The sequence below is a fragment of the Gymnogyps californianus genome, chromosome 7, assembly GCF_018139145.2.
Source record: "Gymnogyps californianus isolate 813 chromosome 7, ASM1813914v2, whole genome shotgun sequence".
Classification (NCBI taxonomy): Eukaryota; Metazoa; Chordata; class Aves; order Accipitriformes; family Cathartidae; genus Gymnogyps; species Gymnogyps californianus.
The window spans coordinates 35239704-36344195 of NC_059477.1; the positions used below are offsets into that span (position 1 = coordinate 35239704).

Below are 1104492 nucleotides of genomic sequence, written 5' to 3' on the forward strand. Positions count from 1 at the left end.
TAAAACATGTGTCCTTTAGTTGATTAGCGCATCAATGAGAACATCACAAGATATTCACTGTTTCCAAAGGTTTGCACATCAAAGAGAACTTTAAGCAGCTTTGTGAAATTAATTTGATTTGTTAAAACCTCACAACTGCAGAAGGATGGAGCTGGAGGAGGTTGTCGATGCCTTGCATCTTGCATAATTACTGTATATAAGTGGTCCAGATATGCATCTTTCTTTACGAATTTCTTGTGTTTTATGTATGTCAAAACTTTACCATCCTAGCTTTTCTAAATAATTTCTATTACCTTCACTAAGAATCAGTTCTTAAACATACACAGAAATTTTAAAATATTATATTTACAATTTAAAAAACCACAAATCTTTGCAATAACTATATAAAGATAAAGGACATTAAGTCAACCTGCACAGCAGTGGCTCTTCACCCATAGATCTCTTCATAGATCACGGTTGTGCAGCACAGCACCCTGCTGTGCTCATGCCAGGGATTCCTCTCTGAAAGTTATTGCTCAGAATAGTCACCAACACAGTGCACTGGCTTGGGCATTCCTGGTGAACACTGAAAAACCCACACATTTTCAAAAGTACTTAAAATAGTGCTCCTGTTCTGCTTAGACTATCTGAATAGCTAGATTTACCTATACCGGAAGCAAAGTATTACTGCTCGATCCTGAGAAAAGGACCTAGATTTCGGACTGCCATTTTGGTTTAGCTTACAGAACTCAGACCTGATTCCGAATCTTTAAGTACTGTGTAGAGTCGAGAATAATTATTTCTGAAATGAGAATGCTGCTATGATAAAATCTGAGATCAGAATCAGAGTGAAAGACAGAGCAAAAGATGATTTTTTAAAATGAGTTCCAAATGTCATTTTATTAAATTGATTTCTATAAATTTCTATAAATTTCTTGACACAAAAGACTAAGTTCAGTAATTACTCTTGAAAATATTATCCATTCCTCTGCAGTATTGTAAAGAAAAAAAAAAATCTTTCATAAAACACATACAGCAGATACTCTAAATATTCATTATAATGAAATGCTGAATTTTAGCTACCAGGTATAAACAATATTGGGTTAAAATGATGCATGTAACAGCTACAATAGCTTGTCAACTGTTAGTGGAAAGCTTCCATGCCATCTTCCCAGCTGTCAGAAGCTTCAAAGGAATTTTTTTTTTCCCCATTTTAAACAAATCTTACAAAACGCATGTGATACTGCCTGCTGCAAGAGGGGACGTATTAGCAGACTGTATTCCATGCACTCAGTGGGGGAAATACGGACAGCAGGCTCTGGGCTTCAAGGGGCCTGCAACTGGGAGCTCTCTCCATGCACAGACCTAACCTCTGCGAACTTTTCAGTCACCCGGGTGTCTTCGGAAAAATTGCCCTCATTCAGTCCGGTGTCAGAAAGGGAGGAAGATAGCAGCTGCACACATTCACACATCATCTGCAATTCAAAAGCAGCAGGGAAGTGGACAAGCAGTGAGCTCTGTAGGCCTACCTCCCTAGTGAATTACCAGCCTCCCCTCCACGTCAGCAATCAAAGTTCACTGTATACTCATGAAATGTAAGGCAGTAGGCAAGGTAAAAGAAGAAGAACATACCGATACCTTCCCTGCTATCTAGATTTCTTTATTCAGACTGTGTATGTAGACGTTCATGAATGTAAAAATCAGTTTAACACACCTTTTACATTATTTATCTTATTCCTATAGAGTTGAAGCAAATATATTGGAACAGCAGCAGGTTCCTGCCATCATTGGATCTAAGCTATCTGGATTTGAATATTTCTTTGAAAGGATCTGTGCAAACAGTCAAGAAAATATTTAGAATAGCAAGCAGCAAAATCAAAGGAACAGGCCAAACTGAGATGAGAAAACATGTACAAATGTCAACACACAATAGCATCTTCACTAACAGCCACTCAACCCATAATCTCATAATAGACCAGAAGTCCAACAGGTCCTCATGGACTCTCCTCACTATGAAAACAAGGAGAATTTTCTTTTCAAAATAACCAGGAATAATAAAATGCAGATCTATATTTGTGCCAATATATATAAGAGAATGTATTACATAAATTAAAATTGGCAGCAGTCAGACATATTAAGTTGGTCCTCACAAAGATCCCCTAAAATCGTATCAGTGCTGTTTTGTCCATGCAGCCATATGATTACTGAACTGCATTAGAGACATATAGCCTACTAAATGTACACTCTGAACTCACTGTAGGGAACAGAGGGCTTATGTTAAAAGTCAACAGTGTTAATTCTCTGTAAATGTCTTTTGCTCAAACATGAATCCTTAACCAATTCACATTTCATAACCACCTCCTTCTTTTCCTAAAATTCTTGCCCCGCTTTTAAGGTGGAATAAAAGCACTGTCACAGAATCATAGAATAATTTCATTGGCATGAACCTCTGAAGGTTGCTCAGGGGCTTGTTAGGCTGAGAAGCCAATACAGTCAACATAGCCACAGGAGGAATAAAAAACACAAACCAAACCCTAATATAAACTTAGGTTTATGTATCTAGTCTCTGCATGTCTAAAAGCACACTGTAGCCAGCTACTTCTCCATGTGAAAGGATCTAGTAAGGCATTGTCTAAGGGACTTCCAAAGCCTCAATTAGTGAACTAAGTCTTTAAATAAAAAATGTCATCTGCATGGGATTTACCTTCTTTTGCAGAAAGGATAATTTGAAGCTTTAAAAGAATACCCACATTCCTTTAAGCTTTTCCTCTCTTCCTTATCTATATTCTGCTGCATCACAGCACTGACCTCAAAGGTCAAAGGACTAACAGTTTTCACTAAAGCAGTAATTCAACTTTAAATCAACTGCTAGGGAGTGTATGGGAGTACTGCCTCTCTACCCAGCTACAGGAAAGCATGACCTCCACAGATCTCTGATTTACACTGAATTGACATGTGTTTAACCATTTTAGTATTAAATCTGTTATATACTCCAATGGTCCCTGCTCCTTCAAGACTTCACTGTCTGATGAGAGAAATTATAAATGCAGACTCTGCATTCTGATTAATGAGTCATGAACATCACAAGAAGGCAGCAAGTGACCTTTTTTGTTCACTTTTGCAAGGCTTCCTGTAATCAGCATCACAAATATTTTGGCAGAGTTTGTTTATCAAATCTGCACTGGAGCAAAATCTATTTGAGAATGCTGTTTTCTTTCTATTTTGGCTCCTCTACAGGAAATGCAATAGTGTTATAGGTGTCTAGACTCTAATAGCTGTGTGCTCTGATTCAAACTGTATACGGCCATCTAACCTAAGTTATCTAATCAGATTGGGGCAAGGATTGCAGAAAAAATAAATAAAGCAAGATTTAAGGAATAGAGTGTAAAAATACTGGGGGAAAAAAACCCAATAAAACTCAGAAACCAAAACCCAAAAGAGACAATTAAAGAACTTCTATATAAAAGTAATTTAATGTAGAATTTTTGCGGGTAGTGCTGTTAAAAAAAGCTAGAATAGAAATAAAAATGATGATGCAGAATACATGAAAAGCACCACATCTCTGCTTATCCTGCTTTCCAGATTGTACTGTGGCTAACAGAGAAAGGAAGTCCTCAAAGGAGGATCCTCTTCAGGGTGTTAAACACATACTGCTAAATCCTATTGCTTAAGGTTTCATATCTACTTTTGGAATAGCACCAAAGCACATAACAACTCAAGGTCTCTACATCTAAGGTTGAGTTGGTGATTTTGTTATTGGGGAGTTTGAGCAGCTAGACACAACCCCCGTAATGTCATTACTTAACATACTATGTATCAGCCACTATAAACCGGTAGTGTCAAAGGCAAAAAGGTTTGTTTTGAGACTAGAAACAGGTAACTGATTCTATGAACTCAGATTAAATCTTGATGCTGGATCAGGGATGTGCAGGGGAAAAGAGCAGTACTTAGCGGCCAAGTGGTGCTCTCCGCTTCCCTCGTAACAGCAGGTACCAGGGAATATTATCAGTACCAAAATGACAAACACATTCATTAACCTGAGGAAACTATCAGGAAGGCAGCAGGAGGATGTCAGAGCCACTCTTCCCCAGCCTCTCTGCAGGTGAGCACCTAAGGCACGGTGGGCACCCTAGAAGAGGCTGGAGAAGAGAGAATATACTATATAGCAGCAAGCAGCTTAAGAAGGAGAAAACTGCTCTCCGCATAATTTTTCAGATACTCCATGGAAATCATCATTACAATTAGTTCTGGGAATGGAGGAAACAGTGCTGAACTTAAAATCTAAAAAAGTCCTGAGGGATGATATATGGAAACAAGTATCCTAACTGACCTTCCTAGAAACTAGAAGAAAGGCTGCCTTGGAGAACTGTAATAGATTTTGATCTCAGGGAGGTCAAGATAAATCTGAGGCCATTGAGGATATGGTGAATATATACTTCTATAAATAAAAAAGAATGTGACCTATGTTTTTTAAAAACAAGTCAAGCAGAACTGAGTGGAGACCTCATGAAGTTTTATTTTAACTAGTCTCTTAAAAGATTTTGCAGGCTTTTTCTGGTAATTACAGGATTTTGCAGTATTGACAATAGCCATGTAGCTACATATCCAAACAATGGTCATGCAAATCAGTTGTGCAGACAGAAGTACACTAATTTAAATATTTAAGAGGCAGAAGTCAGCCATGTAGCAGACTTTTTCACGGTACATTAGAATATTTAGAAAAAAATCTATTAGCATTCTTCTGCACACAAAAGGTTGATTTAGGAGAGACTAGGTGAATTAATCAAATATGGTAATGCATATTAACTACAGAAAATTCTGCTATAGAAGGTACAGACATGGTTGAGAAAGTTTGGTTAAAATGAAAGACTCAAGTACTAGTTGTTTTCAAAGGAAAGGGATCATCCTTGCAAAATGTTATTTTTATGTTGATCCGGAGCATGTGATCTTTATTAATTTATTTTGTATTAAGACAAGATAACATCTGGGGGTCTGTTTCCATCACTACCAAATATATGAATGAACTGGCTTTTTGCCTCAACTGTATTTTCTAAATGAATAAGAACATTAGCTCTAAGCAAGACACACTGCAGCAGCATGCTGCACAAGGCTCTTCTGTATGCTCTTCTGTGCCAGCAGGGAAAACCGGTTTCCTGATTTTGCCATCCCATTTCTTTTCTTAGGGATCTGTTGTGCCTGTAAAATCTTGGCAATAGTAAAGACAATTGTGTGCTGGATAGGAACAGTTGTGACTATCATCATCATTTGTGCAAGGAAGATATTATGGGAAGAGGAAGCACTATAGAGCTCCCTCTCCCTCTTTGTAGGCTGTCACAGAGCCCCTTCTCAGCCTTGCTCTCTGCTATCCAGTCTCTCCTGTGGTGGAATAGGTCATCTAGTCACTGCCAAGTAGGAAATCTCTTAACAGCAGGGGCAGTTCCCAGAAGAGGAGGGTCATCATCAAATGCATCAACAGGGCTGGCACCTTTCACCAGACCTGCAGAATTAATTGCTCTCTCTAGTACAGTATTTGATGTAAACTCTCTAGAGCTTAATGAAGTTTGTTGGTACAGGAATGAGGAGCCTGCACTTATACAGTTATTACTGCCCAGACTGCACAGATTCTTTCAGTAAAACGCAACTTCGATCACCAGTGATCTTAAGATGGCCTCTCTCTCAAATGCACCTGTAATAGTCATCTTTTACAAAGAGGATGCCATGTATGCTTCCAGCAGCAGTTTTAAGTAGAGGTGCTGTGTCTCCCAACTTGAATTCATGATCAGCTCAGCATCACAATGTTATTAATAGCATTTCAGAAAAACAGTACAACCCTATATCATCATGAGATTCATATACACAGATATAATTTTGCTCTTATGCATGCTCCTGTACCTTTCAGAGCTGGGGGGGGGGGGGGGGGATATTTGCACAGAAAGGCTCTGTCCATTTCACAGGACTTATCTTCACTCCTTCATGTGGGCACCTGAAAACTAGGAAGTCCTCAGACTCAACAGATATGGCAAGATATCGATGAATAATAGGAATATTTCTTTTTAAGAGGGCTTCAGGATTATCTGAGACAGCACATAATGCCTCAAAGTTTTGCTCCATCCAGCTGGAAAGGCAGTAGGCTGGCACTGCCATCCATTCAATGTCCAGAAATGGAACAGCCCCCTCTGCCCCAGGGCCCTTGCCTCGTTAGAGGCAGGAGTGGTGCAAGAAAGGACAAGTGGCTATGAGGGAAATGCAGGCAGTGCAGTGAGTAATATGGCAAAACTACAAGCCTCCGACCAGACTGGTGGGAGAAAGGAGGACGGAGGTCGAAAAAGAAAAGGTATACTACGGAGTCATAATTACTGAATCCCCTGAGGAGAAAATGGTGAAATTATGTCTGTTTTCAGAAACACAGATTAAAACACTTATTAAAAAAAGGAAATACTGAAGAGCAAGCAAACGGGTTGCGAGTGTAATATCAACTTCACAAGTATCAAATGGGAGAGATTTTCAGTTACTTTGTGTACTGAATACAAACCAAAGTCTAGAGATTAAATGTCAACAAATGAAGGCAAAGCATTAATCTATTGTGCCATATCACCTCACTCCCAAATCACTAACAAGCTACTATCTATCTTATCTCTGCTTCACTTATTGACAATCTCCATTTGTTTCATCAAGAAAAGGGACAATCCATTCAGGACTCAGCATACATCATCCTAAGCAGAAAGAAATACTTTGCAATAAATGGCAGCAAAGTGATTGACTTAGTGTGCTATAAGCAGACTGTGCCTTGCTTTGGCACAGAAGTATGTAGTAGAAAAGTATAAAAAGCATTATTTTCTGCCCTTTGTATATACATATCTCTCAAACATGCACACTCAACTTATTCTCTTTGGAGAACAGCACGAACTGTTTCTTTTTCATACCTCTAGAAAAGAGAACCAAGTCTGAAATCACTCTTTCACAGTCCACACCAACACACCCAACTGCTCACATCAGCTGTTGGGGGGAGCAGGCTTCGTTCTCTGCACCTTTGCGTAAAATCATACAACCTCGGCATGCTGTGGCTTGCAACAAGATCTTATTTAATGGGACATGCCTTTTGGGGAGAACAGGCTTTCAAGCAGACAGTAGTGTCATATACAGCTAAAGAGCTGCATTTAAGAGCTTCTCAAGAACCAAATTATATTGAGGAACTCAGCACCTACATGATGTTCCTCACAGGGGAACAAGAGACATTGTTCTTTATAATCATGATATTTTAAGGGGTGAAGGAGACAGTTTTGTATTTATTCATTTCATACCTGTAGCTCATGTTCTTTAGAAAGGCCTTGTGGTGATTAAGACAGCTGCCCTCAACAGACAGAAGGTCATAAAGTGAGCAATCTCAATAAAACTTAGAAAATTCTCCAAGTTTAGCTCCCTTTTAATCTGCGAGATGCAACACAACAAACACGTACAATAGGGAAGCAGAAAGGCTTGTCAGCAAGAGCTTGCAAGGTATCTGCACACAAATTATTTGCAGATGAAACAACAAAAAATCCAGGGATTCCTGTCTCTTGGCCACTGTCGCTACAGTAGGTGTGAGATTCTTGAATAGGAGAAATTAGGTTTTAAAAGTCAAAGGAAAAAGTTGGATGCTGTGGTCATGGTGATATTTATAATGTAACCATTACATTTTGAAGTCAAACCTCCCTGAAGTGTAAAGACGTTTTTGTTGCTTTACAATACCAGCAGACTCATGCACGCAGAGCTGCTACAATTCACCTTCAGTTTGTATTCGAAATTATTTCTGTGTAACTGAAAGGTCCAAACCCCTTTTTTTTAATTGAAAGCTAAGATTTCTTAATGCATTTGTGTAACAAGATGATTCTCTGGTAAACATCAAGGCCAAAACCAAAACAAAAATATCATAAAGTACACAAGTTCCCAGGTACAGGTCACCACCAGAGACAGATAATAGACTTGATGGACCATTAGTCTGTTCCAGTGTGCCTATACTCAGAGTCAGCAGGGAAGCAGCAGGTAGTAAAAGAAACAGACTGCAGATTAGAAAGGAAAGGAGGAAAATGATGTAGGGAAGTCAGCTAAAACGAGAAGCTTCTCAGTGAGTTTCCCACTAACATTTTATCTCAACATTATGGCCGAAAAGAAATACTTACGCCTTGCCAGGTTAACTACTCTGCAAACAAATATATTGCAAGCTGGGCTGAGGAGGTGTAAAATCAATGCTACAAACATGTGTCAATGCTAATATTGGCTCATATTTCTACTGTTTACAGCATTTAACCTGCACCTCAGAGAAGTCAGTAATTATTACCTCAATAATGAATGTTAAGGTCATCGTGGCAAAAGCAACTGAGAAAACTTCGTAGTTTTGTTATGACAAAAGTCTGAAGAAGCATGACACTTTAAACCAAAACTGGACAGTTTGGCCAAAATTCTGCCCTGCCTACCTGCACGCTTATCAAGTGTAATTTTTCTGCTGCATTTATTGCTGTGACTAGAACTGCAGGGTTACTGAATTTAAAAAGAAAAGCCAGAGAACAGGATGCCAGAAAGTTGACTAATAGTAAAGTTCTGATAAAAGCATTAGTCATAACAGAATAATCAGATAAAATCAGAAGGTGAATAAGTTCACCAGTAAATCTGAGGAAACATCACATTCCCAAAGCTGAAGGAACAGTATAAATTATTTGCTAATGCAATACAGTATTCACTCTCTAATGCATGACTGTACTTTCTAATATAAATGCAGGCTAATTAGTTAAAATAATGAAGTGACAAATCCTGTCTGTTTATCAGAAAATGTATAAAGAAAGCAGATAAAAGTGCCTTTACCTGGTAATATTTCAAGATTGTTCCAGTGTGTGCCAGACATCCGCAACAGTTTACATTCATGGAAAAGGGATGGACTGTGTTGATAAGCACAAAATCGGAATGATATGAGCCTTGGCTTAGTCCTTAATGCTAAACTCTCTGTAAATGTGAAAGCTGGGCTCTGGAGATAGCAGACAAATATCATGTTTGAACAAATGATATGGGGAAAAACTAACTGGAGGTCCCAGAAATAGAACTACAGTGAGGGAGCAAAACCACGAGGGTAGTTACTTCCCAGATAGTATCTATACTTCATTCAGAACAAGATGGAGGAACACAGATTAGAGACATCTCTATATTGCTCAATCACAGAGAGAAAAACACTTTTAATGGAATTATAGAAGTTTGAGATACAATAGGCATATTTAGGTCACCTAGGCCATCCTCCATCACTTCTGCAACTGAACTACGCCAAGTGACAAATGTCCAGATTAGTTTTAAATGACAGGCGGAAGCTGGGAATATGCAAGAAGGCGACACGAGTATTCACTTCACTGGCTTACATGAAATTATGTCAGTATAGCCAGTAACAGCTATACTAGCCAAGACAGTTGTTGAGTATGGCCAGTATTATGTTATGCTTAATGGGACATTGGAGCTCAAATCACTGTACTCAAACTGTTTGTTCCTCATGGCTATATTTTTCCTACATTATTCCAGACCTTATTTTCTGACATGCATTTCACTATTTTAATAGTTAACATAGGATCTTAGTAGGTAACAGATTGATTCCTTTCTGGCTAGTTCCACTTATTTTTGTCCATTTAATCAAATGTACAGGCACTTAAATACCTCCCGATTTTAGAAAGAATTAAAAAAAAAAAAAAAATCAATAGCATAGCTAGATAATTTCCTACTGGGCCCTACCACTGATACGCTCTCATCCTGGTTGCAGTTATGTTTACATGTAAATATGCACATTCTCAGTTTTCTCAGTGTTACCAAGGTTCTCATTACTCCAGAATCACCAATACCTCTTTCCTGTATTTTTGGTGCAATTTATTCATACAGCTATTTGCAAGCCATGCTAGTCTCATCTTTCTTCATTTATTAAATGAGTTGCTTCCTTTTGAACAATGTTTGACAGTGTTTCAGTACTAGTGACAAATGTACTAGAAAGTCATATACATATATATACGCACATATACACACCAACTGTTCATCTGTCTTCCTGTGCAGTTAAAACTGTCAGCTAGATTAGAATTCACTTGTTCTGATATTTTGCTGTTCTAACCTTTCCTTTTCAAGTCTTAACTAAGATCCTACTTAATTTTGTTTAATCCTTTCTTGTTCTCTTATGACCAGACAAATTTTAAGGGACCAGTATAAAATACTTTGCAGATAAAGTCTTAAAAAAACCACAGGTTAAACACAAGTTAAAAATAGGCTTTCTTTGGAAACAGCTAACAGCCATAACACCTTTTCTCTACAGATATTTCCCAGTAAACCCTGGAAGTTCAAATCAGCCCTAGACACCCATCATATCTTACACACTTCCTTAATTCTGGGAAACATCATGAATCCTGCACTGTTTTGGAAAGCCCAGCTTTAAGGAAAGGAAAAGAATTAAGAGTGAGAAAACTTGGGAGTGACTGGCAGTAGCAAGACTTAGCAGAAGGCTCAGGAGGCAAAATAATGTTCACTCTTCCCTAAAACCTTTAAAATACTGTTGAGGAGTGAAGTAGGATCTGTTCCTTGCTAGAGGTCAGCTTCAAAACCAAAGTAGCTCAGTAAGTGGTAGACACAGAGAAACATTGCTACAGTCAGCCTACAGAAAAGGCACAATACAGACTCTCAGAGAACTGAGACGAGTGAACTAAATTTAGAAAGAAAAAAAAAAAAAGAAAGAAGCTCAGAGCTAGCTGTGTTTCTAGGTCCAGCGAAGGCAACACTAATACAACAGGAAGGTAACATCTGATTATTGGTTCGGGAAACTATGCATGCTAATGCCCAAAATATGGCATTTATTAGAGCAATTCATGCTGTGCCCACTTCTGGCAGGGCAGAGCGCTAAAGCACTATGCCCGTTGCAGCAGCACAGACAAGCACATGCAGCTTTGTCTTTCTCACCCACCTGAGCGTGCAAGCACAGCACGAGCCATGCACACCCTGCAGGAGACCCAGGGAGTGCTGCGGAGGTGCTCAGGGGGGTCTGGCAACTGCTGAAGAGAGAACTTAAAAAGAAGCAAAAATATATCTGAAGATCCAAAGAAAAACATTCAGCAATACTCAGCACAGCTGCTGTAGAATAAATGAAGTCTCAATTATCTTTTTTAGCAGAAGTCACACAACATGCAGTTTCCAAGTCCTGATCCAAAAGAAAGGATTTTCCATTATCTCCTACACCAGTGGAAAGTCTTTTCCTACTTTGCAAGCCCATCCTGAGAGCTGCAGTACATCTGCAACTGAATATAGGCTCTCATTTATTTCATACTTCTGAGTCATAATCATGTACAGCATTTGAATATCAGAGATACAGCTTTCCTGTGCAACATATGCAGTAACTTCCACAAAACTTAAATATTGGGAAAGCACCTATTATAGCTATTAGTAATGAGCTGGGAAGTAATGTAAAATGTGACAAAGCAGTTTGTGTGGGACCACCAGCAATCTCTGATACATGGAGAACATTACATAAAAACTGCTGCTTCACAGAGTCTGGTGCTTACTACAATTTAGGAAGAAATGTCTGAAAAATAAGCTGGTGCTAAAGTAAAATAATTTAACTCAAAGAAGTCAAGCTTTTCATACAAAAAACACCCCAATTAATTTTGACTCATAATCCTTCTGCCCTTTTCTTCATACCTTTCTAAACACAATCTCTATATAGGGTAATCTGTTGTGCTGGTTTTGGCTGGGATGGAGTTAATTTTCTTCATAGTAGCCAGTATGGGGCTATGGTTTGGATTTGTGCAGGAAACAGTGTTGATAATTCAGAGACGTTTTCATTATCGCTGAGCAGTGCTTACACAGAGTCAAGGCCTTTCTGCTTCTCACCCCACCCCACCAGCGAGGAGGCTGGGGGTGCACAAGAAGTTGGGAGGGGACACAGCTGGGACAGCTGACCCCAACTGACCAAAGGGATATTCCAGACCATAGGACGTCACGCTCACCATGTAAAGCTGGGGGAAGAAGAAGGAAGAGGGGGGACGTTTGGAGTGACAGCGTTTGTCTTCCCAAGTAACTGTTACACGTGTGATGGAGCCCTGCTTTCCTGGAGATGGCTGAACACCTGCCTGCCGATGGGAAGCAGTGAATGAATTCCTTGTTTTGCTTTGCTTGCGTGCGCAGCTTTTTCTTTACCTATTAAACTGTCTTTATCTCAACCCACTGAGTTTTCTCACTTTTACTGTTCCGATTCTCTCCCCCATCCCACTGGGGGAGGAGTGAGCGAGCGGCTGTGGTTCTTAATTGCCAGCTGAGGTTAATCTACGACAGTCCTTTTTGGCACCCAATGTGGGGCTCAAAGGGTTTGAGATAACAACAGATTTGATTGGAATGTGCTCCATCAAATTTATAGCTGTTATTGCTGTTTAGCTATTAATTGGCAGGCTCCTGTGCTTGCCATGGGGCTTGCTTGCCTTACTCTGTCTTAGAGTCTAGTGCTCATTAGTGGCTGCTTTTTGCTTTGGCTGCTTGCTGTACTGCTGTACTGCTTATCATCTTACTCTGCTGTGCCTGGGAACATTTTCATAACAGCAATGGTGATGCGCCTGGGCTGGCAGATGGCCAGGGCATCGCTGCTGTTTCTGTGCTGCTGTACTGGACAGGCTGGAACTCCAGTGTGAACTCGAGTCGAAGGGACTGTGACCTGTGGATGAGTCCGCATGGGAGCAGGACACCCTGAAGTGTCTGTGGCCATGGATAAGTCCATGCTGGAGAAGGTACACCTCGAAGCATCTGTGGCTGTGCATGAGGTCATGCTGGAGCACCTCAAAGTGTGTGGGCATGGATAAGCCCACGACAGAGCAGGTACACCACTGGAGGGACTGCAGCCATGGGTAAGGCATGTTGGAGCACGTTTACTTCTGAAGGGACTGTGGCTGTGGGTAAGGCCACGCTGGAGCAGGTTATCTCTGAAGGCATTGTGGCCTATGGAGAAGGCCACGCTGGAGCAGATGCACCTCAAAGCAACTGTGGCTGTGGATAAGTCTATGCCACAGCAGGTATACCCCTGAAGAGACTGTGGCTCATAGATAAGGCTCCACTTGGAGCAGGTACAACCCTAAGGGACTGCAGTCTGTAGATAAGTCCAAGCCGGAACAGGGGCAAGGGGAGGAGTTCATTGCAATGTTAAACCTGATGGTCTGGTCCAAAGGGACCAGGGATGGACATTATAATGGAAATACCTTTAAATTGTTGTAACCCGGGATTTGAGTTGCATGTTATGAGAATTACTATAGCAGAAAACCCTTGTTGCTAGCTAGGCTAGGAGCAAGGGGAGGAGTTCATTGCAATGTTAAGCCCTATAACCTGGCCCAAAGGGACCAGGTGCAGAAATTGTAAAGGAAATACCTTTAAATTGTTATAACCTATGATTTGAGTTGCATGTTGTAAGAATTACTATAGCAGGAACGACCTGAACCAATGGAGGACAAGCCTTACAAGAAGCAGTGCAAGTGCAGCAGTGACCCCACCTGAGCTGGCTTTGGTGCCCAGTAACTCCACGCAACACACCACCTCTCCTGCCCTGAGTGACCACCATAACAGATGGAGCCCAAAGTCATGGACTAAATGAACTCAATGGACATTTTGTGGACATTTTATGACATTTTACAGGGTGGTCCATAGACTAGGGAATGATATCTGTGTATATATCAAAGGATGGCAAGGGGGGGGTAATGAGTATGGATAGTGGGGACCTGAGCATGACGTAAATGGTAGGAAAGGGGGGAGAATGTGCTGGGGGGGGTGAGTTAATTTCTTCATAGTAGCTACTATGGAGCTATGTTTGATTCGTGCTGAACAGTGTTGATAATACAGGATGTTTTAGTTACTGCTGGCAGTGCTTACACAGAGTCAAGCCTCTTCTGCTTCTCACCCACCCACAGTGAGGAGGCTGGGGTGCACAAGAAGTTGGGAGGGACACAGCTGGACAGCTGACCCAACTGACCAAAGGGATATTCCAGACCATAGGACGTCATGCTCAGCATAGAAAGCTGGGGGAAGAAGAAGGAAGCAGGGGACGTTCAGAGTGATGGCGTTTGTCTTCGCAAGTAACCGTTATGTGTGATAGAGCCCTGCTTTCCTGGAGATGGCTGACCACCTGCCTGCCGATGGGAAGCAGTGAATGAATTCCTTGTTTTGCTTTGCTTGCGTGCATGGCTTTTGCTTTATTTACTAAACTGTCTTTATCTCAACCCACAAGTTTTCTCACTTTTACTGTTCCGATTCTCTCCCCCATCCCACAGGGAGGGAGGGAGGGAGTAGCTGTGTGGTGCTTAGTTGCTGGCTGGGGTTAAACCACGACATCTGTTCAGGGTCACTCTTTGAGAAAACTGCTTATAACAGTTTCTTACATTTCATTGCTTTACAGAGCCCTGTAATATCTATTTTAGCCCAGAACACAGGACAATTTTGCTATTGTGAACAGCTGAGCAGAAAGCATACGATATGATTTATGAAATCTCCAGTACGTCAAGGCTGGGTTTTGTTAACCCCACATCGCTATGTCTGCTTCCCACTCCACCTGTTTAATTTGACTTCTTTAAATATTTGTAATAGAAGTGGAACTGCAGTCATCATGAAAAATTGATTTATGGACAAAAGCAGATAAATCTTTATTAGCAGTTCTAAATACCACCTCACTAGGTACCCTTAAATATACACAGTTGTAAATCTGCAATCATTTCTTCAGTAACAAGTATGAATGTCACAAGTTTGTTTTCCCATTTGCTACAACTATCATTAAATATTAAGGAGACAAAAACCTTGAAACCACAGCCCACAGAAGACTAAGACCCCAGAGGGCAAACAGCAGAGAAACAGAGTGTCCTGGGGAATTTGTGCGTGCTCTGTTGAAAGACCATGGGTCTTTAGGCTGCACAATCAGATGCTAATGACATAACATCACATCAGACTATAGAACAAAAAGCAAGAATGTGTTGTAATTGCTTTTTGCCAGAAGGTTGCAATCAGGACATACCACGGTGTTGTGTTTTAAAGCCAAAATTCCTAAAAATGACTGCATTCCAAAGTAAAACATGTTGAACCCAAAGTTAATAAATCAGAGCTGTAGTTTGAGCTTGCAGAGACTTACAGAAGTGGGTATAGCTACACTAACCATGATGATCTTTGAAAGTGATAAATATGATTTAGAAAACATTACTCCTCTCATTCACGTTCCCAGTGTTGTACGTTGGTTTGCATTGCTGCGGACGATTGAAGTGACAGCAAAGCTTTACTTGGAACAATATAAGGAAAAGGATTTAGTTTAAAAATCACTGCAAATTTTCTGAACTACGTTTTATGAAGGTATATTTAGTCTCAGGTTTTAAAAATACAGTACTACGAATTCCAACTCCTTTATTTAGTAATTCCAACAGAAAACAAATAGGACAAATTTACTGGTTTTCCCCCCTTTCCAGCAGTTTACAGAATTCCAACCCTGTAATTTAAGGTTAAATTCTACCTTGAGAAAAATATCCCTGAAAAGGTGCAACAATATGCCAAAGAGGCAGCACACTTTAGGATGCATCATGTGCAAATGAGCTCCGGTAGTGGTGCCATTCCCACTTCCCACCTTCCTCATCATAGATTCAGGAAAAGGGAGAATACTAGAGCCACAGCCAAAATGTTGCCGGTTTTCAGATACTACCAATTTCTAAAAAAGCCTTTGTAGCTATATGGAGTCAAATGTTGGTTACAGCAGTATTAAAATTGTTTTAACTTAAGTCAGGAGGCAGGCTCAGAGGCAATGTGATTTAATCATAGTTTTACATCACCATCAGTTTTAGTATTCGATTTGTCTAACTACAGCTATGCAACCCTGAATGGATAGAGGAGGACTCCACAGTGGGGATTAATTTTACCTTCTTTCTTGTGCATCCCTTGGATCCTTTGGGTATGTAAATTAAAAGAATAGTACTCATCTCCCATTTTCCTTCTTTCTCTTTGTAACTCCACAGCACCTGATAATTTTTAAATTGTATTTCTAACTTCAGTAGACTCATTTCTGCTTCTAGGTTAATGAAGGAATTGAAAACCAGCAAAAAAACCCAGCGGCACTGTAGAAGGAAACACAAACTCTCCCTTGACCTTTCCCACTGCCTGAGCCAAATCAAGCTGTTCACCATCACCACATCTCACCAACTTCTATTAGCACATCTCAGAGTGCCCAGGTACTCCCCTCCCAGGGCAGCCGTACCCTTCCCCAGCCCCTCACAGGTGACCGTGGTCACCCCTGCATTATGCTTCTCAATTTCAAGTGTTGTGTCATTCTGCTTCTTTGCCACAGAGCGCACCACAGAGGTGTAGTATCCTGGAGCATCATATTTCTTTTCCTGAATTGGCAAAATCTCTAACCCCTTTGAAGTTTGCCCTTTGCTAATGGATAAAAATGGATTTTTACAGCTGGGGTGTAGTTTCTGCTTTATTTTCTCTAATTAACACAAGGAAAAGGTAGACTTTGTCACATGTTTAACCAACTGCTCATCACCTAACTGCTGATCCTATCACACCAACAGGGATGATGAGGGGAAGGTGAACAAGGTCACCTAAATTGATGAAAGTGGATCAAAAGAAGATAAATTACTTTAAAAGCACTTATTGTGCAGTCAAAAACAACAAAACTTTGTAAGGATCATGCTCTGTTGCACTCAAGATGAAGCTCATAAGAAGAAAAAACAAACAACAATATATATACACATATATATGTATGTCTCAAAGCTGACACCTTGACTCAGTAGAAACAGAACAGAGCTCTGAGTTTTCAGAGCTCATGTGTAATGGTCTTTTCCATTTATAAGTAATCAGAATTACTTTCAAATACAGCCCAGAATCAAGGAGATTGTGTTAGTTTTAGTAATTATAAATATTCTGAGCTTTTGCATAACCACAAAGTATTCATAAATTTCCATTTTTAACTGAAGAAAATGATTCTCTAGTCACATTCTTTGAAGTTGTATTTACCATAGTTAGTAGAAATAATACAAAAGGGTGTGAGCAACCAACTATACCTTACAAATGGAGCAATATCAGCCTATTGCACACTCAGTTTTCATTTTACATCAAGGACTTTTGGGTAGGGAACTTTAAAGCAACCATTTTGCAACCAGCTTGTATTTTTTTATGTAACTAATGAATAAGAATTAGAAACATAAGTATATAAAGCATATATGAAGAAAAACTTAAATAAACCCAGACAAGATCCAAAATTAGCATAGAGGATTATTGCTTATTCCTCAAGCTGAGAGCACAGAGCCAGGAAAACAAAAATGGTGTGGAGGGTGAAGTTTAGGTATGAAAAGGCACAGGGGGAAATGGAAGCAATGCAAAAAGTCTCTCACTGAGGACCTTCTACTGTAGGCAAAGGTCTTAGAAGAGTTCAGAGTTTTCACCTAATAATGACAAAAAACGCTAACAGAATAACAGAAATAAAGATAGAATCTGCATTTGATTTTAAACATATCAGGTGTAACCAAATTATTGAGTTTTTGTTTTCTTTGCATTGTTTCCCCTCAGAGCAAAAATGTATAAAAATATATCTTTAAAATCCAGGAGACTACATTCCTTGAGGAAAGAATTTATCAACAGCAAACAATAAAACAGCAGCATTTACTACTTTAATAAAAAATTACCATTTGCTTTGTTTTGTTGTTTCCAAGATGCTTATTTTCTTCTAAAGAAGTATGTGCATTAATCTTATCCAGCAGTCCATAGTTTTTATCCTGCAGTTAGCTAAACTTCCCTTGTGCTTGATGGTGTTGCTGAGATTATATATGACAGTGCTGATACAGCTATTCACTTGCATGTTCAAGCCTGCATCAGTAACGAATATTTCTCAAGCTGCTTTGAAGCTTTGGTTATGAAAATAGAATGAAAATGTGATTACTGTCACAGTAATACTGCCAGATTTCTTAATGAGACAATATTCTTTACTTTGTCTCAGATAAAATTTTACAAAAAAATACAAAAACATGATTAACACTTAAATTAGGCTTTGCTGTATTACATTGTAGATGAAATTTATGCAGATGTGTCCTTTTACCTCATCCTTCACAAAAACTTTCTTCAGATATTATCATTTTGTTAATCTGGGTACAGATCTCGAAGACAAAAAAATAAAAAATAGACCGATACTAATGATGCTCTGGTTTGACGACACAGATTTTTCCTCTCTCCACCCCTAATCTTTCATTAAGCATCCCTTCATGCTTTCTCCCCCTTCCTCTCTCCAGAAAATTAGCCAGATCTTCTTGTAGCGTCACAAGCAGAAACAAGCCGAAACTGAAACAGAGGACCTGAACATCTGTGATGTTATGGCAAATTCAGCGTAGGATTTAATTAATTAATGTATTTAAGTTATTATACCAAATATATTACAAAAGAAGAGACATTTATCTTATTCAGAAAGACTCAGATTGCAATAACAACCATGGCACAGGTCAGGCCTGAGGAGCATCACCAGAAATCCATGCGTGGAGTTGACTGTGTCCACCTCCACCACGCCAGGTTTCAGTTGAAATCCTACGTCTCTCAGTATCATGAGAGCTAAATTCTCTCCCAATGTTCTTTTAAATGGTACCACAATATTCCAGAAGTTCAAAGGGCTCTCTAAATCTCCCTTTTTAAAAGATACAGAAAGCAAAACATATTGGGCCCCAAACCTTTATGTTTCATCTCTTCTGAGTTTCACCTATCCATTAGAAAATCCTTAGAAATACAATATATAGTAATATCATAACTGTCAGGTATTCTATATCACTTGAACAGAATACTGCTATTTCACAGAAAAAGATATAATAGTGAAATATGGGTCCACATTTTTGTGTGTTTACGCACACATATATAAAGATAAGGCTATTCACTTAAAGGGAGTATCATATGAAAAATCCTCTAAAATACAACCTATGTCCAAATATGTGTCGTGTTTCTTTTGAGTCCTTTTAATTTATTTTTTTTTTCAATTTTACTTTAATTTTTTTAAGAAGAGAGAAGAACAAAATATGCATCCTACTTCATAAACCAATAAATACAAAATGCCTTAAAAGAGATGAAGGAAGTAAAAAAAAAAGTTTCAGCCCAGCCAGTCACGTTTCGTCACTGAGCTGCCCTGGAAGGGCGATTGCAGCACTGGAAAAAAGTATATGGGTCTGAAAAAATATGCAGTTGTATTGGGTTTGTGTGGGAAGGTTTTGGTAGCAGGGGGGCTACAGGGGTGGCTTCTGTGAGAAGCTGCTAGAAGCTTCCCCTATGTCCGATAAGTTAATGCAGTGGTTCCAAGACAGACCCGCCGCTGGCCAAGGCTGACCCATCAGTAACAGTGGTAGCGCCTCTGGATAACAGATTAAGAAAGGAAAAGAAGTTACAGGGAGTTGAGTTGCAGCAGAGAGAGAGAGTGAGAAGATGTGAGAGGAACAACTCTGCAGACACCAAGGTCAGGGAGAAGGAGGGGGAGGAGGTGCTCCAGGCGCGGAGCAGAGATTCCTGCAGCCCTGGGAGACATGGTGAGGCAGGCTGTCCCCTGCAGCCATGGAGCTCCAGGTGGAGAATCCACCTGCAGCCCTGGAGACCCACGCGGAGCAGGATGCCGAAGGCTGTGACCCGTGGGAAGCCCAGCTGGAGCAGGCTCCTGGCAGGACCGCGGACCCGTGGAGAGAGGAGCCCAGGCTGGAGCAGGTTTGCTGGCAGGGCTTGTGACCCCACGGGGGACCCACACTGGAGCAGTCTGTTCCTGAAGGACTGCGCCCCATGGAAGGGACCCACGCTGGAGCAGTTCGTGAAGAACTGCAGCCCGTGGGAAGGACTCACGTTGGAGAAGTTTGTGGAGGACTGTCTCCCGTGGAGGGACCCCACGCTGGAGCAGGGGAAGAGTGTGAGGAGTCCTCCCCCTGAGGAGGAAGGAGCAGCAGAGACAACGTGTGATGAACTGACCCAAACCCCCATTCCCCGTCCTCCTGAGCCGCTCGGGGGGAGGAGGTAGAGAAAATCAGGAGTAAAGTTAAGCCAGGGAAGAAGGGAGGGGTGGGGGGCAGGTGTTTTAAGATTTGGTTTTATTTCTCATTATCCTGCTCGTTTTGATTAGTAATAAATTAAACTAGTTTTTCCCCAAGTCGAGTCTGTTTTGCCCGAGACGGTAATTGCTGAGTGCTCTCCCTGTCCTTATCTCGACCCACGAGCCTTTCGTTTTATTTTCTCCCCCTGTCCAGTTGAGGAGGGGAGTGATAGAGCGGCTTTGGTGGGCACCTGGCATCCGGCCAGGGTCAACCCCCTACAAGGGGTCTCCAGAAAGCTGGGCTTATGCTTTGCTGAAATAAGCAAAGAGATGACAAAAGACCATCCTTCCCCAGTCTCCCAGTGTTAAGCATAGTTGTTGGTACAGAAAGACGAAAGACTTGAAGCTCACAGCTCTTATATCTCAGAAGAGTAGCACTGAATAATAACAAACTGTTTGCACTTTCAATTAATAATTATCCAGATGAAGCTGGTGCATACCACCTTAATCACTGGGATAGGACCATCTGACTTGCCAACCACCTTAGATGAGTTTCAAGGAAAGACTGACAGATCCTGCTCCACTGTTCAAGGCACAGTGATAAGAGGTCATTTGAGTTCTGATTAATTTTTGTGGGTACAGCTATTTTTCAGGCTGACACAGTACTTGTCGCTTCACAGTACTTTTAAAATTCTGCTACATTCCTTTCTCTTGTTTGCAATATGTAAGTCAGAGAAGTAATAAATTCCTTTGTCACAGTTTTGTGCTGTTTGCTTGGCAGGGAACATGGGAAGATGGAAGACAAGGTGAGCAATGACAAGGACATTAGCAGAGCAGCCTAATAATGCAAGATCAAGTTATAGAGCTTGCATTATTAAGCCTGGTCTTGGGACTGATGATGATGTGTTTGAACTTTGTAAGGACATGGATATGAGATTTAGAAACAGTGCCTAAAATGTTTCCTTTTCCAAATATGAAGCTGTTGGTTTGGGGTTTTTTCCAGCACTCCCACTTTCTTTGTTTTTCTTTCATCAACTTACTAAACTTAGGTTCTATTCTCTTCCTTATTTGCCAAGTGTTTACGTATGTGTAATTCCTGTAACTTGTGGCTTTTCTTTAGTTTCATGAATCACTGTGCCATACTTCAACAAGCACAGAGAGAATTCAACTGGGTTATCTGCCTGAGTTGCAATAAGAAGTTGATCCTAATGATATGGCTCAAATTGCTATGTTATTTACATTCCTCCTTAGACAATTTACAAACAAATCACTTGAAATTAAAGTAAAATTATTTTCTAAAGCTATGGCAGATTTCTGATAGGATAGGTAAAGGATGGACGTTCAAGGCTCCTATATTTTTTTTTAAATATAGAACAAGAAATAGAGAGAGAAATAAAGAACAAGAAATTACCATAATTTCTTCCATTAGCTTCTCAGAAATCAAATCAGAGAGTGTTGGTTCACACACTTTTCAGATGATGAGGGAATCATGACTACGTGGTCACTTGCTGGTATTTTTTCTCCATAATCATAATGAGAACAAGCATTATCACCCCTCGTATTCAATCAGACCACTTGAATTACAGCCCCAGATTACAATCAATAACTGCTGGTGACTGAGGTTATATGGATGCCATCAGTACACCTATCAGGGTAAATCACTGTGACCTTCACCTCTCTGCCTCCAAATGATACCAGCATACTTTAAGGCAGATGGTGGAAAAAGTTCAGTTTACTACATGGCGTTGAAAGACTGACAAAAAGACCAAAACCAAAAATAACAGCAAAGGAGCATTGAACAAAATTATGGCATCCTATAAACTTCACCCAATATTTAAGAAAAATTCTCATCTTTTTTTTCTCAAAATGTTTGATAATAAGTTCTTCTTATTAAACTGGTTGATAGTGACTAGAGGCAAAGGGCTTATTATGTGAATTGCTATCATCTCACTGTTACCTTGCTCCGCTTGCATCTGCTGTTTTTATGCGCCTATGGTCTCATCTTAAACATAGACTGTAAGACATTTGAAGAACAACATATGTTTTTGTGATGTGTACAGACTGTGGCTAGAATAGCAAGATCATGTTTTCTAACTGGCCTGCAGGTACCCCTGCAATACCAACATTAATAAAATCTAGGGAGGAAAAAAGCAACCTAACCAATTATAGGAACAAGCTCATCAAAGGAAGAAAGATTTTCCAGGAGAGAAAGGCTGCTGTTACAGCTGGTGTCAGCAATATTAGGAAACGGAGGGACCAAATGTTAGCTGGGACATTCCAAATGAATCCTGAACTATAAACCAAATGGTAATAAACAAAGCTATTTGTCAGTTGACCCCCCTTGGATGTTGTTAACAGGCAAACAGCATGCCCATAGCCTATGGCAACTCACAGACTCCCAGTGATAAAATCATGACAGCTAACAGATGAATCCTTTCTGAATTCTATTAAATAAATTAATAATCTTAGCAACATCATTACAGCAAAACATCCATCTTCTGCAACAGCTGTTCCTCCATTGCTTGTTGCATTTATTTTCTGTGCTCTTGCCATGCCTTATGCAGTATAACTTAATTCACAGAGACTGAACTTCAGCGTATCAATGGCAGACCTATAAAAATAGATCATTTGCATTTTTTATGCAGTTCCGTCAGTTTGTGCAAAACACAAGCTTTTGCTTGAACAGAAAAATATGTCTAGCTACTCTGTCTCTAAAGTAAGCAACAATAAAACTTGGTACTGTCTGATGAGAATCAAATGGAAACCCTAAAAAATAGACAACTGTTTCATCTAAAACCTTTTCTGAATCTTTCAATTCAGCAACCAAGATATTAAATTAAATCTAATATGCTCTTTTTCCGTCTTTACCTGACTACCTAATGCTAAACAAAACTTGTTGGAAGTCAAAGTATGCTTTAAAATGTACCTACTGTTATCAAATTGCTTCTGAGTTTGTTCCAGAGTTACAATCTGCACCTCTGTAACCTGAAAATAAGAATGCTCCTAGCATCCTTAGGAGATTATTTCCAGAAGAACACAGCCAAGACAGGCAATACACAGTTAGCTTAGGAAAGAGAAATGACAAAAAGGAAAAATTTCGCACTTCACGTTGAGCACAATGATCACTTCTCCAAGTCACCATCTCCATTTGAATTCACAGACCAGTATATTGTTACTGTTTGTGGTACCTAAGCACTTGTAATTCTGGACCTGGGCAGTTTTGTTTTGCTTTACCCACTACATGCTCTTTCTAAAACTGCATGGAGAATTTAATTAAACACATACACTTTCCTATCTCAGGTGAAATGATCATATAAAGAAACCTTAGCAACCTTTGAATCATTAAAACCACATTTTACTTTTTGGTGATACTTCCTGTGCTACATGCAACCAAAGTAATACTTTGCAGAAGCAGCTTCCCAAAGGAATAAAAATGCACAAACCACAGGTGCTTTTTCTTCTAAGAGGCCCCTGGTACAGACAAGTATTTAGCATTAAATAAGCATGCTTAGCATCAGACATAGCCTCCTCTATTTCATCCCCTGTATGGGAAATAATGCTTTTCTCACGTGTATTTAATCTTGCAAATCAAAGGAGAGAGACCCGTGAGTTCATTTGCTCTGCTAGTACTTCTATACTGTGATTTCCAATTGTAGCAACACTTCTTGTAAATTGTTTTTTTAAATCCTGTTTTTGCAGAAAAAGTTTCTCCTAACGGCATAAGTTGTGGGGCCTCTCCATGTTTGATCTGTCAAAAATTCTTGTGTAGTTTAGACTTCCACTTACACACTTACATTACAAACTTCTACTAGATACTTCATTCTAATGCAGACCAGAATCTGCCTCAAATTTTTGTAATATAGTTCTCATGTTACTCTCCCCTCCCCTGAACTGGCCTTGGAACGTACGTCAGAACCTACGTTTGTCAGACACAAAATTACTTTAAGACTAACTTCCTTTAAGTGCTATGTGCCCTGCACATACACGGCAGTATTTCAGTGGGGCTCAAGATTTACAGAAGGTTCCACATTTAGCAGATTTTTGTCCTATTTTTAATTAATTTCTTTAAACTTTTCCTTCTCTACTGCAACATTGCTGTTCACTCAGCAGTTAAATTACCTATACAGTACAATACTCTGTATTGCAAAGATCATCTCAGTGGTATGCTTGCAACAGCATTAATGGTAGAAGCATCTCGGAGCTTTGCAAAAGCTTCAGCAGCTGTATCAAAATGAGGAACCTAAATGCACAAAAATTGTGTTCTGGATCTGGTTCTGCTACTGACTCACTGTCTAAGATTAAATTCAGCTCCTCGCTTTAGGGCATGGGTATAAACTGAGGATAACAGTACTTACTCACCAACCAGAGAACGTATTAAAAATTGTGGCTGACAATGTACTTGGCATGGATTTTGCAGTGAGACTAATTTAAATTCAGATGAAAGAAGTAACCCTTTACATGTCCTTGAAAAATCACACAATACAATTGCTACATCATCATTATTTTATTTACATTTTCACCGTCTTGTCTGGGTATCTCACACAGGAGGAAAAAATGTAGAAATAATATTTTGTGGAAAACAGAATTTTGTATATGAAGACACTTTTACAAAGCTTACAATCCCAAAAGTCAAGAAAATGCAGGGTTAGTATGCTGTGAGTAGATTGTCTACGCATATCTCTTTTCAATGATGGACACTGTTCAGGTTCTTCTGCTATAGTATTAGGTATGTAACATACAGCAAGTGGCAAACATTTTTGTCTGAGCATCCTACAAGAATGTTTAACAGATTTCCCGCTCACTGCCTAAATAATAGAACTGAAAGAAAAGATAAAATTTACTATGCCTAATCATTTGAAATACTATGCCTAATCATTTAAGATACTATGCCTACATAAGCGCATTGTCATTAAAGAGCTTCAATGATCATACAACAACTAGAAAAATAATTTAAGTGGTTTATAATGTTGGGAGAACACAGTTAAGCCTAGTCAGTTCCCATCTGCTCTGATTTATACCAGAATATCTGTTCTTGTCTTTTATTGCTGTAAGATGATGTTTGTCTCTTGCAAGGAAGCATTCCCAAGGGCTTCTTTTTCCTCTATTCAGTGCTCCAATGTAACATTGGCTGTCAGGAGGACTACTTAACAAAGCATTATCACATTGAGATGCTGAGCCTAAATCTCCTTCCATGAAGTCTGAAATACCCCTCATTCACCCTTTTGGTTTCCTACCCACACCTGCTGTGGCATGGGAATTCCATTAGAAAAATATTATCATTAATTTTTTCCTGCTATTCCCCATATCTATGTTACTATGAAATCATTAGAAACAGACACCATCAGTCAAATGCAAAACATGTGAAAAGTGTGAGTGAGACCTAAATATACATTACACAGTCATAGACGGAGGATTTTAGTAAATTGCTAACCACCAATAGAGAATTTCAAAGCAACAAATACAAACAGGAGGACCAAAATTACACAGCTATAATGTCAGTTTCTACTTCATCCAAATTCCATGGTACTTTATTTTTTAGCTTCAACATCCTTATGTGTCCCCCTTAAGCTGTTCCACATAGTGGAAAAGATACCATGTGCCACAGTGCCCAAGCAGGAGCACAGAGGGAGGAAGGTCTCCCTGATAGCTAGGAAGGGCAGTCCAGGTCCTGCTTCAAGGACACTTGCGTGTTTTATTTAATGATTGTTCAAAGTAAATTATGTATTTTATGTAAAATATAATACAAATGGCTAGGAGGCCCTTTTCATGAGGATAAGCACTTTGTCTTCTTTCTCCAGCTCCATATAAAAGCAAGGAGAAAGCCCTGCATAGGCTTGCCTTCAAGAGGCAGAGCTGGTTTCAGTGGCCCTTTGCTCTCTGCCCTTCCTGTGTTCATGCCCCCATCACCTCACTGAGATGCAAGTGTACAATGTTGCATATAGCCACATCATAGACCTTGTCAGGAGCTGATGCAGATTGAAGGTGATAGGGAGAGAGGCAGGAGCGAACAGTATCAACAGGGCTGCTTAAACCAGCACAACATTTGAAAGCAGTGTTCAAATTACAGCGTGATTCTTCCAAGCCCTTCTCATGATGTGCTTAGGGAGCCAAACTGCTTAACACAGGGTCATGCAACCCACTTGAGAAGCCAGGGACTGAGGAAGGAGGCATTCATGCTCAAGTCCTTCTTGGAACATGGCCAGAGTATTTTACAGTGGAAGATAAAATTTAATTAAGATTCATAGGTTAAAAACATTTCCTCACTATTGTTGTCTGTCATAATGGTTTAGAAATGCATAATCAAGTCTCTTTTTCCCTTTCATCCACACATTTGTTATTAGATTATTGCCCTTGAGAGCTCAGCTGCAGACACTAATTTTTTGTACTTTTAAGTGACTATTGAAACATTTATTCTGAGGAAGAAATAGACATATGGCGCAAAACACGTGGCACAAAAAAACCACACAAAATACGTAAAAAGATCTATGAAAAAGGAAGACACCTTGCATAACTGTGAAGGTATAATGTAGACATCTATTTATTCACTGGGAAGGAACACCATCCCTTACAATGAATTATCAGCTTTATATGGGCTCAGTCAATCATGGGCCTAACCCCTCTGGGCAGGTGAGAGCATTCAGGCTTTATCCAAGCCTAAACCTCGTCTTGGCTGGGAATATGGATGCTGAAAATTGGGTTTGAAAGAGGAAATTTTTGAATGATCTCTCCAAAGTAGCCTTGGATTATGAAGGGAAACAGGCTGTCCCTGGTCTGACCCATTTTATGAAGATGCATGGTTGTACAGGAAGCAGATGCCTCAGCTGCTGCAGAGCCACTGAATCGTCACCTCAACCACAGAGCTCTTTAGAACCTGGGGAGACAGTTCTGTGGGTTTAACTCTGCTTATTAACAAAGATAACACATTATCTCAAGATAACAGCCCAGTCTGGGAAACAAAATAGCTGCATATATCCCACACGTGGCCCTCTCTTCTCTTCGCGTCAGTGTAGCCCCTAATATCTTGCAAGGGTAGTTGTGGTCACCCTCCAAATGCAGCTGATAGCATTACAAATGACAGGTCAATGATAGAGTGAACTGCAAGTATTGTCCTCCAAATACCTATGAATACCCCTTCTAAAGATCCAACACAGCCTTTTATTTGGGGGCAGAAGGGCAGCCTTCTACTGTTTGAGACTTTAAAAGCACCACTGGTTACACAGGTTTGTTGAGTCGTGATTCTAGTAAGGACCAAAACAAAGATCAATCAAGAGGACCTTAACTAACCTGGGAGCCTGTCATTCATTTCAGTCCATTCCTCTGCTCCCTACTGGAAAGTCTTGGCTGCACGTGGAGCAGAGAGCTGAAGCTGGCCTTATTCATCTCCAGCTCCAGGAACAAAAGTTAAGGAATGGCACACTCCAGTAGTCTTGCCCTCCGCTTTAGAGAGTTTGCTCTCACCTGGTGCGTAGCTGCTCAGAAGGTAGTTTCTGCTGTCCCTCCCCCCATTATTATTGTAACACGCTACAAAGTTTCCTGAAGTCCTTTCAATTCGCTGGTCTTTGGACCCAGCTTCTCATCCTGAAGAGATGAAAGTGGAAGAGTAAACCGTTCAGCTCAGAAAGTGAGGTCTAAGTGGCCTAAACAGCAGGAGTTAATTAAATTCAAGATACATCCAACCCAATTTGAAGTTCTATTCTGGCTGACCTGTCCTGGTGATCAGGTCATACCGTACAAGAGCCAGCCGTTCAGGCTGGAATGGGAAGCAGAAAAGAAACCTGACAGCAGTCTAACGTGGCATCCAAAGGTCTTACTCAAGAGACACTTTAATTCATACGGTCCAATGTTAAAATGAAAGAGACTGGGGGTGGATCAGTAAGTGCTACCTTATTTGTATCAGTAGGGCTCACTTATCAAACATACATGTGACAATATTTAGGAACGAGATTACTATTCATTACTGTATGCGGGGAAGGTATTCAGCTCAATTTCACGTATCAGGCAAAGAGTGCCCCCAGCTGCCCTATTGCACCGTGTTCCAGCTAGGGCTGAGGTGTCTGAGCGAGGCACGAGGGAGATAATCCAGATGGAACTGCACTGGCTGTGCAGTGGCCACTAGCCCAGAGCAGTCTTAAAATTGTCCACCTAGGAAGTCTAAAGTCAGAGCGTCAGACTGTTCATAAATTTCATTGTTCCTCGTGGCAGGTGATTTTGGGGATTTTGTGGATCGACAAGGGCCTTGTAGTATCTTCTGCCCAATATCATTCACATGCCATCACCACAAGACTGAGATGGGTATATGAGACACTGCAGACGAATGTGCTCTGAGGCGAGCTCCGAAGTACTGGCTTGTTTGCTCTGGAGCCATGAGGACACTGTTAAGGACCCAGAGTAAACAATTTGCAAGTTTGGCTTTGGGTCTGACTTCAAAGCCATTCCTGTACCACAGGTTAGATGCAGCCCATGCTCCCACAGCTTCACTCCTCCTGCATCAGCTAAACCTAAGATGGAAGTGAGAAGCCTTATGCAATGTTTCTGATTTTGAAGATTTAAATCTGATTTATGGTATCAGTTGATTGAAAATACCAGAATTTTAAAAAATCCATTAGACATTTCATGCTATCATAATTCTGAAGAAAAGTTTGAATTGCAGACCTTAAAGACCCTAAAAATAGGAAAACACAAATTTTGTTTTCTTGTTATTCAGAACTCATCTCCAAACATTCAGCTATAAATTCTTTAACAGAACTGTCTGCTGTACAGGGTACAACAGCAGATGTGCTCAGGTGCTCTTCCTAAAAACCCTTGTCACACAGTTTGCCTCCTGGCTCCACAACTTTTCGAGGTACCCACCAGTGCTTCCATGGACATACAGGAAATAATCTAATTCCTACTGGGAGCAGCTGTTCCTTAGAAGAACATGGCCTGGAGTGTCTGGTTGTGTTACCTCCCATGCAAAACTCAGGTTTCTCAAAAATTTAGTATCCATCACTCCAAATTACAGCACACATGCACTAAGGTTTTCTTTACTATTGTAGTAAGACAATATAGAAAATAAAGGAGAAAGACTAAGCCACTGCTTATGCTCATTTGGAAATAAATGATGTTACCTGCTTCTACCTAACATGTTGAAGTCTTCTGTACAGTGTATTAGACTCCCTAGAATCAGATGAAAGGGATGTTTTTTTCCTACAGCTTTAACTGCCTGCTTAGTAAACTCTAGAGTACCAGCGTGGAACTATAGTTACAATTTTTTTGGAACAAACTCCCTGAAAAAGATGAGAATACCATAAGCAGTAAATTATCCCTAACCTCTTCCAACTTCCCAGATATACATAGTCAAGCATAAGAGTGAAACATATTAATGGCATTTCCAAACCCTTACACAGCACTAATCCACCGTAGAGACAATGTGACTGACCACAAATCTCAATTCCTTTCCCATGGTGACACCTGTAGCTAGTAACACATTTTCCACAGTCTTCAACCTACTTTTCACTTATTACCTGCAATATTGCAAAAGCACTCAGTTGCAGGTGTAAATTCTGGTGCCCTTTACGCCTGTAGATCTGATGTCTGGTTTGTGTGCCTGCAATTCATTGCACTCACAAAATTTGGGCCACAATCCTACAAGCCAGGCTGAGGCCCTTGGAAGTAAAAACTGTAATGGTCAGTCAGGCTTTTTAGCAAATTTATTAATTTATGTTTTGTGCAAGCAAGTCATGCAATAAACAGCAATTTCTATCATGCTCTAATTCATAACAGATGGGTCGCACCTATACATATTGCAGGTTCAAACCACTGGGTTTTTTGCCTCCACTGTTTGTTTACAACTTTGTCCAACTATGATGCGGAGTAAGGGTATTTTGAACTTAGTGATACATGTATTTCCTATAGCTCCAGGGCTCTGTAAGAAGCTACATGCCTCTCAACCATTGCAAGAACTTCAGTGCCACTAACTCTGGCAAAGTCCAGTCTTGCAACAATCCTGCAACCCAGATGTTTTTACTCACTGTTCTTCAATAAGGAGTCAATTTCTTGTCCTTTTGATTAAAATAGTGAGAAAACATACAGCCTCTGACTATGAAAAGTTGTTATGCTTTCTTCCAAGTCTTAAACCACTACATTCTCCTGACCAACAAAATTGGAAAGAGAGGTAGAACTAAAGTATTCAGATAGAATCCCTATATGAGGAGTATGTATACATTTTCAGATCAGAAACAGAAAAAAATCAGTCCTTATGATCAAAGCATGCAAAACCATAACTGCAAGCCTATATTATTTCTGAATTTCATTCACAAAAAAAATGGCTCCCTAAATTATCAAAACATAACGTGACAGATTGTTTTGTTAAGATGTCTAAGAATTTTACAGGAATTAGGACAGAAACCTCGTAGGAGAGGAGTTAACAGCTTCTTTCCAGTTTTGTTGGACAGGTGTCCAACTCATAAAAGCTACTTACAGTCCAAGTACAAAAACAGCTTTCTTTTGGAAAATATTGAAGGGTCACATTTTACTGAATTAACCATATCTTTAAATCAAAGTTATGTTTCTTCTCTGATTCTTTGCTCTTATGTTCATTATCGCGTTACTTTAATCCACACTTACAAAAAAGGCAATATTTTTTCATTGACGTACCACAATGCAGTAATCAAACAAGTTTTAAGTTAAAATTCAGACTTTTCAGTGAATCTTGTTTATGTGATGTGTTAACTCATGACATAAATACAGTTTTGTGCTTATTTTGATCAGACTTATACAGTAATCTGCTGCTTTTTTCACTCAGATGAAGAAGTAATAAATGCCATGAACGTGATATACAATCTATCCTTCAGGCAATTCCAGTAGTTCAATTGGATAATTACACAAAGCAATTCGCATCTTTTCAGCTAGAGTCAATAACAAACTGTGGAGTAAAGTCCTAGAAACACAAAAGCATTAACGTGGCTCGCAGCATCTTTGACCCTCTACACAGAGCAGAACAGAGGTGTGCCTGAACACATCCATAGAAATCTCCAAACCATTCAAAATGCTTGGAGCTCAAAAAATCAACCTTCAGATATATGGGTGACACTATGAAGACTCATGTACTCCCTCCAGCGTGTTGGTGTCGTCAGCAAACTTGCTGACGGTGCACTCAATCCCACTGTCCATGTCACCAACAAAGACGTTAAACAGCACTGGTCCCAATACCGACCCCTGAGGAACGCCACTCGTCACTGGTCTCTACTCGGACATTGAGCCGTTGACTGCAACTCTTTGAGTCCGACCATCCAGCCAATTCCTTATCCACCAAGTGGTCCATCTGTCAAATCTGTGTCTCTCCAATTTAGAGACGAGGATGTCATGCAGGACAGTGTCAAATGCTTTGCACAAGTCCAGGCAGATGACGTCCGTTGCTCTTCCCTTATCCACCAAGGCTGTAAACCCGTCATAGAAGGCCACCAAATTTGTCAGGCACGATTTGCCCTTAATGAAGCCATGCTGGCTGTCACCAATCATCTCCTTATTTTCCATGTGCTTTAGCATAGTTTCCAGGAGGATCATAGTGCTTAATCTGCTTCTACAGCACAGGAGAAGGGTACAGTCTCTGCTAAGACTGAGATGTAATCAGAATTTTTTTAGTTCCATTTGCTTCACAGATCATGTACAAGTTGCCCTATAACATAAGGCCTGTAGTGGGTAATCTACTGTTCATGCCAGAGATAAAAACATGAAGATTGCCATATAAAATAATTGAAAACAAAGCATGACAGTGACTGTACCTTTTAGAATGTCTACTTTAAAATATTACTTTATAGTATCAGATCCCTTTTCACACCCAATAATTTGTAATAAATTACTTTAATCACAGCAGCATTAACAACATGCCTAGGGCAGACAGGTAGATACACATATCTAATGGCCTAATTCATGTGGCAACTGATTGCAGAGAAGAAGGGGAATTTCATCAGCTCAGATTCTAATCAAAGAAAAGGTCAAGTTTCCTGTAGCTGTAAGTCAATTGTAGGAATGATTAAAGGTGCATCCACCTGCCTGGTAGGCGCTCCTAACCTCGCCCATCACAGCCCTCCCTGCAGCCTGGCTCCTCTCCTCATCCTCTAAGGGAATCAGGTGTCTGCCAGCAATTAGTCTTAATGAGCCAGTAGTACTTTCCTGAGAGAGATGTTGACAAGCCTAATTGCAGAAAGCAACTGTAGAGGCCCTGCCTGCCTGAGAGCGAGCTGTAACTCCTGATTTGCCAGGTAGTCTGCAAAGCTCATGCACAGTACAAGTGTACCTCCAAACAGTAAAATCAGCTGAGGATGCCAATCTTTTATAGACTTCCTGGAAACTCAAGGGCAGAGTTTTGATTCAGCACTTGGAAAATGGTAGATATCCTCAGCGTAGACAGCTTTGTTCGTGTTTTGGGTATTGATGTCTGCTCCAAGTTTTGACTGACTTGCTCTCTCGTTAAAACAGTAATGTCTTCTGTGAAACCAACACCTTGCATTTTACTTTTGTAGACAGTTTGTGATGTAGGTACATTAATTACACTGTAGTTACTCTGATTACAATATGGTTCTAATTTTGATGTCTGTAATTACTACCACTTCATATAGCTAGAAGCTTAATTTAATGCCTGAATTACTTTTAATTACCTCTTAAGTTCCTTACTTTCATATTTGATACATGCAGTTACTGCAAAATTCCACTATCAGAAGATTAACTTAATTACCTTATTTTCAAGTGAACTTTTATTCTTGGGCAATTCCTAGTGATCTGTGTGCTCACATCTTTAATTAGTCTCTAGCACATTATGCATTTCTGTGTTGAGAATGCACTACTTTAATTGCCTTCTTTTTGTATCTGGTAATCGCACACAGTTTTCAAGCTTCCTGGAGTTACATGTGTGACATGGATGACGGATTCAGTTTTATACATAGTTCATCATATAACACAACCTGACTGAAAACCATCAGTAAAGCAGTGCAAAGATTTTATCAAGCTCGTATTTCCTGAGGTCTGTAAAGAGTATAGTCAAGAAATAAATCTCATACACACAGTTCCACCAACAGGTGCTTTGTGATGCTGTGCAGTTTTCTCATAAATTTATAAACTCCATTAAAGTTCATTGGTCTTCATTGTACAAACGTATGGCTATTGTATCACAGAATCGCTCCAATAAGTTAAATGAAAAAAAGATCTGCTCCAACCTCAGGGGCCAAATCCATGTCTAACACACTTCTCTTGAGTGGACCTGATCACACCCACTGAGAGCTGTATTAGTTTCAAAACCAACAGGGTCACCAGCAAGTATTAAATGAAGGTCCTTGCCATACCTCCAGAACAACAGATAGTTATCCTCCATTGCTACAACGACAGCAACCCCAATAGGTATCCTCGCAAACCTGCATCATCATCATAATAATGATGTCATCCAGTCATCAGAAATTTTGAGCAGGTAACAGAATAATTAGATTTGAAACTCACTTGTTATCTTTCTGACTAGGAAAAGGACTATTATATCATTTTTGACTGGACACAAAATAATTTGGAGAAATTAATGCACTACAGGTTAAAATACTGTAGGCACCTTTGAATAGTTAGAAGCATTAGCTCATATTTAGTACAGTAAAATACTTTTCATTCATGGAATTTGGATTTACCTTGCAGTTTCTGAAAGCAGAATTTGACATCAAAAGACTACAACAGATTGTAAAATGATCCAGGTCCTTCATGGTGAGGACTACTGGGTACTATGCATTTTTACTGTCTATACTATAGTAAGTTCCTGTTTCTTATGAGGCCCTAGAAACAAGCACAAGACATACAAATATTTTTCATACAGTGATTAAAATAAGCAGGAAAGCACAAAAATAGCTCATTTTTTCTAGTAGATTTTCTGAGATGTATACAATTTTAAAATAAATGTCTAAATGCTGAATAGCGATCAACGTATCTAGTCTTGTCAGTTAACTGTTGTAAAAACTGAGATGAAATGCATTAGCCATTTTATGTGCATGTCTAGGTAACAACTTCTACTCCCAAGAGAGCAAGTGACTCGACGTAGGTAGAGGTTTTCTGTATGAGTTGTTCCATTGACTTTGGTAACGCTGTTCAAATGGGTAAAGTTAAGCACCATTTTAGAACTGAAGTTTCCTGAAAACTAGTACTAAGAGATACAATAACGTGCAATATAAAGAGGAAATCAAACATTACAAGCCAATACAAAACCAAATGAGGTGGGCTTCTTTACGTAGAGAATACTCTTAATTCTGAATGAGGTCAACAGGAACAGCAAGTACTTCTCCCTTCAGAAAACCTGCTTAAACTTGTGAGACAGTAATATGCAGATAACATTTATGCTTAAAGAATGGAAAATCTCAGAAAAGCAACATTCTCAGTTCATTTGTTTCCTTTTCTGTTTGGTGACCAGCATAATACGAGCACAGTGATGAAATGTGTCTGATGACAAATTCTGCTCAGCTATTCAAATCCCTTGCATACAGCATTCCTGATAAGTTAAGGATCTAAAATTGTTTTACCAGTGTTAATGTGCAAGTTAATTGAAGGTCTTATATGAATCCATATACACTAGTGAAGATTGATTAAAATAGCTGTATGAAAGGTACTCTAAGCCAATGCTCTTTTACGCTGTTGATTAGTTTCTTGATGAGATTCCAGAGAGAAAAGAAAGAAATTAAGTAAAGGGGCAAAATGGCATTGAAAAGAAAAATCCAATGATACAATTTAAGCACAAAAGCTCTTCTCCACAGTGCATACTGGCTCTTGCTCTGTGTCTATCTGTGTGTATACAGACATACATACACACCTATAGAGGCAGACAAAGCCCTTGTGGCTCTTCAGTCACCCTCCACATTTCATTCTTCTCACATTTCATTCTTCAGATATTACCAAAGCAAAGAGGGATGATGCCACAGGACACCAAGTGCTATAACTTTCTGTTCTGTTGATTTTTTGATACGTAGATTTTTAGACTGTTGATATTCAGAAAGAGTTATTTAGTGCTACTAATCCATTGCATACAAACAACACCTTTTTCACATGCTAGATGTGTTCTGTGATACCAGAAATGTGGGCTTTTTATAGGATTTGCAGGTTTTTTAAAAGTGCCCTGTTCTTTTTTGGGGGTGCCAACTATTTTTATTTTGTGGAAACTTTATGAAAGTATCAGTGTGATGGCAAGAGGGTAAAAAAGTGTCAAAACAATTCTCTGGCTTCATTTTTCAGCTTAATGTTAACCATCTAACCAACAGCTTGCATAGCTCATAATTGCACAGAATTTGTCTAATGTTTCTAATGCTTATTTGCTTGCTAGTTCAAATAATAACAACTTACATATTTGTAATTAAACTCTTGCCTAACAACCCTAATTTAATGTGGGATAGCTAAAACATTAGTGGCCTCTCTGTCTGTATTGGGCTTTTTGTGTTTAAGACAGTCTGCTTCCTTATGAGAAAAAAAGGTATATTATTATAACTGGTCAAAGTTATATCCTGGATTCAGCTCTTCAGGTCTGAACCACTGAACTGATTTTTTTTTTCTTTAGAAGATGACAAAGGTGAGAAATGGATGTGGCATCAGGCATAGGTTTTCTTTACAATAAATCCTGCCTATGCCAGTCTAAAAGAAATACTGATCTCTGCTTGAAGTTTCTGGGTCCTATTGTAAACAAATGGTAATAGAAGAAATAGAAAAGAAAGAGATTTGTAAAGGTGTTTAATTGCCCAGGTATCTGTGGAACCAGATTTCAAGTGTGATCCTTTCCATCAACTCTTATGTTTCTGTTCTCATTGGCAGTAGCTTGAGGAGTAAGAGAAACATCAGGACAGAGCAAATACGCTCTTTTAAAATATATACACATATACATGTACACACACAGCACATGCACGCACACACACGCTTTGCTCATCAGTTCTGAATGATAACTTTTGTTTGCTTGTATATGTAGAAATATTGTAGAAATAAGTAAGTACCAACAGTCACTGTTGAGACCTGTACCATTTTTTTTTAACAGAGCTAAATTTCAAATATATTTACATAGCTGATTCAGATCATCTTTTGTGGGGCTTTTTACTGGATATAAGCCTCACAGTCTACTGAAAAATAATCAGTGTGGGACCTTAAAACACACATAGGATTAGGCTAAAAAAAAAAATTCACAAAACTATGTATCCCAAATTATCTCTCAGCATTTCATTAGCTTAATGGAGAACATTAAACACATAGTATTAATGGAAAAGCTAATTTATTTGCAGGAGTATAGTTATCATGAAAACATTTCCCGCATTTTTAATGTAGTATGGTATTTTTAATTAGGTTTAAATCTTTAACTATGTTCCACAAATCCTTTTACTTATGCAGCCCATGAATTTTTAAATTAGATTTGATTTTTTTAGTTAACTACTTTCTGCAAACCTTATTAATATTCAAATTAAATTCAGGAAATGAATAAAGATACTGACTCAAAATGATGCATTTTGTTTGATACTACCTTGCCATCCAACATTTTCTGAAGGATACATACCAATTTTTAAATCTCTAAACACCACAAAAGGCTGTTCGAGATATTCTTACATAAGCAGATGAGAGGTGGTTTTCCAATCCACTTAACAAAAATGAATTGAGAAAGGAATCCCTGTATGGTTGTTCCATACAGCACACCACTGCATGATTTTTTTTGCAAAGTTTGTAACTTAAAATTCAGAAGATGCTGCTTGCTAAAAGGACAGATTTTTCACCTTTTCACATGGTGAGTAGTACATTGACTACTGAGCTTCCAAATGATTGTTCACATGCTTTATCTATGTCATTGAGCATTTGGAAGTATCAGACAATGTTTACAAAGAAGCACGTGCGCAATCTTCAGAATGAAGTTTTCCCTTTGCAAATAGATCCATTTTCTTGTAGGTAAGTCCCACTGAAATAAACTGTGTTTACCTCTCCAAGATCACACTGCTGTTTCATATCATCTGACAAATATTTATGTGAAATCAATTAAACAGGAAAAAAGAAGGTGTTTCCAGTTTTAGGGGAGAAAATATTTCATCAGCAATCTAACTGAATCTAGTCCTGACCTTATTATACTCCAACAGGTTTATGTAAATAAAATATTGTAGTTATTTTTGTTGAGGGCCGATTAAAAAACACTTCCTTACTCTACAAAATAATTAAAAGGGAAATTTTTCTTTTTTTTAATTGAAATTTTCAATTCTTCACAATAGATTTTTGAAATAAAAACAAGTGACCGTTTGCATTTTGTTCTGATTGTAATCAAATACCTTCTGTTTTGTATCATCAAAAATTGATGTGAAAAATAAAAATGTCATTATTTCCCATAAAAGTTAAAATCACCTTTCTTGTGAAAAATTCCATTTTTTACTAAAACGTTTTAATGAGAAAATTTTTGCTTTATATATTTAGATAAGCAATCACTTTTCTTTAAATACATGACTAAAAGTACTTGATTGTCCCTCTCTGAATAGTCTTCTGTCAGCAACTATTTCAATTTGCTACTTTTTAAAGTACCACCTGAGATTTTCTTAACTCAGTGACAGATGGAGTTACAGTTTTGATGCTAAAAATGTCAGAATTCATGGTATCATTTTAAAATGTAGCAAACTTACAGGCAGATGGACATGGTTTATTTTCCACATCAATCAGATAATGTTTGAATGTGTATGGAACTTGGCCACTTTCAGCTACTGGAGATTATCTGGAAGAGAAGTAAATATATTATATTCTGGTTTAATGTAAATTACTGAATTTCTCTTTTCTCTGTGACTAAAATGTCATCTGTTTTCTTGCAAATACAGGAGACCGTACCTTCAGAGCCTTCACACTTCTTAATGGTCATGTCTACATAGAGAAATACTGACTTTTTCAGATATGCATTTTCAGTTACCATTCCACATTTCTTATTTGACAGACCAACATGACAATGCTAAACTCAAGAGGTAATTACAGAGCGACAAGTTTCATGATTGAAGTAAGTGCTGGTTTATCCAATTATTTCCACGGCCATGTTAGGCTTATATTATATTTCCAAAACACATCAAATTGTGCTGTTTGCTCTCCTGTTACACTCAGGCATATGCTAATTCACCAATCTTTTCTCTCTCTCCGTCTCCCACCTGATGAGATGGCTTACATGATATATTTATCAGGCTAAAGAATCTTGTTTTAGATAATTTAACATAATGAAGCCTGGTTGCACGCTAGTTTATCATTAGGGTTCCACCTTACCAATGATGTATCACACTGCAAAAAATTCAGATGGTTCAAGGTAATGATGCATTTTGTTGATACATCAATTCAGAGTAATGATTAATTCATTGATATATCATCAGAAGAGCATTACATTGGTAATATATTACACTTAATATATTATTGTAACAATATGTCCTTAATGATACTCTGAACATTAATGTCAGTGCACCATCAGTTGAGAGGTTTAGAATGCAAAAACCCACACTTGAAGTCATCACAGAAAACAATTTTAAAGATGCAGCTATCTCCTTAAATGTCTTAATATCTGTTCTTCAAAGAGAAAACACAGAAAAGAAATTCTGCATTTAATTCCTATAGCTTGCTGTAGACTGCAAGGAATGAGTAATTCCTCTACATAACAATTAGAGACTGTCTCTAGTGTCAACATGGATTAGCCAGAAGAAATTATTTATTTGCCAGTTTTGTTTTTTAAAGTGCATGTTTTAAGTATCTGATCATACACCCATTACTGTGCTATTCCACCTCTAAAGGTCAAGTGAAGTTTTTCACAGATCTCAGAACAGAATCATAAAATCATTTAGGTTGGAGAAGACCTTTAAGATCATCGAATCCAACTGTAAACCTAACACTGCCAAGTCCACCACTAAACCATGTCCCTAAGTGCCACATCTACACGTCTTTTAAATACCTCCAGGGATGGTGACTCCACCACTTCCCTGGGCAGCCTGTTCCAATGCTTGACAACCCTTTCAGTGAAGAAATTTTTCCTAACATCCAATCTAAACCTCCCCTGGTGCATGGGGTCAGGGGCTATGTATTTATTACCAAATGGAACAGTACATTAGAGAGAAACCGCAACAGCAAGATATATTCAGATAAATTCATCTTGGAAAACGAATGCACATTTTTAAAAGCCAAACAGCAAGTGACCAAAAAATGTCCAGGATGTTTGTGAGTCTAAACTGAATGTCTTTTGAGAAGATATGCTTAGGTGGGTGAGAGGGGAAGGATATTCAGTTAAACAGGGTGAAATGTAATAGTTTGTGACATACTGAAGCTCAGATGAGATGATCAAAGAGGACAGTTTGGACTCCATCACCACAAACATGTAAGTGCTCACCTCGAAGTGAGGTCAGGAGGAGTTAAGAGATCATCTGGAAGGCAGCATAAAGCCACTTTCTTCCAAGTTAAAAACAGTCTCCTAAGAGTAGCCGTGGACAAGGTGCCACGAGCAAAGAAAAGATCCAGAGGAGAACAAGAACAACAAATGGGTGTTGAGGGTCTATTTGGGGAAAATAGTGGAAAATTGATAATAAATTTGTGAGAGGAAATAAGATGAAGAGAACTGGAGAAAGTGAAATCTTCAAGATGCACAGAAGCAAAAGTAGGGTTTAAAATAAATAAGCTCTTTGAACTGATGGCAAATGCTAGGGTTGAAAAGTCCCATCCTAGCAGTAAGGGAGAGCAAATGAGAAGGTAGTATGCTTTATATCCTCTTCATGATCTAGGAGAATTTGTATACAACTTTCACCTCGGTGACATAGGTAGCTACTCCTAATTAGTGTAAAGATGAAAAAAAAACAGATTAAAAAATATTTTAAAACACCACAAAAAACCCTATCCACGTGCCTTGTTACATTTTTGAAGTTACTATTTTACTTTAAAGGTAACTGCATAGTTAATGAAACTAAAATGACAACTTCCATGTAATCGTGTAATAAGTTCTTCCCCCTGCCCTCATCAAAACACAACCCGTGCCATGATCAGTCATCATCTAAGGTCTGGTCCAATTCTGCTTTAAGTCCTTCACTGACAATCACATAACAAGAGGCACCCATGGTTACTAGCATCCTCTTCAAACGTATCTCTCTTTGCTGCAATACATGCTTTTTCTGTTCTTGTCTCACGCTTTCCTTTCTTAGAATTTCCTCATCTTTTCTCTATTTTTCCTTCTGTGTCACATTCCATTATCTCCATGATCTTCACATACGACCAGATCCAAATACCAAATCAATGGAAAGTCCAGCACTTGCACATTAGGATACATTACAACATCCATCTTTAGTCTTTATACTCTCTGCATCAACTTTATTTCTCCAGTCTATTGAGGAAGACTATTAACAAACTTTTCTAAGTCTGACCTCTTGGTTTTTCTGAAAGAAATGAAGTTTTCTAAGTCATGCAATAATTTTCTGATGAGAAATTAAAACTGCATCATGTGTTTGCAGAGCTAAGTAAACAAGTCAGAGGGACAGATGAGTTTGTGTAACAAGGCGGGGCTCCCACACATGAACGACTTCATGCCAGGTTACACCACTGGAGGTACCAGCGGATGGCAAAAATCTTACCTGGCAAACTCCCTGCCTCTTTGCAGCTGATTGGGCATATCAAATAACCCTGTCTTTCAAAAGGATCTACAGGACTAAGAAGGATTTGAAAACATCTGAAATTTTGGTCCCTGTGACAGAGGAGATGAAGAACACACTTTATAACCGCAGTGTAACTGCACTATAGAAGGGAGAACTGTTTTTAAAAAGGACATAAGAAGCCTTTAGAACACAAGGAAAAGCCATTAAGCCAGCAAAGTTCAATTTCTTCTCTTCTACGCTACGAACATCTCTCTTTCCTGAATGACCCCACTGTTTTTGTGTGCAATCTTGCTGGCTAGAAAGTAGTGCATTTGTAACTTTTAAAATATAATCTCCATAAATGCTTCATTATCCTATTATCTGCATTAGGCTGGAAACACTAACTTGAAAAGACATTACTTATAACATTTAAGATGTCATATAACTTAACTGAGCTTTCCTAAACTGACTACATTTTGTAGCCTCCACTAACACACACTTCCTTTCTTCTTTTCAAAATCTGGGATCAGTGTAATTACCTCTCTTTCCATTTTTCAAGTACTACAAGATATTTTTGTAATATGGTGATATATTCTAAAGTGAACTTCTACCAGAGACAGCTAATCCCATAATTAAACCTATGTTCTTCCCTTTCAATTGCATGTTCTAGAATTATACTTGCTTTGTTTAAGTAGATCTCCCTTTCTGAGCTTTTAAAAAAAAATTCCTGTCTTTTGTTTTACACTAAGTTTGATTTCATTTTTTTAATATTACTTGTTTTCCAATGAATGGGCTAAGCTAATAACAGAATTACAATGATTTCACATGGTTATCAGAATACTTACAATATTTAGAATAAAATACCTGTCCTTTACATCACTTATTATAGAAAAAACTTGTATTTTTAATACTATCTCATGTGACATATAATTTCTTTTCCTTGAAAATGTAGAGTCCAGTACAGAAAAAAATATTTACATGCTTCATTTTACACACTATTATTAAATGCGGCTAGAAAAGTTGCAATTAAACCATGGAATCTTCTGAAACATTTTGATAAGACAGTTTTTGCTAAAACCACAAGTTCTGTAGTTTTAACAAGATGACAATAGTGATGAGGCCAGAAGGCAAAATCAGTATCTACATAAAACTGTTCTTGACCTACAAAATTGCTTTATTACTTGAGTGCAGCTACTGAATGAATAAAATGTCCTTTTCTCTGATTCCCTGTGCAGGTATACATATTTATATATAAATCAGTACTTGCACATGCTTAAAAATATATTGTTTTATATATATATATAAAATAGTCATTTCAGTGTACATATAAATGCATGTGTATATACACACACATTACATATATATATATACACATATATATCACATGTTTTATATGTAAGCACCTGCCATTACTTATTTACTACAAAGGAAGTAATTCCCTTGCCTTCTGATTCCAGTGCCTGCTTGTGGCTAGACTGTACCAATGGTAGCGTAAAGGAGGACACAGCTGCATTTGTGAGAAAACTCATTAACTTCAATTGCTCTGCAAATTTCATGACACAGCTCTAGATGGCAACCTAATTAATGCAAAAAGCTATCCTTTTATAGAATAATTCTAAACCTGGGAGCCAGAAGAAGTAAAAGGTATCCAGGATAAAACTTGTACTGTCCTGATGTTCTCCATATCACTTTATTTTCTTACACTGGGGTCCTGTCCTCATTTGACTGATCTCTTGGTAGACAATTTATCTACACTGAACAACATCAGACATTCCAAATAAAAGTAAAATGACTATTTATTTATTGCAGTTAAGCACAAAATGCTAACTGTGCCTGGCTTGTGTTTTCTCCTGTGATTTAGGTGAATGTAACCAATCAATGCAACCATGTAAAACTTATTTAAAATTAACCACCTTTAATTGACTTAGCTGCAATTGCTGTACTGTTGCAAATCTCTGCACACTCCACAACTGCTCAATACACTGTAAGCTTTTGGGATATGTATTTAGTTTTATAGAGGGCAACAGCCATGGACACCCAAGATTTCACATTTATCACACCATGGCCACTTGGAATTTCACCAAGATATCAACGATTGAATGTAAATCCTCATCGACAAATGCCAGTATCAACCACTTGAAATAAAGAGAATTTCCTGGAGAAAACCTAGCAACTGTCACCAAATCAAGTAGTTTCAGTTTCATGCAAGAAAAGGAACAAAGTAAATGTTCATGGAGCAGCTGCGTTAAAAATCCTGATCTAGAGTGCCTCTTCCACAGTCGTGTGACTGCTCATGAACCTGCACTGGGCAATTAAAGGTGTTTAACAAGGATATAAAGATGGGACATTTTGGATTAAAATGACTGTATATTCCGTCCTTTTCTAATTTACTTTTATTCTTCCCTTGACTTAATTCTGCACAAAGTAACAGCATAGGCTCCTAGGAAGTGGAATAGGATGATATTGCTCAGTCCTGCTGCAGCAGCTGTGAGCAGGCAATAGCACAGCCCTTCCAGGTAAGGGCATATATACCATAAAGGTGGCTTTGGGACTTTTCTGGTATGTTTTTCTATTCCTTTATGCTGTCAAGGTGAGTTAAAGGTTGTGCAATGTTATGCAACTGCAGGGCAGCCCTTTGGGGGACATGCAGTGTGTCCGATGGGGCCATAAGAAAGTGCCAGGAAAATTTATTTGGACCAACAAGAGAAAAATTAATTCTTCCCTCTTCTCTAGGTAGGAAAATGGGCTCCAGTTCCTACAATGTCCAAGATCTGGGTTTCCTGATGATATTCTGGATTTTTATGCATCTTAATAGCCAAAGAAAAGTTTCTGAAACAATAAAAATTATTGTATTACTACAAATATACACAATATTTTTAACTACAGCTGTTGTTCAAGGAATAGTATCACCAGGTCCTCAAGGGCTGACCTTCAAGTCACTGTTTATGAACAAACGAAGGCCTGATTGTATTATTCCCACCAAGTCTACACATCTCTCTACCTCAGCGGAATTTAGCAGAAATCCATAAATTAGTTCTTTGATATTTTTATCAAACATTGTTCCCATCATTTAGCACCAGCAGGGCTACAAACAGCAGCAATATGAAAACCTGTTTAATCAAAGCAATCTTCTGTCTTAACTAACATTTGCAAGCAATGTATTAAATGCTTTGAAACTCACATGAACATCTGGTCCCAAAAGTGACAAACAGGTTTCTGGTTTTTTGAGTTTCTTTGCTCCGGATTTGTACTATTAAAGAAAAAAAAGACCAAGGACTAAAAAAAAAAAAAAAACAAACAAAAAACAACACCCCCCCCCCCCCCCCCGCTTTTAAAGCAGGGGAAAACAATAGGCTTAAATGAGCCAATAGATTTCTTCCTGGGCCTCTAAAGTTCTCCTAGATTCTCTGTTTTAGTTTGAGCCAAGGAACTTCAGGAAGGTATGAAAAGGAGATGTGGCTCTGACATGCTTCAACAAATTCTTCAAGTGTTATCACAGTATCTGAAAGACTAAGACCACAAAGAAAGAAGCTAGTGAAACTGAGGACACTTCACAAACCGTAGGCTGATGCCATTAAGAGATGTGTCACTGCATATTGCAAAGCTATTATGCTCCTTCTACAGTTTTGTTCTGTACTGCTTCTTCATATAGCTAATATTTTGTGCGGGGGAGAACCCATGGTATTTTTGAGTGAGAATTTTTAACTTGTGAAAATAATGAGAAAAACCAGTCAATGCTTGGGTATTTAAGTAGGCACAAAAAAATTCAGTGTGTAGCAAAAGCCTATAATAACTGTTGGAAAACCCTCAATAGAGAAGCCTAGCTCTTCCACAGAGGTGATTATTGGATCCCTTGCTTTAGAATCAGAAAAATGAATATATAAGAGAGATTAAGCAGTTTAAAAGTTCACACAGTAAGCCAGTATCCAAACTAGAGAGAATACCGAGGAGGGCTGATTTCATCATCTTCAAACTATTGTTAGACCACTCCCACCAAATGTTGCTAATTTAAGTAGTAGTTTAAAATAGTAAAAATTAAAACTGCTGCTTAGAGGAACATCAAAAATTCATGCTCAGTTGTGCACCAAATTCATGTATACCCCATTACTTCAAGAGGGAGGTCCAGCACGTCATCATGGCAAATACACATTCACATTATATGCATGGCATTGCACACCTTTTCCATTACTGATCCCTAACAAACTAAAGTACATTAAAAATGGGAAAGAAAAAACATGATTAACTTGAAATGTTCATTACACAAAGACCTCATGGGATTTTAATGCTTAAACTCAGGATGGAGGCCATGTATTTTCTATTTATCAAATTTTAATCCCCAACTGGAGTCAAACTTTCCCAAAAGGAGACTTCAAAACATAACCTCTGACAGGAGGAGCAGGTGCGTATAGATTTCATAAATGTACATGTCCACATTAGAACACCATTACTCATAGGACCAGAGCATGACTTTGGACAAAGACTCCAGCAGAGTGCTGTGAATAAATTTTACTGCCCTTCTTCTCACCTAGTAAGTCAGCAGGGAACACAGTCCTGTGCCTCTACAGAATCACGACATTACCCAGCTCGGTTTGACAGGCTCTGTGAGCGTGGACAGAAAATGTAGTTCTCCATACCAAGCACTCTGCATATCAACATTCAAGAAGCTAACGCATTTCATGTAAGTTACCAATTGCTTTCCACACAGCCAATACTGAAGGTCCCACCACAGCCTATAAAGTACATTTCTTCTAAACGTCATCGCTACCAGACGTGAGCTCAGTGCTGTGTCTGTTTTACAGAGGGAGGAGTTTGGCGTCATTAGAATTTAATTATTTACACTCAGTTTCTCCATCAGACTTCAAATGAAATAAAAGCAACATTAAGAGCAAGCCTCTGAGATCTCTCTTGACACTTTTTTCCAACAAATTGTAACACTCAAAGCTATCTAAATATCCAAGAGATACTTCTGTGGCCCCATCAGCACAGCATTTGAGCAAATGATGGTCTCCACTCCCTCAAATTACAGCCACTTCCTTTTTAGAAATACATCATGGGAGGAAAAGGCAGGATTTTTTCGATGCAACTCCACAAGGTAGTAATGAATTATCCCAGATAGAAAGGATCATTGTCCTTACATCAGACTCATGGCAGACATTCAATAGTCTTTTACACCTGAAAGGATTGTCAGAAGGAACTGGAAGCAAACGTACAAGAAACTCAATTACATACCACTCCAACAGAATTTCAGTTTTACCTTCAAAACTGTTTTCAGTTGTATTTGCTCAGAGAAGAGAAAGTCAAGGCCTTTTAACAGACTGAGCTAGAACTAAACTGCAAGTAAGGAAGCATATGATTAATTTAAATTATAAGTATGGCAATACAGTTAGGTTATATTACAGTTCTGCAAATAGGGTGCATTGCTACCAACTTTATAGAAACTGAATTTCAATTACACAGGAGGAAACTTTCATCCATATAGCTCGTATCTTCTTATGGTTTGCTATTTGACTTATATTACCACTTTTATTAAGCTGCACATGTTAATATAGATATTAGCCCATCAGGTAAGGCATTCTTCAAATACATTAGGCATTCTACAAATAGCGCTATTTAGGAGACCCTTCATTCCTGAAGAACGTAAAAAGCTTGACAGATGGCGTCAGACTGTGATCTAAAACATGTTATATCATCCGCAAATGTTTCCAAGGTTAGACACTGCACCGAGATCTCCTAGTGGCAGGACAATGTCTTAAGAAGATAAGGACGCTCCCCAATAAGTCATACTTCTTTTTAGAATACCTTTTCTAAAAAGCTAGAGGTAGCTCGACAACTAAACTCCACTGGAAGCTGGAGTTTCTGCCTTTGCAAATGGTTCTCTTTCTTACCTTGGCAAACGTGTGATTTGAACCAGAACTGGGGGAATTATTTTATTTTAGCTATTTTTACACTTCTTTTGATAGAAAATGGCAGTAAGATTAGCAACTAGCATTGCTGCTTGGAACCCCAGAAACAATGAGTCATCAGGTGCAAAACAAAAGTATTCATTGATTTTTTTCACAAATGTTACTAGATGCAAAATTCATCACAGGTCATGCAGCGATATTAGTCCCATAAATATCTATGCAACCTAACGGTTATGGGTCAGTACCAAGAGGAGGAACATCACAATGCATTAGATGCACCACATTTTGAAATCTTTTTTTGCATACTCAGAGTAACTTCAAACATTCTTACAGGAAAAGAGTAGTTTTCAGTAATTACTATCTCTAACTATTGGGGGTTTTACCTCTCAGCTTCCACTTAAACCAAGTTATCACCCTTTCAACTGGAATTGCACCAAATGAAACACTAAAAGTTATGTCTCTGGGCTGTGATCAAGTAATTATTTAACAAAGCACAAACCGTGTTTCCTAAATCCAAACAGAACGCATCTAATGATGGATGGCTAAGTAATCCAGGAGAAATGAAAAGGGCTTTATTCTCTTCAACCTTATCTACCATCTGCTACAGTTCCACTCCTTCCCTCCAGATTTTAGTGGGGTTAGTTTCACAGCAGGAAGAATGAAAAAAATTCATAAAAAAATAAGGTAGCAGACAGACAGCAATTTACTAGAAAAATATGAGTTCCATACTTAACTCCTTGTGGGAGTTTTTAGAGCTCTGGGTGAAAATTTTTGCAGAGAAACCTCACTCTGACAGGACAGCAGGGGGAGGGTCCATCCACTTTGCACAGATTTTCAGATTTTGACTGGAAATTTTTGTCTATTGGAAAAAAAATCTGGATGTCAGATAAGTAGTTTTCATGAAGGCTGTCATGGAAAAGGATGTAAAAACATCCCAACATTTTCCAACAGTCTTTCTTTAGCTTTGCACAACTTTACATACTTTTCTTATATTACTTTTTTTTAAGATTGGAACCTTATTCCTACCAAAATCAATGACAATCAAAGATGGTCATCAATTCCAGAAGAAAGGAAACATTGGAAGCAAATCTCCTGTGACAGGTAAGGATCACCTAATGAGATACCCAGGTATCAAGAGTTCCTCCCAAGACTGTTGGTTTGACTATACCTAAATCCCAAGGAAATCCCCTTCCCTGAGATAATTTGGACAAAAGAAAGAAAAGACATACTCCTATAGATTTTGTTCTTACAATTTTTCAAGGGAGGGTATATTTAGCAAGAGGTAAGAATTCAGGTCAGAATAGCTATTAGTTCAGTCAGAAACTCTAATATGAAAAGTCTCATCTTACTGCAAGGATCACACAATCTCCAAGCGGAGATACTGTTGACTTCCTTACTGCCCCGTAATGATACAGTGTGAGCATTTCAATGTTCACACATGTCGAGATACATGTAACTATCTGTGCATCTATGCCTCCAAGTAGCACAGAAAAAAATAAAATGAATAGATTTGCTGGTGAATTTGGAAGAAAATCAGTGATCTAGGTAACACTGAAAAAAGTACCATTTCATTATACACACTCACAACAGGTCCACAATTGAAATACAGACCTGAACACTCAAAAAGAAACACATTCTTCTATAAACGTGAAGTTAACACCTGATTTGTGAAGACTCCCAATTCATTAACATTTCCACAGATACTACTACAAGTTGAAGACACAGCAGCATTAAAAACTTTGAGAGTACAGGACACAGAGTGTCTTAGCTCCTTAGAAAACCATGCTAGAGATACTGCAGAAATTGAAGAGATTTAGAGATAACCAGTAAAATCCACTGCAGGAATACAAAGATGTCCTTCTTCAGAGCTCATAAGAGATAGTACACTAAACATGGTATGTTGTACCGGGTCAAACCAGTTTAAGAATCTAACAATTCACATCATTGTTTTTCCATTTAGCAAGCATTCATATATATAGCAAGCATACTAGAGAAGGAAAGAGAGTGGCTGCACCCCTGATACTTTCCAACATGCAAGAAAAGCCTTCCCCTCCGAAGAAATGGGAGAGTGGGGAAAGCTGTTTTGCTCTCAAACCTAGTGATGTGGCTCCTTTCACTGTGGGCTCTAACAACTCCTCAGTGTCAGCTTCAGACACAGACAACCATGTTACAAGGTGTTATAATATATTATTTAAGAAATTAAACTAAGTATTGTGTATGTTCACTTCTAATCTACACTTGAAAGGTATTGGGATTCCTACATCAGTTCAAGAGCCTAGTGTGTCCAGCATCTTCCCAAACAAGTAACTACAGTCTGGTGCAGCAATCAGGACAGACAGTGCAACAGGTCTGATTCTTTCCTTGATACTAGATTGGGATCAGGTACAGCGATGTTACTGGCAGATAAAACAGGGGAGCTACAACCTCTTTCCCTGACTGGTGACTCTGTTATGCAGAGTGCCATCAGCGGAAGTGTTTGAAGGGGAAGGAAGGGCTTGAAGTAGTAAGATGCTCCATCTTCTCTTAATGTCCTGTCATCTGGGTCTGAAAGGCAATGATCATTAAGTCAGTTTTTAATGATGTGGTGTATGCTAGCATCTGGATTCATACTCCCAAACTAAGAAAACAGAAGAAAAACCCAGCGTGTGTGAAGGTTATGGTCCGTAGAAGGAATGGAGTTCATATAATCTAAAATAATGAAAAAAGATAAAATTGATCCATTTAACTTTTAAAACATTCATAAAATACCAAATCCAGAGGATCTATGTGCAAATAGCAAATAAATTACCACCAACAATTATTAAAGCACGACAGCAAAAATTTTAAACTAGACAGGCATCTAAAATGAGTTTCTCATGCAGCTGCTTTTTAAAAAGTTAAACAATCCAAAGATGCAATAGACAATGAGAAGTAAAGCAATCAACAACAGGCATAAAGGACACAGAACCCTTCTTGTTACTGAAGCTTTCTATAAGATATGAATAACACATTATTCTAAAAACCTTATCAAGATATACCATTAGCCCAATTTAGAGTTTTCTCTAATAAATTATTTGAAGTGTTATTTAGTATTTTAGTGACTTCGTATTTCTCTGTAACTTAATTTCCTCTTTCATTAAGTAGTGTTCTAATTTTGTTCTTTGACGAAATCTTGTGCCTTCACGTTGTTGGAGAAAGCAAATGCACAGAATAACAAATACGTTTTCTGTTTCTTATAATCTTCCAGAGTTTTTCTCCCAACTTTAAAAATTATAAAATGCACTCAAATAACAGCAGTGCTGTTTCTATCAGGAACACGGGGCCAACAATTAAAACTAAGCATATGAGAAGAATTCTCTGAAAATGTGAAATGCTCTACAGGATTCAGAGGAACACAGTTTCTTCACACTAGGTGCCTATTACATAGGTCTCAAAAGAACTATAAATTAGGGCAATCTAAGTATGAAAACAAAAAAGCTGGTTTAAAACCAATTTCATAAATTTGAAATACTGGAATACTGTGTATATGACAAGGAATGGTATCTGCATTTGTGTTTATTACCTATCATACAGCTAATAAAATGCACTATAAAGAGCTCCCTATGAGGAAAGTGAAGAAAGAAAATAATATGGGAAATAAGTTACTATTGGAGATCTTTGTAATAAATGAGGGTGGTGGTTTTCAACAGCAAATGTCTTGAACCCACTGCAATCAAAAAAACAGTAATGATGATTTAACAGAATACAATTTGCTAATTGTGTTTGTCTCTCTCCAGTATTATACCCTAATTAAAGAACTTAGCATTCCTCTCCAAAAGAGGAGAGGAGAGGAGAGGGGAGAAGAGGAGAGAGAAGGGGAGAAAAGAGAAGAGAGAAGTAGTTTCTCACTTGTGAAAGTGAGCAATAATCTGCAGAGGAACAGGAAGTTCAGAAGAAACAAAACTTTCATAACAATTTACTGTAATGACAATTCAAAGTATCAAGAAACAGGCTTCAAAGGATCATGAAAATGACTTAAAATTCTTCAGATTTAACACTAACTTGTAATTCGTTCACCTTGGCTTTTAAATTGAATAAACCCAAGATTCACATTTTGAAGTCTGTGTGTACAATCAAAAAGTACTTCATGAAAAGCACAAAATACCATAAAACTCATGATAATATCCTAAAAGTAGTCACTGTGAGTGTCATCTGAGAAGACATCCCAAAGGCAATCTTTTGCCTCCTGGTGCTATTTTTGTGTCATCACCATTAGGGCATGTGTATAGAATATCTTCATATTTCTGGTATTGCAGCAACGCACGCCACACACGTCCCTCTTGGACCCTGTACACCCCATCTATCAGGCTAAGACAACCCACAGGAAATAGAGTGTGCACATATAGATGATGCTGTCTCAACACACACACTTAATGTAATGCTCTCTGTGGAAAAACTTAATTCCTCACTACAAATCACCTTGAAACCATTCTAGATTTCTGTCATCTAAACATTGCCAGATCAATACTTTGCTTTACTCTTGTCACAAAAAAATGCAACAACTGATACATCTTTACATGGAAACTGCACAAAACTGGAATAAGTCTTACAAAAATCCTCAAACAGAACTGCCTTGCAATTACTGTTATTCTGGCTTGGAGTCACATCACTGGCCAGATGAGTAGTGGTTCCTGCAAGTTAGATGCTCTTACTCTTCTTCATCTTTTCCCCAGACAGAAAAATACCTGAAGTCTGCCCAAATAATTCATCGTAATTCAGGTGTTTCCTAATTAAAGATGGCCAAAAATCAAGTCAAGTACATTTACCTATGTGCACTGACAAAGGTATGTCTCTGATAAGCCATACAGCACAAAATCTGTTAGCACTGTAACAAGCAAAACACAGTGGTACTGGCAATGGCAATCACTATAAAAATTTGGTAATTCAGATGTTTTTTATGGGACAGTGGTTAAGTCTGTAATTATGGAAAGGTTAAAAGAATCAGAGTAATGTAACCCAGCTTCTTTATTTCTGTAAAGTTTAAAATAGCAATGGACGCTTAAATACATTTTTCTAAGGTCTTGGAATGGGAAATAAAAATATTAGGAAGCACAGAAGTCTATGAGAAACTGTTCTTGAAATACTACTTGAACTACAAGGACAGATGCATTTCTTTCCTCCAAATTTATCTGAAGTTTATTCTAATAAATACTTTTCTTCCTTTTACTGCTAGAAGTTCAATGCATTAACACATACAATTAACATCAGCAATTTTACAGAATCCTCTGTGTGGAATATGTGTGCTTTCTAGTAGGCTCCATCAGGAGAAGGACCATTTTTTTAAACATTAACTGTATTTTCCCTTAATTTTAAATCAAGAAAATCTTGTATGTCTATTTGTCAGAACAGCTGATTCTTACCAAAGGGAAATGATTGTGTATATTCTGGACTTTAAAATGTTCACTAAGAGCTATCTGCACCAAAATTACTCAACTAGTTAATGAAAAAAATTTAAAAAAAAACCCAAAACAAAACAAAAAAGGATTTGTGTTGCAAATGTTTTGAGTTGGCGCTCAAAAACAAACAAGAAAAGCCCAATACATATGAACACAAAGCAAGATTCTTTAAATGTTCCCTTAGTCTTCATGGTAAATCAGAGAGATTCATCCTGCTATGACTTGTGCAATTTGACTGGCACAATAAAATGATTTTGCAAGTGAAAACAGCTTTCTGTTTTACAAAATGGAAAGTTGCCTCATCAAAATGAGGAGAGAGAACTGAAGGTCAGAACAATGATTCATCTTCCTAAGGCAGTGTCACATCTACGAGACCTTGAAAGAGTCAAGTAGTTACTTACGGGCATTTGAAAGAAGAAAAAAAAAGAAAAATCGCATAAATGAAAATTGTCTGAAAATAAGCACCAATTGTCTGTCTGTTTTTGGAGCTATTGTGCCTTCTGCAGTGTATCACTAAGATGGGTGATTATAGCAAATTATTGTAAAAGACAATCTTCTAGGGAAGTTTTGAGAGAGACATTGATTGGTTAGTAAGTGTACAAAAGATGAGGAAAAGACAGAAAATGAATAGCAATAAAGAGAGGGAATACATTAAAAAAGAATAAACTGAAGTCAGACAAAGAAGCTCCTGAAGTTTCTTTTGTTTAACATTAATCCTAAGAAGTGAATGAAACTGTAAGACATCCTTCTTAGCCCAGGAACACATTTTTTGTTTTCTAGTTACAAGTAAAAAAAACAATCTTTCCCTCTCCTCTGCAAAGAGGTCTCTGCAAAGAGTAGTGCTGAACAAAACTCCCAGTCAAATCAATGCAAAGAGCCCTGGTGACTGCAGGGAAAGTCCTTGTGCATCCATCAAGTAGGTCAACTCTTTTTCAAACCTTCTGTGTCTGTAACCATCAACCCCATGGAAACATGTAAACATGGGAATTATTACTTGTGTTTCAGAGTGCGGAGGCACCAAAGAGTAACTGAAGGATGATCAGTTCTTACAAAGCCAGGTCACAGCATTTATATGGTGCAGCACATTTGGACACAATGCGTAGGGAGCTCAGCCTTAGGCCTGGTTCCTACACAGCCTTTCAGCTTCCTTTGTATATTATTAAACAGCAAGACAGAATAGGGTTTGTAGATGCTCCAGCTTAGAGCCATGGCTGCTAGCCTAAGAGACAAAAATCAATTCTTTTACAGTGCCAACATATATGGACGATGGCAATTCTGTAACCCTTGTTACTGTTTCTTATCTGCAAAAGGAGTGCTACCAAAATATTTGTTGAAAAGTAGCTGAAAACCTTTTGGGTTTGATAGGAAGAGTTAAGATGGATGGTTTCTTAATCATAAGCATTCGCCTGCATTTATATTCCTTTATTGAACTTCCCTTTCATTTTCACTGTCTTCATCTCTTCTCGAATCCCTCTTTGCATCACCACACATCATACTTCGATTTACTAATGCACAGATTTGTCGTGGTCTTTATATCATAGGATCCTCACTGAAATTTAACAGGAGATTGATTTTAACCAACTTAATCTGAATTTAACTGGCTCTCATACAGTACATGCAAGTTTCATTAGAGCGAGAGGAGTATGGTCAGAAGAGAAGGACATAATCCCTTAAAACAGACTGAATTTGGAAACAGAAGCTTTATTTTCCAACTCTCCTTAAAATCAAAAGTACATTTCTTGCAATTTATATATATATTTTTTACGAATTACCTAAAAATTAACCTCAGTAACCTAATCAGGTTTGCTTTTTATTTTTACTTGTATATGTATTTAATTTGCAAAATTTTCAGAGTAGCAATTGTTTTCACAGAAAATTGTATATTACTTAGAACAATAAGGACAGCATCACCTGGTAAAGCTTCAATAGAATTTGATGTTATCAAATATGTTTAATCATTAACTATTATATAACATAGCAAAGATGTCAACCTTTGTATAGCTAGCTGCAGAAAAACAACTAGTTTATGCTATGCACATGAAAGGATGAAAGGACGTATGACTATATGCACAATGTATTTGAACACTGTTGTTTCCCACATACATTGTGATATACCAATTCTCAAAAAAAGGCTTCCATATCAAAGTTGTTTTCACACAGAAGTCTAAGTAAATTTTGACTAGATTAATTGTATGTATTATGCTACAGCCTAAAGGCACACCTAAATGACAGTCTCTTTATGCCCTCTCTTTCACACAAGAAAACATTGCACTCAAGGCCTTCCAAGGTAAGAAGGGAATGATACAAAGCATGAAGGGAAGAAAAAGCCTAGAAGTTGAGACTTTTCTAAAGTCATTCAGCAACGGATGTGAAAGGGAGATGTTTCTCTGTATTATGAATATTTTTGTTGCTGGCAATTAAAAATACTTAGTGTTCCAAAGTAGGGTGAAGAGTCAGAAATACATTCCCAAATTCTGAAATATCTTGGCTTAATAGTATATACATACTTCTTCTTATGACTGAAAAGTTGTTCCAAACTTTTTAAGTGATGAAAGCACAGTAACTGTAAGATTTAAGAATTTTGATTCTGAGTCAACTCCACTAATAAACATTTATGTATACATTACAAATAACTTGTGCTCATAATCTATCTCTACTTTTCAAAACCAGTTTCTTCTTAGCCATAACTGATTCTTCTTCTCAAAATGTGTTTCAGTCATAGCGAATTCTATGATTTTCTTCAGTTTCAAAGTGTACAGTAAGTACAAGAGCTCATGAAACTCTTTTGTACAGTAAACAAGCTAAGTAAGTTGAACAAAATAGGAGGACAAAACACACCTAAAGCACTCTTGACACATGCCAGAGGACAAGCATTTGCACAGCATACTGACATCACTCTGTAAAGGCATCAGAGAAAATGAAATAATTCACTCTCATGATGAACCTTCAAATGAAAACAGTGTGAAATGGAATCATTGCTCTTACAGTTTTAATACTTAGATCTCATTCAGCCACAGATGTGGCATTGATAACATTGTAACATTATTTCCGTATCCTTTCAAAATGTAATGTCTGCTGCTATCTCCCATTCATCATACCTTCTGCTATTATTACGGCATTAAGACCACAAGTGTACTATCTCCAGATCATAATGAGAACTGGTGAAAATTATTTCTTTTTCCACTTTGGTATCACCTTTGTCATAGCACAGATTAATTCTGTGTCATCTGGGAACACATATAGTTACGCTACTTTAAGAAATATGTTACCTATGCAACACTACTTTGACTTTTCAGTATTCTGGTACACGTCGTTCCTTCAAAGCTCCTCTCTTTATAACTTTCCTCGATAAGGCTACTTCCCTTTTAGATACCAATTAATGAATATGAAGCCTGAGTAACAGCTCTGTAAAGCAATGAAAAGGCTGACAGTTGATGTCAAAATGAGGGTGGAGTGTATTCTGAATGTCTGCCCAGTCTACACATTCCCTATGGCATAATAAAGCAGTTAAAAAAGAGAGCAGTGGAATGGCTACTCAATCAAATTACAGCGTGTAGAAAAGGTCAAAGCAGTAGAGCACAATGATATAATTCACAGATTATACAAGACATTAAAATTCTGATATGACATTCTTTGGGAAAAAAAGATTGTAACAAGGACAAAAAATGGCAGGACATTAATCCACTCCTATGACAACATTTGTACCCAAACTAGAAAATGTACAACTGCAACCTTTGTTAAGTCTTTCTAAGACTGGTTACATGGCTTAATTTCGGATAGTACATATTGAATCCCTGTCAACAAGTTCTGCTTATAATTAATGCAACTGGGCAAGGGGATGAATTTGAATGACACGAGTTATATTTCTAAGGATATACACAATTTCATCGTATCAGAGCCTCCTGTTTCGACAAGCAATTGCATGTACCCTATACAAGCCTGAACAGATACAGATATAAGTTTAAAGTATAGGTAGCAGACGTGAACAAGCACACATGAATGTATAAAATTATGTTAATTAAATTATTATTGTATGTATCCCTGTAGGACCTAAATTTGTTAGTCAAGATTAAGGAACCATCATATCTGCTATAGTAGAAGCAAAGGAAGATATGGTCACCTTCACCCTAAGAGTTTACGGATCTAATGTTAAACATGACATGACAAGCGAGTGGAGCAGATGGCAGTAAGAACTGTAAAGACAATATAAATGCAAGGTCCCAACAGCTAGTGAGGAGCCTGATCAAAAGTAGACAGAAATCAGCAGAAAGATTCCCACTGCTCGAATAGGCATCATATCAAGCCTTTGATCACTCCAATTATTTTTGTATCATTTATAGTTTTTATTTTTGTAACTCAGTAAATGAATAACACCAACTACACCAAACTGTGGCTCACCCTAGCCATTGCCGTTCAACACACTTCTTGTGTGTCACAACAGAAAAATGTTTTGCAAAACAATTAGAGAAAAAAAAGTAGTGGCTGCAGTACACTGTGGAAAAGACATTTGCAGGAGCAGCACGTATTGCAAGTCCACTTTGACTGAGGCAAACATGGAAAATTTTTTGCATAAGATCATTTCTTTAAAATTTAGAACTGAAGGAAACAGTGAGATTCAATAGTAAATTTACCTAAAACTACTTCGATTTTTAATACAGTTAAAATTCTTGGAATAGTTATCTGGGGAATACCTAAAGTCCAGCTTTTCATTAACATTAAACCATGTACCTTCACCTTTGACACAGCAGCAGCATTAAAGCTGGTTATAAAATTTTAAGTCAGAAAGGACATAAGCTACAAAGGGACTCCTCTTTTCTGCCAGCGTGACAATCCTAATACAAATGTAGATTTTATATTCCATTATCTTTGGTGATTAAAGGTCAGTTTGTACATACAGAAAGTACACTTTCCAAGTGGTTTGAGTTCATGCCCTTACATCATGAAAACTTCCCTACGGGGGAAAAAAGTCACAAATAGAACCTTAAAGAATATTGTGCTTGATGATGTAACATGCCAGCTTTATCATTTCTTTCCTGTCTATAGAGCCACAGCAGGTGAAATAGTTATCTGTGTGTTTTGCAGCCAAATCTCAGAGGCAGGATTTCTTATTCCAGACTTTCCACTTAGCCCATGACTAAGATTTATTTGCCCTTATTTCTTGTCATCCTCTTTTGTACTTCAGAGCCAAATGAGCCCGCACCACAGCTCAAATGTTTAGGCTGGCAGCTTCAAAGATACACTCTGCTAAACACTGTACTGTGACTTGTCCTTTAAAAGGATGTACTACTGTAGTATCATATAATTATATTTTCAGGCTAAATATTTAAAGAACTTTTCAGGTTTTTACAATTTTTAAACATTTAAAACCTTCTTGCTTATGTAGAACATGCAAGAGAGACTGGGAACCTTTATTATAAAAATATCAAATCAAAGTAATTTGTTCTACTCTTCCAGCTTGCATCCCTAGTTATTAACAGTATTAGCTGCATAGCATACTCCAGTAACTCAGGTCAGAGCACCAAAGAAATGAATTAGAGAATAATCTAATTTAACAACTGTTTAAACATAAAATCACAAAATCACAGGAAAATTTAGATTGGAGGGGACCTCTGGAGGTCATCTAGTCCAACCTCCTACTCAAAGCAGGGCTAACTTCAAAGGTAGATGCGGTTGCTGAGGACCTGAATGAAATATGCACAGGTAGTACCCAGGACTTCACATTTTCAGGTCAATGTTAGGCTATGGTCTTAAGATCCCTTTTATGTTCTCTCTGGCCCTATGGATCCTTCATGTTTTTTTCAGATGGTAAGTCAACTTCAAAAGCTACCTTAGCTGGTTAAAAATCTTGGTCAGAGTCTGTTTCCTGTTTAGCATAACAGAGGGTGGAGCTTGATTAGTATGTCTAGAGCAATTACATTACACATTATTAAGAATACCGATAAGGCAATGCTGTAACAGCTTTCATCATCAGAAATTCCATTCTAAAAACAGATTACCCCACCAAATTTAAAAGCCAACGGATTTATCAAATCGTACACGTACATTCAGGTAAACAGCTGTAAAAACACTGTCTGAAAAAAGTAAGTCAGAGTTTTTACTTCAAAGCAGCTATACATCTCCAAATGATCCCATCAATAAACTGAGAAGCAAGCATGGTTCTCTGATGTATTTTCCCACATCCTCCTAAGAAAGTAATGATGTTTGTTAAAATCTCACAATTACAAAACAATGTCCTGCAGAACATGAATTTTGCGGTATATTAACATGGGGGAAAAAAATCCTTATTGAGCGACTACGACTTAATCCAACACACATTCAAATGAATGAGCAAGTTTGCAACAGGTGTTTAAGTTTTTTATTTCTACAGCTCCCCAGGGAGTCTCATTCCAGGCCTCAAGAGATCTGAAAACTCTGCCCACTGAGACCTCGGCTTGTAGGGTGTTGACACACAAACTCTTCTCAGTGCTGAAGCGCCTCTGAAATGAGTGTGCAGAGACCACACACCTTTGTGCGCTTGTTATTAAAGGCGCCTAATAAAGTTATAAATGTTGTTACTGGCTAAATCTCATAGTAAGAACTACATTGTTCATGCAGTCAACTGTTTTCTCTTCCTGTTATTTGTAATGAACAGCATCAAAGCTTCTTTCTTTCATTCCTGCCATTATTCTTTACATTTTGAAGCCAGCACTATACTGGAATAAAATAACTGTCACAATATGCACTCCTTTCTTTCTGGCAAATTAGAGCTTTGGTGCAAAATACATAAGGCTATTGAAGTCAAAAGAGTTATGCCATGGATAAACTACCCTGGTGATATTTTACAATTTGAAGTCATTACAACACAAGCTTTCGTTTGTCTCTGTGACACACAGTGCAATGTTCTTTAGAGAAGTAAACTGTGTTCGTTGCAAAATGTTTCAGATGGGACTCTCTTTACTGTCTTTTCCCATTCCATTTAAATGTTTGCTACATATGTCTTCAGGGAAAGACCTCTCTATTTGCGGTGTCTTTGATTCAAAGATATTGCCATCTTCTTCACTTAGGAAGTACTGAAAACATATATTTTATTAATGGGAAATCCGTGAGCCAAGATGTGTCATATTTCCTAGCTAATATGCTAGGCAAAAAGCAGCACATAGCATTTGGTGTCTTTTACCACTAAAAGAAGAGAGAATGACCTTGCACAATAGAAGAGAAATACACTTCCAGCATTAACTAAGCCAAAGCTCCTGGGAAGCATGTGGTAGCATCATAATTTCTTTTCTACCCCTAGTATTGATGTGTGCACTGTTGCAGAGAAGGGTAGAAAGAACAGAAAGACCGGGATTTAAGAGTAAAAACACAAAAAGATGAGGACAAGCAATTACACGTACATTGTATTATTTAAAATTATATCACAAAATAGCAATGGATAGTTGTACGCCATTCTGTGCAAATCACTGATTATGATCAATTTAAGTCTTGAGAAGCCATACTACAAGTAAAGATCATAATACTAAATTTATGTCTCCAAAGAGATTAAATGCTGTCAGAAAGAAGGGATATACTGTGATTTTACTTTCTTTTGGTATTTTGTAAAAGACCACAATACAGAGAAAGGTTATGTCTTAGGTGGCCATATGACAATAAAACTACTCTATAATTTTTTGTTCAGTTCTTGTAATCTTGCCACATACAAAGACAGAGTCTAATTTAGGGTGCCTGATACAAAGCAACATCCGAGGTACTTCATGTTTTACGTAAGCTCCTGAAGGTTCATACTACCTCCCATATGCTTTAAATAGATCAGTTCCTTGCCACTGAAATCCACCAGCTTCTGGGACAAACCATAGCAATTGCATGAGGCTATATCGGTATCTTAACACAGGCTTGGACCCACTGGCCCAGTGCTGTCATATCTCAAATAAACTGGGTCTTCTGATTAGTAACAGACACATGGTATTGGCTGAACATTAGCAGCCACAGCTGGATATTTGGAACTGGCATGGGGCAACCTCAAGTCATAAGACCTCTCTTCTGACTTCTCCATTCCTGGCACAGAGGATCCTTTATGTTGAGGCCAGTCAAGGGTGACAAAGACTACAGATTGCAGAGCTCAGACCAGCAGGAAATGTGGCCTGTGTTCGCATTGCATCTGGCCTGAGTCTTTCTGTGCAATGGCTTGCATAGGAAGCCAATGTATACGTACACAAGAGAGACACAGAGTGCAGTACTGAGCTCCAGGTTTTAAAACAGATGCATCTCATGCTGGATATCAGATTATAAATGGCAGTAAAGGATACGAGATCAAATCAACACTTGTGGAAAGCCATGAGGAGATCCTTGATGATAAGAAGCACCAAGAACTAAGTTTTCTGCCTGTGCTAAGAGAGAGCACCATTGAAATAGCGGCTAATACTGTCACGGGAACTGAGGTTCAGTACAGACTGAAGGACAATGTCATGTGTCTGAACTGCAACACTCAAGGCAACACACACACTGTATGTTGTTCGGAAACTTCCTCAACATGTCAGGTGGGACTATTAGACTATGCACACATTGGAAAAGCAACTGAGGTAGCAGCTACTTGAGATACAAATGTTAAGCTGGACATTTACAGAGACTTACAACAAGGGCACGGCGCCCTCAAAACTAGTATTAGGAACTGTCCCCAAAAGGAACAAGTTTCATGACTGAGACTAATTTAGAGTGAAAGAAAATCTAATCAGTTACCTTTTGGAAAAAAAAAAAAAAGGATGACCACTTTTGTCACCCAGAAGATTCAGGGGGTTTTTTGTTGTTGTTAATTCTAGATTATGAATACTTTTAAAAATGAGACCCTAAACATATTCCAGCTCCTTGGTGGGACATCACTGTTCTTGTTATTACTAATACAGCTATTGTTAAAACAGTGCCTAAATATCAGTCAGGTGACCTCATTCTGCCAAATGACAGTAATAACCATTAATAAAGCAAGCTTGCTAATGTTCTATAATTATCAGATGAAATGATACTGTGTTGCACAGTTTTCCCATGAAAATTCATGGCTGTCATTCTAGAGAAAAGCATTCAGACAATGCCAGGTGTAGGAATGTGTACTTGTATATTATTCCATACACACCTAGAAACTCAAGTCTTTTGGACTCTGGCCCAGTGAAGTAATGGAAAGACTCAGGCAGTGAGTCCTAAAAATAGATGATAGACTTTTTTCTTTATTATTTATAGAGTTTTATCATCACCTAGTTCCCTACATTTAATACACCTTGCTACAAAGTTCCTCAGATCTGACACTTGGAGCCGGTCACACTCTACCTGTCCCACACAGCCCTTTCCCATTTGGCTGTGTAATGATTCCTTCTAGCTTACCCTGAGACATACAGACCTCTAAAGGAAAACATTTAATTATTACATGCAAAATAATTATTGACAACAGAACCGATGGGAGGAAAACAATCCCATTTATAGCTTATTTTGCCTGATGAACATGTTAATAAAAATGCATTACACTGAATTAATTAAGCAAGCGCAAGAGGAAAATTCAGTTGTATGTTCTATATACACTAGAAGTCACAATTTTATTTTCTATACCACTTATTGTGCCTTCAATTTGCAAAAGCTGAGCAATCAAAAACTCCTTGCATCAGCTTTAATTGCTCCCATATCCAGTGTGTAAGTGCTTACATAGTAATTCCTCTGATACACATTTTAAAAGTGTCAGTTTTCTCATTTTTTAAAGTAGTTAACATAGACCTCACATAATCATCTTAAGCCATTATCAACACTGCATTGTTCTTTTTTAACACTTAAACCTTCTTTTATGGCACACATCTATGTAATTGCAGAAGAGATCTGCTTTTAGATCACTAAATCCTTCTTTAACTTGTATCATTCAGAGATGTTTGATGCAGGGATAAATTCTGTGAAAACAGCAAATTTAGTCTAAAAGAATTGGATGCATTCCTTAACACATAAAACTAGTAGGTGAAATACCAGAAAAGTAAACTTTTCAATATTTTCCCAGTCTACGATCTTCTGTACAGAACACTGAAGTCTGTTGCAGAAGGTTAAATGGTGACCATACAAATATAACTTTTTATAGCAATATCAGCTATTTTAAACTAATTTGAAGTCACAAAACCCTCTTTTTGGTGCATCAATGATTTTTACTATGATGATGATGATGATATGATAACCTGAGTTATTAGAAAAAGTAATTTCCCAGTTATTGTATCGAAAGGCAGTAATTACTTTTTCAATAAAGAAAGTGAGAACTATTAGGATGGCAAAAGAGAAATAAATTAGCTTTATACCCTACACTCAATTAAACTATCATAGCAAGAAGGCAATGAATTAAGGTAATTTGAGGGAAGGAATTGGATTTTACATAACAAAATGTTTAAACTTTTCGAAAATCCACTGAAATCAAACATAAGAGCTAACATACTAACAGCTCCTAAGACCCGTTGTAAAAATAGAATTATAAAATATAAGTAAAGTATGTCTATTTGTATAGTTCAGCATGTGATTCTGGCACTAAGAGTACACACAGGTGTTCACTAGGGACAGTCTTCTGTGCTAATCTCACCCATTGTAAACTCATGTAAATTGGGGTACCACAAATAAAGATACATTTCCATTATTAAAAAAATTTCCAAAATCTTTTAGGAACTTGCCATAAAGCTGAAGTACTTTTTCACATTATCAAATTTTAGCCATTGTACATTTTGCATGTACAATAAATACAGTTTCCAAGATTTTCTTTTTTTAAATAGGAATTCAGAATGAGAAGCCTGTTTATGAAATTCCTTTTTACCTACTTTGAAGCAATCCAAATATTTAGTGGTCATATCTTTTTAATGCTTTTTCTTTCATCTTCAGTAATTAATCATTTTTTAATTAAGCCTGTTTCTATTACATTACACATATGTCTAAGGTTCTTCATGGAAAATATTTGCCTATCTCTAATTTTACCCCAATAATCTCAAAAAAACAAAGTAAGCAAAGAATTTTAAATTTCAGGCATAGAATCATTCTATGAACCGCGTCACTACAACAGTCAAAAAAACTTAGGCAATTGTAAGCTCTGGAAATTAGGAGTGCTTCCCAGGTTTGCATCCCGCATGCCAGCTCTGAATCAAGAGATCTGCGTGAACGCTGTTTCCCTTTTACCAACCAAGTGCCACGATTTCCACGGGCGAAAAACAAACAAAAACCAGTGAACAAACAAAAAGTTAAATACACAGAGCAGAACATAACAACTGCAGGTACCCAATGAGGTCTGACAGTGCAGGAAGTCCTATGTAATCTAACAGTCCAAACACTGTCTTAGTCACCTTTGGTCCCCCTTCTATTCTGTGAAAAAAGACAGATAAGTAGGGAGATACTCCTCTTGTCTTTCTTATCTAAGTTGAACAAGTGCTTACCTCTCTTTGGATTACAGAAGGGCTACTGGGAGTCTAGATTCTTAACTTCGAGATCTCAGGTAAGTGTCTGCAGTAAGGTGAAATGAAAACAAATCTTAAGTGTCTTATAAATGAGAGAAAATTTAATTTTGATTCATTTGGTGTTCCTAATTCATTCAACATCAATTTCCAAAAGGCTCCTGTTTATGACTCTTATAAGTTCTATGCTAAGGAGGTTTTATTTGTAATTTTTGTTTTCCACATTTTTATGTTGCTTTATTGATCACAATATGAACAATAACTAAAGAAAATAAAGTACCATAAGTGACATTTTTGTAACATGAACTTAGCCAACACCTACCAAAGGTAAGAACATTGGAAGAGAACTGATCAGTCGTGAGTTTTGAATAAACTGACCAAGACTATAGCAAGATGACTGTTCAGGTATAAACTGTGATCTTCTTAAATCTAAACCAGAGTATTCAGTCTCTTCTGATTCAGAGAACATTGTCCGTTCTGACTTGATAACCAATGCAAAAAGGAAACTAAGTTCTAGCTATGTTTAGCTATTAATATGCTGCACAGCTACAAAAGATACGGGCAATATTTAGTATCTTTAGGCTTTGAGTATCTGGATTTTTGCACATAGCAACCTTATCTATTGTACTCCAGCATCTAAGGTTCACTGTTTGTGTGCACCTATTTCATTTTATTGTTCAGTTCTTTCATCAGCCATAGTGCAGCACTGAAGTGAGTTAATGAGTCTTACCGCATTATCTCCTCAGCAGTGTTATGTAGCAGAATATTTCACATTAGTGCACGATGGCTAGCGTGACATTTAATGGTAATCAAATATCATTTCTTTTAGTGAAACTGACCTAAGAATTGTCTTCAGATCTCCAGGGGATGTAGGAAAAATTATTTCTAACTTTCAGAATATTTGACATTAGTGTAATGCAAGCAATTAAACTAACCTTCAAGCTTCTTAGTCGAAGAGCAAGACAGTAAGACTTTTTAGGCTAAAATTTTGTAATTTATCATGTACACTGTTTCAGAAGTGAATCTGAAGTATTCAAAATGTAAATTCAAAGCTGGTCTTTATTTTCACTAGGTGAATGAGGATGAAGACAGAATATTTCCATCATAAAGTTAGTTTAGTCTCCTTTTTGCATTAGTTATCAAGTACTGTTTTATTTTAGCTTACAGTCTCAAAAGGAGTCTTACATCACAAAATGTCCACCTCTTAAAGCATGAGGTTAGAAAAATTAACATGTCTCCCAGAGAAGATTCATAGGATTTTACCCCCATATCTTCAATGAACTAATGTTCCATTTTATAATATTTTTTTCCTCAAAAGACTAGACATTAGTTGCCCACCACACAAATTTCTTGTTGATTACAGAAATAAGAATTTTTTCTAAGAGTTACAGATCAGAATCAGGTTAAATCCTTTTGGATTTTTTTCATAATAAGCCACAATTATTTGCCTTGGCACGTGAGCTTATTAAAAGGATGGTCAGTGATTGCTTAATATAGTCAGACATCTGAGCTGCCCACAGCATTCTGTCATCAATTCCTTCAAATATTATTTTGCCTTTGTTAAGCTTTCAGTGCTCATGCTTCCTCTGGAAATTAGTACTGACTAGTCAGCTGCTGGAATTGTATCCCTACCCATCACCAGCCATGCTTTCCCAGACAACAAAATCTACTAGGTTTTGATTAGCTATTTTTACAGATGTCAAATGCTGGAGATTTTTCATTCCAGTTTTTAAGAAATAAAACATAACTCAGGTAGGTTTAATACAGACGTGGGTAACAGTGACTTATCTCAGTACCTCGTCTTTAATAATACCTATCATTACTGTACACATATATGACACATTTCAGGTTGAAGACAAAGTCTCAATGAAAAACAAAGACTTTACAGTCCTAGGAAAGAGTAGGAGTGGCATCTCTTTGATGCTATGATCGGAGTCAAACATTACAGAGTATATCAAATGCAAGGGAGGTAGGAAGATATTTTGGCCAAGAAGACCGTATTCAAAACCAAAAATGACACTGCAAGAGATGCTTTCTTCCTCATAACATTCAACGGCTCTGAAAATTCATTCTTGGAAGAAGAAAGCCCGCTAGTGAGGCAGCAGTGTATCTGAAATTCTGAAAAGCAGAAATACCACCATGTATTGTAGTCCTATCTGTTTCAAAAGAAATATTACTGTTAGTACCAGAAATATTACCTCCTTATTTCTTTGATTACTGTGCTTATAGCACACTCAAGCAGTTGAACCAAGCTTTCTTGATTTACTATGTATGTCACTGAAGGGAACATTTTACCTACTAAAGTAGATATTAAAAAGCCAGTATTGAAACTTCTCAGAAATTCAACATAAACTCTTCTTACTAAAAAGAAAATTCAGTAACAGCTCTGAAATATTATACTATACAGCAAAATCTCCATGTTCATTTGATATAGATAAGCCAATTAAATCTTTACTGTTCTTGGCTTCCTGTTTATTACTAAGCCCTAACACAATACAACTAGGTTTTAAAATGCTGAATTTTATTCACCACCATAAAATTACTTTACCCAAAAAACATCAAATACATTTTAAGTTGTAAATCAGTCTGTTTTCCCTAACTGCCTTTTTTTTTAATTATAAACAAGTAATTTTATTGATTGTAATTATAATTGTGCTGAATTACTCTGGCAGAAAAGGAATGTTCAAAGATTTCTACTGCTATTATATGGGTGAAAAGTTCACTCATTTCCCACAATATGAATGGACACATTGCTATTCTAACTTAAGTACCCTGTGGTATTGAGAACAACGGACCCCACACTCTGTACTGTTTGAGATGGTGCAGACTGGGCTATTTTATTCAAAATTTGATCATGACTGCAGACATTTCACCTGGCCCTACTTAAGGCAATCTTCCTCCAGCTTCTTCTCCTTGTACTTGCAAAGGAATTGAAAAGTGGACCTGAGTAGAAAGTAATTAAGTATCTCCAGTGAAGATAAACATCCATATTACAAAAGAGGATGGAATTAGTTGTGTTGATTAGTTAATAGCTAGTTGTTTGCTGGCTCCCTACCAAGCATCCAGACCTTTGCAAGTGTCATTCTTAGCCTGACTCCTCTTGACTATTTTACTGAAAACGTAGGCAACTCAGATCAAACACACCTGAGAGCTCAGTACTGCAACTTTGAGCAAGCCTCCTTGGGGATCTACTAGCCTTGATATCCAATGCCTACTGAAGTAGTAAATAAATAATCTATATTTACATCCCAAAATACTTGAATCTGCTGCATAATTTATTTTAGGAGTTTTAAGTAGTTCATGAGACCAATGGAAGAGAGAGGGTTAACTCCATGATACTTATCTCCCGCATATAACACTGAAAAGATGACAATCAAAAGAAGACATTCAGTGTCAGTGTTGCTGTAACATTTTGCCAAAGCAAGTGAGATTTTGTTACCTTTATGGGATCAAATTGAAGCAAGTTTAGATTTTTTAATTTATGTCATATGCTCATATATGCACTGAGGTATAGGTGACATCACATGCAGTGTAACATAATGCTACTTCACTTACTGAATCAGCTTTTAAATTTTAAATCTTGTCTTGCGATATAGAATGAAGCTACAAATAGTCATCTTTACCAAGTCAATTGTTATTATGGGGATGGGCCATCCTGTGAGGATTCCTGCAAGTGAATTTGAAAGCAGTGACAGAGACCTGATGAGCAAAACAATGAGCTATAGTCAGTCTTCTTTCTCTGCCACAGAAATCCCCAGAGACAAGCCTCCATTTACATGCCAGAAGTGACTGATGAACAACACCTGAATATAGCATAAATCAAACAGCCTATCATAAGTCTTCATATTTATTTCATATGTTATTATCATCTTAACTGACATAACAAAGGTATTGCAAATTTCCAGTGATCAATTGTTTATATTCATTGCACATACAGTTGATCTTTCTATGAAAGTTTAATAGTTCAGTAATCCTCATTGCCTTTCTAAATCTTCTTCTGAATTTTTCTAGGCAAAAGGAGCTGGCAAGTGACATTTCCTAACCGCAATTATAGTATGTTTAGCAAGCATTTGGGTAAAAATGCACATTATGCTTCTCTTATCTGGACAATTTGGTATATCTGAAATGCTATAAAAACTTTCCTCTGCAATCATGTATTTTCATTTTATATTGCAACCATGGATTACTGCTGAAAGCAGTCACGATGTGGGGCTGAGGAATAAGAAAAGTTTTGTATTCTTTCATGCAGCAGTACAGTATAGTAGTGCAATGAAAAGCTGATTGATATTTCGAGGATAATGCCCCTAAGTACAACAGAGAGGCTGAAAAGTAAATTTTACTGGGGGGAATTTGCACAGAGTCCCTATACAATCCTAGAGAGAACTAAAGGAATTTTTTTAGGAAATATTCCTGAAAATGCATACTTTATACAGTCTTCTGCAGTAAAAATGTGAGATTCGTAGACTGTAGAAAACGTGCATTTTTCAATCAGTTTTAACACAAGTTTACACTACGGAAACGTATGTAGGTACTATTGAAAGCTTTTGACTACATATGTACATTCTGGGCTATTTGTGGCACTACTAAGATACCGTCCTCCCTCTCTACCTTTCATATTGAATACAGAAGGACAAAGCCCTACTGCAAAAAGGCAAATTTTTAACAACTACTTCCACTATAATAAAGCATTCCAGTAAGGCAGGTATGTCTTCTGTGTGCATCCAAAATCCACATTTTACTTCAATGCATAGTAATCTTTGAAAGTTCCTATGCCTTTGTCTTTTTCTGCTCATGGTTTTCATTGAAACATCAGCTAAATGCATGCCTTACTTCATAAATATTCATGGTAGCCCTTTCTCAACTGCAGGAGATGACTGGAGCCATAACTGTTTAATCACCAAAGCCAACTTTAATAAATTTTCATTTTGATATGATACTTATTACTTATACATTACTCAATATATTACTTATTGTACTTAAATGACAGGCTTACTTGCTCTGTTGCAAGTTTACTTATATGGACTTAATATAATAGCATGTGCTAATTCACAGATTCTATCTTGCTTCATGTGGTCCTACATGTACACTAAGTATACTAGGTATTATAAAATAAACTGAGCACTGTGAAATACTGTCATTCGCAACAAAGGGCTAGGGGTTTGCAGTTATCAAGCCCACACATAAAAAAACCCACAAATTCAAGGACATAGCATCAGTTTTAACTGCCAACAAAGTAAAGTTTCTTACGCAGCAACTCCTTTGGGACTCTTCACTCCAATAAGTTCCAAAATGCACAAACGGATTTTGTCCCATTCAACCTAAACTGCCCTGCACATACTGGAATACTAAGTAGTTCACCCTCTTTCTCATTATGTGTCTTGGGAGAAATGTGGTGAATTAGTGATTTATTATCTGATTGCCCAGGATAGCCATCAGGTAGCTGGACCTTGACTCACCTTGATTGCTAAGAAATCAAAGTTAGAACTTGTGTCTGCATTTAATATAATAATGCAGCTTTTTTAATTGGAATTTAGCAAAAAAAAGAAGTTTCTTAATAAGAGATGAATTACATGGTAAGTCAAGGGAGAAGAAAAAAAGAATTAATTAGACCTGAATAGCCCAACTAGAGGATTTTTTTTTTTAAATTGAACATATAATTCTATATCACTGCCCATTACCACAAAGACAAACATCTTCCATTATATTCAACAGCACTAGTAAAGTCCTATTCATGGAGTCTACTCTTCTAGATGACATTATGTGAATAGAGTAACTTACAAAAGAATGGTCATTCTAATTTAAGAAGCAGACAGGAACAATAACTTTACACCAAAACTGGAATGCAGTTACTGTGATGCAGCTCCACCAAATTGAGGACATTTATTTTAGATTTATGCCATTCTACTAGAGCAGAACCTAGTTACATTTATTACAACAGGTGACACAAGGAGTGTTTGGAGGCACTGGGGCTTTGTGCATTACTAAGTTCAAAATCAAAATGTGCATGTGCTATCCACAATGTAATTCCAAATTTAATTTACCATACAGTGGCAGGTATCTATCATTTCAAACAATTTAAGGCACACTTACCATTCATTCTGCTTCAAGAACTAGACTGCTAGCCTCCACTGAGTTAGCTTGTCACTGTGAACAAATGCAACTCATCAATGTCAAGGCCATATAATAAGACACAAATGCAGGAAGCTGCTTGAAATTCTCTTTCTTATACTGAAAATAAACAGCTCTCAAATATTTATAAGTTTATCATTTCTATTTATCAAATGTATTAATTTAAATAGACACATAACAAAACAGAATATGGATAATGATTTAAGCTTAAAACAATTGCCCACTTAATTTCAGGCTTTTGATTAAGGTACCCAAGTTAGGAACTTCTTTATACATGAGATAGAGACACAGACCTCAGAAAGACAGTTCAGAAGTCCATCTCACTCACCCTCTGCTGACATCTATTATATGAGTTGTCCCATGGAGAGTATACTGTCCTGAGAGTTACAAGATTCCTGAATTCACACTGCTGATGAATTGATGGAAGCTGGGTGATTTGGGGCCAGAATAACTGAGTTGCTTCTTGGGCTCATATATTGGACAAATCTACTCTTTTTTATTTCTAATTGAGAAACATTGACTGCTGTATAATCCACTATTTATTGCCTAATATGATTAATTACTGAATTGGGGGCAGCAAAAGTCAACTGTTTGGGCATTTATTTCAATCCCAAATAATTCAAAGCTAAATAAATATATAATCTTGAGCCCAGATATGCATATGCAGACATCCAAGAGTGAACACGGTTACATGATTCTCAGTTACAAAACTAGATTGAGGATTTTGCATTATATCCGCTTGTGCAACATTCACATAGACATAGGAGCATACTACATGGTATATTGAGACATTCAAGCTGTTACAAATGACAAGGTTGCAAGTGAATTGTTTGTGTTTGGGAGATTCTTTCCTCTTCTTTAAGTAGCAAAAATAAAAATCTGTGGTTTTCGATGAAAAGACTTACAGTGACGAGGTTGAAAAGGCCAGAGCAGCACTCACAGTCATCTTAAAATTTGAAAGCAACATGTTTAAGTGACACACGTATTTAAGAGCTTGGAAGGAAATGAAAACCAAAACCAAACATTCAGATATTTCAAGCACTATAGTGACAATTATATGGAAGTAGAAATCTTTTTAAGTTAAATGAAGTAGCATTGACAATTTATGTTTTCACTGCAAAAAGGCTTAATGACACAGCTTAACTCAGAGAAAATAATTTCAAATAGAATTCAAGAAAACAACCTGCAGAAACAGCAGACCTTTGCCTCTCACACAAAGCAGCAAATCAAGAACAACCTTAGTAAACAGGAAAATCTTTCTTTCCTTCAATTATGCAGCAAGGCCTGTTTTGCAGGGTCAATTTTAGAACAAAAATTCAAGTACGCAGGTGTTACAGTGATTATTGCAAACACTATTTTGTTCTGGAAAATACCTGATTTATACATACAGACCCTCTTCCAATCAAGTTAGTGTTACAATTAGCATTACAAGTATTAGAACTTCTGTTATTTCACTAGGGAAAAACCAAATTCTCACTTACAAGGAATAGTCAACAGATAGCCTTTTAAAATCTGTAATTACCATATTTTAGTTAAAAATTACTTATGATGAGAGAATTTAACTGTTCCTTGCCAATATGTACTGAAAGATTGACTGCTTTCTGTTCCCCTCCCCTTTTTCTCTTAAAATTATTCCATTTAAAAAATGTTCTGTTTGCACCCAATGGTAATGGTCACTGCATACAAAAACTCTGGAATTTACCTTATTTGTCAGGTGCAGCACTAACTCAGGATTGACTATTCCAATACCAGATCACACGTTTCTTTAACATAGTCCTAACTGTATTGAGGTGTTTGGGTAATTACACAGGGAGTCAACTATTCTTATGTGAGGCTATTATTTGCTTGAGATACACAATCTTTATTTACTGTAGGATTATCTCTGTTGGTATACAAGTATATTCTTGAGCAGGAGACCGTATGGCAATCTATCATCAGTCCCAGGCACCCCTGGTTGATAATGTCAAGTACAGCAACCTAAGCGGTGATACTTTGCTCTTGGTTCCTGAGAAGACAGTTGTCTTTTTTCCTGAAGTACCGTCTCAAATCAATGAGGCACTCTGTGGCAAAAGTTGGGATATTCAGGGTAGTTTTAAACCTGGTCATTCCAGTACTGACCTACACTTCACCTTGAGACAGCTTTTTGAGAAAATAACTGGATTTCATAAGCTCTGCACAGCACATTTTACAGATTTCTGGCAGGTCTCTGACTCAGTGTATTGAACAACTTAAGGCATCTGATCAGGTGTCCTTGAAAGGATAGCATTACTGACAGAAGAGCTAAAAAATGGGCTGGAGAGCTGTGTTTGTGTCGGCAGCATGGTGGGCTACTACTACAGCCCTGTCTCCCATGTTATATTTACACACAGACACAAAGAGAAAGGTTCATTATCAGACACAATTAAGACACAAAGTAAGCCCTTGCCATAAATATTAAGCAGCCTACAACTCCAGAGCAAGATCAGCTCCGTAGTAACTAGTCTCCAAATCGAGATTATGAAAACACGACTATGATTACTGGATTAAATATATTTACTATTTACTCAATACTCAGGTGATGCCATAAGCTACATCTACATTGATAAATAAAAAAGGTTTCTGTCCACAAACTTAAAACACTGGATCTCTGATCATCCATCTTGCTTAATTCTTAGCTTACTCCCTAATTCAGTTTTGACAGGTCCAGTTCTCTCTTTCCAATACAAATCTGCTCCAAAGGGCGATAACCCTAAACAATATGGGAATGATCAGGCCATGCCACTTAGCTTCAGCAATCAATACCCAGTCCTCTTCCATTTAGTAGTACAAATGTAGCAAAAGAGAGCAAAAGAGACTTATTAAAGGGAGTGGACCCTTATACAGAAACTGCCGATATTACGTTTGAGTCCCATCACTGTCTATTCTGGATAACATGACATCAAACCAACCCCACGCTACAGCTCTACATATTATTTTATTCCACATTACTGAAACTGGGTTGTTGAGGAGCAATGAAGAACTGAACTGATACATTTTTGATTCTGACTGTCTGGTAAAATGAAGATAAGCAGTGAGGCTATTGATTGGCTTCATGGAGTCATGGCAGCTGATACTGGCTCTTGTTCAGTTTTGGTGACTCAGTTTCAGAAATATCCTGCTCAATACATTCTCACTACAGAATAGCACTTCAGTATCCCACTACATTGTTGCTACAAGACTTGGTGAAAAATTACTATTATTACAAATGATGTGTAGCCAAATCATTCCAAAACTCTTATAAAATTTCAGTTATGTAGTATTCAATTTATAACCGTCAGTGTGCCCCATTTACTATAATCATGACATTGTTATGCGTTGTGTTAGGTTAGTTTTAGAGCTAAAACTCCAATCTCCTAGTTATGATGAGCAGGATTAAAATATGTAAGTACCTAAATACATTGAAAATCTACTTAATGGTTGATTAAATATGCCAATCAATGGGCCAAATTCTGAGATCATGATTCAGGAAGCAATGAAGACTTCAAGCTTTGGCCAAATGATTTAATAACCCAACAATCCTGTCAGTAAAATCTGTGTGTGCATTTAGATTTATAAATTATCAATGGAGAGGTGAAGTAATTTTTGTAGGTACTGCCTTGGCTGACACACTGCAAAGCGAATCAAATAGCAGCAGCCCAAAAGCATGTGCTGGTATAGCCACAGCTTTCTAATTAGGGAATGTTTATTTCCATTAAGGGTGAGACATGAAATTCAGTCAAAGTCTGAGTCTCAGCTAATAGTCTATATACTTCCTTTGTTCAAAGTGCACTTGTGCACAAGCATCACTGGGCCACAATAATTCAGATTCTAGACTAACTTTACATATGACAGCCATCCTGTTGCCTGCAACAGTTAGAGAAAAATCACACCTTCTCAGTCAGAGGTCCTTTGCATTTTCTATTAATCAGGAACACCTTCAGGGAGGTGGTGGAGGGAGAGGGAGAACCCAAAGCACTATGTTCTGTTCTGCATTAAGGAATAAACATTTTTAAGCTTCTCTTGGAAGGATAAAAAACATTTCTCAGCAATTGAAACTTTGTGTTTTACTGATACACAATTCTGTCTCAGAGACTGAATTCTGATGCTTGAGGCACAGCAGCAAAAAGCCTAGAAACTCTGATTTATGACCTTGGAGCAGACTGACCCTAAAGAGAGTTGACCAAGCCAGCTGCAGGTAAAGCAGGCAAATGTTGCACAGGGAATAAGTACATCAGTTTACAAAAGAGGACGGGATGATCATCCAGCTGCAAGTCCATTAGTCTGACTTTGTTAATACATAGAATTTAGAAAACATTTTAAAGGAATGTGCAACGGAAGACAAGAAAGTAAACAGAAAATGAGATAAAAGCCAATGTAGATTTAGCAAATGTAGATTTGCCAGATAAACTTGGTATCTTCTTTGAAGGATAATTGACTTGCTTGATAAAAAGCATACAGTAGATATAATCTCCCTGGATTTCAGGACAGTATTTTACAAGGCATCACCTGGGAAATATTTTGAACTATAGAATGTAGTAATTAATACAGAATTTACAGTAGTTCATATACAAGGACAGGCAGAAAGGTTGGAGCTCCTCTGCCTGTAGTCCAAGCTGATCAGTAGCAAGCCAGCAATGCATTATGAGTGTCATTGGACTTTGTAGGTTGGTGTTCTGAAAACACCACTATTAAGCTGTTTTTCACTGGTTTTACTGCGAGTTGTGCTGGATTTTATCAATGGTGCTATTCTCACGGATAAATATATTCAGATATGCACAGAATCCGTGTAAATCCAACAACACTATTTCAATAAGAAAATTAAAGAAAAAGGAATTAATTTCAAGCCACTTTGTTGGTTTTTTTTCCAGCAGATAAAGACTGAATCTAAACCTGAGGTCCCCACCCTGAGTCCTGTAAAGTTAAAATCAAAGTTAAGTTATATTATTCACTCCAGCATTGGTAGTCCTTACTGTCCCTCAAAAGCAAGTCTTTAACATTTATTCATGGGCCCCAGAACAAGAAGAGGACATGCATTTGACAGAAAAGGACATAGATTACATTTTGAAATGTTGAGCAGCCTTGTGTACAGGGAGGGAAAAAAAATCTCAGTGGTCCCTCCCCAACTTTCAAGACTATATCAGCCTTGAAAGTCAGTATAGAATGTGTTGAAATCTACTGCAGAGTAACAGAAAGTAGCTAGTAACTTTACTGCCTGAAATACTAACATTTTAAAATGCTACCCTCCTAAACACCTCTAACTGGTTTGAGATAGAAGTGTTACTTTTTCTTGGATGGGAGCATGCATGAAAATAAATTTGAAACCTGTAAAATTTTATGGGCTTGATTTTTATTTTTATAGAGCTAAACCTCCTTTCAAGGTTTGCATTCTTTGAGTGCAGTAACCATGATTTTTGGTACCAAGTGTATCGCAACAGCACACAGTCTGGTGCTGCTGCAGTCGTACATAGCAGAATAGAATAGAATAGCATGCAGAATGGGCGATGAAAAACTGTAGCTTGAAAAGAACAGGCAGAAGAGACCAAAAGGGTTAAGAGGTAGCCACGAAGCATTAGTGATAACAGCCGTAAGCACAGTCTGTAGGAACACAGTGAAGAGACAACAGGCTCCTGTGACAGGAGTAGAAGAGAGCTGACAGGAAGACACAAATTGGAGTGGCATCTACAGAAAGGGCTGAGAAGCATGTAGAAGAAACAGCAACAGAAGAACAGAAAAAAAGTGATGCAATTTATACAAAAAAATCTTGTAACCTAGTCAAGGTAAGAAGATTAAAGACCCAGAAAGTCTGCAAACATGGAGAAACTATAATTGCGAAAAGATTCCTACAAAGATACTGATTACTATGGATTGTGTAGTCTTTACACCAAGAGGCACCGGGTGTAAAAGATGAGGGATTTAGTGTCAGTTCTCCAGCACTCAACTTACTACAGTCTCCAATCAAACCGAATATACAACTGTCCAGAAATGACACAGAAAAATGGACTTCCTTTCTCCTTCCATCCCACCCAAACACTATACAGCCTGCACAGGAAAGAGATAAAGACAAGTGCACACACAAGCAAGCTGCCAGGTTTGGAAATTCCTCTCCTTGGGGCTGTTACAGAAATTCTGACAGTCCTGGGAGACCCAAACCAATTCCTCTTTCATTTCTGGAAAAAGAATACGAATGTGATGGCCACTACCATGGCCAAACACTAGGACTTGAATTGAAGATAATTTAAAATCAGAAGGTCTTTGCATTTTGTATTGTACAGCCATGTTGGAGGAAAGAGCACTAGCAACCACTTATGAGCTATGAACTCTGTATGTAGGAGATACAAAAGTAAAAAGGGATACAGGAAACAGAAAAATATGAGGAGCGCCTTGAGCAACTGAAACCAAGTAATTGGTCTTCCTCATTTTTCTGTTCCATAGTTACAATGACAGAATTAAGGTGTCAAACAGACACAATGCCAGGTATAGCTTAGTTCCACCTTTAATATGATGTGTAGTCATACATGTTCACATTGAGGTCACTCACCAGGTGAGTCTGGAGCTCAAGAGATCATCTGAAATGTACAGAATTGGTATTTATGGCCATATGTGAGACAAATTAATATTAGCCATTGTTCATTTCCTTGATTTCAGCGTCTTTCCCTTCAATAGTCTTTTGTCCTGTTATTTCTGTTAGCCCAGAATTCTCTTCTTCATCCCTACATTTACACATGCTTATAAATACATGTATTTTAGGTATTCTTACATATGGAAAATGCTTAGTAGAATAAGAAGGACAATATTTCCTTTCATTTAAATGCTAGTTTTCACTATATATAACTCTACTAACGTCTGTGACGAGCTTTGACAAGCATTCACCTTATATACAACTGTGAACAGCATTTCAATGGGGACTTTCTAAAACCGTTTCACCTCAAGAAATGGGTTTGTCTCTAGGATTCATACGCAACACTGTATACACAGCTAAAATTGTTTACTATACCTCACTTCTATAAATTTACCCTGACCTACACCAGCATAAGCTCAACACATTGTCTTTTACAGGACGATGTTAAAATCTCCTCCAATTCATACTACCAAGACACAGGGCCACAGAGATTGAACAGAGAAACAGACTGCCTAAAGCTTCCCAATAACTTTTCCTGAATTGAGCACTGTGATGAATAAATGCAAAATTTCCTGTTTCAGCTCAGCCAATGGATTTTTAGAAGAGCAGTCCTGACTCTCACCTCAGCAGAGCACTGTTTTCAGTTCTGATTCTAGGGAGCTTCCTAAAGTCTACTTTGCAGAAGAAAGTCCCCTTAGTGTATACACTAATAGACAAGACATGCTATTGGCGTAAAAAGCAAGGTGAGGTCAGTACTGTCAACTGCATGCTGATTTTAATGGGGCTACTGCTTTAGAATTTGACTTAGGTTGTACCATTGCACTACTGACACACTTCCTGCCTCAGCATCCATCAAGCCAACTTTCATTTAAACTGAGTCTAACACTATTTTTTGACAATGCTCCATCTGAAACCAAAACCAACAAAGTGACTATTTGTTATCAATTTTATTTTGCTTTCCAAGAAATCCTACTTTAAAAGGTAAATATTTCAATGGATTGAGAATAAGTAGTTTAAGAAACTGAAACAAGGTCAGGTAGCAAATATGAGCTCTGTAACTAGCAAGAGTGCAAGTACATATTTGGCATTTTACAGAACCTTCAGGCTTAGTTTGATTAGTTATTAAAATTATGGCTAGCCTACAGGGAGAATCCCAATAATTGGTATAGGTCATAGATAATCAAAAGTGTCTCTCCCAGTGGGATGAAACCTATTAAAATCAGATATTTAAATCTCTTTACACTTGCATATTCAACTCACGTGCAAAATTATTTGTCCCAAATCTTAGTCTCCAAGGAAGACTGCAGACATTTTTCATTGTTCTTTATTTGGTGCTAATTAACATTTTCAAGAGGTTTGAGACAGATGAAGCTCAGTATACCCCAAAGAAATCTTTCTAGATGCCAGATCTTTGCTTTATCTTGTTGAAAGAATCAACTTTAAAGCTCTGAATGTTTAGATTACTTCAGCTGACATCTCAAAGGCTAATATCTAAAAAAGAATATTAAATACAGCCCATTATTTCTATTGTGAAGATCTGAACTTAAAACGAATGTTAATCAGATCAATTTTAATTACTGATTGAAAAGTCTAGCTTTGCTATTGAGACTGCTATTGCACTTTTTCCATATTAATAATTGCTATGACAAAGGAATCAGATGAAATCAAGAATTATTTTGTCTAGCAAAGTTAAAAAAATGAGAAAACCAGTAGACAGCACATGAAAAATAACTGGCCAATATGTATTATGCCATGAAATTTATTAATGTAAAGTTAAAATGTAACTGCAAGTGCCTGATAAAATCCTATCAAAGCCAAATGGATGTTTATCAGAGACTTCAAAAGCTGTGGGGTTGAATTCTGCGAATTGTGCGTACTTCAGAGTTTTAATTAAAGGTAGGATTTCTTTGTGTATATTTTATTTTTATTCTCATCTAAAATTAAAAGTAATCAGATCTTCAGCTTTACTTCATAGACAAAAAATGAAAAACAGCACCTAGTAATACAAAGCTTTACAAAATTCTTTGTTATTTAACATAAAGTAAACCCTTAACATATGACTTAGAGTACAGATTTACTACTCAGATCATTGTATTTGTTGTGGTCTTATTTAGAAATAAAAAGCGAAACTTCTCCTTCCACTAGCCACAATTCATCAAGAGAATAGAAAGGAATTTTGAATAATAGCTGCCTCTGGGGCATACATGCAGTCCTTTATAGTTGGCCTAAAGCTCAAGTTTGAGCTTTAAAGCTTTAGCTTTCTGGCACCATTTTAATGACAGATGACTATGTGCTTGCCAGTCTTGCCATTGGTAATGTCACTCCAATCAGCTGTGACAAAAACTCCTTAGAATAATTATACAATATTTTTTGCAACTCTTTCATGATTCTCATAGCCATTCAGTCTCTGGGATTGTTTTGCTTTGATCCTCTTTCCTCAAAGTGTAAAAACAAGTTCTTTCCTGTAGTCCAGGGTATTTATCCAGTAAATGAAAGTGTGTGAATGGAGAGCAGGAGGAAGGCAGAAATCATGGTTATTTGCCAATCAAGTCAATATACTAAAACAGATTTTACTCACCTTGACAACTTCCCTGCACATACAAAGTAGTCGCACTATTATTCCTAACAGTTTCACTATTATTCATCATTTGAAATGCATTCCACATTTTCATATTCATGAAAATGCTATGAGAAAGGTGTTAGATCTTTAAAGATTTAACTCAATCAAGGCTGAACATGAATTCTGTGCCCGTACAGAAAAGGATACATTAGAAAGCATTCAGCAATCTTTATTAAACTATTACTAGTGATATAATTTTTCTTACCTACCTACAGTGGCATATTGTATAATTAAACATTTCTGTTCTTGCCCAGAGAGTGTTCCTTTATGTATCAACATAAGCTTTGTTATGGACTGTACAACAAAAGGATTCATCTCTACAAAGAGAAAGTCTCCTAATCAGGCCAGGGCAGCGAAATGACCACTCCAAAGGCTCTTGGCACTAACAGAGATTATGCAGAGCCTGATTTGTCTAACTATATAAATGAAGTCCTCACTACTGACCGTGACATCTGTTAAGAAAATGTATTGCCATGACTATCTGCATTGTTTTTTAAGGGAATTAATGCTGATGTAAGCAAGGTCTGGAGCAACAGCGTGTTGCGAAAGCATCAGTTAGTCTATAGATCAATTGTCATTTGCCATTCCTTCTTTATGGCTCAAAGAGCAAAGAGAGAAGGCAACAGACTGAACAATGGGGATGAGAGCATGCAGTCAGACACCTCTATGGTAGGACATGGCAGCTGAAGACCACAAGGTTAAAAGCAGCAGACTTGAGAGGTCTTATAGAAAAGGTACCTGTTTTTAAAAAAATTCTTCTGTACATTTCCTTTTCTTTTTTAAGCCTCATCTTCCTTTTTTTGATGCCCTCTTTTCCTGTTAGTTTGGGGGTGGGGGGGGCTTGGTTCTCCACCCACCTTCTATGTCAATTCCTACTTCAGACTTTCAACATGTCATCTATTGTGGTAATATGGAAAAGAAAGGAAAACTGCAATCTCCATTTATCGATCTTCTCAGTTGACAGCTTGCAATTCTTGACACAGAGGAGAGAACCAAACCAACCCACTTAACGTTCTGTACCAAAATTCACTTCAGCTACACAATGCTGTGGACTGAGAGAACAAGCGGAACTTTCTAAGTAAATCTTAGTGGTAAGCAACTGTGAAATGAAATCACAAAAGAAGAAACAAAAGCCTGCTAAATATGTACTCTCTACTCAGACACACTCCTAATTTTTATTCAGGTTTTAAGAGTGTCCCAATACTTCAGTGAAAATAGTTTTCCAATATTTAGTTTACTGGATTGTAACTTAGTTGCAGAACCATTAGGTAATGATTGTTGTGTTAGAAGCCCTCCACATTAAGGCAGCATTATAATGAGTTTAGCAGAGCAACATGTTCACTGGTAAGAGAACACGTCCAATAATACTACTCAGCAGGAATATCTAACATTATCTGTCATTGCCCTGAGAAGATTATTGAGCAATACAATGCTTAAACAGACCCAAATCTTGTCACAATCAAAAATTAGACTAAAACTGAAAAGCTTCCAGGAAACCAGACTTCTGTATAACAGTTTGCCATGACTTTTTGAAGTGTTCCCTAAAAGAAAATCATAGGCAAGACAATATTTGACATTACTGTCAGCATCACATACCAATTTTTTTTTTTTTTTTTTTTTTTAGTTAAGAACTAACAACTGTTCATTCTAAGGAATCTAACTCTCAATTTCTACAAAAAGGCATGAAAAATCGTTTTTTCCCATTGACAGATTGGTAACATTGTCAGGTACTTTAACAGTCCACAAAGGTGAAAGCTTTACATTACCAGAGATCCCCTTACAACACTAAACTCATCATTAGTGGAACTTGGTAGAAAATATTCCTTGCTGTTGTCTCCTTCTAGTGAGCAGCCAAACACTCCCAAACCTGAGCAGGCCGTCTCATGAAGTAGGTAGGAAATTCTTTCTTTCCTGAAACATCTGATTGTGCTTCTCACAGCAAGATATGCTGTTATAGGTACCTGGGGCATGAAAGGATTTTATTCTACTCCTTAGTGGAGCGGATCCACTTTGTCAGATGGATCCTGTCCCTCTTTCTAGCAGCCCTTGATCCTCAAAGAGGGTCTCGTTCATAAAAGCCTAATCCCTGTTGTTGACATCAGCTGTGCAACCATTTGTTGACCTGCAGAATCCATTCAATCCTCAAACGCTTCGTCCTCATGGGCAGGATTAAAGAAAAAAACAGATGGGCCCCTATGCTATTGACCACCTTCCCTAGAGCCATGCAGTCACAGTTGATATGCTCCAGGTCTCCTCTGGCAGTATTGTTGGTGCCCACATGGAAGAATGGCAGGGGATAATAGTCCAAGGGCCAGAAAAATCGCCACAGTCTTTCCACAACATCCCAGACCCAAGCCCCTGGGGCAAGCTACAAACTTCCCAAGACAGCTGGTCAGGTCAACAGATGGGGTTCCTCTGTCCCACACAGCAGAAAGTCTCCCAGAATGATAACTCACCTCTTCCTCACTGACATCCTGCATTGCTCAGGCTAAGCCAGCATAGACGCTTTGATGGACCGATGTCCTAGGCCCCAGCCTGCTGTTTTGGCACTGAACCTGTTCTGTAGTTGCCAATCTGCTGGCAGAGGAGCAGACTTCCTCCTGGTGGAAGAGCTTCCAGCTTCCAGCCTTCACTGTCGCAGGACTCTTCCATCTCCCAAGCTTGTAAGGACACAAGAAGACCACCTCCCCCTGCCCCAGGCCCAGTGACAGGCCCCAGGCACTCCCTGCGACCCAGCCTAAGGAGCCGCATCCTGGGCAGGACAGACCAGTAGCTCACTGAGTCGAGGCCCCTGACATGCCAGGCAGCATGTATGCTCTGTGGCCTGTCCCCACCGCTGTTGCACATGTGTACAGTGTCCTTGGCCAAGATTTTGGCCCCCCTCTGTGTGCATAGCAAATTGCCATGTCTGTTGGCTGCCTTTGTTAGCTGTGCTGTCAAACACAGCCCAACACACATCATCTGCCATTCTCCAAACTCTTCCAGCTACACCTACTGTAAAGAGAAGTATTAAAAAAGGAAGAACTAAGCCTAGGGAAAAAAATCCTTCAGTCTTGTGGTTAATAGCAGGATTGGACATAGTAGTAATATTTTCTCCTAAGAAAAAAAAAGAAAAAAAATTACCAGTGTTATAAAGTTAGATCAAAAATTTTTTCCAGTTCCCCTGATAAGTCAATAAATCCCTGACAGAGAGAAGCCCAGAATGGACAGATATAACAGCTTTCAGTCACCACATATATCTTCCCAAATGTCCAGTTATAAAGAGACATAATACTGACATGATGTCAGGTCTTCACACTACAAAATTAATAACACTTTCAGCAATTGTGTTATAATCTAATGACAAAAATACTGCAAAATTGTCTTCTCGGAAAATAACTGGAACACTAATATTTCAAAACTGACTTGGTAGGAATGACAGAATTGGTTGTGCCAGAGAAATGCCTTATTGTGAAAGAAACAGCCAAATATAATAAATTCAGTGTAACAAGTACTGCAGAACTCCCATGGATTTTCGTTACTGGCATAAAGAAAAAAAGGATTGTGCAAGTAAAATACAACCAACTAATGCACTGAGTGTGAAACGTTAAGTGAGATCACAGAAAAAAAATCTTTAAACACATAAATAATGATTCTTTTGAAGCAACTAGTTAGAAAATCCCAAGAGTTCTTGATTTAGACATAAACATTGTGCAAGACATGTCTCACGATGTAACCACTCTGACACAGTATTCTTACACGGTATTCAAATTCAACATCCCTGAAATGAAAAGAAAGAAAAAAAACCCCAAACCTACTAAAAAAAGTTTCATTTCAAAAAGAGAAAGTGCATGACAGTGTCAAAACTCTCCAAAAGAAAATTACAAATAGCCAAAAGACCAAAATACTGTGAACTGAAACACAACAGAGAGAGTAAACCAACTACTTTAACAGCTGTGACTTTAAAAGCCTTTTTTCTACTTCATTATCCCCCCAAAAGCTGAAAGGGATACACAACGGAGCTGTAGAGGAACAGCAGGAGTAAAAGATGTCTCAAAACATGAAGGTCACATTCACAGCTTTGTAGAGGAACCTGTGCTATTTGAGACACACATAAGTGCTTTGGAAAGAGGATGAATAGAGAGGTGATAATATCCGATGATGATACAAAATTATTCAGGGTTGTAAAACCTAAAATAGACTACAAAGAATTGCAAGAGGATTTCATAATATTGAGAGAATGGGTGATAAAATACAAAATTAAATTTAGTGTTGACAAATACAAAACACTGTAAATGGAGAAAAAAGTAACCATACTACACCCACACAGTACTCGGCTCATACTATTCAGGAAGGGTATCTTGCAGATAGTTCCCTGAAACATCAGCACATCATTCAGAAGCCAGCAAGATGACAACCAGAACGTCAGGAATTCTTAGCAAAGGAATAGAGAAAAGGACAAAAATAATATCATTATTCCACTACACAAATTCATGTTGTTCCTGCATCCTGAACAGCACATGTAGTTCTGATTGTTCCCTCTCAGGAAGGACATGATAAAAGGGAAGAGCAACAAGTATCATCAGAGAAATATAAAGGCTTCAATATGAGGAGAGTTTAAATGGAGTCAGACTCCTCAGCTGAGGAAAAATGCCAAGTGAGAAAGGATGAATAGGGAATGATTAGTCACTACTTCTCATAAAACAAGAACTAATGGACACCAAATGAATTTTTCAGGCAGCAGGTTTAGAACAAAAGGAAAATCTTTTTCACGCATATGTAAATAAATTATTGGATTGATTACTGCAGCCAGCGATGAAGATGGATTTAAAAACTGATTACACAAATTCAGAGGTGATTAACATAATAGACTGAATGCAACTTCCTCCAGTTTAGGAAGCCCCTGCACCACAACCTGCCAAAAGTTGTGTGATATTTTGCGTTTTGACTGCTATTTTTTTCTGATATTCCTTTCTAACCTTTGAACTTGCCACGATACAGTTTCAAGTATGGTCTCTCAACAGCTGAATCCGCACACCTGGAAGAGCAACCAGTTTCAGTCCTGTGACAAAACAACAGCACAAAAGCCTCAGCCCACAAGTTTTAAGATCTGCCATAGCTCTGTGAGCCTTGTTGATGGACTTAAAGCAACCCAAGTGCAGCCTGCCTCCAAAAGAGAAGGTCCCACCCTTGTCTCCATGTCCTACCCCAGGAAAAAAAAAAAAAAAGATGTTCAGTTTTCAAGGATCCATATCCTTGGTCTGGATTGCTATCCAGCCCCAGGATCAAGCACAGACAGGTTTGACCCGACCATGTGGGAGCTTGAATGACTTCTGCTGGTGGCTCTGCACTGGACCGGTGCACATGGTTTACCAAAAGGCTTCCTTCAGTATCCTATCCTCCTGCTCGGTAATACCAAGGTGTATTTTGTAGGGACTGTTATTTAATAATGCTAACTTTTTAATGTGTGGATATGTTTTTCTTTAAAAATCCAAGGCTGTTCATGGTCTTAAGGATAAAGATAACATTCTTAGAATAATGAGCAATTATGAACATACTTTCTCCACATAGAGTCACAATACTTTGAGCTTCTGCATTTCAGTATTTCCTCTTCCATAAATGCAGAAAACCCGCATAGCCTCATTTATTCATTAGCTACACATTATATGCTACTGTTCAACATTTATTGTTGAATTATATTTTACTAATAAAACATAACTCCACTTCCTCTGAAATTTGCTTCCTTTAACTTCATAAAAAGATTTTTTCACCCTTTGGGGCATTTCAAATCATTTAAACTGTGATTAGCCTCCAAAATAAATTTTAAGTATCAGATACATGCTGAAGGAAACCAAAGGTACTTTACAATGCAAAGATCACAGGTGGAAACTCTGCACACAAAAGAAGAGCTTCCTTTTTCATTATTTTATAGAATGAGTTCAAGTACATATTTCTGAGTCACACACATATTCAGTAAAATTAAATGACTGTATATAAAGCAGTATAGTTTTGCATCTAGGAAGCAGTGATTACTATTTTATGTAGTACCTGCTAAGAATAAGACTGATGTTTTAACCTCTCAAGAGACATAAATGATAAATTTGGCAAAGGACAAAATCAGACATTTGTTCTAGAAAGTCTTTCAAAATCCTAATATTAATATATTATCGATAAACTTACATGGCAGTTTTCAATGCTTTTAAATAAAAAATAATAAATTCTATACTAAGCATACCAAATAGTCAATAAAACTTGCAATTAAAATATGATGATTATATACAGTTCTAAGAAATTATAATACTGTTATCTGCTTTGGCAAACTTACAACATGGCTTATTTTAATTTCTAGGGGTTTCTCCCCAATATTCTTATTTTGCAATTCAGCAAGCACTACTGCCATCTCCTGATGTTCAGCTGTATATATCAAAATACATCTTACATTTTGTAGAAGTGTTGTTAAAGCTCTCTAGAACTTAATGTTCAATGACTCAGCAATTTGCTGTTAGCTTTTTGAAATCTATTTTTCTAGTAGAAAAAGACTTTATTTCTGTAACTCTAAAAGGTTTTCTTTCTTTATGATGTAATTCCTTCCCATGCCCTACTTCTTATATCATTGACACTGACGTCATCTGAGTGACATAATGGGTTTTATTTTCACATGAAGTCATTTTACCACAAAGACCACTCCTTTGGCTGAGGTCAGTTTGAAACATAACACAAATATGGTATGTGAACCAACAAAAAAGGCCCTAAAAAACATCACCAATGTTTCTCATCTAGACATGAACAGTATTCCTTAGCTTTCAAAGCATTAAAAATATTCCATTTTGCACTGTAACAAGCATAAAACTTCCCAATTTTTCAAAACAAAAAGGGGATTACCCAGAACAAGCAATAGGCTGTTTAGAGACAGGATCTTAAAGGTCACGAGAACTCCCCAAGTGGTAGTCCCGATCACAGATCTGAAGTCCCAATTCACTATGTGTTTTGCAGTTTCTCCTCCAGCTTATCAAGTCAGTTATATACACAGGAAAGCAGAGAGAAAGAAGAGAAAGAAAAGAGACTCTTCAGTGATTAGGAATGTGGCATATGTGCACAACCAGGATTCAGGTCATTGCTCCAATAAAAATAGAGTTTCACTAAGCAGGAGCGCTCCTGTAGGAGAGATCCAGGAAGGCCAGCCAAGGCCCAAAAAACCTTTCTTGACAAAAGTACGATGGGCCTTTCCAACATAACATTTATTTTAACAAGCTGGTATATTCCAAGAAGCATCTAATTATAAAATTTCCAACCAGTTTTCACAATAGAGACATAGGTCTGAACAGGGGAAAAGTAAAAATTAATACTGGGCTATGAAACCATAGCCCAGAGGACCAGTTCTGGACAAAATCACACCACTGAACCACATCTCCCTGTCTGACAACCAGTACAGTAAAGGACAGACTACCCCAGGACTCTTAAAGCACTTCAGAAAAGAGGGGAGGAAAGGGAAAAATCTAATGAAGGGAAAAGGCCATCAATAGTAAGAAGCATTGACCCCAGTGGAAGGCAACTGTATTTACCTTTCTTTCTTTGCTCACACAGATCTCATCATCGTGTTCCAAAGATTTAATAGCATAACTAGTCCTGTAGCCTTCAGCACAACTCCTCATCTGGTTTAAGACTATAATTAAGTATTTACCAGATCAGACTATATAGTAGAGTCTTCTTCAGGGTCACATCTCTATGGAGCCCTACATACTAGGCAACCACAATCTAGACTTCAGAAATTCCCAAACCAAACATGGTTTTAACAAACAAATCATAAGATTTGTTTTTGCTTATAACAATTTTACCCCAACGTAAGTTTGGTGAAATCTGCAGAGTGACTGCTAATATGCAAACAGGAATTAGACTTGAAAAACTATTATAACATTTAGCCCTTCTTATTGCCAGTAGGGCACTCTTACCATTTACTTGTTGCATCCTTTTCAAGGTTTGCTACTTGTATCATTGCTGACCTTTTTTTTCTTCTTCCCCAAAATTACTGTTATCTTTAGACAAAATAGACACTTCAACATAGCCATGCAGAAAGCAAACAACGATTTCAGCTCTGGAACCACTACCTGACCATTTTAACCTGTTGTGGATATCACCTCCCAGAAAGCCCTATTTATCTGTATCAGCTCTGAAGTGAGGACTTTGTGGATTCACCTAAAAGTGATACCCAGAATCACAGAATCATAGAATGGTTTGGGTTGGAAGGGACCTTAAAGATCATCTAGTTCCTAGCCGTGGGCAGGGACACCTTCCACTAGATCAGAATATTAACCAAGTACCAGTTTGGTGCAACAACAAGTCTTTTAAACAGGCTCCTTCTTGGGAGTAAGATTTCACTCAGGTAATGGAAATACTTCATCTACCCAGACAGACTATATTATGCAATCATACATATGTAGTATATAGTAATACATATTCAATAATCTGGAATCAATAAGTTGTGTAATGACACTTCTCAGTCTAACCAGACTTTTTTTAGATTTTCTACCTTCATCATAGCTATTCCTGAAGATATTACGCTTTTAAAAAATTAAATAACAAACAGTACCACTCATAGCATATTTGTAAATTAGTGGCAAAAAAGCATATTTAGAAACAAGATGTATCAGGATCTACAAGCTGGACAAGTGCAACACTGAAGTTGCATTTTTACCTAATATCTCTAGCCTGATTTTTTGGCACAAAACCATATTTTTCTACTTTACTGCTGGCTGATATCCATGTTGAGGTTTTTCTATTAGCACAACCTATTTACCCTAGCATTTCAGAGGGCTGCATTCAATTTCCTCTCTGGGAATTTGAGCAGAAAAAGGGATTGGCTCGGCATTCTTCTTAAATTTTGAAGCTAGTTTCAGCTAGCTATTTCATCATTATCTTTTTTTTTTCTCCTTTCTTTGAATTGCACCACTGCACTTTTCTTATCGTCCTCCATGACTAAATTGTTTCATTTCCTCCCATAGTCTTTTAATTGGCAACCATATTCATCATCTCAAAGGATTCTAATCTAAGGCATGTCACTCTTATAACAAGAGTCCGTAGTTTGTGAGTTAGAAACTACCTTGGGTTTATGTAGTAGGAAAACAAAGAAAAAGGAAAACCAAAGGTAAGGTATTAGCCAAAGTTCCTACACAACACTGAAAGTCCAAATTTTTTTTTTTTTCCTGAGGTGGGTATTTACTTATAGTTAACCAAGTAGAAAAACAAACACCATCGTAAGATTTCTTTGGCTGTTATAATGCTCCCTAGCACCTAATCCTGAATTATGTTGGTGTAGACAAAGAAGTCTGTTCCCCTTGCATCCAGGCTGGAAAAGGTAAGGTTTTACTAGTTAAAACAGATCAGTAATTCTTAGTCTTATACAAGCAATAAGGATCCATACAAATGATCAAAAGTAGGCTGAACTGATCACTTCATGGTCTGAGTATGCAAAAGTGGCACTGTCCCCTTCGCAGGTGAAGCATAAGCATCCCTTGTCACCCCACAGTGCATTAAAAACATGCTCCAGAAGCAGCCAGGATGACTGTTGCGTGTGATATTTTTGGAGCTGGCACAAATGCTAGAAAGATGTTGTAGGGAATTCAGATACGGAAAATTAACACTGAGAGTGGTATAATTTCATTGCCATCTCCTAAATGCAATGTATTATTAGACTATGGATGTGTTTAGGTAAATAAAAACTGTATTTCATGATGATTACAGGATGCAGATTAAATAGCTATGGAATCAATATTATGTACTACTTCGGTGTTAAAAGGTGTTAATTTAGGACAGACCCCTTCTTAAACCACGTGCAATCTTAAAAGAGAACGCAAACAGAGATGATGCACCAGTACTTCTTTTTAAAAAATAACTTTTGTCCAATGATGATTACCTAATTCCTTTTAAAATAAGAATTTATCAATCTATATGAATGTTTTTATAACTTTTGAGGTATAGCCTTCATAGAAGCATGTGCATATAGGAGGAAGGAGTCTCTTATCAATGGGTTGATTGTTAACACTGCTACCCTTGATCAAAATACTGTTTACCTATAACTAGCTAAGTCAGTCTTTTCACCACTACTGTGGAACTATCTAGATCTAATTACAGGAAGAAATACGATCACGACCAGAAGCTTTCAGGAGAACAGAACGAAGTAACATACAGTGCCTGCCTGTTACTCTTCACATCTTAAGTTTCCTACCTCTAGTCAACATGGAGCAACAGATGAAGAGCAGCAACTTTTACACTCATATGCAATGTGCTGACTGCAGAGTACTGCACAGTCACCATCTGTCATGTTGTGGGATTCATTCAGTGCTTTTGTTTAAAAAAAATCAAGAACTCACAGTGAGTTAAGCCATTTCTCTTTGCATTCATTGGGTCTCTATTGTCAGTAATAAGGTGGACAGTGAACTGAAGAGCAAAACTGCCATACACATACACACACTTCACTGAAATGGCTCATTTAGGCAAGAAGTAAACAGGTTGCCTCATTAAATCCACTGGGTCTTTCTCTTTGACAAAATTAGGAAAAGGTTGAATTTCAAATTCATTAATATTGAACCTGATTGGATGCTAATCATCTTAAAAACACAAACTATAAAAAGCATTTCTGAATGATAACTTCATAGTTCATATCCTGTCTTTCATTCTCTACAAGAAATGCTGTAGTGTTATTTATACCAGGCTGAATTCAATTATTTGGTATTATTCACAAGGGTACTTCTTCTCTTTCAAGCCATTGGGTTTATTTTTGTGGTGAATTAGTCAACCAATAGTTTCTCATAATTTTAAATGGGCTGTTACCATCACTGTTACAAACTACAACAGGCATCTTCTTTCTAAAGAAGGATAAAAGACTTACAGCACTGCATGTTTGCTAGCTACCAAGCACCTATATGATTCTCAAGGGCTTAGATATTTGGTGGATTGTAGAAATGTTGTAACATTAAATTCATAACTTTAAAATTGAGTAAAACTTTTGTAAATAAGTTTTCTCTCTCTTTGGAGATGTTACTATTATCAGAAATAAAGGATTAGTGATAATGACAGTCGTATTCATCTTTTGGTGATATTTCCCCTTAATAGATTCACGCTCTCTTTAAATGACATTTACATGATAGGAATTAAATTAGATTTCAGTGTTTGACAACCAAGCATAAAGGCATTGAGCCGATACACAGCAAGTTCTTTGCTCAATATTAGATTTTTTTGTGCATACGATTTGGACTGATTACTGCACATTCATGAGGAGACTGGCCATGCCCATATCTGACTTCTTCAGGGCACATTGGTCAAATGTGTACCACGCATTTTAAATTAAAATTGGATAAAACATACATGCATTTGATCTCTTCAAAAACAAAGAACCAAACATTCAAATGCATCTAATCTCTTGATGCAAAGCTCACTACAATCAATAAGAGGAATCTCACAGGTCTCATTGTGCTTTTGACTAGGGTCTTAAAACCCAGGCTGCCTATTTCTTCATAAACTCCAAGCCCACATCACTTCTTCACACACCACCTCCCCCCCCGCCCAATAACCAGACTTGATAACTACAACCTATTTTCTAGACAACATCTGTAAGTAGTTTCCAAATGACTGAACATATTCCCTTTGCTCCTCTGCATAGGTGTGATCTTGCTGTAGTAAGCCTCAAAACCCACAAATACTAACAATCCTGCCTTAAGTGAGGGAGGCATTGCTTTTCCAGTGCTTTTGCCAAATTAATTTACCACCATTAACTCCCACCTCAGCCAGCTGGGCTTTTTTTCTCCTGTGACAAAACCACAATGTCAAGCTAACAGACAGAAATGACTCAATTTAGTACTTTTTTTTTGTTTAAAGAATTTATGAGTCTTACGTGTTATCTTCATCTGTCTGAGAACTTCTGTACACTGACACACAGTCTGAGAATTACTCCATCCATTGTAAGAAGATACTGCTTTATGGTTTAGTTTGGTTTGCTTTTTGGGGGGGGGGGGGGTGGTTTTGGGGGGGGGTGGTTTGGAGGTTTTTGTTTTTGTTTTTGTTTAAGGTTGCCCTGTCCTGCTTCATTTTTGCAGATTCATAGCTGCAAACCAACAGTGCCATCCACTGTTTCTCAGAATAATCTTACTCAATGGATTTTTCCCACTGTTAAATAAAATAAGATGCTCTATTTCAGAGTCTCAGTGCTTGCAAACACTGGGTTCCTCGTACAGGCAAGAGCTTAATACTTCCAAAGAAAAAAGCCAAACTGTAATTGTAGAGATTCGCATGGAAGATAATAAAAAATCCTGATTGAGTTCTACAGAAAACTTTATGAGCAATTCAGATTTTTCTCCTGTGATTGTAGTCTTTTATTCAAATATACTGTATATAATTGATTTTTAAAAGGGCTGTAAGCTAACTTCACATCCAAATCACAAATAGGGCAATTCTGTCATTGCACTGAATTGTCGTCAGCACAATCCGTTCTGGAACCGATGTTTCCCTCAGAGCCATGAAGCTGCCTGGTGTGAGCAGGGAAGCTGGGCACAGTACCTGCATCTATGCTTAGAAAAGGTGCTACAGCAGTACAAAGCTGTGCTGGTTTTCAGTCATTTCTCCAAGAATCTAAATGGAGATTTCTCCAATAATCTAATCTATTGTGGGCTCACAGGTCTTCTACAAATAATTTTTATTGATCAAAGAGGGAACCAGCAACTTAGGAGATAAATCAGAAATTAGCCATTTACAGTGAAATGAGGAAACGAGGTTAGAATAACATATTCATAATATAGGAAGAAAGGAACAAGTAGGTCAGTAACAGACAGGATGCGACAAGATGTAGCCCTTTTGGTATGAAACCATCAAATTTTCAATTTGTTTGAGGGATTCTAGCAAATATATCATTCTAGGTAGGTTTAAGGAGGTAAGGATGTATGCAACTGCATCTAAGTGTCCTTCCCCAAAATGAACACAGTTATTACATGAATTGTGATCACATAAAAGCTGTAATTACAGACTTGGCAACTAACGGTAATGCAATGGGGGCTATGCACTGCAGGCCAAAACACACCAGCATATACAATCTTGGTGTAAACTAAGAGACTGCACTTAAAATACATACAGATAGAGAATAACCACCACTTTATTATATTACTTTTTCTAGAAGTAACATCTTTAGTGAATGCTGGAACAAATGTGTTATATAGAATCAGAAATTCTGATCCATATAGCTCTAATTCATGTAAAAATTTAAGTTCATGCATGCTTTTAGCTTGCGAATAATGAATGTCACAGGCTTCAACAGTCCTATTTAAGGACATAAAATACTCACCTAAGTCATTTGCTGTATCCCTGTGTTGGAACAATAATGCAGGCTCACATGGCATTCAGCTGTGCATTTCTACAATTAATTCTGTTAACAGTATTGCAACTTTTTTTTTTTTTTTTTTGCAGTATAATATTTAAAAAGAATTTGATACAGTTTGCTACTTCTGTATAGCTTGGTGTCTATTTAGATACCCAGAGGGTAATAAAGACCAGTGTGTTTCTTTATTTGCATTGAAGTATTCTTCCTCACTCACAGCACGTGGAAATAGAATTATTTTTAAAGGCAAAAAAAAAAGATGTTACCTAGAAAATTTGGGGTTTTGTCATATTATCCCTAAAACAAAGCATCTATTTCTGACAATATCTACCACTCAGATTATGTCCATAAGAGTTCTCCCCTTGAAGCTGAGTAAAATACGTAGGATTTTCTGCTGATGAATGGAAACACTTCTGCTGAAGGTACGCAGTTTACTTCTTATGTACCAAGACATCAACTCTTAACCTTCCATAGTTCATGCAGCTATAAGTAATTTTCATTTAAACAAAACAAAATTTTCCATACCTCTGTTACAATACTAAGTAACAAGCTATCTGAAATAGCTTGACCATCTGTAGTTTTCCAATATTTATTTCTTTTTCATTGAAATGTAACTCTAATTAGTAAACTACCACCTGTTTACATTTACCAACTGTTTAAATAAACTTAGCACTTTCTAGTATAGATGTAAATTAATGTGTTCTCAAAGAATACTGAAGTATCACCTTTCAAAACAAACACAGACCTTATTGTTAAACAGGACAGGTAATATGCTGATCTTTTAGATGCATTTTTAAATTAGAGTAGCAGCCAAATGACCTGCAGTATATCGGGATATTCTTTTGTTGAAAACAACATGGTTGTAAATTGGGGAGAATAATTTGACATGGTTTTCTTTGGCCAGAGATCAGCCTGAGTTTTCCAAACTGATACTACAGGCTGTAATATAATCTCTATTTCACTCCTTAACAAAAATAAGTTTTCTGATAGCATTTATATGATAAAATAGCAAAGAATGAACACATACTTTTTTAGCACCATAAATAAATTTCAGTTCCACAACTGTTACTCAGGAGATAAAAAAGCTCTCCCCTTAAAAAAGAAAAAAGCTTCAAATATAGTTCCCCTATATCATATGCTTCAGCTGCAGGAAGGGTTTTTCATTTTCTCAAGAAATTTATATTTGGATTGACCTACACAAGGTTTTTCCAGTTATGATAAAAAAACTATACAACACTATTTGCATACTTCCAGGAGAGATAAAGAAGACCTACAACATCTGTAAAGCAGCTGCATATGTAAATTGACTGAATACAGCAGAGCCTCACCAAGCCTTCTTGTGAGGACAACCAAAAGAAGGAGATTGCATCAGCTAAGGATTCTGAGGAATTGTGTACCCCATACCCTCTTCTGAAAATCCAAATAAGACAAGCCCATTTCAGTAGTTTCTCCTAAAAACTCCAAAAAGCACACACAGATACAAGCAAGTTTTCATGGTCAATTGTTTAGGAAAAAACAGGTAACATAGTGAAATATGTATTATTGCAAAGTCACACTGAATTCAGCACAAAGTTCATAAAAACTGTGAATATACCATCCATCTGTACTTATAAAGCTAACTAGTAGTAAATGTCAATTAATAGGTGCATAAATACCACAAAAATACATAGACAAAGCAGCATCACAGACATCACATTTTAGATAATAAGCAATGAATGTCATAATTGAGTTTCAGTAAAAAAATTAGGATTACAAAGTTTGTGGTGTTTGTGCTAGCATATAACCTCAAGTACATTCCAGTGAGGTCAAAAAGCGTGTATCAAAAATAGTTAAATTAATGCCTTTTGTACATTGCATGGACATTCATAATAAGCAGGATTTTTTAATATGACTCAAAACATTTTCTTGTGATACATCACCATCAACACTAGCTGATAATAAAATCAGTCTTGGACAGAATACTTTAACAATTTTTTTTTAAAACAAGGTTTTAATTCCCTGGTGCAATTATGGAACTTGAAATGTAATTCTCTTTAGAACTGCAAAGGAATTAGACCAGAGAAACCCCGTTAAGGGTAAAGCATGATAAAAAGAAACAGCTTCAAAGACCTCTTTTATATTGCTGTTGCCTCATGTCATGTTATATTCTAAGCCTGAGTTGTGTTAATGTCTGTGAAAGGACAATGAGAAAAATCAGAAAGGAAAGAAATCTGTGTAGCTTAGCATTTCAAATAGTCACAGACAAACATTTGCTGTTGTCCTATTGCAATTTAACATTCTACATTGGGATGTGCCTTTGAAATGTAACAGTTACTTGGTAGGATGTTGACAGAATCATCAGTAATTATCATTTAACTGAACATTGTAAGGAGGCAGAGAGAAAACCTAGTCTTTAGCCTGATGTCACACAGTGGGTAATGGAAATTTTTCCTTACGTTACTGTTGTGAAAATTATATCTTATTTTGAACATTTCACATTAACAAAAACACTAAGCCTAGAATAGATACTGAAAAGCCACAGGGAGAAAAAAAAACCAGTTCAACTCTATACATTCATAGACAAATGATCTGGAGAGATCTGCTTCTGTAGAAGAGCAGTGTACAGCACAATCAGAGAGGCATGTACAAAGATAGCTCTGTCGTATCTGTCCATGCTTTTCCTGGTCAACTCCAAAGCATGCCTCTAATTAAATTGGAAACATTAAATAAAATATAAGGCAAACATTTTAGTCTGACCTGAACAAGTTACTATTAAAATCCATGGACATTTATGATTACCTCAAATTAACCACTCAACAAAGCCTTATTGTACAGGGAAAAAACGTATATTTCCCTTTTGCTCATTACCTATGTGCCAGTTATCTATATTATTGATTAGCTCTGTGAAATAAATGTCAGTTGGTACGTTTCCGGTGTGTGATTTGGGATCATAGGTATGGCCCTGGACATAAAGGTTTGAACCCAGCAGGACTGAATTGGGAAGCAAGACCTCAAATTTGAAATGCCTTTTTGGGCAAACTATTAGGAGTATTTATCTGATTGATTACCTTGTTTGAGGACCGCTGCCCTGGTTCTCAGAAGGAAGGTCCTACTGCACTAGTCTCAGTGCAGGATCAAAAGGGTGAACGCCCAGGAAGTTGGAGCAGAGCCAACAGCAACAGTGTGTGTTGCTCTCTCATTGCACCCAGCTGCCAGGCACAGGATAAGTGTGAAATTCCTACCGTTTGCCTTTCAGGAGCATAAGGAAGCATCACAGTATCCCAAAAGCCAACAAGTCACAACTCAAAAACTAAGTACTGATCACTTTCATTGGCAATTCCTATGTTATCTAAACACAGCCCAATGCAGAGCAAATAGAGTGAGAAATACAACACTTTTTTTTTCTCTCTGTTTTTGATCGCCATTAGCCTCCAGTCTTCCACCAGGATGAGGGTGATTGATTCATAGAAATCACACACATACAGGTTTTGCCACCCTGGAACATAGCTGCTTCATGCAAGGATTTGCAATTAAAAATTTGTCTTTAAAGTCCTATTGTCTGTACTGTAAGATGAAGCAGCTTAAGATCAGGTTAGTAGATATATCTTTCCTGATTATTTCCAACTTAGGGAATGAAGGATGTTCCTGGATAGCTGCATTTGTTTGCAGCCATCCTAAACAGGAGCAATTAATATCAGCTTTGTTCTGTCCTTCTGTATCTTGTTTATTACTCTCTGAATCAGCAGAAAGAGAAGGAAAAACATCAAGAACATCCTGATTCCACTTTATCAGTAAATCTTCGAAACCTAACTTTTACTGTATTTAAACAAAAAAGCATGATGCAGCTGGAGGCAAGTAAGTTTGTCTACATCACCTACAAACAGAAATTTGTCTCCATGACTGTCTTTAGTAACCACTGATGCCTTTCAAACTTATGTTTGAGAAATGTTTTAAGACTTCAGCCTTGTTTGACTATTTTTAAAAATCTGTACTGTGACAGTAAATATAAGTAGATCTTTATGAAATAATTCATCTCAAAATCCCACACTTTTTAATTTAAAATTAGAAAGTATTCAGTAAAATCCATTTGTGAGACCCTCCTATAACGTCTGATAGTTTTAGGTAGATCATCTCCAATTTTAATAGTTGTTTCTGAGAACAGGCCTTGAAAAGAGAAAGGATGGCATAAACAGACGTTTAGATAGTCTCTGAATATAACTGAGTAATTTCAAAAATTCATCTATAGATACATATTGTTCTAAAAATTAATCTACAGATTTCTACGTGTGGTAAAAAAGACACAGTTCCCAAACATGAGAGAAAGGAACTGGAAAGATTATATTCACAGTGACACAAATGCTGTCCTGATGGATGTGAAGATGGAGATTTGCTTTCTCTTTCCAGGGTTCATACTATTTCTTCCTCTGTTGAAATTATTTCTAGAAGGATTTTGCTATTGAATGCAGTCACACTACAGTGAAAGTATTCAAAACAAAGAATGGTCGTGTTTGCACGACTGCCTGGTGGAGTAGGTCTCTGGTCACTCTAGGTTATTCACAGAGTGGGGAATAACAGTGGAAAGCATCCCAAGATGCTCATGTGAGTAAAAAAGAATGGTGCAAAGGAGATGCCAGTCCCATGTCAATAAGGTGGAAAGGAAATGGATTACAATGTTTTGCTTTACTAGGCTATGACACCTCATAATTTAAAAAAATCACTACCTGAAAGTACTATCTAAAAATACATCAAAGAAAGGATATTCCTCAAGCAAAAGACTTGGAAGAACAGAAATGAAGCAGCCAGAGTGACATGTATCATCTTACAAGACTCTCTGCTTTCTTTTCACCTTGGACATCTTCGAGTTTTGAGGGAAAATTGGGAATTGGAAGGTGTAAATCCAGACTTGTCAGTCCATTCTGTGTGAGAGAGAAAGGCAGAAGACACTTCAAGATTATGACATGACTCACTACAGCTCACCATGCAAAGTAGGAAATGTGAAATAAGACAAACTTCAGGTTTGCTAAAACTATGTACAATAACTGTCCAATTTTAAACTTATTAAATGCATTCCATGAAGTCAGAAAAAATAATAAGTAGAGTGTGACAAAAGCCTATGTCAGCAACTAATGGAATTGCAATACCTTTCTCAGTTGCAGAGGAAAAATCATAGGAAAGGTTGGCTATACCCTACTGGGACTGCAGCACTAGAGTTGAAGTGATGTAGGAGGTGGAGTACACAAAAGTGCAGGACGAGTCCCCAGTTCAGCCTAAAGGAGTTCTGCTGGACCCTATGATGGCACCGTGGTTCTCTTCAAAGGGTTATTCTTTCCACAGTCAAATTGCTCAGAGGAATTAACACATTTGGAGAAATATGGTTTGAAAGTGGACATGTTACGGCCAGCACCCCAACTGCTCCACCTTTCAGATGTGTCCCTTTCCCAGTACTGGAATTACAGATGGCCATAAATCTGGACAAGATGTCTTATTATGCCATGCTTCAGATAAAAACATTGCCGACACTGTTAGGCTTATGTTTCTGTAGGGCTTGCACAATGTAACTGAAGGTGAACTGGTTAGACTTCTACAGCTCCTGCAGTGCTCCAGTTTTGAGTTTTGGTAACCCCTGTAGAACTACTATGACCATTCCTTCACAGGCGTACATTTCTTGAAAATAGCTCCCTATTAATACTAGAATGCATAGAAAATTACATATTGCAAAGCTTTATATTTATGTTCAAAATTAAAATGAAAAACAGGAGTAATTATCTCAATGACCATCCCACAATTTCCTTGTCATCATCAGCTACAGCAAACACAAGATGAACACAAAGTTCTTTTTGCTCTTATTCACTCTCAGAACCTTTTCATCTTACCTGAAAGAACAGGTGAATACTTCTACTCTGCTTCAGTGCAGAGCCAGCCAGGTCAAACAGAATCATGAATAATAAAGAAAAGAAAAAAAGGAAAAATATTCTTGTATGAGATTCCTAAACTGTCACCTAAAACATGAATAATACTTGACATGCCAGAAGTTAGAATTTCAGTTACATTTCTCATATGAGAATGTGTTACAAAATATTAGCTCACACAATCAAAATCAAAGTCAATATTCAACTACATAGACAGTGACAACATTATAGTCTGTTGATGTAATTTAAAGTTGTCTGTGCAGCTATTAGCATATCATATTCTTGTTATTCTTTGGAGTTTTCATCCCTGTTTTCAGCCAATCTTTGCTTTTGCATAATAAAATCTACTATTATTAAATCCCTGCTCACCTAGCAGATGTGAGAAAACTGTAAGAGGTTAAACAAGTTTAAAAAAAAGCAAGCAAGCCAAAAAAAACCCCAAGAGAAATCATTTGACTTTCTGTATCTCAGTTTTCATAAGAACAGTTAGAAGAATGGAGGCTCACAAACCAACAGCTCTAATGACTGCCTACTAGTAGCAGACTACTAAGACACACTGCCTGCAACTCTATGCCATAAATTTGCAGCTGATACTGTTAGAGTAATGCAGGAATGCTACTAGAAAAAAATTTTATATGTTCATTTATGTACAACACTCTCTTATTTCACCTTTATACATAAACATATAAGAATATATACCTATCGACCCACCGGACAGTGGAATTCCTTCCCCCGTTGTTGACAGGGGAATCGATGGACTGTTCTGTCTGGTGCCTCTTTGCAGATACGTTCTATGCAATTAAAAAAACACATGGCAATTGGAATATCTAAAAAATTTCACATATCCACAAGCACCCTGACAAAGATATTGATCGCTATGCAGACTAGGTAACAAAAACTAGACTAGTGGTAATTTAAGATCAACTTGTCTTTATTTTGGTTTACAATACTCGTAATTGAGTCTGATCTGTTATTCTCTACTGCCTTCTAAACACCCTCCATCTTTCCGCACATTTCATAGAATCTTACTTAGCAACCTGTTAAAACGATAGCATCTAAAAGGAGTTTTCTTCTCAACAACAGTTCTGTTACCCAGTAATGCCATACTATCAGTTACATCCTCAGCTGGTTTAGGTACTTTGATTTAACTGGATTTAACTGATTTAACTGGAGCAGCAACCATTGTTCTTGAGTGGAGAATCTTGACTCCTGCTGGGAGTCTGATCTACAATATAGAGCTGACGTATTCTATGCTTTTTATTTGTAGCAAAAAAATCTCTGATCTTCAAGAGAGTCACATTTGCAGAAGGACAGTAAATGACCGACGTCACATGCATGTTACATGTTACAGAAATTCACACTGCAGAAATGCTGGAGTGTTATAGCTGGTGATAGACCTATCAATCATGGTTATAAACAACCTACTCATAAACCCTAAAATAGTTACAGTAGTTTAAATAGGAACTACAATGTTTCAGGGTTATTTTATTTTTATTTACTAACATTTTAATTACAGCCTCTATAAAACATTGCACTGCAACTAGTAGAAACTTTCCCAATCTTTTCTCTGTAGAAATTCAGCTTCTACACTCAGTTTATTGGAGAGGCAGAAAGGATGGGTACCAAAGAGTTAATCACCTTCCAGCAGTTGCTAGGTAACATACTCTGCCATCCCTGCATCCCAGTCCCAGGGTGTTCAACAAAGTCTACCGAAAATCACTATTGCTTCATCTTAAATTTCATTACTTGAGCACGTGTCCCTCTTTTCTCTTTTCCAACCATCCCCCCAGCATCCAGAATTGATGCTGAACAAGTATCATCCTGGAGTAAAACAGACCTAATCTTCTTGATTCAATCTTTCTTAAAACCCTGCTGGTTTTCTTTCCTTGTACCCCAAGCTGCAGCCCTGCCTCGTTAGCTTTGCTGCAGTGGCGACAGTGCTGAGAGCTCCTGGGAGCAGGAGCTGCAGGAGGTGGCCCCAAAATGCACAACACAAAATAACCTCTGGCTGCCACCGGCTGAACTTCTGTTCCCCTTGTGCTCTGCATTGAGTCTTAATTCCCACCTATTGTCCTCAGCTAGCTTATAACCTAGAGAAAACCATATTTCATTCGTATACTTCTGAATTTATTGGTTTTTGTGAAATCACTTCCAATCCAATTTGAGAGTGGGTTTTTTTGTGAGGGCTTTGTGTTGGGGTTTTTTAAAAAGAAAAATCACCAGTACTATCACAGACCAGAATGAACTCAAAGCACAGAAAGCCAATGTCATTTCAACAAAAGCAGAATAGGGGTATTAAATAGCTATTTCTGAATTCTATTACAGAGGAAAGTGAACAACCTGCTACTCATTTTTGTCACTAGGTGAGTTTTGACACCAAAAATTCAGCTGCTATATTTCACAGCTCTTTCTCTGTTAGGGTGACTTTCACCTCTAACAAAAGGTCTTCAAAAGACCCATGATGCTACGGAAGGTGAGATCTCCCATGGCAGACTAAATTTCACTGCTGATATTTTCATCAGCTCCAAGTTAATGTATTTTAAAATATGCTGATTCCAAAATAAAAGCTTTGAATCTCCCTTGAATTTGAATTGCAGGTGCTGCAGAGATAGATGATCGTGCATAGGGCAAATCCAGTGTCCCTCCATGCGCATGTCATTAGCATACACAGTAGAAGGCATTTCCTGTTTGCTAGGACACAAAATCACCAGACCATACAAAACTAAAACCATCAAATTATTTCAGTCTCATAATGAACGCTCTCTGTTGGAATTAAGTTCAATAGAAACATGGTTTTGTTAGTCAACAGCTCTATGGAAAAGCCAATGGTAAGAAAAAGTACTAGAAAGGACATATCGCTATGGTCATCCCATTAACTTCTAAAGGATTCAGCTGTGTTTTGGTTTGGGTTTTTTTAACTTGTAGAAGAAACAGGAACATTAGATACAGGCTGGTCATGGAGATTACTCATAAAAGATTTTTAGTTTTGAACTAATTTCCTTAATTCTCTATTACTAGATGATCCTAATATTTTTGTTTAAATGAAATACTGACAATTTAATTAGAAGTCTTCAAAAAAATGGCCAATTATTGAAAAATAGTAGGTTGTTTAAATAGATGATACTATAATTACATGAGGAAAAACTAAAAAAAAAAAAGTAAACCAGATTATGATTATTTTTCAGAGTGTGATGAAGAAACAAACACCACCATCTTTCATGACTTCCCACTTCCTTTAACAAGTCATTGGGCCTTACTGCTTTAAGGCTTTTATTGTTAGCAGATGCTGACTGAAGGGGATAGTTCCCCACATTCTAATTAAACCATTTTTTAATTCCCACTGTGAGGGCATAAAAGCTTGAGAAACAAAATGATTACTGACTGGTACAGAAATTCAATCGATACAGCCCAATTCATTCATCATGTTGCTTTATAATCCAAATGGAATACTCATTACATATTACAGAGCAAATAAAACAGCCAGTATGCTACTGTCAGGCTACAAGAGCAACAACACTAATTACTGCTACTCTCATCTGAGAAGGGGTTTGGGTTTGGGGGTTTTTTGGTGCTCATGTTTGCAAAATATTACATACAAGTATGAACTAAAGGTTTCTCCACTAAAGAACACCTTGATAATACCTTTTGATTTACTCAGAACACCTAAAAAACTTAAATTTTGAAATGTAGGCTTTATGTGATCCATTGGTTTTTTGTTATTGGGGTTTTTTTTGTTTCTGTTTTTAAATTACATTCAAAGTTGCCTCTGTTCACAAAGTGGGCAGATGCCTGGGAATGTGGATTGCTGAGGGCAGCAAAATGAGCACAGCACAGCTGCCCACTCTCTCTGTGCCAGAGCACTGGGCTGAAGGGTGCTCCTCCCTCCCGGGGACATGGGGTGCCATGGAGAAGCTCAGTGCACATCTGAAAGCTTGTCATATAAGAGCTGTAAATCTGAATTTCCAGTTCTCCCCATCCATCCCCTCTCTATTGCCATTTTCTTCCTTTCCAGTAACAGCCTAACTCTCACCTCTCTGCCCCAGAGCAGCAAACTCCTGCACCTCCAGCACCACTGACCAGCTGAGAGGATGTCCTAGGTAAGTCTACACCTTAGATTGTTGAAAACAGGGTATATAAACCTTTATTAAGTTTCACCTCCTGAAGCCGCAATCAGATCTAACTACCTTAAAGGCAGCTGAGACGTACCTAAATTCCACAGCATAACAGATAAGTTACATGTGGGGGCACAGATATTACCTCAGGGAATGTCATGTTAAATTTTAGAGGGTTATAGAGTGCCACAAGATCCTCAAAGGGAAAGTAAAAAAATAAAATATAGCAATTGGAGTGAACCTTCCCTGCTATTGCTCACACACCTTCACACTGATAGCTGGCTCAGCTCCAAGAGGGAAGGAAATACCTGTTTCTTTTCTCTCTTCTGAGGGCACTCAGTCAGAAGGACTGTCCATATACTTGATAAAAATATGGCCTGCTTTGGGAGGCAGAGAAGAAGACGGTGCACTTGCTAGATTAGCTCAGTGTCTCAGGGGTAGCAGCAGCTCATAACTGCTCACATCTCTTACCAGGAATCAACTGTGTGGATGTCAGTAACTTTGCTCTCCTGAATCTCCTCAAGGAATCAACCAGGGCTGAAGGTCAGTCCTGGTCATTCCCAAGAGAAAGGAGTCTCTCCTTTCTTTTCTTTTTTTTTTTTTTCAAGCAGGGTCCTGTTCTTAACCAAGGAGACCTGCCTGCTGCACACAGGGTGGTGCTGGTGGGAGGAAGGGAACAGGCACCTTGCCTGCCCAAACTGACCATGGCTTAGAGGAAGGCTAGGGCAGGTGTGCTGGAAAAGACCGAGCAAGCAAGGAGCCTAATTAACATTAGGTCCCAAATAGTAGGTTTTATAAATTACTCCAAGACAAAAGCAAAACCTGTAATGTGTACTGGGAAAGCCTCATTTTTAATTTAATCTGCTGCTCTTCAATGATTTCAGGAGGAGGACTCTGATTTTGACCCTCACAGCAGAAATACTGATACTAGTCCTAATGTCAAAACATAAATGCAGATGAAAAACAATTAGATGCAAGTTTGAAATGACAGACTCACAAAGAGAGTCATAGTTTTGAGTTATAAAGTATTATTTTACCTATAATTCTTTCTGAGAACCGCGCTGTATTGTTTCAGGCATTGTAAAAGCAGATAATGATAGTCATTGGCCTAAAATGTTTGCAACCCAGGGAACCAAACAGGAAGATGGATAGCAGAACACAGCATATCATTAGAGTAGTTTAGCTATTTTTTTCTCTAAGTATTTTATCAGAATGGAACATCCTAGTCAGGCTGGAAATCTCATTTTAATGAGTTCTGCAGCAATAAATAAAACTGACAAAGGCACATATCTTGTTAACGCTACAACTATTATAATTATTTTCATCAAAAGACAAATAATCATATTCAGTTTAGTATTTAGTGATAGTTGCATGCATTTAAAATATGTATATGTATGTATATATTATGCATGTATATATTTGTGTGTATATATATATTTTCAAGTCCCAATACCTATTTGCCAGCCTGATCATTATTAGTTACTTAATTTCTTACAGATGTCAAACATAAAAGTCACTTTCTACTAGGTAAGCTAGACTGGTTAAATAATCTTGGTGTCCCTGCCCATGACATGGGGGTTGGAACTAGATGATCTCTAAGGTCCCTTCCAACCCAAACCATTCTATGATTCCAAGCTTGAAGTGCAATATTGACTGTAATGTGCCATTCCCTTTCAAAGATCTGCCCTAGTTTCAGCTGGGATAATTTTCTTCTTAGTAGCTGGTATGGTATGTTTTGGATTTAGTGTGAGAATACTGTTGATAACACACTGATGTTTTAGTTGTTGCTAAGTAGCACTTATCCCAAGTTAAGGACTTCTCAGTTTCCTGGGCTCTGCCAGCGAGCAGGTGTGCAAGAAGCTGGGAGGGAGCACAGCCAGGACAGCTGACCCCAACTAGCCAAAGGGATATTCCATACCATAGAACACCATGCCCAGTATATAAACTGGGGGGAGTTGGCCGGGAGGGGCAGATCGCTGCTCGGGCATCGGTCAGCGGGTGGTGAGCAATTGCATTGTGCATCACTTGTCTTTTCTTGGGTTTTATTTCTCTCTTGTTTTTTTTTTTTTGCTATATTCCTTTTCATCACTATTATTATGTTTTTAATATTACTAGTTAGTATGATATTTTAATTTACTTTAGTTATTAAACTGCTCTTATCTCAACCCACAAGTTTTACTTTTTTTTTCCCCGATCTTCCTTCCCATCCTATTGGGGGCGGGGGGGGGAGGGGGGAGCGGCTGCATGGTGCTTAGTCACTGGCTGGGGTTAAACCATGACAAGATCATATATATTCAGAAAGTTATATGACAAAAAGGTGCAATAAATAGCAACAAAAATGCTACAGCAATCGATTTAAGAGGCAGATTAGCTAATAAAATTCTGCCACTCATGTTTCCATGGGTGATACTTTATTCTACTAGTAGTTTCAGTGCTTTCAGATTCTCAGAGAAAGGTACTGTTTTCCAGAACATGCTGATCACTCCCCTTTGAAAAATTCATAATCTGAAGGAACCTCAGTTTAGACTTTCAGAAGCTGATGTATTTCTATTTTGAAAATTCAGGACAGATTGTAGTAGTTTGAAGCTTTGGGTTGTTTGAATTTTTAGAATATTTTTATTCTCATAGGCAATCCTTATTATCAAATTTCAGTGCACACAAAATTTCTGTGCTAAAGATACAAAGTTTTAAAATGTATCTAAAATGGAAAATACAGTCAGATCTTTATTTATATTTATGCTAGCAAACAAAAATAGGAGTATGATAAGCCAGCAAAGCATGTACAAGAGAAAAACCACTACAGGCACCAAACTTAAAGGACAGGGTAGCAAAAGAGGCATTAGATGCTTTGGAAAGGGAATAAGCATTTAAACCACATACGTGTCATGAACCAATTGTACAAGGGAAGAAAAATAAGAACTTGAGAGTTAGAAGATCAGCTGACAGGCTGCAACACATCAGTTAAATTACAGAGGCACAACAAAGGCAACACAATGCAACTTTTTGGCCATACATGCATTCCCATTGCAACACAATCTTGCAACCAGATTTCAAAGTCCTCCATGGAACAGGGTGGTGTTAAGACAAGAGATGTTACTACAGACACTAAGGAAGTTTCAGAAATACTGAAATCCACATTGGAATAGATTTGGGGTTTTTCCATCATTTCATGACATATCAGTTGAGAAGGCACTAATTACTGCTCACACAGCAGATTCATGAACACCTGCTGGTATGTGGTTAGATTCCCTGAACCAGTCTCAGTACAAGCAGTAGTTAAATGCCTACACTTTAAGATTGCCCCATTTAAATCAATGGGACTACTCAGTTAATATTACACACATCCTTAATGGCTTCTCTGGATCAGGACTTACTGCATGTGCTGGTTTTGGCTGGGGTAGAGTTAATTTTCTTCATAGTAGCTAGTATGGGGCTCTGTTTTGGATTTGTGCTGGAAACAGTGTTGATAATACAGGGATGTTTTCCTTATTGCTGAGCAGCGCTTACACAGAGTCAAGGCCTTTTCTGCTTCTCACCCCACCCCACCAGCAAGGAGGCTGGGGGTGCACAAGAAGTTGGGAGGGGACACAGCCGGGACAGCTGACCCCAACTGACCAAAGGGATATTCCAGACCATAGGACGTCACGCTCAGCATGTAAAGCTGGGGGAAGAAGAGGGAGGTGGGGGACATTCAGAGTGATGGCATTGGTCTTCCCAAGTAACCGTTACGCGTGATGGAGCCCTGCTTTCCTGGAGATGGCTGAACACCTGCCTGCCGATGGGAAGCAGTGAATGAATTCCCTGTTTTGCTTCGCTTGTGTGCACGGCTTTTGCTTTACCTATTAAACTGTCTTTATCTCAAGCCACAAGTCTTCTCACTTTTACTCTTCCAATTCTCTCCCCCATCCCACAACGGGGGGGGGGGGGGGGGGGGGGGCGGGCGCAGGGAGTGAGCGAGCAGCTGTGTGGTGCTTAGTTGCCAGCTGGGGTTAAACCACAACACTGCAGAAAATAAATATTAAGTGATTGCCACATATATCAGCAGAGGGTTGGCCAGAAACCAAGAATTCTATTTCACACAAAAAAAATGTTGAGCTTGACATGTTTTCATTCTGACTTAGGAAAAGAGATATAGACAGTTTTAGCATAATTCCAGAAAAAATATTAGAGACTGACCAGAGGAAATACACTAGAAAGTACTCTTCCCAGACTATCCAGCTTAGACTACATTTATGCAGAAAGAAAGTCCTACTCTGCTGAGAATGAAGACTTGAACCTTGATCTCCCTTGTAATGTATATCTCTTTAATGAAGTTATCTATTTATCATGGACCTTTCTGAGTTTTAATTGAACATTTCATTAAAAGGAAAAAAGGATAGCAATTGCCATTTCTGAAATAGTTTCATGTTTTAAAAAAATCATTACTTTGTTGACCAGTTGCAATCAGTTGGTACTTTTTTCCTTCGCGCAACTGCTATGCGGGTAGTAAGTCCTTATGTAGGTAGAGGTTTAAATTGCTAACTGCCAGCCTGGTGACAGTGGCCTGCAGTCCCATCCAGACTGTCAAAATTCCTGATAGTATGCCTCTATAAATCATGCTATAGCATGTTCTTGCTACAGGAATTACAGTCAATACGTGGTCCACATTTGCAAAAAAAGTCATACTGCAACTGAGAACACCAAAATTCTGAACTTAGAGACACAAAAACCAGAAAACTGGTAGAACTACAGCAAGGCTTTTATCAAGAGCAAGGCAGAATAATATCCTAATCTCTACATACGAAAAGTTTAGAATAGTTCTAGCACTTAGTTTTGCTTTTTAAAGCCACCAATGACCTGAGAACTTAACTGATATTAATTCCATAAATCACTTGTATCATGTGGTAAGTACAAAACCATTTCATATTTCCCTTGTCTGTGAGTTATGTTTCCAGTAATGTTTAAAGAAATGTAGTTATGTTGATAATAAAAATATAAATATGCCGCTGATATATTCTTTTATTGATCTCCATGTTACTTAAAACAAATTTTGATTTTTGTGTACAACAGTTTCTGCAGAGAAAGATAAATCTTCAGCTATCTGCTGTCACTAACACTAAAAAGTTACTAACATTACTGCTTTGAGCAAATGAAGATTACTTAAAATTCAAGTAATGTCTACTGCTATCTTCCTGAGATATACCTAGAGATTATCCAGGAGTCCATAGGAATCTAGGCAATTCCTAAGTGCATGGTATTACCCAATACACTTCATTAAAACAATCTAGAAACTTCTCAACTCTGGCACTTAATTCTGAATATAAACGTTTCTCAAAAGTTACAGTTTTGGGAGAGGAAAGCAAAAAATGAAAATGCCATGTTGTTCTCAGATTATCTCTGGTGATGGAGCCACCAAAACTATGATACATTCCTTGACCCAGTAGCACCCTTCTTCAAACCCTCCATGAGACTTGAGTCAAAGAGAAGCTGTGAATATAGGATACTGCAAGGCTGAAGGTTATTTGGACTCTTCTAGATTTTCCCTACTGAAAAAACAAAACAATAAAAAACTCAGTATGTGAAGCCAGGATAAGTTATTGAAAAGGGAGTGTGCTCTATTTATGCTATTTCTACCTTCACAGTTTCTAAATACTCCCTGGAGGAGAGCTCCAAGGGCAGCTATTCATCACCAAGACCCTGGCAGCATGGCTCTTTCACAAAGAATATTTACAGCTGCAGTAATCCATAGACTACATTAAGAAACTCTAATCCAATAATGATTAGCTCCCTTTTTCCTCTGGATCTCCATGGCTAGATGCCACTTGGGCACCTATTTTAGTCATTGTTTTTGCCTGCAAAAGCCTCTGCATTGCTTGTGTTTCAGTACGCAATCCTACTTGGCACAGCATAGCACAAGGTCAACTACTAACTTCACCACAAATTTTTACTTCTTCCCATGAAGTTTGTCCCACTGCCAGTCATGAGCTAGCTCTTGAATTCAGGTTTTTCCATACCAATCTGTGTTGTTGAAGTTCAGAATAATATGTTTGGTACAGTAGCATTTCTTTTCAAAACTTGCTTTAAGAAAAAATCTTTGCCTTTACTCAATTTTTGCTTTAGGCTTCTTTTCCTTAGGTTTTTTTTTTTTTTTTAAATTACTTACTAGATTGGTTGTTAATGTAAACTACCTGTAAAAGCATATAAATTTAAGCAAAAAAAAAAATCCCCTTCACACTACTCAATATAATTTTTTTTCTGAGAAACACCAAGTAGAATGCTGCTTTTTTCCAAAAATCCTGGTCAAAAAATCTGTTTTATTCTTAATGATGCAACTGTCTTCCTCAAAAATGCACACCATTTGTTTGCACATTTATTTTCTTGAGTCTTATCGCTTATCACCTCAGCTACAGCATTTACTGAACACCCATTGAGTTCTATTTAGAGAATAATACTACACAAACTAGTATTTACTGAGCATGAATTTTCTGTAAGGTGCTTAGGAATTCTCTAGTTCATTGACTTCACTGTCATTGGAAACAGCATTTTGTTGTTAATTTTTAATATACATATATAGAATACCCAGGTCTTCCTTTTTGAAAGCAACTTATACCAACATTTTGTGGCAATAAATTACTGCTACAAAAAGAAGGAAAAACTGAAGAAAACATTTCAAACTAGCACAATAGTATCCTGTACTGAAGCATCATCTTAAAATTGTCAATATACGCAAGACAAACTGTGTAACTAGGCTAGTGCCAAGGATGACCTGTTGTTCCAAACAAGAAACCTGCAGGGCTGCCAACAAAAATTCTGATGAACCAGTCTTACATGGGGTGTAAGAGAAAGTTTCCAATATAATTTCTTCAAAGCAAAGCTTAAGTTTCTGAGGACTTCTAAATTAGGGGAGAAATGCCTGTCAGTCCAGATCTTCCTGCTTTTGCAGGGATCATCAGTTTAAGCGATTTGCCAGGGTTCCTAGCCCCTTGAAGAAGCTACAACCTAGAGGACATGGTGCAAGGAGCATTGGGTCAATGGTCTCTTCTTGCAGCTCACTTAGATATAGATTAGTGGATTCACTATCATTGAACAATAAGGATCACAGTCACATGAAGAAACGGCAAAATCAGCCTGAAAGGTTGAATCAATTATAATTATTTCCCCTAGATTTAATCCACTTCTGATCTATTCAGAGATATTTGAAGAAACTTCTCAGGAAGAGGAATCTTACCTCATACTTTTCATATCAGCTTTTCTTGTTTTGTGCTATCCAAAAGAAGTGTTGCATACGTAAAATCAGAACTTGGCATTTAAAATTGCAATGCGTTGTCTTTTTTTAATTATGAAATAAAAACCTCTCTAATATGAATTAATATTATTCATGTTACTGATAAGTAATAACCATTTTATACATTTCAGAGTATAAACACATTCAGAAATCACTTTTATGAGCAGATTTAGGAACTTTTTTCCTGCCTTTCTCAAACTTAAATTAGATTTTTCTAGTAGATCAGGTGCATTATGTATAACATTGTCACTGAATTTTGCTAGTGATAGTTCACCACATCTTTTGCATACCTGCATTCAACAGAAATCGCTCATTTCATTTTAAGTCATGGCTGTATAATTCTGATTTTTGCATACAGAAGCATTTTCAAAATATGAAGCTTCATTTTACTTAATATTCATTTGATAGTTTGATGGACTATGCATTTCAAAGTCAAATGCCAATCTGCTTCTTTTATAATCAATTCCATGTTTAGAAAATGTTATAGGTTATTTGCAACAAATTAGAAGAGGAGCCTTCTGCTGTCATTCAACAGGAACCAATTTATTTCATTAAACAGAAATCCACATTTCCACCCCACTTTAACTCCGAAAATTCAACTTAAGCATATCAGTCTTCATTTCATTATGATGCTTTGATTTAAACACCCATAGATGTTTGGAATACTTGGAACAGGGCCATTCAAAACAGAGCAACGGTATTCATAGACCACAGATAACAGTCTTTCATACAATTTCAGTATGTACATACTTCATGATTGTGCTGAATCAACCCCTTTCTACTACATTTAAAAACTAATATCAATTCATACTACAATCACGATGAAGTGTCCACTTATATCTGGAAAAAATATTTACACATTCATGCACGAAAATGACAGTAAAACACTTCAGGTTAAATATTCCAAGTGCTACACATCTGTCATGCAACAGTTAGCAATCGGGTAAGTACAAATTTGTTAATGTTCTTGCACAAACACTTATGTATGCAGTACATATTTATAGAGGATACTGAATATAAAGCACCACCTCTCCAGATTAGTATTATGAATAAAATGCATGTATTGTACAATTTTAATACACAATAATAAGATACATAATACACATAAGCCCTTTATGACTCCAGGCGAATGAATCCTACCACAGAACTGCAAAAGACAAATAAAGACATGTTGGTTTAGCAATGTATTATTAAATCACAGCTCACACGATCCTATTAATTTTTTTGTAAGAACTTTCCCACTGTATTCTCAGAATTCATTTAGGCCATATTAGAAAAACACTTGCAAGGATAACATTGATTCCTTCCACTTCAGTAGCCTGGTCTTGCAGCTCTTGCATTAAGTAACTCACTGACAAAAACATGAACAACACACAAACAAGTGCACAGTTAGTCCTTTAAGATTTGCTATAGTAATTGCATCTGCTTTTTCTATACACCTTGCTGTGTACCAGGTATTACATTAAAAAAAATGTTTGACTGTGTTTTCTGTTTGAGGTTTCTGCAGTTGGGGGCATTGGTTTTTTGTGTTCTGTATGGTTTTTTGTGGGGTTTGGTGGTGGGTGGGTTTTTTTTGCTTTTTGTTTGTTTTTGAGGTTAGATAGCTATTAATAATTTCCATTTCAATTAAGCAAGCAAACTACCCTCCAAATCTATGAATTGCCCATAAAGATCTTCCTTCTAAAATTTTGGTAGAAGATTGTGTCCATGCTTTCTAAACTATAGTTCTTCCTTTCTGATCAACTTCCTTAAACTCATTGGAATTTTTTTTTTTTTTAATATTTCTCACTCAAAAGGACAGTACCTTCAGAACAAGTGAATGACAGCAGAACTATGGAAGGGTACCCACAACAACATTTTCTTCTTCCCAGATTGTTACCAATCCAACTACATTCCCTGCTTTTCTGGGGACTGATTTATACAAATGTTTCAAAACAGAAAATGTAGAATGCCAATATGATTTTATATTTCTCAGGCATATTAGTCATTAAAAATAAAAATTAATACTATTTTATTTCTTTTTACCCCATTTAGAACAGAATTGATAACTATGCTTATTAAGTTAAACTACATACATTATATAATACCTGACTCTGGATAGTGTGATTGTTTCACTTCAACACCCCAAGTACAGTTTTGGTGGGTGTGGGTACTTGTTGAGGACTGGAAAGACTGTTCCTTGTCAGAACGAGGCTGATTTTTTTTCTTCCATTAAATTATTCTGAAGACAAGTAAATGAAGCCTCAGGTTTTTGATTGCCATTCTAATCAAAGCACAGACAGCTTCTAAGAATGTTAATTAGAGCCAACTATAGCTCAACTGACCTGCCTTGAAATGAGTTAAAACACAATCATTCTTACTCAAACTGTATTTCTTACATGCATGTCTCATTTGAGACATTCATATTCATAGATGTATATATAGTTGTGGCTCCTACACTAAGTCAGACAAAGACAAGGAGAGAAAGCAATTCTTTCCACTAAATTACTATACAAACACCCTCTCAAATATGTAACTCCCCTGGTTTCCAAACTTGATCATCTCTTTCCTATAGCAGATCCATGCTGAGATTAAAGGCTAGCATGGAAATGCCAGTAGGAACTAGGCATCATTAATAGCACAGTATTATCTTGGAGTACACACGCTTATTTACTCTGTTTCTTAATCTGAGAATGAATTCCAAAATGTACTGCCTTCCATGCAAATCTTTAACTATAAATACTTAAAAATAGTGTACCTTAATACACGTTCCTATGTTAAAACAGAAGCTTAATTATCAAACTGGTGATCGTGTGTCCATTAGTACTAAAGTAATAGAATAAACCAAACATTCCTCCATCTCTTGTTCAGAGTCCAGGAAAAAGATTTTTGTATCTCAAAAGGGAAGGATGGTGAAAGTGAAGTCAGAAATTTTTCTTATACAAGCACTACCAAAATTGGTTTTATAAATAAGGGGGTTTTTTACCATTTATAAAACATCATAAGTATAGTCTACTCCAAAAGACTATTAGATTGAGGCAAGGTAAAGAAATAAAATCACATATACATAGCAAATGAGGTGTAGTTATTGGACAATAGCAGTCTTACCTGAGACAAGGAAAAAATAATTCCAGTTTGCACAGAAATACATTAAAGATTCAGATTTAAAGATGGAACTATTATTTGATCATGCATCAAATAGGTGTCATTTAATTTGTTCACTGCCATGAATACTTATTTTGGGTGACCAAAGGAAGACTGAAAAGTTAAAATTGTATTGCACAATATTTAGTAGGATTTGCACATAGGCAAGAGAGTTCTGGAGCATGAACTTTTCGTTGTTAAAATAATCACAAGGTATCAACAGCAATCGTCTGCAACGCCCATTTATTCAGACAAGAAGAGCTGAAGGGTGACAGTCAATGTCTACACTTCTGTAGAGTAAAATGTGCTGAGAAGCCAACATCCACAGCATAGGCGTTTCAGGGAGTTATTTTGGTCCAGTGTTCCTGTGAGTGTCATTCAGGAGTTGGAACCACAGCTCCACTCCTGGAGAGCATGTATTAATGCCATTTTATCAGAAAGGAATCCATTTTGAGATCTGAGGACACTCCATACTGGTAAGTGGGAACAATTGAGTGACATGCCAAAACTAAAGACTAAAACACTCCTGTTACAGACCCTATGGCTGGATCAAGGAAACAGAAGCTCCAGATTTGGAGCAGTGAACTATTCTCCTCCACATTTTCTTCCCAAGTAACTTGCCAATTCTCCTTACACAGTTTTACAGCATACCTCAAGATTCATGCAACTTCTATTTCCATACAGAACTAAATAGATATAACTAAAAACAGACAGAACAGACTAGCTTTTATTAGGCCTGAATTCTGTTTTATTCAATCTATAGGTTTTGAGAAGTATTTGTATTATGCAGACTTCTGTATTGGTCCGTTCATTCAAGGTTATAGGTTGATTTTCAAGGAGTGAAACCAAAATAACAAGAATTCTAGAGATGAGAAATTTTACATTACCAGGTGTTGTTACAAAGCTAGTATGTGTATTCACTGCATCTTCTAGCATATCAAAACAGTGCATGAAGTACACCTTTTAAATGTAATTTCAGGCTCGTTATCAGCTGCCTTCGTTCTGCAGATACTGTTATCTTTTGAGTCTACTGATAATTGCTTCTGACTTGAATAGACAGCATCACTTCTGATCAATTCTGGTTCTGACATGTTCTGATTTCGAAAAAATTTGAAAGAATCTTTCCAACAAAATGGAAGTTGTGTTCATTCAGCTTTAGGTTGAGAAGAAATTACTTAAATAGAGGATTATATGTTGTAGAAATGCTCTGTTATATCATAAGGAGAAGAATTAATAATAGAGTAGATATACAGGAAGGAAGGCTTTATCATGAGCTCAAAAGACAGTACAAGTGTACTTGAAGTTCAAAGAAAGTGAAAGCGTACCTGTGAGGTAGGAAATAAATCTGATTCCTTTTTATGTAAAAACATACTCCTGTAGTTCTCCTGTTGGTCTTTACCTGCTTTGAGGGATTTGCATAAAAATTTCATGTATGCAAAATACAAACCCTGTGTTACCAGTGGTCAGTGATATTAATTCCAGTCACAGAAACCAAATCACAAAACTGATTTGAGACAGACAGTGCAGCCAGTGTAATTAGGGTTTGATTCTGTTGTTGTTAAAAATCAATGAGATCCCAAAGCACTTCACAGTCTTAACCGATGTCTAAACTTGCAGATGGGAAAAAATAATAATTACAATGATAATTATATCAAGTTCAGTGACATCAAAGCAGGATTTTGCTAGATTAGGTGGGACACAAGCTCAATGACTAAGGAGCACCCGAGACCTCAGACAAATGTTATACTGCCTTTCATATAAGTTGTAACACAGTGGTTTCAATGTTGTAGTTATCTGTACTGCAAGATTAACTCTGATTTTGGTATGCTCATACATGCTGCATTAATACCTCTGCAACAGAAAACATCCTTAAAATGGGGAAAATAGCATACTAAATGCATTGCACATGAAATGCTTTGTATTTTGCTTTATCACTCACATAAGTAGGGGGATGAGTCAGATGTTTTAGAAAGTCCACTCACAGCAGTAAGGAAAGACCTCTATTTTCTGTTTGTTTCAGTTACTGATTCCAGTAACTTAAGATGACACAAAAAGAAGAGACAAGAGAAGTGGGAGGCACAAAGACTTGTGCTTATTTCACTGAAAAGTACACAAAGCTTCTACCCGAACATGGAGAAGCTTTGTCATTTATTAACAAGAGCTTGGCCAGCACCGGGTCTCATTTTTTTGAATCATCACTAAACTGTTGATGTATATTTAGTTTGTTTTCTGCTAACACCCAAATAAGTTTCCACTGTATTGCTGCCTAGGAAGTTTTCCCCATCTTCTAGTTGTGCATTTAACTTCACCTTTCCAGATATAGTATACAATTGTGTGTACTGTGTTTCTCATCTTGCTGATTTTAGACCATGTCACTGTTTTATCAAGGTTATTTTGTATTCTCTCTGATTTGTCAGAAGATTCTTCCAACATAAGTTAATTCAGTACAAATACTACCTACAAATTTACTAAGCATATTCTCTATTCCACCAGCCAACTTCTTATGAAAATACTGAATAGGGCTGGATGCAGAAATCCCTGGGGGACCAAAACTCTCATTTGGCAAACACTATTATTGTGGTTCTTCATACTCTGAGATCTTACAGTGATTTCACCTAGATTATATCTGCCAAGTCAACTAATGGCATTGCCATATAGGAAAGTATTAAAGTCGATATATCACATACTGCTTCCACCTTAACCACAAAACAAAGGCAGTTACACAGGTTTGATGTGCCACCTTCTTGAACCATCACCGTTGATTTTTTTTTTTTAACCATCTTGTCATTCCCTGTCTGCTTATATATTGATAGCTTTAGAATTACTTCAGAGTCTTTCTAGAGATTGAACATAGGGGCTACCTTGGACACAGTTTCCTTAGTCTTTTTGTTCTCCACTTCAGATGGATATTATTTGCTTCCTCGAATCTTCAGAGACCTCCCTTATCTTCCTTTTTTTCCTCCCAATATGATATGTAGATAATAAAATAATGATTAATGATTCCAAAATTCCTGCTTGCTTCCTTCTTTTTTCTGTGGAAACTTTCATCAAGAATTGTCAATTTGAAATTTCTTTTATAGAAGTAGAGTTTAACTTCTTTTCCTGTTCACATCTATGTTTTCTTCCTCTTTTTGGAATTAAATTATAAAAGGATCTGATCATAATTAATCTTTTTTCTGCATAAAAACAGTTGTTTTGGTCTTACCAGGCTGTTTCTGCATCATCTGTTATTGCAGCTGTCCTAGTTCCTTATACACTATTTTTTTTTGAACACAGGACTGAAAGTTTTATATCAGATGCCCATCTAAGTGTGTAATGACCTAGCCATCTTTTCTGTAGAATCTGAATCATTAAAAAGATTATAGAGAGGGCTGATAGGACTGCCTGCTAAGGCACTTCCTACTACAAAGCTCTGCTTTCAGTTGCTTATAACTTTGCCAAAGTGACTGCATTGAAATGTATGCACTATGTCTGCTTCAGGATGTTTATAGTCTCATTCACAAATTTAACTGTTTCCCAGAACAAGATGAAAAAATAGGAATTGTGTTGTTTGTTATTTTTCTCTGAAAGCTTAGTATCCCTATTCTGGCCTCTCCTAGTCCCCATGCCTGAGCAGTCAGCACACATCTGCAGCCCTAACTCCTGCAGAAATACTTGTTACCACCACTGGGGCAGGGAAGATGCACAGCATAAGGGGAAGAGACCATCTGTCTTAATTTCCTCCAGTTAACCAGTGCTCAGACTGGCCCAAATTAAAAACTTGACAAAAATTCAGTTTGCAGAATTTCAAATATTTCTTCAAATATTTCTTCAAGTACAGGTATGAGAGCACAAAGGCAAGCCCAATCACCCAGTATGAGCAGGTCTGGGTGGGTGCTGGCTGCACTCCGCCTGGGCAGAAAGGGGAGCAAATCAATGCTGAGCTCTCCACACCCTTGACAACTACCCATAGTCACAGGGCTGGAGCATGAAAGCCAGAGACTACAACACTACATCAGTTTTATGACCCTAGACAGTAACAAATAAGCTAGAAGTCCCTAATAAATTAGTTCAAATTTTGCATTTTTCACCAAATAGCTTGTGTCCAAGATGACAAAAAGGTTGATCAGACTTACAGGTAAGCCCATTTTCTGGCTATGTCCTCACTGTTTAATAATACCTGTTCCTTTTTCACAATGCATTAATGGAAATCCAGGAGCAGATCTGCAGAGCCACTGACTTCCTCAGCACAGAGGACAAAGCTCCTGCGCCTTCACAGTGGATCCCCGACAGACTCAGTGCAGCAGAACAGCACAGAGCTCCCTACCAGGAGGCACACAGGTACCTGCATCATGCTTATTAACAGTCTGTTTACCTGAGATACCTTGCTAATTTGTATCCTCCCCAGACACTTGTCAAGTAACATGATTTTACACATTTTAAGCTAATTCAGAAACCAAACACAAAATGCTGCATTAGGGAACTACGTGTATTGTAACACTCCCAGCAGGCACTCGGATTGGCAGAAAGATGTTGTTACCACCTTCTTTAGAGTAGAACTTCCCTGAAAATTATGTTTTATCATGAATTTTTCTTGGAATTCTTTTTCTAAAAGAGACCACTTAAAAGGTAATATAAAACCATTCCAGCCTAACAAAGTTCACACCAACAGAAAAGAAATAGAAAATTATTTTGCAGACTGACTGTTATCACTCACCTGTGGGGATAGGCTAGAATCCTATCAGGTAGTTTCTTTAACCCTACTAATCTTTGTTGCCCGATTCAGGCTGTTAGTCATATGCTGCTGACTATGAAAGTTTAACAAGCTTCTCTGCATCGACAGAATTGTCTTGTTCTCTGCAGAATCAGATATAATGAAGTTGCTCATTAAAAATAATGAGCTGCTTTAGTAATGAGCCCTGATCTACAGCTTTAGTCTGTGGAATATCTTATTTTCAATTGAAACATAATTAGATTCAATTGAGGTCCCCAAGTTAGGATATTAAAGGTAACTGCAAAAATCATACTTAATTATGAAAACTGAATACACTGAGACTTTCAAAGACTCCTGTGTAATACCTATAGTGTTGAAATATTGGTAAATATTACTTAAAAGAAATTACTAATGCAAAAATTATTGAATAATAGTCCTTGATTGGTTATAGAACTAGTGTTACAAAACTCAAGTGATTACATTTATACCCAATTGCCTGAGGACAATTGTTTACATATTTAAAGCTAATGGCTTGAAATTCAGCAGTGTTAAGCTCAAATGATTTCCACCAACACCAGTAGGAATTGAGGAAGTCTGACACTGATAAAATCCAGGCCATTAATTTATGCAGAGCTTAAAATTACTCTTGGTGCCAAGTACACAAAGTTAAAAATATTCCAGCCATAGGATGAAAGCAAAGATCCAGATATAGGTATGAGTGCAAGGAGGCAATAGGCAAAGATGATGTAAACCAAGCCCACACCACTGTCTTTGCATGAGGTCAACCATGTAGCACAGCCAACAAACGACAGTAATGCACATCTGAGAGTCTCTAAGCTGCTGCTTATCATCACCAGCATTATGAAGTCAAAAGGAATTTTCTGAGTGACAATTAATAATACTTAAGAGCAGCTAGCTCTTAAAAGAAATAGCCCAGCCTGTCAAGTTACAGCTCCTGCTGACTTCCAAACACATCTCCACTGACCTCCCCTCTGGCAGGATCTCTAACCCTGAGTCTCTTACCTCCCTTTAGTAGCTGCTCCATTCACACAAGCACACCCACCATTGCTTGGTATCAAACCAATGCTGCAAAGAGTTTGGAGGTTGCTTGGGGTAGTTTTGGAGGGTTTTGTTTTTTTTTTATTTTGTGTGTCGTCCCCCCCCCCCCGCTTCTTTAAATATCCTGTCTCTGTGCAAAATAACAGGGCTGAACATGGCCTTAAAATGCCTTAATATGGTCTGTGAACCTAACTGTAAACATTTGTTTAATGCACAAGATAATGAATTAGCACTCCCAGAGACAGAAGCCTATCAAATAAAAACTGATCACAATAGATTACTTCTAACATCCAAGTATTTCTGCTGGGATCAAAGCTGCAAATTAGTGCCAAGCTTATTGGTAGATTTTCTATGAAGACTTTGGAAGAAACAGACTGATGCTATTTTCACACTCAAAGCTCAAGAGTACTGGGAATACATGCAGTTGTGATAAGATCAGGAAAAGGCAACACAGCTGGTGTTAAACCATGTTGCACTCTGCATCAGAAGATGCTAATGCTAAAGGACCTTTTATAGTATGTTCAGAAGAACCCAGACTTAAGATGTCTGCTATTGAAATGTAGCCTACAATGTCCACCTGAACTGTGGGACCCTTCAAGTCTCCAGGTACATGCCCTGAGCACATCCAGACTCCCAGGGTGGGGGGGAAAAAGGCTACAGAGTAGCCATGACATGTTCCTGAAATAACCCTTGGACATAAGCAATGTAGAAATTAGAGTTCTCAGTCGCTATTCTGCAGCCTCCTGATTTTAAGATAACCCTGTCCTTCCGCACAAAGGAATGTGATGCAACTCTCCCAAATCAATAAGTAGTTTTACAACAATCATTCCTCAGTGCTGAATAAGAAGGAAGAGATCTTACAGTGCAGGCCAATAAAATAACCTTCCTAAATATTCATATGAGCAATTGAAAAAATATTCTCTCCTCAAGTATACTGGTCATTCTTATACCCCACAGTGCCTGTATAATCCAGCTAAGGATATTTAGCAAAAAACAGTAGAAAGGCAGGAAAGCTGGAACAGCTGCTTAAGACAATTTCAGTCATTTATTCACTTTTTTCCTGGTTTGCAGATTCTCTTGCAAACGTTTTAAACCTTGTAATCCTCTTTACATATGAGCATGAAAAATGAGCAGGTGTTCTAGCTAATGTACTTTCAGTTTTGACGATTTGTATACTTAATTTAAAATAAAAGTGCTTATCAGAAATATAAAAGACTGAAGTCACCAATGAATACAGTTGAACATCTGTTTTGTAGCAATGGAAGCAGAAACAAATGTAAGACTGTTAACACCTATTACACACACTGCATAAAGTTAGCAACACATACACAGTTTGATACAGTGGGCAAAAATGTAAGCACCCCTACATACTTCTGCACATTTTAAAAGGATGTTTTTACTCTTTATGCAGAGGACTTTAATTATGACCTACAAAATGTACAGTAATAGAAAATGCAATTTTATCCCTTCTTAATCTTCATTTTTCAATCTTCTGCTTTTTAATCATTTGCTTCATTGACCACTTACTTGGTTAATTTCACTGAATTATTATATTAAGCCACAGAATATTATACTTTTATCGGTGAGCTTAGAAAGGTAGCTCATTATAGAACTTTAATAACTTTAAAATAGACTTTCACTTTAGCCAGGAAACCTTTTAAAAATGTTCTACAACATTTACCATGGACTGGGTGGCAGACCTTGCTTTTCTGTAGTAATTGAAATATTAAATTTTTTTAAAATAAAAATCAGTGTATTGTTACCATCACATACATATTCATTACAACACAGAATGAAAAAAGCCTCAGATTGTGACCCTTATGTATCCAAAACTTTTAGATGTGCTCCAAGATTTTAATGTTATCATGTGTGTCCTTTACTTTTATGTCAGGCTGTGCCTAGCTTAGCTACAGCCCTGAGTACATCAAATTATATACATACTCACCCAGCTCCCAGAAAAAGTGGTTGCAGAGAGTTTCCAAGATGCCCACTTGCACCAGAAGGAGGGGATGTCGGTACACAGCTCAGGGTCCTCGCAGTAGTGCTGCAAAGAGGACACAGAGGCAAAGCAGAGAAGCAGGGGGAAGCAGAGACAGGTTCCCTGAGGTTTTAGGGCAGAAAAAGCAGAGATCAAAGGAATCTACAGGCACTGCAGTAGGGAAAGAAATTTTGGGCAGCTGAAAGAAAAACAAGATCTGTGAGGAAAAAAATATGAAGTGAAAGACCTTGGAAGAAGACAACGATTGACAGCATGTCAGGAAGAGAAAGACAATTCTGTCTTCCCTTGCAAGCAAGTAAACAGAACTTCAGGCTACAGAAGCAAACAACTCTTTATGCTACAGGTAGTAGGGAAAAATGGGGATCTGAAGGGAAAAGAAAACAAGGAAAAAAATAACCTGAAGGTAAAAGCATCTTAAAGAGCCTTTTCTCTACAATAATGGAGCAGCCTCCATGGGGTTTCCAACTGCAGAGCAAGAGAGAAGAGCGAGACTGGCGAGGAAAGCAAATGGGAGAAAATAAAAGATCCAGCAACACTTAAAGAGATGTAGAATGTGCAAACTTCTTTCCTTTTCCCACCCTTAGCAATACAGGTATTTGGCAAGAGAACAAAAATTAAAAAGAATTTCAGTCAACATGTTCTCTTTGAGTAGACAGCTGTGGAAATGGCATGCATTGAGGTTACATGATCATAAACTGAAGAGTTATAGTTGTAGCTGAGCGAAGATACAAACTTGCACACCCACCCTCTTCACTGCTCTCACAAATCGACTCCAAGGCTCCAATTACCATTTGTTTCTACCGCAGCAACTCTAACCTACTATACCACCAGGGAGATAACCTGCCAAGAAACAAGACTAAGACAATCTTAATAGCTTAATTCCTCCCTTTCAATAAATTGTTTGCCACCTCTAAATTATTTGATTCTCACAAGGGTTAAATAGCTCTCCACAAGTGACCTAGAGCAACTTGCTGATCTCCAAATTCACCATAAGCTGAGTTTTACTGGTGTCCTGGTTTCAGCTGGGACAGAGTTAACTCTCTTTTTAGTAGCTGGTACAGTGCTGTGTTTTGGATTTAGTGTGAGAATGATGTTGATAACACGCTGATGTTTTAGTTGTTGCTAAGTAGTGTTTTATCTTAAGCCAAGGACTCTTCAGTTTCCCATGCTCTGCCAGCAAGCAGGTGTGCAAGAAGCTGGGAGGGAGCACAGCCAGGGCGGCTGACCCGAACTAGCCAAAGGGATATTCCATACCATAGAATGTCATGCCCAGTATATAAACAGGGGGGAGTTGGCCAGGAGGCACGGATCGCGGCTCGGGAACTAACTGGGCATCAGTCAGCGGGTGGTGAGCAATTGCATTGTGCATCACTGGTTTTTCCTTCCCCCCCCTTCCTTTTTTTGTTGTATTCCTTTTCATTACTATTATTATATTTCATTATTACTATTGTTAGTATTATATTTTACTTTAGTTATTAAACTGTTCTTATCTCAACCCACGAGTTTTACTTCTTTCCTTTCCTTTCCTCCTCCTCACCCCACTGGGAGGGGGAAGGGGAAACAGCTGCGTGGTGCTGAGTTGCTGACTGGGTTAAACCACGACAACTGGTTATCCCCAATTCATAAACTGCAATTCATGCATTATCCATTGAGAAGGTCAGTTTTACAATATTCAAAATTTTTTTATACAGCCATAAGGTTTTGCTGTTACAAGTACATGAAACTAATGATAACCAAATACAGAGGCTCCAGAATAACTGCAACTTGAAATGCCTGCGTGTATATTTTAAAGTTTATGTCATAACATACATCACACACTAGCTGGCTGTAATGAATAACTATTAACAAAGAAAAATTGCACCAGATGGGATTGCAAATCACAGTTACAGTTCACATTAAAATATTCCAAACATTATTGTTAAATAATACATATTTTTCTGAGAAATACATTATGTATTATTGTTAAGGAGGACTAGTTGCTTTTTAGTTTCGCATTTAGTGTTTCCTAGTCCAGAGGAAGTGAAGGAGCTATAACTGTCTTCTATTTTAATGCTGCTTTTCCTTTTGGTGGACAAACTCCCCAGGTATTAGAAAACAGAAAGTATTAAAACTTTAGGACATCTTCAAACAGAAAAGAATGACGGTAGAATTTACAACATGTAATAGAGCAAGGCACAAAGATCCCAACAGGAGTTCAAACTTATTACAGTACAACCATGCAGCTCAATGCAGTACTGTGTTGTTACTAGTATAGACCTGAAGGCTATATAACTATATTTTCTCAGTATTAACGCTTAAGGTAATTAGCCTATCTCCCAGCAGGACTTAGCAGCTCAGTCACAGCTTCACTCTGACCCATTTCAATTCCAAAGCTGGGTTAGTAACTAGCTCGGAAATCTATGCATTGCACTCCAAAGCACAGCATGGACAAGCCCAAAGTTTGGCAGATTTTGAAAAGCAGCAGCCCTGGGCTGTTTCTGCTGCCAGTATCTTCAGTGAGAGCAGACTCAAGCCAATGCAGAACAGTGCCATGCTCCTGACCCCAAAACTTCAGGCCATAGACATAAGTTTTGGTTGAAAACCACCCAACATGAGCATTTCATGGGAATCAGGACTTGTTTCCAGCCAGATTAAAACACAAATTTTGCTTTCATCAGTTATATATCACAACTACAGATTTAAATGCAATTTCTCTGTAGAAACTTTTAAAATCTCTAAACAGTCTTTGAAGAACTCATACATTTATATAAATATGCAAATCTTATCAGACCTGACAAAAGTAGCACTAAACCACTAGCTTTCCCGTAACCAGGAAACTCAGTGCCAATGCAGTCCTCAAAGTTGTAGCATTCAGGCAGTTTTCGTGTTAAATCTTGAGGAGATGAAGTGTCTCCTTTTCTATGAAACCACAGCAAGTCTCCACATTCACATGGGACTAATCTAACTAAATGTTAATAAATAGCTGTCAGAGGAAGGGTCAAACAGGATTATCACTGAAGCAAATTCAGATTTGCCTGTGTCTGTTCTATTTAGATTCTTTTATGGTATATAGGTATCTTTATTAAAAGCACTCACTAGCAGTGCGATCATCTTATCCATCCATAGTTAGAGCTACCAGTGACAAAGTAGGTTTTAAAAAGGTGCCACTAGCACAAAAGCACAGGGGATAAGAGCATTCAAAAACCTGGAGGTTCAAATACATGTCAGGACTCCTGACATGAGATACAGCCATCCTTGAAACAGTGGCATCAATGCAATTGTGAGAACTGATCCAGAACTGAGAGAAAAAAATATTTGGATCTTTTGAATGGGTTGGCAATTCACTGACTTTTAAAAGGCCCCACTCATTTGTGTGCAACGTTTTTTGTTAAAGCATTCAGATCTCTGCAAATCATTACATAACTTTATACTGTTGATCAATTGCTTGGCAAATATAAAGCAATTTTCAGCAGGATCACATTCTGACAGCAATATTTTCTCTTCTTCCCAGCATCTTCTCACTAAGTACAGCCGGGGCAGCTTTGCGCTGAAAAGCAGAGACAGAATTTGGAAATCCAAAGGATACAACAAGTAGTAGTAAAATTCAGTGGCCCCTAACTCTGTGCTGTATGCTGAGATCATACTTTAATCCACAGGCATTCCCATAGCAATATAGCAATGTTCACAGTTCAGTATCTGCAAATAATTAAAAAAATAGAGGCCACTTAGTCCAACCCCTGCTGTCATACCTGTGTGATTTCTAACAGTCCATAGGGGCAGACTTCACAGCCTTCCCATGTAACCTATTCATGCTTCACTATCCTCATTGTTGATGGAAAGTTTTTCAGAGCATCAAATCTAAGTCTCCCACACTTAAATTTAATCCCAATACCCTCTGTCTCATCCACAGTGTATGTAGCTTATTTCTTTCCATGTTCTATGTCTTCAGACTGGAGATGAGTTTTGCTTCACTTTTTCCCCCATCCTTATAAGCTACAGTTCTTTCATGGTTTACAAGACTTCTAGTTGTTGGCCTCATCTGAATTCTCCGTTTCCCTGTATCTTTCATGAAACACGATGCTCAGAACTGAATGCAGCCTCTTATCACTGCTGAATATAGCAAGAATCCTTCATGCATCTTACCCAGTACATGCCAACTGACATATTACACTATGCAACATCCACAAGGACTTAGGCATTGAATGATTTAAACATCTGTCCTCCAAAACAGAGACTCAAATCTATTCTCAACCGATAATGACAGCAAAATGTTATGAACTACAGATATTATGCCTTATTGCACTAGTTCACACAGGTTCATATTACAAAGGCTTGCCCCATACTGCTATCAATTTGCACCTTCTTTTCTTTTCAAGACTAGTAATTGTCAATCCACACTAAAAAAAGATTCAGCATTTGAAAATAAGGCACATTTGGAGCAGCATGTAGATTTGTTAATCTAGCAAAGCATTAAAAAAATCTTCAAGGGAACCACTTGTATTCTTAAAGTTAGGCATGCGTATAAAGATTTTGTTGGGATGATAGCAGAAAGTACCAAGAGGCGAGTTCATTTCTACGTTTGTTAACATCATTCTGTGGCTCATTCAAGAGGCTTAGGAACAATACCAGCTAAGTCACAGTACTGCCAGTGGTAGACTTCAACAGACATGGTGTGCCCATTTACAAAAACTGCTAACTGCCATACTAATTTGTCAAGTTACTAGAGCTATTATAGGCAATTCATTTATTGGCTGTCCAATTTTACCTAAAGAATGCAATTCTTCATACTTGTACTCAATTATATATTAACATAACTTAAAATTCATCTATAAATACCATGTCTAATCACACATCAAAATCAATAATTCCATTAATAAAATTAGGCCTCGTTTTCAGTCATGTAATATTCTTAGCACAACATCTATTTAGGCCATCTATTTTATGTTGACAAGAAATCCGGAAGTGCTCTATTAGATCTTCCTCCTCCAATTAAATTAGCATCACATGAATGTAATTAATGTATCAATTAGGCAACACTATTAAAAGTGTTTTAAACCAATAAAAATCAAACCCTCCATATTCTGACTTTCTGTGCATACATATTAAGGGAGAACTTCATAACAGAGTCTATCTAGTATAATCCTGCCAGTATATTCCCACCATTCATGAAAAGGTGGGAGTGTAAAACACAAAAAGGCACTTTGTACAAAGGTACAATGATCAAGAATAACTTGATCACAACTGCAACCTGTGCAGTTCAACATGAGCTACATACATACTGGACCCACCTGTTGACTGTCCCTGCTGCTCCCTTCCTGTAGCCATGGGGCCATAGCAGCAGGCTTTTCACATTCAGATCATTTGTGTAACCCATTTAAATCTGATTCCCTTTTTAAGTAATAATGGGAAGATGATAAAAATGTTCTTTGGTGTCTAGTTTAAAATTTATTTCTGAAAGCTTAATTTTTCAGTATATTTCCAATTTTTTTTAAACCCATTCAATGCTTCTTTCTAATTGAGCAAATTCAATTAGATTCTGATCACTGGCAGTTTATTAAACCTTTTCACTGCTGAATTAAAGAACATATTCCTTTGAGATACAGGTATAAAAGCAGACCTATATTTCAACAGCTGTTCTTTCAAGTCAGAGCATAAGTTAAATAACACCAGGACAAAGTACTTATGTGTAAACAAATCCACAAGACCATCCAGCTGGCACCGAGAGGGGCAACACTGAAGCCAAAAGGTGTTTTTCAATAAATTCGACTATAATTAGAGCAAGATAGTCTGTGGTCATTCTCAGCACGAAATAATAACTTAAGCACAATTATGCAGCAAATACTTTTAGAGAGATTTCTTCTGGAAGAAAGTATATCCCATCTGTACACTGGAGCTACAGCGGCTCCCAAGACTACCTGGGACAGGCAGCACATTGAGGATGGGGAAGATAGACATGAGCCATTTCAACCAGCACAAGGAAGCAGGAAGGGACCACTGTCATTAGCGCAGGCGCCCGTTTGGGAACCAGATGATGCAGAGCATCAACAAGCTGTAAATCACTTCCCGACAGCACCATGGGAAAAAGGCTGGTGTTGAAGGGCATTTTGCTGATGACCTTTTACTGCTACGGGACAACAAGGCCCAGACTTCTCCCACCTGTCACCAGGCTCATCTCTAAAGCAACTGAATTGGGAAGCAAATTGCTTAGGGTTTCTTCCCACAGAGCGCGCAATGCACTTTTAGAGGACATTTCAGCTATGGATCTCTGGATATCAAACACACAGGAAAGCTGAGCGTCCTAACATAGTCACTCCAGATAGCTTCTTGAAATTTGGGGAGATTAATCCAGGCTGTGCCCATGGATCCGGGCTAGTCAAATGGGGGGGAGGTTGTGGGGGTTTTTTAAAAAAATTTTTCAAGGATTCTAATTTCTTCCCAGTCTTGCACTACATTCACAATCTGTAAGTTCCTTTCAGATGCTTTGTAGATCTGTGACAGCTTAGCCAGTTTGTAAACTCTCAAAGTATTTTATCTACTTTCTGTCTATATGAAAGAGTCCCTATCTCTCCCAAAACTTCAATCATTTGGTTGAGCCCTGTTCTTCTGAGACTAGTGAGTTAGTACTTGCAAGTGCTGATACTCAGCAACAGCTTCTAGACCTAAAAATAAAATTACAAAAAAAGCACGCCATAATCAGGGATCTCCCAAACAATTTCTCATTTCAAGACATTAGTAGAACATGCCTTACGTCTTAAATCACATCTGGCTGGACCTGCACTCAAATCTTAGCTACTACCACAGAAATTTGGGGATGGGGCTAAGGACTTGAGATCATGCTGATGCCCCAGGCAGGACCCTGTCTTACACTGCCACACTCCATGCCACAGCGTGAGAAAACCTATGTGCTGCCTGTGTTTCCATCCACTATTGTTCAAGAAAGGAGTTTCCTTGCTGTGATCCTTAGTCCTAAACATATTTATCACAGCTGTAATGCTAATTTGTTATTAGTGCTTAACAATGAAATAACTCCTCATCCAAAACTTAAATCTAACAAAAACAAATAAGAAAAAATATTTCTTGTTTGACCTGTTGGCAAGAAACATGAATCTGAGGCAGTCCATCTTCTTCTCTTGCCACTAGAAGAAGTAATAAAGAGATATTCTCCTGATCTTGCCCCAGTGGCTTCAAATTGCCTATCTCAAAAGGGAAACAGCAAAAGATAATGTATTTTTGGAGACATGATGAATTATACATTTGCAAAGGATAAATTTTACTAGTCTGACAAAACCGGAAACATCATCTGAATAATCATTTATTATATTAACTACTTATTTATTAGCACTTTATATATGGACAGAAATCTCATTCTGAGAGTTCTCATATAACACTTTCCTCTCATCCATACTGTATTTTTTTCATCTGACATCCTGTAAAAATTTGCCAAAAACTAATAACATTATCCACAGATCCTGGTCATGTTAACACCTGCAACTCTGACCTTCTGACAGGAGACAGGAAATAAAGACATTCCTCTGGTAATTAATGTCATGACCTTATTTTGTAGGCTCTCAACACCTTTGCTTAAGTTACAGTAAAAATACAGGTTCAGGTATTGTTCTAACCTAAAGAGAATTAACGAACTTAAATAAGAAATTTGCTAACATTAGAAACAACGTCATGATTATCTAGATATTAATAAATTAATTACAAACTACCTATATATTTGTTATTTTAATGAATCATGGCAGTATAAAATGAATTCTGAAGAAATTAAACCAAAAATGTATACATATAATCATAGAACGGTTTGGGTTGGAAGGGACCTTAAGGATCATCTAGTTCCAACCCCCTGCCATGGGCAGGGACACCTTCCACTAGACCAGGTTGCTCAAAGCCCCATCCAGCCTGGCCTTGAACACTTCCAGGGAGGGGGCAGCTACAACCTCTCTGGGCAGCCTGTTCCAGTGCCTCACCACCCTCACAGTGAAGAACTTCTTCCTTACATCTCATCTAAATCTACCCTCTTTCAGTTTAAAGCCATTACCCCTTGTCCTGTCACTACATGCCTTTATAAAATGTCCCTCTCCAGCTTTCTTGTAGGCCCCCTTTAGGTACTGGAAGGCTGCTGTAAGGTCTCACCGGAGCCTTCTCTTCTCCAGGCTGAACAACCCCAACTCTCTCAGCCTGTCTTCATAGGAGAGGGGCTCCAGCCCTCTGATCATCTTTGTGGCCCTCCTCTGGACTCCCTCCAACAGGTCCATGTCTTTCTTATGTTGGGGGGCCCAGAGCTGAACTCAGTGCTCCAGGTGGGGTCTCAAAAGAGCGGAGCAGAGGGGGAGAATCACCTCCCTCAACCTGCTGGTCATGCTTCTTTTGATGCAGCCCAGGATATGGTTGGCTTTCTGGGCTGCAAGTGCACATTGCCAGGTCATGTTGAGCTTCTTGTCAGACATCCCCAAGTCTCAATCCTTTCTCTGCCCAGCCTGTATTTGTGCTTGGGATTGCCCCAACCCATGGGCAGGACCTTGCACTTGGCCTTGTTGAACTTCATGAGGTTTGTACGGGCCCACCTCTCAAGCCTGTCAAGGTCCCTCTGGATGGCATCCCTTCCCTCCAGCGTGTCGACCGCACCACACAGCTTGGTGGCGTCAGCAAACTTGCTGAGGGGGCACTCAATCCCACTGTCCATGTCACCAACAAAGATGTTAAATAGCGCCGGTCCCAATACTGACCCCTGAGGAATGCCACTCTTCACTGGTCTCCACTCAGACATTGAGCCATTGACCACAACTCTGAGTGCGACCATCCAGCCAATTCCTTATCCACCGAGTGGTCCATCTGCCAAATCCATGTCTCTCCAATTTAGAGACAAGGATGTCATGCAGGACAGTGTCAAATGCTTTGCACAAGTCCAGGCAGATGACGTCTGTCGCTCTTCCCTTATCCACTAACCCCATCGTAGAAGGTCACCAAATTTGTCAGGCATGATTTGTCCTTAGTGAAGCCACGTTGGCTGTCACCAATCACCTCCTTATTTTCCATGTGCCTTAGCACAGTTTCCAGGGGGATCCACTCCATGATCTTGCTGGGCAGAGGTGAGACTGACTGGCCTGTAGTTGCCCGGGTCTTCCTTTTTTCCCCTTTTTAAAAATGGGGGTTAGGTTTCCCCTTTTCCAGTCAGTAGGAACTTCCCCAGACTGCCACGACTTTTCAAATATGATGGATAGTGGCTTAGCCGCTTCATCCACCAGTTCCCTCAGGACTCGCGGATGCATCTCATCAGGTCCCACAGACTTGTGCACCTTCAGATTCCTTAGATGGTCTCAAACCTGATCTTCTACAGTGGATGGTTCTTCATTCTCCTAGTCCCTGCCTTTGCCTTCTGTGACTTGGGCAGTGTAGCTGGAGCACTTGCTGGTGAAGACTGAGGCAAAAAAGTCACTGAGTACCTCAGCCTTCTTCATGTCCCAGGTAACGAGGTCTCCTGTTTCCTTCCAAAGAGAGCCCACAATTTCCCTAGTTTTCCTTTTATCACGGATGTATCTATAGAAGCTTTTCCTCATTGCCCTTGATGTCCCTGGCCAGATATGACCTATTCAAGCAACCTTACTGTTGCATGCATACTGTGTGATTAAGGAAAAGCAATTAGCAAACCACACCTGAGAAGCATGATCACAAAACTCTACCTTGAGGGCAATTAAAGAAAAACACTAGGAAGCCACATCTGGAAAGCATTATCAGGAAACTATTTTAATTAAGAAGAAAACAGGAGTCTCCTAATAGGAGACCAATCAGCCATTGTAAAGGGGTCAAACAATCTATGTATAGAATAGTACAAACCTCTTAAAGCTGCCCATAACAGCTTAGGCAGAGCTGTCTTTAGGTTGTCAGCAAAAAAAACCCCAAACATTAGCTGCATGGTGACCAGTGCTTGAGAATCAGAAATAGAGACCTGATCACTCTGGTATCCTGTAATGTTCAATATTTTAGCATTATCTTATCAATTAAGTGAAGCATACTACAAAGCCTGTTTATAGTCCACTACCTCATCCTCATTGCTAGGTGGTAATTTGGATCCAAGAATATTTCTGTAGGGAAGAAGAGTAGGCATATGGGAAAGTAGGGCAATAAATATGGCCTTTGAGACAGCTCATTCCACTAACAGATAAGATTCCTGATGAAGAAAAAGGCTGTTTAAGGTTTACAGGTGATTTGAGAACCTGTGAATATTATGAATATGTAGTTAGTGGCACTTTCCAGAAGTGGAGGGATAATTCTCATTTCCAAGAATTTCTAGGCAAACTCCACAAGTGCTGAATTTTCCACATCTTTGAAATAACTTAGAGTATGAATATATCAAAGTTCTCACTTGCTCCTAATATGACTAGAATACAAGTACATAATCAAGAAATTCCCATGATGCTAAAAACAAAAGTGTAACTGCCTTAAGTTTAGGCACCTATTAGTCTAACAAACAATGCTTACAGCACTCACTGAAGAATTTCAAAGAAAGGGTCTTTCAAGATAGCATATTAAATGTAAATCTTTAAGACCTCTAATTCATGCTTTTCACTTCACTATTCACATGAGTCACATCTATGGTCTCCTAGACTAGAAAGAGACAAGACAAAATTTTACTTCAGTGTCACTCAGGGTAGAGGACTGAATCCAGATCACCAGACAGCATTTTAACCTTCAGACCATACTTCATTTCCTCTCTATTATAGTTACTAAAAGTGACTGATAGGAAAATAAAATTCTTCCTCTCTGCTGACTGAATTAGTTCTGAGTGTGTAGCATCTTTACTGTGCAGCATCCTTGTTGTGCTTGCTGTTACAAAATCCTGTGGCCCAAGTGACACATACTTTCAGATCTCAGCAAGTAACAGGACTTCTTTGTTAAGCCCATTCTACCACTTCAAATACCCTTCTCATGATCCACCCGATAGGGTGACCTGCAATACTGAGGATGTGGATTCTTAAAATTCACCAGTATTTCATTTCCAGCTTATGTGCTGAATAAGTAGCAGTTAACATTTAAAATAAAGTACATAAGTTTAGCTAGGAAATTCCTACAAATGTCAACAAGAATAAGAGAAAAAAATTCACTGCATAAGCACCTAAAAATACTTCCCAGACAGTATGAGACCAGACTAAATTCTGGTCTTATACTGGTAGCCATGGCTAAATGAATGCATAAGTAAGTTCAGCCAGCACGTCTGACACTGGCTATGCTTTCTTCAAGTCCCAGAGTCAGCCTCTTGCAGTACTGCAACCTGGAATCTACCTCCAAATGCTAGTGCTCAGTTTCTTCTCATCTATCTGACCAATGTACATCTCCCACAGCCAGCTGAACCACAGCATGCAAACAAGTATGACAAGAAAGCTTGAGAAGGGAGAAGGTATCCATTATTTACCCAGAGACCCTGTTGTGTTAAGTACTTTCCAAATACAGAAGAGGCAGATGGTCTTTTTCCCCAAGAGTTTATAAGCTCTGTATGAAGCAAAGCATGACTAGACAAGACAGTGGTGCAGAACGAATGCAGAAGGAGGAAACTGTATCTGCAATCAGTCAGAAATGATCCTCTCTGGTTCCCACTTCCTTTTATTTCCATTGTTAGCACAGAGCCATCTCAACACCAAGCTGTTCATAACACTACGTAAAGGAAGACAACAGCTTCCCCATGCTGTTTTCTAGCCTAAAAAATGACTCTGTATAGGAGACGTACATCAAGGAAAAAGTGATTTTGCTTAAAAAGGTATAATTTGGATCATTTTCCCCATTTAGTGGGACAATGGATTCACGTGAATGGGCTTAAAAGCTAAGTGCACCCCATATATGTCTGCAGGTTTATAGTCCAAGTCATAAATAAGACAGAAATTTTTTGTTAGAACAGCTATGAAGTTATTATTCACCAACATAATAATTTCAGAAAAAGGAAGTGGTATGTGTTTTAGAAGATACTATTTCAAAACAATCTTTATACTGTAAGAGATTAATACTTCTACTGTTCACTGTATTCATTTACTTTCAGAAGTACTATTTTAACATTTAAAAATATTTTACAAACATTTTTATACTTATTATTACACATTTAAATGTATCTTCGTATATTTTTAAATATATTTTGTGTAAAGCCACAATTAAAACAGTAATTTTGGTTAGAACAGCATTGCAAAAGGATTAGTTTGCTTCCAGCTACACACTAGCGCTGTACCCTTATATCAGTGATGCAAATGGACGCTGAGACCCACCCTTCTATTTTTTTATTTTAATTCAAGAGATACCTACAATTTAATCCAAACTGACCCTACTTAATGCGTAACTGACAGCAGTTCTCTATCCCTGTGAAAGACATTACAAAAGTAGAAATAATGTAAGACATTTTGTGAGAAGAAATTGATGGCATAAAATTTTTGTTCTTCTGCTGAGGTCAGGCAGGTAACTTTAATTCTCCAAGAAGCATTCTTATCTTTCTAATCTATTTTCTACTTCTTCAAAAGTAGAGTTGCTTATACAGTATAGAGTAAAAGTACTCATATAATTCTATATGGAAAAATTCCACATTATTTACAATTATTTCTATTTTACTGTAAAGAAAGCATTCTGTAAATTGCCGAGTCTCAAGCCTAATCTTTGATACAGGCTGATTTTAAGAACTGGAATTTCTCTTCCATCCTGCCTTGGTGCCAGACTATGCTGACAGCACAGACTGCAATAGGTAATGTCTTGAGGAAGAGGCAGAAGGTACAACATCGGTAGTAGGCTGGAGTTGACCAGATCACAACAGAAAGAAGTTCTGCTCATTACTCAAGAACAGTAGAGAAAATAGTGACCAGAAACTAAGTGAAGCCATCCCCTTACCATCAAAACATACCTGCCTTATCAGTCACATTGACATTAATTCAAGATAGACTAAGGTACAAAAGACAATGAGGATTCAGCCTTCAGAGAAATGGACTAGATTTCCCAATAAAGTCTTTCCCATTTCTAATTCCTATTATTGTATGATATTGGGAAGCTTCTTGCAAATGACACTGTGGGTACACATCAGCCACCAGAAAAATCAGCCTCCAAGAATAAGTCCTCCACCTGTCTTATGCGGATAACTCACATGTATAAGCGAAAACTGATGTGATGTTCCACTATTGCAAGAAATACAATGGTAAAACGCAAACAGGATGTTAGAACAGCATAGCCAGGACCACCAGTTGTAGGTACTAGCACATAAAAGGGTGATGTCATTTGCTCCGATTTAGTGGTGTTTGAATTCCAGGTACTTGTTTTCAGCTAACTCAAAGGACTTTTGTCTTGAATCTGGGCCGTCTCAACCTCACTCCCCCAGATTTGCAGCAACAGGCCACAACCATCTTCCATCACATCCCTGGAAGAAGCACAGCTACTCCACTTCAAGTGCATTACTTCTAAGGAGCTGACATTTTCTTACCAATGTCGACTGTGATAGTCATAGATGGAGAGTATTGATCAAAAATATTACTCTGACACATTAAACATAGCATATGAACTTATCTCAAAAATGAAGAATGTGGCAAATCTACTAGTGTCTTCTTGAAAACCACATCATCATACATGCACTCATGCATTCACAAGTAGAGTGCACTACAGACAGCTGCCTTAATCTTCAGTTGTAATTTAATAATAAACTGTACTTGTTACTAGCATTTGGAAACATTATCTTGAGAAAGAAGTGCAGAGTAGATTTCATTTCAATATTATGAATATCTTATATTTTCATTGAAGGGAAGCTTCAGTCTATTTTTGTCTAAATTACATTTTAGAAAATAAAGTATTACTGAAAAAAATAGAGGCTTTGATCTTACCTCAAATTTAGCCAAGACTGTCTTTCATGTTTCATTTCTTATAATGCACTGCAAAAGCACAGAACCACCTGAAGTCATAAAGACAGATTAGAAAGTGGTGAGAAAACCATCTTGGTATCACAGGTCTTTTATTTCCCCTTACAGTTACTAACATGGATGCAAACACAGTCAAATTACCTGTTTCTCCAAAACCCATGTGTCTTCCATATGTCTAAGACAATTTGCTGTGATGCATGTCAGTAATCAGACTATTCAACTATATATTTTAGCATAAAGAATTCAAGATTTCGGTTTTTGACAAGTTCTCTACTTTTATGACATCATATTTGAGCTTTTAGATGAAAAGTTAACTAAGAATATTAATGCTCCGAGCATCTATAATTAAATTAACAATTAATTGATTACATCTTTCCTTTTCCCTTGGAAAAAAGGTAGCGTTCAAATTAACTGAACAAATCTGTGCTGTGCATCTCTCCCCTTGTGAGTCTTGTTTCCTCCATTCTCTGCCATACACTTAATGCTTTCCAGCTTAACAGCTATTACTCCTGCCTTTGCTAGAGGCTCAGCAGACAGCCATGACCTTTCCCAGGGAGACGGGGCAGCACCAGCCCTCTGTTGCTACCTCTCCCCAGCACAGCGATGATGGGGAGAGCCAGAAAGGACTCACGACATCGTGGGCCAGTCTTCAGGCAGAAAACTGAGCCCATAATCATCCAATATAACATGAAATAATATATGTGTTGCTGTTTGTTAAACTATCCTTGGTATCTGTGAGAACACATTTCTACAACAGCAACCAAATGCACTGCCCCAGAAGAGAAACCACTGTGTTGGTAGGGCTGAGCAACGAGGAAGGGTGGACTGAGAGAGTGACATGCTATGTTTAACAGGTTTCGTTTCACCCATCAAGTACATACCCATCACTGCCTGATAAGCACTACCCACCCTGACCCTGGGCTACACCACTGCCGCCTGCCCCCCCCCCCCCCCCAACATTTTTCCTTGATTGAGGAAAAATCATTGTCATGCTGAAGTTGAGAAAACTATTAAAATATAAGATACAATAAATTTGTTTCAATAATACATAAAAACCTGCACCATCTCAGCTGCTCAGCCTGAGGCTGGAATGGAGGCCAGTAGTCCACTTTCACCTGCACTCCTTCCTTTTCAAATATTAACAGACTGGTCAGCACAGCCTAGCCACTCTGCAAGTTTCCTGTTAGCCCCAGCTGTATGTGTAATGAAGGCACATCTGCTCAAAATGTAATACCTTGATTCAAATAAAATACGATACTTCATCTTTTGTCCTCTCCAAGCACCTTCCCAAAATGTCTCCCAAGATGAGAAAAACTTCGAAGTTTGAAAACTACTATTTCACTTCTTTCCTGACTTCTCCATCACATTATTTAACTAATTCCTGCTCATCCAAGCAGCTCCAATTAAGTATACAACACTGCTCCAAGTAAGCACAAGCTATTCCTTTCAGCTGGGAAATAAAACAGTGCAAACTGGCATTTCCCACAATGTTATTTATGCCTTTTGCATCCCCTTAACTTCATTTTTCAGCTGAAATATCAGTTATTAGCTTAAAATAATGAGCTGATAATGAATTCCAAAAAGTGTGCAACCAGAACCATTACATGGCACTCTGAACTCCCATTCCTCCTCAAATCCTGAAGACTGGCCTTAATGTTCAAGTGTCTCCATGTGACTAATTACAAGTTTTCTGACAGAAAAGCAGATGTATTATGTTTCAGTATTCTTGCTTCTAAATAGCTTTCAAGTGTTTGGGCCACACACTGGTGTTGAATTTGAATGTGCTAAATTAAGCCATGCAACAGGAAAGACACATATCCTTAATTCATTAAAGTTCTCAGTCTAGATGCATAAAATGCTACATCAGGAGAAAAAAAAAAAACAAAACACAGTAGGTCTAAGCATAGGGCACAGAAAATGCAGGTCTTCTGCATAAAAACACCGTCTCAACTCAAGCAGGCAAGTGGCCTGAAAAGGCTGAACTGACCAACACTAAGTTGCACTTGCATTCCCTTTCCTCTTACTCCAGCACACCACTTTCCCATCAGCTCAGGCCCCATATTCCCGGCCCCCCTTCTCCTGAATATCTTACAGCACACATCTCAATTTCCCTGCCCAAGGCAGTCACACTTCAGACACAGCACATAAGTACCAGGATCTGGGCAGTGAATCAGTTTTCCCAGCAACAGCAGACTGTCTACAAGCTCCCTAGTAAAGCTAGCAAGTGCAAGAGTATGGGGAAGACAACTAGAAGGCACCGCCTCTGTGAATGAACAATGGAGGAACACAGCATGCAGCGGGTTACCATTTCACTAGTATATGCTAAAGCAGATAGTGGTTCAAATCAAACTGTAAAATAAGGATCCTCTGGGAAATAAGCCTTTAAAGGTAACTTAAGCTGGGGAAATAAAAATTCAGGTCATCAAATCAGTAGTCACTTGTGAGGATTTTGCTTTTACACATTCTAGCTATGGTTCTTATCCTATTTATCATTAAAATATTCATGTTAATTCCAGCAGACAAAGATTGGTACTCCTGTATGTAGAGACAGATATCTACCTTTTACGTATCCTACTCAACATGTTTGAGGGATCCACTCAAAATAGATTTGTATGAGATTTACTTGAATGATGCTCTCTGTCCTTTAATCTCACCATAATAGATGGTAGCTTTCAAGAGATTTCAAATGCACGGTAACATTTACAATATGTCAAGTTTTCAGGGGCTGTAGAGACTGAAATATATGCTTTTAATTTACTCTGAAATGCAACGTTTTCTAGATTTTGTTTGAGCAATTTCTGCTTCAGAAATTGACATCTTTCCATCTGCTCGCTTATTTTAGCGATTCATGATTAATTTGGGCTGGCTTGTTACCATTGAAATTTATGCAGAATTAAGATCATGTTTATCCCATCGCCTGGAGTTGCACAGGCTGTTTGTACACCCTAGTGGAGAAAGGTGACCAGTGCACTCTTCCAGAGAAACCCTACAGAATAAGCAGCTGTTCTGTTAATAAGCAGAATATTAAGAGTATGATACAAACCATAGAATGAAGCAAAATAACCACTGAGGCAGACCTGCAATATCCAAATTGTGGTGAACTGATTTATGTGAAATGGAGTTCCAAAATGTGTGCAACTTGAGAAAGCAGCATCGAAGTCTATGAAGACAGTGACATTAATTTACATTTGAAAACACGCCTAATTGTCATCCTTGAAATCCCTCTTTCTTACATCTCTTACAAAGGCTGCAGAAAATGTGCTCCTCAGTATGCAGCAAGCATGATATTTCTGATCATATTGCCAGTATAGCCATTTCTCTTTCTTCATCATTGCAGTTTGTTGCTTCATTTCCTCAAAATCCACAGAACATGAAAATAACATATACTTATGTGAGTAAAATAATCTACCAGTATGTTCCTTGAAAACAGAAGTCCTACATAACTGAATTCCTGTAAAAATATAAATTAATACTAATGGGAACTTCAGATAATTAGTCACTCAACTCAGTTTTCATCCGAGTTACAGAACTTTGTTGTTCATTACAAAAGAAATACAAAGATAGTTTCAAGTTGAAAAAACTCTTTTCTATACTTTTCCATCAAAACACACGTCACAATAACAAGTTCTGCAACAGCAATTTTCCTTAGTTCTTACACTACCCTATAAAGAAGATAAGAGTAGTTACGGGTTTTTTCTGGTTTTTATGTAATTGTTATAATTTTTTAAACAAACTCACTCTTGTCCTAATATGTATTTTATCCTATCATAAGGTTAAAATATGATATGCCTCATTTATTTTACTCAAGCTGAAGTTTAACCAAATCCTTGTATTAAAAAAATTATAGTATCATAACTAAAATTTTTTTATAATTCCATGTTGTTATTATATCCTTAAGCTTCATCTGCAGTACTATCTCTCTAATATAGATACTGTAGTTGATCGTTGTTTATTTTTCTGCTGTAATAGAATAGCCGTCATAAATTTCAGTTTACTGGAACATCACACCATAAGGTAATAATTCCTTTTCAACATTTCAGTGTCAAGTTTCCTGTTCCATCTATTCTTAAAATAAAAGTATAGGAGCAGCTTGAAAATCAGGCCTAAATTCTGCACATGGACACGATGCCTGCGATGTCCATCAGTCATCTTGTCCTTACCCCAATATGTTTTGGGCCTATGAGTCTCAACCAAATCTGGCAACAAATTTCCCATCTTCTGTATGAAGGAGCAGAGAAAATGCTCCTGATGAAAGGCTGCATCTTAGGTTCACTCTTTACTACAGATGAGGAAATCAACATACAAACTCATCCTCAGGCTATAAAATCCCAGGAGAACAGGACTCTGGTGTCACTGCTAATGGAAATACTTGCTGAGTGATCTCTACAGCCCAGATCTGGGGACTGTTAGACAAATATGATTATAAATACTTATTCTGATTACAGGTTTTTCTTAACCATTTATTGCTGATAACTGTAAACTCTTCTATAGTACAAATCACTAAGTGCTCGCAGTTAAATATTTTTAAACCACAAAAGTTTACTTGCAAGTCCTGAATGAAGGTTTACTACATGGCAGCACAGCTGTTAATCCAACCAGTTCCATTCTACCTAACCATAGAAGAAACCCTGCTGGGGCAGCTGTGTCTCATTCAGCCACCATGTGTTAAACCTTCTTCCTTCACAGACGTAAGACTTTCAGGTTGTTGTTCTACTGGATTTGCTCTAAATATGCTTTAAAAGAACAAGGAGACAAATTGAAGAGACAAATTATTTTTTTTTAAGCTGCAATAAAATCTAGAGGTAGTTTAAAATGAAGATCTATGGGGAAATGACTAGATAATGCTGAAGACACTGAGAGCCTATTCACCATAGCTCAATTGGTGGAACTCAATACAGAACTTAGCTCAGTCCTCACAAATTGATAGATGAATACATTTTCCCAAAATTATTTTTATAGTACAGAATGTTGCTGTATCTGAAGTCATAAGATAGCATTTGAAAAGAAACACTTTTGTACAAATTGAATATTTTATCTATCTTTTGTAATGGTTCTTAACATAGGAAAGGTGAACATCAACTCTTGTAAGCCTTGGCACAATTCTGCAGAAAAGAACGTTTCCCTAAAACATTGCAAAAGACAAACTGCTTATAATTGTAACAGAATTTATAACAAGAGGTGAAGTAAACACTGGCAAAGCTGTTACCTGGTCTGCTTTCTCCTGCTTTTAATGCAATATAATAACCAATTGACATTACGACACAAGTCTTATGAGAAACACGAAGCTCAAATACTAAAATTGTAGATGACTGTTTCTAAACTAATCTAAGACAAAATATTATTCTTCCTGAATTAATCCTCATGAATATTTCCTGACATATTTAACACTTAGGAATTTTTCTCATTGAAGGTGACAAATTTTGCTTTTCACTAACAGAGGAAACCATCCTTGAGACTTGGAGTCATTAGAAACAAACATCTTAATGTTATCATAGGCTTCATCTGAATATATCAATCTCTTATCCTACTTTTGTTCACAGTAAACTCAGTGCATGTGCTATTATTAGATCTGCTAGTTGCATACAACCCACTACAGTAATAAGACCAAAATGGCTCTAAGAACAGTCACATTCTCCAAAATGCTTCTGTTATTATCCACTTGCAAATCTGACAAATACAAACACAAATGTAGTGGCTGAGTTCCATTTATAGACAGCAGACTGAGTCCTGGTATTTCTATTTGCTCCATTTACACCATGTTTCCCCCACAACCATCTCTCAAAATCTGGAAAAACAATGAGTGCGCTCTTCCAAGCATACCATCTGCACAAGGGATCAAACAACCCTAAAAGTAGCATCAGAGCAACTTCTGTGAGCACTGTGAGATTGCACAGATGATGCCTTTATCTGTGAGAACCACAGGCTGTAAAGAGCCCCTCTGAAAGACATGCATCCCTCTAAGAGCTTACTCATTTCTTAATGGATGAGATACATTTTTGATCATATAGATAAGAGGTAATGGCTACCACTATATTTGGGTGCCTTTTATAAATGGTTAATCCTTTCCCTGCCAGATAATGAATTAAAACCAGCTTTCTTAAATAATCAGGTTTCTCAACATTGCATGTACATTTATTTGTCATCAGAATTTTTCACAACTTCATTTAGACAGGCACTTTTTCAAATCCATCCTATCCTTCACAACTTACGAACAGTTGCCCTCCTTCTGTTGGCCTTGATCCACAGTAATATGTCGAAAATAGAGATCCATTTTTCTTGCCAGACAGGGTGGATGGTTATCTGAAGTGAAAAGTTTCATTTCCCAGCATCTTTCATTGAAACTATTGCCTGATAATTATACAGAATAGGAAGTAACCATTCATCAAATACATAATATATCAATTTATCATGGTGATTCTCTCCTTCATGTGAAACATGAGAACCAGAGTGAATCAGCCAAACTAAACTCCATCACATCAAAGCTTAAAAAAAAAAAATCAAATGGATAAAATGCATTTTCCTCATATGGCAGAATGATTGAGGCCCTATAGATGTTAAACTACCTTCTGTCATCATAGGAGATTAAAATAATCTCATATCCTTACAATTCAAGCCAGTATAAATTTACTGGCAATTTAAAATTATTAAATGTTATCTGACTGTTAAGTGTGGGTAACAAATAAGATTTTTCATTCCCATGCTACCACAGGCAATTTCGTTAAAGTAACATTTGAAAGGGAAAACCTTGCATTCCACAAACAAATCCATCTAAACAGACCCTATTAGCTGAAAATATATATGCATACATTTGCTGTAGCAATATCTAACCTTCGGCATCTCCTCAACATAAAATCATCATAAATGCTTTAGTGGATTTGTCACTTCTGGCTGGCCTAACATTACTTGACTCATACAATTACATCTTAGACCAGCTAAAAAAAATTAAAATATATTTCCTACTGTCTCGATTCTCTATTGTTGCCTATTGGAATGATGTCCACAGAGCATTTGTCATCATGTACAACAGGTGCCAAAGCATGCATAAAGACGTCATTTCTGAACAGGACACATTTTTCTGACCAGTCAAGTTGCTCATAAAGAAAACGACTTAAATTATCTGGATAAATAAGTACAAGATTGAGCCATCTGGCAGTATCTGAAATCAAGGTCTGTGGAGCAGTTTGGTCTTCGTAGGACTGATTTCTACTTAGGGAAGTACAGGAGAAGCAGTCAGAGGATAACAGTCATGCCTGCTCTGACCCTTTTTGCTACCTACCAGGAAGAGTTCATACTGGCAAAGTCACTCCCGTTCCTCTGACCATTATATCTGTGACCACTGTCTCCATCCTGTCCTTTTCCATGACTGCAGAGGGACTGGGAATGTGATAGGAGTGCAGAGAAACACATGCCTCTGCCAAACACCCTTCCCACTCTGTTTTGTCACAGGACTGTGCAGAAACTACCAAAGCTCACTTTCTCCGACAAAATGGAGGTGAGACAGATTTTAAAACTGTTTAGAGTATAGAGGTACCTGACCCCAAATCCTGCCCAGATTTACAGCAAGCTGAGGAAACAGTGGCAAGTTTTGTGTATGTCAGAACTACGTCGAACTCATAAGCACAAGTTTAGTCCAACGAATTTACAATAGTGAAGTATCACAGTCAGATTGTTTTCACATTATTTTTAGATAACCATTTACTTCTGAGGACGCGTGTTAAATGTCTAACAGGCAGCCAAGTGCAAGGGCAGGCAGAATCTCAATAGCCAAGTGAAGATATTTTATACCTTTGAGAAATAGTAACTATTCTTTTATTCTTACTACTGGATAAGAAGCAATTCTTTCTATGCTTCTCCACAATTTTCTGTGATCACGCCATTCTCACATGAAGAGGGACTTATCCCAAAGTCACCAAGTCCGGCAAAAATCTATCATGCATGTACTTTGGCTTGTATACTTCTACAAGAAAATTCACTGAGGAAGAATAAGTGTGCCTGAATAGCAGAGGTACATGACCATGCCACACAGCAAGCCACACTGGAGGGCTACCACCACTCCCAAGCATCAGAGCCAAATCTCCCTGCCCTCTTCTCACTGTGGAGGTGGGGAATCTCTTTTTAGGTCTTTCAGACATTTTACTGAACTTTGCCCACTGTCTTAGATTCAAGCCTTATTCATTTGACCTCTTATTTCCCTTTGGGTATATGTTCACTGTTAATGACAGTTCTTTATCTAACATTTTTGTTGGCTTAATAAGCGAACTACTAAGTGCTTTTAAAAAAAAAAAAGGCACAAGAGCAAGCTCGTTTCCCCAGATACCCCATTAGGGGCTCTACACAAAGAAGTAGCTTTCCTGTAGGGAGGATGCTGACACCTGAACCTACCTGAAAGACACTGGGATAGAGATTCCTGATTTTCTGACATTAATTCTTTTGATTAAAACACACACCTTCCCATGGCTTCCCGCCCTTCAGTACAAGACATTTCTGGCCTGTTATGACCTAAAATACAGTTTGTACATGAAGTACAGTACACAACCTGCTGCAGAATTTCTTCCCAAACTCCTGTTACTGAGGTATAGGAAAGCATTTAAGAAAGTGGAATTAATCATAAGAACTGCATTAGCAGTGCTTGTGTAGGACATCATCCAAAACTGATGTCAAATTCCTTTACTTCCAGGGCTTTGTTGTGCTGCTCTAATCCCTCAGCATAACAACACAAATGCTCAGGTACTAATTCTTTGTACAATTAATAATTAGTGACAAGAATTCAGCAATCATCTTTATTTTTGCCCAAGGCTTTAGTCAATTTACATTCTAAGAATTCAATAAATTATTAGAATATATATTTTTATAGTGGTTCATCCTGTAAAAGCAATGATTATACAGATAAATAATATAGTTTATACTAATACTTTTTAATAAAGAAGATATTTTGGTAAATATTTGCTGCAATAAAATTTTAAATTATTTTCTGAATATATCTATATTCCATAGAGACACACATACAAATTGTGTTTGTATACATCAGCAAGCCTTTAGTCAATTGAGTAGATCCACTGATTGATTACACAGAAGTAAAAGGATTCACAAAGTGGTGAAACAAAAACATTATTTCCTTGTCCTGATCTTCTAGACGCACTACTAAGGCCAGAGTCCCAAACTCAACAGGGATGCAAGGGGGGGGGGAACGGGACGGGACAAAAGGAGGTCATAAAGGTAAACTTTTTGTGTTACAGCTAATGGGTAAGTCTACACTAACATTTTAGCTTGGGCTGGGAATGCATTTTTGAGAGAATCCTATTGTCCCCCCCCCCCCCCCCAGCTCACCAAGTTGGGGTTCCAGCACCAAGCAGGCAGGCACACTCCCAGGGCACCCCAAAGCCACACATCAGGCTGCTGATGGGTGCTCAGTCCCACAACGAGACCACAGCCATGGCCCACAAAAAGGTGTCCCATATGCATGCCAGTACCACCCTCTTCCCACTGTAAAGACCTAGCACTATACAGATGCATCACTTCCTCGGGAAGGCACTGCCAGAGCCACCAGCATTAGCTACACCAGCACCTGCCCCAGTCCTCCTTCACATCTCATCTTGAATTGCATCTTTACTCTCACGACTTCTAACCTCCTCCTAAACTCTGCCATTAAATTTACTGTCCAGTCAAAAAAAGCCACTTTAGAAAACAGTACAAGATCCATGCTTTGTACTTATCCCCCCAGAGAATACATTGGGGATAAGTCTATTACTGCCAGGAATGCAGCAACTAAATCAAATAAGTTCAACACACTATCACCTCCAGTTTCCCATAGGCCTTTTCTTTTTAACCTAAGTCCTTCTCTCCGACCTTTCTTTCAATCTCTGGTTGTCCTTCATGTTTGCTATGCATTAAATGATTTCCACTCCCACTGGCCTCCACCCACAAATCCCTCAGACACAAGGTAGGGTATTTACTGTCACTTACATGGATGTTTTTGAGTCTCAACAGTGCATGTGTTGTCTTATGTGCTACTTCACTGTGGCAGTGATGCCCTTAAGTTAGAGAACTGCAACGTCAACTCTTAATTATACCAGCTCTTTGTGCCCTTTTAAAAGCAACTCCTGCTTCAACATCCTAACTCAGTGTTAAAATTTCATTTGTATATTGAAGGCTGATGGAACTAGTGTTCTTGTGAAAAAGGCTAGTTTGCAATATGTCTGAAGGTGGGACAGGTGACTGATTGCTCTAGCACAATCCTGGCTAGATATAGTGTGGAGATCAGTGAAACCTGAAGTGCCCTGAAGTGTCAGGTGGGGTCTCCCCCACTTCTTGCCCCAACTGTGTTTGCTCTGACAGTGGATCTCAGCCCCCTGAAATCTAAATGCCACCTTCCTTCCTTACCCTCCCCCGTCAGATCCCTGGTGATGCTCAGCTAAGGGGTTTAAGCAACTGAAAAGCTTTTCACTAATGGAAGTTTTAGATAACAGCTTCTTATGAAAAAGTAAAGTATAGCATACATTTTTACTTGTCAAGATTGTTTTGAAAAACTGAAATGAGAATTGCCATCAAGGGAGACACAGCTGCAAGATCTGGGCACAGTGACATCTTTGCCAGTTGATAAAATAAAAAAAATCTAAAATAGCAGCAAAAATAAAAGCAGCTAATAATTCCATGAAGACTTTTCTTAAAGCAAAATAATTCATTACATATTTAAATACATTTGATAATTTATTCAAGACAAATTATGAGTGTAAGCAAGAGAACAGCAGGGTGAATTCCCCTTTACTTCAAAAGAACCCTGTAATGTCAACATTTGAAGATGTTCTTTTTTCATACTTAATGAACAATTATACACTCACAGTCTAAAATGGCTTACTTTACACTAAGCAAGCCGCCTAGAAGGAAAAAAAGCGAAGTCCTCAAGAAAGTTCACTATGAATGAACTTTCATTTCACTGACTACTTGCAGCTACAAGAATAAAAGGTATCTAACTCTCCATCCGCATAAATTTATTTTGCAATAAATCTTCAAAAACATAAAGATACAAGCACCTCAGTATTGCAGTTGCACATAGCACAAAAAGCAGTTGAGCTTTCAGGATGCATTGCTTTACTTTCTGCCAGTAACATGAGGAGGACCACAAGATACATAGCTCCTTTTTGCCTCTTAGCTGTCGAAATGCAACATGAAGTACTCTAAAAATCTCCCAACTGCCTCTGGACTGAGGTAATCTTTCCAGGTTTGGATGCAGGAAGCAAAACTATTAGCATCTATCTAGAAACTTGTTATTCTTCTGGAGAGAAAAACAGTATGCAAAAAGAACACCTAAATACATAATGTAGATATACTATAGTGTACAACACTGTTGCCATAAAAGCTTAAAAAAAAATCACTGTTGCTCTGTTACAGTTTTTGCAGTTTTGTCTCAAACTATGAAGCAGCACCGGCTACCAGTGTTAGCAGATGGCAGCAGAGCCAGAGCCCTCCTGCAGATCCAGCAGGACTTTACCGCCCTCAATCAGCTCTGAAATCCAGCTTCAGGACTGCCAGGAAACAGCGTGCAAGGCCACAGATTTATACCACATCAGCTGGCTCTGAAGATTGCAGATTATTGGCTCAATAATCTACCAAGTTAATTGCTTACATGAAGAAATGTGCCATTTCTACAGCACTTTTTAATTGGCCATATAGAGTCAATATATTTATTTAGTTTCTGTTCATGGTTGTCATGGACAGTTAAAAATTAAAATTATTGGTGCTTTGGCATTCTAGAATAAGTACAATAGGTCAAAAATATGCTCGAGTGAAAAATACACTTTAACAGCTCCTGGAGTTTCAAGTCCAAAGGATTCTGCTTTAGGTGCTGTTTTCACTTTCCTAGATCAGGGAAGCATTGGACATTATTACATGGGTTGGATACTTTTGCTTAGAAATTGATGCTCTGAGCACTCAAAGTGCAGAGCTGCACCGCCTTTAAATGAAAAAATAGTTAAATTACGGCAATTTGAAGTCACACAAATGACATTGATTTCAAGGAACATTTGAGCACATACTCTGCCTTGCATCAAAGTGCTCTACTTACATTCAAATAAGCCCTCTTAAACTGAATGAAGCACAAGTTCAAGTGAATTACTGACCTGGAGCTTGAACGGTCACAAAATTTGGAATAGCATGTCCTTAGGGATTTATGCATTCAAACCACAGGAAGCTTTACATCTTTATAGGACAGTTACTGGCTTCTAAACACTACTATACTGAAAGCCTATGGTAACCTTCTTAGCAGAGCACTGTGCTACTTCAAACTTTCTAAGATACAGAGCACTAGTACAGGAGAATTTCATATTAATTTTGTGCTCTCCAGTATGTTTCATACCACTTTTGCAGATCGTGTTTCATTTTGGTGGTTTATTCCCTATATCCTTCAGTAACCTGATTTACACATCTTTTTAACCCTTTGGCAATTTCCCCGTATTTACCTATGCTAGAGTAAAACAAAAACTCAAAACACACACATCACTGTAGTTGCATAGGTTCTTAATTTACAAACATTTAGAAGGCAGACTTTAAACACACTGATGGATTTTCTCAGTCATTTCAATGTTAATTTTACTACTTCATCCAAAATACTAGTTCTCCGGTCCATTTAAGTAATTATTTTGTTGATACTGGATCTTTTCCTCAACTTCATTCCTCAATGCGTAGATGTAATTTTGAGCAGCCTATGTGGGGTTGTTTTAGAGCAGTAGCAAGCTTACTGAAACATCTAGAATTACAACTAAGGATTTAATAAAAATTTTGAAGTTTGCAAACACTAATGACTTATAGTTTAAGGTAACCTCTGGGAGATGGGACCAGTTTTCCAAAGGCAAGTTTACAGTTCCTATAACAGGATTATTTGCACTTTTCTCCTGACTGAAACGTTGCTCACAACAGGCGCCAGTAGAACACCCAATTAGATCTGGTACAGCCCAGCCTGATACGACAACTCCTATGCAAAACGTTCTCCAAAGAGTGTATTTCATTTTCAGATACATTACATTGCAGAGTCTTGCAAACTGATGTTGTGACCCAACCATACCATTTTACTGATATGATTAGAAACCTTTTTCTTTTAGTATTGTGTATTTTTCCTATCTGTCATGGAACATATCGGCATTATGCGGACTTGCATATTCCCCTTAAATGGGGCCCACCTGAAAGACTTTTGTGCCATTAACACCAGCTCAAGCTGATTCAGCCACAGTGCTGAAGTTTTGAACCTGAATGCGATGCACCATTGTAAGTTAATTTTGTTCAAGGCTGAGCAGAATCTGTTCTAGTCTGGTAAACAGTAATATAATTGCAGCCAAAGTTTACTTTTCATTTGAGAAGAGCTATGCAGTCATGAAAATATTCCATACAAACTATAATTAGGTGATATTGTGTAAGTCAAGCCACTCATGGAATAATTTAGCAAAGCCCACAGATTTTATTTGAGCCTTATGATTACTTATTACATTGCTTAATTAGCCATGAGGTATCAAGTTTAATATTGGTTCACAGTTTTCTACCCCCTAACAATTCTTTACAGCCAAAAAAATACTTACCAATGCATTTTCATTTAATAAAAAAAAAATCAACCACAAATACTCTAACTGTAATCCGTCTGTCCAATATTAATAAGACTACCACTGGAACATTGTTTTCCAGAAGAGGCATCCTACATTTTAATAAGTTTAAGAGTTTCAAACAACTTTATTCTTGTAAATATTTATATTAAGTGAAAGTGGAAATAGGATTTTTTTCCAGTAAGATGGATTTAATTACCATGATAAAGATGCAGCACATACCTGAATCAATCACTTACAAACTCAGTAAGAGCCAAACATTCTAAACAGACAATGAATCAAAGTCATTATGAATTTAGTCAAGACAGTTTGTCCTATTGTTGGAGATATACACGTGTAAGATACATTAATGTATTATATTCATAGTAACTGATTTCATATACCTTTAAAATATGAATAAGTTTTACTGTATTTATATCTAACAGAATGTGCATATCATCGTTGATTAGAAAACAGAAAAATATATGGAAATCAAAATAATTCATGTAGAGAGGTTATGAGATTGAATTCATATCCAATCTGCTGAAAAGAATTTTCATTTGAATCTAAACTCCAATTCACAATGCATAAACTATGGCTATTTATTACAGTGTTGTGTCATTTGTCACTTTTATAGAATCCACCACATTTTCCAGGCTATAAAATGCCTTAAAATTATGCAGCAATGATGTATGTTATCATTATTTTTCTTTGCCAATGTTCAGATTACATTCAGCAGCACAAAACAGGGTGATTTATAAACTGAATAAATAACAACATCCTTCAACAGTGTGTGTCTGTGGAAGCTTCATTTACTTCCTGATTCTAAACATTACATTCAAAACAAATATTTGATCAAATTAAGTTTAGAACATCTCATTGCACTGGACTGGTGCAAGTAACTGTAGAGACTGCTGAAAGAGCGTAACTTTCCAGCAAACATTTCAACAAGAGTGCACTGCTGCCAGCAACTGGCAACCAATTTCATTTACAAACAGATTCTCATTCAGAAGGTTAAAACAGCCACCATTAAAAGTCTGTATACTAGGTTCTGAATCTGAGAGTTTCTAAAGAAATGTATTCCTAAAGAAAACTATCCTTTAGTAGCAAATTTACTACAGTTCAGTCACTGTAAGTAAAGACTTGATATTTCTTTCCTTCAAAACTACTTTGATGGTTCAGTAATCTCAAACTTGTGAGCCCTTTTTAACTTTGTAGTTATCCCAGAGGGTCACTTTTGTGGAAAAAATCCTTTAGATTGTAATAAGGATGAAACCAATGAGGCTCTAGACAAATAATGAAAAGTTTATTAGGAAAAAGAGAAACTTGTAGGCCTGCCAAATCTCCATAGATGATTACAACCCCATAGAAAAGGTATTGTAATCTATTTAATAGCATGCTTCCTCCCCCTGAAAAAGTCATAACAAAGATATAAATACCTAGCATATATTCACTGGCCTCACTGCAAGCTAACACTGCTCGATTTCAGGGGATTTTTTTTTTTCTTGTAGGAATACAGCAAGTTACTCATACAAACACCACATCACACCTCTGTGCCTAGGAAGCACTTTGTGATGCTCAGGACTGGGATGCATCTACTTTCAGGCATCCACAAGTGACAGCATGGACCAGTGCAACCATTAGTCTGTTTTCCTTGAAAACAGTTTCTCTTGTTTTTATTTGAAATAGCACATTGCACATCAAGAAAGTAAAGTATCAGCTAAAAGTAAAAATACCTAAAACAACTCAGAAAGGAACCATTCTGACACCAAAAATAATTTGATTGTCTTCACATGCTAACAAGGATAATTACTAAATCACCTTACTCAATTACCAAATTGAGAACAGAAGAAAGTGGCCCCTCACAGATGAAGGTGATAAACCCTAATAATGCACACTCAACAGCAGTGGGTTCCTTCTGAGCAAGGGAAAATTGGCCCACAATTCTCTGGAGACATCACACACTAGACAGACTTTCCAGCATGAGTTTCTTAGAATAAAAATGTTTAGACGAGCTCAGAAAGGCACTCCAGAGGAAACATATGTTGTTCTTGGCTATAATGGCTGCTCTGATAATTAACTTTCACAAGGACTAAATGCATATCATTAAATATTACATGCATCTTCAAACAGTTGCTTCTAAATACATTTTTGTACATCAAGGTAAAGAGGAATTCAAATTAATTGCAACACTTTAAAGCTCATTTCTCCAACTCGCTACTTGTTCAGCATTTCCATTTAAATGACCATGCCCTTGTTTTACCTTCTGCTTTCTTGATGTGAAGTTTTTCAGAGATTATTAGGATGTCTGAAACAGGTTTCCAGAGAGCCACCTGCATCTTCCCAATAGTACCATAGGGCAGGTGGGAAAAAAAAAAAAAGGCAAGTCTGAGCCACATAGAAGAGACATGCACAAGGACATCACTCCACGGGACACCACTTGCCAGAAGTGACAGGAGGGTATTAAGAGCATTAGGAAGAGACTGAGAGAATAAGGGGGAGGAGAGAGCGAGCGAGCAGAAAGGTGAAATGAGGGAATATAGACATCAGAGGAAGAAAAGGAGGGGTACAAGTGGGGATCTCCGTGGGACAAAGATTGCCAAAAGAACAAAAAACAGCAACAGCACCATCACCTCTCCTGAAAGAATTACACAGGGCCACATCAGCATGAAATCAGAAGGGCAAAGCCAGAGAACAGCACCTGCAGTTTGGGATGCCCTACACGAGTCAGCTTCACAATGTAGTACAGTTACCTCAGTATTCCATAATTTTGACTAAGCTCCCTCAACATCTCATTTTAAAATCAAGAAAAAACACACCCAGATAATTTTTTTCATTGTCAGTATTTCTCATAGCAATAAACTTCAGTCATTCTCCACAAATTCTGGTCTATTACCAGGAAGACTACAAAATCCCACAGCCCAAAGACGACTCTCACAAATATTTGCCATCAGGAATGCTATTTTATGACTCCCGTCACTAGAAATCTGTCATTTTCCTCTACTGCATCTCCCCATGAACACAGTGTGGTGACAACACCAGGAGATTTTAGCTGCAGTCAAAGCTGTAATTTCTATACATAAGATTTCTCCTGGAAGTGATCTGTGACAACTACAGGAAGGAGATGAGTAACTTACTTCGGAGGTGAAAAAAAAAAATAAAACAGCATGTACTGTGGGGAAGGGGTAGCCCTCCATCCCATCTAAGACAGACAAAACATATCTGAAAGGCTGGCCAAAGAGATGTCATTCTAGAAATGAAGTGAGGGCCGCACAGTCATTCAAACCTTTGAAGAATTTAACCAGCAGATGAATATAGCAGATAAAATACTTCAAGTGAAGACAAGATGACAAAGGATGTGATGATGAGATGTGATGAGAAGTGTGTACAAGGACAGCTGATTGAGAGTTGGCAAGATATAACTGGCACGAGCAGAAAATGTATGGTGAGAAGAGACATTAAAAAAGCAAAAAGGCTTTGCAAAACAGAAAAGAAACTTTGATGTATGCTTCATAAGCTTATGTTATGGATACAGAGCCTGATTTATTGCCACTGAAGTACAAATCTAACTCCAGATGTTAAAGACCCAACATTCAGCATAAGACTACTGCCATAGCATTAAATACACATGGAAGACTGGGATTATTTCTGATCATTCAGAAATAAAGGTACACTTTTAACTAGAGAAGCCCCTGGCTGCCTGACCCAAAATCCAGTAATGTAAGTGGAAAGAAAAGACTCCTCATGACAACAACAGCCATTGCATCAAATGTCAAAGGTAATACCTACAATCACATTTTTGCAATGACAGAGCCCATTGCTGGCACACATGGAAGTTTTCCTACTCTAATTGTCTGATGCTCTCACAATTAGACAGAGCTGCAAGGATTCAGGTTGCCTCTCAATCCAACCACACCCACAAAAGGAAAGTGTGAATGTTCGGGAATACGCCCCTCACTACCTCACCTTCCAGGAGTGCTAAGAATAACTGCCAATCTGATCTGAGATTTCTACCACCTTCAAGTTACTCTGAGCCCTGGAAAAGTTAATCTTCACTCTCTAATCTTCAAAAAAAGACAAAAGTGACAGTAATTTTCACACCACACGAACATAGCTTAAAAGCATTTTGATGTAGCAGGATGAATCTGCTAAAGAAATGCAAACAGCTGGGTGTTTTTTATTTACTCAGAATTACTGAGACAAACCTGTTGTCCTCTCAATTTTAGGGAATACAAAGACTTTTCAAAATAGTTACATGAAGTGTTTTTGTTTTTTCCCTTTCCGAGTTTTTTTTTTTTTCCCCCACTACATGACCAGACAGTATCTCTGACAGGTCAGGACATTCCAACAGCCTTTCAAGGAAGGTGCATTAGCAACCACCCTGCAGTTTTCCCCCCCCCGGGTAGTTCAGTCAGCTTATGACAAAACTGCTGTCACAGAATAAGAAATGTGTATTTTCTTTCTTTTTTTTAACTTAAAACAGTAACTTCTGGATGCTTTTTTGCCTCCACTGGCAGTATGTTTCATAACAGAAAAAAATATCCATCTGGAATCTGACAAATACATGAGACAAACTAAGAGACAGGTGAGGACCACTAACGAAGTGGACCTTTGTGCCTCTTCATTTACTGATCCAACAGGAGCCCTAGCACCAAGTTTCAGAGCTAGGCAAAAAGTACTCCTTAACAGCAATTAATTACTAAACCTGGTCCAGCACCTCTCACCAGAATGCATTGAACCATTTCTCCACAAGACTACCATCTCACTGTCTGTATTAGCTGCCACACTGAGAAACTCAGTGATGCACTCCCAAGAGGAAAATAGCTCCTTTTCTTTTTTCCCCTTTTCAAGGCAAGTAGATAAGAGACACGGCTGAGCAGCCACAGTAATTCTATGAACATACAATACAACAACCTTCGATCAGTTGAAGAGTAGCAAGTACTTCCCATCCCCAGAGCACGATATACTTTAGATATGGAAGGCTTTACTTTTTCCAAATAGGGACTATTTAAACATAATTGAAAACATGCTCTGGAAAAAAATGTCATTATAGGTGTGGTGATCACCATCTTAGCCACCTCCAACAACTGAAGTCATGACTAGACAAGTCACACTTCTACCACATCAGCTATGCCTCAAATAACTGCTGTTTCACAAAGCACACCTTTCAGCTGAAAACCTCAGTTAATGATGGCATTAAAAAACAAAACAAAAAACCCACAAAAAAAACTCTCTCTCCCCTACATGTATGTTCTTCCACAGGAAATGGTCTTGACTTATTTCCAAATAGTACTGGATAGCTGAGAAAGTCAAATTTTAGTGTTTATCTGCCATAGCAGCACGGTTACACATCCATGTGTGCAACTTACTTCCATAGAACAAAGTCTTCCTGTTGCTTTACTTGCAGTATATCTGAAAAGCTATGAACAGACAGAAAGCTTGCCACACAATTAAAGAAAAAAAACACCTTGCCTGTCTTTTCATGTTAAACCACGACAGTTTCCTATGAATAAAACTAAAGATCTACTGAATTAGTGGAAAAATCTTAATATTTAACAGGGTAAGTATATTTTGGTAGTCCTCTTCATTTATGTATACTTTATGCAGTTTGACCTTAGAAACATGGCCTATTTTGGAAAAGGGGGAATAAAAAGTGTGAAGTGTTTTAGATTTGTAGATGACACGTAACAGTTACTTGAAACAACTTAAAGATCTCCAGTAAAGTAAGTTTTAGCCACTGGGGATGGAATGACAGTTTTATATTCAGAGAAAGAACAACAAATGAAAACAGAAATTTTAGCTATTTAACACACCTCTTTGCATTGAAGGCTCCAGGAGCAGTTAGAGACCTTGCACTATACCAAGCTTCATTACATAGTAAGAAACACTTCCATTACCTTGGATATTACAGTATGATGTTGTTTATGGTAAATGCCAAACAACAGCTGCCATAACCTAGCCTTTCTACTTGCTTTAGAAATGCTTCAGGCAAATCAGAAGACACTAAAATGCAACTCAAACCAGACTTCATCCTAAGAGGAGGTAGAAGCAGAGAGGCTGCATGTATCTATCTCAGTAATCTCTCTTGGACTCTCTATTTTAAGCATAGATTCTGTGATGATAGAAAACAGCCTCAGAAAGGTGCACTGTCTTTTGGTACCTTGTGCAGTATTGTGTGAACATGACATGGGAACAATGCTGTGAAATGTGCTCAGGGAAAAAAGCAGCCACAGTGCATGCTGAAGGCAGGTTTCCTCCTGTAAAATATTACGAAAATGATGTGCACATGAAACTCCCTCTGCTCCAGCCTTCTTATATCTGCCTTGGTATCTGTAAGTCTCCATGAACTTCCAGGAGGATATTTGAAAGCCTGGATCAAGTCTGCAAAAGGCTTAATCCACAGTCAGTGCAAAAAGATGGGGTCCACCAGCACTTCAAAGTAGGAGCCTCATTTCATTCCTAAAAACTGTCTTTTGGAGAAGCATGTCTTATCTCCTGAGGGCAGTGGCCATGTCCTACACCATGGGGCTCACCAGGTCCATGGCATGGCCAGTGGCATCAGCCTTTCACTATAGAGAACTCTGCCACTGCTGCCAAAAGACATCTCCCCCCTCTCCTTCTCCCACCCCAGCAGAAATCTGGGCTTTTTTGATAGATCAGTCTTCTGCCAAACCATGCCCTGGTCTTACTGGATGACCACACAGACCCTCCCTCCTCTGGGAGGGGTAGGGGGTTGTTCTGAGCTATGTCAGAGTAAAACGGCAGCATAACTACAGCTAAATATTTGTGAACATCTCCTTTCAGCATCATAGGCATTGATTTCCAGCAACACACAGAACCAAGACACATTTAATATATTATGATATCACATGCATATGCCATATTTTATAATAAAAACAGACTTGAATGCCAAAAGACAAAAGAATGAAGTTGTCATCTTTATACTCATGAAAATATCATTAAATATGAAAGCCACATGCAAAATGGAAAAGATGCTGATTTCCTTTATCTATTGGACATGGTGCTGATTGCTTTCAGAGTTGAGAAAAAAAAATCTGAGTCTCATGCAGCAAAACGTACTCTCCATAATCTATTACTCACTTGAGTTATAGTCATATGTCTTCCAGTAGACAGGAAAGCTGAATTGCACCGTACTGCCACCGAGAGGCACAGTCAGTTTTTACAGTCCGGATTTTCTTCATTTCAGAAGCAGCCTGTATTAAGAATTTGCCTAAAAGATATATTTAGTTTTGTTCCAGCAGCAGAATACATTAAAAAGTTATTCAATCATTTTTAAAAAATTCCTAAATTCTATCCACATAAAACTATGAAAGCAATCAACTGCCTGAGTAGATTTTAGCTATTTCAAGTTGAAGTGTGACTTCTGTTCAACATGAAGGGGCTACCCACAAAATTCTTTTTAAGATGGATTTTTTTTATCATGTCCTATAGGTGGCTAAGATCAAATACAGTGTTAACTACTTCCAGTAGTGTAGAAAGCAATTTTCTTAGTAAAAAAATACAATGATATTCTATTAATCGGAGAGTGGAAGATGAATAATTCATTAAAAGAAAGCGTGGGGTTTTTAATTGCAATTTTAATACTGTAGGCTATAAATAGATCTGAATTCAATGGCAGAAGTGTTGCTTGCTGCTATAAATTATTTTTACTTCAATCATGTTTTAGCCACTTGGAAACCAAATTATTGCTTGATAACTAGCTAAAGTGACTTGGTGCTTCTTTTAGCAAGTTGCAGCCCCTTTAATATTAATCTTTCAATGCAAGTCCTTTCCACAGTGTGATACAGAGGAGGAAAAAAATTTTTTAAATATTTGAATATGAAATAATAAAAATCAGAGCGCCCTCAGGAATCTCTCATTTTGAGAGAACTGTTTTTTACAAAAGGGAGCTACAGCATTAAACATATGCAGGTAGTTTGTAATTGCATTATTTTTGTGGTAGATCAGAAAGCCAGCACCAAACAAGCCCCACTGGATGTACAGAGGCCAGTATGTGCAGCAAAGAGGACAGGTGTAGCTGTCTGCTTCCAAGCCACCAGACACTGGAGTTCAATCTAAAGTAAAATTACCATTAAGTGGTACTGATGTAACACCTGTAACTGCTTTTTAGCCCCTTAAACACCTGAAGGTGAGGCCCTTACAGTCGAACATGTCTGATACTTGATACAGTTAATGTTTTATAAATACTACTGTAGGAACCCAATCCAGCAACTTCTTGGGGGTAATTTGGAGAGAGCAAGTGCCCATGCCATTTCCTGACCCTGTCCCTTTTCTGCCCAGAGCCCTCACCCCAGGCTCAGATAGCCCAGCTATGACTCAGGCACAGCTAAATGCCTGATTTCAGGATATCCCAGCCATGGCCAGAAGTCAGGCTGGTCTTTGCCAGGTGCTTTTCAATTGCTCTGGGGCACACACGGGGTGAAGGTTTTAAGCCCAAGACTGATCTTTGTCTAAAAGAGAGGCCATGCACCATGGAGATGATGGCAGGAGGCCAGTGCCAGGTATTGATCTGTTGCAGCCATGGGGTTTAGGGGTTGAATGCACGCACTGGGGTGAGCTGGTCCAGTGGGGTCAGATGTCACCCTCTAAAATGCAAGTACAGACCAGAGAACAGATGTGCCCAAGGGCTGGGTCTGCTTCTCGCTCCTGCTCTGCCTTGAGGCAGGAGGATGATGACAAAAGTAAGGACAGGCCCTTTATGGAGGATGTCTGAAGTGTGCATGGAGCAGCTGCTAGAGTACACAAGTGCACAGGGGACCTCGCCAGGAATTTGACACAGCCTTCAGATACATGTCGCACCTGTGGCTCTCTGGAGGCTTCCAGAAACCTTGCAATAAAGATGCAATAACGCAGTGTCCCAGACTTAAGTGATTTAATTCAGGAGTGTAAAATGCAGCTGTTATATTTTATCACTTTATCAAATACCATTAAGATTTAAAAAACAGAAATATGAAACACAGCTTTTATCCCGAAACTTAAGTGTCAGTACACAATCTCCTTCTTACCTACTCAGCTACTAACTGAAAAAGTACACTCTGCATTTAGACATAACAGCTTCAAAAATGCTTTGATAAATGCCATTAAGAAAATAGCTGGTTTAGGAGCAATATAATCTAAACATGATTCAATCTAAGTGTGGTACTGTTGCTGAATTGCTAAGAAACTTGATACCTAAAGTACCATGTTTATAATATTTCAGGATAAAATATTGCAAATGATCTTATACGTAGAACAACCAATTGATATAAAACTGAAAAGCTGAAGAAAAAATGTTAATGTAATAGTTTATCAGTTGGGGGTCTCCCTGTGTAGCATAGAGCAAGCCATCTAGACTTGTATTTTCAAATATTTATCTAACTAAATATAAAGAGAGACAGATTGGCAGCCATCCGCGTTTTTTGACAACATCCGGATGAGTTAGGTACTTAACTTCCATTGCAGTCAGCAGGAGTTAGATGCTTAATGTATCTGGATGCTTTAGAAAATCACATTAGGCACTTTACACATTTAGGTGCCTAAATATCTTTCAGTTTGTGGCCTTTAGTTTTCAAGTGCCTCAGTCCTTCTCAAATGAGAATAGCTGCATTTGTCTAATTCATAGGGGAACTGGAAAAAGCAATAAAGACTGTGAGGTGTTTGGATATTGCAGTAATGGTATATAAATACCATGGAGGAAGGATAGACTGAGGGCAAAAAAATGACTGGATGTTAGGGTGCTATCAACAATACAATACAACGCCATGATTGTGCAAGTACCAGCGAGAGAGAAAGAAGAGTCCAGGAGGTAAATGCAGAATTATTTAGCAACTTATTCAGAACAGAAGGCTGTCTACTTATTCATATGAAATTAGCAAGTGAAAAATCCACCCTGAAGATGTAGGATACTGCACCTAGGAGGTCACCTCCTGTCCCTTTTCATGAAAACAAAGAAAATACAGATACTTCAGTACCCTTCACACTGTGACAACTCTATTGTGAATCCCTCCTCATCTTTTCTATGGGTTCAAGCTTCTTGTCTTTTGCTTTAGCATCTGTACAATTCTTTTTGAATCTAATAACAAGCTCTCCATCCCACTAACAGTAATAACCATCAGAGTCACCCCCCCTCCGCCCCACTTTCCTCTCAGAGTACCTAAAAGGCAACAAACAAAACTATAACAGAGACTTGAATCTGAATATCAGGAAAATCATCCTGACTAAAGATGAAGTTTAGTCCCAAGGGAAGCAGATACAACTCCAATGAAATTTTCACTTAAGTGCTTAATATAGTCCAGTTACTGCTATCTTGTAAAAAAAAAAAATCTACTGAGAGAAGAAAAAAAATGACATCTCTTAACAAGTTAAGTCTAGGACTGGGGGAAAAAAGGAGGAAACTAGTAATAAACATACAGCAGCAAAATTCCTGTCCAGTCAGCAGAAGGACTAGAGGAGTTAAGAGGCCTTTTCCATTTCTAGATTCTGTAATTGTCATGATAAATATGCCTAAAGCTTTAGCTTGCCACAGTAGATCAAGCAAAGTATCTGAGAGATCAAAGTAACTTATACACTTAATTGTCCAATACTGTCTTAAGCATAAAATCAATCCAATCAGTAATTCACCCAAAAAATCAATTCTGCATAGAGAAAGCAGATATCCATTATTCAATAATTGTTACACAGCTACTATAAATGTACAATAAAGAAAAATGACCTTGAAAACCATCAGATACACTCCCACACCAAAGCACATCTGTTGCACAGTACTGAAGCCTTCCCTTGGTAAATTTTTTTAAGTGGAAATTCCATAAAGGCTATAATACTATTTTAGGGTGCTCATCATGGCAACCAACAAGGAGTCACCTCTGCTGATGCTAGAGCTGTCCAGCAAAATATATCCTGCTTGCTAGCTCAGCTGACTGCAGAGCCAGAAGTATGCTGAAATCCAAACCCAGAGCCATTAAGTATGCTACAACTGCAACCAGACCTTCCACACCATGCCCAGGATGACACTGGTAAGCACACTTACCAAAAGAAAAAACCAACCAGGTCAACACCTCAGCATGAATATGAACCTGCTATGGAGGTTACTTCTGAACCTCCCTGCCCTTTCCCTCATTGCTTTCCCATTTCTCTTTCCACCTCTTTGGGGTTTACATCTGCTCAGCCAGTTCCTACCTGTGGCCATGCCTGCAGTGGTCAAAACACTGCAAAAAAGATAAAACACTCTACAGGAGTCCAAATACCTGCCAGAAGCAAACCCTTCCTTTCTCCACTGCCATTCATGCCAAGACTTTCAAGATAAATCAGTGCTTTATTGTCCACCTACCATGTCTAAGTGGTCGTGTGGATCCTGGGCTGCTGAAGGAGTCAAACTCAAGAATGAATAGGAGCCCCCATCATCTAGAGACTATTCATCCCTGTATCTATTTTGGTACAAGATACTGTATTTATGTGTCCATTGGCTTCCTTTAAGCAAATAGTGAGGACAGAGCTTTGGCTTCAATCCCTCCTTGCCAGCCAGAACATCCAAGATGAAGCAGGATAGTCACAGGTCACTGTTGGTGAGAAAGTGCACACACACCACACAGTTTTACACTTGAGTAATTTCAAAATTTCCACTGGATATCTGACATTATTACAGTAACAACCATATGTATTTTTAGAGACCTTGATAGAAACTTAAGAAACCTGACTTTTGCTCTTGAAGAAAATTCTCCACTGTGATAAATCAATGTCGGCATGCTTTAGCAAAATACATAGCATTTTTTTCCCCACATGGTGTTTACTCTTTACTAGCTTGAACATGCTTTCTCCCCATTTGGTTTCTTTTGGTCTTATGCTTTCTTCCAGAAATAGACAAACATTTGTGTTCATCTTTCCTCTCTGCTCCTGGTAGCAGCACTATATCAAAGGCAGGAAAGCACATCACAAATAAATGCTATTATTACTAGAACAGTGTGAAAAATAGAGTTTCAGTTCAATGACCAAAAAAGATGAAAAATTAATTTCAGGTCATCCCAAACTGAACAAGGCCTCCGGGCCAGCAGGTTTATTCCTCTAGAGCTTCTTGGTTTTGCATTTTCAGCAGATTTTATAAGTACACTCATAATATTTATGTCAAGGCCATTAATGAATATATTAAACAAGTCTGAAGCATAACCACTCCGATTTCTTCCTGACACATTCGTTATCATAGAATGGTTTGGGTTGGAAGGGACCTTTTAAAGGTCATCTAGTTCCAACCCCCCAGCTGTGGGCAGGGACATCTTTCACTAGATCAGGTTGCTCAAAGCGCGATCCAACCTGGCCTTGAATAATTCCAGTGATGGGGCATCCACAGCATCTCTGGGCAACCTGTTCTGGTGTCTCACCACCCTCACTGTAAAAGATTTCTTCCTTGTGCCCAATTTAAATTTACATTCTTTCAGTTTAAAACCGTTACCCCTTGTCCTGTCCTGATAAAAAGTCTCTACCGTATTGGCTGGATTGGTCCACCAAACCAGCTCACCATACAGCCAGAGGAGCATTACTGGTGGTGGAGGAGCAGCGTGGGGCTTCTGAATGTGCGCCATACTGGTAACACTACACATATCACTGCAACTTTAGTCACATACCTATTTTGTTAGTTTTTCCACTGAATGCGAGCTGGGCTTGCATTTGCCTTTTCCCCTCCAGCAACATCACAACAGGGACCATCTGTCCCCTGACAGGCTGCAGACCCACACCCTCCTCTTCGGCCATTTCCCACCTCAAAGCTGAGGGGAGGACAGCATTTCCCAAGTCACGGACCATTTGCTATCCCCTCTTGTGGTTTGCCAGAAATGGCATAGGTACACACCTCAGGACCAAGGATTTCCCAAATTCCTGACATTTGGTACCACTTTCCCCGGTGCAGTGTGTGTTGGCAGCGGGGGGCTGTGGGGCCTCTGTGAGGAGAGGGCGGGGCTGCCCCCCTGCCGGACACAGCCGGTTCTGCAATGGCCCCACCACAGGGCACAGCTGAGCGCCGCCCCAGCCACACCGGTGGTGCTTCAGGGAAAAGGTAGTTAAGAAAGGGCAAAACACTGCCTGGCAGAGAGGAAAAAAGTGTGAAAAACAGCCCTGCGGCATGGAGGTCAGGCAGGGGGGAGCAGCTCCAGGTGCTGGGGTGGGTATTTCCCTGCAGCCCGTGGAGGGACCATGGGGGAGCCAGTGGACATTCCTGAAGTGCTGTGGCCCGTGGAGAGCCCACGCTAGTGAGTTAAACCACACAGCCATGGGCTACATTGACTCTTCAGTGCTGCCTCTGTGTTTATGCACATGAAGTGTTTGGGGACAAGAGCATTGATGTGAAGCTTCAAAGCTTTCCTCGAGCTCTTACAGGAACCCTCTGATCTTGAGGCGGAAAAAAACCATATATTCAGCTAATATGTGAATGAGCTGCTGATCAAGATTAAGTATATGAATGCTGAATTTTCTTTCCTTGCTTCTTCTCCCTTTCTTTCCCCTCCCTATCTCACAGGTAAATACAAGGAGGTAGGTTCTTTGTGTCACTCACCCCATCAGGTTTACATACTTAAAATACATACACATGTAACAGCTCATGAATCAGATAAGCCACATAACTAACAGTTGTCATAAGAAAAACTATTAAAAACACAACATGCATTAACTCTTTCATAATCACAAAACTTGCTTCATAAGCTTAAAAGACAACTGTAAGAATAAAAAGGCTTCACTGTACCTACTGTACATTAAAGGCCTGTATCCCACAGCAAAATTAGCTCCCAGGCGATACCTAGCATTCTTACTGTTAACCCCCAGGGGAAGGACCTTTCACTTTGTACTATTGAATTTCATTTCATTTCTATTACTATAATCAAGGTCATACAGTTCTTTCTATAGGGCATCTCAAGCCTTATTGACAATCCCTCTTAGCTTTGCATCTTCAGCAAATCATATAAGCATACTCGTATCTGTGCCAAGGTCATTAATAAATGTATTAAACATGATTGATCCCAAAACCAAACTATGGGAAGCTCCATCAAAAAACTGCTATTGCCAGTTGCTGTATCCCCACAGCCAGCTGCCCTAGCTCCACCATGAGCTAATGGTTGCTGACGTCTCCTGCACTGCACCAGCATTTGGGTTTTTCAGCCACATTAGTTTCCGATGGCTTCTTCGCTCATTGATCTGGTTTACTATGCACCTATAAGGTTATCAGTGCTGGCTACAATATTACTTACACTCTGACTTTGGTTAGGTCTTCCAGCAATTGTGAACTCAGTCCATGTAGGAATTAAACTTATTTTCCATGAACAAATCAAAACAAAAAATGGTCTTCTCTGAAAATACTAAATAGTGTTCTTTAAACTTTCCTAATCTTTATTAAACCTTTTCTCTGACATTTGTTAGATTCAACTTAAAGTAAGAAATACTTTAGGAATTTAAAAAATCTATTCAACCATTTTTAACATGCTTTCACTGAGCTCATTCTTTACAATCAACTCAATTCTGAATAAGATAAACACACATATAGTATAGCAGCATAGATCTTTCTAGAGAACTACACTGAAATTGTTGCAGACCACAGCTATTACTACAGCACTACAGGGGAGCTTTGTCCTTTCTTGGCTCCTCGCAAGGATCACTCATAAAAAACTTATGATTTTTAGCTTCAGACAGAAAGAGCAGCAGATAAATTTACTGGTATCTGCATTTGCAGAGAGTCAGGTCACAAGCTACACCAGGAGCCCAAACAGCAAACACCTCTGCCTGCCAAATGGGAGTCTCCGTCCCTACTTTCCTCAGCCATGGGGATGTTTTCCTGTCCTTTAGGTTAAAGGTGAAAATAATATTCTGAAGGTGGACTGTGTACATGCATTAAAACTTATAGATAGAGCATATTTAACCAAACTAGTAAAATAAAAGTCCAAGCCTTTGAGAGATAGGCCATCTTGATTTGGCTTTAGAGCTCTGAACTAATGAAAAATATCTGATTTTTAGAAGATATTCCAGACCAGAAAAAGAATATTAAAAAAAATCCTCATTCTAAGACTACCTGTCATTTTCAAAGTGGACATAAACTCACAGGCAGCTACACCACTTAGACACCATAAATATTTAAAGAATATCTTCCTATCATTCTGAATTATCCCACACTTTAGAGTAAAATTAACATATTATAGATTAAAGCATACATTCTGTTGAGAAAGAATACTGTAATGGAAGCTTTCACCTTCAAAACGAAAGCAAAAGTTAGAGTTTTCAGTAGATCTAACATTCAATTCTGTTATCTTTTTATTTGACCAACAACCAAAAACCAGGCACCCTGTCTCTTCAGCAGCTAGGTAATCTGACTTGGTTTTACAAGCATTTTTTTCTGAGCTGAAAGCATCAAGTTCATAGTTGCCCTTATTATCTCTCTTATCATAGACCTCTATAAGATACCATGGATAACTGGATTTTTCCTATTGCATCTGAAATACATCAATAGTAGAGACAGAAGTTTGGCTTAGCTACCAGAAACTATATTTCCTTATCACAGCATTTTTAAACACCACCCAGCCTCCATGAGCTGCATTCACAGAGTTCTAACCACATACATGCTAAAAATTATTTGCATAGTTGCATTTAAATTGGTTACTTTTATCCCTTTTCTAGTACGGTATCAAAAGACAAGGAATGTCAACCAAACAAGCCCTGAGTATCATAATTACAATCTCCTTCTTGCCTGCTCTGCACTACAGTAACACTTACCTCAGAGGTCCACAGTAAAAAATTTCACCCAAGCAGCTAGAGAAGAAAATCTTACAAGAAACACTGAATTGCCTAGGCTGCATTTTGTAGATTATTTTTCTTGAACACAAATGAAAAATAAATGTAGACTAACTTTGGGAGAGTGGAGCCTGGAAGTCAAAAAAACATGAGTCTGGTCCTACACACAGTGCTATGAATCAAGTACTTTCACTGGTACCAGCTAAGCTACAGCAGAGAATAATATAATACAAAAAACAAATTGCATCCTATGTACTCTTGTTCGTACCTTAGAAGATCACAAGTGCTCACTCACAAGCAGGTCAAACCCAGGCAGCAGCAAGTATCACTAGATTTCCAAGAAAGTTTCTGGTTCAGGGACAGCAATGATAGAATCTGGTTTTTTGCACCAAATTGTCTACTTATTACCAGCCAGACAGCTGTAAGCAGTACAGACTGTATTGGCAAATCTGCCTACCAGGAGAAAGTCTACCCTCAGTGAACAGGTCTAGAGAGAAATAGCAAAAAGGCACTGTTAAAAGGTGGTTATATTGCATGGTTTGCAAGGTGATCCTCATTAGCTAATTAAACTGATAATGTGAAACAAGGCAGCGAGCAATTTTCTGATGGGCACTCCCTGATTAGGTACAGAAGAAGGAGACACTGACTAGTAAAGCATGGTGCTAACACCTGAGTACTGCAAATGGTATGTAGTCAGAAGTTAACTATTATTTTTATTGATATACTGTCCTGGTTTCAGCTAGGACAGAGTTAATTTTCTTCCTAGTAGCTGGTACAGTGCTGTGTTTTGGATTTAGTGGGAAAATAATGTTGATAACATACTGATGCTTTTAGTTGTTGCTAATTAGTGTTTATACTAAGTCAAGGATTTTTCAGCTTCTCATGCCCAGCCAGCAAGAAGGCTGGAGGGGCACAAGAAGCTGGGAGGGGACACAGCCAGGACAGCTGACCCAAACGGGCCACAGGGATATTCCATACCATATGACATCATGCCCAGTATATAAACTGGGGGAGCTGGCTGGGAGGGGTGGATGGTGGCTTGGGAACTAACTGGGCATTGGTCAATGAGTGGTGAGAAATTGCATTGTGCATCACTTGTTTTGTATAGTTTAATTCTTTTAGTATTACTATTGTCATATTATTATCATTGTTTTTCATTCCTTTCTGTCCTGTTAAACTGTCTTTAGCTGTCTTTACCTCAACTCACGAGGTTTCTTCCCTGATTCTCTCCCCCATCCCAGGGGGGGGGGGGGAGTGAGCGAGCGGCTGCATGGTGCTTAGTTGCCGGCTGGGGTTAAACCACGACATATCCAAACAGGGTGGAAGATAAACATTTGTTGTCACAAATGAAGTACATAGGTATTCTTTGCAGATCAAAAGTACTCTTTCAGTCACTTCTTAGCCTGCCATTTGACAAATGAATGTATTTTTCAAAACACAGTCAAGTCTCCTAAACCTTAAGTCATACTTTTTCTGCTAATAATCATGGACGAAAGGTTTAACTAAAAACTTAGCAATGAGACAAATCTTATAGCCACACCACTGAAATTTCAGCCACTGCTATTATTTTTATCATTTGGCCATGCATGGATTTGAACTATAATTTGTGGCCATCAGATTCTTTTTAACTGCTAAATCAAAGCCTGTGCTCTGCACTGAAAATTAACCTGAGTAAAGTGACCAAATTTAGCATGCTTGTTTTGGCAGTCGTAGGCTAATTGTTTTGACCTTAATCTGTCATGTTTATTCACAGTGTAGCATAAAAGGGCAATGTTATTTTTTCACCTTTTAGAGCATTCTAGTGCTAGTTAATCAGGGCATCCCTCTAAATTTCCAGGTAGAAATTACTTAGGAGCTTAAAGAGTAATTCATTGAAAATAAATATTCAATTACACAGTACAAAGAGAAAGATTTTAAATTTATATTTATACTAAGGTTTTCAATAAAATTCCAGAACTATTATTTCTTAAGAAAACATTGCATGAAGGTACTAGTAACAATGTGGTACAATGCATTAAAACATTTTTAGCAGCTCTGTTTGCACAATTTCCATAATTTTGTCAACAGAAAAAAACCCACGTTTTTATTAGAAGAAATTACTTCCTTTTTTCAATCTACATGAAAGCAAATAGCAAATATATTCCCTTGTTACCACAGTTACCAGACTACTAAGTTGCCTTTACAAACTTATTCTACAAAAATAAAATAGTTATTCTTTCCCCCTTGAACTGCTTCTTTGTGTGTTCAAAGGGTGAGCAAGTGGTAAGTATTAAATGGTCTTCCCTGCTCCCTTTTTTCCCAGGGGATTGAACTACAGACACATCTATAAAACAGCAAATGCTGTCCTGCATGGGAAGAAAGAAATGCCTCAGCTAACAGAGCAAAAGCTTATCTTTCAAAGCGTTATTTCCTAAACTAACACATGTAAATCATTTCACAGAATCAAGAGGCACACCCCAATACATGAAAAATAATCGGGCAGCAAAAGCAAAGGAGCATAGCTGCCATTAAAGATTTACAGACTTTCATACAAGGGCAAAAATTGCCTGCAGAGAAGCCCACTTAAGCAATCTCTAGCCTGCTGAGACTCAAGCAGAGCCTGTTGCTCTTCTCAAAAAATACTGAGCATATGAATTTCATTGTTGGTGCCTCCCTTGAAGCTGTCAGCCAGCGAGGAGCTGCTGCAGGGCCAGGGAGATGCTATGTGTTTCCTATAGTGCTCCACAACTGCCACTAAGGAGACCTGATGCAACATGCCTGACATATGGCAATCTAACTTTCCTTTTTGTAGAAAATGTTGGAATTTCTAATGAAAAGTAAATTCCCATGTGATTTCTGTTAATTTTTGGAAAAAAATTAACACAGCATCCACACTGTAAGGCAGGGAGAACAGGAGCCCTGTAGTCTGAAATTTGGAGACAGCATGAAGGCATTTCTCCAGGAAACATTTACCTGCTCTGACGGGCTGCCCAAGGACCAGGTAGCCTGGCAGGACACTGGAAAGTCAGAATTCCTCCTGGCATTTCTCAGGGAGTGAAGTACGCTTTCCAGAAAATTCCTGCCTATCTGTACAATTCATGGGCAGTAAGTCGCACTTCTCAGCTAGAGATGTCTAATGCAGTAGAGGAATGCACATCTGTCAGGGTACCCATGGAGGAGGATTATCTGCAGCTCCCAGGTAGGTGGGTGACCTTCATGAGCCTTCTCCTCCGTACCCCTTCTTCTGCCCAGCAGAGGCTTTGCTCTCATTTGCCAGGCTAATCTCCTTGTTACACTCTTCTTTGCCCCATTCATATATAGTGAAGAAACATAATAATTACAGTAAGTTATAATAAACTCTTCTCTTGCTTTTTGAAAGGATATGCTTTTCTACCTAATAGAGAATAACTCTTTATATCATATAATGATATAAAGGTCAAAGAGTTATCATAAGGAAGTATGGAAAGTGAATCACACAGTATTTCACATTTTCAACTCCCTCTCTGATTTAAAGCCCAGCCTGTCATGATGTCTCCTGACTTCACTCAAGTCTCTTTCTATCCATTACAAATACCTACTTTACTTTTACTGATATCTCACTAAATCAAAATCTCCACAGCATTTGCAAGCTGGAAATGGTCACTTACCAACTTAAGTCTAGTGAATGTTCTAAGTATTAATAAATCAGATAATTTATACTAAAATATCCATGTATCACTTTGAAATTAATCTTAGCCTGATCACAGAGTCTGTCTCAACCTGAGAATGGCAAGGCAACATGCTGGCCTGCCAGACTTTTGGTATCAAACATTAGCCATGAGCTTCCATGGCTGTAACCAGCTTAAAAGAGCTACCATGAAAAACTGGCCAAAATTAGCATTTGCAATTTCTGCAACAGGAATGAAATGTTATGTATTAGAAGAGGGAAAAAGTGAATCCACATCTCTGCCTTTCTGCATTATGTCAGCTTTAAATCAAATCAAAACCCAGAAAGGCCTATTTTAAAGTAATTTTTCTAGAACAGGTGAATTCATGAGAATTTTATCTTGGAAACTGGAATCCTTTCAGCCCAGAGATAATTCTCTGATTTTTAATTGACTCATTAACCCTATTCCTCAAACAAAATTCAGACAGAGATCCCAAGAATACACCTACTCTCATCTCTTTCACTGGATGACTTACCATTTCATTCTATACTGATAACTGCACTTTTTAAAGTAAATTCAATTTGCATTTCCTAATGTGCACTGCAAAATGCAATGGAAGATTTGGTACTGTAGTATCTAATAACACTAAATGTGTTTTAAAATGTTGGAAAACAGGACTGGTGGATCTGTAAATAATGACTGCCACTGTTATTTTGCTCTCCTGTGCCTTGACAAAATGACCTTCATGGTTTGGTGGACTTGGCAGTGTTAGGTTTACAGTTGGACTCAATGATCTCAAAGGTCTTTTCCAACCTAAATGATTCTATGATTCATGAGCAGGTACAAATTGGGGTTATGCAGATCTATTTAATGACATCCTCACCCTTATTTTGCCAGCAAGTTTTGAGGGCAAGTTGGTGGGGTTTTTTGGTATAACTTAATTTTAGTTTATTCAGCTTCCAAATATACCACTGTAAAGTTGAAGCTAGCCAGATAAAAAAAGAGGCATCTACCTGCCCTGGCAAGACACACAGGTAAGGCAAGACTATCATGTGTCTCTGGTAAGACATATGGTAGTGTCCAGTGCTTCTTTGATCAATCTTATATTGAATCCACGCAAATGACTCAAACGAATTTCAGATTAACTTTCTAGAGAGAAAAGGACACGTTGTAGTACAAACTACAAATGTCTTGAACAGAGGTTAATCCTGTAGCTTCACAGTAACAACACAGGATGACGGCAGCAGCCACATCATGGGATATTATGTTGGCACCCCTGGTCAGAAACATAACACACTGATTACAGATAAATACACAGCAACCTATCAGAGAGTAATTTTGAAGACTATCAGAAGAACTCAGGTCCCTCTTTGGCCCCAAAATGAAGTGACTGTATTTACAGGTGTTCACAATATGCTTTAATCTGACCATTTTAATAGGTAATTAGGTAGTTCCCTGAGCAGCAAAACTGATGAAGGGGGTTTTCAGAGTTTTTTTGAGCATGGTTGTATCGCTGAATCCGAGGGAATGGAGGCCTAGTCTCATGCTCTCCTCCATGGCATCATAGCCAAAAAAATTTCTTCCTTGGGGACTCAGTGTTGTTTAATGAGGACTGAGCTCACTCTGACATTTTTCTTTCTCTGGCGGCGTTTTCTGCCCATTGGATTTAAACATGCTGACAGAATGACCATCTCCCAAGCTATGGGAAATAAAAAGCTTTGTTTCTCAGGAAAACCCTAAAAAACACAGATTTTCCAGATTTAAAAATTGTTGAATGTCACAGGTGGAATTCAAGGCAAAACATGAAATTCAGTGAGTCTAATTTTCATCTGGTTAAACCAGGGAACTCTTCACTGAGCTCAGGAGCCCCAATTTACACCAAGAAGAATAGATGCAGTACCATTTCTTTAGCTTTTTTCTACTGCTTGCTGAATGCTATTTCTATTTCAGGAAGAGTTAAAATCTAATCACCCACAGGCAGGGAAGATGATAGTGATACACAAAGACCTTTATCATTTTTTATACCAATCTAGATATGACTAAATTCTATGTATAAAAAAAAAAAGAGTGTAACCAATGAGTAATTCTCAAAACATTGGAAGGTTTTGTTTATCTAGTTTTTAAATGATGAAGTTCCATCAGAGCAGGTAAGAACAACGGTTGTTCATTAACTTGTTAGACAAATGCACAATTCTTAGGCCACTTACCATAACTTTTAAATATTAATGCATATTTAAAATTTTTGCACCCAGTTTAATGTTACATTTTGTAAACATGATGTGTCGTACATCTGGAAAATAAAGTTCTAACTAGAGCAAATTGCATTTTATTTTAGTTCATTACCTACTTGTATAGCTTTCCTTTCAAATGAAAATTTCTTCACCTAAAAGGGGACAGAGCCTTCTCCACAGTTGATCTTTTATAGTCTGTAAACCATCCTGCACGCAATAATTTCAGCTGCTGCTTCTCAGAAGGGAAATACAGATTTTGTTCAGTAAAGTGCAATAAATATCGCAGGTTTGTCTTCCGGATATTTCCATTACACAAGAGAAAAGCTCATTTAACCTATGAGCAGAGGTTACTGGAAAACCTGGGGAAATGAAATCCTTGCGAGGTCATCTCTAAAAAATTACAGTGCATTGTTGATTTAGCAATGTGAGAGACTTGCACGGGGTTCTTTGGCGGGAGGAGGAGAGTTGCTTTTTTTAGCTCAACGGCATTTCTAGGAAATCCATATTCTGTTCTTGTTTTGTGGTAAGGCTTTATGTTTCTGCATATTGTAAGTTGACAAACTCAAGTGCTTTCAGATATCATCTATGTACTGAATCACTCTCATTTTAAGAGGTCTGGGAGAGCTAAGGGAGATAATTTTTTTCTCATCCTGAACCAGGGCGAAAAGTTTTTAAAACACAAAAAAAAAGTTGCAAAATAGGCAAGTGTTTCTTTTCAATATTTTGTAAATGTTTTATTTGACTTCACTTTATTTTTAGAAATATATTAATCACCAAATTCAATTATGAGAGGATACTAATTGTGATTTTTTTCATAAAATTGTTTAAATAAACTATTCCAACCATTTCAAAGGTTTTTCCTCATATTTCATGAGCAAGGCAACACACTGAAAAGAAACCTTTCGTATTTTGACAAATCAGTATTTTCCAATGACAAAGTCTTGTTACAAATATTTTCTCTGATTTTCAATAGCACCAAATGCCATAGATTTTAATGGGAAATTCAGACAGTTAAAAGCAGGTCAAATTAGGTTATCAGCTGTTCAGTTATGTTCCCGGAATGGCTTTGCCACTTAAGAAAAAAGATGGCTTCAATCGCCATGCAAAACTGTCCAAGTTTTACGGTATTCTCTCCTGCGGCCTTGGCCGTATCACCTAACATAAAACTATGCTCTGGCAGAAAAGGCAAAACAGCCACGGACTCCATTGGAACACCAGGCAGACATAAGGGTAACCAGCAGTCTAGTTGTGCCTTCACGTCTGCAGTGGGGATTGTCAAAAACAGATCAATGTGTTTCCCATAGAGCAAGCAAGACAGTCACCTCAAAACGATGTTATAGTACAAAGTAGCTGAATTAGCAGTTTGGCATCCTTGGAAGCCCACATCCTTGGTGGGATTTTAAAAAGCACAACAGCACTGTAAACGTATCCCACTGATTTTCAGTAGAGTGTAAATCACATCTATGATTTTTGAAACTCCACACAAATAATTGTTTCGACAGCAGTCTCTCTGCACTATGAAAAAGCCAATTTAAAAAACCATAATCTTAGGGTTAATGCATCCCTGTAAACTAGAATTGTAGAATTTCACACTTGTTAGCAATAAACATTTACACCAACTTACTCTCCCAGAATTTCATCCTCTTCATTTCCTTTTTATTTAAAATGACAGCAGAAGAAATCTAAAAATATGGTAGAAATAAATTGTCTGATCTACGCCTTTTATCTTTTTAAGGAAGAAAATAAATGTTAATACAAAGCAGATGAAAAGGAATGAAGATGCCATGAAGACAGCTCAGTGACAGAGACCTGAGCACACCCTCACACATCGGTAGCACCAAAGCACATAAGGGACTGTACTTATGCCAATAAACGCTGCTACAAATCTTGATCACCAACACAACAAACTGCAAGAATGACCCTTTGGGATCGCCTTTGACATAGTGTTTCATTACCTTTCAAGCCTGATTGCCAGATCCAGAGGGAACATTGCACGGCCCCAGCAGACACCTAGAGGGGAGTAAAACTTCAGGTTTGTTTTCACATTTTTCAGAGAATTGTTTTAAGCTACTCAGTAAGGAGGCCGAACTGAAAATGGCATGAGGAAACAAGGGGCTGCCTGCGCCACGGCTTTATGCTAGGCAGTGAAATAACTTCTGTCATTTCAGGGTCTGTGATGCTGCCTGTCCTGTCTCTCTTGGACGAAAACGGGGGATGATCCAGGAACTTTCACATCCATTTGGGGCACGGACACCCACTCTCCCTTAGCTTGTTCAACCAGGAAGAAAGGTTGGGGGCTAACTGCACAGCTGAGCCCCATTTTACAAACAGACAAGTTCTCTGGATCAAAGCTGCGCAGTGTCACGTGGTGATCACTAAGGCCTGGGGATTTTGAAGGCAAAACTGTTTGCAAAATTAAAATAAATGTCTCAGTCCTATCACAGTGTCTAAAGAACTAGAGAAAGACAGTACTGGCCCATTTAAGCAATAGTTATCTGCACTTCCATTCTCCAAAGCCTCTCCCCAGTAGAATGTCTTTCATCTCCTCCTGTTTCTGAGATTACTATATGCTGACAGGAGTGTTTTGGAGTGATCTTAAAGTGCTTTTAAAGGATAACATGTGGAAATAAATAATTCAAATTTTTCTTGAGTGTTTCTTTAGTGTCTCAGCTTACATATAGAGAGTGCTTTTATGGAGTGCTCACCTGTACAATGGGTTGTGCTCTCTGCTAAGTATGTTGCCAGAATGACTTTTGAATGCTCTTCTTCTAACACAAAGATAGTAGGCTTTTATATCCCTAGTCTGGTCACATTCCTGCTAGACAAGGAATCTATGTTCGAAGTACTGGACACGATTACTGGCACAATTTTTAGCAAAACCACACATGCTTTATGATTTAACATGTAATATTATTTGAGCTTTTAATAAACTGTGCAAAAACAGGAATAGTATGAATATGGGAATAAAAAACTTTGGAGAATTTTTGAAACAGTCAGGCACGATGTAATAATACCAAAACAGAGGGTAACAGAATAAACATTAAGGACCTGAAATTACAGCTGCAAACATATCCCATAGCAGCAACAGGTAATGCCAACAAAGTGTGTTAGTCTATCTGATGAAAATTATTTATAAAAGAATTACATATGATATGATATTGAGTGAATACGATATTTTCTGATTCTCCCTCCTTACTAACACATGATCCACATCAAAAGAAATACACATTTTCTGCTGCCAATTTTTCTTTTAAAATACTCATTTTTTAACACTTGCACGTACACTCAGGATCATGCGCTAAGAGAAAGCCACAGTTAGCACATTCTGTGATGTTTTTCTGACATCTTCTGTAAAAAATACTCGTGACTAAAGATTTCAGTAGCTACTGATATGGTTTATAATCCCTTAAAGTTTCACAGGATAGCAGTCTTAAAAAAAGTGTTTAAACCTCTCCTTCTTTCTCCCTCTCTTTTTCTTTATAGCACAGTCTAGGAACCCAGCCCTTAGGAGAGAAGTCTGGCTGGTGGCATCAAAGTTAAAGCTTTCATGGTGCATTAACATGTCTTGGAGGGCATAGATTACTGTACAACTGAGATAAAATTAAAACATCTTGGTCCAGGGTTGTTCAACAGTTTCATTTTAGATGACATAAAGTACAGATACTATTTTTATCTCTTGGTTAACAGCCTGCTCTGGTACACTCCTTTGCCTCTGTTTTTCACCACACACATCCACTCCTACCCAACGCAACAGGAGTGGACAGACATTGGATGGGTGAAGCATGTGGGCTAACGCAGACCAAAATTTCAGTTGACTGATGTGAGGTCAGAGGGGCAGGGACATGGGGGTCTCTCTGCATCGCTGTTGGCGCAGACCAAACCGAGCATTTACACTCCCAAGAACCTCTGTGCTGCAGCCTGACCTAACTTACCAGACATAACACAAAAGTAATTAAACACATTTCAAAGCCTGCTATCTACAGGAGATGGGACTGGGTGATCCTCCAAGCACAACATTTATGACGCTACATAAGGAAAAAATCAAAATAATGTGAATGTTTGGTTTTGAAAAGGTGAAGACAGATAAAATAATGAAGATTGCAGAAAAATTGAGTAGTTATACTCATCCCTTCTCAGACTATAAAAATAGTTGCCACAGATCAGAGAGGCAGCAGATCAGCCTCCCAGCACCACTAGTGCCGACCTGTCCCAGCAAGGAACAGAAATGGCTGTATGGAAAAGGCCTTGTAACACAGGGAGACTGGCCAACCTGCTGGGGAAACCTGACATCTTTCCTCAAAAGGTTTCAGGTGACTTTAGTTGACTATGCTGAGGTTATCTTCTCCTCTGCCTTGTAAGCAGCAGTTGTTTATAAAAGGCATCTTCTCTTTTTCAGTGCAGCACTGCTCTTGTCAACCCAAGACACGTTCCTCCTATTCAGCCTTCCTACATTTCACTGATATATGTAGCAAGTGCAACCTGGTGATAAGATTAGTAGTTAGAGTCTATTAAAGTTTTCTTGAAAATCAACCTTTAACCGAGCTAATGAACTTCCAGTTCCATGTAGATTTACAATTTACATATTCAAAAATCCTATTTGACTATATGTTAGAGCATAGAGATTTATATTTCCTTTCTCAGCAGATTCTGACATAATATCAGAGCAAAGTAAAAGATTAAAAATAGAAAACTATGTTGTACCGTATTGTTCCTCCATTGCAGAATGAAAGCAAGGAAAATGTCAATTTCTGCAGAAAAACTTGTTACATATTTGCAAATGGTAAGGTAACTTGCACTTTTTGCTTTCACCAGAAGCAGCTGAAAACAGTAGCTAACTTATAGGCAGGAATGATTTATAATATGTTGTAGTGCCAGACTGTCAGCTGACCATTGTAGAAATACCTTATCTACACCTGAGGTTTGGCACCTCTTCTCCCACTTCAGCTCTCCTCAAAAGGCTCACAGACCACATTTTTCATGCTCTCCTGCTTTTTCTGCTGTTGCTGCTGACAAGAACAAAAAGATGCAGTGCCAGCCAGTTTTGTTAGGTTCTAGTTTCAGAAAATGTTGTACTAATTCCTCCATGGTACTGACATATAAATGCAGAGAGTAAAAATCTTGTATATTGATAATCCTGGTTAGTTATCATGAAACAGTAGTCTCTGGTGATACACAATCATTAAAGGATTCCCTGTATGTGTTATGTGTCTGTATAACTTGTCTTTGGGCTTCAACTTTGGCTACTCTAGGAGCACGCAGAAGGTAAGAAAATGGCTTAACTGGAACAAACTGAGAGCCCAAAGAGACAGACCAGTCTGAGGAGCAACATGGGGCTCAGCAGGGACGTAGCCCTGCTGCCCACACCACAGGGAAGGGTCCTCATGTCATGAAGGACACCCAGCATGGCGCATCATTCACAAAATAGGGTTTCAGCCCCTGCAAAATGAAGTTGTAGGTGTTTCCTCTTCAAAACTCATTTGCTGAGAAAAAGCGCTGGTCTGGCTGGTTCTCAAGTCTCTGGGTGGCAACTGAATGCTACTTCCCACAATCTCTAAAGGGATGGCAAAAGTTCAAGGAAAACCCTTTTTTCCTAATATACTTCATTAGCTAGCTGCAGGTAGTCCCTCACTCCATGCATAATTTTGATTTCTCACTCTTCTCAAGTACCTTAGGAAGCCCAGATTTCCCTCCTGAAGCAAGACTCTCAAAGGAAAGCAGTGAAAATACTCTTAGTAATTTATACATCCATTTCTTGACATTTTTCAGCAAGCCCATCCATCACTGTTTCTCCATTTTGCCTGGCAGGTGCAATAGGGGTGCAGAGTACATCATTGTGGACCACAGCAAAGTAAAGAATACCTGGGTACCTGTAATTGTGCTGTTCTAAAATTACTTTCATGCTATGATATGTTCTTTGCATTTCAAAGCAAAGCATCCATATTTTAAGTAAAATTAAGTACATGCTTCTAAGGGTTGCACCAAGGGCATTTCTTTAAGCAATTTACAGACAGTTGCAGCTTTGACTCCAGATAAGCACTTTTTTTCTTTCTTGAAATGCTTAACTAAGAGGATGAGTTATACTAGTCACTTAACTCAGTGCTGTTCTTCATCTGGCTCCTGCTTTTGTGTTAGATCAATACTGAATCCCGCAAGACAAAAGGAAGATAATCAGATTGTTATTTTGTATTAGTTGGCCTACATGATAATGCCATTGAACTGCATTTAGGAAAATCTTTTTGCTTATATGCATTACGACTCTGCACATAAATTAGTACCGTCTCCCTTGCCAGACAGCTCCCTATAAACATCAACAAAGCTATGTTTCAAGGACACATTTTTCTTTAAAACTTTACCCTGTAGTAACAACTACTAGAACCTTGACAATAGTTAAACTACTTCTATACTTAGATGATGTCTCTTTTCTTGCAAACGCCTCTCTCTGAGTTTATACATAGGACATCCCTGGAGTAAACCTGGTGCTTAAACATATGTCTGTAGGATCATTTTATATGCTTCAGGGTTTCATGGTTGGCCTCCAGCTGATGCCCCAGAAGGACATGGGTCTCCTGTAGGAACCGTGTCATACGTGCCAACCAAAGGGCTATGTCAGAAACCCAAGGCTATCCTGAATGACACTAATACCCATGTCTAGGCAGCTCAATCCTACACCTCTTGTCTTTGATGGCAAGTTCTTCAGGAACAGGGATCATCTCTTTCTATTTTCATGTGCAATGCCTGTTACTGTGAAGTTCTACATCTAACTTGAATGGCATGTACCTGTGTTGCTACAATAAGGCATACTAACCAATGAGTCCTATTTAAATTAGACAGCTGTCAATATAATGCTGTTATATTACATATGTATTTATATATAATAAACATCAGTACTGCTTAAACCCATCTGAGTCAAGAGACAGCCAGGCTCAGTGAAGGCTTTGAACTGGAGGAGACAGCAGAGGAGAAAAAGTAGCGTATGTAGCTCAGTAGTATTTTTGGCCTCACCATCGATCCAGTTATAATCTTCATAAATCACTTTCCTCTCCATATGTATATTTTCTTTGCCATTTTTTTCTGTTTAGCATGAAGATACAGACTGTCTATTTTGGAGGGCCCTTGTGGACAGAAGCAATTATTGACTTGGGGTAAAAAATAACAGTAACCTGAAAAAGCTTTCCCTTCTGACATGAAATAATGAGTAGGAGGAAACTCCTCCAAACCCTCAAATTTTCATGTGGTTTCCCAGAAAGTCATAAACTGTCTTGGTCAAAACCAGACCCAAACTCACTGACAGTTGGCAACTTCTAGAAAGTTCACAGTGAACTAAATTTCAGACTCCAGTATGAAAACCTGTTTTAAAAAAAGCTCGAATAAGAATCCACAGAGCCTTAAGTTCATTTTGTATCAGACTGAATTAAAGTATATCAGTAGTTAAAGACATGAAAGTTCTAATCACTAATGATAGCCTTCCACAGAGCGGCGTGGGGGTGGCAATGGTGCAAGCCACCTCTCTTCTCCACGAGCAGATCAGCCTGGGACAAAAAAATGCAGTTTGGTGACCTGGATGCTAATTCCACCACAAATTCCTCGTGGAAAGCTAATGCATTATTTGCATATATTCAAATGCTGAAGGGATTTGTGTGCCCGTGGTTTCTATCTGCCTCCGGCTCAGCCTGTCTATGCTACTCATGCATAAGCAGATATTCCAGAGCACAGTTTTGCAGTATCTGTTGAAGCTGTAAATGCGGGCACCTTTCTAATTAATAGCTTATTAAAGATTATGCATATGTCACTATTAATCAGCTTAAGAAATGTGCCTTCAATTTTGCCTCCCTGGACAGCTAGTCACTAGTAACACAGGACTGCCCAAAAATATGTCCATTACAGTCATAGCTGTATTAGCTGCTTCTATACAAATCCTATTGCTGTTGAAAATTTTTGCTACTTCTGATGGAATATTTCAACCATCTGCATTTCACTGCATATACTGATACAGTGCTAGGCAGCGTAGGGGGTTCCTCCTTTTCCAAAACTAACTTATATAAGTTATATATAACTTACTTAACTAACTTATAACTTCCACCGTAGGAGAAGATCAGGTTTGAGACCATCTAAGGAATCTGAAGGTGCACAAGTCCGTGGGACCTGATAAGATGCATCCGTGTGTCCTCAGGGAACTGGAGGATGAAGCAGCTAAGCCACTATCCATCATATTTGAGAAGTTGTGGCAGCCCAGGGAAGTTCCCACTGACTGGAAAACGGGAAACATAACCCCCATTTTTAAAAAGGGGAAAAAAGGAAGACCCGGGCAACTACAGGCCAGTCAGTCTCACCTCTGTGCCCAGCAAGATCATGGAGCAGATCCTCCTGGAAACTGTGCTAAGGCACATGGAAAATAAGGAGGTGATTAGTGACAGCCAACATGGCTTCACTAAGGGCAAATCGTGCCTGACAAATTTGGTGACCTTCTACGATGGGGTTACAGCCTTAGTGGATAAGGGAAGAGCGACAGACATCATCTGCCTGGACTTGTGCAAAGCATTTGACACTGTCCTGCATGACATCCTTGTCTCTAAATTGCAGAGACATGGATTTGGCGGATGGACCACTCGGTGGATAAGGAATTGGCTGGATGGTCGCAGCTCAAAGAGTTGCAGTCAATGGCTCAATGTCCGAGTGGAGACCAGTGAAGAGTGGCGTTCCTCACGGGTCGGTATTGGGACCGATGCTGTTTGGTCGGTTGGTGACATGGACAGTGGGATTGAGTGCCCCCTCAGCAAGTTTGCTGACGACACCAAGCTGTGTGGTGCAGTTGACATGCTGGAGGGAAGGGATGCCATCCAGAGGGACCTTGACAGGCTTGAGAGGTGGGCCTGTGCAAACCTCATGAAGTTCAACAAGGCCAAGTGCAAGGTCCTGCCCATGGGTTGGGGCAATCCCAAGCACAAAGACAGGCTGGGCAGAGAAAGGATTGAGACTTGGGGATGTCTGACAAGAAGCTCAACATGACCTGGCAATGTGCACTTGCAGCCCAGAAAGCCAACCGTATCCTGGGCTGCATCAAAGGAAGCATGACCAGCAGGTTGAGGGAGGTGATTCTCCCCCTCTACTCCGCTCTCATGAGACCCCACCTGGAGTACTGTGTTCAGCTCTGGGGTCCCCAACATAAGAAGGACATGGACCTGTTGGAGCGAGTCCAGAGGAGGGCCACGAAGATGATCAGAGGGCTGGAGCCCCTCTCCTATGAAGACAGGCTGAGAGACTAGGGGTTGTTCAGCCTGGAGAAGAGAAGGCTCCGGTGAGACCTTATCACAGCCTTCCAGAACTTAAAGGGGGCCCACAAGAAAGCCGGAGAGGGACTTTTTACAAGGGCATGTAGTGACAGGACAAGGGGTAATGGCTTTAAACTGAAAGAGCGTAGATTTAGATGAGATGTAAGGAAGAAGTTCTTCACTGTGCCCAGAAAGGTTGTGGCTACCCCCTCCCTGGAAGTGTTCAAGGCCAGGTTGGATGGGGCTTTGAGCAACCTGGTCTAGTGGAAGGTGTCCCTGCCCATGGCAGGGGGGATGGAACTAGATGATCTTTAAGGTCGCTTCCAACCCAAACCATTCTATGATTCCATGATTATATGAATTTTCTTATCACAGAAGAGTAAACTCCAGATCAATGCACAGGTGCTCATTTTTTCAATTTTTCTTAAACTTCATATACTTATCAAATTAACTAATCAATTTACTGTACACCAAGAATTAGACCAAGGCTCTTCAACTGACACCCAACAGACAGAGACAACACGTGGCTGCACAGGGTTGCAGCGTGATGTGGTGGGTTGGCTGAAATTGATACAGCTGGAGCACCAGCAACTGCTCCTGTCATAAACCTACTTGGGCTATCTTGAGTAGCCAGCTGAAGGAAAAAAATTAGACCAAATTCATCCAATACTGATGTTAGTTCCTCATTGGAAGCTGGAAATTACGTCATTTTTAGAAGAGACATTCTAAGTGGTTTTTCTAGCTTTTTATCTTTTAAGTCTCCAGTTTCTGAGAAAACTCACAGCAGAAGTCTCATAGCAATTTCTACTGTATGAACTCTTGAGCTGAAGGAGGAGTTTTCATTTCTGAAGATTTTTTATTTAGAAACAACAAAAAGGCAAAACAGCAAGCCACAGCTCTACGCCAGCTTTGATATGACCTCTGTTTTTCAAGCTAATTTAGTATTCTGTAAGACTATGTCTAGAATTTGCATTGCAGAAAATTTAAATAACCCGAAACATCAAGGAAACATCTTCTGTGTCTCAAAGAAACATCTGATGTAGAAACTTTATTTTGCTTATGAACTGGCAAAGCTAATTAAAGGATTTAGGATGTTATAGTGACAGATTTGGATGCTAACACATATCTAAGAAACAGTCTGGCTTCAAAGTACAACACAGAAGCTTCTATTTATAAATATTTAACTGAAGTATTAATACAAAAATGAGAAAATCTCCTTCATTTTATTCCCTAAGGAATTTCTTTGGAACAAAACTACTCATGGAAACTAGCAACTTCTTAATTCTCACAGATATGGGGGGATTTAATATAAATACCTGTTTTAGAAAGGCTTCCAGCAAATTTCCAGTTTAGCAACACGTGACATTTGAGTCCAGTGTTTTCTTCCCAGAGCTTGTGGCTACACCTTCAGCTCTGACCCATCACTATCCCAGACTTCCAGGCGGCCTTTTCCAGCTGTGTAAGAAATGTCCCCGGGGGCCAGGAGTCCATGGGGAGGGTCCAGCTTTATCGCTCCCTGCCCACACAAACACTGCTTTTAGCATTGCATTTTTAGCTGCAGGTGTAAATGCCCTTTCCAACTCTCTCAAAAGACTTATCTCGGGTCCCTTCCAGCCCTAGGAGATCTCCAGAGGAGACCTCAGCCAGAGGACAGGTAAATCTCATCAGCTGCTCTTTAAGGGGCTGAAGGTCTTGATCGCTCATCGGAATTACCCCTTCTCCTTAGACACCTCACTAGCTGCCTGTCCCTCTGGCTGACAGACCTGGTTACCCCACCAGTACACATCTATAGAAGCAAGACCTTCTGTCTTCCCCTGCCTGTGCTGGTCCTCCGTTTTCATAGTCACACTTAATTATAGCAAAAGTGCCTGATCTTCTTTTAACCAACAAAATCTTCATCAAAATGACTTTGCAGTATTGTATGTCTGTTAGGTCACTAATTACTAAAACGTTATTGGATCGGAAACCTAAAGTGAATCTCACAGTAATTAAATAAAATTTAGAAGCTGGCATTAAAATTGACATAATCATTGGCAGGCTACTGGTCTTAACTGTCCAAGAGCCACCTACTCAAATGGGATTAAGGAGGAGAAGATCAGTGGGAGTTGCCTACCATCATACTACGTCATAAAGTCACCCATTATTTTGTGTGAATTTAATGTGCTTCAACATTCAAAAAGTCTTTCTGACATAGTGGCGAGACCATCTAAGCTTGCTCTCAGTGTAGTCATTAACAGTGCAATCACATGTTTTCAAAAACAGTTTTGAAATCAAGTAACAAAGGGTACAAACCCACGGTCAGATGTGATCCCATTCCAGCAGCTGACAGAGTCACCACACATCGGCTGAGCCGGCATAACCTTCTGTGTGTTCCTACCCAGCCCTGATTAACTGGGTTCACCAGAGCACAAAAAAGTCACCGTGCAGCACGTTCCCCTTCCCAGCATGGCTCCGCGAGGCTGCTGTGCAGCAAAAAGGCAATGCAGAGCAGCTGCAGTGCAGCCCTGCTATTGAAACCTGAGAAAAATCCAGACATGCTGTTGCAGATGGAGTGACACGCTTCACTTGTAAGAGAGAAGTAGCAATATATTTATTGATATAAAACAGTGATTTAACAAAATTTGATAATAAATGCGACAGTGGTTTAACAAGATTCGATGGCAAGGTACGCTTGATTATTTACTGCATAGAGGACATGGTCAGACAAAACTGTCAGGGAGACCCTCCTGTTGAGTCGTGAGGTTCAGAAAGGATCCCCTTGCGTTCTAAACTCCTCAGAGGGGAGCGTAGGTGCGGCTGGATCCAGACTTAGTCTCAGACTTGGTCAACGGTTTATGTCTAAAGGATTATATGTGCACAATCAATCCTTTATATCACTTAGTTAGGATTTCAAAGTTTAGCATGCTATTAATCACTTACCAAGAATCTGTTGCGGCAAGGACTCTCTCAGCCTCGAGAAGTAACCTTGAGACGCGTCCCTACTCAAGGGGAGATCCTGGCGTGCAGCCCACTGCCGTGCAGGGGAGCTCAATGGGCCCTGGGCTGTCCACTATTTATGGAGTAAGATAATTGACATATATTTACATATTGACTACAGATGTTAGTTTCTTCCAAATTTGGCTTGAGTTGGACATTGACCAGCACCGTGGTTAGGTGGGCGCATTGTTCAAATTAGCCCTTGGCTATTGTGTTGTTATCCATCTCCTCCAAATCCACTTTGAGTCGGATGTAGCCATCACAACCAGACGTATCCATTACGACCGCAAAGGTCAGGTTGGCGGGCAGGGGCGGGGAGCACACCGCCACACATACTTGAATTTCCCTTTAAAACATAAACTTCTTCTGAGCATATGCGTAACAAAACTGTTATTACTCTGGTTATTAGTAGTTATTTATCAATTACACTCAGCATCTGCAGCAGATTTCAACAATTACTCCAGTTTTACTATTTGATTCCATCCACATTTCATCAGCATGCTACTACGGCATGCATTATACATGCTGTATATTCCTCCAGCATGTTCGATATTCTACAGAGAAATGATGTATCCAATAAGCCCTAGAGTCAGCCTCAAGAAAGTTGTACTATCAAGTTGCCTAATAAGATCATTTGATACATGTTGATTACACTCAACACCACCAGCTTTCATTTGATCAGGCAACTTGGATCCTATCTTGCCTTCAGGGAAAGAAGGGCAAAATCTTTGTAAGGCGCCACTAAATATAAAGCTACATTATTAAGAAACATAACTCAAACTTCTTCAGCAGAGACAGAGTCAGACAGATTTTCCAGCTCTGTGGCATTTCTCACTGAAAGACAAGCAAATCAATCAAATGTGGTTGGACAGGGAAGATTTTCATTAGATGTTTTGCTTATTTTGTGAATCCCTACTCTGTTCTTCACACAGCAATGAAAATCATAACTACATACTTCATTACTTTGGCAATGCAAAGATAATTAAAAATTATTCATACCAGTATTCCTTATTTACAGAATATATTTCCTCCAAATTTTAGATCACTCTATCTCTTTAGGAAAGGTGAATACAAATAATATAAATCCTGGCTGAAAGACAAAAAAACAAACAGTACTTTGAACACAGAACTGCCACAGTAATTATTTTTTCTCGTCTTCAAGAAAACTAGGCATAAATGCTAAACATTATTCAATGGGATATTGCTTTTTAAAAACGCAAGCCATAAAAAGTATCTAGGGAAATAAAGTGAAACAATCTGGATTGCCAAAACCATTATTGAAGACGACCAAAAATAATTTAAAATGGGAAATTAGAAGGAAGCTGTAATTTGAAAGTGGAACGTTTATAAGCAATTCTCAACACAGTAGTAAATGAAAAGTATGTGATCCCAAAGGGCATTTGTCCCAGCTTCTCCCACGCACAAATACTGCACTTCCATCGCTGCCCCAGCAGAGCTCTCTGCTCTTGCTAAGGAACGCAAATAGGAGGAAACCAGGCCAGGAGCGACTCTTCCCTCGTGGGTGCTGTGCCACTGGCAAACGGACGTATCTGGTGATATTGTGGGAAACAGCAACAGGGAGAAATACATTAGCAGCATTATTCTACACCTTGTCTGAGAGCCTAAGGCTGACGTATAGCTCATAGGATACCTGAAAATTTGGCAGCAAATATTAAATTCTAGATGAAGCTTTAGAGGCCATTCAAGTTCAGACTTTGGAGGTTTTTTTATATACTTTGCCCACCAATGGTCCTTCCATGTTCAGGTATGATTTATCTTAGAGGCGGTTGCCTTACTTCAATAATGTAATTGTATTTTAATATGAGAATTCAGAACTCACCTATCCAGTGACTCTGCCCTCTTAAAAATCAATGGGACTTTTGCCACTTTGTCTTAAAAAGGAACAAGACCGGGGTTTCAGAGACTGATCATATAAAAATGTGCAACGCTCCTTCTCTGGGTTACATTGTTCAGGCAACTTTTACTGTGAGCAAAGAGACTATAAGTCAAATATATACAGTGTAAGAGGACAAAGTCATTATTTATTGGGTAATACACACAACAGATAACTAGGATGAATGAGCAATTATGCTAAGGATTAAAACGCTCTCCACCCAGATGAGACACCTGATGAGTCTCTGCTGACCAGGGAGTTGTCATTTGGTGGAAAGGATGGGTCAAAATGGGGTGCTCCTTCATTTTGCTGAGTTTCCATCTTCTGATTCTCTTTTTATTTAAGGTTTTTACAAACTGTTATGTCAGTACTTTTCCTCTTGAATATTGTTGTATTTCAGCTGGGTATTGAAAAGAGAGAGCAATCCTCAAGGTCTCGTCATCTTTAACACTAATTCCTCAACAGCCTTGCGCAAGACATTTAAGTTTCCTTTGCCTCAATGCCCATTGTAAAAGGGAATTAATAGTGCTTAATTGTTCATCATGTTGGCATGTGGCAAGAATTTGACCATTTCTTCATGTGTTTTTTGAAAATGTAAATTGTCACCTACAGAAAATTTTACATGTCACAGACCTGACTCAGGAAAACACATGCAAGAAATCCTCTGAAAAGAACTTCTGATTATATAATGATTGTGGGATAAGGTCTGTTATTAAAAAGATAAAACCAGGCTATTATCTAGCTTTTGTAGCCATCAATGTTCTCCATAAATCATAATGGATAAATTAGTTACATAAAATAATACTGAATTTAGAAGAGTTATCAGTGTAATTTTAGCATTACTTCTTACTATCTTCATTTTCTTAGAAACTTTTTATCATCTTTTTTTAAGCACCATTTTGAGAAAACACTGAGAATCAGAAATCTAATATTTTCAAGCAAGCCCCCTGTTACTGAAAACCGTTACAGTATTTTATCTCTTTTCCTCCCCTTTTGTTCTGAAAGCTTCCTCAGCTCAGCTCATTACCACTACCTTTTGATCCACATGAGTTCTCCACTGGAAGTAGGATGAAAAATACAATAAAAAGAGAAAAAGTTAGCACAAAGTAAGGTACGATCCCACAAGACACAAATTCTTCCATCTATTCCGGGCTGCCTCTCGTTAGCTGGGAGGATATATTATTGACAACTCTGCTGCCATTGCTAGTACTTTTAATTTTCACCTTTTTCATAGAATCATAGAATAGTTTGGGTTGGAAGGGACCTTTAAAGGTCATCTAGTCCAGCCCCCCTGCAATGAGCAGGGACACCTTCCACTAGACCAGGTTGCTCAAAGCCCCATCCAACCTGGCCTTGAACACTTCCAGGGATGGGGCATCCACAACCTCTCTGGGCAACCTCTGCCAGTGCCTCACCACCCTCATTGTAAAAAATTTCTTCCTTATATCTAGTCTGAATTTACGCTCTTTTAGTTTAAAACCATCACCCCTTGTCCTATCACAACAGGCCCTACTAAAAAGTCTGTCCCCATCTTTCTTATAAGCCTCCTTTAAGTATTGAAAAGCTGCAATAAGGTCTCCCCGGAGCCTTCTCTTCTCCAGGCTGAACAACCCCAACTCTCTCAGCCTGCCCTCATGGGACAGGTACTTCAGCCCTCTGATCATTTTTATGGCCCTCCTCTGGACTCGCTCCAACACATCCATGTCTTTCCTGTACTGAGGACTCCAGAGCTGGACGCAGTACTCCAGGTGTACTCTGTGAAGTAAGACTATCTTACAACACAGCTCTACCTTAGCTACATCTTGAAAACTCCCAGCTGTCTCTGCTGCTGATGGCATTTAGCCACTGGTTGGCAGAGAAGAACTTTGATGCTTCCACAAATACCTTTGGCATAAAACCATATATTTGACATCTTCAGCCTTAGGGGCAGAGGGTGATCAGCTCCAGCCTGGATATTTTCTTGGAAACTAAAACTATCAAAGAAAATGATAAAGAAAAAAAAAAAAAAAGCCATTTGCGTGGTATACAGTGAATTGATACTCTGCAGGACTGGGCTCACTAATAAAACAAATATCTAGGGACTCTGATTTCTCACTCCATTATGCATTAGATTGCTTATAATTGATTAATGATGTATACAGTCTCAACATTTTACTTTTAATGAATATTTTCATATTACAATGCCCAGAAATATTTCCATTACAAGTCTTTAATGGCAGAAATAGATTGTATACATCTTATATCGACTGTCATCTGCTATGCATACTCTGTGTCAGAGGGAATAGTCATTACTGTTCAAGAACACCAACTTTATGAGACAGATAGCCAAAAGAACCTACGTATTACATCGAAAAATTGCCATCCAGCCTTTTCCCTTTATATATTCACAATTTGCATTTATCTTTTTACTCTTCCAATATGCAACTTCTCTGAGATATTTCCTCTAAGACGTTTTATTGTTTGTTTACAGTAATTTAGCTACTTTATCAACCACTTAGATGATATATTTACTCAGCTACTTCATCTGGAACATGTTTCCTTTTATGTCTATTAATCTACATTGCATTTTCTACAGCAGAATTGTAGCTATTCAATAATTTAAACTTTGACATTATGAGACTTTGTCAAACATTCATAGTACTATTCTGGAGAACTCTTACAGTACCACTTACTACTCTATATATTCTATACCCGTAGGTATTCAACATTTTAATTTAAAAAGTTAAAATATAAATGCTAATTGTGTAAGTGATCATACAGGTCATCATTAGAAGCAGTTATTAAATAGAAGCCAAAATTTGTGCTAAACTGTAATGTTAGTAATTTCATTCCTTTGCTAGAAATCATTAAAGACTGATCTCTGAGGTTTCAAATACGTACTGTCTGCTTTTTCCACAGTAACAACATAGAAGAAATACTGGAAAATAATGAGCACATTGCATTGCTCTCCAAAAAATAATTGAGCTGAGCAAGAAGGTAGCTTGAGAATTGTTAGTGTTTTTAAAAATACTGTACCATAAAAAATAAAATTCTGTCCAAAAACCACTGTATCAGTTGCAGGCACTTTTCCAAAATCTTGCAATGCATTTTTTCTGCAGTGTGTGCAGCATTCATCAAATGAGAGTATATAGTACTTTTTTGATTACAGTTTAAAAAATGAAACATAAAAATCTTGAGTCTCAAATGTTTTTTTCATTCAAACTCGTTCTTTTTTATTTCCATGGCATGTAACCCGTGCCAGCTTTATTTTGTAGGACTTTGTACATAGAGTACTCAGAGGGTGACACATGCAGAAAAAAGCATGTTTATAAATCTTTCTCAACCTGAGAAACATGTTTTTGAAAATCCTGCAATGATTTTTTTCTTTATCAGAATTTGATGCTAAATGATTTAGATCTAGAGCTATAAAAATATGTTTCAGGAGGAAAGGGGACAGATTGGTTGAAATTTGAAAGCTTTTTCAACTATTCCATGTAAAAATGCAAATATGCTCTATAAAAGATGTTTTAATTACAGAAATCTTCTTAGGTATGGTGACCCAAATTCTCTATTGGCCCAGCTCTCTTGCGGCATCAGTAAAGTTACTTCAGCAAGCAATTTTATGCATAACACTCATTCTGAACACTGCCTGAGACTATAAATCCATTTATTTTGTGCAGCTCCAATCCAGTACAAAAATTACAGAGCTGCACTAGGAACACAAGGCCAGGTAGAGAACAAGTCTCTCACTTCCAAAGCTATCACATAAAATAGAGAAGGGCTCCCATGTTATCTCTTATGACCTGACATGGTTCCCCACCACCTGACTTGCGCAAGCTGGCAGTGCTCAGCTGAATCCTTGACTCAGACCACTGCAACTGCCGCCCTACCTGGGGCTTCAGCTGCTGCTTTGGATACACAAACAGCTTGATTCAGTGTGTCTGAAGCTCAATCCAAATTTAACTTGTCTGTCTCGGGATTGCTACAGTGACCCTACAGAATTTCAAGCCAATATGTACAACAAGAAACAACTGAAAAATCCAAAATTCTTACAGAAAGGAGAAGAAAAAAAAAGCTGTTTAGTTATAATTCATGAAATACATATCTTTCACAGCATAACCACCAAGTCAATGACTTGGTATTTAAGTACTAGATGTTGAAAACCACAGCTGCCCACCAGTAACCAAGGGGCCTAAATTCAATGGCTATCTAAAATTCTTTTTCTTCATTCCTTAAGAGTCCTCAAATCTGAACAGTGCTTAGTGTCATAATTCTGATGATGCTGGTAAGGTTATTTGAAACTATAAAATATTGCCAAAGATATGATAAAAATATCTTAAAATGGCATCAGCTGCTTGATGGGTTTCTCCAGTAAAAAGTGACCTCGCTTGGGATGCAACTAGTGTCGCCAGAGGCTTCTAAATCACTGAGGGGAAAGAAGCATCCAGAGAGTTTGCGACATGTTTAGAAAGGAGCAAATACTATAAAAATAGAAAAACACCAATATTTCCTTAATTATTTTATGGATTTGTTTTTGCTGAGCTTTTGTTTGCCCTCTGCAAATAATTGCATAATCAAGTTTCAGAGACATTAGTGTTCCCAGAAAACACATTACAGCTGTTGAATTATAAACTGAGATTTTTTCAAACTCGAGACTAAATCTGTACAAAAAATATGTACTCGTGGACGTAAATTGAGATTTTACTGAAGGCAACTGTGGAGAATTCACAGCTCAAAAATTATGACAGGGAAAGAGAGTCATGGGTAGCATATATTTGGTCTTTAAACAGACAAATCCTTGGTTGTATTGACTTCCAGAAGTCAGATACTATTGTGTGAAAAATTAGTTGAAAATATTTCTTGTATGAGCACAGTCCTATCACCTCAGGGTTGAAAGCAAAAATCAAACCAAGTCTAACAGGTGCACATACAAGCAAGGTATGTATGATGTGCCATCAACAGACATGCCTCCTGAGATCACCAGAGTAGCTCTGAGGGATTCACTTTTCTTCCTCTTCTTGTTATTCAGTCTTTTCCTGCCACTTGTCATCCTTTCTCTTTTTCCTCCCTTTCCCCCAAAAAATACTGCTGCCCCAGGCTTGGCTTGAACAGAGCAGAGCAACACAGGGACTAAGTCAGAGTCGATTCCCTCCAGTCTGTCCAGCGGCTGGCATAACCTCATTTTATGCCATGGTCATTCACTTGCTCATGACTCTCCCATGCAAACCACCTACAAATACTCGCACACAGAAGGAAACACAAAGCCACAAACCCCTTGCACTATAGCACAAAGGAAAAGAAAGCGAGAGGCCTCAGCTCCCCTCGCTGCAGTGCTAAGGTTACTCTGACCTTCGGGCGAGCTGGGTCAGTGTGGTAAGTCAGCAGAAAGTTTCCTCCCACCTCCAAAAGAGAAACAGTTAACCGAAAGAGTTTGCCTTAATTCCATGGAAAAGCTCAACATAAATAAACCGGTGCAGGATCTCTCCCTGGATGAGCACTGTTACCGCCAGAGGTAACTGAGCTTGTGCGCCTACCTCAAACTCCAATTTTCCAGTTTTTAGCTCCAGCCATTAGACATCGTGTCCTGTACAAAAAAAGATCAACTAAGTAATTATTGATATGTGTATCAATTACAGCAAGAAAACCTTTAGTCAATCATTCCAACACTGCTAAGATGCTTTTATGGGTTTGGATTAGCAGGAGTGAGGGGGGAAAGGATCCTGACAAGCAGCAGAAAATAATACGTCCCACAAGGGGCCAACGGAGAAGCACAGCAATTTCCTTCCAACCTCACGGAGGAGCAAGGTTAGGACAGAGATTGAATAAACAGACTATTGTGCTGCTTAGCGCGACACACACCGGATTTACTTGTACAGGTAAAATGTGAGTGATGGGAAAGCTCAAAAGCTTTGGGGGGTTGATTCCTCCCGTTCAGTAGCTGCGATGGTAACCTCAGAACATGTTCAAATTTATTTATATTGACAAAGGGCAAAAAAGTTAAAGAGAAAAATAAAAAGTCTCATCCCTTCCCTAGATTTATCCAAAAAGCTAAAGTAAGCCCAAAGTCTTCCCTGCTGTTCAGTGGGACCTGCCTCGGCTCAGGTTTTAGGATGCCAGGTTGTGTCTGCTCATAAACAGCCCGCAGTGTTGAATGCGGAGGGAACCGCGTGTGCCAATGCGCCTGCGGTGCACGCAGAGACAGGGACACGGCAAAGCCAGACCCACCGCAGCCGGAAAGCGATGCCAGCAACCACCCGAGCCCGAGGAGGCAGCGGGGCTGGGCGAGGGGATGGATGGGCCATCGAGGAGGGGGCGCCGGGTCTCGTGCCTGCTCCCTAGCCAGTAAGAAGAAATAAAGGAAAACAGAGGGAGGTTTTGGCTCTCAGTTATCACACACAAGGCATTATAAAAGCTATTTTTTAACATGATGCTCATGTCTGCAGGTCATCTCTGCAGCAAATATGAAGAGAAATGTTTGTGGCATTAATCCCGCGCTGGCAGACTGATGCAGCTTTCAAGCTGAGTAAGTGTTTAATGCTCTAAAGGGAAGGGAAAAAAAGATTTCTTTTAGATAAATTGCTTAATTGGGAAGTCAGGAATTCTCATGCCTAAGCAATCGATTTTACAAAAGAAAAAAAGTTTATTTCAAAATGTAAACCTGCTATTCATCTATAATATCCAGCGAAAACTAAGCCAAGGGATAGACACTCACCTTTACATTGCTGAAACCACAACTTTGAAAACATAAATAAGGCTAAAAAAACAATATTATTTAAATAAAGTTTCTTCATGCTTTGACCGTTGTACTGAAGAGTAAACACACAGCCAGACGCACCAAGTTGCCAGATCACTGACTGATCATTTCCCCAACGGCTGGGGACGAGGAAATGGGGTCCCTGGAGGGGCACTCAGCCCTCACCACGGACATCTAACAGTTTTGGAGATCAGCTTCCCTTAAGCTTAATGGACTTTGGTGTATTGAATCGCATGGCGCTGGAGATCTCAGAGCAAAGCTCCAGTACCTTCCCCTGCCCGGGAAATTCCCCCACCTTACGCAGGAGCATGAATGGAGCGTTTACTGCCACCAGTGCGACCGCCGGGCACAGCTGTCTGCCCCCGCATTCTCCTTCCCCCAAGAAAAACCTTCAGCAGGTCTCAGTTTCGTCAGCAAAGAAAATGTTTGCATCTCACTTATCCACAGGGTGAGAAAACTCTCTACCTACCGCACCTACAGATGAAAACGAGGGCTCTCTGATGAACAACCGCAGGACATATTGCCAGCCAGGGACCTCCCCTCGGGCAGAGCACAATTAGCGCAAAGGAGAATTAGGATCACTGAAGGGGTCAGACACGGCACTTACCCAGGTGCCAAACAAGATTACCACCTTAAAGAACAGGCCCGCCTTTGAAGTCAAAGTTCATCTTTTTAATGATACAAACTTTAAAGCAAATTTGATATTAAGTGCTAGCATGTCGTAACTTTCTCAAGCTATAGGAAAATAAAACAACCTAAGTGTCGTCCTTTAATATAATAGCATCAATTTTTCCATGCTTAGCAACCCGCTAAGCACCTCTGATGTTCGCTACTGTAAATCACAGGAGCTTGCACACTTTTGTTACACAAATAGCTTTAATTTTGATTTCTCCATAATTGTGTTAACATAAAAATTCTTAGAAATCTGTGAGCAGAAATGTCACTGGATTACCATACCTGACATCTCTTACTTACAAAGGTAGCTCAGGTTTTACAAGGAATAATAGGCGGCTTATTATTATTGGAATATTAATTTTTATAAGCTACATCAATTAAAACATTACAGAATAAGTTTAAAACAACTTATAATTTTGAAAATACTAAGAATTTAACACCTACGTACTGTCATTGCCTCTCACAGTGCTAAACTACTATTGCACAGGTACCTAAATTTGGACAAAGATTACCAAAATATTATCTTTGTATATCTTCCAAAAACTACTTCCAAAAGATACTTCCAAAAGTATCTTCCAAAACTTTTAAAAAGGGAAAAAATTGCATAATTATTGTCATAACTTTTCCAACAAACTCACGGTTTTGGCTTTTTTTTGTTACTCTTTCTATGTTACTACACAAATCAAAGGACCTAATTGTAACTAACTCTGTGTTTATATTTTTCTAGGTTTCTTCCCCCTGTTGCCTAACTCTTCCAAATATATATGCATATATTTGGAAAAGTAAATAAAGCTAGGTGTAGAAAGCCTATTTAATGTGGGCAAACGATTGTTTTTTTCCCCAGCATGAAGTTTGTGGACGCTGGGCTACCTTGCTTCTAGGGGGCCATGCTGAGATAACATTGCAAACCCCACCTCTGACACTTCTCAGTAAAAGTACGTTATCTTTGTCTCTTGTTTTCTCTTTAAGGCTGTGACTTTCTGTAACAATTTTAGTGTGACTGGCCAGATCTAGCAACATAATCTAATCTAACAACCAATATCCCTAGTAACGTCTTTTTAGCTGAAGCTAAAATACAATACTCCATCCTAATCTTTCTTGACTTGCCAGCTGCCTTTTAACAGTCAGTCACACTCTGAGATCCCGTCTTCCTGTGACTCCTGTGTCTCTGCCTTCTCCTGCCAAGCTGCTGTCACCACCTCGAGGTGTCCTTCAGATATCATCTCTGTTTCCTTCTCAACTTTCTGTAAAACTTCCACAGGGCTCACCCTCCACATCGTTTTCCCTCGGTAAGGTCACACACAAACTCAAACTGAACAGCCATCTCTGTGTAGTGGAGTCACAAACCAGTTCAGTTCCATCTCTCTCTTTCCAAACTAAAATTTCAGATTATTTTTCTGATATATCCTCAGGGAAAAGGTCAGCAGCTCAAGACCAGTGTCATTAACACTAAGCTTTAAACATCCTTGGACCCTATCCTGCTTCCCTTGAGGCCTCTGGATGGCACCAGCATCCTCCCTCTTTCTGGCACTCCTGATGTGGGGATGAGACCCATTAGATGCTCACAGCACCGGCCCACCATTCAGCTTGTTAGCTGGTGCTCCCTTTGCCGTCAACACTGAGAAATTAGCATTTTAAACCACAATTCGCTCAAACTATTTTACTGGTTAAATTTAATATGAAATAAATCACACCCTCATCTGCAGCAGTTGCATTAACTTCACAGCTCAGGACTGTGGAGACTCTCTAATTAAGCTGATGACTCTGATTCTAGGTGTTGCCTTCCCTTAGGTACCTTGGGTTGGTGTATATTGCTGTGAATCACTCTTAACTCCATTCACAGTGTAAGGAATCTGCATGTCTAATTCTCTTTCTTTGAAACAAAAAGCCCCTGAGGCATTCTGCCACTATCAGGTCCCTCATTTTTAGGAATCATAGAGGTTAATTTGTAGGTGCCTAAGATGATTCTTTGCTTCTGGCACATACTGCCAGTAACATTGGGTGTTGTCAACACGTGAGACGTCAAAGTCACTGATCCAAAAAACTGTCAAATGATTAACACAGCACAATCACTAACCTGGATGTTGCATAATTTAACATTTATAATTCAATTTGAGGACCTCAGATAAAAATCTTTAAACATGAAAGGTCCTAAATAAATTCCAAAACAATGTTCAGCTGGTAGACAGCATGCAAGTCTTACCACACTAAGTTTACAAATGAAAATAAGCACAAAATTACCTTTACACATGTTTAGTAAAACACTTCTGGATTAAAGAATGAGAAAGATTAAATTCCTCATGATGTGGTATCCTTTCAGGAAAGCGTTATCTAACACTCACAGACCCATATCTTAAGTGGCTTCAAAGAGAATCAAACTTAATGCCATATTTCTTAAAGTAATGATTTGTGGTAGGAAAATTTTTATATGATAGGAAAGTACTAACCTATTATTAAATATAATTTATCATAATGTTCATGCATATTTGTGTATATTAGTTTTAAAGTGACTGCCTTCTAAATTCCTAGCGTTATCATTAAATTGAAAGCCATAAGTTGTATATGTATTACAATACACTGGGGTGTGTGGCCATATATATAAAATCTATACCACAGAATCAGTATATATACTGAAACATATAGAAGTATCCAACATTTACACTTTTTGTTAATTGCTTGTAAGTTCCATGAAAAGAACAGGGAATTAAGAATGGAAAGTTTTGAAAGCACATTAACAATTTGTGTAGGCAAGGAAGAGCCAACAAACGTAACCCACCAGCAAGTTCACAGCAGGCAATGGAACTGCGTTCCCCTGAGAAGAACGACCCCGATCGCTTCCATCTCTGCTGAGGAGTGCTGGGCAATCGCTGCTGGCATACGCTGTGCCCGAGCGTCAGACCTATGCTGACACTGTGCCGCTCCTTACAGCATGAACTTGGGATTTGATAGCATCTCTTTCCCTTTCTCTTTTCTTTTTTTTCAGTAGTACTGTGGGGTTTTTTTTACTAGTACTGGTTTTGTTCCAATTGGTACCAACTGAAAGTCACCTAAATAAAACTAATCTTGATGTTACCTTTGACATAGAGCAAATTGTTTCTTCATAGACTGGAAGAGGAAAATACAAGTATTTCAAATGTTTTTCTCCTCATTCCTGCAGCTTTTTATTTGTAACCATGCATCGTCTTACAATGAAGGAAGGGTTGTTTTTAAAAGGAAAAGGCACTGGTTATTCTCTGGTAGTACAGATGTTGGCAAGGAGACAGAAACAATACAGAAAGGTAATATGTGGAAATGGGAAGATTTACAGGTTGTGACTAGTTCTTCAAATTTCCGTCTAGAGAACTCCAGCTTGTTCTCCCCACACATACCTATGTGTCATCAGGGCTGTATTTTTGGTCTGCAAAATACTAATAAATCACACCAGCAACTCCACTCAACTCAAATGTGATCAAAACCAGTTTGCCAGAATGGAAGAAAAGCAACTGCAGATGATGAGGATGCAAAAGAGCCCAAAATGCTTTCAGGGAACAAGACTCAAGGCATTTCTATCATGCTCCAAGCCAGTCTCTTTGATTAGTGCTATAATCACTTTTGGTGTCTCCTAATGAGTCACTACGCGCCTTCAGACAGAGCCTCAAGAACAGGATAAACACAAGGGCATTGTACATCTGCTCAGCATTTACAAAAATAGAAATATTTACTTTGTTATATATGTGCATTTTGAGATGGTCACGTCCAGAGGCATGACAGCGACCTGCCTTCCCCATCGCCAGCCTGTCTCCAGCCTCTGCTGCCACCTCCGCACTGCGCTTCCCCAGAGCTGTGGTTCCTCACGTGGCAATATAAATGTGTTTCCACATGGCACAGCAGTGCTCTCATCATCTAATGCCTTAAACAAAATACCATGCAAACCTAGTAGTTTCAAATGTATCGCTTTTTCTTGGGTATTTTGCATTATTATGTTGCCATAGACTGCCTTCCTAACAGTGACACAGCCCTGTATTACTTGTGCCCTTTGTTACGAATTATCCTGGATAATTCATAACTGAACACTCACTGAGATTATCTGTCAGTGACTTGCTTTTGATGTAACGGATTTCAGAAATGCTGTTCTCATTTTAAGGGATTTATTTCCTAAACAGCTGCTAGATTTGAATGATTCCCATACCTGCACAAAGGCTGTTTTGTGCACATCCTGTGGGCATTTAAAGATCTAACTACCTGAAGTTTCAACCTGAAAAGTATTACCAAGCAGCCTTTATGAACAGGAACAGCTACATATTAGTATCTCTCTCTCTCTTCAAGAGGAGGTACATGTATAGCAGTTTGCAGGAGCAGGCAGATATTTCCTGCTAAGGTGCAGGTTTGGTGTAAAAATCTTAGTTACTGTAAACACACACATAAGTCCACAGGGAACACAACAAACCCCCTTTAAGTATCTGCTCCTCAACCTAATTGTAAATAAGGAAACTATTAGTAAACCACTATTCATCAATTAGTGAGTGTTAAAACACTACTACAATAAACCTGAAATGTAGAAATTCCTGATACTGTCCCTGGATACTGATGAAACTTGCTGCAGAATTTTTGCTGAGGACATATCTGCACTTGCCTTTTATAGTTTACAATCTAAAAGCTAATGAATAAATAAAAGTGAAAGGAAGGCAGGGAAGAAGGAAGAGTAGAGTAAAAGGTTATAACATACATATTATATTACACAGTAATTACGTGCTTCTGAAATGCCAATTACTAACTCCTTCCATGATCCAGCTCACAGTCAGATCAATATTAGGTTGATAACAGCAGAGAGTCACAATCTAGTAGAGAATGTTTTATTATTAAAGAATGTAGAAAGCCACAGAAATATTAGCTTAATTCCTCTTTTTTTTTTTTTTTTTTTTAGTGCAAATTGTAGTCCCGACTGTGTTAAGAACAAGACATAAGTATTTCTGTTCCATGGTCCCCATAATTTCAGTAGAAATGTTTGGTTTGAAAGAATTTATAATGGCAAACCCTAGCCAGCCAAGATAGTAATTCTTTTCTATTTCTGGGTTCTGTTTTTTTTTTCTTTTTTTCCTCCAAACAAGGCAAACAATGTTTTAATAGACTTTTTCTCTGTCGGGGGGGGGGGGGGGGTTTAAAAAAAAAATCATTTGGCCATCAGTGCAACATGAAGGTGCACAACAACAGAGTGATTCCCCTGGAAGAGCTAATTTACTTGCCATGTTGACAACATGAGCCAAGAGTGTGAAGAATAAAACCAGGTTCATTGCCCTGGGGGCGCTCCTGAAGTCGAGACTGTAATGATACAGAAATAAGGCAGGTATTTAGCATTCCCAGCTAGACCCTAAAAGTTTTTGTTAAAGATCTCAGAGTGAAAGATCATTATTCACAGTAGAGTCAGCAAGGTGCTAAGATTTGCAATCATTTCAGAAAAGCTGTAAAAATGCTTAGAGGTAAAAGAAGGCTTTATTAGGAGATTTTGCATTTTGTCCAAGAGGTTTGGTATCTTTGGGCTTTTTTTCTTGCTTTATATTAGATTTCCTCTGTCAACTTGTTTCTCCGTCACCAAAACTACTTTGGATGCAGTACACTCAGCTCGCTCTCAGTGGTCATCAGTACGCTCAGCTCTCAGTGCTCACGGATGCAAAAAGTTGCACCCTTCCCTCAACAAAGAAGGATGTGAGAAAGGGACGGGATGTCCCCACGTCCGGACACCAGCCCTCCTGCAGTTCCAGGGTGATTCAGAGCAGGAACTGTCACGGATAAAGTTTGCACGATTCAATTTACTGGACAAGTGGATCATTCTACTTTCTGTTACGTGGATTCAAAAGTTTATGCTGCGTTACAGAGCAGTGAGTAGCTGATCCAAAAAACTTTGAGAAGTAACATTACATTGATTGTAACATACAGGAGCTGAGATGTCATGGGTTTGTGTGTTGGAGAGAAACATAAAGTATAACAAAAAGAGAAAAAAGAAGGGTTTTTATAGATCTCATTCCAGCAGGTGTGAAGTTTTCCTGTAACCTTTTTTCTTGGATCTTCGTAATTGCTGGAACTAACACTGTTTCTTGGCAAGTTATCATTAATATGCAATTTATATTTGTCTGCTCACTAACAACATATTTTCAAAGTAATTTTCAATACAAGGTCCTCATTACCATAGGGCAGTTACTCCTCGCCTATGGTCATAAATACTTTCTCATGGAGTATCCATTTGCCTAGCATGGAAGCACTTGAAACTATTTATAAAGCACATTTTACACCTGACACATTGAATTAAGAGCAGAAAAATGAGACAGTTTTCTAATGGCATCAGTATTACTGTGTTGGTTGTAAAATGGACTCGTGTCTAGAAGGCTCTGATTCATGTTCTCTCTTTTTGAAGACTATTGACTCATCTGGGTCTTTTTTTTTTTTAATGGCATATTGATATTGGTTGTTGTTGTTTTGGCTTAGAAGTCCAGTCAAATGAATTTAATAAATGTTGCTGTCAGTGAAAAATTAGCATTGGCTGTCCCAAATGTAAGAGGGGAATATTTCCCAGAGAAAGTACCACACTGCTCTCTGTTCTCTGGTACTTTCAGAGATAGACCTAGAGAGGATGAAATGGTTTTAAGCAATTTCATATGATATATGCTGGCTCTTTGAAGTGGGCCAGGGCAATTGTAATTCATCATTTCCCATGACCTTGCCCATTTGAGCATGAACTAAACGGCCATTTATGGTGTGATGGATACAGTTACAGGTTACACAACCAGTCATTAGAGCCACAGGTCAATCCCCACCTTGTCCCCAAGGCTACAGACATTCTGCATTACTGATTATACACTGCGAAGTGTAATGCAGCCTACATAAAAACAATAGTGCTAACAGAAGATTTATACCTTTAATCCCCTCCTGCCTCAGCTCTAAGTCATGACTTTTATTCCCAGCACTAACTGGATAAAGCCCAACTGACAATCTCCTAACACGATGTGCAGTTCGGCTGCTCCTTCCGAGAAGACAAACAAACCCCAAACCCTCCAACTTTGCCTGCGCACGGAGCAAAGCCCCAGCAGCTTAGCTCGCCCTGCACGAACCTGCACGCAGCCTCACACTGGGCGATCCTGAGTCACCGACAACAAAGCACTGAAGTGAACTTTTCAGGCTTTCACATCATTTTATGAAACAAAATAGCTCGTGTAAAATTTCTTGGTGTTGTTTTTTCAGAACTAAGAATCAATAATCAAATACTGTCACTGATTGCCTTGTTATTTTATTTTGGGAAAAAAACCCCACTTATTTCTGCAGAGATACTTCCTAGTGAATACAAATCTGTTTAGGGATTTCATTTTATCACTGTAGAGAGCAGTAACTCGGCTGGAAAGTAGTTTTCAATCAATGCAAAGGTAGGATCGTGTCAGAGGCTGGGGAAGAAGGCAGTCAAGGAGAGCACCCACTACTCCCCTGGGGTCTTCCCTCACCATCATCCTCCCTGCCCAGCCACAGCACCCGGACACCTCTCTCACACGTGAGGACAACAAAACCAGCAAACACACAGCCTCCTATCTTCCCGGATTGTTCCGACCGGGCAACGGCAAAACCATGACTAACAAGTCCATTTTACACTGTCTTCTTCAACCGCAGCCTTTAACCATACCGTTACCACAGAGCAACGATGAGGGAGGCAACAACGGCTCCGTGGCCAGTAGCCACCTCTTCCAGGGCAAACTTTGGGCAGAGACCCGCGAAGGGATGGATCTGGAGGCGGCGCAGCCGCCGGCAGCGGAGCCCCGCTCCCGCAGAAGCGCTCCACGGGAGACGCGCAGCGCACGCTGAAACCGGCGGGCAAAGTTGCCACCAACGCGCCCCGCGCCCCCCGCCCTCCTCGGCGTTTCGCCCTAACCCTGAGCCAACTTTCCCCCTGCCCGGCACGGTTCCTCCCCGCTACGCCGACAGGTAAGAGGGAGCAGAGGCGGCAGCTCCGCGCTCCCCCGCCGACGGGCCGGGTGAGCCCCGCTGCCGCCCGCCCCGCCCGAGCCCGGCGGTGCCCGGGCGCCGGCCCTACCTTGACGGTCCGGGAGGACTGGCACTGGACGTGGTGGGACACCGTCGCCGTCTGGTTCATGTTGTTGCCGCCGCCGCCGCGGCGCGCACCGGCTCCGGCGGCGCGGCGGGCTGCGGGCTGCGGCGCCGGGCGGGCACGGGGCGCCCGCGGCTCCCGGCGCCTCCGAGCGGCCGGGGGCGGGGGGGGGGGGGGGGCGCTCCGGCTGCGGCTCCGGCTGCGGCGGCTCCGCACCCCTGGGCGCCGCGACAGCTCCGCCCGGCGGGGGCCGCCCGCCCGCTCCGCCCCGCCCGGCACCGCCCCGCGCCGCCCGCCGGGACCGGGGCTGAGCCGGGGCCGGGGCTGGGGCTGAGCCGGGGCCGGGGCTGGGGCTGAGCCGGGACAGGGGCTGCGCCGGGACCGGGGCTGAGCCGGGGCCGGGGCTGGGGCTGAGCCGGGACAGGGGCTGCGCCGGGACCGGGGCTGAGCCGGGACCGGGTCGCGCCCAGCCGATGCGCGCCGCCCTCGCCCCCGGGGCCGGGCAGCAGAGGCTGAGTGAGATCAGCCTCCCTCTGTGAAAGCCGGACCCCGCGGTGCTCTTTCAGCTGAAATTAATGAGATTGCAACAGAAAGTTTATGCTGGCTGCTTTTTCCTTCTTGTTCCCCGGCATTTTTTGCCTTTCTCCTTTCCCCATCCCCTTCTACCGCCTCTTCCTTCGGTTCTAAAACGACTCCAGCCCACTGTGGTGTCGGGGTACAGGCGTTATTATGGAACACAGGTACGAGGCACAAGCATCAGCCTCACACCCGCTGCCGGCACACACGGGATTTCTGAAATCTCTGGGCTTTATTAAGTCCTGCAACAGCTCCACGCTTCCCTATAGATCAGAAATGCAGCTCTGATTAGACTTTTACGCAAATAACTTTTTGTGGGTTTGTTTGTGGTACAGTCTAAAAAACTATCCCCTCCAGACTCACGAGCAGGACTTGCCAGAAACATATGGAATGCTCTTTCCATGAGCCCAAAGCTGGTATTAAAGCCAGAGGATTTGGGGATGGAAGCTGGTAAGCTCTGTGAGCAGATTGTGACACCTCAGGCTGATAATGAGCAAGCAATATTTTGTATATGCATAATATTCTAAAATGATCTTTTACTTTAGAGAAACCTCCGAGTAAAACAAGACATAGTGTGCCACACACCAAGGCGTTCCTGGGGCGTTTTTGAGGGGTGCGTGAAACTGCAGCCCAGGCAGCTGAAGTCGGTTCAGGAGGAAGCACAGAAGAAAAAGGACAGACTAGAGCCAGAAGCCATGGCACGAATCTCCCAAAGAAACTGGCTGATGTAGAGTCTCTCACTGCGTGAGACTCCAGCTTTAGGGATCTCTGAAGCATCTGTTCTTTCAAGAGGGAGGCTGTTGAGTACTATTTGATACTGTATCAAAAGCTACACTCCCAGCGTGGGAAGCTATTGCTCAAAAATAAAATGGCTTTTAAAAATTCAGGCCCTAGGTTGAGCTGATTCTCTGGTTCTGCCTCTTGGTTTTCCTCCCTACCTCACTTTTTTTTTTTTAAGTAATTTGAAGAAACTATACAAAGCATGTGTCCAAAAAGTAGGGATGCAAGAAAAGAGAAGTTTTGCTAAAGACTTCAAGCTGTGCTTAGAGCAGCATGAAGAAACGCTGGGCAGGCACTCATCTCCTCCAAGCACCTGCCCAGAGGCGCCTGCATTCAGGCCTGGAGGTGCGAGTCGAAGGTCCGTCTCACTCTGCAAGGGAGGGACAGGCAAAGGGAGAAGGCTGAGAGCTTGCTCACAGCTCAACACGTACGCCAGGAGGACTACTGGGACCTTGAGCTGTGCTTGTAAATCTCATCATGACTTCAGATGTCTGCCTGAGCTCTTTTAAGTGGGGTTCATTTTCAGAAGATTCGAATTTCCTGGAAGGAAATCTGCTTTAAATCATCTCAAATCCGATACCTCCAAAGTCAAAATTCATTTTGCACATCTTAACTCAGACTCAAAGGCAGGTACTGCTGCAAATGGATGGCAAAAGAGATTGAGCTGGTGAGGAAAAGACTGATCTTCTGCTCAGTCTGCAGAAAGCTGCCGAGGAAGTCCTGTATGGGAACGGGCCCTGGTTACAAACATCCCCTACAGAGAGGGGAGAGCAGTCAGACAGCGTTTACTCCAGTGATACCTAGAAAAATGTCATTTCTGATGGAAGCCAAATGCGGAGTAAAGGCACAGCAGGAGGGTCACTCCCGGCCCAGACACAGTCACCTCCAGGCACCACAAGTGCAGCATCCGGGCTGGCCTCTAGCCTGCAGGACTTGCTCGCATTAGCCTCCTTCACCTTATCGGATTTATTGGATTTTGAGCAATAAAAAACACATTTAGCAAGCATATCAGGGGCTCAGCAGTGCTCTTTCACCTCCCTCCCTCATATGCAGGCAGGAGTGAAACTTAATGGATACAGATGGGAAAAAAACTCACAGAAAAATGAGACTTATGATTCGACTTGAAGGCTCTTTGTTTGGTATTGAGGAGGGGGGAACAAGTAAACTGCTGTTTGGGAAAAGGGCTAACAGTCTAACTTTCACCATACTCTGCCTTGTGCCTAGATGTTTGTTCTGAAAAGAAAATGATGGCTTTGAGTTACTGGCACCAGGAGCTCAAGCAAGCAGAGGCAACCTGGAGGATTCAAAGACATTCTTCGCCTTCATCTTGAAATATATTTGTGTTTAACAATCTCAGATGGGAACTACTTGAAGCCAAAAGAATGAACTCACGATATTTTTAGTTGGACTAAGTGTGGATTTTTATAAGCTCCTATGAGAACTTTGCGTGAAGTTTTTGTGCTTGATTTTATGCTTCACAGTGGCTGACCTACCATGCAAGTCCCAAAACCAGCTTTAAGCTAACACAGAAATCTCTTCCTTATAATAACAAAGAAAAAACAGCTTGGGTAAAAAAGCCTCCACAGACAGAGATAAGATCAATAATTTGCTGGCGTTGTTTTTAAATGAACTTCTACAAACTTTAATATATCTATTCTTAGAAAGTATAAATTTTGCTGATTAACATCCCGGTCTCACAAGGTGGAACCTAATTAGAGTATGAACCTAACAAGGGTGATCAGGAGTTGTAATGACTCTGTAAGTGCATCGTTTGTCATTACAAAATATCTCAGAAACAAGTTAGATCGATAGAGTGGGATTCCACAACATGCCGACTGAAATCCTCCAGAGCACCACTCTGCCACTTACTGCTCCGGTAATGTCATTCACTGCCATCCCTCCGGTTCCTCGATGCAGCCGTTAATCCTTCGTAGTGTGTAATCTTCTTTGGGAACTGGCTGCTTAGCAAAATGCAGTTCACCCTGGATGTTGGTTGCTAATGCGAGTATCCATGTTAGCCCTGCAAGGAGGTTTTCAAAAATTTCAGTGCCTTTAGGGTGCAATTAAATAACTGAGTGATTACGAAAATATGCTGGAGAATATTAAAGCTGTGAGCAGATGCCTCTGTTACATACTGCAATAGAGCAGGTGGTACCTGCTGGTGTCGGAGCAGCCCTCAGCGCACTGAACAAACCTCCTTCCTGAAATATTTAAAATGAGTAAGAAATCAACATGATCAGCCAGGAAAATTGATTAAACTGTCCAGAAAGTTTAAGTGAAAAGAAAATCCCTGTTTCTGATAGAAAACCCTGCCTGGCCCACTGTCCAAACACAGCGAGTGGCCGTGGGCAGCTGGTTCTGCTGCTGGAGGCAGCATTTCCCAAAGGTGTCTGATCACTATTCAAGTCCTGCGGTAACCTGCTGTTAGTAACTCCCGATATAGTTCCGCGGCCACACATTTTCCTGCCTCTTGCTTGCTCGCTTGCTTGCTTTCTAAGCCTTACGTTCTTTAAAAAAATCCCCACAACTCACAACCTTTTCTTCATTTTTTAAGTCACGTTTCATGAATTACATTGTATAATCACCATTCTGAGAAATAAAAAATTAAAGTTTATATTGGTAATTATATATACTTCATGACAACACATTTTTCTATAGCTGTTTGCTTTCTTTTATGCAAGTACGTAAAATTTACTCTTACTGCTGTTCCACATACGCAGGGCCTAATTCTGTGCTCACATACATTGGCAGCTATTGACATGAGTGAACTGTCAATTTTTAATTCACACCGGTTCATAATCAGATTACAGACTTCTCTGTTTATGGATGAAGAAGTTTTAATACTGCAAGGAATGCTGACTTGGGATCGCTGCTAGGCTGCTGGCTTCCTCAGAATTATTAACCACAAGGAGCCGCGCTGTGTGTCGATGCTGGGCTTCTGTGAAACAAAGACAGGGCATAGCCTCCCTCCAGTCAACTGTGCAAAAATCCTCTATTTCTTTCCTCTTACCCCGCACAGCTGTCAATGGAAAGGTCAGCAGCTATCATACGGTGCTGGTCATGGCCAGTGTCCTGGTTTCGGCTGGGATAGAGTTAATTTTCTTCCTAGTAGCTGGTACAGTGCTGTGTTTTGGATTTAGTAGGAAAATAATGTTGATAACACACTGATGGTTTTAGTTGTTGCTAAGTAGTGTTTATACTAAGTCAAGGATTTTTCAGCTTCTCATGCCCAGCCAGTAAGAAGGCTGGAGGGGCACAAGAAGCTGGGAGGGGACACAGCCAGGACAGCTGACCCAAATGGGCCAAAGGGATATTCCATACCATATGACATCATGCCCAGTATATAAACTGGGGGGAGCTGGCCGGGAGGGGCGGATTGCTGCTCGGGAACTAACTGGGCGTTGGTTGGCGAGTGGTGAGCAATTGCATTGTGCATCACTTGGTTTGTATATTCTAATTCTTTTAGTATTATTATTGTCATATTATGATGATGATGATGATGATGATCATTATCGTTATTTTTCCTTCCTTTCTGTCCTATTAAACTGTCTTTATCTCAACCCACGAGGGTTTTTTTTGATTCTCTCCCCCATCCCACTGGGTGGGGGGAGTGAGCGAGCAGCTGCGTGGTGTTTAGTTGTTGGCTGGGGTTAAACCACAACAGCCAGCAAGTTCACACGCAGCTCAAGGTACCCCAGGAAAAGCTGTTCTGGAGGATGGCACTGAGGCCATATGCATACATGGGTGTGCATACGTGCATCACCCCACGTCCCCTGCAGCTGGCAGTCTGGCTGCAGCTGATGGAGGGAATGTGAAGGAGAATTCCCTCAAGTAAAGTGTAAGTTCAGACAGACTCAATAAATCAGCGGGATGCCAGGCTTCAGTCTGGCTGCAGTGCCAGGAACTGCTGCTGCTCTGTTAACCCGCAATGTCAATGTTTGGTTACTGGAATGAGGGATTCCTCAGAATGGACAGTTCTCCCATTGGGAAAGCGCTGCGTTATCCCTGCAAGGTGTTGTCTTACTCACTGTACATATTTCCACTCCTTTTACCATCCCAAAATTCCCTCACAGCTTACTGTCTTCAGGTTTTGAGGGGTGTTTTCTAAACAGCCCAGCGTGGTTCAATAATTGATATTTTGAGCAAAACCAAGGAGAATTCACACCATTGCTCAAAGACATGCTCAAAACTTATAACAGCCAGTCCAATATATGGAACCAATGAAGAAACAAATATAGATCTTCCTCATTTGTACAAGCCAATATCCACAGAAGTATATGGGTACATTTGTTATGATTACTTTCTGTTCTTATTCACTACATTTATTTTAATAGAAAATGTTTAGACGAAATATTTGTACTTCTTTTTAGAAACAAAAGGTGTACTAAAATACTCTGGTATGTGCACAATGATTCCTTCAATTAATTTTCTGTAAAAGTGAAGGTGAATAGTATTAAATTACAGCCAGAAGATGAAAAAAATCCTCCCTGTTACAATAATAATGAATTATTCTGACTAGATTTTGCCTGCAAACATGGGATGTCATGAAAATAGGATCTGTAATGTCTACATATCACTGACTCAGTACAGGGAGTATGTTGTGAGAAGCGATGGAAATGAAAAACAGCCTGCATACAACTGCCTTGTTACCAGGGAAGAGAAGCAAGTGGGTTTTGAGATAGAAAACTGTAAGCAGAGGCAAGAGAAAACGGTTTGTGCCTGAATGAACTGAACGTGTCGCCTGCAAAAACCTGCACAGACAGTAGGTGACTTTATGAGTGGTACTTCGCAGTGCACCTCTTAGCAGGTCTCTCCGGGCTGCTGAATGAATTCTGATGAATCACAAGCAGTGGCAGAAGCAAAGAGTATCTTTAGGATCCCTTCAGTCTGTTTTGTGTATGCCTGTTGCCAGACTTGAACGGGGAATGAGAAAAGAGCAAGTATTTACATTGTGGTCGTTCCTTAAACACCAGAGACCAAAGTTATACTCTGCTTAGTGTGAATGTACCAGTCACATATAGCATTTACAAACGAGCCAGAAAATGCACAAAAATTTAGGAAATAATAGAAAAAAAATAATTGACAGATACACATACTTTGCATGAGGAACTTCAGGAAAGAAGAACAAATCCTTTTTCTTTGATCTCACATGAATTCCATAGTAGACCCCAGGAGCACTATGCTCCATCTTACTGCATTCATTTAGCCTTCTATCTGTAGGAGCTATTGGATTATAAAAAGAAGAAGGCAAACCTGACTGATTTGAGAAGTAGATTTAATTTCATGCATAACTATTACTCACACTGCTAACAGGATTCAATACTTCTACCATGCGAGAGCTACAGGATGAGTAATATTTTTGCACATGTGAAGACTTACAGGAACACAGCTAACCATCTCCCTACGTATGAGCGTAGCCATGTTCCCAGTCTCATTGCACAGCACTCAGGAACTGTCACAAAATAATGGAGACATGCCAAAAGTAGTGTGAAGTGTCTTTCTGTACAAGTTTATGCTTCTTTAAGCCTTAAAATCTTGCTTGCCATGGAAAACACTGAATCCCGTGCAGAAGACTTATTCTGCAAGAACATCACAGCCCTGATCCTCCAGGGACATTTTTGCTCGCTGAAGATAGGCCTGAGCATTGTATTTCTGGGTTGAGACCATATCCAAAATCCACAGTCCAGAGGGGCTTTACTGAAGGTTCGAGATTAGGACACAAGCTTGAATGAAATCTCAAGCAAGACTGAGGGTACTTTGTCTAAGCAGGATCCTCTCCTTTATTTTCAGTATATATAACAAGCCACTTAGAAGCAACCTCCCTTTTTAAAGACCAGACCCCAGCTAGTAGCTAAACTTCTGAAACATTATAAGAATTCCCACACTGAGAGTCAGTCCAGCTTTCCAAGTATTTATGTACCTAATAGGTAGCCCTGCAAACTTGTCCAGGCTTTGCCAAGCTTACTATGACAGAACTTGATCTGATCAAATTCGTTGTCCCCTCAACATGAAGAAGTTACCCCGCGATTCCTTCTGCATCTGGGATATCTGCACTAGATACCACATGCAAGCAAAACTCAGTCTGAGCCATCGTGTTGGGCTGAGAAATTTTACCCTAAGCTGCCTGTATGTAGAGGTAGCATCCTGAAATCAGCAGGAATAAAAAAAAAGGAAAGTTCACATATTTAAAGGGTTTGAAGTTTTAATTAATAGTTTGTAGCTATGGAGACTGAAGTGGGGGAGTAGGGTTTTTTATGTTAGATCTCAGAGGCTGCAGGAAAGAAAGATGTTTTCCAGATTAAACAAAACAGAAAAGTTCAATGACAACAGCAAAAAAAGAAAAAGCAAATTGGCTACTGTAGACTCTTTTCCTTCATCTATCTGGGTTAGCACAAACCTAAGCAAAATTTTAGAGGCATGCTATTACCTGTGGGCATAAGAAAAAAAACTTTAGAATAATACTGAGACCATAATTATTCCCAACATTATGCTTCAATGTTATTGAATAACAGACCAAAACTCTCCCTTCCTTCACTCAGTGTAAATCTAATAGCACGTAACATGATGGGGTTTTTACAGATGAAAGATAATTTACAATCAAGTGCGTACTTTTCCTAAAACATTGCAGAGCAGTTTGCTCAAGGAGCAACAAGGAGCAGTTGCCATCAGAAATGAAGAGATGCTTTTTCTACCACTCAAGTCAACCCAAAGTCTCTTTTCCCTACAAGACATGTATTCCTGTCTCCTCACTTCAAAAATGTTTTTACAAGACTCCCAGGATGCTGAAGAAGGCTCTAACTCATTGCCACATGTATAAAATAGCAGATAAGTAATTAATCTTCTGATTTATTCTCTCCTCACAGTATTAATTTATTGGTCGGGCATAGTTTGTATACATGTTTCTTTGTCATGGCAAAAGCCATCATTTTAATTAAACAGGATGAAGATGGGATAGCAAACAAACCTGTTCGAAGCACTGCAGCTCAGATTTCCAAGGTGGCTGTTACGAGGACATTGCTTTGTCTCCCCACCTCTGGGGCAAGAGAGAGCAACCTGAGAATAGCAGCAGCCTCATGCAAGCTGCTAGCAGTTGTTTTGGCAGTGTTGATATCTGAGAGTGAACCTACCTGGTAGACTAAGGATTCTGCACAATCTCTAATTGTTGCTTCAGTAAATGAAAATGCAAGATGGAACAAGGACAGCGCTGGTGGGGAAAAAGCTTAAACAACTACTTTAAAGAAGGTGGGAGAAGACAGATGACAGGAATTTGAAGGAAGAGCTTGGCCAAAGCACCAGTAATGAAAAAGGCAATAAACCTCACATTTTAGATATAGTTCCTACCATAGGGCTATGAAGATGATGGTGGGGTTGCAGTCCAGGACCAGACTTGGCCATGCTATGCCCTTGACTGCTATTGCTTACAGCCATAAATGCTGCTGTTGTTTAGCATGTTGCTGGAAGACAGTCCTCTTCTTCCATGTGCAACATTTCTCAGTCTCTTCAGATTTGTGATGCCTTTTCAGTAAGAAAACATCCGAAATCCCCCTTATCTCTCTTTTTCTTTTCAATCATCACAAGTGTGTCAGTCACAAGCCCACGCTACTCGGCCACCATGATCGCTGCTGCGATTCAGCTGACAAGCTGTGAAAGTTTTGGCTGCCCAAAATCATCGTGAACATTTTTACTTCCTTTTGTTAGAATTATGAGATGTTTGCATCTCATTGTCGTGTACCAATGTACCTTCACACATATACATCAGTGAGTTTTAGTGACATCAAGTATCGCATCCAACTAGTTAGGAAATACTACCTTGTTAATGAGACGCAACGTTACTGCCAGCTGCTCATTCCAATATCACTTAAACATGCATAGAAATCATTTCCTTATACTTTAGCATCCTTTTTATATTCTGGTTATAAAAAAGTAGAACAGTACATGGGGAAAAACAGTGTGGATCATCCACCGCTGTACTTTGCAATGAACCAAGGACTGTTTCAATGGAAATTACATTCAATGTCGCAATGCATAAACTAACCAAGGAAGAAGATATGAGATTAGAATGGTTTCTTCTTTCTGTTGGGCTGTGAGCCTTTTAGTAAATCCCAGAGAGCTGTTGAAGACCTGTGGGACTCACAGTGTTGGGAGGAATTTGTCAAGAACAACTGAGTCTCATGTGCAGTTACATATTCTCCTGCAATTGTGAAATCTTCTAATAACTAAATCCAGAAATTGTATTATCCTGCTCTCAGCTTAGGTAAAATACTACAATTTATGCTTATTGGGATGCTGAAGGCCTCACATACAGGCTTCACTGACAGCTACAGTACTTGTAGGCAAGCGCTGTTCCTTACATTTGCTGATAACTTCTGAGACAAATGTAACATAGCCATCCTGCACACACAATAAAAGGACACTAGCTCCAAACATATAATCCAGCCATTATTTTGATTGCAGTATATTTTCCAAATCATTTTGAAAATATGTTTTTATTAAAGTGCATGATTTGTCAAAAGCGATTCCAGCAGGTGTAAGAAAAAGAGCAGAGAAATTGGAGCTTGCTTAACCAAGTTTATAAACCTGCTGTTTCAGTCTCAAAGATGAATTACACTGCAGGAGCACGTTCACTAAATGTTCATGCTCTCCTTCTTGCCCTCCTACTTACATTCAAAGAGTAGAATAGAAAAACATAAATCAAAGTCTCAGAACATATTTCTTCTGCAATTCCAAAGCTGCCATATCTCTTCACTAGAATCATAACCCCCCGCAATACAAATAAAAAGCATGGTCCAGCAATCACCACTTCAAAATAATTACGGGCAACATAGTAATTTACACTTATCTAAAGCCTTTCACCCCAAGGATCCCAAAGCAATTTATACACAATATAGATGTGGCTGATATGAAAACAATAATGCCAGGAGCTACTTGGGAATTGAGGGATTCTCTAAACCAGGCAGATCTTTGCAGTCCACAACTTTACATATGCCTGTTATCCTGCTAGGAGTTTGAACCAAACCTATTACAACTTTCTGTCCCAAATTTAGGAATAGTCTAGGCATTGACAGGCATGTTCTGAACGTTTCTTTAATTTCAGTCGATGATTTTGGGAAATTAAGAAAGGAAAGGACTTGATACAACACTGCCCATCAGACATATCCAGCTTCAGGAGGTGCTCGTCTGAAGCACTACCAGGATTAACACATCCTTCTGGAGAGAAAAAAGGTCTCAATTTCTATGCTTACTTCTCTTTTCATTTATCACATTTATTTCTGATCCATCCAGGCTCTGGGTAAATACTGGCCTACAGGCAGAGACTTGTTTCTTCTGTGCTAGCTCTGAAATATCATCATTTACCTACCAGCTGCTCAGCAAATTAAAGCAGACAGTCTATGGGTGCTTGCTGGAGTCCCAACACTGTCAATAGCACCAGGCCATGGCGGTACAAATTGGTCTTTAAACATAGCTGTGAAATAGCTGCTGGTTCCCTAATCCTCCAACCACAGCCCTGGAGCGCTGGGTGAAAGGAAGCTTGGGGAACTGAATGGATATGTATTTCTAAAAATTAACTGGTAATCCATTTACATTTTCAAGGCAATTTTCACATGGAAAAGGGCTACTGGCTCTTTCTATATTATAAAACACGGATTTTGTATTGGCTTTCCTCATTCTTCGAAGTGCGGACACACAAACTTTGAAAGCATTAGCTGTTCACTTTGTAGGATCCCCAAAAGGCAAATTTGGGGAAAACAAAATCTCTTTTCCAATGTGAGTTACAGACGCCAGCAACAGCAAAGCTCCCTGGTAGTCTTCAGATCCAAAGAGATCACTGCAAACCCAGCATTTTAAGGGACAGCTATATATTATTACCACATTTTAAAATTGGCAAGAATCAAAACACCTTAATGCCACAGGACACTTCGGTCTCAAGGGTAGGAAACTTACTCTTTTCGCTTGCTCAGCCCTCTGTAACATATTTCTCGACCAAAACATGTACATAGGCCTTTCAGGGAAAGACAGGATTTTTAATGGATTGAATGATAACAGCACATACAACAGGACTGCAGCATCTGATCTGCATGGCTAATGCCTCTGCAGTCAGTCTGATCAGTGAAAAGGATTGGCCTCACTACTTGTCATCAGGAGTGTTACTGGCTTAGGAAGGAGGAAAAGCTAACTGTGTTTGGGGGGGGGGGGGTGTTTGTTTTGTTTTGTTTTGTTTGTTTTTTAATAAAATAACATCAGGGGGAAATCTTACCATTTTTGCTACCCGCATGGCACCACATTTCTGTTTCAATCCTGGGTGGCAGCTGCAGCATCTCTCAGCAGGGAGACGGGAGTTTGCTATGAAAGTACAGAGAGAGCAGTGATTGGGTGGGAATTATTTTGCTCTTCCTCATGATCCCCGGGCTGACAGCTGATCCACTAACGACACTCGAGACAAGTGAATTATTCAAGCAGTTTTCATAATGGGATGCTGGAGATGGTTGATTGCATTGCCTCACACTGGATTTCTTTTCCTTATTATGTTTTTAGGGGGCAAAGAGGTAACAAAAAGAGCATCTTTCTTTAATTAGAGAGTCCTTAGAAATTGCAAAGATTCAGTGTTGTCTGTTAAGAGACAGATGCCAAAGAAAAATGGTGAATAAATAACAGACCTCATAATGAGATGGGTTTGGGCTAAATTCTGAAACTAAATATATGGGTTTATTTATTTTTCAATCTTCATACTGCTTCAATTTGTGGTTAACATCTTCAAGAGGTGAAAAACAATTTCATTTAGTAGAAAAGCTGCCCAAAGAAGCTGTGCCAATTTATACCACCTGGGAATCTCACCCTGTGCTAATCTGTTTCATTCATCCCCATTTCTTGACATATAACTGCCAAGGGACGAGCCTGAATCTGGAAATGTATTACCCAAGTGTCACCGGTAACACTGTCTCTTTCTCTCCCATTCTCTCCAGAGCATCTAAGCCAAAACAGACTTCAAAACTGGATTTGTGAAAGCGAGTGGAGGCAAGGGCAAAAAAAAATTGGACTGAAGGAGTAAGATCCTGTAGTAAATTCTGGATAAAACAGGCTCTGTCGTTGCCTTTACTGCAGACAGGAGTTAATTCCATAGTTCAGTTTTATCTTCTGTGTTCATATATTTATGAAAATTATTTATAACATGGAGCTTGTAACTGCAAGAGAGTGTATTAGATGACCCTAGTGGTCCCACAAATCTTCATCTGTGGTTTCACTGCTCTCGTGGAGTGCAGCCATTGTGAGAAGTTAGTCTGGAAATAGCAAGGATTTTGATTATCAGCACAATAGGTCTTGCACTGACTTTGGAGTTCAATAAAGAATCATTGCAGAGACCTGATAACAGGGAGTACATATTTGCTGCTTCCTATGTTTCTCATCACAACACACTGGACTGGAAAGATATTCTGGGGTATTCAATCCAGTCCCTTGCTATTGCAGGTGACCAAATAATAAAATCCATTTTATAAACTGATGGATTTCTTTGTTCTGTCATAAGACATTTCATGTCCTGTAGTTTTATTTCTAGTTACAGAAACTTTCAGTCAGTGCCAGGCATACTCTTGATAGAAGCGTCTTTTGCAGTCTCGGGATATTAAAGCATTAGGAAGGAAGGAAGGAGAAAAGAGAGAGGCCCAAAGACGATCCTTAAGCTCAGACACAAGTTTACTCTATTAGGTTGCCTTAAGAGAAAAGGTTGTTTAAAAGGAGCTGAATTCTTCAAAGTTCAGAAGCACCTTTTTCTCCTTGCCCCATTTCAGAACAGCAAATGCAAGTTCTCACCTCAGCTAAACAGGGGAAAAAAATTAATCCTTCATATACATCTAACACAGATCTGAGCCTTTCCCATACTGATATAATCGCAGTCTGCTTTGCCTCAGTGGCTGTGTGCGTTTACTGCCCGACGCTGGGTGGTGCCTGGGGTTTGCAAACTCACCTGGCAAAACACATCTGTGCACCACGGCGTGCCGTGCTCAGGCCGGGAGGTTGTGCATGTTCTCCTGTGCGCTGGGATCTTTGAGAGACAGAGTTTGTGTGCTTCCTATGCTGAATCATAGCAGCCCATGAAATACATGGAGCTCCATGGCTCTGGGAAAGAGCAAACATCTCAGCATCAAAAGATACCCAATGACACGCAATTAATAAAGAATTAGGACTTAGGAATATACTTATTTACAGTGTACATGGCTGTGTGGAAAACAGGCCTTCTCAAACAAAATTCAAGTTGTCTTACCATTAAAGTACAAACTTGGCTGTAAAAGTAATTGCGCTGATGGAATAAAATTCCGTATCTCATTTGATTTGCTTCCAGAAGATGCTCTAACTGAAAAGAGCACTATGCCACCACACAACAAAGTTCATGCTAAATGGATTAAAATTATAGAACTGATAGATCTTAAAGCATAAATTTAAATGTAAGTGTCTGTCTTAGTTCAGTGCTGCTGTACGTTGCATTTAGAAGCAGATATAAATGATCCTTAATAAAATTCATAGTAACATTAAAAACGAGTGAGGTAGTCAATAATATTGGGAACTGCTGGATTATGTAAATCAATCGGCAGAGTAACATAGGTTTTAAAACTGCAAAATGTCAAGTATTAAAGTTTCTTAAAAGGTGGGAAATAGAATAGCTGGACAAGCTGGCAATGAAAGGGACTTGTCATAGAAAATCCCCAATGAAACACGACATCCACAACTGAGAAGGTGCGAGAGACAGGGCAGACCAAATATTTGGCTGCATATGAGAAGCAGAACCCAAAATGCCCAAGAGGGATTTTCTTCACATTGTTTAAAGGAGCTGTTGAAAATCCTGGAGAAGGGGAGGGGAAGAGGAGGAGGCTGAAGGCAGAACAGGGCAGGACAGGACACACGAGTTGTGTGATGGACACGGATATATTATCAGCATTGAATAACTCAGAGCTCACCTAGTATCACATAGGTTTATAATCAGGAGGTAACTGTGAGAGGTTTCATTCCCATCACGGCTACTGTTGGAAAGAGACTTCTTCACCTCTAGCCTGTAAGAATGCTAATGCCTTACAGCTTCTGCACTACTTGGTAGATAGCTTGCTAGTTTATTGTAAAGCACATCCCTAAAGTAATACTCTTTCATTTCCTGTTAACTTTGTATCCAGCTTTACACAATTAATTAGGGAAGTGTTCAAAGACCTAGATTTTTAAACCACTTAATTAATAAGGAATGAATGTTTAATGGCTATTCCTCTCAGACTGTTTAATTTAATGAGAGAATTTGCAAGAAAAAGAAGCAAGAAAGATCGATCTAGTGTATAACACATTGCAACAGAAAACAGAAATGTCTGAGATGAACATATGTATCTGTTTACTGTTCAACTGTATAAAAGCATCCCTATCAGAGCTCAGGGTGTTGCACATTTTTGGTAATGGTGACACAAGTCATTAGTTCCAAGGAACTTCCCTGCCCAGTCAAACAAACTGGTACTTCCATCACACCCCAGGATGTCACTGTTTCCATCCCACCTCCTAAAAACAAAATCCAGAAACACAAGAATAGAGGAGCCTCATCATTTGCCCCAGATCCAAGAAAAGGCTGAAAAAGAGAGCAATGACCTCCTGAGGTCCTGGACGCCCTCCTGAGCGCAGGTGCCAGTGAGTGGCATTTAGCTCAGCATCACGCTGGGCCAGGAGGCTGAAGGCACCCATCATGGTATCACAGGATGAAGAAGACCCTATTCAGAAGGAGACAGGACACATGTGGCACCATAATGTCCCTGACTAGAAAAAATAGTGAGTCCTCATCCTAACACCCAGCTGAGCAATGTGATTTCATGCAGGACACACTTATTTGAACTAAAGCTTTCCATTACAGGAAAAAAATCATGCAGCAGCAGCCTATCAGTTTTATTTTGTAAAAGAGAGCCGTCACATTGACATCTCTCTCAAAGCAAAATTTCTTTTTATGTCAGTGGAAGGTCTGAATGCCAAATGATGGGAACATGCCCTTCTAAGTTACTGAAACATTTTCAGTTGTTTCATTCCCTGAGGTATCTGCCACAAACAAGAAGAGCCAAGACTGTAGACAGGATAACTTAGTAAAGAGCACTGAAATACTTCTCATAATATGAGTAAGACCTAAGAAAATATCAGAGCTGCTGTTACACTAAGCTTTGTAAAGACCATAAAAGAAACTGCCCCTCTACTGAGACATTTCAAATCTAAGCTCTGCTTTTAAAACAAAATTACTTTGGTACATACAAAACATCAGGCTTTGGGTTGGGGAGAGAAGTTGATTTGTTGTTTTATTTTAAGAACTTGGAATTGGGCAAGATCTAAGTATAAGCATTCAAAAAACCATTAAATTTGAAAAAAGGCTTTGTTCATCAGTACTGGCAAGACTGATTTATATTAAGATTAAATGAGACTCCAATGTATATAACATTTCAAAATAAATACTAGCATGTAGCATTGCTATGATTTTGCCAGCCATCTGAATGATTCATCCCCATATGATGGTTTAGCCACCTATCTGTTTTTGCCAAGGCATTTGGAATATAGGCTTGCTGATACAAAGCATAACACTTTTTTCCTCAGCTATTGCTAATAAAGCCTACCATTGTAATTCAAATCAATCCAGTAAGTCTAATTGAATAAGGAACTGGATCGCCACAGAACTGGGCCTCTCTTCCGCGGTTCATATAGAAAAGGTATTTACAGTGAATGTCGCTATTCCGCATTAGGAATTGCTTTTTTAAAAAACCAAGAGATAACGTTTGGTCAAAAAGAAGAGGAGAGGGGGAAATAATAGGGAAAGTTTTTTGGCTTTCAGAGGGCAAATCTGAACACAAAGCCCAAGAAACTCTAAAGAGTAAGGAATAATTACCATATTGACCAAAAAGCAGTGAGACTGGCTGGATAAGTGAGCAGACTGGAGTAAACAACAAAATGTTTCCTCAGCAAATCCCTGAGCCCACCCCAATAAATTTTAGTCTGGCCAGCAGCAGCCTCTCTGCCAAAAAGGCAGGATGCCTCTGCATTTTCTGTTCCAGCTAGGACAGGATTTAACCCTAAACATGTTTTAAAAAAATCATTTGAACTCTAAAATTTATGTAATCATTTATGACTAATTCCTTATTATAACAGAAGTTATAGTATATGCAATTATCTCTTTAGTTTGGGTTTTAAATTAATATGAGTCATTCCTCTTCCATTTAAAACCTCATTTTTCCACATGTATAACACTTCCACCCAGCTTTGGAAGAGAAATATCAAAGGGGCTAATTCCCCCCTGTTTTAATTTAACTGAAGAAAATAGAGTTACATAAAGGACAGATTTGAATCATTACAGTGTGTCTGAGCTGTCACAAGGAAGACAGAAAGCAATGGCAAATCTATGGGTGCATAAAAAATTCAGTGTCTTTTACTGGGTTTTAATAAGGCATTTTTGTTTTAACTGAGGGGAGGGTAGGGAAAGAGGAAAGTATTTCTGCAACACCATACTAAACATGCCATGGAACAAGACTTGTCCTCTTCTCTGACCCCTATGATGCTGCTGAAATTGCTCACAAAATGAAGCATAATTGATGTGATTGTCAAATCCCCTTTCTCCAAGCACCATAATAACTTCCTGCACCTAAATACCATGGGACTTTTGCCAGAAGAGAAGCAAGCTCTCACCTCCCTCCAAGAAGCGGCAACTTTCTTGGCACCACCATTCTGTTTCAACAAAATTATCTAATCTATATGCTAAATTATTCCCACATTTAGAGCTGCACCACTGCTGTGCTGTCACTCTGGCGCTGTCCCACCAGCACGGCTGGTTTTTGCTTTGGGACGTTTTGCAAGGCACCGCACAGGGATGCAAGGCCTGGCATGTTCGAAGCTTGATCGCACCTTCTGGGCTTGACCCACCGGGGGCGTTTTGCACCGTCCCTTTACTGTGTGGTTTACAACCTCAGGAGGCTGCTGCTCTGGCTGCAGAGAGAGCACTGTGACAGGCTCCCATCAGCTGCCCATGTCTCTAATGCTCTTCTAACCTGCAACACAGATATACACCTTGGAACACGGATCAATTAATTTTTCAAATATTTTAATTGATCCTTGCCTGTGGACATCTTGTGCCTATGGACATCTTTATGATTGTAAGACTGATTTCTCTTTTTCCGAAGTCCAGGCCTGTCTGACCATACAGAAGATGCCAATACTTAGCAAGCAGTTGCCTTAAAGATGCCTTATTAGCCCTGATTTTGACTGGCAAATGATATAGGCAGGTAAATAAATAAAGTTTGTTGTGATGAACCTGAGAAAAACAACTCTCTCCTATTTATGTCCACTTTACTTATGTATTTTACCAAATTCACTACATGTTCTAGACCAGCTTCCATAGTATGAATTCCCCTGAATAATAAGAAATTTACAATTCCTCCTTTCTATATTTCTGTTCCCATTTTAGACAAGCATAAAGATTTATAGTAAGAATATGTGCATGCATAAGTATCAAATCTTGTTTCTTAGTTTTAACTTTAAAATTCACTTCCCAGACAAAATTTGAATGCTCTTAAAATGAGCCAGGAAAATTATCAAAAAGTGAATTATGAAAAAATATTTGAGAGTGTTTGAGAAATTTGAGAGCAGGGTTTTGCTGTATTGGTTCGGCTCCATCTTTCCATGGGAATGATCTGAATGCATGAAGAAGACTATTAAAATGCATCCCTCCTTTGTATGAAAAATAGAAATTCTCTGACAAATTACTTGAAGTGGAATGTATTCAATTCCATCCCAAGAGATAACATTTTGTTTTGAGAGAAGCCAGATGCATAAATGCTTGTGAGCTCTATGCACACAAGTACTTAAAACTGTGTATAGTGTAGAATTTAGAAGGCACCTCCCTAAAAAAGGCATTGCTGGAAGATGACAATTTAGCAAAAAGAGCCCTGGCCCCTTTCTGGTCCAAAAAGCAAGGGAACCCCTAGCAAACCCCTGTCGCAGGAAGGCAGTCAGTTTTGGGGGAATCCAGGAAGGCAGCCTGGCAGCCGGCCAGAGGCCAGCATGGAGGCAGGCAGTTGCTGACAAGAGCAGCAGCAGCCACTGAATTCAAGCCTGTGCTAAAATAACAGGAGGTAGTAACAGACAGTTCTAAACTGGTGGTGCTGCTGTTCCAAAAGGAAGCATTTCTAAATAAAAATATTCCAGGTTTTGGATTAAAAGTTTTCATTTTCAATGTTTTATATTTCAATTCTAGATTTAAAACAAAACAAAACAAAACAAAACAAAAAACCACCTTGGTTTTGGCAGAAAGCAGACACTTTCACAAAAGAAAAAAGTTTCATTTAATTAGCAAGCTGACTTCCCAGTAAAAGACAATTCTGACAGAAAAAGTTGACCCACCCCACCCTGCTTCATGCATAATGAAAATGGATTTTAAAAATCCTACAATACCTACAGGGTGAAGCAAATTTCCCTTTGCCCCATGCACAGCACATTCAGTTTGGTACCTGGGATGTGAGCACCTGCTCTCTAGAAACTCCACCGGGTTTGGGCCATGCGATGTACAACACTGCTGTTACATTTGAAAACACAATGATCAGATGAGCACATTGAATGAATGACACTAACACATTATAAAGATGACAGAAGGAAAAATTACAGGAGAAGTAAACATCTACGAATGCTATATTTAGATCTGGCCATGATTTGGAGTAGCTCAGCACACCTTTTCTGTGCAATTATTTCTGTCAGCATTCTTAAAATATTACTGCTAACCCATAAGAAATATTCCTCATTAATTTTGACAGGTACATATATTTGAATCTTACCCAGAGATGAGCTATCATTGACTGATGTGTTAAACTTTTCCATGCCAATGTTAATTTGTTTCAGTGGGGGAAGTAAGCTCTCCGCATGCCTTAAATCTCACTGTAACTCAAAAGACTTCGTATTGTCAAAGGTTTCATTCCTAAGAAACATTCACAAATTTAATGTCTAAAAATGTAGCTAAGTAATCTGTGATTGACATTTACACACACACAATCATATGTGATATATTAACTCAGTGTTTATGGCTCTGCATGCAATTAACAGCACTGCAATTAAGTTCTGGCGTAATACTACATTTCAAAAGGCCAACAAAAGGATATAAAATGAGCCAGCGGAAACAAGTCCTTTATCATTGCATTTTCCCTTAGGTGGCTGCATCCTTAAAGAAAGACTCACAAACACTGGGACTGAGCTGAGCCTGTGAAATGTTCAGAAATGAGGTACTTCATCACAGTCCTGCTGGGGACGTTCTGACTCAAACTTCAGTACCTGTTCTGAAAGCAAAAAGTAAGGCATGAGTCACTTACCCCGTTATCAAATAACATACCCAAACTAGATGACAAAAAGATGGTGATCTGCAAAGTGATCAGCTGCTTAATACTGCCGTTTTATTTCTGGTGAAGAATCCAGCTACGAGCACTGTTGTTGTCAGAAACATCTGTAATTAGAAGGATTTCCAAACATCTCAGCAGCGTGGATTACCTCCTCTTAGATAGATGCTGTCAGATCCATCTGTATGATACTTACACCCCACTTACAGGGACGGCATGTGCTTTTGATGATGTATTTCCCTCTGAGTGCCATACGGGATTAGTGCCCTTGCACCTCATTCAAACAGGCTAAAGGATTGCTGTTGCAGCTGGTCATAAAGTTTCCAACAAAACAGCTACCCATAAAAAAATGCCAGTCTGTAGAAATTAATTCTTGCCTTGCAACATGTCAGTTTTGATTTACCAGAGGCAATTTTTTGCTTTCCAGTGGGATTTCTGGTGAAAAGTGCGCGGCATGTTTTACTCCAGAGCCCCCATGGGTGAGTGTGCTCATACAGCACCCTCCCCCCGGCCCATTTCAGACCCCAGGTCTTCTCACATCTCTGGGTAGCTTTTAAAGCACCTCCCGGATTACCTTGGGAAATGAACACAGACTTTATGGGGTCATTTATCTTTAATGCACTTTCTAAATATTTAAATATGGTATATTGTTTATGACATTTCCTGATGAATTCAGTGTAGCTAACCAGGGGAAAGGCTGCATGCAGTTTAGATGTCACCACTGCAAGGCAACAGTTGAGCAAGGATTTTCATGAACATGGTTCTGGACTTAGGACCATGCACAGCACACTTTGACTGATAGATTTGTTATTACTTTGGAGCTGATCCTAGAAATAGTCCTGATCCTTTACTCACTCACCTAGTATAAACTGTAAAGGGCATGAACCACATATCAGGCTAAATAATGCTAGCTGGGTTTTTTTAATCTTAATTGTATGACATCTTTTCTCAAAATTACTTAATAGATGTAATGCACATAACATAAATATAGAAAAGGCCCCATATTATTAGCAATCAATCACACTAATCTGCTGCGTAGAACTATTAGAAATAAAACTAAATGTGACTAGTACACATTTCACGAAGTGAAGTACAAAATGCTCTTCACTTTGGAGACACAAAACAGATGGAAGCTAATTTGTTTCTCTACTATCACTACTTCTCAAGTTGGCAAGTCTCCTAAATTGAGTCCTATTTTATTCACAAACATTATACAGCACTTTCACTAAAGCAGTTGGTAACTACAGTCATTCTGCTTTTTACAGCCGAGTAAGCAAACCATTCTGTTTTATTAACTAGTACAGGTTTTGTTAGTATCGTCTGTAATACAAGTGATTCAATTCATTGCTTACCAGGATGGCACATGTTGATTAGCTAAATTACACTTCAGAAAAATATCACTCTGAATTCTCAAAGTTTTATGAGAGGTAGATTATCTGGTTTATCAAACAAATCATTCCAGAACAGTGCATATCTGTTGTATTTTATCCTTGCGTAATAATCAGAAATCTGTTTCTGAAAAACTTCTAAGGAGCCAGGAGTGATTCACAGTTAAAAGGCCAGGGCGTGTTTTCTGCTTGTGGCAATTTAGTACAGATACTTTTAAATGTGTTTGCTATCCAATTAGTGCTTGTTTCTGTCCTTTGGTACTGCATTAAATCAGGTTAATGAATGAAAATTGCTGATGGTTTAATATCAGTTTGACTATTTTGACGCTAAGCAGATTTAGCATTGATTTCTAGCATAAGTTAGTTTATTCAAACACAGTTTGTGTTTATACATACTTATATATACACACATATCTACACAGATAAGACATAATGATCTGTGAAGTGAGGGTGGAATAAGGCTATCTATCTCCTGCATTATAATTCTACAGTCTCAAAAAATCAATTTGAAATTGCATGCCTGCGTCTATGCAGCACGCCCTTCACAAAATTGTATCCAAAGGTTGCATCTTACCATGTGGTAAGCCTGTGCAAATGGCAGGCGACAGTCTAGTTCAAAAGCCAGTTCCCTTCTCCTTCTCTGTCTCCACGGTAAAATGGTGACAAGTCTCCCTGTTGATCTTAAAAAAGCAGAAAGTAGTTACATATCAAAGAATTAAAAATTAATAAAAAATTAAAACAATGTCCTTTTAAACAAAATAGAGCCTGCAGCATCGTTGTGGCGCATGAATTGTGCCGCGCACAGGTATGCTGTTCTGCAGGCACTTTCCCCAGCGCTAGTCCTGGCGTGGGAGAGGCACCACCGCAGCGCAGCTTAACCCCTGCCTGCATGAAGCTGTGTGCAGCAAGGATTTGCCCAGTTTGCTCGGTACAAACTCAGCAAGCCTTGGAGCTTGTGCTCTGGCTAATGAATTATTTAGCATTCAGGTAGCCCTAGACCAGGACCCCGGACCCTCGGCTGCCACTCTGACTCGGTGCTTCTGCAGGGCAGGAGCTCACATAGCATGTCCACGTCCTGGTTTCTTTTCACATGCTCAGACAAGGCAACCAAAGGCACTTTTTTGAGTTCAATAGCATGCTCAAGCTGCCCAGCAGCTTTGCCGGTGTTGTGCGATGCCTCTGCTCCCCTAATACAGCAATACTGCTCTTCCAGCTACACTCATAAACTCTCTCAGGACACAGAGGTAATTTATATTATCTCCAGTTGCACTTGAGACTATTTCCAGACTGTATTTGTGGCTGTAGCATTATTGCCCTACTCTGCACTGTATTCTAAGGCTTCTTTAATAGTATTCTAAATATCTTTGAAATAAATATTACAGTGTTGGGCAGGAAGGCAAATCAGAGGTTCTGGGCAGAGCCTTTCTCATTTTACCCCTTATCAGACAATGACGCTAGCCTTGCTGGCCATAAATTTGGCCAAAAAGAAAAAGGCCTTCTAAATATTTTTGACAATACTTGTTAAAAATACCACATTAACTGATCCAGTCACATGTCTCAGTCACCCAGAGGGTATAAACACTCTAAAAGAGCCATAAAATAGGCTAGCCCATAGCCAATGTAAAACCAAAATCTATTTTGGAGGCAATAGTTCTAAGTTTAAGAAAAATGCTCTGTCTTTTGCTATTTCAGTATTTTAGCTTTAAAAACCAAGACTAAGTGAATGCAACTTAGAAAGTCCTGTTGGAGATTAGCATTTGAGAAAGTTTTAGGAGCTGTAGGGATTTTTAAAAACCTAAGCAATCCCCATACTGCACTTCTACATGCTTTTGAGCTTGAAGTTCCAGCAGTGGTGAACTTATTGTGCAGATTATGATCAGAAAAGACTGGTTTGCATGGGCTAAAAATATAAACTCAGAAGTGAAATCCTCCTTTTTCCCATTTTGTTTGATCCAATCAATATGCATAGTGTTTGAACTCTTCCACAAAGCATAACTGAGCTTAACTTGAACAGAACTTTTGTTGTTGAAAAGTTGACATTGACTGTCATTACTGTTCCTACTGATCTAGATAGTTTCTGATCACATTTTTGTGCAATATCTTTGTAGAGTCGTCGGATTTACTGCATTTAGACATGGTGCATAACGTACCGCTCAGATAGTTATCTGAATTCTTCCTGTGTCCATTAAACTCCTAAAACCAAACGAAGCTGTGTTACTTTCTGTGGGTTATAATGATGAAAAAATATGTTTTGAACAGCAGCTATCAACCTATCATAAACTTCAAAGACATAGAGAGTTTTAAAAAAGTATTTCACTATCTCCAGTTTCCGCAATATCTGACTAGGACTAAAATATTAAACTGTGAGAAGATCAATTATTGAACCACATTCTTTATTCACTGACACTTTTTGTCAATTAAGCCAAGCTTCAGTTTCTCAGGCTTCCTACAGTGTATTTTATTATGGTAATTCTTCTTTTTGCATTTTTCCTTCAAGTTCGTCTGTTTTTTTAAAACTCCTAGATCACAGAGGTAGACTGCTTCATAAGGCTCTGTAATGTAATAACACCGTTTCATAAAAACTCTGCAAGAAGGAGTTTTCTCCATGATCTTCTGCTTCAGGGATGTATGGGATTTTCCTCAGACAGACCTTTTTCCCTTTCCCCTCCCAAAACAAGTCCATTCATGCTTTTTCTCACAGCTAGCCAAGAAAACAGTATTAACTCCGTACTCTCATTGCAGGAGTCCCTAACTGCTGGTCAGTGCTATTTAGTGCCACGTCCCTCCGCATCAGTAACACAGTCTCAGCAGTCTTCAGGTCACTCCTCAGCATCTGCTGGAGGTGAGCAAGGGCATTATAGCTGTATTATTAATTCTATATTATTATCCGTGAGGCGTATGGCAGAACTGGAGTTTCTCTGGCTCCTCTGTGGTGGGTAGCAGTGGTGGGGCAGCCTGAGTGGCTGCAAGGACAAGGACACATGATCCTCCCAAACTAGGACCAGGGTGGAGCAATTTCCCCTTCAGCCACATGTAACAGATCTGGGGCTGATGGGTGATGAGGGGGTTTATTTTATTAATTTCTCCATGCCACCTCCTGACTCAGACACTAGCTAGTGCCTGGGAGCAGTACCAGTGACAAAGGAAAACGGATGGATATTCTCAGGGTACCAGGTCCTTACATCGTTCTCCTCTCCAACCAGCCAGAAACTCTTCTTCTTCTTCAGAACTTCTTTCAGGGTTATTTTTTAAACTGCAGTGTTGGCATGATCTCCTTGTTAAACACTCTTTTCAATACTGACCCAGCATTGCCAGTTCCCTCAGGTGTGCCACAACTCTTGATTTGAAGATGTTTTGCCTATTTTGGGATGGAATGCTATTGTCTCAAAGCCACTACCTTGTTTCATGTAGCCACTAACATTTCATGTGCCTACCACACAGCTACGGCATAAATGAAAGATATCCAAGCTAAGGTTAAAATCAGCTGCCCTGCCAGAGAGGGGGTTAAATTAGCTCTGAATTTTATAGCCATGCTCCAGTATCCAGCCTAGCCCTTCTGAAGCTACCTCAGATGCCTTCATGGGATAGTCCTGACTGCACTTGCCTCTAAAGAGTTGGCTACACCACTTGCCTCTGTTTTCAGTGAAACTAAATTCAAACCATCCTGCAAAATGCCACTGACTCAGCATCGTGTTGGTGCTAGGTAAACTATGGTGGGTGCTAGCTACCAACTCACTATTTTGGAGGAAAAAGAGAGCAACAAAAGAAGAGGATTAACCTCAAGCTGCTGGGCAAGACATTTTTTGTGGGCATGTTTGAGACTGTATTTATTAATGATGCTGCTCAGGGGAAGGATAACTTTCCCCGTCACATGCAAAATATAAGAAAAAAAGAAAAACATTTATACATTTATTATTCCAGAGCACCTTTTGATTTCCCTGGTACATTCCTCCCTTACAGACATTCATTGGGGCTGCTGAGATTTTCAGTAGAGGCAGTTGCTGCCAAAGGACCCAGAATCACAAGTATTGAGGAAGCCACACAGGGAGCACAGCACAGCCCCTCTCCAAAAGCAAGTCGCCAGAGGGATGTTGCAGCTCCACTCGGGCAAGCTGCCACGTCCCATTTTTCACTTGTAGCAAGGCAAAGACCATTCCAGGATAGTGTGGCTGTCTCCTTCCTGGGCCATTAGTACCACAGTTAGCCTCCCAGAGCACTCTGCTAGGAAGCACAAATTGAAGCCATGGGCAAGCACAAGGCTCTGGGGAATGGGACTGCCCTCTCCCTTTGGGCTGTATGTCAGAAATTACTCCCCTAAGATAACATAAGGTTTTGAGCACACTCAAAAATAAGTCAACTGTTAACTCAGAGAGAATTATTGGGATCCTCTTACTATTGTCTATAATTCATTTATAGCACTTGAAATGCCAAAGAGAGGCACTTCAGTGTATGATGAAATTGAAGCAGATGCAGCTCTTGATTGTGCAACTGCTTATCCAGCAAATGCAAAGCAAGAAGTTCAGCAGCCAATTGCCAGCAGCTTGGCTTGTCTGTCTGTATAGCTACTGGTAGCTTCTCAGCTCTGTCCCTCGTTCACACATAGGAAAATGAAACAGAAAATACATTACGCTATTTACCCAGAGATCAGGATCATACCCCTGCTACTGGCCCATGCACCTGGAATCCATGTGAACGGAAATTTATAGAACTTTAAGATGTTTGTTGTTTCCTAAACCCAGAAGAGTTTTAAATTCAAATTTGCCAGAGTTCACTGATGCACAAGGCATTTGGAATAACTCAAGACATATGAATCTACTCATGAAAAATGATTAATGAGTTAACAATAATGAAGATGAAGTACTGCACTGGTATAGAATTATTCCCTTTATACACATGTAGCATTTTCATGAAAAACCAAAAGGCGTAAGGACACATCCATTTTGAAGTTCCTCGGAGGACTCAGGAAGCTCAGCCTCTGGATAACAGCACTTATCTTTGCAACATTTACCATTTGCACAGTTCAGCCTTCCATCTTCTCCCCTGATCCTATCTAAATCCAAGCAGTAATCCAAAAAAACCTACTTGACTTATATCCTTGATTTGTTCTACCAATGGCCTTTAAAGCCTGCGAAACACTCCTGCCTGTGTTGCGCTGTGATTCTGAGGTGCTACAAAACATTATGGGGAAGGCAGGTAGGTAACAGCCTTGTGGACGGAGGTAGAGGAGCCAAGGTGAGAGGAGCAGAGGCAGTGGATGGATGTGTATACACACGTATGTACATGTACATACTCTGAACTATCACTGAACACTGCTTTCCTAAGATGTGGGTGAGACCAGTGAGACCAGTGAGACCAGTGACCACCAGTGACCAGTGACCACGCCATCTGACGAATGCTGGCAGCAAGTGATCAGGGCATACATAGACTATTTCTCCATTTTACAGCCTTAGGATAAAACCTTCCTGAGTCTGTGTCTGCATAAAGAGCACTGTGTTTAACAGCCACAGTGGACCTATACTCCTTAAATATATTTAATAAAATGTTGGCATCCTGCACCATCCTGAGACAGTAAGTTCCACGAAGTGACTATGTGCTATCTGAAAAGCAACATTTTCTTCTTGATTAAAATAAGCTATTTGTCAGCACTATGTAGAGAGGAAGGTGACTCTGGCCTTGACAAGAAGCTGCGGTCGCCAGTTCTAGCATGCAAGAGAGCAGTCACCGGTGGAAATCGGGAGAGCAGACACTGCTGAGAGGAGATAATAAAGGGAATCAGCTTCTTCCTCTATACATGAGGGTAAAGGGGCAGCAGGTGCAGGCAAACACTGAGAAAAATAATTAACAAATGGAAACTTTCTCACAATAGTTAGCACAGATTCTGTCACTTCTCCAGCAACATCCACATAACGAAAATGGCATTTGCCTTTCTGTGTAGGGAATCTGCAGAAGAAATGTTTATTTTGGTAAGTATAAACCCAGATGTCCTGGTATCAGCTGGGATGGATAGAGTTAATTTTCTTCCTAGTAGCTGGTACAGTGCAGTGTTTTGGATTTAGTATGAGAATAATGTTGGTAACACACTGATGGTTTTAGTTGTTGCTAAGTAGTGTTTATACTAAGTCAAGGATTTTTCAGCTTCTCATGCCCAGCCAGCAAGAAAGCTGGAGGGGCACAAGAAGCTGGCAGGGGACACAGCCAGGACAGCTGACCCAAACTGGCTATAGGGATATTCCATACCATATGACATCATGCCCAGTATATAAACTGGGGGGAGTTGGCCGGGGGGACAGATTGCTGCTCGGGAACTAACTGGGCGTTGGTTGGCAAGTGGTGAGCAATTGCATTGTGCATCGCTTGGTTTGTATATTCTAATTCTTTTAGTATTATTATTGTCATATTATGATGATGATGATGATCATTATCATTATTTTTCCTTCCTTTCTGTCCTATTAAACTGTCTTTATCTCAGCCCATGAGGGGTTTTTTTTGGATTCTCTCCCCCATCCCACTGGGTGGGGGGAGTGAGCGAGCAGCTGTGTGGTGCTTAGCTGCCAGCTGGGGTTAAACCGCGACACCAGATCACCAAGCTGGAGAGCACACAGACAAAGCCCACAAAGGCTCATATCATCTAGGTTAGCTGAACGCATGGGCTTGGCTGAAAGGCTGAAGTGCCAAAGCTATTTAAACATCTAACTCCCACCCAAATCACAATTTCTTGCCTGGGCTTAAATCATTGTTAAACCCTTGATAGATCATACGAACAGGTTATCTCTTTGCAGAAACCATTGCAACAATTTCACCTGTTAGAAGTTACAATCTATAGGCTATTCATAATTCCCTGAATACGTTGTTTGTAAGCTGTTCACTGTGATCTTAGAGAGAAACTACTTCAGGAAATTATTTTTCTACCTTTTTTTAATTTTTTTTTAAGTTGCTTACCAACATATAATTCAACAAGGAACTGCAAGCTACTAGCCAGGTAATTCAATAAATAAGAGCCAGGTAGCTGCCACACAGTCTCTGTCTTCCAGGCTGAGTGATCACCCAATACTGCAACACATTTCAGGGGCATATTCATTTACTCTCCTGTACAGGTCCTTTTATCTGTCTTTTCACTGCAATGTCTGAACACTTTCCTGTAACGCATTAAGCAATATGAATATTATACATCACGTCTATGGTTCTCTTTCTCATGTTCATGTAGGCGATGAGAGAAATATATAAATGTTAATGATCACTTTATACTTCCTTAATACTTATCCTGCTTCCAGCTTTTCAGAGCAGGGACTCTTTCTTACTGGTTAGACTGTTTGGGCTTAAAGCTCATTCTGGTTTTAAAATGTATTACAGTGACAGTCCTTGTATTTTAAGGGAGCAGTAGTCATGGATTTAGTAACCTCTCTAAAACAACATAAATTTGGGGTTCCCAGGGTCTGTGAGGCACTCACGGACTTTTCAAGCTGGTGGGCACCCAAAGGACCCTGCAGGGTGGGGTGGCACAGCATGACTGCCTCTCTGCCCCTAGCACCATGCCAGGGATGCTCTCCAGAGCCTGGCTGTGCCCGTCGGGGCCGTAGCACCACTGTCCCATCCTGTGGTACTCACCGTGTGAGGCTGCAAGTACCACCAGCGGCCCTCCCTGATAATTTATTACTGATGCTAACAGTGCCAACAGCAGCATGGGAGATTTGGGACCGTGGGTCTCACCAAGGTTTCATTGTGTTGTATCCTGGCTGTTCCCCTCTAGCCACTTTCCAGTGCTTGAGAGCAACCAGTTTCTTCTCATCTGATTTCTGAAAGTTATCTCTGATTCCTCCAGTCAGTGCACTGATATTTCATCATTCATTGCGGTTTACATTCAGTGTTACCATGTATGAAACAGCCCAGTAACATTGTCATACGAAAGGTGTTACGGACAGACGGTTCAGGCAATTACGGTACATTCCTGTATGACTTGCTCCAAAAGAAAAAGCCTTAAGGCAACTTTTCCAACCTAGTGCCTTAGAAGACATCCCTCTCTCTCTCTTGGTGCAAGAGGCAGCCCGAGTGCCTGCAGCCACCCATGGTGCAGGACCAGTCCCCAGTGCAGGCAGGGATGGCCCAGGGTCAGGGCTTGCCCCGCCACCCAGCTGGGGGTCAGGACCATGCGATGCACACTGAAATGCTCCTGCCCTGAAATCCCCGTGTGTGAGAGCATGGCCAGCCCACGGGCACTCCTTTAACAGACGTTAGTGGAGCACTTGCTGAGACTCACCAGCCCAATCTCTCTCCCCGTCTACTCAGTCACCATTCAGCATTTCTCTTCCAGCTGTCCCAGAGCCTATAGACATCCACTCCTCTAAGCTGCTGTTCCCTCTTCGGAAATAATTTTTGAAAAGCCATATCATGATGTAAAAAAAAAAATCCCCTATTAGTACTTATCTTTCCACTAACATGATTTCCAGTTGTTTGTAGGCTTTGTTTAATATCATCTTTTCAATTTAAATGTTCTTATTCCAAGATAAGAAAAACAATTCACCAACTTGCATTTCTTTTATCTGTCCTAATTAGTTTTCTAATTAATTCGTAACTCAAAAAGCCTTCATTTATTTCATGTTTCAATTTAACTTCCAAGCTGCCATAATCAGATTAGTAATCAAACTCATTTTGAAAATATTTCTTCTCACAGGAAGCTGGGAAAACTCATACAAAACTGCTTCTGCGAATCTAATAAGCTTACAGTTTCTGCTTTGTTCTCCCCAGTCTAATTTTCAAGTTTGCAGGCATCCCGCTCAATCTGATAGGAACTTACCCATACAAGGATGATTCTTTCCCCCAGCAACAGCTCTGTTATTATTATTATTTGCGTTACAGCACTTGGAAAGGAATCGGAGGTGTAGGGAACTGGGTTACACTGAGCCCTACAATGCCTCCCGGGCACAGCTACGCAGGGCCACCCAGACCTCGTGTTTCCTGAACTATTGCTCTCCCTGCAATGTCAAACCATACCACTCCTCAGCAGTGACAAGTGACATTTCACTGGCGTATTTGGAAAGCAGTCCATTAAAAAGTACACACAGCTGCAGATCAAAAAGGATGTGATCAAGCAGAGCAGATAGCAGGGAGTTGTATCCTTCTCCAAAACAGTTTCACTGCATCGCTCTGATTCACGAGAGCATCACCCTTTGGAAAAGCACTTAAATGTGTACTCGTCTTTGAATATATGCTCGGTCCCGCTGAAGTCTCTGAAAGATAAGCATCCTCAAGAGCATCTTGAATAAAGACAGACTTAGAATGTGATTACACTCCTTAGCTGATGTGGGATCTGGAAAATGTAACCCAAAAAGTAGAAAGTCATTGTCATGGTAGATTTACAGAGCATCATGACGCTGTCTGTGCCTATCACAGCAACACTAAGATTTCTTATTCAACTAATACTCTCATTCTTGCCAGTTTTGCCCTGGAAACAGAGAAATTATCAACATTTCCTACAGCATCCCTTCTAATCTTTCTGCTATCAAACTTTGGAGATATTCAGAACCTTCTCCCCATGGTAATATTTATAACAGTTTTCTAAAAATCCTAAAAACACTGTCTCATTTTTGTGCTCTCCTTCAAGTATTACCTGACACAAAGGACTAATTCAAAACAACCCGAACAAACCAGTGGTTCACACCACATTCACAGTCTTCTTTATACCTTAGAAGACTTTTTTTGAAAATGATATAGCATGTTATTTTCTTTCATATATGTGTGAAGAGACAGTAAAATGTTAAATAACATAAATAAAGAACTTTTTCATTTACATAAACACACATGAAGAAGCAATTGACAGAATCACATTATAATAACTTTAGCGCAGGCATTGCAAATGCAATTTTTTAAATTCTTTGGACACATCAAAAGCATAAAGGTTTTAAAATTTAAATAAACATTTACCACTCTACCCCTAGAAAACCCTGTGGTGTCTGGCCAAGGTTAATGCAATGTTCAAAATATGGACACATATAGAAAGAGAGGAATAATACTTATAATGACATGTTCTACTGTGTTACACTAAGGAGAAGTTTAGTTGGATAAAAGCTACTACGTGAGAGTTTTACCAAGGCTCAAAGGTTCATGCATACAGATGAAGAAAGCCTTGAAGAAGACAGCTACAAAAAAGAATTTAAAATAAATATAAATAGCCATGTATTTGTGTAACACTGAAGTTTCTCTTGCTTTTAAAATCATTCAGAAGAAATCTAAATGGCATGACATGACAATTCAGTTTAAGTCACCCACATTAATCAATATTCATTTATTCTTATAGCAAGTAATATAACAGTGTTGTCAATATTTCATCTTTAAAAAAAGAATTATCGACATTAAAAACAGCTCTCATGATGAGAAAAAATTAAATGTGTGTTCATTCTTGCCAAAGAATACATGTATTGCTCCTATCATGCTATTATATTAGCTTTCAGTGAATTCATAGTATTTGCACGTTTGCACATTAAACATTTGTACTCATGAACTGCAGATTCAGTGCTGGAACTGCTAATTGTGCAACTGCATAAAGACTAAAAAAAACTAAAAGCCAGAAAGATTTTTCTTCTTTTCAAAACATTCTGCACATGCTTGCATGTAAAACATCGCAGTAGCTGGCAGTACCCAGATTCGGATGTCTGTGTGGGCTGAGTGGGAAATAATCTTCCATTAATTTTCAAATAACTTCTGGGTGCCATGAGTGGCATGACGTTCAATGTCATGTTTTTCTTGGGTTTTTTTTGACAACTGAAACCCATTCAGAATTCATCTGCTTATAAAAGCAACCTGAAGAACACGTCAGAGGAGGGGACACAGCTGTACCTGTCACACTGCAGTGCACAGGCATCGCAGCATGCTCTGAGTCTGTCCCCTCAAAAAACCGCAGCTCTAGATAGCAACAAAGCAATTTTTAAAAATAGTTCTAGCAAAGGAGTGAATACATGCTGACATCTCAGTTCTTCCCCAGCATACAGTAACACCAGGCACGGGTACAAAAGTGAGGTCTTCTAGGTTTGGGTTCCAGAACTACTCTCACACTGCAACCTGTAGTCCAGCCAGATTTGGATCCATTTCCCACAGCCCAAGGGGCCATTCAGAAATCCCTGGATGCACCTATGTGCTACGTATGCAACATACGGGGACTGTACGCCTTTGTCTACCCATCCATCCACACAACCCATTTCTGCTAGTCAGGAGAATGAAAGTTTACCAAGACAGAAATCAAACCTGCAAGCAGAGCCGTTTGAGGGCTTTAACCTATTTGCAGTTGTCTCCCGCTGTGCAGTTTGTACGTCACTTGGGTTTGTCACCTCTGAGGGACATTGAAATGCAAGGCAGAGGTGCAGCAGCTACAGATGTACCTTTGCAGAAGGCAACTTTGATCAATTTTTTTCTCCACAAGGGCTATTATACAGTTCCTAAACCATCACTTTGCTTGAATTTCACTTTACAATAACATACATAAAGGGAAAATTATGCAGCATTACAGGATGATTATCTGTAAAAGCTGCAATTTCTACCTTACCTCCTCCTCCACCCATGTCCCACTCAGTACTGCCAGCCCAACAGCGAGAGTAACCCTGGGCAGTGGCATTGCTGGACGTGAGCTGATGCAGCGAAAGCAGAGGCGCAGCAGAGCGTTATGGGCCTGGACTGGGCACACCAGTAATGCACTGCAATGCTACGCTTTGTAAAGTAATGTTTTATATATAATCCATTATGGGATGAAGGACGTGACAGTTTAGAGGATGTGTCACTTTTTAACACTATGCCTGTGTATGCGTTATCCTCTCTTACAAACACCTTCTTCCTGCAGTGTGGGTGCAGGGGGTGTTAGCAGAGCTGGTGCACTAAGGTGTAGCACTCAGCTGCTTTTAGCAGTGACTTAATGCTTTTCTAAGAGTCTTGCTCAAAGGATTTAATACTTCCCATCATCTCCTTTTGCTATGCATCCCTCTGTCTGACACGTAAATAATGAAAGTGTACTCTTCCTATTTTGGTATCTCATACTGACAATCAGCTGCAGGGAAAACACAGTCAGTCAGTATTTGACAGGAATGAAAGAGAAAGCAGGCTGAATTTGACCCATGCAGTAAGTTTCAAATGCAATCCCATAAACTCTCCTCAGCAAGGCTGGAGTCTAACAATACCGGCTGTCGGACGTGCTCGCCCCTTTGCAAAAATCCCTAGCTCCAGCAGCAATTCCTGTAGCCCACTAAATCATACCTTTGTCAGAAGAACACAGGAGCGTATAACAGCTCTGAGAAGCACATGACTGGCCATACATCCCTGTGTTTTAGGATTATGAGTGAGGCTGAAGCGAAAACCAGAAACTTTCAGGCAGAAATAGAAAGTGCTGTGTAACTGGGTTGCCCCGCTGCTCTGACCAGAACAGTCCCATGCGCGGCCACCAAGCTGCCCACATCCTGAAATACCTTGGTGCCTGGGATCAGAGTGACCTGGGATGGTTGCCCAGGGGCTGGCAAACTCATATTCATGGAGGAAAAGCTTCAAGGATTTGGCAGCCTGGTCGACGTAGAGTGGAAATGTCCATTTGCCAAATCCACTGAGAGGCAACCAGCATTTCACTGTTTCAATATTTCTGAAGCTCAGATTAATCTGACTCCAAGATTAGATTTTCTGAGCTATGAAGATGGTTTTAATATTGATCCTTTTTGTATTCTCTTACATCAACTACTACTTGCAACTGGATGGAAAACTTCCAGGAATATTGCAAACGATAAATGGTTTGACAAAACCTGAGATATTTTATCCACAGAGATGCTCCTTATACCGGAGGAAATATAAGAACCCTTCACTAAGCACTTGGGAAATATTCATTATTTATACAACCAAAAACCACTCTCTAGTCTCTGTTTATGTACTTCTCCGTCAAAAGCTTTTACATTACTCTTATAAGTATCAGAGCCTGCTTTTTTGATGCTGAAATTTCACATCCTTACTGAAAATTTAGGCTTCCAATAGGTTGCAGCCCCCCTGTACGGGAGTTGATTCACCACTGCTGCATCTCTTACGGGGTATTAAACCTATGCTGAGGTCAAAAAGCAGTTGATCTCACTCTACAGTATTTAAACCCTTTCCCCAGGTCCCTTGCATAATCATCCACATAACAGTAAAAAAACAAGCCCGGTACTTTATTTTCACAGCATGTATTTCTCACAGAATTGTTTCTCACCATGTAGGAAGATTTTTACCCCAGTGAAAATTTATGTTGTGGAGTTCCTGAAAGTGGGTGCTCAGGCACAGGCACGTAAGTCCTCAGCTGCTTCAGTTAAGCAGAGCATATACAACTCATAGTAACCCTATCGAGCACCAAGAATTTACCTAGCTTTGGGCACTTAGAGTACTTAGGTAGAAATGTAATTGCTGATGACCCCGTGTAATCCACGGAAAAAGATCATTCCCCCATATTATAACAACATGGTAGCCACTGTTAGAAAACCACAACAGCTACTCTTAATGGAGACCCCAAAAAGTCAGTGTATGACATCAAAAGTGTTATGGAGAAACTGGTCAGATAATTTCTACTGATGGGTGCTTAAGCTTAAAAATATCCAATATACCTCTGACAAGATAATTTTGCTCTTTTTAAAAGGACTTGTGATAAAGAATTTCATCTTTCTAAATGATTCTCCCTCTGGAAGCACCTCTGTCTCTCCACTGACTATGCAAAGATCCCAGTGCAATTACTTTCCTAACCTGGATGCCTCAGGTGAGGTAAATCCATACCCCTTTAGTGTAGTCTTAGCACTAAAATGCCCTGAATTACTACTGTCTGGCCTTCATGTTCATCCTCTTCCTTTGTATTGCCACAGATGTGCAGAAGGCATCTGGTCCTTCCCTTTCAGTCCTCTCAAAACTAAACTCTCTATTGATATCTCTCATCTCTGACCTTCCAGGAGCAGAAAGGAGAGTGACACAGCTTTCAAAATCACAATGAATGGAATAAGTAGCTACAAATATTTTTCTTTATGTGTGAAAAATAATGACAGTAGAGAACACCAAAATAAGTCTTTGAGACATTTCCTAACTGGAGGGAGAAATAAATTAAAATGTGCAATAAAAGTTTTATAGCAGTTAGTGATTTCACTTTGGAAAACCTGCTAGGAACAAAGTTAATGGCATAATAAATTCTTTTTTTGTGAGAAATGATTATTCGGGGTTTTAAGGTTTGACAATTTCTTGTAAATCTAATCAGCCAGCTAGCAATTAATAACATTAAATTGCTTCATGTCTTTCTGCACGAGCACCGTCATGCTGTGTCAAGGCATACACCTTTGAATGCTCAGATTTCTCTTACAGGCTAGTTCATATTAGCTGCGTGCACACAAAAGAAAGCATTTCTAAAAGTGTTAAATAACTATCAGCACAAGCTCAGGGGAAGGGATCAGAGGACCCAAGATTTCTACCAGCATGGTCGGAAGACCCCTTATTTTACCTCGGATTCTGCCTGGCGTATCTTTTGTGTTTCATTTTAACTCTAAGAAAGAAGCAGGTAATTTGAGTCTGACATGTCTCAAATCAACACTCAAACCCTCTAACTTACTGTGTTTTCATCTATTGCTCTTTTGATCCTTGAAGGGACCGAAATCTGTTTGAACCAAATTATTTTTCACCGTTGTGGATGACACTACAATTTTTAGCCACAGACTAAATTCAGATGAGAAACGAGGCAGTGGCAAAACGTCAAAGCCAGGGAGCTAGGGATGGCTTGGGTACTTTTGTTAATTTGGATCCAAGATGATATACTGGACCACAGGGCACAAAAAAGAGTTTGCAGTTGAAATAAACATTAAAAAGATAAGTGGGACAACCAGAGCTCAAACACAAAATTCAAGAGGTCCATCTCCTTTATAACCCCTGCTTCAGAGTTGCTCTTTAAAACTGAACTCACCCAGAGTTTAATGGCAAGAGATGATGTGAAGATGAATCAGTGGTTGGCAGCCTGAAGTGAAAATTCATAGCATCATTGCACAGGAAAGAAGGCAGTGCAGTGCTGAGTGAGACTTAAAATCTATATTTGTCCATTATAATACTTTTTCTAAGTTATTACATATCCCTAAGAAAAATGAATGTGCTACAGTGGCTTTATTTAAACCTCAGTGGAGTTTGAAGTTATTTGGATTTTGTCTTTGCTCAATTTCATCTATTGCTCTTCTTGTCTCCCATCAGCAGACAAGTAAGCCAAAATCCTGTTACAAAATCAAGTAGCTTTCCATCTTCAAAGGTTAATTATCACAAACTGTATGTGAAGCTGGCAAACATCACTGCCCTCCATTCCTCAAACAAGGAGACAGACAGCAGCAAAGCAGCTTTCCTGAAACCACAGAGAAACCATCCTAGAGCCCGAAATGTGATTTAACTCCTGTGCTTTTATAAACTGAGCAGTGGCAGTGACAGTGCCCTCACGATGAGTGTCACTGGGCACTAAGTCAGGGAACATTTTAAATCACTCTTTTGAAAGTCTGTAGAAGTGAACAAACATCCTCATGGCAGAGCCATCCGTGGACACTTGCCCGGTGCAATTCTGTAGATACTTAGCTCAGGCAAAATGTTCTCTAGGCTAGCACCCCTACAGGCATACGCAGAGCCAACGAATCGATCCAAGGCAGAAACTGTAGGCAAATGTTAGTAATAATATAATGCCAAGAAAGGCAGTGCAGTTCTTCACCTCTGCACATGATTTTAACATCACACATGTGAGGAGGCATGAATGCCTTGCTCCCCAAACCAATCTGGTGTCAGTCTGTCTCTCCCAGCTGGAGCAAACCCTGCTTTCGCCACAGCAGTTCCCATTATCTCCTGTTTGCTGGGATTTTTATTTGCTGGGATTCTTATTAGGCCATGGAGAAAAGGCATCAGAATAGACTAACTCCACTTTTCAAGAGCTCTTTGGAAGTGTAATAGCCCTTAACCACAGTTTGGGGGTTTTTTCAGTTGAGCAGAAGGTGTATAACAATTGGTGTAGCCTGGGTGTTCCTCAGGACAGAGCCTGTATCTGTCTGTCCACAGGAACTTGTGCAACGAGCTCCATATCCTTGGCCAAGGCATTTCACATCTTACCACAACATAAATCCTGCTCCAAGCATAAAGTACATCACTTTTATCAAAAGTCTCTCACTTCAAAGGGAAACCGCAGTGGAACGGAGCATCAAACAGATCCATGGGGCTCATAAGCATTTATAAGCTTCCTAAGAGCAAAACTCTTACGGTTCATCTTCTCAGCTAAAAAAAGACTTGGTTTTAACTTCTTCTTTTTTCACACTGAAATACTGTAATATCTGTGACTATCCAAAGCCCACAGTGAAGATAACTCAGGTATCTTGGTCACTCCTGTGCACAGAGTTCATTGCTGAGGACAACCCGAACTGATTCACACACCACATCGCCTTATTTCTCTTACGCCGCTTTTCAGGGGTACGTAGAAACCATTTGCTCATCCAGGAGCAGGCAGATGGATTATGCCCACGTAGTTCCACTGCCGGTAGAAGCAGCTTGTCCTGCTGCAAGGAAGCTGGTAGCAGCCTCAAAGGAATAGCCACCCCTGCAGGTGGTGGCTCCCCCCAGCCCTTGGCCCAGCTCAGTGTCCCCCGCGATTGCCCTCCCGCAACCCAAACCTCACCGCTGCCCAACAAGGAGGGCAGCAAGTTACTCAGCCCTTAGCCTTGAGGCAGCCACATCACATTCTGCCACCATTCCAGAGACGCCATGAGGCACCTCCCTGGGCAGATGACAGGGAGCTGGGAAATTTGACTGATTGTGGGTTCACCACAAATGCTTATTGTTGGATAATTAATCATGAGCGCTAATTCTCACTCCGCCTCCACTGCAAAATGCAGCGTGATGATCCCTCTGCAACGAAGTTGCACACACACGCTGCAAAAGGTCAGCTCCTCCGAGCAAAGCCAGGCCACCACAGCAGCGGTGTGTCAGGGCCAAACACAAGCAAAACACATAGCCCGGCACAACGGGTCCATGATGCAGCATCATATACTCCCTTGTCAGCTATTCCTTGGTTTTTGGTCTTTTCTTTTAAAAAATGAGTAAAATTAGACATTTAAAAAATCTTACTACAAGTGAGGAATTTGATCGCGTAGAATGTGGTTGCATGCAAAACTCAGGGTACCTATTCCTATAAAAATAATGTGTGAAAGATTCTACTCAATTAGTGCTGCCAGTGCAAATTGTTTTCACTGGTAATGACATGATAAAATGTTAAACAGCAGGTGGGAGCTCCATTACTAAATGCCCAGGAGGAAATGACATGAAGGATTTTTTTTTGTCTGCTGAGAATTGACCATTATTATATTTGAGTAACTTTTTTTAAAAAGAGGTACTAAGCTAAGTTTTCATGACCTTAATTGCTTCACATAACTTCACATGTCACATGCTATTGTTGTTCATATCCTAAGTGTCACTTGATATTCATGACAATCCATGAAGTCTATCATTTGCGATAATTGATGTCATTAATATACATTCTTTGAAGGTCTTTCTGTAATCATTAGCTAACCATATGGGATGTAAAATCAATGATCTGAACTATGTCATTAATAATAAGTTAGGTGTGAATAAGTTTTTTCCCAAAATATGAATTCTGCAGGTTATATATTTTTTTTATCACTGTAGAGAAACAATAACCTTGACACAAACCAAAATTTCCATATGACCCAACACAGTTATTTAATGCTAACTCCTTTCTTTCTTTAGCTAGAAAAAAGTTGACATTATTTTCTATACACCATGCAAAACATTAGTCCCAGATAAATTAAAACTTTCCAGTGGAAACACTGAGGACCAAATCTGCTCTAGTGTAATTACTTAAATAAAGTGTCTGAGTAGCGAAAAAAAATCCTGTGGTCTGAGAGAGAACAGTAAAATTTTGCCACTAAATTCATGGATAGTGCAGTATTTTCTTTATTTCCTCCTCCTGTCTACAAAAATCTGCGGGACTTTGCACCCTATAGCCTGTTCTCTGCAGAAGGCACAAGCATCAAGTCACAGGGAAAACAACATAAAGGAAATCACACAATCTCCTCTTTTCTATACTGTCTCTTTTAATAACTTTTTTCTCATAAATCAAGTCACTGATAGGCTTTGCCTATTGTCCATACACTCACTTGGCAGGGAGGGAAGAGATCATTACAGTCACCAGGTTTAACTCCAGCTACTGACAGTGGGAAGGGGACTCCTCCTTCCAGGGACGTACCCAGGTCTCGCAGAGGTGGGGACACTGCAGACGCTGCCCAAAGCAGGACCAAAAGGCAGCCCGCGACATCACGCCTGCTAAATCCCCCTCATGAACTGCCTGACCTCAATTCTGAAGCTTATTCAGAGCTTGTTCTCTAAACGCTGGGTGGCTTTTACAGCACTTCAAGACATGAACATCAGCAATTTTTTTCCAGCTGAGAGAATGGATGGACCCAGAAGCCAGAGGTTTCCTGGCTAAATAGTGCCCCAAGGCATATAAAGCACCATAAGTGCTATTTTCTCCTGTGAACTTTGAGCCAAAGCCTATCGAGTCTTCCCAACCTCTGTCACGCTGGTATTTTAGATTTAAGCTGACGAGGGCAGTGTATCATCAACGCACCCAGAGCAAGCAGCGTGCAGCGGGCACTCAAAGGCCGGCACAGCTCCCAGCTCCTTGGGAAACACAGCAGTGGAGATATTTGAAGCTTCGCCCTGAGAAGCAGCAAGCAACGGTTACAGGGCATAAGCCTGGGAGAGACTTTCTCCTGGAGACACACTGGGAGAAGGCGTCCTGTCCAGAATTGAGACCCCTCGGGGCACCCTCCTCCCCTCTCCCCACCCACCCAAGGCTGGCCCCATCACCCCAGCCCCAGCGGGGCAGGGAGGAAGAAAAGCAGCTCTAAGAAAGCAAAGGGAAACCTGTGACTGTGCCTTATCTTAACAGGAGGTGCTAACATGCCCCAGTCATGGGTGCTGAGCACTCCTGGCTATCGTTATGTCCCCATCTGTATATTACATGCAGATCCTAAGCTCTAATTCCTAGTGTCTCTTCTCCTCTTGACTGAAAGCTCCCCAAAATGACAGCCTTATAAGAGAGATGTTGCTGAAGACAAGATCTGACTGACAACATCTTTACAAATGAGGTGCTGTCAGGCAGAATGCATCTTGATTTGTGGATTTGTAAAGAAAACCATTTAAAATGTTTACTCATAAACTCAGCAGTTTTGCTAGGAAGAAATTAAAAGATATTAAAGCCTAGAAAAGCTTAATGCCATTTTATGAGAACTACTTTAAAGAATATTACCTCACTACATAAATAATACTTTGCTGTTTAAAACTGAATAATTACCAGTTGAAAAAGCATCAGTGTGGCTGTGAATGCCTGAAAAATCACTGACGTTGACACCACAGATAAAGAGAGTGTATCTCTCTGCTTTTGCCTTAGAGGAATATATCAGTAAAACCCATTTTTTGTTTGGTTGTCTCAGAATGCTGAAATTTGTCCAGGGAAACTTCTCCTGAAGAAACGTAGTTTCTCAACAGAAAATTTCCATTCAAAACAGTTTCCAGTGAAAGAAATGGTTGCTCACAGAAGTCCAGGCTGTCTCTAGCCTCTGCCATGTGTTTATTAAATCATCATGGACACAAATTTCTCTTTGCAGTTTACTATCCATTAACAGTATTACTTCTAAGCAGTTTGCTGCAGAATGAAACAGTTTACCATGCTAAGTGTCCCCCATAGAAAGGCACCTTGCTGCAGCTTCTCTTCTTGTTTTATATGTGCACGCCCAGAGCTGGACACTCGCCAGCGTAGGGTAAGAGAGGGAGGCTGCGGTTGCAATTGGGGTGTTTGAATTTCCATACTTCATTTCCTTCAGCACGGTGCAGAGGTTCTGTTTTCATCGGGGATCAAGATAGCTTTGATCAGGCTATTTTTATTTTGTATTACATTTTTTCATTGCTGCATGATCCCCTTTTCTTGCCTCGAACTGGACCACAACAAGTTATCTCCCTATTTTCAATCATCCATTCCTTGGGGAAAAAGAAAACAAGGCAATCACACTGCAGGGACAGCAGCATCTTTTTTTATAAAGATCTTCTGGGTGTTTGTCAGCGAGGCTGGGTTTTTTCTCATCCCTTAGTTAGAACCAGAGGAATATCCTCAAGAGGCTGAACTGGCATTTGGGCACCTGTCAAATTTGGCTTTCACTAAAACTCATTTCCTTGCAGTCTCTTTGAATTAATTCTGGTGGCTGACACATGACTGTCCTGGCTTACTACGAAGTTCATTTCAGATGTCATAGAAACTGTATTCCTGGATCCTTCTTGAAAAGTTATTTGTTTTCATTCTAAATTTAATTATTTTAATTGCCAGCCATAAGAATTTGCTTTCATTACACTCATGTAAAGCATAGCATTTTCCCCCTCCTGCAATCACTAACCAACTCACATAAAAGAAAATACATTAAATTGATTTTCTTCCATAGGATACATCAAGGCAAGGAAAGGATTGATTTCCCTCCATAGGAAACAAGACATAAATGTTTTTAATCCAGCTGCTGCATTCAGTTACCATGTACAGTATGAAAAACTGTGCCATAAAAATGAAACTAAATGCGTAATAGCACAGACCACTCTTCCCTCATGTTATCTTAAAGTATCCAGTGTTTTGGCAGGACACAACATAAACCTTTAAGCATTACCTATACCCATCTATTTTCCAATGGGTTCCAGTACTTATTTATGCACCTTTCTGGGATGCTGGGTCCTGGAAAGGACCATGTTTCGTCATCTGTCTCTAATTTCAGTGAGCAGACTCTGAATGCAATGGTACTTACTAAATTTGAGTAAAAGTGGCAAATCTCACACTGTGCTATGGCAGACTACACTCTTCCATCATATATCAATCCCAAGAAGATTTATAACTGAGGATATAATTCACTGCCAGCTTTAAAGATTTTATCTCAGGGCTGCACCATCCTTGACTTTAAAATCATCCATGCAGTTTTTCATGGGTCAAAGATGTAATTACATCAAATTTTAATAAATTTTGTGGCCTGTATAAGGCAGAAAAAAGGCAAAGCTAGAAATACCGGATCCAAACACTGCAAAGTTTGCAGCTCGACTGCTACATTAAAGCTTGGGCTAATCCTTAGTGAAAATAGATTAGTCACTATGTCCTTCTGAGGTCATTATCATGGACAAGCTGCTGCTGAACAGAAGGATTCCCCCATATTTGACTTTTGAAGAAATAATTCCCAGCATCTCTTCTTTTCTGTACTGCATGCACAAGGGGAGAACACAGTTTTCTATGATCTAAATGCTTGTAGGAGATGCGGAGTGCTATACAGGGGACGTTGTCTGCTGTTCATGCAAAGAGGATCCATGTCCCCACACCCCCCGCTCCGGGCAGGCAGCAGGACCCAGGGAAATGCGGCAGGGCTGACCTGTGCCACCAGTGCCCCCAGTAAAGGAGGGATACTCACTTGCTGCTGACTGATTCACTTCTGAGCCTTCTGCTGCCTTGAACACAACATTTACATTTTTCTTTCTTTTCAAGCCCATTTCCCTGGTTAACAAACACTAGATCTTCTTTGATCGGTATTCAGTAAAAGTTGGGCAGATGCAATCTTTTTGGATGGCATTTTCTATATCTGTAAACAAAATATCAGCAAAAGGTTGAATCTGTTCTGTCTTCCAAACAGAGAGGGACACAGTTATTGATCTGAATGTTAGACTGCCATTTTATTGAAAGAAAGATTGATTATCTTTGTATCTAAACTGGCAGAAGATATCAATAAGAAACTTCCTATACTTAGCACAAACACAGGCAGCTCCTATTTTAGGGGTAGTATGTTGGCCATTAGCAGAGAAATCACTTTCCTCACTGTTCTTTAACAGCCATTATCTGCCACTAAAAAAAAGATGATCAGTTTTAGATCAATACATCTGAAATCAAATACATGGAGTGTCATAACTGAAACTGGAGATTCAATGCAGCTTCTAGGGTCTTCTTTTTAATTGTTCAACAAAATAAACAACCCTAGTTCTTCTAATTGCCCTTTGCCATCAGTGTATCAGAAGTGCCCATGTCTAGTCTCTGTCTGGTTTTGATTTACCTATGAAGTTCCTTTTAATGTCCTGAGAGCTGTACACATTAAGGTTAAAAATAATCAGAAAAAGAAAAACCAGCATGCTTGCTTTAGCTGTGCATTCATCATATCTAAGTTGTGCAGACGATATGAAGAAAAGGCCCCACAAAGGGCAGCAGACGTAGTCTTCTAGCCACTCTGCAAAGGCAACCAGAAACACTGGTGGTCATTTGCTGTATGCAGGAGACAATTTGTGTGTAGCTGGTTTGTGCTTACTGTGTGAATGTGCTGCTCCCAAAGATGCAGGTACCCGTGTAGGCTCTGCAAAGCTTTTTGTCACTCTTGTAGCCCCTACACTAGGTTTTCTACCTTGCTCAGACAGAATTTCATTCATCTGCCTTTTTAAGTTTAAGTTTCTGCAAGCAGCAAGCCAGATCCACAGCATTTGTCAGACCACAGTGCGTTAAGGCTTATCCTTTACCTGTCTGTGCTGCTGGTCAGGAGATGCTGGTGGTTTCCCTGAGCTCAATTTCAAGGGAATAGGCTAATTTCTTTAACTGATTCCTAACCTTAAAGATGCCTTCCTAGGAGTAGTGAAGGGAAACCGTGCTTATGCCACATTTCCTTGGTTTATGGAGTCCTATTCAATATCTCCACAGAAAGCAAATTTGACAATACCTGAATTCCCCTGCTAATGAGATGTGGATGATACACCCTCTAGTCCTGCAAGGAGCCACAGAAGATCAATCCATCAGTAAGGATCAAGCAGTTAAAGCTGAATCCACACCAGGAGGGAGTTATACCACTGGGCAGGAAAAAGAATTGCGAAACGTTTGCAGACATAGCTTGGTCCCTCCCGTGGTTGATGCCCATCATGGTCACCCAGACCAGTACAGACAACAAATGGTCCCCCATTCCTGTCAGACAGCAGCAACAGTGACTAATAGTTTCTATAAACCTCTGTAGACTAGAAGATTTCAGCTTATCAGACAGTGTCTTAGCACCAGTCTGCATCCCTTTGTTAGACATGTTCATGTCTATACAACAGTGCGGCAATTTATCTGGACATGGACCCATCGATATCCAGGAGGGGAGTACAGGACACAACCATGTAGGCTGTTACGAGCCATCCTGGATGTCCTCCATTCTCCAGTGGCTTCCCAGAAAGTGTTCCCATCCTAAACCCCAAGTTATCAATGGCTTCACATACCTCAGAGATTTCCCATAGCTTCAGGATTAAGGCCACGGTCAAAATCTGTTTCGCAGCTGAGGGAGACAGCTCTTGTCACAAGGGCTGCCCGGGCAAGGGTCAGCACTTCCTCGCTGACTTGAGCAAGCTATTTCACTGCATAAAAGCCTCTCTGCCAAATAGAGGCCAAGAATAAGGTTTTGGCCATCCTTTTAGTGCACATAATTCTAAAACAAACTGGGAGATACTTAGGGATTATAGCACAAAACCACAAGCAAAACCTAAGAAAACAATGAGCTGTTTAATGGTGAAATGTCACTGCATATTTGAGAACAATTCATAGTAAAGCTGTCACGAGCTGCTGCCAGCTTATTTGTTTAATTCTATTAAGCTGTTACTGTGGCAAATGTCACCCTTATTTTCTTGTTTTTCACATGTGGCATCTTGTTATAAACTTTGACCGATCTTCCAGAAAAACAGTTATTATCTTCAGTTATTTATTATGGCACAAAGGGTCCTGACCCCCAGATGAGGATCTCCAGCCACTGCACACTTACAAATAAATACAAACTCAAACAACTTAAAGCTATTAAGGAGAAAGACAAAGTTTGTTTATTCTGCCCCAGGTACTTACACTGCCTCTGTTCATTTCAAGAAATAACATTGCTACTCTACAGTTCAGAAGAGGTTGTAAATTAACCAGCACTGAACTGGATATACTCACAGTTACCATTTGCCATTGCCAACCACCTATAGATTTCCAATAAACAGGTCTCATTCATTGTGAAAATTAGATAATTGAAACCATCTATTTGCTTCAAGGCTGTGGTCTCAGAGGTGACACTTGCGTGTTGCCATGACAAGTAGGTGACAGCAGCCGTAATTCACTTCCACGGTACTCTTTGCCCATTTTGTTTGTCAGTAATGAGAGCATTTTATGAGATATTGGAGATTATTGGTGAGCTTCTGCTCACAGCTCTTCTGCCTAAGGAACACCCCTTTTTCCCTATTACCATCGCTATCTCAGTAGAGATATTTAAAAATGATAAGAGAATGGAATCCTGTCAAAAACAGCAATCCCAAATCACTCCGTTATCTTTTCCATGCTGCAGATTGCTAACTATCAATTATTATGCAGGCTCTGAAGTAAATACATCTGAGCAAGTGTGAAGTATTTAGTAAACACTGCCTAACAAATTTTCATGCAGCCCTTTCCATTGAAGAGTAACATATCTAATGAAGTATTAATTAAACGTCTTTGTCTTTCTGATTAAAATCTTAGGGATGGAAATGAATATTTTGTGTTAGATTGTGCAGTAAGGTAGAAGAGTTAGAGAAAGTGTTGGCTGGTATAAAATGTTTGCATGAAGTACGGTCCAGTGAGTTCTAAGTGTCTATCTCCAGTTTAAACAGAAAAAAACCTCAGAAATGAGAAGCTTCCCACTCACAAAATCCCTCTTTATAATTTTCTCACCGTTCTCTTCAGCCAGTGCTACAACATGGTAACTGACTCCTTGCTCCTGTGGAAGTCCACTTAGTCATTAATTGTTCAAAACGTGTATTCAACCACACTACAAGGAAATGCGTCTCTCTGGGATGGATCTGTCACTTCGTGCTATGCTACTTTTTTTTCAGAACAATCATGATCATCAGATTACATGCTCCCTAACTGAAAATTACTCAAATACATGTAGCAGCAGATAACCCAATAGATAGTTCAGGGAGTTGGTGACTGGACGATCCATCACCCATTTCCCAGACACAGAGCTATTCACGAGCCACTGTGCCTTGTCATCTGACATACTACTGCTTGGATCCATGTAAGGCAATTTATAAAATCTTAATTTATTACTGTTTACATATGAAGTCACTTTTCTATTTCATGAAATAATGTGGAGATCTCAGACATTATTTAAACTGCCTATCATTAACTTGAAAACTTTGATTCAAGAAGGTTTAATAAAAAGCTGGCTCCATGGAGGGGAGGTCTCGATTCTCATTTGTACAGAACCAGAACATACCAAAACTGTCTTATTTTACCCTCTGTCATCATTTTATTATTCTTAGCTACAAAAATACATCTTCAGTTTTTCTACAAAAAATTTAAAACAAAGCTAGCCAGGAATTTTTAAAGGAGACCTCTTCTTTTGTTTTAATGCATGAATTGCTGGCAGCTGGACATGCCTTGCACTTGGAAACCAGGAGGCAAAAGAAATTGGTTTGTGTTTCTGTGCTGCCTGAGTTAGGGGCAAGGAGTTGCTCCCAGGTCTCTCCTATCACCGGGGTCTTCGCTGTTGCACCAGAGCTGGTCTCTCCTCTTGGAGAGGAAGACTCTGCACACAAACATGCATTTGGACACAGGGAGCCGAGCTCACCTTCAAAAGAGAAAGCTTGCCTCAAGTCCTTCCTGGTGAACAACACACCTACACAAGGTGGAACAGCTACGAGCAAAGATGTGGGGAGACCCTCAAGACGTCCCCAGGGTCGCAGACTCACAAGAGCCGTATGAAGGCGAGCTGAAGGCAGTACTCTCACCAGGGAACCGAGGGGATTTGCAGTCTTTTCTCACATCCTCAGCAAGTTCCATAACCACACAGATAACAGGTACATGGGACTGGATGCTTGTCTCAATCATTTTCCATGCAGAGTTTCATCCCCATGCAGAAATATTTCCAAAATAATCAAATTCTCTCAAATTTCTGTTTCTTAAAAAACAGTTTTCTTTTACTGAGAAAATCAGTTTAAACCCCAACATCTCTGTCTGGCTGTTGTTTAGGTAATTGTCTGGTGGCTTCCCAAAATCATCGCCTTTGCTCAGCTCTTGTGAGATAACCTGACCTCTTCAGCAAGAACATGCCAAAAGCAAAGTAAGAAAGAGGGAGCAGCAAGTGTGGGGCAGAGTGAATTTTGTCCCTTCTCATGTAGGAATTGCTGCAGAGGCATCCCTAAAAACAGTCCATTTCCACCGCATTCAGAGATATAAAATTTTGTGTAATCTGTGTTAATAAACACAGCTGCTCCAAAGGAATACTTGATCCATATCATCAATTCTTCTCCCAAAGGATGAGAATAAATGAGAGTAACACTGGCAACTGCCCAGGCTAAAAGGGCAATATCACTCAAGAGATACCATCATCAGCTACAGTGGGAACATTTGACTGAGTAACTCAGAAGCATCAAGGCCTCTGCCTTTAAAATTACACTGTACTTCATACATAATTTCAAGCCATGTTCTGCATCATTCATTTCATGATCAAAAATGGTATTTTTACTCTTACTAACAATATTTAAACTATGATGTACCTGCAGGGAAATACATGATTGCTCTGCAAGAGAACACTTCAAATATTGAAATTGGCAAGTCCTTTATCCATAAGCCAAGAGATTCATTGCACTTGTTAAAACTGAAATATGCAATACTGAAAAAGAAGGATATAATTATAATTTATAGAGAGAGTATTCAGTAAACAGTTTGATTCAAGTCGTTTGTATGTGCTGCTTTAAATAACCATCCTTCTGCATGAAAAACTTTCAGTTCAAACAGAACAAATGAAGAACTGGAATTCAAGTTGGTGTTTTATTCCATACAATGACCATTCAAATAGAAAAATCTCTACTGATTACATTCATTTATGGGCCTTGGTAAGGATAAGAAACTATTTTAGCTAATTTATGAAGATTAGAATAGTCATGACTTATAGGAAATAATTTATATAAGCGGTTCTAAAATATACTTTTAGATCAGGAAAGAGCTAAAATTCTGGCAGTGGCTGCATTAGCAAAGAGAAGACACACAATAGTATTGATTAAAATTTGCATAATATCTGCTTAATTAAAAAAGCAGTGTTATACATTGCAGCCAATAGATTAATCCACTTCTCAACCACTTTTAAAAGAATAACGTAATTCTAGATCAGAAATATTTTTTCCTCCAAGCAATTTGCCAAATAAGGGGCTAAAATGTAAAATATTTTTTCCATTAGTTTTAGGTAATTGAAATGCAAAGTGCTAAGCACTTAATCTTTCCAGGCAGGAAAAGCTGCCTGCTGTCAGATTTTATTAAGTCTTTCTGCAGCTCTTTGTATAGTCAATAACAAGTGTCTAAACCCAGGAAATGATGTAGAGGTGGTGTTCAAAGGTAAGGATATGATAAGGTGGTGTTTGCATTCAGGATAATATGAAAAAGTCCAACATGTATGCGGGCAGATTTTTCTCCATGTCAACTAATTAGCATGTTTATTGGAAGCATTAATTATTCTGACAACCACAGAGATTGTTAAGCGTGTTAACTCCTCACATGCTCCCTTCCTACATGCCTTTCCAGGCAGACTGTTTACATGCCAGCCATCACAGGTAGATTTCCGTATCTTAATAAAGCTGAAAGAAACAGTTCTTTCCAATTCTAGTACGTGTTAGGAAGTAAAAAATAAATTCTACCATGAATAAGTGAGTTTCAAAACAAACCCAAGACAAATACAGTATTGATAAAAATTAGAAAATCCTTGACACCTTCATGGAGGTGGCCTTCCATTTGAGTGTATGGTGCTATCTGAACCTCAGAAAGATTGATCAGACTTAAACCTACAGATGGAAAACCAAGTAACAGTTTAAAAGATTGCAATATCAAAGCAGCCACCAAAGATAGGCACACATCCATGCCCTAGTTGCTCTTGATGAACAATTGCCATATAAACAAGGCAGCTTCCTGATGTGCCCCAAAATGCAGTTCCTGGAAGCCCAAACTAGGAAACCTCACTTGCAGTCTAATGTGTCTGGTTCCTGTTGCTCTCCCACAGAGATGGGCTCCAACAGCGTCTTCTGTACTTTGACTCTGGAGCTGGAACCTGCTTCACGCAAGAGCCTCCTGCCAAAAGCCTGCGCTGCCACATACCGCAGCTGGGACTGCCAAAAGTGCTAGAGAGGGTTTGGGAGCTGATGCCTAACCAAAACTAAATCCTGAATAGATAAATAAAAGCATTGGCAGGTTTGATCATTCAATCCCATGTGCAACACTAAGTAAGGGTTTGGTGTTTTATCTGTTCATAAGTGAAATTAATTTACAGGCAACGTGGCTACTTAGAGCAACAATTGCATTACTAGGACCACGCTCTCCCACCAGCCTCTTCCACAGTGTCACTCCTGCTCACGTCTAAATTTTTAGGGCCAAATAATCATTTTCACTGTGCCCAAAATCACTGCTTGGAACAGTGTTTTCAGCCTCAGCCTCACAAAGCTGTTCCCTGCAGAAGAAAAAAGGGATTTTTTTTTTTTTTTTATCTTTGTAGTGTGCCAGTGCACAGCTTTTTGGCAGCAACACAAATATGCCCTATTTTCTCCTATCCTTCTTCTTTCCCATTATTTTCTTTCCACTTTCTTTGCAATTTTTCTTTCTTTCATTTCCTCTAGTGTTATTTTCCTTGTCTACCTTTCATGTACTTTAAGCTTCCTATTCCCAGTTCTGTCTCTTTACACTCATATCTGAGTCGATCTTTCTTTCCTGACTTCTCCTCACTTTCCCTCGCTGCTTCTCTCATCTCCAACTTTTCATTTCGCTGTCGTCTCTGAATTGAGGCCTTTCAGCATACATTTCACGCATTCTCCTTCTGCTACACACAGGCATAAAAGTATCTGTTATTGACATGAATGCATATGCAATGAAAATTGGGTGTTTATTAATAGCTTGCAGTTGCTGAGCTCTGATTGAGGCTTTTTCACATCCCATCAAATGTTTTTCCGAAGATTTCCTGTTACTCCTGTGACTGCATTACAGACCAGCAAGATGTGGACCTTTGTCTACATACACTTTGAAAAACCTCAAATCTAGGGCCATCATGTAGCCTTTTCTTTTTCTCAGGTCAGTTTCTCCTGGTTTCCTCTTCCTCTGAAAAACTAAACAGACACAGATCTAATTACCAGTATCTCAGACCATCATTAGCAAAGTAGACACAGAGTGAATTGAATATCACTTCAGGGAGATCATTACTTGAACAATCCCACAAAGCTTTCTAATATACCTTTCATTAAAGCTGCACCCCCAAGCATTTTGCAAAAACTCAGTAATACACTTGTGAGGCTGAATAATTTGGGATAAGAAGAGAGAATTTAAGAATCTGCATACAAAGTGAAAAAACTAAGTCAAGATAAAATCCAAAGAACAGCGAAGTGGCTGTGTGTGAGTTGATAATGGTGGTTGCATGCAGATCTGAGTACACCCCACTGATAGTGACCTGATATAAGAAACATGTCTGACATGACACAGAAGCAAGTCTGTCATGGACACACTGGTCTGTAGAAAGGTGGAGAGAGAGCAAGTCTTGAAAACCCAAAGCTTGCTTTACAACTGGGGTATTTCAAGAAGCAAATAAAAAGCAATGTTGCTTTTACTCCTCCAGCGATGAACACATCTGCACCACTCATAGGAAAGGACAAAACAGTGTAAGCAATGGGAGCAAAAGACAATTTGGGGCACCCAGTACTTGTCTAGAAGAAATCCCAGCAAGCAGCCAGTCTGCTCCTACTGCTACTCAGGCTGAGACAGAAAAGTTTCTATCAAGAAACAAAATTTGAGAGTTGTTAACCGACTGCACACCTCTGCACTTCAAGGCAGCTCCTGGCCCGGTGTAACGTGAACAGGACTCCAGTGACTTCAGTCATTTTCTGTAAAAAGTTACAACTCAAGGGTCATAATTTTATAACTATTTAGGGGTGTAGGGATGCAGATAACTACAATTCAAAAATCTACTAGAGACTCATCTGCCTTTTTAGGCGTATCAAAATCTACAACCCTGATATCAAATAAACTAGTGTCACATACTAAATACAGCATTAATTATGACATTGTATGGTTTCTGGACATCTTCCAGTAACACTTTTGTGTAGTAGTAAAAACAGTCCAAAATGAAAAAATAACTAAAAGAACTGGGATTAAAAAAAAGAGGAACAGAGGTAAAGAAGAAAAGAATGACACTCATGGAATAACAAACTGAGGGCTGAGATTTCTTACTTATTATGATTATTAAGTTAATTTATTCTTAGCACTAAAATATACGTTTTGGATGAGATAACTGAAGTTGGCTACAAAGCCAATTCTTTCCCATGGGAAGGATAGGGGATCCAAGCCAACGATGAAGATCTTCAGCCAAAATACTATTTCACAAAAGACTAGAAAAATCGAAGGGTAAAATAAATTGCTGAAAAAATTATTGGCTTGATATTTAAAACTGCTGAGCGTCTACAAGTCCCATTTAAGTCACAGGGAGCTGAAGGCATTGACAGCCTTTGTAAATCAGGCTGGATAAGTGGCAGGACCAATAACTAGCCAGGCTTACCAAAGAGATTTCAGAAGCTAATGATGTGAAATTAAGAGTTCTCACTTGAGTTTAGTGGTAAAAAACAATGATAAAGTTTAAGAATAAAGCTCTCAGAACTCATAATGCAAAGATTTACCAATTTATTTTTTGTGTTTTCTTTTAAAGAAGACTCATTTTCTCTGTCATGTTTCTGATAAGCAAAACATTTCAGTGACAAGTACAGGATTATGAGCAAACCTGTACTAACAAATCAGTATTCAAGACACAGAAATTTTAGTAAGAATATATATGTGTCAAATCTTGCCTCAGTGATCTTTTACTTTTAGCTTTGTTTTTTTCAAGAATATACTGAAAATCAAAAGGAAAAAAATCTTCAAAATCCTTTGACATTGACATGCTTAGGCTTACAAACAGGAGAGAGAGCAGAACATGCTGATACTTTATTCTCATCTTTCCCAAACCAGAAAACAATATCAAAGAGTTTCAGTTTTCTCAGGAATAAAGGACTGGAGGGTACCATCTCATATTTCTTTAGGTTTAGGATGTTTTAGTTGCAGCCTTCATAAAAAGTTCTTAAAACTGGAGTAACAGTGGCCATATTGACTTTTTAACAAATAGGTACAGATCTTTTGGGGGGCTAAGCGGGAAATTTTTATCATTATGTGAGCAATTCTTCCCCTTGGCAGGTAGGAGGGAGGTATTTCTAAGATGAAGTCTTCAGCTGGCAAGAACTACCTTAGCCTGTGAATGTGCATATTCTCAAAACTAATATGGTTTTACCCTCAGGATTTTCCATACGCTGCTCTTCTGAAACCAACAATTTCCTTTCCAGCAAGTCTGTTCATTTTTAAATTAACTTAATTGGATTGTGGTCTCTCCATTTCCTTCAAAAGAACCACAAAGCTTTGTCACACGCTTTCTTCTCCTCAGAAAAAAAAAAATGGACTCACTGGAGTTAGGTCAAAGTCTCTGTTTGATCAGACCTTGGACCAGAGGAAGGTCCCATAACCTGAGATGTGCTCATGCCTGCACCGGAGGGGGTTAACCAGCCCACCTGAGTATCAGTATTTCCACCAGAAATACTTCGCTCTTGGTTAACGCTCTCCTACAAGTGCCAGCAGTAGCAGGAAAAGATCAGAAGAAATTTATTCATCCCCAGGAAAAATCTGTGTTTCCTCACCCAATTAATATTCCCTGCAGCATACCAGCAATGTGCTGGCCAATAGCTGAATAACAATTTACTCCATTTGCAGGAGCTGAGGTCAACAGGGTGGCAAGGAGGGGAAAGTCAATTTTGGAAAGTCCTTTTAAATATAATTGTCTGCTTGTGCACCTGTTGGAGGAGGGAGCTGCCCCACACGGCCCATGGGCACGGACTGACCCATAGGGATGATGTACTTTCCCAGAGCCCGCTTATCCCCAGGGCTGCAGGCAAAGAGCGGGGTGAAGGCAGTTTTGGCCTTGCTCCTTGCTGTCCTCTTTCATGGGAGATCTATGGCACCCTCACCATACCCTGTGAGTGACCCTGTAGGCATCCACTATATGCTTCAGGCCTCCTGCCTCCTGGTTGTCTGCCTCATTGCTAACCCACCACAGGCAAGTAGACTCTGCTCACACCATCGCACCAGCAGAGGACCTGCTCTGCTCCTGTCATGTCCCTGGAGAAATGTCAGCATCCCCATGTCCTTTGCCCAACACGCTGCCACACAGAGGACAGATGTAAATGTGCAGACATCAGCAACTCCAGAAGAGGTTCCCCTTGTCCACCCTAGTTAGAAGATGGGTCATGCAGGGATAGAAGCGATCCTAGGTGCTGGTTCATGTAACAAATGAAAACAATACTGCTAACGCCACCTACAAAATCCCATTTCCTCAGATGCATAAGCAAGATCGCCCCAGAAGCAGCTGGAACAGCCATGGCATCTCTCACCATCAGAGGTACCTCCAGCCCAAACATGTTCAGAAGTCTGGAGAAGTCATGGATGCTCTCCTGACACCACCCGCAAAGAGCAGCACAAAACTGGATATGATTACTCCAGTCCAGCAGCCACACAGGCTGCTCCCCGGACGTCCTCTAGGGTATCAGTCCCTTGGGTTTAGGGTAATTTTCTACTGGATGGTACCATCCAAAGTGTTTGAACACCTCTTTGCCCCCAGACCATAATGTTTTCACTTCTACGGGCATCTCTCACTGAGCACAGATTTGTGAAGAACACCATAAACTGCTGAAATCTTTGGGCACATTGAAGTAACAGTGAAGAATTTCAGTGTTCTCTGAAATGAAATCCTAGGTAACTAACTGCTTTGAAAATTGTTGCAGTCTTAAGAACAGTGAAAAATGATTTTAGCAGCATTCATCAGGAAGACTAAATATGTTCAATTTCTTTAATGACACAAAGGCCACTGCAAATGGTTGCGTGTTTTGTCATGGAATACACTTTGAAAAGATCTGACTACTGAGATGCCATTAAATTAGAACTATTCCTGTTGAAAAGTGTCTCAAATTGCCCTATTTTTTAGTAAGAAGAAAAAAATGTTTTTGTTCCTTCCTGTAATTTGTCATAGCCACACAAATCTATTACATGGCTTGACACTTTTTTGAAGAGTACTTTCTGAGAGAACTCATAAGAGAAAGATGAATCCACGTTTCAAGATACAAAGAGACGTCTCAGTGAAATAATGTGCAGATCATCATCAGCACCCACACAACTAAGTGGACGTTTTCCCTCCCTCTGTACAAAGGATTTGTATCACTTTTGCACTGTTTTCCATTCCCAGAGCCCTTGGAAGAACCCACCAGGGGACAGGAGGGTTTGCTGCTACCAGCCACAGTTTTTCCAGAAAGCCTGTCCTACCCTGCACGAGTCAACCTACTCCCTGATACTATGGGAGCCAAACCGGGGAGGAAGAGATGAGGCAGCCTCTGGTACAAGATGCCACCAGTTTTCAGAAATGACTCTCTGGCTGCAGAAAATCCTGGGAAAATGAAGAATGAATCACTTACTGACCAACAGACTAGAAATCTTCACCTTCCGTGAAGCAATGTGGGACATCCAAGCCAACAATTTCACCCATTTCAGAGGGAAGCGATCCATCTAAGTACTCCATGTGCTCCTGTTCAGTATTTTTCAAGTGATCAGTTAAAAGAGAGACAAACACAATCCAGCAAATAATCACCCCTAGTAATCTGGCATCAGTAGTGAGCACCCAGGCACAGCGCAACATCGGGAACCTAAGTCTGTAAGACCATTTGAAAGTGTTGCATCTCCAGTACACACCAAAACCTGCAGGTGAATGTGGTGGGTTGACCCTGGCTGGATGCCAGGTGCCCACCAAAGCCGCTCTATCACTCCCCTCCTCAGCTGGACAGGGGAGAGAAAATAAAACAAAAGGCTCGTGGGTCGAGATAAGGACAGGGAGAGCACTCACCAATTACCGTCTTGGGCAAAACAGACTCGACTTGGGGGAAAATTAATTTAATTTATTACTAGTCAAATCAGAGCAGGATAATGAGAAATAAAACCAAATCTTAAAACACCTGCCCCCAATCCCTCCCTTCTTCCCTGGCTTAACTTTACTCCTGATTTTCTCTACCTCCTCCCCCGAGCGGCGCAGGGGGACGGGGAATGGGGGTTTGGGTCAGTTCATGACACGTTGTCTCTGCCGCTCCTTCCTCCTCAGGGGGAGGACTCCTCACACTCTTCCCCTGCTCCAGCGTGGGGTCCCTCCCACGGGAGACAGTGCTCCACAAACTTCTCCAACGTGAGTCCTTCCCATGGGCTACAGTTCTTCACAAACTGCTCCAGCATGGGTCCCATCCACGGGGTGCAGTCCTTCAGGAACAGACTGCTCCAGTGTGGGTCCCCCGCAGGGTCACAAGCCCTGCCAGCAAACCTGCTCCAGCCTGGGCTCCTCTCTCCACGGGGCCACAGGCACTGCCAGGAGCCTGCTCCAGCGTGGGTTTCCCATGGGGTCACAGCCTCCTTCGGGCATCCCCCTGCTCCGGCGTGGGGTCCTCCAGGGGCTGCAGGTGGATATCTGCTCCACCGTGGACCTCCATGGGCTGCAGGGGGACAGCCTGCCTCACCATGGTCTTCCCCAGGGGCTGCAGGGGAATCTCTGCTCCGGTGCCTGGAGCACCTCCTCCCCCTCCTTCTTCACTGACCTGGGTGTCTGTGGAGTTGTTCCTCTCACATCTTCTCACTCCTCTCTCTCTGGCTGCAACTGCTACTCCCTTGTAACTTCTTTTCCCTTTCTTAAATCTGTTATCCCAGAGGTGCTACCACTGTTGCTGATGGGCTCAGCCTTGGCCAGCGGTGGGTCCGTCTTGGAACCCGCTGGCATTGGCTTTATCAGACATAGGGGAAGCTTCTAGCAGCTTCTCACAGAAGCCAGCCCTGTAGCCCCCCCTGCTACCAAAACGTTGCCACGCAAACCCAATACAGTGAATAACCTGTAAACTGGGAAAATACGAATTCATCTGGAAACTGATGACTTTTTGACCACTTTTCATATAGATTCACTATCTGAAAAAATATGGGGTAGAGGAAGGAACGGAGAAAATTTTTCATGTACCACAGTTGCTCTGTGCTGTTACATTTTCTAAAGTATAAAGTTGGGTTTATAAAGCAAGTGTGGTCTAGGCGTCATCCATTGTTTTCTCACCACCATCCATGTCTTCAAGGATTTCAAGTGTTCAAGAGAAACTCACCTTGGATACGATGTTTTTCAAGTCCTGAATGCACTAACAGATTTACTTGCTTTCAAGTACAGGCTGATTTTGTTGTACCAAATTCAATATGTTGAGCCAGGTTACAATACCTGGTATCACAGTATTACTCACTTCGTATGTCAGTTGTGACACTGTGCAGTTGTACCAGGGTAAGAGAGATCAAAGTCTGACTGCTCTGTGTTAAAGAGAGTTTACCTTCCCTCTACCTTGCAGGTTAGCTAAATACTTGTTTCCAGTCTTCTTAGAAACAGTCCAACAAAGGTTAGCACTCTGAAATTCAGCGGAGAGAATGATTCATAGTGTAATATACGCCTAAAAATATTCTTTTTTTTCCTATGCAGTTCCCTGAAGCCCCCCTCAGCAGATCCATTGAAAAACTGTCTTTGGTTTCCTAAACACAGCTAAAATACAGGAAATTCCACTAAGGTCTTCCACAGACTAACACACATTTTATGGTGCAGTTTTCTTTTATGTAAGGATGTCTCAATCTTAGACAAATGCAATAGAGAAGATAACAATGACGAATTAAAATATGAATGCAGTAAATAATTCTTTTTTCCTCTAAAAGACGAACACAGTATTTTTTTAAAATTTCTCCACTAACAACTACTTTTACTGTTTTCCTCCTCCAGTTCATCTTCACCTGGCTCAAGGTAAGGTGGGTCCAACACCCAAAGCAGAACTTCAGCAAATGGTTCTTGCATCTTGTCTAGAAATTCTGGCTGAGGTAGGAAACACCTTTTAGAGGAAAACACACACAAGTGGGAGGAGGAAATGCCTACAATTTTGCTTATAAACAGCTTAGCACAATGGGCCCTCTGATCTCAGATGAGGCCTTGAGTGCTTTGCCGTGCAAATAATAAATTCATTTTCCTCATGAAGACGTGTCATTTTTTAGGACACTGGGCCTTTCTCCAATCATGTGACAATTTCACATTTCAGATTAAGATACAAACACTTTCATGGATCTATATGCTTGTACAAAAGAATTGCTTTAGTTTAAACACTTCACTGGTGAAAGTCACAGAAACCTATTGATGCATGAAATTTTGCATGTATTTCCAGTACTAGTCAGGTATTTGTTACATCTCTGAGAGCACATACCAGGGGTAATGAGGAGCATTCCCTTTTTGATCCTTTTATATTCTGTGGTGTGTCTTGTCTGATTTATTCATGTATCAAACACCAGTCACTGTACTATAGAGAAGCTGCTAAGCCTCAGAAACAGGCTGTAATAAGCTTTTCAAGTGCCTAGTGTGGAAAAACAGAATAGGTGTTTATATATTCCGGGAAGTTTTGCAAATATGGGTTAAACATGCAGTATCCATAAAATGCAGAGCATTTTATTTTACAACACCAGCAGTAATAACAGTGTCAGAATTTTTGCTTTATTTTGTATCATAGCAACTAATCAAGCCATTACTTTTTTCTGAATTCAGCTCACTAATAATTTCAGTGGAAAACTTATTCAAAACACTTCACCAGAGGCATCCCTAATGTTCTGCCAGTAAATAACATATTTCATTTATAAACCTGTTTTCTGTCCCACTTGGCTGGTCCTTTAGAAGCCTGTCAATAGACTAGGGAAATCCAATTTTCAAACTCAGCTAAATCTCATTTTCAAAAGTGACTTCAATGCTCAGAACTTGTCTTCAGTTCAGTCAAAGATATGATTGTAATTCAGATAGGCATCTCTGTGCTAGATAACTGTGCAAGGTACGGATACTGATACTCCTGCCACAGTACAGGTGCCAGCTGGGAAAACTTGCACTAAATCCTGGATGGGTTTCTGACTCCTGCCTGGGCTACCATGGTTATATTGCTGCCAGACAAAGACGCTGTCTTTGGTCTCGCTGTGCAAGCTGCAGTCTGAGTTTTACCCTTCACAGACCAGGTGTCCTCATGCATGATTTTACATTGATATGTTTTACCTTATGCTTGCAATGGGCTAAAAATGATGACATAGCTGGGATCCCATCGACAGTCAACAAAATCTGACTTCCAGGCCAGGCTCACTTTAAAAACATTACATGAAGATCCTTTGCACAATCATAATGTCTAACACATTTTTAAATGTACAATATAAAACTTGAGGAGCTAATAACAGTACCATTGTATAAAAGGCAGGAAGAATCCAATTAATCAGTCAAAAATGGTTAAACCAAACACACTTCTAGCACATATGGAGAATTTTTTGCCTTTTAGTAGGGTTGTTAAGCAAAGAGCTGAGTTTGCCGCTGAGCTGTGCATTACTGCATTGCAAGAGCCACGGCAACAAAATGTAACCCCTTCACAGCTGGTGGGTTTAGTGCCTCTGGGTAAAGCTTACTCTAGTTCAATAAGTCCTGAATGTGAGTAGGTGTTAATACTTACAGCAATTTTTAGAACGGAAAAGCACATATATAATACAAATCCACTCCTCATTTTGTTCAACAAAACATTTAAGCATGTGTATAGGCCCCTTGAGGCTCCAGTAGGAGTGCTCCTGTACCGAGAAGTACATTACTGAATTACAACATCACAGAAATGTACCAAGCTAAAAAAAAATGCAGATCTTTCTTTTGTAGGCAATATTTTGGCTCACAATGAAATATTAGTGGGAAAAGAAACTAGCCAAATCCAGAGGGCTGGTAAACCTTAACTCATTATGCAGGTAAAAGACATTACAAATTCCTTGGAAGGAATTTTCTCATTCAGCAGCTGCAAAATTTTAAGGAAATCTAAAACATTATATCAGGAGAAATAATAAGTCATGAGAAAAAGAAATCTGTAACTAATTGCATAATTTTATATGGAGACGTGTGCAGTATGTCAGCAGTTCAGAAAGAGCTTGTTGCAGATAAAAGACCACAAGAATGGGTAAATGCAACTCCACAGAAGAATTGTGTAAATAAATAGATCTCACAAAAAGCTACCACCTGCCATTTTCTGTACTTGGCAAAGAACGTTCAGCCAATTAAGGGGTTGAAATTGATTTCTGATTTAATTACTTGAATTTCTGATTCTCAGAACATTCACTCTTCTTACATACAGTAAAATGACCTCATGACTGAGCATTAGGACCAAATGATATCACGTCTGAAAAAAGCTGTAGCACTTTACCTTGCTAGAGACTGCCTACTGAAATGAGAAAACAGTAAATTTACTAAATTGTTTGGGGAGTAGTCACTGATAACACATATGGTCAGCTTCTTTTCTTCTGCTAGGTTTTAAATGACACTGTCAAGGTGCTATGTATTTCCTCATTTTTAAAAAAATTTTCTTTTTCTCCCAGTCTTATTTCCAAAACCCTCTGGAAGTTAGTTGCTTCCCTAGCCTAAAAAAAATACTGTAGTATTTCTTGTGTTTTATTACGTGCATGTGAATAATTTATTACTGCAGGATTGCTCTTAAGTATAGGTTGACACTTAGGATTCTCCCCAAGTTTATGAAATAACTTGATTGCAATTCCAGAATTTTCAATATACTGCTGATATTAAAACTTGTACTTGCACTTACCTAAGTGGTGTCTTAAACACACAATCATTTCTAGCACGTTCTTTTATAAATATATTCCGTAAAGCAATAAGGAAAGGTCAAACTGGTGAGTATTAAAGCTGCTACTATTATTTTAAGAAATGTCATGCTAGGAACAAATGAGGTTATTACATGTTAATCATTGTACAAAACAGGCATCTTTCAGAAAATCTCTTTCCCTCTGATCAAAGAAAATTTGCAATTCCAAAACAAAGGAAGAGAAACCTCCTCATGAGTTTAGTGATTAAAAAAACTCATCTGCTTTGATCTTCTCAGGAGGAAGGTGTTACGAGAAAGTACATTCCCCTCTATGCTGTTTGACAGCCTGAGCCTTAGCAGAAGCTGTTTTATTTTCTTTGGAACCATCTCAAGGTGTTGAAAATCTCTCTCTATGGAGGAAATTTCATCACAGTCTCTCAAGAATAAATATGTCAACATGCAGTACCATGAGGAGCTAAAAGGAAACAAGAGAAGGCCTTACACAAAAGCAGCTGAAGGTTTGACAAGTATTTTGTTGATGCTGCTCGTTGTGGTATTGAACCACGAAAAGCGGGACTTTTTTCTAATTCTCAGTGTCCTACTTTGTCAAGTCTAAATGTCAGCTCTTCACAAAGAACATAAGACCATACTCATGACCTTATGGCTTGGCTGAAGACTTTGAACATGAAAAACCTGGCTGATGCACACTGTTCTTAGATTACTGAAATTTTGGGGTCACTGTCTGCTGTTAATGAGTGGTGCTTGCTTTGATTTTTATGATCAGAAGGGATATATTCATTTATACTCTTTTGACTGCCTTAGAAATACCATCAAAGGTGCCAAGAGAATTAGGTCAGACTTCTTTTAGAAAACTCAGTGTCCATTATAAGAATGACAAGAGACAGTATACTCTCCAGTGAACCCTGTTCAATGTAAATTGAGAGGAACTGCATGTTGAAATGATGCACAGCCTTGTGTCTGAACTCTACAGCATCAAATGTATAAAAAACTTAGCTTCTCTTTGTGCTCACCTTTGATATGCCTCATTGATGGCAATGGGAGTTCAACACAAGGACAATGTAGATGCCATCCAGAAGACAGGGATGCAAACTAACAGCTTTTTCAATTGGCGGTTTTCTACAAAGCCTTGTAAAAGAGCCAATGCTACCTTCAATAAACATGTTTTAGTGTCAAAAGCATTAAAACTTGCCTGTGAACACGTCCAGTTCTCAAGTTCTACCAAACTGACCCATGAAGGCTCTCTACAGATCCCAACAAGCCCTGAAACACTATGGTAGTCTTCATACAGCAAAGTCCTGTGAACAGAGAACTGCTTTGCACATACAGAGTTATTTTTGTAGTTGCATTGGGTATAGGCAGCAAGGTTTTGGCAGTAGGAAGGCTGCAGGGGTAGCCTCTTCTCACAGAGGGGCTCCCTGTGCTGGACATTCTGCATAGCAGTGAGGAGTGAGGAGAACCAAGGTCAATGCTTTGAACACCAAGGTCAGAGAAGGAGAGGGAGGAGGAGCTCGAGGCACTGGAGCTGGTATTTCCCTGCAGCCTGTGGGGAGGACCACACTGGAGCAGATATCCACACTGCAGCCCATGGAGGACCCCAGTCCAGAGCAGGTGGATATTCCCTGAAGCAACTGTGGCTGCGGAGAGCCCATGATGGAGCAGGTGCTCCTGACAGGAACTGCAGCCCAGCTCCAAATTAAATTCATTTTCCACAAGTCGAGTCTGTTTGCCCATGTCAGTAATTGGTGAGTGATCCCCCCATCTTTATCTCAGTCCATAAGCTTTTTCATCCTATTTTCTCCCCCCAGCCAGTTGAGGAGGGTGAGTGAGAGAGCAGCTGGGTGGGAGTCTGGCAGTCAGCCAAAGTCAACCAACCACAATACTACTTCAGGTAATCAGACATTTGATTTGTGAGGGCACCATGGTCCCCAAATATACCAAGAACACCCTGTACACATTAGTATTTGGCATTCTTGGATGTTTTCTTTATTAAGGGAGACTGAAAGAGAAGTCAGAATGTGTCAGGTAGAGTAACGGGACTGGATCTTCGAAAGAAATGATTAAAAGATTTGTAATTCTTATGCTCTTGCCCTCTCAGGAGGATAATTCTTCTTCTGTTTCATTGAATAGTCAATCTGGTTGTTTTTCATAATTATTAATGTGTTAATGTTTCAGAATGATGTAAAGAAAATAGGAGTTGAGACCTAGTTTGCTTTTTCTGATAACCAGCAATTTGTTTTAGCTTCTGGGAAGGCTGCAAACATACCACGTGGAGCCAAATACCTTTGAATCTGACAGCTACTTCCTAATAATTTCTTTAGTTTGCTTCTAAAAGGTTCAGAAGTCACCTGGCTGTTCTTTCACTGAGCTGACTTGCTCTGACCTTAAAGACCTGAATTACATTAAACTGAGAAAAGCACCTATTTACAAAGTAAATGTGTTTTCATCCATTCAAAGGGGACAGGAATCAGAATGTAGTGTCCAATGGGAACCATGAAAAGTTAGCATAAAATCTAATGAAACAAGATGGAGGTAAAGAAGAACAGTTAATTTATATTTTTAAGGTTTTCTGTATGCAGAAGGAGACAAGAATAATTGGCATGGAAAGCCCAAAAGATTACTTAAAATTTATTTTGAAGGTGTATGTATCTGAGGCAAAAAAGTAAGAGACACTTTCATTTAACTTGTAAGCTGCCAACTCCAACTCTCCTTTGCAACATCATCCAAGAAATCTTGCCCTAGGCACACAAGGACAAAAAGCCTTTATAAATTTCTCCTACTTAAAAATCGTAATGTCAGCCTCTCCCTCAAATTTAATTCAAACAATTATGGAAACCATGAGCTGAGAATTGTCATTTATGAAATACGTGTAGACTAGCATAACAAAAGGCTTTGGGTTTTCCATTAATAGTATGACATGCACTGCCACACACCTGGTCTTCCCTCAAAATTTAAATGAGACCAGACACTTGGATCATTTCAAACCGCATCTCATGAGCCCGGTCCTATATTCAGTTACCAAAGAAGAAGACAAAGAAGTCAGCAAGGAGCAAGACAAGGAGGCATGCAAAGCTTGTCCTGGAGCTCTGACAAGCTGTGAAACTCAGGTCCTGGCCAAGGCAAAGATGTCTTTCCAAAAGGTCAGTAAAGTCAATAGGTATCACAAGGAGTCAGATTATTTCTGTCTTAGAGAAAAGGGGGTTTGGAGCTTGGGAGAGGGGGAGGCAGTTGGTTTGGCTTGTTTTCTTCTTTATGTACTCTCTTCGTTCTGCTCCCCTGTCCTTTCTTCTCATCTGTGGAATTTGTGTAGCCTGTTTCACAGTGCTGCTGCTGTGGGCAAAGGTGGAGCCCTGGAAGGGGAATGGTTCAATTTGCTTCTGCTGGGATATTTATTTTCACAAGATGGTAGTCTAATAGTGGACTGTAAAAAACTGCCAAGCAAAATTTTCTAATTGTTAATTAGCTATAGTTAGGATGACTGGAGTCTGTTATCCAGACAATATTTTTTTTTTTTTTTAAGAAAAAGCTACATGAAAATTCATAGGATTTTATATATTTGCAATACTTACATTACTATAGACACATTTTCAGCATCGAATTGAACATATTTTAAAGACAAAGTGGCCATTTTCACATTTAGAAAACAATACAAAAGATTAATCTGAAAAGCCAGAAGCCTAGACTTAGAGCAGGACACTGATTTCCTTCAACTCACAGCTAAGACTCCAGTTCTTTTATGATGGTGAAATTGTCATGAACAATATTTGCGTTGTTTTATTCTACTATATTTCAGCCTGAAATAACTCCAGCTTTTTATTAACTGCAAGACTGAGTCCTATTCATCAGTTAGGCAGGTGTATTGCCTGATAATGCAATAAGCTTTCCTGGATGTATGAGTTGTTTTACTTCTTTTATACCAGTAATCAGTTCCAAGAGCATAATAAAAACAAAAGGTTTATTTCTTTCTTACTGGTAGCAGAGTTGTAAATTATCATCCATCAACAATAACTGTTGCCATTTAATAAAAAAATAAACCTTTCCTTAATCTCACATGGAACATAACAGATAAGAATAAACAATTATATTAAAGTTGGTGCCAAAATGAAGGATTGCTGCAACTGAGGATATGCAGTGAAGTTATTTATGTAGATAACACAGTTTGGCAACAAAAAGGAACTAATTCAGTTGTAATAAAATAGATAATCCAAAGTTCTATGAAATATAAATAGTTATATAATCATAGAATCATAGAATGGTTTGGGTTGGAAGGGACCTTAAAGATCATCTAGTTCCAAGCCCCCTGCCATGGGCAGGGACACCTTCACTAGACCAAGTTGCTCAAAGCCCCATCCAGCCTGGCCTTGAACACTTCCAGGGAGGGGGCAGCCACAACCTCTCTGGGCACAGTGAAGAACTTCTTCCTTATATCTAATCTAAATCTACCCTCTCTCAGTTTAAAGCCATTACCCCTTGTCCTATCACTACATGCCCTTGTAAAAAGTCCCTCTCCAGCTTTCTTGTGGGCCCCCTTTAAGTTCTGGAAGGCTGCTATAAGGTCTCCCCGGAGCCTTCTCTTCTCCACGCTGAACAACCCCAACTCTCTCAGCCTGTCTTCATAGGAGAGGTGCTCCAGCCCTCTGATCATCTTCGTGGCCCTCCTCTAGACCCACTCGAGCAGGTCCATGTCTTTCTTACGCTGGGGGCCCCACAGCTGAACTCAGTGCTCCAGGTGGGGTCTCATGAGAGCAGAGTAGAGGGGGAGAATCACCTCCCTTGACCTGCTGGTCATGCTTCTTTTGATGCAGTCCAGGATGCAATTGGCTTTCCGAGCTGCGAGCGTGTAGTGCTGGCTCATATTCGTGGTTTTTGTATTCTCTCATACTAGTGGTTTTCATCCACTAATACCCCCAAGTCCTTCTTCTCAGGGCTGCTCTCAGTCCACTCATCGCCCAGCCTGTATTTGTGCTTGAGATTGCCCCAACCCATGGGCAGGACCTTGCACTTGGCCTTGTGGAACTTCATGAGGTTCTACGGGCCCACCTCGCAAGCCTGTCAAGGTCCCTCTGGATGGCATCCCTTCCCTCCAGCATGTCGACTGCACCACACAGCTTGGTGTCGTCAGCAAACTTGCTGAGGGGGCACTCAATCCCACTGTCCATGTCACCAACAAAGATGTTAAATAGCGCCGGTCCCAATACTGACCCCTGAGGAACGCCACTCTTCACTGGTCTCCACTCAGACATTGAGCTGTTGACCGCAACTCTTTTGAGTGCAACCATCCAGCCAATTCCTTGTCCACCGAGTGGTCCATCCGTCAAATACATTAGATTTAGAGACAAGGATGTCGTGCAGGACAGTGTCAAATGCTTTGCACAAGTCCAGGCAGATGATGTCTGTCACTCTTGCCTTATCCACCAATGCTGTAACCCCGTCATAGAAGGTCACCAAATTTGTCAGGCACGATTTGCCCTTAGTGAAGCCATGTTGGCTGTCACCAATCACCTCCTTATTCTCCATGTGCCTTAGCAGAGTTTCCAGGAGGATCCGCTACATGATCTTGCTGGGCACAGAGGTAAGACTGACTGGCCTGTAGTTGCCCGGGTCTTCCTTTTTTTCCTTTTTAAAAATGGGGGTTGTGTTTCCCGTTTTCCAGTCAGTAGGAACTTCCCTGAACTGCCACGACTTCTCAAATATGATGGATAGTGGCTTAGCCGCTTCATCCGCCAGTTCCCTCAGGACTCGCGGATGCATCTCATCAGGTTCTATGGACTTGTGCACCTTCAGGTTCCTTAGATGGTCTCGAACCTGATCTTCTCCTATGGTGGGCGGTTCTTCATTCTCCTAGTCCCTGCCTTTGCCTTCTGTGACTTGGGCGGTGTGGCTGGAGCACTTGCTGGTGAAGACTGAGGCAAAAAAGTCATTGAGTACCTCAGCCTTCTTCATGTCCCAGGTAACCAGGTCTCCTGTTTCCTTCTGGAGAAGGCCCACATTTTCTCTAGTCTTCCTTTTATCACCAACATACCTATAGAAGCTTTTCTTGTTGCCCTTGATGTCCCTGGCCAGATTTATTTCTATCAGGGCTTTGGCTTTCCTAACCTGATCCCTGGCGGCTCGGACAATTTCTCTGTATTCCTCCCAGGCTACCTGTCCTTGCTTCCACCCTCTGTAGGCTTCCTTTTTGTGTTTGAGTTTGTCCAGGAGCTCCTTGTTCATCCATGCAGGCCTCCTGGCGTTTTTGCCTGACTTCCTCTTTGTTGGGATGCATCACTCCTGAGCTTGGAGGAGGTGGTCCTTGAATATTAACCAGCTTTCTTGGGCTCCTCTTCCCTCCAGGGCTGTATCCCATGGTACTCTAGCAAGCAGATCCCTGAAGAGGCCAAAGTCTGCTGTCCTGAAGTTCAGGATAGCAAGCTTGCTGTGCACCCTCCTCACTGCCCTAAAGATCTTGAACTCCACTATTTCATGATCACTGCAGCCAAGGCTGCCCCTGAGCTTCACATTCCCTACTAGCCCCTCCTTGTTGGTGAGAACAAGGTCCAGCATAGCACCTCTCCTCGTTGGCTCCTCTATCACTTGGTGAAGGAAGTTACCATCAACGCATTCCAGGAACCTCCTGGATTGCTTATGCCCCGCTGTGTTGTCCCTCCAACAGATATCAGGGTGGCTGAAGTCCCCCATGAGGACCAGGGCTTGTGAACGAGAGGCTGCTCCTATCTGTCTATAGAGGCCCTCATATTAATAATCCTAACTCATTCTCCAAGTATTTCAAAGTCAGAAACACAAACTAAATTTAAAAAAAAATCCAACAAAATCAAGGCTGAATGTTCTTAATACTTCACCTGCAAAGTAGCTATTAGCTGTTCACCCAGGAAACCCTGAGGATCTCCAAAGAAGCGTTCCTCTTTCAGTCCTGTCCTGCTTAGCTCAGACTATCAGGCTGTTGCCAGAGTTCTTTTTTTCTAGATTTTTTCAATCTACTGCTGAGCTAAATGTCAACTTTAAACAACCAACATGGAGATTCATACTTCACAAAGTCTGCAGATCTTGCAACCACAGCTGGATATGCACCATATTTTTTAAATCATATACCAGTCAAAAAGTTACTGTCTTGAGTAGCCAAAAAAATTCCACAAGAAAAGTCTGAAAAGCCAGGCTTTCAAACACAGTCAGCAAGAACTATTGGATGTGAACCTCTCTGCAAGACATAACTTGTATTTAGATGGAGTGATCAAGTGCTTACTCAGAAAAACATGCACACAGTCTCTAGGAACAGCCAGGACAACCAAAATGAAATGTCTTGACCAAAATCACTGTTTTGGCTCTCTCTCCCATCATGTTACACCTTTCAGCACTCTGCCCTGGCATAGACTACCCCTGAGTTTCTCCACAACTAAAGGACCTTTGTGCATTATTTAACCACTTTCAAACTTTAACATCTCAAAGTGACAAGTGCCATATTTGTTTGTAATATATCAGGATTCTATAAATATTTCACATTTTCTCATCACATTTCTTTTTTGTGAAACAAGACAAAGTGCACAGTGTGTACAACTGCCCCAAAGCACTTCTTACACCAGCAGCAGCAAAGCCCTTTCCCGGCTACTCACCCCGTGCCTCGCACTCAGAGATGCCGCAGTCCCTGCAGCAGGAAAGGGTGATCAGCAACTCAATAAACCAACAATATCAACATGTATGAGCAGGTGATCATGTTCCCAGGAAAACTGATCTGTGGACAGACTGATTGTCTTCCCACCTCTTATCCTGGGAAGGGGATAATTTTTTCCTCTATCTTTCAGCTAGGTAAAAATACTCTTTTCCATTTGCACAATGGTCAGCTGGCAGCTGGATCATCACTTCTGTCCTTCAGGAGAGGTGGAGCCACTTCTCCACTTGCAGAAGGGCAGAGAGGGGAGCACAACCCCACAGGAAGGTCCTTCACCTCAGGTTGGTAAGGGGATGGAGGAAGCAGAGCGCAGGACCAGACAATGCTGAGCAGCAGTCGCTGGATGAATGCTGTGTGCCCCAGAAACCTCATCCAGGCACGCAGCTGCAAGCTGAGGTTGGGAGGACAGTGCCCACAGCTTCCTATAAATCCTGAAATTCAATACTGGCTTCTCTAAATATAGAAATATGTTAACTACAGGAAAGATGTATTATGATCCAGCAATAAAATTCATAGGGATACCTTTTTTTTTTGCTTAAGGTTTAAAAATGGAAAATATCTTTCCATTATCTCTTTTCTTGATATATAAGCTTTATAAATCACTGGCACTCCATTAGTCTGCACTGGGAAACCAATTTATATGAGCAAATAATAATGCGATTTCATTACTTTTTATTTCCTCATAGAGCTGACCAACTCAAGGCCAAGGAAGATGCAGATGAGGGACTCCACAGAGTAGAGGATAAAGACTGTGGGCCAGAGAGGATGCCAGTGAGGATACAAGGGACAGTCAACTGCAGTGTAGTGTGCTCACAGGCAGCAGATTAATACCCACTCCTTCTCAGTCACCAGCCAGAACAGACCATTAGAACAAGCCATCTGTGAGAAAAGGTTGCACGAAAAAATGTTAATAGAAGAGATAAACCTTTATTTCCTATCCCTAGTCACTTGATATGGATTAGGGTTAAATTTGGGGAAGTTACATCTCACTTCACTGGCAAAAGTTCTCTTACACTGGCAGAAGTACTCTTACTAACACAGTTGTCTCTTCCAGCCCATTCTGTAATAAATTTTTTCTCTCATTCCTCCCCTCTTTCACATTCTCCTTCCCTACTCCCAGTCTCTGGCAGCCCAGGTAAACAGCAGCTCTGTCCCTTTGGCCTTTAGGGCTCATCCTAAAAGGGAAGCTCTGCTGGAGGCTGGTTCCTGAGAATGTGTCAGAGCCTGTGGAAAGCCCTAGGGTCCCACCTCCGAATTCTTTGACGTGGATGTTCAAAGAAAAATTTGTAGGGAAAAAAAAATCCTTACTGCAAGCATGTTTTAAGGACCAAGTGTATCATTTGGCCTCTGCAAAGAGAAAAAGGCTCCAAACTTCTTTCCTAATGGGACTTCACACAAATAGTATAACATATAAAGGCATCAACTGGTACTAAGAGGAGGGGAAATTAATTGCAAACATTTGCTAGAACAATTTCAGCAAGACACCTAGTGTAACATTATAGGCTTTAGTATTTGGGCATGAGAAGTCATACTTCATGAACTCACTCATTACATATCCTAAGAAAATCATGACTTTCTTACTGAAGATGGAGAAGGGAGAGAATTTGTTAAATAGTCTCTGAAAATGATGCTATATGCTTCAAAGATTAGCAACATAAAACTTCTTTCATATTAACTGTAGCAATTCTCCTGTGCTATAATAGCTTAACAAATATACTTAGGATTTTTACAATAAAAAGAAAGTGATAAAGCAATTAGTTACTACCCACAAAAAGCTTTGAAACTATTTATTCAACATACCATCAAAATTACACATTAGATTAGCAGGTTGTAAATGATAATCTAGTGCAAACCTCAAATGATGGCTTTTGCATCCCAGAGTGATAACATTCCCACTAGAAGGGAATAAAAATACAAATTATTTTTTCATTTTGACCGTGAAAACTTTCCAGTTACAATTCACATGCAGTTCAGTATTTTATGCACAAGTGAAGGAAGCAAGCAACATTTAAATGACAGAGTTATCAGTCTTTTTTGTATATTGCAGCTGTTTGGAAAGCCACAGGGCAAAGGCATTTATATGTGAGATAAGCTCAGTCTGTAGAACAAATTAATGCTGGATTGTGAATTAAATGGCGTGTCTTCGGACAGCTAATTAGCTTTGTGCAGCTCAATTAAGCTTTGAAAGGACATGTTGTGTTTCTTGATGGAAAAGAAAACATTTCCAGGCTGTTTCACATTCTCAGTGTTTTCTGTTTCTTTGACTGTGAAGTCCAAGAAGAAAAAGAAAAATCCAGCAGCCTTACCAAAAGGTATCAAAGTCTAAACTACAAAGTATGCAACAAAGTTATTTTCAATAGTCCCAAAAATCTTTGATTTGATGTCAAATGGCTTAAAATTATAAGCTAGTTTGGGATAGGAAGGAACTATAAATCCATGTCTTCAATGCTTTTTAAACTAGCAAAATAGCAGGACCTCTCCAAGGAGAGGATAGAAAAGCTGTATAATAGTTTTCAATGATTTGTTAATATTGCATCTTTCTTCAGTTAATCCAAAATTTTCCACCTCTTTTCTTCCCAGCTAGTATCCTAAGCATGTGTATTGAGCAATAAAATGTCATTTGGGTTCCTCACTCAACAGTATGAAACAGACATTAAAATTTCAGTCTTGATTTGCCAAGAATTATGCTTCTCTTGTTGTTATCCAAATCCTCTGAGACTTAAACAGTAAGTGAAAACCTTCCAAGATTGGGTTTCTCACAAGAACTTCAGTAGTTCCATCTTTTTTCCTCTGCTGGTAGTAACTAGACAGCTGACTTCTAACTTCTCTTTTTCTGCTTTTTTCTACCAGAAAAGCCTGGTTAAATTGGCATGGAGAGGGGGTAAAACTAAATGAGATTCCTGGAAAGGAGTAATGGTTTTCAAATCTAAAACTATAGTGATTCAGGCTGCATTTAGCACTAGCAGTGGGATCTCTCTTGGAGGATGAGAGATCAAATTCTCTTTCCTAGTTAAATTTTCACTGCTCTGCACATTAATCTACCGTTGAGCTGCAAACTGCACATGCAGAGTATTTATTCAATGTGAGCCAATAACCACCAAAAAGGAGAAACCTGTGATCAAATGCTGCCCTTTGCATCATGGACTTCATGGATCAGCAGTCTCTTATCAGATTTCTGTACTGGGTTTTTTCTTCAGCCTGAATCTTAAAGTTAAGAGCATTTAATAAGTATTGTGGATTATGAAATAAACAGACATCAGGCGTTTCTGTCATAGATCACTGAAGATCACACTAACAACTATAGGGTACAAAATCTGAGAAAATTCTGAAGCTATGAAATGGTGTTTCATGTTCAGTCACCAGTTTTACTTATTGTACTTTTCCAAGCAAATTCTGACTTTGGGCAACTGCACCCTGGAGGCATATGTGGAAATCCAGCCCAAGGAAGGACTGTCATCTGCTGACCTGCAGGTGTGAGTACACACTGCATATACAGCAATATGACTATATACATACATACTCATGCATATGTATTATACATAATGTTAAAGTGGGCCAGCATAAACCTGCATGCTATTCTGGCACTTCAGAGAGATTCCCTTGTCAGAAACAGGTAGAATAGCTGCATATCAAGACTATTTTTCTGTAACTATACTTTTAAAGATTTGTACTTCCAAAGCCCCAATTTAGTGTTGCACACCTACAGTGGTATGCAAGTATATAAATATATGTATTCTAGATATAAAAATATGGCATGTACACTCATCTGTAAGACCATGACAGAGGACCTCTTTTAAATACATGCAGTTTTTGTACTTTATTTTCTTGCTTGAATCTGTTTTGTCTGAAAAAAACACCTAATGGTCCTGCTCTTGCAATTCCTGTTCAGGGAGGAAAGAAAAATTCCTCAGGTTTAAGTAGGAAAGTCTTTGAAATCAGAGGTTAAATCCACAGGTAGCAATACCAAGAAAGCAGTAGTTTTTATGAGGTCAAATGAAAACTCATCCAGAAGCCATCAGGTAACATTAACACTGCCTTAACAACCATTTTCAAAGTGATGTTTGGAATTTGTTGGATGGCTGTTCAATCTGTTGCAGATATTCCAGTACAGTCGACCTTTAAAATTTAAGCTATACATGCCATCAAGGGCTTCATTGTGGCTTTCTTCAAATGCTAACATGAATTAGCTCTTGATGCCTCCCTACTAGCCTTGGAAGAGGAAAACAAAATGGCAGCAGGTGCAGCTGGCAGGCACAAGTTCCATGCTGACAGACAACTGTGGTGCCACAAACAGAGCAAAGAAGCCTGTTCTCCGCATAGAGAAATGAGTCTGAGTACATTATCACCTGGCGTTGAGAGCAGTTCTCCCATAATTATATGAAGATTTCCCCCAAACCGTATTTTCATTAAGAAACCTAATAAGAGATATTTATCAGATGTCAGTAGCAAAACCAACCATTCCATTATTTAAATATCAGAAAGAGAAAAAAAAAAAAAAACATTTTTAGTCACCTCTCTTCTGAGCGCCACACCTCTGTGACAACCAAAGGGCTGAGATTCTCAAAGCCAGACAGAGGATTTAGATTTGCAGTTGCAACTACTTGCACAATGGTTAAAATGTTCAAATCGCACAAACGGCCTTGAAAATTTTAACTGTTATAGCTAATAAGCAAATATTTTCAATTCTTTGGTTAGTCTCATATTACATTTCTTTTTTTTTTAAAAGCAGCATTAGTTTTATTTCTGCCTGGATTCTCTCTCAACATTCATACCACCACATTTAATTAAGCAAACTCTGAAAACTCTGAACACACTTCAGATATGCCAGGCATCATAAGCCTGTATATAACACAGAAGTGTTTCATATAGAAAGCTGTCAGAATTGAGAAACAGCATTTGTCTGAGCTGTATTTAGCATTCTCAGAGTGAATCTGACACTGTGTCAGGAGTGAAGAACCAGCGAGAGCTGACCATGAAAGGAAGAGAGCTTGCTTTGTTCTGAGTCCAAGAAAACATTCAGCATCACTACTTCCTAAATTGTATATGAATCCTGCCCCACTTTGTTATTCAAAGCCCTTAATATGATGGATTTAAAGCAGGAATTCTTCAAAATGCACCAGCAATAGATCTGCAACCATTAAATCTTGTGCTGTATCACCCCTGCAAATTCTGTAGTGCCAGTTCTCAAACTAATGCTACGAAGCCAGCACAGAGGGGAACAGTAGCTCCTTGAGCACTGATTTCTAAGACTTTGCATAAGCTAAGGTCACATGGAAGGAAACCAACATGCACAAAAAGGAAAAGCAGGGGGAAGAATTAAACAGAAAACTCACAATAACCGAAACCCAACAATGTATTTTGGAAGAAACAAGAAACAAAATTTTTCAGTAATGTAGGAAATAATACTGGGTGAAATGCTTCTTTCACACGTATTTATCAGCCTCCAAGCATGCAGCCCATATGTTTCGGCGCTGGCTATGGGGTACCTCTGGGGCAGCAGATACTTTCCTGTGCCCAGCACTGCGTGCTGCAGCGCAGCCTCAGCGATTCCTGCGATTGCACCTGCACCAGCCTGGGCTGATGAGCAAAACTGCTGCTTTCCTTAGCTGCCTCCCCCATACTCCTTCCCAGCAAAGCCCCTTTCGAGCTCGGAAACCTCCCTCTGTGGGAAATGCAGGGCTGCGGGTAAGTTGTGACAGACATTTCAGCCTTAGTAGCCTGTGCGCAAAGATTAATGTCAGCAGAAACCTAGATAAAAGCTTGACTGTGTCGAATGCCAGAAATGTTCCTTATTTCCTCTTTCATTATGAAAAATGATTTTATCTTGACTTTTCAGAAATACAGTGTGATTGCTCTTTCAATTAACTTAGTGTTCTGTTTTCCATTAGTACAGTACAGAATAACTGTAACCCATTGTACAATCCCAGGGCTTTTTTTCGAAGACACTGATTTACAGCAGAAAAGGGATTTTGTGTTTCTTGCCAGTTATAAAATTGCTAAGGTAAAGCCAGGAAGCAGACATGTTAGCATTCATTTCATCTTCAGATCCTTCTATTTCCCCAACAAGGCTGCAGCAGGCAGTTCAACATAAAATAAAGTTATTAAAAATTCCACACCCTTGAAGCAATCTTCATAAAACTGATAACAAATTCAATTTTCAAGTTGCTTGATACAGCCTTCTCTTGACTAACACAGTTATCCTAACTTAAGGACCTTTTAAACTAATGACCTGGAAGGAACAGGGAATATTTCATTTCAATCTGTGCAAAATTTGAAGAACTGCTCCATACTCTGATTTTCTGCATCTCTTAGTACCATTAGTAGTCCCTGAGCATCCCTCTCTGCCATGGAAACTTACAGGAAAGAACAGGGTGATTCATAACTCAACACAAGTGATTAAGTACATTTGAACTCAGAAATATTAGTAAGTTGCTAGTCATATATTTAAAACAAAGTCATGCATAAGTAATGCCTTACAACTCCCATTCAAATATTACAACAGGTAAAATAATGGAAGTTTACTTAACTAAACCACCTAGGACCAGAACATATAGTAAATGAACTTGGGACTTTTGAATTGGAGTTATGATCATTTACATCTTATAGCTCTTTTTCAAATACAACACTTGATTTAAAAAAAAAAAAAAGACTTCACAGAAAATAGTGGCATGAACTTACATTAAATCTAGATTTCCAGATTTGTCCAACTTAGTGAATATCAGTTACACCACTGAGAAGATAGAAAACACACGTAAATCGGTCTGCAGTAAGTCTAAAAATCAAATGGAAGCTAAACATTTGTCTTCATAAGCCCCATTTGAAGATAGTGGCCTAGATTTCTAAAAAGCTTTGTGAAAAACAGCCACGCAGAGGTACAGAGAGATTGATCGTGCGTGGTCCTGGGTGATGACACTGGCCTCGCTGTTGCCTGCAGCCCCCTCCCATTCCAAGCTAACTCACACCCAGCACAGCCCCACAGCACACAGGGGTTCAGCCTCTGAGCTAAACCAGCATCTCGATCGGCTGCTGGCATATTTACACAGTCTTTACTGGCCCACACAGTCCATAAAAATAATTCACTCAGACAAGACTTTCCTGTAGCAGAGAGCCACGAGCACTGGAGATGATGCTCAGGCAAGCATAAGTGACAGCCAAAGCTCCCAACCTGCATCTTAACAGAAAGCCTTCAAATCACCCAGTTTTCCCTAATATTCAGATTCCACTGTACTACTTGCTGACAGAGTTAAAACACCTGCACCCTGACAGGGGGGTGGCCTGCTTTGTGAAGAAACATGAGTAGTTTAAAACAAACATGAGAAAAGGTAATATTTTGCAGCAGTGTTCCCACAGTCCCCATCAAAGCCTTTCAGCCTCTCACAGGGCTGAACCCTTCTTCTATGCACCATGACTATTCCTTTTGAACTTCTGCTGGGGTTTTAGTTCTGATTTGAGAACAAGCTTGTGTATTGATTAGAGAGAGAAAGGGGGAAAATCCAGCTTTGAAACTGTTCTTTTGAAGATATTCTCTTCCAATTTCATGTAGATATCCAATGAATTTGGGAAATCTTTGCAACGTCATTCAAGTAGCTGGATACAATCTTAACACATATAGAAGTTTCTGATCTGATTCTACAGAGTGTTGCAGAGATTTGGATGAGCGAGTATCCACTTGGACATACATGCTATCTCCAAGAACTACTTTTTTAAGCTAATTAACAGATCAAAATTAATTTGTATTTAAACAACTGCAGAAATCAGTTTCTTTCAAGCACTCACTTTTATAAATTGCAGTTGCAACGTCATTATCTGATTAAGTACAGTGCATGTTTTCAAATTCAGGAAGTGACACATTCATACATTAATTGAGCATATATTTATGAATAGCTTTCATGACTCTTCAATTTTAATGTATACCATAGGGACATAGGCTAATATCTGGATACCTTTAGCTCTAGAAATTTCTGAAGACGCTTTGATTAGTTGCACTTTAGAGCAATGTATGTTACAACCAAGCCTCCATCACACCTGGGAAAAAAGATCAAGCAGCTCACATATAGACACAATAAGACCACTTCAGAGCATGGTCTAAATAGAGACAAACAAATGAGAGGAAAAAGCCTTAACCCCACTTGACAGAGAATTTAATCTCCGAGCAAGGTCCAGAAGAGAAGTGTCCCCCTGAGCAGGGACCTGAGCCAGCTCCTTCTCAAGCCCCCTCCAAGGCCTTGGTAGTAAAACTGTCCTTACTCAAATTGCCCCTTGGTGTCACACAGAGTGCCACTTTCGAGAAGTGTTTACTGTTGACCTCTGCCTGCTCCCTTTAAAGTCAATGGCAAAGCTCCTACTGATGGTAGTACGAGCACAGGCAAGCCAACGGGAAGAGGCTTTTAAGATCTTCCCCATAATATGCACAGTGAGAAAACAATTTTACTTGCACCGTTGGTTTGAACAAAGCATTATCATGCTTTGAGCACACCTATTTTCTAGTGAGCTACAGTGGTTGTTAGAGCATAAGCACAATCTGCCATCACATAATAAAGTCAACACATTACAGTTTAATTGGATGGAGTCATTTACACAGTAATAACAAGGATTAAGACACAGAACACAACAACTCATTTTCTTAAATCTATAACCAGCTGGTTTCACTGCAGGAGTAAAGAGTACATGCCTCACTCACCTCTTATTAGTCTACGTGTTTTGCCAGGTAATTTAAGAAATGTTTACCAAAAATATCCACCGTTTTCAGAGATTGAGGCATTCAGCAACGCAGCTGCTCGCAGGGGAGTCAATCTGCACGGGAGTGCAGGAGGGGCTCCTCCAACTTTTACAAAGCTGCAATATTCCTGGATACAGAAAGCAACAACCCAAAAGGCAAATGAACTCCTTTGCCAGAAGAAAAGCCCCAGTGATACAGCTGTTCCCTGAAAGCCTTTGCTCTTATGTAAAACCCTCAGCTGAACACTCCTAGAAAACTTGTGGATGATTACGTTGAGGCGTAGGACCAGGACCCACGTTTTCTGCAAAATATGACTGTCAGCCACAGACAAAGATAAATCTGTTTGGAGACTATTTTCCCCACCCTGAGTTTCACTCACCGAGCAATGCCACGGCAGCTGTGTACACACCGATCACACATCACATTGACACGTCCCAGGTGCACACAGGGTTGGCACCATTTTATAGTTCACACATTGCACCCAGGCAGTTGAGGGGCATAACTCGAAACACAGAGACAAGGGGTTTCTAAGGCTCCTGAAGGCAAAGCTCCACTCACTGCAGGTTTCTCAAAGTTTCATATGACCTCATTCCTAAAAGCATCTAATCATAAAATCTTGGGAGGCAGTGAGTGGTTTCTGAATGTCTCCATGCATTTAAAAAGCCTGGACTGAATCCCTCATTTCTCTCTAAGTTTTTCTAACCTTCCAGTTTCAGCAGTTTCAAAGGGAAGAGGAGGCAAGACTGAATTTTGCTGTTTCACAGCACGTCTGAGGCTGAGATGTGCTGTGGGGATCAGGCAGGCGACAGCCTCCTCCAGCAGCACTGGCGGGTGCCACATGGGTGCCCCCATAAAGCTGCCTCCCTCTTGTTCTCTGCAGCATGGAAAAATGGGAAAACATGGCTAAATGGATAAGCCAAGCTAACGACTTGTGGTTGGGCCAAACTGTCACTCTCTGAGTGGCTTTTTGTATTGTTTGATATTCTTGTGTTACTGAGCTGACTGGCGTGAGGTGGCATCAGATACGCAGTGTCACCAACACATACAGTGACTAACAGATGACAGCCGTGGGCTGGTGAGAGCCAAGCCTCCCCGCAGCATGTCTGTGAGCAGCTACCAAGCAGAAAGCAGTAATAACACAGTGCTTATTTGCCGAAACACAGCTTAATTCAGTAAGCAGACAGAGAGAAGGATTGTACAATGACATTTTGAGAGATGCTATTATAGAAAGAGGAAAATAAATGTAACCATAAGAGATTAATTATTTGCTGCAAGGATTTGCCAAATTAAATCTCAGTATTTCTTTTAATGTATTTGCTGGTTACATTTTATTCTAAATGAAACTTTATAACCTTTTAACCACATCTTACTAATTCACCCTTGCTGGCTTGATTAGCCCTAATCAGATGAAACATTTGACTGGATAAATACACTAATGTTTTCTCTTCAATTGCAAACATGCACTGTTGGTGCCACTTTGCCAGAGTCAAACATACAACTTTGAAACCTGGAACTGCTTTCCAACACCATCTTGCCAATAAGCTAAATGTTATGGATGATTTTAGAAAATAATTCTGAAGTTATGCAACCATTGACAAACATGATTCATTGCCATATCTAACGAGTATTTCCATAAGTTCTTTGGCATAATTTATCTGAATCTCATAATTATGTTTCTTCCCCTCCCAATGTTTGCAGAGGGGCTTGATTTCCAGCAATAGTAAATACTGCTCCACAGTACAGGCAGTGCAAAACAGATAATCCAATGTGAGAATATCTACATCCAGACACTGCCTCTCTGGTCATCTGCTGCATAGGTCAGGACAAACAGGTCGGACTAATCCCCAAATCTGTTTTCTCTGAGGAATTCTGTATTAGAACTCTCTAGAAAATGGACTTGAGATAAAAACTAAAAGCTCAGTTCTGTGATATGTTAGCATTTTCAGAAACAAAATTACATTTCTCAAAGAAAGTATCTTCCCAAGCAAGTATCTTTCCAACTACAATACGTTCCCAAGAGCACCCTGCGCAGCCCGGGCCAGCTCTGGGCACTCGCCAGGTCCTGGCTCAGAGCAGCAGCCTGGTGCGGACACTGGGTGGGTTTCCAACAAAGCCTGCGCTGCATTGAAAGATGAATCCAGTTCAACACATTTGCATGAAATGTTTCACTTATGACAAATTGGCATATTCTGACAAAGAAACGTACCTTCAAAAAATTTCTGAACAGCTTCATTTGGCATGATTTTGCTACACAAATAGATCTTGACAGTGTTTATTGCCATCCACCAGGACGCCATTAGAAGAATGGAAATTCAGCATAAGCTGCTTCTTGTAAAAGGTTGCCGTCATTTAAAGTTTCATCTTCACGCATGATTTTATTTCTTTGCTCCTGTTTCTCTTCAAGACGTATTTTACACATTATTCTATTGTATTATATGTCCCTGAGTAATCTGTTCAGTCAATTTTTTGGGGTAGCAACTCATTGTATAGACTGAGCTAAATATAGGATTTTAGTCTGTTTAATGCTGTCTACTTAGAAACAAATACATTTAAAAGCATTTTTTTTTAGTAAATGTAGTTATAAGCAATACTCAAGGTACTTTTACCTATATGGTTTATTTCCATAAACAGATTTGAACAATATTCTCCTACCTTCACTAAAACAATTGCTTCTAAATACATATTACTATGTAAAAGAAAGAAAACGCTACAAACAGACAGCTCACATTGTATTGTTCGGATATATGGCATAAGATTGTCCCTGCAAAAATTGTCCTTTAAAAGCCCTGTCAGGTCCCACGAAGTAAAGGTGTTGCTCCTCGTTGCACTAGTGTCCCTCAGCATCACCACCAGCCAGCAGCCCCTCCCTTCCCAGGAGCACCCACTTCCCCCCGTGAGGCTGGGTGCAAGCCTGGCACCCATGCCCACGGCATCAGGGCAGAGCCTCAGCAAGGGCTGGATGAGTGAGTGCTGAAAAAGGGGAGGGCAGGCAGCTCCACATCTCCCGGTAGTTCCCCTTTCCTCCTCTGACTGTTCGTCCCCCGGCACCCTCCTCTCACCCCTTCCAGATTTTAGCCCATATTGGAGGTGGTTTTCAAATTCAGGGGAAGAATGGCACTGAGACACTACATAAAGCTTTTTCTTTTATTTGGGATTTGGAAACAGCTGTTGCATACACAACAGGTCAGTGCATTAAAACATGACTGAGACACATGATATTGGGTATGCAAACCAGGGGAACTTAAGGCCTAATTTTAAAATTAAGAACAGCTTTCTAACCTGTAGCACTGACCACTCCAACAGCAAATTAGGACACTTCAACATTTTTTTCCTGCTTCAACATGTAATACAAGAACTGAAATATGCTTAGTATATTATGAAGCATGTGCTTCTCTCTCCATTTGTTGCATATGGAAATCCATGAAATAATGCCTTTACAGCGGCAGCAAATATTGCAGTCTGGTTTTAAGCTAAAATGCCTCCAGCTAACTCAACAGATTCCTTAGAACAAAAATTAGAATGACCAAGTCATACATTGTTCATTGTCTTAATTTAAATCCACATAAAAAAATTAATCCTTAGTTCAAAGAAAGAGTCTGGAAGTTTGTGAAACACTTTTCTTTCTAAATTGTTGAAAAAAATCCATCAGTGTTCAGAATTAGCAATTACAATAAACTCATTTAGGTTTCCCAGAGGTAGTGGCAAAGCAGTATTGCCTTCCAAACTAACAAAAATAATGCAGATGGCTTTGATATCAATTACTGCCTTTACAACTCTGCACCTGAGAAGATTGCTTGTTGTTGTCGAAGAGGCTCATGTAATGTTAGAGAGCCAATTAAGAGCCCAACGATGCCAGTGTAGTCACCCCAACCTCTCCTCCCTCTGGTCTGCAGTGGGAGAGTCATTGCCCGTAGACATTTCAGATTTTCAACATTTACATTCAATGCCTAAAGTCCTGTGGGAGGTATCCAGACCAAAGCATTGCAGTAGCTTTTACTGAGTTACAAGATGCTTCTGCAAAACCCTCCTTGGTCTCTGACGGTTTCATGTGCCTGGGTGAAGGTACAGCAAGAAATGGGGGAACATACTCCTCCAATTTCCCACTTCGAAGAACCTCCTCCATCACCAGGACCACAATGAAATTAGAGCAAAATTTGCCAAAAATGTTCATTTTAAAAGAAAGCCCATGTCCCAAGGACACGAGTAAGCCTCAGGTCCAATTTGTGTCTTTAAACACAAATGGGAGTAATGGGGTAGATGATAGTTTGTAATTATGTACAAAATATCTTGTCGAAAAACAGTGAGAGAGTATAACCCTGTACAATCTGACAAAAACTTGTTCTTCAACATTAGCTTTATGATTTACCAGGGAGAAATCATCTCTGGCAGGAATTATTTAGTACCATTCATTTTGTACTGAATTTTCCCAGAGGAAGGGGATTTTGTTTTAACTCCCCATATGTTTGTTGACAGAGACTTCACGGGGGCTTACCTGAATAACTTCACTTACTTTAAGAGGCAGGCTAAGAGAGAAGATGCAATTTTACATCTCTGCTGTTGGGAGAGTGGAGGCCAGGGAGAGGGACACCAAAGCTTGCTCTCTACCCCTCCCCATTGCCTTACAGATGGGTAACACAGGAACTTGTACATCCCATGGTGATTTGCTGCTTGCTGCACATATTGAGAGAGGAGAAATAGTCCAGGCCAACTTGTCTGTCCAGTGTTAACTGCACATTGCACCCACCAAGAGGCTGGGAGTGCACAGCAGCCACCTCGGGCTGAACAGGCACAGCTATGCAGCCTTCTGCAGGCTGCAAATGTGCAAGTGCTATGTCAAGTTTTCTTTCTTCCAGCATTTGCTGAAAATAGTTTGGATGCTCAGCAAATTTAGGCTCAAGCATTCACGCCCAGTCAGAGACCAGAAAACCCTGTTCCTCTAGAGCATCGTCTGCCACGCAGACAGTATGTCATTCTTATTCCCTTGCTATTCTCCTGTGCTGTCATTGCTGTTATAACACCAATCACTCCTCTTTGCAAACTAAATATTCCTGCACATCTCTTTCATTATCCCTCTAAATGAAAGCACTAAAGTAAGTATGAGTTAAGATTAGGCTGAGTATACTCTGGTTTTGATTAAGAATATTGTAAAGGTTGTAGTGAGGTCCAGTGCTTCCCTCACCCTTGCTTATCCAGTTAATAGCTTTTCTATGGCACAGACAGGCTGCTAGATGACCTTATCCTGGTAATAAGGGAAAATCAGACACTGCCTATTTCTGAGGGCCTAATTAAAGACATGCCTCCTGGCCTTCTGATAGGCTCTCAGTTGCTGCTGAAAGACCAAAAGGCTATCACAGCCAATGCAACCTATTCCCAGCTAAGGTCACCTGAAGGCTTGGCACCCTTCTCACAAAGGAAGACCAAGTAATAAACATCTAGCCCTTTAGCATCTTAAAAATAGCCTATATTAAATGCTTTAGGAGTGACCTTGAAGAACTTGGTAGCCCACGTGGTAAGCAGTATAAGCCTGCTTCCTGCAGGTTCCCAAATGACTCAAGATGTTGGTTTTATCAGACAAAGCCCTAAATTACCCTTGCACCTCTCTATTTCCTAGCAACACAACTGCTGGGGCTGTAGTCAAGCTCATGAGCTGAGCATTGTCAGTACGAAAAAAGCCAAACATTCTCCTTTAGAGTCCTTGACCTTTGAAATTCATATCTACCCAGTCCCCTATGAACCAGAGACCAATAAACCTTCAAGGCACTCTTTGTAGTAGCTTTACACCACTGCCCTAAAACAGACTACAGTGGTGGGAAATTGAACAGCAATTCTGGGAATTATTTTGGTGCATACATTTGTAGTGGGTTATTTGATTTGGGGTAGGGTTGGGGAAGAATTTATAAAGATCTGCTCTATATTGGATTTCAGAGATTTTTCCAAGAAATACATGGTGTTGGATCTTTAAAAAAATAATCCAAATAAATGTATAGAATGTTGATCTTGTCTGACAAGGCCAAAATAATACAGAAGTTAAGGTCTTCTACCCTCAATGCACATCAAAATAAGCAAAAACTAAAGCGAAACACTACAATTAAATGTTTAGGTTTGTGTCTTTCACACCAATATCCTTTAGCTCCTGATGTCCTGCAAACATTTTTGCCAGCTGCTGCTGTACAGGAACATGCATTATTTATGCACTGTGCATACTTACAAAAGGCAAGATCTTTGCCGTGCTCAAGTAGTCTCTGAACAACACATAAAAGTGCTGGGTTGCACAGAGGAGCCCTAACACAAGCCCTGCAGAGGCTCTTCACAGGCAACTCTCTTGCAAACCATAACCTGGGGATCTGCTGGGAATGCAACTGCTGGAAAGGCCACATCGGGATCGAGCAGCTTCACACAGCTCAGCTATCGATGGGCAGCGGTGGCCCAAATCGCACAGCACCAGGGCAGTGAATAAAGCAGCAGAGTAGTCAAAGCCATTTTAATCCCTCTCTCCCTGGGCTGCACCTTCTGTACTTTGCCTCCTACACACCACAAAATCCTACCTATGGTTTGCTAAATACCTGGAAGTAATGCAAGATAAGAAGTGCTGCAGAATGTGGGGTCTTATAATTCCATGCATATCTCACACAGAAGAGACACGATCCCTACTAGTGACCTAATGTAGCCGAGGCTGACATGAAAGCTGGTTACTTTCACTCACTCTCACAAGCAAAGTGCTGCTCACACTAACACTGCATAGAGGACCTGTGAACTTTTCAGCAGTGGCTGACTGAGTCTGGGTGATGTGCAAACCCACCCTTGTGCTGGGTGCTGTGCAAACAGAGAGCCAAACCATTCCAAGCAAGCAGAAAGTGTATGGAAAGACCAGGGGGGATGCAGTAATGCAAATGGACTTCTGTACGCCATTCAGAATGCCTTACCATCGTTTATAAGAACACGAGTCAATGTAGATTAAAGCCTTTAGCAGAACACGAAGATGCTGGGGAAAAGCCCCTTTCACAGTCAAGCAGCTTCAGACACGGTGAATGTCTCATACCTACCAAGCTGGTTTCATCCAAGGGAAGTGATTGGCATGGTTCAGGCATTTGGGGAGTAGCAAGGGCAGTCTGAAACAAGACCTGGCACATCTAGAAACAGGGACAGGGTTGTGTAACCAAAGTGCTACCTCACTGGTTAGATAACGAAGGAAGGGTTCAGCGTTGCAACCTTTTCCGTGACCCCAAACTCCTGTTCACCTGGAGTGCAATGAATAAAGATTTTCAATGAGATTGGGTAAGGTTTATCTCTATCAAGCTGGCCAACCACTAGTGTTTCTTCACGTTTTAGATTCCCAGGACAGATACTGCTTGTGATCTTGTTTGTAAGTATGTTACTACGCATTTTTATTACAGTAGTTTTATTTGTTGTATTCCTTAATTAGGATTCTCAAACTTTTTCTGAATTCACTCCTTTTAAATGCTTGGTTTCCTGAGTTGCTTTTGGCCCCTGGTTATTGCTGGAAGACAGAGGGTTACCAACTATTATGTGATTTTATGTAAAATTAAATGCAATATAGGTTTGAAAAAATAGAAAGACCAGTTATGCAGCCATAGCTTGTTTCTCATTAGCCTGCAGCAATTTCACTTAAAACTTCTGCCATCGAGTTGTCTACTACTTGCCTTTTTAAAAATAAAATACTAACCATCTTTCCAGAGAGGTGATTGGAACAATATATTAAAGATGCAAGTCGTAGTGCCTTCAGGATACACTGTTTCTCAAAAGGCCTTTGCTCAATTAATCAGACATAAAGAGTTTGGCAGTATCACCATCTGTATGTTGGTGTCAAGGACATCACCCATGTGTCACTCCTGTAATCAACCCAATTTGCTAAGCTCCCAAGTTCCTTGCCACAGCCTTTAGATGGAAATAAAGCCCACTTGTTAATCATGAGGATAATGGATTTTGCTGTAATTCACAGTGACAGAAGTAAAAAAAATTGCCTTGGGTAAACAATGAACTAGCAAAAGCCTCAGCAGCAGCCAGCTATGATCTGCATTTCTGAAATAACAAAAGCTGCACAAATAATGCTGAAAGTAAGCGGCAGTGAGAGATGTCCGCACTTCCCAGTATTTCTTGAGCCATCAAATTCCACTGGTAATTTTATGCAGAGCAACAGGGGACTGAGATATCTCAGGAAAATGAAAGCCTCAGACTATAGGTAGAGAGAAACAGAGTAAACTCACCCAAATCAGCTCAGAGTTGGCCAAAACTCTGCACCCGGTCCCCCACATCCAAGAATTCACTGACTTCAAAACAGAGCTGGGCACAGGGTGACCGCAGCAAACACCCTCCCTGCAGCCACGCCACTGCCAGCTTGTGGCCACAAGGACCCAGTTAATCCAATGTTAATCCAAACCACAGAGAGATGGGGGCAGCTCTCCTTAGTGCTACCAGGAGGAGAGCACAGCTGAAAACGTCAGATTGGGTGCAGCCTGGATGTAACCAGGGCCAAGCCAGGCTTACCTGCCTGGGGACTGCACTGCTTCCAGCCCGCTGAACCCAAAGCAACACAGCCATGTTTGTGTGGGTAAGGCCTAAAATATCAAATTGCAGTTGACCCTCAGTGCTGTTGCATGGCTCTGGTGTGTGTCTGGATATACAGTACGGGCTGTATCTGCACACATGGCTAGCCTGGAGAAACCATCCACGACTGCCCCTTTAAGAGCTGCCCTCACCTTATAGTCTACTTACAACATGAGCAGTGAAGAACATTACCTGGAAATCTGTGCACCTGCTTTAAGCAAAGTAAGATGCTTTATCGTTTATTTTTGTCACAACGGCAATTATTATGCTTCAGTGTCACGAGATGCATTGTGCCAGATGCAATATATAGCAGGAAACCACTCCTGTCCTACGAGTTAAGACCAGGTAAGATCAGGTAGGACCAGGGTGAAAAGCAAGTTGTCCAGAACACCACTGCCAGACTATCCTCTCCTCAAAAGTCTGTATTTGGAATATTCAGCTACACAATGCACTACTTTTTTATCATAACTTAAGGTATTAAAATATCTACCTAAATGTAAAAGAGGAAAAGTCTTTTCTGTTCAAGTTGTATTACTCAAAGCTATACAATATTTGAAGTCAGTGCTATTTAATTTGTAAATGCTGAGAAGTATGAAACATTTAGCCCTTACCATGTAATGCAGAAACAAACAGTTTAAAAGCAGTGAAGGCCAGGATTTACAAGCAAAACTTATCTAGAAAAAAGCTTAATAATGGTCATTTTTATTTGCACCCTGCTGTCACTCCAGTGGGTGCAGTCCAACAACAGATGTCCATTTTGACATCAATCCCTGCTTTAGGATTATTAAAAATATAACCAATTCATCATAACATTTCAGAAAAACATATCAATTTCAGAGCTACCAGCTTCCTGGTTGTGGATCACAGATTTAAAGGGCTACCACGAGAATAAGATGGGGAAACTGTTACTTTGGAAAGATCGTACATTCAGACTTAGCAATGTAATACAATAACCAGAAAGCAGGATGTGCTTGGTAACAAGTGTGGATATCCAGCCTTATCATTGGCCTGGGAGCTGGGAAAAGTGCTTACTGTTTCCAGACATAACTTTTCCCTTTGACAACTTGCCGTATAGCCTCGTTGCATTGTGAAAACAAGACTGCATTTACACTGTAGTTATCTGAAGAGTTCACTTAGTTTAGCTTCTCTGGGCACCCGCAGGAGGCAAAACATTTCACATTCGTTTTACAGAAGAACAAATGGAGTAATCATAAATCAAGAAACTTGTTAAAGGATACATTGTGACACTTCAGCAAATAAGTGAAATTACGGGACTCCATATGCCATATCAGTATCCTTAAAATACTGAGGGTACAGTAAATGAAAAATCCTATTACTCACAAGAAAAAAGATTCTGGACACTGTTTAGTTTCAGCAGCACGTGACATACAGTTAGGCATGACAAATCACTGGTTCTTTTGCTATATCAGTCTATGTATTTCTGCAAAATTGCATGAACAGGTCTAACATGTACAAAGTAATATTAACACGTTGACAGACATCTTTAACACTGTAAGTACTACTGGTCCATTACCTCCCATATTTCTGAATCTTCCACATTGAAGAGGTTCTCTGTAACAAATGTAGGAAGTTTCAGAGTTCTAACCTTTCCTAGGTTTCTTTTTTTCCTTTAAATTTTTACACCAGAAGCACTGTGGACACGACGTTCGCAGCTCTGACACACTGCAAAGCACTTGTGCTCACCTTACAAGGCTCAGCACATATCATCACTGATCCAACGACTCACAAGCTGCTCTTTTATATGTTATATGTACAATATGAATTCTGAGAACCTGCTGTCAAACAGCATTATAAAAATCCTTTAGAGCCAAGTTCTTTAAACATTTATGGCTAACTGCTATGCGAGTCAAGTGCACTGTTTATATTACCAAATGTCATATCTAATTCCCTGTTATGAACCCTTGAAATAAAATTATGTGATAATTACACAATCTGTTTGAAACCTGACAAATATATTCCCAGTACAAATGATTTATGAAGATAATGCGTTGCTATAGCATAATGGTACTTCTTAATGGAAGCAGTAAAGCTGTTTCCTATGCTCCGATAACCACAGTGATTTCTTACACAACTACTGATTAAGCAATAGATAATGTAGGCATTTTGGAAACTATATACGCCACAGATTTGTTCCAGGCTGTTCAAAAGTTATGGCCTGTCTATCTAACTGGCCTGTTAGGAAGGTATGAGCTTCATTTGGGCTGTTTCACTCACTCCTACCCAATTTAGTGCCACTGCACTAGATTTATGTTTAGAGTAATGCACAGTTTAGTCTCTTTTTGTAAGAACTGCTGTTAATCAGAAAATTAATGACTTGGCTGGTGTGATGTGAGACATTAGTAATGCCTGCCCTGGTCTCCTGCAAGGGACTTCAGATTAGTAACTGGTGAGTATGCAACTCCCACACCTGAGAAAGTCTCTTTGCTGGTGATTAGCTAGCTCTGATGAGCAAGCCCTGCTGCTCAGAGATCCCCACTAGTGACAGTAATTGAGGCACAGGCAGCAAAGTGCAGCATAGTAGCATCTTCTGTGTGTCCTCCCTTTGCTCCTCCATCGTGTGCTCTCCCTCCCACCAAGAGGGGAAAGTGATGCTCAAGAGAGCAGGTGATTCAATACACTTCTCCCAGTTTAAAAGCAGCCCTACCAACTACACATTACATTATTCTCCTACCTCCTTTTCCTACCAAATGAGAAGATAAGTCTCTTCTCAATTGTTTCAGCATCATTATAATTAATATGTATGGCAGATGATCAAATTAATTGTTTCTGGGTTCAAATCTAATACTGGTACGATGTTAACAATTTAAATGAGACCCTCAATTTTCTATGCATTTCTGCAGAGAGTTTAGTAATTGCTTTAGCTTTGTTCATTCTGCCAATCCATGCTTCATAACACTGATTTCATTAATGAGCAGCTAAACATGACTGCCCTGCTGATGATTTGTCCCCGTGCTACCTGTGAAATGTCATTTGAAATGGCCTAAGCTCAGTAAAAGGGCACTGAAAAATTTTAAGTGGCAGCACTTTTTTTTACTCCAAATTGCTACATGTAGAAGAAAAATTGTATCTTATACAGCCATATCCAAAAACACATCCAGAAATGATTGATGCATGTTGCAAAATCATATCTGGTGTGAAGACAAAAGCTCTCACTATGACAATTTTCCTGAGGTTTAATTAGCATAAATGTACATTCTTCAAGTGTATCAGTGCTAGAATCATAGTCTGCTTAAGGAGGGGCTCTAATCTGGTTTGTTCTTGCCTTCACTCTCCTTTTTCAGTAATGCTAGATCTGTAAAGCATGAACATTTAATATTTCAGAACCAATGATGTCAAGTGGACTTTGGGAAAGGGAGTGCTTTAAGACAAAAAGGGAGTGGTTTAAGATGTAGCCTTCAGCAGCACAAAGGCCATGTTCACTTAGAAGGGACAGGACAAAGGGCATCTGACGTATTCACCTCTGTGGCTGGAACATTTGCTTACAATAGAAAAAAGAAGATTGGCATGGGGAAAAATGTACTGTGCTGTTCTCAAAATTTAAGCATCCTTTCAGATAGGCTAAGTTGCATCTTTTTTTCCTGTTAGCAATACAACTGTTACAGAGAAAGGAAGATTTTCAAGTAACAGCTTGGTCTCCCCCAAGAAATCACCTTTCCTATAGATGTTATTATGTCCAATGGGGTTATCCAGTTATTTTAATCTCAGTATTCACTTACTGTACCAAATTCACTGAACTAACATTTGTTTTATAGGACATTAGTGCATTGGCACCTTGTGAAATACATTAATAAAACTGTGATATTTGCAAAGTATATTTGATTAGTTGCAGTATTTAGACATTTTAATACATCAAAACATTTAATTTTTGGAAGAAATAGATGGTTGGGGATACATAGGAAAAAACAAAGCCTTACACATTATGGATACATTTGAGCTGACCTATTGAGGAGCAATCATACAGAGATGAACACCTAGGGATTCCCCACTAAAATGAGAGACAAATTTGTAGAAGATTTTGATACTTGTAGATTTGTAGAAGCTTTCTGGGAGGTCTCCCTAACACCTTTGCCCATGTTCTATTTTCCTTCAGAAAATCTTTTTACATATTGAAGTGTTTAAAGGGTGCACAACTCACCTGTTTTTACTGACATATCTTTACTGCAATACTTCCCATGGTGGTACTTCACAGAGCTCCTACCCTTCTCCCTCATCTGAGCGTTCACCCTTGTGTTGTGTGTGTGTGTGTGTACTTTTAGCAAGAGGTGATAACACCACCGTCTTCATTTATAATTTTTGCCAGATTAGACAGTGGGATTGATAATTTTTGTGACAAGCATTTATTTTGAACCAGAGTTAAGTCTCTGCTAAGCTTGGCTCATCTGAAAGCAAGACTGGAAAAACATATTATTTCTTCCTCAGTGCTATTCAATATTTTTCTGTGCTTAGCTGAGAACTTCTGCTGTCTCCATGCTTTCAGGTGGGCAGAGGAACATTGGTTAAGGGAACAGAATAGTATTACAGACATGTTTCTTGCTATTTTAGTGAAAATGTATCCCTATTCATTCAAACCTTCAGGATCTTTTGTTATCTGAGTTTATACATGCTCAGAACTTGACAGATAAATCCTCCAGCTGGGACAGCAGGAGGGGAGCCAGGCATTCCACAGTCGTCCTTCCTGACAGCTGGGGAGGCACAATGGTAGGGGCAGAGTCGGGAGGAGATCAGTACTGTGAACTGGGACCCTGTCAGCTAGAAACACTTACTCAGACAAGGGAACACTTACTTAGCTATACCATACAAATAAATTCACTGAAATTCTGGGAAAGTTTATGATTACACTGGGGTTTGCTTCAACATCTCCTCTGCAACTGGCTGAGGTTAGATCTCTTCATATAAAAGGTTGACTCTTTCAGTGCTCTATTGCCTGCAGATGACCGAGAAGCCTACTAACACTGCTGAAAATTGTTATAAGAACATTTCTAGCATGAACAAAATAAGATTTCTTCCCCTTAACTTTTTTCTGATTCAGCAATTTCAGTTGAAGCATTCCTAAGTAAAATACGTCTTGTGGCACACTGAAGGACTGGTAGTTGGACAAAGTTACAAGCAACTGAAAGCATGGTCCTAAGGAAAGAAACAAACATAGAACCAGGCACTGTTACCTGTACTGCCAAAGGAAGGATTAGCCCTAAGAGAAACATCAGCAAAATACTGTCCTCATGAATAATTTTAAGGTGGTTATTTAAATTAGAAGTACAGCAGGTGTTAGATACTAATCAGTTGTGCAAAGTAATTACATTAGTTCTATGCAATGTAATTGCAAATGAGTGTAACAGGCATTGAAGTAGGGGTGGAAGATAAGAGTAACAAGGGTAAAAGCCTGCAACTACACAGGTGAACTTCATGCATTTATTTATGAGGTAGAAATGGGAACTTTTATTAGTTCTTACTGGACATGTAATCATGCCATGGCTAAGCAGAGTTACCAGAGTGCAGCAGAACGGATGATGCCAACCATAAAGCAGTTGTCTGTTCTCCACAACATTTAAAAGAGCAGCTTGAAAAACGCAAACAGATTTGTTAACTGCTGTGTAATATTCCCATAAGGGAATAAAGTTCACTTGTATTTTGAGACATTCGCAGATGTGAGAAGGGAACTGCAAGGAGCCGCAGGCAAATTTGATTCAACTGCTGACTGACCATTTTCCTTTCCACTGCCTTTCATGCACACACATGCTGGAATCTTCAGCTTCAGCTCAGCTTGGCTTGTTGACGGCAAGCCTGGATGTATCCCAAGACAGGAGCTGGCTCACCAGGAGGCCACTCTGCAACCTGTCTGCAGGACAAGGCAGGTCCACCAGCAATCCTCTACCTGGGCAGGTTAGGAGCACTTTGCCAGCAGTGGGAAGGACCTACTGGTACCTGAGCTTGTGGAGTCCCTGCCTAGAGTGGGTTGTAGGCAACAAGGAAGGATTTGAAAAGGTGCAAGAATTTCCCTGGGACAAATATTGATTGGTGGGAGGAAACGGTTTGAGGGAGCCAAGACCAACTTCACAGGAATGCAAAATATTCTTGAGTTGGGGAAACAGGATGAGGTGGCTTGAGGCTGAGATAGGCCAGAGAGCAGGGAAGGAAGGAGAGGAGGTTTCCAAAAATCCCGCCTACTGTGTATAGTATCAGGCCACCCTGTTGAAAACAGGGTGAAGACCACTGAAGAACATTAAAATTTAGCAATATGGATTAAGATCACATGATCAAAGCCAAACCTACTGGAGAGGATTTCCCAGGTGTACCACACAGAAGAAACCTAAGAGGTACATTGCCCCTCCAGCTTGCCACCAGCAGAGGAGATGTGCCCACAATCCCAGCCCTTCACAAGGTTCAATGCACATTTTGAGGTGCTTCTCCACAGCCAGAAACTTCTCCTGGCCTCGCCTTCACAGATGTCTTCCAGGCACTTGCCACACACAGAGTACTTCAGCAACAGTCACAGGTCCAGGGACTGAAACCCAGGTCCTATGCGTTCCCCGGTGAACCCCTGGTTCAGACCACAAACCAGCCTTTGTGTTCTGAAATTCAGCATTCATCTAAGACAAAGCCACAGTCTCATGTTTGTTCTAGCTTCAGCTGGAATTACATAGTTTCTATGATGCTTGTTTTTTCTATCTAACTAAAAAAAATATTCTAAGGTTGGAGTTGGGAGAGCTTCCCAATAAGCTTCCTTATTACAAGGAAGAAGTTGGGTTTTTTCATGTAGACTATTCACATGTAGACAATTCATATGTAGACAAATATCTTAAAATCAGAGCAAGGGAAAAGATTTTTCTCTGTATTTTGTCACTATTGACCTCTATCAGTGTCCAAAAAGCAAAACATTTGACTTCTGAGGGGGTTTTGGTTGCTTTTTTAATTCTCCAAGAATCCTGGAGTGATTATTAGATCAATTCCTGTCCATTAGAATTTGGAATTAATCTATTTTGCAACTAGTGAGTGCCCTTCTAGCACTTCACTGAGCATTTTTGATAGATGGATGAATTTAAATAGAACAAAAAATATGTCTGATAATGAACTCATTATGCTTGTTCTGATTTAATCAGAATATTTGTACCATATAAGTCCATTAGCATATCAACAAGAAGACAATTCATACCAGGTTTCTTCAAGGAAACAACAAGCATTTTTTAAAATTTTACACTTCCAATGGCATGACTTGTATCTTGCAAGCATCCACTTCACACCAAGCTTTGGTATGTTCATTGTGCATCTCTGCAGCCCTATGATCCTATTTCAATGCTTTCTTAATAAAGGTGCCATCATTTAGAAGGCGCTGTATGAAGAATTGCATTTTACCTTTAGAAGGTATTCATAATTCAGATTAATAAATTCAGTGGGTCTGCTTCCATTGCTGTAGCCTGCCCCACAGGGCATTTGCCACCATCCAGGAGTCGGTATAAAGATTGAGTACTGGCCATGTTCTCTCTCCACAGTCTCCAGGGCCAGCTGGATGGCTTTCACTTCCACAGACTCACTTTGCATTTTCCTTCAATAGTTTCTGTGACTTGTCAAGTACAACTCCATACAGCAGCTTTCCACTGCCAATGATTCCCCACAATACAACAGGACCCATCTGTAAACAGCATATTGCTTCTCGCTTTCTGGTAATTCTGGTAATGCAGTGGAGCCTCTTCAGCATGAGTTGCCTCCTCTGGCAATGCTCCAAAACGTCTGTCTTCTGGCTAGTCCAGTCAAGGACCCAGGCCACAGATGGAGCCAGGGAGTCTGGGATGGTGCCATATTGCCGCCAGTGCACCATCATGGTAGCAACTGGCGCCTGCTGTGGATACAGAGCAAATTAAACTACACCAGAAGCCCACTGGTACCATTTTGGGTCCTTGAAGTACCCTCTCCTTAGGCAGTCCATTGCAGGGATGCGCAGGGCCTCTGGGCTGGTCACAACAGGATACTTCTACCACTCGTCCCCTGTTTGGCTCACCTCAGACTCCAGCACAGACAACTGTTGGGATTCCCCTGTCACTCCCAAAATCCAAATGGGTTCTGCCCCTTCATACCCTCATGGCATTAGGGTACACTGTGCACTGGTGTCCACCAGAGCCTTAGACTCCCATGGGTCTGAAGTGCCAGGCCATCAGATCCATTCAATCCAGTAAACCCAGTTATCCATTTCCTCCACCTGGCTGGAGCTAGAACCTCCTATTACTAGTTGGAGCATTCATTACCTGACTCCCGTAATTGCAAACCAGAAGTACCTTCAGCAGGATCAGAAGCAGAATCAGCCCTTCTACTGCATCTGGGAAACCGCTCAATGGCAACCAGAATACTAATCTTCCTGGATGGACTCTTTCATCGCAATTCCCATACACAGGCTTCTAGGTTTGAGGCAAGTGCACCATCCACTTCCTCATGTCCTCCCTGCAGTGGCGCTGACAAAACCACAGGGACCTGCAGCCATGGTCCCCTTTCCCTTGAGCAGAGAAAGGCCAACTGCATCCGCTGCTCTTGACAGATGAGATGGCAGCTTGCAGGGACAGGAGGAAGACATTCTCTGAGTCACTGGACACAACTAACTGTGTCCCACCCACACCCAAAAACTGATGCGGCACCCCCTCACATATTAACTACAGCATCCCCTGTCCCCTCCCAAATAACTGCCATTCTCTTTGAGTCACTGGGCCTGTTGGGACAGTTTGTCCACAGCCAGACACAGGCCTGCAGATTGGGGAGATTCACCAGAGCTGGCAGGCCAGTCTGCCCACAGCTACTCCCTCCAGCCTGCCCCATTCTGGAGCAATGTCTATGACATCATTGTGTGCTGTCACAGAGCTCTGCCACACGGACCTGCGCTGATGTCATTCAGGTCACTGTGAAACACCTTCACCACCACTAGTTTCCTCAGACACCGGATACCTCCCTCAGCGGAGGTCCGCTTGCCTCAGTAGTTCACAAGAGCTTCCCTGAGGGGATATGTTGCCTTCACACTTGGCAGGAGCCACCTCCAGAGGCTGCAGACTGCTGCCCCTCTGCCAATCCCTCTGCCAGTCCCCCAGCCCCTCATGAGAGATCCTGGCTGCTGGGCTTCCTCACCCTCTCATTCCTGATTGTGGGCCCCAGCTGAACAGGTAAAACAACTACAGATTCAGCTGAGCACACTCCAGTCAATTCATCGTTACCTCAAACCCCTTGTACTCCACACCAGCCACCAAAAAGGACTGTGAGAAACAGAAGGCCTTGATGCGGTGCAAGCACTGTTCAGCAGTAGCTAAAATATTGGGGTGTTATCAACACTATTTTAGTCAAAAATCCAAAGCTCAGCACCATACAGGCTCCTATGAAGAAAATTAACTCCATCCCAGCCAGACCCAGTACAGGCTTTATTATGAATATTTTGTTCTGTGTCTTCACTAGTGGCATTTAGCAGATATTTACAAGTTTATGGTCATGTGAAAGATTGTATCAAGGCAAAACACTTCAGCAACTTTGAATTACTCATATGAAACTTCACTGTAGGCTTTCTGATGACAAAACAGGATTATATACTTTTTATCTTATACTGCGATTCCTAAAGACAAGTCCCCAGTACACATGCCTGCAGTCAACACACCTTTCTTTGGACAAGCCTTTGTGTACAGTCAACTGTAAGCATTTCCTTAAGGCTAACCTCACACACACGTCACACAAGGGCTAGAGAAGCAGAAAAGGCATCCATGTAGACACAATTCAGTAATGATGTGGTTCATTTCTATATTGACTGGTATAAGCTGAGGACAACTTGACTGAAAGACATTTCATTGTGCCAGTAGAAAAGCAGAAGAGGACAAGACAAGTGAAGTAGCTTTATGGGACAATGAGGAATTAACAAAATGCTCATAACTTATGTTTGCAAGACAGTTTTGAAAAAAAATTTAGGTCTGCATGTTATATTTCACATCCTTACCCATATACTGAACAGGTGATTATAACTAGTCACTGACATAGCTAAACTTTAGCACATATTTCTAATTACATCCTCAATATCTAAATATCTCGAATAACAATGTTGTGACTTTAGTTAAAGTGTTTCTGCTCTACATGTTAATATAAATAATACTTCAAAAGTACATCTCATTAGGTAAGACACTTTAGGAAGAAGGACTTACTTAGAAATTTCAGCTCCACCATATCACAAATTTCAACTCAATCAAGGCTGTAAACCATGACAAACCTGAGGATAACAGTGCAATAAAACCTGGACATGGTCCTTAACCAAAAAGGTGGGAAAATCAGTGTTTCAGTAGTTTTAAGCTTCACAGACACTTATTTTTAAACTAGAATTGCTTTTTACTTCTTTGTCAAGTACGGGTGGCTGAGAAGAACATCAACACAGTCATAAAAAGAAGTAATGCATACGACTCCAAAAGTTGCTTTTCACAGAGAGCTCATGTCTAATGGGACGGATGTCTGTTATCTCTTATAATTAGAAAAAACCCACATACAAACTTAGCAGAAAGTTCCCTCTCTGTTACAATAGCATTGTTAAGTAAGTACTGAAAATGATCACAAAGAGTCCCCCTTCAGTGCCCTGAGACTGTCAGGCACCATCCCAGAAGCAAGAAGGCCGCTGCCTTGCTCCAAACTGCTGCCGCTAGGTACCAAGACCAAGTCCAACTCCTCCAGAAGAGATAGAAACTGACCTCCTTGGTATTCGGCATTACCTTTCTGGCTAAATTTAGTGTTTTTCATTTCCACATGTTTGACTGGACTTAATAAGGAAACAAGAACTTTTTCCTTGCTCCTCCATGTTTTTCAGACCTGTTGAGTCTCACATACTAGGTGCTTAGCAAAGGCTTCACAGGCAGTAGAGCTCATTTAGCAGTTTATGACCCCAACATGGCAGGGCAACATTGCTCTCCACCCTCTCTAACCTCCCTCTCCTTCATGACAGTTGTGCTGATCCCCCCTCCTCCCTTTGCCAGCTCCAGAGCTTCACCCTTCACCAAGTTGTTTAATTTAAAGTAAAAGAGACCACCACCCGCTTCCCTGTGCTGGTTTTGCCTTTCTGCAGAAAGCAATGCAGCAAGGACCAGAGCAGGTACAAGGCAGGTGGGGAGAGCACACAACCAGAAGCCCCGAACTCCCCCTTCCTGGTGGTGTGGAGTCATTGCACCTCCTCGTCTCTTGAATGTGTATCCTCAGACTCAGGCAGCTGGCCCTCACCCACCCAAGGCACAGTGTATTTCAAGTCAGCACTGAGCTAACCTGAGATCCGTTTTGCCCCTATGAAACACAAAGCAGTGAAAGATAAGTTTTTCATCCTTGCACCTCTTTCATTTCATCCATGTCCCAGAACATAAAACACTTCTCTGTATTTCACATCCTTCCCTTCACATCTGAAGCAGCATCATCCCACCTAGAGGTTCTGAGTGCATTCAAAAATAAATGTTTTGATGAAAGGCCTATTTGACCTCTGATGGATATTTCCCTTCTAATCATTCCCTTTTTCCAATTGCAATTCAGCTGAGGCTGCATTTGGTCGAAGTTGTTATTTATTGCTCAACAACAACTCACTTAACAACAGGTGAGTTATTGACTATTGACTGACAGCAAATGCATTCTCATCCTCTTCTGTTAGTCATGCAGCCTGCACAAACCATTTCAAGAGTAACACAGACAGGAGTGCAGAAAGGGTGCTATTGCATGACAGAGCATCTTGACTCTTACTTCATGTTTGGAAATGAAACAATGATCAAACAAAGTCTGAATGACTCTTATGACAAACTCATAAGAAATCAGTTCATAGCTAGGAGAATTGGTCCCAGACGATTGTTTTCTGGAGGCCTGAAAAGCTCGCTCAGTGTTGAGGGATCTTTCAGAAAGAATTCATGCTCCAAGCATATTAACATTTAATATCTGCTTTCAGGAAAAAAATATCACAGGCAAAGTTCCATGAAGCCAGCCATTTTTTATTGCCATGGACGGATCAACTGTAATTGCAAGACAAGGTTCTCATAAAGAAATAAGCAGTGGAGACATCAAAAAAGTGGTGTCTGTAGGGTTAAGATTAGTTAAAATTCTCTAAGTGGCTTTTATGAAGCATCAGCTTTCCTTATCTCTAACATACAGGAAAATCATACACTTAAGAACATCCACTATTAGGAAGTTAAGTTTCAAATTAGTCTTTATTCACATAGGGCAGATAAGTATCGGTGTTGGCTAATGCAAGTGATATATTCTGCAAGAGCTACCTGTACATGTTGCACAACTCAATTCACAAAACATCTTCCTGAGTAGCTCAATAAAAATCCCTGCTCCAGGCTACGGCAATGGTCAAAAAAATCTAATCAAACAATTGGATGCCTAGAAAATGTGATAGAAAATACTGAAATTAGAATAATGTCCTCAGATCAATATTACTCCTTCAGAATATAAAGAAAGACTGAACAGCTTAGCTGCAAAGAAAGGTGAAGTTTTAAGCTTCAATTTTTACTCAGACTACAGAAAGGCATAGGGCTTGCAGAAAAAAGTGCAAATTTATGATGCCCTGATTTTAAAATCTCTTGCTCCCCTCATTACAGCAATCAGTGTGAACATACACAAGGAACACAAACCCAAGACCCTGTCAGCGTCTGCAAGCTCTACTCACGCTCTCAATCTTACAGGCAGAACACTTTATGGCTCAAGCTGTCTGAAATAGATGCTGTGGACAGCAGCACAAATACTGAATTTGTCAAGAGAGCTGACACTGCGTTCAGCACATCTGTAATTGCAATCTGGCCCCTACAAGAAGTAATTCCAAGCAACCACTTAGGAACAATATTTTTCTCCCCCTCCCTTTCTATTTTTAAAGAAACTCAGAGCAAGTCTCTTCAGATGACTCAGCACTCCTTGCTGCTGCATCCAACCAGACTGAGAAGCCAACCCATATGTGCATGCACACGCACACACAACAAGAAAATATAGCAGCTGCTGCCCATGTCCCCCCTGGATAAGTAGGGTCCTCTCAATCTCTGCTGTGGCACTTGGTGAATAATTTCAGAAGGAAAAGTGTCTTGCTGCCGCAATCTGGTAAACCCCTTTTCCCATTGCAATCCCATTGTTAGTCTATTGCCTTCCCAGGACTGCTGCACCGCCAGGGAAACGCTAACTGCTTCACCAGCCAGAAGGAGCTACAGAGCTTGTCAGAGAGTATAGATACTTAGGCCATCACTTTCATTAAAATCGCAAAATAAAAGCATTTACAGCTACATTTATCAGCAGTCTCTGAAAGCACAAATAAATGTCAGAAGCTTTTCTCTCCAGAACTGCTTTTGGATGAATACACCATTTTCATTGAAGGAAGAAGAGTCTTACAGGAAAAAGTACTTTTGCTATCACACCCGCCTAGCACACAATACACATTTATCTGTTAAGATATGGTCAAGAGGGAATTTTGGTATGGGTAACTTAATCGCCATGTTACTGATAGAAAGGCAATCCCAGGCTGTTAAGGCTCAGAGCAGGTGCCAGAGACCTGCTAGCTATCAGTATGTGCTTAAATCCTGCAGCACTCAGTGGCAGGTAGAGGTAAGTGTTTGCTGAACTGAGGTCCTCAGTATGATAGCATTCAAATGGTAGCAGACCTTGAACACATCTATTCCTTTTAGGATAACATATTAAAAAATTTCTGATACCTTAAACATAAAATCTCTACTTCCCTTCAACCAGTGAAATTGTAATTTATAGCTTGCATATTTAGATTCATACATTCTGAAACTTGATTTTATTATTTTGCATCTTCACACTGGCTTTTGTTTAAAACTGCTTATTTACTGCCCCACTGCATAAGATCACAACTGAAGCTAAAGCAAATGCTTGATCAAAGCTGAAGTTGCTTTGTAGACAATGACAAGAACACTTAGAGAATTAAAGCATTTAAGAAAGAACAAAGTTACCCAATTTAAAAAACAAAAAAGTATAAGCTAGAAAGTTGTTACCAGTTATAGTATTTTCTATTTGAATGGCATCCTGTTTTTTCAGCCTTATGAAATGAATTGCTGCCCCGGCCTATGCAGAACCGGGGCCACACTGCAGACGCTCAGACCCACAACTTCTTGTACCGCTATTGCCACTGTATCATAGAAAAAAAATTTAACATTTTTCAGGTAAATTGTTTTGCCAATGTTTTTATTTTTAAAACAAATACTACAAGTTTTTTAAAGACAGAAATCAATGACTACTATAATGAGTTTCAGTACGGCAGTTCCAATGCCAAGAAGTAATTATGGTTTATTAGATTTGCTATTTTACTGGAAATGCCCACACTAATGATAAATTGTCATACTACTCGGTCTGGATGCTAGGCCACATCCAACATTAGAAGAAATGATGAGTTTAATTGGACTAGCTGTGACATCATGCCAGTTCCTTGCATTGAACGGTACCATCTTTCCCATGAAAAAACAGGAAATATCTGAAAGTTTTGATTCCATAACAGCTAATGAAATAAATCAAGGTTCAAATTTTTCCACAGAGGATTTTTTAAAACAAATTTAAAGTTTAAAAGTCTTAATTGCTACCTTTCAGCCATATTTGCTTCACAGTTATTTTAACTGTGTATCTTTTGTAATTACAGACAAGCATATTTGATTCACAAAGATATTCTCTAACCATTTTTGTGGCCTTTTTTTGTTGGGAATATGGCATTAGCATCAGTGAGAAACACTGCAGTGCATACAAGTTTGAAACAAGTTGAGCAAGCCTGAAGTAGTCGCCTCTTCCACAACTTGCAAGCTCTTTCCCTTTGCTATAATGCAGAGCTCCACTTTTAAGGAAGGGGTAGAAATGAAAGAGATTGCTGTTGGCAACTGGGCGTGCTGGCTGTGCCAAGGCCAGCCGCCCCCAGTCCCCCCATGCCTCTCCAGTCACCACGCCACGCGGCCCCTCTGGCACGCTGCTCTCTCCAGTGCCCGTGCAGCAGAGGGTGCCGACCCACGCTGCCGTCTGTGAGCGGGAATTTGGTTGTCCACCACGCAGGTGGCTGCAGATATATCTCTCTCTCCCAGAACCTTACTGACACCAGAAGGCCACTGACCACTGCCAATAGAAATGTCCGGAGTGGCACAGTTCAACATTTGTTCAGAGGCTTTGAGGGGGCAGAAAGGCACCCAAAGCACACACACATACCTTCATCTCTCTGTTTTGAGGCAGCGCTGTCTTTCCAGGCTTGGCTTAGCCCCTGCTGCCAACCTCCCAAGGCCTGACTGCACGAAGCTGCCTGAGAGGGGTTCATAAACCCCCGGCCCTCCCCATGCTCCCCTCACCTGTGCCACCTCAGCAAGCCCCGGTGCTGCTGGAGATGGGTAATGACCCAGCTGGGGCCAGCCCTGAGGGGGCGGCCATAACCCCATCAGGGTGTTAGATGGCAGCAGCCCTTTAGGGATAACCGGGGAAGAAAAGCCCCAAGCTAGTCACAGCTGCAGGCATGGCTGTGAAAGAAGCGTTGCTTTCCTAAACTTAGTTCCCAAAGAAAGGGGATGTCTGAGAATCATCAAAGAACTGAAAAAAAAAAAAAGGAAGGAAAAGTAAAAAAAAGTCAGCTTACAGCAGAGGACGGGGAGGTGGTGACCTGCCGGGGGGCTGCTCCTGGCGACGCCTGGGCTGCCGGCTCTCACGTGCTTGCCTATCACTCTCTCTTTTTACACTCGTGACTAAAAGTTTGAGTGTTTGTAGTCAAGCCTTGTACTGGGTGTGCATGTCTGGGTGCTGGCTGCGGGGGCTCCTCTGTGAGGAGAGGCCGGGGCTGCCTTGTACCGGACACAGCCGATTCCAGCCAGTTCCAGCCAGCTGCACCATGGTCCCACCACAGGGCACAGCACAGCCTGTCAGCAACGCAGGTGGCCCTTAAGAAAGGGCAAAACGCCACAGAGGTGGTAAGGAATGAGGAAAAAAGTGTGAGAAACAGTCCTGTGAGTGCCCAGGTCTGAGGAGGAGGAGGAGGAGGAGGGGATGGGTATTTCCCTTCAGCCCATGAAAGGACCTCGGGGGAGCAGACAGCCACACTGCAGCCCATGGAGGACCCCACACCGGAGCAGGTGAACATTCCCTGAAGGAGCTATGGCCTTGGAGAGCCCATGCTGGAGCGGGAGAAAAGTGTTAGGAGGAAGGAGCAGCAGAGAGGAGCTGTCATGGGCTGTTTGCAACGCCCCACATGTGCAAAGTACATCTTCAACGTGCCAAAATGGTGGATATCTTACTTCAGTTCATTGACTGAATTATTTACAGCACGATTTGTTTCATACCTCCCCACCCCGCTGTTAGAGACACACCGTTTAGGATTATTGGCCCTTCTGTCTTTACAGCAGGCCTTTATTCACTGCACCGTAGGCTGCAGTTCTGGCACAATTCAAAATGGACAGGAGCCAGCTCAGAGCGTGCTTGTATGGCAAACCTCCGAGGAGCACATGCGTTGTAGCGCTTTGCGGGGTAGGAGTCTTTCCTCATATCAAAAACCCCGGCAGATTTCTAGGGAATTCAATGCTGTTAAATAATGCATTTCTGAGATCAGAAGCGAGAAACAGCTCATGCCATAAACTGATCAAATTTAATCAGAAGCATTCATCAGAAGACAGCTACGGTCACAGAGGCTGAAATAGTTCTCTCTAAACATATTTAGTTCAGCGGACTTTTGCCGAATCTTCGGCCTGGCTCCCAGAGCAGGGCTGATTTCCAGGCAGAACTTGCCAGGATCCTTAGATCTAAGGCAGATCTGCCACAAGGCAGATTTCCTCTGAAAAGGGATGTTACCTCCAAGTCCTGTCTGCCTTTCCAAGACTTCTTCATTTCTGCCATACACTCAGGAAAATGGCCTTCCAGCTCTGCAAGTTAGAAAGCCCCACGAGTGCTGAATGGAGTTGGGCTCTGACAGCTTCCAAATTCTTGCTGCAGAGGTGGGACTGAAGCTGGAAAGGAGCCTCCTTTATTTGGGTGTTTGGGTTTTTTCCTAGAATTTCCGGTTGGTAGAAAATGTTGAACGTTTGCAGGTTTTCTTCACTTAGGATTGAAACTACATATCAAACCCACACAAACAGAAAAAATCCTGGCAAATCTCTGCCTAATCTGTCCTTTAAACCTCAGCAGTGGAAATCCTACAGCCTTTTTCACTGTGGTTCAAATGAAAAAGAGATATGGAGAAAGAAGAAAATCCATGACCCCTTCACGAAGGGAGAGTGACAGACTAGTCAGTTGCCAGTCTGAGAAGTGTTGATTTGGGCTATATTTTAGCACACCGTGATGTATTTCGAGCAGCCTCATAGAATCAGAGTGCCCTTCTGCTTAGCTAGCCCAGAAGTACAAGCGTCTTCCTAATGCCTAGGTCCCCCTTGCTGCAATTTAAGTCCAGCACTTCTTCCTTTACCTGTCATATCCCTGGAAACAGTTTCTTTCTCTTTGCAACATTTTTCTCAGCTATATTTCAGGGCTGAGATCTTGCATCGATCCTCTCTCCTCTACAGGATGCAGATACAGCACCTCAGTCTTTGCTCATACATCTCACTTTCGGTAGCTCTGAACTCCCTCGGACAGGTCCACTTCATATTACTAAGGACGGCACTAAGTACACCAGTGAGACCTTCCCAGATCACTGTGTACACACTACTTCAAACATTTTAAATGCCACAATCCTCCTTACATATTGCAGTATTTGCTATTTTGGGGGGGAAGGAGAGGTATAAGAGTATGATGTTCGTGATTTCCCTGACATAGCAGAACTGCTGGAGGATAACTCAGTGTGGCTCCAAGATCCTTTTTATAAGCATCGTTTGTCACCTGCTTTCCACTTTCTATAACAATTCCTTTTAAAATTTCAGGTCGCTAAAAAGCTTACAGTTTAACTTCCTACCCCATCTCCACAGCAGGATACTTTACTCTCAAATTCCTTAAGGAACAGTCAAGCCTTCTGAGTACCTTTTCAATGTAGATTTGTTTCCCATAAGGAAATCTTACCAATTATTGGACGGAACCAAAGTGTGCTGTCTTGAATTCATCCTCTTTATTATCTTCTCCCTCTTTGCCTTCCCAAGGACACTATCACTGTCATTTCATAATCACCAAAACTGCCTTTCACCATCGTATTCTCAATGAGTCCCCTGTCCTGATCAGATCAAAGCTAGACAAGTCCTTCTCTCTGCTTTCTCTGCTTCTCTGGCCAAAGTTGTCTCCAGCTTACTTCAGGAACCTTGGCCTATGTTCTTGAGCAATCTGTTCCCTCCCATAAAGTGGCCCATCAATCCCAGTCCTCCCTTCCGATGATACTATTTGTTATTACATGAGGTCCCATCCACCTGATGTTCTTACCTTGCTCCCTACGACTGCCACGCTTGTCCTTCATTCCTTTCACATTTAACTAGGGACTTTAAGTGGCTTTATTGCCTACTACTTTCTGGACCTCAGAGTAGTTACACAGCTCCTTTCTTGGTTCTTCCTCATTCGTCATCCCCCAGGGCAGTATGCATGTACCTAAGGTGCTTGTAAAAATGAGCCTTAGTTTTTCTTCTTGTCCTTCCCAATGCTGTACCTTGACTGTGCAAATTCACATCACCACCCCTCTTCCTTTTGTGTCTTTGTCCAAGGATCAGCTTGTCAGTCCCAAATCTCATTTACTAGTTAGCAACTTTACAATCAAAGATACTCTTTCTAATATTTAGATTTTAGACCGTCTTTTGATTTTCACATCACCTTTTTTTCCATAGGCTGAATCACTCTACTCTAGATATTTGATGTAAGAGGGCAGGTTCTCACAAAAGTGTTGTTTAGCGAGAAGCAAATAATCACAGTGTTTTGGAACCAGAAGAACATACTTTAATAATTCCTGTTTTTTAACATTGATGGAACAAGAACAGAAAACATCTATCTATGTGTATATAGAGAGATTTGCGTGTATATATAGACAAACAGAGAGTTAAAAATCTGTAAATAAAAAAATTTGTTCATCATCAGAATCTATTCCCTTTAGTGCATTTTCCTTTGGTTTTATTATAGATGGCCTTTCTTTAGATCAAAGTCTAGCTTCCTGGAAGCACATTTTCATAATTTATTAGTTTTAGAAAACAAAATCCAAAAATACTGCAAAACTTCACATACATATCACATGACACTTACTTCGAATACAAAAGACCAAATGCTGCTGATCTTGCAGCAGTAGAACACCCACTCAATGAAGTTACACTTGTGCTTAAGGAAGACTAGCAGGTTTCAGTCCAGAATTGTATTTGTTTTGATTTTTAGAGATTTTTTCTGCAGAATGTTACAGTGAAGATGATTTCCACAATGCAAAGCCATGCAAGCATGTTAATCAACTTACAAGTGGACACATCTCTATCACAGAAAATCTGTTATCCCTTGAAGGTGAATAAGAAAAAAATTGTTTAACTAATGCTAAGAAAGGACCATCATTCACCCAAGAATGATAACTGTTTTAAAAGAAACAGGACAGAAAAAGAGAGACGAATGTGATCATCAGAAGTTCCCTTTTAAGCTTCTGTGACACCTTCTTCACCAGTTTTTTATTCATCATTTCAACTACATAGAAAACAGTTTCACAAATCATTTTTTGTAATTGAAGTATTTATGCTCATCCTATGGGCCACCCCTGATGCTGTAAACAGAAAAATTCTCCAAATCTCATGCTGCTGCTGAAACCTTACACACACTGAAGGCTACTTACATCAAATAACCCAAAAGCCAATGCTCAGTGTTGCTAATGGGGCTCTGCGTGACTGAGACTCTCCAGGAGCCCCGGAGTCCCACGGAGCTGCTCCCCCGCTCTGCAGAGCACTTGCACACAGGCTTCCCCGGCCACTCGGCTGAGACTGCTGCCACATCTTGCACGGTTCACGGCAAATGAGCTTACAAAACTTTCCTTGAAAGTTTCACAAATTACCAAGCTATGGACAGTTTGCAGCACCAGGATGAGCTCTGTAATTGCTGCAGAAGTCAGCCAGATCGAACTGTTGAGATTGACAGCAGCTGAGAATATCAGAGGATTTTTCTCTCTCATCGTTCAATAGGAAATATCTCTGCGTATCTGCTCGGTAACCGCAGGCATTACATTGAGGCTTGGCAAACTGTCTACGTCTTGGCCCAGACCAGAGAGCAGAAAGCAAATCCTGGCAAGGGCTGCAGGGCAGCATCAGTGCAAGCCACATCCGTGGAGTTAATGAACTCAAGGAGTGAAGCTCTTAAAGGAATGAATATCCCAAAATTAATGAAATTTTTCATTTCATTAGGAAGTGAATACTCTTTCTTTTTATTCTACATCATTGAAACCATAAAGACGGCCCCTATGGTAAAGGGAAGACTCATCTGAAAAACTGATTTCATCTTTATCCATTATCTTTCTAAAAGCAGCATCTTAGTGCCTGTGCTTTGAGTGTTCTCCAGAGAGCCAACGGGATTTCTTAATGGACTCTGTGCCGGGCTGTGGGAGGATGGCTCTGGCATTTATTTCCTTGCACAGCTTCACCTAACCTTATAAATGTAGCACTGCAGCTGAGGAAAGATGGAAGTTGTCAGTTATTGCCTTGCATGTGGGAATCTCTCTTTTTCAGTGCATTTGGGTGGGTTTCCTGCCAGAGAGAGCTCCAGTCCAAATTTCTGTGTAATATTTAAAACATAATTGTGTTTAACAAACCCAGCAAAAAGTGGCAAGCAACGCAACACTGGGGTAAAGCCCAGACTTGTCTCCAAACAAGCCCTGGGCCAGTTTGAGCCAGGCAGCTCTCAAGAGCTGTGCCCGAGGACACGTCCAGCAGGATGGGTTGTCATAGGGAGCCGTGGGGCAGCTGCAGGAGGTGAGCGGGGCCCTGGCAGGGCCGGGGACCGCAAAAGGTAAGGTTTAAGGGGAGTTTTGGCGGCCTCTGCGCCTGCTTCCAGCACTGTTGGTCTCGGTGCCAGCCCCCATCCCTGGACCCCTCGCAGGAACGGGGAGGGCAGCCTGGTCCCGCCATACCTGGTCAGCAGTGTGGTTGGGCGCATGCAGATTTCGGTGCTGGGATGAAGGAGGGAAGCAAGAGTGGCTTCACATCTGATTACAAAAGTCTGCAGGTCCAACCTGGCCACTCATGCTGTGAGTAATTAAATACCACTCTGTTACCTCTCTATTAAGCCCAGTACTTTTTGTTTAACCGAAGATGTCCGCTCTCGGCTTAAGACAACTGGTTGCGATTTGAAAGCATTGAGAGACTGTGAATCAGCTGCTTCACTTGGTAATTTGTTCCAGTGATTAATCATCCTCACTGCTAAAAACTGTGCTGGATTCCTCATTTGAATTTATTTGGCTTCAGCTTTCAGCTATTCATTCTTTTTATACCTTTTTTTTCCCTGAGCCACTTAACTCTATAGTAATCATTACTTCTTCCCTGTGGATTTCCACCGTAATCAAGTTACTTCTCCATCTCCTTTTTGATAATCTAAACAATTTAAACTCTTTAAGGCTGCCACTTTCAGATGGAGCCTAAACAGTTCTGCAGCCTGAAATTCTGTGTACAGCTTTTTTTTCTATATCTCCAGTAGTGTTCTTCAACATCATTTTTAAAATATCAGTGTCATTAAAATCAGATTAAAATGCATTTTGCCCAAATAAGCCCTGCCTCCCAAGCGATCTGCATGACTTTAATAGATTTCCCCTTCCTTGTGTTAGTTCTCGCTTTGCACCAGCCACAGGTTTATAATCCATGTTGTTATATTTACTCGGATGAAGTGCAGTAGTGCCAGGGGGTGCTCCTCTCTGCCAACCCCAGAGCCACCTGGGGCAGGTGGCAGCTCTGCATGCAGCACTGTAGTATCGCACGCTTAGTAAGATCCCACGTGACATCTGCCTTTTTCCCAGCCTGATTCCACGAAGCTGTGACCTCTCTCTCCCGTGACAGTGAGCTGAGGGACTGCCTGGGGTTGTACCTGACCCTGCAGAGTGCAGCCAGCTGGGCCAGGCGAGCTGCAGCCCCTGCATCCCTCTGGATCAGCTCTAGCCATCCCTCCTGTCTCACGAGAGCGGTTAGGTGTATATACTACAATGGTATTTACATTCCTCTACATTTGTCAAGGTATATCTTCTATGCAGGCAGCATAATAAATAAAACAAGCAAGGCACGCAATACGGGGTTTTTGCTGATGTGTCTTTGGTGCAGTCAGAGCTCCCATTGCTGTATACCAATACCACTTCACCCATGAGATGTGAAATGAGCAATTGTAAAGCTGAGACCAACTTCACCTGTTCAACATTTTAGAGATCTCCTTTTTTAAACCACCATAGGTATCATATTTTTTCATCACTGTACTTCTACAGGTGCCTTATCTTTTTTTCTTTCCAGTAGTGTTGGTGTGTCCAGCTCATTCAAGATAAAAAGCTCAGAAATAGCTCCGTGATAAATTTTAATAGCTTAGCTAAAATTGCTATTTACAACACAAGAGTGACACCAAGAAAACAAAGGCTGCGGGATGGCAGAGGAGTGGCAGCAAAAGCATTGCTCTCTGCCTCTGACGTCTCTCCTTCAACCCCACCACCTCGTGCAATCCCACCCGCTGCACCTGGAGCCGCAGTTTTTGCAGACCCAGCGATGGCCATGGCTACAAGCCTGACCTTCTGGACTTCAACTATGTAAAAGAGGAAATGTGGATTCCACGCCCTGATGTCTCTGGGGCTGCAGAAACTATCCCGCTGTGGTTTGTATTTATAATTCAATGGAGATTTGATTGTGTCTGGGGGAATTAAGGAAAATGGGGTTACAATGAAAGATCTGTTTGTATTTTCAGAATGTGCCTTGTGAAATCCCTCCTAGAATTCACCTTTATGCATTCCTCGAGTCACGAGTGAGTAATGTGATTTAGCTTCTACGTTTTATGGGATCTGCAGCTGCAGAATTAGAAACCAGAGCCAAAATAAATAATAAAAATAAAACAAGTGCCAGAAAGACGCTATTGCCATTCTAAGCAGAAGGCAGCTCCTGTAAATGGGAGTGCCAGGCAGAGCCTGCTGGGTTTCCTCGGGGAAATAACAGGACAGCATCTTTCCATCACTGAAATGATCTGGGAAACAGCCTCTGTAGGAAGCTCTCTACAGCTTCTTGTTTCTCGTGCTGTCTTAAGTTAGGTCAGCCATTACTCAGGGACCTGCCATAGCTTATAATTTGGCAAATAAAGGATCCTGTGTGTGCAGAGCCGAGTGGCTGACGGAGAAGCAGATACCAGCAAGTGTGAAAATGGGCCGCAGTAGCTGGTTTCTGGCCATGCACACCCTCCTTTGTGGTGCACAGGGGTCGACACTAAGCAAAGCCTGAGTTAATATTTAGATTTTTGTAACTAAAGATAATAGAAGAGCCTCACCTGACCTTCTGGGAGGGAGGGAGTTAATACTTTAGGAGTTATGTTTTTGGAGGCGAACTTAATATCAGAGAAACCCTTGCCAAATGCCAGGTTTTCTTCATTGCCTCTTCGCTGGCCGGTGTGATTGCTATGCGGCACAGCGCAGCGGGCGCGGGGTCCATTGCTCCCACCGTGCAGGGAAAGCACTGGTACAGCGCCGGAGGATACACGATGCAGCCAACTCAGCCCTCAGTGCGGCAAGCAATTTTAAAGCAGATGGTCCGAAGTACCATACAGTATTAACACATTTTAACTCTCTTTCTTTCCTTCCCTCCCCCTCCAACCACACATCTGTAATAATTTTACTGTTTTATTTGCTAATGAAGCCAAAGCAACCAAGAGCAGCAGCTTTAATGCTCGATGAAACGCACCTCCCCTGAAGCGCTGAGTGTGTGAAACAGCACGGGGGAGCGCTGAAAGTCAGGTCAGTCTTTCTGTAAGGTACCTGTGCAGCGAACTTGACGTCCTCAGCTAGAAACGTGTGGGCTGACAGATAATATATTTTCCTTTTCCCTATCACTTTGCAATAAAAGTCTGAACAGTTTTAGTCTTTCAAATACCAATGAAACATATTTTTTTAACAGTTTGGAAACTTCTTTCTGGTTTTATTCTTTTTCCCGGACAACGACTCTTCTTCTGTCTGGTACTTACTGGAATTGATTTTTAATTCAAATTGCTCCACCGCTAGGTCATCCTGTCAGCTTGAGAGGTGCAGCCATTACATTTCTGCCTTCTCAAGTTTGGAACATATTTTTCATTTTGCAGCTATAGAAATTAACTCTCTTTGCTGCCAGAAGAGCAGCGGTTACAAGAAATGCACATCTTGAGCAGCAGAAAAGCAAAAAGTGGCATTAAGCAAAGCCCTGGCAGAAAGCCTGGGGAGTGCACCGGTGCCCCACTGCTGTGTTTTAGGGCAGCTCGTTTGTTTGTAGCTAATCAGGCCAAAACTCAGGGAGCTCCCTGGAATGGGGGAAGATAGCTGTAGTGAGGAGAAAACAGGTCTGTAAAGGTGCAGCCACCTTGCAGAGACACCAATTTGCTGTGATTTCCCTTTGGATGCAATGATCAGATCAATGCTTTGATGTGTTCGAGCAGGTAGTTCCACTTCATTTTTATTTTTATTTTTTTATTCCAATCCAGTTCAGATTTTCCATGCAAATCTGATTTCCATTTGGGATGGAAATTTCCGTTTTCCATCAGTTCTGCTGAACTGTTGAACTTGGAGTTTCTCCCTTTTTGGTTTTTGAATGTGGCCAGAATGCTGCCTCTCCAAACGCTACATGCTTTCTTCTGTCTAGCTCCCATTTATTCTTCTGCCTCTGTGCATGCTAGTCACCTTTCACATTTTGGAAATTGCTTTAGATGCAAATAAATTCATTTGTGGCTCCGCACTCAGAATTTTAAAAGTTACTAGAAAATTCAAAGTAACATATGACAGATCTGAGCCTTTTGCTGCTGATTCACATAATTGTTTTTAGGGGTTTTGGTTTTCTCATTTTCTTCTTTTATTAACAGATGTTCTCTTCCATTTTAAAGGGCTTCAAAATGTTAATTGTTTAAAATACCAAGCCTGATCATTCTTTATCCTCTCTATGTTTTTCTGCTTTTTCTTTCAGCAAGATCACCAACCAGTACGCAGCACATTTAATTCACTCTGTAGACCTCAGTTATAGATTAGTAGACTGATTCCTTTCACACAGCATAATGAGATTTAGAGAAATAGAAGTAAGCAGAAAACATTGGACTTTAAATAGGGGTTCAGACACAAAAACAAGTTACCCTGGCTTGGAAAGTTTACAAGGAGCAGCTGGGCTGCAGGAACTGTCTATGATGTCCATCCTTTTAGCATCAGTCAAACAGGAGGATATTGATTTAGTTTTGTCTGCAAGAGGGAAGGATGAGCAAAGTCCAACCATCTGGTATTTCCAGTGGGCTCAGACCGTGCACACAAACCATAGGCACAGCTCAGCTTGGGCATGGCAACTTCTTCATTTATGGTCCCATTTTGCTGCCCTTGAGCCCCACGTTGTCACTCAGATGGAACATTTTGGATGGGCTATAGGGCATATTGTCTTAATTGTGTTTTATCATTAAATACACGTTTGTGCTTGAGCTTCCTGGAGGTTTCTAGGCAGGTGAGCACTCCCAAGCTGAAACCAAATGAGGGGCTCTGAATGATCACCTGGAGGGTCCTGGCTCCAAAACGTGCCTCCAACCACAAGCCCCAGAGCCCCAGGACAGCGCCTAACTCAGAGCCATGGGCAGATATCTACACTTGAAAAGGGTAAACATCTTCCCCTTCTCTCCTCAGTTACACTTCCCAGACCCATTCACAAGGGCCAGAGCACAGCGAAGGAGAAGCCCCAGGGTAGCAGTTACACAGACATCAGCTTCTTCATACTTAAGGGGTTTTCTCTAAGTATTCAGAATGAAAAATTCAGAATGAAATCGCATAAAGAAATGTTTTTGGCCATTGGAAACTGCTGAAGGTGGCCCAGTGAGCAGGCAGCAGCAATGATGCTTTGCCTCTGTGTTTCCCCCCTGCTGCCTTCCCTGCTGCTCGGACAAGTCTGTCGCACAGCATTGGAAAATGAAGGGGGTTTCCTCACCCCCACAGGCGTGTTTGTGAGTCTCAAATAAAGGTTTTGCAAGACTTGCATCAAAAGCACTAGGGAAATTCAGCATCCTGTCAGTGCTGGGGCACAGGCTGACTGAGGAGATGATGCACAGCCCCGGGGCTGCCTCAGGGAAGGGTTCTTGTGCCGTCATTCCGTCTTTATCCATGTTGCAGCTCCAGCAAAGAGCCCTGGGATAAACACGACTTGGGCCTTTAATAATGTACAGCTTACAGCAAGCAAGACAGCAACCTTGTGTGCCGTTTCCCTTTCAAACGGTGCTTCTCCTCTGTTTTCTCCCTCAAGGTGAGGGGCAGAGGCAGGTTTAATGCTTTCCTGGCTGATAGCAGGATGGTTTGGTGATGGAGAGGAGCCAAGCACGAAGGCTCAACACCCAGTGCTGGGGACAGCCAGAGCAATGTCAAACAGGGAGCGTCCTGGGAAGGTGGCGCAGAGAGGCTTGGACCTGCTTTCCTCAGTTCTGCCAGTAATTCACCGCTCTCATTTTGATGTGAACAGATTCAGCGTATGATGCACTGGCGTCTTGTCACGTTAGGAGGCTACTCCATGCAGCAATGATATCAAGGGCTACCTTCAGCTACCTGAAGGGCTAGTGCCATCTGAGGGGTGATTTGAGGGCATCTGAGACATCCTCAAGGCAGATGTGGCACAGGACCCAGGGATACCCACCCAGCTGAAGGTGTAGCAGGGTGCTCCATGGGGCATTTTAAATGGCACTGGATACCCGTGTTGAAGCAGCTGACCTGAGAGGCCACCTTGCAGATGTCTGCTGCCCCACTGGACTGTAACATGCGAGCACAGTTCCCAAAAATGCACATTTTGTACCTTAACATCATTCAACAGTCATGTTGGGATACAAATTACAGATCCAAGTGATGACTTTGTCACTATTCCCAGGCAAGATCTTTCAGCTGGGCCAGTTAAGGCCTGGTCTGGTTACTGCCTGAAAGTCATTTCTTTTAGGATTTCAGCAATGGGCCTGGCTGCCAAGTGACATTTCTGAGCACTTTTTTCTAAGCTGAGGCATTCTCCGATGATCCAAGCCACCCTGTGAAGGCATGAGCAGTAATCTGTTCAAAGACACAACCTTCTTTTCATCTGAAATGTTGTTGGCGGTTTGTTCGTTTCTGAAGGAAAACATCAAGAACTACAACATGATACATAGTATATTGCTATTAATTTTTGGACATATTATTTAAATAGATTCCTGAACATATTCTATCTCTTGAAGTTTTTTATTAGCTGGAATCATTTTCACTATTTAAGAAAATCTGCATGTTGAATTGTGAGGTTTTTTCCTAGTTATTTAAACTCCAAATGAATTTCACTGTTAACTTTCCTGATATCCATTTGCTTAGTATGAATAAATGGCACAGATATCCTGTCAACTGTTCCCTGCTGCTATAAAATAGATGCAGCTTCTTTGTAACATGGACCAATTCACTTCTGTAAGGGTGAGGAGATATCCGTAAGAGAATATGTCTGAGTGACTAAAAGCCAAAAGCTTTCACTAGCTGTCTCTAATCACCAGCACTGCACCTGGTCTGTGCAGAGCTGGGAAAGAGGCAGATAATAAAGGGGACTTAACCAAGACGTGGTCCCAGTTGAGGTCTTCTTTGAGCAAAGATTTCTCTTCATGCATTGCTTTCCAGATCACTTTTTCAAATAAGTGGGAAAGACCAACTAAACTGCTTAGAGAAAAACCTGGAGGTAGAATAGGAATTATTAAAAATTCCATGCCCTGCCCATTGCTTGTACCTGCACCTGAGTCAGTCCATGCTATGGGCAGTGGTATCAAATGCTACAGTCACTTCTTGGGATTTTCTGGATGATATTTCAGCTGGCTGTAGAGAGGGTAGTTCAGAGAAAACTTTTCCAAATTCTGGAGATGATCAGGTGTGAAGTTTGATTCTGTTTCATAGTTGGGAGAGGGCAGAATAATATACCGCTTTCCATATAATTCTGCATAATATAATTTTTCTATCTCTTTCTGTCAGCTACAGCATCTCTCTTCATTATCACTGCAGCCCAAAAAATCCTCACTTTAAATCTTCCTCCATCACTCTTCTTTATCATGTCAACACCAGCCTACGTGTTATTGTCTCTTTAAGTTTGCTAGGCAGGACTTACACAGTCCTACACATCTCCTCTCATACTATCTTCTCATTTTATTTCACATTGTTCATTTTGTATTTCCAGGCCATTGCCATTTCTGTTAGTCCTGTTGGTTTACATTATCCTCCTGGCTTGACTATATGATCATCCTACTGATTACATTTCACCTTCTACTTTCCCCCGTTCTTATGTTTTTCAACATTTTAATTTATTTTGCTGGCAAGACTTTGGTGTCAATTCACCAAATAATTCTTGCTGCCACCGCCTGCTATTAACATGGGTTAGACGACCACGTACCTTTGAGAACTTGAGCCCTCATTTCCACTGGTTTTAAGGGGAAACAAGCAGCTCAGGGCTGACCTGCCAGTTTGGGAGCCCTGATGTCTTCAAAGGGTGCCTGTACTGGACTGGGCAGTAGAAATCTGCAGTATCTTGAATGAGGAAAAGAATGAAAGGGCAAACATATCCTGTTTATTACAACAGTAACAATATCACAGTTGGTATGTGTTGCCTTATTCCAGATTTATAGCTGGGATCTGTGATGTCCCAGGGCTCAGCATGCAATCCCAAAGACACTCTATTTGCATGTACTCCGCATTTGATAAATAAAAAACGGGAAGTGTCAGAGAAGCATTTTAAAACACTCTGTTATTAAGCAGTTACTGGCAGATCTTGTGCTTTCCAGTCATTAGCCTTCTACAAGCTCTCCCTGTGTGTTGTGACAAGATGTAGATGTTCTAGCTTTGGTGCCAGACTGAAAACCAAAGCAAAAGAAAAAAAAAGGAGGAGGAAAAAGTTATCTTTAAATCTGTGTGTCCTAAGATAAAATCCTGCCTGCAGACAGACCCAGCCTGGCAGAAGGAGTGATGGCTAAGCCCCATTTCCTTCTGTGAACAGCCACTTCACTGACACCCTTAGACATGCAGCCCTACGCACCAAGGGACACTGATGGTCCATGAAATTTGAGCCTGTATCAATGATACATTTAATTTCCCATCCTTCACTCCAGTTCCAGACAGACATAATTCATAAAAGACAGGTTTTGCAGTTAGCAAACAGAAACAAAGACAGTATTAGCACAAAAAGGCCGATTTTTTACCCATCCACTCTTTTTCTACGGAGATTCAGGACCTGAGAGATGATTAAAGCAACACAAGTTTATTACTTGGGCAGAAAGCATGAGGATATTCATTCCTTCTGAGGTACAAAGCATGCAGAGGAAAGAGTGAGACCTCCAAAGTCTCTGAGCAGGGCCCTCTCTCACACCTCCATCTCCTTGTCAAGCTGTCTGCACCCTCCCCAGCCTGGCTAGCTCTTACCTCTGGCTGGGAGACACAGGGCCATCATTCCTGCAGCATACCTGCTTCCCCGAAAGCCCATGCGAGTGGGCTGACAACCAGCTCTCCCTCCCTCTTCCCTGACGCCAGCAAGGTTGAAGCTTAACACCCCCTTTCATCAGGGCTGCCAGCCCAGAGGAGAAAACCAAGTGACCTGGAGGGAGGTCCCTGCATCCTCGCTGATGTCCTCCCCATGGTTACCTGCCCCCTGAAGCTGACCACCTCTGTCCTCTACTTTGCTGTCCCTTTTTCTGCTGATTTCTCCCTTACCAGGATCTTCTGATTTCACTTCTGGGCATCACGCAGGTTCATGCTAACTAAATAACCCAGGGATGCATGATGTATTTAACCACTACAGTCAGCTCCCTTACTTTTCACCCTCTAGAACATAACATTTATTCTATTTTTTCTTTTCAGCAGAAGGCAGAGCATTGCCATGCGATGACCTCTTAGAGATGAGTAAATTTATAGCTCTCCCGCCCCTGCAAAGGCAAAAGCAAAAATTTAATTTGCTTTCCTAAAGCAGGACTCTTCCCACTCCATTATGTTAGCACTTACCCACTGTCAGGGCCACACTGTACGGTGTGAAAGAAAGAAAAGCAATTCCACAGTCGCAGGAAATAAAATAATTTGTGCTGTAAGGTACCTCAGTCATTAGGTAATTAATCTGAGTTATTTTTTTGTTTGGGCTGGAATGGAAGGGTGAGTCCTATCTCAATAAGAGATGAATGTTTCTGTACCCCAGATTTGTTGCCCATGGCTGCGGACATTTCACCATTAAGGGTCACAGCTAGCACCTACACAGGTAACAACAAACACAAGCCCGTGTCTCCCCCTTCCCCACCACCTCTGCCAGGCTTGGTGACTCGCTTGAGATCTTGCTCTTTACCGAGTGCCTTGAAGCCGTAGCCCCCAAAGTTGAGGTGCCAACAGGGAGATGGGCGAGCGGAAGGAAACTTGCCCCTAAGCACCCGCCAGCAATCCCTCCACTGCCATGTCCCATCTCAGAGGGTTTCCATGGTCCGACACCTTCACGGCCTCCCCCTCTGGGGATGGGGCTGTAGCTGCCAGCTCTGCCCGAGCAGGTGGGTGGACAGGGCTTGCGGCCCCAAGGAAAAGCAGCTGAGCCTGAAAGCCAGGGGCTAGGCAAGTCCACCATGCAAACACCTTAGCAAGCTAAGTGCCTTTTTGCAAGCATGCCTGGGACTGGGTAAACATGACTTGTGAGCTAAATCCCACCCCTAAACCTGAGCTAAGCCCTGGGCTTCCCAGAGCAGGCAGTCACCAGGTGTGCAAGGCCACAGAGGCGGAGAGCTCTGACTTCTCATTTCCCCAAAATGAGAAAGCAAGGACTGCTCTCCATTTCAGCAATTTCAGGAGCCGGTTTCCAAGGCAGCCCCACAAGCGGTTGCACAGAAAGGACTGCAGGATCGGCAGGCTGCAGCGAGTGGCAGGTGAGAGGGGAGAAGGGGGGAGTTTGCAGACTGCCTTTGTGTTTCATACACGTCTTCACACTCGTTTTTTTCACGTGTCAGTAGAGGGTCCTACCACACGTGAAATTACCTGCACCCCCACGATCATTTTCCTGATTTACTGTTGGGTCATCCCAGAAAAAGCACCATCGCAGATGAAGATGCGAGTTTGAAAATCGCTGGCTTGGGCTTTTTGATTATTATTCTGTTTCCTCTGTGAGAGATGAGCTGTACTCCCAGCTCTGTGTTCTTTATTTGCAGGTGATTTTTACTTAACTGAGCTATTGATCCCAAGATGGATAGACAGCCCGGCAGCTTAAGCCCTGTCCCCGAAGGTATGAAAGCTTCATTAGATTTATTAAATTCTCCAGGATACACGGAGGCTCTGCCGTCCATCTAGCAAAGAGGCTTTACATTTTACTAACGCTCCCATGATTTGTATTCCTTGTTGAATTATTATTTTTTTATTATTATTATTGTTTAGACTCAAGATTTCTCCTCTAGCTCAACTGCATGTGAAATGCAGTCAATTAATAGATGCAGAGAAGAGCACTCCACCCCCCAAGAGTCTCAGATATCCCATCTCTTAACCTCATCCTAACACTATAATGTCCCCTTCATGTCCTTTCTCTCTGGCAGGACAGATTTGGCATTTTCCTCCGAGGGAATTAATGAGGCTTCAGGAGCTCCCATTGTTTTCGCCTGGGATAAATCAAAGAATCTTTAGAAATGGTCAGAGAAAAGCAAGAAACAATGACCTAGAGTTTAAAGATGTGTGCTGGTTTTGGCTTGGATAGAGTTAATTTTCTTCATAGTAGCTAGTATGGAGCTACATTTTGGATTTGTGCTGGAAACAGTGTTGATAATTCAGAGATGTTTTAGTTACTGCTGAGCAGTGCTTACACAGAGTCAAGGCCTCTTCTGCTTCTCACCCCACCCCACCAGCGAGGAGGCTGGGGGTGCACAAGAAGCTGGGAGGGGACACAGCCGGGACAGCTGACCCCAACTGACCAAAGGGATATTCCATACCATAGGATGTCATGCTCACCATAGAAAGCTGGGGGAAGAAGAAGGAGGAAGCAGGGGACGTTCAGAGTGATGGCGTTTGTCTTCCCAAGTAACCGTTACGCGTGATGGAGCCCTGCTTTCCTGGACATGGCCGAACACCTGCCTGCCGATGGGAAGCAGTGAATGAATTCCCTGTTTTGCTTTACTTGCATGCGCGGCTTTTGCTTTACCTATTAAACTGTCTTTACCTCAACCCACAAGTTTTCTCACTTTTACTCTTCCGATTCTCTCCCCCATCCCATTGTGGGGGGAGTGAGCGAGCGGCTGTGTGGTGCTTAGTTGCCAGCTGGGGTTAAACCACGACAAGATGCAAATAAAAACTGGCGTTCCCTTCTGGCAGCAATGTGCAGAGGGCGCATCACCCGGCAGTGGGGACAGAGCTGCGAGGCAGCACACTGCACACCGGATTTCATGAAGCAGTGCTGTATACATAGTCCAGGGCAGCGGCTCCCCGGCACCCTGCTCCAGGTCTCTGAGCAGAGTGTGAGTTTTAGACCTCAGTTAACTATTTAAGAAAAGGAAAAGGACTGGCAGGATGAGCTACATCAATATGCTGCCTCCTCTCCCCAGCCCCAAAAAGAAAGAGTTGCTGCTCTCATCGCATCTCCAGCACCTGCCGAGTTCCCATGGAGGGCAAGACATCCCTGGGTTGTTTCATTGCCTCTTATTTAATGCAATAATACTGGCTAAAGCATTAGCGGGCCACCAAAGGGACCGCTTAGGACCAGGATTATTTAATACGTTCCCTCACCATGTGGCCAGGGGAGTTAGTGGCAGATTCATGACATTTGTAGAAGAGACTAATTCAGAGGCTGAGAAGTCCAGAGAGGATAATGAAGTTAGACAGATATCAGCTAAATGAGAGAGGAAAAAGGCCACCTTGTATATGTAGGAAATATAATCCAAAATGTGGGATTTTTAGTCAGAAAGAAAGTGAAGCTTGGAAAGCAATAACACAGAAGTAGTCCAAGAACAAGAATGGACAATAAATGAAATAAGTGTAAGCAGAAACTGGTACATGTCACCAAAACATGACCGTGCCTCGAGGCCGTTCCCTGGAATAGCCGCAGGCTCTGCTGCCCCACTAGGAATACAGGCAGGTGGTACCAACACTGGATGGACAGACTGGCAGGATCGGGGAGGAGGATGGCAAGGACTGTCGAGGAGCAGCAAGAATGGCCTCGGAGGGGTTACGCAGGAGACATGACAGCTACACACTTGAAGATTTTGCAAAATGGGGGTATCCAAAGAAATGCCAGCAGGTTTCAATATAGCTATGTGTGGAGGGAATGTAAAATAGCTGGGTGGAAGAGCAGGAAAACCTCCCTGACAGCCAGATCAATTTGTCTGTGAAGTTCTGCAGCCTCCAAGAGGCGGGATGGGAGGATCATGCACCCATTTTGGACCAGCGTGAACTGTCTCCCTGCGGGTGCTGGCACCCAGGCATGGCCACAGCCATGGCCCAGCCACCTCCTCCGGGCTACTGCAGAGATAACCTCCTGCCCCCTGCCAAGGCACTGCTGCTCCAGCAGTTTCCCACTGAAAATGTTCCTGTTTGCCCTTTTCCGCAGTTTTGGTGAAGCTTCAGCACGAAAAATCCTTACAGAAATGACATCTTTTTAGAGAGTTTCTAGTTTTTTCCATAGCAAGAAAATACGCTTTTCTTCACAAGAAATAGTGATTGTCCTCACCGTTAAATGTCTGTTTGGATTTTCATTCTGTTTCCTACTTGCAAAAACCATTGTACCTGGGCATTTTTTTTAAGCTAGCTGTAGCAATGACAGTAGCAGTAGTAACAAAAATGGAGCTTTAAAAGACCCTTTACAGCTTTCTGATTTTCCTCATTTCTGCCCTTAGAGCACCAAAGTTTTTGCTTGTTTGCTTTTTTCAAGGCAGTATTTTTCAGGACTACTTCTGGTATATTTTTAAGGAGACATTTCACAAGCAATATCCCCAGGCCATGGGCAGTATCCATTTTGCACAAGCATAGTTTTGGCTGTACCTGGTGGTACCCCGGAGCAGCCTGGGGTCACAGGAATCACAGCCTGGCCGGAACAGTCGGATGCAAGATGTAGGATTCACGTGTGCTGTCATCAGCCCTCAGCAGGCTGCAGCCAAGGTACCCTCACAAACCAAGCCCTTCGTCCTCCCTTACAGTCGCTTTGCAGGTGCGGTGTAAGATGGCTCCTTTAGGATCAGACAAGTTATGCCCCGTTTCTCTCCCTTGGCTGCAAAGGGAGCTGGCACGGGGCACCCTGATGTCCCAGCCCCACTGCAGAGGTGACATTGGAGCAGACAAATCCCCCCCATTGCATCCCCTTCAATGCAACCGTACCCTCCTTCACAGTGCGTGAGGCTACACAAGTCAATCAGTCCCAATGCGACTTTGTTTAACCACTGGTAAATAGCGGCAACGCACCGACGTTGAGCGGGCGGTGAGCAGGGATGATTTGTTAGGTGGAGAGTTCCTCGAGTTCCTCAGACAAAAAGCACTATCAGATGAGCAAAACGTTACTGTAATTAAAACCCCTTTGCCAAAAAACAATTGCAATAGGCAGTCCTGTGCTAACCGACTACTTTCAAATGCAAGCCTCCACGTGTAATTCTGGCTGACCTTTAAAGAGCTTTTCTGCTGTGCCGTTAATTTTCACTGGTCCCTTAGGTGGGCACTTAAGAGAGTCTTCACTCGCTTTGCACGCTGCAGTTCCAGGGTTATGGTGTTCCCAGACACCACAGCCAAAGACCCGTGCAGGCTTATTTTCTTCAATGTCTATTTTTATACATCCTTTTAATTAAATATTTGGCTGCTGCAATCATCTTGATTAATGAATGTGAGCAGGACCCCTCCTTGTTCAATGACTGGGTCCTTCTCTTCATTTCACACCCACATCACACCATTCTCCCTTTAATATAAGGATGGATGTATACGGCATCTTGTCAGAATCTGATTTATTATTTCTATGAACTACTAGAATTTATTTCTTCCTCTTGAACTAGAATCTGAAATAGTGAATTATTTTCCTATAAGGTAGTCTACCTAAATGATTAAACCTATGACCATGTTGTTTATTTAAATATATTCTTTTTAAAAGCTATTGAAAAAGGTCCACATCTCTTCAAGACCATTTTTCAAGATCCTGCTTTATTTAAAAGCATAGCCCTCATAAAAACCTCTGAAAGAAAACACTAAACATATTTCAAAGCTGTCCAGGAGTTATTTGGGCTGATTTAATAATGCCCATGCATTACAGCTAATCAACACCAATACTGCAGGGACAAAGAGAGGCCAGGCAGGTTAAGGTCCTGCTTTGGAAAATCACATTGCAAAGTAGCAGCTGCTGCCCCAGAAGAGCTCGCAGTAATTACAGCCCCACAAGAGGCGTAATGGGACGTAATCTAGTGCAGTTTATGAAGTTCAAAGCACACCTGTGGTGCATCACAATTCTACAAACAACTGTGGCAAACATTATATAGCTTTCCTATGGGAATTGTGAAAATTATACACATAGGGACTAGAAATCTATTAAGTTATTCAGCAGGTAATAATTCCTGCCAAATCAGGCAGTTATGTTAGCCGCTTATTAGCTGTATTAGATACCTGCAGACAGAAGGCATCTGAAGGCATCACAGACCCGCAGACATTGTTCTGCGGCACGGCATTATCCTTTGATTTGTTTCAGGCCACTTGTATTTGTCACCCCCCGCCCTCAGGAAGCCGCCGCCTGAAATAGGTTAGCTGTAGGCTTCGGCTCTGTAAATTGATCTTTGTGAATTACGGCAGTACAAACCGTGGGCTGAATTACACCCAGCTGTCTACAGGGTTGTTTTAAGAAAAGATTGTACTTTAAACTCAGGTGAGCCAAGGAAGGGATGAGGGAGTTTTGGTGCTGCTGTACATTGTATCCTGAAGGCTTTGTGGTCTTCCCCAAAACAATGCTGCACAATGAATGCTTACAGATGAATGACCCAAGCAGTATTAGCATTTGTATCTGACACAAGACTTAACAGATAAAATAGTCTGTGCTCCTGCAAGAGGAGAGTAGAGAGAAGATGCATCAATAGACATTTTATAGACATAAAGGTAAAAATTAGATTTCTGTAAGTTATGTGGCTCCTTGACTGATTATTGTGTAGTAACCTTGGGGAGCAATCTAATTTAAATTTCTATTTACCATTACTATTTTATAGCCACTAAGAACAACAGCCAGTTCTCTCCCCTTCTTTTCTTCTGATTGCCTTCACAATTTTACTGTGGAGCTGCTTATCTGAAACTCCATCTCGAATTCAGCTGACCCAGGAGTACCTTGGGCTGTTTTGGTACCTCAGGTGCGTTACTCGTCTGCTTTGTGTCTGGAAGGTGCGCCTTGTCCGCTGGTGGGAGAGCAGAGCGGCAAGCACAGGGGGACCCGGGGGAGCTCTCCTTTATTGCTAGCACATGTCACTGGCAATGTTCCCTAGTCCTTTAGTTAAAAATTTCATCGAAAGCAACAATATGAAAACAGATGAAGTGCTGGTGCCAGCAATGCATTCTCCTTGGACAGATCTGCTTTGTAAAAATCTAAAAGCCGGTTGTGATGCAGCATAAGAGATATTACAGAAATTTTCAGCAGTGCTGCTGGGACACGGGAAAAATGTGCTGCTGTTATTGGAGAAATACAAATTTCTTGGGACCTCTGAAGATATGCAGCACCACTATCCAACCTCTGCACTGAACTACCAAAAACTAAAACAAATAAAGTCAACCAAAAATCCTACTGAAAAACCTCAGAAAGAGCCAATGACCTGGTTTGGTCTTTTCCCAAAATGCTGGCTTTTCTCAGCATTTCCTCCCAAAAGACCTCAAGGTGCTGTTCGATACCTGGGCCAGGGCACGCGCTGAAGCAGGGAGCAGGTCTCCGCTGTCACCCGTGTGGGATGAAGCTCCCGTCGACCCTCTGGGTGTTTCCAGCCACAGGTCCCTACGCGGGGCAGCGAAGCAGCAGGTCCTCGGGCAGACCCTGCTGGAGCCACGGGCTGGGCGAGGGGAGGAGGACGGGGGTGTGCAGCCACCTGCGAGGAAGGCCCCCAGGCATGCAGGTTGTAACCCCTGGGGCTAAAACCCATCCGCGCTGCAGGGTTAGCATTCCCACCCGTGTATAAAAAGCTCAGGCATGTTAGTGCCATAAGCGACCCAGTCCTCTATTGCGTGACAACTTACCCAAAACCATACTGGATTTTAATTATCACCTTATTTCTATGTAATACCTAAAACATCATGGTAGAGAGGCACCATATAAATAAACATTATGCAGCAAGTCACAGAAGACTTGCACTTATCATGTAAAGACCTGGCTGTTAAATGGTCTTTTCCATTGCATCTTAATTTTTTAATTTAAAAGGGCAGATACAGAGTTGTTAGAGTCACTGCTACCTAAAGCCTAATATACCCGATTAGCTTCATGGTGTGTGATCCAGCCATGAATGAGTAAAATGTCTTCAATCACTTCAATACTGCCTGTACACAGTTTTGTTTTCATATCAATATGAAGACAATATTGAAAAGTCAGTTTTGTTTACCTAGTTAACATGTGCATTTTATAGGCTCACTTAAGCCAGCACGCTATTTCAGAGGCAAGCCAAAGCTGTTATTAAGACGAATACAAGTACTATAGAAAAACTTAATTCAGTTTTTATGTCTTTGCAGTTGCCTTTTATTTTATACTCTCCTGCTCCTTTTTTATTCCCCATGTGAAGTGTCGAGCACCATTCCTCTGCTGAAATACTGACACTTCCAGTTATAACCTCACTGCAGCGGAAAAGGCAAAAGCCCCAAGAAGATGGCTCTGGATCTCACTAGCAAAGTCCTGGGCAAGAGGGTGGAAGGTGACAGAAGTCACCGGGCTGGGCCAGTGGTGCCATGCTAACGTGCCGTCCGAAAGCTCGAGGCACGCAGTTCGAAGCAAGGAGTCTCCCAGCCGTGCAGCCCCTGCCTTCTGCTTCCTCAGCGGGTATTGATCGTTTCTCAGGTATTGGAAAAGTGCCTTTCTTGATCCACCATCCCACTTGGGTGAGCAGGAGCATCTGTACCGTTATTACCTTCTTCTTTATGTCTGGGCATTTGTTCCCCCCCTCAGGACAGTCTCTGGGAATTCCCAGTTCCTCTCTTCTCTCCTCTGCTGCTCAAACAGACCCAAAATGAAATATGTGAAGTTATCCCTGAGCTGAGCAAGGGGAAAAAAAAAACCAACACAGTACTCGATGTGAATCAGGGCTTAAAGGCGAAGAGAGACAATCCCAAGGGCTCCCATCCACTCTGCCAAAAGAGAGAGGGGCTGTCTCTGCCCCGGATCAGGGGGTAAGTCAGTCCCCTACAGAGAGTCTCCAGCTCCTGGTGTGTGCTGCTGCCCCTCCAACCAAACCCAAGCTGATTGCTCAGCTGGCATCTTTAAAACCATTTAAGTGCCCTCGCAGTTTGTACAGACACCACCTTTTGAAAGCCATATGGCACATATATGGACATGTACAAGCCTTGCTCCCAGAGAAGGAAATTCTCTGATTTCAAACATTATCCATCCCTAAAAAAAAGTTTTCACAATGGAGATGTATTGGGTTTGTGTGGGAAGGTTTTGGTAGCGGGGAGGCTACAGGGGTGGCTTCTGTGAGAAGCTGCTAGAAGCTTCCCCTATGTCCGATAAAGCCAATGCCAGCCGGCTCCAAGACGGACCCGCCGCTGGCCAAGGCTGAGCCCATCAGCGACGGTGGCAGCGCCTCTGGGATAACAGATTTAAGAAAGGGAAAAGTTACTGCACAGCAGCAGTTGCAGCTGGAGAGCGGAGTGAGAAGATGTGAGAGAAACAACTCCGCAGACACCCAGGTCAGGGAAGAAGGAGGGGGAGGAGGTGCTCCAGGCACCGGAGCAGAGATTCCCCTGCAGCCCATGGGGAAGACCATGGTGAGGCAGGCTGTCCCCCTGCAGCCCATGGAGGTCCACGGTGGAGCAGATATCCACCTGCAGCCCATGGAGGACCCCACACCGGAGCAGGGGGATGCCCGAAGGAGGCTGTGACCCCATGAGAAGCCCGTGCTGGAGCAGGCTCCTGGCAGGACCTGTGGCCCCATGGAGAGAGGAGCCCAGGCTGGAGCAGGTTTGCTGGCAGGGCTTGTGACCCCGCGGGGGACCCACGCTGGAGCAGTCTGTTCCTGAAGGACTGCACCCCGTGGATGGGACCCACGCTGGAGCAGTTTGTGAAGAACTGCAGCCGTGGGAAGGACTCATGTTGGAGAAGTTCGTGGAGGACTGTCTCCTGTGGGAGGGACCCCACGCTGGAGCAGGGGAAGAGTGTGAGTCCTCCTCCCCCTGAGGAGGAAGGAGCGGCAGAAACAGCGTGTGATGAACTGACCCAAACCCCCATTCCCCGTCCCCCTGCACCGCTCGGGGGGCCGGGGGGAGGTAGAGAAAATCAGGAGTAAAGTTAAGCCCGGGAAGAAGGGAGGGATTGGGGGAAGGTGTTTTAAGATTTGGTTTTATTTCTCATTATCCTGCTCTGATTTGACTAGTAATAAATTAAACTAATTTTCCCCCAAGTCAAGTCTGTTTTGCCCGTGACGGTAATGGTGAGTGATCTCCCTGTCCTTATCTCGACCCACGAGCCTTTCGTTTTATTTTCTCCCCCTGTCCAGCTGAGGAGGGGAGTGATAGAGCGGCTTTGGTGGGCACCTGGCATCCAGCCAGGGTCAACCCACCACAGTCCTTTTTTGGCGCCCAACGTGGCAATCCTGCATTTTCATTAATTCCCCTGATGTTTTCCAACTATAGAAACAATAAAATAATTTTTCCTTGGGCAAAAGAGAGGAAACAAAGAAGCAAAGTGATTTTCACTACTGTTTTGCTTTAGCCGTGCTAGCAGGTAGGCAGGGGTCACGCTGACGAGGAGTCTCGGGGGACTCGCGGCAGCCGTACGGCCCATGGTCCTGCTGCAAGCAGCAGCACCTCCTCTGCCGAGATCAGGGCTGAGTCTGCCGGCAGCAGCCAGCGCTGCCCACCAGAGAGAGAAAAATCCTGCAGATAAAATCAGACAGGTGCAAGTGTTTTCTGCCAACAAAATTTCAGATTTCCAGTATGTTTTGAATGAAACTTTCAACAGCATTTTTTTTTTCCAGTGAATATTCCTTCAGTTTTTTATTTAAGCTACTCCAACTTGCTTAAGTGAGTTCCTAACACCAACCTGTCCTAAAGACTGAGAATTGCATGAAAATTAATAAATTGTTACTTGGCTATGTATTTAACAAAATTAAATTCCACTCCGAAGGACCAACAGCCTGCATACACAGCAGAAAGCATGTATTTGGTCATGAAAGCTGGCAGGCGAGATGCTGGGACGAGCTGAGGAGCGAGCAAGTAAAGCCGCCCCTTCTTCCTGGGCTGGCCCCGGGCGCCCGCCTGCATTGATCTGCAGGATTCAGCCCCGTGCAACCACTCCGTGCAACTTCTTAACCTTGCTCTGACTGCTGGGCGGCCAAACAGATTTCTCATTTAAAGGATAATTAACCTTTCGGGTGAAAGCCAGGGGTCCAGGCTGCTCACGGGGGCTGCAGCTGGGAAAACTGTGGAAACCTCAGCTGCCACGCTGAAATGGGGAGCTGAGCTGCGGGGCTGTCGATTCAAATCCCACTTTACTGCATACCAACCTCTCTATCTACACAAGCTCTAGGTATATTTTATCTGATCTTCTAGCATTTACAACGTGTTTAAACTTTCAGGACATTGGAAAATACCATGTCATTCGGTTTCTGTGTCTTGTAGAGGCTGGAAAAGCCTCCGCTGCATTTCTCATTAGGATTGGACTGGGTCACAGTATGTGGTCTCTGACAGCCATTACCTGGAGAAAGTGTTTAAATAGCCCTGCTGTCCAGCATGGTTTTCAGCTGGGATAGGAGGCAGGGAGCAGGCGTGAAGGGGAACGCTGCATACAGCCAGTGTTCCTGGCTGGTGACCATGGCCTGGACCTCACCACAAATGGCACAGAGCCTCCCGAGTCCTCAGCACCATCTCTGGTTTCTCAGCCTGGTGCTCAGCTCTGGTGCCATTGCCACAGCAAACCCACCCCCCTCATTAAGGGACTGATGGGCACACAGGGAAAAAAAAAAAAAAAAAAAACACAGAGGAAGGCATTTGCAGAGCGCTACAAAATGAGACATCGACCCCACAGGTTGCGGAGCATCGTCTCCTGCTGTCCCTTCGATCATTAATTTTGACCTATTTAGCTCTGTAGGGCAAAGCCAATAAATGAGAAAGCCTTTCCCTAGGTACAACAGGAGAAGGAGAGGGAGCAAGGGACTGTACGTATTTAACGGGCAGTATTCGTGCCAGCAGAGAGCTGCTGCTACCGCAGTTTCCCAATGCACAAGCTCAGCTGCTTTTGCCAGTGCAGCACATCCATGCAGCAAGGAGCTGAATTACCAAGTGACCAAGTCCACCAGAGAAACCCCTGTGGGTACCCAGAACCACCGGCATCACCCAGCGAAACACACGGGCTGCGCTATGGGATGCAGCTTTGTGTCCTGTCAGCTCCTCTTTGCCCACTCCATAACCCACGTTCAGCCCCTCTGGCTCAGCTCCGGAGGCATCAGGCACTCTTTCACCCTAACCTTAGAGACAGGCTCCCGTTTGTCTCTGACAGATTTCAGCAACTTTCAGGGTGCTGCAGCGAGCTGTGTCCTGCAGGAGGACCTGCAGGGCGAGCAGGGGAAAGGGGAGCGAAAGGACCACCAGTTGGATGTGATGGCACAGACTCAGCAAAATCATATCCCACCTCAAGGTGCTTCATAGCTGAGGGCAGGTGTATTTTCCAGTTTTCAACCTTGCTGTCAGCTTGCACAGTGCAGCAAATAAACCACATTTGACACTTTCTAAGTCAGATGAGTTAATAGAGGTGAGAGAGGGGCAGAAGGTTGTCAGGTCACGACTTTGATAAAATCAAAATGCATTAGGCAGTAATTAGAAGAGTTCTTCTAAAAATACTCGGAGGTCCATTAAAGGTGAGAGGCACACACGGCTGCTGCCCAGCCCCAGCCCAGGACCACTTCTAGGGCGTCTGCTTGGCCTGAGCACTGTGGCTACACCAAAACAGCCTGGTTATGGCTCAGCTCCCCGAAAGAGGGCTTGCAGGGTGAGGACTGTCTTGGCTTGTGGGTCCGTAGTGCCGCATTTCTTGTTGAGCAAGTCCTAACGTATTTTTGTAGACCTCTGACCCTCCTGTCGTCTCCTGCAACTCCAGTGCCTTTGCCCCAGGTTGGCTCCCAGGTTCGTGTGACCGCAACCAGGCAAGCTCAGCTGTGTGGTGGCCACCAGCACCGGCTCCCCCTCGCCGTGTCTCCTCCCTGCACCCCCCAGGAGCATGAGGTTTAGCTGTGGCTTTGCAGCAGCTACGGCAGCAAGAGACTAGAATGGATTCAAAAGCGATGGGCAGGGAGATACCTACCCATCCCACTCACGACGTCCTTTCCAGCAAAAATAACTGAGCTGGCTTAGGCAGGCACAGTTTGGATGCATTTACGCCGCACCATGCCGTTTGCATTTGGGGGAGGCTCAGCCCCGTCCCCGCTGCCCACCCACCCCAGGGCTCGAGCAGCCCACCCTGCCTGCGGGATGAGCGTGCAGGCAGGCGGGCTGGTGCTTCCCAGCCCACCGGAGGCTCTCTGCAGCCTATGCAAACCTGGAAAGCCTCACAGCTGCCCCTCAAAACTTCTCAGGCATTCAGAGAAGATATTTAGTCAGAAACAGAACAAAAGTAGAAATGACAGGTTCCCCACAGTTGCTCGTCAGCCTGAATTAAGAAGCATGGGGTCAGGATCTGGACCCAGGAATGCCCTAACCCCAGGCCGGGGGCTGTGCTGGGGATGGATGCTAGCAGGAAATTTGATCGAGCACCAGAAAAACCTTCCTGAAGAAAACATCATGCTGACGGTAAACTTCTGCAAAAACATTCCTCTTTTACAAACCAACTCTCAGGCAAAGGCACATTTTGCTCAGAAATGCCTGACAAGCTATACTGACAACATTGCTGTGACATCTGTGTGGTAAGTATCATCACATTAGGGTAATATTATCATTATCTACACTCTGTGGATGACAAGTACAACATGCTAATGGCACCTAGTTACAACAAATCTCTATCAAGACTCTGATAGAGCAGAGCTCTGCCTGGCTTTATCTCTGCTTGTGGGTGCATCAGGTCTTCCAAGACATCGGCATTGCTCACAGCATCCCCTGGCTGTCTCCTGTGCACTCCCTATGACCAGGTGCAAGGAAAGGTTGAATTAATTCAGAAGTGAATTGCAACACGAGTGCAAAAACCTCATAGTTATCTCCTGAAGTGGCTTCACGTACTGCGTGTGACATCTCCCTGTACGCTGATTCCCCTTCAATGCATCTCTGACACCCCCTGCGCTGAGGGACTCGGCCCAGCTCAGCGTCCATAGGTAATCTCACGCCACTTCTGTCGGCTGGAGTATCTTGCAGGCATCTGAGCACCCACATCTGCAGGGAGACACTGATTTATTGGCTCCAGATAGGAAGACAAGGCTCTAATCTTCCTCACTTTGATGTAACTAGAAGCCATCAGCCTTTCCGTGAAGGTTTGCCATCAGATGCTTTCAGTTAGATGCTTTTTTCCGGGGAGGTTGTGCCAAAGGGTTTTCCCAGCTGCAGCGATGCGGGATTTCTGGTGGGAAAGTGCCATCCCGTGGCGAAGTGTGAAACTCCGACTGCATCGTGCCTGCAAACTCACGCTAGGCAAAGCCTCCTCAGACAACTGTAATATAACTAGTAAATCTACATTTAAGCGCAGCCATGCTGCAATAAGGCCAGTTGCCCACCTCCCATCCCCACGGTGTTTCAGCAGCAAATCTGCATTATAACAGACTCCTGCATCTTCCTTATTTTCTGGCTTCCTTGGAGTTTTACCAGACACTTCATATTTGTTATCTGTTAGTTATTCTTTGGGGCACAACTTTTGTTATTTTTCACCATTAACATGGTCTGGCTAAATCCCAGAGTTTGGAAGTTGGAGAAAACAATAAAAACAAACCAAAACTGATCACCACCCTGCCGGATGGAAGGTTTCAGGGATTTTCATCTCAGACCAGAGCCGCTGCTGACAGACCCCTTGCCATGCTGTGGGAAGCAGTGCCCAGCCTCGGGGCTCTGCTGGAAGGGAGGGATGGGAAGACTTCTGGTACGGCTGCCCGGATACACAAAGCTGGACACCTGGACACATTTTTGCCTTCCCAGCTCAAGCCAATTTAGAAACTCCTCCTTCCCTGGGCACCGAGCACAGCTCAGGAAATACATCGTCTTCAGAAGAGCCAGACTGTCATCACCTTGAATCACTAAATTTTAGGCATCAGTACATCAGAAATACCTCTCATAAGACACGATACCTCTACGCTGCTGCAGAGTATTGAGCCCATGTCTATGGGATTTCCATCTGAAAGGAGATCAAGAGGACATCTTATTTTAATCTGACCTCCATGTTTATTTAAACCTTGAACCTACCTACGCCTGGAACATTTCAACAAGTAAAACGCACTAAACCGCCCCAACAATGAACAGCGCAGACATGCCGAGGGTTCGGGAAAGCCTCCACCTGAGGCTGCCAGGACTCGCTACAACACCAAATTTCCAGCAACTCTTTACAGCAGAGAGAGCCAGCACCCAGTGTATGTGACCAAAAGAGGGTGGAGGTTAGCCGGGAGGGCGCAGGAGGAGCAGGGTCCAGTTGTGCAAGCAGGAGGAGATCTACACAGGGCTCTGCAGCTCAGGGATGGGAGTTGAGGCCAAAGCACCAGCAGCAGATGCAGGTAGGGCTGCAGAGCTGCTCCCGCCATCCATGCATTTCACACCTTGAGCAGAGGAGTGACAGCAGCGGTGAACGGAGTAGCTGTGGGTTGTTACTGCTCTTGCACTCTCGAGTTTTTAGATTCTGCCCTGTGGGGGAATTTGGGTCCCCGAGGATCTGCCCAGGTTCATTCGTCCCCGCGGGCAGTGCCAAGCTGAGGCCCTCGAAGGCACCAAGCAGAGCAGGGAGCCACTCACCCCAGCCAGCCAGGGAAGGGCAGAAGGAACAGCTGGTCCCCCAGTTCACTGGTGAAAAGGGATTAATCACCCATTTCAAAACCAAGGGAGATGCAAGCCTGGGCTCCAAATCGTGTGGTGTAAGCTTTCTCCCAGGATTCATCACCCAAACAACAGGACCAGGGAGAAAACTTGCCATATAGCTTAGCAGCCAGGGCATTTAGCTAGGAAGGAGAGATGCATTTAAGCCCCTGCTCCAGTTAATGTTCATTTATAAAAATTGGAACAACTTCAACAAGATGTTAAAAAAGATTTGTCCTGGATGCCCATGAAGCAGGGCATCTTCTCAGCTTTGGAGAAGTGGAAATGGCTTCTTCTGTGCTGGTCTGTCTTTCAAACAATACACCTTTCCTGATCTTTCTTTTAATTCATGAAAAGAAGAAAAAAAAAACCAACTTTTGTCAACCATATCAGTGTTACATGTTCTGGATCAAGCACTACATCTTCAGTTCCTATAAACTCATTGCTGTTGTATTCTCTGGGTCTCTCTCCAGCATTAAATGCATTTACACTAAAAACCCTGCAAGTTTGGGAAAAAAACTGCAGCCACTCTGCACGTTACTGTGAATCAGAGCAGATGAGGTGGCTTTCCAAACCACTGTGGTAAGACAGAAAACCCAGGAAACATCTTGAACCTTCATCCAGAACACTATTCACAGGTCTCCCTCTAGTCTGGCTTCAGGAAAGATGCAGACAGGTGTTTACCAGTTGGAGTAACACCACTTATGAAGGACATCTGTGAGTAATGCACACTACAATTACCAGAAAATTTATACAATCTGTATAATACAGGAAAAAGCAGCTAGGCTAGTGACAGCAAAATTCCAGAAATTGCCATCTATCTGCTGGTATGGGGATTCACAATGGAGCAGTACGCCCAAACACACAGGGCATCGCTTCTTGTGCGGGTGAGGCACACCTACAGCTAGCACAGGTCAGGCTGTGCCTTCCCTTTGGGAATCAAGTTTTTGATAAAAAATTTTAAAGAGATGAAAGAGACGTCTGCAGTAACCACATAGGAGCTGGGCAGCTCTGTGCTGTTTAAAACAGGAAACTCGAAGGCTTATGCTACAACAGGGAGGGTGACTGGCACTCAGAGCCAAATATTCTAGCACTTGCTTCTGCTGGGGAAAATAACAAAAAATAAACTAAATGATGATAACAACTAATGTATTTCCCTTAATTTTACTGCCACAAAAGTTTTGCAAAAATATTTTCTTCGTACACAGAAAACGACATGGTTATCAGGCAGTAAACTTAAACAGTACTATCCCACCAGCTGGCAGCAGGAGCACAGGCAGCTCAGCATGCCCAGCAGTTGCCTGTGGTCAGCTTTTCAAGTAAGAGCTCATTCGTCCCAACAATACCATAATGTTTGGTCACAAATGTTTTCACAAAGTGAAGAGATGAGCCTAAACTGATGTGGCAGTGACCTTTGATTTGTTCTAAGTTCAGCTGCATGAAAATACAAGCTTTTAACCACACAGAGCCAATTAAACCTAGAGTCCTACTTTGTCTAGCGGAATAAAATCAAACTCCTGGAGATCAGAAAAGTGAGTCAAGCTCGGGCAGGCCAGTCTGCAACTTTTTAGTGCTCCTTGCAATCTGATGTGCAGAAATAGCACTGCTCTAGGTCACCCAGCAGTCACCAGGACAATAAAAGCATGAGTCTCCTTTATGCTGCTTTGTAACATCAGTCCCATTAAATCCTGTTACACAATAAGCATATTGACTTTGTGGTACATTTGATTATGAAACACCAGTGTAGGTTTTTTGCCACCTCACATTTCTACGCATGTGTTTTGGATGCTTCCAGCTCAGTTGCCTACTGCATTCCACAGCCACAGCTCTGCCCCAGCTGCACCCAGCTCAGCACTGGGAGGGGAAGGGAGTTACAGCTTGTATGGGTTTGTGTGGCAAGGTTTTGGCAGCAGAGGGGCTACAGGGGTGGCTTCTGTGAGAAGATGCTAGAAGCTTCCCCTATGTCCAACAGAGCCAATGCCAGCCGGCTCCAAGACAGACCTGCCGCTGGCCAAGGCCGAGCCCATCAGCGACGGTGGTAGCACCTCTGGGGTAACAGATTTAAGAAAGGGGAAAAAGTTACTGCACAGCAGCAACTGCAGCTGGAGAGCGGAGTGAGAATATGTGAGAGGAACAACTCTGCAGACACCCAGGTCAGTGAAGAAGGAGGGGGAGGAGGTGCTCCAGGCGCCAGAGCAGAGATTCCCCTGCAGCCCCTGAGGAAGACCATGGTGAGGCAGGCTGTCCCCCTGCAGCCCATGGAGTCCACGGGGAGCAGATATCCACCTGCAGCCCCTGGAGGACCCCACGCCGGAGCAGGGGGATGTCCAAAGGACACTGTGACCCCGTGGGAAGCCCGCGCTGGAGCAGGTCCTGGCAGGACCTGTGGCCCCGTGGAGAGAGGAGCCCAGGCTGGAGCAGGTTTGCTGGCAGGGCTTGTGACCCCGCGGGGGACCCACGCTGGAGCAGTCTGTTCCTGAAGGACTGCACCCCGGGGAAGGGTCCCACGCTGGAGCAGTTCGTGAAGAACTGCAGCCCGTGGGAAGGACTCACGTTGGAGAAGTTTGTGGAGGACTGTCTCCTGTGGGAGGGACCCCACGCTGGAGCAGGGGAAGAGTGTGAGAGTCCTCCCCCTGAGGAGGAAGGAGCGGCAGAGACAACGTGTGAGGAACTGACCCAAATCCCCCATTCCCCGTCCCCCTGCACCGCCTGGGGGGACGGGGGGGGGGGGGGGGGGGGGGGGGAAGGAGGTAGAGAAAATTAGGAGTAAAGTTAAGCCAGGGAAGAAGGGAGGGGTGGGGGGAAGGTGTTTTTAAGATTTAGTTTTACTTCTCATTACCCTACTCTGATTTGACAGGTAATAAATTCATTTTTCCCCCAAGTCAAGTCTGTTTTGCCCATGACAGTAATTGCTGAGTGATCTCCCTGTCCTTATCTCAACCCACAAGCCTTTCGTTACATTTTCTCTCCCCTGTCCAGCTGAGGAGGGGAGTGATAGAGCAGCTTTGGTGGGCACCCAGCCAGGGTCAAACCACCACACAGCTGCACACTGCATCCATCCCCAGCCAGGTTATCCATTTGCACTTTATCAAAGAAACATGGAGAGATTAAGTAACAGATTTTGTGTATTCTTGGGATGTTAAAAAATATCATTTAAATCCAACTTCTTCCTTTTTTTTTTTTTTAAAAACACCTGCTTCTGCAATTAATCTTTTGAATGCTTTAAACCCAACCCAGCACAGAACAACAGTGGGAGGTACAAGTCCAAGGAGAGCAGAGGGTTTTTCTGAAACTGCCTTTTATTCACCCTGTATGGTGTCTGTTTTACTTGATCCCTGGGATCCAGTGTTACAGATGCAGAACACCGATGTGAACCATTCCCAAAGAGTTATTCCCAGTGTAGAAGACTGCAATTCAGTATTACATCTGGTGTGTTTAAGTATTGATGACTCTCTGTTCAGTCCAAGTCATTAATGGGAGCTGCTCATAGATTTTTAGTTCCCCAACGCACCAGAAATCAGCTGTGGCTGTGTACCTTCTCAGAAATGATCTCTACAGTATTAAAAAAAAAAAATAAACAAACCACATTGCAAAAAACTCCCACTTATTCATTCTATGAGAAGCTTAACATCATTTTAAATTAGAGCTACAAGGAAATGACTGTTGTGTAAGGGTACGAGTACTTTCCCCTCCTTTCTCTTCTACACAAATGACTAATAGAAGTTTAAACCAACTTTCGTGGAGCCACGGGAGGATGAACAAGTATTGGAACAAACAAGTATAACTGAAGACTAAGCTCCTACATCCCTGATTTTGTAATTAATGTGCAGGTAGCTAGACAAAATTGTACACATCTCGCCTGAGCAAGTCAGACAACATATGGGCTGCTCAGCAGCACTTAGGGCACACATGCCCTCTCTTCTGAGGGCTGAGGTCCATCAATGAGACAACATTGAGACAACACAGCTTCTCTTCAGAGCATGAGATTTTGAGTTCTGTACACAGGAGCAAGAGTTTGGTGTGGAAGGTGCCTAAAACCACACTGTCCTGGGCTGCTTAGCTATTTTTATTCAGTTTTAGCAGCAGGGATTCCTCAACCTAGGGAAAAAAACTCCTGGCCTTACTCCTGAACATACCTAATTTGTGATGAAAACCCCAGTAGTACCTGCACTTCCCACATTGAATACAGCTGGAATGCAAAACCCATCTTATTTTACACTTGGCAGCAACTCCTGCTCTCAGCCTGACAGCTTTCACACTCAAATGTCAACTCTTCCTCCTGTCAAAGAGCTCATCTATGAGCTGGCTTGTTTCCTTGACATACCATTTGCTAATCCAGTGGTGATTGCACCAGATACAGAATCCAGCTCTAGAGGGCTCCCCACCACCAGGCAGTGCCTGTTTCTGCACAATACCAAGCTAACAGACCTGCCTGAAGCAGCGAGTCCATCAGACACCGTCCCCTCCTGGTGCAGCCTGTTTTTTTCCTACTCCCCCACCCCTCTCCTGCAAGAGCCCAGCTGCTGAAACACAGTACATGAGAATCGCCTGTCTCTCCTTGTTACCCACCACACCCAAGAACAGCCAAATTCTGAGTATTTGGATGCCACCACTCTCTAATCCACAGCTGTTTGCAGAGCAGATCCACCCAAGCCCAGGGCATCTCAACAACTTACAGCCTGTAAAGGATCTGTAAGAAACCAGATTTGCTTAAAGGGAGTCTCATTCGGAGTGCCTCTCAGAGCCTCCCCAAATCGTCCGTGACCACTCACTCAGCTCCTGCACCCCAGCTCCCATCCCTTGGGCTCCTTGCACATCAACTGAATTCTCCTGGTGCCTTTCCACTGACTGCCTCAGCTCCTCCAAGATGCAGCAACAGAGGCCTGAACATGACAGCAAAAGGAAATGGGGGAAAAACACATCCGATCCGAGTTCCAAAAGATCCACAAACCAGAGCTATGATTACATCTAGGGCTGGCTGCACTACAACTTTCAGCCAAGACACACCAGACACGTCCTTCAGCTAAGAGTGTATCTCCATACCTAGACATCCTGTGCATCTTTGCACATAATCCTAGAGATCTACATATAGCTGTGTGAGACAGGAACCGGTATTCACTCCTTTTCTTTACATTTTCTCACTACGCTATGTATCAAGAATTTTTTAGTTTTTCCGGTGAATTTTTAAGACTCTACTTTCTAAAGGGGAAAAAACCACAACCTTGCCTATCTTCAGGCAACTGCAGTGTATCAAGAAATCCAGTCGCTAGGGCATGATACAGTTGCAGAACCAGAGGACTGTTGGAAAAGCACAGCTTAAATTAACTTTGTCATTTTACACATATTTGCCTATTGGTCTTTCTTACCACATGAATCAGTCAGCAGTTATGACTCAAAAAGTCACTACTTGAAAAACACTAAAAAATTGTATCATTGCTAGGGAGATGTTAATAATACAGTTTTGCAATACAATTATTTAACATTTTCTTGTTTGCACCAAGGTTCTATTCGATTCCAGCATGTGAAGTTTTGTAATGCTTGCTCTAAGAATACTTTCCCATATTTATCCTTGTTTTGGAGTGTTTGTCATGCTTTGAAGCAACTAGAAGCTCTGGCAATTTATAAACTTCCCTGAAAAAAATCTGAGGCACCTTTACAACTCTGAAGAAAACCGAGAGATCTCCCTCTTGTGGTCTTCTACGTAAACAACCTTAACCACATTTCTGAGTTCAGAGTGTCTGAAGAAAAGTTTTCTTTCATCAAATATTAACAGAAACTGTAAGTAATTCCATTCAATATATGAAGCGCTTTTCCTAGAAAGAATGAGAAAGAGATTGTTTTCACTTTATTTTTATCTACATGGTATTTTCTTGCAGAAAAACCACAGAGATTTAAAACGCAGTGCTGTCTCCTGTATACCACCACTTGAAAGAAAGTGGGGGGAAAAAAAGTTACAGAACAAAGTAGATGAACAAACCTAACAATGGAGATGTTAGGTTTATATAGGTAAGTGCTATCTAGATGAACATATAAACTGCAGTTCTAAAATGCTCACACTTCAGTTTACACAATGCACATAATGATCTCTACCTTACAGACCAATCTTACTCTTCAAAAACCGTAGCGGATATGTAGGAACCCATGCTCACAACTTCCCATGTAATGAGATTAACAAGTCTGACACAAACATAAAAAGAAATTTTGTGCCTTTATTGGTATGGTGTTAGGCTTTAAATACACCAATTTTGATAACCTGATTATTTGGTTTAATTAGAAATGACACTACAGAACTGCAATACTGGTCCAACAGTCTTGTCTTTACTTTTTTTTTTTTTAAAGCAAGAGATAGTATGAAAATGCACCAAGTAATCAGAAAGCACTAGCAGGCATCGGTTAACCCAAGATACTAGCTTCTTAGTTCCAAAAGCACTCGCATTGTATGGAACCCCGGATTTAGACCGGTCATGATTTGCAAGAACTAGTTGCACGAGTCATGACTTTTTTTTTTTATTTACTTTCAAGTTGGTCACTGGTAAATTTTTTTCCTCAAATATTACAGTTTCTTTAATTCATATTTTTCCTCAAAGTATAAAAAAGTATGAAATATAAACAAGCTCCTGCATTGCACCCATGAAAGGGTACAATCGAAGCATTAGAGAGCTGACTATCTACACACCATCAAATCCCATCAAATCTTGGATAATTCATTAATATACAAAATATCAGGGCACAGAAAGAACTAAAATCCACTTTTTTGTTTTGTTACGCACAGGTTCAAATAATCAATCTAAAGAAAAAACGTGATCATTTTGGCTTTCCACTACATCCGCATGTTGAGACACTTATTAAAATAATCCTGCTTAATTGTGTTTGGTCTTTTTCTTATTGTCAAGTCATGTTTGTTATCTTAATACCAGCCATCAGACAAACAAGTAATCAGAAAGACTCCTCCTCCTCCTCCCCACCTCCCTATCCCTGACCCCTCCAAGGTCAGCTTTAAGACATGACTCCAAACACAGGGTTGTGACGACAGATGCTAGGACCAATCTCTTCATAATCTTTTTTGGTATGGCATACTTGGTAGAATTCAGGCTGCAAAGGGAAGGAGAAAAAAAGTAGTCAATGGTACGTGCACCTTATTTTAACAATATTAACATTTATGTAGCAAATGGAAAAAAAACCAAATACAAATAACTTGGAAGTCCTGAAATTAATATTACATCACACATGACTAAATACCAACGTAAACAATGTATTTTGCTACAAAACTATTTGCCACAAAACTAAAATGCACTATTGAACAGCTCACACAAAGCTGTAATTCAGCTTTCATTTGCTCTTTCTAATCTTTAAAGTCAAATGCAAAAACTTCAAAGGAGGCGGGGAGGTTATATTTGCTACCTGAGGCCTATCAGAAATCCCCCAACTGCATTTAATATAAAGTGAAGGAGAGATGAGAACTCCAAAAGCATAGTCAGAATGACTAAAACATGCTCAGCTTTATAGCTAACTTACTGTGGAAGCCAGCATTGATCCTCCAAACCAAACAGCGTATCTTTGCATATGGTGTGTAATGACTTGTACATCAATGGGCTTCGGCTATAAAAGGAAAAAAAAAGGAATATATTAAAAGTCACTTTTGCTGGTAAGAACTAGATCTTTTTTAAAAGGAGTGTATATTCCAAGCTTACGTTTCACTAATCAGTATTTTCTTAAATGCTGGGTATGTAAAATTACAATTATACCATCAGATTTTCTCTTGTACAACCCAGACTAAGAAATAGCTCTTGCTTATAAATTGCCAGTTACCTACTTCATCAGACATTAAGAGATACCTGCATTCCCACCAATTTTCTCTCAAGAGGTCCACTACAGTGTTCCTCTCCAATTTTCCACATTCCATTTTCTGCTGAATTTCTTGAGGGACCGTTTATTTATGCAGTTCTAAGAATAGATCCATACTACTTAGCCCTTAAAAAAAACACTTTAGAAAGCTGATTTTTAAGTTTCATGTTATTATTTTAATAAAGCATCAGTTACAGACTGAAAGTTTATCTAGGAGACAGTCCTAGACTGACTAGTCAGTCAGTTTTCAAAACTACAACACTCATTCCAGTTAGCCCCTTTCTCTCCATATCCACATTAACCTTCATTCCTTAGTTGTGCTTATCAAAAATGGCAGTGTACATAAGTTTCAGAAAGTAGTAATTTGTTTGTTCCAGTGCAACCTGCTGAAATCTGAACAATTTGAAACAGTATCTAAAAAACCATTTGTAATACATTTGCAAAATTCAAGCCAGTCATTACTTGCAATGTCTCGTACTCTGAAGAAGGAAGAATCGCATCAGATTTCCTTATTCATATCCTGCTTCCTTACTAAGTGGTAAAGTCTAGTAAGGAGAACTGAGAATAAACTTAAGTTACTTCAACCAGAGAACTATATTCAACCATAGAACCGTATATAACTGAAATTTCAGAGTTGTCTGCATGGCATGTTATAAAGCTATACTGGGGGTTTTAAGGATTGTTTGAGCTCATCTAGCTAGATTACTACTAAAAAATAAATGAGGAAAATCACTTCAATCTTGCCTTAAAAGGAAAAAACACAAAATAATCTTTATCTCTGCTGATACCTTTTATGTATGCAGAGTCAACAGAAAAAATGCAAAAGTTAGATCAGAGGTCAAGAGTGGAAAGAACATAAATTAAGGATCATGCAGTTTAGTGAAAACATGAACTCATTTCATAGGATCACAGGATAATTTAGGTGGGAAGGTACGTCAGAATGTCTCTAGTTCAGCCTCATGCTCAAAGCAGACTCAGCTATGAGGTCAGAGGAAGTTTTATCCAGCTGAATCTCAAAAACCTCCAAGGATGGAGGCTGCACAACCTCTCTGGGCAGGCTGTTCCAATGCCTGATTATCCCCACGATGAAAAGGTTTTTCCTTTCATCCAAGCTGAACCTCTTTTGTTTCAATTTATATCTGTTGTGTCTCACGCACTCACCACTCGCACTGTCAAGGGCCCAGTCCCACTTTCTCAATAATCTTCCTACATATACCGAGGGGCTGCTATTCAGACTCCCAAAGCCTACTCTTCTCTAAACAAGCCAGTTCCCTCAGCCTTTCTTCACAGGACAAGTGCTACAGTCCTCTGACTACGCTGGTGGCTCAACAATGAGCTTGCTCCATCTCTCAAGTTCAAAAGACTGGGGATGATGATTTCCAACTAATCAATAAGCACTAAGCACAAAAAAAGCTGGGAAGTGACCAACTGCTTTTACATAACAGGCATAAGTCCCATCCTTTCATTAGGTGAGACTAATTCAGTTCAATAATAAAGGGACAGGCAGCACAAGTGCATACCTGGGGAAATAGTACTGTAGCTTCCTACAAGGAAAGGATTATACAAATATTTTCCAATACCAGTCTACAACTCTCTGCAATATACAAATCTCTGAAAAGCTTCTGTAAGAACTTTAAATGAAAATACAGACATTTCAACAAACAAGACCATCATTGCAATATGTTATTTTCACATTTTCCAGGTAATAAAGGAGAGAAAGATGCTTGTTAAATGCATTAGCTGCAAGAACTAACCTTCAGTCTGCCACCACTAAGTTCTTCACTAAGTTTCAGTCTGGCATCAACAGTCCTTTTCAAGTCTCGCTGTAAACGGCGACCAAAGTCCCTGAACATGGTTGAGCCTCCAGAGAGGACAATATTCTGTTTTGAGTAAGAAAACTTATTAACCACTTCTGAAAATTTAAGTCTCCAACTTTATCCAGTTCTTAAATTCTAAATGTAGTTTTTAAAACTACAGTTAGCAGGTATGCTTTTACATTAAGTTTTAAATTATCTAACACTTAAGCATGACAATAGGAATTCACAAAGAGGTTGTCACATTAAAACTGGCTGTGCTTTAAGATCCGTTTATATCTTAGTACATCTCACTTCTTTCAAACAGATTTATGTCTCCCTTATTTCTTCTTCTTTTAAATAAGAGTTTGAGTAATGAAACATCACATTCTGAAAAAGTGTAAGTGAACAACATAAAGCCTTCCACATATGGCACTCATTCCTAGAAAAATGGTCCATTTTGTTGTGGTGGTGTTTTTTAAATAGAGTTTCAAATACGTATTTCAGTATGAAGTACAATCCTTCTAAAACAAGTATTAAAAAAATCATTACAGCTACTGACCTTATACAGAGGACGTCTAACATCAATGGGACAATTCTGAATAACTTCATCTACTACTTCTGAGATTGGTTGCGTAAAGTCAGGATTAGCAAACTACAAACAAGAATAAAATCAAGACGAGTCAACATGTAGGACCACATATTGCAAAGCAAAGGGGGTAAAGAGAAAAAGGGAAGAGAAAGAACTATCCTATTATACTAGAGATGTCATGAAAACCAATAATGGAAATACTTATGTTAGCTATTTTTGCTGCCATTTATACAAGGTTTGAAAGAATAATAAACTTAAAAGTATCTATTTTGCCAGCTATTCTCTTAGATAGTTTTTGGTAACCATAACAGGTCAAAGAATGCTGAGCACCAGAGCAAAACAGTGTAACGTGAAAAAAGCCGCAACAGGAGAATGTAGAGGAATTTGGTGGGAGGGGAAAAAAAAAAAAAAAAAAAAAAAAAAAAGGCTTTATTCCCTTTTAATTTTTCCCAACACTAGAAGAGAGACTGAGGGTATAAAGGCAAGAAGACAGAATATTTAGAAACTTGACTTTTCAACAGACGGGTAAGAAAACAGGGTACAACGTGGTAGGACCTGGAAATTCTATTAAAAATTGCAGGAAGAAAATATGGGGTTAGTAATCCATTTTCTTTAAAAATTTCAAATATAGTGCTTTGTTTAGGTATCAACCTGAATTTGTATAAAGATTACTAGCAATCAAGAATCAAAACCATGCTGACTTACAACAATAGCTGGTATCTATTTACAAATAAGGAGAAATATAAGTCAGGACAACCACTTTACAAGTTTGCAAATACTCTTTATATGCTATCATCTAAAATGCACCTAAAACAAAAAAAGTGTAGACAATTCAAATCAACTTACCTCAGGATGGAAGAAAATCTCTGGCCCCAGGAATCTCTCATAGCCAACATCAATGGTAAACTCTTTCTTTGAGATAGCATTAATTCCAGTATACTGTTTAATCCACTTTGTACCATCTGTGTCATACTTGTTAAATTCTTTTACTAAGTCAGGGCAAACATAACTAAAGCGTTCCTGAAAATTGAATGTGTACAGTTAGAAGTATCTTCTTAAGTATAGCAAAGATGGTATGAACTTTAAAAAAAGCGTAGTAATTTAAACTTTTAAGAATAAAAGTTTTAAATTGTCAGATACAGAATAGGCCTCAAACGGCTGAACTGACATTTACTGTATACAGCTAGATAATGGCTCTGCTACTACAAATCATTTCCGTGAAGCACTGAAAGCAGCACATCTTGCTGAGCTAAATTACTTTTCTTCTATTTTTCCTCTAAACTTCTACAGTGGTGAGAAATGAGTTCCAAGTGTACTTAAGCTGAATGTCTTTCAGAATAGCTTTGTACTACAAAAAAGAACATATCAACATTCAGAAAGAATAAAAGAGTAATTACAGCTCTTTACATTACACATCTCACCAAGAACATTTCCTACTGAATATTACAATAATAGTAAGGGAGGAGAGGAGAAAGGGGAGACTACAAGTGAAGAGTGAAATTCTAGGCCAAACTGAGTATAACCCAATTGTATACCTTAAGTTTAAGGCATTTCATGTTGTTACATTATTTAGACATTTTTGTATTATTTAGAAACAGAGCACCGTTACTTGGAAGGACAATGACTTTAAGAGATTATTGTATTTTTAAAATACGTATCAAGCTCTGATCTAAAATAACCTTAACATCTGCAACGTCCACATTACCTTTACTGCTTTAGCTGTTTCCAAGGATTGTTCAGGAGGAATTCCTACTTCTCGCTCCCTCAGCAACTGCTGAATGAAGTATGTTATATCTCGGCCAGCAATTGGAATGTGTTTGATACAGCTGCCAATCACGTATCCTTCAGCCTGTAAGTAAAATTAATTGGGAAAAAGATAATGACAAGAACTCCTTTCAACAAAGCTTAGGAGGGAGAGAGAAAGACATGGAGTCTAAACTCCTATTCGCTACCTGTGATTGAGAGATTGAAGCCTTTAAGACTGCCTCATTTAATTACCAGAAATCCAGTTCTTCAGTAGCGTCATTTTACTTGTTCAAGTGTTTCGCTTTGCATTGGTTCATAATTCTTACAAGGTTAGGAGGAACCGAAAGGTCACTAGTACGCAAGGCAGATAAATAGCTATACTCACTATTCCTTGGCCTTTATTGTCTCTTCAAAATGAGGTTACTCTTACCAAAAAGGTCAAGGAACCTTGTATCATGAAATATTATTTTAGAATAAATGATGTGGCTCTGCAGTCACAGCCACTGATTTAAGATGTTACAACCCACATGAACCAAAATTAATTTTCTGAAAGCGGGGAGAAAATGCATCATTTCAGCACATTAATTGAGACTGCTTAGAACATCAGACAGGCCCATACTCATCCATCAGTCTACCCTTGTAAGTCACATTTGTCCTGGGGGCCAGTATTGGGGCATTGAAAACATCTGGTCTAAACGCAGAAACCAAAAGTGTTCAAGGCTGGCTTCCAACCTCACCAGACCTGCTACATCCAAACAGATGAATCCAGATATCACACTAATATTAAATGCTTAAAATTTCCTATATACACCTTACATTCCTATAAAAAGTTCCTTCTGACATAGAAAATAATAAAGCCATAAAAAAATGTACCACTATTGTTAGCTTCACTACAGAGATAAGCATTTGTTAATTCCTCTTTATCTATTTTATTACAGAAGTGGCATACTATTGCTGTCAACTTGTTCAACAAGTTTAAAAATTCCAGAAATCAAGCAAATGTCACTCTACAAAGGAGCTTAATGCTTCAAATGATACAGAATACCTACTCTTATTTCAATTTTAAAAAAAAGCCCACAAATCAGGAAAAGTTCAACTGTTTTAAACAGCAATTTGAACTACTAGATACAATTTTAAAAAAGTTTACCTATAGAAGGTTTGAAATGTTAATTGTTTCCTACGTCTCATTAAAATATGCCATCTTGGATGAATAGTCTGAACAAAGATTTAGCCACTATATTCCACCAAGATTAATAAGAAATTGCTACATCACAGCATATGTTTGATCATCACCAATGCTACTATTTGGTATAACAAATAATTTTTTAAAATTGAGGTTACTGTGGCATGATAAAGCTTTGTATAGATTTTAATCTTAAAAATGGCAATCTAACTTCATTTTGAAAAGAAAAATGCATCTGGTGCATAGACATGGATTTAACTTCCCAAAGAAAGATGGGCAGAGAGACATATCACCAGCCACTCGAAATAAAGAACACTATTAAATATTCCAATTACAAAATTTCAAATATGTAGCTTTGTAAAAGGAAATACATACCTACAGCAAAAACAATAGTTTCACAGTTAAGAAACTGCAGCTGGAAATGTTAATTATTTAATAAAACGTCATATGATCATACTAGTTTTTGCTTTTAGCAACTTGATATATTGGAACAGATATTCAACATTAACTAACCTTAGGGTTTGGGGTTTTTTTTTTCAGTCAGGTAGGAACTTTTTACTTTTTGCTTGTATCACTGATGCATGATAGCATACTACTAAACAATGGTCAACAGATGGAGAAAAATTGTAAACAATACTGCATCTGCCCTCAAATATTTTGTATTATTTATATTTTATATATGAATTGACTGAATTAAACAAAAAAAGTTTCCAAACTTTTTGGACTGACTATTGTAAAGAGCATATTCACTCTTACCAGCAAAAGAAACTGGAAATATGATAAAGCAATACAATTTCATTGATCACTTAGCATGGCCTTGGTAAATCACATTTTAAGATAAGTCACTGAAAGACAACATGCCCTGACAAACTCGGGGTGCAGAGAAGTTCTTCGAGAGTTTCTGCACTACAAAATAAACAAAAACCCACACCCAGAACCCTAGAAATTATCTGACATTTTTGAAGACTCCTAGCTATACTTCAGTCTGTGTAGGTGTAAACTTCAGAGAAGTTACAGGACAAACTGTTCTCCAGTTAAATTGTTTCTATAGTTTTGATGTATACTTACCACAGGAATAACATGAGTGACACCATCACCACTGTCTATAACTGTGCCAGTCAGTGTTCGTTCTCCTACTTGTCTTGACGTCCAAGATGCAGCTAAGGCAAGGACAGCCTTGTAAAAGAACACACGCAAAAAACAAATCTTAATAAAAGCACTGCATTGCAGATCCCACCTTCCACTACCCCTCCCAACAATACCCAGACTGACACCCTCATGGTAATTTACAGCATGGAAACTGATTTAGTAATATTATATATGTGTACACAACAGCTTATGCAAAAGAGCCTGCATAAACGTAGGTTTTGACTCCTGCCTGATGCTTTTTTAGCCATGTTCAAACATCTTTTTTGCTACTTCATATTGAGAGGGATTCAATTCTTGGCTTAATACCATTATTATGATGTGGTGTGTTGGTGGTTTGGTTTTTTGTTGTTGTTGTTGTTGTTTTTTTTTTAATTTATGATGCAACAGATACTAGAGTCTACTGCTCAGAGGCCGCCTTCTATACAGGTAACAGAGGAACAGTACCTAGCTAACAGACCACAGAATCAATGCATATCAAACATATAGTGATGAAACTGCTAACCAAAAGTACATAAAAGTATTCCAAACACCACTCATATAGTTTTCATCGTGAAATTAGTTCTAGGCTCAAGAAGAAATACTGTAGCTCTAACTTTCAACAGCCCTGCCCTTACCTGAACAGCAATATATAGCCCTGGAACATTGAAAGACTCAAACATGATTTCAGCAGTATATTCTCTATTTTCTGGAGTATTTAATGGAGGCTCAGTCTGTGAGATAAAAAAACGCCAAGTTTAACTTACATTCAAATCAAACGCTTGACTTTTAAAAAAAAAAAAAAAACAACACCAAATCCTAAGTTTTGAAAGACAAGTCATTCAACAAGAATAGCATGTAAAAATAGTAATGTGCAAAGGGTGCTTTTAAAGGCAAATGGCGCAATTAAGAAAATCTAGAAACTCCCCTGACAATAACAGAATTTATGCAAACTGCATTGCAAAAACATGATGATTTGAGTGAAAACAGAAAAACAGAAGTGCAATAAAAACTTTGTAGTAACTACTGCTTAAGAATTCACATCGAAGGCCTCCTTTGTGGGTTGGTTAGCTCATTATAACTTTTGATTTCACTTGAAAGAATCAAGGACTATCAATATAAGTATGTCAAAGGATGCAGTTTAGCACATTTAAAGAATAACAATTATTTTAAAAATTTCTCAGTGATTCAAAGAAAAAAGCTGGTTTTCTTTAGAAGGCAATCACTATAAAACAAGCTGATACGATCAGCTGTAGAAATGTACTCAGCTGAAAGAAGCTAGCAACAACATACACTATGCTATGATAGCATGCTATAATTTTCATTAAAATACCAAACATACTTAATATTAAGTCTCTCCTCTGAAACAGCATTTTGGATAGTGCTACAGAATATTTGAGAGAAAAAAAATACCACTCTTCCATTGCATCAACTATGTAATAGGAGGGTAAAGAGAGGGGGGAGCCAGACTCTTCACAAAGTTGATAGGACAGGGGGCCATGGAGACAAATTGCAATGTGGGAAATCCTAAGTAGGTATTAGGAGGAAAAAAGGTAACGTGAGTGTGGTCAAATATTGGAAAAGGGGCCCAGAGCTGTTACGACATCTTGTTCTTGGAGATATTAAAAGCTTGGCTGGACACAGCCTTGAGCAACTGGACCTAATTAGACCTGCTTTGAGAAGATGGTTGCATCAGATGTTCTTTAACAAGTATGGCCAACACCTCTAATTCCAAACTTGCTCTATAAACGTCACACTAAAACAAATTGCCTATTTCAATGGCCTTAAATAAAATAGTAAGGAATAGCAGACGCTTCAGAATAACATTGACCTTAATTCAGATCTAATCTGCCCAAATATGACAACCAATTCTTCTGATTTCACAAAAAAAAAAGACAAAAATTCACTCTCAAGACACATCATCCAGGTGGCAGCACTGTAAAACCAAAATAATTGCAATTATGTAAAGTCAAAACACACAAGTACTTTTTTTGCCTCAAAAATGTAAACTTGATCATTGAATTCAGTGGATAAGTAATAGGGAAAAAAGTGATGAAGCAGATGCAATTTGGAGGGAAATGAGAAGAGAACAGAAAAAAGTTTGCAGTTCAGATACTCTGACATCTTTAGAAAATTAAAGAACCTGGATGGGATAAGCCAGGTCAGGAATGTTCCAGGTAATTTATGTTTACTTTAGTTTTCAAGATAAGCATATTCATATTTAAGAATTATTACATATATCAGCACAAACATTCTTACTAGCCATATGCAATTTCATAAGTAGCACATAATTTTACCTACCAAAAGAAAATAATGATCCTCAGGTTCTGCCCTTAGATACTTAAAGATTACTTGCTCCATAAACCTCTCCATCAAGTCCCAGTCTTCAACTATACCATGGCGGATGGGCCACTGTTGCAGAAGAATATCAAAATATAATTACAAACAAAAGAAAAAAAGAAAAAAAAAAATCAGTGTTTTCAACTGCAGTAAAAGCATATGATCTACATATGCAAGCAACTTTGCATTAGGTTTTCCCTATTCCAATCTGACACCTATTCAAAATTCAGATTTCAACCTTGAATAGCAGAGACAATACGTTGCGCTTTTCTCGGTACAACAGAATGGTGGCACTAGAATAAACCAAAGGTTCCCCCTAGCCCAGTATCCTGACTCTGACGTTGCTGACAGAAGATGCCAAGGAACGTGAAAGAATGTGATATTTCCGCTTAACACTCTCCCAGCATCCCTTCACTTCAAAAGAAATATATATTCACGTACTGGTTTGCAAATTCCCACAGGCTCCTGAAGGTCAACAAAACTAATACCAAACCTTATTTTCCATTAAAACAGAGTTAATAAGAAAATAAGATTAAAGTTAACCAAAAAGCATTCTTAAGAAGCTGTTTACTGTATAGCTGATGCTTTCTAAAGAGTATTGGCAAATTATTTTAAACATTTCTCTTAATACCTTGGTTGCATAAGTTGGTTTTTCTATTGCTTCATCCCCGATAAAGAAGTCTAAGTCATCAACACCTTTCAAAACCCTCCTTTGTGCTTGATCGACCACTTTTGCTGATTCTTTGATAGCAATACCTTTAACAGAGAACATAAACAATATTGTAGATCATATATCCTGCACTAAAAAAAGAAAACCCCAACATTCAAAAATAGGAACACACTGTAGTTGTATTCATCCTTTGTTTCAGGCATAAGCACAGAAAAGCTAAATAAAACACAGATAATTTGAATTCCAATCATAGGTAAACATAATTAGGATTTATAAAGTAACACAATACAGACCTAAATACAGATTTAATTGCTAGACACTCAACATGCAATCAGGGAGATAAAATATAAAAAGAATCACTAAGATAGGGTATCCCTACAGATCTCATTTTATTCAACAAGTGTGCTAATTTTCTGCACACTCCGCTAATAATAATAATTTAAAAAAAAAAGAATGCAGTCATAGAAGTTTTATAAAGAGCAAGAAAGAAAACATGTTGCCATTACATAAATGGATGTTTTACTTCACTTGCACCAATTTGATTTCTGGACATACTATGAAAGTGAGATGGCACACAAAAGGGACTAAACAGCAACTAAATAAGCAAAAAACATGTACCAAAAAAGGCAGGAAGGAAGAAGTAGGAGAAAATGTAAGGCATACAGAAAAAGAAAATTGGACAGAAATAAAAGAAGTATTTTTAAAAGGACAGAAATGTGTATGGCCACATGATGCACCTTTAGATGCTTTAAAACAGACTTTCACAAAGTCTATGTTTAATTTCTCCCTTTAAATCCTACTCCTATCTTATCGTTAAGAATAGGATGGAGAATTTCATTTAAGAAAGACTATAAATCTCTCCTTCACTTCAAGGAATAACTGGCAAAAGTTAAGAGCTTGTATCTTGGCAATTTATTCCTTCCAACATAATTACTCATCATAAATAAAGAAAAAAGTTTTTAATCAGAAAAATACTGGCTAAGGCTAAACACAGGATCCTGGAAAGATGGATCAGTGATTAGATATCACAAAAACACAGGTGTTCCCTTCCCTCTTCTTTTGCATCAGTCCCCTGGCTACCAGGGTTGCAGCACCAGCAATACCTGCTGTGTTTTTTCAAGTCCTACTAATTACCTTTAAACACAATCCTTTACACAAATGAGAAAATTCATATATATAAGAAGCATTAATATCAGCCTCAATTATTCAAAAGTCATGATCCAAAAGCTCTTTCAAAGGCAGAATTATTTTGCTAATTCTCACCTTGAGTAAGAAATTCTGTTTGCTCACAACTAAGATTAAAAGAAGTGATGAAAACAGCTGCTGCAGCAGCCTCAAGCCCACCAGACACAGGGCAGCACAGCTACAGGATCTGGAAATCAATAGCATGCTAGGGTAAAGCACCATTAGTTCACTGATGCTCCCCATCCTTCTCCTTTCTCTTCACATAAAGGGCAACAAAAGCAGAGCTGTGCAGCCAGAGAAACTAAGAAGTTAAATGTTGTGAAAGACTGAACAGGATAAAACAGAAGACATTATTTTGAGCTCTTCAGGAAGAAAACTGAATCATACTGTAACTTCTGCAGCAGCTTACAGGAGAGCAGAGAGGAAGCAAAAGGCTGGAGGAAGCCGAATAGCATGGGGGGTAGATAGGAAGTAGAAGCTACAATCGTGGGGAAGGAGATGTTGCAAGGCCAGCGTTTGCTGCAAGTGAAAAGAAGAATTTGCCAAATATTTTTCAGTTCATCATTACAGAGCTCACACATTTTGGGAAATTTTCCTGTCGAAATGTGTGCTATCTTCAAGAATTTTCAAGTAAAATACCATTGCTTGCCGCAGGATTAGAAACTTTCAAGTCAAAGGGGTTTCACCCTGTTACAAGCCTAAAACAAGATAGGAGCTCTCAATGTGTTGCTGACCTTGAGGCTAGCCTGTTCAGTCCTGGTTTTGAAAGTCAGAAATGAGAAGGAAACAACCTGAATCAAGAATCATATCCTGAAAATACAAACAGGAAAATAAATCTTGCTGAAACCAGAGCTAGGCTACCACGGTGTCTGAAGATGGGCAGCACTCCAGTGCCTTTGGTTTGCTTGGCACAAGAATTAAGAGCTTTTAGAAAAAAGAGGACATACTTGCATCAAATCAATCTTTGTGCTGAACTATTACTCAAGCCATTTTTTTCTTTTAAACATAAAGAAAGGGCCATCTAACATGTAAACTATCATAGATAAACTGAAATAGATGACAAACCGAGAGAACTACTGGGTAATGGAAAGAAGTTGACTCCTATTTTAACATACAGCAGGAAAAAAGTATTAAGTGAATAAAAATTAATGATCTGCTGTCCTAGTTTTGGCTGGGATAGAGTTAATTTTCTTCCTAGTAGCTGGTAGAGTGTTATGTTTTGGATTTAGTATGAGAATAATGCTGATAACACGCTGATGGTTTTAGTTATTGCTAAGTAGCGTTTATACTAAGTCAAGGACTTTTCAGGTTCTCATGCCCAGCCAGCAAGAAGGCTGGAGGGGCACAAGAAGTTGGGAGGGGACACAGCCAGGACAGCTGACCCAAACTGGCCAAAGGGACAGTCCATACCATATGATGTCATGCCCAGTATATAAACTGGGGGGAGCTGGCCGGGAGGGGCGGATCGCTGCTCGGGAACTAGCTGGGAATCAGTAGGCGAGTTGTGTGCAATCACATTGCGCATCACTTGTTTTGCATATTCTAAGTCTTTTATTACTATTATTGTAATATTATAATTATTTTTTTTTCCTTTCTGTCCTATTAAACTGTATTTATCTCAGCACACAAGTTTTACTTTTTTCCAATTCTCTCCCTCATCCCACTGGGTGGGGGGAGTGAGCGAGCAGCTGCATGGTGCTTAGTTGCCGGCTGGGGTTAAACCACAACATCTGCTAAGATCTAAAAAGTAGCCAGGGAAGAAAGCAGTGAACCCAAGTCTCTTCAAAAAACTGGCCCAATATATTCTCATTTACTTCACTTTTCAAGCAAGCATTTATCATCTCTACAGAAACATATTCAGAATTAACTCAAGAACACAACATAAGGAGATAAAAATTTGTTAAGAGCAGGAGTGAATAAGATAAGCAGCAAGTGAACAAGGCAGAAGGAATGCTGCTCGAACCTGTTTAACAGCAAACATTTTTTAGAGAATCAAACTGATAAAATGCAATCACCATCGCTGGAAGTCAAAGGAGAAACCAAATCATTTTTCCACTGGGGATAATATTAAGGAAATTACAGACATCAAAGTGCTTTGAAAAGATGCACAGTTTTTTGTAACATTTTACTTTGAAACTAGGTACTGCTACACTCTATTTTGATTTCTCTAATGTAGATTACACCAGTGCTATTTTATTTCATTTGAGGCAGAGGATTAATGCAAACTCATGCAGTTAGTGTAATTATCTAACTTGGATTACCGTACAAATGAGAAAAATGCCTTTTTCCTTAAGAGAATTGCAGTCAAGGACCATTTCAGCTGTAGGAGCATCTAGACTAGAGCGCCCTTTTTTTTTTTTTTTTAAATACACCACACTATATCAAAAAGCTGTCAAAAAATCTCATTTCCCCCCTTTCTCTTCTACTTTAATAGTATCCTTGTTGTATATATTTCTCTGCTTAATGATCTGACAGGTCATTTCATTCCCAGAATTTGTTTAAAGTGTCATGATATCTCTTCTCCTTTTTTGGAACAAGAAAGTGATTTTAAAATTAAATAAACCAAATCTGAAGATGCAGAAAGAATGTAAACTCTATTTATCTGAAATTAAATAAAATAACCATTTGCCCATTTTTAATTTAAAGACTGCTATGAAGTTTAAAGAGCAATGTAAGTGTTTTCCTACTGGTTCGGTAACTTTTTAAATCTAATGTTAAAACTAGTTTTCGCGTGAAAAACAAAACTGTAGAGTGTATTTTATATGCCACCGAGACAAACCAAATGAAGTTCATTTGGAAAACCAAATTAACAACTACATATTAGAAGTCAATATAGAAGAGATTGAAAGGATTCTCTCACTTTTATGAAAATATGAGAATGCATTAAGTGAATTAACCTTAGCTTTCCATTAAAATTGCTTTTTGAAGCATGTTTTCTAGAAAAATTAACATAGAGGCTGAACTACCAAATTCTATTTTACAGTGACTATGCTTAAGTATTACTAGTTCTAGCTCTTTTCCTGTTGCATTTACAAAGAAAACTGGGTGTACTAATTATTCCTTTTTACCAGGATGTAATACGTGATTACTTTGGCACAGATAACAATGACAAAATGCCAAGTGGTGTAGGAGGTCAAAAGGTGAAGCATTTCTAAAGGAAGCTGATTGAGTTCCACTCTCTAGAGTAGAGCCGTATCACTTCAAGTGGGAGAAACAGTTCAGAAGACAGGGAGCGAATAAATAAGCAATTTTACATGGGGAAAAAAAAAATGAAATGTTTTCTTGTTCTATTTGCAAAACATAGTAAATTAACGTAACTGTAATACTGAAAAATACCTCACAAGTATAACATTTTAAACCCTAAAGATATTAAACCATCCAATTTTTTTTTCCTAGTTATAATCAACTAAAGTTTTACCTGATAAATCACTAATAGGGGAAGAACCTTCTAAAAAGTAAGCATAGCCACGCTACTGTATTCTAATATGATTTCAATGTCCAATAAATTAACTTCACTTCAAATATTAATATACTATTTTAATGCATGTATCTTTGTAAACTAAGCTTCCATAGCAAAACAGAACAGAGCCATGCTATCACTCTGTGCCATCACTCAGAAGTCTTTTCAAGTCACTGATTTTTAACTGCTTTTTTTACATAGTATGTTATAGAAACTCTAAGTGTAACACCAGCATTCATACACAAATAACAAATACTTACATGAAGGAATAATGAACTGGGGTTCAGTATTACCAGCATATCCGAGCTTTGTATACCTATTGAGGCAAAAAAGGTTAGGTTTAATATTTAATACCACAAATACCAAAGATATCTTCCTTTTTTAATGAACATACCTCTCTTCCCATATCAAAAAGGCCCACTGACTTTTCTTTAAAACATACAAACAAAAAAAAAACCCAAAAAACAAATAACTTCTCTGTTTTAACAGGTAAAATAATGCTCCCTACCACAAATCAAGCATCATTGCTAACTTCTACTCTAGTAAAATTTTACTACAGAACACAAAGTATGTAATTCAATTTATCAATGCTTAGAAGTATAATTTAGAGTCAAAGTAGTTCTTCCCTGCTCAGCAGTTAGCATTTCTACAGAAATATTTTCATATAATAAGTGTTAGTGGTAGAAGCGTTTTTGTAACTGCTAACTGTAGGAGAAAAAATTCCCTTGCCCATGGACTGCCAGCTGGGCATGTGGCAGGGCTGGCCATCGTTACTTCACAAGCATTTTCCAAGATGTACTATAGTAGGTGACAAGTACTGACAGCTGATAATGACAGCAGTAGCGAAAGAAATTCCATTTAACAAATGGAAAACAGTCTTGAAAATGTGTTTAATAAGACTAAGGAAAGCAAGAGGAAAAGAACTACATGCCTTCACCCATCCAATTTCCAGAACGTACTATGGATACATACATCATTTTCATTGTCATGATGTAAGAACATTGAAGAAATTACTAATGTATTAATGAAAAATAACTGCAAAAAACTCACAGTACCAAAACTATCCAGCTGCTAGAAATGTTGTTACAAGAGTTAACAACAGCATAGGCAAATTCTAAAACATGCAGACCAAAACGCATACTACATTCAAGAGCTACAGCCCACGCACAAGTTTTTAACAAACACAGACATGACAAAGTTCTCATTTTCTTTATACAGTCAGACAGCTGTACTAACTAAATTAGCACCATCAGCAAAAGCATGAAACACTGTAGTAGCACCTCTACAGTTTTCAGCACTCTGATATAAACCTGGAAGATCTCAGGCAGTATAAGGCAGTACTAACTTTAACAATCCATAAATTTATGTCAATAACACAGCAAAATGCCTGGCAACAAATAGAGTAAGAGGTTGGTTTCTACAGGCTAGAAGAGGAGTGCTGCTGCAGTAGGTTTTGCTGTGATGCTACTGATGCAGCGGTTCACAACTTGCTCACGTGTGCGCTAACGCCTACACAATTTCTATCACTGACATTAATTGCACACATTAGTGCTGGGCCAACAGAAATGTATTCTCAAAAGGAAGGTATATTTCTCTCTAAATAACAAAGTGGTTAACACAAGACCTCATCTAACACCAAAAATGCTTTGCAAGAGAAGTATTTTTAAAGCTGTAAACCTGATTTTGTCTGTAACACACCGTAACAGTTGGGAGTAACCATGCAAAAAAAACCTGACTTCATACTGATCAACAGGAGTGTTTACTGAAAAAGAAAATTTCACAGGCAAAATAAGATAAATAATGGAAAAAAGAAACTAAATACCAGAAAAATTCACACCTCATTAAGATATTATCATTATGCTCTGTATGTGCCTGAACTCAGGACATGCAGCTCAGATTTTGCAGACTCAAGTTACAAGTTTTTTTTAATTTTCTTCTTAAATATCTAGTTCCTAAAAGAAATATCAAGAATTCCACAAACTGATGCTTCTATAGCCTGTCACACAGAATAAAACTGTGCACTGTATCTACATTCTTTTAAGAGGCTTTTAGTGCCACAAGAAAATTACTAAGAAAACCAGCAAATACTGACTCACTCCCTCTACCTTCCCCTGAATCAGGAACTGTGGTACGTAGATTTTAAAGCTAAATCTACACAGGAACTTTGGAGCCTGAAGGCTACATAAACCTACAACTAGATCAGAAGTGCCTTAACAAGCAAAAAAGTTAAAACCGTTTGATTATTAAACTCAGTATTTCAAAGAAAACAAAAGCTAAACTGTTGCAGGTTAGCAGGCTGCTTAGCTGCTTGTGGTGTGGGAGACTAACCAGTGCACACACAGAGCCAGCAGACTGAAAGAAAAACAGTCAAATGAAAGATGCATTTTACATAAAAAGACCGTATTCAGACATAAAATCAGCATATCTAAAAATACTATGGCCTACTCAGCAAGAAGTCTCCTGACTCATGGGGGGGGGGAAGAAAGTCACATTTTTAGGCTTCCAAAAAAGGAAAAAGGAAAAAAAAAAAAAGGAAAAAACCCACATGGGTTCTGGTCTCTGAATATTAAAGCATTATATCAGCAAGTCTCCAACGTAATTTCCAACACAATGCTTCACATCTCTAGCGTACCAAGACTTCCTTGCCACACGCTCCCTTCCACATCAGGAAGGCCACCACCGCTTGCCCGTCGGTCAGGGAAGGGACCTGCTGCTACCTCCTGCGCCTCAGACCTGCCCCTCCAGCTCCACGTTCGCAGGTACAGCCAGCCTTTTGCAGTATTCATATGGTGACTGGTACTATGGGGCTCTGGACAGTAGCTACAGCTGCCAGGAACTATGGTAATACACATAATAAATAGCTTGATTTTCATAACTAAACATATATAGAGATACTCTTGAGTTGAAGTGGAGTTTAAAAGGGTGATAGGTGAGACAAAAAAGGTAAGTTAAAAAATTAATAAAAGTTGATAAAAATCTTCAGTTCTCCAAACGCACAATCTAATAACAGCAGGTTTTTTTAAAAACTAACTTCTGCAAAGATGAGGCTTTATTCAGACTGATCAGATCTATTCTACCACTGTCACTTGAAGTAAATATTTAAATCACATGAAAAAAGGATACCATGGGCAAGCTAGATTTCACAAGTATACAGTTTCCACAAGCAGTTCATACAGGGCAAAGTGTGTCTGACTAATGTATGATTCACAGGGGAATGAGGCACACCCTGTCTTCTTCAGAGCAGCAATCACTGCCACTACAGAAAGAAATCCTGATCTTAAAGATATCGTAAGGCAGTACCAATACTGGATCACAGTTTCCCAGTAAATCACAGCTTGTCTTGCTTACTACATAACACTGAAGAGTGGCAGGAGGGACTTCCATGGAGACAGGCAGGCACATGTCATTTAATGAGACATGAACTCAGATTTCCCACACCAAATTCGGGGCACTCAGCAGTAAGAGAGCAAGGCACTGCACAGACGAGTATAAAAATATAAGCAGATTTCTATTAAAATCTGTAACACAACTGACTTACAAAATCCCAATTCTGTAGGCCTATTAGCTCATTTAAGTAGAAAAGGAGGAAAAAAAAAAAAAAAAAAGTGGCAAAAAATTTTGTTGGATAATCACACCCTTCAGATTTACTTTAGAAGATAAGCTACGAAGTATCCAAAAGCAGTCCACAAAGTCTCAATACATATGTGCATGTAGGTATATGGAGAATCATATACATACACACTCCCCCACACTATCTATCAATACACATACATATGGTGCTGATATTCCCCAGTGACTTCCCTGCAATGTCTTCTCCAAAAGGCAATGGGGTCTCACACACCATCCTCTGGCCTATGCAGATGTAACGATGTGACAAACAAAATATGTTTTTTTGTAGGGGACATTCATACCACAAATGGGGTGGGGGTAGAAACTAATGAAGGTTTCTTCTAAGTTAACTCTACTAATCCACACCTCAACTATCAGTGGAGACATATCTCTAGAGTCATATCCAACACCACCTCAAACTCACACCCTGAAATTGCAAAGTAGCTTTGTACTGGTCTGCCTGAGAGATCTCTGGAAGGACAGCCAAAAGGCTCTCCACAATGTTCTCAACTGCACTACTGGGATGTCTTATCTGTGCTCTCTCACCTAGAATAGATGTTTCTGAGGCTATGACATGAAAGCAATGTCACTTGAAAGTTACTTATGTATTAGTCATGCAGACAATTTTAAAGCCAAAAGGAAGCAGCACTTAGGCTAAGAACTTCCAATGAGAATGTCATTAACAGAACCCCCACGTGCAAACCACAAACCATGACCATGCGCCTTTGCTCCACTTCTTTCCTGTCCACAACAAATGTCATTCTGTATATATCCTCCCAAGTTATACACCCTAGTTCTAGCACAACTGCAATTTTAACAAAAAGTTGAAGAATAGGGGGACAACTGCTTCGTGGGCAATGCATTTGTTTAGCTGCTCTGAGAGTACAACAGAAATGGGGTGGCTCCAACACAAGTTGTATCCTTGTCATTTTGCTGACAGCTCCATGCAAAGACATGAGTTAGCCAAGCACAAGCAGAGGAGAGCACTAGAGGACAAATGTCACCTGATCTTCAACTTCTGTAGAGCACATCTGGGTTACAGCCTACCCCTCAGCTACTCCTAATAACCTGGACTAAAAGCAATTTCATCCATAGGACACTTTTTTTTTAAATGCACACACAAACAGGAATAAGATGTACCTCCAATGCTGGCCCCACTGGAAAGATGCAATGCAACTTTAAAAACAACCAACCAAAAAAAAAAGAAAAAAAAAAAAACTACTTTTCTGTGAGGAGGGAGGCATAAGAGGAGTGGGAATAACGAACTTGAAACTCTCTGGGACTAGGCTGAAATCAAAATGGTCTCTTTCTGGTTTACCTTCAAGGTGCATAAAGTTAGAAAAACAAATATATACAGAAGGATATTTTTTTCAGAGGGCTTTTTTTGTTGTTTTTGTTCATCAAATTGCTGTCTCTTCATTATAGTTCTGAATTACCATCCACCATCTGAGCCACAGCAATCCTTCTGTGCAAGCTCTCACTCAAAATACAACACATTCATTGCCTTGTACCTCACCTTGCAGATGCAATGGGCTTCACAAGTACAGTAACCTGTACAGCACAGGTGTTAGCTTGTATAAGTCCTATAATTCTGCTTTGGTGTATACCACAGCCTGTGTACCACACCCAGCAAGGTTTCTCTAACTAAACACACCTCTGCAAAGTCCTATGCAGAACCTCTCCAAGGGGTCATGCTCCAAGCAAGTCTAACATTCAGTGATGGGATTAGGCTTTACACAAAGTTAAACTGCATTTATTCTTAAAAGTAAGCTGATACCGCGTTTTTGCGAGGTGCCACACTTGCTCAGGCAGCAGGAGATCTGTACTCCATATGCTCTTCCATCCAAATGGGTTTAGAGCCAATCTCCCATTTCCCATAAGAGCTTCTTGCCATTTGCTTATAAACTCTCCTGAGGCAAGAGTGCTTTGCATTTCTTTCCTGAAACCATGTGGAAAAGACTCCAAGAAACGAGGGCCAAAGACAGAAAGCAAGATGATTGCCCAGTAACCAGAACACACCTCTTAGAAGAGGTATGATTAGAGTTTCGATCCCTACTCCAAAGACTGCTTAACTATTTTATTCCACGACCATACAGGCATGGATATGGATACCTTACAGACATGCTACATACTCCTTCCTGGAAGAAATTTTGAGTTTTCCAAGTGATACTGTACCAATGGGAGTCAAAAATTATCACCACACATTAACAGCTGCACACAACAGCATACTGGCTGTTTAAAAGAAACAGTAACAGATGAGTGGTTTAAAAGAAGTAATTCCTGCTAATTTCTGAATGCAATATTGATACCAGAGCCCAGAAGTTTCAGGCCTGGGAATCATTATTTGATTAAACTATTTTCCTACAGTTTGAAATCCGATGCCCACAACCTGGAAATTTTAAGTGCACCCTGGCATTTCTGTTGTCCTGCTTAGACAATTCCCACTTACATGCTAGTGTCTCCAAATCCTATGCTGAGTAGCTGAATGCACCAACCTGCATTTCACTCCACAGCTTTCTGAAGCTCCTTCGTGGGTCTAACCCAAAGAATTTAACTGAGAAAAAGGCTGCATGAGGCCATTTCTTTGGGTGAACCAAGAGCAAAGAGAAACTCCAGAAACAGAGAGAGGCCTCAATTATGTAAAACAAAGAACACTGAAGAATCTTATGAAGTCTGTTGCCTTTGCACATGAATTGCCTTCATGAGCACGGTCTGCAAACCATTTTGCCATTTAAATCCAATCTCATAACCGCACTTCTCTCAAGACAACACAGCAGTAAATTCTCCATATATACTACTTGAACATCAGCAAGGACCGTTATATTTGTATGTGAATCTGCTTGCTAAAATAAACTTTGTTTATGCAGATCTCCTCCATCATAGCTTGACACCTTGTTGCATAACAAATTTTACAGAGAAACAGTTAAAATGATTGCACAAGAGAGTACTTTTCTTCAATATTTCAATTTATGAAATTTCAAGTATTATTTATATCTTTAAATTGCTAGTAAGTAAATAACGTTATTATGAATGGCTCAAGATAAAAGATACAAAACCAAGAAATGTTATTTACGATTTCACAACTTCATAGTTTCACAGCAGGCCACTGTGTGAAGGCATACAAGATAGTGCAGATGCAATTTAAGTTTGCTGAAGCATATAAATTCTTTGTTGCAGGTGTGCATACAGCAGCAAAATTCATTGCTGGCTAAGTTACCTTAACTCTAGGAAAATTGTAATTAAGTGAGCAGGCTGTAGAAGGCACTACAGAAAAGCTCAGAAAGTGGGGAGATTCTAAGGAGGACACACACATGTGGTAATATATTCAAAAGGGCATGAAATAAATCGAATGGCAGAAACTCCAAGTTTTTAAACAAAATGGAAAGGGATTCTGCTTTTCAATCCCCAGCTCCTTACAGATGGCCTGTCCATCAAAGACTTCATCAAAAAGGGCTTAATATCCTTTCCTGTTTTAACTGGATAAATTCTATGTAGACAGAATTTATAAGATAGATACAGTGTTTTCACTGTCTGATGTCTTTAGATAACAAAACTGCTTTAAAAAGAAGTGGAAAACTTCTGAAACATGGATGAGGCCTTAGTCTTCATACATAGAGCCTCATGTTACTGCAAGGCCTGAACAAGCCTTTGTTTTTATTTGTTGCTTTTCTTCTCTCTTCCTTCTTGTACACCAGACAAGACTGAAAAGCCTAGGGAGTATTTACTTCTCAAATCCCCGTAAAGTGAAATAATGAGAAAATGATGGTGAAAGAGGAAAGCCATCCTGCCCCTTTAAAAAAGGTCCCAGCTCTAGCATCAGGTGCCAATTGGTTAAGCAGCAGCAGATCAGAAGTCCCTGAAGGAACAGATTATATTAGGAAAATGGAACTGGTACTAAACTTGTAAAACAAACCATAAACAGATTGAAGTGGTGTGCAATTTAAAAAGTAAGCTCAAAAGCAGCTTGAAAGAGAAATGCTTCTAACAAATATTTATTTCCTTAATAGGAAAAAAGCCACCTCTACAAAAGGTTAACTTACCTTTAAAAGTATCTGTATTTTTGTCTAGAATATTTATCCAGTGCTGCTTTGTATCAGCAGCTACATCTACAACTCAAAGCAGACATGACTGTAATGCTTGCTAGTAAAATCTAGCTAAAATGGACAGCGAAAACCGCACAGTCATGGCCACAAGTAGCCAGACCAGAACCCTCCCAGGTGCATGACTAAGAGGAACATGGAGGCAAAAGCAGCCTGTGCTACACAGCATTCAGAATAAATTCACATGCATTGTAATAAGAGTCTCCAGGTGACAGTTTTTACACCACTCTGGAGAACAGAGGAAGCTACCACATTGTGCAGCTTCTAATTTTACTAACACTTGGATAGAGTAGAAGAGAATCAACTTTCAAATTTGCTCTGTGTTTACTTGCATCAAAACTTTTAAAAAAAAAACCAACACAAACAGCAGCATTGATAACTTGACTCTGGAAAAGTTCTCTTCTCCTAAAAGTAAACAGGAAGATAAGGTGTATTTATTACCAAAAGACTCTAGTTTATGATTGAGTCATGAAAAGTGTACTTGAAAACCAGCCCATATTTAAGTGTTTAAGACTAACAAAATCCGAGTTCAGGCATTCGGATGATATTACCATCTAAATTTGTAATCCTAGTCAATTTTATTTAATTTGTAAAATCCATTTAATGCTGACATGTACTTTAACACAGAAAATAAAGTTAGCTTTCTTTTGACTACATTTTCCTCAAAGTAAGAAGAGCAAACAGCTTTGGATATTATCTTTGTATAATGAAAGTCGTTTGTGTTGGCAAAAGCAGAATGCTCTCTTTTTACTTACTGCTTCCTTTGAGACTTCTAGACTAATTCATTTTAACAAGTGTCTTAACAGTGCCTCTGTGTTACGCTACACCCACACAATACTAACCTATATTGCTAGGTTTTTTAATAAATTTGTATTTAATTTTTATGCAAGTTTTCTGAGCATTTTCCACAGTCTGACTATTCCATGTGGTATTTCCAAATAATGAGGAAAGAACGCTCCAAAAGTTTGGAAGTCTGCATGACTAATTGCCTTAATAGTATAAATTACTTATTATGAGGGGGAGATTAATTTGGCAACTTTCTACATCATTTGCTCAAAATAAGCTGAACATTGCACAGACGTTTATCAGGAAGAAAAAACCCAAGAGAATAGATTAACTATACATACTTTTCAACAGATAAAACAAGGAGGGATCAATTGACTCAACTAATACATAATTTCCAAGTGAACAAAATCTTGCACTTTAAGGAATTAAATAGGTAAAATCTAAGTCATATGATGCAGAAAGAGCCATAACTGATATAAACCTGACTTGGAAGTTTCTCCAAACAAATGCAATACAGTGGCTAAGACTGTAAAGTTATTCCACTTTAAAAAAAAAGTTGAGCATTTGTGCTTACTATTTGCACAATTTCAGCACTTGAGAGCTCCAGCTTTGAACCAATAGCTACTATGCTATTGCCCCAATCACACTCATCTGAGCAGAGGGTAAAACGAAACCAAATAGACAGAACATGGACAGGAGAGAAGGAGCACACAGCAAGCACTGCAGGAGACTGTCTCAGCACACTTCTAGTCTGCCCAGTACACTGCTTACCACTTCAGCATTTCAGTAGGTAACCAAATGTTTTCCATCAAGAATAGGCTTGCATTAAACACCACTTCACATATTTATCATGTTACACCATGCTTCTAATAAAAGACGGCTTCAATTAGAAACAGTTGTCTTGAAGAAAAAAATGCCCCACTAAGCTGTGAACAAAAACATACCACTGAATTTTGTTTAATATAAAAAGCAGGTCTCATTTAATAAGATCACAGAGATTCTGAAGTCTGACTGCAAATATGGAAGCAGTCATATTATGAAAGCTCTTGCAGGTGATAAACAGCATGATAAATCTAAGGCAAGTCATGACAAATAAAATGCTAATACTGAAAAAACAGATAAGAGATACTGCATCAACTAAAGAATTAAAATTTGGATTCATTCATTGATAGCAGGGTACAATCAAAGTATCAACAGACAACCTCCTGTCTGCATCTTGCTCTCTACAGACTGAGCGTGCCAAAACACATCCTGTGCACAGCTGCAAACACTTGAAATGACCACAAGAGAATAATAAAGAGAAAAAGGAAACCTCGGGGGGGGGGGGGATAATCTAAATTTATCTAGAGTTTTTCCATGTCTAGTCTTAAAAATGCAAACTCATGATCAGAACAAAAAGAAAAAGAAATTGAATTATGTCATACCCTACATTAAGTCAGTGGATGAAATGGTGAATTTTTCAATTGTGGATATAATCCTCCTTGACAACTGATAAAAAAAAAAAAAAAAGGCAAGCAATATATCAGCACTAGCACTTGGAAAGGACATGCTTCATTTTGATGGTCAAAGTAATACTGCTATGGACACTAACAAGTTTGCAATCAAATTGGTATTTTTAAGCATCTACCCAAGGACAATTTTTGTTAATTCGTACACCTAAACATATTTTATTTCAGTAACTAAAACAAACCAAAAATTAAAGCAATAGGTATTCCTTTTCCCACACAGAGCAGAAAAGAACTCATGAATTTCATTGCGGACGAACTGAAATATGTTTTTAGTTATTTTATCTTTGAATTTAACATTTTCTCCTTAAGTCTTTAAATGAAGAATGTCTGTCCAAAACTAAAGTAAAAAAAAAATTTGTCTGAAACTGTCAAAGCCTTTTTGCATTTCCCAAAGAAAGTCTGCAATGATGAAATTAAATGTTGAAACATTATGTTGAAACTCTTAAATTGCATGAACTAGAAGACCAACTGCAAAGTTTCTTATACGTGCCTATAAAATAATAGAGAGGATGGATTACTACTCAGGAACTTGTACAGTATTTCTGAACTCCTAGAAACTGTATTTTCAACTAATTTAGACAAGCAAATGTCCATCAGACTCATGCAATCAACATACTTTCTGGGCAGAACGTTCAAGCCAAGTACTAAACGCCAACCAAGAAACAAGAAGGGAACCTGCCCTGTCCCACCCATGCACACCCACAACCCTACCCGCCCTCAAACCTTTCCTCACTACCAGGGCCATACTCTGGTCTCAGTGACCGTGCAAGCTTCCCATGCACGCACAAATAGGAGCTCTGCTATACACAGAAGGTGGCTCATTTATCATTAACTTTACAGATTCAGCCCATGGATGCAAGTGGGTTTGTCCTCTACTTAGAAATGCTGCCCGCCCCCCCCCCCTTTTTTAATTTATATCTCTCTCTATATATCTCTCTCTCTCTCTATCAAGCATAAGTGGGACGCAGGGGAAAAGAAAAGCAGAAACAGGACTGGAAGGTGCCACGCATCTTGGATGGCTTCTGACACACATTTAAATAACATATAAACCAATTCCTATAATGGAATTCCAAAATATATAATATATATATATATATGAGTATAGGAATATATATATTCCTAACTGAATTCATATTATTCCTAATTATGTTGTATGCTCTGTGCATTTAGTGTTACAACATGGACTGTGATGTATTAGAATAATTTAAGAGATACCACAGCTCATCATGGGTCTTCAGAACCTATTTGCAATTATTTAAAAAAAAAAAAAGTATTAAACCACAATTCTCAATCTAGCACAACTCCTTTTTCCATGTTAAGGATGAAGCATTTCCCTCTCCCTCCCTAACCACTTCAGCTACTGGCAAGCAAAAGATACTCTTAAAATCCTGGAAGAATATTTTTTCCATATTCCATTAAGGAATTATTTTGTTCATGCTTTCCATACTGAAAAATTAGTTCTGGGATGACACAACATAGCGAAAATTCATCCCAGAAGAGAACGTTTTCATGAACACTGGAACCCATAAAAGGTCATGACAAGATACCCAGTTGAAATACTAACTGCAAGAACATCACAGTGCTGAAATGTTTATACTAAATAGAAGTTATGATTTGAAAATCTGTGGAAACAACCCATGTCTGGAACATTAGGAAAGAAAAATAATTTCAAGGTCCAGTATAAGATACTAAAAAAGTTGCACATCAAACAAAATACAGGCTGTTACTTCCCCTTACCTTGTTTTTATAGCACTGGATTTCTCATCTCACATACCTTTGCCGTCTATTGAAGATTATTAGCTTTTCATGGATCTTGTACTCACACTACCAGGTCAAAACCCAGAAGAGAAACAGAACAACGTAATCCTGTCATAACTTCTCACATCAGAAGACACTCAACCCATAAATACTTTGCTCTACTTAAGAGCATGAAGCTATGCAGGTGTTGCATGAAGATTAACTAGAGAAGCAGGGTTTGTAGACAAGTCCCTCAGTGCAAAGCTCGCTCTACTGTGCACACCACCTGAGCACCAGCCAACTTCAGCTTCTCTGAGGTTTCATGTGCCCAAGTTTATCCTTCCTTCATTTACAGCAGAACTGGTTATAGAAATTGAACAGCCACGAAACTCTGAGATATATGTGACTCATTCCAAAGAACAGCTTGCAACTTCACGTCGAGAAAGCGTGGAAATCCTGAGCAGCCTCAATTTTCCAGGCTCTCAGCTCAGAGGGAACCCAGACTGCCACGAGGTGTCGAGGGACTCTTGTGCTCCCATCACAAACAGCGAGTCTTTCTCCAGCCAACCCTGAAACCTTTAATTCTCCCCTAGTATTCAGGAAAGAAGAAGGAAAAAAACCCCAAACACACCCATTTTTGTAACCTGTGTAAGGGAAGTGAAAAAGGGGCCTAGCTTGGCATATGAGCGGAGATACAAGAAAGCAAGATGCGAGATAACAGATTTTTTTTCCACACAATCACATAACCAATTTACTCAAGAGAATGCTAACCAACATACATGACCCTACCAACAAAAGACTCTTGGGTACATTAGAGAAGCTGGTCACCAGTGACACTCAAGTATTGAATGGATCCACCTGACAGCCACTGAAAAACAGCACACAAGCCTATAGAAAACAGAAAGTTTAGGTACAGAAAATACAAATACTTTTCTTTAAATCACTTTCATTGCTAAAATTAAGTTCTCATTTTGGAACTGCAGTAGGTTACACAGCCACTTCAGCTCAGCTGAAGAGCCATTAATTTGAACACTTGCAATTATCTGCCATCCCAAATGAGCTAATTCAGTGTTATACAAGTTTATACTAAGGAAAAAAAACTGCACTCACACAGGAACACACAGCTAAAATCTACTTGTCAACTTAATCAAGCTAAATTCTGAAGTGGCATAGGAAGAGGTTTTAATCATGACTTGCAGGCTGTGTTGTGTTTGCCTGTAGAACAGGCAGCAAGAACTATTCAAATACCCAAAAGGCACAGAGCAAAAGACTGCAGCCTACTAAGAATAAAAAATTAGTAAGAGTCTTTTTCTTTCTTTGGTATGTTGTTCATATACTTTATGGAAATAATTCCATGTTTGTTTGGGGTTTTTTTGTATTTTTATTTTAAAATGCATGTAATCCTTAGATACGCCACAGTCTGAAGTAAGTCTCATTCACAGCATACATACTAAGTTAGTGAACATCATAAAAATCTACCAGTGTTTGAAGGATATGAAGAGAACAGCACACAGGTGCTACTTCATAGCTCATTGTTGAAGGACATGGTGCCCACATTTTATGGAAAGAAGGGAAAGAAAGGGGCTCACAGCAGCCGAGTGAAACCGAATTCAGTATTAACATGGACGAAGACTTCCTGACAATGAGGTCCACAATGCTATTTTACAAATTTCCCAACAAAACGACAACACACTTAAAACTAAATCAGACAATGCTATCAATTATAGAAAGAGATAATCCTGGTTTTAACAACTGTGTTAAACTGAGCTCTTCAGATTTTTCATTTCCACGCCTGTAACTTTATTGTGTAATTAAGAGGACACTGCTTCAGACAAGTAGCTTTTTAAAACCACAATTCAGTATTTATCTGCTCTTACTAGGTATCAATTACCTTATTTTCTAGATCAGGTTTGCTTAAGCAAAGAACGCAAATTTCAAGATTAAAAAATGTAACATTGGAAGAATTTTTGCTGTACCCATAATCTGATTGCCATGTAACTGACTTCACCCATTTGCCAGCTCCAGCTGTATGACATGTACTTGGATGATCCCTAAAGTTTGACTAACCTGTTAAAACCTCAAACGACAGGGATCACATGATCTCCCCAACCTCTTCTGTGCTTTGGTCTCTTTATGCTTTGAAAGGGGTTCTTAAAATTTGTCTAATCTGTGCAGGCTGATGCTGAAAAGCACAACTCTGTCACCTTTCTTATCCATCTCCTTCCCCTTGATCTTAGCTGGCAAAAATGAACACACACAAAAAAACACCACTCAGATCAACAAACTGAACCTGTGGCTACAGGCACAAGACATGCAGGAAGACACCTTTAACCCTTTGCTTACATCTGCCCTTTTGCTGATTAAGGTAAATTCTCCTTGGACTGTAAATTATCATCCCCTCCCTCTAAAAGAACCCTACTTATCAGAAAATTTATGCACTTTTAAAGCCTTGCCTGTTCTAAACAAGGCAGTTCCTTTCAACATTTCTGCTTTGGTTGTATTTTCGAAACCTCTCTTTTCCTGTTTTCAGGGGCTATCTTTAATTTGTCTGCTTTCTTTCATTTTGGTAGACAAGACAGTACCCTAGGTGAGACCTCAACTGATCTGCACAGAGCACAAGGCTGACATAATCTACGTGTCATGTTCTCACTTATACACACAAATGAGATGGACTGGGAGGGCTGCACCAATTAAAAAAAAGAAGCTATAAGCATGATTATGCTATCACATCCCACTGCACTACTACCCACCTGTTCCTTATTTATCTCACGTATTAGATTTTTCCTTTGTAAATTTACCATTTATACCTTTGTCTACTGAAATCAATGAATTCCAACAACCCCAACGCTCTGTAATGTTTCCAGTGCTAAAAATCTTTGCCCCCAGTTTCCTGAAGCAGAACTTCAGGGAAGAACAACCTTGGACTATGAAGTGCACCAGAAAGAAAAAGCCTGTAGAGCAGAACAGGTTGGGCTGCGTTAAAAAAAAAAAAAAAAAAAGGTGCACAATAAAACAGTATCATAGAGAGATCTTTCAAGACTAAAGGGAAATAAATAAATAAAACAGGAGCCAGACTTGGCTAACATCATCTTGAAGAATGTTACAGAGTATGCTCTGTGCACTGAAGTTGATCACTGGTGTACTCACACACAGATCTTCCCCAGGAAGATTTGTTTTAACACTCAGGTCCCTCGGTATACCTCTCATATTAAAAAGACAAAGTCGTTTCTTCCACAGCTATATGCTAGCATGTTGTTCCTGCTTGGCATCACTGAAAGCTCTAAGTGAATCTCTCTACTCCAGTGGTCACAACCTGTATTTTGCAAACCTATAAAGTCAGTAATTATGTCTTTAATGGGACTACCTGTAATGCACAAACACGTGGGATGAGAAAAAGCCTCTAGTGGCATGCGGCAGAGTACATTACAGATATTTTGTTTTGAAAGATAAACAGTGCATATACACATCATGTTAAACTCACGTATACTTCCATTACACTCAGCTACACACTCTCATTCCCGCTGTGCTAACCTTCCTTCATCCCACAAAATTCAAGGCTTTAGTTCTTGCCCTAACTACAGGTATGACTTCTTCATACAACTGTTAAACATGCAGACATTACAGACACATATATAGCTGCTCTTCCTAAAGACCAATTTATTAATGTCCTACACCAAACAGATTCTCTTGAATGGAAGATGAGCATGTGCTTTCAAAAAACAAGTCCCTGGATTTCAAAAGAACATGCCCTTTCAGAAGAGCATTGTAAATATCTGTACCTATAGCGCATTCACTAAGAAATTTCTTTGATTATTTTTAGCAAGATGGACGAGATGTGAAACAAAAAGACAAGTTAAAGAATCAGCATGCCATCAGTGGTAGCTAAAGAGGAAGAGCCTTGAAAATATACCAGTACTTTCCTTTCCAATGAAAAACTGATGCATGACGCCTAAAATGAAATATTTCATCTTTAAAATCACACCGCAGACGGCAGGTCACAGAGTGGTTTTCACTTCCTGAGTGCGCTCCTGCAAGCAGCACCACGTAACCCTTTCAGGTCGGCTTCCTACAGACACCTCTAAGGGCTTGCTCCCCAACCCAAAGCCTCCAGGAGCCATGCCACGGCGGAAAAGGGAGTCTGAATCCCGAGGGCCTTCTTCCGAATCACTTTTTATGCTATGTATCACTGGCACCGCATTCTCTTCATCATCTGGTAGCTGCTAAATAAAAAAAAGAGTTTCTAAAACGGATTTGGTTCAGGTTTGACACCGAAAACTGCCTTATAAGGTATAAAAGCCCGAAAGCAGGAAGAGGCTTTGACAAAACTAAGGAAGTTCCTCTGCGCTTGCTCGCTGGAGGGGGAGGGGTTTTTTTCTTCCACTGAGAGAAGTAACACAGAATAAATGACATTGTCCACATATTTAAAAAAAAATAAATACATAAGGACCCCCCAGACGGCACCCGACAGAGCGGTGACTCCTCTAAGCGAGGGCATTTCAGGAGCTGGCAGGCAGCCGCACACGGCAGCCGCAGGATCGCTTTCCCCGCTCGCCAGCCCCGGCTCCGGCAGCCGCACAGGGTCCCCCGCACCCCGGCACGCACCGGCCGAGGAGCGAAGGCGGCTGCTCCGAGCGGCCCCGGCCAGCGGGGCGGCCCGAGGGCTCCGGGAGGGCGGCGGGGGGAGCGACCGGCGCGGCCCCGGCGCGACCGGGCTGCCGGAGGCGCGGACTGACGGCGGGGGAGCGGGGCCGCGCCGGGACACCCCTCCCCGCCGGGCGGCCGTGAAGGGCCCGGCGGAGAGAGCGAGGGGAGGGGAAGGGAAGGCTGCCGGCTGCTCCCCCCAACCCAACCCGACCCGGCCCGGCCCTCCCGCTACCGGCACCGCAGCGACTCGGGCGCGGCTGGCCCGGCCCCGGCCCCGGCCCCGGCCCCGGCCCCGCCGCGGGCAGCGCGACCCCCGCCGCCATCTGCAGCAGCGGAACCCGCCCGGCCCCGCCCCGGGCGGCACCGAGCTGTCAGCGGCCGCCCCGGCCGTCGCTCACCCCGTGCCGCAGTCCACCACACAGGCCGGAAGCCGCCCTGCCATGCTCCTCGGTAGCGGCGGTGCTGGGGACGGCGGGCAGCCCTGGGCGCGCTCCGGCTGGGCTCGGCGGGGCTGGGCTCGGCGGCGGGGAGTGAGGGCACTTCCGCAAGGCGGGCGCTCCCTCCCCCGCCCGCTCGCAGGCACGGCCCGGCGAGCCCAAGATGGCTGACCCGCCCCTCCCTGCGCGCGGCGGCGAGGGCGGGCGCGACAACCCCAGCCCTCGATGACGCCCGATCTCGCGGCCTCGCCCCTGCGAGGCGGCGCGAAGCGGAGCGGGCGGGAGGGTTCTTACCCAACCCGCGCCCCGGCAGCCGCCGGCCTCCTGAGAGGCGGCGAGCAAACGAGGCCGGCTGAAGTAGTATTGTAATGCCGAAAGCCTGAGAGAAGATGGGGCGAGGGGCTGTGTGGTGCGAGGAGGGTGCTGAAAATGACGAGAGGACGGCTTCCTGCAGGCTCTGCCGCTGAGAGGCCAAAAGCCCTCCCCAGAAAAAGTGTCACCGAAGGGCAAATGCAGGAGGCCACACTCCTCATGGCGCTTGTTGGCGCTGCCAGACGCTAGCTGGGCTGGCGAATGAAACACTGGCTGGGGAAGGTGCCAGATACCCCGCAGCACCAGCCCTGGGCAGCCTAGCCTCCCTGAAAGCCTGATTCCCCTCAGCTGTATTCAAAGGAAACCCTCAAGCCCCTCTCACCCACAGACCTCCACAGGAGCACTGAACCCACGCCTCACGCTCCCCATCCTTTAAAATCCTGCAGCCTGAGGCAGGGTGGTGTGGCGCTGCCAGGCCAGCTGAGCAAGCAGCTTTTCCCAGCCTCCCACCAGCGTCGGCTGCCTGCGCCCTCCAGCCTGCTCTGCCACCCACCAGTATGCTGCCAGTGCCACCATCTCCATGCCGTGCTCCCACATAACTGGAGCAAACAAGCGTGGCTCTGCCCTGATCGGCTGTCCCAGCACACCCGCTGATGGGATCAGTGGTGTCCATCGCTTCTTGGGTTTAGCCATAGGCCCTCATCCTCTTTTTGAAGGATTTTTGGTCCCAAAGGGGGCAAGGGCATGCACTGTTGGGGCTCTGGCATTCAGGTGGATAAAATTAAAAAATCTGTTCAAAGGCTTGCTCTTTTCTTTCTCTATCTTTCCACCTTTCACAGTCCTTCAGGCTTTGAAGGACAGACTGCTGTGTCTACCAGGTCTGGCCCAGTTCTTGCCCCCCCCCCCCCCCCCCCCCCCCCGGTGTACTGTAGCCACATGCTATTTTTTGTTTGTTTTCAAAGTATTTTAATGTTTTAACAATTCTGGTGTTGAGGCTTTCAGGTATTTTCAGTCCTTTGCTTGCTGCTACCCCTTGGCAATGTGAGGATGTGAGCTTCGGGGTATAATCCAATGTCACGCTGAGGACAAATTTGGTAGTCCATCAAAAGGAGTAATTGCCAGGGCTCAGTGTGCACTAATGGGCCTTAATGGCCCTCATCAGCCTCACCTAGGGCCTCCACCCCACACTCCCTGCCCAAGGGCACAGGAGACCCATTTAAGCTCAGCCCTGGGCCCTCAGTTTTTGTCTGAGCTATATTGTAGGTTGTCCTAGCCTTGCTTTCTGGCTTGGTGTTAGACTTGCCTTGTCCCTATGGGCCTCCCTGGTTACCATCACTGGCCCTAGTCCTGGTCCGCAGACCGATACCCTGGCTTCACCTTGGACCTGTTTCACCACCATAAACTTGTCTGACGATCTGGACTCCTGGTTGAACCTGGCCACTATCTCTGGGTCTGGCAGCCTCACCTCAACCATGTACTGTGGGATGTGCCCAGGTTGGTGAGTCCCTAGGCCTGCTGGCTGTGTTACTGCAGGTGGCTCCATGTCCCTTAGAGAGCCACCAGCCCTCGAGGTATCCTCACAGAGGTCTTGCTTCCTTGCTTCGTTCTTCAAGCATTGGTCCTCCTCACTTAGTTTAAGCTGCCTCTAATTAATAGGCTCATTCCCTGAGTTCACTGTAGGGTTAGACAAGAGTCAGTGCCAGTGCAGGAGAAGGGCTAGGTACATGCCCTTCAGGTTGAGATAGGAGGGAGCAAAACCATCCCTTTTTGTAGCAGCAGCTAGACAGTTCATTTGTGAAGTTCAAGCCACCATCTGGCTTCTGTGGGCTGCCAGATCTTCCTGAGGAACATAAGCAAGGAAAGGAGATACTGAGAATATTAACAGTTTTATTTTAATGTCAAAGCAAATTATGAATAGAACATTATGAGGCAGTTTACAGATAATGAAAGGGATTTCTTCGGGACATTGTGTAGCCTGTGAGCTATGCAGTGCTAGAATATGAAAGATGAATATGTCTGAAAGCTTTTCAGAGAAAGTGCAAATAGCCCTTTTTTTAATGCCCATGCCTGTGTGTGTGCATAGGTACATATTTATCTAAAATAAATACAGTTAGTATATAAAGTAGCACATGGACTTTTCTCTTGGTTTTATTACCTGGTATTCAGGGTTATACATACAGCAGGTTCAACTGCTGCATCTGGCAGATGGAGTCCTGGAATGAGAGAGTGGCTTAGCACTCCAGTTGCAGGAGTTCAAGTAAACCCCCAGATGAGCGTGAGACAAGGGCCAAGAAACTGTGGCACACAGAAAGCGTGGAGCTGGCAGGTCTTGTCCTGGCTATACAGCTCATAGAGCCGGCACAGAGGGGATAAGCACCACTGAGTTAGTAGGCCCAGCTGTAGTGAGTTTTGAACAGTGTAATCGTTCGTGTACCATACCTGACTGTTCTTTATTACCTAATATTTCCAAGTAATGCTCCTGATTAGTCTAGCTAAGCTTTAATAGTAAAGTCAAAAGACAGATAGTAGAACTGCTATAAAAGTATGCTGATGACTTTTTGCTAATAGAAGCATCATTTCACTATAAAACATCAAATCACACCCACAAGCACTTACTGTAATGCACTCTACAGAAAATATCCCATAGCTGGATTTATTTTTTTCCTCCTTGTGAGTACAAGTGTTTTCTGCGAAATGGTAGGACCCTGAGCAGGAAAAAAAAATACTGCAGTTCATATGGAAAGCGAAAGAAATCTGTTAAGTAACTTCATTGTGATCTCTTGCTATCAGTTTGTGTTCTTCCTGAGTCTGCATTAAGAACGAAACTGAAAAAGAGCAGTGCTGGTGCATTTTGTTTTACTGAATTACAGTAGAATTTACATTTGAGGACCAAAAAGCCTAGGATTTCTCTCAATATTAAGGTGCCAAGTCAATCACAGTTTTGCAAGGGAAGGAGTTGAAACACTGAACTCCCTGGCCATGAGATCTCATGTTTCATTTTATTAGTCTTGCCAGATGCAGTTCTTCAGGTGGCTGTGGACCCAGGCGCCAGTCCAATAAAATAAATGTGCAAGATTTCTCTTTAAGCAGTATTATCTCACGTTGTTGTACCATAAACACAAGTTTGTCATATTACTCATCAAAATTCAAACAGATCAATCTAAATTTCAATACTGCTTCATCTATAGACCTTTTGTAGTTTCGTGCATTGGCATCTAGATTATAGAGTAGAAGTCTTGTGCTGAAATTACAAAATTGAGCTTATAAAGCTAAAATTCAGCTAGATCCAGCAGGATTGCAGTGCTGACTGATATATTTCAAAACTTTCTTGCATTGAAATGTTTTCCAGCCCTTACTTATTTCTTCAGTACAGGAGCAGTAGGAAAAGCCTACTGTCTGTTTTCATGGTGTAATTTTCTGAATCTTTTCATCCTCATTTGGCCAGAACTCAGTTCCAAACTTAGGCAAAGCTTTTCACTGTTTCAGGGTGTACTAGAAATCAAATTTGTAATGTGTAGAGGCAATGTCTTAGTATGTTCTCAATCTTACCAATGGAATGGGAGTGAATAAAACCCTAAATTGCCTTTATCTGGTACCATCCTATACAGCACACATAATGCAGCAATATCATCATTCTATGATGCATCACAGTCCAGCTTTTATAAGCACAGTTGGGTTGCAGGTGATCTTTTCCTGAATATCCATGATAACAGAAGTAATTACCATTGCAGAGCATCCTCCTTCTGTTGCTGTCTGCCTCCAGGCAGTTTACAATGTAAATATAAAACAAGACAATGCAGATGTATACAAATGCATAGGGAATGAGAAGATAAAAGTTCAGAAGGAAAGTATTTCTATTAGTCAACAAGTAAACACAGGACCAGTCTAGCAGTTTGATTCAGATGGAGGGAATTTTCAGACAACTTTGCACAATTTTTATATAAATAAGTCTTGGGGCTCCAAACTTTTCCATGATGCAAGTATGATTTACTAGCTCCGGCAATACTGCATATTAAAATTTCACAAGTCCTTCAGCCTGAAGAAGTGCATTACAAAGCATTTGCTAAGCTATGTGGGAAGCTTTTCAGCATCCTGCTCATTCTGGATCGTTTTCATGCAGTTAATGGCCTGCCCTTGAGCAGGCAGAAAGAACCACTCTGTGAATCCATATATAGATCGAGGCCTGGGAAGCACAGTAAAGTGCAAGGAACAAGAAAAAACAAAAGTAAGTAAAAGTGGCAGGGTTGAATGGATTTTGGAAATGCCCAGGAGGGCTGAGAATCTGATCTTGCCCGAATGTTGCCATTTAGATTGGTATAAACTGAATTTAAAAAGCAGGTTAATATCCAGTACATCACACTGAACATCCCTTAAGCCCAGGTAAAGCTGACAGTAAAAGCTAGAGAAACAGCCAAGGAAAATCAGGTCTAGGTTATCCATTAGACAATATTCACTTTATTGTAAGTATTTCTTATAAAGTACATTGCTTAATAGTTTATCCATCATGTTCTGAGTATTTTAATATAAATAAGTTTTACCAATAGTTGGTGGAATACTACAGAGAGCTAAACAAGAAAATGTTTTATCTACCCTGATATAAGATGTATGTAGATTTCTTCCAGGAAGGGCCACAAGCAAAACTACAGTGTTATTAGTTGATTTTGGCATAGCTATAGCAACAGCCATATGGGAGGCATGTAATTTCATGGAGCTGCACATGGTGTAGTCATGGCAAATTACCAGGATCTCATTTGATATGGCTACTCTCAAGAGTTCTGAGTTAGATCAACTAAAACCATTAACTTTCAAAATATAATTAGTCCAACCTGTTTTTTTTTTTCAAAATAACAAATGGAAAAAAACCAACTATGATTCTTTGTACACTGAAACAAGGTATGTAAGGAGAAAGAGAAACTTATAAGCTGGGGCTTGTTTATATCCTTGGACTATTACGATGATAACACCACTATTGCCCATTACATTTGCTAGGAATAACAGCAAAATGTGTGTCAAAAGATAAACCTAGAAAATATAAAGGAAGAATTTGACTGAAAATGTGATGACTTAAATAGGAACTTGATGTTCTGGGCAGAGGCAAAATCTGCAGAAGTCATGCTGTCCAGAGAAACACTGCATTCCTATTTACAGATTGCTTTTCCATTCAAAATTGTTTATCTTTATGCTGCTATTCTGTGCTTTCTTATAACAAATACGTCTTGTTCCTTCATAAAGCTTCTGTAAGTGAATTAGCACAATGATGGCAGCAGGCTTCCTACAAGAGCAAAGCAGGATACAAACCTCTGCCTTTGTGTTGTATCTATACTGCACAGGCTCCACACGGTCACACCTGGGAGCCAAGTAATAGTAATATATAGCTTGGCCATGATCAGAAAATCTGTGCTTTCTTGTGTAATGGAAATATTATTATGTGTTCTCAGTTGTACCTATTTACTTTCTTGGCTGGAACAAATGTGTATTGCTACCTTTTTCATATGACTTATTGTACACTTCAACAGAACTGAGAACCTAAATCAATCACAGCTGTAAGTATCTGACCTGCCTTAGCGGTTGTACTTTAGGCATCAGCTTTCATGTTCACCATGTCATGAACCATTAATTTGAGTAAAACTCATGATAACTTGCAAACATATGTAAAAGCACCATTTTTAATTTAGTGATCTTTTATTTTTTATTCAAAGATATCATCCATGTGCTAAATCAGATCAGTATGTCACTAGTTTGCAGTTTAGCAGCCATTGCAGGTATCTGCAACCAATGAGGCTTCCAGCAGAGCAAATATAAGAGCAAGAAAAGTGCCAGATCATCGATGCTTAGAACAGAGGATCAAGATGATCCATGTGGGTCATTTCACAAAAGTAGTAGCATGAAGAGTCATAGAGCATGCAATGGCACCGTGCATTTTTGAGCTATTCAAACATTTGAAACTGGAAGCAATTGAATGTATGACAGGTAAACAAATTAGTTGCTGTTCTGAGACACTTGTCCAGACTGTAACAGATGTTTGCCAACTTTTGAGAGGGTTTTGCTACTAATGTTTGACCTCTCATTCAAAATGGCTTTTCATAAGAGGATTGTTTAGAAACATTTGTATTATACCTTTTTGGGTTTTTCCTTTTTTTGTGACTTTTGAAAAAAATACATTGTCTTCAGTTGATCCAAACTGTTGACTCCTCAGATTAGCTTTTAGAAGACAATAGATGTTAAAGGCTACTATATCACAACTATGGTCTTTGTGCCATGTTACTCTTATTGTACTTACTTCAAGATAACGTGGGGAGGGGAGGAGAACTAGGAGGAGAATTTGGAACTTGCATAGACAGATGTCCTTCTCTGCATGCAGCAGTGTGCTGCTTGAAAATGGTACCAGCCTTTCCAGTCAGCTGCATATTATAGCATCCACAGTTCTGTTGGCAGAAGCATGAATAAGCACTCCCTAATTGTCTCCAGACGAAATGAGACATAACTAAAAATATCCTCTCTGATGGGTTAAATAATTTGGCTGCCTTCTTTCTAGCAGGATAAGGAATGTTCTCTCTAGCAGAATAAGGAATGTGCTCTCTCCAGCAGCGCTGGGTGATAGCAATGAACAGCTCGTGCAGTATCTTTTTCAATTATCACAGCTATCTGGAGCCTAAGTTTCTTGTTAAGACACGTCATTTATTTAGAAACAATGAACAATAATAGTCAAATTAGTCAACAGTGGAAACACTTAAAAAATATTGTGTTCCTTAATAGATAAATAAATAAATAAATCTATTTCTAGTGACAATGCTGCATGCATAAAAAATGGAAACAACTTCAAAGCACTATTTCTGAATGCTGAGTACCTCCACTCTAGGTTTATTCAGTCTGTTTGGTAATATATAGAGAAAGAAACTGTTAACTTATTTCTGTAAAGTTGGGGTTTCTTGCTTGTCCTGCTGAAAGACTGTAGGAAATTTTCCTGAAATAATACCCTAATGGATCATCAAAAAGTATAAAAGCTGATTTGCAACTCTATAGCGCTGTGTCAGCCACTGTAAGGATTATATGCATGTCTTTGAAGAAGACCACAGTCAATTTGTAAGAATGTGCTCTTCACATGTCTAGTATCAGAAATACATCAAAACTAACAGAAACATTGTATCCAAGCATTTCACTCACTCTACTGCTGTGAAAAACTACTAAAAGCAAACACTGTGGCAAATGATACTAATGAATATGTAAATTGGGCAAAATCTTATAGACAAACAGATTACCTGAATTATGTTAGCCCTTATTGTAAGAATAGGGGCATTAAAATACCTATTTGGAGCACGACATGCCTTTTCAAGTTGGTGTGCCATCCTAACAAGCCAACCGACTTGACCTTTAGGGACAACATATTTTGAAACCTTACTACCTGAAAACAATGCACTGGCAAAGCCCAAAATCCTTAGCTCTGTCAGTGCAATTTCCCATCTGATAAACTTTCATTTTTGGTGCAGTTTAAGAGTGTCTGCATTGAAAAGACCATAGGTACTTGTTAACATTACAAGATGTGAAAAATGGAAACTTTCCCTCCTGTATTTCCCTGCAGAATAACTTCCAGTTTAATCCATTTGCGTGCTCTATATATAGAACCTATATATACACAGTACGTCTCCCATGCTAATACTGTAAGAATCAATATGGGACATTTGTTCCTTTGCTTTAGGCCATTCTTATGAGAATACCTGACTTATCTTGAGTATTATCCATGCCCAGCAAGGGATCAGTTAACTATTACCATATTGGGCAATACTGCAATTCACTTTGAATAGTACCTTATGTTGCAATGAGCCTCAGTGAATCATTGTGATTATTCATACAGGAATGTGCAAAAGCACAAATATCAAAATCTGTTCTGTGTTCTCCTGAACATACAGGGTCAGATTACATGCAATTCCAACTGTTCAGCCTTGTGCTGGGAGAATTGGCTGACTTGACCTTTAGAAAGTTGCTTTTATGGGAATATTTGGTATAAGTAAAAAATACATTTGACTCTATGTTAAGGCCTGTTTGGTTTTTTTTGGATTGCATCTCCAGACAGAGCAGGTACGTGTGATCACACGTGCATTTCTGCCAGCTACAGCATTCAAATGATTCTCTACTTGTCAACATGCATGAAGGTTATGCGTGCAGTCCCTTCCTGCATATGGTTTTTCTCAATGGCATGGTAATTCTGTAATTCGGAACACTTCTGAAGGTTTACTTTCCATTTACTTTTTGTTTTGCTTGGATAGGCTTCCAAATGGTTTTTAAAATTGTCTTTTTTTAACAAATTATGATCACAGTTCATCTACTGAAAATAATTGAGTGATAGCAATTTAGTAATTTTCAGTCTGGGAAATCCCATTGCCAATTAAGATTTCTGTTTTCTTTACTATTATAAATCAGCAAAGTAAAGAGACTGAAATAAGTGATGACAAATTCCCCAAACGAGTTGTTTTACTAGTCTGTAATCTTATTACTAGCTAATATTTGCAACTAATGTTCGGTAGGAAGCAGAAAAAGCTCTATTAAAAGTAATGGTTGATAAAAGCTACATTGCAAAAATATTTGTGGTTTTTGCTTCTAATACATCTGCAGTGTAACATTTTTCCTGTAAGTACTGGTAGTTTTCATAGTAATCAGCCTAAATTTTATTCAAAATAATACCGTTTTAAGCACTCAGGTTTCGTAGAGCCTTGTCACAAGGTAAAACAGTTAAGAAAACAGCTGTGTAACAGCTCAGCAAGGGTCAAAAATACAAAATGTTTGTAAATACACAAAAGAGGACTGAGAACAAAATGGCAATTGTAACTATCACAGTCTAACTCATAATGGACCCAAATTTTGATGTTTTCATTTCAGCATCTCAAGAATTGGATCGGGAGCAGGGGAAGGCAGAGAAGATAGTCAAGCAATAGAACCGTCCCCTCAATCACAAGTGGCTTCATGCAAAGTGGGACTTGGGATGCGAGGACACTTCAAGGACAGTTGAGGACAACTATAAGACACATTAAAACTCAAATGGTGCAAAGAAGGTGAAGTGGAACAACTATTGCAAGTTATGTGATAAGATTATTAACCAGTGGGCTAAACCCAAGCAAAACAAAGCATTTTCTTTTATGCCACAAGATTCTACCTAAATAAATCCTTAACAGCTAATGTTTTACAGTACAACTGGGTTCACAGAAGGCATTAGACAAGTTCATAGGTCCATCAAGAGCTATTAAATGTATTGGCTGAATTACAGACTTCCAGATAAGGGTGCTGTAAACCATTTATTTCTAAAAACTACAAGGATGTGCCGTGGAAACAACTGCTCTGTAAGTGCCTTGTTTCCAATACCCTTTTCCCAGGCATCCATTACGAGTCATCATGGAGACATGATTCTGAGCTAGGTGGACTTTTGGTCTAACCCAACAGAACATGGGAAAACTCTACTGTCATGCATCCTATGCCAAGTCTAGTCCTGAACATTGAGACTACATCCTTCCCCTAAGGGGGACAGAAGTTGATCAAAACTGACTTTGTCAATTTAAATCTTAATAGTTTCTTCTGCTGCTTTGTCTTGTTCATCAACATGAACATCTTGTTCATCACAGATCTGATCCAAATCCTTCTGAAGGAAGCATTTCTCTAAAATAAGTAGATTCAATTCCTTTGTAGAGATCTATTATCAGACCTACAGAGTATTAAATTTCCTTCTTGGGATCTGATCTACTTCATTGAAATCAGCTATTACATTCTCATAAGTAGAACATACACGAGCAGAAACTAAATTCAAATTTTCTTTATAAGTGCAATTGAGCAGGTGTGTAAAATAAAATTGAGGATGTTTTCTCTTACGAAAATATTGCAGTGCTGCTGGGAAGTAGATATAATTTTGCTCTGCCTATTAAAGTGCTATTTATGTAACTAAAATATTCACAGCAAGAAAAATAAATATACGATGTGTGTATTTGCAAGATACATGTAGTTTTATTACATGTGATTACTGAAACTCTAATTCCTAAAAAAGGAACAGTAAACAAAAAGGGAAAACAAATCATTCTTATAATAGTTTCTTTCAGAGAAGACACAAGATCATCATGTGAACTTTTACAATAGGAAGCAAATTACTTAGTCAAGAGCTAAAAATACAGGAGTCCTGTGATATTTCTAAGTGTAAAAAGTGCAAACTTCTGGGCTCTGACAATGTTGACCCATTTTTCTTCAAATGCCTGAGGAACCACAGCGTAAGTGCCTCATCCTGTGATAAAGAGAAGCTTGGCACTCCACCTTAAGAACTGCAGTTTTCTCCTGTTTGCCTGCCTTAGTCAAAATGTTTAAAATCAAAGCATTAACAAGTTGGATTTAGCTGTGTGACCGTGTTGAGATGCAAGTTGCATAGCCTCATAAAAAATAAAGAAGAAAACTCACTTGCAAGAGAGGACATGTGGAGCTACACTCAGAAAGATGGTTTTAATTCACAGTTGGGATTTCATATGCTTTCCACTGTCAAAGGAGACTGAAGGAAAAAAAGATATAAAATCTGTGCATCTCCAGATATTTTGCCATCCCTAGCACAAGCTACTGCCACTCACTCTGGGACGGCACTTGCCAGGGGCAGCAAACCAAGTTGAGCTTTATTATGCTAGGTCTCAAATGTGAATTCTGCTTTTTCAGAGCTTTTCTATCGCTGCGTGCTCAGGTAAGACAGAAAAGGCTGAGAATCTGCACCTTCCCTGTTGCCTTATTTATTCTCCCTGTTCACAAGAACACATGCAGCTTTTTTTTGATATAAAACAGTCACCCCATTTTAATATAAATTATGCATAATAATTTTCAAGATATTATTTAGTAAAAGCACTATTAGCTGTGAAAAAGTATTATGTGTAGTTTCTCTGTCAGAGTACTGTAGTCATAACTCTTTGGTTGTCTTCTCAGGTTTCGCCGCGTATTAACTAACTGACCTTGGATAAGCCATGTAAGTTTACTGAGTCTCAGTATAAATACTTAGAGCAAAGATGTGCAAGACCTAAGAAAATCAGATGCTGTGAGATGCATACACATTTTTGTAATTACCTTTTATATAATTTTCAGCTCCTCCAAATTCCACAGAAAGCGCGATTTCAAGAGGACTGCTATTTTCCTGCAGTTTTGTCTAAGAAATTCTTTTTACCTAAAATCCCTTTCCAAAGCTGTGAAGTCAAAATTTCATATAAAAGCACCGTATTGCATATTTTGGCAATTTTGTCTTCAAGGCAGAAGATAGTGAGGACAGAAGCACAACAAATCAATACACTATCATTTATAATATATACTCAGAACACATCCAAAAAAGAGTTTGAACCAAGAGCATAATTCACTGCATTTCCTTGTGTCATTTAGACTGTAAATGCTTTGGGGTAGGGATTGTATCTTACTACTTCTAACAACCAGTTTTATGAGGCATCAAGCTTGTTGAATGTCTCTTAGTGCTACTATATGCAAATGAAAATACAGCTATATTAAGAAATGAAGGCTCACAAAAAAACCAAACCAGTTTCAGACTAAAAGTTCTTAAAAGGTTTTTCTTTTCATCTTAAGAAGTAACTTTTATTTATATACATGAAATAATCAAGTCCAACAGTAACACTCATCCAGACATATGATGATAAGACATAACATTTTTATATAAGAGATAATGGATCTCTTCAATTACTAACTCGTAGGAAGGGCAAAACATCTTGTTTTATTTCAACAGTTTGTAAGTGTGAATAGCACTGAAATTAATTTCACAGCTATATAATATGTATCACCTAATTACAATTAAATATAATTTACCTTTCCACTCATCTGTATACATCGCTTACTGTTATTTCCTAGCAGTTTTTACTCTGAAATTCCCAAAATATGTAATAGTTGAATTTTGCAAAAAGATGCATTTATGTTAGCAGGTGAATACTGAATAATCTGCAACACATTACATACACCATTGGTTACCTTTAGGTTGGTATTATGAGCTCAATTCTTAAATACTAACCAACACTGACTACAAGGAGGTAATGTGGACTACAAAACCAACACAAACAAGACCAGAACCTGATTTTGCAACTTCATCTAAGCCTATGCTAGTTTATTTTAATCACTATTTTTTGGCAGATTTTAAGTTTGCCTAATATTTCCTTTTACAGCTTAGTTAGTCAATAACTTATGCATCTCAAAATTAAGGTAACTGTGCTTTAATGTAGCTTGTATGTCTATAAAATTTCACTTTTTTTATGCTATTAAAAGTGTGTTGATAGCGAAGCAGACATCTATTTTGAGAATTTAATTAGTTGCCACTACTTCCCGGTCCTGTGAGATTCTGTATTGCAGAGTGTGAAGATTACAGTAACTATGAAACAAAGATTCCACCGTCTCACTGCATTTTAGGACATTTCTCAAGGGTCTTGCTCGCTTTGGTTTTTCTTTCTTCCCTCTTTTTGACAGACTAGTTTCAAGCTCCATCCCACTTCTCCATCTCTAGTTCTTCAGTTGGTGCGCTCTTCCTCTGCCTTCTCTGTTCCTCCATCTTTCGGCTTCTTTTTTTGACCTGCTTATCTCACTGCTTTGAAAAAGGCTGTATAAATGCTAGATAACGGCTCGTCTATCCGAAGGAAGTTCTCCTCCATCAGAGCTATGCTACCCGTTCTCTCGTTAAAGGTGGTCAATCTAGACGAAATAGCCGGCGCTGCTGCTGCAGACCGCAGTCAGCGCTGCTCCCCAGAGCCAAGGCAGAACTACCCCGCCGCGGGGGGATGACCCACGCTTTTGATGAAACGCGCAAAAGCCCGGGTTTACCACACTTTTACCCAGCTCAGTGCCGGCTTTTCGCCGTTGCAAGCAGCGGTGACTCCGCGTTCCTTATTCTCACCGGTCAGGAGAACACCCGCCGCCACCGCCCCCCCCAGCCGGCTCTGGGCAGGACCCCGCGCCTGCCTGCGGCTGCCTGTGCCGGGCGGGGCCCGCTGCTGCCACCCCTCCGGCGGCGAGCCCAGCACCGGCGTGGCCGGCGGCGGAACGCTACGTGGTTTTAAGTGAGAAATGAAGTAAAGTTGAGTCCCGCCGCCTCGCGGCCCTGGCTGCTGCCCGTCCCCGGGGGGCCCGCGGCCGTGGCCGGCTACACCGCACCGCGGGCGCCGGCACCGGCACCTCAGCCCTTTACGCGCCGAAACCTTTCGGCTCAGTGTCTGAACAGATAGAAGGGATAGGGATGGGGAGGGGAGGGGAGGAGAAGGGAGGCGCCGCCTCCCCAGCCCCCCAAGGCGCTCTCCGGTGCGAGGCCGCGGAGCCCGAACACCCACCACGGTCCCGCCCGCGCCCGCTGAGGGACGGGGGCCGGCCGGCCCAGCCAGGGGCGCGGCGGGCAGGGGTGGCGAGCAGCTGGCCGAGCAGCTCGATGCGGCCGGCCGGCGGGCGGGGCGGGGCCGGCGCTCGCTCGCGGCCTCGGGGATGGATTCTCGGCGCGCGGCATAGCTGCCGCCGCTCGCGCACGCCACCATCTTAGAGGGCGGGCGGGGGGGAGGGGAGGGGAGGGAAGCGGGCGGTGCCGCCGCCGGACGGAGCTCCGGGCCCCTTCGCGGCCTCAGGTACCGCCGCCGTCGCGGGGACGGGGCCGCGGCGAGCTTCAGGCGGCCGTGCGCGGCGGGAGGCGGGCCGCGGGTTCCGCGGCTGCTGTCCCCTCAGCCCCGCCGCGCCTGTCAGCCGTCGCCGGGGGTGTCGCAGGCAACAGGCCTCGCCCGCCCCGTCCCCGGCCCGCAGGGCTGAGGGGAGCGAGACCGGGCCCCGCCTCGCTTCGGGAGGGGAACTTTGCACCCTCACGTCGCGCGTGGGCGGGTAGGGCCGCGCCTGCCCCTGCCGGGCCGGGGAGTGCCGCGGCGGTGCGCCCGTGTGTGTGACCCGTCTCCCGCCGGCCGTTGCTGGCGTCCAGCGGTGGTCGGAGGCAGCGTGTGTCGTTCCCTCCCCTCCTTCTGCCGGACCTCGGCCCTATCCCACGCACGTTTGTGCCAGCGGTGTTGGAGAAAGCGCCTTCCTCTCCCCGCCTCAGTTAGCCGAGGGTGGCCGCCCTGCCCCGGGAAGGAGGGGATGTGCGTGGAGGGATTCGGCTTTCCCGGGAGCGAGCTGGCAGGTGACGAGCTCTGTCCTGCCTCGCCTGAGGTGTGAGGAGGTTCGTGCTTCCCCGTGCTTGGGCTGTGTGTCTCTTTCCCCTTGCTGTCTCCAGTGTTTGTTTTACCTGCGAGTGCAGGACAGATACTCATTCTTCCTCCTCTGTGATCCCCAGGACTTGAGCCATATTTCTTTCTCCTCAGGCATCCACTTTTTTAAATGAGAGTTACTCATTTCTTTCTCTTATTTGTTCCTGGTACTTTTCCCCAAAGATATCTGTCGGCAGGAAGGAAGGAGAAGACCCCATTCACTCTGAAAGCACGTTTCTGAATGTGGTGATTTTGCTGGTTTCTAACATGCCTGGAAGGCTCAGCTTTCAGATGCAAGAGTGACGTGTAGTTTTGAAGGCTGCTGTGCTTGTTCTTATCAGAGATCTGTGGCTGTTTATCCTGTGACAAAGCGTGATATGTTTAGATCTTGCACTAGACAAGATTAGATGAGTAGCATGTGAAATGGATGTCACATGTAATTCTTAGCTAATATTAAATGTGTAGCTGCTGGTGGCTAAGAGATTGCTCTGTACATGGTAACACTTAAAAAGGCCTTGGCAGCTTGACATGAAGTTTTTTCTTCTAATGTTATTGGAAGAGCATAAGAAGGAGGGCAGTCAACTTTCACTCTGCTAACCTGAAACTAGTGTGTTTCTAACTCGATGTAGTCACAGATGTTCATGTCCAACAGGGTTGTCATGCTGGGATGCTGTATGAATGAACCTGAGAAGTATGTGGTTAGATACTCTGGTAGCTGGTAAGGACTCCGAAGTATGCAATGGATTAATACTCTGCATTACTATTTCTATATAAGAAAATTTGTCTGAAACTTTGTTTCATGAATTTTGAGTAAGTGCTGAATAGGAAACTTTTTCAAGTGTTCCTTTTATTCCTTAGATACCAGGATCCAGCTGTGCCATGACAGTTTGATAGTATGACTGTTATAGTTACATTGTGCACTGCCAGATTCCTAAAACATGTCTTTATGTTAAGCTAAATTCTCTTATTTTGCTACTAAAATGGATGTGTTTTCTGTGCAAACTTCAGTCTTGTATAACTTTTTATTTAGCTAGGAACGGTGATCTCTACTTGCAGTACTCAGTACTGGCATGAAAAACTTGGCTTCAGGTTTTTTTGGGGGGTCGTTTGCTTCACTATATTGTACAGATTCTACAGGAAACTTTCCTTGAGTAAAGATTACAGGGCTGTAGTAAATGTAATGGTCATGTTACATAAGGCTCACCTTTCCATCTCTTCTGAAGATTCTTGCTTTTGCTCTCATCCCGGGATACCCCTTGAAAGTTGAGTGGAGGTCAGAGTTGTGTTAAATTAACGCTGCTTTAATGTACATTTCCAGATTTAGAAGGATGGGTGTAAAACATCTGTCAGTTATACTTTCAGCTTTTTTCTGGTTAGAGTCAAAGCAGTGTCTCTGCTTATCTTATCTCGAAAGTAATCAAATATGAAATGAGAATCACCTGATGACAGTACATGTTAAAGGCAGGGGGTTGTATCCCAGAACTTGTATTATTGGAGCAGCCGGTATAACTGGAAAAACTAAAACCATTTCTTCTGTGTGCAAAACTTATCTTGGTATGTTGTCTTTCAAATTATATATGAAATAATCTTGAGTAAATACAAGGAAGAATTTCAAGTTGACTTGCTTGTACCATGGTTTGTGACTGAGCTGCTGTTCTGGGTCTCTTGTTATTCTTATTATGTACTTTTGGGGGGAGTGTGTGTGTTTTCTTCATAGAACAGCTAGAAGCAATACTCCTGTTTTGCAATGATTTGGCAGTTCTTTTAATGTTCTCTTCCCTAATTGTCGATACAATAAAAGCTATTTCATATTTTGTGAACTTCATATGATTTTCTCTTTTAGGGTGGAACTTTTAAAATGAAAAAGTGATAATCTGCTCAAAGAAACGTTTAGTGTTGTAGAAATAAGATTGCACATTAAGTATCAATGGTGGAGTTATACATCCTGTCCTCAGAAGTCACTTATTGCATGTTCAGAACAGTAGAGTTGGACAGGCTATTGAGCCTGTTGGCTTTAGTGTAATCAGCTACGTGAATATACATTGTGGACTACATAGTGAGACCATTTTTTATCTTTTTTGTGTGTCATAAATTAAAGTGGTAACTCAGCTTAAGTGATCTAGGACACTGTAACATTTTAAAAACAAAATACAGTGTCATGACAAGGAAAGTTAAGTATATTTTTTTCATGTTTTTTTGTAGAAGATCTTCATGTAACTGGCTGAAAAATGGTTCCGCAAGATGCAGCACCAACTCTAACACTGTTAAAATGGTAAATAAAATTAAAAACAAGACTTAAAAAGATCTCCATGCTATTTGCTGAAAATTATAATGATATTAAGAAATGCCTTTTAAATGAATATTCCTTCAAATGTCAAATTTCAACTGGTATATTTAAAGTTACACCATGTGGAAAGCATATTAATTTCATAATAATGGAAACAAAAGGAAAACATATACTGAAGTTTCTACTGTATTTAATAGAGTAGAATATTGTATTTACTTTTAAACCATCATTTCTGTTTCAGCCTGTATGTCTTCTGGTGGCTTAAATTTATCATAACTCTCTGCACTTGATGAATTAAACGTTTTGTAAGGGCAAAGCCATGTTCTTAGAGAGAAGTGTCTTGTACAGTTCTTGTTTTAGGTGTCAGATGTTAATATGCTAAACGTTTATCTTTATCTTGAAATGGGTTAATTATTGGTAATAAGCATTGAACAGGGTTCTGTGTGATCAGCTCCAGTCAGGACTACAGCCAACGGCAGATCTTGCATGCTGATAGAGGGTAAGATACATGTCTTGCATAATAACCGAATTTAGGTGCAAGTTCTGCACCTGGTTACTTGAGTATAGCTAATACGGATTAAGTAAGGGCTGAAAGTAAGCAACTGAATAGTGTCTTTCTCTTAGTGATACTTGGTTTAGGGTGCATGAAGGGAAGAATTTTTAAGCATCTTTTTTGCTTTCTATTTATTTTGTTATTGTTATATTCAGTTCTTTTGAGTGCATAAATTAGGCATGCACAAACTGTTCGAGCTTGGTATGGATAAAAGTCTTCTGGTTTAAGTCTTGGTTATCTGAGATACTGATCTTAATCTCTAATTAGGTTGGTAGTGTAAGGAAAATAGGACCAGCAGCTACTGTTTGTATGCAAGGGCACTGAACTAAATAGGTGTTCAGGATCTGCAGTGAGCATAGGCTTTGTGGTGTAGAAGATGGATAACCATATGCCTATGTCTTAAAACTACATCTTCTTTTTTTTTTTTTTTTAAACCAGCTATAGTCATTTGGTAAACTGTGTGGTAAAGGGCTTGAACTTGCTGGATGCTAAGCATTGTGTAAATCTTGATGAGTTCAGTGGGGGCTGAATGATAGACTTGTGCGGTCCATCTTTATAGTCTACCTCTTGAGCTAATTTGCAATAGGTGAAAGGCATCAGTTTAACTTTTGCATCCTATTCACAGTTTATAAACTTTCAGCCATGCTTGACAGGTAATCAAAGGCAAAACTTAGCGTAAGCATTTAGTTTTGCCCTTACTGCTACCTCTGTTCTGTGCACTAATTTGTGACTCATTAATATAGGGTATGACTCCTCTTGATACAGGATATCCCTGAAACAGAGCTTAGCAAGGTCTCACATGAATAAGAAAAGAAAGAAATTCCACCACTTCCAGGCAATAAAACTTAGGGCTTTATTGTTCTTGGTTGTCAGTTCCAGTTTTGTTGTGCCTTCTCTTGGAGTGCCATATACTTGCTAACATCTGGATTTGCAAATAGTTGCAGAATTGATGGGCTTCCGATTGGTCTAGTATAACATTTTTTCCAAAGTCCCTTATGTGTAATGTTTCTTTCCCTATATAACAATTTTAAAGTGGTTTTTATTGAATGTCTTCATAGGATCTGAGTTTAAAATTAAAAAAAAAAAGTTTTATGTAAAGTTTTTTTTTTTTTAAATACAATAATAATGATACTGTACCAAATTAAGGAAAGATACTGGGCTTCCACAAGAAATAATGTGGAGGTGTCTTATCTATCTAGATTATTTTAAGGCCAAAGAGCCTATATGCTCTTCCATTACCTTCCTAATTCTAATGTTTAAATTCTTTTGCTTAGGAATGTAGGCTTAAGAAGTAGGGCTTTTCTCTGCATAGCTTGAAAAATTAGAACTTAACATCATCAGGTTCTTCTTTCTCATGTGAACCTCTTATATTCAATTAATAAGGAAGGGATCATGTTCTTTGAAATATCAAACATAGTAAATGATCCTGTTTTCTTGCAATTCAGTGCTGTCCTGCTAGCATTTTGATGTGGACCGATTCTTAAGGTTCTGTATCTGTATGTCCCCAACATTTAGGACTTGAGCTGCAGCAGACACTTGTGGAACTTGAAATTTTAGAAAATGTTTTGCAAAGGTAAGTGCATAATATACACACGCACACAATTTTTCAAACTTTGCTTTTTTTTTTTTTCTTTTTAGGAGACTATCTTCACTTTGACATGATGTGTGAAGTTTGTTAGTCAGCATTTTTTGTTTGTTTTTTTACAGTTATTGTGGAAGGTATGTATGAGGAAAGTAAATCTTGTTCTTTCTGTGTTCATTTTTATCAGAGCATATTGCTGTCAATGTACAGAAGCTAAATATAAAGAAATGTGTGGAATTGTATTTCATTACAAGTTCATGAGTACTGGTACTTTGTGGGATAATGTGTCTGTATAAAACTTCTCAAAATAGTTTCTGTCTGTCTGTCTTTGCATTCTATGTGAAGTTTTACAGGTTTTAATTCTGTCCTAAAACTTAGTGTGTAAGTTTCAATAGGGTTCTGTTTTTCTGCCGAACATTATAGGCATTTTAGTATTGCCACTTTGTAATTTTTTTAGTCAACTACTGTCTTGAAGGTGCATCGTGCTGCATGATGAGACTTGGTAGTCACCCTTTCTTATTAAGCTTTTTTCCTTGTTATGGGAGAACCAAGCAAAGGGCTATATTAGGCACACAGAAATGTTAAACAGACACTTTGTAGTCAGATGAGAAAGTAATAGCTGCTATTACTGTAACATATAAAAAACTTCAAGACATAAGTATGGGCTCTTTAATTAGAATTTTAAAATCTACTTAGGTAGAAAAGAAATGATGTAACGTGTACTTATACTCTGAATAACTTCATATGTAACCTCTTATCTAAGAAGTACTAGATATTCTATCATCCTTTACTTCCCTCCTGCTGAGGGATCTTAAAGCAAGGGATTTGTACAAGCCTAATGTAGACAAGTTGAGTACAATATTAAGCAACTACAGAGTGTGCACAATATCTGTGCATGATCACTATGCACAGTGTATATGTGCTATATGCTTTGAAGCAGTTAGTGGTGAGAACAGAAGAGCTAGGGATGCAAGCATCTGATGTAGAGATGTTAAATTGATCAGGCTACTGTGATTCCTTCCTGTCTGCAGCTACCTCTCCCCCTCCTACCTGCAGCACATAACTGGTGGAAGGCTGGAGTGGTTTCCATTTGTGGTATACCTTACCATTGTTCATGTGTCACGCTGTAGCCTGACAAAAAATGAGAATTCTTCCTTCTAGCTCCTTTCGAACTCTGTTATGCCCAGCTTCCATTTTTGCTGCATATTGCGCAAACACATGAGCAATTTGTAGGCTATATATAATGTAACTTAATGTAATGGCTTGTAAACTATTACTCATAATAAAATGAAGGCAAATTTTGTAGAGTATAATATGTAGTATCTATTAGACCAATTCATAAAAATTGAAAAAACCCTTATAAGCTTTCAAGCATGAAAACCTTTCTGTTAGCTTACTCAAGTTTAAGATAATATCCCTATTTATTCTCTGAGAACAAATGTTTTCTCCTTTATTCCATATAAAATAAAAACTGCAATTCCTTGCTGAGTCTTTCATAACTTTCCCCCCCCCTACTTACAGACTTCTGCTTTCTTTTGTCAATCCCACCATTTTATCAGAAAAGCAGAATAATTATCCAGAACTGATGCCCACACATCAGCATAGATCTAGTGGTATAATTATACTTCAGGAACTCTGCCTGTTGATTTTTCTTTGGAAAGAAACCCTTTGAGAAATGGAGGAAAAGGTGTCAAGATTTGAACATGGCAGAGACTGTATTGCAAAGGAGAGGCATGAGTCAAAGGCAGGAAACAGTGTAGTGATCTGTCGTGGTTTAACCCCAGCCGCCAACTAAGCACCACACAGCCGCTCGCTTGCTCCCCCCACCCAGTGCAATGGGGGAGAGAATTGAAAAGGAAAAAAAAAAAACAACTCATGGATTGAGATAAAGACAGTTTAATAGGACAGAAAAGAAGAAAAATAATGATAATAATAAAATGACAATAATAATACTAAAAAAATTAGTGTATACAGAACAAGTGATACACAATGCAGTTGCTCACCACTCGCGGACCAATGTCCAGTTAGTTCCAGAGCAGCGATCCGCCCCTCCCAGCCAACTGCCCCCAGTTTATATACTGGGCATGACGTCATATGGTATGGACTATCCCTTTGGCCCGTTTGGGTCAGCTGTCCTGGCTGTGTCCCCTCCCAGCTTCTTGTGCCCCTCCAGCCTTGCTGGCTGGGCATGAGAAGCTGAAAAATCCTTGACAATATAAACAGTACTTAGCAACAACTAAAAATATCAGTGTGTTATCAGCATTATTCTCATACTAAATCCAAAACACTGCACTGTACCAGCTACTAAGAAGAAAATTAACTCTATCCCAGCTGAAACCAGGACATGATCTCAAATGCACTTGTGCATATCTAGGCATTTAAACCATTAATCTGAGCAATAGGCTAGTCTGCAAAAAAGAAATGTAGCTTCCTCACTGAAGACATTGTGGCACTGTCTCTTTCATAAATAATTTGTAAATAATGAAAAGACAGTAAGTGTTTGTATGTTGACACGTATGGAAAAAACAAAGTGTAATTTAAATTCACCGAACTGTATTAGCAAAGCAGATCATCTCTATTTACTGGGAGAGTCAGGAGCTGCTCCGTAAAGGTGAATAGACTTCAGTTCCTTGAGGAGTCCTCTGAAAGATAGTGAGAGTTTGAGTTTATGATGATAAATAGCAAGGTATGTTATGTAATCTGTAGCAAATTAACTCTTAATAAATTGGTTCTTAAAATATATACATAAATAAGTTAATCATAGAACTGCCATATACATATGTTACTGAGGTTCATTAGAGACTCTGTACAAGATTCTAGTACAAGTAAACTGATGATGAGACATCACTCTCTGTCACTTGTATTTGAAGCTTTTTAATCATAAAATCGAAGGTTTTCCTAAATTTAGGTCTTCTAACGGGCAGTCGTAAGGCTGTATCACAAATCTGAATCCCCTTCTAGTAGCATTAGTGGATATAAGAACACATGTAGGTCTGGTATGCTCATGATTAGCACTTGTTTGGAGTAGGTCCAGTGGATCTTGTAATTTTTTTGAGTTAAAACACAAGCAGCATTTTTAAGAGCTTGTTTGCCATGCCTTTCTTATTTTCTGGAAGGTACTTTAGTGATCTCTTAACATAACTTTGGTGTTTTCAGTAATGTTAATACTTATTTTTAGTGCAAGCTGTGCAAATTCAAGCCCTCTAAAATCACAATGTACCACTTTTTTTGGCCAACCCAAACAATATCCGTTCTGTTCTCTTGTGCTTACTCTCTGCATTGAATGAAGTAGAAGTACTTTGCCTACCAAAGGAAAAGGAAAGCAGGTTGGTCAGTTTCTATTTACACACTGCTGTAGTGCTCTCGTCTCCTGCATAAATGTTAATGTTTTAACTGCAAATACTGTTCTTTCTAATATGAGTTTTTGCAGCTCAAGCCATATCTTCAGAATTTTCTGTTGAGCCGTATACTCTTACTCTTCCAGTATGTAAAAGCAGTTGGTGATAAGCATTTAAACCCAGCTGTGCTTTTCTGATATTTCACTAGAATTGCTTAAATTGACACCTTTCTATTACTACCTTAAACAAAGACTTCTAGGAGCTGTGAGGTATGTGTAGGAAAGGGAAAACAGATTTGCGTGTGTCAAAATCTGAACTTGTTTATGCTGTAATTTCTGGCAAGTCTGCGTGACTTTTGTACTAGATGACAAGCTTAAAGCTGGTTTACTGCTGTAGTTTTGATTTCTCAGAATATGAAGTGTTCTTAATTGATTATTTCTATGTGTAACATACCAGGGCATAGTCAAAATCATTATCAATGTTTTGGAGTTTTTTTAATAGCCAAAGCTTTCTGTTGCATATATTGTATGCTTACTCTTAGTTTGATAGGTTTTCACTAGAATTAGTGCATGCCTGTATTTCATAAATTACCAGATAGATATATAAATTTTTTGAGTTCAAGTGCATGTGTAATCTAATTATGTAAGTTTACAATTAAATATTCTTTGGGGTTTTTTTCTTGAATCACTTTATGCTTTGAGGGATCATAATTTACACAAATGTGTTGCTATGTCTTCAGAAATGTTTGTTGAATGCTTACGTTTAAACATGTTTCTGACTACCTTTAGTAGAATTGTATTTGATACAACACATCAAACTAATTTCTACTGTCAGCTTAGAGTATCTGAATTTACCAAAAACTAGTGATTTCAAATTTTGCAGAATTTGTAGCATAGAAATTCCAAAAAGGCATTGTATGTTTTTTATCTACTTTTGCTTACTTCAGTGGTAGGACAGTTGATAAGTTCTTGAAAAGTCGAGATTTACTTTCGAATTGCCTATAATGTCTCTGAAAATCTCATGCCAGATCTGCCAAAGATCTACTTTTTAACAAACATAAGCATGTGTTTCCTGGCATACTGGGTCCATTTCATATATATGAAACATTTGCCCCCACTGTTTGTTTGGGGTTTTTTTTGTTGGTTTGGTTTTGTTTTGGTTTGGTTTTGGTTTTTGGTCACTGTTTGTAATCTTTTGGGTTTTATTCCTTTCTCAATCTTGAATAGGTTACAAATGGTGTGGGTTTTTATCATGAATCGAATGAGCTCCCAGAGCAGTTCATCCACTCAGCGTAGGCGAATGGCTCTAGGAATTGTCATTCTTCTCCTCGTTGACGTGATATGGGTTGCCTCTTCAGAACTCACCTCTGTAAGTATTGTCCCATGTATCTTAAAAGGAAAATAAAAGCCTATTTAAGAGAAAGGTGCAGCAGAAACATGGTCACTCAAACACTCAGCGAGTGTTCTAGTGTAATGTTTAACCACCTTTCAGTAGGGGGAATATGATATCCTTTGGGTTAGTGAACTAACCTGTATCCACTAAAAGTTACAAACAAGCTCAACTCGGCAACTGTTGCTTTCAAGACAGAAGGTGTTATTGATGACTTTAAAATTAAACAACATAAGCTCATAACCATGTACTGTAATTAGAGAGTTCATTTTGTTTATTGCCATATTGATTAAAATAATGCCCATATGTTTCCCAAGAAGTAGTAGATGAGCTGTAACATTGCAGGCTAGGTGGTATGGTAGATGATAGTTCAGAACATCTAGAAGTCTAAGACCAAAGGACACGAGTCATGGAGTTTGAGGCCTGTAATTGCAGACAAGTTTGTCATAATCTAGTTCATATATTCACCATCTTGAAACTGATCTGGTATTTACTTCATGTTAAGTTTTAGGACTTAAAACAGAGCTTTAGCAATGGAAATGGAGTTTTTAATAAATTCTTGTCAAATTCAGGTTTCTGAACTGTCATTAAGTTCTTATGTTCTATATAAGTTTTGAAACTAAGCATATAAAAATGTTTGTGCTTAACATGCTATTATATTAATAAAACTTTTTTTCCAGTGAGCTGGTGGAATCACTATTGATAGTGAAGTGTTACTTAATCAAAGTATTCTTCTCTAATTTGTGATTACTATGCTATTGCTTATAAAAGTGGTCTTTAATTTAGAAAATATTTGTATGTAAATGTATTTTCAATGCTATTTGAGTTTGGTAGCATATCAGTATGTTGCTTGTTTAGATACAAATAATAAGTAGCTTTTCTCCGGTGGCATTGTATCTTACAAAATGGCTCAGTGCCTTCTTGTTGACATTTAAGATCGCTTGGGAGAGTGTACCCCCAGAATAGGTAGGGCCACTTGTGTCTTTTGGTCATACATGCCAATACTCACAGCACTGTCATTTTGGGAACCAGACTGTTCTGGACTATATACTTAAACCTGTTCATTCATTTTGTAAATTCTCACCTAATTGGTAATTCTGGATACTGCAATTATTTTCTTTCCACAGTATGTTTTTACAAAGTACAACAAACCTTTTTTCAGTACATTTGCAAAAACATCCATGTTTGTTCTATACCTCTTGGGATTTATTGTTTGGAAACCATGGAGGCAACAGTGTACTCGTGGGTTTCGTGGAAGGCATGCAGCTTTTGTAAGTATTTTAACTCTGTAAATGTTTTGATATTTGTTGAAGTTTGTACAGAAAAAAACTTAAAATAGGGACTAGAGAAAAGCAAAGTTTACATATTTGTGAAATAGTGCTTTCAGAAAAGCAATTATAAACTGAATCATGGCACAGGAAGACGTGGCAGTCATAATAGTAGTCTTGTGAGAGGAAGAAAAGAAAGGAAAAAGCAATATGAAATGTGTCAGGAATCATAAGAAATGTTCTGCTGGGCCAGACCATTGGTATTTTACCAGCGTGGTATTTTATCTTGGACAGTTGCAGAGGATAATTCTTTTTAAGAAGAGGTTATGAGCCTCACCACTGTTGGTTCCCTTTTACTTCCCCAGCATCTGTAGCCAATGGAATCAGTATTTGAACTTTGTAGTTGATTTTTATTACTGACTCTTTTTGTCTCTGGCAGAACTACGAACTGTTTTCTAAGAGGTTTTGAGTTTTTTAAAGTCATATTTAGGAAAGGTGGTGGGATTATGTTTTTGTTGTTGTTAATGTTGTATTTTTATAGCCTTTATGCGCAAGTGACCTTCGGTTGCCCATTCTAGAACTAGGCATAGTTTGTGCTAGAGTCTAAAATTATTGTCATATTCCACAAATACATACTTTTTCCCAAGGAAATTAAGAGATGCTGGGAAGAGTATTTGTTTTGTGCCAGTGTTGCAGAATGCTGAACAGCAGGACTCAGGAAGCAGTAAGGCATTTGGCCTGATATTAATCTCGCATTAAAATAACAGAAAATGTGATCCAAGAACATGGTATTAATCAACATGTCTTTATAGAAAATAGCTTGTATGAAAGGAACTGACTTCAGTTCTTCTGGATATATTAGACTTCACTGATAGCGACAGTTGTAGGCATAACATACTTAAATTGAAGTGTTACATGACATTAAGCCAAATGATTTTTGTTTTAAAAAAAAAAACCACAAAAAAACCCCAAAAAACAAAAAACTAAACCTTTTGTTTTTTAAAAAAAATCTTGTGTTAAACACATAGAACACTTAGAGTTGGCTGATATCTTGAAATAATTTTTGCTAGATCAGCCTTTAATACCAAGTGTCTATGCATAGTGTGGCGCATGTTAGACTTGATGCTGTTCAGGTTCTTCATAAGATAATCAGGAAATAAACAGAATTTACAGATTCTTTACTGGCAGTAATGACAAATAAGGATGATGAAAGCGCTAAAGGATGATTAGTTGTACAGAGCAATTATACTGACCAAATTTATTAATCTGAGCAGATGAGTAGAATAAGGGGCTATTGCCTAGTGTGAATTGTAGTGGTTATATTGACCAACTGAATCTCGTGCAGTGCTATGTCAAAGAAAGAGAGAGTACGAACTCTCATGAACTGGACGGCAATGAGTAAGAGTGCTCAATCTGTCACATTTAGTGTGTGGCATTCATGGTACCACTACTGGAATCTCATTATTTTTTCTTTCTAATCCTATAAAAAGTAATTTTTAAAATAATTTGTAGGAAATAGCCATGACTTTTGATGTTAGCATATGTCGTGGTTTAACCCCAGCTGGCAATTAAGCACCACACAGCTGCTTGCTCAGTCCCCCCCAGTGGGATGGGGGAGAGAATTGGAAGAGTAAAAGTGAGAAAACTTGTGGGCTGAGAATAACTTATTTATTTATTTATTTATCCCCCTAGGGAGTTTAGTTAAATATTCAACTGTATAATTATTACAAGTGCCTTTAAAATGTCTTGTGTTTATTAATCTGGAACAAAAATTAAACATCTATAGATTTCTATTTCAATAATGATTACATAGGTAAACACTCATACCTTACTTTTAAGCCCCCTTCCACATTAGAGGCTTTGTTTAATAGATTTCTTACCAGCATGGTAGAACAGCAAGCTGCAGGTCAGGGAACAGGGGTAGTAGTGCTTGTTAAGATGCAGAAAGGAAGAGGAAAAATGATACTTGACCTCATCCTAATTTAAGTCTTGTTAAAACTAAGGCAGAGTTCCAGGTTTTTATGCAAAGGAACTTTGCCTCAATAAAATGAAGAAACAATAGGCTTGTTGTTAATACATGCACAATAATTTAGTGAAGACTGAACTTCACAGGTTTTGGCATTCTAACAGCCTGATCCTGCATTGATACCTGGGTAGTTGAATTCAGTGGGGTTCTCCAAGAGGTACAAGGGATTACTGAAATTATTTACTGAATTTGTAAGCCCTCTTTTTTATTGAGGAGGAGGGCTGGAGGGGGAGAGGGAGTTGTGATAGAATTATGGAAAAAGGCATTAAAAAACTTATTCTAAAAAAATTTCAGTTATTAATAACTCTGCCTTGATAGATTATTACATTTAAGGTTCTGTAATCAGTTTGCAGATGCTGAAGGTTATTTTGCTGCTTGTACAACAGATAACACTGTAAACAGTTCTCTGGTAAGTGCCTTAATTTGTGAAGGTCAATGCTTTACAGTAACATGACACCATTATTCTGACTTACTGTTTTTAAAATGTGGCGGTCTTAAATGTAACAGTTTTTGGCAAAGGGGATTGGTAACTTATACGTTACTAGTAAGTACTGCAAATAATGACATTGCTTATTATGAGAAATACAGGTTCTCAGCTCAATAAAACACTTGAATGTTTCTGTAGTAGTTTGTGAAAGAAATATTTATGCCGTACAAAGAAAACATTTACATATTCAGCTCAGTAACTGCCAAAGCAAAATGTGGAGAGCTAGTGGTAAAGCCAAACAGTTTTCAAGACTAAAATCCACAACGGAATCGTTCAGTTAGTTGAGTATCTTGTGTACTGTGATACTGCATTGCATTTTGAAAGAGAAATGGACTGTTGTCTTCCTTCCAGTGGACGGAGTGACTACTGTTTACAGAATCAAATGCCAGTACTGGTATTCTGCTGATAAGCTGCACTGTCAGATGGCATTTTTGTGGTGATTTTCATAATCCATAGATGACCGTTTGTTATGCCCCTGTTGATCACAGATTGCTGCTTAATCTGCATGGCTAAATCAGAGGCCACAAGCAGAAATGTATCCAAAACACAGAACTTTTAAAGTTTGCACCATCTCTGTGATAGAGTAGGAGCGGCAACTGTTGACAAACTACCATATAGGTGTTTTATATTGAATAGGGAGTTGAAGAGAGATTTTTCAGAAGTATTCTTCATTTCATTCTTTGGTTTTTTCCATCTTTATTTATCTCCATTTAAGAATAAAATCTTCTTAGTCAGCTCAATTCATTAAGATCATCTGACTCTAGAAGCAGGATTCATTGTTAAACGTGGACAATTTTACGTTAATTTAAACATCCACAAAAATTATGGTCCTAAATAGGAAGCCTCATGACAATGCAGCTACCAAATCTTTTTCGTTACTTCACTCTTACAGTTTATTAATTTAAACAAGCATTAAAACTTGTCTTGTTAGAGGTATTTTAAGCAATTAAAACTTCTGCTAATTGCCTTATGTATTGGAGTTCCTTTCCCAAAGTTTTTTTGACTTGTTGTTCTAGTTCATGAGCTTTTAGGGTCATGGGAGGAAAATGAGTATGTATTGATTTTCATATATGTAGTCTGTATTTTTATGTTTCTAGTTTATCATTTGGACAGAAGCTATAGATCTAATGAAACGTCTGTGATTTTGATGAGTTCTTTTTTAATTTTAAATCAGTAGGTTTGAATTTTCTGGGGATGAGTTTTGTGTTAATGAGGATATACAGAAAAGCAAAGTTATTTTTGAGTACTGCATTTTACCAATATGTTTAACATAAAAAATAGATTATGTATGAACATTTTTGACACGCCTGTCCACTGTGTGCAAAACCACTTTGTTAAATTTGATTCTTTTAATATTCACCAAGCTTTTCTTTATTTAGTTTTCTAATTCACTAAATTAATTCTACTGCTTATAATTTAAATATCCTGCTTAACTGTATTTTTACTTATACTGATTCATTTCAGAGTGAACCTTTATATGTTCCTGTAAAGTTTCATGATTTGCCAACTGAAAAAAATGGCAGTAATAATAGTGATGCAGAGAAAAGTGAGTAAAGACTTTTGGAATGCTGAAATGCTAGTTCTTTGGTGAAGGAATTACTTTCCTCTTTGTTGGTATAACTGCTGTCCTGTTGCAGGACTTGCCTTCCCCCCCCCGCCCCTTTTTTTTCCCCTTTTTTTTTTTTTTTTCCCCTTCCTTAAATCTCTTATTGCATGAATTGCAGTCTCATATATTTACTTTCAGGTAGAGAAAACATAGGCCTATCGTTCAGTTTACCTTTCTTGGTCACTACAGATCCAGCCTATGTTTATCTCAAGGGACCAACTGGGTTCAGTACTTGTGATTCTTTCCTTCTGGGCTTGTATGACCAGCAGCAGTGAGTCAGCCTCTGGAAAAACAAGCTATTGTCCTTTTTAGAGCAGGAGCAAAGCAGTCAAAGTAAGAATTTTAACAGTCTATGTGCATTCTGATTTTATTTAAGCCTCACTATCTTGTGATAGTAGCTGAAACAGGCCTAACTGTCCCAGACAATTATAGAAAAGTTGGCTGTCAAAGAATCCAGTTATCTGATCCTCAGCAAATGAGTCCCTGCTTATAAAAGGGAAAGTCTGTTTGTTAATTTCTAGATGACACACGTTAAGAACCGCTTTGGTAGGCTCTGCTGTCCTGTGATAACATGCACCAATCACTTCAGGGTTGTTGGAGCTGTAGCTTTTCCCTTCACTTTTTTTAGGAAATTAGGTATTGTTTCATATGGAATTAGGCTAATATTTATATGTAGCTTGTAATGTTTTCTTTACACAGGAAACTAGTGATACTTACAATACCCTTATAAATAAAATCTGATCCTGGTTTGCAAGATTAGTTAGAGGGTGGATTTCAAATAAGCAAGTGATCTTATGATCTCTGCTAAGCTTTGAGGTCTGTTGGACACTCTCATCCTCTGAATGAAACACTGTCCTTGCAGTTAGGTATAGTTGTGTGCAGTTTTTGGCTGTTTGACTATTAAACAATTAAAGAAAATCTTATATGTAGTATTTATCAATACAGAATAATTCCTACCTAAAAATTTTTTGTTACCTTGTGTGGATTTTTTTGACAGGGAGGAGGGATGGTGCTTTTCAGTGAGATTTTTGTCGGTGGACAACTGTACTGACTGAAAACACTAATTGTACTTTGTCTTAATAGTGGCCTATCAAATAGCAAAATACTAGTTTAATAAATAAAAATAATGGCATGTCTTCTATTTGGATAAAAACCTGTTACTTGTGAAATATTGTAATCAATGCTGTGTTAGAACATCGTAGTTTTATTTGCATATTGTGTTGGCTTGAAAAGTTTAGTGATAATATGCAGCCTTTTTTTGTGTTTGTTTTTTTCTTTTCTTCTCTTTTCTTCTTAAGCTCCCAAAAAGCCTCGTGTAAGGTTCAGTAATATTATGGAGATTCGACAACTCCCATCGAGCCATGCATTGGAAGCAAAGTTGTCTCGCATGTCATATCCAACGGTTAAGGAGCAGGAATCAATATTAAAAACTGTAGGAAAACTCACTGCAACTCAAGTAGCAAAAATTAGCTTTTTCTTTTGCTTTGTGGTATGTGCTCCATTCTTTCAGAAAACTTAAGTATAGATGCAATTAAAACTTGTGTAATAATAGTGAAACAGTATTAAGATGACTTGCATTCTTTATGCCTCATTTTATAAATAACACTATAAGAAGTAAAACTTTCCTCATGTGCTGGACATGAAGGTGCAACTTCTTAAAGGGAGGGTAATAAAAAGAGATCCTGGGTGTGTAGTTAACTGTAAGGTCAGTTGTAAGATACGCCATGCTTTTGTGCCATGTTGTCTAGTGTTGGGTATGTTTGGTACAGCAAAATCTGGGATTACACGTATACAGGCTGTTAATAGCTGCAGTGAGACTGCATGAAATGGGTAAATGTCACTATGACTTCTTTCTGGGCCATCACAGAAAGACTACCATCTTATGCCTCACTGTGGCATTGTGCCCTCCAGTGGTATGAAGAGAAGATAGATAATTATCCTTCAGCTCCGTTGAGGGCTGCAAGATTTACTTATTAATTTGTTGGTTGCTGGTGTTCCTGCATCATGCCTTACTTCTAGGGGGACAGAGAGATAACAGTGGCATGATTTTTGATAGACAGTAAAAATGTAGAGAGCAGGTCAGTGATAGCTTTTCCAGGAGCGGCTTCACTGATACTGCTGAATGGTTATCTGTAATGTGGACCCACCACAGCTTTTCCTCTGGAAGTAGTACTCTTTAAACATTTAAAATAATAATAATAATAGAAAAATATTAGTACTGTTGATGCATGGGCTAGAAAATGGTGATGTAATTTTCTGTGTGTATACGTAACGAATGTGCACACAACAGCAAGAGAATAATAAGCCACTCATTTAGTGATTTTGGATGGATGAAATAGTTTTTTTAAAAATGATTTAAAATTCTGTGTGTCTGAGTATATTTCCATATATATATATACACACACATGCAGATTTTCTAGGGTAGAGTCCTCATGTTCAAAACAAGTCCTGTTTATGCTATTCATGGATGCTGCTACTACTGGCATGTACATGTATTTCTTCTTGGACTGTATAAATACTTCCACCTAATAGAGAGTGGTAACTTCCCTGGGGATATATCTGAGATCTTATTAATGAGATCTCAATCAAGAAATGATAAAACACTTGCCATTTTATTCCTTTATGGAGGAATTAACAGACATGAGTCCTTCCAAAATATTTTTTAGGTATTGAATGTAAGTGATGCTTGTTTTTTAGGGTGGACATGTGTGCCAGTTTTAAGTACTCTAAAAAAAACCTCATTAGGCTGACTAATGTCCCATGTATGTCTGAAACTTCTTTGCAACCCTCGTGCAATTATCATCTTGAAGCACTTGCAAGACAAGTTAAAAGTATCTTTAGTTACTATAGAATAGCTATTATAAGGTCATTTTAATTATTCAGTTATTTTTAAGTTCTGAAGTATGTTCTTTCATTATTAAACACATAGTTGAATGTGGTTGGTTTGGGCCAGTTCTGATTTTGCCTCTGTCTTTTAATGTACCTGCCACTTTAATAGAAGTTAGAAATCTATTTGAGGTAAAAGTCTTCTGATTTTATTTTTGGATAAATAGTTGGGGTTTTTTTCTTTAAGTAGTATTTTATTGCACTGAGAAACTTAAACTCTGTTGTTGCTATCCATATAATCACAAAATTATTTTTCTTTTCCCCCAGTGGTTCTTGGCAAATTTCTCTTACCAAGAAGCTCTGTCAGATACCCAAGTTGCTATAGTTAATATCTTGTCGTCAACCTCTGGTAAGTTTTATTTACACCACCAAATGTGCATTATAAGGCTGTTTATAACATAAAAATCTTTCTGGTTATAATGGACTTGTGTAATGATTTACCTGTGGTTTGGGGGGAATAGTAAGGCTTAAAGCCATTGAATATGTGCATTTAAAAATGTCATTGTGTAATTGCAGGGGTTTAGGCTATCTTCATGATTCCGCTGCTTTTTGCTTTTCAAGTTCATGTGTGTATACTTCTGCGGTTATGTCTGTGTATCAAAGAGATATATTGGGAGTGTAATAGGTTTGAAGGAAAGGTGGTATAACTTTTTATCAAAATAGATACAATTCAAAGTAAAGTCGTCTTGCTAATTACTGGTTTTTAAAAAAAAATGGGTTTGGGATAAAGATCTTAAACCACCTAAATATTATGCATATCACTTGCTTTACAGGTTTTATGCAAGGCTCTAATATGAGCTTTAAAGTATTTAAATTATGTGACAGTCCATGTTTTGAGGAGTAACTTTTGTTGTTTTGTAAAATCAGTTTTAAAAGCACAATTATGTGATTTTTCACTGACTTTTCAGGCTTATTGCAGTTTATTTTTAGTATGGCTAGCCTTTCTCAAAGTTGAGCATGTATTTGCTCATCTGAGGATTCACATCACAAGGTGTTAGTTTCATAATAGTTCCAGTTAAAATTAGGGATGCAAAGATCAAGTAGTTAAAACAAGCATGTGAAATATAAAGAAGAAAATGTCTGGGCAGTTTTCTGAACAAACTAGTAGCAAAACTTGATTGTATAAACTCTTCTTAATTTCTCTTGCAGGGCTTTTTACTTTAATCTTAGCTGCAGTCTTTCCCAGTAACAGTGGAGATAGGTTTACCCTGTCCAAATTATTAGCTGTTATTTTAAGGTAAGATAATGGGATGGAACATTTGGTCAAAAACTCCCTGATACGGTGAGAGGACAACTATACCTACTATACCTATCGTATCTGTGACAATATATGATATGCTTCACTTTTTAAAAAATCCTTGTTTCACAGATAAATTGAGCAAGTGAATTAAGTCTTTTTAAATACTTCATATCATGAACAATTACTGAATCTCGTGCTCCTGTAGGAAATTAGATTAATCAGGTTTCTGTTGGAAATATGTGAACTTACTTTCTTGTTGTTTAATTATGGTTTCTCTATTTTTGTGTAGATGGGAAAAAGGAAGAGGCTTGATATTCAATGTTGTCAGCCTGTTTCATTAAATGCCTGGTGCATTGTTCAGGGAAGTTAAAAGTGGGGTTTGTTTGTTTGTTTTTAGCTTAGGATCGGGCCTTAGCAATAGAGAATTCCTTTTGGCTTTTCCAAAAGTGGGTTTTGATTAACTAAAAATACCTAAAGATAGAACTGTATTTTTATATTTTTCTCCTCCTTTTTTTCTGTCTTTGTAAAAAAGTTCTTGGGTTTAAGTAGCTTTTTGCACTTCTTTTTTGCTAGCATTGGTGGTGTGGTTCTTGTTAACCTTTCTGGATCTGAGAAATCTGCTGGAAAAGATACAATAGGTATTTACTTACTTTTTTAATCCTAGAATATGCAGTGATGAATAACATCTTGTGACAATACTCAGTAGGTCATATAGCAAGCTATATATTTCTTAGTTGTGTAACATTTCACAACCTGGCTTTTTAGTTTCAACTTCTGAAACTGGACATTTATGATGATTTTTCCCCCTATGTATATAGCTTAATTGGGAAAGTATTTACATTTTTGAGCTTTCTGCATTTTTCCATCCTTTTCATATAGGAATGGATTCTGTAATAAACAACTCATCTCTGACAGTTTTGTAGTAGGTGTATGTTTAGGAGAGTTGATCCTAGTGTGCATAACATGTTTGGCATGTCTTAAGTGGTTTTTTCATCTTTACAGGTTCCCTTTGGTCTCTTGTAGGAGCAATGCTGTATGCTGTGTACATAGTAATGATAAAAAGGAAAGTAGATAGAGAAGATAAACTTGACATACCAATGTTCTTTGGTAAGACTAAAAATAACTATTGCAAGTTTTAATTCAGTGTGTGATTAAATTGTTTGCTTTCAGGCACTGAACTGTATGTGAGTGTTAAAGGGGCTCAGAAAAGCCAAGGAAGTAGAGAAAGCCTATTGTTCCTGTGGTTATGAGTACTTTAGAGACTGGTTGTGTGAATTGTTTCTCGTTACAGTCTTAACAATGAAAGGTAACACTACCTGTAGGAATGCAGACAGCCCCTTTCACTCAATGGGAAATTTTTTTTTTTTCCAATTTCAAACCTGTAAATATCTGATGTAATTGTTTGTGAATTTCAAGTAAAGTTTCTTATATTCCTTTCCTTTGAAAGATTTAAAATATTGTTTTATTGCTGCTTTTATGTATGCATGTTGTCAACATAGCAGACTTTAGCTGAGATTTTAGTTACGTTGAAGGATATTTATTGTGATTTACTTAATACTGTTTTTATACTCAGGTTTTGTAGGGCTGTTTAATCTGTTGCTGCTGTGGCCAGGGTTTTTCCTGCTTCACTATACTGGGTTTGAAGCATTTGAGTTTCCCAATAAACTGATATGGATGTGCATTGTCATTAATGGCCTTATCGGAACAGTTCTGTCAGAGTTCCTCTGGCTGTGGTATGTACTACATGCTTTGTATGTATTTCACATAAATTGTCTTACGTGTGTTCTCCAATGTTGAGATGTCAAATTGTCTAGGTAGGGGTTTTGCCTTCCCCCCCCCCCCCCCCCCCCCCCTTTTTCTGTCCATATATGCAGTTTGAGTTTGAGGATGTCATTCATCATGTCACAATGTCCTGTTTAAGAGCAACAGCTGACTGGAAAAAGCAGGTGATGTGGTCTTGTAGTATATATTAAGATTCTGTGTGCTTAGCTCATTCTAGAATTAACGTTTTGAGACGAAAAGACTTTGTGGTGCAGAGTTGCAGTAGTAATAGGAGAGCATGAATTTCTGTTGTAACAGTTCTGCAGTTTCCAAGGCCTTGTGCGTGTTGGATATATATATGAGTCAGAATGCAGTATTCTACAGTTGACATATTTGTTTAAATCTTCAAAGACTTAATGAGCTAAATCTCATCAGAATGCATTCATCATGGAGATACAGCAATTCATAAATTAGCCTAGCTTTTGTTTAGTAATTTAATGATATTCTGGATAGATCAGCAACAGAGGATTGAACATGAGACTTCTAGATGAACGGTTCAAAAGCTGTAGCAGACTTAAACCTTTGTGTAGCTATTAGAAGGACAGTGTTATTAGAGAACTGTTTGGTAAGTCAGGGTTCCCAGCTTGAGAGGATTCAGGGAGTCTGAGTTTCTTCTGGGCCAGCATTAGGTTAAAATAGGGGTGTAATAGAAAATTCTACGACTTGAAAACTCCTATTTTATTCTGGAAACACTCAGGAAGAGTTTCCAAAAAGAGGCATGCTTCCAATGCCATACAGTTGCTCAGTGAATGATGTCAGTTTCAGTGCTACATTTTGAATAGGTGTGGCAGTTTGTGAACTTTTGCCTGAGAACCCTTGGCATTCAGCCTCTCAACTCTGTGATGGAGAGACTGGAAAACCTCATGGGATAGCTACTCTGAAACGGAGATGTCTGTAATCATAGGATCCTAAGTTCTGCAACAATAGTACAACAAAAGATCTAGGTGGAGTTCCATGAAAACCTTTTTTTTGGGGTGGGGGTGGGAGGGGGAGGGGTCAGATCAAGTCTAAAGTTATTTAGGAAATTTAATCATGACAACTGTTGTTTATTGGCAAACTCTTACACCAGTCCTAGTTATAAATGCATTGCAGCATATGTTCCTTTGAAATTTAATTTGTTTATTGATGGAATATAGTTTTGTGATGTTAATGCATCCTGTAAGATTAGACTACAGTATCAGTTGGTAAAAAGGTTAAGTGCAATTTCAACATAGGCAAAATAACAAACAAACAAACAAAAGCCCCAAAAACAACCCCCCCCAAAACCCACACTTGGCTCTTGTCCCAAAATCAAGTACTAGCATAGGGTTAAGTTCGTGGGTGTGCGCAGACTTTTTTATACACATGCTATTTGTGTACTTAGAATGATAATCCAGTCAATTAAAAAGCTATTTTTATTTCCGGTTCTGTTTCCCTAGAATTTTGGACTAGGACTAATTTCAGAGTTTGTGCTGATGACATCCTTTTACCTGTCCAGTGTGCCACTAGTATGGTCCTCTACTCTTTCTTTGAAAGTAAATAATATAATTTAACCTACTTGTGTACCCCACCCAACCACATACTGCCAACTAAATAATGTAGTGGTAGATGTGACTCTTAATTAATCTTCTTTTTTTTTTTTTTTTTTTTTTTTTAACCTGCTGATAAGTTTTCATTGGATTCTGTGCTGTTTATTCATTTATGGTGTTCTGGTGGACAGGTTGGTTCTAATTCAGAACTTGTCAGTGCAGAGATACAGAAGTATTCTCTTATGGTATAGAAGGGGATTTAGAATATTGGGGAGGAAGTTTTCAAAAATACAGAGTACCTAAAATGCTTTGTTTCCTTTCTGTTCCTTTCTCATCTACGTACATTTTTCTTTGTTTTAAAGACACAGAATAACGCAGAGTGATTACAAATATCCAAACTGGACATTTTTGCTTGGCTGAAAGTCAGTCTTATGGGAGGACCTAATGGCTTGGTTTGGGAGTACTCTTCTAGTTTAATTAGAGAAATACATGCATGAAGTCATGTTCTAGAAAACGTTTTCCAAACGTGTTCAAATCTTTGTGTTTAAAAGGTGTTAACAAACTTCTGTGAGGTGAATTAAAATAGCATTTTCTTCAGTGAGTCATGTTTCATGAATACAGTTTCAGTGATGCTGCATCTGTTTTAATTTTTACAGTAACCAGAATAAAGCTTGAGTAGGTAAAAAACCAAATTTCAGAATTCTAACAAAAATTGCACATACAAGACTTTTCCTTCTTTAAAATTAGTTGTGTGCAGAACTGATTGCAGTTCCACAAAAAGCATAGCTAGTACGGTTTTCAGTACTTGCCAAGGATGAGAATTGCCTTTATCTTAATAAATAAATAAATTCTGGATGCCTTTGAAATAAGAGGCTGACTCAGGAGTGGGCATTACTGATTTGAATTGGGTAGATACCCTTTTTATTAATTTTCTTCATATGGTAGAATAAGCTATTTCATCAGGAGTATTTGCTAACAAGCCTTGCTATGCTTGGTAACTTTTGACTTGGTCAATCATAAAATGGGAATTGCAGGTTTTATATTGGATGTTAATGCTCTTGGTATCAAAATGGCTCAGGCTAGTCGTGTTTTATTTATAGAGCCTTAGGTTTATATCAAAATGCCAAAGATCTCAAGAGCTCACGTGTTGTCCTAGGTCTGTCCTACATACAGTTTGAGGTTCTCTTATTATTATTATTTTTTTAAAAAACTTCATTCAGTGAATCAGTCATTTGCAAACTGAATATGACTTGCAAAGGAATTTGGGAAAATGGGTTAGTTTTCTGTGGCTGTTAATGAGTACTACTCTGACATATGCATGTAGTTTTGTTGTTCTGTCACTTAAATAAATTGTAATGGCTTTTTGTGACTCAATGATTTAAAGAAGTCTAACGACTTTGTTCCTGCTTAGGAAATATGATGAGACCACTTGTAGAATGCAGAGAAGTCTTACTGAGACTCCAAAGAATGATTTCAAGGGTGTATTTTAGAGTGAGATTTAAAAAGCAGTCTGTTAGTTTAACAATTTGTCTATTTGTAAAAAATATTTCCCTTTTTGGCTAGGATTTCTAGACATCAGTAACCTTTTTTAATTAATGGGCCTGGGGCAAAACAGATTTAATTGCTATAAGCTGGTATTCAACTATTTCAAAATGGAAACAAAATGCAGATTTTTCTAGGTGAAGTCGCTACATGGGAAGTAGTGGATTTTACATCATCTCAAAAGGTTTGTATGGGAATTAAACCTCACTCCAGAGACATCAATAGTATAGTTAAGAATTTTATGCAGTTTTACAGATTTATGGCAGAGTATGGGTATCTCAATTTTTTGTTATTAAAACAAACAATGACTAACAGTTAAGCTTGATCAAATGTCTTCTGCAGTTTGATGTATTACTTTAGTTGTCTTTTAAATAAGACCTCTTCATTATTACTAATTATTATAATTTTTTATTATCTTCTAGGGGCTGCTTTCTTACCTCATCACTGATAGGCACACTTGCGCTAAGCCTTACAATACCTCTGTCTATAATAGCTGACATGTGCATGCAAAAGGTAATGTACTACTAAGTTTTGAGCATTATTAACAGAATTTCTTTGAATTAAATGGCAGTGTTATTTTTAACAATGTATACAATGAACAGTATTTTACTTCTGTCACTTGTCAATAATTGTTGAACTGCATCAGAATTAATACTCTCTTGATATTGACAGTTACAGTAATTTTGCACTTGCAAGCGTGCACTTGCACACTTAAATATATTTGATTAAGATGCAGCTTGTATGAAAAGTACCTGAAGTCATTAGCAATACCTTGAACAGGCATTTTTCAGAATTAAAGAACAACTGCAAGTACAGCACACCTTAAATTGAGTACCTTTACCTTAAATTAATACCTTTACAATTATAGAATTGTTATGGACTGCCTATCTTGAAAATACTCAAATTAGTGACAAAACCAGAAATCTAAAGGTTTACCACAAAGGAATGTAGCAGCTAAAAGACTTAATTACACATTATTAGATTCATGTGGACGTTAGGCTTCCATTTAACTGTCCTACTTTAAGTTAGTCTAGTTTCACTGATATTGAGGTAATAGCTGTGAAAAAACCTTGCATGTAAAGAAGGAAGGAATCTGATGAGTATAGAATAGAAACTTAGCCTAAATACAGTTTGTTACTGAAATACAAGAAGTTCTTTACTGAGATGACAAATCTTTATGTGAATTAGGAAGAAGTTTAGTCATGTAATAGTTTAGCTGAAAATTATGTCAACAAAAATGGGCAAAACTGACCAAACTTAGAACTAACTATACAATACTACTTCTGAAATTTTGAATAGACTGGTGGTCTTGCTCTGCCAGCTGCTGCTGCTTATGCTGCTTTGATGTTCTTCTGAGTCTTGTAGCAAATGCAGTTATGTTTAGTTTGTAAGCTCTGTGCAAATAGAAATGTGAAAGTATGAGAAGAGAAAAAATCTGACTGTCTTGAACATAGCTTAATTGAGCATTCTCTGAGTAGTAGCTTCCCTGAAGCAAGTGGGGTTTGTGCATTATCTGTGGTGATTCAATTTATGACTTGTTTTCAGTCATTACATTTGAGTTTTTCTTTTGAGGCCTATACTTGTTTGTACAAGACTGACTTACATACAAGAAATTAGTCAAATCTTGCACTTAGAATCTTTCCTGCCAAAAAGAAGCTTTACTGCTCAAATGTTTTCACAAGGAAAGTGTAAATTCTAATGAGAACCTTTTGACTACTGAAATTTTCTGGCAGGCATGTAAAAATGGGGGGAAAAAAACCCACACAACTTGTATTTCACTTTTACTTAATGTCAGTGTGGATTTTGGAAAATAAAGCAGAAAAATAAAAGGATAAATATAAAAAAGACAAGTCAAATTGGAAAACAAAAGGCGAGTCAGACCCTGAATAAATACTTGTGTAACGAACATGTGAGATATAGTATGTTTCATATTAGTATTAGCTGAATATTTCAACATGGAAATACAGGAGAACCTTGCAGTGATTCCAACAATAATAAAGCATTCGTTGGTAAGATAACTGTGTTGCTGTTAAAAGTATCTGCAATATACACTTGGGACATAAATTGTAACAAGAAAGTAAATAACTAATGATAGCTCTTAAGGAAACAAGGAAAACAAATCTGTAGACTTCTCCCCCAAAAATTCACTTTAGTGAGGTGGAATTAGGTTTGTATGTGAGCTAATGCTGGTAGCAAAAAATAAGAATTTTGTATGTATATATGTGTGCATCTATACATATTTTATATATGTACGTGTGTGTGTGCAAAGACATTTTTAGAGATGTGTGTATATATATATAGTTACATTTATAGTTACATTTATCAGTATATGAAAAGCTTAGGTTGTCTTCTGCAGTGATTCATCTAAACTTTCTTCTGGAATACATTGAAAAATGGAATATGCTTTTCTAATTCTCAGTAAACAACTTCACCTCCAGGCTATTTAATCTGAGTAAACACAGAGTCCAGATCTTTAAAATTAATTTATTCTTCATATACTCATGCAATATCGAGGCATTTGAAATAGCAGAAATACCTTTAAGGCTCTGTTGGATGACTTTCAGTTGGTGTTGGTAACACAAGCACAAGTTACATGTCTCTTATTTTTTTAAAAAGAAATTGCTAGTATTGGAAGCACAAATGAGTGACCCTAATTAAAGGCAAACTCCTGTAGACTTTGAGGTTGTTCGTACAAGTGTACAAAGTAACCTGCTCGGTGCACGTGGGGTGAGCGGTGGACATTGTCTACCTGGATTTCTTCAAGGCTTTCGGTAGGGTTTCCCACAGCCTCCTCCTAGAGAAACTGATGCGTGACAGTCTAGACAAGTGGTCTGTGCGGTGGGTGGGGAACTGGCTGACAGGCCGCACCCAGAGTGTGGTGGTAAATAGCTCCTTTTCAAACTGGCAACCTGTCACAAGTGGGGTCCCCCAGTGATCAATATTGGGCCCAACGCTGTTTAGTATCTCCGTAAGTGATCTGGATGATGGGATCAAGTGTACCCTGATGAAGTTTGCTGATGATACCAGACTGAGTGGGGAAGTGGACACTTTGGAAGGGAGAGCCACGCTGCAGGAAGACCTGGATAGGCTGGAAGAGTGGCCTAACAAGAACCTTATGAAGTTCAACAAGGACAAGTGTAAGGTCTTGCACTTGGGAAAACATGATCCAGGAGTGCAGCACAGGCTGAGATATGCCTGGCTGGGGAGCAGCTCTGTGGAAAGGGACCTGGGGGTCCTGGTGGACAACAAGCTCAATATGAGTGAACAGTGTGCTGCTGCGGCAAAGAAGGCCAACAGGATGCTGGGTTGCATCAACAAGGGCATCACCAGCAGAGATAAAGAAGTCATTATCCCACTCTACTCAGCGCTTGTCAGGCCACACCTGGAATACTGTGTTTGGTTTTGGTCCCCGCTATGCAAAAAAGATGTGGACAGGCTGGAGAGGGTCCAGAGAAGGGCTGCAAAGATGATCAAAGGACTGGGAAGCCTGCCATATGAGGCTGAGAGAACTGGGTTTGTTCAGCCTTGAGAAAAGAAAGCTTAGGGGACACCTTATCACTATGTTCCAGTATTTAAAGGGTGGCTACAAAGAAGATGGAGACTCCCTTTTTACAAGGAGTCACATGGAAAAGATGAGGGGTAATGGGTACAAGTTCCTCCTGGGGAGATTCCAGTTGGACACAAGAGGAAAATTTTTTACAATGAGAGCAATCAGCTGTTGGAATAATCTCCCCAGGGAAGTGGTGGATTCCCCAACATTGGACACTTTTAAGATTCAGCTGGACAGGGTGCTGGGCCATCTTGTCTAGACCGTGCTTTTGCCGAGAAAGGTTGGACCAGATGATCCTTGAGGTCCCTTCCAACCTGGTATTCTATGATTCTGTAATTTGTGCAAGTATGTGTCTGTCATACAAACATCAAAATATCCTAAGCCAAGCCCTGTGCTCACTGAAGTCTCAGGTGTCCAAGTTAGACTGATAGAAATTTAAGCGTCCAACTTCAAGCTTTCCAGTTAGTGCTTCTGGCCAGCCTTGTCTTTACACCACATTTCAGTTTTCTTAAAAGGAACCTACATAAGAATGCCACTGGCATGGCTAATAATGTAAAGATTAAAATATGAATATATGCAGTCTTCCTATGACTGTCAAATAGTATGGTAACTATACAATATAGATAATTACTAACTTTCTGAGTCTTTATTATTCTGTAAAAATCTGACATAAATCTGAATCTTCAGAAATTACAACGAAATTTTTAACAACTATTTGAATATTCCTTTTGGTAACTTATGTGTCTATGAATTTCTGTTAGAAATCAGTAAGGATAACATAAGGCTATAACAATTGCAGTTTGTATAGAGTTTTGAGAGCAAACATCAGTGCTAGGTCTCAAACCTGTACCTTTTTCCTCGAAAGTCTTCAACTTTGGACCTTTTCTCCACGAGGGGGCGCCGTGCTCACGGGTCACTGCTCTGTTCGCCTGAGAGGCGTTTCAGGGACTGGTTCTTGTTCTTGCAGCCTTGATTTCTCTAACCTTCTGCAATTTTAAGTTTTAAACAGTCTCAGATGATCACTTCTGAGTGTAGTAGTAGATACATACAAGTAGTAGTACGGATACAAGCAGAATTTAGTTTAACTTGAGCAAATAATGTGCCCTGCCTTTTTTTAAATGAAACAGAGAATTATTGTAAATTTCCCATAGCATAGTCTTTCTATGTGCATTGATTTCAGCAGTTACCATTCAGTAACAGTATATTCATAGTGAATAAACAGGTGCACAAATCTTTCAGGTGAGGTCTCTTATTGAAAATTTTTGAAGTGTCTAGGGGACTTTCTCATTGGTACCAGTCAGACAGCTAAAACGTAAAAATGAGACTATTTGGAAATAGCAGTCTTCATCCGAACCACAGCGTAAACAGTGTGTTCCATTGTAAAGAATGGACCACTGAAGAAAGGTTATTAATTTATTAGAAGTAGCAGTGGCTATAGAAATTGTACCAAAGAACTTACAGAAACATTTGTAATATTTCACGCAATGTAAAAGAACTGAAACTTCATCCCAAACTTACAATAATTATTACAAATATACAGTATGCCAATTTTATTTTTTTTTTTTTTTTTTTTAAACTCTTGAGTGAATGATGTTTGTGTTTTAATTCCAGGTGCAGTTTTCCTGGTTATTTTTTGCAGGGGCAGTCCCTGTATTTTTTTCTTTTTTCATTGCAACTCTCTTATGTCACTATAACAACTGGGATCCAGTGATGGTGGGAATCAGAAGAATTTTTGCCTTTATTTGTAGAAAACATCGAATTCAGAGGTAGGGCAGTCACAAAGTATAATCCTATCTCTTTAGCTTTTCCAATATCCTATACTCTTTTATAAGCCACAGTATTCATACTATATTTATTTTAATCTAATTTTATATTCAAGTGTACTAATTTCTTAATAGTAGTAGTTGTCAATACATTTATTAACCTATGTAATTCTCAGAAAATGGAAAGATATGAAGTCTGTTTACCTTTTAAAAGAAGTTTCCTAGTGGCTGTCACAGTTTGGGTTTTTTTTTTTCCTTTAATACCTCTGTGATAGTTGCTGTACCCAGAACATGCAGTGAAAATAGTGCAAGCTTGAGTGTACTTTATGAAGTTAAGGGGTCTTTGTATGTTTTTAATGGCTGCAGTTTAAACAACTAGCATACTTAGTACTTAAGTTGCCTTCATAACAGCCACTTTAATATTACTGTATAACTTCAAATAAATAAATTTGTTTCTTTTAAGAATGCCAGAAGAAAGTGAGCAGTGTGAAAGTCTCATTCCTATGCATAGTGTTTCACAAGATGGAGACAGTTGCTGTTCATAGACAAAAGGTATGCTTAATAAACTTCAAACAATACAGAGAAAGGTGAGGATTGGTTTTCGTGATGGCATTTGTGTTATATAAGCACACATTTTTACAGAGCATACAGTTAATCTTGTTCTGTATTGATGGATACAGTTTTGAAGGGTATCTTCAAAATTATTATTATTCATTACCAAGCATTATTCTCACCTTGGTACAGTTCTTGGTCAATGGTTTTGAAATGTAAAGTAGTTTTTTGCTTAAGAGTATTACAACGTTCATCAAAAATTGGACATGAGTCAATAAACCAGAAGAGGCATACAACTTCTTGGTATGTATGATATGTGTGGAAGAGATCTGAAGTAATTATTTCACTCTTTTTAATGCTGTTGAGGTCTCAGTTTGGGCTACTGCAGTTAATGAAAAACATCGACCGTTTAAGGAAGTTTAGAGGACATGACCAGACTTTATCATTATGGGTCTAGAAAATGGGAAGGAGTCCTTGTGTTTGTGGTTGACAAGAATGAAGTTGTTAAATTGCATTAAATATTAGGGAAAATATTTCTCATGATAAGGATAGGGAAACTAGAGTACAATAGCTAGGGAGTTTGCAAAATATCCCTCTCTAAGAGGAGGTTATGCAAACCTCTAACAGGAACATTACATGGTTTGTTGATACCGTCTTGGAGCATAAAGATAGACATAGTTTAGGACTCTCTTAGCCCTATGCTCCAGGGCTTTAGTTTTCAAATAACGCATGCAGAATTACATCATAAATGTATTTTTATTTTCCAATGTTGCTTAAATCTAATAATGAAATAAAAAATATTCTAACCAAAACAGTAATTGTGATGTCTTAAGCTTAAGACACACAAGTTATTTCCGTTATTAATAAAATGGAAACAAATACGTATGGTGATTCCTTTTTTGTAATCTTTAATTATGTAGCCCTGATAATTTTTTTTTTTTCCCCTTTCTTCTTAGTTTAAAGATGGAATAATGCCCAGCGAAGAGACAATCTTCTGGAAAAGTCCCTAAGGAATCATGTTTCAGTGCCTATTCTTAATTTGTAGTAAAAATAAGAAGTTTCAGTTCTTTTGAAACTCTAAACTTTTCCTCCTTCTTGCTTTCATCTGGTTTTATAAATGAACAAATTTACTACATGCCTATCGCCATAGAGAGTATTAGTCCGTCTGAGCAACTAGCCTGCCTTATAACACTGAGCTGGTGAAGTTACTTGATAAAATCAAGAAAACAAATGCTGTTAAGTGATTTCTTTCTTTTTTTAACTCACAATTTTGTTAAATGCTGGACAATATTATTTTTAAAAAATACTTTCAAATGAGTTATGTAAATGAGTTTGCAGGTCATCAAGTCTTACAGGCTTTCAGATGAAAAGCTAAATAGATATGTTACCTGTAATAGGTACAAATTAACTTTTTTATGTTGTATAAACTATTTGCATATTAATAGAAGAAAATAGAAAAATAATTTATTAAGTACATTCTTATAATTATTGAGGCAGGATCTTTGTACGGTCCTGGAACACTACATATATATTGTCTTATGCCATTTTGAGAAGCCTTGTAATGGCAATGGGTGCCGATGTTTAAAAATCTTTTGTTTCCTAACAATCTGGAATGTTTAAAATTTTAGTGAATGGTAAAATATTTCTAATTACAGTACATTTGGGTGTACATTCTCAAAATCAATGTTTGTTTTAAACAGACTGATTCTGTAACCCATTCTTATTCCAAATTATCTCCCATGGAAAACTAAATTTGAAAATTTTCACATGTATGGCTGCCAAGCTATGAAAGACATCAAATTAATTGTGAAAGTTTTCAGTCAATGGGTTGGCACTACAGTAATCTGCTAAACAATCTGAAAGATAAAGGTGTTTGCATTGATTTTTTTTTTTTCCCCAGTTGCATTAATAAATTTATTCTAAAATTGATCATTTTCCTTATAACCTGTATCTTCCTTCCACTGCAGCGCTTCTGTCTTACGTGATTCTGAAAATATGAATAATTATATTCAGGTATATTTGAAATTAGTCAGTGTCATTTTCCAACTTCTGGCCTATAAGACACATTAAAGTTAATTTTGGCTTTTGATGGGTTTTATTTTTTTATGATGACTGTAGGATGGATTTTCAGCCAACAGTATTCTCTTCCACATAACAAGATTATTATTATTATTAATCCTTCCACACAAATATAGAAGGATGACATGACACAAATGCCTTTTCATGTTTTGACACTCAGTAATGATCCTTCCAAAAGAAATTTTGGTGGTTTAGTGATAAAACTACTAGATGAGAGGGAATGCAGGAAACCAACATGCTTAGCTATACATTTAGAAGGATTGATTAGCCAGCAGCTAGAATTTAATGTAAAAATCTATAAGTAGAGAAGGGGAAAAAAAAATGAACCTGGGGGCTATTCTGGTCAAATATTGCACCTTTATCAAACTTTTCCTTCCAGTTTTTAATATTGGATTACACTACAAGTTTCAGTGATCTGAGGCATCTCTTTAAGATGAGACAGCAAGTCCTCCTTTGGACACCTGAAATAGGAATTAAAAAAAAAACACAACAAAACCACAAACCCAAAACAAACAAAATGTTTATTAAATTTATGTAGGCGTTTTGAGAAACTTCATGTTTCAATTCCCAAACGCCACAAGTAGAGGGGTTGAAAATGCAGTATGTAGAACTAATTTTACATTGGACTTTGGTAGAATTTTCAGGGATTTTTTTGAGGAGTGGAGTTTCCTTAGTTTTTTTTGGTTGGGGGGTGGGGTGGGGGGGTGTTTAAGGATTCCCCCCCCCCCCCCTTCTAAATTATGACAAATTAGAGAATGTTAGCTTCAACTTTTTTCCAAGAAGTAATGTTAAGGCCTACTGGCAATAAAAAGCTAATGTCTGTTTTCAATTAATGATAAGTTTCAATGAGATCATGCTGAATATATAATACCAGGCATTAACTACAAATTTCAATCAGCTGGGACTTGTGGCACCAGCAAACTAAGCCTGGGAAAAGTGAGTATGCTTTTGAATGGGCAATTAGAGTATTTTTAGCGAAATATTCTAATACTGTCTTTTGAAATTGGTCATACTGATAGAATTGGAGCTGTAACGTATAATGGGCAATTGCTATTCATATTTGTCCTTATGTTCGTGGCTTAAAGTGAAAGATCATCATAGTCCCCCATGTACTAGGAGAATATTCTTCTGTCTCTGACCCCAGGAATGTTGAAGAATGTTTTTGTTCAGTAAACTCAAAGTTAGGGCCTTCCCACTGTTTTTGTTTTTAACAAAAATGTGTTAATCTTTTTTTTTTTTTTTTTTTTAAGATATTAAATATTTTAATCTCATGGCACTAGGTAGCTTGAGCAGTCTTTTTGCATTAAATTACAGTTCTTTAAAGAATAAGAAACAAAGCAAACTGTCCTTCCTGAAAGGATTTTTAAACAGTGGTGCCCCTGTAGTTACAAGAAGTGTGTTACAGTTTTAATTACGGAAGCTATGACATTTAACATTGTTCCTGCATTTAATAGAATGTGATGAGCTTTTTCTATAAAATCTCGTGATTTTTAGTACAATAATATTTTATAAATATAATGTCTAATTTGAAATGTAAATTGCGTAGCTCTCTAATGGGTGCTTGGTAAATGCACAAGAGATTTAGCTTTGATTCTCAGGTACCTCTGACTTAGTGGAGACATGCTGGGTTTTTCTTCCTCATGACACAACTGGAATGTGAAGGAGCGCTCTCATAAATGTTTTACCTCTGTGTGCTAACATAAATTGTAATTGCTCTTACTGTTTCAATTTGGGAATGTCTTTATTCTGACTTATTTTTTGCAGGAAGCACATACACTTTAAAAAAATAACAAATTTTTATCTCAAGCATTTCTTTGAATGTCATTAGATGCTTAAGGAACAGTGATTTCCCATGCCTACAAAATGGAAAATGAATACTACATGTGTTGCTCTGTCAAACAGTTGAACTAATTACTGTAATCCTATGAGACAACCAACAATTTCTTCTGTGTGTGATTGAGGTTTTGGAGCTGTTTGGGTTTTATATGTGGAGAAAATGATGATAATTTGCCAAATGCCACGTAGCATGCCTTCGCTTTTAGGGTTTTGGTGAGTCTTGCATAGTTTGATGTACTGTGTACTGCACTCCAGAACAAAAGGAAAAAAGGATTTCAGTTTTTCTGGCTACTTTCTGTTAGGTTTCAGTCATGCCGAAAATGTGTTCGCTGTAGGGGCTGCTGTAGATGTAAAACTAATTCAGCAGAGGACTGAAATGCCTGTGACATCAGTACTCAACAACTACTTAGAAAGTATGGGGCACATGAATGCCACTGAAGACACTGAGGGCCCGATGTTTCTGTTGCCCAGTGTGCACTACATCTTGCTTGTTGGCTTTTTGCCTGTGGAGATCCATGTAAGGGGGTGGGGGCTCTAATATGTGACTGATTTGACTTGTCATGGAGTTGGGCTAAAGGGGACTGCACACTGAAACTCAGAAGCAGGGAGGCTGGTTATCTCACTGTGGTGTTGCAAATGCTGAAGTATTTTGCGGAAATACGGTATTAAGCAGTGGTATTCTTTGAATGACAAACCATGGTGCTGCATGTGATACTTGACCCGGTATGCTGGTATATGCATTGCATACCTCCTTGTAATGTACTAGCAAAAATAGGAGAGCCTGCAAATTACTTTTCTTGGTGTGTGTTGTTGTAATTGTCATTCTTTTTCACGATGCCCATTGTGCCTAGGTACTGCTATTCACAACTATGATTGCTTTAAATAAGGTGATAAAATGATTCCTTTGTAATTCTTGGTTCCATCTCTCTCTGTGTTGAATGTTATCATTCCTATTCCCTACTAAAAGATCCTCCTATCTTAGGGAAATTAAGTTACTGAGCTAAACTAAGCTATCGGAGGAGGGGGAAAATCAGTTAAATTTTAGACATAGGGTGAATTTATGGACACACTTTTAAATTTCATATGAAAATAGGCCTCGGTAGGGCAGAGTGTTTGTGTGTTTGTAAATGAAGTTAAGAAGTGGCATACTCAAAAATCAAGAAACAGAAACTAATGTTAATATCACAATGTTGAATTATATGGCTAACTATAGGATGGTACTTTTAATCAGTTTTCTTTATTTGGGATAAGTTTTGAGTTAGTTACTATTTCTGTTATGACTGTCTTATGTAGTGTCTGCAATTTAATAGTTATAACTGCAGTAGCTTTTAAGTGTTGGTTCATACACAGTTGTTATGCATGATTTCCCCCCCCCCCCCCCATCTAATCCAGGATTGCATCAATGCTGTATTTTGTTTTACATAGTTATTGCAGGGCATGATTTCTCAGGGAAATATGGATGATACCATGCATTGTGAGAACTGATAACTAATTCCTGCTTTTAAAATTGTTACAAATATTTTCAGGTTTCACTCAAACATTTCATGTCACGTAACTTTCATGTTGAACTTCCTTAGGCTTATCAGGTAAATCATGATGAGAATGTTAAGAGCGTTTAAAGGTGTCAATAAAATACACTCTGCCCAACACTTCGTTACTTTTCGGACAAACATCCATTCTAAACTGATGCTGCAATTTGTGTGTGGTTTTTCTACTTTATTGTACTATGCGCCATATAAATTGCACTGCTGATTTCGAAGCTGCACTTACGGCATGACAGTGACATTAAATTTCAGGGTTAGGCAATGCTGTAGTAATACATAATCTGATTCTGGGGTAGAGTACCAGTATAAATCTTCTAACATATATATTCATTTATATCATTAAATTTTTACAAAGTCTGTTCACTTTGGGGATTTTTGTTTGTTTTTCCAGTAAAGTTACTTTGGCTAGACTGGGATTTGATCCAAAGCCCATGAGAGTCATAGACGGCATTAATGAAGTAAAACTTTATTGAAAAGAAACTCTGCAGTCAGGTTGACCTTTATGCCTTTGCAGTATTTCTGTCTGCAGCATACATTTGGAATGGTTTGCTTTAAGACTTCAGTAATATAAATTTGAGGGATTTTAGTGCTGGTAAAAATGGTAAACATACTACTATAACTGGTCACAAAAAATATTTCCCTATAGCCAGCATGCAGCTTAATTATTTAGAAGACAAATTTGCCTTGCTACATGACTTTTCTTTAAAATCAGCAGTATAAGAAATGTTAACCACTTCACTTAGTTGTATGCTTCTAGAATTTTTTGTCGATAGTGAGAATATGTGATCATAGTCATCACAGCCTTGAGGACTGACTTCCTCTTGATGATTTCTGATTTGACATTTTCATTTACATTCACTTTGCAAAGAATGCAACAGGGCATTTCCTCTCTGGGTAAAGCTACTGTAATTGTATTTTGACTGCCCTAGTTCTCTATATTGTTAGAAATCTAACATAAAACATATATCTAACGTATAATTGTGACACTGCTTAGTTATCTGTGTTCCCTCTCCTCCAAGGTAAAGTATTGCATCATTACATCTGGTCTTGGTAGGTAACTAGTCTTTTTCTGGAATGCCTGCCATGATGTGGCACGCATCCAGAATTTCATCTAGTTTTCACATCCTACTTTTTAAAAGCATAAAAGGCTTTTCTCTGAGGATTTTTGTAGAAAGCAGCTGTTTAATTCTACAAGTGCAGAGTTCTTTAACTGCATCTCAGTTTAAAAAATAAAAAGAACACTGGATGCAACTTTATAATGAACTTTTGACTGTTTTGTCAGAGAAGGTGCACAAATTTTAGATATGTTCCGCAGAAGAAATATGACTGGATACTGGAATGGCCTCAGAAATAATAATTCAGGGATGTTTCTATAGTTCTTCACATATGTTCCTGAAGTTTTTCCACATTTTTTTTTAAAAAAAACAAACAAAACCAAACATTTATCAAGCTGAGGGGAATTAGCCATTTAGCACAGAACTAATTTTATAATATGCAAATTACTGTGTTTTCATTAGAGATACCCTTCAATATATTACTGATGTTGCCAGCCCAGAAGTCTTTTCTTCCTTGTCTGTGTTTTGGTGATGCTTCTCTTCTACCTAAATCTGACCTTTTGCATGCCAATTAAACTAGTTCCTCTACCAGAATGAGTAATTTCTAAAATATTTTTATAATCTCCTTCTTTTCCTCTAGCTAGGAGAACAGCAGGGGCTTTCCAGCCAAACAGTATCCCTTTCCTACTGGAGATGGAAAAAAAAACCTTAAAAAACCCCAAAACAAAACGAAACAAAAATCTTAACTGGAAATAAAGAATCTTACTGGGCAGCATATGGGATCAGCTGTAAAATCATTGGGGTAATTTCTTACAGAGCACAATTATATATGGGAAGTGCTTAGGCAATAGTGTATTGGGTTGATCTCTCTCTGGTTGATCTTGATTTAATATAGAATGTAGGTATTTTAAATAATCATATTGAAGCTGAATGCTTAAATTAAGCTCTGTGATTGTAAAAAAAAATCATGGAAAAATTGTATTTGGAGAGTGTACATACTAAGGAGTTTCTTCTCTGTATTTTGGGGGTTTTAGGGTTTAGGTTTTTTTGTGAAGCGTTAAAAAGTCCCACATACAATCCAGTTATAAACGAATGCTCTATTAATTGAAAATCATGAGAAGCTGTTTACACAAAGCTATATTGAAAGCTTAGCCAGTTGTTCAATTTGACGTTATCTGAATGGAATTAGAGAAGTGTAATGAGTGTGCGATACAACTTCGGCATTGTACAGCTGAAAGGATCCTTGTAATGATTTAAAATTTGTGTAAGTTCTCTTTGGAGTGGGTATTAGTAAAACAATTGTTTATTAAATTTTTTCTTAGTTGTTTATACAGATGGATTTGTGAAACTTCTAAAGCTTGTGTGCATTAAAAGATGCACAAAACCAATAGTAGTTTTGATGGTCTTTTTGGCATTACATTTTGTACTAAGTTTCAGTGAATTCTGAATAACACTTTTAAAGCAGAAGCTGCTTTAACTGAAGAATTTTCAACTGAAGAAAACTTTTGTTTGCATGAAGTCTGTACGGTTTGCTGATAATTCAGATGTTCTGAGAGCACAGCTAGTTCCAGGTATATATCCTCTATGAAACATCTTTATGCATAATCTTTTAACCATTTTCCTTAGTGAGAACAGAACGTGAATTGCTGATGTGTATTGCATTTGCACTTAAATACCTGATTTCAGAGTGTGTTAAACCTTGATCTATTTTTGATAAAAAAGAAATGTAGCATTTTTCTCTAATTTCCATTTAATTATAAGTATATTCATGCAGAGAAAAACATATAATCATGGCTTGATGCAGTGATTTTAAGCCAAGAAAACAGCAGGATGGCAGTAGTAAATCTGAAATGAAGATGCATGTCTCTTCAGAAAGTCTGGCTTCTGGTTTCTTCCTTCCTTCCTTCTTTATACCAAATTGGTGTTTCCATTATTCCAGAATTATACAGGTGAAGCAAGGACCAGAACTTTTACCCTGTGTTTTTTTAAAAGTGAACATTGCCTTTTGCCTGGAGGGTCTTTGTCCTGTCACTTCACTTTCTGAGGGGGGTCAGTTAAGTGAGAAATATAGAATAAGTATTTTTAATTAAAATCAGATTTAAGCTATTAATTATTTTGAAATTCTCTATATTAATAGAGATCTAATGAATGGAAATTAAAGGCCTATATTGCAAATATTGAACAGTGCTTATATATTTGTAACAAAATCAGTATGTATATGAAAATTTGAAACATGCGTAAAGGTGAAAATTGGAGGATTGTTCTTGTGTTCATAGGTTTATAAACCGAAATTCTTAAGATCCAATACCAAAACCCTATAAAAGGGCTAATGAAAAGAAAATGTAATGTATTCTGATGAACAGCCTGTGTAATACAATCAATGGGTGTGATGTTTTTGTTCTGTATTATATTTATTGTATGTAAGTAAACAATAAAGATTATAAATCTTATTTTCTTAACAGGAATTAGTATTTGGTTGGGGTTAATGCTTTTAATGTATTTTATACCATCAGTTAAGAAAAAATGAATCACTAAGGGTGGGCTGTCTCAGGAGAACAGCTTAGTGGTAAAAAGGTCTTGAATTGACCCACTTAATTCCCCTCTTCCACCCTTAAAAGTGAATCTCAGGATGTCTCGTTTTACCTGAAGTCAGCTAGAATGCCAAAAGGTTATAATTTCTTCTCAGATTGGTCTGGTAATTTAAGTAGTAAAATACCAAATTTTAATCCATTTTCATGGCTGCAGGTGATTTTTAGTTGCTAATACATGAATTAAAAAATATACAAGAAGACTGTTTCATCAGCAGGGGGAGCTACTGTAGTACCCATCTCATCTGCTGCGTTCCTGAACTCCAGTATAAGAAATCATGTAAGCGGTAAAAAGACAATTAACTTACCTGCTTATCATCCTTGATTCTTGGAGTTAACCAGGACTAGATGCTGACCTTCCTTCATTCAGCTGAACTTTCAGTGTCTTTAATAATTAAAAATCTCTTGGGGATGATAGGCATTTACCTAAATACTTAACAGAAAAATTAGAAAAAGTATTTTCTGACCATAGGCTTTTCTGAGTTTTCTGGATTACCTGCAGCTGAATTCTGTTTACTGATATAATCAATGTTGCTCCACAGCTGTAGCAAGAAGCAGATTTTTACGCTAAAACAAGGGGATACTTGCTGTGCCATATCTAAAATATGCAAAAATGCAATATGATGTTACTGACGATGCAGCTACCAAATAGATGAATCTTAAGTTTTAGACCAGTGTTTCTTAGAAAAATTATAAGCATAGGCATAAAGACATCATGCCAAATGCAAATCACAATGTGGAGAAGCAAGAGTGTGCATGAAACAAATGGCAGTTTAGCTACTCGGGATAGTGTAATGCAGGGAGGATTCCTGTCTGAGCCATCTTCACCTTCACAAATCCACTGGGAAGAGCCATGGGTTTACCTGCCGCTGCTATGTCCTAATGTCTAATATGAAAACTTGTAATGAGCAACGATGATGTAATCAAAACAGTTATTTCATGGAAGCGGCTCTTACAGTGACTGCACTGTCTTGTGAATGTTCCAGGACCAGGAAGAACTATTAAAATCAAAGAATAATAGGCCTGTGACTTTTTTTTTTTTACAGTAGACTAATAAATTGTGGTAAGATGCTTGCTTAACTGCTTTGAAAAACATTTCTACTTTTAAAAGGGTTTATAAAAATCCACTGAAATTGTCACTTATGCAACAATTTATTCTTGACACCAAATGGACAAGTATCATATGTGCCCCTTTTTTTGCAATGTGGAAAGGTCTTTGTTCTATCTTACTTGGCAAAGGACTTTGAGTGACATTTAATGTAGTAAAATTTCTTAGTCAAGGCCGTAGTGCACTTCAGTACTTAGAGTTTTGGGTGGAAGTTTTAACTAATTAACATGGAGTTCATCTTATTGTGTTCCATGACAAGCAACAGGAATTCTAGAACTCAAGAATTTGAAGCAAGTTGGCTTAAAAAATTTCTATATACTTGCAAAGGCAACTTGGCAATAACGTGCCTGTTCTTTTTTTCTAGTGTCCTAACTGATGGCTAGAATCCCAGTCATTGTGTGATCTCTCCATTTTAAGTCATAGAGATATGTAAAATGTGGAATAATTTTCCATTTTTGGCAGGTTGTCTCCTTAAAACATAAACTTAACCTAAACTTTATCACTTTCTTAGGCTGTATCAGTACTTCATGAGTTGTGCTGAGTGGAGAACTGGCTGCATAAATGGCCAGGGCAAGTGGTCACAAAACCATATGAAGTAGGCTTTTCAGTGGAAGTTTTGATAAAGATGTGTGGAGGGCCATAAGGAATGCTGAGAGTTGACAATGGTTTGCCATCGTTCACTAGCCCCAAGAGTGGGAGAGCTGCTGCGTAAATGACTGAGATAAGAAGTTGTTTTGTGGTTTGTTTTTTTGGTTGGTTCGGGGGGTTTTCTTTGTTGGTTTTTTGTTTTGGTTTTGTTCCTTATCCAAAACATGAATCAATGTATTTTCAGTCTGTTAGGCTAATAAGATCTAAACTATTTTCTGTGATATCTTGACACCTAGTACTTTTCTGTATACAATGGGATAAGCCAGTGCAGGCTAGCTAGATTGCTTTCAATCTCTAGGATGTAATTTGTTGACATATTATCTTATTCTGCTCTGTATACTCTTCAGTTTTAGGAGACACATTTCATACATGAAACTGCCTCTTGCCAGAAGCTCAATGTCACTTGCTAGAAGGTGAGGTTTAAAGCTTCTGAAAAAGATGATTTAAACCCTGTTTTCAAACTTTTTCTTCTGGCAATAGTATGTATGTGGGAGACATTCTTGCGTTTTCTTTATATCTGCAACCCAAGTATATCCCATTTATATTGATTTTAAAAAACTTGACAAAGCTTTAGGTTTCCAAAGAAATGATGGTTTATTACCTCAATGTGAACTCTTCTTCCTTTCTTCCCCTCATTTTCCCCGCCTCTGCTCTCAACCCCTACTGCAAGCTTATGTGAAAGAAAACCCAGTTGTAGTTTGTGGGTTTGCAAGCTTTCAGGACTTTTTTTGGTAGTGTTATCTACTGTGTTACAATTTGCTGTGACATGACAATGTTCATACCATAAAGATTCCTTAATTATCTAAATAGGCTCTTCCTTGTGGAAACTGTCCAGTGTTGTGTCATTTGCTAGGTTGCTTTCATTTAACTACTAGGATCATGCTGCTAATGATTATGGAAAACTTGTGATTACACTGCAAGTGTGCATTTACACAATGTGAAGGAAGTTTCCTAAACATAAAGGAGCATTCTGTCTATCTGTAACAGTGTTCCCATTTAGAAAGAAGCTCATCTGCCAGTAGATTTTTTTTTTTTTTAAATCCCATTGGAAGGAAAAAAGAAATAAAATTTTTAAAACTTCAGGTTATAAGCAGATGGCTTTTGTGGCTGTGGTATTGCAGGCAAACAGGCAAGCAATGCCCCAAGAGAGGTTTCTGACCATGGGGCCTGTGGTGATCTGAGAGGAATGGGAGATGAGGAGTAAGTCTGATGCAAGGACCACTGATGAATGGAGTTTGGTCTTATGCATACCATTCCCCAAGCCCTCCTTGCCTTTTAATGTATTTCCGTACTCACAAAGGAATGTACAGAAGACGCGTTTCACTAATTGAGAGGACATCGTTGGTTCATAGTATAAATATTCAAAAATATTACGGAACTGTATTAGTAATTTAACAAATGTCTTTTGTTAAAAACACATTTTGACAAAAGTGCTGACACTGACTTCTACCTCCCCTCTTCACTGTTAGGTAAAACCTGATACATCTCCATCTGTCACTCTTTTGCATGTGAGTTTTTCACCATAATTTGCATATGATCAGCCACCAGTGAATGGAAATATGTCTTGACTTAAGTAGCTGGTGCTGTTTAATTGAAATGGCTCATTCTTGTAAGCAAGAAGTGCTTAAAAATGAAGTTGGATTCATTACTCTCTATGCAGGAGTGTGTTGGCCATAGTGAATTTCAAGTGTAGGAAGAGAAGTTCCTGAATAATGTGTTCCTAGAATAGGGTAAAAGAGAGTCTCACCAAAGTATTTTTCTCAAGGAAATGGTTATGGACTAAGCCAGTATCCTTTCTGAGATGCAAAGGGGCAGTCAGGACCAGCCTAATGTAGAGAAGAAAAAGAACAAAGTGATGATCTACCAGGAGCTGATGGAAATGAACAGCCCTTCGGAACGAGGAGGAGATGCATAATGGATTTCCAGTAAATGAGGTATACCTGAGCTCTTGCAAAAGGACTCAGCCTGAGTTGAAATTATTTCTATCCTTGTCTGTTCCTTTTGTACTTGAGGGTAGGGTAAGAGGTGGAGCTCTTGATAAAGCTTCAAGATGGAACAATTTTGTGAGAATCTCAACTGTTCTGTGAATAGGGGATGAATAAACTTCAAATTCTCATGGATTAAAAGTTTCAAAACACCCAAAAACTTAAGTGGTAGAAGTGTTTCATTATTTTAAAAAACTAATTTGCTTTTAGGGGTCTAACTGATATAAAGGTTTGGTGACACATAGAGTCTGTCATGAAATAATACTAATGTCACATTGGCTCTCTGCCAAAGTAATTCCTCAAAACACCTAGTTAATGCTTTTAATGATGTGTGTCTGCTTTCTGGCTCTGGTCTGCCATTATACCTGCCAATCTACCTCCTCCCTTTGCAGATTATTTCTAAAACTGGCACGTTTATGTCTCCCTTTATAAATTCTTCATTTTTCCCTTTTTTCTTTCTTTCCTCTCACAAGTTTAAAAAAAGACTGTTCAATTCTAAATTGTTTGCAAAATTGGCAACAGAGGCATCCTAGCATGATGAAGAGGCACAAGTACAGAGGAACTGAGAATACTGGCTTTGCATATTTATCCTCACATACCAGACTGTTTAAATCTGAAAGTGTACATTGGCCTTGAAGTGTATCTTCAAGAAAGCTCTTAACAAAGCTTCTTGTTTCGCATAACAATATTTGTGAGCTTGCTATTCTACATTTAGAGAACACTATACTTGTTGCTTAGTTTTGTTTTCAGTAGAGCATAATAGTTTCAAGGTAAAGGTTGCTGTGTGTAAACTCAACACAAAATGGGCTCTAAAGAAACTCTACAGTCTTACAGTCAACTCCATAGTGTTCCTTTGAATTTGACCTGTACCAAGCACGGGATCTTTTATGTGATGCTTTGAATGTTGAGAATGGACACAATACTACCTCTTTCCCTTCCTTGTCATTACCGATTATACTTGAGAAAATCCCTTTACCTTTCAGTGGTTTGGATTCTCCCTTCCTAAAATTATGGTAGTGATTATAACTTTATTTTTTTATGAGGTAAAAACACGATAACAAATTCTTGGCAATGTTGCTGCAGGGCTTGCAGGCAGAAAGCTGTAGTTCATACTTCCTTAAGAATGCCTCAGTTCTTAAGGAAGTAATAACTACAGCTTTCAGCCCAGCCCTGCAGCAACATTGCTGTCTTTTCTCTTGTATTCCCTTAAATCTCCCTAATTCCTTCTGCCCTGCCTGACCTGTGCTACTTGGGCAGTCAGTCCACTTCCCGAAGTCCTTAATCAGTCCTCACTAGAGATGCTAACACTAATAGATCAGTGCTATTGCCAGTGCTGGGCCAGGACCTTAATACAGATGCTGCTAGAGAGACACCAATGGAGATTAACTACTATTTGTTAGATTTTTAAAGGAAGTCTTTTAGCTGTTTAAAAAGAGAGTAGGGATTGCTCCAAACAGCTAAAAGACTTATTTCTTCACTGTAACAAATGTCAGTTTATCTCAATTGCTGCTACTACAGAAGCTGTGCCTGTATCAAAGGGACCAGTGTAGCAGAGCCACAGTAATGGTGATGTAGAAAAGTTAGAAACCATGGCTGAGATTCACAGTGCTTGAGGAACTGACCTAGACTCCCAGAAAACCGCATCTGGAGGAGACTAGGAAAAGGAATAAGCCAAGGAGGAGAGAGAGAGGTAGGGAGAGAGGTAAATAGGGCGGCACAAATGCAAAGTGAAGGCTGTGCAAGTCCTCTCCATCTGCCCATCTCTAATTCTGCCTCTTAAAGTAGTTATCAGTAACTCCTGAAACTGGAAGAGATGGATCAGATCGAGCCCAAGTCTGAAAGCTCTGTAGAGAGCTTGACTTTGATGTGGTGATCCCTGGAGGTACCAATATATGGAGAGGACATAACATTTACATCAAATTCACAGGAACCTAACAGGTCAAGTTGCAATGGTTAGATGAAGTCAAGGCACTCAATGGTATGCTGAGCAGCAGTCTGCATCAAAGTGCAGTAAAGCAGAGGCTGATCTTCAAGTTCTGGAGTTAGCCAAATGCTGTAATACCAGTTGGACTGTCTTGAACACGGCACTCCTTATTTTAGGTTTATCTACATGCAGAGATATGTCTCATTCTGGAGAGTCACCTCAGCATGTCCTTCTGCACAGCTATGCCTTTAATGCTGCGATGTAGTACCTGTAACAACGGATTTATCCTAGTATGAGTCCACCTACTTAGCTGCTTTCATCGCCAGGAGATAACTCACAGAGAACATGACAAAACCAGGCCCAGTCTAGATGCAACATTTTCCATGTTTAATTATTCTATGAACTATTCCTTTTTAAAGCAGTGAAGTAATTTTTATGGTCAGTGTCCCCTTAGCCCAGATGCACCTTGCAGCATCAAAACACCCAACAGATGTCTGCATATTTATTTTTCTGTCTTAGACAAATCTGCATATAGTAAAAAACATTTTGAAAACATCCTGGTAGCAATAATATTTCATCGTTCTCCACCCACAATCTATTGAGACTGAATGTTTGCTTCCTCTGAGCCACCTCGTTGCCTCTAAAAATGCTTTTGCTGCACTCTGCAAATCACCAAGCTCAGGTTAGGTAGGAGAAATTCCTCCACTGGTAAATGGACTGATTACAGTGGTACCCTGGTGTGGTTTTTGCCTGTTTTTTAATCACATGGTAGTCCCACAAACCTACTGTGTTTTTCTTCTCCCCATCTTTGTATGCACAAACTTACTCCTTGGAGATAGTCTAGCTTCCACAAGTTGGGAGTCTGAAATGTGTGTCTTTTACTGAAGGGATAATTGCTTACCTGTAAATTGTAGTTCTCTGAAGATATATCTCAAAAATTACCCCTCGCCCACATACTCACCTTCCCACTGAGCTGAGATTTCTGCATTTTATGCGCTTTAAAAATAGGGGGGTGTGTGTGTCGTCGGCCCCCCCCCCCTTCTTAATTTGCTGCTGTATTGGGAGGGGTTTTTACTTTCTTTTGCAGACAAAGGGGACTTTGGAGAATTCATGATAGCTGAAACATCTCAGCAGGTGTGGTGTGAAACTCTGCTTGCTGTGAACACTGACTTACAACTTTGAGCTCACAGGCATCCCACTGAGTCTCTGTTCAGGTGAACAAAATCCCACTTCTTCCATGTTACAGGCTGGATCATCAACTGAGACAAAAAGGCATGGCCCCATTTATTTGAATGGAGCTGTGCTAATTTACATCGATTAAAAAATCTGATTTTAAAAGACAATCTGCAGTTAAGCCCTACAGTGGGTAAGTAACTGTCTCCAAATGTGCCCGTTATGGTACTTATTTTCTGTTAATTTGATTTTGTAACTTTTCTGTAATTTTTTTTGTAGCAAATTAAAATTTATGTGACTGGAAGGGGGAAATATACTTGGGCCTCATTGTTACAGTGAGAGAGTAGGAGGAACAGAGATTTGTCTTTCTCCTTGCTGACTGCGTGAGGCAATGTGGATCACGTGAATTAATTCTTTAGTGTGTTTTCTTTGTTGCCCACTCCTCCAAAAGTAATACAGAGTTTTAAATTTTATCCTTCCATTTCTATCTTAATTACTGCCTCAGTTCTTCTCTGCACTGTACTTGGAGTGGTGTCTTTTAATATTATTTAAAAAAATAGTTTGTTTTATGAATTATATTCATGTTACAATAATTATATTATTGCTAATCATTTAGTAACTACAGTGCATAGCTTCTTGGTTTTAGTAGTTTCATGGCTACAGGCTTGTTATAAATTTTTGGATGTGGCTTAACAAAACATGCCAGGAGAGCAAAAGGGCAGACTGCCCTTTACCCTTATTAATATTGTTGTTTTTCCTGTAGGGACTGGTTCTTATGTCACTAGTCTTGATCCTTTTGTAAAGAAAGTAGGTACTTGCTACTATTTTAACTTTTCTGTCTGCAGAGCATTCTTTAAGAATCAGTTGCGTACACTGGAATAATTATTTACTCTTAATTAACATGCTAGTTTTATTCATGGCTATTGATGATCCCTTACTGGTAGTCTGTTTATTTTATTTTAAATCCAGGGCTGGCAAAATTTCTTTGCCTGCAGTTGCTTGAAAGAAAGGTATACAACTAATTGAATGCCTTGGCTCTAGTCGATGGCCTGTAAATGTCCATCTTGCTCAAATAGCAGTAGAGCCATTTTCCAGGCTAGCAGGCTGGTCTGATATTCAGAGTCTAGCTTTATTCACTCAGTTCAATTATCATTTGTCCCAAGTGAAAGAAAGGTGAAGACACCTTGTAGTGAAGTATGCTGCAAGAATTAGGAAGCTGATTTCACCCTTCAGGTGTTTAGTTATCAGCCAGAGATCATGTTATCAAATATACACTGTATGAGTTGATTTATCTAAATAGCAATATTGTTTTGTGCACAATTATTAAAATATTCAGACAACTACAAGATAAATGCAGGAAGCCTAACCTGATAGCTGACACAATACCTGGTGTTCAGCTCAGTATTCCTCCTTGGCCTTACAGATAGCAAGACATGGCCAGTCAGAAAGGGAGAAGATGCATGTGTTGCATTAATGGATCATCATACTGAAGTATGTCATTCAAATTCACTTTAGGAAACAGGTCCAGGTATGTAAGGTGCCATAACGAAGTAATCACGTGTAATATTGACTGATGTTGAAGGGTTTAAATGCATATAATTTGCAATTCTACATGGCATAATAGAAATTAAGTAAAAATACTATGACAAAGACAGACCCAAGTGGGTATATTTGTATAGGTATTCCATACAGCCCTCACAGTCTCCAGCCCGCAGAGTTTGTGCCGGTGTCGTAGAGTTTATCATGAACTGAGCTCACCCAGGCAGGAGTACTAACAATGTGGTACTCTTGTTGACCGTTGTGATGCTAGTCTAAGTAGTGCCACCAAATGTTGTCTCCATCAACACATGAGAAGAAAAGCCTTAGCTGTTAGACTCTGTCATCTCTTCTAATCACTTCAAGCACTTAGTTCAGAGGACTGTTTTGCTAAATTTACATAAATGTATCCTTTTATCTTAGTCCCATTTTCATATCCTGGCTGATTTTTTTATTGTGTTCTTGGAGATGGCAGGCAGCGTGCACACACCGGCAAGCTAGCTGTGCAGCACGTGGCACTCCAGAAAGTTTAGGAGGGAGCAAGGTCCTAATGGCTGTGCTCAGCCTCCCATGTTTAACCATCAGAGGGAAACGAGTGAGTGAGAAGCTGCAGTTCATTGCCAGCAACCTGCGTGGATGGAGAGGCTTCTGGGAGTTCATAACCACTGTTTTAAGTTCTGCCTAATGAAGGGAAAATTCATTGTCCATATGTAAAGCCAGAGGTCCCTCCGTGCAGCACAACAGACTCAACTTGGGGAAAATTAATTTAATTTATTGCTCGGGCACTGGGAGCGCCTCCTCCTCCTCCCCAGACCCGGGCACTCGCTGTGCTGTTTCTCACACTTTTTTCCTCACGCCTCACCGCCTCTGTGGCATTTTGCCCTTTCTTAAATACATTTTTCCAGAGGTGCCACTGGTGTTGCTGACGGGCCCGGCTGTGCCCTGCGGTGGGGCCGTGGTGGAGCTGGCTGGAACCGGTGGAACCGGCTGGAACTGGCTGTGTCCAGCAGCGGGCAGCCCCAGCCTCTCCTCACAGAGGAGCTCCCGCAGCCAGCACCCGGACACACACACCCAGTGCAGCAGAATTTCTGGGTTGTGGTCTTGAGTCTGGTACGTTTCTGGAGGATTTTGGTGTCGACAGCCGCGGAGAGGGAGCCCCAGCGGCTGCATCTTGGCTTCCTGATGCCAGGAGGGCCAGGTAAACTCCAGAGGCTCCTGTCACGGACCCATGTGTGTGGGTATGGGGGGTTTATTGTGCAGTTTGGAGTTAAGAAGCTGGCTAAGCCATTGAATAGGTATCTGGCTCTGTTAGTTTATTCTTTCCCCATGAGGAAACATCTTTCCCTGTGTCTTTCCATAACCTTGTCCTTCGGTGGCCTTGTAGTCACGTCCACACACCCACAGGTTCTCGTGGACAAAGTGTTTTGCCTGTTGCCTAAATGACATGAAGTGGTTCTCAAGGACCTGCCAAAATACAGCCTTGAAATCATAATCTTATTAACATAAGCTCATATTGGTGCTGTTTCGTTTTGATGTACTTATGTGGTCTCTACAGACTTGCTTTAACATTGTCTTTGTTTCATCTGGACATTACAGTGTGGCCTACATAAATGCCTACTAAATTTATTTTACCACCGGCTTTAGCAGGATACCATCCCACACAGCTGACATGCTGTGCTCATGAATGTGATTGTGTAAATAAGTTCAGAAAAACACTACAGAAATTACTAGTTTGCTTACTTAGTATGTGTGTGCTTTCATAGACTGGGAGCTATATTCCTCCCATACGCCTTGCGGTGCCTTTGGCTTGGCATGGTTTCGTTCCACTGGGGAGTTTGCAGGTACGTGCTTTCTTTGCTAAGCCTGAGAATTCACCCCCAGCACCTATTACTCTGGTGACAGCAGCATGTCTTTGCTTGGCTTGGTCAGATGTTTGGTGGGCAGCAGGTTGCTGGCAGAGTTGAGCTTGGCCCTGTGCTGGAAAGATTTTAAGGCTCAGGCTGAAAGCTTCTCCTGGCCCACAGCTGCCAAAGACACAGGCTTAGCAGCCTAAGCCAGATTCTTATTAGAGAAAAGGGATAACAGTAAGAAGAGCAGTTTACAGAAGGAAAAGGATACACATCAGGGAGAGGACAATATCAGGAATTAAAAATCCATTTACCTGGTGGTATGTAGGTTGCTGAAGCTGATGGAGATAATATTTCAGATTATTTTATCTTTACTTCTGTGTCTGGTCAGGATTTCTTCAAATATCAGGTCGATGAGATCTGGATAGTGTCACACTATCTCAGGAGCTCTTGAGGATGACAAATCAGGAGAAGCAGCAATTGTTTTGCGTTTGTCTCTATATGGGTGCCTAACAAAAATCTTTTATAGCTACCCCAAAGGGACTGGTAAATAACTAACTATCACCACTATTTTTTCAATAATCTATTTTTAATCTTGGCATATAATATTTGTTTCACTGATTTTCTAGTTCATTCTCCTTTTGGTTTCTACTCATAATCAGAACACAGTTCTTGGTAATATTAGCAATATTTATTTGGATAAATTTAGACCTAATAATCTTTTTGTACTAAAAATTTGACAACTGGTAACTGACCCTTTATGAGCTTTTATCCGTGCAAGAGCAGTGATGTTCAGGATCCCTTGAGCCTCAGTTGTGAAAATGTACGAAGAATGAAATTATAACCTTACTGAAGCCAGTGGGAAAACACCTACTTCAAAGATGGGGATAAAAGAACACTATTTGGGGAAATGCTGGACATCCATAAATATAAGTGCATATATTATGTCTCTTTTTATACATCACCTTGAGATCTAAGATGCTATCTATTAAAAGAGGCTACAATACCTGTTATGTTCTCATGGAATTTCTCCCTTTCCAGCTCCCCTCACAGTGCCTTTTAGTAAGTTTTGGAATCTGTGTAAATTTCTGACTCTTAGAAGTACTTTCTTACTCTTTGTAATGTATTCTGCAAAGGAACCATATTCAGCTGGCCTCCGTAGTATCGTTACTCCAAGTAAATGTGTGGGCTAAATGAATTGTCAGGCATTAAATAACAAATATAAGCATGCACTTAAACACTGTGGATTTCATACAAATAAATGAGTATGCACTATTCATTCTCATACAGCGTGAACACAGCTTTCCTATATTTCTAAGATTTTTTACAAAGCTTCATGATGGTCTTAATTATTCAGTACCTATTACGAGCCTCCAAGAGTGGAACGAGAAGCGCATTTCCTAGAAATGAAACATGGAAGTGTTCTCTAAGCTATTTTAATGCTAATTCTTGTTCACTTTTTCAGAGCTTGAGCTTTAAACACCACAACTGTGAAAAGATCAGACCAAACTGAGAAATGTATTTTGGCCATAGAGATGAAATTGTGAATTGGCATTTAATCGTGGAAAGTGATTCTGTAGCAGGTCGTTTTAGATTTTTCAATTGGTGTGAGTCAGTGAGCTTTTATGGTAACAAAATTGCACAGTAGGCTTTAATTGTGCATAATTATTGCACTGCATGGTGCAGAGTACTATATTCTAGGCATTCAACTGCATTCTGTTAAATTTTTTTATTGCACTCTGTGAAGAAGTGTACCTGATGGTATTTGATATATACTTGTTTAATCTGCTTGTGCTTTTTTGTCTTAGGAAAATGAAAAGAATTATAATAGAATATTTTTTCCTTTTTTTTTTTTCCCCCCAGTTTCCAGATGACTAATTATACTGTATGGGCTACCTATGGGCATCTGCTAAAATTAACTGGAGTCTTATTTCTGATTTCAGCTGCAAGAATCTTATGAAAGGTCTTTGGGTTTAGGAGTGTAACTTTAAATAATACAGGGTTCAGGTTTTTTTACATTCATCTGTGCATTCTTAAGGCTCAGTGATACTTGGTGGACTTTCATCTTGTTACTTCAGTAATCTGTAGCTGTTTCCAATTTGATTGTTTTTCTTTCCTGAGTATTTTATGTCTGCTGGATCTGACCAGTGCATCCAGCTAGAACACAGCCTGTGATTCAGGATTAGGAAAATTTTATTTCCTCCTCTATAAGTAAGTAAAACATTTTTATCACTGTGGACCTAGTGATTTGTGAAATCCTGTTGTACTTTGTTTTTTCTCCTGCTAAGGTTTCACGTTGTCAGGAGTGATCTGATTGTTCCCTATCTTTTCACCAATAACGGAACCCAGGCCAGCACTCTGTTGCTCCCATTAATTCAGTATCACAGCTCTGTCATCAAAAAGCCTGTGTGATGTTTCTGGATGGTGACATTTCTGTGGAAAAACAGCTTTGGGTTCAGGGCTTGGGTTTTTTGGAGGGATGAAAAAATAAGAGTCTGATAATATTGTAATTACTCTACCACAAGATTCTGTAGTTCTCTTTCCCTGCCAGGGATGAAAGTACTGTATAACAAACAGTAGCTCTAGCAGATCTTTTTCCTATCTGTATTGATGAACTTGCCATTGTTATAATGTAGATAACAAACCTTACAATAGTCCTCTTTCTTGTTAGCATCTTCAAGCATAGCAACTTCTGTAGCTGGCCTCAAAGAACAAACCCCAGGAAGAATGAATTTTGATTGCACCACTGCAAAATCTTTTTTGTTCTTCTTGTTTGTACAGTAAAAATGAGGTAGCAGGAAGAAGCTTCATTTTTTTTTAAATAATCTATTCTGTATTATTCCAAGACAGTCTGAATAATATTGTTACAGGTAGGGTTAAGCCAGGCAGGGATTTTTTCCCCCTTCCAGCCTATTTGCCTACACTTATACGCGGTGGTCTATATAATTCAGAAGGAACACGTGAAAATTTCTCTAATGAATGGCCTTACAGTTCTTTCTGTAAGAATGTGTGCATTCGAGAACAATGCAGGATTGTTGGCATCCCACCCTATTCTGAATTGTCAAATTTTACCAGGGAGGTGAGCAGTGTCTCTAGCTTTTATCATTTCTGCTTCACTACTTATATCAATGGGAAGTAACTGTACAAACACAAAGTCCTGTCTGACACCTGCCTTCCTACGGTGCTCTCAGCCAAGAGTGCAGAGAGAACAGACACCTCTGTGGGAGGGTGAGGGGTAACGGTTGATAGGAACTGTGAAAGGAAACATTTAAACACATTTTAAGACCCTTCTCTTCTTTATAGGCACTAGCTGTTAAGTGAGGTCTGACCCTCAGTTAAATAAGGTCATTTTACAATATGGCAGGTCTAAATGTTTATTTACTTCAAAAGCCATTGCACTTCCAGAGATAATCAAGTCTTTGATGATATGCCATAGAACTGCATCCACTGTGATACTTCAGTCTGGTTTTTTGTTTTGGTTTGGTTTTTAAAAAAAAGATTGGTGTGGGTTTTTTTTTTCTTTTTCCTTGCTTTAGTTTTTAAGGGACAGGAGGAGGAATGAGCAACAATAAAAAGGAATAAATTCTTACTGATTATCTTACTGTCTTAGAAGACAATTTGGATGTATTCCCAAATTACACATCTGCCCTTCTAATGTACATCTGAAATAATATTAATACCAAATCAGACATCTGTGTGCTAGATGTGTTCAGCTGCTTGCGAGTGTGCTGCTGCTGCTGCTGCACCTGTAGAGAACAGCCTGAGCTTCCTCCTGTGCTTAGCAAGGAATGGCAAGAGGAAAGAGCAGCTTTTGTGCCGGGCTCACCACCCAATTCAGAAAGGTCTGTTTGGCATTTCACTCTTCAGTTTTCATCCTGCTTGCTCTAACGCCCGTAATGTTCTCTAGCTCACATCCAGAGTCAGGTTATGCTTCAGAATTACAAAAGCAATTAAAATAAAAATGTTTTCTCAATGTATTGTTAACTGGACAGATGCCAGCATTGAGGTCCTGATGGATCTCTGATGGGACGTCAGGGCAGTTTTTTCATGCAGGGTTGAAGCCTGAAATGGAGAAAATTGCAATGCCCTGGCCTGCACCAGTTACTCAGGCATACTCCTCTAACTGTTCTTAGCCAGTATGGTTAAATTAATTCAATTTACTTAAACACTTGCAGCCCTTCAAAGAGAGCTGAAGCTTTTTTGCAGCTCAGGTGAAGTTATAGGCTGGGGCAGGACAGTGAAAAGGTTTACGATCTTTATTTATTCATATAAACGTATTTATAATTTTGTATTTTGCTAATACTTCTAACTATAAACTAGTCCCAGAGTGGAAAGACCCATTTATATTTGACATCTTTTGTGAGATGATAGCTTCATTTACAATGTAGAAAGATGACTGATATTCAATAGGTCCCTCCTTTCAGGTTCCTTTTCCAAAGACTTCATTTATAGGTTGCCAGGTAACCAGAAGTCTTTGACTTTCAAATAATACTTCATACAGGTTCAAAAAGTGAGATTTTTCCAGAGCTGAAATGGCAAGAACTATCTGAAATGAACAGTAGTCTTAGCAAATGCCTATGGAGCTGACCACTGATACGCACGCACACAAACGTGAAAGAAGCAATTTGCTAAACTGTTCAGTGGCTGTATGGATCCAATTTCAAGTACAGACAGTGTGTATTTTCCTAGCTGATTATGAAATTGAATCTGCATACTCTTACTTAAGGTCATATTGCTGTTCAATGGGTCAGTCATATTCTTAATCTCCTCCAGGAAAACCAGGTGTGTGCTGCTCCCAATCTGCTTTTGCTTCTCCACCGAGTTGGCTAGGGTTTCTGCAGTATGGAAGAGAGGGATAAAAAAGATAAGGGTAATTAAAATTGTCAGCATTAACATGACCAGCCAAATGTCCCTAAAGGACAGCAGCAGCTCTTCCTTCCTCTTTCTTCTACCGTCATCTTAGAAGGAGGAGCCCAGTGCAGTGGATTACCCAGATTGACTCATGGAGCTGGAAGAAATGCAGAGTGCCCCAGAACAAGCTTAGTCACGGATCTGCCAGTTTTTCAGCCATCTACAAGGCTATGGCTCAGTTACCATTTAGGTAGCTACCTTATTCTAAGGATCTAATCCAATATAAGTCAAAGTTAAACATGTGCTTATTACTGCCCTATGCTAACTGGCACCAGTGAGAGGATGCAGTTGATTTTAGTTGTAATCCCCTTTAACTAAAGCCCCCCAGTCCTGACTGTGAGTAGGGGCAGAAGAGGCCAAGCTGGGACTGGAGCCTGGGGAACGGGATCTTTATGGATCTCAAAAGTTGTTGGTGTGGCCAAACACAGAATCAACTTTCACAGCAGTTAAAGGCTAGCATGGAGCTAGCCATAACAGCAAGAACCTCGTGCATAGGATTGCTTGAAGACTCCTCCTGCCCTAGCTGGCTTTGCGGTGAATCTTGCACAAGAGCAGCTTTTGGACTGCATCTTGCTGTGGTGAGTCCAAGGGGCAGTTTGCCTGCCTTGGAGTGATGGCCTCTAACTCTTGCCTCTCTCTGATGTTTAGCAAGAGGGCAGGAGTTGTGGTGCAGCCCTGCCGGCAGCGAGCTGTCCTGAGACCAGTATCTTGTTTCATACAGTTCCCTGAGAGTCCCAGTGTGGCAATGAATTTCAGTTCTTGACCAGCTTTGAGTTTAATCTCTCCACGCAACAACATCTTTCCTTTCCCTTTAAAGTCTAGGTTTTGAAAGTTTTCTTTTTCACAGTATTTTTACTGTGGAGATACTTCTGAGGTCATTGTGAAATATCTTACTCAAACATTCCAGCCAAATCAATCCTATTTCCAGAGCTTTGTCATGGCAGCAATGTATTAGAACAACTTAATAAAATGTTTATATCAATGTCTGAAGTTCACAGTAATCTGAGAGTGTGCAATGACATCTGTAGGGTAAGTTACACAGCTCAGCACTGAAACATGACCATGGTACAAAGTATATTGTTTGGAAATCTACTGTCAGACATGAAATCCAGTTTTGCAATTTTTACTTCAGAATTTACACTGACAACTTCTTTATCATAAATGAGAGACACTTACATGCCATCCTTTGGGCATTCCACTTCAATCTGAGTACTTCAGGATCAAAACTGGTGCAGAAAATACAGCCTGTGTACCATTAAAAACAGCCAGACTTTCCTAGCAGCGTGCTTATGTTAGCTATTCAGATAAGGTAAAACTGATAACACATTTATTATGTATTTTGCTACGTCTGTCCTTCTAATGAAGTGCTCTGAAATTGTAGCATAAAGACTGCAGGTTTATTTCAGCAGAACCCAAAAGTCTTAATCCTTTATTGCTGCAAAAGCAAACAACTGTCCTTACAAGCAGCCTAAAACAGAACAACAGAACACAGAGAAGAATCCTTCCACATGGAGTCACTGCAGTTCTTGGGTAATAGGTTACCCATTTGTACCTCAGTATATGTTTATTTATATATGTCAAACTAGGAGTAGTTTAGTAACATAAAGTAGAAATTTGGCATCCACGGCCTGCATTTCTCTGTTTGTATTCCTACCAAAACCCAGTAAAAAACCACAGATACATACCTCCCAAAGTATCAAAAAGCCTACATCAACGCTAATACATCAATTTGCTAAAATTGCAAATTGAAGTGATTCATCTCTTCCAGATACTGGCTTCCTACTATTAGTTCAGGAATAGTAAGGAGATATGAGGGAGCTGGAAAAGCTCATTTCAACAGCTTTTTTCATTCATAATTCAGTTAGGGTTGGACCCAAACCTGTCAAAGAATTATTGCAGTTGATTGCGGTAGGTTTGTAGTATCCAGCCCTTTACTATGCAGAGAGAGAAAAGAAGAGCTTAGAAGCAAAATACAGCCATGTGATGCAACAGAATATTCCAGTCAAATCACAGCCAAATCCTTCAGACCCTACTCAAGTGTTAGGCTGTTTCCAGGTGAAGACAGCAAAATTGTTTGTAATGATTCAGAAACGTTCAATGAAGTTTCTTGGTTGATATCACAGAAGGATGACTAAAACAAGTTTAAATCAGCAGACTTGGATGTCTTGCACTCCGCAAAACTGAAAAGAGGATTTTTAAAAGGGCATCTCTGGCCTTGTGATGCTTTTTTTAAATCATGAAATGTGGGGTAAAATAGCTAATGTAATAACATATTCCAAAAGCTTAAAAAAACTGACATGGGTAAGAAACTATACTCTTAGCCTTATGTCAGTCCTGGACAAAATAATGGAAAAGTTAATAAGGGATTTAAATGATAAAGATTCAAAGGACAGAAATATAATAAATGCTAATCAGTGCAGTTTTTCTTAAAAATATAGCTTATGCAGCAAACCTGATTTTGAATGAGATTATAAATGTGTTGATAATGGTGGTTGTGTAGATTTTGCTAATATTTTCCTTATATTCTGATGAAAAATTTTGCATTCCACAGCATCAGTGAAACATGCATTACAAATGAGCCAATGGATTGCCAATGGTCTCAAAAATGAGATATCATTGGCAATTATTACAGAACTCTTAAAGTGCTCTAGGGAGGTTGGTTCAGGGAACCTTAAACAAAATGTGGCAGATAGATAGGCAGAGCAGCTAGGGCTAATCAAGGGTTGGAGCCAGGCATCCCTTCTGGGAACCAGAAAAACTTGGATGTATTTCAAACATCTGAAACTACTGGACATTTTCATCAACGATCCAGCTGCAAGTACATGAATTAAAGCCTGGGGCAGTGTTGCAGGATGAGGGTAGGGTATCCCAATTTGTTGTATAGGTTATTTGATAATCTGAGCCCACGCACAAAATGCAACCAATGCAAAAAGTCAAGCTATAAAGAACACATCTGCAGAAGAGAGAATTTCCTGGAAAACAGCAACTTTAAAGATGTTTTAGGAGATCAAATGAAATTCAATGCAACTTGCCAATCTGATACTGTAGCAGAGAGGAGGAGGAAGAAAGAAGCACAAGCTGAGGAACAGCTGATAGGACTAAGAAGGTATCTCCCAGGTGTACCATCCTGGTGAGACTAAATGCAATAATGCTTTTTGACGTGAAACCCTGACTTAAAAGATGTAAAAAGCTGGATACCATGTAGAAAAAAAACAAATATGACTAGAGGGCCAGAGGTAGCACCTTGATATAAATGGAAGAAATAATCAGAAAGACCACACATAGGTGACAATACATAGGTGACTGGAATAGACTATAAGAACTTTTTCAAGGGCTGTTTAACTTAAATTAGAGTCACAACAAGAACTAGTGTCTGGAGGCAAAAATCAAGCAAGTACAAATGAGAAACTGTACTCACATTTTTAAGGAACTACAAAAAGAAATGTTGGCGTCTTCATCTCTTGAGTTCTTCAGGTTAAGAAGGGTATAGATATTTTAGCCAAACAGAAGATAATGTACTCACTGCAGGGGGACTAGGTGATTGTCATGGGATCCAACTAACCTGTTCACTTCTGATCTTAAATGTAATGAACCTATGAACGAAAAAGCAGAGCTTTCATTGAAGACAGTTAAATTTTGCCTAGAGAAGTACTGCAGCATAATTCCAGGTTTTTGAAAATTGAACAAAGTTCTTGGTTCTGAATACAAATCCTGCCTTACAGTCTTGCTGTTTGCACACATCACAGAATTCTTGAGCTATTTAATCCTCATTAGTGAAGCATTATTAATCCACAACACTGAAGGACAGGAGGTATAATTTAGAGAACTCCTTATGGGAAGGATCTCATAGGAGATAAAAAGGAATTACAGTGTTTCCATAGGCGGATAAGACAAATCATGGCATTCTAATGCAGTTATTTTTTAATGTTGCACATTTAAAATTCTGCAGAAGACTTTTTGTTTCCTATGGGTGCTATAGGGTTAGGGAGTAATTTTCATTTTTAACCTGTTATATCTACCCTTGGTCTATGGGATTCCCATCTTTTGTGTTCCATAAGGTTTTCCAGTACTGTAATGTGTTAAAGAATCACTGAACTGTTCAGCTCACTATCTTGGGATTATTTTCTTTTATACTCACTAGCAGTTTAACCTGTCAAAAACAATTATTAAGCAATTTGTAACATAGTAGAGACATAAATGGTCTCAAAAAGCTTATGACTGAAAAAAAGAGCAATGGCTTGCTAGAGCTCCCATATCTGTAGAAATCCCTAATAACTTGTTTCCCAAAGGGTAGAATACTTGAAAAGAATTTGGAAGGTTAGAATATTTGGAAATTATCCATCTGGATTTTTGATAACCTAATTTGCCATCTTGTGCAACGGCCACCTCTTTGCTGTGGAGCAGGCGCAACCTTCCTCCGACAGAAGGCCTTGCAAAGACAGTAGTGCCTTCAGCTGTGCAAACTGGTATCAAATGGAGTTGTCACTCTGGGTCAGCTCATGGCCATATTAGACAGGAGTGCTCTTAACAGAAACCCTCAAGTTTGCACTAAAACTGAGCCAGATCGACTGTGAAAAATAATACCACCATGTCAGTATGGCACTGCAGAGGCAGGGCTTTTTTCCCCTCACTTCCTCTCAGCATTTAAAAACCGAGCTGACCCCTCCATCCACCCCATAACACACCCCAGGAGAAAGGGGGAAGAGCTTTATGGCCACCTGCTCAGGGAGAGAAATAAATCCCTCTGTGCATGGGAGTTGCTTCCTACGTTTCTGATAGGCACTGTAGAAAGGAGCATTTCTCAGGGACACATCCCAGTCCCTTGGGAAGGACGTGCCTCCCCTCAGTTTGAGAAGCTGGATCTGTCATTTCTCACAGCTTAGAAGAGATGCAATGCCTTGGAAACACCAGTCTCCATGAGCGATGCTGCAATCAAAGTGGAAATGAAACAATGGTGCTGTACACAGCACAGTCACAGAAAGGATACAGGTGCGATACTATATTCCAAAATGTTTCAGTGTGGGAGGCAAATTATCTCAGCCAATAACAGCAAAGTGAGCAAATAAAAGAGCTTGTATTTTCACTCAACAAAAGGAAATGGCTGCTTTGACCACATTTAATGCTTCCTCAGCTCCTTCTCACTGGATTCATCGCATAGTGGTGCAAAAGACGTAAAGTACTTACTTACATTTAATACTGACGTTTATTTTTACTGCAGCACTGCATAACTTCCAGAGCAGCAACCTCCAGTCTGGGGCTTCCTACAACACCTGCAGTCAGGCTTGACCTCCGTGTTGGTAACATGAGACTTTGCCATTTCAGGACCAAAATGGGAGAGAACAAGTCTGTTGAGCCTGGTCTAAATGGAAGATAACAATTATTCTCTGGCACCCACCAAGCCTCAAGCCTGTCTCTTGATTTGCTCACTTCTTATTTCCTTTCCTTTACCAAACTGTGTGTACATATACCTCACCTAGGAAAGCAGGATGTTCATGAAACTGTACTATCCTACCCACTTCAGGTTTTCTGTGTGAAAAAGTGGGTTTGGGCTCTGTCTCTCTAAGCATAGACTTGGGTACAGATCCTCTATCAAGCATTTCTTTCGGAGATGTGTGCTGAAAATTGGAGTGTGGTTTCTTATAAGTCCTGCACAGCCTCCAGAGCTGCACCACAGCTGCAGAGTCCCTGAGTCAATCATTCATTTGGAGACTTCTGTACAAGTCTCACACAGATTTTGGAAATGTGTTTTTAAACAACTTACATGTAGACAAAACCCAAGACCGACTCTAAAACTTGCAACCACCTACACACAAAACATTTCCTAGGAGACCTTCCTGACTTAGCATCCTTTTGATTGATGTTTTGCAGTTCCAGGTTTCTTTCTTCCTAGACAGTCTTTTCTTCCTGTAGGTAGTACACAAGTCTGAGTTAAAACTTTGTATTTTTACAGATTCCAGTTCCTTCTTTCCGGGTAGTATCTGGAGATAATATCTGGATAGACTATCTTTCTAGGATAGTGTCTCCAGATAACTTCTATTCCTTATCAAAGGTTTATTTAGGAGAAAACCAGGCAAAGTCCATCCTGGAAGAATTATTTCCTTTGGCCTAGAGCCAAGTCTTTTATCTATTTGAATGGATGTCCTGTAAAACTAATGACTCTTGAGCAGTCTGTATTGCTAGCTCTTTTCTTCATGCAATGATTCTTTCTGATAGCTCTTAAGTCAAAGAGAAGTTAAGACTGGAAGCTACAATAACAAAGAAAAGTCACCCAACAGTTGGGCAATCAAAGTAACATTCACAAAACACGTGGGATATATCAGCTGATATATATACAAAGATTGGGTTTGTCTCACTTCCCTTTATGTGCTGTCTCTACATTGTAGATATTACAGCTGTTATTTGTGCCAGGAGCCCTTTTTGTCAACAGAGAGAAATAGCTGCTCCTGGGGCTGCAGGCATACTTTACACATCTTCGTTAGAATGGCACCAATGAGGTCTTGGTTCCACTGAGGAAGATCTTCACTGACATCAGGCAATCCTGGGGTGACAGTGTCAGATGTCAGAGCGGGCCTTGTGGCAGCAGGTTGGCATTTACAGCGGTTTAAAGCATGTATTTTCTTAGTAGGAATAGTATGCCATGGAACAAAGATAGAAACTATTGTCAAGAAGAGAGGGAATGACGAGGAGAGAATTACAGATTCAGAGAGCAATGAGAAAAAAGTGGTAACTAAAATATTTTCACATGAACTTTATATAATTCATGCTTCAAAAATTATATAATAGCAGTTGGTTTGCTCCAGACAAAGGAGTGTCTGTATTTTTCCAAAACAGAAGAGCTCTACTTACCTGGTATGGGAAGTCATAACAATTTATTGATCGTATATATGTATTGATATTTGTCCTGTTTGTACTTTAACAAACACTTGGGCAGAATATGGTATCACATAAACACAGGTGAAAACACCATTGAAAAAACAGTTTGGGATCCCATTTCCTATTTATTTCCATATTCAGTTTCAGGATTTGGATCTGTAAGACAGTGACCAGCCACTTTGTATGTCAATGTTTAGTAGAAGAATTTCAGAAGTAAAGGAAGTTACACAGATAAAGTAAGCCTAACTGCATGCCCAAAGCAAAGGAGGCACCCCCCACACACACTGCCCAGGGACATCAGAAATAAGCATTGCAAGCAACACAAACGTTAACTCCTAGGTAAAGTGTGTGCTCTAAATTTAGATCAGCTCACTTTCACATTTGTTTGTTTTATGTTTTCTTTGCTTGACTTACATTTACCAATATAGTACTAAATTGCCAAATAGTCCCATTACACTGTTAATATTTGCCTCTGCATTTCAATGACAGCTAAAATGCAGTGAAGAAAAAATGCAGTCCTCCCATGAGTCAATACCGAGCTGGTGGGGAAGTATGCCACTGCCACGGAGTTAATTCATTGCCCAGTGTAAGTGGAGGGCAGGAGACACACAGAGCTGCTGGGGATGGGTGGGGAGCAGTTTCACTGTGCCCACAGGGCCCTGACACGAGGCAGTGAGCCTTGCTGAGCCTTTGCTGCTTGTCACTCTCCAGCCAGGGTTTCCTTCCAGGGCTGCTCTGGATCTCCACGTCATCTACCCTGTCCTCAGGCTGTGATTCAAGGCTCTCCAGGCTCGCTTCCCCAGTCGCCTGGATGGCAATGCTTCTGCTGTGACTGATGTGCATGGGACTGTGCATCAGACCCAGTGTGCTGCTGCTAGCTCAAGATGGCAGGCTGCCGACCTGGAGTGAGGCTGCAGCCTAAATCATTCAAGCACAGATTGGCCTCCAAAGCTTTCTCAGATTTGGTCGGCTACTTTGTGCCGGGGTGGAGGAACAGCCCAGCATGCAGCAGCACAGAACACCTGCCCCAGGAAGCCCTGGTGATATGCACCAGCATGAGGACAGCAGCAATGAGAACAACTCGAGTGAGTAATTGGAGTCTGGTGGTTCAGCTGGACAGCAACTGAAGGTTCAGTGCGTCACAGAACCTGCGGTGATGGCATATCCTGGAGCCAAAACTCCTGAAATTCACCTAGTGTTTTCCCTGAGAACAAGAACTGAAGCCCTGCATTCTGGCCAAATTTCAGCTCTGACAGATTTTACATGTTTTACTTAGAAATCCAGATGTGGCATCCCCTATACCCACAAATTACTATGTAATGTTAATTGTCCTGCTCTACCCAGAGGTAGCTGTACCGCTGCAGCAACAGGTGAAGCACTCTGCCTTTTTTTACAAGCTATTTAAAATTGAATTTGTTGAAGTTCCTGCAAGGGGAGGAACTATATAATGGTAAAATACAAGTTCCTTAAAGTGAGAAGTTGGATATTTTGAGCCTTGGCATCATGTATGTATTGTAAATGAGAAAGAACAGGGTGACAGAAGTGCCCTTGCTGTGGTGACATGCTGCTAGGACTCCTTAGAAGCAGGTCAAAAAGCTGTCATTAGCTTGCTTCAGACTAAACTCCATCAGCTGAGTTTTGAAGAGAGGCAAAATGATTCTGTAATAGCTCAGCTGGGCACATGAGTTCAAGTCCTGATGGTGATGAGATGGCAAGCACAAGAAGGAAGCAAGGAGATTTTTTTTTGCTTCTCCTTACAATAGTAAAGCTTAATATTGCTATAAAGGGATTTTTCAGGAGACCAAGAGTGAACCATCAACATTTTTTAGAAGATTCCCGTTGGTTTGTTAGCAAAAAAAGAGCATGTACTCTGAACTGCAGTGTTTTGGTACCTGCATGTGACAGCCATTTCCATAGATTATTGACCTTGCAGATTCGTAACAAAAATTATGGAGAATTCAGGTTGTGAGAAGATGCATTTTTACAGAAGTTCTTTCTATCTTGTAACTTTAAGCAACTAGCTACATTCAGAAAAAGAAATCTGAAGTTTTTTCTAGGGCAATAGCATAACAACATCCAAAAGTATGAACCTCTGTTAAAAGATGGGTTGGAAAAGTACACTGCATAGAAGAGTTTTACTTGACAGCTTAAAAATATGGCATAAGGAACTAAGTATGCTCTTAAACAGGAGCTTTGAATTGTATTTTGAAGCCATTAACATCTATTTGGACAAGGCAGTTGAGAAGTTACACAGAGAAAAATGAGATTTGATTCAGTGTGCTGGGGATTGTGCCCCAGGCTCACAGTGGTGATTTCTTGAACCAGATGTTGTGCTTTGGTGCCACTGTGTTTGAGACAAAGGGGAGTCTCAACGGATATTTCAGGAAATGCGTTCAATACGGTCAATTCATGATTACTGAGACCTGGGCTTAGCATACGTGTTCATTTTGTTTTTAAGTTACAGCTCCTTTGTCAGGCCTGGGATATAAATAAACTCGTTTCCTTTGGTGCCTTATTCCTAAAGGATGCAAAAAGGACCATCTGATTTCAGGAGGAGACTTGCTTTACTTGCTTTTCCCAGCCTGTCTAATCAGCTTCTCTCCATTTGGGGCCACAGCTGCTCGCCTTTTTTTGGCCTCCTAACAGCTAACTGTAGTGTCAAAGGACAGAGAGAAGTGCATCTCTTCCCTTACTCCACGAGTAGAAAATTAACCCTTTCACTTTCTTGCCAGGCAAAGTGCACTCCCACCTAATCACAGCAATCCACAGACCTAGTGCATTTGGTTTACTTCAGACAATGCTGTAATTGAGTGAAGGTTTTGAACAGCTTTGATGTCTTTAATTTACCAAGGTGATCAGAAAGCAGGTGGTATATTGTTCAACAATTCCAGATATGGCTAAGTACAATAATTATGTGTTTTGGTGCTGTTTTAATTATTATGAATTAACATCAGTTAAAACCACCAGAGCAACTAGTGAAGAGCTGTGTAAATGCATTTCTTGCTCTGTGGTCTGTATGCTGCAGGTCATGTGAGGAACTTAGCTGAAATCCAGTGTATTGGTGAGGAGGCTCAGGTGTTGCACAGATTTTCTGTATCTTGGATAAACCATTTAGTCTCACTGTCCCCAGTTTCTTCACATGTTGCTTGCCAATTTGTAAAATATACTGGAAGCAGTGAAATGCTTTGATCTATTTATTTAGACGGAATGATTTGGAGCAGAAATTGCTTTTTACTGTGTATCCTGGAAGCACATTTGAAACCCCCTTCTCTATTCTCCAGATAAGCAAACACTCACAATATGATATTCCAAGAGGATGGCATTACAGCAGGTAACACTGCACATCGTTAAATAAAAGATGGCAGCTTTCCATATGTCACCTTTCTAGAGGTAATCTAATTAGATTAGAATTCATTATGGATATGCAGGTTACACAGCACATCCATTGCCCAGATTGCATAACCCAGTCTCTCATGTTGCCAGAAGAAAAGGAGCCAAGCAGTTAACAGCATGTGGTTGTTAGACTGTGTTGCCCAAAACCAAACTCTTAGGGAAATTAGAGAAGAAATAAATTTCACAAATGACTTGTACTTATTACTAACTATCATCATAATCTTCCAAAGAAGAAAAATATAATTCAAGAGTAACTCACCAGAAGAATACAAAGGGATCTTAACAGTAAAGAATAGGCTTGTTAGCTTTCAGAAACCAGAAAGAAACCTTAAGTTATCTGAATGCAGTCTTTAATTATTTAAATTTTTAATGAAAAATAATTTTGAAAGCCAACATGGGCTGTCTCATGCAAATTGATTTCTTAAAACATTTAAAATCATTTGGACACTTCACTTTTGTCTGTGTTGTTTCTTCCTTTTATTCCCACAGCACTTTCCCCCCTGCCTGTGCAGATCAGACTAGCTGCCTTTGCAGAACAGCAATCGCATTTTGTTTACCTTGTGTTTCAAAGAGAATTGAACAAGCCCAGGATTCGCTTTCTCTAAACAAATACTGGCAAGACAAAGGTATCATCACAGCTATTCTAGGGACAAGAGGTTTGTTGAGATGGAGAACAGTAAAGACTGGCAAGAAAAAAAAGTCAATGTGTTTTTATCTGAAAAAAAAGTTAATCCTTTTCACAGCCTCATTTTCTTTTCTTTTGAGATAGCTCTCCTTTTTCATTTAAGTTTTAGAGTTTTTCAGCTAAAGGAAGCAAGAAACCGAGGTATTTTCTTTGTTCCTGTCAAGTAGCTTGAACAGTTTGAGAACAGAAACCAGTCAGAGCAGTGTGATTAGCGTAGCCAATTAGGGTGGATTTGCATATTCACAACACAGCTATCGAGAAATAAGTCTGCAGAGATAACACAAGTGTGGCAATGCCTGTCTGCCAATCAGAGCACCCTGGCTCCCGTGTTATATGGAAATTGAGAAATAACCACAGAGTGATTCTGCAGATTGGGCACCCTGAGCCAATCCATGTGCTGGCACTATGCAGCTGGGGAGAAAGTGCATTTGTAAGGCGGCAGGAATACGATACCTCTGCACACCGGAAAAGGTTAATCTATAATCCGTTTACCTAAAATGCAACAGCATCTGTCAAACGAGTTTGTTCTTCCAAGATTCATTCCAGCTACAACTTGTGCTAACTGCCACTTTCAGGGGCCCAACCTCATCAGGAGTTTGGGGGGCTTGGCTTTTAATAAGATGGCAGTTGGCCAAGGAGTGGGTGCCTTGCAGCCCCTCCTGCCCTTCAATTCAGCCAGTGGTCCACGGGCATGGCAGGGTGCTAGATGGTGTACTACACACGGTGCAGAAGGTGAGCTTTGCGCAATGGCCTAAAGGATGGATGATAAAGCTCTGCTTTCTTCTGCCCCAAAAGGCCTTTCACCAGGGTGTTATCCAAGGACCAGGCAAGAAAGCAAACAGCCCTTCAGGAAACCTTGTAGACTCTGTTGGATAACAAACTGGGGCGGATGATCACAGCAGCTTTATTATCTCTGAAAGTGAAAAATCACCTTATATACTACAGTGACAACAATCTGTGCTCCATCTCAATGTTGCACTTGTCATCTCTTACCAACAACTGCATCGCTGCAAGCGTTCAGGTGAGCATGACTGTGGCTGAGCGAATGGCACGCAGACCCAGCTGCCACCCTGTGCCCATGTAATCTGCATCTTCAGGATGCTCTATTTTCTTACCAAGGGGCTGACAAGTGATTGGCTGCAGTGTGCAGCATCCATGTGTGCCGATTTTAGAAAGAAATACGGTGATCTGCACCCTTAATGCTCTTGACTCCTCTTCAGTGCTGGGGGCTGAAGTCATGGTGTGCAATTGCAACAAATTGGGTCAGGAGGGACTCCCTGGAGCATTCTCCCAGGTACAACTACACAGGCCATGTTCACTTTCAAAACTGCTAAGAGAAAGGCAACAAGGAAAAAATTAACTTGTGGTACTCACTGCTACAAGATATCAAGGAAAACTTAACAAAACCCCTAAAATTAGACCATTACACAAATGATAATTTTATAAACTGCTATCATATCCACCAGGGTAAAGACTCTGAGCTCTCAACCTCCATGCCACAAAGAGACATTAAGCATATTTGGGGAGAAATGTCTTCCTCCAGGAAGACATATTTTTTTATAATCATCCATGATAGGGATTTTATACCTATCTCTGGAATACTCATGATGGTTTATCTAGTCCAGTAACCTATGTAAGATTTTTTTTTAACGGTCTCAAGTCTATGAATCCACAATTGTCTCTTTCCTTCCTATCCCCTTTGTGGCACTAGCTCTTTATTAGAAAGTTAATAAACTTTGTGTATGTTCTAAAGATAATATTGAAAACTGCAAAATTGTGTTCTGCATTTTATAATTGGTGTGGAAAAAAGGGGGAGATCTAATCCTATTGGGCTTCTCTCTCTTTTGCTCTCTCTCCCTTTTTCCCTTTTGATGGTAAGCAGCAAATTTTAATTAGCTTCATTTCCACAATTCAGTCATGCATATGTAATCTTTGTTCACACTTTTATAAAGTAAAATTAAGTGAAAGAAATTGGGTAATAATAGAAAGCTTGTCTGAGCAGAACAAATGTGAATTATCAAACATAAGGAAAGATGACTGGGACTACAGGGCTTGAAGGTGTGCAAGGTTTGAGGTGATTTTTCTGAAACAGAAATGCATAAATAATGCATAGAAACAGGTGCTGATTATCCTGTTTTGGGCATCTTTTGTTCATTATATAGTTGGGCTGCTGAGGTACAGTGATAACCACTGAATGTGAGGAGACTGCTTAATAACAGCTTTCTAATGTTTCTCTTTTATCATGAGCTGAAAGTGTCACATGAACTTGTCTAGTTAATAAAAATCACTTTGTGAACCCACTGTTCTTAGATTTGGTATTGGAGCAGATCACTGTACTGGGCCTCTCTCTTGATTATAGCTGCAAAAGCTATTCTGCCGTTTTGCATTGTAATTTAAAGGTTTCCTAATCCATATACACTCCCTCTAATTAAATGTTTCCAGGGGTTACCTTGGGAGCCTTCAGTGCTATGGTTTGAAACTAAAACTAAAGAGTGCATTAAATTCATTCCCCCTGGGGTGAGACACACGAGGGGGAAGTACATTTTCATATCCTGCTACTCCGGATTATTTTAAAGCATGAGCATGATTGGGATTACTAACTTCATTATTTTTGTTATCTAACATGAGAAGATGGAAATTTAAAGGGAGACAATCGATGTGTCTAAATCTAGAGTTCAGCTTATTTTATAACTTCTGAGAAGACTCTTTAGAGTCTAAACAGTTATTTTAAGAAGCTACCAGTTCAGCAGCAGCAACTAAAAACCAGAACCTCCTGTTGATGTAAATCAGTCCGTGGCTGCACAAGCTGCGTAACAAACACTGCTGCGGCAGATGCTGAGGTCTTCATTAAAGGAAATGTAAAGTAGTGAAGCATGTTGGCATTAACGCATATAGAAGTAAAGTCTGAAGTCCAGTTAATGTTAAACTCATGAGCAGGTACTTTGTCTTCAGCGCCTGTTCACACATTCAGCCTGACCTCACCAACCTAACAGCTTTAGGGGAAACACCTCTTTTTATCCCTGAGAAGGAGCTCCTATTACAGGAAGTGAATTTCAGACATGGGTAGCTTGCTTTTTTTTTTCCCTGAAACCTGCTTTGCTGCCAGTGACTAGGGACAGCCAAGATTTAGGTTAATGGTTAACAGAGCACCTATAACCACACAGAAACTCTGACTTCCTCCTGCTGGGGCCGGGACCAAAAGCTGCCTGTGGTTGCACAGGAAGAGGCAAGCGTTGAAAGGAGAGCAGTTCACACTGCAAAGGGCTGGAGAACGTCAGCTTCACTCAGTAGAGAAAGGAGGAGGAAAATCCAAAAGGAGCAAGAGGTTTTTGCCATAAAGATAGGTAAGAGCTGAAACACTTTCCTGCTCGGCTTATTGACTCAGTGGCTGTTGCTAACAAAACGCACAGGTGTGGCGAGTTGAGACGCATTCGTTGTACCTGACTGCTCCGACCTGTGCGTCTCGGTGAAAGGGGCAAAGCGAGAAAGGATCTATTTGCTGTGAATTTGAACGTCAGAGAGGGCAGGAAGGCTCTTCCTCCCTCCTCCTCCCCCCAGGGGCTGCTCATGGCAGGACAGACATCCCCTTCAGACTGTTCTCATCTCATTGACCACAGCCACATCTCTGAGTTTGAGGTGCCTCTTTGGATCAAGATCACTTTGGCCTCAGTGTATGTCTGCATCTTTGTTGCGGGCATCTTGGGCAACAGCATCACCATCAAGGTCACCAGGATCCTGCAGAAGAAAGGCTACCTGCAGAAGGAGGTCACAGACCACATGGTGAGCCTGGCCTGCTCTGACCTGCTGGTCATCCTGCTGGGCATGCCCATGGAGTTCTTCAGCGCCATCTGGAGCCCCTTTTCCACCCCCAATGGCAACATGGCTTGCAAGCTCTACTACTTCCTCTTTGAAGCCTGCAGTTATGCCACTGTGCTGCATGTCGCCACCCTCAGCTTTGAGAGGTACGTGGCTATCTGCCACCCCTTCAAGTTCAAGGCTGTCTCTGGACCCCGCAAGGTGAAGCTGCTCATCGCCTTTGTCTGGGGGACGTCTGTCGTAGTGGCTCTGCCCCTACTCTTTGCCATGGGCACAGAATATCCCCTGGAAACCATCGAGGGCTACCAAGGTATGACTGCCTGCGTCAAGCCTACGCCCAGGCACCACCTCCCTGAGCTGAAGCACAATATGACCATCTGTACCAGCCTCTCCTCCAAGTGGTCTGTCTTTCAGGCCAGCATCTTCAGCGCCTTTGCTGTGTACATCATAGTTCTGGGATCTGTCACCTTCATGTGCCGCAGCATGATGAAAACCCTGATGATCCACAAGGAAGGAACTGTGGCAGTGAAGGGTGGACTAAGACACCAGGAGCAGTGCCTCAGAAAAAGTGAGAGCTCGGAGGGCAAGAGCTCCAGGAGACATGTCATTTTATTCCTGGGTAAGAGCCCTGTCCTACTCTGCCTCCCCTCCCCTGCCCCCTTTCTACCTGGGAAGGAAACCCAGAAGCCTCCATTTTATCTCGCCAAGTTCCCCCAAATGGGGGATGTATGGTTCGAAACCGGTGCAAAATGAGGGTGAGGGATACTTTGGGTTGCAATGATATATTTTAAGAAACCTGATTTCCCTGCATGTTTTTGACTCACTCTTCTTGTCATTAGAACAGGTGGGAGGGAAGAAGAAGGAAAAATCCATTTACTGTCTGCTATTTACATTGTGTGATTATACTGCATGCCTACATGCAGCAATATGGGTAATACGGTGTTGCTGCTTGACCTTTGGGGTAGCAATAGGCAACAGTTGCCTGGATATAAAGTAGCTCTACTTGCATGTTTTCCCATTAAATTAAAATATGTGCATATTTAGTAAGGCTCTTGATGGGAGGAAAGACTGTCTTGCTAGATCTGAAGCTTGTCCCGCTCCGAAGGCATGTCCCTGTTAATTCAGGATGCTCCCTGGAGGGTACCCATTTAGCCTCAGCAGTTATGGCTGTGTTGCATCTGAGCATTAAGAAAGCTGGGCTGGAGAGTTGATTTGGTCTTGCAAATTGCTGTTGCCCTCTTTGAATTTTTTTTCCTGGTTTTATTTGAAGGCCTATAACCTTGGAATTATGTTTGATTCTGATCTCTCTCGCCACATTTGTCAGACAAAAACTAATCAAGCTGTCATTTCACCAACTTGGAATCTTTCCAGGCTGTGATCCATGTAGTCTCCATGTTTGTTGATGCTCTTAGAGGCACTCTTAATCATGCCCTGGCTGCATTACCACTAGTTCTTGTTTTGTTGGGTTGCTTAATATGATACTGGATATAATAAATGAACCATCTAGAGTATGAATACACAGTAGACCTAGTATTTCTGTGTTGCTTTTTGGTGGTCTGCTTGATATTGCAGAGGGGGAATTGAAACTTGTGGGTCTGTCCACTTCTACAGCTTTAAGTAGATTAGCTTTTTTACGACTTTTTTTTTTCTTTTTTCTTTCCCTGAGCATTCTCTGCTTCCTCATCTAGTTCTGCTTTTGCCATGATCTATGGCTGGGATGTGAAGCTGGAGGGCAAGGAGCCCAGGGTGCCCCCAGCTCCTTTTTTGCTGCACCTGTGTTAGAGTTGGGAACATGGTGAAAACCTGTCATACAGACAAGGCATATGACTTAAAGGTTTGGGGAAAGGGTGGAGCTGCACACTGTACCAGCAGAGAGGGTGACTAAGGCTTCAGATGGGAGATGTGACACTCCGGGCTGTACAGAGCTCTTCCTCATGCTCATAGGGTACATCTAACAAAGAAATCATCTCCTCGCACAAGGTGTCTGTTAGTTTGGGATGAGAAGCCCCATATCTGGGTGATTAAAAGGGCTCTCGGTATCCTTACTCCACTGAAAGTACTGATTTCTGGGGTAGATGCTTAGCAGCTAATGCTAAATACAGCATGTTGCACAAAGCAGAAAAAGAAAGAAGGCTCTGCTCTTTAAGTGCTACTGTGGGATCCTTAAATGTCTGTGGATCTCTCTCCCCTTGTAAATTATCACCCACAGCTACATTAAAGCCCAGTCTAAGATCCAAATCCTGTAGCAAGTTCTAGCTAGGTTGAGAGGTAAATTGCCATGGCTTTTCTTCCCCTTCTTGATTGGTGATGGTCCAGCGTGGAATAGGGCGGAACTAGTGCTGCTTGCAGAAGTGTTAAAAAGCTAAATGAAAGCAATTGGCTTGTCCTTTATCTTAAGGGAATTTTCTGCCAATATCTGACACTTCCTCTGTGCTCTCAGCTTTCTGGAACCAGCAGATACTTCTGTGAATTCCCCAAAATTATTTCAGTGGCAAGACTCTTAATACGAGTCTTGCTAATTTACTTGGGTTGGGAAATAAATTAATAAACTGAGGAGGAAGAAACTGTGGCCTGCATCCCTGAGAACAATGCAAAGCAATTTAATCTGGAGATTTCATAAGAGTGATGCTTTAGGGCAGTTTTAACCCAGAAGAAATGAACATATAAATTGTTTACAAATCGCTGAATTTAAATATAGTGATTTAGAAGTCCTCTTTGCTTTTCATTTAACAGATGGGTCAAATTAAAACAAATACGTGTGCATTCCCAACATATTTCACTTTTAATGTGAAATGTAAATGACAGTATATAGCATGATGTCTTTGAACATCTAACAGCAATAAAAACAATTTAGCATTTTCTTCTTCTAGTTGTTAAAAGTGGTAAGTTCTATAAAATGGAGATTAAATTCATAAATCTCCTGACGATGAGAAAAAGCTAAGTAGAAGACACAAGAAGGAACTGATGCTTTTTTAGTGTCACGTTATTGTATGGCACCCAAGAAAATTCATGAAAATGAACTGTAAATGTTGAAAGTGAAAGACTACTTGCCATAGGTAGTATTGACGCTTGCAGGACGGGCTCCAGATGGGGTGATACCACTGCTGTGATGGAGGAGGAAGGTGACAAGGGGCCAAGTGAGGAGAGCACCACCGTGCTGGGGAGGCTGAGCTCATGTGGGGAAGAGCTTTTGTCCAAGGAAGGTGGCTGCAAGGTTCAAATCTTTCGGCTTAAAGCCCAAACGATCTGGTTGGGGATTTAAAGTCCTTGATGTAGAGATGTCAGTTCCTTCTGTTTCGGGCTACCTTGCTACGCTCATGGTCGAGAGGAGAGACTGGCCCAACAGCTACAATAGCAACTCTATGCCTGGTGTTGGGGAGGGGGTACTTCCAGGGGCCGTTCAGCTTGAATTTTGGTGGATTTGCCCCAGTGGAGGAATGCAAATTTGTCCCAGTATTTTGGAGAAAATAAATTCTGTTTTTATAAAGTAGGCTGTGCAGTGCTGTTCCTTCCAACTTCCTTCCCACTATTGCTGTTGGCTTCAAGAAAAACATGATAGCACATGTAAGTCTCTGCTTAATGCTCCTGCTCCTGAAATTAAGCATTTTGTGCTTTTGGATAGACTGGAGCATACTTCCCGCAATCTCTGTGTGTGTGACTTATTTAATCATCTTCTGAGTCATGCGGTAAAACTCCACTGCCTCCAGTGGGTCAGCCCATCCATATGAGCAGCGTAGATCAGGCTGGTTGACACTGTGTGGGTTACCTATGTTTGTTGTTGTTAAAGCAGCTTTGCTCATGTTGTGACAGCAGATCTTTCTTCTAGTGAAGGTCTACTTGGGTCTGTTTGAGTGTGGCTTGTCATGAATTGCAGGGAAAATATAGCTGAACTTAATTTTTTTAGTGGTTCATAGCAGCATTTGTTAATAAAAGTTTCTCCACCCCCAGCAGCAGAAACTGGATAGCTGTAGTGCTTATGAAAATACTTGGCTGATGACACTTTGATGAAATGCAAGCTTTTAACAGTATTCAAAACCTCCTAATGCTTGACCCACCCCGACAGGGATTGATTCAGTCTTTGTGGCTACTCAATCTTGTCTTTCTCCTGTGGCTGTAAAGGGCAGGGCAGTGATCAGAGGGCTACCTAAATGGTCACGAGGTGCCGCTGGGGAACGCTTGCTGCTCCAGCGCCCGAGCTGAGGCCCCTGCCACCGTAGCAGTGAGCTCTTAGAAAGGGTGAGTTTGGAGACTTATATGTATTATTATATATAACTGGGTTATAGCAAACAAAGAAGGAGAATGTAACGGAAGGATCCTGTACAAGAGAGATCCAGCTAGTGCAATAATTATAAATGTTACAAAAAGAAAGCACTGTCATAGCTGAAACTATGTAAGTTAAAAATCTTTAGGAAATGTTAACAGGTGGCCTGCTCACTGGGAAAGGGGAGCAGTCGGGACAAGCTTCCACACAAGCTGCTGGTGGGGTTGGCCTCGGCACCAGCTGCTCCCTGCCAGCAGTGCCTGCTCGCTGGCCATGGCTACATCCTTCTTAATCTGGTCAATAATATAAAGCCACATTTATACAAAAGCAGCTGTATGGTTTGTCATTAGACTAGATCTGACTGACCTGAACTTGTACTCTACAATGAAGTGAGTTTTGACTATCCCAGATGAAAAATGTATTGCTTCTAAAGCTTCTGTGATATTTCCCTTGGCAGCTTCAGTTTTGCGCTTCTGCTAAAAGCCTTAATTATTTTGTATAAAGCAGCCTCAAGCCTACCACAGTAAATACATTGAAATAAAAAAGTCCTTTAGTGTTGCTACATCCTCTGCTTTTCTTTGTATACACTTCCAATTTGCCCTTTGGAGCAATACTCTCCTGTTTGCACAGCAGAGGGGTCCCACTGCATGGGGCTGCTAGGCACTGTGGGTGCTTTCCCGTTTGCCAGCCGGCATCTGGGCAGCACTTTTCTGTCTCTTGACCATGATGAAACATCTATCCATCCTGAGCTCTTCCTTCCAGAAAAGAGAAGTATCAAAGTAATCTGACTGCTACGAAAGTGTTGAGGTGGATACATTAAAGCACTGCTGTAGCTGCAGCAGTTGGCAAGAGCCAGAGCTGCAGCTGGACCTACCTAACTGGAGACTCTGCTGGTACCAGCCTGGCACCGTCAGCTCCCCCATGCCAAGCGGGGCAGATAATTCTCTCTGCTGTCTCTTTCCCATCACTACAGAACTGCAGCTTTTCTGCTTTGGGACCTTGTGATGTAAGATGAGTTTTACCTACATGCCTAGACAGCAAATATCCTACAGCTTCTTTAATGAGCAGGGAAGGGAATTGCTTATCATAATCTATGGCAGTGCCTCCATCTGAGAACGACAGTCTGGTGGTGGGGTTTTTTTTATTTTTCTTTGGTCTAACGCTTAAGTATGTCAAATACACTGAGTGTCAACCTGAAGGCAGTAGCAGTGGTGGTTTCATGTGATGTGGTATGGTACAGGTAGCTTCAGGTCTGGTCTGCTTTATAGAGCAATAGCAGCTAGGGGCTTTACTGAGACTCTGGTAAGTGCCACAGAAGGCAAGAGAGTCCCTGTCTCTAAATCCAAATAAAATGGGCAAAAGGGAAGGGCTGGAAAAGCTAGACAGAAAGAGGTCAGTGACCTGACCAAGGCCACAAATGCTATGGAGATTCACAAATGCATCTCCTGAATCTTGTGCTAGTGCTCTATCTGCCTGGCCTCTCTCCTGCCACTTTTTTGGTGGTGACTGTTAAAACAATGCCAGGCTATTCTATAAGAATACCAGTGCCACTGTAAGCACCATGAACAGAGCTGTACCTAGCCATAAGCTAAAGCTAGATAAAACTTTGAGTCGAAAATTAAAAAGACCTCTTAGAACTGAAGATGGAGCGCCATTTTTTTCCCCATATACTAGTGCTGGCAGATTAATGTTTTGCTCAGAATAAAGGTATTGTGTGTAGAAATAGCCTTTCCAAAGATCACTAAGGAAATGTATTCTGTAAGGCACTTGGCAAATGGGTTTTCAGGAGGCAGATTACTTCAAGTAGTTGTGAAAAATACGTGGTTGTCATCTAGAGATGACTCAGGCACAGAATAACTTGACAATGGTAGGACTTATGTTACAGGAAAATTAGATGCTTCTTCATAGGCTGGAAATTGGCTGGGGTTTTTCCGTACTGAAAAAGGTAAAGCTTAGGGATAGAACAAAAATTGAAAGAATAACCTAATTGATTAGATTCCAGAACACAGCTCCAGCCCATGTTCTTTAAACTGGGCTTCATTGACTCCTCTTGGTTCATTTCTTTAATCATTCCACTCAGCTGCCTTTCTTCAGAGACTTTGTTGGAGAGGTGCCTGAAGATAAATATGTTGTAGGCTTGATATGATTTTCATCTCTGTGTTTTATACAGTGTCTCCATTCATATATTTCCCTGAGCAGGGCTTCGAATTACACAAGACAAGTAGGAGACTGAATGCACTGAAATGGGTAGCAGAGGCTGAGCAGGGAACGTGAAACACTTAGACCAACAGACGGGGGTCTGGCCATTCAACTGAATAGGACACCCACCCTCTGTCACTAGTAAGATTTTTCTTTTAGGTGCTGCTTTCTGGAAAAGAGATAAAAGCAAAGGATTTACCTACTGGTGTTCAGTAAAATTTGCTTTCCTCTTCTCTGCAGAAGTATTAACCTGGTGTCAATGGCAAAACTGATCAATGCTACTGAATGCTGGTAGCACAAAACCGAAGCTCAGCTATTCAACAGGTGACAATGGAAATGCTGCATTCAGGGATCATGGCTTCTCGGGGCAATTGTGTGCAAACAACCTCCTCTGAAGAGCTGTGGGACTTCTGTTGGTTTTAAAAAAAATACATACCCACAGTAAAATAGAATCAAGGCAAACTTCCAAAATCCAGATATCTGTATGTTCAGTTTTCCCACACTGTAATTTAAAAATGAACATAAGCAGAAACCAGCATAATTTTCCTCCCTATTGTACAGAAAGCAATTTATCTACTCCTGCTTTTAACTGAACTCATGTAATAGAAGATTGTGCTTTTGGCTTAAGTAGACAGTCTTCCTTTCCTCCTACGCCGAGGGATGGCAAAATGGTACAGAGAGAAAAAGAACGGAAGAATAGGGACTAATTGAGGCCAGCACCCCCAGGGTATTTAAGACTTTTGTAGTTTTAATGGAAAAATCAATGTGTGATTACACTTTGCATTAGAGTACTTAAAAATTGCTTCAACATGAAAAGTCTGCAGCTTTAAAAACAACCTAACCCTGCAAATACTGTAGTCAGAGAACCAAATTAACCACTAGTGTAATCCACATAATTCTCCATATGTGATATCCTGGCAGATATGGTCTCTGTGGACACGTGACTACTGTCTTTGCTTCTGTGCACGAGAAGCCCATGAGGACAATGAGTGCTTTACTGATGCTTAGTGAAAATCGCGGCCATGCTTCTGTCTTTCACCTGATGCCTACAAGGAAACTGATATTTCACCTGGTCTGATAGTGAGCTATAGGTGTTGGCACACTGCTTCAGCTTAGCTCATCCTGTGACACACACAGCACAAGTATCTTTCCACTTCTTTATACTCTACCATTTGTGTTGTCCAGAGACTAAGTGGACAGCTGAGGTTTCGTACTTCTGCCCTATACTTGCCTCTGCCCAGAGTCTTTAAGCCTCATTAAAGACTGTTACCAGTGTTGGCCTTAAACTTAGTATTATTAATCTCTCTCTCTCTCTCTTACAAGCTGTAGATAATAAACCTATTGGCCCTTGGTTCTTCTGGCACCCCTAGGTATATGCTAAGAGAAGGAAGGAGGAAAGCGCAGGCAACGTCCCTTGCTGTGGCAGCGTGAGCCAAGAAACAGGCAGGGGGCTGCTGCCTTTGGGGAGCTGAGGTCTGTCTGTGTCACCTCAGCTTCTGAAAAACACACTCTGTATCATGGCAAACCCGCTCTAGGACATATTTTCTTACAAGTAGAAGCCTTGGACGCAGTCTCTTTCTTCAAAGAGTGGATAAGAAAGCAGGAAGATTTATTTCCATCAAAGTGGAGAAATACAGATGTTGCTCCAGGTATGAAATGAATTGAGGGAGATAGCCCTCAGATAGAGTACAGCAGGCCTACATTAAGTAACCCTGTCCCATCAATTTTGGTCTACTGCCCTCATTCTTTGGTCAAGAGACTACTGTCTTAAGCATTAATTTTCCAATTTCTCTCTGTTTTCTTGCTATCTCTTCTGAGCCAGACACCATCTCAAATGTAGATTGCTCCTGCAGCTCCCCAGTTTCAGTAGCTAGGACTCATTTGTGGCAAGTTCACAGATGATTTATTGAAGTCTTCACCTGTGAAAACTAAATGCATTATCTATTCCTCTATTGTTTCATATTCCAATTATACCACATTTCACAAAATTAAATCTTTTGTTTTCCTAGCTGATGTTAAGACCATTATCTTTAAACAATGATTGCTAGCCTGTGAATTTTAATGGAAGAGAGCTTTAATATCTGAGCATTTATTAGTAATGTGAAGCTTTCAGTTTTATCCTGCATAACTTCTTGGTTTCCTAAAGGCAACATTTGTGTTAGAAAGTGAGAACCAACCAACTGCCAACCAACAGGTTAAAGATTATTTTCTTCCCTTTCGTTGTTGCAAGTGAGTTCCTAAACCTACAATTTGACTGGATAGGTAGTACAGTTGAAAAACTAGTAAGAAGGAATTTTAAAATTATGTTTTCCACTGAAGATAAACAGTTAAGATTTCGACTTACATTTGGCACAATGTGCTGTAGCACTTTTTTAGCCTTTTTTGAGGGCATCATAAGCATGTTTATGATGCTAGATGCCAGCCCTACACTTAAGTGAGAAAGCAGTTATCCTTCTGATCTCTGTTGTGGATGCATGAGTAATATCAAGGTCAAAATATTATGGATTAAATGAGTCTGCCAAGAACCCCTTGATCATATAAATAGTGACTTACAAGGAAAGGTGAAACTGAGAAAAAGGTCTGGTATTGTTATAAACTAACTTTTCCTTGTTTCCCCTTAAGCTGTTTTTAGGCCTCTGGTTGTTGCGTTTAATTCTCTCTTAAAAGCACTTACTATGTTTGTTCTTACGACTTCTTAAAAGAAGGTGTTTAAGTTGAAAGTGCATCTTATGGGGTTAGAGTTGGGGATCTCTCTGACAGCAAGTGTATGCTTGTTACAGAAACATGCAGAGAGAGTTCTGTGAGCACTCAAAAAACGCTTGACATCCACCTGTAAACAGGTGCACATATGTAATAATTACCAAGAAACTAAACTTTACTCATGAGTATAAAGAATCCCAGACACTGAAGTGCATTAGAGAAGATAACATTGCTTAGCTATCCATCCTTGTCCTCACTCAGCGTAAATGGCTTTCTTTTCTCATGTTTTATTAGGTAGCATCTGCAGATATTGAAGAAGCCATTCTGCTCCAATCTCTAGCTGAACCCTGCAAAAGAGCTCAGATGCAGCCCCTTTCAGAGGGTAGTCTAAATATTTTGTCCCTGTTCATATAGCATTTCTGCAAATCCACCTTGCTTTGCTCCTCTATATAATATTGCCAGCTTGCTTTTTGTTGAATGCAATGATTGTCTTGCATAGCTAAAAGAGGGGCTGCCTCACACTCAGTCTTTTGTTTTAGTGGTATATCTAGCATGGTGCTGCTGAAGGTGATTTTGATTTGAAGAAATATTAGAAGACTGTCCTGATTGCTCCTTCCTAGAAAAATCCCTAGAGTTCAGCATCTATGTACCCCTTCTATTAAATTGCAATAACTACAATTATTCTAGCACTTTTTCCAGAAAGTGTAAAATTTAAATTGTGGAACTTATTGTTGTGGAGGCCAAATGTAAAAGTGGGCTCCAAAAGAGATTAAATGTAACCTTGAAGGATAGTGCTGTCAAGAACAAGCTATAATCTCTATTTTAGAAAGTCCTGATATTGCTGAGTGCCAAAACCTCTGTGAATAGTACAGGAAAATCCCTCTATGCTTGTTCCTTCTCCCTCAGATGTCTATGTGGGATCATCACAGAGAGAAATGAATGGGCAGATGAGTCCCAGGCCTGTCCCAGTATGTCTGCTCTTAATCTGAAACTTTCTGTATATGCCGAAATAGGCAAGTAATCAGAGTCTGCCTTCAGCCAGGTACAGGAACATGAGCTTTTTAAGATGGTAGAACAAAAAGGTTGATTGGACAAGAAAAAATCGATTAAAATGCTCTCCCTCAAATGTTGGTTACTTTTTTCCTACACCCCTCTGCCCCCCCAAACATAAACTTTTCAAGAAAAAAATGTATTCATTACTGGGTGTGTTTTTTATTTGTGTGTGTGTGTGCCAAAATGTGTCGCGTTTGATAAGCTCCGGTATTTGTTGATTTTTTTAATTCCTATGCCTCACATTCTGTCCCTCTAATACAGACAACTTTTGAGCTCCCTGATTTTGAAAATAAAACTGAACTTAAATTTGTCCCTTAAAGGCATTAAGAATGAAGGTCCTCACCAACTGAGTCTCTTAGTAATGCTTAAGGATATCTACAGAAGAGAAGCTCTTGAAACTGCTGTGACTGAGCCAACATTCAGAATTAAACTTTTAAGGTAACTAAAGATTGCGGTACCTCAGCAATAAGGTACACAGAGATTCAAACAGTCTTTATCGTGGACATGACTTTAACATATCAGATTTTTAACCATTAGATAAGAACTAACGTGGTACGGTGAAGGACAAACAGAAGTCAAAAGCAAGCACACTGGTCAAGTTTGCCCTTGCCCTTCAGACAGTGAAATTGTTAAAAGCCTTCTGGCTTTCTGTCACAAGTTTATTCAACAGATCTTTCTGATCGGTTGAAAGAAATGCAGGTCTAAAATGGATGGAATGGGTTGTGTCACAAGTGTTCAAAAGATGGTATTTAAGTGATCTTTTGTCTTGAAAGCTGAAATACCTAAATTCTAGTGATAGTAATGATGACATCAACTCCTGCCAAAATGTGTAAAAGCATCTGTTGCTATTTGCAGATGTACACATACCTTTGAAAATCTTGGACAATGATTCTAGGGGGTAACTTAGCTACTGATGTATAATGGGTTAAAATATATCTTTTTTTAAACTTGAACTTTTGAAAAAATGCAATGTCTAACTACCCGTGTTGAGGTTGGAGAAAAGGGCTACAAAGATGACTGGAGAATGGGGAGACAAACCTGTAACAGAAGCTAAAACAAGGTTGTATCGTTTAATGTAGCAAAATGAAGAATACAGCTGGCTTTGAGTTGTCTGTAAGGACATTGGGGCAGTGAGTACCAAGGAAAGAGGAAGATCTGGTTTATACCCTGGTTTGAAAATCTTGCAAAACTGATTCAGTAACAGCCATATGCAGAGTGCCTCCAGGTACAATCAATCTGATCTCATTGTGCAATGAGTTAAGCTTAGCAGTCTTGCCGTGCATCTTTAGAAACTGCCCAGGGAGCCCAGCCTGTTTAAGTTAGGCCTTATGGCAAGGAGTTTGCAATTGCCGTTGTTTCAGTTGTAGGGCCAAGGACCTTCCCTCTAGCATGCACAAATCTTCCTCTTCAGCTTAGAGACTTGTGTCTGAAAGTTGTAGTACCCTTGATTAACTCTGAATTTACAGTGCTTTAAATCCATGTTAAGTATGGATTCGCTGATTTGGTCTATAAAAAAAAAAAGCAATAGAAGAGCAAAATGAGAGAGTTCTTCTGAAACTGCTATCTGCTGGTCTGGTGAGTACGAAGGGCCATCACCCCTCAGCTGGAGCTGTCTGAGCAAAGGCAGAGCAGATCTGATCTCTCTGTGCCTGTGGAGGTTTTTGAGTGTATACCTCTTCTCTCTTTCAGTGCTTCTCTTGTGCCCTTTCTTAAAAGATTTTCCCCACCTAGCGTACTTGGAGGCAGCCTTGGGAATTCATTGTTAAAAGTTAATGTCTGGAGATTGAAACTTTCCATTGTCTTGATTCCTTTCCCTTTTCCTATTCCTGCTCATATACACGTCTACTGAATTCTAAAAAGCTTTTTGATAGCAACTTGAAATTCAAATGTCCCCTTTCTATTTGTCTTCTGGTCCAAGCCAACATTTAAATGCATTCTTTTCTATTATAAGGAGCATATTGACAATTTAGGAAACATTGTCCTGCAGTGCAAATGCTCTGATATTACAAAATATTGCCATGTTCTCTGCATTGATCTAAATGATGACATTGGCACAAGAACTAATAGGTCTATAGGGGCCATGAATGAGTACAGACAGAAATGAGAAAATTTCTGATCATGAGAAGGACATGTTCAGGGACAGCCTTCCAAGTGGAGAGCTGGACCAAACTAGTTCAGTTTCTGGGGTAGAGAACGTGATGAGTTCTGCAAGTCCATGATGTGGTTGCCCGTGCTGGGAGTGGAGGTGCGTCTCTGGTCATAAAGCCCAGGCCTCCACTGGGTTGGAAGGAAGAGGTTATGTTTATTGCTCCTTGGTGTGGCACTGTGTGACTCCATATCCTCCTTTGGGAGGGTGCTGAACTTGCAAAGAAGGTCCAGCAAGCTTATGCAAGCTGAACATTTTCTTGGCAAATACCTGTTGCCAAAAGGAGACTTTCAGAAAGCTGTCCTGGGACCACGCGGCTTGGTGCACACATGGGTCCCTGCCTGTAAGTGAAGGATCCATTTCCTGCGTGTTTTAGTCTCTGAATCAAGGGCAAGATATCACCTGTGCTGCTCCTCCTCTTGCTGCCGCCGATCCACTCTGCCAGCCTGCCTTGATACCCTCCTTCACAACCTACATGGCCGTCAGTCTCCTTGTGCCCGATGACTGGTGTTCAAAAGCTTGCCCCTGAGTCCCTGTCTCCAAGAAAGAATTGCTTTAACCATATCAACTGGAAGTGAAATTTATAATGACTTAATGTTTATTTGCTGACAGGCAGGAATGTCCTCTAAATTGACTGTCACAGCTCAAATGCGATGCTGGAGGACCAAATCATAACCTCTTGTTGGCCTTCAATCAAACAATGTTAAGTTTAGGGAGTGCGGATATTATTTTGGCCTCCCTGGATGTATGGATAGCATTCTCATTTTAAAGTTTTATACAATGAAGTTATATTTGATATTTGCATAATTCAAATAGATGAAATCCTCAAACAGGCACAGAAGACTTGATTTCATTAACTTGGGATGCAGCCATTCCCATCTCTCATGCAAATGGCAAATACCTTTCCTGTAAGTATACTTTAAAGATTCATTTCTTTCTCTAATCAAGTGGTGAAATCCTACCCACGGGAACCAGAATTGATTTCTTTTCCCTTCAGACTGAATAGCATAGACCTTACTTGGGTTAACTTCTGTCATGAAATGTAAGGTTAACCTTTCTGTGTGCTGCGAATCAGCTAAATGTGTTCCTGTTTGCTGCTCCAACATACTGAAAATGTACACAGTGTAGTCGTCCTGCAAATGTAGCCGTCAGCTCAGGGAAGCTCTGCCTATTGTCAACAAGGATCTATTTCCACTGAAACCCTGACCTTGAAAGCTCGTTTTTAAATTTCCTCCTGGGCCTTGAAGGCTGTAATTGATTATGGTTGTTTTGGTTTTAGTCTTTAACAATCAAGGTGAAGAATTGCTCCCAAATTTGTTAAAGTGTCAGGAGGAAGGCAGCTTCCCCACACCGCATGGACAGTGTCAAGGAGCCACAACGGGCTCTCGCAAGCCTTTGACGAAGCACTGACCTTTCTGGTTGGAAATGGGAATTGGACCGAAATGGTCCTCTCAGAGGTCCACCTGTGCCTTGCTCTCTATGGGGGACCTCCTGGGGCATGAGAGAGCTCCACTGCATTAATGCAATTTAATAGGGATCAGCGGAGAATTAAAGGTATCTGATGTTGGTCCAAGTAGTCTTAGGGAATAGTCCCTCACACTATGTAGCCTGAGCCCATGGCTGGGACTCCTGTCCATAGCAGTGCTTAGGTGAATTTCCCCCTCTCCTTACTACTGAATTGTCCACATATCTTTGTATGCTATTTTCTGGTTCACCTTCTTGGTATTAAAGCTCTGCATTTTATTTTCTGTCTTTCAGATATATCACTTTTCACTTCAGTTGTCTTCTATTAGTTGAAACTGATAGCCTGACCCCTTGGCCACTGTGCTTCTCCGAAACATTTCCCAGTGCTTTCATCAAAAGCAGGATGCTCTGCTACATTCTAATGAAGAGCTGCTTTAAAAACAACAACAAACAACAAAAAAAAGAAGGAAAAAATGTATTTTTCTTGGTAATTTGGGATGCTTAGTTTTCTGGTTCTCTTTGTCTTAGAACACAAAGTAGTCATTGGGGAGGGTTTTTTCCTTTGCACTGAAAGTGAATTTATGGTGTGCTCTGCCTCTACTGCCTGCTAGCCTGCCCTGTAGAAGAAAGCAGTAGGAGGTCAGCTGCATTGAATGGCTCAAGAAAAGTCAAGATGTCCTGAGTTTTCCTCTTGTATTAAAGGAATATTTGGCACTAATTGGCACTAATTAGTAAAACCTCCCTTAAGTGTATACACATTGTGGTATTTCACCTCTCAAATTCTTGGTGTGGGGATGCACGCTGGGTAGCAAGCACTGAGCTTGCTCTGGTGTTTTGGTTCCTACATCACATGTCAGCTGCCTTTCACAAATGAGTTTAAACGTTCAGCACTGTGGTTCCTGAGAGATTTTGATCAGTCTGGCTTTACTGCTTCATTTAGTTAAACTTTGCACTGCCCCTTTAAACCTCTGAGTTGCCTGCACCGCTGGGGCTTGCAAGGCCCAATACCTGGTATCAGCTCAAACAAAGGAAGCAGCAGACTGAGAGATACTCTGTCTCCGCTTTTCTGGCGGTTCATGTGACACCAAAAAATGTGGCTTTTTGATACCAGGGAATGTTGAAATGGTCTATATCTATATAGGTCCACAGACGTGTGTATATATACATACATATATAGGAGTATTGACTAATTAGGAGTAGCCATTCTCACCAAACCATTTGTTGTATCTCAAGGCACATCCATCACGCTGAGCAGCTTCCTCACACTTTGTAGTTACAGCGCCCAGAGCCTTCTTGGTTGGCAACATGTTGCATTTTGCAAGAAAAGCAGCCCAAAATAATAGGGCCTGAAACAATTGCTTCCTCTTTGTGTAGCTGGAACACTTGGAGGTTTCTTTTCAGTTTTGGGGTGGGTTTTTGGTTGGTTGGTTGGTTTGTTTGTTTGTTTTAGTCTTTAAGCAGGCTCAGCTCAGGGGGCCCCAGCTCCCATCCTGAGCAGCCACATTTTGGAGAGAGCCTCATTCAGCAAAAGCCCCAAGAGCCTAGAAAGTGAGGCAAATGCCATGCTTGTCGGGGTGCATTGGAGATTAATGCACTGAATTCAGTAACAGCTAGAAGCATTTCAGACTTCTGGTGACAAAAATCTTGTTGACTGAACTCTACTGAACTCTACTTTCAAGTCGTTTCAGGTCAGGAATAATTGCCAACTTTACATCACCATTTTAAAATTCTTTATCCCTTGAAGCAACACTGAGAAAGTCAGTGTCCCTAAGGTTCAAATCTTCTTTATTTCATTTTCCTACTATTTTAATATATCAATGGTTCTGATCATTTATGCCCAATATGGTTTTGAGGAGAAAATTCTGAGGCGTGAAAAAATCTATTTGAAGTAAAACATCATGCTTTTGATCCAAGGACTGATGTTCTATAGGAGCAATAGAAACAAAAATCTCATGATAACCCCTCTGCTTTCCTAAAATAGAAAACCTGCCTAGTTAATGAATATAAATGAATGTACATTCACTTCCTTTTTTTGAGGTTACTAAAGCTGATTAACATCAGGTACCACAATTTATTTAAAGCAGTTGAGTAATTATTCTGCTTCCTATCCCATGAACATGCAACTTATTTATTAGTGAGGGATTGGGGTTTTTTTAAAGTATATCCTTGAAATCACATTGGGGACATATCTTTGTCATCATCAGAGTTTTAAAATAAGTATTTTACAATAAGTAATTCTGGTATACAAGCAAAGAAGAAAAATTGGGCAATGCTATAGAAATTCAATAAACTGTGATGCATCGTCTTACAGGAAAGGACCTGAAATCCTTAGGAGTGAAATAATGTATTGACAATTTGGGGTTACACAAGTAGAATTCAATATTCAGCATAATTAAATTAGAAATTGATAGCTTCAGCAAAACAAAACAGTTTTTCATATAAAATTTAAAACGGGTGAAGCTACTTTGCTTTATTGTGACACTGGGTGGATCAAGGTGCTTTGGCTGAGAGTTATTCTCCAGCAGATCATCATAAAGTGACTTGTATGTGTTGGCCTTTCCTGTTATGTTAGTCTAATGAGAATTTATTCTCTGCTTGCTAATAGAGGCTGCCATAGCTTCTGCCGTGTTGTTAGTTATGCCAAGCAGGTTAAGTTACTCTGTCTAGGTCCATCTTTGCTAAAATTGCATCTTCCTTTCTCTCCAACCATCCATCCTCAGGACTGAGAAAGACAGAGAGAGAAGTGAGCAGATACTGGCTGCAGTCTGAGGTGGCTAGGAGCTGTGCAGTTGTGGAGATTTTGCAGACTTGTTCCTTGCTGTCCCTTTTGTTAATGTTAATAATCTGGCTGTTGAACAGTAATCCCTTTAACCTGGTTAAAAGTTGTTCTCTAAGGCTGCATAGTTTGAGATATTATTGGAGTCTTCTTTGGGCTGGGAACACTTTAATTCTTCATGCTTGGTAATCGTCTATAAGGGCATGTAGAATTGTGTGTGAAGGAAAAGAAACACTGAGATTCTTAAACATAATATTATTATTATTTTCAATGTAGTAACACTGTTTTATATTAACTATCACTTCAGTATGAAAATTCTATTTCAGGATTAATGACTAAATCATAGGCACTTCTGGCCAAAATAAATGAAACTGTTGATGTGAGCACCGTAACAGAGCAGAGTTTCAGTATTAGGTCTGCCTTCCCACAGGAACACATGCATAGCCCTCATTAGTATGTGCAAGTTCTGTGTATGTACCCGTAAAGGAACATACACCACTTAAAAGCTGGGGGAAAATCAAAAAGAATCTGCTCTGGAAGTTTCCCCACCAAAGCACTTGAACCTCATCTAAGGAGTATTATGGGACAGAAGAAAGTTCTGCAACTGGTGAACTTCATGGCAAAGTTGCATTTCATCCTCAGACCAGTTGTAAAAAGACAAGTTAAAATAAATCTACATTCTGTAGATGTGCAGACAATTCATGAATAAAATGTAATTCTGCAAGCAATGTATTATGGCTATAATAACAAGTTAAAAAAAATTCAAAGCAGGTGGATGCTGCTCATTTAGAATTACCAACTTCTGAAAACAATGATATCCGGTAGCCTATCCTGACTTAGCAAAAGCAGTACTGATTTATACAGATGTAGGTACTTCAGTGATGTAATTTATCTATTACATAGTAGTATTTTGGAGCCCAGTCTGAGACCAAGGACCCACTGTATATGCACTGTACAGACAAGAAGAAAGAATCTCTATGTCAAAACATACACAATCTACATAGAACCAGAAAGAATAGTAAAAAGAAAATTCAATGTATGCAGTTGATCTTCTCTAGCTTTTATTAACACAGCTGTTGCATATTAAGTACATGTATTAAATATTTTGAAACTAGATAAGAAATGTTTATTTACTGAAGAAAACTGGCCCAGCTACTTCTGAGAACCACAAGCTACGTGACAACTGTGTAGCATGTTTTAGGTAATTCAGTTTTGCATTTCCTGAAAATGCACATGCAAGAATCTTCATTGTAAAAACAATTCTTTTTCTTTGAAGAGATCATCATTGCCAGGAGCTCCAACATATGTTGCATTTTTTTAAGATATTCATCATGGGTTAGTAGATGAAAATGAACTGCAGTCAGCGGTCAAGGGGAGATGGATTTGAGTAGCAAGAAATGTTGCTAGTAGACTTTCATTGTCAGCCACCTCTGATGCTGGTGTTGGAAGATGAAGAGGATTATTTGCACCAGCTTGTAGCTGCTCAGAGGAAAAATAACTTCTGTGTATTTGCGGATTAGGCTAGACATAGACTTTGCTTCTCTGAAGAAAACTCCTTAATATAACTTGTGTGGAGGCTCTGAAATGCAGCCTGTTTGTATTTCTCCCTTGGCAGTGTTAGAAAACCTCATCTCTCCCTGATCTGCATTTGAACAGTCTTCATTTTTCTCTCTTTTAGATAAGGGACTTCTCTGCTTTAAACACTTCCTCTCTTTCTCTCTCATTTGAGCATGGAAATGTTGGGAGTTGGTTTTTTTTTCATCTTGAGCCTGTGTAATAGTCCAACTATTTGCTTTACAGTGTCTCTGGTTTGTCATTGATGGGCAGTCATATTTCCAAATGGACTGACTACAGCTCTCCTGAGTGAGTCTGTTTTGTCTGATTGTGTCTTGGCGTAACACAGGGACAGCCTGCAGGCTTGTTTGTTCATAGTCCTGCACATTCAGACACATTCGTGCATTAAATGTCTGTGCTTTATGCATTTAGGATGGCAGGCTTCCCGTGACACGCAGGGTGTAGGCTTATAATTTCTCATATGCAGTTTCATGTGCAAAAGAACTATATGGAGTGTAGAAAAATTAAGAGAGCAATGAAACTGTACAGTTTAATTCAGGCACACATCACTCCACAGAAATAGCCATTTGTGTGAGTGATGTGGGTGTCACTTTAATGCTGGCTGCACAACCAAATATTTTGGACTTTTGAAAAGACCATCTGATGCTAATAGTGCAGGTTTTCTGAGCCCATGATATCAAGATGTCAAGAAATGAAGCTGAAACCTCTCCTTCCTTTCTCCTTTTTCCTCCACATCTTCCACCAATATGCCAATTCTAGGTCAATCAGCAATGAACAAACATGCGGGATCTCTAAATGGGATAAATGCGTACAGTTTACTACTGGCACTTGATTTGAGACCAAACATGAGTAATTAACCAGTTTTTGGAGACTGATCTTTTTGCCCTACCTGCAATCCCTTTCTCCTCAGCTGGCTGAGCAGCAGTCTGTGAGTATGTACCTGCAGATAACACAAGAAATTGCTTTGAAGCCGTCTCTCCCTGAGTATCTTCCCTGCCTTTAATTTGGTAGTTTATATGTGGAAAATATGATTATATAGGCTGTGATTTGACAGAGGGTGTTTTCCCCTTGAATGCCCCTAAGACCAAAAGTGATTGCGAAGTGTCCACCACTTTGTGCTTCAAAGTCAACTTCCTCTTTGTAGCTTATAAAATCCTGTAAGCCAGGAATGTCTCATGTTCATAAAACCTATGGCTCCCTCTTACATCCCAGACATAATAGTTTTTTACAGCTCTTGTGCTCTTCCTCAAGCGGGCAGGACAGTTGCCTGAAAACAAGCACCAAATCTGTTGACCAGAGATATATGCATAGTCTGATTGAAGAAGAGCTAATATTGTCTGCTCTCTTGTTTTGGAGCCTAGCCTAAGAGGACTTTTTAATTCTCTGGTTGGAGAAAGAGATGGCAGCTTCATAAAGCCATATTACTTGTTAACTGTTACAGATGAAGATAATCTGAAACACAGGAACTATTAATAACAGAAAGCACTGGACAGAAGATTTTCTATATGGGAAATTGCCCATCCACAGCATACTAAAGATTTTATTCCTTTCATAAGTCAGGATTCCGACTTTAACTAAAGCTTTTACAGCTTCAAATTTTTATCCTACTGTCCAGCTGCCTCTTTGTTTCTTTTGGAGAACCAGTTAAGACTTTTCTGTTTAAAAAACCCCACCTTTTCCATGCGCCAGCACCGTACACCAATGTATATGCATATACTTTGCTTACAGTCTGGCCAGGGTTATTTATTATTTAACCTGCTTGCAATTAGGGTTCTAAAACAGAAACTAGTTTTACCCCTTCACAGTTATGGAGCAAACAGCAATTTTCTCGGTGCCAAGTAGTAGCAAACTCTCTTCCTCATTCTCCCCTTCTTCCCTTAAATCAAAAGTATACAGGATTTAATTTCATTCCCCCAGCCCCTACCTTAAGTTGTTCTGTCTCAATGGCACCATCACCGTGATTTTATTTAACAAGTTTCATTCTTTACACCTTTTGAAATAAACATGTTTCCTAGCAATAACTTTGCTAAATTTGTAACCCTTACTCTCAGGGACTATGCCCTCAGGTCCTCTGTGGTTTTGCTATAGGAAGATTGGACAAGAACTTCAAATGGTGTAGCTGGAAGAACAAGAACCTTCCCATTATCCTTTCCTTTTCTTTTAAAAAGCAGCAGAAATTATGTCAATGACACACAAAAAGATTTGTGTTGCAGAATAGCTGGAAAGAGGGTTTCCCTCCATTTGTATCATGACAGCTTCTACATATCCAACTATCAAAACCTATTATGAAGAGCTATATTGTAGTGTAGATAGATTTTTATGCTTGTCATAATACATATCTATAGGTAAATTTGTCAATGATACATCCACTGTCATATTGCCACATTTCTTGTAGAAAATATTCATAATGATAACTACCAAGTTAAATATCCTTACTGTGTAAATCTGAGTTTATTTGGTTGCTCGGTTTTAAGAAGAATGTTTTAAATTATCAAGGTTTTTTCAGTTTGGAGCAAATTTAGAAACACAACATTTAAACCAAAAGTAATTTACTGGGCTAGTTATTTTCTACATCCTGTTTTTTAATAAGGTATACATGGTCCAACAAGCTTCTTTCTATGACTTCCAGTGCTAGAGATTTCCTTCTTCCCATTTATATGTGACTTGTCCAGCACATGTTAGCAGCGTATTCTGGAATGAATTTTGACAGGTTGATGAAAAATCAACCCTCCTTGATTCCAACTTAGAAGCTAGGGTTTGTTTGAGCTCTAGGGCGGTCTTTAAAACCTAAAAAAGAAAAATCCTCTGTGTGCTTTTGTTAGAAAATCTCCCAATGAAAGGAGTAACTTCCTCCATTTCTTCAGTGTTTTAGTTCTCATCCTGTCCTCGCTCCCATGTTTCTCCGTTCCCTGTTATTAGCTCAAATGAGGCTGAGAGTTACAGGGAGGGAACGTGAGGGGAAGGGGGGGGGGATATGGGGAAAAAAAGGTCACCCATTTGTTTCAGAACTGAAGCTCAGGGGGTTTTTCTCATCAAACGAGATATTTAGAACAACAATTTTGTTGTTTAAAAATCTTTAAAGATTAAAATAAAAGTTCTTGGTCTCTTTAGCTCAGCACTTAGGAATATGAAGCACCTAATATATCAAGAAGATAAAGCCAAAAGGCATTGCCGTGATGGTTTGGTCTGATCTGCAAAATCAACAGTTGAGGTGTCCCCTGTTCCTCCCACCCCATAAATAGCAAACCCATCTGGGGCAGGGGAGAAGGAAGAACCGAGGGCACGGCCTGGTTTTGGGGCTCTCCAGGTTGTATCACATCCGTGGTGACACCTCCTAACACCCACTAATACACACTAACGTCACTTCTCACATGCACAAGCCCAGACACGTACGCCTGCTGCGGTACCAGAAATCACTGCTGTTATCCTTGAGCTCTGACTAATTTCCTTTCCAGACATAAAAACGACATCAGCCATTGACTGAACGACAAACTAGGTGATGCCAAGAGGAAAAAGAAATCCAAGTTAAAAGATGCCCTCCCCCCCCTGAGGAAAAGTCCAGGAGAGTGCTGGGAGCGCTGGGAGTGCCCTGTTACAGGTGCCCTGGGGAAGTGACAGGGCCCAGCCACACCAGGAAAACTCGGTATGTGCGAATGGGACGGCTCAGCATGTTGACTTGTCCCATGGGCCATTGGAGAGCCACCCAAAAAGTGCCTCTGTGTGAGAGGTGTGAAACAAAGGACAACTGCTATTCCCCTCACACAGTGCTTTCCCAGAGTCAGGAGCCGAACAGCGTGACCTTTCTCTGCAGTGATTTGCAAGGCCTGGTTTTCAAATCAACACGTATTTGTCTGCTTGAAACCAGAGCTTATGTATGGGCACTGCACGATGCATGTACAAACAGCCAGTGAGGTACCTATGCAATATGGTTTGGCAGTATTGAGTTGGATCTGCCCCAACTATAAGCCTGCTGCACGTGAGATTTTTGTTAGATCTCTGCATCTGTTTCTGGGTTCATTCGCCTCTCCCAATCACTCCCTGTCTTTGCAGGCTCCATCATAGCTTCTGGTTTGGGTTGTAAGCACATGCAAAAATCTGCAAATTAGCTAATTTTTGAGACACAATGCATAGTTTCCCTGCTGAAGGACTTGCGCTCCGAAGAAAAAGGTATAAATCTAGTCAGAGGAACTGTTCTGACTCCATTTTACTGGGCTTCTTTTGTTTCTTTTCCCAAATTGCCCCGCAGGTTAAACTACTACTGCATGTCCCCTGTCGTTCAGCCCCAAGTACAGTACATACTATGGCAACAGCGTTCAAGACAAACCCAAATTAGGTCTGTGTCTGCAAGGGAGACAAAATAAAAAGAGCAAACTACTTTAATTACTCCCCATTCAGATGTAATTCAGTTGCATTGCACTAAGAAAAATAAATGCTGCTGGGATGTTATGAGACAATTAGTAAGATAATGGAAAACAGTTAATACCCCTCATGTCTGTGAAAGAATGCTCTCCCCTCAGCTTCAGAGTAGTCTTGAAAGAGTTTTCTGAATTGTGTTTCCAAGCAAGAATATCTTTTCCCTTTGGAAATATAACAAAATCCTGTCACAGTCCGAAATGGTTATTTACAGTTTGGAAATCATACAGTTCAAAGAAATCACCTTGGTCCTGAGCCAGTCACAGGGCGCAGATCCAGGCACTGTGAGAATACTTGTCCTTTGGGAACGAGGAGTGATAGGTACACTTTCTCACCCAACAGTTTTCATTGCGCCCTGTGTTTCCTAGCAGGCACATCTAAATGCATCCTTGGGCCTTTCACAGTAGCCATTCAAAACATTTCACGAATATCTCAGGCACTCAAAATGTGTCACAAGTATCTTCCTTTATTATGTTCAAGATGGAGGACTTTTTCCTCTTCCACTGTGACAGCAAAGTTAGAACAGCAGATTTGCCAATAACTTGTCAGCTTATCTTCCCAGCACCCGTCAGCTGTAAATGCACTTGCCTCTTGCCTATGGGGTCTGAGACTTGGGGTCTGATCCCAGCTCCTCTATGATCCCACTGAGTGACCTTATTCAAGCTGTACATTGTCCCTGTGCCTTGGACACTTCTGCACTGTAGGGATAATAATTTCTGACTCCTTTGTAAGTGTGTTTTATTTGCTACAGTAGAGTCCAATTATCCCGGCTTTTGCCACTGCATGAATTACCAGCTACCAGCACCTGTGGGCACAGCAGGGTGAGCCTGAGCACATGTGGGCATTAACGCAGATTTCCTCACTTCCCTTGTTTTGAAGTTCTTCCCTTGGGGTAAGGAGTTTGGGGATTTTTTTCTGTGTGTTAGTCTCTCAGCTACGCAACTTCCATTAAAAGTCAACCTCCCTGTGCAACTTGATAAAAAAAAAAAAAATCCCGTTTAATGTGAGATTAGTTTAGGCTTTTGTACTTGGTTTCCTTGGAACTCTAATGGCAGTCTGAAAAAGAAAATCACCCTTGAGAACGTCTAGCACTTTGGGTTTCACATAAACGTAATCCAATTACCCCAGTCTAGGCCATGCAGAACTATTTGGTCTGAGGTATACATCAATCTAGGAGAAGTACAATATACTGAACTGAAAAGAAGGCAGATTGGGCATATTTCTTAATAGCATAACACAATGCAATTGCCAAAGGAAAGGCATATGCTTCTGTCCTGTATTACGCAGTGCTTGAACTGAGTAATTTGGGGGGGAGAGGGAGTGAAGTCCTTGCAGGAAGGGATTTTAGAGGTATCTTCCCTGGAGGCCAGTTTTGTAAAGGCATACCATCTGGTGCATTCAAAATGCAAAAAGATTTGTTCTTCAGAAGTCTGAGCCAGGGATAAAAGTCCATCCCTGCCAGGGATGGCTTAGCAGTATCCAGAGAGAGGGATGAGTTTTATCACAAACAGCGAAATTCTCCTTTTCCTCCGCCCTTAACCTCTAATTCAAACATCAAATAGACTGATCTTCCTGTAGCTGCTGGTTTCTGTAATGAAAGTTTCTGATGTCCTTGCTTACTGTGAACTGAGCAATGAACTGTTTCATTACTATTTCTGCTTTGCTTCCAGGCACCTTCATTTTACACAGAGGTCAGAAAGGGGTTAAACACAAACGCTGACATTATCCCAAGCAAAGCCTGTACTGGGACTCAAACTGTCTGCTCCTCCCTCGCATGCCTTCAGCAGCAGTCAGATGACTACTGTGGTGCAGGAGCTTATGGCTGCTCTCAGTATCAGCCTCAATATTGGCACCTCTCAGGCCTGAGCTGTAATGATTGAGTCTCTTTGCAGAATTAAGCATTTTTTGCCCCGTGCCTTGCAGGGTATTTCGAATTGCCTTTTAGAGGAATGGTTGGATGTTTAGCTTGCCTTGGAGACACCACTGGCTCTAGTGATGGAAGCCCTCAGTGCATCACTGTCACAACTGAAGCTCTCTGCAGAGGCTGGCTCATGCTTTCACCAACCACAAGCTATTCGGGGTATACAGTGTGCTTAATGCTCCTATTGGATGGGCTCAGGCTATTCACAAACTGACCAACAGAATATGTTTTCTAAGTAGAAGTTAAGATTTTACAACAAAAGATGGTGTAACCACTGAATAAGAAGACATTATTGCATCGTGCCTGAATACTGAGGAATGTGATCACAGCCCTGTGGCTCCTGGCATAGCTCATGACTGCGGGGTGAGTTTCCCTCTGGAAGCTGGGTCTGGGAGCCGTAAGACAGGAATCTTGAAATACTGAAAAATTATGCTAATCTCTAGCTATTAGTGCCGTGTATATCTGCACCTGCACAAAAGCAGCAGGACAAGCGCTGTGGGCTGCGCCTGTTTTAGCTCAGCGGAGCATAACGCTCCTGTGGCTCCCCAGGTCTCAGGTATGCTGCGTGCACAGTGATGTGGTCCCCCTGGACTACTCTCCTGTAGCTGGTGTCCTGGCAGCCCTGCTCCTCGCTATTCATGTCCACAGAGCTTCAAACTTGTCTTTGTTAACTTGAACTTCTCTTTAACATGCAGCAAATGGATGCGCTAGTGAGATCTGAGTGCTGTCGAACCTCTTTCAGATGTGGCTTTTTGGTCTAATCAGATAGAAAAGAAAAGCTAACCTTAATCAATTACTTTATTTAAAAACATGTCTTACACAGGCTTTTCTCATACTAGGAAAAAAAAACATGTCTGCTAAGTAGAAGCAGCCTGTACAACCTCATCTTCCACAGGTACTTCTGCAAGTGAGAAACTGGTAGAAAATAACTTCTGGTCTATTCCTTTTAATTTCTTCTGCTCTTCCTCCAGATTTGTGGATAGACTTTACTGTGTCTCTGAAGCTTGATAGCTTTAATCTCATTTCAGACTTCCTTCAATTTGGGCACCTAATGTGTAATATCATGGACCTCAGAAGGTAGTAACTCACTGAAAAGTTATTGGGCATCAAGGCTGATGCTTCAGCCTTGAGGAAGCAAGCTGGGTCCTAGTGGTGATGCTTTGTGTTCCCTCTATTTGTTCCTTATTGATCTCTGAAATCCATTTGCTGCAATATTGTTGAGTTCTAACAACTCCCACATGAAATCTGTTTTTTGTTACTAATTTTGTGATGTTTGCTTGGTTAAGTGCTTACCTGGGTATAACTACACCTTTTAACATTGGCCACAGCTTCTGCCCTGCCCATCTTATTCCTGCCAGTTGAAGGAGAAGAGACAGTACAAGGGCAAAATCTGTTTTCTTGTTATGATAACTTATGTGATCAGGCAAATAAATGCAAAATAAATGTATTACGGAGGAGCAGCGACAACAGAGCCCTTGCATTGTCCTTTGTGTGGCCATGGTAGGACTGGCTATTATGAATAAATCAAATTATTTGAACTGGGGCTTTTTCCTGGTAAGTTTTCCTTTCCTACATTCTCTGTCCTTTCTCTTGCTTGGAGGATCTTTGTGAACTTGACAGAGCTCGAGAGCTGAGGAAAGCTTGTACGGTAGGGTTAAACACTGCTCTTTGCTTTCCCCGTGTATATGTTCCCCTTCACACCTACCTCCACTGATAGAGCACCACGTCAGTGAGGCCAAAGGAGCGTAGTCACTATCAAACTTGAGAGAAGGTATTAAAGCCCTCTGAAAACCTATTAAAGGTCGTTAGAAGCAGTATTATTCTTCACCCGCCTGTATTCCTTTTAAGCTCTTTTCTAACCATCCATGTTGTAAATATCTCTGACCCAGAAGAGTGTTTCAGGTGGAAGGCAGAGCAAAACAAAAAATGTGGCTTAATTTAAAAGTCTTCCTGGGAAGAAATGTGTTGACCGTTACAGCAAAATGCCAAAGCATCATTAAGTGCTGTAAATATCCTGTTAATAAAACACCATTATTTAGAGTAGTTAGCCCTAATTTGCCATGCTGTGCAAAGGACATGTGATTTAAAACTTTTTTTTCCCCATCATCTTGAGTAAGGAGGACCTTGCGGATTAATGGTGAGATGGTGAAGGGGAGAACTAGCGAGAGAGGCTGTTGCTAGAATAAATTACCCTGAACTTCCCACTTTAAAAGTCAGTACTGCTGCTCTTCACCTTCCTTTTGTGGCACCCTTTCCTCCTTAGCACTAAGAAGCCCTCCAGAGGCTCGTTGAGGGCTCAGCGAGAAGGGTAAGCTGCTTTTTGCTCTTTATGTGTCCGGGCTCCTTTTGAGCGATACAGGGCCTTGAGTCATTTCAGCTGTGAGGGTCAAATTTCCCTTCTATCCCTGGGGGTGTAATACTTCTGGAAGTCACTGTTGGCAATGAGCAGGAAAGGTGTATGATGTTGACGTGAGTAAATGCCAAGGCTGTAATGATACAGCTGTCCTCTGTCTCGTTCCTCCCTGGAAATGCTCGAGACAGGCAGGGCATTTCAAGTGTCTGTAATTGAAGGCATTAAGGTTTTACTCGGCTCTGCTTAAATCGGTGGTCTCAAGCATATAGTCCACTGCAATTATATATTGCTCCATGCTTGATTTTATGGTTCTGCTCACATAAACTTCTGCTGGAGCTTTTTCAGGCATAAGTAAATCTGAAATGTACAGATCATTAGAGGAAGTATTGAACCATTTACTTGTAGAATAGACATAGATTAACTGGGAATGGATCAGTGCACTTTTATCACATAGCATCAATAGTAAGACTGAAGATTTCTTTGGGATTGAAAAAAATAATTGTTTGCAGTTACAAGGAGATGAGGGACAGCTTGAGAGAGCATGATGTGAGATGGACGGCAGCCTGCATCCTCTAAATGGAAGTAAATATTTGTAAGCAGACTTCAGTCCTAGTTTAAGTGAAATTTCAGAAGTAAAAAAAAACACTGAGGGGGTACACAGGGAAAAGAGACTGGCACTGAGCCGTGCTTTCTCCCCTCACCTGCCCAGGTTCTGGTAACTTGCTGTCTGTCACTGAGTCTCTACGCTCCAGTGTGGTGTGGGGAAGGAGTTGCTCTCCCCTCCTTCCTCCATGCTGCAATGGCAGCAGGGATCGATTCAGAGGCAGAGTCCTACGGCCTGTGTTTATTGAGCGGGTCAGACTAGGAGATTATAGTGGTTCATTCTGCCTTTCTAATCTAATAACCTGCTTTTATCCAGTTACCCTCTGGACTTTAATTTGAGCTACTATTCAATCAGAGCACAAACAAATGATAGAAACCCTCAATGACAGCATGCCAGAGGAAATGCTACAAAAACAGAATTAATTGAAAATATATATTCCAAGAGTGAGATATGGACCCTTTTTCTAATAGACTTAGACTTGGATATTATTACTGAAATACTGGCAAATTCACACATCAATGTAAATTGTCTTGCTGCATCTGTCAACAGGCACCTAAAGCAGTAATAAAGGCAGAATAGCTCCTCATAAATATCCAATATCCTAATTATCAGAGCTTGACTTAACCAATGGCAGGGTAATAAAAAATGAGATTTTTTTGATCTTTCGCCATGAAAAATGCATACTTTATTCTTTGAAGACTGACTGGAGTGTCACAACTTTTGTGGCAAATAGAGCATGAAGCATATTGTCAAAAATATGGTTAGGGGATATGAAGCCACTAAATATTTTATCTTCCGGGCAATGTACTAGGAGAAAAGTATAAACCTTAAATCTATCAGGTTCCTCCTCCCACCTCCCAAACTGTTTTAATAATATAGAAATTCAAGTTCCTGAGAGAAAAGCAACACATCCATTTTCCAGTGTGCTTTGATATAGTGAGTATCATGAATTATGTAGTGTTTGCATTGGGGTTTAAAATGTCATCAGTGTATATCTCTAAGAATTGTTTTGCAGTCGCGCATTATGAATGTCCATTTTTTTCCTTTTTACTGATCAATCAAGATGCACTGGTTGGATGCAAACCTCTTGTGACTGGGTGTCCCAGGGGCGGTGGGAGATGGGGGGACAGGAGGGACCCCAGGGAGGGACAGGTGGTCACATCTGCTGTCAGAAAGTGTCATCCCTCCTGGCAGGGTGAGGCCTCTGCACGCTGTCCTTCTCACACAGCCACTGCCAGCTGCTTTATCACTGAATCTCCTTTCTGAAAACCTGGCAGGACATCCTGCCTGCCTGGCTGCAGCAGAACCAGCACTGGCCCTACAGTATGACATTGGCTTGTGATGCTTCTCCTGGGTTTTTCGCATGGTGCTTGCCTATGCCCCAAGTTGAATTTCAGCCATGAAATTAACTCTGTGGCAAGGAACAAGCCACGTTCTTCTCTGTAACTTGCATCTCTCAAAAAGTGTGGCTAAATTAGCCTTCCCCCTTCCTCATCACTCTGTTAGGAAAATCAAAGCTCTACGATGTATTACTCCTGTTGGCTTTGTGATATGGTGCGAGACTTTACTGTTAAGAAACCCTGTCTTTGATTGCAAGCATGGCCTTTGACTTTGCATGAGCAAGGAGATGATCTGCTCTGCCTCATTCCTCATTAGTAACCCTGACTTACCTTGTGCTGACACCTGATTTTGTCATTAATGAGTATTTGTCTCCAGGTGCTGTTAGGGAGAGAGTAGGAACCGTGACACTGGTGGAAGCAGTAGTCCCCTGGATGTCTGCTCAAAGATCCCTCCAGCAAAACAGCTGAATAAATAGAGTTACACTTTGAAGGGAGATGGATGGAGAGGCTCCAGGAGTAACAGGTCCATCCCATTTTTTTCCTCCTGTGGCCATTGCTGTGGTTGGGAACACATGACTTGCTCAGTGAATTGGTGAAAATCAGTAGTAAACCCATGAATCTGTGCTGAGTACCTGGATATATGCTGTAGTTCACATTTTGATTTATTAAAGCACCTTTTTACAGTGTAATCAGGACGAATTACCTACGTGGCAAGGATACGTAGGGCCCTTGACTGACTGCTGACATTCACCTGACCCTTGTGAAAAAGATGTGCTGATGAGAAAGTGTCTGGGTCATAAAATAGTTTTCTGCTGTTCGTTACTATGTAAAGGGAAAAGGGCACATGTGTGCAGAGTCAGGTGATGCGAGGGCTCCAGTTACACAGCTAAAAACCCCAGCTTTCTGCTCTCCAAGAGGCTGGGTTTTCTGTTATACCAGTGATATGGGGACAAATGATTTCAGGGTGGGAAGTCAATTCCTGCTTTATAAGTAGGAATCTCTGGACTTAAATGCTGCCTTTTCTCTCCTTGGTTTCCTTGAAAGAGCCAAATGGAGGTCTCCCAGACTTGCCCCACATGTGGCTGCAGTGACAGCCTGTATCAGCGCAATGGGGAGGAGAGCTGGCCTTCCTCCCGGGGAGGACGTGTGGGGCTCGCATCCCCCTCGCAGTCTCAGTGAAAACTCTAGTGCTCGCTCAAAGGGTCAAAATCCTGTGCATCAAGTTATTTCTTGAGGAGACCTGGAAACAGGAATATGTTATATACAGATCTTATTGGTGAACTCTGCTCTTCTGGTGTAGGAATTTAAGTGCTTTGTACAATGGTGCTGGCATAAAAATATTGCATTGACTACACTCCACATAGTTGGAAATAAAAAGGACTTCGAGCATATAGTAATGTTTTGACAACAGTGCTTTTTGGGAGGCTTTATAACAGGGACTGTTGCTTTTTTGATGACAAAAGCTTACAGATGAATGCGCGTAAAGCAGAGGAGTCCAATTTTTCACAACCTGGGAAAAAAAAAGCTCCTTTTCGTAACACATCGCTCATGCTGCAAGTGTGTTCACCTCTCTATTTTAAAGCATGAGAATGCGTAACAGCTGGGACAGCGCTGAGAGTACATCCTTTAGAAAGGATAGTCTATCATCTTGTCTCTGGCTTTATACTCCCTGTTTAACAAATCTGCCAACATGACACTGGATACTGATGAGCAATTTGTATGGTTATAAAAATATTGGCAGAACTCCATTGTTTTGCTATTTAATTCTTAATTTACATTTTTAATGTGCTGTGTCCTCATTCATATTACAGGTTTTACTCTTCTGTGTACATCTATAATAGAATGCTTTTTTTCCTAAAAAATAATTATGAATACTAAAGAGCTGCTACAATTGCACTGTGTTTGAATTAAGGACTGTGCCTGTCTTTTAAGATACGCTTCCTTAGGAAGGGAGTACATTTGCAAGGGACAGGGGAAAATAGAGTAGGTATATGGTATAGAATAGGTATATTTTAACTGTTCTGCCTGAGCTACAGATTGCCTTCCAGTAATCAGACTGGCAAAAAAATGTAATAAATGATGGGGACTGGACACCCAACCTCTGAACGGCCTGCCTCAATGTATTTATTAGTCTTCCCTCCCTCCCTCCTCCTCAACCCCCAGTTTTTGATGAGAAGGGTGACATGGTTTTTGCCAACCCAAGGAAATAAGGGCTTAGCAACAGTACCTTCACTCTCTGTATCCAAGCTGTGTTTTTAAATTGCTGTGGCCAGTAAAACTTTTTTACTGGACTATGATTTGCGCTAGAACTAAACTGCTGGTAATTGGTTTGGTTTTCACCTCCAGAACAACTCACCCACAGAAAGCATCCTAATATGAGTGTATTCTTGTGCTGTATTCACACAACGCTTGAGCTGTTAGGAGAGGCAGAGAAATACCACGTCCACTGGCTGAAACAGGGGCTGAGCAGTAGGAGCGAGCTGCAGCCACCCAGGTCCTGCTCTGTCCTGCCTGCCCGCGTGGGGAGCTGGGAGTGAGCAGCCCTGCTGCAGGCTCACTGCGGCCGTGAGCTGCAACAGGTACCACCTTGTGCATGGAAAAACCAGAGGCGTAAGCTGCCGTAGAGAGAACTGTCTGTGAGCATTTTATTCCATTAAATAGACCATCATTCCCAGTGATTAATGACTTATGGAATAGCAATACAGAAAACATTGATGGTAGGTTTAAAGTGTAGTTTAAGGACTCTGAACCCAGAGAAATAACAGCAAACAACTTTACGTGGCACAGGCTTATAAACTTGCTGCTGTGAGAAACTAGTGCAAAGGAAGAGAAAATGGCTGTGTTCCTGAGAGCAGCGTACGCGCAGGACACCACAGTGCTCCCGCACCAGTGCTGTGGTTCCTGTGCGCTGCAAATGCACTGTGGAAGACTGCTTATTTACAATGCTTTGCTCCAGCAGAGAGCTTTTAAGTTGCCATGAAACCTGGCAACTTCAGGGCCCCTTTCATTAGTGCATGTTTTCCCCCAGTGGGGACCATGTGTGTGCCCGTGCCGAGAGCGGGCAGCAGCCCGTGAGGGTGCAGCAGAAGCAATTTTTGCTGTGTAGTCACAGAGGGACTTGCAAGAAGACTTGGAGCAATTCACTGAGAGTAGGAATTAGATTGGAAACAAGTTTTTACATATGCATGCAGACCCATGCAGACCCATGCATTTTTATGAGGACTCATTAAGTCGTGGTCGAGATAAAAGGGCTATGGGGAATGGGAACCAAGTTGTTCAATGGAAGAAATAGGATATTGATTTGATTTCGCATATAACGAACAGTGTTGAACCAACCAACTCCTCTTTGGGAGCTGCTCCTGTGAGAGCTTTCTTGAAGTTTAAAGCATGGATTTTGTTCAGGGAATCTGGAAAATACCAAAATACTTTTAGTGAGGCTCCTCACTATGCTGCTGAGGAGCTGGAGACCCACAGGGCACAAGCGGAGGAAGGGGAGAGGGTGAGCAGAGGGGGATCATTAGGAGAGAAGCCCACAGCCCTGCAGTCTGGCTCAGCTCTCACTGAATCCCAGCATTACCTGTTCATATGTATTCCTCTGCTCCCTTTAAAATCTCTTAAAATCTCTGTGTGCAGATCACAGGGTCTGTGGGCCTGTGAGAGGGGTGGGAGCTGGGAGGAGAAGCCCTCCCAGGTGTGAGGGGAGCAGAGGCAAACTGGCCCTGGGGTGGGTGTCACTCATCCATGCCCCAGTGGGAGAAGGATGACACAAAGGGGTGCTTTGAGGCAGGATCGAAAGGGAACACAGGTGCCCAACCAGACCCCAGGGCTTTTTTGTTCTTGTTGCTGCCAAAGTGCAACTCCCAGGGCACATGGAGCACTTGCAAGTACTGGAGACAGAAATGCTCAATGAAGCTTGGCCATCTTGGGAAATAAGACAAATCTGATCGATCCAATCCCCTTGTTCGGCACTTACTCTCCAAAGTTAGATTAAGCCTTGCAGTGTAGGGGAGACGCACAGATGCGTGTTTAAAATGAAATACAGGCATTCAGGAGAGCTCTATTGCAAACATTGTGACTAATTGGTACAGTCAACAAAGCACACCTGCACCCTGTACATTAACGTATCTCTCACTGAGCTTTCAAGGCAGAAAAATGTCTGCAGAAACTTGTTTGACCCCTGGCTTATTCTGTATTTGAATGTAATATTTTATGGTCACAAAAATCTGTGATGAGCTAGTGTATTCTGTGGGCTTGTTTCATGAGCCTTTTTCTCAAACGTGCTGAAGTTTGGAAGAAAGTGTTACTGTGTCATTCGGGGGCATTTTGCTGCTAAATGTTGTGTATGTGAGAATTGTAAAGCAAAGCTCTTGGTAAGTCTCTTGTTCTGAACAAATATTAAAAGCTGAAGTATGATTTAGGACCCCAGGCAACTGGTTTGTTTTACTGAAAGATATTGATGCTGGGTGTTTGTAAACTGGAATAATGCTTGCTCTTGCGAGTAGTCCCGCTGGTTGCGTAGTAGGAAGCTTTTTGTGGACCACTAAACATTTTCTAGGATGAGCAGCTTACCAAACAGCTCTTTGAAATGAGACTGCTGTCTTTAGATCTGTCTCTAAGATACCCACACTGTTTTTAAGCTGATGTGTTTACCTAGGAGACATGTAAAAAAATAAATTACTCTGTTTTGAATTCGTAAGGCTCTCTGCATCCTGTACAACTTTGTTTGGATCACTGGAGATCTGTGATGTGTATCTTGGACCCTAAATGCTCATTGTATGGATTTATATTCTTAACTAATTGTTTAATGCTTTATATTCTTTTACAATGGGTAGTCACAATACTGCTAAAAATAAATGTGGGGGGGGCTTTATGGCAAGATTTGGACTTCTCTTGAATCTACCAGCCTTTCAAAGGCATTGGTGGGGAAGGAATTGGGGCATCCTCTAACTCACAAGAGGAGTTTGCCATCTTGGTGGCACTTTGTTTTTGTTCTACACAGATGAGATGCTTACGAAAAGAAAAACCATTATCCAAGAGAAATTACACAAGCCCCAATGGAAGTCTGTTCTCTCCTATGTAGTTTCATATAGTCATACTTTCTTCAGAAACACTAACAGATTGTTTGGGATTTTTTTAAAAGTGTCTCTTGCAATGACTTTCCTCTTAAAAGCAGCGTAAGAGCACATGGCAGTGCACGGGAGAATTGCGAGTGAGGTACTGGAGAAGAGTGGTCTGCAGACCTGCTGTTTTAGAGCATCCCCAGGACTATTAGGGGGGTCCTCGTCTGGAGTGGGACACTTCCACCCCCGCAGCGTGCCGCGTCTCGCCCTTCTTCCCGGCATGAGAGTTTCTAAAACGTGGGGTAGGTAAGAAAGCACAGAAGGCACAGCCCCGGCAAAGGACGCTGCCGTCTCTGCTCCGCCTGGTGACGCCCTGGGAAGGGCACCGCGGCGTGCGGCCGAGCAGAGGCCGGCGGCCACCCGCTGGGCGCCGCCGACCCTAGCGGGCAGGAGGGGGCGGCGCTGCTCGGCGCTGCTCGGCACTGCTCGGTGCTGCTCGGCACTGCTCGGCAGCGCACGGAGGGACTCGGTGCTCACCAAGAGGCCGCCTGGAAGGCGTCCAGGGGAGGAGGGGGATGCACTGGGAAGGGTTTATACCTGCTGCTTGTGCCTTCTCCAAGGAGATATGTTGGAAATGCCACCCTTGGCTCCCTGGACAAACTCTCTTTTGCTTCCTCAGAGCTGCATAGGGTGTAATAAACTGTTACTGCAGGGAGTCTACTGAGCGCTTTAGTTTTAATTCGAAAGATGTCTTTAATCTTCCTGTTGCTTTGTGTAAGTTGTAAATTACACAACCCTGCAGAAAATTATATGTAAAGTAGGATTATGATTCTCATTTTTATTATGAAACTGGCTGTGCATGGTAAAAACCGATTCTCACGATCACTTAATTTTTCATTTACTCTCTGATTTGCATTTCACATATTAAATTCCTTAAAATCTGGGCGGATTATTGTAATTTGGATATTCCAAATTTATTTATAAACAAACTAGCTAAACGGATGCAGTAGACATCAACTACAAACGACCATAATAGTTGGGGCTGACATGTACATACAGCAGCCTCAGAATGCCAGAGGCTGTTCCTGTGCATGCAGCTGTACAGAGCAAGAGCTGCTGCAGGGCAGCAGGGTGCTTGGTGCTACAGCCGGACCACAGCAAGTGGCATCCCCACAGCACCCGCTGCCCAGCCCTCGGGGAGTTGGGACGGGGTTCAGGGAAGGTCAGAAGTCAGATTTTGAAGCAGCACTGCAGACTTTTATGGGAAGGCTGTACTGGGAGTGAAGAGGGCACAGGGACAGAGGGAGCATCTCAGAAAGTTGAAATTGCCTGTAACGCCTGCTGGTTGGTGGTGGCAGTGCTGGGGTAGGGCAGTGGCTTGATAATGTTTAGCCTTTTTTTGAGTTCTTACTGAGTTCTGCATTTCTCTGCATCCTCAGCATTTACTGCTTTGGGGTTTGCAGTGGCTCTGACAGGGGAAGGAGGGTGCGATGGGTGAGCTGAGGGGCAGAGGGCTTTCCTGAGGGGTGAACCTGAGGCGGGAGTGGGAACAGAACATCAAAGGGAGGGGAAGGAAAGTTAAAAATCCTGATAGGACTTTCTCTCTGTCCCTGATGCTCCAGATCCCTGCAGGCAGCAGCAGGTGGTTTGGGTGGCACAGATGCTGCACTGGCCAGTAGACACTTCCCTATGGGAAGTTCAGCCTCTCCCTGCTGTTGCTTTCCAGCTAGCATTGGAGTTATGGCACTAATTGGATCTTTAGTTTAAAATAAGACTAAAAAAACCACTTCCAGGTACTATACAGTGCCATTCAATTGCCAGCTTTGTGGGACTGCAAACTGGGTGCCATGGAGCTGCAAGGGAAGGAGAAGTGGGAAGGGGAAGTGGGAAGGGCTCAGCGAGGACTTAGGGATAACTCCTGGCAGCACGGTGGAGGGTGAGGGATGCCTCTCCGGTGGGATACCCTGGGTGAGACTCCGTGAGTAGCCACATGCTGCGCCCACAGCTGCCTGCAGCACTGCCCTGTACCCAGCCCGTGCTGGGACCGGGGTGCACAGGATCCCCATCATTTCTCCCTTACACAGCATGCTTTCCGCCTACTCATTTCTGTTCCCCGTCCTATATTGTCACACCCTTTCCTGTGCGCCAAGGCTTACAGCTCCTGCCTCTGAAAAGCACAGAGAGGAAGATCAGGTTTAGGTGATGGAGGAAGTGTAGCTGCAGGTCATGAGCAACGGTGAAGTCCTTGGCAGTCTCTGAGCCAGAGGGTCCCAAACAGCACCTGCAAAATCTGCCAGAGACCATTGCTGTGGTGGGGATGGATGAGGCTGGATCTGCCTCAAGTGGCAGGGGGAGAGCTGACTTGTATATCTGTGTCCCAGGAATACATAGTCGTATGAATGGCAAGGAGGAACAGAGGAGCTAGAAAGAAGTAAGGAGGCTCAGTAGGACAGGAGAGGAAGTGGGGGAAATGAAGAGGAAACAACTAAATGCAAGAATAGGAGAAGATTTAGTATAGCACATTAGGCACTAGCTCAAGTAATGTGAAGATTTTCAATGACTTTCTGAGATTTTAATCCTAAAATAAAATAATATGAAGTAGTGCATTATTTCACTGCTAATGTTGAGCGTGCCTTGAATGTTTCCTGATTGTTAGGGATTTCTTTGGTTTTCCCCCCCATAGGTTGAAGGTTTTGTATTTAGCTTTTCCCTTCTTTCCTCTCCCTTCCTTCCTTCCTTCCTCACCCCTCCTTCCTTCCTCTCTCTCTCTCTTTCTAATTTAAGCAAAATTGGTTCAGCTGTTTTTGATTTATGCAAGCATGGGGAAAATATGTTTTTCCCATATCTTCAGAATAAAATATGTGCACACTCATAAGTCTAAGCTGGCTGGAACTAGCGATGTCAAATTAGCTTGTTTATAGCCCTCACTGGGGAGTTCCAAGTTTTGGAGAAAATTGGTTCCATGTTTTTAAATTCTGAATGTGCTGGAAGTCAGTGTTTTCATGTACACACATTAGGTGGGGTTTGTTTGGTTTTTTCCTCCTTCCCCTAATGCTTTTAACCTGAATCAGCTTTGAGCATTTAAGGATGCATTGCTAGGAGACTCTTACATTCTGTTCAAACTGTCTTGCTAAAGCACTTTGGTCACACATGGGTGCAGAAAGTAGCACACTTTCCTTTCGTCTAAATAAACATATATGAGAACCAAAATGCAGTGGGGAGTCTTGAATAATGCAAGCCTAGTGTTTCTAATGCAATGTTAACCATGGGAAATACTTAGTTTTCAGAATGATTGGATTTGTTTCAAAGACCTCTACCACAACGTTTACGGCAGCTGCTGAATGATATGCTCTGTAGCACACGGTATCAAACAGGTGTACAGTAATCTATAAGTGCTTTAAATGCACTGATGTGTACCACCCCGTTGTGCCGGCATGCTCTTGCGGAAGCCCCGCGGGTACCAGCCTCGTACCTCTCTCTGGGGTTGAATTTGTCCCTGTGGTGCAAGCCGTGGCCTCAGCAGCCCAGCCGGAGTTCAGACCCTGCTACTTACTCTGCTTCAAGACTTGGACTCACTGTTAATACAGATCCTGCTTTAGACAAGTATTGGCTGATGTTAACTCTGGGAATAGAGTGCTAAGAGCCGAGGGCTAAAAATAACAAGCAAATTAACCTAACCATAAACTCGTTACCCAGCCTTTTAGCAGTTCCTGGCCTACTTGCTTAGAAAGAGCTTTGCTGGGTGAAGACCCGGCTTCCTCCCATGGCCGTGCTGCCAGCTTGCAAATGCTGCTGCCCCCTCCCAGCCAGCACTGCCTCTCTTCAGGCGGGGCTTCAGGACCACAACCTTTTGAATGTTAGCATTTCCTTATTTTTGTCCGTACACATTATTTTTTTCCTTTCCTGTTTAAGCTGATCCCTGTCTGCCTTCAAGTGCAAGCAGGTGGTAGTACAGAATTTAACAGGGACCCCTATTTGCACAACATAATTCACACCTGGAGAGGAGAAAAGAAAAGGAGTTGGAGGCGCTCTCTCTTCTTCACCTCACTACTCTTCTCTAGCCATTGAGCGGAGCTCCTGATGCCTGCCCCTGCCCCTTCCCTCCCTGCAGTCACCCAGGAGAGATGAGGAAAGTGGGGAGGATCACTGCTGGTACAGGAAAGGAAATGTCAGGCTTGAGGCACCTGGTGAAAACGCCTGTAAAAGCAAAAAGTCCTGGGAAGGATGGGGTTCAGGATTTGAGGGGTACAGAGGGCATGCAGTGGATGCTGGGCAGTGCAGCATGTCCCCATCCACGCACACTTCGGCGCCTGCTCCCAGGACCTGGGGAAACACCTTTATGCTGCAGCATTTAACCCAAGTGGCTGCATTTGCATGTCTAGGAAAGTGATCCAATTTTGTGCTGTATTAATGTACCGCATCTCTAATGTAAAATCTGAGAGTTAAACTGTGGCTTGGAAAGACAGTTTTTTAAGTCCTGGTGGATGTATTTGACTCTTATACATAACAGTAGTTATTGGTAACCCTTCAGCATAACCCGCTTCTGTGCAAATGTATCCAAAATCCCTCTCTATCATTGTTAACATTTATCATTGTTAATGAAATTACTTACTTAATCATCTTAACCTTGATGCTACCCTGGATAAAAGACCTATGATATATCTGGAAAGGAATAACTACACATTTGATACAGTTGAAAAGATAGCACTAATTTATTTTAGTCTAATTTATGATTAGTACTGCACAGCATGAAGCACTCTGTGCTGCTCCGTACATCACTTAGGGTCCATAGGGTAAATAATTGCTGTACTTACCATACCAGAAGCTGCATGTGTGGCACTGTGTGTGGCGTCGTGATTTTAGTTTCCAAAAAATACGGGTGTGTTTGAGCAATAAAAAGGCAGCTACATTTGCAGCAACAGGTATTTGCGTTATTGCCCCTGCGGTATGTGTGTGCATAATACCTGCCGTGGGTATTGGTATGCTCCCACTGTGGGGAGACACTGAGCCGAGATTGGTCTGAGACGATGTGCAGCAGGGTGGGAGAAGACACCAAGGGGCTTCTGGAGTGCCAGGTATCAACTCCATCAGAATGACAGGAAAGGCTTAATCAGGATTTTACACACTTCTTTTCTTTTAAGAGAAGTCACCTCCAAAATCTTTCCCATTTGGCCAACAGAATGGCTGTTCAGGGCCCAGATTTCCCCAATAAAGATGCCCAGATTTAAAACCTGCCTTTGTAATTGTGCCGGGCAGTCTGACAGTGAAGCAAGATACGCTGTATTATTTTTGGTTCTTAATTTTAATTTAAGATGACTTTTTCAGCCATACCTTAATCACGTAGTGCATCTCCAATCTACAGAGAGGACTGGATCATTAGGATAATTAGAAGCCATTAAGAGTATAGGATAATATCACTATAAAGCTGTACAGATGTTCTGTATTCTTCACCTCTGTCAAAGGAGGAAATTTAACATATGTCACGTCCTATCGGTGATATCTACTTTATTCGTGTAGCGTGTAGGAAGCTTGGAGGGATTCATCATGCTAGACTCAGGATATTTTTTCCTTCCTTCTTTTCCAGTAAAAAAGTGTTTTCTTCTTAAAATCAGTAAAGATACTTTTCTCTTGCTCCATTACCCCCTTCCAGTATTTGAACTCAGAGGTATAAAACTGGGAGCTCTTGCCAGTTGTTATTTCTCTCTGAATTCCAACTTGCCTTTTTGTCTCTTGCATTTATTCAGCCTGTGATCATCAATTCTGCATTACATGAACCTGTCTAACCTGTCATATTTTACTCCAGTAAATGGAAGGGATGGGTCTGTGTAACTGTTCCCATCTGTGATAGCTATGGCACTGGGATGGACCTTGTACACCCACACGTCCGGGCTGGGACAACTGTCCCCACAATATGGTCACACTTTGAATGAGACTTATACCTGGGTGACCCCTGATACTTCTGTGGATAAATCTAGGTCTTGATGATTTTATACACCATATTAAATGACATTTTTAATTGGGTTTTTTTTAGAGAAACGTGGTTGCTTTGTCATGTCGCAATACATAATTTTAGACTGCACTGTTTAGATTTTGCCTCCTTCTCTCAAACGTATATTTTAAGGTTGTTGTCATTTTAGATGGCATCTCTGAAATAGATTTCCAGATGATTTGAATGGATACCAAAAGGTATTTTAAGTCTTAATGTTAGATTTGGTTCATATCTTTCACTCACTCTCTCTTGCTTGAAAGATGCTTTCAAAATGCAGAGCTCTGGTCCTATATCTGAATGATTGGCACAAAGATTTAATAATCTCTTTTGTCTTTATAGCAGTTCCATTTGTAGCAATTTAAGCATCAGTCTCCAGTGAGCCTGAGTCAAAAACTTTATTTAATATGAGCCAGCTAAATATAATTTCCCATTTCTTTGATCTCCCCTATTTTAATTTGCTTCTTATCAGGTACCTGTAGGGCTAATAGATACAGTTGATGGTTTGCTGCTTACAGAAAGATCTCGTTTAAGCTGCATGGATTATTGTTGGTGAGATATTGCGGTAGTCTTCTCATTACGGATGTGGTAGTATAGGTTAGAGATGTTGTTGCTAACAAACACCCTGCAGCTGTTGTGGGTAAAGGTTTTGCTTCTAAGCCTCCTTCCAGAAACTTCAGTAAAATATAGGGAAGGGATTTGATGAACGACATCTGAAGTAAGTGCCTGTTTGTTAACACCGGGGTTCCTACCTCAGTCACCTTAATGTGGCCAGGGATGGATGCTGAGTAACCAGAGGCATGCCAAGGTGTCCCAATGATTAGGAAGATGTGAACACCAGCACAAGATTTGCCTTTTGCCCCACAGCAGCAGTTGGGATCACTGGGTCAGGATCAGGCCCTCTCAGGCTCCCACACCCTCTGCCCGGCCCAAAGTGTTGGTGTGCCACTCCGCGGTGCAGACTAATGCCCCCAGTGTTATGCTCTGGGGATATTCATGGTACATAGTCTTAGCTGTGAAGTTGGAGAGAGAGCACCCTTTCTTGAATAGTGTCAAATTTGGGTGTAAGCGAGGCAAGGATGAAAGAAATGCAAAGAAGAACTGAGTATGGCCATCAGGTGTCCCAGCTGCCTGCACTCACCTGCATGTCTCCTCAGCCAGGGCCACCTTTTGCAAGCAAATTGCATCCTGAAATGCCTTTCGTGGAGGCAGCTGGAGAAGAGAGGAACATCTAAGCCCCCAATTTTTCTTTTGCTGCATCACTTACTACTCGGAGGAGCAAGAGGCAAATAGTGCTTCAAAATCGCTGGAGGAAAGCATCTTGGGAACAATTGTGAAATGCAGGAAGAAAGAGTAAGGCTCGACTGATGTTTTGTGCTATTGCCTGTGCATTTCCCTTTGCCTGAAGGTGACTGTTGAGAATTGGTGAGGGTAGCTCAGTCCCTGTGTCCTCCTCACCTGTGGAGACCACCTGAGCATGTATTTCTAGGAGAAAAAAGCAGCCAATCTTTCGTATTGTGGATTTTGGTGCTTCTGTTCAGTAGTCTGATAAGGACCTTGGTGCTTGTGAAGTAGAGATCAGGTGTGCGCATGCACGCACAAGTACATTATACTAATTAGAGGCAATTTAAAAACCAAACTCTTCTGCACTATTTAAAACACAATAAACAGCTTTGCTCCCTAAGTGTTAATCATCTCCTGCTGTTCAGTCTCTGAAGCTAAAACCCTCTACTCACTTCAAAACACTCTCTCAGTAACCAAGTGTGACATCGCAAAAAGAATTTTGAGGACTTCAGTCTGGGAAAAAGCAGATGTGTTTAGGAGAATAAAATCACCAAGGTCTTTGGATCTACAAAGAAACTCCAGGCAAGAGAAGGAGAAGAAATGAAAAAAACCTAGTCAGCGTAAGTGGAAGTGCTCTAAAATTAGGTTTCTCAAGTCTCCCTGGAAGATGGCGCAGGCGCCATGTGGGTGCCTGCATGCCCAGGAGGAGTGCAGCAGAGGAGGGGGAGGAGGTGTTGGTCTGTGTGTGCTTCGAAGAGCCCCAGCCGTATGCCATGTGCGCTTGGGGAAGGACTTGGGGAGGGGATGGCTATCGCTTTTCCTCTAAGTCCCAATGTGAGAGCAGGCACATCATGCTCTAGGTCAATTATGTGAAAGCTGTACATTCCAACACATTTCATCATTGGGAGGCAATGAATTATCTGCTGTATAGATGCATGTACCTGTCTCCCTGCAGAGAGGAGTCATGCAGCTGGGGCTGTGGAGTACTGCCAGGGGCCTTAAACCTGCTGTGGGGTGAGGCTTGCAGGGGGGCTCCTGCCAGGCAGAGGGAGCCGGTCCCTCCCAGCCTGGCCCCGTCGCCTCCTGCTTTCTCAACCACTCTGAAGATCAGATCCTGACACACCATCACCACTGTGTGATGGAGTGTGTTATTAAGCAGAACCTAGAAATAAAGAAGGGGTTGAGAAATTGCTACAATCGCTGACCCATGCATTTATTATAATTGAGTCCATTAGCCTTAATTTTATAATTTCTAAATTAACTTTGCACATTTACAAATGGCCTTAATTGCTTCATGGAGGGACTTAGGCTTTAACAAAGCTAAAGGCGTAAAAACTGTATCAGTTACATCAGTATCAGTGGGTTCGTTTGTAATATAATGCTGCCAATTTAGATCAAGCAAATTGTTTAGAAAACGCGTTGTTGAAGCATCAAAGTTACTTTACGTCATTCTAGCTAGTAAGAAAAAAAAACAAACCTCAATTGGATGTTTCCACATGCAGGTTCCTCCCTATGCTGAAGCCTTTGTGCATGTTAAGCACCTATTTTAAGCATTATTTTAGTGCTTACAAAAGGTGTTATGGTGCAAACATCAAACCTGAAATTACCTCTCTTGACTAACAGTAGCCTCTCTATATCAAAGTCCTCATCCAGAATTTGGGGTCATTCTCTGGAATTTTTATGCCAATCTGTCAAGAAAGTTCAATTTTTATATTATAATCTTCAATGTGGCTTTCTTTTGGACCTGCTGGAAGGACGTTCCAGTTTCTAGTCCCACAGCCTGGTGGGGGAAGGACATCTAGACAGGAGCTGTTTAATCTACAGATGCATATTAAAGGTTTTGGAAACCGTGTTCTTAGGGGACAGTGCTGGAGAGTAACCAAATCCCTAATCTTTATTTATTTGTAGCAAATCTAGTGAATAGAAGAAGGTTCCTCTAGTCCATTAAGAGATGTGAAGTGACGAGTGGTTTCAGACAGCTTATGGGCTCTGCCTATTGGAGATAGCTGTAAGGAAGTAGACAATAAAAAAATCAGTTGCCTTTCAACTTGTTGTGGTTTGTTTTTTTTTTTTAATCACATAAACGCAAAAAGCCTCCACCCCTCTTAAAAACCTTACTTTCCTTTTGAGTATGATGCTGAGACTTGAATTCAGTCCAACTGGCACATTACCCCAAACGGCTGTTGCTGGTGTCCATCTCCTGACATGAATCTTTTCAGATGGTTTTCCTCATTATTGAGAAATGCCAGACTCTAATGCTGAAATGCCTTTGTTGTCAATGACTGCAAGGTGAGTATTTTAATGTTTTCCCTGAAACTTTGATGTTTGCTCTTCTTCACAGGTAGCATTTCCTGAAGCCACTGTGAAGTGTAACCAACTGTATGAGGGATCAGCTACTATGGCCACAAAATTGCTGCTGTACTAAACTTTGTAGAACAAAATGTTAAGGCTGAAATTTTGCTTTTGAATACTTTTATTCAAAGTAAGAAGGGATATGAATTAGAAGTTGTAGTTCTCTCATCTTTACCTACAGGAAGTAAATTGGGGGTAGTAGAAAAACAAGGGTTGGAAAGTAATATATTCAAAAGAAAAGAGAATTTTATATATTTGGGGTTATTAATATGCAGCAGTGGCATCTGTGCTTGAGAAGAAAGAGAACATAGAGACTTCAGCAGACAGCTCTGGTACAACGTGTGACATTATGGTATGTTTGACTGTCAGTAGTACTCCACAACTGACATCCGGTTGGGACAGGCAAGACCAATTTACACGTTTTTATTTGAAGATGGCAAATGTTTCTTTGCAGATGTGGATGCTTTGATTGAAGCTTAGAAAACGAAGACTCTTAAATTAGGCAGCAACAAGAGGGGTAGCTAGATTAAATACCTTTTTTCCTTCCATCTTCCATTTCAAAATATCAGTGCTTTTCTTCTCTTCTGCACTAGGATGAACTCCCTCCACCTTTCCTCCCCTTACTCCCTCAAATCCCCCCCTTCTCTACCAGTAATTTGATGATAGGGGTATTGTTGAAGGTAAACACCAGAGCCAGGGCTATGACCTAGTCTGAACTTCCAAATTATTGGCTATTTTGAGGTTGAGTCTCTGTGGCTACATCAGAAATTTCCCCTGTGACTGGATGATCTTTTCCTGGGGAAAGTTTTGTTTAAAACTATACATATATTTCTACAAAAACTTAGGTTTAATGCATAGTTTTTCCAAGGTCAGGAGTGGAGAAAACAAACCCCAGATAGAGAATCCTCTGGAGTTCTGGTCCCAGTGGGACCTAGGTTATTTTCAGAAAATATGGACCTGTTTAATGTGATTTTTATTATTATACTTTAAACAACTTTTGTTGCTTACTCAGTTGGTTATGAATCTGAAATACCTCTGAGATAAGGGGGAAAATAAAAAAAAAAAACCTCAAAGAACCAGTGTATGAAGAACAGATAATATTTCAGATGGTGGTGATTTTAAAGATGTCACCCATGAATTGTAGCATTCAGGTGCAGGTGAGCTCTGGTGCCCTTCACATTTATGGTGCTACATTACTAATAACAGGAGTCAGAGAGGGAGTTGAGGAAATCTTTACAGAAGTAGCTCGCTCTGCTGTCACTGTACCAATTTCCACTGTCTAATCTTTCACCTCCACGGCCTCCACTAGATGCTGCGGTCCTCTGAAGTGCAGAATAGCAAATATTTCCCATCGTGCAAGGATGTATCCCAAACCCATTAAATCTTTCAACTCAGTATTTTTGTTTGAGTACCTGGCCTGCAGTTTTTTCCCTTTTTTTTTTCCTCCAAGGTAAATGAGCAATAAGAGATAAATTAGACGGACTTCTTGAAGTTTTATCGTACTCCTCCATTGAGTAAAAAGCATGTGCAGAGTTACAGGAATCTGGGCTCTCTGAATAAGACCTATGGAGAGCTGTCATGTGAAGACGGTGTAGAAATTAATACAGGTGGTAGTCATGACCTAACTGAAAACTACCTTTTTGATTTGCAAGAGGTTGCAGTACAGATGATAATGTTCAGATTGGAGGCTTTAATGGGATGATTTGTACTGCATCCTTTGATGTCTGATAACAATCAACATCCTTTTATGTTTAATGATATAGAAACAGCAGCCACAAGCTGTGATTGAATCCTGGTGAGGCCTGAGCCATAGGGCTAAGCCCATCCTTCTCCTCCCTGCAGCTGTCCTGCCCTACTGAATCTCATCTGCCTGATGCCTGGTCCATGCAGAGGCCTGTTAGCTCAGAAGAGCCCATAGGTGTGTAAGTTTGGTCTCCCCATGGCAGTGATGTGAGCTGGAAACCCCACAATTAAATGAGGGAATTTTGTACCCCAGCCAGTCCTAGAATCACTGCACTACCATGCAGAGAAGAAATGCCTTTCTCTTCAGTGAGGCTTGCAAAAAGCCGGCACTATGTTTTGTGAGGCATCGGAGGTGAGGTGCTCTCTGGAATTCACCTCCTTAGGGCATTTTGGGGGAAAGGAAAAGCCCCTTCCTGTCTCCCCAAGGGACTGAGTCCATGGATATGACCCCACTTCATTTCAGATTGGGGAGTCGAGGTAACCCCATGGTGGCCCGTGTGCTCCCATGCCTGTGATGTCCCACAGCGGCCCACCATGCTGGAGTTGGGCACCTGAGCTTGGAGGGGCTTTGCAGCTCCTGTGTGACACCGGCATCGAGTGTTCCAGGCTTGAGAGGCCTTCGTAACTTTCACATGTTCCAGGTCTTTTCAGATAAGAGTCTGCCAACCATAATCTTTGGGATTTAAAATTTTGAATTTAAATAGAGCACTTGGTTCTGATACTGAGAAAATAGAGGGGTCCATGACAAGTATGTCCGCTGTAAGCTCATGACTTGTAGAGGGCAGAACTGCAGACGAGCTACCTACAGCTACAGGGGTTTCCTTCAGGCTTCTTAGCAATGAGGCAAATGTGATCCAAGATGAGCAATCCTGAGAAGTTGGGGAAATGGACACTTTTTGTGGCAGTAGGGTTTCCTCTGGAATATGGTGGGGACTTTGGGGGCATTCAAGAAAGGGACTCCAATGGAAATGATGTCAGGATGAAGACAGGAATGGTGCGGTTTGGTTGCACGAGGGTATCAGAATAGCCTCCTTATTTATTCCCGCATAATGAAAGTGGAGAGGGGATGTGAATTGCTGTCTATAAATACACTGGAGAAGTAAACACCAGGGAGAGAAAGGAGCTAGTTCAGCTAAAGGACAGTGCTGGCACAAGAACAAATTGGTAATAAACTGGCCGTGAATAAATTTCAGATGGAAATTAGAAGCAGCTTTTTAATCAGTAAAAAGGTGAGGTTCTGGAAAAGCCTTTCACTGGGATTTTGGGGGCAAAAACCTAACTAGTTTGCAGAAGGATCTTAATCAGTTTATTAAAGGGATTGTGTGATGTGGTTGTCTCCAGTGTCAAGGGACTGGGCTCCTTGACCGATACATCCCTTTAGTGCTATGTTCCTACATATTATATTTGGTAATTCTCTCTGAATTGCTGAAGTGCACTGAGGACAGAGAAATGCTGTATTCTTCTGATGCAATGTTATTTTTCAAAAAGCATATCACACTGTAAATGCACAGGGATAAGGATAGTGCTGGGCACCTTTTTATTTAACCTGCTTTAAAATGAAACCTCGGGACTAAATGGCTTTAGTCACTCAGAGGACATTGGCCATATCTCTCCCCACTCCATAACTAATTTCATTTCTGAAACTTGTGCTTCCAAAAAATATTGGCTGCTTAGAATTGGAAGTGTTAGAGGATATATAATATTCAAGGTTACTGTATGATTAAGGACAGCAAGCTGCCATCGCATACACTAGGTGTTAGCACAGCCTTGTCCACAAAAAGACCAGAAACTAATCATTACTTCTTGCTACTTCCTATAGTGGTAGACACTTCAAGCAAGAGAGAAAGCAATTTCTTTTTCTTAGAAATTGTTCTACCCTTTTTCCTTTGAACATCTAGAACCATCACTCTCAGATCTCTCCCTTCTGATTGATTGATTGACAGTTGCAATGGAAAAAGCAGTTGGCTGCTAAAAAAAGCCCAGACCCCTCTCTCTAGTTTTGTAGTTGGGAATGTGAGTTTTAAAATGAATCCTGTGAGACTAACTGATTGTGATTGGCATCTGTCACTTGTACAGTGAGGAGAGGAAAGACCTCCATTCCTGACTGGGAGAAAATGGACACCTTGCAAAAAACTATTCTTTTTCCTTCATTCATCATCTCTCAGAGTTCACAACAATAGCTAAACAACAGGAAACAAATTCTAGATTCTGAGTCTGCTTTTTGAAATGATAAAAAGCAAATCAACAGCCTCGTTCTTCCTAGGCTAAGAGGTCTCAGAAATTAAGTCAAACTATGATGAATGTACCATAATGCTGAAATTCCAGCAATGATTACTGTGTAAACATTATAAACAACTAGTCTGAGGGAATAATTTGTTCTGCATTGAACACAGTGCTCTAGTTGTGACTGTCAGCAGAATCTAATACTGGTCCCAAAACTCATTTTTATTTTAAAAAAGGTGTAATAAGCAGATCAAAGAATGTGAGAGAAGAAATAAATCTAAATACAACAGCATATAAGCTCAGAAAATACCCTCTGCACGAAGGATGTGCAATCATAAAATGCAATTTGTTTATGTAGGTTTTAAAAGATTTTCTGCATCTTATTGACTGTTGTGTGTAACAAAGCTTTTTGCATTTGAGCACTGAATTCTGCTTTGCACCCGGTGCGGTGGGAAGCACGGTGTGGTGCAGAGCTGCTCGTGTTGGCAGGTGTAAAAGTGGAGGGTCTCATTCATGCAAGTCGGATCTACTTTGTGTCCGCAGTCGATAATTAATTACCTCAAATTTTGACAGACCTCTGATACATCAGATGTGCGACATGTCTGCCAATTGCCTCTGCAACACATACAGTGCAACTGCTCTGCACGTGCAGGAAGGTTGCTGGTTTGGGGCTGTATCTGCAGTAGATGCTTGCTCAGAGCACTATGAATTAGCAGTTCAATTACTAGGAAGAAAACGGTAATCTACTGACAAAGTACATTGAATCAGTAGGTCTCCTGCAATGACTGGCGATTAGCCCCAGACTTCCATATGTTCTAGTCCCTTTAACCAAGTTATTATTTATTGCTGGGAAGTGTTAGGAGGGAAAACCCCAATTAAATGGTGTTTTGCAGGTCTTGACATTTGGAGTGCTTTTCCATCTGATTCTCATTCTCTGAACTGGATGGCTAACTTCTTCAAATTTAGTTTTCTGAGCATGATATGCAAATAAGGAATAAAATACTTTTTTTTTTTAATCTCCATTTTTCCAGGGGAAGAAAGGAAATATGGCCCAATGCATGCTTAGGACTCAAACTGAAAAGTAATCTCTTAAACTTTAAACATTTTTTTTAATGTAGGTACAACTCATTTCATTACCTACTAGACCAAATTAATGTCTGTTGAGCATTTCTGTTTGGTGATGCTGGTAACACTCTTCAGTCCTTTAGTATCTACTCTGTGCCCTTTGCAGCCTGACCATGCAGCAACAGTAAACTGAGCTTGTGTAAGAGCCCAGCTGAGGGCTTTTGACACAAGAAGTTATTTCTGAAAAAGATGATGTTGGACTAATCTACCATGGAGCAATCTCCTGCTGCAATGGATTTACCCTGTCCCCTGGCAGAGGCTTGTTAGGAAAAGGGAGTGAGTGGGTTTCAAAGCATTGCTTTGAGGGCGCTGTGGGAGAGGTGCTGCTGTAGGAGGGGATGGAGAGAGGGTACCGCAGGGACCACAGCTCCTGCCACATGAGCTGCTCTGCCCCACGTGTAAATTCCCAAGTCAGGAGTTCATCCTGGAAAATTGTGAATAATGGTTGAAGCTTTATTGGGCTTTTGATTTTCAGAGTGAGAAGGAGCAGAGAGGAGCTGAGATTTCACCTGGGCACAGGCCCCTGGAAATGAATGCTTGAGGATGGTCAGCAAATGCTGTGAAGCTGACTGCCCTTGGAGGCACTGTCCTCTGGTGTCCTGGTTTCAGCTGGGATAGAGTTAATTTTCTTCTTAGTAGCTGGTACAGTGTGTTTTGGATTTAGTGTGAGAATAATGTTGACAGCACACTGATGTTTTAGTTGTTGCTAAGTAGCGCTTATCCTAAGCCAAGGACTTTTCAGTTTCCCATGCTCTGCCAGCAAGCAGGTGTGCAAGAAGCTGGGAGGGAGCACAGCCAGGACAGCTGACCCGAACTAGCCAAAGGGATATTCCATACCATGGAACCTCATGCCCAGTATATAAACTGGGGGGAGTTGGCCGGGATGGGCAGATCACTGCTCGGGCATCGGTCAGCAGGTGGTGAGCCATTGCATTGTGCATCACTTGTCTTTTCTTGGGTTTTATTTCTCTTTTTTTTGTTATATTCCTTTTAATTACAATTATTATTAGTAGTATATTTTTATTATTATTAGTTAGTATTATATTTTATTTTACTTAAGTTATTAAACTGCTCTTATCTCAACCCATGAGTTTTACTTTTTTTTTCCCGATCCTCCTCCCCACCCCACTGGGAGGGGTGAGCGGCTGTGTGGTGCTTAGTTGCTGGCTGGGATTAAACCATGACATCTGGGTCGCTGTTGCTCTAGTTAAACCCCACTTCCTTGAAGTGTATTTATTCTGTTTTAATTTCAATGGTAAAGACTGGCAATATTACAAACGTGCAGCACTGAAGCTCATAGCAGCCCTGGTCATGTAACCAGGTGCCATGTTGTAGGTACAACAATTAATTTTAAAAAGAAATGTAAGCAACCGAATACTGCAGAAATTTCTATAGGGATTTGAAAGGTTTCTGGAGTAAGCTGAGTTCAGTTTTGCAGATGTTCACAGTGTGAGGAGATGCCTGGGACAGAGCACAAATTGCTAATTAAAACCAAGAAGAGTACAAGAAAGCCCGATGCTATGGGCAGAGGAGATGTGGACATCAATGTCTCATCTGCTAGTGAGGAGTCAATGTTGAGTAGGAACAGGCTGCAAACTATGTCCCAACTTGGCATCCCTTCTCTTATTTGGTGTAAGGGAGAAGCGGGAGGGAGAGGGGTGAGGTGTTCATCTCAGCAGCCTGGGAAAAAGGTCTGTGGAGCACTTTGAATGGATGCAAGCAAAGCAGAGCAACATTTACTACGGCTGAAGAAGAAATGAGCACAGCGTGTGCTGTATACTGAGAGCTCAGGTCAGTCCCAGGCATTCAGTGAGGATGAAGCCCAGGTTGGCCAGGCCCGCTGGAGGCAGGACAGGAGGCTGAGCTGCAGGCCAGGGAGATGGGCAGTCAGGCGGCAGGGTCTGGAAGAGATCAGGAAAAGAGGTGGTGGTGAGAGGGGGACTTCAGTTTTTGCTCTAGCCAAACTGCTCACAAGCTGACAGCTGGACATCCAGGGCTACGTCAGGGAGACAGGCTGAGCCTCTTGCTGGGACACATTGAGACAGGTCTGTAATGGAGAGGCAGATCTGAGTTGTCAGCATGGAAATTGCAGCTGAATTTGTGCTGGCAGCAGAGGGGGGACCCAGCACCAATCTGTGCGATCCTACAGGAAGGAGAGTGAGGAATTAATTGTTCCGGTGATTAAATGAAGCAGGAAAAAATCAAAGAGGCTGAGCTACTTGGGGGTGTGGAATATTTTCCATTTAGCAAAACTCTGTAAGATTGAAAATATTAATTTTGCATTTTAAAAGTTTTTTTGGGAAATGCATGCTCCAGATAACCAACAGCCTCACACTTGCTAGAAGGACACAGCATCCAAAAGGAGTGTCCTAACCTAAAATGCACCCTGCGACCAAAGAGCTCTTTCCCATCATCAGCAAAACCAATATGGCACAGCTAGAAGTGCTGTGGACAAAACTTCAAAACAGAACCACAGAACAAATGTTTTCAACATGCTGATTTGTTGGGACCAGCTCTGATGGTCGTTTTTCTTCAGCTCACTTGTGCAAGGGTGCCCACAGCAAGCTTGGTGGGCTGTTTATGCCCTTGCAGTAATGGAGATTTTCTTTTCATATAGTGGGAGCTAGAAAAATGGAGAAGAGAAAAATAGTGTGGTTGGTAAAACACCCAGCCATCACTCCACTGCGAGTACTGTAGTCAAACATCAAAGCCTATGGATGTATTAATGGGGAGGCAAAGATCAAGGAGTACTGGCAGAGCAAACGGCATGGTGGCAGCTGTATACAAGCAGGCAGGCTGCTCCTCTCAAAGCTGTAATCTAAAAATGAGAGAAATGCCCCTGCATTGACAGAAGGTATATTTGCCACCATTCAGTAGCGTGACATGGCTTTTAGCAGTGGCACGTTGTGCTTGCAGCTCTTCAAAATCCCATGCCTTGTCTTGCCTTCGGTTATCTCTCCCCATGCCTGTACCTGCAGATCACTGTTACGTTTGGCAAGTGGAACAATGGCCAGGAGCTGGTGCGTGCTGAGATTCTGCATACGCCAGCTGGGTGCTAAACCCCGTGCTTGACTTCCACAATGGCTGTCAGACTCGTACACTGTAGAGATCCACAGTGAACCAATGCATGTAATAAGGAGAGGGGGTGCTCCGGTGTCTGTGCAAGGTCCTGCCAGTGCACCAAAATTCCCAGATAAACAGGGCAAACGGGTGGCCAGACACCCCAGGACAAGCAGGGCTGTGGGCAGAATTCCTTGCTGAGCTGTAGCTTCCCGATGCTGGGGGGAAATTTGCCTCATATGCATCTTCTTGTGCCGCTTTGCTTTGGATTTTTTTAAACTTTTTGAGTAATCTATGATAGGTGTGTCTTATTAAAGCCAATTAATGCAGAAGGCTTGCTGGCGAGAAGGCAGCATGGTGCTTTGCTTTGGAAGATGCATGAGTCTGGCAGTAGCCTTGGTGAGTTCACTAGCCATGGCCAGCAGGAGGTGTGTGGTGGCAGTGATGTAGTAAGGGATTAAATGGGTGCTGCTGCCTCCCTCTTTTCGGCACTAATGGCTGCCTTTGGCTTCAGTATCTTGGTGTGCAACAAACCACAGAGGAAGGGATACTGAGCTGAGTGCAATCTGCTCCCCAAACCTGCTGGGTGGGAAACTCCACCAAAGGTGGAGCAACGGAGACCAAGAGCGGCCAGAGACTGCAAATGAGTTTTAAGGCCAAATCTGTGACTTTGGGATCATCGTTATCTTTTCAAAGCTCTTTCTTAGAAGAAGGAATTCACAGAAACCCAGATGTTTGCATGCAAATCAGTCTGTCAGAGGAAATCAACAGGAAATAAAAGACTTGTTTAGCATTTTCCCCTCTGACCCTATTCTTCTGTCCTGGCATGATGGCTTGGAAAGGCTGCAGAGTGCTTAGGTCTCCCTTGCCACAAAACCCAGCACAGTTGCCATATAATCAAACAGAAGTGCAGCAAAAATGTTGCCAAACTACCTAGCGATCATTTGGTTTACTGGGGAGGGAGCAGAGAAAAACCTGTGAAAAGCAGTCACTTCAGCAGTGGCAAGAATTGTGCGTACAGAAAAGGGACAAAACTGTCATTATTAACCTAATGGTTGCATCGCTGGAAGATTGCAGGGTTTTTTCCTATAGCAATGCCAACTGCTGGTTTTATTTACACTATCTTAATTTTTTTATACCTCTTGTTATGTTCTCTTTTATAAAGACACATATGAGGCTCCCAGCAGCATTAGCTCAGGGACTGTCTTTTTATATTTCCCATATGCAGTTGCAGACTGCCATGGAAACAATTCCTAGTCCAATTGGAAGACCTTTTTTTTAAAAATAACTTTCTCCTGGGTCCTCAGTTATTTTTATTTTTAAATATTTTGATGTGTGGGGAAGATTTTTATAAAAAGTAGCAGCAATGGACTTATGGAATGTAGTTTTAATTAAATTGCAGAAACAGTATCTGCTACAGTACTAACAAACTATGTTATTAAAGTAATAAAAGTGAAAGAAACAATTTATTGAGGACAAAATAGAGGAAAGTGTGAGCAGAAAGATAGCTAGTGAAAGGCAAGTAAGGGTTTGGCAGCCCTCCACGGGGCAGAGTGGAGCTGGCAAAAGTCCAGCTGGAATATGTTTCCTAATTAACTTTAATTCTCTGCTTTTAAATTCAGACTGGATTGCAATATTGTCATTTCTCTGTCATGTGCATTTCTCTTGCTGAATTCTTCTCCTGAGCAGGAATTTAACACAGAATGGCGAGCGAGTAAATAAATAAATAAAATCAATTGCCACGAACCATTTCAGTTTTCAAGACTACAGGATATGCTTTTAATGCCCCTCTTGGAGCTTGGCGTTCAACTGCGGGAACTTCATTAACACGCTCATTAGCGCTATCTGATTCACTGCTGCAGCCTCTCACTGGGAGCTGCGAGCAGCAGCTGGGAAAGCGGATCAGCTTGAGCTAATGCATATGTTAATAACACTAATGTTGTAGCATTTGGTGTTGCTGAAAGAGAGAGACAGTAAAGTATCTGTGCTGTCTCCTGCTACACTTAAAAAGAAAAAAAGACCAATGCAACATAAAATAAAGCTATCTACTAGGAATGTGTATAGTCAGTATTTATAGATTAGTGCAGTATGTTGGAAAATCAAACACTACAATGCACACATGAAGACCCATTCAATGAATTATTCAGGAAGATCTATTGTAAAGTGCTCCACTGACAAGGAAAGCAAGCTAATGTTTCAGCAAGTTGAACTGAATCCGCCACCTCTGACCCGCCAGCCTTGCACTGTCAATAGACCTCCGCTAGCATAAACTCAGTTTTCCATCTGCTCTCTGCGCATTGCTGGTGGTGGCACGAAGGAGGTGCCGCCGCACCTTGGGGTCGCGCTGGAGGTCCTGCGAGGAGTCAGACAAATTAGCAACTTCTCCTTGGCCAGTGGGGAAATGAGCCAGGTTGCTCCATTCCAAAACACACTTGCATGGCTCCAAATTTGTAGATTTGAAAAGTATTTGGTCTAGCCCTGTGCGTTTGCTGCGCTGAGTGAAATGACCAAAGTAAGCAGAAAAAGCAACCTGTTCATATTTCAGCAGCATTGCAGGCTTTCGAGATTTGTGGATGTGTGTTGGCCCATTTGAGTCCAGTTTGCTGTGAATTTCAGTGTTTCCACCATGAAAGGTGAAATTGGGATCGAAGGTGATGGGTTTTTTTGATTTACACCTGCTAGGCTTCTTCACTTGTGTCCTTTTCCTGGGCCTTGGTAGGTTGACACGTGGGTCAATGACCGGTGTCTGGTGTCAGGACAGTTTCTCTGCTCCTGTTTCCCACTCACTAAAATCATGTCAATGTCGCATGAGCAAATTGTGCCTTTGGACAGCGTGGGAGAACTCTGTCGACAGTAAATGCTTCTGAAGGGGAGAGGATTAACAGTGATGAATAGTTTAAAAAGGTCGGTTGACTTTTTAATAAAAAGATCTTGTATATGCTGCCTCATAAATGTAACTTAATTCTGGTGTGAAAGGTGGTCTCAGTGCCTCTGGACATTCACCAGGGCTGAGATACTGTGTAATGTGCATCTCTCAACTCATAAATAAGTGAAACATTAATTTTGCATGAACTGCTTAAAGCTAAAATAGGTTTTCACCCCTCTTTGCCTGATCGCAGTATTGTCACCTGGTTCCTCTTATTCACATGGGATAAATCTTCACTTCTGGCCTTCAGTGTATGCTTGAACTTGTGGATTTGTCATGCTATTTACTGTGGTTTTGTTTTCCTGCACATAGTCTCTGTTAAATACTGATACATTTTCAATTATTTTTTTAATCTGATAAAGCTTTCAGCTAATTTTATTTGAGCTAATAAGCAGTTCACCCTTCGAAACTGTGTTTTCAGATCTTTTATCTGGAATCCTGATCTCCATTGCAAACGCTGCTTTCTGCTCACCCGCTGAGGCTTTGCACACCGAGATGATGTACAGCACACTTGAGTGACTCCGTGATTCTAGACTTGAAAAGTATTTGGTCCAGCACTGGGCGGTTTTTTTCCCCTCCATATCTTTATATTCCACATTTGAATGTATCATAGTGCTGTATTGATATTACAGTGATACTGCCTTTGTACCCACAAAGTCTTTTATTGCTGTAAATGAAAGATGCCCTTCAAGTTGTGATGTGGTGACAAAATCCAAGATACTCTGTAGAGCTGCAGTACGTGAGGAGGACTAGAGTGAGAGGGATGTGGAAAGCCTCAGCTCCTTCCTTCTAATAAATTCACGCCTGGTCTGAGCATCATTTTGGTTATAACCTGTCAGGAGAAGGCTTAGCCAGCAGCAACTCTGACTGAGTCAACAGCAAATTCCCCAGTGACCTGGATACGCTTTTATTGGTACGGGGTGAATGAGTTGTGTTTAATGAAAATTATGGGGGCTTTCCTATTTACTTTACAAAGTAAAGTGCTCTGATCTTCCTCATCAGCCTTACATGGACAACTTGCCTCGTGCCGTAACTGCAAGCCCGGTTTGCGTGCCACACGAGTGGGATCTCTCTCTTACAAACAGTTGATATTTTCAATTTTCTTTTCTGTGCTCTGTAATTACCAAGTTAAAATAAGGGCCAGGACCCCCCACTCTGCCCCTGGAGCAGTGAGAATATTTATGGCATGAGAGTGTACATTGTGTGCGCTGACCTTTGCTATCGAGAGGACCTGTATGGGAGGTCAGGGTTGCAAAGCCGGGCACAGCCGCTCCCATCCATCAGTAAGTCACTGCAGCGCCTGCTGTGAGCCATGCGTCCGATCCGCCAAGCTGGGGTTAGTTCTCTGAGTTTTTTATTATGCCCCATCCTACACATCTAGCACTGCTGTTAAAGCCAGCATGATTGTAGCATGTTATGAATTACCTACTGTTTCTGACACGTTTGGGGACCTTGCATACAAAGTGTCATCACGGAGCCAATTTTTACTGTTGAATCAAATCCCTTAGAAACTACTTTCTAATGGAAATGATAATGAAACTTTAATTATAACTGTGCTACTTGGTTCCCTGAGCGTACACATCCCATTAGATGGTTTCTGCTAAGATAGTGACATCTTTCAAGCTCATTTCCAAGCATATTAAAAAAAAAAAAAAGGATGATATTTTACCTGTGACATGTTACAACTGTTGGTATTTTTTCTGGGTTCATCAAAATCTCATCAGCATTAATCAGAGATGTGACCAGAGAATAATATAGTTCCTTGGGTTATAGACTGAACAGAAATATTTGCATGAGCCAGAAACATATTTTTTGATGAAGTTTTAGATTTTTAATTTTTAAAGAAATTTTCAGTACAGCAGAAGGGCTTGTAGAGATAGTTGTTTGGGCAGTGTGCAAAACAGGTTTTATTCAGGTGATTAAGCATATTGTTCCCATGTGAATAGTAAAGGAAAAATATGGTGTAGTTTTTCCTTTCCTCACTTATGTCTGTATCACCATCCCAGGCAATAATTTTGCAAAAATGGATATTTAACTTATTTTTAATAAATGAGCCATTCCATTAGCTTCAGTTGCAGGATCTGTGGGTAGGACTAGCCATTATTTCAATTCAGAAACGTGCAGCTGGAACTAGACTACATTAACCTATTTATTAATTAGATTATTTGTAGACTAGCTACAAAACCCCAGATCTTTTCTGCATGAGAAACACCGGGCAGTTTAACGGTTTGTGGACTAAATGCAGATCGCCGTGTGTCTCTGGTAAGAAATAATCCAGGATTATTCCAGGTGTTGGAGTGAGTTGGAATCTGATCCTTCCTGGCACGAACGGCTCATGCTCGGCTGGGGTGTCCCCTCGTGCCACCCTCTCCTTGGTGGCTTGGCATATTGAAGGGCTCTGTGCATGGAGGCAAGAGCTGGCAGAGACACAAACAGGTCCTGAAAGGGATTCATCTCTTCAGCCTCAGCACTTTGGGGTGTAACCAACACATGTAACATCACCAGCAATGATAAGCAGCTTTTAGACGGGCACCTCTGTGGACTGGTGCTGGGATGCAAACAGGCAGGTTAGCCCAAGGCACTGTCTGCTCTCAGGTGTTACATGACTCAGCTTGTCTGTCCAGGGTGGCGGATGGCAGAGTCCAGGTTTTAGAACCCAAGTCTTTGTCCTTTTCTATGTGGACTTGAAAAAGAAGAAAAAAAACCAACCTGGTGCAATCTTTCTGATACTGCTGGCTAACAGGGATGGGAGAGGCCTTTGCAGCATTACAACACTGGAAAGTTAGGAGAGATTTTTCACTGCTGGTTTTTGAAAAGGGGAAGAAAAAAGGCAGCCACTCCAGTGCAGGAGAGTGTAAGAAAGGCCAATGATCTCAGTTTAAAATAGCCCCAGAAAGCAATTATGCTTGTGAGAAATGCAGGATTCCTGGGTACTTCTTAAGCCTGTCCTGCAGGTACAAATGTGCCTTTTTAAGTTTAACCTGCTCGTGAATCCTGCTGGGAACTCTGTTTTCTCTCCTTGGCTTTGTTGCTGTATCTTCAGCTTGTCTGTGTGAGCAATGCCAGATTGCAGTAAAGAAAAGTTGACATTACAACTTGGAATAAAGCCTTCTTCCCCTTGCAACACAAGGGGCTTGCTTTTTAGAGATAAGGTTAGCACCTTGGGCTCCAGCAGTACCCTTGAGTTAATGATTATCATATCCCAAACGCAGAACTACGGGAGTGAGGGTGGTGCCGGTAAAGGGAAAGATACTAGAGGGATGCACTGCCTTTGACGTGACAGCATATATTATCAGCTGTGAGCTGAGAGCCTGATCTGTTACTTAGTGCCTACAGTAACCTCGGTGTTACTTTGAGTGCTTTCCCTCTGCTTTCATTTCAGCTTTGTATTCCAGCTATTAATTTATATAAAATGGCGGGATCAGGAGAAGCAAGGGAAGATAATTCAGTCCAAATACCTCACTACGGGGTCAGGCCTTTGCTCCTTGCTGCTAAGCAAAGTGACAGAGGAGTTAACACATGAGCTGCGGGACAAGGTTGATGCAATGTTTCCGGGTGTGTATTACCTGTTCTGTGTGTATCAAACCCAGCCAGTGAACAGTCCAATCTTTCTGTATTTGAAAAAAAAAGAAAGAAGAAAAAAGAGAAAGAAAAAAACTGTGTATGGTGCTCAGGAGAATATTTTAACATCTGGAATAGCCAACCTGTGTAGATCTGGTTCATCATCTTCCTAACAGGCACTTTCCTTAATGAGATAATTGGTTGCAACACAAAGTGGCTATACGAGATTGGTATAGCAGGTTGCCGCACAGTGGCTGCATGAACATCATGGCTGTAGCTGCTTAAATCATCTCACGTCACAGTGGTGCATCTTCTCGTGGTCTCAGAGCCCCTGGTCCACTCCCTGTCTGTCGTCATGTGTTCCCCCCCTGCCCCCAGCTCTGTGAGGGCTTCTCTCCCTCGAAGAGCACGCAGGGCAGCACTGTGACCTTACTCCTCACTGCCCCAGGCCTGGAAACAGGCAGCTGTCTCCCCTCAATGCCTCTCATTTGCACAGGCAAGATACAAGTCTATGTACTGTCCTTTTAGACAGAAAAAAACCAGCTCTGCACCTGACAGTCCATGCACAATGGATTTTATGTCTGCACCATCTCAGGAGTATGGGTTATTGTCATCTCTGTTGTTCCTCTGTGTACAGGGAGATTGGCATGCAAAGACCAGGAGTTCAGGGAGAAGGGGCAGCTATGGGCTCACACTGGGGTGCAGGAAAAGCTGGGGAGGTGCAAAGCAGATTTGCACACACCAGGTTCCTTCTTGCATTGCTTGTGCAGAGCCAAACCAGGAGAGGAATGATGTCTAAATGATACCAGGTGGGTCCAGAGGGAGAGACACAAAATCAGAGGGGGGATCAGAAAGGAAGAGGTGCAAATTCCCCCTGCGTGCATGCAGGGGAGTTTGGTGCAGCACAACATGTGCCCAGCGCAGCGTGCACCCAGGGCAGCATGCACCCCGCACAGTGTGCCTGCTGTGCCAGATGGGGAAGGTGGAGAAGCAGGAGCACGCCCAGGAGAATCGGTGACCAACTCTGTGAGCTTTCAGGGCCCTTGATCCTCCCCTGCCACACGTTATGGGGACGACCCTTCACCCATGGAGTGGTGGCACGTTGCAGTGGGGATGTCCCGGTGCAATGCAGTACTTGGTACGGAGCCTGTCCTGTGCTCTGCCGCCGCAGAGACCTTCCTCTGGGAACAGAGACTGATCCTGAATGAAAGTGCTTTGTTATTATATATATATTGGAGGATTTCTCATTTAATAATTTTGTTCTTAACATGGTACTGTTCATCTCTACTTCATGATCTCCCAATTTCAAACGAACATGCCCTACGGAGCACCAATTTGCATGGAAATCCTTACAAATCTGGAGGGAAGTGTTGTTTGTGTCTGCAGTTTGACTTTCTACTCCATAAACTTCCTTCAAACATAAATCTGTACAATTCCAGTAAAAAAAATAATACTATGACACATGAATTTTGTTTTAAATTAGACTCTAAGGCCTAAGCTTTAGAATTGAGTCAGGCCAAGATCTTTAAGGTCTCAGTACCTGATGTTATGAGCCTAAATACACGTTTACACATTTACCCCTCTGAACTTCCCCTCGTGCCCCTTCCTGCCCCACATGCAGGCACCAGCAGCTGAAAAGCCCCAGCACCAGCAGCCTCCCTCCTTTTCAGGGAACAGCCTGGAATACAGAAAATCTCTGCAAACAAAGTGCACATTTTATTATACAACCTCTAAATTGCAATTTAGAAAACAAAGTAAAGGCCAGCTTCTTTTCTGGCTCCCTAAAGCTGCTGTGAAGAGAGATACACTTTGTCTTACCAAAATATCTAATCTTATCTACAGTGTCCCTGTTTTTAATTGCTATGATAGTGTGGGAATAACAGAGAAGAATACCGACCTGTTGGTTAGGGAAGAAACAGGGCAAACCCACCCAGCTTTCCAGGGAGGCTCTACAGAGGCTGCAGGAGCTGATTTCAGAAGTACTATGAAAGTGAAACCTGATGAACTGGAAGGACAACCAGATTACAATGCAGGCAGGACCAAGATTTTGAATTAAAAGAAAAGTGTGTATTGGTGCACAAGCAGATACAAATAACCAAAGCCTCTTCATTTGAGGGCTTGCAGAGGAATATCTTTCTAAGGTACACTTTTATAAGCATTAAACAGTTTTTGGCACTCGTGATAATCACAAGGTCCAAAAAACCGAAGGTAGAAAATTGCCTTTTTCTGGGAAAGAGCACTGTTAATATTGAAATCATTAAAGCAGCCAAACCGTGTGAAGGGCATCTTTATTCCCCTTTGGCACATCATGACTACACTTCGATCAATGCAAGCTACGTCTCCACGGTTTTCTTTGTCTAAACCAGCTTTGATCAACTCAATTGCACAAATTTCTTCATGCTGCCTCCGTAGTAAAGATGTATGCACTAGGCTGGTCGCTGGTGACCTGTCCTTATCCATACAGCCCTTATGATGAAGAAATAAGATTTAGAAATGAGATTTTTAGATGAAGAAATAACATTTAGATCTCAGCGGATTCAGCGAAAGGACACGATTGTGAATTGCTGCCTGTCACTGGAGCTGCTGGGGTTTATTCCAGCCAGTGGCATGGGGTACCCGCTCCTTCGCGTGGCCACTGGCAAAATGTGAAAACTTCATCCCTTTTCAAGAGGAGAGCCATAAACAAAAGACTGGTGGTTAAATGGAAATGCCTCCTGCGGTCGTCGTGGGCTGAGCAGGCTGGGTCCAGCCAGGTTTGGCAGCCCGGGGCAGGAGGGGAGGTTTCAGGAGCGCAGGTTTGGCGGGAGCAGCCGGTCCCTGCGGCACCAGGAAAGGGAGAGAGGGGTCTGTAACGGGGGGGGGGAGAAGAGGAGGATTCAACGGGCAGAAAAAAACACCTGCTTTTAAGGGGTGGGTAGAGAGAAGGTTCAGCTGATAAAATGCTTTTGTTTTTAATCTCCTGCTTGAACTGGTGACTCTGCTTTTCTCTCCCTCGTTGCTGTCCCCAGCCGGAGCAGGGTGCCTCCCGGCCGGGCGGCCGAGCCTTTCCCTCTCACCTGCCCCAGGCAAAGCAGAGAAGCAGCGGGGAAGGACACAGGAGACGTACAAAACTCTGGCATGCATGGAGAGTAAATCAGGGTGTTAAACAAAAGCTCTGCTCTCAGCTGGCTAATGTTTCAAAGGAAAATATTTCAAACGCCGAGAGTGATTGTGCAGTTAGCCGGTGATGCAATTACATGGCTGTAAGCTGTAGAAACTCTTTCAATGTGGCACATATTAAACCTTTCAGAGGTAGTGCTTTGATTTTTAATTTTACGCTGTTGGCAGGCAATCAGGGTCTTTAATAGTATGGGGGCCAGAGGGAAAATGTTTCAAAACAGCAAGGATCTTATCATAGTGTGCAATTAATGAATAATTATTAAAAACCAGAAATAGCTGGAAGAGCAGGCAAGAGGTGGCAATGCAATTCTCTGGTTTCAGGCCTATAATGAAATCTCAAGAGAAGGAAGTATGATATGCAGCTTCGTGCAATTAAAGCTGGGATTTTTTCCCCCTAGTTGAAAGATCAGTGATCTTGAAAAAATATACCCGTCACTTGGTTTTGTTTTCAAGTCGTTTAATTGTCGTGGTAAAGCATTTAACATCTAACAAGCATGGAGACAAGCTTCTGTAAATTATGGAATTTTAGGGTTCTTTTCTTTAAACTGTAAGAATTTTTTTTTTTTTTTAATGTTTGAAAAGAAGTCTGTCAGCATAGTCTGAATGTGTTAACCATGGGAAAGGGCTGCAGTAATGCTTTCCCATTGCTCTGGCTGGTAAGTTTGTCCAGGAAGACATCAGAGCTGAGAAAGAAAGGCTTCATGTGGACATCCAGGTCTGTTTGATGCTCTGCCACAGGACAGTGCTCTCTCTGTGATGTTGGGGAAATTTCTTAACACCTGTGGTGTCTTCCTATTTCTAATCTATTAATAAAAGAGCAAGAAAAAATACCTGTTGCATTCGCTCCTGCAGGCCTCTACAGTTTACCTGGGCATCTGCCCATTTCACCTGTTTTCCTGTGTTCAGGCAGGAATTACCTTTCTGCCTGGGGTCTGTATCGTGCCCAGCACAGTACAGCTGTGATCTCACTGAAATAAAGCAGCTCGGTGTCCTTGGTGCTGCTGCTAGGGAGTCCTAATTGTACACGATTGGATGCGAGACACTTGTTCGCTTGGGGACAGGTGCAGTCCCCAGCCTGGTGCAATGTCCTGGTCCCAACAACTCAAACTGTATGTGAATTAAGAAGCAAGAACTGGTGTCTTAAAGGGCCTTGGTGCTCCACCAAGCCAGGGAGTGCTGACACGCATTGTGCATGTCAGCATGACGTAAGAGCCCTTTAAACCAAAAACTAGCTTATGGCCTAACCAAAATAACAAGAAATGTTAAGCTTCTCCACCAAGGAGGCCTTTGGAAGGAGCAACCATGACCTTCAAATTCAAGGCTTTACGTTTTCTTTTTTTCTAAAGTGCAGCTATGGCTGTGCGTTATCACTGGTCTTGTTTTTCTTATCAAAAGTGAACTTATGGTTTGCATTTTCACTTGGAGAGAATAGGACCTTCCTGCTTGGAAGTGGGAACAACTGTTTTGCTTTTAAAGCGGCATAACAAATCTAATAGTTAAAGGTGTAACACTGGTGTTTTGTCACTGAAATCCATTAGTCTGTGGCACAGTGAGAGTGGCTCTGGCATGCAGGCTTGAAGATGCATTTGCTTGAGCCGCTTCTTCTTTCGAGTACTGAACTGCATTTGCTCACTGCTGTTTCATTATATATGAACTCAACACAGAAAAAGTTATTTACAACTATCAGGCATTTCTACATGCAATATTAAGAGAGATTTTCCATTAGCTTCGAGCTAGAGCAGCTTAAATTGTGTGTGTGTGTGTGTGTATGTGTGTTTCTTGGCTGCTAGTATCTTGCATTCATGTCCCTGGTTAATCCTGTTATATTGGCATATTGCAGGAGTGTAAGAAGGACGTTGCACCCTTCTGTACCAGTACGTGTGCTCTAGTGCATGACTGGTATTGACAAGAACAAACTATGAACTACTTGGATCCACACTGAATGGGGAAAAAACTCTCTTGGTTCCTTGGAAGGCTTTCTGGCTTGAGCACACTTTTGCATATTTATTTAGACACTTTGATTGCCACAGAGCATGGCAGCTCTAAAGAACGTCGTAAGCTAGAAAGTGCTTCTTGAAACAATTAGATTTCCCAGACACATTACACTGGAAGCCAATGGCACACCATTGAGGAGGATGCCAAACTGGCTGGTGGGGGCAAACAAAACCCGGAGTGGATCAGCATAAAAAAGCTGTGGCGTTTTCTTGAAACTGTTTCTAGGAGACAGAAGTCAGTCTTCACCACTGCGCCTGGTTTCTTTGTGCCGGTGTTTTGTTTTCTGGCCTCGGGGTTTTTTCTGTTTTTCTTTTCTCCCAACTCCATGCCCCCTCTTTGCTCCAGGGCGTTGGTAATACAGCGTAAATGTTTGCTGGCTCCTGAGAGAGGCTCCCCAGACCCCTGTCCTGGCGGGGGGACAGGGACTTCCCAAGGAGACGTGGGACTGGGGTGCCTCACTGAGCTTTGCCAGCCAGCGGTGCGGGGAAGCTGCTCCTCTGAATGAACAACTGCAGACATTAGAAAATGGACCTTTTTTTCGCAGAGATTTTTCTGTCCCTGACCCTATTCCCAGGCAGGGCAGGTGGGTGCAGCAGTGTTCCAGCCAGTGTTGTGTGCCTGTGAGTGCTGTGGTACCAAACGGGAGCCATGTGCGCTCCTCTCTGCACATCACACTGGTTTTGGGGACAGTCCCCACAGCGTTTGGCTGCTGCTTTGACCCAGCATCCCATCATCCTGGGGAAGTGCTTTGAGCCTTGCTTCCAGTTCTCAGCAGGCCGTGAGGGTGGAGGCCATTGCCCTTCTCCAGGGATTTGTCTCAGGTCTGAGAGGTATGTGCGGCTCTTGGGCTCACAGGAAATTTTCTTTACCGCAAGGCATGCTTAGTGGTCATGAAAAGCAGGTTGCTAATGTTCATTTGTTCCTGAAACACCTTCTGAAGGCAGTAGCTTTTTTCTTTCTTCTCCCTTAAAAACATTGAGGCAGAGTGTGCACCAATGGAGTTTGTTACAGTGTCGTAACTGGCTTCAGCTCCTGTCATTAACTGATAATCTTGCTGGATCTGCTATAATGCAGTGCCAGCTCAGCAAGCTCCAAGGAACTCTTGGGTAAAGTGCTCTCCATTTTGAGACCATCCTCAGCAGCTTATCACTTGATTTATCTCCTATTTCCAGGTGTGGAACTAAAAGTAAACTGTCATTGTAAATCACTAATTCAAGCAGAGTGAGAGAACAGCGCACAGTTTGCATATTTCAATACCACTTAATTAAGGGAAAAAAAAAATCCCTTGCTCCATACAAATGTACAATGCAAATCCTTTCTCTTAATGCTTCAGATGGGTAAAATGTCCTTTTGAATCCCACATGTCTAATGTTGCTGCTCATCTTGTTACAACAGACTTTTAATTTTGCCCCTGGGACCAGATCAGAAAGTAGCTTTCTTTAAAGCCCAACCCCGTATGTGTCTCAATCTGGGAAGGAGTCCCTGCCTGCTGCTGGCACATACACCAACACTGACAGTTCTTAACCCAGCCTTGAGCCTGCTGACCTTACTTATTTATTTAGTTTTTAATTTAAAAAGCCCTTTGTGCTTGCTAATTGTGTAACTGCCATTTTACGTCCTAGTAGTCCTAAATGAGGTTGAGCTATGTGTCTTCCCTAAAGGTGTTCTTGTCTGAGTCTTGTTCAAAATCAGCTTCCAACTGCAAATTATGCTTTTGCATGACTAGACCTTCTTCTCTGCCAGCCCCTTATTTCCTTGAAGCCACCTCCATAGAAAACAGAATCATTTACTGGATCAGTGGGAATAACATTTTCTTGTGGCATGCCACTTCGGAAAAATAAGTGATTCTTGATACGATCACTGCCTTCAACCCTCCTCTGTTACTGTCCCCGTCTCCCCTTCTTCCATTACCCTTTACGCTCCTGCTGTGCTGCTGGATGACTGCACCTCCAGCATTTGCATCTTGTCCCTCCCTCTGCTCTTTGTCTTGGCAGTATAAATTGCTCCAGCAACCTCATAATTTTGATCTACAATCATTTTGCTCCACTAGCTTATGGCAGTGCACAAACCAAACACTCGCTTTCTTTTTAGACCGGGCTGACTACTGGTGTACTGATCTCAGAGTAACTTTGGAGCTGAGCGGTTTGTGAGGTGCCAGGTGCACCAAAATGTGGATTAAAAATTAAAGCCAGAAGAGAGAACATCCCTTTTAAGAAAACATCAAATGTTTCAATTCCTGGTTTTTTTTCTTTCAGCACTTGCCAGTTGCTATATAAACACAAACTTATAAACCCACTATCCCATTATAAAATGAAATATCCTGCTTTAGAAAAATGAGCAAACAAACTATAACACCATCTTTTGATTTATTCGTGTGTTTTTTTTTTTTTACAAAGGTGATCTCTAACAGGCTTTTCTATTGTGGCTGAAAACATTGCATTGTACCTAAGATTTTCTCGTTCAGATCAATTTGCTAAATTTTCATTCAGTTTCAAAGTGGTTCATTTTGTTGAGGCTTCATTTTGTTCAGACTAGCAACTTGAGAGGTTTCCTGTAGCTTAGAGAGATTGCTTTTGAATTGGTATATTATTCAGTCATGAATTGTTTCTTTAGTATATGAGCAGCTGAGTGGGGTTTTTATTACAAATATGAGTTTGAGTGCAGAACAACTACTATTTTGGCCAAATAAAGAATGTAAAATTAAGCACAAGTCTTCATAGTACACTGTGATGCTTTTCTACAGTGTGTGCATTGAGGTTCTTTTTAAGTACTTAGCAAAAACCTCCTGTAGGGCATGTAATATGATTGACTGCACACAGAATTTAAAAAATAATACAGTATATTGTAGAAATATGGCTACACTAGTTAAAACTGAAACCATTTTCCTATTATCAGAAGACACAAGTGAGTAAATTTTGGTCTTTGTGATCAGCTACTAATTAAATAGGTCTTCAGCTGCATTCAGCATCTGATCCTATTGTGATGTTCTGAGTGAGTGTAACAGGATTTCTGCAATCACTGAGGTAGTGAGGTGGCATAGGGTAGCAGAGCAAGTGCAGTCCCAGTGTTATGCACCAGCCTGTTAAAATACAGTTTTCCTCCGTGTTGTTTCTTGTTGTTTACCAGTGTACACGGTTGCTTTTACCTACCTTGAATTAGTTTCCACCTCCGCAGGATTTTTTTGTCCGATAAAGTTAACTTGGGTAAATGGAAAGCAGTAGGAAAGAAATGTCTGGTTTTTGAAGATGCTGTCTCTGGATTTAGGGAGATTCTGTAGATGGAAGATTCTTGTAGCAAATCAGGTGACATTATTGCTTAGTGTGTGGCAGCAAATTAAAGGACCTTGCATGTTCCAGCTGCCTTAGTGAAGAGATCAAGGATCCTGTCAGTGCCTCAAAGCAGATCTCCTGCCGTGTTTTGTTGTAATAGGCTTTGCCAGTGCAGCCACCAAAAATCGTTTTCCCTGACTTTAGAGGCGGGAGGCAGGGTTTGTAAGGGCATCCTACTGCCTGCAGCACAGCTGCCTGGGGTTCACTGTAGCACCAAGTCTAGGCCCTTGGCTCTCTGACTTCAAGGAGATAAGAGTCCATTTTCGCTCTGATATCTTAGGAGAGAGCTGCTTGTCTTTTGCTACATGACTTACTGGTTAAAGAAGTTTATTGCCACATGAGAAGATGATTTAGACTTTTTGTTTTAATCTCTTAATCTTGAATATTTTAAGAAAAAATAGTTCTATTAGCTCTTGGGAGTTAGAGTTTCACTCATTAATAGGTGAAAACCTTACAAAGCTCAAGAAGAAGTTATCTAAAAATCTCTCTTCCCAAGATGTCTTAGTCGATAGAAAACCTTATTTCAAAGTAAGAGGCCATTCTGGAAAGAGGATGAGAAATTAAAGTCTAGTGAATATAGCTATGTTAATGGGGGCAGAGCCGCTACTTAATTACGTAGCAATGTCAGAAGCAATAGGATTATCTATTTCTGTCATGGTACGGGTCAAACTGAAGACCAGCAGTTGAACTTAAGGTGCTATATAAATGCATAGGAAAGTTCCCAAATGCTTGTAATTGCCCTCTCAGTTGCTGTGAATACTGATATTTAGTGATCTTCTTTCTCTTTTTCATAGTCATATATTTATTATATGTGAAAGTGTTATTGTAAAAGTCTTTTCTCCATCACTGTGGTCCTGTGTGCCCAAAGTTGGAGCCAGCTGCATGAGGCTGGAAGAAGAAATGTATTTTGTAATTTACAGTAGGGTAGATTTAATCCTTGCTAAAATCCCCTGCATCTTCACTGTGCTCCAGAAAACACCTTATTTATCACCAGATTCCAGAATTTACATTAAAAATGGTGTAATGAATCAAATGCATTGCCACATCTTGATTCCTCTTCTTTGTTTGTAGGATTTCCTCTAAAAAGCACTGTCTTGTTCCTGTATTTTTTAGGAGAGAGGGAGAGAGCAAGCTGTCGGGTAGTTGGAGCTCTGGCTTAATTAGTTTTCTCAGGTTTGCAGTGATATCTTATAGTTCTTAGTGTTTCTTGGAAAGGTGCTACAAAAGATAGAGCGAGCTGCATGTTCCAATTCCACCTGGAATACTCTAGTTAGCTGTGGATTCACCTCAAGGAAATAGAAGAGAGTTAAAAGGCCAGCAAAAATGTACCCTGTACGGCTTGGATAAAGAAAGGAACATGCACTGTATTTTTTCTGAAGTTAAAAATCATTATAAGGGGGGTTACTTCAAATAAATTATATATAACAAAATGAGCTGACATCTTTTACTAATACAGAGATACAAGACTGAGATTGCACTTGTGGATGAGAGGAAGAAACGCTGTCTGATGTTTGCTGTGAGCTATTGCTGTGTGCCGGCTAGCTGAGACATTTTGGAAGTCTCCAGCAGCTATCTGAAAGCAAAGTGCAAATATCACAGCACAGACACAAGGCTCCCAAACCAAACGGTGCCCGCGTGCTCGGTGAATCCATGTTCAGGTGTTTATTTGAATGCCATTTTGCAGAGCACATTCATCTTCTCACCTGATACGGGGAGACTTTGAGTCTCACAGACTTTGAATTAAGCTGCTGCCAAGGTTGTGGCGAGGGGGAGGAATACTCTTTATCTTGTATATATATTCCTTGAAAAGGTTTGAGAAAGGAGGTTTTGACATGTTTGCACTCATTACAATTCTCTGGACACCTCTGAAATGTAAATAAAAGGAGATTCAGGTGTTAGCAGAGAAGAGACTTTGCTGCAATGGAAATACTACTGCTCCCTGAATAGCCTTCTTGCGGGGGGGAGCTGCAAACAAGCAGTGTTCAGCCAGGACATTTTTCTTAGTGCAATTTCAAGTAGCTTCACCACTACCCAAGGCTTTGATCCAAATTATCAAAGGTTAGGCCTAATTTAAACAATAAAACCGTCTTGTTGTGTAATGGTTACTTTATGTTTTCCCCATTAACATGATAGCCAGGACACGCTTCAATGAGTCAGACTGGAATTCAGTCTTCATTCACCTGTGGCATTGGAATTGCCACTGTGGCTGTATTGGAGATGGCTAAATCACAGATTCCCCCTCTCCCCACCCTTTCCAAAAGATAGCTGTCTGCCACCCCGAAATATCTCATTTCATTTCTCACGACACTGTTTCCAGGCAAGAAAGTCTTCCTTGCTCTCCTGCAGATTATGATCTTCCTTAAACCTTAAAACAAATTGCTTCTGAAGATGTGTGAAACTTCAGCTTTCATTTTGACTGCATTTGTTTATTGTTTTCCCTCCAAAAAGAAGAGGAATCTGTTCACGGCAGAAAAAGACTCGCTGTTGTCAGAAAGAGCAGGCTGTTGGTGTACTTAGAAGAGTGTGAGAGTCCTTCAGGCAGCCTTTCACCCGCCCGTGCCAGATTTGTAGTGGGTAAAAAGAAATATTTGGAATGTGTGGGTGCTTTCCTGGATTATTTTACCTGAGGATTAGCTCCTGCGGACTAGTGGCTCCCATGTGCTGGGGTGAGACCTGTTTGTACCCACAGTTTGCTGCAACAGCCCTGTCCCCCCCCCTGCGCTCTTACACCACACTGTGCCCCTGCTCTGCAGCATCCACCTGCCTTTCCTTCGGCAGAAACATACCTTCTGATTGAGACAGACAGCCTCACCCACATCAATAAATATATAAAATATATTATGTTATGATAGAAGAGTTGCAAAGGCAAGCCATAGACAGCGGGGGTTAGCTCCACAAACAATTTGGGTGGCGCACGTAACTGTTGTCGCCAGATTGTAAATCACGGTGGAGGAAGAAACAGGAGGTTTGATCCAATGCAGCACTCTAACTCTTTTTCCTCCCATCAAGGGAAACTGAGGTACCAGTATCTTACTGGACTGACACAGTCACCTTCCTCAGGGACAGAGGAGAACAATAAATTGGCCTTCAGTCCCAAAGCTCAGCCACCGAGCTGTCAGCCTTCGTGCCACTGGTGCCACGTCTGCCTTGGTGCATTTCTGCTCTTCCACTCCCTGGATCCTGCTTCCTGTTGCGGGTTTTGGTGTAGAATTTGGATAACTGCACGTAGTTGTTATGGCAATTTGCTTTGGTTTCTCTTCGCACTTAGGCTGCTGAACATAAACTGCAATTGCATTTGTTTTTTAAAGCAGCTGGCAAGCATGATCTTGCTACCGTTTGTGCATTAATAATTCCATTTTCATCTCACTTGCTACAAAACAGCAAGTTTTCTTCATTTGAGGGTTTTTGGTACAAAAATCTGACTTGGAGATTGATAATATCTCTCTCGTTTAGGAAAAGCTTTGCTGATTCCCCCATGATGATCAGTTCCATATAACATATAGCTCGAGCTTGTCTTTCTGGCGGAGCTCACGAGCATCTTATGTATCTGCCGAGCTAATATATTGTCTTTCTGTATTTGTATTCTGCAGTTGATTGTTCAATGATTTCTCCTGCTGAATTGCAATAGATGAGCTGTTTAATGTTGCAACGGCTGATATTTTTGTAATGTAAAAACAAAAAACCTCTCAATTCCAAATTATGTTTGCTAGTTAGAACTCAGAATTTAAATGAGATTTATATGGAAGATGTATTTTTCCCATTGTTTTGCCAATGCAGAAAGAAAACAAGTCTTCACTCTTTCTAAAAGAAAATCAAAGCAACCATGGCAAGAATTCGTTTTGCAAGGAAGAAGCATCAATAAAAACTAAACCTGTTCCCCTCTACACATTTGTGTCCGTATTAGTGTTTTTAAAAATACTTTCTCAATGCAGAAATAACAATTTCCAATAAGTATGTCTTTTCTGACAGCTGGAATGTTAAAATTTGTAAAAATGAGCAGTTTAAAGTATATTTATTTTACCATGGTATGTCTTGTGGTGCTGAGTCTACGTATATTTCCACAATATTCTTGATCTTTTCACCAAAGTAGCCCTGATCTAAAATTTCTTTTATGTTTTTACTGGAGAATTGTTATAGAGAATGGAAAGGAATGACTCAAAAGTGGATGCTGGATTTTGTAGCTTTTATTGACAAACTGCATGAGATGGGCACCTGAATGAAACAGTCGACCGTTGCTTCAAATGCCAAGTTGATATTTACTGTAAGGCATAATGATTTCATGACTGTTTACCCACCTGTGTGAGGGAAAGCACCAAAGAGGACAAGGGAGTATATGAAATTTTCCTATTAGCTTTTATGTTTCGTGGCAGCCTTGGCTGTGCAGTGACCAGCTTGCTTCACCCACAGAGTTGGGGTCCCCAGAAAAGCACTGCGGCGTGTTGGCATAGTGACCTGAAAGGCTAACCCATACATGGGGGGGCTCACCACGCTGCAGGGACGCTGCTTCGGCACTCCACTTTGAAAATGAATTATCCAGTTACAGTATCATAGACTGAACCATCATTTCTGTGTAAAGTTGTGCACATTTAAGACTGAATTATAGCAGATGAGGAGTGCTAAGATGAAGTTTGAGATCGGAAGATTAAAGCTGAAGAGCAAGATAAACTCGTATTTGAAGTACAATTTTAACATAATGAACAGAAGAAATAAATGACCATTAAAGGTAGGCACTTGTGTGGGGAAGATTTTCAAAAGTGCTATTGTCGCTGCATAACAGTGGCTATAAATGTGTTACTGTCTCCATAATAATTTTTAAGTATGTGGTGGGTTGACCCTGGCTGGATGCCAGGTGCCCACCAAAGCCGCTCTGTCACTCCCCTCCTCAGCTGGACAGGGGAGAGAAAATAAAACGAAAGGCTCGTGGGTCGAGATAAGGACAGGGAGAGCACTCAGCAATTACCATCACGGGCAAAACAGACTCGACTTGGGGAAAATAAATTTATTACCAGTCAAATCAGAGTAGGATGATGAGAAATAAAAACTAAATCTTAAAACACCTTCCCCCCACCCCTCCCTTCTTCCCGGGCTTAACTTTACTCCCATGTTCTCTACCTCCTCCCCCCGAGCGGTGCAGGGGGACGGGGAATGGGGGTTTTGGCCAGTTCATCACACGTTGTCTCTGCCGCTCCTTCCTCCTCAGGGGGAGGACTCCTCACACTCTTCCCCTGCTCCAGCGTGGGGTCCCTCCCACAGGAGACAGTCCTTCACGAACTTCTCCAATGTGAGTCCTTCCCACGGGCTGCAGTTCTTCACGAACTGCTCCAGCGTGGGTCCCATCCATGGGGTGCAGTCCTTCAGGAACAGACTGCTCCAGCCTGGGTCCCCCGCGGGGTCACAAGCCCTGCCAGCAAACCTGCTCCAGCCTGGGCTCCTCTCTCCACGGGGCCACAGGTCCTGCCAGGAGCCTGCTCCAGCGTGGGCTTCCCACGGGGTCACAGCATCCTTCGGGCATCCCCCTGCTCCGGCGTGGGGTCCTCCATGGGCTGCAGGTGGATATCTGCTCCCCCGTGGACCTCCATGGGCTGCAGGGGGACAGCCTGCCTCACCATGGTCTTCCCCATGGGCTGCAGGGGAATCTCTGCTCCGGCGCCTGGAGCACCTCCTCCCCCTCCTTCTTCCCTGACCTGGGTGTCTGCAGAGTTGTTCCTCTCACATCTTCTCACTCCTCTCTCTGGCTGCAGTTGCTGCTGTGCAGTAACTTTTTCCCCTTCTTAAATCTGTTATCCCAGGGGCGCTACCACCATCGCTGATGGGCTCAGCCTTGGCCAGCGGCGGGTCCGACTGGGAGCCGGCTGGCATTGGCTCTATCGGACATAGGGGAAGCTTCTAGCAGCTTCTTACAGAGGCCACCCCTGTAGCCCCCCTGCTACCAAAACCTTGCCACGCAAACCCAGTACAAAGTATTAAAACTAACATGATTTCCCCTGGTAATGTATGAGCATATATGGCTTTTAAAAACATATCATGACTTTAATCACTGTTTTGCAAAAAGGCTGCTCATGTTCAGTAACGATACTTCTGTCATGAAACTTCCTTGAGTATTTTTAGCTTTTTCTAGTGTTTGCACTGTGAAATGGCAGTATTTAAAAATATTTGAGAAGCAAAACTTGACCCTGCTAAGAACTGAAGATAATTGTCAGATATTTTAAATTGCTGAGAATTAAAACTGTTAACATTCATGTCCTCACTTATTATATTCTGCATATCTATGTTCCCCTGACAACTTCTGATGCATCCAGTATCACTCTACCTAACAGCTGAGGGCTGTTAAGTGACAGTGCAAAGCAAAAATAGCTTATTCCTCTGAAGAGCTCTGTTTGCCATTGCTTGTGGAGAAGTGTGTGATGGGATCCCCGGAAGCTGTTATGTTTTAATGCTGCAGAGTCAGACAAGATTTTACTGTAGTGCCCTGTAAGTCCCAGCTAGATGGGTCAATGATGATACACAGACTTGAACCTTGGTTCAGCTCCATATAAGTATCTCATAATCTTCTCCTTGTTTAACGGGAATGTTTGTGTTTCTCAACCAATACGCTGTTTATCAGTTGTAGAGGACTGAAGTGGAACAGAGACTGAAGATTCATCACTCTGCAAGAAAGCACAGGTCTTCTGGGCAGGATCCTTCAGCATTAGTTTCTATGAGAGATCAGGTTGCTGGAAACACAAAATTCGCCTCACCCTTTGCCACTGAGTAGCTGACATGATATTGCCGTGCTGCATCCAGCCTAGAGCAGCTCTTTGTTGCCAGTCAAGGAGAAGAAATGCGTGCAGCAGAGCAGGGAGGACCTGAACTGAGCAAACTGTCAGGTGATGCAGGGATTTCAACTGGAGAGAGGAGTTGCGGGCACGCTGTTGTTCTGTTGTATCATTGATTTGACCCAATGACACACCACTAGGCCAAAACCTCTGACAAGCCAATTTAGTCTCAATGATGTCGTAGCACCCTTAAGGGTATTTGAGGCGGGGAGGGTGTAGTCCAATCCAAGTGAGAAGACGTACACTTCAGATTCCGCTAACAGCTCCTAGGTCTTAGTGATGATTTACATTGGCATGTAGTTACCTGTGAAATGAAGTATCAAAAGCAGCTGCAGGTGGTTTTCTGATGCCAAGGGTGGTAAATACTTGTGTGAAATTCTTCTCAGTATGCCTGACAACTCCAGTTATCTATGGAAGCTTTTAATAAGGAAAAAAAATAAACTCCTCGTGTTGTCACTGCCCCACACTTGAACACATTGCTGTTTTGAGGAAAGAACAGCTGTTTACGGGAAGAATGCATGCATCACTTTAGCATTTGTGATTTAGCGAGACCATTAATGGTGTCTTCAGTTGGAAGAAAGACGACTTTATGTGCAAGAGAAGAGCAACATATTTATTAAAAACTTGCAGGTTTGGTTCATTTATTGCACCAAGAGGCAGCTTGGTTCTTCTCAGTGCCTTTCATTTATTGCACCACTTTGTGGGACAGCACTGTCCTATCACCCAATTGTGCTCGCTCATGAGATGCGGCCCCCTTGTACAGCAAGCACCCTTGAGGCTGGGAGGAGCGTAATGAACACTAGATGGACCCAAATCCCTCTGAAGGCTATGGGAATTGCTGGTCCATTGGTTTTTTGCTGGAAGCTGTTGACAGAATCAGATGTACATGGAGCTGGTTTTCAACTGTTTGTCCCAGGCCATATGCTTAATCCTTCCAGCAGTATTTATAAAGATAACTAGTTCGTTACTGGCTTCTGTTCAGCTTAAACCCATTCTGAGAAGGGCTGTGGTGTGTTTGCCAGAGCCTCTCTGTGAGCACTTGGAGATCTGCCTGCTTGTGCTGGTGACAAAAATGTCCCGCTACTTCCTTTGTCCTTGTTATCCCTGCAGTACCAGCACAGGGAGGAGCAGGGGCTGGATTTTAATCTCAGTTTTGCTTTGCCAGTGGAACCCCTGCGTATGTGGTCTATACGCGAGGTGGCTCCACAGGAAAGGCAGCAAGGTGCTGATGTGCAGCCATGAGGTAACTCCTGTTCTCTGAGGAGGCTGCACACTTAGCAGCCAGCCCAGATCCAGTGTCAGATCCCAAAGTGGGCCTGCAGATCTCTCTGGTGGTTAGAAAAACTCTGATGGGGAAATCACTGGGAGATAGATACACACTGGTCCTATCTTCTCCCTGTAGTTACTGCCTGAGTAGGCATAGTTTACTTATTGCCGCCTTCTCTTCCAGAGAAGCATTTTTGAAAGGCAAATCTGTGATTCTGAAAGTTGAGGATAAAAGGAACAGAGCTGCTGAATAATTTGAGCTTATACAAAATGTATGTAGCAATGCACGTATTGACTTGTTTCGGTAAATATCAAAATTTATTGTCCCTTGAACTAAATATTGACACAGACAAAGCAGTATCAATATTTATCTCTCAGGTTAATACATTTTTATATTCACCTCAACATACATCAATATGTGCTTATTATTATTATAATGTTTGTCCTTCAGCAGAAGAAACTTGCATGTAGTTGCGAGGGAAAAGGGAGGTTTATATTAGTATTCGTTTCCCGTTTTAAACTTCATCAGGTGCTTTATCCTGCACATGGAGCACACTGCAGCCCTCATTCAAACAAAACCCTTATTGATGGTTGTGACACTCTATGCACTGAATACAGGATTGAGCGATTGATTTTTGGGAAATGTGAAGTTAACTGTCACGAGTGGAAGGGGCAGCAAACCCGCCACTTCTGTTTTATAGACGAGTTGCTTGGTGGCGCTTCCTGTAGTCACGCTCTAACCAAGGAAGAGCTACTTAACAGCTCACAGAAAGGGAGGGGTGGCGCAGACTGCAGGACACAAATCGACAAGGCTTTGATTCTGAGATCCAGCTGTGAATCGCTGCCTACGAAGTGATGCTGTTAACGTTGAACAGGGGGACACCTGCAGATCTGTTAGGAACCTTGTGGTAAGCTTATCTCACGCTTGTGCTGTGTGTGGCACTCTGCGTCTGCATGCCAGCTGGAACTTTATTTATGGGCACTCTAATACCGTAGAGAGCGCAGTGGCCTATTTGGGCCTCCTGCATTTGTTCCAAGAAGCAAGTGTGTGTGGGCAGGAAGAGTGTGGCCACTTCACTGTGTCTGAAGGATTATCCTTCTGATCTGTCCCATTGCCTTTTTATCCTAATTCTAGACCTTAGAGAACAAGAAGACAGAGGTTTCGTAGCTAGACAATGAGGGCAGGCTGCATAAAAAGGATGCAGGCACGACGGCACTAAAATGTCACAAGACGTGTTTGGGATCTACAAAGGCCTTTTAGCACATGATTTATGCTGTAGGGACCCATTTATGTGGAGATACCAGCTCTGGCAGTTAGGCAGAAACATTCTAAGTAAGTTCCGCAGAAGCACTGAAGAAATGCCACTGTTCCTTTCTGGATCTTGCTTTTAAACCTCCTGACCTTAAACACAAGGGAGCTGAAGGGGTAGGCAGTAACCAGACTGGGAGCAGTAGTAAAAGGTGTGTTCCTCTCTCCCACCTCCCACAGAAGGGTGATGTGCACCCTTCTGCTCATCAACAGCTAGGTGCTGTTTGTCAGAGATAGAGAGGGGTTTTAGTCACGTGTTGATCTGGATAGTGGCTGAACACAGCTATTCACCAGAAGCTGTTAAAAGCTGAAAGTTTGGATCTGAAATTCTGCCCAGCTGCTGGTAGACCAGAGAAATGTCTCCAAAGTCTCACCTGCCAGAAGCAGCACTGGTAGGAAATCCTTGAGGCTGGAGAACAGAGAAGACAGTCCCCCTCCTTGCAGTGCTCCGGTCTTCCTCCGCTTAACACCGCTGAGGAAGTGCAGTCTGCATCGCTCCTGCTGCCGACAGCACTGCCGAGCAGTGCCAACAGCCATTTGGTATCATTCTGGTTGGTTTCTTTGCCGCACTTACGAGTCAGACTCGCAGCAATGGAAGTAACAGCTGTTTGTAAACTGACATTTAAATGACAATTGTCAGTAGACAATAAGCATATGGTAGCTGACTTCGCACATGCAGACAACTGCGGCAGCGGAGGCACGGAGCAGCTGCAGATGCTGGAAGACAGGACTGCATTGATCTGCAGTTGGGAAGGTCATCTCAGTGATTCAAGACTGCGTTTTGTGGCTTGACTTTTTTCTTAAAAGCTAGAAAGACAATAAACTAATGACTTATGTCCTTATTTCTAATGAAAAGCAAGATTTTTGAGTGCTGGTTAAAATAATAAACATAACATAAAAACATGCCAAAACCGCACCTCCTGAAAGTAACATTCTTCATTAGTACTGGAGTCTTTGCTTTTTTCCTTCTCCCGAGTTAGTACCAACTGATATGACCACCAAGAACCTGATTAGCGAGAAGGTGTATTTGCTCGTGTTTTCAAAGCCGTTTGTAGCAGAATCAAATAGGGACCAAGTGCTTTCCTCATGATTAGTATTGCTTTATGATGGTAAACTTAATAATGAGGGATGGTCTCAGTATTTTCCTCTTTTGGGAGCCAATACCTCTGATGCATGGTTGGAAGACTTTGTGACTAAGGCATAGGGCATTAATGTCACATTATACCTTTGAGTATAGTTGGGCCAAGTACGCGAATGTGAAATGAGCGCTAAAGTCTCCCTCTGAACCAACTGCATCGCTGCCTGCACTTGACTCATAACTCAGTAACCATATGCTTATATTCCACTGCCAATTGCCATTTAAATGTCAGTTTACAAGCAGATGTTGAGAACCCGCCTTTGTGCCGTTAATTAGATCACAGAAAAGCAGTTTGAGGTTTAAGGCTGCTTAGGCTAACTATGATGAGAGTAGCAGCAGAGTCCGGCGGACCTTGATGCACCAGGGCGGTCAAGGTTAAGTGGCACGGGCAAAGGAGCATGTACATGAGGTCACTGCAACAGCCTCGGTTAATGGGCTATGGCAGCCAAATGAAGCGTGTTGTTGGCATTTCCTAGTGACAGTTAGAATTTTGTAGACAATTCCAAGTTTTGTGGGACAGCTGGCAGTGGCCAGGATAGAGGGGAAATGTTGGACTATAAAAAGGAGACAGATTTAAGTGCTCAGGTGCAGAAAAAAAGACAAAAATCTATTCAATAGAAGAACGAGCAAAATCTGGAAGGGTGGAGAAGGAAGCCCTCTCGACTCTACCAGACATTTGCACGTATTTAAAATCCTTCCCAGTAAAGTTCATAATGAATTTAATTCAGTCCCCTATGGCCCAGAGGAACGTTCTGAGCAATAAAAAAGTATTGCTAAGGGACAGATGACTGCCAAACTCCTGTTCTGTGCCAGCAATGCATATTTATGTTATTGGCACTTAAACGCTAGGTTTATCTTACTACATAAATGATCCTTTGTCACATATTAAGAATTAATACTGTAAGATTCACTTTTGGGAAGTTACAATAACAATTCCCAAATTTAAATCATTGTTAAATTTGTATGCTTTAAAGAGGTTTGGGGTGGGGTTTTTGTTCAGATTAAAATAGTAGTTGAATGTGGTAATTCCTTTTTGGGGTAAACTATTTTGTGGCTGGTTTATGGCTTAGCTTTTTAAAGTGGTTTTAGTCAAGGATCTTTTCATGGTTGTTTGGTTTTTTCTTTTTTTTTTTTTTTTTACCTTGAAATATCTACATCAATGTTAACTGAATTGTAAGCTCAAACACTTACTTAAACGTTGAAATGTATTCATTTACACATAGTCAACTAGGTAACACAAGGGCTCCTGGCTTCTGTTGGCATGGTCTAATGCACTTTTGACAATTAAACCGAGTGATTCAAACATGTGTTGGAAATTTCAAGCACCAGTGATGGAGGTCACTGGACCACAGCATTACTGTGTTTATAAACATCATTATTCCATGGAAAATAAATCTCTACTCTGATCTAGTGTGTCACTTCAGTGCAGCAGTCAGGAAAATGGAAAAAAAAAATGGAGCTACTAATTTTTTTCAGTTTAATGAGAAGGACTGGAAGGGAAAGTTGGATATGAGATGAAATGTGAAGGAGTTTAATTCCTAGCAGGCAGCAAGCTCAAGGGAAAAATGCATCAGTACTGGTGTAAGATGCAGTTTGGTTTACATTCAAGCTGATACAACATTGCTTAAGCACCTTCTGCACATTACAGTACAACACAAACTTCTGCAGCCTGTGTACAAGTTCAGATTAATGGCAGCAGTGATTCAGTCAAAATATTTAATATGCTAAGGTCTGAACATAAAGCTTTTCTTCTGATGCACTTCAGTTTACTTCCTACCTCCACGCCAAGTGTGAGCAGTTGGAAAAAATATTATGAATTTGTCAGCATGTTTATTTACATGGTGCATCTCCTTTAAATCAACAACCATTTTTTTCAAGTGTAAAAATGAACAATTACTCATCCTGGAAAACAACAAAGTTTTACAGACGTCTCCTCCCACCCCCAAAAGACTAACCTCACCGCACTGTGCAAGGGCACAAGCAGCTCATTTTTCACTTGCCGTACACACAACAAAATATTCAGTTTGCCAGAACAGAAGTGGCTGAAGAATATAAGGGGGAATCTTAAGCATTTGGCAGTTTGAACTAAAAAGAAAGGTCAATGACAAAGAATTCAGATACAAGCAAAAAACCAGACATCTCAGAGCACTGCATCTGAGCTTTAAAACTGAATGCACGCACTGTTTGCTCACAGTTTTTCACAGCAGCATTCATAATTTAGGAAACTATTAATCAGCATGATGAAGTATCATGTTTCTAACTAAGAATAAAAAAATTACACTGTAGAGCTTAGTTTCTTTTCCCTTGAAAGAGATCATCTGGTAAAATTTGACAAGAATTCTGCAGACCTGGGTTTGTGGGCTTTGCGTTTAAGTTGCACAGGAGGAAAAGCCACAACGGAGCAGCAGCATCCTTTTGCTGCCTTTTTGTAAGGCCCGTCACAAGTCACCGCTCAGGGCTCCTTACTTTGTGTTGGTCCGTGCCAGGACCGCTATCCCTGTATTTGTTATGCTGACAGCAGAGGAAAAAGCACTGAAGGCTAGAAAATTTGCAGGGCTAATACAAAATTCAGATCAGCTTTTGACAGAGACACAACAGGTACTGAAAAGTGAGGCAAGAAGGCAGGGGAAGAGCAGGGCAGCCAAGCAAAGGGGCATGGGCTTGTGTAGGAATAGGAATGAGAATAAAGAGACTGTGGCTGAGGAGAGTTATGGTGGTTAAAGAACAGAAAATGGCAAAGGCAAATGCATTCATTGCTTGCCTACTAAGAACAGCCTTCCAGGGCTCCTAATCTAGTGCTGTAAGTTTAAGACACGCTTCTTCCCCATCCTACCAACTTTACTGTGACATTAAGTGATTACCAAAGCAAATGATCAAAAAGGCAACTTTTATTTGGTAGCTCATTCAGTGAGATCATAAATTTGTTAAAGTAATTATAGCTTTCATTATCAAAATGGATTTCTTTAAAAAAAAAAAAAAAAAAGACATTTCATACCTTTTCTTTGCTTGTGGGTGGTGGTGGAGAGAACTTGGACATACCCTGTTTAAGCCCTGGCAGTTTCAAAGTTATGAAAAATCTTTCTTCTCTTTTCTGTCCCCCCTTCCCTGTTACAGTCATGTCCTCCCACTAGTGAAGTATCATTTTCCTGGGTTGAAAAATCAGTGTGCACTATTTCAGAATTGCGTCGCTACAGTGATCTGTTCAATGGGGGCAATCTGACTTAGTCTAGACAGGCAAGGATGAAAATGTTTCTGTGCTGCTGTTGAGAAAGGAGGCTAGACGTTGGAGGAGATTAACAATATAACAAAAGTCTACTGAAGTGAAAACTGTGCACCACCAGGATACGCTCTGCACCTCTGCAGCAGGGAGGCCAACCTGCAACTTCTGCTCCCTGGAAGCGTTCATATAAGGCACGTTTCCTGCAAAGAGAAAAACAAAGTGGAAACAGTAAACTGGCGGCTGTATGGTGTTTCAGAAGTAATGCTTGGTGGGGGGAGCACTGAGAGGAATTATTTTGTGTACCTGGTATTTCATGCAAGATGTCAGGATTTCCAGCGCTTATGTGCACCAGAAGCAGCGGATGCCAAGGAGGATTTGAGTGCCTTTCCCCTGCTCCGTCTCCTGCCTGGGAACAGAGCCTGCTCAAGTTCACCCATCTGTTTCTTCAGGGCTGCCGTTCTGAAGACGGCATCACTGCTGCGGCCCTAGTGAATGCTGGTCCACAGAGGCAGAATTTTCAGACCTCCAACGCTGAAGTCACCCCCTTTTTAATGCCATTAGTGACGCAGCAACATGTATTTATATTTACATATAAATACAAAATTGTCAGATACCACATTTTTAAGCATAATTTATAATCTGAAACTGCTTACACTTTCACGACTAGGCTTGGGTTTTTCTCATTTACATTCATAATTTAATTCCACTGGAATTTGATTTTTAAGAAAGCCCAACATATCTTAATTACCATAAAAAGATCCATACATATTTTACTTAAAAATATCTTCTTTAAGAGGAAATTTACCAAAAATAACACGAAATATATTATTATGCATACATTTTCTTTTTTGTAAAGTACAAACAAGAATCTGATCTCTTCTGGGTATTGCCTGATCTAATATGGCTATAGGTTCTATTTATTTTGTTTGTTTTTCAAAGTAAAGGGAAAGACGTAAGAAATGTAAGAACACAAACCAAAGGAAAAATGCATTCTTTCCAAAGATACAGATATCAGTGAAAGAACACTTTGAAAACTAATAAATGACAATAGGTACAAAGCAACACTATCCAAGCACTATGCAGTCTTTTGTCAGAGCGTGTGCTGCAATGACCTTGTAACAGTTATTAAAAACAACAAACAAAAAAATGCTACTGGCAGAAAAAGCTGTCAAGCAAAACATTAAAAAATTGGTACTATTTCCTAACAAGTAAGTGCAGAACTGATACTAAGTATTTTATGGGTTTTTTTCCCCCATGTATGCACACCTCTTTCTTCCTCTCTCTGTTTGCAGGACTCATTGTTGCAACTCTGGCAACATGCTGGATGCCAAACCAGGTTAGAAGGATCATGGCTGCTGCTAAACCAAAGCAGGACTGGACCGTCCCCTACTTCAGAGTGTACATCACTCTTCTTCCCATCGCCGACATCTTCTTCTACCTCAGCTCGGTGGTGAACCCCCTCCTGTACAACATCTCTTCTCAGCAGTTCCGCAGCGTGTTTCTGCAGGTCCTCCGCTGCCGCCTGACGATAGAGCATGCCAACAAGGAGAAGTTTCTCAGAGCCAACCTGAGCTCCAGAGCAAGGAGCAGCCGGTCTCTACGCCCACTGCTCTTCATTTCGTCTAGGCGCAATTCTTCTACAAGGGGCAATAACAAAGTTTTCTTAAGTACTTTTCAGAACGAGACCAAGGCTGACTGCAGTCCACAGAAACCAGGTCTTGAACCACCGGAGCCCAGCCTGGAAGTAGTGCCACTAGAGACTAGCTCAGAGCCCAGTCCAGACGCACAAAACGGCCTTTGTGAACATCAAGTATGACTTCATAAGGCAGAGTTAATGATTAGCAATGAACTTAAAAACATGGAAATTAAAATGACTGAGGAATTGACTACATCTTAAAAGGAATAACACAGATGGATTTGTTTCCAGTTATGCAAAAAGAGCAGGAGTTCTGTATCCTGCTGCTGGGATTTTTAAGTGCACACTGGAAATTCAATCTGCTAACCGAATTCATTAGCTGCCAAAAATATCAGCCCCTCTCTCCCCACAGCCACTGAACTTCCCTCACTGTTGACAGGGATTTGGAAATAAACAGAAAATAATTGCAGTGTCTTTGAAGAAAGGAGGAGACAGAACAAACTGTGTCAGGGCAAAAAACTTGCTTGAAGTTTAGCAATACAAAACCAACAGAGCCAATTTAAGGAGCAGAACAGTGGTTATCACGCGTGCCCTCAGCACCACGCCAGAATTCCCCCTCTTCTTCGGCCGGGGTCCATTGCAGAGTGGAGTGTTGCAGCAGCTGATACAAACGGAGTTCACCTTCCCTGGAGAACAAAAGGACTGGTACCCAGCAGAGGCTATCAGACACGCTGCCGAAGATGCGCAGGATTTGCGATACATGATTCCTGTGACACAGAGGAAAGGTCACTTATTTGGATACGAACACGGTTTTGCTTTACAACACGATTCATGCTTGAAAACTGTTGCAAAACCAGTTTACGTTTCCAAAGCAATGCTGGTGATTAAGCCAGACACCTCAGCTGTGACATTGCTAACAGCTCTGCACTGCAGGAGCAGCACAGTCACTCTGGTTTGGATTTTTCTTTTATTTGATTCTGGTTGGAACCAAAAATATTACAAACTTGATTTACATAATGTACATCAAATGATGCATTTTATAACCAGAATTGTTCATCTTTTGGAATAAACTGTTCGAATAGCTATAACTGAAATGTAGTTAGTTTGAAAATGACTTTTGTTTCTGTTGCTGAGTTGTTTAAAGTGTCTAAGTAATTACAGTTTTCTATGCTGTTAGTTTGTCTTTTGAGAATTTTTTTTCCTTTTCTTGTTCCTTTGCCACACAGAGACATGTAACCAAGAGTAAAAGGAGAACGACTATCAGCAAAACTTTCCTTCACCCCCCTTTTCTTTTTTTAAAGAAAAACTAGAAGTACTTTTCCAGGTAATCTCAGTTCTTGCTGTCTTTGAAGATTAATACCCTCAACAACAAAGATTTCCATTTGTAGAGAAATGGCTTTTCTGAGTTGAAAGTCTTCCCTTTTTAAATGTAATTTAAATTAATTTAATTTTAATTAATAATCTAATTACATTTATAATTTCTCAAATTGTTTTTACCTGGAAAAAAGTACCTTCTGATGCAGATAGCCGTTATTTTAAAATGGTTTATAAAGGCTTTAAAATACATAGTTGCATTTTCCCCTGTCACAGGGGAAAATGGTTGTGGCAGTTCCACCTCTCATTACTCTAAAATTTTCCTGCCAGTGATACAGTAGAAATTGTGTGTTGGAAAAACATACACATAACACAAACAGATAACGGAGGTTTGCTCATATTGCCTTGCGGTTACAAAAAGAGGTAAATATTTCTAAGGATAATAAAATCACTACTCCTTTTGAATATGGGATTCTCAAAAGTTTTTTTTCCTCTGAAGGGCATGGGAACAGGATTCCCTTGGAGAACGGTGCCTCTGCATCCTGTAGCACCGTCTCAGAATGTTTTTAAATACACAGCGATCGAGACTTGTTTTGGAGGGGAATATGACCCATAGGTACTGAACTTACAGTGCCTGCAGATACTCGTTCAGTCCCCGGGGACTTCGGAAATAAGCACTACAGCACCTACACAGTCCAGCAGATACCTCTGCAGTAGCGACTGCCACTGCACTACTAAGTGCTGAGTATAGCAGCAAAACACTCTTTGGGTTATGCTCGGAAAGAAGGATTTCCTGTCTTCACAGAATTTTAATTAAAGCAATTTGTTTCTACTGTCACGACATTGCTGCCATCCCAACAATGCAGGGGTTTTCCCTGTTTTGTGGTCTCCCTCTCCAAATCTCAACTCTGAAATGTGTTTTAAGGCCATCTATCTAGTTAAACTTAGGAAGAGAAGCCCTCAAGTCAGTGTTAAATCTTCCGCTGTCTCCAGTGAGCTTCAATCAATCAACGCAGCAGGTAGAGCCTTTTCTCAAGAAGGAAGAGGAGCTACAGGCTGTTCTAGCTGTAACAGCAAAGGCACACAGATCAAGAGGCACACTCTTTATTACTATAGTTTGCAAAAAGAAGGGAGCTCTGCCTCTGTTGACAAACCACTGCTGTCAAGGAGCCTCAACTGTGCTGCCACTGATCGGCTTACAATACTGAAATCTCAGCTGATGTTTCCCACAAAGACCTGGGGCTTTGTCCATCTTCCTCCTGCAGTCTTCCAAGAGCTAAGGCAGATGTGACCCTTCCCATGGCTACAATTAACTTGTTTCTTTCCCCTTCCCTCTTGAGGAAGGAATCCTGTATTCAATGGAACTAGGCACAGCGATTGTTCTCCCATCTCTAATCCTTATCTCATATTCCTTCCCTGCAGCTACAGCCACCCAAACTCAGCCATTCCTCAGCCTTCCGTATGAACAGCAGAGAATCTCGACTTTCCCCTCAAAGACCAAGCCTCTAAAAAGCTTTTGACATTGGCAGATTTCCTATTCCCATTGTTTTATAGATCACTCTCTTCCTGCCATTTCCTTTTCACGGGATTCCTGCAAAGTCCTGTTCACAATTTGAACTAGTAAGTGATTTATTAGTTTAGGTCCTTGAAATATCATATACTTTGCACTTTTCCCGTAAACTGGGAGACTAGAATTGTTCAGTGCTGTGAACAATTAGATAATGCTGTCTGAGGCATGGTTTTCACCAGGCAACTCTAGGAGACCTCTCCTGCAAAAAAATCAAAGTCCTGCAGCTTAACTCCATGTGTTTACAACAGCTCTGTTCTTCAAGACAAATTCCACAGAATAATCCTGAGCTCCTTTCGAAGTCAAAACACAGTATTCCTGCACAGACCGAAATTTTACAACTCAAAGTTTCGTGCACAGATGGACCATGTTCATGCCTAAAGAGAATAATCTAACTAGTAGTAAAATCCCATTGTAACGCTTCTCCTGTGGCTTTTCTTGTCTTGCAACAGGAAATTCCACTCGCAAATGATTGTTTATTTCCATTCCCAGCTCTAGTAATCTGAATAATTAAAAAAGTCAGCACTTCTATCAGGTTTTCAATAGCTACTTGGCTAAAGACATGCCCTTCACATCCAAGTTTTTGTCTTCAAGTACTGATAGATTCTTTTGAGCTTGCAGATCAGCTGCTATCATCATACACTAACTGTGCTGTTTACGAAGCATCAGGTATGAACTAAACTTGATCAGCATAGAAAGGCTGTACGTTATTTCTAATTCTGCAGTATCCTTACAGCAAGATACAATGAAAACAGGCATAGAAGATTCATGGAAAAAAGAGAGAACGTTAGCACTACAGGAGTGACATTTTTGAAACACTTCAGCCGTGACGTCACTTTTTGGTTTTTTACCAGGAGTGTGAAAAAGCAATGACACTTTAAATAGTATGAATTAAAGGCAGGCAGGAAAAATACTCTTAAACCTTCTTCCTATCATATTGTGATTCCAGTTTAATTGTGATAGGAAATAAATTAGTACAACTGACTCCCATGGTTTGATGCCAGGGACACTACTCTCCTTGCTCCAGCAATCAGGTTAATGTGCCCCTGTTACTGCAGTTCACCCACCGAGTTCAGACGGGACAGCAGCATCCTTTTGGGATTATCTCTAGAGGTTATTCCTCAGACTCCTCTCTTGCAGTGGTTTATTGTACTGTAAGCCAGTTCTGAAACTATTTCTGAGATCTTCCTGAATCATTTGCCACCAGCAGGCTGAACTGCAGACAGTTCTTCAAAGGGGTTATCTGCCTCATAAGACTCATACCACAGACATAACTGCTAATTACCGGATATTCTTGCTTGAGCAATCAGCTTGATACATTCATTAAAACACCACCTAGAAATATAATTGCAAACCTTTCTGGGAGCTTTTCTTCTACCTCAGATTGTTCTGAGTTTCTGGCTAGGCAAGGAGACTACACTGTTTACACTCTGCTTTTACAGGGATGGGGTCATTCCCAGCTACCTACCCTCAACAGATCACACTAGTGCTCAATTAGTATAGTTACTAATATACAATCAGTGTATTTACTGCCCAATCTCTTGATGGATGAGGAATGAATAATTCGTCCTTTTTCAAGGATTCAGCAGTCCCCCAACAGCAGTGTGGGTTATGCATATGTGTAGGTACTATAATGATTTGCTATGAAGTACCTACTACTGACCAATTGATTTTCCTTCATTTTGGCTTCAAAGTTTGTGGGGTTGGCTGAGGATGTAGTTCAAGTACAAGCACTTTTAAGAAGAGATGGGAGTACACAAGGCTAGAATATCTGTGTGATAATGCAGTAGTATTCCACACCCTCTCCTTCCACATACACCTACTACAACTCCTTACTTTAAAAAAAAAAAAAAAAAAAAAAAGCTTTGGTCTTAAATCAGGCATTAAAAATTTAGTCCTAGACTGAGCAATTTGCCCATCATTACACCTCTCTCTGCCCCACATGTGATCATACATTTAGACAGTGTCAAGGCCCGAACTACCATTTCTGCAGGGTTTCTGCCTTATTCCGTGCAATGAAGTGATGGTGTAAATCTCCAGGCTTTTCTATCGTTCCTGCTTGTAATACTGATTTTCTCACCTAGATCCATTCTATACACACGCCCCCCACGACTGCCAAGCTCAACCCCCCTGCTTAGCTGGAGTCTAGTCCTGTGCATTCGCACCCTGGCACTGTTTTGGTCACGTGCAGATGCATTCAGTCTAGACAGCAACAAACAATTCATGCTACAATTTATTCAAATCGAAAAGTGAGAGTTCTTCCACCTACCCTGTCTGCAGAGCCCAGTACATGTTCTCTTGAGTAACAGCTTAACTTGTCACTAGGACGACCAAAAAAGGTGACATCACACCTACTTCTTACACTGTGTGTATGCAGAAGGCACCAGAAGATCCAAGCTTTTTCTCTTACTGCTTGAAAAGGATCTTAGGCACCTCCAATTCTTCTGTTATAGCAGGTACAGACAAAAAAGAGCAAGTGTAAGCATGACTCTCCAACTTAAGAGCCAACCACAATCCAAGCAGCGTGTAACTTTAGTTTGCACCTGTACTCTCAAGACTGTCCTTCAGCAAAATACACAGAGAGTCTCTGAAGCCAAAATAAGCACCTAGGATACCACCTCCAAGGTCAGTGACCTAATTTCTAAAAAAACCAGTCACCTTCCCACTCTATGACCCAACTACTCTGAAACTGCTTTCTGCAATGGCACACCTCAGCAGGAAATCGCAGCCCTCTGCTTCACCCCAGAACAGTCTATGGCCTCATGGCCACAAAAATCTTAGCTGTAAGTTCGACTCCAGTCAAGTAGACTATGTCGCTTCACCCAGTGCTAATTCTTCCAAGCCAAATGCTCTCTCTCGTGGGCTATGACTGACACTCCTCATTTTTAAAGAAAGCTTTTGCTACAGTGTTTTGTACATATCCAGTTTCGTAGGCATGCACAAAGTCAGATTTGTCTTCTGCAACTCATTCCACAAATACTGCTTTAGCAAAATCTTCTGCACATACTCTGAGCTGCATCAAATCTTTTGGAGCATTAGAGAACAGTATATGCCCAACTATGGTCCAGGAATGAGGCATTCTTGAGCAGTCACAAAACCGCCTTTTCAAGACTGGACCAGGAGCTGAGGGCATACACAGAGCCATAGCTTCAGGCATGTAGAAAAGTTTTATATCTTAAGTAACTCAGAAAGTTAGCAGGCAGATCAAGAAAAGTTGAGGTGTGCCGTTACAACTTTTTGGCAGAATTTCTCCACTCAACTGTTTTAATTTGGTGCTTAATCTTGTCCATCTCCTCCAAGCAAAAGGCAGAAAACTGGCCAAGAGTGGACAATTCATATTGTGGCACACACAACCCATGAGAAGCCCCCAAAAGTTGTGCTAGCTCTAGCGTTAGCATGCTTTCATGATTTGTATATGATTTGTTTTGGGTGTTCTCTTAATGTTGTTCATAAAGACAAGCTCGAGGGCTGTGTTTATGAACTGATACTCCCCCTTTGTTCTAATATCCTGAATAGTTCCAATTATCTTATTTCACTGAAACTTTCAATTTTCTGGTCTTGGTGAATCTGCAAGTTTTCCTTCTTGTGCTTAGACTTCATTTCTTGTCTGCCTATCCATGCTTGCTTTGTGATTTTGATTACATATTTCATCCTTTATTTCTTGCCCTAAACTGTCACTTGCTTACCTTCCACTTGAGTGAAATTCAGTACCCAGTAGGAGTTATAAAAGCTCTTTTTGTGATGTCTGCTGAAATCTAAAATGAGAACTTATGCTAGTGCAAGAACAACACGTAAACATTTAACATCTCTTTCTGAGGAACATAAAATATACATGTGACTATTTCTGGATTTTACTATATCAGTAATGTTCAAAATTGCATTCAAACTACACACAAATAAGTTTCTAAATTATGTTTTTTAGTTTTCATATTAGGTTTTATGCCCATCTTTTTATGGGTTCAGTGGTTTTGCTATGATAATGGTCTATTCCTTAGCTCGTACCTGTTCACATACATCATGCAGTGACAGACTGCAAAAGGTCCTATTTTGATTTGCTCTGTTTTCTAGAGAAAGTGATTATAAATATTTTATCTAATAAGGTCCTAAATATCTTAGAAGGTGACTGAATGTTGAAAAGCAATCATTCTTCTGACATTGTGCTTCCCTAAACAGTCACGGTTTTAGTCAGATCATGTTTTTATTGGTTTAAAATATGAATTAAGCTTCCCCAACACAAATCCTTTCATCTATGATTGTAAATGCTCTGTTAAAAAAAGTTTAAGTCAGCGTAAAAGATAACCATATCCAACCATGTCCTCTGTGTTTCATTTTACACTAACTCTTCCTATCCTCGTCTTCTCAACTTTCTCTCTGGAGTTCACGAGTGGTTTAAATAATTTGTACCTTGCCAGAAATTTTATCATGAAATTTACTAATTGCCTTATAAACAGCTAATTAAATACTGTAAGCAACCATGATCAGTGTTTTCCAGATGAAAAAAACCGAGGCACTGAAATTAAGTGACTTGAAATCTATTGCAAAGCTACGTCAACACTTCCTGATTTTTTCATCCTGCGTTTTAGGACTGCAGCTATTTCATCCCGACCCCTCCCTTTGATACCTTCAGTAGACAAGATAAAAGCATATTCATGCCATTAAGCTCTTATAGAGTATACAATTCTGTAAAAAAAACCAAACCACCAACAAAATAAAACATACACACCCCATCCTACCTGGTTGACTTAGCATATTTTCATCATAATTTTCTATGAAAACTTACTCAATATCATCACAACTCCTCCATACATTTGGCACTTTTAAAAAGTTGCACTTTTTTGCAGAAACTAGTAGGAGGCTTCTGACAATGAAAGACAGGCCTCCTCACTCTCCTTCTGACCCTAACTGACATGACATCTTGCAGAAATTAAATCATCTCAGAAGAAAACTGGACAATTGTTGACCGAGAGAGGACAAGGGTTTGGATTACCATGATATCTCTTTGTAAGTCATGCCTTCTAATTTTGGTACTGGAAATATGACTCAAAACTGCATTGTTAATAACATAAATAACAGCACAAAGTAGTCTTTGTCACTGCTTGCAGCATTACAAAGCAGAAGCAAGGCATTAAACTGCTTAAAAATGCATAGGCTGAGAAAGTTAAGTACAGCTGCTAATGGTGATATTATCAAATTTTTTTTTAAAGCCACAGGAGGCTACAAACCAGAAGTCAAAGCTCAACTTTCACCTGCATATCCAATTCTTTTGTTTTCTACTATCCTTATTCATGTCTCTGCTCACTAATGTGGACTTACAGTCAAACACTAAAACATATAATGTTTCAAAGAAAGCTGGCTCACAGCCTTCCATCATCTGTGCTTTCCTGATACAAAGTATCAGGATCTAAATGGCCTTGGATATCAAGGTCTAAATATACTTGATCTTCTATCAAGAGAGGTGAACTTAATTTTCAGAATGCTGTATGAGCGTTTTTCTTGACAATCCTTATCTGCTGAAATGAACTGGGAAGCCACAGTCCTTATGCCTTTACAAATGTTAAAATGCTATACCCTTGTAATAAGTCCCATAAATAATTTTACACATGAACAGTCTTGTTGCATCCTACTAATTAATATCCTTACCAATTTCAGTGGAGTGGCTCACATGTTTACACTTGCATGCCAGTACCTTTGAAATCCATTCAGCTTTTATATCTTTAGCTATGTTCATGCTTACACTTTTACAGCCTGTTCAACTTCAGAGTAGGATTTGCTTTGTTTTTATATTACTTCTTCCACAAAGACTCATTGGTAATTTGGCAAAATAGGTTATATCAAGTTTTCCAAAAAAATATCCAGACTACAAAGGAAAAATGGAAATGAAAACAGTTTGGATTAATTAAAACACTTTTGCCAGTGTTTTGATAGAGTCACTAGGAGCCAAGACAAGAGATAGGGTCAGGCCACAAGAAGTCTTTGGAAACAGACTCATTTGTGCGTGAAATGCAATAGGAAACTCTTAAAGGAGGTTGAAGAGACACCAGGCTGTGGGCACTGTATCATCACAAAATTCATTTGGATACCTTTCATACAAGTCTGAGAAATAAAATAACATAAAAAGCTATTGTCCATGTCCTGTGAAAAATGAAATTCACTGGACCAGATACCAGAACTTCCTTAAAATAATACAGCCCTTCACCACTTCTGCACTTGGATCTTTGTCATGACTTTCAAGTCATAAACCGCTTGAACTGTTAACTCTGCTGTTGCTTTTCTATATTTAAAGGCAGCCAGAACAGCAATCTACTACATACTGTCTGTAATTTCTCCTTAGCTGACGCACTTAGTTCAGTTCATCCCATATGTGGCTGGAAGTTTTCTGAGCAACCCAAAGATTGGAAGGAATTTACTAGTAAGAAAACAGCTTTGGCATCTAAAAAAGTGTTTCTGAATGGTACTATATCCACAGCTCCAAGTTTTCAGCATACAGCACAAATTAACAACATATCATAAGTTTTTTATTCAGCATCAAAAATAAACTGCATGTTTTCAATACTGGTTACTATGTCTTCATTTCATTGGGCACCTGGTAGCATAAGATATGATGCTATAGGTAACAACTGTCACATGCCAAGTTTTTCTTTTTTTTTTTTTTTGTCAGTAAAGGTTTATTATATTATGCTTTACTTTGATTAAAAAAAAAAAATCAAAAGTTCTTTTGAGTTATGTTGACATGCTTTGACCAAAAGAGACAGTGTAGAAGGAAATAAAAACAAAAAAATCCACCGCCAGCTCAGTGGATGTTTCTTAGTGTTTCTAAATGGATACTGGGGATGCAGCTATTACCTATAAAACTTTAATGCCTACAGTGATTCTGAAGACATTAAACTTTGTTTGCTGTTTTAATCATTTTGTCAATAAATGTACACCAGAGTATAATTTCCCCTTGATACAAGTATGCAATTAGCATTAGTACTAATGGATGCTATACGTGAAAACAGAAAAAAAGTACATGCTTCTGTAATCCTTAACAGCCATACACGAAGCAACTTCATCATGGCAGCAACACAGTAAGATAAAAAAAGTAATCATCACAGGTAAAGAATTTACCGTAGGCCAATTCATCACACAACTTAGACACTGTTTTCCTCTGCCTGATAAAACAAATGACTGGGAAACCAATACTGAGAAGAGTTAAATAAATAAATTAAATTATAATTCAACAGTGAGATGATGATCTTGTTCATGATGTTCCCATGCACTACTTTTAAGCACACAATTACAGCAATTGCTTTAATTACACTGCAGGATTATATACTATGTAAATACATTAAAAGGACCATTGTAAACCAAACAAATAAGAGAAGTTTCTTATTGCAGATTAATAGAAATAATGAGGTTGTTTCCCAATTCACTTGCAAAGAAAAATTCATAAACAATCTTAGTTTTATATAGACAGACATTTTAAAATATCAGTCTTGCTACTGTGGATCATTTTTTTTTTCCTTGCAAAAGTAAACGTTTGTAAAAGTACGTCCACAACTACATTAGAGCACAAGGTATATTGTTCAAAACATACACGTGGGCAGGTTTACTTACAGAGAGTTCTGAGAATTTAGACTGGCTACCTTTCTGGGCTGACTGTCTCATCCTTCATGCTTTATTCCTTTCTGATCTATTCACATTGCAAGTTTCATTTTGCCTTAGGTAGGTTTTAGATCAGCCTTTACACTCAGATAGCTCTTGCCTTCAGTAAAAGGTAAGCTTCATTATTGTCCTGGTTTCGGCTGGGATAGAGTTAATTTTCTTCCTAGTAGCTGGTATAGTGCTGTGTTTTGGATTTAGGATGAGAATGATGTTGATAACACACTGATGTTTTAGTTGTTGCTAAGCAGTGTTTACGCTAAGTCAAGGACTTTTCAGCTTCTCATCCTGCCCTGCCAGCGGAGGCTGGGAGTGCACAAGAAGCTGGGAGGGGACACAGCCAGGACAGCTGACCCAAACGAGCCAAAGAGGTATTCCATACCGTATGACATCATGCCCAGTATATAAACTGGGGGGAGCTGGCCGGGGAGACAGTGTGGCTCGGGGATTGGCTGGGCACCGGTCAGCGGGTGGTGAGCAACTGTATTGTGCATCACTTGTTTTGTATATTCTATTATTATTATTTTCCCTTCCTTTTCTGTCCTATTAAACTGTCTTTATCTCAACCCACGAGTTTTAGGTTTTTTTCTGATTCTCTCTCCCATCCCACGGGGGGTGGGGAGTGAGCGAGCGGCTGCGTGGTGCTTAGTTGCCAGCTGAGGTTAAACTACAACAATTATCAGTATGTTTTCTATGATATATGTATAAAAGCATACATACATTATATAATCATCTACATATCATCAAGATGTTTCATCTGATCCCAATATACTGTGGGATTTCTTTGTTCCTACATATATTCTAAAAACGAAGGAGCACTGACATTTCTAAGTTAAAAGTTCATAGATAGGGAGGACAGAGGCAAGTGGGAGAGGGGAATCTGCCATGGGTATTTCCACAAAGTATCTGCAAATGGAATTATTATAAGCAAGAACTTGATCCTTTGTCAAACATTTCATTTACACAGTTTTCAAACACCTACTTATCCAGTTGAAGAATGCACTAGAAACATATCCTTTACGTTAGTTTCTGTGGGACAAAATTTACTTGGTATAGTCTTCAGTGCCACTTCCCATTCTCACCATTCTTCCCTCTAAAGGAAGAAAGCACTGATTATTATTTTTTTTTAAGATTAAATTAACAAATTAGTTTGCAAGATTTTGCATTGCAGGCAAAATACTGTCTTGTCCTTCTGTACCTCCCACTGGAACAGAATGTTAACGTAACTGCATAAAACTTGTTCTACCAAAATTTTTAAATACAACTCTGCTTAAAGTGAGAAAAATATTTTGTCATTTACTTGACAAAGTCTCCAATTCTGTGCACTGACAGATGCCCAAAGTGCCACTGCAATATAAATTGCCATAGCAAAGTGTATGTTTGCAGGGGAGGCAGAATTATACTAGTTCCACATAATCACTTAATCAGATACATGCTTACGTACTGCTCAATTCTCAATTAATTTTAAGTCGTACAACGGAGCAAATTTCTACCTGATACTACAAACAGCTCAGATACATCGGCAGGCATGTTAATTCAAAATATTAGTGACTAATACCTGCATTCTTAGCTACTCGCATCAGAGGCTGTCACAGTAACAGCCACTTTTTAAGCTCTGTGTTAGGAACGTGCCTATGCTGCTGTTATTTCTCACCTGAAGCTGAAAAGTACTTCCTAAGATTGGTTCTCCAGAAATTGAGATAACGTTCTGAAAGAACACAGTGACATTTAAAGCGCTAATCCTAATTTTATAGCAACTGAAGAGGAGTGGTTTGCTTAACTATGATCAGGCATAAGGAACTATTTACTACATAAATGAAAAAAACCTGCAAAGGAAGGGTGACTACATCAATAGGTTACTGATTCAGACCATGAACTTTATCTCAAAATATTGCATTTAACTTTTAAATAAGGTTTAGGAGAACTTGTAACATTTTGCTCACCGACACAGCTGTATTTTATTAAGAACAAAAATGAGTTAGTCTACAAAAATTAAATTATACTCCTTTGACTGTATCTAGTCAAGAGGAAAAACTCTAATTATGAGATTGCGCTGTCAAATAAATGCAAATTCACATCTTTCATACTCTGGGTTAAAAATTCAAACTCAAGTCTATTATAAACTAAAATCAATATTTGAAACATTTCAGCTTTCAGTGATAAGCAACAACCAAAAGAATCAAGTTATGAAATATACTGGTAGAAATAGAATGAATTATTAAATAAAACTTGGGAGAATAAGGCATTTTTATTACACACATTTAAATATCAATTAGGAAAAAAACACAATAAAGGATGATGAACTGAATCATCTCTGTTTTACAACCAATCCTCTCTAGAATTGACTGAGGATAACAGAGAAACTAAGCTTGCAATGTAAATTTCACTCAATTTGAAATAGTTAGGTTAGAAACTTATATTTATTCACTAGCTGAAATTTACAATCTCTAAGCTCAAAATGAGTAAGAACTGCATTTCTAGAAGTAAATTAAACAAAATAGAATGGTGGTACCTGCTATGCAACAGCATGCTCATTACCTCCTAAAAGGAAAATCCCAGGATCTGCTCAGAGACAATATAAAATTGCACAGGAAAAAAACCCAAACACCCACAAGTTTCTTTTAAGAGATCCTTATTTACTAGATTGCAAACCAATTTCTTCATAGGAGTAAGGACAAGTTATGCATCAATGTATGTCTAAAATCCATTAAAACAGTTTCAATTTGCATTTTCAACGTGCCACAGTGACACTGGCCAGACTGCAGTCTTGCCTGCCAGTCTGAGAAGAGATGCACACCTGACTATCCCATCCTACACATGCAGCACACAAGTGGCTGTCTCTTAACGTATCCGTGGGTGTGCGTATGCACATGTGCAAGCCCACTTACCCAGAAGACTTGTACTTTAATCTGTGAGGGGTTTACCTGACTGAAAACACTTTTCTAACGTTCACCTGAAGGGAAGATTACAGATATGTTTGTGGAAGGCTGATACAGTCTGAGGTTGTATTGAAATGACAACATGAAGGATCCAGGAAAGATATTTTAAAAAAAAGCAACAAACATCGAACAACTATTAAGAATTAAATGAGAACTGACTTTTTTGCCTATGTCTACATACCATGTTTACAGCCCTTCAAATCGCCACAGTATCCATCCAAACCTATTAAAAGTACTATAGAATCTGTGGTGTGCAGATAGCAAAGCCTTCAAACATTCACTTAGAGATACTCAGACTTTAAAAGTACCTCGCAAGCTGTAACTATCTCCCATCCCCACCACCCTTTCTGAGTGCACTTGAAATAAAATACTCCAATAATATATAGCCTGAAAGAGACTAATCTTCCTTTAAACATAAAGCTTTTTTCTCTGCACTGGAGAGCGAAATATTTTACAGAGATACAGTCACTGTGGTGTTACCCAGGATGAAACAAAGTGCCAGCAGTTCAGCTACTCTTGATAGGTAACAATTCATATTATGTATCCATGATTCATAACGTAGTGATGTGAAACTACCAGCACAATGGAACTAGCTGATTGATAAGCACTTTGGAACTAATAATGAATAGTTTCCTCGTGCAAAGAACCAATGTTACCATTCAAGACGGATGGCTGCACACATTTGCTAGGTAGAGGGGGATCCTGCTGTTGCTGAAGGACTCACTGAGAAAGGACAGACTACAGCTTGATTTATATTAACAGCATAACAGTCCTTTATATCAGTAAACTCCATGCTCTAAAGCATTGCCCTCAGTTGCAAGACGTGCAATCCCAGAGAGCAGCTTCCCCTTAAATCAGGGTTCTGAAGTCCCAACCTGCCCTCTGCTCCTTCAGCCTACCGCTTGGTACAGAGGTCACATCTACGTTGAGGCACAGCAGTGAGTTACTGCTAGCTTGCCCTTTTCAATGCCTAGTGTCTTCACGGCTGTCTGCAGTAAGAGCAGGATGCTACATGAACTCCAGCTCCCACAAACACACTTCGTTGCCACCCCGCTCAGCCCTGAAGTCCCTAATAAAGCTGCAGTCTTCTGCTCACGTAGATGGCTACAGAGCAATGTGGTGGTCTAAAAACTGAGACAGTTCTCTCTAAATCTCAATTGCCTTCCATGATGCTGAATAAAAAATCCCAATTTATAACACAGCTCAAAAGACAATAGAGGCAAGATGCAGAATCACAGCTAGTTTCCTCTTGAACACATTTATCTCCAAATATGCTAGCTTTAACATTAATTACAGTAAGGGAAAAGCCCCCTTAGACTTAGAAAATGAGCATAGTAAATATATCCATTTGTGCCCTCCTCTCCTTCCCAAACTCCCCAAGATGTTTTTTATCCCTCTCTCCCTTTTGCTTGATGGTTTTTTTTATGGATGAAGGCAAAGATGACTACACTTTCCTTCCCTTAAGATGAACCTTCAGAGTATATGAATTGCTAGAGTAAATAAAAGAAAGGAGGGAATTACTAATTTAATGCTCTTCCATCTCTTGGGGAAAAAGCCCATGTAATTAACTGTAATGAGATTAAACTAACTTGTTGTTATTAATTTCCCAGTGCTAGGAAACTAAATCTGAGACCCATAAGACTGTGTATTAACAGCTTTATCAACATTTGGCTTGCATCCTTCAGTTTTTACACCAGTTTTAAAGGAAAATGATTAACTTTATTGAGTTGCAAAGTCACTCAGAAGTATAAGAAATTGAATCTGGTCCCTTTCGGTAGGAATGCCAGATTCATCTGTAGCTGAAGACTGTGAATGGGTGGAGCCAAAAGCAACAAATGCTATCCAACACAAACAAACAGAAGTATAATTATTAAATTCTTACCAAAACTTTTTTCCATTACTTCTTTCTGACACATATCTTGAACATTCACTGTACAATTCACGATGAACTCTGGAGCAGAGCAGTCATTATTTAGCTGGAACTCCTCACACTGATAGCACTGTATTTGCAAACCCCAACCTGGAACAGATAGAATTTTGCTCAGAATAATAACAGTAATAATAGAAAAACAAAACAAAACGCACTCAAACAATCAACACGTGCCAGAAATCTTCCTTATCTTTCCCTCTTCGCATTTTGGTGTTCCTAACTACTCAACAGCTCAGCAAAAGCACGACTTCGACAAAAACAACGTAAAATAAACGCGTGGCCCACTCCGCTGAGGCTATGCCTTACGTGCTCAGCACCTGGTTAAGAAGCGGGCTCCTTTCCGCGGGGACCCCGGGGCGGACAGGCGGCTGTACCGTGGCTCCCTCCCTGCCTCCCCGGCGCGGCGCTAGGGACGCTGCCGCCAGCAGGCGGCGGGGCGGGGCACGGCACCGGCACGCACGGCACCGGCACGGCAGCCGCTGCCCCTCGCCCGCCCGGCCCTGGGGCTGCCCTCAGCGCAGCGGGCTACAACTGTCCGCGCTTCGGGGAGAGCAACCCGGCTAACAGATGCGCTTCGGCTCTTATCTGCGCCGACGGGTTTACTTAGCTACTAATTAATGACAAATGATTTAATTACTATTTTGCCATGCACAATTACAGCTGCAGAGCATCCTTCACCTCCCTCCTTTATCATGCAAACGAGGTGCTCCGCACGGCTCCCCAGGAGCCGCTCCTCCCAGCCCTCCGCTGGGCCCTGCGCCGCGGCGCGGAGGCTCCCGGACCCCCGTCGGGGAGCAGCGAGCGCCTTGTCCCGCAGCGTGGCCCCCCGGCCCGTGTCTCCCCTCCTCTGGGAGCGCTGCGGCGGCCGGACCGAGCCTGCTCCCCGCAGGGGCTGACCGCCAGCCCACCGCCCAGGGGAGGTGTGCGCGGCGCTGGCGGTCACCAGGCGGCACCCTCGGAGTCCGGTACCGGGTGCTGTGTGCGGAGCGCGCCTCGCCCCGCGGGCGGCCAGCGCCGGGGACACCGGGCCGGGCTGCGCCCTCGCCGGCCGCGGGGAGCTCACCGGGCCGCGGGCAGGACCGCGGTCTCCGCTGCCCCGTTCCCGCTGGGCGCCCGGCGTCAGCTCCGTCGAGGGGCTGTGAGGGGACGAAGCCTTCCCGCGGCCGCTGCGGGCAGCGCCGGGCAGCCCGGGCTCGCCGGAGGCGCCTCCGGGGGAGCGGCGCGGAGCCCCTTACCTGGAGCCAGGCACAATCCCCAGAAAGTTGCAGCGAGGAGGAAGAGCCGCATCCTCCCGGAGCCGCGGCCGCCGGGCTGGCGTGCAGTCGCGAAGGGGCATCAGAAGGAGAGAGGCAGCGGAGGCGCCGCGCACTTGTGCCGCTTCCCCGCCGCCTCCGCTGTGGAGAGGCGCCCCGGGAGCCGGCGGCGGAGCCCGCCCGGCTCCCGCCCTGCCCAGCCGCGCTCCAGCCTCGCCGGAGTTGAGCGCTGAGACTGGAAGAAACTGCACGAGAAGGGAGAGCTGGGGGGCGGCTCCCCCCTCCCTCCCCCAGCACCATGTGATGCCGGCGGAGCGGGGCGGGGATCCCCGCCAGCCGCTCCGCACGTCGCCTCGCCGGGCGCGCTTCGCAGACGGGGAAAGAGAAAGTTCAGCGAGGGAGAGGACACCCCGCTCCTGCCCCCGCACGCAGCCCGGAGCCCGGCCCGCAGCGCCAACTCGGCGTCCAACTCGCACGGCGCTGCGGCGGGCTCCTGCGACCCTCTGCCCGCCGGGGCGGCCCGCTCACCCCTCCGCTCCCTGGGGGGGGGGGGGCGGCTGCGAGGCATGGGCACCCGGCCCCGTGCGGAGGCTCGCCCCGGCCCCTCCGTTTCCCCGCCCGCCCGAAGCCCACAGGTGGCTGCCGGAGCGCGCTTGTGAGGGAGTTACAGGCCGAGCCCCGAACAGCGCAACGGCCCCGCTGCGAGGCGTCGCTCGTCTCCTGCAAACGCCCCGCAAAGCCCACCCTCCCCGGGAGGGACTGAGGGAAGGCGCGGCCCCTCACTCTGACAGGCGCCGTCCTCTCCCCTCGGCCCCCTGAAAGGGAATTCGAGCGTAAAAAAAAGGGGGAGACGGGCGCGAGTGGCCGCCTACGTGTCGGTGCGGCAGTCCCCTGCCTCCTCCGCGGACGCTCGCCCGGGCTGGGGGACCGGCACCTCGCTGCTGGCGGGCGGCGGCCCCGGAGCCGGCCGCGGCGGCCCCCGCCCGGGGCGCGTTGACGCCTCTCCGCCGGCGGGGCGGGCTGCGGCGCGAGCCGCGTGCCGGGCGGGGCGGGCTGAGGCGGCGGCAGCCGTTGGCGGGGGTGAGCGGGCTGGCGCGGCGCGAGCAGCTCGGAGCCGTTGGCGGGGCGGGCTGAGGCGGTGCGAGCCGCTGGCGGGCCGGGATGGGATGGGCAGGGGCGGCGGGAGCGGCTGGCGGGTCAGGGCTGAGGCGGCGGGAGCGGCGAGGAGCCGTCGGAGGGCCGGGGAAGCCGGTAGCGCCCGCCCGGGGAGGGGTGAGGGGAGAGGCAGGCCGGGGTGCTGCGGCCAGGTCGTCGGTGCCGGAACGGTCTTTTTCGCCCTGTTTTAACCCAGCCTGAGGAGGTGACTTGTCTCCCCCCCCCCCCCCGCATAACCACGTATTTCTCTTTGATCGTTTCACAGCCTTATCTGCAAGTGAAGAGTCTGAATTCAGCTTAAATTGCTTTTTAGTCGCCGTGTCACGCATTCATCTGAATGACTGAATCCTATCTGCCCGTGCGTGATTTTCGGAGCACGGGAGGCTAGCCGAGTTGAACGGGATATAGTTTGCACACAGTCCTGTAGGCATTCGCTGTCCTGTGCAGCTTGTTCGGCTGTACTGACTGCGCTCACCCTTACACTTAGGGTGTCACACCAACCCCTTCCAAAACCCCCTCTTTAGGCACACATATGCAAGAGTAGTTTTATTTACGAAAGATGTTTCAATGAAAATTTCTTAAAAGTCGAAAAAGATGATGCACGTTTACGGCGGAAATGACTTACAACAAATTGCACAAAATATTAACACTGATCATACAGTATTTCAAAGATTAACAGGCATGTGCTAAAGAAACTGTAGAGTCTAGAAATATCCCAAATATATCTCGTTTACAGATTGCTGTACAAAAAGCAGTTATAAATACTTCACATCTAGAAAAAATACACAGAACCTTTGAAATAGACTTTCCCTTACATATAAACAACCTTTGTAGAAAAAACAAAAACACCCGATACAGGCCAATCCCCCTGCTCCTAGATATGCTTGAACTAGTACTGGTTAGCACCAACATCTTCTTTTAAGTTTGTCACAAACAGGAGTTTTGAGTTTCGATTTTTGAAAATAATTTTAGCGTTTACAAGTTAATTAAGACCAAATGCGGACTACGAAAGATAACACAATATGCTACATTCATAACTTCATAGGAAGTAAGTACAGAGGAGGTGGAAGTAGAGAAACTATGTTGCAGTCAGAAGTGAAGGGTGGTTTGTGTAGTTCTCATTCATACAAGACTCCCGTTTGTGTCAGCAGTGAATTACTCTGACCCTGATCTTTCAGTTATGCACATGATTGATGAAGTCAATACCAGCAGTATCAGCCCTTTTAATCTATTCATTTTCTTGCTGTGTCAAAAGTCAAAACCCTTTCAAAATGCGACACCTGTTGTGAAGTTGTAATGACTGAAATGCACATTTCCCTAGAACACCTGTATGGAATTGCACTAAAAATAAAAAATAAAATATGTTTTGTAAAAGGGAGTCCAAGAAAGTTTATTACAGACAATTTGGCAGGCTCAGGTTTACGGTAACGCAGTGTTTCTACACACAGTTTTAAGACGAGAACAATTATAAATCTTTTTAAAAAAATCTACTAACTTTTCTTGTTAATATTAACATAAATTTCTTTAAGTTAGTAATCTGCCATTACAGGAGCATAGCACCAATTTAATATTTATTGCTGTCATTTATCCCTACAAATATATTTTCCCAAGATATTTACAACTGTACAAATATTCACAAAAGTGCAAAATTAAGACTTTATTCTGTGTAACCGTTCGTTGTGTTCAGTGTTGAGTCTCACGCATCATGATGACTGCCGTCTTGCCTTTCTTATTGCTGTGTGGTGAAAAGTCAGAACACCCTGCTGTGAGTACAGCGATTTGGAGTGAGGATTTTCAACAACTGTCTCTTCTCCCCCCTCACTCCCCACTCGCCTTCAGCTCCGTTACGTGCCGCAGTCACAGCCCACTGGAAAGTGTCTCTATACATCGTTCGAGCCTTGGCTGGCGCAAGAGGAGAAGCTATCGTATAGAGAATCGCTCAAGGATTCTAAATTGTCCACGTCATGCCTACCCAAGTTATTTAAGGAAGCTTCTTCTCTCTTTCCATTTTCTTCCTTTTGTCCTTCAACCTTGTTCAGACAGTTCTTCTCTTTTTCTAATAGAAGTACGTTATTGCTGTTAAATTTATTGAGAGACTCCAGGGAAATTTTAGATAATCTATTCTGGGAATCTTCTTTTGTTTCTTCAGTTTGCTTCAATTTCTGTAATAAGTGAGGGAAATATTAGAAACATATTTCTTATAAAAATAAAGTTATCCTACTGTACACCATTAATTACCGTCTTTCCAAAGTTCACAGGGTTAAAGGAAATAGATTGTTAGGTGCTTAATTATCTGTTATAATTAAATAGAACATTAATGTCCATTTTAGGATAAATCATAACTTTAATGATTCTGCTGAGACAAACAGGACTCCATTTACAAAACAGTTAAGTGCTATTAATGTCTTAAGTAGCAGATCCTGGGTATGCATGTGTTAAGTGTCTCCAGCATCTTCACAGTAATTTACATCTTCTCCTTTACGAATACTTTTGGGGGTACGTTTAAAATGGGTATTTGTTTAAGTAGAGTTCGGAGTCTGCTAAAAAAAAGGTGCATAGACACGTTCAGAGGAGAAACCAGCATTTTCCATAAATTACAGGCGCAAATGAAACTTGCTAGAGAATAACCTCACATTTTGCATGTGTAAGCCTATTGATTTCCACGGACCCAAACCCTCTCTAATAGACAAGAAAGCAACAAGACAGGAAATTATACTGAACTGGGCCAATCCCCACAGACCAGAATCAATCAGATATTGGCCAGGCCTACTCGGAGAAGTGTTGTAATTCTGCGGGAACACCGGACGATATATTAGCACATTATATTAAAAACGCACAGTAGGATTATACAAGAGTAATTTTATCCCTTTGTTAGCTACTGGTATTTTCATCAGAGATCTGACCAAGGAATAGTTAGGGAACTGTGTAGGGAGCAGTTCAATAAAAATGACCTGCCGTTCATACACAGGGTGTTTCAAAATCTCTGTAACTAACTCCTCTTACAGATAATGTTATCACAGAAATATGAGATAACATTCAACATTTTATAGGACTCTTGGAGAGGTAAGGTGCAAGAATTCTGAGATACGCTGTCAGAGTGCAAGCCATTCCTCATTTTTGGTATTACCATCAGATAGCGAAGACTGAATCAGTAAATTACTGTCAATCCAAGACATGAATATTTTGGTTTAGATAGAAAATGAAATGGTATTTTAAGCACACTGAAAATATAGCATGGCCGGACGTATGGATGATGTGGGTCATTACATACACGGTTTTAAAGGGTCATTAGAATTTTTTGAAGAATTCAAGTTTCAAGTCAGTCAAATATTGTGCATGCTGTGCTGCTTATGCTCGGAAATCTTGGGCAAGAGGAAGACAAACTGTTACATAGTTTGATTGCTTGTTTTTATGGCTAGATAAAAATCGAAATGCCAGTCCAATGCCTGTTTATGTTGTGATCTTGTCATATTTCATAAGCTAACAATGCCTGGATCAGGTTAGTATTTTTATCAAATGTTTCAAACATACTTAGGCAAAGCAACAGGAGATACTAACGTCTTAGTAAATGAAAATTTTCTGTTTGGTTCATTACTTAATCTTCAGTCTAAAAGGTTTTAAGGGATGTTATGTTAGATTCTGATTTTAGATGACAGTTAAAACTAAGGTATTCAATATCTGTAATTACAATGTTTTTTGAAATAGAGGAATATAACCCTTGGTAATGGGAACAAACACAAAATTAGGACCCTTCAGTAGAAATTCTCCACAATTTTAGCTTAAAATGTTCTTCCCTTTGCCCTCATTTAAAATATTATACACTATTACTGAAACAGTTGTTTCACTTCTCTGTAGGCCAGATGAGAAAATTCTGAGATATGGCATCAATAACATACATATTAGCACTCTTTGCTCTTCAGAGTACTAAGCCTAAAATACTTTGTTATATGACAGACTAATGATTTTTCTTTGCATATATTTTTCCCACTTCACAGCTTTTCTTTAGATAAATTGAATGTGGCTACTTAGCACAGACTTGGGTCTGCAAGAAGTCAATACCGGTGTTAGTAAGGTCTATGATAAAACTTTAATTGATTCAAATGGAGCCAATTTCAACTCTTGGGTAGGAGGAGCAGAGACACCTAGAGCATTTGCTGCACAGAGCAGCCCAGGTGAAGTATCACAATAAGAGTCAGATCTTCGGCTGGCTGAAGAATAGATTTAAACCACAGGACAAACTGGAGTGAATTCAGCAGTATATTCTGCACATACGTACTATCAATAATTTATTATACCCTACAAGCACAACCTAGACTACAATCCTACTTTAAACACACCCTAGTTTCTCATTTAATATAAGGCTAACAGTTTAAAAAATATATTAGAGAAACTGCAGGGAACAAAAGTATTCTCTACAGATTTTATGCAAAATCATTGAATCAAATGAAATTGAAGTGAACTGAAGTGAAGCCCATCAGTGAAACCCACTGGCAAAAGATACACAGAGTAGTGAACAGTACATCTACAATACATCAAGAATTAAAGGAAAAACTAATTCTAAAAGTTGTTGTAGCAAAATTTATTACTAAAGTAGAGACAGAATAAGTTATGGATATTTTTTGGACATACAGTTGTCCTTTTTAGATGTCTTAATGCCCAGTTACATCCTTTTGTAAAAAAAAAAAAAAAAAAAATCTTTTCCTTTCTTTAACACCTTACTGCAATAGTATGCAAGTGTGCAAAGGTAATGCTCATGTGATGTGGCAAGTAATACTTCGCATTTTTTCCTTTGATGTAGGTGTCATCTGTTTGGCTACAATACACTGTTTCAGGCCACCTATTCCTAATTTTATAATCAGGTAAGAATGTGGGGTCATCTGGATGGGACTTTTGGTAGGAAATTAATATTCTAGAACTGTACTCAGATATCAGATGTACAACATGTACAATATGATCTTATCTCACGATTTTATTAGCACAGCTGCACTTAAATCTGTTAAATTTTCTGTTAAATCATATATGGAATAAAAATATATTTGTAGTTAGAAAGTTAAAATATGATATTCTAGTCCTTGACACATAGAAGAAAACTCATTCACAGCCTGAGCTCCATGAGCAGAAATAAAGAAAACTTTAAGCGGATATTAATGTAAGAATCTGCATAATCAACAAATCATTTTCTCCCACAGTATCAAAATTATGTACATTCCTAGAGTTGAAAAGTCACTGATAATTTCTTTAAACTTGGTGTGTCAGAACAAATGTTACCCCAAGTCCTTTAAGAATTTTTTCTCTAGTTACTATAGATACAATTTGGAAAAAATTACCAACGAGTATTTATTTAGATTCATCCTTAATTAAGGTTCTTATTTTTTATGGCAGTCACAACATTTGCTAGATGAATCAAAAGGCAAAACGAAAGCAACTATTATTAGAATTCGTTTGATAAATTGTGTATGTGGTTGAGTAGTGTCTTTAGTTTTGTTAATGTAGATTTGTTACTGACTTCAGCAGAGTTACAGATATAACAAAGAACAAGGGTTAGCCCAGAGATGTTAGTATTGTGCATTTTAAAGTAATTAGTTCATTAATTCATTTGAGAGTCACACTAATGTGAATCAGTAGCTTTTCCTGCAGATAGGAACATTTGGCAGCAGTTCAGATGTGTTTTGTATCCACGAGAACTGGGTGAGATCTGGTAATAGTGTAGCGAGCACCTAACCTCTAAGTCATGGGTTCCAATCAAATCTTTCCTATATTAGTAGTGACTTGCTGCATAATGAACAGGTGGTTTTATCACTACAGAAAAAAAAGGACTTGGTGATTTTGTTCAGTGTTGCTAGAAGAGTTAAGATGGGACCAACAGTACATGCTTGCTCTCAGACAGGGTTCTTCTCAGAAGTAATACTTAAAGCCGTTTCAGCCTGAAGGTGTTGACTTTGCTGCTGACTATTCTGCATCTGTTCTATGAATAAATAAGGTGTCTGCTGCATTCGGTGTGGTCACTATACATTTTCCTAAGTATTAACTTAAGGGAAAAGATAAAAACATGTAGTCACAGATTTTGGTCTAACCAAAAAAAAAAAAAAAAAAAAGAAAAGCTCAATGCAGAAAAGGACTGTGATTTTCACAGTGCCTCTGTAAAAGCGTTGGCCCATCATCCTAAAGCAGATCAATGTATAGCTTGTTTTACTTATACTAACTATATTTTTGTATAGAAAATCCATACTGTTATAGCCTTAGGGTATGGGGAGCATTTGTTGTTCTACTCTGTGTAAGCGGAGAGCTTCCCACCACTGGAGTTTCTTAGCTAGTCAGTATGGGGTGCTTTATATCACCTGAGAGCAGTGACTAGTTGTCAGAAGAGGAGAAACTCTATCATCTGACATAATACAGACATTCATCAAGAGTCACATCACTTTGAAATAAACTCATGAGTCATGAATCAGAATAATGTTTCATTGTTGGCAACATCCTAAAGGGAATAACTAAAACCCATTAGTGATATAATAAAATCTGGCATGTCACTTCAAGCACAGCAAATTAGGAAAAAAAACCCTAGCCTGCAGTTACACTGATACATTATAAATAGGTGTTACTTCTACATTAATGCATCACATTAGATTTTTTTTTAAACTCTAAAAATGAGAGGTCACATGTGGGTAGAATGAGTTTTCAGTGCTGTGTGATCAAGGACCAGTCACAACCGTAGCTGTTCTGAATGGCACAAAGACTCTGCAGGTCTAGTAGGAAGGAGCAGGGAAGGATGGGCTGGTTCATAGGTACAAAGGACCCCACAGCTGGCATGCAGAAAGGAATGCAACAGCAAGTCCATTTCTTCTATATGCTAACACGCAGAAGCTCTGATTGCCTGGAGGTCAGGCTATGCTTATAAGGCATGCCAGAGCCCAGAATTAGCAATGAACCATTCTGCAGGATAAATGTATTTTCCAGCTGTCTAAGTTTAGTTAACCAGCACTTTAAAGGGCTCAGAATCAGTTACACACAAGAATAAAATGAACTTTATTTATGTCTCTCATGCACTGGGCAATTTAGTTTTTAGATTAACACAAAAGCAAGAAGGGCATTGCTTCAAGTGAAGTATAACTGCAAAACACTATTGGGTAAAAACAACTAAATTGCTATGAGAATTAAATATAGATCAACAAAATCAATACTTAATTGTATAACTCAAGGTCTTTCACTTCAGATCTGATCTCTAATAGGAGATACAAAGTATGTTCATTTTTTATTTTTTTAGTTATTATTTAAAAGTTTATTGTGAAGGAAAACAATTTTCTAGATTTTTACCTTTTTAAAATCTGTTAGTTACTTTGTCTGCATATGTTCAAGGTAAACTTGATCCCACAATGCCACTGTTTCTTATTTTAAATTCAGACTTTTACCAATTTAGATATCCTCTAGTCCTAAAATTGCTTTGTATGTATGACACAACAGGTCTAAGTGGGATATGCAGTTGCAGCATTACACAGGTTGCTCATATAGAACCTGTTTAGTAGGACATTTTTAATATGTTCACAGCTTCTTGTAAAATAGGTGTATTGAGATACAGAGCAGTATTCTGGTCAGAGGTATACTGGTGTAATCAGAAGTAACTTCTCACCGAATTCAGTGGCATTACGTGACCAGTTTGCAGTAGAAAGGTGTAATATGAAAAGGGTTGGTTTTGAACTACCAGGTAGTAGCTTTCTATCAGCTACTGTGGAAAGTGAACAATCTCCAGATCTCATTTAACATCAGGTGGACAGGTAACACTCTGCAGTGAAAATAGTTGTACAGTCACATCCAGGAAACTACAAAGGTGAAGGCTGTAACTGCATGACCTCTGCTGTATTACAGCTGAGCTAAAAATGTGATGTTTGAACTGCTTTCTCTTTAAAGCATAACCTTAAATAATAAGATAAGCCTTGCTCTCCCTTGTATATTGTCAGCTTTCATCTATTTTCTGGACTGACAGTAAAATAATTTTTGAAATAATGAATCACTTTTCTTTTTTCTACTTGAGCAGAAATCCCACAATTATTTTGCTGTAGCAGACAATGACATTCTCAAAGACACACCGTCAGATTTTAAAGATAAACAGTAAGTGCCAGTTTCTTTTCTTGGGAAAAAATGCATTGATATGAAGTATTTTTAAGTTCGTTAGTCTGTTCAGCAGTTTATAGGAAAACCATATATACTAGGTACATATCAGCCACTTACGGCATTACGGGTAATATAACAATGACAACAGAACCAAAGCTTGCCTACTGTATTTAAGAGTATAACAATCTACAAATATATTTTAGTATCACAAGGACAGCATTTCTGATGATCCTGAATTGTAAGTAAATTACCTTAGAGGAAATAAAGCTGATTAGCATGAACTGTGTATGATTCATAGCTGCAGATCTGGACAAAACAGCTATCGCTTAATGATTAAGTGACTGAAGAGTTGAGACTTATGTTGTCTATAGCTTGAATTCTTGAGTGGTTTAGGAGATAAAAGATAGTTTAGTGAATTGAGCCTTATGCTTTCAAAAGCATAATTTTCATTATGATGAGAAAATTATGAATTATCAAAATGATGAGATGACTAGGTACATTCAGCATTCTAATGCCAAGAATATCATCCTCATAATTTACAAAGTATATGATTATTTTGTTGATATGACAAGACTGTTTGACCTGATTAGGTATATACCAACCCTCTTTGAACTTTTGGATAATTTAATAAACCAGGATTTTCAGGTCCCAGTTTCCAGGTCAGGTAAATCTAGCTTTTTACCTTCTGCTCAGTTATGAATGAATAATAAAATGAATGCCACAAATGTGGTTGTCTTCTTTCTCATAGTGCCTCAGAATGGCCGCTGGCTGCATCAACTGTGCATGGACAAAGTTTATTTAAAACGGAGTAAGAAAATATAATTCTAAGTGGCAATACCTTGGAAAATGGTCACAATGCAGGTGCTCAGTCAAGTGTGTTGAGGGGATTTATTAAAAAGAAAAGCAATTAAACACCAGTACTTATCACTCTGTTCACATTGGTGGAATCACCAATTTTGCGTCTCACAGAGGGAATCTACCCACTAAAAGCAATGCTTACTGCAATCAGAGGCTCATCACAAGGCATTAAGGAAGAAATATCCATGGTGAGAAAGGAAGCTGATAGTGTTTAGAACCTGATAGACTGAAAATGAGCACGACATGCATAGGATACTCTTTATTTTTCAGAAATTCTTTTAGCTCTACTTGTAAAGGGAGTTAAATAACAAAATTGTTCTGATTTTCTAGTGATGGGAAAAAAATCACAGTGAAAAAAAATTCATACTGAAAGATAAGATTGCTGACAAAGTTATTGAACTTGACTCAACCATTTGAAGTTCAATACTATTCCTTGACAGAATTATGTTGAGGGTTATGTTGCCAGTGATAACGTACCGAATGGTACTGGAACTATGCAGTCCTAAGTATAGGACTGTTTCAGTCTTTATCAGACTGTATTTCACCACACAGCATTTACGTATACAGAGGTTTGTCCTACTGAATGAAAGTAGTTGTCCTTACCTTGATGAAAGTATGGCTGATTGGTTCAATAAATAAGGGGCTTTATAAAAAGAGGGCTACAATTTTATCCTAGATTAGAGGCTTGGAGGATTTTTTTTTTTTTTTTTAAATTGAGATACTTACTCAGAACTGAATCAAGAAGGGGAAAAAAGTATAGTTCAAGAAAGATTTTTTAGATCTAATACAAAATGTGGTTCTTGAAGAGACAGATTCTATGCCACATTAGGCTGTAGCAAAAAATTCCTCTCAAACTCAGTAAATGCAAGATCGTACTCATACAACATATAATCTCACTGACATTTTCAGTAATTGGGGTCATTTTTCTGTATGGCTGAACTATTCTCAGACTATTGTTCCTAAGTATTAGCTGTGTTCTTACCTGTCTTCATCTTCCACCTTTGGCTTTTTGAACATGACTATTTATTTTGGTAATTATAAAGACACTTATCCACTCACTCTCTAGTGAAGTCTGAGTTCCTGGCCTGTAATGTCTGTATGTCGGTCACCCAGCATACTGATGGAAAACGGAATTGCACTTCAAAACTGTACTGCAAATGGTAATTGGTAGTGGGCAATGATTTTCCACACTAGTAGTCCTCTCTTTTGAGTACTGGACTACATTCACTTCAGGTTAGCCTGTGACTATCCAAGGTACATCAGCTGACCTAAGGGCAAAAGGATAGAAGCAGCAGATAGAGAAGGAGCAATGTTATGTGGCAGCATCAAGAGCAAATCAGCAGTATGAAGAAACCATGTAGAAATAATTCTCCCAGCTATGAAAACTGGCTTGTTGTATGCACTAAGAGGGCTGCGCTCTCTGCAGGGGAGTTCAAAGACTATGAATCTCTGCTGGAAGATCTGCAGAGGAAAGAAAGGGAATATCCCTTCTTACCGGTTTTAAAGATGATTCATAGAGGTCATTTAAACAACGGAGTGAGCTCCCCAGCAAACAATTTTCTCATTTTTAGCCTCTGAGGAGGACAGTTTGGAAGAGACAAACAATCTTTCCAGACCCATCAGTCCACCTCTGCGTGACTGCACGTTTAGCCGCTGTGGAGGGAGCCTCCATGTCTGCATACACAGTGCACACACATCAGAACGATACCTCTTCTAAGCTCTCAGGAAGCAGAAATAGAGCGGTGATAATTTTCACATTTGGAAGCATGATCTTCTTTATTCTTAAAAAATTCTGAATTAGCATGCTTAAACCCCACCCCAACAAAACAGTTTATTTTTAGAGCCTGAAGTTGTCATTTTCCTTTCCACTCCAGATTTTAATCAACTCTCTACATATCAGAGGTTTTTTACCTCTAATGAATCTAACCAAAAAACACTGCCCTTTAGGTGTGCCCTCCTTTATAAGGATGTGGATACCACCTTCCCTAAGTGAGGGTTAGGGGATGCGGCTGGGCAATCATGCCACATGTTGCACTGGTAAGTGCTCCTGGAGGCAGCAGAGGAAGAGGCTGTAGCCCAGGTTGCCTTCCCAGTAGTTGCAGCCTGAACTATGTGCATACTGTTTTCTGACCCTGTGCAATGAGACTACAAAAGTTCCTTTGTAATCAGAGAAAACTGGGACAGGATAGATGCAAATAATGACACTGGTTACATGACTGCACTTGCCACCTCTTCAGCTGACATTATGATCTGCACAATTTTCAGTACTGATTCAAGCAAAGCATGAATTGCAGAATGGAAACCTATGTTTAAGTTCATCTGCCACGAAATCCTACATAACAGTACAGTTATTTACAGGTACTTTCTAAATTTATGCAAACAATTTATCTTTGCTGTAGGGCAGAATACTTTGAGGGACAGAGGCACAACATGAACAAAAATCTGAGCAAGAGTTTCAGATATAGGCTGCAGAACCAAATTAAAGTAGAAAGATAAATCCTCGCTTGCAATTTTTAGTTCATTTCAGTACACCAAGTTGTATCAATAAAGAGCCCATAGTATAAGTCAGCTAGAAAATAAATGCTATGAAGGATGTTCCATTTTATGTCATTTGAATTTGATTAGTGATTAGTCTTGGCGGTTAAACCACATGGGAACAGTAATCAAGGTTTCTCTACTGCGGTTCTGTAACAACTGGAAAACACTGTTGGCTCACGTCCTATACCATGATGGGATATTAACCTAAAATCTAATTAATCTATGAATGAATTACAGTTCTAGAAACATACTATATTATAATCAATTTTAAGTGAGTTCCTAACAGAAGATAAGATGAAGAAAAAGCTGTAAAATTACCAGAGGTTGATAAATTCTGTTTACTGTGACTGATGATTTTTATGGAGGATAATTTTACAATCCATCAAACTTTTGTCAGTTCAAGAATCATGCTGCCAAACATATGCAGTAAATTAATTTTTAAATTTACATATTTATTAAAAATCTTATTGAAAACAGCAGGAAGTAAGCCTTGTTTGAATAATAAAATAACTTGTTATTCTACTGGAAAGAACACAAAAAAACCCAGCCAACCTTCTATTAAGATGATTTTATAGTAAGGCAATAATTATAAACAGCTACATGAATTAGTTAACCAAACAATGTATTAAATAGCCAACCCAAAATTAATCAAGAGTTAAAAAAACTGTTGGAAGATAATCAAGTAAAAAATGTAATTTAAAAGCTGAGAAATTCATGGCTGAGTTTCAGATGTGCTTGAGGACATGTTTGTTAACTCAGGCCCATTGGCAGGAGCTCCCGGATTCCCTGTGAAAGCATGGGGAGCTGCAGGTGTCTGCCTGTGTGGCTTCCCCACTCAAGGTGCTGAAGAGGAAAGGAGTGTTAGCAATCTTCTTGTGCACGTGGCCACAGGAATGTGCCGTGTGATGTGCTGCTGGCTCAGGAAATCGTTCTGTGACCCAAGCCTATGTTCATTCTCACAGAACAGAAGTCCACTGTAAAAAGGTGTTACAGCTGCACCCTGGGCGCCTCCCGCTAAAAGCTGAACAAGAACTGGAGAAACATCTGCTGAACAAGCGAATAAACACAGACAACAAAGGAACAAAGACCACGGCACGTGATAGGATGTGGCATAACCCATGAGGAGAGCAAGAACCACCTCCCCACCATTTATACAAGGAAGGATGAAGAAGTGTGCCAAAATGGTGGAACTGGGAAGCATGGTGATATGATCTGAGGCAAGTAAGGCACCTCAGAGACCAGCCGACCAGAGTTCTTGGCTGTGTCTACTTGCAAGGGCTCATTTCAATGTTACCCATCAGTTATGTTATAAAGATGTGCTGCTTCACCTTTGACGTATTACTCCACTGCTGTGATTCCTGTGCTGTCCATATCCCACAGACATGCTCCTGGTATCAAAAGGATGCCGGAGCCAGGTCTCGTGTCCTCTTTGCTTCCTTCCCTGGTCTCACCTCCACAATTGCTGCAGTTTTCTTTGACCACTACCACTGCTGGGGCCAGGCATTCACACTCTTAAAATGCCTACTTTGCAATACAAAATACATAAGCTATCCTGCCTGCATCCATCAGAAACAAGACTTGCGTTAACTATTACAATTGTGCTTCCTCACTCAGCCCTCTCACTTGTCTCATGAGAGACCGGGGTCAAGGAACAGGCCTTCTCATTTGATTCATGGATTATGGAGTACGTGGTGTATGTTCAAATACTGCAGTATGCCTGGTACCTGAAAGAATCCGTGTCGTTTGGGGCGTCCGCCACTGTTACCAGGAGAAAGCACTATGCCTCTGCTCGTGGTGACAACACCGAGAACAGAAACAGGCTATGATTAGATTTAATAATTTAGCCAGTGGACTAAAATATATCTTGATGGAAAAAATACAGATTGTAACTAATCTCATGTTTACCAGACAACTCAAGGATACAGTCCTGGGCTGTGACTCAGTAACTGTGTGGATTAATCCAAAAGGAAATGAGAGAGACAGGGCTACATGCAGGGAATAGGCAATTCATGTCATAAATGCAGATTGTAGATGATATTCCTTTGCCCAGCTCTAAAGGATGATCAAAAAGAAACATTGTGAATTAAGCAGAGTAATGCTGGGCACCAAGATGACCACTGCTGGAGATGCAGATGGACGTTCTTACAGCCAGGAGATTTATGAAGTGTTCAACTTGCCTCCTCACAAAATTAAAACAGTGATCTACATTTTGATTAATACACATATCATTTGGCTGTGATCTGAGGGGAATTTTAGTTAATTTATGGGTTTAGATTAATTTGCTTCATCTTTTAGACACAAGTACATCTGTTTCTGGTCATGAGAACCTCTATCCTACTTTGTGGTTCAGCCAGGCATACAAAATGTCTCTCACTTGGATCTGGTAGGAGGCGTTAGTGGTTGCAAACTCCCTGTGAGGGGCATAGCCTCAAAACAGAAAGGAGTCAAGGACAAGCGTGCTGGACAGACCTTTGCCTTTCCACCTTTGCCTTCCCTGGATACCAGCAAGGTTCAGGTTAAGCAGCTAACAGGATCGAAAAGGCTGGTAAACATTTGTGCTGCATCCACCTGGACTACAAAAGTCTCCTCTTAGAATGTGAGGTGTTATTTTGACAAGGCTTTGGAGGCTTTTTCAGAGGAAGGAAGCACAGTGAAAATATCTATTGGGAACCCCAGTTCTGTGGGGTCTGACCCTCCTATTTGGCTGTGAGAAAACCTTTCTTGGGAATGATCAAAGAAGGAATTCAGTGTGAGGAACCAGGACAGGCTCCTGTTCCCACAGTGGGCTTCCTGCAGTGACAGAATAATGTAGTATTTTTTGTATTGATTTTGCTACAATTAGTGTATAAAGAAAGAAATGTGTACGTGACATGATAGCCAGCCACATGAATGGATTTGTTGGACAAATGCTTTAGATGTATTGACCTTAGCAATACAGAAGTTGCTGCAGTATTAACGCTGCAAACTGTTGTGAGATACTGGTAATATAGAACATGTTCCTATGCCTAAAATACAGATTATAATATTGTTAATGTAATAGGCCACTAGGAGGACTAAAATACAACTGGAATTCATGCAGACACACTGTAGAGCTAATAGGCACTCATTTTTTGAATGACCAAAGATGATACAAACAGGGAATTTGGATAAAAATACAGAATAAAGCAGTTCCCAGGCCCTACTAGTGAATGAATAATTTGAAAAGTGTTGCTGAAAATGAACAGGCATTTGATATTTATTGGAATACAACAAAAATCTTTAAAGTGTTGATTTCTTTGATATTTTAGATTATTCAGGATTCAAATACTTGTAAGAATGGACTAAAAATTTCCTCCATGCACAGACATTGTTAGCTCTGTATGGACAACAGGACTGCTGAAGGCAGTATAGTTCTGCTCATGCAAAACTCTTTGCAGGATCAGGGCGTGAATTTGCTTCTGACATTCTGAAAATTCCTCAGCAGAGGGGTGATGTGTTTGTGGTTAGCCCTTGTAATGCAAGATCCCATCTTGAGTAAGAATGCTTGATGAGAATATTAAGTGATAATGATTATTTGCTTAGTACTGCTATGGGGCCTTCAAAGCCCTCAAAGCAGCCTGCTAACAGTACTGGATTAAATTCCAAATGCAGCTGGAAGGTATTATTTATATTCTTTATTTAAAAATGGGGAATTTAATAGCAAGAGAGGTTTAGCAATTTGGACAGTCAGCCAGAACATCACCCTGATCTCCACAGTCCTGCACTCTTAACTGCTAAGCTTTTTGTCACTGTTTGAATATTTTCTTTTTTCTTTGCAGGCAAAAAATTCTCCATGGAAAGACAGAGGCCTGTATTGTTCTCACTAGAGAGCATCTGAAATGCTCTTCAACATACAAGACCTGGCATTTTATCCAGTGTATGTGGTAGTTAATCAAATGTTTTGCACTGACTTCAGTAGACTTTGGATCAGACTCTTGATGCATTAGAGAGATAAATTATTTAACTTACTGAGTTCCCCTAGAAACAAAATATTGAGCTGCAAACAAAGCTAACAAACACCAAATGGAATACCATCTGCTGCAATGAACAGAACATGACCAGTTTCCCCCATGCTTGAGATTCTTCCAAAATACAATCTGAAATAGGTTTGTGAAACTCCCAACTGTCTCACAAAATTGGCTTAGCACAGGTTAGCAAATGCTAATGCCACCAGCAACAGCAAGCCAGACTCTGATTTATCAGTTGGAGTTGTCTATGATTTCATTTCTATTGGACTGCCCTGTGTAAAAGCTCAGGGGTTTTCCGCTATCCAAAGCCTATGGAGCCTATGGAGATGTTTCTGTTCACGCCCTGTGTCCTAGGGCCTATGGACACTGAGTAGTTTCTGCCCCTGAGTAAATATGAATGGTAATTATCTATACAATGATGCATTCATAAATCTGGATTCTTCTATCCTTTGACATCCAGACTCCACGCCTTACAACCTTCTGGAGGAACAGGATATGGAGCCAAAAGAAGCTCTATCTCCCACAGAAATGGCAGGAGATACCTGAAATCCCAAGTCCAGAGCATTCCCTACTTGGTATCGAAGTTTTTGGCTGTGGTGGAGAATGTGTGGGTTCCCAAACACTTTCACAGGGACAGAGGGACACCGCTGAGCTAAATGCAGTGCATGGGACACTAGTGGGTGCCATCAACATTACCCCCCTTTCCACTTAGAAAACATACTAGTTGAGCAACCAAGTAGTTTTCATGTAATGTGAGGAAAAAAACCAACAGTATTTCCCTTGTAGAACAAGACAAGAAGATACATGTCTTCATACCTAAATTTCCTACATAGCCAGACACTTGATCTTCTAGTATCACCGCTACAAGTGATGAAACTACCATGAGCAAACAGAACCTCCAAAGACTATTCAGTCTTTAGCAGTTAACCAGAAAGGCTACAGCGCTCCATATTATGCAGCTCTTTTAGATGGTGACTGCTATTCTTTGGCTTGCTCTGCTGCCTCTGTTTTCATCACTGTGCTACTAATGATGTCATAATACAGATTCCATGTTTTTACAATGGATTTTATTTATACAAATGCTGTATTATAAATGTTGAACTCTCTGGTACCCTGGCTTGTTATAGTGGTTCTCAGAAACATGAAAAGAAAGGAAGATGTTCAAATAATAGTAATAATAAAAATATTCTGTAAAATGATAAAGATGGAAGTTTTGGCATTTTCCAGTTGCTCATACACTAATGTTATGGAAATGCAATAAAGAGATGGGTTTAAAAATACTGAGAGTTTCATTATGATACTATCTTAACTGTAACATTGTTCCTACAGATTAAAAAATACACAGCATTTGGCCTTCCTTTTAACTCAGGGGAAAATGTCTGCTGATGTTCCATGACATTGCCCACAGAGCCAATGTACAAAAGTAGGATGCTACAGATCAAAATTCTGCCAGACAGAGGGAGAATATCTCAACCAATTCTCGAGCACCTGTATAAACACCACGATTTTCACAGGATCCAAACACGTCAATCTGTCAGAGACATCAGCAAAAGCTGCAGATTTCTAGCACCTTTGAAAACTGGGCAGCTGAAGTGTCTAAATATGCATTTAGGCACAGCCATTAGGAAACGAAGCTTGAAAAAACTGGCCTATATTTTTACTGATTAGGGGCCACAAACAAGACTCTCCAATTAGGCTATGCAGGGTAAAATAATTCTTGCAACAGTGATCAGGAAGCGTGTGCTGGCTGCTTAGCTACTTCTGTTCCTTGGTTTCAGGCATTGTCTGAACAGCTCTTACATTTCAAATCTGCTTTGTGTCTTAGTACACGTGTTACCAACAAGTTTCCCAAGCTGGTAACTTTTCTGTGGATAGAGTGTCTTGGTGAAGTTTAGACACTCCTGTTATAAGAAATATCATAGACTATTACTGCATGATTAACATTTTAATTTTATAATGTTCAGCAATATAATATATTCATATTTAATTTCTTCATTCCCACCCACTTCTGCTTTACTCTTCATCCACCCAAATCCATCTGCGGTCTTGATTTACAGTATGCTTTACAGATCATTCAATAACCCATAGGATATGTGCATATGTAATAGGATGTCAGAAAAATAACTTTTAAATGTTTGACTGGCAATTATTCTGATAATTCTTCAAATAATCACTTGAGGTTTTATTTGCTGAGAATAACACTAGAGTAATTAAGGGAAGTTCTTAAGGCTACAGCTTTTTATAGTATGTAAAAAATTTTAGTGACCTCCATTAATGATCAGGCAAAGAATGGAGTAATCCAGAGAAGGTGGCACTAATGGGAGTGGAGCTATCAGGAGTCATTGATGAATTGACGGGTAGTTCAGGCTGGGAGGACTCTGACATGTGCTATGAAAACTTATATCACTCTTCTTAGCCTTTGTGAAAGATAATTAGATATTTAAATTACATAGCTATATCTTACAAACTTCCCGAACTTCCCTGTGTCACTTATTGCTAATAAGTCTGCTAAATCTCATGTTTGTCTCTCCTACCAAATACAAATATTACTTTCCATTAAAATAATATGGATGCTGCACAAGGCCTGGAATTCATGTATCAGGGCCTAAAAATACAGTAAGAAATAAAATATTTCTCTTTGGGATTTGCTATAGAGTGTTTGAGTTCGCAAAAAATATTTAACGAATATTTTTCTTAAGGATTTAGACAATCTGTGTGTCATATTGCACAAAATCCAGTATAACTTCTCATTTAAATAAAAGGTGAATCACTTTTGGGAGACGAAAACAGCTTGTGGAAGAAACTATAAACACCTGCAAATTATTTCAATATGATTTTTGCCAATATTTGACATAAAATTTGCCTTCTTTTCAAAGAGTATGTTGATTAGGATATTGTCTGTGTACATATGAAAAGAAAAAGCATCCTCTTAAAAAAAGACATAGTTTGCTAACATATTTTCAGTATACTGCCACAGTTCGTGCTACCATCAGCTGTGTAACTTACTCCTCATGTATTTTGCTCAGAATGGAACTCTCATACTAAAAGATCAGTCATTTCCTACCCTTCCTTGCATGATGTTTGAGTGCTTTATGCAAAACATATCACTGTTATAGATGGGGAAGGCAAGTTTCAGCTGGAAAAACAATTGACAAAAATATTACAGCATTATTCATCTCATTTAACTCTGCTAATCAGATGCTCCTCTTGGAGTCAAAACATTTTCCAGCTTCAGAAAACAAACAGCTCACTGAACACCTCTCTGCCTTACTGCTCTTATCTTGATTGAGTCAATCCAATGTTTATTGTATCCAATTTATTTTTTAGCTTTTTCTTTTATTACTAATATCATTTCTACCATTATAACAATTACGCTATCTCACAAGCTTACTAATATTTATCATTTGTTGCTGTTAATGTGCCATGAATTCCATTTTGGCATACAGTATTATTATAATATTCCAATTCAACACAGAGAGAAATGAAACCTAAAGCTTTATTTCCAAAGATGGAGGACTGAAGTGTCTGGTTACAAATAGCAGAAACATTAGTGCACTTTGGGCCATGCTGCAAATCACAGCAGCTCCATCTGTCAAACCTTTGAAAAACAGCTCAGAACATTTTCCACTCAGGGAAATCACTAGCAAATGATACTTTTATTCAATATGTACTTTTGGTTCTTATTAGACTAAAGGATCTACCTACTTACACCTAAGAGCCATAGTCTCTCTTAAGTCCTTACATAATCTTCAGTTATATAGGCAAATAGACATTATAGTGCTCAGAGTGTATCTGCAAGGCACGGTGCAGTGTGATGTGAAGATTATTGGTGAGCAAGCTGGGTGGGCCGGGACCAAATGTGGTGGGGTCTTACCAACACCCTGCTTATTTCAGCTACTCAGCCCTGCTGAGAAATGGCCTGGAGTAACCAGGCCATAAGGAGCTGTGCTAACACTGTGCCCAAGCAGGCTCACTGTAAATTAGCTCTGCAGAGCTCTGCGTTGCTCTGGGCATTTGTACACGAGCAGTTTTGGACCGTTCCTCCAGGGACTCCAGCAAATGAGCTGCAGGACTTTTTGCGACATCTGGGCCAGCGTATAATGTGGTTATGCAGCTTCTACATGCTGAAAAGACAAGGTTCTCTCTGTAATTTGACATTACTTGCTGAGATGGTGGGATATGTGGTTTCTGCTCCAGTGATCAAGTTTTTCCACTCAAAAAGGGCAAAGTTATTCCCTCCTTACAGTGCCAAACGGGTTATATTCAGTGAGCACAACACTCCAGCTGTGGCCACAGCTCAGTGTGTTGCCTTAAACCAGACAAGCCCACACATCTGCATCTGGCACTTGACAAACCACATAGGCAGACTTCACTCGGTGCTGTGAGTTATTTGAGGACTTAGTGTTACATGACACTGTGCCATAGGCACTAGAACTGCACCTACATGCCAGTGATGCTTCAAGTCCTTAACTCTCCTCCTGTAGCTACAGCTTTTCACTTCCTCCGCGTCTTCTCTCAGACTGACATCCAAACTATTCTCCTGCTAGCCTTGCACACCATGTGTTTTAAATGCCACACAGCCTGCTACACTATGCCAAAGACTTTCTGTCCCTCACCAATATCCAAATACTCTTTTAAAACTCTGTGCTATAAAGATATTTGAGTTAAAATGTCGCCACCTACCCATCCCCATAAATACACTAACCAAACATAAAACAGAACTTTTACACCAGCTGGAGGGCTAGTCGGAATGGGATTTCGTGGCGCAGTACTACAACTACTGAGTTCATTAGTGCTAGAAGCAGAACTGTATCAGCAGATAACAGCTTCCAGTGTTTTTAGGGTATGTTTTTCCTAAAAATATCCCTTGTATACCATTAAAAAAGTTATTTTCTCTGGCGGACTCTGCCTGCCAAATGTCTTTTTGCCTTGCCAAAGCCTTTTAAAAACTTTAAAAAGTTACGGAGAATGTTATCATCCTCCTTGCTGAGCCACTCTCCATTGCATGATTTTTTACTAAAACTCTCAGCAGTGTAAGAAGCCTCAGTTGTTTCACCTAGAAGGCACAGGGAGAGAAATGAGTCTCTGTATAACTGCAGCTTTTTATTGTTGCCAAGCTAGTTCCTCAGGCTAACTGTAACAATGTTCTTCCACACTACACAACATTTCTTTTAAGTGATACACGTCAAGTGAGACTTTGGTCCCAGGAGACTGCCTAGCAGTCTTCAAATTGCTTGTTTTGCTGTCTCTTCACTTTACTTTTTGCAGGCAACTTTGATGGCAAGATACTAGAAACAATGAGACCTGATTAGGAATATAGGCTCGGTAGCAGATCTCGGAATGTGAACTTGCCCTATGGAGGGGAAAAAAACATGCAGAGACATGGGATTTGTTGATGTCTGGAGACATCCTAGCCTATTTCTAATTTCACATTTCCCCACATGAGTTGAATCAGACTTGAGGCTAGAAAAAATATTTTTAATTCTGTACTACTCCCATGGGTGGTATGGTAAAATCTGTTTTCTTATCAGATCATGCTCCTGTGGTTTTTGTCACTTACGTTGTCAAATACTCCTATAAAATTCCCCTGACAATAGATCTTACATCAACTTGGGTAATTACTCAGACAGTCTTTGTTTTGATGGAACAAGTATTGCATCATTCATCTGAGAATCAAAAACCTTTAATTAAATAGAAAGGAAGTCTCGCAGCCCCAAGCCTGTCAGTGGGTAAATTCTATTGAGACAATTTTGACAAATGGAAACGTGTAGCTTAAAGACCCCCATACATATCATGTTTAGGGAATGGGGCAGGTGCTGTGGTGCAGAGAGTGGCTATTTCAGTAGTGCGGTCCATGCCCAGTACGGCCTTGTGCGAGTGCTCTCAGTGACCTCCCCACGGTGGTGGCAGACAGATGCGACCTTGCCCGGCAGCACCAGCTCTGGAGGCAGAGGTCCAGGGCAGCTCTGAGCAAGCACGCATGAGGCAAGCAAGCTCAGGGGCAGCCTAGCTCCAGCTGGGCCACTTCAGGGCTGCCATGACTGGACTGCACTCCGACCTGAGTGGGTACGTCTGTGTAGCTTTACATCACTGTGAGACTTCTGGCTTGGGTCCTAGCCAATTCGAGCATGGTGCTCGGAACATGCTCCTTTTCTTTGGGTGAGATAGATCACTCTGCTTTCAAAACAGAGGTGCTAAGTCCTAGATGGACATACAAGTCTGCTGGATAGTTTACTTTCCCTTTGTAACACTGCTCTTTATAAAACTGTTGCTGGATCTTCTACATACACCCTGTGCTAACATGATGTGAGTTTTGAAGATCTAATACAAAAGCATAAATACAGTAAATGTTATTTTCAGTTTTTGTGACAGGGAGGATGAAAGGATATCTGATCCTGACTGAATTAGAACATCTGGTTCTAGGCTGGCATCACCTAATGTCTACATTAATAGACCACCTCCCTAAACATATGCAATGATTTGATATACTAATTCCTTACCTGAAAGAAAAGCATTGATCTTAAAACACAAAAGACGGGTGAATGAGTCTGCAGACTTATTCCCCATCTACAAATTGTACAATGGCAGTATCTTCCTTAACACCTTAGGTTCATCAGGGCTAGGAAAGGAAATATAACTGATTCCCTCCTCACCTCATCATCTTGCTCTCTCTTAAGCCTAGCAAGGAAAATAGCAAAGAGGAGGTGAGGTTTCTGTGCTTGATACACAGTAAACTGGATTATACAATCAGTACACAGAAATCCATAATCAACTAATTCCTGGATCTGATCTAGCCCATGTAGATACTTTCTCTTACTGACAAGGGACCCCTTCTATCTTCTATTACTTTCTAGTATAATAATTTGTAAGAGTTGCTTCAAATTCTGTATTTGCAGTAACACACACATTGTACAAAACAAGCTAAGACGTAGGTCATCTAGAGCATCTGTTTTCTTTCTGGTTGTAACATGAGATAGGTATTGCTGTCCCCAATTTACAGACAGTGAAACTGAGATCCCAAGACCAAGTAACTAGCCAAATATCACCCAGTGCTGCCTCAGCTGCAGGAACTCTTGTTACTATGAAAGTATAAGCAAGGCAATTATTTAGTGCTCACCTGAGGGTGCACTGAGACGCAGTTTCACTCTCTAAAATACAAATGGTAGCTACAATAGCTGCTTTTTACTAGTTCCCCACAGAAGAAAGCTTGGGGCAATGTTCATCTTGCTAACTTTGGGTTGAAAGTTTGGTACTTGGTATAAGCTAGCTGCGTAGGCTCCCTTTCTCTGGTCAAGGGAAGGAAGCAAGTGGTTCTACAGGTCAATACCTCCTTCCCACTTTAAACTCCTAGGATGCAGCTCTTCCCAACTGCTAATTGGACCCAAATCATTATCTTAGGCTTTTTCACATGTGATAAACAGAATCCCTCCCTAAACGTATCTGATAATGTGAAAAAAATTAGTTCTCTGTGAAAGCAGAGTGCACATCGTCTCCTTGGAACTACTTCAGACATTTAAATACGGAGAGTCTCTTTTAAGAGGGGCTCCATTTAAGAGCCTAAGAGCTTCTCTCTTTCAAAGAGAATAAGGCACCTTCAGAAAGTGATTCAGAGAACCCAAATCAGGCACATAAACTTTGCTGGCACGTTCTCCAAGAGCTGCCTAAATACGTGAACAGTGCAAAGTGCCCAGTGTGCTGCCAATTCATACCCTAGCTCAAGACTTACTGACCTCTGTAGGAGACGACACGCAAGCAGCAGCAGCTCATGCCTTTCTTTGTTTTCCCTTACTCTTGTTTAGTGTAGCCTGCAGAGGTGTCTAGGCTGCTTTAGCTATTGCTGTAATTCAGGAATGCTGGAACATCCTCTATAGTATTAGCTTAATGCTCTGGGATCCTTGAGGATGACAAGCGGTGTGCAATTACCAAACTTTCTTATTCTTGTTTCTAGTCCTTTTGTGGATATTCCCCTCTGTTAATACGATGCATTAGAAGGCTTGTGAGCACGATGAGTCAATCATATAGCATTAACTCCCAATCAGCTTACTCAGCTGTAAAAATCCTCAAGTTTATCTGGGAATGCCGCCATGTCAGTCCCATTTGTAAGTGCAGCCAAAACAGCAGCAACTTCTCTAATTTTTCCTTTCCCTGTATTTGCCAGCAAGCTCTAATATCTACTGGAATTGCAAGACACGGTGATTTGACCATTTGATCTCCTTCATGAATCATCTGTACAACACATACAAACTCTGCCGTGTTGAATAAGACCATAACTTCACATTGAACATACAAGCCTCTTTCGTTAAATCAGCCCCCTAGTTAAATTGCTGATGTAGTTAACATTGTAACTGTGCCAGAAATGTCAGATTTCTTATGTATGTCATCACAACTGAGGGGAAACGAGGATTTAGAAACTTGTGATGGGTACCAACCCCTTCCATAAAGGATCTTTTCTTTAAAGTGCTCAAGTCACGCCTTGAAATACAAGCAAGCGTTGATGGTGACTCAAATTGAGTAATACATAGGGACAAAAGAAAGCAAGAAGGGCTGTATTACAAGAAAAAAGTATGTGATGGTTGGTTAAGGACAGAGAAGAAAACACATTTTTCATGATGCTTTGGGATCATAAGGATGATTAAGTAATAAAATCTTTGACCAACTCAGTTACTTCTCCAAGGGAACAAAGAAGACAATAAAAAGTCTTGTGTCGGTTCTCATTTGATCATAAAATAAGTTAATAAACAATGGGCCTGGGTGAGGAAAATTTATCTTGTTTTCTGAATTCTTATAAGAAAAAATAAATCACTGAGCTTTTAAAGTCTAAACAGTAAATTAATTGAAATGTGAAATAATTTTTTTATTGCAAAAATATAGTTGCAATCATGACGTCAGGAAACTGCTCAAGGCACTACCAGTTACTGCTACAAGGAAGAGGAACAGCTGTTTAATGCAGGCCTCACTGAAGTTTCACTGAATAGGTGTCTCCCATGGGGTGATTGCAGTGGACTTTGGATCAGGTGCTGCATATGTTTTATTAAATCAGAAAAGTTTCTGTTTAATTAAAATTAATTCAATTGATACATATAAAATTATTGTTTCTAGTTTTCAAAATCCTACATGAGAAAAAAACACCATGGATGTTAATTTAAGTGGAAGTTTTATGTCCATGATTCAATGCATTTTATTCCTTTCTTTGAAATTGTGATTTGTTTTTCTTGTCCAAAATTCTGCAGTGTACAAAAGGATGACATTACTTCAGAATATGTTTCCCAGGTCAAAATAAATGTAACACCAAATTGGTCTTAGTGCCAAGAGAATTTAACCAGGACGCTGTTTAAGACTTGGCAGATAAGAAACTGGAACAATAAATATTTCTCCTTTCAATGTGTAAAAGCCTTTTTTGATTCCTCAAACTGTCCATTCAGTGTCCCTTTATCATAGTAATTGCCCATTGGTTGTTCCCCTTCTGAAACTCCTTCTGTGCAATACTTTTTTGCTGATAAAACTTGTTGTGTATATACTTTGGGGCTGGTGAATATGTTCGGTGAGAAGGAGACAATTCAAATGACAGTAAGTCTGGGTTAACAGAGCTTCCTGCCAGAATGTCTCACTAGAGCACCCAGTCTGAAGCCACTACCGTACTGGTGCTGTACAGTCCAATTTAATTGGGCTGAGGGACTGATACAGCACACTGCTCTTTTGACAAGCAGCGTAAACTCATTCTGCCCATCACGACACTTGGTTGTTTTTTTTTTAAAGGCTTCACACACTTGGGAATGAAATTCAAAGCACGTAGCATTTCCTTTTTCAAAATGCCAAATATTCTGCATGAAAGCTGCATTTTTCCCCCCCTCAGAATTTATCTGGTTTTTTTAGACTTGTTGGACATAAGTGCCTCAGTTTCTAGTGTCCCCCTTTTTTTGTCAGTAATGTTCCAGATCACACAGTTCTAATTTAAACAGACTGTGGATCTTCTTGGCTTGGACAAATTACAGCTCAGAAAAATTTGCCATGCTGGTTCAAACAAGGAGTTCAGGGCAACCTGCTTTTCATGGTTACTGCTTCTCATTTGTCATTGTGAAAAGTTTAATACTAATAGGCAAATCTCTAGTGCTTCATTGAGCTTTCACTGTTCACTGAGAGGCAATGCTGTTTTGAGAGCTATTTCAGATCCTCAAAAAGTAATCTCAAAAGCCCCCCAACATAATGCATGAAAAATGCTAGTGCTGAGTTATACCTGTTGCCTTCTAGTTTAATGATGGATTTTTACAAGGATCCTAAGGCTATTTCAATGAGTTCTGTTTAAGTTTTGATGCTGATTGGGCACATTGCAGAGATGTCATATACAAGAAATGCACAAGAAGAATGAATTAAAAGTAGATGCAACTCTAAGCCACTTTTCTATAGTGGAACCAAATCTCATTGCTCTGTTAATAGCAAAAGACCTTGGCCTTCAGAAGGCAGAACTGATTTTTATATATTTTTATATATATACATATAGACATATATCATTCATCTCATCTGCATAAGTAAGCTATGAATTTCTAGATGTTCAAGATGAGGAATTAAGTGGATGCTCAAATTATTTCCCTTCATCTATCCTTTTTAATACTCTTCTGCTACCTTTATTTTTTTTCCCCTTTTCTTCTTCCCAACTATGAAGCCAGATTCTTTAAAATTGTTCTTTCTAATACAACCCAAATATATTCAAATTGAATCATATTCTGGGTACTAGTGAAATTTGCTTGATTGGGAAATGAGGCAGATACATTTCAGGATTTTTCTTTTGAAGTTTGTGAGTCAATTTAATATTCAGTTAAGCGGGGCTTTCATGCCAGCAGAGTTGAAATAAACGGGCATTGCCAGTTTGTTCCACACATTCCTTCTGCACATTTGGCCCAGATTCCTGAAAGCTGTAAGACTCTAACTTTGGTTAATCACCTCTGAAGTTACAATGCACAGTGATTTTCTGAAGTTGAAAACTGGGGTCTGGGAAGAGATAAAAATTCTTTTTCACTTATGAACTATACCAGTACACTACAAAACAGCAGCTTGTTCATTATTTTCTGCTACCACCTTTGTTTATACTGTAACGTACCCAAAATGTGCCAAGTGCTACACACAGAAACAAAAGAGCTTGTATTTAAAAAGAAGAGCTGGGGAAAGAGACTGAACATGGAGGCAAAATGATTACAGTGGATCATGGCTGGGTGGCTCTATTTTCAACCAAATAGGCTTGTTAGAGCAAAGGAGAGAAAAAGTGAGAAAGAAGTGCGAGGATGAGAGGAGAAGGCATGCGAAAAGAGGAGGAAAAGAGCAGGTTGAGAAGTTGCTCTTCAGGGTTGCTGAGACTGCATGATGTCAGGTTCAACATTTTTAGAGACAGAAATAGAAAGTGGATTCACATGAAGTAAGTGGAGAAAACAAATTTGTTTCAGTTTAGCGTCAACATCCACCAATCAGATCAGGACTGATCTTCATCAAAATAATGTTTAAAACCCTCAAATCAGGAGTTCCAGAGCTAATACCAAGAGTTATTTCAAAAGAGACCAGAAGATAGCCAACTTCCATAGCATAGTTTCATTTGAATTTCCAGGAATACTACTTCAGATGTTTAAGTCGTTTACCACTTGTTGTGCTATACGTATTATCTAACTATATGTGAAGGAGCAGCCTGAAAAGATAAATTCTGTGTTTTCTTGCTAGCCTTAAATTTCAACTCCTCTCTAATGGTAGAGTGCTAGTGCTAGCCTCTCTCTACATGTCAATTTTGGAAGTCTAATTCTATGACAGGTGAGCATCAGAATGTAACATCCTGTTCTACAAATATTTAGATCTCTACTCTTCTGCAGGTCATGCTGTTTTTTTCAAGTCTGCCTGGTTTTTGTAATCAATCAACACACTGAGGAAACAACAAGAGGCAAATAAAAATAATCATGAAAAAAATGAGAAGTAATATAAAAATCACAGTAACTCACACTTGGGCTCTCCTTGCCCTTGCTGTCTTTACTGGAAGCTCCACTCAGCTGCTCAATTAAACTGTAATGTGTTAATTGTTCAGGTCCATCCTCTCCAAAATGGCCATAGAGACTGTGTTGGTATAAATCCAAGATTGACATCGGGTTCCCCAGAAATGACTTTCTCTGATTTTGTTTTTCCTGCTTAGCTGTAAGAGATGTTAAAAATAATATCACTATGGCATATTTAATTGATGAAATGCAGTCTACACACATTGTAATGTAATTTTATGATTTTTAAATGTATTTCAAATGTTTTAAGGTATCTGGAATTCAATGTAATAAAAGCATTAAAATACTAGCTCCTAACTCTCCAATCAATGCATATACAGGGGACTGTTCATACTTAATATTCAAGGTGAAGGAGCTGGTATGAGACAGCCAGAATTAATTTCCTTTCTATTTTAATTATAGACGAGATGGTTAATTTGAGGGGATTGTTCTACTTATTTATTTGCTCTAAGTTTTCGTTCTTCTCTCTTAATAGCCTTACATGGCAGATGTGCTAAGTTCCTTTAGCATGTCTTTCAGTTTGACTATATTTGATAATTCTTTCCTTTTCACTACATTTTTAGGTAATGAATACAACAGTATAAAAAATACACTAGTAAGGTAAGAAACAGGTCCTACCCATTTGTTACAGATCCTACTGTAATCCAAGAACATTAGGAATAAAACCTCAGTTTCCAAAGTCCAAGGCTGAAAACTCATTCAGAAGGTCAAAACAAAACCAAAGAAATTTTCTGCAGCTTCATGAAAGTGCACAGGAGACAGAGGCTTACATGATCATTAGCTTCTTTCCTCATACTTCTTGTTACACAAACTTCAACTCTACCTTATAACCTACAGCATTAGAAGAGCCTCTGCCTCCAGTGCCTCCAACAGAATTGCATCAGGATAAAACCTTCATGAAACTGGAATAAAAACATTTTCATGGTTGAAATGGAAGAACGTGGAATATTTGTCTTATTCCTTGCTATTCTACTGACCTTCTCCGTAATATTGGGCAATGTATTGGGAGTCTCATCCAAAGCCCACTAAATCAATGAAGGTCTTATTATTGACTTTTAATAGCCTTTGCATTGGGTACTCAGTCTCTCAGTCTTTCTGTTCCCTGCTCATAAATGGAAAATGAAAATCACTCCAACATTATAACTGTGCAACCAGTGAAAGTTCATTCATGTTTTGGGGACTCATCTAATAAATATAATTATTTATACATATAAAAATATTCTCTATGAATTGGTTTGCCAATTCATATTGGCAAAAAAAATATTCTCTATGAATTGGCCCCTGCCTCAGCCTCATGTGGATGTTTTGAGGTTATATCACTTGTGTGCATAAAGAAGCTAAGATCTTTGAACACAGAATGGAATAAAGTATTGTTATTAATACGATGTGAGAACTGCATTTATAGAGCACAGAAGAGAAATCCTGACCATAAGGAATGACCATAGCAGAAATACTTTTGCAATAATGCTTTATAACTTTCTTTTCTATTTGTCTCAGTCACAATTATGAATTTTAGTTCTGTTACTAGCCCAAAAGTTAGGCATATACACAAAATTAATATTTTGTTATGTAAAATGGTGACTTCAAGTCATGCTTAGGTATCATTAAACTTGGATTCTGCTGCCATTTAATGCAACTGCTTACACAAGATAAAATCCTTTTTTTGCAAATTGTGATCAATACAGAAAAAAATGCTTATCTACCTCTTTAACAAAGCACGTCTTTCTTGTATTAGAACATGATTTGTAAAAAGCAAAATCTGTAAAAAGAAGTGTTTATGGGCCGAGTTAAATGACTTGCAACATTTCATACAGATTAAAAATACAAAGTTACAGGAGTAATGTAAATAAACGGTCCTAGCTTCCTACTCTGCTGTCTCTCTGGTGGAATCACAAAAAATGGATTAGCTCTGAAAATGCCAAATGTTTAAGTTCAACTCCCAGCAGACACTAAAGAGCACAGTATGTCTGTCGACAGTATCTAGCCGTCCACGGCATTTTTAATGCATTCATCACTGCAGTATCTACTGTAGGTGCTAATCTCTGCTAGGTCAAGCTCACTGCTGTGCAGAGGGTCAGCACAAATCCTATGAATCACTGAAGTACTGCTTAAGCTCTCAGGGCTTCAGTGGTGCTGAGACCTTGCACTGGCCTTTGCACTTGCCAGAATTTATCTCCTGCAGGGAAGCCATCGGCTGCGTAGGCAAGGAGATGAGCCACACTCTCCTCCTTCTCCCAGAGGGCACACATCTGCACTGAAAGGTGGCTTGCAGCACAGCAAGCTGTGGTCAAGACAAGACAGCAATTTCTTGGGTTATTAAACACACAGAAAACTATCATCTCAAGAACTTCACTTAATGTGTTTTTATCTATTGGAATTCAGTAAATTCCAAATTGCCATCAATTCTTGCAAAAAGGTTTGATACTTGAAAATGGCAATATATACACGGAGGAAAATGAGAGAGACTTCACTATGGCACCATAACCAACATCACTTTGATATAGAGGTTGGAAAACTATGGCCTTGATCATTGGGTTATTTCAACTAGCTAATGTAATTAAAAAGAAAAAAAGGGAAGCTATCTTTATAGTCACCTTTAAAATTTTGTAATAATGTAACAGAAGACTTCTTTTTACTTACACTGCAAGGATTTATGCACAAAAACCTACAAGTTAAGCCCCTGCTAGCAAAAGCTGTGGAAGAGAGGAAAAAAAGATACACACATAGAATAAAAAGCAAAAAGTAATAAAAAGCTAACGGAAAATTAGACTGAAGTAAGATCTGGGGTTAGAAAGTGAAAACTAGACAGAAAGTTCAATGAAGGACACTACCTGCTGCCGAGTCAGAGTGGAGATGAGGGATATAAATTTTTATGTACAAATTTTCAATTACCTTGTTTGTTGTTCTTTGTTAATTCTACAAAAGTCTCCTCTGCAGTTCTAAAATAATTTGTTTCATACTCTGGCTCCGGCTCAGTGTCGCTGCTGCTCGCAGAATAAGTACACACTCTCAGAGCTCTGTCCTGTACAAATAGGGGTATTGCAATCATTCAGATGAGGCATATATATCAAAATAATGCCGAAGATGGTATTACGAGTGGAATATTTTATATTCATCATGCAGTATAAATGGATAGTTCAACTGGAAAAAAGTCTGCATTACCAGTTTAACTAACCGCTTCTCCTTCAAGTAAGTAATCATCAGTCTGACATGAGGGAAATAACATTCTTGTCCTGGTAAGTCTCCTCAGTTAGTCTGGCAGACACAGTCCAGATTTTACCATTTTTTCACTGTAATATTGTTTTCAACTCTACCAACATTTTCAGATAATTTCATCCACCAAGTTAAATTTTAAAACTTCTCAACTATGTTTAATACAGTGTATTTGTAACATATAAAATTATCACACAACAAATGGTTTGCTGCAAGCAATTCTAGAGGCAATTACAATCGCCAGTAGACAACACTCATGCTTTCTATACCAGTAAATCCTAAATTCTTCCCAAATTCATGTCCCTTGTCCTGGCATTTACATTACAGTACTGGACAGCCCTTAATTCCCAGCTGATTCCTATCCCATTTCTCTTCAGGAAACAACACTAAGGATTTTCTTCTGGGAGTAAAGAGGAATGCTGACAGCTCTGGACAGCTTCTAATCATGGATGGCCTGAAGGCTTAAACCTTTCAGGAGCAGCAGCTCAGTACAATAAAACCCACAAAACGAGTACGGGCAAGCTAAGGCTGACACTGCTCAGTTAACGGCATCTACAGGTACAAATACCACCTACTATCCTAACCCCAATTGCCTATCAGTGGCTCAAAAGAGTTTTTAATTCTGTTTTTCAAAGAGTGATATTAATTTCCCCATCTTCCCACCCATGTTGCAGTTTTTATCTGATGCAGGACATCCATTTGATAGAAAGCATATACTTGTGGAGAGGGGACCAGACCTGAGGATACCTGCATATAGCCAGGTATGCCGAACATTACCCGTAAAATTGAGAGATTGCAAGTCAGCTGTAGTCCTGAAGCCATTTTGACACGTTCACATGCCAGCTACACCCATACTGATCTTCTGACTCTTAGGCAGACTAATTAGCAGTAACACATGTATCATGTGTTAAGATGGTTTTGGGACTGGAGGTGGTCAGTCACAACTGGCTCAAGGTGAAGACCACACTGATGTAGTTGTTACTTGGAAGCCAACGTTACTGCACTACAGAGGCTTCACCACCAGTTTGTCCATGACATACAAGACAAGTAATTTTCTCCCTCTGTTTCTGTTCTAAATATCCAGAGCATGGGCAATATAAAAATGTGAGATACCTCAGTCGGTAAATACGTGGATAAAGCAGACATGCAAAAAAGTTACGCAACAAAATGTTTTTAGCCTCTTGTAATGTAAGGCTTATTAGCTAGCAGTGTCTGACAATTTCCTTGCTTAACACCCGCTTTCTTGATGAAGTTTTTTTCTCTCTTTGCTAACCTGCTGACCCTGTACTTCTCACGGGGCTTGACAGCCTGGAATTCCTGAATATGAATAACTTGACAACCATCAGCAGTAGCTTTTACACAGGTATGTGGATTTGCCTGTTTGTTCATTCTACAGTTTTCATTAAAAGATTGAAGGACAGACAGATCATTGCAGGGATTAACCAAAACCACACAGAAACATGTAAGAAGAGTATTTGCCCTTTCACAATACTTTCATAGCACGTCTGCTCAAATGGTCATACTACACAGCCATACAGACAAGGAAACCTAGGCCTGGGGAAAAAAAGAGATCCGAATCTCATGGAAAGCAAACAAACAAGATCAAGTTTCTTGAAGAGAAAAACAGGGTAAGAAGTCTCTATTTCCTTGTCTATAAAATGCCTGTGGTGATTTTAATTAAAACACGTTTGTAAACCAGGAAGACAAAGTACCTTTGGGTGCTGTATTATTATTAATAAATAATGAGATTGCAAATGAAGGGCAAGAAAGTAAATGTAGCTGTTAGATTGCTAGTTACTCTTCCCACTATATTGAAAACATTCACCATTTCTGATTCTTTACACCACAATACATATCTCATTTAATAGATGACACTTCTTAACGTATACCTTTGTTTTAGTAGTTTTCTTGGTGGTCCACTCCGGAAGAACTTTTCTATTTTCCACAGTTTCTTCAGTATGCTCTAATGAGGCAGAGGTCACAGAACTTGGTACTTGTTCACTTTGCTTTGCAAGGTTAATTATTCCTGAATTAAGAGAGACATTATTTAAACTGTAGGTCTCATCAGCATCTTCATGACAGTGTTTCAATTATAATTCAGTAAAAACTGGGGGCAAGTCATGATACTTTCATTATGTCAAATAATATCTTACTACTCAAAGGAACAACTTACTGGAATAATTCTAACAACTACAGTGGCAGAATTTGATCCAAAGCCTTTTCCAGTTAACAAGAGAAGAGGAAGGCATGGATTTAAATCCCTCTAATAGTTTTAAAATATATACTCTTTCACATAAGAAACAACATTCAATAACTACTTCTAGGCATTGTAGGATCTGCTTTGCTATTTTATGTTCTCAGAGAGAGAACCGTCTGTTAACATAAATATAATTAGGAGTACCTTTCTAGCAGAAATTCTCAATCAGCTAGCCTTTTTATTTGCTATATTTGCACTATGCAAAATCGGACCATCAAAGAAGATACATGGTGCATATGAAATAAAGTGATAATTGTAATTTGGATGAGAAAGTGAGGGAGAGAAGAATCGAATGAAAATATTCTAGTAAAGAATGAGTTGACCCCACCATCTGATGTATACTACTTTTTTTTAACATCTCTTCATGACAATTTAATTAAGATACAAACCTTACAAGGTTGCTGCAGTGAATATTAGCATTAAGATCAGAACAATCTTACTGCTACTGACTTCTTATGAAGCAATTCAATGCTTGCAGTTTCTGTTCAATTTGTTATAATGACAGTGTTTAATCATGGACTCGACTCTATAGCACACTGCTGAATTGAGGTCACACATGTGGCTATTCAAGCATGTAGCATATAATCTATAACTAAGATTTCTCTTCTGAATCCTTCTTAGCTGTACCATTAATTAACAGTACATTTATTTAAAAAAATATTAAGTATTAAAATATCTTTTATTTAGCTTCGATTTGAAATGAGCAGAGGAGTCTGCAATGAAGCATACAATGCATGTTTGCAGTCTATTATACCGTTACAATACTGCACTGGGAATATTACTAAATCAACTAAGTTCTAAGCTCTTTAATTAGAATTCTTCTGTTATGCATCTTATGAACATATAAAAGAGGCTTCTTTCCTCCTAGGCTCAATATACATCAGCTCATTAGCAGAACACATATTTGATGGCCTTAAACTAAGCTTAAACTTGATATTTAACCTTACATGCTAATTACATGGAATCTCTCTTATAGAGTGATACAGATTTATCCAAGTTAAACACTCACAACTTTTATAGGAGCCATAAATACTTAGGCTGACGAAGTGCTAACAACCATAACCCCAATAAATACATGACATTGCATTTGGTCACGATAAAACAATACTCTTCTCCATTAAACCAATTACTTCTACTGTGTTTTGTACCATATCTATCATGCTGACTGTGAAAAACTCCCTGTTATAAACGCTATATGTAATGATTTCTAATGTTATTGACATATATATTAATAACTCAAAAACCTTCAAAAATGTATATAAATGGTCAGTGTGCATTTAAAAAAATTGCACAGAGTTCAATGGAACTATTTACTCATACAAAGTTATTTGTTCGTGCTTTGCTGGATTGCTAGTCCTTTTATTCCTCTGTCAGCTTTTGTTTTATAGTTTAAACACACATGTAGCTGATAAGTGAAAGTTAGGTATTTTATGTTCATATATAGAAATGTATTTGTATAATGTAGTAAAGTAATGTGAGTCTTGTTTGAGGTCAAGGCCATATATTCATTGGGACAGAATTTATGCATTGAGGCCAAATGAGTCTTTAGTCCAATTCTGGTTTCAAAAGCAAGTCTTTATGAATATATCTTTTCCATGTCACAACATGGCTATGCTTTGTACTTTGCCGCAAAGTCTGATCCTGAATATTGCTGAACATCTGCATTCTTATTCAAGTCAAATTCCAAGGCTGGCATATGTTTTTTCTTCAAGTACTGTTTCTTGAGAAAAGGATTTAAGTACTTAACACATTTTCCTTCCTCAGATAAGCATTATGTGTAACAAAATTTCCATACGGCTCAGGTCACAAACTTGTTAACCTTATGCATTCATAAAAAGAATATCTCCTGCTCTGCATTTAACATTTCTGTTATCAACTGTCATTATTATAGGACTTCTGCTAATCAAAACAGACGTCAGGGCAGAAATAATGTGATTTTCAGTGTAATTGACATTTTACCTGAGGAAGCTGGTTTTGGAAGGCGACTTTGAAAAGGTCGTATACCTTTGGCAGTCATGGCCGGATCAGATGTTGAGTGACTAATTATGCTTTCCACAGACTCCTGGCTCTTAGCTGCTGAAGGCACTTCTCGCTCAAGAGTTTTGGCTTTTACTGAAGGAGCTGAAAGAAGATCTTGCTGAGATGGTGCAAGGACTTCTGTTTCCAAGGTTGATTCTTGCTTAGAAACGTGTCGCCCTGTAGATCGGTTCCCTGAGTCGGAGAGGGGGAAGGTTCCAATCCCGCTGTCCAGTGTCCTCATCTGGCAGCAAGACTCTAAGATACAGGAAAATTGTGTGACTGGGTGGAGCTAAAGGTGTCGCTGGTATTTAAAGACAGTGAAAGGGTCCACGGGAAAAAAGGGCATCTTCAAGGGAAGGTTTCAAGAAAAGAAAAACACTTTGCATTTTGTGAGTATGCCGATACCTGTCATTTCTATGCTTTTGACACAATACATCTGTCTAACTGAATACAATGAAATATCATTTTGAGGTGCAATTAAACTAACATATGCCAAAACATTGAAATTGGCCTGCTTCAGAGTTACGGTGTGATAATGAATAAGAAGGGCATCTCCTAGAAAGTGATTATAGCTGGAATTTTAAAATTATTTAGTTTGAAGGCCCACAGAAAGTCTGGAAAGTACCAATGTGAGGGATTGAGTAGCATAATGTATTTCTTCCTACATAAACCCACACTCCACAAAAGCTTGGCCTCTCCATACCTCTGCTTTCTTAATTGTTTCTCTTACAAGAAGGTGTTAATCAAAAAGTGTCATTTATTCTAACACAAAATTAAGATCTACAGAATTTCCCAGAGACACCCGTCTCTCAGAGCATCCTGAAAAACTTGGATAGCAACAGCCATGCCTTTGTTTACCTTGTTACACTCTGGTTCTGCACATCCCCTTTTGGGTAAGTGTACACTTTCCAACATAACGCCAGACAGGGATACCTGAAGTACTTGGTTTGGAAGCAGTATGGTCACACGTAGCCCTCTAGCTTATTCATCCTACTGGAAAGGTGCTCTACTAACCATGGAACAGAAAAAGATGCAAGTGTAGATATGTGCATGTTGCTATTCTAGCAACTAGGATGTAACAGCACCATGCTGCCCTGTCATTTTCTATTGATTTCCAGAGACTTGCCTTTTGTTTGTATAATGAGCAAACAATACTGAAGGGACTATGATGGCAAGGTCCTTCTGAGAGGTATAAACACCAAGGAGGGAACTTCAGCACTAATGGTGGGAAAATTAGTATAATTTAGGTTAAACGTCTGGTAACATCCCTTGACAGTGAGATCTTCGGTCTGTGGCAGACACTCCCAAAGGAAGTAGAGGAATTTCCTTTGCTTTGAACAATTTAAGGCTACACTGGATAAAAGATATACTGCGGTGAACAATTGTACTCTAGCAGGAGATGCAGAATATGACCCAATATATCTTTTCCATCTCTATTTTCTGTGTTCCTGAGTATTGATTTTTTTTTTATGATATGCCCATTTGTTATTTAAGTCTGTTGTAGTTAGCAGTCCTCTGTCAAGTCATTTTCAGGATTTTTTCCTCTGCAGTGTTTCTAATACTCCCAGAAATTCAGAAATATTTCTACTCTATGGGCTGTGCCTAATTGTTTTTGAAATAAGAACATTAACATGGTCATTTTCTGTTAATATCTTAATCTCAGTGGGCCTTATTTGAAGGCAAGTAAGAAACTACTTGCAGATAAATGTCTATTTATGTTTCCGGGTTCTTGTCAAAAGAGAAGCAGTCTATATTTACATGGTCCTCATTACCTTATCCTTGTCACTCAGGATCAAAGAAAGATTGAAAGTCATACTGAGTACATTAACCTTACAGGGCCTAGCTGAGCTGCAACAGCAAAACGAACTACACGCTATCTTTTAAAAGGGCAACAAGTGACTGACTTCTCTGACACAATTACTGCATCCCAATTAATTCTTTCCATAGGTAAAAGAAGATAAGGTGTGGAAGCCACGGCTAGCTGGCAACTATGTTTTCCATCACATTTTTGAGGTAATGTGCCGTAATGATTTTAGAAGTTGATGAAGGTTATCCAGGAAACGTGAAAAAGAAGAGAATTACATTTGGTTCTGCTGGGTCAAAGGGAGGTATCTCAGCCACTGAACCCTCTTACTTAGTTATCCTCCCCCTAAGATATTTTTTGTTTTGTTTTTGAATAGTAAAATACCTAGCTAGAAGTGGGTGAACTGTTCCTCTCAGGATATAACACAGTGCAGAAAAGTAAGTTAAAATGCTAGGTGTCTGCCTTTGCCATTTACTCTGTAGATAATCAAGCTTAAACAGTGTGTTAGCTCATGGACAGGCAATGCTTCAACTAATGACTATCAGTGACAGAGTTAGTAAATAAAGGAAAATACAGAATAAGAAAGGACTTCCATTAGTTGCCTCTTGACCAGAAGAAAGACATTTGTGCAACACTGGTTATGTTGGAGAGGCAGAGGTCTTTAGCAGAGACATGGAGTAAACTGGAAGCACCACAGAAAAGAACATCATGAAAACAAAAATCTGAAGAGTCTCCCCTCTACTGTCTGTATGGTTAATGCTGGACCTGATTTTGCAACCCAGTTCCACAGGGACTCTGAATGATTTTGTAGCGTTGTTTCCTTTTTGAGCATTCTCTAAGAAACTAAAAAGTCATTCCCTCGTAATTATTACAGGAAAATTAAATATACTCAAAATGCATACCAAACAGCAAAGCTACATCTTTTGCTCACGGCGAACTGGAAGATGAACACTATTTTATCTTCTAAGGTCATGTTTCTTAAAATGACATAAGGATTTGTCTTGCCCACTGTTACCTTGCGTATGTCTAGGAACGGACCATGAAACCAACAGCATAAAATCAAGAGGAATGAATACCGAGGGCCATACTTCCAAGAAAATACAGTCTCCCGCTGTTCCCAAAATAACTGGGAGAGTGATGGAGGAGCACACCAGCAGTGTCACATTTAATTAAAAGGAAAAATAGTTCTAATCGATTATAGTCTTCCTTCATAGAGACTTTATCCATGATAAAGGAAATACACCAGGTGGAAAACAGATTTTTAAAACAGCTCACTAATTTTTAATTCTGAACAACCACAAAAGGGTCTGGCTTTCAAAGTGCTCAAAGCTCAGCAGCTCCCATTGTGACACTTAAAGAAAGATTTTTGAAAAATCCTGTGACTCAACTATGTTGAGCAATCCTCAAAAACCTAGTCCTAAATCCACAGAGTACACCACAAAATTCTTCATAGATGTTAATTTTTCACTAATAAAAGTAACTAATTCACCCCTACAGCTATATTATACAAATAAAAAAGTGTCTCTCAGAACAATCTGTATTACTGAATGAATGAATATACATTATCTTGTGTTGTTTTTAAACTTTTATGAAGCAACTGCAAAATCAAAAAATACGTTGTACATCTCAGTGACAGCTTTCAAACCGAACCGTTCATGGCCCATCTGATTTCATCAGTTGCACTGACACTTCAAATGACTGTTATCAGTGAGAGCTGCACAAGACTCATAATGAAAATATGTAGAAGTTAGATCTCTGATGCTGCGACAGTACTACTCAATAGATGAAAAATGATTCTGTAAAACATTAAAGTCTGAAAAGATTTATATATGAGCTTAATTGCTTTTGCTTGTGAATATTTCCTGGCATACAAGCCAAATTCCTTGCCTGATTCTATTTTTTTTATCTCTTTCCCCGCCAGGGAAGAAAGCAGCTCTTGCAATGGTATTAGTTTTTACAGTGGACACACCATCTGCCATTTCACTGAACAATCGGACTAGAATCAAAAGTCTGAAATACTGAAATAGCCCCTTCCCTCCCTCCCTCCCATCATGTGGATTTGAGTCTGGGCAGAAAACAAAGTCCCTGGAAGTCCTACTGTAAAGGAACATTTCTCAAAACTGAAAACAGAAATAAGGAAGAATTTAGAGAAATTTCTTGGAGATCAAGAAACTCCTGACTGCATGGGAATCTTTTGATGACAGGGTGTTTTAAGAGCTTTGTGGACAATTTGAAGAAGACCTTTACTGTTAAAAAGCTTCTCAGCCACTAAACAAAAGGAGTTAACACTGCATAGAAAGTCTTCTGAAAGGTTGCTGAACTCCCTACTTCTCAATAATTTTCAGGTTTAATATTTTCACAGGCAAGATGATCATGCAGTTCATGTCCTACATCAGCTGGACACCATGGTAATTTGTACAGTTGGACAGGCTTTGGCATATTCCAACATCACTGGTGTTTTACCGGAGTTTTCTGGTATCAGTAAACCACCAAGACCTCTTCAACATGGAGTCAGCACCCAAATTAGATGGAATAAAAAGGATCTTTGAAAATTGTGCACCATTCTGAGGGTACGGACAAGGCGAGAATAGAAAAGGGACATACACTCAGGCTGGTAGGTATCAGGAATTCTAAAAATGAGATCATTACTGGGGAAAATTACAATAGCAGCTCCTTCTGTGGGTTTTTTTACATCTTCCTCTGAAATGCAAAAATTAAGGAGTTGGAAGTAAACATAGCCCACTGACAAGAACTGACAACCTAGAATTCATTAAGTCTTTTAGGGCATTCTCCTGAGCATAGATCATTTAAAAATGCATCTTAAATACCAGCAACAGATCATTAAACCTAATTATTTTTCAACCTTTTTTTATTTCTTCTGAAACATTTGTCACAAAGATACCACAAACACACCATCTCTAGCTCAGAAACTACCATTGGTACAAATCCTTGGAGACTGGGAGAGAATACCCAGGGAAGCTGACTGCTGACCTTGCTTTTGTGTTCCTTCAGAGGCACTGGTATTGGTCACTGTGAGAGTGAGAGGAGCCCTGAGTCTGAGCTGGTACCACGCTGTTTTACATTGTTATATAGCACCCTTCTCTGTTCCTCTTTTTCTACAACACATATGAAAGGAAAATCGATTTGCGGGAAAAAATAAAAGAAAACATAGAACAGCTACTCTGAAGGGAATTGCTTCCAGCACAACACAAGAAACATGGGTCCAGCCTCCCTCAGGCTAAGTTCTACACTGATGGTTGCAAAATAGGGTATTACTCAAAATAAGCAATGGAGCAAAATCTGTCCCACTTTTAGATTAGGTACATGTTAGTCGTTCTAATGTTGAACTTCTGTAAACCTATGTTGAGTCATAGCACATATCCAAGAGATTTCATGAATGTCATACAATAGAAGACATAAGGTGATAACATACCTTTTAAACACAGCTTCTGATACACATTTCTTCAATAATGTGAAAAGATACTTTTACTAAGGGGGATATAATGCCACATGTTATTGTGAACAAATCTTTAACTGAATAACTGGAGAGTGTTTCAAATGTTTCCTCAGGTAAAGTAAAGATTCACATTCTAATAAAGTCTTTTTATGTTGTATCTTAAAAAGAGTTTCACGGATGCTTAGTCTATTCACAAATCACACATACCAGTCTTTCTTTACATAGGGACTGTTATACTTTCAAGAAGTCTATGTATTCACTCACAGTTATTTTGACCATCTAGTTAAAACAATATGTGAGTCTTATTATGATGCTTAAATCATCCATAAAAATCTTTACGGAAACCACAAGATCAAAAGTTTTACCCACAGAGCTAAAATAAGGCGTCAATCAGCAATTCTATTAAGCAGGTATATTGTCTTATGTGCATACATAATGTCATTCAAAATGGTCAGGCAGTTCACCCACTTTGAATTAAACATAGTAAGAAGAGACATTTCTGGATGTTGGCATACAGGGAAGGACTTACAGGTCCTGAGAGGAAATAATTACAGGCTCTACCATGTTGTAAGTAAAGTTTTGCCTCTCTACCAGCTTGTGCCATGACTGACAGAAGGCAGCAGCCTCTCAGTGCTGCTTGAGGGAGTCAGGATTTCCAGAAGCAGCTCAATAACCTCAGCCATTCCCCATCAGGTAGAACCACCACGTTACTAATGAAATATACTGATGGATACCAGATGCAATTACTGCAAACAGACGTTATCTCTACTTCAAATGACTGACACAAACTAACAGTTTCTGTTTCGAGGTGGCAAAGTTACAGAAGTGTGTATGTTACTTAACTTTGATGGCCAATCTATCTTAACATTAAAAATAAAGAGCAACAAAGAGGACAACTGTATTTTAGGTCAAAAAGACCACAGGTCGTTCTGCTTACATCAGGCTTTCTATGTATAATGCGAGTAGCACAGGGACATATTTTCCTTCAAAGAAGCATCCCACCTCAGCAGAAATGTGGAATTCTCCCTTGTGCTCGCCACTACAGCTGGTTTGAGATCTTCCTCACATAAATTTTCGAGTTTAGGCCTACAAAACTGCACGTGATTGACACAAATTTCAGCTGAAACCTTTGAGTAACCACCAGAATTTTCTACAGAAAGCAGACATTTTCAGGAAAAAAATATCAGTCAAAAATAGCTCTGTATCAAGAACAGTTTCACTGGGAAATTTCCAGCAAGCTGTTTTCAGAAGTACAGACTCAAACCTTGAAAGAAGGTTTTGAGAGATATGTAACACTGAATGGGCTTTCTTCAAGGAGTATCTAGGACACTAAAAATGAAAGGGCATAATTCCCATCAGTAATAGAATACACAAATTCTAACAAATTACCTTTCTTTGCATTAGAAAGTTCAAGACTTTCTACTAAGCTGACATAGGGAACCAGAGAACATGTAGTTGTTTTCTTCTGAAACACAAAGGGAGTATAATTTTTCTAGTATTTTGAAACATGCCAAATTATTAATACTTTCTCTTTTTTTCAGAATAATATTTCAAATGTAAATAGGTCTCTGCAAAATTGCTTTACCAGTTAATAAACATCTTTAAGCTACATGTGGCATTGGCAGGAAGAACTTAAACTACAGATGGCAAAACAGATCTCTTTATTTGCACATCCTTCTCTTCATCTGCAATGCTAAAGCAACCACAAAAAAATGAATATATTTCTGCCAAATCAATGTCAATTTTAAGTAGATTATTCCTTCTGGGTTTACACCATAATTTGATCCAATTAGTCAAAGATGAATGCATTATTGTTTTCTATCTAGATCTGAAGTATAACCAGTATGCAAAACTAAAAAACCCCGAAGGCTATCCTAGGTAAAACTAGAAACGACACAAGTTTTCACAGCCCTGATACTCCCATGGGTACTGCACTGGTGAAATGGAATTATTTATAATGTATACTAAGGAAGGGTAAATGGGAGGAGGACTGTGCAGTGTATTTTCAAATGATGGATCCACAAGTGAACTTCATTCATGGCTGCTTGAATCTGGTATTACGATTTATGCTTATTTATAATAACAATAATAATAACAAACACAATAAACACAGACTTTACTGACTTAATTCAGTGTTCTTTCTATTGCTTCTTCCTAGTCAAGCTTTTTTTTTTGCAGAACTCACCAACTTCAATATGTCATTTGTCCAATAGCTTGACAGTTGTCTTCACAGTTTTCCATGACCACAATCCCATCTTTGAAATGTATTTTCTGAGTTGAAACAGCTAATTGCTGCCTCATTTTAATTCCAGTCCCACCTTAAAATACAATTCTACTAGTAAGTCAAAAGATTAGTTTTTATTATTACTAAGTACTAATAATCTTGTACCCCAATTTGGCAGTTATCTATGGAGTTTGGTTTTGGTTTTTTTTTTCCTCCAGTAAGTGCCTCCCATTCCCCTCCCGGCATTTAGATCCCTTCCTTGCATGCTTGGAAAGAATGGTGGCAAGCTACTTGGAACAGGGTTGTTACAGAGAACAAAACTTTAAATGAGTTGGAAAAAGAACTTGGATAATTCTTGGAATTTTCTACTCCACATCTCTCTGTCTATTAAATACAAAGGTCTACATGCAGCTTCCAGTTGGGGAAGTCCCACAACCGATGATGTCTGGAATGATCTCTCTGTATTATGCTGTTATACTTTCTTTCTAAAAATCTACTCACTGTTCTCAGGAGACAGGATATTAGAAATAGATGCAATTTTAGTCCTACTAGAAAAGAAATATTGAGACTTACAGTTCATGTGAAGTGCAACTTTAAGCTCTGTGTAAAAGGTAATTAAACACAGTCCAGCTGCAGCCTGGCTGTCAATGAGGCCAGCCTCGAAATACTTTGGGGAGCTACCCCTCTTCTTTTTTGGCTGTATGTCCCCCTTTAATTTTACCTCTGCACTTGCCAATCAGCCTTACAGATGTGCAACTATCTTTAAGAAATCGTTATAGATGAGTAATAGCTAAGAAGAAAGAGAAGTCCTCATATCTGATGCAAGGTGTGAATCCAAGGTAAGCAACAGGTCTGCTGCAATGCAGAAATGTGGCTTTTCTAGGCTTTTTCACTGAGAATAGCCTTCTGTTTCCCTTAGTACCCTGAAATGTAAAGGTTGGGAGCCAACAATTGCACACTGTCTAAGGAACATCTTACTGGGGATTGCTCATTCAGGGCATGGATGGATGCTTCCCTTCATTTGCCGTTCTCTAACACAAAAGACATATCCCAACTCTCAGAAATTGTACCTATAAGTAGCAAAGCCCAAGAAAGGACGATTTATTATTTACCCAGGTGCTAGCTAAAGGCTGCCTCAGCCATGCCTTTTCCATGTAACCACAGGCCTATTTCTTTCTCTCTTTATGCCTCAGTTCTTCATATTAAAACACAGAGCTAATCACACCTCCCCATTACACAGTGGTATCGTGAGGATAAAGAACCTAGGAGTTTGGCAACCAGTATATAACCAACCTGCAATCACTTGAATGAATAATGCTTGTGTAGAAATACCTTTACTCTAGCTTTTTTGGAGGAATTAATAGCAAGCTGCAAAATACTTGCAAGAAGCATTAAGGTTGTTATTTTTGCTAATGTTATTAGAGGTAGCTGGTTTAACTTTAGTTTGGGAATAACTGCATTAGACCGCAGTTACAAAAAAGAAGAGGTCACACTTAGCATCTCAGATACACGGGCTGCACACAGTGCCCCAGGGAGCATTTGCCGCCGGTATTACACTCCCCTCATTGGGGGTTTCTGTTCACCGACTAGTGAGTTTGAAGCATTTAAGGATAATGGGATGGAACCACTGATTTACCTGCTCTTAAGCAACTCTCTTATAAATTGGAGTTTGGTTTCACTCACATTGAGATACTTTCTTTGATTTTCTATTCCCAACAGATAGGACTAGTGATAGTGCTTTAAGCATAAATGCTGTCTCTGGTAAACACAGACCAATTTGTAAGTGCAGAGGAAGCTCTGGGTTTTGCAAATGCACAGGAGAACATACTATATTTATTTTAGTAACATCACTGCTTTTTGTTTATTAGTACAAAAAAAGACTGAAATTAAAGCCACATGAATATTAAACGAAGCTTTAAATAATTTACTTTTAGTTCTGCCCTGCAGATGGCTTTACTTAAGGGTACTACTACTGAACAGTTACAAATATACATGCACACCTGAAACAGACAGATTTTATTTCCTAATTAATGAAGTGAAAACTCATTAACAGAGTGAGCACAGAGAGCTTTGAGTAACTTTTAGGTGAACTATAATCCTTCCATTTCGGTACTCAAGTTCAGTTCCTCCAAACCAGCTGAAGCACTGTGAAACTAACTGCATGCAAGCAGGAGTTGGTAAGAAACCATCATGATTTAAAGCCAGAAGAATGAACAGAGACTTTTTTCAGGAAGTCTATTTTTTGCAAAAAAAAAATGTATGCAATGTTATATGGTGTTACAAAAAGACCATTAGAATGACCATTTCGAAACAACATACTGGATCTCTGCCTGTTAAAGATAGGAAGTAGGGAAATTATTCGCTATAAATGTATTTGTTGATTTATTTTTCTTTTCCTAACAGTGGATTGTCCAAACACAGAGAAATTCTCAAGTTCACCTAGTATAAAAACAATGCACTAATTGTATAGGTATCATTTCTCTATTAGAGTGATTTTTTTTTTTTTTTTTTTTTGAAGAGCCTGGTTTTCTATGATCTGCTATGATGGCTAACGGCATAATCAAATGTCAACAATTCAGGACTCTGACTGAAGACATGAATCAAAGCTCCTCAAACTCAATTAAAAATGGCAAAGACAACAACAAAATTAGGAATAGGCATCCTATCCTCAGAGTGAGAATTTGGAAAGGCATATGCCAATATAGCTCAAATATAATTGATAATTCAGGTGAAAATGTATTTTTCATAAAAATTCTACTAGATGTCATTGTAGAAAAGGAGCACAAAGTCCATGTGAGCACAGTTGAAACCAATGTTTAAAATAACTCAACACATCCTCATTCAAAATGCTTTTCAGTTTGCTCAGTTGTACTTCAGGTATATGAATTAGAGTTAATAGGAAATGCATGACTGAAGCTCCATACACACATCTACAGATGGTCCTAGCCAGAAGCAAAAAACATGTAAAGTAGAAAAGTTTCAAATAGAAGGACTCATACTGTTATACAGAATACTGGCATGTACTATGCTGTAATAAGTATGATAATCAGGCACAGTCCTGATTTGAGTGATAAAAATGAATATAGATTGGGCCAGACTGTAAAGCAGTGTAAATCAACATAGCAGCATTAACTTCAGAGTTGAAGAACCCGGCCATCCTGTTTAATTGACATTTTAAGCCTGAATGAGACCAGCAGATTCTCAGTATCTTGAATAATAATTAGACTGTATCCTATATATAATGTATAAAGAGCCACACTTCTTGTTCTAGTGAAAAAATTTGGTATATCTGGGTGAATAAATGTAATGCCAAAGAAGGAAATTAACAGCAAATCATTGTGGCTAATAAGGACGTGTTGATCCAAAATATTACTACTCTCCACAGAAGGAAGACAAGCTAGACAGTAGGCTGTAGCAGTGCTGCAGAAGAATTGGCAATTAGACAAGTGCTATGTGTACCATCTTTTAAAGTACAAAGAAATGATTTGTCCTTGCCAGACTGTGAAGAAGGTAAGCTGACATAAATTAGAAGACACTAATGGATGTTAGTTTCCTATTATTCATATTGGCAAGGTTCTCCATCATCTTCACGGAACATAAGTAACAACTAGAAAAATACACAGAAAGTTTCACTCTTATCATGGGCTCCTTCAGATCATCATTTCAAAATTAATCCCTGCAGAAATACCCAAATGCCAAACAAGAGTCAAGAACACAGTATAGCAGACACTATTCATCCCATTTCTAGTGGCCCAAACCCACATAATGCTGTTCCTCTTGCAGCTCTCTCCATTCTGCAGAGTAGCCTGCTCACCTTCTCACTTGTACAAAAAACACACACTAATAAAATTCCACTGAAAAGATGCAGAGCAACTCAGTAGAAGGAGAGGATATTTAATCAGCTTTATGCACCAGTATGAGTTGTTTCTGATGAGCAAGTCCTGGGATGGTAAATGCTGAATGCTGCTCCACACTGTCCTGGAAGGCCACTCAACAGCATGACCACACCAAATCTTCAGTAACATGAATATTGCAGCATAAGACCAAAGGACTGCTAAATGTTCTGTAAAGCCTCCCAAATAAATGGTGCATTGGTCATGGACAGATTTAGAACAATATCCTTGAAGATACTCAAAACTCAAGTGATGCAGCCCCTGAGCAGGAGGACTTCCAACCTATGTGCTTCTAGGGGTATGTTTCTACACACAAGACCGTCAGTTGTTCTTGCAATGCCTACTGGTTATTAAACAAGATTTCCCATCAGTGATGCCTCATTTTAGCTACCATGGTTCAGAAATGTAAGTAAACCACAGACACAGGTCATTTCAATGGTGTTGAAGGATCAGAAAATGAAGATTTTGAAGTACAAAAGGGAAAGAACAGTGCTTGATAATTGCATTAAAATGTAAATACTTTGGGGACATTAAATGGCATAAACTTTGAGGAACTGACAGAGGTACTCAGGTGAGAGAAAGTACAAATGTAACTGCTTTTTACCCAGCCGAGCTCAGTTCTGTTTGTGCACTTTCACACATGCCTCCTGTCTGAAGCATTCTGAGGACAGTGAGACCATGATAGAGACCATAATAGATAAGGAGGTTGTGAGGGTCTCTCCCATATCTTCCAGGCCCCTTATGGCACTAGGTTTTGAGGCTTTTTTTTTTTTTTTTTTTTAAATGAACAAGTTTGGATCCTGATGTTGCTAGAGGCAAGCAGCTTATTTTGGTATTTATTAATTCATCATTGTTTTAGCAATTGGGAACCTAGTCATTTGGATTAACATCCAAGCTGGTTAGATATAGCAAGTGAGCATGTTGTTAAGTTGCCTGCTACACTGAAGTCCCATTTCAAAGCTCCAGCCCAGGAAGCATGCTTACTAAAGCAATACAGTCAGCACCTACAGATTTAACACCTACCTCTCCACATGCACATGGGACTTTAGAAAATGGCTTTGTTACCAATATACAAATAACTGCATGCATACTTGTACCATTGCTCATCTATAGGGGATTCATGAAAAATCTAATACCTTATCACAACTTGTATCAAAACATAACATTTTTGAGCATGCAGATTCGAAACAGGAACAGACCCAGGTTGGAAACGGATTTGGTGATAACTGGTTTTGTTTGATGGCTTTTACAGACAGCAACCTCACATGTAGAGACTTCCAGGTACTCTGCAGCTTTACTGGGTGATGGGGAAGATAAAACAAAGATTTTTCCTTTATCTGATCATGTGTAAATGAATGATTCAACTGCTATATCAGTGATAAGATGATTGCTAAATGGTTCTTCTCAACTTCTATCAATGGCCTGATGAAAGGAATTAACACTGACAGTGATAAGTTGTTTTCTCAGGCATTGAGACTTCATGACAAGAGAGGATTTCTTTTGCGGTCAAAAGACATTTTATCTGTTGAATATTGTTCTTCATTAAATGCATTAGAGGCGTCCAAGGATTTGCCTGACATTTAAGCAACTTCTGGATTATCCTCTTGCTTCTCCACAGTGATGTGGATCACCTCTCTCTACCGAATGCACAGGCTGTAATACAGATCAATTTGTTCACCATCTTTCCTCTATCACTTATTCTGTTACATTTATCTCAGTAATTCATTACAGACCTCACCTAATCTGTCTCCAGGTTTTGAGGGTTCTTTAATGTAAATGTGTTTGCTCAAATATGTCAGGCTTAATGGACATGTTTTAGGATGATGCACGTCAGACTTAATGTATTTACCACATTAATCAGGCTTGTTTCCTTCACATCTATTTCCATTCCCTGAGAATGAGAAAACATGAATTCAATAGCTGTTTACTTAGTACTCCAGTAAAAACACCCAAAGTTTTAGTAGTTTACAAAATGGTGGATAAAACCAAGTCTTTTGTTTGGCACAGGGGGGTGTTGAGTATTTTTTCTTCTCTTACTGGAAGCTTGGTGGAAGCTTATTAAACAAGCAGATGAACCGCTATTGTTTTCATCAAGCTTTGGAATAGGCCATTGGATAACTTATATAATTAAGCATTATGAGTATGTACATTAAATGGCACATTCAGAAATAAAATTTGAAACATACTTTTTCAGTTCCGGTGTTCATCAGATCTAGATTTCAGAAAGAAACGAAGAGAAAAAAGGCAGATGACACTGGAGCAAGGATCTGTTGATTAGAAATGGTATCGGTATGGAAACAAAAAGGCAGGTTCTGTATCATGGTCTAGATTTGTAGGGAGTCAGATAATGAGCAATACTGGGGCACTACATAAGCAGTAAAGAGTGACCATCAGTTTTAAATGACGCAGGTGAATAAACATGAGGGGAAAGGTGAGAAAAGAATATCTTGGCAGTAAATGGGTATATTTCTGGGAAAACCATACAGAAGAACCAGAAAGAAAAGAGGAGTCAGAGACAAACAAATTTACGTGGGGTACTAGGAAGAATGCAGGTCCTTCTCCTCATAGAAAAGTCTGCTTATGAAGTGTGGTTTTTTATTATCATATATATAGTTTCATAGTTTGGCTACTGGGTGCTGAATAAAACAATACTAGAATACACAGACAAGGCTATCATCTTTAGTATTTGATACCTCAATACAAATAATTATAATGCTGACATTTCATTTTAAGTCAACCCACTTACATCTACAACATGTTATATGTCCTATGTTTGCTATCAGTATAGCTGTAAAATTGCTATAAAGTTACTAGCAAGTTATCTATAAAACTTGCTGTGAAGGACATTCCTGATTTCTACTGAAAATGTAGTTTGATCACTTTTCTTTGCTGCATATAAAGCTTAAAGGGGTGGACTTTAAAACACAATGCAACATATAAAATACCAGCAACACTTCCTTTCTGGAACATTAGGCATCTAAGGGATTCAACCAAATGTTCTCTAAAGAAGACAAATCTCCAAAAAGTTGCTTAAAAGACAGACCTTCCTTTTTCTGACCAGACTGCCTTTAAATTAAACTGTAAAACCCTTCTGCAAGGTTGTTCTTGGAAAGTAGAAAAAACGATGATAAAGCCTGCTATAAGGCAGATGATTATCAAGAACTTTAATGGAATTGAGCGCTGGGCTACAGCAGAGCTACGGGCTACAGCAGAGCTACAAAAGAATCCCTTGACCTCAGTGTACGTTTTTGTTCTAGCACAAAGCAGCAAAGTCTGCAATGCACTTTTAATGTTGCTTTGATAGTGTGGAAGCCCGACCCTCTATCTAGCTAGAGACTTTTCAAAACCCTTTTAAGTATCTGCGGGCATTTTCTCTGTATTGTAGAAATGCCAGAATCTACAAGGTTCCCATTTAATGTTGGATGAATCAATTTTGAGCAACTGACCTGGACCTCTAATGAAAATTTGACAAAAATTAGACCCAAGTCTTTCTTCAAAGTTTCAAAAATTCTGACTACATTTATCTTCATAATCTTCGCCTGGCTCTGAATTTCACCTGAAATACTTGAAACAAACAATAGGGGTCAATACCACGGTTACATAATTTCTTTCCAAGAACTGTGAATCTTTCTACTGTGGATTCTAACCCCAGCCTACCTCAGGGAATTAACTCCCCATACAACCTCAGTGGGTAGTATCTTGTGCTTCCAGTGGAGCAGATAGTACCAACTACACTCAGATATACTTTGGATTGCTACTACCAATTCTTGCATTATAAAGTATTTGCTCTCTAAAGTACCCACAATGCTCAAGCGAACTGCAGGTCTATTCAGATTTTTTTAATTTATTTTATTTTTATCACTGATGTCATTCCGAGGACAAAACCTACCTGCAGTGATGTCCCTGATGTCAAAGCTCAACAGGCTTTTATTAAAGAACGAATCTGGCCTTTTAGTTCAATCAGTGACATACTAAAGATAACATTTGAAAGCAAAAACTTTCCAGTTCAATAAAATAATTCCTTTAGATGAACTGTCTATGCTTTCATGTACTCCCTGAATTCAGTGCTTTAGGCCAGAAGTGCTTGTTTGATTCTTTTAGGAATTGCTAAGGATAGAATGACCACTGGAAATCCACTATGGTGAATAAACATATTTACACACAGAAATATCTGTGACAAAAAAAAAAATCCTCTTTCTTTGTATTGAAACCTGAGTATAAGTTTAAAAATAGACTTGAAACCTTCTCAGACACCTCTCATCAGCCTATTTAGGCTGGTGAACATATCCTGAGATTGTGTTTTGTGTGAAGCCTGAGTATATCTTTAGCAAAAAGCATACTCAATGTTGACTCATTCTCTAGTGAATTTGTCACCCATTTGGGGTGACAAAAAGAAAAGAAAACTAGACCCAGAGAAATGATTATCATGCAGGTTTCAAACATGGGGTTTGGTAAATCACCAAAGTGTTGATGTCTGAGAAAATGGCACACTCAGTCTTTCCTCCTTCAGCCTCAGCATAGGTTTATATCAACACTGAAGAATGATATGATTAATTACAACTAACTTTCCTCTTCATTACAGATACATATTCCTAAAAAGAAAACAACATCAGGAGCCTTTTAATTTGTGTAGGGACCTGTATAGCCAAAAATACTTTTGCTCCTTTAAGGTGCCCGTATTTTAGCCATAACAGATGAATATTATAATCAAGGAAACTGTCTTTGGTATGACTGTTACTGTATACCATAGTACTCTCATGTGAGGTTGTCTGCAAGAACAAATTCTTCAGTAATTAGCGTTTGTTTGTTTGTGCCATGGATTTTTGGCTTTTCCCTTGAAGCTGTTTATCAATGAAAACTCTTAATACATTATAATTAATACAATCACACTTTTCCAGGAGTGGCTGCTAATTTGAAACAGTACTTGAAATATGAAACATTAAACTTTCTCACAAATGCTTTTTTCTTCTCAAGACGTCCAATTATTAACTTCTCTATGTAAAGGTGTAATTTGTAACTGTCTTGTAATTTTTTTGGCCATTGTGACAATGGGGAAATTCAAGACAAACACTGACACTTCTACTCCCTTGGGGGAAACAGAATTCTTTTTCTTTGTAAAATGAAGGCTTTTTAATGTTTACATGGGAGCAATACTGTCAGGAGCTTGACACATCATCTTTGCATTCAATAAAATAATTTTATTTACAGGAATATTTGGAGACCCTGCTGTACCTGTCTGAGCTGGGGAATCTCTCCTGACATGAAGGGAAAGTCAACCTTTTTATCATGTCCTTCCTCTTACTAGGTACTTCAGCATTTCCCACTTCATCACTCTTTCAAAACCCAACTACTTTATTGCAAAGGGCTTGAGGAAGGAGCTCTGAAGATAGCTGGACCTGAAAGTGATACTCGTGGATTCTCAGGTCTCCTATCTGTGTGAAGTGGGAGCACAGGTAGCATCTGTGCTGCCAGGGCCACATTTGGCATCCTCACTGACAGTACAGCAAAAGCATCCAGGGTATAACATCTTTTTGCTTTAAAACTTTTTTAAATGTTTTAAATATATGTTTAAGTACAATATAGCACAATATAAATGATTGCTTCACATGGAAATGATCATGTGTTCCTGAGATACAGGTATACTAGAAGGGATATTTTATATTACTGTGCATTCTTGTAGTCTTTCAATTTAGCAAATCCAAAGAGTCAGCAAAATACTTAAATTTGTTTAGATCAACAACTGACAATAAATTAAAAACCTAGCAACTGGCATTTTACACATTTTTTAACACACCCAGGAGTCTCTCATTATTAGAAAGCGATGAACCAGCATTGTCTTACATGATACCAACCTTGAAGACTGTTCAGTTATATGTATCTTGTTTATTAGCTAACTGGGCAGAACTGATGTCAATTTAGGTATTTTACAGTGACAACTACAGCAACACATGTTTTTCCTATTATGTAAAGAACATCTTCCCTGCTTAATCATAGCCCTTCTACATCTTCTATACATTCAGCTCTCTTTTGTTAACAATTTAATTCAAAACCAGTAGAATAAAGTTATTAAAGTACAGCTACAAAACCACAGTGAACTTTGTTTTCTTAAAACAACTGTTTATGATGGTGAAGAATGCAGTAAGAAATGAATTTACAGCCTACTGAAATTTTCAAGATTTCAAAGATGTTCCTGTTCTGGAAGAACCCCTAACACTGTGAAACTGTCCCATGAAAACAACAGACCAAAAGCCTCCACCAGGACATGAACTGCCCTCTTTGATCAGACTAAGGACCTGGCTCACTATCATATGCTTGATGGTAGCGAGGCATAGCATTTACAGAGCCATCCTTCCTGTATTATTCCCTTCTGCTTCTGACAACCAGAAGCTTAGGAGTTGATAACAAAGAAAGCCGAATGTGGTACTCTCACATCTCAGGTAATTCTCCATACCAACAAGCTCTTTATGATCTTCACAAGTTCTTCCTTGTGTATTGTTTTGACTAAAAATTGCAAGCTGATGTGGGAAATATTCCAAATGAACTTTTCTTAAAGCTGCACAGAGTTTCAGTCTTGATAAAAATCAGTATCTTTCTATGAAAATCTTCGTATCAGAAAAATGCCAGAACCTCTATCAAGGAATTTGGTAAAAGAATCTGAACGAGACCTAGGAAAGCTTGCTATCAACAAAGAGCAATGCGGACATACAGTAGCAAAAATACCAATGTAAGATAAAACATAGCCTGATGAGAGTGGAATAAAACACAGCACGACACTGATTTAGGAGTATTCAGGAAGTGCACTTAGATCCATGCTTCTAATTTCCCAGGCTTGGGCTTGTCCTGCTGAAATAAGTAATGACTAGTACATTCTGCATTAGGACTCACTGTGCTAATGTTAACAAATTTGCTTAGACCTCTATTATTTTTACTGTGCCAATACTACCTATTGCACATAATGTCTCCCATCATCAAAGTTTCCTAACATTAACAACTAGATCCTCAGAGCAAACTCCTTGAGTTATAGACGGTCTATAGATAGTTTGACAAGGCAGAATAGGGATAGCTGGCATCCTGTGTTGAGCCTTTAAGAGACGGCATTGCCTAGGAAAAAGAAGATGCTTTTGCAATTGGTGTAATTCAGATGATGGAAAGGTCTTTGTACGAGCCATAGGAATTTCCCAAGGGCAGCACGCCCTGGCATCTCTGTAGCACTACATACTGTGGACTTGTACAGACCTGAGCCACAGACCTACCTGTCACTTTACCTATGTCATCAGCCCCTGAAAAAGGGGAAGAAAAAGGCCTTTTCTTTGCAAAAAAGGACTTTGGTGCACAGGAGGGCTGGACCCACAGTGATGACCTCTCCCAGCTAACTGAGGGCCTTGTGAACCCAAGGCACAACTGAAGTCTGACTTTGGGGAATGCCAACCAACCTGCTCCGTAACCACTATGTCCTGTCAGAGACTCAGATTTGGTGCCTGTGGGAGGAGCAAAACATTAACACCCTCAAAAGCCACCTGCATGACATATTACAGGACCCAATAACAAAGTAATATATTGAAATATATAGCAATTAGGTCTCAGCCACAACCACCAATTACACTGATGAACACCAAGGAAGCACTGGAGTCTTTTCAGAAAAAAGCTCTGCAAATAGCTGTTTTTTCTTGTTCAGTATCTGGATTAAAAAATTAAACCCAAACATTTCACATCAATTCAAAGTAAAAGTTTTGAGAATTTTGAGGCGGAGGCAAAATAATTATTTCAGTCTGAGGAAAAATAATTCTGAACAACGTTAAGTGAGTTATTCTCTTTTGGGCAATTTCTAGTAACAGAAAGTAAGTCCTTTATTCACAGTGAGGAGCCTGTATTTCTCTTTTCAGGGGCTAGTGCCTACCCACTCACAGAATTCCCTCAGAATCTTACACTGCATTGTTCAAAGTTCTTGTTATTTAGTTGCTGTAATGGAGCCAAGTTATGGCTGGGTTCTTAGAGAGGGAAGAGTTTAGGGATCTTTTCTGTAAGTGAGACAGCCAGAGTTTATTTGGCTGAATTTGGGACTGAAAAGGATGTACAAGTCAATAAAGCATGCAAACATCTTCCTGCTACCCCAAAGAGAAATGTGTTTCGACATGATACCTCTGTTCAGCCCCACTCACTGGATTGACAGTATTAGTGAAATGAAAGACCTGGCTAGCAAAATCACTTACAGTGTCCTGAAAACACTGAATCAGATTTTAACTATTGCTGCAGCCTCTGCCTGCAAAAGGAACTTGCTAAAGGAGAATCTTTTTCATTCAGAGTCAGTTCCTTATATTGGTGACATACTGCTCTAATATAGATCCCAAACAGACTTCTGTTTTGTCCTCCATTGCCTATTAGACATTTTAACATGTACTGAGGTTAAAAATTAGTACATGCAAGAAGCAGGGCAGATGGTGCTACCCTCCTGAAAAGCGTAGAGCAAAGGCAACTTTATTTTCAATAACAGCTCTAAGGTCTTCTGAACAGACACCTGGTATGCTACTCCTTCTGGTTTAGCTTATCACAGTAATTATTCTACTATTCAGAATTTTATTCTTAATTTTACTAATTCAAGGCCAGATGACAGAGTTACAGTATATCAGTATTATTCCCACTGAAAGTATCATGCACAATAACGCTCAAGTTAAGCCACTATATGTAATCCACTAGTTTTGGAGGCTGAAATGATCTTTCATAGCCAGATTCCAAAGCCCTTCTGTCAAGCATTGCATTGATCCACACTTGGTAATGGTATGTACTCATCTTTTCTATAGTTGGTGAAATCTGGCTATCCAGGAACAGAGCTAAATGAATGCTAAAGCTGACATTAGGTGGGCAAGCAAATAAAGTAATGAAAATAAAACATGTTTTTTTCCAAGAACTGAGACAGCAATAAAATCCAGTGTAAAATATAATTTTGTACCTATCACATGACTCTGACATGTAGTCCTTGTCATGGTGTCCTCCTCTTCTTCTTGCAGGTTTTCTGTGACTACTTTAGCCTGTACATAGTACAACAACAAAAGTGAAGAACATCTGTGACTCTGTTTATGTTGCTTCATGGTAACTACAGAATATCTTTTCAGAAATAAACCAGAGTAAAGAAAGCTACAGGGCAGCTAAGAGTGCAAGTATATAGCCTGTCTAATTCTATAAATGATATCTGAGGATAATAACTTTCATTTCATTCAAAGTCACAATATGCAGCAGTCAAAAAATACCCTTGGAAGATGCAATTCCTCAAAAGGAAAAGTCTTTTTCTGCATTAAAAAAAAAAAAAAATTATGCTCAGTTCTCCTGACCTCTTATTTGTTTCTCTCTAGAAATACCATGCTTTGGTTCTATGCTAAAAAAAATGTGACTGTAATATGTGATGTGGTTCAGTTTGCAAACACTGAACTTTGGCGTTTTTGTTTCCACCTCTGTTTAAAAGCATTTATTAGCTAAACAGAGAGAAAAACTTCATTTAAGAATGCAGTGCACACTAACAGTCTGTATGTGTTACTCAAGTATGTGTTATTCAAATCCCCTAGATATTCTATTTTTCAGATGAAGGCATATTTTTGCTCTGTTCTTCTGCACTCCTATTTCCCAAGTGTATATATAATCTGAGTATCTTCTAGCATACAGTGAAAACCCCCTCCATTACATGCCATCAGCGGCCATAATTCAGATCCAGGGACATATTTTTCTGCCATGCTATATAAATCAAACAGGAATGAAGATACTTCCAGGGTGATGAGAGGAGGAAAGTCAGCACTGCAGAAAAAATTACTTTCAGTATCTCAGAGATCTTAAATTATTTGTTAATCACTCTCTGCTGTTTTAAACTACTTACAGCACATTCGCAATAACATTAAATATGTTCTGTAATCTAAACCAGTAGAATTTATCATCATTTGCATGACATATCTTTGATCATAGTATATATTCTGCTTGTCTGGCTTAAACAAGTAGCCCTATTGACCTCTTGCGACTAGCCTCAGTAAGACATGAAAGACTCGCTCTCTACATTTATAAAAGTGCATTTATAGTATCTTAATCCCAGAGATTTGATTACATCTTTTTTCTTCTGAAATGACGCTCTTCAGGCTATGGAAAATGAAGAGGGGAGTATGTGATCGTTTGGCATTGAATTACGGGTAGAAAAATTTCTCACATTTGCAGACTGCATGGCGGTCTGTGGCTTGCTGCTGATGTGACATTTCACAATATTAGGATAGATCTCCGGGTATTCCCCAGACACACAGACTGCAGACAGACAGTGCTATACAAAACTCCTGGTGTCTTGATTTTGGTGCCACACTTCCACCTCAAAAAGTAAAGCCCGTGGCTTTTCTAAATTACACTGGGCTATAATAAAATCACAAAGATGAAATGAAGCAGTGCAGCACAAAAATGATTCTATCTCACCTTAAGCTCCAACCAAGGACATGAAAAAGTATTGGAGAATGTGGAATATCCTTGGTGTGGGCTAAAGGATTATGTATTTCTGTTGGCTGGCCTTTAGAGCAAAGTGCTTTTTTGATGAACACTAACGGGAAGCGTATCCCTCTGAAGGTGAATGCACAAGGCCGCCATTGGTGGAACATTGCTTTTTCCATAAATTCAGTGGCAGTCAAGCAATAACGTTCTTTGCATGAACAGAAATCAGAGGTAATTGGTGCATATGTTATGGCATAATAGTGCCCCAAGTCTCTACCTGGCACATCATAAGAGAAGAGATTTAATCATCAAAAATTAAATAAGCTTTAAAGGAAAAACTTGCTAGAAAATTAATGTTAAAAAATGTTATAGCCAGGATTTAAAGAAACAGTATATACATGATACGCAGCTTTGAAATACAGCAGCTTCCGCACTGAATCCGTATGACTGAATGCCCTCTGCATTGTTCAAAAAAGAAAAAAAATCTTCTTAGTTTAGGGCTTTTCAAAAGATTTATGCTGTTTTCTCCAAAAGCATTCGTTTTGTCTTTTTAAAAGCAAAAAAATGCACAACAGGCCATTCTACTGCATGTAACTGTTTTCAGTCACAGCTATCTCCCAGCCCTTTGCAATCTGCTTCAAAGTAAGCAGACACCAAAGAATAACTGGAAATGATAGTAATAAGATGCATGAACTTTGAATTTAAAGACTTTCTATTGTTTTTCTTGTAGAAGTTTGGAGGACAAGATGAAATATCACATAATGTGGAATCTAAGGTATATCTCTTTCATAAGTTAGCATTAAAAACCGTAAGCACGTTTTTAATATCATTATTCTAGATGTCCTCAGTCTTTTGGCACTAGATATTTCTTTCAGGAATTAAGTGCCACAAAAAACACAGTATGAAACTCAAAAAGATGAAGCATATAATGTAACCTAATCTTCAAAAACAATATAAAAAACCCCCTTTGATTCCCAGCGAACAAAGAGTGTATGGCATAGGAAAGGTAACACCTTTTCCCATGACTAACATGTCCTTAAAAACTAAATAGTATAATTAGCATTTCTCCATTATTTATGTATATTAAGGACAATCTTTGTAGTTCCCTGATAAAACGAAGTGTGTTTCTTGAAGATATAAAGTCCTAAATGACTATTATTGCTGCATTTAGAAAGACTTCACAAAATGACAGACAAAAAGCACAGCAAATTATTGCAGCATTAGAAAATAATAAGTTAGAAAGAAACTGCAGAAGCAATGTGTAGAGTTTTTTGTACTTCTGTACAGTGAAGATACACCCTAAGCTGTCAGGACCATATTAAATGGGCCATAGTTAAACTGAGTGGCTCTGATAAGGGGCTCTGCTTTGCTATCAAAGTTCTAGATCAGTTGGATTGAATTTCCTGCATATTGCACATTTCCAGACTTTCATTCTCTCTCTTTCGTTTCAGTGACACTACAAGGACAGCCTTAGATATGCTTGTAATTTGTGGTTTTATAATGCAGGAGACATCTACATTTTCAAAGAAGAGATGATACCACAGGAGTCAGGAGGAAAAAGTTTTCAAACACATTCATTCTGCATATGTTCCTTGTAAGTTTTAAAAAATGACCTTGCAGATGTTCTTCAGAAAGACATCTGCATTAAAGTAAAAAAAAATTTGCCTGAAGTTGAAACCATGTTTGGGATACTTTAACCTTAAGCATCTTAAACGTCAGTACTAAGCTATGAGTTTTTCCAGTTCCCATTATGAAGCTTTCTGAAATTTGTTTTACCCTTGAAACACATCCCAAAGAATTTGTATTTCAAATTCTCTCAGATGAAATAGTTGCATGTGCTGAACTTCAATAACTCAGTTTTTTCAGAACAACAAAAGTAATCGCCTCAATTTCATGTTCAGTATTATATTTGGCACAAGTCTTCAGACTATTTTGTGAAAATTGTGATTATTGTTAATAATCATCATGATAATATGGTCAAGACCGCTAGCAGAAATGAGAAAAGAATGCTCATCGGGTTAAAGCATCTCTGTTCTCCTGGTGCTTGGACTTCAAAACATCATGGGAAAGGCCCTTGCTAGGCAAGAAATTGCTCACTAAACTCTAAGGTTAATTATTAGAAGCTTCACAAGGAAGGACACCCATTCAGTCTGACTTTAGGCTACAATCCTAGACTCTGTGTGTACACTTCTTGATGCAGAAAAGTTAGCCACTCACATAACCTTTCAAGAACCAGAATCTAGCAGCTAACAGAAAATAAAATGATTTTTCGTCTAAATTGCAACATTCTTACTCTCTGGGTAAATTAAAGTATCAGGTATTGTTAGTACCTTATTGAAGCATAAAACTAACTACAGGGCATTAACAGGGAGATTTTCCATGGTACAAAGAGAGACATGGGTCAAATGTATGTTTTTGCTTTTGAAAGACTTGCTCTTAAGTGACAAATATTCCCAAACGTGGTCAAATACTTTGCCTTTTCCCCATCAGCAGTGCACTTTCTAGGCTTAATGATTTCTATAATGTTCAGAGGAATGTTCAACACTGGCATGCAATTTTCAGGGAAAGGGGAAAAAATGAAAAAAAAGAAAAGTCCTATTATTTCACTCTACTACAGTATGATTATAGCATCGTTGTGCATATATCTCCACTAGAATTGAATTGCCAGCAGAAGCAGTAGGATCTTCACGACTAGCTGTATAATCTGGCCTATAGTCAAGCTGCCAACTTTTGTATTAATTCACAATTCTCTAGCTACACAAAATCTTTCTATCATATATAAACAGTTATTATCCTGTTTGTCTGTACTGGCAATAAGGAACACATCCAGAAGTTAAAAAGAAGGTAATAATGTTTTCAGGTACTAAAGCACTTACCAGGGTCTGATTCTGCATTTCCATATCAGCTTTTGTGTTGCTGTTTTTCTTGTGGTTTCCTTGAGAGCTGATAGAGTTGCCGTGAAGAGAGGAGCCCTGGGAGCTGCCCTTCGACACACTCCTGTAGGAAACATTATTTGATCCACTTTCTGTCTGCTGAGCTGCTTTCTTATCAACTCTGCAGGTAGAGAGTGATTCCTCTGATAAATTACATTGCCCTTCTTCAATCACTCTACTTTTCCATTCCTTTAATGTTTAAAGTAACCTCTCTGTATCTTTCTGTCTCTAGACCTTTGAGTGATAAATGTTTCTAACTAGCCTTGATCAAATCTGTCACTTGCAATTTCAGGTAGTATATCAATTTAGTCTTTCACATATAATGATTTATATTATATTTGGGACTGCTGTGGGGCAAATGTGAAAACACAGTATAGCAATTGCTAAGTTCTTCTGTGACCGAAGGTTGTGGTAGCTAGAAATGTAATTAATTCTGACTAGTTACCAAGTATATGTTTGCTGGTTACAATACATGAAGATGGAATACATTAAAACATGTACCTAATTCCCCTCTATCTTTACACACCATCTGCCTAAATTCTTGATTTCTGGAATCATTTGAATTTCTATCAACTTGGATGTAACTTGCCATTCTTTAATTTCAAAGGCCATTGGTTTGGTTAACAAAGTAACATGAACAAAATTTATCATCTCATTATTAATGTTTTTTCCTGTAGAGATTAAAGTCCTGATAGTGTATCTACTGAGTGCTACTATGCATTCTTAGTCTAAAAGGAATATAGATTGAACTCAGCATCTGAGCATCTGTAAAACTACAGTGTACAACAACACATCCCAAATTGTGTTCCAGAGTTTTACCTGTTTAAAAGCTCTTTCATAAAACTGTCTTTTGGTGAGTATGTAGCTGTGGTGGAACCTTTAACTCGTTCACACTCAATCTCACCAGGCATGTCTTGTGAAGGTTTCATAATTTTGCTCTCCATGACATCACCTAAAATGTCACCATTGTCTGTTTTCCTGTTAATTTCATTTTCTATTTCACAGTGTTGTTCAGTTTTCTTTTTTTCTTTTCTTCTCTCTAATTTTGCCTGCTTAATTCCAAATCCTGAAACTTTTGCATCTTTTTTTTCTACCTTTGTTTTAGGAAGATCACTTTTCCTGCTACTCAGTGCTGGGAGCTTACTCTTTCGAAAGCCAAACCAACTAGCTATAGACGGCCCAGTCTTTTGCTTAGTCTCTGCAGTGGGAGATTTGGTTTGTCCCTGACCCTTTTGCACATTTTCTTGGATGCATAACATGACTTTCTCCTCTATTGTAGGTTGTAGAGCCGGTAAACTCAAAACATCGGTAACCTTCTCGGAGGCTTCTGCTAATTTTAAAGACATTTGCTGTCTTTGTGACTTTGTTGCTTCCAGTTTATGAGGACACTTTATTCCATCTGAGCTTTGAAATGATGACATTTGTTTGGAAGATACAGTAGCTGATGCTTCTAACTCCAATTCTGCTGGCAGAACACTTTTTTTACTTATAGCTTCGTGTTTAAAACTTTCAGTGCTTTTCTCACTCTGGACAGATAGACTGCGTGCATCTTTCTGAGAAAATGGTTTGTTTCCATCACATTTTGAAGTGTTGTGAAACAAGTCTACTTTTGAAGGTGATCTGAAGGGCAGTTTGCTTGGGCTTCCATGCTGGCTATTGCAACTACTCATATTTCCAAGAGAATCTTGTCTAGAATAAGAATTTTCTGGGGTTTTAGGAGTATATGAAAGAGTCTCTGGTGTCAGTGCTGACCCAGGAATGGCCCTGATTTGAAGTCCTTCCATGGCTGAGTTCTGCCTTGTCAGAGAATTTCCTCTATCAGAAGTGTTTGTAATAATCTGAGTCCGTACTTTTCCGAGACCTTCTGTCACAGGGGCAGATGGCTTTTCCCCTGTATGAATGCTAAAACTCTGACTACGAGCTTTTGCTCCATTCATGCCCAGAGCTGGCTTCAAGTGCGACTTGTTGCTAGAAGAAACAGATCTCTTAACTAATTTGTTTTCTAATCCGTCTACTCTGTCTACCACCAAGTTGCAGTCTTCATGTGAATGAGGTGATGCTGTATCCATACTAAATCCCACAGTAAAATTATTTTTTACTTCGGTATCAGACTTAGAGTCTTTTAATTCAGTATCCGTCGCACCTCTGGTGGTTACACATACAGATTCGTTTTGCTTGTACTTACTTGAACTCACATTACTTTTGGAAGCTGCATTTATACTGTCTTTTTCCTGCTTCCCTGGTACAGTAGAGCTCTTTCGGAGAAGTTGGGGAGATTTGACAAATAATTTCAGTCCTACAGGGAGACGGGTTTTCATTCCTTTCTCATTAGAGTTTTGGGTAGCATGTGCAGTGTCACTACCATGAAACAGTGTTGACAATGGGGAATCTTTTACCTGAGACAGTAAAGGCTCACTTGTGCTTGTTGTATGACATTGAGGAGTTGCAGGGACATTGTTTGGCATCTTTTGTGGCTGATCCACCCCACTGTCACTGGAAATACCTTTTTTGCTGGAATATGCGTCTTGTGAAGAAGTTGTTTCCAATGACGGACAACCTAGAGAAAAGGACATGGCTGTTTGAAAATCTGTGTTGGAAAATTCATGATTCCTGTGGAGACCCAGCTGATTAGGGTTTTTTGGGCAGATTTGCTTTGTGTAAACTTTGGAAAGTCCTTGGCATGCACTATGGGGTTGCTGAGATACACATTTATTTTGCGTAATTGCTTCTGCATTTTCTTGAAGGTAAGGTAATTCAATTTTGGCCCCAGAAGATACATTTTTTGCTTGCATTTCATGACTAAATTGATTATGAAAGCCAGAGTTCACAGTTCCTTTTAATGGTGATGATTTCAGTATATTTTTTGCTGTTTCACTGGGACCAGCTCCTCCTAACTTTACCGCTACAGGTGGTGAATGAGCATAATTAGGCCGAATCAACAGGGATGTTGACCTGCCTGGAGGAAGGGGTGGGGACGGTGATCGGGCTTCTACAGTTGCTAAATCACAATGAAAGTCTCTGGTTGGAGGTTCTCCATAGTCACTGGGCTCTATAAGATGCTGAGGCAACAGTGGTGATGCTGGACTCTGACTCTTTGGATACTTTGACCCGTTGCCTCTGCCTGGACGTTTCAAGCCGGGCAGGGGGTGGGCAGGGGACTTTGGAACCTGAAAGTTGACTTTTGAGTCACAATTACGAGGTGGACTTTGTGCCTTTTTGAACCTTGAAAGCTTTACAGGTGGCAGAGCAGGTGATTTTTCAAGGGTTGCAGGGCCCACCGGTTGAGCTACAGGTGCCTCCTCACTCTCCATCATCGCATTTTTTTGTGGAGAAAATTTACCTCTGCTGGGTATTTTAGTCAAGTTTGGCTTTTGAGTGATTCCTGCATGCACAGTGGAGCTTGAATTGGCCTTGTATGATACATCATACACCGGCTTCACTAGTTTTTGTCGTGGTGTATTTTGCAGTGTAACTCTTCCACAGTGTGAAGATTCACTGCAGGTCACGGGGACAACTGTATTTTTATTCCCTGTATTATCTTCAAGAGTCTGTTTCTCGGTTTCATCTTCAGGTCTTTCTAAAGCAGTGTAGTTTCTAGCATTGGTTCCTGTCTGCAAATCAGTTATTCCCTGAGGTATAAGTTCAGTATATTCTGCACTGGACCTAGTTTGTGGCTGGTTGATTGAAATTTCATTTCTTGTTACAGTGACAACTCCACTTTGATGTGAGCTGAATTGAATAGGCTCACCATCCTCAGCATCAAATATTACAGTAATGCACTCTTCAGAAGAGGTCTTTTTTATAACCTTTTGTTGTTTAATGAAATTACATGTCTTTGGCCTAATGTCTGAGTGAGCAGATATCTGTTTTTCCTCTTTGTCAGTAGATACAAACTGAGAATTCTCCGTGACTTTGAGCATGTCAGAGGTCTTTGTGTACTTCTCAGAAAAAGGAGTTGCTGATAAATCTGATGGACTTTTCTCATCACTGCTTTCTATATGCAATTCATCCAAGACTTCATTGTCATCAGTATCTGAAAGCTGAAAATTAAGGTCCTTCCAGCCTGTATTAGCATGGCTTTGATTTAACTGTAACTCACGCAGCTTTGCTCTGGTGCACAATTTTACTTCTGCCTGAAATCCACTGACAAAACTAGTCAATTTTTCAGGTCTTTCCTTGGAATTAAAATACGAACTTCTTTCTGGCAAATGTTTCCTATTAGGATCCCAGTCAAAGAGACTGTCAGAAACGCTGTGAGTTAATTTGTTACAATAGGTCCTGCAGTCTTTGCTTGGTACTTCCTGCAGCAACAGTAAGGATGAAGAGTCGTCATCTGCATCATCATGCGAATCTGAATCATAAGAGAAAGTTTTGTTATGTTCCATGCAAATACTTCCTATTTCCACTGGCTTACAATGAGTCTGTTCATTATGGCTGCCACATTTAACTCCAGGGGAATATATTCCCTCATTAGAGTTCATGCAATCTTTGTAACCCCATTTTGATATTACTGAAGGTGATTCAAGTAATATTTTTTGCTTCTGTAATTTCTTCAGCCCTTCTAAGATATGGTTTTCCTTGATACGAGTTGGAGGTAGATCATCTGCAGGACTTGAGAGGTTGCTTGGGAGCGAAGAACCAATGCTTATTCTTTTATCCCAGCTCACGGATGACTGTTAAAACAAAATAAAGTGCTGTTAATAAAAAGTGTTACCATTTTAATAATGAGATTTAGGAGTTGCATAGGGCATTACATTTCATCCATTGCTATTAATAGCAATGTTCTTTTTTAATAAAGGATTTCATAGTGGTGTGAAGGCTGCAGTGCATTTAAAACCTGTAGGAAGAACAATATGAATGGAAGGATTAAGATAAAGAAGAACAACAACTTGGATTGTGAAAGACAGAATAAATGTCAGAATAAATGAGGAAACTGTGAGCAAATTGGAGTGATAAAGGAATTGTTTAAAAAAAAATTAAAAGAGGGAGAGTGAGAGGGAGGGAGACATCGGGGAGAGAACCCTTACTGAGTTTAGTGACAACTGTTTTAAATATAAAAGAGAGAAGAAAGTGAAAAAAAAAAATTCTGAAATAGGCAGCTTTTCAATTAATCTTGTTTCAGATGAATTTAAGCTAATAAATGAAGAAAATTAATTTGATTTACACTTTTGCTGCATGTCTTTCCATCATTCCAAGTGTAGGAGGAACCACTGGAATATTCACTGCAAGCACTTGAGAGGGAGAGTTCACTACTACTGCAGCTGCTCCGGGGATACAGGCGGCTAGGACCTGTCATATTTAATTGACTCTGGCACTTCAAGACAGGTATACTGGATTTCACATTCTGCTGGCATTCCTAAAATATGAGAAGAAATAGAAATATCTTATGGGTGGAAAAAGCTCATTTAACTTCCCCTTGATTAAGAAGGACAAAGAAAAAGCAAGTAAGCTACTTAACCTTCCTGTTATGCCATTAGCATCTGGTGAATTGAATACAGAGAACTAAATTAGAAATTGCTAACATTTTCATGTCGGGGGAAAAATCCACAATCCTCCATGTTTTCTTCTTTATTCTTGAACCAGTATTCTGCTCTTCTTTTGCTAAAGATTATTCTGAGTCTATTTGAATTATGCTTTGTACATAAGCAGTGTGCTCCAGTAAGATACAGAAAACAAAGTTATAAGAGTACAAGTACATCTTGACAACTGCATTATAGCCCTACAATGTAACAGATGAGGCTGTACACCCTGGACAAGGTAAATTAATTTAGTATCCCAACCAGAATGTCCACTGAGAATGGAATCTCTCCATTACAGTCTAATTTTGGTTTCCTATCTAGTTCAAAGCTTTGTCTAAGAAACTCTCTGACGTAGGACAATCCATCTTTGTGTCGCTCGCAGACACCTGAAGCCTCTTGCTTATGCAATTTATTGACACTTTATGGCTGCCTTTAGTACTTGTGTAGTTATCGCCCCTCTCCAAATGCAATTTCAGCTGACTGTGACTAAGTGCCAGCTTTGAAGAAGAGAGTAATGAAGAGCAGATAGCACTTTAGGTAAAATATTAAACCTCTGTAGGAGTATCTAGGATGCCTTTAATTTGTTTTCAAACTAATACTCTTGTGCCTAACAGTGTTAGAGCTTCTTTAATGTTAAGTGCCTGCACCATTCTGTTGTGCTATTCTCCAGTTTCCTTACAGAATCAGATATCTTTTTAATTACCAGGAACACCAGACAGAGTGACATGACTCTGTTTCATAAACTTTGGATTTTCATAAACTTTGGATTTCATTTGCTTTGGATTTCATTAAGGCAAGCTCAAACAATATTTATTGATTTTTGTAAGTAGATATACCCCAAATTAATTTTGCTTAGATGAAAATTTTACCTTTATATTCAGGAAGACACAAGAAATATAACGTTATTGAATCCACAAAACAATTATCACAACTGTATATGCAGTAGACACAGCTTCTTCATGCAAATCTCTGGAAAAATGCTCAGTTTGTAGGCACTTCTCATATACTAACCTGTTTGTTGGCCTTCTGCTAATTTCTTCCATTTATTCCCCCATGCCCTCCCATTTATTACTTCTAGGGTTGAACCTTTTTTCAGTTAAATGGGAGAGAGCAGAATTTTTACTGCTGAGGAGTTCATCAGTACAGCTGTTCATTGCTCAACTGACATAATAATGTTCTGTTTTTGACAAACGTAACTACAGGGCAAATCATTATTCTCTGTCACAAGCAAAACCTATGAATGGGAAAATCATTTAGAGGTAGCAAGAGCACATTTCACCTCTGGGAGTTATTGGTACATGTTCTCCTAGGAAGTCAAATGGATGCAGGAGGAATAGCCTTTAAATCCACTGGCTCTGGGAAGAATACATCTTTCAGCATCAGAGGCAGGCTGATGCCTGTGTTTTTGGCTCCGAAACAGACTTTCTCGCTTTGTTGAGACAAATTACTCTTTATTTCTGACATCGTGGTTCCCATGGGAGACCCTCTCTCATCAGTTTCCTTAGCTATGACGGCGTCATTCCCTGTAAGGTTGACTGTATAGAGGCCAATGGCAGCATCTGCTTGTTCTGGCTATTTTGTTGCCTTTCAGCTGTGGCACTGGGAAAACATGCCATGTCAAATTTCTGCCCTTTCTACTAGGCTATGTCCCAGTCATCATAGTGTTTAAGGGAAGGATGCCTGTAAAATCCATTCCTATAAGAATCTCCTGCAGGAGAAAAGAGGAGATCACAGCATACTGACAAGTACTGCCTTCCCTTCCTGTCATCTTCAGCTAGTCTGAGAGCCTTTCCATCCCCTCACTTTGTTTCCTTTGCACCTAAAGGGAGGAGAAAGGCATTTGGTCCTCCAGTTTTAGCAATGGGAAAAATGGAGGTATCTAAGCAAAGCAAATTACTGTAATATTACTGTAACATATTACTGTAATCATCTTTATTGTTTAAGAGATGAGAAAATGTGCAAAAAATATCATGCCATTACAGATTCTGAAGTAGGATATCCACCCAATTTCTAGATTGCATTCAGATCACTGAAGAGAGAGTGGAATTTTCTCCTGCAATTTGCCTTTATTCTCTAAATTATCCAAGACAGTACTTTGAATAGTATGTTTATGATGCATTAATTAAATATATTTAACTTGCATATGGGTCTGTTAACTGACATAGCGAAATTTTAATTTTTTGTAATCATGACTCTTAAGTCATTACTTTTAACAAAATTAGAGTAAAAAGGCCTGAATACAGTATTACAATGTAAATACATATTTTTTGCTAGAAATCCCAGAAAATTGAAAGAATCAGACTATTAAAGACACAAAATTCTATATCAGAAAAACCTAACCTGAAGTCTTAATTACCTATAATGCAAAGGGTCGTTAGCATTTTTGTGAACCTTTGAAACAATGCCTTTTCACTAAAGTATGTATTACAAAGGAGATTACATTTTTGTTGACACTACTATACTTTAAGATCAAAGGCACACACAGGCTCAATGTTCTGTTCTTGTCCTCTTTGTTTCGCTCTATCTTTATGTGACTTTTGTTTTTTAAGCTACTTTTCTCTTTGACAATGAAACATGAAAGCCACGCTGGCTAACGTTTTGCCAAATAAGCACAAAGCTAACCCCATCTGAAAAAAAAAATGCAGAGCCCATGAATTTTTAAAAGTTCATACATAATATATCATAAAAGTAGGATGAATAATACGGTGTATGGGCTTTAATAAAAAGCTCCTTGACCATTTCTCAGAGATTCTGAGATGTAGTCAATACCCAAAAAGGTATATTGGAGACATTGCTAAGATTTATGCTTTTTTGCACAGAGTGACACTATCTGCTTACTATATCAACTGAGGACACAATATTGAATTTCAGAGAACAGAAGGAAGAAGAAGTATTGTTATCTGCCTCAACAGTGTTTCAATTCAGAGATCAGCTTTATGGTTTATCCCTGACATCAGACTTCAGAGGCGAAAGGAGAGTTCCAAATGAGGGGTACAAGGACAGCACAAAAACTCACGTGAATCTGAGCATCAGCAGTTCGAGATTGCATCAGGCTTCTGTTTCGTTCTGCTTCTGAAAGCAAATCCCCAGATGAGAGGTCTAAGATGCGTGAATGGAGTTTCTGGGGGGGCAGAAGGGAATGAGCAAAACATACGCATTTGTCAAATATGCAGCAGATCAGCATTTTTAAAATTCCAAACTCTGCTGTTAAATTTCAAGGGAAATGAAGACCCCGAGGTAAAAGAGGATTTGTTCTAATTTGAAATGTTGCTCTTTGTGCTTACTTTGTCCAAGACTTCCCGTCTGAAGAACAGATCATTCTTCATCCAAAACAAACTCTACTTTTTCTTCTAGTCACTGTTTTGCAACTTATCATTACTTCACATGCAACAATGACAAATGAACACGAGTCCCACCATTATCCATAGAGTTTGACAGGTTTCAGGAAAAAAGCATAAAAATGAACTACAAAATTAACATTTATAAATCAATCAACATGTTAATGTTGTTTTATTTACGAGCTGTTACACCTTGAGTGAATGATTGCAAAAGTGACCTTATTTTTAAACAGCATTGATCTGCTGAAGGCCTCCTTTGCACACATTTTAACTCAAAGTCATTAATGTCATCTGTTAGGAACAATTAATGTGAATAGAAAATAATTGCATCAGGGAACTAGGGACTCAGAGGATTTTGTGCATTAATATTCACATGCTGTTCGATTATATACACAGCTCTTTCTTCAGTTTTGCTTGGAAGGATGGCTAAGCTTGTGCCTTTTCCTCCATGTTCACCTGTATACTAATTACGAAGGCTTTCAGTGTGCATTAAGCCTGATTTGTTTTAATTGCAGCTTCAATAAAATCCATGATTTATGTGAATGCCTTGGCCGATGACTTCAAAAGAAGAAATATCTGCAGTCTTGTCAGTCATTGGACCAACATATCATGTAACAGGCAGTATGGATCTGACTCCCAGTCCACTGAAATCAATGAAAAAGGACTTAAAAAAAAAACCCAAACAAAAGGACTTTGGATCAGGCTCTTTTCATTTTCCCATTAATTCTCCAGTCTTGCAACCTGAGAGACCACGTCTACCCTGTCCTCAGCACTGGGGTGCTCAGCTTGGAGGAACAAATGGTGCAGACCCTGCCAGGGCGCTTTGCCAGGGGACCCTGTGAAGGTGTGAGTGGCCCATCACCCTGTGCATCCAAAAAGCCTGGTCAAAGATGGAAAAAGAATCTGTAGCCACAAAAGCCCTTCCACACTGTGCAGTAGTAGTAATGGCCAGACAGTTCTTTGCAGGGCCCTGAGACATCAGTCACGCAGTATCTTATGCCCAGCTAATCCCCAGCCCGCTCTCTTGGTACCCACTGCAGAAATTCATCTGCTAGAGAACAAAGCAGGCAGCCATTCCTACAGTCTCTGTTATCTGCACGCTGTGCTTCAGGCATCTATTCCAGACAATCTAGCAATTTTTTTAAAAAACTACCAATTATAAATTTGGGAGTAATTTCTCAACAGTTACATATTCATCCAGGTTTCTTCAGGACGTACTATCTGTTGTAGACAGATTATGGAAAATATTTTCAATGATCAATATTCTGTATAAACTTATTTTGTCCAATATATTGTTGACTAGAATAAAATGCTACAAGCACTACTGTTTTCAGAACCAGGAGTCACCGATGTTATGAACAAGTGGTGTACTTGCTCTTTGCAGAGGAATTAATTACTTTCTCCAGTGAAACCAGCCACCTGATTTTTGCTTCCAGAGTATTTTAGCAGAAGTACTATAGCCAGATCTATGCATTAGAGATGATGACTGGGGACATCGGAGATGGATGAACATTTACACTTGAAATTTATTTTCCCAGAAAAAAGTATCCTAGAAATAGTGCTATAGGAGTTTTACAGTTGTAAAACTGTCTTCCCATTTTTCCAGCAAGGCATTTTAAATACTTCATTACTTAAATGGGAACATATATGCATCTCAATAAGGGAAACTAAATATAGCTCTATAATGTCATCCAATGGAATTTACTGTGCTGCTGTTATTGTTCATATCAGACATAAGAGCAGAGATCAGCCCAACTGGAACAGGCAGAAAACAAACAATTTTTGACTAGTGACAAGACATAGCCCAGCAGAGCATGCTGTAAACAGCTCAGAGTCATGGGGGTCCCTCCACACTGGCTCGGTGACCAGAAGGGCTGGGCTGCACATGGGTCATGTTGTGTTTGAATCATCTTTGCCAGCGTTAAACCCTATGACTCTATAAAACTATAATAACAAAGGTGAATCAGCAGACTAAAATGATTAACAAAGAAGGAAAGTGTGTTCTCAAGAGGTATAATGTGATTATATTTCTTTATCAAACAAGAGATCATCACATTGGGAATATTCCCCCCCCAATATGCAAATAAACTAACAGACACACGGCCAGCACAATGACTAGCATGAATGAACAGCATAACAAAGTTTGAGATCATTAATTAAATATAGTCACACAGCACTGAAGCAAGTCATCCAATTACAAAAGAAAAATGATAAGAATTCAAAAATGGGAAAAACTCTACTATTTGTTAAAAAACCTCATTAATGATCCATTTAAAAGCAAGTAACAGATTGTGCTAAATATGTATCTTGATTCTGATTTCTTCTCAGATACGCAAAATGTATTGTGTCCTTTATGGTTATTTTCAAATGACAGTCACATAACTAGATCAAGGAGTTACTGCTGCCTTGAAAATTGTACAATATTAAAATCACTCTTGATGCTATCATGATTCAATGCAACAAAAGGTAGACCATAGCACAGAATGACTTCCACAGAAAAGACCACATCAGTTTAAATGAATACTTAAATATGAAACTGAGGAGTTACAACTATAAATCCAAGTCACCTGCCCCATTTGTTGGTGCCCTATATAATGATAAGGGGAAACTGGGCAATATTCGTACATGGTGGGGAACATCTGGGCCTCTCTGAACACAGGAAACCATCAGGAGCACTGGATTGCAGAACAGAAAACCCTTATGGAAGTGAATACAGCATGGGCCGGGCCAACTTGCTTGGAAATTACCCTGTACTGAGTACTACTGGGGCAGGTGCGGACTAGAAAGTTCATAGCATCTTAGCTAGACCGGACTAATGTCTCTACAGAAAGTGGGTGCTGAGAGGTACAGAGGCCAGGGCAGAGCAGAAAGGGCCTCTCTGTGGCTGCCTGTGACCAGTAGCAGAAAAGCTCCTCCTTCACCTGTGAGATTGATGCAGAAAAGGCCATGCCCTTTGTGGCTCAATGTCAAGATTAACTCCTGTAACCCACATAAAAAATAAAAACAAAGTAATTGATAATTTTGGTGGAAACCTATTATATCAAGTGCAATAGGAAATACAATTATCTGGCAGGCAGATAACCAATCCATCAAATAGGCCAGTTCCTCCTCCCCTCAGCAGCATCCTTATTACGGCTTTCTAGGAAGATAAGAGAAGGCTACTTACTACCTGCTGGCATGAGGCAATATTACAGAGAGACTCCCCTAACCATTGTGCCTCTTGACTGTATCTGTGCAGAATATCTATCAGTTCCCATCTCCTTTTTGAAACATCTAATGGCCTGCAGCATTGCCAGAACAATTTTCAATGAATTATGCCAAACTGTACACGGCTCTCCAATATTGGATGAGTTAATTGCTATTAAATCAATTGGCTTTGCTTTTCTCACATGAGGCAAAGTCCATCATTCACAAGAAAGAAATTCTCTCTCCAGGTTCTAAGGAGACATTTTCATCCTGGTGTTCCGTGCCAGAGGTGTAAATGTTTGTTTGGTGTGTGTGTGGCCTCCTCCCACCTTTGCTGTCATCTGGGGCATCACAAACCTGAACAGGCATACTCTGGACTGCTCTCCTATATAACCCGACCACTGTAACTGGACTGGCAGGCAATACCTTTTCTACAGCCTTCACACCACTCTTTTTTAATAATTCTCTGCACAAAGAAGATTCCCCTCAAGTCCACAGCCAGCAACACCACCACTCCAATTCTACCCTTGATGTACTAAATGAGTTAAGTCTTAGTACACCAAAAACATGCAAAAAAAAAGTGAAACACAAGAAGAGTGCTGATATGGTGATCTCTTTATAGGTGTGACAGAGGCTCACAAAAGATGAGAGCTCTTTCTAGCTGACTTTTTTTCACAATCATCTGGCCTGTCTCACTTTCCTGTTCCCTTGTTCATCTTTAACTGTCATATCCATCAGAAGCAGAGTGCAGCTATGAATTAATCACATCTAGGATGAACTTTAGTTTCAAAGGTCTTACAGAAATAGTACTCTATACCACATTTCCATTACACCATAGAAGACAGCAGACTAAAGAAAGAGAAAAATATGGTTAGGTATGCAATTTACGTAGTATTAGTTTATGCAGAAATATAATCTTTCATGAAACTAAATCTTGATTTTTTTAGTCCTTAGATACACTGCAGAGGGGATGGTCAGCTGGAGATGAGAGAACATCCTTCACCTATTCCACCAGAAGTTACCTAGATTAAGAACACGCACTATTCAAAGTATGAAGTGTGAACTTCTCATACACTAAATACTCTGAAATAAAGGAGAAAGTTAAGTATAGTTAAGGAAAAAATAATAAAACCTCTGAAAGAAGAAACAGATTTTGCCTTTAGACAAATCAGTTTGTAATACATATGCTTTTGACATATGGTAATTCTGCTTTCTAAAGAGAGCAGAACAAGTGGTTGTCAACAGAAAACAGCCAAGTATGAAGCAAAAGTGAAAGCTGCAACAAGATGCTTCCATTTTATTTAATTCTAATAATCACTAACATAGGAAATGTACTTGCAATTGTATACCGTGCACATACAGCAATGCCTGATGTTTTATTGTATATAATCGATGTCATGAAAATAAAATTATAATAATTTTTTCAGCTCTTGGAAGTTATATATTTAATAGAAAATTCAGAATTATGTCCTACTTTCCTACTATTCACTTCCTATAAACAGAACGTTGTGGCCATCACTGTTTAACTTTGTAGTAAAAGAAAATTATTCTTTCCATTTTCACAGTTTATAATGGCAATAGCAATTGTCATACTGAGCACTTTCCACTAGTTAACTAGCTTGGTTAGGAACTTGCCCTCATCTTTCCAGCTGCTTACTGCATGCGAAGAAAGGCAGCTTCCCAGTAGAGTTCTTGTGCATGGTACATGCCATCTCAGATTCCTTTTTACACCTATATCCTTTAGGGTAATTTCAAGGACATTTCACTGTGGAAATAGCTGTGCTTTTTTCCTTCTAATTCTCTAATAATTTGCTTTGCAATCATCATTTATCCTAACAGTGTGAAGTTACTTCTGACTGTGGCTATTTCTTATAAATATTTGAGACTAACATGAAGTCCGGCATTATGGTGGTTTAGCTGCAGAATACAGTGTGTCTTTAAGAAGCATTCCTGTCCTTTTTACCACTTTTCAGCAGTGCATTTACATGAAATAAGGTCCCCCATGCACAATCATATTTTTGTATTTCTGCCCAGAAGTAAACAGTTAATAATGTGATTTTTTTGGTGCCAGTCCTGGGAATAAAACATGGCCTTATCTTATAAGCTACACAGGAACATCCATATAGGTGTATGTCTCTAGATTTTCACAAGTGTGTTAAAAAGAGACCAAGCTTTAAAGGATGAGGAAATAAGAAAACAACTGTTATTCCGGGGGTGGGGTGGCAGGAGTTCAGCCTATTCAAAGGAAGAAACACCAGGTTCAGATACTAACTTTTCTTGCTCTCAGCATTAGGGTAGCGTTCGTTCGCTTTCACTGGTAGTAACATGACAGCTCAACAATTCTTCTAGATTTATATCTTTTGTTTATAAAATTTGTTACATTGTTACAGGTTTGACTATACGAGATTATTTTGCAACGAATATTTAGACTCATATTTTCACTTGTACACATAGCAACCATGACCAATCAATCTGTACCTGTGCATTTCCTTAAGCACCAAAATTTTGCATCAAGCAGCCAGGGAAAACAAAATGGCAAAGTATCAGTGAAGCATAGGAGCAAATAGAGGTTCACCACAGCTCTCTTCTGGCCCTATTCTTTTGCTGCAGAACATCCCCTAGAGAAAGTGAATAAAGGTCTGCAATATGGGTAACAGGAGTTAAGTCACAGGAGACATCTAGGAGAACATGCGATATGCAGTCAACTTGTCAAGTAACTCCTTTCTCCTACTGTTGGGCCATGTTTAACCATGTACAGGACTGGGGCTAAAATTGGAGTGAGAAACTAACAGCCTTTGACCGTTTAAAGTACTCCTTCCTTACCCAAAATAATTATATGCTCATCACTTCTTAGACCTCTAGAAGGTATTAATACACCTCTGTGCAGGCAAGAACATATAACTTCTGATTGTAAAGCGAATGCATCACACTAAGCCATTTTTTCTAGTTCTCTGTTGCTACAGGCACCATTTCCAACAGACCAAGCTGTTAATGAAGATATTTGGCAAAAGTGTGTAACATGAAATGTTATACAGCTCAGTCTGGAACAGGCAAAGCAACTCAGAAGTCTTATACCCCACTGTATTTAGTACAAACATGTATGTTGTCTTTTGTATTTAATGTTCTGTTCTTTCTTAAGGTCTGACAGGTTAACTAAAATTAGTTTGCCCTGTATGTTGCTGCCAGGGTTCTCAACAGCTGTATTGCATGAGACTTACCACTATAGATGGTTGTATTTATTTTTGGTGGGAGGAGGTTAATACATGGTAAGTGAACCCCAGGATAACTCTTACAGGGGTATGAGCAAGCAGTTGGAGACTGTTATTTATTGGTCTTACCTACAGCTGTGTAATATACAGGAAACAATCACAAACGTGCAGTATTGCTCAGTGGTAACAGGAGGAAGAGTTATACATAAAATGAGTATTAAAGGATTAACTGTAAAATACATTTCAGTAAGCTATATCAGTTCTTAGTACAAAAAAAAAAGGAATTTCCAGCTATTCCAGAAATTTCCAGTCAAGTGGATTTGAATTTTCCATTAATCTAATAAAAATACTTCCATGAAAGTTCTAATTTGATATTTTCCATTTGTTTTTGTTGTTTTTCCCTCCTATTAGGCTGACTTACTTTGCTAAAAAAACTAGAAACTTGGTGATATAGAAGATGCTAGGCTTTAAATTCAAACCCAGTATTAATAGTAGTTTGTCAGTTTTGCTGGCAAATCCTCCAGGCGAGTTTACTGAGACTTAACTGACAACACCCAAGACAAAGCACAAGGGTATGATATTACAAACATTTGTATGGAAGATTAGGGTGCTAAAACTACATCAGAAAATCCTGTTAACAAGGCAAGTCCAGCACAAAAAATAAAACAAAGGTTTCATTCGCATCTGCTTCAGATTTTCCAGGCTTGCTGCTCTCTGTTATTATCGAGCCACCCAGAGATGGCAAAAACCAATGAATTAGATTCCAAAGTAACTCAGAAGGTTGGAAACTTATATCCTAGGGTATAAAATGGGAGGTATTAAGCAGACATTTGATGCATAAACATAAATAACATAATCTTTCTGTATTCTTCAGAGAGTTGACAACATTAAAGTAAGCCGAAAATTACTCCTGTTCCAAATCCCTTAGTTTTATTAATTTTTATAAACTGCTTTAAATAGTTACATTGAAAGACACAAAGTAATCCTCTCTGATGCTAGTTTTCATTTTATAACTCTATCAGTGTTTTCAGTCTCTGAGACTCCAAAGTGTTAGTTCTTATTTTAATAGCACTACAGTAGGAGTCTGTAAATATTGCAGTTATAATAAAATGAGCTAATTTAATTTCTTAGGAAAATGTATGTATAAAGTTCCCTCTGGTTTGTAATTACTGTAAAGTCAACAGTTTACATCAATGACCCGGTAATCAGCTAGCCAGAATGTAAATAATTAATGAAATAAATGTTTTCAATGAGCTTGCTCATGGAAGACTCCTTGCAGTATGGTAAAACAGCAGTTTTGTAAGAATAGTATTGTAGAAGAGTCAAGCCTCTTATTAAGTACATATTTATATTTTGTTTCTTATTAATTCAGTACAAAACAGTAAATGCTATTTGTAAATACCTTTCTATTGATCTAATACTAATTAATATGTTAATTCCACTGCTAAATGAGTGCTAACATCATGTAGGTGCTATGAATTATGGGAACATCAAAGAGTGAAAGGCAGAATCCCACACATCCTGACACCTTCTCTTGTTACATTGCTCACAAACAAAACCATTTTTTCTTAACATTTCACCATGGTTAGAATCAGTCTAGGAAACAACTTCATACTGAACTCCTGTGACAAGGAAGAACTATACCATTAATCTTTTATGGCATGCCCTACACATGCTATCTATGCTTTAGCAGTAAAAAGTGGGCTGCTTTTTATTATTTCACTGTATTTAAGAAATGCTTTAACATGAAAACACAGATGAAAAGTACTGATGTTTCAGTCTCACTTATACAACAGGCACTGCATTATCAATCATTATCTGATTAAATGCTACTCATTAATTTCAACACGCTGCTAAATTGCTGATACTATGACAGTCAGTGATATTCCTGGTAGCACAACATAATTTTGGTCTTTGTCTTTGTGATTCCTACAGTTTAAAATTCATTTTCACATTCACTTTCTGACTATGCCCCAAAATCATCTAAAGGAATTAGGCAGACCTCAGTACGATCTTGTTATTGACATTTATGTTGATCGATGTTGGCTCTTACAGAATTGGAATCTACAGATCAATTCCCTTATTAGATTCGTTCTCAGTGCTGCCATGATCATTTTATCACAGAAGCTGCTGCCATCAAATGCTGCTTTATCACGTTATAATGGGATAAGCTGAAGCTTTCCTCTAGCATATAGTTGGAAATGAAAACTGTCTGAGCTTTAAATATTTCTTTCACAGGTTTTAAAAAAATATCCTTATTAACTGCGTATGTCTATTTTAAGAGCTATTTTAAACTCAATTTACCTAACCAGTAATAATTTTTGCCCACAAGAAAATTCCAGTTCTCAGGGTGGTAAAAAAAAAGGCTAACACTGGAGACTGCCCTGGATCTATTAATCACTTTCTTCCTGCTGAGTCTACGAGTCAGACGATAGAAAAAAATGAGGCTAAGAATGAAGATATGACAGAAAAACCAAAATGGTCTCAGGAATGGTAAATAGTATTATGTGAACACACAAACACACATACAAACACTCAAAAAGCACACAGAACAAATACATACACAAGGTTTGTCACAAGTGTTTTATCTGGTTTTGAAAATATGCAGGGCCATTGTATTTTTGTAAGAGTGGTGTTACAGGTCCTGTTGAGAGAGGAGTTCATCACATTAATTTAAATCTCTGATAAAATAAATTAGCTTTTTTATTGCCAGGTTGAACTACAGGGCTATGATTGTTATGTATTGCTACAATCTAAGTCTTAATGGCATTTTAGCCCTGTGGTGGTCAAACAGAAACCATTTCAAACCTTCTAAAGGCTATTAAAACATGTGCAGATGTCTGGAAAATTAATACTATTATCTAACTGTAACCTTTTGCCTGTAGGAGGCAAAGGAGAGAGAAGGCTCAGGGAAGATGTTTTAGATCAATACGCGGCAACTGAGGAGGGTAAGCACTGTTTCACATGGAAGTTCATTGGCTGTGAACAGGTGATTCAAGTGAGCAGAGTCATCCTTATTTGGATTTCATTGAAATAATTCATTTACTTAGAAAAATAATTTAAGAGAGATGAACATCATTTTTACAATCCTTCCTCACTGCTGTTTCCCAAGGTCCAGCAAGCTAGACACTGGAAAGGTTAATTCATTTAAATGACAAGAGCATGAATTTGTCAAGGTTATTGTTGAACAAGCCATATTTTCCTTGCCTCAGTATTATGCATTTAAAAGGTTTCTCCATCCCTCCACCTTCTCTCTTTTTTTTTTTTTTTTTCCTGGGTGTAATACTGTTGAAATGTCAGATGGACTGCAAGGAGTTTAAAAGTAGGAGGATTTCAAGAAATACCTTTATCGTTAGTTTAAGGCTTTTACATACATATTTTCTCTCCAACTCTAATGCATTGGTTTTGGCTCTGACAGAGTAATTTCAAATAAGGAGAGACTTCTTAAGAAGGTTTTCTTGAATACCTGGATACGAAGTACTTTATTCTATCCTTTTTCCTCAAAGCACTTACTTGAGGTATGGTTTAGAAAGAGTAAGTGGGCAGATTCCCAGCTGGTAAGAATTATTGGCTCCACTTCTTGTACTGAAATTAAAAGAATTTCTGCCAGGTCAGGAATTGTCCCATGGACTTCCCAAACTTCTGCTGCTTTTCAGAAATAAAGCTTCTAGAAGGTCACAGTGTGCATGTGTTGCAGTATTTCATCCTTGAAAGTCTCAAATCTGACCACAAGATCTCCAAATGGCAGTTCAAGTTCATAGAATCATAGAACGGTTTGAATTGAAAGGGACCTTAAAGATCATGTAGTTCCAACCCCCCTGCCATGGGCAGGGACACCTTCCACTAGACCAGGTTGCTCAAAGCCCCATCCAACCTGGCCTTGAACGCTTCCAGGGAGGGGGCAGCCACAACCTCTCTGGGCACCTGTTCCAGTGCCTCACCACCCTCACAGTGAAGAACTTCTTCCTTACATCTCATCTAAATCTACCCTCTTTCAGTTTAAAGCCATTACCCTTGTTCCTATCACTACATGCCCTTGTAAAAAGTTCTGCAACATTTATTCTGATATACAAAAATCATAGGGCTTGTGTGCAGGACAGAGTATAACTCTGTAGACTTGATGATCTGAATAAACATCTCAAATCCTGGCTTCAGACCTCTGTAATTCCACCGACCTACTCCGGAGCGGCAAGAAACCACAGAAGGATCTTGCAATCAGCCTGGCCATGCAAGCCAAGAAATCTTAGTAAGGCTGAAACACATGTGAGGTGGGAGAGCCAGTGCTGGTACCAACAAGGAGGGTGCACCATACTGGATGATATGAGGATACAGACCTGCACTGCCCATGTTCATCTGCACCTTGCTCCTACTGCTGTAGCCAGGAGGAATACCAGGAAATGGAAAATGAGAAATGTCAGTCATTGCTCCTGGGCCAAACTGTGCTCTTGCAAGGGAAGGTAGTGTCCTCTAAGCATTATTTAGGACCTGGACTGGTCTGGGAGTCCTAGGCCCTGGCATACGACGACATTGAAGTGAGTCCCCTCTCCCACCCTGCAGCCAGTACCAGAGGCAGCCTGCCCCCAGGCTCGAAGCAGCTGTGAGCTTTACCTTTAGCATAAATGACCGACAGCTGGAAACCCTTTTGGCAGCTGTCTGTGCTCAGAAGAATTGGTGCCAACATTTGATTAGGAATCTGTGCCCTTGTGAATTGATTGTTTTTTCATGGTAGATAAAAGCAGGGCTTAGGAGGTATTATACAGGAATTTCAAAAGGGGTCAGCTCCTAGTTTGGCACCAAAAAAGTAGCCAGAGAAGAGCTCAGCACAATGCCTGAACACCTGAAAGTCTGGTCCCATGTGCACGAAGGACCTAAAGACCCAAGTTAAAGGTTAATTCCATTTGTTATTTCCCCATGGACTGGTGAAGACTGGTAACAGAACTGAGAGTACCCATATTTCTAATTATTGTCAAGATCTCCTAAGAACCATTTAGTGGAATAAATTTAAGTGAGCCTCTAAAATACAGTGCTTATCTCTGATTCATGTTCATACTTGCAGTATCTATAATCCATAATAATTGTGCCTAGACCTGTGCCTGTACCTACTGTACAGGAAAAGTACACAAGGCTTGTTTAGAGAAAAAAATGGAGTTAATAGTAAGTAATAGGAAACTTAAAAAAAAACAGATGGAGCATTTCTGCTTCTAAAATATGACTGAATATAAAAATTCAGGATCAAAACACTACAAAATTAAGTAGTTCATCTCTGAAACTGTATACCAAAAAAATGAACTGAAGAGTAGGCATATATTTGAGATTTTTAAAGCACTGATATTAATTCAAGATGCCATTACTTTGGCAGCCTGGTTTCCATACTTCTAATGCAGTAAGATGGAGTTTAATTCATAATGTTGAAGATGTCCTTGTAATGCACACAGGACACAGACAAATCACTGCTCCTCCCTGCACCCAGACATCAGTTAGTGACTAATGAAACACGGCTTGCTCACATCCAGAGGAAGAAATGAGCATGAATGCAATCTAAAAATGCTAAAAATACAGAAAGACTCAAGTCTGTCAATACTACATTGTTAAAGATTTAATGACAAAGGTAACTTTTCCTTTTAGCTTGTCCTTATCAAGAGAGATACCCATATGATAATTTAAGAGTTAAAGCACTAATGGACTCTTCAGTTTCACTGAGCACCTACGTGCTGATTTTATCTTGCAATACAGTATTTCACATTCTCAGCGAAGTCAACAGAGATTTAGTCAATAGTGTCACGGCCTTTGGATGAGGATTTGAATCTTGCCAGTATCCAAACCATCACTAAAGAAGATAGGTCATTTGGGAAACAAAGGAGAGCATTAGTAAAATTCAATACTAAAAGATGGGGTTGGTTCAGTAGGTGTTTTACGATTCAGTATGAATAACATTTTATTCTAATTACCACCCCTTTCTTCTATGCACAGTATCCATAAGAGTATACAAAACGTACAAAGTATATCACAGGAAAATTATTTTTTTCATAACAGATGGCAACAGAAAAAACCTATTGAGTAATCTTATGTGCTAAAAACCACTTAGCATAATGTTAGTTTGATTCATTTGATGGAATGTGTAATTTAAAATTACTAGCAAATTACACTGACCTGATATAATCTGAACAGCTTAAATGTTACCAAGTGGAGTACTTATTGGCACACATATTTTTAAGTAAAAGAGCCATAATTCCATATTGCCTCGTGTCTGCAAAGTGCCACTACACTTAAATAATAGTAACAAAACCACAGTTATAAAGTAAAATATAAATGAAGTTTTATATGTATTGAGTGTAATAACAGATGAAATTAATCCTTCATCTATTGTTGTTTCATATACACACACTTTTGCAGTTATCCTTCATTTAAGTTTCAAAGTCTTAAGAAAACAAAACTGAACTACATAGCTCCATTAGTGCAATAAGAAAATGACACATCTGTAATAATAATGGTTATGTTTCTATACTGCTCTAGAATTTCAATAGATTCCCACTTTACTACAACAAGAAGCCCTCTAAATCTTTGAATCATTTAATTTTATGCATTCTTTTGGTATTTCATTTGGGAGTTACAGAGTGTGAAATATCCACCATGATGAGAAAACAATTATCTAGCACACCTGTTGTTTGTGCATATTGTATTTAAGCAGGGCTTGCAGTGGCTACTATTTTATTCCACTGTGAAATCCAAAATGGGGAGGCTTTAAAAGCTGACCTGATGACATGAACTTGCACTTTTATATGTAACACGTGGCTTATACTTATCACATCACATACTGTGATAATAGAACAAATCCATGCTAATTTTTGCTATCAGAATGTCAGTGAGAAAGATTTTTCCATTTAGAAAGGAAACCTGACTGAACGACTCTTGACTTAAATACACCAAATATATACTAAAAAAAAAATTGTAAACTTCAAAACCAGAAACATATCAGACAAAAAAATGGATCTGTTGGTCACACAAAACATAAACACATGAGTAACTCATAGAGTTTTCACAAAGTTCACAATCTAGAGTAAAGGCTGCCTCTAATCAGCCTCTATACTTACACTTGACCATTTATGCAAGGATTTACATGGTAAGTTGCTAATACATCTCGCTAAGACATTCAGCAAACAGAGCAGGCTGAAATAGCATCCAACAGGTTAAGCACTGTTGTAGGTTAAATATAACTGCATGGAACAAAAAAGGGTATCTTTTCAATGCTTATTAGAAGTTTGAAGCACAGGGCAAGTTTGGAAAGGAATATAGCAATACTGTTTCGTGTTGTGGAACTCCTTCCTTTTTTCTTAAATTTATTCCCATCCTGAATGTACACAATAGTAGGAAAAACCATGACAAACATTCTTGTACTTAATGAGTCTGCCCACATACTTGCTTAGGGTTTCAAATGCCATATTGGATTCCTGCCATCATGTGTATCATCACTTGTAATAAAAATCTATGCATAAAATAAAGAGAAATCTATGGTTCACTCAGTGTCAGCTGCATATTTTTCTTTGTCTAAAAAATAGGCAGTAAAATCTTACTTTTGTTGTTAAGGTCTGTCACATCAGTACAGCCCCATGGTTTTCTTGACACGTGCTTACTCTGAAAAACTGTCTTTGCTCTTCAGAACAATGCCTATAGAGTTCTTCAAAACTTTAAGAATGTTGCTCTTCTCAATCAAAATCATTCATAAATACTTCACCAAAGATCACCTGTGGCTTTCCTGAAGATTATTTGCTAATTTGATTTACTGTTTTTGGTATCATTGTAGCAATTTATTATTATTAGCATAATGGAAAAAGCTCATTTTTAGATTTGGTATCTGAAAATTATATATTTAAAATTGTATCACAAAACGTCATGTTTGTGTATATATGGAAAGTCTTTAGTGCTTTTCTTTGGAACCTCTCAAGGCTAGTTAAAGTACTTGGACATATGAAATTCTAGCAGTTGGGGGTAATTTTCTCTTAAAAGCATTATCATTCTCATCAGAACTACATGCCTAGTGAGCTTTAGTTAATATTTTCTTTTTGTTTGAGAGCAAATTGGTAAGAATTTAGGTGCTGAAATAAGGGACAATAGTCTGACAAGAAGGTAGATCACCAAAACACAGATTACAGATGGAGCAGACCTATCAGGTCAGTTAATCTAACTCCCTCATAATAAAATACTGTTCTCCACTGAATCTCTAGCTGTGCTTTGTTTGCTTTAGTTTTAAATGTTGTGAGGGATACTGCCCTACCTCTCATACATCAGACCATGGTCTATAACAAAAAAATTTTTGTGATGTTCCTTTATCATCCTGAATCAGATTTAGATCCAGCAAATCATTTTGGCAAATGTTTTATTTTAAGAATGAAAGTTTTATAGTTACCCTAGTCAGAAAAGAGCACCTAAGGATTCCCCCGTGTTACAGACTGGCTATCTTCAGGGACAAGAAAAGCTGCCTCAGCCATTTCACTCAGGGGATCTCACAAAGCTTCTTGGAGGTCTACACACCGCGGCCGTGATTTACATACTTACAAGCATAAGTCCCTGTGACTAGAGATGGCCTGTAGAGAGCCACTGCTGTGGATGACATCCAATGATTCTCAGTGCTCTCCCAAACATCTGCTTATCTTAGAGCCTCCTTCCAGAGCTGGCTGGATATCAGATATCCAGCCTAATTCTTTCAGGTATTATTCTGCTGCTGTTCATTCAAAACTAGAAGTCATATGGCTTAGGGAGGTTAGATGGAGTTTCTTCGGAGGGGGATGTTTCCTTTCCTTCTCTCATCACTGACTTTGGTCACCCATTCATCTAACCAGTAGGCTCTCATGAATACTTTATTTCTGTAATGTTTCTTCAGCATATATGTGGAGCTGCAAACAGGGCAAGTAAGAAGTATGGTTTATAATGTATTATTACATGTTGATGATTTAAGCTGAGATGAAATACAGAGATTCGAAGCTTTGTATTTCTGTCTTCTCAGATGTTATTGGTGAGTGAGGACATGACAGAAATAGAAAGGAGGTACCAGTTTACTGAGATAATGCAAGACTGGAAATAATGACAGCATCATCACATGAAGAAACGTTCCTTTAATTTGTTCTTAAAAGTCTCAAAAATCTTTGAGTGTTCCTTACTAGACCACTATCTTGATTCCTGATACACAGAAGCATTTTTATCATTTCTCACTGCTACAAGACTGGATGCTCTTTGTTGGGACAGCACCTTAATGACAGTAATTGTGCACCTTTGGTAGCCTTGATCTGGAGAAAGCACTCTAGCAGGGCTACGGCCTGAAATCTTTTGAGAACTGCAAATGGTGTAAAAATCATCACCTCACTACTTAGTAGGTGCTCTACTGGCAACGTAATTCTTGAATAAAGTTTAATGTACTAGTTTAAACTTAATATATCTCAAACATGCTTTAAATCTATGTGATTAACTTTTTGTCTGTTGACACAGCCCTTGAGATTGCTGTAAGTTTTAAGCAGTTTTTCACTACTGCTGAAACAATTAGCAGATCTGAAATTAATTTCTCCTTCAAACCACTAGTCCTGACTCCTGAATAAGTAAATATCACTACAGATATTGTGATACCTGATTTATATTTATATGTTTACTGAGAAGGAAAGGACAGAGTTTGTTCTGGAGCTGCAACTTTTCAGGAGATTTGCAGATAAGAGTATCCTGACAATCTGATGGATACAAAGGAACAAACGTGAAGTAAGAAAATAAGCAGGTCAACTGCAGGAGTTTCAAAACTTCAAATACACTTTGCTGATCTTGGTCTCAAGTCTGCCTGCTCTCTGAAGAGCCCGGAGGCACAAGGCAGGACTAGTAGCTAGCTTCTGTGAGTTACTAATTATACTGCTGCTCAGCATATAACGATCCAGTTATTTAAATGTACTTTGGACTGCTGACAAACTGTTTTCTAACAGTGTGTGATGATCTTTAGCTTTAATTTCAAACCCTCAAATACCTACTTCTGAAATACATAAATATTTCGCATATCTGATTGTTGTAAAGCAATGCAACTTCACTTTTAACCTTCTGCATTCAGACATCATCATGTCTAATGATGTCTGAACCAGAGGTCAGACTCTGAGGCCGATATTCCATCTCCTTTTGTCAGGTGTTAGGGCAATTAACTGCCCTCTTTTTCTTCCCATACATAATAATGTCGTTGGTGCAATTTACCCCTTCCCGCTAAGTTGTACAACTGTTTCCATCTAAGTATGTACAGCTACACTCTATCTCATATGTCAGGGCATAGTTGTCAGGTTATTAAAAGAGCTCATATCAATGCAGTTATAACAAAGTAGTTATTATTTAAATTGACCTTCTGAGAATTCAGCAGACTGTGCTGTAGCATTCTAGACAAAATTTTAGACATAAAATTAAACAATGTGGATGGTCCATGAGTAATAAATGAAACTAATCTAGCCAGAGAAACACAAGGAGAAAATAGATGCTTCAAGAGTCCTCTCTGCTTTGTTCTGGAGTTGATAAAGTAGAATTTTTATGATGGAAATAAAATGGCAATGAAAATATAGTTTAGGATCAGAGATATTGTAAATCATAAGATTAGAAGTATTATTTTATACTTTCCCAACTATGAAAATTTTATTACTTATTTAATCAGATAAATCAGGTCAATAAATGTTGCTACTTGCCACTTTTTAACACCTTTCACTGAAGGTTCCCTGCATGCTTTATAAAAAAACTGACAGCAACTTCCTGGGTGAAAAGTGAAAGCAAGGCTTCATCCATGGGACCAATTCAGCTAACAAACATGCTGAATTTATGTAAACAGAGATACACAAGATAAACAAATTACGGCGATATCTATCAGAAGGCAAACCCTGACCCCTGTTATCCTCAGTAACTTTATACAAGTCATCATTGTTGTAAAAGCAGGATATGTAATATCAGAATCAGGTTCAATGTCCTTAGTTATATTTTCAGGTATGAGTGGAAAAAGAGAGTTAACTAGAAGAAAAAGATCTGTGGAAAGATCTGTGTCTCAAGACTGAGCAGTCTATACCCAATAAAGTCAAAACAAGTCTGTGAGATGCCACAGCTAAGAAGTGGAAAAACACTTTAATTTGCCGATTTTAGTAGTTTAAAGTTTCTCTGAAGAAAACACTGCATGATTTAGAAAAAATAAGGCAAAGACAGAAATATAGTGATGTTGACATTTACATTTAAAAATATTTCATAGATGCTATACATGGCCATGGGCAAAGCAGAAGTGCTAAGTTTCATCTAAGGCTTCTTATTCCTACTCTTGTATCCTCTCTTTGGATTTGTCTTATCCCTTCAGCAACCGTCTGTATATCACCTCCACAGATTTCTCTCTTCACTTCTAATCAGTTTTGCTCTAGTCAATTGTAAATCTTAGTCTGTCTATTATTCCTAACTATTTCTCCCACTTGCAGATGAAATACAAGGTGGCTCACTAAAATGGAGTTCCTGGTTTTCTTTCCCAAACCCTCTTGCTATGACAGGCAGAATTCAATCTTTTTTTAGCAACCACATTAACTGAGGAAAATGAAGGCTACTTGGGCAGAAGCTACTCTTCTGTGCTAGGTTTTAACTAAAACTATTCCTCTTCCTCAGATGGTGCTGAGACAGAAACACTTTCCAAGGCTTTGTCATTTTAAGAAAGCTGTTTCAGAGAGAAGATTGCCTGAATAAAATAAAATTAAAAAAAAAAAAAAAACGGTGATCAGGCTCCTCCTTATTTATCTACCCTAATACTGGCTCTGTAAATCACACACTTCAGCTAGAAAGAATGTCCCCAGACAGACAGGGTAGCTCTTAAAATCGTCTACAATATCAAAGAGGTGGAAAAAAAAAGCCTGAGTTATCTCTTTCTCCTCCTTACATTTTGCATCAGAGACTGCATTACTTAATCTTTTCATGACAGGAGTGACATATCCTCTGTGTCACTCCCTACAAGCAGAAAGCACACCAAAATTTCTAGTAGTAAAGAACTTACATGGCAATATACACAATCACATGCCTCAAGAAAATATGCATATTTCTTTTAAAATATTATTAGGCCCTTCGATTTCATAAGTACTTACATTTCTTGTAAATGCATGAAAGTGTAATACTTTTAATAATACTTTTACCGTGAAGGATTCTTGAGGCAGTCATGAAAACCCTACTACATGAATTTTTTTTAAATTGGTAGTAATCGGTTTTTATTTTGAACTGTGTGAGAAGCATGAGGAAAAACAACACAGTGCAATCGGTATGGTATATGGGCCATTACTCTGCAGTCAAATTCAAAACATTTGTATCACTCTTTTCATTGAAAAAAATGTGAACGATCTGATTTCTAAGAAGACACATGAATTATGTATTATTTGCTTAATATCAAATATACAAAAAACCTAGGGTAATGGTGAAATCTATGCTAATTTTTTTTAAATTTTTTAAAAGAAATCTATATTTCTGTTGAAATCTGAGATGTCAAGAATGTTTATGGTTTAAAAATAAGCTTACTCTTTAATACAAGAGTCTTCTAATGTCAATTACAGAATAATTTGATGGTAATATACAACCAAATCACAGAAGTTGATATGCAGAAAAAGCAACTAATATTATTTATTTTTAGCTTATACCCTCTTCTGCAGCATTCTTCAAAATTCAAAGTTGTACCGAGTGTGAATACTCCTAGGATGAGATCAGCATTAAATAAAATTGAACTATATTGTCTCAGACACTACAGGAAAGGTGAAATTAACACCATGTGCCCCCCGCCCCCAGTTAGCAGTATTTGCCCATTCACTTTGATTAGGGTCATGATTTAACAGGAATGTCCTTAACCACATATTTAGTACTCTTCTGTAGAGTGACAGATGTAAACAAATATTTAGCTACTTCTCTAAATCTGGGATGTATGCATTTCCAAGACATAATCCAAACTGTGCTTCAATTCTATGCAGGCACACAACAGTATTTGCTTAATTTCATTCCTAAGGAAACACCCTTCTTCAGATTTTACATCTCAGACTGCAAGATCACAGACTACACACCATTTATTCAAGTCTGGAGCACAGTTAGAGGATAAATAAATTTCTGGAAACTCACAAATTCACTGGTTTTTTTTTTTTTTGGTAAAAAATGACATATGAAGTATTTTAACAGAAGTTCTTCATTTTCTGATGTACGCTGCAACCTGTTCTCTGCTTTTTTTCCCCAGGGGGGTAAAATCTGTTGATAGTAAGAGTAGGAACATAACAGCAAATTTTGCTGCTGTCTAGGAGACCTGGAGTTTGCGAATGATCTTAATTCTCTTTCTTCCTCAGCCAATGAAGACAAAGCAAGTGAAAAGGGGGAAAAAAATCTATACACATTAGTTCCTGCCAAACTGTGCAGGAACAATGATGTAAAATAGTTTGAATCCCTCAGGAAAACCTGCTAGATCATTTGGTTCTTTCTTCCACTTGATGCAGGTTCATGTCTTTCAACTTCTTTCACAGCAGTGACACAATCCAGTTTCAAGGAACTCAAGTCAAAGCATTGATCCTACTTTTCAGATGCTATCCAACACTTCTATAACATTCCTAGAATAACCTGGCTTTATTGTTGCCACACAAGGAAGTGGGAAGAAGAGCCATATCTGTAATAAAGAATGTGCAACGTATGACTTCTGTGCAACTTAACCCAATACTAAGGTAGACTCGAGTCAGACACTTTGGAAATGAAAGAAAGAAAGAAAGACAGACAGACAGACAGACAGACAGACAGAAGACAGAAAGACCGAAAGAAAGACTGAAAGAAAGACCGAAAGAAAGACAGAAAGACAGAAAGAAAGACAGAAAGACAGAAAGACAGACAGAAAGAAAGAAAGAAAGACAAACTAACCAGGAAGAAGGACCAGGTGATGTGACTGTCAAAAGCAGAAGTAGTGAGCAATAAAGGTCCATGCTGTGGTGGATGTGTCAGAAACTCTGAATGGATAAAGATAAATCAGTCCTACACAGGAGTCTATGAAGGATGAACAAACAGGAAAGAAAGCAGGGGGAAAGGGAGAAGAAATCAGAAGAGAGAAGGTCTTGACCTAGCAATACGTAAATCAACACAAAATCAAGAGACAGAACAAGAACCTGAGGATAATGGAAGAACCCAGATCCCTGTGATGGTGACCTGGCACCACTCTGCCTGTGCTTTAGAGTTTCACAGTAAGTAAGTATAGCTATTTGCCCTCACTGTGGGGACTCCCTTGCCTTTAAGCACCAGTTGGTGAGCAGACCATGTTTCCTCAACAAACAGTCCAAGCTGATGAGAGTTAGCAGCCCTCAGCTGTCGAGCAACAGTGCAAGGGCCAAATTTCACTTTGAGATACAGATGCATACAGATGCACAACATCAGAGGATTTAAATAAGATACACATTTAATATCACTTACCTAGCTGACATGACCCAAATTTCTCCTCCAAAATGAATGAATTCTTCTCTAATAAGAAATAACATATATTGCTAAAACCAGAATTTGCCCTATTGTTAGAAACCTGCAAAGTTTTAATTATTCCCCATTTACTGTTCTCCTAGCTCACGGTCAGATTTGTTGGAACTTCTGCAAAGCAATTCTACTTCTACAAAAGGATTACAAAGCGATGGATTCATTCACAATTATAGACTTTGCCAAATGAAAAGGGATACTGAAACATCTCCTATTATTCCAGAACGGCAAAGGAGTGGGAGATGGGTCAATTGGTTTCTCAGCTATATCCTCCCATAAAACACTGGAAAAAAAAAAATCACTCTAAGCCTGTGAAGATGTACTTAAGCCCTTGTAATACATATGGCAAAAGTTAAATAAATGGGCTGTCTTCTCACAGGAAATTACACTGTTCACCATCAAGCAGAATGTTAAGGAATCCAAGCTTCTCCCCTGCAGAGGGATAATGAACCCATATCATTCCATTTATCATAGTGAAGAAGCACCTAAAAAAGTAAGTTACTCTGCAGGTGTGCTCCTCTCTCCACATTTGCACATAATAGGTCGTCATAGCTCACTGGCGTACACTTTCAGTTTCAATGGTATCAGATTATAGATAACGGATATTCTTCTAATATATTAAATCTATCAACTGTCATTTCCCGCTTATTGACATAACCTTAAAAAGAAGAAAAATATTTTATAATTCTAAGAAATATAAAGCTCATAGCTTGCTTTCTGCAAAGGCCATTTCCTACCTGAAGAAGGAGGTCAGAAGCTGGTTTGACTTTCTGCTGGAAAAGCACACTTAATGTTCGATTCTGTTGTTCCAAATCAAAAACTCTTGTTTTCAGCTTTATACATTCCTCCCTCAGATCCTGCAGCACAAAGGAAAATAGGAAGATTAGAAAGCAGGTAACAGAAGCACTTAAAAAGCTCTAAGTTATGTCAGATACTAAGAAGAAATACATACACAACTTTTAAAATAGTACTAACCAAAAAATGTGCTACTTCATTTTCTCTGGTTGTTTGATCATCACAGGATAATATTAAAAAAATCTTGTAATGAGAAACAGTACTTACCTGACACGTCCTTTTGGAGTTTTCTGTTAGTATAAAAAGTGACTTTGCTAGCAATGTGTTTCATTTTGCAGCCGACGCAAAGCAGAAAGCAGCAATTAAGATATGAATATTGTAAAAAGCATAAGCTAAGGAAAAAACATAACCTATACCAAACCAGGAAGAAGTTCAAAGTGGTACTGTGCCTTCAAGGTACTCTTCTGAAGTCTGATCCCCTCCCTGCTTTTTCTGGAATTACCAAGTCAGCATTGCTGGCTGGCATGTTGTGGATGCTCTGTATCTTCCACACTGTAACTTGCCACTGTAGAGCTGGCTAGGCCATAGTAAGATGTTGGTGCACCATACATGTGGTAATATGATCCTGCCTGAGATTTCCAACATGAGCTACCAAAAAGCCTTAAAATAGGCCATTAGAAGCAGAGGTGGAGTGTAAAACCTCTGCATCTTAAGGCACAGGACATTACTGTCAAAACTGAAAGATGCAGGTCTTTTAGCCAAGGCTGAGTCAGGCTCATCATGAACAAGCCATTAATGGCTTTCAGATACAGGAAATATCTATCTATCTATCTGTCTTCAAGGTAAGATCTGCTTTTCCTGGCCACTTGAAGGAATACGGGATTCTATCAGAAAGAGGATTTTGGAGAGAGCAGAATTTGACACTCAGCCTTTCAGCATAATTTGTGCAGTTGTCCATTTTGAGGTGTGAGAGCTTCATAAATCAGGAATAGCAGTCTCCTAATAAAGATTACATATAAAAATAATAAGCTGCAGCCATGTCTAGCTTTATTTTTTTTTTTAAATTAAATCTCCAAAATACTTTCCCATATTCCTTTAAATTTAGGACAGTTGCTGCCCTGTGGTATTGCCTACCTGATATTACTTTCCACCATATGAAGGTGGAGAAACAGGCCTCTGATCCCCATATGTTGTCCTGTCAATACCATTATCAACATGATGACCTGGCTTTATGAGAAAACAACTCAGAGGAGGAAACTGTAGTCAGATGTAGCTTAAATTCTTGCCTACAGTTGCTCTAGTCTCTGCTGTAACCAGCACTGAGGTTATGAGAGGTAAACACACAATAAAATAAGCTCAACTTGAGACTTTCAGAAAATTGTAAACATCTTTTTATGCATATAGTATGTATCAGATTTTATGATACTACTGGATGAATGCAGTTATTTTCTCTTGATAGTTTCTTAATATTTGTTTTAGGTGCCTGTCAAGTGGCTGTTCAAGTAAAATTGCTAGAGCCTTCCAACATGACCCCCAAGAAATCTTGAGTTTGATGTTTTGTAAAGCCCTAAAGTTTTGATTTCTGTCAGTGAGACCTCTTATCTCTGGTCTTGCACAAGGCAATCTCTGTTAGGAAACTGCAAGCATCGAGACCCATCATTATCTGCCTTTCACAAATAATCGGAGAATTTAAAACAGAGCCTTAGCTGTTACAACAGTGTTTAACATTTCAACACTACTAAGTGCACTGAAAGGGAAAAATGATTCACAGAAACTAACAATCTAGAAAAATCTTAGCAATGCCTCTGCTCAAAAGCTTCCTATCTTACAGTTTTAAAACCATAAGATTTATGTTTCAAACTTTAGACTTTCTGTAAAACGTGAAATATAAGATAGTCGATTACCTGCCCAGATGCTATAAACTGTGGCAATGGTAATGCCACACATAGCCCAGAGGAGAAATGAGGCACATAAAGGTAGCAGTATTCTGGTAAAATAGTCTGAGTTTAGAAAGTTGAAGTCCTAAAATTACCAATTAATACAACTACCAAATGTCTGAAGCATATAATTCCTCTCCTGTGGGCAAAACGACCAGCTATTAAGATAGGAGTCTCCCAAATATCTAAGGCATTCCTATGGTCTCACTGTAGTAATATCCGAGTATCTCTCTATTCTTACTTTTCCTCTTCAGTATGACACTCACTCTTCTCCAAAATGGGATTCAATGCCCTCATTAGAAGTTCCAGAAATATGCTGCTCTTCCTCTGAAGATGCTTCTTCTGTTTTTACACTTAATTAACTTCTTTTTTATTTCATTGATGCAAATGAAGAAGAAATAACTTTCATACAGAACCCAGAGTAAAAAAGTATTCTCCGGAATACACTCCTGTGGAGGAGGGTAATATGCAAAGCACAGATACACAGACCACAAAATGATTTCATTAAGTGGTGTAACTCAAATTTCAAACTGCTGATCCAGGTCTTAAAAAGAAAAAAAAAATCCAGTTCCCAGCACTCCTATTGTCTCATGTGATATGAGAAGTCTCTGGGTGGAAGGAGAAACAATGAATGCTTCCAGTAAGTATCAGAGCATACAGGTTTGTCTCAAATAATTTTGTTGTTTTTCTGACTTCTTAAATTTCCCAGAGGTAAAATTTTCTATTAGTAAGTGGTAGAAAATCCATATAATCTTGCTACATAGAATTGTGTAATTTTGCTGTGTGGCTAATTCAGCACAAATCTCAATTTAATATAGTTTCTCCATAGTCACAGTAAAAAAAAAGCCTCTCATATTAGAGAATTTCTATATGTATTGTAACAAATTATATACTTGAAAACTGCACATTTAAGACTGTAATTCCATCTCAAGGTTTCAGTGACATTGATAAATCACGCAAGCTTTGCTCACTCAATTTGTGTCACCAGAATCTCTCAGTGGAATCACAGTCTTTCCACATACTGGAGAGTACACAGTGCTTTATTCGTTACATTGCAGCATGTACTTAATTTAAACAAAAATTAGTCCTTGAGGGACAATTTCAAATTCACAGCAAAGCCTATGCAGTGTGCGTTACTGTACGAAATCACTCTTCTCCATTTTCTGAAAGCTCTCAGCTTTTCTTCATGTCTCACTATGCCCCAGAGGTGTGTTATCTCACTGTGGCATGACCGGCTGTCTTACTGCTTAGCTGCACGATGGTAGATTTATCTGTTTACTAGTTACTATTTGGATTCTGATATCTACCTATTTGGGACTGGTGTGAGGAGTCCAATTTCCTCTTTATTGTATGCTATTGTGTTCCTGTCTTTTCTTATAAAAGGACTTGTATGAATGGTGTCAGGAGCACCGTAACAGTTAATATTCATTAGCATTTAGAAGAGTACCCTCTTTCCTCTTTCTATGGATATTAAATTAGCTGTTATTACTCAGTAATAGGTAAGCAGCTGTTAAATCCCATCAATACTAAGTAAATCGCTTTATTAAATGTATTCAAATCTGTTTTTATTGTATCCATATGAACTCCTTGGTTCCTATGGGTTTGGGAGGATTCATTACTGAGAAAGTATGTAGTCATCAAAATGTCTGACGCTTTTGCAAAGGGACTCAGGAAGCTCCTCTCTTCATTTGGGAAACAACCACAATATTACCAAACTAGAGATTAATATATTGAGATTAACCCTCTGGTAAATATTTAATCACATATTGTTTTATATTACAAAATGTAGATGAGGTTTTTGTGTATATTAATACGAGAAAATGCCTCCATTTCCATTTAAGCTGTATTGAAACACAGATTTGGGATTTTTTTAAAAATGGCCGAAGTTATGTTTCTAAAAGGTGTTACAGTAATAGCTCTGCAGACCACAGTCCTCTGATGATACACAGACGATACAGCATATGTGTATACAGAGTACAGGAAGAGTAATACAGCACAGACAGCAACAGTGCAAGCTTCCCCATATGTTGTGGTTTGCACAAATCACCTCCAAGCTACAATACTTCCAATTGCTGTAAGGCAATATCCCTCTTCTAGAGTAAAAGGCTTTGTTGTAACCTGTGGTAACAGCTGCATGGCTGTTTTGTGGCCACAGCTGTCAGGTGAAGAGATTTAGGGAACGTTATTACTTCTGGATTCCTGATGCTAGCTTGGGCAACAGGAAATGTGTTATCTATATAATGGGCAACGGCACCCTCCAGAGTCTTGCATCACTCACCTACAGGTCATCTGGACATCTCTGTCTTCAGGGCAGGATACCCAAGAGCAGACTTAATGGGGTCAGAACATCTCCCTTTGCATCTTTTAATCTACCCAGAAAGTCATAAAATTGATTCACAAAAAATCTGCCCAGTAAGGAGCTGAGAAGGATATCCAGCCTTCTCCCTGATGTGCAGATGGCCAAATGCAACCTTCTGCACCTATTTACCATTCACTTAGGTGCAGATGGTTATGGATGCAGATCTTTGTCTATCCTGCTGTCAGGCCACACTCCCCACTCTTAGGAGTTTAGCTGGCAGAGTTCAAGGTCATCTTGTTCATGTCTGAGTCGCGCAGCAGCCACCTTGCAGCTATGCCTGCACCCAGCCTCCTGCCTCCTTGATCCTGAGCTGTGTTCTGACCCCCTGGCTTGGCTTTGCTCAGACCTGCCTCCTCCCCATGGACTTGCCCAGTGAACACAGTACCGAGGCTGACCCTGATCACTGCCTCCAGGTCTGACCCTGCCACTTGGTGCTCAGCATCCTGCCTGCCCTGCTGTCACCCTCGGTCCCTGCTTGCCCCCTTTGTGGGGGACATTCTGAATGATGTTCTGCTGTTGTGAATGATGTCCGCAGTGGAGGCTTTGGAGCCAGACCTCAAAATCTATTCCAGTACTTCACTATATTTGCATCTATAATGCTTTTGGGCATGTGGCAGAGGATTTTGATTATCTTAATTTGGTGTTTCTTGCTGCATTTTAAGAAAGTTACTTCTTGTCCTGTCATTCAGTGTAGACAAACCAGTTTATATTCTTCTTTGCACTATCTACACTAAAAGACTGTATTTATGTCTCTTTCAGACTCGTCTTTTTAAAGCTAAATGATCCAAAGCATTTTAATAATGCCACATTCATCAAGTGGTCTAGATCTCACAAAGGATCATTTCATGAATATTGAAGGGTTTATAGCTTATTATTATAGATCTTTATAATTTGCTTGTCTTTTTTTTTTTGCCCCCCCCCCCCCCCCATGACATCATGGAATCAAGTTCAACTCAAAGACCACTTTTTTGTAGAATTGTCCTACCAGTTATTCCCTACCCTCTCTGGGCAGCCGATTATTTCTGCTTATATGTATTACCTTGCTTTGCTCTCTGTTTAATTTCATCTTACTTTTTTTCCTGATAACTTCTTCATTTTAGCAAGCTAATTTTTAATTTTACTCCTCCCACTAGCTTCTATCTGAAACAACCATACTTCATATCCAACCATTTGGAGTGTGAATGGAAACTTCAGCCACGATTTGATCCAGAACAGACCTTTATAGAAGCCACAGTGAATCTTTTCATTCTGCCAGGTTTGCAACCGCTCTACAAGAATTTTGCCTGTGCAGTACTTCCCTTGCTTACCCAGGAGAATGGAGCAGGAGGACACCAAAAGGTTTTTTAAGACAAAATACACGTTCTCTGTTGCTGGTCCCCAGCCCACAAGTAGAGTAGCTGACTCCCCATTCTATACAGGGAGCCTTCTCTTTTACTCAGGGAAGCACACGCCCACACCGGGAAGTCTTCCCTTCCACTGAATGCGAGTGTGCCAGCTATTGACACACACTGTAATTTATCTGTTTTACATTCCACAGGAATGGACTGCGGAAGTGACATAACTCATTATGGACAGGGAATGGGAAAACCACCATCTGGAGGAAGGATTTTCAGATGCTATTGTCTCAATATAGGTAAACAATAAAAATTGGGTATGGGTCCTATATGATCAAGCCTTAAAGATGTACAGTCTCACGGATTTTTATTCACTTGGATTACAAAAAACTTGACTTTGGGCCTGACATGTGGCAGCCTTGGTAATTAAATGTGTGAACAACATTTAAAAAACATATGCTATATAAGAATATATATCTCCCAAATGAACAATGAACATCTGCAAGCTTGAAGTTATACCACAATACCCAAACCACAACTTACCTTTTGAGTAAGTAGAGCCTGAACAACCTGATTAGCTACCTGAAATAAATAAATAAAATAGTTTAAGTACGTTATCATGTGTGTTTATGCATAACAATACCTTCTTTTGTGGCTTTACACTCCACTTTCCGTCTACAACCACCACCAGTTCTAGTATTTTCATTATTTACTAGTATTTTCATCAGATAATACTCGTAAGAATACATGAAATGCACGTTAACTACTTTTGTGCTAGTCCTCATTATAAACAAATGTGTATTGTATCAATTGCAGTATGACATGATGGACATTTGGTTAACTTCTGTCATCTCCTCTTTGGACTAGATTAAACTTTCACAGTTCTATATGCAGCTGGTGTGCATCAGCATGGATTGACTGCATTCACTAGAGCTGATTTTTACCAGACGAGGATGGAGTCCTGAATGTTTTCATGAAGTTTAATTGTTTCTTGATTCAATATTGACAAAATGGTACATCTATCATGACAAGCAGAAACCATAAAGTGCCACAGAAAATTAAAGTACCTACTGTCAGAATGTGGTTGGAAGGCATTCACACCACATAGCATAATTGACTTGAATGAGATTACACACCATTGATTAGTAGAACTATATATTCAACAGGGAATTTTTGAAGTTCTTTATTTTATACATCCTTTCTAATTTATATTTACCAGCAGGTATAGGGGCAGGGAACGGGAAGAAGGAGGGACAGAAAGAGGGACTGAGATGATTTTCTGTTGACGATGTCTAACTTGTATGTTACCTTTCTAACATAATTTAAAACTACATCTGCATATGTTATCACACAATGTGTTTGCGTATATGTTTGTTCTTGCATTTAGGCAGAGCAACTAGAGATCTCACTGTGTGCAAAAAGACAGTAGTTATGACTTCTGGTTTGGTTTTCGTTTTCAGAAATTACAGTAAAGCATATGCAGATATCACCAAATCTGCATTGATTCTTCTTACTCTTGGCAAACTGAAAAAAAACCCCACATCATCCATGTGAACTGAGTTGTGAGGAAAGAGTTGAAGCTAATTCATTTCTGTAAATAATTCAATTCTGTTAGATCCAAAAGTTACATTTGATTCATACTCTCATAAAATTGCCTAGTATCAATTTTTTTCTCCAAACTGGTCCTTAACTTAAGGCAGCCCATGGAACAATGGTCCCATAAAATAGCTCTATACATGATTTAACAGAAGACACAGACTACTATTAGAACAGTAATAACCAACAGAAGTAAATATGTTAGAGTTTTGAAAAACTATGTGCCTTGTCCTATAGGCTTTCAGGATCTACATCCGACAGTGTTCCTTCTGGCATGTACTTTTAATGTCTGTTTGCTCTACCTGAAAATTGAACAAACTATATTGAATACATTATTTCTTTACTTTCTGACATGGAGTTACTTTACCACGGAAGAACTAAAAGGTTCTTTGAAGTGTGTACTAGTCACTCACAATAGAATAGCCTACAAAATTACTCCTATAGCTTTATATATTGCACAGAGGAGCGTAAATGGCATAATCTTCCAAATGGGAAAAAACTGAACTTGCCAATGCATATGTGACAAATTTTCCAGCTTTGAGTGTATGAAGTTAGGTATCTAAATGAAAGTACCTGCCAGTGATCCATAGCTCCCATAGATCTCAATAAGAGAGATATGTAACTAGTTTCTTTACAAAATGAGGTTATTTTATTCTACTACCTAGCAACTTGGCAAACTGTGTTGCTATTACCATTCAAAGATTTTCAGGTCTGTATTCTTGGTTTTCAGCAGGAACAGAGGCGCAAGCCTTCAGCGAAATGTTCTGCAGTTACTAAAATTAATTTAGCAGTCAATAAGTGGAATTATATCCAAACTTTTGCATTTCAAATGAGGTTGCCATTCCACTCCTACAGCAGTGCAAGTGTCCAGATGGAAATAAACTGCTAAGCTAGCAGATCTACTTCATTTTTACTTACAGGTATCAAGAGACACCGCGGATATGAATGAACAACATAAGCCAGCACTACAAAACTGATAGTCACAACTACCAAAAACTGAGGAAACAGAGACCATGGAAGGCAGAGAGACTGACTGCTGAGGTGCAGAATATGTGAAATTCCCACTGATATGAGGCAGAACTGCGGCTCAATCCCAGTAAAAAACAGGCTGTAAAATGACTTGACCTGTGATTCATCCAGTTAATCAAGGTGAAACAAGAAATAAAATAGAGATGGTCGGTTCCTTAGTCTGCTATTATGTAGGAGATGACACTGCTTGCCTTCACACTGCCTGCCTTTCCTTTGAAGTTAATAGCCAAGATCTTTAGGTGAGGTTTCCTTTCGTGGATTGCAATAAAAAAGATAAAAGATCCAGCTTCACTTTTTCCTTACACAATTATGTTTACATATACATGTTGTAAAGTGGTCTTAATAGAAAAGGTATAAAAGAATGAATCAAAGAAAAGAGACCCTAGTGTAACATCTATTATACCTTTTACAAGAACTGAGATTTTACACAGCTGCCTTGAACGTATGGTTTCATACGCACAAAGACATTTCAAGTGTACTAAAATGAAAGGTCTTATATTTTATTCAAATCTTAAAAATAGAATGCCTTTTTAAGATAACTTTGTATTTTTGATTAGCTAATTCTTAAAACATCAGCAAAAATATCATCTACCCTAAGTTGCATAATTTCCTGCATGTAAGTATGGTGAAGCTTGACAGAAATCTCAGCTGGCACAGTGATGTGAATAAACATAACATTACCACTTACCAATAAACTGACAGCTGAATTCCAGGATAGGAAACGAGGATTAAGCATCTTAACCTCAAACCCCAAAGGTACAAGACAATACTGGTTTTTCCATTAAATTTTTCAGAGACAGAAAGATATTTATGGAGTATTTCTGAAATTAAATGAGCTCTTTTCTTATTTATCAAGTACTGGAATATTTCAATGACACCTTCTTCCAAATACTGTTCTAAAGTTGTTTATATGTACACTTCAGAGATGAACAATTACTTTAAAAATCAGTGAATATTTATTAAAATTCATAAAGGACTCACTTCAGCTTGACCCATATTCTTTTCAGATTTCATCTCTATGAACATTTGAGTTTCATTGAATTTTACCATGAAAATGATTACAGAGCATGCATTTTTAAGTCACAGGTACAAGCATTCATACAATATTAAACGTGGAATATTATATGGATGAAAAGAACTATGTAAAATAATTGATAAAAAAAGAAAAATGAGAGAAAATAATGACAGGCATAGCTTTAAAAACTCAGCTCTAGTATCTTTTCATCACACATAGAAAAATCATGGTGGTTATTTTTACTTCCTTCATATGCAGCTTAATGGCCACCAACACCTCAGCAGAAAGCACACTGTGCATAGCAAGTGTCCTTATCACATTGCTGTAGAGGCCCGAGAGACCAAGCAGGGACACTATTGGCAGGGTGGCCAGATTAAATGATGCTTGAGCAGTTTGCCTGTGCCCAGGGGAGAGAAGCTGCAATTTGAGGATGCTCAATGATGAGTGGAAGATGGCAGCATTCTCCCAATAGTTATCAAACGATGTTCCCAACCTTCACTACCTCAAGGGCCTGTCAAGCATCCCAAACATGTAACTAGTCAGAATGGCTAGGTATGAGCTTTGGAGGTAAGCGTTCCTTGTGTATCAGCCCAGGAGAAGTTCAATACACTCATAACTAATTGGACTGCAGAGGCAAAATGAAAATAATGGTTGTAGTAGGCACTCAAATTTTTTGGTGGTAGGCTTAGCTGCCTCAGGTTTGGGTGTGATCACAGCCTTGTGTTCTCAGGAACATCTGTGTTCCTCCCTTTAAACCCATCAGGTCTCCCCGGGGCAAAATGGAGCTGCAGCACAGATAGATACATAGCTGTAGAGGATACATTTGCTCCTAAAAACTGCTGAAGAAGTCCTGAAGCCCAAACTAGGGAAAGTCTGAGGAGATTTTCACCTTCAAGAAGCGGGGTTGGTGTAAGGTGAGTTATGAACAGAGGAAGCATCAGACTTAAAGTCTTAAAGGAAAGAAATTTTCAAGTGGAACACTGGAAGACTGGGGTTTTTTTCCCCATAAAAATATTTATGGAAAGAATTTTCTTTTCTTAAGATCTCCCGTAAGAATCCCTGTTTGGAAAGGACTTTGTCACATACAACACATCCTCAGAAGACTCTGATTGGAAGTGAAGGTTCTCACAATCATTGATTGGGTTATTCACTAATTACATTTATGTCTCATCTCCTGTTCTCTTTATTGTTATTATAATGAAGCAGGGTGAGAACATGCCATTTCTTGGGAAGCTCCACCAAGTGAATGTGTTCAGGTGGGTGCTAACCTGGACTCCTGCAGAACTTGCAATTATTAAATATGGTTTTGTTGCCTGAGTCACTGGTAACAACTTCTTCACCTCAGTGATCAGAAAGCATTAGGTCCAAGTTTGCGTCAGCTAAAACAATGCTGGTTACAGTGCCACTACCAAAGCGTTGTGGGGGTTGAAAGGCGAAGGAGAAGAAAAAAGCGAGACCAAGCCATGGGGAAGGACAAGAGAGGTCGCTGTACACAAAACAGAAGACAAAAAAAGGAAGAAGATAAGCAAACAAAAAATAAAGCAGGGAAGCACAAAACCACAGGTGATGAGAAGCACTTTCTCCTGCAAAAGTTGACACAGTGGGAGAAGATGGATACAGCTGTGATAACATGGAAGAACTGAAAACAGCCAACGTAATGTTGAAGATAATAAAGTTCAGAGCATAGTTTGATATAATTATTCACTCTTTAAACTGCAACAGTGTGTAAAAAACACAACCCTGGATCAGAAATCCATCATGTTACTGCAAACACAATAAAAACATGTCTTCTGTCCTTATAAAATCTGTATGGAGTGTTTTGCTGAAATGGACAGTTATGGTACTTAACTCATTTCCAAAATTAATTACATAGGCAGATTTTGTTCTAGAAAATCAGAAAATAATTTTAAGTTAAGGTCTGTAATTTAAACTAAAGTTAGTAATTATATGGTATTTTCATCCTTATCACCAAGATATCCAAAGATCATTCAAGTGCGCACTGAATGCAGTGACTCAGGCCAATGCAGATCAAGGCTCTGCTGGTATCCCAGTGCCACAGAACAGGCAGAGCATAATCTAGTGGGAAAGCGTATCTGCAAGTCTTTTACTCCAGCTCCCTGATAAAAATATGCTATAGCGGCAAAAGTGCGGATGTGCTGATGAAAATCTGCACTACACTAGAGGCTTCTTGTACCAGAGCTGTATTTCTCATGCCAGTAACACTTCAGCAAATGCTGATTAAAAATTTAAAAAGCTGGTATGAAGACATGAATTGTCATCTGCTATGCATGGTTTGCACACTCCTGCACTCTCTTCTCAAAGGTACAGCTGAGAAGTTGGTGTAGTTTTTGTTTTGTTTTGTTTGCATGTTAGCTAACTACTTACGCTACTACGCATTATTATGGAATGGGTAAATGATTTCTATGAAGCAACTCTTCGAGCTACTAAAAGTCTTGAAACTATTTTAAGCTTTTGCGTATGCTGAAGAGCCTTATTTCAGGATAAATGGGAGGAACAAGTAAGCATCAGTATATATATGGAGAAAGCTGCATGCAATAGGAGATACCAGATATTTCTGGTAAGCATTGCTGGAGTGCTCAGACAAGAACTGATGGGTGAATTATATTGTAGCTGTAACTGGAAGGTCTGATCAGACGCTGAGCCATGTAGTAGAAGTGAGCCAACAGCTAGAAAAAACCCAGCATGAAAAGCTGTGTATGTAACCCTAACGGAGAGCTGAGAGACTAAATTCCCTGGTTGTGGAATACGTTACATAGGAAAGCTGGGGGACTTTTGATGGAAGGAGCCACTGCCACCCGTGTTCCATTCTACAGAAAACACAACACCTAATAGGCAAACTATCATTTTCTCCTCCTAACGAAAGCAAACCAGTTCCAAATATTGGTCACAGGGATATCAACTTTTCAGTGGTGTGGTCAAAACAGGATTTACAGCAGAGGTCATGGAGAACAGTATCTATGATAACATCAAGACACATGTTCTTGGAATTAATTAGAATGAGGTAATACTAGAAAATTGCAGAACAATGTCAACCTTCCAAAGAGGGAGAGATTCATTTCTATTCATTTAATTATAGTACCAGGTAAGAACAACATTTTTATCTACCTTACCTCATCAAGACATCTTTCATACTGTTCTCTCTGATTTTCATTTTCCAGAGCCAGCGCTGAATTCTCTGCCTACAATAAAATAGAATAAATAAATAAATATGTAAATTAATCAAAGTGTATCTTGTACTACATGACAATTCATAAAAATTCTCAGGGCGCTTACTTTGTGTACTTCTTCAAGATCCAGAATAAAAAGCACCATACAATTTATTTTGCTACAAGTTGGTATTTTGAGTAAAAACAGAAGCGACATTCATTTATGAGATTATTCACACCATGCATTACAATTTAGAACAATATCAGAGCAGATATTCCAAGTATGTCCACGATCTCATCTTGTCAGGTGCAATAGAGTTGTCAATGAAACATTATAAAAGATATTGGTATATTTTTTCTTCTTCCCCCTTTTCTCTTTAGAATGAACTTGCTATCTGAGAAAGCCACTTGGAAGCAAATAGAAGCAGCTACTATCAAAAGGAAACAAAAAGCAATCTTAGGTAAACTTTTAACCATGGCAGCTTTTCACAAGCCTGGTTTCTGCAGTGGGTAACTCCAGATGCACTGGTCATACTACAGCTAATTGGTGAATTACACCTTTTAACTGAACCAGATAAATTTATTAGTCTTTACTTTAAAAATAATTCCTATCATTTCAAGAGTGACAGAGGTATTTTACTACGTCTAAATGAAGTCTTAAAGTCAAGAAATTTTTTCTCTCACATATGTCAGTTTAAACATGATAAAGTTTCCTGTATAGTAATGCCTTTCATCCATCTTTAATTTCCATTACACTCATATTTTTGCATAGTGCAAACTTCAAAATGGCACAATCTGGTATGCAAATTACAGTAAATCAATGTATTTTTCTATATATTATGACTTGACTTTAGGAATTCTTACACTATTGGAAAAAGAAAATCTCTGAAGTGTTCTGTATACAGTTGCATCAGAGCAAGTTTCAACTAGTCTTCTCTTAAAGACTGAGAAACTAAAACAATACATAAAAATCTATGAGTTGAAACTGGCTCTAGAAACCTCTCTGCCTCCCATGCATAACTTCACATCACGTAACCATAACACCAAAATCAATGCATTCACATAATTACAACTATTATACAATTTACATTACTTGCTTCACTTTAACCTTCTGTCAACCTATAAAAGTTAAACAAATGCTGTTTCAGAAGAATTGTGGTTATACAAAACAACAGTCATAAATACAGTTAACATTTGCAATTTTAGAGAAAAATTGAATGGAATGCACTGTATAGAAAGATTCTATGGAAAGATGCACAGTTCTCTTCCTTGTTAAGAAAAGTCAATGATTCAAAAAAAAAGAAAATCCCGAAGTCCAATAAATTGATTCATTAACAACAATTTCAAATTCAGCTAAATCCTAAAAATAAGATGAGGAAGAAAAAGTAAACATACATAAGTATCCAGCATATTGAAAGAGAGTAAAGAATAAAAGGGTGGTAAGAAACAAGGGCGTATAGAGTTTACTTATTTACAAGTCTAAATAAACAACTGTACAGAGTCAGTGCTTTATCTTGAGGGTACAATCAAAGCCAGCAAAGGTAGTAAAATGCTCTGCATCATATTTTCACAATGTCACCTACCAATGGACTCAACATATGGCTATAAAAAATCTATGGGTGATCCTGCAGAGAGCACTGTGAGATGAGGCAGGAAAAAGTACAGCTGCAGAAGTAAGTAGCAAAGTAGAAGCAGAAGCCACAAAAGCAAAAGCAGCAGTAAGAAATCAGAAGCTGGAGGGTAAATAGTCCTCCATACCGAAGAGGCTATCATATACAGTTATCAGTTTGCTTTTACAGACACATTCTTGCAGATTAGAAAATACAAAAATAAAGAAATGATTGCTACATAAAAATGTATTTCTGAGTTAAAGATTTTCAGATGTTTTCTCTATGAATATCACCCTAAAATGCCATCCAAAATAAATTCTTCTTACTGTTTTGAAGCAACCATTAAAGGATTAGTCTGCACATCCTTTGACTCATGCATGTTGGTATACCCATGGGTTTAATTTTTTTGATTTTCATTTTCACTAACATAAAAATATATTGTATGCTTTTATCCTAAAACAGTCAGGGCAGACTGCTCCCATATAGAGATCTCTAAAAGAACTACATCACATAGTTGTACTATACAAAATACCCAGAGAGCTCCCCATATTTCTCTGACTCCATTTGTTTTGAATGCTGTAAGGCTGTAAAATGGAAGCTAAGTCTTCTTGGATCTGTTAGCTGAATCTCTGGTTTCAGTGAGCTATGCCTTTACAAATAGGCTACCAAAATTAGGAAATCTGAACTTGACAGCATTATAAATAAATGCTACATTTCCCCTCTTATCAAGCCACAGTGGAAACATCTGTATAATAAAACCCTTTTTCACACCACTGGCTTCCAAAGTGTAGTGAAAGGATGTAATGCAGTCAATGTTAGCTTGACTTTTGTGCTTCTTGATTGCCGAGCAAATCATACCTATTTATTTGGCATTTTTGTAATGAGGACTGGACTAGAAGGGAACACTTGACTGACTTTGCTTAAGATCCTGTGCCAGTTCCCACAACGTGGGAAAACCAGTACTTGATATACTAAATCGCTCTATATTGCAACTGAATATTTGATAATAATCCTCATTCCCCCAAAAGTATTCATTTGAAAAATTTGTAATAGCACTTATGGTCTCAAAACCCTGCTTCTAATCCAAACCTTCATTTATTTACCAGAAACCACTGGATTTTGATGTTATTCGAAGTCTGCTCAATTTTTGCTCAGAGGGATCTGCCTACCTCCAGTATTGCATATTCTAGGCATCTTTTGCCAGTTAAGCAAAGTAGGTCTCCTTGGAGGAAACCACTATTACATTTTATTTTCATTTTTATTTTCAGGCCATACTCACACTAGGCTAAGCCGCAATAAGAAGCCCACGCTTCTCACAGCTTGAAAGCTAATGCACACTTGCAGGCACCCAGAGGCAGTGGTAGAGGAGTACTGACCCCTAATGAAGTCACTTCTCCCATATACAACCTAGCAGGGGACTACGCAGGAAAAAAATTAGCTTACTGAGAACAGTACTCTCTTACATATCAACTGACTTCTACAGTGATTTCTAGTTTTAGGCATAGCTGTCCTCTAGGAATTTATGTATATTTTATGTTACACATAGAAATAAACCATGTCTGTCCCTCAGCCTCACAAACACTAAAAGTGATGCAGCCCAGCAAACTGCTGCAGACAAGTGACATTCAACGCCTGCCACCAGCGCCTACAGGCAAGCATGTCTTTTCTTGGGGGTCAGCTCTCAAAGCACAGTATCATTCAGTCAGCCAAAAGTACCTGTGGCGCAACTTACCATTAAATGAAACATTACATGTTGCTTTTGGATCATTATAGATTCAAGGATCCTAAAATGTCAAAACAGAGGTACATCCTAGTTCCGATTTGGAAGAAAGTATTTTGCACAAGAGTCTCTCCAAACATTGGAAAATTTAAAGATTTCAATCATGACTTGGATAATGCTAAACAGCCTTCAACTGCCTAAATTAGAGACAACTTTGTTCTGAATTGTGAGACTAAGGTTATGGAAAATCAATTTGAAAGTGAAAACTTCAGGCTACTTTATATAAAACAGAGGTTGCCTTGTATTGATACCATTGCTAAGATACAGTCATTACGAGAGACTTTGTCAACTCTTATTTTAATCCCTTTCTCAGGATGGAAAACATAGCTCTAGTAATGATGAAAACTATCTTTAGGTCAGCTAAGAGCTTTCTCTCTCCTTCACAGATGTTGAAGAACACTCTGTATTTTCTCCTGCGGGGCAGCTGTTTGCACGGTTTCATTCAAGGCTAGTAACAGACAGACTACACACCTGATGCACTGAGGTCTAGTCCTGTTCCTGCTGAAGTCAGTAAGAATCTGCCATCTATTTCCCATGAATGTAGACACAAGTCAGGTGAAACGAAATAAATGGTATTTGTTTCACAATACACAATGTTTCCTTAAAATTTCTTTGGGGCAAGAGGAAGTTCCTTGGTTCACAGTGATTTGTTGTTCGTTATGCTATAGAAGAAACAAGGAGACAGACGGCAGCCTTAGCCTTTTTCATGTTTCTATAAATGTGTTATATTCTGGATCAGTAAAGGCAGGCCAATTAATTACAATTCTTAAAAAAATTTCTAAAATGGTCACGATAATTAACTTTAGTATACCCTTAACACCAAAACACAGGAAGCATCCATTCAGGCAGTACAACCACCTAAACTTTAAATTCTTGTGAAAATGCATCTTCACGTGAAGTCTAAAATGCATCTCAAATATGTCCTTAATGTGGTCATATTTACTTTTTTGGTAATGAACAACAAAAGACACTACAGCTTACACACATAGGAAAAAAACAAATACAATTCCCCCACTCCCCTGCCCCAAAACAGAGGGAAATGTTGTCTCCCAAAAAGTTTTCATTATCAGTAGGCTCTGAGCCAAAAAGTGTGCTGCTGCTTTCCAGCTCACAGTCTTTTTTTCTGGGTTTACATGGTCAAAGCATGAGATCTCCCACCAGTCTCATTGTACCAAATCTGAGAATTTGGGGGGGGTTCAGTCCTCAGCTACAGTCACATATCATGGCACCTTTCAGCTGAATAACAGCACCAGGCTACAAATAGCTGAAATAAATATACACTTAATAAATATATTCTTACATTAATATAGACATTTAGGATGATTTCTTCATTCTCTCCTTTTCCTCTTTAACAATTTTAGAGAGAATTATTACAACAGGTTAAGGATTGCCTACTAACTATACTTTGTTCAACATTTACCTGTGTTTGGTAGAAGTGGCAGACACATTCTCATGTCTGAGAACGTCATGAGACATCCATGTGTCCTCCAGATTTGCCTCTCTAAGTGGCACTTGAGAGGACAACTTTCACTTAACATCCTCCAAAAGCCTTTTCTGCGTGCTTCTTGAAAGAGTGAACTGAAGTGCTTAAATCATGTTTGAAAAAAAGATTTAGATTTAAGTCCCTAAAGTGTTTTTCGAAAAGTTTAAACTTTACCTTTCTGTGCCTTGATTTTTTAAGTCAAGAGAACAGGAACAACAACATTTTGTTATCTAGCTAGCCTGCTCTGTCAATTTATGAATTAGGACTTATTTGGTGCACTGGCGTCTTTAAGTGAAGAATTATTTCAGGTACCTATTAGGAAGTCTTCAACAGACAATCCTCTACACTTTTATAACCACAATGAAATTAACTAAAACACTGAATTTTCTACTAGAAGGCATGAATAAAAGAGAAGCACATATAAGACAGTTTTCCTTACTCAACTATTGTAGAGTTGAGACAAAACAAAAGGATGGGAGGAGGAAGAGAGAAGAAAGTGGAGGGTAGTATGTATTTTGCACTAAGGGAAAAGGGAGATCATAGAATGGTTTGGATCGGAAGGGACCTTTAAAGATCATGTAGTCCACCTCCCCTGCCATAGGCAGGAGATGAAGGTCTAAAGGTTGTACGTCAAGTTAGCAGCTCAACATGCTTTGAAGGTATCATCAATAAAGGTCAAGAGGAACAAAGTTATGACAGTGAACTTTAAAATCCCTGACAGAATGCTACAACACTGGTTACCATGTGCACTTCTTTGTTATTCATACTAAACCATTTGTCCATTTATAGAAAGCTTTATTGATTTACACAGACACTCATTTGTCATGCCCTGTGCAGTGTATTAATAGCTGTCCAAGCACTTCAAATGTGCTCAGCAGTTTTTTCCTGCTTTCAGCCTCTGATTTTGTATATTTTTGTGGTCACAGCTTCATACAGCGCACATCAGAGGTCAAAACCTAGGTCAAAGCCTGTTGTTGGTAAAGTAAGAAATAATGTTGTTACAATCTTTCCTTAGGTCCTTATGGCATTTTTTTGGTAAGCTCTTGTTCTAGGAAGAGTTTACCACCTGAACCATCTCCTTATCTTTGGTCACAGGAAACTCCTTGTATTATTCTGTCCATATTACACAGAAAATTTGTCCTTTGAAAGACTGACCCAACAAATTGTCAGAAAAAAGTTTAACAGCATAGTTATGCTGGTTAGAAGTACTGAAAATTACATTTGTGTTTTCAAATCCACATAATTATAGCAACAAAAGCCTTAATTTAATTCTAGCACTATAAAAGCACTTCCACTGGCCACTTTCCAGTGCCTTTTATATTGCTATAGACAGCTCTTTGCTAGGAGTAAAATGGGAACTGCACCTCACGACCTGCCTGTCAACTTTTGGATGTTTCCACCTTCTGCTTTACCCTTTTCACAATAGAGCAACGCTGGAGCAACCATGGAGCATCTCCCTGCTGAACTGCAGCCCATGTGCTACAGCTCTGCTCCCTGGCCCCCTATCACCAGGACAGTAACTGAGACTGGAGAATGCTAGCTACTGATGAAATAAGCAGTGAATTTAGTGGACTAATACTTAACAAAATATTACTGTATGCTTTTTCAAATGTCCTAGTCTTAACTATTTCTTCTGGCTCATGGAGATGAGGGAAAAAGACCCAAAAAGGACAAATTAGTGATATGATGACAGCCAGGCTTCTCACCCTTGCTTCAAAACACATGGGCCCTTAGCCTTCTCAGTTGCATCATTTTCCATTTTTTTTTTTTTAGCGTGATAAAATAGCCTATTCTCTTTAACCACAGTTAAAACATTTGACATATTTTATCTGAAATACTCAGCCACTGTTCAATTCACATTCAGGTAAAACATGGCATGAAAGCAACACATACAGGATGTTAAATAATAAAATACAGAACTATACAAGTGTTAATTATAATTCTGTCTATAAAAAGGCCACATTAAACCTTACTGGGCAGTACTCGTAGGGATCATTCTTGCAATTCAAAATTTCAATAATACATTTTTTAATTCTTTACTGACATGAAAACATAGTGACATTAGAACAAGCCACAAACAGATCTCAAAAGCAGTCTGTCTCACAGGCCATGCTATGCTACAGCTGTGCTACCAATAAAATGGGTTTGTAGCCTCACAGAGAGCAGTATAACTTTCTTCTTCTAATGTATGCTAGGAACAAGAAGATACTTATTCAACATCAGAAAGCTAACCACTTAAGATTACATAAAAACTTGGGTTGAAATGTTCCTAAGAAAAAGCAGCCCAAGGTCTGTGCAGCTGCATATGATGTTTTACCAATTATTGATGAGCTGATTCATGTATTTAAACATGAATTCACACCGGAAATTATGTAACAGCTTTAAAAATTGTATGGATTTCATGCTGCCAGAGATCAGAAAACAGAACTCGCTCATTTATATGCAGATCTACAGCAGATCGCAGGGAGAGACTCCCACCCAGGGTCCTGTACAGGGCTTATAACCACAGACCTCTTTTCCTGTCTGTTGAGTGTTTTCCAGTTCCCATGAGAAGAAACAACGGGTGTTCAACCTAAATGATGAAGCCTCCTTTTTGAAAGGAGGGGATAACTAGAATTTAATCCTTCAAATCTACTTATACTGGATAAACATATGAACTTCAGGAGTTGAATCAAACAAACCAAAACCAAATGAGATTCATACACTGCTGATGAGACTGTCTCCTAAAAATGACTAAAAGTAAACCTCATATTCCTGGGAATTCCTCTGTGAAATGCCTTTAACTTTTTTTTTTTTTTATTTTTCAGAAGTTGGGGCTGGAAATTTTTAACTGGTTCAAAAACGGTAATATTTGTCTTTTTTATTTTGGTTAGATCTAAAGTAGTTAAGACTGATGAGCCTTTAAAACCTTCAACATTTTCCCTTCTGACACCACAGAATGTCTGGAGTTGACATTTTAAAGAGAAGGTTAGGAACAGATCTAGCAAAACAGACTGCATTATAAGCCCAGGCTTATCTTCCAGCAAATAAATACCTAGGCTACTAACAGATATATAAATAACAGCTTTGTATGTTTACCTGCATGCAAATTGTAGAAAACTGCAAATTCTACCATTATTTACAGAGAATATAATAGACTTACAATATATCCACGGGTAAAGCACTGTCAATACAGGCCTTTGAACAAATAGGTTAAAATTATGAATGATGACTTTTTTTTCCCCCCCAAATTCTTCCGAATGATCACATATAAAACATTTTTTGAGGACGAGGAGTAAAAGAGATCTAAATAAGCAGAGACAGGCAGCGTAAGTGTGTATTTCCTGAAGTTAAAGACATACATACTACATGTGATGGTCTGTATAATGCATATGCACTTGATAAAGCATACAAGTACAAGCATGGAAAACCACAAGTCCCAGCAAGACTCCTATTTTTTATCACTTATCCTCTGAATAAAGTGCTGAGCTGTGTGCCTCAGTGCGACGCATTGCTCTGCACAGAGACCAAGGCACTCACCTTCCATAAACAATATTCCTAGGCTGCCTAAACAGGAGCAGCTGCTATTAATGAGGGGTAAAATGACAGACAAGAGAAAGCCCTCTCACTCACAGCCAGGCAGATCCATGAAGCTATGTGATGTCAATCCTGTCATACAGCAACACTGACTTGGGCAGTCAGGAAGGAGGAATGCTGAAACTCATTCACCTTTCCCAAAACTGCCACTGTTCTAACAGCACAGGGCGTCTCCCTAGCAGCTTGCACCTGGGCACAACGTTACAGGCCACGATACCATCACACAAATGTAAGACATTAGACTGAATTTTTATGCAAGGAACAGTGTGTGCATGTCGTGAAATTTGTTTATTTTCTGATTTTCCAATATTTACACTCGGTGATCCTTCCCCTTGCAAACTGTGAACCAGAGGCTGCTGTTCCAGCTCGTCATTTTTTTTTCTCTTGTTTTAAGTGATTTGTTCCCTTATGGAACTGTTCTCCCTTAAGAACTGAGAGCATTTCACTCTGACAGACTTACTGTGCCTCCCCATGTAATATTAACAGGCAGTTATTTCCTCTATCAAAGAACTAAAAATAAAATCCCTGGTCCATGAAAAAAGTATGAGATCCTGAAATTTTAAGTGAAACTAAGATTCTTACAATTAATGCAGCCAGATGTGGACTGTGCAAGCAGTGTGGACTTGATTAATCTTAAAGGGCGTTTTGTGTTTAATATCAGCATGTATTTCACACAGAAATATCTTTGCATTGAAAACTCTTATATGAATTAATCATATCACATTTGGTCAGTTGCATTTGTCTCATTTTTTCTTGCAAAAAGACCAAGCTCTTCAGGGAAAATTCTAATTCTTTGAAATACTAATTCTTTGAAATTAGTAAAGACCAGTTGAAAAACATTGACTATCTATACATCCAATGCTGAAGCTCAATAAAAAACTTTCAGTGCAGCCATTTTCAAAGAAAATATTTGCTTTGATTTGAAAGGGAACATTATGCAGGAGATTTTGATCAAATTTAAAAGTGACATTGAAACGAGTACAAATATTTCCAGGGCTTTGGGACCTTCTGAAATGATACATATGGCAACCACTTTTTAAAAAATTCACTTGCCTAATCACAAAACAGAAGGTTTTCTTTAAAATTCAGATCTTGAGGAAAACTCATACACTTTCAGGACAGTTTTTCAAGCAATAAGAAGGGCAAATTTAGAATTTACTTTAAATGAGTTATCCTTCAAACCTTTGCAATTTTGACCATGAGGTTACTGACACAGTGACAGTTTTCTACTTTCTGTGATTCCATTATCCGCACCTTCCTGAGTAGCATACTCAACTTCAAGGCTAATCTAATGTAGAGTTTGAAAAGAATAGGTCATTTCATATCTATGTATGAAAATTAATCTTTGGGCAACTTTATTCCAACAGAACCCATTTCTTATTTTTCCCCACTTGTCTAGCTGAGATGTTCATAGTAAATACAGGCAATACTACTGGCGCTGTGAAGCAGGTATGGAAAAAGAAGCCCAAGAGACAGTTTGTCTTTACAGGACACACCTCAATATCTAAGTATAGCAATAAGCCACAAAGGCCTTAAGCTCATTTTCTTCAAAAGTTGAAATTCAAAAATTTAGCTATTCCTTTCAGCAAATTTAATTTACCTTTTCAAATTATGGCAGGTCACACTAAAATATGAATTTCAGGAATAGAATGTAATTTTAGAATCTAATTAATTAAAAAAAAATCGTGACTTATTTTTCTTTAAAAACTAAGATAAATTAAAAATCGTAGTCGATGGAATTAAGTAGAAAACCTTGAAATTAAGTACCAGGAAGCCAAGGATTACACATATGTATATACAGGAATTTTTTTTTTAATTTCTAGAAATTCTATCTATCAAGAGCAGCTCTTCTCCTTTAAAGTGGCTTATATATTTTTTCTAATATCATTGGAATGAACATGAAATATAATTTCATAGGTCAATGCAAAAAATGGCCTTAATGCCATAACTGGTACTTCTGGGCTGCTCCATGCACCTGAACTGAAGGGCTGTTATTAAATGATAGTAAACAGTTCCAATTTGGAGCTAAATTTGGCATTATCTTCAAGGAACACCAACACCGACCTCCTCCCCACTCATCCACTCCCCTCCCCTGCGAAACTAAGCAATTGAGTGTGCTTGGGATTGATGATAGAAAGAGAAGATTCAAAACTTTCATGCATTCCTGCTTTTTTCCCCATGTGTTTTTTAATGTATAATCAACAACGCTATTAATTGTCTCCCATAACCAGTTATTTTGGCTCTCACTGGAACGTGAAACAACAGATGTTTTGCTCTGTCTTCAGAGAAAGCGGATGCTGAATTTTTATCAAGAAATATTTTTTTCCCAATTATTTATCCTAAGTTTCTTCATTTAGTTCAAACAAAAATAATTATGAAATAAAGTGATCTAAACTGACAAGTCTGGAAAACACTGATCCCATATGCTTCAGTGTCACATTCACTGGCTGTGTGAATGGAAACTCATATCAGTTCCCTGTTATCCAATGATTCTTTAAGTGGGAAAATCTCATTTTTTCTTCTCCAAAGAAACATGTATGATTTTTTATGAAATGCAAAAAAATATACAACTGGTTTTCCTTTTTAAAAATATCCCTTGAGCTTATTTTTATTTGAATTCTGAGAAAAAAAAAGACTTTGCTATACTATGCAATAGGTTTAAAGTATTACATGATGTTATAATTGATATTGTCACAAAATATTTTTATACATAATAAAATATAAAATACATTATTTTGCTTCTCCCATGATGAATCATTTTACTCTATTCCTTTAAAGACTTGGAGTTAAAAGGTTTCCACCACAATAAGCTATTAATGTCAACTGTTTCACAATTCATAACATAAATTTATAACAAGTTTCTGTTTTTAACTACACGGGAGCATTGAGTTATTTCTGAAGGCAATGTTTCCTGCAATTTCACTTGCTTCATCAGAAGTCACCCATAAGACAACTGCCCCAGGTATTTCAAAATGAACTTCTTTTGATGGCTTCAGTTATTTCTCTCCCTTCCAGCTAAGGAGTTGTGAAGCAAAGCAAAGCAGAACAGGTATTGGTGCACTGTATTACGAATAGGATCAAATGCCATATAATGTGCAGCAATTGTTTTGTAGCCAATAGCTAACTTCTAATAACTGAATCACAAAACTACTACTCATTTCTTGCTAACTGAAATAAAACTCTATTTGCAAACATCACCTTGCTGCTCCTGAAAGCTTTCAACATTTTTCTCTTTTGTTTTCATAGGCACAGTAAGTAGCAAACAATGCCCCTCACTCCACACAGCACTACGCGGTAGATTGATTTCTGCACTGACATTTGTTAAATTAAAAGTTCTGATTCATTTCATTTTTAATCTTTTAGAATGGAATAGTGAATTTGCAGAGTAATTGTATTTTGTTCAAAAGAACAACAACCCAGACCCCAAATTCTGTTTCTTTTAAAAGCTTCCAACAGTTTGGAGTTGCGTCTGTTTTTTCTGCCCTGCAGACTGTGCTCACTTCAGAGAAGATGGATGTAGAGGGATGAGGATCCCTTAGAAAGTGTCTGATGTGGCAGTACCCGAATGTTATCCTAACCAGTCATATGACATTTCTCCTATTGTGCTGGCTGACATCAGGTGCATCTACATTGGCTTTTTGGCTTGGATAAGCAGTGAGTGTCCTCCTCAAGTGATTTTTCTGATCATCGCACTGACCAGGCTACAATTTACAATGCAGTGTGGCCTTGGAGCCAACGGACTGGGTTTCTTTTACATGAAATTGGAAGAGGAACTCCAGCCGCTGCTGGGCTTAACTAGAGCTCAGCCATAGTAAACTCCCCAAAATGTATACAGTGTGGAAGTCAGGTCCTTAGCACAAACAGCTTGGCTCTGAGCATATGCTCCTGTTACGCTGCACTGCTTGCTAAGGTAGACATACAATTGTAACAGGCTATCTTCAGATCCTAAATTAATATTGATAGACCTAAGGAAGTCAACTGCCAGGACAAGAACGTATCTCATAACACCAAACTGAAAGATAGGCCTGTTGGGAAGGCTTTTTCCTACACACAACAGAGATGTGCCAGAGACATTTTTTTACTTGGATAATTTTACGGCTTTGTACTTTATGAAAACAGAAAATATGAAACTGTACAGAAACATATACATTAAAGCCAGCTACATGGAAAGTAAATTCTATTTTAGTTATATATTAAGTGTTACTGTGTAATACTAAATACTTTCCAATTATTTACTTAACCTTGCTCTTCAGCATATAAAATTTATCTCAGATTTTGTTCTTTGTACTTATATTTGTTGGTAAACTACATCCCTAGGAGGTCCAAGAAAAGCCTTAGACTACACACTTTGGGAGAATGTAGCAAACTGTAGTTCTTAAAAAAACAAGTTTTGGATGACAATAACAGTCTCATATGGAACATAACATTAAGTCAAAGTTGATGGGATTCAGTGGTGCTCCAGTAAGAAGCTCAGGCATGAAAAGTGCAGCAGCAGCAGCCCAACAGCCCGGCTCTGATCTACATAATGAGCCAAATTTGCATCACACGTAAGTAAGCACAACTCCAGTGCAGCCACCGGAACTGCAGCCACCTTCACATGTCCAAATTTGATGGCCAAATACACTAACACTGGTATCAAACATGAGGAAATGTTGCTGTTATCTTATTCCAAGCTGCTGTTCAAGAGCAGTACCAGTGATTAATTGATTGGCCTAAAGGGAAAATGCGGAGAAAAGAACAAAAATAAATCAATGTATGAAATACTACGCAATGTAATATATACCTAGGATCGATCACATTACTGCTCTGTCAGATTGGCCTGCAATTGGGAAATATTCCTGCCTGGCAGAGGTTACTAGCAGGGCAAATCAGTTGCTTAAAAACATGAGAAGTTCTCATCTCTTATTTCTATTCAATTTCCCTGTGAAAAATACAGTTTTTGCCTAACACTAGCAAGTTCTATTTTACAATGAACTAAGAATACCTGTTTTTACCCATCTACTTGGGTAAAATTTTGAATAGTTACCCTGGGGTCACTGTGAAGGACAAAATATTTGACAAAAAGAGTACAAAGACGACCACCACTGGAATGGAAAAAAAAAATATATTCTGCCACACCAAGAGGAGCCAAGAGGAAGACACAAGCTGTTTCCTTAGCAGTGGAGTTACGTCAACACTACACCAAGCAGCTCTGCAAAGATCCGCTAAAGCTGGCTCAGGTTGCTAATGCATTGTTCTACTGTGGCTAATACCCTGGTTTTCAAGAAGAGTTAATTAGTTCAAATGAAAACTATGCCATGCTTCTGCTACCTGAATTATCTTGCATGGCAGGGCACTATATAAAAAGATACTAATGTTTATAAAGCTTGTAACATGGCCTCTTTCTCCGTTTCACTCATCCTACCTTAATTTAATCAAATTAATGTATGTATGTATGGAACAGCTATCTCTGCATGGCACTGGGGAGACACTACAATGTCTAACAAAATTGTTTTTGTGATGATACAGATCAGATTTAAGGTTACAGAAAGAACATTCATTGCTTATTTAAGAAAAAGAATATTACAACTGTCATTGTTGGTAATAGCAGTTAAAGTATAATGACATCAAATGCAATATAGGACTGAAGGAAATTACCAAGGAGGAGGCGACAGGCTTTTCTCTGGCACATGTCTAAGGTTTAAAGAAGCAAACTCCATAAGGTTTAAAAGAAGAAAAAGAAGGAGCTATTAGGAGGCAAGTAAGGAGAAACTTTAGCTGTTTCAGCCATATGACCTCTTCACTGAAAAGCCTGTCTCCGCTCATTTCCGGCTTACCGTAAACTGTTAAGAGAAATGCTAACCACATATTTCAGTGGAAAAGATGCAATACAAGGAAAGAAGATCTTAGCTTCTTCTGTCTAAATGCACAAGTCTCATATAATGCGCAACCCTCAGACCCATTTCTTCAGCTCACCTGAACCTGTTGCTGCAATAACTTTACAGAGGACTTTGTCATTAGCAGAGTAACCAATTTGTAAGTACTCTTTTTCTTACAGTTTACCAAAAAGCTGAATGACAAACTTAGGTCTTACTTGCTTCCCCTTTTTAAAAGAACTTTCTCCTAAAGAACTTAAACATTAAGACTCAGAGCATTTAAAATCAGAAGGATTATTCTGGAGGAACAGACCATTTGACTGATTGAAGACAACAAGGAAATCTGCAGGCTTATTAAAGGGAAACAGTTATAATTACTAATTGAGTGTTTCTCTTCTCCTAAATAATTTCCAAGTCTTGGCCTTGTATGAGTACATACTAACCACAAGAGGAACAGGAAAATGCCTGAATCACAAAGATGAATGAGCACTATCACCACATGTGATGGAAGGCCAGCAGTTATCACAGGTATTCCTGTGGGAAGGGAAGAAACTCTGCCCTCTAGATGGCATTATGCGCCTGTATAACCCATATGCAACTGGAGAGCCCTGCCAGGCAATCTAATAAATTCTCCACCTGCATAAGACACATGGGCACATACTTCAAAAAGATCAGATGGCACTTCTTGGTCACAATGGGAAGGTGACAGCTGCACACTGCTAAACGGCAGAACAGAGGCTATCCTGGGGCAGAGACCCTGTTTTAGCTGTGTGATGTGGGAAGCAGAGGAAAGGTGCTCCGCCTGAGACGAAACAGAATGGAGGATCTCCCTGACCCCATATGGGGAAAGGCAACTTAAAACTGGCAGGGATGGGCAATATGTGAAAACATATAATTATTAAAAAAAAAAAGAAAAAAAGAAAAAAAAAGATTGTCCTTATGAAAAAACAAAACTCTCCTTCTACTTAGCATTCAATAGTACTGCAGATCTTAACCAGACAAATGTACATTAAAACATGTATGTATGCATGTAGGTATACATGTCCATGCATATAAGGTTATATTGTACCCATGTATGGCTGTTTTGGTGACACACTGAAATTAAATAATTAGTTAGTGAGTAATCAGGTATCTACGGAACTATCAGTGAAAATCAGAGCCACACGTAGTGGACTGAAGTCAGACTATTCCACATTTGATTTATCTATTCTCTTTATATATTTATAACTAATCTTAAAATCTCTGCTTGTCACCATGACAGATTAAGCAGACTTAAAAATAATCGTTTAAGTATTTTCTGCTGTGGACTATTAAAGTGGTGCATAATAAAGTCAGTGAATATTGAATTTCATGAGTATGTTAATCATATAGATTGTGTATAGATGTGTAGTTAAGCATATGGCCAACACAGGAGCCAAGACATTATACGCTAGAAGTCAGCACAGCTCCAGTAATTCTAGTAATATGAGTGTAACTATACCTGCCCAGAATCCCAGCTATAATCTCCAATTCTGTATTTCTACAAGACAAACAAAAAGGAAATAACTATCGAATTAAGAAAAAGTGCATCACCATGCAGACCTCATTAGTTTCATCATTTTCCAAGGCCAGTAAATAGAAATGAAAAGAGAGAAATTATTTTGCTATATAAGAGTTGTAAGGGATTCAGCTCTAACAGCTGAGGTAAATTAATTGGGATTTCCTATGCAGCCAGTGGAGAAAGTTGACAGAACCGGGATTTTCTTAATAATGTTAGTTTGACATGAACTGCAGCTATTTATTTAGTTTATGAACTATACAACTGTCATTACTGTCAGCCAAATTGCATGCATTAGTATGTAAATTAAAAATATAAGGCATGATTCTAAAATCTCTGTCACACAGAATCTTTCCTCTGAAGGAAGTGCCACTGTGAGCAATGAGAAGGCTCACAGAAAGTGCTTGTGTAGAACTGGGCCCAGAGTGCATACTTGATAGAAACTATTTAAAAAAACTACTAAGTCTCACTCTCTGAAATGATAGATGTGTTGGGATAAACACAGTCACCTAGATCTATAACATAGTGTTGGAAAATCTCATTTCATTCAGTGAGGAGAGTGACTTTTCAATTGTACCACATGCCTGATTGCTAAAAAAGGTACGTTACATTATCTACTGATTACATGCAAGAAGGCACTATACATGGAGAGAAGGGCACTGAAAAACTATCGTTATTTAAATTATAAAAGTCAGACTGAAATATCAGATTCCTTCACTGCAACCTAGCAAGGACTCTTTGCAGAACATGGTTAACATTTATTTCAATACAGAAAATCTGACAGGTTTAATAAAACCAAGACGATTTTCCTTGACTTCTGTGACTTACCTTTTCTTCACTGACTACACCTATTTCTCAGACCTTCTGGCACCAAATCATTATTCTTGTAGCCATATTCAATACTTTGAACTATTTAAAGAGCGTTTGTTATGTCAGCCAAGTAAGTACCACAGAACTTTCTCTGTGGTACATAACTGTAAGAACACAGCCGTTGTACTGGAATTTGGAATATCATAGAAAAAACTGAATTTATAATCTGCTTTTACAATAAATATACGCAATTACATTTGGTTGTGCTAAAATGAACATTAAATGCTTATCTATGTTGTTATTTTTTTGTAAAAATTCCAGAGCTCAATATACTATCTTGAGGATGGTATAGTTTACCTATAATTTTCATAACTGCATGCTCCATAATTTAGGCAAAAAATCAACACTATAGGTAAACTAAAGGATCTTCTTAACAGTATCTTGACTAAAATATTAATGTGAATTAAAAATTGCATATAAGAAATTTTTCTTCCACCTGAAAGATGTTGGATTCACTGCCCTGGAAAAGGATTTTTTATGTCATTCTACCTTGAGAAGGTACAAATCAGGAACAGCTAAGTTACTCACTCTGCCTTTCCAATGTGCCTTGTACCTCACTTGGATAGACTAATGTGTGTGATAAGAGTACTGAAATATCTGATGCTAGAAAGCTAGTAACTTTTATTAAAACCTAAATTGAATGCATGAGCAGGCTAAAGGAGAAAAACTCTGACATGCAGCAGAATTCCCTTTATACAAGTAGTTGATGGGGTATGACATGATGACACACTTAAAACAATTAAACGTAAAAAGAATAGGAACACTAGATGGAGCATACTCTGTTGAGCACTTCGCTGAATTAGCAAATTTCAACAGATTACTGCTTTATGGGTAGTAGTCAATCTGAAAGTTTTCACCTTTTCAACATGTGCCAAAAACTCAGAAGCTCTGCATGTTGTGACCCAAAACATTTAACTTCTGAACCACTGCTGTGGTGCTTCACAGGAGATGCAATTCAACATTCTTTTTTTTTTCCCTAGCCTTAGTTAGAAAAGAAAACAATACCATCTGTTACTCAGACTAAAATTCCCAGGAGGCACCACAGTTGATTTTAGAAACTAAGCATTTTAAACTTTCATTGAATGGAATAGTCAGAACAATGCAGATATGCATGGCCTCCTCCATGCTTCTACCACCAGTCATGGAGGCAATGACTTAATGTACAGACTTATTTATATTAAGGCACTCTCCCATTTCAGGAGATGGAACTGTTTGGTGGAACAGTGGATCGGCAGCCTCTCTTGATAGCAGCAAATGGTTACAGCAATGAAAAACAGAGCAAATCTGAACAGCTCTTCCTACGGCCAGTGGGCAGAGCTATTTTCAACATCCCTGTGTAAATTCATATTCCTACTAGATCATCTTGATTTTTGCATGCCAAAAAAGAAATCACCATGAATTTCGACTGGCTTGGGAAAAAAACTGTAAAAGGAGAGAGAAAAAAAGAAAGTCCTTTTAGATCCTCAATATTTTACATGTCTGCAAGAAGTACATTCTCTTCTCTTACACATACTAACTGAATTTAACTCTCTGCCCAGAAGAGGTTTCAGCTAGTCTTCATCTTCTATATGAAGATATTATATCTATTAACATCCCAACTGACAGGTGCATCAACCACTGAAAGCTATTCAGTCTCTGCGCCAACTACAGAGAATGCAGCTTCATGCTCTCGTGGGCACCATGTAGGATGGATGGAAAAGCCACAGTGGAAGATCTGAACAGCAGGAGGGCATGAGCTGGCAGGAGGGAGGGTACAAACATGTGGGAAGGAGGTGTATTTAAAGACTGCAGCAGGAGTGGGTGAGGACAGATGGCAAAGAGGAAGGCACCTCAGAGCACAAAGGCAAGGAGACACAGGTAGGAGCCATGAGATTTGCTTCTCAAAGACTAGGAACAACCGAGCCACTGAAGACCCACAGTAGAAAAGTTCCAGCATCAACAGATTATAGAATACATTCAGCTTGATAGTACTTGCTTGGTTTTAATTTAAAATTTATGCAGTTATTGGGAAGCTAAAACAGTTTGCCAATACTATTACCAGCAAAGAGCTGGAATAAACTGGGCTGTTTTTGAAACCAGTGATGCAAGTCAATGCTGATTCATTATCAGCCACTGGATAAGTTTGGAAATAAGACTTTCCCTGCCTCATCGTCTGATCCCTGGCTACAAAAAAAAGAAGAGTTCTTAGGCACAGTTCAGAAAACTAATTATAAAAGTCTCCTACTGAAAAGATTTAAAAGTAAAATAATCCAATAATTAGGATTAAGTAGGTTGGCCTTTGGTGACTGATCAGCATAATGAATCTAGTTACGTGGATGGCCAAGGCACTGGGCTAAGAGGAGGCTTCTGGCTGAATCAGATTAAATGTATCGGCTGGAACAAGACTGGTTGCTACAAAATATTTAGAATATTGCTATAAAATATTTAAAAGTTTCATGATTTTTCTATGCATCTAAGTAAAGTGATTTAAATTTCCTATAAACTAAAGTGAAGCAGCTGACTTTCAATAAACAAGAAGTTTTTCCTCACAGTTATTTTCAGAAACTCAGGCTCTTTGCCTCTGCATAATGCATGTTTCTTTCCATGGAAAATAATATAATTATTAATTTTCTTACCATTTTACATTGTAGTACATGGAAAATGAGAAAAAAAAAAGGGGGGGAAAATAATGTAAGAGCAAAACAAAAACCACGAGCATCCCACTCAAAGTTATCTTCTTAATCCACTCAAAGGAAATATGTACCCTTCTCATATTTCTTTTTTATAGTTCATTGATATCATGTCTTTCTTCCTCTGCAGGGTAGTAAAAACATAATATCGGAAATACTTGACATTCTTCCTCATTTGTTTAATGGTGATGATACAAGGGAAATTACCCCTCTAATATATTTGAACATTTAGCTTATTATCCTGAGTGAGTTTTCTCCCAAAGCTCAATTTATTAAAACAAAACACATCTTTCTATGATGAACTGCAAAGGGCAAGAGGGCAAAATTCCATAATTAAAATTAGAGTGGTTTCGTGACTCTTCCCTAGCAGATACTGCTCCTACTGCAGCTTAGTTCACTGAAACTTTCATTCAGTCTCACTCACCCACAAGCAATGAGATTTTCACACATGAATTAGGCTTTTCATTTGATAACTTCAAGGTTACAATTTAATGTTACCCCAGTGGCTTGCTATTTGGTGAAAAATGTACGGTTGTGAGCAGCCTTCAATCATTATTTTTTGAGGCCAATGGAACTCATGCCCACTGCAGAATTTCTCGGAGGGAAGGGGGACACTCAGCAAACCAGGGGAACCACTTCCTTGTTGATAATATTTATTTTCATTTGAACGTAAATACTGCATTTTTAGCACGGCATTAGTCATGCGCCATCATAGGCTAGGGTGGGTAAATCCACCTGAACCAGCACAGAGAGATGGTTGGAGTGAGTAGGGGCAATTCATATTCTTTTTTCTACAGAGTGGATCTAGGATCTATAGTTTAGATGTTCCTTGTATGTGGTAAGTCGGCATCTAAGAGCTGGACAGACACATCTATACTTGAAACCTTAATTCCCCCTCTTCTGTAATCCGTTTTCCTCTTTGTTTCCTGTGTAAACGTTACCCTACCAGACTAAACCAGGGCATTATGGCCCTCTCCTCTGAGTTGTTTCCAGTTCCGTGTCTTTGAGTCAAAGTATAAGAATACATTCAGATGGAAGAAGCCAGAGAAAACCAGCCAGGTTCGGAAGGTATTTACATGCCACATTCTAGCTCTTTACTTGTCTACAGATGTGGTACCAAGGCACAAATAGATGAAATAGTCTGTACAAGATGCAGGGAATCTGCAGCTGAGATGGGAACTGAATCCAGTCTTCTTGAGTCTTCATCCAGTATCTACTCACACTTTCCTTTCTTTTTGAGGAATTGAGAGGACATGCAGCGTGTGAAAGGACATGACACCACCAAAATTTGTGTATCTTACAGAATCCCTTTTTTACTGGCAAAGCAGAGCATCGTCCAAAACAACCTCCATTAAGTACCCTTTGATCATTTAGTTCAGAGCAATCCCAGGCAGCTTACTTTCTTCATAATCAATGAAAAGCAAATACTTTCTAAGAAAGTTGCACTACTGCAGTTGCGAAGAAGGAAGTCCGGAAGAGCTGGAACGTTTCATACAGTTAGACATAGTTAATTCATACTGAATTATCCTCACTGCATAAATGTCTGTGCAAATGACAGACTTTAATAAGCCTTCAAATCTGACACAGTATTTATCACTGATTAAATTTTTAAAATCAAAGTAACTATGGCTTTTACAGACATGTTTAGATTAAGACTGACACTAACTCAGTATATCAGTTTAATTCATTTCCAATCATGCAGGTGCTCAGGCAGCCTGTATTTCAGTCATTTAAGGCTAAATTGGGGCAGAGAGCCCATAGCTCCACATTGGGTAATGAAGCTCTGGGACAGTCTTAAGGCCTTTACAAACACTGTTTTTCAAATATAGAATGTTCTCAAAGCTTTCCTCTGTGCACTGTGACTGTGTAAATGGTTCTTGTTGGAAACAAGAAATAGTATACAATCTTGCAATGAGAGCCCGTATAATACCTAACATACCCAGGAGGGCAAATTAAGGTTTTGTGAAAAATTTCCAACTTATATGCATATGACTTTGGAAATATAACATTATTGTTTTACTGTAATTGTGTATATACCTACATATACCTGAAATTGCTGTATGGGGGTTGATGCATGTCCAGAATAAATTATATTTTCTGTTCATTTCTGGCTACCATTTAAAAAAAAAAAAATTTGCAATTCTTCTGGTGATGAAAGTAGGTTAAAAAAATGAAATTCCACCATGGAGTTGATATGTTATTCACCGTACTTCATTAATACTTCATTTTTTCCAGCACTCCAAATACACAGAGAAGTTATCAGAGAATTTTTTTTTTTTTGCTTTGTAAGAGTTAGAATGCATTTGATCATAACTGCTGAAGTAAATTAAGCGGCATTTCAAGAGCAGCCAACTAAAAATGCTGAAGGCACAAAGGAGTTTTGATATCCAGGAAATCACAATTACTTTCAACTACATAAAATGGGACACAAGATGGTAGGAACCATTTGTTACTTGTCATCTGTTTCATTTGATTAGAAACGTATGGTATTTATCAGTCAGTAGAGTGGAAATAGAATTTGCTGTAAATGATAAAGGATGTAAAAAGATTATAGGTAAAAGGAGCAATGGGAGAATATGTATATATATTCCTTATCAAAGTATATGATAGCTTTCACTTGGGCTGACTACAAAGACACTTTATTGTTCAGTGAGAAAATTTCTAGGTTAAACAGAAGTTAATAAAACCTAAAAGGTATTACAGAAGTTTATCTGGCAATATATTCGACAGCACCCAAGTATAAGAAAAAAAAAAGAAATGTTAAAAACAAGTCCACTCATATGGAAGCCATTTAAAGAAAGTATTCTGTGAAAATGAAGCCTCATCCCTTTTTTCACACTTAGATTTGATGATTTCCTGATCCATATCCAACAGTCCAAGATGACTACGGATTTCCTCACACTGCCAGAAATTCCTGAAGAAAACCACCATGTACCTCATATCTACCATGCCGCTACTCCAGGAAGGGCAGAAACAATTTATTTCATGTATGGAACAGGAAGCCTTTTCCCATATAGATATTAAAAATAAAAGAAACTAAATAATCTATTATATTGTATATGTACTGGCTAAACTACCCATTTATACCTGTGCTGGTGGATAGCTTTTCTCTTTTGGTACTTCATTCACTTGAAACTTAGCTCAGACTCATCCAACTTTTTTTGTTTCAATGCGATCAGTCAAGAGAAGGTATTAACCAGAAAAAAACTTACCGGCTGAATCTAAACTTTTATATAATAAAAACATTACACCACTTGCTCAAACTTTTCCCTAGATGTACACTGTCATATACATTTATATACACCCATATACATACATATGGTCTCTCGTTTCTAGAGAAGCTCCCTCTAGCAATAGGACAATGAATATAGGTAGGGAGGAGGATGGAATAATTTTACAATGCTTTAACAGACTAGGCTTTAACAGACTGGGCTTTAACATGACTGGGCTTTAACATGACTGGACTAGTCATGAGCTACACTTGAGTAACAAACAAACTAATATGAAGAGGTATTAAAAGATTTCTTAAAAGTGCTGATATTCATGAAATCATATTAATAGGCATTAATGGATTAGGTCCCACATTTTAACTATTACTTTTACTAGGTTCTGTTTATAGGCAGTCTTCAGATTCTACAGTGCACAGATGGAGGACCAACTTTAGTAAGTACTTTATTAGTCTTGCTGATTTTATTAACTGTGTATGATACAGTAACATCTAATCATGTAAAGTAAGATTAAAGATTCTGACATCCAGAGCACAGGAACTAACAAACAGTAATTTTTCGTTCCTTTCTATATAGACTAATAAAACACTTAGAATAATTACTCTGCAAATAGTAAAGGATTAGAACTGCTAATTGCATATAACTTAAAGCATGTCTCAATTAATAAACCATAGAGTCTTTGACATTACAATTTATATTCTTCAAGAGAAAAACCAAGTGCAAGAATATATAACATCAAACAACACACAATTAACAACACTTTGTTTTAATTATCTTGGGTCACAATTAATGTTGGCCCTGCAGTTCATCTTTCTACTTTGACAGCTCCTTAGAGCTATCTACTATTTATGTAGATTAATTCTTGAAGTATTGGCATTCACTAATATGTGTTTTTGAACAAGCCACTGCACAACACTGACATCAGTGAGGAGACCTATTCACTGACCTTCCAGAAGTAGATTCTGTCTGTCCATAACATTATGTTATGTATCTGGGCAATTTGCCACAACTGATAAAGGTTGTGACATTATTGAACAACTTTCTATCAACTGAGGACATAAAGAACTGCAACTGTCATGCAGACTGATTAAGAACAAGACGAAGCAAACACAAATCATGCGTATTTGGAAATAAAAGACCACAAGGAACCTACAGTCATTCTCCATCGACAGATAAAGCAAGACTACAGTAAACTGTACATTTATCAGAGTTTTATGGGCGTTAAAAATGTAGTATAACGTGTTTTTTTCCCAGGGTAAAATTAGAGTTAATTAATATTAAATGTGGTTATTTTACAAACACCCTAAGATTTTAAAGGAAAGAAAAATTGCAGAGACTGCATATACCTTTCAGATTTCAGATTCTGTGTTTAGATCCAAACATGATTATAACTGTTCATGTTTTACTTTTAACAAAGTCCTCAAGAACAAAAATCCAGAGTTTTCATTTGATCAGAGTACAACTCAAAATAAAAATTATGATGGAAAAAAGCCTTCACACTTAACCAAAAATGTATAGGCCCAGTGATGAAGTCTTTGTTTACTGAGACGTTATGCAGGCAAAATGCCACTAAGAACATTCTAAGGCATTCATTTATCCATACATATAACACTACATAGATACTTGAACAGAAGAGAAAGGAGGAAACACTTGATAAGTTAAAAATATGCCTTTGTACTAGTTCAAAATTATATTAAAATATGGACAGTCTTATTTTTTTATACACATTGAAACCCATGCTTCTATCAAGAAGCACAAAATAAGTTCATATATATAGCGGCTACAGTCTTACCTGCACCTTGCCCATGATTGCCTAACAAAACCTTAAAACTTCTCCTCTAGTTAGGAATTATCACAAGGTGCACTATTTTGCACATCCTCATTTTCCAGAAATGCACTCAAAATGTAGAGTGTGCAGTTCTCCATGTGGTCTACAAGGAAATAGATTTTCCACAATCTAGCAGTAAAAAGACCTGAGCTCTAGCAAGCAGTCCAGCAATTAAAAGTTGAGCAATAAACTACAATGAAGCAACACTGGTTTTATGACAGTTGTTAAACTACCTATATTAGTCTTACAACATTAATAATTGAAACAAAACTAGTAAAAACAATTTTTCTTATCAAATGGTCTCAACTGAATTAAAGTAATGTATGAAGTTCTTTTTAAATATATCTGATGCTCAACATTAGAGAGGGAACCTTTCAGTGGTTCTAAGACTAAGCTTCTTGTTCATCCTTGGTAAATGAATCATAAAAAAAATACCCCATAACATGAGTACAGGTGAACTGTGAAAGATGAGATTTATACTACAGGGTGATTCAGTGCCAATAAATCAATGAGGCAGGGGGCAGGGCGGTCTTTTATGTGTGAAACCGTTGTACTTCTTACCTCCAGAGCTTTCAAACGCTCCAATAGCAATTTTGTCTTTTCTTTTTCCTCTTCAGTGCTGCTGCTTTCACTTCTTGAATCTTCATCTGCTGGCATGTGAATTTTTTCCATGCCTTCTTTACATTTCCTACTGTCTTCAGACAGCTTTTCCTGAAATGATTTTTTAAAATGTCATTACTTACAGGTGGAAATGAAGTTAACTACGCAAATATCTTCAAATCTCCCTTGTATATGAATGAAAAAAGAGAGCAAGTTGCTAGTTACAACATTACAGTGTTAAATAAGTAGAGTCATGAAGCGTCTATGAAACATGCTGCCATGCCAATTCTGCAAAAGTGTATGCACAACTTAACTGCTACATCTACTTAAGATTTTTAAAAAGTGGAACTCATCACCTTTTTAATAAAATAACTTGCATTTTGTTCTTTAAAAATTACAATGAAAATTGAGCATACCAGACTTCAATGGAAGCATTCTTCCACTGAGATATAAAGCAGTTTATTGCGGAAAAGCTAACATATGTTCATGCCTAATGTATTTCACCTTTCTTCATCTAGAGCTAATATTTGAGTTACTAAATAATGGGCTGAGAACCAAGCTACCACCTGAATACTGATTTAAGATCCACACTAATATATAACTGTAGAGAATCAAACTGACAGCAAAATTTTCAGAAGCGCCCCCATCTATTACAAGTCAGTTAGATTGGGTTATTATTAGCTGCTGCTGCTGCCGAGTGGACTATGGCTGCTGAGTTTTACAAGAGGTCTATAAAAATCATGGGATTGAACAGTGAATCCTACTAACTCCATTAATTATGTGTCCAAGTTCTGTGTTGAGAGAGAGAATGAGACAGAGCAAGCAAAACATCGAGACTACAAGCAGCAATGTAAAATATTGCCCAAAACGACACAGGGAAAGCAGAGAACTACACAGATGTATAGAGTGAATTATCATCTGAGTTCTCTAACTATATAAGCAGATGTAGCGTGACAGCTAACGAGAAGGTTAAGAATGGAAAATGTGAGGTTGTAGCAGGTGCACCTGCCCTGATAAAGGCCGAAACTTCTCAACCGCGGGAAAGAAAGAGTTAAACCAGAAGCCGCGGTTTGGGGTCGACCGGCCAGCCGGCCAGCAACTAGAGTCAGCGTACACAGAGTGCCCCAAGCCACGCGCCCCAGCTACCCGAGCCCGCCAAAAACACCTCAGCCAGTGAAACCCCTCGGTTGAGAGAAGTTTCCAGACCGCTGACCATATATGACCACGAGCCCCGATCCGACCTAGGATATAAATGGAGCCCCGCCGGAATGCACATTGAGCCAGTCCTCCTGGGAGCTGTGGGTCTGCAGTCAGGGACTCTCCCTGTGGGTTGGGATGCCGCCCACGGAAACTCCTGCAGGCTGAGAGCCTGGCCTTATCGGTGAGTGAGTGCGTGCGCATTTTGAGTCATCACTCTAAGCTTAGATTTGGTGACAGTTCATGTAGTACTAGTTCCCAGCTGACATCCTGAACCTGTAACAAGTTGTGTTTGTTGCAGTGTTATGACCTAATATTCCTGTTTCATCCAGCCATTATACCTCAATACAACATAACATTCCTGTTGAATTGGACTGTTACATATTGATAGCATTAAAGAAAACTGTCTTTCAAAATACCTTGCTATACGTCTAGTGCTTCTGTGACAGAGGTAAATCAACATTAAGTAATTGGTGTCAACATAAATCTAGAGAAGTCCTTTAATGAGCATTTAGTTTTCTTTGTGTGCCTTTTTGATAATTCTTATATACAAAGGCACATACTTTCATGATCTTTGGGTTAGTCTATAAGTGAGATGTATTTCCTATAACTACTACAGAACACAAACTCTGTCTAAGCATAAAAATAAGTATTTTCATGAAGAACTGATCCAGCTTGAATAACTGTGCAAATATAACTCTTTGAGAGTTAACAGCAAGACATTATCTTAATTAAAACCCATAAACACAACTGAATTAAAAATCAGCACTGTGAATCACATTTCTAACAATGTCTTTTTTAAATATTAACTAGCTTAGAAATTGACTATTACTATGTTAAAACTTTAATCAAGAATCAATTTTATAAGCTATAGGCTTAATCACTGAATACTCTTACACAAACCATGAGGCACAGACCTCATTCTGAGCCTCAAAACATAGATGTCAAAGAGCCATTCCCTCAGGTTTCCAGCATTAGTGCTATCCTGATCACAAAGGAACCATAAATAGAGTAGCTGGGGTTTTTTTTCTTGCTTGCTACTCACTGGTGCAATGATCGAGCATCTGTAAAAGAGCCATTAAACCATTTTCCCTTGAAGTTGCCCTGATGAGTGCATTGACATAAAACACTTCAGATGAATTTGGGGGAAAAAAAATGACAAAGGTACCTCTTTGATGTAATTCAAACACAAACAATCATTTTTAGGAGAGAATGTGACATGAATTAGATGTGGCTAACAGTGGAAGAAAATATAAACATCTGCACAGGGACACCTTTCCTGCTTAAACTAGAGGGCAGCAATTTCAAAGGACAGGTAGAAGAATGCATAGGTTATGACATTTCATCACAGAAAGGGGAGTAATGCAACTTCTCACAGAGTAAATCCCAATCACCTAAAGAAGTAACTCATTCATCTTCTAATTACAAAATTGATAAACTTTGCACACTAGTGGCATAATCAAGAATACATATCCTGTTTTACTATGATGTGCACTAGAATACCTCAAGATACTACTGTTACCGCCTGCTTGAGTGTTTAAGTACAGCTCATGTATTTTCAAAACTAGTTTATTACTGAGTAATAATAAATGAGTTTCAGTGTTTCAGGCATGGGCTAAAAAGGTGCCCTCATATGTCACCTACCCTACCTGGAAAAGCTGCAGAATAGAAGAAAACATTACTAACCTTAGAAATTGTGCTTAGGCATGAAATTTGCTGAGGGCGCAGCCCCATCACTTTAACCAGTTCTACCTGGGTGATATACAGTAAGGGTAGAGTGGAAAATCCACACTCAAGAAAGCAAACAAAACAGGTGCTTCTTAAACACCCTTTGTGCTTAAAGTCAAGTAAGAGGGAGGATGACAGGCTTTTGGAAAGACAGAATCCTCTTAAGAGTGGAAAATCTGCTAATATCAAAGGCAGCTGCCTGCTGGAGGGAGGCAGGAAAGGGCAGAGAGAGATTTGCAAGAGGAAATGTGTATCACCTGCATGATGTTGATTAAATCCTACAGAAAGCTCTGGAGCAAGCATGCTGAAGGCACCAAACAGTGGTGTAGAGCAGCTTATTCCTTTTGTTCCCCTAGATTCCTATACTTCTTCTGTTACGTCAAATAAAGACAATCTTTTGAATCTTCTAAACAGTCTCTGTTGCATGCCACACATATTGCATAATTAAAGGCAGGCTGAGTTTTCAAGCTGAATAGCAAAATACTCTCCAGGTCAGAAGTCCAGCAAAGGCAGAGTAAGTGCTATCCTGCTGACCAATGCAGTTTCATTTCTGTGAAAAGGTAACAGATGGAAATGGTGCTCTGGAAGTAAGCTGGACAGGTAAAAAAAAAAAAGAAAAAAAAAAGGAGAAAAAAAAAAAGCAACAACCCAGCTCTTGGTCTCCCCAGACCAATAAGAGTTTAAGACACATGCCTGTACCATGAGAGGATACAAACACAGCAGCCTGATGAGAATTCTACAGTAAAGGCTCATCTACATCTCTAATGCTCTGTGTCAACAAAGAGACAATAAAAATATTAAATATTCAAATCTTACTAAAAGAAAATTAGGATTATGCTGTTCACGGTAGACCTGTTCCCACGGAAATTAATGAGAAACTTACAATCAAGTCCCACATTGTGTAAGCTTCTCAAGCTGGTTTAAACTGTCACTGCTTTTCTGAAATGAACAGTATTTTGCAAATCTTAAAAGACATCCTGCCCTGACCATTATTTCTAAGTATTCACTTTGTTCTATAAATCAAACAAATAGTACACTGATGATGAACCCTTTGATCAAGCACTATAGGCCCTATAGCCAATAGAAAACAAGAGATTAAAACAGACCCTGCAGTCTGGAAATGGCAAGCTTTCTAGAATCAATGAGAAGATATAAATCACTGAAGACATTGATCTATGAAGCTGTACAATGCAGCGACCTGACTGAGACTTATCAGAAAGCTGGTTTTCAGTTAGCTGAAGTAGGAAGGAGCAGTATAATACTCTCTCTTTCCACTAATAAATAAAAGTAACAACAAGAAATTAAGAGAGCAGGAAATCCACCTGAAATTCCAAATGACAATTTACTGGAATTTGTAGAATATAAAGAAATATGTAGAATACGAAGCCAATCTTCTCCCTTCCACCTACCTTTGAGAATACTGAACAAGAAAGTGTTTTCACTGTTTATTAACAAAAGGAGTAACTATAGTGATAGAAAAGATCATATGGAAGCTTTCAAAAGATAAGAGACCAAACTGCCTATTTCAGAAATTACCTCCTCCTTCATCCCAAGAAAGGCAAAATGCTGCTGACTCTGGACACACCATTAGTCATTGGGATGCCTTTCCTCTAAGACTCATCACCTTTTCAAGGAACAGACAAGTGTCAAAGGGACACTTAGCCAGCTATTTCTTAACCATTATTATTTCAGAAAGTACTGTACTTTTAAAGTTTTATTGGTAATACCATCAGTTGTCTGTTCTTTGCCCTTTCTTCTTTCTAAGATGCTTTCTAGGAATTCCACTACACACACACAGAAAAAAAAAATTGGAAAAAATTGCGCTCACTTTAAAATATTTCTATTTGTAACTATGAAATTTCAAACCAAGAAGAGTAAATGTCAGATGATACAAAGAAAAAAAAAGGTAGCTAGCAAAAATCTATTCTAGATTTTCTTTTTTACAGTGAAAACCATGATTAGGCACTAATTGGAATAAGGGCTCTTCTCTGGTAGCAACGACAAATACATGATACGAAATGATCACATAGTTCCCCAGGTAACTCCTGTTCCAATTTTTCCTAATTCGAGATTTTACAATGCAGGAACTACCTACCCAAGGAAGAAGCCTTTAAGAAAACAGAAATCATTAACACTGTTAACCAGCAGATGGGCCTCCACAGGAGGAGGCCAAACAGAACCAGCAGCAGCACAGCACCTGCCACAGCTCTCGGCAACGGGAAATGCAAAGTCTTGCATCAGGGGAGGAACAACCCCATGCACCAGCAGAGGCTGGGAGCCCACTGCATAGGAAGGTATCTGTTGCAAGGAAGAGAGAAGATGGAGCCAGACTCTTCTTGGAAGTGGCACGATGAAAAGACCAGATACAACGGACACAGCTTGGAACATGAGAAATTGCAATTGGATATTAGGAGACCCGTGAGGGTGGTCATATGGTCACTGGAACAGGTTACCCAGGGAGGTTCCTAAATCACAGAGATATTGCAAAGTTCACTGGACAAGTGGCTCTAATAATACAACATAGCATAATCTAATCCTGATATAACTGGATCTGGGCTCTACAGTACTAATTATAAACAGCAGTCTTTCACAAGGACATGTGACAAAATTCCGATTGAACCAAACAAGAATTAAAAAAAGATCAAGATCTTTGAACTGCTGATTTTCCCGATGAGCATTGGATGACATGAATTGCTTGTCTGGAAACTGGTAAGTAATAATTAGAGATGACATCTTTGCTTATAGAAGCTAAAGATCATTTTCATGTGATAAACACAAGCCCTCCAGAGAAGTGAAGCATTTCAGATGAAATGTGGTAAAGAACCCTCAGATAGAAATGATCTCTGTTTTTTTTTTCTGAATTCTTTTTAATTCGTCAGTTTCTGAAATTTATTAAAGACAACAGTTTTATACTGGTTACAAATTCAAATTCTTCTGAGAGTCATGCCTGCAATTTTCCAAAAACACACTTTAATCACACGTTTAACCCAAGAATAAAATATACGTAGGATATATAAATAAATAGTGCTTATGATTGCTCATAACCACTTATTTGAGAAAAAAACTCAGAATGATTCACAATGTAGTTATTAACAGATCGTATACAGAGGCAATGGTAACAGGCATCCAAGAATCCAATCAACATGGAACCTAAGCTAAGCGGCTAACTCAGCATCTCAAAACATTTAGCACTTTCCATGGTGTCTCAGGAGCTTCCACAGGACCTTCTAAATAACATTTACTAAATAGTTATCTTAGATTTCAGTGACTGAATTTGGTGATCCAGGTACACTACACTACACTTCTAACACTCTTTCCTGCTATAATAAAGGCAGATTCTGAATCTTCAAACTGCAATTTACAAATCCATATACAGAATTGTTTATGTACACACTGGTTTTGGCTGGAGTAGGGTTAATGTTCTTCATAGAAGCTAGTATGGAGCTATGTTTTGGATTTGTGCTGGAAACAGTGTTGATAATACAGAGATGTTTTAGTTATTGCTGAGCAGTGCTTATACAGGGTCAAGGCCTCTTCTGCTTCTCACCCCACCCCAACACAGAGGAGGCTGGGGGTGCACAAAAAGTTGGGAGGAGACACAGCCGGGACAGCTGACCCCAACTGACCAGAGGGATATTCCATACCATGTGATGTCATGCTGTCCATGACATGTACCAGCTAGTAAGAAGAGAGTTAACTCTGTCCCAGCCAAAACCAGGACACATGCTCAACAATAAACTAGGGGGAAGGTTGGCTGGGGGTCTGCTGCTCAGGGACTGGCTGGGCATTGGTCAGTTGGCGGTGAGCAGTTGTTTTCATTTGCATCACTTGTCTTTCTTGGGTTTTATTTCTCTCTGTTATTTTCCTTTTCATTACAATTTGTTATTATTTTATTTTATTTCAATTATTAAATTGTTCTTATCTCAACCCACGAGTTTTCTCACTTTTACCCTTCCAATTCTCTTCCCCCCATCCTGCTGGGGGGAGGGGAGTGAGCGAGCAGCTGTGTGGTGCTTAGTTGCCAGCTGGGGTTAAACCACAACAATGTAATAATAAATTCTGAATTTTTTTTCTTGCAAGGCCATTCTATAGTCTTGATGTATTCTTAGATGATGCACTTTCAGTGTTATTTCCACTGCAGACCTCCTAGTGTTCAGCACTATTCTTCACTGCGAGTGAGCGATATGAAACGAGAATTTTCAGACTGTTGATGTAGATAAAAACTGTAGATGAGGGTTTCTTTGTACTTTCATGAAAAAAAACAGCCCCAAGCTATGCACAAGTAGCTCAGTCTGACTGCACAAGCTGAAAAAAGGCAGCAATTGCTCCAAGAACTACTGACTTAAAATTCCAAAAAGGTTAGAACTGTCTTCCAGTAGCACCTTGCTCCCCTTTCTCCCCCCACCATGACCTTTTTTTCCTTAACCATAATTAACATTTGTTTACTGTGGCTCAATCCCTCTTAAATATGCCCTTTGAAATTTTGCGGTATCTTCTGATAGGCTTTATAACCTATTTCATTTGGTGAAACCTGAGATGTATAAAAGACACTTGTATGTTAAGTCAGAGCAATGTGAAGCAAGACTGATGAATTCACAAAGTGTTTCCTGCAAGACGCCTGGTACAGGAGTAGTCACTGATATCACTGTGACCTGAATATGTCTGTTCCATCTGCAACTTTTTTTTTTAAATTTTCTTCATTTGCTAATGGGAATCCCATTAAACATCATGACCCAGGTCTGAAAAAAACCCATAACTGAGCAAACAAGTTAGAATGTAAAAAAAAAATTACATGCAGCTAGGCAGTGCAATCTAAATGATCTCTGAATATAAGACTACAAATATGATATGGTTTTACCTTGCTTGCTTCTATCTATGTATTCAGCTGTTTTCTCTTGCTTTATTTTCTCCCAGTGGAAGGATAGACTAAAATATAGCTTTGCTTTAGATACCACATCAGCAAGTGTAATAATAATATATTTTTGTTTAGCTAACAGCTTTTGTTCAGAATGAGCTGACCAAAATTGAAGGAAAAGAAAGGAAGGCACATATATCACAAAATTTTACTGAAACATCCCAAATTGTCCACAGTTTAACATTACTGTTGTCAGGAAAAACATAGAAAATCTTTTTTCATCTCTGGATTTCACTTACAAAGTGAACAGAGCGAGCAGTAACATTCCCTAGATTAAATACATGTGATGGATAAGAGAACAAAGTACTTACTTTATGTTTCTGATATGAGCCTCCTACCACTCGCATATCAATCTAAATGTACTAGATATTATTCTTCACTCAAAACACTCCTCACTACTCCAAGCTATCACCCCTACTAAACACTTCTGCAGTAACATTAATATATTTCCTGATGATGCTTTTATTGGCTGTTCCATGCATCAGAAACATCTATTTCTTTTGAAAAAGTTCAGATCAAAAAGGACTGTAAAAGAAGAAAACCTTTACAGTGAAGTTCACTATTAAGTGTACTTATCAGATCAGCAATAGTAGATGGAGTTTCTAGTCTTCAGGTTCCCAGCTGAACGTCAGTCCTGGGTGTCAAAGTGAACTACACTAACTTTGCGAACAAATATTGCTGTTGACACCATCCTGTCTTTAGTGAATGGATATTCACATTACCAACAGCACCCTTGCCTCTGGCACTTTGTCTGTCAGAAGCAAAATCAAAGACTGACCATTCTGGAGGTGACTCTTCGAAGCTAGGTTTCAGGCACAATGGTGGCAGGGCAGTGTGGCAGTGGCTCATTGTGTTTGTTGTTCCTTTTCAAAATGGAAGACTTCAGCTACACTGAATAGCAAAGTTATCAGCAGAAAAAAAATGGTTCTAGAAGCTAAGCTGTTCCTTCTTCATATGTGTATATATGATATTATGAGAAGAACATGCAGTGTGATTATTCGTGCAGATATTCTCTTATAAATTGGTTCATTATAGTACCATACTTAAAGTAATCATCTTTCCTCCCAGGAAACGTATATGCAGCATTTAAACTTTCCCGAAGGAGTTTGTAAGTATTAAAGTAACTACACTTGACTAAAGTGACAGTATTAAAATATCCACCTTTGACTGAAGTACAAACAAGCCAAACTATTCTAAAAATTAAATTCAGTAAATTTTATGTAACAGCAATTAAGGCAATAGAATTACTCTGGATTTAAATTGCTAGAAATAAGCCAATTTTCCTTCCTTTTGCAGCCCTTCACTTTTTTTTTTAATAATGTCTTCTCACTACTTGGATGAAGACCAAATTACTCTTTTTAATGAAATGAAAAACTTTGAGTGCAACTTTTTTTTTCCCACCAGAAAGTCTCCTAAGTACTTACACTTGTTGATCCAGTTTTCCATAGATGGTTTCTTTAGGGAATACCACAAAGAGGCTCTAAAGGACATACCTGAAGATGAGTATTAACTAGTATTTTGAAATGACAGTAATATATTAACTGACTACTTCTCACCAAAAGCACAATTGCAGAAGCTGACCTAAGAAGTTACCTGTGGGATTAGGACAAAAAAATTAGTATGTTATTACATAACCAGGTAATTTTTTGCAAATGCTGGGGAATAGTTGGTTTGTCTCACAATCTTGTCAGGAAAACTTCTGAAAGAAGCTCAGAATGCATCTTCACACAAAAATAAAATGTAGGAACAATCATTCTGGATCAGACCAAAACTTCAACTTTTCAAATATATTATTGTAGTTTAGATTAAATATATTTAACTGAAATTAAAAATGCTTTTCTTGATCAGCAGTGCACATTCTTTCCAAAATAAGTATACTGGTGTACTGCTAAGTGCGTTATTCTGTTACAAAAATTTTGAAGAGAGAATGTTTGTGAATACAGCATAATTTCCTTTTTTTCCTTCAGAAAATAAGCAAAATTTTAGATTTTTTCAATTTTTTTATATTTAAAAAATAGCATTGCTTTTTGCTGGTTTGAAAACATAAATGAATCACAGTTCAAAATACAGAGTGAACAACGTCTTTTATGGAGATGTGGAAATACGGAGAGAGCAGGTGACTTGGCCATATAGAAGATTCAACCTTAGAATACCAAGGAATACAAACTGTTTTTTCAACTTTTCTGTCCAAACACTTCTGTCACTAGACAGCTGATTGCAGTAAATGGTCTCTATTTATTATATGTTATTCATTATCCTTACTCAGAAATCACAAAGCATTCCACAGATAAAAATGCTTCTTATTTACTTGCCAGACCCTCTTGCCCAACCAGAACCTCTTCAATACCAGCCCAGGATGGGCAATGCTGTGTCAGGTCAACAAAGCACGTCTGGATCCTCACAGGGATCTGGATAGGCTACAGATAGGTAAGACCCCCTTATTAAAATCTTCTTTTCATCAAGAGCCAGGAGATACACTACAGACCTGGGAGCTCTAAAAGCAGTTGCCAGATGGGAGATGACAACAACTCCCTGGGGATCTCACTGCTCAACTGAGAAACAGAGCGGGGCTGGACGTGGTGCTGGGTCCCACGGCAAGCGTGCCGCAGCAGCCCCGCAGGCTTGCTTTCTCACGCAGCCAAAGCATGGGCTGCCCTCAGCCTGCGTGCCAGCACAGCCCTGCTGCTGGTAGCCCTGATTTGACCTGCGTGAGGAATACATGCAGATAAAGAGCAACAAGTTGGCCTTCACATACAAAGATAGCGGCATCTCTCCAAGCAGCAGATAGATTATCTTAAAACTGATATTTGCTATAAACTCCAGGGGGTTATTCCAGTCTGTTAGGACTACCAAGCAGAGGCATGTTAGAGCCATACTCTCTTTCTATCAAATACATCCCCTGAATTAGAAAAAAGGCAACCAGAATAACACCATTAAGGGCAAGATTAAGGCTGCAGACAACCTATTGTGCATAAATGGGAAGTCCTTGTATGCATTAGAATGACCTGTGTCAGTTAAGTTGTGAACCACATCATCACCTTGCTTTCCAAAGAGTGTCTCTGAATTTCCGTTATGCCTGTTTCATATGTATAGGCTTCAGGCAATGTATATGGGCTGATTTTTGTGGATTCATTCCAAAAGCAAAAACTAGAAGAAAGATACAGCAAACGATAGAAACACTATATTGTAGAGGAAAATCTAAATGTAGAATTACAATCAGTATAATACATAAGTAGCATCAAATCAGTCAATCTGCACCTCTTGTTACTGTAGATATATAGAGGATTCTGGGAAGGAAAGAACAGCTTGTTTTCTGAGAAACAGGCACACAAATGGCACATTTCAGTTATGAGACTTTGTTGTGTTAAACATAACTTCATTGCTTTGTTACTGTATTACAAACAATCAAAAAGGGAAAACTATTTGCACATATGTTCCTTGCAACAAAACTGTAATTTTGAACAGTGTGTGAGGAGCACCATCACTCTCCTTTGGGAGCAAGAATCCAACCTCAATTTAGTTAAATATGGGAACAAATACTTATCAGAATCTGCACACTGGTGGAAAGCTACCAGAAGAAAAGCCATAAGGAATTAGTTGTTACTGAGCTAGCCCTGGATTTCTCTGTACGGAAAAGCAGTCCAACAGCAAATGCTTGTGTCCTTGACAGCCTGGGATTTCCAGTGGAGCTCCCAAGAGTGCGGGTGGCTCCTCTTCTGTCCTTCTCTGGGAGACACAAAACTGCTAAGCCTTGCCTAGTAATATTCTCCTTAGTACCTTAGGATGCCTGGTTGATGCAGTCTCCTGTGGGCACTTCCAGTCCAGAGATATAAGTTTCATTTAAGAAAACATTTCCTCTTTCTGCAGTAGAAGTTAGCATTAAAAATCCTATGTGGATTCCAGCTAGGGAATTCAACTAGTGCCTTTTTTTCAATTCATGGCCATGCCCCATCTATAAAATGTTACATATCAATGGCCTGAACATTAAGCTTGTATAATTTTGTGTTAAGATAAAATTATATTGCGAATAGATACAGTTTTTCTTCTCATGAAAGAGCTGTTGACACCAACGGCTGTGCAAATTAGAAGTGACAGTCACAACAACTGTTCCACATTTGAGTCTCACAAAGCATACAGACAAAAAATTGGGTTGATCTGGCCAAAAATGTCACCTGAAATGTGCCTATGTCACTTATGCAGTCACACCTCTCTGACACCTGCTTCGGAAAGCAACTGGCAAAACGCTCCAGACTTTATGACTCAGAGCTTTAAGTCTTGTAGGACTGGAATTATTTTACCTTTGTATTGAAGTTATCAGTATCGAGTCTTTACAGATAAATCATCTTAGCTTTGGATAAGGCAGGCACATGTACACGTATTTATATCCAGCAAGAAGGCAAGAAATGGAACTGAACTTTCTTATGTTCAAAGCCACTCCTCCCGTGAAGTGCAGTGTGAGTTAATGATCGCACTGGTAGTGATGCCCGACAAATGGGACAGATGTCCCCCACGGAGCTGTGTGCCATTCTTCTTGTGGTGCACACTACAGCCTGAGAAATCTCTTCTGAAGTCACTACCTCTCAAAATCTTGTCATCCCCCCCAAGTGAGGAAAAAACCAGAGCTGAACCACAGTCACAGCTCTTACTTGGCGAGGAGAGCCCACCCAAATGCTTAGAGTGCAATTGCTCAAACTGTCTGCCACCACTTTGATGTCAATGTAGTCACATGGGTGCCAAAATGAGCAGTGGAGCAAAAATGAGACAGGACACATACCACTTAGAGAAAGAAATGGAAGGAATCAAGCTGCTCTTCTCCATTGCACCCAGCACCAAAGAAACTTGAAAACGTGCCCTGCTATTAAGGCTACCTGTAATCCCCATTAAGTCTTTGAGCCAGACTTCTCTCGGTGTAGACTCAACAGCACTGACCTCAGCACAGGGATCGTTCTCCTTGACAACCCCCCTACCCTGTTACTCATATCTTTCCCCTCTTGAATTTGTGTAGTCAATCTCTGAAGACCTGCACTGTCCAGCATGATGAAAATCCCTTCTGCTAAAAAGTAGTCTAGACCATGTCACCTGGTGAACAAGCGCAGTCGGAGACACTCTGCACTAGCACAGAAGTTGAGGGATGAGTGGGCCTGCGATGTTAGATGGGGTGGGCTTCAGGCTGTCTACGACCCAGTATTTCAGTTCCTGCTGATCAAAAGAATGTGCCTGGTCCCCACAGCAGTATTTGTTTGGAGTGCAAATCTCAAAGCAGCACAGTGGGGTTCTGAAAAGGTTACAACCCCTGCAGTCATGAGTTTTTATTTCCCTAAGTTTTTCATACAAATTCATGTATCAAAATTCCCAAATTCCCAACAGCAAAAACTCACTTCCATATTTTTTAATACAAGACAGAATAGTTCTGCTTGAAGACCATCCAAGCTCCACTTGAAATTGATTCCTTTTCTATTAAAAGTATTCGTATGTTAAACAAACTCCTTAGGGGAAGTAAGCCTTTTTCCAAGTTTACAAGGAAATATGAAAAGCCTTTTTTTTTTTTTAAATCTCTTCATTATCTGACTCAGTACTTATAACAGTTCCTGTTAGCACAGAAGCAGCAGTTCATATATATGATGACATCTTAAATATACTTGAGATTAAATGATATGTTGTTATCCTCTTTTTACAGACAAAGGTTAAAGATGGACTGATAAAGTGAATTTGTCCAAGGAAATGGAGAAATTTGTAGCAAATGAAAGAATCAAAACCTAGTCTCCCAAACACAGTACTTTAAACAGCAGATCGTCCTTCCTCTCCGATGTGACTGCATCATGTCTGTCTTGAGTTTTAGTGCACATATTGACAATTTCAGAATTATAACAAATTGTGAACTTACAACAAACTTTCTTCCTCATCTATTTCGATCACTGTACACTGACATAAAGTCGAAAGGAGTTAAAAAAAACCTTGAAAGTCCTTGAGTGATCTGTAATCAGGTAAGACTCTACCTAGATATCCAGTATTGTGATCAAACAGGAAAGAGACTCCAGTTTTTTATATCCAAATCACAAGGACAAACTTGGGAAGGAAGGTCTGTGGGGTGCTTGTTTTAATGTCTTGGGTTCAAGTACTGCACACAACTATTTCTGGGATCACTCTCCCTCTTAGATAAAGTACTTGTGTCTTGAATGAGAACAATATTAATACATGAGGTATTGGTTTGGCCTTTCATGGTCTTTCTTTTAGGTGGACAATGCCTCTTGGAGACATCATAAAGCTCTTACATGCTAGAGCCTTTTAGTCAAGTAAACTTTTAAGCAAGAAATACAATGGTTCACGGCAATTCAAGTCACACATATTGTTGTCTACATTTACATGAGCATTCATTATAAATCCTCCCTCAGATATTATTATGTAAAATGATAAGAGGAGAATTTTATTTACAATCCTGCTTCTAAATTCATTTACCCTAAAGAAATCACATCATCCATCTGTAAGTCCAGCAAATTACATTCCCATAAGGCAGCTAGCTCTATGGAAAGGGTTGGAATATTTTGCTTCAAGTAAGAATCCCGGCAAGATGTAACACAACATTGCGGTAATACTGCATGCTCTGGGCTCCATCTTATTATTATTCTTCTAACATGATCACTATGCAACATTTAATGTTCATTAGCAAGAATATTTATTCTGGAGTCAGGCATATTGATATTATAATAAGAACTCAATTTCATACATCCCAGAACAATAATTAGATTTGTAAAAAACAAATATGTAGACAATGGTCAATAGATCAAAAACGTTTATTGCACAGAGCTATCTTTTATGACTATTCAGATATTAATTTGAAAAGGCTTCACACACTAAAACTAACTTACCGTGGTGTCAGAGAATATGGGACATATGTTGATAAGTCACACTGGAGATCACCTAGGTCACATCCTAATTTTTTATGAGATACGAGGCTGTGAAACTGCAGTAAAATCTGATACTCTATTGCACTGAGAACTGGTCATATCGTTCTGATCATATAGTAATCATAGAGAACAGGTATGATTCAGAGTATGTTCTATAAGGTAGCTTTGACTGTAGAGGATGGCTTTCAAAACAATGCAAGTATTCACACATTAAATAAGCTTTGTGTATGTATATGAAGATATATCTCTCTCTCACTTGGAATTCAGCTCATAAAAATCTTTTTTTCATGTGTTAGCTCACAGGTATACTTCATTTACAAATACAGGATGATAATATGGTTATCATGTTCCCAAAAACCTGAATACATTAGTGTTTTTAAGAAACATTACCTAGGTTGTACATTCAAGTTCTATTCCCATTTGTGAATTACCCTTATAAATATATCAAAAAACTGCCTGAATGCATTTGGAAAGATACAAATTAAATGCTTCTATTGCAATATTGACACCTCTTCCCAAACCTGGACACAGTATTTGCAATAAAGTTCATCATATATTTAGATAATACGTTTGTCCATGATTCCACACAGTTGGTTTCAATAACCTATTAATGATTCATATGCTTTATTAATATGTTTTTCAATGTTAAAATACTTTGTAAACATTTCAGATCACAGATTCTTTGCCAACTATTTGTTTTGAAGAGCCTTTCAGGTATTAGCTTTTATTATTACATGTGGTTGTAATGCATAGTTTTTACCGTGTGACCGAATAACAAACACACATCAAGTGAACCCATCTCTGACCTACATAGCAGGTAGCCATAGGAGGGCAGGAATGCTCTGCTTTGCATGTGAATAGAGCCATTCCTTGAAATTCCCAGAAAACAAACTATTTGTTCAGAAGTTTGTCACAAAAGTGAACAAAAGGGATGTGAGGATGAATGAGTCAGAGACATTCAGAAAAAACACAACATTCATGGAAATGTTCCGCATTTCTGAACTGTTTTACCAAACACAGACTGGTATACGATGCAGTAGCGTAGCTGTTCCTCCAGGAAAAGAAAAACCATTGCCTCTGAATCATGAATTAGGAAAAGAAATTCATAAGCAAAGAAAATTGCATACTGGCAACATGGAAGAAATGAATATTGCTAAAAACCAAGCTAACTTCGATACCATGAGTGAAAACATTCCCAAGAACAAGAAGAGAACAGGAAGAGAAGGAAGCTTCTATGCAATGTGGAGTACAAGATTTAAAATAATCCTAGAGTAACAGGTATATGGGTGCCTTAAGGTCCTGGGACAGAGATAGCTTCACTCTATAAGAGAGCTAGGCTCAGGTTTGGGGAATCTGCCCTGACTACCACCTAGCAGATTCAAACAAAACCCCATGTCCAGAAAGAAGGGAAAAAAAGGGGTTAGACAGCAGTTTGCTAGGTGGAGGGGACTGTTTGCTAGAGCTGAAGGAAAACAAAGAATTGTTCTTGTTATCATTAACTGGGCAGAACTGCCTTGTTCTTTTGTCGGTCAGAAAATAAACCCACGAGATTTTACACAAAACACACCACAGTACCCGTTCTCCTGGCTGGCAGGAGACAACACATGCCTTTGTCAGTATGGCCCCAAAGGAGAAAAAAACCAAAACCATAACCAAATTCTCTCTTTTTTCAAAAATTAAGAAACAAATAAAAGATGGAGGAAGAACTACACAGAAATATACAAGCACCAAAATTGGAATGACTAGTTTATCTCCCCTCTAGGAAAGCAGCACACAAAATTTCAAATTTCAAAAGACCACATAGCTATTCTTTTTCCAGTTTAGTGCCCAAGAGAAAAATAAAGAACACCCAAACCCTCAGTCTGATGGAAAGAAACTGAAGTACTTTTTTGCTTTTCTTGTTGAGAGCGCAAAAACAAAATTCGAAGCTAAAACCTAATTGTGGTACCACCTTACTGTGGTTTCCACGGTAAGACAGCATACAGAAAAGCAGATAATAAAATCATTCCAGCTGTCTGTTATAAACAGACAGACAAGTAATCCACCCGAAGGATAGACTGACACCAAGCCCACTTCAGAACACCCACTGTATGGTGGCAGGCATGAGCAGGAAGTATGGATTTAAACTCTGAACCAACAGGAGGGAACAGAGTTTCATTTTTGCATCCCAAAAGGGTAGTGAGTAAAATATAGATGCTTTTATCACCCGTTTCTAAAATCACAATGTTCTATTATAACTTCAACAAAAAGTTTAATTTGTCCTGAAATTAAATTTTACAGGCTATCATTTTAACAAGAAAAATTGATTATTTTGGAAGGTTAATCTAAAAGATTCTTTTCCCTTCAATCCAAGCTTAAAATGAAAATTTAATTACAGTGATAAATACTCTTTAATATACATTTTTGTTTAGCTATATTGCTGTATTTTTGATCCATCAGTTGTAAGAATGGACTAATATAACTAGAATTTTTGAAAAGTGTTTTATCTGAAGGATCACTACCTAGTATAAATTTTAATATTTTATTTCAGTATTTTATGTCTTTATAAGGAATGCTTATTCTGTTTAAAAAGATACAGGATAGGACTGACTTCATTAAGTGGTTTTTTTTAAGAATTCATGTGCAGAATATCTGATTAACTGGGATGTACCTCATTCCTATTTCCAGACACTTAAAAAGGCTTTCCACCACCTCAGGTTCACTGCTTCCAGAATACAGCAGTACTTTAGGAAAATGTAAAACTCTCCTTTCTTATGAACAGCATAAACAGACCTGGTTCCCTTTGAAAAAACTCTAAAATCTTTGCTCTCGTAAATTCTGTCCTGAGACACACTCTCTCTACCCCAGGTGAGCCTGATAAAATGCACCTGCCACAACCAGCGATAAGAAACTATGGAGCTTGATATGGAAGCCTCATACCCAATAAGAATATGAGTGAATAAAATTATCCATCACAATCTGAAGGTCAAGTTGTCAAAAGCATCTATGTTTTCTAGAGATGCTGGAATATATTACTTAAAATATTAAGTGCTTTAATAAAGTCTTCAAAACTAGTTTCTCTGTCCCCTGTTACTGCAAGGAGCAACAACTGCAGATAACACAATGACAATAAAAATGAAAAACCTTAAACTCTGGTGAGAGAACACCTGGGAAAATGTAGATGGTACCAACCACCACTTACAAGTATTCATAACTAATAAACAAATAGAGGAAACAATGCCAGACACATTTATCTCAGTAGTGTAATTTCTGTTTCAAAGAACTTTTGTATCACAAGAAAACAGGTAATAAGTCACTAATACCTGATATACCTTGATGATATTGACAGTTCCTTCTCCATGCTGGCCTGGGGATCCTTGGCTCTGTAGCAGATTTCTCACTGTCTCCTCCATTCTAGAGAATGAAAGTATTTATAAAAGTCAACTGAATGGAAAAAAATTTAGAAGTTGCATTCAGTGTTTTTGTTCTTTACAAGAGCCTAATGCATCCATGGCTACCATGAAATTAATATTTAAAGACAATCCTGGCCTTATAATGTTCTCATACTGCATGTTATGAATAACACATTAAGGGCACTCTTTTATCTTTTGAATATGCACAGTAACTAGTTGTATTGTTAAAATCCTACTGGAGCTCAGTTACAAAAACTAAAAACAAATATGTGCAAAAGACATCACATTGTCGACAGTGTAACCAACACCATGATAAAATTACTGTCATTCAGGAACAAAATCAGTCAGATTAAAAAAAAACTGCTGTATTTCTAGCCAATTGTCAGGTTTGTGCAATTTAGACAGACTGTCAAATACATTACTAGTACTTACTCTCTATGTTATAGGTGCAGCAGTGTGTGCCAGTACAGCTGTTTATAGAGGCACAGCTGCTGAACATGTTCACCCTTCTCTGCCCTTTCAAAGGGATGTAAAAAGCAAGTGTAGGGTACAATCTGGTACTACCATCTCATGAAAACATAATCAACTTCAGTTCCATCAGTGAAAGAAGGAAGGTTTGCACTTCCATTTTAGAAGGTGTTAATAGACACCATCAAAAGTTGTCTTTGATCTACATGCATTCATCAAGCATGTTAAAACTGATAATAACACTAACCCTCCTGAATGGAGGCTGAACAGAATAAAGAGTTCTGCTCCTTCGCACAATAGGACCGCTGGGAATAACGGAAGCCACTTATGAAACACTGGTCCCATTCAAGGTGGATCAGAAATTAAATCCCATGGGCTTAGATGTCACTGAGGCTGACCACAAATAAAGGGTCTGGGACTATAGCTGGTTTCAGCTCTGTGAGTATGGGTAAGAGGAGGAAAACGATCAAAAGCCAGAGAATCGACAACAAAGATGCTGGGTTTCACAACAAAAAATGCTGAGTGCCAATTCCAGCCAAAGGTCCTCACGCTTCTCCCCACTCCCCATCTCCTCACCCAAATTCTCAACCCTGTACAGCTTCTTCTTCAGCTGTGCGGATGCAACAGTTCTTCTCATCCTCCCTTTCATGTTTTCTGTTCTTTTTCTTTTAAGCTGTCCCAATCCCTTGACATAGCTGGAAAAACAACCCAGCTGGAACAGGGGCTGGAGAAGGGAAAACTGCTGTGGCACAGGTGTGTGAGTGACGCAAAGGCAGGAGAGAAAGAGAAGAATACCTTAAGCCATATTGCCAGATATGCTGTATATTAAAACCGTGACCTTGAAAAAAGAACCAGTATTCCTAGGCATATCAGACCAGAAACTGCCTGCTGTTGTTTATTTCTGCTGTGTTTAGGGAAACATGACTTTTGTGTACCATTCTTTGCAGATGCAATTGAGCAGAAGAATTATTCCCAGCATATCAAATTTTTTTTTATTTCTAAGGTAACAATCCATCGAGACAGCAAATATTAGCTAACTGCTCTGGCCAAAGGCCAATAACATTATCTTTTATATAAGCCTCATAGTCTTTCTGTTCTTTCAGTCTTATCAGAATGAATGGTATTGGCTAATTTAGCAATAATACGATGTTTTGCTCAGTTTTCCCCTTTCAACTCATCCAGCTATGCTACTTTTCGAGAAGCCAACACTGAGTATTCATTCTACTCAGATGAACACTGACATTTTACTTATTCATATGATGTTTTTTTGTCATTGATGTGCAGACTTCTACATTGCCAGAATGCCCACAGAATAGTTGGACCATCTGTTGACCAAATGTGAATAAAAACAAGCCAGCTCTAATCTCTAGTGCAGACAGTGGTGCAGGTTTTTAGTTGCAGATGGGAACCATTTTTGCTCATAGGCTGACTTTAATCAGATGCCTTTTACACAAAAGAACAGATCGTTTTGGTTCATAACATAAATTCCTGTGCAGTTCTCACCGAAAGATTTCATTTCTTAATATGCTCATAATTTCATTTTTAAATTAATGATGTAATAGGATACTTAATTATTGTGTTTATATATGCATACACAGTTCTAATTCTAGTCCTCCATAAAGTTCTTACAAACTAACAAACAAGCAAAAATGGGAAAAATAATAGATTCAACTATCACTAAAATCAGAGTTTTTCAATTGAGGCTTAATAGTATTAATGAAAATATAGCCTAGTTGCACATTAGTATCATCAGTTAAACCAGCTCAGAAAAATTATGAAGAATTCTTGAATTCAATAGGTCATTTCATCTTCAGTCAAATTCAGATGGTCTATTTTGGACAACAGGCCCACCTTGTCGAACAGCCTTATAGGGACTGGCGAACACACAGTTTCATGTGGCAATTAGAAACACCTCCCATCAGCACTCAGATTTCTATGCAACAGAATAATCTTTGCAACATGATGAAGAGCTCAGTTAAACACAGTTGAGACTTTTTTTGTTTTGTTGTTTGCAGCTATTGTAAAAGTTTGTAAGAGTTGACAGCCATAAAGCTGAACCGCAGGCATAACAGAGACACTGTCTGTGTGGTCATGTCACTATAAAACTGGCACTGAGAGGATCTTACAAGCTTTAGGTACCCACGGAATATCTGAAAAAGGAAGAGAAAACTAGTTTCTGTCAAACAAGGAGGTGAAATATGCTTACAGTCAAATTTACTGCAAAGCTCTGACGGCCAGTGCTCTTGCAGTTTATAAGCTGCTGCTTCTTCACCAGCACCCTAGTTGTCCATTTTTAGGAAGGACTGCTTAACCAAACATGGTACAGGATAATAATCGAGATTTGTTTCTTATAAATTAGAATCTTTGAAGTATGAATTAATGGCACCTTAATTGAAAAGCGATTGTTATATTATGATCTATAATACTGTCCACAGTGACAGTACATGCCAGAAGGATTTAGTACAAATTCTTTTAAAGAATGCAAGAATAGTTGAGCCTCTATAAACTTAACTTGAAATCCTATGTTTTGCTCCCTGAACAAGGCTTTCAAAGGACATGTAAATTTTGGAAGTGAACCAGAAAATTAGGAGCTTTACAAAAGCCTATTTCTACACATTGACCTATATTTTTCCCCCTTCTGGTAACCACGAAAGGTTATCTTCTCTTGGTTATGATTCTAATATCCTAGATGGACCCACTCCAACATCAAGCACTTGCCGATTACATCTAGAATAGCTATCCCCCACGTGTGTATTCTGCCTGCTTGCTGGACTACGCTAAAAAACCTGTTTTGCCAAGGATTCTGTGCATCTTACATAACTATCAAGCTGTTACAATCTGCAAAAACAGTCTCTAAAGCTCACCATTCCTGAGTCTACATTCTTCAATCACTATTTAAGAACATTTATTTTTCCCTTTCTTTAGTGTTCTCTTTACTGACTATTCATCTGAAGCATCTCACTTAGTACCGTTACATTTTTTGTTACATCCATTATTTGAATAGAAAATTGAAGTTTTCTTAAAACTGAAGTGTTCCTTTCAATTTTTCTTTTTTTAAAAAGGTATTTTCTTTAGGGGAAAAATAAATGAAACCCATGTTTGATAGAAGCTTCTTAAGTTTCTTGAGAAAATGTCAGTTTAGAGTAGGGAAACAGTCCTCCACCAGTCCAAACCTTACAATAAATTTCTCAAAGCATAAAACTGAAGAAGAAATGAGGCACTCTGAAATCAGAATCTGTTCAGGGAATATAAGAGTTTAAGGAACATAAAATATTAATGCTACTGTGGAAAGCACTGTCAAGGTTTCATCTGGAATATTATCTGCAATTACAATCACCAGTGTTCAGGAGCAGCTCATTCAGAGAGGATTCGGTGAAGAGACAGCTCTGAGGTTGTTTAGAGGAATTGAGAGTCTGTGTCATGAGAAGAGACTAAACAACTTATCTTGCTCAACTTAAGAGACCAAGGGCTTACATAGGTATAACTTCCACAAAAGAAACAGTGAGAAAAAGTAAAATGGGAAGAAAACTGCATCAACCTAAGGCCAATGATTGACAATACAAGATGGGAATATAGTGGTTACAAATACATTTAGGCTGGAATTAGGATGTTTTTAATCATTGAAAAAGTGAGACTCTGAACAGCCTGCCAGGTAGAGTAACAGGATGAGAAACCTAAACAGTTTTAAGCCAGAGCTGAGCAGTTTAAGAAATTAATTCACAGCAGGGTCGAGAGCTGAGGACTTGAATTTATGATCCACAGGTCCTTGCTGCTATTCCTTCTGAAACAAAATCAGTCATTCCTACATTTAAAAAACGTAATTTGTCCTGTGCTGTTGAGAGAATACCAGGAAATCAATTCAACTGCAATGTACAGTTATTTATTTTGGCTTTGTTTCTGTGTGTGTTTCTGGGCAAGGGGGCCAGAGGAATCTCTGGAAAGGAGGACACATCATTCCCTGCCCAGGGAGCAGCACATAGGGCACAGATGCTCAGGTGTCCAAGATGGCAGAAGGAAGCTTCCTCTGTATTTTTGCTGCAACTCAAATCTTGCCTGGAAGCCAGGACCTGCCTCCAAGGACCCACTGAGCTGTAGGAGACTTGCTTTTAAAGCTTCTTGATGTTATGTTTCTGACAGCTCTGCTGCCTCCATCTCCTGCCTGGCCCCGCTGCTGCAACTCACGGCATGCACCAGAGCACAGTTTCAACCAGGCCAGGCAAGACAGACCCTGCTGGGGTTGATGCATCACTGCTAGGCAGTTAAGTTCCCGACTTTCCTCTCAGTTTTCTCAGGACCATCACCTTCATAAACAAGCACCTCCTTTCTGCCATCCCCCAGCAATGCTGGGACATGGTCAGAAAACCTGCCTGCTTTGTGCCTCTCGCAGTTCTGCCATTTCAAGTGGACCAAAGCCACAGGCTGTTATGTTGGTTGGGGTCCTCCTCAGGAACAGATTTTAAGACCAGACAGGAATTAGTCTTCCCTCAAATACACTAATTCAAGGAGGTACAAGACTTCTCTCAGCCCCCTAACTCTGCAGAACCTTCCCCATATATTTCCCACTTCCCAAAATGGTCTTTCAGACCCCTTTCAGCTAGGTTTATTGATTCCCTTCCTTGAGAGAGGGGTCTCTCACAGTTTGCCACAGTAATTTCACATATGAAGAGGATGTTCTCTGACCAACCTCTCCACTGTGTAGCACATGCCTTTATGCCCTGTCTCACTGCAGAGGAAACCCATTCTCTTCTCTGGTTCTTTGTAGCATATCCCTTAAAGGGTTTTGATCTCCTCAGATCTAAAATCTTTCCTTCACAGAGCAAGTTTTCCTGGAAAAAAATCCTTCCCATATATCCTGATCTTTGATTCCCCTTGGAGCACAGGGAAGAAACACTCCTATAGCCCATGCTCTGGTCAGCCACGTCCCACACTGCCCTTTTTACGATTCTCCCTCCAAGGGACAGGTAGCACACAGTTGTTCCAGCTCTAGAAGGTGCATGACAGTTTCAACCCGTTCTCCCTTGACCTACTTCCTTCAAGATTTCCACAGGCTGGCACCAGCTAGGTGCTATCACCTTCCCTTTTCATCACCCTCAAGCGGAGGTGACAGTACTCAGTGGTTATTTCAAATGCACATCACAAGAATTCCTTCAACTTGATACTGACTCACAGTCTTACAGAGACGTGTCCAAAGGTTTCTATAGAATCTTACTGCAGCAGTTGAGGTTTGTATTTCAGCTTTTTCCTTCTCCTCATGCCGTGCCACAGGTGCAGGACTCTTTTTAAAGTCTTAGAGAAAAATATCAATAACAGATCTTCCTCCATCTTTAGCTTAACTTCTGTGTAATCAAAATTCTCAGGTAGGTATTTTCTTCCACCTCCTATCTGTGAGACAGTGAAGCTTCCTGCCTCTCTCCTCGGCAGTCTCGAGCTTAAGTCTCCTGACTTCTATTTTTAGTTATAGCTTCCCTGGAGATACGGCCTGGGTTTCAGCTCTTTGAGCTGTCTGACCCCTCCCTACCACCTGATCACAGACAAAGGAACAGGTTCCCATGTGGTTTCTCAGTTCTTTCAGCTCTTGGCTCACCTGTGAACCAGCTGGTATTTTTGCCAGCTGGACTTCGGTTGTCTCTTTGGAGACTGCCATCTGTCTGGCTTTGGTGGCAGACTTCTGTCCCTCTGTCCAAGCCTTCCAGCTCTCTCTCCAAACCCACAATCCAACCAAACAAAAAGCTTCTCTCTGACTCAGCTCTCAGATAGATTTGTTTGCTTACTCATACATAGTTTCAAACTTCAGGTTTGGGATTACCTGCATCTCACTTCCCTCACCACTGCATTCAAAGCTCTGCAATGGATCAGGTTAGACTTTCTGCTTACAGTGGGTTCCTCAAACTACCAAAAGGCTTCAAAGTAAACAAACACACACAACACCCTCCCCCCCCGAACAAATAAAAAATCCAGATTTTAGATTAAGCACCAGATTTTTTTAAACAGGGAAAATATCAAAGTAGCTTTACAAGACATAACAGAAACAAAAAAAGCTCATCAAACAGCAGTTCCTGTTCACTGCATCCTTGCAGGAGTGTCTTTCCTTCTACCTGGTTTCAGTTAAATTAATGGCTCTCTGAACTGCAGACTCTGCTTACTCCCCTCTGGCCCCAAGGATTTCTGTTAGCTCTAGACACGGCTGCCTGCTCGCCTCAGCTCTCCTCCTGATCTGTAGGCTCATCTCCAGACTATGCAGCGACCTGCCAGCCACACCGACAGCCTTGAGACCCTCTGCTCTTCTCCGCGAGCCATGGTGATCCCCAGGATGAAGCGGCCTCTCCTTCCCGGGGCTGTGTCCATGCCTGCTGTTCTCAGCGCGCCTACTGCGGAGACCCTGCGGCATGCTGTTAGGCCATTGCTTCAAGTGGGTAGGTAGCCAGGAGACAGACACAAGCTTCTCCAAAGAATTTAGATATTGAAAATGGATTAAAAAAAGCAAAGAGAGAAGAGAAAACAGATATGTGATAAACTTAAAAGAGAACTGACAGATGGGAAATGCTGAGGCTTTAAACCCCAAGGGGTTTTCTCTGCATTTTCAGTTCTGCTTAGGATACAACATTGGTACATGCCTTATAGCAGTGTGCTGGGTAAACCCTACAGAATGCACAATATCCATCCTTAATACTTCAGTTGGAAAATAAAGTAATAATATCCTTTATAATAGCAACAGAAAGATACACATATAATGTATAATTTATGTTTATTCTTTCTGTTCATCAGTACAGGTGCTTATCAATCCAGAAATACCAAGGCAAATTCTCCTCCTGCAGCACCATCACGGCCCTTTCCCCACCACAGGCTCTGAGCAGCCAGTTCAACCCTGTGGCATTCGCTAGTGGCAAATCCAAGCTGCACAAGCCATGCTCTTTTCACATACTCATGCTAAACCCTCTTAAAAACATACTGAAAGCATACTCAAACTGTTGCCTGAAGGGACTCTATCTAAAGAATATCTATCTAACTATATATATAAAATTCTGACTAAAGAATATCTATCTAACTATATATAACTCTATCTAAAGAAGAGTAGCACATAAAATATCTTGTGCATGATGAGGGCGACTATCACAAGGCCGTGCTGGAATGAAACACGTCCCAAGCTCTATTTACACAAGTGGAGAAGGATCCTTCTTTTGAGTGGACGACCTAATCAGGTGCTCTGTCTGCTAGACGATACCACCACTTGAAAATTACACAGAATTGAAAGACTGAGCACAACATTTACTTAGTTGAACCATTGACCATTGAACCCACTGGAAATTTTCAGTGTATCCTTAAAATAATGTATGTGCCTTGAGCCTCAGAGCAGTAGGGTAGGATTTTGAAAGACCTCAGCATTGGCATATCACTGCTCCCACACTAGTCTGAATTCTGTTATCACACAACGGCAGACCTGACATTTCTCTGAAACTGCTCTAACTACCATCTGAGCCAGGAAATGTTGGAAATGTTTCCATTGTCTCTTTCAGCCGTACAGATTTCACTCATCAAACTTATACCTACAGCAAAAAGTTTCTGAACTGCAATAGAAACCAGTGGTAATGTTTATTTCTGTGTTGACAGATAGACAAATGCCATAACCTGCCTCGTATATGATTTTGTAAGTTACAGGCATGGAGGATTAAACAAAAAACAATCCAAGACTAAGCCTCACGGAAAAGCTTCTCACCAGCAATTGAAAGGATTTTTCAAATGGTAGGACTGTCCCTCCTACAATTCCCCAGTAACACATTTGGGACTTTAGGACATGAGATATTTTCTTTAAGTAGATAGAACCAAACACATACAGAAAGCTAATTCTCGTGTCAGCTTAAACATATGCTCCTAAATTCAAACTCTGTTCATGCTGGAGGCACCAGAAATAGTCACAGTGTTTCATTCAGCATAACTAAAAGCATCAGAAAAATTACAGACAACTACACAATCAGACTGCAAATATTTCCAGTTTCAAATAATGGATTTTTTACTTTTTTTCTTGTTTTCTACATTTTAAACAACTATTTGTTTTTCCATACTTGCAAATATATAGATAGATGGATAGATACATCTACCAGCTCCTCCAAATACACATATTTAATTTTGCATATAAGCATCCTGACACAGACAAACCACTATTGCTTTAAGTTACTTAACGGGAATATAAAGCCACTCAAAACTAAAAAGCTCTTGTTCAATTCTAAGTCACAGCTTCAAGGTGGTACCAAGACCACCCTGACATAGCTACATAAATTTCTACATGTTTTCCATGAACAGCAAAGATGCTATGTGGAGGGAGGCAGCTTTTGTGCGGTTGAAGTAGGTACAAGAGAAATGCAAGATGAAAATGAGGTCTGTCATCAACGAGCATTTGCAGAACCTTCCACAATGCAAACAAGCTGTTTTTATGCATTTTCACGCTACACAGCCCATCGTGAAGCTTTCAGGCTCAGACTGCGAAGTGCTGTGGTAGACACCCACCTGTGCTGTCCATAGTACAGACAGCAGCTGGAAGAAAGCTAAAAAGAGGAGGGACCTTTTTTTTTCTTCAGCAGAAACTATCATGATTTGTTTTCAGCCTCTCTGACTCGCCAGTCAAACACTTACATGCAAAACACTTAAAATATATAATTCTTCTGATTAAGTGGCTAGTGAGCATGCATATTATTGCTGTACAGAAAGACATATAATTCTTTTGGTTAAGTGACTACTAAGTATGCATACCATTAAAGTTCACGAAGTTTCATTATATTGAACACCATACAACATGCCCTGATGTCTTAAGAGGCAAAGACTGCAAAGTTTATTAAATTCTTGCATTCTTTTTCCCTTAAAATGTTATTTGTGAATTTAATGCCTTAAAAAACCTAACTACTAATGGAGCTAATGGGACTCTAAATAAATAAATATTCAAGAAACCACCCTGGTTTGGTTCAATAACCTAAATCTTACATCAAAAATCAAATTCACAAGACAGTACCAGCACTTTCCTGACAATGTACAGCCAACTGTAAAGGCCCAAAGGCCAAACTCCTGCAAATATAACTACACAGGACTCAAGTATGACAGGAAAGTTTCCCACTTTGAACTTAGATCCCTCAAAATGGGTCACCTTAGATGTTCTCAAATACAAAAAACAGCAAGAATCAACAGAACAGCAAGAAACAATGACTCTGGTTCCCAACCATGAGATTCGCTTAAAAGTACTTTTAAAGACAACATGGAGTCTTAATAAATATAATTTCTTTTGACTTTCTGGACTTCAGCCTTTCCAAATTTCAGCTCGTAAAGACTACAATAAGAAAAGAAAAAAATGGAGATTTTCAGCTCAGGCGTGACTTTCTGAAAGCCTCTACATGTAAGATCAGCAAAGATGGATGAAATGTGTAGGAATATTCCAAGTGATGTCTGTGCTACAAATAGTGCTATGATAATATTTTAATTCCTAAGGGGGATAATGTGCTGCTGTAGGTATATCTAGAATTTGTCTTTCCTTTTTCTCCTCAGCAGAGAGCTTGCTTTGGACGTTCAAATAGACATTCACAAACTGAGGGTATGAGACAGTTCTTGACTGATCAGCTATGATCAAGTGTTTTCTCTGTATCCTTCATAAACAGGTGATGCCCTGATGCCCTCTCTGTGTGACTAGGACCTTTTCACACGACAAACCCTCCACATTAGCCTCCAAATTACCAGCTTATGGAATGAAAAATATATAAATGAAATGCCTCCATGTGTTTTTCCCCAAAGTAGATCGGGAATGTCTGCCAGGATAGTGAATGCCAAGGATCTTCTCCTGAGCCTGAAGAATGCCTCCTTCCGTGCAGGTTTCCTGTAGCACTGCCCTGGAACACAGTTTCCTATTCTAATGGTGCCCAGCTCAAAAGGAGCTTACCCTTCTGGAGAACAGATTCAGTAAACAGCAATGCATATCTACTACCAAAGAAACCTAAGAGGTAGAAGTAATTACTCTTCCAGTTTTAAATTTCAGGTGGTTAGAAAACAACCACAAAAACAAGTCGTGTCGGAGACATAAGAATGAAAGCTTACTGGTTGTAGATTTCCAAACCCTAGCAGCACAGCAAAATGGCCTAAACAAGTAATATATAGTTAGAATAATGGTCTCCAAGGGCTTAATTACCTGTATCATTAGGTAGTGGTAGTCTCTCTAAAATTATATTGACAGCTCTTCTACAACCAACCAGTTGATAATGAGGCAATAAAAATACATGACAATGCACACAGAAGAGTGCTGGAATAGCGTCATATACAGCATCATCAGCTTTGATGCCAACAAACAAGAAGGGCTGAATTAAACTATTTGTGAACTGGTCACAAAAAAAAATCAAGAAGGATCTAGATATATTTTGTCATTAATAACTTTTAATGTTCTCCCTTTCTGTATGTGTGCAAGCCTATCAAAAGCAATAGAAGATAAGAAAAAGAAGGGAAGAAGAATATCAAGGTGCAAATGAGATGCAAGAAGAAAGAAAAAACAGCTGCATTAAAAAAAAAAAAAAAAGAAAAAGGCAGGTACACTTTCACGCCTCTATGTTAAGCACCTTAAAGCACTCCCCATATCTTTCTGAACACATTACTCCGTCACAGCCGTTATCCATTGCATGAAGTAACAACAGGAAAAAACCACACCAGAATACACAGGCTCAAAATGCCAGATTTGTCACTATTGAAGCCCATCTCTTTAAAGTGCATTATCCTGGAGACAAACTGAATAAAAGCAGGGGAATGTTTCTGTATGTAGGATTTGCACTGAAATACACAGAAAGAGCAGTGGCTCTTTGCTGCATAGTGCTTCCACTACTGCCTGTTCCCATTTTCCCCTTGCTGAAGTCATGCAGAATGTTGCCCCTGTATCGGACACGGTGTCTGAAATCTCTCTCAGCTCGTAGGTTCAGGAGGTAAGCTGTATGACGCCAGAAATCTGGTGAGAAGAGGAAAGGACACTTTGGAGAGATGGCCAGCTATCAACACGGAAAACAAAAGGAATAGAGGGGAGAGTAAAGGAGTCTGGAAAGGCATATCCCCTTACTTTGGCCCACAAAGTAGAGCAACTGGACAAACTATGAGTTGGATTAGGAGAAGAGAGAGGAATGAAATACTGATAAACAGAGAAGGAAAGCAGAGGAAAAAAATTTTGAGAAAGCATCTTAAGGAGAGAATGGAGAGGAAGAGAACAGCACAAGATGTGAGGCCCAGAAATAAAGGCAACAGTAGCATAAAACATGTAAGGGAACTTTGAGGAGAAGAATAAAAAAGGACATGAAAATGTAAGCAAGATCTAAGAAAACAGAGAAAGAATAAAGTGGAACAGCAATAAAAAAGGTAAACGTAAATAGAAGAGAAGTGAAAGGACATCTAGACATCTCTAAGGTACAAATGTTTATTTTAATTATTTGTAACGTATTGGTATTTCTTTTGCAGAAACAGGAGAGCTATTAGCTAGGACTTCCAACAGAAGATAATTTAAGAAGGGTTTAGAGAAGGATTTTTAGTATAACTGCAGCCCTAAATGGAGAATCACAACATCACTCCCTCCTCCCTGTTCAAGCACTCATTCTTTAATCATCTATCTTCAGCACAGCACGGGATACATTTTCAACCGGCCCTGCAGGATTTTAGCCACGCAGTTCCCATTGTGTTTAATGGGAATCCTGTGGACAAAGCTCTGTATGAGGCTTTCAAAATGTGCTCCAAAAATCTCTAAATAATGCACTAGTTGAACATTACCCTGTTTACTTCTCATAGGACATGACTAAAATGAAACAAAGGTTAGGTCATTTATGAAAGTAGTATTTATTGGGAAGCTCATCAGTGCTTCCTATAGGGATATTTTTCCTCTGTAAAAATATTTAACGTGACTATTTAGGATTTACTTTTTCCATAATATCTAAAACAGAGAATAAAATCAACTCAAACCACATTTGCTTCAGAAAGGAAGATCCAGCAGTTAACACATCAGCCTAAGATTTGAGAAGCCCCTCAAGACTTTGCGCTGTCACAGGATACTTTTGTGGCTTTGTTGAAGATTTTCCTTCTGAAAATTGATTTAACAGTTTCTATTTCATAACAGCTTTATGATGATAATAAATACCAGTGAAGCATTAATCAAAGATTCATCAGATACAGAAAAAATGCTGCCATATTAACTCCCTCTCTCCCTTTAGGAGGAGGGCTGTTTCCATGATCAGGTCTGAGATAACATGAAAGTTTTGTCAAATGTAAATCCTTGCCACCCATTCTCTATAACGAAAAGATCTTCATTTCTGTGCTTTCACCTTTCAGAAGCAGCATTCAGAATAAATCCATTAAGATGCAATTTTAATCAGCTTTCATGCACCCAAACAGTAGATCATATTCCATCATCCTTTGGAATATGAACCAAATAGGCTTGGCTACATAAAAAGTTTCAGGGATTTCCATTTCAGGGGACAGATCTTCAACTTTTTCAACCTGTGCAAAGCAGAACAGCATTACTGCAGAGAAAAGAAGGCTGGTACATTCACTAGGCAAAAGTTTAGCCAAGGAAACATACAGTTTAGCAAACATAACATACATTTCTAGCTTCAGAAATGAACTTTAGATGTAATACTAATATCGTCAGTTTACTATAAACTGTTACCTTATCCATGCAATTTGTGCTACTGTGAAAGTGGAAGATCATTTTAGGAATACATACATTTATGTTAAGATACCTGAAAATTGGGCTCAGCAAATAAAATTCTTCAGTCGTGAACTAGTTAAGCATTTTTTCCCTGGACTTACAGAACACATACTGGACATAAAGGTCTACTATGAAAACCTCGGGACATACCCGTAACATGAGAAGTTCAGCATTTTGCAAGATTCTGAGTTCATGTCAGTGGAATGCAGAAAAATTAGATGACTCTAGAAACTACTATGTCTACCAGCTTCAAACTGTACCAGCATGAATTATTGCAAAATTGAATAACTTTGGGCAGAAGTCATTCCACTGAACTTAACAGTTCATTTCATAGAATCAGGGCCTTTGCGACTTAAGTGAACAGACAGCATGTATTTCAGCTAATCTGGTGGAAACAAAGCCTCACAAGCCTGCCTTACAAAGAAATAATTTAGTAGTTCTCCTGAGGGACTTTTTTTCCCCTATAAGCAAGAATCAACACAAAGAAAAAGATCCTTTTGAATCCTTAATTAAATATTACAAAAAGTTGAAAGAAAACAATCATTATCTTATAATACACCATTACAATGCAGGAGACCGATTTCTGAAAAACCAATTTAGATATCCATGTCCAGGAGGGGAAAAGGGCAATAACAACAAAAAAAGCCAGAATGATACATGAAAGAGAGGCTGGCTTGGACATGCTGGGAATGCAGGGTAAGTGCTGAACAGCAGCATCTCACAGTACCAAAGCTTTAAAAATTCCATTTGGTCTTCAGAAAGGAAGGACAGTTTACCTTCATCATGAGCAAAAATGCTACATGGGGCAGGAAATCTCATGCATGACAGGGGATTCTATTAATGTGAGAAGAAGCTACATCACGTCCTTTTATATCCATAGCTGGGCAGGCGGAAAGGCAGGACTCTCAGCCAGTTATACAAAGGCAATATAACCTGTGGGTACAGGAGACATCTAAGACTCCTGCTTGCTCAGTTACAAAGTTAAGCTATGTTTTATGACACAATCATAATAATTCGCTCAGGTTTTAATGTTCTGTAGTTATAAGGAAAAAAGATCATGTTTATTACAGATGTGGCCCAGAAGGCCACGTCAGCATTGTGCTGTCCTGCTGCCACAGACAAGCTGGGCAGAGGCAGGCGGGGTGCACTCTGGCTAACAGAAACCAGCATGGGCCAAACCTCCTGCTATGGGAGCTGCAAGTACTTTGGAAAACACAGTTCTTGCTAGCCTAGTTAGCTTTAGATAGATGATGGGCAATAGGAGGCAGAAGGAAGACTAAAGCAAGAGGGCAAAAGTCACATCCCTGCTAAAAAATTGCATGCGGACCAGACACTGTTTTTGCACACTAGTGCAGTGCTTACAGAGTAGATCTGTCTGCTGGTTATCTTCACAGCAAAGACAATCCTACTTGACACAAAGGCAAGCAATGTCATCTTGCAGAAAATCTAATACTGGCATTGACCGTAAAATGAAACTAAAATGGAACCGAATTATTTTAGATCATCCATGTTCACTTTATTTTTAAAATAACTGCTATAATAGTAATTTGTAAATTATCCATATTTGCCTGTTTTATTAGTGTCTTCTAAACAGCATTTTTATTTCAAGATTATTATAAAATAAAGATACTGACAGTCTTTTTATTAGCACAGTGCTAGCACAGTATTTTTATACCTTTGTTAAGCTCATTGCTAATGATTCATTTCAAAGTAATTTCAGATTACTAAAAGGAAGTGTAATAGATTTCCTTAATCTTCATCATCTTAAACCCTCATTTGCTGTTCATGCCACTAAGCACATTGTATGTTTTGAGAAATCGCTTGGCTTGCAAACGGCATAAACTAAACCTGCTAAAAAAATAAACTTACTGTTTGGAAATGTAAAAATTATAAATCCAACAATATTTGGAATTGCTGAAGGAATATGGTAACTCATTTTACAATAAAGGCCACATTCTTCTGTAAAACACAGGGTTTTTTGTTTTGATATTTACACTGATGCATGTCCAAATGGAAAATAGTCTAGTGGGAGGAAGAGAGACAAACCTACATCTGGTGGGGTGATCACTTCCAGCATTTGACTCCTGTTTGCTAAAGACAAATCTTTTAAAATTTGAGCAAAGGCATGTTGGATTTTATAGATTATATCCACACCTCTTTGAGCAAGTGGAAAGCTTCTAGATTTTGAACTCATTTGGCAGCAAATCTTTCAATCTATCACTGATGAGAGATTACAGAGAGAGAAAAAAGCTATTGTTAACTTAAAATGTAAGCAATCTACTCATTTTATTACTGAGTATTATTTATTATTTATCAGAGGCTGCTGTTTCTAAGAGAGTTGTTTTAAGGACCTGCTTACAAACAATATAAAGACAAATACAAACTGGAGGGACCCAAGTGTTAGCAAGCATTAAGGGCTGAAAAATGGTTAATACACCTAAAACATTGTATATTATCTGTAGATCTAAAGGAAGAATGTACCTCTAGTACTAATGTGCCCTGTAATAAACAACAGTTTTCAACTGTGAATATAAAAATCACTTACTCCTATATGCTGTAGAATACCTGATGATATAAAGATATCCGATATTCCTTTACTCGTATAACTTAATTCACTGTTATAATCACACAGTTAAAAAGTCCAACATAATTTTGAGTTGTTCTAGGCGCCAAGAGCTAATGATGGGAATCTGCACTTGAACAGTATCTTTTACACTTTTACGAACATCCGCCCATTACAAAAGTTTTTCAAAACTAGCAAGTGGACTGGATATGCTGCCTTTTCTGAATCTACTTTAAACAGGCATAGGTTTCACAGCAATAAATTTCTACCTTGGGAAACCAAGGACATTTTAGCAAGCCTTATCTTGGGCAACCAAGAAACAAGACATCCAAAATCATTCAGCACTTCTCACACTCTATGTTTTGTCCTAAAAGCTTTCACATTTTTTGGTAAAAATAAAAGGCACAGGAAATGTTAGGTAACTTGCCTACAGTCAGTCAGTCTGAAGGGTTCAAACTTCCTTTCAGATTTCAGTGACAGCAATATCTGGCTGGGTTAAAAATTTAGTCAAGAACAAAACCCAGCAGCCCAGCTTAGTCCTTTATTACCAAACCACACCAACTATACTTTGCCTCCTATTTTCTTTAATAATGTAAAGGCATTCTTTTACATCTTAGTCCTTTATGTAGACACAATACGAACTCTATGGTTTGGTTTAATCTTTGCTCTGTAGTCCCAATATCTAAAGAGTAATGCAAAGGTGAATTATAAGGTATTTTTGTCTAAGCATTATTTTTTTCTGTGACTTTCCCTAGCATATGAACAACACATGCAGAACACAACAGAAACAGAAATAATAAACAAATAAGAGTTAATTATTTGTACTGTCTTAGTACAGCTACAGATACAATCACAGTATGAGAGAAATGTACATTAGGAATTACAGAGAAGTTGATTAACAAAAAAGCAGGTTTCTTCTAAAGTTTGGAGAATTTTTTTTACCAATTAAATTTGCAAGTAAGTGTGACAATCATAATAAAGTCAGATGCATGCATGACTGTCTATTTACCAAGTTGACTAAGATTTACCTCAGTCAGAGCAACCAGCCAGTCATTACACAGAGGGAGGAAAAGCTATGGATGGATACGAGCTGCATCAACAGATTTAACTGCTAGAATATTCACAGACCTATTATATTGTATTTGTCATACTCAGCATTTAACACGTATGCCTGACTATTACTCCTGAGAGTTTGTTTTCAGTTGAGAAACCACTCAGATTCCATGAAGGACAGCAATATAAAACCAGGACAGGCAGGTAATATCTACCAAAATAACCTGTAAGAGTGCCTGGTGTTTAACATTAAGTCAGACAGATAGTATCATTCCTTACATTAAGCTACTCGTGGTGTCTAACTTAGATACAAATTCAGAGCACTTAAAACTTGTGCATGTCTCTACATTGCTGCTAGATTACTGCAAACCACAGTCCAAGCATCAGCACTGGATGTGTAATGTCAGTGGTGTAATCGCCTTCCCTCTGCACTCCCTAGCAACGCCAGATAGAGCCATCACCAGTGTGACTGGGCTTTACATGCTTCAGATACACCTGGTGCCATCCCTACAACAAACAACTGGATTAAGACAGCAGTTGGCATCGTGAGTTCAGGCTCCTCACCAAACAGAGATTTTTCAAAGGCAGCATTATTTACAGCAGGTCAAAACCATAAGGCAGGCTCATGGATTACGGTCAGTGGAGAATAAGACACCCCACTCTGCCCAGCGAGGTATGAAACAGCCTGTTTCAGAGCTTTAAAAAAAAAAAAAAAAAGAAAAACTCAAGCTCATGAGGATATATGGCGATAGATGGTGTAGATGGCACTGGGTAGGGAAAAAATGTTTGAATTAAGTTGAAGTTTTACAGGATTACCACATACAAACAGGCAATCTGAAAGGCTCTTCTGTTCAAAGAGTCAGAACCAGAGCTTACACATCCCTCTCCAACAGGTACTTAAGGAAGAACAAGCAGAAATCCTGACTTGAAATTTGCTTTGATACTAGCAGCCTGCTCGGATAGCATTTTCATATAAATTCCAGCAGAATGCCAAGTACTTAGTTCCTTAACAGAAACAGACAGTTTAGAGAAGTGATGCAAACGTACTTAGATTAATCACACTTAAATAGGATTTTGCAGAAACTTCACAAGTGGAAGGAAAACTCAAACAGCTCATAAATCAGAGTGTGCAAGTCCATTTTCTAGTAATGCTCAAGAGGAAAGTATCATCTACAGTATGCATATAAGTCCATCCAACTATAATTGTTTTGGGGGGAAAAAAAAGTATCATCTCGTTTTGAACTGGGCTTTGAAAACTTATATGCAGTATAGATCTACTGAATATAAGTATCATCTACAGTATGCATATAAGTCCATCCAACTATAATTGTTTGGGGGGAAAAAAAAAGTATCATGTCATTTTGGACTGGGCTTATATTGAAAACTTATATTCAGTATAGATCTAGGATAATGAATATTTTATGACATAATATTGTGCTGAGTTAAAAACACTTTCTTTTTTAATATATGGAAAAAAGTTTCATTTTTTAACAATTAAAAAGATATTTAATTTGCCACTAGAAATGAACAGGTCACCCTCAGAGTCTAAACATACATAAACATTGAGAATCCATGTATAAAACCTGTTTAAAAAAAATACTATTATCCATGCTATATGAATGTGCAGTAATATATAAATGTGAGAGTACTGTAAATGTGAAAGGCTGGGTTTGAAGAAAAATATTTTTAAAATTGCAATCTATTCAAGTTATGGAAGTTGAACTTAAACTTTGCTAAAGAACAGCCAGTTCCAACTGTTAATTATTTTTAAAATAGCATGGGAAAAATTTTATCGACGTCTATTTTTTCACTCATGTTTACTTTGGGATGCAAAATTTTGCTTGAGGTTTTTACGCCATGTAGACTGCACAGATTATACTGAATTACAACAGTCATGCTTTATTAAAACTGACAAGTATGTGTACTAATGAATGGTCACCTCATATAAAATTTATATATTTCTGCCCACACATTGCATGAAATTAAGATAAAATGCCGCATATATAAACGAATGATAGCTAAAGTTTTATGAACTATAAACACAAGGTCAGTAGCACTTCACTTCCGCAAGATAAATCTGACATTTGGACAGCATTGTGAATCACAACCAGAAATGCAATGACCAGGGAATATAAGCTGCCTATTAAAAAATAAACAAAAAATACAGGAAAACACTCTCACATGGACTTCTCAAAACACTGTATCACCAAAAGCTAATGCTTCTTTCAGCTACTGCTGAAACTGTACCATCCTCCAAAGAATCATGAAATCATCTTCTGAGCCAAGGTCTTTCAATATAATTTTCAATACCATTTGTATACAGACTTTTTATATGATCTAGTAACATAAACAAACCAGAATTCGCTTTAACCTAGTGGTGCCCATTTTTGTCGCTTTTCTTTTTTCAGGAAGTATCTATGCTCAACACCATAAGAAGGCATGCCTTCCTGTGGCAGTATATAACAATTCTGCCATGCATTGTATATATAAGTATCGACAGGAAAATACATTCAGAAAAATTGTTGTACTTTAAATAAAAGGACACGTACATTAAAAGTGGATTTAATTACACTAAATATATCTAATTTTTTGTTTGAGTTTTTTTGGTGAGTGTGCCTGCATTTAGGTCTTTGTATTTCATGATGCAACAGGAATGACAGACAGAGGAAGCCACTCATCTATGTTTTTAAAATAATTGCCTAATTCAGGCCATCTCCTAGAACACAAGTCTTAGTAAAGTTCAAAACAGGTCCTCAACTTTCTTCAGTGAGAAAAAGTTTAAAGCTAGAGTTGGACAATTGAATAGCTAGATTCACACAGTGACTACTGGAAAAAAGGACAACATTCACCAATATACAGCATCTGCAATGTTAAAGATCTGCCTTACTATATACTTGTGAAAGACACAGAGGTGAGGCAAGATACTACATGGTTCAAGTTTTGTGGTATTTGAGCAGTGTTAGGAAATGCTGGGTCTGTTTTGTTTTTTCTTTTAAAGAAGAATCTTTTAACTCTACCTTTGCTACTTTAGTGTTTCACTGTCATTTTGGTTGAATGTTATTTACAGCATTACATGTGCACATTATCAGTCTGGCTCCAGGGCTTCCTTCTTGGTGCCCTATTTTTAAATCCCTATAGAAGCTCAGTCCCTGTGCTATATTACTATGTCCAGTGCTGATACTACTACAGACGTGATAGGCAGATTTAATTTACTCAAATCCTGAGCTACCCCGAATTTTCAGATGAACTTAATGTTTAATTAAAGGAAAAAATGGCAAAGAAGAAAGAATTCCCATGAATATAATTTTAAAAATTCTGCTGGACAGTTTTCCTTAAATATTTTGACTGCTTTTATTTCTACAGTTAAGAAAATGGTATCTCAGAGAATTAGCGTTACTTTTACAAGAACTTATGATTGTACTTTCTTTTTAGCTAAGAGTTACTGACTGAGTATATCCACCACTATAAAAAGCAAACTTGGGGATCTTAATGCAATATTTTTCTAACTTCTGAACTAGATAATACATGCGTACTTTACTTAGGAACACTTAATAAAAATCTATTCATAAACTTCAATAACATTCTCTGGGAGATGCTCTGACAGCCTATTCTGCATTATCCTAAAGATTTACTTTGATTATCACTTTGTTGATCAATGTATTATTATAGGTTCAGTCCAATGAACAGTGGAATACAAATTTTCAAAGTTTACACATTCACACCAATTTAACCAACAATTCACACCAGTTTAACAGTAATTTACAACTTTTTCTTTTTAAACAGAGAACCTTCTTTTATTGCTGACTTGTTTTGTTCTATACATTCCATTATGAACAGAAACACTCAGATACTACCCATAAGGAGCACCACAGAAGTGATCACCAATACATAAACGCTCTAGGAGGCTGCTACCTTTTCTTCTATGTTCAGCTTTCACTTTTATAAGCAAGTATTGACTTATTGAATGTTAAGAAAAAAATGTACTAAAAATGTTTTAGGAGCTCGAATGCAAGACGAAAAAACTGCCCCACTTTTGGTCCATCCCCAGTCTGCGGTCACAGGGTGTTACCCAACCTTCCCCAAGCCCACTGCACACAACCATCCTTAGAAAAGGATAAATGGGAGCTGGAATCAAGTGGATATTGCTGAAAACTATGATAAAAGATGACATAAGCACTCCAGAAATACTTCCAATGTCATTAATTTTTCAAAACTGACAATTAACAGAGACATAACATCTACAAACTGCAAGAAACTTTAAAATTACTGAAACCTTTTGTATCTACCCTCCTTGTGGGAAATATAATCAAATAAATTCAGTTGTAATTACATGGGACTCAGATTCAATTTAATTTTAATTATTTGAAATGTGTACACACTCCAGGAAAACCTCATTAAGATGCCTCAGCTAGTTTGTTTTCAAATGGGACCGGTAAGTCAACATTTACGATTATCCATCACAACAGCCATCCATTCACTCTTAACGGTTCAGATTAATCAGTTATTACAGTCAATTCAAATCAGTAAGTAATAATGAATAAAACTCTTCTCCAGTTGTGTAAGGAAGATGTGATCTTCCAAACAAGAGAAAGACACTGCTGGAAATTTTTGTTTCCCTTGCTGCCTCCTAGTTTTCATTTAGGATAGCACATTATGTTGTGGAGATGCTATCCCCATTGTTTTCCTCAAACAAAATGGACTTTAAGTTCTTTGGATTCCTATTAGAAGCAGAGTATTGCAATAAAGAAGAAAAAGACATTTTGACCTCAACTTCAATGGCAATAGGTTGATTTTAGTATACTGCCTATCTGCAATACATTAAACAGCAATGTCTTTCTATTTTGCCCTAAGCAAGAGCACAATCAAATGTTGTTCAGAAAAAAATCGTTATATTTTTCCTTTCCTCCCCTTCTATGTGTCCCTCTCCCCATCTTAAACACTGTTTCTCTCTTTCTCTGAGTAATTCTTGTAACACAACACTAAACCACTGCAGAATAAACAGCAAGTGTTTGTGACACATTACTGTGATTAAGGGAAATTTTCGAGCAATGAAATAGATTTTTCTTTTAATCTTGGCGTCTGAAGAGGCAAAATATGCTTCTTTTCCCACTACCTGGGCTATTTTTGTAACATCAAAATCATTAGCATATTAAATCTGCTGGTTTGATGACAACAAATGTAACAAGACCTCAGGCATGAACAGGAGCCCATTGTACAAAAGCACTTCTGTGGAGTCAGCCAAAGCTAAATCCTGGGGTTCAGCGGTGGGTCAGTACATAGCTCCTTCCAGTCCAAGTAAACAATTGAAAAAGAAATCAGCAGTATCTGAAAACCTAGTTTGAAAGCCTTATTTAAAACATGCTGTTAGTAAACTCAACCCTTTTTTTATGGGATCCCTCTCAGAAGTATTACCAATCATACTGTCCATGTATTATGCTTTCCTATTTTAGTTGCAACAGACACTTCCAAAAACTTACTCATATATTCATTTCCCCAATTATAATGAAATTTCGTTCTTAAAAAAAAAAAGTTATTTTATTCTCAGACTAAAATTCACATAGCATTAAGATAAAACAATCAGAGAACACTCTTATTAGTTGATCGTTACCTTCTCCAGATCATCAACATCCAAATGCTGTATATCCCAGTTCCTAGATCTTATTTTGGCGAGTTCTTGTCTGGAAGCTCTCAGCTTATTTTTCTATCCTCAATTTTCACTTTGTATTAATAGAGTCATTGGCTGGGAGCCATTACAAAAGTTCTTTTTTTGCCATTCCCTGCAAAGTGTCAGGGAGGTCATTTAGTTTCTGCACGAGTAGCTGCCCTGAACGGAAATGATGCTGATAACAGGTGAAGAAACTGTGGAGGGTCTGACTGAGTTCAGTGGAACACAACCAGATTTAGGTTGATGTTTTGGGTGATGTAACTTTACTACCAAGGCAAGTATCTTGCAATAGCAGTAACTTCTATTTAAAAGAAGAGAAAAGCAGTATGAGTTTATGTCTTTCAACTTACAGGACTCAAAGTATTTTAGAAGGGCAAAATAGTTACAGCAATTTTTCCACTGCTTATACGTATAAATTTAAACACTGCATCTTCCCCAATGACATGGGGAGTTATCACAAACAATAACAGACCGTAAGTTCAATAAACGTTTGCACATCCGCATTGCTGCTATACATGAAAATTTTGTAATACTTTTAGAAAGCAACATACTGTAAAGTAGGACCACAATAGCTTTAAATTTGTTCCATGACTAAGTGTGCCCAAGTAATGTTTTTGTGAAGCACTAACTTTACCCCACAGTAACAAATTGTTAGAAAATAAATAGATCTTAACAGAGTACTTGAACTAAATATACAGTAACATATATAGTTAATAAGGTTCAGTGGTTAACCATAATACTTATCTCTTCACTGCACCTATCATCTCTTGTTACTATTCATGTCATTACTTAGCCATAGGTCACTCAAATTCATTTTCCCAGGGTAATATTATAACCTTGCGGGTATTTGAAGCAGGCATAATAAAACAAAAAGGTTAATTGTGCATTCTGTCAGGACCATGTGGCATCAGGCCACAACCATCATTTGCCTGGTAAATCTTATCTCAGTTTTCTTTGCTATATAAACTCTCCCTGGCTGAACGATAATTTTTCATTGTCTAAGCTGCCTAAAGGGTAGGTTTCAAAATAAAGTTTCAGGTTCTTTTGCTTATACCTTGGTTTAACTTTCTAAAATCCCTACTTTTGGCAATGCTTAGTATACTCTTACAGCACTCTCACCTCCTAATTATTTGATATTACTTGCTTTTGTAGTTTAAATGTATTATGAGACTAGTCTCCTTAGTACATGGCTATAAGTGAATGCATAAACCAACTCAATAATATATACTTAACAAATTATATTCCTTACTATCAGCAATCAAGACACAATGAGGTTTGTGCACAATATAAAGAAGGTTGAAACATTAAGCACTGTAGCAAATTTTGATTCTTTTGGCCAAATTCAACTCATACAGGAGAAAGGCCAGCGATGCCAAGGACAATTTAGGACTTCATCACTAAATCACTGTCAGTTGGATCCATAAGTGAGCTTGTGCATCTGAGACAGAGTTGAGTCTTGAGGAATCGGAATGGAGGAGCGTAGCACTACAGTCATCAAAGAGCATCAAATGTGGTGCGTGCACTTGGAGTACAGCTATCACTTATGCTAAGGACTGAAACTGTCTTAAAACAGTCACATAACCGTATTTTGTGGGGAGAGAAAGGTGATGTTGACTTTTTATGTTACAGCTCTGGAGTTGGAACACACATCCAACAACAGGCCATGGCCAGTGTGAAGAACGGCACGAAGGGTCTCTAAATTAATGGTTGGGACACTCACCTAGGAGACATGGGCAATTTTTATTCAGTGACTGCACGGTTATATGGATCCTTGTAAAATGAACTAATTCCAGAAGGAGCCCATCTTTAGGGGAAAAGAAGAGAATATTTCCATGAGGAGGCCATCCATGTGCCAGTTAGGGGACACCCCCCTGAAAGACAGGATAAAGCAGCTAGACTCCCTCAGTCTAAGCAGTGCATAGATACTATGTCTTCCAATTATGGCTCAAGTGCGGTTGTTAAGCTCTCAGAAGAGAGGACCCCCTCCACCATCATTTCTTCTTTCAGTCAGTTCAAAGACAAATTCTCAGCAGTTTGCCTGTAGCACTGGTTTACGTGCATGAGCTCTATGCAGGAATATAGTCTTCCCCTCAGCTCTAGCAGGTTTCTTACTCAGCATGAAGCCTTTATGAATCACCCTGCAGAAGCACCTTTCCCTGTGCATTACAAAGGGAACCTGAGCACCTAATTTTGGCCTTTTTATTCCCTCTGCAGGTATGTTTTTATTTCACTTGAAAGTCCTTTACTTTTTCATATTATATTCCAACTATACAACAGACAAACAAAGCCCAGAGAAAGTGGAACTAATTCATGCTTGTGTTCCTTAAAGACAGCAAACGCTTTCTTTTTAATACTCCATTTAATACGATACTGTGCATACAGGAGCAGCCAGGCAAGGATATTAATATTATCACTCTGTTCCAGTAATTAATAGCAACTCCCCTCATAGCTCTGATAAGCTAGGAAACACATTTCATTTCTTGTCCTTTCCTGCTTGTGAAATACTAATGGAAGAGAAATAGGTACAAGACTCTTGCAGTGACCTTGTATTAGGACTGCAACTCCTTTAGACTAACCCAGAACCAGTATGGAGCCATTACGAGTCTCCAGCAGCAAACGGTATGGGACACTCACTAAAAATTTAGAGAGCATGCAACAAAATGAGGCATTTCAATTCTATCACAACACATTATTAATGCCAATTATAGCATGAAAGATGCTAATACAAGGTACTTCGGGAACTAAGCAAAACACCAACCAATTCTGAAGATAAGGTTTGTCTTAGTTACCAGTTTCCCCTCCAAAGCACAGATTTATCTGTTGAAATTTTGCAGCCTGCTTCTTTCCCTGTCACTTTCAGAGGTACCTAGAACTGTAGAAATGGAAAGCTAGGTACAAGCTTCCCTCGCCAGAAGAAGAAATAACTAATAAATAGGACAAAGACTTAACATTACTATTGTGGCCATATTTTCTGAGGTAATTTCCATAAAATTTCCACTTCTCCTCTTACTCTCTATGGAAGAGTGACACACACATCCATGTGTAGCTTGGGGACGGGTGTGGAACAGACAAGACAGACATTGCCTCAGTTACATTTCTTCAGTGACTCATGCTTAGACACTGCTGGCTGGAAAGATACTAATGCAGTTTCATAACCAGAAAGACAGTGTATGTTGAGAGCAAGGTATATCTATGACAGCAAAAGGCATAAAACTCTCTTTAGACTCTGACAAAGCTTATAGAAAGAAACATACTTGTCAAATGCTAGACCTTAAGATCTTCAGAAGATAGTACATGAAATTTTGGGGTATTTTAAGAAAACCCTCATTGGCCCAATACACATTAAAAACATATAATAAAGTAACAAGCATGTTCAGTAGTAAAAACAAGTTAATAAAGGAGCAGAATTTTGGTTTATGCTTCCAGTGGGCTATTACTAAACAACATCATATGAAATGGTGAGTTTAAAATTCAAGCTCTCCCAGGAGTGTATTTTTAAGCTTTTTTGTTTATTTATCTGTTTCTTTAATTAGAAATAAAGGCATATAAATGCTGATCACCAGCATGCAAATCCAGGTAACTGGAAGAGATCTTACTTGTCATCAATATCTTGGCAATCATAAGGAACATGAGATCAACAAGCTGCTGAAAACCATTTAAATGCCCAATAAGGTTTGAGTAGCATAATTTTAAGTAATTTTAATCATAACAGCATCTATGTTACACCTGTAACTAGCCATGGGGAAGATACTTGCACCACAGAAGTATGAAGCTCTGCTGAAATCAGTGAGAGGTTTTTCTCAATAGAATAAAAATTTAGTAAGAACATTAGAAATTTAGTAAGGATATCAGGCTCATATGCAAAATCACAAGAAGTATTCGAGATACGATTTTCTTGTACATGGCAAAGCTTTTGCTTAAGGACTTCTAACAAAGATGACAGTGGGCAGCAAATTAAATGCTAACCATGTATTAATATAACTTGCTCCAACATCAGCCGCCACATTCATCCTCAGCTGGAAGACATTTACTTTTCTCACTTGCAACTTCCTCTCTTTAGCAATAGCCACAGGGATTGTTACAATCTATATTCACATATATATTTCAGTACAAAGACAGGATTCTGAAGTAGTATGAATGGCTGGTTTATGTGCATGTTAATGTACGCCTATGAATTATGTAAGTGCAAGGAGAGCCAAAAAATAGATCATAGAGTATCTACTTACCTCTATTCACATAATGTCTAACAGAATGGCTTCACAGTAGAAAGGTGACAGCCACAATTCACACATTTTTGGTTTTGACTGCTGTTAAGTAGCTTCATGTCTTTTTGCTTCTACATGCCTGTTGGCAGAAGAGGTCTGTACTCCACTATAGGGGGACTTTCAATCTAAATTAATTACATATCAGATCCATAAGAGCAAAACACCAAAAAGAAAGCTCCTACGTGAAATGTGAGATAGCAGCATTTGTTCTTTCTGGTTAAGTCTCCTGGTTTATTTTTCTCCCAATGGCCACAGTGATGATCAGTTTCTTTATCAACAAATACCTTCCTTATGTATGTCTTCTGCATCCACTGAGATAACTTCTCAAAGCTATAACTGAAACAAATTTCAATTTTACTTTCACGTAGTTTTAGTAACAGATGCAGACATGTATCTGTCTTTGGACAAGTTGATAATCCTCCACAAAATCTGAGTATGTTAGGACTTTGATCATCTAAACTGCACTAAGCTTCACCTTCACATTTTAGAATCACTGCTAGAACATTTAACCATAGAACATTGCAACAAAGACTTTTTCTTGCTTTTTACTATATTTGTAAGACATCTGATACAATCAACAAACTTTATAGCAGTTACATAAAATATTTTTACTTTTTTCCCTTGCAAGTGGAAGTTGGGAATTATATGAACAAAAGATATTGTCATGCTTTTTCCTGTTTTCTCATGTGCATATTTCAGCAATTACAAGTTACAGGTGTCATATACCCAGCTATGGAAAAAACATGTGAAATTTTCTTTTGGTTTGTGGGTTTTACCCTTTCAATTAAAATAGTTCTCTAAAAATGTCTCAACTTGCTATGCCTTTTACAGACACAGAAGCAGATTTCCTGATTAACGGGAAAAGATTTTGTATGACTAATTGGATAAATTTGGATTTCCCCTATATAGTCTCTTCATTTTTGGAGCCGAACACCATCAATTATGTTTTGACAGAGGCTTATGGTCAATGAAGTATCTCCTGAGTACAGCACTGCAGTATGGAATGCTTAACCACCAGATTTTATACCAGGTAACTTCCCTGCAAGAACAAAAGATATTCATGATATTTTAAGCACATGAGAATTCATCATTGGTAGAATTTGATTTAACAAATGAATAGCTTTAAATCAGGCTTAAATTATGATTCAGAAGACAGACGAAAACTGAAATGCAAACTTAAACCGCCAAAGAACAGAAAATTCATAAAATAATCTTAGAATGGTGATATCAAAAACTGTCCTATTTATAATTCTTTGAGTTGTAAATACAGATAAGTTATTGTAAGTCTGACATGTGAATGCTTAACACATAAGAGCTCAAACTGAGGAAAACAAGCCTACATAGTGATTCCTGTCAGAAACCATTAACTTCACCTGCCAAAAAAGCCACTGTTGTGGCTGAAACAATCCCCCAGAATACAGTTCACCAGTTAGAAAGAAAGGCTGCACACTTATCACACAATTCCTCTGCTAGGACTTTATGCAGTACTGAGACATACAGAAATGCCTATAGATAAATTTTCCCATTTTACTGCTGCATTACACTAAGTGGGTGGAACATACCCATGTAAGCAGCACTGTTAGAGCTGCTATATGACCAAGATTGCCTTCTGTGTTAACGTAACTGCAGAAGTTGAACTTAAAGGGACTGATGGGGAAGAATAGAATTTCTGGAATTAGAACATCTTATTATATATTTGTACGTCAAAAACTGCCTAGCGAAAGGAAAGAAAATCCCAGCTGTAAAGAGCCTGTAGTCTAAACAAACCTCTCACCATCTCACCTCAACTATTTTTACACAGGATAACACTGTAGATAAAAGACCTAGACTATTTTCGATATCCCTAGATATTACATATGGCCAAAGTTTTTTTTAAAAAAAATTTATTAATACAATCTTCTCAGAAACGTGCCTATCCTAACTAGACAAAGAAAGGAAATACCCAAAACCTCTACATCAATCTTGTCCTCCCAGAGTACTGGCAGTAGACTGAAAGAAAGATAAAGAGAGTGTTTTCCCACAAACGTGCAGAAAACAGACTCCTGATGCCATCACCAGGAAACACATACATCTGCTGAAAGATAGATAGGTGTCTTAAGCTGGCTGATCTAACCAGAAAGAAATTTCATAGTTCAAGGGTTATTGCAATCAAGCTGATCTATACCAAATAAGCAGTCTACAAAACATTAGATTGGCCTAAAAATTAATTACACCCAGCAGGAAGAATTTGATTCATCCAGATTAGTTACTGAAATGCCTGCAGGGGGTAGATATAATCTTTCCTTAGAAATTAAATAAAGATATGATTCCAAGTGTCATGCTTTGAACATATAATCAATACTCCCATTACCAAAATTTCCATAGTGAATTCCTTAAAATAATATCAGAGGTATCTGAAAGAAGAGTTGACAAGAAGAAAACCTACTTTTATAGGTGACAAAGGTATTCAGTTAACCTGGATGGTATGACTAATTTCATTACAGTATGCACATATTTTCCAGTGACTTATTATGAGTTATATGCTATGAAAACACAGTAAAACACCAACAGACTTAGCAAGGTTTATCACCTGCAAATGAGAACGCTTATACTTGATGGACACAATGTTCTACAATAAAAAATGCCCACAAGAAGTCTTCAAAGATGTTTAAGCTACTGCTTTCACAATAACAATATCAATGCACAACTAATTTGATTAGGAAACTGACAAAGCACAATCCACCACTTTTAATTCTTACATTTTTTTGAAATCCAGCCACTCTTGACTTTTTCATGACGCACCCATCCAAAAGACACTAGAGAAGCCAAATAAGGAAAATGATAATGATGATTTCATTATCTGATCCTGACTATGGTTTCAAATCATCTTGAAATTTAAGACTTCCAGTACATTGGGGCTGGAAAATTAAGTTGCTGATACTTGAAAAATAAAAAAGTTACAAACTGACAGATTTTCTGCTTCTTACAAAGACTGCACAGTACTGTATCAAGAACTTTTCATTTTCTAGCAATCCTTCCATACAATTTACTAACCTGTGCACTGTCTGTTTGTAGACACCAACGGTCTTTCTTGATATCAAAGCTTAAAACCTCAGGGACTTAACAGCATAGAAACAATCCTCCATTTTTATTCTACACCTTTGATGACTAAACTGAGCAACTTCAGACAGTGGAAGCAAGAAATCAAAAAGAAAAAGATGCCGAGTATTGGGTTTATTAGTGTGGGTTTTTTTAAACTGTTTACAACTACACTCTGTCTTTGATCATATTTCTAGCTACTAGTCCTTAAAAGAGCAACATGTAATTGAGCAGCAAAAATCTAAAAAATGTCAATGTTAACTGTAAGAGTGAAAATATCTAAAAAATTATAAATAGGATGGATGCTTAATGACAACTGTAAATTTGTCTATAAAGAAGGCAATACTTCTAAAGATCCACAGTCAGAGATGCAAATGAGACTGACCTGGTCTATGTGCAGTCAGTTCTCAGAAGTCATTGTCATGACAGATTTTTAAATAATAGGAATTTTAAGTTTCAAACTAAAAATGGAGAGGAAGGAGAAGACAGAAGAAGACAAAAATTTGGAAATTCATTTCTAAGTCAACAATAGCATTATCACAACTTGCAAATGAGATTAAGAAAGCCTTCTGAACATTTTTGCTGCCATGGAACTAGCCCATGATAAATCTATGAAACTATTTTAAATATAATAGAAGTATCTAAACCATGGGTAAATGACACTTAAATTTGTGGCTTGCATAAATCACACATTGCTACACATCAGAATTATATGCTTCCCATGGCATGAAAAATGATGAGATTTCACATAAAACACTGAAAGAAGAAACAGTTCTTCAGACCAACATTTAAAGTGCTTTAAAAGACGTCTTAAGACCTCTTCAAACTGATTGCACACAAGTGTGAACTCTAACTATTAGTATATAATCAGCTTTATGAATTTCACTGTATCATTAATCTTAAATTCTCTCACACCTAACACAATCAATAAGAAAAGTTTCTTCAGAAAGATGCAGTACCTGCAAACAGCCTCTCTTAGCATGAAATTAAAGTCAGGCTCCTGTGAGTAGGCTCTCCTGGGGACACTCCTCTTGTGCACGTTCCGGGACATTGCCAGTTCCTTTTTCTGACTTGGACAAATGACTTCTCACAAAAGGCTACTCAGGAACTGCGTTGCTTTTTAAAAAAGCATTAACATGGCCCCACACTGTGCAGTCAGAGACTCTTCTGCATGAAGCCTTCATTACTCATACATTTCAAATCTGTTGCATAGCACACGGGACATCAAAACTAATCATTCTGTCTGGTCCTCTGTTTCAAAGTCAGCACAGCTACTGTTTCCACTTGCTGTTGGGGAAAACAGGCTTTTTCTTCACCACATGTTTGCTAGTGTCTGACCTACATCATGAAGAGGAATGAATCTTCCACTAATCTACATCCTAATAGCCAGACTTTCTTAAACCCCAAACAGGAAAGCCAGGCATGTGACAAGAAGCATTATTCCTGCCCCCACCTTTTATTTAATATTCTTGCTCCTCAACTTCTTTTTCATATCCTTTTGTTCTCTTTGCAAAAATGTGTATCAGAGTGAATTAATGACATTTATAATAATCTACTATGTTCATAAATTACAAAGATATGATCTGCCAGTACTCCGTTTATCAGAAAGCTAGGTATCTCTGTTGTAGTTTTTAATACAATAAACCTTTTAAATCAGCTTTAACAGAACTCAATTAGAATGTGCTTACAGTAAGTAATACTCTGTACTGGACCTGCAACTTGTTTATTGAAATACCATCATCTATGCCACATTGAATGTTGAAATCCAAAATTATACAGTGGATTTTTTCTTTTCAAAGATTTTCTTCTTAAGCTGATTTGGGAGCCTACAGACTTAGAGCACCAGGTAACTGGAGCTTTCATCTTGTCAATTAGCGAGAAGACTGGTGCTGACTGAAAACTTCATTACACTGGACAGGCATCTTAGGAAATGTGTATCAGGTATTTTTCAATTTAGGGTTTTTTCCCCCCCTCCTTTAGAAAATGTATTTGTAAAAGGTCTTGTATTATCAGTAGCATACTGGTGGTTAGACCATGCAGCTTGGAAATTCAGATAGGAAGACAGTTTCCTGACATCCAACAACACTGTTCTCCCCCACCTACCCCATTTTTCATGTGCAATTTTAATCTTTTTAGTGGGTTTTTTTTTATTAATTCAATGCGGCTTAATAGGCTTGATCAACTATTACCTCACTATGGTTTTCAGGTAAGCATTCAATGCCTGATGAAGAACTCAATCCTGTTACACACCTTATGAAGTTCATCACAGAGTCAAGAATGGGATTTTCAGTCTCAGGTATGACATTGTTTTACTGAATAAACAAAGATTTACTTTGCAAAACACTATGAATTCTACAGATGAGAAGTCCCATGTATAAAAATTTACATATATGTATGACAAATTTGCTTTTTTTTTTCATAGTATTTTCTTCTGCTGTCTCCACAGGACACATGAAGATGGGGACTGAAATCCTCATCTCAGAGATCTACTGGGTTATTGAGCTCTGAACTCCCACAGCTGCACTACCCAGAATAGCTCCTGATGATGCCCCAGGTATACCTGCTGCATCAGAAACCCATGCAAATGAGGCCCCTGGTGAACACTGTAATGAAATCAAGACTTTTCCCTCTCAACTCTTCACTCCACTCCTAAAAAGGGTGACAAAATGAAGCCTTCTGCTCTCCCACCCCCACACCCCCCCAAAAAACCCCACACAGACGTTTATCAGGTGGCAAGTGTAGCCTGGTTATGAGGTTATTTTCTTAAAGGAGAGGAGACCTAGCTGTAAAACCCCCTTTTCTACCTACATCCCACTGGGGAATTTAATTTTGTTGTTGTAAAACTCCTGGGGAAGTTCTTGCGTCCCTGTTCTGAACACCCTAAGTCTTAAAGAACCATCATCAAACCTAAAATTTTGTGAGAAATTTTTGGCCTTGCTTTGTTTTCGAATACACTTTTTCAAAATTTTATTTAAAATTCTTGACAAGAAGCATTTCAGTATTTGCTTCCTCACCAAGCACAAGTTACTTGAATTTACCATTCTTGATTCTGGAAAGGGAGACAAGACATAGAAAGCGTCTTCCCTTTTCCTGCTCCGCTCCCTCAGCATTGGCTGCTCTGGATCCCTTTAAAAGGGAGTTAGTTGGCTGGGTCTGAGCAAAGGCATACGTTTTCCATGCTATAATCACTGTCCCTGTCCATAGATCCCATTTCATAACATAACTGTGCGATTTTGATTAATCACACCCGATTCAAGTGGACTGTGCTTTTTGTTTCTAATTCATTAAGAACACAATACCAAACAACCTACTGGATTACGTATATACAGGGCTCTTTTCAGAGGTCCACAAGGCAGATTTTTTATGAGCATACATGTACAACTACTTTGAAAGACATCAGGTTTGATGTCCTGCCACTGAGTATGGGGTTAGAAACAATGGGGTCAGTAGCCACTTGAAACATTTATATGGCTTCCATGAAATGCAGTCTGCCTGTGAAAGACTTGACATTCGGTTAGAGTTCATTTGTGTCTTTTCATTTGCATATGTATCTTTTTTCGCCGGGTAGATGGATCAGATTTGCAGTTACCAAGGTTTTCTTACAGTGTTTAAATATTTCCCATTCTATTTCTTAATGCTGTGTATAATTTCACAGCAATATTGGTTAGTAAATTGTTCAGAATTTCTCTGCTTGCTTAGCTGTAAAATGTCATTATTTTCATTTAGCAGCCAACGGAGGAAACAAATCCTAAGAGATTTTGAATAATTTTCATAATCTTTTTTTAAAGCCAACTGATTTAGATACGGAAAAACAAAGAGTGAAACATGTTTACACAAGTGTTTGTTCAGGTCAGAAACAGAAAATTTCAAGCTAAGTACGGATTGAATTATTAGGAAGAGATCATATTGTTTATTAGACTTGTATCAGCTTCTGTAACAAAAGGCAATACCAATCTTTACAAATCTTCTCTATTTCCATGGACCAGGAAGGCAATGACACTATTACTAACATGAGATAATCCTTCTTCCATTTTTTAAATTAATGTATTTTTCAAATGTAGATTTTAAATTTCTGGAAGTGTGATTATTTCTCCTCTAAAGCACTGCTTATCTTCCTAACATAATTTGCTGAACGTTATTTCTGCAAGAGATGCACGCTCTTCATCAAAACCATTGCTGCAGCGCAAATAACCAAGCTAACTTTAAATGAGCTGGCTTAGATCCTGACCAACAGCACTGCATCAAGGAGCTCAGTGAAGGGCAGTCAATAGAATATTCATCTGGGAAACAGGCAGGCATAGACAATACACTGATAAAGACACTTTCTGGTGCTGTGTTACTCATTGAATGCTAGCTCAGATACTTGCATGTTAGCTACCATCACAATTTGGACTTATCTCTAAATATTCTGGTGGGAGGAGGAGTGCTATTTTCCTTTTTAATTTACCTCTGTAGCTTTACAGGTTATTAGCTAACTGTAAAACCAACACTTGTCTTGGAAAATCATGAAAGAGCAGATAAATCAAGTATGCTCTCAGAACGCCTAAAATGTGCTCTTGTGCATTCTTACTAGCCTGAGCAATAGTATGTACACACAACACATAACGGCAGATGCATGTAGAGGTTTTACTGAAAAGCGTTAATATAAAACATTAAGAAATAAAAGACAGAGAATATGATACTCATCTTTTTTATTTAATCCCAAGGCGCTTATGAAATGGACAGCAATATCATTTACAGAAAAATCAGCAGTGTTTTGGTTTTGTCTATATAGCAGAAATAAACACTATTAGCACAAGAACTGGCTAGCACTTTTTAAATGTTAAATTAATCTCAATACTGCAGACATAAATTTCTATTAGAATTACATAAGAATACACAGAGGCTAAACAAGACGCTTAAAATATATTCTCATCTACTATATTTACGGGATCACAAAATCACTGGCCCACTTCAATTTAAGCATGATAGAATGAAATCACATCCTCAAAAGAATTAGTTGAACAGGCCTAATCCTTCATCTTCTAAATCCAGCCCTACCTCTCAGCTTTCATGTTGTTTAATCTAAAGAGTAAAGAGGACTGTCATCTAGTTCTCTGACCTCCATGATGATTAACCCTTCAAAATGAGAATGTAAGGCACAGACTGAAGATTCAAAGTGATTAACATTCCACATCTGACTCAGACAGTATTTTTAACTAGAAATGTGCCTAACCATATAAGCTTTGCTAAACAACAGCAAATGTACAGCAAATATCAGTCTCTCCTGGATGCAAGAATTATAATACTGGCCATTCAGAAACTCAGCTGGGTGTTTTAAGTGAAAGAGAATCCAGATAAACAGAGACTGAAGAAAGAACAGGTAAGAGAAGATGGACAGGAAAGGGTTCAGGACAGCAGCAAGAGAAGACATAGAACGGATCAGGAAAGAAGACATGTGGAGGCAGTGTGAACACCAAGGGTGTTGGGAACTTAGCCTGTGCTTCCACTACCTGTAAGAGTATTGCTAAAGAAAGTCCAGGCATTTACTCTCAAACCAGACAGCTATAGATGCCTATAGGCATCTTACTAGGTGCCAGCTATATTTCCTGGCAATATTCTCCTCCCATCAATAGTGAGCAGCTAAGCTCAATGTGAGGAAAAGCACCTGCTCTACGAAGACAGCAGTAACAGACATACAATACCTGTGAAATTGGTAAGACCCATCTGAAATACATGTTCAGACCACCTATCTTCAAGAAAAATTAACTTATATTGCAATAGGCACAGGAAAGAGTCAGGCTAAAAAAACTGGGCAAGTTTAGTCTGGTGAAGCAAAAGTTCGGTGGGGAGAGGATTAGTCAATATGTATTTATAAAATGAACCTGATATAAGAACAAATATGCATAAACTCAGCAGCATTGTATGTACTACAAATAAGAGCAGTTCAGTACAGAATACGCGTGCAATAGCAACAGTTGGACAGAACAACTATTCTACAGTGGGTGTGATCAGATTATGGAAGGATTATGTGCCAGGATTGCTTCTGACAAGGTGGGGGATGAATCCTCTTGGCCTAATTTTAGACCCTAAAATTTATGGGCAATAAATACCTGTCAAATAAGTAGAGCAAGTCAAGAAAACAGAAAGAGTGAGCTAAATTACCTGATTATAGTATGAATTACAAACGATTCTCCACCACATGCATGTTGCTTTGTATTTATAACTAGATTAATATCCATATTAAAATGCCAGATTATTGTAAATAAAGACTCTGTGTCTTTTAGATTTAAAACATTATTAACTACTCAATAACCTTAATAAATTGGAGGGCAGGGTTCTGAAGAACCTAGACAAAATAATGAAGCGGTGAGTTTTTCTCAGTGCATAGTATTTCATTTCATTAGAACTTCGTCAATGCCAATACTGCTCCAGTGGTATGTGCCAACCTAATGATAAAAGGTTATTTCACATTTTTATATACTCCAGATGGCAATGATTCAGAAAGAATCTCACTCCTTAGTTCAGCAGGATTAGGAAACCTCTTACAACAACCTCAATTGACATTTCTCATCCTGCCAGCACTACAATGGATCGTGATGCATGTGTTTCACATTGTAGTTGCCAGTGTAATTGTCCTATTACCAACACACTGATTGAGAAAATACATATAGCACTGCAATAAACACTAAATATGTCACAAAATATGCAACAGAGGGCTCGCAATGAAATGCAGGCAAGTCTGGAATGGGAAAATATTGCTCGTTATTTTGCAATGCTATAAATTGCAGCCATTCAGTACGTGACTACAAGAGCTGAATGAAACCCAGAATATTTAAAGTATTTTTACCACAAGAATACTCAGTGAAGTATGAAACTAGTGACACCAGTGACCCATTATTCTTCCCTGTACACAGTAAAATTGTCTTCAACAAATACTTCAGAAATGGATCCAAATGGCCTCCATGAAACTCAAATATTTTTTAAAAAATTTAAGTTTCCTCATTCTTTCTTTAACAGGTTCTACAGTAAATTCACACCCATAACATACTCTCCCACTATTCACTACTGCACAGTCTTAGGCAAAATGAGCTCTTTTCTCTGTGAAGGGTTGAGACTAAGATATAAGAACTGAATTTGATAGACATTTGCCTTTTAAGGAAGACATTGACAGTTGGATTTTTTTTTCCTCTTCAGTTTGAGAATACAAGCATAGTAGCAGACATTTACAGTACTCGAGAAGATTAAGAAATACTTTGTCTTGAACATAACTCATATTCTGAGATACACTTGCATTCAACAACCCAAGGGGAGGGATCTTCACTGTAGACCACTTCTAACACAGATCCACTTTGATATACTATAATTGTAACTGTAATTTTGAAGTCAGTCAACTCCCTGGCTTTTTAACCTACTGATTACCTTGATCTGCCTTACCTGCCTTTCAGAAAGTAGTACAGGTGGTCAGAATTTTCCAGTTTCTTACTGATTTTTCCAGTAAAAAGGAATATACACAAAGGCTTACTGTTATTTGTTTATCACCTATACATGATCTATACATGATGAGCTTTCTTATGGTTAGTAGATACAAGCTGAAACGAATCTGTCAACTGAAGACAAACGGAACACAGCAATAAAACCACAATCAACTCAGTGCCTCTAAAAAGGCTTTAGGATGAAGGATGAAACCTATAGCTAAAGACAGAAAAAGGTTACCTTCTGATCAGGTGAGACAGTATATCAACCCATACCACATTCATTCAATTAATAGACTCTGCAGCTTGCAAACACCGATAAGGGCACTACAACTTAATGATCTAATCTGTATTCCTAGAGGATGAAAACTTAGTTCAAAACACACAGTTTGCTTGGATTTCCAATGCAGGCACAGTGTACAGCAGGATGTGCTTTCCCTGCTATGTACTGGCATGAAAAGCTGGACAATTAAATCCTACAAATATAGAAGAACAAAAAGGAGGATTAAAAGCAGTTGCAGAAAAAGGTATGTCAAGTTCTAAAATACAGCACAACCTCCTGTGCCGAAACAAGAGACTACAGAAATCTCTGCTCCCTTGAAGCATTAAGCCTCATCATCTCACATCTCCTCCTAACTACTTTTCTCATGACAAATGCAACTCTTCCTCGGCATGGCACTTCTGCCTTTCTGTCTGGAATGGTGGTGAAAACCAAGAAGAGTAAAAACGCTTATCTTGAAGAAAGCAATTGAACTGGGCTTCAGTTATCATGAAACAGAATGATGCAAAAGAAAAATCTTCTCCAAGGTATATGTAAACAAAGAGTGTGTATCAACAACCTAAAATACTCAGTGTTCTCTACAATGCGACTTGTTCTGAACAGGATTTGTAGTTTTTCTGCATCCTTTTGCAGCATATCCTTAGTTATATGATTGTCACAAGAGGAGCTCATTGTTTTATGCAACACAATATTCTGTTGACATCCTTCGGACAATGTTTTCAGAATAACCTATCCATAGTTATTATACTGCATTCTTGGAAGATAATGGATGCTTTCTGAAATACATATTTAATCAATGCTATTTAATACACAATTTGACTGAAGGGTAGCAGTGCCCAATTCGTAAAATTTGAGATTATGAGGCAGGCACTACACATGGAATTAAAACCATGTTACACTGAAACAATCATTAAAATCAATCTACATTTTCTTACAGTATCTGCAAACTGAAGCACACATTATGACCAAAGATAATCACATTAAGATTTTTAGCAATGCTTTACAATAAAAGCTATCTGAAATAGTAGACAGTAATTGTTACTAAATTGTAACAGAATCCCCATGGAGTTAGGAATTATAACCGTATTAGTCATTTAAGTTCAGCATGATTAATGACACTGCAAAAAATATCAAGATTTTAAGCAATAAACCCCTTATGGGCAAGCCCACAGTAATTACTTAGGTCCATTCCTGCCATAAGCCAGATATAGTCGACTCTTATTGTTGCATTTTTAGTGCAGTCATCTAGCACCTTTCAGGAGCTGGTGAGGATCTGGCCCACCAATTTTCCTTATTTATTTGAATAGTTTGAATCATATCAGATGACTTAAAACTGTAGCATTTGTTCTTCAATGCTTTCTTCATCCTTAAGAAGGGAAATGCCCATTCCTATCCAGGGCAAATTCTCTCTGCTAGGTCTAGATCCAAACTCAGTGAGAATCCTAAGCCTTGCCTTCAAACAGGAGTAAAGAAAGACCTCACAGCTGTCCTTACTGATACTGATGGACTAAAACCAAGCATCTTTTCTTTTTTAAATGCCATTTTTCCTCTAAGCAAGTTCCGTTACATATATCAAGAAAATGCACAAGCAACATCCATGCAGCTGAAACAAACTTCTTATGCCTTCAGGGCATAAATCCCTGAGGATGCACCTGTAGAGTATCTAGCAAAATGTAGTATCAGAGTAAAGGATGGATAATTAGAAGAACTAGGTCTATAAGCCTATACAAGAAAAACAAGTCCCATCCTCTTCTCTTCATGTTTATCATATACTCTGAGAAGCAAAACTCCAAAAGAGTTTGCACCTATTATAATAGCTTTTCAGCTTTAAATATACTCGCTGCAACTTTTAATCATCATATTTGAAATGTGCTCACAGAGGAAAACACACACCCAAAACATTTTGATAAAAGAAAAAGATTAAAACTAAATTTCTAAGTTGCCCTGTCCAATTTTGAGCACTGACAAACAAATGAACTGCTGCATGGCCTGTTACATTAGAACAATACTGTGGAATAATTACAAGTTCTAAGATAAAATTAAAATTACCATAATAATTCTCCTGTGAAACAATCCAATCTATGCAGACTACAAATTGCTACTAGGTTGAAAAAATATATTACCACCTCAAGTCAGGCAGATAAATTATTCTATTTCCATTAGTTAGTGTAGGCACTTAAGAGGTTACGCAGGCCAGGATGACAAACTGATTATATTTACAAATTATGTATTGGTCACATTTAAAGACCAGCTCTTCCCTTGCAAACGAACATTAGAAAGCCAGCTATGCAAACTGTGAGCAAAGATACAATTCTACAACAGTTTCTCACTGATGAGAGCAAAAGTCCCAATCTGTAGGGCCCACCTTCGGATACAACAGGAGATATCAAGTCAGGGACATCTTTCTGCGTGTTTTCCTATACTGTTGCCTGTACCATTTCCTTTAGAGTACTTCAGAAAAAGCCCCTTTCTCCTCCCTGCCTCATACACACATGAAAAACAGAAAACCTTGCTTTGAAATCTAGACAAGACAAAGGATTCCCCTATTATTCTACTCAGAGAGATAACATTCAGGATTTCATGTTTTTATCCTCTGAACCACAAATCTGTACATCTGTACTATTTAAGGCACCGAACTCCTCAAAAGTACCTGAAGCACTCCCTTCCTTCTGCCTTTAATGAGAGCAGAAGGCACACCAGTATCTTAAAAAGGCTGAGAACTTTTCTGGATCAGATTTTATCTGCTTGCAATTAGAATGGGACTGTAGGCTCCCCGTTTTAGTTTGTTGTAAAACTGTAAAGGTAAAACTTAGACTCAGTCAACCAATGATCCTTTGAAGATTCCAGTCATGCTCATAAAAGATAAGTATCACTATCAAGATCATTTGGTTTTATGTCAGCTTTTTAATCATAGTATTCCCTCACGGTTTAATTTGCTCTGTACCTACCACCATCAATCTAAAAATACACCACTGCCCATTAATGATACATTTACAGTTTATAACACAAGTTTTATAGTACAGGAAAATTATTAATACAAGCCACCTGAAGCATCTAACAGAAAAACAACCACAAAAATCATGATCATAAACTCACATTTCTCTCTGATCCATTAGTAAAGAAAAACAGTCTATAATCTGCAAACCGCATATCAGATATGGCTTTTAAGTATAGGTTTACAATCATATGACAAAAGGAACCACAAGTGTGATGGGATTGGTAAACTAAAATGGGATAAATCCATGTTATCTGGGTAGTGACTTAAATATAATCATGGAATCAGAGGATCAGTCTTAACTATCATTATACATATTGATTTAAAAAATGTGTGTCTTTTTGACTCTCCAAGAGAACTGCTCACTTTGAAGAAATTAGTCTCAAAGTGTGGACAGCACATGTATGCCTGGCATGAGCATATGTGAGACTGCCAGATGTGAAAGGCACATGCAATCGAGGTTTCAAAACTTTCCTGTCATTTCCATTTCATATCTTCTCCCATCCCAGGAAGGAGTAATTAATAAAAGGTGCCATTGTACAACACTACAGGGAAAGAGAAGACTTTAAAGAGAGACTGAGTCATTGTGTTGGTGTAGAAAACAGCTCTGGTAGACAATCCTCTAGCTCAAACCAGATTGATACTTTTAAAAAGTCTTTAAACTTACCACAGTCATCCATGACAGATCCCAAGGTAACATCTGTTCTTTGCCAGCTTTCTTCTTGCCTGTTCTCCTTACCTAGTTTAACTTCTCTAATCATTTTACTAGGACATAACTTCCATTTACACAGATCTCTTTGAATTACTGGGTTCAAAAATGTAAATGACAATGCTGTTTCAAAGGTGACTCTCTGTAGTACATTCTACTGTAAGGTTTCAAGATCTTTATTACCACATTGTCCTTCTCTCACAGGTATTTCCTCCATTTCCTTTTTAATATTCTTTTGTTATACAGATATTATGAAATGAAGATAATCTTTTTAAAAGACAAAGGTACACACACAATCTAAAGTTGGGAAATTTTCCATGTTTAGGTTCAGAAGGATGGATCTGGCTTTTACATGAATAAACTAAACTTTGAAGACTTCTATCCCACCAAAATTAAAAAGAAAACTCTCTCTTATTTGTTTTGGTAGGAAATACAGCAGAAAGAATTACTGATATTTTTAAAAGCACTTAGTTTTATGAAAGGCCTTCTTTTTTGAAATGTAAGAATTTTCAGATTATGTGGAGCCATTACTATATGCTCCTTCAAAGTACGTCAATAGCAAAGTCTGTTAACGAGGAGAGAAATAATATACTGAACTGACAACATCAGGTGGTCTTATAAGCAAAGGCAATCTTCCATTTTAATATTTTTCAAGCACACAAGAACTTTCAACACATATACAAAAGTGATTTACAGTTTTATGATTGCAATCTAAACCGAAGCTTGTCACCTTTAAATATACTGCCTATCATCATCTTTTCTGCAAAACGTTGTAAAATTATTCTAATACATTTGGTTGGAAGGAGTTTCTAATGGGTCAAGTAAGGGATTAACCTCACATTGCAGGACATGGGAATATCACCATTTTTTTCCATCATGAAAAAGTTTTCCCAAAGCATATCATCTGTAGCTGCCACTAAGGATGCAGCATTTGATTCTAGCCATGTTCTAACTTCAAAAGCACTTCAAGAGAGATACTACAGAGCATTGTTAACCACAGCAGTTCTTCTCTGAGTACATTAAATTTACCAAAAATCTCTTCTTGGAAGAGTTTCTCAGAAGCTACTTATTAGAGCACAGACAACTGAACTGAGCACTGGGACCATAATTGTTTAGTCTTCTTCATGAAGACTATTGTGGAACCATATCTAAATTTTATTAACAACAAATCAGTCTAATCTTCTGTGCACAATTTCTTAGTTATATATAAGTAAATAGCACTCCTTTGGGACTGCACTCATTCTTTAACTGCCTACACATATAATTGCCAGTGGTTGTTTGACTACAGCTGGTGCCTGTGAGTATAACGAAGAAATCCTGGCTGAATCTACTTATCTTAATTCTTTAACTGGTCACCTTTCACATTCTATCTTGTGATCTCAGATCATCCTTCTCAATCTTTATTGGTATATGCATGCTATTATTTTCCTTTAGAGAAGACTAAGACAGATCAGCTGTTAAGCATTCCTGCTTTCTCATCTATTATATGCCCTTCTATCCTCCTATCTTCCACATGATTTTCTCTTTAAAACTACTTTTCATCCTTTTATAATCTTTGTAAAAATGCCTTAGGGGTGGTGTGTGTGTGTGTATACATCATCCTCTGCTTAGTGACAGAGCTCCGGGAGGAGGTGAGTAGGTTGAGGATTATCAGGGAGTGCAAGAGAGATATAGACTACTGGAATCGCACCCTACCTTCCCTGAGACAGGCCCAGCAGGCAGACAGGACGCAGGATACGGAGGATTCCCTATCCGCTCTCCGCCTGGCTGAACACAGTGACTTAAGGGATAGGGCGCAACGGCGACAAATTCCTGCCCGGTGCAGCACGCGCATCTCCTCTGTGACTACCTCACCTTCCCAGGTGCCCTTGCATAATAGGTATGAGGCTCTGCAAGTGGCACCGAGCAATAACGAGGACAATGGTTCATCTAGCATTGAGGTGTTGCCGAGGTTAAGTTGGCCTACACCCTGTGTCAAAACTGCTTCCATAAAGAAAAAAGATGGGTCATTGTCATAGGAGACTCCCTTCTGAAGGGAACAGAAGGCCCAATATGCAGATTGGACCCACTTCTTAGGGAAGTCTGCTGCCTCCCTGGGGCCTGGGTTAAAGATGTGAGGAGAAAGCTTCCTGCTCTGGTACGGTCCTCAGATTACTATCCATTATTGATTCTTCAGGTAGGCAGCGATGGAGTTGCAACAAGAAGTCTGAGGGCAATCAAGAGAGACTTCAGGGCCTTGGGACAACTGGTTAAGGGATCAGGAGCACAAACAGTGTTCTCCTCTATCCTTCCAGTTGCAGTGAATGATGAGGGAAGAAACAGGAAGACCCAGCAGATCAATACTTGGCTCTGAGCCTGGTGTCACTGGCAGAATTTTGGGTTTTTTGATGATGGGTCGGTTTACATGATACCAGGCCTGCTGGCAACAGACAGGGTACACCTGTCTCAAAGGGGGAAAAGGATCTTTGCACAGGAGTTAGCAGGGCTCATTGAAACAGCTTTAAACTACATTTGAAGGGGGAAACGGATAAAACCAGGCTCACTAGAGATAAGCCTGGGGGCAGCACGCCAGTGTTTGAGGGACAGTGTGCTACCGAGGTCGTTCAGTCTGCCGTCTCAGTGGCAATAGGGGATGGAGATCCATGCGGCAGCAAAGACGCAAGGGTTATTGATGTGTTAGAAACCATGGAAGTGCCTGAGAATGGTCACGTAGGAATTAGGGCTTCTCCCCTCAAAAAGGTGGCAGGATCAATAGCCCAACTGAAGTGCATCTACACCAATGCACGCAGCATGGGCAACAAACAGGAGGAGCTGGAAGCCATTGTGCAGCAGGAAAACTATGACATAGTCGCCATCACGGAAACACAGTGGGATGACTCGCACAACTGGAGTGCTGCAATGGACGGCTATAAACTCTTCAGTAGGGATAGGCAAGGAAGGAGAGGTGGTGGGGCAGCCCTGTATGTTAGGGAGTGTTTTGATTGTCTAGAGCTCAATGATCATGATGACAGGGTTGAGTGTTTATGGGTGAGAATCAGGCGGAAGGCCAACAAGGCAGATATCATGGTGGGAGTCTGTTATAGACCACCCAACCAGGGTGAAGAGGCATGTCCTGGTTTCAACTAGGACAGAGTTAATTGTCTTCCTAGTAGCTGGTATAGTGCTATGTTTTGGATTTAGTAGGAAAATAATGTTGATAACACACTGATGGTTTTAGTCATTGCTAAGGAGTGTTTATACTAAGTCAAGGATTTTTCAGCTTCTCATGCCCAGCCAGTAAGAAGGCTGGAGGGGCACAAGAAGCTGGGAGGGGACACCATCAGGACAGCTGACCCAAACTGGCCAAAGAGCTATTCCATACCATATGACATCATGCCCAGTATATAAACTGGGGGAGCTGGCTGGGAGGGGCGGATCGCGGCTCGGGAACTAACTGGGCATCAGTGAACGAGTGGTGAGCAATTGCATTGTGCACCACTTGCTTTGTATAGTTTAATTCTTTTAGTATTACTATTGTCATATTATTATTATCATTATCATTGTTTTTCATTCCTTTCTGTCCTATTAAACTGTCTTTATCTCAACTCACGAGGTTTTTTCCCTGATTCTCTCCCCCTTCCCACTGGGTGGGGGGGAGTGAGCGAGCGGCTGCGTGGTGCTTAGTTGCCGGCTGGGGTTAAACCATGACAGTCCTTTTTTGGCGCCCAACGTGGGGCATGACGGGTTGAGATAACAACAAATCTGACTGGAATGTGTTAGAACAAATTTGTTATAAACATACATTATATTAGTTCAATAGTTGCTGGTCACAATGTTGATGTATTTGCTCTCAAAGTTGGTGCGCTTGTTCTTAAAGGTGCGTAATGTAATACCTTACTTGCAGTATATGCTCCCTGTTGTGCTGTTTATCACCCGTGGGAACTGGGCCAGAGTTATCACGTTGTTCTACTTTGTAACACTGGCTTATGATACGATAGAATTGCTGGTCGTGAAACTAATCTGGTATTTGTACTCAGCATTGCCGTCACCTCCGTACTTCGGGAGCCGTCTATCAGAAACTATTAATAATTACACCTTGTACCTTTTCTCATTGGAGAGCCAAGCCACGGGGGAGACACATTTCTTCAGCTTCCCCTTCTCCTCCAGGCAAATTACAGTAGCTCTTGAGAATTTTGAATATCCTTGGGATGTTCAAACCAGCATGTTCCTATTGTTATGTCTCCTGAATGTGTTCCAGGTCTTGTTGAAGGTTAAACAACTATTTAAGAATACCTTTCGGAAATCTGCCCCAAGGCTTAATAGCCATGGGTGGCATGGCATGTGGGAGAATATGGGCAGGTATCTAGAGAACTTCTCACCTCCAACGGGTTGGAACTTCACTCCCGAACAACTACAGGACCCTGATAAAGTGATAGAATATCTGAAAGGAAAATGCTGTGGCTATTCCAAAGAGGCACAACTTATCGCACTGTGCTGGGCCCTGGCTAGTATCTACCAAACACTGCTCGATATTGTGCAGCACCCTCAGGGGGAAGGGAGGGAAAACAGACCGACAGATACTGCGGCTACTCCAACCCCTGCAACAGACACAGCGGCTACTGCAACCCCAGCGACAGGCAAGGTGGCTACTCCAACCCCCACAACAGACACGGTGGCTACTCCGACCTCTGCAACAGACACTGTGGCTACTCCAAGCCCTGCGACAGGCACTGCGGCTGAACCAGAGAACCAACCTGTGCCAGTATCAGTCGCCCCTGTACAGAAGAAGAAATATACAAAAAAATCAGTTCCTTTAGCGAAGGATGAAGATGAACCAGGGTCATCACGAGAACAGGAGGAAGAGGCAGAACCAGAGGTAATCACCCGATCTCTGTCCCTGAGTGAGCTGCGGGATATGTGAAAAGATTTCAACTGTCGTCCAGGTGAACACATTATCACCTGGCTGCTCCGATGCTGGGACAGTGGGGCTAGTAGCCTGGAATTAGAGGGTAGGGAAGCCAAGCAGCTGGGATCACTTGCTAGGGCAGGTGGCATTGATAAGGCGATTGGAAAAGGGACACAAGCCCTCAGCCTCTAGAGGCGACTCCTGTCAAGTGTGAAGGAAAGGTATCCCTTCAAGGAAGATGTTATATGTCAACCAGGCAAGCGGACCACCATGGAAAGAGGTATTCAGTACCTGAGCGAATTAGCCGTGGTAGAGATGATTTATTATGACCTGGACGGTGCACAATTACCCAGAGATCCAGACAAAGTTCAATGCACACGACCCACGTGGCGGAAGTTTGTACGGAGCGCACCATCATCGTATGCCAACCCATTGGCAGTACTAACTTGGAAAGATGAAGAGGCCCCACTGTATAATAAACTGCCAGAAAATGAGAGGCAATATGCCCTGTTCACTGATGGGTCCTGTCGCATTGTAGGAAAGCATCGGAGGTGGAAGGCAGCTGTATGGAGTCCTATACGACAAGTTGCAGAAACTGCACAAGGAGAAGGTGAATCGAGTCAGTTTGCAGAGGTGAAAGCCATCCAGCTGGCTTTAGACATTGCTGAACGAGAAAAACAGCCAATACTTTATCTCTATACTGACTCATGGATGGTGGCAAATGCTCTGTGGGGGTGGTTGCAGCAATGGAAGCAGAGTAACTGGCAACGCAGAGGTAAACCCATCTGGGCTGCCACATGGTGGCAAGATATTGCTGCCCGGCTAGAGAACTTGGTTGTGAAAGTACGTCATGTAGATGCCCACGTACCCAAGAGCCGGGCCACTGAAGAACATCAAAACAATCAACAGGTAGACAAGGCTGCTAGGATTGAAGTAGCTCAGGTGGATCTGGACTGGCAACATAAGGGTGAATTATTTTTAGCTCAGTGGGCCCGTGACACCTCAGGTCATCAAGGAAGAGATGCAATGTATAGATGGGCTCGTGATCGAGGGGTGGACTTGATCATGGACACTATTGCACAGGTTATCCATGAATGTGAAACATGCGCTGCAATTAAGCAAGCCAAGCAGTTAAAGCCTCTTTGGTATGGGGGACGATGGCTGAAATATAAATATGGGGAGGCCTGGCAGATTGACTATATCACACTCCCACAAACCTGCCAAGGCAAGCACCATGTGCTTACAATGGTGGAAGCAACCACCGGCTGGCTGGAAACATATCCCATGCCCCATGCCACCACCCGGAATACTATCCTGGGCCTTGAGAAGCAAATCTTACGGCGACACGGTACCCCAGAAAGAATTGAGTCAGACAACGGGACTCATTTCCGGAACAATCTCATAGCCACCTGGGCCAAAGAGCACGGCATTGAGTGGGTGTATCACACCCCCTATCATGCACCAGCCTCCGGGAAAATCGAGCGATACAATGGGTTGTTAAAGACTACATTGAACGCAATGGGTGGTGGGACCTTTAAACATTGGGATGCACATTTAGCAAAGGCCACCTGGTTAGTCAGCACTAGAGGATCTGCCAATCAGGATGGCCCTGCCCAATCAGAACTTTTACGTACTGTAGAAGGGGATAAAGTCCCTGTAGTGCACATAAAAAATATGCTAGGGAAGACAGTCTGGGTTACTCCTGCCTCAGGCAAAGGCAAACCCATTCGTGGGATTGCTTTTACTCAAGGACCTGGATGCACTTGGTGGGTGATGCGGAAGGACAGGGAAGTCCGATGTGTGCCTCAAGGAGATTTGATTTTAGGTGAGAATAGCCAGTGAATTAAATTGTATTATGTTAATTGCTATATAACCCTGCCACTGTATGTCATCACTACTATAGTTGTTATATGCTATATCAACAGTATTACAGTAAGAATTATCTAAATTAATAAAGAATGAACTTTGATAAAACCAAGTGAAGTGCAGTAGTGATGGAACCAGTACTGATTGCAGCATGCAACAATCCAACACTACACACCATCCTCCTGCTGCGCCCAATGTCATCTGCCCGCTGCACTGCACCAAAGCCTGATCCTGCTCTGCCGACTGAGCGGACTTCGCACCATCCCTCCTGACCAGACAGACTGTTATGATAGATGGAGTCCAAAGTCATGGACTGAATGAACTCAATGAACATTTTAAATGGACATTTTAAAGGCTTATACATTAAGGGAATGATATCTGTGTGTATATGTATCAAAAGACAGGAAAAGTGGTGGTGATTTAATTGAAAATGCATTGGAAAGTGTGGGACCTGGACATGACGTAGATGGTATAGAATAAGGGTGGATACTGTCCTGGTTTCAGCTAGGACAGAGCTAATTTTCTTCCTAGTAACTGGTATAGTGCTGTGTTTTGGATTTATATCTTTCGGATTAAATATCTTTTTCCTGATTCTCTCCCCCATCCCAGGGGTGGGGGGGAGTGAGCGAGCGGCTGTGTGGTGCTTAGTTGCCGGCTGGGGTTAAACCACAACAAGGCAGATGAAACATTTCTATAAGCGGCTGGGAGAAGTCTCACAATCGCTAGCCCTTGTTCTCGTGGGGGACTTCAACTTACCAAATGTCTGCTGGAAATACAATACAGCAGAGAGGAAACAGTCTAGGAGGTTCCTGGAGTGTGTGGAAGATAGATAACTTCCTGACACAGCTGGTGAGCGAGCCAACTAGGAAAGGCGCCCCACTGGACCTGTTGTTCGCAAACGGAGAACAACTTGTGGGTGATGTGATGGTTGGAGGCCATCTTGGGCATAGTGATCACAAAATGATAGAGTTTTTGATTCTTGGAGAAGTAAGGAGGGGGCTCAGCAGAACTGCTGCCTTGGACTTATGGAGGGCAGACTTTGGTCTGTTTAGGACACTGGTTGACAGAGTCCCTTGGGAGGCAGTCCTGAAGGGCAAAGGAGTCCAGGAAGCCTAGACGTTCTTCAAGAACAAAATCTTACAGGCGCAGGAGCAGGCCGTCCCCATGTGCCAAAAGACGAGCCAGCAGGGAAGATGACCTGCCTGGCTGAACAGAGAGCTTTGGCTGGAACTCAGGAAAAAAAAGGGAGCTTATGATCTTTGGAAGAAGGAGCAGGCAACTCAGGAGGACTACAAGGATGTTGTGAGGTTATGCAGGGAGAAAATCAGAAGGGCCAAAGCCCAACCAGAACTTAATCTGGCTACTGCCGTAAAAGACAATAAAAAATGTTTCTGTAAATACACTAGCAACAAAAGGAGGGCTAAGGAGAATCTCCATCCTTTATTGGATGCAGGGGGAAACACAGTGACAAAGGATGACGATAAGGCTGAGCTACTTAATGCCTTCTTCGCCTCAGTCTTTAATAGTAAGACCAGTTGTTCTCCTGGTATCCAGCCCCCTGAGCTGGAAGACGGGGACGGGGAGCAGAATGAAGCCCCCATAATCCAAGGGGAAATGCTTAGCGATGTGCTACACCACTTAGACACACATAAGTCTATCCAGACAGGATCCACCCAAGGGTACTGAGGGAGCTGGCAGAAGTGCTCACCAAGGCACTTGCCATCATTTATCAGCAGTCCTGGCTAACCGGGGAGGTCCCAGTTGACTGGAAGTTACCAAATGTGACGCCCATCTACAAGAAGGGCCGGAAGGAGGATCCGGGGAACTACAGGCCTGTCAGCCTCACCTCGGTGCCGCAGCAGGGTATGGAGCAGATCATCTCGAGTGCCATCACGCGGCACGTACAGGACAACCAGGTGATCAGGCCCAGTCAGCATAGGTTTATGAAAGGCAGGTTCTGCTTGACTAACCTGATCTCCTTCTATGACAAGGTGACTCACTTAGTGGATGAGGGAAAGGCTGTGGATGTTGTCTACCTAGACTTCAGTAAAGCCTTTGACACAGTTTCCCACAGCATTCTCCTGGAGAAACTGGCTGCTCATGGCTTGGATGGGTGTACTCTTCCCTGGGTAAAAAACTGGCTGGATGTCTGGGCCCAAAGAGTTGTGGGGAATGGAGTTAAATCCGGTTGGCGGCCGGTCACAAGTGGTGTTCCCCAGAGCTCAGCACTGGGGCCAGTTCTATTTAATATCTTTGTCAATGATCTGGATGAGGGGATCGAGTGCACCCTCAGTAAGTCTGCAGACGACACCAAGTTGGGCGGGAGTGTTGATTTGCTTGAGGGCAGGAAGGCTCTCCAGAGGGATCTGGACAGGCTGGATCGATGGCCCGAGGCCAACTGTATGAGGTTCAACAAGGCTCAGTGCCGGGGCATGCACTTGGGTCACAACAACCCCACGCAACGCTACAGGCTTGGGGAAGAGTGGCTGGAAAGCTGCCTGGCAGAAAAGGACCTGGGGGTGTTGGTCAATAGCCGGCTGAATATGAGCCGGCAGTGTGCCCAGGTGGCCAAGAAGGCCAGTAGCATCCTGGCTTGTATCAGAAATAGTGTGGCCAGCAGGACTAGGGAAGCGATCGTCCCCCTGTACTCGGCACTGGTGAGGCCGCACCTCGAATACTGTGTTCAGTTTTGGGCCCCTCACTACAAGAAAGACATTGAGGTGCCGGAGCGTGTCCAAAGAAGGTCAACAAAGCTGGTGAAGGGTCTAAAGCACAAGTCTTATGAGAAGTGGCTGAGGGAACTGGGGTTGTTTAGCCTGGAGAAAAGGAGGCTGAGGGGAGACCTTATTGCTCTCTACAACTACCTGAAAGGAGGTTGTAGTGAGGTAAGTGTCCGTCTCTTCTTCCAAGTAACAAGTGATAGGACAAGAGGAAATGGACTCAAGTTGTGCCAGGGGAGGTTTAGATTAGATATTAGGAGAAGTTCCTTCACCGAAAGGGTTGTCAAGCACTGGAACAGGCTGCCCAGGGAAGCGGTGGAGTCACCATCCCTGGAGGCATTTAAAAGACGTGTAGATATGGCACTTAGGGACATGGTTTAGTGGTGGACTGGGCAGTGCTACGTTAATGGTTGGACTCGATGATCTTAAAGGTCTTTTCCAACCTAAACAATTCTATGATTCTGTGATTCTATACCTCCAAATAAAAAGGTGGCCTAAGTATGATGGAGATTGGTCTTTCACATAGCGAGGTAATCATGGCAAGCTATGAAGAAGTGAGGACAATCTTACAGTGTAATCAGGGCAGGTTCTTTCCTGAAAAATGGCTCAGAACTAAGAATATAATGTTAAAAGAAAACATTTAAAAAGATGTTCTTTTAGACCACAGCTAATTAATATCAAATGACCTGACTTAAGGGAAAAAATAAACTAAAGGAAAACAAATGATTTTCTGCTGATCTTTGCAGATCTTTTTCTGGCAGATCTGCTGATCTTTCTGCTGGTCCTTGGAATTAAGGTATCTATCATGTCTAGCAAAGGAATTTTTTTATTAAATATGTGAAGGAATGTGTTGGTTTTGAATAGTCTCTTTGCCTTATATGGCATCAAGTAACTGTAGAATAGCACATGACACATCCGTGACTTTCCTCATTTCCCAAGTTTGAAAGAAACCAAACTATGGCAAGTTCCACAGGAAAGAAACAGTCAGCACTTTAACTTTGCATGTTCCAATGCAATTTTAAAAATACATCTATAAGAACAGCAAACCAGTAATAAGTAATAAAAGTCCTCCTGACAACCACAGGTCCTATTTACTTTGGAAACATCTTACCATACATGACTGCACAGCTCCTAGGCAGCAACATTACTCAGTAAAAGAACTTAGCTCCTATATCAGCACTGTCCTTTCATAAATCTAAACATTATTTTTTAAATGGAAAATTATCTGTAGCTAGAAATACCTGTATTATTGTGCAAAATAAAATGCACAGAGCTGTGAACTTCAACAGGTACAGGATTTCACAGTACATAAACATCAAACACGAACCTCAATCTCTTTAAACAGCAGTAGCAAGGGAGTCTGTGATCTCACCAAAACGAGGTTTTCACTATCCTCCAATATAAAAGGGTGTGTAAACCCAATCACTACATCTGCACAGGAATCCCTGCTCTTACTCTCAAGCACAATATTATTTGGCACATGATTCCAGGAGCTTCCTTCAACATCAGTGGGGATCTCTCACTTTGGGAACGAAACAGCCATATAACAAGAGAGATGATGGATACATACCACACACTACCTAATATAGATAGGTTCTGCTTGGTCAGGACCATGGTATGGGAGTGCAGAGAATATTCAAACCATCTTTCTATTACAAAAATTAATGCATGGAGGGGATTATATGCTGTCTGTGGACCTGTATATGGGCATTGGTAACCTACTGTTAAATTGTGGTGAAAATGTTGATATATTGTTTTTATGTTAGGCTCTGGCTTGTATGTTTTAAAAGACAGGGTAAACCAAAGGATTACACTGTAACTCAGTACTACTTTGGTGCTAATCTATTACATTATGCAAACGAAAAAACCCACTATATCCTATTAAATTGTAGTGATAGCTAGAACAGAGGAAGCAGAGTATTATTTCATGCTCTGATAAATCAGTAAAAGGCAATAGATGCAACCTTCCAGAAATACAAGTATGACGCATACTGTCAGCATAAAAATAAATACAAACCAAACCCAGGATTTTCTGAGCACACAGCCATGTTTTTGTCTGTGGAAGATAAAATTACCTATTTCCCTGGACCCCTTGGAAGAAGCTTTCAGCAACTAAGAGCTGCCATGAACCACCACCACCACATGATTTACTAGTGCATCAGAGTACTGAAATAGGGCTGGCTTTTAATGTAGCTTCAGTGCCTGAAGAGTCCACAGAAGATCGGGAACTGCGTGTACCTGTACGTGCATCTTTAATAATGCCTGAAGCAAAGCAATCCATTGCTCTCTAAAAGTGTTACGCAAGTCAATATATGTCATGCAATATAGTCTGCTATAACTTCTGGTCCTTGCATGACTTCTCTGTTTCGAGTTTACACTGGTTCTTCAGTCCTCTGCAGTCACTCTGACCTCATTGCTTTTTTTCTTTCTCAACTTCTGTATGAAAATATGTATTTCAACCTGATGGTTACTAACATGAGAATGAGAATTGTAGTTTTTGAAGAAAACGGAGATAACACATTCTTTGAAGATATTTCTCATGTGTATGTACTTTTAAAACAACTGTATTCATACACAGAACAGAAGAGTGGAAAAAATTAAGCCTGGTATAAAAAACTATAAAATTCCTTTTTTTCTTCTTGGTCAAACAACACGAAACCAGCACATATAGTTCAAAGTAGCCCAAGAACTGAGTGGGGTCAAACTCCGTATACAACTTGGGGCAACCTCCTCTTCAAGCTTAATTTCATGGTTTTAGTAAAACCATTCCTTTATTTTCTGCCAGATGAAAACTATTCACACAAAAGCTCCTTGATCTTACTTAAAATAGTGCTTGACAGTTCTGAGCAATGATTAGAGATGAAATATGTACCTAAGTGTCATACATGCACATAAGTAAAAATACTAATATACTCACCCCATCAGTGTTAATCTAAAAGAAACTTCATTCTTTTACTCTGTCAATTCTAATCAAAAGACAAGATCGATATCCTAAGCATTAGCTCAAAGCCCTAGTAAAACAGTATTCACACCACGTCCTGAGGCTCAGCGAGTCCAGCCAAGAGCTAAGCAGTCCTCCAGTGAAAGCACTCTGCCCAGCACACTGAGAGTGGCAGCTCCAGAACTGGTGCCTGTGAAGCAGACATCAGCCCCACCTCCCTTACACCATACACGGGAGAGGCCCCTCAGCACTCTAAGACCCCGGTGGGAGGGACCCCATGCTGGAGCAGGGGAAAAGTGTGAGGAGGAAGGAGTGGCAGAGACAAAGTGTTTTGAACTGATCGCAGCAGCTCCCCCCCCCAACCCTGCCACCCACCAAGCTGCTCAGGGGAGGAGGGAGAAGAGCCAGGAACAAAGGAATGAAGTTGAGCCTGGGAAGAAGGGAGGGGTGGGAGAAGGTGTTATTAGTTTTGTCTTTGTTTCTCACTATCCTACACTATTTTTAATTGGCAATAAATTAAATTAATCTTCCCCAATTCGAGTCTGCTTTCCCCTTGATGGTAACTGGTAAGTGATCTCCCTGTCCTTATCTCAACACATGAGGTTTCTTTTCTTCTTAGTTTCTCCCCCAGTCCTGTTGAGGAGATGGAGTGAGAGAGCAGCTGGGTGGGCACCTGGCAGCCAGCCAAGGTCAACCTACCACAACATGTTTGAAGATGGACATCTTATAGTCAGCAGCAAAGGAGGCAGCAAGGGTACAAGTGAGATACGCACCAGACACGGAGCACTTTCAAGTCAGCAAGTTGTGTTTTATACTTATTCACTAGTTTTCTTTGTAACATTTCACACAGCCACATCTAATAAAATCTGGCAGTATCTAAAAACAGGGCAGGATCACAAGGTCAGCCTTTGATATAAACTCTATCTTTGTGACAATCTGCCTCCCCCAATAACCCTACATACAGGCCACTCAGGGAGGATGATAAGACATTACTGCAGAACTACACAAAAGAGAAGAGGAAAACCGTAGACGGCTCCTTCTGTAACCTTCTTCTGAGAAAAGGAGTGAATTCCGACATAGTATTTTACTCATCCCTGATATGACAAAATCAAAGGAATACCATCAATGGCTGCCAGGTGAGCATTTTAATCTCCCCAGAAACTAGATTAAAATGTTATTAATGGTTTAAATTGGCATTCAATGGGCATTAGACAAACTGACTGACCACAGGGGCTACTGACATGTCCTACTGGTTTATACTTTTCAGACACGGTCTCTGTTGTATATGGATTACCAGTCATGGCAGTAAGGCCACTGAAGTGCAAGCAGGTGGTGACCCCTAGATCAAGCAGATGTGATAGCGTTCGAAATTATGATGTGATGATGCAACATCAACATGCTGATGCAATGTGAAAAATCTCTTTATCGCAGCTGCTAGGAAAACAGTTATCATTTCCACTCACCTGCTGACAAGCCAGAATGGAGCAAAGGGAATTAACAATAATTGGAGAAAACCAAGTAGGATGTACTTAAACCAACGGCCACACAGTCCTTTTATGTGAAGTGTTACCAGATTTGTAATAGTCATTTTTCCCCTGGTCAGAAGTGACAGGCTTAACCCTACGGTCAATATTAATGTGAGGGGAATGCTGAAATACAATCTAACGAGAAGTGCGCTCATCCCATTCGCAGGACCCTGGCAGATCAAACAAGGACCATTTCCTACTTTTCCAATAACGCCCATTCTTAAAAGCCTGAGGCAGTTTTCCGGTCACAGACATTGATACCTATAAACAACATCATCTTAACTGAAAGAATTTTGAAATTTGCCCAAAGGGGATTTTAAGATTTGATACTAGCCTCTTCAATTACTGTTTACAGATATAGTTTACAATGGTGTGTTTTATTGAACTTGTTTCATTCAGACCAAAACAGTAATCAAAATAACTTAAATAAAGCTACCTCTTTTACTGCTTTAACATTTAATCCCAGTTTGGAGTCACATGTACTGTATGCACTCAACAGACAACAATTTCTATTGCTTACTGATGTACAGCAGAGAAATGTAATCAATTTATACTGTGTGTATTAGTGTGCTTTTTAGTGATACTATAAATCACACCTACTGCTTCGGGCAGGGTTGTTGCACGTCTGTTCCTACAGTTGTAGGAAGATGCTGAAAGTAGGAAAAGCACAGTTGAAACCAAGAACAAGGAGGTACATGAGACACAGTGTATTTTCTTCTTTAATGTCCAAGATATAAGAAGTTCAAGGAGGAACTAATGTTAAACTGTGAGCAATCAAAAAACCCCCAAAAACGAACAAACAAAAAACAAACCAAAAAGAATTAACCTAATTTCTTCCGGAGCTGGATAAAGAGGCAGCAGGCATAACACTAACCTAAATGGTGACCCGTCAGTATATACATGACAGTTGCCAACAATCAAAATGGGAAAGTCAGACTGCATGACACTGTCTTGGAAGAAACTGGGCTGATATAGGTATTTATAGGGTTAGTCTTCATGCATTTGAGCAACATTCATCTATACATTGTCATGCCAAAAAAGGCCTTATAGAATTTCACAGAACAGCTGCAGCAAAGCAACAGATCTCAGTGGTTTTGAGAAAGAAAACATCAAGGATTTCACCTCAAGGTGAGATTATACTAAGGCAATGCAAAAATAACTGCATCCAACTACAGTGTAAAATTCTAGCTTTAGCATTAAACGGTTTTCCTGCAGGATCTTTCCACACCTTAAATATATTCACCTCCAATAAAATTAGAAAACAAATTTAAAACTACATGGATACACCACAGTACAATTCTGGAAAAGAAATTTGGTTTTAAAAGCTCTTTCTCCTTCTACAGCAACTGTCACATATTTATCAAACTAACCACTGTGTCACTTTAAGGCTCTGGCAGATTTATACAGATGTTAAGAAAGAGAACTTCGATTTATTTCAGACTCCTAGCCTGGAATATTGCTTACTTGCTAAGAACAGAAACGTCAATCAATAAAAAAAACCCTTGCCTTCTGAAGTCCTCAATCTCAAACTACATGCTTATATGACAGATTAAAGTTTTCACACAATTTCAGATAGGAATAGGCAGCTTTTCTCCCCTGATTACAAAGGTCAACTTACAGGTTTCCACAAACTATTATGTTTCATTCTTTCAAAGATGCAGAGAAAATACTTTGAGATGCAAAAAAAATCCTCCAAATCACAGTTTAACCTACTGCTCTGCATGTGTATGTAGAAATGTCTATGTAAATCCACTCAGTTCAGGAATTAAACATATTTAAAAGATTCATGCTATAATATATGTTTTTACTTTAGTCTATCTGCATCTGAAAGCCAGAACATTTGGGCCCAAAGTATTACTCTCTAGCAATCTTCTTCCAAAGAACTTCCAATTTGCTTGATTTTAACATCTCCTCCCATCACCACTTGTCTTGTCCCATTTAATTGTTCTCAAACTGAGAAAAAAGTCTCAAATCCTCAAACAATACAGAATCTCTAAGCAGCACAAGATTATCCAGTTGCCAGTTTCATTATTTGCTCAAGCAGGGTAAGAAAAATACACTCGTTTAGGGAGAAAGTCTGTTTGTGTAAGCAAATATCTTAATATTCTACTAAATGTAAGAAAAAATAACCTCTAATATTCATCATAACAAACATAATGTTTTAAAAGCAAATGAAGTATTTAAGTGATGCATTCTCTTCCTAGCATCTGTTCTACACTAAAATAAAATCATAGCCCAATGAAGCCAACAGCAGTTTTCATCATTGGTAATAACACGGCCAACCAAGGTGCCATTAATGAAAAGTGATATTTAAGTTTGCCTTCAAACAGTATAGCTAATGTGCAGACAGCCTTAAAAAGAACATAATACTGATTTAGACAGCATTCACCTTTATCTAAATCAGAGGTACAAAAATAAAGAGGGAAACAACTTTAATCCAAAGAACTTGCATCCCTCTGCTTCTTGACAGATCAGAGCAAGCTAGACTGCAAAGAGTAATGGAAGAAAAAGAATGGATTAATTTGAAGATACTGGAATTCAGGGATCCTAACTAATAAAATAGTTATTCTTTTCAGAAACACTGTAGAATTGAACCAGACTACTGCAGTTTCACAGGAATAATGAAGGGTTATCCTGAAAAGATTTGAATATGCAACAGTTTAAATTTTACCAGGTTACCGGGCACGTTACTCTGGAGACTGGCTTCCCCTCACCCCTTCTTTTCTTAATCATGGCTCCATCATCTTCAAAGTTTATTTCAAAAGCTTCTAGTTATTGTAACAATAATACTGTTCTAAAATCAGGACCTCAGGAAATTCTTCCATAAACAAAGATTAATATATAATAGAGCAAAATATTCTAACCAAGAATACTCGCAGGGTGGATTTATTTTGTGTATATTACTCAGGGAGTCTCATCAGAATAAGTAAAAATTGAAACCAAGGATCATAGAACAAGAACAACAACAGAAAACTAAAAAAGAAATATCCTTAGCATTTTTAGTGAAAGAATTTCAGACTTATCTGAACACTTTGATAGTTTTTTTAAAATCTGAAGAGCATTAATGGAAATTTTCCAAAAACAAAATAACAGATCAGAATAAATTTTCTTATTGCTATTAACTGCTTTTGCAGCGTTGCCTAGAAACCCAATTTCAGATCAGAGGAGCAGCATGGCAGACACTGAGGAAAAGAAACCACAAAAAATGCCCAACACAGAAAACCCGAAAAACCCCAACAAAAATAACCAAAGAAAAAACCCACCTCACAGCTTGTTTTCACCATATTAAACTGAACTTGAACTTTTCAACAATTCAGGGGCCTGAGGGAATGAGTTAATGTTCAGTCTTGAAGGAAACTATACAACATAAAATTCCATTGTCTCTTTTGATTTTGTTGTGATTGTTTTGTTTCTGTTCATGTGACAAAAACAATAAAAAATTCTATTTGATGTACAAGATCTCATCATGCATCATGAAAACAGTAAATAACTCAAATCCTTACTCTTGTCATATGAATGGTTTGTCTTAAATCCCAGTTCTAAGATGGTTCCCTTTTAAGTGGAGCTCTGTTCTAGCACAAAGCTCTGGTCCAGTCAAAGCAGGAAGAGATTCAAAGCATGCCCAAGCAGGATGATTACCCAGCTGGTAAAAGGCATCACTTTTTTTCCCTTTATTCAGATTGATCAAACCCATTCTTGTTGGTTAACAGAAACAAACAACCAAATACTGACTTAATCAGTGACATGCACTTTTTGAGAAGTGAAGACCTGTACTTAGAAAATTATTGGGATTCTAACAAATGCAAAATCTCTAGAAATGAAAATTTTCAGTTACATAGAGTGATGGTATAAGCCTTTTAAGTTTTAGAGTACGCTAACAATCATTTAGCCAAAAGCCCGTTATGTTTACAGAATTTCAGAGGGAGAGCAGTTTTTGCCTTACGTTCCATCCATTCAAGCTATCAACAGGTTTGATCAATCTTTTTGCACCAAAGTATGTTCTTCCCATATTTTGAACATAGTTTACTTATGCAACATACCTGGAAAACTGTTCTTGCAGCCCACGCATCTGAGCTCTGCTACGTTCTGACTCCAGTGTCACCTCCCGTAATCTTTTTTCACTCTCAAGCCTTAAATGTCTTTCTTCCTCCAACTCATGTATCAGCTTCTCACGCTGAAAGACCATAAAAAGTCATTTATTAATTGTACACATAAAACATACTTTGAGCAAAAACTTAAGATTTAATTTGGGAAAAATCATCAAACAATCAAAATAATTACCCTAACTATCCAGTCCCATCACTTTTTGTATAGCAATGTTACATAGAATAATAAACTAGAGATGGAAAGCCTTTCAGAATATCCACATCACGTTGAGCTACTCTTACTCAGCTCAGACCCACTGAAGTCAGCATATTTAAAAACAAACACCCATCCTCTCCTTCAAAGCTCTTTTTCTTCACCTCCAGTCAAAATAAATGTAAAAAATTATATTTGAGATCTGTGATCTATCTTGCTTGAATGCAGACACGGGAAGCATGAAACAAGTCAAGAGGACTACTTGTCACCCATCCCTTAATGTTTCAATCTCACGAGCAGAGAATGACCTGATTCTGCAGCCACTGGTTTTCTTGTTTTGGCTGAGAGGAGGATCCCTATCAGTAGGACAGAGTCTATTTGAATCTATTTACTGAAATACTATGACAAAGAATATGTTTTTAAAAACTGAGCACCAATCAAACAAATATGCGAGAAATAAAAATGTCATTACTTTTACTAATAGTTCTCAAAGGCAAATAGCATATGGTTGTTGCTAATTCTTAAAACATAGGACCAAAAAACCCAACCCACAACATACAGCGCTACCTGGATAAATCTACATATGTCGTGGCCTTTTTTTTTTTTTTTAAAAAGAAAGAACGTCATATAAAAGGGTACCTAATGATTTCAAAACCCTACTTTAAATGTAGCTAAATGCAATTTAGGAGGAGCAGGGGAATGAACTGAAAAGTTATAAAAAATGCTATTGGAATTAAAAAAATGTATATATAGCCTTTTCCATGTGACCCTGCTAAACGGAAATGAAATTAAATTAGATTTTTCCTTGTGCATTTAAATTAGATAATAAATCAATAAAAACACCCAAGCAATTCACGTGGTACTACATTATACTCCATCAGCGAAGGGGTTCCAATGTCAGTTGTCTAAGAAAAGGTTAAGTCATTGTAAAGCTACAGTGGATTCACCACCTATATGCTTTGAAAAATCTCTGTGCCCATGGTGCAGTGCGATTGGTAGCCTGTCAGTCTGATGTAGTTCCATTGCTGACCTAAATTTTCATGACATACCTGCAAAAATGTATCTAGAAATTATACATAGTTTCATTAGAAAATAACAAAGGTGTCTTAGTGTTAAGCCATTAAATGGGGGAGACAGATCATTTATACAAGTCTCAGAGCTATAAATCTTACTGGATAATAATTTACAATAGCAGTAACCAAGGGACCAAAAATACGAACATTACCAAGTGGAAAAGGGATCTTAAAGACAGTGATAAATAAGCAGATGCCACAAAGGGAGACTGCAAAGGATTAAATGAAATATCTATATGCTTGTGAAAAAATAGGGGGAATTACTCAGAGAACAGAGGGCTTCTGTCTAGTTGGTCATATGTAATATCTGGAAAATGGAAAACTGCAAAACAAGAAACAAATTACTGGAAAATAAATACATTGTTCTAACTAAATTCTCTAATTACTGTCCTTACTGTTACATAACCATGTTCTGCCAGGTGCTGAGTAATCCTTGGTTTCTGCCAAACTAAGAAGAGCAGAGAGTGCTCAGCACCAGGCAGAAGATACACAGCAGCCGTACAGAGAGTACAGCTCACAAAGGATAACTCAGGCTAATGATACGGGAAGAATATTCAAAGCAGTTAGTATTTCTTCAGCTTAGATCCTGTCAATGCCAGCTTCAAAATTATACTGTTCCAGAGGACCTTGCTGAATACTGTTAGCATCTTCTCTTATAGAAGCATTTCACTGCTGCTAAAGAGACATCTAGAGCTTCCAGAGAGTCACAAAATAGCAAGGAAAATGACATAAAAGAAATATATAGTTACCACCCAGGGCTTAAGACAAGATTTCAGAAGACATTGGTGTCTACAGAAATTGGGCTTAAAACCAAATATGTAACTGTCCCTGCAGTAACTGATAAGCCACCTTGGAGGAAAATCAGGTACTGCTATGAACCCCTGAGTGCCCACGTTGACTCAAAGCACCAGGCTGTGCCTGAGCTACCTGATGCAGTAACAGCTTAACTATGATAATGCACTGAAGACTGGAGATTCAGCCATGCCTTCAACGCTCATTCAGCGTCATTACTGCCACAATGATCTTATTCTGATACAGCAGCTACCTCTATATGTCTGCTACACTGACCATGCTCTGGTCCTCTAAACTTTCTTTCTACATTAAGTACAAAGCCAGATCTCCACGGAGGGGAGGGACAAAAGGTGACACTTCAGAAAGCAGATGAGTATCCTGTCCTCCGTCTCGCTGCCAGGTTGTTCTGCAGGTTGCACACAGCTCCACTGACTGTCCTGCAGAATGAGTGTGCCATATCTACGTGCATGGCCATGCTGCTGCTAATCACAAAACCACGTTTTCTAGTAGAGCACTGAATATACAGTAGAGATTCACAAATCCAAACTTTCCCCTACGGGTCAAAGAGCTGTATAAGCTATTTCTAGGTTTCCTTTACCTCTTGCTGATAGGCTACAAGACCAGAAACAAAAGCACTAACCTATGGCCCTGAAATTCTGGGTTCTCCTCCAGCTACCAAAAATTTCCTGTATGAAAGAGGAGAAGACTGCCCACAGGACAGCTGCACAGCAATAACACCATCAGCCTTCATTTTTGTGCTTCTTCACAAGAATTATTGGCAACCTTGAGGCACTTCTGCCATTTCTTGCAGGCAGAAAGCAGATCTGCTTTCAGCCAGATCACAGACATTAAATAGTGTAGAGGGGGTAAAAAAAAGGAGTAAGAGACCACCCACACTTGGGAAGTTTTCAGTCTCCCGGACACAAAACACTCATGTATACTACACACAGAAAGTAGCTCCCAGCAGTAGTGATCTTATCTACAAGAAAAGAGAACTATATTTTTATTCAAACCCAGAAAAGCCATGATGAAGTGTCAGAAGAGAGAAGTGAGCCTAATGTATAGAAAGGCCAGGATTAAAAAGAGATTTTTTTTTTTTTTTTTTTTGTCTCCTGGAAGCAGATAACATATTCCTGAATTCTCCAGAAATTTTGCTTTGTCATAACCCGCTTTATAAGCTCCTCTGTGCTAGCCCCACTTTACTCCTGTGCAAAATAAAGGTGTGTGAAAGGAAATGAACTAGCCAGAAAGAGTTCAAGGTTTTATAGTGAATATAAGCTTACTGGAAAGGGATACAATTAGCATGCCATGTGAAGAAAAGGTTAAATAAAAAAAGAAAGTATCATGTGAAATGCATCAGTATGTTTTAACACCAGGAAAATCACTGCCATCTTCCAATGAAGTTATATGTGTTCCCACTTGCCAATTCCTCTTTAATTGCAGCTTCTTCTCTCCATGAACTCTGCTCAAACTATTTTTCCCTGCTTCCTCTCCTTGCCTTCTGCAGCACAGCTATAACCTTCTCCTCTTAGAAATATAACCCTTTACTTCTCTCTTGCTTCCCTTTTTCAGCCTCTCCAGATAGCCTGACTTTCATCACATCACCGTGTCAAATTTCTGATAACTTTCCAAATATGCAAAAATTTTATGTGAACAAACTAGAGTGAAAGACAGGGTTAGCAAACTCCACCAATACTTTTGTGCAAGTACTGGAATATTTTAACACTTGAGCAAATACTGTTTGCAATTACTTTTTCATGAACATTTCAGCAATCAAGTTTCACTAGCTGCTCCCTATGCTCATGAGCCAGCGTTTGCACTTCAACGAGTTCCTTTTTGTGTAGCTGTAGAAATGTTCGTGTCAAAATGTTTCATTTCTCATCCAGTCAGGGACATGTACCACACATTAACTCGTCTTCTTAAAGTTAAGGAAGGAATCCAATTTGAGATACTCATGATCAAAACAAAACGCATGAAAACTATTTATGGCTAGACTGAAAATAGCACATGTATTTGACAGAAAAATCCGAACTGCTCCTCAGCACTCCATGAAGAGACCAAGAGACAATGCTTATTTTCAGAGTTACTGGTTAATAGCCATGCTCTCGGTCTAAGGACTGACCCAGTGCAGCCATGCAACAAGTGTCTCCTAAGAGGTGCTCAACCATTTAATGTCTCCTTTAATTCCCTTGGGATGTGTCGCAAACGTCAGCACCTGGTTCTTTCACGTTCTACCAAGCTGCAAACATCTCCTCTCCTGAGTGACCCCTGATGCTGCGACAGCCAGCAAAAAACGCAGAAGTGACAAAACATGAAAGCGGATGTGGTGGGCAGCAGCCATGGGAGGCAGACGGCAGTGCATGGGGCTGCGGGGCCAGGAGCTACACAACGGGCCCTTCATTTCTGGCCAGAGTTTGACACCTAGCATGCAGAGTGAACATGTAGCACCTTAAGGTTTTGTACAGAAAACCTGCCTTCCTCTTTTTCCTTTCTGGGCTATTTCGCTGTCGACTTTAAATTTAGACATGGACAACACTCAAACCTTCCAAGTCAGGGACTTGCAGTTTAACTCCTTTACCTGTCATTGCAAATAAAATCAGCAGATGTCTCATTTGAATGACGGGACCAACTCCATGACAATACCTTCTCAGAGAAGTACTCAAGCAGATTTCTTATTCCAAAACCCTCTAGTCTCATCCCACCCTTTTTGCTGGACCTGCTTCTCTCCCCTCCTCAGTGCTGATGATCTTGTGCCCTCCATGTTAAAACTGCTTAGTTGACAGCTCATTCCTCTTGCCTCTCCACCTAAAAACATTTTCCCCTGCCCCTCCATAATGTGCCACCCTAATAATCTCACTTCTTCTTAATGTCTGTGGATCAGATGTACTGTCTGTACCTGGGTGTCGGCAGTGGAGGGCTGCGGGGGCTCCTCTGTGAGGAGAGGCTGGGGCTGCCCCATGCCAGACACAGCCGGTTCCAGCCAGTTCCAGCCAGCTCCACCACAGCCCCACTGCAGAGCACAGCTGGGCCCGTCAGCGATGTCAGTGGCACCTCTGGAAAAATGTATTTAAGAAAGGGCAAAATGCCACAGAGGTGGTGAGGAGTGAGGAAAAAAGTGTGAGAAACAGTCATGCGAGTACCCAGGTCTGGGAGGAGGAGCGGGAGGAGGCGCTCCCAGCACTGGGGCGGGTATTTCCCTGCAGCCCATGGAGGGACCATGGGGGACATTTCCTGAAGGACTGCAGCCTGTGGAGAGCCCACGCTGGAGCTGGGGAAACTTCTGAGGAGGAAGGTCCAGCAGAGAGGGACTGTCATGGACTGCCCTCAACCTGCATCCCCATCCCCCTGCACCGCTTAGTGGGGGAAGCTGGGGAATCAAACTCCCCAAACTGCACTTTGTAAAGTGTTGTTTTAAATTTGCCTTTGTTTTACATTATCCAAATCTATTTTAATTGGCAATAAATTAAATTAATCCTCCCCAAGCCGAGTTTGTTTTGCCTGTGAGGGTAAACAGTAAGCGATCTCTATGTCTTTATCTTGACCCATGAGCTTTTTCATCTTCTTTTCTCCTCTGGTCTTGTTGAGGAGGGGGAGTGAGAGAGCGGCTGGGTGGGCACCTGGCAGCTGGCCAAGGTCAACCCACCACACCAGAGTATTTTATTTTTAACTTTTTAATTTATCTTTCAGATAAAAATCATACTACTGCTTTGAGCAATAATGTTATCTATATGTTAAACAAAAATGTAGCTGTGCATCAAGATTTAAAACTACAGATAATTGCAAGTGTCAAATTAAAGGGATTCAGTATACACATGCCACGCATACTACACAGGGCGTTGCTATTCATAAGGGAGTCAGCCCAACATCTGCATAGGAAGTGGTCCCTCCTTTTTCTGTTTAGCTTATGTTTGAGTCTTATGAGAAGCAATTCTTAAGAACAGCTAGGTATAACTGGACTGACTAGTTCAAATATCAAAAATGTCTTAAAAGGGGCACAAATGTAATATAATCTTTAAGGTTGCCTTATAAGTAGTGAAAAGGGCTACTGTTTAAATAGAAATAAGATTCTTCTGTACTCTTGAATTTGTTCTTTGCTTCCCCAGTGCATCGTAAGAAGGGTTTTACCGTGGTACTACTAATTATGCTGACATGAGAGCACTATTTTGTCAAAAAAAGTCTACACGAGAATATTTAACACAGGCTTAATGTTGCTCAAAATCAGGCTAATAACCTTCACATTAATTTTTTAACAACTATTTTAAAGCATTTGCTAAAGAGGGTCACAATTGCTGTGTAATTAATATTGATTTCAAACAGATACTTCACAATGAATTTAAATGAGGGGAAGAAAAGAATACAAATTTTTTGGTTTACAGTTTGAAGTACCATTAAGTCATTGCTAACCTAAACCGAGTTTTTATGTAAATTTTAATGCATTTTCTGATGCTATGCATCTGATACTTCAGCATAAAAGTCATAATTTAATAGAATCATAGCCTGGTCTGTAACACAACATCCTACGAGATTCCAGAAAGAATCAACTGGCCACAAAAGTAGACACCACCACCACCACCAAAGTAGACAACAACGATGACAGAATTAAGCAAACAAATAGCAACTACTAGAAGCACATTAAAATCAGTTTTTCTAGCAAGTCAATGCCCAATACTGTTATGAATAAATATGCATATTCAAAGTACTCAAAACAATTATTTTATCACCCTTGTACACCACTTTTGAAAGACTGCTGCAGGCAGGAGCCACGGAACAGCTTGGGATAAGGGATGAGAGAGGGATGGTGAAACAGTTCCATTTTTCAATAATTAATTATGAAATATTAATTGAAATAGAAACTGGAATTTGCAACTTGGTCTCCCAGTTGGTTACTTTAACAAAAAGTAATGCATTTTTTCTGATGCAATGAATATTTAATTCCCCCAAGATAATGCATAGTGATCAAATAGTATTTGTTCAAGTGCCACAGAGTATAGCTGAGCCCCAGCTGCCCATGGCCCAAGCTGTTGGTTAAAGGGAAGTCTGTGTTATAGATATTTTGTGAGAGCTTGTGTTTGGGTCCTGCAAAACAAAACAGGTCAAGGAGTCCGAGGTGGTTCAACCTCATCTGTCTTACACAGAAAGTGGGTGAAATCTATTTGGTGTGGTCACCTCCAGAGGCAGATGGACCTGCTTGTCACCCTCCTGCAAAGCCAGGGGCTTCCACGCAAGGCAGGAGTCCTCCCTCCAAACTCCCCTTGTGCAACCTGGTCCCAAACCCAGCACACAGGAGACTACAGTCCGCTGTCTGTCTAAACTTATCTCACTCACAGGTGACAGGGAAGAAATGTGATTACAAGAACAGAGAGCAGATATCATTTTTTATTTCATCATAAATCGCACCAGGTACTGTATTTTCATTCAAATTAAAATGAGTCAAACTTCAGAGTGTCCTTTGTTTGCTCCTCATCGATCGCTGTTAAACCAAATGTTTCTCATTCTGTAATCAATACTTCTCTGCAAAAATAAACCGAGGCACTGACAAACAACTTTGCAGCACATTGCAGCGCTCCTTGTAGTGGACTTTGACAGGATGAAAAAACACTACCCCAAAGAGAGGGGAAAAAAGAAGTACATTGCTTATTGTGCTTATTACAATTTTTACAGGCTGCTTACAGCTGAATCATTTTACTGTAACAAGACTTTATTAAATTAGCCAGCTATTGAAACCAGAGCTTTCTGACAGTGGCAGTTAATATGCCTTTGTCCTTTGTTACTGTTTCCAGCTATACTGGGAATACTGTCAAATACCCTTAAACGCTCAAAGCTTTCCCAGGGATGAAGTTATAGGTGTATTTAAAGCACAGTGAAGCATTAAGGTATAAACAGTAGTAACTTAAGCACTTGGAGGGTTCATGGAGGGAGAGGTAGCTTTATTTCCACATCTCTTCAAAATAAGAAAGTTAAGGGTGAAGTTGTCTGGCTGCTTTGTAATCAAAATGAATTACCCTTTCACTTGATACAGATTTGTACTACAGAGGCCAAAGAAGAAACTTCCTTGATTTATATTAGGTCTCTACTTTTTTCCCCAATTATTTTATGATGTAATCATTTTTCCTAAACTTGTTCCCGCTAAAGCTCTGCAACAGCAAGATATAAATAGTATAAAAAGCAGTATCCTAATTTTAGGCTGGTATCTCCTAGCTTTTTCATTCCAGTAAAAAAAAATGATGGTTCTTTAGAACAGGATTCTGCTCCCAAAATGACAGGCTGCCCGAATAAACCAGGAAAATCTAAATGACACTAAATAATTTGTATTAGCATTTTCTAAAACTGCCTTGAAAACAGTTAAAGTAAATAATTTGAAGCAAATAATTTATTTTCCACTATGAAATTTTAATATGCTAATACATCTCTCTTTGGCCTCATATCAGACTAGCACATGTATCCCATGACTACCAGATGTAAACTTCAAGCTTTGCTTGGCTCTAAGATGAATAGCAAGATAGGAAAGGTTTATTATTATTAGTGATATTTTAGTGACAGTAGTTTATACACTTTATATTCTTGGGTGATAACACTGCTCCAGAGCAATTCAAGTAAATTAGAAACTCTTTCTTGGTGTAGTTACTCCTTCTGAATAAAATAAGATGCTAGCTTTCATTGTGCACTAGCTCAAAATTGCCACCATGTGGCAGGACAGCAACTTAATTTAGCATTATTTATACTGCACTGATATGGTTTTAATTGCATCTGTACGACAGAATAACTGCTGTGCTGCAGCTCCTTTATCATTGCAAGCCTACAATTAATCTGAATTAGGCAGGCTATTACACGAGCAGTACTGTATATATATTGTTGGAGTTGTGACAACATTTATTTTACAGAAAAAATAATTAAATAATTCATAAAACCTTTCAGCACAGAGCTAGATGGCTAGCAGCACTGTCTGCCCATCGCTTTCAACAGCTATGCTGTATGGCCAGCCCTCTGAAAGGGCGCTCTTACTGCCCAACAGCTCTTTAATTCTATGAAACGCGCAATGACAGGCCACGCAAAATTGGAGTCACCTTTAAAAAAACCTAAATACCAAACACTCATAGTGTTCCAGAAACTAATAAACTGAAGTCAACTATGTGCACCTCTTTTAGACCTTTCCTGGAGACACACCTATAGACACAGTGGTTATACACAATCCTGACAGCAATATGTGCGCAGGCATGCTTCCTGCAGGTGAAACATCTGCATTCCCAGTAGCCGTCATTCCCTCAACTTCTTAAAGGTCATCTCTGTATCGTATTTTCAATGTTGAATGAAGGCAAGCAATACATATTTTGATAATCCTGTCTCCCTAATAAAACAACTGCTATTCATTCAAATTCACAATTGATAGCCTGATTTCAGAGACTTGTATTGATCTTCAGTTCGCAGCATAATCAATTTTTGCTTTTTAGACATTATTTCCTTATGGGGGAGGACTGTAGAGAGAATACTCTTAGTGAACTTGAAAGTCCCACATAGTCAGATCATGGATTTTTTTTTTTAATTATTAATCTTAAAATGATAACGCTTTAAAAAAATGAATTTGCAAATGTAATTGAGCTTCTAATAGCTTCTACAGAGAGTAATTAAAGAAATCTCATTTCTCTAAATTAAACATAACGAAACTTTTTTCAAGATCAAATAAAAACTTGTAAACAATATTAAGACAGACATAATTTGTATGAATACCTAGTATTCAGAACTGTGAGCAAAAAACTTTGGCAATACTAAAATGCAAAACAGTGGAATTAATAAGTAACATAATGTAAAAATCTTTTTTCCCTGAAACATCTTAGATTATAATGGCTAATTATAATTCCAAGCCCTTTGCTACACACTTTTTTTTTGTAAGGTGACTTGCATTATATTAAGATGTCTAACCAAGCATAAAGGTGTTTGTTTTTTATATCAGGTATATACAATCTTTTCTTATTAGAAACAAAGTTTTATAACCAATGATGTAACTTGTTTACAATGAGCCTTTATTAATTCCGTTGCAAACAAGCAAAAATCCCCAGTCTGTGCCATTTTATGTCTCCCACTTGTCTGATTCAAGAAAATTTATAATAATGGTGTTTGAACCATAAAACAGCACAAAAGAGTGTGTGTAGACAACAACTTGCAAGAGCCAATCCACCCGGGCCAGCAAAGTGTCAATTGTTTGATTCACCTACAATTTTCTATCAGATCTGCAATTCTTGAACACTTCCTAAAGGGATATCAATGTAGCAACGTATGAAACACAGAAGGTAAGGTTGTCTGGCGAAACAAAAGCTCCTGGTCACAGAAATACAATTGGGGTTTTGCAATTTGAGTTTTTCATCAGAACAAAACTACATCTTTGAATAGATAAAAGCGACACCAAAACATTAAGTAGTAACACAGTTATAGCCTGCATTTATACATCTAAAGACTTCACAGACTTTAAGAGCTACATCCATAGAGTTGAATGCTCTACCGATGACAGACTACAAGTCTCTCTAGTAGATTTATTTAAATAAACAGGCCATGGGACTGAACTCCCCGCTCACAGAACAAAGATTAGGAATAAATGAAGCCAGGTGATTTAGAAAATTATCCAGGTTCAAGAAAATGCCTTACCCCATGGGATATTGCCTATCTTTAGTAATCAGAAGCTCCACCTTGGATCAGAAGAGATGTTTTGCAGTGAGAGCCAGATTTGCCTGAAGTTCTCTCAAGTACATTACATGTTCTTTGGACTTTTTGTGACCTACAGCAGCGCTTTCAAAACAACTGCACACTGTACGGGTGCATGAGATGAGCTCTAGGCCATGTGATTTCGCGTGGTTTTCCCATGTGCACTTGCTGAGATTACATTTAATTTTTGATATGGCATGGTTTTGTTTTACAGTTAAGTAATAGATATTTGCTGTCAGTTTGGATGAAATTCCAGCCTAGGCATAGACTTGAAGAGGAAAGAGGGAAGAGATTCCTTGAGCTCTGTAAACCAGTGTAAACCACAGCTGATACTCTTTCAAAATTTAAGAAAGATTTTCAAAAGGGGTTTTAAAAGGCAGGCAGTTTCCAGATCTTGTCTGCATTGTTTGGAGTGTCTATAATAGATAATCCCATGAACTATGGCAGCCAGTGGTCAGTTCAGATTCACAAGATTTATTGAAGTTCCTTTTAACCAGGTAACAATATTTTGATAAGCCACTATGTAAACATTACTGCAAAACAGTATTTTTGGCATACTTGCAAATGGCTATAAAGTCTAGACAGAGTGGGGAGAAAGAAGCCGTGAATTTGTAGTCACGCTGCACTTTGATTTCTGAAACATTGATGCCTATCCTTTTAAGGGGACTTGCTACAGTGAAAGAGTGCCCCACCAGAAATAAAGCATAGTCTGTAGAAAGGGCAGGAAACAAGAAACAGGTAAAAAGACAGTGAAAGGTGACATATCACTCAAGCTACACTGTTTATACCTGGTATTGATTTTAACCTATGGAATTCATATGAGGCAATACAGTATCTGCAGTATTTTTTCCTACACTTTCTAAAGTATGCAATTGTCCTGGTTTCGGCTGGGATAGAGTTAATTTTCTTCTTAGTAGCTGGTACAGTGCTGTGGTTTGGATTTAGTGTGAAAATACTGTTGATAACACACTGATGTTTTAGTTGTTGCTAAGTAGCGCTTATCTTAAGCCAAGGACTTCTCAGTATCCTGTGCTCTGCCAGCAAGCAGGTGTGCAAGAAGCTGGGAGGGAGCACAGCGGGGCAGCTGACCCGAACTAGCCAAAGGGATATTCCATACCATAGAACGTCATGCTCAGTATATAAAGCTGGGAGGAGTTGCCTGGGAGGGGCAGATCGCTGCTCAGGCATCGGTCAGCGGGTGGTGAGCAATTGCATTGTGCATCACTTGTCTTTTCTTGGATGTTATTTCTTTTTTTTTTTTTGTTATATTCCTTTTCATTACAATTATTATTATTGTATTATTGTCATTGTTCTTAGTTAGTAGTGTATTTTATTTTACTTTAGTTATTGAACTGTTCTTATCTCAACACACGAGTTTTCCTTTTTTTTTCCTCCTCCCCACCCCACTGGGAGGGGGAAGGGGGAAGCAGCTGCGTGGTGCTTAGCTGCTGGCTGGGGTTAAACCACGACAGCAATGAAGGGACACAGTCCCAGAGCACAAGCAACAAGGAGAGCCCAGCCACCAGGTTTCTTCTAGATCCAGCCGTAATGGTAGAAGATCCCACTCTGATCACTCCTGATCACTAGCTGGAGGTCACCAGCCTTTCAAGTCAGCAGAGAATTGCTTGAGGCTCAGGATGGGGTACAAGGCAGCCGGTTTAACTGAACCCACCACCAGACGTGCTTTGAAGTAACCTGGCGGGCTGTGCAATGAAGCAGAAGATGGAGCACTAGCATAATCCCCACCCGCTCTGCTGTGGTGACAGTAACCCCCAGCAGGGAGACGGTGACATCCTAAATGACTCTTGCTTATCTGCAATGCCTGTGTGCCTGCATGCAAAGCGAATGGGTTTTCTCCTCTGTAACTGACCAACATGTTCTTTAGATGATATAAATGGTTTCTTTTCTAAAGGACTGAATGCTCACAGAACAAACGGGCATGTGGCTGAATCAAGCATTTCCCACTCGGATCTGTATTAGTGAGATAGGAGTTAGGCAGCAGGACACACATAGGATAAGCATTAGGAAAAAAACACAATTCTAAGAGTTTTATTTGGCTTTAATGGATCGGTCAGTGGAACTCCGATTCGTTGCTCCAGGGAGCTCTGGGATTTACTTACAAGCTAGGAGTAGCATGTGTTTCTTGCCCTGATGCTGGGGAGAGTTACGGCTTCTTCACTTTCTGAACTTCTCATGAATGTATTTTTATTTCCTGCTAATAAATAGGATATCAAGAAGTTAACTGAAATAGATGTAAGGCTAAAGAGAAATTAGGCAGATGGGAGAAGTAGAACTTAACCATGCCAGTCGTGAGAAGTGGCTCAGAACGGTTTGCAGTGCCCCACGAATCTGGCATATACCAATATTTTAGTTTTCACACACACACATTTCTATTTGCCTTTCTCAGCTGACACGCTCAACACCTCCAGCATCACTACTTTGCTGCTAGCTACCTTTCCATACAGCATTTCTTTTTCCCAGGCTCTTTACAGCATTGCTCATGAACATGTCAGATCTTATTAGAATTTTTCTGTGTTCGCTTGTAGAGTCCAGTTATGGTCGGTAAGTAACTGCAAAAAAAGATAACTTATTTACTCAGCTGTTCCTTGCATGTATTCCAGAGTCCTATCGCTTTAGTTTTCTGACAAACGTACCTCTTTTCATATTCACTCCTTTACCACTGCAGGCACTGCTATAGGCAATATTGAAATGTGGTGGGTTTTTTGTTGGCCGGCGCATCTTCAACGGTATTTTTAACAAAGCTGCCACTGCAAAATCTTTATTAGTGCTGACAATGCACACATGCAGAAGAAATGACTCAACTTTCAGGGGCCAGACTGAGTTTGCAAGTCTGGTACCTGGGAGAACTTGAAAAAATAAAATAACAAGTTTGCACGCTGTTTTTGATTTGTTCACTGGTCAAACTGGAGTAATTAAAAGACTGTGTCTCCACCCAATATCATTTTGCAGTATCACTTTTCAGTAATAGGTTCACTTGAACGTCTGTTCATGTTTCCAGAGACCAAATTCAGCTCAACTGTAAGCGCCCGCCAGACTCTACTCCTTTAGTCCCTTTTCCTTACTAGAACATGTAGGCTAGATACACTTCTACAGTAGAAGATCAAAAACAGATATAAAAACTCTGACACTTAGTTCTCTGGTCTTCATTTCCACGTTTATCTTTTTACACAGGATGTAACTGTTTTATTGTATCTAACCATAGTTTATTCTAATCTATTAATTGCACGTAGTCACATACACATCTCTCATTTAAGACACGACTAAAAAAAATCTGCTGGTTTTTTTTTTTTCAAATTAACAGCAAGTATTGCCAATTACAAGTGTTAGTTTGATCTTCTTGAAGAGAAGAAAGAAAAATGTTTCTTTTTCTACAGAAAATACCAACTACTAAAACCAAAGAGTGCAGCTCTCCTCTCTTCTGCCTCTTCCACCTTCAGCACGAGTTGGAAAAAATCCAACAGAAGTAGTTGCAGCTAGTAGTTGTAGCTATTAGGCTGAGCACAAGTTCTGTTCCTGGACAATAAAACACATAATCACGTAATTAACATTCAGGACTTTCCATGTGCATTCTCTACCGCATAGAGCACTAGAACAGGAGTCAGAAGAGTTGTTCTAAATTTTTGGTACATTTTGGCCAGCACACCAAGGTTTCACATCACATCCACACACAGTTCCCTCATCTTTCACAGTGGCCGATGCTCTGTAAAAGCAAGAGAGTGACACCCCCCGCCCCCCCGGACCAGGACAGCTCAGCAATGCTTTAGAGACTTCCTGAATCACAGCCATACCAGTTTGTCTGTCCACTGGGTACAAGGAGTATGAAGAGTGGGTTACCAAACTCTTTGTAATTATATAGTCTTTAAGCTTTGGCAAGAAAGAAATTTTGCTGTGCATCTGCAGAACAGGAAATTTGCTCTTCACCAGTGCTTCTGTGGACTACTGTAATATATTACTAAAACAAATAACTTCCTGTCACTCAAGACATCAAGTTTGGTATCAAATTCAATACAGGAGAAATATGAACAATCTTTGTCTAAATGGGGCTGAAAAGAAACACCCTAGCTGCACTGACCACGCAAGCAAAGCCAAGCAGAGCTGGGTTCATGGGAACCAGGGTACACAAGTGTTTAGTTCAACTCTTCAGCTGTTGTGGGGTTAGGGGGACGACCCCCATCGAGTACCACTGGTCCTGCTCATGCCCTGGCATCTAGATGTAAGACAGTAGCTACGTGAAAAGAACAGAGATAAGAAAAGTTTCTCCTTCCCGTCTCTGTTAGATTAAACACATTTCCAGAAGCTGATATTCTTGTTTGCTAGGGGTTTACAAGGATATTTCTACTAATCTGTTTATGTTCGTTCCAAAGCTCTTCCTTTTGAAATGCGTTAGATTGCACGTGTTCTTTGCACCTCGACTTCCAGTTGCCTCCTCCTGCATTTTTCAGTTTGTGAACAGGTTTCCCTTATCAACTGATGGAAGATACAACTCCTGGAAACCTGCCTTTAGACTATCACAGCTGACAACTCTCAAAGTCTAGTTTTAGTATGAAATTATTTTTCAGCTTCTCATTTAAGGCATGTATTTTCCTATGATATCTCCTACATCACAAGTTTTCCCTTCTGAGGTGGTTTATTATCAATGACATAGGGAAATCGTACGTAACGTGAGATTTCCAACAACCACCTGGGAATTCTGACCCGCTCCTCTAGCGATGGCCATAGAAAAAGTTTCTTAAATGGAAAACTCTGCCAGTCACTGCCACAGGGCACTTGTTAATAGATACTACCAGGAACAGGATGTTCCCAAGAGATAGTAATTTTTCTCCGACATTCAGAAATCATTTCTAAATAAGCAGTGTCACCATGGATGCTGATCACAAATGTGCAGCGTAAAGATGTAATTACAAAATGACAGTCGTACGGACTGCGCATACTGAGCCAAATCCCCTCTCAGTATTCATCCCAAGCAGCCGGGCTGTGATTATTCACAGCACCCCAGGCTCCAAGCGGCAACCAGCACTATTTAGACACCCAGTAAGACCCTGCCTCTTCCCCAAAGAGTTCACTACCTACACAGGCAAGCAGATGAACAGCGGAAGAATCAGAATAAAGCCTGTTTTACAAATGAGCAATTTAGATGAGAAATTAAATATTTCCCAAGATTATAAAGGATTTAGGTGGCAAAGGTAGTAACTGGCCTTGTAGGACGCCAAAGTTAAAGAATACTACCTTTAATGAATATAGTGAAGAGGGGTTTTAAGCACTTATTTAAAGTCACAAAACAGGGTACTGCGCAGAAAGCACAACTTATCAGTAGTTTGGAGAATGAAGGAAAGCCACTTCACAGCCAGGTAAAGTCCTGCATCAGGCCTGGCACCTTCATTAGTTTCCAGAGTAACGAGAGAATGCATCATGCCAAGCAGTATGGAAATAACACAATCCAAACATCATCACAGTCATTCCCACAGTCTAGACAGTCTCCTCTCACAGGACATGCAAGCAAGTCTGATCACCAGTTCCAGACTTGGAAAACTATGTAATGAGATCTTCATTATGAAAGATCCCATAGAATATCAAAAGATGCCTTATCACAATGCAATGGACACAGAGCCAAAACAAACAAAGTATGTAAAAGCAAATTCCTGACAAAGCAAAAACTGAATTAAAGCTGATGAGATTGGAGTAGGGAGGCAAAGAAAGGAAGAATCACAGTTGCTAGCTCAAGCTATATGAATCCATACAAAGCTGCCTAAGTTTCGTATAGGAAGACATTATATCCTTACTACGTTTTAGTATTTCTCTCAGATCTTGAACAGAAGTTGCAGAGAGGGGTGATTATGCTCTGCCAAGAGAAAAAAACAACAAAGCTAATGGGGCTTAATGGCACAAAGAATATTGACAAGTTCAAATCTTGCTTGGATGAGCTGTGACCAGTTTTTCATGTCCACCTGAGAAGTGTTCAGCGGTCAGAAATGGGCCAACAGTTTTTCCCTGTTTCTGCTGTTTCTCTTTTATTCACCTCCAACAGACTACTTTCTGTGTGTATATATATATGTTTTGTCTCTGCCCAGAGGGAACTGGACAACACAACAGTACCTTACCATGCTATCTTGGTGCTGTGGAACAATTACGGATCAGGGCTCCATTGCGCTAGATGCTGAACAAAGACTTGTTGCAATAAAGAGTTTTACTCTAACATGAGGCAATCTAAAGCACTGCTTGAGCTGACTCATTCCAAGGGTCAACACTGACTTCACGGTACAAGCTCCAAGAGCACTGCATTCATTTCAATAAATGGGCATTTAATGGAAGCAGCACAACTGAGCAATACTCTTGGTACATAAATTTTGTCCTTCCTTATACAGAAACTTTCTCTCCCTCCCGATAACCTTTTCTGTCCCGTTTGGGGAAAAAAGGTCATTCTTCTGGACGCAGACAAAAAACCCCTTGGTTTGTGCAGGGACTAGTGCCACATATCACAAAAAATAAAAATCACTAGAGTGATATTTAAGTTCACCTTTAGATGACAACAACAATGAAGAAATTAAAGACCGTACTCCCTGTCCAGCAGTGAAAATGCTCACCTATCCTGATTGGCTTGATTAGACTGAGGTGAATTTGGGGAATCGGTACTTCTGCATCATCTCATCCTCTCTGCCTTGCTTTAGCTACACTTTACAAGAGAAATCAGTAACGAGCCCAAATCACCACACGGGCGACTGTAATGCATCCCACAGAAGCCCTGGAAGAGCTGATAAATATATGGAAACAACAGGAAAAGGCTAGAATTGTTGCAATGGTTATTGTGACCAGATTTGAATCAACCGACTCAGACCAATAAGACAAGAGTTTTTATTTGGTCTTACAAGTGGGCCTAAAAGATTTAAGAACAAAATCTGAAAATACTAGAAAAGAGGTTTATTTTTAAAAAATAAGTATGAACAATGTCTTAAGAAGATAAATTAATGGATTTTTCTCTGTTCCCAGAACGAACACTGCAAACAGACCTTTTAGATGGAATTTACAGTTGTTGATAAGTATTACAAATTCTACACTAACAGTTTAACTACTGGCCACAAAAAAACCCCCAAAATCTAGTGATTTCTTGTCTTGTAATATGCTAATATTCCTCAGCTACTTCAAGAAAAAAGTTGCAACACCAAGTATATCACAGCAGTTTCACTACTATTAATCTGTATAAATTTACCTTCCTAGTTTGCATAAAATTCAAATTGTTGGCCCAGTGCATACATTCATCTTTCCTCTTCAGAGCCTCAGATGTTGTGACTAATTCTGTCCTAGCCGAGATCCCTTTCTTGCATTAGATAAAAACTGACCATAAATGTTCCGCCTCTTCAGCCTGCAGATCGGTGGCTCTATTCAGGTCATCCTTGCAAAAATATTAATCCAGTGAGCGCGTGGCTTCCTCGAGTCAACTCCTGCCATTGCCTGGAGGAGCTCAGGATTGCAGAGCTTAACCTTTGATATGAAAATGGCTGCAATTCACTGTTATTAGTGCATGGGCGCATCACTCCTATTAGGCGGTGAGGTATTGCCTAGAGCGGGATACATCTGTTTCTAGTCATAAAGCAGGATTTGCTTCGTGCTGAAGCCAACTGCCACTCTGATATTACTTACACCCGTAGATGCTATGAGACTGCATGCACCCTTTCTGTACTTCAACATCCCCTGCCTTTGTTATCTAATGTATAAATGGCAATTTCTACTTGAGGGCAATTTAGTTGATATGACATACTTTCTACAGATTGCCTCTGTTTTACTTTCAGACCTTATATAAATGCATTTTTATCTATTTTTTTTTCTGTATTCAGTGATTCTTACATAATTCTATTTGACTCTTTTTTATGTGGACCAAATACTTGCAGAAACTTGTTGAAGAGACAGACCACTTCGGTGAGTTCCAGCTGAGGGACAAAACTTATTTCTGCTCCTTTGGATACAGTAATGGTCTTTACAGTGCCAGTGCCTACGACAACATCCTTGGCAAGCAGAGCAAGAAAACACCAAAACGAAGGACGGAGTATCACTGCCTTTGCAATGGCAAGTACCAACAGCCCCTTCAAAGTCCTGTATATTTTAAAATACTGCGGCTAATACCTTCCAGCTCCACAAAACCTAAATCCCAGTGAAGCCAGAAAGGACTGCACTTCCAGCATGCCGCACGCTCGTTTTTCACCAGGGCTGTGGAGGTGGGTGTTGTTTCCAATGGCTGCAGCTCCCTCTCCTGGTGGAAAGCCAGAGCCAGGGAGCCCACCAGCCGGGGGAGCGTCCCGCATCTTCCCAGACGCGCTCACACAATTTCTGTTACACTTTAAACAACAATGGAATGAAATTAAATTGATTTTAACAATATATTGTGGAATTTGGTGAATAAACCGGACTCTGAAATTAATTAACCAGGAAAGGAGTAACACAGGCTTTGAAAGGCAGACGATTCTGCGCAGAGGCAATCGGGCTCTTGGTACTTCTGTTTCAGGAAGAGTGAGCAACCAGGTTTATTTTCTTCACTGGAAAATGACCGTTGAAAGGTGCCAGCAATTTTAAGTCATAAAGAATCCTTAGATTCATAAAAGCCTTAAAATACAAAACCTGAAAATATCTACATATTTGCAAATTTGAAGCAAACAACAAAAAATACTCAGGGGACAAGGTTTTATTTTAAAACCACTGAAGATAAAACTGCAAAGTTGTGAATGAGGACATTTGGCCTAATGAAGTATGAACACCTAGTGAGGTCCAGGAGCATTAAACTAGGCTTGTAAAGAATTTCAATAATCATTATTGATGCTAACTACTGCTAATGTCAATGAGTTTCTGTGAGGGCTGTATGATGAAGTTTCTAAGAAAAAGGAGCTAGACAGCATGGCTAGCTGTGTATAAATACATAGCTTCACAGAGAAGACAGCAAAGGGTCAGATTGCTTCTTTCCGGTTTAGGATATTTAACATCCAAAGAGACATTTTAAAATGGCGACTTTGCCTCTCTCTCTCTCCTACTTTCTAATTAAAGCACAGATAGATGTTTTCATAGACATAAGGACCCAGAAGTTGGGAAAGACAATTTAGGCTTTTGTATCTCATCTTTAACACTTCATTTATTACTAAATATCATCTATTTTTGGATGACCCGGGTGCTTCTGCAACAACAGCCTTCCCAGCTGCTGGAGACGATTGCAGAGATTCATCACACCGGTGACAGAAAGTGCCTCCGTGCTAGTGGCAGCACATTGTGCTGCCATCTGTAAGACCCCAGCTCAAGAGCAACCTCAGGATTCCCCCTCCTCTGTAAAAACAAGGTGCGTAGTGCAGATGTTAGGAGCTGGGCCTCTGAACATGCTGACCGTGCTCCTTTTCAGAGGGCTCCCTGCTAGCTGATTAATGGGGCAGCATTAATATCAGCTGTGGTGCTGACCACACAGCCAGGATGGTGGCCTGAGACTGTGTGCCGTGGCAGTGCTGAGAGCCAGGAGAGGTAAATGCAGCTCCCAGGGAGAGGTGTGGAAAAAGCACAATTTCCTACAATCATGGGCTGCCGCTATAACTGTGCATTTTCAGCTTCCTTCAAAAAAAGATGGAGATTTGGCTTTCTATTTTCAACTTCATTTCACTCAGCTTAACAAAGCACCGTCAAGCCGGGGTCTGATCTCCTCTTTCTTCTCAACCGAAAACCACCACCCACATTAAAAGTCTAAATTTGAGCGAAAGAGCAAACAACTAAAATTACGTACGAAACACTATGGAGTTTGGAAAAGCAGAGAATACGGTCAGACTTTCTACTGATTTTAATACGATTTCAGTCAAGACCTCTTCTGCACTTCAACACGTCCATCTCCATGTGAACGCTCCAGTTCAGCAGCATGTGATGAGGAGAAGAGGCAGAGATCTTTTCAAAGCTGATTACTTTGGAAGTTCAGTTTCAATCTGGGAGAAAGACCGGTTTGCACTTCCTGTGGTTTTGTAAGAGGCTGTTACGTATCTCTAAACACATTACATTTAAGAAAGTTGTAACAAGCAGAAGTGACTCAGTTCCTAGCAATAATGGGATATCTTACTGACACTGCGATTTTTTTCTGCCTTTCCTTTTTACTTCTTCCACTCTTTATTTAAAAACTTGCAGTCTCTACTGTTTCACAGCAAAAACTGTTTGTAAAGCAAGAATTGTGCTGATCACATCAAAACTCATTAATATAACTTGTTTTTCCATTATTAGCACCATCTGAGCCTGTTGAAAGCCTTAACCAGGGCTTTAATTTTTCCACAGAGAGCTTTAAATTAATTAGTGGTTTACATGCTAACAAAGAATCTGATACATTCATAAATCAATCTAATGCAGAAGGATTACCAGAGGGTGGAAACCTATTCAGTGGGGACCTCACATTCACTTAACATGGTGGGTTTTTAACAAAAGGGTGCAGGTGTGGAATAGACGGGTACCAGGAAGAGCCCATGATAATCACTTTGCATCACTTAGAGACACAGCAGGACACATGGTAAATCAGAGCCTAGGGCCCACCCTAAGTGAAACCCATGTAGATACAAAAGGCAGTATCATCCCACTTTAACCTTCACAGCTAAATTGCCAGAGTGGTACAATTTCTTTTGTGTAGGTTACAGGCCACTGAACTAATGGAAAACAGAGCAGAATTAAAGGACTTGGATGCAGAAGTACAAACTAACGAAACTGTGTAAGATAGATGTAAATAAAGGTATTGAATAAATAAAAAAATTAACATTTTTCTGGGTTATTATTAAATGAATCCAAGTCATTAAAACATGATGTAATTGTGTATACTTTCGATTCATTTAGGTTTTTAATTTAGTTTCTGCTAACACAGCACTTAAGCTGCCACGAGAACTCTGCTATGTAACTGTGGCAGCATTTTTCTCCTATTTTTCCTAACCTGGCACTGTTTACTCTTAAGAAAACTTCACAAAAATGAACACTTTACCTGGTCTTGTTCTGTGTGCTAAAGGTCCAAAGTCATGGACTTAAAGTAAAACAAACAAACAAACAAACCAACCTTTGATGACTAAAGCAGTTTTCAGTCTTTACTATGTTTTGAAATAAACTTGTGATCTATTTTGAAAGCTGCTCATTTTAATAATGGAATCTGTCACCACAGACACCTGCACAGTCTCCATCAAATGTAAGAACCATACACATACAAAGTGATCATCTTTTCCTTTACAAAAAGGTAAAATGTCCTTGATGAATCAGAAGAAACATGACTAAGAAAATTGCAAACATGCACATTAAGAAATTAAAGGCCATAAGCGACAGGAAGAGCCACCCAGCAATCTAGGCTCAGTGGTGCTGAAACTTTCAGTAGATGGATTGGCAGTAAGTAATTGTGCATTTTGATAATGAATAATCAATATTTACTGATGGTGGTTCATAAAATAAAGAAACCTGAGCAATTGTCAGGTATTCACAGTCTGAATTTGTTCAGTTCTCCTAATTCAAGTAATTTATAAAGACATACTCACTCAATCCTATATATGAGGTATCAGATTTTCCATACAACCATATGGAAAAAATATATTACAGGTTATTTGTATATTTTTGGTGATAAACATTTATCCTGAAATGAAGTATCTTCATTTAATCTTCTATAGTACCTTCCAGTAATTAGCTACTTCCAATAATAAATCAGTCATGAAAAATGTAACTCTGGGACATATTAAAACCCACATTTCTTAGGGGGAGCACTGTGGGGCAGACACACTGATATCACATACAGTATATATTGCCTGATCTTCAACCTCAGCTGAAGTCTCCTCAGAAAAACATCTCCTCATAAACATGCATTTCATCATCACTTACCATATGTTATTTATACAGATGTACAAACCCATTTTTTGAGCAAAGATACCACAGTGTAAGTAGTTTCTACAGCACATGCTTCGTATTTATTTGTCGTTACTGATTTTATGTACGTGTCCACCTCGCTGCAGCGGTTCCTGTGATGCTGGGCAAACCCGAGCACCAGGAGCCTTTCCTGCCCATCGCTTCGAAGGATCACATGCAAAAAGGCAACAGCTGGTTGCAGGTTACAGCAAATGCTAACTGACGGCCCCCAGTGCAGGGAAACAAATCCTAAATAGCATATTCTCCCCTTGATTTGTGCTGGGAAGGCAATAGGGAAGAGTATCCACAGCATTCTCACACAGTGATCAAATAGGTGCCAAATGGGAAGCAGGAAGGACAGGGCAAACCCATCGCACCGTGTGTCCCTCCAGCACGCCGGTGGCAGGGCAGCACACACGGGGTCAGGGCACTCACTCCTTGCTTGCTGACTCTGCTCACCCTAAAAATGAGTGTGGGTTGACATAACATGGTCACCTTTTACCCTGATGACCTATCTGTGACTGCAAAACCCAAATAAAATTTATTTTTTGAAAAGAAGCAAGAAATGCTAGCGGGTATTAAATGAGGCGCCATGCTGCAAAAGGCTTGCGTGATGTTTTGCACAGCTCCCGGGATGTGGGGGAGCGGTGTGGCAGCACAGCTCCTTGTGCTCTCTGCCCGGCTTCACGCCTGGTATAAGAAATGTTCTCCACGAGACTGAGCGAGGCGTTGAAGGTGGCATTAAAGGCGGCATTAAAGGTGGCATGTGCTGTCACCTGTGCTCTTCCCAAATGAAGGAGTTAGTTCACTGAAAACCTTCATGCCAATCTAACTAGCACAACAAACAAAAAAGAAAATGGGAGTAAGTAAAGGCGATTAGCTAATTAGTGATTAAATAAAGCTGTGGCCTGTCACTGGAAGAGGGGCTGTGCGGGGTGCCATCCCTTTTATCCACAGTCGCAGCTGGTGACAGCACAGCAAAACCCCTCAAGCACCCTGCGGCTGGCTGGTACCACTGCCCAGCATCCTTGCCACCAGCCCCAGAGGTCTCCGTGCTGTCTCCGGGGGTGTCCATCACACCAAAAAGAGCAGCACATGGGATTTGGTACCCTGCGGGCATGCTGCTGGCTGCCAGCACTTCTCTGGAGGAAGCCTCGCCATTTGCCAAAGGCTTGCTTCCTCAGAATCCCTCGCCGAAATTTCACTGTGAATCTTTGTAAAGTATTTGCTCCAAAACCAGTATGTCCTGCAAGCTCCTTGCTGCACACCCCGAGAACGCAGCCTACACAAGTTACTTTATCCCTGGCCTCCCCTGTGTTCAAATATTCCATCTCCTGGACCCTCACTGCTCTCTTACTGCTCACAGCCAAGCAAGTTCATTAATGTTAATTAATGACTGCTGTGTTTCATATTAAAATCACCGGTTCTGAGCTCCGAGAGACAAAGAAGTTTCCATACATCAACAGCTTCAAAGCAATTGTCTCTACGGGTGCACTCGTCCTCGGCCGTAGTTGCAGGGTAATTATGGAAATTACCCTTCAGGGAAGAGGGGAAAAGCTACCTAGTATTTACCTTGGGGGAAGATCGCACCCCCAGAGAGCTACCTACCAGCTCCTAAGGGGTTACAACACTCAGCCTCTCAACAAATTATACAAAATTACCCTCTGGTTAGCAGGGCTATGTAATTAATCCCACAAGCCCATAGTACAAGGCACAAGAAGTGTCTGACTCTCACAAGATGAGGCTACAAGGTGGGTGCATATACAAAAAGCCTTACCAGCTCTAGAAGGTTAATCAACATTGCTCATTTCATAAAGTCTTGAATTATTCCACTAAGTATATTTTACACTCCATATATTATATTATTTCTATGCCTCCAAGGGAAAGGTAGTTAAAAAAACTAAATGAAACATTTCAAACAGAGTAAACAGCTCTTCCCAGATTTTGAAAATTGTTTACACTGAAAAAATCCAATGCCTGATCTTTGCCATTCTTCCTCAGGCAAAATTCCTCCTGGAGGCAGCAGGAGTTTTATCTCAGTCAGACTCTTGGATTACGGCTTAACTTGAGAAAGTTTGTTTCTCAGTTCCTCCAGGACTTCTGCCCCAATACACACACATTACCCAGTGGCCAGTCTTCCCGACTGCTTAAACCCTGTCTCAAAGTCTTCTTGTGGCCAACCCAGCCTTGCTGCAGACCCAAGGGCAGGCGCGACGGAGGCGGTGTTGGGATGGGAGAGGGCAGCAGCTCCCACGGCTGAGCTAGGCATGCAGCAGGGGCTCGGGGCAAATCAGCAATATCTGCCTGAGCAAACTCTACTCGCCTCCTTCCCTTCTCTACAAGGCATTCAGAGCCCAAAAGCCCCTGTCCCAGCAGAGCCCCCTGCGAGGGACGCCCAGATCTGCTGGAGCCGCATGTGGCCATGGTGAGAGCAATAGATTCAGAGCTGGTTTCTCCTACCTGTCACTTAGGTCCCTCCAAATCTCACTTCATTGTATTAATCACTAATCATGATTTATAAAATGCACTCACTGGAGGCAGGTGGGATTTTAAGGACCCTGCATCACACAGCTATCGGAGCGTCTGCTCCCCAGAGACCCTCTACAGCTTCTCCCCACTAAGTTACACAAACTTTGGACCAAATTCTTTCACAGCCAGCTATGCAACACACTCAAATCAGTAGCAGTTTCACGAGTATGTTCAAGGGGACTGGTTTGGGTTTTAAGGTTTTTGAACGGGTCTGCTTTATCCCATGGAAGCCTAAGACATCTTATCTGAAGACAGGGACAAACAAACTCCTTAACAGATGGGAAGAGTTCCTTAGATATTAAGTAATTAAGCACACTCAGCATATGTTGGCTCCCAAAGAAAATTGTTTTGAAGAGATAAGGCACTCTATAAACTGAGATTTGCGGTTAACCAAAAATCTGCCATTTCAACTATTGCTCACAAGCCTAATCTCATAAATTGCTACATGAAAAATGAAGATATAAGGAGCATTACATGATTTACAAAATTACCAGACTGAGGTTTTTTTAAGCTTCCACGCTTGTATTCTTCCATTTTTCTGCAGCTGGCTAAGATTTAACAGGCAAGCAAATCTACTGCATTTTGATCTGAAATTGCCTTTCCATGCTTGCCTTGCTTCAAATTCCAGTAAGCACCATCAGCAGGGAAAAGGAAACAGCTTTTCTCTACTGCAGCTCTTCCAAGGAAGCCAAGACAGAGCCTTGAGTTTCCTCAGATTTATGAATACATCGTTGGCAACCCATCATTATGTCCAAGATAGCCTTAATGCTCCGGTGACCATCTCCAGCAAGACAAAACGCATCTAAGGCCTGAAGTAGTACGACAAGAATTGCAAAGCAGCGAGTTGCCGCAGCTTACCATTGCTCCTTCACTCTTACTTTGTGCAACTTCTCGCTGCAGCCGAGCCACAGACAGCTTCTCCCTACGGAAAGAAAAGCATGTGAATAGCAGTTCATTTTTCACTGGCAGAAAGAACGCACCGCTTCCCCATCGGGGTGGCATTCCTGCACATCGCTCGGGTAACCCTGCCGGCAGATCCTGCTCTCCACGCCATCTTTCTCTGCAATATTTAGTGGCTGCGTTATTGTTTCATCTTGTGGCAGTTTGACAGAACTGTCAATAAATCAACTGAATCCAAACATCATTTGCTCCATTCAAACAACAAAGTAGCTCATCATGCTGGCGATATGGAAACAGACCGTGCAAATCAGATTGTGTTATTTATTTTCCTATGGCCTTGCACATCAGCTTTATTCCGCACTATATTAACACAAGCTAGAAGGCTGTTAGATCATCAATAAATGCATGCATAAAAATGAAATTTAAAAAAATCTATTCTATTCCTAAACATACCGTGCTGCATTTTGCAACTACTGATTATTAGATTATTTTTTTCAAATTAGCCTGTTTTCATATAAGATACTTACCCATATGTTTGGCTCGACTCAAGTAACAATTAATTTGCTTAATGAAGGATTCAGCGATCACAACACACTTTCACCAGAAAAGTTGTAAGAAAGGAATGAAAGTAGGGTTTTAGCATACGTAGAAAAGGAAAGAGATTTTCACAGTGTATGGATTGGGAAAATGTAGCACGTACCAAGTACATGAACTGCAAAACCTAGACAGTGGAGGAACCGACCACTGGAGGAGGGTTACGGGAAGAGAGGAATTTGCTCTGGAAGCTCAGCTGCGCTGGTTTTGGCTGGGGTAGAGTTAATTTTCTTCATAGTAGCTAGTATGGGGCTATGGTTTGGATTTGTGCTGGAAACAGTGTTGATAATACAGGGATGTTTTAGTTACTGCTGAGCAGTGCTTACACAGAGTCAAGGCCTTTTCTGCTTCTCACCCCACCCCACCAGTGAGGAGGCTGGGGGTGCACAAGAAGTTGGGAGGGGACACAGCCGGGACAGCTGACCCCAACTGACCAAAGGGATATTCCAGACCATAGGACGTCACGCTCAGCATGTAAAGCTGGGGGAAGAAGAGGGAGGTGGGGGACATTCAGAGTGATGGCATTGGTCTTCCCAAGTAACCGTTACGCGTGATGGAGCCCTGCTTTCCTGGAGATGGCTGAACACCTGCCTGCCGATGGGAAGCAGTGAATGAATTCCTTGCTTTGCTTTGCTTGCGTGCATGGCTTTTGCTTTACCTGTTAAACTGTCTTTATCTCAACCCACGAGTTTTCTCACTGTTACTGTTCCGATTCTCTCCCCACCCACCGGGGGGGAGTGAGCGAGCAGCTGTGTGGTGCTTAGTTGCCAGCTGGGGTTAAACCACGACATCGGCAAAGCAGAAAATACAGAACAAATGGGACATAAGCAACCTACCATAATGTTAAAAGGACTTAAGAAAAACAAAGACACTTTTTCAAGTAGGCTATTTTTAAAGAAGAAGATCTATTTTTGAAAGAAAAGCACCCTGCAGAAACATCAGAGGAATTTATCAGCACGTGAAGAATTTATCAGTACACAATGAAACATAAATTTGCAGATGAATAAATTATTTACAAAAGATGATCAGCTTTGAAAACTTCCAGCAAAAGGATTTTTAAATCAGAACATATCCATTACCAAGTTTGAAATTTTCCATTTACTCGTGTTTTGCCCAGAAATTCTACTTGGTCTAATTGGAAAGAAAGACCTGAACCATCCCAGTGCAGCATCCTGGTACTTACCTGGGATTTTAAAAATCTCTGCCCCAGTGACTACTCAGTATAATGTAAATGTAAGAGTGCCAATGGCTCAGGCCTGCTGAGACATGGCAGCGGGCAGGCAGCGTCTGCCCTCGCGCTGCTACACTGTTTGAGGGCCAGCAGGACCCTCCTTGTGCCGCTCGCAAAGGGCTCCAGCCACAAGTCCACCAGCCAGGCCACCTGGCTTTCCTGAGACATTTTGAGTTCAGGAAAGAAAACCTTCCTGCTGTGCACCGCAGTGAAGTACGAAGTCCTGAAAACGCAGAGACGCATCTCCCAGCTCTCTCACTGCAGAGAAGAGCAGGGGCTGGAAACTCCCGTCCTCCCAAAAAGCTGCAAAGGTGCCCAGCTGGGGCTGAGGGAGGACCTGGCGGCTGATGATCTACCCGGGCTCTATAACCGCTCCTGTCATTGACTGGGTCACTCTCATCCAGCATGAAAAGCTAAATGCTCTACGATATTCTATTCCTGATCTTGCACAAAAGTAGCCTTTAAACTATTTCTCAGGAACCATTTCTGCCAAGGAAGGAAGATCTGCACATACCTGCCTAATTACTGCGTGAATGACAGCACTCGTGTCACTCAGCCATAGCTCAACGTATGCTTGGGTCACTAAACCAGTCCTCCCTCTCCGTTTCAGTGGACGATGTGGTATTTAAGTTAAGTCTCCCTAACAGTCACCTGCCCCCACGTGCTTGCTGCACCCCCACAACACTCATCACACAGCTGGCTGGTGGCACCCTGCAAGCACAGTTATCAAATTAATACCAGGCATTGCTAATATCGTGATTTGTAAACGTATATGATGTTGAAACCAGTGAATATTGGCAAAACCTAAAGATGATACAGCCGCAGCCCAGTGGAAGTGGCATTTGTGTTACTCCAGCATGGTATCAAGACCCTCTTTTGCGCATGTGAAAAATTACTGAAAAGTGAGAAGTGGCATTAGTACAGCATTGATAGCCTTAATGCAAGTATCCTAAAAACAGCTTCTAAAAGACATGTACCGCCCTCCTTCCTTGCTCGGATACCATCACAGGCAAATTACAAAATTTGTTAATCCTATTTTAAGGATTTAGTTCATCTGCTGGCAATAGCCCGTTGCATTTTTGCACCGCTTCAGCGCTCTAATATGTTTTAGTGGAAAAAGTGAGTATACCCTTTGAGGGGTTTTGACTTTTTAATTGCAAAACAAATGCCTAAAGATATTTTATGAGAAAAGATGCAGGGAGAAAAAAAATAAACAAACAAAAAAACCCACAAACCACTCCTCATACACTTCCTGCTAGTGGTCTGGAGAGATTTATTTAGTTATTCCTCCTACATGAGGAATACTCCTACTTTCCTCTCTCCCTGTTACCTCCAACATGGAATCAGTTCCACATTTCTGGAATCCTGGAATTTTATCAGAGTAAATTCCATCCTCCTAACAACACCAGGTCTTCCCTCTCTGGGTGAGGATCCTGGCTGAGGTTCAGAAAGGGCTTCCTTAGCAATTTTCCTAGCGAAGAAGAACAAAGACTGGCATTCTTATACTCTACTTGTAACATTGCTGCTATTAGGAACAGAACCACTTTTCAATAGCAGAAAATGAAGAAGAAATCTGACTATCATGTAGGAGAAAAAATCTGCAATAGTGGATACAGAAGAGCCATCTGTTCCAACAGTGTCTAAAAATAAGTCAACTTTGAGGCAAGCAAACTCTGTGCTCCCACTTCAAACAGGTCTCAGCACGTCTTCTCCCTCCTGCCCGCGTTCCCCAGGTGAAGGAGCTGTGCACTCACAGCCAGACCTCCGCAGATGATGACCTTCATCTAGGCAGGACGTGTGGCAGAGGCTTACCATGCCTGTGGACTACAGTCATCCCTGAGATCATTCCAGGGAGCTTCATTTCTGATGCACTTGGCCCATCGCCCACAGTAAGCCACTTCCCACTACCTCTCTACGAACATATGCCAGTATAATGGGTGAGAAATGTGGTCAGAATCCTGTTACGAGCCAACAGCATTTAACACCAATTTGCAGTGTTGGAAGTTTTCATGTAAGATACATGACAAGAGAGAACAAGGACCTTCATGTCTAAGCACGACCAAATAAACCCATTGGTTACTACCCACCATCTCAGGCAGTTTTGATTAAGACAGCACCTTCAGCAACTATTCTCAGCCCCCATTTTTTAACATGGTGTTACAATTGAATAAGCATTTTACTATGATTGAGCTGCAAAAATAATAAGCTTTTAGCTGCTTTAGCCTTTCAGATGTTTCAAATGCAAAGAACATTTGACATGCAGCTTCAAAGTTAATCTTGTTTTTTTAATCTTTGCTTTTAAATAGGAAAAATCAGTAGCATTACTTCGTTGCTATATGGGTTTTTTTATTTTTAATCAAGCATGTTTCATCCCTATAGCATGATTTATTAACAAAGTTAATTAGCAACTACAGCCAACCTGCAAGAAAACAAAATCTTCTCTGAGGATTTAAAAAATTAAAACATGTTCATTGAGAAGTTCTCATGTTCACTTTTGAAAAACCACCAAATGATAAAAGGTTCACAAAAACGCTCTTTGAAAGCACAGTGTATGCTCTTAAGTTTGAATATTTGCATTGTAAGTGGCAGAACTCCCAGCCAAGGACTTAGCAAAGAGATAATTAAAGGAGCCAAACAAGGATTCAATTATATCCTTTCCAGATGGAACCAAGCACACAAGTAGTCACTGTGTGTATGGAAGAAAGATACATTTCAAGTCTCAATATCGCTAGTAGATATTGCAGTAGCTTGTTCTAAAAAACAACAGTTTGAGGAAAGCCCATTTAGTCCAAGAAAAACATAAATGTGCTAAATAATCCTGCAAATTCTGAACTGTCCTTAAACTAAAATTTCTCCTTCAACCTCCCTTCCCATCACTTCGACTCATTCAACTACCAGACAAAAAACCCTGTATCATATGACAGTGACAGCTAACACGCACAGCTCAGGGCTTCACTACAAAACTGTGCTACTTCAACTTCTCCCAATCCACGGGGACAGAGGTAGGTAAATCGATGCAATCCCAAGCCCCCACCTATCACATAATTTTGAACAAATGCTGATACTGTTCCTGATCTGGTAACAGATATCCTCAGATCAAACAACACAAAATCTGCATTGGATGCATGAAAGACTCCCTTCTTCTTAGTTCTCCTTCTTTATATTGCTATTTTACATCAATACAACAAAACAAAAAACTCTAGCAGTGAACTTCAGCTTCCCAAATTTTGAAATAAGATTTTCATTTTTATTTTGAAATCTCACATTCAGAAGCTCTTAGATACAGGGCTTTGCTTCTCCTTCTAACACAGAAAGGTATTACTTAAAATAGCTTCTGGATAAAGTTATGAAATAAAGATTCCCTTAAAATGTGCTGAATTATATCCATTTGCCAAGATCTCAGCCATACAGAATCAGGGCATATTTTCAGTGGTAAATAATAATTTTACAGTTTTAATGAAGAAAAATAATTTTATAGTTATTGAAGAACACAATCAAAACTCAAAAAGAATGGAAAATGTCTTAGTAACATCGTCTGAAACTTCAGTCCCCATGATCCACTGGCAAGACAAGGGCTCTATCAAACCCTGACATTGTCCATTCCTGTCTTGATCACAGACAGCAGCCCCATGACCTGCCAGCGTGCACTGACAGGTCTTGCATTTTCAACATTGACACCCGAAGATTTCAAACTTTTCCTAGTTTCTTTTTCCTAAGTAAATTATTACCTTCCTACACAAGGAATGAATGTGGACAAAATGTAATAGGTATGACAGCTCCCAAGTTACTCATTCGTTTCTCCACTCGCCTTTTTTTTCATGAACGGGAAAGTGTTTTCTTCAGGTTTCATCCTTTCTTGGAAACTTTCACTCTGAAGTGATTTCATTTAGAAGTGCTCAGTTCTGCACCATAAAATGAAGCCCAGCTTTTCCTTTCATGTTATAACTTACACTATTTGTAAAGCCAGAAAATCACCACTTGACCCACTGAAAAAGTCAAGCTTTGAAAATACACTTTCAACATTTGTTTTATTTTTGGTGACTGTGTCCAATCAGAGTGGACAAGCTATATGCCAGCGAGTCCTTCTGTGCCGTCTGCAGGCTATTTTGGAGCAGAGAAATTCAAACCAAGTTTCCCACTCTACACTATTGCTGTGAGATTCAGAAGGTGAATAAACACTTCGTTCACTCAGGGAAAAAGCAAACAGAAAAATGACAGAGACTCGGAATCTGAATTTGCAAGGCATCCCTAACCACTGTGCCTTGGAACCACTCCTTATTTATCACCTACCAAAATTATTTCTCTTTAACTTTTTTCCCCCCTATACCATCACTTGCAGCCAGGGCATTGTTCTTCAAATGAACCAGAAAAAAACACCACTAAAATCCATTAAACATGGATTAAACATAGCATGGTGCTAAAAACCGACCTAGGGGCAGGGCGCTAGTCTGTGCGGAGAGACAAAGCCCGGCTTCCTTCAACTCCTGGTTTTCCAGGGAGGTTTCCTATCCAAATGCTGACCAGGCTTGACCCCGTCGAGTCTATGAGATCTGACAAGGGAACAACCGAGGGTGGAATGGCTGCAGTGAACTAATGCGCCTCTTTCAGCTCCTATTGCGATTGCAGTGGTTAGCGATGCTGCAACCTTCCTTCCTACTGAAGATCACGTACAACAAAGGCATTTGGTGCTTTATAAATGTCAGCTTCATGTGCATTTTGAAACTGGTCTTTTAGAGTTGCAATAGTTTAACTAGATCTGGCAATAAAAGAGTCATCTTGCAAAGAAATACTCATTGCAAATTTAAAGCTGAGCAAAGTACGAGCTTTATTTAATTATTTTTACAATAATTGCAAAGACTGGAGTTACAATAACGGAAGTACTAATGCTGTCAAGCAGAAGCAGAATAGATAGGATGAGCCACCAGCAAGGCACAGGCTCCTATTTATTGCTAATTTATTTGTAATAAAAGATAAGTGTACAGAAAACATAATTTACATTAAACTTCTCTTCTACAGACATGATACTGCCAAATCCAGACAAGCAAAACAGGTAGTAACTTATTTAAACTGTATTTTCTTTGGGTGACACTAACTGTAAGGAAAAAAAAAAAACCCAGAATTATAACTCTATAATCTAAAATAGGTATCAGCAATGCCGAGGGGCTCCCCACCAATTTCCAGTGGATTTTAATGTATATGAAACCTGAAGCATAAGTTCAAAGAAGACCATCTAGTTACTTTCCAGAAGCATCCAAACAAGACACCAAATACAAAAGAAATACCATGGAAGAAATCACGGGGTAACACAGGGCTGAGTCACGTACCCTGGTCAGAAAGGAGGCGGCAAAGAGAGGAACACAGTGGGGCAGAGCCTTCATTATAAAAGCAAAAAGGTTGCCTTTGGCTAAGAAAGAGGGGCAGAGCCACGGCAAAGAAATTAGAAAAGGAAAGGTTATCAGGAGTCCACGGCAGATTATCACGCGATTGTTTTCATGACAAATTACTCTCTCAGCACCGGCACGGCAGCCGAGGTCGGCTGGGCACTTGAGCACGGTAATTCTCCTGTTCTCAGCATGCGCGTGGGGACAGACGGCGATGCATTTTCAACAGAAGCATCTTCTCTCACATTGGCAATCTTTATTACTTCATTGACATTTATCGTTTTCAACACTGAAATTATGGGTGCAAGACTGCACACTTTAATGATTCACTGGTATTTCAGACAACATTCCAAATATATCTGGTTTTTCATGTTGGGGTGTGTCCTTCCACTATTAGTGCTGACTCCACAACACAGCCCACCTCTCAAATTCTGTATATATTTGGGCCAACAGTATCAGACATAGGGAGGTCTAGACCCAAAGTTTAAAATGTTGATTTTTTTTTTCCTTTTGAGCTTTGAGATAGTTTTTAACCTTGATAATGTAGAAAAGCCAGCAAGTGAAGAGCAAAAGCTTTTTAAAGAGACCTTTAAGTAACGTTCACTAGTAACTGCTAAATAATTAGAATGACAATAAATAGTGCCACCACCACCCCCTTTAAGTTCCTTGACAAGACATGGAGATGGTACCAACCATCACAATCAATGCAGTTTCTTGATTAAGAAAAAAACACAGGCAAAAAAAGTGATTCCTTCCCCATGACGCACACAGTTAGTTATAGGATAAAAGATTCATGTCTGTACGACACAATGCCAAATCATCAGGATAATTATGAATTATACCAAGCAATCATTTTACAAATCTCCTGGAACATCTCACTTACGGCCATTATTCACGAGATAATGCATTGGGTTGCAATTTTTTTTCAGCTACATCCCTCTGAAGCCTTTCTTTTGGGCTGAGATTCCAGGTGGAAGAAGAAAATGAGTGGGGGAAAAAAAAAAAGCTGAATTTTTTTATGAAACACAAAAATGAAGGAAAAAAATTAACATTTTCCTAATCATTTCTAAAGTCTGCAGACAGTAGTGAGAGATACTTACAGATTTATTTTAAGAATCAGCCCAAACACAAAACAGTAAACTGCAGCAGGCAAGGGAGTTACACCCGGCTATCAACTTTAACGCAACATCAAGTATGAAACATCAAACACCTACGTGCCAAGAAACACCAAGTAAACAGCACTACAGTATCAAACTCTGAAATACATCTAAAGTACAGGTTTTCCCATTATAAATTAAATAGTCCATGCATTATGTAAACCTTGCATTTATTGAAAAGCATAGTTAAGGTTCTGTGCGGATTTGGTCCCTGTTTAAACTTTTTCCTTCAATATATCCCATAAACTACTAAACCGCACTACTGCAAATAAATGAGCACAGGATCTGTCCCACAAAATTTATTATTAAAAGTGGTACATTAACCATAAACCTTATTGTCTCTGTTCTGCAATCTACACCATAAAATACCTAGCAAAAACAGTTTGACAAATTCACACTGTTGTAGTTCGGAATTTCTTGACATAAATGACTGATTTATCAATTTTAATGTTACATTAACAGTAATATTTGTATTTAATGCTGTATTATTTCTGCCAATAAGTTGCAATCCAAGAAGCATACAGTGGGAATTTGTACGATTAGGCAAGCTGCCAAGTTCTCAAAGACTCATCATCATGGAAAACCTCAGTGTTCAAACAGGAAAATAAGAAGAAAAGGACTAATAGAAGACAATTTGGAATATTAATTCAGCAAAAGAAACTTTACATTATAATACAGGAAGCTGTTGTACACAGATCCCTATCCTCTACTACAAGAATGACTGCTTGCTCTTCTTTTCAGGTGCTACAAAATATCTTACACAAATGAAAGCATCTGTTTAATCAAAGCCCTAAAATGCTCTAAAAGGGTACCAAATTTCTTTCTGAGAATTCTTTCACACTACAAGGCCTACAGTTTGCACTTTTCTAATTAAAACAAAATAGTAGTGTTTATCTTCTTTTTGACAGCATCCTCAGAGCCACTGCATCATTCTTATGACCTTCTCCAGTACAGGTCAGTGTGGAAAGCAAATTTTACACTATCACCTTTCCCTTCTGGTACACTACTAACTCACCTGATCCTCCTGTAGTAGTATATGGTCCAGGAGCTCCACTTCTTTAAACAGGACGATGAGACAGTAAGACAGGTTGCTAAAAACCTCACAGTTTAGCTTGATAGTGCAGCTGTGTTCAAAGTAGGTAATGAAAGAGGCACACGGTCATTGCTACATGACAGTTTGGCCCATGGGAGAAAGACAACAGTTGAAGCCACCACCTTTTACCCCCTCTTATTTACAACACACACAACTGCCACTCCTCACTTCACATGCCCGCAAGATGCTTTTTTTGGTCCTCATCCCCAAATACACCTGCTCTCATTGCTGGAAGTAGCGAAGCCGGTGACATTTGGCTGTTCAGCGGAGCTGACACAGGCCTGGCAATGCATCAGTCGCCAACACAAGGAAGATGCTGCTAAAGCAGATGCCACTTTCAAAAGAGTCAGATTCCGATTTCTGTGACTCAATGAAATTGAAAGCAACAGCAGAGACGTGAATACAGCCACTCGCTCTACACAGCCATCGAAAGATTATTTTTTTAATGCACATTCAAGGAAGAAGAGAGAGCAAGGACTAGAAAGAAAACACTATGTGTAAGGGTACTTTTCACATCTTGCCTTTCTTCAGTACGTCATTCAGCACTTCTACTCTACTCTAGATTTAAAACCAGCCTACTGTCGTAGGTTGTGCACTGCACTGCCATGAGGGAAAGTGTAGCTGTTTCTCCTCAGTTTAATTGCTCCTAGCAGTGTCTTTCAGCTTGTGAGTGTAGAAGTTTACTTGGTGTTTTGCTGTTCATTTTTAAGCTGGTCAAGCCGTTCTCTAGACTAGATGGAGTCTCAGTTCTTGAGTTTCTGATTGGGGTATTCTGTATGGTTTGAAGTACTAGATCCTTACAGCATACATATTTATACTATTTTTATTGCATTGTTTACTTGTGTTAGTTTTTTAAAAAAGATAAATACTTGGGATTGAGAAGATATCTCCTGATATATGAAGAATTCTCTGGACTGTGACCCAAACAGAATTAGCTGTGAATCCTGAACTCCTTCAGCCATTTCTAGCAAAAGTGACTTATTTTTTTCACTAAGCCTGGACTTAAGAAGACCTTGAAAAATGAAAAACAAAAGGAAGAAGCAAGCAAACAAGGTTTTCTTTTTGCAAAGGACTTGGAAGTTGAGCTAACAAATCCCCCAATCACTGGTTGCTCATATATATTTTTTCTCTGGAGATTTGTCACACAGAGATGATGTGCTGTGGAAATTCTTTTGAAAGGATATGCATTTCCCTAAAGGATTTTTAATGAGAATTTATTGCTCATGAAAGATTCAGGATTGGCAGCACTTCAGTCTTCAGTTAACGATCTTTGTTTATTAACATAAAATGCATCACACTTAACAGGAGTGTAACTTTCCCAACCAATGCATCAAAGCACAAAAGAATTCTCACTCCTTCAGTCTTACCCCCTGAGGCTGTCTGAGAGGGTGCTAGCTGAAATTTATATGGTTGTCCTCTACGAAAGTGAAGTCAGAACCCTTGTTTCACATAACACTGAAAATCATGGAAATGTTTTTTCATAACCAAAATTACTCAGACATAAACTAACAGCAAGAAACGGCAGCAGACTGCTATTACTTCTCATAGTGTCTATTCCTTCCATGCAAACCTTTTACCAGTACTGGAAGATCTTTGCTTAGTCCTAATCCTAATTGCTCTTAAATTCCATGGGTAACATTCATGCAAAGTGCTAATTCCATATCCTGTTAGTAAATTACCACCTTTTGAAACTCAATGAATGTGATGAAGTGATGAAGGCTACAGACAACTGGGTCTGTAAACCAGAGATCCCAGAAACACACCACTAAGGCATCTCTTGTATTCCTATGGAAATAAAAAGGCAGAAGTGCATTTCCTCAGAAACAAAGGACCAAACACACAACTGAAGAAAAATGGGGTGTAAGGCACAAAAAACAAATACATTGTTTTGGACACTAAGCTCAACAAACTCTTAGATCCCACTGCTTTCTTCATAACTAGCTTTCCTTCTGCTCTGGCTGAGTGATACATCCAGCTCTCGTTTGTTTGTGAGAACGTTTAGAAAGATTTTTCTCCCTGTTCTCTACAAAGCTTTTCAATTTTGCTCTTACAATTCAAAGAAGATATCCGATTTTGCTTCATTACTGGTTGACCTCTTACCTCTGTTTTCCACTCCTTTGCTCCCAGATCATCACAACACATTCCTGGTATTCTTTGTAATCTCTTTTTTGGGGGGGTGTTACACAACGTGATGTGTTTTTATCCATCCAGAAAGCCCACAGCATGAGGACTTCTGTTTTTCTTAACAGGGTGCACTTACTACGTCTTTTCTCTCTCTGAGCTACATTTATTGCACACTCTGTAACCTTCCAGTTGTCACTCATGTCCTGTTCTAACTGACATTAAAATACCTCTGAAAAATCATCCTTTTTTTTTTTTTTGTGGACCAGGAACAAAATCAAAGTGATTTTATTCTGTTGCACTCACTGGACTGCTCTCTCTCTTGACTTTTTTTCTTTATGCAGTTGTTCAATAGTTAAGTATTCTTGCACAAATTGCTAGCAAATCTGCAATGACCTTCCACTCAAAGAGAAAATACAGAAAAGAATCAAAGTTGTTGAGAAAGAGTCCTTTTCTTTACTGCTTAAATTGGGTTTTTTGTTGTTTCTTGCAATTTCATTTTGTACCCTCAAGAATAAGAATACTATCCTATTAAGACCCCCAAATACTGCTCAGTCAGGTGGACACGTTTCTCCTGGGGGCTGTCTCCATTTTGAGGCCAGAGGCAGCTGAAACTCGGATCAGGCCCCCGGAGTAGCATTTTGTGCTGCAACCCATCTTTGCTTTTCTCTACCAACTCACCTGAGAGATGAGAGAACTTCTCACATCATTTTACGGGAAATCAAATAAACTGAACAGTGAGATGTCATATACACCTTTGGGGACAGCAGAAGAACAACAGCACCGATTTCCATGGGTATTACCTACACACCTCCAGACAGCACTGAGCACTAGGATTACAGAGCAGTAACACGGAGTACTTTGTACTCAGGAAATCATCAGAATGGGTCAAAGCATACGCCAAACCAGTCTCTCATATTTTTATATATATATATATACACATATATAAAATATAGATGCTTTCTACACAAGGGAAAATATCCACTTATAAACCACATAGCCTCCCTATTTGTACTTCTAAATTTCCAATCTGTGATACAGTGTATAGAAACCACACACAGGAGGCTCTGGGTGCCCAACGAGAAAATGTAGCAAAGGGAGTGGAGTTAAAAACTAAATGAATGTATACAAGACAAATAATTATTTTTTTTAATACACTTTGAAGCAATTTTTTCCCAATATGAGGGAAAAAAAGGCTACTAAAATGATAGAAATATGGTTTGCAGCATACAATTTAATAATTGATCAATACTGAGTATATATGCTGAAATACATGCAATATTTGCCATATTTACAACATTGCTGTGAAATCAGCTATTCAGTTTTACGTGTGTATATCCATGATCTCTATTATTAAAAGCATTAGTGCATCTATTCAGTCATTTGAATTTATACCGTAGTAGCGAAAAAAAGTATTAACCCAATTATGAAAATAATTTCAGATATCCATCCATATTTCATAATTCTGAAAGTAAAAAGCATGTTTCATAGTTAAAGGACATTTGAGATAAACTCTGCCAAGATCACTTTTTGTAAAATTATCTGCTTTTGGTAAAAATGTAAAATGGATGATTTGTACTTTCAGAGCAACAGGTCATTTAATGACGTGCAACAGCTGGTTCTTGGGCCACCTGCAAACAGCCACTGGCATGAACACGTCACTCACGTCACGCACCTAGCGTCAATACAGACCCTGGAGGTGCCTTCCAATAGGACTCCCAGCAAGTGACAGATAAAATAAATGAAACAATTGTTTTCTGAGAGCATTTCTCAAGTGCCTACATAAAATATATTTTGGATGTACCAATAGACAATAATTGCTACTTAGTTTTCAGATTCGGGAATGTGATCCTGTTTATTGACTGCAAAGATTTGGAGAGAGAAGGTAATTCAGACTTTTCTATAAATCTCTGTGAACTTCAGTAACCTACTAGTTTTGTGAAGAGAAAAAAGAGGAAAGCTAATAACAGGGAATTTTTTTTTTTTTTTTTTTTTTTTAATTTAAAGTGGTACCACAAAAAATTTCCTTGGAAAAAGTTATAAACTGCTGGGCTTCCCTCAGTCCTCTCCCAGGCTAGGGAACATGCTTCAGTATGCCTTAAAATAATGTTCTCTAAACCACGTCTCACTATGCCAGAAAGAAAAAAAAGAGTGTGTTGAAAATCACTTTGAAGTATCCTTCAGTAACCCAACACACGAATTCATATTCATGCAGTCTTACAGCAATAAAATCAGTTCCATGCTAATGATACAATTGTTTCTTCTATCACTCTGTCTATAAAAGAAGACTAGATGAAGTCAAAGGCAGTAGCCTCCGGCTGATTATGTGTTTTGACAAATTAGATGATTAACTGGAACCTCAAACTCGAGCTTCGTTGCCCCAACAGACCTAAAAAAGGAGAAGACTTGCTTTTGAAAGGACATGGATCTACAGGGACCCCAGCCCAGACTGAGCGAGCTACTCAAAGAGCATTATTTGTACTGAACCAAACGGCGGCTGGCATGCACACAGGCTAATTTTAACATAGAAATTATAGTTGTCACTTTAAATAATGGACGCAGCATATGGTAATACATGCAAAACGCTTTCCAACATGTTCAAGTAGAGATGGAGAAATTAAGTTATCAATGACAGTTTTACCATGTAATATGCCAGTCTAACACTTAACAACACTGAAAATGAAATCCAGAGCACATCAGACATATTAGTGGAGCAATGACAGTATTTTTGTGTGTATTTATGAAGCCAGTTAAATTCACATATAGTCAAATCACAACCTCAGTGGTTGCCTAGAAATGAAACAGAGAAGACTAAATAGCAATGGGCACAAGATCCACCCGTGTTGCTCAAGTTGTTTTACTGAGATCGGTTAAAAAACTCACATGTGATGACCTGAACTTGCTTCAGTACATCATCTTTAAAATCTGATCTCTGAATATTAAATGAAAAAACATTATCAGATGAAACTTGGGTACTGTCTATCCTTTCAGCTAGTACAGCTCAACAAAGTTGGGCCAGAACTGTTACTTAAAACTTTTCTAATTATTCGTGATGTGACTGAAAATCCTATTATGAAAAAGTGTACTGCCATCATTTTACAAGTAAACACAATCTAAAAAAATAGCTTTCTGTGTAAAATCTGAATCAGGGAACCATAGAATGGTTTGGGTTGGAAGGGACCTTGAAGATCATCTAGTTCCAATCCCCCTGCCATGGGCAGGGACACCTTCCACTAGACCAGGTTGCTCAAAGCCCCATCCAGCCTGGCCTTGAACACTTCCAGGGAGGGGGCATCCACAACCTCTCTGGGCAACCTGTTCCAGTGCCTCACCACCTTCACAGTGAAGAACTTCTTCCTTACCTCTCATCTGAATCTACCCTCTTTCAGTTTAAAGCCATTACCCCTTGTCCTGTCACTACATGCCCTTGTAAAAAGTCCCTCTCCAGCTTTCTTGTGGGCCCCCTTTAGGTACTGGAAGGCTGCTGTAAGGTCTCCCCGGAGCCTTCTCTTCTCCAGGCTGAACAACCCCAACTCTCTCAGCCTGTCTTCACAGGAGAGGAGCTCCAGCCCCCGATCATCTTTGTGGCCTTCCTCTGGACCCGCAAACACCTTCAAGAAACCCCAGACAAATGAAACCCTCTTGAGGCATTTTAAATTATTTTCTCCCAAGACATCAGCCAGATCTGCTTTGTGAACGAGGCCAGCTTCTCAAAGCTCAAAGAGCATCAACTTCAGTGGAAGTTCAACTTCAGCAAACAAAACAAGTAATTTAACAGATACAGGTCAATAAGGATTAAGATGTGTTAGTGTTCAGGCATTTCAAAACATATTAAATGTATATTAAGAAATACTTAAAATATTAACTGTCTGAAGCATTAAAATGGAAAGATTTTCAACAGTTCAAATGCCAACCAGATACTTAGGCAAATCTGCATTTCTCCAATTTCCACAACAAATAGCATGTTTTGAAACCAATTTGATGTTTGAATAAAGCTCCTTGCTATTTTTCACAGCAGAAAGATTCCAGTATTGTATCTGGGTAATGAACTGTGCTCTGAAATTACTTATTATAGTCATCACCACAGCCAGCTACATCACCTTCGGTAGGAAGTAAAATAAAAATCACATACAGTGCTCACACAGCATCACCACAAGTATTACCTCATTTACAGAATCAGGAAAAAATCCATTTTAAATCAAGGTATTGATTATTTCAAAATTTAATTCCCTAGTCAAAAAGCTATAACAAGAAAATAAATCCAGTAAAGGGCATTTGCCAATTAAGTAAGTGAGCCTAATCTTGATTTTAAGTTACTTTGATATTAGAGATCATAAAACTAGAATCACACTTTAAGTACCCATGTTAATAGAGTAGGAAGAAAAACAGCCATATATAAAATTGGAGATAAACTTTGTAGATAGATCTCCTGTGTCATTACATGGCCATGCCTTTAGTTTATATGAGATCAAAACAGCTGACAAAATACATACATGGGCATTTTGAATTTTTGCTGCTTAAACCTAAGGTACACATTTACCTTAAATTCAAAGGATCAGAATGAGGCTGGAATAAGCACCTACTTTAACATCCACCACCAATTAGCAATTTTCTTAGAGAAAGCCCAACAGAAGCAATCTCCTCAATACCCAGGGTTCATTAGCAAAATTGTAACAGTGGCTCTTAACAGTGTTTTACAAGGGTGCAAAAAGAACTGAAAGTACTTTTCTATACAGAATATATGTTATTAATGGTTTAAGTTGCTATACAGGTGTTCAGAGCATTTCCAAACTCAGGGGATCAATATCTAAGAGATGTTTGCGTTCACTTTCCTTTCTGGAAGTCCCCAAAGCAGAACAGAATAGCTTCTTTTTCATCATGCTGCAAGAACAAGCATATTTTGATACGCTAAGATACATCCATGTTGACATATTTTTCTTAACAAGCTATTGTCTTAATTAGTTTCATCTATCATTTGGAGGTTATCTAGAAAACATGTTAATGATTTTCTTAGTGAAGCAGAAAAAAAAATGGTTTTAGATTGCATATTATTCCTTACTATAAAACCAGTTCTTGCTCATTACTGCACAACCCACAAAAACAGTTTTCGTAGTTGACACTGAAAGCTGTTACCATCTAATTTCACGTGGAAATGAAATGCTAGGATTTTAGTCTGCACAAAATACCCACATATTCATCCCTTCATTAAACACTGTTGGTGAGAATGCATGACCAAGAGACAAAAGGTCTTCCTTTGCCCTGCTGCTGGCTCTGGCCGTGAAGGTAAGGCTTTGTACCAGCAGCTCTTCCGCTGGCCTCTGTCTACAAAGTTCTCACTCGGCATCAATACAATGTCCGAGTGTGTTAGAGGATTATACAGCTACTTGCTAAATTCAAAATTATTTTAGTTAGCATACTCATGCTTTTTTCACAATCTCAGATATAGGAAAAGATAAACTCTCAAGGTACATGAGGTCTATCAACAGTTACTTTCCCCCAGTACTGTCCTCCGAAAACATTATGAAAAACTTTACCTATTTAGAGACAGTACTTCTGTATGCACCTATAAATACTATGGCTTTACTTAAAAATCCAAAGCTCCCAATCTCTCAGAATTGCAAGTGACAGATAGAGAAAACTTTTTATTTTCTAGATAGGTACTGAATAATTTCCATTTTCCCCTATATACAGGTCATGGTCTACAAAGTTTCCCAAAGATGTATTTTCTTTAAAAACAGTGATCTTCTAGAGCATTCCCTGCAACAACATCAATCAACTTTCCTTTTATGAGGAAAACGCTTCTAAGTAAAAGCACAAAGTACCTCATAGTGTCAAAGGTATTAATGAAGAAAAGTATTTAAAAACGCTAGAAAATTATGCCCATCATACCAAGCAGCAACTTAATACTTTAAACAGGCAGCCAGCTGGCTGGTTTCAGTCAGCCCATTTCCACCGACATGTATTTAATCAGCTGAGTTACCCCAGGCAAATAACTAGCCCAGATTTTTGAGAGACAGACAACAACGGAGCAGGATAGCTAGAGCTGGAGATCAGCAGAGTTTAGAAATTACTTAAGGCTGGGGTTCGCCAGCCCTTGGCAGGCTGGAGGCGGCAGGGCTCAGCCCCGCTCCCTGGGCCAGCAGGACGATTCCGGCACCTGCCGGAAGCCCCAGCGGCTCAGCAGGACCTGCGGGACATTCCTGCAGCCTTGGCCACAATCCTCCAGTTGGGCTCTTAATTACCACCCCGACGCTCTGCCGCCTTCTGAAAGCCTGCGATCCTTGCAGCTAGAGTGCCAGTAGCCTCGGACATATAAAATCTCTTTTGCTAGTGCCTAGCTGGCCAGCCAAAAATCAGACTGGTAGAATTTTACTAGAGAGGAAGGGGAAGAAAATGCTCTCACTGCCACAAAGCAAAATGCCCCTCCGACCCTTCAGACTTTTAGTTTATTTATCTCCTCTTCGGTAGAGGCCTCCAGCCACTGTCACACTCTGGCTGGAGTTTTTCATGTTTAGGTTATAAATCTGCTCCTTCCTCGATGGTCAGAGGATCTTCCCAGGAGCTCACTGGCCAGCCATCAAATGGCCACACTGAAGGGCAGAGCCATGCTTTCACCTACTCAACTGCACCCCCTAATGCCCATCCTCTCTACGCCTATATTTTATTTCCTCCACATCCTCTCTTTCTCTAGTTCTCCAAAGCACACTGCTTTTTCACTAGTATTTTTACATTGCTGAAGCCAACAAGTTTTCACCAATTCTAATACACGTGTTTCAGTGATGGTTCCCCTAAGCAAACTTGGTTTGACCCTGAAGTCGGTGATCATGGTCAAAGCCGGTTAGTAATGACTGCGTACTGTCCCTTGACATCACAGAAGAGGACTAACCTGGGGAGTGAGAGCTGACGTTAAAACCTCTGAAGAGGTTAGAGCGTGGAGGCTGTCTGGGAGCACAGTAACAGCAGCTGGATCCATAACTACAGAGCGCAGACAGAGCCCCTTCCATTATTTTACATAGAGAGAATGAGAAAAGGTGTCATAAATTTACACAAGTTGCTCAAATATTACGATCTGAGTACTCAAATACTTATTTCTGCCTCAGCGATCTACGGGAAACGTGCAGTTTGAGCTGGTAATACAACCACGTTAATGACTCCCAGAACCAGCCCTAACTTCGAAACAGCGTGCCCTGAAGCCTCACTGCAGAGTGAAATGAAGACATTACCCATGCTAACCTCAAGAAATAATCTCATGCTCAATGTTTGTTTTTACACAACATACTGCCATAGTATTTACTGTCCTTTTTATGCTCTTCTGTACACAAGAGGCACAAAAAAAAGTTTTTATTTTAAACCAGTAAAAGTTTGAGAACTTTTCTGACAGGTAGGGATTTTTTTTCATTTCATTTTTAAAAGGAATTAAAAATCTAGATCACAGGATCCAACAAGAAGCAATGGTGAAAGTCAGTGCCAGGCTTGCTTATTCTCAGAAATAAAGTTGAGCAGTTTCAGGACCTTGTCTTTTGAGCATAGATTGCATTCTAGCGTATCAGATGCTGCAGTAATGGGATTTTGCAAATCTGAAACGCATTCATAGTGTGTACATAAAGAAATCTCTTGATGTTTTACTTAGTTTAATGCTCTTTTTCATCATATGTACCCACCCATGTCCCCCTGCTTTCAACAGCTAATAACCAATACATCTGATGAAAATTAATTGTCTTGACAGCTTGCATAAAAACTATAAAGGTCCAAAGGAAAAATGCTGTGGCAGCATTTTCTTTCTCTGTAGGACAGTAGCTATGGAAACTATCTTTAGAGGCCAACTGGCCTTCATCCCAGTACAACACAAAAAAAAAAAATCAAAATGCTACTTTCACTGGGTTAGTCAGTGGCACCAGTCTTAATTGTCAACCTCTACACCGTTGCCGCACGTTAGCTAGAGCAAAATATTCATTGATTTTGTTGGGAGCAAAGCTGATATGACATTATAGTACTATTACAGATTTAGATAATACAGAGCCTTATGAACTGTGCTCATATTGATAATTATTATGATAACCTGTTACAAAGAACATATAAAACATGTAAAACTAGACAGATATCTAAAACATCAATGTGCAAATTATCCATTTTCTTAATAGAAAGTATTTTGTTAATTATTATGATAGAAATAATCTAGTCTTATCCTTAGGTAAATACTTGCAGTCAAAGACGAAATCTCTAATCTTATTTAACTGTCACATTTCACTAACTGAAAATCTCATCCTTTTGGAAGGGTTTTATCCCATATAGCTAGCCTGAACAAAAGCTGTGATTTCTAGCACAGTCTGACAAAATCATCATTTTTTATGAATACTGAGAGATTATGAAGGGTTTTTCCCTCAAGAGGTAAGACACAAATGAGCCAGAGGTTGACTATTGCAAATGCATGTGGCAACTTCCATCGACAACCACAGAAGAGTTCCTGTAGAACAGCAATCACAGGTCATTAAAGAGGCACTCAAACTTCTGAAGAAATATGTCTTTCATCCAGAATGGTATTCAAAAAGTTGTGAAAGATTTCAGTCATTACGAAACCTACCTATAAGGAAGTAAGCCAGAATATACATGTATCTCAAGTATATATACATTTCCATCTTTGCAGAGGTTGGTATTTCACTCAACTGTACAACTTTGCGACACTGCAGTACTCCGACACCTTTCTCCAGTTTTTCTGGAAAACAACTTCTGCCCACACAAGCAATTCTTATTTAAATGGCTTATGGGGACTACCCAGGCACGACAGAATTATACAGATCAGGTTTATGTTCAATCAAGAGCCAAATTCTCCCCAGTGCCACATGACACTAGCTGGGTGTGGGTCTACTGGGGGCTATGGAAATGCAACATCTTGAAGGATCTGGCTTGAAACATTGGTACTTTGAAGCGCACTACAAAAAACAAAGATGAGTGTATGATTCACAGGCTAACGTACTAAAAGAGGCACCGGGCTGGCTGTCAGCCAATTATCCAGGTAACCACTGAGCATCCACAAATCAATTATGGTTGCATTCAAAAAGTCTATGCCTATTGGCAGAAGATAACTAAAAAGCAAGGCATGTGCCTAAAATACAGGACACCTACGAAACTTTAAAATTTAATTTAGCTCACAGATTACAATCACCGTTATTCATGGTTGTCTAGATCTCCACCCTGCTGTTTCCACAGAGAAGTTATGTTTCATCCCCTCCTTACCTCAAGAGGATCTGCTTGTAAGAGCTTAGACACAAGCAGGCAGGCTGGATTCACAGCAGGCCTGTGTTGGTGTAGCTCCATTTTGCCCGCTGGAGATACACTTCTCTAAACCAACTACTACATGGGCCAACTCATTTTAAATTGAAGCCAAGCATGCCATTTTCAGGCCATTAAACCAATACGGATTATTATAAATATCCAGCAGGTCAAGACCACATTCTCTGCTGCATTTTCTCTTGCTCACAACTAACAATCAAATTATGACCCCTGCAGGTCCCTCGTCAGGGTGGTACAACCATCCCTTCAGGGTGGACGGGGAGAGGTGCCACAGCTTCCCAGGGGCAGCCCCAGGGAAAGCCCACACAGTATTTTCTGGCCACCCCAGTCTGTCTCCTTGTAACCTTAACCAATCTTTCAGGTGCTATATGATTTTCCACAGATGAAAGCTTCTTTCTCTTACTAGAGGAAAGAAGATCTTCAAGCTGTATTTATTAAAGATCTGGCAATTAATGTCCGTTCCTTCTTTTTAATAAATTAACACTGTGTCAAGCAGGTTTCTCTATATAGCAGCGGATGCAGTCTCTCAGAAATATGTATTTAGTTGCACCACGTATTAGTCAAAGAAATAAAGACCTTCAATGCAGTCCTAATCCAAATTGTTTCACTGGTTGACTGCTCGTCTCACCATATGGGAAAGGAGCTTTCACATTTCCTACCCAGACCTCACTGATGGGATATTTTGTAATATCACTGTAAAAAAAAAAAAACAAAAAAGGTGTAAGTTTTCTGAAGGCAGAGAGAAATGCACTACCGATCCAAATGCAAAGATGGTGCAGACACCCAGCTGTAGAGCTGTGATTTCATCCTGTCACGTAGGAGATCTGCATCTGAAATATTGACTGGAAGGACTGGAGGGAAGAGGGCCGTGCCATGCTTAGATCCCCTCGGTGCCATCAATAAATCCATGCCTGACTAGAACTACGAGTTATATTTTAGATCTAACAATAGTTCTCATTAATTTACCTGTTACCTTTAAATAGGTTTATCAGTGTAAGATTGCGGCAAAACACACCAGAACTATTTATTATATTCCTCACACTGAGGTTTGATCCAGCTACTACTAAACAAACCAGGTTATGTTTGAACTAACTTGGATCGGACTCAAAAGTACGTGGTCCATGCTGCCATCATAAAAAAAGAGGAGATTAACAGAACTGAAAGGACAGACAATAGGGCTTACGTGCCAAAAGCCTAACTCCTTTTCCCGTGTTAATCTCATAAGAGACACCCATGACTGAAAACCTTGTCTTGCTTACTGTCCTTTAGAGTATCACAGCTACACCACTGCCAAGTGAAGATGTTAAGGAGATTAATCCAGACTCTAATAATATTTATCTAAGTATTGCTATAAATATCTTCCTCAGAAAAGCCTTTACGTGACAAGGGAGAGAGAAACTCACATATTGATACATCCCAACCTATCAAACCTTCCCCCTAGCACAAAACCCAAAATCAGCCAACAAAATGCACAATAAATACCCAAGCATGTTTTCATTACTCTATGAAGTAAATCCATCAGGGACCACTGCCATCATTTGCTTTATGTTAACTGCATACTACACCAATGAGTTACAGCATTAGCTTTTATCAAAAATATTTTTAACTAGCTATGAAAAATCTGATCCTTTCTGTGATGCGTCTCCACCCCAGAAAACAAGTCCCAGTAAAATAAAAGATTTCTAACATCTGTTAATACCACACCTGCTCTCCTCCAGTTTTACAACTTAGTTTCCTTCCTCACTGAACTACGTGCTGTTGCAGATCCCAAAATCTTTCTCCACTCCTGCTTTCACACTTCATAACATCTGTATCATGAATCTCAAGACCTGACAGCCTGTTCCACTGCAGGTTTTTTTTATTCCTTTAGTTCTGACGCTTTCCTAACACAGCTTTTCAAACTTAATAGAATATCCCTTTGCAGTTAACTGTTTTCTACCTTTGATTAATTCCTGCAAACCTGCAGTTCTCTTCCTGAACACAACTTCACCGTTTTCTTCCATGAGGAAGTAAATCAAAATCCAATGAGGCCATTTTCTTCCTTCTCACCTGCCAAGATGGTGTTGACCTCCCAGTCCCTCCTCTCACACATTCACGTTGCCTGCCTTACTCTTCGTCAGGGTTCTGCTGCCCCTGGTTCCTGTTCCTTGCCATACAGGTCTATTACAGTCTTTCCCGGCTTAAAAATCAAGAGAGTCATCCTTGGTCCTACTTCATTCTCTGGGATCACTGAACACAGTCTAGACTGCCACTCATCCTCAGCCTTTGTCACCCATGTCTTTCCTAGCAAAATGCCAGAACCAGTGTTCAACCCCCTGTGAGGCTGGACTCTTCAGGAACCAACTCCTAGCTCCTCATCACAGAACCATGAAGCCCCACAAATCCCGGCTCAAACAAGGAGCTCCTTTACATGGAGTCAGGAGCTGGAAACCTTGGGATGTTTGGGGACTTTCTGGTTTTCAGATATGGAGCTTGGACAGAGGCAGTCCATGTTTACAAGTTAGGAGACAGCAGCCTCTGTAGGCTCCTGTTACCTAGTAATCAGATATGGACTTGTAAGACACAATGCCAGCCATGGATAGTCTTAGCAGTTTTGAAGTAACTCTTCAGATATCTGAACTTGTGACAATGATGGACTTTGAGAACAAATAGAAGTCTTGATTTCAAAAGAAATCTACTCCAGCTCTCTGACCAATGTTTCCTCATTTTTCCTTGTACTCTGTGGTCTACTTCTCTGATCATTTGCTGACCTTTGTTGCACATATACATTATGAGGTTTTTGGGCCAGACATTCTTTCTGATCGTATTTTAATTCACTGGATGCATTTGCACTGGTAATTTAATGTGCCAAGGGGCACTTTTTAGGTGAAAACTTGCCTTGTGTTGACATTTAAGGTCTTGAACACACCATTCATGATCTTGTAGATTCCCTCCTACAGTTATGCACCAGGACGACAACCAGAGTAGCCCAGATATCATGTAGATGCAAGGTCCCCAGCAGTTGACTCCTTGGTGAATGCCCAGGACCAGCATCTGGTGCAACCTCTTGGGCCAACTGGGAGACAAAGTGGAGGTGTGGTCCTGGAACCACAAAGGATCGCAGCAAATAATCTTTTTCTTTTCTTATTTGTGCCATGTCAGTTGATAATACCAATCAATGCACCTATTGAGTCCTTGGCTAGGCCTCTACTACAGTGCCAAGCAAATGTAAATATACTTGTTCTAACAAGAGTGTTTAAAAAAAAAAAAATCAAACCATAGCAGCATACTACAATACTGTAATTACTCATTTACATTAGGTAACTCTGAAAACGATGACTGGACACTGATACTAACTTACTCATCTACAAGATACAAGCTCTACCAGTAGTAGTGAAACCAATGTTACACGGGAGAGAACCCTGCAGTAAAACATACAGCAAATTGTTCCTACTTCATGAACTACAAATACCCACCTAGAGCTTAGATACCAGAGGCATTCCCAGCAGTCCTCTGTATTACCACAAATGCTATTTACGTGAAAAAATATTTTTACATGCTTGAAAGTTGGCATGTCAGATTCCCATTAACACCAACAGAAATGACTATGACTCAATCTCATTTTCAAGGAATCACTTTACTGCAGATGTCAAGAAGGCCAAGCCATACCACATGTTGAGTATAGCTCCATTGGTAGCTTTGGGCTTCTCCCAAACTCAACAGAAAGATGCGTTTATTGCACTGAGTTTGGCCTATCTTCTCCCCTTACCGCACCTTACACGGCTCCGTTCTTATTCAGGACACAGCCACCCTTCAGGTTGCAGTAAGTCACCTGAGTCGTCGTTTTACAAACTGCAAGTTGGCTTTTATACCTGAGACTAGGAACATACGCTGGAACGCAGACATACACAGTGGGCATGGAGAAGAGGTATGCAGGCAATTAATTCAAAGAAGGTGAAAGGGAAAGAAATAGCAGAAAAGTTCTGTAAAGGTCAACATCTACTGCCACAGAAATGACTGTACTTATGGCAATGAAACCTGAAATTATCATTCTAAAGGCTTAAAGCACATCGCTCATCTTCAGAAAAAAAGAACCACTCAGAATAAGGAAGTGGTATACTCAGTCACAAGTAACTTTATTATCTTCAAATACACAATGGGATAAGGATTTTAGCTTCCTGTAGTGGCTTAGACCAACATGGGCAAAATCTTGACACAGAGAAGAACTGAAAAGTCCAATGGATTCAAGCGAACATAATGAGAGAGCAGCTCCATTGTCTATTTAGAACAACACAGGCCACCAGGAGCCAAGAGTCTATTTAAAGAGGTTTATACACAATGCAAGGAAAGTTATTAGAAGATGGAACAAAGATTTACATGGAAAGCAATTGGTAAATGTTTGGCTCAGATACTCAGAACCACATGGATTTAAGAGCAATCCTAAGAAGAGAGATGAGGAAAAGAAGAATGTTTCTTTTTGCTCTTTCACAGCATACAGCAGTGTTGAAAATTTTGTTTCTGTTCCCATTTTCATTTCAAGGGATAAGTATAGAAGAAAAATAAATTCTCAAAGAACTAGAGAACTCCAAGGTCTCTGACTTGTAGAAGAATTTTGCATATGAGTCTTGCTGGAAGAACACCCAGTCTTTCTCTTAATGTTTAAATCATTTGAATGTATTTTTAAACAAAAAAATAAAAAAGAAGAAGAAAGATTTTTTTTTAAATTCCAACCACATCAGCTTGGGACTGTATCTATCATGTAATATCCTAATACTATCAATTCTTTGGTCATTCCTAGGAGTTTCCATTACACAATGCAAATGAGATCTAAATATCAAAGAGTTAGAAACAATAAACAGCATTTTGCTGTAGTAATCCCTCCAGATCTTCTTCAGAATGGAAGCATAAATGCAAAACCTGCCAGGCTTCTGGTTGATGTTTTTACAGGAATATTATTAAAATTGCCTTTCATCATCTGATTTCTAAGCAGTGGCAATTCTGTGTTAGCGCTCTGACAACCTCAGCTTCACCACAGTGCAGTTGCAGGTGGAAAAAGAGGCCTCAAACCTCCATGGAAACAAAAGCCAAAAGCAGAAACACAATTCCCACATCTTAAAAACCAGTCCCAAGCCAGTTCCATCACACTGTGCAATTACATTTTAACTAAATAACCAAACTAATAGCAGCTGCCTACCATAATTCTTGAGAATGGGAGCAAAGCAAAAGGGGTGTGGGTTGTTTGGGGGTTTTTTGTACAGCACCTCTTTGCAAGGTTTAATCCTGTGAACAACTACACACATCTTCAACTTCACACGCAGAGTAGCCTAGCTATTTCAATGTTGTAACGCTAAGGTTAAGCAGGTGTCTAACTGGTTGCAAAATCAGGGTCTTAAATAGAAAATTAATTAGTGTAAGAAGTGGATTTATGCACAACACCTGGCTGCTGCTGCTGAGCTTATCTGTGCAGGGATTTATCTGGCGGAGTCAAGCAGTGGTGTAGCAGTAACACTCTACAACACTTGTAACTAACCCTACATAGCACAGAAGTGGAGAAGTTAACCATTAATAATTATTACAGAAAGGGAGGTTCTTTGCTTAAGAAAGAAGGCGACACCAAGTACCTACAAAGCATACATTTATACTTCACTCCAACAGGAAAAACTTGTCAATAAGTGTGTGCTACATGCAATTAAGAGCAAAAATGCAGATGAGAAAAAGCTGAAGTGGGAATAACTTTCCTAGGAAACTCTCTAAAAACACCAAGGTACAAAGGGACCAGATTGAAAAAAAAAAAAAAGTACAACATATAATATTTCTGAGCTAAAGGATATAACGTTCTGTCCACAATGTTCAGTGAAACAGGAAACTACACGAGAGATGCCGAAACCATCCTGAAGTTTTGATTTTTTTCATTTTTCCATCAGAGCTCTGCACTGAACTTCCAATTCATCCTTAATGATCAGCACACCACCGCGCTGGGGGGGACTCACCATATGGCTCACTTTAACCGCGTAAATTGTACGCTGTGACACGAATGGAACTGCTCCACGTATCACCAGTTTCAAGGATTTGGCGGAATGGGGGTTACACCGCACGCCGCAGCCACTCTGGGAACAAGCAGGGCTTCAGACAGGGGCAGCACAAAGTCAAGCTCAGGCTTCTGTTCCACACGTCTGAAATCCACTGGGTCACAACAAGTTCCGGGAGCGTTTAACCTAGATGACTCAAAATTTTATTAGAGTATTTGTAATGCAATGGCAATCTAATAATGTACTTTTTCATGCTGTTTCCCTGCACAGCACGGCAAATTTCAAGTTTTAAAAGAAACATGTAAATCTACAGCAGCAGAGACCTGATGACATTTTTATTCTTGCTACTGGCAAGCCTCATCTAATACCAGTGGCATTAATCTCAGTGTTCACTAGCAAAAGGAACTAAGTCTTGGTAAATTCAGCTAAGGGTACTGGTCGCTTTATCCCAAAAGGGAATACTGTATTTAGCTTATATGATTTGTTTCCTCTTTTAACAAGAAATGGAAAAACATTTGTGGTATTCAAGGCAAAAAAAAGTATTTTTGGTTCATCACCAATGACCAGCATCAAAATTCACTGAAAAAAATTCCTGAGCATTCTGATTACTGCCTAGTTATTCCCCAATCACATTTAAAAATCTAGCCTGCCCATTCCAGCATTTCAGTGCAATTTTTATTGACCTACTAACCTGTAACTCTGGGAAGCCTGGAGCTAAGAATGCAATAATGGCTAGCAAATACAAGTCTCCAAACAGACTGTAATAACCTTAAGTAAACTACTGCCAAGCAAAAGTCCTGCAGATCAAACAGTTCCCACGAAGCCTTATGCTATTAACTAGCAAAAAAGTCCCATGACATCTCCATAGTCATGCACAATAACAGAGCACTGTGCTTCTGTTTACTTACATAGCTTATCTGCAATCCAGTAATGTATACAGTCAATCCCTCAGATGTAAATCACTTGTCTATTTAATGTTACGTCACTTGTTAAAAACTTTGCTAGGTTTCTAATGATAAACAAGGGGTTTATCTGAAATATCAATTTATAAGGGATGTACAGTGGACATTTATAAACCATTTCAATCAGGGAGTCAATTTTATGTCATTACATGGAGAAAAAGAATTGCAAATGTATAAAACAAAGGTAGCAACAACAAGATATTTATGTGGCTCTGCTTTTTTCCTACAGGAAACTGCAAGGCCCACTCACGCTTATTCTATCTTATTTCAGTCATTTCCTGGGTAAACCCACCTCAGAAGATGGATGGTGGATCTAACACCCTACTAAAGCCAACAGAATCAACAGCTAAAAGCCTCATCGGACAGCAGTGGGTCACTTAACTCTCTGCATTTACTTTCCACCCTATTGCTTTGTGTACTTTAACTCGAACTCATTTCAAAAAGATCTCTTTTCTGCCTAATGTACTTCTTCCATCAGTACAATCGCCCTCCAGTGATTTGTGCAATGTGGAGGAGTCAATCTTTAAACAAACAGGGATAAAAATAAAAAAGAAATAAAGCTCGTCAGGATGCTCCTGCCAGAGTCACAACTCAAGAAGAGAATCTGCTGCCTATGAAGCAACAGGGCTCAAATGCAGACACCGCCGGGTCCCCTCCCTGCGGCTCTAAGAAAGAAAAAAGAAGAAAAAAAAGCGTATTGCACTTTTCCCCCCGGCTACGGAGGGGCAGAGCCCCCGCGGCAGGGACTGGCGCGCACAGGCATGGTGCAGGGCTCCCGGCCGGGCCGGGGCCACGGGGGGGCGCGGCGGTGCCTGCGGGGCGGCCGCCCGGGGGGGGGTCAGCGCGCCCGAGGCGGCGCCGGTTGCCGGACCGGGGAGCCCGCTCTCGGCGGCCGCGGCGTTTCGCGGCTTCTTCAGCCCGCGGCCGCAGAGGGAGCCTAGCCTTCCGCACGGCGCTGCGGCGGGCGCGGCCGCCGCGGGCTCCGTGGCTGGCGGGGCGGGGAGGAGGCCGGGCCGGCGGCGGGGAGCGGCGGCAGGTGCCTCCCCCCGCCCGCGGGCCGCGCCCGTCCCCGCGCAGCCCCGCGCCCCCCGGGCGGGTGGAGCGGCGGGCGCCGGCGGGGCCGGCGAGAGGAAGCCGGGGAAGGGGAGGAGTCGGCGGAGGCGCGGCGGGCAGGTGAGGGAGGGGAGGCGCGGCGCGGCCGGCTCCTTACCTGCTCGGCGGTGGGTCATGCTGCGGCGGGCGGGGGCAGCGCGTCCCGGCGGGCCGGGGAGCCCGCCGCCGCCGCCGCCACCCCCCGCCTGGGCAGAGCGGCTGCCGCCCCCCGGGCCGGCCGCCCCGCCGCCGCTCGTCTCTTCCGCTTTGTTCCGCCGCGGCGGCTTCTCCTCCCGCTCCCGCCGCAGCCGCGGGACGCGTAACATGTGCCTGCGGAGGGCGGGCGGGCGCTCGGGGTGGCACTTTCGGCGGGGCGGGGAGCGCGGCGGCCGGGCCCCTCCGGCCCCGCGGAGGAGCGGGGCTGTCAGATCCAGCCCATCTGCCGCGATCGGAATCGGTCGCAACTGAATGGCTCCGGCAAATCTGCGCCGGCAGCAGGGACTCGCCGCGGCGGGGGCGGGGGGCCGGGCGGGGGCGGCCATTGTCTGCGGCGGCGGGGCCAGGGCCGCCGGGCTCCCCCGGGCTGGGGGCGGCGGGCGGGAGCTGCCCGGGGACGGGGTGTCCGGGTGCCGCGCAGCGTCATCCCGGCGGCCTCGGGGCAGCTGCCCTCAGGCCGCCGTTCTGCGCGGGTTTGGGCAGCTCTCCCCCGCCGGCGGGGCAGCCTGCCCGCTGGTTTGCACAGCGCGAAGAAAGCCCTCGTTCTGCACAGCCCCAGACGAAGTGCCGGTCTCAAGTTGAGACTGTTTCGGCTCTCTTCGAAAGTTAGAAGAGAAGGCACTCGGCGCGGCAGAGCCGCCCGGGATGACTGGGGAAGCGCTAAGTGGCTGCGGCTCTGCCCGGCGGGGTCCCCGCCAGTCAGGCTGCCGGGGGCCTGGTTGTGCGACACGAAGGTAAAAGACTTCAGCTGGATGGAGATTCGCAGGCACGCGCAGCACGCCTTTAAAACTTTGTGTTTTAAAAAAATCACTGAAACCTTTGTCATCTGGTAGTCAAAAAATTGCAAGTAAATTTTTCCTGGTTACAGTAGATCACACTGGTATGTGATCAGGTTATTCGTAGACGCAATGCATTTAAGAGAACCTAAGTGTAGAGCGAGCAAGTGCTCCAGCAGGATTTTCTGGTTTAATTAGAGAAAGTGTGAGAGAGAGGTCTTGGAAACAAAGTGAGAAAACCTGAGATGATGCAAATGAGGGATAGCTGGGTACGCTGGAGTAAAGAGACTGCAGGAATCACAGGGTCCAAAGTAAATCCTCATCATGCTGAGACAAGAACTAAAGGGTACAGTTGTATGTGAGAATCAGAGATGAGGAGAAGTACTGGAGAAATAAAGCTTCAAAAATGAAGGTGGCGGGAGTTTTTCTGGATTTTGAATTTGGAGGTTTGTGAGCAGAGGAGCGATACACTCTCAAGAATGAATAAATCATTGGAATTAAATATACCACTAGAAATAATGCTCCAATTTTACTTAACAGATTGGCTGTAGCTGAAGCCAGTGCATTTTGCAGAAGGAGCCTCTTCCTGTGTCGGTACAGAGAACAATCTTTGCAGCCAAATATATGATTGTGGTGTCTTAGATAAACCACTAGCCAGGTCTGGTAATGCAGATTTTCTTCCAGATTGGGAATTCCTTTTTCCAGTGTAGAATGGGAACCTCAGAAATTACTTGAATCTGTCAAACTTAAAATGTCCATTCCAGGACACCAGCTTACACAGGCACCTTGGTCTCTCCTGATGAGACACAACGGTTCCATTTTCTGAGGGCTGATCTAGAGTCTTGGGCTAGTCAAAGCCCTTGGGTTTAATTCAGTGTAACTGGGTGAAGTATAAAGCCTATACTACGCTGCAAATCAGAGTAGATGATATAGTGATGTTCTTAAATACTACAAAACTCCATGAAAGAAAGCTGCAAAGAAGCATGAGAAGGGAACTAGGCAGAATGGCAGCTAAAAGGTCAGAGTCTCCAAATCCTGTAGAATTTGGGGTCTCCAAATGGATTCTTATTCTCCATTCGAACAGGGTTAGATCATTTAAACCGTGATCCTGTAGCAGTCACATAGTACCGAAGTAATGTCTACTGACGTGTTTAATTGCTTTGTCGTGCAGGGAAACACCTTGAGCAACTCCCCTAAAAGCTAATCTTAATTACTGAGTTTACAATATGTTAATTTTCTGTTTAAATAGAAATAATAACATCCAAAAAAAAAAAGTAGTCACATTATAATGCCTGTTGCTTGCACAGTCAACCTAAATCGCCTGTCCAGATTCCTGTATAATTAGTGACTGAAACTGCAAAGGCTAAATGGTTTTTGAGACTTGGGTAACATACGAGTGGCTGCACTGGATGTGCCCAGAAGGTCTGTGTAGCTCAGTATCATTTCAGTGGCAAAACCCAAATATCCAGGGAAAGATACAACACTTTTCTGCCCTCCAGCCATCTGGGAACTCGGGGATGTCCTGAGCCAAGCTTGCCCTGTCTGTGTTTAGTATATCTCACTAGATTTCTTCCATGACTTTGTCCAGTCTCCAACTGAACCCATGTATGCTTCTAAAATCTATGATACCCTGTTGCAGATGCTCTGAACCTTGCTTACATGAAAAATCTCTTCCTTTCATTTGTTTTTCAATGTGCCACCTGTTAGTCTCATCCGATACCCTGCATTTCTTGCATCTGCTCCTCTCCATGCTACTCACGTTTTTAGCTCTGTCATTCCCCTGCCTAAGTTACTGCTTTTTCAGACTCAAGAGTCCTAGTTGTTCCATAAATGAAAACCATCTCATGCTTCTGATTACCCTTTTCTGCCCTTCTCTGAACTTTTCCAGTTCTGTTGCACCTTTTCTGAAGTGGGGAACCGGGACTGCAGCTGGTATTCAAGATGCAGTAAAATCACCGGCATAATTATGATCCCTTCCTAGGTGTGGTACTGCAGATCTTAAAATACTGTTTGAGTCTAGTCAACAGATCTATCAGTCTGTAAATTATTGCATAGAAAGCTTTTATTTAAAGACCACATCTATCTTTCCACAGTTCTCCGTTCCCAAATTCCTAGTGAAATCATTGAATGATTTCACCAGATATGCTAGATTAACCAGGACTACAGGAATGAAAAAAATTATTGCCAGTTCTTAAACTATTTTCAGGCCTGAGCTTACATCCACTGAAATCAAGAGCAATGGAATTGGTCTCCTACTCTGTAACTAGAAGTGATTTAGAATTAAAAAGAACCAGTATTTATCTACAATTTAAAGCTATAATTACGACTTGAAATTATTTGTTATGCCTATCAAGCTGTACTGTTCCTGACAGCTGAAATACTGTTCTTCTGTGTCTCTCTAAGATTAATAGTATCTCAGTTTCATATACAGCAATATGTACATGTTCCAAATCATTAATTATTTCTTGTCTCTAGGCTCGCGCAATTTTATCTAGCATAGACATTTGCAAGATAATACACTAGTCTTCAAACAAAATTCATGACTTTGCTTACCATTGCTTTGGAGTGATACTAAAAATGCAATGCTCGTATTTCAAAACACTAAAATGAAGTAGATGATAGCATTAGCTTGATACATTAATGGTAGCCATAGTTTTAAATATAGAAACCTAACAGCTGGCACTGACAAATGCAATAATTGCCCAGTATAGGAATTTTGTCATTTTCTCAGAGACATCAAGCTACTGTTGAACGGACAGATGCTTCTTAAACTGACTTCTGATTCCTGACTGGCATAATGTACATGTGGAGGTGATTTACCTATGCTCACTGTTGGATTCTGCAGCTCTTTCAAATGGGAGATACTTGGGAAAGAACAGGTACGTTGACAGGTTGGAAGTGACTGATTTGCACAGTAATCAGTAATGCCAAAATAACCATGTAATCTTCAAGAGGGTCTGTGCTTCACGAAGAAACTTCATACTTAAAAATCTGGGGGGAAGAAGCCTCCAGAAATGTGGTTATTAAGTGTCACTCCTTTTTTTAATAGTGATTTATTTACTTATGTAGGACTGAAGCTATGTATAGGGGATGTAATACTAGATTTTCAGATATTCTACCTAAAGGTTACTAGCACTTAACGCTAGCCGTGTTCCAGAACTCTATTAAACATGAGTAGGGTAGAAATCGCATGTACGGACGTCATTTATAGAAACGGTTGCTCTTTCAGCCTGACGCAGGACACTGTTCAGTGAGACCTGAGGCAGCGCTGCCCTTTTGGGGACTTCAAGTATCGGGACGATTGCCTGCATATCTGGGAAAACTGCCAGGCCAGGCTATTGCACAAAAAGCTGCGCAATAGTAGCTGACGGGGACACTCACTGAGCGCCCTGCGCTGGCAGAAGAAAATCACAAACCAGTCGCTCGAGGAGAGATTCCAGAACAAACTGGTCCCCAATAACCATGTTGGTATTTCCCTGTACAGACTGGTAAGCAGGACTACAGGAAGACTCACGGTCTGACTGCTGCCTTGTGCTCACATCTGTTACCGTCAGCTCCTGCTGCTGGTGGTTACGTTCAGCCTAAAAAGGATTCAGTAAAAGTTTTCTCTTGATCTCAATGGAAATTTAGAATTTAGATCTTTCTTGGGAATTCTGACTCTCTCTTGAATGGGCTGAAGAAAGGGTCAAGTGCTGCCATTTTCACATTTCCACATTGCAGAACAGAAGCAAAAAGAAATCCTGACGCTGTCACTGGGAGAAGGACAGCATATGGCCGTTTTTTCAAGCATTTATAACAGTGTTACTAGGGAAAAGGAGAAGAGGGATTGCGAGTGCGTACAACTTTCGATCTGTGTTTCTGGACCGATCTCTCCCAGGGCTCTGCAGGAAGATAGGTACTTCCTTTGCATTTGATCTCTCTTCCCCAACCGGGAAGAGTGGAAGATCATAAAAATACAGGAAGCCTTACAGGAACCACACCGTACGTACTTGTTTCTCTCAGAAGGGCTTAAGAGGCGCTCCACTTGCCTGGTAGAGGACTAAGAATCTGCTGAATGAAAAACAATATTGGATTTATTACAGCATTACCAGGAACTGAACTGGGAAGAATTTGAGAGGTAGCATCAAACCTCCTCAAGTACTGGGCAGTACAAGCATGTGCCTGTTCTGGCAGCACATGGAAGCAGATAGGCTTTATCCCTCTGCCGTCTTTAAAGGTGCTACATAAATTACAGCGAACTAAATATCCTCCAAAAGCTGGTATCTCCTTACTGCTAAGCATTTGCTGGAGATGAATCTAGGTTTTCTATTTTTTGCTTAAGTTACACTTTCTAGACTCTGCTTAGCTAATATGGTGGTAATAAAACTAAGAGGTCTGTATTTTGCAAGCTTTTATTCATTTTTTAAAATCTCAGGGGAATATCTACATAAGCAAGAGTTTGCAAATTCTGAGCTATGCTGATTTAAGTAGGAAAAAAATATGCTCAGGTCTTTAATATCTGATGAATGCTGCCTTATATTTGAAACCTTGTCCCTAGTGGAACCCATTACAATAATGTTTATACAGGTTTATGCTATAAATGCATGATATTTTCCCTACAGCAGAATATGTTGGAATTTACTCCTGATTAAAAAAAATAATGTGCGAATATTATTGGGCCATATTCCAGAATATGGGTTGCTATAGACATAATTATGCCTTTTTATTAACAAATAAAGCAATGGTAAATATAATTTGTTAACATAAAAAGGGCTTCGTACAGCAGGCAGAATTGATAGGAAGCACACCCTGGATCTCCTGCAACGTGTGTAAACAGGAAGCCAGCCAAATCCTACAGAATTAAAGGAAACTTTCAGAAGGCTGGGAAGTGCCTCCCCCAGCTCTTCCAGCCTGATGACAGTCAGCGTTAGAGCTGAAGAGGAGATCAGGTGAGCCCCCTGGATCAGGCTAGCTACAGATCTAAACTCCACTTCTGCAAAAATACACTCCAGTACATCTGAAGCTTTAGCTGCCAAGTGCACAAAAAGCATGGAGAGAGGTGCTGACTGTCGTAGCAGAAAGTGGGAAGATGACAGTGATGGATCAGTGCATGCTTAACATGAAATAGCAGGAAGAGGTCATGTCAGAGCAGTATTTTGGTTGCACAAATGTCCTGCTTTTAACTCGAGCGGTATTTGTCCTGTAATAGGCCCAGCCAGATGACACAGGTATCTAAACATGGTTTTCTCTATATTAAAAACCATTGCACCAGCACAGCAACACCAATATACTTTAAAATAAACTGCCTCAAAAGAACAGGGTAGAGCCCTTCTCTCCTTGTCCCCTTGCCACTACCCATCCCCTGACAGAGGAGATCATCTACATGGACTTTTATACTGTGGAGTAACAAGGGCCAAGGACAGGAGTTGGAGAGGACACTTCCAAAGACAGGTCTCTTCTTCCACGCCTCATTATGCTATGAACTGTAGACACAAGAAAATGCTCTCCCGTCATAGAGTACAGGATAAGATTGTCACCAAGCTTGCTTTAAGCCATAAAACCTTTTAAAGATTCAAGCAGTGATGTGGGAACTTCATTCCCCAGATTGGAGTGAACAGGCTGACAACGCACAGTGCTGTGACATGAGAAATAACAACCTTATTATTGATACACTGAACTGGAACACAGCAAAACTCTGGCTTAGACACAGATCTCTTGTATAAGCTCCATTACTTAGTATATTCACAACTTTATTTTTCTCTGTAAAAAGGGAATTATGTTATTTCTGTTTCATCCTTGGGGCAGAGGAGATGAAAACCATTTCTCACTTTGTGTGGAACAATGAGGCCCTGTTCTCACTTGGGGTCTTAAAGTCTTGCTTTAATGTAATTTAGAAAAAATAAAAATGGTTGAGCATTACAGAATGAAATAGAAATGCTAAACTTGATTATTTAACTTCTCTTTCACGAGTGAAACTGATTTACAGGGGAAGGTGCTAACCCGACTTGCATGACTTCATATACATTTTCTCACTGGCTTCTTCTACATCTGCCATCAGCACTGCCCTGTTTGTAGACTTTAGTAGTGAAACAGATCAGTGACGTACTATTCCTTTAAAAATAACAAATTCATAAATTCTCCATTTCTCCTTCCTTAAACCCACCACCCCATCTAAAACCTTGTCTCACAGCCTGTGTCTGTGCACTACTCATTCCTATAATACATTTCCACATCCTGTTTTTGTAAGAGCCCAAATTCTAATTTGTTGCCTTGATGTAAATCCATGGGTTTTCCTCTGCCAAATAGGAAACAGAGGGTCCGTGTAAAGATACGGTTTTTCAGTCTTAGAGAAGACTTCAGGGCAATGTCGCTGTTACTCATAGGAATTATTCTTTGTTCTGTGAGTAATTCCAATAAAATAATTGGAATTATCTGAGGAGTGAAATATGATTCAACATGAATAAGCGTGGCTGTGCCTAGACATTAGCGGAAGACTAAATTCAACACCAAATAATAAAAAGAGACTACAGGCGGTTCCCATTTGGAAATGTTTGATTTTTTTAAAAAGGACTAGATAATCCCTCAGCACCAACAACAGGTAATTACGTATTCATTTCTTGTAGATTGTTATGTTGATCTGTTATTTGGTTTCGTATCTGCAAACTGGGGTACCGTTTCAGATGAGTAGGTGGTCTGACGTTTCCCAGCATGGCCGGTCCTTTTGGGTCGGCCTGTGTTTCCCCCATGCAGCGATGCAGCAGTTGTGCAGTGCATCTGCGGTGTGCCTGGTGCCTGCTACCTGAACCAAAGTCTGCACTTCAGGAGACACAGACAAAAAACCTGCCACTTACACTTAGCTTCAGATAAAATCAGCTCAAAGCGTATTTTTTTTTCTAACCCTAAATAGCCACTACAGTAATATGTATATCTGCATACACAAAAGAGTTTGTTCTTATAAAAAATCTAAAAGAAACGGAGAACCATGCCAAGATTATACATTTCATTTCCCAGCATACAAATGAGGATCTAATTTACTCTGGGCTGTTCATGCATTTTGCTTTTAACAAACATCCATATGTCAAATAGACCTTCCACATACTTCCCTGCTGGAGGTTTTTTCCTTTCAACTTGGTAGGGAACATTTGTGATCCTTATTCTACCAAATATATCTAAAGAATATATTTTGCTCAAGGCCTTCTATTTTTTAATTTAAGAGAAACAAATCAATTCATGGCTCTGGCAGTCTTGCTATTATGACAAGCATACATCTGTGCAAAAATACCCCAATCCCTAATTAATTACAGAATGTTATTAACATTTTTAAATTTAACATTGGTTAACTTATTTAATTTTATAAACATGACCAATTAAGTTACTTTTTTTTAAGGACCACTTTTCCATCTTTTGCCTGCAGTTTTAACATCTGAGTAGTTTAGCATAGATACAGAGATATTTGCTTGTATCAAAATTATTTTCTATTCAGATGGTTCCAAATCCTTTATATAATGACTTCAGTAACTGAGGCTTGACACTTCACTCCTGACTCATGCAGCCCTGATGGGCAGTGTTAATGGGAGTTTTCTCCAATTAAAGTAAACAGGCCGAGAGTCATATTCTTTAATACTCGTTATGAATGTATAATGCCAAAATCATCCCAGGTCATATTTCTCATATACCACAGCACATCAAGTTGAGCTTAATTTTAAGTCAGCGTAGTAAATAGTCCACAAAAATATGCCCTATCAGAGTTAAAATGACTCACTCACGAAGGAGATTTACTTACTGATCAGGTAAAGAGTTGCACATAAAATGACTATCAACGTTAATCAGTTGAGGACAATTATATGACTAGTTAGTGGAACTGATAAAAAAATTTGAACAGGTGTGAAGTTCTGTAAGGCATCTATTTTTATTTGTTTAAAAGACAGTGATCAGTCTTGATTTGAACATTGAGATAAATTATACTCACTTAAATATGCATTGCTTTTACTGCAGCTGCAACAAGTGTTCTAGTGGCTATCCAGTCTTTTCCCTTGGTTACAAGTTTAGTATTTATAGTGGACTTACGTAGTCCATAAGGTTCATTTGTAATCTTTAACCTATTCTCTCTTACTTTTCTGTGATCCTATTAAAAATATGATTTATAAGGCAAACAGTAAAACACTTGCTTTTCTATATACTCATTATTCACATTACTCTCACCCAGTTCAGTCATGAAAAAGTATCTTTAACAACTGTGGTGTGAGATAGGCATTGTACCAGGGAGTCAAAGGAAGCGAGCGGTTTTCATTCACAGATAATACAATGGTGGAGCTTTTTGTGGCCTGTAACTACATCTGCACTGCTCACTGAACCATCCAAATTTACACTCAGCTAAAGAAAAGCACATTTGGCCAAAAATCAGATACATTTTTAATTGGTATCCTAATGCGCATATTCAAATACTAATCCTTGGTAGAAATGCATATCTTAAGCAGTATTGTGAACTCTGTTATACAACTTGGTAGCCTTATATGGGTTTTATCTACATTTTTGTGTGAATTTTTTCACACAAAGTCACAAATCAGAAGCCTCAGCTTTAGAGAGACATACATGATGTTATGATGTTAGTTGGAAACATCTGAGTACCTGTGGTGACTGAATGACTCCTAATTGCCAAACTCAGTTCTGCTCTGCCTTGGCCAGCCTCACCTCCAAACACTAAGGAAACTGAAAGGAATACATCAGTGTTTTCATGGGTTTTACAAATTTATCATATATATCCACTGCTATATCCAGCAATGTTGTACAGATGTAGCAAAAAAACCAAAAAACCACCACCATCACCCGCAAAAACCCCCAGCAAAACAAAACACTGAGAAAGAGATGAGAGGCAGGTATTAGTGGCTAATAGCACAAAGAGCACCTTTTTCCTGGCTTTACCGATTGCCAAGATGGTGTGACAAGGCAGGTGGATCAAGAAGCAAAGAAGAAGGAAGCCTCATGCTGTTACAAACCAAACCAAACCAAACCAAACCAAACCAAACCACACCACACCACACCACACCACACCACACCAATCTCTGCCTGCTGATCGTGGGCTACAACAACGATTTTAGAAGATAATTCATTCCAAATACAGTCTATAACTCACGTTAGCATCATAGACCAGAGGTAACTTTTGTTATCAGAAACTTCCAGAAAGGATTAAAATGGGGTTTCAGCCCCAAGACCTGGCTGCTTTGACCTTAGTTCCCCTCGGATCAAGTTACTAAGCCCCTGACAAGAAAAAGATACTCGTGCAGAGCATGACCTTATTTAGCTGGGGTAGCATTTGGTTGTTTCACAGGCTTCATTACTGTAATATCATACATAGGGTTTTTCATTTGTTTGCCATGCAACTTACTCCCCTAAGATTAGTCCTTTTCTAGTCAAGCAGTTTAAAGCTAATCACAGTTGTTATTTTAATCTGTGCTCACCATTAAGAATTCTTGCAGAGCTATTTTGCTTGTTAGCAATTATGGTCTCCCAATGGAAGTTCACGATTACAGCAAAAGCAACCTGTTTAATACTTGGCACCTCTTTAGTATACAAGCATTAAACCCAGGAGCATAGAAGCATGCTAATGCTGGTGATGAAAGTATAGCAAATCTATTTAACAAACTCTGGTTTTAAAATACAGCGTTGGAGAAATGCCATGTGGTCCTCCCCCTCTGTGTTTTTCACTACTGCAATAAGGTAATAAGGTGCTGTTGATCCTTCATTCATTTATTATATGATGGTCATGTCTGAAATGCAGCATATCCTCATGCTTTCACCAAGACAGACTAAAGGTTTGGTCCTGGTTCCAATAGCACTAATAATAAAATTCCCTTGAAAGGTCTTAAGAACAGGGTCTGACCCTTGCATATTTAGGCAAGCATCCTATGCTGAAATAAAAATTCGTTCTTCTGTTAAGGGAACTAGTAATTGCTGTCACTGATCTATGTGTCAAGACTTAAAAATTATGATCTACTGTCAAGGTCAATTAGCAAAGACCGCAGGAGCAAATTTCTGCTTCTCATGTTGATTGTCCATGTGATTCTGCCATAAAAATTATACATAGTAATACGCATTAGCTGAATTAGAGCATTAAATGACGATGTGAGAAACAACACTGCAGGGGGATCCCCCACCCCTGACCCAATTCTGTCCTATTTAAAGTTATTTCCAGACAGGATAGGGCAGAGAAATCTAAAATAATCCACTGTTCTGTCTGGTTCAAGCTGATACACTGAGATGTACAATCACTATTCTGCATCATCTCCAGTGATAAATGTTGGTGATTTACATCAACAGGGGTCAAATTTGTCTCACGTTGGATAAATTTATTTTGTTCAAACTTGAGAAATGGGGGAACCACTGACAAGTCAAATATGCTATCATTTTCATCATTCTTCATGTGAAAATGATTATTGTAAAATGTTCAGTGTAAGAAAAGCTATGTTAAAAAAGCCTGCGTCTCCATATACTAGTGAGGTACCTTCAGTCGTTGTTGTAAAGGTTTTAAAGCACAAAACATCTGAAGCTGGGCTAGAGGTCTATTTTAGTAGAAAGCTATAAAACGTGACCTAACCATAGTCAGTTCTCCTGGGATGGCAATTACAGCAATAAATGTTCCACAGCAGATGCTAATGCCGTATACAAACAGTTGTCCTTTAAAACGAAAAGAAATTTTTGCCCCCACATGTCTTTTAGGGTCCCATTGTACATGTGGAAATGTAAAGGAAATGTAAAATTGATATGTGCACCATGACATTGGCTTTAGTCTCCTCTGTCTTAGCCTGGCTGCTATAAATCTGTCCTGGCTGTAACTAACGCTGAAGGAGCTAAATGGTCAGAATTTGTGTCTGTCTTTTTTATTAGCTCGCCTAGAGTAAAGTAGGGGTTATCGGTCAATGTCAGGTTCAGCACCCAGTGACCCACTGGGTTAAAATCGTGGTAGTCACAAATCAAGAGCATAATGAAGTCTGAGAAGAGGGCTATGCTGATTTATTAGGACATCTGTCTGGCTATAGACAGCGTAGTACTGCTCCTGTGTAGTGTGAGCTATTAGCATAATCCTCACCATGAAACGTCTTAGAGATTTAAAAGAGAGAAATAAAGTGTTCAAAGAAGACTGGCAAAACCAGAAGGGTTTATCTTGTAGTGCTCATTGTGAGTCTTAACTTTTTATGCCAATACTCCATAAAAATAATATTAAAAATAAATTACTGTATTCAGTTTTCCAAACCCACTGAATTTTCAGAACACATCTGAACGTCTGTTCATAATCAAATAAAGTCACTAGCCCTGCTACTTTTCAAAGACTTTTTCATCTTTTAATTTTTTATTATTCATTTATATTTAACCACGGTAGTGTCATCCACATATAATGTTATCATCACCTTCATTCTTACAAAAATAATCTCCTGAATTCTGTAATCTTAAATGTAAACTTCAATTTTTTGTGCCAATTATTTTGAGTACTTTTAAAAGAAAGCACAAATTAAACACAAACTTTCTGAGTTTTCCCTATAAATAAGACTAAGTCCATATCATAAATGCTGTATGCTGGAAATGCTGTAATACTACTTTATATCCTATAGGTCAAGAAGTTTGTGAGATGCATACCAACTAGTACTGTCATGTGCAAAGCTACTTCTTTTTGTACAGGAGAGGCATTCAACCGAAAAATCAGACAGATCGTTATTTCTTCCTTGATCAGAACTAAGGTGAAATAGGTTTTAATCTATGAAGATTAAATTATTCCCTGAAGATTACTTTGTATTTGACTATGTATTAATAAAGATTGTCACCGCTCATATGCCTTCAGAAAAAAAAAAGTTAAATATTGCATTTAAAAAAAATATATGGCTGTGAATGTTGAATGAGTTTCATCACTGGTATTATTGCATTTCCTCTGTATTAAATGGTATCTCAGATAGGAATTTAGCCGGTAACTATAAAAATATGAGATAGTGAGTAGTGAATAAATAGATACTGAATACTTTGAAAATATAAAGTACAAGCAAATACTGCAAAGTGCTGTCATGCAGATCTTTTTAGACCAGCTGTGATAATAACAATTCTATACAAATGGAAAGTCTGGAAGAATTAATTTAAAAATGATCAAGAGATAATTAACTCATTAAGGGTGTGAGACTTCTGAGGCTTCTGAAGATTAGGTAATTTCTTCACTATCTTTACCATTTCATATCAGAACAGCCCTGAGAAGACAGCTAGAGAACAGCTGAAATTCAGTAAAGAATCTATAGATTTAGACTTTTTTGCCATCATGTCACTGTTATGAATGACCCTTAATAAATTTTGGAAAGATGCAAACAATGCACCACCTCTCATCCTACCTAATGAAGGCATCAACAGTAGCACAGCAGCAAAACCACTGACGTACAATATGTAATAAAACTGCTGTTGTAAAGAGGAAACTATGTCTGGAATGAAGCGAGCACCTTTTTGCCAGAGCTGGCAACCTCCACCTGTGAGTGGATGACATTCACTAGACCAGATGAATGCATGGAGGTTTGCAAGGTCCTACAGCCATCTTACCAGAGGGATGCAGAGTTTGAGGAGATCTTCAGAAGTGCTCGTGCAGTTATCACATTTGCCCTACAGCAGAGCAGAAATGCCCACTGGCTGCACACTAGCATGTGGAAATCACTGCTTTGCTTAAACCAGAGTTAAGTCTGGGCAGCCTGCGCTGAGCAACATGAACAGAGAAGAAATAGAAAATCTGGACTATCAAGAGTACTGCAAAATTTTAAAACCGTGTTTCGTTTCAAACCTCTCAATTTCTCATGCTGTTATGCTGGTTTTTTGGCTATAGTTTGCGTGCCATTCAGTGAAAACACTTATATTCAAGAATATCAGACCATTTCTTAAATTCAGTCCAATTAAAAGAATCTGAAGTAGAGTTAGCATCCACTGCTTAGAAAATTGAACATGAGGAGACCTGTGCATGTGTGTAACTGCCCTGATTAGCAAAGGCAAGATTCAGCTCGTGTGTGATGCCCTACTTATTTCATTTAGGTAAGATTTGCTAGTCTGCAAAGAATTAAAAAGTGGAGAAGCTGGATACCCAATCATTTATTTGAACTCAAGAATAAAAGCTATGGAGTGCAGTATTTTTTCCAAAATAGCAACCTAAATAAATACGTGTGTGCATAGTACTTGCCTCCATAAATTCCAGCGTTGTTCTTCCAGCTGAGTCACTAAATGCTCTATGTATTTGTTTGAGTCCATATATTCCTAAATGAAAAATGATTAAAAGGTTAGTTTTTCAATGTTCAAAGCATTTGTAAAATTTGAGTAAAAGACAGTCAGAGTCAGTTTGTGGAGTCCACTTTCATTTTGCACCCAAGGTTATCCCATGTACACAGAAATCACAATGATGTAAAAATCTAGATTAAAGCCAAATTTGGATTCATACCAAGTGAACAGGGAAATAGCCCAATACACTTTTCAGAGATTATTTGAGGGGAAGACAAAAGGCGGTGAGGATATGCAAGCAGCACAAATAAATTACAGTACATACAAATACATATCCATATTCTAAGGCCAGAATTATCTTCCCTGGATCCAGACTGAAAAATAACTTCTCAACAGTGCAGTCACTGTTTTGGTGCATATTTTGTTTATTTTTGGTATAAATCAAAGTGAACTGAATATTTGACTCAAATGTTTATTTCATGGATGGTATGAAAAATATTATAGCATGTAACCTATTTGAAAATGAAACTATAACAGCTCCTATATAATTTTCCAGTTCAACTTTTGCAGATGCTATAACTTGCAATATTAGCTATATGAAAGCTACTGTATTTGTGCCTAGACAGAATTTCTGATAAATAATCATGATCAGATGAACAATTCGGATTTTTTTCTTATTGAAGCCTATTCTTTAAACTCAATGCAAAGAGATGGTGTTTATTCACAGCAGAGAAATACATCAGCAATAGAAAAATACCACTTCATTTCCAGGAGGAAGGCAACTTCAGTGTTATTTATATAAAATATTTTAGAATGAACCCACCGAATAACAGGATATAATATGATATATTAGTATGACAGCGGTACCCATACAGCCACATTACTCTTATTCTGAAAACCTATCAGTAATAATATAACTCTCTTGAAGTACCTCACCAAAGCAAAAATATGTTTCAAACCTCATACTTCAGGAAATAACAAGTGTTGGAGTACTATACGGAAAAGAATCCATCTTCACTTTCTGGAGACAAAAGCTCTGCTTTTATAGTGCCACTTCTTTAGGTTTGGAATCATCACAAAACCATTTCATGGGGTTCTTGTTTGTATTAAGGGTTGTTTCTCTACTATTATTATTTATTTTGTGTACAAATATGGATTTTTGTTGCAAAGTAGTTGGTTCTTCTCAGCCATTTATCTTCATGGCCAGGAATATGAGGTAACTACCACAGGGACAGTACATCATCATGTCTTCTCAAGGTGAAGATAAATGTTAGCTGATTTTAATGATCATAATTTATATATAAATGTACATTTTTATTTTTCAGGACTGGAATTGTTCTAAGTGATTCTGTGTTTCTGTCTACAGTAATTATTTTCTTGTTCTGATTGAGAGAGAGAGAGTGGTTCCTCAAAGGCTATTGTGACACAAAGAAATGGTCCCGGGCACAGATGGGAAGGAAGAGTAAGACGCTGCTCCCGAGGAGCCTGTGCAAATGCATCTCAGCCGTATCCTGTTCAAACTGCGTTGCTTGAAAACCTTTGGGTATTGTGAAACTTCCCATTAAACTCTGTGGGTGCCCCAAGATTAAATTTTAATCTAACTGCTGTAGATAGATGTATCATCTTGTAGATGTTACTTTTAGAAAACATTAAATAATGTAAATCGTGAGAAACGCCATGAACTTCAGTGTCATTAATACAGCTTTTATACCACTGCTGTTTAGATTAGACGCTGGCATCAGCATTGGCTCTTACTCTCCCTGTTACTTGACTGAGTTGAATTTTACTTGGAGCACACCATGTCAATTAAGCAGCAAGCTTCTTCTAAGCCAATACAGGTAAAGTCATTCTGTAATACACATATATTACAGTTCAGGAAAAATATACTGTACAAATGGATAATGACGATTAGTTGCAGTACCAAGTTCTTTAAAAGAAGCTGCCTTTTTTTACTTAATATTTTTTACTACCATGAACCTGGTATAAATTAGTATTAATACCTTTACATCTTTTTAATGTAATATTAAACAATATTCCTGATTTATTCATCAGTGCACTTTGTCCTACAGGCAAGGATAGGATCAGCAGTTTTATTCTGCATAATTCTACCATGATAATATAAAAAAATAATTCTGAAGCAATTTTATCAAAAATATTGTCTAGAAATAAAAGCAATGGGGAAAAAGAAAGCAATGTGTTTATCTGCCTTAATGTTAAGTTTTTCCTGTGGCAAATCAAAAATATTATTCTATTTCTCTTTGAAGACCTGCAACTCAGGAGTATGTAATCTGTCAGTGTGCAAAAGTGATGTAAAAAAATCAACCATGATTTGATAGAAACATCGTGATTCGAAGTACCTCCTTTCTTCTATGCTGCTATGGCACATTCATGTGCCAGCCGTGTCCAAAGCAAGCCATCTGCTTCAGACAAAGTCTCTGTTCCCAAGACCTGGCTTCTGCTCTTTTCTGTTGTCAGCTATCCCAATAAGCCAAATTCTGCAAACCCTGGATCAGAACCCAGTATTATCATTTTGTCAACGTGAAGCAAAGAGCAGTCAGTCATTTGAGATTTAGAGCAACTTTGTGATTTAGAATAACTCGGCACATTCAGTGAAAGCATAAAATGTGAGAAAAACTCCATAGTAATCACACTTGTTTACGGTTGGACTCGATGATCTTAAAGGTCTTTTCCAACCTAAATGATTCTATGATTCTATGTTCACAAAGACTATATATACAATTCAGTAAAGTACCGACATTTCTCAGTACCCAATAGATCACATCAAGAGGAGTAATACAAATATTTTGTAGCTTCCTTGGAGCTCTGTCACATGAATGCTTGCACCGTGTAGGCTTTAAGTAGCATGCCTAACTGTTGAGTCTGAACAATTACACAGAGCGTCATTTTCTGATGCGAGCGTACGACTTCAGGAGTTTGTATTATTGGAAGCAGGATCCAAGTGACCCCACATACGTAAGAAAAATATCTTTTCCTTATGAAAACAGAGACAAGATCCAATAACTGAGTAAGGATAAGAATCATTTAGGTAGACATGACTGGTACTTATACTAGATACTAATAAGACAGAGCAGTCAAATAGGAGAGAAAGGCTGTGAAAGCACAGTGGCCCCAGGGTTTCAAAAGTGGCTTACAGTTCTGCCTGTTCCCACTAGAAGGCTAAACACTGAGCGCCGGCAAAGCAGGAGGGGGTGAGGCTGTGTCAGGCCAAGTCAACATTTCTGAAATTATGCAGCATTTTTAATCTGAAGCTGGAGGCTGCAAATTAGTGTATTTTTATAAATCTGATGATATTATATAGCAATTGTGCTGGTTGTGGAATTGCCATCCATGCTGTTATTCACAATTGGACTAGACCTCGGCAGCCTGAGCTGTGCTGGCTCTGCTTTGAGTCCCGCTCCAACCTCCAGCGATTCCTCCCAACTTGCAGGATTACTGAAGAGTCCATGATTAAAAAAGAAAAGATTTTTTTATCCTTTTCAGAATAATGGGTGAAACCTGTCCCCTTTCTTCTCAGTTAGCTTCCAGCCAGCAGGATTTCACGCCTCCGTCTATCCTCCTGTGATGGCATATAACTGCACTGTTTTAAGGAAAAAACCTTCTGTAATATGTTTAAATGCAGTTGAAAATCCTTCTAACAGCTGCGTAGATTCTGGCATCCTGGAGGAGTTGGTATGCAAATGTCACATACCAGCTCATCTAATTTAGAGAGCATTAGAGAATTGCTTTACCAAAATTGTCACTGTTTTGAGCTGAAGCACAAGCCTACAAGTATACCCAAGTATGTTTTTTGACAGAACTAAATATCTAGCTTTGCAATGCTTAATTGTTTTGCTATTTGTTTTTTTTTCTTTTCTTTGTTAGCTGGATGGCTGTCAGGAAAAAAAGGGGAAGAGAAAGGAAATGAAGTGCCTCCACTGAGGCCCGGGATCCACTGCTCGGTATTTTGGTTGGTTATGTGGGTATTTGTTCTGGCATATCCATGTTGTTGTGCTGGGCAGGGTATCAAAAATTATACAGCACAGAGAACATTTTCCCATCCATTGTTACAGAGCAAACCCTTAGGGCAACCTTAGGCTTATAATACAGGAGTCCCTTGCTGGAAGGTGGAGGTGATAAATTTAAGCTAAAGAAATAGCACGTAGTTTCTGCCTCTCTTAAGGAACTTGCACAGCTTGGTATCAAAGAGAGTTTAATGAGCTTAGCAATATGTGAAAAGGATTAAGGATACAGTTGTTGATCCGGCAAATCACTTGATTACGTACTTAATTCAATAGGGCTACTCATGTGCTAAAAGTTAAGCATGTGCTTCGGCGCTTTTACTGGGCAGTGGGCACTGGGAGGTGGGCGGTGTTGCAGTGGGACTGGGCCATCCTGCAGCAGTGATACCCCAGCTCTCCTAAACCCACACGCCTCAACCAGGCATGCGGGGACACGGCAGCTGCCCTGCCTGCCGCTGCTTTCCCGGTCCTGAACAAGCTCGCAGCGTAGGACCGGGGTGCACAGCTGAGATGCCCGAGTTGTGCAGAAAACAGGGAAATTGGGATAGAGACTAGGCCGGCACTCATCTTCCTGCAGACAGGCTTTGAAGCAGGGCTGGGAGGTGAAGGTCATACTCAGCCCTGCAGAGCCCAAAGCGTCCCATTCTCCCCCTGGCACATCTAACTCCACTCCTGGTTCAGTTGGGATGGGCACTGAGCAGACAGCCCTAACGCAGTCCTCTGCAACACTACCCCTTGACTCCACTAATATTTGTATTTGAAACCAGACAGAAAAGCATCAGCATGGATTCAGGCTCTTGTGCTTCACAGAGGAGGATGTTTGTCTTTGGGGAGCAGAGAAAAACACTGAATGAACAACCTGATAAATGCACAGACAAGTTCCTGCGAGTATCTGGAGCCGTCCAGCCCTGGAGACAGGGAACTACATAGAGAGCCCACAATCATCTGTTACAATGCGGAAAGTCGTATTTTCACAGGGAAAGGTTATTAGAAATCAAACAACAACAAAGCCGTCTGCAGCCAAACAGCAGACTGTTGCAATTAGGAAATGATGTTAGCAAAACAACAAGGGGGACATCTAAGCTGTTACACTAAGTGCGGAGACACAAGTCATCTTTGAAGGATCTTGGAAGAGTGCCCTGGGGTAAAGCTTTAGATCTAGAGAGAGTGCCTTCAGAGAATATTAGAACTTTTGTAAAATATTTATTTTTGTTATCATCCTGCTGCATAAACCTTTGATAGAAAATGGGCTTTTTTCCAGCAGCCCAAGAGGACATGTATGTATGTATTCTTGTATGGACTATGTTTTTCACATGTCTGAAAGCATTATAATTGAGGATTTGAGTGAGCTGCCTGTTATACAACATTACTCGGCTGCACACTGAAAATAAATCAGGTATGAAAAGAGATAAAACCTCTTTGGATTAGATATTTTTGTCACTCCCTTCAATACCACACCTGGCTAGACTGCTCACCTTTTCTGCTAAATAGCAGTAAAAGCTAAGCCGTGCGGCTTAAGAAAAGATCTTTTAAAACTGCCATTATTGCCAATTTATTCTTTTCCTACCTGATTTCAACATGTTATTTTAATTGTCAGTTTTATTAACAACTGGCATGAAAGCGTACATTTAGAGCCTCTGCAATGGAGCAGGAGGCTGGCAAGAGCCCTCGTGCACATACTGTGGAATTACACCATTATGGTAAAAACAGTAATGATTATTTTAATAAATATGTTGAGCAAATTTCTTAATTGTTCAAAATCACTTAAGCCTCAGTGAACAGTTCATATTACATCTCAGCTGCAGTGATTAAAACTGATTTACCGACTCATCTGAAGCCAGTTGTTTTCGTAAAAAATCAGCTGGGTTTTCCTCCTGCTGCTGCTTGGCTTCCGCTTTGCACCCTATTAAATGGCACTATCCACAGATGACAGCAGAGTTTAATAAAGCCTGAAATAGCACAAGCTCGTTAGCTAACGGACAGATTCTGCACCCTGTGCACTCTGAATATAGGGATGCAGAGATAGTTCACAGAGGAACGCTATCCAGATTTGCAGCTGGCGTACAGAGCCCTGCTGCATTTAAATTTTTGCCGGTTTGTCCCCAAAGAAGTACAAGCTCTGAGATAATGACGTGGGTACTCTGCTACTCAGTGACACCTGATGTTCGTGTTCTTCCCACATGGGGCCATGGAGAATGCTGTAGTTTTACGTTATCTTCCACCAGCATATAAAACCTTCTGTTTTCCAGTAAGACATTTTCTCCAAGCAAATCTCATGGCTCAGGCTGGCATGTGCGGAGAGATGTACGGACCAGCATTCTGCGAGGGCTCTTCCCTGGTGTAGTAGACCATAGCTGGATGGTGAAGAACAGATTTGGCAAGAACCACCACCACCATTCAGATTTCCAGATGGTTGGCTGGTTTGGGTTGCTCATCCTTTAAGGGTTACAGTGGTTTTACATGTGAGTTAAATCATGGCCCTGACATGATAACTAAATCATAGCAGGTAGGAGGACAGCAATAATGCTGGACTTAAATTCTGGAAGAGGAAAAGCTAAAAAGTTGACTTAATTGAGGTTAATTACATTAAAGTAGATTTGCAGTAAATCTATGAAATATCTCGGTACTGGGAATGAAGGAAAGAATCCCAGAGCTTCCCAGCTGCTACCCCGTGATGCTAAGGAATGAAACTAAAAAGACAAAAATATATGTTTCAGCTTTCCAAAGGGAAGCCTGATGACAGATTCAGGCAGTAAAATAGCAGAGCAGTTTTCAGCTGGACTGAATCTGCTGAATTCCGCCTTTTTTGATACAAGTGAGTGCTGTAATCTCGTAGGATGCTGCAAAATTCATAGTAATACAATATAGTATCTCCCTTGTAAGACCTTTCCTTCTAAGGAATGCCTGCTGTCCTCTAGCAAGAACACCGCTTCAGTTCAAAGGTACCTGAGTTCTCAGTGTCCTGATTCCTCACCAAAACCAGATGACTAAGGAGAGGCCACAGCAATCCTTGCAATGTCACTTAGAGGCTGCGTGTCTGTAACCTAAGCCATTAGGATCAAGGTAAAAATAATGGAGAAGCTCCAGCAGATGTCCATGTTTTCCATGGCCCTAGAAAATCTCTGGCAGTGGTAAAAGCACCGTACTGGATCTCATGTCAGTTTAATACTCCAGCCCCTAACTTTCAAAGCAGTTAATGGTTTAAGCTGGGTTAAAGGACAAATGTCGATTTATAAAACAGTATGACGGCTGTCCTCTTTCAGGGCAATGAAACAGACCCCAAGATAAAGTAGGTGAGTGTTAGGATAAATTCCTAAGATCAAGCAGATAGATGAAAATTATATTTTACAGAAAATGGGCACTTGGACAGATGATTTCAAACTGGGATCCATTAAAAAAATATGTGCTTATTTGAAAGACTGGAATATTCTTCAAAATAAGATAGGATATAAAGTAAGATAGTGGGGAGTAAAGTCAGAAACCAAGAAGATGGATGAAATACAAGAGGAAGAGAGAACTAAAACCAGAAAGAAGGACAGCAGGAGTGAGTAAGTACAGTGAACATGTCTAGAACTTGACAGATTTCTTTGTACAAATACCTTTTACTCCAAAAATTTAGCATTCCTTGGGCCTAAAAGTCTCTATGTGAATAACAGGCTATGGAAGTTTTGTCATTTCTACTAAATACTGAGCAAATTATTCTGTTTGGCTGTGTAAGTAAAGGAAACTGGACATTTTGTCCAACAGGCAAATCCATGCTATTTTTAGCTGATTTTCTTTCCCTGAAAGAAGTATAAATCAGTAAAAGCAAATACAAAGCATTACCTGGAATTTACTAGAATTACCTTGAAATAGAAAAGGATTATATCATACCAGAAAAGTTTGCATTTATTAGACATCCTCCAAGTCATGGAGCTTTTAACACCAGTTAATAGCTTCATTGAACAATACATCAGAGATACATGCTGTTACGGCAGGAACAAAAACCAAGATCATATAGAAGTGTGTCCTACAGCATCAACAGGTGGATGCCCTTGATTTGTATTTGGGGTCAAATCAGGAGATCCTTTTGGTAATCAGTCTGCATAAAGGCCGAGTGTCCGTGGATACCCATCTATCCTGAGTGTAGCTTACTGTGAATGAAGTTCCAGCAGGCTGGTTAGGGCCTGATCCTGAGCGGCAGGCAGGGAGCAGGAACTGCAGCAGATGCAGGTGATGGTGCAGATTATGGGCTGTGCTCACCTGCGCTAGTCCCAGAGGAAGGAAAAGCACCAAGAACTCTTTGAGCTTCTAAACTACCAAAAAAATCAACAAGGCCATTGCAGCAGCCAAGGATTTCAGCGGGAAATGGGAAAAAAACTGCCTTTTTGCCAGGAAGAGGAACGGATATAGGCGAGCAGGTTGCACCACAGTGCCCTGACCACGTCTCCTGGGCAGGTTTGGGGCTGCTCTCCCAGTTACCTCAGCATATGGGAAGTTCTTGTCCTCAGTCAGTATAAAACCTCTCTATACAGTGAAATACAAACCAAACATACAAAGTGAAGCTTAGCATAGTGGTACATGTGGCAGTTCCCGGTTGTTTGAAGTTATTGATGACTATGTGCAAGTTAAGGAGGTGTCAGAGTGACAGAAATGTTTATATCCCAGCAATTCCAGAAATGAAAAGGCATCAGTGTTATTTAGGGCAATAGGAATTTGCTATATAGCTAAAACAGACAGAGTATAAAAAAAAAGGGTGCAACAAGATATGCAGATTTTATGAGTTTGCTGCTACACAGTGTGAATATTTACATGAAATAATTAGCTGTATTCTTGTTTATGTCAAATCCAATTTATATTAATAAACTTCACCCAGCAAAGACACTGATGCTGTAAGAAAATGCCCAGAAATGTTAGCAGTCATAAAGATGCAGAACACTGGAGCATTTAATTAATCAATTTCTGACATTACCAGGTAATTACAATTTCTGAATCATTTCTTTGATGTTTTTTATGAATATAAATCAACGACAACGCAGAGAAGAACTGCTGGTTGGAGGCATTTGACTTACGTAGACATATGGCACTTGCATGTGACACACTGCTAAAGAAGACAAGGAGTTATAACAAGGATAGAAAAGCATTCATGGGATCTATTGCAGAGTTGGGGAAATCTAATTCTATTACAGACATTTGGGATTCACAGAAAACGACACTTCATTCTTGGAATGTATCAGACTTGTTAACTCACTTGGAATAACCACTCTCATCCATCCTAACAACAAATACCTCAGGACCTGAACTTTTCTACCATTTTCTTTCACTGCTTCGTTATCACTTGTCCTCACATTTATCCTGGCAACTTCTGACAAGGAACAAGGTACACACACACAAATCAAGCATATCTTCATATGGTTTTATTTCTACTTAAAAACAAACCAAATAAAAAAGCAGTAGATGCTCATTAGTTCAATCATTCTCTTATTAAAAGTCCATAGTAAAAAATGTATAATATATATGCACATATATAAAATATATAAATGTAAGGTAAATATCCAACACAATGCTATAGGCATATCAATCTGATGATCCCCAAATGCATCCAAGCATCAGTGGGCAAAACAAGGCAAGAAATTTCAGAGGTTTTCTAGCTTCTGTTCCCTGCTGTCCTGGTTTCAGCTGGGATAGAGTTAATTTTCTTCCTAGTAGCTGGTATAGTGTTATGTTTTGGATTTAGTATGAGAATAATGTTGATAACACACTGATGGTTGTAGTTGTCACTAAGCAGTGTTTATACTAAGTCAAAGATTTTTCAGCTTCTCATGCCCAGCCAGCAAGAAGGCTGGAGGGGCACAGGAGGTTGGGAGGGGACACAGCCAGGACAGCTGACCCAAACTGGCCAAAGGAATATTCCATACCATATGACATCGTGCCCAGTATATAAACTGGGGGAGTTGGCTGGGAGGGGCGGATCACTGCTTGGGAACTAACTGCGCATTGGTCAGCAAGTGGTGAGCAATTGCATTGTGCATCACTTGTTTTGTATATTCTAATTCTTTCAGTATTATTATTATTGTCATTTTATTATTATCATTATCATTATTATTTTTCTTCCTTTCTGTCCTATTAAACTGTCTTTATCTCAGCCCACGAGGTTGTTTTTTTTTCCAATTCTCTCCCCCATCCCACTGGGTGGCGGGAGCAAGCGAGCGGCTGTGTGGTGCTTAGTTGCTGGCTGGGGTTAAACCACGATACCTGCTCTAAGTACAAGGGTAACCTGGGGTTTAGCAAAACCCAAATTATCGACCCTTTAGGGTTTGTATGGATGGAAAACAGAGAAACTGGAGATGAGCAGAGAGAAGGTGATGCGCAGCGCCAGAGGCTGAGACCTCCTTTCCAGACAGGTCTCACCTGCTTTCTCCTGCCATCCCTTTTTTGCCCGCCTGCCACCACACTCCACTCTAGCCACAAACTTTTTCAAACAGAGGAGGGAACTTGTTACAGCACATTTTAAAAATTGGTCTCTCTGTCGACAGCTCTGCTTACAATGCCTCGCACATACATATCTATAGTCAAGGAAAATTTATCTCAGTGTTAAAAATGTAGCAACGCTCAGGAAGTCTCAGAAGCTGCTTCTAGCACTCTGCCTCTTCCTGGTACGCTGAATTCAGTGGAACTACTCTGACTTACATCCATCCATCTCATCTATACAACACACAAACATATACACACAGAAAAATGACAGAATATGCAAATAAATATGCTCCTAAACGTCCCCTGTTCATTGGTTTACTTTTTCACTCTGTGTGTGTATAGAGAAAAAAGAAACAAATCAGAAGCTAACACACAAATGTACCTATGCATTTTCATAGTTTTATTACAAACAAAGCAGCAGCCGTGCTCGCAGGGAGCGCTGTCAGCTCATGTTCTACCTGAAGCACATTTATTGTCAGCTCTCATTACCAGGGGTTGCATCTGGTTCAACTTAGAGTATTGATTGATTGTAGGACACTACAGAGTCTAAGGCATGAATCAGTTGTAAACTGTTGCCCAAGTCATACTCTTTCTTCAACCAAAATTCCCACTAATTTCCATGAGATATTAAAGAAAATAAAAACATCTATAAACGCAACAGGATTGGCCCTGCTTGTAGTTATTTGTGCAAATGAAAAAAAAAAAATCTCTAACACTTTCAATATATTTTCTTGTAGGTAACAATTCAATGCATGTGAGGAAGCTAACCTTCCCTGACAGTTTTGCAAAGCAGGTTTCCCAGAAGGAGCTCTGATCCCAACTGCTGCAGCTCTCTGACAGCCACCGACTGTTGCCACTTATATGACGCTCGAGCTCATAGTCGCAGTGCAGGACAGGCAAGCGCACTACGGAACCTGACTTTCTGGGGTCGGGGGATTAATGATAAGAAGTTTGGCATTTCCTAAGTGGTGTATAGGCTAGACGGCATCATGTGATACTGGTTGGAGATAAACTTTATATCAGGGATTTAGTGAAAGTGGATTTAGTGGAAGGAAAATGTTTCACTTTAATGGTAAGCTATAAGCAGAAAGTTCAGCAAAGTCCCAGAAAGGGAATAAGAACTGGAACATTTGTGTCAGCAAACAGCATACAAGCATGCATTTATGTTGTGTAGGCCTGTTAAATACTTAAGCCAAAGCAGTGGCTTTAGTTATATCCACTAATTCTCGGTAAATTCTGAGTGGAATAGAAAGCACAAAAGCACTGAAAGCACAATTTCTGGCTGGGCTGCAACTCCAACCCTGTCATCCCTACCGATGCTATAAACACTTACAGATATACATACCAGTCTGGGACAGCAGTGGCAATTAGATGCACTGGCAAGATTAGAGCATACGTGGACTAAATGGGATGCCAAATGACACAAGAGAGTGCTGCCTGGGTGCAGTTCCCTGCAGGCATTGATTTTTATATGAGCACAATGCTCCAGCTCTTCAGTTAGCCTCAGTGACAGGCATGTTGCAAGCAGCCATGAAGGCAAGTATAAAAGGTTGCGTTGATGGAAAGCTGAGAGCTAGAGCCCGGCTCCCAGAGCGGCTGCAGTGCATGGAGAAGGATCTTGGGGGACAGCCTTTATTGACCTGTAGTCAGAAGTGGAGCAGGGAGATGCTGCGCTTGGGTGAATATGGATGCAAATTGTTGAGTTTAATGTGTAGGAGTAACAGAGCCTAACGTAAAGGTTTTCATAAAGTAGAAATTGGTAGTTTTTCCTCCTCGCTTATGTTCCAAACAAAGCAAAGAACTCCCCCTTCAATTCCTGCATATAACAACTGTATTAATAATGATCATTATCTTGTGCTTTTGAAAGAGGTCTAACGCATTATTAGTGTTTTGTCTTCTGAATGCTTGTAACTTCAGTATGCCATGTACAGTAGCTGCTAAACAAATATAATGACATTACTCAATTTAAAGAGAATGTGTTTCCCTTTCATAAAAATTAAAATGAACTTTTAATTTCATTCAGTATTTTAGAATTCACAGGTACAATGCGGTGCCAGTGAAATCAAAGCTGTAATTTAGCTCCTGGTTAACGCTAATAATTTTTCTGCAGTTGAATATTGCTGCGCTGAATTGCAGATCCATTTCAAATGTTATGTGCCTAGACATATTAGTTACCGTTATTGCAAAACATTCTGTTTATTCAAATAAGCCTAAAACAAACACGAACTGTAGCAGGAAAGGCTTGAAAATACTTGTTTAGATAAATATTCATTGTTGGCTGCTTCGCAGGATATATAGTGACAATTCAGATTACATGATAGCTTTTTGTTTTATACACTGTCTTGCCAGTTAGCATTCAAAAATGTAACTTTAAAAATGCCCTTAATTTTATGTGTGAAATAGCAAGTGATATACTTAGCTGTCCGTGTTTCTTAAACATGAATCTTTCAATCCACAGGGAACTTAATGTGAATTAACAGTGAGAACATAAGCATGGACCTTTATATTTCTGCTAATCTAATTTTTGTCAATAACTGCAGCTTACTGGAAAAGTTCTTTACAATATTTAACTGAATTACATTTTAAAAATCTTTATCATCATCAGCTGGAAAATCTATAGCAACAAGTGATGAGTCATGTTAGTGTATCTGCTGCTCTGCTGCTGACTTTGTGATGTTTCGATACTGCGTCCCTCTCTTGGGAAACAGACACATATACACAATTTCCTGCAGAAGCCTTGGTTCTCACTGGTCTGAGACACAGAGGACAAATTAAAACAAAATACGTATCAATCCTGTACCTAAAAGCATTTTTTTTCACACAAAGGCGACATCTCATTTCCCGTGTGTAAGTATGTTATGGGTCAGCTTCATCTGGAATCGTGCTGACCTTGATGGAATTAACTGAGGGCATGTCACTCCAAAATGAAGACAGACAAGAGATACACAAAGTAATCAGTTTTTCCTCTCTACTGTTAATCGGTGATTTTCAGAGTTATTGGACAAAAAGATTTTTAAACACTGGTTTAAAAAAAGATGCCATTTGGGGATACTAATTATTTTACATAAACGCTCTGATACATACTGACCTCTTGCTGTCATCTAGCATTTGTTAAGCATCTTGTGTTTCTGAGTATTCAAAACTAGTGGCAATAATTTCTGTACAACAGAAGGGTTGAAATACTGCATCTGAACTGTGTAGGTGCTCCATGCATGAATCACAGACAACTTATTGTATGAACCTCGCAAGGGCTGATGATTTAGATTAATTTCCATAAGCCTTAAGATGTTTGCATGCATACTCTAGATCGGAAATATTGAGCTTATATTAAATCACAGGAGGAAAAAAATACCAACTTCAAGAAACTTTAAAAGTTAAGAGAGATTCCAGCCCAGAAAGTGCTAAAGAATAAGGTATGCGTTCCCTTTCAAATCTTGATCATCTACACTAACATGCATTTCATACGTATTAGTATGGAAAATGTTGATGAGTCTTGAAGGCTCTGCCCTCTCTCACGGCTTAGGCAGTGGCAGAGCCCCTAGCAGGCAGTATGTACAGCGGCGGTGGGGCAGGTCTCGCAGGTGTCCAGCTCCCATGGGAAATCTGCAGAAATGGTAGGAACTTCTCAGATCTCACTTCTCACATAAAGAGAAGCCTACCACGTAAGTATGGCTTTAAGGTGTTACAAACATCAAGGTAGTCATAAAACTGAACCATTGTACCCACTCAGCTGTACTCATGTAATCTTGCATGGCTTCGCTGTGAAAAGTGCTGAGCATCTGCAAGTCTCATTGATACTGCAGAATTAAACTTATTCAGGGGAGGAAAAGCAATTTTCAAACTTCAGATACAGTCCTTAATCATTCATTTAAAAAGCATTTCCATAGCCATCAACTTGACAGTATTTAAATGAAAAGACTCTGAAAATCTCTTGTTTTCCAACAGGAAATGTTTTCAGGGATTGGCATTTCACATGTATAGAGAAATTTACAGTAATCATATCCTGATGACAAGTCTAGGAGAGGATTTACATCTAACGGGAACGATCTAATTTATCTTTCATACAGTAATACCCAGTGGCTATTGTGAACATTTCATTATCAAGGAAATTAAAGACAACACAAGAAAATTAATGTTTTAAGAGAAAGTCATATGGTCCATTTAACTCTTCTTTTGACTGTCCACATAATGTAATAAGAAAATTTGCTTCTTTTCATATGCCTGAGTAATAGAAATAACACTTTTCATAAATCATCTACAAAAGCTTTAAGAACAAAAGCAAGCTAGTCAGTATACAGCTTTCAAATTACTTCAATATAAATGCATATTGTGTACTTCAGCAATCCCCCTCTCAAAGAAAAAGCCCTTACACTGAGTAATAACCTTCCTCCTCTTCTCCTTTCCAACTGTTTCTGTTTGGATATCAAACATCCTCACTGCACAACAGGACTATCCTCTGGTCGTATGGGACTCAATGGAAATTTTGTCACCAACTCAAGTGTCACAAACTGACTATTTGGATGTGGAGACGGTGGCACGCTATGAAAGCACAGCAAACACTTGTAGCAGGAAGATGCCCCAGTGCTTCATGGTTGGAGGCTTGTGTGGAAACGTTCAAAAGTTTTCTGATGAGCAGAGCCATTTCTCTTGTCTCACTTCCCTTTCTTCCAAGCACCGTTTATAATTCTGAGTCTTGTAAAACAAAATTTTTCGACCAAAAGTTTCTTGCGGTAGCAGCGAAGGAATAGGGCCTTAAAAGAGAATGCCTCCTCCATGCACCTGGGATGTGGCTAAAACAGCCGCCCTGCAGAAGAGGCCGTAGACCTGGCATCCCAACAAGTTCTCCTGCTGTAGTCTCTCCTGATGAGGATGCTCAGGGTAGGATTTCAGATTATGCCCAACGCTGCGGTGCTTACTTAAACAAGTGTATCTCAGAGCTCAGTATGGCCTGGGTCTATCAGTCCAGCCACTCTTGCCTGTGTCACTCCAGTTGTTGAAGGGAGAAGCACAAATCACAAAGGAATCAAAAGAGCCCGGGGTTAGATGGGGCATTTAAACATCTAAAGATGCAGACAGGCACCTAACGAGATTTTAATGAGAATGTGCTCATTCTGCTCCCTTGGAGATTTCTGAAATTACTCTAGACTTTTGGTACGTTTTCAAATCTGTCTCCCCGTTCCTTCCTATGTATGCAAAAGCTTTGCTTTTCTCTTTCTGAGAGGGGGAGGGCAAGGAAGCCCAGCATATAAATTCCTTTCCTTTGGTACTTGCATTCGTACCGCATAAGGTAAAAACCTCTGTACATATTTGAAAGACACAATCATTTATGTGGATAGCTGAATTCCCCCTTATATTACTTTGCATTCATGCATCAGATGCCTGGGGCCAGAAGGACATGCTGCATATGAGAGTATCTGTCTAGCCACAAAGTAAATATGGGGCAAGGGGAGGATTAAGACAAGGCAAATGAGTCTGCCATTTCAGACTGCAAAACTTTGCAGGTTCTCCTGCAATGCCAAAAGAGTGAAGAATATCACAGAGATGATTGGACTGATCTCCATGCTGGGGGAAACTAAGTCACTGAACAAGTCCCGTTTTCTGACTCATTCTGGCAAGACTGTGGCTGAAAGCAAGATGTCCTCAGTCCTTCCGGTCCTTTAGTCTGATTACATCCATCTCCCTAACCTGGCATCAGAAACACGCCAAGTATGTATGTGCATTATACATACTCACACGCACATGTCGAAAAAATAAGCTAATTCAAAAAGTGTGTATTTAATTAGGATCCAGTGACTTAATCTTACGGTCTTGAAAATTGGAGAGGCCCTTTCCAAAAGAGAGTTATGCAGTCAGTCAGCTCTAGCGATGTCTCAGGGACAAGCGATTTTTTGCTGCTTTGACAGATTGTACTGCCTATGCTAATATGTATCAGCTGATAGATCTCAAGCCATATTGAATTGTTTTATCTTTTAAATTTTGATGAAAAAGACCTTTAGATTATTTGTCTCCTAAAATGGTCCTGATTAGAGCTGCTTCTTTCAAATCTAATACCAAATTATTAATCAAAGCAGAGTTTTCTGCTTTCCACAAATCAGTAATTATTTGTTTAGCTATAATTAGTGCTACACAGGGAAAACCTTTGTTTTAAAAAAGGCAGAATTCAACTCTTAACAGATATAGTACATCATAAATGTAGCTTGGAGTTGGAATAATGCAGAGATTTTCCTGGGAGATCTGAGGATTTTCTCCTCATCTAATTTTAATTTATAGCACTGATAAGCTATAACTGCTTTATCTGAAAATGGTTACGCACACCGAAGACATGAGACACATACTAACATCCACCAAGAGGAAATTCTTGAACACGATTGCAAACTCTAGAATCTGTATGGATTCTTATAATCTATATGGAACACGAAGTAGTTCCACAATGATTATTTGCATCCCCTCAAAGCTTTGGGAAAGTTTGCAAAACAGGCTGCTTTCCAGTGGATAGCACTGCAATTCCAGTGACACAGGAGTACAATATTAGGCTATATTTCACCATTTCTACCACCAATTTACATTATTATTTTCATCAGCATGTATTAGCTCCCAGAGAGACAGTTAGGCGTGAAGCCCAGCTATACTGCTGTACAAAGGCACCGTTCCTGCCTTGGCCACCCCAAGGTTGGAGGAAAACCTCAGTCTATCTGAGTTTGCAGATAAGACTGCGTTTTGAAATGAACTCCAGGTTCAGGGTCTACGCGAGCAATGACAGAGAAAGGGATGCAGTCAGATATCGATATCAGATATTCAGTAAGAGAGGTAAAATATTATTGCTGTCAATTAAAATGATAGAACAGCATGTGTCTGCATTGCTAAATGTGAAGAGTGGTGTCAAAGCCCTTTCCGTGCTCATCCTCTCTCTGGACCAGCCCGTGGAGCTGCTGTCTATACTCACGCCGTCCAGGGCACACACATGCTCCCTGCTCAGTCAAGGTGTGCTACCCAGGGCAAAAACAGCAAGGAAAAGGAACAATAAAGAGTTCACACCATTCTCTGAACTTGGAAAATTTGAGTTAATTATTAAATACTGTCATTTGGGGACTTGCAGCTCATGGACAATAAACTTAGACCTGTCAATTAATGTTTTAATTTTGTGCACTTAGAGGCTCACTCATGCCTGCAAACGGCTTTTCCCAGACACGGCTGGTGACATTTCCCACTTCCTCGTCTATTTTTCTCCTGTTGCTCCTGTTATGACTAAAAGCAGCAGGATTATATTTTTCTCAGTGGGAAGTGTGTCACCTGCTGTTGAAAGGAAAGCAATTATTGTGTCCTCGCTAAATCTTGGGCCTATTTGTGTAGAGCTTTAGAGCTTAAAAATATAAACATCCTGCTCTGTGCCAGTGTAAGTGGTTTGGAACCCCAGCTGGGATCCCCCTGGATGTCACCTTCAGCGCCTGTTAAGCACAGGGAAAGATGCCAAACCCGAGTGCCTTTCCCGTAACTGTGTCTAATCAATGGAAAGTAAAAGTGAATGATGTGCTCTTAGTTCCTGCACAGGACACCTCAACACATTACGTTCTCCCTCTCCCCCCTTATTCCAGGAGTCAGATTATACTTTTCAGCTTTACTCAAACGAGATTTATGTCTGCCCTGCATTTGTGCGGTTGTTTTCACTCTTTTTGTGTGTTTTTATGTGACTGTAAACCTGTCTGACAAAGGGACAGGTATTTTATTTGCACACTGTCAGATGCTATTTCTCTGTGCAATCTCCTGTTATCAAACAGAAAAAGTCTTATAATCAAAATGGGAAATAAAGCAACTGGACATGTACATTTGCAGCTGGCCAAAAGCAATAAAAGAACCAAACTTGCAAGATGTGTGTATTTATACATATATATGTATACACACACTCATGAAAGGATGTATAGGTGCATGCTAAAAGACAGTAGCTTTTAATACACAGTTTGTTTCTCATGAGTCTATTGCTATTTAGATATTATTTTTCCATAGAAGTGAAGAAAATGCATATAAATTCTTGGAAGGGAAAGAGAACAAGTATGACTATATTTAAGAAAAAAATAATCTTACACTAATTATGAAAGGAAGTTTCTAACACTGCTGATCAGTGCCCTAGGATCTAGGGAACTGGATGTAGAATCACTTCTAGGGAAAGGATCAGCAGCCTTAGTATCAGGCATCATTTCAGGTAATAAAAGAAAAGTGTTCTGTATTTTTACCACCATATGATCCCAGCCAATAATAATAACGGTCATGAAGATCTATTTTCCCTAACATAAATTAAAAAGTTACTTAATATTTAAAATATGGATCGTCTACAAACACATTTAAGAGGTACTGTCTATGTAACTGTGGTATTTTGGAAGAAAATACACCTTTATACATATTCTCATTTCTAACAAAGCATGCAAATGCAAGCTGGAAAGCCCTTTTTTCATATGAAGCACTAAATGTAGTGACCATATTTATAGAGAACTGTCTATTTATAGGCATTTTTAAAGTATCTGTCTTATGTTAACCATATTGGATGGACCACAAAGGTCTAGTATCTGTTTACTCAGATAATAATTATACTGATACTTTTGCCATCTTCTATATCTTAGTAAAAATGGATATCTGAGATTTACTGAACTCAGTTCGTCTACTCCATTGGTCCTGTCTCTGATGATGGCTAGGCCCAGCTATTTCAGACAAACGTATATGAGCCCCAGGAACAGAATAGAATAATTTAGGTTGAAAGGGACCTCTGAGTTATCTGGTGGAACCCCCCCACGCAAAGCAGGGTCAACTTCAAAGTTAAATCATGTTAAAGAAGGTCATATCCAGCCAAGTTTTGAATGTCTCCAAGAATCCACAGCCTCTCTGGGCAACCTGTTTCAGTGATCAATCACCGTGATGATAAAAATTTTCTCCTAATATCAAACCAGAATTTCCCTTCAAGCCACTGTTGCCCATTGCTCGTTCTTTCACTGTGCACCTCCAAGAAGAGACTAACTCCATCTTTCCCATTACCCTTCCCTTAGGCAGATGTAGACAACAATGAAATCTCCCCTCAGCCTTCTCTTCATACTCCTGAACAAACCAGCTCTCTAACCCTCTCCATCTGCTGTCCCAGGCCCATCTTTGTGGGCAGCTCTGGACCACCTCCAGCATGTCCAGAATGGACCAGTAAGGAACTACTGTGCAAGATGGACTCCTCTGGCTTCCCATCAGCTAGGCAGCTCCTGCTCTGAAGCACACAGCTTCCTATTTCTTCTTCAAAATGCCTATTTTATGTTAAGTAGCTGTGGATATACTTAGAGACATATAAATGTCTAAATCCTAAATCTACATAGCTTCTGAAATCTGTGGTAAGTAATGTCACAGATGAATTATGTATTAAAATCTATAGTGTTTACACTATATTTTCTGTCACATTTCTATAAATCTTGGATAGAGCCAGTTGACATCAAAACACACACACACAAATTTTCAATGAATACACATTAGGGAAATGTTACCCCTATGCAAGCTAGCACTGAATGGAGAGATTCAGAGAATAGTATTCACATCATAAATTAAACATCTTCCCCAGTTCAGATACAGTATGCAGGCTGCTCCTTCAACAGCAACTAAGAACTAGTCACCTGTTAACTTTGCTGTTGAAATGCTATTAGCTGTGGAGATAAAAACACTGTTTACTTGCTGATAGTGTTTGGCAGGATTCAGAAAGGACCTGAAGTGCTACAATCCTCCAATTCTGAAGGCTATAGGTGACGTGTATTACCCACTATAAAGTGTACAGCATACACAGTATGCTGCAACGTAGCATTTAAATTTAAATATGTAACATTAAAATATGCAAGGAAAACTGTATGAAGAACTCTAGATTTGTGTTGTTTGTTAAAAAAAAAATCCAAAATTCTATCTGCAGTGTTTTGTATTACTGACAGCCTTTTCTCTGTTTTGTTTTACCATGAATGTACATGGTGCTCCATGTACATTCAACGTATACTTTCCCAAAGACACCAATTCTTGCTGGCCAAGAATTAAGTTGAGGTGAAGAGGGAACCTTGTATAATAAAGTATATACAATATTGCCCCAGCTTTTCCCTTTCTGTACTACAAAACACTTTTCTAAGAGAATTCTTTTATTAGAAAATTAGATATTGTGCTTTAATATAGTTTATTACTAGGAAAGACAGAAGAAAATTGCCATGCTGAAGAGGAACTTTCTGTTCACCTAACTTCGATGATCCTCATCTGTTTTACTACAGAATTTCTGGTCAGAAGCCCAGAAACAGATCAGTATAAACCAGAAGGTACACATCACAGATCATGTTTTCCTTCACATGATCTGCTAGAAACAAGGGCTTTTAGCATTTGGCCAAATTCAAACACTCTGGCATATGCATAGGTAACTGTTCAAAATTGCAGCCCATGAACTAAAATGGTATTTAACAGCTTGACCTATAAAATCTTTCCTAAGCTGTGACTTTGAAAATAAATACAGCATATGGTCTTTGCTGAGACATACCAAAAGATTCAGTGATAATATAAACACAACAAGGCTGGGTGCTTCCTTTCCAAATCATTTTGTATATGAGTTGCCAAAATCTATAGCATATGGATGTATTTTATTTTATTTTATTTTAATTTATTTCATTTCATTTCATTTCTCTTCTGTTTCTCTTTTCTTAAAACACTCTGGAAAAACTGACTTTTAATTCCAGATTCATTATTACACCCGCTTTGATCAGGGAATCACAGCCATCTCAGTATGCCCTGTGAAAGTTCATGAGGTCCACTATGGCTCTTGAAATAGCACTTTGTATCCCCTGCTTTCTAACTTCATATGGCCTTCTAATGTTGAGTCACAGCTAGTATCACAGTCATATCTACAACAGATTTGTACTGGAGACTACAGAAGAGAAATACTATATTTCTTTTCTTCTTCTCTTTTCACTAATCCTTTCTATATGGGCAGATGGCCGTTTGATGTATGTACTCATCTACAAACAAAATTCAGAAATTAATTTGGCTTTATCTCCATTCATTATGTATTATTGGTCTCTCTTCATTTAACATCAGAAGTGCAAGTAAGAGGACTGCCATTCTTTATGTTAATTATATTGTCACTCATTAATAACAACAACACTTAGCATTTATATAGTTCTTTTTATCTCTAAATTGCTTTATAAATCTTGGTTTATCAAAAAGTCTTAGACTTCTTACCAGAACTTACCTTCTAGGAATAATGTCTAACTGAAAGGAAAAAACCCAGTGTCACAGTGTTATTTGTTAAATATTTAGTGGTTTGAGGTACCAAAGCAACTGAGCTTTGACAAGGTTTTGCATTTCAGTCTCATGTCGTAAATCCTTCTCTTCTGCGTACATGGAAATAAGCAGGCTACAAAGGGGATGAGAAATGAGAGAAAGAGTACGGAAGCATTATGGCACTGAAGATTAATTTATTGAAGGATTTTATATCACACCTGCTGTTACCTGACTGCCCAGTACAGGTCAAATATCAGAACAAACTTCACCTGCATGCTGGTCCTTTCTAAGGCTAACTTCACCCACTTTTGAGGGTAAAGACTAGCCATGGATAAATTGCATCTCTGTGGCTCTCCATACTCCATACTGCTTGCTAAGAACCTGCTGCTGGTGTTTGGCAGATTTTTGTTAACAGATTCAGGGTAATAATCTTCCAAATCAATGCCCCCCTGCCCCTCCAATTTATAGAGCTGCTTGCACCAGTTTTCTTTGTGTACGGCTGCTAAATTACCCAACATAATGGCCATAAGTAACGAGACCAGGGACTCAAATGAGTACACTCACAAAGTTATAGATGTCAACAGATGTCCTTGTAATAAGAAGGGGAAAAAAATTAAGCAGAACACTGGTGTAACGTAACTCAGTGGCCATGTAATTCAACGCAAGTGTTCCCTGCTGGCTGCAGGCGTGCAGCTGGCAGCCTGGGTGCGTGTTATGCCTGACACAGGGTGTCAAGAACTTTCCCTTTGCATTATTTCAAGTAAATGAAAAAGTTTATATCACCTCAGTGTATTTTGTAGGAGGTTTTAAGCATGGAGTTTATCCAAGATGCTGCAAAACCAACTTTTTATCTAAAGCAGCCTACTCTCCTCTAGGCAGAACAAAATAAATACAGGTTGTGTGTCTAAACAGAAGACCGTTTACATATAGATTTGTATGAGAATAGATTTTGCTGAAAAAAATAGGACTATCCTGGAAGTGGTCACTATGTCACAGAGCAGTGCATGGAAATATGTTCATGAAATAATCCTAGTCCTTTCTGTAGGGAGTTAAACACACCTTCATGCCAAGAACAGATGCACAGACACATAAAGGAGCCAATGACTTTTTCGGTTGCTGGCCCACCACAATCACTGGGGCTGCCTTAGGTATGTGTTGCTGAGTCTACGTGTTGTGACACGTCAGGACCAGCTGTCCTCCTGCCAGCTCATATTAAATACTAGGTCACTCTGCAGCTATTCTCTCCCTCTGCACTGCATAAGAAAACTGACTATTAAAATTTGTCTTCCATGGGACAGCTCACTTTAACGTTACTTATTGTTCAAGCATTTGCCAGGCTGAAAAGTCAAGAAGTGTAAAAAAGAAATAATTTCTTTATATTAGTTGTACAACCAGTGTTTTAAGAATTGTAAAAACAATTGCAGGCTTCAAAATGTGCTATTTGAGTGAGGCAATTAAAAGCAATGGTCCAGTGTCAATGATAGCTTCTAGGGGTTGAATGAAATAAATAAACCTATTAAAATAAGTGGATGCTTAACCTCAAATCATCACATCATGTTGGGTATTATTTAGAACATTTCTGCTAGTTTGTAAATGACAATGTCATTGCAGTATAATTTTTGTCATTAACTGTCCAGAAGTCAAGAAGACTCCAGCGATGTAAGGCAAAATGCAGCCTCATACCTGTACGAGTAATCAGCCCAAGCTGCAGTTACATTATTTTATACAACCTTTCAACCCAGTGAATCTAGTTAGAATTTGGATTAAATGCAGATGCCACAATGTCATCATACCACAACTTTCACATGGTGACAAGCACAGGTATAGTACGTTATTACTAAGAGTTAGAAGCAAACTGGAGGAGCAAATATGAAGACACTTCCTTACCTAACCTTCTTCCATATTCCTTTTTTGTTTGCTTAGGACCAGATTGATAGGAAACCTGTTGGAAACTGCTACAGCAACCAACCAGCCCGCCCAACAAACAGCAATATGTCCTTGGGAAACAGCTGTGAGATCATTTATATTATTCAAAGATGTAATAAAAACCAATGGCTAGTTTGTTGTTTTTTTTTTACTTGGGCAACAAATTTGCCAGTGTATCCAACTGCTTTCAGAAATCCTTACATTATAATAAGTAATCTTGTTATTTTATGATGCTGAGTATGTGCAAATACATGAATTTGTGTACATCAGTAGAAGAATTTGTTCATACAAACTTAGAATTTTACAGTACCCCCCAAAACTGTGCAGGAAAAAAAGCCACCGGCTGAATTTTGCATAAGCAGCGAAGTGATACTGAAGTTTTCAGGCTGGGAATGGCAACTTGGAACATTTTAAATAAATCTGATTTTCTATTTCCTTTATATGTTATGAAAGTCAGGGCCCATGAAGACATCTCCAGTCAGATACTTAAACTTTGGAATTATGGAATGGTCACTTCCTTGAGATTAAAACCTCATTTCTTTCATAGCAATGCTCGTATAAGGAGGAAGGAGTTAGGGGACCACAGCAATTGGAAGTCCTGCAATTTTAGGGCCAGTTTTACTCCATGCAGGCAGGTTCTTGTCCCATGTTGGCAGAAAACTGCAGAAACAGAAACACAAGTATGTGCAATCATTTGTAAGACTGAGACTCAATACAGTTTTCTAAAGGAGTACTTGATTTCCTAGCACTTTAAGTCTTTCAGTTTTGGATATATTTCTGATCTTCTTTGTTTTAAACAGGTTTTACTGTTGCAGTAGTTAGAGATGTAAGTCTTCTTGTGAGGTTCTAAAGCACATTAGCCAAAAGCTGAGTACTGTGAATGTTTCATTTCATCGTGATGGCTGTTAGTGTTAGGTTAAATAGTAACATGCAATAAACCCCTATGTTTAAAACAAATAATAATGATTTAATTGACAAGAAATAATTCAAGTGTCTAATTTCTGTTTTGCTTGATGGAAAATTTGGTCATTGACTCCACTAATAGTAAAATGATTGAAACAGCAAGAACAGTAGCAATAGTCATGCAATCCATCGAGACCACAAACACTTCAAAAAAACTACTTTACCAAAAATGTTTTGATTAAATAAAAGTGGTTTCCTTTTTTAAATAACTATGCAATTCATCCTTATTACAGTTAAAGTGAATATATTAGATCCTTGACAACACAAGAAAGGATATAAATGAATTAACAGCCCATTTTAGCCATCTTGAGATGATTAATTTGTAGCATAAATTGTGCAACGTATCAATTGCATTATGACTTGTGGGAGAGTCTTGTACATTACAAAAATGACAGATATTGAGGCTCCTGTGCATTTTTTAGTTTCATTTGAAAACTGGTCTCATGGGCTTTTGCTTAATAAAAAACAAATATGTTGCTCTACTTGTAAGTTATAAATAAGCCTGGGCTTGGGTCAGGGCTAGCAGAGGGATCCTGGACTCCAGAGGCAATGGAGAAATGCCGACGACATTTGACAGCCTGCGATTTTTGTGCATGACTTCATGGGGATGGGCGGGTGGGTTGGTGTGATTGCAAACAGTTGAACAAATTTCAGTGGGAGCCCTGGGAGCTTCATAGGAGGTAATAAAGTGCAGGCATTCAGAAAGAAACACTGAAGGCAGATCATTAAGATCTCAGGAGGAACTTTAAATTACTCCAGAGAACCCCATTACAAGTGAGCACACCCTTCAAAACTGACCTCTTCTGAAAGGCTTTTAACCTCGGGCTGTCCCCAGACTTCTATGTGGAATAATCTGACAGCTTTCCATCTTCCTATATTCCCTAAGTATTATGTGCCAGATGATCTCTTCCTATTTCTTTGAACTAAAATGCATAAAAGATCGTGATGATGAGAGGACAGAGCTAGAGAAGTCTGGGTCCTCTGTTTTCAGTAGTACTGACTACAGGTCTTTCAGAAGAACATGTAAGTTTTAGTGCAGGAGTTAGGGAAATCCCCGAGTCCCTTAAACAGCCATTTGGTTCCTTGCAGGGCTTGTGATAATTAAAAGGTAGCACTGAGCCCAGCTGAATTTTACCTTTTATCCAAGCACGTAAAAAATTTCTGTTCATTGTAAGTCACCAATGTATCGTGTGCTGCTCTCCTTCCACCAGAACAAGAACAGTGTGAACAGTAATACATGTACGAGGGTTACAGCAGGTGGATCCACCTGTGCTGTTGTCATCAAGGGGGGGGATCTGGGGCTGGCAAAGAGTAGGTGGCTCATTTCTATAAGCTCCCATTTCTATAAGCTCTGTTGCTGGCAACAGTGTGGGGTAGGTTTAGACTTTAGGCGGGAGGTGTCAGCACTCCTGGGTACTGGGTCATGCAGCCCTTTCACTGAAGGCTCAAGATTTCAAGAAGCCCAAAAAGGCCTCAGGTTTCAGGGAAGAAATATGATCTTTCATAAAATAGGGGGGGAAAATGTGGGGACCAGTGTTTGCCTGAGGATTACCTCAATCCCCTGCTGTCAGTTCCAGAAGCAAAGTCCATTATTACACCTCTGCTGCTGCCTTGAACAAGTTTCTACAGTGTAAATGAAACGATTCTTATTATCTGTCCACGACGGTGATAAGTTTGCACTTTACAGGAACAGCTCACTGCTCTCAATTGCCTCATCATTGATTTTCTCTAGGCCATGCCTCTCCTGTCATACCACAGACAGAAAGCCTCCTTCCGCGAGGTTAGTCTAGATGCAATGAATTTTACTGCTGCTGAAACTCACTTTATCCCAGTGGAAATTTGCAGAGACGGAGCTAACGGAAAATCCCGTTACCTTTTCCTTGCCAGCTCCGCCATTTGCTTTTTGCAATCCACCCCACTGTGTTCCCACCAAGGGCTTGATTTTTCATCAGGAAAGTGAAAACCCATCGCAGAGGACAGAGCAGAGAGAGGATGAGACAGTGCGAGTCCCTCCACTGATGGGAGATCGGCCGTATCATAGCTGCACACCTGCTCAGTGAGAGGCGCTGAGCGTGCATCGTCCTGCCTCTTACAAGATAAGCGTACGGGTGTCAGTAGAAAATTAAGAGTGAGAGAACCTGAAGAGCTCACAGGATTAATGAGATTACATTTTTAAAAGCCGCTAACACTCAAAAGCCTGAACCCTACATATATATATATATAAAAAAGTAAAACATTTCACTCCATGCCACTTAGGCTCAGAATTTCTTTCCCACTGATAGGCCAAAATTAGAAACACATTTTCAGAGAAGACCTAAGTCCCAAATAGATGCGTGGCCTTCAGAAAGGCAGCTCTGTTCCTACAGCCTTCTCATTTTCCTCTGAGTAGCCGTCTGTTTGGCCAATTAGATTCTGACTATTAAAAATCCAGTCACAAGGAAAATGGTATGATTCATATACAGTGGCTATACACTTTTTCTCCCTTGCACAGAGCGAAATACATACGCTAACACCAATCCATCTGCTTTACGACACAGATATAGAGCCATCAGTTCCTCTGTCTATCAAGCTCCAACCGAACTCTGCTTCCCTCCGAGTTGAAGTGCAGTGATAATAAGAGCATGACAAATTGATCTTCTGCTGTGGCGAGTCCTTTGACGCTGCTCTAAGAGCAGTTTGAATTTGTTGGGAACATGAGATTAAAGCAAATCTGATCAGATTGAATCACTTGCTGCATCTGCAATAACTGAGTGGTTCCTGACTGGCAAATGTGGGCCGTTTTCTTCAGCTACATCCACAAAATATCTAAAATAGATTATAAAGATGATAAACTCACATAATTAGTTACAGTTGATCAACATACGAAAGGTTTGCATTGTACTGTGATGAGTAATTATCAGTTATTTCAGATTCACTCTTGTGACTGTTACTTGTCTGTGACTTACCTATGTGTGGTAAGTCAATTTATCATAGGGTAATAACGGTGCCTCAGAAGAGGCTCAGAGTCTACTCACTTTCTGGGCTTAAACATTATCTTTTGGCCCTTTTGTGCCTATGAAGATAAAATGAATATTTAAAAAAATTTTTAAGAAGTGAAACATTTTTTCATAAGGCTTCATAGGCAACTTGCATTGGCATTAAAGGGAACTGAGTGCATGGGCTTGAGCCCATCCCACAGCAATATAGTGGTTTAAGCAAATGCTTTGTTGACTAGGGGCTTTTGTGACTACTTATGATTATTTTCCTTTTTTCTTTCATTATTCTAAAATATTATGTCAAAATAGGTACACATGTAAACTCAGGTAGCTATGACTGCCTCCCCCATGTTTTCTCACACACCCTCTGCCTATTTACCCATTTATTCCCCCCATTACCAAGCTGTGTACTCCTTGGCACAGGGACATTGCCTCTTGGGGAGTGAATAGCCCACATTTTGGAGGCTCCAACAACAGCAGAACTGAACTGAAGGGTTTTTCTGTGAAATTCTCAAAGATCATGCATAGTGAGTGGCAGCAGACTGTACTGAACTTTGGAAGACCTCCTTGCAAAAGCACGTGGTTTGGGCCCTTGTTCTCACGTCTGCTAGAAACTAAAAGCAGAATAGAGAGGATGTGCTCAGCCTGCAAAGGGAGAGAGACCTGTCTTCCAGTTCAGAGAGCAAGCGCACTGGGTGAACTACAGATATTCTGACCCTTCCTCCTGGAATATGAATTAGTTTATGACTATAAACTATGGGGCTGGAGTTATGGAAATGGACCAGAAGGTGTAAAGCAGATCCCAGTGCAAAACACTGCTCTCCAGAGCAAATGTGGTAACTGGAGTATGGGAAAAATTAAACAGATTTGGATCTCATTTATGCCCACACAAATCTGGTTCTTTGTACTGACTCCCTCTGTACGTAATTTGCAATCAATATGAACCCCCCTTGCAGCTTAAGTTAATACACTCGGTGAAGAGGACAGGAACATCCTGCACAGTACTACAAGGGGGTGGAATACTGCAGCAGACCAGAGTGTTCCCTTACACGCTGTCCAATTCCCTCCTCTATTCCTCCTCTTCAATCTACATAACTTTCAAAAAATACAGAAACAGCTGAAGTTTATAAAACTGTGTGTCAGGACCCCCAAGATGAAGCGGTATGAAAATGTATTCGGAAAATGCTTTCTCTTTTGGCAGACCTGCTGAAAACCTTTTATCATAATTAGAACTACTAAGTAGCTTTGTAACCAGTTTCCATATAAGGCGGTCATAATATTTGAAAAATAGCAAAATTCCTGTATGCTTTGTGAGCTGACATAAAATGACGGGAAACACAATACATATATCGTTTAAGCACACTATGGAACAGAATGCAGCATCAACACAAAGCCAAACATAAAAAATATAGAGGTATTTTTTGTTAAGATAATTCTCAAAATGCTGTGTAAGACAAACATAAACATTTCCTGGGAATAAAATGACAACATTTTGTCTATCTTCAGCTTTGCCAGCTCATTCTAAAGTACTTTAGTAATGTACATGAATGATTATGAAGGTTGTCTTAGATGGTTGCCCATTGCCCTGAAGAAAATGTTTATGACCTGAATAGATTAATTATATTCTCCTCTTAAATATCATTCCTTCAGGACTAGTTATTGTTGAGTGTAAATGTGCCACTTTATATGCAAATAAAATGGACTGAGAGTGGAATAAAAAGTTCGGCATATATCTACTGACAAATCATCTTATTATGTTTTATATTAGCAGACGGAACATCTTATGGTATGAAATGTTAATAGAGTTCAACAGGATGCAGTACTTGCTTCCTTGTTTCTAGAAAATCTTAGTCAAACTTTCAGTTATTTTCTGTTAGTCACCTTTGCTTCATTTGGAAAGGATTTTAACTGAATAGTAAGAAAAAGTGATACATCGAATGCAAGAAAAATATCTAAAGCTCATTAATACTTAATATTAGTAAACCTATTTAATAGAAGTGACACAAATTAGAAGCTAATGTAATCTTGAACGAGCTATAAAAGAGGATTCAAAACAATTAATTCATATTAGCGGAAGTCAACAGAATCAAAACCCAGAGAATCCTGGGATAAACCTTGCTTATAGTTAGCATAGCTCATTGTTAGACATCCAAGGCTATTCGACTTTAGCACTACACGCTTCAGTCATGCGAATGTTTAGATATTCATGAGAAGAAGGAATCGCAAGACATAGACTTTAAATTTTGTCCTTGGTCTTAGTTGTATGTCTGAGTATTGACCACCATCTGGCTTCATGGCAAAAGACAATTGGTCATAATGTTCAGATATTTTAAACAAAAAAAGGAAGTTCCTTGCAGCTGCATTCACAATTCGTCAGTAGTCCAAGCAACTATTTTATTACTACCTGCCTATAATATTTATTTAGCTTGTTACTCATTTTTATAGAAAAAGATGCTTTGGAGTTTGCCATGCAGAAACATTTGTTTCTGAGGCGCCCAAAGCGACAGCCCACTGTCTGCCATCAGCCATAAGGAAAGTGAAGATATTGACCAGCTCTTGGAAGACAAGACCTTTGGTTTTTAAATAAAGGAAAGATCCAGGAGACCTGAAGAGGAAAAGATGATGTCTCTAGAAGACTGGAAAGTGTAAGGGCAGAGAAATGTCTTGGTTTGATTCTCGCTTCGGAGTTTCACATAGGATTAATAATTACACAAATTAAAAATTATTAATTGCTCAGGGAGAAGAAAAACATGGATTAGGAATCATGATCAGTTCTTGGTTTAACTTTTCTCATCTATGAACAAAACGGAGAGTCTTCAATAAGGCAAATTAGCAATGTGAATGCGTTAATGGGGTGACATCGTAAAACCACCTCTGCTATTCCCGTGATCTGCTATTTGAGGAAGACAAGCTTGGAATGAAGTTGCATTGTTGCCTAAAATATTAAATGCAAGAAGTTATCCATTCCTATGGCTTAAATTTGTTCTGGATTGAAATAAATCTTTGAATTTAAATAAAGCACATAACATTAGTTGAATGGAAATAGTTGAATGAAATGTTATGGATCATTTTAGTATATCTTCTTCTCCCATATTTTTAGCCAAAATTTTAATTAACGTGATTATACCATTTTTTATGTGGCATTAGTCAAAATCAGCTGAAGTCAATGTCAAAGTACCTGACAATTCAGAAGAGCCAGGTTAGATGTAGAGCTCTGGATCAGGCCATGATAATTAAAAGAAAATCACCATCAGCATGATTTAATCATAGCTATGTCTTGACACAGGATTATTGCCCTTGAAGCGTGAACTTAATTATTGAATCTGCTGCTGGGAATCCTCAAATACTATCGAAGCTGAAAGTACTTAGGGCCTCTGAGATGCCCCCACTTCTGAGATGGACCCGCTCCAACAATGGGATCATTGGGTTCATCAGCACAGGAATACATAAGCAGAATATATAATCTATGTGTTGCATTTACACTGCTAATATGTTCGCTAATGATACAGAATGACTACATTCACAAGTGGGTTGACTGTTAATCTAGGATGCCATGCAAAGTACTACGAGCATAGTAAGAAAGAAAAAACACTGCAGTATGCATAAAAAAAATAATTTCCCTTGTTCTCCCATCCTCTCCCTAAATCCATGTGCAGTTTTGAAAACAAAAACTATGAAAAGGCCCTTCTTTCACTAGCAATCTGCTCATGTGGAAGGTATCAGCAATCTTTGAATTCCAAAGAACAGATAGATAGATAAATAAATAAATAGATAGATAGAAAGAGATGAATAAATGATGATGACAAAACTCCCCATGATATTTTTAAGCTCCTGTTAATCAATCTGTCCAAAGAGACTGAAACAAAATTTGAAAAAAAACCCCAACCAAACCCTGCTGCATTTAGATCTTGCATGCCAAGTTACAACTCAGAGATCATTTTTATAGCTGTAATAATCCTATGAAAGTGGGCTAAAACTGCTGCTGGCATTCCTCAGACTGTTGTGGCACTATCAGGAACCTCTATATTATGAGGAGATATTTGAGCCCATCATCTCCAGTTTCCAGATAATGTACTGACTTAATCACCACTCTCCACAATACAAAGCAGGCAATCTTTCTGTCTTTTGTTCATTTTTTACATCTTAGAACAGTTGTGTTTCAGTCTTCTATACACTGTCTACTCCCACATCTGTCTCACACTATATAGCTACTCTTTACAATTCCTGCCGTGCTTATTTTTGTTGCTACATTGAAATCTTGTGCATAATTATGTGAGGTTGCTATGGAGATTATGTGTGATTTGTCATGAGGAAAATCTATTGTGTTTGAGATAATTCTGCACGCTAATGACCACTGAATCTTTCTTCTCCCCCGCCCTGGGGATTAGGAGAAACTACCTGCCTGGATGTTCACAGCTACAAACCAAACAGAATTTATAAACAGAAAAGTTTATGTTCTGCACGGAGGACAAGAATTTTCCCTTTTTTAGGCAGATGGATATGAACTGGTACAAGGTGATGGTTTCACAAAATGTTGATGTCCATGTTTTTGAAGAATGCATCAGAGGTAGTTTTAAAGTGTCTATAAAGTTAATCTTTTCCTTTGGTGAAAATGTCTTTAATCAATGCTCATGATTTACCATGAAGAAGATATGGTGAAGTATAAATTCAAACTAGATACAACTGAGTGGACAGAACTTTGAAAACTATGAAGACAACAGTACTTTGAAACGTTAATTTCTCCGTCCCTAGCTCTGTATCCTTTTCAGAGCTGGGAAAGCTTACAGTGTGATTGATTACTGCACATCAGTCACAAGCAATTCAGACCATCCAGCTTGGGCTGAACAATAGCTAGAGGCTTACACACAGCTTTCAACCAAGGTCATGGGTTAGTCCTTCCTCACCCCAGCGAGCAACTTCCCTCCTTCCTCTAGCTCAGAAAGCATACGTATTTGCATAGCAAGCGGACAGGAAAACACAGAAACATGCCAAACGTTTCCACCATGGAAGATCCAACTAAAGAAATCACAGGGATTAGGTAGGAAAATCCCTCCCATTTCAGGCAAAGGAGGTAGAGCACAAAGACAGCAAGTTTCTGGGAGCGAAGAAATGTACTCATAGCAACAGGGCTTTCATAAGGAAAGTGCAATTCAAGGAGCTATTTAAAAAAAAACCCTGTTCATATGACAACTCCAAGGTAAAATCTAAAGCCTCGGACAGTCACAGACTCTGCAGTTCAGGTCATCATCATGTGGTTGCCATTAGGTTTGTAGGTGTGATATTTTTTACTACCCTGGTAACGCTGGATAGAAGGGAAGGGGCAAAAAGTATAGATGCAGAAAAATAATGAGATCTTTAAAAACTTCAAAACATTCATCATCTTCTGCCATTCTTTCATTCCTCATAAGTGACCCTCATCATTTTTACTGCCCTCCTGCAAATCACCTTGTAATTTTTAGTTTTATGCAATTAGTGATGATTGTTTGCTGGTGTAAGCATTTCTCAAATCACCAGTAACAGAAAAAAACATTAAGATGCAGCTTGTAACAGAAGGACAAACACACCCTGAGGTGTATGTATCTTTATGCAGAGCAACTGCTGTCTTCCCTACATAATGTTATATTAACCTACTGTTCAGGACTGCTGACTGAGCACAGGAATACATCTGAAATGGAGAGACTCCTTAATTAAAACCTGACTTTTGATAAAAAGTATAACGACTACAGCCAAGTCTTTGAAAAAAAATCCATATGACACCCTTTCACTCAGTGGTTTAGACTTCAGAAGCAACAGGACTTTGAATGATTCTTTTGTATCTTCCATCCCCTACATTGCATGCTTACCATACAGCCTGGCTGATGTTTGCAGTACTTTGATTGCTGCCCTACCATGCTCTGAACGGGTAGTCTGCTTCAAAAGCTGCGTAAATTGAATGGCCTGACTTTGGTGACATCAAAAAAAATTGGAGTTTGCTCTGGTGGTTCATAATGTTGCCAGAACCCTCGAAGGAATTTACAACCTCATTGTGTGCAAATGGGAATACGTTATTCTATATATTGCTAATGTTACGATAGTGTTGAATAATAGAGCTTTTTAGTATTTGAAAAGCTCTTCTGCAGCACCTTTTGAAGGTAGTTGATAAAATACAGTCAGGTAAAGCCAATTACTGACTTTAACAAAGCTGTTATACTACTCTGTGCATTTTTAAGCACATTTTTTTATGGTTAGAATTAACACAGAAGTCTGAAAGAGTTCTTTTAAAATAAGAATAAATGAGAGAAAAGGGAGGAATGGTGGTTAAACACTCAACTGCGTGCCTTCCTTATACAGCTCAGGCATACAAGTTTTGAAATGCTACGTACAAGAAAATTGTGCAATTCATTGCGTTCCAGATATATGCCAAAGATGTTCTCCAAAAGAAAGGGTGAGTAGAGGTGATCCGGAAAGGGCTTTTAATCTGTGTGATAAATTGCCAAATGCCATTACATTTAATGAGTCCCATCAATGTAGTGCTGGAATAGCAGAAATAAATAAATAAACATATAAAGCCCTATCAAAAAACTAGTGTAAACAATTACATGAATTAATAACAAGAATCCTACTAATGCCTGCATAATTTAGAGAAGTTAATGAAGCCAATTTTAAGTTTTAGTAATGTATATTTGGTGCTTTGAAGTCTAATTTTCTAAAGAGGTCTTAATGCTCCTTTTCCCTATTTATTCCCCCCACCCATCCCCCATTTAAGGAGTGAGCTCTTCTGGAAAAAAGCATGCAATTTAATGGAAAATTTTCTGCAGGATTTTAGAACTGTATTGTGAATCTCTCTTTCCTGTAGAATACCCAGTGGCTTAAATAAACAAACCTATGAGAAGCACAGAGCCATCATTTACGTCTGTAACAATTGAGGAAAATGTCCATACGACCATTGGAAGCCCAGTAGAAGAATCTATTGTTTCCAGTATTCAGATCCTATTACTGTCATTTTATTGAAATAAAAAACCCTTGAGGAAAAGCTTCATATCTGACCAAATGTTAAAAAAATATTCAAAGGGGAACCATCATGTATATACATATTTTCAGAAGATTTTTACACGTTAGCACCTTCATATAGCAAAATAGACCCATCTTGACCTGCAATGAAGAAATGAGGTTATGAGTTAAAATCCTCCTACGCTTCTTTCTAAGAAGCAGATACTATTTGTGCATTTCCAAGAAATAATTCCTGGTCACTTGATGGCTAAAAAAATTAAGAGAGTAAGTTGTGAGCAGAAAATCAGTCATGAACAAGAGGCATCTACACATCATTAGAAATAATGAAACCCAAGTTGTGGGTAGTTCTACAGTAGAGAAATGAGAAAAATGTGTTGTTTGGCATCAACATCTGTTTGCAGAAAGTACTTGTTGTAATTTTCAAATACTGGCTGTGGCAAATCCACTTTTGCCCCAGCTCCAGAAATGACTTCTGTAGTCAGCAATTGTGAATTACTGGGAGTTAACGTACTGATCAGTGTCTGGGATGAAATCTTGATCCCTGCATAGATCAATGTCTAAAGCTGACATTGGCCTCAGCAAGGTCACGATGTTGTACCCTATCCTCACCTCCCACAAACAAGGCTTATTTGGCTGATCATAAGTCTCCCTATAAAATTCATTTAGTGAAGTAGTTTCCAGATTACAGGGAAAGGGACAGTCTCACCCTCTGCTTTAGCTAGCTAAGCTGAGATCCAGGCTCCTAAGTTTGTTCCACATCTAGCGAGGACAGAAAGGCACATACCTCCAGGCTAAAACAGAAATCTGCAGGTAGGTAATGTGCAGTTAGGTAAATGTGAGGACCTTGCAGGATACCATTTGCTCTGTGGCTCTGTGAAGTGTTTACCTACTGTCTATAAGTAATTGTTTAAAACTGGTTGTTTACAGCTGACACCCAGGCTGTCAGAAACTAGAGGTTTGACTTCAGCTCCGGTAGCAAGTGGGCTTTTTATTAAGGGTCTGCACTGAGGCAGTGTTGAGTCAGTCTGGGAAATGTTCCTGCACATCACCTTTAATAATCCTGGTACTTACAGTATATTTATAGCCTCAGTTTTTCACCTCATCTCTGAATAGGGGGATTCAGGTTTTTAGGCCATCCTCTTGGCACGTCTCACCAGGCAGCACATGTGCAGGAGGTCACTTTTGTTTTGCCCAATTAATTTGGGGCACTTTTACCTGAGAAAATTTTTGCATATGGCACAAGATTCTTTTATTTACCTTTTTACCATAGTATTACCATAGTAAACTTATGGTCTGAAAAAAACATTTATTACCATAGTAAACTATGGTCTGAAAGAAAAAAGATTGAATTTGAATTGCCAAAGATTTACAATAGCTACACTGGAAGAGTGCCAGAGACAAATGAAGGTGGCAACATGTTATCCTGTAAGGCACTGGGCTTCCTGATATGACTCTGCAGAAATAAAATGACATTTAAAAGGTCCTGGTGACGTCTGTTTTAAGTTGTAGTGCAAGTGACAGTGATGTTACCAGCTGACATCAATCACAGACCTACACTTTAACAAGGAAAGAATTCATAGATATGTATTCTCCTAAAAGCACATAGCAGCAACATTGTTTGCTGCTCTTTTCTCCTCAAGTGGTATACTCAGTTATGCTTTGAAATTCTTATCTTCCATTCAGTAAGCATATTAGATCCCTTCCGTTTTAGTGTGCACCAAATGGTAATTATTTATCTGTTATGAGAATATATTTAAGAAAATACAAGATATGAGAAATTGCTGATAAGCATCCCCTCTATGGCGAGGGCTGTATACTTACATCTATGTTTACACTTCAAGCTAAACTAATAAAAATAAGTAAATAAAAGTAAGGTAGAACCTGGTTTATGTGCTCAATACATTGAACGCGACAATGCTCAAACTCACCTAAAAAGCTATGCATCGTGTTCAGTCCAATCACACATGAGAGAGTAAACATTTTAGATTTAAGAGATTTTCGTCAAAGATAGTAAATACTACAGAGAAATATCTGAGAAATATTTCAGTGAAAGTTGTTTTTAAATGAGGTATTTCAACTTTTTGTCCTGTGAGGCCAATGGAGAGAAAGCCTGACCGTGAAAGCTGGTGTAAGAGAGTAGTGAGCAGCAAGTGCCTTAAGAAGTTGACTCTGCAGCTGGATACTGGTCAACCCTTTGTATTTCTGGCTGGAGTCGGAAAATTAAAGTCTATCTATCTTCCAGTGTCCAGCATTTTCAGTTAGCTATGGTTGCGGAGGTGTTCAGCCAGAAGAGAAGAGTTTACATTGCACTTATGGCTCTATACCTATCTCAGTCTGAGCCAGGGTACAGCCCTCTAGTATTGTTTCAAGTCTCTAAAAAAACTACTCCTGATCACCTCTATTCAACCCTAGTTCCCTAAAAACTGTGACTCCAAAGAGTCACAACACTATTTACCTTGTTCAACTGCAAACCAGATACTAGAGCTCTACATATCCTCTACGGTATGAAATTTAATTCAAAAGGATTCAGACTCATCCTAGCTCTCCTCCTTCATTTCAGCAATATTTTTCTCACTCAGTTGCTTGCGAAAGCATAAGCTCATTACGCGCTGTCCAACACTCATCAGAAGATTATCATGTATTAATTTTCAAACCTAATATTGCATTTCTTCCTTGTGATAAAGTTTCTCAGAACAGAGAGCCAGAAATTACTTTAGAGTGGCAATTTGTAAAGAAGATTAGTCTGGCAAAGTGGATCTGAAGAGTTTGTTTCTAATTATTTCCATAAATGAGCTTTACAGGAGATTCTAATAGAAAGTTCCAATAATCAAGCAATTTATGCCAAAATAAGCTCTAGTATCCTCCATCTTCAGATACTGCATTTATTCCATTAAGATCTATAGACATTTGTGAATAACACTAGAGTCCTAAAGTAACAATGAACATTTATTTTATTATCCAATTTATGAAGTACACACATCGTGTGCTTGCATTCGGATTCTGTGTAATTGTGCCTTATACCAAAAGGAGTTTTATCACATTAGGTGGACTGCGTTATGCATCTGTGATCAATTCTAAGCATTATTTCACAGCCCAGTGCTTTGAGCGCAATAAGGAGAAGCTAAAGGCTTTGGCTATCATTTTGCATGTACATTAAAGTTGACCTGGAAAAGAGTGCAGCCTTTAATAACGTCTTGCAACTTTTAGGTTGCTCACGACAGAACAATCATTCTGGGATGCATCATCTTCCCTCGCTATCAGCTTTCCAAACCTCAGAATTACAAGATCAAAGTGACAGCAAGGAAAACTTTGCACATGTCACACAGGCTCAGCCAGGACCCTGAACCACACATGTACCCTACTTTCAAAATGTACAGGCATTCACTACCTCAGTTTGGATCTGAATTATGCAAAGCTCTAACACAGCAAACCAAAAATGAACATTTGAACACCACTGAACCCATCACATGCATCATATGTGGGCACCAACATTGGTTTTTGCGAGCATCCTTTATGTTCCTACCTTATATAGCTATATGTATACCAAATAGAAAGATCTCTGTGAACAGCCACCATGCCAGTCATTGACTAGCCCTTATCCCAAAGCAGAAGAGCTGTAAGGCTGACATTTCTGAAGCAAGGCTCATGTTGAAATGCCAGCTGCAATGTGGCACTAAGCACCTGGTGATAGGCAGCGCTGTTATCCTGGAGGTGACAGCCCTGCTGATTCCTGCCTGACGCTTCCCAGATGTGAGGATCTGAGGGGACTGATCTCATTGAGGACAGCATGTTAAATATTTTCTAACTAAATATGAGATTTTTTTGCCAGTCAGGACTGTAGACATATTCTTAGATCAATGTCACTAGGAGAGAAAGTATTTCCACTGTTCAGTCTTTTGGGTTAATTAAGAAAAATTAATAGATTACATCTATTATTTGCTTGCAAGGCTTAATATTTTTGTCTTCAGTGATGCAGCCCAGATATAGCTTCAAACAAAGCAAGCATGAAAGAACAAAAGAAAGAAAGAACTGCTGAGACTGGTTAGTATCCCCTATTCATACCCCATACATGCACATATGCCCACTGACAGGTAGGAATTGGAAATCATGGGAAGTCACCCAACTGCAGCTCTTTCTGGCCTATTTCATACAGCTTTCCTAAGCTGCAATCTACATGGTCCCCTCCACCAGCTTATCCAAGAAACTCAGGGCATCTAAAAGGAGAAATAATAAACCATCCACTTTATCTTTCCCTTCTCATTCTACAGGAGAAATAGCCTAATTTACTGTGTGTCCATTTGTGTACTCAGCTGAGCCAGCTGAGTAGGTTATATGTGGGATGAAATTACTGATGTAAATCTAAAACTGAAGAAACAAATTTGACCTTTAATTCTGGGAAGAGCTGATGTTATCTTGATTTTACATGGCTTCTGGAAAAATTTGTATTTCCTACAGTCTCGAACTTCCCACAGTAAAAAGTAGCTTCTCTGCTCTTTGGGATGCAGCTGTTTGGAAGATGTTAGTCATGAAAGGAGATGCGATCTCAAAGGTAGCAGTAGCCAGTCAATAGATGGCTTTCAAAGATGAGGGGTTGAGACCTTGGACTGATCTGTCTACTCAACAGAGAGTCAGCATAGGGAACAGGAAACCAGGGTGATGGCCGTCATGATGTATGTTGCTATGTGGACTGGCACTCCACTTGTAGATTTTCAGGCTATTCGGCTGCATTCCTATATATAATGCTCTGTAATAATCAATATTATGAATCATGAATGTGTTCATTGGGTTGGCCAGGTGTATGTCCAATAGCTTGAGTTGCAACCTATTGACTAGTTGCCGATGAAGCTTAAAAATTAGCTGCCAGAGAGCACTTCCCACAAGTGCACAAAGCAGCTCCACTCAGTGGAGTGCAATTAAAAGAAGAGGCCATCATGCTTGTAGAAAGCATCAATTGTGCATTCATCAGTCCTCCAGCAGAGTCCCTTCATTCCTGCCAAGGCTCCCTCTGTGCCTCTCTGTCTGCTTGGATTGCTGCGCAGGAATGTAAGTCAGCTAACAAACAACGAATTTAAGGCTAACGAGTAGTGCTTTGTTGAATGCTCCTTTTGATATAGGTTCAATCATGGTCAAATTTGCTCACAAACAAAGCTGAAGGGCTAGTAAACACATTGGAGAGAAGAAGAAAATTGTAGTGACCTATAATATCAGGACACATCGAAACTTGCAATTATCTCATGCTTTGCAGTGAATTAACAGAGAGAAAATTAGTGTAAAAGGGTACCTAGGAAATTTTGATAGATTACGCAGAAGTCTGGTGATATTGTTCTGATACTTCACACAAGTGTGACATAATTGTGTTGTCATTGCCAGGAAGTGCTTTGTGGGATTTTAGGACAAAAAAAACCCCAAAACTTATGGAAAAAAGAGCAAGAATTTCAGTAGGACACCTCAACTTCTGCTGTTTGTAGATTGACACCTGATCTCTGAGATGTTACTTTATTTTAATGCCATATGGCAACCATCACCACAACTGGTAGGTGCAATATGTAATCCAAGCATCTTTTAAAAAACTGAAAGGAGCTGAAATACAGAACCTTGCCCAGTGCTTCCTGAAGGTAGGTGAGAACTTTATAAGAAGTTGAGGAATTGAAAATCTTCATTTTCTGTAGTTCAGAGAAAAGTTTTGGGTTTTTTATCATGGAGTTCTCTTGTAATAAATTCAACCTTACACTGCTGAAAGGGTGTTAAATCTTGGTTTTCAGCAGGAATTCAAGAACCAGCTACTGACCGCTTGTTTTATTTATTTAACCTTCATAGGAAGACATGTAGGGCTGAAGCCATTGCAGCTGTGCCTACAAAGGTACATCATTCATGAGCTTTCTGTGTCTGACACTAGTACAAAGTGCACGGAGTATCATGGATGTTAGAGATAGTGAGAAAAGTACTGAGCTGACTTTAAAATTATTTATCTCCATTTCATCATGGAGACAGAGTAATCATTTTCTTTCCCTTTCGCATACTGAAAATAAGTTTTCAGAAGAGTTTTTAGCAGCTAATCCACATTTTATTACTCTCTTCACTAACTCTGAGGAAATATGTAGCTTATTTTAGTGAAAATTCACTGTAGATTATGGTAGCTTGAAAGTTATGTGATGAAACCCAAAACCAGACTCAGTGCTGGAGATTTTCCACTTCATTTCAAATGAAAGGTGTGCCAAGCTCACAAATATTCCTATGAAGGCAGCCAAGCAAGTGCAGGATAATACAGCATATAAGTTTTGGTTGTCACAAATAATTAAAACCCCAAGCCAAGCAAACTTCTGTTCATGTAAAAATAACAGCAGTTGGAAAAAAGCTCACAAAACCTCTGTTACACTTCTGATTTGACTACCTGCTTTCCCAGAGCATCTTTTGGGGTACAAAGAACAGCCAAAGTAATGTACCTCCTCTGTCCTGCACTGAAATGAGTTGGCCAAAACGCATACACAGCGTTTTAAAAAGAATTAAATGTATATTCAGTGTAACTGCATATTCGGTCACATTCATTCGGATTAAATAAGAAATATGTAAAGTAAGTAAAGCTACTGTGCTCCTCTGGAGATCACATCTTTTGTGCAGACTGCAACACACTTCAGGAGATATTCGTTGTAGCTTTTGCTTAAGACTGGCCCCACTATGACAATTCATCTGCAAAACAGCGTAGTCTAATTTATTTACTCTAGAAAATAATCTACCGAGTCTGACCCAGTAATACAGATTACAGCCGTTTACATATGTTTGAAATACTGCTTAAAACGGTAGAGAGATAACTTAGTGAGTCTCTCTATAGCATGTAATCAGCAGAGTATGTACTGATATAGATACTCTGCAGATACTCTGCTGATACTCATAATCTACAGTATGAGGAGAGAGAATCCATTCATCATGGAGTAGATTATTTTTTATATAAAACAGTCTAACTCTGTAACCTCTCATTATCCAGGTTAGAACAGATCAGTGAACCGATGAACACAGCTGGGGAATTCAGCTGTGCCTTTCTTTACCAGAGCAAAGCCTGCCTGCTCTGCACCCTCAGATATACAGTTAAGCGCCTTCTTGAATAAAGACCAGCTCAATAGATGTAGGGAAGCTACTGTCCACGTGTTAGGGCCTTTGGTAGTATTTGAAGGTGCAGACTTTTAAAGTTGGATTGATACATCCCTAGCTGTAATACGAAAGATGTTATAGTGAATTAATATAGTAATCATGTAAATGCACATTCCAAAACAGTCTGTGGTACAAAAGAGTCCCTTCATCGTTACCTAACTGTTTTAACAAATGAAGATTTTTACATTTAATCTGAATCCCATGGTATGTATTATTCATTATTACGGTCACATATTACTTGGTATTTAATTCCTTCACTGTGTGACTGAAGCACTGTCAGTGTCAGTGACGCACTGAGGGTCTATGGCCATTCAACCAAAGCAACACATTGTACTGGTAGGACAATTTAAATACATGAAGGTAGGTTCTCGGGTATCCAAACCCTCTGGTCTAACCAATCTGAAGCCGCAAGCTGTGCTGAAGTAAAGGGCAGGATCCCAGGTGGGAGACCCAGTCTCCAGGAGGCAGACAGGATGCTTCCTCATTAGGTAACTTCTAAGTTATCACTTGTCTTAGTTTTGTTCTTCATACAGAAAAACTGCAACTTATTTCAGGCTAAAAAAATATTCAAGCTCTGCAAAGTACTTGAGAGGTGTAATACAAGCTATGAAGAGAAATATGACAAGCACTAATTGTTTTTCTGTGTGGCATTTCTTTTATTTCTGAGGATATGCTCACATCATGGCACGCTACCACAATTTTGTTAGCTAAGACTTAGGAGATGGTCGTAGTGCATCTTATTTTCTATTTGCAAAGAAAGCACACACAAGTCCTTACAGTGAGGTCCTTGACCTCAGCTAAGGTAAAACTGCTCCCTAACCTCCAAGAGGCTGGTGACTTCCAAATCAAGGAACACCACACCGAAAACAGAAAATGTTTTTAAGTTGTCATTTTAGTCTGGTGTCCTTTATGAGCTTGATACCACTTAGAGTTTCATTTCACATGCTTTTAAAATGTAAGGTTTCTCTTGGTAAAAAACCCCCAAGTTTCTCTAAAGCATGCAGGGATGCAGACTTCCAGGACTGCTCCGTATGCAGAGCTTCTCACTGGGATGGGCAGGTAAGAAGGGTGGAACTCAGGGCTCCCATCCCAACCTCATCCTTCTCCCCATGGGAACTCGTGTCCACTGACACATTGCACTCATCTGCGCCCTCTCCATCTCTTTCCTCTTTCAATGCTCTTTATAAATACTGTCATTTCCTGGTAACTTGCTGTGCTATTTGTGCTGTTTTTACTATTTTGTTTACATTTAAACTTCCTCTTCTTTTAAATTCCCTGGACATATTTACATTCACATCGAAGAGTAACCCCCCTGGGTGCAGAGCAGCACACTGGGAAGCTCTGGAGGGCTTCCTGACTGGGGGAGCAGCTCGTTGCCATTCTATTTTAAACTCAATGTTTGTTAGCTATCTCCAAGATAGCATCAGATTCTGACTTACATGGATCAAGGAGAAAAATCCAGTTCTCCTTCATTAAAAGTGTTTGCCCTATTCTGCCTGAAGCCAGTATACAGTAGACGTAAATTTCAGAGCTAATGAATGGTATCTCAAGGAGCCGAGCTTTAGTGGGGAGCATTACTAGATTTCTGTCATGAAAGTAATTTCTGTCCTTGCTGAATCCTGGATAAACAGAGGTTTTAAATGCTGGAACAGTGTCAAGGGTTTTATAAAGCTGCCACCATTTATTTACTCGTGCAGCAGAGTCTGCAAGTCTAAAAGAGTGTATGCTTGTAAATTACTCTGCAGAGTGGGGGACCAGAAGATGTGTGATTGTTTTGTGTATTTAAGAGGGAACCAAGGAAACTATTAATAACATGAGACCTGTGTTATTAATACCCCATGTTATTTCTGGTGTTAAACAGGCAGTACCTTCAACTTCACATCTTCAACTCCACAGATCCATTTGTGGCCTTAGCTCTGCGCACTGGAGATACCTCTGAGCCGATCACACAGCTTCGTGCACAGCACAGAAACAGTAACCAGTGCATCTGTCTGCCAGAATGAATTCTGATTTTTAAATATGGTTTGTCTCACTTAGTTCCAAGCTGGGAGCACAAAAAGCAACCGAAAACTGATAATCAGAGTGTAAAGAAAGCACAGATTAATGTCAGGCGAGAACAGAAAAACCCTAGTGATGCTCGCCAGATTTTCTATTCCTGGTCTGTCTTTGTACAGTATATAACCAACTACGTAAGATGTCTAAAACACAAAACTTTGGCAAATAAAAGACTTTCCACTTATAATTTTCCCACTCTCCCTTCTCCTTGTAGTTATATATTCTATAAAATGAAGATTTATTGAGGCATGTTCCAATAAATGCTGTGCATTAACTATAGCTGTATATATCCTTAACATGTCAATCCTTGAAGTTCTGTACTTCACACAAATTTTTATTACAGGAGCCCAGCTCCACAGTTCTTACGCTAACTGTTCCCTTACTACAATCCATGAAGCATTTCCCAGGGTTAAAACTTACAGGTAAAACCACATCCTATCGATGTCTGTGGGAGCTTCAATCAGACAATAGACAAAAAGTTTGCTGTGCAACATGGTCCTCTTGGCAGGACCCTAGCTAGAGGATGCTCTGCTACCATGAGTGAGCCAGAGTCTTTGCTTTTGATAACCACTGAATTAAAAAAACTCTAAAGCAGAACTAGAATGTACCTATCTATTACCTACTGGCAGTGATTAGTAAATATTTTGCCAAACATGTTTGTTTGATTATTATTGTAGGGGGAATAGCTGTCCAGAGACAGGTCTGGACTCGATTGTAAGTGTCTGCATGGTGCTTGCCTGCAGCCTCTGAATTGGGCACCCGACACGCAGTGAGTAGAGCATGGCACCTCTGTACTCGGCATGCTGGCTACCGTGCAGCCCCATTTGAGGCACCTCCCCTTCTTATTCTGTGAAGGCTCCAAATGCACCAGAAATGCAGCACCCCACACCTCGTGCCAGGCTCTGGGCTCCATAGCCATGGAGGTCAGACATTGCAACACCCCAGACTTTTACGGGCCCCAGTCTTAAATGCCCTTTTGGAGAACGGAGCAGAGTTCACCCAACAGAGTTTCCCCCTTCCCTCCCGAAGCTCAGTGTGAGCTGATCCTTGTTGTTGCAGTCTCGGCTCAGACAGCAACAGGAACTGAACGAGGTATTTCCCTATCTAAGACATGAGCCTTTACTGAGCCTTTCTTGAGGGTCAGGTTTTGAGCCCAGCTGCTCACACTTAGGAACCGACAGAGCATCCGTATATCATCCCTGGGCCGGTGACAGAAAGGTGACACAAAGTGCTGAGAGCCAGCTGAACGGTACGGCTCTAGCTCAGCCTTTCATTTATCCTGGCCCAGCAGAAGCACTGGGGAGCACCACACAGCGCAGCAACATACTTCTTATCTTAACTTTTGTCACAGGCTGGTGAGTTCAGAGAACTTAGGGGAAAAAAACCAGCTACCTGATAGATTTTCCTCAGGATTACAAAATTGTAATTAAGATTTTCAATAAAGTTATTAAAAGTATGCGTTAAGCTGAAGTCCTTGTCACCAAACATGACAGAGTATTAAAACATTACACAATGAAGCATAAACAACAATGTGCTTCATTTGTCCATTTACTTTACAGTCAGCTGAAAGAGTATTTAGGTCATTACATTTAAAATGCCATTGCATTAACTGATCTCTCAAACAACACAATATCCAGACGTTAGCAGATCTGCTAGGTATCCTCCCTGGAAAGATAAAGAAGTTCTGATTACTGTGACAAAATATTTCATAGAAAAGTTGTTCGTAGGTGTTTAGGTATTTTGGTGGCTTCTAAATAAATGTCTGATGTCAAGCCACAGTTGAACTCTGTGTGATGTAGAGAACTGATGTTAATTGATACGAGCTAAGGAAGCGGTGGACCGACGCTGGGAGCGCAGCTGTCTGTGTTGGTGACTGATAGTGAGGATAGTGATGAGGGGCAGAGAGGTTTGGCTGATGTTAGAAATATGATTTCAGGATGTCAAATTTGAAAAACGATCCCACAGGAAACACAGCCAAGACCTGGAATAAGAGAGGAAAGATTACAGAAGAGCGTGAGAGATAAAAGATAACAAACGCCAAGCATGAAAGAGAGAGAGGTGCCTGCACAGAGCCTCTCCAGCACGAGCTGGAAGTGCAGTGCAGTGCCAGGAGCTACACCCAGGAACCCAACGGGGTGTATGTACAGCTTCTAGCATTGACAACACTCTGCAATTTAGACTGCAAGGGAAAAAAACATAAAAATAATAAAGTTCTTAAAAACACATTTTATAAACCAGAGACAAATCCAGGATTTAGATGTATGTCAGGACTGGAGCAGAAAATAATTTGGAAGAGATTTCCCTGTCTGTATTACACTTGTCTACTTTTGAGTATCACTCCATCAAACGTGCCAGCAAGAACTCTTACTCCTAGTTCAAAATTTTTTTAAATTGGGGGATATCTTTGCCCAGATCTGGTCTCTCTACCTGACCTATTTCCTCAGGACTTCTAAGCTTCTGCAGAACAGGCTTGTATCTCGCACTACTGCAGTTTACAACATACGCAAGTGAAAACCACTGCTGCTAGTAAATGGAGTGAGAAAATTCATATCAGTACCAACTTCTGTGAATATACATGTATGTATAGTATGTGAAGCAAAAGTTCAGTTTTGAGAAAAACTATGTAACATGAATAAATGCCGGTAACGCTGAGCCTACACAGGGCATGGGGCACCACTGCCTTCGAGGTCCACAGGCACCTGCTGTGTCATACAGTCCAGTTCACCAGCAGTCCAGCAAAGCCCTTAAGTTAATGTTTGCTAGCTATCAAAACATCTTTAAAATCATGTCCCTGACCATCAGTAGCAGTTACAGGGAATATCCACCTTTTAGCAATTGCATTCACTGAGTGTCTTTTTTGTCCTGTTTTTCCTTTACTTCCTTCAGTCAGTGTTTTCTGTATGTGTCTTATTAGGTACTGGCATTGACTAGTAAATATTTTGCCAAACAGATGTTTGCTTGACTAAAATTAGGGGGGAACTAGATTGATTTCTGTGCCCATGACTGTATACTGTAAATAACTTCTCTGCTTTTGAATACCTACGAATTAAAAATAGAAGATGTGCAGTAGTAAGTCATGAGGCTAGAAATGGCTGCAGTGACTCACCTGACAATCCACACGTTCAAATGTGATACGGAGAAAAACAAACCCTTTGAGCCAAATGGACCTTACTGCAGAATATCTGAAGGCTTTAGCTGGCCTGTCATCATATGTGCAATCCAAGCTTTTCTTTTCCCATATGTCTGGCAGTTTGCAGATAGACCATATGGAATCACAGCAAACTGTGGTAATGCAGGGACCATCAACAGTGATAGGATGATAGGCTGAAGGGTCAGACAGGCTTTGCCCGCTACTTGTGACAACAGTTTTACCTGTAGGGTGCTACTTGATTGTCTTCCATAAAACAGACAATAATTCACAAAGCCATTCTTTACTCTCATATAGAACATAGAGTCCTTAGTACAAGTTAAGATTTATTTACAAATAAATAAATAAAATCTTCCATCCTTTTTATTTTTAGAAGTAGATTGCTTTTACTATACACTGCTGACACACTGCATTTCTGTTCTTGCTTCTAAAAACACATAGCTATTTCCAGAGTTTATTTTCCTCTTAAGCTTTGAAGATATTCAACATATTCCATATAATACATCTTTAAAAGTATCATTTTATGTCATATTTTGGAGCCTGAAGAGTGGATTACATAGGAGAAATGAACACAGTACATGGAGAAGTCTGAGAAGGATTCAAGTCACATTTCAAAACTAAAATCCCCAAATTGGATTTTAAAGCCCCAATCTCAGGGAGGAGCTGCCATGCAATTTTATTTCTGTCCTAGGCAGGGCCAAGGATCAGAACACAATCCAAAGAAAATACAAATTGCAAAGATTCTTTCCCCAAAATTCAGCCCAAGTTGAAACTATATCCTACGCAGAGATATTATCATTAGGGAGAACTACACAGTACTGGAATATCAAGAAAGTGCAGCAACTGGATCAGTGTTACATTGCTGCCACAGAACCAGAGACGTCCCTGTTTACGGGAGGGTGGCTGGTTCTGCATGAGGATAACATACTGCATTAATGGACAAAACCGTGTTTCTTTCCAGGGCAAAATTCCTTTCAATGCTAAAGGGAACTTTACCAGAAACACAAAATGTAACTAAAGAACTGTTTTCTGTAGCATTTGCAGGGAGAGCCTGATGAAACCTCTTGTGTCTTACCCAAATGTGATTACATTATATTGCCTGCTTATGTTGAGTGGTTATTAATCACTTTTAAAGCCAATTTGTGAACTTGGCTTAGAAATCTGTTCTTACAACATCTTTGCTGTTCTCCTTGGCTTTGTTTAAATTGATAAAAAATACAATGAAAAACATTACCAAAAGAGTTGTTGTATTCTTATTCAAACTAGCATGAAAACTCAAACTACCTTGCTTCATATAGGAAATTTTACATGCAATTTTATTTTCACCCATTTAATCACAAAGTAAGATTTTGTTCCTCTCAAGCTTCTGTTTCCATAGTTAAACAAAACCAGACACCAATAGGAGCATCTTCTAATTTTTAAAATCCCCATTCTCCTGCCAAACATTTGGTTTAGCTCAATCACACAGAATAGCTCCAGGGTTTTCACTGCATAAATTGGAGTATGATATTAAGTGACAAGTGACTAAAAAATAATATGTTAAGTCTGATCATTCAAAGTTAAGTTTCCTCCAAACTACAATACTTTCTTACAAGTTTCTGAGATGCAGATCAGAAGCATTTCTGGATTTGTTCAAAATGTTTCATATGCCTCCATAAGCAAACATTTTCTCCGACTACAGTGAAACAAACAGGAGAATCAAATCAACTTCATTATATTTCTTTTATTTTGTAACCTCTGGGCCAGATTCAATAAAAGCTCTATCTGATTTTAGTCTGTGTGACAGAACATTAAAAAGACATGCTATTTATTTAATTTAGCACTCACTACTTTTTGAGCAACAAATGATAACTTCCTGCTGGCTCTTGTTTACTATGACTTATTCATGGGAATTGTGCTTTAAATAGCTGAAGTCCATAGGAAGTCAAAATCTGGAGCTTGGACTGGAATGCACACAGATCTTATTAATTAACAAGGCCTGGGAAAAAAAATTGGATAGAGAAAACATATTTGGGCTCTGGATTCAGCATGAGAATGGAGTCAGCATTCAGATTCAAAGCCAAATCAGAGCTAACATTCAAGTATGCATGGAATGAGGTCCCTAGCAGTGGTTATTGTAAGACTCCTACTCTAACTGACAGAAATCTCCTGATATTTCCTTCATTTCTAGCCAACTCAGAGCAACTTTCTTGATTTCTTTGTCTTTTTATTAACCTGGTTTTAGACCCAGGGATTGATATCCCAGTCCTGCAAATTTGAACCATTCACCTGAGCTGATCAGGCTCTCTTTGGGAAGAATGTTACCAAGGAGAAGAGGTGTTATTGCAAGTTGTCTGCGCATCACTAAGTGCTGTGCTTCTTTTGGAGCTAGGCACAAAGCGAGGAACTTGTCTCATGATAAGTAGCTCTCTGCTGCTTGAGTCCTTTTTTCCATACGAGAGGTAAAACTGAGCACACTCTGTCCACTTGCAGCAATGAAAAATGAGAAAGCCTTGAATCTTGCTCCAACTTCATCTTAAACTACATTTTGTCCACTTGAATATGTACTTCCTCCTGGTTAATGCTTATTGCAACATTTTGCAAGAACTGCCAAATGAATGACTGGAGGATACCTTACACTCACACTATGGCTGGGCTTTGTTTGCAAAAGACATGATTCTTCCTTCAATAAAAGCCAAAAGAAAATGTAACTGCTCATTGTACTGACTGTCCTACATGGCCTTCATGACTCTTCCCTGGAGAATGGGCTGATAATCCCTGGGGTTTTTAATCAGATTTCCAAAGTATTTGCACAGCTTTGATGCATGGGAACATATGTGGGAGCTCTGTGCATCACTCCCAGCAGGCAGTCCTCTATGTCCACACTTCTCCCAGTAATTTACCTTTCTGTGTTTTAGCTTGTGCTCTGGCATAGAACATGCCTGAGAACATGCATTTCTGCTTCAACCTCCGCCTACAGATTTTCTTTCTTAATTTCACCCATACCCAAAATTCGAGGGATATTTCTTTTCTTTGCTCTTCTACATGAAGTTTTTGTTTAAAGAAAATTGCTGTCCTTTTGAAAGCTTGAGGACATGTGAAAGCAGTCTCTCTATATTAAGATGCCCCGGTGGGAAATCCATAGTTGCATTCCCTTCTGCATCAGCACCAGGAAAGCAGGAACATGAGGTCACCAACAGCAGTGCACAGCAGATATAACCCACGGTCAGACACTTGCCCCAAGAGGGTCAAATTCAACCCAGGTGATTGCAACAAACACTTTGAATGCAAAAGTTATATGAAGGTTTATATAGTATCTCAGAGTATTTTCCTTAAATCACATGGCTGCCCTTCCCCATGCCCATATATATTGTTGCATCTTTTGGTTTTAGTATTTTTTTATATTCTTAATCATTCTTTGAAGTAGGTTGTTTGAATTGTATCACTAAATTGTTTGTAGAAAAGATGTCATTCCATTATTTGCTAAATATAATAATGTCAGTTCTTTATATTGGATTGGATTCCTAGCCCCATTTTTCCTTTCTGAAAAACTATATTCAGTTTGGAAGCTTTTCCATGTGCAGAATTCCCTCCTGGATTAACAAGGCTGATGTCACCACTGTGCAATTCTGGGTTAAGCCGCAGTAACTCCCCTGATCTCAATAAAGCTGCAACAGCAGAAAACTCCAGTAACGCAACAGTGAGTCACACCCAGGCAGCTCTACATGTGGAAGGGTTCTGGATGTGTCCAAAGAGCAATCAACGAATGCTTTTCATTTTTTACCAAATGCTGGCTGCATTACACTGTGAAACATGGATTCAATATGCCAATGTACACTTAGAAAACTTACACAAAACAAAAAACCAAATCTGATTTTGATGTTAGTGATCTATACACATCAGTGACCTGAAGCTATTTGAGATACCAAAGGTTATCATGTTATAAGGCAGCAAAATTGATTACATTTTCCTAATGAGATGTAGTCACAGCATATTAATCCTTAATCAAATAGTGTCACATATGGCTTTCTTCTCAGTTTGGTACCTTGGCTATAGCACCATGGGACAGGCTCCAAGTTTTTTATCAAGAACGTGCTTGTGATTTCAGCCTAAGAACAAAACAGGAACTCAGTGTTGCACCCAGTGTTTGCAGAACCAGGCGATGTCAATTGTACATCAGTTTGCATATATATGTTAGACTTTCCTCTTTCCATAACCCTCTTCTTTTCCTGTAACAATTCATATGGAGGGACTGCTAACAAAAAAAGAGTGCAGTGAATTTCCCAGCTTTAGAAGCAAAAACATCAAATTTCATGTGCCCAGCATCGTTCTATTTAAAGCACTGGTAAATGAGCCAACAAGCTACTGTCCCTAAGCATTACATCACGTGTTGCCACATTTCTCTGAGGCTATATAAAGCTGTAATATGTTCACTAATGAATTGCATGGTATGTCCAGTCCATATGGCACACCGGAATTGTACAGTACAATGCTCTATTTATGGGGGTACATAACAATCACTCTCTGACATCTATATCATCACATGTTTATGAACATCTCCCAAGGAGACTACACGTTAAAATAAACAGTGAATATTTTATTGCTTGCTCTCTTGTGTGCTTGTTACAATTTGGTTTATGTATTATTTGTTTATAAAATCATTTGTGCTAATAACCCAAAATGCCAACATATTTTTTATTTTCCTCTATGCCCTAATTTCACTGCTGCTGTGGGAACAGAGAGAAGGTGATTGGCTCCTGGTATTTTGTTTCAAAAGTTCCAGCTGCTGACTAATTACCCTGTTGGAAAAGCAAACATGGCTGTTTCCCATATCTACACTACATTTTCTTATTTCCAAATATGAAACTACAGGAATCCAAGGCAGTTAATATGTCAGGTTTTATTTACATAGCTCTTCAGTTATCATATGGAGCAGCATCTCTGCCCAACCTTTTGGATTACAAAAGGATTTTGTTGAAAGATAAAATGCTAGGGAATGGGTTAAAGTATGTAAATAAATTTAAACAAACACATAAACAAAAAGCAGAACACTTGGACTATCTCTGTGTATTATGGTAAATGAAGCCGTAATCCCCTAATACCCCTGACAATGAGGCCTCTCCATTAGCTAATAGCTGGTTTTAAACGCAGTCTTATAATAAATCTACCAACTAAATAAACATTTTTAAATGAACACACACACATGCATAATCATTCCAATTTACAAGGCAGAAAATGTACCACATTATGTTTCACTGCCTATTTTTCATTCATTAAAGTCTGAACAGTATAAGCCTGCATGCAACTGTGCAACCCATGATAAAAATACCCCTTGAAGTTAAACCAGCTTTGAGTTATCCACCCAGCTTCCTCACAAGGTGCGGCACCTACAGGAGCTGCCTTTCTGGGAGAGGAGACCTACCTTTAACAACTGAAGAAATTATAAGCTACGCAGGTCATTATACTGGGCTGGATCATTCAAGTTCCTGCAGCCATTCATTCTGGGTACGAAAATCCTGGACGTGCTCAATCAGAAAAGCAAGAGTGTGCTTTTCTCTTCAGCTCAAGCGCTGCTGCTCTTCCGCTTCTTGTCAATATTTAACTAGTTTATCAAGCTGGATTATATCGCCTGTCCTAAATCCTACTCCTTTAATTCCAACTAAGTGGGTGTGCTTCCAACACAGCCTGTTAGTCAAATATTGATAGCTTATCAAAGTCATTTGTTTGACCTGAAAGGTTTCTTCCTGAGTGCATTATTACATATAGGTGATACAGTTGCCAAACCAATGCACCAGAGAAACCAACATGGTAAACAGCCATGGTTCCTGTGTTCCATAGCAACACGCACAGAAAACAAGGACTTTGTTGGATTTTCAGCATTTCTTGATGATTATTTGCCACAGAATGAAGACTATATAAAAACATCATTCACAGCAATAGGCAAAATTCCAATTAATACATACTTTTCAACAGACTAGTATAGAATAACACGTTTTTTCAGACTTTTTTTTAAAGGAGACTGAAGGAAGTGCTTCTGCAGGGCTGATCCCACCCACCAAAGCACTCAGAGGTGGCCTGCAGCCGCCCTCTCCCTGCAACTACCCTGCCACGACCAGAGCTATTTCTGCTGATTGCAAACAAGCCGTTTCTGTTTGACTCGCTGAAGATGCAACTACACACTACTATGAACAGGCTCGTATGAATTCATTTTTTGTTCCACTTATGCACATTTATTTGCAAGCTAAGTGTGTCTCTCAGGCACAGGCAATTTGCCAACACCATCCTCAATGGAACAAAAGTTTGCTCTCCAAATTTAAAGGCACTAATAATATCAAGCAGCAAAAACAATGATGCAAAGCCCATATGCTGTTTCAAGCTACAGTAGTTAACATTAAAAAGTCAATTATTACCAGCCCACTGCAATATTTTGTCTCAGGAGGTAGAATTTTTTGAAGAAATGTTACAATGTCTTAGTTATTTGTTGGGGGGAAAATGCTGACTTTTAACAACAAACTTGGCTTATTCCAAAAAGGGATAGGATGCAAAAAGGCTACAGGATTCAGAATAATATATACAAATATTCATCACAGATCTCTTCTTTCCTGCCCTCCCTCTAAGCTTTTTCACAAAAAAGGGATATTTGGAGCCAAAGAGCTTAGTTCAACCAAATCATGGGAGAAATGAGATTCACACTGCTTGCAAGGAGCAGTGAAGGTACCAAATCATGGGAGAAATGAGATTCACACTGCTTGCAAGGAGCAGTGAAGGTACAAGAAGGTGCAGTCTACCTAGTCGTATTCCCGAGCTAAACTTCTGGAAGTTTGTGGCTGCTGGGCAATTTCCCACGTCTTTGATAATACAGAACGTTTACATCCCTGTAAAGTTATTTACAGTTATGTAGTCATTATTAATAAATAAGTCAGGTCTGAAAATGTCTATCTACACATGGATGTACATGCTGAGTTCTCATAGTAAGTTATCAGGTCAAGGTCATTATAACTGTGCCTGACCGAAACTGGAAGTTTTCCTGCTCCTTCTTCGGGCTTTGGGCTGGGCCAGGCTTCACCCGCACACCTACACCAGAGGCACTCAGGGTTGCTTACTTCCATTCCCATACCTCAAGAGAACAAACTCTCCGTGTCCAAAAACATCACAAGATGGTTCAGGGTTGATGTATAGGGTCTTGTCCAGCATGACATGATTTCAGATCACCAAAAACTGGTAGAAGCTCATATCTGCCATTCAGATAGATGGCCACTAACCTTCAGGTTACAGTTATCAGCTAGTGAAATCGTATATGCAATACGAATGGTTATTCTAGATATAAAGGGATTCTTAACCTATATACAATCTCTTGAGCAACTTAATTCCCCACCCCCTTCCCCGGTGCTTCTCTGAAACCCACAGCCTGCACTGAAATAGATGCTGAGCCTCAAACAGTCAAAAGTAATTTTGTAGTTCTAAATCCAAACCATGCACAATAGGTCTCTGAAACTAGTGGAACAAATGCTACTCTCTTGCAGCAAGATATTTTTATCTTTGATAAATATTAACTGACGTGCAATAGTCATAGCCAAAGCAGCTGACCCATATTTCATAACTAGTGGAGCTCTGCAATGGGGAAGTTTTCTTTGACACTATTATTAGAAGCACTCAGCTGCTGGGGGCTGCGAGTCGGATCCCGGTGCAAGACTCCTTCTCAGATCACTCAGTACAAGATCACTGCACATGGCCTTGACAGGAGGAAATGCATGGGAGCTCACTTGACAGAAGATTATAATGTGGTTCTTTACATCTTTTTAACTGGTTAAAAAGGAAAAAGTGGAGACATTCCAATTATGTCTTATTAAATGTTATTTTTCACTGGGGAAACTCTGTGGACTCATCGCTATCAGCACATACAATCATGGGGAGGAAGCAGATACTGGGGGGGCAGGAGTTTTGTCACAAGGATATTGTGTGATAGAGCTCACCTAGCTGCTGGGATTACAAGATAATATACATCAATTTGTCATGAGGTCATCTTCAGCATAATGCAATTGCTATTTTCAAAAAACTATCAGTGAATGTAACTTTAGTGAAAATTGTTTAATACCTGAAATCTGCAGATCTGAACAACAATGCTAGACATCAAAAAGTCTTTAGAAAAGACTACATTTTTGAGCCTAGAATGTTTTTTTATTATGAAGCTGAAACACTGCTAATGTTTTCAGGGTTGTGTTGAAGTTTGGGTGTTTTCTGCTTTTTTGCAAATAAATAATTAGATCCAAAGTTCGCAAACAAAAAGAGGAGTGGAAAAAACCTGAAAACAGTAAAATTCTGCCTAATATTTTAAGTAATATAAAATACTATGAACCTCAGAAGAAAATACTACAAATCTGATACAGGACAATCTTTGTTTACTTAATGCAATGCTGACTCCTTACTTATTATTTATTTATTTAAGTATTGCGCGAACTTCCCCAGCCAAGCTGTTCAGGTTGCCAACATGAATAGCTTTCCACATCTGCTGCCAACTGATGTCTCCCTTGACAGCATTCAGAGCTGAAGACCAAAAATTTCACATAGAGCAGAATTAGCTCTTTAATAAATGCGTATGTGGAGCAGTTCAGCCTAGTATAAAGCAGCTGTTTCAGCGGTCATATGGCTTCTGGCAATTGTCTCCAAAACTTGCCTTTGCCACAGCATCCACATCAAGATGTTACCCGGTGCTTCCATCGCAAGTCCCCATTTTTGCATTCTTAAAAAATATTTTAAGTGAAATGGGGACCTTGAAGGCTATATTTATGTTGCTCAACATTCTGTGTTGTTTGGGGAACGAGAGTAAACTCTGACCTTAGGTCTCACTGAAGATTTTTCGTCTTTTTCTTGAAACCCATTTCCGCATGTTAATGGTTTTGCACATGCATAGAGGCAACATTTCCTGGTACACACTGCAACAAATGTAACTCACAGATTCACTTATGCATCTTAGACATATCCATCGAGGTCCTCCCGTCTTACAGTGACTGCTGAGCTAATTCTGTCAAACTCCCATTGCCCCCAGTGGAAATTTGTCCAAAATGAAATGAAAAAACCTGGACCATGCTCTGTGTTTGGGAGAAAAATGAACTGTCTTGGTAGCTGCCACATTTGTGTGCCAGAAATTGTTGTGTGGGATTTTAAAAGGTGCTTACTTTTGGCCTCTGTTCCCAGTGAAATCAGTCAGTGATTAAACTTCCATTGACCTCAGTGGGAACAGATTTAAACTCACATTAAGCATTTTAAAATCCAAGTGTGCAGGTTTTACGTATTGGACAACATACCTTTCTGAGCACTATTATAAACCTTTTTCTCCCATCAGATCTATTGGCAATGCATCTTTTGCAGTAGATTTTGGAAGAGACTGAATAAGTGCAATTGTTTTGCAATGTCACTTAAATAGATTGCATATAGTGCCACAGGCTGAATAAGAGACAATTTTTGATAAGCTCATAATGTTTCTCTTTGTCTTAGGCTGTGCTCATTAAACTTTGAACAGTGTACACCACGCAGCATCCGATATAACTGCCGTTCTAACACTGCCATGTCTGCCCCATCACACAACAAACCGAACGTGACTTTTTCATGAGAAACGATAAAAAATGTTCATCAATTATTAAAGTTTTCTTTTCAGTATGTATGGTTGAAAAAACATATAAATGAAAATAAAATGTCTCTTCCTATGTGTCACTTGCACACACACTAAATACTTTGGTTTCCTTCTAGGAGGCCCAGCCACCCCAATACCTTGTTTAGAGCATTGTCTGACATCTATAGTTGACTTTTTTAGGCATGGAGGAATTCAAGACCCTCACTGCTGTCCTACACACAGATATGGCCTTGGGCTAAAAAGTAAATACCTGCCTTTCACAGAATGCAGTAGGCAGTTTAGCATTTCCAGAAATAAAATAATACTTTCTCCATATCCTCTATTTTAATCTTTTCAGAAAGAATCAATTAGGCAAAAAATCTCTGAAACATTAAATATTTTTGAATGCGGCAATGTCGATAAAACTGATGGCACACACAGTGTGGAGAAGGTAATTAGTCCTGCAGTCCAGCGTTCCCTCACATGAGTGGGAACACTCTGCCTGGGCAGCTTTCAGTGACCTGAAGGTCATTCTTCTGTATAAGGACATTTGCTACAAGGAGGTCACTAAGCTTTTTTTAAACCAACAGAGAAAACAAGGAAACTGCTTTCCTCCTCTGCCAACTTCTCTGCAGAGCATCACCACGTCCCTTCCGAATTTCTGCTGCCTTCTGCCCCATACTATAACATGAGCAGTAGACACTTCTTTTATTCTTTGCCCTTCATTGCCTTTCATCAAGAAAGCACCTTAACTTCCTCGAGGCGGAAAAGACCCTCCTTTGACCTCACTCTTCTCAGTTTTTCTGTATTCATGGATGCCAAGAGAGGATGATGAGGAAATTGGTTCTCTCCTTTCCCCCCCCATTCCCACTCATGTCTCCCTATTTCCCAAGAGTGGTCACAGTAGTGCTTGTAAAAGCTTATCTCCTCGGTGCCTCACCCTATACATCCTATACTTCCCATATCTTATCCAAGAGATAGCACCTCAGCTAGTACAGTGAGTATTAGCTCATTCTGGGGTTCTGTAGTGGATCTGAGGTGAGTGTGTCACCCAAGAGCTACAAACACCATTTCCCATGGTATCCATATATTGAAAGGCTGGAAAATCTAACATCCAAATATTGGCCAGCCAAACTTGGCTTAATGCGAGATTGAAAGAGATCACAGCTCAGGGAAGGATGGCTGCAGGCCATAAATGCAAATAGCTGTGTGATTAACAACATGTTATACCCATAAAATTTAAATCAAACGTTGGTCAGCTGAAGGTCATTAAAGAAAGAAAGTCCCTTAGTTCTCCTTTATGCTGCTCTGAAAGACTGATACTCATGAGTGGGAGGTACAGCGGACTAAGAGGAAAACCACACAGATTTAAAAAGACTTTGTTTCAAAAAAGAAAATGGATTTGCTGAATATTATGGTAAGCCTAATCTGTGCAAGGAGAGCAGTAATAAACTATAAATTACCAGGAACAACAACAAAAAATCCTTGTTCATTTGAGTGACTGTTGTCAATATGTATCACTTATCTAGCACCCGGAGAGAGCACTCGCAGCACAAACATTGTAAAACGGCCAAACTTTCTAGAGTGCTCTGGATACTTTGCCAGCTTTTGTAAGCAGAGCTCAAGAAATGTGAAACTACTTACTGTCAAATGGCTGCCTGCTGACTGTGAATAGTCACCTTTTACAAGAGCTAGAGGGGATTTGAATGTTGTTTCTACAAGACTTTAACTCAGAGCTCCTCAAAGCAGCAGAGGAGGCTCTGCATACCTAAGCGCAGGTACCGTCAGCTGTGCAACACATCAGGTCACTGTAGTATGAAATAACTTCTGAATAAACAGGATCTGCTTAATTTGACCACTATCTCCTGTATGAATCAAACCATGCTTGCTGGCAGTACAAATGCCAGCCTTCTTTTTTTCACCTCCACTGCTGGACTGAGTAGAAATTTGCTGGATTTAAACCAAATGGAGATAAAGACTTTTAATCTTTGATGAAAATGCCTGTGACCAAGGTATGTCTTCTGTATCTATAGTAAGATAAAAGATTATAAACATTTAACTAGTAAGTTCATTTAAGAATTACAAGCTAGTGAAACAAACTCAGGGAAGTTGAACCTTTTGGTCAGAGTTGCACATCACCATGATAGCTACAGGAAATGAAATGCTGATGTGCACTTGAATAGCTGGAAGACAAATTAGTTTCTTTGGAAGGTGTTTGAGCTTGTGACTCTTTCAAACTTTATCAAGGGATTAATTTTCTTTAGCAGCTACCAAACAATAGGAAAGATCAGTGAAAGTCCAAAACTGGCCAGCTGAGAAGTATCTATTACACTTGGCCCAGGATATGATGGTAGAATGTGTGAAAAAGTCTGAAGAGCAATGAGCCTCTACACTGAAATTACCAAATTCAGTACATTCACGTAAACTCTGATTTAAGTATGTTTACAGCGGTTTATATTTATGAACATATTACTACTGCATTATCTTCCTTGGCTTCTTTGTAAAGTTAAAAGGAAAACAAAATCATTCTGGTCTTCGTCTGGGAAGTTTTTCTGATGCTGACTTTATTTATTTGTTTATTGCCAAGTAGAACCCTTAAGGATGTGTAAAGTATCTGTTGTGACACGCAGCACTTTCTTACTAGATCAAATCTAGGTCTCCATAGACAGCAGATAATAGCACAAAAGGGGAAGTGTGAGATGAACTCACACTAGAATTAGAAAAAGAAAGGATTTAAAGCTGAAGGATTTGAGGGAAAACATCCATTATGATACACTTCACATTCACCATTAGGCTGCCCTTGGGAAGCAGAGAATCAAGAAGCTGTAAAACAGGGTTTAAAATAGGCTTCCCGGGACTTGAGGAACCAGTAGACCTCCATTAGACAGACTTTTGACAGGTCTCTAAGTTAGGATATCCTATATATAAAAATAAATACAGCTCTAGCTGACAGACTATTGTTTCTACAGCAGCGTAGATCAAAACCAGTCGGAACTCTTCAAAGACTTTGAAACCAAACTATTTTCTAAAACCACAGTAAGCACATGGTACAGATACAGCATTATTCATAGCTTGGAGTTGGTTAGTGACAGCTGCCTTCTTTCTTAAAGTCCATGCTGCTGGGACTGGGCAGGACGCGCGGGCTGCTCTCTGTTTGCTTTCCTGGGGAGGCATGTGAGTATCTGGGACTCTTAGTACTCAGCAAACGTGAAACTATCCATGCACAAACCAAAACGTCTGAGCCAACAAGGCAAACATGACAAATCTCAAATACATGTTTTCATTCTCCTCTTTTGTAAATCAGTTTTATCATTTTTGGCATGGTAATGTTAATTATTGCTTTTCCTCATTCTGCCCATGCAGATATAGAGTTGAAAACTGATGAATCCATTCAGTTCTGCTAAATTTGAACCTGTTTTCTCAGTTACTTCAGCTTCTATCGTTCTCTTCCCTTTGGGGAAGACTCTGCTCTGATTTTTTGCAAATCTCTGGAGAACATTTGCAGCAGGACAGCTTCTACCATGTGAAGAAATGGGTGCTGGAATATTGCTCTGTAAAGACAAAGAAAAGGGCTGATTTGAAAATGACTAAAGACTGAGAGCTAGAGAAGCTTTGAGGATGGAATATATTGTTTCACACAAAAAAGTTCCTTGTTCAGGCTCTCTTGTTGCTTTACCAGGTTACAAAGAGTTTTACCAATGGGAAACAAAAGCAGAAGGGGTGGGTTGAGCTCAGGGCAGTGGTTTTAAATGGGGCTGTATTCTCTTAATCTCTTGCTTCTGGAGGAAAATCCAGCAGAAGAGAGATAAATCCATAGCAATGAAAATATATGCATTATAACAGTATTGGTAAAGTATAGATTTATTTTGGAATGCCCTTAGCAAGCTTAATACGAACTGACTGAATTTAATAAAGGAAATAGTTGCTTTCTTGTTCATCATTCATGTATGGATCTGTATCCTTTGCTTTCCACGTTTCAGCCTCAGAAACTAAGCAGAAACACTGACTTCTCTGCACGTTTTTTAAACAGAACGTTATTTGCAACACCCAAGTTAAACAGCAGAATGCAGCCACGTAAGGCAAAGCTGGATAATGCATCATCTTCCTCAGGGGGTCCTACCAGTAACTAATAAATATGTAAGAGCAGACATAGCACCTTAGGTCAGAAGCAAACCGTTGATTCTTGCAGCACCCACGTCTCCAGTAGGTGGTCCACAGAACTGCATGGAGCAAATACTTACTTTTACTATAGGTTGCTGAACACCTACAAGGTGGAAGGGGGTTGCGTGAGGGAATGGGAACTGAGTAGAGCGTTTCAAGAGCAGTGACAAGAAGGGATTCAGTTAACTGGCTGCCTCTCCTGGACTCAGTCATACAAATCTTAGCTTCAGGAGCATCTTCTGAGTTCAGCAAAAACATTTCAGTACATTCACAATTTGTCGGGATGGTAACACAGGGTTCAAATACGGAGATTTGTTTGGAAGTAAATGCTTCTCCCACTACTACAGCTGTGTCAAGGCTTATGCCAACTGGCACTTGAAGCTGTTCTACTGCCAAAATTTGCTGTCTCCAAAGCAAATGGGAATGAGCCAACGTCCTGTGGAACTCAACTGTAAGTAGCCATCTAAGACAGAATATAAGATGAGCTTGCAGAAGGGACTGGCAATCTCCATAGGAACAGTCAACTCAGAGACACAGAAAGAGTGAGAAAGAGAGAGGGAGGTTATGTATATTGGATAAACAGACTTCATTTTTGTCTCCTGACTAATATTTAGGATCAGATTCTCCACTGGGATAAATTAGAGCATCTTTAGCCCTATGTTTGCAGAAATCTTGACAGCATTGTATAAACCATATTATTTGAAATGATAAATCTGGGGTCTGTTTTCTTTGCCTTATAGTTTAAGGGCCTCTAGGCTATTGTTTTCAAGGCTCTTTCCAACATCAGACAGGCAAGACACTTAGTCACACTTCATCTTCATGCAAATGGAGACTGCATGTAGATCCCTGAGTCTGGGTTTCAGGGAATGAAAGAAAAATCTGGAACCGAACACCACAAGGCAAGTAACAAAACCATGAGAGCTAGTGGCTGCAAAATCTGTCCAGCTCCAGCTCACATCAGTGGAAGTATGTGATTTTGTGCCAGCTGAGGACCAAGCCCTTAGTCTAAATATTGACTCAGTGTTTGGTCTTGTGGACTAAACAAGAAGTTTCATGAGGCATTTCCCAACCCAGTTGAGTTTGGAGAGCCTGAAAGCCTCCACTTCAGCCTTTATGTGATCAAAGTTGAGAGCTCTGTTTGAGTTTGCTCTTGAATACAGTCAAAAGATTTTTCAGCTGCTTTAAGATCTGGTTTTTATATATGCTTGCTGCAGCACCTACAATTTAGTAAGTATTCTCCACAAATACAAGAAAAAAAAATTCCCACCCCTGTAGTCATACTTAAAGCTGGACAAAATATTTAAGAATTATTTTTCCCCTCAAAAAACAAGTAATTTATCTGATTCAGGAAAAGGAAATCAATCTTTACTGCTATGCCTGAAGTGAAAATTATCTTCCACCCTACTGAGAGTTTTGTGTTTTATTTGGCCAACTAAGTATGTTCTATAGGAACTTAGGAAAAAAGGCAAATTACAAGCATTTGAACATGTATCAAATTCTTCCAAAAATATGGCAATATTTGCAAGATTTATATTTTTTAAACATTAAAATGCTAAAAGGATTTTTCTGTAACCAAGGAGAAGGCATCAAATATCATCTTCTGCATTAGATATGTAAGATCAATCTTACCCCAGGACCACAAGCACAGTAGAGTACATATCTTTGCTTAAGAATTTCATTTCTTCAATCCATTTTCATCTCTACAGCCACTAGAAATCTGAATTTTCTTTGACACTTGTTCTCTCTTGAGCCTGATCCTCCATTCTCAGCATACCGACTGTACTGCAAATTTTGGAAAAAGAATGAATCCTTATCCTGAGCAATTGCCTGTTTTTCTCTGATACTGAGTTCGTTGGCTCTGAATTTCTATAAACTCCTTTTCTAGATTGGGCTCTGCTCTTTTACAGGCTCTGTCAGTGATATGCTGCCACATACACTGAAGTAGATCTCATCAATGTACCATCCTCTGTTCTCATCACGTTTTGGTAACTAACTGCTGTAATCAAGGTAAAAGGTCTTAGTTAATTATTTGCTTCCTTAAAGGGTTATTGGAAGATTATAGAAAGAAGACAGGTACATTATTGTTAGCTATAATACCACTGCCTCACTCAAAGGCCATCAAAACCTCTCCCAGATCAAAGTTCCTTACTGAGAATTTACACTGTGCCATATCCTAACGCGTATAGACTGGGATCACGAGCCCTCAGGGCTCAGAAAAGAGAATCACCTCTTTTTATCTGTAACCTTTTATTGTTGCTGTTTTCCTTGAGTACTTAACTCTGGCCTTAAGTGCTCTTGTGCACCAGATTCCAGCCTCCATTTACAAAGGGGTTACCCCACCAAAGGGACAAAAGCTACATTACCCCCAGCTTTGAGAGCAGCCACATACGCTGGGAATTTTTTCCAATAGAAAATACAAATGCTTTTTGCTACTCACATTTTCTATTTGCCACATCTGCCTAAGATGGGATCCTTCCTGTTCACCTAGCAATGATAACAGTGAAAGCAAGCGCATGTCCGTCCCCCATTCACTGCCTGGCTTCCTGACACAGTGTAATGGACATTGCTGGTGGGGACACATTTGGGTGAGTGCCATCTGTGCTGAGGGAAATTGCCTACATACAAATGGATGGGGCAAAATGCGCATCATGAAGAGAGGAAGAAAATTTTATCTGTTTTGAAAGGCTATCAAGGATTTCAATAAAGGGCAATAGATGCCTTGCCTTTGATTAGCTCATAAACCCCCGTATTACCATTCTGGTGAAATAAAGCTCTACTTAACAGTCTCTGCTCTTTCTCATAGAGATGGGTGGAATTTATCTCTGATGGCTCTTCACTGAAAACAAGTCATCATTTATATCCCAAGAAATACTAGGATAATGAAAACTGCCATACACAGTGCAGATACTTCCCCCAATTTCTTTTTGGAAGCTTATTAATTATCAGGACTTTCTGAGAGGTTTGTAAATCAGGACAGAATCTGCTTAAATAATCTATGAATGTGTGATAATGCTCATTATTTTCAGAGTTTGGAAAAACAAGTCCATTCCTACCCAAAAGCCCTGTAAACCAGGCAATCCCATCACCACAGCAGCACACTTGTCCAGCCTCATGAGTGTGTGAGAATCCCCAGTCTGTAAATATGAGACACCCTTTCTGTATTTCCCATTAAATGATACAAAGCAGCAGTAATTGTTTACCATGGATTCAGCTGAAGGTCTTTATTTTATAATATCTATGTATGTCCTTTTAAGCCCCTTGTTTGCATTTGTCTTAGGAGATGTGCTACCTTCTAAGAAAAACACACAATGGCAACAGACGCCTGGAGAAGACCCACATCACAAGAAAAGGCTGAAGTCTGCTTAGGAAAAGGGATCAGACAGGCACACCCTTAAAATAAACAGAAAAAATCTGCAGCCTGCGCCTGATCCCCTGCCTTCCCGCAGCTCCTCCAGCCCATGAGCCCGTGCTCAGCCACCGCAGTGGAAGGAGCAGCTTTACAGGGCCGCCGCCACCTTACCCTCTCCACCCAAATCCAGCTGGGGACACGAGGTGCCCCACACGCAGGTGCACAGAGATGCAATTCATAGACTCGTGAACCAGTTTGAAAGAACACAGTCCAATAACTTCACAGGGACTTTGGTCAGAGGAGGCCCACGGGGTTCATTCACTTAGGAAAAAAAAAAAGAGCAGGACTGACTTCTGCAATGCAAGTATTTACACAGGCAGATCACAAATCCAGTGGTTTTAGCTGATCAGTCAAGGGGAATGACTTGGTAAGGCCAGAACAAAAAACAACACTTGGGAAGAGCTTAATTTCATTGTCTGAAGGTTTCTCTGCTGAGTTAAACCAGCCCTGCCCTCTGCTTGTTTAGGCAGCTTTTCTTAGTAACAAAAGACTTTCACACTCCAGCATACACGAGAGATACAATTTTCAGATGCACTGACATGACGCAGGCTTGGCACTGGCCTCACTTTGCACAGACTGAATGTAATTAAGTTCTGGTCACTGGTCTGTGGGCAAACACCAGCTTCCAGTCCACCGATTAATTCATCATTAGCCAGCACAGTGACATCCAAAATCGACACGCCTCACACTGGGGAAGGGGGATATTTGGAGGTTAGAAAACTATATTTTATGATTTTTAGAAAATCCTGTGGTACAATATTGGATGCCACAAATACCCAGAATGTGTATCCCAAACCAAGGTGCAACGAAAAGCACAATTCTCCTTTCTGTACGGTACCAATAAGTGTATAGAGAGTAACTCACCCTATTTTTAGGTTTGTCAGACATTCACCTCTCACTTCCCTCTATCCCTATCTCTTCTGGCACCACTTGCTGAGCTTTGCTAATTAGTGCATTGAGCCATACACACGGATATATAAATATAGATTAGATATAAAGACCTTGTGTTTCTGAGTTTTAAGAATATCCCAAAAAATAGACGGTAATTGTGTCTAATAAGGACCACTGTTCTCCATATTTCCTTCCTCGCCTCCATTTTGTGAGTACAGTATAAACAATGATTTTACCATCATAAATAATTCAAGTCATTCCACAAGATATCAGTAATGTCAATTAGACATATTTCTTCCCATCACTGAGAATTTCCTGTTTTCTACTACGCTTTGGGAAAAACACTCTTAGCCTTGATGCATAAGGAATTGAAAAAATGTCTTTTGTTTCTCATTCACGGCATTCAGAGTTCACCTTGTACACTGTGAGCCCAGATGCACAGGTTTGTGCTTCCTGAAGTTTGTATCCTCATTTCAAAGTGCCATCCTGCAATTCAGGGAGGGCTGGACAACTTATGGTACTTGTTATGAAAGCACCATAATGCAAGTTTATTGGGCCCATAAGTGCCATATGTCCTCACATCACCGGCCCTGAAAAATATGTAATCCGTATTAAATAAAACCCTGAGCCATTTTCAATATTTGCTCAGTTTTAAAAGGTCATTAGAAGGTGAGCAAAGGTTGAGGGGGAACTTTATGCAATGGATAAGAATAATACAGCACAGATGTAACATTTCTGGTGGATGATCCACCAGGTCTTTACAAATATTAATTAAGCCTCACATTTTCCGTATGAGATGATAGGTAAACACTGTCACTCCCTTGCTCTCAGATCTGTAAAACAAGGCCAGTAAAAGACTTGTGACTCATAAGACATCAGAAGAGCCAAGAGCAAAATTAAAAAAGACTTAGCAGCCAGCCCACATTCTAGCAACTTGAATTAATTCAGTCAGTGATGGGATCCTGTGCTCTACTCATGCAGGGTCAGGTCCCGTTTCCCTTGCCAATGACAGCAGATTTCTGGCTGTATTTGACTTCCAGTTTTGCGTAATTATAAATAATCTGCTACATCTCATTCTTCCAGACTCCAGTCATCTATAATTTCCAACATGACTTCTTTCCTCCTCCTCCTCTACTCCACTGCTTTGATGCTTAACCCCTCAGTTCTTTTCTTTGCAGCATGGTATTACGAGAAACCTCTGTAGAAAGGGAAGCTGTGAACCAAATGATGAACATGTTCAGCGTAGAGTCCACAGCTGTGAGAAATTCAATGTTAACAAAAGCCAGCAGGAAAGTGTTTAAATTCTCCCTTCTGTCCTCAGACCTGAATATCAGCAGGGTGTAAGTGGTTCATGGACATTGTACCTCTCATCTTCACCATGGGATGAATTTCACTTAAACACCACAGTTATATCTCACAGCTTTGGTCTCCATTCCTACCTATTTTCAGTTCTGAGACGTATTCAACAGAAACTGTATCTAATAATAAATAATAAAGCACACTTGCGCTAACTTTCAAACACAGCTGTGTATCTGTAAATCCTAAGTGCTGCACCAGGCACATAGAATCAGAGATGCCACGAGACCCAAGATGAATACATAAGCAAAAGAAGAAGCACGTTCATATACCACTACTCCAAATTTTCTACACTGCTGGGCTTTATATATTATATGAAACAGATAAACAAATTTTCTCTTTCTGTAGTTGGTCAAAGATGTTGGAAACTCTGTCCTCAAGAGGACTTTTGAAATGAATGCACTAGCAAGTTGCTTAGCGCAGAAGTTTCAACTAAGAAGTGCAGGTTCATAAATAGAATTACTGTAAGGGTAATTGCATATCCAATTATTTAATCTGAGGTCACATTTGCCTAAGTTTTTGAGAAAAACATAGTTTATTATTTTTAACTCTTTGAGCCAACAATCCTGCAGGAAAGAACTCCACTCTGTTCCCTTTCAAACACTAACAAACAATTGCTGGAAAATTTTTAACTGTAGCATTTGTCCCTGATGCAAACACATATATATTCGTCAGCTCTGAAATTAGATTCATTGTGCTGGTAGTCAAAAGAGTCAAAATGATGGTGGAAAATGGTGATGAAATAGATATGAATCCTTTACCTGAGTATCAGGGCACGATGAGCCCTAGAAGCACCACTGCCTTATTTTCACAACCGTATGCATTAAAATTAGCAGTATTTGTGTCATTTTTTGAAATATTGTATTAATATCTACATTCCAGCATGGCGTTCCCATTTGATTCTACATGAATTCGGTGTGCACTGCTGAGGGCAAAAGAGGGTCAAGCCACCTCTTGACCTGTGCATGAAAGTCCTGCATCATTAATGAGATGAAAAAGGAAGGATCACATTTAGACAGGTGATCCAGCAGAATAAGTCTCTTGAGCTGGAACCACATAGTCAATTCCACTGCATCAATATTTCAAATGCATCAGGTTCAGAGGAAAATACACTTGCCAAAAACAACAACAGTTTGGCTTCAAATCAAAACCTGTAACCTGCAATGTATTAAGTGCCAATGTTCTTGAAATACTTCCTGTTTTTATGAATACAACCTGCAATTCAAGTGCTATCATGTAACCAGGATAAGAAAACATTTAGAAAATAAAGGTATAAAATGCAGCATACCAGATGGATTGTGGCTTAAGAACACAAATAAATATAGAGTCAAGCCATTGCTCATAAAGTATCATTTCAATAAACTGAGTGAATGACCTAGACAAAGAGATGGCTTGTATGTGGTGGTAAATATGCTGCTATTTTAAAAGCTCCCAGGCTCCTTTAAGACTGACAGCGTTGGAAATCCTGAGCTATACCATGCCAAATAGCATTCAGTTTATTCAGGTATAACATGTTCTGGGATCTGAAGAGGTGTGTTCAGTCTTTTAGCACAGTGTTGACCAAGCCTAACTTGCTTTTTCAGTTGAATATTCACTGAATATTACATTTTACTCAGGTTCTTCTTGTACTAGTGTGACAGTGCATTGCAGCTGCCTACCACTGTCAGCATCTCATTTCTCTGGACAGTGAGGCCAGAAATTCATTTCAACACCCTGAGAAAAAACAATAGAAAGCATAAGACCCAAAATGCTGGAGACATCCCGTGCTTGGGACCAAAGTGTGGTTTGGACAAAAATGATGAACTGAGGAGGTGCCACTGGAACTGATCATTTGAGTAAGCCTGAGATAAGTGATTCTTCAATGGGTCTCTCCCTTCCTTTGTGTTCAAGCTTCCCCACTTTGCACAGAATAGTTAATTAGCCAGAAAGATTTTCTTGTTCTGTAGTGGGAGATTTAGATTCCTATTCCTGTACCAGTGGACAGTCAATTATTTATACAAAGTAGAAAGAGAGTCAACAGAAGGGACTGTGAATGCCCCGTGCAACATAATGACCCATTGCTCAGAGGCTACAATGCTCTCGAGGCAGAGGAGAGAACTGAACCTTATAAAAGCAGGACAAAATCATCTCCTTCTCCCTGGATAATAGAGCTCTTTTGCTGTTTTGCCTTTTTTTTCCTGAAATGAGAAGGAAAATTTGACCCAAATTCACAAGCAGTTTCCAGGCAACTGAACTTTGCCAGAATATGTAACGAAGCTCTGAAATGCTATTTGCCATCCTGCTGTAAAAACTTAATGGACTGCAGTCATACCACGAGGTAAACTAATGACAGCCAGCTACTTCTGAAAGGCAGGGAGGAGAATTTTCTGTTACTGAGGAAACACTAAATACTTATCACCAGGATGTGTTTTCATCTCCAAAGGATAATGATCCAGATCTTGAAAGTGATGGGAATCCTTCCCCCCCACCATCAAGAATCTTATTTCCATTTCTGCTGTATGAAATTACTATTAATTCCTTATGCTATCTCACGATCTAGAAGACCCATTTATTATCCAGAACCCTCACTGTTTTGATGCTGTGTAAACTGTGGAATTTGGGCAACAGAATAAGCGGGGATTTCAGAATAGGAGCCACCCTAACCATTTTTTTTCAATTCATGGGGCAGTAAAGACGTGTTTTATAGGCTTTTGAAGGAGAGCAGTGAAGTATCGTTTGGCTATTGATGGAGCGTTTTTCTGAAGCGTGAGGAAGACCTGGGAAGTAGTACAAATGCCTTGCAATACCTCTCCAAGCAGAGTGGGGAGCTGAGCTTTACACTAATGGTGGGTCAGAGCGCCAAGTCAACTCTTCACAAGAGGTCTCGAGAGGTAAATTTCCTTAAAATGCATTTAGGGAAAGGTGAGCTAATGAAGGACCACAAAGAGAGAGACGATCTGACTGAGTGAGCAGAGAGGAAAATGAGTCTCTCCCTTTGACAGACTTAAAATCGTGGGTTTTACCTCTAACCTGGTGAATAGATTCTATGATTCTATGATAATAGATCACTGGAGAAAAACCAAATTGACCTCTATTGCACTCTCTGACCAGCTTAGAGAAAACTGTATTGCAGTCCAGTTCACACGTTTCATTCTCTCATATTAGGTGACCATCATCATATATGCTGATAGTCTGCTACGATGGCTCAGCCTCGCGTACTGACGAAGCTCCTCAGGACTTCCAGTGAGACTGCTCCTGTTGGAAGGGAGACTCTCAGATTGCTGACAAGTTAGTGCTGAGATTGTCTTCTGGAGACAAGCCGTGCAGTTTTAGCACAAGGTTGAATGTCACAGCAGAAAGTAGAAGCCTGAAATCTTTTAATATCTTAAAATTTAACCAATTTATTTAGTAACAGACTTCTATCCATTTCTAATTCTAGATGAAGCCATGTTAATTAGCCCTTGAGTTAAACGATATGCCAAGTACTACCAGCTGTCTTTTCCCTATTCTTCCTAGATATATGTATATGAAGACAGAGATACTTAAGAGGATAATTGCACCCCAGCTCTTTGTTCACAGAAGAAATCCCCTGTTTCAGCTTGTGCTTCCTTCTTGCATTGAGAAACCCAACAGGGCAGCTCATTGCAGAACTGGGTAGGAGCATAAATAATCTGTACAATTTATTTTGTTTGCCTCATTGTGTTTTTAATTATTGCTAGTAGTCCAGTCCCTAAACTATATTCTTTGTCTTGAAGAACCATACATTTAGAGAGATGCACTAATCAGCACTTATCTACTGTGCAACTGTGCACACTGACAAGATATTTTAATGACTCAGGTAACCTATCATACTATTCCAATCATAAATCAAATCAAGGGGGAAAAACCTAAAGAAATGTATATGCTGATCAAAGTCAGGCAAAAGAATGATACTTTCTCTCTCAATTTGGCCAATAAATACAGATTTTATTGTGCAATAAAATATCCAAAACCAAGAATTATATACTGGTTTGGATAAAAACACTTCAGAAAAAAATATTTCCTCCAACTGTTTTTTACTTTGTGGTTTGAATAACCATATTCCATATTAATATAATTTTACACTCATTTTCATTTTAGTTATTCTGACACTGGCAAAGTGCATCACTGTTAAGATGAATATCGTCTAACACTATGTCAGTTTTGTACTTTTATTGCCCCCCGCCATTCAGCATGGAGAGCACAGGAGAGGAGGAGATCTTCTTTCTTCAATTAAATATATGGCTATTCATTTCTTCTGCAGTCAGTATTTTCTTTATGGTCTCTCAGATAAAGATGTGGGAAACAGTTTGTGTCCAGATTTGAAAGGCAAAACAAAACACAGTATGACTACTGCCAAGTATTACATTCTTCTGTATGTCACAGTGAGTGAACTTAATTATGGTTCATTAACCCCAAATCCAGTTTCTCATTCATGTATCCAACAGCGTGGTATCAAGTCATCTCTCATAACTTCAGCATGATGTTCTTAAATCAATGATGTGGACCTTTTTTATATCAACATACACTATAGGCCTCGCATTTTTCATGATATTTATAAATGGAAATAGGGCACATAATTAATGCTTTCAGAAGCTAGTTTTGAAGAGAAATAAACTGGGATTATCAAATCTCTTCCCTGAGGACAGAGACAGTCTGATTAAGTGCTTTGAAAAGTTCCTTTTAGATATCTTTTGCAGAAAATGCCCCTGCTGTGTCTGCCCTCTGGTTATTAGTTTCACCTGTAAACAGTTCACTGCCACTGCTGACTCCACTAAACATCTTCTTTGTACTTCAATCTGCATTTTATGTGAACTCTGGAGCTATTAGCCACTAATATCAACAGCGTTGCACAGTCTAGGAACATTTATTGCTCCCCTGCTTAGTTTAATGTTTCTGCCTTAGTACCGTAATATTATTAATAGTCACAAAGTACAATAAAAGAAAATTAAGTGTTTATTTTGTTTAGGCTTTCGCCACTTTACCTGCAGCCTTTTTCCATTACATTTGCACATAAATGAGCATACACTACATTTTTTAGTGCATCTAAAAATCAGGGTTTAACTCCCCTAATCATATTGTTCTATTTTCAGTCATCTTCCAGGCCACTTTATTTGTTATTGCAAATACAACTATATTATGGTAAATTTACACATATATATATTTCATATAAATGCATAGCATGCATTTGGTAGCTACTCGCCTTGCTAATAGACTTAATTTGTGTATTTTTCCTTCGTTTAAAACAAATATTTCATAAAAAGATGGTCTTCAGTAGAGGCATGATATAGTTTGCAGAACATGCTCTCATCACATGCATGCCAAAATAGCCTATTTGCTGCTTGTGGTGCTGCTTTATTTTTCCCCTCAGTTTCATAGATATAAAACCAAAATTAAGGTTTTAATGCCTATTAAGGTAGGCATTGATTCAGACATATTTCAAACTGATGTGCATGAGATGGAGACAGTCACCTTCAAATAGACAATGAAATTCTGAAGTGTCCACTTTCTTGAGAAACATTGGCCTCCACAGACAATGTGCTGATAAAAAGTGAGCCAAGTCATATCTGGCCACAAGAATATAAACTAAAGTGCTTCCCATGGATATACACAATTATGCGTAAGAATAGCATTAACCGCATTCTTGCCAAAGACCAGCTCAAGTACATATTCCTATTAAAGAAACTAGACGGTGGATAAAATTAAAGATTACATGGTTAATGAGTATGTAAAACCGCAGCTGCAAAAAGCCTCTTTCTGTACAGCACAGGCTTTGTGTGGCACCGTGGTGGGCACAGCCCAGGCTGCTCCTCTCCCACTGCGTGGCAGAGGCTGCCGGTGTCTGAACAGCCAGTCTGAGAGGTACCTGTAGGCAAATGGGATATAAAATAACACTTTCTGGGGCCTGCATACTAACAGAGTTAAAATTTAACCAGGCCCATAATCTCTTTAGTAAAGAGAAGCTAGTCATTTTCCCTGTCTAGATAATTCAGCTACGCAAGTGTCCCAGCCAGCTCTGCAGAACTTGCACAACCTTGTACAATGGCAGCATGAATTACCTAAACCACACGCAATTTTGGTTGTGAAAGTGCAGGTCCAGGGAAGCCTGATGGGCCCTGATTTCCCAAATGGTCCTCAGAGTGGCCTCCTGCCAGTCTGGCACGAGTATCCAGTATTATTGGACTCTGTATCTCAGATTCAACTCTCCGTGGTTAAAGCTTCACACTTCTAAGTGGCTTAATGAAAGACAGTAGGTGGCTTACATTTTTTCTGAACTGTCTCTAATTTGACAGTATTTTTCCACTATTCAGGGGCTTAGATTATATGCCAGGAGTCCTGGCACCATAGGAAAAGTATTAGGTTCTCTATTCTTTCACTATGAATCTAGATTAATAGCCCCAAATTCCGGCTCCCAGTGGACTGAAAAGAGATGCTTTGAAATGTATGCATTTGTTGGGCTATATTCATTTGTACACATAACTAATTATAAAGTAATTAGTATTATCTCAATACATCTAAACAGGCAAGCAAGGGAAGACAGAAGCATTTATTATAGTGACAAAGGGAATCAGCATTTTCTTATCATAAAAATCCAAGTTATCTTGTTTTCTTGTACATCGGTGTAATTAATCACTGTATTTAGCATTCATAGATAATAACACCCAGTATTTGCTTTGATGAGATGATACAAACAAGCATATTATGAATCACTTCACATCCAGACCATCTTAATTGCTAAAATTACTGTCTTCATGTCTGCCGCTTCTGTAACAGCAGGTAACTCAATGAAACGCCTGAAACACCCGCATGCTTTGCAACTGGTTTAGCTACCGAACTAATATAGCATTTGTCGTTCTTACTATGAAGCCACATTCTTCCTTCATTTACAATTGCATCAAGCCAGAGAAGTCCATGGGGTGATGCAGGGCATAAACAAGGGCATAATCAGACTTCCTATAGTGGATGACTGAGGGAGTGAAAAACACTGTCAAATTCACTAATTCGCTAACCCCATCTAAATAAACCTCCTAACTGGATGGAACACAAAGTGAAATCTTACTTTTATCTTTAACTGCGTAATAAAATAAAATTAAAAAACAAAAGAACCCTTATCAGTTAATTGAGATTGTCTTCAATTATATAAATACGACTGACTAACCTTTAGGGCTTTTCATTAACCAAGGTTCATCAACTCTAATCATCTGACACTCAAATACTCTAATGGCCATGCCAATATAATTAAAGTTGCCAGTTCTGCTGACAAAGTTCTTAGGTTACAAGCACAGTTATCAATGTAGGATAAGTAATCTTGTACCACACTGATTTCACAGATATTGTCCTATCCCATTAATGTCTTAACTGGTGACAGATTTTATTAATGAAATTAATCTTCAAATATGCACTCAGTCGTTACTTTCTGTTCAGAACCGGAAGTAGCCACCGGTTCGTAATCCTGCGTGATATTTTATCACAGTTAATAAACACAATAGGAGTCCTGGTAGAATTAATCATCATCTTTAATCAAAATAATTAAGGTTTTAATCTTCTAAGGGTAATTTGTTTGACCCCATCCTACCAAATACATTCTCAAACATTCTCCTGTATGGACTATGACTGCGGGCAGGAGGAGAGTCAGGGTGTAAGAAATCAATTCAGCAGCTGCTTTAGAGTGTCTTTTGTATTGTACTAATATCCACATGCAAGGTATAAAGATTTCTCATCACTAGAAGATGACTTTCCAGTTGAATCATATATTTGCTGCCTACAAAATGTGCATAAATTCATTTAAACAGCATATAATCCTATCTATTAGAATAATTGAAAAGCATTCTACAAGCTACTATGCAGCTGCAGACATTCAAGCAACTGCCAGACATTACACACTGGAAAAGTTTCATTGACTTCCATCGAGCTGATCACAAAAGTAAAATTACCTTCTAGTTCAGATGTGTTTTTCCTCTTCCAGAATCACTACAGGATATTTAGGAATAAGTTTTCAACAAGAGGTATCCCCTTTCTTCCTCACATTCAGCATTGTTTGATTTATTTTTTTTTTAAATAGATCAAGAAGAAAAGAATCAGAGGACATCTTACACCATATGATAAAAACACCTTACAGCAATGTGATTTATGACAAAATACAGTCTGAGTTTCAAGTATCAGAAAAGGAAAGGACAGCCAACCTGGGCCAGATCAAGAGTTCTCAAAGTGGCCAGCAGAAGACGGCAAAGGGAGAATGTAAATGGATGGCAGGCATATTGTTGTACATTCATGGGACACTTTCAGACAGTTCTGGTCCCAATTTCTTCTCTAATAATTCCTAAATTCAATTTTCTTTCTTGACTGCTACCTAATATTGAGCTGACATTTTCATTAAACTATCTATAGTAACTATAATGCCTCATTTGTGAACAGTCGTACTTAGTTCCCATCTGAATATATTGAATACTTTTATCTAATCACCAATCCCTATAGCATTCATAATTTTTAAAAATTAAAATAGAGTTGTGGAATATACCTGAGCAATAAATACATCCAATGATCTCTTAATGGCTTTCAGACATTCAAAAACAGAAAGCAAGCCATGTTCTAAGAATTTTGAGGGTTTGGTTTTGGTTTCTTGGGTTGTTGCTTTTTTCCACCAAAATCACAGAGTGGGCGTTAGAATTATTAACTCACAGGTATGTCTTGATATTCTCACTCAAGCAATCCCTGGCTTCTTGACTGTATATCATAAATAGTTATAAGATAAACAAAAGGAAAATAAATAAAAAAACAATTAAGACATAACTTGCTAAATATTGTTGCTCATGAGCCATTGAAAGTTACAGGTCATTGTCTCCCTGCTCTGCTTGCAGAATTTCTTCTGACAGAATTGCAGGATTGTGCCCATATTAAAAGGAAGAATAATAATACTAATTTACTTGTATCTTGTAAGAGTTGCTAAGCAAACTCGTACTGAAAATTTACATCAGCACTTGAGCTAGCCAAGAGCAAACATAAAGCTGAAAGCAGGCAAGGGGTTGGTTTGGGGTTTGTTTTTTTTAATTTTCACAAATAAATTACTTCAGTAACTACATAGGCATCTACCTACACTAGCTTGGGGCTGCATCAGCTTAGGTCTTAGCTTACAATGAATTACTTTGTGTATTCTTTAACCTAGAGCCAATCCTGTTCAGAATATTATCTGTACAACTATGCTGGAGTCAGTAAAGCCTTGAACTTGCAGACTGAAGCACAAGCTTTTTTATATACTGGAAATAGGCTGGCTGATGTCAATGAGAAAAGGCACAGTGAATAAGAAGTGAAACATATATAAGAGTTTGTAGGGAGACCCTACAGAAACAGCATTCAACTCATAGAATTTTGGTATTTGCTGTAAATGTACATTCCCACATGCATTTCAAGAACATTTGACACTTTATGAACCACATTGCTCAGGAAGAAAGTGTAAAAACTACACTGACAGCTTAGCACAAGTTCATGGTACAACTGCATCGCTTTATTAGTTATATGCAACTGTCCTCATATACCATGTACGGTTTTAAGCCATACACTCACACAAGGGTATATGAAAAACCTGTCTTTATTCAGTCTGAACAGTGGGACAAGAGGTGGCAGTGAAGCGCAGTGTTGTCTCAGGGAAGTAACTAAGAGGTTCAGCGAGCTACCTGAAGAAGTATATGGCAAATTCAAGAATGCAAGCCTGCTCTCAAAATACAGACTCACTTTTTTCCACATGACCACCAAGTTGATGCACATGTCAAACACAGTGAAAAAAACCTAGACAGTTGTATTATTTCCTTGACATTCCATCGTTCTCAGTTGGGCTGTCAGAAAATGCATGGTAGCAATGCTACGCACTGAATTTGTCAGCAGTGGAAAGAAAATCAGAAGCAATTAGAGAGCAATATTGGTTAAAATTATCTCAGTTCTTAGAACCATTTCTTCCCACAACCCATATTTAAGGACAAATTCTGGAAACTCTATTCAATTCTTTTCACCCTCTGAAGTGCCTGGGAATTGTTTTCAAAAGGGGGCTGAACAACAATGTCAACTTTTGGCCCAAAGTCAGCTGGAAACAAGCCACAACCTAGACACAGTTGGCCCTCAGGATATGCTTCCAAAGACCTTGACAAACTTAAAATTAAATTTTAATTATCCCTGTTCAGCTTGATTTATAATAATTGTCAATATCTGTGGTTTGAAATAACACATTTTACAACATGATCAGTCAGAGAAAATATTTTCCTAATGACTAAAGGGAGGAAGAGTCTGCAGTGAGTCCAAGAATTATATTATCAATCTTATTTATTATTTTTTTAAACCATAACACACAAACATTTAGGAGACATTGATCTGAAATTGAGGTGAAAGGCTGAAGAATGCTATGTTTTCCTGGTTTTGCAGCAGTCAGATTTAGGAGTCTAATCCTGCAGACACAAGACCAGCTGAGGTCCCAGGAGTTCACAGAGATAATTAATGGCGTTTGAAATGCTCACAAATTTTGAAGAGTCCATAGAACCATAAAAATTTTACTCGCCAATTTTTTTTTAAATAATTACGATGTGCCAAGACTTGATAATTTATTCATTTGGACAAAGATTCTTGTGATGTTCTTCACAGCAAGTAAACCCACAACCATTTTGTATCCACAACAAGTCCCATTAAAATATTCAGCTCTTTTTGTTTCTATAGAGTTGCACGGGAAAGGTCACTTTTAACACTGGGCTTTCAAGCTTATCAGCTTCTGGGCAATATTTCTGAAATAAACTGCCATGACTTAAAGGATACCAGGCAGAACAACAAACAAACTCTCTTTCTCAACTGGTGTCAGTGTTTCTTGCCTTCAAGCAATGGCCACTCGCAGAACCACAGGCTCAAGCTATGGTTATGCCAGGAATTTTCTAAATCAATACTTCAAGTTGCTCAGAAATCATCTGCTTTCCTGCTTTGAATCTATTTACAAAGAAATTGTAGCATATGGTTTTAAACAAGAGGAGTAAAAGGGTAGATTAAAAATATAAAAGCAACTCAATTCATGTGAAATAAGAACTGCTAAGCTACAGTGAAAAATAGATCCCAATAATGTCAGCAGAGGAGCGTTCAGAGGTCATAAACAACAGAAATATTGCAGTTACTGTCCCTGCTCTGAGTAAATGGCTCACCAGAAACAAATCCCATCATTTGCAACTATTGTATTGGCAGGTCAGTGTAACAGATGATGTACATATCCTCAATGATTCTTTTTTCCCTGTATAAAATGGATAAAACTAATATACGTTTCTGTTTTGATTTTTTTGCAACTTGACTCTGAAATTGCTTCTGCCATGGGTCTGTGAACTCCCAGCCATTGCTTGATTCATTCTTACCAGCAGTCACTTCAGCCGAAAAGATATTATAAGCTTTTGCAATTTCATTTTCTTTTTAAAGGTAGCCTCCTGTAATAACTTCTTCCTAATAAGCTATTTGTTTTTCATAATACCAATGGAACGAAACATTTTGCTTCATGCCTCAAATCTTGCCTCACTTACAACATTCATCCATTTGGACTATAAATAAAATTATCATCACCTTTCTTTTAAATAACTAATGTGGGTAAAACTTGCCGATCCTGAACCTCATATACAATGGAAAAAAAGAGGACTTCCCAGCTTTTCTGCATTTTACCCCTCAAACATACAATTCCTAAACCAACAGGCTTCCTCACACAAGTTCGTTGCTTATTTACAAACACAAGCCCACAAACTCCGCATGTCATCTGGAAGATTGTATATTAAACCTATTGATTATCTCATACCCTGCCCTAAAGCAAAATTTCTTCTTTAAGAATTACAGCGCATTATTCTATAACAATATTTTTCCTCTCCTCTCACCCAAGCAGTAGAAACATGAGAAGGTGATTAAAACTTCGGTGGGAGTTCACTGAAAGCCACAGGAGGGTGAAGTCTATGGCTCAGCTCAGCTCCAGACTTCTAGCTAAAGTCTGATTCTCCACCTCTGAGAGTAATACAGCTTCAAAATGTTTTTTGACACCCTCTTCTAAAGTTAGAACATCAGTTACTGTCCATGTATATGTAACACTGGCAGCTGCGATGGGCCGCACAGAGGCCCTCTGCACAGAACCAGTCCTCCCAGATAGCAGGAAGAAATTATGCCTAAGATTACTAATTTTGAGCACAGACTCTTCTACAACATCACAAACCGTGAAAAACCTCCTGGTTTCTAGGCTGCTAGCCAAATCAACATTTAGGAGGGTGAGGAGGCAAGACTTAAACAGCAATTCAAGGAAAAAGAAACAACTGTTGCTCCAGAGGAAGAAGTCTTTAATAGCAAAAGTATAAAAATATGATTGAATATTGAAATTCCATTAGGCATTTTGGGGGAAGGGATCAGTGGGGCTATAGAGGACTGTAGGCAGGGGAAGACACACTCAGTTTGTGTTCCCTAGCCTGTGTGATCTTATGATAGGATAGGAAGGCAGGGTCCTACCGCTGAATAAATTTTCCCTGTGCTGGAGGTCACAGTATTTGCCTCTTCTTCGGTCACCTGGAGGAAAGGCCTCTTCATTGCCTCTTCCAGAACTGACAGATCTCATCCCTGCCAGAGCTCTGCCTTGGTGAAGTGCTGGGGTGTAGGAGGAAAACGAAAAGCACAACCTTTCCGTGGTGAAGCAGGCACACAGCTAGCATCCCCCAGTTTTGGGGACAAGGTCATCTGTGCAGGTCTAGATTACCAGTCTGCAAATCTGGCAATGCAGATAACAAAATACCATGGTAGTATCAACACCTAATAATTTTTCTATCATTTGATATTGCGTATTTCTAGAACTGTGATACCATGAAACCTGCATATCACCCCTTATTACAGGGAAGCTTTGTGACAATTATCTTTTAAAGTAGGAGTTTTCTAAAGAATTGTATCTTTAACTGTATGTTCTCACAGTCCAAGGTTCATTACTTCAACAGTCAATTTATTCTTTTGTAAAAATGATACTCCAGAAGCTACTATTTGAATAGAAATAACATTTCATAAGAAGCAAACTCCACAGGAAAGAGAGTAACTAGCAGATAGTTTGTATTCATTTGATAAAATTATGAAATTGTAGGCTTGGTTGAAAAGAAATCTAAGAGATAAAAATGTGTTTGGAAAACAAATTTTGCCTTCTTATAGCTGTTTATCAACACCAAGAAGACAGATATACAATATAGAGTTTAAATCTTCAGCTGTTTAACATCTTCCAAGCAAAGATGGTGTTATAATAGAGCAATGATCTCAAGATCTGTATCCAGAGTTGAGAACAAATTATAAAAAATGAAGGGTTTTTCAACTACAAGTTGAAAGTTTTTTAACTACAAGTTAAAAGCATCTTTCCAACCAAATCATTATTCCTCTTCCATGGGCAATAATGAGCTTTTTCCAAAATAATTTCCTAGTGAAACAGTAAGAGGTAATTTACTGCATTTATCTTTCAATTCTGTACCAGAAAACAAAAAATGATAAAACTTATATCAGATACAGAAAAGTCCACAGCACAGCTGCCTTCTTCAGGGACATGGGAAGGATCTTCAGTGAAGAACAGGGACCAAAGCTAGGAGTGACATCCCCTGACACAGTTTTCACACAAATTGGTTCTGAAATGCAGAATCTTTCAATAGAACAGGATAAAAAATCTTCAGACTGCTTTATTTCCTTAAGAAAGAAGATCTAAAAACAATCGAGTCAAAAAGAGAGGAACGACTTTGGATCATTTGAATGGTGAAGGTTAGCTGTGTCTTGTGGAAGTCAATGTGATGTGTGCTGTGCTCACGCCATATTTATTAATACAGAGCATAAATGCCATAGGAGCTGGGGTTCCAGGGACAGCTTCACCCTAACATACAGCATCCTTGCTCCATTCATTTCCTTTTCATCGAGGGACTACCCCACTATGGGATACTTAACTACAGAGAAGAAACTGAAGAGTTCTGATACACCCCATTGCAAAGCCTTCAATCCCATGTAAGGGCTTCTGTGGGTTTTTTGGGGACTGAATTTATCAGTCAAAGAACAAGTCAACATCATGACTCCTGCCCTGAGCCTGTAAATCACTTGGACAACTTCTTAGCACAGACAAAGGCAGCATGCCATTGCAACAGCATGTATATAACACACACATGCATGAAGAAGACTTCCTTTGGCCTTGAAGTATCTAGTCCAGATTTAAACTCCCGGGCAATTGGCTTGGCATCAGGCTGTCAGTTGTACAGCCTCAGATGGTAGCCTACATTTTTCTGCTAACTCAGTGCCTTCTGTTCCCAAGCAATGGATGTTGGATCTTTACGGGAGTTACGAATTATTGGATGCACGTGCCGTGGTTTAACCTGAGCCAGCAACTAAACACCACGCAGCCGCTTCCTCCTCCCCCCTCCCAGTGGGGTGGGGAGGAGGAAAAAAAGCAAAACTCGGTTGAGATAAGAACAGTTTCATAACTAAAGTAAAATAAAATATACTACTAACTAATAATAAAAATAATAATATAATAATAATAATTGTAATGAAGAGGAATATTAAAAAAGAAAAGAAATAACACCCAAGAAAAGACAAGTGATGCACAATGCAGTTGCTCACCACCCGCTGACCGATGCCCGAGCAGCGATCCGCCCCTCCCAGCCAACTCCCCCCTGTTTATATACTGGGCATGACGTTCTATGGTATGGAATATCCCTTTGGCTAGTTCGGGTCAGCTGTCCTGGCTGTGCTCCCTCCCAGCTTCTTGTGCACCTCCTTGCTGGCAGAGCATGGGAAACTGAAAAATCCTTGACTTAGAATAAGCGCTACTTAGCAACAACTAAAACATCAGTGTGTTATCCACGTTATTCTCACGCTAAATCCAAACCACAGCACTGTACCAGCTACTAAGAAGAAAATTAACTCTATCCCAGCCGAAATCAGGACAGCACGTCAGGAAGCTTTCTAAAGGACCTTCAGGAGACGGGTGGGAGGTAATCATAAAGAAGAAAAAAAATAAATTAGATTGATTTAAGTTTGATTCAAAACTAATCTCTCTCAATTAGACTTTTTGCTGTTTTCAATGGATTTACATCCTACAAATACATCAAAATGCAACTGCAGACATTTTCAGCACAAATATGCAGTGATCTAAGTAATGTTAAATTGTTTTTTAAAGTTCTGTTAAATAAATTGGACAGCTCAAGATAAACACATAAGATTCCACACTCCCTTCAAGGGCCACAGTAAGAAGACATTTTCATTACTCTTCTATGTGCTTTGCTCCTCTCTTACAAAGCTACATTGATAAGTTTCACAGGTGTCTGGAGCAAACAGCATAACCAGGAGAAAGAAGCATGCAGGGAACAGCATGTCTGAGTCCCTGGCATCCCCTCCACCTCTGAGCTGAATCCCACTTGAGAAAACAGGATTACTTAATGCCAAAATGGCTTTTCTGAGTCCCAGCAGCTCTTGACTCACTGTTCTAGCCTGCACGAATATAAAAGGTAGCACACCCAAACACAGATGGGGTGCTGTACACTATATTGGGACTGTAACTAGCACAGGATGATGACAGCTGAAGCTATCCACTCCAGAGAGACCAAGATTTCCCTTGGTTTGCTTCCCTTTCCCCCATCCTGTATCTCTTCCCTCCTTGCAGTTGAAAGTGGGAAACCCATAGGGATGTGGGGAACCCAGCATCCACACAGATACATCCCCATGGTCTTGGGATGCCATCCCTACAAGAGCACAGAGATTGTAGAATGCAAGAGGATTTTCCAGTCTGCCATTTCTAAGACCTTTTACTACACACTGTAACACATGCTACATGAAGGATACCAGAATGACCCTGCTGCGTATTTTCCTCAGTGTGTGGAGAATCACAATTATAACACACACAGGAACAGATCCGTAGAGTGGCTCCACGTACCACACTTTCATTTGATTTTCATTTCACCCTTAGATATTCAATATTTAAGCATTACCAGTCTAACGCATAAGCTTTTTGAGCGATGGTATCTCTTCAAATGAGACAATGTCAAGGATTTGGTGCCAAAACTACTATTTTGGCCAGTAAAATTAAATCCTTTGCCACTTTCATGAATACCTTGTACGTATACAAGACCTTTAACCAAAATATATGCCTCTTCTTTTGCGGAGTGATTTCTTCTTTTGTCAACAGTACATGCACTAACTGCTGAGTGGATAATCCAAAATTTTTAACTTCAGCTTTCAGTTTTCCTAACCTTATACAATCACTACAGTCATGTCTCACTCGATATCAGTTGACTATAAATGTTTTTGCTTACCTAGAGGGCAAAAAAAATAGAAACAGAAGACAGAATATAGCATTTCAAAAGAAATATTATAGCCATTAGTTCCACAAACACACTGTACCTAACTCAGAACCAAATTCTGCCCTCAAAAAATGATGTGTCATTTATAATTATGTGTATGTATGTACATACAGAAAGTAGACAGAATATGAGAACACAGTCTAGCCCCTGAATTTTATAAAGAAATGTCTGCCTCAGGTGTCTGAATGTTGTGGAGATCTATTATATTGTTATCTTTGTTTAACAAGACTTAGAGTGTATTGCAAATGGAGTTCATCAACAAAATGAATTAATTATTTTACAGAAAAAGCTAGGGTTTATTTTTGCACTAACTTTTAATTTTAATTCAGAATGCTTCTACCAGCTCTAGCTGTCAACACTGGTTAGAATGAAACAGGCAAGCAGGAGATCTGGACCAATTTTAGCATACTTTATATGATAAAAAAATTTATAACTTCAAAATAGCTAGTAGAAATCTGGCACAATATTCATACATTGCAATTTCATTTGAATATGATTCACAAATCCTTGTGGGTTAACTATTACTATTTCTGTGATATGGAAAGACTAGCTAGAAAGGCAGTGTCAGAATAAGCTCCTAGTTTGTGTTTCTGTGCTCACTCCACTCATGTCCTATAGCTCCTCTTTGAAGAAATCTCCCATTTCAGCATCTGTTCACACCATTTATGCCAGTTCTCCTAGGAAAAGGTAATTTTCGTGTGATGTGTCAATGGCACAACCTAAGATATCCCACAGTGGATGCAAATACTGCAAATAGAATTTGGCAAGAAATGTCTCAGCACGCAACATTTTAGAATTTTCCTATGCTGAACTGGGAAATGACAGAGACCTTTATAAATAAAAATCTGATACACTTCAGCAAGAAATTTCATAATTTTTAAACTGGCATTTTACAACAGAAAGAAAAAAGGGAATTATATTCCTTTTATTCTACTGGATGTAAAACAAAGTGATAAAGGCATCTATCTTTCTTAGACTCATCACATGGTCTGCACTGGTTGGGACAGTCCTCAAAAACAGTTCCCCAGGTCTTCTTTGGGATGCTTCTCTGTCTTGGAAAATTCATAGTTAAAAATCAAACTGGATTTTCCCCATCTTCCCCTCTTGAGTTTTGGGCCTTATGTGAAGAACATGATGCAACAAGCTGGCATGTTTCAAACATCCCAGTTTTCTTCTTTCTTTCCTTTTTTCTTTTATTCATACCAGATCATCTTGGTCTTTGATAGATCAGTTTGAAAATTCCATTGGGATTCTAAAAGCAAAAGCAAAAGCAAAAGCAAAGCACATGCAATACATGGCAAAGATAAAACAAGTAGCTCTGAATATTACTGGAGGATCAGCATAGTGCTGATAGAGTAGTGAATCAAAACACACACATTCTTCAAGGTTTCGTTGTGACAGTCCTGCACTGGAGGCATGAGAAAACTCAGATGAGTCACGCTGTGTTATAACATTTATCATAAACCAATGCTATTAATGCAAGCAGACAAGACAAGTCACAATCTGATGCGTTAGTCCAGACAGAACAGGAACAGATAGATTTTCTACAAACCAGCTTAACACAAAATAAATATAAAAGCATCTTTGTTCTTTGAAATGGCCCCCTCATTGGTGAAAAAAATTCACCCACTATTAATACTTTTTTTTAGAAGTTCTTGGTTTTAAATTAATGTTTTGAGTGCAGCATTTTCCTCCAGCCAAAAGGTCAAAGGAATTTTAAAGCTGGTACATTTCTATGAAAAGTACAGCGGCTCTTCCCTCTGTCCCCAAAGTCAAGGAAAGGAGAGTAGCTCAAGGCAATCGGCTGCTGCATTAGATGGTGAAACATTTCTGCCTTGGTTCTTCCCTTAACTACTCTTGCTTCCCTTCACACAACTTCCCTTGCTACTTTTCATACACTGCTTCCAGCTACTCTTCACGCGCTGCTTCCACTGGGGATGATGAAAGTTTGTCCATGTGTCAAATTATTGGTAGTCACTTCTACCCATAAAATAAAAGTGACATACCATAATGATACGCTGTCCTCCAGAGCACTCTCACAAGATTGCAAAGCACTTCAGAAAAGGTATAAACTATCAGCCTCAAGCTACCGGCGATGAAACTGAGACACAGCATTAGCCACGGTAAAAGGACAGCCATTACTGGAAGCAGCCACTAATTACTGGTTTCTCTTTTTCACCACCATTTTGCCCATAATCTTTGAAAAGTTATGCCAGATCTTGTTTTCCCTGGTTGTTTGCTTACAAAGAAGAACAAACTGCTGCAAATCTCTTTTCCCTCTGAGAATCACACTAGTGATGTTGTGGCTTCATAGCATTACAGAGCTGAATAACAAGGAGAGGTAGTACCAGGGCATGACACTGAAATCCAGTTCCTGATCCTTAACCCTCTAGAACTGCAGAAGTACTAGATTTCATAGGCAGCAGGACCATCATTATCTTCAAGTCTGACCTCCTGCATAATGAAGGCCACAGAATTTCATTCAGTAATTCAGTCAGTGGAGGGAATTAATAAGGGATGCTTGATTCTGCCTGCTAAAGCAGCTCTTGAGACTCCTGAGGTAGTAGTAAGGTTAAAAGGAGGGTAAGGTTATCTGTTGAGTGCTCCATTCCAGCCAGTAAAAGCTAGGTTAACTCTGTACTGTCCAAATATAAAAATTGGCAGACTTTATTTATAAGCCTTTATCCTCATTTATCTGCTCATTTATCAACTCTTCCAGGCTGTATCTACAAGGATAGAGCCATCACCCTGAAGCCCTGAGCTACTGGCCAGCTACATAGCAGATTTGCTTAAACCTAACCATAGTCCAGCCCAATCCTGGAGCCTTCACCAAGGAGATGAGCAAACCCCTTTCACCATCTCCCTTCTAATATACACTTTTCTATGCTCTATTTTATATTTGTTCGCACAAACATATGCCATGAGCTCAGAAAGTCTGTCAGCAATTCACAGATGGCCACAATCATATAAGCAGCTTTGGTAGGGCTACGAGCTCTGACTAGAGATGTTAGGCATCTCTAATATGACTTGGAGCATCTCAGTTTGGTAATATTGAATCAGGGTTAGCCTTGTGCCGAGACAAAGGTCAGCTGCCCTACGAATTTAGCTTTATATTCTGAATTACTTTAACTCCTGACATTGTCTGGGAATTTGGGACTGATAGAATATGCAAGAATGGTACCTGAAAGTTGCATTTGAATTTAATGTTGTTGCCATGTCTAATAGAAAATGCAACTTCAAGGGGAGCATTTATCAGACAGAGTTCTGAGGCTAGACCCAACACCCGTCTGTTTTCCAGGGTAGCACACGTTGCCTGTTTGCCATAAACAAAAAGTAAACTGTGTGTTATTCACAGTTACAGAAAGAGCAAAAGATCAAAACATTGCTGGGGATGGACCACACACTGCCTTTTCTTACTGCTGTTTTCCAGTTCTGTACTGCCTAGAAACCTCAGTAGGGAAGGGAAAGAAAATGGAGGAAAACAGTCTTTGAAAAGAAGTTTTGCAAGGCTTTTATATCTCAAACACTAGAAAAACATCATACTAGAAAAACATTGTATAAACCTTGCTTCGAGGATTACTTTTATCCTTATTTTATAGGGATAAAACAATGGTGAATGAGCAGAATGAAAAATAAGAAAACACTAATAGCATCAAATTTACAGGAGAGAAATCACAGTAAAAAACACAGCAGTATCTCCTTCCTTCAAGCAAGTACATAAACAGTAGTGTCCATGCTAAACAGTCCAGAACATGGGCCAATTTATCAAATGAGAAGATTCACCATGAGCTGTAAGTTGTCTGCATTTTAAGCAAATGAACAGTAGCCCATTGCAACAGATGCTACCCACAATATGAGACCTCTCTTGCAGACCTTTCCTAATTCCCACTTGGGGAGTTTCTTCGGAATCATTTCACCGTGGCCAGGCTGGGGACATCTGCTGGCTACAGTAACAGCAGGAGAGTTCCTTCCCCAAACACCCTGTGTGTCCCAAAGCCGCAGTGAGGACATCCACAAGAAGACAAGTCCCTCACAGAGCTCTGACTTTTCCTTTTCTGCCAGGGCAGCAAAATCCTCCAAAACCCATGCCTGTACCTGCACCAAGGCATCCCACAATCACCGTCTTCCTGCAGTAGCCTATGATGATAGTGGTGGTTCCTTTGACAGCCCTACTTTTTCAGGGGGTTCCTGTGAATACCTAATTTCACATCTTTTCAGAGAGGCCTTGATGATAACTGGTCATGCCCCAGGCCTCCTAATTTGACCAAATGTTACATTCTACCACATCAAATGTGCCTCCTGTGTAACTCACAGGCTTGTACTCATCCAGAAAATTGTAACTTCATGATACTTAAAATACTGCAGTTACTTCTTTCTTTATATGTATGGAAATGCTGCAACTTTACAAAGGTGGCTTTCTTCTCTCCATACCGTGATGTGTTGGATGCACTCTGTGTATGCCCATTTGGCAGGAATTGGTTCGGGTCAATGGTTTATTAGCCATTTGTTTGCTGTTTGAAAGCCCCCACAAAGATGCTGGATGTTTGGTTTTCTTTTCCTGATTGCTTTCACACATGAAGCTGTAAGGACATGTTGATTGATCAGATGAAACTATTGCACACTTAAACTCACATCGAGCATGCCAGGTGAGGAGTCCATGTAATTGCCTGCTTTGGTCAGTGGTGCTTGTGGCAACCTGTCATCTCTGTGGCTTCCTCCACTTGCAAAATAGTTCAAGTGTTCAAAAGCTCCAGTCTCATCCCATTTGTGCACCCCAGAACAAAGATCACTCTCCAAATAAACCCCTCTTAATTTATATTTTGTAAACTTTTAAGAAGATAGGCAAAATTTGCAATACAGTAAGTCTTCTCTCATGAAACTGTAGTGGAATTACTGGCAAATAGGCATCATTGTCTCTACTGGATGGATTTAGACCCAATTTTAACCATGTTGTCCTCCAGTGGCTCTTATTGACAACATGGCAGTAGTCTCCCTTAACCCTGTCAGTTCTGATTTAATTATAGGCACTTTGAATCCAAAGACTAATTTCCATCAAGCATTCCATTGTTTCAGCTATAACACATTAATAAGTTAAATGAATACATTAAATAAATTAAATGAAAAAAAGTTTCCAATTTTTAAACTATGCTCATTTACTTATTTATTTTATCATTAGAGAAAAATTATTCTAAAGTATTGTACTTGTTACATACACTTTGTCAAAACATTAGGTTTAAAATACAAGTGCTTATAAAATCATATTATGAGTGCAATTTCTCTTTCTGCAGTTTCATCTTTTGTGAAGTTGGATACAGCTTTGGTAGCAAGGACTGTCATTATGTTTTTGAACAAACAGAATTCATTCAGTGACTGGTTTATTGCTTGTTTATCTTAGAAATATTTGCCACAATGGACATTACAGAAAATCGCAAGAAACTGAAATATTGAATGTGTTTTGAATTGCATTATATGGAATTCTACAGATGGAGTGGTATTTCATAAAACAATGTTCTCAACTCACATCGTCACATCCAAGAAGGATTCTTGGGTTCACGAGAAAAAGATGCTTGGGTTCACTAGAAAAAGCTGGATATTATTTGTTTTCTGTCAATATTTTCGGTTTACTAAAGCAAGGCTTGAATCTTCTTGACATCATAATTTCATTGTATCCCAGGATCTGCACAGAACTGAATAACTGCTTGCTTGAACTGCCAATGTTATCGCTTTAGAAGTTTACAGAAGCAAGGAGTGAACTGTAAATTTGACAATGCTGTAGGTGTTGTGGTTTAACCCCAGCCAGCAACTAAGCACCACGCAGACACTCCCCCCTCCCCCCTCCCAGTGGGATGGGGAGGAGGATTGGGAAAATAAAGGAAAACTTGTGGGCTGAGATAAGAACAGTTTCATAACTAAAGTGAAATCAAATATAATACTAACTAATAATAAAAATATAATAATAATAATTGTAATGAAAAGGAATATAACAACAAAAAAGCGAACTAAAACCCGAGAAAAGACAAGTGATGCACAATGCAGTTGCTCACCACCCACTGACTGATGCCCGAGCAGCAATCCGCCCCTCCCAGCCAACTCCTCCCAGCTTTATATACTGAACATGAGCATGATATTGAATATCCCTTTGGCTAGTTCGGGTCAGCTGTCCTGGCTGTGCTCCCTCCCAGCTTCTTGTGCACCTCCTTGCTGGCAGAGCATGGGAAACTGAAAAATCCTTGACTTAGAATAAGCGCTACTTAGCAACAACTAAAACATCAGTGTGTTATCAACAGTATTCTCACACTAAATGCAAAACACACTGTACCAGCTACTAAGAAGAAAATTAACTCTATCCCAGCTGAAACCAGGACAGTAAGATATAGAAATGTCATATTTAAAATGCTCAAAATGCTTTTTCAAAATGGCAGGATTAGGGACAAAGGTCACATTTTTTACATTATTTACAGTCCAGTTGCTCAGATTACTTCTGGAAAAAGCAGCCATGAGACTTATTATACCCACAACCGCACATCATTGTGATATATGTTATGGTGAAAAGATAAGACCAGCTCCAGTAGGGGGAATGACTGAGATGAGAAATGCTGGATACTACATGTGGCAGCATTTCAACCTGGAAACTCCCCAAACATGAAGAGTTAAGAGTCAATCTAAGGTCTCCCCCTAAATACTCTATTCTCCTCCCCACAGCAGGAGAAGAACTGCAGCTTGTGGGAGCACTAAATCAGGGAAGAGACAATACAAACTTTAAATGAACAAGAGATTTCAAGAGGTCTTACAGAAGTTAATTCTGTTCCCCACTAGAAAATGAAATTTCTTACCTGACTGGAATAGGAAAAAGCAAACTCTGAATAGTCTGTCCTTGTACTTTAACTGAGTACAATTCACCTTATAATTCCTCTGGCATTCCTTAAAACTGATTTCAATGGGTGCCTAAGCAGCACTGCTACACAAGCTCTTGAGAAGTATCAACAAAGCATGCTAATGCAATGCTACACTAACCACTGTAACGTCAAAGCTTTTGGCTCAAATTTAAATATATCTTCCCTGCCCTGGATGCTTCCTTACCTCTCCCCCCGCATCAAAGATGAGCATCAGTAAATGAACATGGTATGTGAATTCCTTAGACAATAACCTGCATTTAAAAGTTACAGATGAGCAAATCCTCTCCCCCATCCACTCTGCAGTGTTTTGAAAAGCTGAACTTCCATGGCATCAAGTCACCCCCAAGAAAGAGCCGCACACTCAAAGGCAGCACAGGGTACCTATCAGCAGCAACATGTTTGAAAGAAGAGCTGAAGGCAATGCTTAGATAGAAAAAAAGCCGAGGCTGAGCTGGGGATGTTTAGGCGGGGTGAGTCAAACTCCATTCAAAGTCACAGAATAACAAATTCTAACAGTATCTGACTTGAAAGGAATATTTTTTTACATTATTTTGTTCTGGAACTTGTAATAACCTGACATTTCTTAAAACATAAAAAATTGAAGTACAAAGAGTCCAATTAAGTAATCCTGAGACTATGAAACAAGCCGGGTGCGGCAAGAAAATTCAAATTAACACTCATCTCAAGCTTCAAATCAAGTGTCAGTTTGTTCCTTTTTATTTTAATTTATTGTAGTCAACATTAGTTAAAGCTGGAGACATTTGTTCTCTTGCTAATGATATACACATAACTCCCACTTACATCCCCTTGCTCCTTCCAATTAAGAACTTCTGAACATTTCAGCTAGAAGGCTTATCTGGCACAGATTATTCACTGTATCATATGGATTCAAGTTCTTATGTCTGCAAGCTCTTTAGAGCAGCAAATTGTTCTTTGTTTAGCATATTTTGCAGGGTACAGTGCTAAATAAGCTTAGGGAGTGCTATTCACTGAGGCATGTTTGTGCTCAGTGGATTCGGCGTTGCCGTGTGCTTTGTTGCTTCAATCTGTGCAAAACCCCTCTCCAATGCAATGTATAAAATCCAGGCTGCCTGGAAGTCAATCTGTTTCTTAAGGAAATCTTCAGACTAAACACACAAAAATTAGTGGGTCTGAGAAGCACTGTAGGTGGAAATGTAGCACACATTGTATTACCTTGCTATTCCCTAAGTATACAAAACGAGCACCAGCTCACTGCTTATCTTCTCTGCGCAAATAATTGCCTTCCTTACCACATGGTTCTGACACATCTTGTGTGCATGCTGGGAATATTTAACACCAACTGAGCAACAAAACACCACCAGTTCCTTGACTTGTTCAATTCAACTCAGCTTGTCCAAGTTAACCATGTCATTGTTGCATTATTTCTTTACTTTTTAGTCTTATTGAAATAAACTTTGGAAAGTATAAAGACAGGGTATTATTCCTCCGAGAACCACAGAACAGGCTCCCCCCGTCAATACAGAACATGTGATATTTTATGAAAGCATCACATGTGTTTAGCTCCCAGCTCTGTCCTGTGAACTCTCAGGCTCTCTGGACAAGCAAAACAGATACGGGGTAGATGCTCCCTGCTGCTGCGGAGTCCGTGGGATGGGAGAGAGCTACAGACCTGCCTCTTTTCCCCTTCAGGAGTCTGAGAAGGCCTTACTAGCAAACTGCATGCGAACAGGGCTTTGTCAGGTCAAGCTTATGGTCAAATAAAACAGCACCATCCGACATGGTACATGTCCTTCCAACACAGACAAATATCAGGTAGCAATTTATCAAATACCATTACACTTAGCACCATTAATCTTGACACCTTTTACTTTCTCCCATGTGAAGCTAGCGAGTAGCACCATAGCTCTGGACTGGACAGGGCACAGAGACTGAGGGATGGCCAAGCCCAGTGGCTGCAACATACGGTCTTGGAATTCATTTCCCATAAAGGGTGGCAAAAATTTTGCTCTTTGAAAATCATATGTCCTCCACGAGAAAGAAATGCTTTCCTCCAAGAAAATATAGGGAATCTCTTCAGTTTTATTTAAATAAAGCTTTCTAATCATTACTGTTGTTAAGGGAATTGGAAATGGGTAATTAGTAATTTTCACTCTTTATAGGTTTTCCCTGAAGGAAAGGGAAATTTAAAGTAACACATCGTATATCTTGTGTGAAACTTGTCCTCCTGACTCACACATCAGAGACAGAGCAAGGGGTGTTTAGACAAGACACCGTAAGTTGTTACAAGGACTGTGTAGCCAAGGGGTGAAAATATTCGTGCTCTCAGTTGACTGATACAGGAGAGGATTTGTAATACCTACAGGTTACAAGACATTTGAACCCAGACTGAATCCCTAGGATGACCGGAAGGATACTTACACTGAGCACTTGATTTCTGAAGTTGCTATACAAGCCAAGCAATCTGTTCAAAACACCGAAAAAGGCTTAAGTGCTTAAGCTATCAACACTTCTTTCTCTGATAGAGATCCATGAAAACCAGAGACAAGAGTATGCTGATGAGATTTCCACTGAGGGAACAAAGCAATTTCACAGAGCTACAAGGCCAGGCTCCTGCCTTCACTCAGACCAGCATCAATCTGCAGAAACTTCACCAGCCTGCCCTTCACGGAACAGCATCAAACATGTCCTTAAACAGCTTTAGCAAAAGGAAGTATTTCAGGTTTCTAGTCTGTTGACCTGATTTTAGTCACACTTACTTGACTGTTAAGCTCTTAATTGCAGCTGATTCTAACTTAGTATAAACTGAAATAGCTTGATTATCATCAGTGCCGATTTGTATCACATAAGAGCTTGGCCCATTGACTTTCTTAAAATGATTCTTGATTTACTCTGAAGCTTATGGGGGTGAAATCAGGCCTTGTCTCTTCTTTATATTGAAGCTTCAAGCTGGAAGCCTAATTTTGAAAAGGAAGTTGACAAAAAAGTTCTTCTGTAATATGTAGATTAGCGAGGCAGAAAGTGTGCCAGTTAACGTTAAACTTAACTGCCCTCCCCTTCTTCTGCCTGTCTTAACCTACCATATCATTTAACCTGTTCTTTAAATAAACAAGAACTGGTTCAGGTTGCATATTTCATCTCACAATTGCTTCTGGTGCTCCAAGATCACATTAAAAGTGATTTTAAACATATATATTGTATACAGAATCATAGAATAGTTTAGGTTGGAAAAGACCTTTAAGATCACCGAGTCCAACCGTTAACCTAGCACTGCCAAGTCCACCACTAAACCATATCCCCAAGTGCCACACCTACATGTCTTTTAAATACCTCCAGGGACAGTGACTCCACCACTTCCCTGGGCAGCCTGTTCCAGTGCTTGACAACCCTTTCGGTGAAGAAATTTTTCCTAATGTCCAATCTAAACCTCCCCGGGCACAACTTGAGGCCATTTCCTCTTGTCCTATCGCTTGTTACTTGGAAGAAGAGACTGACACCCACCTCGCTACAACCTCCTTTCAGATAGTTGTAGAGAGCAATAAGGTCTCCCTTCAGCCTCCTTTTCTCCAGGCTAAACAACCCCCAGTTCCCTCAGCCACTCCTCATAAGACTTGTGCTCTAGACCCTTCACCAGCTTCGTTGACCTTCTTTGGACACGCTCCGGCACCTCAATGTCTTTCTTGTAGTGAGGGGCCCAAAACTGAACACAGTATTTGAGGTGCGGCCTCACCAGTGCCGAGTACAGGGGGACGATCGCTTCCCTAGTCCTGCTGGCCACACTGTTTCTGATACAAGCCAGGATGCTACTGGCCTTCTTGGCCACCTGGGCATGCTGCCGGCTCATATTCAGCTGGCTATTGACCAACACCCCAAGGTCCTTTTCTGCCAGGCAGCTTTCCAGCCACTCTTCCCCAAGCCTGTAGCGTTGCATGGGGTTGTTGTGACCCAAGTGCAGGCCCCGGCACTGAGCCTTGTGGAACCTCATACAGTTGGCCTCGGCCCATTGATCCAGCCTGTCCAGATCCCTCTGTAGAGCCTTCCTACCCTCAAGCAAATCAACACTCCCACCCAACTTGGTGTCGTCTGCAGACTTACTGAGGGTGCACTCGATCCCCTCATCCAGATCATTGACAAAGATATTAAACAGAACTGGCCCCAGTGCTGAGCCCTGGGGAACAGCACTTGTGACCGGCCGCCAACCGGATTTAGCTCCATTCCCCACAACTCTTTGGGCCCAGACATCCAGCCAGTTTTTTTACCCAGCGAAGAGTACACCCGTCCAAGCCATGAGCAGCCAGTTTCTCCAGGAGAATGCTGTGGGAAACTGTGTCAAGGCTTTACTGAAGTCTAGGTAGACAACATCCACAGCCTTTCCCTCATCCACTGAGTGAGTCACCTTGTCATAGAAGGAGATCAGGTTAGTCAAGCAGAACCTGCCTTTCATAAACCTATGCTGACTGGGCCTGATCACCTGGTTGTCCTGTACGTGCCGCGTGATGGCACTCGAGATGATCTGCTCCATACCCTGCTGCGGCACCGAGGTGAGGCTGACAGGCCTGTAGTTCCCTGGATCCTCCTGCCGGTCCTTCTTGTAGATGGGCGTCACATTTGGTAACTTCCAGTCAACTGGGACCTCCCCGGTTAGCCAGGACTGCTGATAAATGATGGCAAGTGCCTTGGTGAGCACTTCCGCCAGCTCCCTCAGTACCCTTGGGTGGATCCTGTCTGGATAGACTTATGTGTGTCTAAGTGGTGTAGCACATCGCTAAGCATTTCCCCTTGGATTATGGGGGCTTCATTCTGCTCCCCGTCCCTGTCTTCCAGCTCAGGGGGCTGGATACCAGGAGAACAACTGGTCTTACTATTAAAGACTGAGGCAAAGAAGGCATTAAGTAGCTCAGCCTTATCCTCATCCTTTGTCACTGTGTTTCCCCCTGCATCCAATAAAGGATGGAGATTCTCCTTAGCCCTCCTTTTGTTGCTAGTGTATTTACAGAAACATTTTTTATTGTCTTTTACGGCAGTAGCCAGATTAAGTTCTGGTTGGGCTTTGGCCCTTCTGATTTTCTCCCTGCATAACCTCACAACATCCTTGTAGTCCTCCTGAGTTGCCTGCTCCTTCTTCCAAAGATCATAAGCTCCCTTTTTTTTCCTGAGTTCCAGCCAAAGCTCTCTGTTCAGCCAGGCACGTCATCTTCCCTGCTGGCTCATCCTTTGGCACATGGGGACGGCCTGCTCCTGCGCCTGTAAGATTTCGTTCTTGAAGAACGTCTAGGCTTCCTGGACTCCTTTGCCCTTCAGGACTGCCTCCCAAGGGACTCTGTCAACCAGTGTCCTAAACAGACCAAAGTCTGCCCTCCATAAGTCCAAGGCAGCAGTTCTGCTGAGCCCCCTCCTTACTTCTCCAAGAATCAAAAACTCTATCATTTTGTGATCACTATGCCCAAGACGGCCTCCAACCATCACATCACCCACAAGTTGTTCTCCGTTTGCGAACAACAGGTCCAATGGGGCGCCTTTCCTAGTTGGCTCGCTCACCAGCTGTGTCAGGAAGTTATCTATCTTCCACACACTCCAGGAACTTCCTAGACTGTTTCCTCTCTGCTGTATTGTATTTCCAGCAGACATTTGGTAAGTTGAAGTCCCTCACAAGAACAAGGGCTAGCGATTGTGAGACTTCTCCCAGCCGCTTATAGAAATATTTCATCTGCCTCTTCACCCTGGTTGGGTGGTCTATAACAGACTCCCGCCATGATATCTGCCTTGTTGGCCTTCCGCCTGATTCTCACCCATAAACACGCAACCCTATCGTCACCATCATTAAGCTCTAGACAATCAAAACACTCCCTAACATACAGGGCTGCCCCACCACCTCTCCTTCCTTGCCTATCCCTACTGAAGAGTTTATAGCCATCCATTGCAGCACTCCAGTTGTGCGAGTCATCCCACCGTGTTTCCGTGATGGCGACTATGTCATAGTTTTCCTGCTGCACAATGGCTTCCAGCTCCTCCTGTTTGTTGCCCGTGCTGTGTGCATTGGTGTAGATGCACTTCAGTTGGGCTATTGATCCTGCCACCTTTTTGGGGGGAGAAGCCCTAATTCCTACGTGACCATTCTCAGGCACTTCCATGGTTTCTAACACATCAATAACCCTTGCATCTTTGCTGCCGCATGGATCTCCATCCCCTACTGCCACGGAGACAGCAGACTGCACGACCTCGCTAGCACACTGTCCCTCAAACACTGGCGTGCTGCCCCCAGGCTTATCTCTAAACATATGTTTGTATGTTCCCTATCTTGCCTGTAGGAATTGATACTTTCCTAAAAATTTTACATATGATTGCATATGAATGAAAACAAGAGCAAGTTCAAAGCCCAAGTAGTGTGCTTAGGACTTTGTATTTTAATAAGCATAACAGGCAATGATAAAAATACCTATCAGTCTCCAGTCCTAAAGGAAGAAAAGAACTGAAATTACAAACTCAAACAGTCAAAATAAGGTAAACAAGTTAGAAGATTTCCCCTTATTTATTTGCAACAAAATTACATTTTTTCCCTGCTACTTTCAAATACGGTACATCTCTGTTTTGAAATTGGAAACCTGTATCTCCAAACTTCTATACGTATTAAGACATCTCCCAAAATATGTCCTAAGTTTTAACCTTAATGTGAGAAAAAGGAACTTAATATTGGTTGTAGTATTAAACTTAGTTCTATTTATTTCATACACATTAAAACACTAAACTCTATCTCTTGAATGTTTGTTTATCTTTTAATCCTATAGGAACACACATGACAAAACACAGATCAAACCAGCCACCTATTGAGTCAGCTACCTGCAGTACCGGGATCTTAGTGAAAGGTAAGTACCAGGAAAGGACAAACTCTCTTGTGACTTTACAGGAGACCATGTTATACCCTGCAGCAAGAGATTCAATTATGGTTACCACCATTAGCCAAGGTCAGAAAATTATTGAATACTATTAAAAGTTCATCCACCGTATTTACCTCAGCAACCTTCAGCAATCTTGAATTCCACTGAGGGACAATATATTGGCTTAGTTATTGCCTCTTATTTGAGATGGGCCCTAAGCTAAACATATTAAGAAATGTTTGGATCCAAGGATTTGAGTCAACACAGTTTTAATTTGCAGTAGTTCTTTCATTTCAGAAAGCATCTTATTTCCTTCTCTCGGGCATCTGTGTGAGCACATGCAAAGCACAATGAGCACACTTGACTAAAAGCCCACCAAACAGTATCATTAACCTCAGCTTAGTACACTTACTGCCTTGGGACTGCAGACCATCACGGAAAGAAATACTGGAGGCTAGTTTTACAAAAGGATTGGACACATTTATGGTTGTTAATAATACATGTATCTTTGCAAGGTAAGTTGAGGCTTACAGGTAGGAGTTTCAAATGCACCTCACTGAGTTAAGTGCAACAAGCATGTTCAAATCAGTACGTTGACCCAGTGCCAGCTTATAGGGCACACCATCTCCATCCCTCCTGTAGAGCCTGTGTCGACTGAGCTTTCCATGTGAGGGCGGACTTGACAGCATGTCTGCACAGAGCCACAGAACTATACTAACTAAATTGTCAGTGCAAAAGGGCTAAAACTAGAGTTGACACTATCAGCAGAAGGCTACAGGCAAAAGCGTTACAAAGATATTTTAATTATCTTGAAAAGCAAGCATTACAAATTTAGAGTCAAAGATTTAAGGAGATATATGCATGTTACGGTATAAAACTCACAGCCACAGAGGGTAGCTCTGGTAATGAAAAGCATTTGGCATATAATTGTGATCAGCAATAGTGCTGTCTACAGCTCTGTATTTGGTTATTTTAATTTTTAAAACTTTTTTTTTCTGGCTGCATTGCATTATCAAAGTACAGGGTATTACAACTCCTTCAAGACTATCTTGAATTCAGGCTCAAAGTGGTAAAACTCTTTTCAACAGAAGCCCACATCTATGAGTGCCACGGGGGACACAGTGGGTAAGAAAGCTGCAGGCTGTGTTGGACTTCCCTTTCCACGGCCTAAAATTGGTCCCGACTAGCAGTATGGAGTTGTGAGGGACACTGTCCTTGGCTTAAATATCAGCAACACCTATAGTCAATAACGGGCAGAGAAGTCAGTCACAGCATCCTTCTAGGCCTTTCGAGGCCTGATGTTGTTACGTATGAGATGGGCCAACATGATACACATTATGCCTTAACTCAGTCTGCCCTTAAAACACTGTGAGCTCTAGGAGTGCTGGAATTGACCTTCTGCCTTGCCCATCCTCTGCAGGTAGTGCACATGGATAAACAGCGAGCATCTTTCCGGTCTTGTCCCATCCCAATAGGATGTAACGGTTATTCTGAATAGTGCATTTTTCAAGAAAGCACCTATGATCTCTGCTTTATGCAAATGGAATAACATGGAGTATGTATTTACCGTTTAGAAGGAAGAAGAATATTGCGCATGAGTCTCTGCTGAAGAAGGAACTTTTAGCTTTGAAGAACAGTGTGAAAAAATTTTAAATGTACTTACTGTAAGCCTGACTTTTTTGAAAGTTTAAAGAGTTAGTACTATTCCTCTATTAATATAATTTTTAAAATTATCTCACAGTCTTGAAATACTTAAAGGATTTATTTTTTAATTAATCTTAATGTATAAATGAATTAACTAATATAATTGCTCAGTTCAGAAAGTTAATTCTGTACTCAAAAGAGTAGATGCTGTAATTTTGGTGCCACATAAACTATTCTTTAAAGATAATATAGTTTTAATTGTCCAATCCGCATTAGCAAAGTTTTGGCAGATGAATAACACTTTGATCTGTGCATAATTACAAATCTTTACCTTGGCATGGTAGGTAAGGCTTGCATTTCTGCAGCTAGCAACTCCCTGTCAAACATGTTTTTCTAAATGTAATTTCTGGAGAGGTGAAGGCTTACTGGTTAAGACTTTCAAAGGAACTGGTGACTTAAGGTGTCTGAAAGTTTCCAGTGTCCCACTTAATTGGACCTGTGTTTCAAGATTTCCAACATTTCTGTAAATAAAGTACCCAAAGTTGAATGCCCAAAGCAATACACCTGCAGTCACTAGTCAATTGACAATCAGCAGAACTAAGCAATTATAAACCAAAAAGCTTAATTTAGTTGCTAAACAGTAGTCATAAAACTGGTAAATGCAAAAAACCTTAATTACTTTGAAACACATAGCCTCCATTGAAGGAGATTCCCAGGTCACTTACGACTGACTCTGAAAGGAAACAGAGTTTCTGCACCAGAGGGAAACAGCAACACGACACCCGCAGTGTCTGACTCCCTCAAGGACAGTGAGCGAAGGTTGCGAGACAACTCTCTTCAGTGATGTATGTTATGCTCATAAAATTCATTCAGATCTCATACAAACACTAGGATAGTCGAAGACACAGGCATGTGGGGAGGGAAGCATATTTAAAACTTTCTAGGTTTAAACAATGCCACATTCAAAAATAATTCAGTGCCTTGTATAGGTGTGGTGTGCTGATTTCTGGACACATTTAACTGTATGTCCTTTAGCACATATAGTGGATTTTGCACAAACTTCAGAATACCATGTAGAAGGCAATCTGGGAAGCTGTGAGCCAGCTACTGCAATAATTCAATTTGTGCTGTTATCCAGACATAAATCAAACCCTCTGCATCCTGCTGAGACAGCAAGACCTGAGCTTTTGCTGAATTCCTACACAGATAAAAAAAAAAAAGCCTTGACAATGTAGTTGATGTGGTACTCAAAGGAAAGCTTGAAGTCGCAGATGAAACCAAGATTACAAGGTGGTTAGAAAGTAAATAACAATCCCATCAAACAGAACCACACATGGAAGAGGGTTAGGAGGAACCTGCTGCTTAGCCAGTGACAACCAGCATGATTCAGTATCACAAGACGATCCAATTTACAAAGACACAACATGAGAGAAAACTCCTATCCAACGCTCAGTAACAGCAGGAGAAACAGGCATGAGATACTAGTTGATAACTAAAAAATGTCTGAATGAAAATAGCTATAGAATAAACCATGGACGGTAGCTTGATTCTTGTCTTAGACAGATGTACATCAGGAAAAAGTCCATTGAGGTTCCTGGAGTTTAAGGGATGTAAAAGACACAAATGAAGACGCAAACCCTTGCAATGTCAGATTCTGTCACATTAACCTGTATGGAGTATGTACTTTTCTGTCTGAGATATTTATCTAATCAGTGCCACTGAAGTTTCTACTTAGTGAAATAAGGCAATAGATAGATTGGCTAAAGGTAAAACCAGCATCTTGTATAGCTTTAGTAAAGCTGTTCAGGAATTTTCTATTAACTACTCTAGAGGAGACTGCAGTTTCCACAAGAAAAGTCAGAATTTTTGAAGGAAAATGCCAATATCATTCTTAAAAAACAATTTCTTTTAGGATAACAGAAAATATTTAATTTCGGGGGACAATTTACACGAATTTAATGCACACACACGTGCCCACACACCCCTTCTTACTATGAGTCAGAAGGGGTTTTTTTGTACGCTCAGGCATGGTGTGTTTAAGGTCACAATGAGCACTGTAGTTCACCTGCTGAGTACCCCCACCTCCTCCATCTCGTGTACCAGGTAGAGTCTGGGGTTGCTTCCCTTCCAGAGACAGCACTTCAGAGGATGGCAGCTGTGTGCCATAGGGTAGGCTGGGCAGCAAGGGAATGCAAGGCATATAAATGACGACTCTCTGAAGGCATTGCAGCAAAAATAGGAAGAAAGTAAATTCAGTTTAAGAAGAGATATTTTCAACATTTCTAAGTAAAAAAATAGTTTTAGTTGAAAACAAAATGTCAAAATAATGAATCGAATTTCCCAGGATGGAAATACCCATTCTGTCCAAGTCTAATGCTTAAATCTGAGAGGAATTCTGCATTACACCTCATGGAGTCACTTGATTTGAGCACTTGTCTTTCAGGAAAGCTCTTTAACAAACATGTATGTTTGAACCTACTTACAAAGCAATACAAACAAAAGAATTTTTATTAAGAGTCAAGTCTTGCTCTTTTTGACTAGGCCTGCAATTTATGCTGTAAAAACTTTGAAAGAAGTTGGGAAGTAAATAGTACTTCAAAAAACTGTTTCAATACACTATGCAGTGAATAATACACTGGAGGCAAGAACAGATTGGTAGGACTTTGGAGAGCCATGTGCCCTATGCGTATATCACCAAAGACACATAGGAGCCTTCTGAACAGTTACACGTTGGTTTGGGATTCAGTGCAAGAAACCACTACCCTGAAACACGATCATATCGTGAGTTATCTTTGCCAAAACTCATAAATTCAAGCAAAGGGAAAACATATTGGGTGTCTGGAAACAGTGGAGGTAATTTTTCCCTTCAGACCTGCTAGAGATTTTCACTATAATGAAAAACTCTAAGGTATTATTACAGAAATAAGTTGGGAAACTGTTTCCCAGCCAAAATTACTTGGATCTACTTTATACGCTAGAAAAAATACCCATTGAAATCATAAAAACTCTCTGGATTTACACTGTTAGCTTCCCATAAAGCCAGCTGTTGATACCCAATTATTTTAAATGCTTCGTGATGATCCCAGCTCACTTCCTATCTGGGTCAAACGAGGCCCTAAAAGCAAAAACAGACAGGCAAGCTCAGAGGCACAAGAACAGAAGTAGAAATGAACTGCTAGCAGAGCCATTCACAGCAATTAGAGCTCGACAAGCACTACAGACTCCCTAGAAAAGAAAAATATCTGATATTGGAGTCTCTACCCTTGAATGTCCCTGCCTCCAGGGGTGCTGAGCAAAAGACATATTTACACTGCAGAGTTTTGCGTAGCTCTATTGACAGCATAAAGCAGAATATTTTCCATGTGAAAGATTTAGCCAGTTTTTTTGGCAGCTTGGTTCCTAACCAGAAAACACTTATTCCATAAAGGCAAAACATATAGTGATTTAACTGAAATTTTCAGTAAGACACACTTTATCTAAAGATCAAAATTGTAAACTCGTGGAGCAAAACAGTGTGCATCATCTCTTCTAGTGTACGTCTTCTACTACAGCTATAGGATTAAATGAGCAAGAGGGCCAAAAGTATATATATTTTTTAGAACAAAACCAGGATTTTCTAGCTGGGACTAAACCAAATACCAAAATCTCAGAATTTTTAACACAGGCTGGAAATTGTGGTTTGCAGACAGTTCAAAGCTATAGGTTTGATTTGAGGCTATCCCACATTCACTGTGAGTAACTGGACAAAATAAGCAAAACTCAAGAACACCGGGGAAAGTTGACCAAAGCTATTGGTAAAATAAATCTATCTGGATATGCCTACATACCTCTTTCCAAAGATTTTTTTTCCCTTTGTACATTTACATGCACACAAGTCTGTGAGAGAAATGTAGATTCTTCTAGGGATGCAACAATATTCAAAATAGGACATTTGAGAGGATGCCATGACTGAACTAGCAGGAGGTAGATTCACTATTCATTCTCGGTGTTGCAAGGTAGGGAATTATATCAACGGTATAAAACAACATAGGACATAATTTCTCTCTCTCTTCTCCCCAGGATTGTATTCAAGCGGAATCAGGCAACTGTGAGGGACAGAGGAGACCTGTCCTTCTCAGGGTGTGTGTTATGTTTAATTGCTGAAGGCATGAAGCATTTTAAAAGGTTTGTCAATAAAATCCCTATTTAGTTAACCCCAATCTCCTCAGATCTCTTGTTACAGGCAGCCTTCTGCTCTTAACATCTGGGCAGGCAAAGCCTCCAATTACACTGCTGCATTTGGTAGCTTAATAGACCTAGATAAGGGTCCCTGGTATATCCATTTCCCTTGGTAACTGCTTATCTCTGGCTAGTCCGATGATACGCAGCCTTTATGTCACAGCGAGGCACATAATCATGTAGCAGGCCATGCAGCGTGTGTGCATATTCACATTAAATCCAAAGCTTTCCGTGACCTTTCCTCTTCTGTGGCTGGACTTACATCTGTCACAGCTACACTTTGTAATTGATGGGGAAGGGGCAGGGGGAAAGGGAGAGAGCAGCCCAAGATCATGGCCAGGAGCAGGCTCACACCGCTCGAGGTCTTCTCCCCTGCGTGCAGCCTGCTCCTGGCCGGCATCTTGGGGGAAGAGGGCAGGAGCGGACAGGAGGCTGCTGAGCTGGCTGTGGACCAGATGGCAGGCACCCGCCAGCTACTCCCGGAGACCCTGGGGAACAGAGCCTGGCGTGCACATTGCAAATCATCAAAACTCCTCTGAATCATGACGTGAGGCTCCATCCAAAATAAAGATCTACTATGAGTCAAATAGCTCCATGGCAAGATTTCTCCTTAATATGTCCCTAACTGGATGATATTGAAGAAAACCTGTAAAAATCAGCTCTCAGCACACAGTTGTCTCCTCTGCACTGAGATGAATCTATGACCGCTTTCTTCTAAGCCTTGCTATCTGCAGCTGTAAATTACCACAAACTTCTCATAGTCCAGTCTCTAGAGTTTGTCAACTTGAACATTTGACACCCATTTCTTTTTGTTGCACCCAAATTTTGTATTGTACCATGCTGAGGTTTCCTTCCTGAATAACTCTCAAAACACATGCAGAGATTTGTCTTGCTTTTTCCTTCATTTTCATTTTTAGTTCCCCCTCTGCAGCCAAATCAGTATCTTTAAAAGCTTTTTAGAAATTGTTTAGGATTTAATATTTTCACGTTGAAAGTCTGACAGGGAATTTGCTGAGATTCTGTAGCAACATGGACTGATTTTCCTGCTTTTTTTAAAGGCCATAGAATATTATTGCCCTCTTTTTCTCAGTCCATCTGCCAGCTAATTTGCAGGCACTAGTAAAATCATCTTTTCTGTTCTCTGTACTTCTTAGTTTTCCTCTGCTTTTGCATCAAATTCTGTGACAATGAACAAGGGCAGATAAGCTACAGAAATTTCTCTTAAAGCTTTTATTTTAACCTTCAAGTTTCATGTTTGTTGCTTTAGGTTTATGTGCCAAAGACATGAGAAACCAAAAGCCAGCAGTTTGTCAGAGCATGCTCTCCAGGGATTTGGGTTCTGTTTCAGCTGTCACCGTGTCGCCATATGTACCTATTGATGTAACTTCTGATGTGCAGCAACAAATGGTAAATAATTCCTCTCTTGGAGCGCACTTCTGCCTGTGTTGGTGTCAGTGCTTTTGATCAATAAACCATTGAGGCGTCTTCCAGCAGGAATATTGGTCCAACTGTTGCTCAGAAACAACATGCTCCATGCACCATTTCCTTCTTTTCAATGCTATATATGAGCTTTTTACTTTTATTCCCTCTTCAAGCAATATCTTCTCTAGCTTGCTATGCAGCTACTGCTCACTGTTTATCCACATCTCCAATTCTTGAAAAGGCTCACTGGTTTCTATTGGTATAAACTAGCTTTAATCAAAGTAATAGGTCACTATCTGTATCACTCCAAGCAAGGATTTCAGTTCTTTCTGTGACACTGGCACCTAATAAAGCCATTTCTTCTCATTAGGCCTGACACTTACTTCTTCTAACGTAATTCCCTGGGTTCACTGAGTCCTTTTGAACTCGCAGCCCCTGTATTTTTTAGTTATCATGTTAGGTTTTGCCAGGCTGCTCCAGAGCCCAAGAATGGCACTTACAGTAATTGACTGCTGCCAGGACACCCAGCGCTTTACACATTTCTTTATTTTTTAATTTCTCTTCTGCAAATGAAATCCAAACCAGACATTTCCACCACTGCTACATGGAAGTGCCATCGTCCATCTTACTTGGTGAATCTAGTGACTTTATGCTGTCTTTATCCAAGCCAATGTAGATTCTACTTCTAGTACCCTAGATGCACTGCTGTGCTGGTACATGATGTCCTTAAACCCATGCAGACCACAGCGTTTCCCACATTATTAGCATTAGTGATATGCTAATATCAGTAAAGCCTAACCACTGCTGTCCCACACCAGTGGTTTCTCTTTTCTCCTCACCTCTCCCCAGCTTCTGCTGTGAACTGACCCATTCAGATGGTTCTTTTCTTGTGTCTTTTCTCATACCTGACATACCAGAGCTCTTGTTCTGATTTCCACTTTATTAAAAATGCAAATGCAGACAAGTATGTGCTGTTGGCAATACATTTATAGATAGCTCCGTTTTTGCAAAGTCCTGGTGTTTAAAGGCACTGGGTGTGCACAACAGACAATCTGTTCTTCTTCTGTTTGGATGGTTTTTACACGCTCTACCCACACTGGGATTTTCTTTTTCCACAAAGTTTCAAGCAGATTTCAGGGCTGTCTATTATATAGACAGTTGATAGCACTTCCTTTGCCCAGTCTGTGGAATAGATGTCCTTACTGTCAGATTTGCAGAATAGTGCAGCCAATACCAACATTGCCATAAGGAATAGACTTTTCTAATACTGCCTTAGTAATTCAGTTTACTGAGTCCTTATGCCAATTCTATATTTTAGGGTTTTCCCTACAAATGTGCAAACATTAACCTATTAAGTTAGTAACACTACATGTACTTCATTGCTGTTCTTTCCTGTATTGTCTTCTACATCAAAAAACAACACACTTGTCACCTTTATTAAACTGTTGTCCTTGACTTACACTCCCACTGTATGTACTGAATATTATGGATGCTTTAGCTTGCCTCTGCAACGCACTGTGAAAACTGTTTGTTCGAGGCTCACATTCTGCATGTCTTTTCCAGTGCACTGTGCTTTTGCAGTGCCTGATTATGCCCTTGGTACATGCTTTTCTTCTGATAGTGTATCCAGCTGAATAAAATTCTAGAAGTTATAAATTCACACACAAATAAAAATCCAAGTTTTGAGCAGATTGAAAATATTTACAGATTCATAAGGAATTTGGCAGCAGTTTTAAGTGGAAAGAAAATAATCAGGCTACAAACGTTAGAACATTAGTCAACATCTGACTGGGCAATATTTTTAATGCCACCTTTCATTTCAAAATGCTGGATTACGTTATGTTACACAGTGATGTTAGACACATTGTGAATGTCACAGTCAACTAGCAAAAAGTCAGGGCTATTCTCTTCACTGAATTTAATTCCCACATACGAGGAGTTCCCCTCCCGCCTTGCTGGCGCATCACTCTTCACAGCTTTACTATAATGTTGCTTTCTCTGTGGCACCTTTCATCTGAAGATATCAAAGCAAGCTGCAGACACATGCTAATAACAGATCATTCTTAGAATACTTATGAGGTAAGAAATTATTATAACGTCCAATTTATTGATGAGAAATCTGAATTAGAAATTTATTAAACTGAGTTAGAAATTGATTAGAGGTCACAGATGTTGGACTTTTAACCCCCAAACGCCTGGCTCCCAGCCCCATGCGTTACTCACAGATAACACATGCACACTTCTCAAAGGTCTCCAATTCAACTCAGTGTTTTTGCACATGACGCCAATACAACCGCAGGTAGACTAGATGAAGGTATTACTCCCACGCCCCAGTACAATTAATTATATTACACTGCTACCCTTATTACAACAAAGTGGTGTCATTAAAGCTAATCCTACAGAGCCCCACAGGAGCATGTGACCAGAATGAAAGCAGCAGGGCACAGTTCATGAGCCACCAGAGAAGCACTTTACCACAGCTTGCTTTCAGAAGTAAAAGCCTCATTTTAAATAAAACAAAAACTTTTACTTTGATAAATGCTGGCTGCTTCAAAAAGATATTCTGTTCTCAAATCTCCCCAGCTAAATGCCACCACAGCTGTAAGTGCCAACCATGTGTGTAGCCAGGCTGGGACTTATCCACACAAATAAAGAGCACAGCTTGAAACATCGACTTTTTCCTGATCAAAAGGGTCTGGGAGACAACTGGACAGTTTGGATCAGGCAAAGGATAGGGCTTTTATTATTTTCAAAGAGCACCCCAGTGAATAGAGTAGCCAATGTGGCCCTGGTGGCAGTGATACGTTCTAACACTCTCCTCATCCCACACAAGTTACTTAAAAGGTTGGCTTTGGGTCTGTTTAGGGCTTGGTATTTTCCATTTTTCTTTTTGTTGAAGAACTTCTGTAGGGAAAACCTGAAATACAATCAATCCTTTCATTAGCTTTTTTAATAGCATTCCTTGTCTAAGCTGCTTCCCCCACATACCAAATAATAAATTGCAAATATTACCAAAGAAACCTTGTCACATCAAAAACGTCTTCATTATACCCATATTAAGGAAATATGTGCTTTGATTTTATTAAAGTACAATTTCTATTTTTCTATGTGTTTTCATATTAATTTTCTTCATACATTTCAGTCTGAAGTGAAGAAAGAATACAGAAAAATCCCTTTCCATCCTGTTTTTACCTAGTTTCATTCACTAGTTATTTTCAACTACATATGCTGAAATGAAAGATTTAACATGAAAAAATTATTCATGAAAAAATTTAAAATCATGAAATATTCACACTATTTCGCTTTGTAAAGCTGTTCTTTTTAACAAAACCTAAAGGATTTAAGCCACATGATAAGGCAGAATGTTCTTCAGAAAGATCTGTTTCTCTTTTAATAGCCATATATCCCAGTCTAAACAGAAAACAATCTGACATGGAGGTATGTGACAGCTAAGCAATGTATTCCAAATAAATATATTCCATCCACATTATGAATTTTGCAGCTTATTTTAATTCTAAACAGAAGTACTGTGGCAATAACAGCAATGGCTTTGATCTTGATTTCTTACACAGCAATCCAGAAAGACATAGAGTTCCACCTTGTTCTCCAATTGTTGTCTATCTTATCATCTTATAACCACATATACGATAAAATATGTTTACTAAAATGTCTTTCCTACTAATTACTTTACTACACAACAATATGATGGGACGGAGATCTGTTATTTAGAACCAAAAAAGAATCCAAGATCTTTAGTCCTCCTATCTCAAACCAGTTTGATTTTCAGAGTTGTGGTGTTTTGATTGCAATCAATTTGCAGAAGAAAACTTTATAAAACCAAAATACAGTAGCATCACTTTGTACAACAGATGAAACAATAAGGTAGTATAAAATTATGTTGAAACTGTAAAAAGTATATCCTTCTTGGGTGGTACATTTTGGTTTTTAAATATCCGGCAGAAATTACAGAGATATTATTTTCTTTAACTGATCTCACTGGATTACCTGTAAGAATTGTTATGAAGTTAATATTCCGTAATTGTTTCACCTGAATATAAAGCTATAAAACATCACTGTCACTGCAGGCTTACCTGCTTTGTCTGCAAATGTAAATGAGTGTCTGGGTGTATAAAAAAATCTCCAACCTGTTGCCAATATTGGAAACCTACAGAGCAATAACAGCCATTGGCTATGCTAGAGATTTCTGGAATAAAATACCTGTGATATTATGACTAAAGGCTGATAGAGACCTAATTTCATTGAAGCAAACAGCAAGATGCCCCTTTGACCTAGGCGGCAGTTGTATCGATTCCTCTGTTGCATTATCTGGCATTTCTTAACAGCAGTAGGATTCTGAATCTTGTTAAAATACATGGCTTCAAAATACTAACTTCCAGTAAAGCATTAATTCAAATATTCATGAGGCCCATAATCACTCACTAAAAAAAATACGTCCTATGAAGCACATTCTATGAACATATTTGTGCATTTATATTTTTTAATTTTAAAAACATTTATTTGCCCTCATTGTAAAGCTTATTCCCCCAAGACACCAGCTGGAAAGGGGTAGAGTAGTATATGAAACAACACTGAACTCTTCTCCTTTATCTGAGGTGATCAAAAAGCAGTTACTGTGCCTGTGGTGTAAGGAAGAGTGTTTTAATGTCTATGAAATTTCTCACTGGCATGTTGTTTGAAGGATGTTTCTGAAATGGATCCTCCTCACCTGAAGCCTGAAACTCATTGTTTGATGGGATAGGCCTGAATACAAAACACTCTGATGAAATTTATATTCATATTTTGAAGGCCCAGATCCATATTCTAAGGAGTTTGAAGCCATGTCTTTTTTTTCAGAAACAACTCTTTCCTTTTCTCACTCTTCCATCAAATACCATCATAGCCTATATATTCAGCGTGTAAGAGATGAGGAAGGAAGAGGGAATTTTTTTGTTGTAAACATCACTATGCAATACTTGTAGATTAAATAATGGAAAAAACATTCCAGAAGAATATTACAATCTGATGCAGATGGGAAAAGCAGCACAGCCAGGCAGGGTGAGGAATGTTATCAGAAACGCCTATTTGTATCTCATGGTCCACAGTACAAAAGTAGAAACATGTTTCCTTTAAACACACAGAAATCAGAATTCTTTCTGAGATACGATAATGCTGGAAGACTCCACCAAACAAGGAGAAGCTGTTTTTGAGCAAATCAAGGCCAGATTTTCCAAGCAGAGTGTCCAGCCCTGAATGCCTGAGAGGTTAAACACAAAACCTTTGGGAAGAGATACGAGAAGAGAGACGTAAGGACTTGAACAGGCAGGGGACTGGACTAAGACACAGTGCTCAGATAGAATTTGGAAATAGAGTGGATACAAGGGTAATGAAGACAGACATACGATATGAAGGCAACAATTAAGAGGAGGTATGATAGAATAGGAATTTGGGGAAAAAGAGAGGAACACGAAGTGCTTTGTTTTGCCCTGTTGAATTTCATGGAGTCACAAGGCATCCGGTGTGATTTACTAACAGGCTGCTGCAGGCACTTGAATCTCAAAATGTCTCTCCCAATTTCTGATGAAATAATAGCTGGCAGTAAACAATGAACAGTGCTCATATGTTTCTAATTAAATGTATGGATGACTTTCTAATCTAGTTACACATATTCTACTCAATATAAAGCTTCAATAGACACTGACCTGTAATATACAAGTACTGAAAACAGATGTATGCACTGAGAAACTCTACACGCAAGTATAACCTGTAAACGCCACGCATAGCAGAAGACATTGTTTTAAAACTGGGTGTGTCAGCCTGACGGTATGATGGGATTACATGATCAAAATATTGAAATATTGCAATATTTCTTTCCCTCACATGTTTCCGTCAACACTTTTGCACCAATATGGGCTAATCAGCCACAGATCTTCAGCTGGCACATATTGGCATAAATTCATTGACCTCAAGCCAGTGCCTGAAGACTGTTTTTCAGCTGCATACAATCTCCCACCCTACTTACCACTTGTTGAAGAGCAGGGAGAAAGCATCACCTTCTCATACAGCCACAGTTTCCGTTTCTCCTCTAATTAAGTCCTTACGGGCATTTTAATATGCAGGTAGCACTGATTATTACACAAAGCACTTTTGATGGTGTTACACACACAATATTCCCTATGACATTGGCAAATCTCTCTCTCTGCTCCCCCCCTACTGATAAGAAAGGGTAAGAATTAAGCATAGTGCACTATCTTGACTATAAATTAAGTCCAAACTAGCAGTAGGTAGGACTGGAAGCCAGAAATACCTAGTTCCTTGTTCCCATCTACACAGCAGACCATGTTGTCACCTCAAGGGAAAAGAAAATGTCTATCTTAATGCATTAGGGCTGAATCTAGTCCATTACATCAGTGAAAACATTTAGGGAAAAACAGTACTGATTTGCCATACTAAGCAATATCTCTGTGCAAAATTCACAGTTGCTAGCATTTCCCTTAGCTTTCAGTACCCAGTTTCTATGAGTGTTCTTCTTTTTGCCAGATAAATATTGATAGTTTGTGGCCAGTTGTTTGGATCACAGCAGTACATTTTAGCTGCAAGATTTAGGCTGGAGTCTGTTTCAGGCATGTGCATGCCTAGAACTAACAACAGAGGTTGGCCCTGGGAATAAACACACTTCTGAGCATACAAAACCTGCCAGATTTTGTTTGCCTCTGAGTGTATTAGATAAAATTGTGAGTTCATACTAAACCTACCTTCTCTGCCCACAAGATAGAAGACAACTGAAATAATAGTTTCAATAGCGCTGGGAGCATGATGTGGCCTGCTGAGTGTGTGCAAGCTGAGAAGGCAAGTTTTGTTGCAGGCTGAACAACCTGGAAATGGCTACCTCTCACCATCAGAGCACTGAGCTGCAAAGCCTGACCAGGAGGGAGCTTAGACAGCTTCTCATTAGGGTCCTAAGGTCATCTCAGAGTCTGATGGAGGACTCATTACTCTTCACTACTTTTATTTCTCTCTAACTATTTTTATTTTTCAAAATAAAGCGATGTAATTCATCACCATAAGAAGCAGTGCCATTTCAAAGCCAAGGAAAAGGACAGACCCCTTTTGAAACGTGCTCTGCACATTTCTTCACTGGCCAACTGACACTACCTGAGAAGTGCACACCTTCTAGGTAAGGCCTAAGGGAGAAGAGCAGAGTCCTCAAAGGCCTGGAGAGCAGCGGAAACCTGGGAGGGAGGGACTGCTCTGCTGACCCCTGCTAAAGAGCACAGCAGATGAATGAAAGGCATCAGTGGATAGACTGAAACCTGCTCAGTCCATATTCACTGCTTTTAGCATGTCAGTGGGCTTTTTACTTTGCGGAAAAAACAAAACAAAACAAAACACAAGTATAGCATAAGATGAAGGAAATTTCATAGTTGTAATAATGTGTAAAATTCAAGGTAGACTAATTACCTTAAATTCACCTGAGACAAATGGTCACCACAAATTAGGGCAACACATTACAGCATGGGGATACAGAAGTCAGGCCAAAGAGATGGGACAGAAGAGTTTCTATTTTCTAGGTCTTTGTAGCCTTTTTGGTGGAGAAAATCTCAACAGCAAGCCGCAGTGCGGGTGAGGCAGGAGTGGCTGGCCGGAGTGGGCTGTGGACAGCTCAGGTAATGGGGTTAGCACAGGCATGGATGAGGCCTTGCTACCCAGCATAGCAGGCAACAGGGCTCTGGGGTCCCACAGTCACTACCTGTGTGTAAGGAGATGTTACAGGAGATGAGAATATCTGCTCAAGAAGTCATCAGAGATGAGGACTTCAAATGACTGCTGGTACATTCTGGGAAGGGAGTACTTGCGTATTCTCTAGTGTCCTGTTACTTTGCTGCTGTCCTTTTCTCCCTCTAATCAAGTACTGCTTCATGAATCATTTGACTTGTTATTTATGAGTGACATTGGGCAAAGTTTAATATTTTGTGGCTTTTGTGTGAGGAACCAAACTGGCGTTCATTAGTGACCTGAACTCAGCCCTTGCAGCTACCAATGCCAAATCCACCTGCTTCCAGCACTTCCTAGCATCAGTCCCAGCCATATGAGTACTCAAAAAAATAGGCAGCTCTATTATCAACACCCAGGAACAACCTTCTTCCTCAGAAGACAACCTCTATGAATGTCAAAGAGATGGCATGGGTTTCCTTGGCTCTCCCAGCTTTGCTTGTTTCAGTATTTGTTAGACTAGCATGCTGAGTACTTGACATTGGCGTGTTTATCCTCTTACACAACTGTTCAACATCTATCAGCATTTTCCGGTCATGTATCCATAGTACAGCTATAAAAACTCCTTGTTAATCTCAGTCATCATTTGAAAACATTAACTAAAAATAAATCTGGAATACAGTCTCAATGAATTCAAATCCTATGTATAGCAAAACCAATTATTTTACAGCATGTGGCATTTACATTTCTCTTTCAGGTGATATTAGAGTAGTTTATACATTCACTATGGTGAACAAATTTTTCCTAGTATCCTCAATAGTAAAACAAGCATTTCTGATTAGATGACCTCAGCTACCTACAGTTCTCATACACTAAGTATAAAGCAATACAGAGTGATCCCACAGAGGCTGAGTAGGATTTTAATTACAAGTTTGGTATATTTGTCTGGATTCTTTTCTTGTGTAAATCCAATGAATTCAGGGGCATGCTTCTATATGATGACAAGTTTCTATTTAGGATGCTGTAAAATTCCTCCAGCACTTTTGCTCTGGAGAATCTTAAAAATTACAAAAGGTTGTGATATTGTGATGAAACACCTTTAAAATGTACATCATTATGAGTATTGCCTCTTAATAACTCTATTTTTCTGACAGAAGATATATTCAGTAAATTCAGTAAATATTCATTCTTACCACAAGACTGCTGTCCAGAGAAAGTCTTTTCCCAAATTCCCTTTTCTGTAGCTGTCTTTTTCTCTCCATTGCTGAGGTTATTTGTTTTCCTTTTGATCAACTAGAAATGTCAGACTGTTTCCAGCATCACTGAAAAAAAAAAAAAATTTAAATGCACATTTCAATATCCTACTTAACAGTTTCTGTCTTTCATCATTAACTTTGTAATAACCCAGCAGCTAATGACTGTGTCTATAGTAGGCTGTGTTCCAGGAACAAATTTTCTGTGCCAAAAAAGCTAAACTCTCGAGACAGAAATATTACCAATATGTTTGGGTCACTTCTCAAAGAAAAAAAAAATAAAATCTGCTACTACTGTCTTTATCAATGCACCCCATATTTTCATAGTCTTTTTTGAACTGGGCTGGGAGCTGGATTTGCAGAGCCAATGAACTACCTGGGCCCCGGGAGGGGGAGGCGGGGAGGGAAGGAGTTCATTTCACATTAATTGCACTCCTCAGTATGCCCTGCTTGTTGGCACATCTGTGCTGCTACTATGATGTACAAATTTTGGACCTAATCTTGAAGAGTTCTAAAAGCTTTCAACTCCCATTATCCTTAATGACAGACAAATGCCCTCAGCACTTTCCTTACGTTTTTAAGGTCAAAGATTCTGCTGTGATAATCAGACAGTCCCTCTGCCTGTACTGAATGGCCAGGGAACTTCACCTTGTAAAGCTACCACAGAGGGAATTAGTCTTTCTAGTTTTGTAGGGTCTGGTTATTCCTGGCTGGTAGTTTCTACTAAAACCAAGCCACAGCTTACAAGTAACAACTACCAGCTCTCTCTTTTCCTAAATGTTCCTGATGATATATGTATTTGAAAGTTTTAGCTTGTATTTTAAGGCAATATTTATTGTGTGGGATTCAGGAACATGGGCAAAGCTAATTAATTTATTCAGGATTTAGAGAAAGTAGGAGAATAATAACAGAAATCAGAATCTAGCCTGAATTAAGGCAGGCAGATGATAACGCTCATAAATACAGAACCAAATACAGGAATTTTCTCCTGCATCTCATAGTAACTGCATTTGCTGTATCAGAGGGCAACATCCTATATCTCTTAATCTGGGCTAACTCCCATTAAGGACAAAGAGCTTTCACTACAAGAATTTGTCCACATTTTTTAGTCAAGATTTGATGTGGAAGCCTATTTAAAAACATAATTCTAGTAAGGTTGAGATATTCATACAGCGCTACTTAATGCTAAACCTAGAGAAATTCATTGTATTTGACTGAAAAACATGACTAAGCAAAAGACAAATCTGTCTGTTTCTGATCCTTTTTACTTATTGCGAACAGCACCTTCAGTCCCAAACAGCCAGGTGATGCATGAGTACCACTGGGCTTGGCTGTAGGGTAACGCAGCTGGCATTCCCAAAAGAAGCCTTGCATGTGCCCTCCAGATATATTTGCATGCCTATGGATAGACTTGACTTCTCATGCACCTGTGAGCGATCCCATCTGTCGTTGTGGAGATATCAAGCAGATAAAACCACCGCAACTCTTTCCTCGAGTTGTCCCCGAATGCTCTGCCACGAGGGCACATAAGAGTCTGAATGTGGGTCAAGCACAGGCCGCCTGCAAGGAGAGCAGGATGCCCCAGGCTAAGCCTCCAAAGCCAGCTGGAACTCAGAGGGCTCCCAGAGGCACGCAGACTGGGATCATAAGGTACAATGTGGGTATCACAACTGGGACTGATCTTGCAAAACACTTCCCACGAGGAAACCATAATTGGTCCAGCTACCAAGCCATCCAGTGGTAAATTCAGCCTTCTATTAAACAGCACCTGGTGTCTCCTATGCTTGTTTTGTACTTCTGGTTTACACTTATGCAAGACCAGAATTCAGGCCATTTTCTCCAAAATGGACAAAAATTAGCCTCTATACACACTCATCTAAAGAACATATGCAATGAGAACACGTACACACAATGGTAGGAAAATCTCAGTTATTGCACTGTGATCATTCCTGCCTTGTGTTTTTTTCCAGGTTTACCTGTAAGCCTTGCTTCCTTTTTGTAGTACCAATCCTAAAGCTACACATACTATTTAATTCAGCTAATAAGGAATCTCAGTGGTGTGCTGTCACATAATTACCATTGTTTCCTGATTAGCTATCGTGTCTCAAAAGAAATACCACAATAGATTTGAACAAACACAGAGGCAATGTATTACACTGTTCTTGTGATTATGCCAGAAATTAGCAAAAGAAAGACCTTATGTAATCTTTGTATCATTCTTCTGTGCATTCATCATGCCTGAAGAGCATGACTTCCACCGAAGGAGTCTTTGTTGATCAGTAAGCACAGAACCACTTAGGAGTGAGCTAGTGAGAGCTACAGTTGGAGCCAATTATCCCTGTAGAAAGTCAAGTATTTAATATGAATAAGTGCCTGAAGTTTCTGTCTGCAGGTATTTGGTGGAACCACCCCAAATTCTAGTTTAGAAGTAAAAGGAGAAAGGATTATTATTAATTATTCCTATAGCTTATATGCTATGCTGCCTTGGGCACTTCAAGGAGTGGATTTACTGTAGCCCCACCTAGCACAGCACATGGACCTACTCATGGTGAAGCAGCCTCAGACCTGCAGACTCCAGTCCTTCCCCGACACACACCATGGAAGCTCAAATCTCTGGGCATGTTACAATTAGCAGGCTGTCACGGATCTCTCCTGAAGAGTTAACAACCTAAGGCTGAACCCACTTAAAGTTTTGAATCAAAGGTAATTATCAGACAACATAATACAATACATCAACTGTACCAACATATGCTGGTGCCTCAAAGTACCCAACTCAGGAGGCCTTTAAAGAAAACTGATCATCAGAGTGAAGCACTTAACAAAACCAGAACAAGTTTCCATCTCAGAATGGTCATTTTTGTGCATCATACCGCTCATCACAGAGAAAAAAATGACCCTCCCAGGTAAACCTCTCATCCTCTGAGACCAACCAAAAGACTAACAACAACTCAAAATGGAGCTAACACATCTGCCGGGAAGCTCAGCAGAGGAGAATTGTCGTCCAGATGGAACAGTCTTGAAATGTAAAAGCACTGAGAATCAGTTTGCCCAATCATCAGAAATGCTATTTTTGTGTTACCAAGAGAACAGACTGTGGAAATGTATCCACCTTCCCTGACCAATTTACTTGTCGATATCTTTACAGGAGAGGCCCCAGTGATCAGCATTCAGACCTTGACTGTCCTATTTAGCTTGGCTGAACTGTGAACTATTGCAAAGTCACTTCTGATTTATGGTGTCTTCACTGATACTGCACTCACATATGTACATTGCCAAATCTTCGGGGGCACATCTTACAGTTCTTTGTACTGCAAGAAATTTTTCCACTATAGGACTCTTCTCTAGGGGACTATAGAGTTCATCTATGCTGAGCATATTGGGGAAGGCACTGAAGTTAGAGGCACTTGGCAATTAAGCCTGTATCCTCAAGAAGTGTATGGGGATCAGTCTAAGAGAATGCAGGTCCCAGATGTTTGCCTACTGTCTTCTCAGTTTTGCATTGAGCTCAGAGAAGAAGATTTTGTATGGACATAGAAAAAACTCTCGGGGGAAGACCTAAGTGGGATCTTGCTTCAATACAGTATACCCTTACTGTTCATAAAGCCAGCAAGCCAGAGGCATCAGCTTGATTATATATCCTAAAGTGCAGTATTTTTAGTACTCAATACAAGAATGTTCATTACTTCAAGAGATGGCTCTAAAACTATGCCCTGGAGAAACGGTGTGATTAACATAGAAAAGCACTCTCTAAAATCTATGCAAGAAATTTCTTGGATTATAATACCTTCTTCATTTCTAGTAGTAACAAAGGATGATTGATGTATATTGCTTTAGCTGATGAAAATGTGTAACATTATATTCCTTACATAAGCTTCCAAGATATTTTCAGACAGTTTGAAACTGCAGTTACATTTCAACAGAGCTATGCCAACATATGCCAGCTGGGAACTAGCACACAGTATATCTCTTTGGTAACTGGAAATGGACTGTATTTATTTTTCTGTCTCTTACAAATTAGTATAAATTTAGCAGTTATGACACATGACAAAAATGACAGCTCTGCAAACTAGCGTCCTTTCGTTTAAATTCAGGATAGATATAATGCAGCCTCCCCACCCTCTGCTTTGCACACCTTAACACTGCCAGAAGGCAAAACACCCGTAGGGCAGCAAGGTATTCCCTCTCAGCAGTCTGCTTGTCTTTCTGAGGTGTAAACGAGAGGACTGGTTTTGTGATGTGGACATCAAACTGTTGGGTAACAGAATGATGCCAAAGTTATACAGTGATCACCTTTAAGCACTTTTTTCTACTCTGCTAGTCCTGCTTGTTCAACAGCCATACTTCAAGACTGAAAGGGAACAACCAGAACTGGTGGTATCCCTCAGCAATGAAAGGAGAAGGAAAATAATATCACTAGCATAAGTCAGGAAGCAGCTATGAGAAAGTAAAGATTGTCATCAATGCAAATGTTAGTTAGAATGAACAGGTGACCTAAAGGTGAAAGATTTTATATCTCATTACCAATCTCTGGAGTGATTCAGTTTCCTAAGAACCTTATTGAATTGAATCTGTCATTGTCCAGCTGTGTTTCTTTTGCTGGCTCTGGTGCTAATATCAATTTGCGTATGGTTGCTTTTGTTGTGGTCTTTGTAGGAAAAGGGGTAAATAAGTACGGTACAGTTTGTCCGGGCCTTTTCAGAACTGGAAGAAAAAAAGTTTCCAGAATTAAAGAGCTGATGAGTATTCAACAGATCAAAGATCGTTCAGTTCTATAAAATCACTGCATTTATCTTCCCAGGCATAGGCCAGTCAAAAATTCTAGGTTTGTACTAAGCTTTTTAAGTATTTCCCTTGGGTTTTTTTTAAATGGTAGAGTGTTCAAACCATCAGAGCAGTAACAGCAGAAAACCACACCTTCACAAAAGATGAGAAAATTCTGCCTAGTGATTAAAAGTGAGCCATGAAAATGGTTTCATTACCACACCCCTATCTCTCCCCATCATGGTATTTAGCCTGGTCATGATATCACTATAAGTGATAAATTGGAAAAATAATTCCGAAATGCTCTTTTGAGCTGATGTTTCAAACTTCAACACTTGGGAAATAGAAAACTACAGCGACATTGGCATTTCTGCAACCTGAAACTTAGCTAAATGTTTTTGTTTTGCCCCCAGTGTATTTCAGAGCAATGCTGTAAGCAGGGCCTGCCTGCCTAATGCCCAATACTCCCAGGTATTTGCTTAGGCTCGTCAGCAGTTTGTTAGCGCTAATGTATACATTGTACATTCACACCCACTGGATTAGGTTGCTATCTAGATAAGCAAGCTGCGTTTTTGCAGAGAGGGAAGGAGAATGTGCCATGTGCCAGCATTAATGAGTTAATTAAATCAGAAAAATTCCAATGCAGGAACCTAAAATGCTTAGATAAGTAGAATACTATGGGAATTACAAGGCAGCAAACACAGCACTGCTGTACCATTCTGCCTACATATCTAGATATTCTGACTGGCTTTGGAAAATTATGTTAAAAAAAAAATGTCAAGTCAGTGAGAAAATAGAAAAAGATTCTTTCCTAGTTCTCTTTTTTTGTTTTCCTGTGGGATAATTAATTTGATACACCCCGAATTTCTTACAATCTCTAAAGCTGTTCCAAAGGATATTGGAACTGTACAGGCAGCGCACAGAGCCAGCCATGTCCTGCAAGCTATTTTGTGCTCCAAAACACTCCCTAATCCAGTGGTCCTCTAGTTCTGGTTGAAAACTGTCCAGTGGCCATCCACAAGGCCATGATAAAGCAGCCCCAAGGAAGTGTGGGGAGGGCCAGGGCTAGACAAGGAACCTTCTCATCTTTGTTGTGATTTTATTTAAGTACAATAACACTGACACATGGCAGTCTACAAAGAAACTGAGGGTTGACTAATTTGAGAGGCAAATGCTGTGGATCTCTCCTGCCCTTACCCCATCCCTTGAAAGGGAATCAACAGAGCACATAGGATGGTCCCATGCAATTTTTGACTGGTGATCGCTTGCCAGCAAAGAACAGACTCTTAGTACAATGTTCTAGAAACACAGCATTTAAAATAAAGTGTCTCAGCTACTAAATTCCACCCTGTTTCAACCAGTTTTCAAAATACATTTATGCTTTCTTCATGCAAGATAATCTTCCATTTATTCAGCAAACTAAACAACCAGTAAAGCTTTCTATAGCATTGCTTCTAGGATTTAAACAAGTTAAGATTAAGGGCTTAAATCTAGCAAACCTATCAGTGTGCTCAAAATAATACCAGGAAGTTCAATAAATCAGAAAATAAAGAATATGGCATTAAAGATGTTATTACTACAACAGCTGTCAAGATGAATTGCATGAGACGCATTTAAAAGATTTATATCTCAGTATCTCACCAGGTTAATTAAATGGATGCATGCATTCATTTAAGAGGATAAGGTGGGTTGCAGTGACATAAAATGAGAGGGCACAAGATTAGATTCTTTCAGCATTAACAAGAACGGGTTGAACCAATATCGTTTCCGTATTCTGTAATTTGCATGATTCATCCATTGCCATTTTCAGCTCTCATTTTCTTTCTGGAAAAAAAAAAAAAAGACTATGAACATTTATAGACTAACATAATCGAAGCTTTAACCTTTTCAGCATTTTCTGTTTGGATTGGCTGTCCATTTTTATCATGGGGTTCCAGGGCCATGCCGCAGGGAGGAGAAGAATCGCCAGTAAATTACAGCAAAGAATGCTGGAAAGGTCAAAGGATTACCCTCCCCTGTTTGCTTTTATGGGACATATGAAGCATTCATATCATGCAATAAAATTATTCAGACAAAAAGGATGGAAGATAAGCAGATAGAAAGCATGAATCTGTTGTCAGGATAGCATGGAAGAAAAGGATATATTACAGTGTTATCATCAATAAAAAACAGATTATGACAATGGTGTTTGTGTATCCTTAGTTCCTGCACTGAAATCAAATCCTTCTGAACATTGTAAGACCTGTATCCAAGAAAGAGATATCCAAGCAAGACTGAGGCTATTCAGGCTGAAGAAAACATTAGATCCAAAGCTCCCATTTCTTGGGTGAGTTTCTAACCACTCATTATTATATATTATTTATTACTATATACTATTATAAATTATGTGATATAGGTTATTATATGGTAAAGATAGATTCCTTTAGCCATTGAGTCTCTTTCAATAATGTTTCGCAATCTAGGCTGTTAATCTGCAAAAGGCATGCTCTGACCACAGCAACAGCATCAGCTACCCCTAGGGGCTTCAACACACATTTGTCTCCCTTGGGAACCACAGCTGAGCTTAGGTCAGGAACAGCCAGTTCCAGGCACCGGGAGAAGCTGAACTCCAGGAGCTGAGGAAATTTCACTGTTACTATTCATAGACCTAAAGGGTTATGTGGAGATTTTGAGGTTCAAAAACAAATGTCCCCTTTATATCCCAATAAAGACGCCTCTGGCATCAACTGGATGCAACTTCTGTAATCTAGTACATCATTATTAGAGCTAGTTGTTTCTCATGGTAAAATGGCTGGCTGGCAGCAGAGACCCAAACAGGAATCTCATTAGTTTTCAAACACTGAATCACAAATCTTCATCAGAGGCAGTGGCATCATCTGGTTTAGGAGGCCAATAAAGATAACATACCAAATTCATATGTATTGATCTAATATGTTGCAACGTTCAGAAAAATGCATGCAATTGAATCCAACATCTGAATCGGTCTTGACAGACAACTAACTGGAGGGAAGAATTTAAAATATACGTTCAAGTTTCCTACATTTTGCTTAGTTTGATTTGTGTTTTCTTCTCATTTTTTTTTCGTTGGTGTAAATCAAGGCACTACTCAAGAAAGTTCAAGAATTTCAAAGCTACATGTAAGACCTGTAAGTCTCTGTTGTAAGCAATGGTGGACTGCCAACTCAATTTTTGAAACTAGAACTAGGAGCTTGTGAAATGTGCCTAAAGATCCCTTCTTCTCTGAGACAGATGCATTTCAGTCAGCATCTCTTCTGCCCACCCATCTGTCCTAAACATAGTCCAGAGGGACCACTAAAAATCATCAGTTCTTTGTGCACGCTCCACCCCTTCCACCTGCACTGCTAAAACGGATGATGGCTGCAACCATCACAGGATGGCTCCGTGATCTGAACACAAGTCTGTCAGACACCAGAGACTGAATATACTTAGGAGCTTTTTGTCACTATCACCTCTCTTGTTTACATTCACTCATTTTGGAGTCTGTGCACAATAAAGTATTTTGCTACAAACATTTTCTAACAGTACATTTTGGTGAATGAAAGAAGTTTTGTGAGAGGAAGTGTCCCAAATGAATGCTACTCAGTTTGGTCCTCTCTGTCAGCAGAGATGAAAGGAATGAAAGATCATTTATTTACTGATGTATTCCAGCTCATGGATATGAGGAATTATTTAAATCATCTTAACTTAGTGATAGTGTTCAGACATCTGGTTTTACTCCACAGAGCACTGGGTAACACTTCAAATTGTTCACATGGCTCAAAGGAAAACTCCCAATATAAGAGAAGTATTGCAAAAATATTTCCTCAGTAACTAGTAACATCTTCAGCACCCAGCTCCACACATCCTCCTTAGATAACCAAAGTCCTTTACATCAGAGGGAATATTTCAACATCTAGACTGCAGAATTTGTTTCTAATGAATCTGGGCCTTTGTGGGTTGTAACATGGTAACATTTCACCTTGCCGTACAGACACTCCCAGTGGGCCAGTGCCTATCCTTAGATTACAGGCAATAACTTTATAACGAAGGTATTAGTTCAATAACAGCCCAGAAAAGAAGCTGAATCAAGTTTGTAATCCCTTTCTGTCCTATAAAAAATAAGGGAAGATAAGGTACAGTGAAATATATGTCACCCCTCCATGACCTGGGAAGAGGGTAACAGAGAAAGGGCTCAACTCTCCTATCTGCATAATCTGAAAATAGCTCCTCCACCCCACCATGACTAAAGTCCACCCTGGGGAAGAACAAGAGGGGAAAGACAGCGCTGATGTCTTCCAGTGCCAGCCAAACCAGAACTGAGCCTCTGCTTTGAAAGAATAGACTGTAGCACAGGAACGAAGCAAGGACATGCAGCCTCATTAGGGCTGAGCAGCTCCAGATGCTTCCCACACAGGACACTGTGCATATTTTTATCAGAAAAATTCTTCATATATTACTCATTTTGCTGTGCAAATATCTTCACTGAGTCCTGTAAATCTGTACAGTTAGGCCAGCTGTAACTACAGCTGCAGTTCCTTGGACTCTGCGGTCACCTCTGTTCACTGCTACAGACAAGACACATAAAAGAGATGCGGTACCGGAGCTGAATTTGGAGGTGCCAGAACTAATTTAGCTCCTGTAAGGGTGGGCACTAAAATCCTTCAGCTGGCTCCCCGGCTGTTCTGCCTTTGCAGAAGTTAGAAGAAGTCTACTCTCATTTCAGCCGACCTAACATCATCCAAAGATCAGACTCAAAGGAATTCAGCTCCAGCATTCCCAAATGCATTCAGTGACATCTCTCCTTCATGCTCATGCTCTCAGCAGAAAGGCAACAGGGTACAACTAAAGCTCTACCACCTTCAGTTTTGTTGTGGGATGTATTCCCTATACATAAGGAAAAACTCCAGGGAGATTTCCCCAGCCAATTCAAATTCACTTTATTCTTACACAACAGAGCATGTAGGACTGTGGGATATCAAGACTGTAAAATTAAAAGGAACAGATACACATTGATTAAACTCCAGCTTATGGCCAAGAAAACTATTATGAAAACGTTAAAAATGAAAGATGTTCTGTCCTCATCCATATTTCCTCAGATGGTGACAGAACACCGAACAGTGTTGGCATACCGAACAGCCCTTCACCTCTTTTTTCTCTGCAATTCTACAGCGATCTCATCTCACATGCTGAATTCAGTTCTGGGCCAAAAGGATAGAGAGAAACTTGATGGAATTCAGACAACAGCAGCAAAGACAATTAAAGTATTGACTTGGTGGGAAACAATTAACAAGTCCCTTCATAGTAGTTTCAAACAATGACAAAGAGCAGACTAAAATGGGAAGGAATTACCATCTACGCAAGTTTGAGGGACATATACTAACACTAGAGACAGTGAGGAATTCATTATGTTATTGACAATAGGCTGAAAAGAAATAAAGAGGGGGAAATGATGCTGAGTATCTGAAGAAATTACCTAAAGTGAAATCCAATACAGATTGATTCCCAGAGAATCAAAGGAACACTTGTCATATAAAAAAATAAGGCAGGATGAAGTACAATAAAATACACTGAAAGTGAGGATGCTGCCAGGAATGAGTTGTCTGAAGACCCTGATGGGGAAGAACAGAGCCCTCTCTCCCTTTCTTCTCAGAGTATCTCTTTATACATTGCAGTGGTTGATCCACATTAGAGACAATTAGAGTGAAAGGCTTTTGCTTTGGGGGGAAAAAAATAGAGCCACTCCATTCTTCCCCCTGTGCAGTCAGCTGCTGGCAGTGCTTACTCCAGTTTCTCAGTGTGAAGACTGGCTGTCACACACTGATTTCTAATTTTTCCATCTGCCAGAAACTTAATAAAAATGTAAATTAAAAAACATTCATGAATTTCCTACTTAAAAGGTTCATAACTCTCCTATGTTTTATGTCATTCTACCAGTCTTTCACTCATCTGCACTCAGTTCTACCAAGTGAAATGGGAGAGAATATACAGTCTGCCATCACAGATAATAATCTGACACATTGGGATTATGGATACAGTAATATCCAGAAAATATTAGAAAGAGAGGAGGCATACTATTAAAATCCTCTAGTCTCTCTCAAGCATCTGTCAATTTAGAATGCAAAGTAAAATCATTAAACCACCAAAAGTGGCACAAAAGGAAAAAAACTATTGACATTTCAGAAGTTTGTCATTCACTAAAATCTGAAAGATATTTTTGCTTGCAGTAGCAATAGTTGGGTTGGCACAGGATTATTCTTCCACTTTTTCTTATAGAATTCATGTTAATGCCTCAAATGGGATTTTTTTTTTTCCCTAAATTATTTCTTGGAAGTAATACTGTGCAGGTTTAGATAAAGCTTTTAAGATTATAGTTTATGCACCTCTGGTCTTGGAATAACCAAAGTTATTCAATATTACTGTTTAGCTTGAATTTAGGCTGAAAAAAAAAGTATTTTTAGTGGGAAAAGGGGAAAGCGTTAATACACTTGCATGTTCTAAATGATCCACTGTGAATTTTAAAGTGCATTTTGAGACTAAATGTAGCCTTTTTAAGTATTTTGTTCTGCATAAGGTTTATTAATTTGGTGGGGGGAGAGGGGAGGAAGAAACAGTTTCGGACATAAGCAAGGAAGAAAGAAAGCGTACTTGGTTCATGTCAGGTAAGCCCTACATGTTTGCCCATATTTTGAGTTGGATTCCTGCTCTTGAGCGGGTGGTTTAGGTTGATTCACTAACTTCTGCTGTCTCAGTTTCTCCGCTACACTGTGAAGGTAATAATATATAGTATATAGAAGTGTCATTTACAGAATAATTCCTCTTTGTCAAAGACTTTAACAGTGAAACTTTCTATTAGTGCTGCTGCTCTGTGTCATTACTTTTCTCTATCTACCAGATGTATAAATCACTATGCACCCAAACACAAGAATGATTCTTTCTCCAAATTCTGCACGATGCAGTAGAAGACTGCAGTTCTCATTCACCTCTTGACTATTCTGTCAAAATGAATCTGATATTGTAGAAATGTAGCTAGAACAGAATTAAACCCAACCAAAAGGCAGAGAAGAGTCTGCCACCAACCAACTGAAAGCAGCTACGTAGGCAACAAGCCAGATATCCTGGACTCCCTCCACAGATTTAAACCCAGCTCCCTTGCAGGGCAAACCAGGCAGCATTAAAGCAGCATTAAAAAAAAAAAAAAAAAAATTTAGAACAAGCCCCTTTTTTTCCTGTCATAGTTGGGGGGCTTAAGCAGGATGCTGCAGCCTTCAGTGCTGTTCAGCTTTGGTTTTGCCTGTTGGCTTACAGTGGTGTTACCTGGAGCTGCTGGAGAGAAAAGAATCTCTGAATGGGACTCCAGGAATGGGAAGAGGAAAGAAAGGAGAAAGCCAGGTGGGGTCTTCAGAGGACTTCTTACCCAAGGGTGTGTCCTAAACCCACAAGAAAGTGTCATATCCTTCCTGTCTTCTTGGGTGAGGATCCTTTGAGTTAAATCTTAACCTCTGCTTTGCCTCATGCCTGGGTGAGCCACCCCATCTCAGCTGAGTATGATAGGAGCTAAGGGGATCTAACCTCCTACTGCTGCTGGTTAAGTTAGATACCTCAGGGGGGGTCTCAAATACGCTCCCCAGAGTTATAAGCTCTTGAACTATGCACCAAGCTCAGAATCCCCCTGTAATGCACAGGATCCAAACCTGGAGTTCAGGTAGAGAGGAATAAGCAAAACAAGTAAAGAATAACTTGCTTCCACAACAGACAATAGCCAGCGGGTGAAAGTGAGACTTTAGTGCTTTACTAGGGAAACAGAAAGATTACCTCCCTGCCAAGAGCAAGGAGAACATTGCCTAGGGTTTGTGGTATACGCCTGCCTCTGCATTGTCATGCTGCCCATGGCTGTGTACCTCATGAACCATTCCTTTTTCAGGGCTGTGCTGAAAACTATCATCTAGTCGATAAATTCTTATCAATGTCTGTTTAAAGCTTTTTCTTGTGACAGAAGATTTTTGTGGTAATCGAGAAGAAAAGCAATTCACTTGATTAAAGATTGGTAAATATAAATGACAGAAATGGTTTCCTATGAACATCATGATGTATTCCCAATCAATAACACCATGACAGAATTGCAGCTTAAGGGAAGGAAGTTATTAGTTTTAGGAAAGGCACATAATTAAATACAAGACAAGTCTACAGATTCTCAAGCAGAGAGACAAGGAGAATGGCCAGCCCGAGACTGTAGATTGTGCTACTGTTGTCTCTTCTTTTCAGTTCATTTGGTGCTGTCTTTCATTTACTTGTGCAACCTTATAATAAAGATGAAGATCTTAGTCTTAAATGTTAGGGCTAACAGCGAGTGACATAACAGAGAGCTGTTTATTAAAATGTTAGACCAGGTTTCACTTTAATACTTTCCTTCAGTAGCAGCTACTAGTGGATGTTAAAAATCCTTAATGATTTAGCTGAACTTTTAGTAATTTCTAAATGTTTCTCATATGTAACTGCAAAGAGCACCTAGGCCTTTTACCATCAGCATAATATGGGGATTGGATAGATCTGATTATTGGTAATTGGGATTTTAGCCTTTCACCTCTAGATCAGTGTTTCAAACTCAGACCAGGTTAGTATTGAATCAAAGTAATTTCCATCAGCTGGCTGTTCAGTGACCTCTATGAAATATTGCAAGTTGGTAGTGGACAGGTGTCTGTATAATTAAAATATACTTCTCAAGCACAGTTGGCACCCTGGAATTTTCTTATTACGAATCTATAATCTGCTCCCCCCAGCTCATAAATGGGAAGTATTCAGGAGCACTGAGATGTCATTTAAAAACAAGGAGGATACAGTGTTCTTTGTTAATCCCACAAACAAAGTACCTCTGTTTCTAGAGCAGTCTTGAATCCCCGTACAAATGCTTTTGTGCACTGCAAAGACTATTATTCAGGCTAATAAAACTCATGAATTATAAGTAAAAGACCAACTTTAAAAACTGATAAAAACCTAGAGCCCTGTAGGTTATATTGCAAAATCTCACAGCCAGCACTATGTATGGTGTTCACTGTAAAGAGAATGTATTTCCACACGGTATCAACAAAGCAGAATCACACGGGATGTCCCACATATCCATGAATCTGCATTAATTGAGTCAATATTCCCAGACATCCACACAGAACTCGAGTATTTTTGGTAGCCAAAAATACAAAAAGGGTTTTGATAGGAGAAGTTATGCCCAATCTCAACATGAGGTGGTTTCTCTGACTAGGAATGAAGGCAACAGTTTTATGTTTGAGTAGGATTTGGGGGATGGGCAGGGGGAACAGCACAATATTTTATGGCTTTTGAATAACGAAGCCCATAATTCAAGCCTCAAGCCTTTAATCTGTTTCTCTTCTTTAATCCATTCAGAGGTTTTGTCAGAGAACGTGTGAGAAAATGCTCTCCATTGACTTTGCTTTCTTCTTATACTAATTCTGAACTAAGCAAGGCAGAGCACTTCAGGCTGAGGCCCTATGACAGATGCAGCTTCGTAGAACTGTGGGACGTTCAGAGACTATCATGGAAATCTTTGCGGACTTGCCAATGACTCACATCTGTGTCGATGAAAGATGTAAGGAAAACATTATATGGAATCCAAACAACAGGGAAGGACATTTAAGTACAAGTAAATCCCCAGTAGTGAAAACGTGTGCAAGATGTTTCACCTCTCTGAAAAGAAACATTGTTTGGTCTGACCTAGTTCAAGATGCTAAAAGATTTATAAGAACATAAAACAACAGTTGCTAAGCTTGGCACTGTTGCGCTTTAGGAGAAGGACCATGGATCCACCCAAGAAAAGAGCCCTCATCTCAATGTAGGAACACAACAGAGAAGAGATTAGTTAGCTCAAGAATCGAGTAACCTTAATTTTGTGAGAAAGTGAAAAGACAAAAGAACCACACAAAAAACCCCAAGCAAACGCAAAGTTTTCTAATGGTCCTACTAGGAAAGTTCTACTAGAAATTTTCTCCTACTAGGAATTTTGTTCTTAATCTGGATTCCTCAGCCACTAATTTCCTCTGCAAGTGGCAACTGAAATACAGGAACAAAACTACTGCTAAGCAAATCTCAGCATTTACCCCTCCAGTCTCCAATTTCTATGTGTTAAAATTAGTCTGCTTTTTACATACATTTCAGACAGAACGGTTAAAAGGAAGAGGAAAAACACGAGCGTGGGGAATCAAAACAAGTATTCACGCACCCATTTTTAACATGTTTCTGTCACATTGTCCAGAAGAACATCTATAACCTGCTCAGACTGAACCACAAACCCAAAAAGTTAAAAACTGAAGACAGCCACCATTAACAAATTGCAGATGCATGAGACTCATCCAGAAAGACCTCACAAATCAGCAATGAGGGGAAGAGAGAGCAAATCATGCAGAAACTATTTAATCAATGAGTAAAGACAATTATAACATCTGTTAATCTTTTGTGTAGGTTATAATTAGATGCTGCGGAGGAGTAGCCTTTAAGGGGGGAGGCAGGGAATCCTTTAACATCTGCTAGAAGGGCAAACACTGTGCCATAAATGACTTTAAATGCAATCAGCAAAATGAGAGCTGTGCAGAGTTCACAAAAGGCCTGTATAAAAGATTGAGGATAACAAAATATTTTGCCAAAGGTCAACTCCTGCAGCACTAGAGCCTGAATAATGACTGCTAGTTTAGAGGCCACATCAAAAACAAACGTGATTGTACCTCTGAAAAACAATTCTTTTCTCATTTGTGTCATTATAGCAAAAGCACATGCTGCTGCTGTATATCACGTCAGCTTAATGACTTATTAGGGCTGTATCTATCAACCTTGAACAGTTTAGAATAAACAGGTAGGTATGATGTATTTTAAAGGCCAGAATTCGGTCTAATTAGACTGACACAGAACTGTGTTGTACTGCAAAAGTGATGTGATTCTGATTTTAAATAATTAATCATTCAGTAGCTTCTAAAAAAATCCAATTATTTACTTATTTTGCCCTTGAAAACAACCATATGCTTTAAGCTGTTACTCACTGAAAATGTGAGACGAAGAGGGAGTTATTTTATCCAGTTTAACACAGCCCTCTACTGGCAAAATACCCCCCCAAAATCTTATCACTATGAACCATTTTGTCAGATCGTTTCAGAGCAGCTGAAAAGATCCTACATTTTACAGCGAAGTTACACCAAATCTTAGAAGATAGCAGCATAGATCGGAGCTTTAGGAATTTGCATAAATTAAGCCATCGCTTAATCTCTCTAGAGCTCCTGCACCAAAAGCACTACTTTCTTTTACGCAGCAGATGCAGCTCTGGACATCACCAGAGCACTGAAGAAAAAAGCCAACTGCTCATATCTAGTGGAGTAAGTCATTTTAGAAGCAAATGCAATCCTTTTACTCATGTCAAGTTGTGCTACATTCCTCAAGGAGTGCCACTGATTCCCAACAGGATCGCTGCACACATGTGATTTGAGTTTGCACAATTAGGTAATACTTAGTATAGGCGAAGCAAGCACGATATAGTCCAGCTGCAAAAAGAATACTATTCAAAATACAAATGCTAACTGCCACCAAAAAGCAACTTCACTGCAAAAGAATTCCTGCTTCCTTCTTTTCTCCACCATTACTGAAAATCCACAGTGGTGATTCAGCACAGCTTCAATCAAAGTGAAGCACACAATGAAATTCGCCTCTGTTGTTGCATGCAGTAATTAACTCTTCCTATCTGTATTATGTCTGAGCAACAAAGAAACAAAAGGATACGGTAAACTGTTGAATTCAACAATTTAGATAATGATGAATTATAATAATCAATTAGCGCTGTCAAAGAAAATAATTTGTGACATGCATTTGATTCTGCACAGACCTATTGTGTGCACACACTATCCAAGGCTAGTTTGGCTCTGGAAAACAAATAGTGTTGTCCTGTGGAAAGCTTATCAAACATGCAGTTTAACAGTAGCATTTGTTCTTGCTGTGTGTCAATACTAATAGACCATTTTTCAGCAACATAATTTTTATCCACTGCTTTATAATCCAACCTGCTTTTCAGGGTCTGCATCATTCATAGCCCATAGACAATGTTACTGCCAGTTTCCAGAAACCACTGCTGCTGTACAAACCACGTTTATGTGATTCACCTGAATGCCAGTCAATGGAATCATAAAAGATTTCAAGTCTTTTTCACATAATAGCTATCTAACTTTTCATCCCCAAAACATCATGACTAATTTATGTAACCATCAGGGAATACCTAATGTAATTCAGGTTTCTGCATGCTACATGAGCGGTATCATTAGACAGTAAAGAACAGAGTATTACAAGTGTTAATGGTTCATGTTCTATTTACATTGTACATTTCTCCTGTTTTAGTAATAAAACTGCGTATTAGATGCTATACCTTCCAAAGGTGTTCTGGCAGCTTTGGCTTGGATTTTTCTTAAGCATAACTCCAATCCTGCCAGGAGCTGAACACGTGCAGAACCACAAGGGAGCTGCAGAGCATTGCGCCGCATTTGGCCCTGGCTGCACTGTGCTAAGCTCCTCAGCCAACTGTGCTTCCCTTTGGCACCTTTGTTCTGCGGCTTTTATCCCAACCTCAGTCCCACTTGTCAGATGATGACAGGCTGGAGTCTGCACTTATTCCATTTCTTTTCAGATGGCGAGAAAGCCCAAAGAATTGACATTCTGCTGGCAATTGTCCCCTTTAATGCCATCCCAGAATGTTATCAGATTATATGTGGTATCCTTGGGCAGATTTCTCAGACCCAGGGAAAATTCAACCAGGGGATCCCTCTGCTGAAAAGTGAGTTTGCTCTATATCCTAATTTGCTACATCATTGGAATATAAAAAAGAAAATGTAAATGGGAGAAGGGAAATGTAAGAGAGGAAAATGAAAATCAAATGCCCCCGGGCTCATCAGGTTTTGAGAGTCTGCTTCTTCTCTTAAGGTAATTAGCTGAAGATTTGCTCTTGACTGAAGTGGAAGTGGAATTGTACCCTACCACTTTACATTTACTGGGGCAGGATTTCTACTTGTTTAAATCTAAGCCTCTAAACACTTATATACAACTCATGCACAAAAACAATAGCAGAGAAGTCCATGAAGTTTTCTTAAAAAGCAGTAAAATTCACATTTGTAAGATTAGGACTCGCACTTAAAATTAATTTAAATGAGAAAGATAAGTGGGACCTGAGCATTTTTTTAATCTTGCTTATTTCTAATTATTTTGAAGATTTTGTAGGCATTTGCCAACACAATACCTGAATACTTTGCAAGTGTAAATACCCTTATCAGTTCACAGCAGTAGATCATCATTATTGGCCACAAGGTGACAGAGGGAAGGAAAGACTGGCCCACAGGAGTCAGCGTGGTAGGGATCAAACCGCCTAACCTTAAACCCATTCCTTCTCCCCAGGGAAAGGCTCTATCATGATTCTCTGTTCTTCAGTCTTGCATTCAGTGGAAGCTTCCGAGCTACAAAAAGGTCTTTTAAAGAATATATGAACCTTTTGTTTATACTATTTCTGAAGAAGGAGGATGACCACCTAAAGAATAAAACTCTATGCTCTTATTTAAGCACGTATTTAAAACCCCAGAAGCCTTTGCCATTCGCATGGCATCAATGCGGAGCTAAATTTAGGGCTTGCTTTTTTTTTTCCCCAGGAGAATATGTTTCAATTCCAAAGACAGAACAACAGCTCCTAAGTTGCACAATATCTTGACATGCCAAGCCACATTATAACATCAAAAGAAGAGACAGACAGGTTTTGATCTGCTGTAGAAACAGGGTCACTTGAGAGGGGCATCTGCAGTTGTAGCCACCCAAACCTTAATAGAAAGCCCCAAAAATCTGTTGCTGTGTAGGACTGAGAGGCCTTGTAAACAAAGTCAGTAGCAAGAAAAGAAAAACAAAATTGATAGTGCTAATAATTCAGGAGGAATCCTCCAATTCCTGTTTGATTAATTTGTACTGTCTTACCCTCATATACTTGCCAATCATAGTTTTCTGATTTCATTCTTCAGAAATGCGCTTTGTCTCCACAAAGATCATTAAATAGAGGTAAACAATAATAAAAGAGTTCCTCATACACAGTACTGTGATCAGGTTACTCCCTGGCAAAGCCACTACAACTGAAATTGCAGCAATTTAGAACGGGCTTCTGGTGAAGGATTGAAATGAGAAGCAGGACACCTGGGGCTTGTTACCAGCTTTTGAAGTAGGTAAACTAAGTTTTAATAAATCACATCTATGGGCCAGTTCCTCCCTCTGTAAAATGGGAATAATTCCATGACAATATCACAGCTAGTTGTCCTGACAATGAGTTAATCGGTGGTCAGAAACATAGTTCTGTCCCACAAACAGCAGACAGTATAGAAACAGTTTTTTCACAGCAGTTACCAGTGTACTAGTGTTTCTGCTGTGATGTTTCAGGATTTGTTGGATTTCTAACACAAACACTCAAAACAAAACAAAAATTACTGTTTCTGACAGAATTGACAACTCATTTTATTCAAAAGGTGTCAGATTTCAAAGCACTGTATGATTCTTTCTTTTAAACTTATATACCTCCAGAACTTGAACAGGGGCTAAAAGTAAAAATAGTCAAGTTTTGCTTTAAATCAATGTCTGCATAAGGAGCAAAACAATTTTTAAAGAAAACTGTACTAAAAACTATAAGGAAATTATATTAAAAATTCAAATTAATTTTGAGTATTCAAATAAATAACATGAAATGATAAAAACACAATCTTAAGACAGACTAGGTTTTTTTCAGTTAATGACAGTACTCATGAGATTTTAAGAATCTTAGAGTTTCATCACTTAAATTAAGAGAGAGCCACTTCAGTGTAATCTCATGCAAACAAAAGCCAGAATCAAGTTTTCATTTGTCCTTTACTCTGTTGCTGAACCACACTCAGATGCATGGCTGTAATTACTCCTAACAACTACGTACTTGCCACTCTTATAATTAAAGCAAAACTACAAATAGCAATGCTGACACACTCCTAGAGAAAATAAGCTTTACAGAGATGATAAAAACACCAAAACAGCAAAAGTCTTACTTGCAGCAGTTCAGTCAAAACATGCCAGCCCTGGAGAACTCAGAACCGTAAGAAGTCTTTGCAGTCCAGAAAGTCTCTTGAGTTTATCCAGTGTTTATTTATTAAGCTTTAAAAGTCTGTGGTTAGAAGAACAGAGTTAGCTTTCTACACCATCCACAGCACTACTGAAGTCCTCCAGTAACAGCAGACATGAAGTTTGCTGATAGTTGGGTTTGCTGCTGCTGTGTAGTTGCTCAGTACTTGTAAATACAAGCTCTGTGGACAAAGTCCCAAATGACATCACAGGCAGCTGCTTATTGTTGAGTCTTTATTAACCGACTGTCAAAAAAGAAAAGCGAAGAGGAAAGAAAAGCACAAACTATCTTCCCTGCAGCACAATTTGCATCTTAGTAGGAGTTGCAGTGCTACACATATAAATACCTCTGTTTACCCAACTGATGTTTTCTTAGAATGAATAAACAGTGTTTGCAGGGAAAGCAGAAAAGTAAGAACAACTTAAACAGCTTCAACATGGAAAGAGCGCAGGGAGAAAAAGAAAAATTAAAAAATGCCAGCAGTGCCTTTTTCAGAATTTACCCCTGAATTCTCCTAATTCTTTTGTTTATTTAAAAATAAGTAACTAGGGGTGCAAACTTGCATGGATTTTAAAGCACAGAGGACTTCAGTAAGTTGAAATGAAAGTTTCAACTCATTCCTAATTTTAAGTTACAGAATTACAAACTATGATCTTTGCAAGATTTAAGACAGCTCAACTTCAGTTACAGTGTATTTTGAAGAAAACTCTCTTACTTTCCAAAGATGAAAAATAAGAAAGCAAGAAGCAGCATCAAACATAGTCATTCACTAGGTGCTAAGGGCATAAATACTGACCTTTCCTTCTCAGAGGTGGAGGTCCAAGACTAAGTAGCGCTTTGGAGCTGAAACACACACTCAGCTCCCAGCGAGGCACGGGGTACTCACTTGAGAACTAGTTCAGCTACTAATCTGAATCTATCCTCTGTCATTGAGAGTTCCTGCTGAAAGAGAGGGGCTGGGACTCTGTGCCTTGATTTCTCAGAAGTCAGTCCTTTCAAGTCAGAACTTCAAACGCTGGAAGGGCACCACCAAGGGTTGTGACAGACTGAGCTCTGTTATCTGTGCATGCTTCCACACAAAGAGCTTCAATATTGGGAAACACCTGGCCACTCGCATCCAAACACCCTAGACTGCACGTTCCACAAACAATAAAACAACCGAAACTTGAGCTCAGTGATGAGCTGAAGCCAAGTTTTTACTACATTTTTAATTGCTATGCATGAGAGCATCAACCCAAATTCTGCCTGTATTTACAGAGAGCAAATCAACCTTGGGTCAGATCCTCAGCTGATGTAAATCAAGCTAGATGCAATAACACACCTGAACAACAGCAGTCAGCACTAGCTGAAGATCTTGCTTTTGCCTACAAGAGTGTCATTAAAAAAAAATTGTGTGGCCTTAATGGCAGAGTGCCTGATTTTCTTGGTGCTTGCCCTGAGTGGCAGCAATACCCTGCTGACGTAGAGCCACTGAGCTCGCTGGAACTGCTCACACAGGCAATCATTACCTCTGCCACTTGCTGCCTCTAAAACATGAGTTTGTGCTTTTGAAGGAGATCTGTTATAAATCCCTCTTGATTTATTCCTGTGGCTAATCGCCTGTAGCACACAAGAAACACCACACTGTGTAACTATGAGTTATATTTACCACCCTGACTCAAACATACGGGGTTGCGTTCCTCTTCCATTGCAGCCAGCAAGGTTTTATATCTTGCTCATTAAGAGCTTGCTAGTTTGATCCAGGAAGTCTTCAAAATACTTTGAAGATGAAGTGTGCTATGGGAGTAATAAGTACTAACATATAATATTCAATAACATGAATTTCAAAACATACAGCTTTAGTCCCAGCTTTGCAAATGCTGTAGTGCAGCTACTTGATTTAAGCAAACGTGAACGAGGCCATGCGCTCGCATATACAGCTCCATAAGGCTTCAGCTCATTCCAGCAGGAACAAGCCCATCCATAAGATCAGCGGAAGAGTTAGATTTTGTTTAAACCTGATGCTCATTTACAGCGTGCTTTCTCAGACCAAGGATCAGATTCATTTTTCACCAGCCATTAGAAGTATTTATAAACATTAAATAAGTGCAAAACACAGGTTACACTCCAGCTCTCTTGATAACAAAACTGGTTTGTCCCGTGACACTAATGCAGACACACACATGTAGAAGAAAGGAAGAGTGTATATATTCATAAAATAAGGAAACAACTGATTTAATTGAAAAAGCCAAATATTTAATCAAATAAAAAAGGACAAGCCTTAAGGAAAACTACAGCCTGTTCCCAGGAAGAATTTGTATTATTTAGCAAAATTTAGCACTTACTAAAATTTCCAGAGAACGTTAATGCATTTCCAGGCTAAGCACGTGTAGGTGAGCAGGATCAGGACAGCAGAAACACTGCTCACATCTCTCTGGTCAGGCAGCACTGCAGAGGCAGTGACTTCAATTGCCTGAAAGCAATTTTTTGGAGACTTCCATCTAAGTAAGTTCTATCTCAATCCTTTTCAGAACTGGTGGATCTTGTAAAAATAAATGTGCAAAGAAACAAGTATTGAGATTTGTGGGTTTGACCAGCAAGTTATTCTTCCCAAGAGGAGAATTCCCATGCGGGTGGACAAACAGATTCTGCATTCTTCAAATTACAGCCCTTATTAAGGGAGTGGCCGTTAGCTCATCCCGTCAGCGCATTTATCCATCTAATTTCTATTCTAAGTCATTGTAAGATATAGCTACTGGCTGTGCAGATACAGCTTATTTTTGGTAGGAATTCCATGGCTTTTGTTTGTTAGAACAAAATTCACGACAGAATTCAGTCCTTGACTAGCTACAGGTTGAGTGAAAAGATAAAGAAGTTGAAGTCATGAGCTGCAGTAGTTGCTCCTGGACTGATGCGCAGTAGGCTGAACTGAGTCATGCATCTGAGGAAATAATTCAGCTTCATACTGCCTCATTTTTGATGGGCAAACAGGTAAGATGAGACATAACGAACTGATCTAAGTACACATAGATATTAGTAAAGCTTGTCAATTAACCTATCGCAGTATAGCCAGGATCTGTTAAAGACCCCATGTCTCATACCAGCACAAAATCCATACTATCTTCAGGTTCACTGTTGACATTCGATTTTTCTTTATTATTAACTTAGAAAGTTCCTCCTCATTGAAGAAGCCAAAACAAAGGTCTGATCTTCTCAGAAAACGTGACAAGTGGATGGGATCGAGTCACCTAAACTGCACAACCTTTTCCCTGAAGCACTGCAGAAGTCCCTGCAGTCACACATGCCCAATGTGCATGTTCGCTTCTTACCAGCACACGAGCAGAAAATGGCTTAGACCCAGGTGCCTCCAGGTCTACTCTCTCATTACAGACCCATAAAGCTGTGGCACGAGGTGGTCAGCCTCACAGCCTGGCAAGTTAAAAGGGAGGTGGTAAGAGCTAAGACTATTTCCCCCGAGGGGTGTCTAACTCTGCCGCAAGTCGTGTGTGGTTCAGTACAGCTTCAGATGGCGAGCCTGCAGGCCATGTAAAACCCTTGTTTTACCCTCTGATACTACTCCTGGGGCAAGGACAGACAAGCTGACAGACTGAAGGGCAGTTTAGTCTAGAAGGACTAAATTGCAGGACATTAAAATCCCAACAGATGATTGTAATATAATATAATCTAATATAATCCTAAACTTATATTTTTATTCCACAACAAATACTCAGATCACTGGAGGGCAAGTTTAAAAAGTGGTAAAATAAATCGCAGGCTGCAGAATTCACCCTTCTTGGAGTTGCACATAGTTGGAAGTCTTGAGCTAGTTCCTAAAATATCACGGAAATTTCTCCCGAATGACACCAGGGTACTGAAGAGCAAAATGCTCTTTGAAAATTACTATTATTCTCACTTTTACCAACACAGCTAAGTATGTCTCACAAAACAAATACCTACAAGCATGTGGGATCATCACAAGTTAGCACAATAAACACTTTTCTAAGCCTGGGGTAGCTGGCAGAGAGGATAAACAATGGAACCAAGTAAAAATATGTGGAGAGAATAAAAGGAAGCGTGTGGGGGCGGTGTATGAATCTCCTCAGATACTCACCGTCAAAAAAGGGCCTTCAGTTGAAGCGGTTTGATCAGGTTGGTAAGCTTTTGATCACGAAGATAGTTTGGTTTTTATCCTTACTAGGTGATTTTTCAAAGCTTTTTAACTCCCCTGCATGTCAAGAATAGGGGAAAGGTCTTTAGCAAAGGCAGGTTTTACCGCTGGAACAAACAATAGCTCTCTCCTCTGTCACATTTATGAATTTAAGCTTCAGAGAAGCAGCAAATAACATATAACAACAATAACTGCCTTCCGATCGGCCATTCCACTACATACAGGGCCATGGGCTATTATCAATCTGGTTTGTCCTTTTCAGTTGTGCTCAATGCCTGGCCCTGCCATGCTCCCCCCTCCAAGAGCTCCTGGACAGCGTTCTGTAATGACCTGCATGATCCCCGGTACCTGTCACTCCAGCAGCTAAAAAGATGATATTCTACCTCCTGGAAGAGGACATTTATATAGAAACATTTACTCTAACTCACATCCTACACTGTGGGAAATCCTGTCCTTAAGTGTCAGGATGAAGCCTTGACACCCTATTCTGACACATAAGAAAAAGAATGGCTAAAATGAAATGTTTTATCTAACCTTTTCAGATGACCTGAGAACTAAAATGAGCATATATGATTTTTCCAGCCATAGCAGTGATTTGCAATCAATTTCTAAATCTTTTTCAGTGCCATAATTTTTGCTTCAGTAGAATTCTATGAAAAGCATTCATCGGAGAAAATTGATGGGATGTCTTTAAAGGACATTGGCTTTCACTATAAATTGCCTCATTGTAAAATATGATGTTAAGCAAATCATACAAAGTCTGTTTTCAGTGTTGCCCCTTGAAACCGGAAGAGGTAGGCAGAAGCTGGATTTTTGACTTACAAGAGAACTCAGAAACGTTTTAAATGTGATTACTAAATATAAGTACATAGTACTGGCTCTCATTAATTCTGTGGGTTAAGCCATTATTCCTTCTTTGCCTTTCCTGTTGTTTCTGGAATCAAGCAATTGATTTAGCCACCAGTGACCTTATCCAGAGTTAATTGAAATCAATGGCATTAGTGGATTCTGGAGCAGGCCCAAAACCAATGTGCATTCAAGGGCTTTTGTATATCCTTAATCACACGGGTATGCCTCCGCAAATTTAGATTCCAACGAATCCAATCATTAAATCAGTTATGCAGTGTTTAACTTCACATATGGACACTGGTCCCCCACTCGTTATTGAAAGTGGTCTCTATTAAGAGCAGAAGGTTATTTCCATAATCTATTTCTGATGAAAACATGTATTTCTACAGGTGTCAGTATTCCAGCAAGGTTGCCACCAAATGGGAAGGCTGACTAATTTGCGCTCTCCCCCTGCCTTTTTGGACATGTTGCTGTGTGTCAGAAAGCAGAGGTAACGGCTTGTGAAACACACATTCCTCTGATGCAAGCATCTGGCTTCTTGGCAGCCAAGTCGTGACAGGTTCTGCAGCAGCTGTGATGGCTCCATGCTCTTTCAGATGGTTAAATAGTCTTGTTTTTTAGCCTAGCTGTTTGTTTTCTGCTGCACTCCTGGATGAAAGCCCATTTGCCCTTTTAATCAATGAACTGGCCATTGGATTGGAGTAATCAGTTACATTTTTGTACATGTCAGAGCAGAGATTCTTGCCTGGAGACTGCCAGCTATACAGCCCTGCGGTCTTGACTCGATGCTTAACCTTGTCCTGCTCCGTCCTGACACCTTTACACACGAAAGGAAGGGTCATCTTCCCAAAGTGAGAGGAAGCACTAGAACAGCTTTCTTCTTCCCTCAGTCATAGGATTTCATAGTTCCTGCTTTGTTACAGGAGATGGTAATCAGATCAAACAGAGCAAATAAGGAATACAATTTATTTATTTCAGATGGCTTTATAAACTGTCCTCCCATGTGCACGCACCAGATGGAGATAAGAATCTGGCTGGAAGCTTTAGCCTTACGCTGTGCGGCACAGAGGTAACAGCACATCAACTTATTAAGAGAAAAAATTCTTCAGAGAGATTACATAAATCAGAATTAAATTATATTTACATATGATGCAAATCCACAATATAACAAGCAATTCCAAGTAGTTCCCTTGAACAAATGAGCACACAGCACTCCTAACACTGAATGAGATGATAACACAATATTAAAAAGGAGTTCTCCCAGGGATACCACAAAGATCAAAAGCTGCCATCTACCTCTCAGCTATTTGTAAGCCCATCTCCACCTTTTCACTCCAAATGATAATCTGTGTCTCTCTGTGATAGATATCCTTCTTCCTTTTTCCCCAGGTATTGCTGCTTGTGGAGGAAAAATAAGTAATGAACTGACTCGGGCAGGCTACGTTCTCCCTTGCCAGGCTTTTACTCTTTGTTCTTCATGTGCTTGCCATATGAAGCTCTTTTTGTGGGGTGCAACTACGATTATTTCTACCTTCGCCAGAATAGGGAAACTGCACAAACAGGCTGATTCCTGCTCCTGCCGCAGAGGAGGGAACAAACCTTCCCCACTATCTATCTTCATGTGTTTCATCAATCCCTTGATGAGGACCTAGTAAAAACCTGATCAGTCCTATCATCCACTTTATTTGCCAAAGCACACACACATGCAGTTAATCAGTACCCACAAGTAGCTCTGGTCACTGGCCAAAATGATGCCTGTGAAAACAATACATCAGTGTCACCATGGGTCCCGACCACACCAGGTCACACGTAGCCAAACAGAGTGACCAAAATTGGCACTCAGCACCATCCTTTCCCAAAGGCTGTAAGAAAACAACAATCCTAAAACTGCTTGAGATATATTAGTATCATTATAAGTTCTCTTTGGGTCTTTTAATTCCATCTTCAAAGCAGGACAGAGAGGAACCACTACCAGCATATGAAAGAGCCGCAACAACATGCCTCATTTTAATACCATATAATTCCATATTGTGACATACAATATAAGTTGATAAAAGCATCCCATTTTACTGAGTGACTTATCAACAAGAGTCTATCTATCTGAAACGCATTGCCAGTATTCTGGTCTCTTAACACCCCTAAGATCCACAGAAAGTTGATCCGTGTCACAGGTAAAATACTCAGGGGGTAAGCTGCTTGCTTAAAGCCCAAGTGGAGCCACCAACAAATTAAAGTCTAGGAATTACTGCTCCAAATACTGTCAAGAGAGCCCTGGACCATACCATGAAGTTTTACCCAAAAGTACCTCAGTGCAAGTCCTCAGGCCTCTCTCTGCTGTCCTCTTGAAAAATCCTGGGTTGTTGTAGAAAGCAGTAATAAACTGTACACACACTAGGATTTCAACAATATGCTATGATTACTTTAAATTTGTGAAATATAACAACTTGTAACAGCTGGCTAGACACTTTCCAGGGAAGGAGACCAAAGTATGTCTTTGCAAAAAGGATGATGAAACAGCCCGAAATTATTTTTGTGAGGAGAAAGGTTTCTTAGTCTTCCTGCAAGAAAAAAACCCTCCATTCTGTTTGTCTGGATAGAAAAGGGCAGGTATATCAAGTGAAGGCTGTTCTGGTTTATCACACTGCCTTCTCTACTACAATACTGAAGATTTTATTGCACGCTATAAAGAGAGGAAAAACTCATCTTGTAATCATATAAACACAGTGAACAACACAGAATAAGTATCAATTACTTTTGCAAGTTTCAGTGATAGCCTCAACCCCTGAGGATAATTTCAAATGGTATGATAAAGACTTCAGTTAGATTAAAAGCATCAAAAGCAAACTAGCGTTCAAAAACAAACAATTCTGTCTCTGCTCTGTAAGTTACAATAAATTTTCTGAACTGGCAGATTTCCCTCCTAGCTGTTCAGCTGTTCCTTCCCCACAGGTAAAACAAGTCAATCTGTTTGAGAAGACAATTTGCCACCCAGCTTACTTAATGCCACACATTAAAATAAAATGACTGAATAATTTTGATGTCAAAGAGCTGTTTTAATGGGAATCCATGGTTGAAAGAAACAACTGCAATAGAGAAACGCAATCAGATGCTGCTGACTTCCATGTGAATTAGATCTAAATAAAATAACTGTCCAACTTTTGGTCTCATATTTTACATGGAACTTTTCTCAAATCCTTCAACAGGTCCCTGCATATATGTTATTCACTGTTTAATCCCACAATCCAAATTTTGCTCAATGACATTAGTATAAACACAAACATGACTAACAGACAACAGTAGATCTGTGACAAATTTTTATTCATCTGGAATTAAACATTATAAAGTTCTGTAGCATACTAGCAAGTCAATGTAGCTGCATTTTCCATTCCCTTTGTGCCAACATATATGACTACAGAAAGTGCACAGAAGTGCAGAAGACTAGTGCTAGGTGATATTCACACAGTGCGGTGCAATGACTTGCAGAGATGTTTGAAGTAGCTTTGAACAAGTTACTTTTTGGTTCTGGGAAGCAACTTGGCCATGTTAGCTCCTCTGTGTGGAGCACAATGCAGGAAACACCCTCAGCAGAGCCCTCTGCGAGCGTGGTTACAGTCCTGCCCCAGCCCAGTGAGCAGGTTCAGAGCCAGCTCAGTTATCTCTGCATGACACTGCCATATGATCACCAGAAGTATCAGAAGTGTCCACTTTGCTTTCAGAAAGAGAAAGCAGGAAAATGCTTTATCTTCACAGTGTAAGTAAGTCACAACCTGAAAAGCTTTCCTAGTCATGGTGTGAGTTCATTTGATTAATCCTAAAACACCATTCTTAGCTGAAAGAATAAAAGCAGCTCTGAGGTTGAGCACCAACTTTGAAATGGTCTGTGATAACATGAAGCAAGACTCGCCCTTGCTTTTTCATCAAATGAAGGGCTAGGGCTCAGGCCAGGTAACTGTCTTCTTATACCTGCTAAAGATCAAGAAACTTAAGTGCATACTGACCAGCACTGCTAATGCCTGCTCCATGTTCCCCTGATTTCAAATGCAATCTTTCTTAGCAATTCAGATGAGCAACTCCAACCTGCTTTCAAAGGTTGAGTGCCATACACTTAGCTTTCATACACTCATGGATATATGTATTAATGAAAGGGATTAGCTGTCACTAGCCAGAACCACTTGCTTAGTGTATTTGGTACATCCTGAAAATACAAAGCCTTTACAGTTTTAACCCAGATATTCTTGCTCTACTTTACGTTCTAGGTTGCTTTGCTGAACAACTTGGATCAAGTCTGGCGTGTTGACCAAGAGGTCAGCCATCGCAGACACCTGGAACAGCTTCTCTGACATCTCCTCTGCCCTGTTGCTGCTTCCTTACCCCTCCAATGTTACAGATACAGCAGCTCCCAGCATGCAGAAGTGTATCTTACTCTGTATGAGTGGGTATTATCAGTTAGTACTGTTTACATGATGCCACAGGTAAATGGGCAATGTCTAAGAATTTTAAATAAGGCCCATTCTGCTCATGGTCCACAATATTGACAACTTCCCTCCAGAGCTCTTCCAAACATCCCAGAAGCTTGGACATGAATAATTTCTACAGTGCTCTAACTTTGGCACATGTCTTTAAACAGATGGAAATTATTGTTATGCAGCCTTAGGACATACCAAGATCTCTTTTTGTTTCTGTAATGAGGCCCAATTAATACCTAGGACTTTCTGCCACTCAAAGGATTTCAAAATATCAGGATTTCAGCCAGAACTGTATGCTGATGTGTGCTTTCATGATATAATCTAACTATAATTACCTAAACCAATATCAACATAAGTAATGATAGTCATTCTTATTCTATAGGAAACTTAGGTATTCCACTATATTAAAAAAATGTCTACTATAAAAGACTTCTCTCTTTCCCATTGAAGGGTCAGCATTACACCTTAGTGTGATTTCAAATTAGAGTAATTTTATTGAGCTAGACAGTCTTTGGGCTAGTCTCCATTAAAGTTTTGCTGCAAAATAAGATGGGACAGTACAGTTGTCGCTGTGCAATCTTACCATGTAGAGGGCATTAGAAATATCTGCACAGAGAATTGGTGTAGAATAGCTGTTTTGTAGTGATTTACTGCTGATTTTGCAGTAACTTCTCCATCTAGACAAAAAAACCCCTAGGTTTCTATTTTTGAGGCTTATGCATTTCAGAATCTTTTACATCAAATGATACCAATGAAAAACAGTATTTATAAAACATCACAGATTAATAACTTAATTATAGCTTATTCACCTAGCAGGACCTCCAGGGTTACCAATCCCCCCTGAAAAAGTCAGTTTATGAATGCTTGAAATGCCTACAGTAATTTTTGAACTTTGTCTTGTCCATGAGAAGTTTGCTCTGATTATTTAGCAATTCTGGGCAAATGATAAGATGACACTTCCTCCTAATTAACTTTACAGTTCACCTTTTTTTTTTTCTCCACCTGCAGCACTACGAACCCCCTGAATTAAATCTCAGCATCTTTGCTGGATCTAATAGGACTGTTCACTAACTGTGGTTTCCAGCTGCTACCTAACATACCTGAAAATTTCCACCAAACTCAGAATCCTGGCCATCATACTCTGAACAGATTGAGGTTGGATTAGAATACCCAGATGCATTACTGTGGTGGGTTGACCCTGGCTGAATGCTAGGTGCCCACCAAAGCCGCTCTATCACTCCCCTCCTCAGCTGGACAGGGGAGAGAAAATGTAATGAAAGGCTCGTGGGTCGAGATGAGGACAGCGAGAGCACTCAGCAATTACCGTCACGGGCAAAACAGACTCGACTTGGGGAAAAAAAATTAATTTAATTTATTACCAGCCAAATCAGAGTAGGATAATGAGAAATAAAACCAAATCTTAAAAACACCTTCCCCCCACCCCCCCTTCTTCCCGGGCTTAATTTTACTCCCGAGTTTCTCTACCTCCTCCCCGCACTGAGTGGCGCAGGGGGCCAGGGAACGGGGGTTGCGGTCAGTTCATCACACATTGTCTCTGCTGCTCCTTCCTCCTCAAGGGGAGGACTCCTCACACTCTTCCCCTGCTCCAGCGTGGGGTCCCTCCCATGGGAGACAGTCCTCCACAAACTTCTCCAACGTGAATCCTTCCCACGGGCTGCATTTCTTCATGAACTGCTCCAGCATGGGTCCCCCATGGGGTCACAAGTCCTGTCAGCAAACCTGCTTCAGCATGGGCTCCTCTCTCCACGGGGCCACAGGTCCTGCCAGGAGCCTGCTCTAGTGCGAGCTTCCCATGGGATCACAGCCTCCTTCGGGCATCTACCTGCTCCGGCGTGGGGTCCTCCAGGGGCTGCAGGTGGATTTCTGCTCCACCATGGACCTCCATGGGCTGCAGGGGGACAGCCTGCCTCACCATGGTCTTCCTCAGGGGCTGCAGGGGAATCTCTGCTCCGGTGCCTGGAGCACCTCCTCCCCCTCCTTCTTCACTGACCTGGGTGTCTGTGGAGTTGTTTCTCTCACATCTTCTCACTCCTCTCTTCGGCTGCAGTTTGTTGCACGGTTTTTTTTCCCACTTTCTTAAATCTGTTATCCCAGAGGCGCTACCACCGTCGCTGATGGGCTCGGCCTTGGCCAGCGGCGGGTCCGACTGGGAGCCGGCTGGCATTGGCTTTATCGGACATAGGGGAAGCTTCTAGCAGCTCCTCACAGAAGCCACCCCTGTAGCCCCCCCGCTACCAAAACCTTGCCACGCAAACTCAATACAATTACAAAACAGAAATTTACAACCAGGACTAAGCTGAACCAATGTTATTAAAATACAGTAGAAATGAATGCAAGCAAGCTTGGTATCTTCTTTCCTCTCCTCCCCTCCTCTCCTCAGAAAGATTTAATGACCAGATAGTTGGCAAGATAAACAGTAAATGCCACTGTAACTTAATGGGGACTCCGTACCAGAAATGGTAAATATAATGACCAGAGTTGGTTTAATATTACATGTTATGATTTTTAAAAATATATTTAATTACTACTGTCAGAAACTGTGCTAAAAATAGGTTATTGAGTTGCATTTTTTCTAAATGACAGATAGCTGTAGGAATGCAGCATTCACAAGGAACTGTTTGTACTAGGCACTGTATTTCCTCTCCACCCAGCAGAACTTCCAGAAGAATATCATATGAATTTTGCAAATGTATCAAGTAGAGAATAGACACCACAGGCTGTAAAAACTAGAAGATCATAGACATGCAAGTATATGCAGGTGCTATAGGCAAACTACATTTTCTTCCTGCCAAAAAGGCCTCTCTAATCTCCAAGTTAGTGAGAATGTCCTCATTGCTCCAATATTTTCCCTGCAGCCACAACAATTTTTTAAATACGTATGCAGCCATTTGATTTTATCACCTAGAATGACAAACTTAGCAAGTGACAGTGTCCATCAAGTCCCTTAAAGGTTACATACATTTTATATACATCTTGTAAATTAGTCTACATATTCAGGTTCTCTGTACAGTTATTAAAATACTATTATCAGTTTTCAAGAAAGAAAAGGAAGAATTTTGATTTTAGCTATTTCTGTAGCCTTGACTCAGGCATAATTCTCCCTAAATTGAGTGGAGAGTCAAACCTTATGGGGAGATTAAATGACTTCAGCTCACTGCTCCACTAGATCATCCCTACAGAGCTGGTTTTGTTTGGAAATGCTTGGTGTTAGGAGCTGAAACCACAACTGCTTGTTATCCAAGCAGCTGCTTAGGATGAGATGCCCCACACTGCACGAGGTTGTGGGTAAGGCAGGGCAGCGTGCTGGAGTGGGGCTGTCTGACACCAGGCACTTGTGAACCCCTCACAAGGGAGACCTGTCTCTCAAGCCACTCAAGCCAGCACAACTTTAATTTACTGAAAATAAGGGTATGGGCATGCCTTATATACTTATAGGAATGCCCCTGCTTCCACTGGGAATAGCAGTGTTGTCTGGTGCTATGAACTAGAAAACTGGTTGCCCCAAACAATTGGACTTGATCTTAAAAGTCTTTTCCAACCTAAATGATTCTATGATTCTAAACAATGCCAAAGCAGAGGAGAAACAGCGCAGCTCCCGTGTTGCCCCTCCTGTGGCTGCCTCTGCTATTCAACAGCTCCTGGGCTGGCTGGCTGGCAGGTAGTGCCTGGCTTCTCCAGAAAATGCCATGAAGCCACCTCGAAATGATTAACGCCATGTCTTCCAACTATGAAGTATTCATTTTCTATGGATACCTATGGAAAATAGTTGCCCTCAAGATGGCATATTCTGAAAATATTTTTGAGGAAAACAACACAGGTGTTGGGAGCAAGGCAGCAGCAGAGACACTTGCCAGAGACAGATTTTCACCTGGAATATCTTTCACTTGAGTATGCGTGAGCGCTCGAGCAGTCTAACCGGCCACCTCAACTGCGTACTGAGTTTACAGGGATCTTTTCTTTCCGCCTGGGAATTACACAACGACCAAGTGTCTGTGCCTTACCACAACACTTACCCCTTGCTCTAGAAATTAAGCTTTAATTAAAAGTTTCTACACCTTATGCCTGGAAGGAAGATTTATCAAAACACAAGCAGAACGTAAACCTTCAACCTATATGAAGCCTGAGACAACAGCTAGGAAATTCTGTTATTCTTCTTAGCACGATGCTGAAATGAAATAACAGCATTTCCTAGAGGCAGCTTCACTGAGAACACCAGCTTTTTAATAAACATTAAAGTGCAGTTCTTGGGGGTTTTTTGCCGCCCTTCCCAAAGCGGCCTAACAGATTTTGCCTTCAGCCCTACTGCTTCCTCCTCAACAATCCCAAACGAAAACCTATACTTTTTACCTATCTAAAACATATTTAAAAACAAGATATTAAAAGACTACAATAAATTGAATTGAACAACAGTATAATGGATTTATTTAGTAGAGCTTTCCTAAAGGCATGTATTTATACATTTGCTTAGGTGAAATCTCCCTCCTTTCAAAAAAACTTGAGCTGCAACAGAGAATTTCAGAAAATGCTGTGAGATGTCACGGCTGGGCAAGGCCCCTCCATGGGGGGTACAGAGCTTGCTTCATTAGTGTCTGTGTCACAGCCACTCAGAAACTGCCTCTTGTCCATATATTTACCACCATGATTAAAAGCCTGATCCAAAGCCCATTGATGTCAATGGGAATCCGTTACCTTCCGCGGGATTTAGGTCAGCGTACCGCGAGCTGCACCGCGCCAAGCGCCGCCAAAGGAGGAGCGCTCCACAAAGAGCATTCCCAAACAAGACCCAAAACCACAGGGGCAAGTCACACCCTGCTTGTGGCCGATCCCTATCGTGCAGTCCTGTCTCAGACGGCAAATCTCCCAGCCTCCAGGGAACGGCAGACAAACATTTTAGTCATGACACACTTCGCAGGGCATACAAAACCAGTTTTGTTTCAGGACAAAACCACAGAAACAATGAGGCACGGCAGTGGTTTCACAAATCCGCAGTCGCTCTCGTCGCAGTTTTGCATTACACTGGGCCCGGTGCTGCACAGGGAGCTGCCAGAAGCCACGGTCCCTCTCCCCACACCAGGAATGCTCTCCCACCTCCTCTCCTGTGCCCTGTCACACAGCTGAACAGTGACTCAGCTCAGCTCCCAGATGGAAATCATCCCTGCTGCTCACGCACATGAAATCTATCTGTCCATAGAGATACACACACACACTTACGCTGAGCGGAATCACCCTGCAGTCACGCAATCATGGGACACTGTGAAAAGAAGGGGAGAAAGAGAAACCCATGGGGAATGGTGGGATAGAGATGGACCGGCACACACAGCCACAGCTATCCTAGATTAAAATGAAGTTACATTCAGGTGGGTTTCCAGGAAAAAGGCTGCTATGTGATCTTCCATTGTACATCATTCAGCACAGTGAGGTGTGCTGTGCTTGCACAAAATACCCCCAAACTCTTGCATATTGGTTTTATTCCCTACTGTAATGAAAGAGATAAAGCTATTAAACTTTCCCCATACAAAAATCAAATTTATCATCTATACTGAGCCAAGTGTATTGACATTGCAACCCTACCAATATCCACTTAAGAGGGTTATAGTAGGCAATTCTTTTGAACAGATTGGCTTTAAAGTCTCAGACACCTGTCACAAATCTATCCAATATTTACAGCTTCCAGTCACTCACCTAATTATTATTCAAGTGCCTCCGTGGGATTATACGGGAGAAGAGAGGAAAACAAGGGGGAACCAAACATATCATCCCCTCTCCTACCTTAACTGAATGCCAGAGATTGCCCCTTCTTCCCATTTCTCTTGCTCAGGTATGAATGATAGCACCCAGCAGACATACTCCTGGGAAGAATGGAATTTCCTTCACTGTAGAAATGCTGCTCTTTTAAAATGCTTCAAGCTGCTAAGTATCCTTAAAACACACAGGTTCGAGGGATGGGTCCTCTGCCTCCATATCACTCAGCAACCATACTGGTGCTAGAAAGATGAATTGAGCTCTACCTACACACTATGCCAGAGAAAAGAAGACCAAAAAAGCCAGTGGTCCCCACTCCTTTTAGCGTAAATACATTCTCTAATCTCACATTCCCAATCACACATTTACAGGCTGGTTCTATGCAGGGTCTGATAAATACTAAGCCAGTTCAAGATTAACATACACTGCTAAAAGATCAGTCTACAGAAGTGAAAGGTTTGGACAAGTGGGAACAACTTCAGTTTGTTGTTAGGGCAGTGCTGTGTTGCACCATACAGACCTGAATAGCTCCAGGACCAAGGCTGGTACAAAGACGGGAATTCAGCTGAAACATGAGGAAGCTCTTCCCATTGCTACTGGCACTTACACATGTAGCTGCAATCAAAGAATGCCTCTCACCTGAATTTTGTCAAGACACAAAAATAAATTAACATGAGTCACCATTTCTAAGTTTCTTACTGAACAAGAGCACATGCAAAAATTTTACAAACCACTTTGTGCAACACAATTTCCAGTACGTTGCCAAAGACCCAAATTACTAAAAAACCCACAGGCCCAGGCGACACTGCATGGCAGGGAAACATTTGTGTTTTGAGCTCTACCAATTCTGTTTGCCAAGACATATTACTGTAACTACTGAGCACCTCAGGGGATTAAAGAGTTAATAAAAACATAAGAAAATGCACAATTACATAAAATACAATCTGTCAGTCAGATATTGGAAATGGACTATGAAGATGCCAGTATAAGTGCATGTACTTATACCCAGAGAACACTTTAAACAGTCGACCGTGATTTATACATGCTGCAGCTGTCACACACACTATTACTGACGTTCAAGAGCCTACGCATACTGTCAGTTGAAGAAATTTCTAGTTATTTGCTATTTTGTAGATCTGTAAATCACATAAATGCTCATATTATTACCATGTGCTCTGACAGTTTGCATCAACAGACCATCTCAGAAGAACTACAGTGATGAATTATTGATAGTATCTCACATAGCTGGCAAACATTTATTTGAAATGCTGTGATACAGAACCTGCCTCTTTCCAGTCTCAAGATCAACCCTAATGTAAACTATAGCATAGAACAGATCAAAAAATATATAGCCTAGCTCTCAATTCATGATCTCATTTTTATCATTCGATGGTTCCCATAAAGATTGTTTATTATTGATGTGAAACGCTGGAACCAAAATATCCTGTAGCTGGAAGCTGCAAGTCTCAGTAACTGAGTCAGTGTGCCTCTTTTGGCCTCCTCTCAATATGCTTTATTTCTTCTATTGAATAAACAAACAGTCCCATTCTGTAATGACAAAGCAAGCCAGGATTTTCCCATATTGTTTTGACAGATGTTGTCAGGGACTGATTACAAAAACCTGTATACCTAGTAGATATTTACTGCTGCGATTTTCCATAATGTAACTGAACTACACACAGAAGAAACTAATGTCATAGGAAGCTGTGCTAATGAAAAGCCTCTGACTATGGAAATTAAACTGCAAAATAACTTTTCCAACTGCAGCAAAATCTATGTTTAAAGGCACTGGAGGAAAAAATATGTTATTTGTCACATTGTACTAACAGGGCACAGAAGACTATGATGGAGATGAAAGGACTGATTATCAAAACACCTCAACGTCTGGTTCAGGCACCTTGCAGGAAAAGATCAGATCTTTTTCCAAAGGTCTCACTACTCAAAAGCTCTCAGTGAGAATAGCCAGACCAACCTTCAGCTGACTGCTACTTAGCTCAGTACATTCAGTCAGCATTTAGTCTATTAATAATGGTTGGGTGCTCTGTTTTTACAGGTAGTTGGAAAATGCATCAAAGCTGGTGGAGTTCAATTATAAAAAATTATTTTAAAGCGTTTTCTGGGTTTTGTGTTGAAGGAGGGTTGGGAAAGGATGCTATTTAACTGACCACACCCATGCATTATTTTAAAAAACAATAAATAAAAGTAGACTGATGCCCCATTACAATTATATGCAGAACTGTGAAACAGAATGATATTCTATTACCAGGTGTTAATGTGCCCTTTGTAGCTGCTAAAAGGAAGACCCTAGACACTGCAACATCACAGGGCTTCCTTTTGAATATTATTTTTCAGACCCCACTGGCTCTGACATTTACTTGTTAGACAGGAAATCACAAGTGAGTACCAAGAGGACAATATTCTTTTGAAGCTGAGGAAAAATGAGACCTACAGGATAGGGGGCATTACAGCAAGGGTATTTTCATCTCAGCGAGGGTATTTTCATCACAGCGAGGATATTGGACCAGCAGATTTACACAGCCAACTGGTGTTTTTGCAAGCCCAGGTGACTAATAATTCTGGAAATTAAAAACCTGTAGCTCTGTATGACTGACAAAAGAGATATTTCATTACGTCATTTTGTCTGTGCAGAATGAAGCACTACACAATTCATATGTAAAAGTGTATTTCCCCAGTATTTGTCTAGATTCTGCACAGCCACAGAAACAGATCTGCATGTATGTATGCATACACACTACAGGTAGGGTTGAAAGAATAAATACAAATAAAAGGACATCAACAACACGTTGCGCATTCAAAACAACTGAATCCTTGTGTGGTTGGTTGGAGTAAGATCCTGACTTGATATGAGCCAAAAGGTCTAAAAAGTTTCAGTGATCAAAAGTTTTCACTACTCTCTCTAATAAAATACTTCCTTCAGTGAAAAAAAGAGAGTCTTTAATTATCTGTAGAAATGTATCATTTGATGGCTTTTCTTATGTTGTTTGTCTTCAGGTGTGTTAAACATCCCCAAATCTGAGAATTTTACTATTTTTCAATTTAGAAGTAACTTTAAATGAAACCTACAACTGAAAAAAAGGCTTAATTCTTCACCAGTGTGAAGGAAAGTTGAAATATATTCATGCAATTCAGTGCAGTTAGCATCCAGGAAGTAAAGTATGTAGGTGGGAATTAGGATACCTTAGTCTTTCCAAGGATATGGGCTTAAGTGACTTAGGCTTTCCTGGATATCAAGGATAAGATCCAAAGCTCATTTTAAAATCTATAGATTTTTCCAATGATTTACATTACCATTAGACTACAGACCTGATTTGATAGAAAGCTCACAAAAGTGGAAACGGCCTTCTTAGTTATTGTGTCTCTTTTCTTAAAACCTTGACTTTCTTTATACTAAATATATATAAAAAGCACTTGTTCAATAAACACAGTACCACCAAGTTGAAAGCAATACAGCTGCCTGTTCAAGCCAGACTTGTGTCTGTTGCCATACTCTGGGAAGGATTATAAACTGCCTATCATCCCTCTTTGCTGGAAGTAGGATCAATATGTCACTCTTTCCGTGCAGAATATTACGTAAGAAGTTACAAAGGGGCCCTATTTAGATGACTTTCCTTTTTATTTCATATTCTAATTGCCCAGGAATGGCAAGGTAAAAAGAACATGTTGTCCCAGAGGAAATTTTAGGAATAGCACTGAGCGAGATGCGCATACAGTAACACTTTACACATGCACTCTGACCTCTCTTGACACTACAGATCCTTTTCCAATTTCCAAAAGTTTCCAAGAGGAAGCAAAGGGAGTCATCTCTGTCTATCGGATGTCTTGGTGACATTTCATGGAGATGATAGTTCACTGGGATTTGCACATCTAAAACTCCCTCCAGGGAAGCTGGTGAAAAATATCATCTAACCTACTTTCAGGACTCAGTGGAGTAATTCTGTTTCAAGCGCCAACGGCTGCTGATGTCGATGGGAAGATGCGAGGGAGTGCAAAGGGACCTTGTTCTGCTCAGCCCCGTAGGGCCTGGTAAGGCCTAAAAGCCACTCATAGAAATGAAACACTCCTGTGAAGTTGTTTAAAATTGAGACCTGATTTAAGGAAAAAGGCAAATTTTGGGGCGGACAATATTATTGAACTAACACAAAAACAAAAACTATGGCAAATATGCCTACAGGTGAGAATCAAGCAAAACCTTTATTGAAAAAAAAACAAAACAAACTTGAAATAACACATTCATTCTCCAATAACTTTGAAATCAGTTATGCTTCCAGCTATACGTTGCAGTAGATATTTGGAAAACCAGAGTCAGGCTAAATCTAGCTTGCTCTTCATTACCTGAATTCCAGATTTGAAGCAGTCACGGCAGAGCAGAAGGCTCTCCTGACACATTCACAGACGCCCACACTAAACTCTTTAATGATGCCCCCACAGACAGCACAAGTTGTGGGTGTTTTCTCCTCCCTCTTATTTTTTTTCCTTGTCTCACACTGGAGAGTCCCCAGGACTATCTAATATACTACTTTTTAAAGCCATCATCTTACTCCATCGTGCCTCCTGAACCCAATTTAAACTCCAAACTTTATTTGATTGAAGGGGGATGATACTTAGTACCTCTGTGAAAAAAATGAAGACTGTTAAATCCATCAGCAAGTGATTAATCTTTCAGCGGAAATGAGCACCACTAGAAAATAGTGGAATACAACAGACCCCAAAAAACAAAACGGGCAGGCATCATCTTTAATTTATATACCATCATTTACACTGTTTTGGTCACCTTCAGCCATTATTACTTACTGCATGCAATGAGAGCAATGTAAACCACAACCAGTATGCAAAGGCAAGATGCCAAGGAAACAAAGTAAATCAAAAAGGAAGGATAATTTCAGCTAGACTGACATGCAGAAGCACTTTTCTTGAGCAATACATGACCAGAGTGAGAGATAGGATGAACTCTGATTGATTTCCTTGCAATTATGTAAGTAAAGACAAGAGGGCATAGCATTACTCATTATACCACCATCTTCCCAGTGGGTTATATACAAATGAGGACGAAGGCGAAGCTGAAGTATCCTTGTAAACAGCAATTACAGCAGATATACACACAAACTGGGTCACATGTGCTTCACCCAAAGGTTGGCTGTGTAAAAGTGCCGATTCCAACTCAAAAGATGTCAGCCTTGCTAATATCAGACCGTTCAGCTTTGTGTTACCCAGCACAATATATTTTACACAGTAAGCCAAGTTGCACCTCTCCCTCTCTTTCCCACACTCCCCAAACCATATGAGAGGAATAGTCCCCTCAAATTCACTTCCATTACGCCTTAACTAAGAGGGCTGACCACGGGGCTACAGGCAAATGCCATTTCCCTCCTGCTCTGGGAGCTCCTACAGCCAGCACTGCCCACCAGCTATGCCTGGTATGCAGCTGAGGCATTGCACAGAAGCCATGCTTATGGATAACCACAAGTTACACCACCAAAAGATGTGCAAGTCCATGCATAAAGAGGAAGACTTCACACAGCTGCTGTTCTTATGATCTCCCTAGATAAGTGTAAGGCAGCGTGCCCTGCTGATTCTTCTTGGCCGGCAAATTAAGGTGTGGGCTTTGCCTCACAGCAGTCTAGGAAGACTTTTCAGAAATTTGAATCCTCATTCTGTGGGAAGAGAAACTCTTGAGGCACTACAAATATAAAGCAAAAAAGTGCTGTTGGCCACAACTACTGCAATCTAATTGATCCAAATAAGAAATACTTGTAACTATCCAAGGCTGTCAATAATTCTAGAACAAGTTTTGCTTAGTTGAATCTACACAGCTGACGCCTCTTCCATTAAAATTTCCTGTGCTTTACACAGAGCTCTACGGATTTATTTCACATCCATGTTATGTTACTTATATAAATTTGTCATTTGAAATTATTTTAGGCATAATATTTACAAAATTAATTCAGTAAGAAAGCTTATTGCAGAGGGATTCCAGTTTTGACTGCTGAAACCACTTGGTCCAATCATTTATGGCAGTAAATAAATGTTATGAAACTTCATGGAGAAACTATTCTCCAAATTACTGAACAACAACAGAAAAACCTTTATTATGTTCCAGGAATGCATTTCTGGCAGAGAAAATAACATTCGTATACAATGTCTTTTTATAGATTAGTCAGGGGAAAAAATGACTGCATTGATGTACTGCAAACTGTAGGGATTTTTTTCTTTCCTGAGGAATTACAAGTGACATCAGTTTTCATAATATCTGAGAAGAAGAGAATATACTTTGTTGAAAGAATTCCAGCTTTTTTACTCTGCTAAGTTGTATTACTGAGACAAACTTTCCCATTGTTTATTGTTTGCCAACTTGTGGCTCTGGTATACATAAAGTGTTTCAAGCTCTCAAATATTTTTCCTGAATAATTATTTTATTGTTTTCTTTCAAGCAAAGCCACAAAATGACCCTACTGAGATCTGTGACAGCATTTGCCAGGGGCTTGAAGCCTCCACCTCCAGTGCATAAAATAAAATTGTCTGTGAGGTCTCAGCAGACTGTTCTCAGGATAGTTATTAATGGATCATGTTGGTTCAAGCAATCCTCTTCAATGGTCAAAAATATTGTTCAAAAAACTAAGCAGTAATTACTGGGGTTCTGCAGGGGAAAATAGTTTACAACATTCTGCCCAAGGGGGTAAGCAAAATACAAAGAAGTGTAGAGGGGGAAAAAAAAAGAGCCAAGATGGTGGGATTTTATGCTAAATCTCTAGGGAAGTCCACTTGTTCTCCCCTTTATCACTATATAACAGGCAGAGCTTTGGGCCACACTAGTGAAGCTCTCTGATCCATCAAACAAATCTTTGCTCTGAAATAAACCTGAAGATCTATCAGACACACGGGATGTGTTGTCCATCCCAGAACAAGACTCTCTATGTAACATTTCTTCCCATGTAGAAATAGGGATGCACTGCCACTCCGCAAGTTAAACTTTTCAATAACTGATTCATTACACCATATTTTTGTTAGCAAGGGAATCAACAGGTTGGCTATGCTGTTGACTCAAACTTCAGCAGTTCAAGAATTCTTTTGGCCATTTCAATGGGAAAAGGATAAAAATCATGTGTGTGACTTTGGTGAGCTACTGCAGATTGCCACATTGCCACCAGTTGCTACCGTCATCCACGTCTGCATCACAAAACCTTTCTTAATACAAATAGACTCATATGACGAATGGACAGTTTTTCCAGTCCTGTACTCCTACCACTCACTCTGCATGAAGGAAGTTACATTTTGCAGATAACGGAATCCCAATATTCTTTATATGTAATTCTATGACAGGCCAAGAAAAATCACATTTGATAATTGCAGTCACAATGGAAGAGTTTCTTAGCGTACGTACTTCATTGTGAAAAAAATACCTTTATTTTTAAACCACATCTATTAAATACATTTATTTGTCTTCAGCATGTGCTTTTAAATAAAAAAAAAAATATGTAGATATATAGGTGCCAGCTCCTTTCTGGTCTAAATTGGCTCTCCTGACACAAGTGGGCTGCAAAACTTTATGCCAGTATAATTTGTCCTCTATTTCTTAACTGTATCCAGATATTTCATTCAAGAGTATTTCCCCTTTATATTTTCCACTGATAATACCTTACATTTTGTGTTCGCAGAATTAATTTTGGCATGGAATACTTTCCCGCATAATGAGTGACCCTAAAAGATTTGTTGTGTTGATTATTTGTAGTCCCAGCATGTCTTAGCATCTCTGTTTTGCAAAAAACATACATAGTGTCATGCAGTGACTGTCCGATATGTTGAAATCGGGAGCTCTTGCACTGGTCTTGGTTCAGGGCTAGGGGGAGAAATTGGGCCAAGCATCTGGACTCATCCGGTTTTGGGCAGCTGTCCTTTCAGATTGCTGTTGGTCTTTTGCTTGTATTGGAATCCTGATCTCACAAAAGTCAGCAGAAGTATTTCTCCCCCCATCCTGGACATCCTTACTGTCATCGTCTAAAATCAAAACCACTAAAACCTTTTATGAACTTAGTCCCACTGCAGAGGGTCATTTTTAGGCCCTTACGACCAACTGCATAACCTAAGTACTCACTGTGGAGTATCAGCAGGATTTCACAGCAGAATGCATTAATGCAGCTGTCCGCCTAGTGAGCAATGTCACACAAAATGACTTCTTATTCCCTTTTCTTTATTAAGAGGAACACTTGACAAAAGACAAATGATGCTGTTGACTCAAACTTCAGCAGGTGTTCCACAAGCCGCTGCTCTATGGGAGGCACAGAGCAGCAGCTCCATACAATCAGCATTCATTTCTGGAAGTTCTTCTTTTGCAAAGCAAAGATTATAACAGTTCAAAGAAAATAACCTGTGTGACTGTCAAAAGGCAAGACCATACCCATCTTTTGAAGAAGATCTATGACAAGGACTGTCATTGTGATGAACAAAATTAGTTAAGAGCTTCACAATCAGAGGAAGGGTGATATTGTGGTTGTTAAAGTACAAGCACTTAATTAAGATGATTTGGGTCTGCCTTTTTTTTTTTTAAACTTTGCCACTGTCACCTGTGTGACTTTTGGCCAACCACTTGTCTGCATTTCTCCCCACTCTGTATCTCTCTCACTTTGAAATAGCCTTTTTTCCAACTTTGTTGATTCTGACTGTCAAAATCTTGGTGCAGGAAGCAGCAGGAGCAGCAGTGAGGCTGGGATGAATGAAACGCCCTGGGGAGTAAGACTTTAACCAAGCACCTGGAGTACCACTGCAGGAGTTCTTGTGCTGTCCAGCACCTGCTGCATGAAGCTGCATCCTCTCAGTATTAACAAAGTCCAAATGAAGCTGCACCTAGATTCTGATGTCTTAAATCATACTGAAGAATAAGTTACTCTCTAAGGCCACCTCAATCTGTCAGTAAAGCATATTCTTGGATGACACCAATTGTCACAGCTGCACTGAGGCTCAGCAAGCAAGTTCAATATAGCAGTGACAATAAATCCCATCTTAGGATCCATTCCAATGATAAAAAATAAAGCATTTCCTCGTGTTTGCTCTGCTCTGCTCTCTTGTCCCATCCCCCCCCCCCCCCCCCCCCCCCCCCCCCCCTTATTTTTTCTTTTGTGTATCAAGGAAATAGCTTTGTAGGGGAAAAAAATCCCTCCAATTAAATGTCCTGGTACATAGATCAGCCTGCTGCCTTACAGAAAGATCAACAGTTTTACCATTAAAGAAAATATGTCTTTGCTCACAGTACAACCTGTGTGAAACTCTTAGTAATCAATGAAAGAAACACCTCATTAACAGATCCTCCATGATGGAGGAGAGGTTAGCTCAGAAGAAGAGATGGAAGGCAATCTCAAAGAGCTAATACAAACTTCAGGGTTATAAATTGGGTTCTGGAGAAATTGTAGTGCGTGCCTCACATTGCTAGAAAAGATCTTGTTAGAAGTACCCACATCTTGATTCAAACACAGTCTTTGTGTTGCACAACAAAGCCATGACATTCCCCAGAGAAGCCTCCATACTCTTCCCTCTATCTCCTTTAAATGAACAAAGAATCCATTTACAGATATTTAGTTTCAAAATTACTCAGTTTTGGCACTCCATCACAGTCTCCTGAGGGGACCAACAGCAGTACAGGGGACTTGCTTTCTGTTCTCATAAAGCTCTGTCGTTGAGAGCTAGTCAATAAAATATTATTTCAGTTTTTACTGTCAATAGTGATACATCATGTTTGCATCACGCACGTCAAGCCAGCCATCACAAAGCACTTTACAATACCTTATTTCACAGAACAGCTGTAAATGCACATCCCACCCATACAAAGATAACCCTGCAGCACTGAGTTAGAGTGAGGCGTGCACTGTCGGGATCACCATGTCTGTTACCTGCGCAGCCCAGGTAATCCTTCAAACCTACCAGTCAAATACTTATCCAGCCCAACTGGATTTAGATTGCAAAAGAAAGCAGGATTACATTATTCTCTGCAGGATTTTGTAAACCATGAAATATTACACTTAAATATTCCTTGTAACATGTACTCCTGTGTTACAAGAGTGCATAACAATTCATGCATTTCTGAAAAGCTAAATATACATTGCAATATTGGAAGTAAGGTGTTAGCAACAAAAATGGCAAAAGAAAAAAAAATCAGCTCTGTGGTTCTCCACAGGAGCATCAAGGAGGTATAAAATAATTTTTAAAAATTAACCTGCACTAACAAGCATAGCAATAGTTGTTCCTTGCACGTTGCAATGTCAGAGAGTGTTGCTGAAGGTAAAAGTGTTGCTTTGAATGTGAACATGGTTCCAGGAATGCATTTTGTCCCCCATACAATCTTTTGCAGTGGGTCAGTTTCTTTTTTAGCTGTACACAGCCTTTCTAGACTGAAAAAAGAGGAAGACTATAAATACAGGTATTATTTTGATAGTGTCTCTGCATATATCCCCTGAGGGCATAGAGGGGATGGAGTGGAAAGAGTTTGTACTACACAGCTACTGTTATTTTCTCTGGAAGGGTGATTTGGAAAGAATGAAGAATTGGCTTTTCCTTTAGGACCAGCCACAAAACTGAGCCAATGTGGGTGACAGGCTGGAAAATAGAAGTAAATTACTTTTCTTTCAACAAATGAAGGAAATAAAGGCAGTTCCTTCCTTGGAGCAATCACATTTATACAAATTGGTGTCTAGAGACACAGCCTAACCCTACAGAAACAAAGCTCACAGTAATGAGTCCAGCTGCCTATCCAGGCAAAGTTCTCCTGGGCTGATGTGACAAAGACAACATTCATGTGGGCTACCAGAGAAGAAGCCATATAAAAATTACCCTGAATTCCTGCTTAGTGGTTCCTACCACAGAAGACAGGAAGGGGACAGCTCCTTGACTTTGGACGGGAAAATTACTTTGGTCCTGTAGGCAGGGCGTATGTCTGAAACAATAATTTCATTAAGGCCCAGGATCCATTTTGTGAACCACAGCTACGCGCACTGATCACCAAGGCCTTAAAATCTCATTTAAGTGTGATGTCCTCATTTATCAACTCTAGTTACCACAACAAGATTAAGGTTCCAGACTACTGCCCTGAACTGTCCAACTCTGGATAACTAAAATACTGTTTTCATTAGAATTGCTTTCTAGAGAGGAAAGGATCATCAGCAACTTCACTGTATGCACGATGATTTTATTGCTTAGGTGAGAGGCTGAGGAGTTGCCTGTTCTGCCACCAACAAACTGCGTAAGCAACTTTGAGAAGGTTAATCTTCTCAGTTTATCCATAGGCTCTCAGACAGACAGTGTGAGATTTGAAATGATCACTTTAAAGACTATAGATTAAGAGATAGATTCACCATTGTGGTGAAGTTCTGCAGAGAGAGGGCTGCCAGAGCTCTTACAGCTTCCAGATTTTGAAGGACAACCTGAACCAGTATTGCCAGTCCCATAATTTGAGAAATTAAAGGATAGCTCTAAGTTTATGCTTTCTCATTGACTATTGATCATTTGTCATTGACTAGTCAATGACTATTGATCACCCCCCTTATCCTTATGACATAAAACTGTAACATGAAGAATAAAGAAGTTGACCAAAGAACTAGCTCCACAAATACTAACAAGTGCTCACACAGCCCTGCCAGTAAAAGATCTCCTGCAATACACTCTAATTTGCCCTACTTATCTTCTACTATTTCCTACTGGAAATCATTCCTACCAAAATTATACTCCTTGTGATATACACATCTGGTATACATTACTCTTTCATTTAGGTTTTCCACTAACCATGTTAAAGGGTGTAACCATTTATATTACGTTAGTATTTCTTCTCTTCCTCCACATATTACACAACTTCTGTGTTTGGTAATAATTATCTGTCCTCCCAACAACTTGTCCCCCAACTTTCCTACATGTGATCCATAGAAAATACTAACAAAATCAATGACTGACCAAACAAAATGGAAAAATTATTTTAAAAAATCCCACAAAACCAAAAATCCCACAAAACCAAAAATCCCAGAACTGAATCCCCAATGGGCTTTATTTTGTAATAGCAAATGTGCCCAAAGTGCAACAGCAATCCATGGTGTGGCTTTATGATACTACCAGCAAGGGACATGGAATGTTCTTTTGTTGTCTTTTTCAAGTAAATTACTAGTAAGAGAAGAATGAGGAAAGAATTGGTCACCTCGCTGAGGACCAAAACTTACTGTTTGATGAAGCTGAAGAAACATGAGTACTATTCTAGTTTCTTCCAGCAATCTCTCTATAAATACACAGCGCAGTAGTTGCACTTGCTTTCAGTTCACAGGTCACAAGATTATGAGCAAACTATCAGACACAACTTTGGAGTAAATGACAAATTCTGCTTTGTAATCAACATCAGTGATTTTCACTTTTAATCTGGAAAATAACCACTATCCTTTTGGCTTTTTTTAAGATATTTTGTTCCAAGTTGTTAATACTCTGAACATCACTCTCAACTCCCTTGTAACTCTCAAGTCTCAAAAGATGTCTCCACCACCATGTTGCACGTTGCTGCAGTGATATTTATCTGGCTAGCACTTGTCAATGGAAGACTCCTAACAATACAGGGTTTTGCACGGAACATCACCCAAACCAGCTCATGCAGAACCATGCAATTACCTTCCAAGATTCTTTAGAGACTATTAGCCCAACAGGTCCTACCAGAGCTTTCCAGGACCCTGGAATGGTCATGGAAATTTAATGTTCACCATGCTTATTAGAAAAGGCTCTCATCATGTTTACCAATTACTCTGAAATTACTGGAATCTGAGTGTGGTAAGACTAAGGGTAAAATGAAGAATTCATTTGCAAAATTCAAAATACAGGCAACATAATTCCAGTTAACAGAAATAAACACAAAAATCAAGCATACAACTGCTTATTACTTTCATTTTTCTGACCCTGTATAATCCACCTAATGGCCTGCTAGATATTCACAGCTGAAGATCCATTTTTTACAGAAACATTTGTGTTCTTACCCTACATTCACGGAAAAGGATGTAGACTTGAGGATCTCACTTCCCTTTACTCTCCGCCACTCTTTGAAAGAGCCACAGTCACATTTTCAACCTCTTCTCTCCTGCTTCCCTCAAGATTTCCTCATTCTTATCTGACTTGGGAATAGGATTTGATCCTTCCCAGGCACCAGTTCTGTCATCAGCATGGTGAGGTGTGATTATCACTTGGTCAGAGAGCAGTGTCAGCTCAAGAGAGTTCCAGTGTTTGGCAAATCCCTAGAAAGACTATTAGACCGTTGCCCATTGAGAGACAAAATACTAAGATTCAAATCCCAGGTTGATGTGAGCAGTACACTATTGCCTCACATTTGAGGACAGACCAAGTGTGCTGGAGCGATAATGAGTTTAGGAAGCAACTGTGAAAGATGCACCAAATGTACTCCAAGCTAACACACTCCTCCCATAGTCTCCCATTGTATACAGCTTCTTTCTGTCCCTGTGTCCCTGTGCCAGAAGGACTGTGGACTTGCTCCAGTGACGATGGTGGAAGATAGAGCAGCAGTAGGGAAGCACAGGTCATGCAGCTCCTGTCACAGAAACCAGTGCCAAACATCAAAGTTATGAGGGCTGACACAGGGCAACAGCTCCCTTAGGCCAATACCTTCGCTTGTACCTGAACATCATACAAGAGTCATTATCAAGGATTTGAATGCAGCACAGCATAAAGAGCAGAGGCCTCTATCCTCACAGGTACTGGAGAATACCACACACTTAGGAAAAAGCCCCCTTCTGCCCAGGTAGGAGGAGTTTTGCTACTAGCTAGGCTTCAGGTTGGGTGAGACTTTCATCTTTATCCACTAATTGGCTTGACATCCCTCTGCTGCGGTACCACTTCCCTTAATTATGGGGCCAGGTTCTGTCTTCCAGAGTTCTCTAGAGCACCAGCAAAATTGTAAGAGAAGGAATAGTAAATCCTACCTAAAATTAATAGATGTTTTAATGTAGAAACCAAAGAGCACTTTGCTTTTCAGGAAACCAGCAGAATAGTCATTCTTTAGTCCTATGGGCAGTATAACCATTACAGACTCCATGCGAGTCTTTTAATAAAGGAGGGTATATGTTCAGATACCCAAAGATTTCGGAGTTTGACCTGCCAAAGACATGAAGAAGTAGTGGCTTTTACTGTAGCAGAATCACTGAGTAATACCACCCAGGGGAAAACTCCAGGAAAGTTCTCATCTGTTTGCCATTATAAATTATGCTGACCCTTCAGTTGGACTTATGTAATTTTCCCTATGGAGACACATCGAAGTTGTACTTTTCAGCACGTCATTCTGGGGAAAAGCCCAATAGAAACCTGTCCATATTTTGGCAGAATTTAAGGGCTAATATCCAAGGAAACAATCCAGAAAGCCAGCTTTCCAAAGGATATTTAACCTTGGGGACACCTAAAAATTTTTAAGTGTTCCCAAACTATTTCCTCAACACCTGTGCAGAAGTGCACTGTAGTTTGGAAAGTTTCATACGTAGCTCCGCTTAAGCTCCACCAAGCTCCAGAGACCAGGCAGCAGTGTGCCTACAGGTCAGTGAGTTCCCTGAAGAGACACTTGCTCACTGTTTAGTTGTGCAGCAAAGGAGGCTCTGATTTGCAAACAGCTAAGCCCCAGCCAAACGCTGGTAAGATGAGATCAAGAAGGAAATACAGAAGTGCTAATACATCCTCTTCACCTGTTTGTTTGTATACTTTCTAAGGACCTCTCTTGCTTTCCTTAAGGTAACTGGTATATTAGATGAATCACTGGACCTAGGGAATACATCCATCATTGCACGTATGCATAAAGGAAAAGTAAATGACATGAAAAATGTTATTATGCAGGAGGACCTAGATTCATCTTTTGATTTATACTGAGTGAGTCAAGCCTATGTAAGACAGAGGCTTAGTTTGAAACAAGTTTTGTCATTGTTAACCCTGAGGTTCCATCAAAAAAAGATGACTAACAGCCCGCTTTTTAGTGCGTCTACACTCAGTTACCAGCTTCCTCATTTACCAACTTTAGAAAGGGGTTATTTGGTGTTTTGTAATAAAAATTTACTTATATTGCACTGTTCATCTGCAGATCTCAAAAATACCCTAAACTGGCATTTTATTAAAAGTCAGATAGCATACAAAAGTAACTTCTGTTAGTATTAGCAAACTATCACAGTCTTAGCTGTTTGGGTCTATCCCACTTCCTTATGATCAGCTAACTATTCTTTGCACTCTTCTGTACTCCTACTGCCTTTGGGCTTGTATCAAATCTTTAATGCTGTTATAGACCAGGTGCTGCTAAAACTTATGTACATTATTTTTTATTATTTTATGTATACTATGTATTTCATAAACAGATATATCTATTTCCATAATACTTATTGCAATTAAATACACATTGACCCTAATTTTGTAACAGTGGCTGGTGATGAGTAGGACTTACCCAAATGAAGTAGTTTCAATCTATTCAATAGATTGCCCTATTCTGTGAATAATTGCCAATCAATAAGAGTATTTGAAAAAGAAAACCAGCCCCTCAATTTAGAGATTTTTAGTGTTGATTCTGTTGAATTTTCTTCATTTTAACTGCATTACAGTTATTTTCATAGTATATGTGTACTCATGTTTATGTTTCTTGACAAATGCCTTTAAAACTTGATTTTATAATTTAATTGACATTTATTTTGGCAAGAAGTTTATTTCTTACAAGCCTCTCTTTGGCACGTGCTCTGTGCTACTTACACATTAACAATTAACAAGGCACATTTAACTGAACCCCTACTGCTGCAATATGATCTGTTGCCATGAAATTTGCAGGATTCTTTACTCACAGTTAACAAAAGTGAAGCCAAACCAGACTGACTGACCATGATATGCTGGAATAGGAAGCAATCAGGAATTTCAAATGATTTCAGATGAATTTTATATGATAAGATATAACAACAGGTAGAAACCAATACTTGTTAGTTCTGGAAGACATTTTTCCGATTTCATTTATTACTTCCTGACATAATTAAGCAAAACCTGAGATAACATAGGAAACACTTTTAATTCACCTAATTTAACTGTTTGTTTAATACCAAATGGGTAAAGACAGTATTGTCATATAAAATATTACATAAGAAAAAAACCACTCTGAACTGTCTATAAAAATCTCTGTTTCCATTTCTAAAATCAGCACAATGATCTACTAAACAGATTAAGATTAATTTTTACATAGGCATATTAAAAGCAGAAAAAATATGCCTGTTTACATAAAGGCATATTAAAAGCAGAAAAATTTGAAATCTCACTTTTAGGCAGATGCAGGCATGACCATAACATGTCTGGAAAGTACCAACATTCAAACATAGCTGTGTATTAAAAAGTCGTAAAGGTTTGTGCATCTATCAGACAGAGTATCTGCAGTGACTGCACACAGCTACTTCCTGGGTAATGTCTTTTACCTATTTACATGGTCTGTTACATCAGCTGAGCTTTTTCCCAAAACATAAGGTTAAATCAAAAGTGTTAATGGCATCTTTCAGTGCTACTAACTGTAAACCTCTTTTACAATACATTTAAAGCATTAAACAAAAAATCTGTCCTTACTTACAAGGCAAAGCAGAAAAGGAAGGTCATTCATTACACCCCATTCACTATTTTCTGTTTCATTCTGTAAATATTATAGTGTTACTGAGAAAAAATATAATGTCTGAGGTTCTCAGATCTTCCTTCAGAGTTTTAATCATTCGCTTACCAAGAAGGGATTTAACAAATACCACACTGTTCTGTCAATATTTGTATGCAGCACCACACAGGGCAAGCTGCCAAACTTGCATGGTTTAAAGAGCCAAGGGTAGAAAACTGACACCCTAACAAACACACTCCCTGCTTTGTCTCTTTTAAGGTGGTGGTAAAAGTGTCATCTTTGCTTCTGACTGCAGTTTCGGAAGGCTTTTTGTTTGATTGCTTTACTTCTCCAGAAATGCAGTATTTAATAATCGCCGTTCACCAAACTTCAGGGAGTTGTTTCATGCCCAAACGTTTCTTACGCAATTATAAGCCTTTTGCTCTCCACCAGCTGCACTTTAAATGTATTTTAATTGGCTGGAATTTAGAAGGAATCCATTTGGCAGTCATTTACATTTGAAGCACGCCCCTAGCAGCTGAAACAGACTCCAGAAGCAGCCCGATTACTTCATCAAAAGAAACTGCTTGAATACCGTTGACTCCTACATAACTACAGTGAACTCTATTATATAGGTGTGGTGATGTAATTAATAATTCTCTGCTAAATTTTTGCGTATACTGGGAGCAGAATGTATTACCAGCTGATACATTTACAGAGCAGTCTGCAGATTTACAGCGCTCAGCATTAGTTTTCAAACATCACTGTGTTTCCAGAGAGAGGCCTTTCTTGTGCTTTTTCTCTATCTGATCTAAATAACGATGTGGCCCTAACACTGGTATTATTGTTTCTATACTTGCAGCACATCAAGAATGTTACCAGCTGGATTTTTGTATATAATATTATTTTAAAAGCTTCTAATGTGCTAGTTGTTCAAGGATCAAAGCATAAACTGTTTAGTACATTACATTAGGAATGGCTCAGTTTTCCAGTTCTCTTTATTTTTGGGTTCCTAATGTGTATTGTAAGCCAACTTTGCAGAGCCTTAATTTAATGTAGGAAGTTCACCCTACTCTGCAGTTTTTAACGCAGGGTTTAATAGTTGACAGCAGTAGGGAAAGCTACCAACAGCTGCTCAGAAAAAAAGAATGAGAAGACATTAAGGAGAGAACCACAAGAATTCACACTGTAAAATGCAATATTTAGGATGAATGTAGCGACATTAGCAAGTCAGATTTAAAAACAGAAAGACATTCCAAGTGATGCTGATTGAACGCATAGTATCTGAAAAACCCAGAGCTCTGCAATCCATGAAAGCTCCTGTGAAACTGTAACTGCTTGAGAGTTCACTTATCATCAGTGTACCATGGAGGATGAAGGAGCGAAAGAAAAGGGATTATTCTCTAGCTGAAGTACAATGAGAACTGTTTTCTACATTTAAAAGGTGAATAGTTCTTGAAGTGAAGTTATGACAATACTTGCCGCCTACAGAGAAAAGCAGCGTTTCAAGTGCATTGTATGAAAAGGAGAAGGATTAATGCCACAGAGAGAGACCATTATACTATAGAAGAGCTGCATATTTTAATAATTTTACTCCATCCAACTCTGGAAATTTCCATAGTTAACTGGCTTATACTCCTAAGAAGTGGAAACTCTCCGTGTACTGAGGTCTTAAGGGAACTTACTGGACATACCACCTACTTCTTAAAAAAAAAACCAAACAAAAACATGCAGAAATGGCGAAAGCAGATGATAAATTATGAGAAGCCAAATCATTTGTTACCTTTTAACTACCTTATGATACTTCACTGAGAGAGGGCCAAGCAGCTGTCCAGACTCTGTCTGCATTGTTATGGTAACCCAGTGTATCACACTCACTTAATGTATTTCATCCTCAAATATATTAATGACACACAGAAATATTCTTGCCTTCCTCCTTTTGAAGGCACAATGCCTATGACCAAGCTGGGACATGAACCCAGCTCCTCAATGCCTTCCTTCCTCCATTAGGTCATGCATTTATAATCGTCCCACATAGAGACACTTGCGGCTACAACGCAGATCAAAGCTGACTCAGGTTAACAGCTGAAAAGCACAAGGAAGCATCTTAGATCTTTGAAAGCCAAAGGAAACAGAAGTGGAGGCTTAAATCCATACTTCTTTCACCCTCATCCAAGCAGAAACGGAAGATTAGAGAGCCGCTCACCTTTATCTCATCTGTAGCCTACCAAAACAGACGACAAAACTCCCACCGAGTTCAAAAGGTGATACGGATGGGAGAAGAAGAGAAGAATTGCAGAACTATTTGTGACCTCAGCTGTAAATGAAAAGAAAATCCTAGATCATTACAAGCAATCAAAATACAGCATATTTGAATCCTTACTCATGCAGCATTGAAAACTTTACACTTTTGCCTACATGAGTTTATGTGTTTGTTTAAAAAAATAAAAAATCTTCCTGATAGAAGTGCTACAGTGTAAATAGCCGGGGAAGTATCAATATGACCTGTGTGGTGGACGAAGAGGAGTTCTAGACAGGAGGGCAAACGGCAGCATGCATAACAGCCTGCTCCTGTCCTCCTGCCTCTGCCAAGTGGCAAGCAGCAAACTTTGGAAAGAGAAAGGTCAGCGCTCTATTCATGCTGTCACTCTGGGAACCCTCTGCGTTGTCATGGGCTGCATGATGACAGCCATGAAGCCTTGATGTGCCATTGATTGTTATAGGACATTGAAGACAATTGGCCATTATTTAGCTTCAATATCTATCTTCACAATTATTTAAATGTGAGACACTGGCAAATGTTTCCAAAGAAACGGTACCAGTGTGATTTTCAAAAGAGGGGGTCTGATTTATTTTCAAGGCTCATGTGAGATTTGAGTCACAGCCACAATAAGCCTCAGAAAAGCTGTACACTAAACTGATTTTCTGGTAGCAGTTCCGCAAGAAAACCCTTGCATTGACAAAACTTAAACATATGAAACATTTACTATTAAGACAGTTAATAGCCCTAAGCACAGTGAAAAGGAAAAGCATTACTTTGAAATTTCAGAAACTATTAAAAAAAGAAGGCAGAGAGAGAAATATGGGCGCTATCAAAGGAAAGATAATCAATCCTTCAAAAGCAGAGACATCAAGCAGTAAAGAATATTTCTACCATGCCTAATGGCAATTCTTTGCTGCCTTCCTTCCCTAACTGCTGTTGGCATTCAGCTGGATGAGAGAAAAAAAACAACATTACAGTAGTACACACAAGCAAAAACCAACTATGGCAAAGGAGAAACCCCACAGTGAATGAAAAGCTGGTTTTCTCTTATGCAAATGTTATGCATCAATGAACCAGTTTCCAGTCTAGCAGAACCATCTTCAGGAGATATGTAAGGCTATTAGTGTAACTGATACCTGGTTAAAAATGAAGGAGGTGAGGGGGATGAGAATGCAAGCGTGTAGGATTTATTAAAACAGCAGCCCAGCAGAGTCCTAGTGAAACACACAACAAAAGACAAGAAGAATGATGTCTCTGAAGAGGACACTAGAAAGAATATGTCATCTAGCCAGTATACCAGAAACCAGGAGGTGGAAGTATTAGAATAATGCTTACTGCAGGCTTTTAAAAACTAGGTGAGAACACTGACCACTCAATTATTTTTCTTTAATCCAGAGGTTGCCCATGTGAAACACTGTGAAGGCAGTAATTGGATGATCAGACTCTCCTTGGTCCTAACTGAGGTGGGCAGGCAGAAGGAAAGCAGAGGACAAATTGCAGCCTTTGTGCTCACAAAGGGATTACCTCTGTACATTTTACATCACTTTCTGCCTCCCCATCTTCCTTCTGTACATTTCAAGATTTCCAGATCTGGGCAGGCAAGTGTAGGATAACAGCAGACTTAAGCTCCACTGGCCTATAATATTTTCCTAAGCATTACCCAAAATGTATCATAGCACACGCACAACTCCACCATGCTATGGTGTAGGGGAAAGGATGTCTATTTATGAAAATTCATTTCCTTCTCTGACCTTCTTTTGAAATCTGGTTCTGCATCCCTTGCTCTCTTCCTTGAAGGAACTACCTCCAATTCAGCCCATAGATATAGGAGGTATCTTCATGAAGACCATATTAAAAACCCCTGAAACTCATAGCATGGATGCCAGGTCCTTGGCACAATTATACTCCACTACATCACTCCTGCTGCATTGCACTGCTTACTCATGTTGACATATCCCCAGTGGAAATGGGACTTAACAAAAGCAAGATGCCCAGTTATTAATGTGTCTTATACTTCTGAATAGCAAAGTCGAGGCCTTGTAAACAAAAGAATGTATACAAAAGATGTCTGAATTTTTTTGGATGGTGGTGACTTGATGACAAGACCTTGATAGTGTGCAGTAGTGGAATGAGTGAGGAAGACAATCACCTTCCTTGTACATTAACACCTCACCTTCTTGAGAGCAACAGCAAGGGATCTGGGGATGTTAGAAACTAACCCCCTCCTTTGCAGTAAGCAGCAGTCTGAGAAATGCTTCCATGTTGTCAGTCTACTGGGAGTTCAAATGTCATTTGTCTATACCTCCTTTGAAGGAACAAAATCTCTGATACTGGAACTGGAACACAGGGCATGTTACAGAAATACCAAGAGCTGAGATGATAGACACCCTTTGACAGATCAATTCCCTAAAGCTAAGATGCATGCATTGTTGGTCTATTATCTGCTACACACACTCCTGTGACAAGGTATTTGCAGCACTATTACATTATTCTAAGTAGGCCCTAAACAGTGCTAAATATGGAAAAGATTTTTCAAAAAATAACAATTAGTTTGTGTCCAAGGCCAAATTCATACCCTCAGCGAATCTGGCTAGGCACAAAGTCATATTACTCAGCATTAACATCAATTTGGAAGTTTATGGTAATATCAGTGTCCATGGACTTCTTCCCATCACTTCTCAATTTTTCCCTGCAAAATATTACCACTTTCTTGTTGCCTCATATCACCTGAAAAGGGAAAAGGTATTTTGAGTTTGTATTCAGAATTGCTGGAATCATATGCCTTGCAAATCACTGCTGTCAGAGAAGGTAGTAATCTGCTTATGAAGAGGAGAATAAGACCAAACATGGTCGATATGAAAAACTTCAGACCATTCATTTGCAAGGGCATGGGCTGAGAGTTCCAGTTTTCAAGGCAGAAGACAGGCGTGTGCAGAAGACACCAAAGGCTGTGGGATAATGCAACTGACTACAAACAGGTCTGGACAACATAACTGACTGGAGGGCAAAAGTAAACAGGGGTGGAGCAAAAACAATCCAAATTATGCATCCTGCATGGATGCACATTCACCTTCAGGGGAGTCAGTCTGCTGCCCTGGAGAGATGCGTCATCTTCAGGTGAACAATATTTACTTTGATGCACTAAGACAAATGTCATTTTCAGTTGCTGCATGCTGGCTTACCTTATAACCAAGCAGATTCACATGTCAAGCTGTGACAACTTGAAAAGAAATAGAAAAAAATATAGAAAAATTATATATATAGAAAAAGTATCAGTGTCACTCTTCCCTCATAGATAACATATAACACCCCATTGTAGATATTCAAAAATATTTAAAACATCTACTGCTATTCTAGGACTTCTCACTGAGGATTAAGTTACAGAAGTTGGGGGAGACACAGAGAAGTCCATGGCTGCTCATTCTTATTACCTTTATCAGCTTAAATTTCTATTAAGCAAACAGCTAGGTTGAGGAAGACTAATGGATACTCAGCAGAGGAGATTAAGAACCTCTAGAAAAGCTGAATGTTTTGTTTATGCACATTCCTATCAATCTCTTGGTCATAAGCACTCACAGCTTGTAATAAAATAATGCCTGAAAGTTCATTTCAAGGACATTATTTTCAATAAATATTAGAAACTATGACATTCTCATTAGCTTAATTAAGACAACCTGCAAAGATTGGAGTTTTTTTAATTAAACTATATATTGGAACAGCACAGAATGTTCATGCACAGTGTTACCAATGAGACTGGTAAAATACTGATTTTTGTGAAATAAGGCTCTGATCCAGGACACCAGCCATAAGGTGTCAGATCATAAGGACCACCAGTGTTGGGGAATTTCTATATGAACACAGAATTCTATTATTTCAGAAGAAAGTTCCAGATTGTACTTTAATCACTCAGGTTTTCACCACTACTTAGCAATTATTATAACAATGCATATATTAAGAATCTTGTTTCACATACTCTTTTAATAATAGCACTTGGAACTTTACACAGTATTAGAGGATTCAGCATCTAAACCTTCCCAGAAGGCAGGCAAATAGCAAATGTCATACTCTCATAATGCATTTAGGTACTGTATAGATAGGACATAATTAAAGTAAGACTTAATTAAAGCTTTTCTTCTCCAGAGACGGACAGGTAAAACATAACTTACTGTATTCTCAAGTACAAAAGAGTCTAAAATTGTCTTCACGATTACTCAGCTGTAGACTTTCAGTACAGCAAAGGAGAAATACAGTAACAGTTGGGAGTAAATTTTCCTTCCACCTATTCCCATTTGAGTCTGAACTAATTTCTAATCCCTTGAAACAAAGCAGTCAGGATCTGTTCTGCTTAGTATGGAAAACTTGACTTTTGTAGCACAATGCTAAAAGATTGTATAGGTGATCCCTTCTACTCGTGCTAAACTGTACTGCTTTCAGTGGTGCACCACAAAAATCCACCTGGGTGGAACCAGCCACTTCAAAGTATGTCCTTGGGCAAGTTACTTAACTTTCTTGGTTAACTGGGTTTCTTTATGGCAGTACTCACCACTTACTATCTGTAGGTATAGAAAGTACATCCAAAAGTGAGTGTCAGCCACCACATTACTGAACACTACATAAACTTAGTGTTGGTCACTTTATGTTTGGAGTGAGATCTCCGAGACGATGGCTGGCCTCAGTGCCCACTATGATGCATGGAGAGAGACAGAAAAGAAAAAAAAATACAAAACAGCAGCACATGCTGAAGACAGGACTTTAACATGAAGTCACATATCAAACCTCAGTCCCTCTTGTACCTGAAACACTGATTCAGGGTTGTATAAAAATCTTTCTGCCTACTTCTATTCTAATTTGTGGCTCCATCTCTTAAAGGTATTTGGCAATAACAGTACTCTGAAAAGCCTTACACGTAAAGCTACCAGAGGAAGCAATCTACTACTCTGTGTTTTCCAAAGAGCACCCAAAGGTAAAGTGTGTTAAGGAAAGGTGCCACCAGTCAGTATTTTCTATGTGAGCAGCAAGCCAGCAACAGACACGTACCCTAACAGCGTGGTTCCTACTGCAGAGACCCTCACGGTTAGCTGTGATGAACAGGATGTCTGTGCTTCAGGCACAAGTCCCTCTTAAAGGCTACATTTCCAGCTAGGTGCCAAGACAGAGCCCTGTGAGGGGTGAACAGAGACCCTCCTTCTGCAGACCTCCCCCTCCACTGCAGGTGGGCGAGGGAAGGGCAGTCTGCCTGCGCAGTGCCCTTGCCAGGTAAAACTCTCGACCAGCAATGGGTTTTGCCAAGGGAATATAACTGAGGAGGCTGGGCTGCATTAATATTGAAAGCTGATTATTTTACATCCACTTTAGGGCTGCTGTAGAACTATTCCCTTGGACTAAAGAAGGGCCTAAAACAAGATGGAAAAACTCCTTCTGAAAGCTAGCCTGTCTGTGTTAAAATATGAACTTAAATAGTGAAGTTACAGGTGGCCTTAGGCTTGGCTGCAAAGGTCTGAAAGGCTGTAACATGTATTGCATGAATGTGGGTGACTGGACCTCTGTGCAGAGGACTTGTGCTCTCAGCAGCTGCTGGTGTGGTTGTTGGTTTGAGTTTCAGGGTGTTGCAGAGGCAAAACTCAGCTTGGAAAGGCAGAGCTGGGCCAGGAATCACAGCCATGAGGTGGAAATGAGAGAACTGACTTCTGCCAGTCAGCCACAGATTTACTGTCTCTTTTTTCAGTTCTTTGCTCTGTAGAATGGGGATAACCTTTTCCTCAAATGACTGTGGTGGCAAGAGGCAAGGAATTTATCTATTAAATCCTCTGCTGGAAGCAGTTACAGGAGCTGAACATTGTATTATTACATGAGAAATATTATTATTTAAAAAATCTATTCTAGTCTATTCCTGAGCGTAGGTGATATTTTAGCAGAATTTTCTTTGTTTATAGAGGCATGGGAAAGAGAGTGGGACAAAGAGTTACAGCATGACTAGTAAACAAGTCCAAATTTTCTAAGGTCATAAAAATAAAGCAGGACACAGAGCTCTGTATATTAGCTGTAAGATCTTCCAATTGCTTCACTTTTCCTCCAAAAGCCAATGAAGCTTTCTGAACACAGCAGAGAATGATATGGTCAATCCTCCTGCACCAAGTAATTATGTGGTTGAATTCTGAACAAACTGAGAGCACTGTAGGATAGCGGTATTTACAATTACTCAAATTAGTGGACATGAGCATATATAAACACTCCAACCAGAACGAGAGCATTTTGGTCAATGAACCAGCAAACGACAAGAAAGAAAAAGGCAAGAGGGTTGACAAAAAAGGATGAGAATAAAACAGCCACAGTCTGGGAAGAAGCAGCAAGTTCGGCATTTCAATTTGACAGACCTGAAATTCAGGTATAAGGAATTTTTTCCTTCTTCACATCACTCCCACATTTTCTGAGGCCCTTAGGTGCTATAGTATGGACAGCTGATTTTTCTGTGCTGTTTCTATTTCCAAGGCAGTAAGCATTCACCAGATCAAATGAGATTTGTGCCAGGACAGTTTTTGCCCTGTGCCTTCTTGACCACACAGCCCACACAACTTTTCACAGATGGGTTTTATCTAAGTTCAAAATGATATCATGGATTACTTAAAGCGCCTCCTGATGGCAAAGCACTTTTAAGCATATTCATAGTGCAGGACTGAGAAAGGACAGCTGGACGTCTGCAGGAACAAATATGGGGTTTGTTTATAGTTGGAGTTTCCAGAGCCTCGGCAGTGATGCTCTGAGTCAATGCATCCTCTAGCTACCCAGGTCAGTACCATGTATATTGAGGTCACATTAACCCTTCTCCACTTGCAACAGAGATTGAAACACACTATGTTCCTGCAAATGATTGCTTACACCAGCTTTCTACTCCAGAAATCTTATTCAAGGGTCTTGTGTTGATATACACTGACAGTGAATCAGGCCCTGAGTATTTTGACAGTGGAACAGCACTTAACTTTTAAATATACTGCCCAGCTGTGAACTTATTAAATATAAATAAACTGCATGTCTAAGGCAATTTTCTTCCTTGCATGACAAACCTAGGTTGCTTTTATTCTGATCCCTAAATAGACCTCTCCCATTTGTATTTAGCCAAATATTTTGCTGTAAAACTTTAACAAGGGGAATGATGATTCACCTGAATTATAGCTATACATCTGCAGTAACTGTTTGCAAGGATGCTTGGACGCTCAACACACCCATGGGACGGCTTGCAAAGTAATCCACAGGAATGTACGTTAGAAAAAAACAGCCATAAACATACCAAGATGAAGGTTTGACTGGGATTTAGTCAGTTAAAACAAATATTTTTGCACTGAGTAATTAGAATCACAATTAAAAGGTGTTCTCTTCACTATGTGGTACAATGCATGTGGTTCACGTAAAAGGAATTGTTAGCTCTTAGGTCAGTAAGCGCATTCTTAACAATTGCAAGCAGAAGGGGCAGATAAAGAGCCCGACACCAGGTTGGCCTTGTATCACGCATGAAGATTGATTGAGCCAGAGCAATTGCAATAACAAGCATTTCAATCATGCCCTGGGCCTCACTAGAAAAGCGCTTTTAAAAGGCAACAATAGAGACACTACTGCTGATACAGGAAAACTACAGTGTGTATCATCTGGATCTCCCAGATGCAAGGCTGTGCACTCATGATGGATTGACTTGTCTATACCACAAGAGCACGTGGGGAGCATTTCATTGTTCTGTTCTTCTGCCACTATTCTTTGGACTTAGTCCCCACAGTAATTGGGCACTGGGCTGCATGGGGCCTCAATGGCATCACATTACTTCTTTCCTGAACTATCATCGCTATGTTCTGGTTATTACTTTTCTTCAAAAAAAATTGTACAAGTTCTGCTTTTCATTGCACAGAAAGCAGTTGAAAATTAAGACCCAGACGATGAGCCTTAACAACCCTAGCAGATATAACATATTTGATATCCTATTTTTATTCTACTGTCATGTTGCAATTAAAAGGAAAAATTTGCCACCTCCTTCTTCCCAATTAAAAATCTCCAGATGGAAGTTGACTGGGCATGCCAGATAGCACTCAAAAAAAAAGAAAAAAAAAAAAGCTATAATGAAATGTAGAGGGAATTTATCTTGATATTGTCAACAAGTCAAGCTGTAGGGGAATAAGGAGTTACATTCATCCAGGAAAATAGCTATACTGTTTGTCTACAGCACCAAAGCAGAAGCCTGCAGCTGCAGTGGGAATTTACAGGGATTCAGCAACCTTTTTATATGGAAAAGGTACACATTGGATGGAAAATATAATAGAAGGAGGATACATTCATTTGGTCAATGATCTGAGAAATCCCAGGACTACAAATCACTGTACAAGTGATGCCACAGCTTTGCAGCACAGGAGCTATATTGGTCTTTGAGGATCTCCAGGTTGTCTGGGTTGTTTCCATTCTGTGTTGTGGGATGGATTCTATCTGCCATGGAGTTGCTGCCATAATTCCTATTTATTCTGACTGTACAAGAAGTAAACACTGGACATTTGTGGGACTTGGTGTCATTTCATAGAAGAAAAAGATGCAGAAAAGCTGACCAAGCTATAGAATAGTAAAGTTGATTTGGGAGGGGAGAGAGGAGAAAAAGCAATGTTTTACAGAAAAGGATCTTGGACCACTCAAAGACTGCTGTAGCAAAAAACAATGACCTGAGTGGAAACCAGACCTTTGATAGATGAACAAGAGGGAGGATGGGCTCCTCAGAGCTGTATGGTGAAGAGTTCTGCTCCTTCTGCTCCATCACCTACTCATGTCATCTCCTAGTGCAGAAAGCAGAGTCTCAGGGTCGCTGCTGATTTAAAGATAGATCTGCTAATCTGTGGTTTAATAATTATAAGCAAAGAGTGTACAATTTGTTAAGTTTCAGGCCAAGTTTAGTCATATTTCCCCAGCACAGCAAATCCACCTACCCCTCTGGCAAGAAAATGAAAGATGTAAGAATCAAGAACAAACATGTACTACTGGAGGACGCACATTACATTTTTAAGCTCAGACGCTTAGAAGCTTTCACTATAAAGCAGTTAATGATGGGCCAAAACCCCAAAGGTTTTTTATTCTCCTTCACCAGCTGTCAGCTTCAGCTGCAGATAAAACAGGATCCTGATTTAAGCTTCGTAGATAAATCCAGCAAAGCATGCAAAGTTTAGATCATCCCCACAAACACTGGTAAACACCTTACACACAAGACCATGGTGCTTCTCAGTGTGCCTTTTTCTTTTCTTCTCTTCTACAAATAGCAAAAACATCAAATTTATATTTTTTTGTCTGGGAAATTCAGTTGTCTCCATAAACCTGTGAACTTGGCCCAAGAGTCAAAGACCTTAAAGCAGTTGTGGCAAATTGAGACAAGAGTAAGTGTTGCAGTGCATGTCTGATGGATGTAAAGCAGCCCCAAGTGCACAGAGAGGTGCCACTAGAGATCTTTCCAGTAAGTGGACTGGTATTGTTTCCTTCTATTGACTTCATTACCCGCTTGATTTCAAACAACATGCTGTAATAAAACTCTGTAAGCAAAACGCTTGTATTCAGATTGACAGAGCCTGTGAAATTTGTGGAAAAAATGATTTTTACTAAAAAGCAGAAGTAAGAAAACAAAATTCCTGACTTCCTCAAATCATGAAGTTTGCACCAAAAACAAGATGATAAAATTAATCTGTAGTTATTTTATGGGTCTCTACATAAGGTCTGATAGCTGATTTACTGACTAGCACTGAGGGAGCATAGAGAAGAAAATCACTTCACAGAAATAAGAACATGAAGAGTTTCAGACAATGAAAAGTGTATCACTCATACATTTCTCTGAAATAAGTGTCATTCATCTTAATATACCTTCCTGTCCTCTTGCTTCATTTGAGTTGGAAAAGAATCTGATAAAACTTGGTATATTTTTTATATAAACTAAGCAGTGAAAGAATTATTTGATGTGAGTATTACTTAAGCCTGAATATGTAGTAATTTTTTAAAAATGTGGATTAGGATGAAGACTTTTTTTTTTCATTTTGCACATACCAGATCTATAAAGGAAATATAACATAGTTTTAGATGTCCAGTGAAACCACAGTGTACTTTTTAAAATCTACATCTATGTGAATGCTAGTGTTCTTCATATTTGAAAAAGAAACATTACAAAAAAAAAAAAAAAAAAGACGGGATATTCAGTGATTTAAATCACAGTAGAGCCTGTAGAACTGACTCAACAACCAGCTGTGAAAAGAGCCAGATTCTAGATGAAATGGACTGTAACATATTTACAAAAGAAAGCAAGGAACATAACCTTCGACTTTCCCTTAGGCCTCATAAAAGAGATTCAGCTGTGATTTAAGAGACCTGAGGCAGGAAGGTATCACAGAGCTTGGCAGACTCACTTGGTGGAAAAAAAAAAAAACCAAACAAATTTAGTTACTTAAAATGTTGTAGACAAGACTATTTGCAATTAATTATATATCTTTCATCCTCTTTTCTTCTCCCATTCCAAAGAGTGTAAAAATCTATTACTATATTGATGTGATTCCATGCAAAGTATTCTTAAGGAAGAAAAAAAATTTAAAAATTTAGAAATACTCTTTGCAGCACAGTGAGACTAAAGCAACAGCAGCTAAACAGGAGGAAATCCTGCTCTATCCCTCTGCCAGTGAAATGAAGTTCAGACCTGCACCAAAACCCTAACCTTCCCCGCAAGAGAGTTTCTCAGTACAGTCTGAAAAACTGAGGGTAAACTAGAGGGGAATTCAGAATTTATTTAATGATTATTTAACTACTTCATTTTACCATAGTATTCACCACCTTCCTAGTGTCTTATATGTATGCAGAAAGCCATTGACCCAAGGCGCTAGCAGCTGAGGCTACGCTCCCGAAAGCACTAAAATGCGCAGGCTTCAATCAGATTTCACTGAAGACGAGCCTTGCAGCCTTTCCTTTACAGTAAAAAAGGCGCTGCTTGCCTTCCCATCTCACCACACAGTTTCATTTCAGGTGGACCTTTTGTAGGTCTGTTTCAGTTTACGTTAACCTAATGTCATCTGCCCCATTTCTTCTCCACTTATACAACATTTGAGCAGACATGCTACCCAAGGAATCCTCCCCCGTGCTTCCAGTTTATCAGACACCAACACAAGCCTTCTGGTAAACCTGTGGTATAGTATCAGTCAGCTCCATAATTAGAGGAAATGTGCCCCATAAGACATTTTCATATTTAGTGAAGAGGAAAAAAGAAATTAAGAAGCAAAAAAAATCAGTCAGGTGCTCTATGAATCATGATGTGGTTTGAAGTCTGAATTCCTTAATAATAATGTTTTTGCTGACACATGTTGTTTGTATTTGCCTTCAGAACTGTCTGTGTTAATAATGAGTTATTCCACTTGGAAAGTATTTACATAAAAGTATTTATTCTTATGTCACAGGCATAGATAGTGTCTTCTTTAAAGGGAAAGAGCAGCCAAGAAATGACTAATTCTGCAGCCAATTTTAATGTGCTGCCCTGGGATATCCCACCAGAAATCTATACACACATAAGGGCTATGACTCCAACCTCAGTTACCACCACTTGGAAGAAGCAAGGCTGCACTGGCCCTCAGGTTTTGGACACTACCCTGCATTCTGCCAGTCAGACACAAACTTCTGAAGTTCCCACCACTGTGATGGTTTTCAAAGCCACTCCAGTGTGGCCGGCAACCACAATTTAGATGCATGCGTATAACATTTACAGGATGAATTAATACATCAGGTAGAGAACTAGTCATCATATTTCACTAAAACCACACCATTTTCCTGTACTAATCCTAAGTTCAGTCTACACAGATATTTTCATTTGGAGATAGAGGGAATGCAATGCACTGTAAAGTGGGTGGAAGGGATTAATGCTCTCTTCTGGAAAGACTGTCTGTGGAGAACAAAAAGAGTAATTCAGGGCTATGCTGATAGATTTTAGATGTGAGGCAATAAGGACCACGGTGACTCTGAACTCAGAACTACTAAGACAGCAAAGCTCAGGAAAAAGCTGAACTGGACATCAGCCACTAATAATTCAACCATCATCCTCCTCCAGCAACAGTTAAGTTTGGAATCCAAAATCAAGTTTTCAGACTAACTTTTACACCCAGTAGGAAAACCATCTGAGAGAGCAGGACAATGAAGACAAAACAGGAGGATCCTTACAGAATGCTATTCCTACTAAGTACTGTCTGTAATTACCACTAAACAATTAGTATCTAATCACACTTTTTAAACAACAGTTTGCATTTGCACTAAAGAGTTTGTAAACTATGTAGTAAGGATAAGATTAGAAGGATGTTTACTGATGCTTTTGTTTTTCAAAGCATCAAAGACGCTTTTGCTTTTACTTTGCATCATTTTTAAAGTTACTCAGTTGTAGGTAAGAAACATAACAGCTTGTGTTTGTGTTAGGTTTAACAGTTAAAATTTAAATGGTCTACCATGGTTTCAAAGCTGCCAATTGCAATTGAATATATCCTTCTGAAAACAAAGATGTTGCCTCTGTAAAAAATCTTGCCCAGGAAAATTTCTCCACTTGGTGTTTGCTGTAAAAGGGCTGCCCAGTTCAGGCAGAAACAAGCTCTTTTGAGAAGCTGGGAAATCATAGTTAAATAACGTAAAAAGTGGACTGGAAGGGAACTTCCCATTGATGAAAACAGGGAGTAAAGACAATGGAAAGTGCTGCTGAGCACCAAGATCAAAAGGTTTCCCAAAGTTATCAAAGCAGACTATAGGTAAATCACCCCACCAGACCGAGATGCAGAAATGTGGCTATGCCTATAATACTCTCATTTGAAACAGAGGATGGAGAAATAAAACTAAAAGGAATACAATAAAACATTACCCACATCATGTGTTTTTCTTCACAGCCGTGTCCAAAGCTGAACATCCCAGGAATTCTGCAGATGTCTCTCTTAAATTCCTAGCAGAAGATAAACATCTGCTGGGGCTGAAACAGAACCAAGTGGATAAATATCTCAGGTTGAAAATACCCAAAGGACTTTGCACGTCTTCAATATCTTTTTGGACTCTTTGACCGTGGGAGATGGTGGTGAAATACAGTGTGAAGCAAAGCCATTTAACAGAGCCACAATTAAGATGTGCCCTAGTCTCTAAAAATTCTAGCTTCCAAACTCAGCAGGTTCTCTGTTTGCTTTGCATGACTGAAGGAGAAAATCCAAACATGATACATTACTTTCCCTTTTGAACTTGCACTTTTAAACATTTCCAACAGCCTGTGCAGGAGGCAATCAAGAAACTAATGAGATCACTACATATGGCCTTTGGATGTTGCAGCCATTGTAAGCCCCACAAGCCACACTGCCTGCTGTATATCATTCGTTAATGACATCTGTCTCTTCGGAGGACAATCCACCCCAGCAGCACCTATACGCAGGAGAGCCAGTTGTCTCTGTTGTGGCTGGGGACAAAAGGCTGACGCGGGCACTATTCATGCAGTTCAGTGACAGATTGTGTGACACAGCATGGTTCCTTGCACTGTCTTCTGCTCAAAGTATCATACTGAATGGAGCAGGTCATAAGCAAAGTATTTTTCAAAAAGCTATTATCATTTCTAAATTATGAATGGATAAACAGTGCAAAAGGCTTGCAAACATTTTGTCGGTGTTCCTACCCACAAGCCTTCCTAAGTTTTCCAGATTGCTTTGCAGATACAGAGCCAGCTGGCGATTGTGCGTAACCTGTACAATGGACTGTCTAATACCTTGGTTGTCTGGCAGGTTGTACATTTGATGACTCATCCATGGTTACAAATCACACCATTATATTGTGCTACTTTTATAAATGTTTCTAGGCCTGCTTTTACAAAATGGCCATGATTTCCAAAAGTGAGCAGTCCACAGTCCTCTTATATGAACCAGAGCTAACAAAAGTACAACTCTGATTCTCTAAATCTGACAGTTTACTCAAGAGATGGATGAATTTAGCAAAGCTGGAAAGCATTCCTTCCAAGAAAGGTGACACAAGACAGATGCTAGTCATATTCCCTTATTTTTTTCCCTGAGACACACAAATATAAGATGAAATTTACCTCTGCCATGAAATAATATGCGAACTCTTGTTTCTCTGCCTTGAAAAAAAAAAAGCTATTTATTTTTTCCCGGGCAAAATATACAAAGACATGCCTGAATATTGCCACAGGCATCTTTAATGAAGATTTAAAAGACATTTCAAATGAAAACCTTGGCAAACCTTCCCTCCTCCCCAAAAAATCAACTGCCAACAGCAAATATTTCTGCTGGCAAACACTTTTCTGCTCTATAAAATTCTTCCCCATTAGGAACCTCCTTCCCCAAAGGCCTGGTAAAAAGGGTTTGAGAAAGCTCCATGAATATTGTCAAGTGGAGGCTGCGCTTTGCCTTAGGGCCAGAAGGGACCATTAGATCATCTCATCTAACACCTGCATTTAAAAAAAAACAAACAACAAAACAACAAAAAAACCCCAGAATTTCACCCACTCACTTCTGTATACAGTCAGCAAAATGTGTTTAGTTAGCAAATATCTTCCAGAAAGTCATTCCTCCACCCTTGATCATCAAGAAATGGAGAGTCCATTCAGCAGTTCCCATATTTTTATCTCTATGGAAAAACTACATTATACATGTCAAGAAATACTTCCTTGTAAAGAGCTACCCCTATTCTGGTACTAGTATCTGTGTTTGTATTTCTCAAATGCCTCTCTCTGAATGCAGATTCTACATCTCACTGGGATGTATTTGAATGTTAGGTGAATGTTATTGTGCAATATTGAACGTATTATTAGTAATTTAGGAGCCAACTTGTTACAAAGTTTACAGTATGCCCATCAGTAACTGTACCGTGCTGAATGTATGACGGACATATGTTCTAGTGGTATTGAGCCTAAGAGAGAATTTGGAGACAGATCTTGATTGACGCTGAACTACATTGATTTACCCTCATGTCGTGGTTTAACCCCAGCCAGCAACTAAGCACCACGCAGCCGCTTCCCCCTTCCCCCTCCCAGTGGGGTGAGGAGGAGGAAAGAAAAAAAAAGTAAAACTCATGGGTTGAGATAAGAACAGTTTAATAACTAAAGTAAAATATAATACTAACAATAGTAATAATGAAATATAATAATAATAATAGTAATGAAAAGGAATATAACAAAAAAAGAAGGGGGGGGAGGGGGGAAGAAAAAAACAGTGATGCACAATGCAATTGCTCACCACCCACTGACCAATGCCCAGTTAGTTCCCAAGCTGCGATCCGCACCTCCCGGCCAACTTCCCCCAGTTTATATACTGGGCATGACGTTCCATGGTATGGAATATCCCTTTGGCTAGTTCGGGTCAGCTGCCCCGGCTGTGCTCCCTCCCAGCTTCTTGCACACCTGCTTGCTGGCAGAGCATGGGAGACTGAAAAGTCCTTGGCTTAAGATAAGCGCTACTTAGCAACAACTAAAACATCAGAGTGTTATCAACAGTATTCTCACACTAAATCCAAAACCCAGCACTGTACCAGCTACTAAGAAGAGAGTTAACTCTGTCCCAGCCGAAACCAGGACACCTCAACTGTAACGTAAAAGGACTCCACCTGTTAGAGCTTCTGGGTATGGTTTCTATGCTAGCTCGTTAATTTATCTGCTTATGCAGAAGTCTTGCATTTTTAATTACACAAAAAAAGTCTTAAAGTAAACACAAAACCAGAGAGAAATCATGTTTCACTACATTTTTGTTTTAAAGTTATAAAATATTTTAAATTTCTAATCAATTTGTATCTTACTGTATCCATATTAAAAATCATGCCACTGGCATATAGCTTTCAAAGAAAATTTATGTTAATATCTAATGTATTTAACATTATAGCACATTACTGAACAGTTTGCTAGCACTTCACATTTATAATTCATTACACGATTTTTGCCTACCCTCACTTGCTGGAACATTTCCCATTTGGGGGAAAAAATCCAGATTGGAGTTATTTGTCCATGAGGTAGTTTAGGTCTCTATTTATCAGCACATGATTATTTTGGCTCTGGGTTTGTGTAACTATGTTGGTTTCCCGCAGTATAAAGAAGAGAAGACATTTCTGCCTTTTTGAGAGAAAGTGTAATGATGACACAAAATGACATCCATTGTCCTCATAAAAAGATAAAAGATAATGAGGTAGAGAATAAAAGGAGAAGCAGAAGTTTAACCAGGAATAAATCCAACAAAAATGGAGGAATGTGAGCTTTTGAAACGGTAGGTATTGTGCCATAGATTTCAAAGTCAGCACAATTAAAGCTTGTGTTTGGGTATACACGTGACATAGCACTGCATCATTGTCCAGCCAGGGTTACTGGGAAGTATGGTGCTCAACAGTAACCGTTTGCAGGATTGGCCTTCACATGGTCAGATCTGACACCTAGTAAACAGCTTTAATATGCAAAGTCTGTTTTGTCTTCTGTGAGTGGTTTCGCCAAGAGAAGAACTAAATGATGGCATTATCTGAAAAAAATCTTCCCAAATTACATTCTTACCTGAACGATAGTCCCACTCGCTGTTTTATGCTGTTTGCGTACAATACCTGTGAGTAAGCATTTCAAAGCAATCATTGCCGGTAGTCTTAAATTTGCATTCTTGCCCATCCAAAGATAATGAAGTGCTTTGCAAACACTGGCTCTCAATCATTTGGGGAAATACATTCATCCTCAAACACCACCCTTCTGAGGCACGTATGGGAAATTGCTTTCTCCAACACTGATGCATGTAGGCTTTCTTAAGGAGAAATATAGAAGTAGTTTTATACCACGCAGCCTTCTTATCTCTGCATAGCATCATTATAAGCTTTCTCCTGTGTCAAAAACTTTGCTAACCATCTGCAATAGGCAGATGTTTTTTCTCTGAGAGAAAAAACAAGGAAAAAAAAAGATTTACTGGTTTACTACAATTTATGGAAGAAACTTCATCATTATAGAAGAGAATTCATTTTTCACAGCTAGAAAAAAAAGCATCATGCTCTGTTTTCAGATGCCTCCACTGGGAGGCATCCCTCAAACGCTAGATAACACTGGCAGACATAAGACTGGAACCCTGGTCTCCTCCAGAGGTGGAAGTGGAATTGAAGCTCAGACTTAGGATTTACAAAGTTGCTTGAGGAAAGCAACTGCAATTAGAAGGCATATGTTTAAAACAAATCTTAGAATTTGTGAAAATCTGCAGGACTGAGGCACCTACCTAAGGCTAAATATATGCTCGAGTACTTTATTGATTTAGGACCACAGCTGGGAGGGAAGAGTTTCTCATGGGACTCAGCTCAGGCTCCCAAATGTCTGTTAATGGGGAAATTAGAAAGCCAATACCCATTTGCTCCCATTCAGTTTCTATGCTAAATAACCTGCACTGACTTGAGGTTTACACCAAATCTTGCTCAAAATCAGGTGCTAGCTGGGGAAAGGAAGTCACTAGTATAAAATCAGGGAATCAACATTCTGAACACATCTGTGAAAACCTACAGGAAGACACTGCTTTCTTATAGGACTCAAACTGATCATTTCTGTAGCTCCTACGTAAGAACTCTATATAGACAGTTCAGTGCTTTACACACAGCATAATAATTCCCCACAAACAGCTACAAGATGAAATAGATCACACTAACTCATCTACATGCACAGCAGTTTAAATCTCAATGGATATCAAAGCATTTAAGATATTACAGCCTGTGATAAGCAGACGGAATAGATGGTGAACTGTGTTGTAGGTTCCTGGACACCGCAGAAAATCTCCCACAGCCTCTTCCAGGAAGATAAAATAGCAGGTAGGTGGTTAGAGTTAATTCCCTGTAGTACAGTATCAGCTACTTATCCAAATTAATGAATAACTGAATTTCAGCCCTATTGCAAACATACGTACATGGATCATCAATATGAAATTGTTTCCAGGTTGCAGAATAGTAATCGACTATCTGATATCGTAGAAAAGCAGAATAATCTCCTCTCCTTAGCTACATAACTTTTCCCCCTCTGGCTGGAAGTTTGTGGGTTACATGAGGTTATATTTCCTCTGAGATACAGCCACACACAGAAGGATTTTGTTATTGTTGGGGACACAAACAATGAGCATGTTTTAGGATCCCAACATAGATGTGGAAAGTGGTCTGTTCTGAAGTTCAAATAATGACAAAGAGCCCCTACCCATGAAGGGCTGTATTCAGCTAAAGAATTAAGATCATATTGTCTTCATTCTGTCTTAACTTGTCTTATACTGTCCTCTTAGAAATATTATAGTTCAAGTGAAGTGATCAGAGCCCAGTGAGCACAGATCACCTGTGGATTAAAGATGAATTAAAGTCTTAATTTAATTAAAGGCTAATTAAAGACTGTGTATAAAGCAACCTCCAGACCAAGTGCTTGTCATCTTACCTGAGCATGGCTATTAAAGTCATTTCTACAGCTGTACTTGCAAATCTTTACACACAACATCAATGTTGCAATTCCTCTTCACGTCTTTTCAAAGTGCCAATCCACTGTCTCATTTTTACTGCTTTTCTCCACTTCCAGATTTGTCAGACACAATTTATTCCTTATGAATCAGGAATAGCTAGCTTTTGTCAGCTGATATTCCTCCAGATGTTTTGTGATCTCACATCTTATTAATGTCTCCAGGATATTGCCTGCCAGTAAGGTTAGGCACATAAACCTGTAATTGTCTCTTGCCCTTCCAAATGGCTCCCATGCTGACTAACAGGTCTTGTCAGCAAGGTCAGCCAGAGAAAGCATGCGTATAGCTGTTCACAAGTCACACGCACTGTATTTTTCATTCATTCAGTGACCATGGTATTTTCAGTCGTATATATCTAAAATATATATCTACTGGCACAAAGCCTGCTAATCCAATGGTGAAATGGGAATGAAACAGTTATAAACAAAAAGAGAAAAAAGAAAGAGGGGGAGATGTTTCCCACACCTATCATTTGAAATCTCAACGTTGAAATAAAATCTCTCTCTGTGTCTTACAAATGCTCTTTTGTGTCTGATGTATTTCAAGTTGCTACTAGTCTTCAGGTTATGCCCTGAAAAGAGCCAAAATACTAGAAAGAGCAAGATGTGACAAGAGAGCTGGCAGGAATCCAGAAGACATAATTTGCACTGTATAGATTTGAGACAGCCTTAATATTGGGGATAACCTACTGGGGGCTTTGAGGTTGAAAACTTGGACATTCAAATTCTATTTATGCTAAGATCTAACGAGTATTTCTGTAAGGGTGGTGTCATTGCCATCTTTACAATTGGCTTAGACCAGGTAATGGTGAAACAACAATAATGTTAACTACACAACATTTGTTAATCCTTGTGTCCTTTGAACTAAAAGACTTCAAGTACATTTAGAGACAGCATGCATGTAGCGGAAAGTTAAGTATGAATGATCACTGTATAAAAATATTTATGGCACTAGACAGCTACACAAAATCTTCTAGCTGCTTCTGCTGCTATTCCAAATTCAAGTTTGCCTCCATGTCATTAAATAGTTTTCTCTCAAAATCCAAGATTTTGCATAGTTTTAGAGTACAAAACAGCATGTCTGTGCTTGTGCAGATGTTTCCCTCCTCTCGTCTTCTGAATGTTTGAAAACTCCAGACAGATATTTCCCTATTTACACATTGATTAAACATCCTTGTTACTGGCCACGCAATTTCATCTGTTAGTTCATTCAGTATGCTACAATGGAGATTATTTAGATTATCCTAAAGGATGTCATCAACATTTTTGAAAACTATGTCAAATGGTCATTCAGAATTGGACTTTACGTAGATTACCCCTGAGCTTCTGTACACAACAGACCCTCTTAGCTCTTTTGATTGTATATCTGTACTGAGATTCTCTGTGCAAGATCCAGTTCAAGCAGGTTTCCAGGCCTTCTCCTTTCTTTGCATATTCCTTATGTCCAGCTTTAAGTTCTCGCTCACTGAGAGACACTTGCCCCATTCCCCAATTCTTCTTCTTTGTCTGCCTGGATTTAAAGCTTCAGATTGTGTCTGTATTTTTAGTTGGAAGTAATTCCAGGCTGTCTCTGGATTGCTATCTTTGTGCTCCTTAGTTTTGCAAATACCACTAACACCATAAGCATCACAGCACTCAACCTCAGTTTTATGCCTACATTTTTCTGTCTTAAAACTGAACAAAACTCATTTGTGATGATTCAGTCCGGGTTGATGACAATGGCCAGCCAAAATTGGTACTTCTTGTTGGTTCACTAACTATTCAATGTTAAGACCTAATTCCCATCAAGTCCAGGAGTATCTCAGCCCTGTCTTTTATTTTTCTAATCTAGTTCTGGGAAATTAAATTCTTCCATTATTGCACAGCTAGTAATTTTACTTAATTTCCTTGTAATCTAATAGATTACTGTACTACCTGATACCACATCCAACTCCACGATCATCTCTGGTATATTCCACAGATACTTTCTTTCAGAAATTCCCTCATTTCTTCCTCTCATTGCCTCAGACAGGCTGGCTGTTCCTTGTTTACACGCCATCACCTACTACTGGTAGCCTCTACCCCTTGCATCCTATGTTGCTCTGTTTTCCTGCACTAGCTGATCTCTCCATCATCCTTCCTCACATTCACATTCTTCCATTTATTAACCTCCTCACAAAAGAGTCTGCTATTTAGAACCTCTTGGGCATTAGCTATCTGCAACTTCCAGGCTTACAACCAGGCTCATCCCCCTCAATAGTCTCAAAATTCAATTGGAAATCCCAGGACTTTCTTTGATTGCGTTTCTACTCCATAGATTTTTCTGTCCATGAGGTTTATTAAGTGCTCTTTCATACCAGCTGCACAGTTCCATAAATCCTGTACCCTGTAGGCTTGTTTGCCTATGTCATGTTTTCATATTCGATATTTCCTAAAGCTGCCATTTCAATCTTCCTTATCCTTAACAGAAAAAGAGGAGGAGATGCCCCCTCTTACTTATACAGGCACTAAAAAGCTCATATAAACTCTCATATACAAAAATTTGCTGGCTTGTACTACTTGCTGGACTTCCAGTGAACACAGTCTGTTGTGCTTTCAAAGCGCTCTCCTTCAGACAGCTCCCAAATAAATATAATCTGTGACCACAGGCAGGAAAGAGGTGCCAAGCTTGTCAGCAAAAAAGCCTCCTGTAATGTATCCTGGAGAAGGACTCCACAGACAACCAACTGCTACAGGTTGATGGCACCATACAACATGAAAAATCTGCTCCACAGCCTTTGTGCAAACCCTCCTTGCTAATGCTCTGCTCCCTGTTTTCCACTGGTCAGTTGGACTGAAACATCTTTCTGCTCCTCCTGTTAAAATGTGCTTGGGAAGGATCATGATCCAACGCGAAATCTTGGCATCAGGCAAGCCAAGTGGCCATTAACATCAAAGGAGGCAAGACTTTGCCCAAAGGTTCCAGTGCCCAAAGGAACCAATACAGTCATCTTGTCAAGTTTCTGCATGCAGAGCTGGATTAACCCTGTAGATTAAGGCACTCTATCATCTTCTGAGTATTTACACTTTATTTCATCTAATACCAAGTATGAATTTTTTAACTAGCTATTGCATATTAGGTTGCTTCATTTTCATTATGTATATTGCTAGTCTCTTGGCATCCACCTCAGAACATAAATCAAATGACATATAAAAATCATTGCCAAAAAGAAATAAAATTTATGCACAACTGACAGTGGTCATGCAGCATCTCTAATTGTAAAAGATGTTCTCTAATCAATTTAAGATACATCATCTTTCTCATCTCAGAGCTTTAAAAATATACATTATATTGAAAACCTATTCACAGTACTCCTCAAAGGCTGCACTTTAAAGCTTCAGTCAGTTTCTCCAGCCAAATAATGCAGAAATATATCTTACAGAATTACATCATATAAATACAGTCAAATGCAAATTTGAGACTCCTGGTATTAAGAGTAGAACCACTTTTGTCCTAATTTTTAGCAAAGAATTATGACTAATGAAATTCAGTGTTGTTGAGCCACAAATGAAAGGTAACACCTAATGGTAACTATTTCCATCATCCCTTATGTGATTCAGAATGTTTTTTTCTGTTGCTATTGTTGTCATTATGTGAATACAACTACTTTTAGAATTACAGTTGTTAGTAAAGTCTGTAAAGACAAAGCGAGCCATATCTATCAGAGATTATTACAAGAAAGTCAGTGCTGCTGCTCTCTAAAATTTTCCACAGAAGAGTTGCATATCATAAAGGGTAAACTTACCTTCACTAAGAGTTTTGAAGTGTGAAAACATTATTTTTTACATTTTCAAAACAGGTCATTACATTTTTAAATTTTTTACAAGCTTTTTTCTGTAGTTTTTCTTTTAAAGCTTCTTTAAAAGTGTTCTAAAACCAAATAAAATTCCATGTGAAATCTGTAGAAAAATTACAACTTTTTAAGTTATACTCTTAGGATATTTGTGGGCATATAAAAAAAGCACATTTTTCATGCTCAGAAATTAGGATGAAGTCACAAATATACAAGATCAACAGTTTTCAGCAAAATCATCTTTCTTGTAAAAAAATTTATCCCCCACTAAAGAAATATAGCTTCAAATATTTTTGTCAGTCCTGTCAACTAATACATGGATGGAAACTCACTGCACCCCTCCTCTAGATACTTCAGTGCTATTAAAAATGTAATTCAAGAAGCATAAAGCCCAAGGAAAATGCTTAAGACAGACGACCCATTTATCATAATCATTAATTAAAATAAAAATAATTGCATTTATATAGATCTCTAGCTACTGGATGAAAGATACAGATTATTTGACACAATTTCCACCCAAATCATTAAGAGCCCTCTTCCAGGGTGGGAGAATGGATGATAGCCATCCCCCCTGAATAACACTTTCTCAATTTACTAGAATCTTACTACATATAATTATAGAACTCCTGGGGGATTTTGTCTGCATGATTTTCAGTTCACAAACCTTTTTCTATCCTAGATCAAATTATCAGAGAGATCTATCCTCCTTAGTCTTGACTGGTCTGCCTGGACCCAAAGCCAGAGAGTGAGTAGCACTTTCTCTGTAGATAGAGACCAGGACAAAGCCGCACCCACAGAACCACAGAGCCCCATCTGGATAATAACTCCAGCTCCTGAGAGCTCTAACACAGCAATAACTCTGACAGCACTAAGCCCAGATTGCCTACTTGGAAAAGCCAAGGAAACCCCAGTGCCTGAGTTCAGAGAGTTTAATATGCCTTCACCTACATGAACCGACCTCTCCCTCATACAGGGGAGTTTAATGGTGTGGGTTTCAGTCTAACCTAGACACCTTAAAAGTCCAGCTGTCCAGTTCAGCCCAAATATCTTGCAAGTCTGTGCGTGGTTCCCCATATATTTCTTTGTACGGCTCACTGAAGGCCTGCAGGGTTGAGGACTGAATAGGGATCTCTCTCCAGCTGATTTCCAGCTCTCGTTCCTAAGCAAGGTGCTTTTAAAAATAAGACACTCATGTTTTATGGCCCTGACCAGGCATTTGATTTTCACAAGGGAAATAATACAGAAACGATGATAAATTGTACAATAATTCCTCCATTAGGAATCCAGACAGAGAAGACATTGAAGAATTTAAAACCAAAAGTAGGAGACGCAATTTAACAGCACAATGGTTTTGTTTTGGAAGAGTGTGTGTGAAATGTTACTGTTGACTGTTTTTTTAAACTAGGTTACTTCTGCTGAGAATATTTGTTCAAAGTGACCATGACAAGTGAAACTCGTTCTGCGAACATTGCTGTAGTTTTCTGTAGCTCAGTGTGGCATGCCCCTGAAAGCAGGGATTAGTCTTGCAGTGTGAGCAAGGATTACAATCTTGCAGTGCAACTGCAAAAATAAATATTTGCTTATTTAGGATGTCCTTTAATCACAATGTGAATTTGTGCTGGTTTTGGCTGGGGTAGAGTTAATTTTCTTCATAGCAGCTAGTATGGGGCTATGTTTTGGATTTGTGCTGAAAACAGTGTTGATAACACAGGGATGTTTTAGTTACTGCTGAGCAGTGCTTACACAGAGTCAAGGCCTCTTCTGCTTCTCACCCCACCCCACCAGTGAGGAGGCTGGGGGTGCACAAGAAGTTGGGAGGGGACACAGCCGGGACAGCTGACCCCAACTGACCAAAGGGATATTCCATACCATAGGACGTCATGTTCAGCATGTAAAGCTAGGGGAAGAAGGAGGAAAGGGGGGGACATTCAGAGTGATGGCATTTGTCTTCCCAAGTAACCGTTACGCGTGATGGAGCCCTGCTTTCCTGGAGATGGCTGAACACCTGCCTGCCGATGGGAGGCAGTGAATGAATTCCTTGTTTTGCTTTGCTTGCATGCGCAGCTTTTGCTTTACTTATGAAACTGTCTTTATCTCAACCCATGAGTTTTCTCACTTCTACTCTTCCGATTCTCTCCCCCATCCCACCGGGGGGGAGTGAGCGAGCAGCTGTGTGGGGCTTAGTTGCCGGCTGGGGTTAAACCATGACAGAATCTCAGCAGTCTCCCGCGGTACTTGCCAAGAGTCATACTCTGACAACTCATCATGCAAGTGATGGGAGAAGAAGGAAAAAGGTGCACCCTTTTCTATTTTCTCCTTCAGGGTACAAGAATTATCCCAGCTCCTGGTGATCTCATTAACAATTTACACAGGTGGTAAAGCTGTCTGTGTGTATGCATAGAGCAGCACATACATAGCACAATATACTCATGTCTTTCCTTGAAAAGGAAAAAAGTAGGTAACCCTCACAGCTGAAACATTATCATCCTTCTTGATTTGAAAATCATACTACTGAACTCCAATAGAACTGAACTCTTTGCTGAGGTCTGGCTGTGCCTCGTGACATTTAAGTATAATGAGAGAAGGACAGTCACAAACCAGCATGTGAAAATCTGGGATATACTGACGTCAATGCCAAACCTCCCGTTTAACTTCAGAAGGGCCAGAATTTTAGCTTGAATCTGTGTGAGATGCTCACACAAAGCCAAGGTCAACCCCCCAAAAATCATAGATAACTAGAAGTAGTTGATTTACAGCATTAAAAATGAATATGATCAATGCCCTCCAGATGAAAGCAGAATGAATCATACCAAAATATCCAATCCAGACAAGACACAGATGTCAGGAAAGCTTCAGAAAAGTTTAGCAATGATCTTTGCAGCACTCCTTTTCACTCCTGTTACTTTGTAATTGTAAAACACATTTCAATTCATTCATTCATAGCCAGCTTGAAACACATTCCAATAACAGCACTTTGCCATGGTTCTGCATGATGCTGGGAAAAGAGAACTAATTAAAAGAAATACTGTAAACGGCTTAACTTACTTAGACAATATGGGCATTAATTTCACCCCATGGTATATGTGCACCCAAGAAAGCAAAACCAAATAACACTAAAATAAACACCTAAAGAGATCAGAGACATCATTTGTCCGCAAGACAAGACTTATTTCAGGATACATGGAGTAAGGTACTGTAGCATTAGGGGAAAGACCGCTTGTCCCTTTCAGTCACCCAAACATTTAATTCCTTACATTCTCATCCACCTTAACAGAGGGCACAGAACAGATGCAGATGACACTTTCACAAATTCTCCCTCTTTGAACATTGAATGCTCCCTCACTGAAATACTATTTTCTTTTAAACCTGTTTTTGCATCTTCATATAAGGCAATGGGGCTGGGGCACTCACATCCCATTGTAGCTGAAGAGAAATGTGAGCACCCTTTGTGAGCCTTTTGTCAAAAACTCCCTCTGATCTTTTATATTTTTATATTGATGAAAATTCTCTAGCAATACTCTAAATTGTTACTCAGGCTTAATGTCTTCATGCAATTCAGCACCAAACTTACCTCCATTATGCATTCAGAGCCCATCGTTCATTACTGAATGTTATTTACCTCAGAAATAAAGACACTAGAAAGACTTATTACCTGGTGTGAGCTTTTCTGCAAGGTACTTATCTATGTGCATGTAAGCAAGCAGACATTTTTCAGTGTCCCTTATCTGTATTGCTGATGCTGCGTAGTCTATTTAGGCTTTTGCAGGTGGAAAGCTATGCCTCTGTGCCAGGTTTCACATGCATATTGTAAGAGTAACCACTGCAGTGATGTCAGGATGACAGGTATAAGAAACAATTACTGACTTCTTAACTCTTGCTTTTGTCTTGGGTTGAAGAGAGAGCACTGTTAGTAACAATCCTAACATTTCATACTTACAGTTTAAAGTGGTGAATCAGTTTTTCCGTATTCAGTCATTAACATACCATATTACATGTATAGAAGACACTAAAATGAAGCCACTGCTAGAAATACCTATTAAATGATAGATGTTCTTGCTGTTTTCTCAGGTCCATTGTATGATGTTTTGGTGCACCGCAGCAATATCATTTCTGACTCAAAAGCTCTGTGCAGGGAATTTAGGAAGATAGGATAGACTGTAAATGGTCTTAAAAAACCCTGAGAAATTTAGGACAACTTCATTGTGAACAAACTTCTATTCATCCACTGAGTGTAATACAGTGAGTGACAGCTTATACAGAACTTGGCAGGCTTCACAAAAAGAAAAATAAAAAAAAATTTTTAGCCTGTGATAAGCTTCATGACAGGGCAGTAAAATCTTAATTGAGATACACTGAACCATACAAAGAAGTTTGTATAATACAACACAGGTTTAAATGAATAGACATAGTCAGAAGAAGGTGAAAGAAACTTCCTTTAATAATAGAGCCTCTGATTTTTTTAGAATATTAATTCTTATAATTCTCACATTTGCTGATTTTCTTACCCATTCTCGTCATTTATATTATGCATAAGCAGATAAATTCTCATATTTCCTATCATTATTGTAATTATTTTGACAAGCTTTAATTTCACTAGTCATTTTTAATTCCCCTTTTTGTAGGAATACATAGCATGGCCTCAAAACTTGTATCATCTTGCCTTAAAAATTGTGTTACCCCAAACACAATTCTAAACCTGCTGAAATCCAACAGATGTTTAGTTCATTACTACGTATGGAGTGTGGGAATAGCTTTTACCATACTTCTATTTCAATGCACTCTCACTACAGGATTTGGTATGGCAGGATGATTTTTATAGAAATTAAGTCAGCTGTAACTATAGAACTGGAGATATTCAAGCTGAAATCAATAGACTTCAGCACAGTTCAGATGCTCGTGCAGACATACTACCTGAAACGGTCACGTTGCAATTAAAGGATTCATAAAGGAAATAAAAATAAGTACCTGTTGGCAGAGATTTATTTTATATCCTCTTTTGCAACATCATGACAAGGCAGCTGTGAGGACATGAATGATCTGTTGAACTTTAGTCTCTCTCAAAAACTGCCACATGATTTGGTCTGCATGAACTAATGCCCACATAAAAGGCTGCACAAGCTAAAGATTTTTAACTCAGACTAGCAGCCTTTCTGAATCTAGTAACAACCCTAGCTCCAATCCCAAACCCAGCCCAAGCTTTGCCTTTATCTACCCCAGTACTTCTTTCTAACCCAGATGTAAACTTGTGGTCCAGATGGACAAGCAACAGCCCTAAAATCAGACCAGATGCCCATCCCTGACCTCCAGCAATGCATGCCACAACCCAAGAACCCTAGAAGTCCCAGGTCCCTTTTAGACCCATTAATAAATTTATCTCATCAGACTGCCAGTTCATATTCTGTCCTTAATGCTATCCTAATGCTACCTGGTAATTCTTGAAGGCATCTGCCCTGTATCTATCCCAACAACCCCTCATTCATCAGCCTTTTTGACCTTCAGGTCTGCCCCCTACTCTTAATTCAGATTTGTTCTACACATACTCTAGACCATGTTCTGTACTCTGAGCCCATATTTGTATCAACCATTCATCTTTAAAGGTGCTAGAAAATTATTTCTGAAATAAAAGGAAATTCAGTCAAGGTTGTTTGTGGTATCTCCACTTTCTGTTAAGCCATGTAGTAGCTGCATGGAGTACTATTTTGGAATCATGCTGATACAGTACCTGGCTGCTATGAGATAAATTTGAAACAAACAGGGCAACCACTATATTCCAGAAACTAACTACCATGCCACCAGTGCCTGATCAGAAAACACAAGGCAAGGGTATCGGTCCTCCTGAGACCAGGTACAGACTGAACTAACGGCTGTCATTTTCTGTTTCGTTACCTTGACTACAGTTCCTTTCCGTCAAATAGTCCTTAAAGTTAGGAGTTCACTTTGCAAACATATAATCCTAACCTTTTGTTGGGATATTGCTGATCCTCTTTCAGCAGACACTAATAAAAGTTCCCCTCCAAGATAAAGGATCACATAAATACAGGCTTTCTTGATTCTTTCATTTTAGCTCCAATTTCCCTATTGAAATCTGAGCTTTAAGGATGAGACAAGCCACTTCCCCTTCAATGTGTTTTGCTCTGTATGATTGCTTTGATGTCTACAAATTGTAAATCCACGTTTCTGACACATTTTTCAATTTAGTGAGTGACCTTCATATCTGGTTGCCATGTGGAGTTCATACACGTATGCCAGTACTTAAATGCTATCCAAGTGAAACATCTTCCTTTTGAAGACTTCATTGAAAACTCTTCAAAATTTAAAATCATTAACACTTTCTGTCAGTTATGTTTGCGTAAACCATTGCCATTACCCAGGAACAGCAACAGGATGAAGATGATGTACCTACCACAGTTGAAAAGAGCCCATTCATCGCTTGAAAAACTTCTACCTTACAAATACCTGGCTTTGACCTCAAAGCAGTTTTACATTTAATTTTGGAGAAAAAGAGGAGAGGAAGGGTTGAAAAACCAGGGACAGATTCTCATCTTGTCATTTGACACTGCTTCACTGATTTCAACAAATTTATTTGCTCAATATCAGCTGGTGAGGTAACTCTCGGTATTTAATTATTAGGGTTTTACTTCCATTTCAGCATGGCCACAGTTTTAAAGAGACAGATGCTGTCTGAGAGAAACAGACTGAAAAGGAAGGAAAGTGTAAAACTGTTTCCATGGCAACTCTTGAGATAACAGTAACAGCCTACCTAGCCTAGAGGGATAGGTAAGTGAGACTAAAATATGTATGTAAGAGAAATACTTTCAAGGTCCTTTTTCAGTTTAAATACATAAACTTGAATTTAGGTACTGCCTGAAAACTCTAGATATTATGAATCCTATATGTTAAATATAAACAGTAAAAGAACATCTGTTTTACACTGTACAAAAGGGTTTAGGTGAGAAAACGTTTTCTGAGAAAAGCCTAGGATCTTTCCATGGGAAAAAATCAAGACGTGACTGTATCTTCCCTAGGTAAGTCGCACAGGCTTTGTATCATTTAAAAGTTGCACCAAAGCAGCAATGAAATGGACCTCCATACTATCTTGCATTTTGTTTCAGTATGTAAGCGGTTGACTTAGAAGGTCTAAATAATTATTTTGTCATCATTAGTGAGAAAAGAGTTTCTGGCTTCCCACACCAACACCATTTGCACTAGCACCATAAGAAAGCCCTGTGGTTGCAAGAATTTGAACAGCAAGGAAAGGGCAATGGCATGGCTGGCAAAACCAGAGCAAGCATAAAAGCTTGAAAAATATGGAGGAAAGAAAGGTATTAGGGGAGAGAGTCAGACAGCATTAGAAGGGTTTTTAAAAAATACAGAACACTTCGGGGAAAAAAGCTCAGAATAGATCATGGATAACACCGAGACAATCCCATTCCCATTACCAATGGGAATGTACTCAATGTCTCACGCTCAGAGGCAGGAACTGTGATGGTGAGGCCAGTCGAGGCGATTGCCCCAGCCACACTGCAGGGTGACTTAGGAAGCAGACTCTGGACTGCAGAAACTTTAGCCCAGTGTATTTAGACAAACTAACACCAATCACAATTTTCTCAAAAGCATGGTGAAAGTTACCCCATGAGGGGTTTAGCTGTTCTGCAGTGAGGCTGTGGCTACACCTCCACCACCTCACCTCTGCCTAGAAACGCTTCTCTCCTCAGACAGCAATTAGAAATCCAATTAGAAACCTCAAATCCTGTGCAAATCTTTGCTGCAACTTAAGTGATTCCTTTTTTCTTTGAGGGGGAAGAAATAATCATCATTTATCTCCAATCTCATGTCTTCTAAACCACCTGCTGTTCTCATTACTCTCCTCTCAGCTCTTTCTAACTCTTTCTGGAAGTGTGGTGCCCAGAGCTGAAGGCAGGATTCCAGCTGAGCCTTCACCAGCACCGAGGTGAGCAGAGTAATTACATCTGACACCCCTCCTACGACATTCTGGAATGATATTTGCCTTTTTACAACTGCATCATGTAGTTGGCACATAGCTGAGTAGCCGAAGCCTTGTGGTATGTATGTATTTGATTTCCAAAAATAGAAATTCACTATTTCCAGTTTAGCCTCTGTTCTGATGCCAGTCTTCAGAGTGTTTCATTCCTCTCCTCTTCTTTATTTTGAGTCATAGCAAATTTTGTAACTGCATCTGCTGCTTCATTATCTAAGTTGTTAAAGGAAAATGCTAACCAGAACTGAGTATACAACAGATCTGGTCTGCCCCAACCCCAGAAGCCCTCCCAGTTCCATACTAAGCCACTGCTCACCACTCAGACAGGTGAATAACTGGCCTTAAAAATTTTTTAAAAAGCTGTTCTGTTATGGCAATGACCTCTAGAGCAGCTTACCTAGCTAGCTTATGAGAAATGGCATTTGGGACTGTAAAAAAAAATCTTTACCTAAAAAGTACTTAAAAACTCTCAGATATATCAAAGATACTGCTTCCACCCTGTCGGTAGTTCAGTTATTCTACCACAATTACATTATTTGTCAAGATAAAAGTCTTGATTATCTTAGCTCAGAATCCGTAAGGAATCAAAATTTGACTGACTGCTCTAGTATCCGCTAGATCTTCCACATTTTTTCACTGTAAAGGTAATTGTTATGCTCGTTTTTCTCCTCTCCCTTGGGATATAATTCATGAAATCTTACAGATAGCCACTAATAGTTGAGAAAGCACTCCAGTGAACTCCTTAGCTACTCTAGACCAAGCCTGAGGTTGATTGAGCCCTTTAACTAGAAAACACAAAACTTATTCTTTCCTTGCATTGGCCTGCATGCCTATCCCCTTATTAAAATTAATTTCATCAAGCATCTGATCGCGATTAACTGTTTGGTGAAGACCGAAACAAAGAAGGCATTGACTACTCCAGTTCTGTCTGCTTCACCCTTTATTTCCTCTCTTCCTTTTTTTCTTTTTTCCTTATTCCTAATATATTCATATAACCCACTGGTTATCTTTTACACCCTTTTCAAGCAAAACATTCATAGTTCATCTTACTAAATAAGATGAACATGACTGAGACTCAGGTAACTGGGTAGTTCTCATTTTAACCCATAAAACCTTTTTTGAGACATGTCCCAAACGAATGCTTGCTTGCTCTCATGCTACTGATAAATATCAGCTGTGGATCAGCTTGATTCAAGCAGATTCCAGAGGAAGAGCAGTTCATCAGCTACCAAATATAATTCCCCTCACACAGAACCCACTGCAGAAAGCTCAAAGGAGACATTTGCACTGTGCGTCATGTCACTCTAACCTGCACCTTGTTAAAAAGTCGAAGCTTAGACTTAACCGTTCCATTCCTCGCACTTCAAAACGCACCATGTTCTCTAGAATCAGTGTGATGAGTGATTTCTATCACAGACCTGTAGGAAGCATAAAAGTATATTTCAACCGCTATTTCAGGGTTAGTCTTTTTTAAGTCCTTGCCTCCGAGGATCATTATGAACTTCCCTCAATTTTTTCCAATACTCAGCTACTACCATAGGGCTTCTCACTTGAAGCCAGCTCCCTCTTCATAAATTGTCAAGTAACTGCTTAAACAGTTTTTAAAAAACCATAAATTCTCTGCAAAGTTTTAAATTATTTATCATTGGCAGGTATCTGGAAATTAGCCTACATATGTCTGTCCAAGAGATAAAGAGACATAACATTTTACTGACTGCTAGGGAAAGGCTGGCAGTGCTAAAGAGGGAGCTGTCAATAGTAATGCAGGGGAAAAAGAAAAATAATTCTGCTCTTTTCTTCCTTCCTTCCTCCCCTTACTCCTCTGGTGACTTTAGTATGATTTGCTAGCAGCCCATCTTCTCCAACCCAGTTGCAGATTCATCGCCCTTTTGAACCCAGCCAACAATCTTATTTGAAGCACCTACAGCACCAAGTGTGACAAACACAAAGTAGCAGAACGCTAACAGCATTTATCAAGTACTTACAACTCCCTCTGTAAACTTCTGTAATCGATATTCTACATTCTGTGTCTGTTCAAATGGAGAACCCGAAACAGTAATGCTATTCCTCATAGAAAATGCTCGTACCAGCAGATCCTGAAGATGAGGTTAAAAGGCTATGAATTGGGTCTCATTTGAAATATGAATGTACTCAAAGATTACTCTTCTATTCTTCACTCCTGAGGTAGGTTTTAAAAGGCAAAAGGAAAAAAAAAAAAACCCACTGCTAGGTAAGAATACATAAATTCATACAGTTTTGATAGATTTTATCATACTAACATATACTTAGAAATTCTTTAGCAATTAAGTATTGTGCAGTGAAGAATACAAGCACTGCAGTTTCTTCAGGAGGCCTCATTTTGCCTCAATTTGTGCCTCACTCTCTCTTGAGTCTGCCATGCTGAACAAGCAGTAATTACTATACTACAGAATCACATTTCAAAGCTGATGAAGTCTGATTTAGCATTCCAGAATCAGAAACGAACCTCAAAATGAACAAAAAAGTAGGTAGGACATTAAATTTTTGCACCAGTAAATAGTAACTGAACGCAAAGTGTTATCAGAAGTCTTAAGATAAAGTCCTGTGCAATGAAATGCAGTGTTATATTGGGTTACATTATATCAGTGTATATACCTGCACTACCTCTGAATCATCTCACACAAGCCTGAGTTGGTAGCATAGCTATGTCAGCACGATGCCCTGCCTATGCTATTTATTCCAACCCAAACCATCATACCCAACTGCAGTTAATGCAGCTATATTGCTTCTGGGACCAAGCTAGCTCAAAAACTACATTGTGACATGTAGACACACACAGAGCAGTGGCAAAAGTGCAGTTTGAATGGATAAACTGTGCCATTTTTCAATTAAGTGACTTAATGGATGCAGCACTTCAAATCTGTTCCCATGGCAATTTAGAAACAGCAATGGAAATACAGGCAGTTTCCTCTTATACTCGCAGTACAAGGAGGAGAACAAAAACCTTTTCTCCATTTGAATGAACAAAAGCAGAAGCATTTTCCAGTGCAAACATGTAAAGCCAAAATCTTTCCCATGTCCTGACCACAGTAAAATTCATGAATAAACAGAAAAGACTTGCCAACAAGGTCAAAAAGCTTGGGTTCTGCTTTGTCAGACCAACAGAGGTTAGGACTGATTCACAGAGAACATCCTGCTCCCATTCCTCCTGAGCTAAAAATCAAAGCACTGTTGGAAGAAGAGTCCTAGATGTTCTTTCAAGAGGGTGCATAAAGGGAGAGACAGCCTGTAAGGTAGCCTCAGCTTCACTGATTAGTCATCATTTTCCGTTGTGTTTGGAAACAGAGAGCTAGTGCAGTAGCGGAAGCAGAGATGCACCACACAAAAAGTAATCACCCAGAATATCTTCATTCCTGAGGTCAAACAAAAAACAGGCAGCTATCACATGGTCTACATCAAAAAACCAGCAAATTCCAAGACAATCAAAATTCAAACCAATTATTCTAGTTGCCTCTGCTGCATTAGGAGTCTGCACCCTCCCATCACTCTCAAACAGAAAATACCTCTTAAGCTGCTAACCTCATTAACCAAGGGGATTTCCTCTGGAAAAAGATATCCCTTTCACCACATTGTCCTACTGCCTTGCGTCATCTCAGTCTAGTCTGACTTAATCTTTGGAAAAGCTTGCTTTTAGGCAGGCCCCTAAATCAGGTGCTGAGAAAGCAGCAAGACTGCATCATTGCACTGTGATTGAAGTAAACGCTGTGGATCAGTGTACCCAGCTGTCCAGATACGTATCTCATTGTCTATTGTAGCAGCTTGTTGTTAATATTTGCATTCCGGTTGTACTTAAAAACACCAGGCAGCAGCAAGAACTCCATTCTGCCAGACTTGTACTTACATCTATCTACAACTGTCTCATGCACACGCAGCGCACACACTGAAGTAGTACAACAGGCTGTCCTGCATACTAGAAGAACTAAACTAGAAGGTAATGCTTTCGCTAACTTTTTAAGCTCAAACACCTGAAAAACTAATGCAAAGATTACCTTGCTAAAGTACTTGTAGCAGTAGTGGTAACTTTGTAGGAAGATTTCTTCACTGCTTCAAATGAAACTGCAGATCCTGAATTTAATCAGAAACCTGACCAAAGAACACACACATTTTACATCATTTTCCTTAAGGAGATACAGAGATTCAAAAGGAAACAGATGAAGTCTCAGAATAAGCATCCTGACTTTTAATGCTATGTAAAACATTGTTATCATGCCACATGCCATCCATCACCTATTGTCTATCTTCAGAGGCCTAGGTCAAGTTCCCCTGTTTCTCTTGTAGAGTCCAGGTAACCAGTTTCCTTTTTTTTTTCCTAATGGATTTGTCATTAAGAGCTTAATTTAGGCCTAGCTGCAGCCATCATTTCAGATCTAGAGCTGGCAGTAAATCTCAATCAAGGCATAGCCTAAGTCTGGAAAAGGAAAGTGAGAACAGAGATTTTTGAAAGCAGCCTCCCCAGTACAAATAGCATTCTGATTACATTGTGTGTCCACCTTATCGAAAAGTCCTTTGTCTGCCTTCCTTATTTTCTTCTCCTGAGCATTAGTCATGAAGCAACAAGATGCAATAATATACGTCCTTTCAACGAACACATGCTAGTGTCACTGTGCCCTGAAATCCAGGACACTACTTGGGAAGCTGCTTTCCACCTCATACTGCATGACACAAAGCTGAGCACTAAAAAATGAAGGGCTCCAACAGAGGAGTTGCAGGTCTCCCGCTACCCTGCCTTTTAATTAAATAATAAACAGGATTAAATGGAACTTAATTTAATTCCATGGGAAACTCACACCCACTCCATGGGAGTGCATCACTTGCTAGCAGTCAGCACTGTATGGATGTCTCTTTTTATTAATAAATGCTCCTCCATCCCAGACGTTGTGTTTGTGTGTCTGTCTCCTTGTCACTCTCGACATGTGGCTTTTCTAATCTCTTGCCTATAAACCCTCAAAAATCCATCACTGGGGTATTCTGAAAGAATTAGTACTGGATGTGTTTGCACATGTAAGCTGCAATATATTCAAACATTCACAATACTTTCTTGAATTTAACCCGACAAATGTGGCTGGGTATTTTTTGCTAATATTAATGAGACAATTATTTTCTTTATAAAGGAGACAGAGGCAGCTTCTCTTTGCTGACTGTACCGTGACAGCCCACACTCCTCAGCCACAAGGAATAGTCTTTATGCCCACCGTGAACCTGGAGTGATGACAATTTGGGATGTTCGCTTTTGCAATGGTTTTCTAACTGTATGAGATGAATGTGGTTTGGAGACACATTGTATTTGGTTTCTCACAGAAAGCACTGATACCTTATGCCACTTCATCCCTGGTGTAACGTTAGCTGAGTCAGTGGAACTTAGCTGGCCCAGATATGATTTATATATATGCTGTACAGACTACTGCAGTAATTTCAGAACAAGAATATCACAGTGACCTTGACATGCCTTCTGTTCTCTGTTGGTTTTAGCAGTTTTAATGAATACATCTTTCTTGAGCAAAGGATCAAGATGTGGTCGCTTAGACTACCCACACAGATGATGGCTTCTAAATTCATTTTAAAATCACAGCGAACAGATTTAAGAGTTATTATGAACAATTCAGAGATGATGCCTGCCGAAAGCCTGATTATGCTCCCAGCCATCGTTTTTCAGACATGGGGAAATCTGTTAAAGTAAATCTCCAATTAGGATGCTTGTGTTCTTTTAAATTAATGTTTCATTTCAATTTTGTTTCCTAGTTCCTCCTCTCATTTTCTGAGGAATACATGTGCTGAAATCATTCCTTTGATGAGGCACAGACAAGAAGCTTAGTGTGCTTTGATGTGGAAAAGGAAAATGGGCCGTCTTTGTTTCTATGGAACCAGCTTGCAAATCAAGGAATGATCATGATCGCTGTAGTTAATGCAGGGTAAGCCCAAATTTTTTTTCAACCAATAAAGAAGGCTGGAAGAAGCAGCTTATTCAAAGAGTTATGAGCAACCAAGTAAGGACGAGACCTTCCGTAATTACCCAAGCTTCCATTCTCCTTTTTCTTCAAAGCATCATGAAGCAGTGGACTGGGAAACCAAACTGTTTGGATGGGGAACTCCACAGGACAAAACCATGCCAGCTAGACATCAAAGAGCTACAAACCTCTAGCATATCACGCCATACCTGTGCAACCTTTGCATCTCTCAACCAGTAAGTAGCAGGACTGAATCACAGTGAGAAGTCCATCTTTGGCTGTATTTGTTATTCTCACTTCCCAGTACACCCCAAAGACAGGAGGAAATGACTGAGGACATCCAGAGCACTCATACTTGACATATCCCAACTACGCAGACAGAGGGAGCAGACTTTGACTACAGATGAAAGACAGTTACATAAGGCTGTAAATGTACTTTTGTCTGTGAACAGAAGAGGTCCAACTGTACATCCACAATCTTCCCCTACAAATACATGTCCCTTGATTTCATCTTTTAGAAAAATCAGAGGCAAGGCTCAAAATAGCCCCAGCAAAGTCAAGAACAAAAGTATTTTTGATGTCAGTGTAAGAAGGGTCAAGTCTACTCTCCACTGACGGGGAAGACACCCTGCTATTGCAAACTGGAAATGTGAATATTTCAAATGACATTAACATGCTGAAAATTGTGAAACAACTTTGTCTATCTTGCTAACTTCTATAGCTGTCAATCTATAGTCAAAGGAGGTAGTTGCTATAAGACTTTGTACTTTCTGACCTTGCTGCATCTAGAAACATTAGCAATAACATCATATTGCTGTATCTGGTTTTCATATACAGCATGATGCTTCAAAGTGAAAGTCACATTAAAAATGGATTAGATTAGATGTGCTAAGTGCCTACTGCAAAGTGCAAGCATGCCTTCAACTCCCATGGACTTCTGCGAGAAAGGAAAGTACCAAGCACTTTGCAAGAGCTGGTCAGTTATGACAGGCATGTCTCCTTTTACTGTTTCAGCGCTTTCCCATATGCATTCTGTATCAGTAAAACGGATAACTTCTCCTGCAGTTATTATGAGCTAGAACATATATAACACATAAAACGTTTATTCCTCACATACCTTGTTCAGTAAAAACTACACTGTTAATTTTAGAATGAGTTCTGCTAAGTTTTACGGTTCCTTTGCACTGATTGCACACAGCAGAGAGAAGGCTGCTACTTCACTTTATGCTACTAGGGAATTTTTGATGCTTTTTTGAGCAACCTTCTTCCAGGTCAGTTCCATGTACAAAGTAGGCTGAGAATTAATAGTGTTAATAAAAATGCGCATTAATCAACCGATTCATTTTTAAAAGACACTCTTAGTCAGCAAAAGGTGTCATAATGAGTGATATATTGTCACCCTGATTCCACAAGCCACCTGCAGCTCATCATGAAGCTATAAAGTAAACTCTTCAAAGAGAAACTAACAATCTTCAGATCCAAAGATACAGAAAGAATGAAAGGAAAAAACACATTCCCTCCATTGTGAGTCAGCTCCCCTGCAAAAAGGGAAACCTGGAGCAGTTACATTTTGGGAGCTGTCATGTTCCTACTTCTATGTTCTTTTCCATTTCTTTGATCTAAAAAATCTCAGCCACTGGGGGCTAAACCAATCCAGGAGATTTACATGGCTTCTCTGTTCACTCTTGGGTACTTATCACATTCTCTACTGCAGATACTTTTTAACAATTCTTTTTAATTTCAGTCTGGAAAACACAAATGCTGTTATGGAACAGACATTAGCAAGGGAGACTGCCTCTCTTAAAGTCCCACTGACCTCCAGATTAAGAAACTGAGATTCTGTTCCTTACTGTGCCATGGATCCATGCAAATGACTTCGGTGCTAGGTTCCTCACTCTTACACAAGTGCACACCATTTTTTTACACTATGTTTCATTGCTGAAAAGGGTTCAAATTAGTAATACTGAGCTTTGATCAGTCAAACTTTTTTTCTGAAGACAATTCCTTCTCTGAGAGGAAGCATCACTACCTCTAGCCAAAGGTGGATACGCTGTCATTGTAATGCCCATAAGTCCTCTGCAGCAGGAAGGATATGGAGACCTGGAGAAAGAGCGAGCTTACACCACTAACAGAGCGCTAAAATCTGAGCTCTTTGCCTCTCATTAAATGACACTTTTTGGTAAAACACTCCTAGGCAAAGTAGCAACAGAGGGTCGTAGCTGTTGTTGGCAGCCATGCAGCAAACTCAACTACACAGCCATATCCTGTCCTTCCTTGCCCGGCAACCCAGGAAGGAGCACCTTATATCCCAGAGAAGCGAATGAACAACATGCCTGTGACAATCATTTATGTGCTGGTAGACGCATAATGCAGAGCCACACAAAGGAAAGGTGTTAGCAGGAGTAAGCCTAAGTGTACGTGCCATAGAAGCATAAAGCCTGTATTTTACCTATCTGGAATCAGAAAATCCTTCCAATATACTATAAAACAAACTTCTGAGAGTGACAAACGCGTTGTGATACACATTTTAGCCTGCCATTTTGCTGCCTCCTACATGTACACAGAGACCCCTAGCTGCAATTTTGCTTAGGACAAGCATTTGCCTGAGAATACCATTTAATATAATTTTAATTGAATAGTCAAGTTTCATTTTTAGGAACCACCACATGAAGCTGCAAGACTGTATAATGCCATTGCCCTATACAAAATACCTGACAAGGTCTCACAAATTTCCAGTGGCACAAGTTTTCAATCATCTGTGCAGTTTTCTGCTCAAACTTCTTGGCGGAAGGGTAGCTAAAATGTACATTATTCCCTACAGAAGTAATCAGAACAGTCTGTCTCTGAGCAGTATGATATCTACCTCAAAACCCTGTGAAAATTGACGTATCATCAGGCATTATTTGATTCTTATGAGAGACGCACTGGGAACCCCTTTAAAAGTCAGTTACATGACCTTTTATGCTTAGACAAAGTGCTGACTCCCCATTGCTTTCAAGTTACTCAGCTCACAGGCAGTCCCAAAGATGGGATGCACGTAGCTCTGGAAGCACAACAGAACAGATCTGAGACTGACTGCACAAGGCAGACTGCAGAACAGCTGTAGGCATGCCTGCCCTCAGAGCCAACCTCCTGCGTACAGAGCTGCCAGACAAGCCTAACTGTGCTACAGACTAACTACACATGCCAGATGCCTACTACAATGCCAGATGTGCCTGGGCATACAGGTCCCTACATGTTCTGACCACCCTCCTCCTGAGGGCTGCTCTGAGGCCAGACATAACAAATGACAGGTGTGGCCAGAGCCAGGCACAAGCTGGGCCAGGTCTGTTTTGGGGGCAGTTTACTTGTCCCCTTGTTGTTCCCGCTTAACTCTGTGTTCACACCTCACAGTACCACTACTAAGATTCCCCCTTTTCTCTGTGCTCTTGGAACAGTATTTGTTGTTGTTCCTCTCCTCCTCCCTTGATACAAACAACTACTGTTACAGATTAAGCAAGGAAGTGAAGGCCATACTTGCCCTTACACTTTCATTTGTAAACTGATTTGTGTGAACCCCAAGAAACGCATGATCCCTCAGAAGTGATATATGCTTCCTTATTTCTCTGGCTAAAACAAAAAAAGATTTAAAATCACTTATAGCTTCATAGCATCAGCACGTTCAGCAGGAGAACTGCTTCTATCAGCTGACTCACTTAACACAGTAATGAGCTTTTGGCCAGGTGATAGGTTATGTTAACCCTACTGGATCAATGTGAAGGGGAAAAAGCTCGGCTTATTTGAGTACTCCATCCTCTAAATGTACACCGCAGGATGCCAAGATGGCCCACATATGCTATACGAAGGAAATTCAAACTAATTCTACAACATTATATTGCCTTTTCCTATCCATCTTGCTTTCTCTCACTAATGCTCAAGATATTAGGATTTTAGCAAATAAAACCTGAGGGGGAGAAAAAAGTCTGAGGCCTCATTACATCTTGTTTCCAAATCTTCTGCCCCTTCAGTTAAATTCAATCAGTTTTCAGTGGTAAAATATCTTTTAGAGATCATCAATAGAATGATCAACTGAAGTATTAACTCTCTGTTTGAATGCAAATATTGATGAGCAAAGCTCTTAAGCAAAAAATACTGAAAAATATGTACAAAAGGCAAATGAGATTGTGCTTGAGCGTGCTACTGAAGTGGAAGAGATATGGAAGCTAGACAGGGGAATGGGAGACTACAGTCCGGTTCCTGTTGCTCACATAAAGATGATCATACTCTTTTTTTGCCATACTTTAAGGCAAAATCTCAATATCAGAACAACTTCTGACATGTTCCCCATGGAAAACAAGCTCTGCAGGGAGGGCAGGAGCCCCTGGACAAGGGCAGCACATCAGCTGCTCTACATTTATCCCAGGTGCCTGCTTTCACGTGTGGTAATCGCAGAGGAGCTCTCTGAACAACTTTCCGTTCAGAGACACACAGCTGTGTACCACACTGCAACGTACTGACCCATATATGAAGATAACTAGGCAAGCAGGAAAAGAAGAGAAATGCACGGTAAGGCCCAAGAGCTGTGCTGGATTCTTCCCCATCGCTCTAGTTAGGGTAAGGGGAATATCTGCTTCTCACAAGTCAGCTCTGAGCTAATCCTAAATGAACTAGTGCTGGGACGTGAAGAGCTGCAGCTGGTTTGTGCTTAGGCTGATGAGCATGGCTGAGAGCATCAGCACCATGCTCCTGCAGCCGCACAGCCTGCCCAGTAACTCCGTACAGAAACCAGCTGGGCTATATAGATGTGCCAACCCATTCCAACTCGTATGTATTTTATAGGCATATCCAATATAGTCTTGCCATATACCGCTTCACCAAAATATTTAGAAACACATTACAGTACAATACAATACCAAAGAGCACTGGTTTGGACATTCACGGCTGGGAAACCCTCTCTTGAAAACAAACAAGCAAACACCATAGTGAAGACTGACCCACTTGGTTCACCTGCATCCCAAAGTCATTTTTCTGGCCCAGGGTTTGTCATACAATACTTCAGGCTGAAAAACAACCTTATGCACATAGGAACGACCTGATCCAATGATCTCCAATAAAGGTTTCTAACTATGTCAGTGAGCAAGCAGCTAACTCCTCCCTCTATTCATTGAAAAGAAATGAATTTACTATATGTGAACACATTCAAAGGAGAAATGTCCCATTAAGGACAATGGTAAGATGAATTTTTTTCCAAAGGTGATAAATTTGTCTTCCTAGACTCCATGTCTAAAGTATCATGAGGGGGATTTCCTACTAGCTCTGCCAGTCATTAACAAGAAGTCACTCATCTGACACAACTGTCTGTAAAAGAGATGGATCATGAAAGTGCCTGAGTCACCGAAAAGAAAACATTTTGAGATCTGCGAATGAAAAGTGCTATGGCACAAAAGTAGATATGCAGGACAGTGGTTATTCATCACTCTTGCCTTCTAATAAGACAGCTTTCCAGACACCTAAGCAATCTCTGAAAATAGTTTCAACAGTTTTGATTAATATCTACAGGGTGGCATTATTGCTTTCCTTGTTAAAAAAAAATAGTACATTTTAAAACCATCTATAAATATGTGATCAAGGTGTATGTTAGAACACCTCTTAAAACAAAGCATTTCTTAGTTTCAGTCCAGCCTCCAAAAAATGCTCTCATCAGATCGGAGAAAGTCAATAGGCATGTTTAGGCTAATATATAACTATCTATGCAATTTTTGAAAAGCATGGATTGATATGTAAGGATTAAAGGGCTGTGAGACAGCACATCTTCACCCATGGTTAACATAGGGACATTTAGAACTCTCATAAATTCTTTAATGTAGAAGTTAACTATAAAAATCACATGTAAGTAGAGTGACATGAGGTCTTGGGAAGCAGCTGACAGTTGCTAGAAATTCATTGTAAGGCATATGAATTTTGACCTTCCCTTTACAACCAATCAAGTTATCAGCAAAGGCCAAGTATTTGCCCTTATACTTTTTCCTGCTTTAGGCTACAAATCTTAGTATTATCTCAATATGCATTATGAACTCATGCACTTCATTAGGAATAACTAGGCAGGGAAACATGAAATAGGCACTTTAAAGACTTTACAGAATTTCTCACAATGTGAGGAAGAATGCCAGAGAATTTGAAAGAGCTCATTTACAGTGGGTATACACGAGCTCTGAAGTAAGGGTCACTCCAGAAACGCAACTTATTAACACCTGATCTGTAAAATATCAAAATGTATTTGAAGAAATGTTTATAAAAATTAAAGATTACAATTATTTATGCCACTGCAATTATTCAGTGTCGCATTGATTCTGTCTTCCTTTTTAACTCCTGCGGAACCAGACAGAGCTCATCTAAGAAACATCAGCCGCGTGCATGCCCGTGCAAGCCATTCAGAGCTTCCACGGTCGCAGGCGGGTATTTTTGCCCCCAACAACGCCGGCACGTTGGTGCCCGCAGACTCCGTCCCCCTCCCGGCCCCCACGGGCCCCCACACAACGGCCACGGCGGGCGCGGGCGCGGGGCCGGCGGCGTTCCCAGCCCTTTGCTGCCACCTGGCGGGCAGCGGCCGCCCCGGCCCCGGCCCCGGCCCCGGCCCCGGCCCCGGCCCCGGCCCCCCTTGTTTGGGGACGGGGGGTGTCCTTTCATAGCTGTGAAACAACGGCCTCAAACCGGGCCTATCTTGCCTTTCCATATTGCCTCGGTGTGACTGTGAGGGGAGTGGGGAGGGGTGCACAAAGCTGGAACAGTTTACAGACGAGAAGCTACGGGGCCAAATCCAGCTGGGAGAATGGCACTGAAATCACTCAGGTACAAACACATCAACGATGAATCTCTCTCTTATCCTTTGTCTAGATTATTTAACAAGTGAAGGATGGGCACTATAGGCTATTTTTCACCCAGCCAGCCCCTTTTCTCATGCATGCAAATCAGCACACCGGGTATTTTATGCCCATTTTTCATTTAGAAGGGAGCTAGAAGAGTATAAATTCGTCTCAGTCCTTCACGCTTCTCCTGTTCACAACTGGTCATAATTTTCATTTATTGTTTGTGCTATCCTTTAAAACTAATCACACTTTGCTTTTCTAGCTTTCCATTCCGCTGTCTTCTGTTATTGCATGAGAAATGGCAGCACTTTTCCAAGAAGTGACTCAAGAAGCAACTCGGAGGAATAATGTGGTGAGTACCCCCGGCTGCCTGGCAGCCCTGGCACCTGGTGTGCCTCTTCATGAACCCCACGTAAGCAAACAGCAGCTGTGACAGTGTCAGGGCAATGGAAAGGAGTTTTGACTTCCTTTTCTATTATCTTTAGGTGTATAAACCAAACCAAAGAAGTAAAGGATTTTCCTAAACACTGAAAGAATAAGAAGGAAATGTAATAATCTACTACTGTGGGTTTGGTATTGAAAGGGTTAAAATAATTGAACTCAATAAAAGGTGGCAAATTTATTAATAATGCCAGCAAAACACTGAGAATTTTCTACTGGACTAATTTTCCGGTTTCTAGCAGAAGATTTTTATTTTATTAAAATAAAACTGCTCCAAACCACTTTTTTTTTTCAGATTATCCCTAACTATATTGTTTCAGATCAGCCTGACCCCATAGGAAGCTGCCGCAGCACTGCCAACATGCTCTCTGGGATTGGTACTTTCAGCCTCCCGCCTCCTCTCTGGGCCAGATTCCTGCAAAACTGCAACTCCCACAGTTTGCCTGAGAAAAAATCTCATGGATACAGCAGCTGGGAGTTTGATGGGAAGAGAAATCTGCCATCTCTCTGGGAACCCCAGATTAGGTGGGTATGCAGAGAGTGACGCCAGACCACAGCCCCAGTCAGTCTGTCCTTGCACTCCTGCCACTTGGCTAATGTACTCCAGCCGTCCCACAGCCTGACAGGCGCCATGGCTGATGATGATACCCTCATCTAAGGCATCTTTGATGTCATAGGAATCTGCTGAGTAATTTTTTTGTAGACTGACCCACCAGACCAAAAGGCAGCAGTAGGCTCTTAATGGCAATTTTGCTAAGGCAAGGCACAGATCAGGGCTCAAATGAAGCATTTTGCAACATTCAAAACAGAAAAAAAAAACCCCAAACATATTACTTTCAAGAAAAATCCAATGCTGCGCAGGTGCACAAGAGAAAAGGAACGAACAAGGAGTTTCAACTTTTTAAAATTCATTTTACAGAAGAGAAGAACGGGTTAAAATAAGAGGTTCTGCCCCATGCATCTCATTGGGGAAAAAGGGATTTGGAACAAAGTGAATGCTCTCTGGAAAGATTTTTAAAGGCATTTTCTGTCAAAAGAGAGGGTTGATGTGTTCCATCTTCTATTGCTGCTAATGCACACACAGAGGAAGTGCTTGGATAAAATTGTGTCAAAACAGCAATGCCAGAACAAAAGAAGGGCTCTCTGCAGAAGACATAAATAGCACCTGCAGTGTTAGATAAGTCCCTTATCTAAACCTATTACTTACTGGTGCTTCTACTGTGGAGCAAGTGGCCAATCAACCTGGAAGGTGGCATCATATCATTGCCCAAAATGGCAATGATTGACCTCAATTAAATGACTCAACTGAGGTTTCCAGTTAGAGGTGAAACCAGCCATCTTGGTTTGAGTTCAGGTGGCTTTGTAACCAAGAAACAAAAAGGTGATGAGAGTCCCCTGTAGCAAAGTCCGTATTCATTTTTGGCACTTCATCAGAGACACCTTCAAAATTAGTCAAAACAAGCTTATGAAGAATCACCAGACTCATATGGCTGGGCCAGCTGGTCATGTTTCACTATGAAGTGTATTGCTCGTTTTAGGACTGTAGTTACCACTGCTGCCACATAAATTTTGTACCTTTCTTACTGTTGTGAAAATTCTTAACATTAAAAAAAAATGGATACAGAAGTGCTGGAACAGAAGTACAAGACAGCTGCTAAGAGCAAAGAGACATATTCAACAGGACGTGAGCTTCTGTGTGTTAGCATTCTGTGAATCTTGCTTGAGATATTCAGAAAAGCCAGCTGCAAAGTCTGAAGTTACATGCTGATTTCCCTTGCAGAGGAAGTGGCATTCACTGTGAAGGAAGTACCAAAAAAAAAAAAAGAAAGTGTTTCAAATGCCAAATTTGTCAAATAATAGGTAATTTCTGAAACCTCATCTGAAAGGAATAACCAGAGGTGAGCCAGATCATGCTCAGAGGATCCCAGTAATTCACCATAAGGAACAGCATGCATCACAATCATTTTAGTTCCTGCAATTCCATCAGTTAGCAGAAAATTAAGTAGAAAGACCTCTGTACTTAACAGATCTTTTTTACTTATTTGGCCCATACTGCCCTTTGCTGCATCTCAGCTCTCTACATACGTGAAGAGTACAATGTGTCCAAGTGGCACAGCACAGAGCAGAACAATACCTTCTCCAGAAGTCGGCACACTCTTGGAGACAGAGGACCAAGGGAATTCTAAAACTGGACTACCCATTATAATGCAGCACCTCACTTACAGCCTTTAAGAGATGCACGCACCCTCCCTGGAGCACAGTGACACAATCTTTGTCACAGGCCTTAGACAGCTTCACAGTTCTTTGATATGCTTGCAAAAAGAGGCATGTGGTTCTATAATCTGTCCCTGGGGGCTGACCGTAGTTCACTTTTAATTATGGCTTCTTTGCAGGAAAGATCTTAGATGAAAGTTGCAGTCCACTGAAGTTATCTTCAAGTTTTGCTATGCATGTTAGTCGGCCAAAAGATTTCCCCTTTTTTGCAACACTTCTGTACTGGGACTAGTCCCTTCTGCTGAGCAAACAGGCTTCCTTGTGAGTGAACAGGCTGGTGAGCCTAAGGAAGGAACAGAACCTTGTAGCTATATGTAATAAAAGCGTTTGCAGTTAAGGCAGGGAACCTCAGCCTGATTTGGAACAGAATGCCTATTTTTTTTAATGCAAAACCACATGCATGGTGTCATCTAGAACAGTTTTTCTGCTGTGGAGTGATTGCAGAGAGACCTATCTTAGAACCTATTCACTAGGTAAGAAACCTAGGCCAGCTAACTTCTCTCTGGAATATCGGCACTCCTTATGCTTCATTTAGCTAGAAGAAAACAAGATATGATGAGAAAAGGCTTCAGAATAACTGAAAAAACCCTAAAATCCTCATTCAGAGGCTAAATGGTGTCTCACATCATTTTAAATGAGGAGTGACTGGGGTTGATCCTGCTAAGAATTAAACATTCAAATCTAAGAAGTATCATTTTAATTAAGCCTAGCCCAGCCCACAAGTGAACAGGAGCCACTGCTCTTATACATGCTTCTTTCAAGCTAGATAGTAAATGGCTCCAAGCTTCTCCTAAAACTCATTAACCTTGGATGGAGTCTCCCGAGAGTGAGGAAGCACATTTCAAAAGCAGTAAAGCATTCTGGGGGGAGAAAGCTCCTTAGGCATTGATGTGGCTTCATAACATTTATATTGAATCACTACAGCGAGAGAGACAAGGAGGAGTTAGATTGACACCTTGTTGGGAAAGGCACCCACAAACTGCCTGTTGATTGCTCTCACAGCTGAACTATACAGAGAAAGACAATCAATTGGTGAGAGGCACAAGGTGACAGCAAGAAGATCATGACTAATGCAACCGACAGCACGTACAGCAGGTCTAGCACTCAGAAGGGCTTCAGCTTTCCAGATAATATAGTGAAAAACTCTTCAGAAAGCACAGAGGTACTGAGCACTGGAATGAGAATGTTTGTACTGAGATGCTTCTACAACACCTGCCTCCATCCAAAAATTGTCCATTTTTAACAGGCACAAGCAATAGTCACCTTGTATGATTTGTGTTCTGTTCTTCTGTTTTAGTACAAACTACAAATGGTTAAAAGCAACCAGCTTTTCTTTGAACTGGAAGAGAACAGAGCGGCTCAGATGCAGAAGCAACTGAAAGGTATTTAAAGAAATAACAGACTTTGATCTGAGACCACTTCCTGACTAATACTGCAGACAGACTAATACACATTATCATCAAACACATAGCTTCCAATCACTACATCTTTTGTGTAACCATGCCAGCATACCCTAGTGCTATTCTAGAGATAAATTTTAAATGTAGGAAACACAGACTAATGATATATGTTTGGCATAAAGAGAAGCTAGATCAAAGCTGGCTGTCAAAGCCGAAGGCTGTTCATGATTGGAGGGAGGAAATGTCAGGACAGGCTGAACAGTGCAGAATTTTGAGTCATTTACGTCCTCCTACTCTGAAGCCAGAAACGCATTAAGTCCTTCTGGTGAAAGGAGGTAAAATGGAGTTTCTTGCCGCAAAACAAACTTGACATCCAAAAACTTTCAAATTAGTGTTTCACAAAGCTCTGAGAAGCCCATCAACACAGCAGCATTACAGACAACCAAGGCCCACGGAGGTCATGGCCAAGCCTGGACTAGGATGGCAAGAGCCTGATATTCTCCGTGGTCATTTTCTTATTAGAGAGTTGACAGAGTGATGTCATCTAGACTTACAGGGAAGCTCTAAGTGCAGAACTTAACATCTGTGGAGAAATTTTGACATTGCAGGATATAATTTCATCGCACACCAGTTAAGCAAAAATTTCAGAATTCTGTGCTAAATGTTTATTTTTGTTTCATTGAGACAAATATTTTTAGCATTCCCAATATTCCATAGAAAGTATCTGCATTCAAATAGCCGAATAACTTTATTTTTGCATGTTTCCAATCTTACCAAAATGATTAACCTCAAAAGAATTTCACAGACAAGTTTACAAGCAGAGATATACCTTGACTATTGAAATCAACATTTTTCAGTGGCAAAACATTACAATGGGATTAATGTTCAACCAGCTCTAGGTCACAGCAATTACAAGAACATTACAGAAGAGGAATTCTCCAAGCTGCCATAAATGTTTTAGAAAAGATTTCCTTCACCAGTCATTTGTTGCCTTCCTCAGCAATCCAGGAAACATGTCCAAATCATGCGTATGCACACTTTCTAGCATTCATTTACTCTGAAGCAACAACATGCTTTACCTGTCCCTGCACATCACAACTCATTCTTCCAACACAAAGCAATGCCAGTGCAGCAGGATGCAGAACAGTTCACTGTGACATCTGTGTGATTGTAGCTAATATTTTGATTCACAGCACTTCTCAGCCCTTTATTACCAAAGAAAAAGACAAATGGGAAAACCTGTAGGTATTCTGTTGTCTCTATAGATTGTTGCAGGTAAGAGCTGCAGGAGTCCAGAAAACAGTGCTCCTTCAGTGCAAATCAGTACATTGCTGGCAACTCACACTCTGCAAGGGATGGTCAATTTGAGGAAATGAGTTCTCGGATTTGAATCAGCACCAGTTACAGAGGTGCTAATCTTCTGGGTGCGCCTTCCCCAGAAGCTATTGAGGGAGATACCTACAGGATGTTTTCCTTCCATCGAGGTAGCACGGGGCACCAGTTAGACCACTAGCCTAACACAAGAAATTTAGGCTCAGCTACCTGTTTAATCAGAAGTTCTTGTATGACCTTGTACAATTCCCTCAGTTTCTCAGCACTTTGGTTCCTTTACTGGAAAATGTCACTCTTGTGGTAGAAGAGGTGTTTAGGTACCCAGAACATATGCATGTTGGAATAGAAATGGATGAGACGGACATGCAGTGCAAGGAGTGATAACCCTCTGACATCCATTTCTGTATAATACAGTCTGTTGTTTCTTTTCCTCAGATTTTACCAGCAATAAAACCTTCTACCACATCCAGCACTTCCCAGTATTGCATGTAAAGTAGGTCACATGGCAGTGAAACGAGCACCCCTTGCCTGGCAGCCCATCCTTCAGCCACACTGCAGTGGCATCCAGCCCTGTCTGCAAACATATTTTCCCCAGTGAACAGCTGCAGGCTGATATGGCTTAGCAAAGAAATGGGTCTCCTCCATTAGCTTTCACCCCCATGCACTGTTGTGTTCTGATACTATTGTAAGTGGGAAATAAACAGGCCTTTTTTAAGCCAGCCATGTCTGCTGCAATGTGTCACCAATAGCCTCAGTCAAACTAGCTTCAATTTCTGAATCGTGTTTGCTATCCAACTCTCCACACACTCCAAACACTCCAGCTCTGCACACACTCCAGCACAGACTAGTGCCTGCGAAGCCAGGGCAGCCTTCTTGACTGGCTTTTCCATTGGTCTAATGTCAGTCACAACAGTACCAAAGCTATAAGGCTTGACCTGGCCACCACCTATCTGTGTATACTGGTTTCAACATTTTAGATGAAAAAGATGTCCAAAAGTGCCAGATACTGTGTAGAAAATTAATTTTGGCGATATTTCACAGCTTCTCCTCTTGTTATCTAATGCACCAAGATTTGAGTTTGATTCTGGTGTACTGAAATACAGGTATAATAGGTATTAGATTTTGTTAGTAGAGGTAATTTACTCTTCCAATCATTTTAAAGTATATAGATGGAAAGCAAATGAGAATCTTTCTCTCCTCAGAAAGAAAAGTTTACAGCAACACTGTTAGAAGGAGGGGTACCCGAGAGAGCTCATTTCCTCCTTTCTCCCACTCACAAGTGGTTCCTAAAATAGATTTTCCTTCCCATAAACTATCTGGAGCTTTAATGAAAGTTGCTTTAACTGAAGGTGGCATTTTCATTCATGCGTTACAGGGAGATTGTAAACCCAGGACAGCTTTGCTACATGCTCCAAATACTATTATCCCGCGTCAGAAAATAGAAAACAGAGAGATCAAATGCTTGTCTGTTTGACTACCCAAAATCAAACGGGTACTTGCCCACAACATCTAGGATTTTCTACTCCTAGACACTAAACAACAGTTAGTTTTTGCTATTATAAAACAGAAAGCTTCCAAATACAATAATATTTAAGAGCTCATATAGAAACAAAATATCCCCACCATTATGGACAGATCTCTCTAAATGACTACAAATAAAGACAGAACTTCTGTTTTTCAAAATCTTGAGCTGAAGAATCCATCTGGAAGGTCCAGCTTGTCTCTGGCTCTGAATTTGACTGGCCACTTCAAAAAGCAGTGGCTGACAGAAGAATCTCAATCCTGTAAGAAATTGCCAATTCTGGAGCACATTCTGCTTGTTTCAAAAGCCACATATTGCAATTATGAGTGAAACACACATCATAAGCTTATACACATATTAAAGTGTTAGAGGTTCGCTTCAACAATGAGCACATTCCATTCTCTTGCATGATAAGTAGCATTTTTCTTTTAATCTTCTTTAATTAATATCCTTCAGCTAATTTTTAATTTGCCTGTATATTATGACCAATGGGCAGATGATTCATAAACTGATACAGCATTTCAAAAACTCTTTAATCAGTAGTTTGCATTCTTAATTATTTTGAAACTTCTATATTTGTCAAAACCCACAGTGCATTATCTTCATTTGTATTATGCCTGAAGGTTTCAGTGAAGAGTCCATAGTAAGTAAATGAAGTTTTGATGGAGCCTGAGAAGTTGTGAATACGTCCTTCTCCTTTGCTTGCTCTGTACTTTTATGTTTCACAAACATAGCTGTCTAAAGAAACGTGGATTTGGCATGATGCCTATGGATTGAACTGCTGTGGATAACCCTAAGTGGTTAAAAATGTAACTGAATAGAATCTGTATATACCTTATATATAGCAAGTGGTGAGATTTTTGTCTATAAAAGAGGGATTTTACCTGCTCAGATGAAAAACTCCAACACAGAACAGCTTACTCAACAATCAGAAACACAAAATACCTCTTTTCAAGCAATAATTTGTTGACTGTCTAGGGTTCTGTACAAAGCAAATGCTAAGGACTGGCCTGCCCTATGCATCTCAGCATTAAGTTTGTGGGACTGAGCAAAGAGCAAGACAGAAGGAAACAACTTCCATTTGATTCTTGTCTCAGTTCTCAATACTGCACACACAATTTACATTAAACAATCATTAGATAAAAAACCAAATAAGCCTCGGAGCATAGTCTAGACACAGGAGCTTCCCATCCCAGCCAAGCACCTTGAACACTAGACGCCACAATGATTTTCATCTCTGTTTGATCTCCTCTTGGCCCCAGGAATACTGCACAGTGACCCACTGCACAGTGACCCACTTTTTAAACATGGAAGATCAGACTGGGCATGAGATTTCTCCCTCCATTTATAGCCTAATGCTGAGAGACTCTTTGGTGAAAAAGAAATGGAACTTACAGCCATTCAAGTCACTGGCAGCTATATTTGGGAGCAGGTTGTGAACTTGAAAGCATTAGCTCTCTTCAGATGCCATAATCTCCCTAAACAAAGGGAAGGATCTCAGATATGGATAGCACTTAGCATTTCCTGCAGGCTACTTCAAGTCTCTCTGCATTCAGCACACATCTGAGATACCATACTGAATTATACTTTTATTTTGTTTTGGCTGTTGTCTGTAACTCTCTTTTTCTTTCATAACACTTCTCATTCCTAAACACGCAGTATGCCTCGTGATCACTACACTCCTTCCATAGCTTTGAAAGTTTGTAAAAGCCAGTCCTTGTGAGCTGTGTTATCCACAGTGCGTGATATCCAAGGGGGAGAGGCCTGAGCAGATCTGTATGTTGCCCCTGACCTGAAAATCCAAACTGTAGAATCTAGTTCTAATAAGGAATGAATTGTCAATGCACAATTGAAAAGCACTTCCAGGACAATGGTTCTGTTTTCAGGTGCATCCATATTCCTTTAAAATGGAGCAATCATGAGCTGCTTCAATTCATCTTAAAATTTCAATATAGGCAAAAATAGATCTATTATTACATTTCTGTCTCTGAAATACAAACTTTGAGAAACTGAGGAAACTAGTTAGCAAGGTTGTCCAGAGTAACTCAAGTGTGTAAATAATGAAAAAAAACTGAAATCAAACCTCAAAAGAAAGGAAAATGCGTCAAAATAGATGCCTCAATGTAAAATACGACTAAGTAAAGAGCTTGCACAGGACTGGAAAGGGCATTCATTGGCAAAAACCATTCTTCAGATGTGAAAGGTACAGAAATACACCCAGAAGGGTTGATGGAATTACAAAGAAAACAGAACCCTGGCTCTTAAGTTCATAAGTAGAGAAAGGCTAAAGAGGGAAGAAGGCCTTTATGCAGTCACAATGCGGTGGAGTCAAAGGATAATTTAGGTTTGACCTAGCAATTAAATACAGCTTTTCTTCTGTTTTCAGTAGGGATGATTACATTCATGAGAATAAGAGTAGGGCACCTCATGGGAGTGAAGCATTTACCACATCCTATGAATTGCCAAAATTTGGACAATCACAACAAAACTGAAAATAAAGGGGTAAATAGTCTTCATCCATAGGTATAAGAAAATAACCAGTACAGCAGACAGGATATTTGTTCCTATAATTTGACATCAATAACCTATGACCCAGAGAAAAAAAACATGCTATGTGTATTTTTAAAAGGAGCAAGCGAGGAGATAAAACTGACATTTTGCAAGAATTTAGTACCATTACTGTAGAATGAGTAAATCTAGGACAGAGGTAAATGAAAACTGTGATAAAATGCCACATGGTTTTATCAAGCTAGATTGTGGCAGTCTATAGTGTCTCTCTTCAATAAGATAACTGTTTTTTTAGACAAGCTCAATGCATTGGAACTAATCTGTATAGTTTAATCTGACTTAAACCAAGAATTGCTTTCACTGCCTCAAGGGAGATTAATTATTAAAGTGGCAAAAACGGAGATTAAAAGAATAACTGTTAGGTAGGTAAGAAGAAGAGATTACAACTGTTTATACTATTGGGAAGAAAAGGCGTGTCTTTCTGAAATCAGTACCAGTCCCAGTTCTGCTTAGTATCTTAATAAAAATATTGGTCCAAGGAGAACGTGGTCCAAGAAGGTGCATGGTACTGAAGCTTCAGGTAACAGAGTAGGAAGGTAATGCCAATTACTGAGAAGAAGTTTTCATGCAAAAAGAATTGCACAGCCCTATGGTGTAGAGTCACAGAGATGGAAAGAAATTCAACAATGCAAAGGCCTGCATTTATAAGCAAGCATTTTGTTGCTGGAGTCTGGGCCTTATTACATGAAGGTGACGGTAAAGAAAAAAAGCAAAAACTGTATGGTTAACGGTAAGATAATAATATGGTGCCAAATCAGTTACCTCCAGGGATCACCAGGGCTGCTCATGGGTAACACTCCGCTGTTTGTTTACTTCTAGAAAAGAGTCAAAATGTACGCCAAGTTGCTGGGTTTAAGCCCTCAGTCCTATCCCTGTTAAAGTGCAAAAGGGATAAACAATATCAAATTAAAAGTTTGCAAACTAGAGTACCAGTTGACAAGGACAGACATGGACTAAAATCTTGATTTGAAAAATAAACCCATGTTCATATTGGGATGAATTAAAACTTTAGGAATGCCTCAGTTTAAGCCCAGATCTCAAACTCAGGAACAATCAGATCTGATGCTGGAGTCAAGGCTTGTATCTCTGACACTGTTTCATCTCATAAAATCAGAAGCAACATAAAGTAGGCCAGAAAGGACATGCTGCTCCACTCCTGCAATGCGTGAACAGCTTACTTTATTGATTAGGCTTAGAGAAGGGCAAGATTCCTCTCCCCCCCCTTACCTGAGGAACAGGCAAGATGAGTCAGTGAGCAGGAGAGCAGTCTAGCCAGCTACTGCATGCAGGCTCTGAACAACCTGGAAAGGGATGTCCACTCCTTCTCATTGAATGAGAAGGTTGCTTATAACCTAGGTGTGTCTTGATCCACATTCTCCCTGTCCTGTGAAAAGCCTTTCTGGAAGAAACGTCTGTATACCAGGTAGATAGTAATGTTGGGACACTGTTTTCCCAGTCTACTCACTCTAATTTCCTTCATCTTTTTCATGAGATTTGTTTTTGAGTTTAGAAATTAGGAATAGTCATCTCTGTCATGCTTACCAGAACAAGAGATGAGCAGGTTCCTACTTCCAAGCATCCCAGTATAAACAAAAAGTAAGCAGGAGTATTATTACAAATGCTCAGGGATTTTCCTCTGCTCCTTGAATGTATTTACACTAGACAGGTACTACAAGTGATGAACGTAGAACATAGACACTTCAGTAAAGACTATGAAAAATCTGAAGCAGCTCTAGCCCAATTTGCTACATCCATTCTGCAAGGCATCCAGCTGGGGACAGTGAGAGGAGGAAGAAGGCACCGAAAGTCCAGAAATGGAGAAACTACAGTGCCTTTGCCAAGTCCTTGGCTTCAGATTATGGACTTTTTACCACAGTGGAGGCAAAGTAGAGCTAACAATGACGGAAACGAGATCTGAAATACATACCTGCATTTAACTAAACTAGTCACTAGATGTCACTGTAAAATGTGTCGAACACAACAGAGGAAAAAATATACCTGTCTGTAAACATGGCCACCACCACTCAGGACCTCCCAGCTACGACAGTGCATTCTTCATGGAGAACCAGGAAATCTCAATGCCTTAGTTGAAACGGCAAAAAACTTGCAGAATCAGATATCCATTAAAAAGTTTGGGCATTGAACGTCCCGGGCGCTGAATGCAGATCTTAGGCTTGCTGGAATTTCAGCATTCTCGATGCCGAGCATTAATGGGAAACAAAACGGTCGGTCAAAGGTAGCTTATACACTTCGTACTAAAATGTTTGAGTTTCACTCTACAGCTATAAAATGTCTACCTTGGACCTTTTGCCAAGGTTATCTCATTCTAAGCACCACAAAAGCCACTGTTGAAACCAGATCTTTTTAAATGATTAAACTGTCTCCTAAGAGGAATGCTCAGTAGCAGCTACAACATAATCATTTCAGTCACATGCACTTCATGGGAAGTTATGGCAATTAAACGTCTTCCCTCTCTGAGAGAGCATTCTGGACAACCCTCTTGCAAAAGTGAATTCTTAATGCCATCATGTTTACAGTTCTAGTTACTGCTTTTTATCCTGCATTACTAGCTGGAAATTTTAGTTTCTCGATTATGAATGTGATTCCCATGGTACTCCCTTTCTAGCAACAAATTTCTTGTGGGCCTGATCCAACTAGAAAAAGCAGTAATTTGGGGTTTTTCACTTCAGTAAACTAAACAGGAAGCTTCTTGTGGTTTTGTTTTTTTCCCTAGTAAAAGAAAGATCAAATCTTGGTTCCTTATTTTATATGAAACATTCTTTGATGGCTTGCTGATATAAATACATAACAGATGGAAATTCAGCCTTCCGTAGCTCTGTTCCTCACAGAACATTTAACCACTGTCTATGTAACACTGGAGCTCCTTCTCATTTTTTACTTCTAATGAATTTATAATATACTATCCCTTTCTCTACTTCTCTCTCCACACTTTCACTTCTCCCCTTTCCATAGAGGCTGTGAATTACTGTTTGTTCTTCTTTCTCACAAACCTGTTCTTCCTATTTTCCCACCTACAGTAGAAGAGGCTCAGTTCTTGTGAAAATGCATTTGTTTCTCCATCTCATCTCAGGCATGTCATCTACTCAATGTAACAGCTGCTGTTTTCTATGACTGTCTTTCCTCCTTGTTGAGTGCTTATCCAACTACTCAGCTTCCAGTAATTCTTTAACAGTCGTTGCTGTCTGGGCAATTCCAGCATCTGGACTCACTAGTACTGATATTCCTTTCACAGAAGCAAGAATCAGGGGTAAATCCATAACTTTGCTGTAATCAACAGTAAAATTCCCACTGGTCTCAAGAAGATTAGGATTTTTTACAGACTTATACCACTAGAGAAGAAAGGAAGTAGGGCTTCCACTTCTGGATTCATCTGTCTAAATTATTAAACAAAATCATCTGCAATAATTTTCGGTTAGTTCTATTTAGCAGCTCATTCATAGTGGATTTGATGAATGAATGATTTTGTGATTCCTGCTCTGTGGCTGTATTTTTAACAGCTCTTATGATGTTACAAAACCCACACTATTTATTTCCATGATTAGAGATCATCATTCTCTATATAAATTTGAATATATCTTTTAATGATTTGTACTTTAAGCACTTCTATGTGATTTTAAATTTTAAGGTACATTTTAATTTTCTTTTTCCCTGCTCTTTCCTAAGTCACTTCAAAATACCACTAAAAGTCACTTGAGCTTGCAGCAGCTGTACCAAGCAGAACAGTGGGAAAGGTGGCACTATTTCCCTCAAAAAAACTGAATTAAATTTATATTGTAGTACCATTTTACCTTTGGTGAACTTGAATTCCCACCTATGAACAAAAAGTCTAGAAGTCTGCCTGCATGAGGGCTTCAGGACTGATCCCAGAACTTGAAAAAATAAATGACAACTCACACAGTATTTCTTAGTTCTTATCTCCATATTATACCTGCAAAAAATGTTTTAAAACTAGATTTAGAAGACTTCACAAATAATCTGAATTGCAGACCTTTCTACTGAGTTCAGGAGGTTGTGCCTTTGCACTTCATATGCATTCAGGGATATAGTCTCCAAAACACAAACAAAATCTACAGGAAGTACATTTGTCTCCACTTCATAACTAGGGAGCTCAGATACAAGATTGCTGGAGTGCCTAATTTAAGCACCATGGCTGGCTGGCTTAGTTGTGGTGTCAGGACTACTTCTCACCACAGATTGTATAGGAAGTCTGACTCCGACAGCTGAGGAAAAGTGGCAGACTAAATCACTTGTTGCTCTTTTGAACTATGTGTCATAACACCCAATGCAGCCTTGTATATTAAGCAGACAGAATTCCACTCTTCAGTGTTGTACCTCCACAGAAGCCTGTGAACAGCCAGCTTTAAGACAAAGACCCTAACTTGTTACCAGCAACCTTTGTCAGACCTTCAGGGCTAGCGCAGCAACCTATATTCAGTTTTGGGTTACACATTTTCAGTAGAATCACTGATGATGCGTGAGTTTTAGGAAAAAAAAACAGGCTGACAGTTTTGCATCCCAGGGTGAGTATGCAGTGCATATTGTCAAGGAGGAGGGTAGAGAAGAAAGACATAATTGTCCACAAGAGAAAGCTACAGATTTTAAAACAAAGGGATCATAAAGTGACCACTTTCATGAGGTCACTGATCAGCATTTAGCCCTCTGGTACTAAATTAAATAGATTGTTTAAATGTAAGCATTCCCAGCTTAAGACATTGAAAAAAAAATCACTAAGCATTTAATGAAAAATCCAAAGAAAGGAATGTTTGTCTAGCTTGGATGATGCAACTGATTTAGTTACAGGAGATTTTAGACTTATGCAGCACAGCTGTATTTCCTTCCAAAGCAGAAACAGAGCAGGTTGAAAAGGAAAGTTTCTGTTACACACAAAGTTTTAGGATGAGTTTGGTTTCTGCAACAAGATTTCAGTCCACTGGGACCAAATCCAAGAATCTTCAAGGATGGAAATTTGGCAGTAATTTTGTTTCAGAAATAATATAAAACACATTTCAGATATGAAATAAGCTATCTGCCCCCAGTAGCATTATGTTACCGGCTACTTAGAACTGGGCTCTTAAACTTCCCAGTGCAAATCCTGAGATCTCTGGAAAAACTGCCTGCTTGGATTCTCAGGGTTGCCAAGTCTGAAGCAGTTTAGCTGGCAGGTCTGCCTTAGAGCTACTGATCTTGGAAAATTTAGGTTTCACTGCCAGTGTTCCAGTAAACTTTTTTGATTTGGTGGAATGAAAAATCTTGCCATATATTGCTGCAGCAGCAGAAGAGACAAACAACAATCCTTAAATAGTGTTACATGCATTGTTAATCCATAGGAAACTAAGTACTGTGAAATTACTCTGTAAGACAATTAAGTGTGTTGTGCATATAAAAGTTACAGGAACTGTTCAAATGCTTACTCTTAATGCCTTGGTGACCAAGATCTTAAAAGAAGACACGTTACTTCTATTTAAATCATCAGACAAAGCTTTCCCTTTGGAAATATGAGAGAGAGATGAGTATCTTTGAATCCTAGAACAATGTGACATGGTCATGTATATCTTTATTATGTAAAATATATATATAGCCTACATGATCTAAAATAGGTTTTTGACATCATAGACACAAAGGGATTGATTTCTTTTCAGTCATTAGTATATAAACAATCTTGGGAAACGTTAGAAGCAGCTTTCAGTATTACTCTATGTGGCAGCTGGTTACAAGTAAAAGACCATTTTTTGTTATGAAATGACTAACACAGATAAACTTTTAGGAAATACTCCCAAAGGCAATTTAAAGAGATTTTGCTATTTGCAGAAGGCACTGTTACTGTTTAATTTATAAAGTTAATAAAATGATTTCTAAATTATTTAATAAGGTAGGGAGTAATCACAAAGTTAATACTTGTCTGCTTTGTTAGTGGTATGAATCATACACTAGATTAAAACATTCTGGTCATGAAATAAACAACTATAACAATTTCAGTTTAAATAAAAAATAATTACAAAGCAAAAGGACTTAGCTTTACTGTTTTTCAAAGAGGGAATAGGGTGTTGTGCCAGGGCAATGGTTTTTATTAGATCTAAGAACTTTTAACTATTTTTTTTCTTTTAACACATGCATTTTTACATCCCTTATTCTTTATTATCATAATGTATCACTAATTTATAGCACTATTGAATGCAAGCACTTTATCTCAGGCTTTTGCGAGTTGCCACGGTATTTATAGGGCAGGGTGATCTGAGGGCAGAAAGAAACCACTTATGGTTCCAATCTGAATATAAATCCTTGGAAAGAGGCAGACAGAAGAGAGGGAACAAAGAGGAAAGAAACAAAAGATAATTGTAATTTCTTCCTTTCTAAGTCTAACGATCAAGCCTTTCAAATCCCTTATAATACACCTTAAAAAAGATTGAAGTTGCTACAAGTAGCAGAGTGTCTCATTCTGGGTTCAGCCCTGCTCTGATGCTAATTGATAGATATAACATCATACAATCTGTGTACATACAGTGTGTCTGTGTGCACACACAGTGAAGGATTAGGATTGACCATGTAAATAAGACTGTATAAGTCTAAAATAGATGGAGAGCTTTGTATTTTTCATTTGACTAGTGCCTGATGTTGCTGTTCGTTATGTGCAGAGCTATTATTGAAACTTACCTGCAATCAAACCCTTTGTTCAAAGGTTTAGAAATATCTGGGGAATATTAAGGAAAAAAACCCAAATAATTGTGTCAAATAGCCAAGAGTCTTGCATTTAAAAAAAATAATAATTTTGTCCTGTTGTTAAGTAGAAAACAATGAATATCTCCTCTTTTTCAGCATTTTTGGTTTCCCAATCAAGACTGCAAATGGAAGAGGAGAAGTTTTCATTTGTGTCTTGGATTCATATTTTTAATTAACAACAACTGTTATTATCTACCTCAGTCTATAGCTTCAGGATGTGCATGGCTTCCACAAGAACTTCTTAGTAAATCCACAGTGAATCACTCAAATTTATGTGTCAGTGTAACAGCCTCCTATTACAATTACAGTCTAGCATTTAGCAAGTACAAGCAGAGCAAAGCAGAACAAAAAAGACTCTCAGAAACCAAGGGAGAGATGTCTCTAAGTGGTTTAGGCTCTTCCTTCCAGAAACCATTCTGGCAGCTGAGTCTGCTAGCCTGGCCACCTTGTAGTAAAGTAATAAGCATGGAAAATCAATCACGCAGAGTCAAATCCTTGACTCCCACTGATTTCATATAGGTTGTGCACAGAGGGGCAGAGTCCATTGCCTTTACTTAACCAGTGGTCATATGAAGTCAAAGTTCATTCAGGACTTACCCCCTGGAACTTCTTTTTACTTGTGAGGACTGTTGGTCTGGCAGGCCCATGTGATGCTAGAAGAGGAGGAAAATGACACTGTCTCCTCAGGCACATTTGGCAGGATACTGCAGAGAGCATTCCAGCCTTCAGCTCTACTGTGGCCAGATTAAGGCTTTAGGAAGGAAGACCCTCCTCTTCCCACCTACCTATCTGCAGACATGTCTGTCTCTGAGCTCCACCAAACCCACTCCCACGCCCAATCCACTACCTCCCCAACCCTCCTAGCAGTGATCACCAAATGCACCCTCCTGTTCCTGCCACAGCCTCACCCAGAGAGTCAGGGTTAAACTTGGCAGTCCCCCACCTTTAGCAACAACAGCAGCCCCACTGCCTGTGTCTCTGTGGCAGGTGCCGGAGGGCTAATTCAGCCATGTGCGCTACCGTCATCCCTTGAACAGCTGCTCCCTGTCTCCTCCAGGGAAGCGGTGGTAAGCCAGATGAAAGCATCGCACAGGCCATGAGCTGAGCCACACTCACCTAGAAGCATTCCAAGGGCCTTAGCTCTGATCCTAGGGACAAAACTTCTCAGGGAGCTTATATCCCACAGCCCAACAACTGGCTTTGCTACCAGTACACACTGGGGCCAATCTCATCTTGTTCCTTCCTCCCCTGCCCCACTGGCACACACCAGAACAGTGGATGTTAATGGCTTGTAGACACAGAAGTCTAAGTCACATATTCTTTCTTCCTAACCTGTTTTTTCTTGCTTCAGTCAATCTATTTGTCAGTCACTACAGCAAACTCCATATATCAACTCTTTCTGCAACAAAGACTTCTACATACCCCGATGAAGGTGCTACTACCGTTGTTGTTAATGTGTTGGTGCTAAAAAAAAATATAATCCTATGCCTATATTTGTTTTTATAAAAGAACTGTAATATGAAGCTGCCATTCAAACTAGGAATATGGAAAGGGCTGGAAGGTAGCTCCTGAGTCACGCAGCGCTTGCTGGAAGGTAGCTCCTGAGTCATGCAGCGCTTGCTTTTCATGATAGGGGACTGGATATCACTTAATTCCTTTGATCCATGTCTCCCACAACACATACATGCACATGCATACGTACTCTTACCTCACTCCTCTTACTATTAAAAACGTTCCTTTTTAATAGTATTACACTTGGCTGACTTATAATACAGATTTCAGAGGTCAGGGTGACATACATAAGAGCTAAGGATAGACCACGGTTAGTCAGAAGGATCTAGCTATGAATGTTGCAGAGGAGATTAGATGATTTCAGAGTCTAGGCATCTTTAGAGAAGATGGCAAGACAAGCTTTCCTTTAAATAAGTCCACCCATGACAAGAATGAATCCCACAATACTGACCAATCCCTGCTTCCCAGACACAAACACATCTATAGCTAGGGGTAATGAAGCAGGGAGTGGGGGGGGAGGGAATAAATACATTTTCAATGGGAACCTTAGAACATTGCAGTAAAGCACATATACTAAATGAAATTATTAAAAACTGAAAGTAAAATCATATCCCACATTAACTTCTCAAGCAGAGCTTTTGTCCCGAAAAAGGGAGAAATAGGAAGATATCATGTAGTCCTCTTAGGGACTTCTTGTGCTGGGTAAATTACAAGATATTATTCAGAGACTACAGTGTTCAGGGGCAACCTGGAACTCCAGGGTATGCAGCCAGATATTACTTACTATGACTTATTCTGAAGATGTAGCAATGTAAGTAGGTACTCTGTTTTCCGCCAACTTTAGCCATAGATGTCGTTTGTACTAGGATATGTGTACTAATTTTACACATATGTTCCTCAAGGACTTCTGACAGGTAGTTTATCATCAGTGAATGTCGTGAAGGCATGCCGCTCCTCTCTGAATCAATCCTTGTATCAGAGTCTTGATAAGCTAACCGATAAATGCGTTTTGTACTATTGCTTTCTAGTAATTGGTTCTTAAAGCTTGCTTTTTTCAGACTGCTCCTTTGATATTCTGTAATGCCATAGACTGTCTTTGAAGAGTGAATAATAATGGAGAGCTTTAAAGAGACTTGTAAAAGTTATGAAGTCATAAAACTCTATTTGATTCCTCCTTCAGTCTGTTTTCTGAAAGTGTGCTGAATTTTAATAGTGAAGAGATCTTACGGGCTTTGAATGAAAGATTCTTTTTCCTCTCAAGCCACGGTTTCTACTGCACTATCCTCATTGATATTTCATTGCCTTCAGGATGATGGGATGTATATAGGATTTTTTTTCCAAGTCTCTTATCAACAGTGTTTTGGGACATTTGGCCAAAAAAATGTATGCATACTCTCTAGGGTTTCCTTTTCAAATGTATGGTGCAAATCAATTCTGTATGGAGCTATAGTCATTGTGATACAGAAGGTAAGCCAAAGCACACTTTTGCAAATAGAGGTTGTACTTGTTTTCCATTCCTTCCTTGTTCTGGCAACTGTGTACAGGAGCTTCCCATAAATTGAGTCCATTTCTCTTCCTCTTTTCCTAAGGTATGACTATGTTGTGAATAATTGATGCTTCTGCAAAGAAAAATAGCTTTCTCAATCATGTTGCACAGTTTTGAATTCCACCAGCCCATTAACCCAAAATAAACTACTAAGCATTCTAACTGTCTGCTCAGTGTCTGCACAGTGATATTTACCAGGAGAGAGGCAGACAAGAAATAGTCAGTGACTGGAGATTTTTACAGACCAGAATAGTGACACTGTAATCTTGCTCTTTCCCTTCCTATACCCATCACCCCCTTTTCCAATCTCTCTGTCCTTTTCTAGACACAGCTAAAATGACCATTAGAAGTGCCCCTTGACATGTGTTCAAATCCAAAATACAGGTATTAGAATTCACTTGAAGTTTAAAAAAAAGGAAAAAGAAAAGGAAAAGCAATTTAAGCATTCTCTGGTTCCAGGACATATAGCAGAAAAGACATTACCATTACTAAGCTCATTTCTGAAATTAACAGATGGTCTTGCTACATTTAGAGCACTTGGAAGTTGTTTGCTCTGTTCTTTGTTATAGAAAAAAAAATTGGAAGTAGTTTCAAAAGACTGTATCCAGAAAGCTTTATGCCAATCCTACTTAAACCAGCATTTCTGATATAGCTGAAAACAACTTTTACAGTTGTGAGTAGGTATAGATGTCACAGGACATTTGTAAACACACAAGCCAAATTAGAAACAACACAAGAAAGTCTGATGTTATCACCCCAGTGTATTTCATGCAACCAGTCAGTGACAGCAGCCAACAGATGCCCAGGCCAGAGATGCTTTGGTAAATAGAACAATTTGCAGCATTGTATGAGCCATTAGCATAGCAAAATAAAGTTCTTGGAGGCATGTGGTTATGCCTCTTCCTGAAAAAAAAAAAGTAAAAAGCACAAAATAACTTCTTATCTGCAAGAGTTGATTAACAACTGCCAGCTATGTATCATACAAGAGGAAGCAAGAGCTCTTTAAATGGGAACTCACAGAGGTACTATGGCACTTCAGTAATTAATACCATGCCCTTGTATCAACTATCTTTGTGTCTTGTTTTACGGAAAAACCCCACGCCTTTTTCTTGTCATGTTCTTATACTGCCATCAAACACCTGATACACAAATGATCAGTATTTAACATTGCTCCCTACCCTGGTAACACCCAGTCATATCTAGTAATCAATGATTCTTTCACAGTAACTCCTTGCAATTATGGCAAAGATTGGGAATAGATAGGCATATCTGAACCAGGCCCACAGACTGGTGAAAGGGAGGATATAGCTTCTGTGTTTTAGTAGTGTTTATATTTTCAAATTATGACCCAAAGCTATTGTTACAGTCTACTAATAGAAAGAGATGGTGAGTGAAAGATTGGGTTATTGACATGCCTTTCCTGTAAAAAACTTGAGGTAAAGCTGAGATAGTGGTCTACTTGTTTGTAATTTTTCCTGTATTAATTAGTATAGATAGAATGTACTCTTGGTGATGCCCTATGCTTCTTATGTAGATTATCTATCGTCCATTGTCATGTGTCCTAAATTACAAGTCCCTACTGCCTAGGCTGAATAATAAGGTACTTGTAACAGCAGCTGAAAGGAATAAAAACAAGCAACCAAAACCAGAGCTTTTACCTCCTTTCATTCTTATTTTTCCCTGTCCTTTTAACATCCAGCAGGCCACAAAATGAATGACAAGGATTAAATTATTTGGCTGCCAGATTATCTCAGTGGCTGTTCCTAGCAGAATATCCATGCAAATCATTGAGAGAGCAGGATATGAGCAGGTGAATCAGACTCTGCAGGGTCACTGCACATCTGACTCTCACTGTATTAGCTGCTCCCTGGCATCAGAAAGACTCAGAAAAAAAAAGATAATCCATCTAAATGAATGCTAAATATTAAACTAAATCAAAGCCAACAGATGTGGACTTTGATTGTTTAACAAATCTGACCTAAAAGGAATAGGAAATCTGCAGATGACTTACCTGAAAACTCCCATCATGCTTGCACCTGCCCATCCTTTGAGGTACATTTTGTTTAGTTCCTGTAAAATAAAGACATGCCTTACTAACAGGACATATGAACTGCTAAAGTGTAGAAACTAAAATTCCAAAGCTACCATCATGTCTTCAGAAACCTTAAACTATGATTTCAAAATGCTCATTGTTATGGTGCAGTCCCATTGTTTCTTTGTTGCATACATTTTCTCATTAGATTGAAAGGTGGTTGGGAAAGAGGATACCCCCTCTGTATTTTACCTGTGCAGTGCCTTGCACAATGAAATATTTATTTCCAAATGGAGATTCCAGGCTTTATTACTACATGAATAATATATGTAACTTGAGTTATAACCTCCCAAAGACCTATTTACAAGTTAATTTTTCTGTCTGTTCAGTATTGTGCTTCCTGACTACAGCCACTGATAATATTTACTTACTTTACAATAAAGCTTGTATTTTAAATAACCTCACTGGTCTATATATCTGTTAACTGTTCTTTCTCCCCTTATCTAAAGTACAACACTTATTTAAATTAAACTACTTATTTAAAAAAAAATTCTTTCTCTCGACTCAAGAAAAGTTACCATTAGCAACTTAACCTAATAAGCAAGTTACCCCAGTGGATGAGACATCCAAATGTTCAACTTAAATAAAGAGCAAAAGAATTTGCTCTGATCATACGGGATTGCTTGGTGGGGAAAACCAGCAGATGAAACAATTGTAGATTCTCATGACAAGCACCTACAAAGATAAAGCCGCCTATATTCCTCAGATACACACTCCACCTTTTATAAACCACTTTAGGACAGTGGACTGTGCTTCCACTCAGAATATCTTAATAGAAGAGAAAAACGTTCTATTAAAAATCTGCCTTGCTAATTTTTTAGAGAGGAGAAAGAACTGAGACAACACAATTTGCTTGCCTAGTCACTCATAAGTTTTCCCTGATTCCTCTAGGTAACTGAAGAGAAGAGCATTTCTAAGGATATTCAAAGTGCTACTGATCATTTCTAAGGACATTCAAAGCGCTACTGATCATTTCTAAGGATATTCAAAGCGCTACTTGACTAAGACCTTAGCCCAGACATACTGTCAGTTCTGCAACACTTTCTCTCATGCTAAAGATGCCTAGCATCAGCTGCCCTCTAAATGGCATTCAGTAAGAATAACTGAACTTAGTAAACAGATGTAATAGAGTAAGTCAAGAGCATTTGTGTTTAGTCACCTTGGATTTTTAGGTATTTTTAGGTAAATCCCTCTCTTTATATTTAAGAGGATGTTGCTTTGGAAACATTACTAAGCACTGGTGCTACAGGGAAGAGTCTATGACATAAAAAGGAAAAAAAAAAAGTTCCTCAGCCATTGTGCACTTATCTTGGGCCTTCTAAGGTGGACTGCACCTTCCAAGGAAAAGTCTGACTAAAACACCAAATGGAAAAGCTGCAGTTGCCTTCTGGTTATATGGGCTTCCCATCTCTTGTTATGTCTCTCAAACTCTTTTAGAGTCGAAATGTCCAATGGGCCAGAAAAATGGAAAAACTGAAAAAGAAATGACACTTTACTTAAGCCTGTTGATTAGGCTAAAAGCTTCCAAATGCTAAGTACTAAAGATAAGGCACTTTCCAGCAGTGGAAAATTGAATATTGAGTTATAACAATCACAATTGCCATTTCTGAGCCTTCTAAGTGATGAGTGGTTTCATTACAGATAATGTTGACAGCATGACAGCTCTCTGTGAGACAGTATAAATACCTGCCATACAGCTAATACAGTGTGCTTACCTGCTTCTGGCAGCCAGAAGAAACTATCAATACATATGACAAGATATTAGAATGGACTTCCTAAATTAACAAATTCAGCCTCCGCTATCAGCCAGCTATGTCACACAATCCCCTTCATAAGCTGATTAAAGAACATCCCCAAAACTAGCTGGGGAGAGAGGGATTTTTACTCCCATTACTTTTCCTGGAAGGACATTGCAGAACCTCAAACATCTGACATTTAGAAACTTCTGATTTCCTGCCTAAATGTAATTATGACCCAAATTGTTCTTATGCCAAATTTTCCTTTTGGGTAAATGGTTGTTCTCCCTCTCTGGTGTTTTTCAACCAATACATCTGTATGCAGCAACTGCATTTCTTCTAAGCTTTTGCTTTGTTAAGCTAAACAAACCAAGTTATCTTATTCCTTCTTTCTTAGGATAAAAAGACTTCACCCTAGACTGTTTGCCTTTGTAGCTTTTTTCTGGCTTATACTGCAGTATTAATTAATCCTTCTGAAACAGGAGCACCTGTACATAGTGAGAACAGTATATAGTATTGTATCTAGATCTTACAGGATGGATGCATTCCTCCTCATCTCTACCTACCCAACTCCTCAAAGATTTTTTTTTTCATGGCTGCATCATACAGTCAGGTCTGTCACACTGTTGCTAATACTTGAGTCTTCTCTGCTACTGGCACTTTAAACAGGTAATCTCCCAGTTGATAGCAAACATTCTTGTTTTTACCTAAACTAGGACTTTGCATTTTATATCACTAAATTGAAATCCATTTCTACAAGTGAGGTAGTTTAGCTCTTCTCATACATTTGCAAGCCCCTTTGGGGAATTCAATATTTTCCATCTTTGGGGCATCATTTTATCCCTTAGTTCTTAGCAAAAATACGAAATAAAACTGGTTGCTACCTCAACTGAGGAGCTTCATTATTATTCCTTCTCCAGTATTATATTTCTCCTTTCAGCATAACCTCCTTTTAATTGCGGTGCTTTAGGCCATTCTTCAAGTCTGTTTAGAATTTTTACACTAATACCAATTTTAAAATTATCTAACAGGTAAGTTTATATAAATATAACATGCTCTATCTCAAGCCTCTTGCTGGTATGCAACTATGGTGTTCATATACTTTTCTTACTATAAGATACTATTGCTTTTCGCAGGAGACACTGCCAGAACCCAAACCACAAAAATGGTGGTTTCTTGCACATGAAGAAGATTTCTTAAGAAGTTCTTCTGGTAAATAATACAGTAATAGAGTCAAGAGCTTCTAATGTTTTGTCATGGTAGACTATCCATACAGATATTTCCACACGGTAGACAGAGTCTAAAATTTTGTAATAATGAGGGCCCTCCTTTTCTTCCCCAGCCCTTTTCTTCTCCATTCCCACCCCTTCCTTCTTGCGGTGGGTTGACCCCAGCCAGCAGCTGCATCACACAGCCACTTGCTCACTCGCCGCAGAAGCCGGATGGGGGAGAGATTAGGAAGAGCAGAAGTCAGAAAACTCGCAGGTCTGGATAAAGTCAGTATAATAAGTGAAAGAAAGTGGAAGAAAAAAAACAAAACAAGTGATGCAAAGGCCATCACTCACCACTTCCCTCAAATACACTGATGCCCAGCCAGTCTCTGAGCAATGGCCACCTCCTCAAAACCCCCCTTCCCATAGTTTTTATTGCTGAGCATGATGTTACCTGGCATGGAATATCCCTTTGGTCATTTTGGGTCAGCTGTCCAGGTTGTGTCCCCTCCCAACTTCTTGCCCACCCCCAGCCTACTTGCTGAGGGAGCAGAGTGGGAAAAAGAGAAAGCCTTGCCACTGTGCAAGGACTGCTCAGCAACAGCCAAACACTAGTGTGTTATCAACACTGCTTTAGCCACAGATCCAAAACACAGCACCATATGGGCTGCTAGGAAGAAAACTAACTCTGTCCCAGCCAGACCCAGTACACCTCCAAAGCCACAGCCAAAGCTTTCAAACTGCAGACAAAGAAGAGAAGGAGCCACATGCACTTTCAGTTGACTAAAAGAATCTTGCTTTTCAGAGAAGTTGTCATACTAATTTACATGTTGTGTACGTTTTCAAGGACAGCACATCAGTGCTGCCAGCATGTGAAGGAAAAACATGGAAGTTGTCAGAGTTTAATTAATTGAAGGATTTTTATAAATCAAAAGTGCATTTTAGAAAATTCACAATGGTCAAGATTAGCCTCAGAAACATAGAAAGCAAAAGAAATTGGGGCTGTCAAGCAAAATTTAATCTTCTGTATTTGAAAGAGACATTGGTTGGTTTAAAAAAACAAGACAGACAATGACTACTAGGGACATGGTACTCCATAGATGCAGGGCCTAATTGAACCATTAACATCCATGGAATAGTGCCATGCTGATCCAGCAGTACTTCCTAGATTGATCATGGCTTGGGGGAATCTTTCACAAGACAAAGAATACACTTTTTTGTATGGCCAACAAGGCTACTCAGTTAGAAGGCCCTAATGACAGTAATAGGATTTTAGAGCACTCCTAGGAGCTGAGGATGTTGTTTCATATATTAGTTTACGCCAAAGGGCTGGGTAGTAGGGGAACAAAGTAGGGATACCAAATAAACAGCAGTTAAGGGTTTGATCCAAACTGTAAGACTGAAGATATAGCTTGCATCAGTACTATCTTTAAGTATAACTGATTCATTAGCAGAACCCCAGAACTAGATTAATTTTTTAAATAAAATTACCATAGTAAGTAATGTTCCCGCATATACATCTTTATACGTAGAGCCTAGAAGATACAGAGGGCTTGCTGCTGTCATCTCTGACCAAGGTATCTGTTCATACAGTACTGTTTGAGAGAATGATGCAATCTTCCTGCAACTTCATTATTTTCCCCATTTTTATACTCTTCTTCTATACTCTTTCCCATTTTTTTTACTCCTTGAACCATTTGTTTCTATAAATTGCTCAGTTCAGGCACTTAACTTTCTCCACTGGAACTGTTGTTTTATGTTTAAAGGGAAAGCATTGACATACAGCAGTTCTTGGAGGAGTATTCACACTCTGCTCTACAAACCCCGTTGGAGGAACACTTACTCCCCTTCTTCCCCATCTTCCTCTGCAGGTATACTTCCTTCAGGATGTCCCACCAGGAAGCACTCCCTTGTCCCTATCCCCTTGGCACAGTGACTTATCTGCCTCAGGGAGCCAATGAACCAATTTATGCAAGGGAATTGCCCTCCACAGAACAGAGGCTGCTATTTCAACTAAGTACGTGTCCTATTACAGAATGTGTTACAAAGGGGTCCAAGAGAAAGGCATGAAATTGGAGTGCTGGTGCACAAAGGCAAATTATTTGCTGGGGTGTAAATAATTTGTTTCTTGTTCTCACGTAGTCTGATTTCACACATTTATTTTGTCTCACTATTGTTCCAAAGGCACAAATATATATAAATGAACAGGGATTTGCATGTGTGTAAGTGTATAAATGATTTTTACTAATGGGCACTTCTAACTGGGATAAGCTCTCGCTATAGAATCTGACTGCACCAAATTCAGGTATGTTCTTAGAGATGCTTTTAGTATAAGTAGTTAAAAAATATAGAAACCATTCACAGAATTCAGATTTGTAAACATGAATTGTGAAAATTTCATTGACAATTTGGACCACCTCTCATTTTAACTGAGCTTTAAAGTGGTTTGTACTTTTTGATTTTTCCTCTGGTTTTACATTTATAAAAATACTTCATAGCACTTCTATAAGATTCTATGGTACATACTCAAACAGCATATTCACTCACTCTTTAATAACTGATACTTCAAGGTTTACAGAGGTCTGAACTGCACGTACATCCATAATACAAGAAAGCACTAAAACAATGTATTTGTTGAGATAATGAGGCAGGAAAAACAAACAAAAAAGACACCACTGCTGCAGCTGATTTTACTTTTAAAACAGTCCATTAGATGTCTTTTTGCAAATTACTTACACAGTTATTTAAGCCAATGGACAGCTCAGGGAATTGTTTCTGTGGCTTCTAATAGAATTTTAAATTTCTTTATTTGACTTCTTTTATTGCCATTGGTTGCATCAGGCATCTGGGAACAAGTTAAAGAAAACCCAACAACACAAAAGAAGCTTTTTGACACTGAGGTCAGAGAATAAAAAGCTACACTGAGAGATCAAACCTACCACAATGAAGAAGGCGTATCCGGCAAGGAAAGGAGGACCCATTCTTTTTTCCCAGGGCAGTACCATTTTGCTATGTGAATATATACAAAGAGCTCAAATTATTCATGCAAACATTTCCATTAGGGTCAACGGGAGTGCAGTGAGCAGGATGTGTAATAGCATTTCCTTGAAATCAGCAGGGACCAGGAACTCTGTTGTGCTAGATATAGTTTATACACACTGAAAGGTCTTTTGGGCTTTTACTGTCTAAACTATAAAAAAATAAGAGGAAGAGAGAAACAGAGGCACAGTACAATTAACACCTTGATGTACCTTCAAGTATATAAATGTTAGTTTCTCATTGCATAAATGTTTAATTTTTCACTGGACCAGGGCCAAACTAACTTGACAAAGGTCACATACATAATTTCTGTGGAAGAGTTAAGCACTGAATTCCATTATTCTAAAATCCAAGGTACATCAGCATTCAGCCCCAGACAATTAATCCTGTTATGCCAAATCCAGGCAATAACATGCTATGCACATTTACTTCCCTAACAGCAGTTTTACTGTATCTTTGTAAAGTGATAAAAAAGATTAAGAAGAATAAAAAAGATCTAACAATACATAAAAAGATTTTTTTCTTAATTCAAATGATGGCAAAACTTCTAGAAAGAATAAAAGCAATCAGGTCAGATTCCTCGATAGCACCTGCTATATATTATTCATGTACCTAAAGAATTTATAATGTGTAAAACCATTCATTTTAAAATAAATATTGTAAACCAGCCTCATTTACTACAATTTTAAATGTACTTCCCTGTAAGGAATATGATAATATTCTCTATGACAGAAGAGAGCTGTCTTTTTTTTTTTCCTAATCAAGCCAAATATCTGCTAGAACAAGTTAACATCAAATCCTCCTCTTAAGCAGTATTTTCAGTACGTAGTCTTTCCAGAACAGGCGGTTGCATGTTGCATTTATGAAGTCTCTGAAGTCATGGTTGGACAGCATGACAGGACATAGCATGAACTGTTTGACTGAAGCAACTACAATGCAAAAGGAAATAACAGACTGTCACATCAAACAGGAGGCATCTGATGGAAACCTCTTGTGACAAATTAGAACCTCTTTGGTCTCTGAAAAGTGGGTAGCAAAGCAATGCCCTAAATAATATTCATTATTCATCAGTCCTTGTATTTGCAATGTTTTTCAGGCATTTATGTTGTTTCTTCATTCCTCCTCAAATCATGTAGTTAGCAGGAGCTGCCAGTTCTTAAAGAATGTGGTATCTGATGCTGTATCTGATGCTGGATTTATTTTATTCTGTTTATAACAAAAATGGATCACTTCAAAAGTAAAATCACCTACAACAGTGATGTCTTTTGTTTTGTTTAACATTTAGAGCCCTTGTAAAACTCTGTTCTAAGAGTTGACAGGACCTTACAGCACTCAGCATCTCAGAGAGCTGAGCTCTTCAAATAGACAAGTCATCTACGCATACATTTATGCAATTACATTCCAATTGCAAAGACCCTTAACAGTTCTTAAACAGAGAAAAACAGCCATGTCCACCAGACATCACCTACATGACCAACTTCCATACATATCTATATGCATTTTTCCTCAGGAAATGCACTATTAAGGACCTGCCAATCAATCTTTCTGGATTCTAAATATTTTTCTATGAAGTACTGAGAAATTTTTACCAATTGCATAACTGCAGCTAATCTGTGAATTACTCCAACCCCAAACAGCTTCCCAGTTTAAGTTTTGTCTCCCTAAAAGAGCTGCCTTATCTTTATTTCATATAGCAGTGCTTTCTCATACAACTAAGTAAATAAAAATAAATAACTGAACTCCAGTGGTTAAGTTGTTCTACATAGATTAGCTATACATGCTGCCATGTATTGCTTCATTTCCACAATGGTGGTTCACTGCATGCTGACAACTGAAAACTGTTCCTTTAGAAATCTCTTCCCACATGCCTTAGTCTTCACTCACCAATAGCTTAATTTTTTATCTTTTCAGTATAGACACTGACAGGTCACATGTATGAGAACATAAAGAGCTGTCATGGCAGATCAGACTACTGGTCCGTCAAGCCTGGTAGTTTGTCTTTACTTTATCTCAGCGGAAGGTGCAAATCCTCATAATGCAATAAGCAATTATGCAATGGTACCCATAAGGGCAATGTTTCTTTTCCACTTTGACAATCAGCTTATACCCAGAGGCAAAAGATGCCATTATCCTTTAAATAGTTTCCTATGCTGTGCATGACTGTCGTGGTTTAATCCCAGCTGGCAACTAAGCACCACACAGCCGCTTGCTCACTCCCCCCCCATCAGGATGGGAGAGAGAATCGGAACAGTAAAAGTGAGAAAACTCATGGGTTGAGATAAAGACAGTTTCATAAGTAAAGCAAAAGCTGTGCACGCAAGCAAAGCAAAACAAGGAATTCATTCACTGCTTCCCATCGGCAGGCAGGTGTTCAGCCATCTCCAGGAAAGCAGGGCTCCATCACGCGTAACGGTTACTTGGGAAGACAAACGCCATCACTCTGAACGTCCCCCCTCTCCTTCTTCTTCCCCCAGCTTTATATGCTGAGCATGACGTCCTATGGTATGGAATATCCCTTTGGTCAGTTGGGGTCAGCTGTCCCAACTGTGTCCCTTCCCAGCTTCTTGTGCACCCCCAGCCTCCTCACTGGTGGGGTGGGGTGAGAAGCAGAAAAGGCCTTGACCCTGTGTAAGCACTGCTCAGCAGTAATGAAAACATCCCTGTATTATCAACACTGTTTTCAGCACAAATCCAAAACATAGCCCCATACTAGTTACTATGAAGAAAATTAACTCTATCCCAGCCACAACCAGCACAATGACAGACTCCCTTCCCTATGATTGATATTCAACAGGACACTGTCATAGCTAATGGGCTCAAAATCTAATTTGGCCAAAGAAGAACAAGACTAAAAAGCAAGGTTAGTGGTAAGACTGTTTTTCAAAATGAAGACTGAAACATAGAGAAAAAGCTGGATTCTGTGGCATTAACTTTGTTAAAGTTTTATGCACAAGCTGTCCGATGATTTCAGATTCACACATGACTAATGAGGAAGAGAAAACAAATTTTAAGATCATATGTTAAGAGCCATTTGGAACAGTCATGGAGTCCATGACCTGGATTTACCCACTCTCCTATAGTAAACTCTAAATACTACTAGCCTTTAATGGCAACAATTATAAAGATACTGCTTTAATTCATGTTTCCTGGTGGTATTTTGCAGGTCAGCTCCCCTAAAAAGGACTGTCCAAAAGAGTAGCAGTGATGTTTTACTGAAATTAATCAAAGCCTACAATCCCATTATCCTGTGATTCTAGCATTTCTGGACCTACTGCTCAACAATCTGCTGAGCTTGGAATAGCTCAATTTACGTAATTTCCAGTCTACTTTGTAATTATTTTCCATAATTTATAGCAGATTATGCAGAATGTCCCACAGAGATCAGCAAACCATCTGAACTCTCTCTAGCTCTGACAAAAATCATTGAGATGTCAGATGACTGTGAGTTCAGATTTCCTTTCTATTAATGGGTAGTCATATTTCCATTCTTTGGAACCCTTATTTTTATCCAAAATCTGACATCTGTTCCCTTGAAAGGAGTCAGCTATTAATCCCTGCTGGTGTTTGAACTTAATCAGTGGGAAGAAAGGGCAGAAGTAGAAAAATAAGAAAGAATACCCAGACAACATTTAGGAAAAAGTAAGTTGTACAGAAATTTGTAATAGAAAATAAAAACAAGTATGTTTTCAGGGACAAATTAGAATCTATTGAAGGTGATTATCTTTGTATTTTATACTAAAACATGTTATTTCCCAAACATTTGAAAGATCAAAAAATACAGGAGAGGATTTTTTCTGAGTTCTGTAAATGGAAACAACTGGAAGTAATTACCTGAAACTGAAAATGAAGGAATTAATGAGATAAGAGCAAAGAGAGAGCTGTTAGTCTCCAGAATATCAGTTAAATATGATATGTCAAGCTCAATAAAGTGTAAGAAATTGGAAAGTTCTTAAAAACAGATAAAACAACATTAGCAAATACACTGTGTGGGAGAAGGAGATTCTACATTTGTAGCAGGATAGACATGCCCTGACTGGTCTTTTCTATTTATAACTGTTCTAAGTCTGTGCATGTAAGTAACAGAACAGGAGAATGAAAAAGTTTCTGACTTTTTTGAATAAGTACATATAAATGAGTACATTTATGATTAATTTCCATGAAAGCAAATGTAAAATAAACATTTTAAATACAATGTGCATTGGGTTATCTGCAGTACATATGTATTTCTAAAACAAGTATGCCATCTAAAAGGGAAGTGCCCACAGGCTTCTAAGTTTACAGGAGTCAATATTGTTTGTCCAGAGTTTGCTGTTAAATTAGTCTCTATTTTAGTAGCTGTTTTCATACAGGACATTTTCACCAGAGCGTTGTTTGTAGAATTTTCAGTGATATGAAAATCTAGGGCTGTTGATATAAAATAGACAACTAAAAGTTGTGTGTATGTTTTCAGAAAGGACTTCACTGTTTTTAAGCACCTTTACAATAAAAGACCAATCTAGAGCTCTCCAGAAAATTGTCAAAGACCCACCAATGCATCACAGAGCATCTAAGCCTATGGGCTAGAACTGTGGTCGCTTTACAAGTTCTTTCTGAAGGAAGAGCAGTTTGAACCTTGCTTTATGTCTGCTGCAATTATCTGCTGTTACACCTATCTGAGCTGATAGGATGGGTCTGGTAATTACTACACTATGGTACCATCCTTGCTTTTCAACCCCAGCTTCAGCAGGCAAGGGCAAAATTAGATTTACTAAAGTAAACGTTTCATCTACCTGATCTGACAGACTGATGTAACTTGACCTGCAGTATTTTTAGGCAATGACTAACGGTGAATTAGCCAGCATATGAAAAATACCTTCTTTCCTGCTAGCATCCTAAATCTCATTGATCTACCTCCCTGTAATACAAATAAAAAGATGACATTTCTTTAAACACTGGCTCTCCTAATTGAATATTTGCCTTTGTCACTTGTCAATAACCATAGCTCCTAATGACTTTAAAAAAAACAAGTCTTCAAACCACTAACTTGTATATTATTTAGCCAGATGTACTTAAACTGTAGGCATGTCCTAAATCACCTGCTACTCCCCTAAACTACCTAGGTAACCTAAAAATATATAATGTGATTACACACAGTAAATTAATGGTAATCCATTGCTACCCCTAGACAGACACATTTTCCAGCTTGCTAAGATCTACATTATTCCCTCTAGGGCCTCTACCACGTGCAAATGTGAGGCTGCTAAGGGTCAATGGGTTATAACCTGAAACTCTTAGTCATACCTCTCCAACCTGGGCTGATGGAGTCTATATTAAAAGGTTTTGTCCAGTGATCCTTCTCTAGCAACAAATAAGAAAACATACCTAGAAGTTTGATGCTGAAATAGTATCTCAGCTATAAATCTGGTCAATATGCAGTTCCACATGTTTGGATGAAGCCACCCAATCTTTCCTTGTATCTCATGCTTGTTAGGCATATATGTCTAAGGAGATACAATTCCCTATGAGAAATATATTCTAGAATGTCTAAGGAAACCAGAGAGGAAAGTCATTTGAAGCCAGGGACCTAATTAGGAACACATTAAAATTCCAGGCTCTCAGTTGTACTAGAAAACTCAAAAGCTTGACTGCATCTGCTTAACATTGGGATGTATCTCCAGGGATAACCAAGTATGTCTAAATGCTTCCTATCCACAGGGATGGATATGGGTCAAAGACTGGAGTGACATGAGAACTGGATTTGGAGACTGTCCTCTTGAATATTGCTTGAGATATTGTTAATTTTTTTATAACGATGGCAAAGAGCAAGGGGGGAAAAAAAAGATACAGGCTTATTTCAGTGTTTGGACAATCCACAGAACACCTGAATTCCAGAAGAAAAAGTATCTGCCCATTTTCTAGCAGACTTTTCATGTACAAATAACATTGATTAAACTGGACAAGCTGCTCTAAGTTCATTACATCATGTTCCACATTTGGTCCCAGTTCCTTTCTGGCTGCAGTTCAAGTTGGTTTTTGTCATATTTACAAAGCCTTGAATAGCCTGGGATCTTAGTATGTTAGAAAGTGATTTCCTTAAGCTTCACTGTAGAATCTTCCACTGGTGTGTTGTGGTTTAACCCCAGCCAGCAACTAAGCACCCTGCAGCCACTCCCTCACTCCTGTCCCCACCCCCAATGAGATGGGGAGGGGAATCGAAAAAAGGTAAAACTCGTGGGTTGAGATAAGAATGGTTTAATAACTAAAGTAAAATAAAATATAATACTAACAATAATAATAAAATATAATCATAATAATTGTAATGAAAAGGAATACAACAAACAAAAAAAAGGGAAAATAAAGAAGTAAAACCCAAGGAAAAAAAACACTGATGCACAATGCAATTGCTCACCACCCACTGACCAATGCCCAAACAGCGATCCGCCCCTCCCGGCCAACTTCCCCCAGTTTATATACTGGGCATGACGTTCTATGGTATGGAATATGCCTTTGGCTAGTTCAGGTCAGCTGTCCTGGCTGTGCTCCCTCCCAGCTTCTTGTGCACCTCCTCACTAGTAGAGCATGGGAAACTGAAAAGTCCTTAACTTAGCATAAGCGCTACTTAGCAACAACTAAAACATCAGTGTGTTATCAACATTATTCTCACACTAAATCCAAAACACACTGTACCAGCTACTAAGAAGAATTTTAACTCTATCCCAGTTGAAACCAGGACATGGTGCCTGGTTTTACTGGCCATCTACAATATAGAACTTCTTCCAAAGGTGGCAGATCCTGGTAACAGCAGAAGTGATGGCAGAAGACAGAACACAGAAGGAAACTGAGTTTTTGCAATTACTTAATAAAGCTAGAGGGTAAAGACAAAGAAAAGAACAATTTTAGAAAACTTGAATTTTTTTCATATTAAGTCTAGTTCTTGGAAGAAGAAGTCAGTATTCGTTACTTAAATCAAAACTTCCCTGAATTCATGTGTGTTGATCGATACTCCCTCCTGAGACCTTTTCTGATAATACTTCTTATTTGATAAGAGAGATATGCAATTCCATCTCTTTTGTGATCCTGAAGAATTTGAATTTTACAGTTGCAGAAAGCAAATATAACTGATCCAGCTTTGACTTTTCAGCTGTGTCTCACAATGTCTATACATTGCCAGAGAGCAGACCTGGATGAAGTGATAAAGATGTATTGCTTTTTTTCACATTTGCAGGTTTAAGTTGGGGGTGTTTTTTTGTAAAAGGACTACATTTTTGAATAAGGAAAAACTTTCCCATGTTCCAGTTAGACTACTTTCCATTTAAATGGGTTGTCTGATAAAGGAAATATTTTCCTTTCAGGAAGCCTACACTTTCTGACTTCCCAGTGCAAGACTTCTCTCATAGCACATGTAAATGCTTCTACTATGTCTTTTGCTCCAGTATTGTGGGTTGGCATATGCGTAAGGTCAAATGACTCGGTGCATGTCCAGTGGCTGCATTTACCATTATGTAGCTTATTATTTTAAGAGACCTTGTACAGAATTCTTCCTTTCTTGTAAGAATTTCTCTTCAAATATTTTTTTGTCATGCATAACATGTCCCTGTTCAAAAAAAGCATCTCAGAGAAAGCAGTCTGTCTGGTAAGATACTTTACAGTCAGTGTAGTCCATTTCCATAAAACCCATCGTATTATATATCCGCAAAAAAGAAATAGCCCTTTGTTAAAAGACCTTCAGCCCCACGGAGTAAAAACACATTAGAATAACAAGAGATTTGGGAGGAGAAGGTGAAAGATGGAAGGCAGCGGTATGACAGAGAAGATGTGATAATTCTTCTAGTAAGAAAGACATTTAATTTGATAAATTCTTGTAAGAGTCAATTTAGGAACTCCATTGTATTTTGTCAATTCTAAATATGTTAAGTCAATATTGACTTTGGGCTAAACTTTGCATAGTCAAGCACGAAAATCAAAAAAACATAAAAGTAAAGGTGCTTTTCCTCTTTTTGCAATAGGAATCCTATTCACAGACAGCCTATTTCCAGAAGTGTCCAGCAACAAGATGATAAGACTTAGACGTCACTGAAATGCCACATGGATGAGCATTCCTCTGAGACTTCTGCAGTACTTGAAAGATTGCACATACAGTCTTTGTTGTACAAACTTGGTGGGACTACAGATTGCAAAATGTCAGCGGTTCCAGATAACTGCAAGCACCTAAAAGATTCTCACCAAAGTCAGATTAAAATTTTCCAGATGATACTTTAAATCACTTTTAAGGAGACATCATTTAGGATAACCTAAAAAAATCAATTATTTAGCAACTAAAATTCCACTAAAACTTTCATTTACCACCAAACAATGCAAACACATGCTCAGTATTGTCCAGACCTTAGCCAACCTGATTTTTTTCTTTATTAATAACACAGGATAACAATATAAATACCCATTAGCCTGGAATTCATTGACCACAGGACTCTCAACCTTTTACATTTTTGAATTAGACCAAAGGGGACCTACTACATCTGCTTAACCAGCAGAAAGCCTACAGGTAAGCTCTTATATGTGGTAATTCTACAGTCAAGAACCCTGTCTTTATTGCCCATCTCATAAATAACAGACAAGACCTACTGTAAATAATATCTTGGTGCTGGAAAATATTCCAGGATTTCAGACATGGGGTACCCTACAGTGAATCAGTACCCTACATAAAATTTCCTTCATTTGAGGAGCTGAGGGAAAAAGAGTGTTCAAAGGCAATGATCTAAATCTCACAGTTTGAGTTTGTTTCTAATAATAACAGAAGCTTCACCTACCTCCTGCTGAAGCAAAAGACTGTTTTGTCACGTTCATAAATTGCTGAAAACAGTTTCCTTTTTGTGAAGTTTTATAATCAGTCCTTTTTAGCTTTATAAAGCAGTCCCCAGTTTATTGTCTTCTATAAATCAAATGCCTCCCACTTTCAAACTTTAATTGCCAAAATAGTGACAACAGCTCTCTTTTAAGTAGATAGAAAGTAAACTAAATCTCTTTTTAACACCCTGGTTTAACGGTTCCCATAAGTGAAATGTCACCTGGCTACTTGAGAGAGAAAAGATGCTAATTTCAGTGATTGCCTACATGATGTGTCTTCTTCACCCTTGTGTGATAATGCTTTTAGCATTAATGAAGAGTAAACCTGATAAGGTACATTTCTGAGTCTGTATATCCTTTTGAGTTTCAAATGAACACGTTAATAAAATATTTTAAAGAAAAAAGATTAAGGGTCACTCAAGAACAATTACAGGTATGTACAGCAGTACTATCCAGATTGTGAAGTCTGTCAAAAGTTCTGGAGATTTATAGGAAAAAGGGTATTTCCTAGATGTGATGTTGCTTAAAGCAGTAGGCCGGATGCTGAAATCACAACTGATATCCTAGTTCAAACTGTAAAACCAGATTCAAAAATAAGGATTATTTGGCTCCTAGTATTTGTTTTGGGTATCAAATAACAACAGAAATACAGATACATTTAACTAAGTTAAGGCTGAAAAAGAATTAACTTCATGATTTCATTTTGGCATTGACCGGGAGTCCTTTGTTACACTAGTGATAATGTAGCAGAGATCCAACTAGATACTCTGCATTCCAAATTCATTGCTCTGTTACACTGGCCACAACCACACTATAACACTAAGGGTGCACATTAGTTAAAAATTAGGAATTTGACTCTTCACTACCAGGATTTTCCAGATTTTGTCCATGAGACACAGTTCTGTGAGATGCAGTACAACAGCAGCAAATGACTGGGGCTATATTGGGGGTAAAGAGGCATGGAGATATTTATATATACAGTTCATCTGGGACACAGCAGAGTAACATTTCCAGAATATTTTTTAAAACTGTTGTTTTGAAGTCATTCCAGTTCACTGTTCAAAATACGCCAGGAGCTGCATGGGAACGTGCGAAAGCCGGAAAGAGGAATTGAGCCTACAAGCTGTTAGGCTTTGTTGAATTGGAGCTATTCTGCGCCTTGAAGAGGTTGAATTTCACCGTAAAGGAAAGGCATTATGTCCTGTTTAGGTCATTTCTGTTAAGGTGGGGGAATTGGACCTTAGAAAAGAACCACACCCCCAGATGAGTTAGCAAATAAAAGGAAGGAATAAGGACATAGTAACCGCTGCACTGAGTCAGATGAAGGACTAACTGCTCAGTATCTCAAAGAAAGAACATGAGGAGACACTTTGGTGAGCAGTGTAAGAAACAGAACAAATACAGAGTGATGCCTCCCAGGGAATATTTTCCCAGCTTCCTAACAGTCAGAGACTTAGAGGCTTCTTTAAAGTTGTTACCTATTTAACAGCTGCTAAAGGACATCATCCTTGAACTATGTAACTCTTTTTTTGAATTCAATTATATTTTTGGCCTCCAGAAAATCCTGCAGATTCTACAATTTAACATAGATTTTGCCTGGACAAGTATTTAATTTTATTTTTTTGAAATCCACTATTCAAAATTTCATTGGGTGCCCCAGTGTTTTTTGCTGTGACAAATGCTGAACAATTCTGCCCCATCCATCCTTGTGTGATCTGTGATTTCATAATCTTGTTTTAGTCAATCTTTATCACCGCTTTCCCAAGTTCTCCTCTTCTCTAATTTCTAGTCAGCTTCATCTCTTCTCATATGATGTAATTCAAAGTCTCTGATCACTCTTATAATCCTTTATTGCTTTACTGTATCTTATTTGAAGTAGGGAAAGAGAACTGCCAGGTTCAAATCTGAGTGTACCATGGACCTGTAGACATAGGGATGTTTTCGTTTTGTTCGCAAATCCTTTTTTAATAATTCCCAACATTCTGTTTTTTTGATCACTGTTGAACATTGAGCTGATATTTTCAGACTCTTCGAAGTAATTTCACAATCTCATTCCTGATTAGTAATATCAAAAGTCCATTTGGCTATTGTGCTGGTTTTGGCTGGGATAGAGTTAATTTTCTTCATAGCAGCTAGTATGGGGCTATGTTTTGGATTTGTGCTGAAAACAGTGTTGATAATTCAGGGATGTTTTAGTTACTGCTGAGCAGTGCTCACACAGGGTCAAGGCCTCTTCTGCTTCTCACACCACCCCACCAGCAAGGAGGCTGGGGGTGCACAAGAAGTTGGGAGGGGACACAGTTGGGACAGCTGACCCCAACTGACCAAAGGGATATTCCATACCATAGGACGTCATGCTCAGCATATAAAGCTGGGGGAAGATGAAGGAAGGGAGGGATGTTCAGAGTGATGGCATCTGTCTTCCCAAGTAACCATTATGCGTGATGGAGCCCTGCTTTCCTGGAGATGGCTGAACACCTGCCTGCCGATGGGAAGCAGTGAATGAATTCCTTGTTTTGCTTTGCTTGCGTGCGTGGCTTTTGCTTTACTTATGAAACTGTCTTTATCTCAGCCCACGAGTTTTCTCACTTTTACTGTTCCGATTCTCTCCCCATCCCACCGGGGGGGAGTGAGCGAGTGGCTGCGTGGTGCTTAGCTGCCGGCTGGAGTTAAACCACGACAGTTACATACGCAGTCACTTTTCATTTTTTAATGTAATTTTGCATTTATCATGCAAAGTAATATCAACGCTAAATTATATCTGCTGTTTTATTTTCCTGTCACGTAGTATCACAGTATCCTTCTGCAACATTTTGCAATCAGATTTAGATTTTATTATCCTCAGCAATTTTGTATCATCTGCAATTGTCACCTCAATATTCCTTCCCTTTCCAGACCATTTACAAATATGCTGAAAAGCAAGGTCACAAAACAAGGTCCTGAGAGATTCCAAAGATGAACTCCCTCCACAGCAACAAATGATCCCATATCCCTATTTCTATTTTTGTTTTCTATCTTGTTCTACTCCTGTCTTTTAAGAATCTTATGACATATCCCATGATGATCTAATTTCTTTAATGACCGTAAGCATTTGGCTCAAGATTTTTGTTAAAAAGTTTATGAATATCTGAATAGAAACTACTATCCAGATCAGAGAGATGGTCACTGACTCCTTCAAATAACAAACCAACCTGTGAGCTTATTGTTTACCTCTATAGAAGAGAATCACGTATAAATATTAACCTATTATACATATGCTATCTATATATACCCTAAGTATATTTCCTGCCAATTGATCTGGGCAGAAGTCAGACTAAGCCATCTGTTTCCAATTTACAGAGTTACCACTACAGACCTCCTGAAATTGGTGCTTCTGATAATTAAGAAGAGAGGCTGATTAGACAATGTAGCAAAGACAACCACTCTGAAATTTCCTACCAAAGTTCCTTCAAAACTCTTGGACAAATACCATCAAGCCTTGGTACTGTTAATTTTATTGATTCAATCTAAAAAACCTTCTATTGATTCTTCAGTTTGAGACAATAGCTCCATAAAGATTATACTGGAGGGGAAACTTACAAAATTACTACCTCAATAGTGAACACCAATACGAATAACCCATCCAGATTTTCTACTATGTCCTTACTGCCTTTGCTCTTTCTTAGTCTCTCTCCTTTTATACCTTAATCATTTATCTGCTGCACAGTCTCTTTGGCAAATCTCCATGAGTGGCCAGTGACTTGTCTCCTCAGGAAAGTCTTTAGTTCCCCCAGGTCCAATGAAATCTCTAAAATAAATCATGATGCAATTTCAGTTTGCATTCAAATGAGAACACAGAGTATCTCTTGCACCTTGAGCAGTCATTCAACCCTGTGCAAGGTGGATGTAAAATACGACTGTTCTTACTAATTACTTCAAAGGGAAGAAGACAGTGGAGAATCAGCTCCACCAGATTTATACTGTGCCTATGGAATTTTACAATTACATGCCACTCTGCACTGAAACGCTACTGTGACGTCCGAAAAGAAATCTCAAATTATTTCCTGCAAATGGGGAGCTCCTTAGTACACTTATTGCACATATTAAATACCTATTAGAAATGTCTGGTTTGGTACCTAAAAACAAGGATTTATTTCCTGTTTGATAACTCAGTGCAAAGTTAATAGAAATGTTTGTACAATTTATGTTTACAATGTCTGTGGTAATGGGAAGATCTGTTGGAATATAGATCAATGTTTTCTGGTGATGGAAAATTTTATAGCCCAGTTGTTACATTTATGAACAGGGGACAGAATAAAACCTTCAAAGGCAAGAGTCAAATAATAATTTATGGGTTTGCTCTTTTGTACTGGGCAGAGTTTATAATACCTTTTAAAAATCTGACTTTTTCATATCCATAAAAACTTGGTGGGAGGGATACAGTTAAACCCTAACTGCAAAGTCTTACTCATGTTAAAAAATAAGGGGTTTACCTCAACATGGGGAAAGGACAGGAACATTTTCTGTTTCCTACTCTCCTGATATTTAATCAGAGTTAAACCAAGGTTATCCTACAGCAACTTCGAATTGTGAATAAGGAGCAAAAGAGAGGGAGAGGGTGACTCTTCAAAATTTCACTTTGTGATCAGAATATTATTAGGGCTGAATATGACAGCTCTTCAGAATTATATTGTACTGTACTTCAAAAAAACATAGATGAGGTCCTGAGAAATCAGAGCAATCAAACAAAACAGCAAGATACATTCTTGAACAAGAACGCGTAAGTTTTCCGATCTCCAGCACAGAGGTTGGAGTCGGTTATCATTTTGCAGTAAATTCATTTGTATCAATAAAGCTGAGGGAGACATCAAACAAAGCTTTAAAAGCATATGTCGGAAGCCTCAAGACACAGTTACTGTGTTTGGCAATGAAGAGACAAAGATACTTTTCAGGAAGGTCTTTTTTACCTTACCTCTGGTTCAAATTTCAGTTTTTCCTTCTTCTTTTTCCTCTTCTCCTTTTTCATTTTATTGAAGTCATGTTCAACATTAATAATATAATACTCAGCCTACCACCAAAGAGTCCACTTAGTATCTGCAAAGCTAACAACTAACCCTTCATTCACAGGACCGTATGGGGGGTTTATAAAAGAAGGTAAGAAACCCTGCACAGAGGGATGGAGACCAGAGACCAGGCAACAGGGCTTTGAAGGAGATGCAGATTATAATGCAGATGCTCTCTAGTTCCTATCCCAAGTGCTTTATTGCTGTGGTGATCCAAGAAGTATAACATGATGTAACACTATCTACTTGAGACAAGAGGGGGCTATCAACTGGAACAAAGGCAGGAATGCTGGATGTAGTCCACCTCAGAAGAAAGAGATTTCTATATTAAAAATATTTTCTGTATCTATATTCTCTAGTAATATATATTTCATAATAACAGATTTTGCTATTAGGTAAGGCAAATTAAATTTTATGATATGTGTGCTGTAATTTTGTTATACAGTATTACAAGCCAAAAGGAAACACAGCTTACACATATCTCCCTAAGGAAAGGTTTATGTAGGTATTGTCTGTGAATAATCACAGAATTCTTCTATGTTCTAGACACGTTTCTCCATGTTACAGTAGTTTATTCTTTGATCAGAGATGGAAAATTCAACAAGTACACTACTTTAAAGGTGACATTAAGCAATTCTGGAGTTAGCACTGGTGACTTCTGTGCATTTACATTTTAAGTTATCATTCACTGCTGGTCCATAATCAGAATTCTCCAAAACTCAGTACAGAGAAGTGCAAAAGAATTGGTCTCACAAGATAAACATTCCTTAAACAGTCCCACTGCATTCAATGTCTTCTACGGATTACTTCTGTCCTTTTATGTTGAGTTTATAGTAAGCAAGCAGAAGTTAGTACAGATGTGACTTCTTAACCTAGTCTGCCTGAGTTCTCTACTAACCTGAAGCTGTGACCGGCACACAATCACACAAGGGAGTTTTTGTTATCCGCTCAGGGCAGGGCTGCACCCGCAACTTTTGGACACAAAATCAAGCAGGAAAACAGTATCAATAGGTGATACATTGAATGTCTCTACCAGAATATAATTGTTTTCCTCACTAATAAGACAGACCTCAGAGTAACCCAAAAGTTCTGCATTAACAACAGGTATAGCCAAGATCCTCAGTTCTAGCCTTATAGACTGTTCAGGTGTTTTCACACATCCAACAGACCTACCAACTTATCTTCCTTAATCACTGAATATTGGCTCACAGGATGTGTTTGTTTGTATGTAGGGCAGCTATACGTGTGGTGACACTCAGGAAGCACATGTGGTGTCACATGGTAGAGTGTGACTACATCTGGGAAGTATGCTTCCTGGCAGATCCTTGAACAGATAGGGCACCCTTTAGGACACACCCTAAATTGCAGCATAGCACTTCCACGCCATTTCTCCGTGTACCCAAGGGTGATGGGATCAGTAAGCAGAGTCCTGGAGCTGAAGAGAGCCTGTAGCTCTGAGATGCAAACAAGCAAGATGAGATGCCAGCATCATGGCCCTGATTGCATGAACAGGCCTTAATAGTCCTAATCAGCCTCACTTGGGGCCTCCACCCACACTCTCTTCCCATGGGCACAGAATGAGCAAGCAGATGGGTGAAGCTTTAACTGTGTGAGCTTCATGCTGAATGTGGGACAGGCCTGAGACAGCTAAATCTGAATAATTGGTGGCCTACTTGTTACTCACTAAAATGAGGAATAAACATGTATGTGCCAGGTTGCTCTCAGATTCTCCTAATACTTCAATGCTGCAGGGGTTTATGTTCTATCTTCTTTCAGTCTCTTGCTCCCTATGCTCCAAGAACCCAACCTTTCCTCAGGGAACACTCCTTGAGCAGGGAGCCCACTCTCCTATGCAGTTCTCCCTTAATCAATACACGTAGTTTGCTCATCTCTGCCATATTTTTTCATTTAGCTATGTCAGATACACATACTGTAAAATATGTAGTGTAACTTCCTATTCCTGAATGGAGGATCTGGTTGGTACGCTTCAGTTTGAAAACTGTTAGCTAATAAGGTCTACTGTTCCCTTCAGTAAGAGCTCTGCTAGGAGACCGCTGTTGTTATTTTCTCATATATAATATTTCTATAACAGAACATATCAAACTCAAAAGTGACTGCAATGTTAGGTCAGCTCCTGCATACAGGCTTCCTAAATTAAAAGCATAATAAATGGAAAACAATGAAAATGCTGTAGATGCTGTTATTTCACCTGCTTTGTTTCTCTGTGACAAGAGCCTGTTCCACACATCATAGCAGATCTTTTAAGAAGTTACCCATCTTACACAGAAAGAGGTCCAAGGCTTTGATCATTCAATGCCTTGTAAAATTTTCAAATTCCTAACCTCTCATTTAATGCCGGTGGGAGTTTCCAGCCGGGAACACAGCATAATGCTGGGTGAAAAGTGAAACTCCAAATTGCACAGTATTATTGCAGATGCTTGTGGGTACAAACAAGTGTCCTTCAGCATGCACTGTCCACATCACAATTTTCTTGTTCTGTTTGGAGAAACCCAAAATGAATAGCGCTGAACACTAGCAGAGAGTTTTTTGAATTGTCACCAAAAACATACCCATTTACTTGATTTTGTTTTGGGGTTTTTTTTGTGTAACCATTTTCTGATGATTCATGGCATCTGAAGAATATTGTAACAGATATTGATCTAAGTTCTCAGCTTATTACAAGCTATACCTATTCTTCCTTTAACTTTTATTAGGTTGTAGAGGTAAGCAGACACGTATTTTTTTACTTTGATCTTGATCCACTTCTTATGAAAGAAGCCTCTATTAATACCAGAGAGTAGGATTGGCCACCAGATGTCACCCATCTTCTATTAGCTACCCCTAAGTCTGTATATGCAGGCTTGGGAAAACATACCATTCTCCAGAAGCTGTGCTAAATGGAGACTGTCTCACCACTACAAAATATAGTCATCTTCTCATTACAAAAATACATTATCTTCCTTTGCTCTAATGGCTCCCAAACACTGAAGCTCTAGTAGCTTGCAGAGTGTGTTTTAAAGACAACCTAAGAGGTAGATGAATACCCCACAACTCCTGGCACAAATACCTGTGTGTATCTAACGCTCAGAAAAATGTTAGCTGATGTAATGCGTCCACCTAGTGCAGCCAAAACCGCAACTGCTACCAAAGACAAGATCCGTGCCTAACCTTACTTATTTGTCGATGCTGTGAAGATTTTAGTGGACAAGCCCGGGGAAGGCAGAAGAGGGCTCTTAGGAAGCTGTTTCGGGGCGCGTGGTCAGCCAGCGCTCTTCCAGCCATGTTTACCTGTCCCCGCTTTCCTGACCTCTGGCTGACAGACTGCCCAGCACCGTGAGGCGGCAGCGGCGGTTTCCCGGGCCGTTCCTCCCCGCCGGCCAGTCGGCGGGCTCCGCTAGGCCTGAGCGCGGCCCGCCGCTCCGCGGGGCCACCGGCCGCTCCCTGACAGGGCACCGCGGCGGCAGGGCCGGCCACGGGCAGGTGTGAGGGAAAAAGAGCCTGCTCAAAGGAGGGCGAGGTCGGGACTGTGGTAGGAGACGAGGCCGCCCCTCAGGAGCGCCAGGCTGAGAGGGCGCCGAGGCGTCGCCTCACCGGCGGGCTCGTGGGTGTTTCCCGCCGCAGCCACCCCCGCACACTTACCACCGCGTGCAGCGGCTGCGCACGAGTGGCCGTGCCCGCTTGCGGGCGCTTTCTCCTCACGACCCGCGGCCGCTCGGCCCCCGCCCCCCCGCCCCTGCGGGCGCCGCGCGCGCGCGCGCGCGCGCTCCGCAGCCAGGCAGGCACTTTGCACACGCTCCCTCGCTCTGCCTCGGCCTGTCACAGGCGCTTCCGGCCGGGCAGGCCGCTTGCGCGCGCTCCCCCCTCCCGCGCGGCCGGCGGCCGTGCCGCCTGCACACGAGCGGGCGCTGCCGTGCCGTGCTGTGCCGCGCTGCGCTGTCCTGCGCCGCGCCGCGCGCGCGCCCTCGCTCGCGCCCTCGCTCGCTCGCGGCTGGCAGTTTGCAGACGCTCCCTTGCGCCCGCCCGCCTCCAGGTGGCCCGGCCCCCACGGCGGGCGCGGCGGCCGCCCCTCAGCCCGCGCCGGCCTCTGCCGAGGACCATGGGCGATGCGCTCCTCCCGGCGCGGGGGGCTGCGCACAGGCGGCGCCGGAGGAGGTGAGGTGGCGCCGGGGTTGGGGATGGTGGGGGACCGGTGCCGCGCCCAGCCCCGCTGTGGAGGGGTGCCGTCACCGCCGTTGCTCCCCTCAGGCTGCTGCGGCTCCGCGGGCCGTGAGGGAGAGCGGTCTCCTCAGGCCCCCCCCCCCATCGCGGCTGCCGCAGCCGTGCAGGGCGGGGGCCGCCCCCCCGGCCACATCGCCCCCTCCGGGGCCGGCCCGGCGCGGGGGAGCCGCCTGCCCGGGTGCCGCGGGGCGCCGCGAGGCGGGGCCGGCGGTGGGTGCGGGTGCGGAACGGGAGGGAGGGGGATCGCCGAGGCAGCCGCTTCGGTGCGGCGGGGCCCGTCCTTGCCGCGGCCCGGCCGCCCCCGTCACCTTGCGTAACGACCTTCCGCGCCCGGCGCGGCGGGGAGCGCCTCCGCGGGCGGCGGCTGCCGCCCCCCGAGCGGAGCCGGGGCCCGGGAGGTGTCTCCGGGGCGGGGGGGGCGCGGCCCTGGGGAGCCCGGCGGTGGCCGCTCGCCGTGTGCCTGGGCGGCGGGAGGCAGCCTGGGAGGACGGGCGGGCGGGCGCGCCTCTGAGGGACGGAGCAGCGCTGGCGGAGATTTTACCGAAGCGCGGGTGGCAAGCATTGCCGCGGATGGGAGGATGAATCTCGGGCGAAAGTCTGTTGAAATCTCCCCCTTACGATCCGATTTACAAGCTCTCTGTTCCACCCGATGCTGGTTTTGTTTTCTCTTCAGACTTTGTAAACCTCTAGGAAGCGAATCTGAGAAAAAGATTCCTGAAAACTGTCATCTCAGTGCCAACTGTGCTTTGGTCTGCCATGTAGACTACTTTTTCGCCAGAGGTGCATTGAGCTTTACATTGGAAGTAACAATTCTCTTCCTTTGTCAGGTTCAGTATTCCTTACACATCAACATCATCTTGTGGTTTGATTGTAGGAATTTATCTTTGTGTGAAAAGCAGTGGCTGACCTGATGTGATTGCATAGGTGTGCGGACCTACATTAAACAAGAATTTTGGGGGCCCGTTTTATTGTCTTCCTTGAGTTTTAGCAACTATTTAAGGTAAACTTACTTTTTAGTATATTTAGGGGGAAAATAAATGTCGCTGTATTTTGAGGAACTACATCTTGGTAGAGGCTTTCCTCACTGTTAGCATAGGGAGCATAGGTTCCATCTTTTCCAGGTATGGTATAATATCAATCTCATCTTTTGAGTGCATATTTCTCTTTCTGGCATTGTGGTCAGTAAACTTGGGAGAATGAATTCTTAATTCTTGCATTAGGTCTTGTTACATCAATCTTTCTTGATAACTGCAGCAAGAATAGAATACTCTTTAAATGAAGGCTCACTCTTGAGATCCATGTTATTTTAGTATACAGTCTTATTTGTTTAAAAAGCTCTGTCACCTTGTCCCCATGAAATACTACGATAGCTTTTTCAACAGCATGACTCATAATCCGAAATACAGGAATGAATTTTGACTTAGTGCAGTGCAAGTGCTTTATCTCAGCAAACAGCTTTATGTGTAGAAAAAGCAAGTAGGGTAGAGGGAATGACTGGTACTGTATCTGTTAATCTTTGTGCTCAGGAGGACAGCGTTTGAAGTTGTTTGCAGGCTAGGGGTATGTCTTTACTCCCAAATCAATGAGGTGATCTCAGTTTTTTCAAAATACTTTTGCCATTTCATAGAAGACTGAAAAGCTTTCAAAAAAGGAGGAACCGGTTAGTTCTTGTTATTTATTATTGAAACTGTTTTGCCTGGGGACACTGAGTCCAATTTAGTCTGAATGGGTGATTTACCTTTTTCCTTCTTCATCTCTGTGTAATGACTCTTGACTGTTCTTCATGAGAAACTCTGCTTACTGCAACACCCACAGTTCACATAATTACTGGTGGCTGTAGCAAGCCCAATAGTAGGAGAAAAACCTTCACCTTTTTTTCTGGTGGTTTTGGTACATGTAAAGTAACTTTCACTACTGCTTCCTGCTCTTTACCTGTATGAGATGATGTAGGGAATAGTTTACTCTTAAAATGGCCCATGGAGCAGTATGTTTAGCGAAAGGAATGTCTGTTCGTCATAATTTAACATATGCAGACTGTTTTCTGTTGCTCTTATACAGAATATGAATTTATTTTGTACGAGCAGAAAAAGGATTAAATAAGAACATGTGCTTCCTCTTCTCTGGGTGATAAATCCATCTTGCTGTCCAGGAGGAAGGCAGCTTATACAGCCTGGACTGAAAAGATGCTGAAAGACAAAGTGACTGAATACTGAATATAAGAAGATCAGGTTGTTTAAGCTCCCAAAACTAAACTGCCTAAAACTTAGGAAGCAACCAGCAACACTGGGTGCAAATCATCTAAAATCCTTAATCTCTTCATGAAATAAAATCTGGCAAAATAATGAAGTGTTCTGAATTCCTAAAATGATTGAGAATAAAGACAATTGCTCTCCAATTTTAAGTCATCTCCCTCCAACCAGATTTGCTTCCTTTCCCTTGTTTAAAAAAAAAAAAAAAGAAAGCTTTATATCATTAACTTCTATACTTGAGGTAATATGTAGAATTTTATTAGCACCACTCATTTCCCTTCAAGTTTGAAATTTTTTTTTTTTCCCATTTCATTTGCAAGGTTATGTTTTTGGCATTGTGTGTTGCTGTCATCTAACAAGTTCACTCTGCTTTTGCTTCTGTTTAATAAAATAGCTTAGTATGCAGTTTTCTTCCTCATCTTGGCTCTAAAATTTTAATAGAACTTCAGGAGTAGTTGGCATTAACTGCCCTTCACTGATACAGTAACTTGATTATTAACTGTGTGGTGGATGTTTTGAAGGCTTATGTGAATGCACTGTTCATGTTTTGAGCAGATTGAGATCTCAGACGGCTGTCAGTGTTTCATGAGAGAATGGAAAAATGAGTTCAGTTTTATTGATAGGAAGAGCAGTGATAAGGGAGATTTGGTGTCAAACATTACTTTATGGTTATTTGCCAACAGATTGTCTGACTTAGTCTTTGCTTCATCTCTTAAATAGATGGTGGAATGAAATACAATATGATTAACATCAAAAAGCCAGGTTCTGATAGTATTTTCATTTGTGTCACATTATTCCCAAAGTGTCTGCAGAACTCTTCTGCTTAGCCCGGTTTGGAACCAGAGCAGTACTCCAGCAGCAGCTCTTGGTAACGAACATCGGAAGCATCTGCTGAAGGAAATGAACATGCTGCACAGTGCTAATCAGCTGGGAATCTGATGAGTGGAAACTCTTTCAGGAATCAAGCAGTTTTGCTATTACTGCATCTTCAATTTAAAAAAATTCTTAACTGATTGGAATGGAATAAGGTCATCCTTTATTCCTCTCTACTTTTGCCGAGTTAGTATTTATGCATCTCTGCATTTCATATACCACATATGCACATGCACTTAAACAAACAAAAAAACCCCGAACACCAAAACCTAAAAAATCTTTTGTCTTCCATACTTCAGAAGAAAAAGTGGAAATTTGTATTTGCCTCTGTGCGTATGCGTGTACGCTCAAAACCCTCTTGTTTTCCTCTTTTAGCCTCCTGTTATTGGCATACATTATTGAAATTGTAAAGGCTTCATTATCTGTTTCACTTTCATTTCTTGAAGAGCCCAGACGTATAATATAATGAAGTATAATTTCTGTGAGGAATAAGTATCATTCAGATCGTGTTTTGATAGTGGCTTGATTTCCATCACTTCTGACCCCATCTTTTTGACTATTTCTTGTTTGTTCATGTGAGTTGATAACTCACATACTGTAATTCATGGCTACAAAGAGAAGGTGACTAGAGTTTTATACAAACTTATGTTAGTTCAGTGAAGGGTTTTGGATATTGACATAGGCTCTCTTAATTGGATGGCATTTGAGGAGGACCCACCATAATGATGGAGAATTGGTGACACAAGTGCTGACACAGCCTCCCAGATGTGAGGCAGTGGCGTTTTGTGACAATGCAAACTTTTATCAGGGTGGATAGCTTTATTCTTCTATTCAAGCTGGAATAGTTCAGCTGTCTTGAGATGAATTTGTGGGGTTTTGTTCTTGCCTTCCAGCAAGGAGAAGTCTTGTGGGTGATTGGGTGAATCCTTCAAGCCCAAGGTCTATGCATGCACTCAGGCCAGGATGTAGCTCCTTTGAGGAACTTCTGCTAAAATTATGGCATTTTCATATGTCTGTTCCAGCTTGCGTACTAGGGAGACGCTGCAGTGAAAGAACAGAGAAGAGAAAATTAGTTTGGGGGACAGGGATTCCCTCTTAGAGTACTCTAAGTAGCAAAGTCGTTTTCATGAGGAAAGCTTAAGTCAGTGCTGTCATCCGTTTGATTTATTATTTATGGTTTATATGAGTTAAGAATTCTGTGATCCTGGCCCTTTTAGTCTCACAAGGTCCTCTTATTCCTGTTAGCTAACTGTATTTCTTCATACAACCCACAGGCATTCCAAACTGTTTAACTTTGATTATTAGTCTAACCTACTGATGTTTGTCTTGCTGATTTTTATACCCTGATAAAAGCATGTAATCTTTGAAAGCTATCAGCCACCTCTTTTAACTTGTCCTTTAGACAAAGGGATTTTCGTCGGTTACAAGTAGCAGGCAGAACCTGATTTTACTTTTATGAGTTGTTGCTCATGGGTCATGTAGTTTGTTGCATTTCTTTGTATATAAATTTTTGCCATATAATGTATTCCTTGTGGTTACATTTCCCTAGAATAGTTTTATAACTAAGACCTTTTCTTCACTCTTCTTAGAGTTAGGTAATGAAGTTTATTGCTGCTTCCTTTCCATTGCCTGTTAAGGTTGCATTCTTCCCTTCCTTATGAAACAAAAAAGTCATACATGCACCGTGACTCATACAGTATTTTATATAATCTGTATTGAGGTCCTAGCAAAGCATTTTCAGATAGCTACTAGTCAAGTAGTAGATTGGATATTAGGAAAAATTTCATCCCTGAAAGGGTTGTCAAGCATTGGAACAGGCTGCCCAGGGAAGTGGTTGAGTCACCGTCCCTGGAGGTATTTAAAAGACATGTAGATGTGGCACTTAGGGACATGGTTTAGTGGTGGACTTGGCAGTGTTAGCTTTATGGTTGGACTCAATGATCTTAAGGGTCTTTTCCAATGTAAATGATTCTATAATTCTAAGTTGTCATAAAAGGTACAAGCTGCAGTGAATTATCGTTCCTGCTTAAGGTTATATTTTGTGATCTGAATGTTTTTTGGACATGGGACATCTCAAGATACCGAACCTTTGGACTCTACCACATTATGTGATAGTCCTCTTGTCTGCAATATGTGTGACTAAAGTGGATTAACACATTCTTGCCAAAGATCCTTGTTAGTACAAAGGTATCTGCATATATTCACTCAGGCAGTACTTCTCTTGGGTTTAAAATGCTGTGTCTTATCCCTCTCCTCTCCTCTTTTTTTTTTTTTTTTGGTGCCCTCCCTTGCTCTCTCTGTGTTTGTTCCTTTTCTACAGAGAACTAATGCAGTTCAATGCAGCTTCAATGCAGTTTTTGGAAGCTTCCCGTGAACTCTGCAGAGCATGACTGTAGTATGCATGTGGTGTACCTGGAAGATAATTTCAAGTATTAAGGACCCATGTAACTAAACTTGTATTTTCTCTGCTATTATGACCTTTTTTTGTAAAATGAAGTGTAAAATGTATTTTGATTGAAGATGGTCTATCTGAAATGTTTCATTAGTCACGTAAAACTTGTCTACATAGGATACATGAGTTAAGAAAAATATACATAACTCCTTCATTCAGTGAATTTGAGCATTGATACGGTATTCATAGCAAAAATCTTTGACCAGGTCATCTGCCTCCTAACAAGCTTTTAAGTAACTTCCATGAGTCTTTCTTGATAGGTTCTGTTCAAGTACAGTTTGTGCAACAATTTAATTTTCTATATTGTAGATTAAGAAGAGTGAAAATACTAGCTTTAAGTTGCTCTTGAGAAAGTTTTATGCTGTACCGTTAGACCTATGTATCAGACATACCAATTCATTCCTTTTTCTGAGAAGCTTCTTTAAAAAAACTGCCAAACACTAGAATAAATGTGAGGAATGTTTCTAAGCTGGTAGTTGTCCAGGTTTGATGTGGTTTATTCATTCTATACCAAGACATTGTAACATGATTGTATTGAATGCTGCATAAAACTGTTTGCATGACCTAACTGTAGAATGAAAGTCCCACACTGTTTCAGTGCACTGTAGTGTGAATGCTATTTCTGCCTAAAATAAATGCTTCCAGTACTAATGCCTCTAAAATATTACTCCAAGTAATGTGAACCATGAAATAATTTGCTTCTCCCGATGTTGGTTTGAATTGCCCATTTCTGTCTAGATGTAATTAAGGCTTGCTGTTTTTAATAATTAAATAGCAATAAATACGGAAAACACAGAATCTGTCTAGAAGTATTCAGCAAACAGCGGCAATCAGATCTTCGTCATCTTCAGTTTCTCAGGATGAGTTTTCTTTCTGTCTTGCTTTTGGTATGAATTGTACATTAAAATGGGGCCCCTTTTCCTAGAAAGAATATAGAGTATTATCTTGCTGTGTCTTTGTTTGTTTGTTTACCTGATCTTGGAATTTCTGAGCCACCTGGCAAAGGAGCTTTCTCCCTGAAAAAAAGAGAAACTAAGCAGGCAGATATATTTCATGCCTGGGAAAAACCTGAAATATTCTTAACATAGAAACTTTCACACCTATTGGGCAAACTCCTGCAGTAAAGTTAAAGGAGCTTGACAATAGTGTTCTCTGTGAGTACTAATACATTGTATGTGGGTACAAACTTTCCTACGTACTTCACACACACAGGCACACACAAACCAAAAAAAAAAAAAAATGAAGACACACCTCCAAAACCCTCCAGCATCTCAGCTTTTGAAACGCTCTAACAATCCTGACAAAAATGCTTTTGGCTAATGGTAGACATATAGTGGATTCAGAGATGATTTTGGCAGGAAGAGGGGCTGCAAAATGAATGGCAATTCCTTGGGTAGCAATAAGATGCTTAAAAAACAAGTGGGGAAGCAGTCCAAGTAAGGCACCAATTTGATGCTTGGGTTGTGGAGGTCTTAGAGGCATACTTGCAGGCAGTGAGTAGGAGCAGAAAAATTACTACTTCTCAGTCTCTGTGTGTTGATGGAATTTAAGGTAGGAAATGTTAAAATACATATGTCTGTTGCAGGGAGTGTGGAAAAAAGTTCCAGAGAGATCAGGAAAAAATCTGAAAAAAATATTTGGAGGACTGAACAAAATGAATTGTTTGAGAGAGGCTTTTGAAGAACTCAAACTGTTTGTCTGGAAGTCAAACTAAATTTAGAAATTGAGCATTAAATTTGAATAGACAGAAAACCATTAGATATTCTAATTTGGCTATATTTCTCCTTAGATTTAATTAAGAATTGTCACTCCTGTATTTTGGTAGGGTTTTGTCAGTGAAATCAGTATTTGTGTTTCCTGATTGAACAGATTGAACAGAACAGGAAAAGGACGTGCAACACTCTGTATAGGGGGGAAGAAAAAGACACAAAGATTTCTCAGTCTTTACCACTCAGACTTTAGCCTAGGTTGTACAGGATATTTGACCAGCTTATTAAAGCTACATTATTCCAATCAGTTCCTTAGCACATTGATTTGGTTTTGTAAGTTCTTGTAAAAATGAACAGTTTCCATCCCTGTACTTCTCTTCATGAAATGCAGTTTCTCAGTCAGTGCTATTGATCCTCCAAGAACATGTTGAAATGCGGTATCATTCTGTTTACTCTTAACATCTATTCGTGTTATGCAGCTACTTTTCTTTTACTAGACTGGAAAAAAGCATGCAGGAGGAGAATGCTGCAAATGGTGGTTTTTCTACTCAAGCTAACAGCTATTTTGCTATAGATAAAATTAACCAGTTCTGAATACTTAGTCTAATTTTAAGAGCTTGTAATCAAGTTAAATGAATATGCTATGGTTATACTTTAAAATAAAATATTGGATTGTTATTTCTAATAGGTATTTTCTTAGATACCAGCTGAGTTTATTTATAAATCAGTTCTAGAAAAAAATTTTTTTCTTTGTTTTGATATCATAACTTCTCTTGAAAGAAATATAAACTGTACTTCTTATAGATAAGATAATAATCTGTAGTTCTTGTTGGAATACTTTCCCAGATTTTTTCAGTAGCTTGGCAGTCATATGTTCAAGAAATTGGATAATCAGTAAAATAAAAACTTCTGACTTTTTTAATGATGTGAGAAATGAAACTGAGTTGCATGAGTGTTTGACAAAGCGATTTGACATATGTCTGAATCTAGATCTCAGTAGTTTGAGACATCTGGGGAAGCTTATCGATGTCACTTTATGGCCCCAGTTGTTAATCTTTGTGAAATCTTTGAGTCTCTTAAGTGGCTCTCCTTGGGTTCTGGATTGATAACCTTACAGGACTACGCATGATTCCTTTGAGGAGAAGGTTACAGTAACTTTCACCTAACCTGTGTTACCAGAATTCTTGCCAAGGTAAGTTAAAAGAATATTTGAGGGAGCAAGGAAGAGTTTCTAGGCTGGAAGATGATGAAGGTTTTGGTCTCTCTGCTGGAGTCCATTACAAATTGCTGCTTACTAGCAGTTGAGATGAAGTTCTGTGAAAATAGTACTTGCCCACTGGAAGTTTGGAATTTTAGTTCAGTAGTTGATCCATGCTGGCTGCTGAATGTCCAGTGAGTGAGGAGTTACTGCAACGCTGTTGGTACGTTACCAGCAGTGATTCAGTGTGCCACTGGCCTATAGTGAAAGGAATGGATTTTTGTAATGATGTAACGAGAGTTTAACTGCAGTGGGTAAAGTTCTGTACTGGTGTAAAAGGCATATTGCAGTTTACTTAAGCTCTTTTTGACTTGATGCTATTTAAGCTTCTGGCTCTGTATATTGAAACTAGTACAATGAGGCCCAAGTGTGCACTTAAACTTTCCTTTGAGGGCTGTACTGGCTGATACAGAGCAAAAGCTTGTAACAGGTTTAGCTTCTGTTCAGCTTCTATTAAAGTCCTTGTACCTTGATTCATTTCCTGACATAGTAGTTTCCATATGTACCGGTTGCATAGCTTGTGCACTGTGTAATGTTACAGAAGAATGCCAGTATTGATTAAGCTACTTAAAATGTGTCTAAGAACACTTTCTTACATACTGAGATATTGGCATGCATGTGGCCACATCTAGAGCAAAGAAAACAGTGAGTCTTATAAATGGAAAAAAAGATACCCTTTGAAAAAGCTGTACTTGAAAAATAGTATTATAATTTAAATATGTGGGGAAAACTGTTCTACATAAATTTTGCATTTCTTAGACCTAAAAACGGGGGTTAGATGGAGTTCTGAAGAATCTGATTTCTCCTAATTTGTGGTTAAAAAAAAATGTGAGCGAGTTAGGGGCTTTTTTCCCTACATTTGAAGTACAAGTTTTCTACATCCCATGTATATGAACAACTTATTTTTTTCCCATCCACCGTTAGTACTCTGTTTTGTCAGAATTGTCTTGGTCTCTATTCAGACTGTTGTTTGTACCTCAGGTCTTGTTCTACCCTTGAGTATTGTTCCCGCTGGATAGATATGGCAAATTTGAATTCTGTTGCCCAGCTGATAATTTGGTACTTCAGGATATGGTATACTCTGTGTAACTCAGTGGTCTTATAATGCTGTTTTATAATCTGTAGTACCTTATGCTAATCAAATGTTCTGTGCTCTGATCAGAGGAGAATTAACACCAACTTTTGGTGGTACTTTATGGGAATGTCATTAGTCTTCCTGGTCTTCACCAAGACTGCAGTTAGATGAAATTTGTGCCCTCATACCAGTCTCTTGCTCTCATACCAATCTCTCCCTGCTTCGTATCAGTGCATTCACATGGCAGTGCAGTGAACTGGCTGACAAACTCTTGTGGCTGTAAATGGCCTTCTGGCGTTTGGCCGTTCATGTTTCAGAATGACAACGTTCCCTAGCTGTCTTCACCTTTTAGCCATATAGGCTGGGGAAGGAGGTTGGAGAGGGATAAAGATGCTGCTTTCAGTGACAGTGGTGGCTTGGGGTGTTTGAACATCAGCCTAATGTAGAAGATTGTGTTCTTATTACTCCTTAAAATGTTAGGTTAACAGAGTGTTAATACTGGTTAATGCTCTATCCAGGAGGTCACATGGCCCCAGTTTTATCTAGCAAATTAATGTTTGGTTTTTTTCCTAAAAGACTTACTCTATGTAAGCAATATCAATATACATTTTTATGTTTGTTTATCCAAATTAAAAAAAAAAATCCTTCTTGCTGTATAAATTCCTGATATACAACTCAGATTTCATGCTATTGATTTTGGATGTGTATTATGAAAAGAGTTTTTTAATGAAGGTGTACTCTTGCCCTTTCACAAGCTACAGAGTATTTTTAAATATGCCACCCACCTTATTCTTTAAATAACTGAAATTTGACATTTCATTAAAAAGGCTGCTGATGCAGCATTGTAGTTTGGCAGAAATTGCTCTAGGAACCTTACAGTGCTCAACATGCTTACCGTCCCTGTACTGTGGGGATCGAGTCTATTGCTCAGGATAAAAATTTTTGTCCAGGCCACAAAAATGCATAAATAAAACCTTTTCATTGTTTATTTTGTACTGACCAGCTCTGTCATCCTTGCATTTGACAAATGGAGGAATAAACCTGTCAAATGTTATTAGCATGCTTTTTTTTTTTTCTTGCTAATATGTTCTCACTTGGCTTGTGTGTGTGGCTGAGTGCACTGCTGACAGTTGTCCAGTTTATTATGGTGTTAAAGTCTTTATTTCCTTATAAAAATTTTAGAATATCACAGAAAGTACACCAGTGTTTGAGTTGTAAAACTGATTAAAAAAAAAAAAATTAAAAATGGGGAGAATTGTTATAAATTCTCCAGAATATTGTGTAACAGGTTTCAGGGTTTTGGTCATACTTTTCTTTCCATCTTGGCTTGTGTCTGTCTCCTTCCTTCCCTATTTTGTGTAATTTGAAGCATGTTTTCTTTGTCACTGCTACTTAATTATTGCTATTACCACTGCCTCCACTGTTCCACATCCTAAAAGACTGAAGGGCTAATCATGTTGTGCTCTCTTTTCGTTTGGCCTTCAGGAGCTGTGCAGGCAGCATATGTATTTTCTGTTCTACTCAGCACTGGAAACAGCCTTCCACTAGACTGTGAAGATTTTAGTGAATATAATCTCGTATTCAGCAGATGTGTTAAAATTCAGCTCTCTCTCAATTCTGAGTATGCTTATTTTGGGTTTGGTTTTTTTTGTTGTTGGTCAAGCTGGATTTCAGTTATGTGTGAGAAGTGTTTTGGATATCCTCTGCTGTGCTTGGAAAACAGCAAAATCTCCTTCTTAATCCAGAATTCTGAATGGCTTTTGCCTTTTTTCTCCCAACATCTCATCTTCAAGGATGAGATTTCACCATATGACTTGACATTTTTTCACACACATTACACTTACGCTTTACCTCATGCATTCCTTCCCATCCCCCAAAGTGTACTTCTGAAATTCTTTCTCATGTTTGTGTAACCTGTTTCTTTATTAAATCATTTAGGAAATGACCTTATTTACTGAACTCATTGACTTCTAGAACTGGACTAAAACGGAACTCCTTATCCCGCCCCACCCACCCACCAAACCTGGATAGATTTTTTTCTGTACAATTAAGTCTAAGTTGAGGAAGTTTCTGAATGGTATATGTACAGTTGTGCTGAATCTTTGTTATAATCAGCTAATAATAGATACAAGATGAACTAGAACCTTTCTTTTGGATTGCTCAACACCTAATTATCAAAACAGGTAATTTCAAGCACGTATTGCATGCCTTCAGAAGGCCAGTTGGTCTTGCATCTTTTTCTTTGTCACATCAATAACTCTTTCACACAGATCCTCTTTCTTGTCTTTTTTCTGATGTGGCTTTTTCAACTGACCTCAAGCAACTGTCTGTAAAGATTGAGGCCATTTTTACTGAAGGGCTCACTCTCTGCCCATGTTGCACAAGCGTTGACTCTACAGAAGATGAAAGTAGTACATTGAAGAAGTGAGTAATTGCGGAGTGTCCTGTAGTTTGTCTGGATCTGCAGATTTTTTTCCGTGGGGGTTATTTGCACCAGAGTTGACTTCCATATTTTTGCTAATATATTCAGTATGTTATTGCAATAACATATTTGGCTTGATTATTCTAAATGTTTGCACAGGAATCTCTTCTAAGGCTATCATTATACCCCCCCAAAAAGCCAGTCAGGATAAACAAATGAAAATATGGATAAAATGTAAGTTTGCTACTTTAAATTGTCTCTGGTCTGTTAGAACGTAGGAAAGCTGAGCAGAGCAAGGCATCAAATAAATCAAATTTAGACAACTTTTTAAATACTGTCTTCTGAAATTTCTCATAAATCCATGCTAGCTATTGTATTTCCATAATTAAGCTGCTTCTTTTGTAAGCTGGCTTTTTTGAGTCCCTCTGAACTTTCATTGTATACAGACTTTAGGTGTCTAATGTGGAATTGTGAATGTCATAGCAGCTAGATACTTACAGCCATGAAGCAGTAGTTAGTTTTGCTTTTTATTTTTTAACCTAAATGAAGGAAAAATCCTTCCAATTCTAAAGAATCTTACAGGATGATAGGTAGAGGAAGATCTGGTGGTAGTGGTGGTGAAGTTCTTAAGGATTCATTAACTGGTCAGGTACTGCTCTCTTTAAGGTAAAGCAGACTTGAGCATGAAGAGCAGGAGCAATGCAGTTAATGGGAAAGAGGTTAGGAGTTAAATGAAACCTTACCTGTGGGGAAAACAACTTAGTTGCTCAACTGTCTTGAAGATCGGATGTTTTCTCAGGTTTGGAAAATAAATGAAAGTTACTCAAAAGTCATATGCCAAAATAACTGTATGCAATAATAATTTTGGATTTAAATAGATATTATAAGAGCATAGAGATGATTTCCAAAGCGCTCTTCAGACTTAAACCTCAAGTCATGTGTTGAGTCCAAACTGTAGCATACATCTTTTCTCAGCATTAAAACAGCAGCCTAAGTTGGAGTAAAGCCTGGAAGCTATTAAGTGATACAAAGCTGTAGAAAGAAATACCATATTTGATCATATCAATCAAATGTTATTGAAAAAATATATTCTTTCTTTTGTCAGGCTATTAGCATGAACAGTTCTTCTCTTTAAGACCAGACTTAATGAACTTGAGTGACTGACTACTCTTGGGTTTTGGTTTTTACCCCCTCTAATTAGAGATACTGTTACACTCTGCATGCACGTGGCTCAAATACAGGTTTATCTAGTTTCTGCAGTGGAACACAGGTGTAAGCTGGTAGGCTAAGATACAATACAGTGGTAGGATAGTCTATGTTGGATCCTGGTGGTTGTAGCTTACAAAGCAAATGGACTGCTCTGGATGTTGAAATGTGCTAAGATAACGCCTTAAATAGTTATCTGCAGGTTATCTGTCAAATCCTGTCTGTTACAAAGATAAATCAATGTAGCCCAGTGATACAGAGTTTAAAAGAGAAACGTTTTTTGTACCAACTTCTCTTTTAAAGATGTGTTTGCCAGCACATTTCCCCAGTGAATAGAAAGGAGTATTTTCATAATATTAGAAAATCTATTCCTCTGTCTCTCTGCCTATCTTTTTCTCTTCATTAGCTATGACTAAACAGTAAAGAAATCGATTCAGCTGTGGTAGTGTCAGTATAGTGGTCCCTCTTTTTCTCTCAGCTAGTACTACAGTACGGTTTCAAGACCGTTTAAATTCTGCTCAGAGCTGTAAGTGATCTTTTTGGCAGCCTTATATGCATTTACATTAACTGCTGGATTGTAATAATTTTCAAAATGATTGTCTGAAAGTGAATTTTTTTTTTTTTTGGTACATATATATAGATGAGTATTCATGTCTTAGAGTTGTGGGTTTATTTCACGTCTTACGCCTTTACCTAGCTAACATTAACTCGGTTCTAGGAAGATACTTCCTGATGCAGGCTGGGAGAATGGATGCTGAACCTGCCCTGGAGGTCCAGAAGAAAATCAGCAAGTAGAAATAATTCCACTGGGCTTGCACCTTTGATACAAAGTGTCTTCTCTAAGAGCTCTTCATCTAATTAAACATTAGGTAGAGTGTATGATATACTGCAACCAACTTCCTTTCTACTAATGGAAGTTCCTTTTGAGGCAAGCCTTTTATCACCGTGTTTGTCCTGAGAAGTCTCGTAACTTTCCCTTGTTAGCTCAAAATACATGCTGTCACCTTTCTAGAGCTGGACAATATTGCCTATTGAATTTCCTTTCTGATTCTGGAAACCATTTGGGTTTAGGATGCGAGGTTTGCAGTAGGCCATGTCCTACTGTAGATGTTGGTGAGAGTTTAGGATGCAACTGCAGTGGAAAGGTGTTATCTAAATTACAGCCATAGCAGCTGATCTTCAGCTGTTGATGGCACCACTTGTCATAACTGGAGGTATTTTTTAGAGCTTTTTTTTTATGTTGGGGGGAAGGAGGAAGGAAGCCTTGATGCTTACATTTATATTGCTTATAATGCATTTGTATTGTTGAAACACTAAAGAATTAACCTAATAACTAAGCTAATGTGTTTGAATGGACCATGGAAGGCTGACTTAACTGCCCTGTAAATCTTGTCCCTGTGATTCAGATAATATTTGACAAAGACATGGATACTTTGTTGTACACGTGTGGTGTTTTCAAATTATATTAATCTCTGTCTAGTGTGTGAAGGAGCTTTTAATTGATACACTGCAAGATTTTCTGCTCAAGGGACCTGTTTTTTTTCTCCTCTTTCATCCATACAACTATGAACAACATCTAGACTGGTTTCTATTGCAATGGTAAAGAGATTTGTTAATGTGAAGTTTTCTGTGCCCTTTTAGGGAATACTTACTGAAGTGTATCCATTTCTGTTTGGTTTTGGAAAACCATTTCATTTAAAGACAATGCTTTGGTTTATACGTGTTTTCTAAGAACTGACTTTGTGTTCCCAGCACTGGAGGGAGAAAAGCTCAATGCACATGCTTGAGAACATGCCAAAGAGCATGCATGGTGGAATTCCAGGACTGGTGAAAATTTAAGAAGGGGGTGACAGGTATTAAACATAGCTACATAGCTTCAGATTATATAATCCTTGTACAATTCAGCCAAGTGCAAAATCATCTCACCAGATTTGTCTCTTTTTTTTTTTTTTTTAATTGATTTGAAAAGATGGAGAGGGACAGAATTAATTAAACTGAGAAAGTTCAGAAAACTGTGGTACTCAGGTGAGGAAAATAACCCTCTGATGTGGTTCAGACTGAAAAACATAAGATTAAATCCATGGCAAGGCAAATATAATCTCATTTTGTAGTTATATAAGACTGTTTAAAGTGGGTCATCAGTGCTGGGGAAAAACATGCCTTCATTTTCTAGGTTGTTTTTTTTTTTTTTTTAAACATACCAAATAAGGGTTTTTTTCTCCTCCCCTTCCCACACTAGAAGGAACGCTTTCCTCTAGGGACAAAGATAGGATGAAGCTAAATATATCCCTTGTCTACTTTGTTCTCCATCATGTTGCTTCAGTGGTAATCACTTGTTTGAGATTTACCTTCAGAGATTCTGCCTGACATATGTTGACGTGCATAATGAACATATGCAAACATATAGCAATTTAAAATGCATTCTTTATTGCACTTTGGTTTTAGTTTACAAATTGCTATAACAATTAAAGGGATTTTGTAAGCATTAATCTATGCACTTAGGGGAAATTTCACCTTAATTCTTTACTATTTGTGTGAGATGGAGAAAAAACAGCTTAAGACCCTGCTTGAGAGTTGGGCTTCTTTTGTTCTCTAGTTTCAAATGATATACAGGAAGGTTAGGTTTCTCTTCTTTGAAAGTACCGCTCTTTTCAGGGAAGGAGAAGAAGCTGATAGAGTTTGAGGGCCATGATCTGTGTGGCTTAGTTATGGATTTTTGGTTGATGTTCGTTTGTTTGGGTTTTTTTCTGAAGCACCAGCTGAAAGAATCTGAAGAAGGCCAGACTGAGGAGAGAGGACAGTGATTGCAGTAGGAGAAGGAGGCCTGAGAGATAACAGCTACAGAGAGATTTTAGATAGAAAGGGAATAGCTTCTTCAGCAGCCCTTTACAACTAAGAGATACGAAGGGAAGTGCACTTAGGTGTCCTCTAGACATCCGAAAATGTAGACATCAAAAACTTGGTTACCTCTGAAACTCTTTTTTATACTGTGTTTTGGGTAATTGGGGAAAGGACTGAAATGTTCACTTTCCCATTCATAATGGGAATCATGTGATGATGAGGAAAAAGTACATACTGCTGTAAATAATGTTCGAACTGTAGCTCTTCCTTTGATACTCCTGACTCTGTCAGAATTGGTATAATTGGTTGCCAGCAGTGGGTGTTGTGTCCAAAAAATCCAGCTTGCAGCTTCTGATGACTGAGATAATTTACTTTGCATTTCCATTCAGCAGCTAAGTCCTATTAATCCAGCTTCTAGTTCGTCCTGTATTTAAATTCTTTATAGGAGTTGACAGTAAAATTTTTCAGTTCATGCTGAAAACTGCACGTTGGCAAATAAACAGGTAGCCATTATAATACATATCAAATAAGTGTCTGTTCAATCTTTATGTGGAGCCTTTGATCAAGTACTTGATAGTAAGTCGTGATGTCAGTATGCTGAACCAGAAGAGGACAACAGAATGATGGTAGAAAAGATTCCTGCAATCTTGATGGAAGGGCCAATTTGTACTGTCTGAACTATGCTAATCAAAATAGCCAGACCAGCTTTGTAGTTGAAATAGCAAATTATTTCTTGCACAACTTATTTTGACTGAAATGTCTAGGGAACACTCAGGTTAATTCCATGGGCAGATGTGAGGAGGCAATGACTTCTGGTTGGAGAAGTCTGCTGGCACAGATGGATCCAGAATAGCTCATGCCTTCCTGGCCTCAGCCTGTCACACTCAGAAATTTAAGCCGTGCATACTGAATCACGTGTTCTATGTGATTTACATTTATCAAATCACAAAAGCATTTTCCCCTCTCCACTATTTCACTCTCTCTGCTATTTTGACTTCACTGCAATAGCTTCTGTTACCAAACATGGCTGCTGGTAAGCATGAGCGCTTTTTTGTTTTCTAAACTATTCTTCTTCATGATCAGAAAGAGACTAAAAATTTGCTTACTTCCCAATAGTGCTTCCCAATATAGTGTAAGAACAAAAGAGATGAAGCTTTGAACGAGTTACAAGCACTAATGGTTCCTTAATATTAGCTGTGCTGTAGAATATTGGGGAGTGTGGAGAAAGGGAAAAGAAGGGATAAAAGCACACACTAATTTGAGCTTAGGAAGGTCAGGTCCTTCCATAGTCAATACAGAGGATGAAGCTTTTGGGGCTGCTGCTTTGAGTCACTCCCTAAAAGGGGAAGAAGGGCTAAGCTAAACAGCTCTTTGCTACCAAAAGATACAATTTCTCCTTTTCATTTTCACTAGCTCTGATACGTACCTGACCCATCTGTTAGACAGCTTGGTTTGCAAAACAAGCAGAAAGCTAATGTGAGAAAAAGGCTTCTTTTGTTTTCACGATCTGAATCAGCTCATCGAGGGATCTGTTGATTTGGCACATCCAGTACAAAGGAGGGTGTGAGAGTGAGTGGCTTGGAGCCATAGGATGAGAAGTGAGGAGTGAGATTAGCCTGTTCCCCAGCTGTGAGCTGTTGGCTCAGCTCGGCTCAGCTCAGCCCAGCCGTCTTGTGTGGCTGGACCCTCTCATGGGGGTCTCCAAGGGCCCCAGCTGTCTTCACTGACTACGGAGGGACAAAATGACCCGCAACTTCCCCTTGTGCTGTGGTGGCAACAGTGGCTGCTATTGTCATCTTTGAATGTTACCTTTTCCTTCCTCTTCTTTCAGCCTGTGTAATCTTGATTTTTTTTTTTTTAATTTGAAAACAGGAGATATGGTAGTCTTAGTAACTGACTTGTTAGGTATAAAGTCAGTAACTAAATGATGGGAGGGTTTCTGTGGCAAAAGAAAAGGCTAACTTCTCAATTGTTTCAGTAGTGTCACAGCTGTCTGCACTACTGATGCCGCAGAATTTTTTTTATAAGCAATTCCTCAAAAATAAGGAGTATCCAGAATTTTTGCTTTAGGGCTATGCTCAAGAAGAATGCACTTAAAATATACTGCTGAGTGAGAGTGTCCTACCACACCTGTAGCAGTGTCAGAGTTCAGTGCCAAGCCTAGTGAAGCTTCCGTTCACTTGTGTCACATCTGGGTTCTTCGCATTTTGGCAAGCAGTCAAAAACCAATTTAGCCCTTTACAGGAATTAAGCGTTGCGCTCAGACATCGTAACTCAAAAGACTGTGTCCAGTGTATGGTGTGAAATTAATCAAAAGGAAAGAAAATTAAGGACCTGCTGTGGTGCCATCCATCAGGATATCACTCAGCAGGTGTGTAATTAACTTGCCTTGACTGTGGATTAAATTTAACGGCATAACGTAAAACTACAGAAACTGTTTCCGTTATTACTAGGGAGCAAGCAAGTGTTTTTAAAGATTCCAGCTTAGTGAACTGTTTATGCCATACAGTGGATAGTCCTATGATCATTTAACAGCATGAGTTTAGATTATGTTCCCTAAGAAGATCAAGTATTACTGTATCAGTAAAAATTGTTAAAGGCAGGCCACAGAAATGAGGTTTTAATTTCTGTAATTACTGTGCACCAGATGGTGGACGTATACTTTTTTCCAACATAAGTACTTCAGCTCAAATATAAGCAGTTGTGATCTTTATTTACAATTCATCAGATTTTAACCTAGGTGATCAAAATTCCTTTGTTTTGGCCCATTAGGATGACCTTCAAAGAAATATGTAGATAAAACCTCTCTATTGTTTGTTATAGTTACTAAAAAAGCCTTTTTTTTCTTTTTTTTTTTCCCCCCCAAATCTTAATTATGAGGATAGCAAAACTACCCACTAATGTTAACTTCCCACTAAACATTAACTACCCACTAACTTTATTTTGGAATAAGTATCTAATATTAGATTATGTACTTAAAGCATTTGGTAAATCGTAGTTAATTTAAACATTGGTTCTGAAAGAGCAGTACTACAAAGGTGCAAAATACATTACAGGTTATTAACAGCTCAAGAGAAATGAGGAAGATGAAGGAAATGTATTTCCCAATTTGAATCTAAAGGTCTTTATATTCTGCCAACTATTTTCTTCTTCTGTCCTGTCCTATTTCCTTATGTGTATGCACTTTTTCCTCTATAGTTGCCCTGATTATTTTTTTTTAAATGGAGCATTTATCACTGTTGTGGAAGCTCCCTTTGTCTTCTGAGTTCTTAGTGGATTTTTGCTGAATGTACCTTGAACATCCTCCTCTAAAATATTCAGTCATCTCAGTCCTTTTTAGAACTCCTGATGTTTTTACCCTTGGCAGAAAATAGTCATGTATGGTTTTTTTCATCTCCTCCCCCACCCCCCCACCCCTTAAATTCTGAATACACATTTCCAAGAGTTAAGGAAGTTGCGTGCTTGTGATTAGGAGGAAGACTTAGTTATGACTTGCACAGTAGCTTTCTTTGAAGTAGGACTGGCACGCATCCATTAATATATTTTCAGGATAAGGTGTCCACAGTATATTGGCACATACTTGATCAGCTGGTCTTTATAAGTTGACTCATTTGACCTCTTATTAAGGAGCATCCATGCTTTGTAGAAGCAGTACTTTTTTGTTTAAATATTGCCGATCAGAAAACTGTTAGAGTAGTGAAGATCTAATTAATGCTTTACAGTTTTGGTAACAAAATTCTGTGGATTTTGTGTCAAAAGATAATTCTGACATTAGCATTAGTAAAATGGTTTTGATTCATAACAAATATGATGTAACTACTGAGAAATGTTAGGGTTGTTTTAGAGTTACCCCACTCAGTTGCTGTGTCACTGGCAGTACTTTCTTCAAGGATAAACCGATAAGTAGTAGCTCTAGGATCATGGGATCTGTACTGTTCTGGAACTTAAATGAAGAGCTCTGTAGTCCTTTTGAAGAATATTCATTTGGGTAGAGCTGACAAGATTTTAGAAGTTTCTTCTTTCTTTGAAGAGAAACATCAGTCTTGGTACCCATTTCAAAATGAGGAGGTAAGCAAGTCATGGAGGCCTAATGCTCTGTAACATTATAAACATTAACAATGCAGCTCAAGCTTTTAACAGTGAACAAAGGTTAGATGATTACTAGAACAGTCATATTTCAGCTGGAGCTTTGGGCTGCTTTCTTTTCCTGCATTAGAAAATGAATATTTTGATATGAGTGTCTAAGCCTTGCTCTTAAGGCTTAGATTGTATCATGATGCTCTTGCAACCTTGCTTGTATTGAAATCAACCCTGGGATACCGTGTTCAATTGCCTGCCTGCAATTTGGGTTTTACATTACTGGGTTTAATTAATTGTACTCCTGCCTGTCTCTTGTTGGTGGCTTTTATAGTTGCCTAAGCTTTTATGATTAATTTGTAGCCCCAGGGGAGGTGGCGAGAGAAGAGGAAAAGAGATAAGTTTAACTCTTTCTGTGGAACTTCTCTAGTTTTTGAAGACAAGTGAAAAGCCAAGCAGGAGTGCTCTGGCAGCTGTGGCAGAAAGAAAATTTAGCTGTCCTGACAAAGCTTTTTGTCAGTCCATTTTGCTAGGAAGAAGGCCTCACACTCTGTTTTCCATGACAGACTGTGTAAGTTGGGTCATGCAGCTCTTCATTGTGCCTTGCATTCAAACTGAGTTTGTGTTGGCTGTTTTTGCCATTTCCTATCATGAGGCAGCATGAAGCTAATTATGGTGTCTTCACAGCAGTGTTTCATTGGTTTTTATGCAGCACTACTAGATTGTGGTATGAAGAGGACTCAGATTTCTCTAGATTGCCTGTAACAAGAATGTGCAAAATCGGTTTGTCGGCATGCTCCGAGTTCAGCAGTGTGATGTTATATGCCTGTGAGTGTGGGTTCCTGAGAAGATATTTGGATTTCTCTTGAGCCAGAATGACTGAGAACTGCAGCTGAAATTAGCAGAGATGGTCCATTGCAAGCAAGCTGATCCAAGGGAGAAAAAAACCAGAACAAAGTCAAACAAAAGCCCTGCCTGTTCAGTGCGATCTGCACAACTGATACTGACCAAAATTGGAGAAGGGGAACTGTCTCTTCTGATTACACCCCATGTTTACAGAGCATCGGTTCATGTTCCAGGTTATGCTGACAATACTTTAGTTTCTGATGGGCTCAGAGCACATGAGGAAAGGGAGCTTGTGTCTGCTAGTAAAGATGAGACAGTAGCCACTGGTTAAATCATTGGGTAGGGTGTTTTTGTCTTTTTTTTGTGGTTCTGTGTGAGGAGTGAAGATTTTGTTTGGCTTTTCTCATGACATTTTCTGTATTTTCTCAAACTGCAGTCAATAAAAGTCCCTTCCCAAAGGAATTGCCAGTCTGTAGGCTTGTGATTAGTATTGTAACTCAGCCAGGGATAGACAGAAACTTGTTATATAACAAGTCAAAAGTTATGATATTTAATAAGAGGTTTATTCTGCATGGCAAAAAATTAAAGTATTGTTTAATTAGCAGTCAAACCACTTATTTTGCCCTCTAGTTCATTATGTGTTAAGTAGGTTTATGCCACTGATTCATATAGCTTATTAGAGCTCATAAATGTCAGTGTAAAATTAGTCAAAATAAGAGTGTTAAAGTGTCTTGTGTCATTAGTTATGCAGTTAGTTTGATTTTGGTGACAAGTTTGTAGATAAAGTGTGAATTTTATAGTTGAAGATGTTATAGGACTTCGATAGCATGCTGCTTCTCATTACAGAAAGAGACAGCCTGTACCTAAAAGCTATAGCTGAAACTTTTTTCTGGTCATAGCTACTACCTGCCTCTCCTCGTCAGCAGTGTCAGTCAATGTAATGTACCAAGTTTAAAAGCAATAGATGCAATGGTGATAATTGTCAGTAAGTCAGTGATGCCACTTCTGGGGACACAGTACCAATGAGATGCTTTCATTGAATCTTTGTGTTCTTTGCCCAAATAGTAGTCAGTCAAGATCTGGAGCAGAACACCATAAGCTGAAGTGGCCGCTTCTTTAATAGTGCAGCTGATGGTTTCCAGATGCAAATTATTGTAATATGCTCAAATACTTTACATGTAGGTAAGATCCTGGAGTCTGCGTCTCAGAAGACTGTTGGCATTGTGAAAAGGAAACTAGGCTATAGTACAGAAAGTGATTTGCATCAATCATTTGACCAATTGAGCAATCACTTGATAATTATTGCTTGATATTATAATAAGATTTTATCACTTGGTAATATAATAAAAAGTCTCAGTACTTTACAATAGCAGGTTGTAATAATAAATGTCAGTTGGTAAATGACACTGGAAGATTTTGTACAAGGTATATGTTGCTGTAAATTCCAGTTAAGTTGAACAGAAGTCTTTGAGGCTGAAACTGCACACTTTTTTATTTTAACAGATTCAGGGTCCAAATCTCTTGATACATAGAGTAATGACAGCTCCAATTGCCACAGCCCTACAGGTAGCAATGATTTTTGTATGCTTTACATAATAGATTTCAAAGATTTGGGGATATTATATGCTGTTTATTATATTTTACATATAGTAAATAAGGTGTGGGGATGTACAGGGATAGCAGGCCAGTGGCTGAGTCATGTAATACATCTCTCAAGTTGCAGTGTGCAGCTCATCTGTGAGATGAGACTACAGATGTGCAGAATTGAAATAGCAACAACTTCTCTGGTTTTGTGGGTAGGGTATGTCAATCTGCTAGAAATTAGGCTCAGTATTTGGTCAAGAAAGAAATTGTATTGTCAGATTGTAGTATCAGAAGTACTGCCACCTGATCCCAGATCATTTTAAGGAAACCCTAAAGCAGTCTGGTAGATAGCTTTTGTTTATTTGCTTGACGGGGTACATGTCTTAAGTGACTGAAGATAAACTTTTTAATATGCCTTTTTAAAACTGTAACATTAAACTGGAACGTCACTTTTGGTTAGTCTCTGCTCAAAGACAGATCTCCTCTGTTTTTAATAATTTATGTGGAAACTATGAAGGATTTAAAATGTGGCAGCTCTGAAATAAGAAGATTGATGTTACTCTAGTGTGGTCTGATTCGGATTCTGACCTAATTTCTTTTAGTTAGTGATTGGTATAGGACTTTGTGGGGTACATGAGCTTATGACTTTTGGAGATTACTGGCTGATATTTTTAGGTTGCCAGCTAATCCTGTTTAGGAATAGGATTTTCATCTGAAAACTGACAGGTCCTTAAATTCTTCCTGTTTTGCTTTAGAATGACAACTGGAAAGTGTACAGAAAAAGTAAAGGATTGTTTGCTTATTTCAAACAGTCTCGTGCTGTGGCTGTCTTCTACATAATGATTTTCTGTGTGTATGGGTTTAAAAAGTGCTGTTTTTCTTTAATGCTTAAACAGAAGGAAAATCTTCCAATGAAGTTGTTAATTTTGCACATGCTCTAAAAGAGATATGGAAAAGCATTGCGTACACATTGCCCCAAAAATGTTTTGAGCCTTTCCTTCTGGATTTTTCTTACGTTGCCTTGTAGCTGTTTGCGTAGCAGCCAGACTATAGATAAACTAACAAATGCAAGTTCACAGTTCCATTTGCTTAGTCAACAACTGTGTTGCACATATAAACACTGTGTTCCAGATGTTTTCTCCTTGTTAGCAGTTGCTTTCATGTGCTTGTAACGTATGGCAGAGAGAACCTTGTTCTTCAATTCCACATTTAGTGTGGGGTTGCCATCTGCTTTGTGTGTTAATTTGGAAGGTAAGCATTTTGTCAACTGTTTCTACAGATTGAGTCCAAAATGCTTATCAGTCCTATGTATGAGGTCACCTTTGTGAATTTTTATTAAACTTTGTAAAAAGTGTAAAGAAGTAGAAAAATAGAGGCCATGGTAGCTTGAATGTTGGAGTGTTATATGTAGGATTGTAGCTCCTGTAGCTGTTTTGTTTCCTTTTTGTTGTATGCCTCTTGATGGGAAGGGAAGCCAAAGCGAGGTGGGGAAATGAGAATGTGCACTAAAAGTGTAATGTGTATGAGTAATACTATGTTGTATTGAAAATTTTGCTCAAACTGTGTGGTTTTTGTTGCTGGTTTGGCATGCTAATATTAATACGTTTTGCCCTTTTTAGTGAAAGGGCATTGGACTGAGCTTGATGTAAATTTCTGTGGGCCCCCTGCCCCAAGATTTACTGCCTCAAAAGAGCCCTTGCAATACATACTTTGTATACTGAAACCTCTTCTATTGCCGTTACACAGAAAATTCCCATGATGGCTTGGTGAGGTCTTCATCTCATTGGTAATGGGGGCTGAAGTGAAAGGGAAGGGAGTAGGAGGATGTCACATTC

At 39.7% G+C, this 1104492-nt stretch overlaps 5 protein-coding genes and 1 long non-coding RNA gene across 6 annotated transcripts; 2 read left to right on the forward strand and 4 right to left on the reverse strand.

The window, feature by feature from the left end:
* Positions 1–109817: 109817 nt before the first annotated feature.
* On the reverse strand, positions 109818–163777 carry LOC127018633 (uncharacterized). Its single transcript, XR_007766797.1, has 4 exons — positions 163615–163777; positions 133990–134057; positions 120116–120214; positions 109818–110442 (listed from the first exon to the last, which is right to left on the reverse strand). It is a non-coding gene; the product is annotated as an uncharacterized LOC127018633 (long non-coding RNA).
* Positions 163778–335067: 171290 nt separating this feature from the next.
* Positions 335068–367734, reverse strand: ACTR3 (actin related protein 3). Its single transcript, XM_050900166.1, has 12 exons — positions 367600–367734; positions 351078–351133; positions 346134–346258; positions 345464–345574; positions 343801–343896; positions 343106–343213; positions 340814–340957; positions 339955–340128; positions 339079–339171; positions 338478–338603; positions 336394–336477; positions 335068–335970 (listed from the first exon to the last, which is right to left on the reverse strand). The coding sequence occupies exons 1-12, from the start codon at positions 367641–367643 to the stop codon at positions 335875–335877; spliced, it is 1257 nt and encodes a 418-aa protein (XP_050756123.1). The 5' UTR covers positions 367644–367734; the 3' UTR covers positions 335068–335874.
* Positions 367735–386652: 18918 nt separating this feature from the next.
* Positions 386653–412890, forward strand: SLC35F5 (solute carrier family 35 member F5). Its single transcript, XM_050900203.1, has 15 exons — positions 386653–386716; positions 391144–391285; positions 392434–392577; positions 394947–395009; positions 396552–396633; positions 397992–398182; positions 399847–399928; positions 400729–400816; positions 401393–401457; positions 401822–401926; positions 402393–402552; positions 406113–406203; positions 410852–411006; positions 411467–411555; positions 412512–412890. Exons 2-14 carry the CDS (start codon positions 391151–391153, stop codon positions 411546–411548), a joined length of 1443 nt encoding a protein of 480 aa, XP_050756160.1. The 5' UTR covers positions 386653–386716; positions 391144–391150; the 3' UTR covers positions 411549–411555; positions 412512–412890.
* Positions 412891–450307: 37417 nt separating this feature from the next.
* GPR39 (G protein-coupled receptor 39) lies at positions 450308–532728 on the forward strand. Its single transcript, XM_050899635.1, has 2 exons — positions 450308–451175; positions 532205–532728. The coding sequence occupies exons 1-2, from the start codon at positions 450308–450310 to the stop codon at positions 532726–532728; spliced, it is 1392 nt and encodes a 463-aa protein (XP_050755592.1).
* LYPD1 (LY6/PLAUR domain containing 1) lies at positions 531398–549328 on the reverse strand. The gene is made up of 3 exons (XM_050899636.1): positions 549175–549328; positions 547892–548029; positions 531398–533315 (listed from the first exon to the last, which is right to left on the reverse strand). The coding sequence occupies exons 1-3, from the start codon at positions 549224–549226 to the stop codon at positions 533080–533082; spliced, it is 426 nt and encodes a 141-aa protein (XP_050755593.1). The 5' UTR covers positions 549227–549328; the 3' UTR covers positions 531398–533079.
* Positions 549329–550880: 1552 nt separating this feature from the next.
* On the reverse strand, positions 550881–958423 carry NCKAP5 (NCK associated protein 5). The gene is made up of 20 exons (XM_050899634.1): positions 958126–958423; positions 957256–957371; positions 943823–944005; positions 937361–937489; positions 824693–824770; positions 781562–781621; positions 755471–755604; positions 696170–696260; positions 678084–678233; positions 653052–653120; positions 646824–646862; positions 640593–640712; positions 618646–618750; positions 615275–615466; positions 605676–605754; positions 585291–585605; positions 582964–583100; positions 580754–580883; positions 577811–577998; positions 550881–552509 (listed from the first exon to the last, which is right to left on the reverse strand). Exons 4-20 carry the CDS (start codon positions 937427–937429, stop codon positions 552228–552230), a joined length of 2238 nt encoding a protein of 745 aa, XP_050755591.1. The 5' UTR covers positions 937430–937489; positions 943823–944005; positions 957256–957371; positions 958126–958423; the 3' UTR covers positions 550881–552227.
* Positions 958424–1104492: the final 146069 nt, after the last annotated feature.

Bases quoted from the DNA above. Each gene is read 5' to 3' on its own strand.
- LYPD1 (XM_050899636.1), bottom strand. From the start codon at position 549,226: ATGCGGCTCTTCCTCCTCGCTGCAACTTTCTGGGGATTGTGCCTGGCT. The intron at 548,030-549,174 runs GTAAGGGGCTCC...TATCTGTTCCAG, and splicing joins GGGATTGTGCCTGGCTCCAG to GTTGGGGTTTGCAAATACAG. The intron at 533,316-547,891 runs GTAAGAATTTAA...TCTGTGTCACAG, and splicing joins AGTAATGGAAAAAAGTTTTG to GAATCATGTATCGCAAATCC.
- ACTR3 (XM_050900166.1), bottom strand. From the start codon at position 367,643: ATGGCAGGGCGGCTTCCGGCCTGTGTGGTGGACTGCGGCACGGG. The intron at 343,214-343,800 runs GTAAGGGCAGGG...TTCTTTTACAAG, and splicing joins GGCTATATATTGCTGTTCAG to GCTGTCCTTGCCTTAGCTGC. The intron at 339,172-339,954 runs GTAAGTTGATTT...TCTTGTTTGTAG, and splicing joins AGATTTTCTTCCATCCTGAG to TTTGCTAATCCTGACTTTAC.
- GPR39 (XM_050899635.1), top strand. From the start codon at position 450,308: ATGGCAGGACAGACATCCCCTTCAGACTGTTCTCATCTCATTGACCAC. The intron at 451,176-532,204 runs GTAAGAGCCCTG...CTCTGTTTGCAG, and splicing joins ACATGTCATTTTATTCCTGG to GACTCATTGTTGCAACTCTG.
- NCKAP5 (XM_050899634.1), bottom strand. From the start codon at position 937,429: ATGGAGAGAAAAAGACAGCTACAGAAAAGGGAATTTGGGAAAAGACTT. The intron at 640,713-646,823 runs GTAAGTTGTGGT...TTTGTGCTGCAG, and splicing joins AGGCTCTACTTACTCAAAAG to GATCTGAGGGAGGAATGTAT. The intron at 552,510-577,810 runs GTGAGTTACTGT...CACTTATTACAG, and splicing joins AGGGCAAGGAGAGCCCAAGT to AAATTGAAGCAAACTGAAGA.
- SLC35F5 (XM_050900203.1), top strand. From the start codon at position 391,151: ATGGTGTGGGTTTTTATCATGAATCGAATGAGCTCCCAGAGCAGTTCA. The intron at 395,010-396,551 runs GTAAGTGCCTTA...GATTCATTTCAG, and splicing joins ACACTGTAAACAGTTCTCTG to AGTGAACCTTTATATGTTCC. The intron at 399,929-400,728 runs GTAAGTTTTATT...TTTCTCTTGCAG, and splicing joins TATCTTGTCGTCAACCTCTG to GGCTTTTTACTTTAATCTTA.